We start from the raw sequence: 1,153,433 nt of genomic DNA on the forward strand, positions 1-1,153,433 counted from the left end.
GTTTCCTGTCTACTGTTGAGCTTCCAGAAGGCATGTTGTAATCTGTCACTAAGCAGTTAAGTGGCGAAGCCGCTTATGTTTTTCAGCTTCAAGGTCTAATCTGTATTCTCCCGCTTCTTTCCGCATGCACTGTGGGAATTTACAATAGCCTTGCAACTGCTCTGTGGAGTGAGGATGGTGGAAGTGAAGCTTCTGGGCATCGCCAAGCTGGTCTTCGGCCAGACGATTGGTTCATTTCCTCTCACATATATTTTTAGGAGTTGTTGATGCACCATCAACAAGGAAAACATCCCTTCTCAGGAGCATGGAGTCAGGAAGAGAGGTCAGGGAACAAAGGTTGAATTGTTAAGTTACAGGTTTGGTACTGAGGATACTTATTAACTTATCATCAGTATGTGTTATAAGAACAAACACACTATTCCAGATAAATTGCTAGTAAATGTATTGAATCTGAACAGAAATAATGACCAAGTGAATGAGTTAAATTTGCTCAGAGTCTGTCTCTTGTGCTTACATACTTTAACATGTGAAACAAAAATTCCATTAAAGAGATTATTTAAGCCAAAATTTCCAAATGAATTATATGAAACATATTGTGGTAATATATGCAAATGTTTATATTTTAAAATATAGTGTATATATGAAAAAGCAGAAACCCAACTCACTGCCACAGAGTCCATGCCATAGCGACTCTGCCGGACAGCCTCGTGAGTTTCAGAGACTGTAACTGTTTACGGGAGGAGAAAGCCTGGTTTTTCTCTTGTGGAGAGGCTGGTTTCAAACTTCAGACCTTGTGCATCACAGCCCAATGTAACCACTGCACCACCAGAGCTCCAGCAAAGTACGTATGCATAGTACCTGCATATGTGTGTGGCTGTGTTTGAGTACTTGTAAGAAGGGCTTTGTAGGTGTGTTAAAGTCATTCACACGATGTGGCTTTAAGTTGGAAAATATAAATATTAAATGTGATCAATGAAAGTTCAACAATTATGTTTAGTTTATTTAGGCTTGCCTGTCCAGATGCATATCAACAGTTCAAAAAACAGATTTCAGAAGCTTTTGCTACAACGATGCAATTCCACAACTTTCTCAAAACTGAAAGTATTTTCTTAATTAATCCAACTCTAAGTCCTGCCAAGAAACATTTGAAAGGCTATTTTATTTTTATATCCATTACTTATTTTGAATATGCATATGCTTCACTGCCAAAATATTAATGTGTTGGATTATAAACTATTCCATGAGACTGCTTGGTGGTGGGGGGCGGTGGGAAGGGGGTTTCAGGAACTCTCTGTTTCATCCAGAGTCTTCCTTTCAGAGGTCCATCCATGTTGATTACAAAAATAGATCAAGCTTTGGGATTTCTGATAAAGATTTGCAGCTCCAACTTTTAATTTTATTGGTATTTTTCTCCCCTTAAACAGATGCATATGATAGACTTAGTTTTTATTAGTAATAATAACAACACATAATCTGAGGTATGACTGAATGTCAGACTTTAATAAAGTACTTTACCCATGTACTTCTTTTAAAATATTCTTTTCTTTAAGAAATATATTTAACACTTCAATGAATAGTTTTTTCTTAGTAAAAATTAAAGTTAGTGGGGGAAAGTGAGACTCCTTTTGTAAAAGATTGAAGTATTTCGTAGTTTTTATTACCATCAATCAATTTTTTCAATTATGAGAAAATGTGCTAATATATCTCAGAGGTTTTTGTTGTAACTTTAAAAACTGTATCAATGTATATTTTATTCATTAAATTATCATTGTGTTTTCTTATTGTTGTTTAGAAAATTGAATTTTATTTTAAAAACAAAAGGACTCTGTAATATCAGATAACTTTTATAATAGAACTCAGGGTTTTCTTACAAATAAATTCTTATAGGTGGGATTTTAAATGGGATATGGCTGGTCCTACACTAACATTAAATTTTAAGACTACAAACTTAAATATTCAATTGAATTATTCACACTTTCCATAACAGACAGTTCATGAGTGCCTAATACATGTTGGGGAGGTAATATATCAAAAATTTCTTGACAAGAGAGAAAGACAAAAATAAAACAGCTAGCAATCAGACCATATGTTAAGTGTCTTCATGGAAGTTATACATTTCTATGGGGATACACAGAAACAAAAAAGAAGTTAATTTGCCCAGAGCATGAAGGAAGACAGAGGCAGGAGAATCATGGGAGGAGATTACATTGTGGACGGTGGAAACTGGTCGAAGTATGTTAGTGTTGGAGGTTACACGTTGGTCTGCTAATGCAAGGTCAGCAGTTTTGAACTCCGGATGCTCTTTCCATCCCTAAACACCACGAAGAGTCATAGACTCAGAAAGCCACGCAGGTGATTCTGCTTTGCCTGATAAGTTGAAATCCACTGGATGGCTGTAATACTTTTGTTTTTGTTTTGTTTCTTGGGGGGAAATGCTAACTGAAGCAGGTGCAGCAGTTGTTAGATACAAAGTTATTAGAAAGAAAAAGTCAAGATGCATGACAAAGCAGGTTATTGTTAAGTTTGCTTAGGGGATGCTCAAATGTCTTGCCAGTCTTTTGGCTCTCCTTCCTTGACCATGCTCCTGAAATAGGAGTGATTTATAATCTTTTCTTCTCATGCCGGGCTGGCAAATTCCAAGACATTTTAATCATGAGTGGGTTTTGTTAATGATAAACAATTATACAAACTGTGAAGTGTTAGTTCTAATGGGTTCCAAGATAGATCCATGGACTTAAATATGTTGCAAATTATTCTAGCTTTTCAGATTAAAATGTACTAAAAATGATCATTGAATAAAATGAATTAGAAAGCTGATGTTAGCGATTTGAAATAGATGTGATAGTAATGAAACATTTTGGAAAGAATGAAAATCATACAGAAAAAATAGATCCACTTTAATCTGTTATCACAAAAGAAGACTTGGCAGTTTCATAAAAGGCAAGATATTATTAATCATTTGCATTTTTACATTGTATATAGATATTTTGCATTTGATACTTTTCTAAATGGTTCGTTTGCATTATTCACTAAAACGTTCTGCTTTTATACTTCCGCACCATTGTCCTTATTTTGTCATTTCTGCTCATCCTGATATCTGTGTTTGTCTTAATATCTTCTCTACAATAAGCAGCCTCAAGAAGAAAGTTCTATGATCATATTTAATCAGATAAAAGAACTTACTTAGTAACAATTCATTTATGAAAGATCTGTAGTTACTAGATGGCCAACTCTTGGATATTAAAGATTTTCTCCTCCACTTTGAGTTCTTAGTGTCAATCAATGTTGGCAATGGATAAGTATTCAATAAGTATTTTTTGAAGGAGTGAATGTCAATATATGGATTAAATATTATAAAGAGTAAATATTGAAAGTAAACAAGGAAGTCCATAAGTTCAAGCTCATAAGTAAAAGGAAGGTTGATTAATTGAAGAAAAATTTTCCTCCACCATGTTAATATACAGACTACAATAGTAAGAGGGCAGAATGGTTGGTGTATTTAATCAATCTGTGACAATGACGTTGGGCCTTTAAGAAGAAAAAAAATCTTCTTTTATTAATCTACTCTCAGAAAATAGTTCAAAACCATTTTAAAGAGCTCTATAAGTGGGGGAGCCCTGAGCCCTGATGGTGTAGTGGTTATGTGTTCGGCTGTGATCTAGATGGTTGGCAGCTCAAGTTCATCAGTGCTTTGCAGGAAAAAGACTGGGCTTTTTACTTCTGGTTTGTTTTGTTTTGTTTTTGGTATAAGTGAAAAGTTAATCTTTATTTTTAAAAAATTAATAGATGCAACCTCAATGCCATCCAATAGGAAAAAACATTGAAATAAATTGCTGCACCTTTCCAGTGAACCAATAAACCAAAAGATCCCAAACTTGTTGTCAGTCAATTCAGACCAGTTGTATGGTAGCTAGGTTTTATGTCAACTTGCACTTGTGGGTGGGTGGAGTTCAACCTGATGATGCCTCCTGGGAGGTGTGGCCTTTTTATGAAAGGGAAACTGGGAACTTCCTCCCCTCTCTCTGGCCCTTCCCCTTCATCCTTGCTGAGACTGTGTCTGCCTCCAGGGGCAGAGGCCCCATGTGGCCCATCAACTCTGAGAACTCTTGGTGCCCTGTTGTGTTTCCAGATCTTGGATCCACAGGACTCTCACCCACTGGCCTGTCATCTCCCTCCTTCCCACTTCACCTTTCTGCATCATCAGCCGACAGCTCTGTGAGTCTGATGAGGGCCTGGCTAGCATCAAACTTTTGAACTTGAGTTGAACTGGGCTGGAACAACTTATTGATGTAAAGTTGCTTTTTGATATAAATTTCTTTTCTTGTACATAGGCGAGTGTCGCTGGTTTCCTTCTCCAGGCAACCGAGCTTAACACACATAGACATTATGTAGGCTAGAACAGAACTGGCTCGTAAGAATTCCAGGCTGTAGGTCTTTATCGCCTACAGTTGCCACATCTTTCTACCTTAAAACTAGTTCAGCGGGAACTGCTTAACTTTGGGTTAGCAACTGAGTGCTTTAACCACTACACCACCAAGATTCCTTAGTGGGCATTTAGGTTTCTACACAAATTACATTTAAGAGGACTATAAGTATGAGCAACTTCTTACCAAATAATGTTATGCAAATTAATCAGGAAGAAATACTTATGGTATATTAAAGTATATGTGTATTATGTGTGTAAACCAAGACAGTCATGACATCAGTCAATTATGACTCATAGTGATGTTATAAGACAGACTAGAACTGCCCCCTGTGGGTTTCTATGATGGAAACTCTTTATGGTGTAGAGCGATGTAGTAGAAATCCACACCTGTCTCATGAAAAGTAGTTAGTGGTTTTCAACTGCTGACCTTGCAGTTAGCAACTCAACACACATGCCACCAATGCAAAATCCCATTATATGTATAGGGGCAGGGGCTGTAAATAAAGTGGCTAAAATTTAACTTTTCAATGATATTATTACTATAAAAAAATCAAACTCACCACCATCATATTGATTCAAATGCATGAGAACCTCCTAAAACAGAATAAAATTTCCCTTGAGTGCTTTGAGCCCTGGTGATGCCATGGACTATGGACTGGGCTGGTACCAGAAAGGGCAGCAATGTAAACTGCCAGCTGCTCTTCAGAGGAAAGATCAGGCTTTCTACCCTTGTAGAGGTCACAGCTGGGAAGTCCACAGGAGCAGTTCGACCTTGCTCTATAGGGTCACCATGAGTCAGAATTGACCGGATGGTTGTGAGTGTTGTAGCTATAGTTATATTGTTTAATCCATTCTACATTTCTATTATGCTTACATTGTTATTGACAGTTGCCAATTCTATTTCCATAACTTGTTGCCATTTATACATTCACTTAATAAATAATATTGAGTGTTTTCCATGTCCTGGGCACTGTGCTGATGCAGTGAAACACAGAACTGAATAATTGATAACCGCTGTCATCAATGAAATGCATCTACAGGGGAAGTTTTGTTTGTTTGTTTGTTTTCCAGTTCAGCTTAGGATTTCAATTTCCCTGGACTTCTCAGAGACTGCATCTCTGGCTGCTTCTTTTGATACTCAAGTCCTCCTCTTTGTTTATGGAATTCATGCTTTTCCTTTTGTGGATCGATGGTCAAAGCCATATTTCCTTTGTTTGGGATCCTCACTGCCAACCCAAAATATAAAAATGGAAAAGTTGGATACTGAGGAAAACTTCTCCAGAAATTATTCTTAATGAATAAAAGTTTGTCCAGATTTGGAAAACAGCCTCTCATACCTGGAGATATTGCCTTTGTAATTTGTCATATTTGTTTCATTGTAAAAAATTGTAATCGTTTTAATTAACTCAATGACTTTCAATACTAGTGTAGATAAGGGAATTAAGCTCTCAGAGAGATTGTTGGAAGTTACTTCTCTTGTGCCATCTAGTTTTTTAAAAAAGGACAGCTTGTAGACAAAAGAGTGAACCAAGTGATAGAGAAATTGATAGTGTGGCATATATCATTAAATAATGTCTACACTTAGAAGGTTGAAGTGTTTGCATTTATCAGTAAATCTCTATGGGAAAAGCAGTTTCAGCAGGACACCTCTAATATTGATAGCATATGAGCTGGCACAAAGGTTGTTCTGTTAGATCATTTTAGAATTCACTGATTGATTAATGTACCTCTGATATAATTTATTTGCCCCAGAAAAGACACATCATTTTTCTCCTTCAAAATTCTGACTAAAAGGGCATAAAGTTCACACGCCCACATGCAGAGCTTCAAACTGTTATTGGAAATCTTCCAGTATCTTTTAATTCCATACTTCCATGAACTTTTTGAAGCTCCTCCCGCCTCACATCCACAGATCCGCACAGACCCAGTCAGTGTTTCTGGCACTAAATGAAAGGGTAAAATCTCACAAGAAATGAGAACATCTAGGTGGCAGCAGTCTACCTTGCCTTCCCACAGTCTCTTTCCCAAGAGCATTAAGGGCTGCCTTGACTCTGAACTAAAGAAGACACTGGGTGAGTCCTGCTCCTTACGGTTGTTTTGTGCCGGTGAGTCAATGCTTACTCACAGCACCCCTATTAGGCAGAGGATAACTGCCTCATAGGTCTTGTTAAACTATAAGCTCCACATGAGCAGATCTCAGGTGGGTCAACTTGGGGGTTCACACATCCCAGAATCCTTCTGATTAGCAGCTCAGTACTTCACCATTGCCCCACGAGGCCTCCACTCAAGGTCCTTAAGTAGCTCTCTACATTTCTAATCTGCATGAAATGTTTTCAGCTGCTTTGTTTTTCTCAGGCCTCAGGAATCATGAAAGATAATACAATGCTCCTTAGAGTGAGGCACGGATGGTGAGACTTGTCCCACTTATTTGGGACGTGTACAGAGACCAGTCCCTGAAAAAAGGACCTCAGACTTGGTAAAGTGGAGGGGCAGAGAAAAAGAGGTCAGCCCTGGACAATATGGACTGAGCCAGTGGCTGCACCAATGGGCTCAAGCCTAAGAACAATTGTGAGGATGGCATGGGTCAGGGCCGTGTTTCGTTCTGCTGAACACAGGGTCTCTCTGAGTCAGAACCGACATGGTGACATCTAACAACAAACAATTGAGAACAAAATTGCTTCCGATAACATGTTTCTCAGTCACTTGAAAAGCTGTGTTTATCCTGCAGCATAAACTGTGTTTTTCACATTTTGCTAACATCATATATTTTATAAGTTTATGTATGCAAAGATTATAAATATCAGTAACAATAAAGAGCATCTAAATCAATTGTTCAGTAAACACAGCCTAACATTCACAAATATTTTGTGTTACTTTTGCAAAGAAAAGTATAGACAGTCAACAGGGTAAGTTGCAAAAGTATGAACATTTTCAACATACTTAGAATGTCAACAGAATGTGCTATGTTTGATGAACCAATTTTATATGCAATTGCCCATAGTCATTAATATTACCCAGTGGCCACTCTGGAGTCCTCATTTGTGAACCTACAGTAAAACGATGGCTTTGCCAAGAAGTTAGTCGTGTTGTTTCAGATTCCAGATTAATGGCCAATCTACTTGGAACAGATGTTAAATCCTCATTTGCACTGGTGTGCAGCTATTGCCTATTTCCGGTGGAATGGGTCTGGGTCTGATCAATAAATGGACCGGCCTAGTTGTTCATCTTGTTACAGAGGTCAAAGCAGTGACAGGAGTACATCTGTTTTCATGTCAAATCGTGTCTGAGGTCATGAATCCTCTCCAAGGAGATAAACAAAGCTCGGCGATTGTCCTTCGGCCTCTCACTGCAGAGCTGATCATGATTAAACTGAGGCACTCTGGGAATTGGAAGTGTTGGCACTTCCTAAGACTTTTTTCACCTAAGATTTATATTTGTCTATGTGGTATTTTCAGTTCTTGAATAGTGAGCTAGTTGCATACTAAACATCTGAGTTGATGCTTGTTATGTAATGCATTTGCATAAGTCAGACAGTGTAACAGAAAGATTCTTCCAAAATATAGTCAATTAAAATGTTTTAAGTTGCCATCAACTTAAACAAAATAATTGCAAGGATAAATATTATAATTATGCTAAAAAAAAAACCTTAACGGTGGAAAGAATCAAAATGCATGTAAACATAAATACCTTGATATTGACTGGTGGATAGAATCCCAATATTATATTCATTTTACCTTATTAAATTAGAGAAAACAAAAATTTATATAAAAATAAAGCCTGAGAAGAGATTCAGACACATTCAGAAAGTTGCTAAGAGGAAGTTATTTTGAAGGAAAACATATATCTATGAAGGTATTGTCTGGCTTCCTTGATGGATAAGGCAGTCATGTTTGGATATTAAGTTATTGTATTTCATCAGGCCTATTTCCCACAAATAGAATTGGGTATGATGAATAGATTCAGTCACTCTGATTTGCAGTCACTTCCTGAATTGCTCAAATTAATTTTATTCCCGAGTTTGTCACTGATTGACCATGTAACCCTGTCAACTGAGTCAAGGTGTCTGAGTCGTGCAGTCCAGGTTACCAAACACGGACAATAACTACGGGCAAATAGTCATTCTGCAAGGCAGAGTATTCTCCAGACCATGGGAATGTACGAGCTTGCTACTGGCACTTGGAATCTAATGAGCAGAAGTCTGAGCAAGTGATAGTGTGCAGACAATGGGAATCTGGAGGGATGCTGATGATCTAACCACAGTGAGCTAGCGATACAAATTTTAAATGTCTAGGCAAACATATGATTATCAACTAGAGGCTTAAATAAAGATTTTTCAACTAAAGGCTTAAATGAAAAAGCATGATAGGGGTCTACAAATTCAATGGCACTTCAACTGGCAACGGGAAGGCTCCCTGGTAGCACCGTGGGTTATTCGCTGGGCCACTAATCTCCAGGGCAGCAGTCAGAATTACCAACTGATCCGCCAGGAGAGAGATGAACTTTCTGCTCCCGTAGAAATGCCCCTTCTCAAAACTCACAGGGGCGATTCCACCCCGCCCTCTGGATTGCTGAATCAGAATAGACTCCACAGTGATAAGGCAACCTGAAAGGGCCTCACAGCTTAAAAATGAGACGAAATACGTTCAATGGCAATTTAAGATACAGCTAATGCTACATCTTCATGTGAAAAGATACTGCATTATGGAAAGGTAACTATAGACCCTTTGGTTTCTTTAATCCAGTACAGAAAGCATGGCCACTTACTAGCCCCATGACGCTAGGCATGTGGGAGGCCTCATTTACAGCCCTGGCACAGCCTGCAGCGGAGACTCAGGTGTTGGGCAGGGAGACAGCTCAACGTACTGCAGCCTTCAAAGGTCCGAAGTAGGCAACAGTCCCAGGGATTCAAGGCTGGGTTAGACCTTGAGGAAACAAACTGCACAGAGAGGAAATGAGGGTCTGGCCAGTTTAGAGAGGTCACACTCACATTTGCAGGACAACGTGTCAGAGACCAAGTCTCTAGGCAAGGATGAAAGTCACAGCAAAGATTCCAGAGTGAGCTAACCATGCTGGCGGTAGAACATAAACAAAGGGAAGCTTAACCCCGTCTCCTCAGTTACCGGACTCGTTTCTTCCTTGAGTTGCTGACAGTGGAAAGATACTTGATTTTCATCACTGAGCTAGAGTTGAACCTTTACATAGTGGTAATATCCCCAGATAAATAAATACGGGAGATGTGAGACTAAGTGTCCTTAAAATGCATCTTCTTCCTTCTGAAAAATATCACTGTATTCACCTTCCTATTATTTTGGAAAATGTATTTCAATATCTACATATTGATTTTTGATATTATGTCTTTTGAATGACCCTTTACTTTCTGCATGGTTGATGTTCTTGAAGTCAGCGCATGCTCATCAGGTCCTCTGTCATTAGTGTTCAATGAATCACATCTGTTCTTCAGACATTCTCCAAATTCAAGTGGGGAATCTAACATAGGCCTGCTTAAATCCAGAATTCAAACTGTTATTTACTACTTACTATTGGGAGCCTAATAAAAACCCCTCACTTTAAATCTGTAATATAGAAAGCACCGTTTTCCCCAGACTACCTGGATTCTGGTCCAGCCAAACTCAGATCAGTAAAGTCCCTACAGTATAGAAGTAGATAGCTTTCATTTATACCCTTTTCATCATTTTGCTTCTTTAGTGTGTGGATTACTAGCTAATGAAGTTTCTAGATGTGTCTTTCATGCAAAATTTTTCTGAAGGTGGAACATGCTTTATATCTAACATGGACCTGTTAAATCAAGTGACTTGAAAAGCTACTTGTTTGAGTGGGGCCCAAACCAAGACAAGGCTCTCACAGGATCCAGCTGCTCCAGGAGAGTCCTTCGCAGGTCACTCTTTGTATGAGGCCTTTGGGGTTTGGGAGCAAAGTGCTGTCATCTCTGCAGATAGATAATCTCATTCCTCTGAGAAACCACATTTGGCTCATTGCTGAGATTTAGCAGAGACTGGACACTCACTCCACCATGGACCACCAAGTTGTCATCTTCCATGATGTGAGAAGCTAATCTGTTTGGTAGACAAGTTTCTTTTGGAAGACAAGTGTGACCTGCACCAATGAAAATGCCGACAGAGATTGCACTGCTTTGCTCCTGCATCTATCTTGCCATCGTCTGATCTTCAGGTCTTGGGATGTGAACCTGCAGCCTGCTAGCTGACCTACCAATTTTAACTTGAAATCATCCCCTACAACCATGGGAGTCAAAAGCAGCTACAGTCGGATGCCTGACCCATGGATCGGGACTCACCAGCCTTCACAACGGCATGAGCCGTTTACTTGTTATATAGCAACATATTCTTGGTGGACTGCTAATCACAGGGTTGGTGATTCAGACCACCATCCACTCCATGGGCGAAAGATGAGGCTCTCTCCTCCCATCAAGATTCCCAAAACCTTGAAAACCCCACCTTGAGTTTGAATTGACACAGAGATGGTTTTAGGGTGTATATGTGTACTTCACTATTTTTACTCTTCTAGAGAACCTAGCTTAAAGTAAAGTAAGAGATGGACCCAATTATAGCAAATTAATTTTGTTTCCCTGTGCATTTTTTCCCTACAAAATCATATTGCTGGCAGGGGGTGAGGGGGACAGGGCAAGTCCTACAGAGCAGCATAATTGTATCCATATTGTCACCTTCTATGTAGAAATTCATAGGAAGAATGTGAAAACAGATTCATACTAGTTGTTTGTTTAGCTACTGGAAAGTTCTGGTATTCAGAAGTTGAAGGAGCTGACAAAGGTAATTATGTTGCTGTCCAACAGTCCTTTCATTTTAAATTCTTCTTGAACTTGGCTCCACTGGAATTTCTCCACTCAGCAACCTCCTGTGATGTTTGCCCCCCGAGCTGTCAAGATTATATCCGGATGTAAGGGAGACACTTTTTATCTTAAAATATATTCTGCCTAAAAATAAATTCAGTGAAAAGCAGCCATCCAAGTTCACCCTGTCCCTAGCAGTCTTAGGTGAATATGCATCTCTCTGACATCTTAGCAGGGCAAGGGTTGAGGTCTTTCCTGGCAAACTGTCAGTCACTCAAGGATGGGAGGAAGGAGGAGAGGGAGAAGCTGAATCTCTGATTGCTCCCATCTAAACAGACGACGTTCTCCACGGAGCTTAACCTACTCAGACAGAAGACATCCAAACCCAACCCAAGCCACTCCTGCGGACTCACTTCTGACATAGAGCTGCAACTTCCCAATGGGGCTTCTGGACTGTAGATCTCTTAGAAAGCAGCTGGTGTATTTGAACCATGGACTTTATCGTAAGCAGCACAATACCGAACCCGCAGTGCCACCAGGTCCCTGCAACTGTAGTCACTTTATATTCTTAGGTCGAAAGCTCCAATCATTTGAATATCTATCCATCGGTTTCTGTGAAACTCACATTCTGATGAATCATTCATTGGGCTTTATTTCCCCACGTGCTTAGTGTTTTTGCTTGACTCATTTTCCTCAGAAAATGTTTGGACAAACTCTTTGACTTCTAGGTTAACTCTGAGTTACTCAAGAAAGTATACATATATGTCCTAGTAAGGGTGAGAGAGAGCAGGAAAATATCACCAGGGAACTTCTCTGGTGGAAGCATCCTGTTCTCGACTGGATGAGGTTACGCAAGTGTGAAGCCTGTCTCAAGCCTGTCAAACTGTAGAGTGACAATCCCTGTGTAACGGTATGCATGTAAAAGAGCAGTGCCGGCGTGTAATGCATAGCACATACAATCTAATGGTTCAATTATATTAAGGAGAAACACATATATTCCATATCTTTCATATGTATCTCTCTGACCCCTTAACAGAGCAAGGATTGAGCTATATATATGTAAAGTAAATATAAAGTTTGCAATTTTTGAAACGGCTGTTGTAAATTTGGGATGTCGTACATCCCAAGGCTGGTGTGTAATTAACATTTTTACGTGGGTAGCTTTTATTCCTCCTCGAGTTTTTTTAGGTATGGCACATCGCTGCGATTTCTCTCTCCCCGTTCTCTAGTTTTCTCTTGCAGTCTGCTGGTCGTGGAGTGGGCTACATGTTGGGCGCTCCGCAGGGGACAGATGAGGCTTTCTACCTGACCCTCAGGGTCTCCATGTCAGGGAGTTTGCTTCGCTTTGGTTGTGCTTGGTTTAGGATGCTGGCAGGAGTGGCCGATAGATCTGGTTTTCCGTCTTATTGTGACACAGCCCTCTGGATTCCAGCTCTTGCAGGAGCTTCCTCTCCCCACCACCCTCGATTTACCTGTCGCATTCCCCTGCTACTGTGCAGGTGACGGCGACTGCTGTGTACTCCCAAGGTTAGACTCATATGCCAGTTATTCTCATGCAGGAGTAGTGTCAGTGCTCTCTTTGATCTCTAGGTCTCACTTTCCCTTAGATGAACTATTGAAGAGAGGAATTCAACAAGGCCGACATAGTAGAGAGATATAGTTACATGTTTGAAAGCGTTTTCAGTTTTCCACAAGTTGAAGAAGAGATTCAACACAATCTAAGAACAGCTCTTTGATTAAATTGATAAGCAGATTTTTTTGGAGAAGTTAATTATTAAAAAGATACATGAAAAGCAAATAATCTAAAAGTAAAATTAAAGTATTCTGTTGAAGAACAACAATAAGTTGGAATCTTTACATTAAATCAATTTAAGGCTTTCAACCAAAAGCTAAAACAATACAAAGTATGGGATCAGTGCAAGGACAGAAAATAGGCCAGGGGACAGAAGAGAGACAAACATAAACAGACCCGCACCTACACAGTCAACTGATTTTCAATAAAGCCACCAAAGTACTCAACAGGGAAAAAAAAGATTATTTTTGTTTTGTGCTGTTTTCAAAAAATAGTCTAGATCAATTAGATATTCATATAAAAAATAAACCTCAATTTCTACCTTAAACAGAAACTTGTTTGTAGTTTGGTTGTAGGTGTAAGCACAAAATAATTTAAAATATCTTATAGTGAGAATAAAACAGAAGAATATCTTTATAGTGTCTAAAAAGATAAAGATTTATTAGGACCTAGAACTAGAGAAAAAATAAGAGATAATTTAGACTTCTTCAAAATAAAAATTCTACTCCCTAAAAGATTCTGTTAAGACAATAGGGTACATCAAAAGATTTCATCAAAAGTCAACAGAGAATCTACAGATAAAGAAAAAAGTTCAGTAATAACACATCAGATAAAGGGCGAATCTCTAAAATTTAGAGAAAACTGTAGCAACAAAAATAACCCAGTCAAATATAGACACAAGACATGAATAGACTATTTACCAAAGAAAACATCTAGATGTCCAACAACTATATAAATAAATGTTTGCAATCATTAGCAATAAGAGAAATACAAATTAAAACAATGATGTATCATCTCACATTGACACTTTTCGCAACATTCAACAAAACAGAAAATAATAGATGCTGGAGAGGAAGGATATGGAGAGATGGGAATGCTTTTAATTTGCTGGCGGAATCGTAGAATGGTACAACCACTGTGGACAGCAGTGTGGTACTTCCTTCAACAAATACAAATCACTTATCAGACAGCAATCTCTCCACTGGAGTCAATTCACAGGAAGGTCTAGAAATAAGCTCACTGTCATTGAATCAATTCTGACTCATAGTGACCCTATATGACAGGGTAGAACTGCCCCTATAGGTTTCTGAGACTATCACTCTTTACAGTAGAAAGCCTCATTTTTCTCCAGAGGAGTGACCGGTGGTTTGGGACTGCTGACATCAGGCTAGCAGCCCAGCATACGCCGCTACTCCACTCGGGCTCCCGGAAGTTCTAGAATAGGCTGCACTATGGGTTAGGAAAGAGCACGAAATACCCCAAGGGAACGTGTGTGGTTAAAGGATTCAATTCTTGACTGGGGTGAGGTGACACGGTGTTAAGACTTCTCAAAACCTATCAAACTGTGCACTCAACAAAATCTCTCTGTTACCATCTGCATAAAGTATGCATCAATCTCTCTGTTACCGTCTGCATAAAGTATGCATCAATCTCTCTGTTACCATCTGCATAAAGTATGCATCAATCTCTGTTACCGTCTGCATAAAGTATGCATTCTATGTAAATTGGCATATAGTGCACACATCATGCAATCTAATAGTTCAATCATATTAAGAAGAGTCGCACAATCACGGCCACCATCTATCTCAGACCATTTTCTTCTTTCTCACACTCGTTGTTAGCTCTCATTTCCCCACAACCTCCCTCGCAATTCCTTTAGGTAATTATTCATCTAGTTACCGTCTCTATAGATTCATCTATCCAGGATTTCATGTACACAAAGTCATACAAACCACAAACAAGAAACACACAAATAAAAGCAACAAAACATAAAAACTTCAATCAAAAAGAAAGAAAATATGTCACCATCCCTGACCCTAGGCAAAGCAAATAAACTAGTAGTCAGAAGATATTATTCTCAAGTTTCTTCAGCCAGATGTTTGCTCTACAACTCTGGGCCAATAAACTAAATTGTGGTGGTGTCATATGATACCATCAATAAATTGAGAGCATTTAAATGTCTTCCAAGGTGCCCTTGGACATTTGACTCACAAAACCATACATACATACATTGTTATTTTTATAGGTAATTAGTTTTTTTCAGTGGATTTCTTAATTGACCCTCCATTATATTACACTAGTTTGGGATTAAAATATATTTTAAAGTAAAAACAAACAAAAAGGTCTAAAATATTTTAGACCTATCTTGACTTCTATTGGAAATGATCACTTAGAGGAACTACAGAAAGCCATTTTAATCTGAAGGTTGGGAAATGAGTGAATGAAATACAATTTAAAAGTAATAAAGAAGAACACAACACAAAGGATAAGGAAGGTGGTAATTTATCTGCAGATACCAAACCCCTCACTCACTGTCATTTAGTCTACAAGGGGGAATGCCCCCCCCCCAAAAAAAATGGGCAAAGCTCTGCTGGGAAGAGCTTTCACAGTACGCATTTTTCCTGTGGGCAAGCATCAAGCAACTTGCTCTGAGTTAGTGCACCCAGTGGCATTGCCTGGGAAGGGTCTCTGGTCACAGTGAATTTTTTCATACAAGCAATTTCACTGTGATGGCCAATTTCAGAGAAGAACAGCGTGCAGCACTGAAATTTTGTTTCCTGCTTGGGCAAAATGCCGCAGAAACTGTTGTGATGTTGAAAACAGCTCACAAGAACAGCACTATAGGAAAAACTCAAATGTATGAGTGGCTTTCTCATTTCAAAAATGGTGAAATATCGATTGATGACAAACCTCATTCTGGACATCTGTCAACTTCCCAAATGGACGAACATGTCAACAAAACTCAAGCATTTGTGCTTGAAGACTGACAACGGACCAGTGAAGGGATGGGGAAATTTGGTTTAGCAAATTTTCATTTCATGTGGGAACGAGAAGGATCGCTGTGGAATTTGTGCCTTGAGTTCTGACTGACCAGGAAAAAGAGCGTCAAGTGGAAACATGCTGTGCTTTGAAAGAACAGCGTCGAAGCACCCAGACTTTTTCTCCAAGGTCATTACTGGTGAGAAGACCTGCTGCTATTCTTATGACCCTGAGAGCAAACATAAATCGAGCTAGTGGAAGACTCCATCCTCACCTTGCCCCCCCGCAAAAAGCTTGTCAAGTAAAATGAAAGATCAAGAGGATGCTCGGTTGTTGTTTTTGTTGTTGTTGTTTTTGATGTGAGGGGGGATAGTGCATTTGGAGCTCATTGCACCAGGTCAGACTTTCTATTTAGAAGTTCTGAAAAGAATGCATAATATAGCACAACAAAAAATGCCTGATTTGTGGCAGACAGAGGACTGGTTCTGCCATCACTGTAGGGTACCTGCTGCCACACCCATCTCGGTGTATCAGTTTTGGGCAAAAAACAGCATGCCTCTCTTGCCCCATTCACCTTACTGACCTGACCTTGCTCCATGAGACTTCTTTTTGTTTCTGTGAATGAGAGGGACATGAAAAGACAGCAATTTGACAACATAGAAGAGGTGAAGAAGAAAATGAAGGAGGTGCCGTCAGCCATCCAAACAGATGAGTTTGAAAAATGTTTACAAGAATGGAATTGCAGATTTGACAATGATAAAGTATAAAGGAGAGTACTTTGAAAGTGATAAGGTAGTTTTTTAAAGATTAAATACATAGCTTTGAAAAAAAATCTGGATTGGGGGGTGTGGCCCCTCTTCTTCCAGCTCATAGTGAGCCTAGTGCAGAGTGCAAAGAGCAGAACTTGCCCGCAGGTTTCTGAGACCGTAAAACCTTGCTGGAGTAGCAACCTCAAGTTCCTTCTAAAGAGCATCTGGTGGTTTTTGAGCTGCTGACCTTGTGGTTAACAGCCAAACATGCAACGCACTATGACAATTGTGTTCCTACTATCAACCCCTGAGCAATTATATAAAAGCCTTCAAATAATATATTTACATGCCAATATTTCTTATTTTAATGTTCTTGTGAATGTGAATGTGCCAATATTTCTTATTTTAATGTTCTTGTTCTTAATAGTACAGATTCTATTTTCTTGTCCCCACTCCTACTTTTTTTTCAACAGTTTCATTGAAGCCCTGTTGATTTTCTGGTTAGGCTTTGGCTGTGATCAACACCGTCGGCAGTTCAAAACCAGCAGCACCTCTGCCAGGGGAAGGCTGGGCTTTCTACTCCCTTGAACAGTTACAGTCTCGGAAACCCACAGGGGTCACTGTGAGTCAGCATTGACTCGATGGCAGTGAGTTTTTATTGGCATATAATTAGCATATTATACAGTTCTATAGTTCCATCATATGCAGATTTTGCTAGGTTTAGGAATATTACATCCCATACAGGCATAGCCCCAAACAGGGCAGATTTCCGAGGAAGTTGTTCCTCTGGCTGCTCTTGTTGGCTGTTCTTGTTGGTCTGTCAGGTTGGTCCCAACTCACAGCGACCCTGCAGACGGCAGAATGAAGCACTGCCAGCCCCCTGCCACCCTCGCAGATGTGATGTTGGCGCCTCTGACTGCAGCCACGGTGTCAATACCTGTCATTGGGGTCTGCTTTTTCAGTGACCCTCTACTTGTCACACAGCCTCCTTTTCCTGGGACCCGTCGGTCTCTCTTGATAACGTGTCTGAAGTATGTGAGGTGAAGTCTCACCAACCTCATCGGAGAAGTTAATGCCACAATATTTGGTCATCATGAATATTACTTTAACAAGAGTTATCAAAATTCTGTTGGTTTTAAATTTTTATGGAAGCAAAATGTTAACTTCTTTGTAAAGAAACAACAGAGGAAAATAACCTGACTTTCCTAGTGGTATATGCAAAGTCAAAATAAGCATTTTCTCTGTTATCTCAACATGAACTCCATTATATCCAAGGAAAAAAATTAACAATCAATTGTAGCTTGTTATCACTATCAGAAAAAGAATAACATTGTCTTTGGCATATGGATGGTATTTCTAACAGTGGACAAAGATGAACGAAGTAGGTTCAGCCATAAGAAGGTGTGTATCTGACCTGATAGGCTTATACTAAAGCCAGAAGCAACAACCAAATGTCTGTGACTTAAGACTGCCAAGATTAAATTCTCAGTCACGATACATGTTCCTGGCTGTATTATTTTCCCTCTGGGACACAGGGCAACTTCCATTTGGAGTACTGTTATTATTATGCTGGAGGAGGAGGAAAAACAGCAACTAATTGGCTCCTAAACTTTATTCCCCAAGTAAAAGGCCTAATTCCACTTATATTCCACAGGGCCACCTCTAATTCAAGGAAGCAGAAAAGTACAATCCTGCGTAGCACCTAATTAATATGAGACCTGGAAAGAGCTGGTGAATAACCCTCAGAACAATGAATGTCTGTAATAAAACAAAAAGCAATAGACAACTTAAAGTGATATGAATTGAAAACTCAAATTAAATTTCAGATTTTTTTTCTTTAAACTGATAATAAGCATTTCTTTGGTTAAATAATTTTGCAGTAAGCTGTTAACTGAGGAGTGTGACAGCAAAGATGACAGATTTCTTTACATTTTCTACTTAATTTAATGAATTCAATATAAATCATTTTTTAAAAGGAAGGAAGGGACTCAGGGCAAGCCAGTGAATTCTGACTCATAGTGACTCAACAGGACAGAGGTCAACTGCCTCTTTTGGTTATGAATCCTCGTGAAATAAATCTTGATTTTTTTAAAAAGGAAAGTATAATCGAAGCTTTTCAACCTATAACAGGACAATATGTATTTTGAATTAGGAAGTTATTTTTGTTTATATATAGTGTCTATTTACAGAATTGTGGCCTTGCTTCTGTGTCATGGGCCTTCCAGGCCAGATTTCAACACTGATGACAATCTATCTTATCTTGGCTTACACGCAGAGAAGCCCGCAATCACCTGGAAAAAAGGCACCACATCTCCCTAAACTGAGTTTACCAGGTTCAGTAAATCAGTGGTCTCTGACGATATGGAAATACTATAAACACAGCAAAAATACATTACAAAAGGAGAGGTAATATTGAGGTTCTGAGATTTCTCTGAGTCTTTTTTTTTTCATCTTTATGGGGGTCTTCACCATCTAAACACATTCAGAATAAATGGGAAGTTCAATGTCATTGTAATAATCCATTTGAACACTAAGTGGCGCCAGGATCATGTGTTTAGTACAACATTGCTAAAGATGAAGACTAATTATGGTACATGAAGTACTGGGGTCCTTTCAAAATACAGCTACATGGGCCCCACTGGTTAGTCAATATTACCCCCACCCAAATCTCATGGCCCCTCAACCCCACTGCGATCAAAGCATAGCTGACTCAGAACGACCCCAGAATGTTTCCAAGACCGTAACTTTTTGCAGAAGTAGAGCCACCTCGGTCTCCCGTGGAGTGGCTGCTTGTCTCAAACTGCCGACCTTGCGGTTCACAGCCCAGTACTCCGCGACCAGGACTCACACGCAGATAGGAGTCACAGTCATGCCGTGCTAGTCTTGTGTTTCTTCTCAAATGCACAGCGCTTTCCATAAATTAACTAGAATAGCAGTCTTCTTGTAATGTAATGGATTATATTCTAAATGTTGAAATGTCTTGAATATCATTTTTAAGTAATTCATGTAAATATATGTATATATATTTAAATATACATATATTCTATGTACCATGGTTGGAGGGAGCTGTAGTTATATAACCAACTAACTCTATATATTTGTTTCCCTCTGCTTAAAATTTCCATGCATGAAAAGTTGGTTCAGTTTAACATGCAGGGAATTTTTGGAAAGGCGAGCATGGCATTAGCATGAGATCTGTTTAGAGTCCTCCTCCCCTTTCCTCCCCGCCCGCCCGCCCCTACTGACACTTGGAGTCCTTGCTCTTTTCAAGAGCTTGAGAAGCTTCCAAGAAATGCTGGGTCTAGGAGAATCCTCACAAATCACTATAAATAATGCAAAACTCACTGGCAGCAAGTCGATGCTAACGCATAGCGGCCCTATGGGGCAAGGTAGAAAGAACTACACTGTGAGTTTCTGAGACTGCAACTTGCAGGCCAGCACGCAACCGATCCACCACTAGGCCTCGCGGGACTTCATGAAAATATATACAGATCATTACCCTATTGATGTAAGTGCCAAAGAAAGGTCTTATCGAGTTATATAAATGCCCACAAAGAAAAACCATTAAATCCTTCCATAAAATGCAGAGTGTGAACCATTGTGCCCTATGACTTTAAAGGGCACTCCTCCCAAAGACTCTGAGAGGCAAGCATGACTATTCCTACTTTGGAAAGAAATAAACAAAAGCTTATTGAGTTTGGGTAAGTTTGTCTGAGTCTTGGAGCTGGAAATGTAAGTAAATTCTGTTTCCTTCCAAAGCTGTTCCTTATAATATGCAGTTAGCACATGAATTGTTGCCATACTAGTATGTTAAAAATACCTATTCTGATACACTCTTGTCGTGAAAAATATCTTGCCAAATTAATTTTCCCTCAGAGAAAGCACAACTGTACATTTCTGCAGATGAAACACAAAATGGTGTCATTTGTACATCAATGCTTCTAAAAGTTATATTCTTTCTGAATTCGTGTGATTCCTTTGAAATAACAAGAATAATGTGGCTCGCTTTGAGACAGAGAGTTTTTTTCTTTGTAGGCCCTGTCACCATTATTGTATTAATATTAATTAATATTCAAAGCTAATAATTTCATCAACTGGTTATTCTATAGATGTCTTTCGATGCGTAAGATTTACTCAGAGCTGAAAAGCCATTAAATAAAAACATACTGGGGCCCTCAATCCCAAGGATCATCATTAGATAATTTTCTAAGACAACAGACAGAATTTATTAGTATTATCACACAGCAGTACACACTATTCCATTTTATTCAATTATCAAAATATTTATTTATGTAACCAAATAAATATTATATTTGCTTAATTCTTTATTCATCAAAAAGTAGTTATTGCATGTCTATTTAAGAAGCTTTTGTGGCAGAGTGGGTTATGTGTTGGGCTAATAATCACAAGGTCAGTGGTTTGAAACCACTTCAAGAGAGAAGGATGAGGCTTTCTAATTCTGGCTTCCCTATTGTCACAAGGCAGGGGTCAAACATGCCTTCACCTTCCTCCCTTATTTACCTAATTCTGACATGACCCATGCTTCCCACAGCACACTGCTTCTATGCTCACATCAATAAATTTCATGCAATGGCTTCAAAGAACGCACAGACAATACTCACAAATAAGGGGCTTCATTGGGGAAGTTGAGGAACTCAGGTAATAAAATGGTTATACTTTGAGTTACTAACCATAGGTCAACAATTCAAAACTGCCTGTCACTTTTGGGGAGAAAGACAGGGTTTTCCACTCCCATAATGAGTTACAGGGTCAGTATGAATTGGCACCCACCTGATGGCAATGAGTTTGGTTTGTGGTATTCATGAGGGGAGTGAATAGGTTCCCCCAAGTCAGGATCAACATCCAGTCAGGATAGTCCAGGTTCCCTGGCAGCTCTGATCCTCAACCAGCAGCCTAGGGTCCAGTTGAGAGAGACCTAAAAGTGGCCCAAGACTGAACCCTCCCTGCTATTGACCCTGTGTACTTCGAATGCGAACTTTGGTCTGGAACATGATCGCCACTACTAAAATGAGTAACTGTTTCTTGGAAGATGACTGGCTGACTTGAGATGGAAAACAATCAGAAAGGTGCTGATCATGTTCATGAAGACACTTCAGAAAGACCCGAGGGACAAATTAGAGTCTTGTTGTTGTCATTAGAAGCTATTGGGTCAATTCCGACCCAGAGTGACCGTATGCAAGCACAGCGGGAGGAAGCTCTGCCCTGTCCTGTGCCGTCCTCACGGGTGTTCCTAGGCTTGAGCTCCTTGCTGTAGCCACTGTGCCCATCTGTCTCATTGAGGGCCTTCCTCTTTTTTGTGCCCCTCTTCCAAGCATGATGCCCCACTCTAGCAAGAGACAAATATTAACCTGAGTAAAGGAAAAGGCAATATACCATCAGGATGCTCACTCTTGCTGCCATTGAGTCAATGCTGATTCATAGCAACGCTCTGTGGGTTCCCAAGCTTGTAACTGTTTCCTGGAGGAGAAAACCAAGACTTTCTCCCACAGAGCTGCTGGTGGTTTTGAACTGCTGACCATGTGGATCGCAGGTCAAGGTGTAACCATTAAACCATTATGGCTCCAAACAGTAAGAAGTAGGTGAGCACAATATAACAGAGGCAAAGGAAGACACTGGGAGGTAAACAGGAATTAAAGGCAACAAAGGGAAATACCATTACATGTACAATCCTGCAATAATGGTCATAACAAAGAATGGTGTGTGTGTGTAGACATAGATGTGCAAGCTGAACAGGTAGGAAGACTAACAGGACTACACCGATGAGCTTGTATAGGATTGGCAAAGGACATGTCTATATTTGTATTTACATATGCTGCAACTATACCCAAGTATATTGTAGAGTATCGGGGTTAAGTTATGAAACCTTCTTAGCCATAAATATAGCACCTTAAAGGGACCAGCCACTGGGTTCATGGAACATTTAGGTCAAGTGGTCTAACACAAGCCACAGTTAGGCATCCTACTTTGATGAGCGGTGCGTGGAGTCTTGAAAGCCTGTGGGTACACACGTTAGAGGCAACTCATGGTCTCTCCCACCCTAAAGCAAAGAGGAGTGAATAAAATCAGAGATGAAAAAAAAAAAAAAACCTATTTGTCCCCAGACCTCTTGGACCTGGGAAGCTAATCCTCCACTATTCTGATACCAGAAGAAGTAGATAGTGCCCATCTCCCACGGCTGACCATTCTGATGGAGATCACCAGGGAAGATCCTGAACAGTGTTAGAAAAAATGAGCAACAAAACTCAAAATCATTAAAACAAACAAACTAAGTGGTCTGACAAAGACAGGTGGAACCCCTGAAGTGATGGTTTTTACACACCCTTCAAAGGTTCAACTGAACCTACCGAGTAGAATCAACCTTGAGCCAAGCAATAGGTCTATGAAGTGCATAAAACCTCCCCAGAGGTGAATAAAATTCACTCCTCAGAACAAACAACTTCAGGAAACCAAAGGGGCTGCTTTTCCCCAAAAGCAGAGCTCAGGAGACAGGAAGGGCGGGGAAGACGGAGAAGCGGAAATGAGGACCACAGGAAGTAAGGAAGGGAGAGTAAGAACAGTACCATTATATTTTGAAATCAAGATAAACAGATATTGTTGAATGGAAAACTAATTGTCTTCGTAAGCTTTCACCCAAACCACAGTGATCATTTAAGAAGAGAAAACTTTCAGAGGCAGTGCTAAAAGTCGTCGCTATCCAACTTAAAAGACTTCAAAGCTCACCAGGACACCAATTTGAGCAATATTGTGTGGTTCTTAGCTGCTGTCAAGTCGGCCCGCAATTCCTGGTGAGCCCCTGCATAATGCTAATATTGGTAATGCTGATTATTATGCTGGTGAAGACAAGAGCTGGAACATACTGAGTTTATAAAATATCTGCGAAAGTATTGCAAAATGAGTAGAAAGATAATCAGGGGAAAGTCTAGTTTGACTAATTCTTTTAGTCATTTTAATACTTAGGGAAGTGGAGAGCCGTATTCATTTTATGGGTAAATTGCCTTTATATTATGTCAGCTTGAAACAATGTTGCAAAGGATTTGTACTTAGTAACTTAAACATTGGAATTTGAACTCATTTAGTTGTGCCATTGAAGAAAGGCCTGGAAATCTACTTCTGTAAAGTTTACTCTTACTGGAGTCTGTGCTGACTCATAGTGACCTCTGTGGGTTTCTGACATTGTAACTGTTTATTGGTGTAGAAAATCCATTGTTTCCCCCACTGAGAGGGGCTGGTGGTTTCGAACTGCCAACCGTGCTGCTCCAAGCCCGACATGTAACCATGACACCACCTGTTTACTGGAGAAGAAAACCCAGTCTTTCTCCTGCGGTGGTTTATGATGGATTCGAACTGCCAACCATGGCAATCACAGCCCAACAGGTATGTAACTGCTACAGCACCCGAGCTAGTTCTACACTGTAACCCATGCAGTCACTAAGAGTCAAAGCTGATCTGACAGCCAGGGGTCAGCTTGAAAAGCATACATGTAAACTTGTTTATCTGCTTAATCTAAGGATAAACATAAAGAACAGAGAGTCGATTAAATCATGCAGGAAAGGTAGTTACTTAGAACAGGAAGGACTAGTCAACATCTGTGGTTACTAAAAATAACCAAATGTTGGAATCAACAAAGTGATATGGAGTTAAATATATATATATATATATATTTCTAATAAATAAGATTGTCAATATTTAAAATAGCCCTTACTAGGGTGAAATGAATTACATATGATGATTCAGTGGAATCCTCTTACAGCCTTATACAATAAGTATTATTGTCATTAATATTTTGTAGATGGAAATGAGACAGACGTACACAAGCCTTCATTTAACAGGGGAGAAATTCGGGGTTTAAGGTAGGTAGTTTGGCCCTTGGGCTTGTACATATAATCTGTTTTCAACTGAATATTGCACAGGGACTCAAGTGAGTTCAGTTATTCCCATTCCTCTCTGACTTCCCAAAAGATGGAATCTTGAATATCCTTCCTAGTTAAAATACTTTTTTTAAGAATTTGTAATTACATGTCATACGCTGGCCAAATAGGCTTTTGGAAAAGTGCTTTAAGGGGACACATCTATGGAAACCTCTTAAACATAATCAAATATCGGAAGGACTGAGTTACTGGGCTTGAAGCCTAAGGACCATAGTCTCGAGATATCTAGATCAGGTGGCATATAAAGTGGATAAAGACAATGATCTACATCCTAGCTCTGGTGACTGAAAAATGGACCTATTAGATACAACTCTGGTCTCTTTCCACCCAAAGCAACTGAGAATGAAGAAAACCAAAGACGTATGGAAGTAATTAGTCTAAACGGTGAATGGTTCACAAAACCACAGCTTCCTCCAGCCTGAGACCAGAAGAGATAGATGGTGCCCTGCTACAACTAACAGTCCTGCTAGCCAGGGCCTTCTTGGGTCTTCAGAGGTCCCAGTTAGGATGGGTAAAAAATGTACAACAAACGCCCAATTTATGTGAAATACCAGACTTGTTGATCTGGAAGAAATCCTGAGGCTATTGTTCTATGTCATTTTTCCAATACCCACTTCTGGAAGCCACCTGTCAACCAAGAACAGGTTGCCCTAGTGGTTATAGTTTAGACTGCTAACCACAAGGTCAGCAGTTCGAAATCACCAGCTGCTCCACAGAGAAAGACAAAGTTTTCTACTCCAGTAAAGAGTTACAGTCTCAGACATTCACCGGGGCAGTTCTGCCCTGTCCTAAAGGATAACTAGGAGAGGGAATCAACTTGATGGAAGTGAGTTTACAGAGTAAACAAGAGCATCAAAGTCTTAGCTTCTGCTTAGATTCTAAGAGAATCTCTTCAGGACAGTCAGTTACTTGACCCAAAAAGGCAGCATCTGTCACCTGTTTCCCCCCTCCCTCCTACAGAGAGAAAGAGAGAGAGAGAAAGAGAGAGATAATATGGCAGGAAAGAGTGGGAATGCCAGACAAAAGGAAATGGGGGACTCTGGTTGAAATGGGGAAAAGACCCATTTCAGAGCTTGCAACAAATGAACAAATAACGCATGAATTACTGAACAGAACACTGAATTTACTGTGTTTTTAATATGTTCTACTTTTTCAATTGAGGCTTTTGTCTCTTTTGCCTAGTCATTGCAGTTGGGTTTTGATTGTTTGCTTGCTTCCTGTTTGTGTTTTGTATGATTTTCTGTAGATAGGTGAATCTATAGGGATATTAACTGCATTAATCGGGGAGGAGCAGGGGAGAGGAGGTTGGGGGAAATGGAGAGCTAACACCAATGAGTACAAGAATATGTTCTAAAATTGATGGTGGTGATGACTGCATAATTCTTCTTAACATTATTGCATGATTAAATTGTATGATATATGAGTGTATGCCTGTAAAACTATTAAAAAATAAAGTTACCATCTCAGAAACCCACCAAGGCAGTCCACTCTATCCTGTTGGGTCTCTATGAGTCAGAATCTACATTTTAACAAGATGCCTCAAGTGATTCTTTTGTGTTGCTTTGAACCAGCTAGGGATCAAAATCAAACACCTGGGGATCTTGTTAAATTGTGGATTCTGATTCAGTGCATTTGGAAAGAAATTGCAACTACGTTGCAAGAGGTCTTCCAGACACAGGCAGAACTCTCCCTCAGGAAAAACTCTGCTTTTGTCCTAGAGACCTTGAAATGATTGAATGAGGCAGCCCCCACATTGTGAAAGGCAGTCTGCTTCAGGTAAAGTTAAATGCTAATCGCATATAAACACTTCATAGCATCCACTAGATTAACTAGGAGTTGCGTAAACAAGTGGCCAACATACCCTAGGCAAGTTGACACCTTCAATTAGCCAGCATATCTAAACTTGTCTCTCATTGACAGTGTACTACAACCAATGACTGCTTTGTCTACTCACAGCATTGGCAACCATCAAAGCAATCTATTTTGTAGGACTCAAGTTTAAAAACAAACAACACCTTATTTATTAAATGCAACTTACCTGAAACTAAAGAGCACACTCCCTGCCAAGGAGTCAATGCTGCCTCAGGGCGATCCTCCAGCGTGGGGCAGAATGGTCCGCGTGGTTTCTGAGACGGCAAACCACCTCCAGGGGCAGGAAAGCCTGTCTCCGGAGGGGCAGTCGGCCAGTGCGCACTGCTGACCTTGCAGAGCCCACTCTGCTACCGGGCTCCTTCCGCGTTGATATGAAAAGGTATTATTTGAGTCATGGGGCTCTGAGCATGAGTGAAATCCTCAGAAAAAATTAAAAGGAGGTCAACAAATGTCTAAAAGTTTCTCAAAATAAGGATGGTAATGATAAGGGTACAGGATATATGTGCAAAAAAAGGGGGGAGGCGAATTAAGTTCATATTGCTAAATTTTTTAAGACGTTACATTCATATACAAAACTATGATGAGTTTTGCAATCAGTTTGGGTGCCATGACTGCAGTGGGAGGGGTCTGAAGAAGCAAGCCGGGCAGCATTGACTCCGGCAGCTCTGCGGCTCTGTTGAGCGCTCCTCAGTTCCGGGCTGTCCAGACCCCCTTGTCTGGTCCTCAGAAGGGTTGCGTTTTGGTGCCCTGGCATGTACTGTTTGTGCGGAGATCAGTGTTTCCGATCCAGACCTTGAATGCAGAAACGTTAACTGTTTGTGTCTCTAAAGGCCTGTGTGCTTGCTGCTGGAAAAGCGTGTCTGCTCCTTTAAAGTGGACCCTCAGAACGGCTGGTTGTAGCTGTTTATTACAAGGGAAATTGTATGGTTTCTTTATACATTTTTAATACCTGCCGTTTCTTCTGTCTTGTCCACTATGCAATTAGAAAATGTTTTATGTAACTCTAAACGTTGGGACTGCTCTGTTCTGTCACATGGGGCCGCTGAGTGGAAACTCTTCCAACGACACCTATCAACAACCAAAGACTTTTAGCAGGATAATCGCAGTTTTGAGGCGCACGCTCGTTTGTATGTGTGTAGTGTGTAATATGGCCCAGGCATTGTCCTAAGCGCTGCCTAAACATTAATTTATTTGAGCTTCCTAACCACCACAGGAGGCAGACATTATTATTAGCTCTAGTTTACAAGTGAGCGAGCTGGGACGCAGAGCAATTGAAGAAATGAAAGTCTGCATTAGAGTTAGATTCTTACAGAGTTTATTGGGATTTAATTGGAGAAGCGATCTCCTGAGTGGGAAAGGCATGATAAGATGTAATCTAAGGAGCCCCATTAAAGACATCATCTAGTATGGGAACTTCTCTAAGGTAACAAAGGACTCATATTTTGTGAGTGGCCCCAAGTCACATAGCTAATAAATCACAAAGCAGGTGTTGGAGTCTAGGTAATCTTGTTCCAGTTCCATGCTGTTAATGTAAGACAAAACGAGTGTCCTTCAGGGAAGCTGTTCAATTCTACACTTCTTTTGTCCAGAAGTATTAGCTACAAAGTCTCACGGTCAAGTTTGTCAAGTGCTTCTTTCTGGGCAGTATATTTTATGTCCCAGGTATTTTCATATAACCTCACACACCAGTTTGCACTCACTGACTACGTGGTAGGGGAGATAGTGATTATTATTGCACTAGAATATACATTCCCAGACTTATTTGGCCTATTGCCACCATTAAAAAAATACTCAGCATCCCCAGGCAATTAGAACCATTTGTATTATAGCCGACTATCCAGGATAAAGTGTCCCCCTCTACTCCCTGATCATTCCACTGTTCCCCGCTGGGCAGCATCACCCACTGGGGTGTACCAGAGTGACAGCCATGGCTACAATAGTTAAAAGCTATAGAAAATAGGAGGCGGGATTACCTTCAACCTGGCCAATCTGCCCAGACATCAACTGTCCAGAACTAAAGCTTGTGTTAATTTAAGGAACAACCTGGCTAAGAAAAGTAGCTGCTCCACTTGGTGCCGGATTATTCCGAGAGGTTAGCGGAACTATTTTAATTAGAAAAACCGTTTGAATACACATTTATTTGATCACTTTCTGTCTTATCTTTGGCAGTAAATAAAAGCTTCACTAGAACTAGATTTCATAGAGTGGAATAGAGTTGGGGTTTAATTGGTAAAATAATCTTTGTCGTGAAGATGGCACAATTACATCAAATCTATCGTTAGGTGCCATTGCCTCAGCTCGTGATCATAGACAATGATGGACACATTATGCAGCAGAGCAGTGTTACTTGGCCCTGCAGCATCCTCACCAGAGAAGACTGTTCAGACTCATTGTTGCAGCCACACTACTAAAACGTACCCAAGTCCTGGAGGCAGTGTTTCACTGTCCTCACTCCTAAGGAGCTTTCTGGTTACACTTCCTCCAGGACTGACTGTGGATTCTTATACAAGCCTATAGTCTAATCAATGTTATTCACTAATGCCATAATTCAAATGCAACAACTCTTTTCTGGGCCTCCCTGACTCACTGCCAAGGTTTCACATGCCTATGAGGTTATTGAAAAGGTCATACCTTGGGTCAGGGGCACTTTAGGCCTCAGAGTGATATCGTCACTCTTGAAGACTTCAAAGAAATATTTCATAACAGGTTAGAAGGCAATATGTCATTGTATGTCTTGATTGCTGAATAGTTCATCTATTCATAGTTCATCTATTCATAGTCTTTGTAACTTCCATCCAACAACTGATGGGACCGTGCAAATTGAGTCTATTTCTTCTTTTACTGATGGGTCTGGGAAAAGAAGGTGGAGAAAGATGCTAATAGCATTTTATGGTTCAGTTATGAGTAACTCAGCAGGGTTGAGATTGTAAATTTGGGGATTCTCACGTGGGAATTGGTCCCTTTTGCCATTTTGATGACTACAAAAGGACCCATCTCAGAAGCAGGATTGGAGGAATCTCCTGGAAGAAAGAAGAGCCAGGAATGGAGAGAGTCCTTTGAACCTTAATTGCCAACCCAGAGACTGTGACTGCAGAGCAGTGGCAGGAACAACGGGAGAGAGCCGGGACTTCCTAGCCCACAGAGGGAGAAACCCTTACTGTCTTTGGGCAGGGGGCTCCCTTGAGGAGTCAGGGGCCCTCAGCACATAATTGGGGGATTTTGATTCTCCTCTCTCTTCCTGTGAAGTCAGATGCCATTTCCAAGACTGAAAAAAAATAAGCGTGATACCAAAAGTTTAGACAAAAATCAAGTTTATTTGAGGCAAGATGATTAAAAAAACTTTTTAGGGGTAATGTGTCCTTTGAGTAAACTATTATGACCATAAAAGCAAGCATATTTGTTGTTAAATGAGGAAAATTCTAGAATCATAACTCATATTTTAGAGCAAGAGTGCTTTTTATTAACTCAATTTTTATAATACGTTGATTTATTTGTATACTCATTTATTTACATGCCACTGTTCCAGTATTGAAATTGAATCTTCTCTTCAAAAATCTACTAAAAATTCCATCAGGGAAGACAGCATTAGGTATGTGGTACTTTTGAAATGTAGCATATCACAGGTGCTAACTGGTTGCTGAATCATAGTATAATTAAGAAAATACAAACTGTTTAAGCCAATAAAAGCTTCCCATGTAATGGTTGATGTGATAAAAGGGAAAGTGTAACAGGGATTATACTATGAAGCAAATTGAATTTTAAATGACAAATCCAAAATGGATGTAGACAACCTTAACAATACAAGGAAAGCAGAGAAAATCAAAAGTTTTAGTCTAGGGAGATTTCTACTGAATCCAATGACCAAGGAAAATTGACGTGAACTATAATTAATTATTCACCTGGAAAAACCCCTAAGAGAAATCAGCACATAAATCAAATTGGCAAACGCATTGTAGAAAACCGTCTGAGGCCAAAGACCATCTATGCTGTTCGCTCAGGTTGTCCAACTTCCTATTTAGAAAGAGAAATAGACCTGATAGACGTAAATGTTTAAACATCCGCCACAATAAGGGAGCTTTGGATCTTGTTTTGAATTCATTGTTTTCTAATGTACATATTTTTTCCTATTGGCAAAACTACTCCAAATGATGTATGCCATTTTAAAGCAAAATATTTGAAATAGCATTCCAAATAAATTAAATTTGGAGGTTGTGCCTAATTGCCTCCTATTACCGAGAAATCTGTATTTTGCTCCATACTGAGTGCTTTTGCTGACCTTGAAATAGTCTGGAGGGTTTAGCCGAAGGACTGAGCCTGAAGGACCGGTTACAAGTCAAGTCCCCCAAGGCCGCCCAGAGATTGAAGGCTTTGTGCAAGTGGGAACTGGTGGAGTGGATGAAACAAAAACTAGACAGCTTTCCCTCAGCTCAGGGAACAGAAAAGCACAGCAGGAATGGCCACACATTGTGGGGTCCCTCTCATTGCTGGGCAGGGAGTTTTCCTTTCCCTTCGGTGTGACCACTGCGGTGCCAGGCAGTCAATATACACCCCTAGGACTCCCCCAGAGGAAAGACAGAAGGCAACCACAGCAGTCTTTAAGGAAGGGCTCTCTCGACACCCCCCACCCCCATCGGCCCTGCAAGAGCCGGGAGGAATGGAAGAACTCCTTTTGTTCCCTCTCCCCGGCTCACTCACCGCGCTTCCTGGTTAGTTTTAACCTTCTATGTTTAGTATATGAAGTAGTTCATGGCTAACCACTAGGCTCGGAAATGGAGGCATTTGAATTTCAGACAAGTTTTGTTTTGTTTAGTCACTCGTGAAGCCTTCCAAGTCTCTGGTCATTAGAGATGTAGCACCAAAACCAAACCGATCAACAAGTTTGGTTCAAATGTCCACAGTGACATATGAGCTATTTACAAATACACATGTGTACACGCTATACATACAAGCTTGTAATGTTGAGCATGACTACTCTATTTTGGATTTTTTTTAATAGCATGTATTTTGGAAGAAAGTCAGGTTGTTTAATATCTGTGATTTATTCAGTGTGGATTTTCCTCTTCTGGAGCTCAAGACAACCTAGTGAAAAATTGTCCCATAGTGGTCGAGTTTTATCATGTACCTGTGTGGATCTAGATATTAAGCTAGGATTTCATTCTGACCGTAAGACTAGTCATTAGTCACTTCAGCACCTGATAGTTCTATATGCTCCTTACAAGACCCCAAGATAGATGTGCTCTGTTAGTGAAGATTTCTGGTTGTGTCCGTGAATCATCACTATATATAATTCAAAATCTGGCATTTGCCCTTGTGCTACAGCACTATTACTTTCCCATTTCATAAATGTTCACACCTTATTTATAGTCACTGTATTTTGTTTGTCTTAATGAAATAGGTAATGATGTGTTTGATACTCAACTGCTTTTAAATCATTTATAGCTTTAATTTGTTAATTGGAAGGATTGTTTTGTTTTCTCTCAAAGAAATTCATCTACAGTATGTACCAAGTTCGAGTCGTATGTGTAGACTTTGAACCCCTTGGATCAGGTGGTAGGGGAGTAGAAGAGAGATAGTGTCTTGAGAAGGACAAACCCGTTTGAACTTGAAAACCAACTTGGAGAGAATATATAATAATGCAGATGGCTACATAGCTCCTGAAGCTACTGAAGTTCTCTTTCATCCACCTGTTCTGAGAATCATGGCAAAATGCGGGGAGCATAATTGGTGATAGCTGAAGCAGAAGCATAAGTTTGTCGAACACACTTAATGCAAAGCCAATGACATGACTGGGACTACTAGAGGACAAGTTTTTATCTTTCAAGCAAGTATTGTGCTATGTTTTAACAGTAAATTCACTCCCCCAATTAATTTATTTTTCCTCTGTGATTCTGTAGGGTGTTAAAAATGAAATTCCTTTGTTTTCTCCTGGAATTGAAAAAAATCTCTCAGAATTTGCCAAGGTACTTTCACAAATTTCATCTTCCTCCTTGCATTATTTTTCTGTCTCCCAGGAACTCTCTCCGACTTTAAAAACCCAATTCCTCATCTTCCCCTATCGCTATTTAAAAACAGAGCAAAACAAGACAATCTCCCAGACAAATTTCAAGACCAGATAACATATATCCTTGTTCCTTAAATGCTTCCTATAAATTTCCAGCGAAGTGATATCCTTCACATTTTGTACATGTCTCTGCACAAACTCTTTCCACATTATATTGTAAGTTTGCATGTTTACATAAATGTCTATTACTCATTGGGGAGCACGCAAGAAGCAGGTTGATATTACAGTTTGGGGTTTGAAAAGTTATACTGACAATTGCAGCTCACCTAGAGAGCATCAGGAGTAGCCGGGTTATAAATACATAGGGCTCAATGCCTCTAAGGGAACATAGCCACTACTCCACTTCGACCAATTGTCGTTTAGTGAAAATGCCAAACCAATATGGTAATATCCTCCGAGGTTTAAAGAGGGGGTAGAGATATAAAACTTCATGTGCACTCTCCCAGCATCTAAACCAAAACCAAACTTACAGCCTTTGAGTTGGCGCCAAATCATGGTGATCCCCAGAACAGGGTAGAACAGACCCTGTGAGCTCCTGAGACTGTAACTCGACGGGAATAGAAAGTCCCATCTTCCCCCCACAGAGTGGATGCTGTTTTTGAACTTCTGACCTGGGAGTAGCAGCCCAATGTGTGACCACTTAAAAATATTGTTGATTTTTCCAAAATGTTTCGTGATGGGTTTTATGTCAACTTGGCTGAACCTGGATTCTGAGTGGTTTAGCAATTAAGGCCTGCTAATCCTCCATGATCTGGCCTAATACAATGTAACCAACCCCATAATGGGATCTACAGTGAGTAGCCAATCATTTGCGAGAATATTAGTGTAGAATCCAACTCCTCTACTCAAGCCACAGTCCTGATGCAATTCAAAGGACTAGAAGTAGATGCTGTAGGAAAGCTTGCATGCTTTTTGTTGGGTCTGGGTCTTGCTCCTTGCTGGTCAACCACCAATTCTCTGGTTGAATCACCCAATGGCCTGCCGTATTGCCTGCTAATTCCAAGAGCCATCAGCCGTCTATCTGGCCTGCCACCTGATCTGCTATCCTTGGCCCCATTCACTTCTCTGGACACAAATCTGACCTCCTGACCTTGGATTCATTTACCTCTGCAGCCAGTCGATTCTGAGCTCATCAACCTATCTGACCCACAGACATAGAACCTGCCTGTATTCAGTCTGGACTTTCTAATTTCTACAAATGTGTGAGCCATTTTCTTAATATAAATATATATATGTGTGTATATGTATCTAGAGAACCCAGCAATGTTTGGGTAAACTAGAGAAACAATTCATAGAGACATGGAGACATTCATATGTGTATAAGAAAGAGGTTTATATACAAGAGCAATTGAATATTGAGAAAACATCCCAGCCCAGTCCAGATCACATCCATAAGTCCTATATTTGCCCATGTGGCCAATACCAGTCTATAAAGTCCTCTTCAGACTCACAAAACACATTCAATAATGCTGAATGCAGGAAGATCACAGTAGAGTGGTTGGAAAGTCTTGTGGATCCAGTGGCAGTAGAGGCATCTCAGTGCTGGCAGGGGTTTCCATGTGGCTCCTTCAGCTCCAGGGCTCTCTAGCATAGCCTGTGTCCCATCTCCAATGAGCTATTTATTTCCTTAGTGCCTCCAAATTAGATCATCAAGCTGTGACCTGATTGACAGGCTAAACCCCACCCCTTTACTCATGTCTTAAAATGACAACAGATTATGTAACTACCACATCAGCCTTAGACAATCTTTTACAGATCAGATAATATGTACATTTAGATTTAAATTTGGCCATTGAATGCTAACATTGAATTAATCAAGAATAGGTCTTAGGCCCTTTTATTACTGTAAAACAATATATACATTGAGTAAATATGCCAACAGCAAGTAATTATTAAAGATTTCTAAGATTATAAATGTAGATATAAATAATTTAATCTCAGAAACATAGAAAGTACTTTGAAAATGTTCTTTCACCATTTCATTAGTGATGGTGAATAGACTGTCTGCCCTGATGTTGCAGATATTGTTGAGAAAGCATAACCTTCAGTTCTCCAGGAGGGATTTGCACCTCCACCGCCAGATCTGCTGTCAGCTAAGGTTTCACTACACCATTCTATTACAGACTGAACTTTCCCCTTTTGTGCTGGAGAGAAATGAGATTTCACTGAGTGAGGCTTTAACCTGAAAGCACCAAAATCCTTACATGACAATAAAAACTCCCTATCACAAGATGGGCAATAAAAATCTGGGATGCTCAAGAAAAAATTCTTTACTGAAAGACAAGGATAAAAATATGAGTGTTTTGTAGGTCTGATAGAACGTTGTGGCTGTCTCACAGCTTTCAGAAGTCACAAAAGGTTCTGTTTTTCCTATTAAGATCTTTTTTATATTAATTCAAATGCTCCTAAGAAGTTTTTCTTAAAACTTAATCTGGCCTTAGATTTTGTTTATCTTCAGATGTGTGCATGCTTGTGTGCATAACGTTATATAAAATTACAGAGACAGGTTAAATGTTAGGAAATATAGGCATGAGTCACCATCCGTGAATCACACGTCATCTGAGGGCAGCTGTGGAACAGCCTGTGCAGTTGCCTCAGGTGGTTGTCGACTGGGTCCTGCCTGGCTGTCATCCCCTTCACTGCTAATAGCTGTAGGGAAGGCCAGCTTACCCACAAGAACCTGCCTGATGATGGCATTATGTGGACTAAGGGGGCCTAGGACACATGAGCCAGGGCTGGAGCACCTAGTGCACATACATTTCCACTGGAACCCCATGGCATCATGCCAGGAAAAAATGAGTCGATTAGACTCACCAAGTTTCAGTCGTTTGGGGGACTGGGATTGGACATTTTGCCTGGTTCTCTATCACTGCAGATTATGTACCATATATATTCAAGTTTAAACTGACCCGAATATCAGCTGAGACACCTAATTTTACCGTGTAAAATGTGCTGAAAAACTTGGCTTATACATGAGTATATAGTTTCTGGGCTGAAGACAACCACTGGGCAGAAGTGGGGCTCCAATCTCTAGATAGAAGTCTAGCTTCGTGATACTGAGACATGAAGCAGTGCATACTATATACATGTTGAAACCTAGAAATAAAATATAGGGAGCCAATATTGCTCGCTGAAAATAGACTCACACTTTCAGCCGTCCTCTGTTGGTTGCCTATTCGTTGTCATTCCATGAGTAGGTATTGGGTAAGCAAGGGTGGTTATTGTAGGGATGGTACGTGAAGGATGGTGTCGATCACATTTCTGTCAGCTGGGAAATGTCCTTTTGTGCTCTTTCCTACCCTACTCACTAAATCACTGCCACCGAGTCGATGCTGACTCATAGCGACCTTAAAAGACTGGGTAGCTAGAACTGCCCCTGTGCGTTTTCGAGACAATAACTCTGGGGTTTTCAAACGACTGGGCTTGCAGCCATTACACCACCTGGGCTCCTTCCCTGCGCTACAGGGGTAACCAAATCACTGATTTTAAGCTCATCTTTTGAAGATCAAAACCATCAGCCCATCCTCAGGAGAAAGATGGAAATTTCCACTTCCATGAAGCGTCACGGTGCCAGAAGCCCCCTGGGGCAATTGGACCCAGTTGTATAGGGACACCGCAAGTCAGAATGGACTTGGTGGCAGTCAATTTGGTTTGGGTTTTTATTTTTGGAAGAAATATTTATGCACAGAAATGCATTATTTTTCTATAATTATGCATCATACAATTATTTCAAGCTGCCTTTTGTGATGTGTTTTTCATTGAAATGTATTTTAAAGATCCGACATTTCCTTGTGAGAATATCTTATATTACATTTATTCATTCTTTTCTGGATGGGCAATGAAGTGAAATTATTTGGAATAGCTCTTTTACCCAGTCTTTGTATCTCCCATCAAACGATCAGGTGAGGACAATACAAAACATGTCAAAAATGCATTGGCACTGCATTGATTCTGACTCATGGCAACCATATAGGATGAAGTAAAACTTCAAGTTTCCCAGATTTTAAATCTTTAAAGGAGTAGACAGCTTCACCTTTCTCCCCTGGGAGCAGCTGATAAATTCAAACTGATGACCTGGAGCAGAGGGTCAAACTGGCGACTGGCGGGCAGTATGCTGCCCCGAGGTAATTTTTTGTGGCTCACGGTGCTCTGAAAATAAAACAAAAATAGAAAAAAAATGTTATGAAGAAAATAGCGCCTAGGGGAGATCAAGTCAACACCATACACACAATTCCCTCGTTAACCATTTAACTACTGAAAGAGTACATGCGTGGCCCAGTGTCTTTCCTAGGGGCCCGTGGACGTGTGTACACGTGTTGACTCAGTTCTGGCGAGGTTTGGGAGCGTATGTCTGCCACTCTCAGTGTCATGGAATGTGAACAGATCCCAATAGCGAAAAGATTAACAAGAGCACTCCGGGTTGTGCTGTTATGAATCACACCTAGCGGCAGCGCTAGTTAACATTTTTAGAGGGAAGCCATGATGATTGTGCATCACGTTTGTCAGCTGTCCAACATTTTGTGTTCTTATTAGTTACTTTGTTATATTTTCCGGTCACAACTTAAGACATAAGTGAAAACTAGTAGGAGGAAAGTTCTGGCAAGGTTCGGGTAAAAAAGAATAATTTTTAGTTTTATAAATGCATTAAATAAAACATGTTTAAATAAAAGCAAGTCTATAGTGTTTTAATATCCTATGCATATCCCTGAAGCCCCCCTTCAAAATATCAATGTAACAAAAGGTGTGAATGTGCTGTGGCCACATGCACCTTGCCTGTTACACCAGATGGCCGCGTTGTAATTGAGTCTGACGCCCTGACGTGGCAGGTTAGCAGTCAGTGCATAACGCACTATGCCATCAGAGCTCCCACCTTGCCAATAGGGTGTGTGAAACTAAGTTGGGCACCTATCAGTTCTGCCATTGTAGTGGGTAAGATGGAGCCATTTCAGGAGCAAGATGGATCGCACCACCGTTAAAGAGGGAAGAGCCCCCTCGGCAGCATTGCCGCATTCTCTAGGCTTCCCAGTTCAATCCCTGGTGCACTGTGTCATTGCTCAGGATTCTTGCCTCAGTTTGTAGGCGCTCTTACTTTTTTTGATGTACTTAAGTATCATATTTTTAGTAGATCCCAGTCATCGACTTTTCTGTTGTGTGTGCTTCTTTGGTTATATTTAATAGTATGTCTATCAAATAAGCAATAGGGCCTGGAAGTTTGTCCCTATTTTCTTAAGATGATCTTTGCAGCTATGGGATTTAAATTTAGACCTTGATCATCATTTTTTGTTTTAAACCATGAGATGGGATATTGGGTCTATTTTATTCTTCTGCAGATGGAGATCCAATTTTGCCAGAATCATCTGTTGAAGTGGCTGGCTCCTGCCATTTGTTACAGATCAGTTCCCTCTAGGTGGATGGCTTTCTTTCAGGGTTTGTATTCTGCTCCATTGGTCTATGTACCTATCACTGTACCACTACCAGGCTGTTTTTCACTACTGTGGCTGTGTCATAGGTTTTGAGCCTGGGTAGTGCATGGCTTCCCACTTTGTCCTTCTTCAGTTGTTCTATGTGTATCCTGGGTCTCTTTTCATCTCTAAAATCTACAGAGTACTGCAATACTTCAATAAGTAAAAAAATCAAATAATCCAATTTAAAAGTGGGTAAAGAGGTGAACAGACAACTCACCAAAAAACGACATTCAAATAAATGCATGAAAAAAAATGCTCATGATCACTTGCCATCAGGGAGACTCAAACCAGAAGAGTCACGAATACTACCTTACACCACCAGTGACAGCCCAATTAAAAACAAAAGCAGGAAACAAGTGCCACAGAGGATCAGGGAGTCGGAACTCTTAGCCACTAAAGGGAAATCTGTAAACATGTGCAGCCATTGTTGGGAGTGATATGGCACTTCCAAGAACTGTAACACTGGGTTCAAATATCACAGTAAGGATGAGGATGGCCCAGGGTTGACCTGCCCAGTGGGTTTACAAGAGCAGAAAGCCGCGCCTCTCTCCTGCAACTTCCTTAATAAGGCCCTCATTATCACGACTATTAGGAGCCCCGGTGGTGCAGTGGTTACACACCGGTTATATGTTGATGCACAGTTTGAAACCACCAAGGGAGCAAGAAAGACTGGGTTTTCTATTTCTGTAAACAGCTACAGTCTTAGGAACTGACAGGGCATTCTCTGTGAAGTAGCATTGACTCGTTGTCAGTGAGTTTGGTTTTTGCTTTAGCATGACTCTTGCCTGTGAGTTCTGTGTGGTCGTTGAGACAGATGATTGAAGCCTAGCAGAGAATTTAGAGTACCGTGTTGATATCAGAATAGGTGAAAGGAAGTTGGAGGGTGAAGGCATGTCTGATCTCTCTCTGTGGAGGGAATGGAGCTGGTAAGGAATTGAATTCTCCTTCTCCCTAGACCATTTCTTCAGTGGGTATTTGTAGTGTATTCTTGTTTACCATTTTTTTTATTGTAAATTGGTGAAGGTTTAAAAAGATCTGTTTTCTAAGCAGCAACTCATACTACTTTTGCTTAATGTCTTGATTGCAATTCCCACAAGCAACAGCCTCCTCCCACATCTAGCCTGTGTTGTCCATTTTCATTCTTTCAAAGTTCCTACCCCGCCACCCTTCTGAATATTCTCCGTAGGCAAATGCTTCCCTTTACATCTGCAAAGGTTGCTTGTCTAAGGACGGAGTACCACCTCATGTTCATGTTCCCCTTACAGGCTGAAAGGTGAGTCAGAGGTCAGTTCAGTTCTTGGTCTGCAGGGTCTTGCAGACCTCTGGAGAACAAGGCCCTTATGAACATTAGACTTCTTTTAGTGCAAGTATGCAAGATTTTCTGTATGGGATATGTTTATGATACTGATAGTAATATGAATGTGTATGCACAACTTTTCTAAGGAATGAAAACTAATTTTCCAAAGTGATTACATTGATTTATGTTCTCATTAGAACCATCAAACTACAAAATGTTGCTAATCTGGTGAAAGTCTATTACATTATATGAGATTCTGTGCACATATGTTTTTAAGTTTTCAGTTCCATGTTGTGCAGTACATTCACAGAGTTATGCAACCATTACCACAATATAGTTGTAGAGTATGTCCCTTCAGGAACCATGGACCAATTATCAGATACTTCCTTTCTACCCATCCCATTCCCAGCCCTAGGGAATCGCTCACCTGTTTTCTGCCTTGGTAGTCTCAACATTTTTTCAAATAAATAAAAGCATATTGTTTTTAGGATTTTGTGACTGTCTTAGCATGTTTTCAAGGTTCATCACATAGTCACATGTATCAGTATTCCTTCCTTTTATTGCTAAAAAATATTATTTGTGTGGTGGTTACCTCATTTTGTTTATCCATTCATCACTTAATTGCGATTTAAATTGAGTTTATTCTTTCAGTTATTGTGAATAATACTGCTACAAACATTTATGTGCATATTTTGCATGGATATGAATTTTCAATTATTCTAGAATTATGCACCAAGAGTATACTCGGATATTCTGGCTCGCGCAGTAACCTATGTTTATAATATTTTGAAAAATGCCTACAGTGATTTTCAAAGTAATTGGACTATTTTACATTTTCACCAGCATTATATGCGGGTTCCCACATTCTATATCCTCATTAACATTTCCTCTTCTTTTTTATTTTTACTTTTGTACTGTAGTCATTCCCATGTGTATAGTAATATCCCCCTTGGACTTTGATTTTGATTTCCCAATTAACTAATGATGTTGACCCTCTCTTCACGGACTTACTGGCTATTTTCATATCTTCTTTGGAATAATATCTATGTTTTTTGCCTAATTTTTAACTAGGTTGTTTGTCTTTCTGTTGTTGAGTTATGGCTTATTAATACATTCTGAATGCAAATTCTTTATCAGGTATGTAGTGCAAATACAACAGTGACAACACCTGTGATTAGCTCTTTCCCAGAGAGCTTCAACACAGGCCACATAATGGCAACTCTCTGGAGCATGTGATTTTATGATGCACTCCAAGCTCCTCCTCTTATCTCCAATGGGGGCATGGTAGTTTTCATAGTCCGTGCAGTCGTAAGGCTGCTGATTTAACAACCTACGGTGAACTGAAGAGATGAGGGTGGCCACAGGTAAAGGGACAGGACCAGCAAACCTACTCTTTTTACCAATATTCAGCAGGCTTTTTTTTCTTTTTTTAAATCATTTTATTAGGGGATTATACTACTCTTATCACAATCCATACATACATCAATTGTGAAAAGCCCATTTGTATATTCATTGCCCTCATCATTCTCAAAACATTTGCTCTCCACTTAAGCCCCTGGCATCAGGTCCTCATTTTTCTCCTCCCTTCCTGCTACTTACCCCCTCCTCCATGAACCGTTGATAATGTATAAACTATTATTTTGACATATCTTGTCCTGTCTGACATCTCCCTTCACCCACTTTTCTGTTGTCCATCCCCCAGGGATGAGGTCACATGTAGATCCTTGTAATCGGTTCCCCCTTTCCAACCCACCCTCCCTATACCCTCCCAGTATCACCACTCACAGCACTGGTCCTGAAGGGATCATCCTTCCTGGATTCCCTGTGTTTCAAGTTCCTATCTGTACCAGTGCACATCCTCTGGTCTAGCCAGACTTGTAGAATTGGGATAATGATAGTGGGGTCGGGAAGAGGTGGGGAGGAAGCATTTAGGAACTAGAGGAAAGTTGTATTGTTCATCGTTGCTGCATCGCACCCTGACTAGCTCATTTCCACCCAAACACCCTTCTGTAAGGGGATGTCCAATGGCCTACAAATGGGTTTTGGGTCTCCACACTGCACCCCCCCCCCCCCCGCCTCATTTGTTATGGTAAGAACTTTTGTTCTGATGATGCCTGATACCTGATCCCTTCAACACCTCGTGATGCACTGGCTGGTATGCTTCTTCCATGTGGGCTTTGTTGCTTCTGAGCTAGATGGCCACTTGTTTACCTCAAGCCTTTAAGATCACAGATACTATATCTTTTCATAGCCGGGCACCATCAGCTTTATTCACCATATTTATGTACCTATTTGTCTTCAGCGATCAAATCATGGAGGTGAGTACACAATGATATGATTTTTTGTTCTTTGATGCCGGATACCTGATCCCTTCAGCACCTGTGATCACACAGGCTTGTGTGCTTCTTCCATGTGGGCTTTGTTGCTTCTGAGCTAGATGGCCGCTTGTTTACCTTCAAACCTTTAAGACCCCAGATGCTATATCTTTGGATAGCTGGGCACCATCAGCTTTCTTCACCACATTTTCTTATTCACCCATTTTGTCTTCAGTGGTTGTGTTGGGAAGGTGAGCATCATAGACTGCCAATTTAATTGAAAGTATTCTTGCAATGAGGGAGTACTTGAGTGGAGGCCCAATGACCTTCCAGCAGGCTTTCTTGAGAAAAAAAAATTCCTCAGATCAGTGCCAGGCTTTGATCAGTTTTCAGAGTTTTGAAAACAGTGGTCTTAACCATTTTAACATTGTTTTCATTGCTTTTATGGAGCGAAAGCTTTATGAAGGTCTTCATTCTGTTGTTCTGAAAGGGCTGCCTCCAACCGTGGACCAAAAACTGACTATTGCAGGCAGTACTCGGAAAGATACTAGTTTATTTGACATGTTGGGTATTTGTGCGAGGGGTACAGGTCAAGGTAATTTGAATGTGTCTAATATAAAATTTAGAAAGGAAATGCAAACAGGAAGCCTAGGCAATCCCCAAGAGTTTTGCTAGAAAAAGAAAAGAGAAATGGGATAGCTTCATCTAGGAATTTGGGGTCAATAATGGCTCTTTTTTTTTTCAGCATGGGAGATACCACAATGTGTTATACATGCCAATGTGAATGGTAAAGAGAATAGGGGACAATTGTATGGGTCATGTCCTTGGGAGGTGAGAGCAAAACCTATCCAGGACATAAGTAGATTGATGAGGCCATGCGGGTGCAGGTTGAGTACAGGGGACTTGATGGCGGCAGGTATGGAGACACCTTGGTGTGAGCTGAGGAAGCATCTTTTCTCTTTACGTCAATGTTCTCGAGACCAAGGAATCCCCGATAATAACCGAGAGTGAAGGTGGGGAGGATGAATGAGAAGTTTGAAGAAAAAGAGAAAGCAGCATGCATATGCTTTTCGAGAAGAGTGAATAGAATAATCACTATGTAGCAATGTTGCTAGATAGCTTGAAACTAGACCAAGTGAAGCTAGTGGCCGTGAACTTTATGCGAGAAAGGTGATCTGAGTGGCATGCTCTTCTCTTAGCCAACCAGATGCTTGGAACCAGGAAGAGAATACAACAAAAGGAGAGAGTTTGGGGGTTCACACAAGGGAAACATGATCACATGTCACTCTAGAACGTCAACTTGGAAGAAGAAAAATTACTGAATAAAAGAGATATGGAAATGTGACATTTTGACATATATAAACTTATATTTTAACTCAGATCAAGTAATTTTACTATACATATGTAAATTACTAGATCATAAAACATCTGGTGAACCAACAATATGATTAAAGCTGACCCTCCAGTACTGTCTAAGGAAAAAGCACCTGTTCTGTGTCTGGAAAATGGATATTAGACAGATTATTCTACTTTAATGTCTCTTATATGACCACAGATACCCAAATAATTATACTTTTGGAAATTAGATTCTGGGGTACAAAATAAAACCTCAAGACTTTATTTCTCATAAAATTTAAACTTAAAATACATTAGACTTCAGAATGTCCTTTAAACTGTAACTATTTCAAATAAAGGGATATAAACATGAAAGGAAAACAAGATGATAACACAGAAGAAAGGTTGCTGCAGAAAACCAGTGCCTTGCTATACGGGAGGCCCCTCCCAGGAGAGGTGTGCAAATCCACGTGTATCTCAGTGACTCATCTGGTCTGTCTTCACAAACCACGGTCTTATGAACGGAGACGTGATATTTTTCCTTATAATTGGAAATATAATACATGATCTTAATCGTGTTTAATATGGACAGTAACACCACTGTGTTCCACTCCCGTGTCTTCACTGTCCATGTGAGCCATTTGACACGTGTACAAATGCACACCCCTCTCCCATAGAGTCCCGATGTGCTTACTGACATCTCAGTGCCCATCCAGAGCATCTTGAGAGTTTAGTTCGGAACACATTTAAAGCACTGGCTTTTTAAATATTTTTTTGACAAAATGACAAAGGAAGATCTATACAAACATGATATTTTTCTCCAACAGATCTTCTGATCATGATTCAGGGTTTCTTGTGAGTGAAATGTGCTCATAACATTCCTGACGAGCACATATTCACTCGATCTTTTTACTTCAGTTCAGCTGATTCTCACCAAGTCACACGAATTCAAGCAAGTGAAGTTGCGCATCATCCAAAAAGGATACATTATTCACACGGCAGATAGGCTCGGCTGTTTACATGACCTTTGTTTGAAGCAGTTTGCATAACTAATTATATTTTAATTACTTTTCATATTAAATGTTATGCATTTTTAGCATGTATTAGGAGAGAAGAAATAGAGGTTCATCAGTGGGCTGAAAGAAGAAATTTTTAATATTCAATAGAATAATGAGTGAAAATTTTCCACTTATCTCCGAATTGGTGACAAGAACGCAAAGCTGAAAACAAAGCGTTACTAGCACTCAAGATTCTAGAGGTTCCTCTAAACGGAGTTGAGAAGACTTCCTCCACTACTCCCTAGGCAGGAATAGAGCCAGGCTTAAGGAACAGTAGATCAGTTAGCAACATAGTTTCTGTGTTGTTTCTTCCAGGGTACAAGACTAGGCCCTGCCACACTAGGCGTGCACCAGTTTAAACAAAGCACCTAATCCCTCTGTCCTTCAGACTCTGCCTCAATAAAACGAGATAATACTACTATCTGAAATAGTATTTATAACTTGTTGCCAAGTGCCATCGAGTCAGCGCTGGCTCATAACGGCAGCCATATGTACAACCAGACGAAGCGCTGGCCAGTCCTGCAGCAGCCTCACACTGGTTCTCGTGTTTGCCGTAGTCACGAAGTCAAAGGTCTTGTTGAGGCCCTTCCTCTTTTCACTGCCCCTCTGCTCTATAATTCCGTTTCTTTGTTTAAACATGTGACACAACTTTATTTAGGCCTAGAAAATCTACTGTCAACCTTCAGGAGTCATTTGCCTTTTTCTCAGGCCACACAGGATTGGTATACAGAGAATTTGTTGACATCAACACTCCACCTTTTAGTGTGGCTTTAATCAAAGGAGTAATCTCTTTTTTAAAATTTCATTTTATTGGGGCTCTTATAACTCTTATAACATTCCATACATCAATTATATCAAGCGTATTTGTACATATGTTGCCATCATCATTTCCAAAGTATTTTCTACTTGAGTCCTTGGTACTCTTTTCCCCTCCCCCACCCTCCAACTTTTGTGAATCCTTGATCAATTATATATTGTTGTTATTATTTTATATCTCCCTTCCCCCTCCCTGACCATCCTTCTACCCTCATAGAAATGCTACTCCCACTACTGTTCCTGAGGGGTTTATCTGTCTTGAATTCCAAGTGTCAAGAGCTCTAATCTATACCAATGTATGTTCTCCAGGCCAGCCAGATTTGTAAGGTAGAATGGGGTCATGGTAGGAGCAGAGGAGAGTGGGTAGACGGGGGAAGGGAAACATTCAGGAACTAGAGGAATGATGTGTGTTTTGTCAGCGCTATACTGAATCTTGGTTGAATCAACCCTTCCGTATAACCCTTCTGTGGGTGGATATCAATTTGTCTATGGATGGGCTTTGGGTCTTCACTCCAACCCCCCTCATTCACATTGATATCGTTGTTTGTTTCGGATCTTTTGATACCTGATACGTGATCCCATGGACACCTCATGATCACACAGGCTGGTGGGCTTCTTCTATGTGGGCTTATTTGCTTCCCTGCTAGATGGCTGCTTGTTTAACTTCAAGCCCTTAAGACCCCAGATGCTATCTCTTTTGATAGCTGGGCACCATTCATTCTCTTTACCACATTTGCTTATGCACCCATTTTGTCTTCAGCGATCATGGCTGGAGGGCGAGTCCCAAAGAATGGCAGGTTTTGACGACTGCCAAGTTTCCTAGATTCATACTTCCACACATTCCAAGTTCTGATAGCAGATTTGTGAAAGCTCCGCTGCTGCAGGCTTTCCCAGACTCATGTCATGTCTGTCAACTCCTCTCTGAGAAATCAGCTCCTCCTTAGTTCTTTTCTAAGAGCCCTCTGACCTGAGGGGCAAATCCTGGCACTACCTGTGACGATGTGCTTCCATTCACTAGGCTCCCAGTGTCTGCCGATGTTTCAAAGCTATCCATAGACTAGAGGGGCAGTGAAAAAGAGGAAAGCCCTCAAGGCGATGGCTTGATACCATGGCTGAATCAACAGGCTCAAACATAGGAGCAACTGTGAGAATGGTGCAGAACCTGGAGGGGTTTCCTTCTGTTGTGCATAGGGGTCGGAACCTACTCTTTGGCACCTACAACAAGAACTTTACTGAGCGTCCTTCTCCGGGGACTGGTCTCTCTTGACAACATGTCCAAAGTGTATGAGACGGCATCTCCTCATTCTTGCCTCTAAGGCGCACGTTGGCTGCCCTTCTTCCAACACAGATCTGTTGGTTCTTTTGGCAGTCCACTGACCTTTCAATATTCTTTGCGAAAACCATAGTTCAAATGCATTAATTTTTCTTTGGTGTTCCTTATTCTAGACACAGTTTTCACATGCATATGAGGCAGCTGAAAATACCATAGCGCAAGTCAGGCACACCTTCGTCCTTAAAGTAGCAGTCTTGCTTTTTGACACTTTAAAGAATTTTTGTGCAGCAGATTTCCTCAACACAATGTGCCCTTTGACCTCTTGACTGCTCCTTCCTTTAGGATTGATTATGGATCAAAGCAAGACAAAAATCCTTGACAACTTAAATCTTTTTTCCATTTGTCATGATGTCAGCTATTAGTTCAGTTATGAGGATTTAGGTCTTCCGTACATCGAGTTGAAATCCATACTGAAGGCTACAGTCTTTAATCTTCATCAGCAAGTGCGTCAAGTCTTCCTCACTTGGCAAGCAAGGTTGTGTCATCTGCATTTCACTAGTTGTTAGTAAGCCTTCCTCCAATCATGATACCACCTTCTCTGATATTTACTCAGATGGAATAGATAAGGTGAGACGTTACGACTCACACACACACCTTTCCTGATGCTGAACCATGTAGGCTTCCTGTGTTGTGCTTGTATCCCTGTCTTGATCCGTGCCCAGGTTCCATGTGAGCAACATGAAGTGTTCTGCAATTCATGTTCTTCTCAGAGTTACCCATGATGGTTGAATGCCTTTGCATAGTTAATTAAATGCAAATAAACATGTATCTAGTATTCTCTGCTTTGAACCAAGAACCATGTGACATCAGCAATGATATCCTTGGTTCTGGGTCCTCTTCTGAATCCAGCCCTAACTTCTGGCAGCTCCCTGTCACTGTACTGCTGCAACCATTTTGGGTGACGTTAAGCAAAAGTTTGGTTCTGTGCAATGTCAATAATATCGTCCTCTAGTTTGAGCATTCTTTTGGGTCACCTGTCTTTGGAATGGGCACAGATATGGATCTCTTCCAGTCAGTTGGCCAAGGTGCTATCGTCCAAATTTTCTGACGTAGAAGACTGGGTGCTTCCAGTGCTTCATCAGCTTATTGAAATAATTCCATTGTTCTTCTATCAATTGCCTTCCGTGCAGCTTGAACCTTTTCCTTCAGTATCCTTGGTTCTTAGTCATATGCTGCCACCTGAAATGATGGAATGTCAACCAGTGACTTTTGGTACAGTGACTCTGTGTAGTTTTCCCATCTTCTTTTGAGTCTTCCTGCATCAATATTTTGCCAACCTAATCTTTCAGTATTGAAATGCAAGGCTTACAATTTTTCATGAATTTTTTCAGTTTAAAATATGCTGCGTGTGTTCTTCTTTTGGGGTTTTCTAACTCTGGGTCTTTGCACATTTCATTATAATATATTCCTTTGCCTCACTGAGTTGTCCTTTGAAATGTTCTGTTCAGCTCTTGACTTCATTTATTTACCTTAGCTACTCTATAATTAAGAGCAAGTTTCAGTGACAGTTAAATGCATAAATATGATCCTCCTTATGGATTCTTTAGTAATTCTAGTTCCCTGTGAGGAAAAGTATTCCCCCTGCTTCCAGAGCCATGGGAGAGGCAGATCTACTAAAAATCACTCAATGATGAAGGGTTCTTGAAACGAGAACCAGCGGACGCATTCTGACTGAGAACCACACTAGAAGACAGACTATCATTGCCCCGGTGTGTTCCTGAGGCTAGACAACCTCTTCTTTCTCTCAGAGAACAGCTTGTGGCTTAAAATCACGGACCCTCTGTTTTGTAGCTAAATGCATAGCTCACTCCTCCACCGGGGCTCCAGAGATTCCTTGTAAGGAGGATCCTGTTCTGTTTGTCAAATCCAGTTAGCAACAGACTCACTGGCCTCCCCTGCATTTGTCTTAAAGGAGATACAGAAGGATAGGGGGGAAATGGGCAACATGAACTGCCTCATTTCCAGCCATTTTATTCTTGCCAAGATGAGCCATTTTCTAGGGAAATTCTTGAATAGTGCAGAAGATGCCAGATTTGCATCCTTCACTGTATGCCATTCCAGACAAGGGCAACCCAGCAGCCCCTCAGAAACTGAGGAAGAGGGGGGACTACAAGCTGATGAAACTCACCAGGGAAATGGAAACTAAAAAGGCCCCGCAGCACACGACCTCCCAAAACTAACCTGATAGAACCAACATTTCAGCGTGTGCATGTTTTGGGAGCATGTCAACACTGGCCACCGAAGCAAAGCCAGATCATACAGGAGGTCGCTAACCACAACCAACTAACTCAAGAGACTGGCTGGCTGGTGCCCTCTTTGTGCATTTCTTCCTCACTACCCACACTCCCTTCCCCATTAGCAAGATTTCTGTCTCCACTTTAAAAAACCAGGTCCCAACCTTACTTTTCATTAACAAGAGATGATTTAATTTAGTTTAAGAATGAACAGAATTGAGTTTCATAACCCAGACTGATGAAGAATTGTGGAATCTGCCCACTATTCCATCAACCTCAAAACCCAATGCCATGAAGTGGGTTTCAACTCACAGGGACTCTATATTGGGTTTGGGGACTAAATTTTGATGGGAACAGAAACTTCATCTTTATCCCGTAGACCAATTGATAGGTTTGAACAGTTGAACTCATAGCTATTAGCCCAACTCTTAACCCCTTGTGACACCAGGGCCCCACTCTAGCATTCCAAATATCACTGCAATTGATTCAATCCTGACTCACAGTGAAGGGCCAGAAAATTAACACGAGACAGAAGATGGTGTAAGGCAATGATTGGAGAAAGATCGAAATAGTTCCCCCATACATCTCGTGGAACTGAGACTGCTCAAAATCTGGCTATACATGAATATTCTAGAATGGATAAAGATACACATTAAGATATTCTGTGAATGCAAGTGTAAAATGTCTCTAGGAATTCCTTAAGAAATATATGTGTATGTGTGATACATATGATTTCCAAGAATATTGCTCCACGAATTGAAAGGCATTGCATTCACTTTATATAGAATAAATACAGATAAAGAGAATATAATTCAAGGGATTTTTTTTTTCATGAGGGTACCGCCCCTTTAATAGATTAGAGTGTAACCATAACATGCATGCGCTGGGAGACAAACGCAAAAACATGTGGCTCGCCTTATTGTGAGATACGTTGTGTTGCAACGATCTGGAACCACACCTGCAAAATAGCCAAGGAACACCCGTATGTACTACATATTCAGGTATATTATATACTGGTTTTAGCATCTATGGAAGATGGTACTTCAAAAATGTTAATAAAGGTTTAAAGGAAATCTCTATAACAGTGAGAAATATCATTCAGTCCTGTCAACGTTTCATTTTCAACCAATATTAGAGATCTAAAACAATCAGAATTTTAGAGATCCTTTCACACACATTATTTCAAAAGTTGGGATTTCAATCTATATCTGCTGTTTGTGACTAGGCAGTATTGTGCATGATTTAACACTTGAAATTTCCATCAGCAGTAGACCATTGAAGAAACAGGATTAATAGAAGTCAGATGAAAACTCAAGGACTCTGGGGGTGGTGGTATTCGAATGAGGACCTGAAGGAACACATAGGAGAAAAGAGAGATGTGAGAAAGCACCTGTGTCCTGGGCATATGAGATTTTTAATAAACTAGTTCGAGAACAGTTGTAGGCGATCATATGGAAGGATATTAAAAGAAACACCTATATCTGTGAGCAATTTGCCATTTTAGAGATGCAGCTCTAGGGTGCTAATTATTTGGGGGATACCTAGTGACATTTTTAAGTAAAGGAGGACCGGGATTAATATCAGGCAACGTTTAGTGCTGGGAGCCAAGACTACTTTAGGTTTTCTGAGCAGAAAGTGATTTAAACAGAGAACTAGGTAATTAAACATGTTAGACCAGTTGGAGAAATGAGCTCTAGGCAGGCCCTCCAGGGCTAACGTTCACAGTGCTCCTTAAAGGCCAAGAAGCAAAGAAAAGGCACCCAGAGATTCTGCTGCAGAAAAATCTCACATTAATAAGATTTTTGATTTTCAGAAGAAGCAAGTAAAGCAGGTAAAACATGAAATATGGCCTCCCTTGCCCTTCTACATCTCAAAGCATGACGCAGAGATAGAAAAGGCAAATCTGTATGAAGAGACCCAGCATCTAGGATCTCTAAGAAAGGAAGGCCTCTCTCCTGACCTGTGCGGCATACCCTCCGGAGGAAGACATGGGGCATCTTAGGGTCCATGCACATCCCACCCCCTCACAAGACAGGCTCATATTTTCCCATTTATAACTCCCAGGACTGCTGTGGAAGTGCTTGGAGTGACGTGGAATCTCGCTCTGATTTCCAGATAAAGAGACGGAGAAACATCAGCGAGGAAGAAAACAGTTGCAGTGGCTTAGTTCCTGATTGACGTGGCCAAGCAAGCGTGGTGCTTTCAGATGAACAGGAAACTCAGCAGAGATCTATGGATGACTTTTTTCTGCGTTGGTATGTCATCGTTTATTCCCTTTAAAGCGCCTAATCAATATGTTTTTTAAAAAATCCTTTCGAAGCTGAACTTGTGCTGTGGCAAGCTCTTCCAATTTCAATTCTTATTTAGAGGTGGGAGCAAAAGCATCCGAATACTTGCTGAATTATTGTCCACTGACAGAAAGAGGAAAGTGGGTTAACCCCCGCCAAAAACATCAAACCAACCCTAAAACCATACCTCCCGATGGCAGGCCATGTCAGCTTTTATGGGATCATGGGATTTCATCAATTTTGAAGTATCGTTAATGAAATATTGCCTATAAGTATTAAATTTCCAAAATTAGTATCTACCTTTGGTTACTTACCAATCATCCATTCACCTGGCTTATATATAGCCATCGCGAGTCTACTGCCCACCAGCCAGCCTACAGTTTCCTTTTTACACTCCTTCCATGTGGCGATGCAAATCGGGATCTTCGCCAATAACAGCCACCTCCAATGTTTTCGATATTGCTGCCGTCACCCTGGCAACACAGAAGACAGGACATAAATAGTCGCTCTGCCAAACGTATCTACTGCCGTGAGAGGCCCGTGGGAGTTGGTGTTGCCAAGGGAAGTTTATACTAAAGTTAAAAGTAAATTTTGACTTATCAATGGCAAGATTTTCTGAAAAGTGCATTACACTTTATTTAAACAAATGAAGTGGAAGTGTAAATCAAATAGATACTCCACGAGAGTAGAGAAAATCGTCTCCAGCAGGACCCCCCTGGAAGTTTCTAGAAAATGTGCTGGTGTAGGAAGCCTCGTCTTTCCCCCCATGGAGCCTTTGGTGGCTTCAAACTGCTGACCACACAGGGAGCAACCCAATGGGTAACCCAGCAAGCACCAGTGCACCCGGGATAGATGCTAAGAGGATGGGTTTGGTCAGTGCAAGTTTGGGTTCTCGAGGTCTTCGAAGCAAACCGTTTGGCACTGTTTGTGTAACGCTGAGGGCAGCGTTGAAATAGCTCCTTAACCATCGTGTAGAGTATTTTATAGACTGAATGGATTGTAAATGCGAGTAGAGACTTCATGGTCTGGTTTCCTTTCAGCTAGCGGGCATTTACAAATCGCAGACTGGTGGATGCCATCAGTGTTCCTGACACTGAATTCGGTGGGTTTTCTACACTGACGGCATTTTAGCCTCCTCGGTGTCACAAAGTGTGGTTTGTCATTTAAGGTCTTTGAAGTTGAGCACAGTGCCTCGGCTCATCAGAGGAGGGCAAGGTAGGAAGTCATGGTCACCTTGCTATAAGGCCATGCTTGCTCCGGGCAGAAACTGTCTCCTCTACCATCTCTCCCCTCCGCTTCTGCCGTCCTGCGACAGTTCTGGAGGTAGCAAAGGAACCATACTCTAGTGGCAACCTTATTTTACTTTCTTCAAATCTCTGGCATTCTCCTTTCTTACTAGTTTTCTTGGCACCTTTCCGATAATTCAGAAATCCTCACTTTCAATTGGGAGGGGCGGCAGCAAGCAGAAGCCACGTGGTGTTTAGAGGCTCTTTCTGAAGGATGAGCTGACTCTTGAAAGTGGCTCAAGATAAATAAGATGAGCGCAACATATTTCGAATCATGTTAGAAAGAGAAAGATCTTAGCCTGACAGAACAGTCAGCCATTGCGCGTACCGATGGGGATACAATAGCTGCATGGTCGATTCCCCGGGTGGGAAGCCGCCGTGGCACCATAAAAGAACAGCGACTTCAAGATCCCAGATGCCAGGCTTCAGGCCTGCGTTTACCACCTACCTTTCTATTTTCCTTTTAGAATCTCGGTCTCCTTTCCCTCATTTGTCACCTGGTGATTGCAATTCCATCACTTTCAAGGCTCTAGGGAATCTAAATGATCAAACACATCAGTTCTTTGTATATTGAAAAGGGCTACTCAAAGAAACAAAAACCCTCCATACCAAACTCATAACCACCAAGTCAATTCCGACTCATAGTGAGTGCACAACAGGGATTCTGTTCCCCCTTGGGGGCTTCCAAGACTGCAACGCTTTATGGGAGCAGAAAGTTTCGTTGATCTTGTGGCTAGCAGCCCAACAGGCAACCACGACATCACCAGAGCTTCCCAGCAGCCCTGAGAGCTAAGGATATATTTACCATGTTAGTTCTAGGATAGAACACAAGATGTTTAATCCAATATTCTAACTGTATTGAGGAGAAAGCTGAGACAGACAACCAATCAACCTAGAATGAAACAGAATCTGTAAGCAAGCACAAACCACTCTAACCTGGGATCAACAGCATAGTCCCGGAGAGCAAGACTGTTCTGTGCTATGTCTTCACGCATTGAAGTCAAGTGGATTCTGTGTCTTAGCTCTCACTTCCTTCCCCCCCAGTCCCCCCCCTCATGGTGATGTGCAGGGCAGGCTGGCTCCCCGGGGCTTCCAAGGCTGTGACTCTTAGGACATAGACAGTCCGGCCTGTCCTCTGAGGGTCCTCTGGGTGGGTTCTAATTATGAACATTTTGCTGTTTGCTTCCTGTTTGTGTTTTGTATGATTTTCTGTAAAAGAAATCCAGAATAGGTAAATCTGTAGAGACAGGACTTGGTTTAATAATTAATTACCTAAGGATGTGACAAAGGCGGTTGGGGAACGGGGAGCTATCAGCCATGAGTACAAGGAGACAATTACCTGAAGGCAGTGGTGATGACTGCACAACTCCTCCTGACATGATTGTATGAAATGTGAAAACATTCAAATTTAAAGAAGATCATAGAATGGTGACAATAAAGCTATAGGTGATGAGGGGGTAACTCCTGAAAAACAGAACTGTACCGGCCAGAGCGGGGCTTTCAGAGTATGCATTGTTCCTGCCAGATGAGCATTGAGCAACTTGCTCTGAGTTAGTGCACCCAATGGCGTCACCTGGAAAGGTTCTCTCTGGTAATGGCATTTTTTTTTTTTTGTAAAAGCAGTTACACTCAAACCTAGTTTTTTGTGATGGCCAATTTAAGCGTATAGCATACAGCTGTGAAATAGTGTTTCTTGCTCAGGAAAAATGCTCCAGAAACTGTTATGATGTTGAATACAGCTTACAAGGACAGTGGTATGGGAAAAACTCAAATATAGGAATTGTTTTTCTTGTTTCAAAAAGGGTGAAATGTCGATTGATGACAAACCTCATTCTGGATGTCTGCCAACCTCCCTAACAAATGAAAACATCAACTCAGTGCATTTGGAGTTCATTCCTCCAGGTCAGACTGTTGATTAAGCTTTCTACTTAGAAGTTTTGAAAAGATTGTGTAACAGTGTGCATCAAAAAAGGCCTGCTTTGTGGCGGGGAGAGGACTGGATTTGCCACAATGGTTTTTGCCCACGCAGCCATCTCAATGGCCGGTTTTTGGTAAAACACAGCATGACTCTCTTGTCCCATGCACCTTACCTAACGTCACTCATGAAATTTCTTTTTGTTTCCACGGAATGAAGAGGGACATGAAAGGACAGCAATTTGATGATTTAGAAGAGGTGAAGAAAAAAACGAGTAAGGTACTGTCAGCCATCCAAACAGAAGAGGTTGAAGAATGTTTCCAAAAATGGAACTGCAGATTTGACAAATGTATTAGGTGTAATGGAGAACGTTTTGAAGCTGATAAGATTGTTTGTAAAAAAAAAAATGCATAGCTTTGAAAAAAATTCTGGGGTTTTTTTTTTTTTTTTGCTACCCCTTCGTATAGTACTGGAAAATTTCTCTCTCTCTCTCTCCTCTCTCTCTCTCTCTCTCTCTCTCTCTCTCTCTCTCTCTCTCTCTCTCTCTCTGTGTATATATATATATATATATATATATACACACATACATATATACATACACACACATACATATATACATACACACACACATACATATATACTTTTAAAACTAAATATGCATTATAACCCCCATTAGCAGCCAAGAATGGCAGTGATTCTGGGAGCTATCAAGGAAAAAGGCATTTCAATCTCTGAGGTCCATACAACTAAACCACAGAACTTGCCGCCTCTTATCACCAAAGTAACTGAACCACAGAAACAAGTCAGCTGGATTCTTGGTGGTGCCATGCAATAAACCCATAAACTGGAAGCTGGAAAGAATGAAGATCATCAGCTAGGAAGTTTTTAAAAAGTCATTTCCTACCAAAATAGATTAACCCCAGTATTACCTTCCTGAATGAAGATGCAACCAGGACTCCATGGATGGGCTAGAGCATAACGTCAGAAACTTCTGTAATTCTACCAGGCTGGACTTAAGGTGAGGGATTATCTAGTGTACTTCTCCCATCTTTTCTCTGGGAAAACAGGAGGTACAGTGCATCTCCACATCTCACGTATTCTCCTCACCCAGAACCCTTGCTCAGGCAGATTGAAACACTTACCAACTGTCTACCCTGGAAACACTGTGTCCAACCACAAGGCCCAGATGAACCCCTTACTTTCAAAGCTGGAGCTGCTGCAACTCCACCAGGTGGCGCCAAACCACATCTGCGACCAGAAGGCACGTCTTCTGCTGCAGTCAAAAGTCTGCAGCTCAGAAACTGCACAGACAGGCGGACGCTGGGCACTTACCATTTCAAAATACATTTTTTAAAAGAAAGGAAAAAAATCCACCGTCGTCGAGTCAATTCTAACTTTATAGGACAGGGCACAACTAACTCTTTTCTGGAGTAGAAAGAAAGCCTCGTCTTTCTCCCACGAGTCAGCTGGAGGTTACGAACTGTTGACCTTGTGGTTAGCAGCCCAAACGGTAACCTCCACTCCAGCAGCGCTCCTTACTTCAAAATAAAGCCACCACTTATTTCACACGCTTGCATTTTTAAGCCATTCTTTTCATTCGACGGCAGGACTTTACTGCAGGTAGAACGAACGCCTCGTCCTCCCTGCTTCTAAACGGATTATTTTTTATTAGTTTAGGAAACTGATACCTAGTGCCATCAAGGGGATTCGGAATCCCGTGGCCCGCATGTTTCAGAGTAGGGCTATCTTCCTAGGGTTTGCAATGGCTGACTTGTCAGAAGTAGATCCCCAGAGGTTCTCCTGGGTGGATTTGAGGCCGACATTGGTTAGCAACTGATTGTGTTCATCGGGAGAGATGTATTTCTGAAAAATGGACCCCATGCTTGGGAGAGTGGGGGCCATCAAAAGAGCAGAAGCCACCACAATGGCTCGCACATACTTGGGAAGATGAGTGGTGTTCCGTTCCTTGTACTTCAGTCACTAGGAGCTGAAACCACCTGGAGGGCATCTAGCAGTGAGTTAGCCATTTGCACCACCTGGAGACTCGAGTCAGGAAACCAGGCAACTTCCAAAGGAGAACTTTGTCGGAGCTTCTTGACATGTCAGCTCAGGTTCCACACACCATGCCACTCTAAATCATCCCGATGCCTTTACTAATCAGACGACCCACGGAAGCTTTATTCCGTTGCATTGTTTTTTAGATTTTAAGTAAAAAAATAAACTGAAGGAAAATATTGGTTCATTCTCAAGGTGAACATACATCAGTTTGAAGTGCAGTAACGGAACAGTGTCATTCTCTATCCACGGTTGATTAAATGTGGATTAGTCAAATGGCATCTGTGTCCATTATGTACAGCGTCCTCTAAAGGGTGGTAGGATGTAATTCATCTTACTATTCAATCTTCTGTTATGAAGATACAATCTTTCCATTATAGCAATTAAAAATGTGCTTCTTGGTACTTGGTGTGCATGCAATAAGTGTATCCAAAGGCAAACCACCTGCTCTTCGAACCTCGTGTCAACTAAAAGAGTAGGAACCCTTCTGGTGGCCCGTTACTGTCCAGCAACATCTGTTGAACACGTGAGGCCGTGTTTTCTCACCATTGTGGATCCCATTCTGACTCACAATGACCCTGCAGGCCAGAGTTGAACTGCCCCTGTGGGTTTCTGAGACTTCAAATCTTTACGGAGCAGACAGCCTCTCTTTCTCCGCTGGAGCAGCAGGTGGCTTCCAACCACTGACCTGGTGCCTAGCAGCTCAATTCACAGCCACCACTTGACCAGATTAGTCTTTACCACTCCTTAAAATAAAAAATCTACCATACATCTGTCTATTTTATCTACTGTACATCTATAGATCTTTAAGAATTTTTTACTGTAAATTGGCCCATGAGACTCGACCACTGGAATAAAAGATTGTCATTTATAGGCACACAGTAAAATCAAACATTTATAACATAATTTATTTTAAATGTTGAACAGGAAGTATCCTGAGAGAAAAACAAATGTAAAGCACCAAGTTTATCAATGATAATCGAAACAATTTACTGAAAATTGTAACCCAATGAATGAAAGAGGAAGAACGAGAGTCCCCCACCCCCTGTATGTCCTACACCCCATGTCTTCAGTCAATGGATGAACAACTCTGGAAGCAGGTAGCAATTTCCCTCGGATAGGTTTCACCATTGCCTGATTCTGAACTCAGGCTATTCTGGTTCCCATTTTTGATGAACTATTCACAAAGAGATTACCTTTTCATGGGCAGAGGGCTTTGTGGTCTAGATGAAAGCCATAGGAATCAGACTGATCTCAGTTTGTGTTCAGGCTTTGTGATCTTAGGGAAAGGACGATCTCTTTCTGTGCCTGTTTCCTAATCTTTAAAAAGAAGCAAAACCTGTATCTACCGTTATCAAGTTGATGCCAACTCTTTGCAATTCTATAAAGGGTCCCTGGGCCTGTAAATCTTTATGTGAACAGACAGCCTTATATTTCTCCTGCAGAGCAGCTGGTGGGATTGACCTGCCAACCTGTGGTTTAGCAGCCCAATGCCTAAACCACAGCGGCACCAGGGCTCCTTTAAGAAAGTCACAGCAGGGTCATGTCTCTGGTGGGAACAGTCTGAGAGACAAAAATCCTTCCGCTGTGTTGGCGGTCGTTTCTGTCATCATGCTTCTTCCGATCACAACTGCAATGTTTATTTGAAAGTGAATAAAGGCTTAGGGGAAGTTGTCCAATGGGTGGAAGGCGGAATCCAAATCTCAAGGTGCAATTGCAGGACTCAAGTGCTAGATCTTTCAGTCCTCGCCAACATAGACAAAATGAATCTAAATGATGGGCGAGGGACACATTAGAGTGATCAGGTATTACAAGTAGTCTTGACTACAGTGTAATTATATTGATGAAAAAGAGTGAATCACAAAATCTTGAATCACTGAATTCTATTTGAAGAAAATAGATTATGTATGTTAGAATTCCATGATTACCTATTTATAAGAGAAAACTAAGAAGATATTTAAGAAATCTAATAGAAATAAGTCTCTTTAAATTCCACCATTCATAGGGAGTCACGTTGTGTGTGTTTTCGTGTGTATGAAGGTTCACTAAACTTCAGGGTAATGTTTTGATACAAACATCCATGCCTTTGTCTCTAGCGGCCTGAAGAAAGTGAGGGAGGAGGCCATATGACTAATGGAGGAAACAGTCTGCAAGACAGAAAATTGTAGGTACTGAGGCCTAAGTAGGGAGCATGCCCAGGGTGTCCTGGGAACAGTGAAGTGAGTAAAGTGGCTGGTAAATGGATGAGATAGAACAGCAGACCAAATAAGGATACAGATAGAAGCAGGAAGACCAGTTAAGATGCTAAATGTGAAGGGATAGACTAGAGTGGAAGCAGTTCGTTGGAGCAATATGGTTTGACGTGTGTGTTATGGTGAAAAAGATGTCTTGTACATTGGACATTAGATGTGCTGAAAGAGAACAGTGAGGCGCTGGCAGGGACTGGCATTCATTGGGTTGAGGACAATAGAGTGAGACACAGTTGGTTTGGCTGAGAGGGAAAATTGCTTACGAGCCTTTACCCCTGGGAAGGTGATAGTTGTGTGGAACAGAATTCACCCCGTGAGACTCCAAAATGTCAAGCCAACACATTAAATTCTGTTGGGGAATTCTTTCATATTTTTAATATTCTTTGAAAATTTCAAGAGTCTCCTCCCTCTCAGCTAATAACATGCTACTCACTTCATTGTGAATGACATCCACCGCATAGGTGTGTGTTTTCAGACCACTTTCTATGACGGCACGTGGAGTCTTCTCTGGTTAGTCAAGACGCCCTCTCCTCTAGACCATTCGAGAACACTGCTTTGACAATTCTCCCCACACTGTTCTTTTTCTACCACATCTTATAACTCTCACCAGCACACTTTTTTTAAACCTTAGTTCAACGTTCTAACGACCATGCCATTTCCCTCCCCTTTCTTATGGGCCTCACTCACACTCAGCAATTCCCCCTCCCATTCTCTTGTTCCCACGGGCTTTTACTGATCCCCCTTGGTTACATCTCCTCTTACCTCTAATAGTAATAGTCTTTAATGACCTCTACTTTTCTAAAATTGTGTCTTAGTTGTCGCATAGTGTTGCATCCTACAAACAATTCATTATAAATATCTCCAACCAAGACATTTAAGCTAGGTTACCTTGCTAGATAACTGGGTAATCTTCTACGTATCGGTGAGCTATAATGTATTAAAGCAGTGGTTCTCAACCTTCCTATTGTCACCACCCTTTAATACAGTTCCTCGTGATGTGGTGACCCCAACCATAAAATTATTTTCGTTGCTACTTCATAACTGTAATTTTGCTACTGTTATGAATTGGGCGACCCCTGTGAAAAAGTCTTTCTGCCCTCAAAGGGATCGCGAGCCTCAGGTTGGGAACCGCTGTATTAAAGCTTCCCCCTATCATGGGGCATTTTAACTATTTTCTATGTTTTGTTATGGTGAAAATATGTAAATAGGTATTCTAGCTCCTTTTATTTTACATATAAATGAATTACATCAATAGTATACAACTTTGGAAGTAAATTTATTGGACCAATAAATTGGAATTTTTAAAAGATGCCTCAAAAAACCAAGTCTACACCCAACAAGTCCATTGTGATTCACTGAGGCCCTGCCACACAGGAGGACTGCTTTGCTGAGGCTCCTGGACAATAATCTTACTGGAAACCGATTGGCACATCCTTCTCGCCAGATGACAGAGCGACTGCTGTGTTCCCACTGCTGTCCTTCCGGTTAGCAGCTGAGCACTGGCTGATGTGCCATCGGTACCCCTATTGTTTGGAATGAAGTTGTTCAGGAACAACCACCACTCCGGGTTTGTTTCATAAAACACGTGGTCTCCAATGATTCGCTTAGGCAGGAGCAGAAACTACTTATGCCGACCTTTAAGATTTGTTTGTTTTTTAATCTCCTAATTTGGAATTTCCTAATTCTAAAGATGAAAATTTATAAGGAATTGGCTCCAAGTCTTTCTTACTCTCTGGTGATTAACAAAGATTCTCCATGAATAGACCTGGAATGAAAGAGCACCACATTTGTTTTGTTTCATTTTGCAGATGTCTGTCATGCAGTATGAAATCGTGTGTGTGTGTGTGTGTGTGTGTGTGTGTGTGTCTACTGAGTTGGTTCTGACTCATAGAAACTCTGTGTGCAGCAGAACAGAGCACTGCCCGGGCTTGAGCTATGCTCTCGATCGTTAAGTTTGAGGAACATGTGCTGCTACTGGGCCAGTCTATCTCAGTGAGAATCTTCCTTCGGCGGACTGGCCTCTCCTGATAACTTGTCCAAAGATCATGAGGTGACATCTCCCATCCTTGCTTTTTGTTTGTTTTTCTGGTAGTCCAGGGTATTTTCGATATTCTTCATCAACATCATAATTCAAATATATCAAATCTTCTTACTCCATGTAATGTGGGCCTTGAAGGCATCGCTGCCCACTGTTCTCTGACCTCTTCAGGAAGAGCAGGTTGAATGTCATCCTTGGTAAAGTGTTCATTTGCAGTCCCAGACAATGGTCTGGGTAGCAACCTAAAAAAGTTAAGTAATAACAGTTTCTTGCCTCAAGAAGTTGAAATTCTGGTGGAGACCAACATGTCAATCACAGTGTAATGTGATCAGTTCTGTATTAAATTGTTATGGAAACACGCAGAAGCAGCTTCTAACTCATCTTGGAAGTTGAGGAAATTTGACCTAAAAGCTGTTGCATTTTAAAAGGTAAGTAGTCTGGAGGTGTCAGCAGAAGGGAGCAGGGGAGCCAGAGGGGGCGCTGATGTCATGCAAGCCAATGCACATTCCCATTTTCTGGCACCAGAGTGAAGGAACAGAAGCAGAAGTTAGAAACAGGAGGATAAATAGAAGTCACAGTCCAACTTTATGAAGAAAATGAGAGGCAGGTTTTAAGACAGATTTGATAACTCTTCCTTACATTCACAGAGAAGTCATTATTTTAAAACGATGTTGCAACCCAGCACAGAACGGAGCCCCGGTGGCAGGCAGACTGTCGGTACCCACTCATCAGATAGGAATGAACGAAGACGGGGTACAAGAAGGAGCAAAGCAAATACAAAGGCAGACAGCCCTGCAAAGGGGGCGTCTGAGCTGGGAAGGAGCGTGTCCCCTGTTCTTCTAACAGTCACGTTTCCTCGAGAAACGCATCCAGCCCTCCTTTCCGGCAGTCGCTCCAGTGAAAATGGGATTGTCTGCCTGATATCCCAGCAACATTCTAAAATGTTAAAAAAAAAAAATCAGTAAAAGTTCCAAAGTAGCCAATAGACCCATTATTAAATCCATATAATGTCGAACAATCAGGCTCTTTCTTGACTTGAGGGCGTGTTTGGCATTTACATTCCATCCTGTCTGTAACCACTCAAATCATTGATTTTGAATCAAACGTACTTGAGTCCCATGATTACAATGTGAGCTATGTTTCGTGCTTTAAGTTGCCAGAATGTAAAGTGTTCATAAGCCAGTTTCTTCCAGCTTCCTGACGAGGCACACGGGCCCTTTGACAGCTCTGTGGAGCAGGCTCTCTGCCAAGCGCGCTCTAGCTGCACGGCCCAAGCCCTCTGACTGGTTCTTTGGCCGCTCATCCCAACAGATAGGTTCTCATGGTAATTAATTACATTTTGATCGGAATTTGAAGAAATGTGTTTCCTACCCTAGTGTTATTGCATTTTAAATCATACCATAGATACAATGCCCTATCTTAAAACAAAAATCAGGGAAAACAAAAAACAAAAAAAAATCCGGAACAGTCCTTAAGCAGGACGTCGCCTTCAAAGCTATGGCAGGTGGGAAGTAGCTTGCCCAGCCTTACTTCCACAGTGTCTTTGGGTGGGTTTGAACCACTGACCTGTGGGTTAGCAGACCAGTGCTTAGTCACACTGATATCGCCAAGAGAGAACTGAATTCCCATTAAAGTATATACGTACTGTTTCTTAAACACGGCTTTCCATGAACTTCTATGAAGTTTAAGAATACAGGACTCAACCATATCAGTACTTGACAGAATCGGATTTCAACGCGAAAAATCGAGAAAATTTTGCATCAGAGCTCAAACAAAACATCGGAATCCAATCCAACGCGTGTGATTTTTGTAAACAAAAGCAGTTCATGTTTTGGTCACTCGGTGTTAGTTGGCATTGTTAGTATGTTTTGTTTAAACCTATTGTGGTTGTGTTCCAAGCGGTTTGCTATAATTTTCTTAGTTTTGTGGCTTTGAATACTGTTTTCAGATAGAAAACATGGATCCTAAGAAAGTGTTTTTTGGAAAGATTCATCAGGATAAGGAACTGGTTAGCCGTGTTGTCGATATTGTTGATGATAATTTAGTAAGCCCTTTTAAAAACAGCTAAGGAAATGCCAACAGCAGATCAAGTTCAACAGATTGTTTTTTGTTTTGTTTTGTTTTGTTTTGTTTTTGAGAGAAAGCCAGCCAGGCTCGAGTGGAAAAAGGCAAAGAAGGGAAAAAACTCCCCATCCCAACAGTGACTCCCTCTCCCTACCTCCTCGCCACATCTGTGTCCGCAGATCCAGATCCTCATCCATCTCAAGGTATGGGCCATACTGTTGTTGTTCAAAACTTTCTTCATGTTGTGTTTCTTATTTAAATTATGGCATGTAACTCTAAATTTATTGACTTTGAAATTTCTCTGTCATGTTTTGTATAAAATGCAAGTTAGGGTAAAAACTTGGTGGTCAAGAATGGATGAATCCGTTTTCAGTTATTTCTTATGGGAAAAATTGATTTGGAACTCAACTGCATCGCATGTCGACACTCCTTCTAAAACAGATTAGTGTTGTCGAGGCCCAGGGCTCTCCTGCACTCTCAGAGATTCTAAGTAATTGGCCTGGATTGAGGCCTGGACATCAGCATTTGTTAAACCTGTATAGGTGAGTCTGCTAAGTAAATCAGATTGAGTACCATCAACAGGTTTTTTTTACTACTTACAGAGTGCCGGTGATAACAGCCAGGTAAGTACTGGATTGCTAACTGTAAGGTAGGTGGTTCAAGCCCACCAACTCCTCTGTGTGAGATTTACAGCCCCAGAACCCCTACACAGGATCTCACCACCTTCAAAAACCTACAGACAGTCTTTGTGGATGAAGCCTAGGGGCTGATTAGCTACGAAAGGTCCTAAAGCTTCAAAAACAAAGACCAAAAAAACAGCTGTCATAACTTTCTGCAATGATTTATCTGCCTTGCTTTTAACTAGCTGAACAGAACTTTAAAAGCCACTGTTTTGATCAGATTTCTGTGTGTGAAGACACCCTAACCTAGCCAAGGCTCAGTAAGATAGGTGTGTTACTGAGAGAATGTTTTCTCGCCAACTACTGATCACAAACACATGTTTAAACACCCTCCACTTGGAAGTCTATTAGCAGTACTTTTAATTACCTTCAAACTTAAGCGAAACAGACTTGGGATTTTGTTTTTGGTTTTCCCTGAAATTGAATGATATTCCTAATCAGTAAACACCGCCTTCTTCAAAACAAAGCTAAGACTGCTCCCCTTCCATTTAATCCTGAACATCCTGCGTGCTAGGCATGCAGTTAGTTGTGTACTCGGAGGACTTATTTGTAACCTGAAAAAAAGATTATAAACAAAACACTGTGCAGATTATCTACAACCTCTTAGCTCTGAGTCAACATTAAATTACTCCAGCAATATGTCATAAATGCCGTAAAATAATTTACATAGTCAGTTGCTTGGGTGGAGTTTTTGTTGTGTTTTTGCCTTCTGAAAGAAATGTAGTTATGTGAAAAATATGTGATAACATGTTGTAGAGGTTACTTTAGTTTTTAAGACTTTAAACAGGAAAGTAAACAATTATTTGTTATCCAAAGATTCTTATAAAAATAGCATGATGAATGAACAGTACTTATGAAGAGGTGTCAGGTTTTTTTGTTTGTTTTATATTTTGTCTTTAAAACATGGTATTGAATGAAAATATTGCTTGTTTACTCAAAAAATGTTTTCAATGGAAACCCCTGTTTTATATATTCTTGTAGCAGAGCTGGTTTGTTATTATTCAACCTCCATTTATTTTAAATTAAGTAAGATTACAGGCATGCTTAATGTGCAACCGTGAGAAAGAACACTGATTTATCTGTTTGATTATGCAGCCGGTTTCTGTTCTTGGGCTGTACTTTTTAGGCACATGCCATGCATATACAAAATTATGGGCTAAAAAATAAAAAGAAAGAAATTTGTATGTAAACTTCCCTTAAATGGCTACACAATCCTTTTGTAATTGTGATGTAGAAATAAATGCTAAAAGTCATTCAAAGCAGTTTTTTCTTTTCCCAAAACAAAGTAGATTTTATTTAGTACCCAAATAAATTTCTACCAAAAAGAATATTAAAATTGAGGCCATATGTTCATGGCATGGGATAATCAGATCAGAATAAAATAGTAAGGGACTCTGGCTGACCACAATTTAATTACAGATTCTCATGAGTCCAGGGATTCAGAATTTCCAGCCCTTTATTTTATAATATTTTAAATTACTTACAACAAATCAAATAACTCAAACTCTTGATGTAGTAAATTCAAGTATGATCCTATAGACACACTGTAAGAAATGTAATTAAAAATTGACATGATTACCAGTGGCTATTAGTAATACTGTGATTACATTACACATATGTTCTCGTATAGTATGTGAGTCATTTCATCTTTGAATTTTACAGCCCACACACTTTTAAATTAACATACTAAAATAATAGTGAAGACAGTCTTTGTTTAAGTGATTTAGATAATCGTAAGCTTAGTGTCTCCTCTGTTAAAACAAAGTAATAGCTCCTGTAGAAGTCCGTTATGAGAATTAAATGAGGTCATCCCTATGGAAGTGCCTCTTACTGTGCTTCCTAGACACATACTGCACATCCGAAGTGGTTGTGCTTTCTTTTAATGACAGGATAACCAGAATGTTCTATCGTCATCATTGTTTTGCGATAATTTCCATGGATGCAGATTCACATTCTCTATGATGATCGGAAATATCTTTTACCTTTATCATTCCACCTATTTTTCCCTGTTCATTAGAGAGCTCCACAAACTATTATTCACAAGTCATGATTTCTGAAGCCATTCTCCGAGGTGTGAGCATCTGCTCGCTGCAAACAGAGGGTGCAGCTGTTGTTCCGAGGCTGTCTGTGTTGTGTTGCCAAGCAACTGCTGCAAACCAAATCCCAGGGCAGGTTGTTTGCCCGGCACACCTGCCCGCCGACCCAGCTATTTATTTAATTAAAAATCTGTTCCCTCACAACAGCCTTGGCCGGAAAGGCAAGAGCAGCAATCGATTACAACTATATTAAATGACCTACCCATATTGTTTCATTGACTATTCGTTGCAAACCAAAGGTGTCTCCCCGACCACCCCCACTTACTCTTAATGACTTGCACAGAGTGTGCAAGAGCACAGTATAGAGAAGGATTCAATTTGCATATCAGAAAAGTGAAAGCGGTCTGTCAGGTGCATCCCTTCATGCAATAAAATGTGCTAGAAATAAAATGTTTCACCAAGAGAGCGTCTAACAAGGGGATACTGCCATTTTTATGGACTGCAGAGGGTGGTAAATGAAAGGTACACATACACACATATGCTCTTAATTTGAGGCTTGGAAAGGGAGAAATGTTATTTTTTAATAGGGGAAAATGTTTTCAAGGTTTCCTTTCCATTATTATTATTTTTAACCACGTCAGTCCCCTCTCCAGAGCCACTGATGTCCCCTTCTGATTCTACTCTTCCCAGTTTTTAAATTGCTGACGTCTCCTGTATGCCACCAGATGATCATCAGGAGCAAGCCTTGTTGAGGATTGGCTCCAGCCCTTGCGATCTCTGTTAGGAAGTAGGGGCAGTCTTGGCAATGCTCCCATGTGTCACTTTAGTCTCCCTTGAAGCTGTTCCAGCTCATGGTGGCTCCACAGGTACAACTAGATCTAATAAGGACTCCAAGAGAAAAAAATCAAAGTTGAGATTGCATGAAAGATTTTTCATATCTAGGAGGTAAGACTTTAAGGTGGAACTCCAATAACTGACATATTCCTGTTTTTATGGCAAATATTAAAGTCAAGAAAGGTCATTATTAAGAAGTCAATGTTTATTACATCACCTGAGCAACATAGACTATTACTAAAAAGCATAGAATGAGTTAGTTTTAGATGATACATAAATTGCTTGTGCAAAGGAAGCTTGTCCCCAGGGTGGGAGGAGGAGTAAATAAAATACAAATAATAATAATTAATGTAAGCAAACAATAGTTTTAAATGCTCTCACATACACAAGTGTGTGTATGAGAGTATGTGTCCTATTTTAAAATTGGGAATATTTTAAGTCACTCTTGAGATTAAATTATAAAACTTCCTGCCTGCCTATTAGTGTTCTTCCCAGTTTACATGTTTTATATATTTATCGAGGTACACAATTCACAGGCTTATATTGTTTCTACCTGCCATTTACCTCTGCCACATTCATCTCTGTATTGCTGTGGTGGTGGTTGAGATAAATACCGTGTCTATTGATTGTAGACAATGCTTAATCTTGTAGGTGTCTCATGCCCATAAGGCACTGAAATCATTGCTATCCCTGGGGAGGGGGGACGGCAGGAAGGAGAGTGCAGACCATTCCGTATGACGCAGTCTGAAGGAATAACAGTGACATGACTGTCTGTAAAATGTTTGCATGCAGTATTTCAACAGAGACTAATGCTTTGTGGAAATATATCTGTAACTAGCTATAACAACACAAAATGCTGTTTTTCATAAGCCCCACATGCAGCGGTACTCGTATATCTATAAGGATAATTTGATTTTTGAGTCTTTTAGTACATTGTTGTTATCACCCCGGTACAAGGATGCTTCAATACACGTGGTCATCTCTGCATGTATTACAAGCACACATTGCTGTTTTTGTTGCTGCTGATGCTTTTGTTGTCACTAATTTTGTGGATGTGGAACAAGGGCTATCACTGCTGATGTCCGATGGAGTTTGGCTCAAAGCAGGAATACCAGAAAGATGCTTAGCTGTGTTTTATTGACTGTGCCAAGGCATTCGGCTGCGTGGAGCACAATAAACGATGGATCGCCTTGAGAAGAAGGGGCATTCCAGAATACTACCTTGTGCTCACTTAGAACTTGTAAGTGGATCAAGAGGTACTTGTATGAACAGAACAAAGGTATATACCAGCTACATGGTTTAAAATTAGGAAAGATGTGTGTCAGGGTTGGACCCTCTCACCATACTCTCCAGTCAGAGCAGCTTGATTATATGAAGAAAAATTTGGCATCAGGATTGGAGGAAGTTTTACTAAGACTTCCGGTGTGCAGATGACACAGCCTTGTGTACTGAAAGTGAAGTTCTTTCTGATGAAGATCACGGAATTCAGCCTTTGGTATGCATGATGTTCAATGTAAAGAATGCCAAAATCCTCACAACTGAACCAATAGGTAACCTCATGATAAGTGGAGAAAAGATGGACGTTGTTAAAGAATTTGTCTTACTTGGATCCGTAATCAATTCTCATAGAAGCATCAGTTAGGAGATGAAAAGATGTGCTGCGTTGGATAAATCTATAGCGCAAGACCTCTTTAGAGTATAGAGGACAAAAGAGGGCTTGACCCAACCATGGTATTTTTCATTGTCTCATATACATGATAAAGTTGGGTATTGAACAGGTAAGACTGAGAAGTATCAATGCATTTGATTTGTGGTGCTAGTGAGGAATATTTACTGTAAGCATGAGCTGCTAAAAGATCAAACAAATCCGTCTTGGAAAGTACAGCCTTAAAAGCAAGGATGGAGAGACCTCATCTTACAGACTTTGGCATTGTTGTCAGGAAAGACCAGGCACCGGACAAGGACATCCTCCTGGCTGAAGTAGCAGAGCAGCAAAAAAATCAGAAGGCTCCGAGGGGATGGGTTGGCACAGTGGCTGCAACAATGGACTCAAGCAGAGGATCTCTTGCAAGGATGGCTCTGGGCCACTTCTCTTGTGCATAAAGTCACAGTGCCTCAGAACTGACTCAATATTTCTAACAGTTTAGCTCCAAGTAGTATTGTGAAGCTGTGTGAATTACTTCTTTTGAGAAGGAAGTTGTGATCTTAAAAAAGGAGAACATTTTTGAAAGGTTCCTGCTCAGCTCCTCATGATTTTGTACCAATCATGTAATCCAATGTAACATGTCTTAAAATTTCTAACAGTATTCACAGAATCTACGAAATATCAATTTACAACTCTGTCTGAAGCATATTTGATGGTTTTATCATTAATAAAAAGATGACAGAAGATGCTATAGAAACCCCGGTGGTGTCGTGGGTTAAAGTTCAGCTGTGGAAAATCACCAGCTTCCCCAAAGGAGAAAGACAAAGCTTAGAGGACATGTCAGAGTCCCGGCACCCGCCGGAGCAGCTCCCCCAGTCGGAGGGGCCCGCTGGCAGCTAGTGTGTTTGGGGCAGGCTCCAAGGTTCGGTGTGGGAAGAAGTCCCCAGGCTGAGAACATGAGTTGCCACACTGAGCGATGCCAATTTGGTGGCACTACTGCTGCCCCGTTACTTATTGACTAATGCCACTGTCACAAAAGGAGACTCTTCCGTGAATTTATCTTGTTCATCTTCGTCTTTGGGCAGTTAATCTCCTACAAAGGGCAGTACCAGCAGTAAGTCTATTGTGAAGCCCCAGGATCCAGTCAGACACAGTTCTCTGGACTGTGCTTATTTCCCACCATTTACCTACGTTGCCCTCTGTGTTCCCTTTCCTTCTGATGAAACACACACACACGCACGCACGCACACACACACACACGCGCACACACACACACATGCATGCACACACACACGCACGCACACACACGCACACACACACACACGCTTATCTTGTACTGCAGGTCATTTGAGGCCCTTGAGTCATTTTAAATCTGTAAAATTTTCAAGTTGCTTTTAATGGCAATGGCGACTTATTTTTTAGTGGTACAAAGAAAAATATTTCATTACACAATTTTTTCTTTTCTGTTCTTTTTATCTTAAAGAACTGACTTTGAGTTAAAATCGGGGGAAATTTTGCTACCACATTTCCCAGCTTTTATAGTTTTTTTATTTCCCTATACTCGTTGAGAACAGCATTATTCAAAGGCCCAACTAAATATAATTTTCTTTGTCAAATCTTTATGTCCTCTCTAGTGTGTTGTGATTTCTCTCTCCACTAACATGACATCTCTACTGTCTATGTCTTGATTCTCTCAGCTAGATTGAAAACTATACTGTATATTCAACTATTAAATCAAGCAATATTATTGAGGGTCAATTTTTAAGTCAAGAATGGTACCAGTAACAAAATGCTAACTTTCTTTAAAACATCAAAGATTCTAAAAATCATAAGAGAAATGACTGACTACTCTAGAGCTGGGCATGTTAATAGAGAAGAGATCATGCAAAAACTGCACAATTGTCGTGAGGTTCTATGTTTGCATCTGGAAGTTTTACTGTTAATGACTACATCTCCAAAGTTTATGTTGAGGTTCTGTTAAGTTCTGTAGAGTTGTTTCCGAATCTTAGGGACTCTGTGCAACAGAACAAAACACCAGTGGATCCTCACCATTGTGGTCCTATTTGAGCCCATTGGTACAGCCACTGTGTATCTATCTCTCCCGGGGCCTTTCTCGTTTTCCCTGCTTCTTTTCTTTACTAAGCATTCTGTCTTCTCCAGGGACTACTCTCTCCTGACAACATGATCAAAGGGCATGATGACCTAGAAGTGTGAAAATTTTCTAAACTTTAACCTTAAATATCTCTCTAGGCCTGCTCCTAAAAACACACCTCTGTAAATCATTGTACACCCCCCTCCTCACTTATCAACCCGGTTATTTTCCAAATACCAGGTTGTTATATGAAAATCAGCATAATGGGGGATTATTCTTCTGTTTTGAGACCATTTGTTTGTCTGATTTAAAAAAAATAAAATATGGTCATAAAAACAATAGAAGCCTATGGGAGGAGACACTGTGGGAATTTCGCCTGATCTGACCCCACCACACCAAGGTGAAACACTAAGGGCATGCAACAGAACAGCAAGTGGAGCAGATCAACAAAGTCTCCATGGCACCCCATCAGACTCTACTAGAAAACACTCCTAAAAGTCAACAAACAGACCTTGAACTATTTATAGATGCTTTTTTTTGTCATTGGCTTTTGTTTTCTTTTGTTGCTTTGCCTTGCTGTCTTGTTTTTGTGCATATTATTATCTCTGCAGGTCTATCAAGATAAGATAGGCGGGGTAAACAATCTGAAGGAGAAAACAATGGTACCAACAGTTCTGGGGGGACATGGGTGAGGGAGGGAAGGAGGAAGTTGATGTTAACAAACCCAAGGACAAGGGAACAGCAACTGATCTAAAATCGGTGGCGAGGAGATTGTAGGAGGCCTGGTAGAGCTTGATCAAGGACAATGTAACTGAGAAGAATTACTGAAACCCAAATGAAGCCTGAACATGATAGTGGGATAAGAGGAAAGTAAAAGGAAATAAAGGAGGCAAAGGGAATTTATAGAGGTTTAAATACAGGCATGTACATATGTAAATATATTTATATATGACAATGGGGAAATAGATCTATGTACATATATTTATAGGTTTAGTATTAAGATAGCAGATGGACATTGGGCCTCTAACCAGGTACTCCCTCAACACAAGATCACTTTGTTCTATTAATCCAGCATTCTGTGATGCTCACCTTCCCGACATGATTGCTGAAGACAAAATGGGTGCATAAGCAAATATGGTGAAGAAAGGTGATGGTGCCCACCTATGAAAAGGTATAGCATCCGGGGTCTTAAAGGCTTGAAGATAAACAAGCAGCCATCTATCTCAGAAACAACAAAGCCCACATGGAAGAAGCACACCAGCCTGTGTGATCATAAGGTGTCAATGGGATCAAGTATCAGACATCTAAGACCCAGAACAAAATCATGTGAATGGGAGGGAGGGGGTGTGGAATGGAGACCAAAAGCCCATCTATAGACAAGTGCACATCCCCTCACAGAGGGGTCACAAGAAAGAGATGAGCCAGTGAGGGTGCAGTATAGCACTGATGAAACACACACTTTCCTCTAGTTCTTTCATGCTTCCTTCCCCCACTTATCATGACCTGAAATGTACCTTACAAATCCGATTAGACCAGAACATGCACACTGCTACAGACAAGAGCCTGAAACACAGGGACTCCAGGAGAGATAACCCCCTCAGGGACAACAATGAGAATAGAGCTACCAGGAGGATAAGGGGAAGGTGCGGAAGAAAGGCGGAGTCGATCTTTCTGACAGACCCCTCTCTGAGAACTCAGTCTTTCCTCCCTCCCAGCCCACAGCGATGTTGAGCAGCAGGGCAACAAGCCGTAAAGGAAGTGGGACCCAGAAGAGGTGCCTGCTGGCTCCATGCTGCCTGCGTGCCTGCCCAGAGGCTGTGCCTCTGAAAGATGTGGGCTCTGCAGGACAGCAAGATGCAGTGTCTCCTGGCCAGAGGAAGCACAGGGCGCTGGGGCGTTGAAGCCCAGCTCCTGGAGGTCACCAGACACCTTTGTCTAGGGAATGAACGCTGGGCAGCCAGCACCAGCAACTTCATTAATGAACAGCCGGGGGACAGATTTACTATTGTCAATGCAAAACGTTATGTAATAAGAGAGTAAGCGATGAATAGGTGCGATTGCAGTTCCTTTATTCCACAAATATCGTTGGTAGGAATAATAATGACGATGTTTTCACAGCTCCTCATTAACATCTGTTGCCCATACTCATTGCTACTGAATAAACCTCATGGTCTCCTAGCGGTTTCCTGGCTTCCAGCCTGGACTCCCAGCTGACCTCGGCCCTGTTGCTAGGCAGATCTTCCAAAATGACACCTTGTTGCCTTAAATTTTGAGTGGTTTCTCCTTAAATCACCTCTAAAATCCTTACCATAGCAGATATGGTCTTCCGAAAATTAGCCTTCATTTTAAATGCCTGGCTGAAAGTTACTTTCTTCATGAAGTTTTACCCCAATTCCTGTGTATATATAATTTAGCACTCCCATTTTGCTGGACCATGTGTACTTTATATTTATCTCCTAGCATTTATCACAATTTGTTGGACTTGTGGCTGCTCAGTCAGCCCCTTTTTAGCTCATTATAATGTCTTTCCCAAATCAAGACCAAATGAACACTTCATGCCTTTCTTGGATTTTCCCTTTTCACATAGCTCAGCTCTGATTCATCCTTATAGCTGCGATGGTTCACAAGCGAGGTGGCCGCTATCCTCTATGGAAGGAGAGCACCCGGGTGCACAGGAAGGGGAGCAGCGTGGTGAAGCGGGACCTTACAGGTCCTTTTGCCTTGATTCTTTGGGAAGACAGCTTGTGAGATATTCCCCCCTAAACCTTTGCTCTAGTTTTCTACCCCCAATGGGTTGTTACTTTTGTCCAAGTTCATTGATATTTCCTTGTTAAGTTGCAAACAATGATTTTTTGTTGTTTTAAAAAACTAGTGTTTTGATTTTTTGGTGGGGGTGGGGTCTTGTCTGGGCTGCTGAGTGGTGTGTACTTCCTAGATTATGGAAATGGAGTTTCTGAAAACTGCTATGCAAAAAATAAAACTCAAGATGGAATTGGTCAGTTTCTGGCCCTAATGGGAGCCTGATGCGATGAAACTGATGACGGGTTTGTATATCTAAAAAGTTAATCCTTCAAAGGTTTTTCCAATAGAAAGAAGCAGAAGAAAGAGAGAAGGCTAGTGACCCCATAAAAAAGCATAATCTGGGTGAAGTGCTGCAACCCTGAAGACAGCAAGAAGCTCAGTAGCAGCCCAGAAAGGGGCCCTGTGACAGAGCCAAGAGGAGCCTGTCCTCAGAGGTTTTGAGGAGGCCTACCCAGCAGAGAAGAGCTCAGAATGTTTTCCTGCACTGCGGAGGGGGGAGTGCTGAGAGGAGGGAGAGGGATTAAGGGCACAGCAGCTTGAAATATGTGAAGATCTGAGCTATATTCGACCTTAGCTTTGTGAATTAACTTTGTGCTGGTCCTGTACTTGAAAGCTGGTCCTGTACTTGAAATTATGCAGACAAGAGGTACAAATTCCCAAACTTAAGTACCGTATATACTCGAATGTAAGCCAACTTGAATATAAACTCAGGTACCTAATTATTACCTGGGAAACCAAAAAAACTGATTGACTCGAGTATAAGCCTAGGGTGAAAAATGCAGAAGCTATTGGTGAGTTTCAATAATCAAAACAAATGAAAATAAAATTATTAAAAATTGAGGCATCAGTGGGTAATGTATTTAAATATTTGTTTTTAATTAAAAACATAAATAAAGGACAACAAGTCATTTAACATTAGTAAACCAGCACAGTAAGTGGAAAATAGGTTCAACAAAAACAATAAGGTATCAACCATGATACCTTAAGCGTACTATTCCCTGAGCTCAATCAGCAACCAAGCTGAAATGTAAAGCATTAAAATCCTTCAAAACTGGATTCCTCATCATCATCTGTATCCCAATGCAGAGAGAGCTTCAGCTGGTGTGAGGTCATCATAGACGCTGTCCTCACTGAGATCGCCGTCATCACCATCACTGCTGTCATTTTCATACAAAGCGCAGTCTTCACTGCCATCCACAGCATTACTAATACTACATTTCTGGAAGGCCCGTCGCACCATGTTTTCTGGAATGTCTTCCCATGCATCTCGAACCCACTTTGCTATTAACTCTATGTCAGGCTTCATGAGATTTCCTCCTTTTGTAAGTCAGGCTTGACCAGATGACATCCATTCATGCCACATCCTTCGCATAAGGTTTTTAAAAGGTTTATTCAAAGATATATTCAGAGGCTGCAGTACAGATGTAAGCTCACCTGGAATAACGGCTAAAGTAACTTTACTAGATTTTGCCAACTTTTTTATGTCATCCGATAGGTGGGCTCTGAACATATCCCAAACAAGTAACAATGGCTTTTTCTTTAAGGCTGCTTCTGGCCGTCAGTTCCAAATTTCTTCCAGCCATTTTTTTTGTTCCGTCTTCATCCATCTAGCCTTTAACATGTGCACGCACAGTAATTCTTAGTGGGAAATTGATCTTTTTAGAGAAGATCTTTTAAAAACAATGACAGGACGCAACTTAGTTCCATTAGCCAAACATGATATAACAACTATAAAGTTTTTATTTTCATTTCCTGTGGTTTTGAGAAAAATGTTTTTTTTTTCCTAAACTTGCAATAGTTCTGTTGCTTGGAAGATCAAAAGTCATGGCAGTTTCATCCATGTTCCCAGTATCTGCCAGGTCATAATTATAAATCCTTTGTTTTATAATAAATGACTGGAATGACATAATTTTTTCTTCCAGGTCTTGTGGCAATTTCTGGGAAATCTTTGTTCTTTGTCTCAAACATAGTAGGCCAAACCTATTCATGAAGTGGGTACAATATCCTGCAGACACAGCAAAATTTTCAATGCCTGGTGCTTTATATTTGTCATCCTTAGCCATTTGTAGAGCACATAGGCAGAATCCAATGCGTGTTACACAGTAACCATTTTGATGACACTCCATAACCCATTTATGCAATTCACTCTCTAGAGCCCCATAAAAAGACGTTAAACCACGGCGAGCTTTTTTAGCTTTTGTAATCTGTTCCAAGTCAGCCTTCATTTTCTGCCACTCCCTCACTTGCTTTTCGTCAACACAGAATTCCCTACTTGCAGTACTGTTATTGCTCTCTTCTGCTCTTGACACAACCTTCATTTTGAAACCAGCCTCATATGACCGGCGTTTTTGTTTTGTTCCAAGAGTATCCATTTCTAATAGGATAAAAAACAAGACTTTGAAAAAGAACTTTCATGGTAATCTCCCCCCTCCCTCCTCCCCCATGACGTGTTAGCCGGGAGGAGGGGTGGGAGTCCATGCGGGCAGGGGATGCAGGATGTGGATTAACACAGAGACCAGAGGGGAGAGATGGAGTGCAGCCACAGACACATCCTTACCAGTTCAGCTGCCGGCGTAAGTGAAACACTACGGGTGTGTCTGTGAATTGGAGCCATCCATGTCATAGGACGGCTCTGATTGGTTAGATGTAAGGAAACAAACATTCAAAGCCCTGCTGTGTCAGCAGGGTTTTGAATGAACAATGGAGAAATGGCAATCACTGCAAGATAATGGGGCATTCATCCCCTTACCTGGGGGTGGGGGTGGGCAGCGAGATGTTACACCTCACTGTGGTACCACTGGCCTGTGTATAAGCCGAACCCCAGTTTTTCAGCACATTTTTTGTGCTGAAAAACTCATCTTATACAGGAGTATATGTGGTAATTACTAGAATATTGGGAAGCTATTTTAAAATTAAGGTTGGGAGGCACCATTGTTTATGACTGATGATCAACCAGGGTTGATAGCTGTGGTAGTTACATAATCTGGTATCACTTTGGGACTTGAGGGTATTAAGAGTGAAGGAGTGGCATCTAGTCTGTTACTTGGGTCACAGCCAATTAGGTTTCTGTATGGACATCGCCTTCCCCTGAGAATTTGGGGAATTCCAGTATTTCTTCATTGGAAGCAGGAGAGACTCTTTCTCTGCTGACTCTATGGGAGACATTGCAGGTGACAAGACACATGGAACTACACTAGTGCCCTGCCCTACATAGACCTACATAGAAGCCACATAGACCTACCCTGATACAGTCAGGACTCTGGACCTGGGGAAGCCACGCAGAGACCTCTGCCAGTGCTGAGATGCTTACAATACCACTGAGTTCACAAGACTTCCCACCCACTGACATGTGTGTGATCTTCCTGCATTCAGTGTCATTGCATGTGTTTCCTGAGTCAGAAGAGGACTTTACAGACTGTTATCAGACAGATGGGCTAATATAAGACTTATGGACTTTGGACTGGGATGCTTTCTTAATGTACAATTATCCGTTATGTAAACCTCTTCCTTATACACATATGAGTTTCTATGGATTTGTTTCTCTAGTCTACCAGACTAACACAATATCCTTTAAAGGGAGAGATCTTCTGTTGTTTGGTTGTTGGTTTTTTGTTGCCATTGAGTCTGACTCATAGTGGTCCCCTTGGGCAGAGTATACCCTCCCACAGGATTTCTGTGTTAGTACACACAGGTAGACTCGAGAAACAAATTTATAGACAGTCATATGTGTATAAGAAAGAGCTTTATACACAAGCTCAGTTGTATATTGACAAAACATCTCAGCCCAGTCCAGATCAAGTCCATAAGTCCGATATTAGTCATGTGTCCAACCAATCTATAAAGTCCTCTTCAGACTCATGAAATACATGCAATGATGCCAGATGCAGGTAGATCACAGGGCAGTGGGTAGAAGGTCTTGTGGAACCAGTGGCAGTATAAGCATCTCAGCACTGGCAGGGGTCTCACCACGTGGCTCCTCTGGCTCCAGAGATCTAGCGTAGCTCCATGTGTCCTGTCAAGGGACATGTCTCCCAGGGAGTGAGCATGTTCCCCGCTTCCAGTGAGCTATTTATCTCCTTAGTGCCTCCAAATGAGGTCATCAAACTGTGACCTGATTGACAGGCTGAACTCCACCCCTTCACTCATAAGTCTCAAAGCGACAACAGATTATGTAACTACTACAAGTGACAACAGATTATGTAACTACTACAATTTCTTAAAGTATAAATTGTTAAAGGAGCAGATCTTTCCTTTTCACCAAGTAGATGGAGGTTTAGAACTGCCAACCATTCCATTAGCAGCCAACTGTGTAACCATTGTGTTACTAGGCATCCGTACTCATACACAAAGGAACAGTATTTTGTAGAGATACAGAAATTTGCTTCCTTATAAACTAAGTCATGTGACACTGTAGTAAATCCTCTACTTCATGATCTAGCATGGTCCTCCTCCATTTCCCCATATTGTTGACTTGTGCATAATGATCTAAATTTTGAAACCTCAGAATGTTGGTAAAGATCGAATATTTCAAAAGCTGTAATAATAAGTGCCTATAAAAAATCAAACCTATCAGAGAAGAAAAATTCAAATATTTCACCCTAAAATTAGTGAAAGAAATGTGAAAAGACTGCATCCTGTCTGTGGTGGAGTGAAATTGCTTAATATGGTTCTACTCAAATCTCTGTAGCTGCCACTCATGATTGGGTGGGACAACGCCAACAGGATGTGTGTAACGTGAATACTCCTCTAGGTATAAGGGGGAGCCATCTTTGAAGCAACCACAGAGAGAGGACCCCTGAGGGCCTTCGAAGAGCATGTTCAAGAGCCCTGTATGAGACCACCGGGACCAAAAGCATCACAAGCTATGGCACCAAGACTCAGAGGAGCAGTGCCAAGCCTGTGGGGTCCCTTATGTTCTACTAACGGACCATGTGGCTGAGAGACTAAGGAACAGAGAGAGACTTGGCTGCTGTATAGCAGAGAGGCTGAGACCAATGACCATCCTTACTGTTTGCTGACTCTGAATTTTCATAATCTGTTCACTTCCCTTCAGTGTGACTATTGTCTGTGTGTGCTGTGTGGTTAATGCAATGGATTATCAAACCCAGAATGGGCGTAGAGTGGTATGCAAGGAACAGTCCATTCAGAGTGGTAAACAAGGGTGGAGCGTGGAGGCACGTCTGACCCCTGCCTTATAGCAAATAGGGAAGCCAGAGTAGGTCAGGTATGTCCACCTCCACAGTTTATCGCACTCTCATAGATTCAGAAAAATAAGGCTGTGTGTGTGTGTGTGTGTGTGTGTGTACAATATTGTTTTCTCATATATCCCTTTTCTTGAGCTAGGGTTCAAGAAGCTCTGGGGTTACAGTGAGTTACATGTTGAGCTGCGAAACACAAGGTTAAGAGTTTGAAACCACCAACTGCTCCTCAGGAAAAAGATGAGACTTTCTACATCTGTAAAAATTTATCACCTTGGAAGCCTACAGGGACGGTTCTACGCTGTCTTCTAAGATCACTTTGAGTTGGCATAACTTGATGGCAGAGAGTCTGGTTTAGAGAGCTAACCTTCAGGATAGATTAAAGAGTCAAAGAAACACAAGACACGATCTCTACCCTCCAGGAACTTACAGGCAGAGGGAAATATGTTTAAAAATAACAATGATAACCTATGACAAGTATCCTGATAAGAACGAAAGTAAAGGAGAGGACAGTAGAGGCAAGGTGAAGCCTGATTTGAGACTTTAGAGGCAAATGTTTCTGATGTACAAGGAAGATTAGGGTATTCCTAGTCAGGAAAGTGGAGTGCATAAAGACATGGAACAGGTGTCACATAACATGACTGTTTATGGGAGCTGAGAAGGGGCCAGAATACAGGGCTTGAAGCCATGTAGAAATTGGAATCTTATGGGCCTGTTTCCTATGGTGACCCTGGAAACTCGTGTTATTTCACCTCTTTAAATTCTAATTTTTCCTGCACTAAAATGAATATTATATAATAATACTTTTGCCCTACGGTAGTGGCAAAGTTTCATATTCTGTATATAAATTCAGTAGCATAATACCTAGATCAAAGTAGCACCGAATAAATGACAACTATTAAGTAGTGAGTACGATTGGACCACAGACTCGACAAAAATGAAAAGTAGAAGATGAGCATGAATTTATACATGGACCAGATCAAAAGTGGCCTCTGCCGTACTAAAAAAAAATCACTGCATTCTCATATCATACCGAACTATATTTTGTTCTTTTATGTCTTACAATAGAAAAGAATTGATTTTGAGTATTTCCCCTGATATTTAAAGGCAACAAATACCTCAGAGAAAACCAGCCTCAATGAGAAACTTGAAAAGGACATCTTTTTTCACAAGGTTGTAAATGTGTTTGCACAAATGGCTGAGAGAAGTGCATCTGTAAAGAAACTCTGCACTGTAAAGAGACCCCAGGGTAGGTAAACAAGCGCATGGTAAACTCAGCTCTCCCTTCCCCATAGGTTATCATATGCCTAATATAGAAATCAATAAAAAAAGAGAGAACACATGCAACTTTATAGCCTTCATGCCACAGAAGCGGCTTTTAAAATCCAGAGCAACACCTGACTCGGCGTTCACTTCCATCGGTGTCATTACCCCTGGGCGTCAAGGCAGAAGGTGTACCAGCCTCTGTTGTTGGAATTCATAACCTTCAGCTCCTTTAGAATTCCAGACCCTGAACTCTCTCCTACTCATCCATTATGGCTTCCTCATTTGTTCCACTTCCTGTAGTTTTTGGATGGTTTGTACTTAACTAGCCCCAAGCCCACCCCTGAGTGTCTTTATCTTAAATGGATTCAACCAAAGGAATATGTTTTTAGAAATATGCATGAGAAACACTAGTTGCTCAAAGATTCTAGAGTGTGTTAGCATTGGAAATAAATGGTGCCCCCATCTCATGTGAAATTAAGAAGCCATTTAATCCGTGTGGCTTTCCATTTCTGCACCTATAAAATAGATTAAATCATTGTATTTTAAGATCCACCCCAGAACTGAAGCTTTTAGACGACTCTACTGTATTTGTAAAGACAGCCCTTGCCTTAGCCAAACCTGGGGCATCATTTTAAAACATTGAAAAAATAATAGTAGTTTCAATTGTCTTAACAAAGCATATCACTAATAACGTTGTCATGGTGATGGTCACATAGTTAAAAATGATTAAATGAACAATATATTGAACAGATATGTATTTGAGGAGCATATCAAGAGATTTTTTTTTTCACTTTGATTACTCTGAATGATACCTTCCAGCAGTAAAACAAAAGAAACCCTTCCTGCCATTGAGTCGATGCCCCTCAAAGTGACCTAAAGCAAGGGCAGAGCAGCCCAGTGTGTAACCACCACGCGAACAGGACTCCTTCTTCATGTGTTTGTGTCAGGAAAACAATTCCTGTTACTAAGGCTTCTAAATGGCACCTTTTCAAAACGAATAGAGCTCAAATTATTTAGAACTCTAGAGTGAACATTTAGGATTTAAAATCCTCCGTGTCACCCCTTTGATACTGATGCCACTTGGGGTTTTTCCTCTGCAAAACATCCTGCTCTCCATCACTCTGCCCGAACGTTTCCCAAAGGAATACCGGCAAGTCTCACAGCGTTGCGCCAACCACCGCCATATCGCATCATTTCTTGGCATTAATGATGCTGGATATTGGACCTAAGCAGTCAAGTCACAGAAAATCTCAGGACTTTGATAGAAACAGTTAAAAAGAAAATCATCTCTTGCTCATAGGTGAGGGGTATTGGACCTAAGCAGTCAAGTCACAGGAAATCTCAGGACTTTGATAGAAACTGTTAAAAAGAAAATCATCTCTTGCTCACAGGTGAGGGGACATTAAACAATGGAGTGTTGAGGCTGCAAGGATCATTCTCCTGTGTTTAATAGTGAAGCCCACTGAATAGAAACCATCTGAAGATGGATATCAGCTGTGAGTTCTTCAACCCCTACTCAAGCCGCATTAGAAGACTATGCTGTTGTGGTTAACTTCCCCTGAGGTAATTCCAACTCATGAAAGACCTTGAACAGGCAAAGCAGGACTGCCCCTAGTGTTTTCAATGCTATCACTTTTCAGAAGCCATTAACCAAGCAACCTTCCAAAATGCCTCTGATTGGATTTGAACTTCCAACCTTTGGCTAGTATTCAAGGGCTTCATCTTTTAACCCACCCAGGACCACCAAAGTATAAATAGGGCCCAGTCACTTAAGAGTTTAATCTTTATAGTTCCGTAATTTATGTGTTGCAGTCTGAAGCCAGCCTATATTTATATGCTATTTTTTCTCCTCAGCAGTGTTTTGAATTCCATACCATTGACTAAAGTAATAACACTATCAATAGAATTACATTAAGCCCTCGGGGGATGATTGATAACATTCTCTATTATAAAATGGTAAGATGTCTCTAAAGTGAACCAGAAACAGCTATAAACCATAGATAAATGAATGGATTGGGGACTCACACTTTATTCTAGCTCTAATATAAGAACAGTTAGCTCTTAGAACCTGACGGTGCTCGATACCCTCATGACAAGATCACTGAAGACAGGAGTGCTACAGCAAAGTCTGGGGAGCAATCACCATTTTGAATCTGGTGGCCTTTCCTTCACAGTGTTGTAAGGAAAAAAGAAACGCAAAATGCAAATGTAATTTAAAGGGACACATTTATTAATTCTTAAACAGGAAAAGGACAAGACAAATACAAGTCATTCAAAGGAGGCGAACCATCATCACGAGGCTGTATAGCTTCCAGTAATTCACAGTCAACTGAGCGCTTAAACAGGCATGGAGAACAAAGGAAACTCTCCTAATATCATAACTGACCTCACAGCGTCTCATCACAGTTGCAGGCAGGAATGCAGAAGCAGGAAAGGAACGAAGATTGGGAAAGATACACCACTGCAAATTAGAAAAGCTGACAGTGTTGGTTCAAGGCCCTCAGACACCATTGCTCAGGCTGTGACTCAGAACCATGTGACCTTAGTATGCTAATTTACATCGGACATACCCAGGAAAGTTTGGCAGTTCCCACTCACAGGTTTCTACACTCGAGAAGGATGAGGCTGTCTGCCTGCATAAAAAGTTTATTCTTAGAAATCCTGCATAGGGTCTCTCTGAGTCAAGATTGAGTAGATTGCAATAAGTTTGGTTTTGTTGGTTTGGACTGGTAAGTGTCATGGCGGCAACTCACTCAGCCTCAGGGCAAAACTTCTTCATATTGCCTGTCGGTGGTCCAGAAGAACTCCACAGAGGCGAAATCTTTGTGGAGAGTCAAAACGGATGTAGGGCCCCCACTGTAACCTTAGACTTTCACAGGCTTCGTGTTCAGAATTGAAGCTCTGCTATAGTCATAATGTTTTTCCTAAGAGTTCTCTATAAAAGAGAATTCATAAGATATTATATTGTCATTTTTTTTCAATAAGATTGTTTAATGATTAAAGACATTTGACTGGAAAAAGTAATTACCAATGAGCAAATCCATGAGAATTAAAATGTCCTAATCTAAGAAGAAAGAAAATGTGGCTAATTAGTATAATATAAAGCTTGTCCAACAAGACCTCTCTAGCTAGGGTAAGCATTATTCTAATTCATTTAAATTAATTCCTCTGCGCTCGGGATTTTTTTTTAATGTTGTATCAATTGCCTAACCATTTCCCAGATATGGTCCTCAGGAGTTCTATTTTCAGACTCTATTCACCATTCTAATTAGCTAGCTTTAAAAGAAAGTAAATCTATGGCTGTGGCCTCCCGGAGTAAAGTACAATGTAATTGGTAATTTTTTTTTTAAGATTGACACTCTCTTCCTAAGGAGTTAACTATCTGACATTAGTAATTAGTGATAGTTATTTACAGCAACTGTTGAAAATAAAAAGACAGAGGCAGAACAAGTCTTGGAACTACAATCAAAATGCCTTCAGGAAGAATGACCTTAGGGATCCTTCTAGAACTCTGTTCATTCCAACAGAAGTGACAGTGAAACCATTCACTCTGAGGTGGTTCAGAACAATACACAGTCCCACAAGCCCTGACCCCGAGTTGATTCTCACTCATAGAAGCCCTATTTGGGGTTTCAAAGGCTCTATGGATCTATGCAGCAGCCTCATCTTTCTTCCTCTGAGCAGATGGTAGGTTCGATCCAGCCATCTTTGGTCAGCAGTACAACAGTTAACCGAAAGTGCTACTCAAGGGATATATGCATGTATTAGAAGAATTAATCGTAGGAAAGCAGTCGTGCAGAATTTGCCCTGGGATAAATCTCAGAAGGCAGGAATTGACAGGAAAGGAGGGCAAATAGGAGCAGTCAACGCAGGAAGGAAGTGGGAAGCGTGCTGTTCATTGTGGGTAATGCAGTCCATATCATGAAAACAAAATGTGAAGGAATCATTGAACGAAAGACCATCTTACAGACTTCCTTTCAAATCACAATAAGAGGTTTTCTAGTAAGTAGCTTTAAAAAAATAAAAGGCTAAGAGCACCTTATCTGTTAACAAAAACAGTGTACCAGGAAGAAGTCATCAAGATTGTCAAGTATCTCTAGGTGCAAAACCAAGATAAGAACTGAGAAGTGCTCTTTTGATATAGTGATGTTGAAATTGCTTATTTCCTTAGCAACTGTAATTTCAATGGAACTGTTAGTGGGAAGAAACCAGATTGCAATGGGTTGAAAAGTGAGTAGGAGGTAAGAAAGAATTCATGATGAGTGCAGAAAGCTCCTTCAAACAGTGTTGCTATGAATCAGAATGAACAAAATAGTTGGAGAGATTGGGAGATTAAAAGAGAGTTCACTGTTTCAAATGGGAACATGCTAAAATGCTGAGAGGTAGACATCTAATCTGGCCTGTCTAGTCACACGCCTTGTGTGATGTATTATCATTCTGGACTCAATCCCTGTGGTTATAACTTCGTTTGGAGGGCATTCTCTGCTATGCCAATGGACAGGATTGGGGTGGGATTAAGACCTGACTCGGAGAGACATGCCCTGTGTTCCCTTGGGGTGGTCTTTCAACTTTACTGGAAAATGTGATTTAAGACACCAACACTCATTTTCCTTGGGGTGTGGTCACCTAAAAGATAAATCAGACCTTCATCAACCCATTCCTCAGAGTGTAAGAGTGTTCTGGGACACAGCGAAAAATCACAGGACATTTGGAACAACATGTCCAAGATCTCTGTCTGCAGTGGCAGAGTCCACTGTGACCAGATGACTCAGAGGAGTAGCACTGAGACTGGAATACCATCTCATCCAGCCTGAGATGATGGAACTGTGGGACAGAGTGACAGCCTAGGTGGCCCATGGATGCAAAGGCCAAGGGAGAATGTGGCTGAGAGACTCAGGACCAGAGAGACTTAACTGCTGGCTGAGGAGCGATATTGCTGTGAGTCAAAGATTGTATCACCTCTGTTTGCTGATCCTAATTTGATAATACTATTTGATAACCTCTTAACTTCCCTAATAAACCCCCTTGATTGTGCATATTGTCTGTGAGTTATGTGTGGTTATTGCAATGAATTAGTGAACCAGCATAGAAGCAGAGTGCAGTAGGAAAGATGCTCGGTGTCAGCATCGGATAAAGAAGGATGGAAAGGGAAGCCACTTCACAATAGGGAAGCCACAGGAGGGCAGATATGTCTACCTCCATTGCCATTTTAGCATTACAAATGCTAGAAGAATAAAAGCAGAGAAAAACAGTAAGTTTGAAAGATATGAGCCAATAGTGCCAGCTGAGAACGTATGATTCTTAGGTAAAAAATGACACTGCTTGCATTTGTAACAGAAACTCAGCAGAGACATTTATTAATTCACTGGCAGGAATTTTTTTTGGGGGGGGGAGGTCCTTCTAAATGGTTCTGTTTTGAAGCATCAGAAAAGTGATTGAGAATGAAGGGAGAGATGAGCTCTTATAGCTTTGCTAGAGACTCAAAAGAAGTTTTAAAGTTGAGAACTGTAAAAAGAAGCTTGTTTTTTTTTAAAGGTGGAATTCTTAGGTAATCTTATTGGGATAGCCAATTTGGTATTTTTGTCAAAAAATTAAACCTCAAGATCTAAATTAAGCCTCACGATCTAACTGCTAGCTCACAAGGACGACAGGGATAAAGCAGCAAGTGGAGCAGTATCAAGAAGAAGCAATCAGCCCGAGCCCATGGGATACGTGTCCTTTCAACAAGTGAATGGCATTTGTAAAGGGTTTTTTTTAAATAAAAAATATCTTGGGGACAATTAGAAAACTCTAGTATGACCTGGTTATTGGAGCATTCGGGATCACTGTTGTTTTGTTAAACCTGGTACTAATAGTAAGATCATGTTTAAATGATATTATCTGTTAGAGATACATGCTGAAGCATTTGAGTGAAATAGCGTGATGTATGGTATTTTTAATACAACAAATAAAATTTGTAACATAAAATTACAAATCAAGTCATAGAACAAAATGTGGAGAGGAATTAGCGAAAGCAAGAATGACAAAATGCTCACAAAATTGTTGAGGGGAAATTGTGGAGACAGTAACAGTGGGCATATCCTTTACGGTGTTTTGCTGGGGGTGGGGGGGGGGCAGAGAAACAGTGAGACAGGTAAATATTAGAGCATGTTTATGCTGACGGGCATACCCTGTGGAGCGGAAGACATTGATGATACTTGGAAGAAGAGAATTATTAAGGGAATAAAACGTTTCTGAGGGGGTGAGAGGTGGTGGGATCCAGAAGCCAAGAGGGAAGTTATTAGCTCTTGATAATAGCAGGGAGACTTCATTTGCAGGAACAGAACGAAGGTATGGTGTGCTATGTGGTCAGGTTTCTACTTACTGGAAGGACTCTGGAGTCAGGTTTAACATAAGGCAAGATATAATTGAGAATAACAGAGCGGTAAGGGACTAAAAGGAGTTTGAAAACGAAAGCAAAATATGAAATGTTCCTTAAAAACCAAAAAGTACTTTTGGTCAGGTATTTAGATGAAGTATTTGTTTATGTCTCAGTGACATTTTCAGAGTGAGGGTGAGATGAGTAGCATGTTTCTCTGATGCTTTATCCCATGAAGTCTCTATCCTCACTTTGAGTAGACTCTGGGTAGTAGGTAAGTCTCGATGATAAACTTGAAGCAGTTAAAGAAAATGTAAGAAATGAAGAAGTAAACGAACTGAAAAGAAAACTACAAGGGCAGCTCAAAAAGAACCAATATATTTTCCAAATCTCAAACCAAAAAAACCGAAGAAAAATTCAAGCCGAGATGCAATATTGAAAAACAATATTGAATGAACTCAGGACACATCCACAGAAGATGGAGAGAATACACCGAATCACTGTATAGTTTTTAAGTGGACATTTGAAGAGGTGGCAGACAATCACGAAGCGATAACAAAGAAGGAACGAGTCCACGATGCATGGAAATCGTGGCAAAAAGGAAGCTTCCAGGAATGAACAAAATAAACACTGAAAATGCTCCCAGAATCAGATGAAGCACTGGGAGGACTCGTTCATCTCTGCCAAGAAGCTCGAGACAGCGACTAACTCAATGAAAGAGAGACATATTTGTTTCTATTTCCAAGAAAGACAACCCCACAGAATATGGGGATCATTGAATAATATTGATGTCCTGGGCAAGGACAATCGTGAGGAAGATGATGCCCATACAGTTGCAGCCGTTCATAGACAGGGAGCTGCCAGAAATTCAAGCCCAATTCAGAAGAGAGCCTTCAGAGGACGCCTGTCCTGACATCAAAGAACACAACAGAGACGTTTCTTGCGCTTTATTGACTATGAAAAGGGATTCAGCTGTGTTTGATCACAACATTTAGAATGATGGTAATTACAAAACACTTCAGTATTCTCCTTGGTAACCTGTAGCAGGACCAGGAAGCAGTCCTGACTAGAACATAACAAAGGACGACTGCTTGGTTTAAAACCAAGAAAGGTGTGTGTCAGGTCTGACTTTTCACCATATCATTCGGTCTGTACAGTAAGCAAATAATCCAAGAAGCTGACTACATGAACAAGTCGATGCCACAAGGACTGGAGGAAGTCTGAGTAACAACCTGTGCTGTGCAGATATCATAAGCTGGCTTGAAAATAAAGAGGACTTGACACACTTGCTGATGAAGTTCAAGGATCGCAGCCTTCAGTATGGATTAAAACTCAATGTAAAGAAAATCAAAATCCTCACGACTAGACAATAGACAACATTCTAATAAGGGAAGAAAAGATTTAAGTTGTCAAGGACTCCATTTTACTTGAATTCACAGTACTCCTGGAAGCAAAAGTCAGGAAATCAAAGGAGACGTGGCTTTGGACGAAACTGCTCCACAGAGACCTCTATGAAGTATTGAAGAGCAAGGATGTCCCAGGACTGAGGTCTGCCTTAGCATGTCAGTGTCCTTAAACACACACAAAGGTTGGACGATACATAAGGAAGACTACAGAAGGAAGGCTGCGTCCGAACTCTGGTATGGGCAAGGGATACTGAAGGTACCACGGACTGCCCGGAGCAGAAGCAAATCTTGAAAGAAGTACAGCCAGAATGTTCCTTAGAAGCAAGGACGAGGAGACTTCATCTAACCAACTTGGACATGTTATCAGGAAAGAACAGCCTTGGAAAAGGACATCCCACATGTTAAACTAGAGGATAAGTGAACACGAGGCGGCCCCTCAGCAAGATGTGTTCACTGAGTGGCTGGCTCAAGCATAACAGTAGTGATCCTGTCTCGGGGCTAGGCGGTGCTCCTTTCTGTTGTAGGGATGCTCTCAAGGAGTAAGGACAGAGCTGGTGGCACCTAAAACAAGTTACACAAAATGAAATGAAAAACTCACTGCTACTGAGTCGATTCCACCTCATTGTAGCCCTACACAGAGTTTCTTAGACTGTCGAGCTGTACAGATCAGCTCCGTCTTTCCTTTAAGGAGCAGCTGAGAAGCATGAACCACTTACCTTGCAGACAGCAGCCGATTGCCTAACTTACAGCCCCTCCAGAGCACAAGTGGAAAGCAAAGGAACCGAAAAGCATCGTGACATACAGGCTTTGGTGGAAGCGCGCCACTCATTTATTCTTCAGATCTTTGAGCAGTCATTTAGGCCGATTCCTCGTTGGTTTCAACAGAGCTGAAAGTCTGTTTTCTTTCTTTCTCTGAACATAAATAGCTTTCGAATTCCTGACGAGGGAGAGAAGAAGGATGAAAATAAACCCCTATAAGGCCCAGTGGAAGTTCCCCAACAAGTCTGCGTCGTGTGTCACACCGCACAGGTCAGTCACATAATAGCAGATTCACACGCCAGCCTGGTCGAAATGGGAGTTTAAAGACCAAATAGAACAATATTTTTTTCCTAATGCGACAAAATGATGCAAGAGACTGTGCAAAATAAATTCATGCTGGTGCACTGCTGAGAAAATTGAATGATGCGTAACTTTCAGCATGATTTCTGTGTAGTTTACGAGCAACGCAGTAGATTAATGATTAGTTATCATGCATGAATAGATTTCTATATAGATGTTATAAATTCCATTTTAATTACTGACTTTCTGTGTGTTATCTATTCCCTAGCCTTAGGCGCTTGTCCATTCTGCAATTGAACACGTAACCGCCAGCTGTGTGCTGGAAATAATGTAGGCTTTGAAGCTGTCACCTAGAACACTCTTCTCCGGTGAAAATGGTTGCTAATAAATTCAACATGTCTGAATATAGAGGTGTATATTTACCTGTTTCTATCTGAAATGCTTTCCCACAATGACTCTGACATAAAAAGTGATCTTAAATAAAAAGACGGGTAAAAAGTGCATGAAAAAGCTTGTCCAAAAGGGGAGTGCTTTACTGTGGCTATTTATGATTTAAAATTTATATGACAAATAAGTGTTACTTGGGTCTTTCTGTTTATTTTACTCTGAGTTTCATTAACTATTGACTCTTTCCTCTTTGCCATCTAATCACCGTAGTTTGGGAAATAAAGGGCAAATATTAACTTTTCTATTACCTCAACAATTATTTTCCTAATTGGGATACATTTAGTTTTCTGTCTATGGTGAGATTTCTTAGTATAACTTAAATTTGCAAACAAAATTATGACTGAAGTATCGTGATATACTATTGTTATGATATATATAATACAATGTTATTTTAATCACATATTCATTGCATACAAATAATGCAAAATATGGTTACAAACAAATCTAAATGTAATTTGGCTAATCTCCTTTATAAGGATAACCTATAGAAAATAAAATTTCATGTAGAGTAATAATCTCATTGCAAAGTTATTACATGGACAAGTGGAATTTTTTGAGATATCACATAAATAGTAAAAAGAAAACTGAAGATATTAAACTAGACTTTATTTAGTAGTTGTAAGGAAATGATAAAATCGGCAGTGGTCGTAACTTAGATACTAGGAATGAGGAAAATTAAGGGGTCGCATTTAGAGCCTTGTGAGAGAGGAAGGTGCTCATTTGTATATCAAAGGATCCCTGGGGTCTAATGCTTTCCCCAGGGCTGCTAACCACAGGTCAGCAGTTAGAACCCACATATCCTATGGCCTACAGGGTCACCACTAATTAGAATCTACTCAATAACTACAACTTTAGTTGAAAAAAATAATACTATGCACCACAAAGATATTGTGATGAAGTGAAATCGCTTAAGACGGCTCTTCCGTTCATCATCCTTGCATGTACATAGGGTGTTTTAAAAATACCTCTGCGTTATCGAGTCTATTCCAACTCATATTGGCCCTATAGGACAGTGTAGAACTGACCCTATAGGTTTTCAAGACAGTAAATCTTTATAATAGAAAACTCTCAAAATTCTGCCATTGAGTCAGTTCTGACCTATAGAAACCCTGTAGGATGGGGTAGAACTGCCCCTGTGGGTTTTCAAGACTAATTTTTTTATAAGAGTAGAAAGCTTCATCTATCTCTGAAGGAGCAACGGCTGGATTCAAACTGCTGAACTTGTGGTTAGCAACCCAACATGTAACCCATTTTGCCACGAGGGTTCCTTATAATACCATGTCTCCCTACAGTTGAGTCACCTCTGGCTCCCAGCAACTATACAGGCTATGGGAGAGCTGCTCCTCTGGCTTTCTGAGACGGTAGCTGCTTACGGCTGGCAAAAGCGTCCTCTTTCTCCTGCAGAGGCTGGTGGTTTTCTACTGACCAAAGCAAACACACTCCAAAACCTCACCACTCCCGGGTCGATGCAGAGTAGAACGTCCCTGTGGGTTTGGGAGACTGTAATCCTTTGCAGGAGTGGGAAGCCCAGCCTTTCTCCAGAGGAGCAGCTGGTGGTTTCAAACCGCTCACCTGGTGAATCGCAGCCTGACGTGTAAGCACTATGCTGCCAAGGCTCCTTAGAATAAGGTGTAGAGGCCGCTAGCTCGCACATGGGTCCCAAACCATCAAGAGAGCAGAGTCACTGTAGTGTGGATATCCCTGCTTGAAGTGACCGAGCAGGAACAGACAGACAACTCCCGGCCGTCAAGTTGATGTCGACCCATAAGGGAGAACTGCCCTGTAATCTCCGAAATTGTAACGGTTTACAGGAGCAGATCACAAGTCTTTCTTCCACGGAGTAGCTGGTGGTTTCAAACTGCAAACCTTGAGGATCACAGCACAACATGTAACCAGTATGGCAGCAGAGCCAATAGAGGCAGGCACCAACAGCACCGCCCGAAGCTCACGAGGCAGCGAGCGCTGAGGAGAGCAAGCACCGAGGCTGTGGGGAAGAGTGGCGAGCAGGCTCCTGGCCCACAGAGGCGACTTTTGGGGTTTTTTGAGCTCCATGCCTCCTTACGTGATGCATTGTCATTCTGGATTCTACGTCGGCTCTGTCTACTTTTGGAGGGCTTTCTCTGTTACAGGGTTGAGACGGGCTTCTTTCCTGACCTTGGTCAAAGATATGAACCAAGTCACGTCCTTTGTTTCCAAGGGGGTATCTTTAAGACTACCAGAAGGTGTGACTTAAGGCAACATCCTTTGTTTGGGATTTAGAGTCTAGTGACGAACAAGTTCATCTCCAAAAAAGAAAGAGAGACACGATTTGTTGTTTTCCTTGGGGGGGGGGGGGTGGTAGGCTGAAGTGAAAAAGGCAGGCCTCCACCAAAGCACCATCTCAGACAGAGAGAGAACTCTCAGGACCCTTGGAAGGGCACGTTGCGATCTCTGTCTGAAGTGGTGGACGCCACAGAGACCAGCTGTACCAGAGACTAGCACGCGGTGCAGTGCTGAGAGGCTGGGCTGCTGGCTGGGGAGAGACTGGAGTTGCTATGAGCCAAATGCGTCCTTACTAGTTTCTGATCTTGACTTGTGGTAATTTTATTAACTTCCCTAATAAAGCCCTGTAATTGTGACTCTTGTCCTTGAGCGCTGGGTGGCCATTTCAACAAATGATCAAACCCGTCAGAGAAACAGAGTACGGTGGGAAGAACAATTGGTGTCAGAACAAGTAAACAAGGATGGGGTATGACGACATGTCTGACCATGGCCTCGTGGAGGAAAAAAAAAAAGACAGAGGAGGGAAGACGAGGTCCATGCAGTTAACTATAAACTGGTTTTATTGTTACAAATTATAATTTATCTACCTTGAATATGTTCAAGGGCACTAAAAATATAAGACATTTTCTGAGTATTGACATTAGACATTTTTCTGGTTCTCATTATTATGTAATTTATCATTGTCTGAGGATGGGTCCTCTAGAGAAGCAAGACCAGTGACATTTATATACGTATATAAATAGAGAAGTCTGTCTCAAGAAAAGCAGCTCACAGAGCCAAAGGAGCTGTAAAGCTCAATGGAATTCACGTCTAGGTGTCAGATGGTAAGCTGAAGGCTTTTCCTGACTCCTGTGACTGCCGACAGTGGGAAGCCAGGATTGGGAAAAGGAACTAGCAGGCAGGAAAAGGAAGCAGGAAGACAGAGCAGAAAGTTCACCGCTGATAGAGGCAGAGCTAAATTGGCAGAGCAGATGTTATCGCAGGCCACTGGCAGCTCCAGATTCAGCAGACAATATTACAGACAACTGGCCCAGGTCCCAGGAAACCAGACACAGACTCCAGGCCAGCAGGAAGGAAAATGAGAGAGTGCTGCGCAGTGTATTTACAGATGTGAAGTAGACCACACCCCCAAAGAGACAGCGTCGGGCCGTGACCTGAACTTTACAGGAATGCCTTATGGCCACAACACTGAAGATCCTGGCAAAGGTGATACGATATCTAACCATCATGACAATGAATCTACCTCCTGAATCACCTTAAAATGTACTATATTTATAGAGCCAGAGTGTATTGTCATAAATCCTATTTTTAAAATTTATTTCTGAAATAACTGAGTTTTAAAATTTTCACTCTATCTATGACATACTCAAGATGACATTTTTAGTAGTAGTAGTAAAATAGTAATGCAGTAATGCAAGTATGTAATAATAATCATAGATTGACAGTCTTAATTGTCTTCTATGTAACTCTACCTTATAATACAAAATAGTCAAAAGCTATATAGTTTTACAGAATAGACATTAAGCTCAAACGAATATAGTGAAAAAGTTCTTGTCTTGAAGAGAAACAAATCATCAAATATTAAGCTTTAAAAAGATATATATACCATATTGAATGAAGGGGGAAGTGCAGAGTGGAGACCCAAGGCCCAAGTGTCTGCCAATGGAGATCCCCTCATAGAGGGGTTTAGGAGAGGAGATGGGTCACTCAGGGTGTGAGGTAGTACTGATGAAGAACACAGCTTTCCCAAGATCCTGGATGCTTCCTCCCCCCAACTACCATGATCCGAATTCTACCTTGCAGGGCTGGATAGGGCAGAGGTTGTACACTGGTACATATGAGGGCTGGAGGCACAGGGAATCCAGGGTGGATGATACCTTCAGGACCAAGGGTGTGAGGGGCGATGCTGGGAGAGTGGAGGGTGAGTGGGTTGGAAAGGGGGAACTGATTGTAAGGATCCACATGTGACCTCCTCCCTGGGAGAGGGACGGCAGAGAAGGGGGGGAAGGGAGACTCCGGATAGGGCAAGATATGACAAAATAACAATGTATAAATTACCAAGGGCACATTAGGGAGGGGGGAGCGGGGAGGGAGGGGGAAAAAAAGAGGACCTGATGCAAAGGGCTTAAGTGAAGAACAAATGCTTTGAGAATGATTGGGGCAGGGAATGTATGGATGCGCTTTATACAATTGATGTATGTATATGAATGGATTGTGATAAGAGTTGTATGAGTCCCTAATAAAATGTAAAAAAAGAAAAGAGGAGAAAAAAGAGAAAATGATTAGGGCAAAGAATGTACAGATGTGCTTTATACAATTGATGTATGTATATGTATGGACTGTGATAAGAGTTGTATGAGCCCCTAATAAAATGTTAAAAAAAAAAGATGTGGGAACTCTGCTGGCACAGTGATTACACATTGGGTGGTTCATCACAAGGTCAGCAGTTCAAAACCACCACCCAGTTCACAGGAGAAAGACTTGGCTTTCTACTCCCATAAAGATTTCAGAAACCTACAGGGACAATTCTGCTCTGTCCTATATGGTCTCAGTGAGTTAGAATTGACCCACTGGTAGTAAGTTTGGGGGTTTTATTGTTGGATTTTTTTGTGATAAATTAACTATTTCAACTCCATCAGAGGTACAAGTTACTAATATAGACTCAATAATCATAGTCAGGGGTAGGACCCCATGGTGCATTAGAATTACTTGGTATGGCTCTTGTAGTCATAGTTTTCCCTTAAACATAAGGTCTATGGGACTGTCACCAGGGGATTGGTCAGTTTGACTACTCTCCTGGGTATAAAGTGAAGCATCTCAGAGGCAGGAACACCATATCGTGGGGCCATCGAGGAAGAAGGACCAAGACTAGAGTGTGCCTTTGGATCCCCAGCTCCCTGCGGGAGAGGCAATGCCAACAGAAAGAGGTGGGGGCGGGGGGTGGAGGAGAGAGAGAGAGAGAGTCACTGAAAATCTGAGTAAAGCTAAGTGTCTTTGGGCAGAAGAGTGGCTTGCAGGGGGATACCCTACGGGCATTCACGAGCACTAACAGAGCTTTGTAAGCTAGCCAGTGAAGGACAGAGGCTAAGGAGCCGATAGGCGGAGAGGCATGCCTGTGGGCATGACTGACTGGCAGAGCTAAAAGGGCTTTCTAAGCCTTCTCAGGAAAGGCAGAGGCCTATGACCCGCACATCTAAGGAGCGGAGGACCTGAGAGGGTCATGTGTCTGAGTCAATTGAGAAGAGGCTGTTCTGACCGAGAGAACTTCCCTATCTTGCTCCTTTCTGATTCTGACTTGTAGCCTGGCAGCTTCCCTAACAAGCACCTATTTGTGAATAGTCTGTGAGTTCTGTGTGGCCGCCATCATGGATTCCCGACCTAGCCGAGCAGTGCGCTGCAATGGGAGGCGCGGTTTGGTCTCAGAACTGGGGACAGAATGCTTCAGAATGAAGGCATGCCTGACCTCTCTGCCTCATCGGAATTGGCCTTGGGCTGTTGATTCTCCTCCTCCCCCCTTTGAAGTCAAATGAGATCAGATGCCAACTTCCATGCTGCCATTTTGGCAGACACAAGCCATGTTAACTGCCCATGTAGTTATTTTTGTGAGGTGCCATTGAGTCTTCTAACCTATAGCGACCCTGGGGATGACACACTGCTCAGCCCTGTGCCCTTCCCACTGTTGCTCCTAGTTTCTAGCCCAGTGTTGCATCCACGGTGTCAGCTCCTTACTTTGAGCGCCTCCCTGTGTTGTGTTGAACCTATTCTTGGCCAAGACTGAGGCCCTTCTCCATACTGGTCACACAAACTCCCATATCCTGAGTACACAGAATGAAGTTACACCACCGACTTTTTCCAACACACGTTTGCTGATCTTTCTGGCGGTGCGTGGCCTGTTTAACACCCGTCATCAATTCAACCGCATAGGGCTTCTTCTGTTCCCCCTAGTCATGGCCCAGCGTTAGTACCCATAGGAGGGATTGGAAAATACCTCTTGAATTCGGCACACAGTTTTCAGTCTCATCAAAGTGACATCTTTGTTGCTTTTCACCCCATGAAGATAGTTTGTGCAGTAGATGTGCCCAATGCGACAGGATATTTAATATCTTTACTGATATTTTCATGAGCATTGATTGCAAGCACAAGTAAAATGAAATCCTGAACAACTTCAATCTTCACTACATTTATCATGATGTTGCTTATTGGTCAAGGTATGAGGATTTTTGTTTTCTTTATGTTGAGGTATAATCCATAGTGAAGGCTTCAGTTGAAAATTACTATTTTTATTTCTTCCTATCAAATTATCTACCTTTTGATATTTATCATATCTATTTTCCTTTATCTAGCTGTATATTGGAGACTCTCAGTTCACATTGATTGACTCATCGAATTCCAGTACAACACAACAGGGTTTAGTCTAATTTCTCTCTCTGAATTTGTCCCTGTCTCCGTTCTGCGATATTGAAAGGATGACTCCTATTATACTGATTAACTCTTTAATCCAAATATTTACTCTTTGATCAATCTGCTGCACGTAGTCGCTTTCTGAGCTCCTCTGCCACACCTGCTTTTTAGCATGTGTTTTCCTCACCTGTCTTGGTCCTTAACTCTTCATAGAAAGAGGGATAGATGTTGCGTGTACACCCATGTCTACATACTAGAGCCCCTAGCCTCTAATTCTCTTCTTAGTCTGCTTGAGCTCTAAAACCCCAAATCGGGCCACTTCCCTATGCGGATGTTCTAATCTTCATGAAGTTTGATTCTCAAGCCAGGCCACTCTGTCACGAGCTGACACCCTCCTCATTCTACTTGGGTTCTGGTGTCTTAGATCTTCTGCTTGCTTCGGCTCTAGCACTAGATGTTACACTACACCTTTTCCTACCTTCCTGCAGACACCTTTCTTTGCCCCACTTAAGAATTTTAGAACCAAGTTCATTGGGAAAGAATAATTTTCAATAACGTTTTCATTTTTTTCTGATACTTTACTGATCATATTTAAATTTTATTTTAAATAGATATAGCTATATAAAAATTTGGAAAGCACTTCACTCAAAACATAAAATTCTCATCAATATCAATTAAGAAATTTGGCAGATGATTCTCCATAAGTTTCTCACATTTCTGCATCTCTGTGTTCAGAGATTCAACTGGCAATTTTCCGTGACTTTCCTATCCTTTTTATGATAATTTTTGTCTTAGACTAACCTGATAAGGTTGTTTATATCACAAACAGCTTTTGAAGATAGAGCCAGTGTCTCCTGAGAGATAAGAGGGAAGATGTGCATGCTACCCAGTAGTATGATGTCTCTCTCTGGAGCAAAGGTGGCATAAGTTTGCTTACATCCCATTAAAAAAGATTGCGGTTTCCTACTTTACAACATAGATTCCTGTGTTTGGAGCTCCCATCACATCATCTTGACAGGTGTGATATTTGGGAATCCACCGAGAAAATGGTGATGCTCAAGGGGCTGATGTTGTGGATAATAGTGTGCCCGTTGCCTCTAACTCCGGAGTCCTGTGTCTTCTGTTAGTGTCCATGAAGTGTATTCACTTGCAAGCAGGGTAAACGCTCAGACTCTGTTTATTTATTACAAACAATAGATTTTCCTGCAAGTAACAGCAACCCAAATATCATGACTAAAACTGATAGAAGCTTATTTTTAACTAAGAATAATTAAAAAGTTATCTTCCTGCCCTGACACCTCTCTCTCTCTCTCTCATGAATTTTTTAATTTATTGTGAATTATGTGAAGATTTACATTTCAGACCATCAGCACTGCATTCATTAGTTCAAAGCACCCATTAACTCTCCCGGATTTCCCCCTGGTCAGCCATCCAGCCCACTCCTTCATCTTCCCACCTCGCCCTGCTCCCTGGGGAAGCACCAGTCTATTCCCTGTCATGTGCATATCTTTTTCTTTGTATGCAAGGTCTCATACAATATTTGTCCTTTTGTGATTATCGAACTTAACTTGGCATAATGTTCTCCAGGTTCGTCCATGTCTTAAGGCACTTTGTGGTTTTATCACTGTTTTTTGTTTGTTTATCGGTGAATAGTATGCCATTTTGTGTGTGCACTAAAATTTCTTTATCCGTTCTTCTGAGGGGCATTTGAGCTGTTTCCAACTTCTTGCTTCTGTGCACAGGCTGCTGTGATCATGGGCGCACATGTCTGTTCATGTTATGGCTCTGACTTCCGTGGGGCATATAACCAGCAGAGAGTGTATCATAGTTCTGTTTGCAATTGTTTGAATTTCTATTCCCAACCACATTGCTCTGGCATGAAATTATACATACTTTACAGCCTGCCCTGCCATCTTTACCAAACATATTTATTCTCACCAGACAGGAATTATACCAGGCAGAAAAATAAGGGAAGACAATAAGGCAATGGATCAGGCAATCCATTTTTGCCATGGGGGGAAAGAAAAAGAGAAATATTTCCAGAAGTCCTGATATGTTTCATTCTTTGTTCAAAACTGCATCACATCAATTTTAAATCTAAGGGCAAGGACTTAAAGATGCACCTAGGAGAAGCCAATCAATGGTATCTTCTACAAGTATCATCATAATGCTTCGTTTTCTTTGATTTTGTTACATAGTTGTATCATTTCTACTTTTATTACTTTATATTTTCTCTGATTTAGCTAGGATAGATTTTCCAATTATCTTTTAAAATATATATTGCTCTTTTTTTAAAGAAGAAATAATGAGCCAAAGTGGATATATAAAAAGTTTCTGATTTATAGTGATAGTCACAACTTTGAGTAGATGTTTCAAAACCTCAGTTTGCACAGGGCAACACAAGAAGGGGCAAGTGTTGCCTCCACACGTGGTGAATATGCATTGTAGCAAAGAGCCTCTTAGTCTGGGAACCCATCAATGTTATTAGAAGGCTGCTAGCACAATCGCCGATTATTATTATTTCTTTATTTTTGCCCAGAATAAGACATTATATTTGTTTACCTGATCAAAAAACAAATCATGCCTCTCTTTGGAAGGAATCCCTCTGTACCTTCTAAGTCTATTTTGCATACAAACACCACTGAGAAAACAGGGCTGGACAAGAGCATGCTCAGAAATGTATAGGAATTCCTTGGGAAATTACCCTGTCAAAGAAAACAAACCCAGGAAGCCCCGCAGTTGTTTGCCTCTGCTCAAGGCTCACTGAGTTCATCTGCAGAGCAGGAGCGCAGGCAAAGCCCAGGGTCTAAGTTGAAGAACTACGATTCAGTGTGAAAGGGAAATGGTAAGCATGGAATATCTGTCTTGTTCCCAAATTAGCATGTTTATTTACAATCACCCCAAACTGGAAACCAACCAAACCTTCATATTCATCTAATGAAATAGTGCTCAAAGATAAAAATGAATTCAGTATTAGCACGTAAAACAACATAAAAGATCTCAAAATAACTGCTGATGAAAGAAACTGACATCAAAGAGTATATGTTATGTAAAAATCTAGAAATGAGAAATGAATATATGTAACAGAAATGCTGATCCGTAGTTGCCTGGAGCAGAGGGTGGGAATCTTGGAGGAATGAATTACAAAGCCATGCTCAAAAAAATGTTGAAAGAACAAATGCATTTACTACAAGTATATGCATATGTTAAAAAGTGTCAAATTGTGCATTTAAACATATGCAATTATTGTATGTTAGGCCTTAACATAACTGTTAAATATGCAGAAAAAACAGCAGATGTTGAATTTATTTTTAAAATTCTAAAGTCACCTAATTCATTAATTTTTCTTTTACTCTTTAACATTTTTTATCTTTAAAAACTCTTGAGTTTTATGCTTCGGCCAATTTTTGTTCTTCATGTAGTATGGGCAATTCTACAAAATGAATCCACTTCTGGGTAAATTTGGCCATTTATGCAGTCTATAAATGTAACTTTAAAGTACACCTTGATTCAATGGCTGTTTAGACAAGGAATTTTAGACTTTAGGAGGTGGAGTTGAGTAGTATTATATTAAATATCAGATGGAAGATTCTACCAGTACCATCTCTGATGTTCTTTTTTCTTATGTTTTTTCTCAAGGTAATTTTATCTGAAAAGTGGTTGTAACTGAACTGAAATTATCTTTATAGCCAATGGTCACATGTGTTTTGGCTGATAGCTCCCAGAGAAATGCCCTCAGCCAGCAGGAGTCAACTGTCTGTCTGTGCATGGACCAGAAGCTCTGAATTCGCCTCCATCTATGGAGGATGCTACGACAAGACTGAGTCTAGAAGCTGCAAGATGGTAATAGAGAAGTTTGTTAAGAGCTTACTGATCAAGTCTGGTCCACAGTTAGTGGCAGAACCAGTTTGTTTCTCTTTACCCCGTAGAGGGACCCAGGGGCTTCAATGTCACACCAAGTGGCTAAGTGCCAGGGCTATCCCAGCAGGCATGACGTAAGAGGGTAAAGTGGACGTGAACTAGTCATAAGCAAGAGTGTAGTCCTATTTGGCCTCACAAAATACTGTTCTATATCACCCAAGAGGCTTACTTGGTTTTTGTTTTTATTATATTCCTAAAATTTTTGACATCTTTTTTTTCTCATTTTGTAGGAAAGGCAGCATTTGGTTATTTCATGTTGCTCCCATTATCCTTAATCTTTATCATCCTATCTACTTCATTTTGCACTCCGTGTAGCCCAAGCTTTTTTTGATCTAATGATACCCAAGTTAGTCATCTACTAAGATCCTCATCTCTTACATTTTTCTTTCGTCTTTTCTTGTTCTATGTTCTTTTCATCTACCGTCTACTCTCCTTTCATATAGTGTATCTCCCAAAGTTCATTCTGCACTTTGCCAATGATAAATTTCATCCAGTAGCTTTTTCTGTTGGTGTTGTTTTAGTCACTACTTTTCTCTTACACAACATAAAATAAAATTTTTGAATGCAGTTTTTTACGACTATCTCAAAAGCCAGTGATTTATTCTGTTAATGATTATGGTGTAGTCAGTTAATACAGCCCTTCTAGCCATAGTCCCTCATGTGAGGCGTTCTAAATGCTAGCCTCTCTGCCTGTAGATGTAATGCCAATTTGGAGGCAGTTCTGTAATACAGAATTAAGGTAGATGTAGTCTGAGTCTCCACCTTCATAGTGGGCGTGATTCAAGTCATCACCCATTGTTTTCTTAGGGGGTTTGTCTGCTGACAGATAAAAGGTCCACCTCCTTTCATGGACCCCAGAGACAGACGCCAAGGGACCACATGTCTGAGATGCCGAGGACTAGAGACTTGGTTACTGCATGAGGGGAGATGTTACTGTGGACCGCAAATCCTCCCTGTGGTACCTCGTCAACATCCCTGAGTATGATCTGTGAATGCTGGGTAGTCACTGGAGTGCATTGTCACACCCCACAGAACATTCAAGTGCAGTACAAGTAAGAGTTGGTGTCAGACTGGAAAAGAAAGATGGAGGACGGACGCGTGTCTGATTTCTGCCTCTTGACAACAGAGAAGCCAAAGGAGGTCAAATGTGATCTCTGAGCCCTTTACTCAACTGTATCTCCTGCTCTATCATTTACATTGGTTTTCCCTTAGGGGAGTCATTTTGATTTCTTAATATTTGTCTTTAACTTAATATATTTTGATTATGAGCTCATTGTGATAATATAACATTGTGATTATTAATCCATAAATAATAGTAAAGAGAAGGGGGTGCTCTCTGTGTAGATGGATAGAGCATACTGCCTGATTCTTCTAGGGTTGAAGAACCAAAATTTTATTCGACATATCCATAAATTTCATAATCAGAAAGGATTGACACTGGAATGCTGTCTCAGAGCTTCTGTTAAAGAAATTCCACAAGGGGATGGTTTTAACAAAAGACATGCCTTGTTGCAATTTAAAAAGCTAGAAGTGCATATTCTGGGCACCAGGTTTGGAAATATTTTTTTCCTGCTATTTCACAGTTTCAGAGGAAGATCTTGTCAGCATGTGGGGGCCTCGTGTTTCTTGGAAATCTCCATGTGTCACTGCATCCGTTGCCCCTTGAGTCTAGGATTTCCCCAAGTAGGGATCCAGCTGACGGACTCAGCTCCCATCAGTGGCTGTGGCCTGAGGAAGGGGATTGCATCCCACCTTAATCCCCTTACAACGGATTAGCTGATCATGGCAGGTGACATCATGGGGGATGATTACATCATTATGCACTGCTAAACGCTATCATTGCACAACTGCCAAACCTCTAAGCCTAGGGCCCTAGCTAAGTTGACACAATTCCATCAATGGCATGAGATCATACACCGCCTTGTGTCTTTGCTTCTTACCAGAGTGCCACTCTCTGTTGGGGAACTCCCTGGATGGACGCTAGCAGCAGGCTGCTCTGAGGGTGGGGGGGCGGGGTGGTGGGTAGAGGGCCTAGTGCTCATGAACACATTTCTGGTTTCAAATCCGGTCTTTTTCCTCTTCATTTCCTCCGTGAGAATTGTACAATAAATTCATGTGGGTGGTCTTTTCTGTTGGCCATTTTTTTTAAAAACTACTTTTATATTTTCAATATTTAATTAAGTCTCTTATCAGCTGATAGTTTTCCACCTGGTTCTTTTTGTTAGAATAGCATTTAGAAAGTATTTTACTGTTGTTTTAATATGGTTTGAAGAAGATAAATATTCATTTTCTTCCACTCTTCTTAACACAAAATCATTAACCACCATAGGTGTGGATTTCTTCCTCTCTCACTTTCTTAGTCAATATCTTCAGTTATCTGATTCAAGTCTTCTCTCGCTATATAAAAATTCAAATCAGAACATAACAGTCCTATTATCATTTCCAACCCTCATAGTGGATCTTGGCCAAAGAATTTTTTTGAGCCCCGAATTCAATACCTATAAAAATGGTTGGCTCAGAAAAATGAATTTTAATTTTCAAGGATTAAGTTTTTAAATCTATGAGCACTGTTTACTAATCAATTAAAAATATTTTTTTCTGGTTAGCATGGAAGACTTTCTGATTTTATCTTCCAAGAAGAAACATTTTAAAATTAGGCTTTTTATTATAAGGCAAGGGAAAAAATTCTTCAAAAAAAAAGAGAATCCATTATTTTCCATTTAAAGTATATTCTGAGAAAAGAGGATCCCACTTTAAAGTAAAAGAGAAGATTTTTGGTTATAGGGGAAGAATATTTCAATTATCCTTAGAGAACAGTCACATTAAGAACTCACATGAACATATCCCATCTTTATGCGAACGTTGGCGCCCTCGTGGTGAGGAGGGGTAAGTGTAGGTCAGTGCTTCAAACTCCCTTGCTTATCCATGGAGGAAAGGTGACAATCTGCTTCCATGAAACCTTACCGCCTTGGAACCTCTCAAGAGCACATCTGTTCTCTCCTACAGCATCACAACGAGTCAGAATCGACTCGACAGCAGAGAGTTTGGTTTGAGGTTTTTGTAAATGTTCATATTCTTTTCTGAATCGTCCCCCAACCCCAGGGCCCAATTAAAGAATTAGGGCACATCGCTGGATTACATACAGTGACCTATTTGTTTTTGTTCACAGCGAGTTCACACAATGTAAAGAATATTGGATCAATAGGCTACAAATGAGACCTCTGATTCCTAGTCTTCAGTGAAGGTTGTGTTTGGTTTTGCTTTGGCACTGCTGAGAGTGACACAGAAAGGCAGCTGCGAGATACTGAAGAACAGAAAGTGTCCTCCAATGGTGGAAGTACATACTTCATTGGTTCTCAATTTGACGATACTGGCTTAATGGAATCAATGGCCTTCTCTTGAGCAAATTGTAAGTTAGATATTATCTGAGAAGCTACCGAAACACATATTAGTGCCCATTTGCCTTTTCGAGATAAAGCTTTGTCAATGGAAAAAGCAATGTTAGTAAATTCCAGCATGTTAGTCAATTCCAACACATGCATGTGCAGAACTTTATTCCATAAGCATATGGAGACTTAAAAGCATTTCAAAATCCAAAGGAGAGGTGATGCATTACAAAATATAATTACCTAGGTTCTAATTGGACCCTGGAGACAAGCTGACCAGCTGCAGCTGAGGCTTTTCTTCTGGGACTGACTGCATGACTACTTTCTTAGCAGTTTCATTCTCATGCGTCTTAAGCTTCATTTGCAACTGGAGGGATTATAGCACTAAAACGTAGTTAACTAAAATTCCCAGAGATAACATTTCCGTAAACCTGGTCATAGGTGATAAAATTATGAATTGGGGGAAAACTTTATCTTATTTTATTGAGGTGTTTAACCTATTTTTATTTTATAACCCTCTGAGAAGAGACACGAAATCGCCTTCCAGTTGTTGTTAGTGCTGTTCGGTTGGCTCCAACCTTGGAACCCTTGTGCCCGGTCTTGCCGCTGCCTGCGTGCTTCTAGAACGGTTGCTACGTGTGAGTCCCTTGTGGCAGCACCATCCCACAAGAGTAAGGTGAGGTTTTATGCTCCTGCAAACCCATCTCGGAAACCCATAGAGGAGGTTCGGCTCTGTCCTATAGGGTTGCTATGAGTCAGAATTGATTCAACAGCCTGCTGTTTGGTCTCATGTGTTGGTTTTACTCATGTGGGGATTTCTCCTCTTTTTGTTGTGAAATTTCTAATTTTGGGGGGGGGTAGGATAGGGTGAGTCTAAAAATATTGCTGCAAAATCATAGAAATCTTTATTAAATAAAAATATTAAGGTGAAGCTAATATTTTTCACCATAGCCTCTGTTTAGGTCTAGACACTTTGGAAGCTACTATTCTCCCTCGGACTTGTCCCTGGAGGATCGTGCTTATTGGCACTGATACACATTCGCACTGCAGTTTGGGCATCCTTTTCTGTGTTCTTTGTATGTTGGGAACAAAAATAAATCTGACGGTGCAAGATCATGGTTATAGAGTAGATTGGGTAAACTTTCCCAGAGAAGTTTTCAGAGGCCAGGCCTTGCTACTCTGGATGAATGAGCTGATGCTTTGTCATAATGAGGAAGAAAAAGATCAAACTTCTCAGCACAATTTTCTGGGCCTTTTTCTCACTAATGATATTTTCAATTTTCTTGCCCCCTCTTCATAATGAGCCGCAGTGAACACGCTGGATCCATTGAGAAAATCTGTGAAGATCACCCCTTTGTTGTCCCAGAAAACATTTAACATAAATTGCAAACCTGCGCTCTCTCTCTTGAATTTAACTGGTCCAACGGATTCTCTCAGAAGTCACTGTTGCGAATGGACATTTTCCCCCCTCCCAAATTACCCTAATGAGACCAAGGTAGTAGAGCCTAGTGGCTTAGTGGTTACGTGTTGGGCAGCCAACCTGAGGTTCAGCAGTTCTCAACCAATCGCCACCCTTTGGGAGACAGATGTGGCTTTCTATTCCCCTACAGAGGTGCGATCTGAACCACCCCAGGGCAGTCCTACCATGCCCTTCAGGGTTCCTAGAAGTCGGAATCCACTTGATGACAGTGAGGGTGTTTTTTTAATTACTGAGAGAATGCATCAGCAGCAGCCATCCAGTGAACACAGGTGCATGTTAAACACACTTTGTTTGCGATCAACCCGTGAATGCATGAACCAGTAACCATCCCCGTTTAAGCGCCCGCAGATGTTATTACTTTTGTTGCTCCGCTACCTAGATTATATTTGCTCTCAGCTATACCTTGAAAATCATTGTTGAATTTATGGTTGAATTATTGAGATTATTTTCTCTCCCTCTAAGCTCCTGGGGGACTGAAGAAATAATACAAGAACATTGCCCTTTAGCCAGCTGCTGGAAAGTAAGAGGCAAAGGGAACTATGAGTAAAGTGTTCAGCAAACAACAAGTGAAGTCAAACTAGATTTGACAAATCTAGGCAATAACTAACATTTTTAATAACTATAGAAAGAAATTTATTTTAGGAGAACAATTATAAGCAACAAATTATCACTGTAAAGCATCTTAATCACCAAAATGGGTAAATAATCTGGGCAAATGTATCCATTTGTGCAAGCTGGATTTATTAAGTGTTTCAATCATCCCCAAGAACCGGAATCCAGGGGCTCACTCCATTTCCTAGTGAGCACACACAGCCTATTCTCGAAGAATTCTTCTATTTCCACAACTTGCTTTTACTTATGCTTGCTTCAAATTTTTTGTGTGGGGTTATTTTCATAAAGAAAGCAATCTCTTAGATACAGCCATCCGACACTAATGATTTATAAACATGAATACAGAAAAAGAAGGACTTAGCCATTGCTTCATTTGGAACCCAGCTGAACTGTGGTCCACTCCCACTTCCTCCTACATTCCTCCCTTTGTCCGTAATCTTTGGTTACTGTTAAAGAGCCTATTCTTGCACTGTTTGAACCTCATCTTTCACCCACATACCTCCTGCTGCTTCGCAGGTAACCATGACAATATTTCACAGTATTGAGGTTATGCACCTTATAAAATGTAGCCATGCTATCTTACATTTATTACCAAACACAACATTCCTAAAATACATACACACGCGCGTGTGCGCATGCAAACATCATGTGAAATCTGCATGACATGGGGAATTCTTAGAAGATTGAATATGCGAGCAAATCATTTAACGAGTGGGGGAAGATCCTGATTCCTTTGCTGGGAAAATGCAAGCTTAACAGGCTTGCTAATCCAAAAATGGTATGGAGTTGTTTTTCTGAATTATTATTTCAAATGATTTCACCTCAAACAGCTTCCTTAGTATTCACGTTATTAGACATTCTTGCTGAGAAACCCAAGTTAATAATTACTAATGGCTTGGTATTGCCGATCAAACAACTGCAGTAGAGCATTAAAGCAGTGGTCAGAGAGCGAGGAGCAAACGGTGATTCCGCTTCCGGGCGTTGGTAGCATCTCTGGGTGGTCATACAGAGCTCTGGCTAGAGTCACCTCACTGCCACTTTTCAGGCCCTCTCACCTGGGCCTGGGCCTCGTCCCACGTGAACAGCACCGGCCCCTGGCAGTACAGTGGGTTATGCTTGGGCTGCGATCCACAGAGTCAGCCATTCAAGACCACTAGCCACTCAGCAGAAGTAAGTTGAGGCTTTCTCCACCTGTGAGATTTACAGTTTCCAAAACCCCCAAGGGTGGTTCTACCCTGCCCTATAGGGGTGCCGTGAGTCTTCTTCAACTGGATGGCGGTATGGTGTTTTGGAATTAAATTCTGCATTTTGTTGTCTTCGAACCTTTGTCCCTTCGATGTGTTAACCTTCTAGCACTCTCTTCTTAACTGCAATGTATCCATTTTTTTTTCTTCTTCATCATCTTGATTTTCAGGCCTTTGATTACCAGTCTGATACAAGTCTATAAATTCCTCTTCAGATTCATGCAACACATGCAATGGCACCGAATGCTGGAAGATCACAGGCCAGTGGGTGCATGGTTTTGTGGATCCCGTGGCGGTGGAAGCTTCTCTGCGCTGGCATGGGTCTCCACTTGTTTCCTCCAGCTCCAGAGCTGTGGCTGCATCAGCGTAGCTCCATCTGGCTGCTTGTCAACAAGAATGTCTCACAGCAAGACAAGCAGAGCAGTAACTGGCCTCCAATGAGCTATCAATCTCCCTGGAGCCTCCAAATGAGGTCATCAAGCTGCAACCTAATTGACAGGCTAGACTCCCCCCTTTCACAAGTGGACAGAAGATTGCGTAACTGCCACAATTGATTTCATAAATGCTGTGCACTAACGCTGGGTCCCTGTGTGGTGCGAATGGTCCACACGCTGACCAAAAGTTGGCAATTCACAGATGTATCTTGAAAGAAAGTCTTGGTGATTTACTTCTAAGAAAATCAGCTATTGAAACCACTATGAAGCCTAGGAGTCACCTGAGGCAGAATTAACTCCATGACAAATAAGCGTGGTGGTGGGTAAAGTAGGACTTGCTCTGGGCAGTAAGGATAAGGGTTCTAACCTCACAGAGCTTTAAATTTGGTGGGAGAAGACAGAAAATAATCAAAGTTAACATAATGATTTCAGGCAGTTACAAATTGTAGTAAGAATGTAATGGATAGGCATAGTGCAGGGTATGATTTGGAGGAAAATACATTGGTTTTCATAAAGCTGTCAGATGGGGAGCCGTGGTGGGGTTGGACTGAAAACTGCAAGGTCTGCAGTTCAAATCAGTTAGTCACCCTATTGGAGAAAGATCTTTTTGCCCCCTTAAAATGTACAGCCCCAGTTACTCCCAGAGGAAGTTGCACCCTGGAGCCCAGAGAGAGTTCTCTTCTGTCCTAGAGGGTCGCAGTGAGTTGGAACTGATTTGATGGCTGTCAGTCTTTGTCTGTCTGTCAAACGAGGTCATTTAGAGGAGGCAAGGTTCAAGCTATCCTGATATCTTTACAATATTTACTCGACACATGACACATTTTTTATTCAAACATGTTTGCTTGGAATTTTAGAAAAACAAATTTTGCAATATTAAATTCATAAGCTCGGTTTCATGAATCACAAACTGGGGAATATCTGCTCCGAAAGTCAGAAAAGAGTTTCAAATATGGCACAGTTGAAAATACTCCTAAAAATGCAGAGAAAACAAGGAAATATTTGGAAATCCCCCCCCCACACCCTTCTGGGAATTTTCTCCCCTTATTTGGGATCTAGCAGAAATTTTATACCAGGTTAAAGTAACCAATCATGTCTTGATTGGTTAAGTTTCCATTTTCAAGAGAGTCAATTAATTGGCTTGAATGTTAACTCCTGGGATGTCATGTGCTTCATGAAATAGAAACTTGGATTTTGATTTGCTGATGGACTTAGACAATTTGTTGACTTCAAATGAAACATGTATTTTCTTATTGTTCTGACAGTTAAAATTCTGACTCAGTCCTTATCGATTTCAAAGAAAGGACTCTGTTGGACTGCTTTCCTTTCTGAACAACCTAGACAATTCCTTTCCTGGACTCTTCCAGAGTTCAGAGTTGCCATATTCTTTGGCCTTGTCTCCATTGTTAGTGTTGCTCTCACTTTCCAGTGTAACCTCACCTCCTTCTGGCCACAGCAAGGAAAGGCTATTTCAAGGAGCCAAAGTAACCAGTTGTAAGATTGAATCCACCTGGGTACATAAGAATAATTTAGTCATTCCAATGGCCTTAACTTAATCACATCTGCAGACCCTTTGGCCATATACGTTCTGGATAGGGTGTGCCATCTTGGAAGGGTGTGCATTACTCTATCACAATGGTATTGTGGCTGCTTTCCCCCGGTGACTAAATCTTACATAAGCAAGGTCAGTTAGTTTATTGTGCCAACTTGGCCAATAAACACATGTGGGATTAATTGAAGGGCGGAGGGATAAATGGCTCAGTGAGCCTCGCCTTCTAGTTCTTGGGTCTCTTGCTCTCCGATGGTCAGACCGGGGTGCAGCTGCCTTAGCAGTTCCCTGCTTCAGCTGGCAAGGCTGACTTCCTGCAAGACATCCCCAAAGAGAAGCCACATGGACCTACCCTGATGCAGCCCTGGGTGCTGGAGCAGCCGTGTGGAGACCTCTGCCAGCACTGAGATGCTTACACAGTCACTGATTCAGCTTTCCTCCTGCAGTCGGTGTCATTGCATCTGCTTTGTGAGATGGAGGAGTACTTTGTGGATTGGTGTTGGACATAAGGGTTAATGTTGGACTTGTGGGCTTGGGCAGCACTGGGTTGGGATGTTTTCTTGATGCTCACTTAACCTTTATCTAAAACTCTCTTATACATGAGTTTTTGTAGATTTGTTTCTCTAAAGTACCCAGACTAATACACGAGGTGACACATCTTTTTCCCATGGAGCAGCTGATGGGTTTGAACCGTAGGCTCTTAGGTTAGCAGCCAAGCACTTAATCGCTGTGCCACCAGGCCTCCTTGGGAAATGCTTTTGATTTTTAGGAGATGCATGTTGAATTGCTTAGGAGTGATTCTGCAATTTCAATGTGTATGTTTACATGTAAATATGTGTGTATGCAATCACATGTAGCAAACTATTAATAGCACTTTAACCTATATGAAAGGTTTTCAGTGATTTATATTCTATTCTTTTGATGTATCTGTTGGTTTGGAATATTTTAAAAGAGAATATTTTAAAAGAATATCTCTAGCTCCCAGACAACCTAGGCTCCATCGGACTTGAACATGATTTCTAAAATGAAATGAGGATAGCTTTCAGATTTAATAAGTCTTCTTATTGATAGAAATGCAATGTTGATTCAGGGGTAGACATCTCATTTTCCATAAGGGAGACTGGGGTTCAAGGCCAGGCCAAGGCAGTACAGGTGTAGTCCCCGTGTCGGTTAATGGAGGCTTTCCTCATGCTCCGATGCTGCGCAGGGAAGGGAATCCAGACTAAAACAGATTAGGAAGAAAGGCTTACTGATCTTCTTGCAAACACAAAAATCCTATTGATAAAAGTGGTTCGATTGTAAACCAAGCAGGGGGATGGTGCAGGGTTGGACCCTGCTTCCCTCGGTGTCCGTGGAGTCTCCTGAGTCGGACTCCGGGCAGGCAGGCTGCAGTGACAGTCACTGTCATGGCTGGGAGAGACCCATGTTCAGGTGCTTGCAGGTTATGTAATGACCTTGGCTGGTGTTGCTGCTGTTTTCGGTGCTTGAACAAAATCATGAAGTGGGTTTTTTGTTGTTTTGTCTCGCTTCACTGTGGCCTCAGAATAACCTTGTCTGCTGGTGTTGCTCTGTTAAATTATTTATGTTCAACAAGAGAACATGACGTAGGTGTGAGCACCAGGCCAGCTTCTGACACCAGCGAGGACCAGCTGTCAGCATCAGACCAGTTTCCTGAATGCAGGGTTAGCTTTTCCTTTCTCAATTGGTTTTTAAATCATGGCTCAACACATAGGAAAAAAGATTATTTTAATTCCATTAGTAAATATTATAGCAAAATGTAATCGATAAAAATGATAACCAAATTTGGGACCAATACTTAAAAGGAACATTTTAAAAAATGAGAATGAAGCACGCCCGGACACTTATCTGACAAAGGCATTGAATGTCTAGTGTATAGGAAAGGATGTGAGTAGCCCTGTGGGGAAAATTAAAATGAGTAATGGATAGTAACTGCCTTTGAAAAACTAACATTTGGGTCATATATAGTAGCGATGCTAAACTTGAATCACTGTAACTAGGGAAAAATTATTAGCATACTTATTCCCTCCATTTGTTTTTAAGTTTACTTCTAAACAATCTTCTGCAATAAACTAACTTCAAAAACACACTGACGAGAGCTTTTTGAAACGATCTAGCTTGGGACAAATATATAAATAATTAAGGTGGCCTGGTAGCCATAGCCTTTTTATGATGCATAGTAAATTCTAGCCTCTATTCCTGTGGCTATATCTCATTTTGGAGGGTATTCTGTGTTATAAGATTAAGGGGCGGGGATCTATGGTTCATCATGAGCCAGGGGGTGACTCAAATCAGCACCTTTTGCTTCCTTGGATGGATGATGCCCTGAGAGACAACGACCACCCTTACAAACAAGGAGGAATCATCTCTTGGAGGGAGGGCTCGAGGAGTGGTTCAAACTGTTGAGTACAAAGTTGATGATCTGAAATGAGCGCAGGAACACAGACAGCTCCCAGTATCATGGGAAGAAAAGTCCCTGGGGGGTGTGTGTGTGATGTCTGAAGCAGCAGAAGCTGAAAGCAGAGCTACCAGAGGCTGTGGCGTGGAGCATATGGGACAGAACAAAGGAGCCACACCAAGACCCAAGGCTGAGGCGAGCAGACTAGGACATTGAACACTGGAGCTGTGCCAAGACCTTGAGGCAGAGCACAATCTTGGCACAGGGAATCCGAAGCCAAGGGAACACATGCTTGAGAGGCAGGGCCCTAGAGAGAGACTTGGCTGCTGGCTGGAACAAAAGTGCGGCTGTGGACCCATGCCTGTCTCCTGAATGCTTCCCGAGCCTGCCTTGTGGTAGCCTGGTCACTTCCCTGATAGCCCCGACTTCCTTCTGAGTGTGATCTGTGGCGGTGCCTTGAGTGGCAGACTGGGTAGAGGAGGATGGCGGGTAGAAACACGGCTCTCCTCTGCCCTGGAGCAAAAAGGACACCAGAGGATAGCAGATGTGGCCCCATGTCTGTGCAGTGCTTCAAAGAGTCCCTGGAAAGTGGAATTGATAGATAACAGAATTTTCCTATAAACTTTTCCCACTCATATTGGGGAATTCAAATACTTACTTTCCACAGACTCTTAAAGGCTTCCATACACTAAGTTGTCAGCAGAAATAAATATTTCTTGGTCTGGGTTCTGTGTGTATACCACTTGAATACACTGGCAAAAAATAAATAAAATGTAGAGTCCCCCAAGCCAACGTAGTTGTTAAGTGGCATCGAGTCTGATCGGACAAACTGACAGACAAGTGGTAGAGCCCATATAGCAGCCTAGTTAAATTAGGCTAAAACTTATTTGCCTAAAGTTAGTATTTGGTACTAATTTAACAAGTATTTGGTGAGGAGGAGAATATTCTCTCATTATTTTCTGTACAATATTAACATATTTATAGGACTGGTTAAGAAACCCTGGTGACACAGTGTGTTAAACTCTGGGTGACTAGTCACACGTTGACAGTTCAAACCCACTAGCTACTTCACAGGAGAAAAATGAGACTATCTTGTCCTAAAGATTTAAAAGTCTAAGAAACCGTAAGGAGCATGTCTACCCTCCTATTGTTCATCCAACCTATCTTATTTAGACAGACCTGCGGAGATAATAACATGCACAAAAACAAGACAGAGCATACCCAAGCAACAATATACAACAAAACAACAACAAACCAATTACGAAAAACAAAACAAAACAAGAAAGAAAAGCTTATAGTTAATTCAAGGATTGTTTGTTGGTCTATAGGAGTGTTTTCCAGTCCAGTCAGTTGGGGCACCACGCCCTGGCCCCAAAGTACACCTTCAGCATTCCCTGGGGACCTCGCTGCTCCCATTCCCTTGCTGTTTTGTTGCACCCCCTTAATGATTTGCCTCAGTGGGGCGGCATCTGATTGGGTGAAATTCCCACACTGTGTCTCTGGTGTTGTCCTCTGTAGGGCTAAGGGTCAGTGAGGGACGTCATGTCTCATAGTGGGGCCGGCCATGTAGTCCTCTATGTCAACTGGCTGCTCTAATTGGGATCATCGACCTCCTGTCCTGGTGGGCCATGATGTGCTCCACTCTCTCTTCCTCCCACTTCATTTGCTCCCATGTGCTCCCATCAGATATGTCCCTCATCCAGAGTTGTAGATTCAGTGCCGTCCTTTGAAATAAATTCTTCTGAGGGGAGGGGCAGGTGTCCACTTAGTAGTTGGTGTTGGGGCCGGCCCCCCAGACCTCTCCACTGGTTCCCTACTCCACGCCCGCATGTTGCACTCACATCTTGAAGCACCTGGTTGAAGTCTGGTCCCTCTTTCCCTGTGGAGACACAAACACTAACCTCCCCTTGAGTGGGTTAGTGCCCTGTGCCCCTGCTACCATTTTTTTATTGTTATTTTTTGCCTTTCCCCACCTCCTTTTTAGTTGTCTACCATGTGTATCCCTGTATTTGGTCTGGTCCCTGCCATATTACCTGGTCCTCACCCCAGGAATGTTTGTATACCGTAGCTGTTTCCCTATGCCCCCTTTGCCTTTTTTTTTAAGCTTGCCTCGGCAGCCTTTGAAGTCTTTCTATATTTAAGTCAATTCTATCCTGAAGTTTGTTTTCTTTTTTTTCCCTCTGGGTGAGGTTGTTCTATGTGGTGGTCTCTTATTTATGCTTGGTGAGTGTTGCTCTTCTGCCCATACTGGGTGGGCAAGGATCTCTGGTAGGGCTGGGTTTCTTCTAACATATTCTTTGAGTTTTCCTTGTCTGGGAAGACTCGTACTTCTCCATCTATCTTGATCGATAATTTGGCGGGGTAGAGTATTCTTGGGTTTGCATTGTTTTCCTTCAATTTTTGGAATATGTTACTCCACTCTCTCCTCTTCTTCATAATGTCTGCTGATAGGTCTGAGCATATTCTTATTTGTGAACCTTTATCTGTGATTACTTGTTTTTCCCTAGCTGCTCTCATGATTTTCTCCTTTTCCTCAAAGTTGGATAATTTAACTATTATATACCTTGGTGACTTCTTCCTGGGATCCAGTCTAGCTGGTATTCTTTCAGCTTCCTGAATGGTTGCCTTGTTTTCATTCATTAAGCTGGGGAAGCTTTCCTCCAAGAATTCTCTTACTATTGTTGCAGATGACTTCTTTGTTGTGTCTTCTTCTGGTAAGCCAATAATTCTAATGCTGTTCCACTTCATGGCATCAGACATAGCTCTTAAGTTTTCTTCAGCTTCTCTGATGATCTTAATAGATTTTTGTTCGGATTTGTTAAAGTCTGCTTGGCTGTCCTTGAAGTAACTGATGCGGTTCTCTGATTCCTCCAGTCTCTTCTCAAGATCTGTGAGTCTGCTACTGGTTTTTGTTATCTCCCCTCTAGCTCCTGTATTTCCCTTTGGTTTATGGCTTTTACCTCTTCTATCATTTTATCCTTTTTCTGTATTGTTTCTCTCATCTCCTGTATGACTCAAAGTAGGATTCTAAAAATTTCTTTCTGTGGCAGCTCAATTTCTTCTTCTTCTATGCATGTCATTATGTTCAGGACATCTTCTGCCATTCCCTTTTGTTTCTCCCCTTTTTTTATTGAGGTCGTTGGGGCTGATGGCTGTTTGCGTTGCATTGTTTTAGAGGAGCCAGGTGCCATTTTCCAGGAAGTCGAAGAGCACTGGCTCTCTCTGGGAGACTTGTAGGAGTGCTTCTTCGAACTGTGTATAACTTATTTCACTATGGAATTAACCTACCACTTTATGCTCCTGTGGCTTCCCTCTCAGGGAACCTACCTTAGGCTGAATTCTGCAGAGTCTCTCTGGTATGTGTTACTCTGTTGCCATCCTTCCAGAAGTCGGGGGAGGCATCTTTAAGATGACTTTATTGGAAGCTCTGACTTAAGAAGGAACCCTGGTGGCACAGTGGTTCCACATAGGTCTGCAAGATCAGTCCTTTGGAATCACAAGCCAGCTCAATAGGTCAAAGACAGGATTTTCCACCTCCATAAAAAGTTAATAGTCTTGGAAATGCACACAGCAATTCTACCCTGTCCTAGAGGGTCACTAGGAGTTGGCATTGATTCATTAGCAGTGAATTTTTGTTTTGGTGATTTAAGACACTATCCTTTGTTTTCCTCAGAGAGGGTATAAATATAGGCGCCATTGTACCATTCTGATACACATTACCTAAAAACAAAACAAAAAAACCATCCCTCTATTTCCTGCCTGAGCTTTGGTAGAAGCAAAAAGATTTGCTGTGATTTGGGGACAATTTTTTGGCTTCTGGCTCCGGACCCTGCATTTGGCTTGCTTCACCTTGGGAACTGGGACTGAACAGCACCAACAATCACATGAGGAATGTCCTTAAAGTTTCCTGAGTTTCAGTGTACTATTTCAGCAAATTACAGAAACCAGGGACATAGGAGAATATATTCAAGGGAGGACAGTGGCAGGGGTGGGGGGGGATGAGGAATGGAGCAGAATAGCATCTTGGAAGAGTTGGACATTTGGGCTATCTTTAATCCTCCACTCCTTAGGGCTAGTCTGGCATTAATTCTTCTAATAGAAGTCATTATCACATAGGCTATGACAGAAGAGAAAAGAGAAATTGATTATAGACTTCTGAACAAAATTGCTACTGAAAGAAATCTTAAGACTAGCAGTGGAATATGGTCTGATATAGCGGCAGAAAACAAGGTCCTTGAGTCTGGAGATACTCACAACAGAGCTGCAGAAGATGTGTCTCCTCAAAACAGAGTGGCCATAATACTATGCATGTAATGAAGCTTTCTGGATCTGTATTTGCTGACATGTTACAACTCAAAATGAGAAGAAACAACTGCCAATATCCATTAATAATTGGAAACAGAAAGCACACAGTATGAATCTAGGAAAACTGGTTGTTGTCAAAAACGAAGTGTCATGCAAATGAATTATATCCTAGGCATCATTGAGTCAGAATGGACTGGCATTTTGAATGCACACTCATGTAACCTTTTCTGATGGTAAGAACCCATTGAAGAGCAATGGCATCAAATTCATCATCAAATGCAGTACTTCAATAACTATCCCAAAGTACGATGCTGTCAGTTATAGAAAAAATACCGATGTGCCTTCAGTGAAGACCAGCTCACATGACTGTCAATAAAATGTATACATTAACCACTGATGCCAAATATGAAGAAACTGAATATGTTTACCAAATAATTCAGTCTGGAATGAGTCAGACACAGAATCAAGATGCACTGATAATTACTGGTGATATGTTTGCAAATGTTGGAAACAAAGAAAAAAGATAGTTGTGTGGGCAATGTAACTTTGGCGATAGAAAGAGCCCCAAATCCCAGGATTGAATTTAGTAAGACCAAGGACTTATTTATTATAGATACCTTTTAAAACAGAATAATAGCACATGAGCCTTGCCAGATAGAATACGCAGGGATTAACTCAACCACATTTGGGGAAAGAAACAATGGAGTAGCTTAGTATCATCAGCCAAAACATGACCTGGGACCAACTGTAGAACAGACCATCAATTACTCATGTGCAGATTCAAGTTGGAACTGAAGAAGATGAATACAAATCCACAAGACCTGAAGTATGACCTTAAATGTAGCCTACTTAAATTCAAGATCATCTCAGGAATATCTTCAACATATTAAACATTAATGACCTAATACCAGGCCAGTATTGGAATGACATCATGATCACCATCCTTGAAAAAATATACAAGGTCACCGAAATTACAGGAAAGAAAGGAAAGACCAAAGTGAATGTCTAAAGAAACTCTGAGCCTTGTCCTTGAGCTGAATACGAAGTAGCTAAAGCTATGGAAAAAAATGATGAAATAACAGAGCAAACGAGAAGCTTTCAAAGGGTGGCTCAAGAGCACAGAGAATTGCAATGAAGCCTTCAAGGACCTTGAACTTGAGCCTCCAAACAGTAGAACATGCTTGACATTCCTCAAGCTGAACAAACTGAAGAAACAATCCAAGCCTCGAATTACAATATTGAACAATTCTATTACAATGGGCAAAATATTAAATAATATCAAATAACTAAAAGAAGATGGAGGGAATTCCCAGAGTCACTGCAGCAAAAGAATTTCTTGGTGTTCGTCCTTTCAGGGGGTAGTGTCTGGTCAAGAACTGAGCGTAGGAAAGGAGAGGAAAGGGATCCATATTGACAGTGAAGAAGTAAGCTGCTTGTTTACAGATGATATGACCTATGCAGAAAGTATCCCAAAGATTTATCAAGAAAATTGTTGGAACTGTTCTACATCCCCGTAGTGACTGGAATCTTAGAAGCTCTTGAGGAGCCATCTAAGTTGCAACTAATTGGATGGTAGCTGCATCCAATGAAAGAAGAGTGGTGAAAATGAAAGGCATATTAAATAACTAGCCCGGTGGACTCATGGACCACAGAAATATGTCTCCACAACCTAGAACCAGGTGGTGCCTTAGTTACCACCACTAATAACTTAAAAAAACTCATGTTAGAAGACCCTGGATACAGACAAAAATTTGGAACAGAACTCAAAAATCATAAAAATCATTAGACTTACTGGTTGGATTCAAACTCATGAAACTCTCAAAACTATGGGCTTTAGACACTTTTCAAATCTGGAACTGAAGTCACCCCTTTGTTGGAACAATTAACCGTTTAATTCAAAAGGGCAGCCTTTACCCTCTGACAAAGTTCAGCGGGTGTGTTGAGTTGGGTTCTCTAGAGAAGCAAAACCAGTGACGTTTGTATGTGTATGTACATAGAAAGAGATGTCTGTCAAGAAATGGCTTACACAGTTGGAGAAGTAGTTAAGTTCACTCTAGGTCAAGGCTGTAGATTAGATATAAGTGGAGGCATTTCCTGACTCATGTAGCTGTGGAGCTGACAAACAAGAAGCCGGAAGGTAAAGCAGGAGTGGCACAGGCTGGTGGCTGCAGAGCTAAATGAATCTGAGGTCGGCTGAATGAATCCAAGGTTGGCAGTCTGCTGACAGCTCCTAAATTAACAAGCGACAAAGCCGGAAACCTATGAACCATACACACGTTCCAGATCCAGCATAAAGTGAATAGGCAAGAGAGAGCTCAACTCTGCTCAGGGTCTCTGTCTTGTACAAAAGTCCAAACCCCAGAACAGCTGTCAGCAGCCTGCAATCTGATTGATAGGTTGGACACCACCCCTAACTTCACTCAAGTTTGTCTCCCCAAACTTCAAACTCACTGCCATGGAGTCAGTGCAGACTCACATTGGGTTTCCAAGACCGTAACGTTTACGTGGATAGAAAGCCCACCCTTTCTCCCAGAGCTGCTGATGGTTTGGAACTGCCAACCTAGTGGATCACAGGCCAACTCATAACCACTATACTACCAGAGGTCCCAGGAGTGTGTAGTTGACTTATACTCTAACCACCACCAAGCAGCAACAACAACACACCCCAAACCAAACTCTCTGCCATCAAGTCAATTCACAATGACCCTATAGGACAGGGTAGACTGCCCCTATGAGTTTCCAAGACCGTAACCATAGAGCAGCTGGTGGTCTTGCTCAAACTGCAAATCACAGCCCAATGCATAGTCACTGCCCCACCAGGGCTCCTTGTAAGCAGCATAGGAGGTGAGGAAAGGAGGAATGATGGACACAGGAAACACATGGAAGATGCAGATTAAGTGATGGTACGTTCAGGCAATTGCAATGAATAAATTGATACAAAAAGTGTATGGATTGTTGAATTTAAAACTGATTATTTGTAAAAAAAAAACAACTCTTCATTCATTCACCTAATTCACACTGATCATCTTCACCTAATTCACACACACAATTAAAATAGTAATAAAGTGAACTGATTGTATTGAAGGAAAAAGTCAAAGTTACATCGAAGGTGTTAATGAATAACAAATGTGTGGTTCTGACAAATACGTGACTATCAATTGAGACATTTCAACAAATTTTGAAAGCATTCAGTTATCTATCTATGCCAATAACTCTGGAAGACAGCTATTGGCCAACTGACTAGAAGATATAAACATGTGTGCCTATTCCAAAGAAAGATGATCCAATAGAATATGGAAACTTTAAAACTGTAGCATTAATATCACACATAAGTAAAATCTTGTTGATAGTGACAAAGAACTGCCAGAAAACCAGGCCAAGATTCAGAAGAGGATCTGGTACAAGGGATACCACTGATGACATCAGATGAATCTTGGATGAAAAGACAAAATACTAGGAGGATGTTTTCATAATCATGTCAAGATATTTGTATGGGTCCAAACAAATTGTGGAGAACATTATGAATTATGAGAATCCCAGAACACGTTATATGCTAATGCAGAACCTAGGCATGGACCAAAAGGCTGCCATTGAACAGAATGAAGAGATAGTGCGTGGTTTATAATCAGAAAATGTGTCAGGGCTGTATTCTTTCTCTATACTTATTCAATCCATATCATGAGCAAATAACCAGCTGTGTTACAGTAAGAATTATTAACACCAACTTCCAGCCTGCAGATGACACAGCCTTGCTTACTGAAAGCAAACAGGACTCGAAGTACTTACTGATAAAGATTGAAATCCCCAGCCAGCTTACACTTCAACATAAAGAAAATGAAAGTCCTCATAATTGAACCAATAAGCATCATGATAAATGGACAAAATATTAAAGTTGTCAACAATTCCATTTTACTTGGATCGATGCTCATGGAAGCAACATAAAATGATATGTTACTTTGGGAAACTCTACTGCAAAAGTTCTCATTTGCAATCCACAGACTAGGGAAAAAATGTTAGGCAAGCATTTATCAAAAAGGGACAAATCTCTAAAATCTAAAATGTTAACACTTCAGCAAGAAAGAAAGGGAATCTTTCACCTCATCTTTTTCTCAAGCAATGGCTCGGGGTTTGGATGAGCGGCTCAACTCATGCCCACTCTGACAGTAGGGAGCTGTCGGTTAGGGCGGGCATCGCTATATAGAGGGCCATGTGTTTCCTGAGTGAAGGGGAAGATGATATCCAACCAGAAACAGAACAAGATAAAGGGAGGCTTAATGAGTTGTTGGCTATACAATGAATATCTGCTCTGTCAGCCTCCATCTAGTTCACAATAGAAAGCTTTCCCCCTAAGTGTTCAAAAGCAAAAGTATCACCTTGAGGAGTAAGATGTGTCTGACTAGCCAGGGGAGGCCTGATGGTGCAGTGGTTATGCGCTGGACTACCCTCCTCAAGGTCAGCAGTTTGAAGCCACCAGCAGATCTGCAGGAGAGGGGCCAGGTTTTCTACTCTGGTGAACGGCTCCAGAGGCCTGTCTACCCTGCCCTGTCGGGTAGCTGTGGGTCAGAAATGGCTGGATGGTAGTTAATGGTAGTGAGCACATATGCATGAAAAAGTTGAGCAATTAATACGAAGGAGCAAAGAAGAATTGTTTGAATTGTGGCATTGGTGAACAATATTAAATATACTGCCAAGATGAATCAGTCTGTCTTGGGAGAAATACAGCTGGGAAGGCTCCTTCGAGGCGAGCGTGGTAAACCTTCGTGCGAGGGGCTTTGACGTGCTGTCAGGAGAAACCGGTCCCTGGGAAACGATGGCATGCTTGAGAGAGAAGGTCATTCAAAATGAGGGGATGCGCTAGGAGACGATTTAACACAGTTGCTGAACCAACGAGCTTAAACATAGCACCAACTGGGACGATGGTGCCAAGCTGCCAGTGTCTCGTTCTGTTGTTCCTGGGCTCACTGTAAATCTGAGGCGACCCAGCAACAGCGACAATGCGTTATCAACTGCACACCACCTGCTGCCCCGCCTCGCCCCCCCTCCCCCCACCGCCTGGGTCGAAGTTTCCCAATAAGGTCCCTTTGCTTTCTTGTTCACTCTTCTTGCTAACCGACAGGGAGCTTGCATAGCTCAAGTAAGTTTAGAAGTAGGGTTTGTTGTTTTAGAGTTCATGCAGACACTATGTAATCCGTGATGTCTGAATCAGTGTCACTATCACAGGGATTTGGGAAAAGGAAATATTACAAGAGGCGAGCAAATGTCACTTGGTCTCAGTTTGGGGCAGATTAGTAGTGATGTTGCCTTTGGAGGGTCCTATTTATTTTTTGATGCCTTTTCTTCTTAAGCAGGACACGATATCTGCTAGGTTGAACATAAAAATACTGTAAAATAAAAACATGTGCTTTTCACACTTTTGTTGTCATAGGCATTTGCCACAAGGTGTCATATTGACATTTATGAATAATAAATAATAGGGAACTTACTCTATGATTCTGACCATGTTACTGAACATTATATTGCCTTAGAATTTTGAAGCATCTGTGTTGCCTTCTATAGAAGAGTACATGAACACTAAGCCTGCCAGTGACATCGTTGTCACTTAAATTTAGAGAATTAGATACGGTCCTGACCTGACAGTGCCATAGTTCTAAAGGGTTTCATGTGTATATGTCAAATCGTTAAAAATATATACTAATGTGAAGTGATTGTTCAGATTGGATCTTCAAATAAGTATATAAAGCGTCAAAGAATATGTAGGTTTGAATTTCGAGGGAAAAATGGTAGACTTCAAAACATTAGCTGGACAATTTTGGAAGGCATGAGAATGGCATTGGAGGAAAAATATTAGGGACTAGTGATTAAAACTTACAGAATTTTCTGTCACTTTTTCATTTCAAAACTGTTTATTGGGAGTTAATGCAGATATCATATCATTCCACAGTTCAATTACATCAAGCAGCATTGAATAATTGCTACCACACTCCATTTCAAAACATTCTTTTCCCTCCTGAACTCCTTCACATCATCTCCCTATTATCCCCCCCCCACCACACACACACACACTAACCCCTCCAGAAACCCATATTCTACTTGCTGTCCCCATGTTTGTCAATCCTGGTTTCATTTACCGAAAATCAGAAAAACATACCATAAAAATGCAAGAGGGTGAGCCAGTGACATAACACGTTAGAGAGAAACCCCAAGATGAGCAAACAATAGAAAACTGCAGAAAATGTTGACAAACATCATTTTGAAGCTACAGCTACAAACATTTGGACTGGCCCAATGGTGATAGTCAAAGGAAGGTATTATGAAACCGTCTGCCATTTTGAAATACTATGTGAATAGCCAGTGGTTGAGAAGAAAGTTTCCTTAAGGATGCAGCCTGCAGCCAATATGAAGGAATGTTCTGCCCAAACTTGCTCATTCTCAGGCCTGCCTCCAGCTTATCATCTTCCATCTGATTTGCCAATTTGGGGTTTATCAGCCCTTGCAGGAAGAGCCTCCAGTCTGACACCTCACCTCGCAGATTTGGCATTAAGATGCGCTCCACAACTGTGCTAAGCCATTTCCTTGATTCTTTCTCTCTCTCTCTCTCTCTCCCCATATGGATTAAGGAAAGAGATGAGCTCAAGCCTTCAGGATCATAGTTCAAATACCTCCTAAAAAAAAATCCAAGAGCTGTCATTTCTGCCTTGAAAGAGAGCCTTATTTCTCGGAGTAAGCGAGCCAAGGCGACCAAGAAAAACAGCCCAGCGGCTTATCAGAGTATTGAAATGCAATGCCAGTTGAATTCCCAACCTCCAGTGGTGCCTGACGTTAGTGAGGGCATTGATGGAAGAAATAGGATCCCAATACTTTGGATAGGGGGCATACAGACAGAAAGATGGGAAGTTGGTGACATGAAACCCCTAAATCCCACTGGATGATTCCTATCAAAGAAAGAAGCCCCATTACTCTTCTCTGAAGATATCACTCTATCTCTATCTGCTAATCCACCCTTGGATTCCCTCAACTGTATCTTAGGAAGCCGTGTTGGAGATATCACCTGGGTAACCTCTGGGGCTTGGGGCTTGCCTGGTGCATCACTGGAGTCTCCGCGACTCAAGTTCACCACTCAGTTTTCTGCTTTACCTGTAACTAGACTTAAGTCCCACTGAGCTCCAAGAGATTAAGCAGCATGTCCCATGACAAGGTAGACTACGCTGCAAAATAGTCGATTGATTTTCCTTTTTTTAAAAAAAACCATTTTATTAGGGGCTCATACAACTGTTATCACAATCCATAAATACTTCAATTGTGTAAAGCACGTTTGTACATTCATTGCCATCATCATTCTCAAAACATTTGCTTATATGTACAAACAGAACCAGCACAATATGTGTGGGTGAGATAGTTAGTTTATTATGCCAGACTGGCCTAGAAACACAAGTCGAATTAATTGAAGGGCAGAGAGATAAGTGGCTCGGTGAGTCTCGCCTTTCTTGTCTCTCGCTGTTTGAACATCAGACCAGTGTGCAGCTGCCTTGCTTGTTCTGTGCCTCCATTTACAGGGCACACTACCTGTGGGATGCCTAGCCTGTGAACTGTGTCACTGCAAGTTGAGGTCCCTTTAAGACCACATGATTGGAATGTCCATCTCTGGAGCTGGGGACTGAAGGTTGATGACCTGACTGACAGTTGGTGACCTGCCTTGCTATTTGCTGCCTGTGCTGATATAGCCTAGCTCTCTCTATAGATAACTGAATGGTGGCCTTCAAAACTTAAAGGACTGCCAGTGTCTCACAACTCTCTCAGGGGACTGAGTTACACTGAGCCATTTGTACTGCTTTATAATTTAACTGTTCATTTCTTGTACTATATATCTATCTATCTGTATCTAATTTAACAGTTCATTTCTTGTGTTACATATCTATCTATCTTTATAAATACCTATATATATGTATATATAATTACTAGCAATCTGGTTTTGTGTCTCTAGAGAACCCTGCCTAACACAGTGGGAGTGGCTCTCAAGGGTGTGGATTGATGTTACAAGAAACATAAAATTGGATCCGTGTCCCTATATGTGCTCACTAAGCACAGATTCTTCATTCAAGGTTTCAACTCCGGGGGTTAAAAAGGATGTAAGAGTTTCTTTGGTTGGCTCACCGAAGCAAACCCGCCATGAGAGATTATAGAAGTTACCCAAAGACTAATGAAAGTAAAATGTTAGAGGAGATTTATCAGAATGGTGTGCCCAGAGCACACACCTTTCACCCCACTGATGAGCAACAGATTTGCAATGGAAGCCTCAGAATCCTGGCAGACTGCTGTGAAGTGGTCATATGTAAAGCAGATTGAATAACTGAGTGTCTTAACTGCATTAAAACAACTAACTACAATGGGACTGATAGGACTCTAGGAGTGTAGAAGCCAACGGAGGACACGTATCCCCAAAGACAAGGTAGACATAGTTATTATAATGGACAGCAAGGACAAAATAGTCATCAAAATAGTCTGAATTGTGTGGGTTTATGTCATTGGCTACTTAGTCATAGTGGCCCTAAGAGTTCAGTAGATGAGAAATCTATTAAATATTTATTTGCTCTGTACAAATGGAAGAATGCTAGATTAAGTGCACGGCAGTACAACTGAACTGCCAGAATAGAGTCATAGCCCCTCAATAAATTCCTAACAGCAGTATTTTTAAATTTCAGACCTCCCCCAACTCTCCTTAATGAAGGAGAGGCCCAGATCTCTTAAAAAATTATGTCACTACATGTCCAGAAATTTACCCTTTCCCCTAGCTTTCTCCAAAGGGATCTGCAATCTTTTATGAGAGGGAAAAGTCACTGGGGAGAAATAAATAATTTGACATTTTTATAATTACTGGTCACTAGGCCTTAACTGACAATAACCCCAATAGATGCATAACATAACTGTGGTCGGAATGGAAGTGACTAAAAATCATGTTATTAATGGAGCCTTAGCTCAGATTCATCTCACATGGATCTAGTTGATCTCTGAATCCATCCTGCAATAATTTCTTCAATTCCCAAAGGCAAAATTGGAACTTAAGGGATACTCAGCAAGTGGAAGAACCCCTACATTTGATCCCTTAATGGTAGGATAAGAGCTATTACAGAAGCAAAGTTCAAGTGGAAGTTTGAAAACTGCCCTGACCTAGGACAAGAGTGAAACAAAATCATGGCCACATTCCTGGAGGGATTGAGAAGATTAACATCACCATCAAGGACTTGAAGACTGCAGGGGTGGTGATTCTTACCAGATCTCCATTCAGTTCCCCTATTTGGCCTGCACAACACAAATGAACCTTGGAGAATGACCATGGCCTATTGTAAATGTAACTGCATAATGATTCCAATCACACTCGCTGGTCCACACATGGTTGCCTTGCTTAAGCAAATTAATACAATTGCTGGTACCTAATATGCAGACTCACTTAGTACCTGCATATTAGTTACCAAGAGATGTATCAATGTGTAACACTCACAAGATTATTTCCTTCATATCTATTTCAAATACTCACAAGAAGCAGTGTGCCTTCAGCTTGCAAGACTAGCAATCCTCCTCCTCAGAGCATATCAACTTTCCAAGTCAATGTGATAATTTTGTCCACCTATATCACCTATAACACCTTTCCTTCCAGAAAACATTACACTGGTTCATTATGTTGACTGGTCCTAATAGGGGAGAATTATCCACAACTCTACACATATTGCTAAGATAGTTGCATGCTAGAGAATAGGACTTTAAGTCAACAAAATTCAAGTGCAGTCCAAAGGCATGGACCACTTCAAGATAGGCTTCTCCTACAACTGAAAAGGCACAATGCCTAGTGGGTCTCTAGATTTTAGAGGTAATGTATTCCTCATTCGGGTGTGCTGTCCCAGCTTATTTATCCAGTGATTTGAAAAGATGCTAGCTCGGGGGAGGTGGAGAACAGAACAAAAGATGGCTTTGTACCTACTTCAGGTTGCTATGCAACTTGGACTATAGGATCCAGCTGACCCAATGCTTGAAGTGGTACTGGCAGATAGAAATGTAGCTTCAAGTCATTAGCAGGCCCATTGGTGAATCACCGCATGGCCATCCTCTACATCTGTTTACTTTGGAGAAATTGCATTTAGCTTAGTAGTGGGCTTCAGTAGGGAGTGACAAAGGAAACGGGGGCCATCAAATCATCATAAGCCGTAAGTGTCACTACACTGGGTTGAGTAGTTTAGTATCAGGAACTAGGAATTCTCTGACAAATAGAGTCATACAGTCAGATGTACACAGCATACTCCATCATTAAATTAATGCATTATATGAGAAACAGCTTGACCAACACCAAAAGGCACAACTAAGTTACATGTGAAAGTGGCCCAAATGCCCATGTCCCACACTCTTGTCACATTATCTTCCTTCCCCCAATCTAGGCCCATGGCCTCATGGAGAAGTCCTTATGATCAATGAACAGAGCAAGAAAAAAACTTGTGTCTTATTTACAAATGGTTCTGTGCGACACGTGGGCACCACTCAAAATGGGCATGGTGGCACACGGGTCTCTTCATAGGGCCTCTGGTAGGACCAACCATGCAGAACTCCAAGCAGTTGACCTGGCTACTCACTTTGCCGGGAAGGGGAAATGACTAGATGTGGGATTTTATACTGATTCGTGGGCTGTGGCAAATGGTGTGACTGGTTGGTCAGGGACTTGGGAAGTACCCTGTTAGAAAAATGGTAACGAGGGGATCTGGGAGGAGGGATGTCGGCAGACCTCCCTGAACGGTGAAAATAATGAAGATATTTGTGGCTCATGAAAGGGTGATCTTCAGTTTATTAAAAATGCAATATCTGGAAGTACAATAAAAGGAGGTATGTCTGTATATATGCTCGTCTGTATATATGCTCGAATATACATATATTTGAAGAAAGCATGTATATGAAGACTAGAATAGACTTTCAGACACTAGACACATAAGTGACATATGAGAAAAAGGAATCAGTAATTTCTAAATACAGTAATATAGTACCATATTACAGCAAACATTTCTGACACATGCAGAAACCATGGCAATAGTTAAATGAATATAATTTGGAAGCAAGATGTTTTTAATAAAGTAATTGTATGGTGCCTTTGGATTTTTTCCAAGTTCTTTCAAAGGTTTACGTAAAACTAGTCCAAAGCTTGATGACTTGTCAGCAACTCTGCATTGTAGGAAAATTAGGGCAGCAGCATATGGAACTTATCTGATAAGATGAAGCTAAAGGAATGGGTGTTTCTCATTATGGTTAATACAGATACAGAAATTGAATGATTCAAACATGTGGATCTACAGGATCAGTCATTTAAAAATTATCATTACTTAGATTTAAGGTGACAAAAATAGCATCAAATTCCAGCATGCATTGTCATGGAAAAGGACTACACTCTGAGTATATTAATAGATATAAGCTAACTGGCTTCAGTGATTCCACTACCAATGATATCTAAAAGATATGAGAATTTCTCAAATAAACTTACATAATTCAGTAAGAAGAGTACTTTGACTAGCTTGTGCATTAAAAATATATGTAGAAAACTTACCAACTGTTTGTCTGCAGAAGGTGTTTATTGCTGCTTGCAACCTAGAACTGTATTCTACCAACAAATATCAGGACTTGCAAGTACTCTTTTAACTATAAAAATTATGAAAAGTAGCTCTTGCTTCTTAAGAAATAGAACACGGTCATTTAAGATATAACTACTGATATCTTCCTGTCTACAGCAAAGGGAAGTGCCAGAAACCAAAGACTCCATGAAACAATTATTTCACAGAATTAACAGCCCACATAAAATACAACCCCCCCCCCATCAATGCCAGGCCTTGATGGCAACATACCGCATGGAGCAGCGAACTACTAGAGGACAATGGGACCAGGCACAAGCCAAGCGATGTTGACCCCTCCCCTGAAGAATGCAACGCAGAGGGAAGCACTGAAGACACAGCCCAGAGAGAGCGGCAGGTCTGCCCAGACCACACAGGAGCAAACTAAGTGGGAAAGATAGAGAGAGTGTGTGTATCTCATCATGGCCCACCAGGGCCCACCATGCCCCAGGGACAACATCTCTGCTCAGAGCAGTCAATGCACAGAGAGGACCGTACGGCCAGCCCCACCACGAGACAGGATGTTCTTTCACTGACCCATAGCGCCATGTGGAATAGCTCTGGAGACACCTGTGGAAAGTGTGCCCAGTCTACCCCATGTACAGTGGGGCAAAATGCAAAAAGAGTGTAACAGGGCAGCAAGGGGAACAAGTCCCTAAGGAATCCTAAATATCGACTTCTGACTTGGGGGACAGGGTTTGGCACCTCATCAGACCCAATTGGAAAACACTCATAAGGGTCAGCACACAGACCTTAACTGTCTTTTTAAATTTTTTTATTTCACTAAGTCTATATAAGATAGGCAGGACAAAAAATCCTGAGGAGAAAATAGCAGGACCAGTGGTCCCAGGGACATGGGAGAGGAGAGGGCTGAAAGGGGAACAGGGAGCCAATAAACCCAGGGATAAGAGAACAAGAGATCTGAAATTGATGGTGAGGAGGGAGAATGGTGAGACTGAACAAGTGCAATGTATCTGAGAGGAATTACTGAGAGCTGAATGGCGGGTGAGCATGATAATGGGACAGGAGGAAGGCAAAAGGAAAGAAAAGAACTAGGAAGCAAAAGCTATTTATAGAGGCATAGCTATAGGCATGTACATATGTCAATATATTAATTTGTAATGAAAAGAGGCCAATATACATATATTTATATGTTAAGTATGAAGATGGTAGATGGACTTTGGGCCTCTACTCAACGCCTCTCTACTCACAAGAACACTTTGTTCTAATAACCTGGCAATCTTTGATACTCACCTTCCTGACAAGGTCACTGAAGACAAAATGGGTGAATAAACAGATGTGGTGAAGAAAGCAGATGGTTCCCAGCTATCAAAAGATATAGCATCTGGGTTCTTAACGGCTTAAAGTCAAACAAGTAGCCATCTGGCATGGAAGCAAAAATGCCCACATGGAAGAAGCACACCGCCCTACATGATCATGAGGTATCGACATGATCAGGTATCAGGTATCAAAGATCCAAAACAAACAATTATATTGATGTGAAAGTGGGGGGTTGAAGCCCATCTGTAGACAATTGGATGTCCCTCCACAGAAGGATTACACGGAAAGAACAGTTCACCCAGGGTGCAGGATCGCACCAACCAAACACACATCATTCCTTTAGTTCCTGCATGCTTCCCTCCCACTACCATGACCCAGTTCTACCTTACAAATCCGGCTAGACTGGAGACACACATTGGTGCAGATAAGAGCGCTCGACACACGGAGTTCAGTTCAGATAAAACCCTCAGGAACAACAGTGGGAGTAGCAATATCATGAGGGGAGGGGGATCACGGGGAGAAGGGAGCAAGGGGGACTCCACCATAGGGTTTGATACATAGCCCCCCTCAGGAGAAATAACAAATGTGGAAGAATGGAGACATTGGGTAGTATAAGACATGAAATAACAATAATAATATATAATTGATCAAGGATTCAGGAGGGTGGGAGGGTGAGGGAAAAAGAGGAGCTGATACAAAGGGCTCAAATAGAAAATGTTTAGGTAATGCTGTTGGCAACATATGTAACAGCGTGTTTAATACAATTGAATGATGGATTGGTATAAGGTTTATAAGAGCCCCCCAAGAAAATGATTAATAATAATAAACAAATAAATACAACCTGCCCTACCCTGAGGCCCGGAGAACTTGAGAGTGCCCAACTACCACTACCGAGCACTCTGACGAGGGACCAAATAGGGGGCTCCAGACAGGGTACAGAGAATGGAAAAACAATGTCCAGATTCCTAAGGGAGACCAGAGTGAACTGGACTAAAAGAGACTGGAGGAAGTCTCTGGCCCCTCACCCTAAAACACCCTTTTAATCTGGAACTGAAAGCACTCCACAGCATTGCCTATAAAAGTTTCTTTAGAACAATCAACTAAGCACGACCAAGCCAACAACATCTGTTCAAAGAAAAGATGAGAAGGAAAGAGGGACCTGAGGAAGTGGAGGGAGGGAAACTGGGAGAGTCGTGGCATCTTACAGGAGAGCAACTGAGGGTATGGGGCAATTTGTACCTAAATTACTGAATGGAAACAAGGTTTCTGTGTAAACATTCACCTAGAACATGTTAAAATGTTGAAAAATAAAGTAAATGTATGATATTGTGGATGTGTAAGACGTGCACATAAAATATGATGCATGTAAGACCATGTTATTGTCAAGCAGAATTCTAGCACAAGGTACCGCTACGATGGCAAGGTCAAGTTGTTCACTCTAGTATAATTGAACTGCGCCTTGAACGGCATGTCGCAGTTGAGTGTGACAAGGCAACGTTGACTAATAAAAAGACCAGTGGTCAAGTGAACGTGCAACATGTTTAGAATTGGCAGGTAGACGTGTTTCTCAGGGTACTTCAGTTTGGGAGTAGAAACCTGAATGCCTGATTAAGAAGCATGGAACTCAAAGATTGCTTGAAGGTTTTTAGTTGATTCCTGAGTGACTATATCCATGCATCAAAAAATTTATTAAAGAAACAACAGTAGTTGTTCAAGCCCGAGATTTTGCAAAAACAAATTAAGCATATTTTGAGAAATAATATTGATATAAAAGCTTCACCTATCTAAATAAAGAACTCCCAGGTCTCCAAAGAGGTTTTTCACTGTGTTTGGTCACATATGCCAATCACAACATCTTCTGAGGAGATTTTTCAAAGCGGCTTGTGATAGGTAGGTTTATTGTGCCAAGTTGGCCAATAGGAACTTGTGGAATTAATAAGGTCGCAGTTCGATTGGAGGGTAAAGAGATAAATGGCTCAGCAAGGCCCACCTCTCTCGCTCTTGCTCTCTGGTGATCAGATCAGTGTGAAGCTGCTTTAGCTAATTCTCTGCCTCAACTTGTGAGCTGCACTACGTGTGGGGTGACCAACCATGGATTGTGTCACTAGAGCTTGAGGTTCTTTCGAGACCTGCTTCGCCACGCTGCTGATATAAATATCACTTGAGCTTGAGGCTGGTGGATCCTGTTGTCTTGCATTGCTTGAGTTGGATATCCCATCCTGGCCTGCTTCACTAAGCTCCTGAGTTGCTGACTGTTAGTGACACACCTGCTGTTTGCAGCCTGTGACCAGACTGCCTGCATTGCTCTAAGGTAGACTCAGCTGTCTGCTTCCTTGACCTTGGACAAGCAGCGCTTGTGAATTGAAGGATTTCCAGTATATTAATTGTTCCATGGAAGTGAGTTGATTGAGCCCTCTTTACTGCTGTGTAGACTAATTAGCTATTAAATTTCTTCGTGCTATGTATGTATGAATATATATAATTATGAATATATATATAAATCATAAGTGACCTGGTTTTGTTTCGCAAGAGAACCCAGTCTAATGCATGGTCTAAAAATACCTGGTTGATGTTTGTGATTTTCCTGCCCAGAATCTTTCTTTCTACTTCACCTCATCATATGCTTTCCCCATTGCAGATAACTTGATGAAATGTTCTCCTTGACCTTTTGTGGTTTGAGAATGAACACATGACCATATGCTCTGTTCCTAGAATTCGAGACCTTAGGAGAGTAACACAAACAATGAAACTGTGAGGTAAAACATCCCAATTCCTGGCACCCGAAACAGACCATTAATTCGTTTGTGTCACCTAGTCTCCTGGAGCTGTTCTAGTTTCTGTGCGTGGAACACTGGTTGTTCATTTTTTCTCTTTGATACAGTAAACTGCCCCATATGATCCCAAGAAATTAAATTCTGCTTTACATTTTCAGCAGGAGGCCGCTAGAACTTGCTTTAAAATGTGCTGTGGTTGTTAGGTGCTATCAAGTTGACGCTGACTCAGTACAACAGAATAAAATGGCTCAGTCCTGCACCAGGTCCACAATCACCGCTGTGCTTGCACGATGCTGCAGACATTGTGTCATTCCATCTCATCAAGGTCTTGCTCTTTTCCACGGACTCTCGTCTCTATCAAGAATGTTGTCCTTTTCCAGGGACTATGGAGTCAACCAATGGCAGTGAGCGAGTGAGTCTTTCCTCGCTACATGACCAGAGCATAGCATGTGTAATCTCACCACTTCCAGTCCTAGGATACATGCTGGCTACATTTATCCCAAGGCAGATTTATTCATGCATATGTCAGTCCATGCTATATTTAATATTCTTTGTCAACACCATAATTCAAGGACATCACTTTTCTCCAGACTTCTTTTTAAAATTTCTACGCGCATCTGAGACATTAGAAGAAACGTGAGTGAAGGGAGAGAATAGTCGGTATGAGATATGAAATAATAATTTACAAATTATTACGTGTTCATGAGTGAGGGAGGATGGGGGAGAGAGGAAAAAATGAGGAGCTGATACCAAGAGCTCAAGTAGAAAGAAGCTATCTTGAAAAGGATGATAGTAACATATGTACAAGTGTCCTTGACACAATGAATGTATGGATTGCTATAAGAGCTCTAAGAGCCTCCAATAAAATGATCTAAAAAAGAAAATGCCATGTCTTGAGTCAGGCACACCTTGTCCTTAAAGTGACGTCTTTGCTTCCCAGCGGTTTAAAGAGATCTTTTGCAGCAGTTTTGCCCAAAGCAATACATCCTTTGATTCTTTGATTGCCACTTCCATGGGTGTTAGTTAATTGTGGATCTAAGTAAAATGAAATCCTTGACAATATCAAACGTTTCTCTGATTATTCCGATGTTGCTTATGGTCAGTCTATCATGCTGTTCATGCAGTTGTGAGGATTTTTGTTTTCATGATCTTGAGTTGGAATTCAGACTGGAAGCTGCAGTCTTTGATCTTCATCAGAAAGTTTTCAAGTCCTCGTTGCTTTCAGCCAGTCACAATGCACCATCCTCACAATTGTTCTTATGTCTGAGCCTGCTATTAAGGCCACCATGTCATTCCACGTAGTAACCAGTATTAGGGAAAGAAACTGATGCTCTTGGGGAAAACGGAAGATGCAGTATTACACGTAGCCACTAGAGGGTGAAAGGAAAAACAGTAGCAATTCCAGATGAAAATAACTCTGCAAAAGAACTTTTTGTTAAGCCAATATATAGCAATGTATTACATTCGAAAACATTATTTGTCTCCAAAAATTTTTATCTTAAGAAAATGGGGCATAATTATCCTTTGAGGTCATTTGTAAATACTGCTACATCAATCGCTCTATTTGAAACACCCCGTCATATGCTAGCCTTGCCTTTACTGTGGCAAGCCTTTTGCTACCTACTTTTAGACATTCATTAGTTTACTCGCCTTGTACAGTTTCGCCAACATACAACTCACATATTATACATGTCACTAGCTCAAACGTGTTCATCAGATGTGTGCAGCATCACCACTATCAATTTCAGGACGTTTCTTCTTCCTTGTACTCGCTGTTAGTCCTCCATTCCGGGCCCGCTTCCCCTGCCAATCGGTCCAGCGTTTGTCTCTATGGCGTTACCTACCCTGGGTTTCATATACATAAAAATACACAAAATCAAAACGAAGCACACAAAATGGCCTGACAACAACGACAAAATGCAACAGAGGAAACCCCCAATCAAGATCAAAGTAGGAAATAGTAAGACTGGAACAATTATCCAAATGGATCACGGGGAAGATCCAATGACCTGACTGGAGCAGCAATCATCTGCCCTGCAATGTACTCGGGCTGACAACAGGGCCTTTCCCAGCCTGCTCCGTGTCCGAAGGGATGCACCAGGCTTAGGCTTCACCAGGGACCTCGCGAATGGCCTAAGGTCTTCACTGCCATTGGCACTAATGCAAACTGAGTGTTCGCAATGTAGGCTCTGCTAGTCTTCTCTCACCTCGATTTGGCCTTGATTACGTGTTTCTATCATGTGGCAGAGCTGACACCTCAGTTAGAAGGTTGCTTGTTAATCCTTTAAGACCCCAGACACTATTCTTTATGTTCGCTGGGCACCATCTGCTTTCTTTTCACACTTTACCATAGACAGCACTATTGTCTGCAGCAATCACATTCTGGGTATTGAGAAGGACCATGTCATAAAACTAATTAGGCTTAGTTTACGGCTACCATTATGTGTGAGCTCAAAATCCATTCTTTTTTTTTCTTTTGAATGAATGTCCACTTCAGAACCCATTCTCTGTTCCTACCTATTTTAGAGGACTTTCTTTGGAAATAAATCACAGGCTCATATTTCACTGTGATTTGGTTGTTATGATGATCACTTAGCTAAATCCAATAGATTTAAATTTGCAAAGTAACTAATACTTATTTTAAAGGCATGACACTTGTTCAGATACAACAACATAATTTTTGACAGCATACAAATAACCTGATACTTCATATATGTGATTCAGCTGATGGTCCAAACCTCAAACAACAACAAAACCTCATTGCCAATGGCCATCTAGTCACTTTCGACTCATACTCACCCTGTAAGACAGAGTAGCACTGTCCCCATGGGTTTCCAACAGCATACATCTTTGTGGGAGTAGAGAGCCTCAGTTTTTCCCTCATAACAGCTAGCAGTTTTGAACTACCAACCTTGCAATTAGCAGCCCAGTGCATAACCCATCATACCACCAGAACTGATGGTAATTCATGATAAATCAGAAATTTGCTTTTTAAAGTGCCACAAAATCTGTCAACTTCAGGGTTTCTGCTTACACACCAAATTAGATTTATCTAAATCAATTTGAGTAAACTGATGCTGCTAGATATCATTACCGTATATACTTGAGTATACGCCAACTTGAATATCCACCGAGACACCTAATTTTACCACAGAAACTGCATTAAAAATGTGTGGAAAACCTCAGTTTATACTCAAGTATATATGGTAAGTTATTTTCTATTTTAACTGTGATCTGTTTCTAGATCTGCTTCTTCTGGATATAGGAAGGGGTACCTCCCCAAATATGGATTTTTTTTCCAAAGCTATGTATTTAATTTTTCTTACAAACCAACCTGATCACCTTCAAAGTACTCTCCATTACACTTAATACAGTTGTCAAATATGCAATTCCATTCTTGGCAACATTTTCAAACTCATGTTTAGACGCTAACGGCACCTCCCTCATTTTTCTTCACCTCTTCTACATCATCAACTCACTGTCCTTTCATGTCCCTCTGCATTCACGGAAACAAAAAGAAGTTGCAAGGAGCAAGGTCAGGTGAGTAAGGTGTGTTGGGTGAGCGAGGCATGCTATGTTTTGCAAAAATCTGGCACACAGAGATGGCTGCATGAGCAGGTGCATTGTCATGGTGACTAAACCAGTCCCTCGTGTGCCACAAATCAGGCCTTTTTCCTCACACACTGTTAAGTGATCTCTTCAGAACCTCTAACTAGAACGTTTTTTTAATAGGCTGAACTCCAATTCACTATCCCCCCAAAATCAAATGAGCACATTTTCATCTTTGATTTCACTTGATGAGCTGTTTGGGGGGGGAGGTAACAATGGCATCTTCCACTGGCTCGATTAATGTTTCCAAGAAGAGCACATGTCTCACCATCAGTAGTGACCTTGGGAAAAAGTCTGGGTCACTTTAGGGCTGTTCTTTCAAAGCGTGGCATGAAGCTCCTTGTCCTGGTTCAGTCAAAACCCAAGGCACAAATTTCCCTAGTGTGAAAATAATGGGGCTATGAAAACTCTGCCCAGAGGAACTTTTTGCTGTTTTTTTTGGAGGGGTGCCCTCTTGTTTGCTTCTGAGAAAATGACTTGGGGCCACATTGGACTTCCTCCCGCTTCAGTAGGAAGAAGGAGACTCTAACTCCACACCCTCCCTAAGCCCACAAGGCAGGAAGTGAGCCATGCGGCCACCCTCCCTCCTTCCTTTACCCTCTTCTGAAACCAACTGTTCTTCCCAGAGCACTCTACTGGGTCAGATCATTGGTTGCAATGGTCACACAGAACTCAGAAATACTCACGAATAAGGGGATTCTTAGAGAAGGTAATCGGTTACCACAAGTCAGAATCAGAAAACATTAAGGTTATCGTCGTTGGTCTACAGCAGCACCTCTTCTTAGCCAGCAGCCAAGTCTCAGTCTGGTTCTCAGTCTGTCGGTCATGCAGTCCCTTGGCTTTGGCTTCTGCGCACTGTGAACCCCATCTGCTGCTCTGCCTCACTGCGTGGTCTCAGCAGCAAGGCTCCTCTGCTCGCTGCCTCTGCTACTTCACATAGTATCTCGATCATGCTCCGTGGGGGCAGGTATGCTTTCTTGATGGTTCCAGAATTTTCTCGACTCCTCTTTCAGAGGTGGTGCTCTTATCCTGAAGGGACGGCAAAGCTGAACAATCTCTCAGTGAGAGTCTTCTACACCTTATTTGTCATTTGGCGGCAGTTATAGAGAAACGGAGAGAAGAGCTGTAATTAGCATCACTTCACCATAGTTTTCTCTCAGAAGTTTTAAATGTTTACTTCATAACCTTTTTATTGCTATTGATGATAAAGATAATGACAATGATCCCGGCAGCTAACATTCTTGGACCAGACATGTTCAGAGAATCTTAAATCAGTGAACCTACCAATGTACCACCAGATATATGAGGTAGCTCTTATTACTATCTCTATTTTGTAGATGAAGAAACTGAGCTTTAATAGAGCTCATGCTGCTAAGGCGTGGGGCCTGAGTTTCAGGCCTTGAAGACTAGCACCAAATGCAGTGACATATTACAATGTCTTTGATGTTCCAGGGTACTGTTGACTAGATTCTGATTAGTACCAACCCTTAGAACAGCAGATCGCTCCACAGGATTTCTAAAGTGTAATCTCTAAGACAGACCTCATCTTTCTGCTGCTGAAATGCCGTACAGCTATTTCCAACGCATGGAGAACCTGTAAGAGATAGGAGAACTGCTTCATAAGGTTCTAAGGCTGTAAATTGTTAAGGAAGCACACTGCCACATCTTTGTCCCTCAAGCGATTGGTGTGTTTGAATCACTGGTATTTCAGTTGGCAGCAACACCAGGGCCCCTTGAAAGGCTTCGACTCTATAGAAGTGTTACGTAAGAGCTGATACCCAGAAACAACCTGTCGTCAATGGTCATTCTGTTTTTTCATCTATTAACATACAGACCTAATGATTGTTTACAGCTGATCATTATACTTATTATACCCACTTTTGCTATTCTATAAACTTTATTATTCTTCAACTTTATTATTCCTTTTTATACCTTAGATCCAATGTGATCTTAAAACTTCCTGATGATGTGACCTATATAAAAAAATCCTGTTTCCTGAATTATCAAAGCACTATATGTTTTATTTCAGATCATGTCTGCCATGGAATACATAACACTGCTCCAGGTGTCCAATTAACTGATTACCATTATTTGCGTTATCCAAATGTTCATCGTTACTTTTGATATGTTGTAAAAGCTACATCACCATGTTTTAATTATTTGCCACATCTTTTCCTTTTAATTTAATAGCAATGATGACCATGGTGCTAAGATATAATAATGTACTCCCGAGACAGTTGGATACAGTGAAAAGCAAAAGTAAATCCATTGGGTGAAGCACAAGAGGTTTGGATTTTATTTCCTTTCTGAAACTTGCATGGTGTTAAATGAGTGACAACTTTTCTGAGCTTTAGTTTCCTTACTTGGAACTGAAGATAATAACAACTATGGAAGCTATATCACAGATTTTCATTAAAAATTATGTATAAGATAGCATAGTTTTTGTGAATCATAAAGCATATGGTGGCAGGTTCATTGACATTACCTAAAAGTCAGACATTTAAAAAAATGACTTTAAAAAGGGACATTTGACAACTTAAAATAGCAATCAAATTTTTTTAATTTGCTATTTGAATAAGGTAAATTGTAACTAAAATATTTGGCTGTAATTTGGCACACATACAAACCCGCACATAGGTACACCAAGAAACGTGAATTAGTAGTGTAGGCAGTTCCAGGGTTGCAAATGTAGGACTTCGGGCAAGCAACTTCTTTCAAATACCAAGCTGACTTCCATCAAACTGTGTCTGACTCACAGCAACCCAATTAGGCTGTTGGGGGTCTGAGGCTGTAAATCATGACACAGAAAGCCTCGTCTCTCTCCCTTTGAGTGGTTGGTAGGTTTGAACTGCTGATCTCATGGTTAACAGTCCAAGGACTAATCTATTAACCCACCAGTGCTCCAGACAACTCCTACTTGCCATTTAATGTTATGTAAATTTGCTTTCACTATTGAATCAACTACTGAACCAAACCCTACTCACATTAAATTCATCACAAGCAATTCCTTGCTGCATGCCTAGCTTTTAAGTCATTGAAACATGTAGCCATGTTTTTGTACTAAAGTAAAGTTAATTAAGAACCATATACAACTGTCCTGATTTAGCTACATGTATTAAAAGACATAGAAACAGATCTTGTTCTTAACCTGTGCACTTTGAATATTATAATCCATGAAAAATATGTACAAGAAGATCAGGCCCTGTAAATGGATTTGGGCCTTTCACTGTCATCCAGAGCCTTCTTAAACTGGGTGCTCAGAATTTAAGCTCTAGTAAGTACTATTCCTGCCTCCAATCTTATATTTTATTATTTGCAATTCTTGGATAACACAGAGGTAGTCTAGAGAAACATATTCATAGACACTCATATGTGTATAAGAAAGAGCTGTATATACAAGAGCAATTAAATATTGAGGAAACATCCCAGCACAAGTGCATAAGTCCAATATTAGCCCACATGTCCAATACTAGTCTCTAAATTCCTCTTTTGACTCCTGCAGTCACACAATAATGCTGAGTTGAGGAAGATTACAGGCTGGTGGGTGGAAAGTCTTTTGGATTCAGTGGCCGTAGAAGCATCTCTGCACTGTCAGGGGTCTCCACGTGGCTCCTCCAACTCCTAGGGCTCTGGCTACATCAACATAGCTCCATCAGACTCAATGTCAGTAATGTCTCCCAGGGAATGAGCATGTGTCGTGCCCCCTGCAAGCTGTGTACCTCCTTAGGGGCTCCAAATGAGGTCATCAAGCTGTGAATTGATTGACAGGTTAAACTCCACCTCTTCACTCTTATGTCTCAAATTGACAGCAGATTATGTAACTACCACAACAGGCTGGTGCGCTTCTTCCATGTGGATTTAGCTGTCACTTTACTTATCATTTATTTGCTATTTTTATGCTCGCTTGCTCTCTCTTTTTTATGACTTGTCTTAGTTCAGTAGCATAGCTCTGCTCTGTGAATTAGTGTTATTAAACCGTTTGCCCTGTTACCAACCCTTACTGTTTATGTAAATAGAATCTAGTCACTTGAGTTTTTGATCTGTACACATCATCAATCTATGTATTTTGCTCTAAACATCGGTCTAAACCCGTGTATATGTTCCTTCTCTAAACAGTATTTAAAATTTGCTAACATTGATTAAATCCATACTATCAATAGAATTGCCACATGTCCCACGGGGGTGATTCACAATGTTCCTCCCCAAATGGATGATGCTGTCTGTAAAGTGCATGAGGACACATAGAAACCATAGATATATGTATGGATTTCATGCTCCCACTTAATTGTAGCCCTAATCTAAGAAAATTAGTTCTATGATGTAGCTGCATTGTACACTTGCTCTCATGGAGAGATCACTGAACATATGGGTGCAAAGAAGAAATCAGATGGCACCAACCAAGGTATCAGAAAGGTAGCATTCGGCATGCCTTGTTTTAGTATGCCTTGTTTTATGGTGCTTCACAGAGACTGTGATTTTTAATAAATGGAAGGTTTGTAGTTATCTTGTGTCAAGCAAGTCTATTTGCAGCAAAACTCCAACAGGATGTGTGAATTTTATGTCTCTGTAATTCTCACAATATTTCAGACTTTTCCATAATGTTATTGCACACTTAACAAACGAGAGTCTACTGTTTCCTGGGCGGGTTGTGGGTGTGGGTGTGGGCTCTGAGGGATTGTGTTAATGAGAAGCCAAACAATTGTGAGACTTGCTTTCCTAAATTATTCTCCATCTTGTAGTGGTCTTCAAGGGACAGCATCTGCAACGTATGCCTGCCATCTATTAAAATAGCCTACTGATTTTGAATAAGGGTGCCAAGATGAGGAGCCTGGCGGCACAACAATTAAGCACTCAGCTACTAGCAGAAAGTCTGATAGCTTCAATCCACCATCTCCACCTGGGGAGTCTTTAAAGAGCACAAACTTAGACCACCCCGGGGACTGTCTGCTTTAACCTATAGGGTCACTGTGAACCAGAATCAATTCTACTACACACTGCAGCATGCTGGGATGACTTCTAAACTCTAATTTTAGTAAATTCCTTTGATTATTTAACTTCAAAAAAACATTCACCCAATGTCAGTAGGCAAATGTTTTAAATGCTGTATATTCATGACTCAATGTATTGAAAATTTGATTGGCCATAATCTAACACTTTTTGACTTCCAGTATGGCAGCAGTCCTTCTTCTCTAGAGATTGAAATATAAAAACACATATGCATATGGATAAACACATACAGTCCCTACCACATAATGGTCCTATGGTGGCATACCACTAGTTGGTGTGAATTTCAGCTTCTGAGAAGAGAATGGGGGTATGAAAAGGGGAGCAAGAGGCCGAGGTGTCCCCAGAGAAAGCCAGAGAGAGAAAATAAGAGTAAAATCAGAAGTTTACTGGAGTTCATTAAAATATATAGGTGGTCATGGACTGAGGCACCAACATGAAATTTAAACAGAAAAAAACACCACAACAGAAGACATTGTAAGATTCACAAGACAGACTGCACAAAACAGCAAAATGTTGAGTTAAGCTCAGTGTGGCCACCGGACAATGCACTTCACTTTTTTTTTTTTTCAGCACCACGTGGGTTTATTTGTACAACAAACAGCACAAGAAGACACCAGCGCCATGCAGGCAGCAGCCCAGGGCTCACACCAGTCCCTCTCGCCCTCACAGAGAACTCTACTTTGTGGGAGTCTGGGGGCCTTTGGGAGCTTGAGCTGGGGCAGGGGCGCCTTTGGGAGCTTTTGCTGGAGTCGTGGCCTTGGCTGGAGCATCAGCCTTGCTTTGTGCCTTGGCCTTGGGCCGGCAGAGCCTCAGACCCTTGGCAATACGTGCCCGAGCCCGCTTGCCAAGCTTGGGGTGGGCAATGTAGGCCAGTCGGCTGAGCTTGCGGTTGACGCCCATTGGGATCTTGGCCTTGACCTCTGTGGGCTTCACAAGATCCTTGATGGCCTCAGCGCGAGCAGCCGCAGCCTTGGCGTTGTTGGCCTGCATTTTCTTCAGGCCCTTCTTGTTGTGCTTCTTGGCAAAGCGCATATTCCTCAGGAACTTGGGGTCCACCCCCTTAAGAGATTCGTATCGTTGTGACCGGGGTTTTTTGATGCCGTTTCTGTGCCATTTCCGGGATTGGTTGTGCGTGGTGTGGTTCTTGGATTTGGCCATGTCTGCACCGACGCCTGCAGCTCCCGGAACGCCAGGGACCGCGCACTTCACTTTTTACTAGCACTTTTAATACATAAAGAAAATGTGTGGTGGTCTTCTGGAGACTGCCTTTCACTGGCTAACCCTTTGAGGTAGTTAGTTTATTGTGCCAACCTAGCTGATAAACCCATGTGGGATTAATTGAAGGACGGAGAGATAAATGGCTCGGCGAACCTCTCCTTTTTTGTCTCTTGCTCTTTGATCATCAGACCAGTATGCGGCTGCCTTGCCTGTTCTGTTTACAGGCTACACTACCTGTGGGACACCTAATCCATGGACTGAGTTGCTGTCATTTGAGGTTCCTTCAAGACCTGCTTTTCCACACCATTGGGATTTACATCTCTTGAGCTGGGGACTGTCAAACCCTGTCATCTGGCTGACTGTTGGTGACCTGCCTTGCTGTTGCTGCCTGTGGCTGGATAGCCTGAATTGCTCTACAGAGGACGACCTGGCACCTCAAGACTTGAAGGACTGCCAGTGTCTCACAACTGTCTCCCAGGAGTGAGTTGCACTGAGCCATTTGTACTGCTTTGTAATTTAATTAACTATTTATTTCTTATGTTATATATCTATCTGTATAAATATATATAAAACTATTAGCGTTGTGCTTTTGTTTCTCTAGAGAACCCCGTCTGACACACCCTTCGTGAGGAATCCATGGGTATGTCTCTGAATGAGTCATGAAGCTGCATCTAAATGTAGCTGTGCTGTGAAATTGAATCCCACACACAAAATAACAACTAGTAACTATTGGCCAGTTTAGGAAAAAGCATATATATATATATATATATATATATATATATATATATATATAGTCAATCCTATATATATATATATATATAGTCAATCCTTATGTATCTGTAAATTGATAGTTTATTCTACATACATATAATTTTAAATCACCCTTTTGAACAAATCAGGATTCATTTCAGTAGTGACTAGTTTCAAGAAGGACACTTTTCAATTTACCAGAAGTTTTTTAACTACTCAAATGTAAGGACATTGAAGAGTCTAATATGACCCTAGGAAATGCCAGCAGTGGGCTTAGCCAGTAATAGGACAGAATGCTGAGGCTAATTCAAAGGAAAAATGCCTCTGTCATAGCAGCTGCGAACTGCTGTGCTCAGTCTTCACGCCACTGCTTCTCATTGAAACGTAGGATGACTGATGCCAGTAGAAATAGTCATCACTGTTTAGATGGCAGTGGATAAACTTTCCAGTTAGCAGCCCAAGATCAAGAACATGTTAGAGAATATTACGGTATTTCTCTTGCTGATTAGGCAGTGTTGCTTTATAGCCCTGCAGTAAGAGTAAAATCAGAAGCTCACTGGAGGTCATTAAAAGACATATATCAAGATTGGATGGAGATAGGAATGAACCATTTTAAATGCAAGCTGTCCCAAATAAACACAAAGTCCTAAACCAAATTACTGATGAAAAGAAAAAGAATGATATTCAGGTTTCTTTGTGCAGTCTATGAATAAATTTAAAAGAGGTTGGACCGTCAAATTTAGAGCACTAAACAAATAATCACTGTTATGATTAAGAGATAAATAAAAATGTCAAATTTTTTTTTTGAAAAAAAAATATTTTTATTGGAACTCATCTGAACATCAGATATACCTGGTGTTGGTTAGCAAGAACCGTTTGTACATTTGATATTGATGGTGCCAAACCCAAACAGTGACTGGACATGACGGGGAGATGTGGGAAACAAAAACCTGATTTTGGAGAGGAAACTAAAGGCCAGTCAGATTCGGTGAGGATGCAAAACCTGGTACAACAAAATCCTTTTACAAAATATAAATTTCTTAAGAAACCCTGGAAGGATAATCTGAGGCAGGGCAAGAAATGTCAGATTTTTATCTTCTCTGTTGGACCCATTTAATATAGATATACTAGATCAAATTTCAATTGATTAACAGTCTGTCAGAGTCTGTTGCATCTCAGGCCACAGAGAACCCTTATTTATATAATTAACTATTGCCTGAAAACTGGTTGTAAGGGGAAAATGTATAAATAAAATCAAGTACTGAGCTTTATCCTGTATGATAACAACAAATGAGTCATTTGATTTCTTCTTTCTAATGACCAGTTCAGGAAAGAACTAAAATAGTAAATGGATGGTGTGAGTTTGGTAATAGTATAGTACCTAACATCATTTCTCTTGTGATGACTTGCTCCAAACAATAACTGGAAATTAAAAACTAAGCAGAATATTTTGTTTTTCACAGAAACTAATGGGCCAGAAAAAGCAACTAAATCAGTGGTGCCTTAGGGTAACAAGGGGGGAGGTGGGGGACATGGAAGAGGGGGAAGGGGGGAAAGGAAGTGGTGTCAACAAATCCAGGGACAAGGGAACAGCAAGTGATCCAAATCGGTGGTGAGGAGGGTGTAGGAGGCCTGGTAAGACGAGTTCAAGGGTAATGTAACTGAGAGGAATTACTGTAACCCAAATGAAGGCTGAACATGATAGTAGGACAACGGGAAAGTAAAAGGAAACAGAGGAAAGAGCTAGAAGGGAAAGGGCATTTGTAGCGGTCTAAATGCACGTAAATATGTAAATATATTTATATATGAAGATGGGGAAATAGATCTATGTGCATCTATTTATAGGTTTAGTATAAGGTAGCAGATGGACATTGGGTCTCCACTCAAGTACTCCCTTAGTGCAAGAATGCTTTGTTCTATTAAGCTGGCCTTCCATGGTGCTCACCTTCCCGACACAATCACTGAAGACAAAGCAAGTGCATAATCAAATGTGGTTAAGAAAGCTGATGGTGCCTGACTTTCGAAAGATATATAATCTGTGGTCTTAAAGCCTTGAAGGTAAACAAGTGGCCAACCAGCCGAGAAGCAACAAAACCCACATGGAAAAAGCACACCAGCCTGTGTGATCATGAGGTGTCAAGGGATCAGTTATCAGGCATCAAAGAAAAAACAATCATATCATTGTGAATGGGGGTGTGTGTGGAGTGGAGACCCAAAGCCCATCTGTAGTCAAGTGGACATCTCCTTACAGAAATGTCACGGGGAGGAGACGAGACAGTCAGAGTGCAGAGTAACAACCATGAAACATACAACTTTCCTCTAGTTCCTAAATGCTTTCTCCTGCCACGCCACCCCAATACCCCATGATCCCAATTCTACCTTACCAATCTCTGGATAGACCAGAGATGTACACTGGTACAGATAGGAACTGAGAATCCAGGGTGGATGATCCCTTCAGGACCAGTGGTGAGAGTGGCAATACCAGAAGGGTGGAGGGAGGGTGAGGTAGAGAGGGGGAACCAATTACAAGGATCTACATATAACTTTCTCCCTAGGGGACGGACAACAGAAAAGTGGGTGAAGGGAGACATCAGGCAGTGTAAGATATGACAAAATAACAATTTATAAATTATCAAGAGTTCATGGGAGAGGGGGGAACAGGGAGGGGAGGAATGAGGAGCCAATGCCAGGGGCTTACATGGAGAGCAAATGTTTTGAGAATGATGAGGGAATGTACAAATGTGCTTTATACAATTGATGTATGTATGGATTATGATAAGAGTTATTTGAGCCCCCAATAAAATGATTGAAAAAAAACAAGGGGGATGGTTGATAGGGTAATAGATGCTAAGAACAATGGCCACCAGGATGAAGAATGTTCTGGAATTGACGGGGTCAATTATTGCACAATGCTTTTTGATGATTTTATTTATATGATAGGTGGATTATATGTCAATAAAACAGTTTAAAAGAAACTACTGTACCCACTTTAAAACAGGGCATACCCATCCTTTTTCTCTATAAAAGTCAAAGTTCAACAGACCCTGAGGGTCATTAGAAAGTATTTTAATATAAATCCTATTATTAGTAATATAATAATATTATTTTATTATTTAATATAAATCTGTGACAGTGATACTTCATTATACCCAATATTACCAAGTACAATTTTAATAGTGAAAATATAAATAAAAATATGTTAGATAAAAGATCAGAAAGTGCTATGACAAAATAATAATTTATAAATTATCAAGGGCTTATAAGGGGGGAGCGGGGAAGGAGAGGAAAAAATGAGGAGCTGATGCCAGGGGCTTAAGTGGAGAGCAAATATTTTGAGAATGATAAGGGAAATGAATGTACAAATGTGCTTTACACAATTGATGTATGTATAGATTGTGATGAGTTTTATGAGCCCCCAATAAAATGATTTTTTTAATTGGAAAGTGCATAGTTTCTCTAAGCTGCTACACAGCAAAACAACAACAACAACTTTATTGCCAGAATTGGTGTGGGTAAATAATAAAAACTGGAAAGAGACCATTTTTTATTATCATTATTTATTATTTCATTTGGGTGAATATATTGTCAATCACTACAAAAGTTGTGAAGTTTACCCTACTTTCAAGCTAAAACCTTGGTTTTCCACAATTACATGGTGAGTGGCAGCAGATATGAGATTCATGGGTCTGGGATAGGAGACTTTGTTACTCATTGAGCCAAAAAGCAAAATTCTCACTCTTGTTAGGAACTGAACAGAAATGTGTTTTATCGAGTTGAGCAACAACATGTGAAAGTAGAAAGGTGCTGGATGCGAGACATAAGTGAGTTTTGTAACAAGTCTAGCATGACCATCACAGTGTTTGAGTGTCAGTTGATTACATAATTCTTAGAGATAGGTGGTGCAAGCACCTTTGGATAACATCTCCATCACATCTCCTTGGATCATTCTTTAAAAGTATTTGCAGAGAACAAAAACAGCTACACAGTTTAGCTCTCTTCTTTGTTTGCCTGTGAGCAATCCAAGTGAACCCACTGCTGTGAACTCCAACCAAACACCTTTAGTTTGAAAGTCTGGTAGCACGTTTTCCTTTTTTCAACAAGTCCCCTGAAGGGCATTGATGACCACAATGGAATAGTCTTTCTTCTACAAGGACTCTGTCTCCTCTCCTCAAGGGACTTCAATTGGGTTTTGGTAAAATTATATTTCCTCATATAGGCAAGCTTTTAAGCCTCATTTTCATAGTGAATTGATAGCTGTGGTAGATATATAATCGTTTTTCAATTTGACGATTATTATGAATGTTGGGGTGGAGTCTAGCTTGTCAATTAGATCATAGCCAATGAGGTCTCTGTGTGGGCAATGCCTTCTGAGAATTCTGGGAAATCCGCTTTTTCCTCCTTGGAGGTGGCAGACTCTCTGCTCACACCCTGGGAGACATAGCAGCTGACAAGACACATGGAGCCTCTCACAAGACACATGATGCAGCCCTGGGTGCTGGAGAAGCCACGCATAGACCCCTGCCAGCGCTGAGATGTTTCCAATGACACTGAATCCAAAGACTTTCTACCCACTGGCCTGTGATCTTCTATATTCGGTATCATTGCATGTGTTTCGTGAGTCTGAAGAGGACTTTATCGGTCATATGGGCTACTATCAGACTTTTGGACTTGATCTGGAACTGGTCTGGGATGTTTTCTCAATGTTCCATTTCTTTTGTATATAAATCTTTTTCTTCTACACATATGTGTGTCCATGGATTTGTTTCTCTAGTCTGCCCAGACTGACACATTAGGGTTACTGCAGCAGAAGAGGCCACATTGGAGGAACAAATTCAGGCAAAGCTCAAGCAAGGAGGCAACATAGAACATTCTGGGAATAAAGAGTTTTCAATGAAAAATACCTTGAATTTGCACAAGAAATCACTTAAGCTGATGATCACAAATTATATATCTCCTCAAGATACATACTTCTCTGTACAGTAAGGAGGGGTTCTATTTTGGTTATTAGCTTTAGACAAACATTTTATAAGGCATTTAAGTCATCTTATAATATTAAAAATGATTGATCCAGTCTTCAATATAGAGCAGACTAAAAGTATCTAAAAATCAGATATAGGAGGTACTGAATGCAACCAAAAAAGCTTTCAGGTGAACTTTTCTCATGTCTTGTCCTATTTTCCCTTTGTTTATCCAAACACAGCAAGAAGGACTGGCAATAACACAAACTCCTCCTTTGGGGCAAGCAAAAGCCTAACACAACCTTCGCATGATTCTGGGGATGTTCTCCATGCTGCTCTTCCATGTCCATTATCGTCGGCCTTGGAGCCAGGGTGGCAGACACATTTTGGAAAGACTTTTCACATTGAGTGTGGTAGTTATATAATCGTTTGTCAATTTGAGAGATTATGAGTGAAGGGGTGGAATCTAGTCTGCCAATTGGGTCATAGTCAATGAGACCTCTGTATGGGCATGGCCTTTTCCTGGGAATTCTTGGAACTCTGGAATTTCCTCCTTGGAGGCCAGAGATACTTCTCTCTTTCTGCTCACTCCCTGTGAGACACCCTGTGGAAAAGACACATGGAGTGAGGCTCATGGAGCCAGACCTCTGGAGTCAGAGAAGCCACATGGAAAGTCCTGCCACTGCTGAGATGCTTACAATGCCACTGGGTCTGTAAAACCCCACCCACTGGCCTGTGATCTTCCTGCATTTGGCATCATTGCATGTGTTGTGTGAGTCTGAAGAGCACTTTATAGATTGGTATCAGACATATGGGCTCATATCGGACTTATGGATTTGATCTGGATTGGGCTGGAATGTTTTCTCAATGTTCAATTGCTCTTGTATATAAATCCCTTTCTTATAAACATGTGTGTCCATGGGTTTGCTTCTCTAGTCTACCCGGACTAACACACTGAGGAATACAGGGGTTTGAAGGAACATCCATTCAGGTTTGTCATAAGGGGACATAAGGGCTCTCTTATTCATAATAAGAATCTTTAGATCACGGGCCCAGTATACTTTCATTGTACGTCTGCTTACTACTCACTACCATGGAGAGATCCCGACTCTTGGCGACCCTTTGGAACGGGGAAGAACTGCTCTGTGGGTTTTGGAGACTGCGGCTCTTTGAGGGAAGAGGCAGCTTCATTGTCCTCCCTCGGAGCAGCCGATGGGTTTTAACTGCTGACCCGTGGTGAGCAGTCCAGTGTAGAGCCACTACACCGCTGGAGTGGCTGCTCGAAGGAACGCTGAAATGGCCTAATGCACATTGACCCATCATTTCCAGTCACTCGAGTGACGTCCTCCACAGCTACCGCACGGGACGGGGCTGCTGTGCGTTGAAACTCACTTGGTGGTAGTTCACAACAGCCATATGACCTTGTAATAGTAAAAGTTGTATGAATATTAAAAACACGTTGTCATTGTGCATTTTTGCATAATTCATGTTTGGGCCAACAAGGAAATAGAAAATTCAACAGATTATGAAAATATTTCAATTTAATAGTTATGTACAGTGCACTGACTGATTTAATGGCTTTTACCAAAGTTAACAGTGGTCTTCCTTATTTTAAAGTCAATGATCAGTCCTTTGCGTACCCCTGAATATACCTCTAAGTAGCATCTGAAAGGTGACTATCCTGCAATTCCGAAACACTTCCTTATCCTGATTTCCAAACATCACAGTATCTTCATTTTTTCCTCCCTATCTCATCTGCAAGTAGCCTGACTTATCTTTTTCCTAGAAAGAGGTAATGCTTTTGTTTATACACAACATTTATATCTCTGTTCTAAACTACTTTACTCATATGCCCAAACTCTAATTTTGATGTGGTAGGATACCGATTTTAGTGTTCTTTTCTGTCTAGTAATTTTCTGGTTGATCTTACCCAATCCTATAAATGATAATCTGATTCGTGTTACAATTAACCAAATTACAAATTCCAACTGAGGACCCTGTCCAGATTTCAGTGCTCAGATGCCTAAGTCTTTTAAAATACTTCTATTAGGATGGGCAACCCATCATCTAACCTGTGGCAGGATCCGTGCTCCTCAGATGTTGAATGAGCATGCAAATTCAACATGCCCCAAAGATACACCTTCGTGTCCTCCATCTTTCCATGACTACTTTCTCCTCTAGAACTTCTTATCTCCGCAGCACAAACATCTATTCATTCAGTCAGGCCCTAACATTGGATCTCATTTTTGGATTCTCTTTTTCTATTTCTGTCACAATTAGTAGGTTTTACCAGCTTTACCCTGGTTGCACGGTTCTTACAAGGTGAGCTGCTGTCTTAAAAGTCAGCAGTTCCAAACCACCAGCAGCTCTTTGGGAGAAAGAGTGGGCTTTCTGCTCCCTACAGACACGGTCCTGGAACTCACAGTGGGCAGTGCTACCATGTCCTGCGGGGTCACTGGGAGCCGGCGTCAACGTGGTGGCAGGGAGTTTGGTTCTTAAGAGTGACCAGCTTTACTCCAATATCAATCTGGCATTGAATTCAGACTCACAACTAGAATACACCTTTCCCCTCACTATTATCGTTTTCTACCTACTTTCCTACATCAATTTCTTAAAATCGTCCACCCTTGCCTCAGTGTGGTTCATTCCTACATGGCCACAGTGACCCTTTTAAAATGGCTTTAAATCTCTCCATGATCAAAATTCATCCAGAGACTTCCTTTCCTACAGAGTAAAACCTCACTCCTTACAGCGGAGTGTAAAAGGTAGCTTCTCCTTGTTTCTCAGCTCTCTCCTGTGCTAGGGTCCCCCTACCTTACTTTTACTCACCATCCCCTAGAACGGGATTCGGCAAACTGCAGCTTGCGAGCCACATGTGGTTCCTTCTGTACACACATGTGGCTCTGAAGTAAAGTTGAAACATGTTAAAGGATATTATTCAATTAATGGTGATTTATTTGTTTGTGAACATATATCGATGGCTCTCAAATAATTTTTCAATTGTTGCGAGGGACAGGACAGGACGGACTCTTGTCTTGAAAGTTTACCAGCTCCTGCTCTAAAAGACCAGAGGCCTCCGGGAGATTGTGCCTCCTCCGTTTCAAGGCAGGACTCTACTATTTGAAGGCAGCTACGGTTGTTCAGAAAATTGCAAATATGTTGCTGTAGGTATAAGCTTGACATCAAATTCAAGGGAAGCTTTGGAGGGCAAGGCAGGGTGCTGCACTTCAAAAGATGCTCAGGGTGTCCTCATTGTTTGAAAATGACAACCGAGACAAGCTCAGGTGTTTGGGATTCATGAGGCAATCCAGTTTCAGAAGACTGACCAACATATGGAAAATGACAATGAAGAAATAATGTCTCTAAATGACAAGGTAATCGAGCTGTTAAATTAATCATTCTAGAATTCGTCTAGAACCTGTTTTAATACACATGAAATATGTGTCTCTATAGACTACAGAATGTTTTTGTTTTGTTTTTCTACAACTTGAGACAGAAAGCATCCCCATGGTTATATTACATATTCTACTTCTCTTTTGTTATTTTCTTTCTAATATTTTTCTCATAATTATGATGTGTTTGTCTGTGTGTGTGTGTGTGTGTGTATGTGTGTGACCCAGGACGATGTCTGGTCATAGTAAGTGCTCAGTAAATATTTTAAAAATTAATCAATAAATAAGAAGAAAAATGAGTAAAACCAAAAACTATCTTTAAGGAGCTTATAACATGTTGTTGTTTTAGGTTGTAACTCACAGTGGCTCTATCTATGTACAAGAGAATGAAACACCCCCAATCTTGTGCCATCCTCACAATCATTCTTACACTTGAACCCTTTGTTGAAGCCACTGTGTCAATCTGTCTTGTCAAAGGCCTTCCTCTTTGGGGCTGCCCCTGTACTTTTATGAGCATGATGCCTTTCTCCATAGACTTGTGTCTCCTGACAATGTGCCCCAAGTAAAACAAATTTGAAATCCATATACCTTCAAACATAGAATAAGTATAATAATCCTTTGATATATGTTAATCATCTCTTGATGGTATGTGTGTTAGTGTGGGTAGACTAGAGAAACAAATCCATGGGCACACATATGTGTATAAGAAAGAGATTTATATACAAGAGCAATTGAACATTGATAAAACATCCCAGCCCAGTCCATATCAAGTCCATAAATTCAATATTAGCCCATATGTCCAATCCCAATCTATTAAGTCCTCTTCAGACTCATGAAACACATGCCGAATATAGAAGATCACAGTCCAGTGGGTAGAAAATTTTCGGATCCAGGGTCATTGGAAACATCTCAGTGCTGGCAGGGGTCTCTGCATCAGGGTGGGTCCATGTGTCTTGTCAGATGCTATGGCTCCCAGGGTGTGGGCAGAGAGTCACCCACCTCCTAGGAGGAAAATTAAGCAATTCCCAGAATCCTTATGGGAAGGCCGTGCCCACACAGAGATCTCATTGGCCATATCCTGATTAACAGCCTAGACTCCACCCCTACACTCTTAATCCTCAAATTGACACTAGATTATATAACTACCTCAGTATATTTACCATGCGGAGAATTAGGAATGTTATAGAAATAGAAAGATTCAATTAAGAAAATACTTTCCAATCTCAGAAATTGGTAAAAGCTTTATGAAAGAGACCTTGAAGAATGTATACCGTTTAACAGGACTCAGACCCTGAAAGCAAATCATATCCAAGCAATGGGGTGCAAACTTGACGAGAAGGGATGACACATGTTCGGCTTCCAGAGGACTGGATTCTATTATCAGGAATCAGGTTGCCATAGGAACTGAAAGGTGAGAAAAGACTAGGTGCACCAGGATACTAAGGCTAAAATATGAAAATTGATAAGCAATATATGATAAAACATTGATGCTTTGGTAAATGATCAAAATGCAGGAACTCAGCTCGTGATTTCTGTAGGAAAACATCAAAGCTTATTTGAAGCTGGCCTGCTTAGGTTTTGAACAATTCCGGCACACACCTGCTCTGGGCATGGGTGGTCTGGAGGAGTCCTGGTGGTGCAGCGGGTGACACATTGGGCCACGAACCACAGGTCAGCAACGCGAACTCACCAGTCACTCTTGGGGGAAAGATGAGGCTTTCCACTTCTCCAAAGATTTGCAGCCTCCCAAACCCAAAGAGGTCGTTTTGCTCTGTCCTGTAGGATCCTGCTGAGTCAGAATTGGCTTAATGCCAATAGTTTGGGTTTGAGTTTAAGGTGATCTGGACTTAGAGATGGAACCAAAGCTCAGTGGGTACAAGCATATAACTGTACAATTTCATGGTAATTCATATTCCAAAATAGTGAGACAAGATTCAAATTAGAATTCTACTGTTAGCATGGTAAATTTCCCCAAGTAGCAAAAACACTCAATATTGGGATTGCTTGGAGTCCCTGATTGGAACAAATTTGTTAAGTGCTGGACGGCTAAGCAAAGTTGGTGCAAACCCACCAGAGGCCGCTTGCGTACAGCTTGCCTATCTGCTTTAGGACAGCAGCACTCACCGCCCTACCGTGGGGTCGCCTCCGCCCCAGAGAGCATCTACAGGCCAGAGTGTACCTGCCCTGCAGGGTCCTGGGCCAGAGCTCCTCCCAGCAGGCAGCCTCGCCGTACTCCCTCAGAGCAGCCCTGCTTTTGGAATGGCTGGCCTTGCTGTGACAGCAGTCCGACTTATAACCCACGATGTGACCATGCTCTTCTCTGGGGAAGGGTGGACTGCCTTGGAAACCCTTTGAGCTGTGGGGTAGTTAGATTTTATGTCAAGACCTTCCCAGTGTGTGATACAGCATGGTGTAGTTAGCTCCATTATGGACTCTTCTATGAAGTAGGCAAGCAATTGTGGAAAGAATAGAGTCGTGTGGTCACAGTCTGGTCACAGCCCTTATATAATTGACAGAGGTTTGCATGGGGTGTGGCCAACTGTTGGTATGGATTGAGATTGTGTGGAAGCTAGTTCATTTCTATCGCTGGATCTGGATCTTCCATCTCGTTTGTAAACATCCTGTTCTATTGCCTGTAGATCCCAGGAGCCATCTATAGGCTGCCAACCTCGGATTCATTCATCTCTGCAGCCACCAGCCTGTTGTCTTCCTGCTTCCAGTTCATAAGCCACTGTAGCTACACAAGACTTGAGAAGTCTCCTGCTTGCTTCTGACCCATCGACTGAAACTGGGCTGGACTTGACCACTTTTACACCTGTGTGAGTCCTTTCTTGATATAAATCTCTTTCTATATCCATGCTCATACAAGCACCTCTGGTTTTACTTTTCTAAAGAACCAGTTTTAATCTAGATACTTGTGGTCATCATAAATTGGAATTGCGTCAACACAACTAACAATAAGAACTCTATGACGGCTGGTGTTCCAAATGGCATTTCTGCCCGAAGTCTTCCTGTGCTCTGCTTCCCCTGCCGAAGGCTGACTCTGTTATGACAATCTGGTCATGACATTGCCTTGCTCTTCAAGAAAAACACTATTGTAGCAAATGAGACCCTTTACGGACTTGCCCGTGTATCTAACTCTTACTTCATTTCCTGCCACTCCCACAAACATCCTGATCTTTACCAAAACCCAAATGAAAAAGCCTCCGAACTCACTGCTGTGGATTCAATTATGACTCAGAGTGATCCTATAGGACAGCGGAGAATTGCACCTGTGGGTTTCTGAGAGCACAAGTCTTCAAAGGAGCAGAAAACCTCCTCTGTATTCCACAGAGTATTTGGATTTTTTTTTCAAACTGTTGACGTTGAGGTTATATGCAGCCCACAAGCCACAAGAAGAGTTTTGCACTAGGCTTAAATTTTCAAATTGTTATGGTACTTCACAACTGAAACATCCACTCTGTTTGAAAAGATTCTCTCCTTCCTCGCCCCTGTCATCCATTTCACAAAATCCTACCTACGCGTTCTTCCAATCCTCACGAAAACATCACCGCCTGTCATGGCCTGCCTCCAGATGCTCCATTTTCATAGTCCGAAGGCGTCTGGTGGCATTGTGGGTCATGCATTGGGTTGCTAACTACAAGGTCAGCAGTTTGAAACCACCGACTCCTCTGGGGGAGGTAGATGAGACTTTCTACTCCTACAAAAAGTGACAGTCTTGGAAACCCACAGGGATAGGGCTAGTTCTACTCTGACCGACAGGACAACTAGGAGTCAGGATTGATTCGATGGCAGTAAGCATGCAACTTCAACATATGTCCACGAAAGGGTAACGAGCTGTTCTCTTTGCTCTGGTTGCTTTTCTATACTAGGAGTCCTCACCAGGCTCTGTGTTGGGCTGCTAACAACAGGGTCAGCTTTTCAAAACCAAGAGCAGCTCTGAGGGAGAAAAATGAGGTTTCTGTTCTGTAAAAAAGTACAGTGGTTGAAAGCCACTAGGCAGTTCTATTCTGTCCTATAGGGTCGCTATGAGTCAGAATCAATCCGAAGACTATGAGTTTGCATCACTGTGAGTATTGAACACTTTTAGTCTGGTTAATATAAAGTTTCTCCCAAAGTTTTTATATTGAAATATATTTTGCGTTAAAATGGTAATATTTGCATATATTAACACAAAGTATCTTATTAACACTAATTTTGTTTTTCTTTCTTTTTAATATATCAGAAAAGGTAAATTATGCACACATTAGAGTTTTTCTTATACAGCACTGTGCTAGTCTGTGTGAGGAGAGACCTATTATTGTCTCCACGTCACTGTATAGACCAAAAACCCATCATTGAGTGAACATATTAATAAGTGATTAAGAAGTCAGTGGGGAAAGCACTGCATAATTTAATTAACAATAAATAGAGTTTTGCATTGGTTGTATGTTACAAATCCATCAAATGACTTTCGATGAATCATGTAAATGTCTGCTCTTGACAAGGTAATAAAATGGAAGAAATTAGGGGGAAAGAAGCCAGCCAAAAACTCTAAAAGAATGTCTGCCTTGGTTCTTTCATCCTTTGCACGATTTCCATTTGAATCTGTGTTTGGGGGGCAATTCTGAATGTGCCTGTCAGAGGCAGATGCTTCTGTTCTCTGAGACTGGAGGCATAGGAATCAGTAGGTGGAAGTGCAGATGGCAAAGAGAGGGTGGGGTGACATTTCAAACTGTGGGCGGGACTAATGCAAATTTGGCAGCTTAAATGGAATTTTTGTGGGCCTGATCATCTTTGTAAGGCTCCTGCTTCCCAAGCAGCCATCACCCTCCACACTCTTCCTTTTTATTAGTTTTCAAATAGACTCTCTCTATCGAAATCATTTCTATTTTAATTATTAAAAACCAAAGGAGTCTATCTCAAAAATTTTCTTAGGGGATTAAACTTTATATTTCCAACATTGAATAGCTTCTCTTTGGTCAAAAGAGTCATTAAATGTACAGAAATGTATTTGCGATTCCTTATGCATTTACGTGTTAGAGAGAAGTGCACATTATTTAAGCTGGCTTCTCTTTCAGCCTTTGTTACTGCACTGACAATGCTAGAGAAGGCAACTTGTTTGTGGCAAGGTGGCCTCAATGCCTGGCTTTGCCAGCTGGGCTCACTACCATTCTCAAGAGACTAAGGTGAGGGGACTGACCTTGCAACTTGAAGTCCTAACGTTTCTATAGAAAATGGCCTCTAGCTTGTCAACCTCTTCTGAGATTAATCTATTTGAAAACAAGGTGTCTAAGCCTCTCTCCCACTGTGTTATTTCCACTTGTTTTTGTCTTTTAGGTGTATGGTTCTAGGAGGATCAACTAGGCAACTGAAAAGAATCCAATCCTTACAAACTATTACTTCCAATGCTCTCCTCTACCAATGCTAAAGATTGAAATTGTTCAAAGATGAAAAAATAAGCGATTATAATAACATAGTCTATGTGTTTAGGTTCGCCAAATATTACAGGCCCTTATATCTGGAATTACAAGTATGTTTTCTTTTAAAATTTTCCAGAAAAAACACAAATTTTCTTATATACTGTTCATTGGTATTTAGAGTATAATGAGTGTTGTTTAAACAGATTAACATTACGAATAAGATTATACAAACCAGTTCCTCAATAATCCATTCTTAGGTTTGTACCTTAAATAAATTCTCAAGCATGAAAACCAAAATTCTAGGTAGTAGAATATCCGCACGCTTTTAGTAAAAACAAGGAACTAGTGACTATAAGAATAAAGCAATAAAAACGATGTGAGGGAGATAGTGCATTTGGAGTTCATTCCACCAGGTCAGACTGTTCATCAAGTTTTCTATTTAGAGGTTCTTAAAAGCTAGCTTAACAGTGTGTGACAAAAAAACAACTGATTTGTGGCAGATGGTCGACTGGTTTTGCCACCACAACAATGCACCTGCTCACGCAGCCATCTCAGCGTGCCAGTTTTTTGTTTTGTTTTTTGCAAAAAATAGCACTTCACTCTTGCTCCATGCAACTTACTCACCTGACCTTGCTTCTTGCAACTTCTTTTTGTTTCTGCAAAGAAAGAGAGACATGAAAGACAGTGATTTGATGACATAGAAGAGGTGAAAAAAGAAAAACAAAAAATAAGGGAAGTGCTGTCAGCCATCCAAACAGACAAGTTTGAAAAATGTTCCCAAAAATGGAATCACAGATTTGAAAATGTGTTAAGTGTAATGGAGAGTACTTTGAAGGTGATAAGGTTGCTTTGCTAAAAAAAAAAAAAAAAAAGCCAAATTAAGTACATAGCTTTTGAAAAAAAAATCCATTTTGGTGGGGTGGGGTGGGGTGGGGCTTGTATTTGACATTCATAAAAATGAATGATCTACAGCTGAAGTCCACAGAAATTTCTCTTGGAGTCATACGATTGAGGGAAAAATACTGTTTGTACTCATGAATAAGCTGAGTTTTTCAGCACATTTTAATGCAGTTTTTGTGGTAAAATTAGGTGCCTTGGCTGAAATTCATGTCATCTTATATTCAAGTATATAGGTAATCCAGGGAACACTATGTTCTGTAAAATTCCATGTATATAAGTGTTTTTTTCTTTTTAAAAAATCATTTTATCGGGGGCTCATGCAACTCATCACAATCCGTACAGACATCAATTGTGTAAAGCACATTTGTACAGTTATTGCCCTCATCATTTTCAAAACATTTGCTCTCCATTTAAGCCCCTGGCATCAGCTCCTCATTTTGCCCCTCCCTTGCCATATATAAAGTTTTAAAGCATTGATTTACAGTAAAAAAACATTGATTTACAAACCAGAAATAAGAGATACAAATACTTAGAAAGAAATGGGAATGGTAAACAGAAAGTTCAAGCATAGTTTAGCTGGTGATGAATGGAGGGCAAGTCTACTGTGAGTTCCAAGTTGTGCTGGGAATGCAGACCTGTGGGGGAAGAATGGGGTGTTTATATTTAATAACAGTCAAGCAGTCTGAGCAAAATGGGAATTCCAAAGGAAACAGGCAGACAGGAGATACACTCTGGCAATGATAACATCCAGTGACATGAGGGAGAAGCACGACTCAGTAGGATTGTCCTATTTGCTTGGGTCTCATGAGTTTTCTGTGTTGGACAGGCTGGCATTCCCACTTTCATATTTGCTCTCTATTTAGTGGAGAATATACAAATTTTACTTCTCTTCCAGGTTTCTGCCTAATATTGGTTTTACTGTGTATTACAGTAAAATGATGATGATAAAAACAATCTCATATTTATGGAATGCTTGCAATTTTCCGGACAATCAATGTTCTCAGTGTCATTTAAGCATTACAATAACTCTATAGGGCAGGTTCCAGTATTGTTCCATTTTTCATGTTACTAAATGGCCACAAATCCACTTCTATTAAACCTGTGGAAGTCTGGCAGTTGCCAGAGCTAGGATATCAAGCCTATCCCATTGTGGTTGATTTTAGACTCTACCTTCTTAAATACCATACAATCTAGACGCTCAACGAGTTATAACCAGCAGAAAGGGAGTGGCTAGTTTTCCTAGTGTATCTGGTCAACCCTTTGTCTTAGTGGCCTAGTGCTGCTGTCACAAAAACACCACCGATTGGTGGCTCAGTCCAAATCAGGGCATGGGCTCCAGAGGAGGGTCCTCCTGCTTGGCAGATTCAGGTGTTCCGTAACCGTCTGTGGGCTTAGAACAGTTTTCCACATGGTCTCTTCTTCGTGCGTGTCTCTGGCTGCTGCCCCTGCAGGTAAGACAAGACCCAGCAGAAAGTAGGGTTAGGGCCCATCCTATTCCGGAAGGAACTGATTAACAGAATCAAATCTCCTATTTCCAAAATGCATCGCATTCCCAGGTAGAGGTTCACTCTACCTCTTTTGGAGGACACAATTCCATCCATAACAACCTTCACAAACTCTCCCCTCAATTTCTGAGCATAAAGCTAGGTCACAGGATTTTCCTTGGGCCCAGGGAAATGAGACCAACTGCTTTATGAGCTATATAATTTAAAGTCTACACATGTCTCTATTTTATTAATCTATAGGGGGGAATACTCATTTTTCACCACATACAAAATGCTACCTCTATGTCTGATTGGAATTTGTCTCTCCCCTAATCCCAAAGGGCCTTCTTACAGCGTCAGAACCTTTTTTTAAATTTACAACCCCCACTGAATCCAAGTACCCAGTATGCCAGTGCAGTACAGGCATTCTGGAAGGGGATTGAACAGTCTTCTATGTGTCTGGTAAAAAGAAAGTGAAACGTTTCAGTACAGATAAGTCCTACGTCCAAGCGGCAGTATGCTCACCCCACTGATCAGGTAAAATGACAGACGGTTGTAAATCGTGCATAGGCTTTCCTGTGAACAATTTACTCTTTCATTAAAGAGTAAAACAGGATACATCTTTGTAACTCAGTCTTTTTCAGTTTTCAAGATACATCAATTTTTATTTCAATTCACTTGAGAATTGTCTGCTGCTGCTGTTGCCCTTGAGGCGATGCTGAAGCACTGTGGCCCTCTGTCCACGGTGGGAAACGCAGGAGCCCTGTATCGCCTAATGGTCTTCGCTGTGCTTCAGCCATTACAGCCACGACTGTGAAAAGTTGTCTCTTGAGGATCTTCCTCCCTTTGGTCGACATTCTGTTTTGTCAGCCATACTGTCTCCTCTGCTCTTGCTAATAACACGTCTAATGTCCACAGGATTGCCATGCGTGCTTCTTTTATTGTTTTTATCAGTTTTATCAAGAAGACTTGTACAATCATTACCACAATCAATTTTAGAACATATTCTTCGTCCTTGTACTCACTGTTATAATTGTTTTCATCGTGGCAAAAATATACACAAGAAACCATTCTCCAATTTAACAACATCTGCATGTAAAATTCAGTGTCATCGATTATACTCTTTCTGTTGTGCAACCATTGTTGATAGCCGCTTACACATTATTCTACCACCATTAACATAAACTCAAAGCCCCCTAAACAAAACCTCTTCCTCCTTCCCCCATGGTAACCATTGCTCAACTCTGGTTTCTTTCTTTGTTTCTTTTTGTTGTTTTCTTGATATAAAATTCACATATCATACACTTCCATAATTAACTTGAGTTTAAAGATAGTTGTATATATATGTCATTACAATCAGTTCTAGTGCTTCTTACCCTCTCCCACATCCACTGTTTTCTCCCCATTCCCCTCATCACCCCCAGCATCCCTCATCCTGGATAAACCATGGCATCAGTTATTGTCTCTATGCATCCACTCCTTCTGGAAAACCTAACAGAAACAATAAAAAACAAACACAAGTGAGACAGAAAGAAGAAAATAATAATAATAATATAAAGATCAAAATACAGAGTAAGAAAGAAAAGACCACCAACAATATATCTAAGGCCAGAAAAGAAATCTCCATCATGGAACAATTTAACTTTCCTGAGAAATATTTAAGCCTTGAGTAAATGCAGGTTGGGTCAAGAGCCAGGTCAACTGACCAAGCATCATCTTATACCATGTTTGATCCACCATAATCAAGTTCAAAATAATTTCTGTCTGATAGTAAAGCAATGGAATCCCTTGCTTGTGACCAGAGAGGATCTGCCAGAGGCTTAATCTGCCTAAGTAGTCTGCGTTTGTATTTTGGGTTCCCATTGTCCTCCAGAGCCTTCTACAAATTGGGTGTGTAACTCAGTCTTAAAATGAAAACACACTGAGGGTAGTTCAAAGTTTAAAGGTTTATACAGGTAAAATAATAAAAACTATTACAAACAAATAAGAAGAATGATGATAATATATTTCTCCATAAAAATCACTATATAATAAAAATAATCTATTATTTAATTATTTATATCATTGTGATGACTTTATTCTCTAGAATTATATGTTTATTAATATTTTATTATTCTATTGAGGAGAAGTCATTACAAAACAAAATTATATATGACTCACCATATTGAAAGCAATGCTTCGTAATAATCCTTTAGCCTGAGTCATTTTTCCCTTTATCACCCTACTGTTCCCATAACCTGGGGCAGCCTGATTATGTTCTCCTCCGTCCAACTTAGGTTGAACCTAAGTAAGCCTTTGTTCTCAGGCATTACTTCAGTACTCAAAGGAGTGATGAGGATATGAAACATTTTAAAGGAGTTTTATAGAGCAAGATATGGTGGACACAAAGAGGCTTCCAAGGAAATCAGCACTGCTTATTCCAATGCTAACATTGGGTTAGTGGTTTGTGAATAATTCTCACTACTGTTGTGGTCTCAAAAAAGTACTTCCCTTATATCCAATTTTCTCACATGAGCGGGGAGAGTGAAATCTCCTTTACATGGCCACTGTGAAAATTAAATTGTCTTGCACACATCCCAGTGCCTGACACAAGTAGGATGGAAACAACTGTCAGTTTATTGTATAATCCCATGAGACTTCTTATCCCCAGCATGATGATAAAATGTCGCTGTCTCTAGAATTATATTCGCAATATAAGAATAAACACCACAACAAAGAGGGGCTTCTGCTCTCAGGTCATGGACTCTTCTCATCTGGTCTTCCAGCAGCACGACAGCATACTCAGGCGCCCTAGATCACTCCCTTTATATGTGCAGCTTAGAAACCACTTTGGCTGAGGAGACCTCATCTCAGCCAGAGTCAGTTTTCCAGATGCGGGAAGAGGGAGAAGCCCATTCCATTGCTGCCATACAACGTGGTACTCAGGTCACTCAAGTCAACATTTCTACAGGAGTGATAAGCTAAACATACTGGGAAAATGTCAAAATGCGAGGAAGAAGGGACATATTCACCGGAGAAGGCCATTAAATTTCTGTTGGTAAGTAAACGAGGAGAAATCTCCCATCAGGAAAACAAGCAAACAAACAAAATGCTTACCAATACTTATATACATGCCTGGTACTGTATTCCTAATTGGACCCTTCTGACCTAGTTTCTATGTAGCTCTGGTGACTCAAGCTGTGCACTCTAGACCTCTGGGACTTTAGCCTGTTCCTTTCAGAAGCACAGCATCCTTCATAGGCCACTCCAGAAGGACTTGGTGGGGAAAAACCACTGCGTGAACTGGGCCTTTACCTCAAACTCACCAGTGGTGGGATTAGTAACTGGTTTACTACCCTAGCGGCCGTTTTGAGTATAAAAAATGATATACTGAAAGGTACTTTGTTATTTCATATATTTATTACTTACATGAGAACAATGAGCAGTACGGAAAACTAGATTATGTTGAGTTCTTAAATATTAATGAAAAATATTAAATAATACCTAACAAAATATTTAGGGTATTTTTGCACATTGCTTCTTGATAAGCACCCTCACTTACAATATTCTTCACTTTTACCCAAGTATCATCGGCTGTGTGATTTATTCTTAATCATCTTTTCCCTGTAGGAGTAGGACCCACAATTGGGCCAATCAGACAATAGTCACTGTACATGCTATTATTAGAACCAGCTGACTCTGTTACGTTCATCTTTGGAAACTCCCTTTCTGCTTCAGCTGACCTTACAAGAATTGTTCTGCCAATAATTTTAGCTCTTTGAACACTTTCAGGAAATGGATAATTCATCCATGATATCTTGTGGGAATTTGGAGCACAGCACAAAACAGAAATGAATGCCCTGGTACGTCACCTTCTGGTTGGTTGGCACTCTTTCTCTTTACATTGTATGTTTGTTGACTGAAGTCACAAACTCAAGGGAATAAAAATGTAGCATTTCATCAAAAATATATCAGGCTTTATGAAATGAATAAGTATCATAAGCATAGTTCCATCTAATTTTAATACTTATGGAAGGAATGAACATTACTATGGCTGCTTAAAATACACTGTTGCACAGATAAATGTCAAAAGTGTAGAGGAATATAAACTTGTGATTTCCACCTTAGAGAGAACCCTGATTTCAGATGCCACTTTAACAACTGGTTTGTCAAACTCAACAAAAAATTAACTCTCTGTTTGGCCAAACGAGGGAAAACCAGCTGAATCCCTCCAATTGCTTGTTGCACTTAAGACTGAAACTCCGTACTGTGAGAGGAAGCAAATGACTAGTGTCCAACGGTTATAGAACTGGCAGCCCTGATTTAATTTAATTTTTCTATTTAATGTCCTCCTTGCTTTATTCTGTCATGGTCTTAATCTAGTAGGCGTGTATCTGCTTGTGTGAATGAATACTATTGATTTTTTTCTCCCCATTCCTAATCCCCATTGTTTGTGTAAATAATATCATCACTTAAGAGTTTCATGTGTAGAAGTCAACAATTCATAATTTGTACCAAGCCTACACTTGTATGATTTCCTTTTCTTATCATTGTTTTCAATTTTATACCATTGGCTGAATTACTGACAATATCAATAGAATTACCTTATTCCCCAGTGGATTGGTTGATAATGTTTTCAATCATAAAAAGATAATAATAATTCTAAGTGAACCACACACAGAGATATAATATGCCATAGGTATGTGTATGGATTTGGGGCTTAAATTAATTCCAGCCCCAAGCTAAGAACAATTATTTTTAAACAATGGTCCTGGTCAGCACTCAGCCTCGTGAAGAGATCAGGGAGTGACCTGCCCACGTGTGGTGAAGGAGCTAGGTGTTACCCGGCTGTCAGGGAGACCAGCATCTGGGATCCGAAAAGCTTGTCTCCAAACAGTCATCCAAGCGAGGCACCAACTCACTCCACGTGGGACAAGTACACCAGCCTGTGTAAGTAATAAAAACCCACAGCTGAAGGAGGGAATGGTATCAGCGATTAACTTGTGAACTCCTAGTTAGTAGAACAGTATGGATGGCAGCAAAAGCCCACGTCCATTTGCAGGGTCCACACCTGGACTAAGCCTCCGGTGGATACAGTCTGACCATCACTGAAGGATGGCCCCGTAAAGTCAGAGGACACCGTAAAGTCAATTATGGCAGAAGTTGTCAGGTTAACATGTAATAATACCTTATCATTTCATCTCCCCTTTGAGCCAATATTTTCTGCTTATGCTATGGATGAGGTTTCTTCTGTTGTGTCTAGTAGCACGCGCGTGTGTGCGTGTGTGTGTGTGTGTGAACAGCCTTGCCCTAAGGCAGGGAATGTGAAAGTAGTAGGTTATCAAACAGCCCAGAGTGGGGCGTTCTCCCTTAAGACTTTGCCTGGGTATGACTTTGATGCAGAGTACCATTAAAGGGTCATGTAGTCATGAGTTATGTCTTGGCTGCAGTGGTCAAAAGTCTTGGATCAATCTTGCAATTTCTTCTGTTTAGCATAACATACATATCCCAATCATGGTCCCATTTCCATTTCTGTAGTCCTGCCTGCAATTATGATGTATAATTCTTCCAAAAACCATACTTTGGTGACAGTTTTCTTTGGCATCCTCTGTCCTCCAATTCTCGGTCAACTTTTGAGTGACATTTTGGCCTCGTGCTAACGGTATCCCGCATCTGACTCAGGTGTCTTTGTCTTGTGTTTTCCTGTCTAAGGCTTAATAAATGTTTTCCTAAATGAAACCAAACCAAATCCTATAGTTCTTTATTTTGTCAGTTGTTTCTTTCCAAAGATTTGATTACTGGACCCTGATCAGCAATTTCAATCTTGACAGCATTCCTACAACCACTGGTCTTGTTTGGTTTTGTAACCTCGCCTTTTGTCCATTTCAGGTCACCAGGGTCCAGGTTTTCCTTATTCTTTGTCCCCCGCACGCAGTCTCTAGAAATACAAAGGTAAACTTATAATAGAGCACACGATCATGCCATTCTCCATTAAAACTTTCAACAACTTTTCATTACACTAAGACAAATTCTAAGATTCAAAAGAGTCACCAAGATTCTGAAATATTTCTTCCTTCTATAGCCTCCTACTGAATCACCTTTCTACGTCTTAAAAGAATTCCAATAAAACCAGCTTTAAAAGTATTTTATTTCTTGAGTGTCACAAACTCTTCTAAGGCCATTTTACATCACCAGATGATGCTGTCTGCTCTCGTAAAGAGTTACCATCTCAGAAGCCCTCCATGGGGTTGCTATGAGTTGGAATTGACCTTACGGTGGCAGATTTGTGGTGTTAGGATAAGACAGTGAAAGAAGCACTGGTGAAACAGTGGCTAAAGTGATCAAGTACTAACTAAAGGGTCAACGTTTGGAACACACCAGCCACGTCATGGGTACTAAGACATGGAAAGCTGCTTCCACAGAGATTTACCATATATAGTCGAGTATAAGCTGAGTTTTCAGCACATTTTTAATGCAGTTTTGTGGTAAAATTAGGTGCCTCAGCTGATATTCGGGTTGGCTTATACTCGAGTATATAGGGTGTAGCCCTGGAAACCCAATGGGGAATGTATATCCTATTGGTCTGTCCTGGAGGGTTGCTGTGTCAGAACTGACTTGACAGCTCAGGTTCACAGCTAGCTCTTAAAGCGTACTTCTCGAACAAGCATTATAGAGCTATGTGCACATTTGTAGACATGCAAATCTTCAATTCATACTCAGGTCTTCTTTTTCCTTTAATAATAGATTTATTGTGCTCCTGCTACAGTTTACTTAGATAAAGATATTATTTCTCTAAGATTTTCAATTTCACCAGGCATTTCAACATTTTTCTGCATTTTAAAATATTTTCTAAATTAAAATATTTTCTTCCTATATTTAAGAACGTTGGAGATATAGTTGATATTCCATATAATTTATCTGTTTAAAATGTATACATTAATGGTTTTCAACATATCCATACCTATTAGTAATCACACTCCATGTTTCCTCAGCACACCATTTCCACCTAGGCAATCAATAATAATTTCTGTAATTGTAAATCCAGGATAGATTTGTTTGCCTACTCTGGATTTTTCATATAATGGAATCATGTAATATGTTGTACTCTAGGCTGGCTTCTCCCACTTTTCATGTTTGTAATGTTCCTACACAAGGAACTGTGTATGATTACATCATATATTTTTATTGGTGAGTAATATTCTGTTGAAGGAATATGTTAGGTGCTCTTGACCCGCTTCCAACACATAGTGACCCTAAGTACAACAAAGGGAACATGACTTGCCCTTGCGCCATCCTCACAATTGTTATGTCTGGGCCCATAGGTGGGGCCATCGTGTCCATGTTGTCACAGGATGGGCCACACTTTAACTATCCATTCATTCAGCTGATGGCCATTTTTGTTGTTCCTATTTTGACTATTCTGAATAATGCGAGGCTGTTGCCAGGTACCGTTCATTCCATTAAAGCACACAGTGACCCTCTGTCAAACAGACTGAAACACTCCTGGTCCTGTGTACCCGCACAATTACCGTCATGTTGCAGCCCCTATCGCAGGCCCTGCGTCAATCCATCTCTGTGACTCCAAGCACTGGTCTCGGGATAACATGTCCAAAGTACATATGACAAATATTGCCATCCTTGCTTCTAAGGAACATCCTGGCTCTATTTCTTCCAAGTCAGATTTATTTGATCTTCGGGCAGTTCATGATACTTTCAATATTCCTTGGTAACACCGTAATTGAAATGCATCTATTTTCTTTGATCTTCTTTATTCATTGCTCAACTCTAATATGCAAATGAAGTGATTAAAAATACCACAGCTTGAGTCAGGCACACCTTATCCTCAAAGCGACATCATCTTTGCTCTTCAACACTTGTTGAGAGGTTTTGTGCAGCAGACTTGCCTAATGTAATACATCCTTTGATTTTTTTTTGGCTACTGCTTCCATGAGGATTGATTGAGGATCCAAACAAAATGAAATCCTTGGCCACTTCATTCTTTGGTCCATTTATCCTGGTGATGTCTATCCACCCAGTTGTGAAGCTTTTTGTTTCCTGAATATTGAATTGTGATCCATACTGAAGGCTCAATCTTTGATTTTAATCAGCAAATGCTTCAAATCCTACTTGTTAGCGCCAGCAAGATTGTGTCATCTGCACATCAGCTTTCCCACAACTTTGATGCTGTGTTCTTCTTCAGATAGTTCAGCTTCTTGTATTCGTTACGCTGTATAAAGACGGAATAAATAAGATGAAAAGCTACAAGAATCTGTATGCAAAACTGTCCTGATTTTAAACTACGCATCACTCCCCTGTTCTGTTTGTATGATTGCCTCTTGTTCCATGCTCAGATTCAAATGAGCACAATAAAATGTTCTGGAATTCCCATTTTCTCAATCCTATCCATAGTTTCCGATGATCCATACGTTGAATGCTTTTGCCTAGTCAACAAGACACAAGCAGATATTTTATGGCAGCCTGTCCTTCCAGCCAAATGCATCTAATGTCAGCAGAGATATCGCTGGTGCCCGTCCTCTTTTGAATCAGCTGGAATGTCCAGCAATTTGCTGTTAATTCATACCTACAACTGTTCTTGAATTATTTTACTTATATGTGATATTAAAGGTATTATTTGATAATTTCCATATTCTGCTGAGTCATGTTTCCTTGGAATGGGCACAAATATAGATCTCTTCCAGTTGTTTGGCCAGGGAGCACTCCTCCAGAATTTTTGGCCTAGATCAGGGGTGTCAAACTGGTGGCCTCCCAGGAAATTTTTTGTGGCCCGCGATACTCTGAAATAAAATGATAATAGAAAAAAATTATTATCCAGAAAATAGCGCTTAGGGGAGATTGAGGCAATACCTTACACAATATTCCCTCGTTAACCCTTTAATTACTGAAGACAAGTCTACACGTGGCCCAGTGCCTTTCCTGGGGGCCTGTGGACTGGTATAAACGTGCTGACTCAGTTCAGACGACGTTTGGGAGCGATATATCTGCCACACAGAGTGTCACGTCATGTAAACAGATACCAATAGCGAAAAGGTTAGAAAGAGCACTATGGGTTGTGCTGTTATGAATCATACCTCGCGGCAGCGCTAGTTCACATTTTTAGAGGGAAGCCATGATGATCGTGCATCATGTTCGAAGCTGTCCAACATTTTGTGCTTTTTATTAGTTACTTTGTTATACTGTCCAGTCACAACATAAGAGGGAGGTGAAAACTAGTAGGAGGAAAGCGCTGGCAAGTTTTGGGTGAAAAAGAATAACTTTAGTTTTATAAATACATTAAATAAAATAAATGTGTAAATAAAAGCAATTACACAGTGTTTTAATGGTCCTATCCATACCCCTGAATCCCCCCTTCAAAATATCAATTTAACAAAATGTGTGAATGTGATGTGGCCCATGTGAATCTTGCCTGTTGCACCAGATGGCCGCGTTGTAATTGACCTAGGTGAATGTTTCCAGGGCTTTATTAGCTGGTGGAAACACTTCAGTCAGGATTGCCACCATTCCTGGAATCTTATTCTTCTCTAAAGCCTTCCGTGTGTCTTAGACTTCTTCCTTCAATATCATTCGTGATCTTTTGCCACCCCTTGAAATAGCTGAACATCAGCTGGTCTTTTTGGAACAGTGACTCTCTGTATTCCTTTCATTGTGTTTTGATGCTTCCTCTATTGTTCAATGTTTTGCACGTAGGATCTTTCGATATTTCTAATCATGGCTTGAATTTTTCTTTAATTTCCTGAGATATGCTGTTCTTCCTTTTTGGTTTTCTAACTCCAGGTATCTGCAAATTTCATTGTAAAAGTCTACTTTTTCTTCTCCGTTGCCCTCTGGAATATTCTGTTCAGCACTTTCTAATTTTTTCCCATTTCTTTTAGTTACTCTACATTCAAGAACAAGTTTCAGAATCTCCTCTCATATCCATTTTGGTCTTTTCTTTATTGTCTTTTAAATGAGCTTTTATTTCATGTATGATGTGCCATGTTGCGAGTGTCATCCCATAATTCAGGTCTTCTGTCATTAGTGTTTAATGTGTCAAGTCATATTTTAACTTTTGTGGATGGAATTTTGATTTTCATCAGCTTCACCCTATGCTTGCATATGAGCCACTAATGGTCTTTTCTACAGGGGGCCCCTGGCCTTCTTTTGGTTGCTGCGATTGAGCTTTATCATTGTCTCTTCACACAGATATAATCAGTGACTTCATCTGTATATTCCATCTGGTGAAATTCATGTGTGTAATTGCTGAAAAATGGTATTTGTAGTGAAGAAGTAGCTGGTCTTGTAAAATGCTTCCACTTGATTTCCAGCTTCATTTCTATCACCAAGGCTATATTTTATGACTGATCATTCTTTTTTATTTCCAACGTTTGCATTCTAATTTCTATTAATGTTCATTTGCATTCAAGTTGCCATTAATGCATATTAGTTTCATGTTTGAATAATATGACTATGAATACTCATGTGTGGTTGTATTGTTTCCATTTCTTAAGTGTATGTGGTTATATGTTTCCATTTTTCTTGGGTATGCACCCATGAGTAGACTTGCTGTGTCATATGATGAGTTAGTCTGGGTAGACTAGAGAAAATAAATCATAAACACAGATATTTTATGAGAGAGTTTAATATAAAGGGTAATTGTACATTAAGCATCCCAACCCAGTCCAGCCCAAACCCATAAGGTGGACATTAGTCCATATGTCCGACATCAATCTACAGTCTTCTCAAACTCACAAAACACACACAATGATGCTGAATGCAGGAGGAAAGCCAAATCAGTGAGCATGCAAGCATCTCAGTTATGGCAGGGGTCTCCACATGGCTTCGCTAGCACCCAAGGCTGCATCAAGGCAGGTCCATGTGGATTCTCCTCAGGGATGTCAAACAGGAAGTGAGCCTTGCCAGCTGAGGCAGAGAACTAGCTAACGCAGCCACAATTGGTCTGACCAAAGTGAGCAAGAGACCAGAGAACAAGAAAGGTGAGGTACACTGAGTCATGTCTCTCTCTGCCCTTCAATTAATCCACTTGTTTATTGACCAGGTTGGCACAAGAAACCTTAAGTATACATATGATACTGCTTAACCTTTTCCAATGCAATGGCTTCATTTTAGGCTTCCACTAATGTAATGAACAAAGGTCTTTACTTGGCATTCTGAACACAATCCTCAAGTTTTAGAAACTGGCTTTTATTATAACAAAAGATATCACCTACCTGAAGACTAAAAGTTAAGTTGCATCTCATATGAACATTTATATATAATGTGTAAATGTGCCTATTTTAATTTGATATCCAGGTGGTATATAGAAGCATATGCAGATTTATGAAGTACATGACTCCTATTAGAATTTTAGTCATTGCATAAAAAATAAAAAGGTTATAAATGAACTAAGGACTACTGGAGTGATGTGGGCTAGGCACTGGATTGCTAACCATAAGGTCAGTAGTTCAAAACCCGCAGCGGCTCTGTGAGACCCAGTTGAGGCCGTCTACGTCTATAAAGCTTTACAGTCCTGTGAATCCCATATAGGGTCCCTATAAATCAGAATCAACTTGATGGCAGTGAGTTTTTAGCTTTTGAATAGACTAAAGGAAAGGATGTATGAACAAATGAATACGTCTATTTCAATTATATTTCTAGTGTGCATCAGACAATATGTTGAATTTTTAGGCTTCCATTATACATTTGCTCATATATGCTGCATGAATACAACAAATAACTTTTTCCCTAATTAAATAAAATTAATATTACTGATACTGATTAAATTATGATAATCAATTCTCATTAATCAATATTTTCAAAGTTATGTTAGAATGCAATTCAAAGTCCTTTAGAATTTATGATTAGAAATGGGCCTTCTAGACCCTACAATTGATGCTAAATATCAATTTAAATGTATTTTGTGCTTTCTAATTATAATCTACATTTCATTTTCATGTAATAGAAATGGAGCCTGCTTTTCCCAACAAGAGTATAAAATTGCTGGGAATAATTACTTAGAGCACATGTTTTTAAATTAGGAATTTATTTACTTTTATTACTGATACATTATTTAGGTGAACTTTTACTTAAAATTAAAAGATACTAACTGAGAACACTAAAGTTATCTCTCATATATATGTAAGAAAGAGCTTTATACCAAGAAGCTTTATATATCAGGCAAACAGCCCAGCCCAACTCAACTCCTTACATCCAATACTAGTCCATAAGTTGCTCTTCAGACTCATGCAGTCACATGCAATGATGCAGAATGCAGGAATATCACAGGCTGGTGGGTGCAAAGTCTTGTGGATCCAATGGTGGATGCATCTCCAGGGCTCTACCATCAGGGTCAGCCAGCTGGAAAGGTGAAGGCATACACAGAGTGAGATGGAGGTTCCCAGAGTCTTCCTTATGAGAAGGCTACCCCACAAGGAGTCACCATCAGGCTGTGATCTGATTGACAAGCTAGATGCCACCCCTATACTTTCATTATATCTTCAAGTTGACATGAATTTATGTAACTACTACATATTTCATTGAGAAATTAAATGAAAACGTCTTTACATTCTGTATAATTTAATAACTAATATAAGTTATTAAAATAAAGTACATTTATTTAAAGACATTATTTATATAATTTCATGGTATAATAGATTCTTTTTTTAAAAGCGGATTTATTTGATCAAAGTGTTAGTATTTTATTCCTATCAGGCATCTGTCTTTCTCATCACCATCTAAAAGAAAAAAATCAGTAGTATGAGGGTGTCCTAGTGAGGTATTGCTGTTTATGGGAGAACAGTACATGAAATAATAAATAGCTCTACCCAGTGATTAAATATAGAGGCAGTGTTGATGTAGCTGATGAATGCAAATGCTCTTTAAAGCCTCACATACTTCAGTATCATAAATACTACAGTCATTGTACAAGTAAAAAGATAGCAACATAAAAATAAACTCAATAACATATATATGATACAAATAAAGAATCAGGTACAGGTGCCAATTTGATTAGAAATTTTATTATTTTTACATGAATCTACTATGAGTATCACATTGGAGAGGAGAAATGGGCTTAAGTGTTGGGCTGCTAACTGAAAAGTCTGTGGTTCCAAACTGCAGCCTCTCTGTGGGAGAAAGACAAGGCTGACTGCTCCTATAAAGTTTCATAGCCTAAGGAACCCTAGGGGGCACTTCTGCTCTATATGGTCACAATAAGTGCTAGTTGACTTAGTGGCCCCAGGTTTTGTTTAGGACATTACACTGGAAAGAATCCCCGTGGCACACAAGTTAAACTTTTGAACTCATCCAACCAACCTATGGAGAAAGATGCGACCTTCTGCTTCTGGAAAGATGTGCCACCTTGGAAGCCTGTCTCCTCGGCGCTATAAGGGCACTGTGATTGGAATTGGCTAGTTTTTTTGAGGTGCAGCCTGTGAGACACCACCTGTCTATTAGCTGCGGATTCCATGTTGTGATGCTGGAAGCTGTCATGGGCATTTCAAATACCAGCAGGGTCATCCATGATTCACACGTTTCAGCAGAGCTTCTAGGCTAAGATGGACTATGCAGAACAGTCTGGCCAATGAGAATTTCATGGATAACAAAGGAACATTGCCCCCTTTAGTGTGGGAAGAGTTCTCTCTATTGGAAGGCTGCAACAATAAACTTGAGTATACGGATGACTGTGAAGGTGGGCGGGGAGCGAGGAAAGGTTTTGTTGCTGTTTGGCACATGGGGTCATCAGGAGCACAGACCGACTTGACGGCAACTAACACCATGTGGTGGAAGAGAGAGACTTCGTTCAATTTTATATGAGTTCACAATCTAACATGAATGTTAAGTTGAATTGATATTTGTCATCTTGATACATAGCCAATAATTCTAGGTCTCATCAAATACAGTCCCATGTTTAGTATGCAGTGTCATATCTTTTAAAATGAAACCTATTGTGAAAATTTTTTCTCAGGAACTTTCTAAAAAGTCTATGAATCAAAACCCATGTTTAAGACTCATGTTTTAAAAAGAACAAGTTGAAGGAAATTTGACCAATTCTATATTAAAAAATGATTTTTCCTGATAATTTTTCCTGTATAAATGGAGTCTCAAAATTGACTTATTTACCATTTTTATCATACTTTTATTTAAATTAATAATCAAATTTATCATCCATGTGTTGTTTTCTGTAGATTTTAAATCATCAACATACAGATTAATAAAGGATGGGAAAGATAGTGGCACACATTTAGATTATATATGTATGATAAAATTAGTAAATGTATACTGTTGTTAGCTGACCTTGAGATGGTTCTGACTCACACCAAGCCTCTCTGAATAAAACACTCTGGCCCTGTGCCATCCTCCTAAGAGCTTCTAAGGTTGAGCCCATTATTGCAGTCACTATGTCAATGCATGTCCTTGAGAGTCTTTTTTATGTATTACGGAAAATTGGATTTTATACCGATATCATTACATAGTCCAGACACATCCAGTAGAGTTGTAAAATTGCTACCATAATCCGTTTCCAAACATTTATTTTCTACATGGACTCCTTGACATCGCCTCCCCTTTGCTCAAGGAGTCCAGGATGAAAGAGTGTTTGGAAATGGATTATGGTAGCAGTGGCATAATTCTGCTGGACGTGATTTGATTGAACTATGGAATGACATGACATTTGTATTAACTCCCAAGTAATAATGAATTAAAAGAACAGCAACATCAACAAAAGCATAGCTCCTGGAATGGGTTTGGGGCTTACACTAAATCCTAGCTCCAACTCAAGAGCAATTAGTTCTTACATCATGGCCCTGCTCGGTCCTCACCCCCAGCAAGGGAGCACAGAGGACCTGGGTGCTGTAGCAAAGTGTGGTGAAGAAATCAGCTGGTGCCTGGCTATCGGATAAAATAGTGTCTGGGGTCTAAAGGCTTGTCTCCAAACAAGCAGCCATCTAAGTGAGAAGTTAAGTAAATCTACATGGAAGAAACACATCATCAACCATGAAAGGATTGTTAATCATCTAATCCAAAATTGGAGGGATCATATCAGAGGCTACATTGTGAGACTTGGTGTGCAGAAGGTGATGGGTGACAGTGGGAACCCAAGATCATTTGTGGAACTGCCTAGGAAACAAGTCTCTGGTGAGCTCACTTCATCCACAACTGAGGGACAGGAGGGACGTAGTTACTGAACAGAGTGCATCCGCGTGCTGAGTACAGGAGGTCAAAGGCACGCATCTGACTTGAACAATTAAAATGTTGTCAACAGATCCCCTTTAGGATGCATGCTGGACCTGTTCTGGTTTCCAAAATTTCCTGTATGTTTGTTTTTGTTTGTTCATATTATGGTTTCTTTCAGCGGTGTTAAGTCATTGGGGGCCACCCTCTTGAAGTGGGGTTAGTGCGTTTAGATGCGTTAGATGTGAAGCCCAGATTGATGAACCTATAAACAGCAAGTGGAATAAGGGCTTCAGGGGAGGGAGGCACAGTGGTAGGTTGGAGAGTCTTCCTCTTTTTGATGACCTGCTACTTTACCGCACATGACATCCCTCCTGATAGCATGTTCAGAGTACATGAATGTAGCCAAAAAGTGAGCCACTCTCTCCTTCAGGGTATGCTAGTGGCGGAGTACTTCTAGGACAGATTCTTGTTCAGTCTTTTGGCAGTGAATAGTATATTAATATTCTTTGCCAACACCATAATTCAATAGTATCTTTGCTGGCCTGGTCTTTCTCATTCATCAGCTTCTTAAGTCATTGCCCAATGTCTATATGCATATGCAAAGATAATGTTTAAGATGGTCTGGATCAGGGACACTGTAGTCCTCACTGAAACATCTCTCTTGAACAGTTTTAAGAGATTTGTTCAATGCAATATGTCATTTGATTTCTTGACCTCTGCTTCCTTGGATGTATGATTGTGGATCCAAGTTAAATAACATTCTTGAAAATTCAGTATTTCTTCTGTCCATCATATTACTTATTAGTTCACATGAAGGTTTTCTTCTTTGTTTATTTTTTGGGTTCAAGTATAATCCACACTGAAAGAGGTTGTAAACTTGATCTTCCTTGGTAAGCTTCAAAATGTTGTGCTATTTGAATCTTGCAGGTTGTTAATCTGGACCCCACATTCTTCTTCATAAAGTCTGGCTTCTCCGAGTATTTGCTCAGCATATGACTGAGTGAGTGTGGTGAAGAACCCTGACACAGGCCTTTTCTGATTATAAATCACAGAGTATCCCCTTGTTCTTTGTGATCATATTTCATTCTGCATGAAAATAATCGAATGTGCTAGAATTCCCAATCCTTGAAATTATCCATAGTTTGCTATGATCCACACATTCAAAGACCTTTGCATGGTCAGTAAGACACAGATAAATATACTGCATCAAATCATTTTAAAGGCGATTGTGTATTCTTTTAAAAATCATTTTATTGGGAGCTCTGACAGATATAACAATCCACGATTCAATCAGACCAAACATAATTGTACAATTACCGCCGTCATTTTCTAATTTTTCTTTCTTCTTGAACTCTTTGATATCAGCTCCCCTTTAATCCCCCTCCCCTAATCTCCTCCCCCCCGGGACCCTTATTCTTACATTAGAGTTATTATTTACCATATCTTATACCGTCCACTGTATTAGTTCCCCTACAATTCTGTTATTCGTTCTCCTCGAGTGGGGTTATACAGTCACCTTTGCTAGCAATTCCCTTTTCCCACCTTCCCTTGCCCTCTCTTCCAGTATGTCTAGGGAACTGTTGCTCCTATTACTATTTCCGATGGGTTTATCTATCTTGGAGTTCATGCACCAAACGATCTTCACTATCCAAATGAATATCTGCAGGTCTAACAAGCTTAATGAGGTACACCCTGAGGCAAATACCAGCATCACTCTTCAGTGAAATGGAAAACTATCGACTTCTTATGGAAAGGGAAGAAACACGAACCTGGCAAAGAACTCGTCAAGAAGAAGAATAAGGTGGGCGGGCTTGCATTACCTGACTTTAAAATTAAGTAGACAGCCACAGTTGTCAAAACAGCACGTTATCGGTATTGATGGGAACTCAGACCAATGGATGAGAACAGAAGATCCAGAAATAAAATGTGAAGACTATGGACAATTACATTTCCTTGTTTCCGATGAATTATTACAGTTTGTTTTTCAGTTTTAAATTCGTGTTGATGGAGAAATATTTTACTTTGAGTGGCTGGCGAGATGCCTGTCTGTTCTCCGGAAACCTCCCTGGCATTAGATGTGAGTTGGACTCAACCCAATGGCAATAGCTATGGATTAATAAGGAGCTAACACATTTTGAAAGCCAACTCTGTAATAAGAACCTTGAGGAAGCCATATAATGTAAACTGCACACAGTCATTCACATTTTACACTACTGAAAATAGACTCAAGAACAATAAGTAAAATGGCCTACATCTTTGGCCTTTGTGATGGTTAGATTTTAAGTCAACTGGTTGTACTAGGGTTAAGGTAGGCGTGGAGCCCAAGCTAATAATCAGGTCTCATTCTAATAATGCTCCTTGGGATTAAGCCTTTTTTATGAGAGACCTAAGCAGAACCAGGCTATCTCTTGCCTCTTCACCTTCTAGTGGATCTGGATACTATGTTTGGACTGTGGATCTCCTGTTATATTGCAATCCTAGGAGCCATCAATGAACTGCTCACCTTGGATTCATTCAGCTCTGTATCCACCAGCCTATGGCCCTTATGCTTTATCTTCCTGCTTCCGGTTGGTCAGCTCCTGCAGTTGTATGAGTCAGGAGAGACCTCCATTTCTGGATTTACCTATTTCAACAAATATTTCTTGATATAAATCTCTATATACATACACATACATATAAGCATCATTGTTTTTGCTTCTCTTGGCAACCCAACTTATCCTAACCTCCTTATGTGGTAAAATTAGATTTTGAAGTTAGAAATGTGTGCCAATTCCAACACACCACTGCATGTGAACCTTCTGAGTAGCTAGAAAAGAAGTAGTGAAAATTTCAAGAGCAAATGCATTATCTGGAATTGGAAAAATATTTTTGAGTATTTAATGAGGCTTTAGAGATTAATGAGCTCAAGTCTTCTCATTACTAAAGAATGACTTAATATACAATATGGGAAACAACCTGGGACATTGCATGACCTTTCTTCCATGTTATTTATAAATGTGGGCCAATTTTCAGGTGAGAACCAAGATGTTGAAAGCAACTAAATCCTTGTTGCATGGTGTAGCATGGGTAACAGTCTTCATGCCAGGTACTCATATGTGGACGTGTCAGCATGTGGGCGGACCTGCCAAGAGAGGGATAGAGGAGTGGTGTCTCAATTCCTAAGACCATTGGAAATATGTGTTTTCTGATGGTCTTAGGCGACACCGGTGGGTATAAGGGTTATTTGACCCTAAAGGGGTCATGGCCTCCAGGTTGAGAACCACTGCATAAGAAGAAAACTGGAAGTGTAAAGATTGAAAATGCAAAGCATGTCCCCTCATTAAAATTAATGAGTCGCTAACTATCCAAAATAGTACATGGTGTAAGGATTGAACTACCTAACTCTATGTGTTGTAAATTCTAACCTTTACAGTGGTTGCAGTCCCATTTAGGGCTAGGTTTTTATGTTAATGAGGCAGTTAGTATAGGATGTGCTTTACATCAATCTCTTTTGAGATATAAAAGAGCAAGATTACAAGCAGAGATGGGGATAGATTCTATACCACAGGAAGACAGTCAAGCAGATAAGAATGCAAAGAAGAAAAGAGATAAGAACTTTTGCCTAGAGTGGTCACATGGAGAGATCGTCTCTCCTTCAAGCCAGTACCCTACTTCTACCTTCCAAACTCTCAGAAAAAAAAATTTGTTTCTGAATATCAACAGAATTCATGTAAACCCTAACTCATTGAATGATCAGATTTGCTACCTATGTGCATATCTAATGTGTAAAGAAGTCACACACTTATGCTACAGTAACTGCATTTTAATGACATTTATTTTAAAAGTGGTTAATTGTTAACATCATGGAACTGGTTATCCTTTGAAATTAGAATGAGAACCTTGAAGATTATTCATATTTTCTATAAAATATGGAGATATTGAAGATTTCAGACTATATTTGTCTCACTATAGAAGTGTTAGCTTATTGAAAATGGAATTGGGTTACCATGCTTTGGCCCCAGAGTCCGTCCTTTGGACCTGACTGAAGGACATGCCTAGAGATCCAAAATCAGACCTTGATCTATTTACAGGTTTTTCTTTCTTTTAAAAATGTTTTTCTTTTAATTAATTTATTCTTCTATGGGTAATTGGTTTCCATTATTGTTGTCATTGCTGTGTTCTCACTCATCACCTGTCTTGCTATGGCTTGATTTTTGGTGCATATTATTATCTCTACAGAACTATCTAGATAAGGTAGACTGGATGAATACTCTGGAGGTGAAAAAAACGGGATCAATGGTTCTGGGGGGACACAGGAGATAGGAGGAGTGGGTAAAGAGGTGGTGCTGACCAACTCAGGGACAGGGGAGCAATAAGTGATCCAAAATCAGTAGCAAGGAGGGTCTGAGAGGCCTGGTAGGGATTCAGCAAGGGCAAGGTAACTGAGAGAAATTACTGAAACCCAAATGAATGCTGAGCATGATAGTGGGACAAGAGGAAAGTAAAAGGAAATAGAGGAAAGAACTAGGTGACAAAGGGTATTTCTAGAGGTCTAAAGACTGGAATGTACACATGTAAATATATTTATATGAGTGTGGGGAAACAGATCTATGTGCACATATTTATAGGTTTAGTGTTAAGGTAGCAGATGGACATTGGGCCCCCACTCAAGCACTTACTCAATCCAAGAACACGTTGTTCTATTAAATTGGCATCCCAGGATACACACCTTCCAGACACAATTGCTGAAGAAAAATGTGCATAAGCAAATGTGGTGACGAAAGCTGATAGTGCCCGGCTATCAAAAGATATAGCATCTGGGATATTAAAGACTTGAAGATAAACAAGCGGCCGTCTAGCTGAGAAGCATCAAAGCCCACATGGAAGAAGCACACCAGCTTGTCTGACCACTAGGTGTAGATGGGACTAGTTATCAGACATCAAAGAACTAAAAATCATATTAGTGGGTGCCCACCTTCCTGATACAATCACTGAAGACAAACGTATGCATAAACAAATGTGGTGAAGAAAGCTAAGGGTGCCCGGCTATCAAAAGATAGCATCTGGGGTCTTAAAGACTTAAACAAGTAGCCATCTAGTTCAGAAGCAACAAAGCCCACATGGAAGAAACATACTAGCCTGTGTGACCACGAGCTGTAGAAGGGATCAGATATCAAGCATTAAGGAACAAAAAATCATATCATTGTAAATGTGGGTGAGTGCAGAGTAGAGACTCAAAGCCCACTGACAGCCAACTGGACACCCCCTTACTGAAGGGTTGTGGGGAGGAGATGAGCCAATCAGGGTGCAGGGTATCAACGATGAAACATATAACTTTCCTCTAGTTCTTAAATGCTTCTCCCCCCCGCCCCCACTATCACGATCCCAGTTCTACCTTACAAATCTGGCTAGACCAGAGGATGTACATAGGTACAGATAGCAACTGGAAACATAGGCAATCCAGGACAGATGACTCCTTCAGGAGCAGTGGTGAGAGTGGCAATGCCTGGAGGGTGGAGGGAAGGTGAGGTAAAAATGGGAACTGATTATAAGAATCTACATATAGCTTCCTCCCTGGGGGATGGACAGCAGAGAATAAGGCGGGGGGAGACGTCAGACAGTGTAACATAGGACAAAATAATAATTTATGAATTATGAAGGGTTCATGAGGTAGGGGGAGTGAGGAGGGAGGGGGAAAATGGCAGCAGATATTAAGGGCTCAAGTAGAAGGCACATGTTTTGAGAATGATGATGGCAACAATTGTACATATGTTCTAGACACAATGGGTGTATGTATGGATTGTGATATGAATTGTACAAGCCCCCAATAAAATTATTTTTAAAAAGTAACACAATAAAAATTGAAAACAAACACACACACACAAAGAAAATGGAATTGATAGAAAATAGTAAATTTATTTGCTTTTAATCTTTTTTTTTTCTTTCCAGTTGATTTTGGCTTCTGTTTGCTATTTGTGTTTGTTCCTTCTTTCTTGCACTGTGTTTATCTCTGTGATATTTTCTTTCATATTATCTACTTTCATGTTTCCATTTTTAGGTTTTTCTGAAGAGGCGGAGTGAACTCCGTAAACTTAGGGAAGAAAAAGACAAACAGGAGAACTGGGTTCTGTCCCTAAATCGTGATGAACCCTGGTCGTTTGTTACGTTTGCATTGCTCTGGGCTAGCAAGTACAGTAACTAGGTGAAGGTTGCAGTTCATCTTTGATAAGCGATTTTACCATTGTCAAAAGGAAAATATTTAATATACTTTAGGAAATAAAAATGAGGTTTAAAGAAATGCATAATCAAAATGCACAAATATCTTGATAATACTTTGTGAAATATCAGATCATGAGAATAAAATACTTTCAAATATGATGAGAAAGATACAGAGATGATCAAATTTTGGAATAGGCACAATCTTCACAACCAAAAATATGCTTATTCTTGTTACAAATAATTGTTGTTAAGGAGAAATAGGACAGAGTGAACTGCAGTTATGATCCGTTTTAATGGCAAGTAGATTATTAAATCACATTAGAACATAATAAAATCAAAAGTCTCTATCTTGAAGTTATCCAGTCAATGTTTTAAAGTTATGCAATTGGTTAAAGTTAACTAAAATTATCCCTAGGTGTCCTGATGAAATAAAATTATGTCAAGAAAAGCAAATGGCATTAATATAAAAAGTGAATGGCATCTCGGCTGCTCACAGATTGATGTCTGAGTAACAAGGGCTCACAGCAACACCCAGATAATATCCTAGAACTGGGTGATATCCTAGACTCAGTTTACTCTTTTATGATTATTGTTTTCATTCAGGGTGACAATTCATCAAATCAGTTCTGCCAAATAGCAATGAATAGTTTGAGGAGAAAAGAGCAAAGTATTGTGAATAAAAATAAGACAATAGATTTATATACTCATAGACACTTATTTGTAGATAATACATCCTATGTTTAACACAGAAAGCTTTAATTCTGATTTTTAGCTTTAGGAGTACCTGGTTGGGACTGTCAACAGACAGTTGATGTCCTAATCGCTTATGAAAAAGTTGCAGTTAATATCCACCATGACAAAACTAACTAACTAACTAACTAACTAACTAACTAACTAACTAACTAACTAACTAACTAACAAAACTTTCATTTCCTTCAAGTTGATGCTGATTCATAGACTCTAGAGGGCAGGATAGAATTGCTTGCCTCTGTAAATTTCGAGGCTGTAACTCTAAGCCCAGCATGGAGGGAATGGGGGTTTCAAACGGCGTATCTTATGGTTAACTTCCACATGCATCAACACTAGGTCACCAGCGCTTTTCTTGTCCACCCCGTGGTGTCTCAGAAGAAAGGTCTGGTGAAAAATTAATCATTGAAAACAGTACAGCTCTACTCTAATATAAATGGGGCCACCATGACTTGATGGCAATTGGTTTGGGTGTTTTTTAGCCTTAGAGGTATGAGACTTTAAAAAAATCTTTAGTAGATTAAAAAAGACACCAAAACAGTAGATAGTATGCAACAATATCCTTCACTGGATTAGGCAACACAGTTTTACTTTTTCCAATCATCAGGCACCTTTAGCAGTCATTTATCACTACTTTGATAGGTCTTGAAACGAAGAGATTCATTTGTTTGCTCTATGTGGATTTTCCGTATCTCCGAACACAAACATATAAATTTCCATCTCCTACCTGTGATAACTTAATAACTACATGATCTCTATTTTATTGTTCTATCAATTGAATATTGGATTTTTAACTGTAAAGTCACTGGTTTATTCAGATAGTTATGTCTTCTTTGTACAATGGCAGGCATTTTAATGACACTTGGCTAAAAAAATAAAATATCTGCTGTCTTATTTTCTCTCCAATTCTTATCACCATATAAAGGGAAGCCATTATAATGCTCTTGTAAATACTTTTACGGACACCAGCTCATAGATATTTGTTATTGCCGTTAAGTGCGAGTGAGCGGGAACAACTGAATGAAGAACTGCCTGAACCTGTACCATCCTTACAATTGCTACCTTGCGTCCATTGTTAACAGCCGCTGTGCCAACCCATTAATAGATTAGATATGCATTATCTGTAGCCTACTATCAGAGTTATGCTTGTATTAATCAGGAAGTGAATTAAACCTATATCCCAATTCTTATAGAAATTCTGTGTAACAATGATGTGTTACGGTGTTTATGGGATATTAAAAACCTTGTATTAAAATAATACTATTAATAGATTATGTCTTTTTTATGTCTTTGGAAGGTTTCATCCAGAAAATTAAAGAGTGAAAAAAGTGCCAGTAGTGATTAGTTAAGGATCTCCCACTTCCCTCCATTTCCTTATTAACTTCCCACTGCATTTTTGTTGTTACTCGATCTTTTGACAATAAGTGGAATTCTTTACCTTTGTCTGCGCAGGCTTAAATAAGTGTTTTTCATATACTTTTGTGTTACGATTTATCAAGTGAAGAAGGGCCTTTCTACAAAATTAACATCTTAGATACTAATAATAGAGTTTCCACAGGAAGTTATGTAGTAGGGCCTGTTGTCTTTTTCAGGGATGTGCTTGTATTTAATGAGGGTGGAAGGGCAAGAAGGAAAGAAGAGAAAAATAGAAAAAGAAAAATGAATTCAATGAAAATATTTCTGATTGAGAGAGTCTAAGGAATATGCATAAACTATTGCTCATTTAAAAGTAAGATTATATTTTAGAATATCAGCTAACTTTCCTAAATACTTAAGTTAGCCTAAGTTTGCAAACAGAGGTCCCTAATGTACACATAATAAGCTTCCAATAAATATTGGTGTCCATTCAGGAAAGTTCCATGCACATCTGTCACCAGCTGTATTACTCGGTCCAAGAGAAAAGTCCTAAAGATTTGCCTTGTTTGTGGGAACTAGATGAGCATAGCTTTTAATTTAGGGACACTTCTCTTTATGCTCTGCTTCACTCTGAAACAAGTGTGACTTAGAACTCACGACACATCCTAGTCACCATTTTCCTGACAATTGATCCTTCCAAGGTGTTTTCTTTCTATTCGATCTACTGAGAACCTTCTCCAAAGAGCTATGGAGTTGAAGCTTTCGGTCTTGTGGCCTTTAAATATGACTGGTGTGGGTTGGCATTTGTGGATATACACCTATAAGCATGATACTGCCTCAAATAAAATTTAAAAAGTCTGATTGTTGCTATGATCTTACTCTTTCTACCATCAAGTCAATGCTGACTCATAGTGACCCCCTGAGGGCTTCCAAGACCCAAACTCTTTACAGGAGTAGAAAGCCCAGTCTTCTCTGGCAGAGCTGCTGGTGGTTTTGAACTGTCGTCTATGTGGATTGCAGCCCAACATGCAACCACTCTATCATTAACACGCTGATAGTGTATTTTTCTCATCTGTACGTCATCTCTTCCTGGTTACATGTAAGCAAGCATGGTCAATTATTAAGCTTTTCACTTTCATATTCTTAAGATATTCAAATACATGCAAATAATTATTATCTTATTTTTTTTACTAGAAGGAATTATTTTACTTTCAATGTCTGTGTTTATTCCTGAGAGTAAAACAAAAGAAAAAGAACACCTGAAAAACCTGAAAAAAACCAAACCATTTTAGATGGGATTCTTTGTGCAACTTCCTTAAGTCCAAGTGTTGAAGACATTATATTCATTAAAAGATCAATCACACATAGACATCAGTTCTTAGATATATAACAATAATATAATTTCATATTCTCAATATTAATATTAATTAAAGAAAAATATGAATATTTCATGGCTGTTAAGTTTGTATTGTTCTCTTTTCATCTTAAAAGAGTCCAAGTGATATGTATGAACAAATTAAGCATTCACATACATTATAATCCAATTGAGTTAGCAAAATATTGACCCATAAATTTGTCTGTTTGCATAGACTAAATCTTCTCTATACATGCTTTTATATTTTACTGAATACAAAAAAATTCTTAATGATTCTACTGATCATCTGTCCTTAAATATACTACCTTAAATGAATAGTAGGTATTGATTTGTGACTTCTTGCTCTCTTACTGCCCATAACAAAAGAGTTTTACCATTGATCCTCATGATTTGTAAGCATTTTACTTGGAATGGCAAACTTTGGTAATTTATGATAATTTTATTAAAATTAATAGGCTATCATCTAATTTACATTCTACTTTTCCAAAACAACACATCTGAGCTGAAGGAATGCATTGTAAAAAGCTATAGATTATCCAGTGTAAAGATACCACTACATTGTGGAAATGGTCTGGTTTTAGCCACCTTATATTAGAAAAAATAGAAATCATATTTAAATGTCTTCATTAGAAAAGGTTCAGATTGATAAAAAGCAATGATTAGCAAAGCTCACAACAGAATATGAAACCATGATTTAGGCTTATAGTGGAAAACTAACCTTTACAGTAAGAATTGTGGAAGCAATATCTTTCTTCAACAGCTTCAGTTATTGGAGAATATGGTGCTTCATCAGAGGGATCCACAGAAATTGAGGTTTGGCTCAAAGGCCAACAAAGTTAATAATAAAGCATGGCTTACCTTCTCTGGAAGTTTATTACATTCTCTCATTCTTTAAGCACTTATTCCTAAGTGCTTAAATTGGGAATGATGTATCATAGTAGGAAGTCTGGAATCATTGAAATAATTGGCGGTATAATACTTTCATGTAGTGGAGTTATTATGATTTCAACAGACCACTTCGACTATTCTTAATCCTCATGCTGAGGAAGGAAACCCTGCTTTTGAAGCATTAAAAACTGAAAACAAAATGATCGATTTGTCTATGTGATTATCTCAATAGAACATATCCATTACTAACTCTAGATTTCAGTCTATTACTTTCCATTTCACCACTTGTGTAGCTCCTGGGCCACACAAGCTTTCCATTTCATCGCTTGTGTAGCTCCTTGCCCAGCATCAAACAAACTAAGGTGGATCACAGTGGGGAGCCTTTTGTGAGGCCACTGGGAGGGGGGAGAAAGAAAACAAAGAGTTAGATAGACTTGCAAGGAACTTGAGGGGGAGAACACACACACACACACACACACACACACGCTCCCTCTCTTCTCTAACACACACACACACCAAGGCATAAAATAAAAGCACAGAAAAGGGGGAAGGAAAAATAACTGGGCAAACAAAAAAATCATGAAAATAACTTTCACTTTTTAAATGTGGCTATTGTGTCAGCCTTCGGTATTTTGAGAGGTTGCTCAGGGCAGTGGGAAAATCAGCTCTGTAGTAATTAAGATCGTTCCGTCTTTCCTATTCTTCTAGGAACTGAACCCCAGTGCTGGCCGAAATCAGACTCAGAATGACTGCATGGGGCAGGGCAGAAGTGCCCCCGTGGGGACCACTGCGCCACCGGGGGCTCCAGGAATTAATAAAGGGATAATTAAAACTCTTAGAAAGCCACCCCAATAATCACAGCTTTCCCTCATATACAGGGTCGTCAATTTTCTCAACACGAATGGCGTTCTCTATGCTTCCATCCAAGTGCTCCAATGCACTAGCAGAGGGAGTGCCAAGAATTTAAAATGTTCTAAGATATCTTCCCAGCTCCGCTTCGAGTACCTTCCTGACAGAGGCCTGGCTGGGCAGGGCAAACCCCCTGGAAGATCGCAGCAGTCCGGAAGGCCTGGGCATGCCTGTGCTTTTTGTCCGCATCGCTAGCTCTTTCCCTTCCCTCCAAGCTTCTTCCACAGACAGGACACGTTTCTCAGCGTGCCACCTGTTCCCAGAGCTCACCCCGTTCTCGTTTTGACAGCGACAACACGAACCCCACCTCCTGTGGCAATGATGTCAGGTAGGGCAGCCCAGTGGCCCGAACCGAGCTCATTTTTGAGACAGTCTCATGAAGATGTTTCAAAGCCCTTTCTTCTACGGGTGGGAAATCTAGCCCCCACCCCGCCATCCCTCTGCTCTACCCAGAGACTGGTAAGCTCACAGCCTCAGGCCCTTCTCAGTCCGCCCTCCGCCAGGTGAACTGTACCTGGGTGCGGAGCCACGGGCAATCTGGGTACCCAGCCCGGCCAGATGCGCTAACCTCTGGCAGTCGGGCAAAGAGGGCCACCTGGTCGGAATTCTCCGTGGGGCTTTACCAGGCAACGCAAACCCCTCCTACATTTGCTGTCAAATCGCTTCCCCGAGATCTGCAGGCAGGCAGTGGATTCTGCGCCCGGGAGAAGGGCTGTGGGCACGCGGCCTGTGCGCAAAAATAGCCCCTGGGCACAGCGAGCCGAGGCGGGGCCGTCGCCGACTTTGGAGTTCCTTTCCGCCGTGGAAGGAGGGCCGTCTCCGCCCGACGCCCAGCGCCCCGCAGCCCCCCTGCCCCCTCCCTCCGACCGGCTCCCCGGGAGCAGCCCGAGCCTCCCTTTCCACGCGTCTCTCCGACCGCCCCCACCCCTCCTCAGCGCCCTCCCCCGCCCCGCCCCCCATTCCTGCCCCCACCCCTTTCCCCAGCGCCCTCCCCCTCCCCGCCCCCGCCCCCGCCCCCGCCCGCGCCTTGGAAACCCAGGCAATAAATCAGGGAGGAAACTGAGCGCGGGCTACCGACCAACCGACCAAGCGGGAGCGCCCGAGCGCCGGCGGGCTCGCCCAGGTCTCTGAGCAAAGTCGCCCTTGATGGCGGCGGAGGCCAGGCGGCCGCGGCGCCCAGCGAGCGACGCGCGCTAGAGGGCTCGCCCGCCGCCGCCCCTCGCCGCGCCCGGCTCCTTTCGCCGCTGCCCGCGCACGGCGCCCGGCGCCCGCACCCACGCCCGCGGCGTCCCTTCCCCGGGCCGGCACGCGAGCGGGACCGCTCCCCGCTCGCGAAGATGGCTGCGCGCCGGCTGCTGGCCTTGACTCTGACACTTTGCCAGTCTTGGCTGCTCGGCCCCTCGTCGGGGGAGCCGTTCCCGCCGGCCGTCACGTAAGTCGGCGGGCCGGGCCGGGGCGGAGGAGGAGCGGGAGGAGCGCACGGGGTCCCTCCGCCGTGGGGAGCGGGCGGGCGGCGGGCGCGGACCCCGGGAGGCCGAGCGCTGCCCGCCGCCGGATCGCGCTCGCGGTCGGCGCCTCCGGCTCGTCGGCGGGACCCGGCAGTCCCGGGAGCGCCCGCGGCGGGGACTCGCGGCGCCGCTGCCCGTCTTCCGAAGGGCATTGGCGACTCGGCAGCCTCGCACGGCCCGAGCGGAAAAGTTTCCGGCCGTGCACGCTCTCCCGCAGCCGGGTGCGATAGAAAGTTGTGTTTTTCAGAGGCCATTTACCAAGAGGCCTGTCACCGCCGCCAGGACGTGTCCCCGCCCAGGGTCGCAGGATGCTGCGAATTGCATTGACGGCGAAACTCGCTTCCATCCCCAGTTGCCGGGTGCACTTGGCCGCCCCTCTAATCGGACGCGTGCCGGGTCCACGCCGCCAGCGCTGCCCACCCGAGGCTGGCAGGGAGGCTCGAGCCGCCGCGATCCCCGGCCCTTCTGCGAAACCTCCCGGTGCGGGCAGAGAGGTGGTCCCTGTCTTAGAATGCATCAAACCTGTGCGTGCAGGCTGAGACGGGGCGCTCCCAGAATCGGCTGCAATTTTCTTTCCCTCTTAAGATTTCTAAAATAACTTACACCATAAACCCCAGCAAAACTCCTTCCCGTTCTGGAAACAGGTTCTTGAAAGGTAGCGGGGTCATACGGTAGCAAGGGAAGGGAAAATAACTTCCTTTAGCTGGAGGAAGAATCCAAGTCATATACATAAATTTATATGTATTTGTAAAATGCGCTGAATAGCTTATCAGGTATTCTGGGAAGGCATTCATTTCGGTTCTTGAAGCTACTCTAAAGATCTAAGACTAGGAAATCTTAAGTGGATGACTCACTTGAATGCATTTTACATAGCAAAACAAAGCCCAAGGTAGCCTTCCCGATATTTATACTGTTGGGAATTATTTGCTGCCCTTTGTTGCCAGAGTGCTAGTTTCTGGTGGACCTTAGAAGTGAATCTCGACCAGTTGGAAGCCTGCAGCTATTATTTAAAGATTCAGCCTAAAATATTTATTACAGTAGGTGCCGGCGGCAGAATCTGGAGGAGGCATTTTCTTAACTGGAGAAGGGGAGTGTCAGGTTTTTTTGTCCTTGGTTTCACAGTAATGCTTCTCTTTATGTAATCTTCCATAAAAATGACTGCAGAGCCTCTTGGTGGTGGTGTTATGAAGCAAAAGGGTAGATGCCATCTGTGGATCTTCTTTTAATTGGCAGCATAGTATTGTCAAATATGTAAAAGAATTAGAATGATCCTAAAGATGCTTCAACATTATTCACTCTTATGAAAAACGATCGCACTTTATTTCATAGTTAGCCGTTTCCTAGTTTGGCCTATGAAAGAAGAACTCCGGTGACTCACGTGGATTTTGGTTACATAAAGAAGAGATTCTTTAAAAAAAGAGTCATGTCCTAAACGTATTCATTTTGCTCGTTTTTAAAGTCTTGTTCTTAACTGACGGTTGATCAGTGTGTCTATCATTTGGGGGAAATGCAGCTTCCTACCCTTGGGGATGACCATGACCTTTCAGAACAGAACCAAATACAGTTTTCTATATCATAACACAATATAGTAAAATATTAATGTGAAAATCCTTATCATTTTCATGGTGACAAATTCACTAAGGACAAGAAACAAATAATTAATGAGCTAAAACAGGAATCAAGATACCACATTTTCTTTCCTTGGAAAGATAATTTTATTTTTAACCATATAAATTTAAGATATTTTAATATTATCTAAACAATAATTATTCTATGAAAAAAATTCTTAGTGAAAGATTTTGCAGAATTAACTTTGTCTTATAGGTAATAATAATATTTTTGGAAAAAGCTTCTGCATATCTAAGTATTTATTTGAAAAGTTAATAAAACCTTTCCTTGAGGAAAAGAAAAATGCTAGTTGACATTTTAAGTTAGTTTCTGAAAAACTTTTTGATATAAAAACGCAGATTACTTTAATCAAGATGTGCCATTTGCTTCTCAGAAAATCATTTAATAATATCACAATCAATCCTATAGCCTTGAGACTTTTTTAAGTTTATAAAAACAATACACACAATGTAGCAGTCACTAAAGGCAATATGTAAGTACATAGACATATATGTGTATACATGTGTACACATACATATAGATGCGTGCACATTTACTCATGATACACTTGGTACTACAGTTGTGAATACACACTTAATACACACATACACATTTCTCTAGATATCATTACTCTCGCTTTTTTTTCACAATTTTGTTTACCGAGAAAAAATAATAGTATGTTTTATCATCACAAGAGGAAGAGTATGTCATCAATACACTCCATGATTGATGATGCACTAACGAGTGGGACTTGATTTAGAATTGTACGCCAGTATTTTCTTCTAATAGAAGATACATACGATAATATGAGGGATTTATATGTTATTAAGATAACATACAAATAGTATGTAATTGTAGATACCTTCTTGAATTTTCTCCTTTCTACTTTAAAACATTTAATATCTGAATTGAAATAGTAATTGAACCTTTTCCAGGATTCAAAGAATAGTTAAATTGTTCACATTGGCATCTAATTCTGCTATAAATATTTTCTTCTCAATCAAAAGGCATTATGACATAGCTATTTCGCTTGCTTAGGTCTTTCTTGTGGAAATGTTTGCTCCATTGTGGTGTAAAATATAAATGTAACACATGGTACCTATAACCTAATGTGCATTTGTGGGTGTAAATGAGAAATACATCATTTGCATGTTATAGTGTGAACATATTATGTTCATAGTTTAAAGCAGAGTTTTAAAAAAGAGAAGCTTTTCCTTATAAGTTATGTATTTGTTAAAATATTTCTATTTTAAAATTCAAGGTAACATATTTGGTAACCAGTAGGATGGTAACTAGCAACAACAACAGCAAAAATTATAATACTAATTTAACTTTCTCTTCTTTTATTTTAGAATCTATTTTAAAATCCTGGTTTCAAAGCATTGCATTTATAACTATCGTTCATCTATAGCTCTAGCTCATTGCCATATCAGTTGCCAATCATTGCCATATCATTGCCAATCATTGCCATATCATTGCCAATTAGCCAAGAAGAATTGGCTGAGAATATTGCTATATGGGGATTTTAAATACAAAATGTGTTGCTTTGAACATATAACTAAGTATATTACAAAAAACAAGGATAATAGTTCTTAAGGAATAGTACTCTGGGAGCTTTAAATTCGTTTATAAATCAGTTTTCCCTCCTTGTTAGACCAGCTTGTCTTTCAGAGATATGGGAAAGTCTAGGGATTGCAGGGGAATGGATATATTCTCAGGGTTTGAAGTGAGCATGATTCCCCTCATATCTGGTCAGCAGTTTCTGTTTCTATTGTGCCTACTCAAAGAAATGTGCTTTATGACAAATGAGATATGATATTAAAAAGAAAAGAACAAAATATTAACCTTAATAAATCCCTTTCTCATATCTTCCATTTTGTTCCAATCAGTTTAGCCACATGCCAATATTTATTATTCCACAGGTATATGTTTAGAACATGCAACAGTAGATACATGTTTCTTATAAGTAATTCAATATTCAATCCATTAATGCTTATTCTTAAGTATATATGTAGCTATTGCAATTGAGATTTGAGTGAGCATTTGGCAGACTGAAATGTATATAATCTGAACCCATTTTGGAAAGATACAACAAGCTATATTGACTATGGTTTATGAAAGGAATTACAATATTCCTTTATTATCAGTGTTTTCCACAGCTTCCACTAATTATGCTTTAATTTAATAAATAAGTATAAACCCAGAAACTAAAGTGGATGGTTCATTTTGAAAATAGAAACAATGAAAAAATATTACTAGTCCTTTTTCCCCTCAAATAAATGTGTCTGCATAGACTCATATATTTTAGTTCCAACACTAATTAAAAGACCATAGTAATCATCCTTTTAGGGACATGAACAATAGGTGTAAATTATGTATTTTATTCAAATTTAGTTTTTACTTTTAAGAAGCATGTATTTATTGACAACTGTACCCAGTTAGGCATTGTAAAAGCTAAAATTTCATGCTCATTCAAAAACCTATTTTCTTTCATTTCTGTATTCTCTACAGTATTATTATGTGATATTAAACATGGGAAGGTTTATGTTCTGCTAACTTTTCAATCCTGATGCAAATTTTCAAGAAGTACCAGGTTTTTCTGAATTCATGTTATTGTCTCGTAAGTCTATTTAAATGATATATGACCTTAAAATGGAATTTTAAAATGGGCACAATGAAATATGCTTTTAAGTAAATGGTCTAACATGTTGATCTTTAACATTTTCATTCATAGATGTAAATAATTTAATACTCATCTTCTTAAATAGTAATGTGATTAAGAACAAAATCTAAGTTTGATTGTGCTTCTCCACATTTTATTGCTGATGAAGTAATGACCTGCCTTTATTTGTAATAAAAGAGCTGTCTGCGGTAGCATTTCAGAAAGCAGCTAAGCTACCTAACCATGGGGAACTTGGTGCTAACGTAGCCTCTTCACATTTACATAGCCTTCTAGCCTGCATCACGTACTCTGTGTACCAAACAAATCCTTCTTTTCAAGGATTATCTATGAATGGAAACACAATTGGACAAACCAACCAACCCATTGTCGGAAAGTCTATTCCAACTCAGAGCTAACCTGTAGGACAGAGGAGCCCTGCCCCGTAGGTTTCCAAGGTTCTCAATCTTGAAGCAAAACAGACTCCTGGGGTGTCTGGTGGAATCTACCTACTGACCTGTGGATAGCAGCTCCGTGCTGAACCATTGTCCCATGAGGGTATTTTACTTTGAGCAACATCCCACTGTTTCCAAGCTTTCCATATGGTAGTTTTTCCTGACAAATGGAACTGTGCCGTGATGGCCAATGATGAATTATATTTTTTTGCACACGAACCAAACTTTGTTATTTTATGTGTATTAAACTATGAAAATGTTTGCATCATATTGTTGGCAGAATTGAAGGACAAGACTAATGATTTAAATATTGAGATAAAACTAGTAGTACTTATGAAAAATATTGTATTAATTACCATCTTGAAATTTAAAGTGATTCTTACTTGATTGTATTTGAGTTGATTCAAACTAATAACAACCCAATAGGACAGGGTAAAACTGCCCCTGCTGAGTCTTCGAGGTGGTAACCCATGGAGTGGCTGGTGGTTTTGAACTGCTGACCTTTTGGTTCGCAGCCCAACTCGTAACTACTATACCTCCAGGGCGTCCTTTTCAAATGATTAACATTGCAAAATTAGATAATTTTGGCCTGGTTAATATTATTATGGTAATAGTAAATAGTGTCATAAGCATGTATAATAATTCATATATGCACACACATCACGTGTTTTCTAAACTTCTTCAAATTAGAACTTCAAACTCAGGAAAAACTCATTAACAAGTAAACATACTTTATTACTTCTGTCATTCCATCCTGGTGCTTAAGGATTATATCTAAATTATTTAAAAATTATTTAAGAAGAATTTTTCAGGAGGATCATATGGAATACTCTGTACAAAAGCCACCTGAAAATACTGTAGTCTAATGAACGCCAAGTTCATTGACAAGGGTGGTGAAGTTGACCTTGGTGGGCCACTCAAACTCAAGAACCAAACTCTCAGCCGTCGGGTAAATATAACTAATAATTACCCTGTAGGACAAGGTAGAACTGCTCATTAGGTCTCCAAGACTTTCTCTCCTGAAGTCCAAAAGAGAAGTGTCATTAGCATAATTTATTAGTAACAAAAGAAGTAAAATTTTAAGGAGAGTTTTGCCATCTTTTAAGCAAACAAGTGTGTAGTAGAAATTGGTATCTTGGAATGCTGTGCACATATTAAAGTTCCTGTTTATTTAGCAATTCAATTTTTCACATTTAGATACACTTTGAAATCTGTCATTGTTAAACACATTTGGCAGAATGACATAATGTCTTGGGCACAAAGAAGCATATGTTTTAAAATTTAATTTGTTAAAATATGTATTTAAATTTTTCCTTTTATTTTGCATATTTTTTTAATATTCCAGTATGTGGAAATGAACTACAATTAGCAATAAAAGAAATAGGTTAGCTGTGACTTCTCAAAATTTTTCCATTTATTTATATTGATGCAAAAAACATTATGAATATTGTTATGAAAAATATGTGGCTCTAACAAATGTACACTTTTCCAATAAATCTCAATGAATCAGAATCATATTGTTATATATGAAACAATATTTTGAGTTCTTTTTGAATATGAATGTGGAATATTTCTGGCTAAATGTTATTTTAACATTTACTTCTGTTTTTTTTTTAAACCCATGTGCTCCTACTGGGTTAAAAAATTAAGATACATTATGTACTTTATTTCATGAGTGGAAATCCCATGTAAGCCAGAACTGATGACAGTGGAAAGTAATGATCTTGGCCATTTTAAATACTTAAGATTTGGGGAGAGTCTTAATGTGTATTTAAAGTTTCTACCCTCTTCTCAAGTAATTTAAAAATTATTATGGTAGTCTAAGAAAAGTAATTCTGATATTCTTTAATTACATAATTTAGTCTTAGTTTCTACCATGTACACACACGCACACACACACACACACACACACAATTGCCGCTCATGGGAAATATTCATTCTTGTGTATAACATCTAATCAAATGGGGATTCTTTTGGATTGTTTGTCTTCCCCAGCTCCCCCAGTGATCTGTGAAAGTCTGCCATTTCAGATCTGACTTACCTGACTTGTCATTCAGCGTTTCTAAGATCTGGTCTGCTCACCAAACATTTTCCATGTAAGGAGATTGTTACGGGATCTTGGCACACAGACAAGTCTGTGATGTATAACCAACTAATAGATATAAAACCACTGCCACCTAACATTTCACTTAAAATAAATGTTTCTTTTGAGATCTGTTCACACGTAGGAATATTTAGGGGAAAGAGGAGGAAGGGTAGTACAATTGTGTGTGTCTACAGTGTGTACGGTCAGACTAGGAAGAGATGGTTAAACATGAATGGTGTCTTGTTCTGAGGGCTGCAGGAACACTGGCTCCATATAATAGACGGGTTGGGGGCAGCGGCACCATCTCTTGTTCGAACAAGGGAATCAGGTGCATTACAGTGAAAATGCTGTGAGGAACAATGCGTGCATGAGGGCGGCCACCCAGGGAGCCCTCAGATTAAAGAGGTATTACCTTGTGTTAAGGATGTTACAGGTGGCACTTGGTATTTTCTTTTATTTCCTTATTTTCCATGTCATCTGGTTACACTGAAAATGCTTTCTATGGGATAGAAGGCACACCTTTGATTACTATATTTTCAAATACGGAAATCCACTAGGGAACAAAGACAATGAAAGTGTCTAGATTGGAAAAAAATAAAAGGAGACATTTAAAAGTTAAACAATGAAATCCTGGCGAAATGCTTCATTGCATGAGAAATATTGGTGTAACCTTTCATTAAAAGAATAAGTGCTTATAGCCAAGAAAAGAGATCCATTAGAGAGCATGAGACATAAAGTAACTTTCATGAAGGTAGGCTTCAAAGTAGTGCACTTAAAATTATTTAGACCTCCAGATAAATAGTGATACATTTTAAAAGGATGCTTTAAGTTACAGTTTCCTTTTAAATGTCTCCTACTTAAAGTATTTTATCATCAAATATAAGTTCATGTAACAATTATTCCATTTATCCTATGCACTGAGAATACAAATTGAGTGAGAGTTTTCTAGGAAAACGTTTGCAACACTATGTTTATTATGAAGCAGTGGGATCCCAAAAGCATGTTACAAGATAAAAAACACATAGCATATTGAAGAAAAATGTGCTCTTTTGTGTTAGGCCTACGGCTCGTGGATGGATAGAGATGCTGGCTTACGAGGAGAGTGGTGGTTTAGAACTGGCGACCTATTGGTTAGTCCAACTCCAGGTTGAAAGATTCTCGCATCAGGGCTATACTTCTGGACCTGAGAGAGCAGGACTTCACAGTACATGGGCTTATGTGACACTGCTGCTCCAAATAGCAAAACAGATTTGGCCTTCATGTGGTGGTGCTGCTGAGATCTTTGCGCAGGTGGGGCGGAGAGCGGGGAGAAAGGCAGTGCGTTGTGTGTCAGAACGCAGAGCAGGCAGGAAACGATTGCAGACGTTTCTACCGTAGGTCATGCCCGAGATCTCAAAAAGGATAATGGCAGTGGAGGTGTGAAACAAACACAGAAAGAAGCAAGCTGAGCGGTCTTTGTGGGCTGTTGGATCTGGGGAACGGGCAGCGTTGAGTTGGAGATGACTCGATAGATCTGACTGATGAACCACGTTACGTTAAACTGGGATTGTCAGGTTGGTGGACGGGGACGGGCCGTCATTTTCAGTGCTCAGCCTCTCTGCGGATGTTTATTAGAATAGTGGAAACCTGGGCCCCGAGGCATGGGGGGCAAATTCAGGCTTTGTACCCAGAGCAGGGTTCATCAAGGTATTTAACATGTACTTACAGAGCTAGACCATGATAGGCAGTGTCAATTTCAAAAGGAGACAACTCAACCAAGACGAGCCCTATGCAGAAAACATTAGGCTGTTAACGATACATTTAAGAGTCTTTCAGGAGAGTGCCGGGCACAGAAACCTGATGTCTGCGGCTTGAGTGCTTGGTTGGCAAGGATACCGTGCAGAAGCACAGATGCTTTTTATTTTCTCAAGGAATTTGGAAACAGCTTGAAAGGAACAACTAGAGAGTATATTCAGAAGAAAGCAGGTCAAATGATTTTTCTAGTTTTTTTAAGAATGGGGGTTATGTTAGGCCATTTGAGATTGTAAGTAGTTTGGATAGTCTTAAACCAAATAAAGACATGTTTCTAAATGGTAGAGGAGCTGAATGATCGGTCCTGGGGATTTTATGGTCCAAGGATGTGCCAATAATGGCAGAGAGTGATGGGATTGCATCCAGGTGCTCTCTCTCTCTCTCTCTCTCTCTCTCTCTCTCTCTCTCTCTCTCTCTCTCTCTCTCGACTGCTTTTATTTGATTCCTAGTGTTCATGGTGCTTATTGATAACCATGGTCCTTTGAAGCCAACTTTAAGCCTTACAGTATAGTTTTAGTCCCCAAACAGGCTCCTAAAGAAGATAAGTAGATCAAACATGGGCCAAGTAGCTTATCTATAACCCAATTACACTGTTACCAGGAAATGGGATTTGTAAGAGAAATTTTGCCTGAGCTTGAGTCAGTTATTTCCATTTGGCCCAATCTCATTAGAAAGTATTACATTTGCAAAGGGTCAGCAGTTAATACTCTGACCATGGGAAGAAGCAATTCTGAGAAAAAAAGAATTCACAGTCGGTGGAGCAGTTCGTACAGACAACTAACTAACTAAATGTTACCAGAGGGGAGATTTGAGCATATCAGAGGATGAAAACGAAATGGGGAAGAGATGAAAGGGAGATGAGAGAGATGATGATTGATGGATGGTTATTTTGACAGTGGCAAGTAAGGAGGGATCAAGACTATAAACAATGTCTTACAAAGTAACCTTTGAAATATGAAACAGCCTTGAGAATTAAAGCAGATGGTTGGAATCTACAATAGATTTTCCCTCAACATACTGGAGATGATTTTGGATGAATGTTACAAATCACAAACTACATGCTCAGGAAGGGCTGACATGATTCAGAAATAAAATGTTCGTACTAGTAATATTCAAATTTTGAGATGTAAGATCGAGACATTTTCTCTACTTAGTCGTAACAAGATTCCTCGGGAGGAAGACGGGGATCTCTACTCGGGTAAAGAGTTCATTTCAGAAACCACAGGGGCCAGTCCTGCTGTGCCCTCTATGGTCACTGTGAGTTGGAACCGCCTCGACGGCAGTAACAAGACTAGCCCATCACCATGTGGGTGTTCTCTACAGACACAAAAGTACCTGGTTCACTTTTCTTCCTTTTTGTGTTACTGCCTTCTGACGAGAGATTGGTACTCTTGAGGATCCTTGTCATTTTGCAGGAATGCTATTAGATGTAATGAATCTATGTGCATGTGTTATGGTGATGTCAATGAAGAGGAAACAAATGAACAAATTGATAATTTTGTCATCATTTTTCAACTTTATGGCAGATCATGCTGGTTTATCACCTCACTCTGTTTGCTTTCCTTCTCGTGAGCTACCCCATACTCAATAAACTTGGTAAGACAACAAACCACTGGCCATGTGTCCCTGGGCAACCTTGGAAGTGGCGTCTCAGGCCATCCGAAGGCTTGGCTGCCAGCTGCCGTCACAGCAGTTCTCAGAGTTTGTAAGATGACCAAGTGAATGGTCAGGATCACCAATGTCAGTGGGTGCAAAACTTAGCCTTGATCCACTGGTCCCAGTGCATCGTGGAGTAACCAGTCTTGTTTTCTGTAACAAGAGTTGAGGACAGTCAGGGTGAGCCATGCTTTCTTATATGACTGCCGCCTCACTGTTGTTTCCCCTCTTGCATGGGCTTTTACTCTTTGCTTTTTGCTACTTTTGAAAATATTACCTTGAGTGTGTCTGGGTGCTACCAGTCACTGACGACTACAATGAGATGGACTTGTGGCTGCAAAGGTGAGCACCAATATGCCGACAATTATGAGGCTGACACAGGACCAGGAAGTGTTTGTCCTGTTGTACAGACCAACAACAACGACGGCCACTCTTGAATGATTATAATACTGTTCTCGGAGATTTTGGAACTTGTTAGATAGGCCAAGACCTGGCTATTAGTGGCTCCATGTTGGAATTCATTACTTGACTGCTAAGTGAAAAGTTGACTGCTTGAGCCCAGAAGCCACTTGTAGGGAGGAAGCCATGGCAGTCTGTTTCCATAAAGATGTCATGCCTTTTGTGAAACCTCAGGGGAAGTTCTGTTGCAGGGTCACTAGGCGGTGGATTCAAAGATGGTATTATATTTTATAGGTAAGTGTCCAATTAGTCTTCCAAAAGAAGTATTATTATTATCATCATTATTCCTGTTTTAGAAAACATAGAACATAGAGTACATGACTTGCCCCATATTTTCTTAGTCGCTGAAAAATAAGTCCAGCCAGCTTGGTTTTAGGGCTGTGTATGTCGCTGCCCTGTTACGGCTGAAGCTCTTAGATCTGGCACCCGTTATCTTCATCTGTTGCATTTTGTGAATGGTTATTCATTCTGGCAGTAGAACTACTGCCTTCTTTTATTGAGTTGATTCCCTCTAGGACGAGTGGAACTGCTCTGTAGGGTTTCTGCAGACCAAGTGTCACGTTGTTTACACGCTGCAGTGGCTGATGGATCTGAACCGCGGATGTTTTTCTGAGCAGGCCAACATTGAACCCATTGTGCAGAAGAGAGAGGAGAAAACCGAGTCAATGTACAGCAGAGTAGAATGAACTTGTTCATTTTCTTCATTTCATCTGTAGAGGCATACAGAGTACAATTCTAATCTGAAACACACCGTCACAATAGTTTGGAATTAATTCGGTGACAACTGTGTGTGTCTGTGTAAAACACTGACAATAATAATCTCTCCTTCATTCCCGCGTTACTCTGAAGATCAAATGCATAATGGGGGACTTTGAAAGGGTATTTAAAGACCTGCCTTTGTTTACAAAGATTTTTCCCCCCTTCTAACTTTAGGAGTTATGAACTGGTGACCAGATTTTGGTGAACTAGAATTCTGTGCTAAGAGAGCATTTGGGCCATGAGAAAAAAGCAAGAACAACTTGAAAAGAGTGGGAAAGGGAATGCCTGAGCAGGCCTTCAAGGCGTTTCTTCTTAAAGGCAGTGTTCCCTTTACTAATAAAGTGGAAAGAGGCGGAGGTGAGTGGTGAGCCAGGGGACGAGCGGAGCGAGCGCTCCGTGTCTGTGAAGGACAAAGCCCGTACCCTGAGAGGGGCAGGCAGAAAGCAGACCCACAAAGGACTGGGCGCGTTGTAGCCTGACATTTCAGCCGGCACCTGGTGTCTGAAATCCATGCCGCAGGACGTGGAATCTCTTTCTGAAAGTCATAACTTTGCTGTGTATAACCTTTTATTGTCAAACAAAGATGTGTGCTCTCAACTTCAAGACAGAATATTTGAAAGCTAATAAAGCAATCCGTGCTGTTTATAGAAATGATTGTAGACAACCTTACAGATGGGGCGAGCAATGAAGAGTAAAATCAAGACCAGTTGCATTTTTTTTTTTTAGCAATAAAATGTCAACAATAGTCAGCAAAAGTCTGCCAGGCCCTTACTGGAAAAGGCTAGTTTTCATTTGACTCATGCCAACAGATGATTAGTTATAGCCATTTAACCCCACTCTTCACTTTACTATATAAATGGGGTTCGCCCTTTCACAAACACGATTCTATTGTTGGTAGACATCAAACACTTAAATAAAAATGTCTGCTGCAGATTTTGAATTGATTTGTGGATGAAAAAAGATGTTTAGACTGAAACTGTGCATTAATACCAGGACTAATGAGTGCAGTGTAATGCTCACTGATGACATGACAGATTTTCACGTGCCAGAAACCCCCTCAAGGCAGTCGTTGTGCCACAGAAAGGGACATGTCAAACTCTTTAGATATTTGCCACTTTAAAAATAGCAGCCCTACTTTGCTACGACATTGGATTAGAACTGAATTAAGCTTACATTTCAAAACTGTGGAGGGACTCCGATGAATGGACCTCAAGAGAATGGGCAGCGTAGTTGGTGGCCAGACTGCTGTAAATGAAGTATATTTGCTACTTGGTTGTCTCTTGAAACAACTGATTTTCTGTCTGTATATGTGAAAATTAATCCTAATTTTTACTTTTAATTTTCACAAGGCAATTTTTGTGTGTGCGCTTTTAGCTTTGTTCCCAGTGGCTTGCTAGTTAGGTGTCAAGGTCTGCCTCGTGAATTATTGTTTAACATGTATATTACTGCCCAATGGCAATAAATAAACATCATGGGAGGGTAACTTATCACAGAGCAAACCATGCATGATAATCACATGAGGTCTTTCATTCTGTAAATTATCTAACGTGACACAAACTGTGTGGTGTCTAAAAGGCAGCTGAGGCCCCGGGTGTAAGTGACCATGACTGAGCAGTGATTGGAGAGTTGCAAACCTTGAATTTGGTTCTACTGCATCTGGCCTTTTCCACAAGTGAAGCCAATTGACCCCTGGGACTCTGTTAACATCCACAGAGATCAAAAACTGGGGCAACAAGCTTCTCTGGAACTTTCTTCTTTCTGATTGCATTCCACGTCCCCCCAGTTGTAGAGAATCACACACACTGAGAATATCATTGTAATGAAGTACTAACAGGCCCCTCCCCCTATGCTGTGCGCCTGTAAAATACGGATATAGTTGAGCACTTTATAACATCTGAAAGTGTTTTGCAATGTTCACAAGTTTTTTCAGATATATGAAAAATTGCAGATCTCCTTAGGAGCAATGAAAACCTCTAAGTGGATGCTACTACATACACAGGTTGAGTAGAGTTTTTAACTTTTTACCCCCTGAGTCCTGTCATCCTGCATGTTCACATCTCCAAGACTCTCCTACTCACAGGGCCTCTGACAGCAGTGCATTTAACGCCTTCAGACTCCCAGGAGAAGCTCTCTCCTTGGGAAGGGCCCACACCCTCTGTTTGGGACATTGAGCGGATTGAGCCAGGCTAGCCCATGCTCTTCTCTTTGATCAAGACAAAATCAAATTATTTGCCACTTTAGTACCATCTTCAAAATGCCTTTGCCCTTTAATATAGCCCATTTCAGGAGTAAGTCTCCTAATACTCAGGAGAGCAGGCAGATACAAGCCATGGAGTTTGTATTTCCCTTGCCTCAGGTATTATTATTAAACGATCATCATAGATGACAACAAAAATTAGGAAATAAAACTACTCATTCCCTTCCCACTTCATCTATTCCCAAATTCTGAAGCCCTCAGCTGACCTACCATCTTTTAATACCCAGGCGAAGCTCTGCTTTGCCACACTGATTCTAATTTATTCTTTAAAGAAAGAAAATCCCCATAACTAGTTAGTTCCTCATTAAGAGTATTGTCATAATTACTTAGAAAGCTGAATTTTCACCTTTTCCATGTCTGTGCTATGGTTTAATCCAATAACTGTTTAATCAACTTATGCATAAAAATCTTTTGAAATGTAAAAGATCTAAGACACAGTGCTTTCAAATTAAGGTAGATGCTTCTTGAAACCTTGGCTTGTTCCAGAAATTATACAAAGTTCCTTCCCTAAATAAACTCCTCTAAATAAAATTCCCTACAATTTAATCATTACCTGTCTTTTCATAAATTTCTATAAGGAATGGTAACTTTATCCTATGAATGCTCCAATTATAATGCTGTAACCCCAAAATGTTCGTATGTAATTGAAAATATCCATATCTAATTTTTCCTCTGTAGAGAATAGACTTAGGTAAATAGGTATGACTCTGCTCTATAAAGGAAGAATTCATAAACTGCCTCTTTATATTAGGTGCTATTAGGTGCTCAGTTTAAGTTACTTACAGAAAAAAAAAGGTTCTTGAAGTCATACCTACTCATTGGATTTTCAAAGTAATGGTCTGATTTGTTCAGGATTTGTCTTGTTATAGCCCTAGCACTAATTAATTTGATAACACTAGGGGATTCTGGCCAGAGTAATTGCTTGCTTCAGTGTTTTTTACACTAACTGTGGTACAGGAGCAGGCAAAGAGAAAATTTAGGTGGGGGTAAATTAAGATCAGTGAACTAAAATGGAAATCAATAAATTGGTGAAATCTACTTTAAAACGATAAGATCTTTTCAAATGAAATATAAAGAAATACAAAATATAAACCTCATTAAAAAGTAAGTAGCTTCAAAAGATACGAACTCCCCTTTAAATTACTACGTCGTTGTGTGCGGTCCAGGTGGCTCCTGCTCACAGTGACCTCACAGGAAGGAACAGAAGGGCCCCACAGCGGCCTGCGTGTTGTAGTGGTGACAGGAGCACACCGCCAGCTGTGTCTCCTGTGGAGCAGCTGAGAGGTCTGCGGTGTAGCTTCTCAGTGGTGTATTTTCACCACGGTGCCACCAGCTCGCCTGCAAACTGCTGCACAAGTGTCTGAACACTCAACTGGTGTGCTTTTTTGAATGTGTGCCGGTAGAGTCAGTTCTCAGACCAGCGGGATCCGCAGAGCATGCTCGGAGTACTTCTGGTCTAATTGGTTTTCTATTTCACGTAACTGAATTACTGTTTTCTGTTTGAAAATGATATTTTAAAAATGATTTCTACATGAAATGATTTTATATTAAAACCACGTGATCCACTTTAATGCTTAGCTTCTACTTTGGCTCTTGGAGAACTATAGCCTTTCCCCACAAAGTTTGGTTTGAAAGGAGCCTATTTATAATTTGAGGTTGTTGCCTACTGTCATTCCTTATCAGAATCTTACACTATTTACAATAACCTTCATTACATTTTTTAGCTCATTTACTATTTTCCATGAGTCTAAATACTTGCGGTCTTCAGAGGCGCTGTTTTGGTATTTCAGGAAAGCGAGGGGCAGCAGAGGGGAAGGGCGAAGGGCGGCCTTGTGACTGACTGCTTGTTTCACTCACTGCAATTGTGTCAATGACAACTCATAATGAGCCAGCAGGACACGGTAGAATTGCCCCTGTGAGCTTCGAAGACAGTAACTTTTTATGGGTGTAGAAAACCCCTTCATTCTCCCGGGATCTGCTGGTGCATTCGAACTTTTGACCTTTCAGTTCGCAGCCTTCTGAGTCACTACTGCGCCACTAGGGTTCTGGACGCCGTCAGTAAATCTGAGGTCCCACGAGTATAAGGGTATCTTCCCTCTGGATGAATTCCACTGTTACTTGGACACGATTAAGGAACGTTGTTGCATGCTGCTGTGTGCTTCACAGATATCATACAGCCTGGAGTCAAGAGAAAAGGAATTTTAACACAAACCTCCACAATTTGTCTGCCAGTTTGTCATGCTGTGGTGGCCTGCATGTTTCCGTGACCCTGGAAGCAAAGCCAGAGGTGTTTCAAGTATCAGCGGGGTCATCCAAGGGGACTCGTTTCACCTGAGACCCAGAATACAGAGAAGGTGTAGGCGGTCCACTTCTGAGGGTTTAGCAACAGAAACCTTATAAACACGCTTGGAGCATTTTCAGGTGTATCGAAAACCCTACGGGAGCAGTAGAACCTTGTGCAGTAGCGTGCCAGAAGATAGCGCCCTTGGGTTCTAAGGAAGGCGCTCAAAATATGGCTGAGGAAGAGCTGCTGGTTCAAAGGAGAGCTGGCCAGACCGAGAGGGTATCAGAACGACGTGGATGGCGTAAAGCTTCCAAGAACTGCATTTGCTGATGGGCATGACTCAAAATCACTCAACTATCTCTTCCACTCAGAATGTTCCTTAGGTGTGAAGATGGTGAGACCTTGTCTTTTATACTTCAGTTATATTATCAGGAGAGACTCGTCCCTGGGAAAGGATATCATGTTTGGTAAAGGAGTCGGGCATTGGAAGAGGAGACCCTCCATGAGATGGATTGACCCAGCATCTGCAGCGATGGGCTCAAGAACAGCGACAATTGTGAGAATCGCGCAGTTGCACAGAGGTTTCGGCCTGAGTCAGTCAGCACTGGCTAGATAGCAGGAACACCAAAGCAGGAATACAGACCTAAAATCAATGATTTCTTTTAACAATGAAAACAGCAACTTTATATTAATCCTTACAAATATAGTTCATATGTTGGACAGAGGCTATATTACAATCTTTCCTGATAGTCTCAGATTTCACTGTTTGCCAAAGTACAAAAGTATAAATATGTTTGCTGTTTTGAAATACATCCAGAATCAAACCATGTGCTTTTTGCAAAAGGCAATTAAAAAATTTAAATACTTTTATTGGGGGCTCTTGCATCTTTTATCACAACCCATACATTTATCCAGTATGTCAAGCACATTTGCACATATGCCGCCATCATCATTTTCAAAGCATTCTCTTCCCACGTGAGCCCCTGATATCAGCTAGCCATTTCTTGGCAATTACAAATTTTAAAGAATAGGATGTGTTGTTTATCTTTGGTGCGAATGTCCAGTTAGTAAATAGTGAAAATTGCAGATTTTTCTCGTTTTGTAAATTTTAACTTCTTGCCAAGCATCTGTGTAACAGTGAGACTGAAATTTATTTTAAAATATTTGTTTTCTGACCAAATACTTTTCTATATATTATCTGTTGGTTTGACTGACGATTTTTCTCAGACTGTTGTCAAAGATGATCTGACGTTACATGTAAAATTTTATTTAAGGATACCGAGGCACAATACATTCCATCAATACATTGATACCAGAAGAGTAACTATTCTTTGTATTATGACAACTCATATAGTCCCCTCTAAGTAATGCACACTAATTTCTGAACAATTATCTGAAGGACTTTTAAAGAATTTTTTTACAGGCTATTGAGATAAATTATTTTCCTACAAATAAAAATTAGACATTTTTAGATGATCTAAAAGGGCTCTTGTTTTATTATTTAGTGGGTAACCTAAAACTAATAGAATTCAACTTTTAGAAAGATACTGCATCCCAGGTGATAGAATGTCAAGAACAGCACCAAATATTAATAGTACTAGGAATACTTTTTGGCTAAACTTTCCAGAAGAACTGTTCCTCATAAAAATTTTCATTGAAAGGACACACACACACACACACACACACACACACACACACGCTTTATGGGTAAATTTCCTTATAGCTTAACTTCATGAATTTCAGGTCGTTGAAAGTCTGTTTTCTATGTACTTTGCTGTGGAAGTGTTGAGGAATTGGTCTGAGGCCATAGCTAACTTCCTCTGGCTGTACAAAGGCAAGTGACAATGCAACTCCACACCGGCTCAAGGCCATTTGCTTTAAGGGCAGACATGGTGCACTGCCACCCTTCTTTACCCTCTGACACCAGCCACCACAACTCCTCTGCTCCTCTGCTCTGTGTCATGGTCTGAGCTTGGCTCCTCTGCTCTGTCATCTCTTTGGGGTTCCTCTGTTTTATCTCATGGTCTTGGTGCTCCCATCTTTGGGACCTGCTGCCTCCATTACTTAAGACAGGGAGCGACCTCATACACGTTCCCTCAGCACTTGGCAAAATAGACCGATCCCTGAGGTCGAGTCCTCTACACCTTATTTACATGCTCTCTATCTGACCATTTGGTGGGAGTGATAGAGTCATCTATAGAAGAGCCATATGAAACATTTTCACTTATCCACATTTGGGAATGCCCTATGAAAATTGATAACACTAGAAAGGTCATAATTTTAAAAGAATTTTGCTGAAATTTTAGTAATGGAGATAGTCTAACAATGGTGACCATTAATTACTTTTGGCAATAAAATGTTAATTATTATTACATATAATACATTTAATGCATCTTGACAAGATGACCCCATATGTGAATATTTCAATTCAATATACTGGTATTTATACTTTATTGGCCAAATATATAGGATGGGAATTTAGAGCCAGATGTCATTTTCTTATAAATGTCCTATCTAAAAATTTTATATTAATATCTTTAAGTATGGATTTGGTTAGGAGTTGGATAGGCTTTTTTTCTGAGAGGCAGGGAGCACCAGGAAGTGAAAACCATCGAAAGAATCTATATAGATGAGGTAACTAACTTATATTGTGTCATAGAGATTTTATGAGGCCAGGATTTTAGTTTTCATGTTTTCCAGAAGATTATTCCAAGAAGTGATTCCAAGCAGATTATTCCAGAAGTTTATTCCGTGACATTCCTTGGATAATGGAATGGTAGTAATTCCATTATTATTATTATTTATTATTATTATTATTATTTATGGATTAAGATGTAGCTTGGTGTAGGTTATCTGATTAGTCCTAAGCCAAGCACTATACTCAGCTGAGCAGTTGGGAAGGAGCGTGAACAAGATCTTTAGAAGTTTAGGAAGTAATCACTCCGTGGGTGAAAATTTGATTTTGTGTCTACCTACCTATCATTCCCTAACTGTCTACCACTGTATTTACCCCCCTTTTAAAGTGTCAGTTGCCCAGAGCTCTTCTTTGGTTAACGATAAGCCTGCTTGGATACACCACCAGTATTTGAATTCTTGCTCAAAATTCAAAGGAAAACTGAAAGGGTTTTCCCCCAAACCACTAGATAAGGTCAATTTATGAAGCGATAGTACTGTAAAGAGACTTTTTTTGAAACAGTGATACATCTCAAATGTGCAAGCTGTGAAGCCGACGGAAACACACCCAAAGCAGTCACTGTCCATTGTAACTCATGGCGACTGCCAGGGTTGCAGAGCAGGACTGCGTTCAGTGGGGTTTGCAGTGACTAGGACCTTTTATTCTATTGCCAGACCTTTCTTCAAAGTGTCTCCAGATCGGCAATGTTCCTCCTTCCTCTAATACAGTTTCTCATGGGATGGTGACTCCCCAGCCATACAATTATTCTCGTTGCTACTTCATCACTGTCATTTTGCTACTGTTATGTATCGGGCGGCCCCTGTGAAAGTGTCGTTCCACCCTCGGGTTGAGAACCACTGCTCGAGAGGGACTCAAACTCTCAGCCTGTCAGTCAGTAGTTGGGCACTTACCCATTTGGGTACTTAGGCCATGTTTTTACTGAGGGGCTGTTCCTATAGTTCTGTTCCTACTTGTGGGTCAAGGCCATTCTGACTTGACTGTGTTTGCAAATTCTGAACACCAAGTCACAGGAGAATCATCTGCTTCTGAAAATTTGCTCTGACGTGTGTTGCTATGGCGTGATGGAATTAGTTTGGAAGCCATATTTTTCCCTCTAAAGAACATGATATCAGAAACTGTCCGTAAAACAAAATGCCAACATTTTAGATAGTTATCCATGGCACGGAATAAAGTGGCTCTGATAAGAATTCGAGCATGGTCAGTGAGGACCTACTCTGGATTTTTTGTAATCATCAAAAAAGTAAGAGGACTATTTTATAAGATTACAGATAGTGTAATACCAAAGTGGTGGATTTCGAGAGGCAGCTGTTAGGACAGACGGATAAAGGTATTTGAAGGACATATGCTTGAGGAAGTCTGAAAGGATAGCTGAGTGATACACTTAGAGAATTAATACTACCAAGGCTAGAGGAAATTACCATCTCCACTTTTATTTTTCTGTGCCCTATGACTTTTCGTGTGTATCATTCTGAATTCAAGGTCAAAAATTGGTTCAAAAAACAAAAATATCTTCCAGACAAGGACTCAGTAAGATTGTTGCTGCAGTTTATAAAGAGCAAGGAAAGGACCCCAACACTGAACGCAATCACTCCTTAAAGCGAATTACAGAGAACACATCCCGACCTATTTTTCAAGTGCGAGGAGCTTTCTGTGCTGCGTCTGCGAAGTATGTTGCTGGACATTTGCTTGCCTCCAGGTGTGCGTGGTGGTGGTCTCTTTTCCCGACATTGAGAGGGCGTCTGGTCCTTGTCTTGACAAAGTGGTAGGGAGAAGTCACTGTGAACTTTAGCTTTCACTTACTTGTTAGAGAAAACAGAACCCTAAGTTGATAATGGATTTCACACGGTGAATTAAGAGTTTTTTAAAATCCTCAATATTATATGCAATTCAGTTTTGATTCCTGTTTCTCAGTCTCTCCTAAATTCTGGGCTCTTATGAAGAATGTGTATTTTATGTTAGTTTTATTTGCATGTCTTACTAATTGATCTTATAGTATTTGATGACAGTTCATCATTATAATTTTGACAAGTTTGAAAAAAGAATCAGTGAACTTAACTGGAATAGCCTTAAAAGTCCATTAAGACACACCTATTATTACCATGGGAGAAAGACAAGGTTGTCTACTCCCTTGAACAGTTAGAGTCTTGGAAGCTCTACTGCGTCCTATAGGGTGGCTGTGAGTCGGTGAGTGGACTTGTGGTTTTTATTGTTACCATAAGGAACTTGGCGGGTGGAGGGGGGGAATCCCACATAATCAGAAGCAGTGTTTCAGAACCTTAGCACTATTAATATTCTAGATCAAATAATGTTTTGCTGGGGGTGGGCCCTGTCTTGCAGTTTCCCAAAGTTCTCTGATATCCTCGGCCTCTATATATTAGATAACAATGGCTGCTCTCTCTGCCCCCCCCCCACCCGGGTCCCAAATGTGTTTGTCACTGCTCATTGGCTCAGTCCCAACTTAGGTGGACTACATGTGCCACACAGGAGAACTAGGACTATGCTCTGGGCTTTGGGGGGAAAGTTGAGGCTTTTATACCAAGGGGCCTTTAGCTTAGCTGATAGCCGGCTACACCACTGATGGACTCGGGTGGAATGCGGACAAGAAGATTGACTCTTAAATAGGTTTTCTTCTTGCCAATAGTGTATTTCTGGCTCATGTCCATAATCCTGATGTGGTGTTTACACATTGCTAATGCTTTCTCACATCAGTACTTTCCATTCATCAATCCCTACTAATAAATATGCCACCCAAACAGGTAACTTGATGAGTTGAAAATAATTTCCAAATTAAGCTGTTAAATTGAGTGCTTGGTGAGGCAGCAAGTGTAATTATTTAACATCTAGTCAAATGGGGTGGGGGCGAGGGTTGGCTAAATTTCTCCCGTTCCTGGAGTGCTATAAATTTCCAAAAAAGGATTTTGCAAAAGAACCTGTCTGTAACAGACACTTAGTGGTGTCTGTCCCTTCCCCCTGGGTCCAGAGGGGAGATGAGACACTCCATCCTGTCCTTGTGCGCACTGCATAAGCCTCTTTGTCGATACCAGCAAAGCTGGCCAGATGCCAGGGTGGCCTGTGGGCAAACTGTAATTAACATGGACACACAGTTTTACTAGGGCCATTTGTTTCACCTGGGAGAGCTGCACAGAGAACTAATGAAGATTTTCTTGGCTGAATGTGTCCCATTTTTTTCCAGAGGGGAATAATTAACAGAGACCACAGAACAATAAGCGCACTATTGGGACAAGCTGAAGGCACTGTGAGCTTTATTTGGAGGAGCATAGTGTTGGGTCTTTCTTATAAGCAGCTTTGAAATTTTATAAGGCTAGCCTGAACTGATGCACATGTTAAAAATATCTTGATGGGTATGAAAAGAACACCGGTGTCTGCGCTTTTCTGTAAATGGAAAACAGCTCCATGCTGATAGGTTCTCTTTTTGGACAGAGCACTCACCAGATTGACAACCCCAAGTGCTGTGGTGTAAGGGATCCTGGGGAGGAGTGTCTGCCTTGCTTAGGAGGAAGTACTGCTCCACGGGGCAGGGCCAGTGGAAGCCCAGAATCTCTATGCCCGGGCAACCTTCTCACTTTAGTCTGTCAGAAAGCAGTCTCTCTTTCATTTTTTTACATCTACAAAGAAATACTAGAATATTTCTCTTTGGGTGATTGGTGTCAAATGGGGCTCTTTAGGTCTTTCAAAGCCATTCTATCCATATTGATTAGGAGAGGCTATGAACATCGATTTTTATCTGTTGGTACCTCCTTGTATTTTTGTACGGTTTATGACACATCTCCTATAGAAGTCCTTTGGTTACCAAAGCTTCACGGATTCTATTCTCTTTATGTGCAATAAAAAGCTAGTGTACTTCTGCATGGTTTTCTCCTCTGTGAAGGTTCTCAATCGTCATACGTCAGCAAAAAACTCATTGCCTTTTCATTACAGACAAACCTAAGCTTGTAAAATCTAGTTTACATGACTCACTCACTCACTCACTCACTCACTCACTCACTGCCATCAAGTCTGCTTCGACTCATCGTGATTGTGGACAGGGGAGAACTGGCCTTGAGGGTTTCCAAGACCGTAATTCTCTCTGAGAGTAGAAAGCCTCTTTCTCTTGAGGAGCACCTACCGTACATAAAACTCGTGTATAAGCCGAGTTTTTCAGCACAAAAGGGATTCGGCTTATATACTGGTCAGTGGTACCCCAGCGAGGTATAACATCTCATGGGTGATTGTGTTCCTCCTCCTCACATCTAACCAATCAGAGCCGTCCTATGACGTGGACGGTTCCAATTCGCAGAAGCACCCATAGTGATTCACTTACAGCGGCAGCTGAACTGGTAAGGATGTGTCTGTGGCTGCGCTCCGTCTGTCCCCTCTGGTCTCTGTGTTAATTCACATCCTGCATTTCCCACCCTAGGCTTATACTTGAGTCAATCAGTTTTTCTGGTTTCCCAGGTAATAATTAGGTACCTCGGCTTATACTCGAGTTGGCTTATAGTCGAGTTATACGGTAGTTCTTCCTAACCGCTGACCTTGTGGATAGCAGCCTAGTGTGTAACTGTAGGGCTGCGGTTGTGTAAGCATCGGGTTCCTAATTGCAAAGTCAGTGGTTCAAACTCACCCGCTGCTCTGCAGGCATGTGCTAAGATTGTCTTTTCCCATAAAAAATTGCAGCCTCAGGAACAATATGTAGGGTTGCTATGCATTGGAGTAGACTATATGGCAGTGGGTTTGTTTGGATCCATATGTCTGGATTTTAAATATATATCACTTTAAAAAGTAGCCCTTATGTTGCAGTGCATTAAGCATTGGGCTATTAACCACATGGTTGGTAGTTCAAACCCACCAGCTGCTCTGGAAGAAAGAAGTGTCTGCTTCCAGAATGATTGCTAGTTTCCGAAATGCTATGGAGCAATACAATACTCTGTTATAAAGGGTCACTATTCATTTCAATCCGCTTGAAGACAAGTTATTAGCTTTAAAAAATATGTTTGTGTGGATTTTAAATATATTTTACTGAAGGAAAAACAGTGAGAAATGCTTGCTCTAGTGAATTCGTACCTCAATAAATGCTAAGCATCTCCCCCCACTTATGTGTGGTATGGTATTTTTGTTATTTATTTTACACTGTGGTCACTGCAATCTTAGTCAATTCTGACGCGTAGCAACCCCTACAGGACTGTGAGTAAATGCGCCTGGGAGTTTCTGAGACAGTAACTCTTTCCTGCAATAGAAAACATCATAATTCTCATATAAAAATTTTAACCAGATGTGAATTAGTAAGTTGCAAACCATTAATATGAAGGACAGTCCCGATTTATGCATTACCTGGAGATTGCTGTACAGTATTCTGCATGGGACACCATCCCCTTGTTGGAGCAGCTTTTGGAATGGGTATGCCATTACCGTTCAGCTTTGCTCACAGTGAAACAGCATTAGCAATACTTTTGTAAGGATATTTAGTTTTGAATATTTCCTCTGTTTTGACTCCTAGAACAATGCTTTTTTCCTGGATATGTGTAAATAATCTTGACCCAAAGCCTATTGACTCGTTAGCTTTCCTTATGGGCTTTCTTTTTCCCTGTAAGGAAATTCACTATCTCTCCAAAGATAAGGTGCAATGAACGTAAACAAAAGCAACATTTGTCGTATATGGCATAGTCCTGCCCAACCTGTGCGGTGGGTGAGATTCGAGCATAACCTTCCAGAGCAGAATGGAGACAGAGGTAATGCAGCTTGTGTTCTAGGACTGACACGCCAACCTTCCAGGTTATTATATCCAGTCCTTTGAGTTTTCTCAAATGATCTTACAGAGAGAGACTTTTACTCAGTGTGTCTTCCTGTACTCGTGGGCATCACACCATTGGCTCGGTTCCAGGTTTGGGAAATGCATGATGGATGACTAGCATGATTCTTGCCAGACAGCCTTCCCAGGAAATAATGGCAACCCTTAGGCATTTAAAGGTTTATTTAATAACAAAATGGGGCTAATTTTAGAAGGCATTTTTCTTCTTTTTCTAAATTACAGTAACATGAAAATAGTACTTCTTACTTTGGGACATTTTTCAGGCAAAGTCCTATGACTTTGTGTAGTTATATTTTTAGCACTTCAGGGATGTGGTTGTCCATTGGTAACTTGGTTTATAATATGTGCTCAAGACAACATTTTCACTACAGGGTGTACATTTCAATGTCACTTAGAGTTGAGATTTGGCTCCCCTTGAGGCATTACTGCCAATAGTAACACTCAACTTCTTGAAGACAACTTCTTTCAAAAGAAAAGTCAGTCCAGGGCCATGCATCTCTGAGAAGGCTTCAAAAAGTTTGTCAAAAAATAGAATTAAAAGATAATGGAAGTTTTTCACAGACTTTTCAATACCCCTCATATTCCACGTGCAGGCTCTGAATCAGTACCTTGTATCTTCTCTTTCATGACTTGTCACGGTTTTCACCTCAGTTTCCTGGATCGAATACTTGGTGGTTAAATCTTTACAACCCCACCCCTTCCTGTGGCCCATCCCCATCTCTACCCTTACTTCCTATAAGTTAATACTCAATGTTTTATTCTCCACTGGGATTGGGATTGTTAGGCAATCTTTTTTTTTTTTTTTTGCTTGTTTGTTTGAAGTCTCTTTTAACCAACTGTCCCATATGTGCCATGGGTCAGACATGGAGCTGGTTTTCCATGCTAGTTCTATGTCGTTGCTGTTAGATGCCATGCGGTTCTGACCCATGCAACCTCATGCACAACAGAATAAAATACTGTCTGGTCTAGCACCAATCTCAAAACTGTTCCTTTGCTTAAGCCCAATGTTGCAACCATGATATCAATCCACCTCCTTGGGGGCCATCCTCTCCTCCCTGTGCCCCAACTTTACCAAGCATGACGTCCTTCCCCAGGGACTGGTTTCTCCTGACATGTCCAAAGTCTCACCATCCTATCCCTTAACATGTTCAAGTCTCCATTTTCTCAACAGGAAAATGCATTAAAAATGCTACGGCATCCCAGACAAGAACTGGATAAATAATTCCTTAAGATTATGGGCGGGACATTGGGGTGGGGGGGGTAGTGAGGCGCTAATAATAACAGGCACAAGAATGAAGAAAATGTTCTGAAACAGATTTTAGTGGTGATTGCACTACTCTTTTTACTACATTTAAACCTTTGAATTATGTGGTACATGAATTCTGTGCCAGTGGAACTGTTTAAGAAAAGTGCTGTCACCCCTCTCTAATGGCGTTGCTGGTGTTTAGATGAGGCAAGGTCTGTGTGCACCTTGAACAATGATAAACATGTTGGTGTCAAGTAGATAACAATCCACGGCCACCCCGTAACATAGAGCAGAATGCTACATAGGGCTTCCAAATTTGTAATCTGCTTCCATAAAGATTACATCCATGGAAACCCTATGAGGCTATTGAAACCTATAAAGCATAATATTTATATATGATATTAGGTCATTCAGCTTTATCCCCAGGCCTGTGTGTTAGATTTGTGTAACATTAAACTTGTGTGAAATTGATGGCCTGGATCTGTTTCAGGATTTTTTCCCTCTGAGCTCATCTCTCCATTTGAACTGTGTAGCATCTACTTTAGACAGCAATTTATTAGGCTTTTATTTTGCTCTACAAGTTGCTTTGGGTTTTATCTGATGGACAATTAAATATAATCTTGAATATGTTTCTAGTTTAGTTCTTTGGTTGAAATTTTGGCAGAGTAGAGTAAAATAATTTATAGGTAAGGTAGTAGTAATGAATTTACAGACTGATATAATAAATCAATATATATTTACCACCATGTATATGGGGTGGCTTCAAAGAGTTCATGGGAAAAAAATCCACTGTCTTTTAACTTCCCTTTTCCATGAGCTTTTTTTAGACCCCTCATATGCATGGACAAATGCACTCCCTTTCTCTCTCTCATTAATAAACTAATTCAGTAAAAAATGTCAGTCATGGGACTGGAAATGAAGCCAATAATACAAGAGCCTACCTTAACTATTTTCAAGAGTTATAACAATAATTTACTAAACATTAAGAGCGGAGCCCTGGCTATGCAATGGGAAATACTCAGCTGCTCACCAAAAAGTTGGTGATAGCTTGAACCACCCCTCCTCCCCCCAGAAGGATCTGCTTCCCTGAAGGCAAGAGCCTAGGAAACTCTATGGCAGGTTGTCCTTTGGACTTGCTATGAATCAGAATTGACTGGACCTCAAACAGCAACAAATATTGATATGCACATTTTAAAAGTTTTTTGCCGCCTGAAGTTGTTTTAGTTTTCAAAGTCTTTGATATCAACGAATGTTTTCAATGGAGCTCTTTTGGGGAAGAATAGTAATATCATTAAAAAAAAAAAGCTTTCCGTGAGCAGGTAGTCTTCTAATCTGGTCTCCCAAGCAACAAGGTAGAGGGCTTCCCTGTGCCTATGAACCGCGTATCACCCACATTACACAGGCATCTTAAAAACCGCTTTGCCGGAGCAGACCTCAACTCAGCTGGGCATCATTTTCTCAAGGTAGGGGGTGCGGAAGGGGAAATGTGTAAAGGTCACCCCAGATCAACAGATATTCCTACAAGAGTGATAAGTGAACTTCTGGAAATTCAAGCCGAGACATGGGAGGGAGGCATGAGTGTTTCAGAGAAGGAGCTGCACTTTTGTTGGTAGGTATACCTGGTGAAGGGGGTGTGCATGAAAAGCAACCAACACTGTTTATAAAGACCCCGAGGAGAAAATGTACCTGGTGCTGTCTTCCTAACTAGATATTTTGACTTAGTTTCTCTCCAGTTCTTGGTGACCCAGGCCTTGTGCTATCGACTACTAGTACACTGTCCTTTGGAGTCACTCAACATACTTTATAGACCACTATAGGAGATCTCGATGTGCAAATTCCATGAAACAAACTAGGCTTTACTTCAGATTCACCTGCAGCAGGTTAAAGGAGCCGACACGCTCATTTGGATGGTAGGCTGAAATGCGCTAGTGTGAGAAGACGCGGGTGACTGCCAGTCCCGGCTTGTGGAATCGGCAGTCTGATAGTAGACTGTGGATTTGCGCTCTTGCTTTGCGGGTGCCCGATATCTGGTGGCCAGGACTACGGTTCATTTTCCTACTCCAGCCCCCTCGTTGCTTTCTGTGTGCATGGATTCGTGTGGTAGTCATGGTTCTGCCTTTGCAAACGATTGTTTTGGGAAATCTTGCCCTATTTTGTCTCCAATTATTCATGTATATCGTGTTGAGTTGCTTAAGCTTTTAATCTGTATATGTCAACAATTCATATATTGTTGTCAGAAATGCCTGCCTGTATGTGTCATTTTCATTTTCTTTTCTCAACAGTGTTTTAAGTTCTGTGCCGCTGGTTAAATTAGTGACGCTGTCAGTAGTTTCACCTTCTTCTCCAGGGTAAGACTTCAGTGTTCTCTCTCTCAACATGAACATAAGGTCTCTAAGTGAACCAGATACTTACAGAAACCATAGCTACGCGAATGGATTTGGGGCTTGCACTTAATTCTAGTTCCAAGCTAAGAAATAATAGTTCTTATTACATGGCCCTACTCATACTTGGCCTCACGTAAAGGTCCCTGGCGATGTGGGTGCTTTGGCAAAGTTTGGTGAAGGAAACAGATAGTGGCAGGTATTAGATCAGTGTCTGAGGGCTTACAGGGTTGTCTTTAAACAAGCAGCCAGCTAAGTGAGGCGTTACCTAAATTCACGTGGAAGAAGCACACCACCTGTGTGATCCAAAGATGGTGAGTAATACATCCAAATTGGAAAGGGGGTATTCTCCGAGCTGACATTGTGAGCACTTGGTTTGCGGAAGGCGAAGATGACAGAGGAAACCCAAAGCCGATCTGTGGGGTCCCACGTGGCGTAGGCGTGCCGTGCCCCCTGGTCCTAGCCCAGGCTGTGAGTAACTTGCAGACAGCCGGAGAGCGCTGCCACGTTGCATACGGGCTAGCCATTAGGCTACAGTGCAATCCCTTGTTATCAGATCTGCCTGTGGACTCCTTGTGGAGTTGTTTCCGTTTTTAATATTTTCCGTTTCCTTTTTGAGGCTTTCTGTTCTGGTTTGTCATTGTTTTGGGAGTGCGGGGGAGTTTGTGTTTTGTATGATTTTCTGCGTATGAACTGAATGATAAGTAAATCTATAGAGACAGTAATTGGATTAATAATTACAGATTCTTTTGACTATTTGAGGGCGGTTGAGGGAAAACAGGTCCCTGATGCGGCAGGGTGCGTGGCAGGGGCGGGGCGTGAAGTGGGGGGGGGCCAACAATGAGTATAATGAAGAGGAAATCCTCTGCAGTCCAGTGTGGTACTGATGGCATGGCTCTTCTTCATCTGAGTGAGCGATATGTGAAGTCGATTCCAGTAGAACTGTGTTTTACAAGTGGTGCCCATGAATCGTGAATCATAGACCAAACTCCCTTTATTCCCGTGAAGGAGAGCGAGGGATTGTCCGCCGCTGAACGGGAGCCCCTCCGAGGGCCGCCATGCTGAGTGTTGAGCACGTAGAGCTGACCGGGCAGAGGTAGGAAGACCTTCGAAGAGGAAGCGCTGAGTCCAGACTTGAAAATGCAGACCCATCTCTTTGTTAGCTGAAAGATCAGGGTATGAATAATCATAAACTTGTTGATGATTCATTTTCCTCTGGGTAAATGTTAAATATTAACACTTCTCTTTCCCCCCGAAAAACCCAAGCCCACTGCCATTGAGTGGACTCTGGCTCACGGTGACCCTCTGCAGTGTTCCTCAGCTGTAAGTCAATGTGGGAGTAAACAGTCTCATCTTCTTCACGCAGTGCAGCGGGGGGTTTGAACCCCAAACCTGCGGACAGCAGCCCAATGCCTAACTCACAGTCCCACATGGGCTTATTTCAAAACTCTTTATATTAGGGTGGAGAAGTTAATAGGTCATACAAAGATCCTTTTGCACAGATTTAAAAATGTTCTCTTAATATATAAAACATTGAAACATGATTGGCTAAGGAATGCCCAATTAGGAAAGTGAACCAATAAATATAATGTAAGCTATAAAAATCTTTATTTTATATAACAGGTAAAAATAATATAGATGCATGGGGGCAAATTCAAACTATTGTTTCTCTAATTTTTATGATGAAAAAATAATTGTGGTTAAAAGCAAGAATTTAGCACACTAAAAACCTCAGTTTTAGCAATTTTTACTGCTTGTCTAGATGGTTCATAAATATTTTGGAGCTTTCTTGTCTTAAAATGTTATATGCCTTTGATAGCTTTGGGAATGCTGTTTCAGTTAGCTGTAAAGTTAAGAAAATATTTTGATAGTCTCAAGTGAGATGAATAATGTTCTCTCTAAACCAGCAGTTCTCAACCTGTGGGTCGTGACCCCTTTGGGGATTGAACGACCCTTTTACAGGGGTTGCCTGATTCATAACAGTAGCAAAATTACAGTTATGAAATAGCAACAAAAATAATTTTATGGTTGGGTGGGTCACCACCACATGAGGAACTGTATTGAAGGGTTGTGGCATGAGGAAGGTTGAGAACCCCTGCTCTAAATAAGAGTGTTTGAATCTCAAATTCTTTAAAACATAGATTTTTGCATAATTCCTTACCTTTATACCATGAATGTATGATTTCTGGTCTAAAGAGTTGATGGCAGTTAGTTTGTTTTTGTTTTGGCTTAAGAGTCTGGGGAGAAGCAGTGTTGTCGTTTATCAGATCAGCAACTATAATATCTGTGATCTTTGAAAGTCAAGAAAGAGAAGATAGTTTAGGCTCCATTTGGAGTGTATGATTATGAAGATTCCCTCACTGCCACCAAGTTGATTCTGACTCCTAGCCACCTTACAGGACAAAGCACAACTGCCCCTGTGGGTTTCTGATTTATGGGCATAGAAAGCCTTGCCTTTCACTCAAGGAGGGGCTGGTGGTTTAGAACTCCTGACCTTGCAGTTAGTAGCCCACCCCCCATAACCTACTACACCACCAGGGCTCTTGATTATGAAGAGAGGCTTCAAACACTATGTATAGTCCTGTAGCTTCAAATACCTATATAAACATGTAAATAAAGCCCCCCCCCCCAGCATTTCTGGAAAGATGATCAAGATTGCAGAGACAGTACCTATGCTGAGGCCTGGGTTTTTCAATCAAAGTTCATTTATACCATTAGCTCCCATTAGTTCAGTGACACCCAAGGAAGTGACAACTCAATTTCATGATTTGTGACTCAGGTAATGTGGCAGTGGCTAACCATGAAGTAAGGATTTTTGCATCTGCATATCCAAATAATTTAATGTGTGTGATTTACTTTTAGTTTAATTTAGAGGCAAGACATCTAACACCTTGAACCTCTTTAAGTTTCTGTGAAAGAATGTTCACCATTTCATCAAATTTAGACATCATTTGTATATGTTTAATAGAAGAAATGTACTAAAATGCAAAATTTCCGTCATGAAATCTCCCTAGAAAAGTAGTTCTAAGATATTTTCTACTCCTGTTAACCACTGTGAGGTGGTCTGGTATCCTAATGGTCACCCACCCGTTGGGCTGCAAACTGCAAGGTCAACAGTTCAAAACAGCCAGCCGCTCTGCTGGAAAAGACGAGACTTTTTACTTCCACGAAGAGTTGGTCACGGAAACCCACAGGGGCAGTTCTACCCTGACCTTCACACTTGCTGTTGGGTTGGAATCAACCGGATGGCAGTGCGTCTGGGTTTTGAATTTATTAGCCCCTGTGCTTCATGTAGCCGAAAAACAGGAAAAACAGGAAGCAGCAAGATGCCCACACATGGACCTGTGCAAAAAAAGACTCTGAGGTTTTGGATTCTTTGTCAGAAGTATTGTGATGCTTATTTTTAAAAGTCAGCCATCTATTGTAAATAATATTGCTTCTTGGTCTTCTACATCACCAGCTGTTTATTCTGCTTGTACGTTGTTATTGGCAATTACAATCATTGGCGGCATGTATAGAGACCTAGGGTTGCCTGGGAACGTGCTAGTACTTTGTAAGCTATTTTATTTATGTCTCACCTCAACTCTGTAGAGCAGGGATAGGCATTGCGCTCCTCGTATTGTACAAGAAGACATCACTGTTCTGGACCACATAGGTAGTAATGTTGCGGTGGGTATACAATCAGGTTTGCTTCCAAACTTTCTTTGAATCATGGCATTATTTTGCCTTCTAGTGCAGAATCGAATGCTTGGTTGCATATAAATAGTATTGAAATAAGGATGACATTATTTGGAGGAATTTTAAAGTAGACCATTCAGAAGTCTTCCGTTTCTTTTTCTCTAGCCTAGTGATTCTTATACACAGGGTATTTAGACTGCTGTCCCTCTAGATAAATGATCTGAAATTATAATGATTCTTAAGGGCGATTTGCAACATCTAGAGTATTTTAGAGTTTAACTTAAGGAGCATCTCAGCAGTTGCCCTTTGAACCCTTGCTTCTTTTGGATGCGCCTTCAAAAAGGATCAAACTGTGTTGATGAAATAAATATTATTTAAAGAATAATGCATGTCAAAAGACATCTTCAAAGTAAAATAGGCAAATGAATATCCGAGATGCTTATTTTAGAAAGCGACCCTATGAGCGAACAGTGTTGAAAGATTCCTTCACGAACACGTCTTCGAAGCAGCTGGAATGAATTCCGTCGTGGTCAGCGTTACTGAGGATCCTTTTTGAAAGTGAGGGCTGTGGAAAGTTCAAAGCCTCGTCGCTTGGCACCGAGGTCACCTGTTCAGTCAGACTAAAATAGGAGAGGACAAGTGTTAAGAATTCATTCTGCATTTCCAGTGCTTTTGTAGCTTTATTTTTAGAGCGCTGCTGACAGCCGTTGGAGCATGTTTGCCCTTCTGCGCCTGCGCAGCAAGTCTCACTCTCTGTTGCCGTTTCTGACCCCGCTGACAGGTGTGAGGGACGTCCTGAGTGCAGCAGGCGCGTCACCTGTCAGTCATCCCTGATGATTTTTTTGTTCCTTTATCCCTCTGAGCTCATAAAATAGGTGATTTTTCTATTGCCTACTAGCATGTCAGATTTCCCCCCTTATGGCTAAGCCAATCAGAATGAAAAGCGGTTGATTTGACAATATTGCAGGAGTGTTAAAAATATTTAATAAAAATGGATTAGGGAAACGGTTGTGATGGATTGATTCATAGCTAAGGATGAAAAGGTGGATTTCAGTCGTTCCTTCGCACAGCTTAAGAGAATATCATATACATTCTTAGCAGCATAAATAGGTCATTTTTTTGTTGCTAGAAGCAGAGCACATTTTTTTTATATTCAAGTCATGCATGAAGTTTATATTCCTTAATCCAATAGAAGAACTATTTGTACTCACTTCCATAGTGAATGCAGTCATTTAGAAAGCATGGTTAAGAAGGGCAGCTTCAAACAGTTGGAAAAAGTGAACATGTTTAAAACCCTGGGAAAATGGCAGGTTTCTTGTGGCTGGGCTGAGATAGGGGTGGGGGATGGGGCTAGCTGGAGCTGGGAGGGAGGCGCAAAGGGGAGTTTGCCAGATAGCTGCAGTGTGGACTCCACTGCCTTCCCTTTCAGGAGGGTGGGTGTGGTCTCTTCCACGGACCCCTGTGAGCACCCTGTGCTTCCTGTCTGCTGCAGCCAGCAGTCAGAATCTGTCTCCTTCCACCCTCATCAAGTGTGAGAAGGGAGGTGGCCTTTGTTGATTGGCTGGTTGGGGAACCTTCTTATGCGTCACTCACCCCAGACACCTGGGACTGTCAGAGGCTGACTCTTGTCTATTCTGTTGACAGCAGGATCCTCAGCATTTTTGCTCTTCCATCTGTGTTCTCCTGCCTTAGTTCTAGACCAGGGTTCTCAACCTGTGGGTCACGACCCTTTTGGGGGATTGAACAACCCTTTTACAGGGGCCACCCAATTCATAACAGTAGCAAAATTACAGTTAAGTAGCAACGAAAAGCATGTTATGGTTGGGCGTCACCACCACACGCTGAACCGTATGAAAGGGTCGGGGCGTGAGGAAGGCTGAGACCGCTGTTCTAGACCATGCTGTGCTCGCCCGTTTCGCTCCAGGGGTGCATAGGTGGTTGCTCGGTCTCATATGTGGATGTCATGCCTTTTCATCCCTGTACTTCCCGTTCAGGGTTGTTACCAGCTTTCTCTCAAGAGGTCCACGGGAGCCGGGTGGCTGCGGGAGACCCTCCATCCGGTATTACTCCTTGGGTCCCTGTGTTCAGTCAGATTTCTCTTCCATTTAGTGTGTGGTTCAGTTCTTTGACCTTCTTCCCTGATATCTGTGACTCAGCATTGTTGTCTGCATCTACTTCACTTTGCTTTTCAGGTCTTTGCTCCAAAGGGGCAGGATTCTGTGTCTGACCAAGCTGCCATCTTGGCTCCCAAATGCATGCCCTCATATGGTCGTCCAGCTTAAGAGTGTAAGCAGATCGCTAAGAAACCACTTAGCAGAGTTAATGAGAACTGCAAGGTAGCTGCTGCGTTCAGCAGTGCTGGAATTCTCTGTGTAATGCCAGTCATATTCTTCGGTTGAACAGAAGGATTTTACCATTAACAAATCTGCTTCATTGGGCTCTTCATAAAAAAATGTGGAGGAATAATAAAGAGAAAAGCTTTTTTATTTTGGTATAATTACTTTTTAATGGATGTATCATTGGAAATGGCTAAAACAGAAAGGTAATACATTTTAGTTATTCAGTATATTTTTTGTGTGGGAACGACCCACATTGCAGAATGTTAAAAGACGCTGGAAAGCCTAAGGTGAACAAAGTACTGAAGCCAAACTAAATGAGCCCTCTAAGATCCAAACAGACAAACACACACACACAGCCTTCAACAGAGGCATCTTTTTAGAACCAGAGTTCCTGTGAATGAGAAGTGTGTGCCTGTTTGACACTCACTCTCTTTCACATGCACATCAATCTGTAAATCCCAATGTGGGCTGAGGGAGGCTGTGATGCTTTTTGAGGATGGGTTGGAAAATGTCTCCCAACAGATGACATTCAAATGAAAACCCTCAGACTGGAACAGTGTATGCGAACTTTTGTTTAATATACATGCGTGCATAGGAAGATCCATCCCTGCTTTTGCACTCCAGAGACATTTGTCTAAGCCATTTCTCCACCATGTGAATTCTGTTTTGTCCATCATTTTCTATGGGACCAGCTCCCAGCGTGTCACCCTGTGATCTCCATTTTTTTTAAGGAAGGCTATCAACATGCCTCTATTGACAGAGTAATTTTCCTTAACTTTTTAATTTAATTTTACATCTTAATTTAGACATCAGTTTTAAAACCTGATTAACGTGTCTTTTAAAGACCATTTTGCTAAGTTTATAAATAATTTCAAAATAAACCATTTTAGTGATGTATGATTGCCATGTTATAACTATTTTCTTAATTAACATGACATCTGCACATTCCAGCCAAGAATAGCCTTTCAATACTATGCTTTATCTTTGGAATTCTGAAGAATCGACCCACAGTCCTCAAGTTGATTCCTAGCAATGCCTTGTAAATGACCAATCACATAATTGAAAATATGGTAAAACGTTATCTTGTAACTCTCCCATTATGCCCCAACATATTTTATTGTATCTAAAGCTAGTTTGAAATATCCTAGCTCAATTAGAGTAGGTCTCAAAATCAGTCAAGTCAGCAAAGGAAAGTAACTTGGATGCTTTGAGTTTCTTCTATTTAAATCTCTGCTCGCTGCGCCGCAGGGAATCGAGATTTGGCACTTGAGTGGCAGCACCACCTGTTGAAACTTAATCTCAGCTTCGCGGAGTTCTGATGGGCCTATTTCACCAAGCAGTTCTCTCTCGGCCTTCCCTGCCCAGCAAATAGCATTTTCTGTTGACTACAGAGTGACAGCAAATGTTACGTAGGACACACTCTCCTGTTTGTGCGTGTTCTCTGCAGTGGACATTTCATCGCCTCAGCTTGTGAAAGGATGAGTTAGTTTTAAATGTTAGCAAATGGTGCCAGATATAGAACAAAGAGTTTTGTGGTACAGAAATGTTTGGTGGTGCATACAAAAACCAAATATGCGAGGAATAGAACTAAATCTGTTCGACTTTCTTTCATTCTTTTCATCTTGATCTTGTGTCCTCACCAAGAATAATGGAGGGCACTTAAGCTCGTTACAATGAACCTCAATTATTTTACGATTCTTCCAAAACCCATTTGAAGGAGTCGTCACAAGATCTGGGGAGGGCTTAAACGGTGCCCAGACCTTGGAAAGGATGGGGTCTGCTGCCATCCTGTGAGAAGCAGCTCTTCTGTTCTGACATCCGCCTTTAGCCTTTATTCAAATCCTCGCACATTCATGTTCTGGCTTTGACCTTCGGGCTGCACATGCCACTCTGGATACTCCTATTGCAACCAGGAGGTCCCTTCAGGTCACTGACCTCACTCAGCCACTTCCATGTCCTTCTTTTGACCAGAATTCCAAATGTACTCAAAAGTCTCGTTCCAGAATTTGACTCCTTGATCTCTGCTCTTGGGTGTCCTCATTTGGCTGCTGACTCAAAGTAGGAATGGGGGTGCTTGTTAGAGAGATGTAGGGCGAATTGAACCATCAGTTAATAGCAACAGATATTACCTACTCACTTAATCAGTACTTAAATTACTAATACATTTGTGTCACATTACTTGAATGTTTGCATTGTTCCTAACATCTGAAAAAGGAAGCGTCATTGGGAGATATTAGAATGTCTTTGTATTTAGAAAACTTTTCCCCCCAATTTTTTGCATTTTAAATAGTTTTTCTTTGTCTTGAAAGGCAGTGATCTAATAAGCCGTGGCCAGCCACGTCAAAGGGTTGTGGCACACTGAAACTGCTGCTTCAGTATTCATCCCATCCTTCACTTCTGCACTGCTGTCGGTAGTCTGGGTAGACATTGATTCCAGCCTCGTCAGTGCCTACCCATGGCTGCTGACAGTAGTGGCAACGGCGCATCAGTTGGTCTAGAGTTATGCCTAGGAATTTTATTTCTTGAATGCAGAGACTTTAACTTCTGAATTTTATGGGATGCTGATGTAGAGGTGCAGATTGTCATATGATTTTGCTGCCATAAGTGAAACCATGAAGACAAAACTGATTCATGAAGAATCCGCTGCTCTAGAGTTGATCTTGATTCATAGATACTCCATGGAGGACAGAGTAGAGCTGCTCCTTAGGGTTTTGAGACAATAAGTCTTTATGGGACCAGACAGCTTAATCGTTCTGACGCGTGGCTGCTCGTTAGGAACATTTGACTCTGTCATTAGCAGCTCAGTGCTTACTGTACAGCACTGCCAGGGCTCCCTGTATGAAAAAATAGAGTCACAACAATTACAGAGAAAGAAAACTAGAATGCTCATTAAATTGCACTTGAAATTCGGACTTCTGTGGTTGTGAGCTGCAAGTCAAGAATGAACAAGGAGATGAAACATTGTCCCGTCCCGTCCCATCCCATCCCAGTGACTGCCTACAGACTGCTTCTATCAGCTGGGTTTCAGAAGTAGATTACTAGGTTTTTGTCCTTAGCTTGTCGTAGTCAGGAATCTCGGTTTAGCATCAGAGGCACACTTGAGCTTCCACTGATGGCTGTACCTGGGAATCTGTCTAATGGACTGTCTGTCTAATGGGCTGCAGGGATCTGGCCACTGAACAGCCAACGGTCTTTTTGTTCCATAGAGACATTTATGTATCTCATTACTATTAGGTTGGCAGTGGGTGGCCTGAACATTTTAACATTGTTCAGACCTTGATTTTGTCATTGGATTTCCTTTGGCTGACATAGGGAAGTAGAAGTTGGTAATATTTGGGTGCTATGATAACCTCATGGTACCAAGGAGAACTGGCTGTAATCTTTTCTAGGTTGTAATCTTTATGGAAACAGACCATAAGGGGGCTGCTGAGTGGGTTCCAAGGGCGATTCTTTAGTTCTGAGTCCAGCACCTAACTGTTGTGCTACCGTTTCCTTTCATCTGTGAGGACCCCGCTCATGGGACCTTTAGAATTGTACTTCTAATTCTACATTGCTTAAAAATGAACACAATCTTGAAAGAATTAAGGGACGATTTTGGAGAATGGAAGAATAATATGACAGTTGAGAAGGCTTAAACTGAGGAAAACACTCTACCCTAGGTTGGGTGGTTATGATTAAAAGTTGAGAACAGGGTATTTTTCTTTTGAATTATAGAAAAAAAATCAATATTGACCAAAAGTAATAAGATGTGTAATTCTCAAAGGAGAAAATGATAAAGACTCCATCTTATAGTTAGTTTGCATAGCATTTTGCATTTCTTATTTCATGCCTAGCAAAAAAGTGTCAGAAATATGTCTGATTTTTAAAAACATAAACTTAATATGTTCACAGTAGTTAAATGCATTGTCTGCTCGACTGCAATGACCATGTTCATTTTGATGCATAATATTTCTCCCGGCAAAGAAATACCGTACTTGCTAGTAGACATTGCTCAAACTCTGGAGCATTGGCTACACTGCAAGTGTAGATAGACATGCAGGTTCTTTTCAGTTCAGATTACTTAGTGAACCCAAGTAATATAAACACCATCTTCAAATATGTTTAGAATAAACATATTATCAGTAAACTTAAGAACAATAGTCATAATAATTGAGATGACTTGCATGCTAACACATGCTGTGTGTCTACTTAGAGAGTTTATAGTTTATCATTAAGGTGTTAAATATGAAATCTGAAAACCAGAATGCAATAGACGGCTTCTGGCAATATACTTTTACTTGTATATTACTGAAGGCCAAGGTTCAAATAAATGGGTTGTTACATGTCACTCACTTCATTACTTACTTGGCTTGTGATGCTGAGCAAGTGTCTTAAATTTTTTCTGTCCCAGTTTAGTTCACCAGATCTTCCAGTCCATCTGAGTTGTTATCTCTGTCTTTTCTTTCTTTTTTTTTGGGGGGGGGGTGTTGGGGGTTCAATGCTCTAATGCTAGTATCTAGAACAGTACCCTAAATTAAGTAGACATTCAATAAATACATTTTTGATGAACACAGAAATGAAATGATTGTAGTTTAGAACTCACAGGTCAGAGCATTGAGACACAATGCTTATCACCTTTCCTCTCAGCCAGAAAATGCTGCTGTTACTGTTTATTATCATCCTTGTCATAGTTAGTTTCCATTAGTACATCTGAGGGTGAAAGATGGAAACAAGGCTGAAATTGATTCAGACTCCCCCGAGTGGGATGGTGTTTCAGAGAAGTGGCCTCCAGTTCAGTGAAGTATGCTAGTGTCTAAAAGTTGTTTCAATTTAGTCAAGTGGAAGGAGAGCTATGGCTTTATGTACTTCCTTACTCATAAATGTTTGAAGTGACCTTGAAATGACTTCTCTTATTTTATCTCCCCTTTCATCTCCCTTTTCAGAAAATCTAACTTTGATTCTCCTATCACTAATCATTTATTTCACCCTGTAGTTGAGGCTAAAGACTCAAGCCACTGGGTTTTGGTTTTGGCTCCAATTTTTCTCTTTCATTCTCTAATAGTCTATAGTTATTCTAACTAATAGTGTGTGTGTGTGTTTTGATCAGACGTGGAACAAGTTATTGGATAGTCATAGGTGTAGTTCCTTTTTATCTCATCAGTGTGCTGGTACTTTCTAAGTGTGTTGTTGTTAGATCCCGCCGACTCGATTCCGACTCGTAGTGACTGTGCCATAGAAACACCAGCCGATCCTGTGCCCATCTCACAGTTGTTTTCATGTTTGACCCCATTGTTTGCAGCCACGGTGTCAATCCCTCAGATTGAAGGCCTTCTTCTTTTGGGATGCCCCACTACTTTACCAAGCACGGTGTGCTTGTCTAGAGACCACTCCTGATAACATGTCCAGTGAACCTGAAATGGTTGTCTTTTTTCTTTCTTTTTAGAAAACATTCTGAAACAGAAAATTATCTAAAACAAGTAAATGAACTCAAACCCACCAAAACATTTTTTCATGTTAGTCCTTTGAGCATGTTTCCTTATTCTATTTTCAATATAAAAATTCACTGCTCTAAAAAAATGTCCCTGAATCGAACTTACAAGTGGCCTCTGTTGTCCATTATGTACCCCCCTGGTGGAGACGGCTTGATGTATAGTCTTGAGACACACGAGTCCCTGGGTAGCACAGGTACTCAGGTCCTGCACTATTAAAGGAGTGTTGGTGCTTGGGAAGAAAGACCTGGTGATCCACTTCTGCAAGCTCACAGTCTTGCCATTCCTGTGGAAAATATATCTGCTCTGCACATATGGGGTCTACAGGAGTCAGTCAGCTCAATGGTGCCCGGTACTTTGTAACAGTGGACCTACATGCTTATCTATCTAAAATGCTCAATTTCATATGTAATCGCTAACATCTTCTTTCATTTTATCCTTTTCTCCATTCTTTGTTTTCATTCTTTGCTTTCTTCTTTCTTGTTATTTTTCTTGCAAGCCATTAAAGGTTTATAAAAAGAAAATATGCTCTTAGGATATAACCAAAAGGGACTGATTTTAAATTCAGAAAGAAATATCTAGAATGTGTTTTCGTGGACTCCTTCGCCTCACTCTTCCTCTTCCCTCTCTCCAGTGTAACTCATAGCGCACTCTGGGTCCTATGCTAGCTAGTCCACGCTTCTCCTTAATGTATTTGACTAAATTTCTCTTGATTTTCTGACAGAGCTGAGAGAAAGAACTGAAACTCATTAATCTATATCCCTGAATGTTATACTTCTCAGCACATAGCAAATGCTCAATCTGTGTTTAATTATTGACTAGCCTTATGTAAAATTGGGGTTTTATAAGATATTTATCAAGGAGCCCTGGTTGTTCTGTGGACTCGGAGTTGAACTGCTAACTGCAATGTTGGTGGTTCACACCCACTAGCATCTCTGAGAGAGAGAGAGATGTATGTATCATTCCCATGAGTCAGAGTTTCTTCATTGGCAATTGGGGAGGCAGTGATCTATCTATAAAGAATAAATAAATTATAAGTGTGTATACATGTATATTAAGTAGCTCCAGTTTCTTGTTTTCTTACAAGTTTTTGTAATGATTCGACATTTTGAATACTGTTGTTAAGAGCCATGAAGTCAGTTTCCATGCTGTGAACAACAGAACGAAATACTACCTGGTACTATTGCCATCCTTGAAATGGAGGCTGCATGGAGCTCATTGTCAGCTATTGTGTCCATCTCATTGAAGGTCTTGCCTTTCTGCTTTACCAAGGATGACAGACTTCACCAGGGTCTAGACCAGTGGTTCTCAACCTTCCTAATGCTGCGATCCTTGGATACAGTTCCTCAAGTTGGGGTGACTCACAGCCATCGGAAATAGGGGTTTCCAATGGCCTTAGGCGACTTCTGTGAAAGGGTTGTCCCACCATCTACATAATATAATCAAAGAACTTTAGACAAAGTCTTACCATACTCACTTCTAAGGATCATTCTCGCTGTATTCTAAGAGAGATTGCTTAGTCTTCGGGAAGACCACTCAGTCTTCTTCAACCACATCACTATTGGAAGGCATCACTTCTCTCTGGTCTCCTCTGGTCTTCACTTTCACATGTATACGAAGCACTCACACACACCGTGGACTTTAACACCATAGCAATTACCTACAGGATTTATTAAAATTCACTTTCCCCTTTGAAATTCTGATTCAGTAGGTTTAATATATATATATGTATATATGCACTCACATACACACACATGTATATCAAAAAGTTTTTGAAAACTGCATTAAAAGTGGAATTTTTCCATGAACTTCTTGAATGCTACATGTATGAATGTAGATATAGATAAATCATGTATATATATAAAGCATATATATTATTGACTTCTTTATTAATCTATTTGGGGGTTCTTACAAATTTTATAGCAATCCATCATTCACTTATATTAAGCACACTTGTATATATATCAACATTTCTAAGTAAATTTCTTTCTACTATAACCCTTGGGAATTTTAATAAATACGTCATTTGATTTTGTTGTAGATTGTCTGTTGACCACACTTTAAGAAATATTTCTCGATGGCTTTGATTTTATAAAACTTTGAAAACCTCAAAATGTAAACCATATTAAAAGGTGTTTGTTCACTGAGAAATGATTAACCATTTATTACCTGTATCATTTAGAATTTATTTCAGGATACTCTTTTTTTTACCTGTCATTATACAAATGGTGGAAAAAAATTTATATGAATATTATTAACATCTCTTTAATTCAAAAAACAAAACACCATGGTTTGACTAAGGCCCACTTTAATCCTTAAAATGACACCGCTGGTTTTTAGCTTTTCAAAGAGCTCCTTTGCAGCACATTTGTTCAATAAAGTGAGTTTGTTTCTTGATTGCTGATTCCAAGTAAAATGAAATCCTTGACAACATAAATATTTTCTCCACTTATTAAGGTGGATCCAGCTTGAAGATTTTTGTTTTATTTTCAGATGCAATTACTACTGCTGTCTTTAGTCTTTTTGCTCTTTCTTGGCCAGTGCTTCAGGCCTTCTTTGCTTTTCTGAAGGAGCATTTGCATTATCACACTTTGGTGATGAGCTTTTTCCAATCCTGATGCCATGCTTTCCATGTGGTCCAGCCTTGCCTTTGTCAGCATACAGAATGAATAAATATGGTATAAAGATGCAACACTGATACACACCTTTCCTGATTTTAAACCATGTAACCTGTCTCTTATTCTATTTGAACAACTGTCCCTTGATCTATTTATGGGATCTAAAGATAACAATTAAGGGCTCCAGAGTTCTCATTCTACACAATGTTAACTATAATTGGTTATGATTTTTACTGTTGTGAGCTTTTGTACAATCAGTAAAGCACATATAAACATATTTCTGGTATTCACTGTTCTCAGCCAGGATTCATCTGACATCAGTTAGGAGGCCCCATTCCATGTTCTGATCTAAATACAGCTGGGGTTCTGGCCTTTCTCTTTTGATGTTCTGCTGCAACAATTTCCCATTTTTTTTCAGAAAATTGTATTTCTTGTGCTATTAGTGATACAGTTTGGTAATTCCTACATTCCTTTTGATCATCTTTCATTTTAATGGTCACAAATATGTCTCCAGGTTAGCCAGGTAGCCTGTCTTCCCGATTTCTTGGTATAGTTGAGAGAATGCTTCCCGAGTTAACGAGTTAACACCCATTTGTTGAAATATCTTTTACTTCTTCAATATCTAGAGTAGTGTTTTTTATCCCAGTGCCCTCAAGACAGCTTGAGATTTCTTCCTTCAGTATAATAGTTTCTTGATTATATAGTATCTCCCCAAACTGCTCAATAACTACTGATTCTTTTAGTACAGCGACTCCGTGTAATCCTTCAAGCGTTTTTTGCTGCTTTCTGTATTGTTCAATATTTTGGACCTGTGATTCTTCAATATTTCAACAAGAGAATTTATTTTCTTTTTCTTTCAGCTTGAGACATGCCAAAATGTTCTTCTATTTTGTGTTTTAGCATCATGTCTTTGTACATTTATTGTAATACTGTATCTTCTGGAGCTTCCTGTTTAAATCTCAGTGCACCATTTCTTCCATTTTCTCTAATTACTCTCCATTGAAGATGAGAGTTCAGAATATTTCCTGGCATCCATTTTGGTTATTATTATTATTATTTTAGCCATTTTATTGGGGCCTCGTATAACTTTTATCACCATCCATCCATCCATCCATCCATCCATCCATCCATCCATCCATCCATCCATCCATCTATCCATCCATCCATCCATTGTGTCATACACAATTGTACTTTTGTTGCCATCATCATTCTCAGAATATAATCTTTCTACTTGAGCCCTTGGTGTCAGCTCCTCATTTTTTGGGTTATTTTTGTTTGTTTCCTGTCTTTTTAAATGAACTTTATATTCTCTGTGTATGACATCTTTGATGCCATCCTAGTTTGCCTGCTCTTTTGTCAACAGTGCTCAGTGCATCAAATTGGTTATTGAGTTTATGTGGGGCCGGCTGTAGTTTGGCTTTCATGGATGTGTTCCTTAATTTTCTTCAGCTGCAAATGGAACTCACATTTGAGCAATGGGTGATCCGTTTCGCAGCTGGCCTCTGGCATCGCCCTGACTGAAGACAGTGAGCTGAGCTGCTCCATCATTTCTTTTCATAGTTGTAGTAATGTATTCCAACTGGTGGGGATCTTTATTTGACTGAAAACAAAAACACCAGGGAGTAACATGAAGGGGATGCAACAGAGCAGCAAGGGGAGAAAAGCAACAAAGTCCCCCAGGAATACTGAAAATAGACTGGATTCAGTGGGGGGCGGGGAGGGCTTGGCACTGCATCAGATCCAATGCGAAAACATTCATAAGGGTCAGCAGACAGACATGGAACTATTCATAGGCTATTTTTCCATGTGTATTTATGGATTGTGGGCAAGATAAACAATTGTGAGGATAAAATAATGGGATGGACAGTTCCGGGAGCACAGGGGAGAGGAAGAGGTGGGGAAAAGGGAGGTGGGAGCCTACAAACCCAGGGACAAAGGAACAACTAGAGATCTAAAATCGATAGCCAGAAGACCTTAGAATACCTGGTGGAGTTCTATGCTGTCCAGCCAAGAGGAAGTCCCCAGGGCCAAAGGAAAGTCGAACATGGTAGTGGGACAGGAGGAAAGGACAGGGCAATAGAGGAGAGAACTAGGAGGCAAAGACATTTCTGGAGGTATAAACATAGTTGTGTACATATGTAAATAGATGCATATATAAGCTGGGGATATTTATAGGTTAAGTATTAAAATGGCAGATAGACATTGGGCCTCTACTCAAGTAATCCCTCAATGCAATAATGCTTTGTTTCAATAACTGGCATTCTGTGATGCTCACATTCCTGACACTGAAGACAAAATAGGTGCATAAGCTAATGTGGTGAAGGAAGCTGATCATGCTTGGGTACTACAAGATGTAGCATCTGGGGTCTTATAGGCTAGAAGCTAAACTAGCCGCCATGTAGCAGGGAAGCAACAAAGTCCACAAGGAAGAAGTATACCAACCTGTGTTGATAGGATTAGGTATCAGCCATCACAAGACCCAAAACAAGCAGCCATTTCTATGTGAACAAGGGGGGTCTGAATGGAGTCCCAAAGCCCATCTATAGACAATTGGACATCCCCCTTCACAGAAGTGTCACAAGGCAAGGATGAGCTAGCCAGGGTGTAGTACAGCACCCGTGAAACACACAACATTCCTCTAGTTCTTTCATGTTTCTTCCCTCCCACTGTCATGGCCCCAGTTCTATCTTACAAATCTGGCTAGAACCAAGCATGTTAACTGGTATAGATAATAGCTCTCAACACACAGAATCCTGCACAAATCACCCCCTCAAGAGTAGTGATACCATGAGGGTCGGGGGAAGATGCTGGATAAGTGGGAGAAATGGAGAACTAATCATAATGATTGATGTACAACCTCCCCTTCAGGAGGACGAACAACAGAAACATAGGTGGAGGGAGACAGCAGACAGTGTAAAATATGAAGATAAAAATAATTTATAAATTATCAAAGATTCATGAGGGTAGGAGGGTAGGGGAGGAATGGGAAAAAAGAGGATCTGATACCAAGAGCTCAAGTAGAAAGAAAATGTTTTGGAAATGATGATTGCAGCATATGTACAAATGTGCTTGATATAATTGATGAGCTGTAAGAGCCCCCAATAAAATGATTTATTAAAATAATAAATAAATTTAAAGATAAAACAACAAAAGATATTTCCAGCGAATAAAGAACTGGTTTTGCAAAGTTCTATCATGTGGTCTTCAACATCTTTTCTGTCATCAAGGTCATACTTTCTAGTGACTGTTTTTTTTTTTCATTGACTCTAGCTTTTACATTCTAATCACCAGTAATTTTAAGTTCCTCCTGATTGCTTGCTTGATATATTCCAAATTGCAGAAGTTTTCAAAATTCTAAAGTATCTTCTTTTTCAGTATTAATGGCTGGTTCATATATAGAAATCTAAGTTGTATTGACTGGTTTTCCTTATAGGGGTGTGGATATTATCGTATTAGTGGCTGTGCTATTCTTCAGGGTGGATCTTGAAATGTCCTTTTTGAAGATGAATGTGACATTTTTACTCTTCAGTTTGTCACTATAGGCATAGTACACAATATATTTGTTAGAAACAGGCAATACCTTTTCATTTCAATTAAATGTATGTGCATTCCATCTTAAGTTTTAAAACTTCTAATTTTCTAGGTCCATAGTGTGTGCATTCAAAGTCTAATTATTTACAATAATCGGAATAAACATTTAGCTACATGTATCTTGCTTAATTTTCTCTTTTATATCATTAAAATCTGTCTCAGTTACCCCCAAAGAAATGGTATAGGGTGCCATCTAACTTCCTTTGGCTATATATAACCTAAACCAAACTGAACTGCCATGAGTCAATGCTGACTCATAGTGACCTCATAGGTCAGGGTAGAAATGCTCTGTGAGTTTCCATGATTGCCACTTTTTGTGGTAGTAGAAAGCCCCGCCTTTTTCTAGTGGCACTGCTGGTGGTTTTGAACTGCTGACCTTGCACTGAGCAGCCGAATGCTGCTACTTGGAACCATTTCAAAGGAAAATTGAATTCTATACAAGCCCAATGCCAAATGTCACAAAGTAAGGGTTAGACATACCTCCACCCTCCCACCCCTTGGCCATATTCTAACATCAACTATCCCTCCAATGGACTCTGCTGGGGTCGATAATCTGCTGCAGTGACTACATGGAACTTGTGGATAATAAATACAATTATGATGGTTTATTAGGGAAGTTAAACAGGTCACCTTGAGCCAGTATCACAAAACATTGATGATACAGTCCTTTTGTCTGTTGTGCCTTTTCTTAGCCATTCAGGCAGGCATTTCTCTCTCTCTCTCTCTCTCTCTCTCTCTCTCTCTCTCTCTCTCTCTCTCTCTCTCTCTCTCTCTTTCTCTAGCCTCTGACCTCTTCCCCTGTCCATTACTGTTACAAAGCTTTAGTTCTGATAAAAGCCTATTCTGCAAGTCAGCCTCCTGCCTGAAAGGCACTTAGCTTTACTCCTTCAGTGGACTGGGAAACCAGCTGACTGTCTCCTGGTCTCTGTTACAGCCATAACTTCTTTTACATGGTCTCTACACTGGGATCCAACACAAGCCTGGCTCCTCCTCCTGCCGGTCATGGAATTCACTATTCCTGATTCTGAGATGGTTCACTTTTATACCCAGCAGAACAGCCAAACAGAACAACCTCCTGGTTAGATTCCTCTACACCTTATTTACATGCTCCCACACAGTCACTTGGGTTGGGGCTAAAAAACTAGATGGAAGAGCCATGTTAAGTAACTTTATTTACTTCATTGAACCCCTGTGTCTCCACAAAGTATTAGTATACATCCAATGGAATATTTGATATCTAATCTCCAGAGAAATCAGTCACTGGTATCCATTGCCATCAATAGGAAAAAATATTCATATAATTGGCTTCCTAATCTTTAATTATTTTAGAATGATTACAAGAAAGTGGGAAAGCACATCTTTTATATTTTATATTACATTGAGGTAAAATAGCAAGGACTGTTTTCATTCCTCTATCTTTTAAAAAATATATACCTCGACATTCTTCCTTTTATCTGACTATGTTTTAGTTAATATGGATACAGTGCAATTATTTGAGCCACTGTATAAGTTTAATGTGCCTTTCACCATTGAGCATGGTTTATACATTCTTGATATTCAAGAACCTAGGTAGAATTGCTATTTGTGTAATAACTCAGTTTTTCTCTAATTGAAAGATGGTTTCTATCACTTCATTAAAACTGCACGCATTTCACATGCAGGGGTAATCATTTCACATGCAGGGATTATTTCAAGGTAATTCAAGTATAATTGTCTTTTTATTTCATTAGTTTTCAATATTAGCACTGATAATTTTTCCTTGTCTTTGCTGTTTACTAATGACTTGGTGATATTTGAAGTTTAAAACCAAGGGTAAACATTTCTAATCCAAATTGTTACATTGACATGGGAGATGGCCCAAAAGTTTTCTTCTTTTTTTAATAATGTATTTGGTGTTAATTTATTGTTTGAGTTATTCTCTAAGTCTTAATAAATTTATTTACTCTATGCTGTTAGCAATTTAGTATCTCAGTCTTTTCTGGTATTATCTCAAATACAGTAATATTTTAGGCAAAAGAGATTTAAAGCAGTGGATGGCTTTTACACCTGGGAAAGAAGCTAGCTTTTCCAGCCCCTTTTAAGACCGGATGTGGGACCACCGCCTCTGTAAACAGCTCCCGTTTTCTGTTTGACTGGAATCTTGCAAAACAAGCAAACAAACAAACAAACAAAAAACCCCAAACCTTACTGAAGAAAAACTGACTGTTAGAAAATATTAAGGTACTTAAGATGAAATGTATTTTTTGTGGTATGTCCTATGCCAGCAGTACCCTTTTATAACATAGATAGTTGAAATCTTAACCATGTTGAATTTCTGCAGATTAATCTGGGTAATCTGAAGATTTACTTCATTACTGGAAAAGTGGACATATAGTCCTGGTGAGTCAGAGGGAGAAATGGAGATTGTACTACAAATAATTGGCCACTCCTAGTCAATCTTCTGCTGGAAATCATGAAAATTTCTTGTAACACATAAAGCAGGCAAATTAGAGAGCTGACTCCCATCTGATTCTATCCTGGTGTGGGAGATGCTTGTGTCAGATTCAAAGCCATTTTTGAGTTAGCTTTTTAACACCTTGGGATTCTGTGCTTTCTGAGATTTTATATGTGTAGTCCTATGAGCTGTCAGTACTTCTCAATATTGACAAGTGCAGGGCAAACAGCAGATGGTCAGATGTTGATGGAGACATTTGTTAATGGGCCAGTTTTGAATTAGAATTACAGCTTTTTTTGCCTCTTTTTTGGCCTTTTTTTTAAACACGTTATACACTTTTTACACTATTTATCCTGGAAAGAGAAAATAAAGAAAAGGTCTTGTCTGTTTTCTTTATGAGGAGGCGAAAAGGTTAGGATGATGTAAACTCTTAGTAAAGGCAGCTACTACATTATGAATGAGTATGCTTATGTACATCTTTAAAACCATTGTACTTTCTATGGTAAACATTTTTAGAAACATTGTTTCACTTTGATAACTCTGCTAGTCCCTTCAGTCAGTAACATTTTCTGCATTGGATGCATAGATTAATACATATTGAAGTGTGTGTGAATGATGTTTCCCATTACCTGTTGTAAACACCTCCAGGGGGAAGAATGATGTCTTGTATAGGAGATATGAGACTAGACTTCTTAGGATCTTGAGGACTGTACACATTCACAGTAATTGCTCACAAAATTTTCTAGAAAGAGTGTTTGCGTCTTTTCTATTCTTAATGTACCAGCTTCTTTGCTAATGAGCTATTTCTTGTTGGTGGCATAGTCCCTAAGATCTTTAAGGAATCCCAAAAGGATGTGGCATCAGATTTCAACTCTAGGTTTGCACAATTATCTGAGAGCAGAGAGAATATTCAACTCTCCCAGGAGGCTTTGCTTTGAACATGAGAAAATATGAATGTTTGCACATAGATAATGGGTAGTGACTGCCCACTGATGGAGGAAGTTTGAGGCCTAAAAAGGAATTTCTTTAAAGTCTCCATTACTTCTCATGGCACCAGGATCCTTCAGCGTTCGGTCTAATCTTACTGCCACAGATACTTTCACTGAGTAAATTAAAATGTTCTACTGACTGTCATTGAAATCTTCCATGCCCCCAGTGTCCGATCTGAAAGCAGATTTCTGGAATGCTATTTTATAATAATTTTGCTTGTTCTGTCCTAAGGCCTGAGGATCCCAGGAAGCAGCTTGCCCGATCTCATCATTTCCTCCTCCACCTTCTAGTGTGTGATCGTGTGCGTGTATCTGCCTGTGTGTGTCAACGTAAAGACATGTGACGTATGTTTTACCTACCACTGAATTATAAAACAAACCAAAAAATACCTGTAAGCAAACACTCTACAATTTCAACTTTGAAACTGTTACAATGGACTCTGAATGTTTAGTTACCTTCTAATAGAGTGCAAACCCACATCAAGTCGATATTGACTCACGGTGACGCCATGGGACAGGGTGGGAAGGGCCCCTGTCTGAGATGAAAACTGTTTATAGGACTTCAAAGGCCTGTCTTTCTCCTGAGGAGCTGTTGGTGGTGGTTTCAGACTGCTGACCTGGCAGGTGGCAGCCCAATAACTAACCATTACACCCGTGGGGTCCTCCCATAACTAGCGCTGGTAATTCTCTCAACAACCCAAGACCAAAGGCCAATAAATTCGACATTACTCACTGCATTTTAAAAATGAAGAAGCCCAGGCTGAGAAAGTTTCTGGTCACACCTCAATTAAACATGATCCATCAAATTAGAATCTAAATGGCTAAGCTTCATGACTCCAAGACGCTGTGAGGGGACGCGATCCTCCGCTAGAAAACATACCTCTTATTACTTTGCAGCCTATGTATCGAAATGGTGCTTTGTTAACTTAATACATGTTCAAGAACGGAGATGGGAAAACCTCAGAAGATCTTCACGCAGCTGGATTGCTTTTAATATATAAAGGAAACATACAAGTGAACGTGTCCGCACCATCAGCGTTACTGTCCAAGCTTAGTAAGCGTGAACATGTAAAAGAGCCGTAGAAACGAGAGGGGGAAAGATAAATGCCTGTAAAAGAAAACACTAAATGGAGAAAAATCGGGGTAACAAAAGGGATTAAAGCAATCTTTCATACTTTTCCCCATTACACTTTAAAAAGTGATTTTGTTGGTTTTTCTTGGGAAAATAAAAAAGTTTAGAGGATCAACGCCTGTGTCTTCATCGTGGTCTACAAAAGATGGTATAGGGCCTCCCATTGATTGTAAGCACGATTTTGTGTTGCTCCTAAGGAGAAGGCGCTACCCCTCCAGAGAAGCCAGTGGAGCAGTGTTGGGTGCTTCTGATGCCCTGCACTTTGCCTTCCTGCGCTCCGCTGCCTGAATGCGTGCTCCTGAGGCCCTCTCTGGTGCCCGAGAGCTCGAACACGGAGATTCTGCGACCTTCACGGGTCTTCTGTGAAGTGGAAAAGATGGTGAAAAATGAACTGGGGTTTATTTTCACAATTAATTGGAATTATACACTGATAGAAAAGTAGTGTTCAGAACATCCTGCTTTGTTTTCTAATCTGTCTTTTCTTGAGCTAGTCACACATGCATCTAGCCACTGGGGAAGGAAGGCAAGAAAAACACACAGAACTATGGTCTCTTTCTTGATTATGAAAGGTAGTGAAATTTCGGAATCAATTGGATATAAGTAGCAAGCAAGTAAGATTTTGGGGTGGAGAGATAGCTCAAGTTTAAATACAAACAGGAGGTGCCCTTGTGAATCTGAACAATTTATACTACTATAATGTGCTTTAGTTTCATTTTTCATTTGCATCTAGCTAAGAAAATAGAAAAAGTAATTACTACTGGATTTTCTCTGCCCCCTCACCCCCCGGGGGGTATTTTGAAATAGAATATGTCTGAAATACTGCAGAAGAGACCTTTTTTGATCAGCTATTCCTCCTGATTTTCTGCACTCCTCAGAGAATTAAGAATTCACTGAAGAACTGTGAAACCTGACCGTCTTCATGGTACCTTTCATTGTTGGAGTGTCATCGTGCTATAAATAAAATATGCCACCCATGGCACATCCCAGCATGATGAAATATTTGTGAATTTGAAGAAACATTATTAAATTTAGTAGTACAAAATAAGCTAACAGTATCGCTAAAAATGTATGTTTTAAAATGACTTTTATATATGATTCTTGATGGTCCATCATTGACCTTAAAATTCAGACATAAACTTATATTCAAGACAAAGGTTTCATCTCTTTTTCTCCCCCCGCCCCACCAAGAGAAAAGAATTGAAATAGCAACAAATATACCCTAAATTTTGTGGAGAAGAATTAGTCATGCGTACTTCCAGGAGGGATATCATAAATATTTCTGTCCTTCATTAAAACAGCTTCTTCTGGTTGTGTATTACAAATATGAGCCCTAGGGAGGGCTGACAATAAACATCACTTTGTAACACATTTAACAATTTATAATGAACATCTGGTCCTTGAAAATACTTTTTCAAGGAAATATCTCAAATGCAAAAATTAGTAATTAAAGTGTCACAGCTTTTTTTGAAACAGTTTTTTAGCGCCTCCCCCACAATATTTAATTGGCCACTACTCTACTGAATACAGTGTGTGTATGTGTCAAGGATGCTGATTTAATTGTCTCAGGTAGATATAATTATTTTTACTTTATCCTTAAAAGCCAAACTTTCCTCATATATTTTTACAATGAAAGAATTAACTTTGTATTTGGTACCTTTGCACTATAGTCTTTCAGTGGTTGTGGGATTATGTTTTATTTTATTCTGTGTACCTGTGTTGTGCATTTGTGCTAAGTGCCTTTCTAAATGGGCACTCCCTTAGCTTCAGAAGGTTACGATTAGGGTGTTAAAATGTAATTTGAGACAGGAATTAATTTCATCCCCCATCTCCTGTGCACATGTATCTTCCACCTACTGCACATTCTGCACTTTCTAATGCTGTGCAATTGCAGTTGATATAAAAGTTTCCACAGGAGAATGTAACACAAAATAAGAATTGGGAATTTGGTTCATGAAATGGAGGGGATCCACTTTCACAGTGTTTTTATTGTCTTGCCGAATGTAGTTATTGTAATGATTATTGCCATTTGAATGAGGAAAAGTTCTTGCTTAATGACAGCTGGTGGTTTCTAGGGAACTTTTTAAAAGAGTTCAAGTAATTTCACAATTTAAACAGGTTTTGAAATTATCTGGGAAAAAAAACTCTAGTTCATTTTTTCTAAGCGTGCTTGAAATTTTCTATTTTAAGTATTAATGCCTAAATGTTATAAAATGAAACAAACAAAAAACATTAAATACAGTGCTTGAAAGCTTATCCATTATAGGTGGTATCTTGCTGCACTGTGTTCCAAAAATATCTTTATCAGTGAGTCCTTTGAAAGATAAACAGTGTACTTCATAATAAGTACAATAGGTTCCCAGTGGCCCATTAAACTTCCAACATTTCACATAGAGATATTGTAATATAGCTATCTTGCTGTTTTTAAAGCCAATTTAACCTGCAGTATTCTATATAGAGATATTGTAATATAACTATCTTGCTGTGTTGAATAACCACCAGTCTTTAATATTTATTTATTCATCAAGCATATATTTAGAAATAATGAAAGACATATTTCAGAACTAGGAGTGGAGGATAGAGGTGCAAGGACAGAAATTTGTAGGGAAAAATGCGCTGATATTTCCTTCCATAGGAAATGGTGGTCCCTATTCCACCATGAGATTGGGAAACGTCTGTCTTCTGGTCATAGCAGTGAAGGCTCCCTAGGTTCAATGAGACTGTCAGTCTGGGAAGAACAAAGTATAAGGTTGAGGAAGATTTGCACTTCTCAGGGAAATTGCAATCAGAGGAACAGTGACCAATCCTTGAATTCCTATCTAGTGACATTTTAAAAAAAGATATTGGAACCAGTTGAAGAGAGTTGCTACTATGGACCAGGAGGAGCAGCATCTCCATCAGGCTCTGTATTTCAGTCGGGGCTGAAGCGGGCATGAGCATTTCACTACATTAATGTGATTTACACTCCATCTAAAAGCATCAATTGATTCTTATGTCATGCCCGAAGTTTCCCCTTGGGTCTTGAACCAAAATTCAGCTAAAAAGAACCCTATCTATGGTATTCGCAATGGAAGATAGTTTCTGATGATTTCTGCCTAATTCTGACTGACTTCAAATTATACTTGAAATGCGTCATTTCTTTAATCAGTCTGATGAGGGTCACTAGACAAATATAATGCAAATACGTTTCTCTTACATTTGGCATGCTAATGCAATGCTTCATTCATACAGCAAAGAATAAATTCTTTCTGAAGAGAAAAAACGTTTTTGTTTCTTTCCATTCTTCATTTGAATGTTTCAGGGATTTATTGTTTTTATTTAAAATATTTTATATCCAAATAAGAAAAAAATGTCACTCAAAAACATCAACTGCATTAATTTCTTAGGAATTTTTATCCAATGGAATTTAATTAATTAGAGATTTAATTATATACTATAACTTCAAAGAAGCTACTTTTTCTGTGTTTTTCATCACTTCATATTTTCAGTACTCACTTGGCTGTATAAAATGTGGCTATAAAATTCACACATATCTGACTATTTTTCCATTGAAAAATTTACCTTGTTAATTAAAAAAATCATTTGCTATTTCAAATCTGTAAAATTTTGGTCATATGCATATTGAAGTCTTAATAATTCATAATTTTTATTCGACACTGTTGCATATTTTGGTTTCTGTGAAAATAACTTAGAATAAATAAGAACACCTGTGGTATTTTGGATGTGAAAGATACTTTTTGTTGATTTCTGCCTCATTCCAACTGATTTCAAATTACATTTGCAACTGATCCCAATGATCCACATATACCCAGGGGGATGGACAACAGAAAAATGGATGAAGGGAGACATCCATCAGGGTAAGAAATGTAAAAAAAAGAGGACAAATTATCAAGGATCCTTGAGGGAGGTAGAGTGGAGGGGGGTTGGGAAATAAGCTGATACCAAGGGCTCAAGTAGAAAAATCTTTTGAAAATGATAATGGGCAATATATGTACAGATGTGTTCAATACAATGGATGTATGTATGGATTGTGATAAGAGCTGTTAGAGGCCCCAATAAAATGACTTAAAAATTATACTTGGAAAATGTCTATACCTAGGTCATTTATGTCATTAAACATACACATATTTTCTATATGTGTATCAGAAAATGTACATTAATATCGAGTGTGTATAATTGAATACAAGGGATTTAAGTAAACTGATGGAAGTTCTTGTGGCAAAGGGTGCAGGGGAGAGTAGAATTCAGGTGGCAAAACAACAAAAAGAGAAATACAATTTTAATAGTTTAAAATTTACATTATTTTTTTGAAAATATACACAACAAAAATAAATCCAGTAGTTTCTACATGTACAAAGCAATGCCACTGTTTACATTCTTCAGGTTGTGCACATGTTCCCACCCTCCTTTTCTCAGTTGTTCATAACGTAAACTTAGTGCCCTAATGACATATTAAATGCACTGGCCCTAAGTTGTTTCTCTCTCTCTCTCTCTGTCTCTCTCTCTCTGTCTCTCTCTCTCTCTCTCCCTTGCCTGCCTGCCTGCCTGCCTGCCTGCCTGTGTATCTATCTGGTTGATGATGTTAATTTGATCTCCTATAGACAGATCTTTAAAAAGGACCATGTTTAAAGGTAGACATTCTTTATTAGTTAGGTGTAGCTATTGTTTAATCTTAAGACCTTTACAAGGGATATATTTTTTGGGTTTAAAGCTTAAAGATTATTTCAAGGTATAGGTTCATCCTACAAAAGTTCATCCAACCTTCATGATTCCAGACTTTAAAAGCCAATTCTATTTAAAAATTCTCTTTTTGTATCTGCTCTGAAACTCTTAACTTGTTCAACAATTCTTTGTGCACCTTTTCCTGTGCATTTGTCGCTACTTTATTTTGTGTGTGAGAAGACCCAGAGTTTCAAATACCATCACTCTTCTTCGATTTCTTTTTCTTTTCTGTTAAAGTTCTGTCTTTTTCCTTCTCAGTCCACCAATTTGCTGCTGTATTTCCCTGTGCTCCCCATCCATACAAGGTCTGAGTATGAATAACGGAATAGGAAGCCATTTTTAGTTCAACTTGGCAGTAGTACAACCTGGCTATCTTATTTCCATACCTCCTGGGGATGGAACAGTGTTAGCCTGAGGGCTAAGTTTTCTCTCTTGGAGCAGATCGTGGCCCCAAAAAGCTCTGTCCAAAAAGGTGAAGGAAACAGCACAGGGTCCTTCTTTTGCTGCTGTGGCCACGAAGCTCTGAGAGCGCACACTAGCGTGTGGTTAGAATGAATGAAAGGACTCAGTCCCAGACTTGGGACAGCGAGAGTCTTACTGAGTCATTGGGAGATCCTGTGTGCTTTCATTTTATGTTTTCATGCAGAACGACCTCTAAACATACTTGGCCCCTTTGGCATCGGAAAAGACATAGTAAAAGTTTGTGAACACTAGCCTTATAATGACTTTATATCCTTCCTAGATCTCTAAACATGTCACCTAATTAGTCTTAAATAGCAATAATTTATCTCCTCTTTTCAGAAGTACCATTTTAGGAGATGTGGCATTTAGGGCATCACAAAGCCCATTATGGAAGAGGTGGTCCCCTTACACCTACTTAGACAAGGAATGACAAATGGAAGGTCATTTTCTGATTTAAGGGGTCACTTTCCTTTCTCCTCTGGAGGACCTCCATCCCGCCCACTGCCCCTCCCCTAACAGCTCTCTGAATAGTCCCTGTGAATGGGCCAGCGTGCCTCCGTTTCCGCCCCAGCCCTTCTTGGTGTGACACTTGAAAAGAGCAGGTGTAGGTCAGAAGTGAATGGGACAGTCCACGATCACTGCTGGGAAGCATGCTCAAGCAAGTCCCAAACTAATCTGGGCATCACTCCAGACAGAGAACACAAAAGGGCACTCTAGGGTCTAAATCACCCACTTGACAGAGGGGCCTCACACGAGAAGTCACGGGAGGAACCAGCGGATTCTCTTTTCTTTTTACTAATTTCTAATGAAGCTGAGCGGCGAAGGACAAAACCTTGGCGTGTGACAGTTTCAAGAAGTTTCCTTAAATTTGAACGGACACTTATTTGTGTGTCTGCTTTCATACTAGAACAATCAAACTTGAATTCAGACTCAATTTCTTTGGGGGATTACAGTAATTCTTAGATTAAGAAGCTTTATTTCTCTCCCTGATGAAATAGTCTCATATGTGATAAGGGTAAACTATGTCCATTAGGAAAAACTGTGTTCCTATTACTATTTTGCAAACTGAAAACCCAGCAACCGTCGCATAGACCACAGTACGTGATCCCAGGACATTCCAAGGTTGCAGTCTTAAAGAAGCGGACTGGCGCATTCTTCTCCTGTAGGGCTGCGGATGGGCCTGAACTGCCCATCTTTTGGTTAGCAGCCAAGTGCTTGATCACTAAACAGCCAAGACTTCTCCATTATAATAAAGAACAATACAATAAAACAGAAAATGAAAAATAATAAAAAGTTAAAGATAAGGAAAAAAACAGAGAGCAAAGTTGTAATGCAAAACAAGCTCATTGCCGTCGAGTTGTGTCTGAATATAGCAGCCCTGTCTGGCAGGGTGGGGCTGCTCCTGTGCCTTTCCGAGACTGTCAGTGATGAGGGGCGTAGAAAGCCGTATCTTTCCTCTGCAGAGGGGCTGGTGCTTTTGAGTGGCTGGACTTGTGGTTAGCAGCCCAACGCATAACCCACTGCAACACCAATGCATAACCCACTGCAACACCAAGGCTCCTCCTAATTGTAGTATATTATGGATTTATTAAAATTTTGACTTGTAAATTCCATTGGGTTTCTTTGATGTCATGGCAAGAAGGGAAATATGTGTTATGCTTTATGTACAGATATAGCATACTAATTTTATAGGTGCACTAAGCTGTTCCCCCCAATCTTTCTAATAAAAAGCTCAATTTCCTATTTTAATTTAACCATTACTTTAGAGGATAAACACTTGATATTTGAAATAAGGCATGTCTTAATGCAGAATAGAAAGACTACCTCACGGATAGTGTGATGGGAGACATTTATAACAAGAAAATAGAATGTAGATGCAATAGACATTGACAACTTAAAAGCCACGATCTGATGGAAAGAAAGTAGTTTTATTGGGAGCTGTGTGAAGGGATGCTTGTTTCATGGTACTATTTCCTCCCCTATATTATATAGTTAGAAAGTCAAATCCTTTCTAAAGCCTGTAATTTGTCCAACAGACATCTAAGGTAATATTTCATTAAAAAATTAAGAATAATGAAGTGATGGAAATATAATTATAGTTAATAGTACATTAAAAAGGATGGAGAAAGACAGGAAATGAGAGATTATAGTATGTATGAAATTGTTTCGATATCTCTCATAGAGTAAGTGAATAAGTACTTTATATATTTGAAGAATCAAGAAATGGAGGTTTAAATAGATTAAATCTGAATATAGCAAAACAGCTGTATACAGCTATAATGTAGCAAACTACAATAGAAACCAGAGATGTTTTTACCTTGGTAGAGTAGAACTGGATATGAAAAAAGGAAACATTTACTTTTTATTTTCAAATTTTCACTGTCATGCTTTCTAATTGTGAAGAGATAATCAATAGTTCAGTGGATATATCAAGTTTGAAATTTTAGGAAATGTCTGAGGACAATATAAATACACAAAATCATACACATACGTATTTCTCTGTATACTAATTTCACATGAATTAAGATAAATATAAGGAAATTAGGTAAACATAGTCATTGTTATAAAACGTGCATAAAATTTTAGCAATGAAATATATAAATGTTTATTTGTGAAAGTGATTTTCCTATTTAAAATAATAAAAACTCAGGGTTTCTATCATTTATTCTTTGTTTCAAAAATATAATATTTTGTAGATAGAAGTGAATGTTCATTAACTGCTATGGAAAACTCTTGCGAATGATATTTCTATGTATTCTTGTGACCTATGTCATAAAATTCATTTCTTGGTAGATCTGGCTGGGTCCTCAAATTGATTATGAGGCAAGTGGTTGAAAAGACACATTTTAGAAACTGTGAATTAAAGAATCTGGTACAAGCCATTAAAAAAAGTACCACCTTCTCTGCCATTTCCTTTTCTTCTCCCCATTTGAAACCTGCAGTTTATTAATAAGAAACAAATATAAAACATTAGTTTTAATTTAAAATTTGTAGCACAAACATGAGAATTATTAACGAGGTTAAAAATGAGGTTCTTTTCATGGTGATCGTTACAGGTTCAATTGTGACCCCCTCCCCCATGGGCTTGTTGTGAAGTCTAACAGATAGCCTGTGGTTATGTAATCTCATTAGGGGATGGGTTGCATTTATTTTGTTAGTGAGACAGCTTTAGCATAGGGTGTATTTTGTGTCAGTCTCTTTTTTAGGGGCGTAAATGAGATGAAACAAATGACAGAGATGGGGCAGAGATTAAACCAGAGTGACAGAGGTGAGGAAGGAGAGATGCCAGACTATATGAAGACTCCCCAGGAGCAGACACTGAAAGACACAAGGACCTTTCTCTAAATCAACAGAGTCGGAGCCTTCCCCGGAGCTCAGACTCAGAGTTCTCATTTGTGACCTCCTACCCAAATCTGAAGAAAGTACATTTTTGTTTGTTAAAGCCACTGCTTGGATGTTAAAGTATCAGGCTGTCATGAACTAGGATGGATAATAGTTAACAGTGTGGTATTTTTAGCCTGAGAGCCCTGCTGGCCTAATAGTTACTTGTTGGGCTGCAACCCACAAGGTCAGCATTTTGAAACCACCATCTAGTCCTTGAAGAATGAGAGACTTTGTTTTATCATTAACTCTCGGTAACAGTCTCGGAATCTCACAGGCTTTTCTATCCTGTCTTGTGCGGTTGCTATGAGTCAGCACCAACTTCATGGCAGGGTGTTTGGGTTTGGCTCTTTTTCTTAGCTCATTGGAGAATTCACCACAGAATTTGACATGACAAATCTTCAGAAATCTGGGCTTTCATGGTTGAGTATCACAGCGGGGTGGATTACTATTCGTTGCAAAACAGTTCCTTCTATTAACAACAAGAAATGAGAAATAGAATGGAATCCTCACGAAACGGCGCTCAGCATCACTAGGGGTTTCAGGTGATTGAAATCGTTATTACTGACAGAGTGACTCCGGATGCGCTATCCCCGTACATCAAACCGGAGCTAATGTGGAGAATCGGAGCCAACATGCAAGGGGTTGCTTTGATGGAAACGGAATCGAGCTAGGCAGAGCGGAGCTTTCACAGTGTGAATTTTTCCCGCTAGGTGAGCATCAAGACCAAGCAGCTTGCTCTCAGCTAGTGTACCCAGGGCTGTTGGGGAAGGCTATCTGGTTACAGGGAATTTTTCGTAAACATAGTTTCACTTGAACCTCATTTTTTGTGATGGTAGATTTAAGAGACCAGAATGTGGTTGTGAAATTTTGTTTCCCGCCTGGGTTAAATGCCTCAGAATCTGTTGTAATGTCGAACACAGCTTACAAGGACAGCACTATGGGAAAAACTCAAGTGTTTGAATGTTTTTTCGTTTCAAAAAAAGGTGAAATGTTGATTGATGACAAACCTTGTTCTAGATGTCTGTCAACTTCCCAAATGGATGAAAATATGGATTCATAATGCATTTGGAGTTCATTCCACCAGGTTGAACTGTTAATTAAGATTTTTCTTTAGAGGTTCTGAAAATATAACATAAATGGGTGTGACAAAAAAGGCCTGATTTGTGGCTAACGGAGCACTTGTTTTGCCACCATGACAACGCACCTGCTCATGCAGCCATCTCAGTGGGTCAGTTTTGGGCAAAAACAGCCTGCTTCTCTTGCCCCAAACACCTGACTCACTTGACCTCGTTCTGTGTCACTCTGTTTCCACGAATGCAGAGGGACATGGAAAGGACAGTGAGTTGATGACGTAGAAGAAGTGAAGAAAATACTAGGGAGGCGCTGTCAGCCATCCAAAGGTATTTGAAAAATGTTTCTAAGAATGGAATCACAGATTTGACAAATGTATTAAGTGTAATGGAGAATATTTTGAAGGCAACAATGTTGCTTTGTAAAAAAAACCCTCGAAAATTAATTACATCTTTGAAAAAAATTGGTTTTTTTTGGGGGGGGGCGGAGTACCCACTCCTATGGCCATGATTTCATTAATTCAATTTAACAGTATAACAATAGATTAGGATTTGATCTAGACAGAGAATTTAAAACCTTCTAAAATAAGCAACTCTGATGCTTTAATCATTAACTGAAATTTTGACAAAAGAAGAGCTAGTAAAATTTTTAATGTCACTTAAAATTCTCAATGTATATAAATTTATGTGATTTGGATGTTGTGTAAATTCTATATCATAGTGTGGACCTTATTTTTCTTTCAGTATTACAAACAAGCCTTTTGCCTTAGCAATGGTCATCGATATGCTAAAAGGGGTTCAGTTTTATGTTTGGTCCTCAGTCCACATCATTCGTCATTTCTTTTGATCTGATCTTGGTCTCTCTTGTGTGTTCACAGCTGTGTAGCTCTCCGAGGAGCAGATCCGTCAGCAGCAAGGCAGACTTTTTTTTGTTTTGAACTTCATCTTGATGGTTGAGTGCAACATGCTTAAATAGCGAGTGAAAGCATTCGTTGATGTCCACCTTGTCACCTAAAACCCTTCTGTTTCCGTACCTAAAATTGATACATCTTCTCTGCCTCTTGCTGCACTGTCATTAGCACTGGCTTTGCTGTATGTGGGAGTCAGGAAGATGCCACAGTGATCCATTTGAAAGAAAATTAAAGCCCTCGAGAGACGCACAATATATGGCAATAGAAACTGCTGCCTATGGGTCAAACCAGAGACTATTTGATACTAAACTCTTTTGATAGAAAGCACAGTCCAATGTATAGACATTTTATATGACTGTCGAGACATACATGATGCATTGTTCTGTTATATTCCTGGCAGCACAGTCACATCATGTCTGAGACACGAGCCACACATGGTGTGCGCAGGGTATTGCTGCGTTTGCTATAGCCCATTGACCAGTGGAGGCTTCTGAACTCTCTAGTAAGGTCCAATAGCCTTATCGGACCAAGCATATATATGGGGGCGGACATCGCCTGATTGGATGTTATGCAACCCATGACTAACTTTAAGTGTCTCAATATTCTTATGGATGGATCTGGCAAACATCTAGACTTTTTTTTTTTTTTGCGGTGGGGGGCATAGCTTTAGTAAGAATTATCTCCATCGGAAACAGGTAATTTCTGGTGGCTTTAGCGTGATGCACACAAAGCTTCAGTCATTAGTACGTATAGGAGAACTGTTTTGAAGGAGGCAAACAGCATGTCTAATACAATGGCATGTGTATGTAATTATCTCAGCATGCTGCTGGGTGAGGGAAAAAATCTTCAAGTGGCAGAAAATTATTAGCCCTCCTTTTCATTATATAGCATTTCAGTCTAAAGTTGCGTTTGTTTTTGTTTTCCTTCACCACCGCAGCGATTTTCTTGGAAGGGAAAGCCCTGACATTGCTGTTTGCAGCTCGCTTTCATCCACAGCGAGTCGCAGTGCTGTTGAAAAGCAAGTGGCTGATTTGTGAGCGTCTGAGAAGGCTCGTAGCAAGGCACAGTTTAATGGGGCTAGGTACTTTATGGATATTCTATGTGAGGCGTTAGCTCATGTGAGTTCTCGTAAGTTAGATTCAAAGATGTGTATTTTGCACAGAAAAAGCAGACCCATTCTTTTCAGATGATAGGAGTTTAACCCTTGTGGACCCTGCCAACTTCCCAAGGTGCCTTCTGTGTCAGACTGTCTCTGTTTACTTCCTGTGACAAGAATGGACAGCCCATCCACAAAGGTTATAGCCTGCCTCTTGGGTCTCCCTCCTTCTTCTTAACCTGGTGCTAGGGATAGTGAAGTCAGGACAGGAGCTCCGAAAATCTTGATTTTTACGTTGCCAGGCCTCCAGCTGTTTTATATTTACGATAACCATGCAGTGACGTGTAGAAGTGGCACAGTGAACATTGCGGCTGATTTCGTTTCTAGTGGGTGAACGGCAAGTGTTTATGGAACTGCTTAAGACATAAAACAGGATGGAAAATATCCATTACAAGCTCTTAGAACTTAATATATACATATTTTTTAGATCATTTAAAACTAAAATGGGTAATGCTTGGGACCCAGCTGTATTTTTGTACCATTCTCCCAAGTGAACAAACCAGCCAGACCTTTTTTTTTTTTTTGAGAAAAGAAACACAGATTTCTTATGTTTCATTTAGAGGCCCTGCAGATCCTATTTGTGACATCAATTTTCTGTATCCCTGCCCTATGCCGACACAGAAATGCAGTGACATGTGGTCTTGTTCCACTGACAGGGACAGCCAATGTGTTTTTAGTCATTAAGTTTCCTTCTGGAGCCACGAGGGCCTGAGGCAATCACCAGTAACTGGCTGTCACCCCAGAGACCTTGCAGACACGCTGTTTGGGGCTAGAAGCAATTAAGACAGTCTGTAATAAAATCAATAATATTTAGGGGGCACTGGGCATTTTCACCAAGTACTATGCTAACTGCTAAGAAATACAGCTCATGCCCTACTCAGCTTAACCTGTCTCTTTGTTGGGGAGAAAACACAGAAAGCTTGTTAGCTCTCTAATGCAAAAATAACCAGTACAGAGTTGTACACGCATTGGAAAGCCGGGCATGATTAAGTGGCTGAATGAGTGGTGCGGATAATACTCTCCCTAAAAAGAGGAGAAGGAGGCGCCAGGGAGCCTGGGCAACCAGGAACAATTTTGTACAGAAGGAGGCTGACCTGGGCGTGCACACCCACCTGCCTGATCCCGCCGTGTCCAGGATGGTTGGGAATTGGATGTGGGCACTTGAATTTCTAGCAGGGGACGTTTTATGATGTGGCTGAGGAATCAATGCCCCTTGGGATGCTCAGGAACAATTGCTGACTATGTCATCGCTAGAGACAGGAAATAGAAGCAGTCACGAGCACCTTCTTACGAGGGCGCAGTGGCTTAGGGTGTTGGGTACTAGATGAGGCTATTACCAGGTCATGGAGTGGACAGAGAGCATAGTGCTCACCCTCTGCTTTCTCTCTCTCTCTCTCTCTCTCTCTCTCTGTATGGATGTATTGTGAGCCTTCAGCATGAGTCTTACTTTCTTCACTTCTTTTCTTCTCCTTTTTCTCCCCTCCATGAGGTGACTTCAAAAGTTTTGTAGGGAAACTTTAATAATCCTTTAAAATTGAGTTATAATTACCACAGACAATTCGATGGTTCAGTCACAGCACAAAGGGCATTACAATCATCGTCACAGTCAACTTGGAAGTTTTTTTCTTTCTTTTACACATCGATGTTGATTTCCCAATTCCCCCTCCCTCCCTCTCTGTCTCCCAGGTCATGATCAATCCCACTTTCCCTACACAGCTAGCTATACAAGACCAGGGCAGATCTTTTCATCTTCTTTGTCCTTGAGGTTTTTTTGGAGCCCGTGCTGTCGAGTCAGTTTTAGGGTCCCAGGGACCCTAAAGGACCAAAACCTCTCTCAAGTCTCTAAGACTGTCACCCTTTATGTGAGTAGATAGCCTCTTTCTTGGAGCCGGATGTGAACTGCCAACTGTGTCATTAGCCAACCGTTTAATGCGGGGTGCCACTGGGCTTGCTCTTTGTTGACCTTGTAAGGAATGCTAATGTTTTCCTCGGGGTGATCTGTAGTCATTCATATCCAATACAATGTTCTTGGGATAAATCTTTTGTCTCTTCACTTCAATGACTCTAGCTTGATGAAGATTGGAAAACCAAAAGAAAGCTTCCAAATGATAAAATCCAGATACATCATTCACCCTTTAGAGACAGTCCTTGTTTTCTGTCTTTCAACTGTTGATCAGTTCGATTTTTGGAAAGGTAACCTGTTCATGCATTTTCCACCTAAGTCAGCACATACTACACAGTATGCATATCCAATGTAAGTGTTAATCAAAGGGACAGGAACATTACAACATGTTACTTTTCTGGATCTGTGCCTTGCATAATGATGTGAGAATTGGTTGGCACATTTCAGGATTTCTACACTCCTCCTAATGATGGCTATGGGCTGATGTAATCAGCAAACCATGCAAGTGCAGTAATTGTGAGTCAGAGCCTTGTCACCAAATAAATGTTTCACAGTGAATTGCCAGAAGATACCAGGTCTTTGCTTTTAGCTGTGTGTGTCTGTTAATCGTGCTTGTTCGTTGATTATGCTCTGTTTCACACAAAAATTTTAAACTACATTAAGAAAAGGACTGCTGTTTCAGAACCGTTCATTCAGATGTTACTTTTGAATCTTGGCATCATTCACTTAACTGTATTTATTTATTTTCCCCTTTTATTGATCTTCTACCACTCACTCCTGACTCCATGCATTCTCATGTACGGGGCTGGATGTTACAGTGACAAAAGGATGCATCAGCACTTAGAAGGAGTGCCTGTGTCTGCCGCGGGTCATGTGCGTGTGCGTGTGTGTGTGTGTCCGTGCGCATGTGCGCACGCCCCTGCCTGAGATGTCTTGATCCATTTGTACATTTCTCTGGGGAATTCTCAGGCAATTAAGTCAGCCTATCACGAATAGAGCCCTCTCTGTACACTCGGATTTGATAGGCGAATGGGTGATTCCCGTTAATGACTAGTACATCTGTTCAATTATATTGCTTTGTATTGATGTTTAATTAGGCGTCAAGTAGAAGGAGGGAGAGGCAGTGAAATCACGATTCCCTTTTAAATGTCATAGGCGCTTCCTAAATTACCTGTCTTTTTAACATATACAGGACACCTTGACAGGCGTGTTCTTTTGGCCTTAAAACCTTCGCAGTGTCTTGGAGGAAAGTGTAATGTTCCCTGGACAGGAGCTGGCTCTGGGCTGGTTTGCCTTGCATGTCACTCATGTCCAGCTTCGTTGTGTAGTGAACCTTGTCAACCTATCTCTGGCACCAGAAGGAGGGCTTCCCGTGGGTGGTGCAATTTTTTTTGTTGTTAAACAGGCTTTCTTGCCTTGGACGGGTTTTCTTGAGAAAGCATTGCCATGATTGAAAATGAGGTTATGCTGTTTAAAGCTATAGCCTGCTTCTTTATTTTTGTGTCTGACTAGGTATCGGAAATAAAACACCGTTTTCCTGTTTTCATTTTTAATTTATAAAATTGAACCTATTTCTATAATACAGGTACACTAATGCATTATGAATAATAGTGAACACTTATAAATCCAGCCCATGGACACAGAATTGGAAAAGATTTGTAATAGGGCGGAGAGCGTCTGAGGAGCTAAGCATTCCTTACATTAGCTCTGGGAGCTACTAGTACCACAGCATAAAAGCCCTTTTAGCCAGCCTGTAGGGGTAATTTTCATTTTTTATTGATGTCTACGGTGGGCTGGGGCCAAGGATGATTGCCTTTTACTTGACAACTCATGCTAGGTCACAAAGCAATACGATGTGTTTTAATAAAATTATGCATTATGTATGAGATCCTATAACAATTAAACAGGGAGAATTGACAGGACAGAAAATTAAGTTCTTAAAAATGAATCATAATGGTCAAGGTTTGCTTGAATTACTGTTTCATGTAGAAGACTGAACTTGTTTAATCATGTAGTCTATAAGCATGGGGCGTGTTTGTGGACGGTGTGGTTTTCTTTATCAGTGGATAAGAAGGCTACTAATACGATAATCATAAAGCGCATAAAAAGTTCTTGATTGCAGTAACTTCCATCAGAAGTCTTTTTCTAGTAAAAGAAGAGTTATAAGAGTTAAGGCAGCCTAGAAGAATCCAAAAGTTTCATATTTTATTCAGTTCTCCATTTGGTATTGTTCGTCTTCATATTGGTATCTGTTTTTAGTTTCTAACTGGATCTTAAAATAGTACAATAATACGAACATTTCAAGAAAACTAAGCCTTTCCCTTGAGTCCAGACGGGATGATACTACTCATCCTTTGTTGTAGATCCTTTGCAAGACCTACCCCCAAAAGTGGATTTTATGAAATATTTAAGTTTTTAGAAAAATGCCTTAAAGTTCTACACAGGTAATATTTTAGAATTGCCAAAAATATTTTCTTTTATCTTTTATGTAAGGTTAGAAAATCTTGATTTTTTAAATATAAAGTAGTTTGTTGTAGTTTTATACAGAATGTAGGCTATGGATTTCTAGTATATTTGTTTCTGACCCTCATCTTTAGTTCTTAATGATTTATTACGTGACACTCTATTATGTAACTGTGTTCTAAGCACTTTGTATATCACAGGAATCCTATGATACGATTTCAAGCGGTCTCCGTTTTCGACTAATGAAGTAACTGTTCCTCCTCATCTAGTAAATAGCCAAACCAGGGTTAAAATCCAAGGAATTTGGCCCAGAGAACAAGAATTCAGCAAATAACTGTGCTGGACGAGAAAGAAATGTTTCCATAATATTAATTTATAGACCAGTTCTCCCTAGGACTAGGTAGGGACCAGTCCTTAATTAAAGATGAAATACATTATAATGTATTGTTACATTATTCACAAAACAAACAGTAGAGACCTCCTATTTTATAGCTCTTCCGCTTATCCTGCCTGCAGACCTTGAGGTTCATAGAAGATTGGTAGTTCAACCCCCCTCTGCTCGGCAGGAGGTGTAGGTGGGTTGGGGTGGAGTCCTGTGCGCAACCTTGAGCACCACCATCTGGGAGACCTTGCAGGTAGCTCATCTGTACCTTGTAAGGCCGCAATGAGTACTATGGGACCGGATGGCATGCAAAAACCACTGAAATAGCCAAGTTCCCCCCCTTCTTCCATCAGTCACAGTCATTGCTGTGACTGTTCTTGTACATACCACCTTGTGAATATCTAGGAGTATAATGAACAGGCAATGGGTGTCCTTAAAATTAAAAATATTTTCTTATTTTTAAAAATATGCATGAGTATGTATGTATGTGCCTGTGTACACACAAACACATGTATGTGAAAACGGTGAGAGACTGAAGTAGATGGACTATCCTGTTTTTCCATGTGTCACAAATATTCGATCTTTGACAAGCTACTGTCTTACATTATCTATCATGTGTTGTAGTGGAAAATATGTTTTTACTTCCCTGACAGGTTTACACTTTACACAGCTTCTTACTTTTATTGATTTTCTCTGTTTCAGTATTTGTTGGTATTTAAAAAAATATTATTGATTATATGTGTAATAAAATATTGTTTCATTTTAATTGGCTTTTGATGAGGCTGTTTCTTTTCAGTCATTCTTTTTCTTGGTAATTTCTACATTTTTCATGTTACTCTATTAAGTTTACTTTTTCTGTATTGTTTTTGTAAAAATAAATATGTTCCTTTAATCATCCTTCAACTTACTCCATTTTAGGCAGCTTTATTATCCTCAAACAAGGAATTGTTTTCTCTTTCCCAGTGCTTATGCCTTCTGTTTCCCATAATCTTCTCGGTACCTTAACTGTGCATTCTTTTACAGCGCTCTTATGACAAAGAGGATGGACAGCGCTTCCTCATCTTCCTCATTTCAGGTGCAGTGTTTTAGGTAGTTCACCATTTAGTGGTTTTCCTCGGCCCATACCTATAGTTGTTCGGTGCCATCCCGTTGGTTCTGACTGGGAGCGACTCTGGAAGGAAACACCTGGTCATGCACTGTCCTCCCAATTGTTCTTACGTTTGAGCCCTTTGTTGCAGCCACTGTGTCGATCCGTCTTGTCGAGGGTCGCCTTCTCTTTGGCTGCCGCTTGCTTTCCGAAGCACGTCGTTCTTCACTGGGGACTGATTTCACCTGACCACGTGTCTGAAGTCCGTGGGATGACGTCTCACCAGCCTGGCCTCTGCACTTCTTCCATGATAGATTTGTTGGCTCTCTTGGCAGTCCCGGGTACTTCCCGCATTATCGGCTAGCACCTATAATCCAAATGCATCCATTATTCTTCTGGTAGATAATGTTTATTAAGTTGTGGATGTGTCTTTGTCTTTCTAACTTACTACTAATGAAAAAAAGAGTAACAATTGAACATTCACAAAGCTTCTTGGGGTCCATTTATTGAAATGTTGAGGTAATTTTTCACCTTGGTCTCTTCCTTTACAGAATTATCTCATATTAAGTAATATAATATTAATAATTAGTTTTCTTTTTAGTATGTTTCAACCATTGCTCTGTGTTTTAGTAATACGATGTGGAGAGCCTGTAAATCAGGGGAGAAAAAGGGAACGAGTGTCATGATGTTAACAACTTTCTATAACTCAAAATATTTCAAATTTCCACATGTTTATAGAAAAGGATCTTGGGATGGAATCGTGTTATTCTGGTGAGGACAATACAAGGCTTATTTTCAAGCATTGGAAAGGAAGAGAAAATATTAATAGAAGATACACTTGGAAATCTAGGAGATGCCATCGATTGTATGGATACTTCTCAGAGAAGATTGGAGATATCTGTTAATTTCTGATAGTGTATAAAATGATAGACTATCATGAGTTAAACATTCTAGGACTTCAATTCCTCTCTTGCTTGTTCTTTCTAATTATGTTAATAAAATAGAGAATGATACTTCTTAACAACTGTCTAAAAAGTGCAGCCTTTGTTAAAGTCTATGTAAAATATGTAAGGTGAACTATTTCTTGCCATTGATACTTTCTGAAAATGGAAAGTAAAGTAACAAGAGGACATTGATTTGCTTTAAGTAGAAAATGCAGTAAAAGTTTCACTTTGCTTATGATTTTGAGTGAGAAAGCAGCTATGGTATGATTACTTTCCTGCTTCACAGAACTTATTGAATTTTTTTCTTTTTTAAATTAATTAATTATTTTAATTAATTAAAAAAATAATTTTATTGGGGGCTCATACAACTCTTATCACAATCCATACATACATCCATTGCGTCAAGCACTTTTGTACATTTGTTGTCATCATCATTCTCAAAACATTTTCTTTCTACTTGATCCCTTGGTATCAGCTCCTCATTTTTCCTCTCCCTCCCACTTCATGAACGCTTGATAATTTATAAATTATTTTGTCTTGTCTTATACTGTGCGACATCTCCCTTCACCCACTTTTCTGTTGTCTGTCCCCCAGGGAGGGAGTTATATGTATATCCTTGCAATCTGTCCCCCCTTTCTACCCCACCTTCCCTCCTCCCTTCAGGTATAGCCACTCTCACCACTGGTCTTGAGGGATTCATCTGCCTGGATTCCCTGTGTTTCCAGCTGCTATGTGTACCAGTGTACATCCTCTGCTCTAGCCAGATTTGTAAGGTAGAATTGGGATCATGATAGTGGGGGAGAGGAAGCATTAAAAAAATAGAGGAAATTTTAATTAATGGCACAGCCACATGAATTAAATGGTACCCTTTATGAATATCTACATCATGTGTTTAGCGCCTTTTCTTTGCAGAGTCTAAACATTTGTCCCATGCTTCAACTTCATATAGATATACTTATTCCCTACAGTCAAAATTTCTGGGGATGAAGAGTCACACACCTCTAATCACAGTAGGATCTGAAAGAGGTGGAGGGGGGTGGAGTGAACTGGCAGTGGGGCACAGCAACTCATGTAAGTGGGCTACTGTATCCAAACTATAATGTATGCAATACACGGCCAGCACTCAGACCTTGTAACCATCCAGTGGAATTGAAGTTGCTGATTCAAAGGCTTCACTTGGAAGTTTAAATTTCTACTGTCAAGAAGCAATGACCCTTTTATTATTTTGTTCATTCCATTTTGATCTGAATTAATTTTAGGGACATTTTGTATGAAAAGGAGACCTAGTGACATAGTAGTGGGTGTCACACCGAGCTGCTAACCTTAAGGTCCATGAAAGTTCACATTCACCAGCTTCTCTATGGGACACTGATAAGGCTGTCAACTTCCATAAAGATGTCCCAGCCTTGGAAACCAAAAGGGATGGCTCACTCTGTCCTACACCCGAACCAAACCAAATTCACATCCACTGAGTGGATTCTGGCTCACAGCGACCCCTTAGGACACAGTAGAACAGACCCTGTGAATTTCTGAGATTGTAATTCTTTACTGGGGTAGAAAGCCTCCTTTTTCTCCTTGGAGCACCTAGTGGCTTTGAACTACTGACCTTGGAGCTAGCTGCCGAACTCATAACCAGGATTGCTATAAATTGGATGCTATAAATCAGTATCAGTGAGTGTTTTTTATATGAAAATCCAGACAATGAAAATAGTGATTTCAAGCATTGTTGTTAGATGCCATTGAGTGAGTGCAGAGCCACCGCGACACTGTGCGCAGTGGAACTAAATACCGCCTGGTCCTGAGCTGCGCTGTGCTCGATCCTGTCGTTGCAACCGTGTGTCAATCCATCTCCTTCCGGACCTTCTCTTTTACACTGCCTCCCTTCTTTGCCAAGCATGGTGTGTTTCTCCAGGGACACGTCTCTCCTGACAACATGCTCAAACCTTATAAGATGAATCTTACCATTCTTGCCTCTCAAGAGCCCTTCTGACTGTACTTCTTTCATGACAGATTGGTTGTGCTCTCAGCAGTCCATGGCACTCTCAGTCTTCTTCTCCAGAGCCCCACTTCAAACGCATCTTTCTCAGTCCCTTGCTGTTCAGTGTGCATTACTGAGTGGTCAGTTCTTCCCTTCTCTTCTTCCCACACCTGCCCCTGAATGCAGGGCCTGGATGTGTGTCTGGATATTGCGCACTGCATGGGGGAATCTGCTGCACGAGGCCTCTTTAAAATGTTGAGCAAGGATGTCACTTTGAGACTAAGGTGTGATGGACTCAAACCACATAATTTTCAAGTGCTTCATATGCATGTGAAATTTGGAGAGTGAATAAGAAGTTTATATACATTTGAATTGCGGTGCCAGTGAAGAATGGAAAAATACGCAAACAGACAAAACACACTCGCTGACATGTGTATGCATATCCCTAGTGACCTCATAGGACAGCATAGAACTGCCCTTAGGAGTTTCTGAGACTTAACTGTTAATGAGTGTAGAAAGCCCTGCCTTTTTACTGAGCAGTGGTTGGTGGTTTTGAACTGTTGACCTTGGTGATTGCAACCCAGTGCATACCCACTGGGCCAATAGGTAACAACATAATAAGTGGAGAAAAGATTGAAGTTGTTAGGGTTTTTTTTCTTGCTTGGATCAACCATGGAAGCAGAAGTCAAGTGATCAAAAGACAAGTTGCATTAGGTAAACCTGCTTCACAAGCCCCCTTTAAGTATTGAAAATCAAGGATGAGACTTTGAGGAATAATGTGCATCTCACCCAAGCCATGGTATTTTCCATTGCTTCATAAACGTGAAAGTTGGAAGGTGGAATGTGAAAGTTGCAAGAAACTTTGCATTTGAATTGTGGGGTTAGAGAAGAATATTGAAAGGAATATGGACTGAACAGAGAACAAATTATTCTGCTTTTGAAAAGGGACAGCCAGAAAGCTCATGCTTCATCTTATGTATTTTGAGCACGTGTTCGGAGAGGCCAGTCTGCTTGGTAAAGTGGAGGAACAGCAGAAAGGAAGCCCCTTGGGAAGATGGCGACACAGTGGCTGAAACCGAGGGCCAGGCATCACAATGCGGTGCGCCCAGAACTGAGCAGCGCTTCGTTTTGTTGTGTAGAAAGTCAGTGTGCGTCAACTTCCAACAACAAAATGGTGGAAGAGCAATGGTAATTTGGGACGAGTGGTACTTTTTACCCAAATCTACCATCTAAACTGTTAGGAAGTAAAGAAACTCTTAAGAGCAAGGACCATGAGCCACCGAGACTTCCTTCCTGTAGTAGAACTACCCGTCTCCTTGGTCTCTTATTATGTTTAAGAGAAAACCACTTAGGTTGCCATGGAAATCAAGTAAGGCAGCCTTACTTCTTTAAGATTTTTCTCTCTAGCCACATAGAATTCTTCAGAAGCCTGGGGGGAAAAACTATTGCTTAGGTTTATAATAGCAACTGTGACTACAAAATTTAAAGAAATTAAGTAGTTAAAACTATCTTTCATGGAAATATTAATATTCAAGTTTAAATTTGGCTAAAATTAGAGACACACAAATGAAAACACTTTTGCTCTCAAAATTAAAAAAAACCCATTCAAATGACCGCTATAAACAAAGTACCATTAATTTGTTGATCTGTCATTAATCTAAATGGGGAAAAAACCCTTGTTATTAGAATACCTTGTCCACCTAATTCTTCCTAATGTTAAATATAATCAAAAATACTTTCTTATAAATAGAAATAATCTCATAGAATTGCCTTAATAAATCTTATAAAATAGAACAAAACAGCGATATATTCTATAATAATTGAGTTAGAGTCTGTCGTTTTATTCTTTTTATTAATGTGTATAGAACTATTGATCTCATACTCTAAAGGCTGAAATGAGTATTTGAGAAATATTAAGTAGTGTACTGTGTATAATTTTTTTAAAACCTTCGAAATGTGAAAAATTAAGCGAAAGTCTTTTTAAGAGAAAGTTCATGTTCATTAAAAAAAACAACAAAAAGAATTGCTTTGCTGTGTAGTCCCTCTTTTTCAGGCCTCCTGCCATCTTCTTTGTGTCCCCTCTTCCTCATCCACTCCTCTACTTGATTTCTTTCTGTTCTTAGGGTCCTTTGAATCTCTTTCAGTCCTTCCTGCTTTACATTTTGTCTGCTAGTTTGATTGACAGCCACGTGGCTGTGTTATCAATTCAGCGAGAGTGGTTAATCTGGAACATGTGATTTCCCCTGGGCCTCCCAGCATTGCACGCTCCCCTGGATGTCTCTAATGAAGATGGAAGACATTGTGATGGACACAATGGATCTTTCCCCATTTATCCTATTGTCTGCCCATTCATTCCACAGAGTTACTCTTTTGTGAACTTGTGAGTGAACACAGAGAACAACACAAGATGGAGCTGGGTTAGAAATGAAAACAATTTTAATCATGATCCTTGCAGATACATTATCTTTGAGTGGGAAATATATAAATTGTTTATTTATGTACTGTTCTTGAATTTATCCAGAATGAGTCCCATGGGTTTTCTGGAAAAAAAATGTAAATTTTCAGAGTTAGAAATGAGGTTTTTATTTGAGGCATGGCATAACCAAAGAAGAAGGTGTATTTACTTCTGAACTGCAGTTATCTAAAACAACAACAACAAACAACAAAACAAAAACATGCACCTCCCCACTGCCATTAAGTTATGGTTTCCAAGACTGTAAACTTGTACAGGAGTAGAAAGCCTCATCTTTCTCTGAGAAGCAGATGGTAGCTTTGAACTGGAAACCTTGTAACTATTAGTCCAATTATTAGTCAACAGACTCCAAGGCTCCTTAAAAAAAAAATATCATGACCCCAACTCTACCTTGCGGACCTGGTTATACCAGAGGATGTACAGCGATGCAGTAGGGATCTGGAGACACAGGGAATCTAGGACAGACGAACCCCTCAACACCAGCGGTGAGAGTGGCGACACTGGGAGGGAAGGGGGTGTAGAAAGGGAGAACCGATCTTGGAGATCTATGTGTAACCTCCTCTCTGGGAGATGGGCAATGGGGAGTTGGGTGAGGGGAGATGCCGGGCAGTGTAAGATAAGATATAATAATTATTTATAAACTATTAAGGGACCAGGGGGAAGGGGGCAGTGGGGAGGGAAGGGGAGAGGAAAAAAAGGGAAACCGAGCTGATTCCAGGAACCCAAGTGTAAGGCGAATTTTGAGAATGATGTATATATGGATTTTGATAAGAGTTGTATGAGCCCCAATACAAAGATTTATTAATTTTAAAAAAAGAAATAGGAGAACCAATTATTTTTTCTGTTTTACTGGTATTTTGCATGGTATACTTTGAGATCTCAGAGCAAGGGTTTATGTTCAGAGAGAGAAAGAGAGATTGATTTTTAACACAAAATAGTATGACCATCTCTTTCAACCAATAGGGACTTTAGCAAATCTCTTGTATCTACAATGAGCAAGAATGGAAATAATCTATAAGTCCTTATGATTAAGAATTTTAGAAGCAACTAATTGACCAACTTCCTGAAATGATTTGACATAATCTGTATTTTTGCCCTTTCCAAAGAAAAGTGACTCAACAGAATGCACAGTTTATTGAACAATATCATTAATAACACATGAAAATAAAATATTGCTGAAGATAACTCAATAATGGTTACAGTAATACATCAATATGGGGATGGAAATTCAAACCAGATTCAGAAGATAGCACCAGGATATCATTGATGATGACAGATGGATATGAACTGAAAGCACGGAATACCAACAAGATGTTTACTTGTGTTTTATTGACTATGCAAAGGTATAGGTTGTGTGAATCCAAACAAACGTGCATGATAGCATTGAGAAGTATGGGAATTCTAGAACACTTCATTGTGCTCATAAGGAACCTGTACATGGATCAAGGGTCAGTTGTTTGACCAGAACAAGAGAATACTGTGGGGTTTGAAGTCAGGTAAGATGTGTTGTCTGGGTTGTATCCTTTGGCCGTACTTTATTCAGTCGGAATGCTCAGTGCATATTCTGAGAAGCTGGACTTGATGAGGAAGGTTGTGGCACCAGGATTGGAGGAAGGCTTACTGACATCTGTGACACGCGGATGACACAACTTTGCCGAAAGTGAGGAAAGCACGAAGCACTTACTGATGAAAATCAAGGATTTCAGACTTCAGTATGGATTGTAACACAGTGTAAAGCAAACCGTAATCCTCATAACTGGACCAAAGAAAACATTAGCATCCATGGAGAAAAGATGGGGACTGTCAGGATTCCCTTTGACTTGGATCCCAAATCAGTGCTCAGCCCAGAAGCAGAAATCAGTACATCACATTATGTATTGCATTGGGAAGATCTGGTGTGCAAGAACTCATTGAAGCGTTGAAGAGAAAGGCTGCCAGCTCGAGGAGTAAGATGCACCTGACCCTGGCCATAGTATTTTCAACTGCCTCAGGTGTGCCTGAATGTTGGACAATTAGTAAAAAAAGACCACAGAAAATGGATCCACTTGAATTATGGTGTTGGCACAAAATATTGGAAGTACTGTAACTTCCAGAATACCAAAGACATATGTCGTGGCAGACAGTGCCAGGCTGCTCCTATGAGTGAGGCTGGTCAGACTGTCTCATGCACTTTGGCCAGGTTGTCAGGAGAGGCGAGCCCCTATCGAAGGACATCCTGCTTGTTAACGTCAAGGTCAACAGAAAAGAAGAGCATCCAGGAGATGCAGTGAAGAGTGGGCTCAAACTTACCACATGCGACGAAGGTGCAGGACTTGGCATTCTACTTGGTTGATGCATTGGGTTGGCATGCGTCAGAACCCACCTGCTGGTCCCTAACCATGGCAACCCGACTATGAGGCAGTTCCAGCACTTTATGCGATTGTTTGGGCTGCTCCTTTGAGTCACAATTCTGAAATTTGACTAGTTTTTGTTTTTGCTCTGTCTTTACTGCTATGTGCTGTTCTCAGACTTGAGCCCTGCATTCTTATTTCTCGCACGACTCTGTGTGCTCTTTTCCCTCCCACTTTGCTCTTAGACATTGCCTATTGGCTGCTATTTAGATGTACAGTCTGGAACTCTGAGTGGAAGGCCAAGCCCAGGTCACCTCTAAACCTCAAATGTAGATTCCAGAACTTAGTGGAGCTACAAGGACAAGTCTTTTCAAAGCTCTGTTAGGAGGGTTTCAGTTCATATGTGCTGAGTTTATTTAAAAAACAAAAGTTTAAATGTGCGTCTGTGATCAGTAAATTGCTGTAGACAAGTACTCTCAGCAGCAGGCTTGTCTTAGTCTTTTTAAGGGTCCCTCAAAAAAAAAAAAGATCTAATCAAAACAGTGGTTTCCAGGGGCTCTGCTTAGTCCGTTAAATCCAGTACAGAGTGGGCAGCTCAAAAGGCTGTGGTGCCGGTTCTGGAATGCCAAAGACGTCAGTTTGATGAGTTTCTCAAGGATGCAGGAGGTATCACAGGCTCATTGAGAAGTAGTTTTAAGTAAATGGAAAACTGCATTGGTGAGGAAAAGGGCCGGAAACTTGCACCGAGTCGTTTTCCCATCGAGGCAATGCGTACTTTCTTGGAGGGCAGCGAGGGCTGTCCTACAGAAAGCTCATTGGGAAACCTTACCCCACCCACCCGACACACCTGATCTTGTCTGAGCAGACATTTTTGCTCCTCAACAAAATTATTCAAAGGTGCACACATTTTTTTCTTCTATTGAGGCTACCCAAACTGCTGTCTTAACATGGTATAAGTTGAAGAGTTCAGAATGCTTCAGGGAATTCAGACAGGTAGCTGGAGGAGAGGTTGTGAAACAATGGTTTTATTCCACCTCTGCCCCCCCCCATATAAAGACTTCTATGATTTTGTTGTAATACTTTTGGACTTAAAATTGTATTACTGCCTGACCACATTAGTCAGAACACATTTCTTTTAAACTTTCGTGGAAATTTTTTTATTCTATCACTTATTTTACTTGATTGCTACTTTTCTTTAATACCAGGATGAAGACACATATATGTCTATTCATTGTTTTGTCCTACTGAATCTAAGGATAAAGACAAATAAGTAAAAGATAAAAGGGTAATTGAGTGGCCACATTGTTGTACATCAGCAACATAAATTGTAAAATATGTGTCTTATGTATTCTAGTTCTATGGCTTGGATGTTGGGTTGGTAACCGCACACTGTCTGTGGTTCAAAGTCAACTAACTGGTCCGAGGAAGAAAGCTGAGGCTGCCTTCTCCCATAATTATTTCTTTTGGAGTTGGAATGGTAGTGCGTTAATTGGTAGCTATTAAGATTTACTTAAGTGAAGACACTCCCCCCTGAATTATTAGTAAGTTATTAAGTATATTCATAAATTGCAAGCATAAAAATCCACTAGCAAAGAGCCTTTAAAAAAAGTGGTTGCCCGATAATTTGTAATATAAATATGCCACGATTACTTCTAAACAAGGAACTTTCTAGTAACATTGTCCCCAAATAAAAAGGTTGCCCATGGGGTAGTGGGCATCTGTCATTGACAGTATTTGGGAGAAGTGGCACAGATCTTGTATAAGACGTGCCTGCATTACGTGGAATATAAGACCAATGTGCTTTCTTTCGCAGGTTGTAGATTTGGAGATAATGTTTACTAACTATTTAATTGGAGTAATAAGCTCAGTCAAAGATTCACTTACAGTATGCTCCAAAATACTCTAAATGCCTTTGAAGCTGCCATTGCTCTGATGGGATGAAGAAGCCTGAGAGGCTGGTCCAGAGCTTTGAGCAGTGCACCATGGGAATTGAGACGTCCACGCTGAGGACTGTGATACAGAGATGGGCTTTCTGTTTTCGCCCAGTTGCTACAAGTGGTCACAACAGAGCACACGAGCTCTCATGTCTCGCCTGCACTCTCGTCCTTTTGTATTTGTGAGCAGTGGGAAGGGAGCCCATGAAGCCCTTTATAGCAAGAATATTTTGCTAGAATTCATGGGTTGTCAGGCCTGTGGGAGGCTGCTGAGTCACAGATGACTCACAGATCTCCCTTCAGAAATCTTTCGACTAGACCGTGACAAAAAATCAGGGTAGTCCATTTTAAAACTGCTTGTTGAAATCCACACTGGAAGAGGCTCTAAATAGAGCATTAGGGACAATGACAGAATGATTAGTAATGAAAAAAAATAGAAGCCTGAAATAATTCATTCGGAATGGTGATGTTTAATTCATGGCACTAGCTGCTTCATGGTTCTTTCATATTTCATAAAGGTGATGAGGGGCATGACTTTGTCACCTTACAGCATGGGCCTCAAGCCAAGGGACTATCCTTCTTTTCAGTAGGATTTGTTAAATGCTTCCTAACTTTACCTACAATGCCTGAATATGGTCCAGTTTTGAAGGATTTGCTTGCATTTCAATTTTAGAGTGTTTTCTGAAACCCAGGAGATGTAAACCCCAACAGAAACCGAGTCTCTGAGAAGATGGACTTTTGAATTTGGAGAATTTAAATTCCAGTGACCATCTGTCAATTATTTCCTGATAAGGAAAATTATATCCAAACCTTTATTGTGATTTTATTTTTCTTTGTCTTTGTGAGAAAGAAGGGATCATCTGATGCAAAGGATTCATTTTAACTAGAAAAGCCATGGGTGTAGATTTGACTTAAAATGCCTTCTCTGTTATGCACACATGAATTGTGGCTTACTTTGCAAAATTTTGTTTTAATTAACTGGTTGTATTACACTGATGCTTCAGTTGGATTTAACTGAAGTGCTCCTTAATATTCTTTTCTATTGAGTTGCCTTAATTTTGACCTACATTTTTTTACATATAACACATACAGGGTCATAGTTTAAAATACTATTACATAAACATTAGTAAATGCAACATAACAAGATACTTTAAATCTATTTATTTTTGGTGATTATGATCAAGATGCTTAAAATGATTGTTTCTCCTGTATTATTTTGGCCTTTAGAGAAACCTTTCACCATTAGCCCAAGTTCTTTGAAAGGGTTATTAATAGTGTTAAGAAATTAATTTTTGTGTTACTTGAGGACTATAAAATTGTTGTAAAACGACATGCTCATTTTTAATATCACTAGATGAATATAGAAGAACAGCTTGAATATATATATGTCTACATATTTTTGCATTAAGTGTGGCAGGGGAGGGATCTTCTGTTTGGATGACTCAGTGTGCTCAGATTACTTGAGGGGAGTGCAAGGTCGATGCAGGTGCCATCCAGGCCATGAGGGCCTACGAGCCCCATGTGTCTCGTGGACAAAAAGCCTGTAAACCACGCACTTGCAGAATCTTTCCTGAGCTAGAGAGCCATTTACTGTCTCAAGTTTGAGGAATTTATTTATATTTCACTCAGATCTTGTGATTAAGGGTAAAGGGATACAAATGTTGGGAGGTGGACCAGCCTTGTGATCTTGCTTTTTGATAGTTTCCAGAGCGTTATTATCTTCGCATGTTTCCGGTTGCTGTGTTTGCTTTGACAGCCTTTCCATCATTTAATAAACCCTGTCCTGTAACAGCTGTCGGACAAAGTGCACTGTGGGCCATATTTAAAAGGGCGCCACAGGTGGCAGCTTGGACTTGACTTTGATACTGAAGTGCTCAAATGTTGGGTCTCTGAACCTGTACTGAGAAAGCAATGGAGACCAGCTGAAGCAGATGCCTTTAAGTCATATTTTCCATTTATATTTCAAAGAGTTAACGTTGCTTTTAGAATATTTTATATTGAGAAACACATCAGGGCTGACTTTACCTCTAACTTGCTACTCGATGTCAAATGTGTGTGCATGCTGTGAATAAATTGGCAATTCCATTGCTGTGTACTTGCATGCATGACATAGAAGATGTCATGTTATGTTAAGGAAGTAGTAACATTTCTGATTGTGAGTAGAATAATGAGTGTCCATTTGATAATCTTGAATAAGATGTAAAAATTGTGTTTGAGGACAAATTTTACTATTTAAGTAATTTATCATGGTCATGTTTCCACAAAAATAGTTTTAGAAACATAATATTTTGCAGCTATTTGATTATTTTTTTATTAGAATTTAATTTCTCTGTTATATTAAAGTAAGACTTGTATAATTTATTTGGTTTCTTTACATTAGTGCCATACATTTAACAGCATGTAGAGCTCTTCTATTCAGTAAAGTAGAACATGTGTTGTATTTGACACATTTGGCATTTTTGATGAGAAGACCCCCTCCAGCTTGAATTGACTCTGACTCATAGTGACCCTGTAGGACAGGATAGAACTTCCCCATAGGGTTTCTAAAGCTGTATCTTTTAATGGAAGCAGCTTACCGTATCTCTCTATCTTGGACAAGCTTGACTTTGTGAGTTTGAACCATTGACCTTTTGGTTAGCAGCCAAACACTTCACCACTTTGAGAGTTGAGGACTGTTTGGTGAAAGCCTGAGTATCTGGCTGTTGAGTGGCGAGAAGCTAGCCAAGTTCCTATCATTCTGCTATCATCAGTCCTAGGGCGGTGCCCTCGATTGACGGTTCTGAGCCCAAGTGCTCAGTCGGTCACTTACTATCACGGACATTTGGGCCAATGATTTATCCTGTCTGTACTTCAGATCGCTCATCTGTAAAACAGAACTGCTAATAGTATCTACCTAACTAGATTTTGATGAGAAATAAGTTTATGCACATTTAGAACATGTGCTAAATAGGTGCTGTCTATTATTTATTGGACACCTATTATATGTTCAGAACTGTGGCAGACAGTCTCACACTTCAGCACTATATTCATGATTAAATATTGCTGGAGAAGTGAGCCTGACATACAGACCATAATGTGCCTTAATAAGTTAGAGAAAATAACTACTCATGACAATATTGCCCATAAGATGGACCTGAAACAAAAAGTTGAAGCATGATTTTGGAGCTAATGATGTTCAGAAAGGTAATTTATGGCCAGAACAAAGCATAATTAGAGAATTCTACAAAAGTGACATATTTGTGAAGCAGGTAAACTGACTTGACTGAATCTTGTGGGGAAATAGATCTACCATGTAGGTCTGAATCCAAATACAGTAAGCATGTGCATTACTTACGGTATTTGAAATATTTTCAATGTTAAACGAATAGTAACTATTTAAAGTAACTAATAGTTCAGAGAAAAAAGAAAATGGCTAAACCGTTACCATGACATTAAATAATGTGTACATGCGTAAATTAGACAAAAATAAATGTAAACAATCTGCAGTGACTGAGGAAGATGATAAATAAGGGAAAGGGGGCCTAGATCTTTATGAATATGAATGGAGGTTTTGTAATGAGTGATTAGAAATTCAGCGCATTTGGTTCTTCGAAACACCAGCGGCAGATTGTGTGGCCATGTGGGACCCCTCCGTTGGCACCAGGCAACCGGCGGCCGATGCTGCTGGATGTTGTAACTGGCTGACACGGCAGGAGAGAAAACTGAGCTCTCAAGAGCTCAAGGGAGCAAGTCCCTTGTATGTGAACCTCCCCCCTCTAGCTAATCCATGGAGCTCCATTAATATCAACCCTGAAGGATATTGCCTCTTTGTTGCCTCGGAGCCGGAAGTGAATGCTGCATGTGAGGCGGAAAGTATTAACTACATGAAGAAACATGGAAGGAGGCTCAGATAAAGCAAACATTGGTCCGGGATGGTATGAAAAGTAGATCTCCCCGGCCTTTGTGAACTATGACAGTGTGTATGTGTAAGATGGATTAACTGCCTCCTCCCCTCACAAGCAAAAGGCCCGCAGAAAATGAAGGTAGCAAAACATGAACACGTGGAAGAAGCGGATTTTAGTCCCAGAAGCTTTATCTCCAAGCCCCGTTACTCAACTTCCTTTTACCTTTTTACTCAGAATAGCATGATCACATTTCTTTCAGCATTTCTTACAGAATTTCACTAGACAAAAATGGAACTTTAAAACATTTCACAAGTTGAAACAGCTTCCTGAAAACAGAGCAGGAGTGTTATTGAAAATGGTTTAAATTGAGAATAATTTTAGGAACTAACCATCCCTGCCACGGCACCCATCCCTGCCACGGCACCCATCCCTGCCACAGCACCCATCCCTGCCACGACACCCATCTCATAAACTAACCTCCTATTTAGCGAAGCGCCCAGGCATATTCATTCTCTCTCTCTCTCTCTCTCTCTCTCTCTCTCTCTCTCTCTCTCTCTCTCTCTCCCCCCCTCCCTCCCTCCCTCCCTCTTCTCTCTCTCTCTCTCTCTCTCTCTCTCTCTCTCTCTCTCTTTCTCTCTTTCTCTTTCTCACACACACACACACCACATCCTATTGTCTAGTTACCAATTAATAAGAAACATGTATTTGGTGAAATTGCATGCTTAAGTTATCTGAAGCTTTGGCTTATGTTATTTTTATTCGACCACAGGAACACTGTGGGAGGTTTATTATATAAAAAAATAGGAGCAGCTTGGTGTTGGGAGGCTATTTATAGTCAGTAGAACACTTGGCTTTTGAAATATATGATCTTGTTTCTTCAGCTTTATAAATAAGCTCTTGATATGGCAGCATAACTGAAATGGTCAATTTGTTAGATTATTGGATTTTCTTACGTTTGCCCATGCCCACAGGGAATAACTGTGTCGTATTCCTTTGGGTTAAAATAAGAGTATTTATTTTAAAAGCAGATGATTGTCTTAGGCCAAGGACTCCAAAGGGTGAACCACCCCCTTCTCATTGTTCTGCTACGCCTCCAAATCCTTGACGGTCATACTGAGACTCCGTCCTTTGCCCTGACCTCAGGAGCATCCCCCTTCTCTTCCTTTCCTTCTTCTTCTAAAAACCTAGCCTCTCGTCAGAAGCCCCGTCGATGCCAGGGTTAAGTACATAGCTGGCAGTTTGAAGGTATCCCAGTTGGCATTGTAGGTGACACGTGGGGTTGCTAGCCACAAGGTCAGCAGTTCAAAACTACCAGGAGACAGATGAGGCGCTCTACTGCCTTAAAGACTTCATTTCGGAAGCGCATTCGGGCAGTTCTGTGTGCTGTCAGCTCACAGTCGACTCAGTGACAGTGAGAGAAGGAGGAGGAGTAAAGCAGTCTCTTCCCATAAAGTGTATTTAAAAATCCCTAAACTCATTGACATTGAGCAGGTTCTGACTCGCAGCGACCCTCCTAGGCCACCTGTCCGTAAAGATTACTGGCGGTGTGATCCTGTCATTCATTTCTGCTCTGTTACACGGGGTTGCTATGAGTAGAAGTCAAGTCCATGGTACCTGAAAACAACCACGAGCCTCTCTGATAATTGAGAAGATTCTGGAAGACAAATGTTTCTTTTCATAACATCCCTACAAGCCCTGGTGGGGCAGTCTGCATGGCTGACAGTTCGAACCAAGTATCAGCTCCCAGGAGAAAGACTGGGCTTTCTACTCCGTAAGTGGTGACAGTCTCTGAAACCCACAGGGGCTCCTTGGAGGAAGCCTTGACTGTGATAGTGAGCTTTACCAACAATAGTAGGTTCAGAACCCAGTTTTCTCTTCACTCATCTGCCCCAAGTATCTACCGGAAGCAGATGTTGCCTAGGACCTACTATAGTTATGACCAATCTTAGCTACCGCTCGGACTCTGTTGTTCCAACCAGTAAAGAGGAGAATTCTCCTTTTAGCATTTAGCAAACTATGCAGTTAACAGTGGCGACTGGACACTGCGCAGTCAACTATTACCATAGCTTACGCAGTGTTATTTGTGCTGTTCTCAGTCTGACGGTTCTCAAATGCAGGCGGAATGAAGTGGATTACTGTTTTCCCTTTCTCTTCTCTGAAAATACAAAGATTTATTTTTGAAATATGCATTCCTCTATTGAAGGCATTGTAGGCCAAGTCCACGTAAAAATGATCAGCATGATACATTCTTCTTTCTGGAAGTGAGTTAAATTTTGCATATTTTATACCAACTTACTTTTGGAATTTGGACTATTTCTATAAAAAATTGAGTAGAAAATATAAGATATTACCCCAGTGAGTCAATGAAATATTTGCTTGATTTTCAGCAATCATTTGACGAATTCTCCAAGATACATTGGAGTGCAGACGTCAAATAGTCGGAAGCATATATTGCTGGGTAACACTGAAATATTGGGTAGTCAAAGAAGGATTTCAAGAACCTTCAATTTTTACATTTGGAATTACAAAGCAAGTACTCTAGGGATTTAATGACTTCTTTAAAGTACACCTTCTTATTTATCAACTACCTAATTTACAGTAGTGAAAAAGCATCTATTTTGCACATTAGTATCATACTTCTATCAGTACCAAACACCATGGTCTGAAACAAGAGTCTGGCTGACTAAGACGGTTAGTGTTGGGTGAACTTGACTGAACTGTCATTTTCAGTGGTTTTATGTACTAGGATCTGATTCTTCCATTTTGTGATCTGATGTGACCATTCTTAATTTTCATATAATACTAATTCCACATTAAAACCTGGTCTTTTGACTCTAGTCTTGCTGATAAGTGAGGAGATGGACTATTAAGTTTGCATGTTGAAAATCTGATAACTTTAAAAAAATGGGGCACTTTAAAGAAATGAATTATTCTAGCACTGTTTTTGTGGTGTGAATCATGGGGAGAAAATGTAATGATGAATACATAAGACCATTGCTTATTTCCCAGACATTGTCACCCATTTCTCCACTGAAAGGCAGAGTGTGACTTGTGTGTATAGGAAAACCAGGTGGTGCCTCATATCTATGAAGGATGATTCTTGCTCTTATAGAGTGCTCTTGACAGCTTGTCAGTGGGACAGCGAAGACTGGACTGGTCCTGACTTGCTTTTCAGCCAAAATTGTTTCCCCTCACTGGAACTGGCAGTGACAGAGAGATGAATGTCAACGTAGAATGCCCATTTTGGATCAGGTTGGCATGTATCAGAATTCAAACATGAGTTAGGTTCCTTTCTTTAGAAAGCTATTCTTTGTCTCTCAGTTTCTCAGCCTGAGGGACATACAGCTTTTTACTATTTTGTCAATGTTTTAGAAAAAAATGATTATTTTTTTCAATCATTTTGTTGGGAGTTTATACAATTCTTATCACAATCCATACATACATCAATAGTGTAAAGCACATTTGTACATTCGTTGCCCTCATCATTCTCAAAACATTTGTTCTCCACTTAAGCCCTTGACATCAGCTCCTCCCGCTCCCTCCTCCCTCATGAGGCCTTGATAATTTATAAATTATTATTTTGTCATATCTTACACTGTCCGACGTCTCCCTTCACCCACTTTTCTGTTGTCCGCCTCCCAGGAAGGAGGTTGTTCACTAAGTGCTTGGCAAAGTGATACATTGTAGTCCAAAATAGAGTATCATTTCTGTGGTCTTATTTTTATACATATTCTACTGCAGCATTTTTTGAGCAAAATTATATTTATGTAATATCCTTGTACACTAAATAATCCATGTCTAATGTGTATATGGTTCTGTAAGCACTGAGCTCTGTAGTAGAGGATATGGGTACACTGCATTTTACACAAGGGAAAGTCATAAAGCACAGCTGTCAGGGTCCCAGTGCATACATACATGAGTAATTCCCAACATAGCACGTTTGGACACTTCTTTGCCATCAGTGCATGGCTGCAGACAGTTTCTCTCAATAGTACATTTATGCCTTTCAAAGAAAGCTGCTCTTTCCCCATCAGGGTAGGAGGAAGATTTTGAGGTCAGTACTAATATCAAATTTTTAACAAAACTCAAATGAAGATCTTCCTGAATCATTGATGCTTTTTTTATGGGGATGCTGCTCCCCATAAAAAGGCACTTTTCCGATTGCTGAACTGTTTTAAGGAAGCTCAGGAACACCTGAAAGATGAGCAAAATGGCAACCTCATCATGGAAATAGCGCGGCCGAGGTCCGGATGCGGTGGGAAGAGGACCGCAGTGACAGTCGCTGAAGTTGGGATCTCACAGAGTTTTGTTGTGTTACATTTGAGTCCTCTGGGAAATAGTTGGCGGCCTAATAATCTACTAGAAGTATCTACTTAAGGAAAGAAAGACGGGGAGAGTGACGTTTCTCCTCTGCCCTGCAGCCACGCTGTCCGCTCTGCCTCACGCATAGAGTTCTGAGGGTGTAAGTCTTTGGACAGCATATAGGCTAGTCTTTCTCCCGCAGGGTGACTCAAGGGTTTGAACTGCTGATCTTTGGGTTACCTGACAATGCTACCAGGACTCTCTCCATGATAGAAACACTTACTAAACCCGAACTTTGCTCTCCTTTCAACCAGCATACTTGGGAGTCGTCTACTCAGTGAGGGAAAATATTCAAGCATAACAATACTAAGAAAATAGGATAAATGCGACATGTACATATCAGATATTTATATAGAAGTTCAAAAAAATAATTCAGCCTCATGCGTTCTTACTAGTATTTTCATATATTTGCATGGACAGTTAACAACATACACTTTTGATATACAACATCAGGTTGTGTTAAAAAAAAAACCCACCAAAAATAACAGAGAGAATACTCATCAAACGATACAGAATTGAAAGAGGGAAAGGCATGCAGTATTTGTAATGCCTGTAATGCCAGGAAGTAGTCAAATATGGAACGTTGATTTAGGCTTTTCTGAAATATGCTGCCATCCGTAGCTCATTTTCAGTTGTCCATTGTTTTCTTCTAAAGCACAGACATAAAAATTGATTCAAACTTAAATCCTGCAACCACAGTTTTAATGCTCTGAACCATTGCTTTACAATTTAAGGTTTGATTTAGTCATTTCAAATCAGAGAGTAGCTAAGAAAAGATAGTACTTTTAGACTTTATCCACTCTTGGTTACAGAATAATAGGTAATGCCTGAAAGCTGATGACAGCGTAAATATCTCCTAAGACCGGAGAATGGTTCATTGTATTTTGGAAGTTACAGATAATGCAATATTAAGTGGCCATTAAAACATGAACATAAAATACTTTTACAGGCATGGGGATTTATTTATTATACAAAAAAGATGAAAAATAAATGTGAATTTTCTATTTTTGATTATGTGAAAGAACATTAAACTATTAGGGAAAGAAACTACATCAAAATGCAAAGAGCAGTTATTCCTGAATAATGGAATTAAAAACATGTTTTCATCAATTTTTTTATCATTTAAAAACTGTGTAAATTTAGTAAACTCTCAAAATTATGTTCAGAGGACTTACAACCTGAAGGATATACTTTGTGGTTTAGAAAGTTATATTTAATAACTTAAAATTGGTTAAAAAAATTAAGCACCCTTTTACCATCAACATGGGACAAGATCAGTGACATTTTTTGCTTTGGGGATTGGGACTACTTCAGAGACTGGGAGGTGATACACTAACGTTTAATACTTGGGAAGGGGAGATGGACCTAGTGGGATACAGGAGAGAAAGGGAAGATTTCAAAGGGAATCTTCAGCCTGGGACACAGAGTCTCAGTTCTGACTAATGCTGATGGCCTTTATATGGCAAAGGTCTGACAGGACATTCTGCTTGTGATCCCTGCAGCATCAAGTCATGGGTGGACAAGATGCAAGAAGAGCTCGTCACGCTGGCCAGGACAGCAAGCGGAGTCAACCAGCTTGTCGATGTGAGTAAACACAAAGCAGTGTGTGGATCTTTCCTGCAGTTTGAGTGTGGTTGTATCTTGTAGGAAACGCTGTTTGTTTATTACAAATATGAAATTATTTCACATGTGGCTCTCTAAGTGAAGTTCTCAGAGAGACTCATGACCCGTCTCCTTTTTGGATTGCCATTTCTGACAATCAATGAGACCTTCTTCCAATGCTTCCTTTCAGCTCTCACAAGACGAGCCCATGTGTTGTGTGGCCTTCCTTAAAATTCAACCCGGGATGTCATGCACGTCATGCTTCCACTCTGCAGAGTATGTGTTTGAATCCCCTACAGAGTGGTCACCTCCGTGGCAGATGTTTTAATATCTTTAGTGGGTACACATCTTCACTCCTGTGGGTAGATTTTATTTAAAACCTAGTTGAAATTGTGTACAGTCATGGCTGGTGACTAAAATCATTATGATGGATAGTGTGAAATGTCACTGTACATAGAAAAGTGTTCCATAAACTTCATCCCTTTTGTTTAGGGTGGGGAGGGATCTATGGAAATGTCAAAGGGAGTGCATTTCTTTGGCGTCTCATGAGAACTCAAAAGTAGAACTGACACAGGAATTCAGGGTTAAGAGTGAACTATTAGCTAACGTCTGGGAGTTTGTAAGAAATATGAAGACCAGAATTTAACTGAACAGAGAAACTTAAGTGGCTCCCATAGAAATTCAGAATTTGGGCCCGCCTTCTAACTTTAAGTCCCAGAAGCAAATGCGACAGCCTATCTATCATAAGATATATGCAACTTTGTGGCATTGTATAGAATTGCACAAGTGAAGGCTGGCGAATAGCTTTTGTTATATTTAGTGCGTTAGTTTCTGTAAAGGAGAGAATTTTGCTAAGGGTACCTGCCAGTTACTATCACTCATCTGCCAGCTTGTCACCCTGGGCTGATTTGGATACTTTTTTGGGGCCAGAAGTTATGCCTCTGATGTGCCATTTTCCCAGTAGGCACTCGTGGTGGGCAGGTGTCAGTGGAGTTTCCTGAGTAAGAAAGACTGGGATGGGTGATTTGGTGATGTATTTCTGAAAGTTACTAGTGGAAACTTAATGAATAACAGTGGAACATTGTCTAATGCGTTTCGAGGTCAAAATCCTTCCTCAAGGTCTAGTTGACCTTCTTGGTATGGATGATGCAAAGCTTTAGTGATCTTCATTTGCTTATGTAGCATGACCCAAAATGATACGAAGGAGCTGTAAGCATCTACAAGTCATCAGGATATGGAATGTACAAAATAGTAATCTAGAAAGTTAGAAGTTGTCAAATGAAATTGAATACACAAAGATCAATGTCCTAGTCATGTGTGAACTGAAATGGACTGGTATTGGCCATTTTATGGAAAAACATGTGCTCAGCTCCCCTGCTAAGTACAGATGGATGAGAAATAATGTCATATTCATCATCAAAAAAGAACATTTCAAGATCTACCCTAACGTGTTTAGCTGCCAGTGATGGTATAGTATCCATATACTTATGAGGAAGGCCAACTACTATGACTATTATTCCAAATTATCCACCAGTTGTTAATGCTGACAATGAAGAAACTGAAGATTTTACCAGCGTCTACAGTTTGAAATCGATCAAGCATGCAGTTGAGATGCATTGATAATTATGAATGATTAGATATGAAAGTTTGAAAAAAAAGGACTGGTAGCAGGGAAACTTAACTCTGGTGGTTGAAAATGTGATGAAGATCAGACAATGGAATTTTGTAATACCAACAATGAAATCATTACAAATATCTTTTCTCAGCATTCTAAATGGCAACTACAAATGGACCTTCCTGGAGGGACTATACTGGTATCAAATTGACTACATCACTGGGAAGAGACAATGCAGACACTCTAGATCTTAGAACAATGCATGGGGTCAAGTGCAAAACACCATCCATTACTCTTTTACAGGTTAAATTTGAAATGGCAGCAAATGAAAACAAACACATGAGAGCCAGTGTATGATCTTGATTATGACCCACCTGCATTTAGAGATTTGACACATTGGACATCAGAAACCTAACCTGAGGATGAGCTGTGGGATGACATGAAGAAAGCAAAAGGTCATTTGAATTATAGGAAAGAAAAGACTAAAATGTATCTCAGAAGAGACTCTCATGTTTGCTTTTGAATGTAGAATAATTAAAGCAAAGAGAAGAAATATTGCAAGAGAGCTGAAGAGAGATTTCAGAGGGTATCCTGAGAAGATAAAACATCTTAACCAAATGTGAAAAGACCTAGAGTTAGAAAGCCAAAAGGGAAGAATGCATTTGTAATTTATCAACTGAACGAACAGAGAAAATCAAGTTTCAAGTTGTAATATTGAAAGATGCTATGGGCAAAATATTGATGCAGGAATCATCAAAATAAGATGGAATTAATATACAGTCATCACCAAAAAAATTGGTTGACACTCAAGCATTTCAAGAATAGTATATAATACAAATCTGAAATTGAATAACAATTCCAAATTGCATTGAAACCATTGGTGGAAAAACAGTTGCAGTACCCATTTGTTTATTGCATTTTAATAGACAAACCCAATGCTAGGAAGGGCTTCCTCATGTGTGGAGCATTCTTTAGAGCAAAGCTACCTGGTCAACCAACTGGAGAGATCCACATCCATGCTCATTCAGAGTTCGATAATGCAACCCAGTGTGGACAGGATCGACTGCGCAAAGTAAACTGCGGATCGCCTGGATAAAAATGGGAAATCCACACAATTGGGTTGTGTTCATGAGGAAACTTGCACAGGGATGAAGAGGCGGCTGTGGAATTAGGACAAGGGAATGCCGCAGGGTTTAAAGTCAGGAAAGGTGTGGGTCAGGGTTGTATCTTGTCATCATACTTCAGTCTGAATGCTGAACAAATAGAAAAACTGGATTATATGAAAGAGACTTTGGCATCAGGATCGGAAGAATGCTTAATAACAACCTGCAATGTGCAGATGACACAACCTTGCTTGCTGAAAGTGAGGGGGATTTGAAGCACTTTCTGATGAAGATCAAGGATTGCAGCCATCGGTATGGATTATAACTCAGTGCAAAGAAAACTAAAAACCCTCACAATGAGACCAATAATTAATAATATGAAAAATGGAGAAAAGATTGAAGTTGTCAAGGATTTTTTCTTGCTTGTACCCACAATCGATGTGCATGGAAGCAGCAGTCAAGAGGCCAGAGATGAGTTGCGTTAGCCCAATGTGCTGCCCAAGACCTCCTTAGAGTATTAAAAAGCAAGGATGTTACTTGGAGGACTAATGTGCCTGAGCCAGGCTAATGTATTTTCCATTGCTTCATGTGCATGTGAAAGCTGGACACTGACTAAAGAAGAGCAAAGGAGGATTTGAAATGTGCTGGAGGAGAATATTGAAAGTACCATGGGCTGTGAAACACATACCAGTGTGTCCTGGAAGAAATACAGCCAGAGTGCTTCTTCGAGACAAGGATGGCAACACTTCATTGTAGATACTTTGGGAATGTTGTCAGGAGAGACCAGTCCCTGGAGAAGGGCATATTATTTTGTAAAGTAAGGCAGCAGTGGATGGATTGACTCCATAGCTGTCACTGTGTGCTCAAGCATAGAAATACTTAGGCAGATGGTGGAGGACCAGGGTTCTGCTGTGCATAACATTGCTGTAGGTCGTAGCTGACTCAATGGCACCTAACAACAGCCATAATCAGTAATATCACAACCTAGTAAATGTTGCTGAAGATAATTAAAGATTATCCCAGGGGTACATCAGCAGGGAACTACCTGAAATTCAAGCTCGATTCAGAAGAAAACTTGGAACAAGGGATATCATTACTCATGATAGACACATGTTGGCTGAAAGCAAGAAATGTGAGAAAGCTGTTTATTTGTGTTTTATTGATTCTTCAAAGTTGGTCAACTGTGTGAATCATGCCAAATGATGAAGAATGGAATTCTAGGGCACGTAATTGCATTCCTGTGGAACCCGTGCATAGACCAGCAGTCAATCTTTTGAACAGAAAAAGGGCTTATTTCAGATTTAAAGTCAGGAACAGCATCTGTCCTCTCACTAGATTTATTAAACATGTTAACTTTTTCATCATGTTAATCAGTCTGTTTGCTGAGCAAATGATCCCAGCAGCTGGACACTATGGAGAAGGATGTGGCATACTGGGAAGGAAATTTATTAAGAACTTGTAAAATGCACATGGCCTGACTTTGTTTGCTGTAGTTGAAGAAGACTTGATGCACATTGTTACATATGTCAAACACTACAGCTTTTGCTATTGATTTCCTTTCAACCTAAAGAAAACAAAATTCCTCTTCCCTGAACCATTAAGTAACATCCTTATAAACAGAAAAGAGATTGAGGTTGTCAAGGATTTCAGTTTACGTGGACCAGCAGTCCACGTCCTTGAAATCCAATGCCATGGTACATTAGGCACATCTTCTACAAAAGATCTCGTTAGATTGTGCAGAAGTAAAGAGATGAGCTTGAATACTAAAGCTTGGTTGACTTGAGCCATGTATTTTCAGTTATCTCATGTACGAGTTAAAGCTAGATAATAAACCTGGTTCTTGAAGAATTGATGCTTTTCAGTTACGATAGTGTGTTGTTGAAGAATAACAAATATACCACAGATTGCCAGAACTAACAGATATCTCTTGGAAGGACAGTCAGAATGCTCTTTAGTAGCAAAATTGGCAAGACATTAGCTCGTGTACTTTGGACATGTCATCCAGAGTACCAGTCCTGAAGGAAGAACAATATGCTCAGTAAAGTAGAGAGTCAGCAAAGCAGCAGAAGACCCTCAGGGAGATGGACCGACCATGGTTGCAGCACTGTGCCCAAATAGTGGCAAGAGTGTGACGATGGCACAGGGCTGTGCAGTGTTTCCTTCTGTTGTACGGCAGCACTCCGGAGCTCGACGCTAATCCGTTCTAGAAGGAGCACCGAGATGTGATGCAGTCGAGTTCTGAAGCTATTTTTCCCATAAGAAATAACCGAAAATGCATTAATCCTTTGTTAGCCACCATTTTTACCCTAATCTTGCCCTTTTATACAAAACATTACACAGAAATTTCAAAGTAAATAACTTTAGAGTGAAATCATATAATTCAAATAAGAAACACAACATTAAAAAATGTCTTGACAACTAAATATGGCCCATACCTGGAGACTGATGGGGATCTGGATCTGTGGACACGGAGGTGGAGAGGAGGGGTGGAGAGAGAGTCACTGTTTGGAGGGAATCCCCTTCCATCAAATCAACTGGGAGCTGCTTGTAGGAGTTTGTTTCCCCTTCTTTGCTTTTTTTCACTAGGACCTGGCTGGCTTTATCTGAAAAACAATTCTATCTAATGTGGTCTGCTGTTGACATTTCCTTAACTGTTTTCTAAAAAGATTTACTAAATTGTCATCAATATCGAGAACACGGTTAACCAGTTCCTTATCATGATGATTCTTTTAAAAAAACTTTCGCTTAGGACCCATGTTTGCTTCTCTGAAAACAGTACAAAACCCCACAAAAACTAAGAAAATTATAGCAAAACTCTTGGAACCCAGCTGCAAAAGGTTTAAACAACGTGTCCTAACAACACCAACTAATGCTTAGTGACCAAAACACGAACTGCTTTTGTTTGCAAAGTCATCTGTGTTGGGTCTGATGTTGATGTTTTGTTTGAGCTCCGATGCAAAATATTCTCAACATTTCACCTCAAAATCTGATTATGTTGAGAACTGATGTGGTTGAGTACCAGAGTTCTCCTGTAAATAGGTTTGTTATGAGTGAGAATCAACTGGACAGCATCTAACAAATAACAGCAGCTGTTTTTCTTTTCTTAAAGATCAGGTGTGAATAAGCTTAATAGCTTAGTGTTAATCCCTTATACTAAGCTAAAAATGTCTCATTAAATGATTCCATCATCTAATAAAATACTAGGACCGCATATGTCCATTGACTGCACATGATCAACCTTAAAGTAGATGAAATCATTGAATGCACAGAATGCATTATAATTTTTATTGAATATATTAACATTTTGTCTTTGGGTTGATTCTGATTCCTCAGGACCCTGTAAGATAGAGAACTGCCCCATAGCGTTCCCAAAGTGTAAATCTTTAAGGCACACAGTGTCATTTCTGTGTTCCACAGAGCCACTGGTGAGTTTACACTGTCATCCACATGTGCTTCAGCAACAGACCCGCAGGCAGATCAGCTGGACTGACAGTGGTCCATCTCCACCAGAACTCTCCACGATTCCACCAGGGCTCTCTTTAATGTGTTGTGACGTTGTTAGGTTCCACGGAGTCACTTCTGATGCGTGGCAACATTGTGCAGGACAGGATGAAATACTGCTCGGCACCAGCTAGGGACTGTTCTTTAATTGGAGCCCATTCTTGTAGCCACTGTGGCCATCCATTGAGACCAGGGTCTTCCTTTTTGCTGCCCTTCTGCTTTATCAGACATGCTGTCTTTTTTCAGGTATGTCCTGCCAACATGTCTAAAGTATGTGAGACGAAACCTTGCTATCCTTACTTCTATGGAGCATTCTGTTTGTACTTCTTTCAATACACATTTGTTGGTTCTTGTAGCATACTTCTGTGCTTTCAGTATTTGTGGCCAACACCATAATTCACATGCATGCATTCCTTTGGTCTCTTTATTCAATGTCTAATTTTCACATGCATGTGTTAAAACATTTTAAATACTGCTGAAGGATTTGTCAAACACTACACTGAACCCTTTACATACATTATCCATTAATCAATGGGACACCGTGAGAATTGTTTGCAAGGTTAAAAAACTGGTTCTGGGTTACGCAGCTACCAAACAGTATATTACCTATGAAATGAAAATCATTGAGAATATGTTAACATTTTAAAACGTTAGGCGCATGTTTGTATTTTGTGAAGCTAAACTGATCTCTATGAGATACAGGTTGATATAGATGGTTATAGCCTCACTCACCTTCCTTTCCCTTGTCTCATTTTAAATCTGTGGCTTAGATGAAAGTTTATAGAGCAAATTGATTTTCACCTCCAAGAATTACACACTAGTTGTATTTCCTCAATTTCGTGACCCTCTTCCTGCCTGCTCCCTGGATTCCCCATTTATATTCTTCTTGCCTGCTTCTTCCTCCCTTGTGAACTTGATTTTGGATGGATGCTGCCTTTTGATCTCCAGTGGTTGATTGTCCCAAGAAGTCTGCTCTTGAGTAGTGCTACTGGTCCCTACATAGGCCTTCCTGTTGTTGGGCAGAAAGGTGATCCATGCGGACAGTTGATTTTCTTTGGAAAAGAAAATTGCCGAGGGAAATTCTGAGATACATATGTACATATCTTATATTTATATTCATTCAATGAATGACTATGTTTTACATAAAGTACATTTTTCCATGATTTTTCTTCATAGTTTTCAAACTAAAGAAAATAGACTTTTTCAGTGTTATAGCACATCATTTAAAACAAACAAACAAAAAGACTATCACACTTCGCATCATTGTACTGTCATTGTAATCTGACCAAGTTTTCTAGCCTCATGGAGTTGTTAGCAGTAATGGTAAAATATTTCTTGACATATAGTTAGTACTTAACAAAGATCATTTATTACATTCGGTGGCATGTAGGCTGAGTCAATGTAACAAAGATATATAAGATAAACCTGTCCCTCTCACAGTGAGCTCTGGTGGCATAGTGATATACATTGGGCTGCTAACTGAAATGTCCAAAGTTCAAAACCACCAGCCACTCCTCATAACAACAATGCTTTCTACTCCCGTAAAGAGTGATTGTCTCTAAAACTCACAGGGGTGGTTGTACCATGTTCTAGAAGGTTGCTATGAGTTGGCATTGACTTGATGGTAGTAAGAGTGAGTTTTCTCTCTCCCACAGAATGATGTAGAGGTCAACAGTCCAGGGTTGGCAGGGCGGCTCTGCCATTCTCAACATGGACTTTCCATGCCAGAGTCTAGGGGTTCTCATCCAGCTGCCATTAGTTCCCCACCAGCAGGGGAGGGCACAGATCCCTCGTGGGTTTTAGGGTAAGCCATTTGTTTGCGTTCTAGTCATTACACATTAGTCATATGACTGTATTTAACTCGAAGGGACTTGGAGAAAGGGGGTCTGCAGCGTAGCCTCTCTCTCTTTGCTCATTTAAAACTTTCAGCATATAAGAACGCAGAAACACTTGTGGAGGACAACAAGACTTCCATGGATATGCATTATTATTTGAGTATTAGGTTTAGGAGTTGTTATGTTGTGAAAGATATATTAACGATACATCAAACTAGTATGTGTATTTATGTTTTTAAACATTATACATCTGGAAATAATTTGGAAAAATGACCCCAGATTTCCGGATTCTAAAAGCCTAAAATATTAGACAATCAGTATTGATGTATGTGAAGATTCAAACGCCCAGCCATCATGCGTTCTCACTGCTAGTAGCCCTGGAGGACCGAGTAAAACTGCCCTTTCGGGTGTCACAGGATGTAAATCCTTAGGCTCAGCAGCCCGAACCCATAACCCACTACACGGCCAGGGCTCCTTATGGATTTATTAGCAAACTGAATGATACATTCTTTTGTGTATGTGTAGCCATATATTGGCAAATGGAGAGACATGTACACATTCGACTTATGCTGTATATGTCATTTATTAAGTCATGAACTATCATATCTAAGAATATTCATTCAAAAAGCTTTAACATTATGGAAAACAATATTTTAAGTACATGAAACATTCTTCCAGAAATTGTTCTTGTTTCAGTTAATGTGTTAAAATATACTTCATTGTAATTTTATATCTACAGGTTGAATATATCCACATTATCAGGCATTAATGGTTTCTTTTTCCCCCCTTTTTTTCTCCGACTCATAGCAACCCCACAGGACGTGTGGATTTGCGCCTGTGGGTTTCTTTCTTTTTTAAAAAATATTTTATTAGTGTTTCATACAACTCTTTTTTTTAAAACATTTTATTAGGGGCTCATACAACTCATCACAATCCATACATATACATACATCAAGTGTATAAAGCACATCTGTACATTCTTTGGCCTAATCATTTTCAAAGCATTTTCTCTCCACTTAAGCCCTTTACATCAGGTCCTCTTTTTTCCCCTCCCTCCCTGCTCCCCCCTCCCTCATGAGCCCTTGATAATTTATAGATTATTATTTTGTCATATCTTGCCCTATCCGGCATCTCCCTTCACCCCCTTCTCTGTTGTCCATCCCCCAGGAGGTTACATGTAGATCCTTGTAATCGGTTCCCTCTTTCCAACCCACTCACCCTCTACTCTCCCAGTATCGCCCCTCACACCCCTGGTCCTGAAGTTGTCATCCACCCTGGATTCTCTGTGCCTCCAGGTCCTATATGCACCAGTGTACAACCTCTGCTCTATCCAGACTTGCAAGGTAGAATTCGGATCATGGTAGTTGGGGGGCGGGGAGGGAGCATCCAGGATCTGGGGGAAAGCTGTATTCTTCATCGGTGCTACATTGCACTCTGACTGACTAATCTCCTCCCCTAGGCCCCTCTGTGAGTGGCCGACAAATGGGCCTTGGGCCTCCACTCTGCCCTTCCCTCTTCATTCACTATGGTATTTTTTTTTTTGGATGATGCCTTATACCTGATCCCTTTGGCACCTCATGATCGTACAGGCTGGTGTGCATCTTCCATGTGGGCTTTGTTGCTTCTGAGCTAGATGGTCGCTTGTTTACCTTCAAGCCTTTAAGATCCCAGACACTATCTCTTTTTATAGCCGGGCACCATCAGCTTTCTTCGCCACATTTGCTTATGCACCCATTTGTCCTCGGCAATCGTATCATGTAGGTGTGCAGCCACTAATATGATTTTTTTTTCTTTGATGCCTGATAACCGATCCCTTCAGGACCATGTGATCACACAGGCTGGTGTGTTCTTCCATGTGGGCTTTATTGCTTCTAAGCTAGATGGCCGCTTGTTTTTCATCAAGCCCTCAAGACCCCAGACACTATCTCTTTTGATAGCCGGGGGCACCATCAGCTTTCTTCACCACATTTACTTGTTCCCCCGTTTTAGCTTCAGCAGTTGTGTCGGGTGGGTGAGCATCATAAAGTGCCAATTTAATAGAAGAAAGTATTCATGCATCGAGGGAGTGCCTGAGTAGAGGCCCAAGGTCCTTCCGCCACCTCAATACTAAAACTATGAATATAGACACATAGATCTTTTTCCCCATCCTCATATATATATTTGCATGAACATGTCTTTGTCTAGCCCTCTATAAATTCCCTTTGCCTCCTAGCTCTTTCCTCTAACATTAATGGTTTTTTTTTTTTTTAACAATTTATTGGGGCTCATACAATTCTTTTCACAGTTCATACATATACATACATCAATTGTATAAAGCACATCTGTACAGTCTTTGCCCTAATCATTTTTTTCTCTTTTCTTCTTTTACATTTTATTAGGGACTCAAACAACTCTTACCACAATCCATACATATACATACATCAATTGTATAAAGCACATCCATACATTCCCTGCCCCAATCATTCTCAAGGCATTTTCTCTCCACTTAAGCCCCTTGCATCAGGTCCTCTTTCCCCCCCCCCTCCCTCCCCATTCCCCCCTCCCTCATATGCCCTTGGTAATTTATACCTCGTTATTTTGTCATATCTTGCCCTATCCGGAGTCTCCCTTCCCCCCTTCTCTGCTGTCCCTCTCCCAGGGAAGAGGTCACATGTGGATCCTTGTAATCAGTTCCCCCTTTCCAACCCACTCACCCTCCACTCTCCCAGCATCGTCCCTCACGCCCTTGGTCCTGAAGGTATCATCCACCCTGGATTCCCTGTACCTCCAACCCTCATATGTACCAGTGTACAGCCTCTGTCCTATCCAGCCCTGCAAGGTAAAATTCGGATCATGGTAGTTGGGGGGAGGAAGCATCCAGGATCTGGGGGAAAGCTGTGTTCTTCATCGATACTACCTCACACCCTAATTAACCCATCTCCTCTCCTAAACCCCTCTATGAGGGGATCTCCATTGGCCGACACTTGGGCCTTGGGTCTCCACTCTGCACTTCCCCCTTCATTTAATATGATATATATATATACATATATACACATACATATATACATATACACATATATACACATACATACACACACTTATATCTTTTTTTTTTTTTGCATGATGCCTTATACCTGGTCCCTTGGGCACCTCGTGATCGCACTGGCCGGTGTCATTAATGGTTTCTTAATCAAAATCTGTTTCATGAAAAAAGTTTTCTACAATTGTACTAAATTCCTATTTATTTCATAAAGTGCATTTCTGGATCTGAAAAAGATATAGACTAAAGTTACTGCCATGGAGTCAATTCTGATCAATAGTGATTTTTAAAAAAAAATTTAAATCACTTTATTGGGGGCTTGTCCAACTCTTATCGTAATCCATATATACATCCATTGCGTCAAGCACATTTGTACATTTGTTGTCCCCATTATTCTCAAAACATTTACTTTCCACTTGGGCTCTTGGAATGGGCTCCTCAATTTTTTCCCTCCTTCCCTGATCCCCTCTCCCTCATGAACCCTTGATAGTTTATAAATTATTATTATTTTGTCATATCTTACACCGATGCCTCCCTTTACTCACTTTATTGTTGTCCATCCTTTAGGTAGGAGGTTATATGTAGATTCTTGTAATCGGGTCCCCTTTTATACCCCACCCTCCCGCTATCCCCACTCTCACCACTGGTCCTGAGGGTTTCATCTGTCCTGTATTCCCTGTGTTTCTAGTTCCTATGTGTACCACTGTACATCCTCTGGTATAACCAGGTTTGTGAGGTGTAATTGGGATCATGATAGTGTGGTGAAGGGGATGGGGCAGGAACCATTTAAGAAATAGAGGAAAGTTATGTGTTTCATTGATGCAACACTGCACCCTTAGTGACTCACTTCCTCCCCACTACCCTTCTACAAAGGGATGTTCAGTTGACTATAGATGGGCCTTGGAGCCTCACAATCCCCGTCATTCATGATGATAAGATTTTTTGTTCTTTGGTGCTTGATACCTGGTCCCTTTGACCCTCGTGATCACGCTCGACTAAATGGACATTCCATGATACCCAGCTTCCTAACACGATCCCTGAAGACAAATGTGTACATAAGTAAATGTGGTGAAGAAAGCTGATGGTGCCCGGCTATCAAAAGATAAAACGTCTGGGGTCTTAAAGACTTGAAGGTAAACAAGCAACCATCTAGCTGAGAAGGAACAAAGCCCACATGGAAGAAACACACCAGCCTGTGTGATCAAGAGGTGTTGAAGGGATCAGGTAGCAGATACCAAAGAACAAAAATCATCATTATGTGCTCACCTGCCCCATACAAACACTGAAGCAAATGTGTGCATAAGTAAATGTAGTGAAGAAAGCTGATGATGCCTAGCTATTGAGAGATATAGCGCCAGGGGTCTTAAAGGAATGATGGTAAACAAGCTGCCATCTAGCCCAGAAGCAACAAAGCCCACATGGAAGAAGCACACCAGCCTGTGTGATCCCGAGGGGTCATAGTGATCTTATATAGGGTTTTCAAAGCTGTAAATCTTTTCAGAAGCAGATAAACCCTTTCTCTCTCCATTGGAGTGCTGGTGGCTTAGAACCACTAACCTCGCTGCTAGTAATCCAATCCTTACCTAATTGCATCACCTTGCCTCCTCAGATTAAAATAAAACTTTCTAAATAAGTCAGAAATCATCAGTTGCTTCATTTGCTTGATTACACCCTGATGAAAGTAAATTTGCTCAATGTGAGCGAATTATTATCATCTGGGGGTTTTATTGACTTCTTTGTGCACTATTGTCTTCATACAATACCCTTTTCTTTTAGGAATATGTGTTTTTAATGACTTCCCTTTGATTATAAAAAGTAATATTCAGTAATTGCCTTTTATATTTCATTACTTACCTCTTTATTGACTACTAGGAAGCAGGTTGAAGAATCTGTTTGAAAAAAGACAGTTTCTCCTTATTGAAATAGCCCCCAGTTTCCTGTAGGGACAGTTGGGGGCATGGCCCAGAGGGACCAGCCCTTGAGGAGAGGCAGGTGAGGTGTCTACAGGATGCCTGGTCCTCCGACTGAGAACCTTTAAAAACTGTTCATTGTATATTTCTCACTTACCGCCAAGGAGGGTAAAGATCTTACTTTCCCATACTGTCACTGTGCACTGCTGGACACCTCGATACTCGTACTATTGGGTTGTCACTAATTCTTTCCTCTATATTTTCCTTCCTGGTCCTTTTCTCTCCGTGTTTTCCACGTATAACAGTAGGTCCATATTCTAGCTTTTCCTGATGCTTCACGGGATTCACACACATATTGGGTGTCCAAGGGATAGTAGCTGTACCTATAGTCTTTAATGATACATTCATATTGACCATTCTACCCACATACCTGACATCACTTCACGTTTCTTTCTAAAACATCTGTAGCATTGCGCTGTATCTGCTGGTGTTATGGAAATATAAACTTTTGTTATCTATTTTATCCCTCTAATTCTCTAGGACATAAGATTTTGTTCTTAAATCTAAACCCTGTCAGAACTCAAAAAAATTCTTCACATAATCATAATTAAGATAATTTGTGAATTAATTTCTTCTTTGAAATTTATTTTTGAAGGTAGATTAATTCCTCAGTGACATTCTTACAAAAGTCTTTTTATTCTTCACAATTAAAATTTCACAAGTTAAATTATATTAATACCATTACAGTTCAATATGCTACACAGATATGTAAATATGAAGTGTCTAGATACTTAGCATTCAGCACTTGAAATTAATTTAGTATTGTGTAAGTATTTTGCGTGGACAGTTTCCTCTCTTCGGTCACTCATGGATTATCAGGTTGATGCTTCTCCTTTGATATTGTGATCACATTATTTTATATAAATAGAATATCCATTGCCAATGTGGTGGAGTTTACTGTATTAATATATTTATAAAAGATGACATCCTAAAGAGAAAATTAGTTGCTGGTAATTCTGACTAGGGATTAAAAAGGGTACACAAGCAAAAACAAGTATTGGGACTCTTCTAATTCAGGCATTGCTGCTAAATAGCTGTATGATATTTGAATTTCCTTTATCTACTTGTCTAGTGAAATCAACAGGAATAACCACCCCCACCCTTTCACACACACACATTGTGAAAGTGAAAATAATATTAAATGAAGTTACAAAGCAATAGTGGATGCTTATAAAGGCTAAATGATACAAATAGAGGTAATTATTATTATTTTTAAAGTTTTGATTTTATTTAGATTTGTTTTCCCTCAACCATTAAATCTTTGTTTCCCTGGTAGAAAGAAATCTAGTTCAACAGCAAGATGTACTACTTTCTTAGGCTGGGTTCTCTAGAGAAGCAAAACTCTTCTCTCTCTCTCTCATATCTCTCTCTCTCTCTCTCTCTCTCTCTCTCTCTCTCTTTCTCTCTCTCTCTCTCTGTGTGTGTGTAGAGAAGGAGTAGGGGCGGGGGTGGGAAAGAGATTAAAACTCAAATAAAGAAAATGGTTCACATAGTAGTTAAAGCTGGCAAATTTCAAGTCTAAGCAAGTTTAAAGTTCATGGGTCACGTTAGACTTGGGCTTCTCCTGACTCACATAACTTCTGGGGGTTGATGAACCCAAGATGAGTTGGACAGCTTATGGATCGAGAGATGAATGGATTCAAAGCCAGCAGCTCAAGGTTGTACCTTCAGAGCTGTATGAATCCAAGATTAGAAGGCTAGATTGCAGGCCATTCCCAGGATTGCTAGGCAATATGGCAGATTGTAATATGAGGGGTAAAGAACTAGAGGTTGATGAGCCAGATACAATATCCAGACCCAGCAAAAAGCAAGCACGCTTCTCCACAGCATCTATTTATATTGGATACAGGCCACCTCCTCAGAGCTTTCCTTTCAATTTATTGGCTCTGGGTGATGATCTTACTAAACGTGTAGCATTCTTACAACTGACTGACTTCTCATGGCAGGTTCCATTATGGAGCTGATTACATTGTTAGATCACATCATGGGGAATTACTGGATCTTACGTGTCAAACCACTGGGAATCCTGACTCCGTCAGCTATCATAAATACATGTAGAGATTGTGGAGCTTCTCTTTCCCATACTGGATATATTGTAACGTGTAAAGTTAGTTTTCAACAATGGTTAATTGAATTTATTTTAAAAAATACAAAATAAACTCAAAGGTGATTTATAGTCTTATGATGGCTTTCAGTATTTATGAACAGGTTCTTAAATGAAGTAGTATTAGTTCAGAAGCATTACAGATGAAAGACTATTTTAAATTATTATTTTTAAAATTCTGTCTTACCGTTCTGTTCCAATATCAATAATGCTTAGCACTTTGTTATGCTAGCATTTTGGGAGTCATTATTACTTGTTGTTACTCCATATAAAAATTGAATGAGTTGGTAATACTAATTACAGACTGAGTGCTTTATCGTGCTTGTTCTTTCTTGTCCTCTACGTGGGAGAATGGAAAGCTGGAAAGTCTTAGGTGACGGGATCACGTGTTAATGTTATCTGCTCTAGAATAAAGATGAATTCAGAAAAGACAAAAACCTTCATTTACACTTTGCACTCCATATTGCTCCCTTTCTTCTCTCCCGCGTTTGAAGGCATATTTTGTGCCTTATAACTCAAATGATGCGTCTTCTCCTCATATGCACCCAGGGCATAGTCAGTGACATTTTCAGTTGTCACAGTTGAGTGGTGTGCTGTTACTAGTGTCTGGTGGTTAGAGGCCGGGGATGTTGCTAAGCATTTTATAATCCACAAGGCAGCCTCCCAGTTTCCCTCACTCCTTGCCCACCAAACAAAGAATGATGTGCTCCCAATTGTCAATAATATTGAGGTTCGGAAACTCTGCTCCAGAAATACTGAAGCATTTTGGTAACTATTCGATTGTTCAAATAAATATGAATTCATAAAATTCTAAAAAAAATAAAGGGTAGCAATTTTTCCTTGGAAAAATTTATTGTTAATAAGCTGTGACAATTAATGGCACATTAAATTATGTTGCTTAAATAAGTTCTGTTGTTGGCAGCAAAATAAATTTAGGCCATTGGGGTTAAGGATATTAAACAAGCAGCTCACATTACCGTTGGATTTTAGTTTTCAATTTAGTTTTAATAGAGTCAGGTAAGAGCTCTTATACTTTTAATTGTTTATTCATTTTATGTTTAAGATTTATACTGTTTCCAACACATGTCCAGTTCCAAATATAGAAAATGGAATGGCTAATTTATTAAGATATCTGCATACTTTTTTTAAAATTAAAAACTAACCGAACAAGGTTGCTTCTAATTAAACATTCATGTCTTAAAATAGTCTTGTTTTAAATCATAGTGCTTCTTCTAAAAAATGTATAATTTACCTGATTGTGGAAAATCTTCAATCTAAGGAATTAACTAATTATTGCTGTGAATCTTTCTAATGTTTGCCTTAGTCTTTGATATAATTTAATTTATTTATTATAAAAATAGTCTTTTAGATTTTGCTTGTATTTCTGATTAGATCTGTAATTAGGTATTTTAAAACAGAAAATTAAGAGTCACACTTACAGTTGACATTCGTTATTTTTTATATCTCTGATTGACTGCGCAGAAATGGCAACTCTCTTATGCTTTCTCATATTCTTGCTAGTTGCAGTATAATCTGGAAAAGATTTAGCAATTTTAATTTCATTCTTTCTCAATATTCTTCCTTACCAGGCATTCCATTTGGAATTTGGCGCAGCCCCTGCTAAAAGCTGCATCACATCAAATAGAAAGAGAATGAGGGATAGGGCAAGCCCGATCCAGTTATTGAGTCTGATCCTGGAATTCCAATATAATGTTACCCTTAGAAAAGTAGGAGTTGTATGCATATGTACTAAGCCGGTTCTGCATATGTACATATATGCTTGCATATGTGTAAATATAAATGCATGTGTGTATGTATTGGCTTCAAGGGGAATTTACCATTAAGAAACATACAATATATTCTTTGTAAGCTGTGTTAAGCCCTAGAAATGCTGACCTAGCTATTATCACCGGTCAAAAGTTGGGACTTGACTAAAGACTAAGGTATAGACTAGTGTCCGCACTTCTAAAGCTCTCCAAAGTTATGTCCCGATTTGTCTTTCAAACCTTATTTTCTAATTTCTTGTACCACATACATTCTTATCTTTCTTCTTTCATCGTAGCATGTTTCTTCCCAAACACGGTCCCATTCCCATCTTTTAGCTATCATAGCACAAATGATCTTACTTTTTTCCTGAATTCTGATAGCATAATTTTCTATAGCTCTTCTTTGAAACATGAATAATTTCCCTTATAATTATCATTACCTATGTGAACCAAGCTTGCATATAAGGTCTTGTGTTTGTTTTTTTACTTCAAAACCTCAGAGCATAGTCAATACTTTCATAGGTTCAAACTAATGATTAATTTCAAAATATAAGAATTTGATATGGCACAGCATTTGCATGCTCAGTAGTCTGACATAGTAATTAGTAGGAGTGCACTACATTCATTAACTCACATGATGAATATTTTCTAAGTGGCTACCATGTCCCATCCTATGTCCTGAACATATTTCAATGAAAAATATAGACAAAAATCTCTATTCGCTTGAGGCTTCATGCTGTAGGTGAAGTAGAAAATACATAGTAAAATTATTTTTGTAAATTATATACGCTAAATAATCTTTTGTTTTAAAGTAGTAAATAGGAATTACAAAGCTAAGGATCCCATCTTAAAATACCAGGTTATAGGCAGAAGAATACAAGGGCTGTCATCTATTTAGAGTGGGTGAAGAGAGTCAAATATGATGCTCTTACTAGCATGAATACAATACACATATGACAGGATGAAAACTCAATTCAAGAAATTACACGAACCGAACGAATTCACCTATTGGTATATATGTTCATTTTTTTACCCAGTTGTGTTAAACACACATGACAACGTATTAAAGAATCTATCTGGAAGGAACCATGGTGGTAGAGTGAGGATTGTGTTATAGTGAGAATTGAACTGCTAACTGCAGAGTCTGGTTGAAACACACCCGCTCTTCCAGCTGAAACTGTTTGCTCCTGTAAAGATGTAAGGTCTTGGAGACTCAAAGAGACAGTACTGCCTCGTCCTACCGGTTCTCCATGAGTCTGAGTCAGAGTCAACTTGTTGGCAATGTGTGGGTAAGATATTAGAAAGGCTAGCTTGGCGTAGAGGTTGCATTGCTCACTCCTATAGTAAAAGGAGACTAGCAAGCAAGAACTCACTAGAAGACATTTGGTGTTAATTACAACAACATTGTGCATGCTTATTTTTTTTTAAGCATTTTATTGAGGGCTCGTACAACCCTTATCACAATCCATATATCAATTGATTCAGGCATGTTTGTACATATGTTGTCCTCATTCTCTTCTGGACATTTACTTTCTGTTGAGCCCTTGGTACCAGCTCCCCCCCACCCCCCGCATCCTCAATCTCCCCTCCCTGATAGACTGTACATTGTTATTATTTTCATCTCTCACACCAACCGCTGTCTCCCTTCCCCCATGTTTTCCGTTGTTTTTCTCCCTGTAGAGGGGTGTATGGCTATGTGTCGATCATTGTGATGGGTTCCCCCTTTCTCCCCTCCTCTCCTCCTCTTCCCCCTACCCTTCTGATATCACTATTCCGACTCCTGGATTCTGTGTATCGTGAGCTCCCGTCCCTTTCTATACCTGTGTACATATTCTGCTCTAGTCTGAACTGGAAAGTAGGACTTGGGTCATGGTAGTGGGGGGTGAGGAAGCCTCAAGGAACCAGAGGAATATAGTGTGTTTCATTGATGCTTTACTGCACCATGGTGACTCATCCCTTCCCTGTGGCCCCTTTGGTGGGGAGATTGTTCTACTATCTACAGATGGGATTTGGATCTCCGCTCCACCCCCGCTTGTTCTCAACAATATATTTTTGTCTGTTATGTGTCTGCTGATGCCTATTAGCTGGTCCCTGTGACCCCTCATGATCGTACCGGTGGTGTGCTTCTTCCATGTGGACTTGTTGCTTCACTGCTGAATGGCGGCTTGTCAATCCTTTAAGAGCCCTTATGCTATATCTTACATAGCCGGGTACCATCCGCCCTGTTCACCACATTTGCTTATGCACTGATTTTGTCTTCAGCGACTGTTGGAAGGGTGAACATCTCAGACTCCCTATTAAAAGTGTTCTTGTATTGAGGGAGGGTATGAGCAGAGGCCCAAAGTCCATCCCCTACCTCAGTGTATTGCCATATAAATAAATGTACATGGGCCAATACCTGTATTTTTGTGGATTAATGTATTTATATATATATAGACCTTTATGTTTATACCTCTATCCATTGCTTTGATTCCTTGGTCCTTCCTTTGTTTTCTTTTACCTTCCTCCTTCCCCACTGCCATTTTCCCCATATTTCTGTGTCTTGGTGCCTCCTCTTAGCTAGTTTGCTGTTGCTGCAAAACCCCCACCCCCACCTTGGATTCCTATCTCCTCATTTTTATTGACTCCAACACCCAGTTGTTCCCCTGTCCAAGGCGCAGCCTGCTCACCAACCCCTTCCCCACCACCCTCACCTCCCAGGTCTCCCCATACCATTGATCCCACGGATCTCACCTCGGGCATACTGTGCATTTCTTTAGGGCAGAACTTATTTTTTAACTAATCTCTTAAAAGGAGGATAGTAAGCCCCTTTCATGTACCATCTTTTGTTATGGCTAACGTATATGTACATTCTAACATCACTTCAGATCTAGAGTCATTATGCTCCTGCCCTTGGATTAAGCACTTTCACATTTCTCATAACGTCTTCATGTTGCCTGCCTCATTGTTGGAGAGGCTAAGAGAAAGAGAAAGTTTCTATACTTTTGTATCATAATAAAATCACTTTAGTGAAGGGATTTTGATCCTTGAACGTGACCAAGAAATAGCATTTTATCATTCTTTTCTGTTAATCCTCCTTTTTAGAAACAATCCTCAGTTAATAGGGAACATGAAGTTCAAAAACCCAAAGAACGCTTAAAGGAACAATCCACAGACAAACCATACCATGTTGCAAAACTCAGCTAAAATTAAGATTTTGTGGATATCTAGAACTGTAGAGGTGACTATGAATCTCCTTTCCTGCTTGAATGATTATTGAAAATTATGGATTTACTCCTGTAAGCAAAAAAATACAGTGAAAATAGATTGATGATGGGTTATGAAATATACTATTTTCTATTACTCCTTTATCTCATTATCATGTGGTAGAATTACACTTATTCATCCGATTCATCTTTTTTTAATACGATGCATTCGCATCGATTTTGACATTTTCAGGTTTTTTCCTAGGTGTAGACAGCCTTCTCAGAACCTCTCACAATTGTTAAGATGACAATGGGAGTCCTTGAGCTAAATGTTATTATTTTTTAAAATCTAGCAGAAAATGCACATATCTCCTACTTGAGCTCAGCTTTCATATTCATCAGAATTTATTGACTAGTGAAATGAGATTTCTAATGAAGAACTAGTGAAGAGAGCCCTAATGGTCTAGTGAGCTGCCCATCGAGCTAAGAACCAGAAGTTCCGTAATTAGAAGCTAACGGCCACCACTGCAGCCAAGAGGTGAGATCGCACATACCCGTAAAGACCCCAGAGGGAAGTTCTGCTCTCTCCTGTAGTGTCACTACGAGTTGGAATAGACTTAATGACAGTGAATTATTTTTGCTTTTAATTCACAAATATTGTTCAGTTGATCACACCTTTTAAAAATGAAGTTTAAAAAATTTTATTCGGGGCTCATACAACTCTTATCACAATCATTAGATACATCAATTGTGTAAAGCACATTTGTACATTCCTTGCCCTCATCATTCTCAAAACATTTGCTCTCCACTTAAGCCCCTGGCATCAGCTCCTCATTTACCTCCCTCCCCGCTCCCCTCTCCTTCACGAACCCTTGATAATTTATAAATTATTATTTTGTCATGCCTTACACTGATCGACGTCTCCCTTCAGCCACTTTTCTATTGTCTTTCCAGGGAGAGGTTATATGTAGATCCTTGTCATGGGTTCCCCCTTCCCACCCCACCCTCGCAGTATCGCCATTCTCACCACTAGTACTGAAGGGATCATCCGCCCTGGTTTCTCTGTGTTTCCAGTTCCTATCTCTACCAATGTACATCCTCTGGTCTAACCAGATTTTTAAGGTAGAATTGGGATCATGATAGTCGGGTAGGGGGGAGGGAAAGTACGGGAGGAAGCATTTAGGAACTAGAGCAAAGTTGTATGTTTCATCATTGCTACATCGCACCCTGACTGGTTGTCTCCTCCCTGTGACCCTTTTTTAGGGGATGTCCAGTTGCCTACATATGGAATTTGGGTCCCTACTCCACACTCCCCCTCATTCACAATGATATGATTTTTTTTGTTCTTTGATGCCTAATAACTGAACTCTTGACACCTTGTGATCGCACCGGCTGGTGTGCTTCTTCCATGTGGGCTTTGTTGCTTCTGAGCTAGATGACCCCTTGTTTACCTTCAAGCCTTTAAGACCCCAGGCAAGGGGTCCTCAAACTTTTTAAACAGGGGGCCAGTTCACTGTCACTCAGACCCATTGGAGAGCTGGACTATAGTTTTTTTAAAAAAAAAACTATGAACAAATTCCTGTGCACACTGCACATATCTTATTTTGAAGTAAAAAACAAAACGGCATAAATACCCGGAGGACCAGATAAATGTCCTCCATGGGCTGAATGTAGCCCACGGGCCGTAGTTTTAGGACCTCTCCCACAGACACTGTATCTTTTGATAGCCGGGCACCTCCAGCTTCTTCACCACAGTTGTTTATGCACCCTTTTGTCCTCACTGGTCGTATTGGGGAGGTGAGCACACAATATATTTTGTTCTTTGAAGCCTGATAATAGGTTTTTGTTATTGTTTTGTTTTCTTTTGTTGCTTGGTTTTGCTCTGTCTTGTTTTTGTGCATGTCATTATCTCCGCAGGTCTGTCTAAATAAGATAAACACTATGAACTGTCTGGAGGAGAAAACAACGGGACTGACTGTTCCAGGGGGAAATGGGAGGAGAGGTTGGGTTAAAGGAAGTGGTGTTAACAAACCCAGGGACAAGGGAACAACAATTGATCCAAATCGGGGGTGAGGAGGGTGTAGGAGGCCTGGTAGGGTGTGATCAAGGGAAGTATAATCGAGAGGAATTACTGAAACTCAAATGAAGGCTGAGCATGATAGTGGGACAAGCAGAGAGTAAAAGGAAACAGAGGAAAGAGCTAGGAGGCAAAGGGCATTTATAGAGGTATAAATAAAGGCATGTACATATGTAAATATATTTTTATAGGATGGTGGGGAAATAGATCTGTGTGCATATATTTATAGGTTTAGTATTAAGGTAGCAGATAGACATGGGCCTCCACTTAAGTACTGCCTCCATGCAAGAACACTTTGTTCTATTAAACTGTGCTCACTTTCCCAAAACAATCTCTGAAGACCAGTGGGTGCATAAGCAAATGTGAAGAAAGCTGATGGTTGCCAGGCTATAAAAAGATAAATCATCTGGGGTCTTAAAGACTTGAAGGCAAACGAGTGGCCGTCTAGCTCAGAAACAACAAAGCCCACATGGAAAAATGAATTTTTTGTTAGCCTTTTTAATTTTAGGAACAAAGAGTCATTCAAAAGTGAGATTTTACATAGGACCACCAAAAATCAAAGATTATAAACTTAAGGACACTCAGTAAAAGTCAGAGTTTCAGCCAGTACTCAAGACCTTTAGAAAGTATTTTGAGTAGTGGATGGATGGACTGTTTATAGCCTAGGCCCACTCAGATTTTTGTCAGCTCTTCAAGCTACTGGGACATCATGGGTCTCCATCCTCTACTTTTCACTGCTGACATGTCTCCAGTCAGCTCTATGTTTGCTTCCTTTCATGTAACTCTGGATGGAGTTCTTTACATATTTCTACAATGTAATGTTTTATCTACTTTGTAATCCTCAAAACGACCTGTAGGTAACATCAAGATAAGCCGAGTAAAGATTGAAGTTGTCAATAGTTGTTTCTTGCTTTGATCTAGAATCAGTGCTCAAGGAAGCAGTATTTGGGTAAATCCACTGCACAAGACCTCTGTGAAGTGTTGACAAGCAAGGGTGTTACTCTGTGGACTGAAGTATGTCTGACTCATGCCCTGGTTTTTAAATTGATCTACATGGATGTGAAAGTTGAACATCGAATAATGAATATGAAAGAACATTCTTTGGATTTCCATTATGGTGCTGGTGAAAAATATTGTAAGTTTGATGGCTTGTTGAAAGGGCCAACAAACCATTATTGGAAGAGATACGGGCAGAATGCTCCTTAGCAGGGAAGATTGTAAGCGTTTGTCTCGCATACTTTTGACATGTTGTAAGGAGAGATCAGTCCCGTGGGGACATCATGCGTGGTGAAGTGGAGGGGTGATGAAGCAGAGGAAGGTCCTCAATTGAGATGGATTGACACAATGGCGGAAACTACGGTCTCAAACATAGAACAGTTGTGAAGGTGGTCCAAGACTGGGCTTTGTTTTATTCTGCTGCGTCAGAAAGGCCTCCATGGAGACTAACAACAACACCTTGTATTTTCTCCCTGCCTTATAATGGTTATTTCTGGAATTTACTTCACGCATTTTATTAGTTTTTTTTGTTGCAACGATGGCAAATTTCCATATGTGTAAGGAACAAAAACAACATAAATTTCTGTCCTTGCAGTTCTATACACCAGAAGCCTTTATCTATGCATTATTTATTGACAATCCAGAAACATCACCTTAGTCTAAGTAACGTCTGTTGATTAGCGTCCTTCAGTCCATCAATAGAATCAATCCAATTCACCTTTGCAACATAGAATATTTGTAGATCTGGGGATTCAATTGTGATATCTTTAGGGAAACTATTTTGCTCGTCCCAACAGTGTTTGAATGGGACATTGTGTCTGCTAATCATCAACCTTCCTTGATCATCTGAAGGTCTGGGGAGATTCCCCTGCACCTCACAACCCAAGAACAAGGAGATTCGGGAGCACAGTGGCTTCTGAGGCTCACTGTCTAAACATGCTTTGTTGACACTGGCCCCTTCTGCCTGGGGGTTGGTGTCCTCTTTCCTGGTGCGAAATGGCCTCAAACTTCTTCCGCGCTGAACATTTGCTTCTGAGTCCCAGTATTCTCCTTGGTCGTTAATGAGAAGTTCGGGATCCCTGGTGGACAAGCCTTGTACTGCTAACTGCAAGGAGGATGGCTCAAATAAATCAGCTGCTGATTTGGAGGAAAATGAGACTCTGCCTTTTCGAGGATTCAAAGTTTCAGAGTAGCTCTGAGTTTCAGCCCACTCGGTCGCCCAGGGTGTTTTTTGTTAAATGTTTATTAAGCAGTTATATCAGGGTGTAGTGCCACTTTCTAGATGTGACTATTTAGAAATACATATTCTTTTTTAAAAAATTTATTTATTTATTCTCACTTTATTTATTTATTTATTTATTTTTAATCAATCAATCAATTAATTAATTAATTAATTAATTTTTATCACTGTCTTCCCCTATTCAATCATGGCTGCCACAGGCAGGCAGGCAGAAAGCGCGAGGACATTCTCTCTTGCATCTGTAGGAAACCTTAAGAGCAGACAGTAACTGCTCCAGGTCTGTCAATAGATGCTTTAGAAATACATATTCTAAAGGTCTAATACATAATCTTGGAGTTGTAGACCCTCAGAGTGTCCAGTCAGAAGCAGTGCTCCAGAGCTGATGCTGACTCAGAGTGACCCATGGGGCAGAGTAGAACTGTCCCTGTGGGTTTCTGAGATGGACTCTTCATGAGAATCGAAAGCCTCATCTCTCTCTCCAGAGTGGCTTGTAGTTTCAAACTACCGATTTTATGGTTAGCTGCCTAATGCATAATCTATCAGTATTCCTCGAGATTTAGAAATTCAGTTCCTGTGAATAAGTTATGAAAACGATGCTCTGTATGTCATCACAGCGAAAGTTGGTCTATGAATGTAGTACTTATAGAACATTTAGGTCTGCTTCTTACCATTGTAACAGGGGAAGTACAAGCTAAAGGTATCCTTTCCACTTCAAAATATGTGCTGAGGATGACAGGGAGTACACTTGAGCTGTAGGCAACTGAAGGCATCCCAGGAGATGAAGAGGAAAAATAGCCTATCATGAACTTTTTCTGTTTATTGCATTCCATCTAGTATTAGAGGACAGGCAGCCAAGACACACAGCATATGAGGAGCTTGACACGTGATATGAAATGGAGACCTGTCTTATGAAAGTTGACGAAAACAAACTGAAGGTTGTGTTTAAAATATGTCAATAATGAAATATTATAGAAATATGGCTTATTTTAGTGGTAAAATTATAAATATATCTGAAGATTATAAAATATGTTTTTTAATCTTAAAGATTGATGTGGAATTTTATTCGGAAAATTGTTTACTAGGAAAATATTTCAGAAATCTTTTGAGAATCTTTAAAATGCTTCTCACCATAAAAATACTATATTCTTTAAAAATTAATTTTAATTAAAAATGATTTTTAATTGGGAATTAATAATATATCCTAGCATTCCATAGCTCAATCACGTCAAGCAGTAGTGTACAATTGCTGCCACAATTAGTTGCCAAACATTCTTTCCTTTTCTGGACTCTTTGACATCCTCTCTCTTTTGCCCCCACCCCCTTACTGTGCCCCCCACCCCGAAACCCATTATTTTACTGACTTCCCTGTAGGTTCTTCAGTCTTGGGTTTCATACACTGAGAAACAGAAAAGCATACAACACAGTTTCAAGAGGATGAAACCGCCCCCCCCTCCACCCAGTGACATAACACATCTGAGATAAACCCTAATATGAACAAACAAAAACAAAACAAAACAAAAATACAGGAAATGTAGAAAACCAGACAAGGTCCAGTGTGCACCAGAGGGGTGCGGGGCACCAAAACCAGATCGGGTCTGGCTTGCATTGGAGGGGGTCAACTGACAAGGTTCCAACTGGCCAAGTCACGTCTGTCCCTCTGATCTTCTCTGCTCCTCCCTCCAATGCACTCTGTTTAGCAACCTCTTTTCTCCCGCCCGTCAGTTAGGCAGAGAAGGAGGTCACTGGAGGCTTCATTCCTGTGGAGTTCCGACAAAGTATCTTGGGCTCCCACTGTCATCTGTAGCCTTCTACAAACCAGATTCTCACAACTTAGGCTCTGATACTAATCCCTCCTTTGACTTTGGGTTATATGATTTATAATCCAGAAAGAAGATTATATTCTTAAAATTAGAAGTAAGAGATATTTCTTTTGCCGGGGCAGTTATGTAATCGTAATATACTTTTATTTAACCAAACATAACTATTCTAATGTGCTTGTATATATGTGTGTGTATATAACAGTATTTAAATTGTGACTCTAGATTTAAATTTGCTTAATACCATTTTTTTAGTTTATGAGTTTAATATTTTCTTTCTAATTTTTAACTATGTATTTAAAAATTATCCTAGAAACAATTTATGAGAATATTCCTCATTAAATTTATTTTTGAATAACCTCTAAAAAACTATTTTTATGATCTATAATTCCTTCATTTTTAAAAAAACCTCAAAACTCAATGCCATTGAGTTAATACTGATTTATAGTGACCCAATATGTCAGACTAGAACTGACCCCATGAGTTTCTGAGAATGTAACTCTTTACAGGAGTAAAAAGCCTCATCTTTTTCCCATGTAGCAGTTGGTAGTTTTGAACTGCTGACCTTGTGGCTAGCTACCCAACTTATAACCACTGTGCCACCAAGTTTCCTTATTTGCCTGACACATGACACATGACACTTGTTGGTAGGGAAAGCGGACTCTGGAGTTGTGACAGAAGAACAGCTGGGTTGAACTGGTTTCTGTAGGTGCCTGGATTTACAGGACAGTAAAACCCTGCTAAGCCTTGGCTCTCAAAGATGGTTTAGTCATGCATGTGCATCCCATCTGTTGGATGCACGAGAGACTTCCTTCTCACTCCTCCCCTCAGCCACAAGCACAGCAACTGCTTTTAAAATTTTTCTCCCGTGTCCCCTCTCCTCCTTCCCCTTTTTATTTCTTCCTCTCCTGCTGGGCCTGCTCAGGCTAGTAATACAGACAGACCTACACTACTCTAGGGGATATACTCCTACCAGAGACACGGAGAAGAGCCAGGATTTCAGTTGAGGTTTTCATGAGCTACTTAACTTATTGCCATATGACTTTACTTAGTAATTAGATAAAATAAATACAGTTACGGTTTTAATTAATTTTCTAAAGAAGACTTTCGTGACATTCCATTCCTGTGTCTGTCATCTGTCTTTGAAGATCTGTATATTACTCATGTGAATCTCAGCAGCAACATCATTCTTTCTATCTCACATATACATACACACACACTCATATTTTCTAAGCTTCAATAACCTCAGTGGTGGAGAGAAGAAACCCATGGAGCCTCCTGGAATATATCCTCTGTTGTATTTTCTTTTCTGCTTTTCTCCAATTACTGTATATACTCGAGTATAAGCAGTATTTCTCAGCATATTTTTAAAAAGTCATTTAATTGGGGGGGGGGCATACAACTCTTATAACAATCCATACATCCGTCTATTGTGTCAAGCAAATTTATACATTTGTTGCCATCATGATTCTCAAAACACTTACTTTCTACTTGAGCCCTAGATATCAGCTCTTCATTTTCCTCCTCCCTCCCCACTCCCCCTTCTCTCATGAACCCTTGATAATTTATAAATCATTATTATTTTGTTATATCTTACACTGTCTGATGTCTACCTTCACTCACTTTTTCTGTTGTCCATCCCCCAGGGAGGAGGTTATATATAGAGCCTTTTAGTAGGTTCCCCCTTTCTACCCCACTTTCCCTCCACCCTCCAGGTATTGCCACTCTCACTACTGGTCCTGAAGGGATCATCTGCCCTGGATTCCCTGTGTTTCCAGTTCCTATCTGTACCAGTGTTCATCCTCTGGTCTAGCCAGATTTGTAAGGTAGAATTGGGATCATGATAGTTGGGGGGTGGGGGGGAGGTACGGGAGGATGCATTTAGGAACTAGAGCAAAGTTGTATGTTTCATCATTGCTACACTACACCCTGACTGGCTCTCTCCTCCCTGTGACCCTTTTGTAAAGGGAGGTCCAGTTGCCTAAAGATGGATTTTGGGTCCCCACTCTGCACTCCCCCTCATTCACAATGAAATGATTTTTTGTTCCTTGATTCCTGATCCCTTCAACACTTCGTGATTACATAGGGTGGTGTGCTTCTTCCATGTGGATTTTGTTGCTTCTCAACTAGATGGCTGCTTGTTTATCTTCAAGCCTTTAAGACCCCAGGTGTTATATCTTTTGACAACCTGGCACCATCAGCTTTCTTCACCACATTTGCTTATGCACACATTTGTCATCAGTGATCATATTGGGAAGGTGGGCACACACTGATATGATTTTTTGTTCTTTGATGCCTGATACCTGGTCGCTTCTATACCTCCTGGTCACACAGGCTGGTATACTTCTTCCATGTGGGTTTTGTTGCTTCTGAGCTAGATGGCTGCTTTTTACAAGCAAACCTTTAAGACCCCAGATTCTATATCTTTTGATAGCCGGGCACTATCAGCTTTCTTAATCACATTTGCTTATGTACATATTTGTCTTCAGTGATCATGTCGGGAAGGTGTGCCTCCTGGAATGTCAATTTAATAGAACAAAGTGTTCTTGCATTGAGTAAGTTCTTAAGTAGAGGTCCAATGTCCATCTGCTGCCTTAATACTAATCCTATAAATATATGCACGAAGATCTATTTCCCCACCATCCTATATAAATATGTTTACATATGTACATGCCTGTATTCAGACCTCTATAAATACCCTTTGCCTCCTAACTGTTTGCTATATTTCCTTTTACTTTCCTCTTGTCCCACTATCATGCTCAGCCTTCATTTGGGTTTCAGTGGTTTCTCTCATTACATTGCCCTTGCTGAATCGCTACCAGGCCTCTTACCCCCTCTTTGCCACTAGTTTAGGATCACTAGCTGCTCCCTTGTCCCTGGGTTGGTCAACCTTACCTCCTTTCCCCCGCCTCCTCCTCTCCCATGTCCCCCTGGAACAATCTGTCCTGTTGTTTTCTCCTCCAGACTATTCATCCAGCCTATCTTATCTAGATAGATCTACAGAGATAATAATATGCACCAAAAATCAAGGCAAAGCAAGACAAAGCGACAAAAGAAAACACAACGATGGCAACAAAAAAGAAAACCAATGACCCAGAAAAGAATAAATTAATTTATTAAAAAAAAAAAGGAAAAATAAATAAATAAATAAGAAAAACCTTTAACTAGATCAAGATCTGATTTTTGACCTCTGGGCATGTCCTCCAGTCAAGTCCGATGGGGTGCCACGCTCTGGCCCCAAGGTCTATCCTTTGCACTCCCTCGGTTGCTCCCACTCTGCTCCCCCTATTGCTCTGCTGCATGCCTTTAGTGTTTTGCCTGGGTGAGGTGGGGTCAGGCCGGGCCAATCCCTACACCGAGTCTCCAGTGTTGTCCCCTGTAGGGCCATGGGTCAGTGAGGGACTTCGTGTCTCTTAGTGGGATCAGCCATATGGTCCACTCTGTTTCAGCAAATTTTAATGCTGTTTTTTATGGTAAAATTAGGTGACTTGGCTGATACTCGGGTCGATTTTTAGTTGCTCTAGAATTGTCTTCCTTTTATTTAAAACTCTCTTGACAATTAATGCCAAATTTTAAGATTGTGAATATAACTTCAAGCCACAAACATGCACACAGCAACCATTGTGATGCAAGATGTTTTGCGACCTGATAATCTGACATACATTTTTGGAGCTGGTGTTCTTAGAGTGAATTTCTACTAATATGTATATTTCCATGCCTCCCCACCCCCATGCTCCAACAAGATCAAGAAGAAGAGAGGGTGGGTCTTTTGAATTGTTGTTTTAAACATTCTTTTGGGAACTTGTGAGCCTAATAAACAATTGTTGTTCTTTGGCCTTTCCCCCCCATCACACAGATTTATGAGAAATATCAAGATTTGTATACAGTGGAACCCAACAATGCCCGCCAGCTGGTGGAAATTGCAGCAAGGGATATTGAAAAGCTTCTAAGCAACAGGTCGAAAGCCCTGGTGGTGAGTTTTCTTTGGCTTTGTCCACTGTTATTTCTATTGCTGTTATTTTCATCCTGGGCTTGGAGGCCTTCTTGGACATGCTTTCTGTAGCTCGATGACTGTTTTCACCTAATATGTTCATAAAAGAAGAGGTCTGTTTTCCTTGAGAACCCCAAATAACCAATTTCTATACCATTGTTTAGTTCTTCTCATTAGGCAATTTGATACATAGTAAAATTATGTAAGTGATAAATTTGTGTATTTAGACAGTTGGAAGTTGTATTGCGTAGCAATGTGGACATGTTTAAATCTGCCCCTCAACATCAATCCAGAATATCATCAGTACATGCAAAGCTGCTCATAGAATAACTATTTGCCTGTCCGATCACTTTACCTCTAAGTCAGAGATGCCTAACATAGTTTAAGTTTGATTAATTTATCCTTTGCTTGTAAAAACAATTATCCTTCAAATATGTACTTTGTCAGTATAGTCTGTTTCAGCTCTAAAAAATTATCGTACCATATGCCATCTTCAGCAAATTTTATTTTAAATCAATAGTACATTTCTATGATTTCCCACATGATTGTGCTTCATTTGAAGTTACCTTTTTCCCATAGGGTAAAATATTTTTTTATGAGAATATATCTCTTGTTTATTTCTTCATTTCAAAAAATTTTAAGTGAACATTTCTATTTTTTTTCTAGAGGGATGCTACTATAAATAGTGCTTCTGAATTCTTTTGAACAAGTCTCTTGGTACACATGTATATATATTGATATAGGATGCAATATTTGGTGGTAACATTGTTAAACAAGCAAAGCCTTATTATACATTTTGTGCCATTAAAAATTCACTACCAACATAGTCTAATAGCAATATATGAGTGTCTGTTGTTATATATTCTGACCAACATGTGGTAGTGTCATATTTCTTACTTATAGGCAATCAATTACTTTAAAATGGATACTTTTACTTATTAGTAATGAGGAAGACATGTAGTCACTATACTCAATTTCAGCGAAATATGTTTATATCATTTGCTCATTTTAATTTCAAAGTTGATTAATAGATTACATCTTACTGATTCTAAAAACAACCCAAACAAGCAAACAAACTCAAATCTGCTATCATCTATTTGATTCCAACTCACAGTGAGTTTTAGAAACCGTCTCCAGCTTTTCTGAGGCTGTAAATGCTTACTCGCTGCACCTCCAGGGCTTTTTATGTTCACTGATCTCAATCCCAACTCTGCCACTTACTGATTCCAACTCATAGTGACCGTAAAGGACAGAGTAAATTTGCCCATGTGAGTTTCAGAGACTGTTAAGTTTTTACAGGAGTGGAAAGCCTCATCTTTCTCCCATGGAGCAGCTAGTGGTTTCAAACTGTAGGCCTTGTGGTGTGCAGCCCAGTGTGTAATCCACTGCAGCACCAGGGTGTTTCATATGGCTGACATACGCACTATTGATACAGACAGCTCTTTCTAGTTCGTGCCGTATCTTTTCCAGTCTTTATGACATATACTGATTAAATACGGTCCTCTTGTTCATGATTCATATTGGGGAGCGTACTTTGTTTGAGACCATTACCTACCCAGAGGTTATAAACATAGTCTTACACATTGTATTCCATACCCTGAGACTTTCTGCTCATGTGAATATATACAGCTTCAGAAATCCTAGAAAAGGCAGCTAAGGGTCAGAGTCTACTTGCTGATGGTGGGTTTGGTTTGGGTTGTGCTTAACAGAAGTAGCCCTCGTCATGCAGTGGTAAAGCGTTTGTCTGCTAACTGAAGTATTGGCATTTTAAACACACCAGCCAGTCCGCGGGAGAAGGATGAGGCAGTTTGCTTTGATAAAGATTTATAGTTTTGCAAATCTTATGGGTCAGTTTTCCTTTGTTCTATCAGATCACTGTGAATCGGAATTAACTTGACATCACAGGCCATTTTTTTAATTCAAAAAGATTTTGTCTTTCAATTTAAATATTTAATCCACCTGTAACCAATATCACTATATCGTTAAAATGATTGTGATATAAATTAACTCCTTTCTAACCAATTTTACAGAGTTATTTTATTAAATAGTTCACTTACTCCTAGCAAAATGCAAGCTAGATATTTTCTACAATGTTATTCTTTTTCAAAAGGATCTTGAAAGAGTTACAGTCTTGGAAAGCTACAGGGGCAGTTCTGCCCTCTTGTAGGCTCAGTGTGATTCAGAATTGACTTGAGGGCCGTGAGTGACTGAGTATGTTACACACCCTGTTTCATAGTCCTGCCCGAGCATTTGGTGGAAGGTACTGAGACAGGCATTGAGGGGCCACATTTAAGCAATTTCACTTTACCACACAGCATTGTATTGATTCAGAACTTGTGCGGAAGAATTGCTATGCTTATGGTGTTTTAGTCTGTTTCTACACACGACCTTTCCACTTAGCAAATGTCCATGCCATTCAATGCAATGGGAAGGAATTATTCATAAAATTAGTCATAAAGCTATCTTTTGTTGGATAAAATTCTGGGGTGCAACTTTTTTACGTATCTCAGTACTACTGTCAACATTTGCTGCCAAGGAAAGTCTTTTTGTTTACGTGACAATTATGCCGGACATTTTTAGCTTAGTATAGTTTATGTTTATCATAGACCATTTCCTTGAGTCGACTTCAGTTCTTAGTAACCTCCTCTGTGGTGGAGTAGAATGGTTCTTTCTGGATTTTTCAGTTTTTGCTTGTTGCGTTTCTTGGAAATAGACGGTCAGGCATTTCCCAGGAGCTGCCTGTGAGTGAACTCAAACTTCTAGTGAGTAAGCGTGTTAACTAGCAAGTGAGTATGTTAACTAGTTGCATAACTTAAGCCTTCTATGTATATCTTGGCTCTTTTTTGATGGGCTGAGACCTATAAATTTTGATAGATTACATTGTTTTCAGTACCCAGAGTCTTGCGATATAGCAAGAATATTTAGAATGCCATCTCACTCGAAGTTAAAATATGCATATTCAGTATGCATATTGTACATTGTATTTGACATGTATTAATTGGAAACCTATCTTGATTATCAATGCAGAACATTATTTCTTCAATACAGGGCATAGCATACAACTAAAGATCATTTAAAGATGGAAAATATGTTTGAAATATAATTTTATGAATAAAAACAGGGTACTTTCTACTTGAGTATATTAAGTGATGGAAATGTTGATGACAGTTCAAAATAGTGCAGTTTGTAACCATGTCATTGGCATCTATTTTTCCTCTGTGTGACTGAAGTCGGCAGTCTGGACTGGAAAGAGCCCCGAGAAGGTTTTAGAATCAGGTGGGGTGTCTCGTGCCTGAATTAGATTAAAATAAGAGCTTATTGAAGCTTTCTCTTTTATTTAAATGCAATCTCAAGACACCTGGTGCATTATTTGAATCGGGTAGGGGATCAGTTACCATCTTAAGTGTGTGATGGCTGAATACTGAAGGAATAATTACTAGTTAAAGGTATAACTCATTAGTGTGTCAAGGAGAAACCTTCATGTCTGCTTTCAAACTGAATTATTTATTTTGCATATTTGATTTCATAAAGATGGAAAACAGTATTTAGAAGAAGAATACTTTGAGGCCAATTGAAAAATGGGTATTACCTTGTACTCTAAGTAAGATGGCATTACTAATTAATTTTAAATATAGGCTTACATTTAAGGAGATGTAAATTAAGCTTGTGTTTATCTGGGCAGAATATTATTGTAATTCTATACGTAAATGTACTGGGAAAAGAGAATCTTTTCAAAGGTGGGTGATGTTTTTAGTACAAAGGCCAGGTGTGGAGTCCTGGTGGTCTTCTTTGCTCCTCACTGATTGAACCCCAAGGTCAGCAGATTGAACCCACCAGCTACTCTGAAGGAGAACACTGAGGCTGTCTTCTATAAAGAGTGAGAGCCTTGGAAATCCTAAAGGGCAGGTCTGCTCTGCCCCACCAGGAAGCTGTGAGTCGAGATGCACTCTCTGGCTGTCAGTGAAGGAGTGCCAACACTTTCTCCTGAGGGGCAAGGACAAAAGCAGATGTGCCTGACTTAAGATCTTCATTCTTTCCCATTGCACAATGATCTGTTGGCTTCAAGAAATGTACAATCATAGCAATAAATTATGGAATAGGTGGTAAGTTTGAACTACTCTCCAACCTGTTTCGTTAAGAATTTGATATTGCAGTTAATTGACTGTTTTGGATGGCTACAAATTTTCAGTGAACTGTGTATAAATTAACTATTTAAAAATAAAATAACAAAATATCTGATATTGAAGAAATTGAAAATTTTATTTGATTTTGAATATTCTTAACACCTTTATTATTCGTCGGCATCAAGGTTATAAATGACATAGATTTGAGAGTATTTAGAACTATAAGAAGAACCTCTGGTTGTACCGTAGGTTAGGCATTAGGATGCTAAATCCACAGTCCATGGTACACAAAGGGCTACCTCCAAGATCTGAATTCCCCCCTAAAGCTATGTATTTAACTAGTTTAAAAAAAAAACCCAAAGAAACACCTATCAGCTTCAAAATACTCTCCACTACACTTAATATATTTGTCAAGTCTGTGATTCCATTCTTGGAAGCATTTTTTCAAACTCATGTTTGGATGGCTGACAGCACCTCCCTCGTTTTTTTCTTCACTTCTTCTTCATCATCAAGTTGCTCTCCTTTTCATGTCCCTCTGCATTTGTGGAAACAGAGTCCCACAGAACAAGATCAGGTGAGTCAGGTGTAAGAGGCAAGAAAGGCATGCTATTTTTTGCCCAAAACTGGCACACTGGGATGGCTGCGTGAGCAGGTACAAGTGGTGGCAAAACCAGTTCCCCATCTGCCACAAATCAGGCCTTTTATGTTACACACTGTTACGCAATCTTTTCAGAACCTCTAAATAGAAAGCTTGATTAATTGACCTGGTGGAACAGACTCCAAATGCACTACCAGTCGATAATTTCTTTGGTTTGGTAAGTTGAGAGACATCCAGAATAAGGATTGTCATCATTCGACATTTCACCTCTTTCGAAATGAGCAAAACCACTCATACTTGAACTTTCCCATAGCGCTGTCCTTGTAAGCTGTGTTCAACATCACAACAGTTCCTGTGGCATTTTTTTTCCTGTGCAGGAAACAAAATTTTACAGCCACATGCTGTCCCCTTAAATCAGCTATCACAAAATACGAGGTTCGAGCAAAACTGCTTTCCCCTCAAAATTTATTGTTACCAGAGAGATCTTTGTTAGGGGATGCCACTGGTCCCTAACTCAGAGAGAGTTGCTTAGAGCTTGCCTAGTGGAATAAAATGCATCCTAGGAAAGCTTAGCTCAGAGGAGGTTTTTTCCTGGTGTTTTGGGGTACCCCTCATAAACCCACAATCATCACCAATTGAGAAAGATGAGGCAGACTATTCTAGAATAGATTTACAGTCTTGGGAGCCCTATACAGGGTCTGCTCTGTATCAGAATCTACTGCTGTGGTTCTTGACCTTCCTCACGCCGCGACCCTTAAATACAGTTCCTCGTGGGGTGGCAACCCCCAACCATAAAATTATTTTCGTTACTACTTCATAACTGTAATTTTGTTGTTATGAATCTGGCAACCCCTGTGAAAGGATCATTCAAACACCAAAGGGGTCGGGACCCACATGTTGAGAACTGCTGATCTACTAGAATGTAGTTGGTTGGGATTTTTTATTGAAGGAAATTCTATAAAACAAAATAAATTCATCTGTTTAGCTTCTTATATGTCTACTAAAGAAACTTACATATCAGTGTATGTGTGATGACGGTTTTTTTTTTAAAGAAAGGATGGTGTAGAGACTTTTTAGTGGAATGATTGCTTTCTGTATCTGAAATAATTTAGTATATACGTATTCACTCAAATTTCATGTATTTGAACATAAAAATTTTAGTAGTCTTTATAGATGTTTAATGGAAAACAGACTTTTAAAGAAAATCTGAAATGTAATTTATTTAGCAATTTAAGGCTTTCCTTTGTGTTTATTTATAATTTTGGCCCTGAACTATTTTGATCAGCACATATGTGTGTGCAATTCTTGCATTTATTTTGTCTTTTACAAGCACTAAGTTTATGCTTTGATCTTGTGTGTGTGACTTTTGCATTTAATTTATCTTTTAAACAACATTAATTTTGTGGTTTGATCTTTTGATCGTCTCCTCCACCTTCTTTAGAAAGATCTGAAAGAGAAATCAATGTAACATTTGTTTTAGTTGCTTATACCCTAAAAGCATGCCTTCACTAGCAAAAAAAGAAATACTTTGTACTTGTTTTAATATTTTTTTCTCGTGACTATATGAAATTGATATTGTAATTCTGATGGTTTATATGCATTAGACCCTTATGAACTCTCTGTTATCCTGTGAAGTAGAAACATTCAACTTTATTCACTCTTGCTTTATAAATGAGAAGACAAGAGAGGCTCTTGTCCAAGACATCATAGATGATGAAGGAGAAATATAGCTCCATTTTAACACTGTCTGCATATCCAGTTATCTTCTTCGAAGACCATATTGATTATAACTTCAGTTGTCTTCTTTCCAAAGCATACTGTTCAGGTGGCTCTTCTCATTTGCTTTCTCTTTGAAAACTTAACGCAGATGACCATCATTCTGCTAAAATTCTTGATTTTATAGATACGTAAAAGCAAAATAGAAACAATCATTTAACATTGTTTAAACATTCATTTTAGCCTGAAATAGACTGAACTATCTGAAAGTGTTCATGAACAATTAGACATCCCATCCTACAGTACTCCCTCCAGCGATGCTGGCCAATGAAATCATAGGTTTCGTTGTTCACCAATCAGAGCAGCAAAGGGATCTGCTGAGTCAATGAAGATCTCCAGGCAGTTTGTTCAAAGAAAATAAGTAGGGCCAGGCCAGGAATACACACATTTTTTTCTTGACAATTTTCCGTGTCCCCCTGTTTCTACTTGTTATTTAGAACAGTTCCAAACTATTAGGAAACTTTAAATACTTTAAGATGGCCCAACTTTACATTCTTTTATAATATTTAACTTGTGATTATATAATGAAAAATTTTTACCATGAACTATTGAAATGTTTGCTATGTGAATTAATATGCCAATAAAATGGTTAAAATAAAAAGAAAGCCAAAACTATAAATCGTTTTAGACTTATAATTCACATTTTAAAATATGAACCTTAAAGTAGCATTCTATGGAAGAACTAGATCATTCTTTAGCTGAATAATTTTCTTATACTATTTCATCAGCTGTTTCTTTTAATCTTTCAAGTAACTAGTGATATCTACAGAATTTACCAAAAGTGCCCGGCTGGCGGAGATTTTTACTCAGGAATACATGGGAAGAAATCCATGAAAAATCATAGGGAAAAAAGTGAGAAAGAGGTCTCCGAAATGGAATTTTTCACAGATTCAAAAAAAAATTAAAATTTTATTTACTGATGCTTTTTTAGACATCATTGATTTACTTTTGTGGGAGAGCCGTTAAAATTGGAAGCGGAATGAAAATCGCAGTGATAGAAAATGATTGACTAGCAAGGCATGAGGTCCTCCACATGTTCATGAGTTTTGTAGGACCCAGCTTCTGCTTTCTAATTGATCCTGACTGACAGGGACCCTGGCGGACGGAGCAGCACCGCTTCATAGGGTTTCTGCGGCTGCGCTTTATTGTTTTGCGAACAGACCGCATCCTCCTCCGCTGTGTGGCTGGTGGATTCGATCGCCCTTTCGGGGACAGTCCAACTCGTACTTGACCCATGGCATCACTAAGGACCTTTTATGGTCTGACGGTGAGGGAGAAACAATCAGCACTAGTACAGTCTTCATTTTGTTTGATTTTGATAATGAATGACATGTAAACCTGCTTTAGACAGAAGAGAAAGAATCTGAGACATTTGAAAGTAATAAGGAAGAAGGACAAAGTGTTGAAGAATGATTCCAGGAATCTCGCCTTCCTAGCTTCTAAGGATTACTGCAGCTGTGCTCCTTCCCAGACAGGTTTGTTCGCTGCCTGGCCTTCCCTGGTCTGTTCGGTGCCTCTGCCTACACCATAACCCTCTCGCCTTCTTATTTGTGGTTCGGCTTTCACGTGCATGTTAGGCCATTAAAAGTATCATGGCTTGGGTGGGTGGACTTTAACCCTCAAAGTAGAACTTTTGCCTTTTAATACTTTAAAGAGAGACCATACACTAAATTTGTCTAACGTAATGCATCCATTGATTCCTTGACTGCTGCTTCTACGGACATGGATTGTGGAAGCAAGTGAATGAGAGTCTTGGCAATTGTGATACTTTCTGCCTTTATCATGATGTTGCTTCTTGGCCCAGCAGTGAGCCGTTTTAGCTTTCTGACCTTGAGGTGTAATCCATACTGATGCCTGTAGTCCCTTATCTTTATTAATAAGTGCTTATTCTTCCACTTCAGCAAGTGATTGTGTGCCATCTGTGGGTCTTCGATGTATAGTTAATGAGCCTTCCTCCTTTCCTGACGTCACTCATCAATCGTTATCGTCCAGTCTCTTAGAACATTAGCTCGGAATGCAGATTGAATAAATATGGCGAAAGGACACAACCTGACATAGACATCTTCTGACCGAAGCCATGCCGCATCCCTTTACTCTGTTTGAACCTCGTGTTCAACGTGTACGTACGTCCCCCATCAGCACAGATAAGTTTGAGAATTCCCAGTCTTCATAATGCTATCTGTAATTTATTTATAATTTTTCAGTAATATTTTAAAGTGGTCCACATAGTTGAATACCAATGAATTGTCAGTAAACACAGATCTGCATTTTTCATAGCCAAGATCTCTCTGATATTCACAATGATATCCCTCAGTCCATACTGCCAGCTTTCATATCTGGCAGGTCCCTGTGGGTCTGTTGCTGGGATCATTCTCGAATGATTATAGCTTTGGAAGCTATCGGGAGTTTTTCCTTCTCTGTTGAAATTGCCTCAAAACCATTCTTTTGATCCTCTTACTGTGCTGTCCTTGAGTCGTCCTTGAGTCTGAGCTTTTACCCGGAGTGTCAGAGATTTGAGCCCGCTCACGGGCTCCATAGAAAACCATGTGCTACTCTGTGCCCAGCAAGATGGAGAAAACGGTGCAATATGTTTTTTCCTTGGCTCTAACCTTTTAGGAACTTCTCATTGGTCGTTCTGCTGTCGGGCTGCCTCGTGCTTGTATATTGTGGATGTTCAGTTTGGAGTAGAACTCTGTCAGGACAGTGGCGGGCTTGTCTGGAGGTGTCTCAAACTCTACCCGACAAAACTTCCTGCCCAGGGCAAAGCCATTGAGAAGAAGGAGTGGAAATAAACTGGAAAACAGGAGCGGATTGACAGTGATACAAATGACATCCAAAAATGTTGAAGTACAGTTGGATGCCCTGAGGATCTGCACAAAACCAGAACAGTAACTCTAAGGCAGTAGTTCTCAACCTGTGGGTTGCGACCCATTTTTTTTGGGGGGGGGGTGTCGGACGACCCTTTCACAGGGGTCACCTGATTCATAACCAGCCAAAGTACAGTTATGAAGTAGCAACAAAAATCATTTTATGGTTAGCGGCTCATCGCAACACGAGGAACTGTAGGAAAGGGTCGCGGCATGAGGAAGGTTGAGACCCACTGCTCTAAGGGAATTAGTCTGTGCCGACCACATGTAAGTTAGAACAGAACACCACCAACCAAGCAGTCTAGGAAGGTCTTTCCCCTGCCAGCGTTTCCACATCTCCGTTGCTGACATCACCGCACACGGGCTAGTTAGTGGAGTGAAATGGGAGGGGAGGGGGAGCACAGAGCCTGCCCATAGAAACTCAGGAGACTTCGCCTTCAACCAGCTGCTGATGATCTATCCTCTGTTTGATGAGTAAGTATATGTGTAGAAGTTTACACTATGTAGAGTTTACTACACAGGAGCCATGGTGGTGTACTGGTTGTGCTTTGGCATGCGATCCGCATGGTTGGCAGTTCAAAACCATCAGCCCCTCTTGGGGAGAGACAGTGACAGACTCAGAAACCCACAGTGAGGTCACAATGAGTTGGCAACAATTTGATGGCAATAAGTTTTTTTTGTAATGTATTATTGTTATTGATGCAGAAGCACATATACCTCAATTTTTATAGAGGTTTTAAAAAGGTGGTATCAATTTGGGTTGATGCAAATGCTTTTTCTTTTCCGTCTAAAGTAATAAAAAGTGGACTCTTGGAATGTTCACTCGGAACATCTGGTTTTCTGAAGCAGATTACTGACTTCAGTGGGAGAGGCTTGTAGTTGATGCCACTTGTTAGTGCGCTACATGGAAAGCTCCAGAAACATTGCCACATTTCTTTAGTGAGCGAATTTATGGACTTTTAGCACTAAGGTAATTATAATGATCTAAGGTAATTAAAATGATGGTTTTGGATCCAGGGTAATTATAACGGGGCCAAACAGAAGGGATGGTGAAGCACCAAGTGCTGCGTTCATGGCCTTTAAAGGGTACTAAGGGGAAGCAGATCAATATACTGGTAATTGTGTACTAATATCTATTGCAACCAGCATATTAGCTTTTCTAATGTTTGATTCTGATTGATATATTGCTTCAAGGTTAGTAGTGAAGAGTTCTTAAACACTTTCTGTTGTTAAACCCCCAGAAAGTGCTTTCTCCCTCTCAACCGCAGGCTGTAGATGTTCCAACTGGCAACTGAAACCAAGATACTTTTTTAAAAGATTGCTGTGAAATTTACATGAGACTTAAAAAATCAAATGCCTTGCCATGGAACGGGTGTTGCCTTGGGCTGCTAACCAAGGTCAGCAGCTTGAACCTAGCAGCTTCTCTGCTAGAGAATTAGGAGGCTTCCTCCGCATCAAAGTTCACAGCCTCCAAAATGCACAAGGTCAGTTCCTCTCTGTCCCGGGAGCCGCTGTGAGTGAGTGAAACAGAACAAGTAATGGCATAGTGGACCTAATTCGCCGATGGACGGTTCAGACTGGGGAAGTGTAATGACCACACTAGTTCCAAGGCAAATCTCTTTTTGAAATGTTGTGCTGATAGCCGTGCATGAACTTGACTTGAAGTTTTCGAAAGTACTCTCTAAAGTAGCAAAGGGAACTTTCCTCTGTTGTCAGCGGGGACAGATACTCTGTGCTAGGACAACATAGCATTTAAAGTGTTCACGGATAAAGGACCGTTGGCGTTGTTACGTCGTTTAGGAGAATGAGAATGAGATGGGTTAAGAGACTGGCAAAACCCACAGACAGGAATAATTTGTGTGGTCCGGTGCCAAAAGCAGTCGTACAATGAAAGAGGCCCAGAATTTCAAGATGTCAGCGGCAGAGCCTGCAAGGAAACCCGAAGCCTCATGAGCACAGCCACCTGAATGGGGACTCCGGTAATGTTGACACTGCATCACAGCCAGCCCAGAGGAGCAGCAGACCCGATCCTGGGACTTGGGCATCTTAAGTGCTCTGCAGTGCTGTTCCTGCATTTCTGTCTAGTTGAGAGTCATCCGATCTTACCTGGGATTTGACGATTTATGAAGCCTATGATAGTTATTAAAAGGTAATCCCAAAGTGAGACAGAAAACAACAACACACTTGTGACATTTCACTCCTGTAAGACAACCATGGCTCAAAATAAATGCCACTGTATGTCTATAGTAGTAGATAATATTATGTTTAAAAATAGCTATAACCATACAGTGCTAATCTGAAATCGCCCTGTGATTTATATATGCGTATTTTCCATTCAGCTTCATATCCTAAATTTAGAGGCAGTTTATCCAAGCAGTAGTAGACTAACTCTGTGCTTCTGCCCTGGAGCACTACATGAAAGACTGGCTGTTTGAAGCCATCTGCTTCTAAAACCTTATGTTGTTGTTAGTGCTGTTAGGTGGTGTCAGGTCCGTTCTGAGTTATAGGCAGCAGAATGATGCATTGTTGCGTCTTGGGCTATTCTTACATCTCCGCACACATGGAGCTACCTCGGGTGAGAATCCATTCAATGTCAACTGGCATTAACAGGTGGCTAAAAGCAAACACCACTTGGCCAATAGAGTTGCACTTCATTTGGGGTCCTGTTTCCCCTAAATGCTCTTAGTTTTTGTTTTCTCCTTTGGCGTCTCTTTCCCCTTTCCCCCTTAGCCCTTCACTACCCTGCACAGAAGTTTGTAAGCCTCCATTTGTGAGCATCTGTTTGTTCTATTATATAGGTAAAAGTCCTTCTTGAGATGTCCAATACATTTCTCTCGCTCTCTCTAACGTTGTTTTGAATGTATTTTTGTGATTTTCTTTTATCTTATAAAACTGAGCAACCTGTTTGCAAATATGAACTGTCTGTTTTCTTTAAAATCCCATCAACACAACTTACTACTAGACTGAAAGAAGGCTTTTAATTTAACTAAGTTTTCATCGACATTTAAAAACTGTTTTTTCTGGCCTTCTTGTGCTAGCCAAGTAGATGTATAACGATTCAAGTTATAAAATAAGCAGTTCATTTCTGAAATATATTATGGTTAAGGTTTGACAACTTGAATCACCTGTTTATTGTTGCGTAGTTGACCTTTGTAAAGTTATTTCTAAAATCCATGTTCTAATCTAATTTAAACCATTCATTTTTCCCTTCATATGTACATTTAAATGGGATTGGCATTCTACCTGTGTGTGTGTGTGTGTGTGTGTGTGGCCAAGGGGCTAGGTAGGAGTGGATGTTGGGGTTACATAAGAGCCATCATCATCTCATTCTTGACAAGTACTGATGCATATCAGCTTCTGCACACTCATTATTACAAATCATTGTGTAAATTCTTTCTATATTATCATTTGACCCTGAGAAAAAAACATCATTGAGTGTGGGTGTTATTCTGTCTGAAGATGTTACATATTGAGGCCAAAGGCAGTCAAGTATCATAAGTGTCAGGAAAAGATGAAGCAAAGAAAAATCTCAAACAAAGAAACCCAAACCCACTGCCATTGAGTTGAGCCTGACTCAGGGCAAACGTATTAAACCAACAAAAATAACTCCACCTTTTAGCAACCCTACAGGACAAAGTAGAACTGCCTCTTTTTGTTTTTGAGTTTGAAATCTTAGAATGAGTAAATCGCCTGGTCTTTCCCCATGGAACCCCTGGTGGGATCAACTTGTTGACCTTGTGGGTAGCAGCCCAATTCATAGCCAGAGCTACCAGAGCTTAGAGACCACACCATGAGGAGTGAAAGTGCTCCACGGGGTGTCCAAGGCTGTAAAGCTTCCTGGAAGATGTTTCTACAGAGCTGCTGATGGCTTTCAGCACTGCATTTTTGGTTGGCAAGTGAGTGGTTAACCACTTTGCCTCCAAGGCTGCTCACTGGACAGAAAGGGCTGCCCACTCAGACAACGCTGCCTCTTACAACCTCTGCGTCTGCTCATATCTTGATAGCTGTATAAACGAATAGGCTGATTTATTTTATTCTCTCTCTAAACAGATCTTCAAATTTGTGTATTTCTTTTCTGGAAATAATCATATATCTTCCAATTCTACTAAGAAAAAGAGGCCAAAATGGAAGATATTCTATTAAGACCTAATATAACAAGTCTGTAAGATTTTATTTATATACCATCCAGTAATATCAGAAGTCATTTATTTTCTTGAGTATTCACATATATTTTATACTTCTGTTTGAAACTGACTAACGGTATTCTTGTGAAGAGATGTTTGTGGGCATAGGTTAATTTCCCGTGGTCATACAGCTAGATCGTGGCTTGACGGGGGTGGGGCTGCGCCGTGATTTCTAGAGACCTCTGAGCTCTAACATAATGTTTCTGAGCTGTCTAAGCAACAAGACCAGTGACATTCATATATGTATAAGAAAGAACTTTATATCAAGAAGTAATTTTATACCATGACGCCATCTCAGTTCCGTCAAACTTCTCTGTGTCTGATGTTCGCTTGAACCGCCTGTAGATTCTCAAAGCTGCAGGCCAATTACACAGAAAGGTGGAACAGGAAACAGGGAGATCACAGGCTGATGGGAGCAGAGTTACATGAACCCCAGGTTAGTGGGAGGTTGGCAGAGTGTTGACAGCTCCCAGCATCTCCCTAGAGATAGATGTTGAATTCAAGCACAGAGGAAGGGGAAGTACAAGAAAGAGGAATTTCTCATCGTGTCTTAGAAAAAGGCCACACCCCTAGGAGGCATCACTGGGCTACCACCTGACTGCCATGTTGGATTCCACACTTATCTCCACACAGGTACCATCAGGTTGGCATACAATCCAACCAGCACAATTTCTGGAATCTGTTAGAAATTTTTTTTAAATTCATGGTGCGATGTGAGAGGGCTTCAAAGGTTCATAGAAAATGGGATTGTTTTAAAGAATGTAAACAATTTGAAGGTAGAGCCTGAAGAAGAAAATTAAAATTCTCTAAACTTCCCCTGTTCAGAGAAAATGATGTTTTTAAAAACTTGTGAACATAGTTTAGGGCCATTGTGTGGGGCAAATTTATGAATATCTCATAAATTACAAATTAGAGATTTGTAAGTGCACATTAATCTATTTTATTCTCTTTAATTGCTTTGTAGTTTTCCATGTATGTAGACATCATTTATTTAGCCAATTTCCCACTGATAGAAATTTAGTGTGTTTCTATAATTCTGATATCATAGATAATACTAATGTTTTTATAACACATCTTTGCATACATGTAAGACTATACACTTGTTTATTACAGCTTAATCATGAATTATAATAGTTAAGGCAAAACGTATATGTCTACTGATTCCTTCTCTCCTTTTATTGATTTTTGAATATCAGGGCTTCTGCTAGTGGGTATAATGAGGTTACATTTTGTTCCATGTAATAAGTTAGTTACGGTTCTATAAGTAGAATTTCATTTAAAATGATAGATATATTTTTAATTATTATAAGAAGGTCAAAACCCCATGCTGTTCTATACAAAATAGTGCCTTTGTTGTCAACATAATCAGTTCACAATTAACAGGCTGGCTTGGGGCAAACATCTGTCTTACAGATTTATTTAAAAAGTCAGCTGAAGAGGTGGAGCTCCTGATTCTAGATCTGAGCTCATATGCTCTGTCTTGCACGCACTGCCCCCCACCCTGGACCCCGCCCACCCCCCACCCTGGCAGACTAGTGACCCTGCTGTCTGCCGACCTTAGAGTCTAGGGCATTTGAGCAGAAACCAAGTTATGTCTGGACAACAGTCATTAGTCACAAAACACTGTCTGCTCCGCTCTGGTTAATTTATTCATTTAGTCCCAAGACTCATTACTCCCCGATTAAAGCTAGTTCTATAAATGTTGGCTCTTTTATTGCCTGATGAACTGATCCCCTCTGTGGGTTTATATGGTCTTTTCTCAGACATTCGAGATTTGCCGGTGTAAATGCCCAGTAGTAAATAATAATGACTTGTTTTCTACAAGGGGGCTTAGAGAGAATATATTGCCCAATATATTACTGCTTAAGCCATTCCTCCCCTAGCAGAACAACACAATAATGACCCCTTAAACAGGAAAAGAATCTAATAACCCATCCTCCAGAGTTTTTATGGGCTGAGGACATTTCTTTAATATCTGGATGTTCAGTTGCCATTTTTGCTCATAGCTCATAATGACATGTTAGATTCTTGCAGAAATGTTTATTTTTAGTAGTTGACATTACATACCTGACCCCCCCTCCCAAAAATGGGCAGTTTTAAAATTAAGTGATCAAAGTCAATTAATACAATGCATGATTTGGGGATTCATTAGTAACTATATTATGGCTCACTAATTAAGTCCATTGTAATTAAATTGATGACTGAAATTTCTTAGTATGAGTTTTTAGTTTAGATATCAAAATATTTTTAAAACTATCAAATATCTTGATAAGGTTTTGCAATAAAAAAGATACTAGTAAGAGCAATGGTTTACATAGTTCAAGACGACCATGTCCTACATCCCACATTGCAGAGGAACAGCTAGGGTCTTCAAAGCTCTTGAGCCACCAGCTAAAGTGCAGTTATAGGGCTCCCCATGTGCAGAGAAACGAAGAACAATAGCGACACAGTGGTGCATGAGGACAGTTAGTCCGTGGACCGATGGACTACACACACATCAGTGTCCACAAACCTAAGACCAAAAGAACCAGGTGGTACCTGGGTTCCAAGACCAGCTGCTCTCGATGCCTACGTTTGATAATACATTTGCTGTCACCCTGCCTTGCACTTATTATATGCCAGGCGCTGTGTGGAACACTTCCATGGATTATTCTGTGCACCTCTTTCAGCCACCTGTCTCTTCAAGTTCTTACGCCTCACCCTCCTCACCTTTTACATTTTTTAATAAGATAATAAAATGAAGAATGGAGGATCAGAATGGTTTAAGTCTCTTTTCAAAGCTCATGCATTTCATTTGATACACCGTATATGCTCATGTATAAGCCATTTGGCTTATACACGGGTCAGTGGTACCCCAGGGAGGTGTAACATCTCGCTACCCCCCTGCCACCCCCCACCCCCCTGAGGTAACAGGGCAAGCGCCCGTTATCTCGTGGGTGATTGCCATTTCTCTGCTGTTCATTCAAAGCCCTGCTGACACTGCAGGGCTTTGAATGTTTGTTTATTTGCATCTAACCAATCAGAGCCATCGTATGACGTGTATCTGAATAAGCCTTTTAAAGACCATGTGCGAAGGATGTGGCATGAATGGATGTCATCTGGTCAAGCCCAACTAACAAAAGGAGGAAGTCTCATGAAGCCTGACATAGAGTTATTAGCAAAGTGGGTTCAAGATGCATGGGAAGACATTCCAGAAGACATGGTGCAACGTGCCTTCCAGAAATGTAGTATTAGTAATGCTATGGATGGCAGTGAAGACTGCGCTTTGTATGAAAATGACAGCAGTGATGGTGATGACGGCGATCTCAGTGAGGACAGCGTCTATGATGACCTCACACCAGCTGAAGCTCTGCATTGGGATACGGATGATGTTGAGGAATCCAGTTTTGAAGGATTTTAACTCTTTACATTTTAGCTTGCTTGCTGATTGAGCTCAGGGAATAGTACTTTTAAGGCATCATTGTTGATACCTTATTGTTCTTGTTGAACCTATTTTCCACTTACTGTGCTGGTTTACTAATTCTAAATGACTTGTCCTTTTATTTAAAATAAATATTTAAATATATTACCCCACTGATGTCTCAGTTTTTAGTAATTCTACTTTCATTTGTTTTGATTATTGAAACTCGTCAATAGCTTCTGCATTTTCCACCCTAGGCTTATACTCAAGTCAATCTGTTTTTCTGGTTTCCCAGGTAAAAATTAGGTACCTCGGCTTATACTCGGGTCGGCTTATATTTGAGTATATACAGTATATGATATGGTCTACAAAAGAAGTAATTAAGATGGCAGTTTATTATATTTTTAATTGTGATGAGCGCAAAGGATAGAAGATTTGGATGATAAAAAGGAGGGAAAAAAGGAAAGAGAAGAGAGGTCGCTAGCTTTACTATTCACTAGCCCTATTGGTAATACAGTTAATTTTATATTAAAAAGCATATGATAGTTTCGTGTGCTGAAGGCGACAGGGATCATAAAAGCCAAAAAGTTTTTTTTTTCTTCTTTTACATTTTATTAGGGACTCAAACAACTCTTACCACAATCCATACATATACATACATCAATTGTATAAAGCACATCCATACATTCCCTGCCCCAATCATTCTCAAGGCCTTTGCTCTCCACTTAAGCCCCTTGCATCAGGTCCTCTTTTTTCCACCCCCCTCCCTCCCCATTCCCCCCTCCCTCATATGCCCTTGGTAATTTATACCTCGTTATTTTGTCATATCTTGCCCTATCCGGAGTCTCCCTTCCCCCCTTCTCTGCTGTCCCTCTCCCAGGGAAGAGGTCACATGTGGATCCTTGTAATCAGTTCCCCCTTTCCAACCCACTCACCCTCCACTCTCCCAGCATCGTCCCTCACACCCTTGGTCCTGAAGGTATCATCCACCCTGGATTCCCTGTTTCTCCAACCCTCATATGTACCAGTGTACAGCCTCTGTCCTATCCAGCCCTGCAAGGTAGAATTCGGATCATGGTAGTTGGGGAGAGGAAGCATCCAGGATCTGGGGGAAAGCTGTGTTCTTCATCGATACTACCTCACACCCTAATTAACCCATCTCCTCTCCTAAACCCCTCTATGAGGGGATCTCCATTGGTCGACACTTGGGCCTTGGGTCTCCACTCTGCACTTCCCCCTTCATTTAATATGATATATATATACATATACACATACATACACACACTTATATCTTTTTTTTTGCATGATGCCTTATACCTGGTCCCTTGGGCACCTCGTGATCGCACTGGCCGGTGTGCTTCTTCCATGTGGGCTTATTTGCTTCTGAGCTAGATGGCCGCTTGTTCACCTTCAAGCCTTTAAGACCCCAGACACTATCTCTTTTGATAGCCGGGCACCATCAGCTTTCTTCACCACATTTGCTTATGCACCCATTTGTCTTCAGCGATCCTATCATGGAGGTGTGCAGTCAATGGTATGATTTTTTGTTCTTTGATGCCTGGTAACTGATCCCTTTGGGACCACTCGATCACACAGGCTGGTGTGTTCTTCCATGTGGACTTTGTTGCTTCTGAGCTAGATGGCCGCTTGTTTATCTTCAAGCCTTTAAGACCCCAGTCACTATCTCTTTTGATAGCCGGGCACCATCCGCTTTCTTCACCACATTTACTTGTTCACCCACTTTGGCTCCAGCCGTTGTGTCGGGAGAGTGAGCATCATAGAGTTCCAATTTAATAAAAGAAGGTATTCATGCATTGAGGGAGTGTTTGAGTAGAGGCCCAAGGTCCTTCCGCCACCTTAATACTTGACCTATAAATATAGACACATATATCTATTTCCCCATCCTCCTATATATATTTGCATGTACATGTCTTTGTCTAGACCTCCATGAATGCCCTTTGACTCCTAGCTCTTTCCTCCATCTCCCTTGACCTTCCTCCTGCCCTACTACCATGCTTCATCACCACCTGGGCTAGAGTATACCTCTTCTCTAAGCAACCTTACCCTTGATCCTTTCCCACCAGGCCTGTCACTCCCCCTTCTCTACCATTTGGGGTCCCATGTTTTTCCCTTGTCCCTGGGTTTGTTAACACCACTTCCTAACCCCCCCTACCCCCCCACCCCAAGTCCCCCCGGAACTGTCGGTCCCGTTGTTTTTCATCCAGATAGTTCATCCAGCCTGTCCTATTCAGACAGACCTGTGGAGTCACTAACATGCACGAAAACTAGACAGAGGAAAACAAAGCAACAGTATACAACCAGACAACAAAACAACCAAAACAAACCACTGACAAAGAACAGAACAAAACAGTTCACAAGAGAAAAGCTTGTAGTTAGTTTAGGGATCGTTTGCTGGCCCTTAGGAGCGTTTTCCAGTCCATTCTGTTGGGGCACCACGCCCTGGCCCCAAAGTCCACTTTCAGCATTCCCTGGGGACCTTGCCACTCCATTCCCTTGCTGTTCCGCTGCACTCCCCCAGTGATTTGCCTCGGTGTGGTGGGATCAGGTCAGGTGCAATTCCCACACTGTGTCTCCGGTGCTGTCCCCTGTATCGCCCTTAGTCACTGAGGGGCATCATGTCTCATAGTAGGGCCAGCCATGTTGTTCTCTCTGTGAACTGGCTGCTCTACTCAGGAACATCATCATCACGGCCTGGTGGGCCAGGCTGTGCTCCACTCTCTCCTCCTGCCCCTTCATCTGCTCCCGTGTGCTCTGATCAAATATGTCCATCTCCCATAGCTGCAGAGTCAATGTCGTCCTTTGGAACAAATTCTTTTCGGGGGAGAGGCAGGAATCCACTTAATTTATGGTGCTGGGGCCAGCCTCCCAGACCTCTCCACCAGTTCCCTCCTCCACGCCGGGATATTGCATTCACACCTTGCGACACTGGGTTGAAGTCTGGTCCCACTTTCCCTGTGGAGATATAAACAATACCCTCCCCTTGGGTGGATTAATGCCCCATGACCCCACTACCCTTTTCTTCCTTGTATTCATCCTTTTGTTTTCCTTTCCCCACCTCCTCCACCATTGTCTACCATGTACATCCCTGGTTTTGGTCTGGTCTCTTCCATACTACACCGTCTTCACCCCTAAAATGTTTGTATACAGTAGCTTTTTTCCCTATGCCATTTTTGCTTTAAAAAAAAATTTTTTTTTAATTCTTACCTCAGCGGACTCATGTTGTACTTGTCCTTTTGTGCCTGACTTACTTCGCTTAGCATGATTTCCTCCAGTTCTTCCCATGCCGCTATGTGCCTCATACGTTCATCACTGCTTTTTAGTGATGCGTAGTATTCCATTGTATGTATATACCACAGTTTTTTAATCCAATCGTCAGTTGATGGAAATTTGGGTTGCTTCCAACTCCTTGCAATTGTGAACTGTGCCGCAATGAACATTGGAGCACAGATGTCTGGTCTTGGTTTGTTTCTTGCCTCTTCTGGGTATATGCCCAGTAGGGGGATTGCTGGGTCATATGGTAACTCTATTCCCATCTGTTTTAGGTATCGCCAGATTGATTTCCATAGTGGCTGTACGTCCTTACAGTCCCACCAGCAGTGGATGAGAGATCCTGTCTCCCCACAGCCCCTCCAACACTTGTTGCTTTCTGATTTTTTGAATTGGGCTACCTTTGAGGGTGTCAGGTGGTACCTCATTGTTTTAATTTGCATTTCTCTTATGGCTAAAGATCGGGAACATTTTCTCATATGTTTGTTGGCCATTCGGATTTCTGCCCCTGTGAAACTTCTGTTCAAGTCCTTTGCCCACCTTTCAAGTGGGCTATTGGTTTTTTTCTTTTTGGAAGCTAGCAGAGTACTGTAGATTTTAGTAATAAGGCCTTTGTCTGATGTGTCATTGCTAAAGATGTTTTCCCAGTCTGTGGACTCTCTTCTTACTCTCTTGGTGAATTCTTTAGATGTACACAAGTGTTTTATCTTCAGTATATCCCATTTGTCGATTTGTGCCTCTTCTGTGCTTGTGTCCTTCCCTATTTCTGATAGCCTGTGTATTCCCTGCGCCAAAGTTCTCAAGTTGGTCCCAATTCCCTCATTGATGGCCCTAATAGTTTGGGGTTTAACTTCAAGGTCTGTGATCCACCTTGAGTTTATTCTTGTGCATGGAGTGAGATAAGGGTCTTGCTTCATTTTTCTGCATGTTGATATCCATTTTTTCCAGCACCACTTATTAAAGAGGGCATCTGCTTCCCATTTGATCTTTTTGGGGCCCTTGTCAAAGATCAGCTCTGTGTATGCTGATGCTTTTATTTCTGGGTTTTCAGTTCTTTTCCATTGGTCTGAGTATCTGTCATTGTACCAATACCATGCAGTTTTGAGAACTGTGGCTGTATAGTATTTGCCAAAGTCAGGTAAAGCAAGCCCTCCCACGGTGTCCTTCTTCTTGAGGAGTTCTCTGCTAATTCTGGGTTTCTTCCCTCTCCATATGAAGTTGGTAATCAGTTTTTCCATTTCTTTGAAGAAAGATGATGGTAATTGTATCGGGATAGCATTAAACTTATATAGTGCCTTTGGCAGAACTGACATCTTAACTATATTAAGTCTCCCAATCCAAGAGCATGGAATATTCTTCCATTTGTTGAGGTCGCTCTTGGTTTCTTGTAATAGTGTTCTATAGTTTTCCCTATATAGATCTTTTGTTTTTTCAGTGAAGTGTATCCCTAGATATTTCAGTTTGTGTTTGGCTATTGTGAAGGGTACCACCTTTTTGATCTCTTCTTCTGTGGTCTTATCTGATGTGTATAACAGTCCGATGGACTTCTGGTTGTTGATCTTGTATCCTGCCACTCTGCCAAACTCCTCTATTGCTTCCAGTACTCCCCTTGTGGAACTTTTGGGATTTTCCATATATAAAATCATATCATCTGCAAATAACGATAGTTTCACCTCTTCCTTCCCCAGACAAATACCTTTGATGTCACTTCTTTGCCTTATGCTGTTAGCTAAAACCTCCAGCACGATATTAAATAGGAGTGGAGACAAGGGGCATCCTTGTCTGGTTCCCTTTTTCAGTGGGATTGTGTTAGTCTTTTCTCCATTGACTATGACTTTGGCTGTTGGTTTTTCATATATAGCTTGTATTGTCTTGAGGAACTTTCCTTCCATTCCTATTTTCGCTAGTGTCTTAAACAGGAATTGGTGTTGGATGTTGTCGAATGCTTTTTCTGCGTCTATTGATATTATCATGTGATTCTTATACTTTTTCATGTCAATGTGACGAATAATACTAATGGTCTTTCGTATGTTGAACCATCCCTGCATCTCTGGTATGAATCCCACTTGGTCATGGTGAATTATTTGTTTTATATACTTTTGTATTCTGTTGGCTAGTATTTTGTTAAGGATTTTTGCATCAATGTTCATTAGGGATATCGGTCTGTAGTTCCCGATTCTTGTGGGATCCTTGCCCGGTTTGGGTATCAGAGTTATACTAGCTTCATAGAAGGAGTTTGGGAGTTTTCCATCTTTTTCTATGTTCTGGAAAAGTTTGTGTAGGATTGGTATTAGTTCTTCCCTGAATGCTTGGTAGAATTCTCCAGTGTATCCATCTGGTCCAGGGGATTTTTTTGTTGGTAATCCCTTGATAACCTTTTCTATTTCTTCTATTGCGATGGGTCTGTTGAGATTCTTGATGTCCACCGAGGATAGTCTAGGGAGGGATTGTTTTTCCAGGAATTTGTCCATGTCTTCCAAATTGTTGAATTCATTGGAGTACAATCCTTCATAGTATTGTGTAACTATCCTTTTGATTTCATTAGGGTCTGTTGTAATGACCCCTCTTTCATCCCTTATTCTTGCTATTGAGATTTGTTCCCTCCTTTCTTTGGTTAGGTTTGCCAATGGTCTATTGATCCTGTTTATCTTTTCAAAGAACCAACTTTTAGCGATATTAATTTTTTCCATAGTTTTTTTATTTTCCCTCTCCTGAATCTCAGCCCTGATTTTTATAATTTCTTTTCTTTTGCTATTAGTAGGGTTGTCCTGCTGACTCAGCTCTAGTTTTTGTAAATTTTGTGTCAGCGTCTCCATCATGAGTCTCTCTTCCTTTCTTAGGTGTGCTTGTATTGCTATGAGCCTTCCTCTGATGACTGCCTTTGCTGTGTCCCATAAGTTTTGGTACGTCGTGTGCTCATTTTCATTGGTTTCGAGAAATTTCCTGATTTCATCTCGGATCTGCACCAGTATGCACTCCTTTTGCAGTAGAGAGTTATTCATTCTCCAATTATTTGCTCTTATTTTCTTTGTCTTCCTTTTGTTGATTTCCAGTCTTATGGCACAGTGGTCAGAGAGAGAGGTCTGTATTATTTCAATGTGCTTAAATTTATGTAGATTTGCCTTATGCCCCAGCATGTGGTCTATCTTCGAATATGTGCCAAGCCAAAAAGTTTTTATTAAGTTCAATGTAATTGTTTGAATTTATGTATAAAACCCCATAGTGATCACATATTGAAAAGCCACACACATAGAACTTTTGTGTCCATAAGCAAATGCATTTGGCAGTGTTTTAGGGAAACCATGGTCTAGATATTACAAAATAAGACCGTCATGGTATAAGCAAGAAAATTAATTTAGAATGTCCTTATCACTAAACTTCAACTTTGATAACAAGCAATATCTCTTATGATGCCTCTTATATAAACATTTCTTATTCAGAAGTGAATACTACTCATTCACAAGCATTGATTATAGTAAATACATAGTTAACTCGATGTTTTTCATTCATGAGCCTAAAGTCCACTTAAATTAACCATCTTATTATTATTAATGATGACAAATGGTGGGCAAGTACACAGTTAAAATGCACCACCTCTTTCTCCATCAGTGGAAAAGGAGGACTTGTGGGAGTGGTCTTGGTAAACCCTGGTGAGTTTATCCAGCAGAGCATGAACAACTTTCAAAACTCTCCCAATTTTCATTTTTCCTAAAGTTTACAGATGTTTTCTGTCTTCACGGCCATCCCTTTGCCCCAGATTGTTATTTCCTGGAGCTTTATAAATTTGAAAATGAAGTTCTCTTTCGGGAATTTGGAGGATTGCTTTTTCTTTAATTTCATGAAGCCAACTGTCTGCCTCTAATCTAGCCAGAAAAATCAGCTGTTTAATGCTGCTGCACTTCCATGATCAAATTTCTCTTCACTAAATGGTAGTCTCTTGTCCTTAGCTGACATCTCACACCAATTGCCCCATCGCTGTTGGAAGCTGAAGCAGCATGTTGACCTAATGCGGACTCTGAGGAAAAGTTGCTAGTTTCAGTTACTGCTCTCCCCTAAGTACTTCAGACGTGCTCACTGGTTTGAAACATTTCTCAGCTGCATAGAATGCACCCGAATAAATACTGGAAGGAGGACAGTTTAAAGACTTAAAAGCAGTTCCTGTCAAGGCAGGCCATACTTTTCCTCTCAGTGGTGTGTGCACAGGGGAATTATCCCTATGCTCTGCCAGTGTTTTAGTGCCACATAGTAGGCGTCCATTAGAGAGGGGGCTGCCAGTGTGCATTTGTATTGTGTTTGTATGACAATAGTAATTTGCCACATTTCCATTTAATGGCAACTTAAAAAAAATAAAAGGATGTACATATTTTCAGAAGCAGTGAGCTCCAAAAGAAGTGTAGGTACCTATTTTTAGTAGCCTAAGTAAGTGCAGAATCATTGGATGTAGCAAATGTTTAGCAGTTGGATAGTAACTAACCTTAAATACAGAGACCAGTGACTGCCTAATGGGTCCCTCAGTTATATTGATGCCCCTTTTATGATTTTGATATTTTAATATATAAATGTTCGAATATGTTGTCCTGGTATTTGACTTATATACTAAATAGTAATTCATTTTCTTCAGTTTTATTTTCAGCTCAAATAGCAAATAATTCTATTATGTTTGATTCTCTTTAGCAGAGAGGAGAAAATGTATGCGTACATATCCTTTTAAATAACTGTTCTCATTTATTTACTTAGTAATATTTGTGAAAATAAGAGGTGGGGTGTAAAGGGATAATTGGAGTTAGAACCAGCAAGGGTGAAGTTAGAACCAGCAAGAAAATTTAGCTGTAGTAAATATTACTATATATTACTATATATACTCAAGTATAAGCTGACTCGAATATCAGCTGAGGCACCTAATTTTACCATAAAAACTGCATTAAAATGTGCTGAAAAAAACCTTGGCTTATACATGAGTATGTACGGTACTTTTTTATTAGAAATCTGCAATCTGGTGATATGAACCTGAGAAATTAGTTAAGATTTCTACCCGCTGTTTGAGAAGTCTAACTAGTGGCAAACTAACTTGTTGGGAAGGAAGAGGTTAAAATGTTTCATAGAGCTAGTTTCTGTGAATTTGATGAAGGCTGACAGCGGATTATGGTTGTCCCTTCAGTCATTTACACGCATTTGTTTCCGCTCACGCTTGGCAGTTGTTCAACGGATCATCACCGCTCACCCTCCATCCACCCTGTATTTGCCATGTCCGATTCTCCCCATTGCCTGACCCTCGGAATGGAGCCCTTGGGTAAATGCCACCTTTTGATTTTAAAAGATTAATTATTCTAACATAGTCGAATGAGTTCTGATCCAGACCGAAAGAGAACTAAAGGCTCTCTAGTCTTGATGTCTTACCAGTCTCTATCTGCCTAGCAACCTCGTTATATTCTGATTCATTATAATACTTGTGGACATTACTTAATGATTTACGTATGGAACTAGCACTGCAGTAAACTCAGTGAGCTCAAAGATAATAAGTATGAGAAAGATGCACACAGGAAAATCTCCACTCTGTTGTACAAAGGACCACTCTGGGTGCAGACTGACTTAACGGCATCTAACAACACTATGGAGTAGACTACAAAAACTATTGTTTTCGTTGGTTGAAGATTCATTTTTTGTACCACATTTTAACCACCATATTTGTATATCCAATAGAGAATGCCTTTTTAGTTTGTGTCAACCATGTACATTTATGAAAATTTACTTTGTTTTTTATTAGTGTAGTTTCATAACACTTTTCCCCTTCCATATCTTTTTTAAAAATCTTTTTATTGGGGCTCATAAGGCTCTTATCACAGTCTGTACATACATCAATTGAGCAAAGCACCCCTATACATTCGTTGCACTCGTCACTCTCATAATTCACCTTCCACTTGGGTTCCTGAATCAGCTCGGTTTCCCTTTTTTCCCCCATCTCCCTCCCTCCCCGATCCCACCCCTGGTCCCTTGATAGTTTAAAAATAATTATTATATCTTATCTTACACTCTCCGGCGTCCCCCCTCACCCGCCTCCCCATTACCCATCTCCCAGAGTGGAGGCTACACATAGATCTCCGAGATCGGTTCTCCCTTTCTACATGCCCTTCCCTCCTGGTGTTGCCACTCCCACCGCTGGTGTTGAGGGGTTCGTCTGTCCTAGATACCCTGTGCCTCCAGATCCCCACTGCACCGCTGTACATCCTCTGGTATAACCAGGTCTGCAAGGCAAGGTAGAATTGGGGTCATGATGATCGGGAGGGGAGGAAGCGTTCAGGAACCAGAGGAAGGTTTTGAGTTTCATTGTTGCTACACTGAACCCTGAGTGGCCCATCTCCTCCTCACTACCCCTCTGGAAGCGGTGTCCAGCTGTCTACAGGTGGGCATTGGGTCCCCATCATGCACTCCCCCTCTTTCACGGTGATGTGATTCTCACCACCACCCCACCTTTGTTGTTGGAGACCTGGTCTCCTCTGTCCTTCATGGTCACCTATGTTGGTGTGCTGCTTCCGTGTGGGCTCGATTGCTTCTGGGCTAGATGGCTGCTTGTTTGCTTTCAAGCCTTTAAGTCCCCAGATGCTATATCTCTCAGTAGCCGGGCACCATCAGCCTTCTTCACCACACTTGCTTATGCACACTTTCGTCTTCAGCCATTATGTGAGGAAGGTGATCACACAATGATTGTTTTTGTTCCTTTTTATCTGCTACATGGTCCATTCAACACCTTGTATTCGCTTAGGTCATGTGCTTCTTCTCTGTGGGCTTTATTGCTTCTGAGCTAGATGGCCGCTTATTTGCCTTCAAGCCTTTAAGACCCCAGATGCTATATCTTTTTGATAGCCGGGCACCATCAGCTTTCTTCACCACATTTGCTTACACACACGTCTGTCTTCAGTGATCATGTCGGGAAGATGGGTATCCTGCAATGGCTGTTTAGCAGGGCAAGGTGCTATTGTATTGGGGGATTATGCATGAGGAGGCCCAATGTCCATCTGCTACCCTACAACTGAACCTATAAGTATATGCATATAAATCTATTGCCCCCATAATCATAAATATATTTACATATGTACATGTCTGTATTTAGGCTTCTCTGTATGCACTTTGCCTCCTACTCCTTTCCTCTATTTCCTTTCGCTTTCCTCCCGATCCATTACCATGTTTAGCCTTCATTCTGGATTCAGTAGTTCCTCTCAGTTACCTTGCTCTTGGTCACTCCCTTCCAGTCCTCCCCTCCCCTCCCTCCTCTGGTTTTGAACCCCTCGCTGTTCCCTTGTCCCTGTGTTGGGCGACACCTCCTCCCTTCCCCTACCTCTCACGCTCTTTATCTCTCTTTGCTTTCAACATTTAATGGTATTTCTTTTAAACAATGTAACTTAGTTTTATATTTATATTTTATATTAATTATGTTTTATTCCCCATTTGATTATCAAGCACTAGCTATAATACACAAGGCGGTATGGTGCTTAAAAGCCTAGAGTACAAGCACACTGTCTGCCTTTCCATTCACATTTGAATGTGTGAAGTGAGATGGCCCAAGTCAATGCGTTGAAGCCACTGTTGACAGATTGCCGTAGTAGAGGATGGATAGGATTGCCCTCGTTGTCCAGTCTGTGCTACAATGTCATTATGGCTGCTGCTAGCGTGGTTTGGACAGTTTGTGCATCAGGAGAGAAACCTGATATGTAAAAATCACAAGTAGCAATGTTTAATATTTCTTTCTTGCCCAACTATTTGAAGCCTTGGCAGAGAGTGTTCTCTTGCGCTTCGGGTCACACTGATGCCACCTCATAGCGACAACACGCACTGTGAGCCAAGGATGGTCACTGTTTTCCTGGTTCACTTTTTTATTGTGAACTAGATGAAGCGTCACAAAGCAAATCAGTTTTCCATTCCACAATGTATACACAATTTGTTTCATGGCACTGATTAGAATCTTCACAATGTGACAACATTTTTCATCTTAAAAGGTATTATTAATTGGGGGCTAATACATATATCATTACCATTCCTTAGTTCAATCACGTCAAGCAGAATTGTACAATTGCTACCACAGGGAAGGCATGCCAAGCTTTCTGGGGAAAAACAAAAGTGTTCTTCGGCTGCTGTCCTACTGCCAGCAGTCAGCACACCTCAGTAAGGTTGGTTCGTTTCCGCAGTCTCACACATTGTTCCTGCTCGCGCCCTTTACTCCCGGCCGTCCACAATACCACCCAGGAGACGGCTCTTGCTGGAAGTCTTACTCACCTCGTCTTTGGAAGAAATGGAGGAAAACAATATTTTCTCGCTTTCTCACATTTTAAAATGATTAGCACATATAGCTGACTAGAAGACTAAATGTTTTTAGCATTTTGCACACAAGAACAGTTCCTATAGTGCCTGTTAAAATAATATTTTTCATTCCAATTTTTAGACTGAGCCAAGAGAGCAAAATTAATATATGCACACAGAGAGATAGAATAAAATAAAACCAAAGCTTTTCCTGTCTCCTTTGGCAAGCTTGCCTCTTTGGAGATTCCGTTAGAATAGGAATGCACATGTTACTGCTACTAAAAAGGTAGCAACTATTAAACATAATTTATTATTTGATTCTTTTATAATGAAACGTATTTTTCTACACAGTTATCTGATGCCAAGTAGTAAAAGGTGTCAAAAAGAATGCATGCTACTTTGCTCTGAAAATATTATATTTAAACTGTTAGTGGAAACTATTATTATCATATGTAATATAGCTTAAATTCTTCTTTAATACTTAGTATTAAATAATATGGTTTCTTTTTATAAAAGTTCTACATGCTCAATGGAGAGACTGTGAGTGTAAAAATCACTCTTTATTACCTAGAGATAACGATGATTTATATTTTGGAGTATAAAACCAAAGAACAAAGTCACCGCCATCGAGCCATTGCTGACTTAGGGCGACCCCTGGGGGTTTCTGAGTGTAAATACTTAGGGAAGTGTGAAGCCCTGCCAGCCATGTGGTCGCAGCTCCGTGTGTGACCACTACACTACCAGGACTCCTCTCTTCTCAAATTCCTTTATTATCTCCTCGAATACACTGGGTCTAGCAGGTCATTATGTCTAGATAAATATTTATTCAAAACCTAAGATTATGCCAACGTGCACAAGAGTCTTACAAAGTATGCTACATTCATTATCTTAGTTCATGTCCACAATGGTCATGTTATAATAGTCACTTTGAAGGGGCGTTATTTGAAACTCAGTTCATAATGCATTTCCCATTATCTTAAGACTAAGTAGTAGTAGAGTCAGGATCTCCCAATACTGATAACAGTGCTTGTGGTTCCAGAAACTTATGTTGTGTCATTTCTCTGCCATAACACTGCTCCGCCTATGTTTTCTCATGTTAACCTTTTAAAAATAATATCATTTTTGTTGGTTGCCCAAGCTATCTTTTCAATGTATCAGAATTTATTTAAGATTCTATCTTTGGTGGGCAATTAGCTTTGAGGTATATTTGGCTTTGTAAAAATAATCTTGGAGTAATTACCCTTTTATACCTCACTGCCATTGAGTCATTGAGTAAACATACCCCTGTGAGTTTCCAAGCATGCATCATTTTACTCCTTTCCAGAGTCCTGTCTTCCTGCTGTAGCAACACTGGTCGTCTCTAACTACTGACCTGGAAGATTACGGGCCAACTGTTAACCACTGTGCCACCAGGCTCCTCTCATTTCCAAATTTCTGGATTATCCCTTGAGTCAATTCAAGAATGAGAGGAAATGGATTTAAAAGCATGCCTAGTTCAAGCGTTACACTTACTGTGGTAAATACATCTCTAATGAAACAGCATGCCATTTCATCATTTTTCACATGTACAATTTAGGGGCCGTAATTATGTTTATCATCTTGCTTGGGCATTACTGTTCTGTTTCCAGCCCCTGACCAGAAGCACGAGCCTTTCAACGAGCTGTGAATTCGTATGTCAGTGTCTGAGGGCCTGCCTTGGACTGTCTTCATTAGAAAACGTATGTGTCATCTAGAGAACTGAAAATTTTACTGAGAAAGAACATATTCTTAAGATAGCATAGAAATTAACAAAATCTAACAGCCTAGAACCCTAACAATAAGCCCAGTTTAGTGCCACTTTAAGTTTTCTACATAGTTCTATGTGTTCACATAACTTATGTCTTTCAGTAAAGTAACTTAATTACATTCTTACAAAGTGTCAAAATTCCATTTATGAAATACAGCACATACATAATTCAAATCTGCCTTGCTTATATTCAAAGCTTTATTAAAATAGAATTAGGATTTGGAAATTGGATATCAGATTGTTTACCATCAAACAGGGAACACTTTTAAGTAGTTATTAGAAACTATTATTTTTAAACTATGTGTGATTGGGGAACAAGTAGCATTTTGAATTATTTCTTACAGTGCTCACATATTTGATTCATCAAACTTATGAATTAAATAAATTATCAAAGTAGACACATGAGGCATTGCGTCAACCTTTATTATTAGAATGGCAGACTCTATTAGTCAGTCTTTGTCCATGACTTAACTTTCATAATGAAATTTTATGTTTACAGTACAATTTAATGTCTAGATACATGATTTATTACTTCTTCCTTCTGAAAAATTAGAATTTTTACTATACCATCAACTGCTTCATTATTCCTACTACCAATTATTGAGGTTGAATTGATATAAAATGCCTTTTGACTACAGTAAAATATGTAGAATGCATTGTGAAAGGCTATATTATATGAATATAATGAACACTATTATTAGGATGTATATCCTATATTTATTAATAATATTTATATGAGTGCTTTTGACCGTATGGATTAGGCATTGGACTGCCAACTGCAAGGTTCAAGCCCATCAGTCACCCGTGAAATGATGGTGAGACTGTCTGCCCCTGGAGAGATTTATAACCTTGGAAACCGCATGTAAGGTCTCTCTAAGTCTATTGACTTGATGCCGGTGGGATTGGTTTGAATATTAAATACATATATATTTGTTTTTGCCCAATATTTTAGTGATTTTAAATTTTATCATATTATAAAGATGCAAAGCTTAGATAGAATTTATAAAACAAACACAAGATTAAGTCTTAAAGATGTTTTGACTTAGTATTTTTGATTTTGAAAAGTTTTGTTGATTTTTGTTTGAGAGCTTTCAGGATGTTAATAAGTTTATAGAACAGGTTTCTTTAATGAAAATTTAAACTATAAAACTTTGGAAATGTGACTTCTGTTTTCTTTCTTTCTGCCTCCCTCTCTCTCTTTTATTTTGTTTTTTAAAACTTGCTCCCCTTGGGCATGTGTGGAGGACATGAATCTGGAGTGTGTGGCTAATAACAGAATGATTCTTCCTTGGGAAACAACCCCGTGGGAGTAATTGCAATTGTTCTGTAAAATCTGTGCTTCTATCCTGTGGTTTTTCTTTCATTTATTTATTTTTATATCTGCTCAGTGCTGTAATTTAAGATACTTTCCTTAGATTGGTTGTTATTTATAATATCCCCCAGTTAAAGAAGATGGTGTTAATATATAAACTTAAAAAGATAAAAATAATAATTCTGGAATTGGTCTTGTCCGCATACTTTTGGCAGCAACATATTGCTGAACACTGAAGTATTTTTATATTTATTTCGACTAAAGTTCTATTTTTGTGTTAAACTACGTATTTGATATTTCATTGTTGTCTTATGTGCACAAGTGATCTGTATGTGGCATAATAGGCCTTTTCCAGTTCTTACTCCCTGGTATGCAAAACATTGTGTGAGATTTCCTCAGGGCTAGTGGGGCCTTATATGACCCACCCAGTTTGTCCTTATGCTTTTGACCCTCATTGTGTTTCCATCCACAGCCATTATTTCTGGAGTACTTCACCTAAGGACAACTGTTAATTTATTTCTCTCACCTAGAATTGTCTTACCTAGCTTAGTCCTTCATCTGCTTTTTATTTGTGCTTCAGTTCACAAATAAAGATTCCTTGATCTGCATAGCTTTTTTTCTGACTATATTGTTTAAATCAAACCTACCCCAGTTATTTTGAGTTATAAAACTGCTCAATTTTCTTTCTGTTATCAAATACAGTTCTTTTTTGTTAGCTTCCACCTATATTACCTTCAGAGCAGGTATCACGAATGGATGATTCTCAATGCTTTTTCCCATCATTTGTTTGCTTTTAATTGTTTTTCTAAGCTATGAATTCCATCAGGGCCCTTTTTACTTCTTGTTTTCTGTCTATATCTTTATCCCTTGCACTGTGCTTGATGCAGATAGAGTGCATGCTCAGTAAGGTTTTACTGGATGGACAGATTGGTTCCTGATTAAAGTAATTTTGCTTTCCTAATGGTCTTTCTAATATTTCATTTTTTATAATTATTATCAATTTGATATCAAATGATATAATGATTTCTTAGTTTTGTAGTAGTAAGACTAAAAGGTAGAAATGACAGTGGAAACTTTGAAAGTCTGCGTGGTTTAACGTTAGGAGAGGTGTGCATTTCAGGGCTGCATCCTTCCCCCATGCTCAGTCTGTCTGTCTGTCTGTCTGCCAAGCAGAGGATCGGAGATGCTGGACTGCAGGCAATCATTAGGTTTGGAGGAAGAATCATCAGAAACCTTTGCTCTACAAATGACGAAACGGTGCTTTCTGAATGTGAAGAGTGCAGGAAGCCTTAACTGATGAAGATCAAATACTCCAGCTTCAAAATTCTGTTTAAAATATTCAAAAGCAAAGATGTCACCTTGGGGACTAAGCTGTGCCTGAATTAAACTATGGTATTTCAACTGCCTCATATGCATGTGAAAGGAAGAAAAAACCAAAGGAGAATGGTAGATTGAACTTGGGGAAGAGTGTTGAACTTGGGGAAGAGTGTTGACTATACCATGGACTGTCAGAAGAACAAACATTCCATCTTGAAAAGCAATAACCAGAGTGCACTCAAGAAGAGATGTTGAAACTTCATCTCATGCACTTTAGATATGCTTAGTCTGGTGTGACTAGTCCCTGGAGAAGGGCATCATGCTTGCTAAGGAAGAGGGTCAGTGAATAAAAGCATTACTTTCAGCAAGATGAATCGACACAATAACGGCAACAGTGGGTTCAAACACAACACTGATGGTAAGGGCGGTGTTCCTTTCGATTTTACATTTATGGTTGCTATGAGCTGGGAGCAACTCAATGGCACCCAACAACAATTCTTTCTTTTAAAAAAATATCATTTTATTGGGGGTTGATACAACTCTTCTACCCTGCACCCTGACTGGCTTGTCCCCTCCCCACAAATTCACTTTTGTTTCTTAGAATATAATGCTTGGTGTGTGTGGGGAGGGGGAGGGGGAAGAAGAAAAAGTACTTATTTCCATTCATATCTGGCTCTTTGTCACCTTTCCTTAATAAAATGTTTGTATGGTAAATAGAACTGTATTTTTAATTCGCCAAGTCAAACAGAAATGACATGGCACTAAGTATTTTTATTTAGTCATGTATACTTTCAACTGCATCGTTATCTAAAGTACTTGGTGGAGGGGGGGCTTGTCATTTACAGTGAAATGGCATGATTTAAATATAAGTGTGAATCAAAATCAAGGCAGGAAATAATTCATGAGTTCAAGTTTCTAAGTTTAAATGAAGTTGAAAGAGGCTACATTTAGATTTCAATACCAAATCAGCTGTCCTCCAGACAGTTCTGGAGGTCTCACAGGAAGGGCAGAGTAGAAAGGTCCACCAAGGTTCTTGAGGCTCTAAAGGCTTACTGGAGCCATGAGACCTCGCCTATCTTCCTCAGAGTTGGTCTTGGGATGAACCACTGGCCTTGTGGAGAGCTGCCCAGTACCTAACCCACATTGCCACCGGGGATCTTGGATGACGTCAATAGTATATAGAAAATAATTGAAAATCATTATGATTATATATATTATAACATTACTAAGTAAAATTCTATTATGTAAGCAATAGGAATGAGAGAAGATAAGAAAACCCCAGAAGATTTCATAGTGTGACTATGTAATATAATATCCGTATTTAGTGTCACTCAGTTATAATCTACTAATATGTATTAGTAAACCGAGGAATGAAAAAACAAGTAACCCGGGAGAATATTTATTATAGCTCATAATTCATGCAAATCATTTATATGATACTGATCTCAGGGCTCTTACTACTAGATCACTTTAAATTCAAGCAATATTACTAAGTAATTCTAATTCATAGCTAAGATTCTATGATAGCAGCAAACATTTCTTTGTCTTCAATTGCTATGAAGGATTTTGAATAGCATTTTCTAATTAGCCATGCACTTCTTAATAATTTTGTATTAAAGCATTTAGTGTCGAAATTTTCTTATTAAAGCTTCAATTGTATTCTACTTTATTCTAATTAAAACAACCCCTTGGCAATAAATCCTGCTTCTGATATATTCCTCCTTCAGTAGTAAGTGTGGAAAATTACCATTGAGGCTCATATGGTGATAAGGTTGTTTATGAAGGTGAATTAATACATAATTATTTTTAAGATTGCATATTTTTCTTCCATTTATACTAAAATTCTTTATTGCTAGCCTCCAGCATCTTCCTGAGATATTCCCGAGAGGGTGTGCTACGCAGAACGCGTGCGCTATGAGTCAGAGACTGGTGAAGACTACAGCTAGGTTTAAAAGACTAAAGGTGATCTCAGAGATACTAAAGTTACTGTATTATAGAAATCTATACTTTTATAGAGATCCTTCTTATTCTATTATTACATTGCATCTTCTCTATATTTTAATTTATTTTGAAAGTAAGTCTCAATCCTGCTTGAAGTTTGCTAGGTCACCAAATACTATACCTTTTTCTATTGCTCTGTAGCTTTTGCAATAAGAGTGATAAAACCGCATCGAATTAAATCAAGTTGGCTGTACAAAGAAAGTGAGAGGGTATCTTTCAACATCTCTCATCGCCCTCAAAAATACACTGAGCTGTTAGGAAGCATTCATAATGCATATTGTTATTCAGATTATTGCATGAGAATATGCAGTCAAAGGGCTGATGCATATTAATACAGGTAGGTGTGTGTGATTATTCTAGGTGCTAGATCCTGAAATCATAAAGGATCTTTGCAGATCAGTCGATAATCTCTAACTACATGTATGCTCCTTTTAATATAAAGGCCATCTATTAAAATCCTATTTATTATGAGTGTAACCTGAAGGTTCAACAATTTATATTCACTCGTATATTTATAGACAACTTGTTAAAATGGTGTGCAGTGAGTGAAATGATGAGGAATGTGTCAGAAACCATGGGAGTCCTAATACAAAGGCCAGTGGAGGCAGCGCTGGAGTAGGCTGTGGCTGAATTGCAAATGAATGCAACTTGAAAATGAATAGGAATGTTCCCAGATGGGACAATAAAAAAGGTTTGTTTCTAAGAGTAAAGTGCACACTGAGGTCTCTTAGAACTTTGTTTCTCTAAACTTATCAAACTCCACTCACATCCCTGTCCTCTCCCAAGATGACTTCGAATTAGGTGCCTTTTTGTTAATTAATTGTGGTACCATGATGCTTCCTTTAACAGTTGTGGTGCCTAGGTCTTAACACGTTTAGCTTGCCACACGGGTTGAGTCAGATGTCCGAAATACTATGAGATGATCATCCCATGCACCATGCACTCTTAGGAAGCTATCGAAGGAAGTGCCCCACAATAATCAAGAAGCATCCAATGAAACACACAAATCATTTGCCATGTAGTTGGTTCAGATTCAGGATGATCTCGTGTGCAAAGCGGTGTGAGTGGCTGAGGTGTTTGGAAGAAGGTCACCAGGTCTTGATTCCGAGATGGTTCTTGGTGGACACAACCTCCATGTTTTTGCTTCTAAGCAGTGTTTGAACCACTTGAACAACGCAGTAACCCCTGTGAAGGGAAGACATCGATTTTAAGAAATAGACAGTTGAAATCAGAAAGAAGAGGGGATTTACCTGAATTTCAGCAGAACAGCAGGCTAGCAATTAATAAGTCCAAACAGGTTCAGAATGAAGTTGGGTTCTCCGAATGATGACGTCAAGAACAACATGAAGCTAATATAGTTGTCCAAACACTTAGAACGTATTGAAGAGACTGATCTTATATTGATGGAATTTGAGGTGGTGTCATTGGTCAGTACTTCATCTGCAGGGGAAAATTTTAAAAAAGCTTTTCAGAGATAGAAAGTGTGAGGGGATTTCCTTCCCCCAACCCCCACCCCCTCAATGGAATTTTTTTCCCAACGTCATTTAATTATTTATTACAAAGTAACCTATCACCTACAAAGTATTCTCCATTACACTTAATGCGTTTGTCAAATCAGCAATTCTATTTTTAGAAACATTTTTGAAACTCATGGCTGACAGCACCTCACCTGTTTTTTTCTCCACTTTTCTACATCATTAAGTCACTATCCTTTCATGTTCCTCTTCATTCACGGAAACAAAAAAAAAAGTCCGACCTGGTGGAAAAGAACTCGAAATGCATTATGAGTCAACATTTTCATCGACAATTTGACAGACGTCCAGAACGAGGTTTGTCATCCCTCAAAATTCCACCTGTTTTGAGACGAGACAACCACATATGCACTTGAGTGCTTCCCACAGTGCTGTCTTTGTAAGCTGTGTTCAACATCACAAAAGTTTCTGCACATTTTTTTTCCTGAGCAGGAAACAATATTTCATAGCTGCATACTGTTCTCTTAAATTGGTCATCCCAAAAATGAGGTTTGAGGGAAACTGTTTCTATGAAAAAAATCACTGTGACCAGAGAGAACCTTCCCAGGCAACGCCACTGGGTGCACTAACTCAGAGTAAGTTGCAAAATGCTCAGCCAGTAGGAAAAATCTGTACTAAGAAAGCAGAGCCTTTCCCCATTTTTTATACCCTCTCTATGATCACAGTGCATTGTGAGACTAAAATGGGAGTGGTATTTACAGGATCAAAGTGAATGCTTAATTTTCTAAAACTTGTCAACACTTGTACTGGAAAATTGAGAAAGAAAAACACACAGAGAGAGTGTGTGTGGAGCATATACACACATACAGGTTGTACGTAAGATTTCCTTTCATGCTGTTGTGCTATGAGTCACACGGGTCAGAAGTGAGTCAAGGGCCCTTAACCACCACCTCAGCAGCCACATTAAGCAAACCTGAGTCAAGGGCCCCTAACCACCACCTCAGCAGCCACATTAAGCAAACCTGAGTCAAGGGCCCCTAACCACCACCTCAGCAGCCACATTAAGCAAACCTGAGTCAAGGGCCCCTAACCACCACCTCAGCAGCCACATTAAGCAAACCTGAGTCAAAGGCCCCTAACCACCACCTCAGCAGCTACATTAAGTTAACCCGAGTCAAGGGCCCCTAACCACCACCTCAGCAGCCACATTAAGTAAACCTGAGTCAAGGGCCACTAACCACCACCTCAGTAGCTACATTAAGTAAATCTGAGTCAAGAGCCCCTAACCACCACCTCAGCAGCCACATTAAGTAAACCTGAGTCAAGAGCCCCTAACCACCACCTCAGCAGCCACATTAAGCAAACCTGAGTCAAAGGCCCCTAACCACCACCTCAGCAGCTACATTAAGTTAACCCGAGTCAAGGGCCCCTAACCACCACCTCAGGAGCTACGTTAAGTTAACCCGTGAGTATCTTTTTTCAAACGTTTCCTGAAGTTTCATTAGTGGGCCAGGCATTTGTCAAGAGATTCACATAGATGAAATAGATATCTTAGATGGAAGAGTGATTTTTTTCCCCTCTCTTCTCTGAGTGACAATAATATTTAGTTCTTTAATTCAGGCCCTTTTATTTATCACACTCCAGAGTTTGAAATTAATTATGTAGCCAATTGGATTCTCACAAATGGCAGTTTTTGTCTACATCTATTTCCCCCTACCTTTTTCTTTGGGCCTCTGAAAATTTCTGTCAACAAATGATTGCACATTCCAACTGAATAATTCGTTTGGTTCATTATATCTTAAATCACATCCCTTAGAACAAATGTAATAATACCATAATAATACTGTGTGTTCCTACAGGAAATCTTTTGTTCTTCTGCAAGAGAAGGGGGAAAGTGCATTCTCAAAGGATGCTAAATTACATCGTTGGATACTTGATCTTTAAGCCTATGCTGAGGGTATAGTTCAGTATACAGAGACATCAGGGGGCTTCAAAAGTCATGGAAAAGTGAAAGTGAATGTGAAGCTCCCTTATATAACTAGGTTTCATTGTACTTTGTTTGCAGCTGATAAATTCAGATGATTCTATTTATCATAAATAAATATAATTCATTGTGTCCTGTAGAAAGGACAGATAACTGTGGTCTGCAACTGAATCCCATCCAGATATACCACTGTGTGGACCTAAGTATGTGTACTGTGAAGGCATGGAGACTGTCTCCTAGGCAGTGGCTGCGGTAGCCCGCCGTGGCTGTGATTCATTATTTAACTGGAGGCTGTGTTCCGTGCAGCAGGGCACCTCTCCTCCTGCAGCTCCTTTGAGGGCTACGACTGTCATAATGCTTTGCACAGCGGCTTGGACATCACTCTCCGATGTCAATTCCCTCTGAACTTCTCCAAAAGCATTCATTTTCCTAACCTCAGCGGAGCACCCCGAGAACTCATGGCTAAGCTTACTGACTCTCTGATACCCATTGTGCTCATAGCAGCATAAAACCGTAGGCAGCTGTTCTCCCGGTCTCAGTTGTCAGGTGGGAAATTATGAAGAGCTTCATGCTGCTCTAAATAATTAAAATTAATACCAGAAGAAAACCTGCTCAATTAGCATCTTATTCCTTACAGATTCAGAATATTAAACTAGTGCCCATAAAAGACATTTGTGAGATACAAATATTTAAGTAGGAATAACTTTTGATCTGCTTTAGTCTTCTCAACAAAATATATCAATCAAATGACTCTTAATAAAGAAGCTAACAATTCCATTTTTATCTGTTTATTATTATTTTCCTAGAGAAATCAGAGAACCCAGGCTTTTGATGGGAACAATTCCTCCAGAAGAGTCCTTGCTGTTTTCAATAACAGTAACATTGGCCGGAAGATCATTTTTGAAAGACAGCGATTGTACAAATCAGACAGGAAAGAAGTATGAGATTAATAATAAACCACATAGGGGCACAGTTAGGGATACACCTTAGATACAAGCACACGTCTTAAAAGATTGGCTGTCTGGATTTAAAGGGCTTACTACCATGGTCTTAGGGGACAAATCAGTTGACTGGAATATGATTATTCATAAACTGTATGTTGTGCATCCTCATGTAGTAAATAATGTCTAGGATATTAAACAGGAGGGTGGCCATCTAAGGCACAAATGTTGTTCTTCAGTGAAGTGGAACAAAAGACAAAGTAGAAATTAAAGATTGAGGGAAGAAAGTAGTCTACAGAACTGGTAGCAATCCTGGCCTCACCTAGTGGAGACTCAGGTAACTAGATGGTGCTGTGGAGACTCAGGTAACTTTATTTAATGCTGTGGTGCCCAGCTAGCCCTCCTGACCATGAACTGATAATGTATTCTGATAGAATGAGATAGAATGCTAGATGCATTGTGATACAATGAGCAAAAAGTATGGAAAGTACTGATACTCCGTAAACCTTAAACCAGATGCATACCTGAGATCACCTTTTAACTGAATAGCAGACTGACTTGTGAAATAAAATCACTCATAATTAATGGGACGAGCTTCTCAAAACATATCTGTAGGAAGCCAAACGCTCAGCACGGAGTCCACAGCAAAGATCAGCAAGGGTGCAGGTGATCGTGGATGCTGGAAATGGCATCACACGAATGCCGTAACTGAGAAGGATGCACATTCTGAAAGACATAGCCCGTGTTACTGAGGCACTTGCATGTTGGTGGTGGTAGGCATCAGTGAGTTGGTTCAGACTCAGGCGAGCCTTGCGTACAACAGCAGGAGACGCCGTCACTTCTGCGTGCACCCTCCTCTCAGTTGTTTTTACGTGTGATCTCATTTTCACAGCCACTCATTGAGGCTCTCCCGCTTATCTCATGACCCTCCTGTACCAAGCATGATGTCCTTCTCCAGGGAGAGGCCTGTGTGACCACATATTCAAAGTCCAGGAACCAGTGTTGCCATCCTTCCTTGCAAGGAGCCTTCCTCTGAGACAAACGCCTTGTCTCTGAGCAGTCTGTGGCACGTTGGGTCTTGTTTCCTATGACCACACTCCGACGGCGCCCTTTCTGCTCCAGGCTGCCTTTCACTGCCCTCCTTCCACCTGCGAATGAGGTGAGAGGAGATGCTAAGATTTGGGGTAGGGAATTTAATCTCCAAAGTGACATCTTTATTCTTTAATACTTTACAAAGGTCTTTTGTAGCAGATTTGGCCAATGCAATCACTTGTATGGAAATTGTGAAGCAGGAGCCTAATTCGGTTTGTAAATATCCTCATTGGACACAGTAAAACATTACTAAAATCAAAGCCTAAAAAGAAATGTGAACATAATTAGAACAAATTCTAGCACTAATATAATACTACTAGAATCAGGAAGAAAACTGGAGGAGTGTTTACTCGGCTTCACATGAAGATTGTATATCCATATAGTATTTGAGGGCACTCTAGTGCAGACAAATAGCGTTTGTGACCACCCATCATCCACTGCTCTGCTCTACACCTGATGCTGAGCAAAGCATCGCACTATAGCAATGGGAAGGACTGCAGCCACGGTGAAAGTGAGACTATGAGCAAGTTCTATTCTTGCTATCTGTTACTCTCAGAGCTTTATACCCCGTTATATTTATAACAATGGAGGGCTGGGTTTGTGTTCTCATTAATTTGTTCACATTATTTTCAAAAGGCCTGTCAAAGAGAGCATGCCCGAATATTTGACCTTCATGATATTAAAAGGTCATATCATGATACCCCAGATCTAGGAGAAGAAAGTGCATTTTAATGCTATCATTTGAGAATTTGGGTCAACTCTCCTGGGAGTGCTGAATTTGATATTCATTTCCTTTCTCAGCTTAATTTCCTTCCCTGAAAACAAAGTTCAGTGAAGCATATCAGACAGATGTTGTGCATGAGACAGAACTGAGCAGTGTGTGCTGTGTGCAATGCAGTTGGGGGGAGATCTCAGAATCTAACCCTATTTCTCCAGAGCCTCCGAATGACTCCAACCTCTGTCCGCGAAGCCAGTGATCTTACTGTTAATTTGCCTGTCTAAATATAAATTGGTAAGAAATTGGCCTTTGGGAATAAAGGAGTCTTTAATGTGCAGAAAGAAATGTTAAAAAGTTCAGGCTGGATTTTCTACTTACTAATTGATGGATATGCCAGCAGCTATGCAAGCTGTGTCTTGGGAGACCACAAATTCATTCAGCAAGCAAATAAACTAAGCCTGTGTCCTCGCTGTCACTGGCCTGGGTTGAAGACATATGGAATTAAAAAGAGAGTGCTCAGAGAACAGTTCTAACAAATAATAAATGAATTGTAAATGAACTGATGATTAGAAAAAGAAGAAATTACTCTTTTACTTTGAAATTGCTTCTTAAATGGGCCTGGACCACGTCAACACCTGCCTGCCATTTTCCTCTCCTGGACTTTCTGTGCTTTTGCACCCAAGAGAGTCAGAGCGCAAGCTCTGGCGTCCGTCACATGATTATAAGTGAGGCAAGATCAGTAACAAATAGGCAAAGAGACAGAGTAACTTGGGCACGATAAAAAACTGGAGCGTTTACAAATATAAAAATACATTTATTTTTGCTTTCCTCCTTTATTATCAAAGCAAACTGAAACTTGAAGGGACTGTTTTGTTTTCAGAGCATTGCATCTGTGACATGATTCTGTCCCTTCCTCAGGAAGCTTTGCTCTATCGACGATCACACTCAGTGAGTCTGGATCTGAGCACAGAGACATTTAAGGGAGAGACTAAAACCAACAAATTAGACCCTGAGAAACTGTTTAGTATCTTTTCACAACTTTATATTTCACAACTTAAATGATAGGAAGTTGTACAAATACTTGCGTGTCTTTTTACCTGGGCAAGTAGCCTATGTTCATATACTCCATGGAATAGACAAATTTTTCTTTGTGTGTGTGTGTGTAAATGCCCAAGGATTAAACTTCTCTATGGTTGACAGTACCTTTATATATTTTCTCAGATGTGAAAGACAAGATATATGATGGGTCGCAAGATGGAAGAGCAGTAGGAAAGACAAATAGGGGCAGAGTTGAGACCGGAAGACTAGAGAGTTCCAGGAGATGCCATTCAACATGCTCTCCCAAAGGGTGTTTTCAGTCACCCTGCACCCTTTCCCCATCAGCGTTTCTGTGTCGTTGACAGACGCACAATTCTGTTAGAGGAAGGACATGATGCAGGAAGTGATGGTGTGGTACAGGGGCAGGGAAACCGAGAGAGAGAAGGAAAGAGCAGGAGAAAGGAAAGCAACAGACACTGCATGCTGTTTGGTAAAGTAGTCTGATGTGCTAGCGAGTTACTCAGTGGAATGTATCTGTGGCTTATTCATTGTAGAGCTACAAATAAGAGACTTACTTATCCCATTCAAATGCAGATGACAAATGTGCATTATAAACTGCACTCCACCCAGTCACTCACCACGTGGACGAGGGTCTCCACTATGTAGATTGATCAGAGCCTCCGAGTCTTCTATTCCAAACAATTAGGGTAACTTGGTTTCTCTTTTCCCCAGACAGTCCTCATTTGGGCCTGTCTTCCCATGCATTTCTTATATTCCACCCATGTTTACTCTCCAAGAGCTTCGTAATGAATCCAGCGAATGGTCTCCAAGTCAAAACGACCATAGTAAACCCGGAGTCCTAGTTCTGAGACCGTGTTATCACCCTATTCATCTTCTAAAATGCCTTATATAAAAGTGATTTGGATGATCAAGAGATTGATGAGATAATAATATTCAAAGTTCCTTCTGCTATCAAGAAACTAGTCAAAAAGTTCTTTCAAAAGTGCTTCTGGGACACACACAACTGTGAACTTGGTGAACACACCTTGGCTAGGACCGCATGATTACCCAGAATTGAGCCGGTGTGTGACAGATTCCTAGTCAGTACAAGGACAGCACGGAGCATGCTGAGCATTGGCACAGGCCACAAAGATAAACGTCGTATTAACCCTCCACCAAGAGGGAACATAGGACGTATTTGATTAGCCTTTTCCCTTTCAGTTGAGCCTCTCACAATCTCCACAAATACCTGGCACCTGTACCACTGCTGCCCCCAGACCCATCGCCATCATCAGAATCAGCCTTGCACGTCGCCCACCCAGATGAATGCTGCCTCTGAGCAGACACCACCAGCATATTGATGGCAACAAGACAAAAACTGGTGGCAGATTAATTTGTGTTTGCACGTGGTGCTAATGCAGTTGATGTCTTTGCTTACCTTAGGCTCAGGTAGGAGCCCTGGTGACATTGTGGGGTACCTTGGGCTACTAAGCCTAAAGTCAGCAGTTTGGATCCAATGGAGATGGCAGTGAGAGTTTGGTTTTATGCTCAGACCCTGAGCAAGTTGAAGAGGTTGAAGCTGGGCCCTTCTGGAGGCATCTCACCACGGGGAACGGGGCTGTGGCGTCAGTGATGTGAACAGTATTACCTGTTCAAGCCTAGAAGGGAATCTAGGGTTGCAAGCTCTGTCTACATCATCTGGTTCCATTGTGTGAATATACGTTTCCTTAGAGTTTCCATAAGAGTCCATATCAGTGCAGAACACCTGGGGCTTTTTTCTTGTTTGTTTGTTTTTAGAAATGGGGTCAGGTCCCTAGACATCTTACATTCTCGCGAGTTGTACAAGACTACTGGTAATTTTAATAAAAACATTTCTTTGCATATGCTTACTATTTTGCTCCTGCATTTTGCAGCGATTCTCGATGCCCCGTCCTTTTCATTCATCTATCCTCTCTTAAGCATCAACTCCGCACATTAATTCTTAAATGGAGGCACTGGGCCTACACTCTTGAGTCAACCGAGTAGCTGTGTCTCTCTTTCAGACAGAATCTTCTTATTTAACTTGCTTTAAAAGAAACCACACAGGTACCTTGCTTTTGTTTGTTTTTGTAAAACAAACAAACAATTTGAGAAATAGGGAGCAGTAGAAATCAGAGCATAATAAAGATAACCTGTAATTCTTCCATCTAAATGCTAATGTGTTGGTATGTTCCTTCTAGTTAGTATGTGGTTAGTCACAGAAAAGGAGAGAACATTTTACATTTGTGAAAGCAATCAACAAAACATTTGTGTGCATTTTATGTCATATACTACGTACTGTACCTCCTCAATTTGCTTTTTTCACTTAATAGTATTTATATTTTGAGAATTTCATATTTTTTTAGAATATCTTAAGGGACTGTACTATTCAAGCCAATGGATATGATTTAACTGAACACTCTCTCCATGTTTTGTTTATTATTATAACACTGTATTGAATATGTTTAAGGAAAATTTTATGTGCATTAATGCTGTTTTCTTTGGATTATAATTTGCTAGCATTTTTAATAGCTAGATTGTTAAAATGTAATAATCTTCTAGATATTTTAAATGGCCCCTTGTTTTAACTGTTTATTTGAAATTGCTGGTTGACTGATTCTTTCTGCAATTGCTAAATTGGTTTGTAACACATTGTAACACATGCTTTAACTTGTTAGCCCTTAACACCTGCTTCCATGAATCTTAACTCATATTAGTTATAATCTTAGTTTAAAAAATATTGCTGATTATTTTAGTAAAAAATATAAAGATAACTTGCATATTTGGTAACTGTTGTGTTTGAGTAATTTGTGCATGTGTGTGTCATGCTGCTCATTTAGTTGTGTTTTAGTCAATTTTCTATTTATATCAAAATTTTAATATGGGAGTATTTTATTTTATGGCATTTATTTTTTACATCCATATTTGCATGTGTGTATGAGCTTCTCTAGACTAGGATTTAACAGTAGCCTTTTATTTACAAGTATGAGCTGCGTGTCGTTTGTGTTACGGGTAAGTGGATAGACCACCTACAAAACCCCACGGCAGCCTTTGCTCTTGGGCGCCGTGAGCAATGCCACACAGCGTGCCCTTGTACTGAAATAACGTTTGCTTTTTGTATTTGAAGGTGTGTAGGGTCAAACTTATCACTCTTTACCTCAATGATTTCCATCCTTGCTGGCTCACTTCGATAGCCCTGTATTTCGTTTTCTTCTAATTGAGGGATTTTGCTGTCTTTCGGTCACTGGTTTCTTACATGCAACTTCACAGAAATTTACACTCCCTATCTCCACAGAAATGTGCTTTGGGACACAGTGGGAGGTGGCACCTCATTTTCCCCTCTCCTGACCAACACTCTGTTTCCATGACTGTGGTCCCCTGTACGGAGGAAACTGTCATACACTCGCTAATTGGAAATGCCACCTGCGCTCGCATACGTGTGGTTCTATTTCATTGGTCTGTGTGTCTGTCATTGTACCAGCAGCACACATTCATTTAAATTTTCTTCTACAAGATTACGTACAACCTTCTTTTCTTTAAAATATGGATATTCTTCAAGATGGTTGCTAATATAGTTTTAGAAGATTTTCTCCTTAACTTATCCTCCCTAAAGCTTATCATTTCAATTCATATTTTATAATCTTGATTTTATATTAATCGACATTGTTTACATGAACATATCCATTGACTATTTTAGTCACCAGATAACAATTGCTTTTTGACAGCCCCAGTCAGCATTTATAACATTGTATTTTTTATTATAATATATATCTATATTCTCTTCTTATAACTTTTAAACTTCTAAACATTTACTAGCTGTTTAGATGCTAGATCCATCATAGCTTATTTTTCCTCTGTTCATCCTGTCCTGACACTGTGGAGTAACCATCAATAGTAACAATTAGAGGGAACCTTTGGGGAAGGTAGATTTGTGAAATTGTATCATAAAATATTAAATAATTTGAGAGCAGGTTCAATTCTGGAACAGAATGGTGAAGATTGATGATGTACGATACCTTTATTTTCTGAAATGAGTTTTTTTGCTTCAGTTTTTCATAGCAGCAGGTGGATTGACCCCTCAGGGAAGGTGTGATGCGGTCAAAACAAAAGAGCAAGTTTCCTGCCACACCTCTGAAGGAGGGTTGAAGACAAAAGCAGCCTCCTGATTCAGATGCTTAATTAAAGTTCTATAATACATTTTAAGAGACTTGAAAAATTCAGAAAGCATAGGCACCATGGCATGGCATTAGCTCTTTTACTCAGTTGGATTCTTGTGTGAATTGCAGTGTTCAAATTTACAATGTATTGCGGGGATGTGCATTCCTTCCCAGTGATCCCTCACACGTACAGAAAATAGATTTGAACTTAAAAAAATACATAAAGTAAATAGTCTCACTCTAAAATTCCAATTGTCTGATTAAATTTTTGATAGCCTTATTGCTAACTCTCCTTTCCCTCTTTACAATTTGATAGTACTATATTTTTAATAGAATGTAATTACCAAATCATGATTATTTGTTGGTAACATAACAATTAGGAATACATGGACGAACATGGGATATTCATTGGGCTAAGTGCACTGAGAGAAGCTGACTTCCCCTCCTCTTTGAAAGTTTACCATAATACATGGACTGGCTTCCTTCGTTTTACTATTTGTAATATACACACAGTAAATGATAAAAGATTACCAAGAATAATTGTATACTTTCTGTGTTGACTGAGAATCTGTCGTCCCTTTGTTCAGAACTAGCTATTGCTTTTATCTGTTCAGCTGCTTATCAGGTTTCCTTCCACTCCTGTGTTTTGCAACAGACCCAGTACAAGTGTCTCCCATGTGAGTCCCCATAAACTGCCAGACCCCAGCCCTTCCTTTGCTCACAAGGCTGAGCCCTGGCTCACGATGTGCCCGTCAGTACTCTGAGACAGGTTTTTATCTGGAGCTTGTGAGAACTTGTTTGTTTTTTTTTTGGGGGGGGGTGGTGTGGGGTGGGGGTTTAGATATTCTCTAATTTAAAAAAGAAAAGAAACAACACAAATTCTCTGACAATAAGAAGGAATTTAAAACCATCCTCACTGTTGTCAAGTTGACTCAGACGTAACCTAACCCTACATCGGGTTTCTGGTACTGTAAGTCTTACTGTATTGGACGATCCCATTTTTCTCCCATGGAATGGGTTTGAAACCCTGATCTTGTAGTTTAGAAGCCCACCGCCTACCCCCAGTGCCACAAGGGTTCCCTGAAGAGAAGTTCTCACTGTACTTACCTCCAAAGAGCCAGAGAGATAACCGTTAGGTATGGGAACCCTTCAGCTTCATCCCCTGAGCTCTGCCGTTTCTTGCTGTTCTTCTTAAAGCCCAGTCAAGTTCCTGAGTGTCCATTGTGTGAGGCTGTTTTCATTTCGTTTGGGTCAATCCATTTGTCAGTGTGATGGATATAGAGAATACAAGCATTTCTACTATTTGAATCGGTTTAGAAACTTCAGACTGACTTTTTAAGTAGGTTAAGTTTTGAACCTCTTGAGTCCAGCAACAAGCAGCCATAGTATTGATGTGAATCTATTCACTGTAAACGTGTAACCTTTGGAACCAGACTACCCGCTCTTTAGGAAGATTTCCGCACATAAAGTCAAAGCCAAGTCACAGCTCTCAGAATTTGTTTTGAACAGCACATGTTTTATAAAATGGAAATGTTTTTTTGGGAGTAAAGGTTACTTTGTAACATATGTGAAGTTTAGCTATCAAAATTGAGAGAGCTCATGGATTTAATAGGCAAGTATTTATATGGGAAAAAAGTTATGTCCTCAAATATCTTGGGAAGTGGACACTGGCACCTGTCTCTTCCCTATTCTGCATCCCTTTGGATGAGACTGACGACTTCATTTTCTTGATATAGTGACCCATTTATGTCGCAAGCCAGGACTAAGTGGGTTCCCACGTGCCCTTCCTTTTTTTAAAAGGGCAGTTTTTCTTTTATCACATCAGTGCCAACCTCGGTTATTTTTTCTCCAGTAGTTTGATATGAAAGAGAAACTTGCGTCTCCCCCTTGCCGAGAACTAAGCTACGCTTGGAACTAGCGGGCCACCGTGATCAGCAGAGGTGCTCAGACAGCCAGTGCACAACATCCAGACTTTGCTGTTTCACATTCCATATTGATTTGACCAATTTGAGTTGACTTTTCTGCTACTAAGCTGAAAGCAATCCAGTTGCTCTACCAGATGCCAAGAAGATAACCTTGAACTAGATTCCACACCAGGAGCCTACATTCTAGTCAGCAGAACATTTGGTGACTAGAAAATTCTTCATGTTAGTATACTGCTCCTTACTGGGAATGCAGCTACTTCTGGGACATGTAAATCTATCACTCATAAGGGACAACCATAGCAAGAACATTCTTATTTTTCCTCTCCAAATATAGACACCACTGAATTAGAATATGAAACACAGAAACCTTTTCTGCAATGTAAAGGGAGGTAAAACGTTGGCCTCATAATGTTGCAGTGCATCCCTATGTGATAGGGACCTTTTGAAGACATATAAAAGGCACTTGTGGATGTTACTGAGAACTGCACAGGGAGGTCTCTGTTGTTGAGAGGAGTCTTACTGTGGCAGTCACATAGTCTTCTGTCAACTTGAGCAAAGGGGTGGAGTCTAGCTTGTCAATCGGGTCGTAGCCAGTGATGCTTCTGTGTGGGCTTGCCCTTCTTCTGAGGTTGCTGGGAACTCCTGTCTTCCTCCCTGAAGGCAGGACACCCGCTCTCTCTGCTGCACATTCCTAGTGACAAGCCACAAGGAGCCACACTAATGGCAGCCAGAGCCCTGGAGATGCTTTCACCACCCACGGACCCACAGGATTTTCCACCCGCCGACCCATGATCTTCCTGCATTCAACATCATTGCATGTGCTGCATGAGTTTGAAGAGGAATTCATAGGTTAATATCAAATTTATGAACTTGATCTGGGCTGATCTGGGATGTTTTATTGATGCATAATTATTTCTTGATATGCAATTTTCTCCTACTCATATGTGAGTGTCTGTAGATTTGTTTCTCTCGTCAGCCCAGACCAACACGCCTTACTTACCTAACAATGCTTGTTTTCCTGGCTCCGCTCCAATGCCTCTACTGTTGAACCTCATCAGAGCAGATACTACACTTGATCTTAACCAGAAGGCCGAGACGTGATCCAGTGCTATGATAATTTAATTTAAATTTTGAATTCCCTACTCAAATGAAACTAATAAAATTTCAGTGCAGATTAGACTACAGTTTTGCAGCTGATTGTCAATTTCCTTTGTTTATTCCAAGGCAACAGAAGAAGAGAGCTCATGAGTGTTATCACAAATGTGGTTACAATTCTTAAGACCTGGTCACATCTTAAAGGTGGGAATGAGTTCTTTTTGGCCGTGAAAATATCTAACATTATATAATTATTTGGTGATAATCAATGTATTTGGTTCATTAGTGATGCTTTAAAATAGAAAACTTTTCTACGTGGGGCATAAGTTGTGTGAACTTATTAGAAGGCTTGCAAGTACAAGCCATCTTTAGTTTCCATATGTAATACATGACTTGCAGTGGAAGGTGTGGCTGTGAATGTACTTGCTCAAGGTGGGAGGATCCCTGCTAAAAGACAAACATTATATTTCAGAAATTCTTTAATTTGTTTTTCAATTTTCCAAGCTTTAGTTATCTTCTTGTTGAGAATATGCACACCAAAACCTCCACCAATTCAGTAATCTTTTTTAAAAAAAATCATTTTATTAGGAACTCATACAACTCTTGTCACAATCCATACATACATCAGTTGTGTAAAGCACATTTGTACATTCATTGCCCTCATCATTCTCAAAACATTTGCTCTCCACTTAAGCCGCTGGCATCAGCTCCTCATTTTTCATCTTCCCTCCCGTGCCCCTCTTCCTCATGGAACCCTTGGTAACTTATACATTATTATTTTGTCATATCTTACACTGTTCGATGTCTCCCTTCATCCACTTTTCTGTTGTCTGTCCCCCAGGGAGGAGGTTATATATAGATCCTTGTAATCAGCCCCCCACCCCCCTTTCCACCCTATCCTCCTGCTACCCTCCCAGTATCGCCACTCTCACCACTGGTCCTGACGGGATCTTCTTCCCTGGATTCCCTGTGTTTCCAGTTCCTATCTGTACCAGTGTACATCCTCTGGTCTAGCCAGATTTGTAAGGTAGAATTGGGATCATAATAGTGGGGGAAGGAGGAAGCATTTAGGAACTAGAGGAAAGTTGTATGTTTCATCGTTGCTACACTGCACCCCTACTGGCTCATCTCTTCCCTGCAACCCTTCCATAAGGGGATGTCCAGTTGCCTACAGATTGGCTTTGGGTCTCCACTCTGTACTTCTGCTCATTCAAAATGATATTATTTTTTTGTTCTGATGATGCCTGATACCCAATCCTTTCGACACCTGTTGTCACACAGGCTGGTGTGCTTCTTCTGTGTGGGCTTTGTTGCTTCTGAGCTAGATGGCCACTTGTTTACATTCAAGCCTTTAAGTCAGCAGTCTCTTCTTGTACAGCGTAGTGACGGTGATTAAATTCTTTAAACTGTGCACCATTCTTAGCCTCCTTTTCTGAGTGTTTGCTCTCTCATAAACACGGCCCTTATGGTTCCTGTTTTCCAAGTGAATGTTATCAATTAGGTACAATTTGGGTCATATTTGAAAAATCTTTTCCAGACAGATCTTTGTTGTCTGGGGTCTTAAAGGCTTGAAGATTACCAGGTGGCCATCTAGCTTAGAAGCTACAAAGCCCACATGGAAGAAGCGCACCAGCCTGTGTGATCACGAGCTGTCTAAGTGATGAGATATCAGGCATCAAAAAATAAAAACCATAACAGTGTGAATGGGGGGGTACAGAGTAAGGACCCAGAGCCCATCTGTAGGCAACTGGACATCCTCTTACTGAGGGATGGCGGGGAGGAGACGGGCCAGTCAGCGTGCAGGGTAGCAACGATGAAGCATACACCTTTCCTCTAGTTCCTAAATGCTTCCACCCCACCACCCCCACTACTATCATGATCCCACTTCCACCTTACAAATCCAGCTGGACCAGATGGTGTACACTGGAACAGATAGGAGCTGGAAACCCGGGAATCCAGGACAGATGAACCCCTCAGGACCAGTGGTGAAAGTGGTGATACTGGGAAGGCAGAGGGAAGGTAAGGGAGAAGAGGGGAGCAGATTACAAGAATCTGCATAGAATCTCCTCCCTGGGGGACAGACAGCAGAGAAGTGGGTGAAAGGGGGCGTCAGATGGTGTAACACATGACAAAATAATATAATTTATGAATTATCAAGGGTTCATGGGGGATGGTAGAGCGAGGAGGGAGGGGGAAAAATGAGGAGAGGATACCCGGGCCTCAAGAAGAAAGCAAATGTTTTGAGAATGATGAGGGAAGCAAATATACAGGAGTGTTTGACAAAATGGATGCACGTGTGGATTTTGATAAGAGGTGTACGAGTCCCCAATAAAATAATTTAATTTTTAAAAAGTGGAGTGATAATTGGATTTCCACGTGCAGAAAAAATGAAAGAGGATCTATGTGTCTTACTAAACACAAAAACAAATTCAAGATGGTTGAAGAACCTAAATTTACAAACTCAAACCATAAAGCATTTGAAGAATAAAGCGGGACAGTGTTGATAGTGATAGCCTTAAGTTATGGATTATTTAATATAATAAGCCTAAACAAACAAAAGACAAATAATGAGGGCTCATACAAATGAAAACTTTTCTTCATCAAAGGAATTCACCAGCAAAGTGAAATCATATACATGGCCAAACGGGCTAGCCCACTGTCACCGCTCCTCAATGTAAGAGTCATTGCGTGCCCTGCCTCCGTCCCCCCCACTGACACCCGGAAGTGTGACTGCTTCCTTAAAACTGGACTTAGATGCTACTACACCACTTCTTTGGATCATTAGCTTTTGACTCCGTGTCGAGGTAAAACCCATAACATTGGCTATGCCATAGGAGTAAGCTAAATCCCAGCTTACTAAAAGGTAAGCTAAAGAAACACTTTAAAATTTCTTCAAACACAGCAAGATGTTTTGATAGCCAAAAAAACACATATATAAATACTTTGGTAAATGTTCTCTGTAGAGTTTGTGGTTGTCAGCTCCATGAATGACAACCGTTTGTGTAATTGAACCAAACATTACCAATCCTATGCCAACTTTCTGATTATGTCAGCACCCTTGTGTTCAGTGTAGGAATTTAATGGTTTGCTTAATTGCACAAATAACACTCGGTGATGAACTCTCTAAATCTTTATTGAAATAATTTAACATTTTAGGTTTACCTGATTAATAGACTTAACTCAGTTAAAGAAAATATAGCGTAAAAGTAATTGCTGGGTTGGTTTTCTCTGCCAAGAAGCAAGAGCAGTTAAGCAGTGACTTCTATGATGTAGATGTCAGTGAGATGATGTGAGTGGAGACCTAGAATGACACATCATTATTGATGGTGGAAATCATGGGCTGAAAGTCCATTATTTTCTGCCATGGTTGCTCTTTAAAATCTGTCTTTTTCTTCATAAAATAATTACACTGTATGTCCGAGGGAAAATAAAGCAGATGTAAATGGAATCATGTTGCGCTTGCTCTGTGCACACGCATGCACTGTTGCTTGCTATGTACTCCTTTTGAGTCTGAGCCCCGTTGCTCTTTGCCTTTGATTGTGCATCATCTTTAATTCGTTTGACAAGCTGAAATGTTGCTTGTGGGAAGTGATTGCAGGTTCTCAATGGAAATGACAGTATAAAGCCAGCTAGATGGTATTTGTATTGCTGGAGAGTGTACAAAAACGCACACACGCTGACGGATCTGCAGAAAGACCCCTTCCAGAGATAATGACAGAGCTGCTTTCCGGACTGATAGACCCAGAGAGCAAAGTGCAGTGGGGTGCTGCATTCACCTTGGTGAACAGCTGTGCCACCTCCTCAAGAAGATCACAGAAGTTAAAACGGAAGTAGTAAAAAATGGGTAAACACTGCTGGATACCTGCTCTGAGATGGATTTGAATTTTAAGGTGTTATAAAATGGGAGTGATATTGAAATGTTGATTATTGGGGGAAACAGTTCAAGTGCGGTATTGGGTATTGTTTCCAGTTGTTTCCAAGGAGCTGCGGGCTGGATCCAAGACACTTGCTGTAGGTCTAAGTCACTTTTAATGCTTAATTGATGTAACAAGGTTTACACTGGGATTTAATTGGCCATCCCAGAGAGCTGGCTGCTTGATGGCAAAAACTGTCAATTGTACAGCTGTGTGTATATTTTGTATCGCATTTACTTAATGCTAGCATGTAAGATTTGCTAATCAGAAAGTGATTTTCCTCCAACATGCTTTTATTGCTACCAGCTCTAGGTTGCAATGTCTTTGCAGAGAATTATATGTGTCTTCTTTTTCTTCGTTGCCTTAATTTCTGCCATTTTGATTCATGTAACAAAGTTAATTTGGTAAACCTCATTTAATAATTCACACATATGCATTCAACAGTTACTTGTATGTCAAGTACCCATCTAGAAACAACCCAAAATAACGATGTCCCTCTTGGATCTAGGATGGAAGTACTACTGTTGCATTCACATGAGCGCCCACAGGTGCAGCATTTCCTGCTTTGCTGGACTCACTGCCATGCATAACTGACAATCAAATATGCTCCTGAAAGAGGAAGTCACCTGAGTAAGAAACATAGGAGGGCAAAAAATCAAGAATTCATTCACAAGGGGGCTTCACAAATTTGTGGAAAACTTGGATAAAAAGTTAATTATTTTAAAAACTGGCATGGAGTCCCCACTGGCAATAAAGCTGGCTTTCTTACACTTCAAGAAAAAGAGATAATAAAGTTCATTATCCTTTATACTTCAATGATTCTCACATTTTTGAAGCCATTTCTATAAAGCCAAGAAGAAGAAGTTGTGGTATACATGGTTCCCTGAAGCATTTATGTAAACACTCCCACATTCAGAGATCATCTCTTGAATCCTTGTTATTTGCTAGGTGTTTTTCTAGAGACTAGGGACATAGCAGGCTTTTCTTGGTGATGCAGAAAGTTAAGTATCCAACCACTAGCTGGGAGATTGGCATTTGGGACCCAGCTGCCAGATGTACCCAGGAGACAGACATGAGCATACTTGTGACAAGCCACAGTTTAGAAAGTCCTCTAGTGCTATTATAGTCTGCACACATAGGGTCCTATGGGACTGTTATAGTCTGCACACATAGGGTCCTACAGGGCTGTTACAGTCTGCACACATAGGGTCCTATGGGACTGTTATAGTCTGCACACTTAGGGTCCTATGGGGCTGCTATAGTCTGCACACATAGGGTCTTGTTGAGTTGGAATTGACTTGATGGTAACTAGCAGGAAGAATACAGCAGTGATCAAGACAAAATTTCTTGCTGTCAAGGATTTATTTTGTAGTTTAAAGGAGATAGACAAAAACAAGATAGTAAATGAAAAGGAAGCTTTAAAGAGTTAAAAGTACTGTGAAGATCAGTAAGCAGAAAGTCCTAAATCTTAACTTATTGTCTGGACAGGCCACAGTGAATTTGGTGGCTGGTAAATATCCTTTGGGCTGGCCTGTGTGGACTGTCATGGGTGAAGCAGCCATGTGAAGATCTGGGACAGCATTTCGGGACACTGAAAAAGGAGGGAGAACTTTGAGGACCTTGTGTGACTCGTTACAGATGTCTCATTGTCACGTATACTCTATTCAGTTTTCTGGAAGCAAGTTAGTCCGTTCAGCCCACTTCTTGAAGAGCAAGGTAGAAAAGGGTCTTTGGAAGTTTCAAAAATACTTTGTCCCAATTTTTGTCCAGTATGTTAAGAGACCATTTCCTGATTCCTGCCTTTGTGGGTACTATTATGGCTGCGAAGTCATTGAGGGTCTTCTTTTTTTGCTGACCCAAACCTACAGTTGTTCTCAGGCGCCATTTAGTCCTTTGTGACTCATAGCAACCCATGTGTACAACCCACTGAGATACCACCCATTCCGTACCATCCTAGTTGTTCTGTTGGAGTCCAGTGTTGTAGCTGCTGTGCCAGTTAATCTCAGGGAGGCTTGTCCTCTTTTCCATTGGGCCCTCTGCTCTACCAAGATGATAGCTTTTTCCAGGGACTGGCCTCCCCTGGTAACATGCCCAAAGTGTGTTAGACCAAGTTCCATCATCTTGGCTTCTAATGAGCATTTTGACTATACTTATTTGAAGGCAGATTTTTTGGCTCTTCTGTCGGTCCATGGAACTTTCAATGTTCTTTATCTACACTTTGATTAAAATGTATCAATTCTACTAATAATGACCAATGCCACCTCTACAACTACCTATCCTATAATGTTTCTCCACTCTAGGCAATTTAATTTGTTATCTATCCCAGTTCCTTGCTCTAACACCCATTTATGTATGTATGTAAATTTGGAATGCTACAATTTATGCTTCCTTTATGTTTTACAGACTGCCTGTTTTTTAGAGTTTACCTTGATTGAATAATTCTGGCATGAATTGTGTTTCACAAATTGATCAGTTTGGATCACTGCTTAAAGGAGTTTTGACTTTCATAAATTTAATGCTTTTGTGTACTACTTGCTATTGTTAGTTCCTCATCCAATGTCTACGGTTATAAACATTATTGTGAATAAGTTGAAATAGATTCAGGAGAGAAGAAAATGAGTGTTAAACTTATACATTGTAATTAGCTGCTTTCCTGACTCTAGCTATGTACCTAACTCTTACAGCCTTTTTATCTTCTTCACTTTAATTAGTAACTGTCTAGCTAAAGCCCCAAAGTAGCCTTATGCAAATAAGAGGTGTGAAGCTTAAAGGAGAGTGTATTTAAAGCTAAACAGGTCTGGTAGTGCTCTTCAGTGACCATTGGTCTGCCTATCACAAGGGCAGTAGTCCGGATCCACTAGGAGCTCTTCACGGGAATGCTGATGCTGTCTGTCTGCTTTCCAAAAGATGTACAACTTCTGCAGCCCTATGGCAGTGGGTGTATGAAGTGTCACTTATTACTGTTTGTGGAGGCAGCCACACCTTGGGAAGTCAATCAGTGTAAGGCTGGACACCGTGTAACAAAATAGAGCAACAGACTCCTATTTGTGCTTTCCCAGCTTCCATGGAATGATATGATTTGGGAGAGGGGCGGGCATAAATGGACTTAATAGATGAATTTCTCGGGTGGGAAACAGGTCGTGAGTGCCTTCTGTGTTCCTGACACTCAACTCTGTTCTAAGTATTCGCTCTTGTTAGGTGCCATCCAGCTGGTTCTGAACCCAAGATATCTTACGTACAGAGACCGGAAACCGCCGGTGATTAGTTTTGGAACCATTATTGCAGCCACTGTGCTAATCCATTATCTCGACCGACTTCCTCTTTTTCACTGCCCCTCTCCTTTACCAAGCGTGATGTCCTTCTCCAGGGACTGGTCTCTCCTGACAACATGTCCAAAGTAAGTGAGACGAAGTCTTGCCAGCGTGCTTCTGGGAGCTTTTTGGCTGTGCCGCTTCCAAGACCAGTTTGTTTCTTCACTGACAGTCCACAGAACTTTCAGTATTCCTCGTCAGCGTCATAATTTAACAGCATCAGTTCTTCTTCAGGCTTCCTTATTCAATGCCGTCTTTATATACAGATGAGGCCATTAAAAATACCCTGGCTTGGGGCAGGTCTACTTTCATCCTTCAAGTGACAGCCTTGCTTTTCCACAGTTGAAGAGGCAGTATGCAGCAGAGTTACTTAATGTCATTTATCCTTTGATCTCATGACTGCCACTGATTGTGTGTTCACGCAGATAAAATCCTTGACCACTTCAATCTTGTTTCCATTCATCCTGATCTTACCTCTTGAGTCTGGTGTGAGATTTTGTTTTTCTTTACATTGAGATGTAATCCACGCCGAAGGCTGCAAGCCTTGAACCTCATCAGCAAGGTAAGAGAGAGGCTTTACAGCATTCCGAGGGTGTCCGTAATGTGAGGTTATGCGACATTAGGGAATATTAAGACAGCGCTGCTTCTGAATATGGTTTTTGAAAAAGATAGGGCTAGATAATAATGAAGGGTGTTGTACAGCACCTTCCCTAAGAAGTTTCCACACCGGAGAGCGAAAACCGCAGGGTGTGACTTTTTTGACTCTGTTAAAAGAGGGCGGTGCAGGATTGTGTGTTTCCTGAAGTGTGTGAAAATGAAAGGTACAGACACCACGAGTGTGGTCATCGTGAAAGTGGCCCTGTTGTAACACAGGAATTATGAAAGGCATTAAAGTCAAATGCTATGAGCTGTATTCGTATCAATTGAATTTGGCAAACTCGGGGGCCTGTGGGCTAGAGTTCGCTGCTAAGGTAGGAATGCCAGGGGAAGGGCCAAGGCACGCATCCAGGCAGGTGATGGGGCTTGGCGGCGGAGAGAGTCCCTGAGCAAACGGAGAAGCAGAAGTAAACGGAAGAGAATATACGGCGCGTACTCAGTCCCCGTGAAGGACAGTGAGATCTCGACGTTTCCAGTTTAGAAGCCGGGTGGACCTTGTTCCTTTGTAGCACGTGAAAGCATACAGTTCATATTTACGGTTATGTACTGCTTGACTTGCTAGCCATTTCCACACCACCGAGTCTTGTTTTCCAGTCTGGCCGGAGGGACCACTGGCTTTGCACTTTCTTCCCAGCCTCTTAGAAAGCCAGAGCTCTGGAGTATACCCGCCTGGACGGCCTTTCTGCTCGTCTTTTTCTAGCCTGGCCCTTTGTAGGAGGCTCTTGAGATTTCCTCTCTTGGAATGCTCCTCCCTATTGTGTGTTTGACTCTTTGCTCCCAAGTTATTTTTCTGTTTTGAATTTCTCTAAAGCTCATCATGATCTTACATTTTTAAAAACCGAATTCAACTAAATGGTCCAAGTGAATTTTCACAACTTTTTGTCCAACCACGGTGCACGTGACCCTAGTAACCATTCATCTTTTGGGGGGGTTTCTTTTGCTTTTCATGTTAAGTGCCAACGACAAGAAGGAGGCAATAATGTGGTTTCGCAAATGCATCTTTAGAGTTAAATGAAACTGTAGTTTCAGGAATTGCCTAGTAGGCTCATTGGCTATGTGTCACTTTTGGTAAACGAACTTCTGGAAAAATAATATCACATAAAGTTTATGCACTCATTCCAGGGAGAAGTATTTACTGTGCAGTTACGAGCTAATATCAGACATTGCGTTTCTTCTGTTTAAAGGCAAATGTTTCACTTAATGGAGTTATAACACGTCCTGTGATTAACTTTTCTCTCTTCGTTTATGCTTCATCTTGGGTAATGAATAAATCAAATGGTGGAACCATGTCACAGAAGTTACTTCCCTAAATAGTGCTGTCATGGTTGCAGATTCGTTTGCAGAGTTTTGCTTCCATGAAGTCGTTTTCTGAAGAAGTACCGTCTGTAGGCATAAGGAAGTTGCGTTCAAAAGCATGCATTTGTTCAATTCAGTAGAACATTCAGGCATTACGGTTATACATGAGAAGGATCAAGGTGATAGTTAGACAAAGGAACCCTTTAAATACCATTAGTAGTACAGAACTCGGCGGCCAAGATTAGAATTAGATTACTCTTTGATAAGCATTGAGAAGTTGTACCCTCAGTGCTAAAATTCAAAATTATCCTTTTACACACAGAAGGGCTAAATGTAAATGTCGCAAGATGGATTATTAAAACCAAAACCCTTAAACCTCTCGAATGTTAATAAACATATGAGAAGTGTTTCTCTTCTTGCCACAGAAATGATTGCAGAGGATCACTTCTCTCACTGCTCTGTGTTGAAAACTTAGGTCACGTACTGGTGTATTTGGCACTCTGTGAAGTATTTCCTGTAATTTTCTTCCTAGAATCATTGTAATTTATTTTGCATGTAAACTTTGGTAAATCCATAACCGTTTTCACAAAATGTTCTGTTAAACTAACTTAAGAAAATTGGAGGATAATATGTTTATTTTAGCTGCTGAAGCACCAGGGTACTATGTCTATAGTGACCTAAAAAGTTTGTCCCTGACAACCCCTCGCATCCTGTCCTTGTGTGTCTTTGATAAAAGCCAGCATTGCAGGTAGACAACAGGGATGCATTTCATTATGAGCTAACGGCAAGGCAACTTCTCTTTCAAAACTTTGTTATTGAATGGAAATGCTTTTTTGGCTTTTTTCAAGATAATTATATGGCTCCTGTCTCCATATACTTTTTTTTAAACGTTTTATTAGGGGCTTATACAACTCTTATCACAATCCATACATATACATACATCAATTGTATAAAGCACATCTGTACATTCTTTTCCCTAATCATTTTCTTTTCTGTTTTTACATTTTATTAGGGACTCATACAACTCTTATCACAATCCATACATATACATACATCAATTGTATAAAGCACATGCATACATTCCCTGCCCCAATCATTCTCAAAGCATTTGCTCTCCACTTAAGCCCTTTGCAACAGGTCCTCTTTTTTTTCCCCTCCCTCCCTGCTCCCCCCTCCCTCATGTGCCCTTGGTAATTTATACATCGTTATTTTGTCATATCTTGCCCTATCTGGAGTCTCCCTCCCCCCCCTTCTCTGCATATATATATGCTAGAGGCACAGGGAATCCAGGGTGGATGATACCTTCAGGACCAAAGGTGTGAGGGGCGATGCTGGGAGAGTGTAGGGTGAGTGGGTTGGAAAGGGGGAACTGATTACAAGGATCCACATGTGACCTTCATATACTTTTATAAGAAAAGGCCCATTAGACACAAACACCCACATGAACATGCCGTCTTGTAGATCTGGTAGGTGATTTAGTGTGCTAGAGCATAGTTCCGTCTATTTTATTACTAGATGGACAGATGTTGAGCATGAACAGCACACTCCCCAACATACAGCTGTACAAGCCTGTCATTCTTCTCACTTCTTAGATTCAAATTCTGGATAATCGAGAAGAATGAAATGATCAAAATCAGTGATCAAAAACAGAATGACTTTATAAATTGGACAATTGAAAATTCACTGCAACAAAAATGAAGTGGTTTAGGGAAAAGATTATTTTAAAATAAATGTATTCTTGAGATAGCTGTATAAACTTTTACATAATGCCCAATAGATTCTCCAGTATAGATTTGCTGCAAAAGGCAGGTATTTAGAATGGGAATGAGAGCAGAGCAAATTAATGTCTAGGTATATATTCATTACTCCCCCTAAATGAGCCAAAAAGATCTAGAGTAAATGGGATTTGGAGATTTTTGAATTAAATTCAAATGTGTTCTTTGTTATGCAGAGGGACAAAAAGCTCACAGATGAAAAAACAAAAGAAGAAGGGAAAAAAGAGTAAAACATTAATATGCCTGGGATGGACTTGCCCCGGAGATCTTACATTAAATATGACTGATTTTGCATTGCTTTAGGGAAATTGTAAGGCAATATTTAGGGGGAAATTATGCAGTGAGATGTAGCATTTCAATTTGAGAAATAGTGCATTGGAGCTAATGAGCAGATGCTCAACTGTGTATTGAGAGACCTGATGCAATTAAAAGGTGTTTTTGGGTGGAAAGAGATCATTCAGCCTTGTATTGCCTGTCAGATCTACCTTGGCTAGCTTTCTGTGTGACAGATGCAGTTAGATTTTTCCTAAATCTATTCAGCCAGCCATTAATTTGGCAACAGTCCTTCCAACAATAACTTAGAAGACCTGGATTTAGACCAATACTTACATGTTTTATAATTACAAAAAAAATGCATCGAGATCACATGTGTCACTGCCATGGTATCAACAAGGCTGTTCTCAGGGAGAATGCCGTGGGCTCTTCAGGAGGCAAGAGCAAGAGGGTGCACTGTAATGGAAGTAGGAGAGAATTATCGAAAAAATAAACTAGTCTGCCACCCTCCAGCTAGGCATTTGGACCTCTTTGTACATGTAGATAGATTGAGAAGACAGACAAAGGCTTTTAACATAAGGACCAGAATGGTCTATTGTTCACAGTGAACAGCTTCATCATCAATGGTGTATCTTGAATGACACTAATTTTATTATTTTTTTAAGATCATAGAGGAAGGAAGCAGGTACCATCTGAGTAGGGAAGTGGAGCTTGGAGACACCAACTCGTTTACCGGAGACAGAGTTTGATTCCAGTGATATGCTTTCCCTGCTTCCTTCATTTCCTTCTCTTTCTGCAGCGCTCTTGAGGTCAGAGGCTGGCAGCGTAATTACAATTTGAATTATTTATGAAGAGCCATTGAAGTGGGTAGCTTGCATATTAGTCAAAGACAGCAGAACTGACACTAAGCTGCATTTCTGCTCCTTCCTCACAGCACAGGAAATCCCTGGTACAAGTCCGGAAAGTAAACATATGATGCCAAAGAGGAAACATAAAGCATGTGATCAGGCACCTGTAACCATAGAAAAGTGTATAATTATGTGAAAGAAAACATACACACATGAGTATCTATAATGATCACAATGTATGTGCTTATATACATAAGAGATGCTTCTCTGTCAGTAATTAATGCTGAATAAAAATATGATTTCCGTGGGGAGAGCATCTTCCTTTGGCAGATACCTAAAGATGTGATGAGGGCTATGTATACACACCTGGGCATCCTCACGTGTGCATTTTTCTATTTGGAGAGGGACATGGAAATAGTTCTGAAACATCTGTCACCGGCATGATGCACTGGGAAGGAAAAGAAATGAAATGGGTAGTTGTTTTCTCCAGAAGCATTAGGATTTGTAAGCATAAACATCATTTTTTAATCTGCCAATTAGAGTGAGTTTATGAGCTTGATGCAGTTTTTGAAAGCAGTGAGAGTTGCCACAATAGTGTTCGACTGAAATGTCTCCAAGTTAACAGAGAGGGGAAAATACGGTGCGCTTTTTTATAGCCTTAACCTAGTTTTAAGGTTTAATGAGATTAAACCTCTTTCTGCTTTGCTCCCTTAGCCGTATAGCATTCGTTCCTATTATTTGAAGGACAATGATCCGGACCCTTGAGTTCCATACCCTTTTTTCTTACTCTTCATGCCAAATGTCCAACGGGAATGGGTAAGAGTGGTTTTCATTTCACAGCAGTGAAATAAAATTTAAGTCTATCCATAACCTTATTCTTTGCAGATTTTCCTTAGAGAGGGCATTGTTGCCCAATTGAATTATCTGAAAATAAGGGCAATACTATATCCATTTTTTATACTAACATAAAAATATATAATACATGTATTCATAACATATATAACCATATATACATATATTTATATATGTTATATATGCTCCCAACACACATACACACACACATATATTAGGAAGAAAAATGGATATGATATTTATATTGTATATTTATATATAAATGATAACTTGTTTGTCTTTTGGGTGAGTTATATTTTAAAACAACATTATCCAAATTTAGTCATTGAAGTTTAGACTAAAATTCTATTGGGATCCAAAGGGCCAAAGCGTTTTTGAATAACATGGTGGTGTTATATATAAAGTAGGGAGGCATTATTTGTATATGTGTTCTCTAGTGTCATGTGAGACTGCAGGTCTCTGGCACTCTGTCGCGTGTGGGAGGCGGGAGACAGCAGTCAGAATAACCATATCAGCACCAGGATAGAAACACTCACTGCACCCAGTCTCTTGGGGCATGATCACCACATGCGGTGTCCCTCCCAGAAGGAAAGCCAGGCTGATCTGCTTCACATTAGCTTTTAAATTGGCGGTACTTTCTTAGAGGACATTTGAGGAGATCAGATGAATTCATTGTGACATGTACAAATGTCACGGTCATTGAAAGCGACACACCCATAATGCAAACCAGGCTTTAATGACATGAAACACTTTTAAGTCTAAACGTTTCCACTTAGAAAATTTTGTCTCTAAAAGTATTTCTGACCTCCCTTTTCTCCACATCTATAAGGTATTTGAACTATGACATATGCTTGCTTTTATTTGATAACAAATGATGAATTTGAACACCATTCTCACATATTGTAAGCTAGCTCTACGGCTGTTGTTAGTTACTTCCAACTCACGGAGACCCCCATACAGCAGAATGAGAAGATACTGCCTAGTCCTGTATCAGCCACACAATTGTTCCTGCATTTGAACTTACTTTTTCAGTCACTGCGTTTATCCATCTCATTAAGGGTCTTAGCTGGCTGGCTCTCTCTTTTGCCAAGAATGATGTTCTTCTCCAGAGCCTTGTCCTTTCTGAAAACAACCAAAACACGTGAGAAAGGTCTGGCCTTTCTCAATGGAAGGAGCATTCTGGCTGTACTTCTTTCCAGACAGATTTGTTTGTTCTTCTGATAGTCCATGTTATATTCAACATTCTTCAACGTCACTGTAATCCCAAGGTATTTTCTTCTTTGTTTTTCTTTAATTGTTATTGAGTTCTCATATGCATATGAGGTGACTTAAAATGTCATGCCTCGATTCAGGCTCACCTTAGTGAGCCTGAAAGTGATATCACTGTTCTTGAATATTTTATATAGGTCTTGTGCCATATATTTGCCCAATGCAATATATCATTTATTTCTTGATTGCTGTTTTTATGAAATTGATTGTGCACAAAAGTAAAATGAAGTTCTTAACAACTTCAATCTTTCTGCTTTTTATTATGATGCCATATATCAGTGCAGTTTGAGAAGTTTTATTTTCTTTACGTTGCTGTGTAATCCATATTGAAGGGCATGTAATAATTGGTCTTCATCAATAGGCATTTCAAGTGATCTTCACTTTAAGCAAGCAACGTGTGTTTGAGTATTGTAGTTTTTTAATGAGCCTTCCTCAGATCATGTTTTTCTACTCATCTTCATGTAATCTTATGGAATTAATTTTTGACATAAACAACTTATTAGTTGCTAATACTAGAAGAAAAGACTTTTGCATCAAAACCTCACTTCATTGATTAGTTTCTGGACGTATAGTTCATTAATTTAAGGAAGGTTTATCCAAATAAAAATATCATGCTTTAGTTTGGTCTTAGCATATTTGGCAGAAGAAAGGAAACGAGAGTAAGAAAAAATGAAGTCTCAGAGCCCCAGGTAAGAGGAAAGGACCCTACACAATATAGCCTTTGTCAGAGCATCCCCTGCTACCCAGATCCGGGCAGAAGTGGCATGAAAAGCAGGCTGTCATCCAAGAAATTTTGGCCTCCATTTATGATCTTTCTCTCTCCTCAGAGGCTTGTTTCTACACAAGGTGAGCTCCAGTATTTTAAAAAAATGAAGTTTGTTTAGGTAAATTTTATATACACACACATATGTAGTTTTAAATTAATCTTCCTTAAACGTACATTGAGAACTGCCAGGGTAGGCGTTAAAAACAGGTGTTGTGATGGAATAATCTAGGTGAAAATATGCTCATGTCAAGCTAAGAAAACTTGAGCACATTTTTAAAGCTTTTTGAGGTCAATTCTTCAATTATGATGCCCACAATTTTGACTCACACAATTATGTTCACGATAGACTGAGGGCGGAATGCGACAAGATAAATAAAACATGGAAAACTTCTAGCATGTAGAGAGTTGACAATGGTAAGCTTGACACTTTTTATCTATGTCAAGTGTTTGCATAGGTGTAACCTTATGTAATTGGGTTTTGCTTAAAATACCGTTTACTTCATGAACATGATATCACCCCTCAATACAATTACTACTGTCTTATAGCAACTGCCTATAATTTGTGTTTTTTTATATTCCTTTTCACTTCTTATTGATAAAGTACTGTGCGCGCGCGCGCGCGCACACACACCACGGATCTTCCAAACATTCATAGAACAATAAAATTAAGAGATAATGGATTTTCCCCCCATTGACTTTTGAAGCCCTCTTGTGTGTATGTATTTCCCCCCACTTTTTCCTACGTTAACTTTTTAGCATAGGTACTGTAATTATCTCAGTTTGACAGATGGGGGAGGGTATCACAGATGGGCTAAGTACCTTGTTCAAGACTAGGTAGTCAAACGCAGGCTGCAGACTCTCGGCTCCTCCTGCTGTAGTCCTTGTCTATGGTCAGGTAAAGGCTCCCGTTCCTCTCTTCCTTGGAGGTGATGTGATCTGAGCCAGCCCTAAGGTTTCACATAGATAAGGATCTATATCCTTTTCCCTGGCTGATTGTGCTTATAGCTTTCTACCTGTTTCATGACCCTGATAGTATTTGGGGCAGGAGCCCTGGTAGTGTAGAGGTTGTGCGTTGGGCTGTGATCCACAAGGTCAGATATTCTAAACCACGAGCTGTTCTGTTGGAGAAAGAAGGGGCTTTCTACTCCATAAGCAGTTACAGTCTCAGAAAACCACAAGGTCATTTCTATTCTGTCTTACAGGGTATATGACTCAGAATTGACTTTTCTGTTGTTTATAGTATCTGGGATTTGGAAAGTTTATTAATTTACTTTTCATCCTCGCCTATAAAATCAAGTACCATGCTTCTAGAAGTGTCGCCTTCATTATTGAGGGAATGAAGTTCAGAGCTGTTCTGCCACCAACTCCATTGTCTTCTAATAGTTTTCTGAACATGGACTAGTTGTGTTTCTTATGCTATGCAAAGTTTCCAAATACTATTTGCAAATAATACTTCTAAATATTTATTTAAGTCTAAATAGTTTTTATTTCTCATTAGCCCATAGTCAATTGGAATGTGAATATAGCTTGAGGGACTGGGACCCCCACGTTTGTAAGTCATACTTTCTTGTATTAGTCTTGATTGTCCTCGTTCAAGACTAATGGCTCGTGATGTCCACTTCTCTAAATTAGGAAACTGCGCAGAAGGTTGAGGAAGGTTCCTTCGTGTAGGATCCGTGAATGAGGAGTCATATTCACATTCAGGTTCATAGCCCTACTGACTCAAGTGTGCACCTACGACATAACAAAGAGGTTCACATTGACCCTTTCGATTGCTCATGAATAGTCCAATCACGAAATACAGCACCAATGTTAGATATACATTTAAAAGGACACCAAAAGTTTTTTTAAATGGATTTAAAAACTAAATACCAATTTTATATTCTAACTGTAGCATTCTGTCCTATGCTATTTTGGTTGGGACCATACATAATTGGCTTTCCCTGAGTGGAAGATGGTGTCCAGATACACTCTCCAGCAGTCCTGCTATATGTCTAGGATCCAGACGGCCTCCATGCCATGCATAGCTATATTCATGCCTTTATCTCTGCTTCTTCCTACACCTGCATCTCTTTTGTTATCCATGTGTCATCTATGTCTACCCATGTATTTATGCAACAATCTAGTCCAGGGATTTTGAAAAAGGAAACTACACATTTTCTTCTAATAAACAGGAACTTATGAATTCCTCTGTTGGTCAGACGCGTGATCATTGAATGGAAAGAGGAGACTGCCTTTGGCAGATACGCGTGTGATTAATATTTCAATACTGCGAGAGGAGCCCCCTTGGTGATCATTTTAGCTTGTCATTTGCAGCTGTGTAGAGTGACACGTCTGCTTTTAAACTAGGACTGTAGATTTGTCAGAGCAGTCAGTGTTTATGAACTGGGGTTTCATGTCTATCAACCTGCTGGCTCAGTCAAGTCTGTGCAGGGCCTGGGGGATCGAATGGTGAGCCTGCCAGAAAGGCTTCAAAGAGGACATTTGCTTAAAGAGAGCAATCTAATCAGATGTCACCTATTGAACTGGGCAGTTTCACATTTTTTTTCAGATTGTCTTAGGAAGAATTTCTCCATCTGAATCTCACTGAAGCATCATTTTTCTAATCTCTGGAAAAGTGCTCAAGTTCTAGAGAGAGGAGTAAATCTGCAGCACTGTGCGTGACAGAGAGCGGGACTGGGGAACGCACTGTGACGTATACTTCTCCGTACTGAGAACGTTTGATTTGCTTCATCCTGTGAGTGGAGAGAAGAGTAAGGTTGTCTCGTGCAATGCCAGGGTCAAGTGCACCTGACCCAGACCAGGATGTTTTCAATCACTTCTTACGTGTGTGAAAGGCGAACATTGAATAAGGAAGACTGAAGAAGAACCAATGTCTTTGAAGTGTGGCGCTGGGAAAGAACATGGAAGGCTTAGGGGCTGCCGGAAGAATAAACAAATCTGTCTTGGAAGGAATACAGACAGAATGGTCCGCAGAGGCACGGACGGCGAGGTTTATCTCCTGTGCTTTGGACGTGTTATGAGGAGCGACCAGTCGCTGGAAAAGGACAGTCTGGTGGGTAAAGTAGAGGGGTACTAAAAAAGGGAGGTTATCAGCAAGATGGATCGATACGGTGGCTGCAGTGGTGTGTGCCAGCATCAGAGTGACTGGGAGGCCGGCGTGGGACGGGACAGTGTCCCCATCTGCACACAGGGACACTGCAATTCGAGCTCTCTTGGTGCCAGCTCCCAGCAGCAGCGTATTTTGTCCATTGACCCTTCGTCTTGCCTTCTGATTCCAGAGAAACATGGCCTCAATTCTACCAAGACACGATCCCTCCCTTATCTCCAAAGCCATTTGTTTCCTATGACTTCCAGCGTAGGGGCCTTTCTGCATCAGCTTTCATTTTATTTTCAAGTTGTTTTATTTAATTTCAAGGTTTTTGAAATTATGCATGTTCTAATTTCTCTGATCTTTAGAAGCAAAATCTACCAAATAAGCACTTATCCTCAAACATTATTTCCCTTCTAGCTGTGTTCTCTGCTTTACATTTTTTAAGCATTAGCCAGACTTCTAGACCGATTAGGCCACACCAGAGCTTTCCATATTTTCAAGAAGCTATGAACTAGATTATATTTTAAAAATTGGAGGACAATCTAAATTACTAAAAATGACTAGTTCTACTAATTAATTGCCAACCTATATTCCATAAAAGTTAAGGCACTGCACTAGGAAGAGCATGTGTATGCATATTCTCACTGCCTGCTTCGGGATTTCCATATTGCTTGAGCATATAATTCTTACTCTCTTTAACCTCAGCATTTCAATATTGTGATTTCATTGGCTGCACCCCTGTGTCTGTTGACATCTTAGGTATTTCCACATTAGATTGGAATTGTACTAGGGAGTACAAATTAATTCGCTGGCTTAGACTGCCAGTTGTCCATGAAAACTATCCCAAGATGTATATGCATTTTCCCTGAAAAGAGATGACTGGCACTGGGTATCTGTTTTCAGTGCCAGGAATGGGGTAATATATATGATTGGGGGAAATATAGATTGCTCTGGGCTCTGGGCCAGAACCCTGCCTCCCACTCTATGCTAGTTTTTTCTAGGAGCAGGCTAGGGCTCATTTGCACAGCTGAAATAGCTTAGACGTGCTAAATAAAAGGAGGGGAAATTTATTTTCTGGACTGAAATTCACATTCTTTGAATGAAAATGAGCAAAACATGACACAAGTACAAGTAATAATGACCCGACTGCATAATCTGAAAGTGTGGGAACAAAGCAAAACACTTGCAAATGTTACAAATCCTGATTTAATTTCTTGTCACCATCAGCCTCATCATTTTATCTCTAAATGCTCGGTACACTTTTAAGTAAAGCTTTTAAAATTTTGAAAATTGTAATAGCTTTATAATATTGCCAGTGTAGGTTGTGTAACCAGAGCAATGAATATGTAAATACGTATTTTATGAAATATATCTTGTTTTTTCCCTTTTATCAATACCAGATGGAAGGAGGATATTTCAGATCTTGGTGTGTGTCTTTGATCAAGGGACTATCTGTACAGGGTCTTCTATGGATGTTTTGGTGTATGGTCTTCATCATAAGCTTCTCATTTTAAGTGCAAGTTTTTCTAGGTAGGATTGTAAAATTCATTTAGAAAGATTCTAATGTTCCTTAAAAGCAGTTCTCTTAATTCCATACCACTACACTTAATCCTCAACTAACATGCTACATATGTAATTGAAACTATCAGTAGACATCTGTATTCTCCTCCACTACTCAGAAAAGCACACAGAGCCAACCTGTTCTATAAAAATCATTATTTCTCTGTAGCCAAATTCACTGTGATATTTAGCAAGAAATAATTTACAAAGCACGGTGAATTGTACAACCCAAGAATGAGTTTATACATGTATGTATTAATTTATTCTCATCAGTGTTTAACAGCTAGAGTTGATGCATCCCACAATAACTTGGAAAGAAGTTATTGCTAACTTCCTTAACTCTAATGGTTAAATTTTAATTTATGTGCGTGCTCACTGTACCCTTTAGAAGTCTGCAGTATGACTCAACGTAATCCAAAATGCCTGTCAAGGAAAGTGCTGGTCGGTTTAGTGGTTTAAAGTAGAAGGATAACAGAGAAGAAAAGCTTTGACCGTGAGAGTCAAGCATTACCTTCGGAAGGGGATGCTTAAGCATTAAACATTGACATTTAGGTACCTTTAGAGAGACCATCCCTGGATACATCAATCTAGACTAATCTCTTTTCAATAACTAATTGTTTTAAAGATCCCTCCCCCACCTTTTACAAAATTTTTATTTTTTACTAATTTTGCATGTTCAAAAGCAATTTTCTGTGTTTCATTTAGTTTTCCAAGAAATTCTACAGGGAGGTAATTCTAGGTATAAGAATTTTAGAATATTATACTTTAATTAAAAATGGACAATTGTGTATTGTACAAAAGGTTTATGAACTGAGTTAATTCCTTTCTTCATAAAAGATATATTAAGAGCTCAATTTTGATTCTGATTTTACTCTGTGCTCTGGGATCTATCAGTGAACAAATTGGTAATTTGCTTGTCTTCAGAAGCTTATATTTTTTAATGGTTATCCAGGCAAATATATTCACAGAGAAAAATACAAGGAAAGCTATAAACAGGGTGACGTGATAAAGGTAGCTAGACTTTTGGGGGGAATTTAGTTCAGAAGGGAGCGTGGTGGTGGTGGTGGTGGTGGTAGTGGTGCTGGTGGTGTGTGTGTGTGTGTGTGTGTGTGTGTGTGTGAGAGAGAGAGAGAGAGACAGAGAGACAGAGAGAGAGACAGAGAGATTTGACCTAGGAAGTTTAGCTAGGTACTGCAAACGGGCAAACTGAACTGTTAACATTGGGAGCAGACTAGTTCCAGTGTAAGGAGCCCTGCTGGCCTGTCGGGCAAGTGTGGACTGCTTTTTCAAGGCTCGCAGTTCAAACCCACCAGCCACCCCCTAGAAGAAAAATGAAGCTTTCTGCTTCTCAAGAAAGATTTACAACTTGGGACAACCTGTAGAGAGTCACTAAGAGTCAGAATTGACTTGGTGCCAGTTGTTTGGTGTTTAATTTTAGTGTAGGTTAGAGTTATTCCAGGTAGACTATGTAGAACATTGTTCACCAATGAGTTTGATTATTTTAATGCATTAGATGGGTAATTTTTTATAATTATACTAGAGAAATGGATCGACTCCAATGTACTGATGAAATCAGAGTTCTAAATCTGAAGTCTGAAAGCCTGTCTCTGGAAGGTAGTAAATCAAAGCAATGAAAAGTCTGCAGGCACAGATTGTGAAAAATACAGGCTTCAAAAGACGTCTTTGGAAAGATTTCAGCAGTACTCTTGAAGTAGATCCATTTTTGTAGTGTAGGTGTAAAAATCAACCATCTAGAGCAGTGGTTCTCAACCTTCCTAATGCCGTGGTCCTTTAATACTGTCCCTCATGTTGTGGTGAACCCCCCCCAACCATAAAATTATTTTTGTTGCTACTTCATAACAGTAATTTTGCTACTGTTATGAATTGGGCGACCCCTATGAAAGGCTTGTTCGACCCCCGCCCCTCCAAGGGGTCGCCGCCCACAGGTTGAGTTCTAGTGCATGAACACATCAGCAAAACAGACTCAGAGGTTGATAGGTTTCTATTTAGTCTACTGCTAATAACTCTTTCCTTCACTGAAATTAAGCCCCAAACCACTGTTAGCAAATCAATTCCGACTCCGAGTGACTCTGTCCAGAGGCCCAGCTGTAAGTCTTGTATGGAAGTAGAAAGCGTTGGTTCCCTCTTCGCTACTTGCTCATATGAAATTCAAGGATGACAGCCTGCAATATGAACTAGAGCTTAATGTAAAGAATTTTAAAAATCCTCACAGCTGGGCTAATAGGTCATGATAAATGGAAACAAAGTTGAAGTTTTCAAGGATTTCATTTTGCTGGTATCCACCACCAATGTGACAGTCAAGATATGCAGTGACACATTAGGTCAACCTGTCGCACAAGTCCTCTCTAAAGTGGTGACCGTGCAGCTGTTACTTGGAGGGCCAGCGTGCACCTGACCCAGGCCATGGTCATCCTTCAATCACTGAAATGCATGTGAAAGACAGATCTTGAGTACGGAGGCGTGGAGAAGAATCGATGCATTTGACATAGGGTGCTGGCTAATAATATTGAAGGTATCACAGACTGCCAGAACAAACATGTCTTGGGAAAAGTCTAGCCAGAATGCTCCTGAGAAGCAAGATTTCATCTTATGTACTTTGAACGTGTTCTCCGGAGGTAAAAGTCCCCGGAAGAAGACATTATATGAAGTACAGTAGAGGGGCCATGAACTAGAGGAAGGCCCTTGGCAAGATGGATGGACACAGTGGCTGCAACACTGGACTCAACACAACCATTGTGGGCAGTGTTCTGTTCCATTGTGTACCTGGTCACTGAGGCGGGACAGACGTGGTAGCACCTAACAACTATGTGTGTGTGTGTGTGTGCGTATGCATGGTACATGGTAGCATTCTGTTTCAACAATGTTACACAAAATGCTTTATCATATAGCTCACACGATTTCTAATTCAGTAATAATATACCTATGTAGACAAAGACATTCCATACAACTTATAAAAATATATATGCTGTTTTAAAACAAGTCATAAGTTTATTTCTCTCTCTGTTTATTGGGCATTTAAAGGTCACTTAAAATATTAGGAAATGGAATAGTGAAATAAAACAAATTAAAAGCAAAAAAGTGAGCGAGTGAAGATTTTATGAAAACAAAACCACCTTTTTATGGAACTGTTTTTTCCCAAGTATATATACACAAATACTGCTCCATTTCCCTCTTTTCTAAGTCCAACTCTGGAAATCACAGGACTCCCAAGGTATTTTGGTTGAGTGTTAAGTTCTTTTATTCGTTTTATACTCACTTTTGGAAGCTCAGAATAAAATGAAATTGCAGAAGTTAGATAGAAAATGGGATGAATAGAGGTAGGCTTTGACCTTTTTAAGTCTATAATGATGAATAATTCACTTCTTAATGACTATTTAGTATGTAGCAAAGGTAAAATACAATTTATGTGTTTGTTGGTACATTAAAATAAAGATTAATGTGTTCTGTCTCCATCAAGACTATACCTCCTCTTTTTCTGTTTCCCACAGCAATCTCCTTCTAGGTTCCATATGTAATTCATTGCATTGGCCAAATAAAATTCACAGACAGTCCTCAAGGATGTAGGGTTTGTTGTGGAAGTGAACAACTTACAATTCAGATGGACTTGCTCAAGATATAGTTGGTCAACTCATACATGTTATAAAGTTCTTTCAGGTCTGTTAATTAAGGCCTAAGGGACATGCCACTCTACTGTAAGTCTCATCCCAGAGCGCTCAGTTCCAACTCCTTGGATCAATGAGTCTAGTTCCCTAAATTAAGTGCCTAGAGGCATCCCTGAACTCTGGCTTCAACCGGATTGCTCTCTGTTCCAGATTCATGGGCCAGGAAACTCAGCTCCCCCAATTCAGTGCTCAGAGGGACTCCACTCCACAAGCCAGCGTCTTGCCCCGCAGCCCTTAGCCTTTCGTCTCATGCTCTGCCCTCTGGTTTTGATCTGCCACTGTCCTCCTTCCACTCAGGAGTCACAGCTGTCTTCTGGGTCACAAGAGGCTCACTTCTCAGGGGTCTTCGTGGTCAAAGGACTCACTCCATTCCCGGTCTTGTTATAGTAAAATTCCCCACTCCTCTCAGAGGCCTCATTCTAACCCCAGCAGAGGGCACTGAACATAAACTTGCTAAAAATGACATCTTCTTACTTGGACCCATGATGGAAAGCGTCCTTTGGTGGGAGTTAGGGATTTTGGCTCGAAGAGCCATATTTACCATTTCACTGTCCCTAGACTTAGATAAGTAATCTAATAATGGCATCGGTTTTTGTTGTTATTTTTTTAAGTCAAAAAGACTCGCTAAACTGAGAATCTCCTCTTCAAATTGTCAAGGAAGGAAAGGATTCCTTTCCAGAATATTCCGCCACTTCAAGAATATTTTGACCCCATGTTTTGTAGCCATCTGGGAACATATAAACTTTACGGTGAAAAAGTCTCAGAGACTCTCCTGAAAATTTTGGATAATAAATGCTAAGTATATTTTATTTCATGTGTAAAATCATGTGATAAAAATCTATTCTACAGAGCAATGGGATTTGTTAAATAAGAATTAACATATAGTCATTTACCATTAAATCACATTGCAACATTGATGCACATTTTATATGTCAATATTTTTGTCTTACCAAGATTATTTTGGTTGTCATAGTTTTGTATATTAAAATATTTATTGGTAGCTTTTAGATTTCCTTATAAAATGATGCCATCATTCCAACAAAATAATTCTTATCATTTGCCTTGACTGATGTTCTAGATTTTAGACTAGCTTAGGCCATTTCTCCACCTACCACATCTGTAACTGGATTGACTGTGTCTTTCTTTCTTAAACAACTTGTTTATGTCACACTGCAGCTGCATTTCATAGTGCCCAAATGCCTGATCTTTCGTAACAGCTACGGTTAGGGTTGAGCTTCAGTGAGTTCCTTTGTTGAATGGAGGAGACATTCAATAAGTATATGTTTAATGAGTCCGTTGCCTCCGATGATTAATTAAGACAACATGTATATCAGCTGTAACTGTGATGAGGCAAAGCAGCCCTGCCAGGTGTTAACTCTTGGCTTCACTTTAGTTATGACTTCCCTGGACCTTACTGTTACTGAATGGTGTAATGGGAACTCTGAGGACACTAACGTAGGAGCCGAGTTATAAGGACAAAATAAAGCAGCGAAATACTTGGCAAATTGTTGATTTGCAAAGGAAGGGGGGGTAATATCACAATTCTAACTATTTTTAGTTTCCCTCCCTGAACACTGCTTACCAAGCAAACTCAGCAGTTTGAAACCACCAGCCACTTCAAGGGAGGGGCTTTCTCCTATTCTAAAGAATTAAGAGTCTCCCAAACCTTCCTCTGCCTTTAAAGCAGTGCAGTCTGGGAAACCTGCAGGAGGTCTACTCTGAGCTACAGGCTTGCCGTGAATCAGAATGGACTCGGCGGCAGAGTAGTTTTGGAGTGTGAACAGGTTTAATACAATAAGTACAGATAAATAATATTGTCACTCAAGAATTTTGAAGGACATACAAATTCAGGTAATGAAAAGTACATACATCACCGTGTGAAAATTTATTAGAACAAACAAAACAAAACAAATACAAACTCACTGCCTTTGAGTTGGTGCAACCCTATGAGTTTCCGAGACGGCAGCTCTTTATGAGACTGTGACTATTGGGTATTGTGGCCCTTTCAAACCAAGGAAATTGGCATCAGGCAGGTTCCTGTTTGAATCAATCTCCTGCCCCTCCAAGCTGAATAACTATCAGCAGACAGCCTGGCATTTTCTAATTAATTTGAGGGCTGCTTTGATCAACTGAACTTAGGCATACCAAAAACCTGGAAAGTACGTTTTCCAGTATATAGCAGCAGCACCCCACTTATGCACCCCCTAAAGGCTATGGAAAACTGTATTATAGCTGCACCTTCTCACACCCATCGTGTTCTTGGTGACCATGACTGATGAGATGCTTGCTTTACAAGGAAGTACGTAATTGCAAGTTCACTGTGAAAAGAGACAATCAGGATGATGTTGTACCTATAGGTATTTTAGGTGAACAGTGTACAATGAAAGCAGAAAGCCTTACGTGTCAAATTTTCTGAGTTTCGACAGATGCATACAGCTATGTAAATATCATGATATAGTGCATGTCCAATACTACACATGGGTATTTTATTTAGTGCAAAATTTAAATTTTAATTGTTTCCTGACATATCAGTTGCAACTGATTTTAAGAGCTAGTAAACTGGTCATTATACAAGTCTTTAGAAAATGTGAAAATTATGCAGGTGTCAGAACTAGGTAGTGCTTTTGGCTTTTAAAAATACTGCTCAGTAACTTCTCATTATCTCATGGCATTGAGCGATGGGCTATAAGGGAGAGTAGAAGACACCAACATTTTTATTAGGTTCCCTCTTTAATGAAAATGTTTTTTATTTCAGATAGAGTTGATTTGTTATGTTTCTTATGACTTCAACAAATTTATTATTCCTGCTGTATTTATTTAAATAAATAGAATTATAGAATAGGCTATCTTAACAGTTGAAACTATATCTGGGAGGAGATTATTAAGATATATATATATATATATATATATATATATATATATATATATATATATATATAAGTCAAGTCCTCAGATATTCTTTTGGTAAAGTGTAAGTGATTTCTGATTGCTGATAGCCTTTGGGAAGAAATATTATAGTGATGAAAAGCAATATTTCAAAGACAGGCATTTGAAATTGCTAGTAAATCAGGATGCTCTTAATCCCTTTCCAAGCAATGAGAAAACAGAAAAGAGCCAATATTTAATTTCTTGGAAGAATGTTGAGTTCTGTGAGCAGAGTGCTAAAGTAAATAAATAGGTAAAAATAATAAAGTAAAATGCCATGCTGTATTATGGTGAAGTAGAAGTACGTGCTTATTAAATTTTGATATTTGCGATTGCACTGCATATGCTGTTACAATACAGGTTTCCACTCTGATATAGGGCTCACTCAGAGAGCAGCGTTCACCCAGAACTGGGGCCTGTAGGAACCGTTGGAGATGAACGGAGGTGCGTGGTAATGTGAGAGACTGGGGTCTTCCGCATCTCAGTGGGAGAGATATACTGCTATTCATATGGTGCCAGAGAAGCAAAGTACTTTTCCTTAATGAAAATTCATTTTTAAAAGGGCATCTCATGGTCTATTTTTCTCTTTCCACTTATTAATATCTAATCACACTGCACAGCGAAGAAGAGGAGTCACAGGCTGATGGAAAGGCCAGTTTCGTGGTGGATTCGGGAGTGGATTCTGGCTGAGTCAGCTACATGGCAACACGATGGACCTCTAGTCAAGAGAGTGGAGGTTGTAACCCTCCCAGAGGCACCTCAGAAGACGGCCTGGGGGTTTGCTTCTGAATGATCATGGCCTTGACAGTCCCATGCCGCAGAGTGGCCTTTGCACGCATGGCCTGACCACGAGCTGGAATTGAGGTCGACAATCACAAGCCAACCCAAGGTCAGAGGTGGAGAGCTAGCCAGTACAAAGTATGTTCTGATTTCAGAGATTGTTTCAATAAAATAGGGATTCATTCAATAAAATAGGGATTTATTCTTTTCTATGTACAAAGAAGAATCACACATCTTCTCAATCTTAGGCAGGCTTTTGATAAGCTGCACCAATGCAGTTCTTTTAGAATTGACCAGTAACTGCATTTCTGATACTGTGCATACTATATGGAACAATAAAAAAATCAGAGTTTAGATAGTGTCAGGTACAAGGGAAATACTCCTAACAAATGTACAATGTCAGGTCGAATTATTTGGAAGTAAATGATTTGCTGAAAGAATTAGCCTAAGATTGAAGTTAAACAGGTGGCCATCTAGCAGAGAAGCAACAGGCCCGCATAGAAGAAGCACACCAGCCGGTGCGATCATGAGGTACAGTCCAGGTAACAGGCACCAGAAGACCCCAAACAAACAACCACCATATTGTTGAGAACGAGGGGGCTCGGAGAAGAGACCCAAAGCCCATCTGTAGACAATGGGATATCCCCTCCCAAAAGAGTCACAAGGAAGGGATGAGTGAACCAGGGCACAGGATAGCACTTATGAAACACAGAATATTCCTGTGCTCTCTTGAGGCTTCCTCGGCCCCCACTATCATGCCTCCAGGCCTGCAGGCTAGACCGGAGCTTGTGCAGAGGTACAGATAAGAGATAAGAGCTCCAGACACATGGAATCCAGGAACAGGAATTGGAGTAGCAATACCAGGAGAGTAGGAGGAAGGCGGGGAGAGGAGGGGAGGAAGGGGGAACTGATCACAATGATGGATACATAACCACACATCCCCGACCCCCAGGGATGAACAACAGAAATCATGGGGTAAGGAAAACAGCGGTTTGTGTAAGATATGAAAATAATAATAATTTAGCAAGGGGTCATGGGGGGGTGGAGCTGATACCAAGGGCTCAAAGAGAAAGTAAATGTTTAGAAAATAATGGTGGCAACATATGTGCAAATTTGCTTGATAAAATTGATGTATGGATTGTTATAAGAGCTGTAAGAACCCCTAATAAAATGTTTTTTTTAATTAAAAAAAAGAATTAGCCTAAGGAAATTAACATGCTGGTGCCAATCTTACCCTTCTCATTTTCACAACCATCACAATCCTGTTGAAAGAACTGTGTGAGGCAGGGAGTGTAAAAGGCACAATTCAAATAGGGTCACGGGAAGGTGGAGTGCCAGAGAGCTTCCCCATGTTCTCAGAGCTTCCCACAGGCCCCTGGCCCCATGACCAGACTTCCAAAGGTAGGGCTAGGAGGAAAATTAAGTCTTTGCAAATGCTTATAAGTATACGTGGGAATCTGCCAATAAGTTAGATGATCAATGTGAATGCTTGCTAGTGAATGGACAGTACTAACCTTGTGTCTGAAATACTTTAGCACTGTCATCTTACTGTGGTTGTATAATATATTTATACGCCTCATTATGACCTACAGCAACTTTGAATCTAAAGTAGATTGCTGTTAGTGTCTGCACACCTGTGTGATCGATGCCAATAGACGACAACTCTGTCCCACAAAGTGTTTTAAAGATGTGGGATTGCTTACAATGTAAGCTATTTGGTGTCTACTGCTGATGCTTGACTTATGTTAACTTCTTCTTAGGTTTGAAATGAGAACTGAATTGCGACAACTGGGCTTCCTTTTATCCTATGTTGAAGCTTCTAATGGAAGAGCTAAAGACTTTGTCCTTTTGCTTTTGGCCCCTGTGTTATTCGGGGTAGACTAGAGAGACAAATCCAGGGACCGTCGTGTGTATGAGAGGGTTTTATATCGAAGAGTAATTGTACATTAAGAAAAATCCCAGCCCAGTCCAGATCAAGTTCATAAGTCTGACATTTGCCCATATGTCCCACACTAATCTATAAAGTCCTCTTCAGCCTCATGGAACACATGCATTGATGCCCAATGCAGGAAGATTACAGGCCATGGGTGGAAAATCTGGTGGATCCAGTGGTGGTGTGAGCATCTCAGTGCTGGTGTGGGTCTCCACGTGACTCCTCCAGCTCCAGGACTCTAGCTCCATCAATGTGTCTTCATGTGGCTTGTTGTCAGCAATGTCTCGAAGGGAGTGATCCTGTGACCCGCCTCCAGCAAGCTATTTATCTCCTTAGCACCTCTCAATGAGGTCATCAAGCTGCAACCTGATTGACAGGCTAAATTCCACCCCTTCACTCTTACATCTCAAATTGACAACAGAGTATGTAACTACCACACCCCCTTTCTGTTTTTCATAGAGGTCGATTTTTCTCTTTGCTTAGTATTTGTCTCTTTCCAAAGTTCATGTCTACTGACTGAAGAAATTATAATGTGAAAACATGGCCAGCTTGATCCATCCTAAGAAAAATTTACTAACTACATGAAAACCATCATGAAGATTATTTTACTTCATATATTTAAAAAGTGATCATGTCAATCTGATGCCATCAAGTCAAGGAAAGTGTGTTTCAGTGACAAAGCACTAACAAATCGTGAGGCATTTATTTGAAATCTGTCTCAGGGTAGAGAGGTGCGTGGGCAGTTTGGAAGGGGGGAGGGGCCCTTCTACTCTCATTCCCAGAGTCATAGATATCTTTTGAAAAATTGACATGGCTTTCCAAATCAGTAACCAAATGTATTTTTCTTACTATAAGATCTCCATTTCAAAGTCCCCTAGTGATAGATATAAAGAAGGAAGAAGCCAGACATAAGAATGGCAGCCGTGACATTTCTTGGCTTCTTCTGCCCAGTGTGGCTTCTTTTTCTATTCTCAGGACTGCTGACTGTTGGCTAAATAAGGCACCTAGCGGAGAGGACGAAGCCCTACACCCGTGGACCCAGCTTTATGCATTGTCTACACTAAGGAGTGTTTGTGTGTGTGTGTCTGAGAGAGAGAGAGAGAGAGAGAGAGAGAGAGAGAGAGAGAGAGAGAGAGAGAGAGAGAGAGAGAGAGAGAGAGAGAGGAAGAGAATGAGAAATAATTAAACTGATAGAATAAAAAGCAAAAGAGCACCAACATTCAATTTCATACTTATTCTCTGGCCTGTGTTCTCTTATCATCAACTTCTTCTTCCTAAAGTTCAAAATCATTCCATAAAATATGTTAAAAGTTATAGAACAACCGCAATTGGATGCATTTGCACAGAATGTCAACTATTTTGTCAGTTTACCAAAGAAAGAGAAATTTCATTTTGCATATATTTAAATGAGACAACAAACAAACAAAACTGCTTCTGAGTCGATGCGGACTCCTGGTGGCCTTGTAGGACAGGGTAGGAGTACCTGTGGGGGCAGAAAGCCTGCTCTCACCTATGGTGTACCTGGTGGATGTGGGCGGCTGATACTGCTTTACACAGCTGACTTGTAGACCATTATGTCACCTAGATATTGAATCTGAAGACTGACCAGAACCCCCCACCCCAACCCAAAATGTGGATGAGCTATCTTAGTAACAATGCTGGGTTTAGAAAATCGATGTGACCTCTAACTTGACCAGTTTCCACCACCAGACACTTGTTCACGATGGGAAAAGGAAAGGCTAAAACCAGTGGCAGCTCTCTTATCTTGCTTCTCTCGTGCCGCAAGTGATTCAAATGATTGAATACATTACTTTTCTTAATCTCATCTTTTTATTGAGATACTGCATGTGTATTTTCGTTAATGCAGGGAAAATGGAGTTTGAGGCCAGTCTGCAGATGCAATCAAACACAGGTGGGCCAGTGTCGAGTACTGACTCCAAAAGCACATCTTCCAGGTGCTTTCTCCCAAACACAGGTTTCGGCAAAGAAACCCAGTCCTCTCTTATTGCGGGACAACTGGGTTGTAGGCGCCCTGTCTCACTAGTTGCGTTAATAGAGCACCCAAGAGAACAAAGCCCTGTCTCTGAGAGCCTCTCTCCCCTGACCCTACTTGCTCCCCCCCCACACACACACTCCATTTATAGCCACAGCTCAACAGAACCTGAAGATCAGGCTTTGCCCCAACTATACCCAGATAGTGGTTTTAAAATAAAATTGCTTCTTAAAAGAAAGTGGTTTTTGAAAATAAAATGATTGAGTGTCAAACAAGCCTAGGGTGTTTCTGTTATTGAATAAGAGCAGACTGGTGAAGGAAGTGTAATGCATCCTTATGATACTTGCCGTCTATTGACATGAAGTGGCATCTGCCTCTGTCATGTCAGCAAAAACCAAATTACACAAGAATACATGTGATAACATATTTCTAAAATATATCAATACTTCAAAACTTTGATAAAACCGATGAAATAGATGCTTTAATGTATTAACTGTATGATTCATAGGCTGTTTATTCTGCTTATTGACATTTTCTGGATTTTCCATAATGGACATGGGGTGCTTTTAAATGATTTGTGTGTGTATGTGTTTTTAAAACCAAACAAGACTTTGTGTTAAGTATAAAATCTGTGGATTCTGAAGTGATGATTCTTGAGAGCCTGAAATAAGTTTACCCAGAATGAGAGTACTCAGCATACACACACAATGCGACCATTGGCCTTCACTGGGGTGCTGCTGTGAACACACACACACACACACACACACATAAATGTATAGATTAAATTTAAATAAAATGTATCTAATAAAGTATGACCAATCATGGGAAAGACATTTAACTTAAATACCTTCTGCTATAGCTTGTTCTGCGTGAGAAGGCAAAGCTACCAGGATTTACAGATTATATTGATCCTCTGTTAGCCATTTCTCATAGGTGGAAAATGAGACAAATGATTTTTAAGTATATTTTAAAATGAGATATAAATGCTGTGTCTCTGCTTGTATTTTAGCTGAACAGTAAAGTGACACCATTTAATCTTATTCAATTTTTAAGAATATTTTACTCCAAAGGGGTGTGTGTGTTTTAAAGTAGCCTCCGCTCCAGCTTTGCTACATATGATGTTTGGTTATTCAAATACTAGAATGTCTGTGCATTTTGGGAAACAGCAAACCAAAGGAGTCTATTCCCTTTGGAAGCCATTAAAGATGAATTTCAATTGTGTAGTGGTGACACCAGCAAGGTAGAGAATTATCATGGGGTTCATTGAAGACAAAAACAAATGATGCTTTAGTTCAGGGCCGAACGAGCTGTAAGCCCAAGGGGACTCTGAGAATTTTGCCTTACCTGTGGTGAGTGATAGAGTCAGACAGTGATCATTGGCATATGAAACATTCGTGTTTCATGGTCAGCGTAAGGTTGGCCGTGGAATTGGGGTGCAGACGATACGGTCTCTGTGTTGGCTGGCAACAGTGCTGTCCTCACAGGACATGCTGGAGGATGCTCGTTGCTGTGTTAGAAAATCAGCTCGGAGCTGTTGCTACGCTATTTCATTACACGTTTCCCCAAGTGTAACGGAACAGAAAAAAAATGCAGCAGAGACACTGATGTCCAAGATCCCCTCCCCCATGTTTAATTCTGATGATCATGTGCGGAGCATTGCAACTGTCTGGAAAAGGAATATGGTCAGAATTAAGTAATTACAATCATACCGATGACTGTGTTTAGTTAAGTGTGTTAAAGTTGGGACCTAGATTTTAAAAGATTTAATGTGTTGATCTTTTAACTACTCTTTAACACAGGTCTCTGGAGTATAATTTATCAAGCTCTTGATTCAGTAGATGCCTTGTATTTTACTGGAGATAAAATCCTTGGGATATTTGTGGTTTGCATTTATGACCCAGAGAGTCTGACCTGTCCTAATTTGGATCTAACCCTAAAGTACCACTTTAACTCTTTCCATTTTTAAGGCTTATATAAGCATCTATATCCATCTCTCTCTTTTTAGATCAAGTGTTAGTGTGCATATATATACAATAAAATCAGATTTACAAGTTGAAGTGGAAGTTTAAACATAAGAAAGGTAACAGCTTTTATTATATTGAATAATCCAAACACCTTTTAATTCCCCAAATTGGTAAAGAATAAATAATAACATTTAAAATATGATAGAAAAAATCAGGAAGCACAGGTATTTGGTTTTATATATACACTGTATATGTGTATTTACAATCTATAAAACAAATTTGCATCTCAAATAAGCTCCAAACCTTAGATGATATGCTTAATTCTTAAGAGACGGAACAGCAGTAGCTTGTGCTGCTCCAACCCAGAGTCCCCTGGTGAGCCATCATCCTAGGGCTGACGGGAGGACGCAGCTGGCAGTGGTACGGCCGAGTCTTAACTTAGATAACAGGCCTTACAAATGGTTGCGACATGAGGAGAGGAAGCAGAGATTGGCTGTGGCTTTCTGCCCCCAGCCCTTTTTTTTCCATTAAAAATATTTTCTACTGACGAAGTACATTTTTATTACAGTTATTTCTGACTATTTATTAAAGTTATTTTTTTCACTTTAATTTAGTTGTATATCTTTGCTCCAGATTCTCTCTCAACTTGCACTGTTCTATAAATGAATTTGGGAAAGAAAAAAACCCGAGTTTTTTATATGAAGGAAGTTGTGCATAATAGTAAAAATCAGACCTCAGTTTTCACACACACACACACACACACACACACACACACACACACACACACACACCCTTCTTAACCAAAATGTACGTAAAATACTCAATTACTAATGCTACTGCTGGCTAATTCTTCTGCCACCCATGTGCACATGTGACATTCTGTGCCAACAAACGCCTTGTGCACGACATCAGAGCTGCTTGCAGGGTACTTTTGGCCACCAAATAGAACACTGGCTGGGGTAGTTCTTTACAACTCACGGACACTACTGCCCATGGAAGCTGAAAGAGATGCTGAGGATGATTAACTAAAGAAGAACTCTTCCTCACTAAGAGAAGGTTTTCCTGAATGCGCCTCTATTTGTGTGGCTCTTCACTCTTAATCACAAGTCTGTACTTTTTTTCCTGGTTTATTTGCATTTTATTTTTATTTTGATTAGCTTATGGATTTGATCATGTAATGTTTTAGTGTCACGTGGGCTTTAAACTAAGACAGACACACACACACACACACACACACACACACACACACACAGCTGTCAACTTAACTCTGACCCATCGTGACCCCATTGGACAGAGTATAACTGTTCCTTTGGGTTTCCAAGACTAAGTCTTTACAGCACAGACAGCCTCGTCATTCTGCCAGGGAGCTGTTGGTGGGTTTAAACCCCTGACCTGCGGCTTACAGCTTCACGTGTAAGTAGTTCACTGAGGACGTGCATTGAGCTTGATACAAGGCAGACTGCCGGATACACATACTATTCATAAACATATGGTATAATCCATTTTTCATGAAAGGAAAATATCTGAAATTATAATTATAGTCAGCAGTTAGTTTAGACATTTTTCTTTCTTGAAATTAATTTCTCCTTTTTATCTCATGGCATAATAAAAATCTCTGAAAATAAAAGTATTTATGGGAAGCTTCGGATACCTCACCCCTTAATGTCAGGAGGAATTTGACCTTATATCTGACTAAAATCCTAATTAGTGTCTCGACCCATTCAGAAGCATTTTTATTGAAATAAAAATGACAGTTTTAACATTAAGAGTGTACTTTGTGTATATGAAATGTTTTCTTGGGTGCTTAACACTTTAAAAATAATAAAATTCATGAATTAGCTCATTAATTCTTGGATCCCAATTATTTTCCCTCTCATTTAAATGTATAAATATAAGTAAAATAGGAAAGAGTTTCTACTTCTAAATTAGATTGTTGAAGGCACAGTGAATCGGGTGAGGAAATTATTAAACGTATTGGGTCCCTGTTCCTTCTGAAGTTAGTATAGAATTTCTGGTCACCTTGGGAAATGGAAATGTTGACCTTTAAATTCAAGAATTATTAACCATATGTATTAGACTGGGAGTGCCCAGAGAAACAACTCCAGTGGAACTTCTCTATGTACATGAGTACACGAGAGTGGGGTGTGTGTGTGTGTGTGTGTGTGTGTGTGTGTGTGTGTGTGTGTGTGTAATTATACATCCAGAAGGCGTCCTAGCCCCGTCCATCTCCAGTCCAGCAGCCCTTCATCAGACTCAGGTAGCCACAGGCAAGTGAAAGGTGAACTAGGAAGCAGGACGATCATAGGCTGGTGGATTTGGAGTTGTGTGGATCCAAGTCAATGGGAACATGGCAGGGTGCTGACAGAGCTCAGGGTCAAGAGGCCCACACGGGGATTCCCTGCATGCAGGCAGTCACAGCAGGCAAGGTGGTAGAGGGCAGAGAGAGAGGTTCCTACTTTTCCCTGCTTATAAGAAGGCCTCGCCCGCTAGGGGGCATTAGTCTATTGTGACCCGATTGACAGGTTGGACCCCACACCTCCACGTTCATAAAAAATTCAAGTAGTTACTACTTCATCATTTTTAAAAGTTGACAAGCTAGGGCCAAGTATAAATAGTCCTGTGATTTTAACCTCTCGGAGTGTGTGGCATAAAGGTTAGAAGTATGTGATTGGGAATCCAATCATTGGCCTTGTTTGCTGGCCCCATTGTTGTGTGTGGTGTGAGCTACATGGTCTCCTTGTACCTCTGCTTCTGCCCCTCCACCTCTGAGGGGCCATCTTACTACCTCGTGCATGGGTGTGTTGTGGGGATTAAAGGAAGCCATGTAAATGGACAATGAGCTGAGAGCTAAGCAAATATGCAGCAAGTTTTCAGTATGTTGATTCCAGTATTGACAATAACAAGTAAATATTTTAATAGTCTGCTATTCTACCAAATTGGGTACAACACATTGGAAAGAACACTGGGAACCTATTTCTCTATTGTAGCAAGAGACGAGAACCAAACTTGTATCCAACAGATCTTTTTAAAACACCAAAATGATTGTAAAGCATAACCCGGACAGCAGATAGCGGATTATTTTAATCTTCGTCCTAAATCATCATGGAAGGTCGGGTTGGTTGGCACTGGGTAAGGCAAGATGGGAAGAGGAAGACTTGAAACAGCAAGGCAGTTGTGATTTAAACAATCATTTTATTTCATATACTATCTTTATAGTTTTGGTTAACTTATAGAACAAAAGATGATTGAAATGTTTTGAGAAAGATTTTAAACAAGCATTTATATTAACATTAGACTCAGATGTAATTCAAGAAACTGTTTTATCTGAACTCTGTAGAACCAAGTGAACAACTCTGAATATTCTTAAAGTTCCTTGATAAACTTGGATTCTGGCTTTAAAGCAGTGTGATCTTTCATAGTGTAATGAGCTATTTCGTATGGCCACAGTACACAGGATTTTAATGCACTCTTGGTTTTCATAAAATGTGAATAAAATAACTTTTCTTGATTGAACAACATATTCATTTACCTGAAATAAATTTAGTACTACCTGGATCATAACATTGATTTGAAGTGTGTGAATAACTCTCCAAAAATAATAAAATGAAAAAAAACTCAATCCAGTGAGTCCATTTTCTATTTCATATAATGAAAATCCTTTTTCTGTGGTTTCATTTGCTGAATTGACTACTTTGCATTGACTGAGACTTTTTTGTGTGATTACTGCTGTAAAACACATACGGTTAGGTAGTATATGAGCAAGAAGAACTAGATTTGCTTTGCAAAGATACAGTACCGACCTACTTAGTATTAGATATAGGTATAAATTACTTAATATCTACAGAAGTGCTTTTCTAACGTGAAAGCGAAATTCTAATGAATGTGAAGCCTACAACATGTTTGCTGTAGCATTGTTATCACATTGCTTGTGTTAGGCATGGCCATTGAATATAATTGGCCTTGATTTAAATTTCTTTATTTTACATCTTGACAATATTGCTGTTGATACTGGTCCAGGTTAAATAATTAATTGAGGCTTTTTGCACTGTTAATTATTTTAGTAGTGCCGATTATAATCCTTCCCACTGTTGGCAAGAACATTCTGACTTCTAGTGACTCCAGGTGTTCCAAAGTTAAGCTGCGTTATTCGGTTTTCTTGATTGAACTATTTGTGGAAGATTGCCAGCCCTTTCTTCCTCAGCACTACTGAATGGGTTTGAATGATTCACTTTGAGGTTAGTAGTCAATTGCAAACCTTTTGTACCACCCACAGATCTTTATTATATATTACATTATATTATAGTATCTTATTCTTGGTAATCATATTAATGTATTATTGTTAATGGTATCACCCCCCAAAATTAATCCCTAACTGAGCTATAAATATAAAAAAAAACTAAGCTCACTGCCAGGGAGTCAATACTGACTGGGTGACTTGTGACTTTCAGAGACTGTCACTGTTGACGGGAGTCTTTCTCCCTCGGAACTGCTGGTGGTTTTGAACTACCGACCATGCGGATCACAGCCCGACGTAATTACTACACCACTCCACCGCTTGGAACTGCAAAAGACATGTTCATTTGCACTGTTCTTCCTGTGTACACTTCTTAGTCATTTATGATGACAGATTTTTATCCTCTGTATGGTGAAGCGATTGAGGGAGGCTTTGGAGGTCTGCTTTTTGAAACAGTATTTGAATGATTAAATGTACTTGAGAAGGTGACAAGATAATTTATCGACTTCCAACCACCAGATATGTACTATTTTTCACCTGACCTAAGAATTCCAGTCCAACGATACTGTGAATAGTGAAGCAGTTGTACTCGTATAGGAATTGATGAGAGTAGCCTGGGAATACAGTGTCTGCAAATATAAAAGATCAATTCCACACATGTGTGCTTGGGACCAGCTCTGACCTTTCTAACCTAAGCTACCCCTCCTCTCCCTGCATCCTTAAACACGCACGCGCACACTTCATTAACCATTCCAGAATAATTAGGAGATTTGGGTCTGAAAGGTGAAATGGTGATGGTATAAATAGATCTCTTGGGACCTCTTTTGTCACAAGTCCCCAGATTGATCCCACGGATTTGAAGTGAGTATTCCCTATAGGTTTGGATTTTCATTGTGTGGTATTGGCTTTTCCTCAGCGGTCTGACCTTAAGCAGGTCTGAAAAGCTGTTCCCTAGAGCTCTCGAATCCACTGCATTCATGCAAAACATACGTCCAGATTAGCACACTTCTCGCTGCATCTATTTCGTGGGATAGAAAACTATAAAAAGAACTGAGCATTCAGAGTCAAATGTTGCAATATGAAAATAGCATTTTATTATTAATGAGAAATAACATCGATTGATATAAACCATTAACATTCTTAAAAGTGTTTGCTTCATAATGAGAAATACAGGGTTAGAAATACAGAGAAAACATGGAAAATTCTTTTCAAGATAGAGATGACTTAACATCATTCCTAAATAAAACTTGTAGGATTGTAACAATGAGCACAGACCCAATTGAAAGACATTTTGAGGACCAGTTTACTGTTAATTCTGCTCTGATTTTAGACGATGTCCATAACTAGACTTTTAAATAACCTTAAAAGAAAAGTTTTAGTATTTAATAGTTCTCAATCAAGTGTTAGGGTTTAATTAAATGGATAGCAAATGATTGATACATAGATTTACAGAAAATAAGATTTTTGGGTAATTACTGTATTTATAGTGCTGCTACACAATGCTACACAAAGCTCTAAATAGAGAGCTTTTAAAACTCATTGCATATTTCATGTTCTCCAAGCAAAGAGGCTCATAGATTTTTGAACCAAGCAAAGAGGCTCATAGATGCAAGTTTAGGTCCCAAACATAAAATAAGATGATTAGGTCAGGGATGACATTTGAATTTTTCTGAAATGTTTCTGTAGCATATTAAGAATGGAGAAGGTGAAGAGAAATAACACAGTGAGGGCCTGCTGCTTTAGAGATATTACTTAATAGCCACAATAAACTTCTGGGCCAGTGTGTTATTTTAGTTTTGAAGAGGTGGAAACCGAGACTCATCGACATGAATTTCTTTGCTGGAGTGATGCAGCTCCTGGGCGAGTGCCAGGAATGGGATTTAAACCCCTGTCGGTCTGACTCCAAAGTCCAGGTGCTTTTTTCGATCTCAAACACTCTCTAGAGAATCTCCAATTGTAGATTGTGTTTATTCTTCAGCACAGGGAGCTAAGTGCTAGTTTCATATTCAATATGCCAATTCTTAGCTAAACAAGCAACATCTGTGTTAGTTACTCCTTATTTATACGTAATGCTTTCCTTCTTCCCTTGGTCCCTGGAATAGGCAGTCACAGTTTAATAAAATGCTCCGAGTATTTTAAATCAGAAATCGAAAAGCTGAAAAAACCGATTGAAATTGCGCTTTGTAAAATGAACCTGAGTTGAAGTCATTTGCTTTTATAGAGTCCCTAAGTAGAATTTTAGCAAACATAACCAGAAGAAACAAAAATAATGTGATAAGCTTCTTGAGTGACTAATTCTGTCATTTTCAAGGAGCTCTGGTGATGGAGTAGGTTAAGCATTGGGCTGTTAACCACAAGGTTAGCGGTTCAAATCCACAGTCTCCAAGGGCAGAAGAAGTGGCTGTCTGCCCCTAGATAGATTTACCATCTTAGAAACGCTGGGGAGCAATGCTACTTTGCCTGACAGGGTCGCTGGGCGCTGGAATTGACTCAATGGCAGTGGGTTTGTAATGTGATTCTCACGTTTTGAGTATATATAAACAAGCCGAATTCCGTCATTGGCTGCGATTGAATAGCTGTGTGAGACTCTATGGGTGATTAGACATAGTTCTGGAACCGTGCAAAGGCTTCTGGTATGATTTCCACTCTCACTGCTTCACAGAAACATACATCTGGATGATCCTTCGGTGTGCCCTTCTCACCAAGCTAAATCGTTTTTGATCATTTGTTGAAAATGTGAGGATCGTGTGATTTTAAAATCAAGTATAGTTCATCCAGCATGGTTAAAATCTTGTAAATGGGTTTTTAAAAGGAACAAAACTGAAAGGTAAGTGTACTGGGGGGGGGGGATGTCCATGTGTGTGTAGGCACCAGAAGATTCACAAGCAAGATTCAGTAGACCCCGAGGATTCCTTAAGTACCGCCATCACGGCATTTTCACCGTCTACAAGGTAATTCACTGGGCAGAGAAATACAATTGTCTCCTAATATATTGCCATTTAGAAAGAGAGACATAATTTAGGAAGGAAGGACGTGGGCTTTCTTCCGCCCTACGGAGCCTTTTGGAGCTGACTAATGATACGGACGATGATGTCTTTATAATGTACTCGTATATTAGGGACATTGCTCTTTAGCTCTTTTTAGTGAAAAGGTTTGAGGTTAAATAAATGTTCCCTACAGAGAACAATAAATTTACAAGAAGAACTATATCAGATAGCACAATTGTTTTTAGTGCCTACTCCTGTCATTACTAATGAGGCTGAGAAGCTAAGAGGCGTACGAGAAGGCATTACTGTAGCATTGTTTTTTATTTTGGTTTCGTTTGGGGGAGGTGGGTTACACAATCCATGGCGCAGTGATGGGCATACATGGCCTCCTTTGGCTTCCCTGTTGCCTCACGGCGGGGGTCAAACATGCCTCCATGCCTGCTGTACCTATTCTGGAACCAACTATTTCTCCCACGCCAGTTTATATCTATCTTGGGTTCGTAATTCATTACAGTGGCCATACAGAACTCACGGACAATACTCACAATTAAGGAAGTCTATTAGGTAGCTCAATAGTCTATTACAAGTCAGGATCGGCAAACGGTAAGGATACAGTCTCTTCAGCCAGCAGCCAATTAATTCTCTGGTCCCCTGTCTCTCAGGCACGTGGTGGTACCTTGGCCTTTGCTTCCGTGGGCCTGGAAGACAGGCCACTTGGTGCCCTCGCCCACAGTTCTATAGTCTGCAGCAGAGGAGGAGGAGGTGACCCATCATCTGGGTGCTGCTCCTCTGAGTCCTGGGCCCCGTTTCTGATGCATCTGGTCTTGGCGGCCTCTGTCACCTCAGGTGGAGATAATTGCATGTGCTCTTCCAAAATGGTGCCGAAATTCCTCTGCTTCGAAGATGGCTCATGCCAGGGGCGGGCTTTCAAAACCTGACCGGTCTCCTTTCCTGGGGTTGTACACATCCTGTTTGCATCGTCCAACTCAATTATTTGGCAGGAGTTATAGAGATTTCACTTCACCCTGGGTTACCCACTAAGGATTAAGGTATTGGTTCACTTAATCACACACAGATGCAGCCAAGCTTCCTGTGAGGCCTTCATCTGTCTCCCCACCCCACCCCACCCCCTTGGTCTTTTTTGGCCCACTCATCACTTCATTTCAAGTTACTGGCTTTTAAGCGCAATAAGATCAAGCTGCCTACTAGCAAAGTGGCCTTCAATTGTCTTAATTTTCCTGAAACTAAGTGGCATTTCTCATTTAATATTGTGTTTTTAAGTAGATTAAAGACGATAAAAGAGGGATTTTGTTTGAAATATTCCGCCTGTATCAATAGAGAATACTAGAGCTGCTACTGTGTTGTCACGATGTTTCCATTTAGAAGCTGAATCTGTTATCAGTATACTTTTGCATACCCCAAAATGCGTGGTCTGAGAGTCGATTTGAACCCAGAGTGATCCTATGAGGCAGACTGACCTCCCTCAGAGGGTGTGCGATGCTGTGAACGTTCTGGAAACAAACTGCCGCCATTTCCCCGCCCAAGTCAAGCACAGAACAACTGCATCACCAACGCGTAGGCAGTTTGTACTCACCATAAAGGGACTGAATTGGCTTTAGATATGGTAATCACTAGTGTTTCTATTTATTCTCAGACTAGAAAAAAATTTTAAATGATATATTTATTTGGATACTTTTTTAATTATTAAAGAGTGGCATATGACTTGTAATTTTGTTTTAGGATTTATAACACATTTTTTTGAGTTTTTACATACTTTATATAGATGTTGCATAAGTAAGTGCTTAGTTAATGGGTGGAAAAAAGTTTATTGTATGCATAGTATCATATTATTGTAAAGATTTTAGTTATTGCAGGTACTAGTATATGATTTAATTTATCTATTAAAATAACATTTTTATTTATAATATTTTCAGCCATATTTATAATTGAATTAATATATCCACCTAGAAATCTAAAGAGATTCAACCATTGCTGGTAAAACAGGTACCTTTGGAAAGACCCTTGCTAATTGGGTTATATATTATTGCCTTTCAGTCTTACTGTAAGGTAAATTTTTTTGGGTAACACTTAACCAAATAACTCACTGCCATTGAGCTGATTCCTCCTCAGAGTGACCTTGTAGGACAGAGTAGAACTGCCCCTGTGGGCTTGTTGGCTGTGAATCTTTATAGGAGTAGAGAGCTTCTTCTCCAGGGAGTAACTGCTGGTGTTGAACTGTTGATCTTGTCTTGTTGTTAGCAGCCCAATGTGTAACCCATCATGCAACTAAACAATATAAATGACCAAATAAAGCCAAAAAACCCCACTGCCATTAAGTTGATTCCAACTCGCGGAGACCCTACAGGTCAGAGTAGAACTGTGAGTTTGCGCAAAGGGAGCTCTTTACTGGAGTAGAAAGCCTCCTCTTTCTCCCTCCCAGCAGCTGATGGTTTCCAACGACTGACCTTGTGGACCACAGCCCAGTCTAGGTACTATTATATTATTGACAGTAAATGCAAGGTCGGTCTACAGCCTGATAGTTGCCGTAACTGATGAAATGTCTTCGTTTAAAACAAATCTGTCAAATAGAGCTTACGTAGCTTACAGATTTCATCCTATTTTTTTACTGTATCATCAAGTTAAGTTATTTCAGCAAAAGCTCGGTGTAAGAAAGGATACTAATGAGAAAGAAGACCATCTAATAACTTTTTTGAACTTTCAATTCTAACTTAAATCATTGAAGAGAGTGCTTTTAATTATATTTTCTCCTATGCCTTTGGTTAATTTGGAGATTAAACTATGAATGTCACATCAAATTTAAAACTAAAGAGAGAAATATCACTGGCATACAGAATGTACTCTCTAGTGAATGTCAAGTGCAACTTGTTGAAGGTCTTTTGAAAAATAAGGAGGAGAGAGAATGTGCATGCATAAAGCGTTTGCCAGTTTGGGATACAGAAGCCATGTTATACTATCAATTACCACCATATAATGCAGATCGACTATTAGAATTATCTTGTCCAATTTTCTGTTCTCAGAGCCTTGGTGGCATAGTTAGTGGATTATGATTTTGAACCCATGAGTCACTCTGCAGGAGAAAGACGAGGCTGTCTGTTCCCATTCACATGTACAGCCTTGGAAACCCAGCGGGGCAGTTCTGCCCGGTCTCACAGGCTCACTAGGAGTTGGGATCCACTCCATGGCAGTGAGGTTTGTTTCTCCATGTTCTAATGGAACGAGCCAAGCTGCTGTGGCAAAGAATGGATGCCCACATAAAATCAAGCCACGCACCCATTGCTATTCAGTAGATTTCTAGTCAAAGCCGCCCTATAAAACTGTAAAATGGCCACACGGGCTTCTAGCTTTCTCCTGCAGAGCAATTAGTGGATTCAAACCTCTGACCTTGGATTCACAGCCCCACCCCTCACTGTTGCACCACCAGAGTTCTATCCTTAATACCCGCTGAGAAAAGAACTTCCTTTCCAAGCAATATGACTTTGTACTGCATCATGGGAGATTTAATGTAACTTTTTGGGGCTATCTCAAATAGATGTTTCTCTGTTTTATATTGTTCTTTCCTTCTCAAATCCTGGTTTCTCTCAGCAAGCTCCTGTCTTGTGAGCATGCTGACGGCACAGTTGAGAAGGCTATCAGGTGACGTTGTTGTTGTTTGTTGTTGTTAGGAGCCAGGATGCCGGTTCCAGTGTGTAGTGAACAGCACAAAATGCAGCCCGGTCCTCAAAATTGTTGTGTTTGAGCCCACTGTCGAAGCAACTTTGTTGATCTTCATCGTTTTCTCTGGGCTTCTACTGATCCAGAGGAGCCTGGTGGGATCCTGGTTCTGGGCTGGGCTGCTTCTCAGAAGATCCAGTCTCCCAGCTGCTTTGATGGGCATGCGGGTGGGGAACCCTCGGGGCAGTTAGTTACATCTTGTCCTACAGGGTCATTGATTGCCAGCGACTGGTTAGCCGTGAGCTTGTTTTGGAGTTTGGTTCTACTGTACCAGACATGCTGTCCTTCTCCAGGGACTGAGCCCCATGAAACTATGTCCAGAGTGTGAGGCAGAGTCTCTCCGCCCTGCCTTCTAAGGAGCATTCTGGTTGTACTTTGTTCAGTGTAGAATTGTGTGTTCTTTTCACAGTTCACGGCGCTTTGAATAGTCATCACCAACAGAGTATTTCAAACACATCACTTCTTTCTCAGGCTTCCATATACATTGTCCAATTTGGGCATGCAGATGGACGTCATAGACCAGGCACACCTGAGTCCTCAAAGAGATGCCAATGCACTTCAACACTTTACAGAAGTCTTTCGGAGCTCGTTTGCCCAATTTGATTTGCCATTTGATTTCTGAACTTCTGCTTCCATGATCATGGAGTATGGATCTAAGCAAAATGAAACTCTACTTCATTCTTTTCTGTTTTTCATGATGTTGTGTGTTGGTCGAGTTGGGAGGGTTTTGGTTTTCTTTAGATCCACTTGTAATTCAGAGAACATTAGCTCGTTCATTTCTATTCTTGCCTTTAGACGCTCAGGACTATTGCAAAGGTTCCTGGAGAGCGGCTAGTGGATTTGAGCTGCTGACGTGTGGTTAACAGCCCAACGGATAACCCACGATGCCATCAAACTCCTATTTGGGAAAATTAGCAGTGTTAGAAGACATTAGTAGGCTTGCTACACAGATTTTTGGATTTCCTGGAAGCTTCTCTTGTTTTCCCTCTCTTTGCCCTGTTGGCATGTCAACACTGTCTCCAAGCATAAAAATCTCACCACTAGAGTAATTACTTTTCCTTGGATTTCAGGCTAAATTAGATTTTTCCCCTTTTTAGATCATGAAATAATGAATGTTGAATGAAAATTTGAAATTAAAAGAAACATTAGTACAGTTTTTACCATGAATCTAAGAAAATATTATTACTTTGTTTATCCTCCAGCCCTTCTTTTGATTGTTTTATCTACACTGCACTGATACGCTATTATTTAAATTAATAGGCGCGAAAGGAATGAGGAGTGATAATTAGAATTAACACTTCAAAACACAAACCAGACTCACTACCACTTGACCTATTGTGGAATCCTAAAGTTCCCAGTATTAGGAGTAGCTTTCTTCGTCCATTATTGACAGCCAACAGCCTGTGGTGAGTGCCCTGTATCACATAGTCCCAGGTTTTAAAGAACTTAGGACGTAAAGCCATGGGTAGGACAACTAGTTTGGTATCGTTTTGCTTTAGCATTAGCTTGACATTTTTCTTTTCCCTAGGAGAAAAATACTATAATATTTATTTTCCCTTTCAAAGAAGGAGTTGGGTTTGCACCATAATGAATATTTGAGCAAAATGTTTACTTGACTTATATAGAATCCCATCCCAGCTGTTATGTGAGTGATTAAAAACAAATCTTTTCTCAGGAACAGAAGTTAAGCAAACCATTTGTTGTAGCTATTTCTCTCTCTCTCCGCTTGCTTGTTTAAACTGCTGAGAATTGTGTAATTTTATTCACGCTCAAGCTTCACCTGAGTCCAGAGTTAGCTAGAGGCTACAGCTAATTTTAACTCTAATTAATGAGCTGTTTGCCTTGAATAATAACAGATCTACAAATAAATTCCACACATATATTTAATGTTGAGTCCATTAAAAACTAAAAGTTGATTTTAGGTTCAGGAAATGCAAAACTATTCCTGTTTTTAGAGAAGTCGTAATAGATAACCAACTACAGTCAATAATACTTTTTCTCTCTTCAACTACATAATACTTTTAAGGATACTAAGAGAGTCAATATTCATTTCACTTTTCAGAATCAGTCTCAAATTAAAAAAAATTAGGGTAACTAAATTTTGATAAATGAAAAGAGATTCCATTTTTCTGTTTTCACTGCTTTCTGGCTTGCCTGATAAATCAAAGATGGTTACAGCCCTCTTGTGGTCAATTAGTGTAAGATGCCCAAGATTGAAGCATCGTTATTTTTTTCCAATACAGTAATTTTAAAAGTTCTAAAGTAATGCCTTCAAAAGTATAAAATACTTTCATTGACAATATAGGCATTCATTGATTGGCTAGATATTTTATCAGCTTCAGTGATTGATCCAGTTATTTGTATAAGTAAATAGCTGTTTAGGCCTATATAAATATGTGAATAATTACATTCCTCACCCTGTTCTCTGAGAATTTTTTAAGCTATGTTAATAAGATCATTTAAAAATTATTTTGTAAGCTGCTGAATATCTGTTAATTATATACTAATAGCCTATTCACGTTTGAATATGCGCAACAATATTTATCATGTTATATATCTTCAGCAACATAAAAATTTACTTTCTCACATAATTCATTAAGTTTTATACTTTTCATTAAGTTTTGCCTTTTTCTTCATTCAGAAAACATATTCAATAATTGAGTTAAATTAAAAATATGTTCTAAGGTATCTAAATATTGACATGTTAAAAAGTGTCACTTTCTATGACAAGTCACCACTCAAATCTAAGCTCACTGCCTAGACTCAGTTCTGACTCCCCAGTGGGTTTCTGAGACTGTAAATCTTTCGGCAGTAGGAATCTCACCGTTCTCCGTATAGTGCTAGATTGTCAATGTATATTTAAGCGAATCATCTCATTTAAATGGAACGCCCACTTGTTCTTATCACAGTCCTATTCATTTTTAACGTAACTTATGAAGAGCATTCTCTGTCTCATGGAAACCACTTTCTATACCTAGAAAAATTGTCCCAGATTTGGGCCAGTGGCTCTCTAAAATGGCATGCAGAAAGTTATGTAAGAAGGCTTCACGTATAAATGTTTCCACTTCAAACATGAAAATGGCGATGAACGAGGGAGGAATAAAACCTGCTATAGTCATGAAGCCATTGGTTGTGATTTGTTTTAGTAAAAGAAGGTCTTTTAGATTTTAATGTGGTTCTGAGAATGGAAAATAAAACACGGTTGTATTTTGGCATGGCCCGATGAATGATAAGTATTCAAAGGCTGTTCTGACCAGTGCCAATTTGATATTATTATTTTCCTCAGGTCCACTGTACTTGATCTCAGGGGATAAACTTCTATCTCCAGGGGAAGAAATGGAAGAGCTAGCAGAAATTAAATGAATACTTCAATAAAGGTCACAAAGAATTTATCAGAGCGCTGCTAGATTAAAAACTATCTGTGACAGCCAAGCTAATCTCTGGTGATAGAAGTTAGAGCAGGAGGGATGCTGGGAAATTCTGTTTCTTGATCTTGATGCATCACATGAGCATGCTTACCCGTGAAAATGATGACGTACACATTTTTCTGACCACATGATAGTTTCAGCAATAGCTTAAGTTTAACAAAGTGAAAAGTAATGCTGTAGGAAATTATAGTAATGCTTTAACTCTTTGGACAATATAGATATGTAACTGTAAAACCGTATTCTCCAGAAAATAGTTTTATATAGGCGTCATTTTACAGTGCCGTATAAGCTAGTTATTTCTCTTATAATCCGCCTTAGAGGGCTTGTTCTCTGTAATTAGCATGGAGACCAGAGCATACAACTTTGTTTTCTAAGTTGTATTATTTGCATCCACATCATAAGGGATGAGGGAGATGATCTGAAATGTTTGGATACTTAGCTTGATAATAGCGATACCATGAGATCAGGGGGAAGGGGGTAGAAAGGGGGAATCAATTGCAGTGATCGATGTATAACACCCCTTCCCCCCAGGGTGATGAACAACAGAAATATGGGTGAAGGCAGACAACGGATGGTGTAAAATATGAAGATAATAATAATTTTAAATTTATCAAGGGTTCATGAAGGTGGGAGGGTAGGGGAGGGAGAAAAAAAGAGCTGATACCAAGGGCTCAAAGAGAAAGAAAATGGTTTGAAAAGAATGATGTAAAAAAGTGCTTGAAAAAATGGATGTATGGATAAGTATGAGATTTGGAAGAGTCCCAAGAAAATGATTTATTAAAATTTGTTAAGAGCCCCAAATAAAAAAATGATCCTGAAGTAGTTTTATAATTATTTCTTCTTTTTTTAAAAAAATCTCGTGCATTGGGAAAATACCATAGTGGACATCTGGACTGTGCTTTACCCTGAATCTGTGATCTTCAGTAAGTTTTTTTTAAATAGAATGCTTTGGAGAAAGTTTACCCAGTAAGGTAGTTTCCCTGTGAAATTTCCACTAGAAAGGATCCATGGCCTTGGCTTCTTTCTTCAAACGGTGTCATCATTCACATTAATCGCGTTCTGGTTCTTCCGTGGCTATTACTATTGTTTCCTGGCTTGTCCCCTCACTTTCAGTGTAGTGGTGAAGCCCTGGCTCTGATCTGCGTGGTCCTCAGTTCAAGAACACCGGCAGATCCAGGGCAGACAGAGTGGGCTTCCTGCTCCTGTAACTAGTCGCAGTCTCAGAAACCCTCAGGGGCTGCTGGGACTCAGCAGAGACTCGATGGCAGGGCGTGGTACTGCTTCAGATTAAATATGAACCTTTTTACCAGTACAGATGCTTATTCAATATATATCTGTGTGCACATATATATATACACACACACGTATAAATATACATTTAGTAGAGCGCTAATCTAATGGGTAAAGTGAAAAACAAAACAAACAAAACCCCTCACTACCATGAACCTTGTGGACTGTTTTCTCCTCAGTCCGCCCGGATCCCTCTTGCTCTGCTGAGTGGAGAGCTAGCCGCGTTGTGTTGTAGGTGCTGGTCCGCAGCCCACGAGACCCGCTGCTGCCCATCTCACTATCACAGTGCTGCCCGGGCTGCGGTTCCGGCGGTAAATCCATATGGAAGGGAGAGTACCACATCTTTCTCCTCCAAACGGCTAGTTGGTTCCGACTACTGCGTTTGGGGCTGTTTCAGGGCATGAGAGAGACCCCAATCTCCAATATGAATTCAAGGCGGGCACTTTCTGTGGTGAAAGATGTAAGGTGGTGTGGTGGGTACAGTCGGCTGCGAGCCGCAGGCGGGTGGTTTGAAACCAGCAGCCGTTCTGCGGGAGAAGGCAGGCTTTCCCCTCCTGGACAGAGCGCCAGTCTGGGAGGTGGTTCCACTCTGACCTGCAGACCCTGCAGGTCACCATCCACTCAACGCAGTGAGGGTGTTTTTTGAGAGATAAAAAAAGGCAGCACAACGACAGGGGCATAGACACTAAGACAAAACATCCAGTGCAGGGAGGCCAGTCTCGCCCACACTCAGATGGCTTCCAAGGCTCACGGGCACTGGTTAGGGAACAAACTCTCTGCCGTAGTGTCGACTTCCAGCTGGGTTTCCAGCCCCGGAAGCGCTGGAAGGCAGGTCAGCGGTGTCCTTCCTAGGGCCGTTGTGAGTGGGAATGAAATCAAGAGCAGTAGGTTTAGTTTGGTTTGGGTGTGGTATTTTTATCCTCAGCTAGTCTCCATTTGCCTCGTGATATGATTTTCTTCGGGGTAGTAGTAAAGTTAAAATGTGATTGCTCCAACATATATACTTGCCATTTGATGGAAACATCTATAAAAACTCGAAGAGGAAGAGGTTATAGCAAGCAGCTGATGTGCTGAGGCAGCTGGAAGCCCTGGGGACTTGTAGCTTGCTCAGTGGTGCCCTCAGTGGGGTGTCCCCCTTTGGTAGCTTAGGGACCTACACCCACCACTGCTTGGGCTTGGCTGGGAAACCCCCCTGTTCTCCTCCGCCATGGCCCAGTAGGTAAGTGCTGCGTCACCCTGACCCCCACGTGGAAACCCAGTGGTTTAGCCAGCCAGCCACCCCAGGGCTCCTGCAGCCCCTTGCCTCACCCTCACCCCTCTCCTTTCGCCAAAGCGGAAACTCCCCATCTCCATGGGGAGGTGCCACGGCCCAAGGGCCTGGAGCCTGACTGAGGTGTGCACGTGGGGTACGATGAACTACTGCACGGGGTGACGGTGAGTCCAACCCTAGGGACACCTTCCCCCAGCGAGGTTGGTTCACCTGCTGCTGCAGCTTCCACAAACCCTGAGGTCTGTTTCCTGTGACCCCCTAAGTTGTGAGGTGTGGGCTACAAACTTTCCACCCTTCCATGCCATCTGTCTCCACTCCCTTTCTCCTAGTGCATTTGCTCTCAGGTACATTAATATCGGAACAGGGCCTCCTCTCCACCTGGGCTGGAGGGTAGTCCTGCAAATGTCGGGGTGAGTAATATCCCCCCTGGAGGAATGTCAACATTTGCTTTCCTCCATGGTTTTGGTTCAAGCCCTTTCCAGCCTCCCACTGAGGGCCAGGGCCTGTGGGCACATTCTCAGTGCTAGGTGAGCTCAGAGGCAGTTATAATGAATTTTATCTTTTTAGCTCATTAAAAGAGCATTTCAAGATGTCCGTTTACTGTCTTGGCTTTTTTGAGGCTTCATCCATTGCACAAGCATCCACCCAGCGCTTTCTCTTCACAGAAGCAGGCCAGATGGAGACGAATAAAGATACATTCTTCCTGCTCCAGCCTCCAGCAGCAAGTTTGTCCTGTTTGGTTAGGGCTTTTCTAAAAGGCGAGCTCCCGCCCCCTCCCACCCCTCTCACAGCATAAGAAGAGATCCAAGGGTTATTTATTTATTTAGTATCATGCTGGTGTTCTCAGATATATTTATTTCCAGTAGGTATAATTTACATTTCACTTAAGCTAGCCGTTCTATTTCTAGGAGCTATACAACGGGCATCAAACCCACACTGTGTGTGTGCGTTCTTAAAGAAGAAAGTCAATGCACTGTTTTCCTCTTGTGCTTCCTTGCTCTTGAGTTGGCTCTGGCTCGTGGCAACCTCATGCAGGATGGTTCTGCATCACCAGCAAGAAGAGCTCAAGGTCAGGATCTGACCTCTTGGCCCTCCAAATTAAACCTTCAGACACTAATACATATTCCAATGATTTTGCTTTTAAATAAAGTATAACCAACTAAATAAAACAAAAATGCCAACAACTAGACCTTTAGGCAATATGTGATAAACTGAGAAAAGACTGAGCCGTCAAGGATTTTACATTACTTGAACCACCATCAGCGCCCATGAAAGCAAAGAACAGACAGCACTGGGGGATCTGCTGCGAAAGGTCTTGCTACAAGCAAGCCTGTCACATTGAGAGCGAAGGTGCACCTCACCGACGCCCTGATATTTTCCAGCCACCTCATATATATGTGAGAGCTGGACAATTCATAAGGAAGGCCAGCTGAGAATTGATGTCTTTGAAATATGTGAAGAAGTGTATGTATGAGGAGCCTTTAAAATCTTTGCAGGGGAAAAAAAATTCCTTTGTCTTGGATTCCATTTTTGCCCAAGCTTTTCAATTTATTTTGGATTGCCATAAGAATAGACGATCATATCTTGGAAGAAGTACTGTCAGAATCTCCTGAGAAGGGAAGTACTGAGATTTCTCATATGCTTTGGACATGTTATCAGGCAAAGTCTTCCCCTGAAGAAGTCCTTCACGTTTGGTGAAGCAGGGGCCAGTGCAGAGGATAGCCCTCAATAAGGTATGGGATTAGCACAGTGGTGCAACAATGAACTGAGGAATAACCAGGATTCTTAGGATGGCAATGGGCTGGGGTATCTATCATTCTGATTCATACAAGGTCACTAGGAGTAGGAACTTATTTGATAGCACTTAACAACAATAACATCAACTTCATAATGTCTATCATGGATGGAGCAGTGTAACAGAAAGTAATACTGAATTAGGAACATCTATGATGCTCTCTGAAAAAAAAATACCACTCTAATGGAACAAAAAGCTATTGAGAACTCGCCATAGCAGCGGCCATCACTTGCATTTGGCCCAGATTCAAAGGTAACAAGGGACTGGGAAAGATGTTTAATGAAGAGCAAAAGGTATGTTTTCGGCATACTCTCGTTGGAGGTTGTTGGCATGGACGTGCTGGGTTGGGCTAACTGGAAGGTGAGGTGGGCACTTACATAATAAGTCTGGGGAGCACATTTAGTTTCTCTGATTGCTCTGTATTACAGTGAGGTCAAAACAAGGGTGTAGAGGACAGCTTCACTCCCCAACACACGCATCTCCAGCCGGCATCACCAGGAGTTTGGGTTATTGTTTATTTAGTGTTTTCTTAGGACAGACTCCATGGAAATAGATTCTCTAGGATAGGAGGAATTTGCTGTACTCTGTAAACTTCTCAGATTGGGTGCTCTTTAGATGTAAGAGGGGGTTTCTCACATTGTGAAGGTTAGACCTGTGAGCAGTCATTTCTATCAAGAGTGATTTGTGGTTCGTTGCTGAGCCTCAGCCCCACCTGATGGCAACTCCAAGTACAAAATAAGGAAACCTTACCTGTTTCTGCCCCACCTTCATGGTCGCTGGTGTGCTCAGATTCACGTTGGAACTACTACATTTTGAGTATCTTTTAATGTAGGAAGTTCCTCTTCCAGGACAATAGTAGGCAATGTTATGTTACAATCACTAGGGATGGTATTGGTTAGTTTTTAGAAGTTGATCTCCTGTCCTTTCTTACATTTCTGTCTCAATTTGGAAGATCTTCTGAAATTTGCCTACTATGGGTGATGCTGTTGGTGTTTAAATACTGTTGCTATCGCTTCCAGTATAAACACATACACCGTCATAGACTGTGTATCTTAAATGGCCTAGAATAATGAGATTGAGGAACTATTGGCTTAAAATGATAGCATAATTCATATGTGGTGAGAGGCATCTCTTGCTAAAAAATTGGAAATGCCCTTTCTTTGTTGATGGTGAATTAATTCAGAAATATCCATGTGATGCTATCCTGCTCCCATTATCCCCCAAAAGACCACTTACCCTGTGAGAGTTTGCTCTGAAAAAAAAAAATAAAAGAGCAAATGCTTACATTGGTCGTACATAAATTCACTTAATTTCCTGCAAGATAGTCATGGCAAGGCTTACGATTAAAATCATAACTCATTTGTTTACTGGGTGTGTTACATAATATCCAGAACATTAATAAGAGTTGCTTTCTCAAATTAAAAACAAATACAAATTCCGAATTTCCAATTCTACCTGGCTGCAACAACCAGCAGTGCCGAGGTAGGATTTAAGCTCAGTTCTGATCAGCCAGAGCAGCTGCTCATAGCCAGCAGCAATGCTGCCCTCAAGGGATTGTTCTCTTAAGCTGTGTTGGTTTCACCTTTTCGCTTCTGCGTTGTAGGGACATGCTTAGCTGAAGAACCCCAACAAATCACTAGTATTGATAGGTTTGGAGTCATTAGAATCTCTAACTTGAGAACCCAGTCACTAGTCTGATACTGGACTGGCTTCATCTTCTCATGTCTCAAAACTGGTCCTAGAGTCTGAGTCATAATCAATGCAAACTCTCCAGTTTGCTGTTTATACCGCTTATTCTGTTTTCCTCACTGGAGATCAGTTGCGGTTCTTTCTCTCCACCCTCAAAGCCGTGCCTCTTCCCTGGGAGCCAGCGCGGACGGCAGCAGGGCTTCTAGCTGACTCATCGTCAGCGTTTCTCGGCCCGGTTATGTTCTTCAGGCTAAGAATCCTGAGCTGATTTAGAATGAATAAATCTTACTCTCATTTTCAAAGTGAGGAAGAGATGCTGTGTTATGATTTTCTTAGCCGAGACAGTCGACTGACCTTCATTGAAACACACTCCAAATTCACTACTGTGTCCTACAGTTTTATGAATATTAAATAAAAATGAATGAATATTATATGAGGAAACTTGTAAAAGTCTTGGTAAAATTAAATGAGGAGTTAATGGCATTTTCCATGAACTTTTTGACGCTCCTTCATGCTTTAAGCAATTAACGTGACTTCAGAGAACTCAGCACTAACAAGGCAGTGCAAAGCGACTGCCTTTCCCTGAGCGCTAAACAGCCTAAGATTATCATGCAAGAGACGGCTTTCTCAACCAGTTTTCATAGTACACATCCGCCTGGACATTGTGTCCGACTCTGCATCTCCTTTCGGCGGGGAGTGTTGGGGTTGTCCAGTGCGCATGAGCACAGGCTCTGTGAGGCATCGTGGAGAAGTGCAGAAGAGCGCATCCAGTGAGCAGACTTGGTGGCGTAACAGTTAAGCACTTGACCACTGACCGAAAGTGTAGCAGTTTGAACCCACCTCACAGAGCAAGATGTAAATAAAGACTTGCTCTCATAAAGAGATCTCCTACAAAATCCCACGAGAGTGTCATATTCTGTCCTGTGGGGTCACGATCAGTCCAGATTGACTCTAGGGCACCTGGCGGCAGTAAGAGGCTTCCTAAGGCCAAACACTAGAGGATTAAATTCCTCTGAATCACATGGTATTTATTTCTTCTTCTTTTGGGGAATTAATTGCTTTTTACGTCTATTGATCTGCTCTAATTTTAATATACTAGGCAATTGAACGAGCTCCTTCATCTTCTGTACTCAGGAAGATTACTCTTTGGCTCCTGAAGCTCAATTTCTTTTTAATCGATTCCCTGGAAGGGCCAATATGCTGCCAAACGACAGACTCACAGAGCCTGCACACCTGCCTGAGAATGAAATCAGTCCTTCCCTTTCTCTGGAAAGCATGGGTAATAGGAAAATCTTACCTCATCTAAAGCTCGCCTTCGATTTGAGCTTCCCCGTGAAGGGCCAATTGTGAGGACAAGTGGGAAAACACATGTGAAATGCTTAGCAGCGTGTGAGCTAGCTCTCCGTAAGTGGAGGGCGTGGAGCATCAGCGGTGGCAGTCTTTTCAGCATAGTACTTCTGAGATTCAAAACATCTTTGCTTTAAGAAAGTGAGTTTGCTATAAATTATGATTCCCTTGAGTCATGTGAAAGAAACCTAAGAAGGGTCGCTTACCTAATGAGCCAACTAAAATTTCTTTTGCATGTAATTAAAAATAATTTCATATATATATAAATATACATAAAAAGTATTAAAGGAGAACTATTTAGATATAACAATAGCTAGCTGTTGTTAGCTGCCGCCCAGTTGGCCCTCCACTCATGGTAATCTCATGCTCCATGGAACAAAAGGCTCCCCAGTGCTGGGCCAGCTCGTTGCTGGCTACAGACTGAATAGTCGTGATCCATCACATTGTCACTGAGTGATGTTAAGAAGTAATCAATAGGATTCTTTCCCTAGTCTTTCTTTCTCGATTATGAGTAACCCAGTTTTGGCTCCTACAGACCTTGTGAGACATAGAACTGTCGCATATGGTCTCCAGAGCTATAACTGTGGGAGAGCATCACCGTACCTTTCTTCTTTGCCTCTAGCACTTGTCACATAGGTGTGCACACACACCACTGTTTTTACCAGGGAACATGCAAGTGTGTGTCCACTGCAACAGCCTGGAAGTATTTTTCAAACATGCAATGCTAGTTTTTTAATAATAATGTGCAAAGAACAATTAGCATAGGATTGCTTATGAACATGTCTCCTCAGGGAGGGAGAAGCTGTATACTATTTGTAAAAAAACATGATGTCCAGCTGTGTGAATCTATACACACACGTATGTAATATGTATATAAAACCTAGTACCATCATTTGCTTCCAAATTAGGGGAACTCTAGAGGACAGAGTAAAATGGCTACATAGAGTTTGCAAGGCTGCAATCTTTGTGGCACTTCCTGACATCTCTCTCTCTCTTCTAGAGTGGCTGGTGAGCCCCAACGTTCTGTTAGCATCCAGGTTCTTTAACCACTGTACCATAGGGACTCCTTATGTGTACGTATGGATACATATACTTATGTGTATGTATCATACAGTATATATCAATTAATTTTTCCAAATATACCAATTAAATTGAATATAAGGTTCTAAATTTATGTCCAATCATGGAGTCCTGTAAAATTGCTGTAAGTTATGCCCCCCCAAAAAACCCCAAGTTGTTAATCAAATGTAAATCAACTTTGGGTCTAGTTTTAGTAGCTGATAGAACCTCTGAATGTGATTCTAGTATTCAACCCGCGTCATAGTAGCATTCCTTAATAAACGTTAGTTGGAAGGAAAACTTCAGCTATCGAATTAACTTTATAATGAACCTTTGTGACCCACAGAGGGGTGCAGCTCTGCACCTCCCCTGTCAGAGGCGCACACTCCACCACCATTACTGCTTCGCAGTGCTTGCCTTGCGTTCCTCACTGCATCCATAGTGACCGAAGTTCATAATCAGCAGAGCTTTTAACAGGTCTTGTCAAAGAAACCCTTCTGTCCTTAATATTTATGGTCTCTCTCCGCTCCCACCCCCTGCTATGTCTGCCAATTAACTCTGCCTGGTATATTTGGTCCTTGTTGCCAACAAAGTAGCAAGGCCGCTGGGACACAAAATAATGTGTTAATGAGCATAACTACTTAGAAAAGTGACGCTGGAAGGAGAGCGACTGTTCATCTGTCTCAACGTTAGTCTTATTCCACAGTCATGTAGCTGGCGTGTTAGTACAATGAGCAGTCTTATCAAATAAACATTCTGAATCTCACGTGGGATCCAAGTTTGGGTTCCAGGAGAGGGATATCCCTACATAGATTTAAATTTCACATCCAAATAGGAGCAGAAATTTCAGCTGTCAGTGCACATTTTAGCGTGACTGAGGGGAAGACTCAACTGGCTGGGGGAGAGAAATGTGACTTAGACAAGTAAACAGCCGCTACGTGATTGTTGAACAGAAGCAGTTCACACAGTGTCTGTGAAGACAGGGAGCTACATCGCCTCAGACCGATCTGAACTAGCAAGTGTGGGGCTGACTGAGAAACAGGACCTGTCTCATTTCTTCTCCTTCCTAACATGACAAGAAAAAATGCCCTTTGCATCGTAACAAATCATTTGACACATCGCAACGGTAGATCACAATGATTTTATGAGCCCTACAAGGAAATGAATGCAGTGCAGAGTCCAGAGTGTGTTTGTTGTGAAGTTATTTTTGGAAATTATGGTGTTGGTTCAGATCCACCCTGGAACTGGAAGGCTGGAGTTCAAAGCCCAATGCTATCATTTATAAGCCAGGGTGCATTCAGTTACGTCTTTAACACCGCGAACCCTCAGTTGTAGCCACTGCCCAGTGAGGACCCTGATTACACATATTGGAGTTTTTTGAAAATCAAATGAGTGATGCTTGGGATGCAGTAAGTACTTGGTCAGTCACCTGTGGGTTGATCCCAGCTCAGAGGAGAGAGGTAAACTGACCCAGAGAGTCTCCCACTGTGGATCGCTCATCGAAGCAGACCGTCACCTCTTTCTTTAGCTCATGAGGTTGAACCACTGACCATCAGCCTTGCAGTGGGGCTCCTCACCACTGTGCCGACGCATCTGAAGCATTCACGGAACTTGGACTGCGCTTACTTCCACTTTATTAGTGGTGACGTAGTGATGACAAGTGGGCTTCCATAGACCAAGAAAAAGCTGTGACAACAGAAAGAGGGGTTGAACAGCAGAAACATGTGACTCATTGTTATGTCTTTTCACAGAACTCCGGTGGTGTAGAGGTTGCTAAACACAATGTCAGCAGTTCAAAACCACCAGCCGCTTATTATCTATTTATTTCTTTAGCTTATGTAACAGCACTGTTGTAGATCCTGGATAAATAGCAATGAACAGAGAGGTTTTGTTAGAGACCCTAACATTTGTCAGGGTGTATGAAGGCTCAGCAGGCTAAGTGCGCTTGGTGTGTCCACGGAGCCTCGAGGAGGCCATGGAGATTGTAGCAGGAAAATACTCCTAGTCAGGAGGTGAGATCTGACAGAGACAAGGATTTTGATTTTTATTCCAAGTGCTGTGGAAAGCTATCGAGTGGTTTTGAGGAGGAACGCTACTGTATTTGATTTATATTACACAAGGCACTCCTGAAAGCACTTGGTCAGGAAGGGGGGCAAGCGTGACATCATCTAGGCCAATTTAAGGTTGTTGCCTTGCATTAAGTTAGAAGTGATGCTGTTTCAATAGTGGCGACGATGTTAAAAAGGCCCAAAGTGAGTTAGACACCCTGTTTTATGCTCAAATCTTCTACCCACAAATGAGCCTTAGCAGAGAGTCATACTTACTGTGCAGCGGTCACACAGCTAGAGTGCAATTATAATAGGCTGTACCCCCCACACCCCGGTTCTATGCCAAAATACAAAGAGAAAAGAAAATTACAATTATATATGCACTGTCTGGTTAATTATTCATTTATTATTTTATCCAGGAAGCAATTATTATATTTATCTAGTACCTCTTACGAGGAACCCTGGTGGTGGAGTGGTAGTGCATTGGGTGGCGATCTGCATGATTGGCTGTTTGAAACCACCAGTACCTCCTGGGGAGAAAGACTGGGCTTTCTACTCCAGTTGTGAGTCACAGTGGCAGAAACCCACAGGGGTCGCTGTGTGTCAGCAGTGGCTCCGTGGCAGTCAGTTGGCTTGGGAATCCCTAGCATATGACAAATAATTTGAAATAAACGAAGACACGTTCCCTCTGGCCGAGATTGTAACTTTTTGGTGGATTACAAAAGCTAGTAGTGAAGAAGATAATATTCTATTAGAAAGTAGAAAGCAGTGCGTTTCATGTACGTTGAGGGTCAGAGGTGAGATGGCATTTGTAATGAAATAGTAACTCCCTCTTCAGTTGCAATTGGATACAATTAAGTTCAGTTTTAATTCTTCCAAATTCGTAAACTTCATATTTTCCTGTCGCTCTACCTACTGAGATGCGTTCTGTCCTGAATCTCCTGCTGTCTGACACCATTTGTCATTCTCACTGCCACAGAGTCATGCTGACTGATTGTAATCCCCTGTGGGTTTCTGAGACTTTAACCGCTTATGGGAGCAGAAAGCCCAGGCTTTCTTCCAGGAGCTGCTGTTAGTTTTGAACTGCTGTCCATGAGGATCGCAGTGCAATGCATAACTACTACACCCACCGGGCTCTTATCTGACAGCTTAAGTATAGAGAACCATATTGCCGTCGTACCAGGCACTTTGGGCTGTAGTTACAGATATGCATGGTAGCCTAGAGATCCCTGGATCTCTGACCACCCAATCCTAAACTGACCCTGCAAAAGAATCACTTCTGGCAAACGACTCTCTTAGAACTGCTTTCTAAGAAGTTCTATTCTTGGTTTTGCAGCCTCTAAACAAAATGGTATCTCCTGTTAGCTTTTCAGTTTTCTACTGTCTTCTGTTACAACTGCATCTCTGGGCTGCTTCTTTCAATTCCCTGAGTGGTGGTCCATTCTCATCCCCTGCAATAGGAAGCCTCATTCTGTTTTTAAGTTTTAAATGGGAGGGACGCTTAACCTGGCCGTTGAGGCAGTTCTGATGCATGGCTGCACCGTGGGTGAGTATACAGTGGCTCCAGGGGCTTTCCGAGGCTGTCAATCATTCTTAAAAACATCAACTACAGCATCGTTGTTTTGGTTGTTGTCGTTCTGTAGGCGAAAGTTTAGAAAGCTCTGTAGTTTTCCAATCAATAATCCATGAACAGATAGTGGCATGGCATTGACTGCCCTCCCCACGATGCCATCCCTCTTCCCACTTCCTCGCTGGGTTCCCTTTTACCATTACCGAGTATCCTTCGCCCTCCCTGCCTTCATAGTTTAAAAATTCTGTTTGGGCAAATGCTGCCCTTCGGTTTCATAGAATTAATTATGCTGAGAAGCATATTCCTTGCAGGAGTTTTTGTGTTTTATTGGACCAATATTTGGCCTCCAGGAATGTCCTTAAGAGTCAAGTTAGAAGGCTCTCTTAGAGCGACAGTCTTGGAGGCTGACAGTGAAAATCTTTCCAGAGGCAAACTGCCCCATCCTTCTCCTCTGGCGGATTCACTGCTGACGTTTCGGTAGCAGGTAAGTGCTTGGATAGCTTGCCCCCAAGGCTTCACAAGAGGACGTGTCACTAACTCATCTTGAAGCCTTGTTAATGTGCTGTCGGGATTGGTGGCAGCTGCTGGGCCTCTGACCAACAGTTGGTAGTTCCAGCCCTCCACCAGCTCCGCAAGAGCACAGACTGGCGACCTGCTGTACACTGAGGAACCCTGTGGGGAATCTCTGGTTTGTCCCATCTTGCCTTCATTACTTACTCAAAACTGACTTTAATGAAACGATGTTCAGGTTTGTCCTAAGCTAGTCTTTTTGTCAAGTGAAGTGATGTCACCGCAGTCAGTTATTTTATCCTGCACGTTGAGAACCCAGTGCTAACAAGGGCCCCTGAAAATTTAGTGTAGAATAAGTGCCAAGATTAGACAAGTCTGATGTGAAATATTCAGCGCTGAAGCATGATGTCTATTTGATCTATATATAGTGAAATAGTATTTGCTCGCCAAGTCTAGCTCAGGTCTCCAGGAGTCCCCCAAATCCTTTCAGTGGCTCTAAAACTTATGCTCAAGTGAAAGATGCGCTTCGTGTGCAGGACAAACCCATCTGTTTTAACCTAACAGAATGAGATGTTCATTAACAGGGTCTCAGATTCCATATTGTGTGAACCTTAAAGATATTTCCACGTCTTGAGTTTCAGTGCAGTCTGAAAGGATCTATAATGATCTATAAATGTACTAGACGGTTCCTCTGTTTTCAAAGTATGTATCTCTGTGAGGAGGAATTTCTCTAACATTCAAACAAACACCTTATTACTATAGATGGATTGCAAAAGCAGAGATGAAATTCCAGATGTTAAGCCAGGCACTAAATAGACTTTGAACATACAAAACAACGATATTCTTCTCTCCTTTGAAAAGAGTTATTTTTCATGAATATGTCATCATGTAATGGGATTATACTTGATGATAAATGATTTGATAAATGAAGTTTGAAAACATCCTACTATCATTTCTATATCCAAAAAAATTAATAGGTATAACTAATAGTCCTTAATTTTTTTAGTGTAAATAGGTCATGGAATCAAAGTACTTGAAATTTTCTAGTACAGTGCACACAAAATTGTGCTCTGTGTGCATTGGCTTAAGTGCATTAGTAGAAAAATCCATCTAAACTGAGACAGCTAATTTTTTTCAAGTAAATTTATATTGATATTTATATACAAAGCCTGCGTTTTGTGTGGATTTTTTACTAAATAATCACTGTCATTCTATTGATTTCCATCAAGCCTGTATAATGAAGTTCTCAAAGTATTTTATTTTCATGCTCTTTTGTGTATTGATCGGACAGCAAATACCTGGAATATTTCCAAAGTGTTAATCAGAAATGACAAAATAAAGGTTTATTGCCTGCTGTCTAATGCTAACTAGGAGCAAAATGTCTCTGCTTCTAGTTTTATGCCTGTTTTTCACGATGACTATAGCTCCTTTCATTCTCAGAAGCTATCCTTTATATGTCTAAAGAACATAATCAATAAAGAGCTTTAATAAAAAGGAGATAGTGTAATTATTTCATAAAGATTCTGCACATGAAAATTCCGTGACAATAAACCTTTCTTTATGACTGGACTCTTTCGCACAACTACTCTCCCTTTTGGTAGCTGTCTTTAACTACCGATCCTTAAATGGTTGTATCAGAATAAGGCACATTTGAGTTACAGGACATAGGTAGGAAAATTGCTTGGATATTTTTCTAACTAAGATATAGCTACCCTTCAAGGATCTCTAACTCTTTGTGTAAATGTAAATACAGTAGGATTTTAGGTAATCTTTTGTTAGAGATTAAATATTCCTCATCGACAGGAAAACATACAGAGAAAATGCTGTTGTTAGGTGCCATCAGGTTGACGCTGCCTTACCGGGACACTGTGTACACCGGAGCAAAACCCGCCTGGTCCTGTGACATCTTTACATTTGTCTGTATTGGAGCTAATTGCAGCCACTGGGTCAATTCACCTTGCAGAGGGCCTTCCTCTTTTAGCTGAACTGGTCTCTCCTGATAACATGTTTAAAGTACTTGAGACCACCATGTACATGCCGTCTCTCCATCCTTGCCTCTAGGGGGCGTTTGGCTGTGTTTCTTCCAGGGCAGACTTGTTTGTACCTATATGAACCAACAATAGCATGGCAGGAGGATTGGATAGACAGAATGGCTCAAAGCTTACATGTCTTAGTTAACATTCCACCCCATAGAAGCCAATTTTGACGTGTAGTGACCCTGTGTATGATTTCTCATTTTGGGAGGGAATAGCCTCGTCTTTCTCCCTCAGAGTCTCTGGTGCATTTGAACTGCTGATCTTATAGATAGCAGTCCATGCTTACCAGACAGTACCACCAACAGCAGTTACGATCAGAAGCACCAAACAAAGTAGTCAGCAATGATAGCCAGCTTCTGGTTTCATATCAGAATAGCATCAGAAATCTAGGTTTTTAAAATTTTTTTACAATTGTCAATATATATACAGTATCAAAATAGTTACAATTTTAAATGATAAATATTTACCATTTTAAACGAATACCATCTTTTCTGCATTAGTGTGCCCATGTAAACACTGCATAAACACGCTGTACAGAAATGACACACTGTTGGCTAAAGCTCTGGCATCCACCATGTATTCGGCATGTCTCATGGCATTTCCAGAACTGCTTTTCAGCCTCATTCACTCTCGTTCAGTAGTCAGAAAAACACCACCTTCAGTCATATTTATGTTATAAAGGTATAACCAAGGCCCAGGAAGTCAGGGCTTGAGTTTAAAATGCCCAGTAATTGGAAAACAAAGGAAACTCTGCTTGCTTTGGGTCAGTTTGATGCTGGGTCTGAAAGCAGTGAATACCTTGTAGCTGAAATCCCCATGGACCTGTGCCCAGGTACGTTGCTCTGGAAACAGGCCGAGTTGGAGGGAGGCTGCCGCGTGTGGGGCTGCTGCAGGCGCATGTGGACTGGCTCCATGCCTGGCTGGGGCTGTTGCCTTCGGTCACCCAGCTCCTGCGCTTCTGGCCCCAAGTGAACGGACTCCAGGACACCTAACTTAGTGAAGTGAATATATGATTATTTCTCACTAGTTATCCTCAAAACATTATATATGTGACTGGAAATGTCCTCTACACCATCTTGACAAGAAATACAATAGTTAATGCTTTTCCTACATTTCCTGTCCCTTCCTTCCTCTTTTACTGATACTCATTTAGACTTGAAGTCACAGTAGAGGTCTAGAGGTGGCGCTTGTAGGCACTTTTGTTCATCAGACAATTTCTGAGTCTTAGTTTTCAAGGTTTCTGTCCGACCCAGGATATCTTCCCATTTTGTTTTTTCCCTTTGGCTTCATTGTGGTCTAAGCTACGTAATTGTACTAGAAATCTGGTCCCTGGACAGCTGAAATATTTAGTGAAACCTCCTGTTCCGGAGTCAATAGTCTTATTATCTTGATGCTTTCAGTTTATGAATATTTTGCAGAAGGAAGAATAAATCAGCAGTTTAATTTTTTGGAAAGTAAAGTGGTGGGATATTTACAATGAAATGCCTCATAAATATGTAGTATAGGAAATTGATTTTGATAAACTGCTTCATACTCTAGTTATTACTCTCTAGAAAAATTTGCTTTGTGTGGGTGAAAATTTAGACAGAACAGGAGTATTTGGAGACAAAAAACACTATGGGAGGCTTTGGAAACAAAAAAAGAGGAGTAAATTTAAGGGGACTAAAAGGAAGAAATGGAAGCTACCTTTTCTTTTTAAAATTGGCTGCCAGAGAAATGTGCACACACAGTGATTGTGTAGGTGCGCCTTTGTTCAAACCGAAAGAAGTTGCTGATCTCTAGCTGGAGGGCCCTTCCTTAGGATGTCTCGACTGGGTGGCTCTGGTCTCAGGATCTGTACTGTCTCCTTAGTAACTGCTCCTGGACTGATGCTGTTGGTAAAAGATTATGTTAAACAAGGGAGCCATTGGAGTGGTTTTCCCATATACTGTCTGCTGCTAACAAGTTGCTCTGTATATTTTCCATGACATAGCAGAGGAAATGCAGCTGACTTCATGAAAAGGATGTAGACATTTTTTAAGAAGCAAATGCTAGATCTTGGTGGTGTCAAACATATTATGGCATAATGGAAGATATCATTTTTAAGAAGAAATATGCTTTAATTAAAAGATACTAAAGAGAATTTAATTAGAAGATATTAAAGATCTAAAGCATGGGATATTAATAGAAAGGTTTTACTCCTAACAATATTAAAGGGTGATATTAGCTTATCAGTATATATTAAGAAGTAGATTAAAACACTAATCAAAATTTTAATTTAAAAAAATTGCACATGAATTACAATAGACATTAAGTATATCATGTGTAATGTTTCTGATACCATTTGTGTCCTAAATTTGAGTGTTAAACCTTGTGAGCATAAGAGAAATTTAGTATTGCTTTCCATAACTATGGAAAGTCAGTGTTGATGATCAGATTCTTGACACATTTGGAGTGAAGTTACAAGATTTTCCGGATTTTTTACAAAAAGTTTATAATAAATGGGCAACCTGCTTTTATAAAAGCATGTATTTAAGTTAATTGTTATTTAGAATACAAAATTAACTGATACTACTTTCTGATAATGTTCCCTGCGAGAAAGAGACTTGATAAAGCTGAAACAATCTACTCTGTTGTTTATGTGACTTAAAAACAGTTAACCCTTTGGAGGTGTAGAATTGGTTTTAGGACCCAAGGATGTTATTGAACGACTTATTGATTTTCTTGATACTTCGCTTGCTTCAAGGATGAATGATGATATATTGTGAGTAGGAACGGCTGCACGAGGTGCGCGGCAGTCATTTACATTGCTTTCCATTTTAAGTGGATGTGTCCACAGTGCCCATTGTTAAAGACCTTTTTGGGGTGGGGGGAGCACTGGTGACCTGGCTTCGTCCCAGACTCCAGCTTGGAAATTGTGTCCGGTGTCGCTTCATCCTCCCTGAGAGTTCTTGACCTTCATTCTCCCAGCTATTCGAGCTTGAGCAGTGAGTCTCCATCAACCAAAGAAAACTACCACGTCCAAGGCCTTTTTCCTCCTTAGGAGCAATCTACATCCAATGATTGGCTTATAAGGATGACAAAATAACGTGCAAGAGGCTACCTAGTCATTGAGTTCAATGATAAGCTGAAGAAACTCTAAACCATCCTCACACCAAGGCACAGTATAGTAAGAGGTTATGGAAAGCTTATTTTAGAGGAGGTGTAAGCATTTACCTTTCAGAGTGAGCAGGAACAATTGCTGTGGAAAAGTGGTAAGCATGGTGTTTAAGGTACACAAACTGGTCTAGGTTTCTTGAGAGGAAACGACGACAACAGAAAACTGCATTGATCATATGTAGCACTGCTGGACATTCGGGATGACAAGTGCAAGACCAAAGAGAAGCAAGAGAAGTGGGCAGTGGTCAGCATTTACTGCACTGAGCGGCCACCTATACAGTCAGCAGTTCAAACCTCCCACTTCTTCCACCGGAGAAAGATGAAATTTTCTCGCCATAAACACGGCGAGTCTTGGAAACTCCAAAGGGCAGTTAAACCCTGTCCTGTAGGGTCACTGTGAGTTGGAATCAACTCTATGGCGGTGAATTTGTTCATTTGGTTTTTGGCTTTGTCTGCCCTTTCAGAAATGTCAGTTAAGAAATTAGTCATTTTAGAATATTTGTGCCTTGAGCAACTCATGTTATAAACAACATTAAAATCATATCATTGTGTGCCCACCTTCCCGACATGAACACTGAAGACTAGTGGGTGCTTAAGCAAATGTGATGAAGAAAGCTGATGGTGCCTGGCTGTCAAAATATATAGTATTTGGGGTCTTAAAGGCTTAAAGGTAAACAAGTGGCCATCTAGCTCAGAAGCAACACAGCTCACATGGAAGAAGCACACCAGCCTGTGTGACCACAAAGTGTCGAAGGGATAAGGTAGCAGGCATCAAAGAACAAAAAAATCATATCATTATAATTGAGGGGGAGTGCAGAGTAGAGGTTCAAAGCCCATCTGTAGGCAACTAGACACCCCTTTATAGATGGGTCATGGTGAGATGAGTCAGCGAGGGTGTAGGGTAGCAACGATGAAACTTACAGTGTTCCTTTAGTTCTTAAATGTTCCTCCCCCACCCCCCCACTATCATGATCCCAATTCTACCTTACAAATCCAGCTAGACTAGAGCATGTACACTAGTACAGATACGCACGGGAAACACAGAATCTAGGGCAGATGATCCCTTCAGGACAAGTGGTGAGAGCGATGATACTAGGAGGCTGGAGGGAAAGTAGGGTAAAAAGGGGGAACCGATTACAAGGATCTACATATAACCCCCTCCTTGGGGGATGGATAACAGAAAAGTGGGTGAAGGGAGATGTCGGACAGTGTAAGGTATCACAAAATAATATTTTATAAATTGTCAGGGGTTCATAAGGTGGGGGTGAGTGGGCAGAGAGGGAAGAAATGAGCTGAAAGCAAGGGATCAAAAAGGAAGCAAATGTTTTGAGAATGATCATGGCAACAAATGTACAAATGTGCTTTACACAATGGATGATTGTGCTAAGAGCTGTACGATCCGCCAATAAAATGATTTAGAAAAAAATTATTACAGAATCCTAGAGCTGACCTAGTCCTAAACTTTCAGTAGCAAAAAGGCAAGCCAGCAAACAGGAGCTAGTATCCCTGTATGGATTTTAGCAAATCTTACTTTGTATACTAAATATTCTTTTTCAATTAAAAATTATTTCAAACATTAAAAAAAAACCTTGTATACAGTTAAAATGTAACTGGGTATCTTAGCTATGGACTACAGTAGAGCAGTACTGGCACGAGTGTTTGGGTTTTACCGAGCACGCTTACTCTCTCTCAGTCCAGGAGGCTAGAAGTCGGAGTTCAGGGTGCTGGCTCCAGGAGAAGCCCTCCTCCCTGTGGGCTCTGGAGGAAGAGCCGTTCTGAGATTCCCCTCCTGGAAGGGCTTCTCTGCCTGGGCCCTTTATTCCCTGCTCTCTGTCTGTCTCCCTTGATTGCTGCAGAACCGTTTTTCAACTCTCCAGAGATAATGGTTCAAAACACACCCTATACTAAACCTACTTCATTAACATAACGAAGCCTACCCATTCCCAAATGGGATGCTAGCCTCAGACAGCAGGTCTAAACCTGGAGGTGCATAGGGTCAATTCAGAATCCTAGCCACCTTGTAGGACAGGGTAGAAATGCCCATATATCTCTAAACCACATCTCTTTCCTGCAGGGTGGCTGGTGAGTTTGAACTGCCAAACCTTTTGTTTAGTAGCCACAGGCTTCTTCCACTGCACCACTGTTCTCTGTCCAAAGGCAAAGAGGTTAAGAATTACAGTACATTTTTTTGGGGGGGGGTGCGGATACAACTCAATTTATAACCCTGGGTAGCCTGTATTTGTGGTTGCTTCTTGTGATATATCTGCTTGGAACATTAGCCAGTCCCTGGACAGACCCTCCGGTCAGGGTGATGGGGTGCTGTGATTACTTCGTTTGGGCATATACCTCATTAACTATATGTGTAGGGCTCCCAACACATGGATTGAGAAAGGGGGAGAAATCGCCCCAGACCCAAAAAGAAGTCTGCACGCTCGTTGTGAAGAGATGGTTCACAGGAAGAAAACAAATAAACCAAAATAGAGTTGATGCCTAGGATGTCCGTCTCAGGTGCCCTCGATGAGGATTTTTGGTTACAAAGGATAATCTGAGTAAATATTTCCTACTACACACACTTTTACTGCTACTACAATTATAATAGTGCATCAACATTTAACCAATTCCCAGAGCAAATAATTTGGAAGCATGGTTTCTCTGTCATACATTTCCCTATTTCACTTTTCAAGATGTGGAAGTTTTAATTAAAAACAAGAGAGCTCGAGAGTGAGTTAATTCTGTTGAACATCTTTGTGCAGTGGATATTTCTGTTTCCTTTTCCTAGGTCTTTCCAGTTGGAAATTGATTCCTAGGCATAGAGACAAATGACCAGTTTAGAGATTATTTTTAAATTCCTAGTACTTTGCTAGGTTATTTAACAGTCATGGTTCTGCAGGAATCCAGGTTGAAACAAAGGAGTCTAGTTGTTTTCCTCTACCCACTTATCCAAACCCTATTTTCAGTTACCTCTCCCAAAGTCATAGAGCAAGGTTGCAGTTACTGCTGTGGTGGTTGTCTGGCCTGGGAGAGCTTTTCAACTCCTCGGTTCACATCAGGAAGGCCTGTGGTCAAGGCAGTACAGAAAACCTGGGGAACAATGTCCAGGAGCTATTTATTCCTTTTATGGTGGCTTCTAGTACATCTAGTACCTTCTGATATCAACCAGTGAGCCTGTTAAATGTATAATTGATGACGTGACTAGTGGATAAGGAAACTTGCCCCCAACGGTTCATTGAAGTAAAAGTAAGGTGAGATAACAGCCAGGCTCTCAAGTTGCTCACACGGACTGTTCAGGGGAGGCACAGTAAAGGGTTGCCAACTATTCCAGTTGAGCAAGCTGACTTGCTTTCCATCTAGGCAGCAAGATTCCAGGGACTATCCCCCTTATCTTCAGCTCCTTCCAGGATTACACTGCTATTTGCCATTGTTTAATAAAGACAATAGAACCTAGGAAGGCTCTCTTCTACTATGACCCGTATCTTTGGTGCAACCACCTTAGGGAGATTCCGTTGCTCCTTCAAACTACCATGGGGGGGTGGCGGGGTGAATATATAGTACAAAGAAGGATTCCCGAACTGCTTGGCTCATTTCTCTATAAAGGAACCAAAACCTATTCCTTGCCAGAAAGTTGACAACTCTTTAGAATGTAGTCCACAACAGTCTTTACTTTAATCTTGTAGCCACATTACCAGAAAACTTTCCAATCTCTTCTTTTCCCAAAACTGTATTTCAGTATTTGCACAAGTGGGAATCATCCAACCTCTTTGAAAATCAGTAACACATAGACATACACTTGTACAGACATACTTTCCACTTTTGGGAGGCCCCATGTCCTTTAGTGTCTGAGTGAGTCTTCCCCACATCTAAACTTCAGGTGTGTCGTCCCTCATCTTCAAGTTCACCCTCAGCATTCATGATGTCTCCTTATTCCTTTCGCGTGGCTGACTGTACATTGTTAGCCCCCATCCCACTCATGCCTCATGGCAGCCCGCCAACTCTTTGAGGACTTGTAGTGTCACATTCAGAGAGTTGCCAACTCAATTCTAAATTATGAACAAAAATACTATGACATCACTTGAAAAAAATAACTCCAAAAGCTAACATGAAAATTAGCGTTATTGTGCTGAAATCATTTTATTTGTACTGAATCATCATCATAATAAAAGCATCTGATTTTTACATTTATAATAAGAATAATAATACCTGGCATTTGTACATTGTAATTTGGAGAATATGTTCGTAAGCATTATTCCAGGCAAGAAATACAAAGATGCCAATGTGTCATTTCTCCTTGAGTTTGGAGCCAATTGTTGATATACTTCATGCAGTTTTGAAGATATTTTATTGTGCTTTCATCTTGTGATGCTTCTTTTTCAATGTTGATGTACAATAACTACATTTAGGAAGAAAAAGAAGCCGACACATCGCATTGGCATTACTTGGACTGTATTTGATTTCTTTCATTTAACACATACTTACTCTGTGGGAGAATACATGCGCATTACTTTACTGAGTCCCTCGAAGATGAATTATTAGTACCTCACACTAGTGACAAACCAGGTCACCAATTGTCCTTGAATTGATTACGTTACATAGTGACCGAGTAGAACGATGCATGCTGCATCCATTTTCAAGACGGATTTTTTGATAGGTGGATTCCCAGGTGTCTGGCAAACCTCCAGCCATTCAGTTAGCAGCTGAGTGTGTTAGACCTTTACACACCCAGCGAGTGACTCCAGTCGCAAGTACTAATTCTCATCTACTTGGTGCTCTGAGTATGACAAATACGGCCCAATTGAATCAAGTAGGTCTGTGAGCTAGTTGTTCTTGTTAGTTGCTGTTGAAAAGCTGAGTCCTGGTAGCCTCATGTACAACAAAATGAAACACCACAAGTTATCTCATGGTCATTGTTATGCCGCAGTCTATTGTATTTTAAATGTCTTCCAACTAAGCAGACTGTCTTCTCGCTCTGGGTTGGTACGTGCTGGTCAGTAGATTTCAACCCACAACAACAATGCCAGGTGATAGATCTGCTCACAGAGGTGTGCTGTTCATTCTAATCATTATGATAGCAAATTGCCTGATTTGTTCCTTCCTTCAGTGCTATTGAATGGGTTTCAATGGCCCACCTTTCAGTTAGCAGCCCAGCACTGACTTGTGTCACCAGGACTCCCGGACTAGCGTCTTAGATAATATTTTCTTGGGACCCAAAGTCGCCTTTCTCGTCTACGCACGAGTTCTACTGCTTGTATTAATGGCATAGCTTCCAGCGTCACAGCAACACACAGACCCCCTCAGTGTAACAATCTGATTACTCCAATAATCAAGTAGACAATGAGTAGTTTTTGCTCTTTTTAAAAAAAAAATCTTAGGAGAACCTTGAAGATGTTCGTGTGTTAAGGCCTCCATGCAGATGGGGAGATAGAGAATAAACAATTGAAGGGAGGGTCCCAAGTACACATGGAGAGTGGTTAATATTAAACATTAATGAATGTACTACTGAGATGAGGGACAGACAACAGTTGCAATAAATATGGGCTATGATTATGTACATATATAGTTATGTCAATGCAGAAAGGACAGAGAATTGTTCTGATCCAAGAGAGAAAGCATGTTTAGAGAAAGTGTGACAGAAGGTCAAGGAGAAGGTCGAGTGTGATGCCTTAGGCTACACAGTAATGATCTCTTTTGCAATGAATAGTTATCCTTACAAAGCATGGGTATATTCCTAAACAAGCAGTCATAATAACTCATTACATTGAACAGATTTCTATTCATGGGGATTCAGTAGGGTTGCTCCATGGGGTTTTCTTCGCTGTATATAATGTTAAAGGGACTTAAGAAGAAACAAGATTTAAGTCTCTTCCCTAAGAAGTTCATAGCCCTATTGGGAAGGTCAGAAGTATCAGCGAAGACAGCGCAAACAAATAAGTGTTTAATATTACAAGGGCTGTTGGAACCAATGAGTGTGATAGAAGATCAGAGTAACCCGGGAAATAACTTGCTATTGTTCCTTCAAATGTAAAAAGCCATCCATGATAGGACACAGGATGATATCACACTAGATAAACAAAGCCAAGAACCCCAAGCCGGTCAGTAAAGTGCCTCCCCATCCAGTGTCAGACTCCAGCTAGATTTAAAGTCTCAGCACAGAGAGGAGCTGTGCAGCTTAGAGAACCGTCCGTACAATCAATAGTGAGCCCTTTAAATACGGAAAGAACCGCATCTCCCATTCATGGCAAATTCACCATAATGTTAAAGAAAATGAGCTGAAACTAATTCCAGTGAACAAAGCAATGAAAACATGGTTATTTACTCAGTACATTAACCCAATACTCACTATATAGTATATTCTTGTGGACTATGCATAATTCTGGAGTATCATAATTCGAATTTACATCAATATCTATGAAAACCAGTTTTTATATGTAGGGTGAGAGTTGTGGACTGAGTTAAAAATTCTGGTCACCACAAGGAATTCTGCTACATAAAGCTCCTTTGTTGTTATTAGCTTTTTAAAAAAATTGGCTTTATTATGATTATTTCAAAATCACAAGACCCCTGGTGGTGTAGTGGTTATGATTTGGGCTTCTAATCTCAGGGTCAGCTGTTCAAACCGAGCTGCTCTGTGAGAGGAAAATGGGGCTTTCTTCTCCGTGAAGCGTTCTTATTCCAGAAACCCACGGGGACAGTTCCACTCTGTCCCATAGGGTGCCTGTGATTGGATGTACTCAATGGCAGTGAAATGTATTTAAAATTCACACTTACATTGGGGATGCCGTTTGGTTGTGAATGCTGGTCTGATAATACCCAAAATACACTATACTTAGTTCATTTTTAGAAACAAAGAGGTGAGAATTATTCGGCTCACACAGCAAAAATAAATTTTAGATGTGGCACTGGCCCTATAGGGAGAGATTTGGCAATGGTAGAACATTTCACAACCTCCATTATTTCAGAACAATTCCTACATATATTTTGTTGTTGTTGTTTTATTTTACTCCAAGAAATAATTAGAGAGAGAACTTTCCTGGCAAATATACTGAACACCAAGCTCATTAGTGTTGGAATCTATCTTCTTATGACTGTTGCGAACAAGGAAGGAGAGCCAATCTGTTCGTTCCCTATTTCATATTCATAAGGCTATTTCATATTCATAAGGCTTCTCTTCAAGGCAGTTTGATTGACACCTTTGGTATCTGTCGTCGCTTGCTCTAGAATCAAGCTGGGGGCTTGGGGTCACCCATCACTCACTTCCATTTTGCTACCAAGGACTATTGTGACTCTGCTTTCACTCTCTAAATTGTGCTGTGATGAATTGCCCTCTTGGGAATTTTTAGGACATCTTAATCCCAGTCTGACAGGAATCCCTTCAATAAATAATCTACAGAGCCATATGCCAAATGCAAGGGGACCGGTGGACATAGATTTATGACAGCTTTCACGGAATGAAAAGTAGCAGCAGGAAGTGTTTGCTTGGGCATTGAGAATCCATGAAAGGTCTCTATTTCCCAGTTTAATTTCCCCAAAATACGTTTGGTTGAAATGTGCTCTGCAGGATATTTTTGAAAGCTGTTTGTATGTGGAACAGCTTCACTGATAAAAAATATGGGAAGTAAAAAAATTTTAAATCATTTTATTGGGGGCTCATACAACTCAGGAAATAATTTTTGTAGAGCATTCTAGAAATCATTTTGATTTGTAAATTGGATGTTTCTTGCATAGATCTAAGGTGGCAAAATTGGATAGTGATAATAAATGATAATTCTGATAATGAGTTTAACGGTAGTTTCAAAATAATTTTCAAGATTTTGTTCAAATAACACTTGCTGAAGCAATTTGAGGGTGATCAGATGATTAATACGTTTAGAACCTGAATAAAAGAATCGGTATGTTTTACTGAGAAATAAATGAAAACTTTTCTGTGGATGTGTTAATCTGATTATACTTTTATATTTAAATTCAAATTATTTTCATATTTCCTGCATAATATTAAAAATAATAAAACATAAGTTATGGTTGATTTAAACCTTGGCCTCCAGTATATTTTGTTTTGTAAGGTATTCTGCTTGTGAAAATGTATGAATCTGAGCAGGTCATAAATGCTGTGAAAGAAGAGCTCATATCTAAATGAGTATTAATAAATGACTGTATAAATGCAATCCCAGTCCTATATTTCATATTTATACATATGTAAATACACATGTTTTTTACTGAGCACTTTCAAAGCAAAAGGCAATTTTAAGAGAACAATATTGAAATGAGGTTTTCAGTAACGTTTGTCATCTTTGTGCTTGAGCTGTGAGTGTGGTCATTCTCCTGGAGACGCATCGTTCTTTTTATAAAGTGGCAGCCGCTGTTTCTCACCCTTCAGGTATATGGCACAAGCTCACAGCAATTGAGAATATGACATGTCACTATTTGCCATTAACATTTAGACAACCTTATAAGCTTAAGCTTATTAGGAGAATAAGAGACAACCTCAAGCTTAATAAAATAGAAAAAAAAATTAAAGTTTTGTTTTGTAGATTTTTATCTAGCGCGTGTGCGTGCGCACGTGTTTGTGTAAGCACTGAGGGGCGAAAAATCAATGGCATAGGAAAATCTGTAATTTCCTGAATCCATAGAAGTAAATTGAAATGGGCATGTTGTGGTTCTTGTCACTTATGTAAGATTGGGTTTTCTCAGAACAAGCCCTTAGGAGATTATTAAATTCGCACTAAGCACCACCTGCCTTCCTGTCACCTTCGGAGCTACCAGCAGGTGCCTGTGCAGCCTCATTAAGACTGTAACACAGGGTCACGGATTAGAACTGCCCCTGGCCTGGATAACTTGGAAAATTAGAGCCTCCAAATTAGTACACTGTGTACAAATTAACCAGTAATAACATGGTTTTATAAAACCTTAAGTCATCCTTGATTAGCCATGAAAATTAGAGCATAGAATAATTGTTAAATAAAACAAGAAATTATGACTTAAAAATAATTTTAAAGCTTTTCCATAGTTACTCTCTCTCAACACAGTCATGCTTCTGAGAGGTGCTGTTAGGTACGCAGTGTTGGACTGCTATCCAAAGGTTGGTGGTTCAAGCCCACCAACTGCTTTGGGGGACAAATGTAAGGCTCTCTGCGTCTGTAAATAGTTAATGTTTCAGAAACCCTGTGTTGGGTCTCCGTGAGTTAGAATCAACTCCGTGGCAGTGGGTGAGGTGTGATTTTTTTTCACCCCCCTCACAGAAGGGTAAATTGAGTCACACAGAGCAGTAATTGACCTAAGACCACAGAACAATGGAGGATAGGGCCAGGTGTACTAAACTCAGCCTATTTTGAGACATTTAGTCATTGTATTTATTTAGGCTTTGTTCTTTATTGTTGAGAACACATATACATGTAAGTTAGGTGGGTTCAGTTGTTGATTCAGCTCAATGAATTGCAAAACCATTCACACTCATCTTTTCTGCATTATTCCTTACCAGTAGCACAAAATCACAGCCTTTTCAGGGTCTTCTTTAATCTTTCAAGTTTGGCTTGCCACTTTGATCCAATTCAAATAGTTCCTAAAGAGCATAATGCTAACCAAAGACAGACTGACTACCATTGAGTCGATGCTGACTCAGCGCTACCCTGTAGTCCAGGAAAGAGCTGCCCCATTGGGTTTCCCAGCTTGTAACTCTTGAGGGGAGTAGAAAGCCTCCTCCTCCTTCCGAGGAGAGGCTGGTGGCTTTGAACTGCCACCTGCACTCCATATAATGCTCAAGGGAAACATGTTTCACGAGGGGAGCTAAACTGTTGTTTGATCTGATGACGATTGGAGGCTGTGTTTTGGCTTGTGGTTTAAAGTTGTTCTCAAGGCAACGACGTCAGTGGTTCATCGTACCTCCACGGGCTCCTCATCATCATATCCAGAGATGAGCGTCACGTCTTCCTCGTCCCCCGAGCCCCCCCTCCAAAGGGTTTTGAAAATATGTGAGAGTGCTTTAGCTGTCACAGTGATGACTGCTGGCATTTCCTGAGTGACACAAGGGCTCAACACATGACACATATTTTTGTTTGCTTAGAAATCCTCCATAGTAGGGTAAGGGGAAGGTGGGAGAGAAAGGGGGAACCGATCACAATGATCTACATATAACCCTCTCCCCTGGGGACGGATAACAGAAAAGTGGGTGAAGGGTGACACTGGTCAGTGTAAGGCATGAAAAAATAATAATAATTTATAAATTATCAAGGGTTCCGGAGGGAGGGAGGGAGAGTGGCAGAGGGAGGTAAAAAATGAGAAGCTGATACCAAGGGCTCAATGTTTTGAAAATGATGATGGCAACAAATGTACAAATGGGCTTGACCCGTTGGATGGATGGATGGACTGTGATAAGAGTTATACAAACCCCCAATAAAATGATTTTTTAAAAATCCTCCATATCTTCTCTTGAATAATGCTTACAAACATGACATGGAGTTATTTTTAGTTACCTTTATTGTTTTTATCTATATTTAAATTCTACCCGATGCAATCATTCATTTTTATAGAAAAGTCTTAAGTTAGTATGGCTTTTAAAAGTTTATTTTGTAAAACAGTGTAGATACAACTACCAAAATAATGAAGAGTAATTATAATCCTTCCTTGTTTTAAATATGCATGAAGTGTGATGTCTGTCATAAAATATAGCATATACATATATAAAAATGTACTTGCAATTATATATTAGACCAAAGCAATGAATCAATGTGCCGTAAGAATGCATGGTAACATGGTAAGAAACCATCTTAACCAGATATAAGGAAAACAAAATAAAAGTTTGAGACATGTTTATTGTTTAACAATTTTGTATAAGTGTGTAAAGACAATGAGCTCTGGTGACGTAGTGGTTATAAATTGGGCTGCTAACTGCAAGGTCAGCAGTTCAAAACTGCCAGCCGCTTTGTTTCATGTAGACCCTGGTGTGTACACATGCAAACACCATGCTATATCCAGAAGGGTTGCAATTTGAACCTACCAACAAACTCTCCAGGAGATAAAATGTGGCAGGCTGCTTCTGTAAAAGTTAGCCTTGGTCACCCTACGGGCAGGCGTGTAGACGAGAGTTGGAATCAGCTTGGTGGCGGTGGGTTTTACATATCTCTGTCGCTGGCTGTATACGCAAGAACAAGAGAAGACCCCAGAGTTTGTGGAAAAGGGGAATTAAAGGATAACACACATCATATATAAAGGGGCTTCGAAAGTTTATGGAAATAGTCCACTATCTTTCAATTCCATATTTTTCTCAAACTTTTTGAAATCCGTATACACACATGCATTATATGTATTTACACACACACACACACACACACATATGGGATGCATATCCAGGGTATATAAATGAGATAAGAGCCCTGGTGGAGCCTTAGGGCAGGTGGCTTTATAGAGGAGCAAGGTGCTTCCAGGCACTTGTCAGTAGATCTAGAGAGTGTCACAATGCTTGCCTAGGCAGGGAAGGGCACAGGCCCAGACCCAGAAGTCAGGGGACTAGGCAGCAGAGGCTCTGTCAGTCTCACAGAGCCAGGTTTTTGTCAATTTGCCTGTCATACAGGGGTCTGCCATTCATGAGTGACATAGGATATGGCCGATGTGCTGCCCCAAACTGGGCCTCAGGTACTGCCATTCCCAAGAGGCATAAACACGGGTCTGAGAGTATGAGCGCCATTCCACCGGACAAGGAGAATGTGGCCTTCTGATGACAGGGCGACAGGATTGCTGTCTCGGTGGGGCTTGAAGCCAAGCTTAGGCCTATGTCCTTGTGGCCTCCACGTTGATCTGGAGAGCTTGGTCACCACCCAGAGCCTGGAGGAGAGGGCCTGATGTTCTCACAGGAATGGTTCTGTTGGATTTTGTGCCTGTTCTTTTTCCCCTTCGGAAGTAAATATGACCACATGGTGTCTGTTCCACCATTGTGCTTTGGAGATAGGTAACATGTATTTGGAGATAGGTAACTTGTATTTAGAGATAGGTAACATGTATTTGGGGATAGATAACTGGTATTTGGAGATAGGTAACTTGCATTTCAGGTTTCATAGCTTCACAGAAGAAGAGGAATATTGCATCTGGAAGTTTTGAATTTAGAGTTGATTTAAGATTTTTGGAATGGTATGATGGGATGACTATATTTCACATGTGGCAAGAGCATGAATTTCAGGTCACCAAAGATGAATGTTAAAGATTGGATTATGTCCTCTCAAAATATGTGTCACATTGGCTGGAGCATAATTCTCAGTAATGGATAGTTATCTTTCAGTTTGCGATCCAATGGAATGATCCTCCGCATTGTAAATCCTCACCTCTGTATTAGGGGCAGTTGTGTTAATGAGGCATGACATAATATACAGGATTAGGTTGCATTTTGAGCCAATCTCTTTTGAGATATAAAAAGGATTAAAGAGGGAGCAGAGATCAGAGGGACCTAATACCACCAAGAAAGAAGAGCCAGGAAAAATATCCTATTTTCATGCCTATTGTGCTAATGGTAATTGTTGCTAATGCTCAGTTCTTCTGAGAAAATTATTATTAATGTGTCTTGTGTCATGCCTATGGCGCATTCTAAATAATGGGAAGAATGACTAGATTTAACAAAGCCTTTGGTTTTCTTTAAGTGTTTTATAGCACATTGTAATGTGTTAAAAGTAATATCTGCCACATAATCAAAGGACATTTTCAGTTCATTGTTCTATCCCACATATTAGAAAATTATATGCCTTTCAAGTCAGTAGAGTATAACATCTTACATGTATGTTGTGATTTCTGATTTACAAAATAGCAATACATGTATAGTATAGTTTTCAATATTAATATTTTTGAATTAGGAAAATATGATTTAGAAATGTTTTGATAGGCACACAAAACATCAACTATACTATTCAGAGAACCCTGTATAAGATATAATTAAAATATCTTGTTGATGTCATATAGTACTCTTAAGCATTCAATTTTTGTCATTAAATATTTCTAAATACTTTATTCTGCCACAACAGTATTTGATTGATCAGCCTTTAATAAATATTAAGATCTATATACATTTTCATGTCAAATGTGATAACATTTTCTATCTGTTCAGATAATTAACTCATTGACACTGAAATATTTCTTAAACTAGCCACAACATTTTATTTAATTGTTATTCTACAGTATTTTGATTTTTTGATTTCAAGTTCTTGTAAATAGAGGATTTTTTCACAAAAAAAGAATGAAGATTAAGTAATCAGTTTACTTTTTCATAAATAGAAGATCATCATTTGAGACGTATATTGCTGTCCTTACGAGCATCTACTCTCCCAAATCTTTCCTTATCTGGAAGCAACTGCCCTGTGCTTATTCAGAGATAAAATACAGGCTGCCAGGTCGACACTTCCTCAATTTCTTGGCCAAACCTATTCTCAGTTGTGGCTGTCTTCATCCATCTTCCTGATTTCTGACTCGGGTAAATTGGACTCCATTGTGCTCAAGTCTAACAATTTTCTCTTGCTACTTGAATCTGTCTCTTTTCTGCCTAATGACTTTGCTCCTCTCCATCAACTATCTTTCTTTCTTTTGTTTTTTTTTCTCTAAAGAGAACAAACCTGCAAATCGACCAACCATGTAAACTAATAATAATAGCAACAACCAGTACTGCTGGTCCTATGCTGCCCTCTAGCAACCTTTCTTTTTGATTGTAGTGCATTTCTATCTTTTCCTATGTTCTGGTTGGTGTCCCAACTCCTTTACGATGGCCAGTCATTCAGGAGGTCTCAATGTCAAGATGAAATGGGTGCTATCTTGTCCCAGTGTTCCTTCACTCTGCCACATGTTTTTCAAAATCTATTCTCATTCAGCTTAACTCCACCCCCTATATTTCTTTCCTCAGTAATATAAGCATCAATTAATAACTCGGGCATCTAGGATCAAAGAAAAAATGCTTCCTTTTCTATTCATACCAATGTCCAGTTTAATTCCAAGTCCTCTCAATTTGACCTTCTTTTAAAAAAATACAAATCTGTTTCTCTATCACCATTTCTACTGCCACAGGGTCTCATCATGTTCTCCTCACTCTCTTAGTATCATAATTACACTTCAGGAATTCCTACTCCAAGCATGCCCCTTCTCTTCCATTTTTCCAAGTGTCCCTCAGGATCATTCAGTGGAATTCATTCAAATTCAAATCTCCCAGCATACTAAGCTGGCTTGTTAATATGGTATTCTACTACTCTGGACATTTTGGCGAGACTCCACAGGTGAGGCAGATGAGTGCCAAGTAACCCGACTCGGGAAAAAGCCACCAGACCGTATAGGACAGAACTGACCCCTCGGGTTTCCCAGGCAGCAATTCATCAGACGCAGACTGCCGCAATTATCCAGGTCATGTATCAAACCAGACCAAACTCACTGCTGTGAATTCATAGCAGCCCTGATGGGGTTCCCAAAGCTGGTTCTGCTCACACCAAAAAAAGAAAGCAAGAAAACGCACTGTGCTTGAGTCAATTCTGGCCCATAGTGACCCTACTATAGGACACAGTGGAAGTGCACCCCACCCCCTGCTCTACTGTGGGGTTTCCAAGACTTTAACTCTTTAAGGGAGTAGAACGCCTAGTCTTTCTCCCCATTTCTGCTAGCTTTAGCCAATATCCTACCTTGATGTTTGATGAAATTGTTTACCCATTGTAGGGATCAAGGTGTGCCTGGCCAAAAGTGTGTGTGTGTGTTAGCTATCAGGGCGGCGTGAGGTTCACGGGCTGGCTTGGGAAGAATTCACCATTGTTAGGTGAGGTAGGACCACTATCATTTCAGGTGATAGAATCTGTGCAGGACTTTTCTGAATGCTCAATCACAACACATTATAACTCTCAGCAGCTTAGTCAGAGCTCTGTCATGACTGCTTCACCCAGTCATCATCCAACCAATAATGGCTGTAGGGAGGTAGTTATTGATCTTGTCATAGAACTATTGTACATTATTTTCAGCCTGAATAAGACCCACCTAATGAGAAGATTGAAACTTTATACTTGATAGGAATTTAAGTAATCTGGGTCCTTTAAATATCTAGAAGTGATTAAAAATTATAGAATTTCAAGGAGACAGCATCTTGGATTAGAGAAAGGGGAGGTGATCTTTTAGGGAATCAGACCTTGTGCTCCATAAAGCACCACAGGCTAATTCAGACTGCCACTACTACAACAAACAAGCCAGCAAGCAAACAAATTAAAAACAAACAAACAAACAAACCCAGCACGATCTTAAAGATTTTTCCTTTTTCTCTAGCCTCATCTTTCAGCATCAATCCTATTAGCCAGCACAAACTATGTACCTTATCCAAATATATTGACCATCCTTTGTTATTTTCCTTACTCGATTAACTCAGGCATGGGTTTAAGGCACAATTGAGGACTTCCATGTCACTCCATCGTACACGATCACCTTACAAGCCCTCATGCCACAGCACTCATTTCCAATCCCTCACTCGGCCACTCAGGGTGTGTGGTCCCCTCTGCCTTCCTCACAGCACCATGTGCGTGTAAGGATGGACTCATGTCTGCCACATTGATGCAGGCTGTTAGAGGACGCTCCGTGCTAGGTGTTGGTACGCCAACCCTACAGTCAGCATTCAAATCTACCTCAGAAGGAAATGAGGCTTTCTGCTCTCATCAAGATTTACAAGTCTTAGAAACCCTATGTAGGTTCATTGTGAGTCAGAATAGACTTCATCGCAACGGGTTTGGTCTTCTGGAATTGATAAAACTCTACCAAACGTACTGCCATCAAGTCAGTGCTGACCCCAGTAGAATAATGGAATTGAAATATAAATCTGAAAAACAAAACCACTTTGATTAGGCATCAGAAACAAAAAAAATCATATCGTGTGCTCACCACCATGATACGATCGCGGAAGACAAATGGGTGCATAAGCAAATGTAGTGAAGAAAGATGATGGTACCCGGCTATCAAAAGATACAGCACCTGAGATCTTAAAGGCTTGGAGGTAAACAAGTGGCCATCTATCTCAGAAGCAACAAAGCCCACAAGGAAGAAGTACACCAGCCTGTGTGATCACGAGGTGTTGAAGGGATCAGGTTTCAGGCATCATCAGAACAAAAAATCTTACCATAGAATTTACTAATTAAAAGTACAATAAACTACAGATAAAACATGGTGACATTTAAAATATAGCCTTTGCACTATTCTGATTACCTTCATGTGGGCAGAAATCTCCTTCACATACTGCTCCCCACCCCTCCACCCTGCACACACGGTCTGCTTGTGTAGAGGGATATGAAAGGGCATTATCACTCCCCTGCATCCCACAAGTTTTTCCACAGTCTCTATTTCAGGCTGGGCACGCCTGAGAGCATTGTTCCGTTAGAGGGTTTGCAGTCCTCCTTCACAGATAATTTGCTCTCTACTGCCTTCACTCTCTTCTGATCCTTGCCTAATTTACTCTTGTGGATGCCCTTTCTGAACATCTTAAAATATTTCCAGAATTAATTTTTCATCAAACCAGATCACAGTTCATATCAACTGAAATTCTAATATGATTTTCTAACATTTTGCTTTGACTTTAGAGCAATAGTTATGATTAAAAAATAGATTTAAAAAAACAAACTGTATCCTGAACATTTCTGATCCTGAATTGTTTCCTGCTACTGCCCTAATAAAATCCATAATCACGAAAAAAAATAGATTTAAGAAAAAGGTGGATGAGAGAGCTTCCAAGTAAATGGTTCAACTCTTGCATAGTACTTTTACATACTTGCATGTATGCATAAGGGACAATGTTTTTGTTGATATGATTGGTTTATGGTTTTATTGTTCCAGCATAAGTTAAAGACATATTATCCTATCTTTGTATAAACTTGAAAACATTTCTTTATTTGCTATTTGTTTTTGCTTGGCTTATTTTTTTTTAAGTAAAGTACGTAATGGAGACTATCATGTTCAATGGCAGAATGGAGGCAATCACAGGAGTGCCTGTGCCTTGACTTTACCACAGCAGAACCCCTTCTGCCTCTAGAACACTACAGTAACTGATACTCCAACTGTCCAGAACAGAGCTGAGGGGAGAACTCTGCATACTTGGCTACACATCCAGTCATTGGTGCCAACTTATAGGGAGTTACACAGACCTTTTGATATTTACTTAGAACTATTAATCTAGTAGCGGAGGCTAATAGTAGAAAGTTAATTTGACACATTATTTCATTTAAGGGAATGTGCTACCAGAACAGCTATAGAACCTGATAGTTCAGATGCCAAATTCATTACTAATGCAGTTTTACCAATGGGTTGTCTATTATAATAATTGTTGTTATTTATTATAAAGTACTACTCTTTTTCATAAAAGCCCAAAACTTTCTGGGATTCAGCTGCTCCAGATGGAAAGCAACCCTGTAGGACAGAGTAGAACTTCCCCTGTGGATTTCCAATACTGTAAAGCTCTACAGGAGTGAAAAGCCTCATCTTCCTACCTCTGAGCAGCTGGTGTTTCAAACTTCTGATGTTGAGGTTAATAGCCCAACACATGGCCCATTACATCACCAGGGCTCCTTTTCTACAATGAGCATAATAAACCTGCTGCCAGAAATTAGATTTCGCTTCATAGTGACTCAGTGCACCATTGCCAAGGCAATACATCTTGGTGGGAGTCAATGGGTTCGTCTTTCTCAAGCAGAGTACCCAGTGGGTTTGAACCACAATCTTATGGTTAGCAGTTCCAATACTTACTCGACAATATGACCAGGGTTACAAGAGGTAACTGAACTATTTTGAAAATGATTATTTATGTATAGCTATTTATGTTCATTTACTTTTAACATGTTGCTAGGTGCCACCAAATTGGTACCCAATCACAGTAACTCTGTGTAAAACTTAACTCTGCATCCCCTGTTCCTGGGCCGCCCTCACAGTTAATATGTGTGAGCCAGCTCAGCTTGTTGAAGACTTTTCCTCTTTCTTTCTGACCCTCTTATTAATACATAGGGTCTCTCTGATCATACGTCTGCTCATAGAGCATGAAGCCTCACTGTCCATACTGTTTAGGTGCATTCAAACTGTACTCTTCCAAGGAGATTGGCTCATTCTTCTGCCATTCCATGGTATTATTTAATATTTTTTGCAAAGACCATACTCCATAGACTTCAATTCATCCTCCTTCTTTTTTATTCATTGTCCAACTTTCTCATCCATTTAAGGCAACTGAAAATACTGTGGCTTGAAGCAGAGGAACTGTGGTTGCCAAAGTGAAATCTTTGCTTTTGAACACCGTAAGAGGTCTTTTGAAGATTTCCCCAAGGCAATTCATCTTTTGATGTCTTGACTGCTGTTTCGATTGGTGTTGATTATGGATCCAAGTAAAATGAATTCCTTGACAGGTTCACTTTATAAAGTTAATTTAAATCAACTTCATGTTATAAAGCTTCCGATTAAAGATAAAGTGAGAACATATCAACTAGCTAACATGTTGTGCACATTTGTACATAATAATTTGCGCGCTTAAAATACAGAGCTGGGGGAGGATGACAATTTATTCCACATATTTCCAAAACAATTTAAAAATCAATTAGAAAATTCTTTGTCATCATACTCATACTCACTGGCTATGCTCACTCCAATACAATATGCACGTCTGTAGATGTTGTTGTTCTCAGCGTAGCAAATGTCTTGCTTAGGGTCATTCTGAAAAAAAATGTAGAAATGAGACATTTCATTTTGGTGTGTACTAAATCTTTTGGACTTTAAACTTGCCATAAACTCTTGCCTTTAAAAAGATTTGGCAAGCTACACTGAGAGCAGTTATTCCTTGTTCCAAGGACTGTTGAAGTATTGCAGATACTTGTCCGTGTTCCCAGAACTATTGTGTACCCATGTGGTAGAAAAGAAGTTAATTTTCTATTGTCCTGTGACCATCAGTTTTCAAAAATTAGCTTATGGGTGAATATGCATTGTTTAGCGTTACTTTGGACATTTTCTAGTTCTGTATGTTCAAGCAGAACAAACTACTGTCTGGTCCTGCGCCTCCCTCATGGCTGTTGGGGGAGGCCCTTGTTGCCACCGCCATGCCGATCCTTCAGGTTAGGGGCCTTCTTTTCCACGACTCTACTTTCCCAAGCATGATGTCCCTTTCCATGCTCTCATCTCTTCTTGGTAACATGCCCTTTAACTTGAGATGAAGGTCCGTCATCCTCACCTCGGAGGAACCTTCTGACTGCACTTCCTCCAAGACAGATTTCTTTCTTCTTTGAATATTCTTTATCAACACCATCCTTCAAACGCACCAACCCTTGGTGGTCTTCCTCATCCGTTACCCAGCCTTTCAGGCAATTGGAATTATGCTGGCGTGGGTCAGGCACACACACTAAATACGTCTTGTGCAGCAGATTTCCTTACGTATATTGGAATCTGACAGGTGAGTGTCCAGATCAAATGTAGTTCTGTGTGTAAGTGTTACTTTTGAGCTCAACTTAATTCTTTTCCTGGCTTTATTGGTATCTTTAGCCAAGCCCATCGTTCACCAACGTGGTTGGGCAGGAAAAAAACATCAGACCAAAGGGATTAGGAATTAGAACAGATGGAATCAGGTTTCGGTTTAATTTATCATTTGAAATTGGCTTTGATAAAAAGAGCTTTATTTTTCCCCCCTGGCTTCAAGGAATTTTTGATGAAAACATAATTAATTTTCTAATAGTTCCATGTAGGACAGAATAGATGGCATTGCAGAAGAAAACAATAGTTTTCTTTGTATCTCACAGATACAAAGGAGAAATCTGTGTGTGTTACTCAAGTTACACATTTCAGTAAATGTAATGCCCAAGTGAGTGGCTTTTCAAGTTATTAGAAATTGGAAGTACGTAAAAGAACAATTGGCAATATTGAATAGAGACATAGTAAATACAGCAGGATGTTGATCAGCAGCCAACTGCAATTAATCTGATAGCCAAACCTTTATGCCCTGATTTCAGCTCCTGACTTGTACATTTGAGAGCCGACTTTGAAGTGTCTCAGGTGATTGCTGTCCCTTTCCTTTACCGGTCCCATTGATCCTTCCCACTTTACAGAGAGACGTGTCTCCAGAATTGGCCCTTGTCTCTCTGTGTCATGCCTTTTTATGTTCACTTCTATGGAAACACTGAATTTTTTAAAATATCAGATGTTTATACACATTCTTAAATTCCATATTTACCTGGAAACCCTAAATTGAACATTTAAAGATTCCTTCACATAGTCCTTTCTCAAGATTTTCTTCCTTCAAGGGGAATATATATATATATATACTTGGCTGTCTGTCTGTCTTATCTATCTATCTGTCTGTCTATCTATGGAAATTTTGTTTTTGCGTCAAAGTGTCTGCTTCCACAATTTCAGTCTCTGGTTTCTTTACATACCATGTTGTCCACCACCCCAAATACATGTATTTCTTCGATATCAAAATATCCTAATGGGTTTTGCTTACACATAGTGCTTATGCCTGTAATAATCAAAGTTTCTAGGGAAAGCTAGGAAAAAAGTTTAAGTCTCTATTAATAAAGTAATGTCAAAATGAAAATTAAATTCCCAAGTCATTAACAAATTTTTTTTCACCCAACCCTCCTTCCAGCTCCCAGTATCACTACTCTCCCCACTGGTCCTGAAGGGATCATCTGCCCTGGATTCCCTGTGTTTCCAGTTCCTATCTGTACCAGTGTTCATCCTCTGTTCTAGCCAGACTTGCAAGGTAGAATTGGGATTGTGATGGGGGGGGGGCATTTAAGATTTCAAGGAAAGTTGTATGTTTCATCGGTGCTGCACTGCACCCCGAGGCTCGTCTCCTTCCCACTACCCTTTTGTAAGGGGATGTCCAGTAGCCCACAGATGTGTCTTGGGTCTCCACTCTGCACACCCCCATTCACAATGATACGAATTTTTGTTCTGATGATGTCTGATACCTGATTTCTTTGACACCTTGTTATTGCATAGGTTGGTGTGCTTCTTCCATGTGGGCTTTGTTGCTTCTGAGCTAGATGGCCGCTTGTTTACCTTCAAGCCGTTAAGACCCCAGATACTATATTTTTTGATAGCCGAGCACCATCAGCTTTCTTCATCCCATTTGCTTATGCACCCGCTTTGTCTTCAGTGATTGTGTCAGGAAGGTGAGCATCATGGAATTCCAGTTTAATAGAACAAAGTATTCTTGTATTGAGGGAGTATTTGCGTGGAGGCCCACTGTCCATCTGCTACCTTAATACTAAACCTATACATATATGCACATAGATCTATTTCTACATCCTCATATAAATTTATTTACATATGTACATGCCTTTATTTAGACCTCTCTAAATGTCCTTTGCCTCCTAGTTCTTTCCTTGTTCCTTTTCCTTTCCTCTTGTCCCACTATCATGCTCAGCCTTCATTTGGTTCCAGTAATTCCTCTTGATTACATTACCCTTGTTCATGCTCTACCAGGACTCCTATACCCTCCTCATCATCGATTTGAATCACTTGTTGTTCCCTTATCCCTGGGTTTGTTAACACCACTTTCTTTCTCCCCACCTCCCCCTCTCCCATATCCACCCAGAACTGTTGGTCCCGTTGTTTTCTCCTCCAGATTGTTCATTCAGCCTATCTTATTTAGACAGACCTGTGGAGAGAATAACATGCACAAAAACAGGGCAAAGCAAAACCAAGCAACAAAAGGGGGAACTAATTACAAGGATCTACATATAAACTCCTCCCTGGGGAATGAGCAACAGAAAAGTGGGTGAAGAGAGACATCAGACGGTGTAAGATATGAAAAAATGATAATGAATAAATTTTCAAGAGTTCATGATAATTTATAAATTATCAAGGGTTCATTGGGGAGCGGGGAGGGAGGGGAAATATGAGGAGCTGATGCCCAGGGCTTAAGTGGAGATCAAATGTTTTGAGAAAGATGAGGGCAATGAATGTACAAATGTGATTTACACAATAGATGTGTGTTTGGATTGTGATAAGACTTGTATGAGCCTCTAATAAAATGATTGTTAAATTTTTTTTTATCTCTCTCACAACTGAGGAAATGACCCTAACCTCTCCTCTGTTTATTTTTCTTTATCTATAGCCTCTATATGTCTTTATTTTCTCTTGAACCCAAACCTATTCTTCACATCATTTAGGATTATTTCAGAATTTTAATTTCTTTTCTCTTTATGCAGAGAAATTCTGCTTTTCCTAGCTCAGATTCCCACATTTGCATATATCCAGTCCCTAGATACACATTAAGTAAAATGGACTTCTATTTAATAGGGTTGACTCTGCTTGGGTGGAATTACATTTAAAATGTATAAATACATTGAAAAAATTATTAATAGACCAATAGCTTCTATTCTTCTTATACAATTCCATAGTTTAGTTGGCTTCAAAAACCGAAAACAACTCCCTGTTATTCTCTGTGTTCTCGGCAGCCTGCATCCTACAGACCTTCCATTCTTCTACATCTTCAGCTATGGCTCTCTCTCTCTCTCTCTCTCTCTCTCTCTCTCTCTCTCTCTCTCTCTCTCTCTCTCTCATACACACACCTCTCTCATTTCTGTCAGATAGGTGATCTGGGGGCAGTTTTAAAACCATTACGACACCTCTCCCATGGGAGTACTGACACCTTGTTCTAGAGTTATTGTGAAATCAACTAGCGGCATGCTTGCCACACTGCAGCAATGAATAATTGTCTTCTTTCAAATCCCATTGAATAGCCAATGATTATTCTAATACATCCTTTTAAGTTTTCCTCTCCCTTTTCTCTATATTAAATTGTAAAATACTTGAGGCAACAACTTTAGGTTAATGTTTATCTTTCTTTGTCTTATAGTGCAGAGAAAAGTTGAGAGGGATAGAAAATAGTTAAACAATGTTTAATAATTCATGAATGTCCATAATATGTTTTAAGAAGCTCTCTGTAATTTGTGGTGAGTGAGGCTTAAGCCCTCAAAAGATAGTGATTATCCTTTTTTTTTGAGTTTCTAAGATGAACATGAGTCCTAATTACTAGTAAAGCCTATCTAAGCCTGTAAAAACCCTGTCCCTTTGAAATATATCCATTAATACTTTCAAGCAGATTCCATTTTTCCCTTTTCTTGACTCTTTTTCCAAGGCTTTTTGCTTTGCTTCTTCCATTCATTTTTGATTGATGTTTACCACATATACACACAGATGCACACACCACATGTACATATATAAAAACATACATGTCCATATACACCCATTGCACACATATATGCCTCCTTACCAAGGGATGTACGAAATTCATTGGCTTTTTCATACTGTGGTTTTGATTTGTACCCCCTAAGTTATTCTTTGATATTATAAATTACAAAACACTTTGAAAGATAGTTTTTCCAGCTCGAAGGTGGTGGAAATGAATGCAAGGGAAAACCAAAGGTTTTTTTTGCAGAATAGTATTCAAAGCAACTTGCCTGTGTTCCTTGAGTAAGAAGGTGGTGATTAGGTTCTCAGGTTTCAGAAGTGTGAGACAACCTAATTAAACACCTTTTTGCTGCAAAGCAGCTCAATAAATCCAGATTGTTTGGGGAAGCTCTCAAAGCTTTTATCAGAATGCTAATACTGAAAATTTCTTCAAAGCTAATAACTTTTGAGAAATTATTTCCCAGACTGGAAATAAATGAGAACTATATTTAAATAAATATGCATGTTAGAGTCTGCACACTGAGTAGATAGTATTATAAATCTTGAAAAGTATAACTATGCAGCCAATGAATGTAAACACATGGTTTCTAAAAATAAGGAATAGGGATTCAGTGTTAACTCTTTTTAACCACTTATCTCTTAAATTTCTCTTTGCAAATCTTTTGTAAGTGGTTGTATAGGGTTGCCGAAAGTCGGAATCTACTTGATGGCATTGTATTTTAGTTTTATCTAATAAGAAGGATTGATTATATGCAGAGCCAGATGAGGAAAGAAAACCAAAATATTTACTAGATCATAGATTTATTGGGGATGAACGTAAACTTTGATGGGCATAGTGTGTGAGCTGCATAGGTACTGAAAGGTTCAGAAGAAAAGGTTGGGCCTTGTACCCCATCAAGACGACACCAGTGGAAACCCCGGGCTTCTGCACGTGTGACCTAACTGGAGGGACACACAGCCACAGCTGTGTCTGAGTGCAGAGGTGAGCCGTTGTCCTCATGCAGGCGCATCTGAAAGTTTTGCAATGCTCTTGCTGACTTCACAGCGCCCACAAGATTGTCTGTCTGTGTTGTTTTCGTAGAATGTAGTTTGTCATTCTGTAAAATGAATTAATCAATGAGTTCTAAGATCCTGTCTGTTCTACTCCTTGATCATTTTTCATAATGCCAAGAAGAAATAGTGATGGACTTAAGGGTATTTGGAGTATTTCTGTTTTTTAATGGAAATCGCCGAAAGCATTATCAAAGGATGTTTGATTATGATCATGTTACGGTTGGAAGAGACCATGAGATTTAGATAGGAATAGGGGTGGAGTAAACAGATCTACATACACACTGTTGAGTTAATTAAATTTATCACTCTGGGAATTTAATATATGGTGATTTTTATATTACAAATGAGAATTGAGGAAAGTTAATGAAGCTGAATCCTCATTAGGTGGCCATACTTTTCTGCAGGTTTGATTGATAGCGAAAGATTGCTATTGTCTTTTAGTAATTAATCTCCTTTGTGCCACAGAAGTTTTTTTTTACTTAAACAATTTATTCATAGCTAAGGCAATTATGGATATGAAGCAATTAGACAGTGGCTCACATTCAGGAGAAAGAAAAACTAATTGATAAACTGAACTTTCATGCATAGACAAGAGCATTAAGATCTTGCGGAAATGATTCTTTCTCCGGAGGTGAATAACATTATCAGGCTAGCCTCTACGATTGTTTATGTTCAATTCTGTGTTTTTGCTTCTTAGAGTCTTACATACCTTTCATTAGAGAGTTCAGAATTGGAAATGTCTCATTATTGGACAATGTGAGATTGCAAACTCTTCACAGGCAATTTTCCAAAAACAAAATAGTCTTAGCTATTTTAAATGACAAACTTTTTCTAAATCACTGATATTTGAAATCTACAAGTAATGAAGTTGTTAGATCCTTAGATTCTATGTCTTTAACACAACTATTTGATTAATCTATGATTCTTAAAGTAGTTTAAGTATTTTTGGAGACCCAGCCATGCCTGTTCCCCTGACTGGCTCTCGTGTGACAGGAGCCCTGAAGGCACTGGGGTTACACATTGGACGGTGATCCTTGATATCTTTCCATTAATAATTTTGTGGGGGAATGTGGAATGTAATTTTAGACAAAGTGAGTGAATCTTTGTTGGAGAGACTTAGAGCATGTTGAAGAAACAATAAATAATTCAGGCATAAATGTAGTCTGCTAAATCTTTGTACTGTCCTAAATGTGAGTCCCTATTTCTCTACTTTCTTGTTAAATCATCTCATTAATACTCTGGTTAACTATTAACTAAAACCTGCACATAGCAGCTCAGATTTTCTTCATAGGGTTGAAATTAATTGGTTCCTGTAAACATTTATTAATTATCTAGAAGAAGGTAGACCATTACCATGCTCCAATAATGCTATTTTTCATCATCATATTTCTTTATTTCTTAATTGAATTCATGTTTCATTGATGTATTTTTCATTCAATTAGCCCAATAAACCTTAAACAGGACCATTATCTTAGTTCCTTTTACTACCTTTGTCATGCAGATTTTACTTCTTCCTTGTTTGTTTGCTAATTCCAGTTTTTCTTCTTACTTAATTCATAAATCCATCTACCCAAACTAATATTTTTCCTATTGTACTTTTGGTCTATTTTTGATTTCATTTTTTTGTGTGTAATATGTTTTCCTGCGGAACACTATGCTCATAAGTTTAGCTTTATTTATCACAATATCCTACACAGATATTGAACTCAATCTTTACATATAGAAAGTAAGTGTTCAGTACATTTGTGCTGATTTAATGAACTAATTCTGTTAATTGTTGGTTGACAACGCCTCAGAACTCTTGACTATTGTATTAATTCTTGTTATCATTACTCACTTATATAAACATAAACTGGTGAGTGTGAGCAGAGGCCATGTCTCACCTCCTCTGCCTTCCCCATTTCCAAGAGGCAGGGTCAGAGCTGCCTCCATGCTCCATCCTTCTCGATCCTGTTCTGACACCAACAATTCGCCCCCAAATGCTCTACTTTTATGTGAGATTTGGTGATTTGTTGTGATGGCCATACAGAATTAACTGCCAAGACTCACAGCTATGGGAATTTACTAGAGACGTTAAAGGGTTAGCACAAGTTGGGATCAATAAATAGTAAAGATCCCGTCATTGGATTTGGTCCACAGCCACACCTCTCCCGAGTCATGGGCCAAGTCTCGTCTAGTCCTCAGCCTCTTGGCCAAGTAGCCCCTTGGTCCCTGCCTCTGTGCACTAGGAAGCAGACAGTTGCTCTGCCTCACATTCCTACAGTCTCGTCACTGGTCCTCTATGGTGCCTCCCGAATTTCCTTCCTTGGCCTCTGGTCTGTGTCTGGCTTCTGTGCTCTGTTCCTTAGTTTCTGAGCTACAGTCTCTGTGTCTTCTGGACCCAGCCTCCACCACTTCACACAGAGATCTTACAGGGCTCTTCTGGTGATCTTGGGATTTCGCTCTTTCGTGGAGATGGCTCTTATACAGAGAGCAGTGGCTTTCATGGAAGTGTGGCTTTGTCTTTCAGTAGAACGTAATCCCTAGGAAACAAAGGGTGGTGAAAGTACACACCTTGCACTCAAGTCAGCTCATGATTGAATCCCACTTCAATCATATCCAGTACTATAGCAGAGAACACCCTCCAAAATGGGATTATAGCCACAGGCACAGTGTCCAGAGCTCTAATACATCACATAAGGAACATAACGGATTATGACTTGAAAGGCCATCTTAATTGACTTTAACTCAATATCCGAACTTTTGAACTTTTGCTATTAACAGTGCTAATAGAGAATTCTCAGATACAGATGTTGACAGTTTAATAGATAATACTGTCACTAATCTTTTTTTATTTACTTTTAACTCTATTAAATTCTATGGTAAATTACTTACTTGCTAACTGCAAGTTAGGTGGTTGGAACCTACCAGCCTCTCAGTGGGAAAAAAAATGGCAGGCAGCCTGCTTCTGTAAATATTTCAGCCTCTGAAACCACGTAGGGCATTGTGGTCTGGTTTATAGGGTTGTAATGAGTTGAGATGGATGCTACAGTAAGTTTTTTTTTAATTTTCAATTTTTATCAGCTTAGTACAAACAGCTTATATTTGCTCTGTGTTTAATACTCTATAAATTAAATCATTTCTAAGTTTATACCTCCATAATACTTGAAATGATACAATTTTAAACATTTTTTTGTAATGCTTTTGATTCCCTATATCTAATTCTTCAATTTATTTTTGTGGATTATTGTAATATTTATCATTAACATTTAAGACTAAAACTAGATATGTAGATTTTCTGTTATTTGATTGAAAATAGGCTTACTTTTTCAATATTCAGTAAGACCAAATCGCTTTTCCTTAATGCCAAATATCATGTTACTCACCTTTATCAAATGGTAGATTTTTATGAAGTTTGACTATAAGTGTTTTAGAAAATAATTTAGTTAACTGGGATCCTTCATCAGTTGGGGGTCTCAAAACTGAATCAAGTGTAAGTTGAGAAACCCAGAATTCATTGGATAGCAGTTAAATCTTGGATGGGAACTTGATGTGTTGCCACTTTAAATCTTCAACATAAGCTAATAAGGGCATTTGACATCATTATTGTCATTTTACTGGAGAAGAAACTGTGGCTAAGGATTGTACATAATAGTGTGAGAGACATGGTTGGGATTCCTATGTGTGCTCTGTCTCTTAGAGGCACACTGTCTTCTTTAGCTATTACGGTTGCTATTAGGTATCTGTCCTTGAAATCCAGTTTCTTCTGCCAAGTATAATCTATTTGTTACCTAGCCTAGGAGTTAAAAAAAGGTAAAATAAATGTATAACATGTGTTTATTGAACCTCATTTCTGAGAGTGACTCTACACACTCACCTGTCCCGCCTCTGTCATACCTGGGCAGTTTCTTTACAAATATGCTTGGTCCTGTAGCAGCACTGTAAGTGAGAGGAAGTACCCTGCACCTCCAACTGCCTTTGTCCCGGGGGTTCGGCTTTGTGTTGTGAATGCAAGGTCAGCAGTTCAAAACCACCAGCCTCTCCTCTGGAAAAAGAAGGGGCTTTCTACTTCAGTAAAGAGTTATATCCTCAGAAATCCACAGAACCAATTATACCCTACCCTAGGGAGTCACCAAGAGTTGGAATTGATTTGATGGCAGTGAGTTTGATCTTAAGCTTTGATTCCCACAAAACTGTAATGAGGAAATGTGCAGTATTTTCTTTGAAAATATGATGAGGTCTGGGAGTAGAAAATCAGTTCTACTTCCAAGAGGTTTGGCACAGAATTGACCATTTTTTAAACTTTTCCTTATTTGGACCATTTGTCTAAGCAAAACTTGATTATATGTATTTTTCCCCTTTTTTTGGTGTCAATTGTTTTCTTGAAAACTCCTAGCTATCTTGGAAAAATAAATTCCTCCTATGCCACAGAGTGACTAAGGCAATGCTTTCAAAGCTGACGGGAGCCCTTGGCGTATAGTGGGTATATATTGATTGATATTGGGTTGCTTAACCAAAGTTCAGCAGCTGGAAACCACTCTCCTCTGGAGAAAGATAGGGCTTCCTAATCCAGTCAAGAATCCTAGTCCTAGAAATCCCCAGAGACAGTTCTATCCTGCCCTCCAGAGTCACTTGGCATCGCAGTTGACTTGCGGCAGTGAGGTTACCCAAATGGGGCCCCATTCTCCTTCACTTGCCTTTTGAGACCTAGGGATCACAGTTCTCTCCAGAAAGAAGTCAATGGTCAGAGTGCCCAGGATAAAGCCGTATGCTCGCCAGGTGCTTCTTGTCTGCCGTTTTCTTAAAATGTTAGTTTTGTTCCTTTTGCCCTGGTGGCACAGTGTTGACAAGTTGGGCTGCGATTCACAAGGTTGGCAGTTAGAAACCCCAAGCTGCTCCTCAGGAGGAAGAAGGGGCTTTCTACTCCTGGAACCAGTCACAGTCTCAGAAACTCACGGGGCAATCCAGTCACTGTGACCGGCATTGACTCGATAGCATTGGGTTTGGTTTCTTCCATGATTAATATTCATTACCATGACAGTCACCTTTCTACTCGTGAGTTCTCCTGCTTGGTACAGGTAATGCTCATCTAGTTTTTAACTGTCCACCTCTACCCCACTTGCCCTAGCTGTGGATGCTGCCAGAGTTGCTTAGGGGCATGCGGATAATCGGCAATGTCGAAAGTGAACAGAGACTAAGGGAGATTCCTTTCCACTGCCTCAGCGTGCGTGTGACAAATATTTGAAACTCTGTGGTACACAGAGTAGGACAGACTGCCCCTGTTGATAGCCCATTTTCTCCTTATGTGGCCCTGAGCAAACCAGGTAGGGTAGACGCAAACCTGCCGTTAGCTGTCAATTACTTTGAGAAAGTCTAGCTTTTGATTTGCTGTGCATGTTAGAGTGACTGTGTTTTTTTAGAACTAGGTGAACATACCTTCCTTTCCAGGAGCCTCTGACTGAACCCTTAACAGACAGCCTTTGGGTATCATCAGCACAGTCGCTTTGCCCAGCAGTCAAAGCACAAGTTCAAGAACAGTAGGAACCTTTCCAAAATCCACTTGGTAGCTAATTTTTAGAACAATGTAGGTCTTCCTGGCTTAATGCTTTGGGCTGCTAATCTCAAAGTTGGCAGTTTCAAACCGCTGTTTGCTGTGCAGGAGAGAGATGAGGCTTTCTACACCCCTACAGTGCTGCCGTCTCAGCATCCCACAGGGCAGGTACTGCCCCATCCGATAGGGTCACTATACATCAGAGAGTGCGTTTGCGTTTTGGCTTGGTTTTCTCTGAGGAGCGCTGGCGGGGTCGTGGGTTGCTTAGAGTCAGTGTGGACTTGATGGCAGTGAGATGGGAGTCTATTGTTTTAAGTTCTGGAGCCTTGGAAACCCAGGGTGGGGTGGAGGGGTCTTTAGGAGTCAGCATGGACTCAATAGCAGTGAGTGAGAGTAAAGTCTCTTTGGAGACCTGGTAGGGTGAGGGGTTATGCATTGAGCTCTTAGCAGATCGATACCCCCATCTGCTCCACAAAAGAAAGATGAGGCTTTCTGTTCCTTTAGAATTACACTCTGAAGAACCCGCAGAGGCCATCTACCCCGTCCGACAGGGTCACAGAGGTAGAGTCGACTCGATGGCAGTGTTTGTATTTTTAAGTCTGCTCACTTATTTGCAAAATAGAGCACATGGTTATTGTCATTGTTAGGAGCTAATGGTAGTGACCATTGATTTTGCAGAGAAGATAGATTTCTCTAAAGTGCTTGAGCAGTAGTAGCACTCGTTTCTTATGTCTCGTTGGAGCTGCAGAGTTAAAAGGGGGTTAAAAAATTTGTGAATGACGTAACACATTTTGACCATTATGTTTCTTCATGTGCATAATGAATATGTAATAGTTTTCTTAAAAAGAAAGACTTCCTGACCTTTGTACTAGAGAACCAAGAGTTTAAAATTTTGTAATTGGTTAGAAAAAAACTCAAGATCCACTAAATATTTTACAGCTTTAAAAATATGAAAAGGCATTCTCTGGAAAGGGGGGGAGAAGAAAGCCATATCTTTCCCCCTAGGTAATGGTAGATGGTGTTTCTGATTTTTTTTAACTAGAAAATTATACTTTCTACACATTTGATTGACTAATTTACGCAACATACTGATTTTCCAATTCCTAAAATTACAAAGACAAGGGGACACACAGTACTATAGAGTGTGATATATCCATCCCTAATGCATTTTTTTAAAAAAGCCAAGTGTGTTTCCATAGCAACACTGGTAAAACAGAATAAATGCCTACTCTCTGAAATCACACTTTAAAACATTTTTAAAAACCCAGCCCACTCACCAAATTGGCAGCCTGTGTGAGTTAATTAAACTCAAAGGTAAATTATTTAATAGTAAAAAGAAATTAAGATAACAAGACAGGCATGATAAATAGTTTACAGCCACTCCAAGAGTAGCCGGAGGTAAAGGAAACACATTCCTTTTGATATCATAAAACTCAAAGGGCGGAGTGGGGAAGGAGAGCTAGCAAATCATCCCCACAAAAGGAAGAAGCTGGAACGTGGCTGAGTCCCATGAAATCTGACAGGATTGCCTGCACTGCCATGAGCTTGCCCCAAAAGTGGCATACGCTTGTTTGATAATATTTTAAGTAAAATAAAAGGACTCACGTTTCTTTCCCCCTGCCTTAGTTCATAAATAATCAAAACCTCAAACCTGTTGCCCTAACGCGTGTCAAGGGTAGTCCTGTGTGCACAGCTTTCTGATGGCTAATTATTGTGGAAGTGGGGCATCGGGCATTTCTACGGAGGTACCACTGGTGGATTCGAAGGTCCAGTTTCCATTTAATAGCCCAGGGCTCAGTTGTTGTTGCTGGTACCCGTTGGACTCCTTTTCCAATGGAGCAGCATCTCCTTGGAGTTGCCCCCACAGCAGTGGGCCATGTGACAAGAATCCACTGCGGAAACCTGATAGTGTTTAAAAGTGGTTTTACAGCTATCTCATCTAATCCTGATAACATTTTGTGAAATGGGGACTATTGTATCCATTTTATTCATGAAGTGATGGAAACGAAGAGATTAAATGATTTCTTTTGTGTTTCAAAAGTTAATATTTGAAAAACAAAACAGTGATATGACCTTAGACTGATTGGGAAAAATCTATAAACAAGTTTTAAACAAGGATGCCATTTGTCCTTTGATTTTGGTCACATCTTTTGTTTCCTGTTTTCGACTCTCTGTCTTTAAACAAGCGTTTAGTTGTAGTGACTTTTAAGACAGGTTTCCAGGAAGAGTAACCAAAGGAACCTCCCCTCTGCCTCCTCTGACAGTGACATCTAACAAGGCAGGGACTCAGAGGCCGTGTGCTCCCTGCAACAGGGTTAGGTGACATAGAGGGGTCTCCTCATGGCCGGGTGTGTGTTCCACCCCGGTGGGAAGCCTGACAACTTGTCTTGACACCGCGATATAGGAAGTCCCCAAATGGGAAGGGTTGTGCTCACTTTATGCATTTCTCTCACTGCACAAAGCCTTCCCGTTTCCCAACCCTCCCACTCCGTCTTTCTTGTCAGGCTCAGCGTAGACTTCTGCTTTGCCTTTGCTCTTCTAGGAACTACAGTGATGCTGTTTAAAAAGCCTACTACCCCCTGGTTTTCCTTCGATGAGGGTAGCCAATGGCCTTATTACCATTGTGGATTTTAATGATGTTTTGCTGTGGTACTTAGCTAACATAGAGATCAAACCATTGCAATTTCTATGACTTTCTTTAGCTTGGGAACCCTGGTGGTGTAATGGTTATGTGTTAGGCTGCAATCCACATGATTGGCAGTTCAAAACCCACCATCAGGAGAAAGACTGAGCTTTCTACTCCTGTAAACAGTTACAGTACCAGAAACTCATAGGGGGTCACTATGAGTCTTCATTGGCTAGATGGCAGTGAGTGGGTTATTCTTGGTTGTTGTTGTTTCTTTGACTACATTTCTCAGGTAGCTTGCCAGGTCTTTCTTCCTGGTCTGTTTCAGTCTAGATGTTCCCCTGAAATGTGTTCAGCATCAGTGTCTCACATAACAGATAGTGGTGGCTTCGTTAATGTCTACTGGCCAAGAGTCAAACCTAGGGGTTAGGCATGGAATGAGGCTGTTTCACCAGTCACCATTGCTGTCACTCAGATGTTTGGAGAGAAAGAAATCCCAGTCTGTTGATTGGTGAATTATTTTTAACTATAAAATAGAAATAAATGTATACTTGTAATATAAATCTTTTTGATTTTCCTTTAATTATTTCTCTTTAATTAATTATTCCTTGATTATTACTCAAGCTAGCATAGTTTGTCTATATCCTCCTAATAATGTTTAAGTTTACAAATGAGTCAAGATTTCACATAGAAACATCCTCTGTAGCTCACTTCTTCTCCCTTGTCCTTCATACCTTTACTAGTCCTGAGAATTTGGGTTGAGGTTGTTTTTTTTTTCCTCCCTTGCTTTTCACACATTTTCTTTTGCCTGCTCTTTTTATTCTGTTTTTAATAACCATGATTTTTGTTTGTTTGTTTCTACCTACTATGAGCCTTTACTCATGAGTTGGAATTGACTTGATAGCAAAGGCTTTTGTTTTGGGTTACATGCCTTTTATTGCTTCTGTTTGTTGTTTATTTTATTGCTTTCAAAACTGATAGAATATTTTTTTAACAATTGAGAATAATTACTGCCACATGGCAAAGTTATGTATGTGTCATGTGATGTTGTTAATTACCATACAAATCAGTTGTATTAATTGACAATTGAAATATCAACTATTTTGGTTTGTGAGTTTGGGATCATATCCGGCTGTACTAAAGGGCCAAATGATGGTTTTTATTATAACACAAGGCTCCCTACATTTTTCACTCAACAAGCAATACAGACATTCAAATTAAAATTAAATTCAAAACTATAAAATAACTTCGGAGTCATGTTTAGAATAGATGAGAAAACAATTGTAACATTTGGTTACAATTATCATGCTTGTTTAAGAAGCTGCTGAATTTTCCACATCTTTAATTTTTGTGTAGTAGCTGCCATGTCATGTAACTGTGTGGAAAGCAGTTTAGGGGCAATGATGCTAACAGGTGGTTTTTAAAAAAATCATTTTATTGGGGGCTCATACAACTCTTATTACAATCCATACATCCATCCATTGTGTCAAGCACATTTGTACATTTGTTGCCATCATCATTCTCAAAACATTTTCTTTCTAAGTGAGCCCTTGGTATCAGCTTTTCATTTTCCCCCTTTTCCTGCTCCCCCCTCCCTCATGAACCCTTGATAATTTATAAATTATTATTATTTTGTCATATCTTACGCTGTCCGCTGTCTCCCTTCACCCACTTTTATGTTGTCCATCCCCCAGGGAGGAGGTTGTATTTCGATCCTTGTAATCGGTTCCCCCTTTCTACTCCACCTTCCCTCCACCTCCAGGTATAGCCACTCTTACCACTAGTCCTGAAGCGATCATCTGTCCTGGATTCCCTGTGTTTCCAGTTCCTATCTGTACCAGTGTCCATCCTCTGGTCTAGCCAGATTTGTGAGGTAGAATTGGGATCTTGATAGTGGGGGCAGGGGGAGGAAGCATTTAAGAACTAGAGGAAAGTTGTATGTTTCGTCATTGCTACACTGCACCCTGACTGGCTCATCTTTTATGAGGGTTACTTTGCAAAGTTAATAATCAAGACTTGGATTTTGACAAGAGAATATAGTGATACATTATACAATACCAAAAGATAAAAAAAGGAATACTGTTTTACTGGGAGAACGAAGGCTGAAAGTTTGTTTCCGTTATAAGCTCACAGGTCTTCGGTTTGCTCTGCTTGCTGTCCTCTGCCTACCTTTCCCTTTCGGTTTCCTGCAGGCCCTGGCAACTTACATGCATCCAACTTTGAAGGGGGTCCGAACGAAGGAATGCCCTCAATTAATCACATGAGCTCGGAATTGTGAGATATAAGTATATTTCATATTCCTGCACACAGTGAACTTATTACCGCCAGTGTCGGAGAAAGTAAAAGAAGCAACCGGTTGAGAACAGGATGTTGGCTGTCATAGTCATGTGAGGATTGGAAGCTTGTGAAGGGAAGTGTGTTATTGTAGTTGAGTACTTTCAAATTGAGTTTCTATTCAGAACAGTGCTTTCAAAAGACTCAGTAAACCAATGTGTCTCAGATGTGACCCTCCAGAAGGATATTTCACAAGTTTACCCTAGGCAGGCATGTTAAACATATGCATACCTCTGAAGGACAGGGCTTCAAAGTCAGTTCCTTTGAGTAGTGGTAGGATCGGGAGGGTCTGGATGATGCCCAGGTGTGTTCAGCACGTTCATCAGGTAAATATTTGATGGGATCACGATAAAAAAATAATGCAGAGATGGGAGTCAAGGGGCATTTATGGAGGTCTAGACAAAGACAAGTACATGCAAACATATATATGAGGATGGGGAAATGGATCTAAGTGTCTACATTTATAGGTTTAGTTTTAAGGTGGCGGAAGGACCTTGGGCCTCTACTCAAGCACTCCCTCAATGCATGAATACTTTCTTTTATTAAATTGGCACTCTATGATGCTCACTCTCCCGACACAACTGCTGAAGCCAAAGTGGGTGAACAAGTAAATGTGGTGAAGAAAGCTGATGGTGCCCGGCTATCAAAAGAGATAGTGACTGGGGTCTTAAAGGCTTGAAGATAAACAAGCGGCCATCTAGCTCAGAAGCAACAAAGCCCACATGGAAGAACACACCAGCCTGTGTGATCAAGTGGTCCCGAACGGATCAGTTATCAGGCATCAAAGAACAAAAAAATCATATCATTGGCTGCACACCTCCTTGATAGGTTTGCTGAAGACAAATGGGTGCATAAGCAAATGTGGTGAAGAAAGCTGATGGTGCCCGGCTATCAAAAGAGATAGTGTCTGGGTTCTTAAAGGCTTGAAGGTGAACAAGCGGCCATCTAGCTCAGAAGCAAAAAAGCCCACATGGAAGAAGCACACCGGCCAGTGCGATCATGAGGTGCCCAAGGGACCAGGTATAAGGCATCATGCAAAAAAAAAAGATATATATATATATGTGTGTGTGTGTATGTATATATATGGTATATTTACGACATTGAATGAAGGGGGAAGAGCAGAGTGGAGACCCAAGGCTCAAGTGTTGGCCACTGGAGATCCTCTCATAGAGAGGGGTTTAGGAGAGGAGATGGGTCAGTCAGGGTGCGAGGTAGTACCGATGAAGAACACAGCTTTCCCCCAGATCCTGGATGCTTCCTCTCCCCAACTACCATGATCCGAATTCTACCTTGCAGGACTGGATAGGGCAGAGGTTGTACACTGGTGCATATGGGGGCTGGAGGCACAGGGAATCCAGTGTGGATGATACCTTCAGGACCAAGGGTGTGAGGGGCGATGCTGGGAGAGTGGAGGGTGAGTGGGTTGGAAATGGGGAACTGATTACAAGGATCCACATGTGGTGACCTCCTCCCTGGGAGGGGGATGGCAGAGAAGGGTGGGAAGGGAGACTCCGGATAGAGCAAGATATGACAAAATAACAATGTATAAATTACCAAGGGCACATGAGGGAGGGGGGAGCGGGAGGGAAGGGGAAAAAAAAGAGGACCTGATGCAAAGGGCTTAAGTGGAGAGCAAATGCTTTGAGAATGATTGGGGCAGGGAATGTGCGGATGTGCTTTATACAATTGATGTATGTATATGTATGGATTGTGATAAGAGTTGTATGAGCCCCTAATAAAATATAAAAAAAGAAAAGGAAAAAACAAAGAAAATGATTAGGAAAAAAAACTAATGCAGAAATGAAATCCATTTCAATAGCCTTTTATTTCATTGTTTACTGCTGCATAGCCAAATAGGTCATGATGATGATCAGTTATGTATTATTGACTTTCCTGATTGCTAGGAGGCATTTTGCTGTTCTTACCAGATGACATCTCCGTTAGCCTGGCTTCTGTGTCACAGGAGTCTGCCAGTTTATGTGGAGTTAATTACATCTCGGAGGATTAGACTCAAAGCTTTGTAGTTAATTTCAAAAGCATTTCCTGAATATTGCAGATTCAGGCTGAAATCTATACAACATGATCCAGAAGCTATGTTCCAAGAAATGTATTTTTTGCTTGGCCATAAATTGAAGAATAATGACTGGCTTAGTTTCTGCCACTTTATTTGTTTGATATTTATTATGCTGTCTTCAAACTGACAGCAGAAATAGAATTTTTATATTGTGAGGGGCTTTATTTTTTTCACATGAACTAGAATGAAACTGGTTTTAGGAAAACAGCAGATCAACAAAAATAATTTGTGGCATTTAATCATACCTTCTGCAGTATAATATGTATATGTGGTTTTGTCTTAAGATAATTATAATTTAATATTTTACTACTTATTTTGATGATTACTTTTTCACATTTCCAGTTTTTTTAAGTGTGACAATATATGAATGACAAAAATAACAACACAGCACAACTGTTGGTCAGGTTTCTTTAAATATAAGTTTAATCAAAGTCTTATCAATATTTGTATTTAACTTACCCTGTGTTTTCTCTAGAGAAACAATAAACTTAAGAGGATGTGTGGTGCTGAATCACTTTATGCTCATTTTCAGGACTTGGTGGAATTTTTGAAATCATTGAAATTCATTTTTATCAATTAAAAAAAGTAGATTTTATTTAAAATTTTCACAACTAAAAGTGAAACTGGGGTTGCCCAGCCTGACAGAATAAACTTGCAAAAGGGAGCATAATCCTTATGATTTCATGCGCATGTTTCATGTCATTAAACAAAAGCAAAAACCTGTAGAAACATGTTTTAGGCAAGGCTAAGTAAATGTATAAAAACAGGGCTTAGTCACTGATGTGTGAGTGGGCTTCTAACAGCACAGAACTATAGTGAGAAGGGATTGGCTTGTCTTGGGTTCGTTTCTCTGCATGAGTGATGATTTAGAATCTTTCAAACTCCATGAGTATGGCCTGGCCAAAAGAATGATGATATTGTACTGGCGAGCAGAAAGGGGGGGCGGGTAGCACAGTATTTATGAAGAAGGGCCATTGCGTGTACGGAGAAGACGTATTCAATAGACACAGAATATTGGCGCTAAAGAGGAGTCAGGAATGAATTCAGCTTTACCTTGTTTAAGGCGCTGTCCTCTTCTGGGCTTAATGAGAATCTTTCCGAGCCAAACAGGGTATGAATAATCTAGGTGAGCGTGGGCTTACTTGTGCTTCTTGATGAGTCTGTAGCAAACAGTTTCACATTTTTTGCTCCACATCAAAGACTCTGCTTCTAGGTAAGGCTAATTATCTCTGCCTCTGTCCCAACCCTCCTCCATCTCTCTCAGACGAACCTAAGCCTCTTTTTAAAATCAGAATCCTAGGCAGGGATGCAGTTAGCAAGGTAAACCCGGGCTCATTTGTGCTTGTTTAGGAATTTGCAGTGAACCATTTCATGTGTTTTGAGATCATGTGAAGCCATTCCCTGAAGATTAATAAGTAAGCAAAAGTAAGCCTGTTTTACCTTTCTAATTTGGCAAAGCCCTCGTGAGTAGCAAAAAGGGCAGAATCTGTTTTTTCTGCAAAACTACACACAATAGGTCACAGATGAAGCTAAAGATTGTTTCTGGAAGCTCTTTCAGAAGACCAAGGGAGGATCTTTCTTGGATACCAAGTAAACCATTGTTCACACCTAATTAGACACAGTTGATTCCATTGTCCAGTGTAAACCACCGCTTGCAAGGGCGATGGGGTTATAAGCAGATAAATGATTCCCACGAGGATGTGAGTGGAATTTCTTTTTGCCCTTCTACCTTTATGCAGGGAGCTGTGGTGGTATCGTGGGTTATACGTTGAGTTGCTAACTCTAAAGTCAGGGGTTCCCAGCCAGTCAGGGAAAGAAAGATGAGATCGTTCATTCCTATAAAGATTTAGATGTTAGAACAAAATAGGTTGTTCTATTCTGTCCTAAAGAGGTTTCTGTGAGTTGGAATCAACTCAATGGCTGTGAGTTTGGTTTTGAATTGGACCTGCAGGAAACCTAATAAGATGAGATATATCTTATTACATATTCTATTTAAAATAAGATTTATTAATTGCATTTATATATCAAAAACAATGTTGCAGGATACAGATGAATTTACAAAACTAATTCTTGGGGTATGTAAATGGGCCACAAAGAAGGACCATTCTATGTACTGAGTAGAAGTATTCAATAGACGTGTTGGGTGAACTTCAAGATTGTTCGTAGTCGTGGTGCTGCGGAACCCACTTATCGCTGGCAAATAGGGCCGCACCACCACGCCAGGGAGCCCTGCCCCGCATCTCCAGAAGAATAAATGCCCAGTGTTTGTTGTAATAATAATTAAAAAAAGATTGTTTGTAGTCTTTTGTTTCCTACATAATCAGTTGGAGGATATTTTGCATTGAATCAATAGACAACATCTGGATGAATATGTAAGAAATCCTGGTGGAGTAGTGGATTGCATGAACTGTTAACTGCAAGGTCAACAGTTCAAATCTACAAGCTGCTCCACAGAAGAAAGATGAGGCTCTGCTCCCATCAAGCCTTATAGCCCTGGAAACCTACAGAGGACAGTTCTCTTCTATCTTTTAGGGTTACTGTGAGTCAGAGTCAACTTGATGGCTGTCGGTTTTGTTTCTGTTTAGACCAAAATGTAACATCATGAAAAATGGGGAAAAGATTGAAGTTGTCAAGGATTTCATTTTCCTTGGATCCATAATCAACCCTCATGAAAGCAGCAGTCAAGAAATTATACACTATATTGTGTTGGGCAAGTCTCTGCCCCAGACCTCTGTAAAGAGTCAATATGTGACTCTGAAGACTAAGGTGCACTGGGCCCAGGCCATGTCTTTTTCAATTGCTTCATATGCATATGGGAGCTGGACAAGAATACGGAAGACCAAAGACGAATTGATGGATTTAAATAAAAGAAGAATGACGACCAAAGAAAAATCAAATAATATTGATTATGATGTTGGTGAAGAATATTGAAAGTACCATGAACTGTCAGAAAAATAAAGAAATCTGTCATAGAGGAAGTATGGCCAGAATGCTACTTAGTCCTGAGACTGAGGAGACTCGGGCATCAGGGTTGGTACAGAGTAGGTCAGGGGAAAAAGGAAAGCCATCAGGGAGATAAAGTGATAACGTGACTGCAAGAATGGGCATACACATGACAATACTAAGGATGGAGCAAGGATTGCACAGTGCTTCTTTCCTCCTGCTATGTGTCAGGTCACTGTAAGTCAAAACCTTCCTCGGCAGTACCCGGACACAAATTTGTAGCAAATATGAAGATGGACTGCGGGTGGTGGGCCCATACCTGTTTTGTTTTCTTTTTAATCATTTTATTGGGGGCTCACACAACTCTTATCACCATCCATCCATCCATCCATCCATCCATCCATCCATCCATCCATCCATCCATCCATTGTGTCAAACACATTTGTGCGTATGTTGCCATCATCATTCTCAAAACATTTGATTTCTAGTTGAGCCCTTGGTATCAGCTCCTCATTTGTCCCCTCCCTCCCTGCCACTCCCCCTCACAAACCCTTGATAATTTATAAATTATTATTATTTTGTCATGTCTTATACTGTCCGACATCTCCCTTCACCCACTTTTCTGCTGTCCATACCCAGGGAGGAGGTAATATATACATCCTTGTCATTGGTTCCCCCTTTCTACCCTACCTTCCCTCCACTCTCCCAGTATCGCCACTCTCACCACTGGTCCTGAAGGGATCATCTGTCCTGGAATCCTTGTGTGTTTCCAGTTCCTCTCTGTACCAGTGTACATCCTTCTCTTCTAGCCTGATTTGAAAGGTAAAATTTCGATCATGGTAGTGGGGGGTAGGAAGCATTTAAGAAATAGAAGAAGGTTGTATGTTTCATCTTTGCTACACTGCACCCTGACTGGCTCGTGTTCTCCCCGCAACCCTTCTGTAAGGGGATGTCCAGTTACCTACAGATGGGCTTTGGGTCCCCAATCTGCACTCCCCCTCATTCACAATGATATGATTTTTTGGTTCCTTGATGCCTGATACCTGATCCCTTCAACACCTGGTGATCACACAAGCTGGTGTTCTTCTTCCATGTGGGCTTTGTTGCTTCTGAGCTAGATGGCCACTTGTTTACCTTCAAGACTTTAAGACCCCAGACACTATCTCTTTTGATAGCCAGGCACCATCAGCTTTCTTCTCCATGTTTGCTTATGCACACATTTGTCTTCAGCAATTGTGTCGGGAAGGTGAGCATCATGGAATGCCAGTTTAATAGAACAAAGTATTCTTGCATTGAGTAAGTACTTGAGTGGAGGACCAATGTCCATCTTAATACTAAACTTTAATAAGAAACTTACAAATACCTGCACATAGGTCTACTTGCTCCTCTTCATATATAAATATATTTACATATGTACATGCCTGTATTTAGACCTCTGTAAATGCCCATTGCCTCCTAGTTCTTTCCTCTATTTCCTTTTACTTTCCTTTTGTCCAACTATCATGCTCAGCCTTCATTTGGGTTTCAGTAATTCCTCTCGGTTACATTGCCCTTGATAAATCCCTACCAGGCCTCTTACACCCTCCTTGCCACTGATTTTGGATCACTTGTTGTTCCCTTGTCCCTGGGTTTGTTAACACCACTTCCTTTCCCCCACGCCCCCCTCTATCATGTACTCCCCTGAAACAGTTGGTCTGTTGTTTTCTCCTCCAGATTGTTTATCCAGCTTATCTAGATAGACCTGCAGAGATAATAATATGCACAAAAACAAGACAGGGCAAAACAAAACAATAAATGACCAAAAAAAAGCCTGTAAATAGTTCAAGGTCTCTTTCTTGACCTTTAGGAGTGTTTTCCAGTCTAGTTTGATGGAGTGCCTAGCCCTGACCCCAAAGTCTATTTTTGCTACTCCCTTGGGACTTCCTTGCTCTGCTCCCTTTGCTCCTCTGTTGCTGTTAGTGTTTTCCTTAGTGTTGTGGGGTCAGATCGGGTGCAATTCCCACACTGTGTCTCCAGTGTTGTCCCCTATAGGGCTATGGGTCAGTGAAGGATGTCATGTCTCATAGTGGGGCCGGCCATATGGTCTTCTCTGTGCATTGGATGCTCTGAGCAGGGATATTGTCTGCAAGGGTTGGTGGGCCAGGTTGTACTCCACTCTCTCTTTTTCCCCCTTCATTTGTTCCCAGGTGCTCTGATCAGACAGGCCCTCTTCCTGAGCTGTAGCTTCAGTGCTGTCCTCTGAAGTAAATTCTTCCGGGGGCAGGGGTGGCTGTCCATGTAGCTTGGATTGGGGCTGGTCCCTCATACCTCTCTACTGGTTCCCTGCTACCCTGGCATGTTGCATTCACATCTTGTAGCACTGGTTGAAGTCTGGTCCCTCTTTCCCTGTGGAGATATGAATAATACCCTCCCCTTGGGTGGCTGAGTGCCCTGTTCCCCTGCTACCATGTCTTTTTTTCCCCCCTTTCTTTTCACCCCCTCCTTTTTAGTTGGCTACCATATGTATCCCTGGATTTGATCTGGTCCGTGGCCTACTACCTGGACCTCACCCCAGGAATGTTTTTATACAGTAGCTCTTTCCCTATGCCCCTTTTGCATTTTTTTAAGCTTAAGTCAGTGGACTCATGTTGTAATTGTCCTTTTGTGCTTGGCTTACTTTGCTTATCATGATTTCCTCCAGTTCTTCCCATGTGGCGATGTTTAGTATTCCATCTTATGTATGTACCACAGTTTTTTAATTAATTCATCTGTTGATGCAAATTTGGGTGTTTACATCTCTTTGCAATTGTGGAGTGTTCCGTGATGAACATTGGAGCACAGATATCTGGCAGTGTTTTGTTTATTGTCTCTTCTGGGTATATTCCCCTAGGGGGTTGTTTGGTCATATGGTAGCTCTATTTCCATGTATTTTAGAAATCGCCAAATCGATTTCCATAGTGGCTGTACTTACCTACATGTCCACCAGCAGTTGACAAGAGTTCCTATCTCTCCACAGCCCCTCCAACACTTGTTGCTTTCTGATTTTTTGAATTGGGCTATCTTTTAGGGTGTTAGGTGGTATTAAGTGGTAGTATCTCATAGTTGTTTCAATTTGCTTTTCTCTTATGGCTGAAGATCGGGAACATTTTCTCATGTGTTTATTGGCCATTCAGATTTCTGCCCTTGTGAAACTTCTGTTCAGGTCTTTTCCCCACCTCCTCAGTGGGCAATTAGTGTTTTTCTTCTTGGAAGCTAACAGAGTATTGTAGATTTTAGTAATAGGCCTTTGTCTGATGTGCAATTGCTAAAAATGTTTTCCCCGCATGACTGTTTATGTGTTTGTTTCAGTATTTTGAGGTTTGGTTATTTTCCTTCCGGGAACAGATAAATAGGACAGGCTAAAATCTGTCATTGGTTAGCAGCACTCAAGTCTCGGAATTCAAAATTGTGTTCTTAAATTTTTATATGTTTTCTATTTTCAGTAAGAAGAGAAACATACGGCAGTTGAATCCATTCCAATGCATTGCAGCCTGAAGGAGAGAACCTAACTGCTCCTTTTGCCTCCCAAGGCTGTAAATCACTGTGCAGACAGACTGACATTTGGGCCTCTGGTGGAGCAACTGGTGGGTTGAAATGACTGACCTTTCAGTTAGCAGCCTACTGCTCAACCCACTGCCCCAGCAGTGTGCCTTTCAATACGACGAATACTTAAAGTAATTCTCCATGTGTCCAGCTTCACTGAAATAAACTAAAACTTAGAAAGCATTACTTAGTTTAACTATTAAAGAGGCATCGGTCAGACAGTAGCCATATGAACCCTGTGTGGGTGGCATATAAAGCCAAGCTGAACAAAACTCACTGCCATTGAGTCAATTCTGAGTCACGGACACCTATAGAACCGGGTAGACTTGCCCACGGGCTTGCCCAGGCTGCAAGTCCATGGAAGTGGCTGCTACACTCATGGCTGCAGAGCCTCTAGTGGGCTCAAAGCAGGGGTCTTCTCGGATCGTGTATGGCTCCTGTGGAAGCCGACCCTGGGTCTACTGTTTCTACTTCCCAAATACTGGGACAAAGTGAATGCTTAGTAAACATTCAGAGAATAAAGGGGAACAATAACTATTTTTATCCAAGAGACGCATCTTAGGATGTATATCTACCTTGACAGAGCTGTCAAGTCTTAAAATGATCCACAGAAAATGTATTCTGGTTATTCAAATTTTATAGCTTTCCCAACTCAAATTATTGTGCCTGGCTGGCTTCTTTTAGCCAATAGAGCCTCTTAAAGGATAACATTTTATAGACTCATTAAAATATATATAAACATAACATGCAATTTAAACAATAGAGGAATTTCTCTGCAGTTAATATGTTCATAGGAAAACGCTTGTTCATCGGAACGTAATAAGTTGCTAAAAGGCTTTGACAGAATTTTAAAGAACACGTATGGTTGTATACATTTACATAAGTAGAATTGTTCACCACTCTTTGGTTAAAGTCACTGGAAGGATGAGGGCAGTTAAACGTTTTTGGTGGACTGCATTCTGCTGCCTTGTGTATTAAGATGCTATCAGCATAAGAAGTAGTGAAGGAAGGTCACACAAAGATTTCAGTAAATAAGATGAGGAAGCAGAACATTACCTGCTATCAATCCCTTTATTCTGGTAACAATAATATGAATTAGATTTAACTCATTTTACTAATCCCATTTTATTGAATGCAGTTAAAATGTTATATATTTTTGAATTGCATGTTCTTTTGATCCGCCATGTGGTTCTAGGGACAGGAACGTCACTTAAGGGGAAGAGACAGTGAAAATCTAAGAGTCACTCAGATACCGTCATTCATTTCAATCACATTCACATGCTAGTGTGGCCCTTGGTGAATGTAGTTCTAACAGTCTATTCTAGTCCAGATAGTCATATCTGCAACTCAAATACAGCATCTATGGAAAAAAAGACTGGAAAGAAACCTTATTATGTTTATTATTGTCTATTTGATTCTGACTCATAGGGTCCCTGCAGAGCCTAGTAGAATTGCTCCATAGGGTTTTCTCAGCTGTAAATCTGACGCCTGTGGAGCTTCCTATATTTCAGTTTCCAGCCAAGTGCTTATTCATTGGACCACTAGAGCTTCTTCCACGGAGTTTCTAGGGGAGAAAAAAAGTATGTCTCATCTAAAAGGTGGGATATGTAAGGTAGGTGCTATTACTAGATGCAAAAAAAGTGTTAAATTCACTAACACCCCATAGTTAGGTAAGCAGATTATGTTAGTGGAGAGTTAGTGTATATAAGACCCAGAATTGGAAAAAAATTTTTGATAGTGTTTGCCATTATTTACATTAAAGCTTGAAATTAATTGATTGAAACTGTTTACTTTTTTTTCATATTCTTAAGCCAAACTCACTACTGTTGGGCTGATTCCAACTCAGAAGACCCCAAGGATAGTGTAGACCTGCTCCTGGGGGTTTCAAGGCTGTAACTCTTTAAGCAAGTTTCAAGCCTCATCTTTGCCTCTCGAGGCAGTTAGTGTTTTAGAACTGTGGACCTCATGGTGAACACCCCAACCTTTAAGTCATGACAACACCAGGGCTTCTGTTGACTTGCCTGTTTCTGTTATTTTCATAAGTACTGTAAGACTACACAGATGATTATCCTGATTCTTTTGATAGGTAAAACTTAAATGTCAACATAGGCATAACAAAATAATTTGCTAATTCTTACTGGGCTTAAGTGTGAATCATATTATTTAGGCATATTTTATTTGATTCAGTCTGTTGTGGGTATGTTGCCTTCTTATCAAAGAGAGAGAGACTGTTGACCCATTGACCTACATTAGCCAGAACAATTATTTTCGAATTTAGCAGTTTTCATGAATGATGTTCTAAATCAATTCTTGATAATTAACATGACCATCAACATAATTGGAAGAAAACCAGACTGCTGTATGACTTGTGGATGTTTTCCTTCCGATCTTTTAAAGGAAAATTCCTTATGGTTTAATATTTCATAAAGAATATTTTATCTTTCACTTATTAAGTTATAGTATAGGGAATCTAATAAAGCAGATTTGGAAAGTATTCTCTTTATTAGAAAAGCAGAATATATTTAAGATTTTCTATGGAGAGTGATAGAATTCTGTCTTTCTACGGAACATAATTAGACAGCTTTTTATTAGAATCTCATATTACCTGACAAAAGTCGATGCTGGAAGAGACAAAGCTATGACACAATGTGAAGGCTGAGAATGAATAGGCTTTCAAGGGAGCTGATCTTTCTCTGATCAGATAAAGACTCTTTTATGTTTTTCTGTCTGTCTTTTTTCCTCTGCAGAACACTCTATATGAAAAGCTTTTTCACTGATTAGCAATATTCTCTCAGGATTTGAGGGCAAGACCTTTGAAAGGATAGTTTCTCAACTGCCATATTGTAAGACATGCTGTTGCTCTTTTGCTATTTGTCTTTATAACTGGTAAAAATCTGCTGAAATAATATTCCTTCAGCTTGAAATAATTTCTATCCATTTTCATGACAATACTTATATATCTTCCAATAGCCTGTGAATACTTTGTAATGTTGATTTTTTATGTCTTTTGTGACAATGAACGCGGGATTTGAAATCAGAAACTATGTTCCATCTCATTTATTATGTTAAAGTTGTGAGCTTTAAAAGTTTTCCAAATGATTTTCTATTTTGAATGTCTAAGCAATATAGGTAGGTAGGCTGTCTGTATTGTTGAAACATCTGACACCACTTACTACTCTATTCCTCGAGTTCTCCTACATACTTGTGTTCTCATTTGAATACAGCTGTTTAATTTTTCTGGTCTATCTTGACTTTGAATAATTAAGCTTCAGGTTTCTCTAATACAATTAGACATCTAAATATCCAGGATCAAGTCTGTGAAGTAGGATCCTAGTACTTTGGACGTTGTGCAACATAACATGATCTATGTAATTAGTTCCCAGAGTACAGAGAGTTTTGTCTTTCAGTTGGATTTGTACCTAAATTGGAACAATTAGGATGTGGTGTGTATATAACATAATTTAGTCGAATGTTTGTCTTATTATGTAGTAGATAATGTACCTTTCCATGCATTAAGAACACTTCAAGATATACTAAATAGCTTATATTTTAATATAAATATTTTGATGTATGCCACAAACTTTAAGTCATTTGTTATTATGAACTATTGTACAGGAATTTTCAAAATGTTTGTACAATTAAATTAAAAAGGATTTCCTTCCAAAATTTTTGAAGCCCCTTTGTATATAACCTGGATTTGTAATATAATCGGCTGTTGGGGGCTGAGTTTTATATGTGGTCCCCTGCTGCCCTCACTGACTCTATGCAGCTTATATCTGATAGTAGAGACAGGCTCTTTGGTTCTGTTTGGTGCTAAGCCAAACTTTAGTGTTTGATAGTTTATGGCATTGTGTTAGTAACTAAATTTGTAATTTTTCCCTGAGCTGAGTTATTGTTAGAGAATCTTCTTCAGAAGGAAGCTATGAGAACAAAGACATTCTACCGAATAGTCACATTTCAAAAAGTAGACATTTTTCAGTCTTGCCACAATTTGCCATGGCATTTAATAGTAGATTATTGACTTCAAAATGTCACTTAACTGGTATAGAAGCTAATTCGAGACCCTAAAGTGGCCACGGGCTTGTCAGTTTCCTGTAATAGCTAGGTGATCTTTTGCCACAGATTTTGAGCCAGTGCCCAGATCGTCAGCGTGAGCAAATAGTTTTGCGTACTAAGTACATTCTTAATGTTGTATCGTGAAATTTACAAGATGAAAGTATTTTCTTCATTTCCTCTAGAGCAAAGAGGATAACTAGGGTTGGCTGGAAAAATTCTGAAAAGCATTAATATTATGTGATGGCAATGGGATTATGAGATTTTTTTTCCGTTGCCAATATGATGAACCAGAAGCTGCCTACACCTTATAGGAAGCAAGAGCTAGTCTGCTACTATGAAAACCAGTCTAAAGGGATCATGGTTCTCTCATCTGTGGCCAACAGGATGTCCTTAGAAATAATTCAAGCTTTAGTATTTTTGTCGTGAAGGCAAAAGAAAAGTGTGAATCAATAAACCAAAACGAGATTGATATTTTTCTCAAGCTGATACTGATCATTTCTATCTCTTGAGTTTAATACATTTTCTATATTTACTCTTATAAGTACATTTTGTGTTGTTTTGTTTACTGATGGTGCCTTCTAGCGTTGTGAAGCAGGCATAGGTAAACTCTGCGCACAGCTGTCTTCCCCGAGAGACACACAGAGCAATTGGGTCCATAGTTATTCTTCAGAACTGACCGCTGACATTCACGGTGCTTATGCTACACACTGTTCTACGCACTAAACACAATGGAATTTCCCATCAACTCCATGAGACAGATATGTTATTATCATTCCATAACTCACATGAAGAAATGTCAGAAAACACTTTAAATAATTTTCCCCAAGGTCTCACATCTAAAATGCAAGACTAGAGTGTGTTTGTACATTACTGTCTCTTATAGAATTTATTACAGAGGGAACATGATAGTAAAATGTAAAATGTCAGGAACAGAAAGGAAAAATAAAATCTATAAATAGTGATTATCAGACTCCCAGCAGACATTTTATCTTTAGTTGTTCTTAGCAGTATTACATTCTTTAAAGCTTAAGAGCAAATAGGAATCGGTTAGCCTAGAATTCTCTACCTAATTAGCATAGAAACATGACAATGAAATAAAGCTATTTCATAGATATAGTTCCTGAAGGTGTTTACTGCTCACACATAATCTCTCAAAGAACTGCTAAGAACTCCTGAAAGATTCTAAGGGCAAAATATCAAATAATGCAGAAAGTATCAAAAGAAGATGGAAGAATACACAGGGTCACTGTAAAAAAAACAAACAAACCAACTATTTGATACTCTTTCATCTGAGGAGGTAGCATGTGAGTAAGAACCAATCATATTGAAGGAAGAAGTCTAAGCGACGCTGAAAGCATTAGCCACAGACAAGGTCCCAGGAATTGATGGAATACCAATTTCAATGTTTCCACAAACTGATGAGGCATGGAAGCCCTCACTTGTCTCTGCCAGAAAGCTTACTGGCAGAGAGATCTGTATTTGTATCCCTCAACAACATGCTCAAATGATAGAATAGCATTGATATCACAGGCAAGTAAAATTTTACTAAAGATCATTCAACGGTAGTTGCAATGACATATTGACAGGGCGCTGCCAGATGTTCAGGCCAGATTCAGAAGAGGAACATCATCGCTGATGTCAGATGGATCTTGTCTGAAAGTAGAGGAAACCAGACAGATGTTTATTTGTGTTTCATGACTGTGTGTGTTTAGCATAGCAGTCTGTGGACAGCTTTGAGAAGAATGGGAATACCAGAACACTACATTATACTCATATGGGACCTGTACGTGGATCAAGAGGCAGTTGTGCAAACAGAACAAAAATTGTATCCTCTCACCATACTTACCGTAGTCAATATCTTCATGCTGAGCAAATAATCTGGATTATACGCAGAAGAATGTAGCATCAATTTTGGAGGAAGGCTTATTAACAACCTATAATTTGCAGATAACACAAGCTTGCCAGCCGACTGTGAGAAGGACCTGATGCAGTGTGGATTACAGCTCAATGCAAGGAAAAACCAACATCCTCGCAATTGAATCAATAGCAAGAAAGATAATAAACAGAGAAAAGATTGAAGTTGTCCAGGATTTCATCTTGCTGGAAGCTACAACCCAAGCTCATGGAAGCAACCATCAAGAGATCAAGTGATGCTGAAGGAGGGAAAGAATGGTATCAGAATTCAATTGTGAATCTCTGGTTTGCAGAAGGATATGGGTGACAGTGGAAGCCCAAAATCCGTTTGCAAGGTCCACACATAGATGAAGCCCCAGCAAATCCCTGCTGAGCATAGCTGCAGGACGCGGACAGCTTTGATCTCATGCAGAGTTCATCGAAAAGAGACCACTGCAGATGCGCCGCATCTAAAATGCAACACCATATCTTTCGATCTCCTTTTGACTCATTTTAAATCTGTTCTGGTTTTTAGTATTTTCTGCTTTGTTTTTATCGAGTGTTTCTCTTTTATTTTGTTGTTATTGTTAGGGTTATTTTTTTCTTTCTATCTTGGTATGTTTTTCTGTATATGAAATCCAGGAGATGTAAATATATAGCGACAGTAACTCGGGGAATGGTTTGTTGGGTGAATGGCATGGGTGGAGCATAGGGAGCTACTAACAATGAATGCAATCAAGAAGAAAATGTCCTGAAATTAATTGTGATGATGATTATACACCTCTTTTTAGTTTGATTCAACTATTGAATTTTAGGATATGTGAATTATATACAAATAATTATTTATATACAATAATATATATTATATTACACATATTATGTAAAAAATAATATAAAATAATTATATACAAAAAACTATTAAAGTATTTTTAAATAGGTAAATCTGCTGCCAAAAATCTCTTTAACATGTTGAAAAGCAAGGGTGTTCGCTTGAGGATTGAGGTGCTTCTGACTGAAGTCATGGGAGTTTCAGTTGCCTCATCTGCATGTGAAGTTTGGACGTTGAATGAGGAAGACTGAAGAGGACTGGATGCCTTTCGAGTCTAGTGTGGTGAAGATAATGGAAAGTGCCATGTAATGCCAAAAGCGCCAGCAGACCTGTATTGGAAGCAGTACAGCCGGAGATGCTTCTTAGACGCAAAGACAGCGGGCTTCATCTCAAGTGGACAGCGTGCTTCGTGGAGGAGAGGGGCAGTGTGGAAGAGGAAGGCCTTTCACGAGATGGACGGAGTCAGTGACTGCAACGGCGGGCTCGAGCATAAGAACCAGCGTGAGGCTGCCTGGCACAGGACTGGGTGATGTTTAGCTTTGTTGTATTGAAGGTCACTGTCAGCTGAGTCTGGTTGATGGCAAGTAACAACAGACAGCAACAAGAATGCCCTTCAACAAGGTGGAAATTATTATTTATTTGCAAATTTTAGTGAAAACTAAAGGTGCTTAGGTATAGTGCTTGGTGTATATTTACCTTCTCAGAACCCAATGCCATTCCTTTCTACTCAAATATGCTCTAAGGGGATTTACTAAAATATGATTCCATGAACATTTATATATTCTCTTGATTAAGTATTTTCACAAAAGGTAAACTATTGATCTTTGAAAGAAACCACTCATAGAGGACACAACTGCTGCTGACACAGAGGTAATAAATGTAATGGAATTTAAGAATGGTCTTTTATTTATATTACTAAAGAGTAAATATGCGTGGGTTAAATTTAGCAGGTTAGATTACTAAATGATTCAGAATTTGTGGATGGAAACAAGAAGTCCCTTCTCTTCTTAGTCCCTACAATTGATTATGGCCATGTAAACTTAAAAGATTTATTTCTTCTCTTTCAGCGTCTGGCTGGGGAAGCAGAGAGAGTTCAAGCAGCCCATCAGTGGAGAGAAGATTTTGCAGTAAGATCCTTATTTGTTAACCACTAGATTTAAGTAGATTGAACTTTTGTATTTGTATAAGTATTATTACATTCAAATAAATTTTCAGTGAACGGTCGTATGGTGTTATGGGGCCAGCAAAACAGCTATACTTGTTTTTTCAAAACACTGCTTTTGGGGAATCTGAGGGAAATTAGTTACTCAAAATGTTGTAGCTTCCATTGCATTAAAAAAATGCTCCTTGAAATGCACTCCCATACTGAAAGGCATGTAGTGTAAAAGTATGATATCATAAAATATGAATAATCATTGTATATAGTTTGAATATACTAACTGGAAGCCAAGTTGCATTAGCTACTCTGTGTTTTGTAAGCAATACTATTCCGTTTATAATCACTATCATGGCTGGCAATTCAATTAAAGTGAGTATGAAAGTATTAAACCTTGTTCAAAGCTTTGCTCCACATGAGCTAGAAGTCATCGTTGTCCTTTAGCCTACGTTGAGAACATTTTAGTTGATGTTAGCTTTACGTATGTATATTTTCAATGAACTTACTTTGTAGTTGACGAGTCATTCAATTTGTGATTGATCATACAAATAGCAAAACTGTTCCCATGTCTGTCTACCTAGCTACCTATCAACCTCTGCATCCTCCTACCCATCCAGCCACCTGCCTATCTCTCTGTCCGTAAGCATTATAAACTTTTAGCAGATAGTAAGTGGGGAGACATCCTCAACAAATACTCTTCCCAATTTCCTCCTAGTTGACTTTACCATTTATTTAGAATTTAATAGCAGATTACGTGACAATAAAACACGCTGCAAGAGAAAACTAATTAGTATCCTTTTTAGGGCTCTGCACTAATTTCCTGAAGCACCCTCCTCAAAGTACTGTGAATATGCATGGTTTGCATCTTGTGAATCGGTAATTTCCATATCTTCCTATGTTAGCCAAACATACTTTTTAATGGGACTTACTTTTGAAATACCTTGAGAAGACAGCTCATTGAGATCGTAGCCATTTTATGCTTGGAGAATAGACTTAACCAATGATTTCCTTATTCTTCAGACTTAAAGTGCATGAGAAGATATACGTACTTCTCTTATTTTCTTTCTTTTTTTTCCTTCCCCATACCTATAGCAAGTTCAAGCCCATATCTCAGTTCCAGACTACAAATATAACCCAAATGTGGAGAGAAATTAGAAATCATAAGCATAAAATATTTATTGCTTTTATAAAAGCACAGAAAACAGATGGACATTTTATCAACATTTTAATCAAATACATTAAAATATTTAATTTGTAGTTCAGTGTTACCTCACTATTATCTAAGATATTTAAACAGTGTCAGTATAAGAGTTCCTTAGTTCTATGCTCTAATAATTAAACACCAAGATGATTTAGAAGGAGAAATAATTTCCTGAAAGGTACATTTACATTTCAAAAAGAAATATAATATTCTGGTGCTTGCCTCATGTATACGAAGGCAAGTTTCATATTAGTTAGGGAAAATGTTGCTTAAACCCTCCCTGCTCTATTATGTAGAGAAATATCATGAGCAACAAGGACAAAAACTGCTCTTACTATTGGCGACAAGAAAGGGCTCATGTAATTCACACTTGCCTCGATTCCATTGAATTCCCAGTGAATGTACAGCTGAGGGAACCAAGGACATTCACTCTGAATGGGTTCAGATGTAAGCGGTCATGCATTTACAAGTTCAAGCCAATATTTGTCATTAAGCTAAGTTGACCAGCTGCTTTTCAGGTCTCCATGCAACTTATGGGTGTTAAAAGTGACACTGCATGTCACTTGTGATAGACAAATTATTTTATTAAGGGCAGGTGTTAGAAGAGGGGGGTGGGGGAAGCTTGGAAAACTAATTGTTCCGCATGAAATGTCTGCTATTATTTCTACTGAACAGATCTTTTCCAATTGCATTTGAAATCTCATTTGATGGCATTGCAATGGTTGGTTAACTAAAGCAATTTTGTTTCCAACTAAGCCTGCAATATTAATTGTACTTACACATGTATAAACATAAAGTGTGCCTAATTTGTATTTTAATAAGTAGGATTTTTATGTAGGGCTTATTAGCATCAGCTCGCTACCCTGTAAGCTCAGTGCAGACATCTTAAAATGCCAGTAAATAAAACAATTTTAAAACCCTCTTTAGCTTCAGCTTCATAGAGAAATTAAATTTATAAGGCGAACATTTTTTCTGGTGAGGTTGATTAATGTTATTTGTCAATCAAATTAATTTAGCTCTCCGATTCTGAGCTTTGATATTATAATAAAAATGTTTCTTTGCTCATATCTTGTCTTGAGATGTTGCTTTCTAGGCTGCAAGATATTATTTTTCATAGGAGATAAATTACTAGCCATGGGCATTAAGTACTTAGTCATTTCATATATCCCTATTCACTTCATCACTTCTGTTGATAGCAGAATAAACAATCGTGAAAGTGGGGATTGCAAAAACATACTTTATTTTTATTACAACATTTAAAGACAGCTTCTAATTTAGCTTACACTTTGGTTGAGGTCCTGGCTGTGAACTGGCGGATCTGGAGGATACACCAAGAGCAGGCGTGGTAGCGGCTGTCCTACCAAATGAAGAAGTTTAATGGATCAATGCGATGGTTTTAAACGCCGGCTGGATTTGGTTTTTCTGGTTCTACATTTGACTGAAGTGCCGCTTTGAAATCAATATTTCAATATATTTTTATAATATGTGTACTACATAGAGAAATAATCAATTTTTCCTGTTTTTTATTGAGTATTGATCTGTCCTCATTAAAAGGAGCTACATTGTAAAACAGAATTAAAAATGCTGAAAACCCGTGAACCAAAATGATTCAGGCAAATTTATTGTGCCTTACGCTTTGCTCATGTGTGCATATAAGCACTCATTTTAAGATTATTATAACATATCAGGGTAGAAAATACTAGCCGTGAACTTTGCATTGTTAATTGCCGTAGGATATAAAGAAGAAACAAAGTGAATTGCTTAGTCCAAAACATTGGCTTTATTTTGAATGGTTTTTAATATATGTTTTAATGATCTTAACAACCTCTGTTTGTGGTTAACTTTATTAAAACCCAAATCAGATGCGAGTACAATAGCCCACAACCCACTGCCATCAAGTTGCTTCTGACTTATAGATGCTGCATCTGGCTGCTAAGGCTATAAATCTGTACAGAAACCATCTGTCGCCTCATCTCAGCGGTGAATTGCTGCTGGGTTGTTTTGAACACGCTGTGCTACGAGGGATCCCTGACAGTGCACTAGACGTGATGATGATGTGCCCTGTGTTGATACTGATTTAAGTAGAAAGGGGTCTTGATACAGTTTCTGTTTCTTTCTCTGTTCTCATACGTAGGGTGAAGAGGGGCTGGAAAGGAAGGTTTAGGAAATGCAGAAATGGATGGCAGGTCCCTCTATTGTAGGAACAATCACCCGCCTCAATATCCTGCAATTTGCAAAGGAGTATGATGGATAGTTTACTCAGATTTGTACTGTATGCTTCCATCTCTTCTGTTTTTTTGTGTGTAAATGTTTTCAGTGACTCTGGTCAGCATAAATTGCATACTGTGATCCAGGCCTCTTGCTTTTCCTACATTTTCTATCACAGCACCTTTCCAGCAGTTCTTTTCATTTCCTGAGTCTGAGGCTAAAAAATGACCACTTAGGGCAATAATAATTTTGCCCTCTGACAAAATGCTCTATTTCCAGATCTTCTGATAATTTCTGTCTAGAAATCTTTCCTTAATATTTACAATGTCCTTTGGATTGAACCAACCCCGCTTGGATTTGTTATCCATTAAAGGGTCATTAATGACACGTCTGCATCCCTAAGGAGCCCTCATGGTAGAGCGGCGGCGTGTTGGGCTTCTTAGCACAAGGTCGGCAGGGCCAACCCACCGTCTGCTCCACGGGAGAGAGACAGGCTTTTGACTCCCTTAAACAGTAACAATCTCAGTAACCCACATGGGCAGCTCTGCCCTGTCCTCTGGGGCCGCTATGAGTTGGCTTTGACTCGAGGGGTTTCATTCATATATTCCTAGACAAGGACTCACTGTGTAATCATCCTTTCTCTACTTTGTTTCCAGCTAACATGTGAGCTTGCATGAATAAGAACGGGCACTAGTGCATTTATAATAAAACCATCATCCAGAAGGTCGGATAGTAGTTAGAAAAGTAATTGGAATGTTGGAATATCTGTCTTTACTACCAAATTGGAGTATTGGATTATCTGTATAATTACTACAGTATTTGGAATATCTGTCTTTACTACGCAAATATTTTCATTATTACTAAATAGATAAGGCATATTTTCTTGGACTATCGTTGCCTACGTTTGCATCTATTTGTAACTATACCATGGCAGGGGAAGCCTGGTGTGAGTTAGTTATATACTTCCTGCCAACCGTAGGTCCGCCGTTGGAACCCACAGAGGGCTGTCAAGGAGACATGGAGTTCCCTGCTTTCCTCACGATTCACAGTGTGGGAAATGCTCCGGGTCGTTCTGCTCTGTCGGATGGGTCCTGTGCAGTCAGCTTGGCAACAATGGGTCTGGTTTATACGATGACATAGGTACAGAGCACTCGTACACACCCACATTTCAACTTAGCAACTAACTTGCTGTACAGCCTTAGGGGACAAAGTTGACTTTTAAAATAGCAATTTCTTTATCCAGAAACTCCCAGCGTCTTTAGCTGACGAGTTGTCTAATTGTCTTTCTGTGTCTCCCTGAATCCTAAGTCTTTATCAAGGAAAATATTTGTAGAACTATATTGCTCTTTAATAATCACATGCAAGAGGTTTTATTTTTTTCCTTCTCAAAAAAGGACAATATGCATTGCACATAGTAGACACTTAGTGAAAAAATGTTGAGATGACTTAAATTCTATTTAACTCACCTTTTATTCAGTAGGATTGCATTCATTTAGAATGAATATTTGGAAATGACAAGTATTCAGAATGAGAGGGTAACATAATCACATTGTATTTTTTAATATCTGTTTTACATTTGTAGGAGATATTGCTTCATTCATTGCCCACACCAACTCTCTCCCACCTTTCTAGATTAGATAATAATTGTGTCGGAGGATCTAATTTGTGAGTCCCAAGACTAATAAGCATGTCCGTTTATTGTAGATCTGTGAGGAATGACCTTGGGGCTATAACTCTAGTCCCCAAGATAATTTTTGCTTGGGAATCACAGATGCTGGCACAATTTCAGTTTAGTGAATTTATAGTCATGTCAATGGCTTTGCTAATTTGTTACGGGGAGCAGTAAATGCTTTAGGAGTTGCAGGCCTGCCCTGGGGAGCTTCCTTCCTATAGGGATTCACTAGTTGACAATTAGTGCTCTTTAAATTAAAGAAGCAAAGCATGAGAAACAGAGAGATTATGGTAGGTCACAGAGTTCAGTCACTGGTTGAGTATGTTTTGACATCTGGACTACGCAGGAGAGCTGACCACTTGCACTTAGTCGGATATTGGTTTCAACAAATAGATATTATGTGGCCAGAATGTAGGCCAACTGTTAAAAAGGGTCTTGATGTTGTTGGAAGTAATATTGCAACCAGAAGTATAGTTAAAAAGCACATCTCTTTCTAGGAATACTCCATAAATATTGAGAGGTCTTTGATTTAAAGTGTTTTTAAATACTGTAAAATATGTAATATATTCCTCTAAAAGTTTTTTAGAAGAATCTTGCCATTGGATTTTGAGTACATATGAAAATAAAGATATAGGAATTTAGGAGAATGGCCAAGTCTCATCAGCTTTGTAAAATCACTTCTTTTAGCTCATGCTATTTGTCTGTATGAACCTATTATCTTCCAATTTCCCAGAATAATAATCATTGGATTTAATGACTATCCCTGCTCCCTAATGAGTTGACCATGTATGTTACTACATGTAGCTTGGCCACATGATTATCCTTGGACTGCCAAAAAGGCTGGCAGTTCAAACTCACCAGCTGCACAGTGAGAGAAAGGTAAGGCTGTCAGGCTCCTGTAAATATTCATAACCCTGGAAGCCCTGTTTAGTTATAAGTCAGATTTATAAGCCATAATTGACTCAATGGCAGATTTTTGTTTTCTTGGTAAAATGTTTCCCTCTATCTTTACCTTCACTCAGTGGTCATTCCCATTTCAATATGGCTTCAAATTTCACCACTGATAAAACTTTGCAATTTCCAAATACCTATATGTGATTAAATCTAATGGATATTTTCCATTTATCACACATTTACCAGTGTAAAGATGTAAGATGTGTAAGTTAAATAATTTGATCGCAGACAGACACGTTAAAGTTACTGTTCGCACATAGAAGTGCTGATTTGATGATACCAGGCAGCTTATAACAGCTGCAGGTGCTCCTCATTTCGGTAGATTTTATTATGTCTTCTTTGTTTTTGAGCCATGGAAAGAGGTGAAGGGGCCTTGTTTTAAGAAGTGGTACTGTTTTCTGAATATGGGTACTAACTAAAATGCTTGATTTATTTTTTTTCCATGTGCCACTACTTTTAGCCAATTAGCTAATCTCTAAATCACAGACTCCTCATCAATAAAATGGGAATGATATTGGTGCCAATCACATGAAGTTGTTTTGATATGCAATTGAAATTATTCGTAATGCATTCCCTCAATACAAGAGCACCTTGCTAGCTAAATGGTCATTCCATGATACCCACCTTTCCGACATGATCGCTGAAGGCAGACGTGTGCATAAGCAAGCGTGGTTAAGAAAGCTGATGGTGCCCGGCTATCAAAAGATACAGTATCTGGGATCTTAAAGGCTTGAAGGCAAACAAGCGGCCATCTAGCTCAGAAGCAACAAAGCCCACAGAGAAGAAACACACAAGCCTGTGCGAACACGAAGTGTTGAAGGGATCAGGTAGCAGACACCAAAGAACAAAAATCATCATTGTGTGATCACCTTCCCCACATAAACACTGAAGACGAATGTGTATGCAAGTAAGTGTGGTGAAGAAGTGTGTTGGTGCCCGGCTATCGAGAGATATAGTGTCTGGGGACTTAAAGGCTTAAAAGTAAACAAGCAGCCATCTAGCCCAGAAGCAGCAAAGTCCACATAGAAGCAGTATACTAACATGTGTGATCATGAAGGGCTGAGGGGACCAGGTTTCAAACAACAAAGGTGGGGGGGGGCAAGGGAAATTATATCGTGAATGAGGGGAGCGCTTGATGGGGACCCAATGCCCATCTCTAGACCACTGGACATCCTTTGTGGAGTGGTAGTGGGAAGGAGATGAATCACTCGGGGTTCAGTGTAGCAATAATGAAACTCTCAACCTTCCTCTAGTTCTTAGATGCTTCCTCCCCCCAACTATCATGATCCCAATTCTACCTTGCACACCTGGTTAGACCAGAGGATTCACAGCAGTACAGATGAGATCTGGAAACACAGGGAATCTAGGACAGATGAACCCCTCAGGACCAACGGTGAGAGTGGCAATACCGGGAGGGAAGAGGAGGTAGAAAGGGGGAACCGATCACAGGGATCTGCATATAATCTCCTCTCTGGGGGATGGGCAACAGAAAAGTGGGTAGAGGGAGACGCCGGGCAGTGGAAGATAAGATAAAATGATAATTTATAAATTATTAAGGGTCCATGAGAGAGGGGGGGCAGGGTAGGAGGGGGAGGGAACAAATGAAAATGAGGAGCTTATTCCAGAAACCCAAACAGAAGGCGAATTTTGAGAATGATGAGGGCAACGAATGTATAAGTGTGTTTTACACAATTGATATATGTTCAGATTTTGATAATAGTTGTATATTTAAAAAATGAAAAAAAAATCTGTGACAATAAAATGGAACCTTAAATAAATTATGAATAATGCCACATTAATTAGGGACTGGTGACAGGAAGAGAAGCAGAATGCCATTAGCAGCCCATTGGACTTTTATTTATTTAAAATTTTGCGTTATCTTTCTCGGATTCCTTTTTAGGGGAAACTTTTAAGATATACATCTACCTGCCATCATCAAATACTTTTACATGTACATGATCAATGTATTTAATTTAGATCACTTACGTTTTGAAATGAAATATCTGCTTTTGGAACCTTATTATTAAAGATTTTGTGGGGAAATAGTAATTTCAAACAGTAAGAAATCAGGGCAGAACAGGATGAAATGTCCATATGATAAATTGTATTCTTTCTTGGTGCAGAAAAATATTTTCAGCACAGCTATTTTAAGCTCCTTAAATACCCTGTAAATATTTCTGCACTCACAGTGCTTGTACAAACATGGAATGCCATTGCTTTAGAGCTCACAGTTGTGCAATCTATCCATTGTACATGTTCAGACTTTGAGAACTTGAGGAGCTTTTGTGTTCTGAGGATTTGCATGTGTGTGTGCGTGTGTGTGTGTGTGTGTGTGTGTGTGTGTTGAAATAAAAGGTATTAGTTGCACCCAGGAGAGAACAGATTACAGAAGGCAAGTTGTGATACCTCTAAAATATATGTCTGCTGTTTTACTGTAGACTCCTTCTTTGTAATCCGTGCGCTGACTGATAGGGCTGAGTCCTCGGCTGTGATGGGTCATGCCTCGCTGTGGGCCTTATGTGAGCAGGGAATGGGATGACCTGACAGAGACAGTGGACTGTTTGGTTATTTCAATAGCATGGCTACTAATTCTGAGGATCCTCAGAAACTACTCTATCTTTTACAAGATTTTACTTCAAATTCCAAATTTTGTTAATTTAATAATTTAAACTTTAATCCTCAGTTTCTTCTGTTTCACTGGCTTTTATTTTGAGTCTGACAGATAGTCAGTGACTCTTATTTGTGGTGGCAAAGGGAACAGTAAAGACATGGTTAATTATAACCCACAAATGTGTTGTATGCCATTTTATCAGAATCTTTGTTTGTGTATTTGAATAGCCACAAGACAAAGTACCAACGTAAGTCTGTTGGGGGAGGAGCAGGGAGGACTTTGTATGGCTTGCTCGCTGTTGCTTCCCTGCTCTGTACTCTCAAAATGTCAAGGATATCTCATTGATGATTATAAATGGTCTTGAGTCATGCTGTGTAACATCACAGACAAAAATAGCAATGACCGTGTTGGAAATAGGCATTTAGAATGAAGGCAGGCAATTGTACCTCCAGTTTGTGAAGTTCTCTAGAAGATGTTAAAGTCAAGGTAACCTTTGGCCTAATTAAATCCACCCCAAAACACTTCGATTTTAAATGGAATCAAACTTTATTCTTTGGTTTGGAAGGAATAGTATTCAATCACGTTGATTCTAGCTGATTTTGGCAGGGTGGAGAGCGTAAAGTTGAAGAAACATTCATGTTGCAATCAAATGGGTTTAGCTAAAGCTACATTAATTTCTCTGTGCTGTCCTAGCAAATCAATGCAGGCTCAGTGGCTTATGAAAAGGAAGCCGAGGATTTGTGACCATTCGGTGGCCAAGAGTTTGTGATTAGGGTGCCATCAGCGTTGATCCCTTCTCCTCGGTGCCTCCTGCTATCTGTGGTCGCGCCCGGTGTTCTTCGACTCGGAGATAGCACCCCTGTGTCTTCTTTCTTCATCTTTGGGCATTTCCTCCTCTTTCATAGGGAAGCAGTTTTATAAAGTTCTGATCCATCCTACGCCAGTATGGCCTCATGATAACTTAACTGGTTACATCTTCAAAGGTTTTATTTCCAAACAAGGCAACATTACAGAGACTAGAACTTCGATTTATCTTTTTTGAGGGGTAGGAGTGGGGTCGCAATGCAATGCATAACAGTGCTTTTTGAGAGTCCAAATACTTTCCAATCATGGAAAGGAGAAATCTATATAGCTTTTCGATTCCAATCCCTTTTCCATCCTACTCCAAAAAGAAAAACATTAATTAATATTTTATAAATCAAAATATTGATTTATATTAATCTCTCTTCATTGGGGAGAAAATGGATGTTTATTTAACACTAAACTTAAATTCATTATTTTGTCTATATTGTTTATATTCTCATGAAGACTTGCAGTTAATCCAAATGGGGAAAGTAGAATTTCCTTTAGGAAAGGGGGAAAAAAAAGTTGTGTTGAGGGGATGTTTGGTGGAGAGAGTTCATTACACAAAAGAAAACCGATTTCTGAGTTGCTTGAAGATTGATTTCATCAGCCTCTCCCTTGGAAAGGACTGATCTATAGCAGTCTGTTAGCTTCAACTGACTGCTCTCATGCTTCCCTGGACCTTTATTTGTGGCTAGGATGCAGAGGGCACCCTGCTGCGATGGCTGCTACTGAAAGTAAACAGAAACTGAGTTAACAAACAAGTAATTCAATAGGCATCATTGATAAGAATTGTAACTAAATTTAAAAGCAAGAGTTTTTAATTAAAGTAAAAGTGTGGCCAATGAACTTGACTGCATAGTGTCGTTTTTCTTTTTTCAAAACTGTTTATTGTAAATTCTGTGAAAGTTCACAGAACAAAGCAATTTTCCATTCAACAATCCCTAAACATTTGATTTCAGTCTCCACAATGTAATAATAGTTATTTCACTTCCTACCTGTGTTTCCCAATTCCAGCCCTCTTACTCATCAAAATTCTCCTTCCTTCTACCCCTCACCCTTGATCTCAATGGCCGATTATTCCAAGGAGTATGGATCTTCCCTTGAAGACCTGCCTATTGTTAAGCTGAAAATTGAGGCATAAAGGTGAATTCAGTCCAAGGCCAGATAGTCAATCAGGACCATAGTCTTGCGGGTTCCATGCATCTCTCTGTGATCAGTAGCCTGGTCTTTATGGTTATGAATTTGTTCCACATGTTTCTCTCACTCTTTCTAAGGCATTCTAAAACAGTGCTCCAAACTGGACCATCCCATCGCCCTGGCTGAGTGCAGGGAGGGTGCTGGAATGAACCAATGGGATTACAGAAGAAACACCTGTACTTTAGCCTGAAGCGTGGGCAATATATAGTACAAAAGCTTTTGATGGCCAGGGTGGCACTGGGTTAATATCTATCTATCTATTTGTTTATTTCCTTTTAAATGATGGTAGGCCAAATACACTTGGGAACCTATGTTTTAGTGTGATTGCTTTCAGAGCAGGTAATATTGGCAGATGGGTAGAATATACTTCTCTGGGTTTCAAGGTGGGAATGCTGGAGGTCTTGAAAGGTTTTTTAGAGGTATGAACATGAAGTGCAGTACTTTTCTCCTTTTTGAAAAATGTTATTGTGTTTATACATATATAGCAAACCATTTGCTTAACGAAAAAAAAATAGTGGATCCCTGGAGGTATAGTGATTACACATTGGGCTGCTAACCACAGGCCAGCAGTTCGAAACCACCAGCTGCTCTGAGGTAGAGCATGAGACTTGCTACTCCTATAAATTACAGACTGGAAACCCATAGGGGAAGTTCTTCTCAACCTTTGGGGTGGTTGTCAGTATTAACTCGATGGCAGTGAGTTTGTTTCTTTGTGTGCCATACAATTTAATAACTTTAGTGTGCTAGTAACACTGAATCTGACACCTAGCATCAATTTTTTTTAAGGAGGGATTTATTTATTTATTTATTTTCTTTGGTTATTTTAACCACAATTCATCCTGTTCCAGCTTTATCCTATTTCTTTTTTTCTATTCCAACAAGTAATTGCAGATCAGATCATTATGAACCATAAATTTTTCATTAGCTGATTTAGCTTATTGCACTGTGAAGCACAGGGTCAGCAGTTCAAACTCACCAACCCTTCATGAAAGAAAAATGAGGCTTTCTGCTCCCATTAAGAGTTACAACCTATACCATGTTCTGGTTTCAGTAATTCCTCTCAGTTACCTTGGCCTTGGTCACTCCCTACTACGGATGAACCCCTCAGGGCCAGCGGTGGGAGTGGCGACACCGGGAGGCAAGGGGGTGTAGAAAGAGAGAACCGCTCTTGGGGATGTATGGGGAACCTCCTCTCTGGGAGATGGGCAATGGGAAGGTGGGTGAGGGGAGACGCCGGGCCGCATCAAAATTTTAAAGACATGAAAATTCATTTGTCGTTACAACCCTATATTTTTTAGTAAATTGAGTTTTTAAAGAATTAAATGAGAGAGTAAATAAAATTCTTAGTGATAAATAGTGTGTGAATATTTTCTATGTCTATAAGAATACAAGCATGTTGGGTAGATATATACACAAATGTAGTTGTATTTTGCTGTCTACTTGAATTGAATTTTTCCCAAACTTCCAGCTGTCTATTTTGACTTCCCACTATGGAAATGCAATGATTTGTCATACCCTGTGTTTATGCAGATGAAATAGCATTGCCTGTGCTCTTTTACCCGCATTCCATCACCAGTTCTTTCTCTATGGGCATTAGACTTGAACTTGATGGCAAGACCTGAGAATGAAGCGTTGAGCAGCACAGCGACCCTAGAGATGTTCCTCTGGCAATGGCACAGCATACGACATCAGAAGCTCGCCCTGCGGGGTGTTAGCATACAGAATTTGGGGGGAGCAATTTAGTTTTTAGTAATCCCATCATAATCTTTGTGATCAATGCCTAGTTCAAGGTCCAGCACACGTTAGGTAGCAACATTTACTATTGAATTAAGCCGCCTCTTTAATTATGTTGTTGCTTCATTATCTTTATCCTCTACACATAAGCTACTTGAGGATAGGGTTCTGGCACCATCTTAGCCTTGGTTCCCCTGAAGGAGGCACTGAATCTATGCCTTACTTACAGAATGTCCTTAGGAGGTGAGCTAGGACACGCGAATAGCAGGGTGGATAAGAAAGTGGGACATGAGGAGGCGATAATGCAATACATGGTGTGCAGACCTGTGGCGCAGGCCCCCAGAGACGTTTAGAAGGTTAAATTGAGTATAGCTCAAAATAATTACACCTGGAGAACTGGTAGACTGAGGCATTATATATACATGCACCCAAAATACTGCTTCAGAACGGATGTAAGAGTCCATATGTAAAAATAAAATTGAAATAAATGTGAAGTTAGAACTTTAATGTGTTATATAAAAAGAAACACATAAACTTTGGAGAGCCATTCATGCCATTTTAGGGGTGATTTGACCTGTCAGAGGAAGTCAAGTCATGAAGTTTTGTGTTTGTTTGTTTGTTTGTTTGTTTTGTGGAACTGACATCAAGCTAGGAGAACTTGTCACATAGTAAATTACTCATTGGGCTTCTAATCTCAAGGTCAGCAGTTCTAAACCACCACTGTCCTATGGAAGAAAGATGAGGCTTTTTCTTCTCTTAATGACATACAGTTTCACACCCACAAGGTCAGTTCTACCTGTCCTAAGGCTCTCTCTCGTGAATTGGAAGCAACTCTAAGACTGTGAGTTTGTTTTTTGAATTATTCCCATTTTAGAAGAACTGGTGGTGCAGTGGTTAAGTGTTAGACTGACCTAACCTAACAGCGTCAGCTGGGACCTAAACACCTGTTTCCCATAGGATTAAGGACAGAAAAGTCCTATGGGAAAGCTTCACTCTGTCGCCTGGAATTGTTAAGACTTAACTATGCTCCAAGACAAACAACAGCAGTACCGTATATCCTAGAATATAAGCTGACCAGAATATCAGCCAAAGCACCTAATTTTACCACAAAAACGGCATTAAAAATGTGCTGAAAAACTCAGCTTATACACAAGTAAATTTATCACTTTGCCACTAGGTCTCCTTCCTGTACTTAGGATTCTTGTTTTCTTGATCTGTTATATCTATCTATCTTATCTATCAATCATCTATATATTATCTATCTATCTATTATCTATCAACTCAACAGCACACTCTGCCTACATCAGCAACAGGCCTTTCTTGTACTGATCTGCTGGGTGGGTGTGAACTGCCGACCTTTAAGTCAGCAGTCAATCACAAACTACTGTAGTAGTGTTTCCATAGTAATAATATGAAGTTAAAAAGCTTAGACTAGTAATTTAGAAAATAAAGTAGAGCCTTATGGGATATCCGAGGCTGTATGTCTTTTTGGAAGCAGACTTCTCATCTTGCTCCTGTGGAGCGCTGGGGGTTTGGCCTTGCTGAGCCCATGGCTAGCATCCCAGCTCCTAGCCCACTGTAGAACGGGACACCGTTACATCAATGACCGACGCCATCAATGACCGACGTCCACATGCACGTTTGGAAGTACTGGTAAGCATATAATTACAATGTAATTGCACTTGATCTTAGCCAAAAGGCCGAGAAGCGATTAATTACAATGTAATTGGCCGAGGGCCCACTCAAACTGTGCAATACAAATAGAAATAAATATTGGGCTTTCTAGGCGGCCACATTTTCTGAAATGGGAACATTTTAAATTTTCCCATGACCTCTTTGCGATCTTTCATCCAGAGATAATTTCGTAACGTGACTTTCATGATACAGTTCTCATCCCAAATCCAGAAACCGATGGCCATGAAGTTGATTCCAATTCATAGTAACCTATCCCTCCATAGGATTTCAAAGGCACTCTACATCTTTATGGGAGCAGACAGCCTTTTCATGCAGAGGGGCTGGTGATTTTGCTTCCCTGCCCCAGCAGTTAGCGGTCCAAAGCTTACCCAAGGCACCACCAGGGTTTCACTCCCTCACTGTCCCTGCAACAGTGATTTTGAAAATGTGAAAATTGTATACACTGTATAAAAATGATAGAGCCACCATCCAAAACACAATCTAAAGAAACCACTGCTGTCAGGCGGATGAGAACCCCTGGTGAAAGTATGAGTTAGAGAGCTGCTCCATAGGATTTTGTGTTTTGCTTTTAACAATGTTGTTGGCGTGTAGTTCACATATAATGCAAATCAGTATTTGAAATACTTTGAAAAATTATGCAGTCACTTGTGCAATCCATTTTTGAAATGTTCTTATTATTGTATCCATTATTCTGCACTCCCTTTGACCCTCCAATGTCCTGTTATAAACCTAGGGGACATTAATTTACTTCCCGCTCTGGATTACCTAGCCTGGATTTCTGGATTTCAAAACAAGAAAACCATACCCCGCTAAAAAACAAACAAACAAACAAACCCCTAACCAACGACAACAAAATAAATCACAGAAAACCTCAATCCACAAGAAAATAAGCGATAATAGAAATTAGAACAGATTAAGAATAGATCAAAATGCAAAGCAAATAATGATATGGTGAATTACTATGTCTGCAGTACTCTACTTTCTAATGGGCCCAGTCATAAGACAACGCTATTCACATCCCCAGAGGGTTTTCTTACCTGTAATCTTTACAGAATAGATCCTTAGACTTCTCTTCTGTGGCAGTTCTTGGAAAGGAGGGCGGGGTGGGGGGTGTTTCAAACTGCTTACCATCTAGGGTAGTAGTTGAGCATAAATTTGTGTCATGCAGGGATCTAAATAATGTAACAGTAATTTATAAATTAGGGTTACTGGGTACCATAAAATATAAAGATGATGCTATATAACTTTGGTACATTTTAAAACTCCATATTTCACATTTATCTAGGTATTTTGTGTTTTATTTGGTAACCTTATAGTTATACAAGTCAGAATCGATTCTGACTTACGGTGACCAGACAAGATGGAGTAGAACTTTTTAACCTCACTTATCTCCTTGAGAATTGCTTGTGATTTTAAACTGCTTACCCTCTCGTTGACAGCCCAATACATAATTCACTAAGCCATCAGGGCGCTTGTCATAATTAAATAATATGTATAAAACATTAGGGTTTATTAGTGCTCTTACAATAAAACTCATGGATTCTGATAAGTTTTCTGTAGTTATAAAGATGAGTCTTTCGTCCTTTTTTTCTTTCTTCCCTCTCAGTAAGCAATTTATAAGTAACTCTTATTTAGTTGCATAATTGGGGGCGGGGAGAAGTTTGCTACTAACTTTCATAGAAAGCATATTATATAAATTAAAGTTCTCATTTTGGGATAATTATCTTTAGATTTGTCTTGTGCTGTATCTACATATGATGGTGTTCTTGGCATTTCAAAGAAAATTGGCACCAAAAATGAGGAAGCTTTTACGCAATCTTTTTGTAGCTCCGTTGTATTACCTGAGCATGTGCATTTAGGATGTAACATTTAGGTGTCCATTTTATATCTGCTTTCTGCTCACTTGGTCTTCTTGGGCGTCCTTATATATGCTGCATTTTTACTGAACAAATAATCCATTAACATGGCCAACATAGATAATGTATTGGAGGAAGAAAAAGTCTTTTAATATTGTAGAGAGGAAATTGTGTCTGTAAAGGTTAATTGGGTGCTAATACATTCTCTCCTTTTTTCCCACCTGGATATTGACTTTGAAATTGCTTGATTCTTTAAATGTAAAATATTTTTCATACTGAGTTTCTTATGTGCTAAAAAAATAAGTCAATATGATCAAAAGATGACTATGCTGATGTACCCCTTTGTTTAGCAACACATCTGGAAGAATAGTTTAAACTGTGAACCAGCTTTTAATTGGCTCAGCTTCTTTGAAATATTTCTGCTCTCCACTGATGGTTAAAATAATTTTATTTAAGCTAGTCGCTTAACTGATCACTTAATCTTCCTTCTTGCCCTCCCCAATTCTTGTTCATAAACTCCACAAGTTTCATTATTTATTCCTAGGAATTATAAATACCTTTATTTTCATTTTAGGAAACTGTAAAATCATATATTATATATAATGAATTGTGGGCTATTAAATAATAGCTTTCATTATCATTGTTTAAAGCAGGCCTAAATTATTTGACTATTAGACAATAAAATTACAAGTATATCTTCAGATACACTTTTGCTGCTCACTTAAGAACTAGGTAGTTATCAGACATTCATATTATGACAACATTAAAATTGTACTGACAATTGTATGCATCAGTGATCTCTGTCTGGCAGTAATTGATGTGGAGGTGTGAGGTGACAGGAATGCTGGCTGTGATGGTTGAGATTATGTGTCAACTTGGTGGGAGCATGATTCTCAGTGACTTGGCAACTATGTAATGATGTATCTTGGCAGTTATTTAAAGATGTAATTCAGCAGCCATGCAAAGCACAGTTTATCAGTTAGTCCGAGAAGGCTGTAGTCGTCCTCCATTTTATAGGACTGACCCGAGGAGCCTCAGCTCTTGCATTGTGACACTTTTCCCATAACGAGCTAGTCTTTGCAACCTCACCGGAAGTATGGAGCATACACTGCCATGCATGTTTATATCTCTACTGAAAATGGCCAAGGAATCGGTCTATAAAATATATATGTGCACATGAAATTACCATTGCAAACATTTGTCGAGGCAATTTCTCCAGTTGCTTAATGACAAGGTAAGACTTTCTAGCAATTAAATTATTAAATAACTTGCTTCGTGCCAGGAACTAAGTATTGCACTAACAAATAAAAAGCTAGCCTTTTGTTATTCAAGGCATCATTGGATCTCTTGGTACAGCTTTTTTTTTCATGATATTTTCAAAGTCATGAAGACTTTCATGTAATGCTCTAAAGAAAAAAATGTTTACATTTTAACAAGAATTACATAGTGCAGACGAAAATAAATCATTCACAAAAATGAGTAAAGCTTGAACACAGAATTCCCTTTCAATGCTCCTTATCTCATTTTAATTTGGAGTATAGATGAAATAAAATATACAGCTTAACTGTATTGCATTGAGAACCTTTAGATTGTGACTTTTATAAATTAGAATTTAACAATATGCATGTGTTTTCTATTTTAATTTCAATCATTTTATTAGGGGCTCATACAGCTCTTATCACAATCCAAATGTACATTCATTGTATCAAGCACATTTTTATATTTGTTGCCATCATCATTCTCAAAACACCTGCTTTCTACTTGAGCCTTTGACATCTGCTCCTCATGTGTTTCCTCTCCCTCCCCACTCCCCCTTCTACCCTGAACCCTTAATAATTTATAAATTATTATTATTTTGTCATATCTTATACCATCCAACATCTCCCTCACCCACTTCTCGCTGTCTGTCCCCCAGGGAAGAGGTTATATGTAGACCGTGTAATCTGTTCCCCCTTTCTCCCTCACCTCCACCCTCTCACCACTGGTCCTGAGGGGTTCATCTGTCCTGATTCCCTGTATCTCCAGTTCCTATCTGTGCCAGTATACATCCTCCAGTCCTGGTTGTTATGTAAGGTAGACGTGGGATCGTGATAGTCGGGGGAGGAAGCATTTAAGAACTAGAGGAAAATTGTATATTTCATCATTGCTGCACTGCACCCTGATTGCCTCATCTCCTCCCTGCAGTCCTTCTGCAAGGTGATGTTCAATTTCCCACAGATGGGCCTTGGGTCCCCATCTGTACTCCCCCTCATTCACAATGCTATGATTTTTTGGGGGGGGGGGTCTTTGATGCCTGATACCTGATCCCTTTGACAGCTTGTGATCTCACAGGCTGGTCTGCTTCTTCTTTGTGGGCTTTGTTGTTTCTCAGTTACATGGCCCTTTGTTTATCTTCCAGCTTATAGGAACCCAAATTCCATATATTTTGACGGCCGGGCACCGTCATTTTTCTTCACCACATTTACCTGTGTACCTGCTTTGTCTTAAGCGTTCCTGTCGGGGTAGGCTGGTGTACTTCTTCCATGTGGGCTTTGTTGTTTCTTAGCTAGATGACCTCCTGTTTAGCTTCAAGCCTTTAAGACCCCAGACACTATATCATTTGATAGCTGGGCACCATCAGCTTTCTTCATCACATTTGCTTGTGCACCAATTGCCTTCAGCCACTTCAGGTGCTATATCTTTTGGTAGCCGGGCACCATCAGCTTTCTTCATCACATTTGCTTAAGGTGAGAATCTCAGACTGCTGAATTTTTAGAACAGAGTGTTCTTGTGTTGAGGGAGTACTTGTGCAGGGGCTCACTGTCCATCTGTTTTCTTAATAGTCAACCTGTAAATATATGTACATTGATCTATTTCCCCCTCGTCGTATATACATATATTTACATCTTTATATGCTTGTATTTAAATCTCTATGACTACCCTTTGCCTCCTATTTCTTTGTACTTTCCTCTTGTCCCACTATCATGTTCTGTCTTCATTTGGGTTTTAGGAATTCCTCTCATTTACACTGCCCTTGATCCAGCCAGCCCTGCCAAAGCCCCCACACCCTCTTTGCCACTGATTTTGGATCACTTGTTCCTTTGTCCCTAGGATATGCATGTTTCAATTGTTGTTAGATGCCTTTGTTGTTGCTGTTGGATCCTTTGAGTGGGATTTGCCTCATAGTGATCCTATGTACAACAGAATGAAACACTGCCTGGTCCTGCACTGTCCTCACAGTGTTCTTAGGTTTGAGCCACTGTGTTAATTCATCTCGTCAAGAGTCTTCCTCCTTTTTACTGCCTCTAATTTAAATCCTAATCAGGAAATAATTAATTTTTTAAACTATTGTAAATGTTACTGAAATAAACATATTTAATAGAAGTAGAATAATGAAATGTGGGATATTATTGATTTTGATGTGTTTCCCAAACAATTATATAATATTATTCATATGACTATGCTTCTAAAATATCTGAAATGAATCCCTTCATATCATTATTAGATACTCTTCCTTTATACTTTTAGCAGAATCACAAAGTATCTAAAATTGTCATGAACTTTCACCTACATAAACTTGAGATTTTTCTGTTAGTGTAATAAAAATGAATAAAATTTCACCATATTAATTAAAGATAGCAGCAATGGATCTTGACTAGCTAAATTAAGACACGGTGCAAAGATTGACAGACTGTATTTGGGAGATGTGGAGAAGTTGACTTAAGCCAGTTTGAGGAGGTTTTCTAGTGCAAACACCTATCCTCAGGAGCACAACTGTTATTATTCAGGGATAAGGGACTATGCTTGAACTTGACATTTGAAGACAGAGAAAATAATGATGGAGAAGCGCTTACAGCTTTACTTGCTTCCATAGAAATCGGTCTTAAAGGTTTTTAAAAACAGTATATAAAGGGAATGTTTTATTTTAAATTTTTATAAATAGAAAGACATCTCTTATCAGTTCAGTTGTATCTTCACAATAGCAAAGCAGCCAACTACTGAAATGCTCTAAGAAATAGAGATCGAGTCTATTACTTGATGTTCTATTGTGATCTCAAGCATATTGGTTACTCAGTGGAAATAGGAAAATATGTCAGTGGAAGGAATTCTAGAAATCATAATGGTCAAGGAACCCATCACTTTATAGTCAAAGAACGAAGGGGACGGTAGAAGTCATGTTGTTACATAAACAATGTTTAACTTATTTATTTAGCCAAGTGTTCAGTAAATAGATCTAGCACACTCACTCTGTTTCTAGCAGAAGCTGTTGTTTTTCTACCTACCTTTCAGTGTTCACCATCTAAAGCTTCCTGTTGCAACAACCTGAAAATCTTGGCATGAACACTTTCTGGTGACAAGAACATGCAGGGATTCACAATTCTCAGCTAATGGTGACTTGGATTATGTCTCAAGATTCTCACTCTTTAGGTGTAATTATTTTGAGCTATGCTCAATATAATCTTCCAAATGTCTCCAGAGGGCCTGAGCTACTGGCACACCCAGTATTGCAGCGGTTCTCAACCCGTGGGTCGCAACCCCTTTGGGGGTCTAACAGCCCTTTGACAGGGGTCGCCAGATTCATAACAGTAGCAACATGACAGTGATGAAGTAGCACCACCTGAGGAACTGTGTGAAAGGGCCGCGCAGGAGGAAGGTTGAGACCCCTGCTGTGTTGCATTATTTCCTCCCCATGTCTCACGCTCCCATCCGCTCTGCTGTTCCTGTGGCCTGGTTCACCTGCTGAGGACATTTCTGTAAGTAAATCATAGAGTCAGTGGCCACTTCTGGGAAGTGAAAGCTAAGACAGGGCCAGAACCCTGTCCTCAAGTAGCTTACGTGTAGAGCATTAACGTAATGAAACGTGTGATGCCACAACGTCCTTAAAGAGGCGGCCTCAAGCATTAGAGAGGGCTGCCACCTAACGGGGGTAGACCTTCAACTAGGCGTTGACCATCAAGGTTACTGACACATCCATAATCTGTCCCCTGTCCTCCTCAGACAAGGGGACACAGTGAGTGGATGTCGTAGGTCCGTGGAATGAGGCAGGGGTGCAACTGCTCCTGAGACCAGGCATGAGCTTACTGTTTCCATGAAATAACCCAGTGAGGCTCCCAGATTTGCACAGTAGGAAAGATCAGCAGATGCTAATGAGGTTTTCAGAATCGCACCTGCTTCTAACCGTAGTGCACAGAGCTAGGAAACCACATCAAAAAAACTTCTCAGATGCACAAGGGGCTTGAAAGGTCTTATTCCAAAGCAGCAACTCTGGCAAGTCCTCTTTGGCTTGGAGTTTACCCAGACCCCAGCTCCTCCCCTTCAACCATCAGGTCTCCACCCCTGTAAGGAGAGAGCCAGGCCGCCTGAACACAGGCCGACCAGGAGCATGGTTGCATGGGGGTTACATGCTCTGCTGGCGGCAAGGTCACTAGTTGGACACCACCCGGCTCTCCACAAGAAAAAGAGGAGGCTTGCTTAAAGCTGTGCAAACCCACAGAGGCAGTTCTACACGTCCCCATCCGTCCCTGTGAGCTGAATGGACCTGGGGCGGTGAGTGTAGTGTCGGGTTGCAGTGTCGTTAGACTTTCTTTTGCTCTTCTAACCCAATTCAAGACATTCCGCATCGTTTGTTTCCTAATGGTCAGAGCATCTCCTAGTCAAAGCCTGTGTTCTTTCTAACGGACGGCTCACTGTTGAGAATTTCTAGCTTGATCTTCGCTAGATAAAGCTATGTGCTTTTTGTTGTTGTTGAACATTTAGAAATCCCTTTTTACCTCGAATGAGTTCAGCTTTTGAGACTGCTGCCTGATAGGACTTGAGCCTAATACAATATGCCTTCGAAAAGATGTATCTCTTTCAGGTGGTATTCAGTTTCATTTCAAGTGATGAAACCTATTTTGTCAACAGTGAGAAACTGGCATGGAGGAAAGAAGAGGTGAGAGACATAAAAGCAACAGGATTCAAGGTTAAATAAATGGTGAATTTGTTATTTTTAAAACCCACCATGTCTGCTGCGTATCTAAGGAAGGTGTCAGGCACCCATGCCGTCCTATGCATAAATGCTTCTCCCATAAAGACACATTGTGCAGAGCCTCTGGAACCCAAAGTAAGCTACAGTAAGCTGTTCTAGGAGTCACCAAGACTTCAGTTTTGGCCACAGCATTATTTTACACTCAGGAAATCATTGGCCATGGTGTATGGAGTCTTTATATTTTGATTTAGTATGATCAGAGACCTATATGAGGCTAGACAAGGTCTTAGGAAAGGGCATTATACTTGGTATCATGGAAAGGCAGTGAAAAGGGTGAAGACCTTCTAAGGCAGAGGTTCTCAACCGGCAGGTCACGACCCCTTTGGGGTTCAAATGACCCTTTCACAGGAGTCGCCCAATTCATAGCAGTAGTGAAATTACAGTTATGAAGTCTCAATGAAAATAATGTTATGGTTGGGGGTGACCACAACACAAGGAGCTGTCTGAAAGGGTCGCGGCAGGAGGCGGGCTGACAAGCACTGCTCCAAGAGATGAGTGGCCCATGAGCTACAGCAGCGGGCTCCAGCACAACAGTTAGGAGGGTGCCTCAGCTCCGGGCCGTTTTCTGTCCCATTGTGCATAGGGTCTGCTATGAGTCAGCACTGACTTGATGGCGCCCAGGAACAATGAAAATTGTCTGAGATTGATAATGATTAATTTGGAAAGTCTTTGTAGTGTTACTACTGGAAAACCACAATTCTATTACAAGAGCATCTTATATTTTTATAATGATGAGCTATTTGATGAAGACTCAACAAGACTTGTGAAATAACTCAGTAGAAAGAAGCATAAAAATGGATATTTCAGTGGATGAAATTTTAATGTTTTATATGATTTTACTGTTTAAAGGAGAAAACTGAAGTTATGAGAGATTTGGTACTTGAAGAAAATAACATATTCGTCTTCTTTTACTCTGGTTACTGTTCTTTAGTTTAAATAATATGTCACTATTATTGGGGGCACCAAATAAAGCATCGGCAGATTTCTATTAAAGAGTATCTTCTGAAGAAATAAAGTAGTATGGCTTTAAATATTTTATAGAAATTGATCCCCTTTGAAATTCAGGCACCAAGAAACTCTAAAAATAGACTCTTCATGGAATTCTTCGTTGTTTTTTCTATAAGTGAATGTGATTACATATATTTGAGCTTGTATTAAACTTTTAAAAGTTGATTACTTTTTCTCCACTGTGATGCATGGTTGTATGTGCACCTACACATGTGTGTGTTTATCAATATGTTCAGTAGTTTCTTATAGGCCTGTGGTATCACTTTACCCATTGACTAAGTCATTCAATAACATTCATAGAGTGTTCCGGACATAATGCCATTATTGCATATAAGAAAATACAGCACGGTTTCTAATTGGGAATAAATTAAATTTCTTTGCTTTTGTAATGCATTTTACTTTCTCTAGAAGTATGAAACATGTGCTTTTGGTGATATTATGTGTGCCTTTAATCTAGACATCAGCTATTTCCATCTGTGTCATCAGTTTTATAATTACGCTTGATGGTGCAGTACGTTAGCATCGGGCCATTCTTGTTTCCTGTAACTGACTCACTGGTTGGTCCGTGTTTGGCCCCGTTGTTAGGCAGTGGTCACTAGGAGATAGAATCGATGGTATGACCATGAGAAAAGCTATTGTGTCAACTAAAAGCAAAGGAAATAAATAAAACTAGAATCATAGTACAGCACATATTTCGTTATAATTTTGCCTAATGAATAAGTACGGGGAAAAGAACTATGCTAAAAGTAATCTTATAAAAGACTAAAATTATTTTGAAGTTTTGGTCTTCCAGGAAAGAAAACCAAAAAAGAGTATTAAATTAAGTACACATTTTGCATAGATTATAAAGTATTTTTTAAATACACATAAAACAAATGAATATATCTCAAAGAGTACTAAACCTTTTCTGTATTGCTAGGTAGACTATAGAATATATAATGGATTAATTGTCTCTGTGATGTAGACTATTCTAACATGCATTCTGGCAGTGTAAGGGAAGAATATGTTCGGTCGGGAGTAAAATAATCTATACTGGTTTTCATCGTTAGTCATAGCTTCCCAGCATAGAAAATCGAAATTGATCATTTCTAATAGCGTGGTTTATTTTTAACAACCAAGTTCTTAAAAAGTACACGATATGTAGGTATGGCATGTGAATAAAGCTCAATACATATTTATCCTGAATAAATATGTAAATGTCAATGCAGAGAGATCAGAGAAATAATAGATTATTTGTATATTTCCTTTATTACTCATAGATAATTTAACAATCCTCTAACAATTCTTTAGCACCTTCACGCTCTTTAATAGAAACTGTAATACTCAAGCATATAATTAAATTTCATACAGCTCTATTTTTCTATTATGCAACTACATTCTAAAGTCTAATGAAGAGCTGATAGAAATCAATTGATAAAAGTCTTTTAGAGTTACAACTACTTGCTGATATAGTAATCACAAGGTATTAAGTGGAGACTGCTTTTTTATGTTTAGTTTATTAGAGAAGCTTAAAATATATACTTAAATGGTTTTTCTATGTGAGATAAGATAATACAGATTTTTGGTTTCTTTGAGTAGTTTTTGACATTTGTGAATTTTATGCATCTACTTTTTAAGTTTAGAGAAAACAGTAGTTCTATGATAAATGACATTTACATTTTTATTCTGTAAATCATCTTCATGTTATGTAAACAGTCTAAGCATGCTTAAAAAGATGTTCCTACTGAGGAAAAACCTAACCCAAACCCTGTCCACTGCCACGGAGTCAAAATTCCAATGCATCGCGACTCTAGGATGTCCGAGGAGGTAACTCTGAAATGGAGCTGAAAACCTCATCTCCAATCCAAGGAACGGCTGCTGGGTTTGAACCGTCAGCCTTTAAATTTGCAGTTCCTAGTGTGCCCTACACCAGGGCCCCTTCAAGACAGAAAAACATGACTTCTGCCTGGGAGTGGTAGAGGCTAGCACTCAGGGCGCAGACAAAGGAACGGATATCAGAAAAATGAATGCCCTCCCCGTTCCACTAATCTAACATAAAAGTCCAGAAAACCCCATGATTAGAAACATAAAAGTAGAAGGGGCAAAGCATTATAGAAAACTAGGTGTTTGTATTAGTATTATCATTTGGAAGAGTGATGTTTCAAACTCTAACTAGATAAATAAAAAAGAAATAAACCAAGGAGCAAACAGATGTTGGGAAGTTCTTGTCAGTGTAGTGGAGGGGGCCTTCCAGCAAGCAACCCTGCATGGTGCTTTGCTTTGCCTCCCGTATGTTGAGTCCAGCCTTAGCTTCCACCATGTTGGAAGAGAGGTCTCCGATGACCTCTGGTTCTTGCTTTGCTTTGCTTTTGTAAAGAGGTTTTTTATTTTCTGTCTCTACCAGATAACTGGAGGAAAGGGCTTTGAGACGTTGAAACATGGCCGGAGGAATGTAGTATTATGATACTATTATTGGGTAAATTTAGTTATTTGTTAATTTCTGAGATCAACTAGTCGAGGGGTATTTTCTAGCTAAATAGAATTTTCCCATTGCATTGAGCGATGAAAAGTTTCCCCGGCGTATCAGAGTTTCCGGGGGGAGTGGGGGAGGAATAAAAAGAGACAAAACAAAGTAAGTTGATGTGCTTATTATAGTTTTAAAACGCTGCGAGCTACCAACTCACTCTATGTGCAGGCTGCTGATCTAATGCAGTCCAGCGAGGCTCTGCAGCATGTGTTTTGATAGACATGCAAGCTTTTGGTTTAATACAAAGCGGAATTGATTGCTAATAAGAAAGAAAGAGGACTGATCTAGAAAGAGGATGAAGGGCTGGAAGGAGAGGATTTATAATCACAGAGAAGTTTGGAGCACAACATTTATTTGAAAGGGTGTAGATAGAATGGATTATTTAATTACCATTTCTTTAGGTTTTGCACAAGATATTTCTCATGTTGAAAAATAAAAACAAAGAGGTAAGCGCACCATCTCGTTCCCACTCAGCATGTGCAGTCTTTGTGGAGAGAGCTTAGTTGAATAGACTGACCTACTAAATTATCTAAGAAAATGAGATTATAATATTTTACTTTGGTTCACATTTCAGTGCTAGATCAGTAGATAAATTTAATGAATATCTATTCCCATATTTTTCTTGTTGAAAAGTAGAATACTAATTACTAGCACATGTGGGGTATGTATCCCTAGAGGAATAGTGGTTATGAGTTGGGCTGCTAGATGCAAAGTCCAAAGTTCCATCATCTTATTTAATATTTCTTGTGATATTACATTGATGCAAATTTATCATATGTCATCAGTCTATTCTTTATCAGTCTATTACTCTCATACATTAGATCCTAGATTAACCCTTACCTATCTTTATTTTGGACTTTTATCTTTATGAAGGAAAGCATAACAAGCTCATGTGTTCTCAGCATTAAATAAATATAAATAATTCTTTAAAGAACCCGTAGTTTTAGTTTATTGCTCCGGCTGCTTTTGGATATCTTTTTTCCAGTGTGCTTGTCCCCTCCACACATGGTCGCAATCACACCACACACACACATCCATATTTCTAACTTCTTTTCTTCACTTAAGGCTGTAGTGTGACCGGTTGGTTGACTCATGTCATACAGCACAGTGGACTTGGACAAATCAAAAGTTTTCGTGAGTCATGTTGGTCACATTTCTAAAAGATACAGTAATAAGAATTTTAAAATTTTATTATAAATTATAAATCTGTTTTGGCAGTAGGGTGTGAGAGTTTAAATGTTTTGTTGTTGTTGTTGTTGTTATTGTTTTGTTTCTAAATACTGAAAGCTGGGATCCTCTGAGAGTTCAGTGGTTTCTTCATGTCGCTAAGGTTGGCTATTCAGCACCCCCTTCTGGGTGCAGGGAAGCGGTGCTACTTGAGAGTCCTGGTGAAAGTATTCTCCACCAGCTTACAGTATGGAGAATTTTGACCCATTCAATCTGGAGGTTACAGAGCTGCTTATTAATTATTACTTGATAGGACTTTTACTCTTCCAGAAGGAGATGGAAAACATTCCAAAACAGGGGGTTCCTTTTCTCAGACTCCTACAACTTTACACTGTGTTTGGAAAATTGACTTACGGCCTTGAGAAGGCAATGTTGGGGGGTAAAGAGGAATTTGGGAGCATATTCTCAACATCTTGCTCCCCTGCCCATGATGATTTGCTTCTCTGACTGTTGATGTTTATATTTTCTAAGATAATGTTAGAGAAAGGTGCTAAGTTCAAAGAAAAAATATATATGTATGTGTGTGTGTGTAAATATTTAAGCTAAACAGTGTGATCTTGCCAGGAAAGAATCGTTAACATAAACTCTTTTTAATAAAGAGTTGCCTAATGTTCAGTGAAATGAGTTAATCTCTAGAGCTGAAAAGTGATAAAAATCACAGTAGGAATGAGAGAATAAAAGAGAATGACAATGGTAGAAAATATCGTTGCCTAAAATTGGCAGACTGAGGATCACCTGCAGAGGCAAGTGGATAGCCAAGAGAAAAGAATTTGTGAATTGGACAGGATGTTAATCCCTCTTTGGTTTTGAATGTATCATACATTTCAGTTGTCAGCTATGAAATCCTAATTTTCAGTTTCAATATTTCAGTCTTAGCCCTGGCAGCATGAGGAAGCTTTATATTTATGTTTCAGATTTTTAACATAAACTATTCATCAGAGGCCAGCTTTTATAGGAAAGTGGCATGGCAGGACTGTCACTCACAATATACATTTTTAAGATGGAATGGTCTGCTTTGTCCGGATTTAATTCTTTGCTCCCAGACACTGGGAGACGAAAGTAATTTATCTCTCAACTTGCTAGATGCTTTACATTTCAGGAGATGGCTATATCATATTAGCAGGAACCATTTGGGTAAATTTGTTTCAAGGAGATAATAAATAACTAAACAACTTGGTTAAAAATCAGCAACAAGACAATTTGTTTTTGTCATCTGGTGCTGCTGAAATTATGAAAAACAGTTCTCTGAAGGTTTAACGAATCCATAAATCTTTCCGATCCCTGGCGGCACCATGATTGAGTGTTTGGCTGTGGATCAACAAGGCAGTGGCTCTGCGGAAGAAAGGCTCTCATCTGCTCCCGTCATAGTGACAATCTAGACCATCCTGGAGGGCACGTCTGGTCTCTCCCCCAGGGTCATCATGAGTTAGCTACGGGGACCCCACACCCACAGCAGTACCTGCAGCCCGAGGCTGTTGCTGGCTTTACCACATCACACTGCACATGCTACACTTCAATCTACCGAAAACCTCTCTATTTTTTGTGAAATGCATCAATAGATGATGCTATTAAGTACTTTACTTGCAAACTTACCCACAAGCCCCAAAAGTTTAAAAAACCCAAATACCAGTAAATCAGTTGAGTAATTTGTTCCTATTACAATGCACTCTCGGTTTAGTCGGGAGAGTGAATTATGTTGGAAGAACTTTCCGGAAAAGAAATGAGAGGAAGGGATTCGACTGAGACTTTTTCTTCCCATCTTTAATTTTTGCCCCGGAAGCCATTGCTGCTTTTGGAATGCCTCCTCTCCTACATTTATTTTCCTATCACAGAGTTCATTTCCATCAGATTTCATGTCTGTAAGGGCACAAGAGCAAGAAGTCGGGCTTCCTGAGATCCCGTGAGTTCTCCTTTACCTGGCCTTGTACAAGTTGTTCTGCATGTTTCGGCTTTTCAGACATTTGCAGATTGGCTCTGGGGCAGAAGGATTTAGAGCAACATAACTCTGCACACACATATACACACATAGTTATATATAATATATATCCAAAAACGTGATAGAAAAAAAATGGATTACTGCTTCATATAATTATGATTTTTCTCAAATTTATAGTCAAAAGTGGCCCTGTGCCAAATGATTCACAAACTGCCTAACCAAAAATCACAGGCAAACAAACCATTGTAATTCACTGTACAAACATATGATTAATTCTTAGGATTTTGTCTTTACGTGGTTATATAAATTAAGTGCTCTCTGAATGTTCTATTTCCATTTATTACCATATTGCCAAATAAATGGGCTTACAGATTAAATGGGAAATGAGAATTCTGATACAGTGTATGAATTTATCCATATTAAATATGTTCCATGGAACTTCTCTAAAATAAGGGGAGAATTAAGTATATTTGTATATATGTATATATATACACTTATATGTTATTAATACCAAATTTGGGGTTCTGGAAAAATAATACAGTAATAAAAATCAAGGTAAAATATATCTCCTAAATCCAAAGAAACATTATATTGATTATTGTTGACATTTAGATGAGAAGCTTAGATGGAAGACTTGAATACAATCCATTGAACTTTTCCACTAACGCCTGTGTTCTCTTGGTAAAACATGCCAGCCTGCCTAGCCACACAGGCTTAACCAAGGCCTCGCTAGGTTATATTTTGCTTTGCTTTCTCTAAATAACCATGGATAAACAGTGTATTGAGAAACAACTCATAACATTTTAAATATAAAATTCCCACTTTCTAGAAGAAATGAAGAGGTTGGCATGCAGTATAGATTTGTACCTAATTTAATTTTTTAGTTTTATTAAAAGAAAAGAAGAATGTCTTTGGAATTACATTTCATCAAAAATTCAGAAAGCCTTGCCCAAGTACAGATGCTTTAAATGGATTTTAGAATGTATATATCTAATAAAAGTTTTAGGAACAATTTAAAATTTTCTGAAAGAGGCTAAGTGATAGGGCTTTGTAGTAAATATATTACAACGAAGAGGAAAATAGTAGGAATCCTTAAATAAGTATAGATTTCTCTCTTTTAGTCATATTTTTAGTTAAAGCACATTTTATCTTAATGAAATAGCAATATTCAGTTTCTGTTAAAAGTAACATTTCTTTATCATAAGCCATGTATAATTCTAGCCATAAACGTACTATAATTGGTCAGCATCTATTATTTTACATAAGAGTAGACATGTATATATTTCACTTTCTTTGTTTCTATCTTGGCATATTAGTATGTATATATTGGTATTTATAAATGCCTGTTAAAAATGATGCTGAGTTACTTAACATTTAATGTGGTTTCTTCTTGTTTTCCACAAATTCCAATTCGGAAAATATAAGCCCAGGATGGCAGAAATAAACTCTCACATGAATATAAACTTAATCAATGTTGTAACTTTTAAAGTAATACACATTATAAATGGAAAATTGACTCCGAAGTACAAGTTACAGAGTAGTAAAATAGATCAATAAACTAATAATTAGATTTGGGTCTCAGGTGAATTAAGAAGGCTCTCTTGCTTTCTGGTTTTGCATATTCTCTCTGTTACCAAGCTATTCTTGTAAAAATATTTCAGAAATTGGACCATTTTTCTATGTTAAAGCTTTCATGCTACCGGATTCTCTTTTTAGTGGTAATTTTAACAGTTCTAAGGGGCTCTGGGGGAGACAGAAGGGGATTTCTACTCCATTAAAGAGTTATCATTCTTTACCTGCTCCAGAAGGGCAGCTGCAACACCTGTAATCATCCTTCTGGCAGTCTTTGCTCTCAGCTAGGGTCCATCTGACATCACCAAGGCCTTCACTTGCTCCATGTCCTCCTTCTGAATCAGCTCTGAAACTCTGGCAACTCCCTGTTAGTCCATTGCTGCAACTGCAGTTGGATGATCTTAAGCAAAATCTTACTTGAATGTGATAGTAAAGATATTGTTCTATAATTTGCACATTTTGTTGGTCACCTTTCTTTGGAATGGGTACAAATAGGGATCTTGTCCAGGCATTTGGCCAAGTAGCTGTCTTCTAAATTTCCTGGTATAGACAAGTGTGTGCTATCACCTTGTTGAAACATTTCAGTGGCATTCCATCAATTCCTAAAGCCTTGTTTTTGGTTTGTGGCTAATGCTTTCAGTGAAGCTTGGACCTGTTCCTTCAATATCACTGTTTCTTGCTCATTTGTTCCCTACTGAAATGGTGGAATGGAATGTCTATTAATTCTTTTTGGTACAGTGACTCTCTATTTTTTCCATCTCTTTTTCCAACTTTCCTCTGGTTCTTTAATGCTTCTCCCCCCCACCCTCACCACCACTATCATGACCCAAATCTACCTTACAAATCTAGCTAGACCAGAGCATGTACACGGGCACAGATAAGTGCTGGAAACCCTGGGAATCCAGGACAGATAAACCCCTTAGGACCAAGTAGTGAGACCAGGAGGGGAAGGGGAAGGTGGGGATAGAATTGGGGAACCAATTGCAAAGATCTACCTATAACCCATTCCCAGGGGGATGGACAACAGAAAAGTAGATGAAGGGAGACATTGATCAGTGTAGGACTTGAAAAAATAATAATAATTTATAAATTATCAAGGGTTCATGAGGGAGGAGGGGGAAGAGGGTAAATAAATGAGAAGCCGATACCAAGGGCTCAAGTAGAAAGAGAATGTTTTGAACTTGATGATGACAACAAATGTACAAATGTGCTTGACACAATGGATGGATGGATTGTGATGAGTTGTACAATTCCCTAATGAAATGACTTATATATTTTTTATCTTCTTTTGATAATTATCATATCATTCAATGTTTGGCGTATAGAATCTTAAAACACTGCAACTGAACACATGAGGCTTGAAGTTTTTGTTTATTTTAATCCTTTCAGTTTAAGATGTGCTGGGCATGTTCTTTTTGTTTTTTTAACGCTAGGTTTTGGAACATCCCATAATATTACTTTGCTTTCCTTTCTCAATCTGCCCTTTGATGTTTTCTGCTCATCTCTGATTTTGTCATTTCTTACATTTGCCTTAGCTTCTCTATGATTAAGAACAAGTTTTAGAGCCTCTTCTGACTTTCACTTTGATCTTTTCTCTTTCTTCGTGTCTTTTAAAAGACTTTTTACTTGCTTCATGCATGATGTTCCTGATGGATCAGGTCTTCTGTCATTAGTGTTCAATGCAGAAAATCTGTTCTGGAGATGTTCTTGGAATTCAGGTGTGTCATACTCCAGGCTGTAGTTTGGCTCCCGTGGACGTGTTTGGACTTTGTTCAGCTTTCACCTGACTTTACAAATAAGCAATTGGCAGTTGTTCCGCTGTCAGCCGCTGGCCTGGTTTTAGATGCTGATATCGATCATCTCCATTTCCTCTTTCTACAGATGTTGACACTTTGATTTCTGTGTATTCGATCCGGGGAAATCCACGTATGTAATTGCTGTTTGTATTGTTGAATAAAGTTATTTGGGAGGAAGATGCCATTGGTTTTGCAAAATTCCGGCATTTGATACACAGCTTCATTCTGTCACCAAGCCCATCTTTCCCAACTACTTTTCCTTCCTGCTTGTTTCCAACTTTGGCCTTTCAGTAATTATCAATGAATCTTGATTGCATGTTTGATCAATATTGGACTGAAGACGTTGGTAAATTCTTCAATTACACCATCACCCTCTTTAGCACTTGGTGCATAAATTTCACAATAGTTATATTGGTTGTATTTTCTTGAGTGTAAATAAATGAAATCCTATCACAGAAAGCCTGCAATTCAAAGAGATCTTAAAATGTCCTTTTTGATGATGGATGCAATGAAATTTCTTTTGATTTTGTCATTCCCAACTGGCAAGCCTCCCACACATTTTTCTGACTCACAATGGCAAATGGCAAATTCCAGTCCATTTCAACTCACTAATGCCCATAATGTGATCTTTATCCATTCCATTTCTTTTTTGATGACATAATATTCCTAGATTCATATTTTGCACATTCCAAGTTAGCTGATTTTGAAGCTGTTTGTTTGTTGAAGGCCATTAAGACTTAGCCTTGAAACGGCTGAGCATTCTCATGACCTATGTGTCAGCGTTTGCTGATTTCTTCTGTGACTTTACGTTTTGAACAGACTGTCAAAAACAAAGTATGCAAGGTCTGGGAAAATCAAGTTGTTTAATTTTCTCAAGGATGTCTGGCTTGGCAGAAGATAGAGTTTCTCTGTGTATCAAATGTGCCTGCTTAACAATGCGATAATTAACCCCGGGTTGTTTCTGCATGGATATAGGGAGTGTGTAGAATAAACTCGGGGGCTTTGTCCTCCCAATATTTTCTGTCTCTCTTTTTCCTTAATCCTCACTCCCCCTTCAGGACTGTTCGACTCGTCAGCTGGCTCTGACATTTGTTCTTGCCTTGAATAGTGCTCGCACTGGAAAACGAAGCTCCCATAGGCTTGTCGCCCACAGGCTCTAGTCCCTTCATCTCACTGTGGTCAGCTCTAGTGGGGAAAGCAGCGCTTCTTCCTCAGGCACATTTCAAATGCCTTCCCACCTCAGTGGTCCATCCTCTGGCACGGTCTGCGACAGTGTTCTGCTTCTAGTCGTTAGGCCTTCAGCATCTTACAATGCTTCTGTGCTGTGTATAAGGTTTGCATCAGTGAATTCTTTCAAAATGGGCAGTCTGTGCCTTCTTTGTCTGCTCTGCTTAGTCTAGAAGCTCTGCTGAAACCTGTTCACCTTGGTGAGCTGCTGGCCTTGCAAATACCAGTGCCACAGCTTCAGGCATCCCAGCAGCATGCGAGCCACCACAGTACGACCGACTGACAGAGAAGAGGTGGGAAAACTGACTATAGCTCTAGTCACTTCGGGCAGTGAATGTACAAATGTGCTTTACACAATTGATGTATGTATAGATTGTGATAAGAGCTGTATGAGCCCCTAATAAAATGATTTTTTAAAAAACTAGTCAATTCATGAGGAGAAAAAGAAAATGGAGATGAATATAAGAAGCTTGGTTTTTTACTGTACATGGAAATATAAAGCTATAGATTATAGGAATTTTAGCCATTGCCAGTCATGAGATGTATCCCTATTTTCCCCTCTGTAACACCATGCACATCTATAATATATATTTATGACATATTTTGGCAATATTAATAACTAGCTGACTTGCCCAAGTATATTTTTTCTTGCTATTGGTCCTGGAATATGTGATCATTAGTATGTTTGATAATTGTATCTTTTTTTTTCCAAAATTCACCCTCCTAATCTCTTATCTCTATATACACTCATTTCCTCAAGAATAGTTTCAACAATTGGAAATATGTATATTTATATTTAAATCATGATTTTCATGAACTCTTAGTTAATTGGTTATCATACGCACTCATTGCATTATCCTAGATGTCAGTTATTTAATGGCTTAGATAATTTTATTACATGTGTACAGTATGCACTCATAACTTTTTTCCCCTTGAAAAAAATATTCTCAGACTACACTGGGGTCGTTCACCCAGTGTAAGATATACTTTTCTAGTATTTCGCTTAATATATTATGAGAAAATGCATATTAGTATGCCTGCGCAGGTATTTGTAGAAAATTGTAAAAATAAGATTACCAAGGGTTGATTAGTTTCAAATAAATATAAATATGTTAAATATTTTAAAATATTTTTCTCAATTGAATTAAGAACTCTTTGTCTTCCTTCTTTGTAGAGCAATGAAGTTGTCTACTACAACGCAAAAGATGATCTTGATGTGAGTATTGAAAGTTTTACATTAAATTCCAACATCAACCCGGTAGGTAGAAGTAGGTTGGTTTTACAGAACCAAATGAGCTAGAAAAAAATAGTTTTTTTTTTTCAAATAGAGGAGCATGGATTTCATAGGTTGTGTAAATGAGTTGGAAGCTCTATAGCTTCTATCACCTGACAACCCTTTGAGACAGAGTAGTTTCTCATGAATGAATCTTACATCCATTTAAAATGATATTAGGATATGGCTTATTTAGCTGTGAGTGTTTCCAGGATTGCTAAATTTAGAAAAACAATGGAGTGACGTTTGGATTACAAGAAAATCTATGGAATTCAGAGCGTGTATAAGTAAGACAGACATCTGTCAGAGAAGGAAAATGCTGGCATTTTCCATCAAGAAACCAGTAGAAACGTGTCAGACTGAGCCCTGCTGCAGGTAAAACAGTGCAGAGATCCAGAAAAACCAGGCAGCCCCCTAGAGTTCTGCTCACACAGATCTCACACACTTAGTTAGGAGAGAGACATTTGCACAATTGTAAGATGAAGATTGAGCTTATTACTTAAAAAGAATACCCCCCAAACAAAACTAAAGCACATTTTTATATAGTTGACTTTGTTTGGAATCTGCAAATCTAATGTTACTTGTTACTCACACGTTGTTGAAGTGCTTCTCAAACTATGTGTTCCTGTTCCGTTCTGTAGGTTAGCCTTGCAGACATTTAACACACACACACACACACACACACACACACAGGTGGAAAGAAAAGAAATGCACAAGACAAGTAGAGCCAACGTTGGGAGAAAAAAAAACAATTAGTAAATTTGTCTTAAATCTCACAACTCCCTAAATTAGTATTAACGTTACTTCCGCTGTTAAAATAGCATATTGATCACTAACTCTGCCTGTACTCTGAGCACTTTGTACTCATTGCTTTATTTCACCAGTGAAAAGAACACTGTTAGGTAGGTTTTGTTTTTTCCAATCCCTAGATTTAAAAAAAGAACTATTTTCTTTCTTCTTGTCATAAGTGCTTTTGCCAGACCAGTTCCTCTTAGGATGAGTAGATGCATAAGTTAAATGATGTACAAAAGCCTATTATGAATAAACTCCAACCTCACACAAAATTTTATAGTTTATTAAGTAGTATCAGATGAATATTTTCCAGAGGAGAGCATTGAGACTCACTATGAGAATTAATATTAAAAAATCACCTAGTAATGTTAAGAATATTTGCTAAAGGTTCCACAAATAGACCAACAAAAGTCCATTACTCTTGCTCTCTAGTACAAGTTTTTTTAAAGTCCCCAATAACATTTACCTATGTCCACGATGTGCTCCTAAGTGATCTAACTATGACAGTCATTTCTTAATCTTGTGAAATTGTTGTTCACCTTATTTTTTTTGTGAGTTGATGTGACACCATTCAATTAGTTTTTCCTCTGCATTGGACATTTCATTTTTTTGCTTATCTAATTAACAAATTAATAAATCTGTGCAAGACTATTTTTGAATTCTGTTAATATTTAGGATAATAGCAGTTTAAGTGGATATTTATATAAATACAAAATATTTGAAATAGCATCCTAGGTATGAAATTTAAAATGAATTTATCAAATATAGCCAGACTTTCTGGATTTGGAATGTATCATGTATAGTTTTTGAGAATTGGTAAATAACTTTAAAATAATTCCTATGTGTCACTAACTTTTTAATCAGGGAAACTGGAAAATGTTTTAGTTGTAATTATACTTTTGCCCTTATAAAACTTGACACATTCAATGAAAAAGAAACATGTCTTCATTAGTGTGTTAAATTGGCTTTTACCATAGTAAAGTGGTCAAAACAAGATTAGAATTGTTTTGTCTCTCATGCAACATTCTGTGTAGGACTGATATGGGGGCTCAGTTATCCCGGACACGAATCCTTTCCTCAGCACAGTTTTTCCGTGTTGTGGCCTAAGCTTGGCACTCCAGCATTCCCCATGGCTTTGCATTTTAAGCACCAGGAAAGCGGCAGGGGCAGTGGCCTCCTTACCCTTTGCCTTTAGTCGTGTCCCAGAAGTCGGCACCCATCATTTTCTCAGCACCTGTTCTCTACAAATAAGTGAAGCAACTTTGGGACCTTTTCCCCTTCCTAGACAGGTACACAGCCCCAAATGCAGGATTCCATTACGAAAAAGAATTGGTAAGATTAATAATTGGGGGTGTTTGGGACTGGAAAAAAAGAATAATAATTGGGAACTAGTAGGTTATTTCTGAAAATTTCTTCAATTTGCTCTTACCAACATGTTGAGGTTAGCAGTAACACTCCACCTACTCTTCTGAGTGGCATCTTTTATTTAATTGTAGTCAAAATCAGAAGTTTAAAGCAAAAGCAAAAAATCCTTTATTGTAGTAAAACTGTTGTTTAATCATATGTTGCACTGAGCATTATTTAGGCTATCTTAACTATATTTTTAAATTCCTACTCACATTCTTTGGACAATAGAAATATTTACTGTCTTACAATCAGAGAAGCCTAGGATTTATAGTAAATTTTGCACTTTGATATTTTAATTTAGGATTTTCAGTGGTTACATGTTTGTTTGTTTGTTTTTTAATTCATGACTATCTGGTAAAATTGGATTTTGACTACTAATGAACTTTACTCATCTTCACCTCAGACCAGCTTTACAGCTGTGTTTCATTGACTGCTGTTCCCACAACTGTATAGCTAGAGTACTTGATATGTTTCTATGTGCCACATGTTTCCAAATGACAGTCCTGCCATCGCATTGCATAGTGGGATTGGCACATCATCACTGTCCTTTCTCTGGTTTTCTAAATTAATTTAGCCTGGTATTTTAATTGTTGAAACTCACAAAGCAATACTTAGTACTAAAAGCTGCGTGTATTACGAGTGTATAATATAATTTTACCTTTTAATTGACCGAAATCTAATATCTAATGTAGTAAATAGCACTCACTAAATGTAGCATTAACTATGAAGACATTGCCAACTATTTTATCTCAATACCTTTGAATACTAATATTCCAGAGCAAAACAATGTTCCTCTTTTAAACATTATGCCTCTTGGAGGAAATGAAAATATGGTAAACCCTGAGCATGTGCCATAATGATCATTTCGTGCTTTTATCCCAGCTCTGCCTTCGCAAGTGATGATTTGTGTTTCCATGCCTCTGCACAGTGGTGTAGTCGTCATTTTCCTCGCATTAGCCAACACTCTTGAATCCGTCAGATCCTTTGCATCTGCATGACAATCGTCAATTTTGTCCACTGTTCTTAAATATTTTCTTAAAGGCAGTGGGAATAATCTCAGATTTTATTTGTATGATTCTTAATTATCCATCATAACATAGACTGTTACTGTATAAGCATTCCTAAGCATTGTATCAGCAAAAGTCAGGAGGGAAGTTGGAGTAGATTAAGAAGAACGCCACATTGGATTGGAGGAAGGTTTATTAACAACCTGCGAGATACAGATGACGCGACCTCGCTGGCTGACAGCGAGGAGGACTTGGAACGCTTGCTGATGAAGATGGAGAGTTGCAGCTTTCAGTTTGGATGACAACTCATTGTAAAGAAGACCAGAATCTTCACACATGGTCCAATGAGTAACATCATCATAAAGGGAGGAAAGATCGAAGTTGTTAAGGATTCCATCTTGCTTGGATCCACACTCAGTGCTCATGGAAGCAGCAGTCAAGAGATCAAACTGCATGTTGTCTTGGGAAAATCTACTGCAAAAGATCATGATAGAGTGTTGAAAAGTGGGGAAGTTACTTTGAGGACTCAGGTAGGCCTGCCCCAAGTCAGGGTGTTTTCAAGTGCTTCTGATTCATGTGAAAGTTGGACTTTGAGTAAGAAAGCCCTAAGAAGAGTTGATGTCGTTGAACTGTGGTGCCAGAGAAGAATCTCAAGAGCACCATGGACGGCCAAAACGACAAACAAATCTGTCATAGAAGGACGTGTGGCCAGAGTGCTCCTGAAAGGCAAGGATGGTGAGACTTCATCTCAAGTATTTGGGACACAGTCTCAGTAGACTCCAGTCCCTGAGGAATGAATCACACTGGGAAAGTACAAGGACAGCAAGAAAAGAGGAAGGCCCCCCAGGAGCAGGATTGACAGAGTGCTGCTGTCCTGGGCTCCAGGATGGGGACAGTTGTGAGATGTGCTTTTGTCAGTGGTGCTTTGGGTTGTGAGGAATGGAACTGCCTTGATGGCCCCTAACAGAGCACAAAGGTACAAATTTGATAGAAACAAGGACAGAAACTCTGAGTGTTCTGCAATCTTGGGACGAGATAGTTCTTCCTTCAGTTATATGTAAAGCTATAGAATGTAGTTAATGGACACAACAATGAAAAATCCACTGCTAGTACAGTAGAAAACCTGGTAGTAGAGTCTCAGAGAAAGATTTCTTTCTGAAATAGTGCTACTAAAAGTAATCAGAAAAATATAATTAAATATATGTTCAGTACTCACAATGAAATAGGTGATTTATGAAATGTAGATGAGGTAATTAGTTTATTGTGCCAACTTGGCCAATAAACACATGTGGGATTAATTGAAGGGCAGAGAGATAAATGACTCGCCAAGCCTTGCTTTTCTAGTCTCTTGTTCTTTGATCATCAGACCAGTGTGCGACTGCCTTGCCTGTTCTGTGCTTCAATTTGCAAGCTACACTACATGTGGGACACCTAACCCGTGGACTATGTCACTGTAATCTGAGGTTCCTTCAAGACTTGCTTTGCCACGCTACTGGAATGTACATCTCTTGAGCTGGGGACTGTTGGACCCTGTCATCTGGCTGACTGTTGGTGACCTGCCTTGCTTGTGCTGCCTGTGCACGGATAGCCTGAATTGCTCTGCAGAGGACTACCCAGCGGCCCTCACGACTTGAAGGACTGCCAGTGTCTCACAACTGTCTCACAGGAGTGAGTTGCACTGAGCCATTTGTATTGCTTTATAACTTAACTGTTTATTTCTTGTGTTATATATCTATCTGTATAAATATATATAAAATTATTAGCAATCTGGTTTTGTCTCTCGAGAGAACCCTGTCTAACAGAGTAGGCTTCAATAAAATAAAATTATGCAAATGAAAAATTCCCTGTGCCACTAACATGCCCATCAGAAGGACTAAAGCATCCGACAATGTCAATGATCAGTCATGATGCAAGAGCAAGCTTGAGAAATAGTTATATATGAATTCCCTAACATTATGCCAAAAAGATAACAATTATGGTAGAAAAAGCACAGATGCATATCATAAAGCAGACATCCGTAAATATCAAAGCAATGCTTATGGATTAGCATTTACTAATTAGAGATGTAATGAAGAAAATATTCCAGTCAGCAATGAAACCTTTTGGAAGGACTACAGTGCTTGAGGCAAGAAGTTTCAAAATAAAGAACATTTATATCAAAATATTGCACAAAGACATTCAAGAGGAGACTTCTAATGGGCTGCTAAACATTTAGTACTGTTGCCTGGGAGAGTGGCCTGGAGTAAATTTTATGTTTGGTTTATAAGTGAAAATTGGAAACAAGTGGCTGAAATTGCCTCAGCAAGTGTGAGACTACATACATATCAAGGCCAGATTTAAACAACAAGGTATCTTTTAGTGCATTTACACAATGTTCAAAAGAAAATAAAAGTAATGCCTTTGGATGTAGCGTGTTTACCAGATTGTTGATCTCCCACTACTTCCTGTTGTCCTTTATCCCATCCTGCTTCAACCCCCTATATAACCTGAACGTAATGAAATTGTCATTAACAGTCCACCCATGGTCCATGGGGGGGGGGGGATAAGTCTATTGAGAAAATTGACAGAACACTGACATTTAAGAAAAGTAGAGACAGAATATTCCATTTGGAATAGATGGCGACAAAGAAAAAGTAGCTATAATAAATGACTCATAAAAAGAATTCTGGTCCTTAGGCTGCTGCTAATTACAAAAAATGTCTGTGGATTTTGTAAGAGTTGGGAATACATTTGATATTGCCTAATCTTGTTTTTTTTAAGTAGATTAAACTGGTACAGCACCACAATCAGATTTGTATCTAAATGGCATATAAAGTCAAGTACAGTCTGTTAATGTTGCTCACTGCAATGATGACACATGCCATCGCTTAAAGATAAATAAGCATTTAAAGGTTATAGGTAATTCCTTTGGAGTATAACCTCTGTAATAGCCACATCTGAATTAGTAGCTTATGGGACCTATCAGTGTATAAACTCATCAAGGAACAGGTTGGTAGAAAATTTCCCAAGGACAGTTTATAATGGGCATGATCTCCTCCTTAAATCAGTGTTATTTATAGTCTCCTTGTGAATACCAAACCAATGCTCAGTGACAGCCAGGTGTAGCTAGGCAGCGGCTTAAATATGGGAAGGACTGAACACCTCCCCAAGAGCATGGGTGTATGGCTGAAGTCATGGAAAGAATTTTCTTCTTGAAACTTATAATACAAGTCTAACTAAGCAGAATTATTTGGTGAGCCACAATCCTCAGGGAAGTCCCTAAGTCCTGTGTTATTGTTAGTAGCCCTGGAGTTGGAGCGGACTCATGGACACCCCCTGTACGACAGGAGGAAACCTAGCTTGATCCTGGGCCCTGCTCACAATTATCTGTATGCTTGAGTCCATTGTTCCACCCACTATGCATTTTGAGTGTTCTTCAGCTCACCCGACTTAGTGGTCAGCACTAGATGAGAAACAATTTGGTTGGAATCCATGGGGTTTTCATTGTGTAACTTGGAAGTAGATGATCAGTCCCCTCATTCTAGCTTCCCGTAGTCTGCTCGCTTTGCTGGAGCCTGCTAGTGTATGGGGACCTTCCTGGTACTTGGGATATTGGAGGGATGTCTTCTACCATCATAACTAAACCAAAGTCATCCTGTACTCTGATGAGAAGTTGACAGATGAGTTGTAGCTACTCCACATAGACTTTGTGGAAATGTTTGACTCGAATTCCTGTCGCTAATACAGTTGTTATTGTTAACATCCATTCTTTCAGTTATCTTACTCTGATACTGTACAATCTTTCACTCAAATCCTCACTGTTGTTTAAAAAGAATTTAAATATGACGTCCTCACTTCATATTGATGGGCTAGGCAACTTGGAGCACAATACTTGCAGAATACTATCTCACATTATAGTATTTGTATACAGGCATGATCTTCTTATTAAATTTTAGCACCTTGAGGTAGGAGTCTTACTCCGTTTATCTGTTCTATGGACAACAGTAATTGCTAAGATTGTATTTGGTAAATTATGTGGGTGGTTGGGGGTTACAGGACTCATATTACTTAGCTGGTATTTATGACAAAGTATTTACTTTATAAAGTAAAATTTCCCACCAGAAAACCTTCAGAACTGGTAGACCTGAAAATGTTTACTTGGTTTCAAGTTGATATGGAAGCAAAATTAAGGGACTTCGTGGAGAAGTTAGTTTTTGGTTTGGAAGGACACTGTGTCTTCAGTCCTCTCCTACCCTTCCTCGCATTGAGAACTAAGCTAACAACAAAAACATCCAATATTATACCACTATAATATTTTATTTGTTTCTTCCTCAATTTGGGGAAGGAGTCGGAGGACTAAAATCTTGAACTGCAACAACTGCACATGACATCAGTCTTGCTGCTGCTGTGTTCGCTTGACTGTCCCCTGATTCTGCGAACGAGACAATGATCTGGAACTGCCTCGCGGCGAGGCCTAATCGGCCCTGTTTCCGGGAGCTGCTGGTGGATACGAACGACTCTCCGTTTTAATTAGCGGTCAAGTGCGCAACCACTGCAGCAGCAGGGATCCTTCAGGAAAGTCTTGGGATATTTAATTCTAACTTCGAGCAGATATAAAGTTGGGAGGAAGCGCTATAAAATTTAAAGGCAGGCTTATTTTATTACCCTATCAAACTAAAATTCTACATGATTCTCTGTGGCATTGGGATCCATAATATATTTGCGATTTCATGTCAAAAGTATCATTTCCAGACCCTGCAAAAGGCAATCATGCTTTGCAAACCAGAGGGCCAGCGGAAAAGAGGCAGGCCTGCATCCAGGTGGACGGACATGGTGGCTGCAACAACGGCTCAAGCATAGCAACGTTGTGAGGCTGTGTTGTGCATGGGGTCACTGTGAGTCAGCACTGAGGCCATGGCACCTAAAGATAAACCTCAAATCTAACTCGTTGGCAACGAGTCATCAGCACTGACTCACCGTGAGCCCTTGTGGCTTCCTGAGACCAGCACTGCTGATGGGAGCAGCAAGCCCGGGCTCTCTCCCTGGAGCTGATGCTGGTCTCAGACTGCCCTGCATGCTGGGCACAGTGCAGCACATGGCCACTGCACGCCTGGGCGCCTACATAGAGACAGCACAACATGACAGGAAGAAACCACTCCCGTGCCAGCACATTTAGGATTGACTGGTAGTGATGTTCGCCAAATGAAGAAGCATCTTTGCGTTTGCGTCAGTGCTGAGAGTACAGAAAGAATATTGGAATGTGTTTCAGTTCATTATTATAATCTATCCTTGGCAAGGGAGGAACTGCTGATGCAGAAGTTTTCAGGTTGTCCTTGGATTTCAAGTTTGCTGAATGCCCTTAGTGCAGGGTTTTGGAGACATCTGCCCCAATCAGATCCTCAAATTCCCTGAAGAGCAAATTCCCCAGAAAGCTCCAGTTGTTCCAGCAAGCTGAACGATTTTCCTAACTCCCAAAGTAAGCAAAAAGAAAGCAGATCACTACAAACCCTTATTAACCTAATTCTAAGATCTATGCTTCTGACTAAACTGCAAATAAGTTTAACCCAAATCTTCAGGTCAGTAAATCAAGTTGATTTATTTGCTACACTTTCCTTTATTGATCATGTTCAATTTGATTAGTCTACTGAAGTCTCTTGTACATTTATGCTGTTATTTATTTTTCTCATATCAGAATCTCATCAACATTAAAATCAATTCCAACATGTTTTTCATTAGAAATAAATAAACCTGAGGCTGAAATTAGAAAGTAGGGATATATATCTAATCAATTATTCAAACAGTGACTAAACATTTTCAAATTATTAATGAAATAATATCTAAGCTTATTTATTAATTTGAAAAACATCTTCTAGCATATTTTATATTCCAGTTCAACACATAACCCAATTAGGTAATGGAATAGTGATGGGATAGGGCACTGTGGGTTAGGCGCTAGCTTGCTGAAGCAAAGTTTGGCAGTATGAGCCCGCCAGCCACTCCACAGGAGGAAGATGAGACTGTCAACTCCTGTAAAGATTTACAGGCTCAGAAATCCTGCCAGGATTGACTCATCTATATACTCATGTATATACTCTGAGGGTATATAATAATTTGCTTGCTTTTTCTTCTTGTGTATCTACAATAGTTTAATATTTTAAATGTAGAACGTTTGATTTGAGTTTACAACAGTTATTAACTTATGCTGCTGGAAACAAAGGGAATCTAGGACAGATGAACCCTTCAGGACCAGCGGTGAGAGTGGCGATACCAGGAGGGAAGGGTGGGTAGAAAGGGGGAACTGATCACAAGGATCTACATATAACCTCCACTCTGGGGGATGGGCAATAGAAAGGTGGGTAAGGGGAGACGCTGGGCAGTGTAAGATAAAATAATAATTTATAAAATATTAAGGGTTCATGAGGGAAGGGGTTGCAGGGAGGGAGAGGAAGGAAAAAAAGAAAAATAAGTAGCTGATTCCAGGAACCCAAGCAGAAAGCGAATTTTGAGAATGATGAGGGCAACGAATATATTAAGTGTGCTTTACACAATTGATGTATGTATGGATTGTGATAAGAATTGTATGAGCCCAATAAAATGATATTTTAAAAGAATTATTCTCAATAAATTTTGCTTCCCTAACTTAAAAAAAAAACTTATGTTGTAGACACGTTTCTGGGACAAGAGTCTGTCTGCTACAATATAGTTTTAACCTCTCCCAAGCCCTGGGAGTAGTTCTGCTCCTTTCTACTGAGTTGCTATGAGTTGGAATTGACCTGGTAGTAATGGGAAAGAAATTGTACACTAGGCAGTAAATTTTTTTTATAAATAGGATGTTGTTTGAAGTACCTAATAATCCTATGAAGACTCCAGTATTTTTTTCATATTTGCAGGGAAGTAAATTATAGGGACATTAAGTGACCTGTCCCCTGTCTCTCATTTGGTAGTTGAAAGCCAAAGGATGAGAACAAGGTGATGTAGTCCACAGCGGGAGGTAGAGCAGGTTGCTCCCTGGCCTTTGCAGTGGCCACCCAGGGGGAACTGTGAGGCCTCTGCAGGGAAGCTTTTATGAATCAAGATTTATAATTAAGATTTTTGGAAACAGATGGAATTTAAAATTTTAATTTAATACAGTTCACCATTATTCAGTCCACTTTAAAAATGTGGATGTGCTTTATTTGATCAATTTCATCATTGGCGATTGGTTGATAATATTGCACAAGTAGAAGACTATTAGTTTTCTTCATAATTAAAAGATCATTCGACCTGAAATCATCATTGTAAATGCAGTGATGTATACCATGGCTACCTAATGGAGTGCATTCTTTCTTCATGCATTATAAACACTGCAGGGCTCATAGGAAAAGACTGTAAACATGGACAGTGATTCCTCTGTTACCGAACTCAAATTCATTTCACATTTGTCTTCGAACACCGAAACGTTTGAGAAATGAACATGTTTTTCCCATAGGAAATAATGGAAATCCAAATAATTGGTTCTAAGCCCCAAAAATTATACTTAAAAATTCATTCTTCCAAGATTTCAAATCATTATGGAGGCTTTTAGCCTTCTTGCATATCGTCTCCAAAAACGATAATATCAACTTAGCCATGTTGTGTTCAGCAGCCACATCAGACAAGCAGCAACCTGACAAAGTTTACAGTGATTTTTTCCTTTAGCTCTATTGAGGTTCTCAATAGTTTTTCATTTTTATGAAAACTTTTTTTTCTAATTATTCCCCATAATCACCCTGTGTCCTTCGAGGAAACCTGTCAAATTTAGTACTTTATACTCTTAAAAAATTCCATCTCCTTCTTTCTGAGTTGTGCTCTTTACTTTCAATTAAACTGGTCCAGCAGATGCCCTGCTTTGGGGTTGCCTTTGACAATATCCTAACAAGAATAAGACAAGTGGATTGCTGAGGGGACTTTTCTGCAGCCATCTGCTCATCACAGAGACGTGCTTAAATACGCTTCATCTGGCAGTCGGATAGCCACACTTTATGACTTGCCCTCATGTGTGTTATGCATGGCCCATCGGTGCCACAAATAATCAAGCACTTGACGATTGGCCAGAAGCTGGAAGGTTTACACTCACTCAGAGGCCCCTCTGAAGACAGGCCTGGTAATCTGCTACTCTATGCACATGGCTTTGACCTGAGTTGGATTCAATTTGGCAGCAACTAATAACAAGAACACATGTGCAAAGGATCCCTGGCTATGAGTCGGGACGCTAACTGCAAGGACAACATTGTCGCCCATCGGCTGGAAGACTAACTGGCCCATTACTCTGTTAACTTGTATTGAGATTGAATGGCTAGTGCCGAGACTGGAAGAGCCGCTTCTGCCACTGCCCATGGTCAAGCGTGTCTTCTACATTAGAATGTATTCTTCAGTCATAAATTTATCACAGGGATTTAGAAAATCCACGAGTTTCCATAAGATGGGCTAGTCATACCAAAAAAGCGAATGTGCAGTATAAACTCTAAATAGTAAACCAGCACTTTGAAAGAGACTGTAAGTAAATGAGAAAGCAGCTTTTCACCCTTCCCCGGCCTGGGTTCCCACGCTCTTTCTGCTAACTGCAGTGCAGCGGGTGTCTCGGCACCAGCGTCCTCGGTGGGAGTGAGAATGAGAGTCCTGATAAATGTGACAAATAGTAGAGACATTCAGTTCTTTGTCCCTACTTCGTTTGCTAACATACAGATAAAACTATCAGATGTAATTTTCCCCTCCCTCCAAAGTAGGCTCTCTAAGGTGACTGACTACGAGGCGCTACAGTCACTGTGTCGGTCCTTCCTGTTTGAAGCGGTTTGCGTGGTCACTTGAGAGAATTGCGCTGTGCAGCGAGGGGAAAACCCCCCAAAGACTGTAAGGCATGTTCCTCTCCTCACCTTCCTTTCTTTGCACCAGCCGGTACCCTCACCTAGAACTTTACTTCTCATTCGACTGGGTGAACTGGCAGTGGAAAGAAGCATGCTCACTATTGAAATACGAATTCTTAGAAAGAATTTGAATTGCAAGGGACTGTAGTTTATTCACTGTCCCAGCTGTGTATAACTTGCATGTCCAGGCTAATTCTTGGCCTGTGGGCATACACATGCGTGTGCACACATGCACACAGAGTATGCAGGCAGTTGGCAAGGTGGTAATAGAGAATGATATCCTTTAAGATTCACAGATTAGAATTTTCAGAGCTTGAAGAATTCAAATTTTCAGGTTAAGGAAAAGCCATACTGATTGACCTTGGCTTTCTCGGTCTCTAAATAAATGGCATATGAGGAAGTAATACACAGGAAACCTCATTGCCTTTGAGTTGATTACTGCTCATAGCAACAACTGCTGGTGGAGTCGCGAGGCTGTAAATCTTTATGGCAGTCGGAAGCCTCATCTTTTTCCTGTGCAGCAGCTGGTGTTTGTAAGGTGCTGACGTTCAGGTGAGCAGCCCACTCTGTAACTCATTGTGCCCCCAGGAAACAGTAGAGCTGGAGTTGGACCTGCATTCAGATTCCAACCTGCATTCCGTCCATGTTACCACAGTACTCCCATACGTGTGTGCTCATGTACTACTGTAAGATAAAGGCACAAGCCTGGGAATCAAGATACCGAGACTTAAGTTGACATCCCATCAACAGATACTCTTAACATGGCAAGCAAGGACAGTTTTATTTTATATGTTGTGCACCGAACATTATCAGTAAACCTCTTGTCCTCATGTAGCTTATGTATAATGTGTATGCTAGCATTCATAATGCAGATTAAAATCTAGATGATTATTGCTTGGGATTATTACTTTTAAGATAAAAAGCTTTCAGTATTCTATGGATTATACCTTAAATGCACCGTCAGGATCTCCAGGGGTGGGGGCATTAAACTGAGGACTGAAGAATGTCAGGGGAAGGATGCGAAGCACAGGAATCAGTAGGCACCAGGTGTGCGCCTCGTGATTCAAACCCTCCAGCAGCTCCGTGGGACACAGGTGAGGCGACTGTGCTCCCATAAAGAACTACGGCCTCCGCAATCCTGTATAGCGTTGCTGTGAGCCAGATTCATGTTGATGGCAGTGGGCCTAAAGCACTTCCTCGTAAAGACCCAAGTACACATTACATCATAACATAAACCGCAACGCATCACTAGCCGACCAAGAAGCAACACCAGTACACGTGGAGGCGATGTTGAAATGGAAAGAACTTTGTCTGGCTTGGCTCCACAGTCGATGCCCATGGCAGCAGCGGTGAGGCAATCCAATGATAGATTACACGGAGGGAATTTGCTGCGGAGGAATTCTTTTATTTTTTAATGAATAAATCTTTTAATTGGGGCTCATACAACTCTTATCACGATCCGTACATACATCAGTTGAGCAAAGCACCCTTATACATTCGTTGCACTCGTCATTCTCAAAATTCGCCCTCCACTTGGGTTCCTGGAATCAGCTCAGTTTTCTTTTTATTCCCCTCCCCCTCCCTCCCCACTCCCCTCTTCCCCCTGGCCCCTTGATAGTTTATAAATAATTATTATATCTTATCTTACACTCCCCGGCATCTCCCCTCACCCACCTCCCCATTGCCCATCTCCCAGAGAGGAGGTTACACATAGATCTCAAAGATCGGTTCTCCCTTTCTACACCCCCTTCCCTCCTGGTGTCGCCACTCCTACCACAGGTGTTGAGGGTTTCGTCTGTCCTAGATTCCCCTACCACACCGCTGTACATCCTCTGGTATAACCAGGTCCGCAAGGTAAAATTGGGGTCATGATAATTGGGAGGGAAGGAAGCGTTCAGGAACTAGAGGAAGGTTTTGAGTTTCATTGTTGCTACACTGAACCCTGAGTGACTCATCTCCTCACCACTTCCCCTCTGCAAGGGATGTCTAGCTGTCTACAGATGGGCATTGGGTCCCCATCACGCACTCCCCCTCATTCACAGTGATGTGATTCCCCCCCCCCCCCGCCTTTGTTGTTTGAGACCTGGTCTCCTCTGCCCTTCACGATCACCCATGTTGGTGTGCTGCTTCTGTGTGGGCTTTATTGCTTCTGCACTAGAAGGCCGCTTTTTTGCTTTCAAGCCTTTAAGTCCCCAGATGCTATATCTCTCAGTAGCTGGGCACCATCAGCCTTCTTCACCACACTTGCTTATACACACCTTCGTCTTCAGCATTTATGTGAAGAAGGTGATCACCTGATGATTGTTTTTGTTCCTTGGTGTCTGCTACATGGTCCATTCAATACCTTGTATTCACTTAGGCCGTGTGCTTCTTTTCTGTGGGCTTTGTTGCTTCTGAGCTAGATGGCCGCTTGTTTGCCTTCAAGCCTTTAAGACCCCAGACGCTATATCTTTTTGATAGCCGGGCACCATCAGCTTTCTTCACCACATTTGCTTACACACATGTCTGTCTTCAGTGATTATGTCGGGAAGGTGGGTATCATGCAATGACCGTTTAGCAGGGCGAGGTGCTATTGTATTGGAGTATGCGTGAGGAGGCCCAAAATCCATCTGCTACCCTACTACTGAACCTATAAATATATGCACATAAGTCTATTTCCCCCATAATCATAAATATATTTACATATGTACATGTCTATATTTAGGCTTCTCTGTATGCACTTTGCCCCCTACTCCTTTCCTCTATTTCCTTTCACTTTCCTCCCGTCCCATCACCATGTTCAGCCTTCATTCTGGTTTCAGTAATTCGCTGCAGAGGAATTCTTAAAGGGTTCCAAATCAAAGCTGTCACATTGCAGGATAAGGCACAGCTAATCACAGCCATGCTCGTTTTAGGCACACCCTGTAAACAAGAAAGCTGGATATGACAGAGGCATTCTGAAGACGCTGTGGTGCCTTCGAAGGATGATGCTGGTAGAGAATGTCAGGTGCATGATGAACTGCCAGAAGAATAAATGCGCCTTGGATGAAGTGTAGCCAGAGTGCTTCATCTCACATCTTTGAATAAGTAATCAGGAAGGACCAGTCCGTGGAGAGGGAGTGCATGCTTCTCAAAGTGCAGGTTTAGCAAAAAAGAGGACCCCCTCAGCTAGGGCGGGGGGATAACTGTGTTTGCATCAGTGGGTCCCACACGGGTGCTTGTGCGGATAGCTCAGACCTGGCAGGTGTCAATTATACGGAGGGTCACTGTGATTTAGAACTGACTCCGTGGCAGCTAATTTCAACAACAGCCCTCATTAACCACTCTGATAACTTATTTAAATAATGTGTATTTGTGCACTTAAAGTTAACTTTTTATATTATTACAGCAATCTGTGTCTAATTTCAATTTAACCTATTTCTGATCTGTGTGTTTTCATAGTCACATGGGTATTTGTTTGAATTCTGTAATATTTAGAAAGTTTAAAAATATATATCTATTGGCTTTAATGCCATTAACATATTACACTTTCTTTGTTTTTGCAGTACTTCATAGTTTCTACTGCTCCCTACTCCATTGTGTTTACAAAGTCGTTTCTCCATTCTCTTTAATGTATAATAATTAGTAGGAGAAGGCTATCTGAAGACATAACTAATTATTTCTTGAATTTTCTTTTGGTCATTAACATTTTAAATTTACTTTTCATGTGAATTTTAAGCTATGTTTGTCTTAGTAGATTAAATAAATGACCTCTGAAGAAAGTCAGGTTTTTTCCAGAATGTAAATATAAGAAGTTGGAATATCTTAATTCCCAAAGAACTGGGTAAATTTTGTGAATTAGTTTTAGAAGTTCTTAAGTGCTCTTCAAATATGTTCGGATTATCTATGTTCACATTTCTTATGACTAATATAGATATTTAATAAAGTTATAATCATAGTGTTGCTGTTTCATCTTGTTGCTGTGATTACTCCGTAAAACACAAGTGAAAATACTGCTATTTTAAGCTTCAATACAGAATGTCTTGCATGTCCTCCAGCTCACGTTTATTTTCTAAATCTCAGTATCCACCTCATACATGTCTGAATTGTGCCATCTTCAAGTAACATAGAATGACTTAAAATGCTGAAGGCAGAAGATGCAGCGATATCTTACAGTTATTTTGAAAGCAGTACAACATGACCCAAGCTGAGCCTCACAACATGCGCAAAATAATGGTGACCAGAAAATCGCAGCCCTTTGTCTGGTAACAGAAACCACATGGGAAGTTCTACAGTGTCTTATTAAATTAAATGTATTCTTGCAAATATTAATTGTAAAAGTGTTGGAGTTTAACATGTTAAAAATTTATCTCCCTGGAATTCGATCATTGTAGTTTTCTAACTTGGAATGTGGTAATACTTGTGTGCTGCGTACAATATTGAATGTCCTCACCACCATCAGCCCACACCTTGTCTCCCAGTGATATAATCTATGAGATGAATAGTTTGAGAAATGTACTTGTCATGTTTTTTAATGTGTTTTACCAAATACATTTGAAAACATTTTACAAGTGATCAGCTCTGTTTGTCTGCACATATTTATAAAGGGTTTACTGGTGGAAACTTTAGAAGACATATTTAGGGTGGAAATGAAAGATTCACCCTTTTTCCTTTTATGTCTGCAACGCAAGGGGATTTTAAATAACAGAGAAGGTTTATTTTAAACCTGGAATTAATATATCAAGCAATGTATATTAAGTGAATTTTCACCAAAATCTCAATTCTTTTGTCTGTTACTATATCTCAATTATACTACACATATATACTATGCTATTCATTAAATAAATGTAGGGCTATACTTATACTCAAAACAATAATTGCATAGTTAAAGGTAATAAAGGGGTTTTAAAAAGAAATTTTTATAAAACTAATGGGATCAACAGTATTATTTTTGTTTAATGTTTTTAGCAACTCTGCCTTCATTTGTGTCTTGGTACATGATATTACACATTAAGGCATCTACATCTATTCATTTAAAGCTTTCTCTAAAACGTTGTTCAATAATCTCCTTAACCACCAGGTCACGTATGACTCATAGGAACCTTATAGGACAGACAACTGCTCCTGTGGTTTTCCACGACAAACCGTTTTAAGGAAGCAGGAAGCCTCGGCTTTCCCCTGTGGAGCCAATAGTGGTTTTGAACTGTTGACTGTAAGGTTAGCAACTAATGCGTAAGCCATTATGCCACCCGAGCTCCTTAAAAATCTCTATGAAATATATTTAAAAAAACATTTTTTATCTTAGTAAAACTCTAAAAAGATTTTAACATTTTAAAAAAAGGAAAAGCTTTATTTTCTGAATATAAATATATGGCATTGTATAATTGGAAAATAAAATAAGTGAGCACAAGTAGGACCACTGTGGAATACATGAACTGTAACAAAAGTTAGGCACTCACTAATACTCTTAGAATCAATCATTTTTTCCGTAAGAGAACCTAATCTAAATATTCTTTTATCCTTACTTTAAGAAATTGATAGGTAAGGATCGTAGTTTAAGAGTTTTGGTGACACAGTGGTAGAGAAACTGACTGGTCACTGAAAGGTCAGTGGTGTGAACCCACCTGACGCCCGTGGGGAGGATGGGACACCTGCCGCTTGCAGGATTTCATGACCTTGGGAGCCCTCTGGAGCCATTCTAGTCTCTCCTGACAAGATTACTGTGTCCGATTCGATGGTGACGATCGGCTGGATGCTCCCATTTTAAGGCCTTCAACACTGGAGGGCTCATTCACACACAGATGTCTGGGCTCCTCCATCATTGTCTCTGATTCCTTAGATCTGGGCTGACGCTTACGAACTAATAGATAGTTGATACTGATGCCACCTCTCCAATCACGTTTTGAGAACCATGGGTTTTAAAATTAACAGTTGAGACTTTTCACTAATTGGAAACACTTGCGGCTGCAACAGACAGCCACATCATTATTTGGCATCTTCTTTACATTCAGGTTGTTAATTCAGGTAATTAATGTACCCGGTCATTTAAATCAATAATGCACAAGAATAGAAAACAGAGTGTGAATTTTAAAATGTGTTAAATTTCACTGTTTAACTCCAGAATACAAATAAGCATTATCATTTTCATCTTTTTCATTTATTAACCATTCAATCAAGATAGATGTGTTATGTAAAACAGTTTAAGTGTTCTATTGTCTTATCATTTTCTATCCCTAGTTATCTTTTTTCCCCTATCGATCCTTTCTTCTCTTCCTGTCGCATCTAATGTATCTTAGAAAGGACTATTAATGTTCACTGCATATAGGTATCTTACCAAATTTTAGATTTTCAGCATAAGATTGTTTTGTCATTTTGTATACTAAATTTGTCCATGGAGAGTAATTAGATATTCATGACATTTGTGCAAACAAAAGTGTCCCCTGTTAAATATTTTTGTCAAAGACAAATATTGCAGCCCCAACCAAACGTGCTCATATGTGTACATGGACACACACACACACACAGAAGGTCATAATCCACCTAACCCTTAAAGCCCCTGATCATAATTCAGGCATGGGAACAGCCCTCTTCTCAGACAAAGGGTGATATGAAGTCCATTAAGCAGATGGAGTTAGGTCAAAATGTAGTATTTTATTTTCAAATCTATTTCAGTTTTGTTTGTTGTCTTAAAGTGAGGTGATTCTCAGCTCCTCTGACCTTGGACTAGGGATGGAAAGAGCCTTGCCAACGAATATGCAGAACGCATTGGAAAGTGGATTGTTGCAGATGCAGTTAGGTTAAAAATTAGCACCGTCTTATTTGGTTTCCTTTGTGATTCATTTAAATGTTTTAGTTTTTAACATTTTCTGATTTCTTTTCAATTGAGGTCTTTAAATCTGTTTTACTTTATGATTCTTGTTAATTTGGGTTGTTTTTTGTTTTGGTTTGGTTTTTTAATGTTTTTATTTATATGAAATCCAGGATGGGTAAATCTATAGAGACAGAAACTGCAGTAATGCTTCCTTAGGGGAATGACAGGGGAGGTTGCAGAGAAATGGGAAGCTAATAAGGATTTTTTAAAAAGTGAAGAAAATATTTTCAAATGGATTAAGGAGATGATTATTCAACTCTTCATGATGTGATTGAACTATTGAATTATATCACATGTGAATTATAAGCTAATAAAAATAGGAGAAAACAAAAATTCACTATGATCTAGTCAATGCTGACTCATAGCCAATGCTGAGTCCTAGCCACCCTAAAGGATAGGATAGACCTGGCCCTGTGAGTTTCCAAGACTGTGACAGTCTTTCTCTCCAGGAGCAGCTGGGTGTTGCCGTTTCAGACCTTAAGGATCACAGCCCAAGCTTTCTTGTGCCAAGCTCGCTTTGTCCCATTTTATCCGTCTTCTCATAGGTGTGTTAGTTGGTCAATCCCATTGTAGGTGTTGCTTATCACATGCATCACTGAAGTGTGATGCCAAAGTCCTTGAAGGTTAGAATATAGTTTCTATATGAGTTTGGCAGAGATATGCTTTGGAATATGGAAATCATTCATCTTTCTAAATTTAGCCGAAGTATTTTTATTTAGTGAAGACATAAACAATCGTCTTTTCATTAAAAAGAAGGTTTAAGTAAACCCAAAAAAGTGTAACATACACATTCATTTTGTTAAATGGTGTATAATGTTAATTTCCTTCTGGGGAGGGCAGTAAGGTGATTGGGCATTAAAGGCAGATTTATAGTAGATGGAAAATTAATCTTCAACCGTAAATGCCTGTGGGGTTTTCTTGAGTCATTGTTGATTGGGAAACGTCAGTTGACGTTAAGGTATAATTCGAGTGATAATAGATCATTTTTCCCTGGTGCACTTTTGTCTTCTGATATAAAGCTGAGGCACAGGCCACACACAGAAAGCAAGGAACATGACCGAAGAGTCTTCCTCATTTTTGCCTTTCTGTAGTTATGTTAATTATTAGTTGTCACACTGAGAATTATACTCTTACTGTGTATAATGCAAATTTAATAGCACAGAAATTTATTTCAATGGATCATTTTAATTCAGTTATAGTTAAAGGCTTGTATCCTGTTTTGCAATATATGTAGTAAGTATTTCATCTGTGAAAATTCCATTCATTCATTATGGTCCTGTATAACTTTAATTTGCAGAAATTAAGAGCCAAAATAGATTACATTGTGAATTATATGAGGAAATAATGTGGATGATAATAAATGGATAGAAATTTGGGAATATGATATCAAAATATTTGATAAGCAAACACATAATTATCACAGTATTTGTTAACATGAGTTGTAATATTCTGCTTCGTGTTGATCTTTTTCTGTACAGCCTGAAAAAAATGAGAGTGAGCCAGGCAGCCAGAAGATCAAGCCTGTTTTCATCGAAGACGCTAGTTTTGGACGACAAATATCTTACCAGCATGCAGCCGTCCATATCCCCACGGACATCTACGAGGGCTGTAAGTAGCAGGGCAGGAGCAAACGTGATGCCATGCTATCAAGTATCGCGTGTCTTTCATTGGTGGAAAGAAAAGAAGGGCGCTAATGTGATACGATTTTATCTGCATAGAATATAAATCTGGGGTAAACTCTGATTTTAAAAAAGAAGATTTTTTTATAAAATGCCTTTCTTTGGGTATCAGCTTGCTTTGGTGAACTTAATTCAGGCCTCCCTCAGATTCCATGAACGTATACCTAACTCACAGCGTCTATGATTATGTTACTTTTATAGCAAAGGAGCAGCATTAAGGCTACTGAGGAAGTTAAATTTGCTAATCAGCAAATAGATAGATTTTCTTCCAGTAGAATCAGAAGAGCCCTTAAGCGACGTTACTCTGGAGAATGGTTGAGATGCAACAATGCTGGCTTTGAAGGTGGAGAAAGGGACCAGAAAGACAACCTGTGAAAGCCAGAAAGAGCAAGAACACAGAATCTTCCCTCCAGAGAGAAATGCCTACTAACTTCCTTCAACAAAACTAGCCTACTTTTCCTACCCAACTTTAAGTTTATGACACCTCAACGTAAAGAAAACAACACCCCCCTAACTGGACGAGTCGGCTACTTCACAGAACAGAGCAAAGATTAAAGCTGTCAAGGAGTTCTCTTCACTTGGATGCAATCAGTGGAAGCAGTTGTCAAAACAATATATTGCGAATCTGCTGCAGAAGATCTCTGTAAAGTGAGCCCAAAACACAGAAAATGGTTATAGAAAACACAATGAATGACAAAGTAGATGATGACCATATCACGGCCTGACTGGCAAATTACATGGTTACTTAAATGCCTGACGACTGAAGATCGTGTCTCAGCCACGTTCAAGTTCCAGAGCAACCACATTACTCTGATCTTCCACCTCAGTGTTCATTGTTGGCAGATGTCTATTGTTCATACACAATCTACTCAAATAGTAGATTTATTTCACGGTTGTCATAAATGTGAAATGTTTAACAACATAGTCCAGAAGTGAGGTAGAAATCAAGGACAAAGTCAGAGAGGTCTAAGAGTTTTACCAGATTTTCCCAGACAGTGTAGCCATCTAAGACCAACTGTGTGACCTAGGCTGGGGTTTGTTTAGAATCCTGCCTCATAATACATAATTCTCATAATACTCACAGTAAGTTTTCACTTAAAGCCTATTGTCATATATTGACATTGCCACGCCTGTTTGCTCTGTGTACTGCCTTCCTGTTATGTCAGCTACCTCCACCCTCTCTGTAATATGTTTCTGCTGCTTAATCTGCCTGTGCTAAGGTGTCTTGTCATATAGACATGTCGTGTGTGCGGTCCAATCTACCAGGACGGACTACACTAGAATTTGTTTACTTGTATATTTAATCCATGTGTATTCTTGCCTAGAATATCTAAACCATACATTCACTGCAATTAATTATCAATAAAGAAGAATTTACTTTAAACACTTTGCTAAACATTTCCCTACCCCTTCTGTTGGTGAGATCGATGGCTTCTTTGTTCACTACCTTCAAAGCTGAGTTCTTTGTAGGAATATGTTTTTCCTTTGTTATTATATTTGGATAAATTTTTAAATCATTTTATTGGTGCTTATACAACTCATCACAATCCCCACATACATCAATTGTGTAAAGCACACTTATACATTTGTTGCCCTCATTACTCTCAAAACTCGCTTTCCGCTTGGGTTCCTGGAATCAGCTCCTCATTTTCCTTTTTCCCCTCCTCCTCCCTCACCGCTCCCCACTCCCTCATGAACCCTTGATAATTTATAAATTATTATTTTGTCACATCTTACACTGCCCGGCATCTCCTTTCACCTACTTTTCTGTTGCCCATCCCCCAGAGAGGTGGTTATATGTAGATCCTTGTGATCGGTTTTATTACCAAATCACTTAGGTTCCCTTTGACACCTGAAAGTTCTCTTATCTCTAGCAATCATCTTCATGTTATTTTGATGTTACTGCCAATTACCACTGTGTAATTAGGCATGGTTACAAATTCCCATAATTTCTGATTAGCTGGGAAAATCCTAATGTGTTACACAGGGTTCTCTAGAGAAACAAAACCAGAATACTAATAGTTTTATATATATTTATACAGATAGATTATAACATAAAAATAAACAGTTAATTAAATTATAAAGCAATACAAGTGGCTCAGTGCAACTCACTCCCATGAAACAGTTGTGAGACACTGGCAGTCCTTCAAGTCTTGAGGGCCTATGTAGAGCAATTCAGGCTATCCCGGCACAGGCAGCATAAGCAAGGCAGGTCACCAACAGTCAGCCAGATGACAGAGTCTGACAGTCCCCAGCTCAAGAGATGTAAATTCCAGTGGTGTGGCGAAGCAGGTCTTGAAGGAACCTCAAATTACAGCAACACACCCACGGGTTAGGTGTTCCACAGGAAGTGTAGCTTGCAAATTGAAGCAAAGAACCAGCAAGGCAGCCACACACTGGTCTGATGATCAAAGAGCAAGAGAAAAAAAGCCAAGGCTCTCCACGGCTATCTCTCGCCCCTCAGTTAATCCCACATGTGTTTATCAGCCAGTGTGGCATAATAAACTAACTACCTCACCTAATTTCACTCTCACTTTTTGAGTGATAATTTTGCTGGGTAAATTATTTCTAGTTGATAGTTGCTTTCTTTCAAGGTTCTGTATATGTCACCCCATTCATTGCCTTCTTGCCTGCATAGTTACTGGTGAGAAATTAGGACTTAATCTTATTGATGCTCCTTTGTAACGGGACCATTTCCTTCTCATGCTGCTTTCAAAAGTGTTTATTCCTTGTACCTGGTAGGTCTGATTATGCTGTGTCTTGGGGTGTTCCCCTTACAGTTTAACCAATGTGGATCTTGTTGAGCATCTTGGATGATTATCTTATCTTCCCGATTTGGGAAATTTTCTATGATTATTTCTTCAAAAATATCTTCCAGACTTCATTTCCTCCCTTCTCTTGCTGGAATTCCTATGATGTGTATAGTATTTCTCTTCATGTTGTCCCGCAGAGCCCTTATGCCCTGTTCAATTTTTTCTACTTCGTCTTCCAACTGAGTAATTCAGAATCTTTGTCTTCTAGTTCACTGAATTTTCCTTCAATAGTTTCCATTCTGCTTTACATTCTTCTAAAGTGCTTTTTATTTCCATTATTTTATTATTAAGCACAGGATTTCTAGTTGCTTTTAATGTAAGGTTTCTGTCTCTTACTGAATTTCTCTTTGTTCTATTGTGGGTTTTTTTTAATTATTCTTAAAAAATTCCCATGTTTTCCTTTATCCCATTGAGAACTTTTAGGATGTCTTTGTAGAGAATTTCATAGCAATCAATGCCTGAAGTATTGGGTTTATCTTTCATTGTTGAATAAACAGAAAATATCCACTGCCCTGAAGATTCATAAACTTCCGTATCTTTCACAATTCCTTCCCCCCTTTTTTTTTGTCTTTCTGCTCATCAGTGCTAAGTGATGTGAATGTGTCCTGTGAGAGTACCTCCCTGCAGGTACTGCTGGCTGAGTCTCTAACCTGGAAAGAACCTGTTGATTACTTCTCTTGATCTTTGCTGCCACCCCCCACCCCCATACTCTCTTCCCCATGGCACAGATATGGAGAAACCGCATGGCTGGATGACACTGGAGTACCTGTGGATTGAAGCATCCCACTCATGCCTGTTACTACCTGAGGCCTATAGCTGAGGTGCCAGGTCATTCATTCTAGCACGAGTCTCACAGCAGCACCAACCTTGAAGGAAGAATTGACTAATGGCCATGCACATGGTTTACTTGTGAGTGATCTTCACTAAGAGTCCGAGACAAAGGAATTCTTTACCTGCAAACCTGTGTTTGTTCAGTATTTAAAGCCAAGCTCAGTTCACTGAATGAGTGATTGTTGTTTGACTGTCACACCAATGAAAGCAAAATAGCAAGAGTGTTCCGTGGTGTCATTAGGTCCATTTGTAGAGTTAGTAAGTGGGGAAAGTGAATGCATTGGTTTAGGGAAGTTTCATTCAGAACCAACTCCTACCCCTACTTTAAGGTGGTAGGTTGAGCCAGAGGGCCTCAGTCGCAGTCTTTGTGAGGCTTGGGCATCTTAGCTGGGGGGAGCAAGTGAGCTTGGGCTCACTTCTTGCATTGGCCTCTAAATGGCACATGAGGCAGGCGTAGTTTCAAACACATTGTAGTAGATTCAGCTCTCAGTAGCAAACCTCTGAGCTCTGAATCCCTCACTTCAGACATAAAGAAATATCTACTGGGACTCTCTGGAGATGAGTTGGAGTCAGTTTGACGGCAGTGCATTTTTTAGAGCTGCCTAGTCTATTTGTATGCGTTTCATTCGGTCACTTTCTAGAGCTTTTCCCTGAAGCTTATGCATATATATGTTTTTAATTATTTACATAGAAATCCTCAAACCTTCCATTAAATTCTAAATGAAAAATATTAACCCTTTGGTTAACCCTTTGTGTAGGCTCAGTCCCACTCAATATTTTTAAAGGTAAAAACTAACAGATTAATGAAGGAACCTAAATAAGAGTTTCCTTATTGCTCTGCATGAGCATTTTATTCTTTTAAAACGTTCCTACTTAAACTAGGAGTGTTTTTGTTAAATTATTTAAAGGACTGAAAAAGAGAGGGGGATTTTCATGCACAAAACACCAAACAAAGAGACTGCTTAGCTTTTTAATGATATAGTGTATAAGAAACAAAAGTAGTTAAAATATGCAATCTGTACTATTTTTACTGCTTGTTGCATAGATTTTTCAAACACTAAACGTCAACAGATAACACAATCCCAATGATCTTGCCACAGTAGTAATAGTGAAAATAAGAGTAATGATAGATTTACTGTGTGTGTCTGGTTCCATGCTTTTTTGAAAGAAATAGTTTTGTTTGTTTAGAAATTGTAAACAATTGATTTTAAACAAAGAGAAATGCTTAATGAAATTAAAGTGAGGTTTCAAATTAATCTAATTTCATATTTTTAGTCAGTATAATAGGTTAACTTCCCGGTCATTTACTTTTGACTTACTTTTAACTCAGTTATATTGTGTGAGGGTCAGGACAGGGCTGTCCACAGGATACAGTAAAAACCTTAATTTATATGAATCTTCATTTTCTTATTTATTGGCTTTTAAACTTTCATCTAGTTGCAATTATGTTTATAATAAAAGTCTTGATCATTTTGCCATTGAGTAGACACAAAATCTGACATATAAAGCAAATTCAAACATACCATATGTATACATACATACCACGTAACATATACAACTGTTTTCCCTACTACCTACAAAAGAGTTTTTATAAGTGATGTTTTTCTTTTTAATTTAAAATGAGCAATTTTTAATAATCACCAAAGAATGATTTAATTTTCAAAAAATATCACTTTGAAAATTAACAATATAGAAATATTTAAATATTTTTCAGAGGCTATAAGACCCAATTAAAGGTAAAAGGATGAAGAAAAGCTCCACTGTTGGATTATTTATTTTATCTCATTTATTTTATTATTGGCTTCTTCTTTTAACAGAAAACTCATCAGTAAGAGTCTGACCTGCCTGGCCTGTTCTACTTTAAAATTCATATCTAGTATTACGAGCTGCTTGAGTAAATGACACCGGAATAAAATAAGAAATGTCAACAAGATCTGGAAAAATTTAATAATTGCTGGTGTTCTTTATGCAGTACATTGGAACACATCAAGATTGAGAGATTGTTGTAGGCTTCTGAGTTTAATAAAAGTGAAAGAGTGGTTTAATGGAAGGCTAAACCGAAGGCAGCCACTTCTTACTTCATCTAAAGGCAGCTGAGTAGGTACATTCTCCTAAGAACTCTCCTAATTTCCCAAGGGCATTCACTTTTCAAAGAATCTTCAATTGAAAAGTGATCTGTTTTGCTCGATGATATGCTTACATTTTGACAATAGTTAATTTAATTAGAATCACATTTAAAACTTTTATTTCATGAATTAGTACTTATATTTTAGAGAGCATCTAAAATATATTTAATCTGCTGATCCTTTTTAGCTCCTTAAAAGTACAGAAAATGGGCATAGTGCCAGAGAAGGAAGTACTGAATGTTTGCATTTGATTTGTTTTGAATCACCTAACTTTTAAAATCTGTGATTCACTTTATATTTAAATGGATGTAATGTCTTTACCTATTTTCATTATCATAATAGTAATTCCTCAATTTAAATTACTTTTTGTATTTTTACAACATTATTTTTATTTCAAAATAATCTATTAATAAGGGGAAACAATGAGAAATTTTCAGTTCTCATTTTTCCATTACTAAATGCCCTCCTTTGTGCTTAACTCATGCAATAAGCAAGGCAATTATTTTTATTTTAGAAATCCAAATCTGAGCAGACTTTTATCACAGTGATAACTTCATTTGGAAAATAAAAATACAGGAGAATATTCAGAAGTTGTATTATTTTCTGAAGTTTCACATATTTTACTAAAAGTACTTTCTTTTTGTAAATTAAACTACTAAGTAATCAGTAATATTGTCATTTTAATTTATCTTGATGTTCTTTTTTTGTTTTAAAATATAGCTACCCTTTCATAAGTGATATTAGAATATAAATTATGCCCTGCCTTTACAGACAGTTGCTTAGGAAACTTAATAATCTATTATAAATTTGAATGGTGAATCTGTTCTAATACAAGGTCCACAATTTATCAGAGTACAGACTAATACTTTACATTTTGTTATCCCAAAATAACAACCTAAGTACTACTTGTTTTATAGATTTAAAAAGTTAACATACAAATCAATTGACATACTCAGTGTTTATAAGTCAGGCTGAATTTTCAATTCTGAGAGTGGTGAAGGCAAATGGAAACTTAGTCCCTTTTTAGGATGATTGGTATTTTGGAATTCAAGAGTGTGTCTGCTTTAGTCTATCATTTGTGTTTCTTATATATATGATATGAAGCCAGTTAGTTGTCACTGAATTCATTCTAAGCTGTGGCAAACTCATGTATCAGAGTAATATGTCTCCATAGTGTGTTCAATGACAGATTTTATTTTAAATCAGAATCAGCCCTCCATATCAGCGGGGGATGGGTTCCAAGACTGCACACCCCTTCCTCAGCCCCAAAGAAGAACACAGCCATCACAATTCATGAATGCTCAAGTCCCTGAAAGAAAATGGCACAGGATTTGAATAGTACCTAAGCACATCCATGTGAACCTAATTGGCTGCATGAGTCACATAATCCCTGTTTTTGCTCAAGGACAAAGCCCGGAAAGGTTGAGAGAGGAGGAGTGGAGGCAGCAAGCTAGGGGAAGTGGGATGGGTGGTGGCACTGGCGGATTGCAGTGAATGAGATGAAGGGAAATGTGTGTGAATTGTTGACTGTAAAACTGATGATCTCTGTAAGCCTTCACTTGATTTGCAATAAGAAGTTTTAAACAAAAGAAAAAGGAAACATTTGTTTATAAAGTGCACGTACTTTTAATTCTTGTCTCTAATGTTTTTATAATATAAGCATTTTTTGTTTCTTTTAGTTTTTATTTTGGTGGTGGTGTTTGGGAGGAACTGGGTGAAGATTTACAGACTAGATCAGTGTCCAATTCAGACACACTTCACATCAGGTCATTGATTGCAGTCCTACAATGTAACATTACTTATCCCATATGCTCAAAATATAAGTATTTGTAGCAATAATGGTAGAGGATTTATTTTGTGTTGCAGGAGGAAAACGATCACGTGATACCCAAAGGCCACTGATGTAGTATGCTTGTGATCCTCTCGATTTTGATCCTTTAATTCATTTAGGAATATAGAAGACAAACCAATTACCAGCAATAGTTCTGTGGATGCTGCAAATTTATTTCTATAAAAAAAGTTCTCTGGACATAAACTATGCGGTAAAAGAGTAGACATAAAAGTAATTACTATGTAATTGGAAGTATACATAGCAGCAATCATTTAAAAAGATAATTATTAAAAAATAAAATAAATAGATAATTATTTTGAGGAATTCTGTAAGTTATTTAGTGGAAACCAAGGCTCTATAGACCTGCAGATTGGCATGTATATAGTGATTGAATATTTGGCTTTTTGTTTTTATTTTAAGAAAGGACAGAATGTCATGACCACCCAATTGTCTATGAACTTGAATCACAGTGTTGTGTCCAAGTTGTATCCAGAATCAACCTGGAAAGTTGTTACATTATTAGTCTGTGGATACTAACTGTTCCATTATGACAAAGTGGCCTAATGTTCGGCTGCTAAGTGGAATATCAGCAGTTCACCATCACCAGAAAGTAGTTTTATAAAGATATAGAGTCTCAAAAACCCACAGAGACAATCCTGCTCTGTCTTACTTAGTTGTCTGAGTCAGAATCAATTTTGGCCTTTTTTTGGTTTTCTTTTTTGATCTTTTTCACATTTTAGACTGATTGTATCATAGAATATGATCTTCCTGGTTAAACTTGTGAAGTATCCTGGTGCCTGTGTTGAAACATGGGATACATTGTAATGCAGAATACGATTTTTAAACGATAAAACATTGGAGATAAATGAGTAATTTAGCCTATTGATATAGCTACGACTGCAAAATTCACTCATTGCTCATTTAAATAGACTTCTATTTGGTGGTGGCATGCATCTTCAACATCACCTACCACGATATTGACAACTAACCCCCGGCATGGCAGTTTGTATTTTACACAGCTTCGTCCTAGACAGGAGGCCTGGTGGTGTCCTGGTGACACTTTGGGCCACTAACTGCTAGATCAGCAACTCAAACCCACCAGCTGCTCCTCAGGAGAAAGAAGGGTTTTCTGCTTCCACTTGGAAACTCGCAGGGCCAGTTGTACCCTGCCCTGGAGGGTCTCTCTCAGTTGGCCTGGACTGGATCGCAGTGAGTTTGCTTTTTGTCTTCTTGGGGATTTTTAGGACACAGACATGAGCATTCTGAGTAATCTTAGCCAGAGAATAGCAAAATATAAATTGTTCCACCCATTTTAATTTGATTATATAACATTAGCTTCCAACAGGTCCATTTTCCTTTTAACCCACATACTCACCTTTTACTTTTAAATTAAGAGCCAATGGCCACAATGCTTTTGATAGGTTTTTTTTTTAACCAATTATTTTTTGCATATGATTCACCTCATTGTGCAAGTTTGGCATTCTATTTTTTTCAACACTAGCTTTATTTTGTATTCCCACACCCTCTTATTCTTTCTCAGTGAGTGTGCTCTGATAAAGATGGGGGTGTGGTCATTTTAAATAATAAAACAAAACATGTAATGATAATGGTCTTCATCTCAATCCAGTTCTTCTTATGGAGTCATTGAGGACCCTGTTGCCACTGTGCCTGCCTGACGTGCTCAGGCTGATAAACAGATCTGGGTCTCACACCTATCAGCTTCTCTGCGGGAGACAGAAATCACAGCCTGCTTCTGTGAAGATTGACACCCTTGAAATTCTAGGCGACAATTTTACTCTGACCAAAAGGGGCCCCCTGAGTCAGAACTCAGCTGGTCAGCAGTGGGCTTGGTTTGGTAAATTAAGCTGATCTAAACTTATTGGAAGACTGGGACAAAGGGCAGGATGACCCCATTTCTAGCTGCTATGTGAATGTGCCCCCATTTGGTAGCAGCACAGAAAAGGAGAAAGGAAGAGGGAGGAAAGAATGGGTGTTGGCTGATGGCTCACAGGAGGGGAGCGAGGTGTTAGAACCTGTCTTAGATATTTTATGCTGGTTGTGTTGGGAGAGACAATAGGGGTTAATTAGAATTCTTTTCTGATGCCATTCCCTCCATGCAGCAGTGACATCCCTCTTTCATTAGCTGGTACACTGCTTGCTGCTTCCCTGGCCATCCTGCTAATTTGCACTTGTCTCTCCAGCAGCACCTTGGGTACTCCAAGCCAGTAGTGAAATTCTGTGTGCTTCAAGGCTGGGCCAGGGTAGGGCAAATGCCTTATGCTTGTCTGCTAAGGAAAAGGTGAGAGGTTCTAGCGCATGGAGCAGTACCTCAAATGTAAGTACTAAGGGCTACCCCAAAACCTAGCCCTTAGGAGCAGGGTCACAATGAGGTTTGATTGATTAGGTGCGACAAGTTTTATGGTCTTGATACCAGCTTTAGCAGAGGCTACAGAATTTGGTCTTAACATGTAACATAGGTTTGTAAGGACTTATTGTATGTCTCTTGTATTTTGAGGGGACTTCCAAAAATTAGTGGAAAGTTTCAATATCTTTTCATTCCATGGTCCTATGAACTTTTGGATGGCTCTTCATGAAATTTATCTCATAATGTTTCACATTTGGCTAAATACCTGTTTAAAATAATCACAAGTTTTCACTGATCTCTGCTCAGCGCTGATAATTCTCAGTAAGCTTTGGTAGTGGGAGTCTGATTATTTTACAGCATAGTTATTACATGTTCTTATTTGTATCTCACATGTCTTAGCACCTTTGTTGCAAAAGGGATAAAACAATTTTAACATATTACTGGACAATAATATTAAGAGACTTATTTAAAATTTAGTTTATTTTACTGTACAGTAGGGGACATAAAAAGAAATTTAAAAAGAAACACAAAGAGAGGACATGAAAAGGGGCATGTACAAATTCAGTGCCTCTGAAATTGATAGCTGGAAATCAGAGGTGTACCTGGCTAGCTTTTTATGATGGGTATAGCAAGTGACAGGCCATTCAAAGGTTGATGGAAGAGAGAGAATGAAATCTTGAATTAGAATAGCTTCCAAAACAGACTGACAGTGCGCTTCACAGCAAATTAAAAAGGGATTGACAATTGGAGAGAAAATGGAAGCCTGGAATTCGAGATGAGAATTTTTTAATCATCTGGCATTTTACTTCATGGATAAAATCTATTCCGCTTTTTCCCTGGAGACACAGAGACATTTAAGAGAGATTTTTCCAAATCTTATTAAAAAGGAAGAATACTTTGAATGGGCTAAGGATTCAAGATTATTTTCAGGATAAAAGAATCAGATTTTTAAAATATGATGCTTTGAACTATACATTAATTCAGATTGTTATTCATCTGAATTATTTTTATCATTGAGTTTAATCAGTCATATGAAGTTTTTGACTTATTAAATAATACATTATTGAATAGTACTGTTGATGTTACTTGAGGTATATTGTATTGTGGAACACAGTGGCTAGCTAGCTAGACAAACATTGTTAGTTTCATGTTGGTTGTTTCTTGAAAGTTACAGGTTCCCGTGGACACTGGGATCTCAGGCTATAACCCCTCAGACTAGAGCATGAGTGAATGGGAGCCCCACTCTGACTCTTGGTTTGTGAATACCAGTGGTTTCTGCACTTGTTAGCGAACCCTCTCCAGTTTGTGGAAATACATCAGTGGTGGCTAGGCAGCACTGGATATAGAATGAAAGTCACACAGGTAGTTCGTTGGTGGAAGGCTTTATATTTTTAAATAATTTTGCATGGGCTCCCCACATATACCAGTTCCAGGGCCACAAATCCTAACCCTCTCCCAGAGTTAAGAGTTTCTATTTTGTTACATAGAGAGTGCCATATAATCTGGAGTAGAATCCAACCTGAATATCAGCTGAGGCGCCTAATTTTTCCACAAAAATTGCATTAAAAATGTGCTGGAAACCTTGGCTTATACTCGATTATAAATGGTATGTAGGTGGTCAAACCAAGCCAAACCTTTGCCATTGATTAAATACTAACACAGCGAAGCTCTACAGAACATGATCGAATTTTCCATAGAGTTCCTGAGGCTGCAATTCTTACAGAAGCACACCTCCACGTCTCTCCTTATGGAGTGGCTATTGGGTTTGACCCCCAACCTTGGGGCTAGTAGTCAAGTGTGCCACCAGGGCTCCTATGTAAGACCTTCACTTTCCATTGTTATACAAGAAGATGGGCTTGAAATTCTCTGTCTTTCACTTCTCCACTGCCCAGCAAAATACTCTTCACTTTGTCCCGAATTATTGGGAAGCAAGAAGTCAACTCTCCTTTTTCTGCCCAGGTACCACTTAGTCATGATCTCAATAGTAGCATTTACTAACTTGTTTTAAGTTACAGATTTATGCTTTTCTTCACTGATGGATTTTATGCCCTTCTGCTATCAGGATAACATCTGATTTATCTTTGCTTTTACATAAATGATTCCATAAATAAACATCTGAAAGTAGGAAATGGAATTGGCAGGGTGCTATTATGAGTTTAGTACATGCAAAAGGAAATAACTATCTTACATAGAGTTAACGATTTAGTCAGACTCAACTAAATATTGTGTTACAAGAATAATATTAGCTTTTAAGTTGTTTTTCTGTTGTAACACAGAAGTAACACAGAAACACCTTACCTGTCACCATTTGTATCTACCATTGCCTATGATTGTGCATTTATCTACAATTTGCATAAAACACCCATTTAAATTTTCTTAAATATGTACAAAGTGTATGTATGAAAATAGCCATTGTATTTTCGAAAGATTAAACTTTAAATTTATGCTTGCAATCTCCTATTCTTTTCACTGCCTATATATATATATATTATAGGAGATTTTCACTATTTGATTAGTTAGTTAACAAACACACAAAATACCCAGACGCCAGAGAGTTGATTCTAACTCATAGAGACCCGACAGTATGGAGTGGAGTTGCCCCTTTCCATTTTCTGAGACACAGTATTTATGGGAGCAGACAGCCTCACCTTTCTCCCACTGAGTAGCTGGTGGGTTCGAACTATGTGCCTACTAAAAGAAAACTCTTAGCTTTTTAAAAATAATTACTTTCCATCATGGATAGCTTTTGCCGTTTTCGCAGAGCTTAAAAGTAAGTAAATATGGAAATAATCCCTGCATAAATATATTAATTATAGTCCGCAAGTGACAAAATAGTCTGCCAATACAAAGCAATAGTTTTAACTGTAGCTTCAATTAAAATTGTCTTGCAAAATTAGGAATTGTTTTTTTTCTTCTCATTATTGCAAGAATGAAAATTATACCCAGACAGAGATTATATTTTTCAGAGGGCCTGTGATTTTTAATGACCAAATGGTATCTAGGAAAAAAAACACGCCAGTACTGGACTGTAAAGTTTTGTCATCTAATAAATTGTCTGTAAACAAACAGGCAGACACACACACCCCCACTTATTGTTCTAGTTATATAGGAAAAAGTTGTTGCTGTCACATGAAGATGACCTTATAATTTAATTGCTTCATGAAAGTCACTTTACCTGAATCTATATGCTAATTCATGTCACATTAAATCATTATTATATGACAAATAAAAAATATGTGACCTCTATGAGTTATGGATTGGAAAAGGCCTAATTAGAAACACTCAAGTTCATCATGAAAGTTTATGTTGAAGAGAAAACAAAATGTTTCTTCACAGATACTTTTGTATCGGATAAAGTGCTTGAGATCATGTTGTGGTCCCTAAACCTTTAATGTTTTTAGCATTGTTGGCTCTTCTTCTCGAACTCTTCTTGCTACTTTCTTTGAATACTTAAACCACACAGTATCCATAATTTATTATGAGCCATATAGTTGAATAATTTTGGATAGTCATTAAAACACAGGCTGACATCGCTTTCTTCTCTGGTCATTCTCTCCTCTTATGGATGCAAGCTTATGTTTCCGGCAGCTCCCTGTAGATGAACTACTGCACCCATTTTTGAATTATCTTCGGTGAAACTCTTCATGCGCATATTTTCAATGAGAGTGCTCAACAACTTACACATTTGATTGTATGGCCCTTGTTTGAAATCTGGAATCAGTCAATTGGCCACAAAGTTGTCTTCTAAATTTCTTGACACAGAATAACATGTCCAGCATTGTATCCCATTGTTACAGCACCTCAGTTGGCTTCCCTTGGATTCATGGAATCTTCTTCTTTGGCTAATGCCTTCGGTGCGGTTTGGATTCTTCCTTCACTACCTTTGGTTCTGGATCGCACGCCACTTCCTACAATGTATGAGCATCCACCGTTCTTGTGGTACAGCGATGCAGTAAACATCATTAAGTGCCTTGCCCATTGAATCCTTCAATATTGCAATTTTCAGCTGGAATTTTGAACATATATTTCACTTTTGTTTTCTAGCTCTCGGTCTTTGCACTTTTCATTACAATACTTTATTTTCTTTTCAAGTTGCCCTTTGAAATATTCTATTCAGTACTTTTACATCATTCTTTTTTTCTGCTTACCTTAATTTTTGTACATTTAAGAGTGAGATTTAGAGACTCTTCAACATCCACTCAGCTCTTTCATTGCTTTCTTTTGGTGGGACCCTTTGCTTCCTCCTTACTTGTCGCTAGTGTCCTCCCCAAACTCATCAGATCTTTGATCATAAGTATACATTAAATTTGCTCTTGAAATGTCTGCAAATTCCATTCATGTGGGTTATACTTAAGAGTATCCTTTGGCTCATCTGTCCTTGTTTTATTTTTCATAAATATACACATTTCCTATATATCTATATCTATACATAAACACATATGTATGCATCTATATCTGTCACGCTGTGTTTTGTGAACCGGGGTGTCATGGTGTAGGGACATTTGCAAACACTACATTAAACCCTATGAGATCCTGCTTCTGATCATCCTTGTTGCTTTTGCTCCTGCTGCTGTCGTTGCTGCCACTGCGATAGAAGCCCAGACAGATAGGTGAGGACAGCAGTGAGCAGGTGGCAAGAGAAAGTGAGAGTGGAAGGAATAGAAGTAGCCCTTTCCTGCCTGCTATCCAAGTACAGGAGCAGGACACAGCCTGCCCAACAGGCAAAACTCTTTCACACACATTGAGGTCATTGAAAGTACCATGGTATGGGTCATGTGCACCTTAGTGCTCAAAGTAACATCCTTGCTTTTCAACACTTGAGAGAGGTCTCGTGTAGTAAATATCCAATGCAGTGTGTCTTTTATCTTTTGATTTGTGTTTCGGTGATCTTTGATTGTGGATCCAAGCAAGATAAAGTCCTGGACAACTTAAGTCTTTTTTCCATTTATCAAGATGTTACCCATTAGTCAAGTTATGAGGATTTTCGTTTTCTTTACATTGATTTATAATCCAAACTGAAGCCTGAAATCCTTGATCTTCATCAGCAAGTGCTTGAAGTCCTTGCTTTCAGAAAGCCAGGTTGTGACAGAGGTTGTTAATAAGATTTTCCCAATTCTGAATATATTTAAGAGTATATCTCAAATCATTATCCTGTGCTTTAACAAGGCATAATAAGGATTTAATGGTTAAACCATGTCTGATTCTCTCCTTTAAATCCTGATTGGGGAAACGCTTAATACAAGTAGGGAGAAATAATATGCAAAAGTAAAATTTATTTCACTTCAAAACGCAAACAATCAAATAAGATGTTGTCCAAATAGATGCTATGGGACACATATGCCTATAATTGTACCCATAAAAATTTTTTGATTCATTTATTGAATGTAAACTAATATTTTAATAACTATTTATTTTAATATTTTAATAAATATGAAATAAATTGAATTATACACATAAATTGATTTATTCTAAATAAAATCAATTGGAATGATTTCATGATCAAATTATTCCTATAGTTCTTTGAGTACAGTTATTAAAATCTCCTAAATTGTGTGTAAACATGAGTTTAAAATTTTTTAATAGCCTAAATTATGTGTACTCATTGCTGATTTTAAATAGACTTTAGTATTTTAATGAGTAGATTATAAATCAGAGCACTTGATTATGAAATAGTATTACTATGAAGACTTTTAACCTCTTATTATCCAGTTTTGCATTGTATAACAAATTGTACATCTTAGTATTCATAAAGATTTCAAGCATTGGTTATAATTTAAATAAGTTCCTGAAAATACAGAAAAACAGAGTATCATTTTGTATTTTTTTTCAAACACCTTATTAGGGACTCATACAACTCTTATCACAATCCATACATACATCAATTGTGTAAAACACATCTGTACATTCTTTGCCCTCATCATTTTCAAAGTATTTGTTCTCCACTTAAGCCCTTTGCATGAGGTCCTCTTTTTTTCTGTTCCCTCCCCATTTCCCCCTCCCTCATGAGCCCTTAATAATTTGTAAATTATTTTGTCATATCTTGCCAGTTCTAATGCATAAATTCAATTAACTACATACCTAAGGAATTTAAATATAGTTACTTCTTACCAAACCAAATCAAACAGACTACTATCAGGTCACTTCTGATTTTAGTCATCAGACATTTGATTTATACACACACACACAACCTTAAAAAGTAAATGCTGAGCTTGAAAATTATTTTTATCTATCTATTCCAAGAAAGAGCAAATATATGCATACAAAACCTCATTTATAAAGTTCTAATTGGAATGATATTAATTGGTTAAAATGGAAGATACTAACCATAGAACATAAAAAAAAATAAAACTGGTTAGAAACTCATGCATAGTATTATGCATTATCAAAATGATACCTTTTTAATTATGTATAAAATATCTCGGGGGTTACAGCTCACAGTTTCATAGCCACCGTATTTTAAAGTGCATCCATCTCTCTGCTGTCAAGAATGTCGAGAGATGATGTCTCAGCCCCACTCATACCAAAAACAGGCCACTTGCTGCACTCAGTAGAGTTTCTTCCAGGACCGCCTTCCTCTCGGCCCGTCTTTTGTCTTATGTTGCGTTGCTGCTGTTTTGTCAGGCTCCGCGTGTCTCATTTACAAAGCAGATGTCCTGAGTTCTCCAGCTCCTAGGCTAGTTTTTCCATGATATTAAGGATAACTCTTTGAAAAATATATCTTCAGTCATTATGCTGTGGTATGACAAAGGTTTGTGTGGATTCAATTGCTAAACCATGCTGGTTTCTTCTTTAAATATACATGATATACTGTTGTTTTTTTAAATAATCATGAAGAGCACACACATCCTTCCAGGCCTGCAACATGAGGGAAGACTAATGGCTAGCTCTTGCCAATGGATAGAAGTGTTACGGTGAGCTTAATTGCCAGCACCAAGCTCAAATTCAAACCCATTGCTGTCAAACTGAGGGAGACTCATAGCTAGCCTGGAGGACAGAGGAGAAATCCCCCTTAGGATATTGGAAATGTCTCTGCCACATCTTTCTCCTGTGGAGTACCTGGTAAGAATGGAAAAAACAAAACAACATTGTCATTGAGTCAATTTCAGATATAGTGACTACAAATTTAATATGCTAATACATTCTTGTGTGCATAGAATTTCCCAGGATCAGAGACTATAAAGCCATATTGTATTCAAACTTTTATGGTATCATATCTACATTTTTGTTAGGCATTGTTCTAGATCTCAATGTAAAATAATTTAGAATATTTAAGCCCTTTTTATTTTAAGTTCACTTTCTTTTTAAAACTTAACAAAATTAATATCTTACTAAGATTTCCACATTTCAAAACTTGGAATTATGAGTCCTAGTTTAAAATTTGTCAGTGTATTTTTATTCAATAAATTAGCCTTTACTTAAAATAAAACCATTAGTTAAAAACATTTAAAATATTCTGAAAAATTAAAATATTTCAAATATTATTCCAAATCTCTCACTTAAGCCTTGTGTTTGTTTGCATTTAATGTACATGTGTTTACATTGGGTATAAGCATGCCGCTTACGCGTTGAGTTGTAACTAGGCTGAGCACTGAATTCAAATTCAAGATCAAAATAAGAGTCAGATAGGAAAAATACTTTCATAATCATAGTTTTCTATTAAGTAAAGGAAAGAAACCTAACAGAAAGCAGTGAACCTAGCAAACAATACGATAACATTTTTAAAGTGCTGCTACTGGGGTAATAGTTCATACATCCATTGTTGGGTCCATCCCGGACACGTTCAACCATGCCTCCGTGATCTCGGAATGACTGCAGACAAGTTCTTCCAGTGACTCAAAATATAATAATTTGGGACTATGAAAAATATGATTTAGATATCAAGGCTAGTATCAAATTTTTAATGAAATTCAAATCAACAGATTTCAAAATCACTGAAGCTTTGCAAGAGGCTGGCTAGAGAGGTGCCCCACATAAAACAATAGTTTTTATGTGTGTAAGACATTTCAAGGAAGGTCAGAAAGACCTCAAAGATAGACTCAGAGAGGGAATGTTGCCAGCATTTATGAATGAAGAAACTGTAGTTGAAGTCCAGAAAATATTTAAAGAAGATGATAAAATTAGTATTGATGCAATACTACTGTAATTGGAATCTCATATGATATGGTATTTAAAATTTTAAGCAAATATTTTAGACCAAAGCTTTCAGTTCAATGGAAACCCAAACCTCTGTGCAGAGCTCAATTAGCTCAAAAAGCTGATCTTTCCATCAGTCATTTTAATGTGATCAGAGATAATGAAGACAATTTTATCCAACCAAGGTTAAATTTTGGATTTACCAACGCAATCCAAAGAGAGAGGTCTAATCAAAACCACAGCTTCCCAGGAAAGAAAATTCAAGATCAAGAGGTCAGCTCAGAAATTTATGACAGTAGTTTTTTTGGAACCTAAAGTGGTAATCTGGATGTGTGTGTGTGTGTGTGTGTGTGTGTGTGTGTGTGTGTGTGTGTGTGTACTTTTTCAAAGAACTCAGGGCAATCACAAAAGCTTATTATGAAGAAATATTTTAAGAAACTGAAAAATAAATTGGTGAGAAAAGGGCTAGGAAAAACGCACCAAGGAATTTTTTTCCATTGTGACCTGATGCTTCTTCCAAGGGATCAATGCCTAGGAAACCTCTTCCCATCCACTTGGTAGCCCTGATCCTGTCCCTTTAGACTTCTTTTGGTTCTCCAAACGCAAATAGCATTTCAAAGAAACACACTTTGAGTAATTTCCAGAATGTCAAAACAGCCTTTTGATATGGTTTAACAAATGAGCTCAGAACTCTTCAGAGAAGGGCAAGAGTCATGAAAAATCCTCATTCAGACCTGTTAGATCTGAATGGACCATATCTGGAGAAGTGCCTTCATATTTTGTTGTATTGTTTAATAAGGTTTCTATGATTTGTAACAATAGCTTTTTTGTTTTTAAAATTATTTTATTGGGGGCTCGTACAACTCATATCACAAGCCATACATACATCCATTGTGTCAAGCACATTTGTACATTTGTTGCCATCATCATTCTCAAAACATTTGCTTTCTACTTGAGCCCTTGATATCAGCTCCTCTTTTTTCCCCTCCCTCCCCAGTCCCTCTCCTTCAGGAACCCTTGATAATTTATAAATTATTATTATTATGTCATGTCTTACACTGTCCGATGTCTCCTTTCACCCACTTTTCTGTTGTCTGTCCCCCAGGGAGGGGGTTATATGTATATCTTTGTGATCGGTTCCCCCTTTCTACCCCACCCTCCATTCACTCTCCCGGTATATCGCCACTCTCACCACTGGTCCTGAAGGGTTCATTTGTCCTGGATTCCCTGTGTTTCCAGTTCCTATCTGTACCAGTGTACATCCTCTGGTCTAGGAGCATTTGTAAGGTAGAATTGGGATCCTGGGGGGGGGGGGGTAAGCATTTAAGAACTAGAGGAAAGTTGTATGTTTCATTGTTGCTACACTGCACCCTGACTGGCTCATCTCCCGGCAACCCTTCCAATTACCTACAGATGAGCTTTGGGTCTCCACTCCGCACTCCCCTTTATTGACAACGATATAATTTTTTGTTCTTTGATGGCTGATACCTGATCCCATCGACACCTCAGGATCACACAGGCTGGTGTGTTTCTTCCATGTGGGCTTTGTTGCTTCTGAGCTAGATGGCCACTTGTTTACCTTCAAGCCCCAGATGCTATATCTTTTGATATCTGGGCACGATCAGCTTCTTCACCACATTTGCTTATGGATCCACTTTGTCTTCAGCGATTGTGTAGGGTAGCAATAGTTTTTACTTATTCTCATAAACATGGGTTTCAGGGATGTTATTAGTATAGTGAACACATTTTCATCTTCCATAAGAAGTAATAATACTTCTGAAATATCTATTACATTTTAATAAGATGCTAAACCCTAGATAGAAAACCTAGGTTTTGGGATTAGTTTTAAACATACTAAATTTCCTAGAAAATGATTAATAATATGGATTTTAATTGATAGAAAAGATCACTGGGTATACCCTTGAAAACTAGGTAAGATGAGACTTCAAAAAGTTCATAGAAAAATTGAATTAAAAAATAATGCAAAATGATCATTTTATTATTGAATCCCCTCATGCTTTTGCATTCTGAAGAAGCTTCAAAGATTATAATAAAGAACAAATAAGTTCAACCTCACTAATGGCCGAAACTTTAAAAACATTGCATGCCTGTTTTTGTAAAATCAAAACTGTGACATTTTACCAGTGTCTCAATAGTTATTATAAGTAAATTAAAAACAATTAATTTATTAACCGCGTGAATAAAGCTACCAGTAAATGACATGCATAAATTCAGTGGTCCTTCAAGTACCAGACAGAAATTGATAAAAAGGACACTGTATGATTTTAACTCTGCATGAAGGTATAGAGCAGTCTCAGTAGACTGCAGTGTAATATGACTTGGTGCTCACAGTCGCGTTCTGTGATAAAACATCACTGCCTCGTTTAAAGCTATATAACGTAAGAAAATAGAACAAAGTACTAGAATTAGATTGGTATATATTTTATACAGCAACAGCATGAATCAGGCATTTGATTTGAACAACAAAAATTTGAGATCGCAGTTACAAGAATAATAGATGGGAAGGCAGAAATAGACACGTTGCAAGACTGAATATAAAAGAAATTCAGCAGTCAGTCATGAAAGTTTGGTTGAAGAAAGGTTTGGTTAAGAAAGGTTAGAGAGACTGACAAATAATGTGGGAACTCCTGGTTCCTATCAGTTGGATCAGGAATACAAGCTGACAAAATAAAGACGCCTTCACAAATATGAACACGATTACTGCCAAAGCAAATACATTTTGGGGAAACTCATGTCACTGAATGGTTTGTTCCAGAGAGTGATCAATTTTTTGTTTAAAATTATGTCAGGTGTATTATTCCTTAGCGTGTGCCTAATTTTCTGTGTCGTGGCATATAAGATTTTAAAAGTCTGGTCCTGTATGTGACCTTATGAGATTACATTTTACCGAAATGTTGATTGCCATTTCCTTTTCAGAAATGAAAATCTGATGTTTCTAAGTAATTAAAGCTTGTCAATCTTGCCTCTGGTGAATGAAGGTGGCTTGCATTAGTGTATGCAGAGCTTCGGATGCAGGTTTAAATCATTTCAGAGTCAAAGGTGCAACTGAATTGCAGACGGAAGCCTGGCAATGAGAGTGAGGAGGGTATGCTCAGCAATTTCAATTGTCTTTTTAATACATCTACAACTCCTGTGGTAAAACTTTATGGTCTTATAAGACCATGTAGTCATCGAGCCTTAGTCTCGTGAGGCTCTCTAAGTGTAAAGGCACAATAGATGACCTCATTATTCTAACGGAGGCGGAAAGGAAATTGCTTATTCTCCAGGAGTACAGCAAGCCTTGGTCAAAGTGCTCTCCGTACAGGAGATGAAGGCATCGTGTGTCCCTGGGTACTTGATTGGAGTCAATACTTATTTTGAAAAAGGCAAAATTCTACGAGGATGCATTAGATGATAATGGGTTTTTACTAGTTGCAATGTCATTTTACATTCTCTCTTCTTGATGGCCTGTGACCCGTGGGATGTATAATCCGGACATGTACTTTACTACAGATGTGAAAATCTTATCTGAAAGAAACATTTGTCATCGTGAAGTAGAAATAAATATTAGTTCATAAGACTCACTGGTTCATTTTTATAGGGGAAGATATCCTTGTTTACAACAAGAATTAGAACCAGGTCGTGTCCTTTGGACAGTTTCTGTCTGGGAGGAACGCTTTCATGGTTCTTACGAGTCACAGGACTTCTGGTGTCACTTCCTGGGAGTGTTATTCATGCTGAGAGGCCTGACTGTCACTGAAAGAATGACTTCCAAATGTGAGTCTTTTGTACAGACTTCACATCTCAGGCACAGATTTGTTACATTTATTGCCCTTTGAATACTCCTGTTAAATGGCTATTTCATTGGCAACCATGCATTATGTTCATAATTGAATTTATCAGTGTTGTTCCCAAATAAACTAATTTTCTATGTCTTTCTTAATCGTATTACCCAAGTACCCAAGTCAGAAACCTGGGCTCCCTTGTCCCGTTCCCAGCACGTGCTGATGGTGTGCACTGTTTCTACTTAGCACTCTCCGTGTCCACATTAGCTCCGCTGTTCTTACTCCACACCACCCTCACTGTCCATCTCTCTTTCAAACTGCATCCCCTTGTGCAGCACGCTGGCTTCAGCGTGAAGGCTCCAGTGCAGTTCTGACGATGCCCTATGATAATGTCCTTGGTTTGGATCATTCTCAAATAAAGTCGTTTGAGTTTAGGCCTGGAAGGTCAGCTTGACTGCGTCTCTCATCTTATCCCTGTCTATATCCCACACTCCCCTTTGAGCCAACCTGGTTTGGAGCAGTGTTCCGTTTCTGGCATGTTATGTGTTTGGTTTGTCTCTGCCCCACGCAGGGTTTCCATTGCATCTGAAGGTGCCACCCAGTCTCTGCCCTTCACACTGCAGGTGACATTTCCTCCAGGAAGCCCATAGTGACCACTCTTCCCTTCCCCTCAGAACACATTCTGAACTCCTGATTTTCAGTTGCTATTTAAGATCTGGTATATAATCAACATTTTATTTAGATGCTTTTATTTTCCCCTGATGGTGTAATGGGTTTTATATTGGACTGATAACCATCAGGTCAGTAGTTTGAATCCACCAGTTGCTCTCAGGGAGAAAGAGGTGGCTTTCTCCTCCCATAAAGATGTATAGCCTAGGACACCCATGGAGCAATATGGTTCAACAGCGGTGAGTCTGGTTTTGTCTCCTAAAGCTTTGATGGCAATGTTGAGTAAGCGCTGGGCTGCTAATGAGAAGGCCACAAGTTCAACTATAGCAGCCTCTATCCTGGAAAAAGATGAGGCTGTCCACCCCGTGAGGATTTACGTTGTCTAATCATACAGCATTTTAAGACTGATTTGTTTTTCTGTCTTTTTAATTAGAGTTGGAGCACCTTGACAATAGCTGTCACAGGTTATTTGATCTTGAATTCCAAGAATATAACTAACAATTCTACTAATAATTTTTGAATGACTACATGCAATGCTAAAGTAATAGCTGCATCTCAGTTTTCCAAATATCATAGGAAAAGCATAGTCATTTTTAACCTAGCCCAATATTTTTCTTGCCATGTCTACCTGTATAAATTTTGGATATTGTCTGGAAAACTATGTAAGACTCTGCCTTTGAAATATCGCATGGAACCATAATACTGATATGGCATTCCCTATTTGTCAGTATTATGAGTGTCTAACATTTTATTAAGATAGTTTATATTTTTTTGTTCATAACTCTGCCTTTCAGGTTTCAGCCCCAAATGCAGAGAACATCCTAGACTGTCTAAAAAAATAAAGTGGCCACTCAGTTATTCTCTGTTGTCTCCTATTTTAGTCCATTAAAGAGCATGTATGCCTCTCTGGTAGGATCTGCATTTACGTGTTGACTCTGCGTCATTGTCATTGTAACACAAGCAGTGCTTGACTAACTTGATGGGGTCTGCAATTAAAATGAGTCTACAATCGATGGCTCACTTAGTTTTTTGGAAATAAAGCTTCATTGGAACAGTCATACTAATGGCTTAAGTGTTGCTTTTGGCTTGTTTTAAGCTACTATGGCAAGGAGAATAATTATGACAAGGACCATGTGAGTCCAACACCAAACCTGTTGCCATTGGGTTAACTCCACCTCGTAGTCACCCTGTAAGACTCGTTACGTGATCAGACATCTCTTCCCCACACAATGGCTGAGGGATTCAAAGTGCTGGCTGATCGTTTGGTTAGCAACTAAGCACTTAACCCTGGGACCCATCGGTTTAAGCTCACAGACTTAAAATATGTACTAAAGTTGACTGACTTCTGCAGAGAGACTAATACAACTTCTTACACATAACAGGTGCTTTATAAATATTTGTTAGATAAGTGTATGCTAGTGACCAGGGACTAGAAATGGTGTATGCTGGCAGGTTGGGAGCTATAGAGTGGATGCTCCTTAGACACATTGACTGATTTAGAAACCCTTCCTGATATGGGGGCCAGCAGACTATTGCGAAGTGTCCCAAACACCCTGCACGAATGGGGCTGATATGCCTTTGGATTTGAAGGGAAGCTAAGAAGTAGACCATAATGATTCGACACCTCTAGTTCAGATAATACCCATCAGTCATCTACTTGTGTTGAGTGGAGGGAACAATATAGTTGGGAACTTCAAAAGGTTCATGGGAAGATGGATATAAATTATAATGGAATTTTTCATATACTTTTGTGAACCCCTCTTTGTACCCATTCAGTTATGATGTGGCACAATTAAATTTTAATAAAGAGCTGGTACATTGTTACCCTTTACTGAAAGTTACCTTTAACTTAAAACGTGACCTAATTATGAGAATCATAATTTATATTTTCATTTATTTTGTCACACAATATAAAGCAGCTAAATATAGTAGTTAGTCATTACTGTCCCCTAATGTCTAGTAGATAGGCATGAAATGTAGCTTTATTTTTTAATTTTCATACCCAAACTAGATAACCGAAGATACTGTCCTAGCCATCCTAGAGCTGAAAGCCTAACCCGAACCACATTCACTGCCTTTGAGTTGATTCCAGCTCATAGAGACCTCGTGGGACAGAATAGAACTGCCCCACGGGCTTCTGAGACGGTAACTCTTTGTGACCGTAGAGAGCCTCATCGCATCCCCAAGTAGTGGCTGGTGATTTCAAACTGCTAATCTCACAATTAGCAGCCCAACACATAACCCACTACACTACCAGGACCTCTAAAAAACTATAGCTTATATAATCAAAGTGTTTGCCCAATGCTAGACAACTGAGCATTAAACGATATTGTCTCACCTCATTGCCTCTTCCACTGTGGAAAAATAAATGCCATGTGACCTCTAACCTAACGAACTCACTGTATAATAGAAGGCATGCAGATAAGCAATTGTGGTGAAACGTGGAATACATTTCAATAAAGTCTGTAGAGCAAACTACAGAGTGACTTACACATGTATTCTTTCTGCCAGCTGTGGGGGTGTGGGGAGGGAAAAACCAATGAAGACCTAGGGATGAGTCAGAAGTAGGGACAGAAGTGCATGCTACATCTTCTGTGAATGGGCAAGTTTTCATTGTAACTTGCGATCAGGGTGCATGGGGGAGCACTGGGGAAAGCGGCTAGATGTGAATCGGCTGTGAAAGACCAGCTTTTTTAAAGAATGGCTTTCAATCAGAGGGGCCATGTGCCAAGCAGGACACAGTGCAGTCGTGGGAGGGAGTGGATAGCAGTAAACTGAAATGAGAGGCTGGGACAGCGACTAGTTCAAGATTATAATAAAAAACTCGATTTAATGACGTCATGAAGTCAGAGGAGGTAGGTAATACTTATGAGCTAGAACTGATATGACTAGGTGAATGCCATCTTCTATATTTCTTTAGATTGAAAAAGAACAATAAGTCAATTCTAAAGTTTTATGTTAGGAGTACTTGTTTTGATCACATGTCGAGTAACCTGATATTTTAAAGATATGTTAGAATAGTTGAAATCACTTCAGTTTGGCTTGTATAAATGTAAACTTTTGTGGGATACTTGTCTATGAATGAAGGGGAAGGAGGGAAAGAGCAGATATCCACATTATTAAGGTATTTGTTGAGAAATATAATAGTGAGGGCTTGCAGATATCAAGTTTATGTGTAAATTCTATGTAACTTCCATCCCAACTCCAAACTCACTGCCATCGAGTTCATTCATTCTCATGAAATCGATGCAAATCTTATTCCATGTTTGGTATACATTCGGAAGACCAAGGGCATGAGTATCGTGGGTTTTTGTTTTGCTTTGCTTGGACTACATGGGTGTCCACCTTTCTGCATATGTAATGCACGAGGCACTGTGTCTTCTGCATGTATGTGTGCACGTGGGCAGTTCTCTGTATTGTGCAAGGCGAGCTATCATGAAGAATATCAACCCTTTATTGCACTTGATATAGCATTAGATTTCATCTACAGCTTTTAGTCCTCTGACTTTATAATAGTCTGTCGTTGGATGTCTTAAATTTATTTAGTGCATTTGCAATTCATGGTATTTAAACCAAGGGGCCTATGTTCTTGATTGCAGCCAACTGCTTGGCACTTTGCTTCTCTGCTCTCCTTCTTAAAATCACCGGGCAACTCTGTGTTCTAAAACTTGTTGACACAAACCCTTAAGTTTCAAGCAGCGTGAGCCTCATTGACAGTCTCCCTCATGTCCCCAGGAGCCTTGTTAGCCTTCTTCTTCAACCGTATCTCCTTAGTCAGCTCCCAGACAGGTTTATCCCTTTGTGAATTCCACACTCCAGATTCATCTATGCACCTGAAATTCACTATGCATAAAAGATATCTCAAAGCAAATGCAAGGTGTTTTCTGCTTCTAATTTGTTCTGTATATTTTGGCTAGCATTTCTAGCTTTAATGGAAGAAGCATGTATATAAATAACTTTGCATGTGTGTGTGTGTTTGTGCATGCATGCGCTGTGGTGTCATCTGGAATAAGTATTAGAGCTTATATGATATCAGTATTAGCAGGATTTTAGTGTCTATGCCACATTCTGGAGCCCTGGTGATGGTGGGGAAATGCTCAGCTGCAAAGTTGGTGATTCCAACCGACGGAGCTGTTCGGGGGAAGAAATACGTTGCAGTCAACATCGGTAAAGACTTGCACCGTGGAAGCAGTGTGGGCATGTCTCAGTCCCACGGGGTCTGTATGAGTCAGAAGGGACGTGATGGCAGACGCTTGTTGTGTTGTTGTTGTTGTTGTTGTTGGGCCATACTCAGCGCAGCATTCATCACTTTGGTTTGATTGTAAGAGTCCTGGAAATAATCCCCTGTGAAAACTATGCCCTCACCTATGAACTGCCATCACTAAAGAACCTCGTTTTATGTGTTTGTTCTGTTCTCTGCTAGCAGTGTAAAGTGTGCTGGGCACACTAACATACTGTTTTCGACATGGTATTCTAAAGAGCTAGATTAAGGCATCTGAGGATCGACCCTAAAGTCCAGGCACCTGGGGTGCTTCTTCCTCTGCCTACCCAGTACCCATGCTCTCTCATGAGAGAGAGACAAACTTTGTGTGTGTGTGTGGGCGGAGTGTCTTAGATAGACAAGATGTCATATCTTTTCAAATGTGACTGTAGTATTAGAGTCTGAACACAAAAGTGTCGCACACCGTGTCATCGGAATGAGATGCCCCGGATTGTGGATTTTTAACTAGTACAGGGTACTGAGAGTTTTACTGGTACCACATTGTCTATGGAAAGAATATATTCTACCGCAGAGCAAAAGAGTCCGTGAACTAGGCTGTTTCAATAAGACATGTAAAACTCGTTGATCTCCCACAACAACACCACATTGACTTTGGCCAGTCTGGCTTTAAATGGCACATACTGATATCGTGATACAGAGTCCATAATAAATGCTGCATGTTAGCTAAAAGTAACCACTGAAATGTTGTCAGTGAAGACAATTTAATGGTCAGAAAATGTTATAACAAATTACTAATTGTATTTTTAAATTGAGTTAGACTCAACAGCCCACCCCACCGCTTGTTTATTAAAAAGAAATAATATAATCCCAAAAGGTTCACTGAGATACAGAGTCAGTCCTCAACTATGCTGCTGGGTGGTGGGGTGTGTTAATCTAGGTAGACTAGAGAGGAACAAATCTGGAGACACTCATATATGTGTAAGAGAACTTTTCAGCAAAGAATAATTGTACATTAAGAAAACATCCCAGCCCAGTGCAGATGAAGTCCATAAGTCTGATATTAGTCCTTATGTCCAGTATCAGCCTGTATATTCCTCTTCAGACTCACACAGCACATGCCATGATGTTGAATGCAGGAAGACCACAGGCAGTGGGTGGAGAGTCTTGTGGATCCAGTGGCAGTGGGAGCATCTTAGAGCAGGTGTGGGTCTCCACGTGGCTCCTGCAGCTCCAAGGCTGTGACTTCCATTGGCATAGATCCAGGTGGCTTGTCAATAGGAAAGTCTCCCAGCAGTGCCCTGCCTCCAGGGAGTTATTTATCTCCAGAGCACCTCCAAATGAAGTAGGTCATCAAGCTGCAAGCTGACTGACAGGCTAAACTCCACGCCTTCGCAAGTTGACAGACGAGTATATAACTATCACCCGAGGGAAGCAGGGTTAATTTGGTCTTGATATCATTGGGCTTGGGGTTATAGGAAACTAATGCCAGCATAGGGAAGTGGTAGGGGCCTCAGACCTTAAACGACCTTGTGGATGGTACTCATGTGACCCTACAAGAACCTGCTTTTGCCTGGCACATGCTCAGGTGCTGGAACTGTGTCATTGCTAGTCAGTGCCCTACCACTTCCCTTCCACTGCGACGTTCACTCTTCCTGAGTCCTTGCTTCTAGGCATCTGTGGATCCTTGCTGTGGAGAACTAGTGTCCCTAATTTGTTAGGCTCTAAATGCTTACTCACTGGATAATCCACCCTGGATTCAGAGTAAGAAAGGTAATGTTTTTGTCCTTCGTGTGGGGCTGTGATAGCAAGGGGAAGGCTCTAAGATAATATTCACAACCTCTGACCAGCTGGGATAGACGTGCTTGATAAAAACCACCAGGACATTTGGTAAAATCCTAAATGCTGAGTATTAGAAGTAGGTAAAGTCTAATGTTAATGACAAGGCCAGCTAATACTGAGCACTTGGTAAGTAATAAGTACATGTAATATTCACAGTATTTCGATGAGGCCACCATCATTGGTGTCCCTGCTGTGCAAGAAAGAAGATGGAAGTGGAAGAAAGTAAGAGACTTGCCTAAAGTCCATCGGCGACTGCCACTGGGAGAGACAGACTCTGAGCAGTGGTGCGTCAGGTCTCTGCTCACATTTCATGCATTGGAACAGTGACTTTAAGTATCCAGTTATGCCACGAAAAGGCATCAGAGACACATATTCTTACATATTGTAATGTGTGATTTCCTGCTTTTGTATTCATGAAAAGAAGATATAAAAACCTTCCTTTTGGGCTTCTTTAAATTTGACCTTAATTTTATAGTCATTTCTTTCAGATAACATCTCCCTTTTTTAATTTAAGATATATTTTAACTTTTCATTTGATCAAATTACATTATAGGCTCTATTTTAATGTAAATAATTATTAAGTATATAGAGGCAGGGATGTAATTATGTCCTTAAAATTTTATTTACTAACTTCTACTAAATTTGTGATGAAAGCTGCTTAAAAGCTGTAAAGAAATGAAATAAATATTCCTCAGGTAATCCTACAAAGTTCCTATTGACATTGAATCGATAGAGCAATGAGTTTGTCCTTTCTTTAATTACGTTTCTATCCCAAATTTAAAATTACATTATGTCAAAGAAATATGATCATATTTCATTGATTATAAAGATACCTTGTGATGTGAACGCTTTCAGTAAGTTAGGGCAGGGGGAGTCGATTATTGTGGCTTTGTTACAAAATGAGCAGAGGAAAATAAAATTGTATAGAATAATATGTTGAGACAGAAAAGACACCTGTCTATGCAAGGCATCTAAAAAGATTACGTGTACTGTACATTTTTTGTTGGTTTGTTTTTATCCACCTGAAGGAAACAACTAATAAATCACTTTGTTCCTAGTTTTCAATATGTAAAATTTCAGTGTTTTCTGTTGATTTAAAATTTGGACTGAATTGTATGTTGTGTCAGTGAGTCAGACTCGACAATAAAAGTCTTTACAGTGATGCTCTGGGTAGCAGACTGCTTGAACGCTAAAACCATGCTTTTACCTTTGTTCCTTATTTTATGGGATTTCTGTTACTAAAATTCGACACCCACCCCAAAATCTGGCATATAATTATTATTTCACTGAAATGGACAGGATAGTAGGTTCCAATGTCTTCTTTTTCACAATCCATTTTAAAAAATAATGAAGTGGATTCTTCTGATCTCCTATGTACTCCACAATTCGCAGATTTCACTAAGGCAGAAGAGCTGTGTTTGATTATTTGACCAGGTGCTAAGTCCACGGGAAACTAAGGATAGGGAGCAAGGCCAGAAATCTCAGTAATATCGGTGCTAAAGAATTGACAGAGACAAGGGCCTTTTAATATTCGCACCAAATTAATTGTAGGAATACGACATATCTCCTCATCAGATCCGTCTGTGTTTTGATACCTTCCGCTCCATCCTCCTCACTGGGAGATGGATTCTCTGATGCCTCAGACATGATTAGACAGATTAGATTTGATCTCCCCTCTCCCTGTACCTTATTAATCTTTCATTTAAACTAGGATTAGATGAGATTCCATTAACGAAATCCACAGAAAGAGTCCATTCATTTTAATATTTATGCACACTGTCTAGTCCTTAAAGTGGATTCTTTTTGTCTGTGCTCTTAATTGGATCAGTGAGTTTCCTATTAACACTTTTCTTTTTGGAGATTAGGTTTGATGAATAAAATTACAGACATCTGGCTTGTCTCATCTGTTCAATGCAGCTCTTTAAATGGCTACCTGATTTTCTATGGTATTAACATGTACAGTTGCTGTAAAGATCAAAGAGTTTCAGTTTGGAATGATATGTACACTTATTGTTTCTAAAAAAAATTAAAGTTTTAACATTCTGTGAGCTTTCAAAAAATGGGATGGTAATTTACTGCTCTAAAACCTAGGCTTTGAATTTGTATTTGCTTATTTACTTAAGAGAAAAGCGCTTAGAGTTTCTGGGACTAAAGTGACAATTTGACCAACCCAAATGGCAATACAATGTCATCTCAACGTTGAATATAGAATAGAAGGAGCGTTGTCCTTAGTGCCCTCTGGTTGGTTCCAACTGAAGGTGACACTGTGCACAACAGAACCATACCGCCCAGCCCCTCACCTCTTCCCGATTGCTGTCATGTGAGCTCCTGCTGCCACTGTCGCCCGTCCCCGAGGGCTTTCCTCGGTTTCCCTGACCTTCAATGGGGCCCTCCTGATGACGTCAGCAAAGTGCAGGAGGAAAAGGCAACACACTCCCTTCTTCAGAGCATTGTGTTTGTACTTCTTCAGGACAGACTGCCCCCCTCCCAGCCCCATCTTCTGGTAGTTAATGGCAATGTAAACCTGTCCCTCAACACCCTAATCGGAGGCTTCGATTCTCCTGTGATCCCCCTTACTCATTTCTGAGCTCTTGCATACATAGGAGGTGATTGAAACTACCATGGCTTAGGCTGGGCGTACCTCGCTTCTCAAAGGGACACCTGTGTCACTCAGACTAGAAAGAGGTCTTTTTAGCAGATTTACCCAATGCAATTCTTCATTTGCTATTTGACTGCTGCTTCCATGGGCGTTGATTGTTGGCCTAGATAAAGAGAAATTCTTGAGAATTTCAACCTTGTCTCAGTTTTTCGTGATGTTGATCGTTGGCCCAGTAATTGGGGGAAAGTTGTTGCTTCCGTTTGTTTAGGTGTCGTCTGTCCTGAACACTATTCTCTGATCGTCCTCTGTGAGTGCATGAGGCCCTTCCAGCGGGCAAAGTCATGTCATCTGCGTATCAGAGGTTAAGGAGTCTTTCGCCAGTGCTAATGTCACGATTTTTTTAATATCACGAATAATATGTTTATGAAATAATATATTAAAATATATCTGTGTTCACTCCCAGAAGCTTTGCTGCCTTCTGTTGGCATTAATCATTGGGAATATTGCTTCTTTTTGATCAGTTGATCAATTGCATGCCATTTCTAGTTGTGAATGAGCAGAGTGTTACGACTTTGTTCAGGGAGGAAGTGCCTTCTGGAGGCAGGCTGCCCCGTGGACCGTAGAAGATGCAGCAGCACAATTGGTCTATACCTACTAGAAGCAAACAGCACGTCACTGAACATGTGAATCCCAAACATCATGAGCCAGTTCCATATGCCCCCTGGCCATAAACATTTCTTCTGGTTGAGAATCACTATTCTAGATGTGTAGGGGACTTTATTTTGAATATTTGAATTTCTATCTGATCAGAGAAACACATAAAACAAAAATTTAGAAATAAATAGCACAAAACAGTGGGCAGTTTAGGATGAGAGGCACTTGATTGGGTGCTCTGTCTACACTTTCACTGTTTTGAAAAATGAACTTTTATCGTTTTTATTTTTAACATCAATTAAAAGGCAATATTGGTATCCGACAAAGTGTCATCCTGAGAGTTACGTTAAATGATGATAGAAAATCGTTCACTGCAGACACATAGTAAGTGCTTAACTCACTTTATTTGTTATTGTTAGAAACAGTAGTTTTCTTACTACATGTTTTTGTGTACGTGAATACATTCTGTTATAATGGAATATTATTATTTGTGATATGGAAAATAGTGTAGTAAACATTGTGACCAGCTCTCTTCTTTTATTACTTGAACTGTATGATATTTAACATTGTTAAACAGAAAAAATTAATATCCATCTTCTTAAAGAGCTTTAATATCTATAGGTCATAATCTTTTATATATGCATCAAGTTAATTTTATAGTTTAAGGAAATAATAACAAATGGGTTTCCTCTGGTATCTTAACATATATCTGCCCAAATAAAATGGTGTAGTTGACATTTTTTGAGATTATAAATAATCTTGAATTTTTATATAAAGTTATACAGTGCCTTTGATGCGTGGTGAGTTTCTAAACCCTGAAAAAATCAACAAAATATATTCAAACACAATTTAAAAAGGAGCAAGCAATAGAGTAGCATTTTATTGGTTGTAGTTTTCAGAAGAAAATTGGATTCAGAGCTTGTCAAGGATGCTGCCTTCTGTGTCATAAGCAAGATACAGATATGTGACCCATGTATTTTAGAAGAATTAGCAGCAGCTGTAAGGCACTTCTTTTGTGTTGTTACAAATTAGATTTTCCTTTCTTACGTTAAGAAGCCAGGCTGAACAATAGAGTGCTCTAAAAGAAGAGAATTGCTGAAAACCAAGGCCATATTTTTTGAAAACGAAATATAAGGAGAATAGAGATGCATGCTTGGTGTTCTGAATCAATTTTCAGTGAAATCCTGTTATTCAGAAGAGAGGTCCCAGAGTCAAGGTTTCCTTTCCCAGCATTCAATGCTTTCAGTAGGATTGGCCTTGGAGCATCTACAAAAGATTTATTTTAATCTACTGTTTTTCTAACAGAAGTGAAGATATTTTTTAAAAGATAATGGAAAATGAGGACTCCTTCTACTCTTAAAGTCCTTGTAAAGTATCTGGCTAAGTTTAAGACTAGCTTGGCCTTGAGCAGGATGTCATCTATTTAAGAAAAGAAGAGGCACTCATGTCTATCTAGCATCAGTTCAAACAATGAATTAGGAAAACATAGCATGAAACATTACTAGTATAGTAAGACAATACTATTGAAGGGGAGGAAGAGAAGATCGGTATGGATATACTTATATAATATATGATTGAAAATACAAAAAACACAATATTAAAAAACAATAAGCTATTTATAGAAATGTATAGCTCTTTCTTAAATGAATATATACAAATAAAAGGTAAAATTTGTGCAAATAAGTGGTAAAAAATCCCGTAAGTTTTGATATCTTCCTTTGTTCACTGAAATGAATTATAAGTTGTGACATATAAAATAATAATTACACTTACATCTTTAAATATGCTGTGACAGATCAAAACATCTTTATGTTATGGTGAACATTTTAGTGAGTCAGAATACCATTATTATTATCAAAGTAGTCTTTACATGAGTGCAGATACAATACCACGTCATGATACCAGGGTAACATTTGCTGCAAATAACGACTTTTCTGAGAAAGTTGCTCCTGCTTTATTTTATCCCCCAAATAAAAATTTATTTTATATATTTTACTTTACATACGGTAGTGTCAGGAAAATAGGAACGACTAAACATATTTACTGGAGATATAAACAAAGGCACGAGCTTAGCTAGATGTGTTAGAAACACCATGTGTTAGAAAACACAAAAATCGCCGAATCACAAGTTTTTGCTTTCCTAATGCACGGGGACTTTTACTCAGTTATAGTCAAAATAACTACTTAAAAAATCTCCTAAATAAACTCTACTTACAGGTTTAAGTGGGAAAGAAAAAAGAGAGAATGAGAGATTGCTCTTGTATGTGTGTAAAGAGCTCATGAAAGTGGTAGCGGAGGAGAATCCGATGCAGGAAATGGGACAGCTTTGAATGGCAGGTATTTTGCATTAGCTGCATTCTTTCTTCAGCATATTGCTCAATTATTTCAGCACTTTGTATCCCATGTCCCTTAGCTCAATAACTACCATTGAGTTGATTCTGACTGATAGGGTCGAGAGCAGGAGAGCGTGGCCCCTGTGAGTTGCTGAGACTGTAGGTTTCATCCCGGAACATAAAAATGGAGGCTTGTTGGATACCTTCGCCATTGTGGATCAGCTGTTTAACTTTACAAGGAAAAGGAGGAAACAAGCCCATTCGTTTCAGGATATGAAAATAAGAAAAATGTCTATTAGTAACATATATTCATAATGTTAATCAGGAAATGTACCCAAATGACCACAGAAGGGCTAGAATAATATTTCGGTTATGCTACAATTTTTTTTCTTTTCCTCTTTTTGTAGCTTTCAGTGTAATTTTGGAGAAAAAAAATTTCCTAGTGCAACAGTTTTTTTCTATTTTTCCTGTTTTAAGGGTTTCGAAGGGAATAACTGAGTAAATGCTTCTGATTTTAAAATTCTCTGATGAGAACCTGGGTACCCATGCTCTCTTCACAGGGAAAATATTTTGATGTGGATTTGGGGATTAAAGACTGTGCTTATTTTTAAATTCAATACACACTTTCAAGCCTTTTTATTGAAATACAACTTAAAATATTAAATATAGAAAGTTCTGTGTGTACAGGATTGTACAATACAAAATGAATACACCCCAACAAAAAACTGGAAGACCAATATCTCTAGTTCATTATCACCAACACCAAAGAAGCTTTCCCTCAAACTTTGGCAACCATCATTCCCCATACCACCTAGTAATCACCATCCTGACGTCTAACCCTCTCAGAAGTTTGGTTTTGTCTGCATTTGAATCAATTGAACATACAATAGACACACAGATAAGAGTAGATTTTAAAGACTCAGCATTTGAGCAACAGGTTGAACTCATTTTCTTTAACAGCCTAAGTTTGTGAATTTTGATTTCTGACTATAGATAAACGAATATCTTTCCAAATGAAGACGGTGGCGCTAGAATAGTGAGTACGTTCAAAAGCCACTTTGATGGTACCTTGTGACACGGAAGTAGCTTTCCTCATTCTGACTGACTGCCGCCTCCTATATTCAGACTTTATGAATGTTGCCAACCTGATAGGCATACCATACCATTTTTAGTAAAATTTAAAGTGTATTAAGTGATTATTTTGAATTTTTTAAAATGCGCTTTGCTCACTTGTAAACAAATACTTTTTAAGGAAACCATTTTAATATCTACCTTAGCTTATCTGGTCTGGAAAAGATAATTTTCAAAAAATACAAAATGCAAATAAAAATACATCTACATTATAATAAAATGTTCATAATTCATAATCAGCATATTAGAACCTGATTGATACTTAGTGGTTGATAAGGTATTAGATAAAGAAAAACAAGGCTCTGAACCAAATACAGCTTTATTAAAAATTAATTAGATGTTAGTTGTTATGAAACGAGGATTATGAGTCAAGGAAATTGAAAAGATAAAATAGTTTGGGTATTAATGAAATCTATTTTGATCATAAATGAGCATTGTTACCTATTTTCTGGGATATATAAATTCATGAATGTTTAAAGAAAAGGAAAATGTCCTTTTTCTGATATTTTGTGTATTAATATAAATATTCATGAATAGTATCACTTCCAGTTATCTTTGTGAATATAAATTTTTATATAACTGGCCACTTAATGTTTATTGGATCATGCCTTTGAATATGAATTCACTGGTTACTCAGTTTCACCATGGACCTGACCCAGCTCATGAATATTCACACATACACACTGATCTTTCTGAAAGTAATCACATCCACAAAAATGAAAATCTGGTTAGTGTTCAGTAATGAGAGCAGCATTAAGATGCCGGTCCCATAGCACTGCTACAATCCTCTTGTTGTCACTGTTTTCCTTTTAGTTGGGAAATTATACCCTTTGAGACAAAACCCCAGACACTCTGCATCTTTCTTTGTTTCTTCGTTTTTCTCTCTTACTTCCAGAAAGTCGTGTGTATGGCTTGCCATGTATTTACTTTGTTTCCTTATCTGTTGTGGTCACAAAAACGAACAGAAGAACATTAAACAAGTCCATTTTTATCCCAAGATGTTTCCAGCATTCAAGTTTGCCACCGATCATTTCAAATGCGAACTGTCTGAATCTGATAATCTGCTGGCAGCATGGTACATTTTTAAATATGAAAAATGAGATCACCTATTTCATCTCTTTTGGGAAGTGAATATACTATTGGAAGCTAATTAAAAATTCAGTATGTTAGATTATGGAGATGCCTAATCTTGAATTTTATACTATTTCTCTCATATTACATCCATAATTACATTTGCTTCTCTTTCTTTGTGTTCAGTGGCATTATTTGTAATCCTTAGCCAGACTCAATCAGTAATTATAAACAGCTATCAAATGAATGACCTATGAACATCATGCTTTAATTATTTATTGAATTAACCAGAAAAAGAGAAAAAAACAAAAACCAACAGTATTTCATAAAGTCATTGAGAAGATGTCAGTTTCTATTTCAAACCCGATATTGTCAAGCCTCTGAAGGTATTCCCTTGTCAAAACATGCGTGTGTGTCTTTATTGTTGTTTTGAAAGCGCACTGTCAATGAGTTATGATCGACGGCAAATATTCTGCCTGAAGTAGCAGGCCGTCTTACATGAGTAAATCACAAAACTGAGGTTTGTGGTTATCAGAGTGCAGCTAGCAGTTCTGTCAGTTTCCTCAAAATTACCTCTAAGGACACAGGATCGTATCCTCAAGCCCTCGTCCGTCAGGACATCTTGCCTGTGCTGTGGCCCTCGACCAGGAGTGTGTCTGTCCCCCAGGGACCAAGGGCAATGTTGAGAAGTTTTTGCTTCTCACAACTATAGGAATAGTGCTGGCATCTAGTGGGTAGAGGCTAGAACTGCCACTGAGCATCCTGCAATGCATATGACAGCCCCCACAACAGAGTTGCCCACGCATATTGTCAACAGGAACATCAACGTAAACAACATCATCACTATTTTTATTGAGGAAATACTTTCACGTCAAAACTTTTGGATAGCCACAGGTTTAGAGTACTTCAATAAGTAAATCAACCCAAAGGGTCATTATGATTTTGCGTGTAAATGCAGGCAGAATGTGTTAATTATGAAGGTTAACTAATTGAACTGTCTTTCCTTTTTTCTTCCTTTCACTTTTTCCCTCTGTCAGCAACAATTGTGTTAAATGAGCTAAACTGGACCAGTGCCTTAGATGAAGTGTTCAAGAAAAATCGAGAGGAAGACCCTACCTTGCTGTGGCAGGTGTTTGGCAGTGCCACGGGCCTCGCCAGGTATTATCCAGGTGAGTGCGTTTTATTCAATAGCGTGGACTCTAGCGTTTCTTGAGAGCACTCTATCACCTTCCCCGAGGATGAAGGAAGGCAGTGAGAGCACACTACTTCGTGCAGCAAGAATGTCCCTCCTTCCGTGGCTCTGTGGCACTTACTCTCTAGCGGGGCTGAGGAGCCTTCCTCTGCGAAGTCATTTGGATATTTAGAACACCTTGCTGGGCCAGACCTGTCAAACGTTACATTAGCTCACTCCTACTGTGATGGCTGGATGATTCTCTCTGGTGGGGTGTGTGATGTGAGCTAGTGTGGATGATTTCGGGGACATTCTATGGCCCACGGATGGGATGCTCCTCGCCCCTCTTGTATAGTCATCAGAATTGCTTTAGATCAAAGCACCTGATTAAATAACTGGAGTAATTGGTACCTCCCATCTGGCCAGCCTGAAGTGGAACCATGACCAGATGTCCTGAGAAAATAGCTGAGATGCGAAGTTACGTAAAACATTCTAAAGCAATACTGAGGGAAAGCTCCCCCTGCTCACAGCTCACACGGACCAAGCTGCGAGGCACACCAGAGAGCGGAAAGGGACTTTCAGAGACTGATCGCAGTGTTAGCTGGGTCCACAGTCTGCTCTGCTGGGTGAACGTGACTTTCCCAGTCTTACGTGAGTCCCACGGATGGCAACGTTCTACCCGCAACCAGTGACTAGTGCATCCACTCTAGTATGTTCCTCAGGAACTCCACTTAATTGATGACTGCTTTGCTGTAGAAGCCCTCTTTACACATATTGCATTAACTTTAATGCTATTATACCTAGTTTCAAAGCTATAAATTTTGGTGACTCTTATGCATCATAGAAACTAAAGATATAAACTACTTATTTCACCTATTAACGTCTCCTAAAATTGTCCCATTGACTGCAGTAATTGGGTTTGTAATTAGGAATCAGTAGCTCATTGGAATGTCAATGTAGAAAGCACTTATTCTTTTTAGATAATTAGCTACCTTAAAAGCAAAGAACAAAAAATACTTAAGATTTACTTCATCTGCATATGACATTTACTCAATGTCTTCTAATCATTTGTTCCTTCTTCAACCTCCCCTCATTTGTTCATTTCAAAATCATAAAATAACCATAAAGATGCCTGTATTTCTGGAGCTCATTTTAAATAGACCTGAGGGCATTTCCTTGCTAATCTGTCTGCTAGCATTGTTCCTGGAGGAGATACAAAAGAGCACGTGTACACTGCACATTGTGTTCCTTTTTTCCCCTCTGAGGACAGCCGATTGTTTTGGGTTTTAGATTAACAGTATTTTAACTATCAAGTAGCAGATGACAAGAAAATCTAAAAGTTTGAGTAGTTTCAACATGAAGAGAACATTTTATATATTTCTAGCCATGGTGGGGGGAAAATTGGTAACAATTAAACATCCTATCACCTGTCTGTCAGTTTATCTTTCTGTGTTGGTGTGTGCATTCCTATGACAGTGGAAGCAACGTTAGTTAACCCCATGTAAGCTAACAACAATAATAATATTTCAATATTCATATTCTTTACAGTGGCACCACTTTCATTGATCAATTATCTTAAAATGTGCTTGGTATCTTTCAAGAATAACCAAATGGTGATATTCATGAATGTTTTAAGAATAAATGCACCCAATCTATTTGTTAAGGACTTTATAACCAAACATGGAACTAAAATGATTAACTATCATGTTAATAATTATGAAAAGTCTAGTATATTGATTTGAATAAATATTAGCTACCAACTACAGAAAGGAGTCTTATTGGCACTGGGATAAGCTTTGGGCAGCTAACCTCAAGGTCAGTGTTTCAATCGACCAGCTGTGCTGCAGGAAATAGGTTAAGCCAATGGTTCTCAAATTTCCTAATGCTGCGACCCTCTAATACAGTTCCTGGTGACCCCCCCAATCATAAAATTATTTTTGTTGCTATTTCATCACTGTAATATCGCTACTGTTATGAATTGGAGGACCCCTGTGAAAGGGTCGTTCAACCTCCAAAGGGTCACGACCCTCGGGTTGAGAACCACTGGGTTAAGCTGTCTGATCTTGTAAGTTACGCATTCCTGGACATACTGGATAAGGTGGCAATGAGCTGGAATCGCCTTGATGCCAGTTGATTTACCAAGTATAGAAGATCTGTAAAAATAGTAGCAAGCACTGTGGAAATTTATTTCCCACACATATCCATCTAATGTGAATTCTATAGTGTGAAGGCAGTGGAGAGACATCTCAAAGTGGTCATAGTCCACAGACACCACTTGTTTCTCTGCCATTCTTTGTGACCTCCGCCCGATGTACCCCCTTGCTCCTTGCATTCCCTCCTCAGGGACAGCAGGATCCCCCTCTCTTTTTAATCATTTTATTAGGGGCTCACACAACTCTTATCACCATCCATACATACATCAATTGGGTAAAGCACATCTGCACATCCATTGCCCTCATCGTTCTCAAAACATTTGCTCTCCACTTAAGTCCCTGGCATCAGCTCCTCATTTTTTCCCCTCCCTCCCCGCTTCCCCTTCCTCATGGACCTTGATAATTTATAAATTATTATTTTGTCATGTCTTACACTGTCTGACATCTCTCTTCACCCACGTTTCTATTGTCCATCCCCCAGGGAGGAGGTCACATGTAGATACTTGTAATCGGTTCTCCCTTTCCAGCCCACCCTCCCTCCACTCTCCCAGAATCGCCACTCACACCATGGTCCTGAAGGGATCCCTCTCCATGTGAAGGTACTTCCTGGGTGTTCTCCTGGCATGTCGTCTTATGTGATGTTGCCCATGGTTTAATATTAGGGTCGGAGGGCATGCGCCCAGAGAAGAACCAGGAGAGCAGGGCTGGGTTCCTTAATAAGCGTGAGAAGAGCGCTGGCACGCGCACTCTGCACTCCTGTTGACTGTGACAAGTCTGTACTGCGTTCAAGATCTGTGGTTTCCGCCTGCCGCGACATTTGTATTTCACAATACACATCATTAAATATGGAATCACCTAGACAGGCTGTGGCAAAAGATTTCCACCAGAAATTTTGCAAAAGAAGTCATAATTCTAGGCTAATGCCATAGGAGAGATTTTTGAGTTTGGGATTGCATATAAAGCCAATGAAATAAGAAATCCAAAAGGAAAGCATGAAATAAAACACAGGTGAACAACAAGCACTGTCTAAGGCCTCGGAGTCCAGCAAACCCAGTTTGTTCCTTACCAAACAGGAATGGTATCAGATTGCAAGTTTACTAATGGCAAGTTATGTGAACTTGATGATCGGATTTATGTTTGCAATTTAATGAATAGACAAAATGCTGCCCACGTAGTGTGCCCGGAATATTATCCTCACAGAAGTCTTTGTAGTGATTAGGAAGAGAAACATGTAGGGAAGCTTGACCAGAGTGCTTTGTATCAAAGCGCTGATGTCGAATTTATAATTAATTAGGAATTAAAAAGAAAAAGAAAATCTTGAATAAAAAGATGAAACTAAATATTCAGAGGTTTACAATTAGAAAAGTACATTTGAACATGTTAATTGGAAAGTCAAATAACTATTTGAAATGACACAATCTAGAATCGTTCCTCGGTGTATCCGTATTTGCTTCATTTCTTTGTCCGAATGCACTGCCATTGAGCCAGTGCCTATTCATGGCCACCCCCTACGACAGGGTGGAACTGTCCCTAAGACTGTGTGAGGCTGCGACTCTACGGGAGTGGAACGCTTCGTCTTTCTCTCATGAAGCGGTTGGTGATTTCGAACTGCTGACCTGATGGTTAGCAGCCCAACTCATAACCGCTACTCGGCTACCATTCTGATGTCATATTAAGTAGAAAATGCCTGTCACATCTGTGTAATTACTGCAAATATTTTTCTACCTCTCATTTGACTGCTCAGAATTAATAGATAAACAATTTTTTAAATCGGTTATTTGAAAATCGCAGAAAGTACAATTGAAGTCTAGTAAGTTTGGTAAAAAACATAACCACAGTTAATGTTTGACTAGGGTAAGCACCCTCATAAGTGATCATTAGTACCTTTCAGGATGGTATTCTGAAATGTGATGCCTATATGAATAATGTTCCATTTAAATGCCACATTGAGATTTTACAAGAAATTAATTAGTAATAACAAAAGAAATTATATTGGTGTATTTTCTCACAACATAAATATCACAGTTTAGTATAATCAAGGGGATATTATCATAGTAAATATCTCAGAATATATTGAGACAATTATTATTTAAGATGTAAATCATCTAAGATTAGAAACTAATGATTAAAATTTAATGATTCATGTTGTAAATTAAAGTCCCATTTCATGTTTTTAAAGAAAGGCATAAATATAATGGTCTATGGAAGTACATATCAGAGTTAATTTCAATTAGTAATACTGAAATGAGAAATCCTAGATCAATTTAATTTTTAAAGAACTGAGAAATCTAAACATTATTTTCAAATTCCAATGTATTATACAGGTAATAATACCTCTCTCGAATGCACTGCTGTTGAGTCCGTGCTGACGCATCGTGACCCCTCCCCCTTGTGGTGTCCGAGGCGGTAACTGTTCACAGTGGTCATTGATTTCCCTGCACGATATCACCTGCACAGTTCTCTCGGTCTGGATCCAAACAAGAAAAATAAAACACAGTATTTTAAAACTGCAAATTTTACTTTAACAAATCAATCATTATAACCAGAAATGAGGCATACAGAGAAGAAGGAAGAGAAGGCTAAATAACATAGAATAACATAATAATATAGATGTTAATTTTTCATAATCACTGTGCAAAAGGCTAGGAAGGCACTGATGATCCACAGTACAGTTCTCACTTACCAGGCATGAGATCTGCATTTGGTTCCTGCTCAGTGCATCACACCAGTTGTCTGTCTGTCTGTCAGCTGAGGTTTGGGGGATGTTATTATGCTGAACAGATGTCAACGGAGCTTCTGGAAAGAGACAGGCGAGGACGAATGACTTGATGGTTTACTTCTGAAATTCAGCCAGTGAAACCCGTGTGGGTCCCCAAGGTTGGAGCCACAGTTGATTCTGGGGGTGACACCTGACCAGGAAGCATTTTATTCCACTGTGCATAGGATTGCAATGGATTGGAGAACAACTCAGGACACAGTTCTGTAGCAGCTCATAACAATGTGTTGAATGTGGAATGGCCTCAATCAAACTAAAAACAGCAAAGCAAGCCTAACTCCCCTTGACCCAATAGGAATGTTCCTTAGAGTTTTCAAGACTAAATCTTTCTGGGTGAAGACAACTTCATTTTTCCCTCTAAGTGTGACTATTGACTTTTCATTTTGATCATCAGCCTGACATTTAACCCACTGAACTATCAGGGGTCATCTTTATCAAATATGTGCCTATTGAGATTCAAATTTGAACTATTACATGGAGCAATCTCAATCCAAGCACAGCATCACTTCTTATATAGAGACCAAGACAGTGTGGCTTTATGCCAATATAGCATTAAATGATTGAAAGCACTATTTCTATTAGTGGAAAATAAAACTTCTCCTGAAGTATTTAGCAGAGAGGAGATAAAATGTGTAAACACTGGCTACTGGTAAGCAGGCGTAAATCAATAGGGTGAGCACCCCTTAGAAAAACCTATGGTGTGAAATGGATTTCTGGGGTAATGTGAGAGATTGACTTACACTGACTTTTTTTGTAGTGCTATATTCTTGTCAAACTTTAAGAAACAGAACAATTGAAATTATACTTTTTACACTGCTGTTAATAAGTGAAGGAATGATTTTGGTGGCCTGGTGGGTTATTATTGGGCTGCTAATCACGAGGTCTGCAGTTCAAAACCACCAGTTGGGTTCATGAAGCTTTCTGCCCAGGGAAAATTTACAGCCTTGGAAACTTAAATGGATAGTTCTACTCTTCTTGTAGAGTCTTGATTTAGGATTTGGCTGGATAGACAAATGAAATTATGTATCTATTATGCTTATAATTTCATCGGCATTACATTATCTTTGTAAAACACATCTGTTATTTTGACTAATCTCTCTCCCTCCCTCCCTCCCTCCCTCTAGCTTCCCCATGGGTTGATAACAGTAGGACTTCGAATAAGATTGACCTTTATGATGTACGCAGAAGACCGTGGTAAGTACTTTGGATGATGAAATAGACAAAAGATTTGTTTTGTTTTGTTTTTAAGTTAGAGTGAATCTATTTTATTATTAGCATGAATGTTGCCACTTAAAGAACTCTGGTGTTTGTTATATTGAAAATAAATATTTACATAAAGGTGAATATCGATGCAGTCATAGGAGAATGATAACGATGGTATTTGAAATGATTTACCCAATTCATTTCAAATGTGCTATTTTAAGTGTTACATCCAATGTCAGCTCTAAGTCTTTTTTAGCTGCTGGGGATTTCTATTGAAAGACTCCTTAGTGCTCTAACCGAAAACTGGATACAGTTGGAAGTAGTTTGCCTCTGGCAGTAAACTAATGAGAACTGGCCCTTAGGAAAGAGTCATACAGTTTAGGTTTTATCTTTCCCAAAAGAAACATCATTTGTTCCACACTACTAAAGCAATACTTTTCATAGCATCACACTAAAAAAAAACCTGGAAGCTCATAATTGCATTCACTGCAAAACAACTATGAAAACCTGTATCTAATGAGAGCTTTACACAATCACATGCAATATGGATGCATCTTTTTTTTCTAGTGTGTTCCTATTATACACAATGAGCTATTTTGAAACCTACTTTTCATGAAAATACCTTTTAGTGTATTTGAGTATGAAGAGGCACCTTTAATCAGCAACATTTAAAAAGGATAAATGTATGTTTAGCATTTAAGAAACCCCCTATTATTGGGCTTCCGGGTTATTTCTGATTTTTTCCTAAATTTGTACAGATTGTGGGGAGCACAATAGCTGATTTTAAAAGCATGTGCCTGGCTTTGTTAATGTCCTGTTAAACATCCCAAGAGGAGTACATTGCTACTCCCCGAAAGGCCAGTGGTTCAAACTCACCAAATGCTCCATGAGCGAAAGATGTGGCAGTCAGCCATCGTCCATGTCGATACCCAGCCGTGGAAGCCCTATGGAGAGAGTTGTCTCTGACCTCTAATGTCGCAGTGAGTTAGAATTGACTTGACGGCAGTGGAGATTTTGTTTTTATTTTTGGATGAATATCCCAGCTGTCACTGACGTGCTGCCGCAGGCATGGGAACAATGGCGAGGATGGCGCCGGCCAGGACTGGCTTTCTTCTGCTCTGCTCGGGTTGCAGCCAAGTCCGTAGCACCTGGCAGCAGTCTAGTTGATGTGAAGGTCTACTCGGTGGAATGGCTAGAGTTCCCCAGCTTCTTGAAGTAGAGCCGGGGTCATTGAGCAAAGGCCACAGCATTATATGGCTTGAGTTCGGGAAGTCGTTGTTTTGAGGACGACTTAGTAACTGAGTATCAAGTAGAATAAACCCACTGCCATCCAGTCAGATCTGACTCCTGGTGACCCTCTGTAGGGCTTCAAAGACTATAAATCGTTACAGGAGCAGAAATCCTCATCTTTCTTTGGCAATAGCAACTGGTGGGTTTGAACTGATGACCTGATCGTTAGCAGCCCAAACCCAACCCGTAGTGCCATGGGGGCACAGACACCTGCCTTCTAATCTTTTCATTGAGAGTCATGGCAGCACCTGTGTTTATCAGGCTACATACGAATGAGATTGCCTTCCATGGGATGATCTCTGGTGGCTCACTACTTTGCCTTCCTTTAATGCCATTGAGAGAAACAAATTTGGAGGTAAGATATAAACAGGACATCTTCCTTGGCTGATACTAATTGTGATGGATATTGTCTGAAAACAAAGTGACACATGCTTCAGAATCTCAGAAGCATCTGGAGTGATGGAAAAAGAGACCTCAGAGATGCCCGAGAACTGGATTTAGGTGCATCCCTTCCTTTGGAAAGGCAGCCGCTGCTGTGATCGCTGTTGTGTCCCGCCAAAGGAGCTCTGGGGTCTTGCACCTGCAACCTCGTTTTGTCCATTTCCAGAATCATCTGCATACACTCTCACAGAGTCCCTGCAAAACGCAGAGAGCCTGATGCTCGAGGGTTGGAGGTGAACTTGAGGAGCAGCATTATGAACTGTCTCTCGGGCAGTTCTGACATGGCGACTTTTTGAGAGCTGATCACGGCACTGCATAGAGCGCTCCTTGAAAACACCTTTGTGATCCACTATGTCTATTTACTTATGTTTGTTACGAGTTCATGGTCACGTGTCTATTATTATTATTTTGTTCTAAAAAACTGATATAATGTGTTATTCATTAGAGCAATATTCAGTGACATCAACAAATTGGAGTTTGGGGTAATTTTTCTTTTTTCTCAGAAATAACATGTCTTCCACAAGTTATTTTTTTCTGCTAGAATTAAAATGCATGCTTAACCATAAAAATAGAAAAAAATCTATTTTAAATATTAGACTCTGGACATTTCTATATTAAGTAGATGCAGTGGGTTGTTTTTTCTTCAAGCTGCTACAGATGTGAATGAAAGAGCGGTGTCTATGGCAGTGGTTCTCAACCTGTGGGTCACGACCCCTTTGGGGGTCAAATGACCCTTTCACAGGAGTCACCTGATTCATAACAGTACCAAAATTAAAATTATGAAGCATCAATGAAAATGCTTTTATGGCCGGGGGTTCACCACAATATAAGGAACTATATTGAAGGGCTATGGCAGTGGGAAGGTTGAGAATCACTATTCTAAGGAGACAAAAATGGAAGCACGTCTCGACTAAGAGATTATCTTATATTAGAGATCAGGTAGAGATGCAGTCAATTTCTCTGATGATTTACTAGGGGGAAAAATGTTTAAATGGTGTTTGTTTCAGGTACATCCAAGGAGCTGCATCTCCGAAAGACATGCTTATTCTGGTTGATGTGTAAGTATTACATCTCACATCTTTATTTAAAGACTGAAAGATGAGGGAAAGAGGATTTATAATAGCTGTAATATGTCGAGATTAAGAAACACATGATTGGTTAGGGAAACATTTTTTTAAAAACAAGGAGTACTGTGGTAACTAATATTCAAACAAATGAGTCATTAAGATGTAAACAAAACAAACAATCTCGCTGAAAATGAAAATACCATTGAATTTCAAATTAAGGCATGGTTCTCAAGCTGAGTTTTTTTGAATAGTTACTATTGCTTTCTATTTTGGATAATTCTAAAGTACTACAAAATAAAAGAAGAGAAAGCAAAAACAAAAGCAGGTCAATGAACATAATTGGCACTTAAAAAAAGGAACAAACTCATTGCCCTTGAGTTGATTCCAACTCACAGTGGCTCTGTGTAGAGATTTATAGGTTGTAAATCATTCTGGAAGCTGACAGCCTCAACTTGCTCCCCAACAGCACCCAGCAGGTTTGTACTACGGACTTTGTAGTCCACAGTACAACACTTTACCCACAGTGCTACCAGGACTTCTGCTTGGCACTTAGTTATTAAATTCAATTTAGTTTTAGGAATGTGGTCAAATAGAAAAAGTAAACATTACTCTTCATAAACTGAATTATTTTCCCAAAGGAAGCAATTAATTAATTAATTAAGGGTTTAGGGAAGAAGGTGAGAGACTCTTTGGGGAGAATCATGTCACATATAAGGGAGATGAATAAGGGAAATTGTGTGCATGGATACAGAGGTTGAATGGCTGATCTCTACTTCAGATAGGACTGAGAACAGAAAAATGAAAGGCAAATAGGTTTAGCAAGAAACTAAATTGGTGTTTTTGACGTTGACCCTGTAGTTGTTTCACAGACAGCTGGAAGTGGAAGACTCAGAAAATGTCCAGAGCTGGCCATGTAGGTGTGGGTTTCGTCTGTAGAGTTGAGGTTTGGAGCCCTGCACATAAGTAAGGTTTATAGTGACCAAAGGGATGAAGACTGGACCCTAACGATTAGCTCCGTTAGTGTCTTGGGAAGAGAGAGAGACTTTCTGCTGTCAAGTTGATGCCAACTCGTATGGCCGCTGTAGTGTCTGAGACTTAAATCAACAGGAATAGAAGGTCCCGTGTTTGTGCCACAGTGTCTGGTGATTTCAAACTGCTGAGCTTTCGTATCATAGCCCAAAGGGGAACCACTGCACCACGAGTAATCCATTGTTTATAATAGTTACAGTATCACAATTTTTGTTGCTTTATAAATATTGCTTTAATCCAGTTAAAAAGGGACTTCCCCGGGGTAGAGATTATATCTAATAATCTAATAACCTCTGTAGACCTCACTTTTCAGTAACAAAGCTGCTACTCAGTACCTATTTCCTGAATAAGTGAATTTGCCCTGCACATTCCTGATTTCAAGGATTCCTGGTCAGGGTGTAGGATGAGCCTTGCTTGGAATGTCTAAGGGTTGAGGCTTGAAGCAGTTGGGTAGGGTCTGCTCTCTGGCCATTAAGACTTTGTCTTGGTAAACAGCTCAACCCTGAAAATTTCTACATAGCATTGCAGCTTTTTAGCTTCCTTAATAAACCCTTTAATCAGAGAGAGATGAGTCTGTCTGTTCCCATTGGATTTGTGATCTCAGAAATCCTGCGTACGATTGCTATGCTGGGGGCTAGGGCTCCACATTTTCTTAAAATGGTCATTTGAAATATAATGTCGAACATTTTCGCTAAGAATACTGATAGTCATAAGAAAGAAAGGAAACCTTTCTCATGATTTCAATGTTATCAAAATATCTGGGTTTCTCTACTATGGTTTTTAAATACCAAATTATGTGGGTAGCATATAAATTATCTGGAGCCAGTGCCTAACTTACCCTTCCTTATGGTGTGTGCTGTCATCGAGTTGCTCTGTAGTAAACGATGTGGGCCCGGTTCTCTCTCTGCAGGAGTGGCAGTGTCAGTGGGCTCACTCTGAAACTGATCCGAACCTCTGTCTCTGAGATGTTGGAAACTCTCTCGGATGATGATTTCGTGAATGTGGCTTCCGTAAGTACCAGACGACCACCTTTGCCTGAAAGAAATCAGAAAATTCTCATCTCCCACTTTAAGTACACTGTAACATTTTATCATTGATTGGCTCAGATATTTATGTTATTGGGCTGCTACTTGACAATGTTCCCAGTTCAAACCCACCAGCTGTTCCACAGGGGAAAGACAAGGTGTGCACCCTGAAAGAGTGGGAACCCCCGGGGCCGTTCTTCCCTTTCCTCCAGGGCTGCTGAGAGTGGGAATGACTCAGTGTCCGTGAGCATTTGATGTTGAGGACTATGCTGATGAGCTCTTCCGCCTTCCTTACTGATTCCTCTGCACTTCCACATCAGGATCTTATTTGAATTCCACAGGATTTAGCACTGGGTGAAGTAATTAAAGTAATGAATAAGAAGAGCATTCCTCATAATCTCCATGCATGTAGGGAAGCTTAGACAGGTAACATGAGACCTGGTATTCATATATACTATTATAACTCCAAAGAAATAGTAATTTGGTATTATGATGATAGTATGTAGTACATATATGACAGTAAAGTGTGTTATACTTATTGACACGAGAAACAATAGTCACTGGGACGTTCTCTTTACTGACGTTTTATTGCCTCAGAACCTTCCTAGACTTTCTATCCGTAGCTAGTAAGCATTGATCGCGGAAGTAAATAAATCAAGAAAAAAATGAAACTTAGTTTAAAAAAAAACTGTAGGCAATTTTGTGATGACAGCATGATACAACTCTAGGGAAAAATTGAATATATTTTTGGCTCCAGTAGACCACTATAATAACACCAGGGCGCAAAGCAAAGCATAGAGTGCATCTTTAAAAACACCATGCTAAAGCAAGATGTTGCACTGATTTAGGTTCTAGTATCCATTACAATGGCTGTACAGGACTCACAGACAAAGTCATGACTAAAGGGTTTATTAAAGAAGTTAACAAGCTGTAATGCCAGTGAGAAATTTTCAGGGTTGAGTTGTTTATCAAGACAAGTTATAAAGTCTGTAAGTGCCCAGAGAGCATACCTCAACCCATACACGTTCAGTTTAAACGCAGTGGGGCACAAAGCCAGCACCCTAAATCAGTGCCTGAAGGCATCCACTCGGAAAGCCAGCCTCCTGCACAAAAGCACTTTACTTGCTCCATGGAGTTTGAAAGTCCGTCCCTGCTCTCCGCTCTGGCTTCTGGGTCTGCTGCTGCTCCGCTGATGTCGTTGTCAGCTGGATCCAGGAGGTTCTCAGGAGGTCCGGGATCTCAGGTGGAGAGGGCAAGCGCCACGCCTGGCATTGTCAATTATGAGGTCCTTCCTCCTGCCTGTCAGAGGGCTCGTTTTATATGTAGCCGGATGACACTCCGGGAAATCGGTTTTGCAATTCCTCACAGGGGAAGCCTAAGAGAATCTTCCCCAGTCATGCAGGTCAGGCTGGGATCTGCAAGGTCTGCATTTCAAAACCACCACCCGCTCCCTGGGAGAAGAAAGATAAAATATAAGCATCAGACAGGGACATTATAACCTGTTCTGTAGGGTCACTATGAGTTGGCATTGACTGCATGCCCACAAGAGTTGGTTTTTTTTCTCTCTCTGGCTACAAAGCTAGAAATCTAAGCACGTTTTAATGTAGCTTTAAGCTTTTGCAACTGCAAGGATTCGTAGTAATCAGCCTCTGCGGAAAGCTAGAGGTAGCTCTGTGGCTATGTCCTCACACAGCCCCATGCGTGTGCCCCCATCCTCATCTCTAAACTCACTCGTCATATCAAGAGTCAGATGCAGTCGACTCCAACACGCTTCCAACGCATTTCAGAACTGTCAGGCGGGCAGGGGCGGGAAGCCTCTCATTTTTCGGTTTATATTTCAAAGTGCCTTATTTTTCAAGAGTAGTAATTTTATGCTTAAATCCTATAGAAGATTTAAATCCTATAGAAGGCTTCATCGTTTCCCTGTATTTCTACTGGCCCCAGAGCTGTTCTTTGCTGCGGAAAGGAAGCCTGCTGTGATGGGAAGCTTAGAGGCAGGCGTTGTATGGCTGCTTCCCCACTAACCCAGTGATGTGCTTTGATAGAAGTAAATGGGAAATGCTAGGAGCAGCCATTCTATCCGAGCCTGTTCTGATTGACAGGGGAAATCCCAATGCTGACAGGAGGAGTGGGTGTGTCTGCGGTTGTGACCAGAGCTGGGAGGGTCAGTGGTGAGGAACTGAAAGCCCGAGGGAGATGGAAGGAAAAAGCAAGCCTGTTGCTGGCTGTATTTTAGAAGTTAAGAACTAAAGAAGATGCCCAAGTATTTCAATAAAACCCAGTTTTCCTTCCCTGAGAATTAGGAGCATCGATTATAGTCATAGTAAAGATCTTTGGATCCATTTTCTTCTGGCAAACTTTTGTCATTCCTGGTCATTATAAAAATCTGTCGTTGTTAACTCACAAGAACAAAAGATCAATCAAAATATCGTTTCATCTGGTATCCTTGCTGTTGATTAGGGGAGAGTACTTGACTTTGAAAGCAGTCTTGAACTTTTGCTCAGCTGGTAGTCCTACCACAGCTCCAGAAGTGACAGTCTGTCAGTGCAAGTTTAAACCAAGGAGCCAGGGGACATAGCCCAGCAGGAGGGAGCCTGTCCTCTCAGGGCAACTTCTAAATGGCTACAGAATCCTCGGGGCATCCAGCTCTGTAAGTTTGTGATCGTGTGTTTATGTGTTGTTAAGTTTGTTAAGAATATATTTTTTAATCAGCAAAATTTTTATTTTAAGAGATGATCATGTGTTTATTAGCCATCAGAGAGATGCAAATCAAAACTACAATGGGATACCATCTCTCAGTCCCATAACAATGGCAGAACAACATGAAAACAATGAGCAACAAATGCTGGCAAAGTTGTCTGGGAAGATGGGGCTTTTATAATTTTGTTATCAAAGCCAAAGTCACAGCCGCCGAGTGGATGCTGGCTCCGAGTGGCCTTATGAGGACAGGATAGAACTGCTTCTGGAAGTTTGCGAGGAGCCCCTGACTGTTTGTGGTAGTTGAACGGTTTTCCGCCCGTAGATGCTGTTAAAAAATCGTGTAACAAACGATGGAAAATTATGTCACTTTCCTCAAAAGTCTAGAAATGCTGTATGGTCTAGCAATCCCACTTCTAGGTATTTATCCTAGAGAAATAAGAGCCATGGCATAAACAAACATGCATATCCATATTCATTACAGCTTTATTCACAATAGCAAAGATATGGAAATCTCCCTCATTATTACTTACAGGAAAAGTAAACTTATTTTGGTACTCCTGTTTTATAGTCCCCTCATCATAAATATTTATCAAATACTGAGTGGAGCCAGGATTTGAATTTGGCAAAACTGATTCCTTAACACTTAACTGCTCTGGCTTGTGTTTTAGCCATCTTACTCCTTGAAAACAAGGTTAAGTTTGGGCAATAGCTACCAAATTCCAATATGTCTAAATCCTAGGAATTGTATTCCACAAACAAAATACACATACTTGTACATTAAAAGACATAAATTATTTCTAGTAGCCTAATGCTAGAAACAGCAAGCCAGAATGAACAGGGAAAAAATGGCATAGACTTAATATGAAAATGAACAAGCCACTGCTCTGCATCTGAATATGGTTGACTCTTAAAAGCATGCATACCATTACGAGTGAAAACTAGACTAAACGAATATCTACCGCATGAGTTCAGGCTACATAAAGTTCAGAAACAGGCAAATCTAGCACTAGTGATCAGTGATCAATATGATTGTCTAAAGATTGGAAAATGTTTTTTCCCCATCGAATAGCGACCGCTCCCGCCCACGGCCACCAAGTCAGCTTAGACTGACATAGAGTCATCGTGAGTCTGTGGGACAGAGGAGCACTAGCTGCCCCCTTTGGCTTTCTGATGCTTAATGGGGGCAGGTTAGCTCATTTTTTCCTGAGGAGTGACTGGCAGATGAGCGCTGCCTACTGTGTGCTTAGCAGCTCATTGCATAACCCACTACACTACCGGGCTACTGAATGCAGATCCCGAAGCAGTAGTTGTTGAGCTAGAGGGAGCCCTGACGGCACAGGTAAGATTCTAACCGTAAGGTCAGTGGGTCAAACTCTCTAGCCACTCTGGGGAAGAAAGATGAGGCTGCCTGTCCCCAGAAAGATTGACAAAACCACCGAAATCTCATGCAGGGGCCCTATGAGTCTGAATCAATTCAATGACTGTGGGTTTGGTTTTATTGTGGAAAGGCCAACATGGTGAAAACATTATACTTTCATTGCCAACATGCCTAAGTCTTACATCTGTGGCCTGACCCCCTTCCCACTCCTCTTAGGCAGTGCCCCCTCCCATGGTGCTGGCGGAATTGCACTGGCATGACTCAGCCTCTGGAAGCGCTAGCTAGCAATGTGCCTGCAGAGAGTGCCCCGCGCTTCCAAAGCAAAGCCCTGTCTTCCTCTGCGAGGGACAGTGTCATATGCATCGTCCCAGAAATCTTTTGGAGCACCAAATGGAATGACACATGCAAAGGGCTGACAGAGGTGCTCACTGGGATTATGCCTTTTATTACTCTGATGATGATTTTTACCACTTTCCAACAATTTTCTCTGAATTCTTAGGAAACAAATCTTTATGAATCAGTGATGTTTCTTCATACCTAAGCATTACCAGCCCATTTACTGAGATTTGTTTGAATGTTCAGTATTTCTGAGGATAGGTTGAAAGACTAGCACAAATATACTGTGAAGTGGCATAACTTTTCTGGAAGACAGTTTGCTAATCTGTCAAGAAACCTGAAAATCATTCTTATCTGGAATTATGTTCATATGTGTAAGGGTAAATGCTGGTTCGCATCTTTATCCTCGGTGTTTTTAGAAGATTAACAATTTTGTTTGTTTCTTTAAAGTCTTTTCTAGTTTTAAATTTTACTAAGAAGAACAATAAGATAAAGTAAAGCAATATAGTATTTCAATAGAAAGTATATGCATAATACCTAACCATAAGCAAGATTTGAAGTCTACAGGGCTTGTTCATTTTCCTTTTATTTTCCTGCATCGCCATCTAGTGGTCAAGAGTACGACTAGCCTCAGACACAATAATTTGTACTACAGTGTACCTAATAACAAATTACAAGAACACATGAAAGAAATGAGACTTAAAAGACAGGAGAGAAAGAAACAAGCAAAGTGGGTGTAAGATTAAACTATAAAACTGGCTCTTGTGAGAGAAATGGTCGATTAAAAGAGCTCAACAGAACATGTCAACGGACACCGCAAGAAAACAAAGTACAGTGCAGTAAAATGTGCAAAGACCTAGAATTAGAAAACCAAAGTTAAGAATATGGCGTTTCTCAAGTTGAAAAAACTGAAGAAGGAATTCAAGCCTTAAGTGGCAGTGTTGAAGGATTCCATGGGCAAATATGGAATGATGCAGGCAGCACCGAAGAAGTGGAAGGAATATGAAGAATCACTCTGGCACAATGAATTGGTCCAAGTTCAACTATTTCAAGACAGCATTTGATCAAGACTTGCTAGTAGTAAAGGAAAAAATGCCAAGCTACGCTGAAGGCATTTCCAAAGAACTGTACCAACAATCGACACCAATCAAAATGTTTCCGCAAACTGATGGCAATGCTAAAGACACTCATTAGTCACGCCAAGAAATTTGAAAGACAGCTGGCTGGAAAACTGATAGGAAGATATCCATATTTGTAGCCATTCCAATGAAAGGTGGCCCACAAGATGCTCAAATCATCAAATGCTGCTTTTATCACATACAAGGAAAACTTTTGAGGAGGATACTTTTAAACATGGTTGCATCAGTACGTGACAGGGAGCTGCTAGAATTCCAGGGTAAACTCTCTGAGGCTTTCTGCTCCCATGAAACTTACTGTCCAAGGGCAGTTTTTCTCTCTCCTACAGATTCCCTACGAGTTAGAATCTACTCAAAAGAAGTTTGGGTTTGAGCTTTCCTTAATGGCACCAGCAACCCCACGGAACGGTTCTGACGTCAACATGGATTTGCATTTTGAGTTTACCTTTCATTGAAAAACCAACAAGAAAACAGAAAATTATTTTTAACAAGCTAGGAGATTGTAAATGATGTCCATTTTTCCCAATAGAAACTGATCATGGCTAAGAAATGCACCAGACGGCATCCTGCCACCGTATCAATGCTGACTCTTAGGGACCCTATAGAACAGGGTAGAACTGCCGCTTTGAGTTTCTGCTACTGTAACTATTTACAGGAGAAGAAAGCCCGACCTTCCTTCACGGAATGACTGGTGGTTTTGAACTGCCAACCTTGCTGATTGCAGCCTATATCTTAACTAGCATGCCCTGCATCAAGCCTGCTTTTATAACAGTCTAGAAGGCCTAGATAAGAACTGGTTTTGTGGCGGAGTAAAAACTATAGGCAGGGCTAGTGGGCAGCAGCACAGTTTAAATGGGCCCCTTCTATTTCTTTATAGTTCTAGGTGGAAGGATGTCAAGTTTCTTTCATCCAAGCCCAAGTTTCTAATGGAAATAGATTTAGCCTAGGGACCTTCTCAGAGGAGAACTGTGCTGTGTGAAGTCACGGTTCAGTGGCCACTCCTAGATAAGGGACCCTTTGAGTGGACTTTTGGCTGATTTGATTTTGCATTGTCTATCAAGGTAATGCCTGCGTTTTATCATTTAATCCTTGGAAAATACAATGAGCAGCAGATCTTCTCTATCAGGACTCGCTTGTAAAGCAATCTTATTTATCAGAGAACCTCCTTTGGCCTGTGATATCTTTAGATGTGATTCATGTGTCCTGACTATGAAGTTTCATAGAGAGATCTTCGGGTAGGATTGAAAACTTCCCTGTCAGGTTATCTCAGAGGCTTTTTCAAATCTGCAGTCATGTGTGCGTGCCACCTGTAGGGCTCCCTGCGTCAACTACATTGGCTGTTGTTATTTTTAGTTGACCTTGAGTTGACTTCAACTCGTGGCGACCTTATACAAGGGCACTTCAAAAAGTTCATGAAAAGATACTGGAATTTTTCCATAAACATTTGAAGCCTCCTTGTGTGTAACAATTAAATGGTGATGCTCACAAAAACTGACATTTATTTAAGTCTCTATCATGAGTCAGTCTTTTCTGATTTCAGTATTGAGTATACTATTTGCAAACTATTATAATAAAAGAACAAAATAATTAGTTTTACAAGTTTTATATTTTACATGTATGATATAAACTCTATGCTAGGGGTTCTTATAGTTTCATCGGGTTACTTCATATCTACTTGAACCAAATATTTAGAAGTATGAATGTGCAAGTTTAGTCACATATTGCAAAGCTAAACCACACATGCAGTTCCTACACTTAAAAGTTGAAACCTTCATTGTTGATCAACACTTTGCACTGGCTTCTAATTTTCTTACACTCCCCATTTTCAGGATTAAATTTAAAATGCATGCATCTATTCAGGAAATACACATTGTATGTGCAGTCCTGAGGAAGTGCACGTTTCTTTTGGTTATCTGAGGCTTGTAATCTGCTACAAGAGTTCATTTATAAAGTTATAGTTCAAAATATCATTCAAATACATGTAAACTGAGCTCTACTGTGTAATATATTAAAAATAAAAGATAAATAAGGTTAGGTAAGCCCAACATGCCATTCTGAGGATGATTTGAACTGTTGGGGAAAGTCAAGTCTTGCAGGTTTTCTAAGGAACTGCTGTCTGGCTTCATGGGACAACTTAGGAAAGAGAGGAAAAGTGTTGGAGGGAACAGCAAAGCCTGAGCACAAGGCGGAACGTGTGGGCAGAGGGCCGGCATGTTCAGAGTGCAGAAGCATTGTAGTCGAGAATAGCAAGTCCTAACGGAGGAAAGAGTTTGACTCAGAAGGACTGGAATATATCCGGAGGTTTCAGAGTTCATGGGAAAAAAAGTGGACTTGAGTGATCATGGGATTTTTTCCTCAAACTCTTTGAAGTCTCCTCATCTGCCTGCTTGTTGGAAGAAATGAAAGAATGTTGCCATGCGAAGATACGAAGTCCTCCGCGTGAGCCTACACTTTGCGCTGTGTCAGCTGCTCCCACCAGGGACCCAGTTGGCTGAATATTTCTCAGTCAGCAAGGAGTCCGTGGAATGAGAGTTAGGTTTCTGACTCCACCAGGTTGGTTAAATGTATAATTCTTAAACAAGCATTTTCTTACTAGATGTCATATACCAAATTTGTCTTTTGAGTCATTGAATATAATCCTCGAGCTTTCTAGTGTTATATTGTTAAAAATTTGGGGCATAAAGTTTTTTTAATAGGTGGGTTATAAATGAACAAAACCAACCTCACTGCTGATGGCTCAATACTGACTGAATGACCCTTTAAGATTGGGCAGAACTGCCCCTGTGAGCTTCTTTTTTTCACAAAGGCCTACATGATTTTTATTTTCTGAGGGTGCCTTTTATGGGAGAGGAAAGAAAGCCCCATCTTTTGAGGAATGCCTGGTGGCTTTGAACTGCTGACTATGAGAACTGCTCTCCAACTCATAACCACGAAGCCCCCAGGGCTCCCAAGTAAATGAGAATAGGTGTTACCAAAGACTACAACAGAGGCAACTGGAAAGCAAACCTTTCCTTTTTTTCCCCCTTGTTCTCTGCTCTAAAATCATTTGCCTCCAAGATGTGAAATATGTCTTAGAATTTCTTTTTCTCATCACTCTTGTAGGAGACTCAGATTTGCGATAGGAACTTAGAGTTTGTAAGTCATTTCATTTCTCTATATTATTTATGGATTTTATAAGGAGTGGAATTGTAGTATTTCCGTTATACTTCACTGAATCCCTGTTTAATGAATTGACTTTACATTTAATCAGTTTGTGCTAAGGAACTTAATGAAATGCTTTATATTTGTCCTGTTTAAAAACAATCAAGGAGATACATTATTCAGTTCAATTTCTGTATAACATATAAGTTTATGATGATTCATGGTTTAACTAAATCAGGTAATACTATTCTTGCAACCATATCTAATAACTCTAAAAGGCCAGATATTTTTCTTTTAACACATTGACAAGCATTTTTTTTACTTAAAAGAGGAATTTTCACATTATTTCATTTTCAAAATGTAACATAAAATATGATGGAGTCACGTGGTCAAAGGATGGAAAAGTTGAAGAAAGCAGTAAGACGAAGGACTGAGTATTTGAACTTGAAGTTATTGCATTTTTAACATTTGAATATGTACATACTCCCTGCCTCCTTATCAACTTTCAATCATTGTACCTACAAAAAATTCAGTAGCTGTCCATTTCCCAACAGGGCCATCCCTCTGCATGCCTTTGAGAACAGTTGCTTATCATATCGTGGTGGCTCACCTGTTGCTGTGAGGCCGGAAGCTATTCCAGCAGTACTGCAGACACAGCCGAGCCCTCCGTGGTGGACAGGTTAGGGCAGAGCTTCTAGAAAAAGGTATATTTGGAAGAAGGACTTGGTGACCTACAGGTCAAAAGCTTGACCAGTGGTAGGTCTTATGGAGAACAGCAGAGCATTATCTGATGCGGTGCTAAAAGATGAGCCCATCGGGTCTGGAAATTCCCAGATGCCATGGGGAAGAGCAGCCTCCTCAAAGCAGAGTCACCCTTATAGTGACATGAATAGAGTGAAGCATTCACAACCTTCATTTGCTGATGTGGTCTGACTCAAACTGAGAAAAACTGCTGCCAACATCAACCAGTACTTGGAATGTGGGATGTAAAATGTATGAATAAAAAGATAGTAGCGAGTTGCCAAAAATGAAACAGAATGCTTGAATTTTTATATTTTAGGCATTAGTGACCTAAAATAGATTGGCACTGGCATTTTGAATTTTAAAAAATCATATAGTATAAAATGACAAATTGAAGAGGAACGGCATTCCATTCATCATCAAAAAGAACATTTCACAATCTACCCTAAGATACAATGTTGCCAGTGATAAGATAATATCTTTAGGGTTATAGGGAAGACCAGTTAATATGATTTGACTGTTATTCAAATTTATATACCACGGCCCTTCATGATCACACATGTTGGTGTGCTGCTTCCATGTAGGCTTTGTTGCTTCTGGGCTAGATGGCCGTTTGTTTACTTTCAAGCCTTTAAGTCCCCAGATGCTATATCTCTCAATAGCCAGACACCATCAGCCTTCTTCACCACACTTACTTAGGCACACCTTCGTCTTCAGCATTTATGTGAGGAAGGCGATCACACAATGATGGCTTTTGTTCTTTGGTGTCTGCTACCTGGTCCGTTCAACACCTTGTATTCACTTAGGCTGTGTGCTTCTTCTCTGTGGGCTTTGTTGCTTCTGAGTTAGATGGCCGCTTATTTGCCTTCAAGCCTTTAAGACCCCAGACACTGTATCTCTTTGATAGCTGGGCACCATCAGCTTTCTTCACCACGTTTGCATCAATTGATGTATGTCTGGATTGTGATAAGAGTGTATGAGCCCCAGTAAAATGATTTATTAAATAAAAAACAGACAACATAATAAAGCAAATATGCTTTAAGAAAAAATTTATATACCAATAACAAATGCAAAATAGAAGAAATTGTAGGGTTTTTTAAAACAACTTTGGCAGTCAGAGATTGATCAAACATGGACTCAAGATACATTGATAATTAGTGGTAGATATAATGTGAAAGTTGAAAACAAAAAAGTACTTGGAAAATTTAGCCTTAATGATGCAAATTCATTTTTCAAGGATACAGCCTTCAGTCTGGTTTTCGAACTCAATGTAACTCACTCATGAAAAACTTTGGTCTTTAACAGTTGATCTGACCACTCATCTACTTTCCTTCAATTTCATTATAATTGTTCCCATTCTACTGAATCAATCTGAGCCAGAGAGCCTGGGTGACGCACACATTCCATCAGTCAACATAGGAAGCAGTGGTTCTACTCAGTATCCTGGACCTTCTCACAGTGCCCTTTGTTTTTTATCTTTTGGGGAAATATATTCAGTATTGCCTTCTTATGGAGTCGAAAAAGTGAATTGGTGAGCATTCTCAAGTTTTCCTGTGTGGACAGGTATCTTTGGAGTTTGCATTCTCTCCCGCAATCACCTCTGTTCAGTTCCTCCTCACCGATAATAACTGTCTGCAATGATTAGCTAGCATATCCATCAGTCTGTCTCCATGTTTCCCTGGCAACCCTTCTGTAGCCTAAAGCAGTGGTGCTCCACCTTCCTAATGCCGTGACCCTTTCATAGAGTTCCTCATGTTCTGGTGATGCCCCAACCATATATTTGTTTTCATTGCTACTTCATAAGTGTCATTTTGCTACTGTTGGGAATCTTAATGTAAATATCTGATATGCAAGATGTATTTTCAGTGTTAAAAATTGAACCTCATTAAAGCATAGTGATTAATCACAAAAACAATATGTAATTATATATTGTGAAATATTTATTTCTAATGACAAATAAATAAAATTTTGTCTTAAAGCATGGTGTAGCATGGGTAACAGACTTCATGCCGGGTACTCACTCGTATGTGGGTGTATCTGCATGTGGGCTGACCCGCCTGGAGAAGGATAGAGGAGCGGTTTCTTGGCTCCTAACACCATCGGAAATATGTGTTTTCCTATGGTCTTAGGTGGCCTCTGTGAAAGGGTCGTTTGACTCTCAAAGGGGTCGCAACCCACAGATTGAGAATCACTGGCCTAAAAGGTGCTATTTCTAAAACTCCACCAGCTCTAGATTTTTGCAGAATATTTTCCCAATTTAGCCCCCATCTAAGAAAGGGTTTATATTTTATAGCTACTACAGTTCCATTCATGTCGACTGTACTCTTTTCCTACCCAGGTTTTGCTTATGAGAATGAAAGTGCTCAACTTCTCAGCATCTACAGGTTTAGTTGGTGGTTTACAAGAACATTACCTGAATGTATCATTTGTTACCAATTCTCAGGGGGGATGCCCTGGGTTGAGAAATATAAAGCACAAACTCAATGGAAAGTGTATGGCTAATTTTAAATGAATTATCTGTATTTAATTTTCTGTCTTTGTTATTTTTGCAGTTTAACAGCAATGCCCAGGATGTAAGCTGTTTTAAACACCTGGTTCAAGCAAATGTAAGAAATAAGAAAGTGCTGAAAGATGCAGTGAATAACATCTCAGCAAAAGGAATAACCGATTATAAGAAAGGTTTTAGCTTTGCTTTTGAACAGCTCCTTAATGTAAGTATCAATAACACCCTCTATTCTGTTTTATTAAGTGGTGATAGGAGAATTTCTGCATTCTGATCATGATTAGTTGTCTAAAGTTAGTTCTGCTTTTCAGTTACTTAGATAGAAAATGTGATCAAGCAATAAATATTTATAACATATCTTTCAGTCCAATATTAAATGCTTTCTAAATGTATGTTCTAAGACACACACCATTTTCTACTTCTTCAGCTCCTGAGCTCAATTAATTTGTTGTAATTTTGCCCCCCTCCCTGGCCCCCTCTCCCAGAAATCCTAGAGAGTTAAAGATGAAGTATTTATTAAGGAAGTTAGCACATTAAAATACAGGAAATAAATGTCCAAAATATAGTTAGTTGCTGATTACAGACATGTAACAAAGTTCTTTCAGCACTGCTAATAAATGCCCACGGGGCATGCTACTCCACAGTAAGCCTAAAACCAAAGGCACTCAGCTAAAGGTACATGGGTCTGTGAACCCCACTTGCTGAATGAAGTGCCCAGAGGCACAGTCCTCTTGGAATGTGTGACCTGAGGACACTCAGCTCAGCTCTGTTGGACAGCAAACCTGTTGTTATTAGGTGCCATCCAGTGAGTTTGTGACCCTGTGCACAACAACGCTAAACACTGCCCCGTACAGGGCTATCCTCATCACTCTTCCTGGGCGCGAGTGAATTATTGCAGCCACTGGCCGTCTGTCTCCTTCAGGGCCGTCCTCCCTTTAGCTGTCCTGCTGTACCACGCAGGATGCCCTTCTCCAGGACTGGTCTGTCTTGATAGCATGTCCAGAGGACGTGAGACAGAGTTTAGCTATCCTTGCCTCTCAGGAGCACCCTGCCCTGAGTTGTCGCAAGACAGATTGGTTTGCCCTTTCGCAGGTCAAGGTACTTGCATGTTCTTCACCAGCAGCACCATTCAAATGACTCCATCCTTTAGTCTTCTCTATTCCGTGTCTGGCTTTCACATGCATATGAGGCACTTAAAAATACCCTGGCTTGGGATAGGGGCATCTTAGTCCTTATAGAAATATCCTTGCTTTCAGTACTCTAAAGAGGTTTTGTGCAGCAGATTTACCAAATGCAACTCATGTTTGATCTCTTGACTCCTGCTTCTATGAGCATTTTTATGGATCCAAGCAAGACAAAATATTTGATAATTTCAACATTTTCTCTATTTATCATGATGTTAAATATTGATACAGTTGTGAGGATTTGGGTCTTGTTGACATTTCCTATGTCATTGATATTTAAGTTTGCAATCCTTGATCTTCAACAAGTGCCCTGTGACCTCACTTTCCGCAAGCAAAGCTGTTTCATCTGCATACTGCAGCTTGTTAATGAACCTTCCTCCAGTCCTTATGCCACGTATAGCCTTAATCGAACCCAACTTCTCTGATTATGTGGTCCCCATATAGATTGAGTAAGTATATAAAAGGATCCAAGTCCGCCAGACACAGTAGCATACCCATTCTTTACTAGCTGCTGGTAAAAAGTCCTTGTGCCCTCGCTGGCCTCTCGTACTGCCTGCCCCACAGCTAGAGATGACCTTTGTGGATCAGTTCTCACATAATCCCTGGAGAAGTCTCACAGGTGCTGCTTCCCGCACTCCCCGCACGTGTCGGAGCTCTTTTATCACTGTGGAACAATTTCCCAAGGTCATGGCTGGCCTTCCTCAGCATGGAAGGATGTTCAGGTCTTTTTATATCATGCATTAGCTATTACTTTTCAAGATAATATTAATTTTGAATTGCGGGTACAAATAGCATGTAGAATTAAAGTGTACACTTTAGTTCCATCTAGACCTTAGTTAAGATTTCATTTAGTTCTTCGGGTAATACTTTATAAAGTAAAATATTACCAAGTATAGCAAGAGGCCTGTTGTTTCACAAGAATTGTTTGCGTGCATATTCAATAGGTACTGTACTATATCATCTGGATTCAAGGACAGAACAAAGTGTGTTGTGAAATGCCATGTTAAGTAAATTATCCACTCTACTAACAGTAATTTTAGTAAAGCGCCAAGTTTTCCCCCGTCTGCTTAATATGTTGTCCGCCACTGTGTGCAGTTGTTGTGACTGTGTGATTCTTTAGATAATTGCAAATCCTCTGAAAATCTGCCCGATGTGCTTTGTTCAGCCGCAAATCCTAAGAAGACCGCTCCTGGGATACATCAGATGGAAAACATTCATTTTCTCAATAATTTCTACATGGATTTCCATATTGATTTGGTAGCATTTTCAATTACTGGGCTAAATAAAATATATTACTAAAATTAATTTAAGACGTTTCTTTGTGCTCTCAGGACAGTTAAAAGTACATCTGTGATTCATATTATATTCATACTAACACTGGACTAGAGTTGGCATTTTATAAGAGCTGAGTATTTGTAAATCAAGTGCCATCCTTTATTCTCAGCACTTTTGCAAACACATTACACAACAATGAGGAAAAATACTAAGTTTATAATATCAGATCGTAAAGAGTCTGCTTTCTGAACTGATTGCTCCTTTTAGTCCCCCTCTGGTGCTGATCCATTGTTAAGCTTGTCTAACTGTTTCGGGGACCTGGAAGGTTAGCCTTTGGAACTGCTGTGTGTGTGTGTGTGTGTGTGTGTGTGTGTGTGTGTGTGTGTGTGTGAAATAATATTGTGGAAAAGTCCATCAGGATTTGTAAAGATGAAAGTTTTGTGTGTCAAGGGACCCACCAGGAGTTAGCAGTCTCTGGAATGCAAGGCTAATGTACATAAAGCAAGGAGAGAAAAGATGACAGAATGTTCATAAACAGATAAAGATATATGTGAAAACGTGTACACATTTTATTTATATTGTTTTTATTCTTTGGTGTAATCGTAGGAGCATGCAAATGACAACATTTTCATTTGCTGATTTGTAACCATCCACTAACAATTGAGTAGTTAGGGGCAAGCAGTGTGCTGGGCAGGGAAAGAGCCCTGGACGAAGGAGAGAACTAGCTAGCCTCATGGCACGCACCTTCTGTTAAGGGAGGCTGACCCTCAAACCCACTGTCAGAAGTCGGGTCCAACTCAGACTGGAACGGGCACAGGGCGGAGTAGAACTGCTCGCTCCCGGGGACGTTGGCGAGTCTTCACTAGCTGTATAAACACAGCAACGCGATCTCACTGTCATATCATCAATTCTGAGTCATAGTGGCTCTCTAAGACAAGGGCTTAAGTGGAGAGCAAATGCTTTGAGAATGATTGGGGCAGGGAATGTATGGATGTGCTTTATACAATTGATGTATGTATATGTATGGATGGTGATAAGAGTTGTATGAGCCCCTAATAAAATGTAAAAAAGAAAAGAGAAAAAAAAAAGAAAATGATTAGGGCAAAGAATGTACAGATGTGCTTTATACAATTGATGTATGTATAAGAGTGGTATGAGCCCCTAATAAAATGTTTTAAAAGAAAAAAGACAGGACAGAACTGCCCCTACCGATTTCTGAGACTAAACTGTGCGTTTTGGTCTGGTTTGCGAACAGTACAACGTGACCAGAGCGAACTGCAATAAAATTATTATGTTATTCACGGACGGTGGAGAAGAGAAAGCCCAGGAGATTTTTGCCAAATACAACAAAGAGAAAAAAGTGAGTATAATCTTAAATAATATTTAAAATTTAATTTTGATGTAGGCAGTTTGGAGGAGAATGTTGGGCAACAGAGGAAAGATTCTTGATTAAAGCCACAACAATGCCATTAAAGTCAGGGATTTTGAATGTCTTATTTACAGAATCAAACCAAACCAAACTCACTGCCATGGCTCCATCGCCACCTGATAGACAGAACAAGGTAGAACTGCCCCTGGGGGCTTTGGAATTGTACCTCTTTACCAGAGTTTGCCTCTTCTTTCTCCTGAGGGATGGCTGATGGATTTGAACTGCTGGTCTTATGGTTAACAATTAAACGTATAACCTACACTACCACCAGCGTTCCTGTAATATCTTTGTAAGGTTCCAAGTACCTCATGACAATACATTAATAAAATATCTTTAAAATGCATGCCTTGTTCCATTATTCATAGGTTCTAAATAAGTAAATATGATAGGAAGAGAGAACCAAAAGAGAATGGAAAAGTAAAATATGCTTTAAGGCACCAATTCTCAACCCGTGGGTCGTGACCCCATTTGGTTTGTTTATATCTTAGTACATCAACTGACTGCCATTGAGTAGCTTCTGACTCCTTCCTGGTCATCCTATGGGACAGAACTGCTCCAGTGGGTTTCCAGGACTGTGATTCTGTATGGCAGTAGAAAACCTCATCTTTTGTCCTGAGAGCCCCTGGTGGCTTCAAACTACTGGCCTTGTGGATGGCAGGCCAACCCAGGACCACTACCCCACAGGGCTTCCGATATATCTTAGAAGTCGTAGTAGAAACTATGTACGGAACTAACATATCGCTCTCGGTTTATAAGTCATGCTTCAAACTACTGAGACAGACGTAATGCTATAGCTGCAAAGACAAAGAGTGGATTTATAAAGACACTGATAATGACAGACAGTGGTGATGAAAACCAAGAGGAGATGAAGGTGCTTGGCATGTTAAGAACCTGTGTGAAGGAAAGTCATTTCAACGGGGGAATGGCAGCCCCTTGAGGGCCGGGGTTTGTCTCAATGTTCGTTGTACTGTAAGAGGAAGATACTGTAGCATGAGTGACCTAACTGCCGAAATAGCACCCAGGAAGCTGAACCTACTGACAATGAGGGGATATCGGCTTCAGTCATTATGATCGCTTTGCTAACAGTCCTCCCCTCCCATCAGCCTATTTCCATTTTTGGCTGACTGGATTTTATGGAAGGATGGTGATTCCTAGCTGGAGTCCCTTAAATGGCTAAGAATCCACAGAATTGTAATGAGAATCACATATTATTACTGGCTCAGCACCTGTAGCAAAGACCCCACTCTCATGCAAGATGCTGCTCTTGGGGAAATGCCCTACGGAGGAGAGGGAAGGTGGACCGCACTCTGGACTCTGTGCAGTGTTCCTGTAAGCTTAAGCTTCACTGGAAAACAAAAGATTAAAAAAGCTTTGTGTGCCTCTGCATTTAAAAATTCCAACAGGAATTATATGTGTCTACAAGGATACTGTACGGGGCAAAATGTCACTTGCTTTGCTTTTGAATGGAAAGTCTTATTCTTTAGAGAGGCGCGGCTCCTCCCCGGCTCTGAGGGATAGTTTTACATGTCTCTTAAGGAACTTGCTCTGGGACCCTGGTGGCAGCATGGTTAGGTGTTGGACTGCTAAGTGCAAGGTCAGCTGTTTGAAACCACCAGCCACACTGCGTGAGAAAGAGGGGCTTTCTCCCTGTCTGCAGTGTCGCCACAAATTGGCATCAACTAGATGACTGTGAGTGGGAATCAATTTCTAAGACAAAAAATAGAATTAATATATTTAAACGTTTGACAGAAAAAATACTGTAAATATTGTAGGGGACAGCATTGCTGATATTCTGGGAGACTCTGAAACACTGAGGAGCTCTTTAGCTTCACTGCTATCTGAAAATCAACAGTGAATTCAAAAAGTGTATTACAGCATATAGCTTCAAACGACGTTATCGTTGAGCTTTGTGTATGACATACTTTTGGGGCGGTGTGTAAGCTGGTTTTGTTTTTGTTTGTTTTGTTTTATTACCGGGTAATTTTTAATGGTCTAGAAGATCAAGTCCTTTTTAAAATGTCAGTAGATGGCGGTCATGAACTGCTGTCATTAGAGTAAAACAGTTTTGAGTGATGAAAACTTCAGACTATAGGGATTTCTCTTCAAAAAATATGAAAAAAATTAACGAGGAGATGCCTTCATTTACCCCACAGCCAGCATGGTTTACCTCCTTCAGGCCACAGTGGGTTTGTGTTGGGCTGCTAACCACAAGGGGGCACTTGGAAACCTCCCGCCGCTCTGCGGGAGAGAGATGAGGCGCTGGGCCCTCATGGAGAGCTAGGGTCACGGCAGGTCTCCCCTGTCCTGGAGGAGTGCTGTGAGTTGGCACGGACTCAATGACAGTGAGTTTTAGGTTCACCGTTTAAAATGCAGGACAGTCACCCGATCTTCCAGCTGGCTATTCCCGACTCCCAGGCTTGCCGCGTTCGTGCTGGGTTTCAGAGCCCATAGTGGATTGCGTCGAAGGTCTGTCTACATGGCGTGTCACCTGTGGAACCCCTCTTCTGCTCCTTCTTTGGATTGCGAATCCTGCCAGAATGGGTCAGTGTGCTGGTTCCGTTTGACATCTAACCCCACAGCAGGGAGCGCAGTCTCAGCTCATTCTCAGTAGACATCAATGCAATGAACTGGGAATGTGTAACTACGAGTCCTGTTGTCAAACCATAATTACAAAACATACAGCGGCACGGGATGTTCGAGTTGTCCGAATACCCTAAGTGCTCTAACATTGCCACGTTTCGCAGACCTCAAATATAACTAAACAAAAATGAATTTATCTAAGGATTACCGAATGAATCTTACTCTGATAATTGAAGAGTTTTTAGCATCTTATATCTAACGATAATTTTAAATATATTTTATGTTTTATGATAGAAGGATATAAATGCAAGCGCCTACTTATATCACTTTTAATACATGTAAATTTTGATAAGCCATGTTTTCTTTTATTGTGATAGTCTCTAAACCAGTATTCCCCATAGTGGGTGATACTCCCCTCCCCCAAGGGTGCAGGAATGATCCCAGGGGGCTGCATAGTAGATACCTACACTTTATCCTGGACTATGAGTTATAATACAAAGTTTTTAATTGCTCAGTATATTTCTTTTCTTTTATGGTTCAAATATATTTGGAAACCCATGGTCTAAAAACGCTATTAGTAGTCTGATTCATTGCTTGATAATTTTCTTCAAAAAGGAAGAGGTAATTAAACAAATTGGGAAATGAGTTTTACACTTATGTATTATACTTAGTACCTAAGATATATCTAAATTTTAATAGGAGTGTGCATATTTTAAAAACAACTTTAATTAAAACAATATAATTGTGCACACTAATGCAAGTGGTGTTCATTGTTGTTACTTTATTTTGTTTTGTTTTTTTCCTCTAGAGCACTCTCAAAATCTAGGATAAGTATGTTTCCTGGGAATATCATCTTTTTGTTTGTTTCCTGGTATTTGCTTAATTATCAGCAGTTACAGGTTTATGTCATAAAGAAATACATTTTATTCTAGCCACTGTTTTCTAGCCACTGCTTTCACAAGTTTTAATTTATTGAATCAGTTGCAAACTTTGGTCTAGAGCAGTGGTTCTCAGCCTTCCAAATGCTGTGGCCCTTTAATACAGTTCCTCCTGTTGTGGTGACCTCCAACCATAAAATTATTTTCCTTGCTGCTTCATAACTGTAACATTGCTACTGTTATGAATCAAGCGACCCCTGTGAAAGGGTCACTCGACCCCCAAAGGGGTCACGATCCACAGGTTGAGAACCTCTGGTCTAAAGCCTTTCTTCATGTGTGGCTGTGTCCTAAAATATATGTATCATTTTGATATTGTTATCTTGAGCACCATTTCATCCCAGCCACCCTTTATAGCAATTCAACATTTTACACCAATATTGCATTGCTATCATAGTTAACAACATACAAGATCGTTAACATCATATCCATTTTTATAAAAGTAATCAATCTACTTCTGTCATTTATCTGTTTAGATTTGACATTCTGCTTTAAGGACACACAGTTTTTAAAGAACTGAACACAATCAAACTCTTTACTTTTTGTCTCCCTTCTGACTCATCGGGAGTGACTCTGTAGGGCAGAGCAGAACGGCACAAGGTTGCAAAGGCGGCCCGTTTTCACAGAAGCAGACTGCCTCTTTACCTTTCTCCGCAGAGCAGCTGGTGGCTTTAATGGGTGGACCTTTTGGTTAGCAGCCAGGCAATTTACCACTGCATGACCACGACTCCCTTTTTAAAGAACAGAATGCCCTGTATTAAAGAATATGCTCATGATTTTGAAAATTAAGTAGTTAGCACTAAGTTTCTGTAGCATTATACTAAATCTCATTTCCATTGAAGGTTTTGAAACTAGATAGTCTTGTGTTTAGCTGAGCTGAGGTGGCGGAGCGGATTGCACATTCGGCTGCTAACTGCGAGGTCAGCAGTTCTAACCCACCAGTCATCTTGCTGCAGAATGATGAGACTTTCTACTCCTGAAAGATTTACAGCCTTGGAAATCCTCAAGGGCAGTTCTCTGTTCCACAGTGTTGCTTTGGGCCAGAATTATCTCCATAGCAGTGAGAGGGGTTTCTCTCTCTCTCTCTCTCTCTCTCTCTCTCTCTCTCTCTCTCTCTCTCTCTCTCTCTCTGGACTATACGTCTATGGGCCAAAATGTGCCTGTTTTATTTTGAGACGGAGAAGCTTGCCCATTATTTCATGCCTATGGTGAGTGAAAAGATGCATAGAAAAGGATAACTTATTGGCTGCAAAATGCAGACAGGTTAACTGATGGTGATCCCAGAACAGGGCAGGCTTGAGAAAGCGTGATCAGAGGGTTCTGGCTTGGACAGGTAGGAATTTTATTTCTCTAAAGAGCTGTCCATTGGTTGATGCACATTCTACTTTCACAGTCAACCTACCAAATTGTCTAATGCGTGTTTAAACGAGCAGGAGAGCTGGTGGAGTGGTTGGACCCGCTGAACTGCTAATGGCAAGGTTAGCTGTGGGAATCCCCAACCACTCTGTGGGAGAGAGACGAGACTTCTGACTCTAGGAAAGAGTGCTGCGTGGGAAACTCACAGGGGCAGTTATACCTGCCTAGTAGGGTCACCACGGGTCTGCATGACGCAGTGTCCATCAGTTTAGACAAACAGACAAGAATGTCTCCTAGAGTTCATCTGTTCTTAGTGTGCTGAAAATAAAAGAGCTGGAAATATTTTGTTATCATTTTACTGGGGAATCATACAACTCTTATCACAATCTATCCATCCATCCAGTATGTCAAGCACATTTGTGTATTTGTTGCCATCGTCATTCTCAAAACATTTGCTTTCTACTTGAGCCCTTGATATCAGCTCCTCATTTTCCCCCTCCCTCCCCACAACCCCTGCACCCATGAACCCCTGATAGTTTATAAATTATTATTTTGTCATAGCTTACACCGTCCGACATCTCCCTTCATCCACTTTTCTGCTGTCCGTCCCCAAGGGAGGAGGTTATATGTAGATCCTCATCATCGGTTCCCCCTTTCTAGCCCCCCTTCCCTCCACCCTCCCAATTATCCCGCATTTACTTGTGAGCTGGCAATAATTTTTATTGTTATATTTTAAATGCATTTACATTCCTTAAGATAACTACATCTACAAAGTTTTTAAACCAAGATGAGTTTTTTTGGTTTGTATATGAAAGCAATAAAATTCATTGCCCTTGAACTGATGCTAACTCATGATGTGGCACTATAGGACAGGGTAGAACTGCCCTGTGAATTGCCACAACTCTAACTCTTTACCAAAAACCAAACTCACTGCTATCAATCAATGCTGCCTCATAGCGACCCTCCAAGACTTAGAAACACTCTAAGCAGGCTTCTAAGTCTGCAACTGATTATGGTATTAGAAAGTCCAGTCATTCTTCAGCGGAGCTGGCTGGTGGTTTCAAACTGCTGACTTTCCAGTTAGTAGTGAAAGGTTTAACCACTAATGAAGCTGGGTTCAAAAGGCTGGCTTTCTGGTAAAGATGTGGGGTCACGGTCCCTGGGCTGGCATGTGCCGCGCGCCCAGCGGGGGCAGCGCAGCCGATGCGGAGCCATGGCCAGCACGGTGGTGGCAGTTGGACGGACCACTGCTGCTGCAGGATTTGCAGGCCATTATGTTTTGCAAGCCATGAACATGTGGAGCCTCAAGTAAAACAAGTTTTTCAAAGTCTACCAAATCTGCCTTCCGCGGTGGCTATTACCAAGGTGGATTTGAACCCAAAATGACGAAACGGGAGGCAGCATTACTTCTGGGTGTAAGTTTTGCTGCCAATAAAGGAAAAATAAGAGATGCTCATAGACGAATTATGCTCTTAAATCACCCAGATAAGGGAGGATCTCCGTACGTAGCAGCCAAAATCAACGAAGCTAAAGATTTTCTAGGAGGCCAAGCTAAAAATGAAGTAAATGTACGATGAATTTTGAAGTATCTATTAGTTTATATATGAGTCTGACTTTTTATAATAAAATGCCTGAAAGCTTTGTTTTTTTTTAAAAAAAAAACAATTCATGGGAAACTTCCATTTTTAATTCAATTTTTCCACGAATGTTTTAAATCCCTTTATATATGTAGAAACTTTATAACTAATGTGGATATGTACATTAAGTATTTTAATCGACTTTATATATGGCTTCAAATGCATGTGAGTGGATTAGAGAACCCTTTCTTTCTCCTCCCCCTCCACTCACTCATTCACTCTCCTTTGGGAGTTTGTCACCCACAGACACTTGTACACAAAGTAGTCTTACTGTGTTAGACACTTGCACTTAATAACACTTCACTCAGATGTGTATGATAGATAACTACGCCTATGAAAAAATAATTTCAATGACAAACACGAATCAACTTAGAATTTCAGTACACACAAAACCTCTCAAACAGCCAACTTACAAAAATAAAATATGGTACGTTTACTAAAATATAAACCTTCTCACTTAACATTATTACATTGCGTTTTATCTGATTTAAAATCAGATACACATTTAATTTTATTAGTCAGTGTGCTTCTTTAAAGGAAGACAGGAATTATCTTGCAACTGGCAGATGTGGGAATAACTGTCTTAAAGTTCAGTGCACCTTAAAAAAAATCCAAACAAACTCAAAACCAGTTGTGACCAGTCCTTGTCCTTTCTCTGAGTGTCTGGCTTGGCATTAATGGGGCTGCTGAATGCTTCCATTTCCATTCATTTGTTATCCAAATCATTCAGTGCGACCAGGTAAGTGTGATGCCATACAGCTAAAGAGCTGATGAATGAGGCTACAGATACACAGCCTAATCTAATGAGACCAGAAGATTTGAGAACTAGAAAAAAAAAATGTTTGGGTTCTTTTGTGAAATGTATTACTTCTGGGAGTTTATCTACTTGATTATAGATAGGTGCAGCTATAAAACAGAATCCCTGTTCTCTGCTCAAACAGCTGCTCCCAATTAACATAGATTCGCTCTCTAAACCTTACCTGCAGCGACTCCATTCCTCAGGGGTCGCCCATGTGTGGGAGAGCTCTTTTAAAGCAGCCCAACCTAAAATGAACCTCAGCATTGAGTCCAAACAAATGAGTAAAGGAAAGTAAAACCAGATCCAGAGTTGAAAGATTATTCCCATGGCCAGCAAAATTAAAGATGTTTCATTTTCTATGGAATAGCAAAGAAATTAGTAAGCAATGTGCACTTAACAGTGTCTAGCCAGCTAGGAAATTGTTTCTTGATTCTTATTCTCAAAATTAATTTTAAAACCTGATTGACTTCACAAAAAAATAAAATGAAAATTTCAAAATAAGGATATTGAATGAGAACAAATAAAAAAAACATAGATAAGGAAGAATTTTCAGAGTACAGAATGCAAAACCATAAGCACCTGACAGTGGGCGCATTTTAAAAATTTCTCCTGGTTTGCTTTCAGACCCAAGGCAGAGATATATAAAAAAAAATCAAATGACTGAATATGCATATGGTTTGTATATAGTTGGATTTACAATTGCCAATAAAACTTTCAACACATGATAGGGAAAATAATTATTGCTTTAGCTCTTGTCTCTTTGTCTGACAAGACAAGAAAGTAACCTTGAAAAGAAACTTCAAATATATGGCAATGAAGGGTTCTATCATATTCATTCTTGTAAAATATTCAAGGCAATTTAAGTAAGGCACAATTACTTAAACTTATTTCTGATTTTCTGACACTTTCTGAAGCTGATACAAGGCTTCCACTTTTAGGAGAGGAGTAGTACCTTTGTTCATTCAAAACCAAATGCAGTGTTTATATCCTGGAGGTACAGGATAGCGGGGATGCTAACTATATAGCACTGGCCCCGTCAATAGGCATATGTTCTCTTTAAAAGACATGTTTGTCTTTGTCCTGGTTTCTAACCATATCCATTCATATGTGTTTCTCCCAGAATAAAAATATATAAATTGACTATTAATTCCCCAACATAATGGAAATCAAATCAGATACATTTTCTTCAGATTTCAGTACTATTATTTACATAGAGTTTGCAGACTGCTTGTTTCGTCTACGGTGTAAAATCTAGTGAGACAGGAGGTTAAAGAGTACAGTGAGTATGAGTGCGCACCATGACATTACCTTTCCAAAAACCTGCCGCCACCGCGTCAGTTCTGACACACAGCATCCCTCTTGTCTAGGGCAGAACTGCCCCTGGGGGTTTCCCAAGACGGTCACTCTTCATGGGAGTCGAAAGCCTCTTCTTTCTCTCTCTGAGCAGATAGATGGTGGTTTCAAACTGCTCACCCTGTGGTTTGCAGCCCACTCTGGAAGCCACTACTACTGCATCAGGGCTCCTGACATGAACTTTAAAATGTAGAAAATGAACTTGTAATAATGTCTGAGTGGAATTATATTCGAAATTATACATTGAGATTGCTCATTGTACGTTATCAAATATCATTCCAATAAGAGTTCTCCATTGTGGTCTCTCCGGCCTGAGGTCTCCTCAGGTGAGAACCCTGTTTATAGACTGTCTTTGCAGAGTGTCCCGACTTAGCCTTTCTAAGGTTATTTATGGTCTTTCCCCAGGAATTTCCTTAATCATTTTGTACTGTGGCACCTTCTTTGTTTAATTTCTGACCCTTTAAAACAATCATTGTCATGTGTACATGCTCACTTTTTGTCTTGAACTTCTATGTCTTTTTGGGGGTGTGTTCGACATTCATTAGATGCTCAGTATATAGAATGTATAACTAAACAGGCAGTGAATATGTCCTGTAATAAGTTAAAATTAAAAACGCACTGCCAGGTAGTCCTTTCGTACTCAGAGCTGCCCACTGGACCCGAGTAGAAACATCGGAACCTGTCCATCTTCGTGGAAGTAGACTGCCTCATCTTTCCTGTTTGGAGCAGCCCGCTGGGTTTTAACAGACAACATTGGGGCAGGAAACCCAATGCTTAGCCTACTGTGCCGTCAGGCACCCAGCGTGTACAATAGACCACAGGGAATTACCAAATATTAGGGGGGAAAACACCTCATCACTTTGTTATTCTTTTGAAAGGATTTTAGAAGTATCTTTTTCTTAAAATTCAAATGTGACATAAAATCATACATATGATCCACTCTGGTTTATATGCTTTTAATCTTACTACATATAATCTTGATTGAATATGTAAAAGTGGAAGACTTAAATTTGCATAACAACTTATTATATTGATAAAACCTAAATCAGTTCAACACAGTTTTTCATGTGTATTTGCATCAAGACTATCAGTGAATGATTTGGAATTGCCCAAGAAGAAGTGAAATCAATCACTCTCTGACTTACATTCTGATCTTTCAGTTGATAATACTTTTATTCGAAAAGCCATAGATTGCTTGGAAACACAGTATGTCCATGACTGTATTTCTTATATCAAGTATTAGAAATTGCTCAGCAAGAAAAAGATCCCAGAGCGCTCTCTTATAATCTGCCGCTGTAAGGATGTGACATATCAGTTCCCATTGATTACTAGAAAGCTCTAGTATAATCTGAGAACACATCTACGTACCTCCATGCAAAGCATATGACAGAAAAGGCAGATCGTGTATGCAAGGCTGCATGACTGTTTACCTTGTTTTGTGTTAAACAATTATTTTGTGCTGCTTAATTGAACAAATTCAACAAATAATTGATTAAATTCTAGCCTGGGTCAGATTCTGTCTCACATAAATGTGTCCTAATCAAAGACAGTATCATTTAGTCTATTGGCCCTTTAGTTTATTTCCATATGTAACACGGAGCCTAACTGGTCACCCAAGGGTGGTATTTTGAGGTTCTTGTTTTGTTTTGAATATAAGATATTTTAGTTATGCCTGGAATATAGATATTATAGAAATGTTACTATCATCATTATCTCTAATTTTAAATTTTTTATCTTATTTTATTGGGGGCTCTCATCTCTATTTTGTATATAAAAATTAAAACTAGAGAAATTAGATAACGCTGAAAGTTGTACAGCTAGGAAGTGACAGAGTCAAGGATTTAATGATCTATGATCCAGATTTCATAACCTCACCAAATAGAATGGAAACCTGCCTGGTTGGTCTGTTTCGCTCTTACCCCAGGGCAGCCCTGTGGCCAGTTCAGTCCTCACTCGTTCACTAGCAACTGTCTTCCTGGTGAGATGGCAAGTCTTAACCCCAAGGTACAAGCTCCTCAGGGCCCATGAAGGCCAAGATGGATTAAACTAAGTTGTCAAAGCTTTGCAGGTTGTACGTACCTTTCATATCATGGAGCTTTATAAAATAAAGTAAGTGTGAAAAGTGAAATTTGAGACTCTTTTATAATGCTGTAATGTGTTCTGGTATATTGGTGAATTCTGGAAATGAGGACAGAATTTTCTCCTAAAATATTCAGTCCTAGCCAATATTTTTATAGGCTTAATGCCAAAAACTTTAGTACACAGAGTAAATTGATAAAAACCCATCTCTGACATCATTTTTCTAACATGTTTCGATAGTGAATATTTTATTTTAGTTTTATTGGCTCCCTTTCTTCATAGTCTCATTTCCATTATTCTTTGGACATTTGCCTGTTGTAAATTAAACTTGAACTCGGAATAACTGATAATTGTTGAAGTGACAGATTCCAGTAACTGGGCTTTGCTGGGAAACAAGTACAACTTAGGTTTTTAAAAATAGGCTGACCTTGTGACTTTGGAAAACTCTTAATTGAAGGCAAACATTTTTCGACTTTAAACAACAAAACAAAAACCAGATTAGCAGAAGTCAGGAACTGTAGGATAAATTCATAAATCAGTGGTGTATTGTAAGCCACAAATCAGTAGTATATTTTACGTAACCAAATGTACTGTAATTAAAAGTTTGTCTCTGATCAAGTAAGACATGTTTGACAGATTAATTTGGATTTATCAAAATTATAATGTTCTATTCAATGATGTCATTTAAAAACTAAGAAAATGGTTTGGGGGGACAAAAATGAGGGTGCACGTGTAATTATAAAATTGGCAATGATATTTAACGTTTGTTTCCATTTTGATTTTTTTTAGTTCTTCCACCATATTATCTCTGAACATCTCATATAACTACGTCTGCAATAGTGAGAAGGGTGTTTATTCTTCACAGTTAAAGTCGTACACTAATAGTGTGTGCATTAACTGTACATGCCCGATTATAGTTTTGTTTTTCAAACTCCATTGAGAAAGTCTGTTGACTATAAATTGAAAAGATTAAGAATTCACTCTGGTTTAAGAACAGTGAAAGTCCTCAGACATGAGAATTGACCGATTTCTCTGTCAGATGACTCTAAGACCTTGCCTTCAGTCCCTCTGGTGTACCACACAGACCTCTCCTGCTACTCAGTTGTTGTTGTTTATTAATAAATCTGTGGCTTCCTGTGTGTACCACTATACTCAGTGTGACCTACTGGGCAGTGGACATTACTGGAACTGGATTTAAGTCAATCCAAGTTTTATTCCATACCAATTTCTCACTATTTTGGCTTTAAAACTTGGCTTTAAGCATTTTGACAAATAATTTTTCAGTACTTTTTATACTTGTATGTTTTATTTTATCTGTGAATGTATCATGGAGATTTCATAGAATCTGCGTTTTATAAGCAGCCCATACTCCCTGCCATGGAGACCATTCTGACCCCTGGCAATGCTGCAGGCCAGGCCAGAGCTGCCCCTGCGGGAGTCTCGCTTTCTGGGCAGGGGAAGGCTCGCTCCCCTCTCTCCCACAGAGCGGCTGGTGCTTCGGACTGCATCGGAAGCCTAACACTGGATGACTGCGTAAACCTATCTGAAATCAGACAGGATACTTGGGGACAAGCTAGCAAATGTTCTAGAAAATATCCCGCAGAACAGAAAGATTTCAGTGTGCATTTGCTGTACAAATGAACAAACCCATTGCCATTGAGTGCGATCTGACTCAGAGCCACCCTGTGGGGCAGACTGGGGTTTTCCAGGCTGTGCGGCTGGCTGTACAGGAGGCGCGGAAAGCCTCCTCCTTCTCCTGGGGAGCACTGCTGGCTTTGTGTTTAGCTGACAAATGCACCTCCGGCTGCACCAGATCGGATCTTGAAAACTTACTAATGCGAACAGTTCTGAAAACACGCTTGAGGACGCCATTTGCCTTAAATGCAAAATTGTGTGTTTAAGAAAGCACTTCATTTTCCCCCTTTCTCAAAATAGTAAAGCTACATGTAGCACAGAGAAAAAATATCAGGAAGTGGTGGGAATCACCACTCTCATGTGTGGGTCTGGCCCTTAAGGTTTTTACGGATAGTCCATTAACTTCCACAGGGTGGCAGTAATAAAGTGTAAAATTGGAGGAATGGAGCCATCCACAACACCCAGTGGAACGTCAGTGCATACAAATGTTCTCAGTTCTGCCCGCTCATTTTGTACATGCTCTGCAAAATGTATGTGATACCAATAAAGTTATTACATATTTTACTGAAATAGTTACAACCAAATAATCAATATGCATGTGGCTACCCGGATTTAAATGCCCCTGAATTCACTTTTCATTTTCATATAAAGAATCAAAACATGGTAGAGGTCATGTGGATCTTATTTTCAATCCATTTATGTGTGTTCCATCATTGAAAAAAGCACAAAGATAATTTAGTTTACATGTCTTTCACCAAATCTTTACAAGTGAAAAATAAATGTCTTAGATGTAGTAGAAATATTTTATAAATATTGTTCTGGTAAGACATTACAAAAACTTTTTCTTTTTAAAAGATGGTTGTATGTCTAATTCTGAAGATTTCAGTGACTATTGGGGGGGATATTGCAAATAATACCTTCATGCAGTTATATGATAACACAAATGAAAACTGAAGGTAGGGGGATAGATTATTCATTTGCAACATGGCAGTCATTCATGCAGCTTATGTTCAAATAACCTGCATGCAACAATGAAGTGAGAGAGAGAGAGAAAAAATTCCATTTAGCATCTTAAAATTGTTACACAATTATAATTAAATGTGACAGATTATACCCTTCCAACCCAAGCCTTAATTCTCATATCCTCTAAGGAGTCAATGTAGGAAAATACTTGGGAGTTAAGTGAAACTTTTGTAGTGAAAACAAATAAAGCAACAAGCTGTTCTGACTGCTGTGTTTATTTGGACTGATTGATGAATAACATCAGTCAGAAGCATCAAGCTGCGTGTCTGTGAGTATAGTCTGTATGGTTCTAGGAAAGCTTGCCTTCCAGAACAGAGATAATCATTCATTTATTTTCATTTATTTCATCTTCTCATTGAAAAGCAATCTACAGAAAAGTCCTTTGCTAGAACCCGGTAGGAGTTATTAGACCCCAGAAACATGTTTTTCAATGAAAATATTGCTGTGTTTCCAACTGTTCATTATGGAAGAGAGGATCTTTCTACAGCACCTGGGTGTTTTTCCATGTCCTGAAATCACATAACAATTGTTTGAGGTGTTATTACATTTAAATTGAATTATCAGTTAGGGTGGCCAACTTGCTTTTAATAATACTCCCAGCTAGCAGGAAGCTCAGCTATGGAAGCTGTAATGTTACATTGAAATACCTAACCAGCCTTCCAATAACCCCATTAACAAAGAAAATGAAGCCATTGCTATTTTGAGGAGAATTTTCAGAGAGAGAAAGGAAAGGCAGGTAGAAATATTGAAGTGATATAGAGAAGAATTTGCAACTTATGTTGTTACCTTAATACCTTCATTTATCCATACAATTTGCAATGTTTTTTTAAAATTTGCAATGCTTACAACAGAAATTTATCTACTTTTTTTTAAAAAGGTACAGGCTTAGGCAACAATGGACAGCTTGAAGTCAGTGTATACTGAACTTGCTTACAAGGAGCGAGCAACATTCAAGATGTACAGTTTGGGGGAAGGGATTTTTTTAATGTGAGCTGTGTGGCCGAGACTAGTGAGAGAACAGAGAACAGATGTGAAATCTCTTTTGAGATTTGTCCTCTGGAATTATGTGCAAAAGATAAAACAGATGAAGCAATTAGAAAACATCAATTTAAATAGTCAACATGAATTAGGGAAAAGCTTGTAACAGAGTTCATATTTCAATAATGTCATAAACCAGAATTTGAAATCTTGGAAAAGTGATATTCTATATGTTTATCTGAAGAAAATGCTGAAAGTGTAAACTGAACATTGCTTTACTAAAATTATTCCCAAACCAATATATAAAATGTATACTTTAATAATTACTTATTCTTTCAAAGGATTCATCTTATATACTTACATATTATTACTTAAATTACCATAATTGCTTCCAATAAATACTTAAATTGCTACATTTTACATAATCTCAGAAATAAACTATTCCATCACTTTATTTACTGTCTTAAGTATTAATACTTTATAGCACATTAAAAATAGTAATGTCCCAATTCAGCCAGTTGAAGTTCAATGGGAAGTGAAATATTCCATTTTTCTACTAATGAACGGTTAGTCATATCCTGCTTAAGGTTTGGGATATGGTATAAGGCACCCACTTGCTAATTTACCACATGAAATCTTCCTGTGTTTGCAACTGACCAAGGGATCTCTACCGGGGAGCTTACGAAATTCTTTAGGAGACTCGATTTTTCTAATCATCTCATCTAATGTAAAAAGTGCATTTTAAAGCATTAGCTATTATATCTTACCATTTATTTAAATTTTATCCAGGCTAACCAGTACAATTTTTAAAATTCATCCAGGTGCGTGTATTCACATTTTCAGTTGGCCAACATAATTATGACAGAGGGCCCGTTCAGTGGATGGCTTGTGAAAATAAAGGTAACAGATCCATTTCTTTTTACTGCATTGTAGTAAAATAAGAAATATTTTTGGTTATACTTAGGTTTACATATTCTCATTGAAAACAAGTGTATAGCTATATTTATGGAGATTGAGGCAGGAGTACAATTATGAATGTTTTTGTGTAGAGGAAGCACACGCGTACACAACAAACATGGACAAAGTGACATCAAATTCCAGAACTTGATCATATGATTGTGTATTTTAAAAGAAAATATTGAATGGCATAGATTAATGCTAATAATTTCAAATGTAATCATACTTGGAAAATTAGGACAAGAGACCAATGTGTGCACCGTATGAAATTTAGATTTTTGAGAGTGTGACATTATACATATGCTGTTCCTCTGAGTCGTTAAGTTATTGGTGTTTCAGTTTGACTTGATTTATCACACGAATGAAATACTTAAGATTTTGTCCAGTAAGCTTATATTTCGTTTGTACTCAGAATAAAAGATGTTTTTTGAAAAATAATTGTGAACATGTGATCAGCTAGTAGCAAACATTTATTTTAAATGTCATATTTATGCAAATATTATAGATAACTATAATTATCACATATGTCTCAAAATCATCTGTGCTCAGTAATTTCTTCATGTTCCCTACGGCTTTGTAGGAAATTTGCATTTAGTTTATACTACCCTAAGAAATAAGCAATATGCTCATAAAAAACTTATATTAGTTAAACATTTTATTCTCATCAAAAGTATTAGCAAGTTAATGTTTGTCTCAAAAGTTAAATTGCTTTTTATATTCCACAAATAAAAAAGTAGTTTATTGCCATTTATAAGTAACGTAATACTTGTGTGTATTTCAGGTTATTATTATGAAATTCCTTCCATTGGAGCTATCAGAATCAACACTCAGGTACTGCTATTTAAAAGTTTATTTTGCCAAGAATAAAACAAGTGTCTTCTGTTGTAAATGTTAAAATATATGCCACATGTTGACAATGGATGAAAATGAAGAAAGGTCTATACTCGTACATTTGTGGTAAAATTACTTGATCATTGTAATAATGTATTAGCTGTTTGTCCATTGAAGTCCAGAGTATTTCGGACATCCAAAGGCCAGATAAACAAACAAAAAGAACAAGCCTATTGTATTCTCATCCCTTGTGATTTGGCTGCGTAGCACAGAACAAGTTCTAGGCACAGTGTTTACAATGCTTCCTATAACCATATAGGACCCTAACGTCAACTAGGTACATCCTAAAATAACTCTCCTAGATCCAGTTACCTGATGAAAATCAGGCTAAAGTTAGGAGATGTGCTTTCCCCAACCATTTGTTTTAAAACATGCCTATCAAAAAACTAGGCTAATCTACATATATCTTTTTAAAATATTCATAAATTACCATTTAAAATCCATGCTGATTTAAAACATAACTGATGATCAACAAAATAGACGAAGTCAAAATTTAACATAAATAGCAGTGCCTTTGTGGAAGTAAGTGATGAACACATTGTAGGTTGCAGCAAAGCAGCAGCTACATTTGAGTCCGAGGCCAAGATTTGGCCCAGTATTCCATTTTTTTATATGTTTAAATATAGTTTGAATCTCAGCCAAGCAATCTGTGATGTGAAAACAAGCCTGTGGCTGCTTTATTATTTCATATTTGTGCAATTTCATCATAAATCAGAAAGCTTCAAATAGTTTAGATTAACATAAAACAATTCACAAGGAATGCATTTCCGTTATCATTGTCTGTACCTCAGAAAGAAACTATTCTGATTGTTACTAGAAACACAGGAGTAGATATGTTGCTAAATAAAGTAAGTTCAGGAGTAACTATGTTGCATAATTACCTAAGTTCGACTTTGTGGATTCAAAGTATGTAGGCATACTATTAATGGAGTACTCAATGTAGTAATTAAATAATTATACGAGTGGGTACCCCCCAAAAAAACCGGAATTGTGCTGCATGGAGCAGAGTTTCCAAAATACATAAGCATCTAGCAACTCGCTCTGAGTTGCTGCACCCAGTGGCATCGTCTGGAAGGTTTTCTCTGGTCACCATGAATTTTTGTTGTAAAAACAGTTTCACTTGCACCTCATTTTTTGTGATGGCCAATTTATAAGAATAGCGTGCGCCTATGAAATTTTGTTTCTTACTCAAGAAAAATGCTGCAGAAACTGTTGTGATATTGAACACAGCTTAAAAGGACAGCGCTGTGGGAAAAACTCAACTGTAGGAGTGGTTTTCTCCTTTCAAGAAAGGTGAAATGTCGATTGATGGCAAACCTCATTCAATCTTCCCAAACGGCTGAAAGTGTCCACTCATAGTGCTGTTGGAGTTCATTCTTCCAGGCTAGACTGTTAACCAAGCTTTCTATTTAGAGGTTCTGAAAAGACTATGTAATAATGTGTGCCACAAAAGGTCTGATTTGTGGCCGAAGGGGGACTGGTTTTGTTATCATGACCATGCGCCTGCTCACACAGCCATCTCAGTGGCAAGTTTTTGGCAAAAAAAAAACAAAAACCCCAGCATGCCTGTCTTGGCCCATACACCTTACTCACCTGACCTCACCCTGTGCCACTTCTTTTTGTTTCCGCAAATTAAGAGGGACATGAAAGGCCAGCGATTGGAAGACTTAGAAAAAGTGAAGACTAAAAAGAGGGAGGTGCTGTCAGTGATCCAAACAGATGAGCTCTAAAAATGTTTCCAAGCACTGAATAGCAGATATGACCAATGCATTAAGTGCACAAATGTAAATACATGGGCTTTCCAAAAAAATTCCTGGTTGTTTTGGTTACCCTCTCGTATACTCTTAATTTTCATTCCATTTTTAGATTTTGCTGTAGCTTTTTTCCTTGTGTATAGTTCTTTTTAACAGTATTCCTAGTATTCAGCCACTTAACCTTCTTTTTATATATATATATAATAGGAATATTTGGATGTGCTGGGAAGACCAATGGTTTTAGCAGGAGACAAAGCAAAGCAAGTCCAGTGGACAAATGTATATCTGGATGCACTGGTAAGAAAACTGTTTAACCAAAACTAGTGTCATGATAAAGGTACACAACTCACATTTCTTTCTAGCTGAGTTTTCTGCTTCCTAACTATGTTTAAAACTTTCTAGGACTTCTTTTACCATAGCCTTCTTTAAGAGAACCCAAATAACATATCTAAAAACCTAGGCCTGTGTGGAGTAGAGTTATAAGCATGAAACATTATTTCATTTCCGTTTGATCCACTTTGAATGTAAGCTTACCACCTAGACTTTCCAAACTTGGAACTTGACTATGTGGGCACTTTAGTAATTGTGTTGAGTTTTGAAGGCAACAAATAAATATATAATGCTGAAAATCCCATGCACAAATCAAGAGCTATTACTGAAGATTATGAACAAGACTTTTGGGAAGTATTTTTTTTAAACGTTGTATTAGGGGCTCATACAACTCTTATCACAGTCCATACATATACATACATCAATTGTATAAAGCACATCTGTACATTATTTGACCTAATCATTTTCTTTTCTTTCTTTCTTTTCCCTTTTCTTTTTTTACATTTTATTAGGGGCTCATACAACTCTTATCACAATCCATACATATACATACATCAATTGTATAAAGCACATCCATACATTCCCCGCCCCAATCATTCTGAAAGCATTTGCTCTCCACTTAAGCCCTTTGCATCAGGTCCTCTTTTTTTTCCCCTCCCTCCCCGCTCCCCCCTCCCTCATGTGCCCTTTGTAATTTATACATCGTTATTTTGTCATATCTTGCTCTATCCGGAGTCTCCCTTCCCCCCCTTCTCTGCCGTCCCTCTCCCAGGGAGGAGGTCACATGTGGATCCCTGTAATCAGTTCCCCCTTTCCAACCCACTCACCCTCCACTCTCCCAGCATGGTCCCTCACACCCTTGGTCCTGAAGGTATCATCCACCCTGGATTCCCTGTGCCTCCAGCCCTCATATGTACCAGTGTACAACCTCTGCCCTATCCAGCCCTGCAAGGTAGAATTCGGATCATGGTAGTTGGGGGGAGGAAGCATCCAGGATCTGGGGGAAAGCTGTGTTCTTCGTCGGTACTACCTTGCACCCTGACTGACCCATCTCCTCTCCTAAACCCCTCTATGAGGGGATCTCCATTGGCCGACACTTGGGCCTTGGGTCTCCACTCTGCACTTCCCCCTTCATTCAATGTGGTATATATATATATATATATATATATATACACACACACACACACACACACACACACATATTCTTTTTTTTTTTTTTTTGCATGATGCCTTATACCTGGTCCCTTTGGCACCTCGTGATCGCACTGGCTGGTGTGTTTCTTCCATGTGGGCTTTTTTGCTTCTGAGCTGGATGGCTGCTGTTTATCTTCAAGCCTTTAAGACCCCAAACACTATCTCTTTTGATAGCCGGGCACCATCAGCTTTCTTCGCCACATTTGCTTATGCACCCATTTGTCTTCAGCGATCCTATCATGGAGGTGTGCAGCCAATGATATGTTGATTTTTTGTTCTTTGATGCCTGATAACTGATCCCTTTGGGATCACTCGCTCACTCAGGCTGGTGTGTTCTTCCATGTGTTGGGAAGTATTTTTAAAGCACACTTTAGTTAACAGAAGTAACCTTGGTGGTGCATGGGTTAAACATGGGTTAAACAAAAGGTCACTGGTTCACGCCAACTTCTGCTCCATGGGAAAATGATGGTGCATGCTGGGTCTGTAAAGATTGACAGCCTGGGAAACCCTTGCTTATGCAATCTGGCATAAGAGTCCGGCTCACCTACATTTATGGAACTGTTCCCCTGAGGTGATTAAAACTGTTGTGGAATAATAAATAATGTATATTAATATGTCCATGATAAAGTTTATATCTTAATATGACTATTTCATCATGTGACCAGCCATTCTCAAAGACGGGGTTATTTTGCCCCAGGTTGTATTTCTACTTTTTAAAATGACTGTGATTGGGAGAGTAGTAGTTTCCCAACCAGTGATGCTATTAGTCAAACTTGCTGGAAAGCATAGGACAGGTCCATAATGCTGAGGTTGAGAAACTATCTTTTAATATTTTTCTTTGATAATAGGAAAATTATAAGTAGAATTATTCTAGAATTACAAATACATACTTTAGGTTCATTCGTATGATTTATCTTAATGAGAAATCCATTAACTATTTTACTCATGATACAGTAAAGGGAATAAATATTTTTAAAAGTCAAGCTCTGAAATGTAAATACGAATTCAATAATCCCCCTTTCTTACTTGCAATTCCCTGGTATCCTGATACCACTTTTCTGAATGCAATGATGAACCAAGGGGTAAAAATATCATCCATTTAGCATTATTTATCATGGGGTTCTTATAAAATAAACACATAAAGGAAGTTAGAATAAGAATAGGGACTATTAGCAATAACTTTGCATGTTAAGAAAGATAAAGTGAAGTTTGCTTCCCTCCAGCTTGAGCTAAAATTACTGTTGAGTGTTGCTTCTTCACATCACATATTTACTAAAGGTCACTGGTCATCTAAAACTGGTCACAGTGCTTTAATTTTTCAAACCCATCACAGAACAGAATATGACATGGAAAATCAATTAGCATGTCCTGTTGTGTTTCCTATGACCCAAAGTTCATTAACCAGCCTGTCTGCACTGCTGGTAAAGTTCTTACTGATAGCACAAATGACTTTGGGAGGAAATGCTGATTCTAAATATGTTGCTATACAAGTTGAACTTATTTGAAATGAAAACAAAAGGGACTGAAGAAATCGCTGTCCAGTAGACACTTAAAGAATTCTTTTTGCTGACCTGAGAATTATGTGTCACCATTATACATTTGCATTTGAATTGTGGTGCTGGAGAAGAATATTGAAAATACCATGGACTGCTGAATGAATAACCTATCTCTATTGGAAGAAGTAAGGCCAGAGTGCTCCATAGAGGCAAGGGTGGAAAGACTTGGTCTTACACTCTTTGAACACACTGTCTGGCGAGACCAGTCCCTGGAGAAGGACATCATGCTAGATGAAGTGGATGGGGTGGTGAAAAGGAGGAAGGCTCTTGGTGAGATGGATGGACGCAGTGGCTGCATCACAGGAACACTTGTGAGGATGGCGCTGTACCATGCCGTTTCCCTCTGTTGTGCACAAGGTTGGAGCCAACCTGATGGCACCTTACAGCACATTATATGTTTTATTCATATTTATTCATTGTTGTTAGTATGGTAGAGTCAGGCTGACTTGCCACTGTGACCCATGAACAGCAGGATGAAACCCTGGCTGGTCCCGTCCCATCATCACAGTTGATATGCTTGACCCACCGCGGTAGCCACTAGTGCAAGCAGATCCCACATATTGCCCACATCATCTGAGATGGCTGTTGAAAGTTCATGAAAAATTCCATTCTCTCAATTCCCCTTTTCCAGGAACTTTCTGAAGGCCTCCTTTAGCTGTATCACCAAGGAAGACCTAAAAAAGGACCCGAAACAAAGTACAGCTCAGAGAGAGTTGGAAGAGCTCTGGAACTCAAAAGAACGAGCCCAAGTTTAGTTAGGGGCAAGGACTAGTTATAAAGATGGTAACATTGCACCAGACCCTGTGAGCCAAGAGGGATTGTGTGTTCATCACTGAGGATGAGAAGTGAGCATCCGCCCAGGGAGGAAGCCTTCTAGGAGGAAGGGAGTCCTGGGGAGGCGGTGGAAGTTAAGCTAGGGTACTTCTGGAGGCTGTACTATGTGGGGGAATATTGCGGAAGGCTCAGAAAAGCAGACCATTGTCACTTAGAAGATAAAGTGAGGATCTTTATTTTAGAAATGCATGCCTAGAAAATAGAAATCGAGTAAACCCAAGCAGGCCATACGACCTGTTTATTTCATTCTGGACTCTAGTCACTGCGCAGTACCTAGGGAGAGAATGCACCTTTATGGTTTACCCAAGAAATGGCGGAGAAAATGCAAGTGCAGTATCAATAAGCTCATGGGTGAATGGCTAATATGTTAGTAATCTGGTATACCATTTGGGGTATGTGTTAGGGTTTTGGAAGCAGACAATGGTATTTTGAACTATGCAAAAGTGATGCAAAGAAAAACTTTTTCCATGTATACTATACATTATATAACATTTTAAAAATTGTACCTACAAACTATTACTCAACTAGAAAGTTCACCAAAAGATAACTGTACTGAATTACCTTCTGGATATCAGTTTCATGAGTTTTCCTAAATTTTGACTTTATTAAAGTAGAATATTTTCATTGTGAAAATCAATTTGTATAAATAATCAGTGACTTCATTTTGGAATGTCTGGCTTCAGAAGACAGAGAGTCGAGGAGCATACCACGATCCGCCCAACAATATGTAGTTTTTGTGCTCATTTGTTTGCTTGTTTTTGTCGTAGTCTTTATAGGTCACGAGCAACTTGGTTTCTTCCATTCTTCTGGAAGCCTCTCTATGATGGCTTTCCCTAACCAACTCGCCTCCCATTGTTTTTGTTTTCTCAACTGCATGATTCTAAGGCCTAGGGTATTTCAGAGGCTGAGTTGCACGGGCAGGGCGTTCCTTGGTGGGGAAGCACAGGTCAGTCCTCCTCTGCTAACTAAAAGGTTGGTGGTTTGAGTTCCCGCAGAGGGGCCTTGGAAGTGAGGTCCAATGATCGACCGTGGGAAGACGAGCCACGGAAAAGTCTGTGGAGCCCAGTTCTCTGATACCCAGGTGGTCACCAGGAGTCAGGAGTGAGTGAACAGCAGCTGGAATCGATTTAGAAACAATGTTGCTTCTTTTGAAAATCCTGACATCCACCTAACACAGCCCAGAAATGCAGTTTCAATAGCATTCTTCTTCTATTGTTAATGCTGTTCTGCTGCACGTTTGCGACTTATCACATTGACTTAGGGCAAAAAAGAATTAACCATGCAGTTACAAGGTAATGTAAATAGACTACTTAAAATAATATTTTAGTATAGCTCCATTCATGGAAGACCATATTATCAGGTGAACTAGTTTTGATTTTTAAAAGGCAGTGGCAAAGTTACAGAAATGTTTAGGTTAAAAAAAAGATATGTCTAGATACTGTTGATTATTGTTGATTATGTGTTTAAGTTGATCTTTACTTTTAGTTATTCCTAGTGCTCTTCTGGAGTATTATTTTAGACAAGTATGTTCAGGAACTAACATCCAGATTCTTCCTACCATTTCTGTTAATTGGCTTTAATAGATACATAAAATTAGTTGCTGGATTATTTGTGGCTCTTTATAAAGTAAATATAAGATACAATGTCAAAAAAAAACCCTCAAAGGCTAATGCTGTTGGAAAGTTCAAATTTTAACTTTCATTTGCCTTTGCTCTCTTAATTTTAGGAACTAGGACTTGTCATTACTGGAACACTTCCGGTCTTCAACATTACTGGTGGCCAAGATGAAAATAAAGGAAATATAAAGGTTAAAAGTTAATTGATAACATAAATAACAATGCATGATAAACTGTGACACTGGAGCTCAATGTGGATAAGAAACTTCTCTAAGGAAATACATACACTCTAACTGTCTTGTAAGGTCAACAGCCGGCTACATGATAATCACCTGGAAAAGGGAAAAAAGGTCAAACTCTGTTGCCCCGAAGCCACAACTGAACTTGGTTCTGTTTAACTGTGACTTGACGGGCACCCTCCCTGGCGGCACAGTGGTTACTCATTGGGCTGCAAGGTCCCTGTTTGAAACCTCCAGTCGCTCCCTGGGAGCTTTCCATTTGGGTAACAAGTCACAGTCAGAATCCCGCAGGGGCAGTTCTGCCTTGTCTCATGGGGGGTTACTTTGGAGTCTGAGTCAACTGGGTGGCAATGAGTTTCGTTTCGTTTTCAGTTTCAGTTTTGATGGGCCTGCAGTTCCAGACTCTGGAAACCATTACATGATTCATGTACAATATTCTGTGCATATGTTCCGAATAAATCTCAGCTATCCATAGAGTCCAGAAAAGAATCTAAAGAGTGAAACCATGGTGATGTTTAAGTCAAGAAAGCATCCTCGTTGCTGTCACGTGCCTCGGGGGGATGGTGACGTACAGTAGCTCTGTATACAGCAGAGAAAACACTGCCCAGTCCGGAGACGGTCTCGCAATGGTTCTCATGCGTGCCAGGATACGTCTAAAAGCATGGCAGCTGGGGCCCCAGTTCGTGCCTGTCTAGATTTATTCCAAACAAAACGAATGATTGCAGACAAGTTATCTCAGTAACAGACTTGTCTTAGACTCATTAGGGCACCTTTATTAAAAAGAGCCAATCAAAAAAAATTGTCTTCCAAAGAGATTTGCTTGGCTCGTTATACAATCAAGGTGGAGGTCTGCTCGGAAAGTGTGTTGACTGTTTAAGGCAGCGGGTCTCGACCTCTGTGGATCCTTTCCCGTGAGTCACCCAGTTCGTCACAGTAGCAAAAGTACAGTGACGAAGCAGCAACAAAACTCATTTTATGGTTGGGGGTCACCACGCAATGAGGAACTGTATTAAAGGGTCACAGCATTAGGAAGATTGAGAGCCACTGGTTTAGGACGACTTGCAAAGGACTTTCTCAAAGGACAGAGGATGATCACAAAGATGTATTATAAAGAAGTTTTAAGAAAACAGAAACCAGAATTGGTGCATCAAGGCCAGGAGAGCTTTATCAAGGAAATTGCCTGTTCCAACCATGCACCTGCTCATTGCTCAAGAGCAGCAAAGGCTGCCCTGTGAGAATTGAACACGTGCCGCCCTGCAGCCCTGATCTTGTCCCTTCACACTCCGTTTTGGTTTTGAAATTTTGACTCAATTTAAATTTTGAAACTTCAGAATTCTTCAGGAAGAATGAGGAATGGAAGCCATTTCAAAAACATATAGATCTAGATGGAAAAATTGTTAAGAGCAATAGCTTCACATTTTCATAAGTTTATTAACAAAGGATTTTATGATTTATAGCCATAATTTTCTACGTACTCTTTCAGATGTATATATTGAAGCTAAACTAAAATCCAAGCAATAGATGTTAAATCATGAAGGTTAAAGAACTGATTTATATGAATCCTTTTATCATGGTTTAATAATTTTTAAGATACAGTAAAAATGCTTAATGAGTTCCAGGCATATGCCTGATTTCTGTTGCTTGATTGATTGTTTCCATTGCTTTATTAGCAATATAATAAAATGCCACCTACTTAATAGATGTATCTTAGTTTTCAAAATTGCCTTCTGTATTTTGATTTAAACCGAGGGTTGCAGTTCTGTTCCTTAACATGATTAAAAAGACGTTTCATACTGCAGGAGAAGTTATTTTAAATCCTAAATATTCATTACAAAATTCAGGTGACATTTCTTACTTGAAAGGATATTTATTTTCCATTTATGATATAATGAAGTCTTTTACTCTTAAGCATTATTTGTTCAGTTATTATAAATCTCTTTTGAACTCCTTTTTAACTTTTAACTCTTACAACTTTCACTCTTTAATAGTTGGAGATCTTAAGTATTGCTAACACAAAAATAAAAGGAAAAAATCTCTGACCCCCTTCTCATGTGTGTTTACAAATTGCATGAGCTATCTTACTATAAACTAAGATGTTGCATTAATTTAATAATGAGTGTCCCTAATTATTATTTGTGTTCCATAAATAAGTATAACCACAATTTTCCATATTGCCTCCTTGTCATACATTACCACTACAATTCCCACTGTAATGTATTTAAAGAGTGATTATTAATGTCAATCAAGAATGTGTCTGGAAGCCTCATCTGATATGTATATTTAAACTAGGATATAACTCAGTCATGTTTGGAGCAAAACAATATCATAATTGTGTATGATACTTGTTGAGAAATATATTACTTTTGTATAAAATATAGTAACAATTTGCCATCTTATTTTAGAATCAGTTGATTCTTGGAGTGATGGGAGTTGATGTGTCACTGGAAGACATTAAAAGATTGACACCACGGTTTACAGTAAGTTGCATATTCTTTTGGTGCATTTTATATTTCAGAAATCTGCCAATTTAGCTTGGACACAAATCACTTTAGCAATTCTTCTTTAAAATACGATTAAAATCATCTTTAAAATAAACCGTGAAAATACCATATGCTCCTGTGTCTTGCTATAAAATATGTCACCAGTTTTAATTTTTAAAATGTGCATTCAGTATGTGATTTGGGATGTGTTGTATTACTTTTTCAGCTATGCCCCAATGGCTATTATTTTGCAATCGATCCTAATGGGTATGTGTTATTACACCCAAATCTTCAGCCGAAGGTATGTATATATTTTGTTTACAGCTCCTAGTCTTCAGTAAAATTAATGCTATAATTGGTTTGCCTTTTAAAATTCGCTATGTAACACTTGTATAAAAGACATTTGCAGTGGCGTTGTTCATTACATGACAGGAGGGTGGTTTAGGATACACAATAGTGGGAAAGCAATTACCATTTCCCCGCCAGTTTAGCTGACCCAACATTGTCAGCTACAGGTAGCAATTTTCACTTCCCTTACCTCAATTTCGTACGTCCCATTTCTGACTTTGGTGAGACAGTGGAGATCACTTGCTATAGACGTGGCCATGAACCTGATCCACGTTAGTCACGTGCCTCTGGGCCCGGTCTCATTTCCCACCTCCTCTCTCTTCTGGGGAATATCTCCGCTGCCCCCTCCCAGAGTTGTTGTTCTTGTTGGTTTTTCCTTTTCTTTTCTCCAACAGATTTGTGAAGATAAGTGTGAAATTTAAGAGTAACACTCCGTAGGTTAGGCTTCAGAATTAGGAAGAATGTGCTGCGTAAATTAATGTGGAGGTGAGACGATCTCCTAGAGGAACCATCTCATCCATCCTAGTTTTAGTACCCAGTTCCCAAAGTATAATCTGTTTCCATAAAAGGTAGCATTCAGCTCCTTTCATTGCACATTAACTTTTCAAAGGTCGGGCAAAATGTATCGATGCAGAAGTGAACATCAGTAGGATATCTCTACATGATTTTAATTTTTGAACACCTGCAAGTGATTGCTTAACTTTCAAAGTCACATTGAAAGCAATTTAAAGAATGCCTGGAAAGGCGTAGAGACGGGTGCATGCAGCTCACGCGTGCTCAGTGTTAGTGACAGTCTAAGACACGTATGTAAAGTTATGTGATTTAAATATGGTTAAAGTAAATAGTAATTAAGAGAAATTTGATGGCAACAGGTTTGTTTTAGGGGTCTTGGGTGACACAAAAGGTCTGCTCCTTGCGGTAGATAGAAAGGTTGACAGTTGAGATGCAGCACCAGAGACCAAGGTCTGACAGCCTGTTTGTGTGAAAGATTTTACTGTTGAAACACACAACTACACAGCTACGCCGCTCAGCTCCACTGTGCAGCTCATGAGGCCACCTGGGGTTGCCACGCCCTCCGCGGCCATTGACGATCCTTTTTGGATAGGCCGTGTTCAGATTATCCTTAGCTCGCCATACCAGTGAAATTTCTACTCGAGTATTTGTGGATAGCTGGTCAAACATCCTTTCCTTTATTCCATAGCTGAAAAATCCATCTCTTTACATGTTTTTAATGACTCATCTTGTAGTAGTTTTTCAAAGTGCAGTATTTCGGCACCGTTAAGAGTTTAGGTTACTGTCCCATACCTGACGTCCCCTGAGAACCGGCAGAATGGAACGTGGCGAACAAAGACAGGGTGTGAGAGACCCCTGCTTCTGGGTCACAGCTCTTACTCCCCACCCCACATCAAAATATATCATGGGACAGAAAGGAATTTTGAGAGTGATGCAATCAGTGCCTCTCTCTGAGGAACCTTTAATGTAGTGGGCTTTGTGCTGGGCTGTGGTTGAAACCGCACCCCAGAAGAAAGATGCGTTTTTTCTGCTCTGGTCAAGATTTATAGCCTCAGAAACTTTATATAGGGTTGCTTTCGCAAAGTCAGTAGTGGGGTACTTTTGGTGGGTGTACGTAAATATATATATATTGTTAGAAAACATCATTTTACCTATTTACTTTTCTAAAGAACCGATACTAATTGTATGAGAGTACTGTAACCATCTTTTTACTTTGTGACAAATGTTGAGTTGTGTAGTCTGATGTTTTCTGAAATCCCTCCATTTTGCATAATTGGAATGTACTAACTGGCCTTCTTATTAGATACCTCATTTTGATCAATTCTAAAAAGCATTTAGCAGGATATTGTCAGTAATCTAAGTTTCATGAGTTACCATTTAAATCTAAAATGTTAGCATTTAATTTCCTGTTAATTTCAAAAAGTATATATGTGAAACTATGTAGTGTTTTAGTATCACTTCTTAATAATATAAAAGGCACAAATTACAGGAGGTCAAGAATAAAGCCTTCACTGTCCTACAATTTTATAACACATTTAGATCATGTAAATTATAAAAATTCCTGTTTCATTTATGGATTTGATTTTGAGTCAGCAAAAATGTTGTCCAAAACAAACCATCTGTTTCAATTCCCAAATAGAAACCTTTCTTGAAAAAAAAAGTTACAGTCACTATGTTCAAAAGAATTTTGATGTTAACTTACTGGCATAAAATTTTGTACTCAAGAATATTTTTAAGCTTTATTGACTACCAAATATTTTGAATCCCAAGTAGATCAGTGAGATTTTTTTTTCATCAAGGAAATAGCTTACCAAAATTGCCTATTGGATAGGACCCTTACTTATCCTGATATATGATGCATTACAATTTTTCTGTTACTTCAGCCTATTGGCGTAGGTATACCAACAGTTAATTTAAGGAAAAGGAGACCCAATGTCCAGGTAATTGTGAATGAAGTTAGGCTTAGCATTGCTAATTAATTTATATTTGCTGAATCAGAGTTGAAATGAAGCTTCTGGTCTTTAAAATGTTTAATTGTCATATAGAAATGCTTCCTTTCCTGACACCAAGCTTTAAGAGCATGAAATTTGATGAGCATCGTCTCAGCCAACTGGGTGAAAATATTATTAATGATAACAGGGGGTATGTGTCAGCTAACCAAATATTGCTAGCAAACAATGTAATAGTTATGTTAACCTTAGAGTAATCATGATGAGATGGCTTTCTAAAAAGAAGCCTGCAATTATGCATTGTTAAGTTAATATCAAATCTGCGTAAACCTAACAAGGGGCTTGTACAATTAACCTCAGGGTGGAAATAAAAATAAAATTCTGATGTGGATATTAAGAAAACCTAAAGGCTAAGCAAAAGCAAATCTATTTTTCTCAGTGTCACTTTTTGGATTTGAAGTTACAAAAAAAATTCCTTCATATTATTAAAAATGTCCTGATTATCACATAAATAGTCAGAACTTTTATTTCCTGGTAAACATTGCAAACATTTTTTTTCCTCTGGACAACAAAATTTTAAAGTTATTATATAAGGGAACTTCATAAAGTTATCTTTCAATCCATTTTTCCATGGCTTTTTGAAACACCCGTGTATTTCCATGAGCATACTAAAAACTAGCAGGCATAAAGGATACTACGTGCAGTTCATCATAGCTTATTTAAAGAATTTAGAATTCCAAAGAAAACCCAATGTAATATTAATTTTTGTTCATAACCTACTGTTTTTAAAAAAGGACTTGGTAATTTTTGAATGCAAAGGTGGTATAGTATGAAGAGATAATTGACCTATGGATTAGTAAAACTGAAGTCCAGTTTGCTTTTACCCTTGAGTAGCTCACTCAGTCCCTCAGTACTTTCGTTTCTTCTGAAGACAGGCGCATTGACCAATCATTGTCCACCCTATGAAGTATATTCACCCAGAAAATTGACATATCAAGAGATAAAAATATAGATCGCTATAGGTCCCAAGCACCATCTCATAAATATTCTCATTTAATTTGGCCTAGAATGGGACCCAAGCATCTGAATGTTTTTAAAATATAAAATAACTGTTTTATTCCTATGGAAATTGAATTATGTTTATGTTTTTCTTGATATAGTGAATTGTTTTATGTTACTCTTTCTGCATGTTTCTTTTTCATTATTTAAATTATTCTCTGTGACATCATGAATAATTTAGAGAAATTTACATTTTGGTAGCAATATGCATGAACATATTGTGATGTAATAAAAAGAAAAACAACCTGAAAATTGGTGTGTTTTCTTTTTTATTTACTTCTACAAAAATCCCAAATGGCAAATTAGCAGGCACACATAGTTTCTTCATTGGGGAAATTAAAATAAAAACATTTAATATTTTGATAACAACACCAACTCATAATTATTTCAATTTTTAAACATTAGTAATGTTGTATTCTACCTTTCATTTTATTTTACAAGTTGACAGCACAATCATGCTAGTTGAAATATAATTTTTAATCAAGAAGTGTTTGATATTTGGAATATCATGCAAAATTATTAAAGCCCAGACCTGTGTCCCAGGTCTTACTTCTCTGGGCCTTCTCTTTCCGGGGTGTTGCTCTTCAGACTGTTATTTTTGTTTCTCTCTCTTTTCTTGGTGCCCGCTAGACTGCCATTTAAAAGTACAGAACTTATGCATTGACGTTTTCCTTTTATCATTTCCTTTTCTTCTCTGTCTTTGTATGTTGGATTGGGCCATGGTCTGCGTATTGCCAATTCTTCTTGACAATGCCTCCCTGCATGCTGTTGGGGTGTGATCATGCCATGCATGATCCATTGCATGTAAGATAATGTTCTTATTTCTGTTTACATTTTATCATTTTGATGATTTCAATTGTGGTTTTGCGAGTGCATTACATTTTAATGGCAATGACGGTGCTTGTGTGAAATGATTCGCTTGTTCCCTGAAACACCGAATAAGAATTTGTGGACAATACAGTAGATATTAGAGTCTCCCTCTGCCGGGGACCTTCGATGTTTTCCTTTGAAAACAATGATATAGCAAGTTTTACAGTGTTGATTTTTATTTTCTTCAAATGAAATATGCTTTACTTCACATGAATTATTTACTTCTGAGGCAAAAAATGTGATACTGTCCAAACAATTGTCAGTATTTACACCTACTAAAATAATCTAATATTTATTTCTAATGTGATTGAACTTTCCTTCTATAGAAAGAGTTATAAACAGTGAATATTTTCAATAAAAATACCAAAATCATTTTTAATTTACCATTAAGATTCTTCCTTCATCAAAAGCAATGAAAATCTTAAGGTTTTATTATTATAACTACTATTTTTAGGAAGATAGTTTTGTCATAATTATAAAATAAATACATTTTTAACTAAAATTAGTGTCTTTGGTAGTTTATCCTCATGAAACAGTAATTAGCATATTAATGACTTAAATATAGTTTGTAAAGGCCTAGGAGGCTGACATTATTGAACTATTAATAACTTATGCTAACCCATTATGTTTTTGTTATTATTTAATTATTTCTTAGATTTTGATCATGTTTATTTTAGTAAATACCAAAAATTTACATTATAAAAATGTACAGCTATAAAATTTCAAATATATTCAGATTTTTTTATTCTACTAAACTTTAGAACTCTCTAATACCATACGAAATAGCTTAGGTAATATGACAAGGTCTTTACATGCCAAATAGTTCGTTGAGCTTTCATTTTATGATTGAGAAGTTAAATTATCTCATATGAGATAAACTTGTCAGGCAAATGGGTTCTTTTGTTATAATAATATAAAGAAATAAATCGTATATCTTATTATAAATAAAACTTCATTATTATTACAAATAAGAAATCTAATATTCTGGAAAGTTGTAGTTGTTGAAGCAAGAAATGGTATTTGTTGAGTTCACCAGTTGTTATCTTTACATATTAATTATATCTTATCTAGACTTAAATATTTATACCATGATCACAAGTTTTAATATAAAATCTTATCTTAATTTGAGTGTGATATAATGTGATATAAAGTTCTAGGATTCAACATATACATTAAATGTGCAGGTTTTCTATATATCTCAAGAAGGAAGAGCTTATTTTAATTAGTAAATTTAGATAAAAACAACATTTTTCCCCTCATAGAATTCTAGATTTCTTTATAGAATAGCAAATGGCTTTTTGATAAGTTAGAAATGCCCATATTTTGTCTGATTAACAAAGGAATATGTTTTGAGAGCATTTTTCAAAAGTTATATTCTGGTGATTATAAATGTACTATCTAACACAACAAAATTTTATCTGCTTAAAACTCAGATATCTAGCTCTTGAAATTTAGTGTTTGTGTGTGTGTTTTTGTTAAAAAATATGTGGAAAAACTTTTATATATCTGCGGTAAGTACTTTTTACAGAATTTTTTGTATTTAAATTGTCATTGAATAGTCATGCACATTAAATCATTTTACATTATCCTATCTACTTACTTATTATATTTTTGTGCGTAGAACCCTAAATCTCAGGAGCCAGTAACGTTGGATTTCCTTGATGCAGAATTGGAAAATGCTATTAAAGAGGAGGTGAGTGTGATCAGAGCCAAAGAAAGCCTTCAGGTCAGAAGCTAGAGCCCCTCCCTCCCAGAGACACATCTAGACAGCTTCACTGTGTGGGGCTGCCTCACACAGATGAATGTTCCTTGATTCTCAAAATTACAGTTCCTGGACTATCCCATTCAGAACATGATCTTTAAGGAATACAGAATGGGGGTTGGTGGTGGCCTCCGTTATTTTGTCCTTGTTTTCTTCTTTGTCTATTCAAGGATAGGGATATAAGTGCCTTTCAAACTTACAAATAACAATAAAAACCATAAAGATAAAGATGTTTCTGTAGAAATGGAAGAAACATTGCAGGTGACCCAATTAGATAATTAACAGCTTATAGAGAAGTGTGACTATGTTTATACACAATATTCAGTCAATTTTAATTTTATTTGAAAACCAAAAACCCCATGTATTTCCTCTGAATTATCTTTTGTAATAACAGTAAGAATTCATTGTAGCAGTGACAATAACACTAACATGTATTAAATATATAATATACCTCAAACATGGGTTTTCAAAAGACTTTGAAGTAAGTGCTATTGTTGTATCTATTTTATTGAGCATCTGGAGTTACAAAACCAAAAGAGAAGAGTATGTCCAGCATTTCTCAAGCGGAAAGAACTGAAGGAATAAAAATAAACAAGTAAACCCTCACACCTCAAGTTTCAATATTGAATAATTATGTGCACCAAATATTACAGGAAGCATCAAAAGATGGTGGACGCAATGCACAGTTACTGTACCAAAAAGAATCGCTTGATATTCAAGCCATTCCAAAGGTAGCATATGCTCAAGAACCAATGGTACTGAAAACACCCAGGCTCCACTGAAGGCCTTGGTATAGAATGTTGTTGGAATGTTTCAGAAAATGGATGCGGCACTGGAAGCCCTCATGCCAAGGCAGGTGGAAGACGGCTGTCTGCCCAACCGCCTAGAAGAGGCCTACATTCCACAGAAAGATGAAGCCACTGAATGCAGAAATCATCTAAAATGTCATTAATATCACACAGAGTTTTACTGAAGATAGTCCAAAATTGGTTGCCGTCGAGTATATCGACAGAGAGCTACCAGAAATTCAAGCCAAATTCAGAAGTGGGTATGGAATGACGTTTAGTTGCAGATGTGAGATGGATTTAGGTTGAAAGTAGAGAATACCAGAAAAATGTTTGTTTGTATTTTATTGACTATATAAAGGCATTCCACGTTGGATCCTAAGAAATTATAGATAATATTGCAAAGAACTGGAATTTCAAAATGATTTATAGTGCTCATGTGGAACCTGTATATGGAACAAAATACAGTTGTTTGAAGAGAGCAAGAGATATTATGTGGTTTAAATTTTTTTAATTTTGTCTAGGATATAACTTTTCTTATTTATTTGGTATGTTGATCTGTTTGTTAATCTGAGAAACTGGACAATATGAATAACATGCATTAGCATTCAAGGAAGACCCATGAACAATCTGCAGTACTTCAGCTAACACACAGCCTGGCTTGCCTCAAGCCGAGAGTATGTGCAGCGTTCACGGCTGAAGGCCAAAGACTCCTACTTTCAGTGTGCGTTCCACCTCAAGATAAAGATACTCAGCTTCTCACATCTGCACCAATAACAGCATCCTGTTAAGTGGAGAAAGTGTTGAAATTATTAAAGGTTTCATTTTGCCTAGATCCAAAATCATAAAAGAAACAGTCAAGGAATTAAACAAGGGTAGATTGCATGGGGAAAATCTCCTGCGCAAGACCTTTTAAAATTATTAAAAAATCAAAAGCAATACTCTATGAACTGAGATGGGCCTAAGCGAAGCAACGATACTTTCAATTGCCTCAATGTATGCAAATGCTGGACAATTAATAAGGGAACAAAAGAAGATTTCATGCCTTTGAGTTAAGATTTGGGTAAAAGTATCCAAAGACCGTGCAATGCAGGAGAAGGAACAAATCTGCCTGAGAAGGAGTGCAGCCAGAGCGCGCCCTAGAAGCACGTGTGGCAAGACTTCATCTACAGTCCTGTCAACATGTCAATAGGAAGGTCTACTCCTGGAACAAAATACTTCACGCCCAGTAGAGCAGAGACAGCATAACGGGATACCTTCAATACACATTGGCACCGTGGCTCGTGCGTAGCAATGGCAGTGAGCATGGTGCAGCAGCAGGCAGTGTTTTGTTTTGTTGGAAACCATGCTGTTATGAATTGGAACCAACTTGACAGCACTTAACAACAATGCGGTGTTCAAGTACAAAGAGATCAAATAGCTTGCTTTCCATTTATTCAGCCATTAAATATAAGTAGCCCCTGCTTAAAAGAGATATTGGAGTTATGATGTGACCATCAATTTTTTCTGCTATTCATTTGTCTGCTGTTACATATATATTTTAATGTTAATAATATTTAGTGCAAGCAATAATGCAGCATGTAATTTGTTCATATCATCATATCTGTAAATATGCAAATAAATATTGTACTTATAAAAATATTTATAATAAAAGGCAATCATAATGCAAACTCTGAATATATGAGCTATTTGAGTTACAACAGAACTCACTTATGACAGAGCCATCAGAACAGAGCCCCATCATAAACTTGAGATGACTTATAGTAGAGCCATGGTTTCACACAAGCTCTTGAGTGACAAAATCCCGATTAAGATTATTTGTATGACTACAGAGGCCCGGTGGCCTAATGAGTTGGTTACATATTGTGCTGATGACCGCATGATGAGCAGTTCCAGCTCACCAGCCATTTCTCATGAGAATGATGAGGCGCTCTGCTCCCATAATGATCCACAGCCTTGAAAGCCCCATTCAGAATCTCTATCATTGGAATGGACTCATGGCAATGGGTTTGGGTTTGGGTTGTGGCTTCTGGTTCATATCTATGTATAACCCACCATCTTTCTTTTATAAATTGTCTCAATTTTTCATTTGCATTTGTATTTGCTTTACGCATTTTCCTCCATTTATTCCCTTAAACCTGAGCTTGGTCTGTGAGTTTCTAGTTCCCCTTAACCCTCTTCTCGCCTCTTCTTCCAGTCAGTATGTCACCGATCTTGTTTAGGGCCTTTCTTTTTTTATATGATAATTACCTCCCCTTTGCATATTATTCTACACTGTAGTAGAGGGCCAGGATGTTTTCGATGATGAATGATGTTTGTGATATGGTGTTTGATATATTGAAATAGGAGAGTGTAATGGTGAAGAGCTTGGTTGGTGAACTTCTTGCTCCATTGAGTGAAAAAAAAATGGCCTTGTTTAACTTCTCTGAGCTTCAGGTACCCCTCCATTAGTGTAATGAGTGAATGAGGTAACATATACAAAAAAATTAGCAAAGGACTCATCTAAATTCTTTTCTACTATTCTTAAACTCATCCTAACTTAAACTAGAAGCTGAATCTATTCTAAACTTTCACAGATTAGTGCAGCTAAATTATACTAATTACCTATTCTTTAAATTTAAATGATTTCTTATAGTAACAGTATAGTTTGTTTGCTTATTATCTACAGTTACCAAAAACCAAATGCAAATCCCTGAAGGAGTTATAGTGAATTTAAAGTTCAGTGAAATGTACTGAATGCCCATTAGATTGGAATGTTTGTGACGGCCTGTGCTCTTGCTGTGTTTCCGGGGTGAAGGAACTCCTCGCTTAGACTATGGAATCAACGTGGCTTTCATCCTATTCAAACCTAGAGTTCTCGCGTGCGATGTTGGTTATTTTGTCCTCTGTAATATAACAAAGGAAAGCAAACAATTACAAAGCTGGAATAAGTTTAACTTGGAAATCTGGCAAAGAATGACATTGAAAGTTATTTCCACCACAATGAGCAATAGAAATAAATAACACGGTACCCTTTCAGAGGGGGGAAGCTTGAGAAACCCAAAAAACAAGTTAATCATATCAGTTCCAGCTTTCACAGGTTTCACTATAAGAGTTGTGTTTATAAAAATTGATCACTCAAATGATTCTGGTTATTTGTTAATACAAAAATTGGAGGCATTTTATATCATTTGCTAATTCCATACATGCATCTATTTCTTCATGTGTACTTTACATTTTAGTGTGGTGATCTCATAAAGTAGTTGATTGTACTTTCATTAACAATGTTTTGAAATCGATTAGCTGGTTGAAAATAGGTCATTAAGATTGTTTTCTCATTTTAATATAATGGAATCATGATTACAATGTGGCACCTTTTACATAAGTTTCCCAGCAAACAACTAATGGTGAAACCAACTGCTAGATTTACTCAATTTGTCTTCAATAAAACCTTGAAAAGCTAACTTTCTAATAATCCTGCTTCTTTGGTCAATTGGGATCCTTAAATGAAGTCACTTTTTTCTATTTTCCCTTAGATTCGGACTAAAATGATAGATGGAGAGAGTGGAGAAAAAACATTCAGAACACTGGTTAAATCTCAAGATGAGGTAAGACTGGAGACTTACTCTTTATATATATATGTATATATATAACAATTTACACTGGTAGTTTGTCTTTCTTTTCTGTTAATCCATGTACCACATTTAGTTTAATTTCACCCAAAGTAGCTGAATCATCTAAGTAAAGTCAGATATGGACTGCAAATTTCCTCATATTCTTTGCTGTAGTATACCACGTAGTCTTTCTTTACACAGTTTTCCTTATGTAGAACGTAGTAAACACTACTATTAGCACGTCTCAGAATAAGTAGCATAACGTGCTTCAAATAATTTTAACCTGCTCACATATGAAATGTTTTCAACAGAGCCTCTCCCCACACCTAACTGAAAAAAAATATTCACCCAACTTATCTCAATTTGTAAACTTTTTTACATGGCCATATCCTTCAGAAATTCAATTGGTCTATAGTCCATAGATTAAATAAGATATCATGAAAATAAGCAATCAAATATTTAATGCCTACATTCAAACTATTATTTACTATATTGTCAATGCAAAGATACATTTAAAATAGAATCATTAAGCATTTCTGCTTAAATGTATGCCCAAATGAACCTGATTTGCAGGCATCAAAAAATAGTATGTATTCATCATATGTACACTATCAATAATAATTTTTCTATAACTTGAATGCCTTTATGCTCTTACATTCTAGAGTTTACTGAAAATGATGAGATTTTTCCCAGACAGCTAATTTGATAATAGTCCCAAATTTAGTAGGAAATTTGAAAACTTAATTTTCTTGTCATGTTAATAATGTTTCAGTCGATTTGATGGTATTAATACTAACTAATTGTCGGTTGTCCATAATGTGGTGGCATGTGTGTTGCTGTAATTTTGGAAGGTATGTCACTGGTGTTTCAAATACCAGTAGGGACATCTGAAGTGAATAGATTTCAACAGACCTTCCAAAATATAAACAGGATGTGACAAGGAATAGGCTCTCCAGTTCTGCTGAATTCTCTTTTGAAAGCCTCATGGATAACATGTAAACATAGTCAGGTACTGTAATCCTCATGAAGAGAAGAGAACATTATCAGAGATCATGCAAGAAGATGAGACCCTCAGACCCATAGGAACTCAAAATATGACTGAACAAAATCTGCCTTCTCTGGAAGGAATAAAGCCTTCAGGAACAGTATTTGCTGGTTGAGCACAACTCGAAATGAGAAGAGCTGCAAACATTGTTTGATAATCAGAACTTGAAATGTACAAAACACAAATCTACAAAAATTGGAAGCTGTCAAAAATTAAATGGAACACATAAATATATCAATATTCTAGGTGTTAGTGAGATGAAACAGATTGTTATTGGCAATTTTTAATCAGAAAATAAAATGATTTACTCTGCTGTGATTGATAGTTTCATGAGGAATGATGTTGCATTCATCATCAAAAAGACATTTGAAGATCTATCTTGAAGTATAATACTGAGTTTAATAGGATAATGTCTATCACCATACAAGAAAATTAACTCAATACAACTATTATTCATATTTATACGCCAACCATGAGAGCTAGTGATGCAGAATTGAAGAATGCTATCAACATCTTCAGTCTGAAACTGATCATATAATCAAATACATTGATAATTATTGGAGATTAGATTGCAAAAGTTGGAAACAAAGAAGGAACAGTAGTTGGAAAATCTGGTCTTGGTGATAGAGATGAGGCTGGAGAAGTCATGAGAGAATTTTGTAAAAGCAATGACTTCTTCCTCTAAAATACTTTTTTTTTCAACAACACAAGAGGTGACTATACATGAGGACTTCTCCAGACAGAATAGAGAAATAATATTGATTATATCTGCAGGAAGAGACTAAATATCACCAGAAAAACCCTGGCCAGGAGCCTGCTACAAATCAGACCCTCAACTGTTCATGTCTGAGTTCAGGTCGAAGCAATAGAAAATCAAAACAAGTCCACAAGAACAGAAATACAACTTGAATTTATCCCATCTGAATTTTGAGATCTGCTTTGCTACAAATTTTCTGGAAAGTTGCTTCAAACTCAGATTTGCTGCATAGAACACAAATGACAGAAGACCGGATGAGCTGTGGGAGAGCACCATTCATGAAGAAAACAAAAGGTCATTAAGAAGACAGGAAAACCAGAAAAGATCAAAGTGGGTGTCAGAAGACACTCTGAAACTAGCTCTTAATCATAGAGTGACTAAAGCAATTGGAGGAAAGGATAGAGTCAAATAGCTGAAGAGAAAATCCCACAGGGCAGCTCCAGTCGACAAAGTAAAACACTGTAATGCGACATCCGTAGGCCTAGCCGTAGAAACCCAAAGAGGAAGAGCACCCTCAGGAGGTCTGCCACCGAAAGAACTAAAGAAACACTCTAGCTCAAACGTGCAATATTGAAAAATTCTACGGGCAAAATATGGAATGGTATAAAATGCATCAAAAGAAGGAAAGTGCATACTTACTGTGCCCAAAAGAACGAGTCAAAATTGAGCCATTTCAAGAGGTAGCACATGAGCAAGACCCAATGGGACTGAAGAACAAATGTCAAGCTGTACTGAATGTGTTAGCCAAATTGAAACCTTTCAACAAGCTGATGCAGCACTGGGAGCACTCACACATCTCTGCCAGAGAACATGGAAAACAGCTATGAGAGCTGCGTGGCCAATGAATGGGAGCGGCGTATATGTGCACATTCTAAAGACAGGTGACCTAACAGAATGCTAGAATTCTAGAACAACATTATTGCTGTTGCATAGAAGTAAAATAGTGACGTTCTCCCAACAATGATCACAGCAGTAGATAGACAGGGAGCTTCCAGAGGTTCAGGCCAGATAAAAAAGAGGATGTGGGACAAGGGATATCATTGCCGATGTGAGATGGATGTTGGCTCAATGCAGGGAGTGCCAGAAAGATGTTTACTTGTGTTTCATTGACCCTGGAAAGGCATCTGACTGTGCACAGTATAACAAACTACAGCTAGCCTTGAGAAGAATGGGAATTGGAGAGCATTTCATTTTGCTCATGTGGAACTCGTACAAAGATCAAGAGGCAGTTGTGGGACCAGAATAGGAGGATGCTGCCTGGTTTAAAATAAGGAAGGGTGTGTACCAGGGTTGTAGTCTCTCACCGTGCTTATTCAGTCTGTATATTGAGCAAACAGAGTAGTCATACCATACAAAGAAGATGCGGCAGCAGGATTAGAGGAAGGCTCATTAACACCCATGATACGCAGATGACACACCTTGCTTGCTGAGAGTGAGGAGAGCCTGAAGCATTTGCTCGTAAAGATCAAGAAGTTCAGGATTCAGTATGGATTTCAGCTCAAGGGAAAGAAAACCCAAATTCTCACAACTGGACCGAAACAACACATCGTGATAAACGAAGCAAAGATTGAAATAGTCCGGGATTTTGCCTTGCTTGGGTCCACTATCAGTTCTCTTGGAAGCAGCCGCAGTCACACTATCAGAGGACTTACTGCCCTGGGCAGGTGTCCTGCACAGACCTCTTTGAAGTGTCGGAAAGCAGGGAGGCTACTTGGAGGACTAGCATGCATCTAATCCTAGCCATGGTATTCGGAGTCACTTCATATGCCGGTGAAAGTTGGACGTTGAATAAGACAAAAGGAGAATGTTTTCATTTGAATTATATTGTTTGCAATTAATTATACTGAACCCCAGAAAGACCACGGCCTGCCAAAAGAACCAACAAATCTGTCTTGGAAGAAGCACAGACAGAAGGCTCCTTGCAGAAAGGAAGGCAAGACTTCCCTCACATGCTTTGGAGAGAGACCTTCCTGGAGAAGGGCGCCATGCTTGGGAAAGTAGAGGCTTAGTACAGCACAAGCTGCGTAGATTGGTGGCGGCCACAGAGGGCCCAAGCACCCAGCAGCCCCACAAGGCGTCACTAGGGGTCAGAATTCATTGCAGCAAGTTTGGTTTTACTTTTGCAATAGAACAGAGAATGAAAGTTGTTTATTCAGTTGCCACAAAGCAAAGATTTGTATCTTGGTGAGATATATTTTTCCATGATTATTTTACAAAGATTTCTATAGCCTTGAAATCATTTGCATTTATTTTCTTTCCTTTCTCTGTTTCATTTAACTTCAATGATACAGACTAATTCTTTATAAAAACAGATATATACTAATAATACATTAGATATAGACATACTGCCATAATTTTCTTATATTAAGAATTACTCTGAAACATATTGTTGTATATAAATAGAGGAGCTTCATTCTCATTTTATTAAACTCTATTTTTTCAGGAAATATTCTTTTTAATTTTGAAGTTAGCAATTTATCCATCAATTATTAAGATTCAACAGTGATGTATTTAAAGTTTATTATTGGATGAATCTTTGCTTCTTCAAAGCTAAACATTATTTTTAAATGTAGGACAGATGAATCATATAGCAATGTTTTATGACCAAATAATTTGAATGTGAGTGTTTCACTCTTTTTATAAATTCTTAGAGAACATAAGGTGTATTAAACCTCCTCAAATGTGCTTTTCTAGAGGTACATCGACAAAGGAAACAGAACATACACATGGACTCCGGTTAATGGAACAGATTACAGGTAATTGATTCTATGTATAAAGGAGGATTTCCGCTCAATCTTTCTCTTATTTTTAATAGGACTAAGATTTAATCTTTTAATATTTAATTTTTCATCTTAAGTTACTATTTTTTAAAAACAAGGTTACAGAAAACTTTATTAAATAACAATTTTTCTTTTGATCCTTATTCAAGGTCAATATATATATATATAAACTCAGGGTCTCTGTCTTTTTTTTAAAGTTTAATTAAATACTTTTATTAGGGCCTCTTACTTCTCTTATTGCAACCCACACAATCATCCATGGTGTCAAGCACATATGTACAGATGCTGCCATCATCTCTTTCAAAGCATGTTCTTTCTACTTGGGCCCTATATATCAGCTCCTCATTTTCCCTGCCCTCGCCCACCACCCTCCCTTATGAACCCTTGATAAGTTATAGATTATAATTTTTATATCTTACATTGCTCTCTGTTGCCCTTCACCCACTTTTTTGTTGTTCGTCCCCCTGGGAGGGGTTTATGTTGATACTTGTGATCAGTTCCTCCTTTCTCACCACTCCCTTATCCCCCTGCTGTCTCTATTCTCATTGTTGGCCCTGAGGGGTTTATATCTCCTGGATTCCCTGTGTTTCGGGCTCTTATCTGTAGCAGTGTGCATGTTCTGGTCTAACATGTAAGGGAGAATTGAAGTCATGATAGTGGGAAGGAAACATTAAGGAACTAGAGAAAAGGTGTGTCTTCATCTACTCTTAATGCGCTTGAATTGTAGAAAGTAATTTCTCAAACTATTTGTGACACATCCACATTTATACAAAATATAACAAAAATGTACAAAAATAGATTTTAAAAGTATATATAATAATATATAATTTATCAAGTATTCATGAGTGGGGCCAAAGGGGAGCTGATACCAAGGGTTCAATAGAAAGTAAATGTCTAGAAAATAATGATGGCAACATACGTACAAATATGCTTGACACAATTGATGTATGGATTGTTATGAGCTCTAAGAGCCCCCAATAAAATGATCTTTTAATTCAAAAAAAGAGAGAATATAAAATACACACTTGTATTACTAAGCTCTATGTGCATAAAATTAGTCTGTCAATTGAAGTGCACTTATCTAAATGCTTATTTTCAGTTTACGTGACACACTTGTCACTGGCCGGTAACAGCAGTTTGCAAATAGACTCAATCCATGGACCGCCTTTAAGAATGACGGGTACCGATGATTCCACAGCCCTAGACTCTACGTTGCTGGAATTCCTTTCCTCCAATGATGATATTCTTCTTCTTTCTTTGCCACTTGTTTAAATCTCTGTTCTACAGTGCTTCAACTTCTCTGAAAACAATTTGGAATTTGCTCATCTAGCACTTAGACTATCATATTTTTGCTTTCTAATCGTTTTTTTAGTAGCCCAATTCCAACAATCTAGCGACCATTCAGTCCTGCAATCCATCAAGCCTCCTACCTTTTCATTGTTGCTGCCCCTTGCATATCTGTGCACTACTTTTATTAAAACATAAATTCATTGTGTTGTATTTTCACTTTCTTGCAAACACTGTCAACTTTCTTCATCCTTCTCAAGTTTATTAAAAAACTGTTTGACAAAGTCGCAATTCCAAATGAATCCAAATTATTACCAACCTCCCTGTGTGCCATGTGGCTACAGTGACTGAAACACAGGCCCCCAGCTAGTGTATCACTACAGTCCATGAGCGCTTACCCAAATCGAATCAGTGGTACCTGGAAATCTACAGGCCAAAAATTGAGAATGCCTTAGGTAACTGTTAATTACTTCTCTTCTCTCTTCAAACTTTTAACAATTTTCCACCCATTTTCTTTCAGGCAGAGTGTTTTACTTGCATGTAACTGTGAAAAATATAATTTATCATGCAAGAATGTCTACCATCCCCATAATAGCTCCTTGTCCCTCCAGCCCACCTCTAGGCCTATTTTCTAATTCCTTGTATTTGAGTCAAACTGTTCTGTTCACAAGTAGCAGTTTAAAACAAAACATTGCATTTAAGTTGATGGAAAAAATAATATATTTTTTATTAATAGTATAATTTTATAGAGATATATCATTTGGTTGAAAAGGGTGTTATATTGCATTTAATTCAGTTCACTTTCTTTGCACAAGTCACAAAAACATTGTATAGGCTTCACCATCTTGATCGTCACTCATTTTAGAAGAGTTTCATCTTAGCTGGAAATAAAACTCCCTCAGTCTATTGCTTTTATAGGGAGCATGTCAGCAGGGCCGGCGGAGGATGACAGTATCAGCAACACAAGATGTTGGTGAAGATACTATCTGGCTATCAGTAGAAGAAATAGCAGTTGCCTTGAGATGGAAACAAATTAAACATAGCTATTATTTTTCTATGGAATGTATTGGAGATAATAACGATCTGAGCCTTATAGGGCAACGAAATACATGTCATATAATAATTGTCAACCAATCTTTTCATGATTTTCACACTATTTTTCCTGATCCATGAGTTGTGTCTCACATTTACAGAATGGCACTCTAGCAATTGCATGATGTAAAGTTATCGGTTTTAATTAGAAGTTTCTCTTAGCAATAAATGCTGATAGGGTAATAAAAATGCCCTAATTTCCCTTGAGAGGAGTTTGTACAAAACAATCTTCAAATGTTTGATAATTCTGCACTGCACTTTATAAATGGCAAGAGAATCAGGAAAGGTCATCTTCTGCCAGACTAATTGCCCTGCTTATTTTAATCTTCATTTTTGCCATCACTTAATGGAAGTTACCGATAAAATGAATGTAGAGATCTTCATTAAATCTACCTGACCTTTCAGTGACCTTTTCCTAAAAGGGAAGTCTCTGGCTTCCTCTGTGATGGAGAAAGATTTGAGGACCTTGGTAGCCAGCATCCACTCAATTCGCGCCCTTGGCGGTTTCATTACATGATCAGTTAACCCCTTCCCTTCTTCCTCTTCATAGATTGCATTTTTAAAATGTGTCTTCTTATGGAGGAAAATGGGGGTTTTATAGTTAATTGTCCACCAGCAATATGTCATGAGGTGACCGTTAGAACGTATATCCTTGAGGGCTGAGAAACATGAACTGAGGACGTTCAAAGGAGACCCCTGCAAAGACCCGAAAGCTGAAATTTGCATCTTTTCTCGTGCCTTGCTATAGTTGGGGTTAAGTAGCAAGCATAAATGTTCAGTGACTCAGTTGGAGCCTCTTTGGGGGTAACGATCCCATTGGTATTCTTAGACATTTCTCCTTTTTTACACCCAGTGCTTCAAAAGTTTGTGTATGCTCAGCAACAGTGAAGGGCATTTACAACTGGATGTGTACATTTATTCTCATTCATTATGCCCGTGCATATATATTAGCCAGTGTGAGAATATAGCGATTTACACAGAAGTAGTTGTGTTGTTTGAAATATAATACTTTGAAATCATTGAACTGCTCTTATCTACCGTGTGTTTTATGACTTGACAACTACAAACTGAGTGAGATTGAGGTGTACTCGGCTGCTCAGGTTTTGAACTTGAGCCTCCATTATGACGACGTTTACTGGCAGGCTTGTCTGCAAGCCTTGGTGTCTGAAAATTCTGTATTTGCCTGACGGTTTGAGTGAGAACTCTCCTCCAATTTGCACATCTGCCATAAGACGAGAAAAGCAAATGACTCCTAAACAGTTACCGCACCCTCGATGTGTTTTCTGCAGACTTACAGTCTACAAAATAATATGGAATTTTTTAAAGCGCGTGATTCAGATGACTTTATGTAGTCTATTAAAGTAATGACAATACAGTAAAGCCTGTGGAATATGGAAACCAATTAGAGAAGGAAAATTCACATATTTCCCTTGAAATAAGTGATACAGAAGAGGTAAAACCACACATTATGAAAGACAGAAAACCTCGTAAAGCCTGGAACAACAAGGCAGTCTTATCCAGTTCCCGCTCTTAAAAGATTCGCCGTAATAATAGTTTTTCCATTTGAAAATTTTAATAGTGCTGTGCCTCTCAGCAAGCATTTTAACCTTTTATAAAACATATTTTAAAAGAGGTATCCAGTTGTTAGGGTATGTTTAGTAGCAACCCTGTGAGGACGGCGCAGGGTGGACAGTGCTCAGTGGGTTTTACATGGAGGCCAGTTCTGAGCTGGACCAGCCTGATGGCACCTCATCGCGGCTCTGTTTTCCTGTCTCAAGTTTCAGAGTTATAATATTCTGGGAATATAGTAGGGACTCATGGCATCTTCTCCATAGCTAATTCACAGGAGCCTTTGTTAGTTTAATCTCATATGTTTCTTCTGACTTCCTGTACTGTCAATTGCTGGGCGGCAAGAGCAAATCCAGTGTTTGATTTGCTGAATGCATTTTCGTGTCAAAGTAACATGTCTTTTCCTTCCCATGAGGAAGGTCTTTGGGTTTTCCGTGAATTTGATGTGTCTTTTTCTTTTCTTTTAAGGTATGTTTCATTTTTGTTTGTTTGTGTTTATGCTTCTCTTGTTTCTATTGCAGTTTGGCCTTGGTATTACCAACCTACAGTTTTTACTATATAAAAGCCAAAATAGAAGAGACAATAACTCAGGCCAGATGTAAGTACTGTGAAAGTGACTTCAGGGTTCCTTGTTATCTCCTAACATCAGATATCTTAATACGTCTAGACTTTAGACTACCCGAGGCTTAGCAGGTAGTGTGACCTAATCTGCAGCAATGATTCTAACCCACTCCAAACATGCAAGGAACAAGAAGTATTCTACCTGGATAGAATATGAGCAGGTACTCGGTCCCACTGGCAGTCCCCCCACCCTTCCCTGCCTTGCTATGTGCTCGTAGAATCATTGCAATGCTGTGTCCTCTGTTGTTGTTGGAAGGGCCTGCAAGCCACCGTGAAGTGTTTCACATGCTGGTTATTAACATAGTCTTTACTGGTGGCTTTGTGCTGGTAAAGCTTTACCTTTTTATTTTAATTTTGCTTTTGGCAGGAATAATATTGTGCTTCACATCTTTTACTTTGTTTGAATAAATTAAATTGAGCTAGTCTCTGGCTTGGGTGTAGCGATTAACTTTCTCATGTCTTTTTTTTCATTAAAATTCAACTTAATGGTTAAATAACTCAGATCAGTTGCTTTTTAAGCATCATTTGGAATGTGGAATAATTCTCACACCAGTGCTGCCTATTTCAAGTCATTGTTTTATTTCATTTGATTTAGTGAAGTAAAATGACCATCATATCCTTTGTGCTTTGCTCAATTATGACTAACAAAGATTTTTTTGTTAGGAAGAAAGAAAAACACAAAACAAAAAAAACAAATATATGAAACAACCAAACTAATAACACAACAAAACCCCACCTATCTTTTACTCCTGACCGTAAAGTAAATTACATTGTCTTCCATTTGTTTCTTTCGTGTTGTCCCCCTACTGGTTTGCATAGTACACTTGGTGCTTCAAACATTATTATTTCGACTTTCACTTAATAGATAGATATGATGGTCTTTTACCAACCAATAATTTTGCATGAGCTAGTTCTTCACTTGAAAAATGAGGGGATAATGAGTGGATTCTGATTCTGGAGAAAGGCTGCTGTTTATAGGCCCGCATCATCGGTATTGTACATACATTATTCACATTGAAAACCAGACCCTTGAAATAACTGCAGTCCATAGAGGGTACTCTAGCAATAATTGACAAACAGATTTCCTGTCTGCAAAAATATGTGTCTTCTTTTCAGACTGCAACTGTACAGAAATGAACCTTTGATCTATGCACAATATTTTTATTCAAGAAAGTCATTGAATAAAATAGTTTGTGACCCCCTTTGCTTTACCCTCTTTTTCCCCCCTTGCTTTCTCTTTCCGATGGATTTTCACAGCCAAAAAGGGCAAAATGAAGGGCAAGTATTCTCTTGTTGCTCAACTTCTTTCTGTTTTAATACACTTGGCATTTCCACTGATATTTCCATTCCTACTGGACATTGTCCTCTGTGTCTCATTTGCTAGATCTTCCCCCGCGATCGCTCCCGCCAGAGCAGCCAAAATAAGGGAAAGCAATTGGCTTGCATTTTCACATTAATTTCAAATTGTTTTTTTCTTAGAGTTAATTACTTATTTTTGAACATTTCTGCTAATTGATATCTTAATATTTAATATAGTCTTAATTCACTACAAGTATTTACGGCTTTCTTCATTTTTACTACAAGAACACTCATAAATGTTTGAGATTGCCTTTTGAAATAAAATGCTTCTGGTGTACCATTGATAAAAATCTATTTTTTCTTGGTTCTGGTAAGGCTAGTAAATGAGAAAGCAAAGTCATTGCATTTTCCTCTCATATAATTATCATATTCCATGTTCAGAAAATAAAATGCATTATTATATTGTAAAACATCATTATTATTTGTGAAGAATAAAAGGCCATTATGTTGATTGAAATTTAACTTAGGATACATTTAGTCTATTTAAAATTTTTCCTATTAGGTAATTCCTTCTGGTCAGCATAGAACGTTGGGATGTATACTCTGGATCACTTATCTAATTCTATAACATTATCTTTACAGATTCAGAAACCCTGAAACCAGATAATTTTGAAGAATCTGGCTATACATTCATAGCACCAAGGTTAGTTTTCTTTTCTTTCTTTCTTTTAATATCTTGCATTGGGTGGTACATCAATATCAGCTCCGAGTTTGAGATCAGAACCGTCCTGTTAGCAAATTATAAAATGGGATAGAAAGGGAACTTTAAACAGGAACAAGAACCTAGTCATTCATTCAATTACTCTTCCAGGTACTTAGTCAACACCAGCTGTGTGTGAAACAGTGCGCCAGCACAGGGCTACCAGGGTGAATAAAACAGGCATGTTCTTGTTGTTGTACGGTGTCACTTATCTTCCAGCTCCAGTTTGAAGGGGCTCTTCCCTGCAGAACTTCGGGTGGAGTTGAACCTCAGAGTGCTCTGTTCGAAGTCCTGCACTCAGCCAGTGTGCCACCAGCTCAAGAAAGGCTCGATAATTCATAAGGTTCCTTTTAGCAAAACACATTTTTTGACTTTATGGACATCTTTGCCCCTGAGATGTACCTTCTTGGATTTCCTTTAGGGTCGGACATGGCGAGCACTCCCACTTTGGGCACTTTTGGGCCTTCTCTTTCTTCATAACACACTATTCAGATTTTCTTTCTCCGGCGGTTGATTCCGTCTGTTTCATGAACTTCAATTCTCCTGCTTTTCTTCAAACTCTTCAGTCTATACATATACCAAAATATGCCCATCTAATTTTTGCTTACAGTTCAAGATGATGGCTCCCAAATTACAGATGGACATAATGTTTACAAATCGAGACAGACATAGGAATGTGGTTCATTATAACATTCCACTGCACTATAGAAACCAATTATATACAAATAGGTTATATATATATGTATGTATATTCATTTTCTGACCTCTTGCCTATCCCACATATTTCCATATAAGGCCTTCATGTCTCATAAACTAGCAGAACTGTATCTTTGGGGTGCTTTAAATAATGTATCCTATATGTGTATCCTCTTCAGAAATTGCTCTTTCTGTTACATCAGTGAAGGAAATACTATCGCCTTATTTGCCCATTCTTGTAAACTTTTCTTTTTTATTCAATTATCAAACCTGTTGAATCCATTTCAACTCAGAGTGGCCCGATAAGACGGGATTTTCCAGGTTGTAATCGTTATAGAAGTGAACTTCCATGCCATTCTCTTGTGGAGCTGCTAACGGCTTCGAACAGCCAACCTTTTGGTTAACAGTCACACACTTATCTATGGTGCTATAAGAATTCTTTCAATCAGTTATCAAATCCCACCCAGTCCATCTCAGGGGGATCAGGTCGGTTTACCCAGCTGTCTTTGTCCTCTTACTAAACGACTACACCAACTTCCTGCCCCTCTCTGTTCAAGGGCCCCCCTTTCCCAATCCAGGCTCCATTACATAACTGGAGATCGCTTCTACAACAATGAGCAAAGCAATCGTTTTTCTCATAAGTTACTGCTCAGCGGTAGCATTGTCTTGCTTTCAAGACAGTCCTTAATTTACAGCACGGTCTTCAGGTCCAGGATTGGTGCTGCAGCCTCTACACTGTTAGTCAATGGCCATCAAACTACAGGCAGCAGGTGGGCTGTCTGTTTTATAACCTATATTTTGATGGAAACAATATCCATTCATGTATGTATTTTCTCTTCTTTTTTACAGCAATCCTAGAATTGAATAGTTAGGGCAGAAACATTGTGGTTTACAGATCCTGAGTAATTTATTTTCTGGCCTTTAAGAGCAGTTTTTTTCAACTCATGCTCTAAATTCCAGCCATGCTAAACTTCTACCAGTTCCTAAATGTGTCATTTTTTTCACTATGTCTTTTCTTTCACAAATTCTGTATTCTGTTTTGGACTGTATACATACACACATACACACACGCATGCACACACACACATACACACACACATACACACACACACACACACACATGCACACTCTCCTTCCCAAAGGCCTTAAAGGTTTCTGAGCTGAGAATTATGTCCAATCTTCACTGAATTGGACTATTTTTCTCTCTGTTCCCAAAGAATCCTGTGTTTATCTTTCCAGAGCATTGACCACATTCTATTTTACTTACTTTCCCCAAGAGAGCCAGGACTCAGTGTCTTTGATTTAGCACTGCATACCTACCCAATATAAAATATATTTTGTCCAACACAGTAGTTGGTAAATAAATATTTGATGACTAAATTTATAAACATATGAAGTATATTTAAAATTTTATATTATGAAATACAATACCTGCGATTATTAACATTTTGGACAAGAAACTGAGCAAATTTGATTGATTAAAATTAGATATAGCTAGAAAAGAGAATTGTAATAGCCGAGAGGTGTCCCACAGGAAAATAAACAGAGCAAATTATAAGAAGATGTTGGGAGTAGACTTGCTATCTTGTCATAACACTGCTTTTGTCTGTGGACAGTGCTTTTATCTTAGCTGATTATTCAATCTTCTTTCCCACTTGGAAAATAGCTGTCAGTGCAATTGCCCGGTTTCCTACCTTTCTAATAATGCACAGTGGGAATCATAATAAAACCCAGGCACCCAGAGAGAACCTAAATCTATCTTTCAGTTGCAGTTTTCTAAGACGTAAGCAATATACTCTTTGTAGCTCAGTCGTAATTAGGGTATGAACCCTTTTTTTGACCTGTGTCATAATCAACATCAAGGTGGCTGATTGGAAGACTGGAATTTACCTGTATTTGTAGGAAAGGGCAGCATAGGAGCAAACTAAAGAGTGCCCACATCAGTTAATTCATGCTCAGACTCCGCCTGAAGATTGTGATTACTTCTTAAAAAAACAAAAACCTCTGTAATGATTTAAATTATCCTCATCTAAGAGATTAGGAAATAATTTAAAGATATTAAATAAAATGAAATTTGAATCCATTTCTCCTCTAAGATAAAAATGTGTACAATGAATACGTAGATGCTAAAAAATACAAAATGACCATCCAGTCATTATGAGTAAAACGTTTTTGTAGGAGAGGTGTCCTCGAAAAGGGAATATTAATTGTGTATTCAAGAGAGTTGTGAATGTCAAAGTGATGTCAAATTGAGAAGAGTAATACCCAGTGAGCAAAGAAAGGATAAATTGATGGGTGTAGGACAATAGTCCTTTGTCCTCCCTCTGTCACTGTCCTCAGTGAAAACAGCGTGACAAGCTATGGAGAAAGACATTTGTGGACTGTCCCAGATCTTCCACATTACGGCATATTTCGCCAAATATCTGCCTTAATTTCTTTACAAGAAAATGCCAACCTAATAACAATACCAAAATAACAACAGTATAATCTTACAGAGTTTTTCGACACTACATGAGATAATGCATGCAAATTATTTAGCATAGCCCTTGATGTGATATTAAAACCTAAATATCGTTGTGATAATAATGGGAAGGAGCACCAGTGGCATAGTGTGTGGGCGTGGCCAAAAACGCAGTGGCTGTAACTCACCAAAGGTAAGAATGAGCCAATCTGCGTCCCTGCATCTGCCCCCTAAGATTTCTGATGCTTTGGGGCTCTTCGTCACTGTATGAGGAAGCAATGGAGGGGAGGGATGAGGAAGTGATAGCGCCTATTAAAGAACGTTGAAGAGCAGTTGTTCTCAAATCATTTAAATTCTAAAGCTATCATATTTTAGAAAGGGTATTAGTTTTGTTAATTCCTTTGTGAATAAATTCACCTATTTGATAATTATTAATTGTAATTTTCACAGTGTTTCCATACATTTTAGATCCAGTCATAGGGATGAAGAACTTAGCACATAGAATTTGCCACTTCCAGATTATCTGAAATGAAAAAGGCATTGCAAAGATGAAGATGAGTTAGAATAAGAAAGAAATAACCTGAACTAAGCTTGTTTGTGAGGTCTGCTTCAGGTAAATTTGGCAAATGGAATGAGAACACACTCACTTTCATTACGCTAGAAATAAATAATTTACCAAACTTCTAACACCAAAGGTCCTTTGGTTTGAAAATGTTTACATTACAAGATTTTTAGGGGGTCAGATTGGTAGATAGAAAATCTTTTGGTCAGATGATTACCAGGAGCCCTACTGGTCAAGTGGGTTACAAGTTGGCTGCTAACCTCAAGGTCAGCAGTTCAAACCACTAGCCCCTCAGAGGGAGAAAGATGTTTTTCTACTCTCATAAACAGTCAGTCGCGGTAACCCCTGGGGCACTTTTGTCCTGTCCTGTAGAACTGCGATGGGTCAGGCTCAACTTGAGAGCAGTGACTTTTATGTTGGTTTGATTGTTTTTATTGGTCAGAAACACGAAGTGCTAAAAGAGATTATAACTTTGGGGCGCTAAACATGTTTGCCAGAATTTGAAAATTTGATTTGTTCTTCAAGAATGTTAAGCTGTACAAAGTTTTCACCACTCAACTTCTTCAATTTTCTTAGGACATTTCTACCCTAGAAGGACATAATGATCAATGTGGATAACATCGATTTATTTTAGAAAACAATGGTTTATAGAAAATATATAAGCAAGGTCCTCCCATACATTATGGGTCTGGTAGCTATAGTCTTTGTCTCTTATTATATCTAAGTGCTCAGATTCCAAGCTTTACTGTGAGTAACTAGGCTAACAAATAAGCAAAATATAAGGGCCTTTGAAAAGTTCATGGGAAAGTGAAATTAAAAGATAATGGAAAATTTTCACGACACTTTTCAAGCCCCTTCATAGATGCTGTCTTTTTAGGCACACACTCACATGTCTAAAAAATTTCAATCCTACTAACATGCAGGCTGAATAGATGTGGAAAGAAGTGGGGGGGGGGAGGAAGGGTCTTTGTATGTATGTATTTACTTGCACTATAAATATATCCATGAACATCATGGAAGATGTAGGTGGAAAGTTTTGAGACATGAAAACATCTTAAATATGAAAATGGCTTAGACATGACCAAATATCTTGAGGAAATGAGACACTGGCCCTTGGAGATCAGGACCCTTGTCTCTGGGGACACCAAGGTCATTTGGCTCACCATAATTCACAAAGACACTGTCCTTCATCCGACTTGAGTGAGTAGCAACTGAGGGCTTCAAAGCTCACGAGCAGCCCTCTGAGGTGAAATTGGTGGTATGGCCTCATCTGGAAGGAAGAAGAGTTGGGAAAATTGAATAATCTAAGGAAACAATCCAAGGGACTATAGAAACATCCGTCTTCTCCACTCTGATACCAAATGAACGAGATGGTGACCAGTGAATGGTTTTACAAAATAAGATAAGTAAAGCTATGTTCAAAGAGCAAGACAGAGCATTGAATTTTAATGTAGCACATTACAAATTTTTCATCAATATTGTTTCTGAGTCCATTTTACTTCTAATTGCTACGAGACTACAAATATTAATTTATCAAAACACAATAGTCACAATCTTCTCAAAAATGATTCAAACAGTTCTCTTCGGAACTGTGAGAATGCTCCAGTCACCTCTTACATCTGGGATTGAGGAGTTTGGCAAAAAAAAAAGAAAAATCCAAGTCTTTTCATTACATGTGTATTGTTGTTTTCTTGGTAAACAGTAAATTCTCATGAAAATGTGTTATCTTATACATAATGAGTATGTTATTACACTTTAAATGAATAAATATTTTTACATTTCTCAGTCTTAATTCCTGTATAGTAAATATTGACAGATATGACTTCAATAAACAAAAGCTTTGAGGAGGTTCCCAATGATTATGCTGTTTAAAACTGTGAAACTGAAAAGCTGAAAACGACAGCTCTAGCTATGCCAGGGGAGTAGGGAATGCCAAAGCTATTGATTGAGCACTGGATGCTGACAGATCAGGTGCTTCCTGTATAGCCGTAGTCTGCATCACGCACTAGCAAAGTTTCATTTTAGAAAGGGATACATGCAAGTAACAAGGTAATTTCAAACAAAATATTAAAAAACATACAGACATATCTTGGCTCAAATGTGGGTTCGGTTCCAGACCACTGTAGCAAAGTTAATACTGAAATAAAATGAGTCACGTGAATTTTTTGGAATCCAAGAGCATGTAAAAGTTATGTTTGCACTGTACTGTAGTCTAGTGTGTTTAATACCATTTTGAAAAAGTTTGAATCATTGCGAGAATGACCAGCATGTGACAGAGACACTAAGTGCACATATGTTTGCAGAAAAAATGGTACTGGTCGCCATATTTGAAATAGCACAGAACATTAATTTGTAAAATAACTAAAATAAAAATGTAATATCTACAAAGTACCATAAAGCAAAACACCATAAATGACGTATGCCAATGTAAATAACATGATGAAGAATAGGGGCTACAGAACCCTTAATTTTGCTCAAGCAACACATAAACCCAGAGGCAGAAATTGGAACAGAGCAAGGGAATATTGCATGGTTTAGAATCTGGAAAGGTATATGCCAGAGTGATATCCTGTCATATATTCATCCAGTCTGTGTGCTGAGCACATAGTCTTCGAGGGTGGATTATAGGAAGAAGAATGTAGATTGTAGAAAGAGTTATTAGCAACTTGAGGTATGCAAACGACACAAACTGGCTTGGAGAAACTGAAGAGAACTTGTAGCAATTCCTGATGAAGTTCAAAGACTTCAGCATACATTACACTACACCATAAATGAAACAAAAATCCTCACCAATGGACCCATAAGCAAAACCATGATTAATGAAGAAAACGTTGAAATTGTCAAGGTTTTCCATTTACTTGGACCCCAAATCAATGGCAATAGGAGCAGCAAGTTACATGGGTATTTTCAGTCACCTTGTATGCAGAGCTCTGTCCCTGTGGTAGGTTAATTTTAAACATTGGGCTGCTAACCCCAAGGTCAGCAGTCTGACGCCTCTGCAGAAGAAAGAGGCTGGCTCTTCCGTAAAGATTTACAGCTTCACGCACCCAAAGGGATAGTCCTGCTCTGCTCCAGGGTTGCTATGCGTCAGCGGCTCAATGGCAGTGGTTCTATGCACGCCAAAGCTAGACAGTGAATACGGAAGATCGAAGAATTCATGCCTTGGAATGATGGTGTTGGAGAAGAATATTGACTATACTATGGATTGTCCTAGAACGAGAAACATTGGTTTAAAAGAAATCCAGTCCGAATGCTCTTTAGACATAAGGATATAGAGACGGCCTCATATACTTTGGACATCTTATAAGAAGGAGCCACTCCCGGAGAAGGACAGCATGCTTAGTGGAGAACCAGCAGGAAAAAACAGAAGACCCTCAATTAAATGAGTCAACACAGTGGCTACAATAGAGATGTCAAATGTCACAATGGCTGTGAAGACGTTACTGGACTGAGCTGTGTTTAATTCTGCTGTCGCTCAGGTTGCTCTGAGATGGACCTGACCGGGGGCCCTCTAACAAATGGTCTGTTTCAATTCATGGATTAACAGATGCTAAACAAGAAGGCATAGTGCTAGGAGGTCTCTCTAAAAAGTCTTGGTGTAACTATCTTTGTATCTGTCTCTTATGGAAACTAATTCCTTAATATGATTTGTAATTTGAATTTTTAATATGTAAATTGTAAAAAGACGTGAAGGTATGGAACCAGTCCATATATTCACTATCAGTGATGGTCATATATTTGATTGTTTTCTGTTTTAATACCTAACATGTTAACATATTTTCACAGAGATTATTGCAGCGACCTGAAAATATCGGATAATAACACTGAATTCCTTTTAAATTTCAATGAGCTCATTGATAGAAAAACTCCAAATAACCCATCATGTAAGTATGGATGAATTTGCCACATTGCTTCAGAATGCTTATATCCACTCATCACGTATTGAGCCTTATCATTTTGTTAGTGTGCTGGTGTAACTTTTAACTTATTATTTTAATATTACTTTTTCCCAATCATATATTTATGTTTATTTATTATCTATTACTAAATGGAATAGAATTTCCAAAGCAAAATATTTGATGCTCGCACATGATTGAATGTGATTAGTCTACACAGACTTTACTCCTTACATTTAGGAAATTTAATTTAGATTGTTCTTTTGGGATTTTTTTTCTTCTCCTCCTTGATATAGAACATTTTAGAAATGTATTCCTTCTGATTTATATAGTGAATTTAAGTATTTAAATAAGAACAAAGTATAAATAAAATTATCATTTAGTATTTTATTTCTTATATTCTGTGTTGATTTCAATAAACATTGTCCCTGTAAATCTGAATTGATTCCACGACAGGGCTTTGTTTTGGTTTTGTTTTTCAGTTTTAGATCTTGAAAATACATTACAATAGTTTCCTGTGTTACAAAATTTATCAAGTTGAAATAGGAAAAATATATCAGTAATTAGTTTCAACCATATTTTTTGCCTTTCAGAGAAATTAGCATTAGCCAGACCATAGATCTCATAGTTTAAGATTCTTTGTTAATAATAAGTTATCAAAATATTCTTTTATAAAAACACTGTTCAGAAAAACTATATTGTGGATGAGAATAAGAGAAAAGCCAACTGTATGGAAATTTTAACTTAAAATAACATTGGAAAACAGATCATTGACGCGCTCTTCCTTTGTCTTTCTCCTGCTCTGCTTGCCTCGTCTTCCTCATCGCTCTCCTTCTCTCTCCCTGCTTTATCTCAATTGTGTAGCCAGTTCCAAAAAGTGAAAAACTTCCATTTTCAAAGCAGCCACTCAAACAAATTTATTTCGAACAAGAAATAACAGCTTTCCTTGGACCTCCCTTTGACAAAATCAAACTGGAAGGTTCCAAAGCCTCATAAAACACCGTCAGAGGTGCATGCAGTCTACACTATGCTGAACCTGAGTAATTCCAAACCTTTCTGCTCAGCGCAACCTCACTGTGACTGAGCGGGAGCTTCCAAAAATATTATTCCAAGTCCCAGTTCATTTCCTCGTCCTCAATGCCATCGAATCAATTCCAACTCATAGCATCCCTAGATAAGATTTGTGAGGCTTTGAAGATCTGCCCACGAGTAGACAGTCTCTCTTCACGTTTGGAGCTCCTGAACAGCGCCACCACAGCCCTGCCACGTCCATAATAGCTAATAGACTTGTATCAGGTGGCTGGCTGTACAAATGGCGTTACTTATTCTCAGATGAGAAACGCACGGTCCTGTGCAGGAGACAAGGTTATCATAAATGCTTGCTCTATTACATGCAGGTAGTCACATGGCTGAATATCAATACTAAGAATATGCTTTTATATTTAAGTAGTTAGCCTGGGAATATATTTCAAAATGCAGTTTTATTCTTGTTGTATAATGAAAACATGAAGAAAACTGCAGTATTACGAGCAACAGTAATTTATATTATAAATCAAAATAATTATCTTTTTTTTATTTTACCAGAAATTGTTTGAGAATTATAATGCCTCACACCTTCCAAATTGACCTTTGTAAATTGACATATTAGTATATTCATTTCTAAATTAATATAGTTTTTAAGAATCCCTACAACAAACTATAGTCTAAAACATGAATTAAATTATTATGTAATATTTAATTAAATAATATAATAGATTTAAACCAGCAAATGCTTTCCAGTCTGCCTCCCCTAAAACATCTTATAGAAATAGGCGGACCATATATTCTTTAAGGAAAGTCTGGCGATGTTTCAGGGTTCAGCTGTAAACTAAAAGATCTGTGCTTTAGACGCACTGGTGGCCCCAGGAGTGAACAGACTGATGGTCTGCTCCGTTACAGACAGCAGCCTGTGACGCCCTACAGGGCAGTTCTGCTCTGGTGCGTAGGTCAGTACACCCAGCGAGAACCTCTCTGCCTTATCGCAAGCATATGAAATCCTATAAATGCGACATTCCAAGAACTCTGTGGGTGAATGAGCTACACACAGAGCTTGGAGAGAAGAATGGAGACTGCACAGTTGTTTCGGAAAGACATTCATTGACTCAGACCTTGGTTTTCCATTCTCCCATCACCTCTGAGCCTAGGCTACTATGTCCTGGGGCTATTACAAAAGGACAGCCTACTCCTGTGCTCTTTTTTTTTCCAAAAAAGTAGATTCCAAAACCCACTTTATGAATTGCTACATGCCTATGGAAAAGTCTTTTGGCCCATGACAAAAGATAATAATAATGTATTTTTCATAAAGCCAACTTTATTTAAATATTGACTTGTCTCCCGAGGGGATAGGAGAGAATTAAAACGCCATTTCTTCTATGACATGGAGGGGGAAAGTAGACTTTAAAAAATGTATTTTTAATTGAAAAAGGAATGAACAATTATTTATTACATATATACATATATGAAAGAAAAGATTTCAAAGAGTTCATGGGAAAATTCTATTATCAGTTAATTACCTTTTTCTGTGAACTTTTCAAAAACTCCTCCGCTAGATAGTCATGCAGAATTTAAACAGATGTGAGTATATATTTCAATTGTCTTTGATACCATAATAGTTGGGAATCATCATACTAACCTAAAAAAAGCATAAGAAGAATTTTTCTTCTCTCTTTTCTGACATGGCATATGGCATATTTCAGGTATTTTTTATATTGTTTTAAAAATAATTTTCTCAATTGGAATTGGCCTTTCCACTACTAATACTTCCTACGTACTTTTTAAAACTGTAAAGTAGGATGGACCATAAGAAACATGTTAAAATGAGTGGATAAAGTAATTTTAAATTCTCAGAAACATCCATATTCAAAGGCCCATTTTTATTCTAGATAAAAACCTTGTATACTTAACTAAAGGCACTCTTTTTCTATGCCAGGTAACACGGACTTAATTAATAGAATCTTGCTGGATGCGGGCTTTACCAATGAACTTGTCCAAAATTACTGGAGTAAACAAAAAAACATGTAAGTGTATGTTCCTTATTAATAAAAATACTTATGCATGTCAAGTCAGTGTCTTTCTGGTAAATGGTTTGAAATAGTTCCCACAAATTTAAAGTTTATTCTTTTTTCTCAAGAAGGGAAGCATATTCAGTTAGGGTTTTAGTTGTGTGCATCAGTACCGACATCTGGGATTGCTTAGCGTGTACAGTGCATGCTCGTCAGTGTGATTACATAGTTGCACTGAGGAATTGTTTTTTCTATCGCAACAAAACACCTGGTCAGTCTTCCAAGGTAGCAATGACTCTTCTATGAGAATTTCTGGAAAACCTAATCCCATCCACTTTACAGCCTTGATTTTTACCACTTCAAGCTTCTTTTGGTTGCCAGCACTCAATATTGAAAAGAAACGTCATGTGACCCCTCCCGCCCCAAAGTCCTTTTCCTGTGATGTAAGTCACAGACGTCAGGGTTCGTAAAGCACCCGCTCAGAGCTGCATAGACCTATATGGGGGATGTAAAGAAGCAATAGCTTCGCGGGCTGCTGTGCTTAGTTCATAAAGGTTTCTATGGTTTTATAGTGAGTCTTTGTGTCATACTCTCATTATCCTCTTTGCCTCCTTGCGATTAAGGGACTCATTTTATTTCTGTATAAAAAAATCTTAACTTCGTATTTTATACCAAATAAATTGAATTTTAAAACACGTACATTTTTCCCCTTCTGTTCCAGCAAGGGAGTGAAAGCGCGATTTGTTGTGACTGATGGTGGGATTACCAGAGTGTATCCCAAAGAGTAAGTTCCACGAAATATCTGTAAAAAGCAGTACATTTCAAAAGATGCTTCTAAGAATCAGTTTGTTACTGTCCAAGGGAGCCCTTTTTCACACGAATTCATCATCGTTAGTAGGTTGGAGTCATGGTTTAAAGTATTTCCATATTAAAATACCACAGTTAGCTGCAGGAAAGTGCTGTAGGGTTCCTCAATTATTTCTTTGCATGTCTGAGATTTATTATAACATGTGAACGATGGCACAGTCGCTTTCTTGGTGGGTGCAGGCTACCCTAAGTTCAGTGAACATAACGTATAGCCTGTTGTTTTTGTGCCGTGGCTTCACCGTCTCATAGTTCTTGTATCTTATCTGCTTATCTTCAGAATGGTGTTGTGAACTGGGTTTGGTAGGCGCCAAGCTAATTAATATTAACTGTCCTATTTTTAACTTGTTCATGGTAACCAAGATAGTAATTTGCTCAGCTATAACTAGGAGTAAACTTTTTCAGATCTGTAATAATAATGATATACTGTTATATTGCTTAATAAACAGCATTAGTTATGCCACCTCTTAGCACTAAAATCCTTACATCCTCGTAGACATAAGATGTTGGTCTCTCTGTAAAGTTCAGTGATGTCCGCAGCAAGAGAAGCAGGTCATCGGGTAACTGAGAGCATATAAACACAAACCATGAGCTATTTTCCCACTTAGGGCGGGAGACAATTGGCAAGAAAACCCCGAGACATATGAGGACAGCTTCTATAAGAGAAGTCTGGATAACGACAACTATGTTTTCACTGCTCCCCACTTTAACAGTGAGTACTGCTCTGAATCCAACCCTCTCGTGTTCTCAAAAAATAAAACCATTGCAACTCCCTGCTATCTCAGAGATAGAGACACTTCTATATCGACATTGTGGAGCATCTGCAGATAAGCATGGGAAAGGATAAAGTAATCAGTCCTCCATGTCACTAGGATGTAACATGCATACGCAGGAAACAGCCCTCCGGTCATGGAGAGATAGTGTGTAATTAAAGTTATAAGTAGCAACTATTAGTAATCGAAGGAAACACAGGTAGAAAATCCCTAATTTCATCAACAAAAAAATATATTAAATGATTAATGAATTAAATGGAGTAAGTTGATTAATTACCTTTTATGGTGTTAATTATTTAATAAAGTATTTTTTACATTTATAATAGCTCAGACTTTAAAATATTTTATTGTGTTTCTTCCTCAAAATATTATAATCCTCTAACATCTTTGGGGTAGATATTACTCAACTCTATTTTCGCAAATGGAAAAACTCAAGTGGAGAGCTATGTCAGAGCTTCCCCCAGGAAACATCTCATAGATGAATAACAAGCAAAGTCAGCTGTGAATCCAAGATCAATCTCTCCACTTCACCAAAGCAGTCTCCCCAACAATTTAGTAAATGCCAAGGAGCGCAGACTTGGCCTTCGTCCATCCATTAGAATGTCTAAGTAGTGGTAGACAAGCGGAGTAATTCAGGGCCCCAAATCAATTATATAGACTAATTCATGGACACTTATTAGCCTAGTGTACAGGGGAAGAAGAAAGAAAGACGAAACCACAAATCTCTTTATAGAATATACCCACCAGAATCTGTAAACAAATACTTTTATGGGCTTATTGACCTAAAACTATTAAGAAAATTCAATATTATGATTTGATTTATAAGGATATATCTCTTTTCCTTTTTATTTTCTTTCTTAGAAAGTGGGCCTGGTGCCTATGAATCAGGCATTATGGTAAGCAAGGCTGTAGAAATATATATACAAGGAAAACTTCTTAAACCTGCAGGTAAGCATGCATATTATACATGTATAGGAATCTCTATGAGCGTACCAGCCTCTGTGTGTATGCACATACACACACGAACATACATGCAAGTATACATTGTGTCCAAAATTAAAGGTGATAGCATTTATATTATAAGCTGATATATCACTTGTAAGTCAGGTCATCAAAAAAGCTCAATGATGGTAAGCACAAAGGCACATACATTTTAAAAATAATAATGAAATAGTTATGTATGAAAGCCTCCATAAAATCACATAAAGAATATATAGATATTTGGAAATTTTTCAGTAAGTGGTTACTTTATACCCTTTTGACTAAATGACTGGAGTTAATTTAGGGTCATATAACAAAAATTTCAATACTGGTAATCCATATTACAAGATGCTTTTAAGATCTAATCACAAGATGCTTTCATATATACACAAACTTATATAGCCAAAGATGAACATACTTGTAATAATTTACACATGAAAAGTTAAATTTACATTATTGGGATGAAACTTATAAATTAGGCATACCTATACTATAAACCAAAGGACACCTGATATTATGTGGTACATGTTACTGCTAATGGTACGGTGGGCAATTCAAACCCATAAGCCACTCTGTAGGAGATGGGGCTCTCTGCTCCCATAAAGATATAAAAACTCAGCAAACCTTTAAGGGTTACTATTAGTCAGAGTCAATTTGAAGGCAGTGGTGCTATAGGATAGGCCCTGGGTGACTGATTACAAGGTCAACAGTTCAAGGCCACCACCCACTACAAGGGGAAAGAAGATGAGGCTCTCTGATACTGTAAAGATTTACAGCCTTAGGAAACCTCCATATGGTCATTATGAGTTAGAACTAACACAAGGACAGTGTTTGCTGTATTGGTTGGATGGCATATCCATGATGGCATAATGGGTTAAGCATTAGACTACTAACCACAATGCTGTTGGTTCAAACCCAGCAGTTGCTCCTTGGGAGAAAGATGAGTGTTTCTGCTGCCTTGAAATTTTGCAGACTTGGGAATCCTCAAGAAAAGTTCTACTCTATAGGGTCATGTGACTCCAAATCCACCTGACACTAGCAGGTGGGGATACTGTAAACTCCTATGCACCTGTTAAAAAGAATTAGGTAGGTGTCAACTTGTGTCATAAAAATCTCAGAGGTTTAGCAGCTATGATGCAGTTTGACAGTTATTTAATGGTGTGTTTTGGCAATTCTATAATGATTTGTTATTTCCTATTTTATTATCTAATATATATAACCATATTCATGATGAGATCTGATATCAGCACCTCCATGGTGAGATTTGCTATGAACAGCCAACGAGGAGAAAAGGCATTTCCTTGGGGTTGTGGGTGGCCTCCTATCCATAAATGAATGTTCCAGCAAGGCTCTGATTTTGCTCTGTAACCTGCATCTGGCTCATTAACATCAGGCCTTCCTTCAGTCCTTGGGATTCTTGGGTCTCTGCATCTTGTGACCCAGGAGCTTACAATCTTACCTGCCTATCCTGGATCCGTCAACCTCAGCAGCCTGTCAACCAGAGCCTACTATCTTACATGTTAATCCTACATTCATGGGATCCGTTGGTCTTCAATCTCACCTGATGATCTCACGTTTGTTAGCCCTGCAGTTACAAGTCTGCAGTGTGATGCACAATACCTTGACATAGGATCACAAGCCTCTACACCTGTGTGAGCTCTTTCCTTTAGATACATATCTCTTTCCATATAAATACATATCTGTTTGTATATGTGCATATGCATACACACACCCACATGAACATGTCAAAAAGTGTAGCTACTAAGGTCCCGGTTCATATAGACACAGTTGATTCAGAAAACTATTGTGTCTAAATATAACTCTGCGATCAATGGATGACTCCAGATACCTGTGCGTCTCTCAGTAACACTGGTCTCGTATTGCTTGTCTCATTAGCGTCCCTTCAACAAATAAAGTCCAGTCTCAACAATAGCTTCTGAAGGGACCTGTCGGACCAGTTAAATTCAAGGCAAAGAGGTCTACTTAGTAGGTTATAGTGACTGTTTATTTAGATTTCAAATTGATTGTTCAATTTTCTCACACTACACAGGAGAGGATGTTTATTAGGAACAACTTTTAAGGAAATCAAAAATTGTATTGGTGAGGAATAAAACCGAAAGTGACTACTGAGGATTTTTTCCCCACATGATAATGAACCTGTGCATTCCTCTAGAGTAGCAAATGTTATCCTCTGAGAAATCTGTTAGGATTTCTATTCAGTCCACAATCCTGACAATGACCCTTTTTATTACCCCAAAACACTGGGAAGAACATTGAAAAGGAACAGACTTGAAGCCCCCAAGGATGCTGACCTGGCAGTTTTGACACGGTGTAAATGAAATGTACTGCATTCTTTAGGGAAGTGTTAGGGAGATGAAAACATAACCTGCAGAAGTATCACAGTCACGATGAAGGAGATGTCCAGAACAACGTCACAGCTTTATATTTCCTAGAAGTTCTTTGTTACTGTGTGTGTGTGTGTGTGTGAGTGTGTGTGTACCCATGTGTGCACGGTACTGTGAATTACTCAATATGGCTTTCTACCCAGTGTTTTTCATACCTGCGAAACTGGATGAGAATATTAAGATGGGGTGTATTCCCATTCTTTCTGATGCATCTGCGTCAAAGAAAATTGGTGCCAGAAGCGGCGGCTGGGGAGTGGTGTTGACAGGATGGTATGACTCCATTGTGAGTCGTTATTAATAAGGCTAATTGTGATAATAAAGACTTTGAACTTGCATGTGGTGATTGGCCAGATTTGCCATTTGGCTGTGTTTAAAATGAGCCATTTCAGAAGCAGAAGGCAAAGGAGTTCACTGGCATCAAGCAAGAATAGCCGGGAATGAAGTGCATCTTTTCAGAACCTGAGATCCCTCTATGCTGAACATCCTTGATCGAAGAGACATAGTGGTGACACCAGAGAAGCAGGGCCGCTCCAGGAACACAAGAGAGAAAACAGGGCTGCTCAGCCTCCTGAGGGAGAAAGTTGAGTGCCTTCTGGCCAAAGGCTTATTTAAAAGTTAGGTCCCTATAGGAACTTAATCAGAGAAACTAAGTTTGCTGCCCCAAGAAGCTGGAACCAGGCACCTTTGGGCTGCGGTTTATAGCTGAGTGGCTTGTCCTTTGGGCACCTATCGACCTGGGAATGGGTGTTCCTGCAGATTGCTACAATATAGAAGCAGTTTGGGACTTGGATAAAGGACAGAGTGGCTAGAAGAGGCCCAAGATAGCTAATAGTAAAACCCCTGGACTGGTGTCCAAAGTCAGGGGTTCAAACCGAGCAGAGCTCCAAACAAAGATGAGGCTCTCTGATGCCACAACTATGAACAGCCTCAGAACCCCTGCAGATCTCACCCTGAATCAGAAGTGACTGGAAAGTAGTGCGTTTGGTTCGGATTTCGAATGAAGCAGCCAGGATCATCTTCCGTGGGCTGTTGGTGGGATTTGGGACATCAAAGGCACTTCTGGTGAGTGCTCCGAAGGAAGGGGGAACTGCACCACTGCGATGGTGCAGGCGATGAGTAAGACCTGGAAACAAGAGCAGCAGCAGACACCAGCGACCAAAATGAAACGGCACAGACATAACCCAAGGATTGAGAGACCAGGAGTGCCTTGGGACAAGAGTGGAGTGAGGTGTTTACTGGCACTTTTCCACCAAGCTAGGCTTACCAGTGCTTACTAGTAGAGTCGGGTGCTTAACAATAGTAACACTTTCCTGAAGGACTAAAGGCCAAGGAAATAGGAAGCAGAACCTGAATTGGGCAAGGAGTACACCCTGCTGGGTCAACGTGAAGGAAGGCATCATGTCCTGGTTTCACAGAGTCAGATTTACACCCACTCGATTCCAGAACGTGGTGCTGCCCCTCACGAATTCCAGGGGCTACAGCTGACTGCTTCTCAGAACTGAGGGCGTTGAGCTATCCTACCCCAGGGCCAGAGAGGTGGGCCTACTGTTCCGGTGGGCCTAGAATTCCGAGCTGAAGTCCACGACCACTAGCTCTCCACTCAGAATCCAGAGAATGAGGTCAAAACCCAGAGTCTAGGGCCACTGTTTAGATCAGCTCCGAGAACCAGCGGATTCTTTTCAAAACGAGAGAGCTAAGTGTAAATTGTCTTGCTAGATCTGTTTCTCATTTATGTACATTTTTGGTGATTGTTATTCCCTCGTGCCAGCCAATTTCTCCCATTTGTCTACCTTGTACCTATTCCACCATTGTACTACGGAAGCAGGTAACTTGTATTCTAGACTTCACAGGTTCACAGATGAAGTGGAATTTTACTGCAGGATGCATTTAGAGCTGAATTAAGACTTTGGGTTGATATGATGAGGAGAAAGTATTTTGCATGTAGCAAGGACATGGATTCCGTGAGACCAGTGGGTAGACTATCATCTATTTGATTTGATGCCCCCCCGAAAAATGTGTGTGTGTGTGTGTATTTGGCTAGTCTATTTCCAGTATTAGGTGATTTCCTCCCATTTGTGACCTGATACAAGTTCACTATATGTTGTAAATCCTAATCTCTGCTGATGGTTATTGAGGCAGGTTTAAGTTGTGTTGAAGAGTACTAGTTTCTGTTTGTCCAGGTAATGGGGCAGGGTAGGTGGGATGCAGCCTCCTCTCTCAGGCCACAGCCTGGTTCCAACGTCAAGTGTTTCCCTGAAGCGTGGCCTCCATCACTGTCAGTCCTGCAAGAAGTAAAAGAAGCAAAGAGGAGGAACCATTCTGCCACCAGGAATGAAGAGCCACGAGTAGACCATGTCTTTTGAAGCCAGGGTTCCATGCTGAGAACCTCTTAGATCCAAAGGACAGTTTATTCCAAGAGACAAGTGTCCAAGGGATATGAGGTTCATAGATACTGAAAGCAGACAAGGACCTTCCATCAGAGCTAACAGAGAAATATTTCCCTTAAATTGAATTTGGGGGCGTTGAAAGTATACTACAGGGATGGGTAAAGATAAAGGATATAATTGTTCTGTGTTTGTGTGAGAGAAAGAGAAAAGCGAGAGTGAGAGGTTTTATAGCCTTTGACCTTAATAGAGAGGCCAAATAGAGGAGATAGCTTATCTGCTCCCAAGAGCACTTTTAACCCATCAGTGGTCCCATTATATAAATTTATTCTCATATTTTACACTGCCCGATGTCTCCCTTCACCCACTTTACTGTTGTCTGCCCCCCCCCCCCAGGGAAGAGGTTATATATAGATCCTTGTTATTGGTTCCCCCTTTTCTCCCTTACCCTCCCTCCACCCTCCCGGTATCACCACTGTCACCACTGGTCCTGAGGGGTTCATCTGTCCTAGATTTCCTGTATTTCCAGTTCCGGGGGGAGCGGGAAGGGAGGGGTAAAAATGAGGAGCTGATTCCAAGAGCCTAAGTAGAAAGCAAATATTCTGAGAATGATGGGGGCAGCAAATGTACAAATGTGCTTGACGCAATGGATGGATACAGGATTGTGATAAGAGTTGCACAAGCCCCCAACAACATGATTTCTTTGAAAAATTCATTCACTCAGTACCCATTCACCCATTTAATTCATTTTTATGCTAATAAAAATATATTTCTGGTGAAAATGCACACAGCGCATTAGTTTCTCATTCAATCGTTTCTGTACATGCTGTTTAGTGACATTGGTGACATAAGGGACCATCTTTCCCATGGCTATTCTTGTTCCATTTCCATTACTGTAGCTTCTCCTTGCCTTTTCTTCGTTGCATTAGGATGACTGCTCACTGTTATCTCAGATAGGTTTTTTTTTTTTAAGGAGAACGATCCAAACCAAATTTACTGCCATCAAGTAGATTCGAACTCGTACTGCTCATAGGTCAGAGTGAAACTGCCTCATAGGGTTTCCGTGCATGGCACCTGAGGAAGCACTGCCACACCTTTCTCTCCACAGCACCAGGAGGCTTCCAGTCACCAGCCTTTGACTACTTTGACATCAATAGTGTTTATAGTATATGGCAGTATGTTATTTAGCTAAAAGGGGGCCCTCCAAATTTATTTCAGCTTAAGGCTTAAAGGGTGTCTCAGAGTGGGTCTCAGGGTTCTGCTGGTCTCAAAGGGTCCAGTATCTACCATCATCCAATCCAGTAAGTCTGGCCATTTAGAAGAATTTGAGTTTTGTTCCACATTTTTCACCCATTCTATGGGACCATTGTTTGTAGCCAGGCACCACCAGTCCTTCTGATCGCAGGATAAATGGAGCCATGGCTTCTCTAGACCAATGTTTCCATACCACCCCAAAAGCAAACATGTGGATTTTAGGCTATAGTCCAAGAACTTTTATCCTCCATTGTCTTAATTACTCTTACTTAACCAATCATCTTTCAGATGCTCACTCATTATCCCACTTGCATCCATTTTCCTATGTATTGCCTCAACAAACAATAAAAATTCATTGCAGTAAGATCAGGCCAGGTACTCTATGACACGCTACTCAAATGACTCTGAATTACTAGGCTATTCAGTTTTGTTAATTTACTGTATAGTTAGTTGGGAAAATCTTGTGAAATAAAACTTTTTAAAATATAAATTAAGGTTTATGTTATAGTTTAAGAGCTATTAGCATTACTTCTTAAAGGAGACTCCAAATAAATATATTTTGTGATAAATATATATCTTCATTCTAAATTTATTTATAGGCTGCTAAATAAATTAGCTAAATTACATAACAAAATTATACAGCAGCTAATTACAGACTAAATTAAAATAAACTTTTCAATACATGGCTATAATTAAAATACTCAGCCATATATTATCATCTCAGGAAACTCAGAATTTCTTATATGATAAGGGAAAAACTGATTGGTGAGACACAGGCTCTATTAATACATATGTTAATTTTGTTAATATAATTTTTCAGTTGTTGGAATTAAAATTGATGTAAACTCCTGGATAGAGAATTTTACGAAAGCTTCAATTAGGGATCCGGTAAGAAATTTCATTTTTTTATAATTCTTTTACAAACTATAAAGCCTCAAAAAATGCACATATGGAAAACATACAGTAATACTTTTACATAGAATAAATAATTTTCAGTGCTACTCTATTGAGAATTATAAATTCATATTTTTATTTTAATTGACATTTAATATGATTGAATATTGAAAATAATTTCATCCTATAATTGGAGATGCTAGATATTGATTGACCTATCCTAATTTTAAAGTTAAAACTTTCATCCTTTCCCCTGCAGGAATTGGTTATCATTTATTCTTATTGTCATATTATATAAATTATTACCAATATTTCTAACTACAATATATTAATTATATAATTCAGTTAAAATTCTTTAAAATATGTAAGTTATCATCGTGTTTTTGTCTTTCAGTGTGCTGGTCCAGTTTGTGACTGCAAAAGAAACAGTGATGTAAGAAAACTTTAAAAAATTAATTTCTTTAGTTAAATATATTGCTATTAGCTGTTAACATCTACTTTTTTTTAAGATACAGTAATTTATAATAAAAAAGCCAAAACATTCTTTGGGATTGGGAATTTATCAGGAAATATAATTTAAATAATATATTTTCAATTCCTAACCTTAATTTTTTCATTTTTAAATATTTTTCTATATTTAAAATATTCTTATTTTGTGAGAAGGTATTTTTAAAATTGTGTTAACATACACAATATTGTCATCATCTACATTTAGGTAGATTTTTTTTCACATACTTGCTTCTAACTATTTTTGGTGAGCAATTTATTACCAAAATGTCACTATTTACTAATACATACATAAATGTTCTTAGCATTTTCTCTGAGTTTGTTCATATTTCATTGTAGTGATATTTTGTACCAAATCATGTAATTAGTTTACTATAAATTTTACTTGTATATCTTAGATTTATAGTGACCTCTATTTCTTCTAGTTCTGGTGAGGTATTGAAAGACAAAGTGTTAAATAGGCTATTCCAAAGTTGAAGATGTTCAAAATCATGAATTCCACTACTCTTATTTCTTATGTGTTTCCTTCAAAATTATGTCCAGGAAAGCCTGGGTTTATCCCATTTCTCACTCAGAGAAATTCTAAATCAACTATTGTCATTATTTTTGCAACATTTCCATTTAATAAAGGCTGTATAAAGACCAGTATTTACTGCAGATTTTACCAAGCTGCTTCCACATTAGGAAAATTCAATGTATTATCTACTGAAATCTGAATAAAGGTAATGGAATTTTTCCCATAAACATTTTAAAGCCCCTTTGTATGTAACAAGTAGTCTAAGTGGTATAGTGTTTATGTGTTGGGCTGCTAGCCTCATGTTCCGCAGTTCGAAACAATCAGCAGCTCCACGAGAGAAAAACTGAGCTCTCTACTCCCGTTTCTACTCCGGTAAACAGTTACAGTCTCAGAAACCCACAGGGAGTCGCTATGGGTCAGCATTGACTTGATAGCAATTGTTTCTGATTATGATATCATTCAACATAAATATTCAGTTCATTCATGCATATAAACACAATTGGAAGATTTATTTATCCTATAGGTCAAGAAGAAAGAAAAATATTTCCCACCACATATATTTTTTCTTATGATTTAATTTTTAATCTATAAATTGAAACATGCATTATTATAAACATTAAATATTATAATTCTCAAGAGCTTTATACTTCTATTTTATTTTTGTCTGTGAATGTTAGTAGCTAATCTTTATTTTCAGAAGTGTCTTTCTTTTAAAAATGTTGAATTTGTGTTTAGTAAGAGGAAGATAAAAGCAATAATAGTAATAAGAGAATACATGTCATTAAATAATTTAGTACAGTTTTTTCATCAATATGATGATGTTGGAGTGGCAAAAAGATCATTTCTCATTTGTCCAGATTGAGTGATGGTCTTTCCTGGATGGATTCTGGTGGAGTATCATGCCTTGAGGGTTTGCAGCATACTTTAGATTACAAATCTCAGCATTTTGGAAAAAATACACATAATTATTTGGATTTTCCCCTTATTTTTGTTGCTCAAACCTTTCTGTATTATGGAATAATGATCATGTGACCTTACAATTTTCTAAAAGTATGCCAATTGCTATTTTTATTTTGTTAGGTAATGGATTGTGTGATTCTAGATGATGGTGGATTTCTATTGATGGCAAATCATGACGATTATACAAACCAGGTATGTAACTAAAATAGGAGTCAAGGAGAAGTTCCAAAGTGTGTTTCCTGATTAAAATTATGCCTCCCCCACACTTAAAAGCCTTTCTAACCATTGTAGATACAGATAAAGTTTTATTCTATCATAATATAAATTTTAAAGATCCTAATTCAATGTGTACTGTTATGAATTATATGAAAACATGAATTAATGTTTATTAGTTGATTTTACTTCTTGGTACTAACGGTTGCCTTTAAAACATATAGTAGGGTACACTCATATGACATAACTTTTTTTCCTCTATCTAACTCAAATTTAGAAACTTTTCACATTGAGATAAATAATTATCCGGCAATTAATATGGCTGCTTTGACCCTGATGAAAACATAATCCCAAATTTCCAAATTGGGAACACAAAGGCGATTTGATTGACACAGGACTTGGAACAAATTTGACTGCTGCAGTTTGCCCGTTTCAAGGTGGCCCCCAACTCCCAAGATCATGCTGTTGTCACCAAGAGGGTTTTCACTGGGTTAGATTTGGAAGGAGAGCACTTCTAACGAGTTCTTTCTCCGCAGTCCATACAAATCTGGGCGTTCCCCTGACAGCTGCTCTGCATGAATCTGATTGCCCGTACTGGCAGATCCACTCACAGGAATGGCTGTACTTACAGGGGGCTGTGCTTCAAGTGCCATTACCCAAGATCCAAACCCTGGTCTCCATGGGAAATAGAATTCTACCATGAAGTCATGACAGCCTTTGGAATATTAAATACTTGCCAACTAAATTAATATTTTCCCTTTAGGGGAACAAAAGAAGGACAAGTAGTGGAGTGTATTTTCCTGAATAATCGTTTTTTATGGTCCAGAGCTGATTGGAGGTGGCCCCTTTGAATGAGACTCACTCCAGTGCATCACAATCCCCACACGTTTTTCACTACTCTGGTGCTGTCCACTGGTTTCCTCCAGGGTACTTTTCTCTGCAAGGGGAGACATTTGAGTTGACTTTAATGCTCACTCATCTTTCCATTCCTTCCACAAATACCAGGTAGAGACAAGTAATGGAAATGCCTACTCTCGCTTCACTTTTGTCACATTGTCATATATAGGGTTGTTTGTTTTGTTTTTTTTTTTTTTTTTTTTTTTTGCTTTTAAGCACCTAAAGTTAATTCTTCTTTGGTATTTCTTTTCATTGTACTAGTTTAGATATTCCTGTTGAGCCTAAATGTGATTTTTTGTTTCTGTACCAGATTGGAAGATTTTTTGGAGAGATTGATCCAAGCTTGATGAGGCACCTTGTTAATATATCACTTTATGCTTTTAACAAATCTTATGACTATCAGTCGGTGTGTGAGCCTGGTGCTGCACCAAGACAAGGAGCAGGGCATCGCTCAGCATATGTGGTCAGTAATATCCACTGTCAAGCCATCTAATTCCTCTCAAAGGGACATTCCTTATGTAGTCACTTCTTTATTATTATGTTTTATAGCCATCAATAGCAGACATATTGCACATTGGCTGGTGGGCTACTGCTGCCGCCTGGTAAGTTGAAATTTTAGTTATAGTGGTAATAATATGAAGTACTGGTATAAAATAATGAAGAATTCAATGAAAAACATGGTTATATGACATATCAAGTATCATTTGGGGAACTTCTATTTAATAAACCACATAATGGCAATATTAATATTTTTCTTGATCTTTTTAAAACTTGTGATGTTGTTATCGCTGGGTGTCAATGAGTCAATTTCAAGTAGCAGCAAATCCATGTGGCATAAGGGAACTGCCCCACAGGGTTGCTGTGAGCTTCACAGGAGCCAATAGTCCCCTCTTTCTTCTTTAGAGCCTCCAGGCGGCTTGGAGCCACTAGCAATTTGAACAGCAGCATAGCACGTAACCATGTTCAATTAGGGCTCCTTAGAACTTGCTATAATTATTCCGTTGCTATCTAAAAACAATGTTAGGCTTACATATAGTTTCATTTTTCAGAGACTTCATTTTTCTATGATCTGTGGAAACTGTTTTTGAATATTTATTTATATTACATGCAGGTCCACAGTTTTTAGTCACATTGATTTGTAATAATATACTAGAACTGGAGGAGAAAGATTAGCCTCGGGGGCATCCAGGTAAATTACTACAGCACAGGCCACAAAACACACACACACACACACACACGCACACACACACACCCTCTGCATTCTTCTTTGGTGAGAAGAAGCTGGGGTCTTGTATCTAGTAAGGGCCCCCCAAGGTACAGCTTCTACTGTCTCTCCATGAAGACAATAAATACCGCATGGAAACATTTAGTCCAGAAGACTTAGGGGTCACATGAACCTCAACCTCCGGAAAACCTAGATGGTGCCTGGCTGTTAGTATTGACCACTTTGAAAGGAATCGATGGCTCTAGATAGAGTGGGTTGAAAATGTGAAACAGTTCTCAGAATCATACAAAAGACTGGCCTTCCTGCTTGCACAGAAAGTGGTGGAATCCCTGAGACTGTGGCCCCTCGTCACCCTTCAAGCTCAGTATTGAACTTACTCCAATGCTCAACTTCTAGTCAAATACGCCACTGCTCACTGCAGTCAACCATTAGAAATGAAAAGGTCAATAGTCACCCAAAAGTCCAGAAGGCAAGAATGGGATCAATAAAGAAGGACAAGTGTGAATGAGAAAGAGAGAGGAAGGGGCAATGAATTCTATTATGGGTATTACAGTCAATGGCATGAAACAAAATGCGTATAAAATCTTCAATGAAAACTAATTTGCTCTGCAACTTTCACAGAAATCCAATTTAAAGTTCTGTTATTAATTATTTGTAATACTTGAATTAGATACCTATATTGACCAAATTCACCACTTGCTGATTTTATTGTTAATACACAGGCTGCTCGTTTTAGAAGCATCCTGTTACTGAAATGGATCTACTGCTGCTGATTTCGACCGTCCACCTCTCTTAGTAGCTCAGCTTTCACTTATGTGTTAACAAAAGTCTGGAAAATAACATTTCTAATTGTTTTATTCTGGTTAGTCAAACTGGTAGAATTCCCATTATGTTTTTGAAACCTTGTCTCTCCTTTGTCTTTCTTTCTAATGTCTTCCTTGTCATTTTATTATCAAAGTTTTAATCAATGTAGATTAATCTAGAGTGTTCATTTAGAGGTGCTCTTTTCCAAGATAATATTAAATCTCTGTGCCATTTTATTAGAATAGCAAAGAATAGTCTTGGTTTTAGATTAAAAAGTCAAATCTTCTTATTAAAAATGTGAAAATGGTTTTATCTGGTTTGACAAAGATCTATATATCTATCTATATACATATATATGTAGCTTTTCTAAATTTCATGGTGATAATCTTTAAGTTATTTTCTGGCCATAATCAACCCCACAAAACTTTGTGTGTGTGTGTGTGTGTGTGTACATATATGTGTGTTGTTCTTTGTAACAAAATTCAATCCCAAGCAATTCTGTAAAAATATTTGCATCAATTATTGCTTATGAAATGTTCCCCATGCCCTGTAGACAATGCATATATTCTGTGAATGTTGTATTTTGTCATCACAAATCATATTCTGTTAAAAATAGCTCACACCCCCATGCAACAGCAAGGTGCATTCATTAGTTCATTTTGCTGTGTTTGCCACTCCAGTTTCAAACAAAAATAAGGGAATATCCTCGATGTGAAATATTGATGTTTTCCTTCTTCAAGTTCTTCCATGTTCACAATGCCCCATTTCCCATTACTTCTCTTCACAAATGTGTGTCCCTGAGGTCACTTTCAATGTATGTGGCCTCACTGCTTCTTTTACAGATAAAAATGTCACTGTGCTTTGTATATTTTAACCAAAAAAACTCCTCACATTTCAAAGAGATGAAAGAAATATTCATGCTTACATACATACAGATTAACCAGAGAAGTTTCATGCTAACAATACTCAAATTTTTATTATAAAATTTATAAATGAAAATAATCTAGATGTTTGTAAATATTTTAAATGTATATATGTTTTAAATCCAGGTCTATTCTGCAGCAACTTCTCTTAAGTTTGACCTTCCCACGACTCCTAGAGGCAGGTAGGTTGATGCTGAGATATTAGCAAAACAAAATGAATGCTTTCTTGTTGGGTATACTGTAGTTCAGGAACAAAGGCAGAAACTGTAGGTTTCTTTGTGTGTGTGCATACGCATATGCTTATGTCTGAAAGAAAGAAAAATCTACTTTACACCCTTAGGTTAATATAATTGTGACAGACTTTCATAAGGCTTTAGAAAACATAGCGTGTTCACACTAGCTCTGCCTTCCAGCTGCTACGGATTTGCATTAGTGACCTTCACTGGAGGTCTGTCGGGCACTGAGGAAGAGTGGCCACTAAGTTAGAGGGCTGTCCATCAGCCAGTCAAGGCTCTGTCCGTGTTTGTTTCTTTTCTGGTGAGAAATGAAGGCTCTGGGGCACTGACCACAATGTCTCCATCACGGTGGACGCTCTTTTCTTCTTCTTCTTCCGCTGCTGCTGCTGCCCGCAGTTGAGATGGAGGATGAGGACTTCACGAATTCCCTGTCAAAGCAGAGTTGCATCACTGAGCAAACCCAGTATTTCTTCGATAACGATAGTAAAACATTCAGCGGCGTGTTAGACTGTGGAAACTGTTCCAGGTAACTGGTTTGCTTTGGTTTGCATTTGTGGTGTAATGCTCAGGGACCCTGGTGGCACAGTGGTGAAACAGTGGGATACTAGCTAAAAGGTCCCCAGGCAGACCCCACCAGCACCCTTCAGGAAGAAGACGTGGTAGTCTCCTCCTGCACTGGCTGCAGCCCTGTGGCCCTGTGGGACAGCTCTCTAGCCTGCAGGAGTTCGAATCAACTTACCGGTTCTGACGAGCGCAGCGTGTCCCACTAAGAAAATGCAGTCACCTGCTGAAGTGCTGCAGGAAATATGGAGTGTGACCGTCATCTAAGAAGTGTTCATATGAGCAGTTCTAGCTTAAAAATGTCAGTGATCTTCACTTTCTGGGCAGACTGTTCAAATTATGGATTTAAGTGTAGAGATTTTAAAAATAATTCTACCCTTGTTGAATTCTGATGGCTTTACCCATCATAATCATATGATCCAGAAAATTTGGTTTCACTCTTAGACAGGGCACAGAAAAATTAATAACATCTTAATGATTTTTCCTCTAAAAGAACCCATGTTTTGTATGAGGCCCCAACGGAATGATTTTTTTAAAAGAATCCGTGTTTAAAATGTTATTATAGTTGTAGTTAGTTACAGACCTATGTATTAATTCTAAACAGAATATTTCATTTTGTTCTATATCAAGTAACTGACCAGTCGTGGAAGAGATATTTGGGTTTGTGGGATTTTTGTTTGTTTTCATTTCTAACCTCTGACAGACAGTGTTGAATATCGTTGATATGGAACTGGAGGAAGTAGGTGCAAAATTTTCTCAGTACAATCAAGGTCAATCTTAGTAAACTGTAACACTTGACTCAAACACCATGTTCGCTGAGTCCTGTATGGAATGAGTAAGTAGTTTACAGATTGGGGCGGAGGGATTTCTTTTCAGTTCTGATTTTTTGGTTTCTTTTTGCCGTTGTCACAGAAAGTGGATTGGTGAGCATTGAGCTGGATCCTATTCTGCCATTTGCTTGGGCAAGATGCTTGGCCCTCTTGTCCTCCAATTTTCTTTATCTGGACATTAAGACAAAATATTTATATACTAAGCTAATGATTCTTAAACATGTAAAATGAAGTATAATCTGTAACTTAGACTAACATTTTATAACGAGGACTAACTTCTTAAAAGCAAACACCTATAAAGATCTGTTGGTGATTTGGGGGCAAATGTTCAAAAGAGGAGGTAGTTGCATACTAATAAAATATAGTTATATTTTTCTTATGAAATCAGACACTACTCTTTGGTAGTCATTTGTATTTCAATGTCAGATTTTGACTTTCAGTTTAATGTGTAATGATCCTTGCAACACTTGAAATATTTTTAAAAGGTAATGTTCATTCCTTATCGACTTTTAATAATTATTTTGCAGAATCTTTCATGTGGAAAAGCTCATGAACACCAACCTGGTATTCATAATTGTTGAGAGCAAAGGGACCTGTCTCTGTGACACGCGACTGCTCGTACAAGCTGAGCAGACTTGTATCCTTTGACAAGAGAGAGGCTTTGAACAGGATACCATCTTAAGACACCGCATTATTACCCTGGTCCCTTTGGCCACACGCATAAAGAGAAAAATAATATAGGGCGTTGTGACCACTTTGCAGAAACGGAATGAAATTCCCCCACCACCCCATTCAAATTTTGAATTGGATGTAAAAGCTGATGAGACCGTATAACAAGTGGGTAAGAAAAGTGTATAAAACGCATCATGAAGGGATGAGAAGTCTCATCCGGAGAAGGCTGAGCACTGAGAAGGCTCTGAGAAGGCTGCGAACGCACTGAGAAGGCCCCTAAGCAGAGGAGAATGCCTTGAGCGTGTAGGAACAGGCACCTGATTTACGGTTTAGGGACTGGCACTGAGGTTAGGGTTCCCACCAGTGAATCCCGGGGGTGGGTGATTTATACCACCGTGATTAAGGCTCAAGGGAAATAGAGTAGTTGCTTGAAAGGCATCAACCCTCAAATATCAAAAATGGCGTTCGATGTTATGAAAAAGAGCCCCCTGTCCCATGCCTTCCGGTACTTAAGTAGTGTTCTGTAGTGTTTGCCTGGTCTTAATGTTAATCCTGCCACATTTTTCAAAGTTGAACATTGCAGTACCCTTCAATAAGATAATTATTACAACTGGGAGCATTTATTAGTATATTCTTTATCCAAATGCTTGAATAATGAACGTGCTATTTGAAGAGAAATCTGGAATGCAAAAAAAAATGCAAACAAACAAAAAACCAGCTCCTATCAGTGGATGAAATGGACTGTGACTTGCACTACAAAAGGGTCCCGTATATATTCGCGGAGAAGCCGACCCGAGTATTGGCCAGGCCACCTAATTTTACCACAGAAACCGCATTAAAAATGTGCTGAAAAACTCAGCTTAAAGTATATTCTATATTCCACGGGTCTTTTGAAAACTTTAATGTTATTTGCTCCTATATCATACAGATTTGATAGGCCTATTGAATATTGAGATAATATGTAGGAAAATGCAACTAAACTGATAGCACTTTTTATTTCTTACAGGCATTTCATTTCTATGCCAACTGTAATTTAATAATCTTTGAAGAAAGAAGGATTTTCTCAGGTTTCCATTTTTTAAATTATAAGTATAATAAATATATATTACATAATATATCATGTAAATTCATATGTATGTTTGATGTAAAAATTACGTGATACTTCATAGAAAAAGGTTTTTAAACCAGAGGACTAGCTTGTGACCATTGAACATTCATTTCCTCTCTTTATTATTTATTGAATGTAAGGACATGTAAGAAATACGCTCAGAACTCAAGACCTACTGTTTGGCCCTTAGCCGGCAGTTGATTGCTCTCCTAGACAAACGAGAGCTAGAATCAATCAGCTACCACTCTCATTTGGCTTTGGTTTCTCTTGTTTTATGTTTTGAAAAACTATCTAAATTACAACATATTTAAAATACATCATAACACTGCTACTTATAAAGGCTTTGATTCTAGAAATTAGCATGAAAACAGCCTTTAAGTGATTGCCCACTAATGGAAGGACCATTGAAAATGAAGTACCATTAGATTTGTTTTGGTTTTTCAGTTAAAGACAGTTTATTTTCTATGTGATTTCATTTGCATTTGTAAGCAGCTTTTCTTGATTTATTCCTTAAGTTGCCTTCAGTTCTCAAACAAGCCTCTGTCACTTTCAGACTTAGTATGCTCTATCCTCCAAAAAGCACATGAAAATGTCATGCAAAGCACATGAAAATGTCATGCAAAGCACATGAAAATGTCATGCAAAGCACAGGCCTCACAGCTACAGTTCAGCCCATTCCCTACCCACGCACAGCCAAGCATCCCATGCTTACCTGTCTGATACTGTGAAAAAGTATGAAAAAGTAAATAGAATAAAATGTGTGATTTTTAAGAAAGCTGTTTACTTGTTATCTATTGAGCACTACCGCCACTCTTTAAATATTTATTACGTCCCTAATTTCAGTGACTGAAGCTAAACACTGAGACTTGCCATGGTAAGTGTGCTCAGGCCAATCCGCGTCTGTTAAAGTACAGGCACAGATGTTCTGTAGGGTGCCAATAAGATGATATGTACCATTGCTCGTGCTGGGTAAGAACAGCCTCAGCTATGTTTGGGATTGGCAGTACTATTAGCATTTAGTTTACATTTCTGTTTGCTAAATAAAAGCACTCAGACCTTCACCGTGCTGTTTTTTATGGGTGCCCTTGTCTACTCTCCATCATTGGTCCATTGCACCCACTGCACATACTGAGAAGTCCCTGCTAGGCACCAGGTACACAGCAGGTACATTGTTGTTTATAGTGAGATTCAAAGGAGGTGACCTCTGCGTATGCCTCCTGGTCTGACCAGGAAAAACTCCAGGAGCTTCGGTTCTCTTCATTCCTATGCATTTGGAATAGCTGTCTCGTGGTTGCTTTCCAGTGGATAGATCGCATTTCTTGTATGTTTTCTATTATGTGGGGGAAATATCTTCATACTCCTTAACAAGTCTTTTCAGCTGACGGTCCAAACCCTTGTGATATGGTTAAGCAGCCTCGATATCGAAAAGGCCCTGATGTGTGCTTTGATAACAACAAGCTGGTAAGGTGAAATGCCTACTGTATTAGAATGCTAGGGAACAATGGTCATTGTCGATTTGAATTCAAGAATACAAATTGCTATTTTAATTTGAACATAATGTCTTCACCATAGTGTTTTTCATTAACTTGGTGTTCTTGCTGGTAGATAGATTTTTCCATTTCAGTAGTTTTTCATGGTTAGTATAAACTTAAGAATTGCTTCTTTTATCTGTCTTTCCCAAAGAAATTGTACTTTCAAACCCAATTCCAATCAATCAATTAATAACTCAAGGCCACAAATCCGATGGTTTTAAAATATACTACTAAATCAAAACTGGGAAAGTTGCTGAGCCTGAATTGACTCAACAATAATAATTTGGCTTTTTTGGTTAGATGCATATATATCTTCATTAATACTTTCATTTATATTCCCCATGGTAATGAAATAAATTATATGGTTTTATACTATTTGAGAAATGTGTTTAATGTTTATTCAGTATGTTTTAAACCTATTAAGCAGCTTTAAAATGTATTTTTTAATTTTTGTGTTACTTTATTAAGGTATGCTTTGAAATGGGTATGTTTATTTCATCCAAGCTTTATTCTATCTTATTTTTTATTTTGTTTCGTTTGCATCTTCTTTATTTTGCATACTTTAATTTCAGAACAAAATAAACAAAAAGAAACTTCATGGATAGACAACATCTAACCCCATTCTGAAACAAGGGAAGGGACAGGGCTGGAGGGCTTAGATCCTGTCTTAGAGACACAGGAGCAGGAGAGGGGAAACCCCTAGTGGTCAGCAGGTGGAGCCAGGTGGACACTGTACAGAGGGCACAAAGTGTGAGGGTAGAATGGCCTAATCTTCTTCCTCCGTGCAAGATATGTCGTCATCAGCCTCTCGGTACAAAATCTCATTAGGAATGGCAGCACTACGAGCCTTGGCCGTCACCTCATCTTTGTCAATGTTTAAGGCAAGCTTCATCATGCAGTAGATGTGGAACAATAGATACACCAGGAGGCTTAGGGGAGGGTGAGGGGATGAAGGAGAAATTGATCACAAGGATCAACCTAGAACCCCCTCCATGGGGGACAAATAAAAGTGGGTGAGGGGTGATGGAGGACAATGTAAGATATGGAAAAATATATAACTTATCAAGTGTTCATGAGGGAGGGGGAAGAAATGGGGAGCTGATATCAGGACTCAAGTGGGAAGAGAATGCTTTGAAAATGATGATGGTGGCCTATGTGCAAATGTGCTTGATACTTTGGAGGAATGTATGGATTGTGATGAGATGTAAGAGCTCCCCATAAAAGTATTTTTAAAAAAAACAGTATGCAAAAAACAAGCTGTAGACGAGATCAACAATCTAATTAACCTCATTGATCTAGCAGATAAGACAAACTACTCTCAAAAATACCAGAATACATATTCTTTTTCAAGTTCATCAGGGACATTTACCAAGTGAAACTTTATTGTAGGCCCTAAAATGAGTGCCAACTCATTGGACACACACTCTTACAGCCTGTGAAAAAATATAATTTACAATTTTGTGTCATCTCTGATTCCTGTTCATGTAGTATTTGTGTTATGTCTCTTAATTTTTCTATTGCTTAACATTAGAGCATGTCAATTACAGAAGGTTAATTTGATAAAATATTATAAATCCCATCTACTGTACAATATCCACAAATGAACACTAATTCCGTATAACTAAACTATTGTCCCCTAGTAAACATTATTCTTTTTATGTGTACAACTAGTTTTAGGCTTTTTATTTCATAGGTTTAATTATTAAGAAACTTTAATCTATCCTAAAAGGAAAACCCACAGAAAAATCTGGCTACTTTTTAAAATGATTTAAAATTTTTCCCACTTCCGTGGTTCTTTGAGCTGTGCCTTCCTTGAAATGGATTGAAAGTACCAATAAGCATCCAAACAAAGAACACTATTACCTCATGAATTGTTTACTATAAAAACACATAAGGACAAATGTTCACCAATGGACATTTATAAAGGTTTTAAAAAACCGAGTTAGAATAGATCTACCTATGAAGTACTTCTTTATATACTCAAATATACGGCCCCATTTGTCTCAGTAAGGATAAGACTTTTCCACTGATACATAGTATTCAAGGATAAGTGAAAAAGTATTGCAACAAAATTATAGAAACCTTTCTTAAACAGAAATATTAAAAGGTGAAGCTATTATTTCTTGGTGTATCCTACACCTAGATCTATTTCCCCTTTCCTAACCCTTCCTTGAAAACCTAGACACTTCACCCATCACCTCCATCAGTGTAGCAGATTTGCCCCAAGATGTGGCATGGGCCTGTAGTCCTAGCTACTCAGGTTGGAGCTGGAGGATCACTTGACATGCTGGGTGCACAGTGAGTTAAGCACATCAATACGGTGTTGCCCTGAGAAGGAGACCGCCAGGTTGCCCAAGGAGGTGAATCAGCCTAAGTTGGAAACAGCAGTTTGAACATTGTTGATGGACTCAAATCATGTTCCTTTAAAATATTTTTTTGAGGAAACAAAAAAGAAATTTGAAGGGGTAATATCAGAGAGAAGGTTTCCCGCTGAGATTGACTTGGTCAGCGGTGGCTACCCTCCGAGAATGGGCAGGCGCCTTGTTGTGATGGGGAAAGTAGTATTCATTGACAAAAATTCCCTGGCCTTTCCGCACCAATACAGTTGTACAAGTAAAACAAAACCAAAAAGCCTTCTTCATATTAAGCTACTGTGATCCTGGTGTGTCCTTCAAGAAAAGCAAACAAAATTACCTCTGAGATTGATAAAACAGAGCATTGCCTTCATCTTCTGAGCTGCCTTGAACTTAACTGCCCAGCAAATCAATCCTCTCGGAAGCCATTGTTTTATTAAACGTTTTTTTTCCTTCTTTTGAAAGCATCCTAATGAGACCAAGACGAATGTGTTACTGATAGAACTTGTCTGCAAGCACCCGCGGATGGCAGAGACATGTTTCAGCAGAGCTTATTTGAAATTAACCATGCATGCACCAACTGGCGCGCTCGAGGCGAGGCCTGGGCCTCCGACCGCCGAATGTTAGAGAGGAGAACAGGGTCACAGACAAGTGGAATCTGTGGTGGCGACCGAACTTAGAATGCCAGGACGTTGCCATTATCCTTGTGAGGCCCCTTCATTTTCTCTCTTGGAAGGGGAAAATGACCCAGAGTTGTAGTTGGGTCATCTCTGTGCCCCCACTCCCCAATTTGCTTCAGTAAAAATACAATTTCAGTATATTTCAACGTAGGGTGCGCTATTGCTCTGCCTTCTACAGTTTTCCTCGTGGGAAACTGTGCTTGTAGACTGCTCCACTAGGGAAACCAGTCGTTGTCAGTCAAGAGGCTTCCATGAAATGTGCTCAGATGGATTTTACAGGTGATCTAAAATATCTTTCTCCTTGGGAAATATATCATTTTGATCAAGCCACTAAAAAGATTTGACAAAGAGAAAAATGCCCAGCAATTAAAGTTCCTATAAATTGTGTAGGGAATTGTGTGTGAAAGTACAACTCTTGCTCAATAGCTTGATGTGCTAATACTGTGTTGCGTTTCTTTAGCAGTGAATATTTTGATAATGCTTATTTGCGATCTGCTCTGGACGAAGGCTCACATTATCTGCTAACTGCCAGCAAATTGCATGAAATCTCATCTTGTATGTCTTCTTTTCTGTGTTTTCTTTCCTTTTCCTGTACTTGCTACTTTGCCCGTTATTAATAGGATCAACTTAGAGGCACAACGAGTCGTGCCGGTACCATGATGTCAGCTCCTATCTTCATTTTACTGCAAGTTTTCATGTGGTGTGGATGGTCAGTCACTTTCTCTAATTTTTCTTTGTTTTGTTTTTGCCTTGATGTTTTAGAAAATAATCCATATTCCAAAATTCACAATATTAAATATGCTGTAAACAGGTTCTTAAAATACTATTTTTAAATGACTGATTTCAAAGGCTGCATAAGTTTCTTATTCTAAACAAAAATTTTCAGCTTCCTATATTTTTCTACTCATCATAATAGTGTCATCAGGTTTCTCTATAAATTTTAAATCAATGGTTAGAAAAAATACATACTTCATAATATCTTATTTTTACCCAAGAGAAATATTATAAAGAGTTTATTTTCAAAGGATGGTGACAATGACATCATTTCAGTGTTATCAGACATTATTTAACAAACTCGAAGTCATCCATTCTGAATTTTCTTCTTTTCTTATTTATTATTTAAACATTTTAAAATATTTACTCCTGAATTATTAAAAATCATATAGAATTGTTTTAGGGTGAACGTTTTAAAACCCTAAGTGCATTTTCTTTAATATTATGCACTTGTTAGGTAAAATCACGTTGATTTTGATTCCTAGCGCCCCTAATATTGAAAATCACTGGGGTTTTATAGACCAGAATCGTTCCCAGAGCATTTTGCCAGTTTTTTCTCACACAGTATCTGGACCAAAATTATCACTCTTAATGACCTCTCTAAAATAATGTTTTGACCAATTTCTGATTTATATAATCAATGCAGTAAAAGACATGTTTGGGGACCCAAATTTTCTTTTTATTTGTTTATTTTTTTCTGTTATAGTCTTGCAAATTGTTTGCTGATGCTTAGGAATCACCATGATTGTTGTCATGAAAACAACTATTGCTTTCCTTCATTCTGAGATGGAGATGTGCCCATTACTGTGGATTAAAATGAGCTCCTCAGAGGGGAGAAAGCAATGTAGGAGACTGGGTCTTTGTAAGCACCCATAATTTTTCATGGACAATAAAAATTAATTTTAGTAGCAAAAGCTTCCCAGTGAGGTAAATCTACCAAATATGAATAATGAAAGAAAATTTTAAATTAGATCATCTCCCTCCATGGATACATTACGTAAATATACCTATCGGTAGCTCTCTGAGGTCTCATTTTATTGATACCTTAAAGATACACCCAGGCAATCATATCATTTGTGTATAAAAGGTGTAATGAAAGATCGGGGGAGTAATTTTCTATTTGTATTCATAAGAAGAGTCATTCAGTCGATTCCTGTCCCTAAGGACAGTGTGGAACTGCCTCTGTTGCTTTCTGAGTCTGTAACTCTTGAGAGAAGTAGGAAGTTTCACTCATCTTTCACCCCATAGTCAGAATAGAGATGAGCGATTAGAACAGAAATTCAACAAATCATTGCATTCTACTCAATAGGTGAGGAAAAGTTTCATATTGACTTATTTCCACCTTTTATTCCAAAGTTTACTTAGTCATAGAATATGTAGACAAAATTTCTAAGTTATCAACTAGAGACAAAGTATTAATAAGTACTGCTTTTTAAATGGGGCCACTTTCTTTTTACCTAAAGCATTAAAATATGTATATAACAATGAATGCTTTAAATCTTTTTATCTAAGATTCCTCAAAATCTTGAATGTTTCCATTAAGAAATGTATCTTTCTTAGCACAATTGTTAGTCTTGAGAAAATAATGTATATGGAAACACTTTGAGTTAGTACGATTTAAGTTCAATCTTAAAAACACAGTTATCAGTATGGAAGAGTGAATTTAGTTAAAGCAATTTGTGTTGAATTGATGATATCAAAGGAAGTATCATTTTTCTCCAAAACAATAAAAAGTTGAAAGATTAGCAAAGTATTACAAACATGATGAGCAGTCAACCATTAGTTTTTTCACTGAGAACCAATTGCAGGTCAAGCTATAAAGCTATAGGCGTCAGTGTTCTTCTACAACGAGGTGTTTTCTGACAGGAGCACTGGCTCGGAGTTTGATCTCTGGAGTTTCCTAGTGGGTGACAGCTCTCGAATGCATTTATGGAAACCTCAGCTCAAAGCTAAGACCCATGTACTGTGTAGAGTTCACAAAGGATATAGGGCAAAATCATATGAATATAACTAACATCTAGGCTTTTGTTTCTAGGTTTTTCAAAATAAGAGCTAGAATAAAGAAAAGGAACAGTTGACACCTTGATGAATCCAGTCTTTAGAGCAGCGGTCCTCTGCCTTCCTAATGCTGCGACCCTTTCATACAGTTCCTCATGTGGTGGTGTCCCTCCACCCAACAGTAAAATTATTTTCGTTGCAGCTTCATAACTGTCATTTTGCTACCGTTATGAATTGAGCGATCCTCGCGAAAGGGTGGTTTGACCCTCAAAAGGGCCATGACCCACAGGTTGAGAACCACTGCTATAGAGCGATCCCTTAATACAGAATCTAATAACCTTAATCTCTTAATATTTCAGTACAAATAGTGACACCACAACCTTCCTCTATTTCAATTTGTTGAAACATTCTATTAGTCTCTGTAACAGTCGTCCCCACTGGTGTGTCTGATCAGAGTGCCAGTGGGGTAAGGGCCATTGGTTTCTATATGAGGAAGAACATGCTTCTGTGTCTCCCATATCTGCTCATTAATGATGTAAAATCTTACTAGAACCTACATTATAATTTAATTTATTAAATATTGTCAAATCATAGTCTATCTGGTGGTACTATGCATAACACACGAGAAAACACAGTCAGGTACCTAAAATGACAAGCGTTTTCTATATGAATCAATGTTCAGACTACAGGGATCCCAAATCACTTTTCTGAATGACCCCTTCCCAGAGAGAAATCATCATATCTCATCACCTCACAAAGTAAATAGAGCAAAAGAAAAGGAATATATGTATATATATATATATATATATATGAAATATAGTGTGCTAGTCTGGGTAGACTAGAGAAACAAATCCATGGACACACATGTGTATAAGAAAGACAATTATATATAAGAGCAATTGAACATTGAGAAAACAACCCAGCCCTGTCTAGATCAAGTCCATAAGTCCGATATTAGCCCATATGTCCAGTACCAATCTCTAAAGTCCTCTTCAGACTCACAAAACTCATGCAATGACACCGAATGTAGAAGATCACAGGCCAGTGGGTAGAAAGTCTTGGGTCCAGTGTCATTGGAAACATCTCAGCACTGGCAGGGTTCTCTGCATAAGGGTGGGTCCATTTGTCTTGTCAGCTGCTTATGTCTCCCAGGGTGTGAGCAAAGAGTCTCTCACCTCCAAGGAGGAAATTTCAGCAATTCCCAGAATCCTTAGAGGAAGGCCATGCCCACACACAGAGATCTCATTGACCATATCCTGATGAACAGCCTAGACTCCACCCCTACACTCTTCATCCTCAAATTGACAAATGATTTTATAACTACCACATATAGTAAAAGGGAATATCTTCCTTCCATAGTAAACTTGTAGAATATTAAGATGATTCAGAGTGTCTTTGACAACATATGCATATATTCTGATTTATAAATGCTAAAAACATAAGGGGTCTTTATTGTTAATTTTATGTTACATCAAATTGATAGATACCTAGCCACAACTGAAAAATGCTCCTGGTTAAGTGAGATTTACACCTTTAACTTAATATTGTATAACCATAATATTTCTAATCAACTACTGTATGTACTGGTTTCTAAAATGCCTACTCTTTTTTACCATGAGAGAGAGAAAGGCATTCTACTCCTGTAATGAGTTACAGTCTCAGAAATACACAAGGGCAGTTCTACCCTGCTCAGTGGGGTCACTGTGAGTTGAATTGAACTCCGTGGCAGTGTGGATTTTCAAGTATTCCTTGATCAAGTGCTGTTACATTCCTCTTAAGTGTTAGCTGGTCTGGAATGATGAGGCATTATACTCCCGTAAAGTTAGTTGTCATAGAAACCGTGGGCACTTCTACCCTATAGCTTATAGGGTTGCTATGAGTCAGAATAGACGCAAATGCAGTGAGTTTGGTTCTCAGGTTTTTGTTCTTGTATCTGTGAGATACAGTCTGGCACAGTCCTCGTTGATACTTTTGCTCCCAGAAGAATTAATAGCGTGCCCTTCCACTCTCAAAACTGTCTTCCCCTGGATAAGCAATTGTATGGTCAATCTTCACACAGCAAAAAACAATTCCAAAGCCCTGAGTTGACCAGCCCCTTAGCTTGCTGCAGAGAAAGCCAATTTCCTAGAGCTTGGAATGAAGATGGAGACAGAGGCTGGCTCCAGACCACATAAAGCTTTGGTACAGAATTCAGCTTTCACCTTGACACTGATGAGAACTTTCAGGAAGGGATTGACGATATTTGATTTATGCTTTGAACGAGGTGTGAGTCCTTTATGGGAGGAAGGGGGGTGGTAAAAGGTGAGCCACGGCAACAGTGAACTGAACGAGCAGCTTTTAAGTAAGTGTCGCAAGAGATGAGATTCGGAGAGGCAGCCAGCTGATCATTTGGCTATAAATATAAGTAGAATATAAATTGAAGCTAGATCTTAAGATGTTATATTGATTAATTGAATTTGAGAAAAGGAGAGGTGTTATATCTGGCTTTTAGTTTTTGGTCCTATTTCCACTATTCCCAGAAGTGTCATTTCTGAGATTCAAAAGAATTCTATTTGGGGCAAGTTTAACATGATTGTGAGACAGACAGAAAGATAGGGAAGTGAGATCAGTGAGTATAATAACCTGAAGATACAGAATTCTGATTTAGTAAATAAATGGAATTTAAAATCAGTGGAATTTAATAATAAGATTATTATCAGATGACCTGGGAAGAATGTTTAAATTAAAAATGAAAATAAGACCAAGTACTAACCACTGGAAAGTTGACGTGTAGATTAAATAAAGAGGAGGGCAATGCAAGGCTGGAAAGTTAGAGCATAAACAAATTTGGAGGAAACCAGTCGGTGTGCTGGCCAGAAACACATGAGAAGATATTTCAAGTCAGAGGAAATGCAGTGCCAAGTGCTCCTGAGGGGCAAGTAGGGTGAGAACTAAGAATCGAAGATGGCTTTCTGCTTTTCTTGAGATTTGCATGAGAGCTTTAGGCGCTTAGCAAACTTTTCTTGTATTGGTTCTTCTCTCTCAGCCTACTTCTGACAAGCCACAATCATCCACAATTCTTTTTCCCTGGAAGCTTAGAGACTTTGTAAACTCACTCTGAAACCAAAGACAAAATACATTTTTTGTGTGTGTGATCTATTATTTTAATTCTTGGATTCTTAAAAAGCAAGGCTTATGAGAATGATTAAATATAAGGGTTTGTTGGGGGTTTTGTACTGCAACGAAGTACAACGCAGTGAATGCATATGGAAAATGTTAGAGAATGTAGAATTGGGGATCGCTTTTCCTCCAGTAGGAAGGTTCATGGGCCACCACTAGACAGTGGGGAACCGAGTGAGTGGGACCAGTGCTTGGATCTCGTGGCTCTAACGGATCTTGTTTCCAGTGAGCACTTTCACATTTCTGAATATATGCTTTCTGGGTGTCCTTCTGTTGTTTCTCGTTCAAATGCTCTATTTATTATTTTCATTCACGATGAAGGTCCAGATGCTGCATGGGCACACGGTGTGTTCACCTTCGAAAATGGGCACACGGCCTATGGGAAACCAAAGTGCCTTCTTAACCTTCATTTCCAGCCCCAAACATGTCCTGATCAGGGCAGAGTTGCTAAAAAATAGTATTTCTTGGGAATTTCAAAGAATACTATTAAAATCTATTTTTACTTAATGCATTTGTATATATGTATATGAAATTTTATCCTACAAGAATAAACTGTCCACTTAAAATTGATCTGTAACGCCAAATAGAATTTATGGCTCAAATGCCTTCTCTAATACTCAGCAGAACCGACAGTTAAATTTTAAGGCATTCACGTGGTACTAGGGAGATTGCTCTGTTCAACAGTGCAGAACAATAAAATCTATGAGAAACACAATTGATTTGAATTCATACGAAACAATTTTGTAAGGTGAGTCCAGAAGTGCACAAAACACGGGACCTCCTACAAGCTGGCTTGCTCAATATTTTCCAGATTTTTATTCTTCATTTTCCCCCAACAGGAGGATAATACGGACTGTGGCGGCGTTGCTGGCTTACATCCCTCCCTGGGGTCCATCGTCGGAATCCAGTGTGTCCTCCTTTGGCTGGTATCTGGCAGCAAACACTGCCAGTTATGACCTTCGCAAGCCCACATCTACGCAATGAAACTCCAGACCCTGACGGAGCAGGAGCTCTCGATGGCATTGAGAAAGGGTCAACTGTCAAATCAGCAGAACATTACCGGAGCCCATCAAAAAACATTCTTTAATCCATTCTATCAAGTCAATGTTGACGCCTAGTAACCCTGAAGGACAGAGTCCCACTGCTCCATCGGGTGTTCAAGGCTGTAAATCTGTACGCAGCAGACTGCCAAGTTTCTCCTGTGGAGCAGCTAGTGGGCTCAAACTGCCAACCTTTCACTTAGCTGCCAAGCGCTTAACCAATGCACTACCAGGGCTCCTCATCACTGGGCCCATACCATGGTAAAACTCTAAGGCGCAGACGCCTAAGGCACCCACTGGCTGCATGTCAGGGTGTCAGATCCTTAAACTTGTGTGAATGCTGCATCATATATGTAACATCAAAGCTAAATTCTATATGTGCTCTACTGAGAAATATGAAAATCTGTCGTTGCATTGTTGGTGATTTCATGTAAAAGGGCTCCCCATAAAATTGTATATGAATCATTAGAATGATCGTGATTGTGACCTGGAATGTTGACTTGCTGCAATCCTGTTCTCTTACCACCAATAAGGTCCCTAGTGGGGAGGAAAAGGCGTTTGGATTTTGTTTGGTTTTTTTTTGTCTTGACATGTTCTTCTGTTAAAAAATGATTACAGCTTTGTGTAGTTATTACTGAGATATATATATATATACAGAGAGAGAGAGAATCAATGTTGGTTTAAACTACTGAAAAATAATGGCTAATTTTCTACAAAATATGCCATGAAGAAAATGCCTTATGAAGAATGGCTTCTCTACCAAAGGGCCGCTCCCTTCGTGACCCGTTGAGCTCTAGTGGAGCACAGAATGGCTGGTGTGAAATAGCTAACCGAGAGCTTATTGACCTAAACGCGCTGGGTGGTGAAATTTGAAGATGTGGCAATGCTGCTCATCAGTGTAAGCCCTTCGTCCATGCTTCAGTGTCATGTGTCCTTAGCTGACAGTACAGCTACGTCCTGCTAGCCGGCTACTTCAGAATGCTCGGAGAAAGGCTTGTGGGGGGGAGGGAAAAACGTTTTTCTTGTGGTAAATGAACTTTGGTTACAAAGGGGATTTTGCATGATGCTGCTGCTATTTTAACTTTTAGTCTTCTTTTTTCCCCTCTCTTGCTGTAGAGTGTAGTCCATTGGCAAATTAACTGAGTGACATTATTGTTATGTAAGAATCTGAACTTTGATGTGTAATGCACCTAAGTCATCTTTAGAAATGTTGTTAAAACTACTCTGAATATACTGTGCTATGTAAATTCTGGACAATTGGGTTAGGTCAGTGGTGACATAGGAACTAATGGATTTTATACAGATTCGTGCTTTTGCCTGAAAACCTATGTACAGATATTTTAAGTACATAAAATCAGATTTGACACATTTATTTTTTGAAAAGTACATATATGTTCTCAATGAAGATTCAACGTAGGTTTCCTCTTTGTTCTTTTGAATACTGGCACGAAGCACCCCAAAATTGCTGCTGCTGCTGCATTTGTCTGGCTGCTTGAATAGTCTGGTCATTTGACCATAGTGTCCATGCAGCTTGGTGATGGGCTTCAATAATCTGAACAAATAGGAAACCTTGAGTCTATATGTATGCACATGAATACTTGATTGTGAATAATAACAATCGTTTTTTATACAGCCTCATTAGTGAAAATGGTCAGTAGAGTAAATCACATATTTCATTTTAAATTAATATGGTAGCAGAATATTATTTATGCGCTTAGGGTTTCTTTTCAGTAGTAAACAGTATTTGTCAAAAGGATAAAAAAGCAATGAACGTGTAATTATAATATTGGATAATTTTGCTGAAGGTTGAGAGTTTGCTGATACTTCTTATAGTACAATACACTTGTTCCTTTTTTTGAACATGCCAAATATTGGTGTGTGTGTGTGTATATGCTGGAAATTTTCTTAAATATAATTTATGTAAAATCTTATTAACAGTATCCAGCATGCTTGAATATGATTCACATATCAAAGATATAACCAATTATTTAGCATAGTTTTAAAGACATATTTGTTTTGTTTTTAGCTTTACACACATTTGTAATTCCCTTCCACCACCAATATACCTTAGGTGCCATTTGTGTGCATTTCCTTATTTAAAATATTTTTTTTATCTTAAATAAAGGGAAGGTGGAAATGGAATCACTTTGCCAACTATAGTTCTAAGAGTTGACATCAGTTACCATTTCTAATGCATTGTTGTGATTTTGTAGTCTCATTTATAACTGATAGTGACATTTTAAAAAACACCAAAGTGATTTAAAAAAAAAACAACCAATTTCTCTCTCTAGTGACAATATGTTTAAATCATGCTGTTTGTTAATTAAATATTTAAAACTTATTGTTAACTTTTGCTAGACTATTTTAAATCTTGAAATGGTTGAGAAAGAGATCAAATTAAAAAATTATGTTGGTTTCTGTATATAAGTGACACGCATTCAAACAATCAGATTGCTTCCAGCATACAACAAACTACCTTAAATTATGTTTAAAACATATTAACCATCTTTTTTCATGGCTAATGCCACTGATTTAGTATGTTTTCATCTACTGATGACATTGTTCTTGTTGTTATCACAGTTAAACTTGGCATCTTGTGGCAAGGTCCTATTTGATTTCTATCACTGTAGACCTATATTGACATACACTAGTTTTGCAATGACCTTTTACTTCCTGTGATACAATAAAAGTATGTATGATGACAACCACACCCAGGGTAACCAATTGGATGCCCTAAGACTGACACCAGTCTTCTCACTGTTGACACCCTGTTCTCTAGGACAGTAACACTTCACCCATCAAACTTCATTATTAAACTTGGGAATATCCTGGGAGTTTGAAAAGGACTTAAATTGCAGCCTTTTGTTAATATTCACTTCCAAAGATGTAACCATAGACGAAATCAAGAAAAAAAATAAGTTTTTTAACTGTCTTCACTCATTTAACTTTTGCTAGACCCAAGATTCATGTCATTTGTCACTAACACAAAATCAAAGTAAAATTTGCATCCACGTTTAGTTTTGAGGAAGAACTTTGCACAAAGGATTTCTTCATATTTTCTTCATTTGAACAACCAGCATTACTGCCAAGCACTAATCGTGGTCCAGATTTGTAACAGGTTTTTAACATGACATAGTTAGCAAGTTGATTGAAGAAATTTCTAGGTCCTAGGCCTATAAGATTTTAGTATGACCTTTTTTCATGTTTCTAATGCGTCAGGCATTATTGCTTAACTTGGAAATAAACAAAACAGTGTTGCTGCCATTTGTAAGTTTTCCTATAATATTCCTTTTATTAACTTTAAGACAGGCCTTACTGGGTTCAAATAGGCAGGATCCCTTTTAAGTGACCTTTGCAACCCAAGTGTTACTTGCTTATTTGATGCTCTCTCGTATTTTACATCTTGTGCAAATATCTGTCTCCACCAAAGCTTAATTCCTATGTCTTAATTCAAAATTCTCAAATGATTCCATCAATCATGTCAGTTGACATTAAAACTTCTAGAGGTATAGAGTTGGACTCAGTGAAACAAATGGAATGCTATGACTTTTTTTTAATACGTAGAACTTCGTTTGCCCAAAATTTCAAATATTATTACCTGGAACTTTTATTGCTTTCTCAAAACAGAATGTTAATATTGTTAATATTCAGTGTACATATCTGTAAAGAGCAGATCAATTGAACAAACGTATCGAATATTGAAAAAGTTGCAGACTGAAAAAATTAGACCCTTCCTACCAATAGTTTCATCTGATTTCTAGTTCAAGTAATTCTATCAAAAGATTTTGACTGCGACTAATGGGATGCTGTCTTGTACAGATGCTATTTGCGTTCACAGTGTGACCTGGCAAACTGTCTTTTTGTTGTGCGGTTGTTGGATCCTGCTGGGGGATGTTTCATTGAAGTGCTCCTTGTGCATCCATGCAAAAGACCAAGTGGCTTTTGTGAACAATAGATCCTTTCTCCCCTTTATTATGTTCTCTTGACACTTTTGTGGAAATTCCTAGCCTGATTAAGAAAACAGAAAAACATTTTGTAAAAATTTGTATAATAATGTTGCAAAAATATTTATAATCCCAGAAAATGTTGTGCTAATTATTGTGCAAAGACAGTATATTCAGAATAAAAGTTTATCATTTAAAGTCACCACACCGTTTGGATTGTTTGCTTTAAGGTCCAGATGAGATGGAGACAGGGCTGTGTCCTGAGTACATCTCAAGAAAACAAGCTTTCGGTGGAACGAACTCTGGATTCGAAACTAGATTTCAAGGCCTTGTGTCTTTACAAGCCCAGCTCACAGGCAACACACTTGCACCCTCTTTACCTAAATCTGACTCTTCTCACGTGTGTGCCACGTGTGCATGAAGGCTTTGAGAAAACACTGATTCAGACTTGGGATTTTTATTTTCAGATTAAAATGCCTAAGGAAATAATTAAATTCCTATGTTCTTTTTTAAACCTTGGCAAAAATAACTTGAATGGTGCATGCTAGACTATCTGAAGTGTACACATCTTTATTGATGTATATATTTACGTATTTCTCGTAGTTATTTTATAGCAAACAGCAGTTAATGCAGTGAGTTATAATACACAGCGTGCAAAAAAGAAAAACTGTATGAAGTTCTTTTTGCCTTTCCACCAGCTAATGCCTCCTTCTTGTACTTAATCCCGTAACGAGCTTAGTGTTGTGGGAGATCTCGTGTAAGATATGCCTACCTTCCTAGTTCGTTCCAGAGAATCTTTAAAGAGATCAGACACTGTCGATGTGTGGGTGAAGTACGAGAGGATGGTTGCTAATCATGGTGATTGGGAAACCTGACCCTCATGTCTGATCAAGGCATTTTAACAAGAAAACCCGACTTCAAAGTGTAAAGTAGATACCATTTGTTTTTGTACCAGCTGGCTTCGTTCTCTACCGAACTCTCCCCTCCGTCAATCTCCGCACTCCCCAGAGATCCCCATGTCCTCCATCATCTTGATTGCCCTTCTTGTCTTCCGGAGATGAGATGCTACTTGATCAGCGCCCGTTGCTCAAGCATATACAGTCTCCCCTCTCCAGAGCCCCCTTTCCCTCCGCCTCCGCACATTCATTACACCTGCCTTTAACAAATAAGCAAAAATCTGTGACCCATTGTTATCCATTAACTTATTAAATCCTATAGTTATGAACCTAGAATTACAATGTCCCTTTGTGCACCCCAAAGTGACACCAGTCGTTTCCTCTTGGCTTTAGAATACTCACTAGGCTCTGGAACTGAGAGCTTCCGTTTCTTTCCATAATTAGGAGTTCTCTTATTTTTTACATCTAATGTTTTGAAGTATAAACCAACACTCAAGTATCGTCATAAATCACAATTACTAATTAGGAAAAATAATATGCATCAAAATACACACTCAGCATCCTCTTAAATTTTTTTAGTGTTTTCTTTTAATGTGGCATTTTTTTATTTTCAAAATGTGTTATCATGGTCGTAATACTTCTCTAGTACTTCCTGGTTGATTTCAACATTTTCAGCTTCTTTTTACAACATCTTCTAAAGAGCAAGCACGTCTCTCCTGAGTGTTGTAAGGCAGAGATCAAGGGCTTCAAGTTCTCCGCTTCTTCATATGACGTTCAGTATGACGTTCCTTTGAAAAATCTGCTCAAGATAAAAGTCACATGGAACAGATTCCTAAATACAGAGCCAATGAACCTAAAAGGCTGGCTTTTCTCATGAAACAACCTAGAAAGTCTTGCCCAAGGCCACTAGCTCATGCCTGCCCAGAGTTCACGGACCATGCAGCCGTCCCTTATTCCTCTGAAAAGCCACCCCAACATGGGGGGCCTCACTTCAAGTGGGTCCGTCTTCTATTATGTGCAGAGAGGGTAAAGATCCATATCAGCTCCTGCCCCGTGACGTTACTCTATGGGCATCCCCAATTAATTGGATATTCCTACAAGACAGGTTCGTGAACCTTAATGGATACCCAAGAAGTGGTGAGATGGAGGACAGGTCTGCCCTAGAAAAGGCGACCATTCTTCAGTTCATAGGCAAACTGGGTGGGGCTAGACACCTGGCGGGCGGGGGGTGGGGGGTGGAGTTCCACATTAAGTATGCAGACCCCCAAGAGGAGAGTAAGCTCAGTATGACGTACCAAACTGGATGCTTTTGACCAAGCTTGCATTCAAATTTTGGTGTCCTAGGCCACGTGCTGTCGACAACCAGGACTTTTGCTCGGTCCTTTCTAGGTGCACAACATCCCTCATAGACCACACCGGAAGGATTCGATTGGAACTCCCACTCAATGAACTGGACATTATCTTATTATCTTAAACACACCGGTAGCAGATTAAAGACATTGAAACACTCCAGCGTGCCTTTGTGAAAGAGCACTGATGAAAACGTTGCCCTATCAGCAACCCTCGATGTAAACTGTAAATAGTAGCTCGTCACCTACATTGCTAGTCTATACAAATTTACAACCCATGTACAATGTTCTAAAAAACTGTCCCGTACATGCATGCTTGCTTTCTCCTGGCGGTATTTCAAATTCTATACAAGTGACTGAATTAAAGATAATAGCAATACAACTACCCTATGCCCTGTGAGGGTAATTCATAATGTCCTTCAATAAAATAATGATGATGGATCTAAAGCAATAAATAAATAAGTGGACTCAGGGTAAATTGGCTGACTCTTCATAATCTCCACACAACAATGAGGTTCCAGACACCAGCTCGCCAACAGAGTAGGATTAGGCTGTAGCATGGGTAGTGTAGCTAGGTTGAAGGAAAGTTGATTATTTCTTATATTAGGAAAACTGTCCTAGAGAGTCACTCTTCCCTACGAGCTTACTCTATTAAAAACTCCAGCCATTGAGTCAATTCCGGCACTGAGGGATCCCATCTAAAATTTCCTAGACTATGGATCTTTACAGGAGCGGAGAGCCTCAACTTTCTCCTGAGGAGCACCTGGTGAGTCGGGCCTTGTGACTTAGGCATTAGCAGCACAAGCCCTAACCCACAAATGCCGCCAAGTGTCCTTATTTTGTGAAATTATGGGTCATTGGTCACTTTTGCCAATGGTATTTTTAGCAGAATTTCATTATCTGCTTATAGCAAAATAAGGTTGGAAAACAGATATCCATTCCATTACCTGTATACCTCTTGTCCTTTTTCATGTAAAACATAGTGATCTGTCAAATTTCTGCATCAGGTAACTGCTGCCCGCGTCCCCGATGTGAAGGCAGTACGGTTTCAAAGGCAGCTCTCACTGCTGGGCCCGATGCTGTGTTCCCTTTTATAGATCTGGATCCCGACTTGACTATTCATTAGCTCGGTGACCAAGGAACGTTACGTCGCATCCCCAAGCCTCCGTTTCCTCGTTGCTATGAAAATCGCAATAATCACAGTAACCACCTGACCGCATTGCCAAGCAGAGGGAGTCATAGAACGACGCACAGCACTGCTGGCTCCAGGACTGTGCAGGCGTTCCACAGAGGCAGGGCGTTCCCATTACGCTTCTCATCACAGTCTTTTCTGCTGGCGTCATAATCCCCCTCCCCCCTGAGGTGTGAGCTTTGAGGATCCTAAATGACCACACCATTGATGGCACTTAAAACATTCATTCTTTATTCAAATGGTGTAGCAGACACAGGACCTTCTCCAAGACTGAAAATTCTCGACTGGTGGCGTAAGTGGTACATTGAGAACATAATAAGCATATTAAGTGAAATAAACACTCTGATATAGAAAATGCAGCCCCCCCCCCACTGTCTAAAAAGATAGCAAGCCCATGAAACCATTTGTCAGCCAAAATGGGGCAAAATGAAAAGGCAATTCTCATTCATTCATAATGTCCAAGGAGGGGATTGAGCATGCTCAGACCGCAAAATAGCCTACAGATCATGTCCAATAACACATAAAACTGAACCTGACACTGAAATGCTGCACCCCTCCACAGCTCAGAGCCACAGTGACCGTGCTGAGTGCCGTCCCGGGGAAGGAGCAGGGCAGCACCGCTGTGGCTGCTCCGGGTGTGTCTGCCTCTCTAAGGGGTCTCTGCAACACAAAAGTTCAATACTAGTTTCTATCTTTTCCCATAAAAGTGAAAATGCTCTTCAAATTCCCTTCACTTTATGAAAACGCAGCAAATAGGCATAAATGTAAGACTTGTAAAAGCAAAGTCACAGATTTTGAAAAGCAGGGCATGTCAGTATGTGGGATTCAAAATAGACTAAGTATGCTAGAAAATGCTTTTGTTTGTTTTTGTTTTTCTTTTGCCCTGTGTCTATATTAGATAGGCAGGACGAACAACCCCGAGGAGGAAACTACCAAGGGACATAGGAGAGGAGGGGGTGGGGAGGGGGAGTAAGGAGTCAACAAACTCAGAGATAAGGGACCAACAAGAGATCTAAAATTGATGGTGAGGAGGGCGTGTAATGCCTGGTGGGGCTTAATCAAGAGCAAGGTATCCCAGAGGAACTACCAAGAGCCAAGTGGAGGGTAAGCATGATAGTGGAAAAGGAAGAAGGTGCAAGGAAATAGAGGAAAGGAATAGAAGGCAAAAGCTATTTATAGAGGTATAGCTATAGGCATGTATATATATAAATATATTAATTTATAATGAGAGGAATAGAGACCAATGAACATATGTATATGATAACTATCAAGATAGCAGACGGACTTTGGGCCTCGACTCAAGGCCTCCCTTAACACAAGAACACATTGTTCTGATTACCTTGCACTCTTCGCTACTCACCTTCCCAGCACAATCACTGAAGACAAAATCGGTGCATAAGCAAATGTGATAAAGAGAGTGAAGGTGTCTATCAAAAAATGATAGTGTCTGGGGTCTTAAAGGCTTGAAATCAAACAAGAAGCCATCTAGCAGAGAAGCAAATAAACCCACATGGAAGAAGCACACCAGCCTCTGTGATCATGAGGTGTCGACGGATCAGGCATCAGGTATCAAACGATCCAAAACAAACAACTATATCAAAGCAAAAGAGGGGATTGGAGTGGAAACCCAAAGCCCGTCTGTAGATAATTGGATATCCCCCCAGAGAAGTGGTATCAGGAAGGGATGATTCAACCAAGGTGCAGTATAGCACCGATGAATCACACATCATTCCTCTAGTTCCTGAATACTTCCTCCCTCCCCCCACCTACCATGACCCAGTTCTCAGTTACAAATCTGGCTAGACTGGAGAACACACATTGGAACAGATAAGAGCTCTCAATGCAGGGAATTCAGGAAAGATAAATAGTAATAAGAGGAGTGATATCATGAGAGGAGGGGATTTTCAGGGAGGGGGAAGGGTGAGGAAGTGGGAACCCTCACAAGATTGAATCTATAGCATCCCCCAAAGGGGATGAATAACAGAAATGTGGGTGACGGGAGACAATGGACAGTGTAAGTTATGAAATAATATATAATTCATCAAGGATACACAGAGGGCGTGGGGGGCGAAGAGGAGCTTATACCTACAAGGGTTCAAATAGAAACTGGGAAATGAAGATGACAACATGCACAAATGTGCTTGATACAGTTGATGTACAGAAGGTTATAAGAGCTGTAAGAGCCCCCAATAAAATGATTTTTTTTAAAAAAAGAGAATGTTGCCATGACTTTGGGCTGGATGGAAGAGGCACTGTTAGAAATTGAGAAGAATATTAAAAGGCCAAGAGATACATATGAAAAAATAGCATGTAGCTGTATTTGATCCCCAAAACAAAAGAATATTTCTCATTAAAAAAAAGAATATTTCACTATGGTTTGAAGGCATCCTTAGAAACCTGAGAACATTGGAAAATGAAGTGAGAGAAACTAGTGGGACCAAAGGCTGGGATGTTGGAAAGCATCTATTCCCATTGAAAGTTCCGGGCGAATCCCTTTAGGCATGGAGGCCATTGTCAAGCTGGGAGCCTTTTTGCTCCATGTTAAGAAGCTACACTGAAGGAAGTGGACCATGTCCGATGTTCTTGTTTGCAGACAGAGGGGATTTCATGATTCATGGTTGCTGGACTGTAGGAAAGAATTTACTAATTACTCTAAGGGTCCTGAAGCTAAATAGTGACCAAGATAGTGTGAGGGGACTGTGACCCCTTTTCCAGGAGGACCCCAACACCACCGGCTTCTCGAAAGGACTGAGCAGGCAGAGACCCTTAGAACAGGTGGGAGGAGGCAGCACAGCAGGTTTATTGAGCAGTAAAGTCAGGGTACACAGGGAAAAGGCCCCCAGCAGGTCTCACCCAAAGGTGAGAGTATGTGACCCATTCCAGAGCAGGCAGGCTCTTTTTATATCTCCTGCAGGGACCATTGAGCAGTGGTCCCTGGTTAGCTAGTACCCAAGAGGTGGTCCTTGGTTGGCTAAGGATCTAACTATGAACTTACTGGTCAGGGTTCTGGGTGGTCAGGCTCAAACGACCTCCCATTTCTGGTTTGTGATGGCTCACCAGTTAAACGGATCGGTGGCTTTTCTTGTCCTTGTCAATGGGGATCATTGAGGGATACCCTGTAGGAGGCAAGTGAGACAGGAGGGGCAAGTGGGAGAGACAAAAAGAGAGACATTTTCTCCATATCGTGACTGAGTCTCTGTAGAATGCTGAGGCTGCAGAGACGAGATGATAAAGTCTATGTTGCCCAAGAGTATGTACAGAGTTAAGACACTGGGAGAATGGTGTTCCACACTGCAGCAGCTGGATCGTTTCTTTGTTCTGTTTTCAGTTGCTAACCGAAGAGTTGCCATTAGAATCTTGAAGAAAGTTCTGATCTACTTTTGAAAATCAGCCATTGGAGCACAGTTGGCCTGTGAAATGATTGGGGTTTCCTTGAGCTGCATTCCATTCGACAGCAACGATACGCTCTCTGGTGGTCCCAAGGGCTGCTGCACGAGGCTAGCCACTGGAAGGCGGCAGTTGGACAGCACCAGAAGTGCCTCTGAGGAAAATCCTGGTGATTGACTTCTGAAAACTCAGTTCTTGATACCACTGTAGAGCGCAGCTCTGCTCTGGCGCTCAGAGGGCGGCCAGAGTGGATTCCACTTGAGAACACCCGGAACTGGAAATGCTGATAACCGGTAGGTCCCACGCTGAGGAACCCTCGTTGTGTAGTGGTTACCAGTTGGGCTGCTAACTGCGAGATCAGCAGTTCAAAGCCACCAGCCACTCCATGGAGATGATGAGGCTTTCTCCAGCTGGAGAGAGTGGCAGTCTTGGAAACCCATAGGGATGGTTCTCCCCTGTCCTGGGAGGCTGCCGAGGGAACGGACTCAGTGACAGTGAGTCTGGTGTTTGGGTTTGGAGGTCCCATTCTAATTTAATCAAATTGTCAGATGCTTATAGTGTGCAGTCAGTTACATTACCCAGGAATTCATTAAATTCTAGATGTACTCATTCGGTGCAGATTATTTTTGAATTATAAATTATAAAACCTTTATCTATTGATTTGATTTAAATGAACAGTATGAATGAATATTTTTTTAAAAAAACAAATTGCTTATGATCCCAACTTGATTGTAATAAGCTTAAGGACCATCGATACATAGACATAAAAGAAAGATTCGCACAACTGCCATCCAGTCCATTTCCACTCCTACCGCCCTTATAGCGCTGCCGACTAGAACTGCCCCCTGGGGTTTCTGAGGTTGTGAATCTCTGCAGGAGCCCCGTCTTTTTCCAGAGGAGCCAATGGTTGGTTCAACCTGCTGACCTTTCACATAGCAGCCAACTATATAAGCCATTATGCCACTAGGGGGGCTCCACTGTGTGTGTATTATGAATATACATATACATACATATATACGTAGATACATGTTTTCACTCTCCGGATCCAGATTATATAGCTGCCAAGCCATAAAGTTTTCATTGAACACAGTTTTCAGGACTATCTAAACTACTTTAACAGACTTACCACAATATCCCTACTTTGGGTTTATTCTCATTTTTTTAATTCGTCCCTTTGAGGAGCACTGATGAACTACCATCAGCAGTTCAGCACCGCAGGCACTCTGCAGACGAGCGAGTTACACTTCACGAGCGAGTTACAGAGGGAGCACCTGGCCAGTTGCACCCTGTCCTAGAGGGAGGGTCACTGCTCAATGGCAGTGAGTCTGGTTTTGAATTCTGGTTTTCATGTTATTTTATCTTTCTAAAATTGACTTTTGATCATGTCCCTCCTCTGATTTATGACACTTAGGATCCCCCTGTACCTCATAAAATAAGATACACTTATGAGTATCTTAAGGATGTTTGTAATATACCAGCCATGAGCTGGCCTCTGCATACATTCGACCTCATATATATTCAAATCCTATCCTAGGTTAAAAAAAACAACCTCCACCCTTTCAAACTGGCCTGACGTTGTCTAAATGCACCATGCTAATAATTCACATTTCAACTCCCACAATGCCCTTCTTGAACTCCCCTATGCACCCTCTGTGCTGACCTGAAGCAGGATTCGACCTCCTTTTGCAAGCTGTCAACATATTGGGAACGTATTTGGAATGTTGGAATCTATGAAATGATAGGATGCTTTTTAAAAATTTTTTTTTGAAATTGTGAACTTCAGACACTGCAGAAAAAGCCTGGTTTTAAAATTCCATAAACTTGATTTTTACTAGTGTAAACAGTTTAGGTCACACTTGGGAAATTCACATCTCAAGACTCCAACACCTCAGTATCCTCGGTGATGAATTGTCATATCACCTTTCCAATTGGTGAAACGATTACTAATTACATGGAAGAGACAGAACATAATAGGTTCATAAATTACACCAAAACTTAGTCAGTGATTATCTAAATTTCCAAAGCCCTAGTCTTTTGGGTACTGCAAGAATAATAAGAATGCTTCTCAAACCAAACCGCACACTCGGCCAGTGAGTTGATTCCAACTCATAATGACCTTATAGGCCAGGCTAGAAATGCCCTTGGGGGGTCTTGGTACTGCTGCTCTTTTCAAGAGTAGAACGTTTCCTCTTTCTTCCACAGAGCAGCTGGTGGTTTCAAATGACAGGCTGTGCAGTGCACAGCCCACTGCATAACCACTGCACCACCATGTTCTAAAAGTGCGTTAGGATCCTAGCCTTTGTAGAGTATGGTCAAGGAGGGATCCTGTTGAAGTGATGGATTGGGTCAGAATTAGGAATTAGAAACTAGGATTAGCAAAACAGAGCCAGGTCAACGTCAATACTTTCAACATAGGAAATGCACAGTATTTCTTTTGAGGTGAAGCTGGACAGTTATCAAACTGTGGTCCTTGTTAGGAGACGTGGTGGCACTGTGGACAAAGCATTTGGCAGCCAAATGCAAGACCAGTGTTCAAATCAACCAGCAGCCACTTGAATGAAAGATGAGGCTTCTGTTCCCGCAGAGACTGATAGCCTCAGAAACCCTATGGAACAGTTTTCCTCCACCCTATAGAGTAAATCTAAGTCAGAACCATTTATCATACAGCGACTCAAGTAAATTGGGGAAAAATGTGTTTTTTTTAATTTTTGAAAGAAAATTGCTCTCAAATTAAAATAGATTACACTTTAAGAAATACTTTTGTTAAGAAAAAAACTTTAATTGAAAAATTATTGTCTTTCAAAATCATTCTTTCCTACTCATCTCCATACCATTGTTCAATTATATGTGATGGGTAAAAGTAGATTATCCATTATTAAGACAATGACTGAATTAATAAAATAATTATGTGATCTGATATGCAAAGAAAGTGCATTTGTGGCTGTTTTCAGCTTTAATGCCTAAAGAATGTTTCGAGAATTAATATACAATGCTATTTGAGTGTGGTTTCTTAGGGTTAAGACATAATATTTTTATGATTTCTTTTTCATTTTGGCCCATTTCGGTTCTATAGCAAATCCATGAACAATACCACAATTACAGCATACATTAGAGATACAAACATATGATATCCCTTTATGTTTTTGAGTGATCAAATACTATATTACAGAGTTTAAAGTTTATGTCTGGTTTATGCTAGTGTGATTCATAAAATCTGATCATCATGGATGACTTTTAGGCTCTGTGTGTGAGCCTACCTTCCTAGTGCTGTGGTTTATTCTTAAAATAGAAAATCATGCTTCTCAACCACTATTTAAAAAAATAAAAGTCTATTGCTTATTCTTTAATGGTTTCAAAGAAATAACTTTTTAAAAGAATACTATTGCAGTTACATTTCTGCTATATTCAAGTCTTGTCTTCTTGGAATGTGAAAAAATAGTTTGTATTTGTTAATTTACTTAAATCAAAATTATAGGAACCAAATGAAAGAGAATGTTATATCTTTGAAGGGGAGAAAGGCATCAGAATTTTTCATCATCGGATCGTGTCTACTGATAGCACCTTCGCCTGAAACGTGCAGGATGAAAGGTGATAAAGAGTACATAGATATTGCATATTACATTACCAATGTCTAGCACCAATAAAAAAATTCATCCAGCTTCTGTACCATGTGGTATATAAGTTAGACTCACTTAATTGACTCCAGCTGTTACTTACTATGTTGGATAATGAATCATGATCATTTCAGCATTGTCTAAAATGAGATATGTGCATAAAGGGAGAAAATGTGTAAAAAAAATAAATAATCACCAATCTATATTTATTGAGTGGACGAGGCCTAAATGGAAAGGAATGAGAATCTAGAACACAGTGAACTAAATTAAAGGAATTCAGTCATAAATGCAAAGAGCAGATGTTTAAGGATCAGTGCACCTGGTTTCTGGTGCCGGCTTCGTGACTGACGGTCCTTGGGAGGGAGTAAAGCATAGATTAGGCTTGCTCTTTGCAACTCAGGTAAAGTGGAGAGAAGGGACTCATTTCTCAGATGTAAATAGGCTGGCAATCAGGCACAGCTGATAAGAAGCATCTATAAGGTGGGCAGTACTATGGCACAATGAATTAATAAATCCAGACCAATCTGAGCCAAAGTGACCCACGGGTGCCCACGTAACAGCAGAACAGAATTTTTTAGAGACGAGAGACAGATGACACTTTGGAGCCAAGAAACATCAGTGTGGAGCCCGCTGCCACATTAATTTAATCAGACATCTGGGGTTAAAACCCAGACATGCAGATTTTGTTTTAGTTCTTAAAAATCATTTTAATATATAGTCACAAATTTGGAACTAGTGGGTTCATGAGGTGGCAGGTAACAAGATGTAGGACTGAGGGTCAAATACAGCATTGCACTCCCAGGGGAAAGAATTGTTTCAGCTCCAATTCTGTTAATAGCGCAGAGATAATTATAATAACAGAATTAATAACACTGCCCAGTAGAGCTAAGTGGACAATAAATCTGAAGTCTAACTGACCACACTTTGAGAGGATGAGGCCACGTAGCCTTTGCTGATTAGAGAAGAGCTAAGAATAGGTGACACTTGGAGCACATTCCATAAAGCGAATGGCATCAGAAACACATTAAGTGAAAGATGGCAAGCCAATAATGCTATACAAAACAAGGTGACAAAAAGCCAGTGTCACTCTGCCGGCATTCCTCCCTCAGTAATAAAACAAAATAACGAAGGTGGATACATCAGTTCTTGAAATACACTTTCATCAATTCAGAGTGACCTGCTTCACCTTACAACCTTCTCACCACCACCCTCTTCATACTTACATCCACAATCATTCCGTTTCTTAGTACTTCGAGAACTCTAAAATGTGCTACTTTGAAATGTCCAAAGTGACCTGTATCATAGCACTACAGAAATTCATTGAGAAACGCAAAAATATATGAGTTTTTAAAATTGGAAAGAAGGTGGTAATATCATTACTTACTATCATTATTTGTTAAAGATACACATGATACTAATTAAACCATGAAAAATACAAGAGGCTTGAAAAAGTTTGTGAAGAACAGAATTTAAAGATAATAACATTTTTCTATGAATTGTTGAAGCCCCTCATATTACACATCATAAATGCATAGAAAGTTGGCGGTGAAAAACTAATATGCAATGTCAAGAGCCTTCATATATACAAATAAAACATTAAACAATAGGGTAAAAAGATTAAATGTCTATGAAAAACAGGAAATGTAAAAAGTTAATGAGATATCTCTTAAGTATTTGGGAACTCAAATAAATGAGTAAATGGAAAAGTACTCTTTAAGCTTAGCTATAAAGTCTATAAGAAGATTTCAGTCATTATTATATTAAGTTAAAATTTTAGCACAAAACTGTAAAATACGAATTTAGTTTTAAAACTACACATGGAAACTTCAAAGTTTGTAAGGAAAAAATGCATATGAAAATATTTCTTTTTCCATAAGGCAAGAAATGTAGATAACATTTCATAATAGAGAACACAGGAAGGATAAAGGAGAGACCATGGAAAAATAATGAGATTGTCATTCAGGCATGAAAATGATTTATTAGTCATGGTAGAGTGATGTAAACAATCTTGGCCATTCTGATCGGTCCTCGATTTCTCTACCTCCATTTAAGAAATCTACATATAAACTAGATTTTAAAGTTAATTTAAAATAAATAAATAAAGTTAATTTAAAATAAAACACTTTTATAAAACTCGCCAAGTAGCCCTAGTTAACCACTGGGGTACTTTCCTCCCTGTGGCTGAAAGATGTGGCAATCTGCTGTTGTAACTATTATTCTTTAAAACCCTACGAAGCAGTTCAAAGCTGTCTATCTCTCATATTGTGGCTGGTAGTTTTGAACTGCCAATTGTGTGGATTGCAGCCCAATGTGTAACCAACTACGCCACCGGGGGTGCTCTGATCTGGCTCACATGTCTCAAGTTTTACTCTTTTACAAGATTTCCCTTCCAACACCCAAGGTGTCTTCTGCCGGCATTTTCATTTCTTTTGTCCGCCAGTCTTTCAAGCAATGCCTTTCTGATGATTCCACGGCAAACTGTTAGATTTCAATCTTTATTTTATTAAACTTTTTAAATTTGGAACTGAGTGAAGGTTATAGACCAAATCACTTTTCCATTCAATAAATTTGTAGCAGTTCCCACACTGGAACAATGCTCAGCATCCTTCCTTCCTGGATTTCAGATTTCTATTCTTCTTTCTTGCCTAGCCCTTCGGAACATTCATTGCCTTGGGTTAAATGTTTCTCTTTTGATCTCAAATGGTTGACTATTATAAGGAGTGCTTACCTTCCTTCCCATTCTCTCCCCCCGACCCCCGCCCCAGTGGTGGATGTCTCCTTTATAAAATGGCCTGTTGTGTGGCTCAAACTGAGCCATGAGGTGAGGTCAGTTCCAGACGGAAACGAAGGGTGTCTACCTGCCATAGACTCGACCCCCACTATGTCTATAACCACAATGGCCTCCCTTTCAGTGCAGTTGATAATGGAAGCGAGGTACCTCCCATCTACCTTTGGCCTCAGGGTCATGGAGCTGATGTTCACATGATCTCTTAGCTCACTGGACTATTTCCATATGTCTTCAATTTTTGTCACTTTCTTTGCTCCAAATAGGAATGATCAACAGATGCACCTTAGATGCGCTCTGTTTAAATGCAAAAGAACTATTAAGCATTTATATATTTGCAGCTGTATAGATATACCTGTCCGTATGTATGGATTCTTAAAATAAAAAAAGAGAGAGATGACATTACTTTTTAGATTGTTGTTGTTGAGTTGGTTCCAATTCATGGCAACCTTATGTGTAACAGAATCAAACACTGTCTGGTCCTGCACCATCTCCACAATTGATGCTATGTTACAGCCACTGTGTCCATCCAGGTCGACGCGGGAACCCTCTTTTCTGTTGCCCTTCTACTTTATAATATATGCAGAGAGACAATATATCATATGGTATATTTCAAGTTCCACACCCTAAAAATAAATTATTTAACATATTTCTTGGAAAATAATGTAATTTCAAATTTCAAAAAATAAATAGTGTGTATATATTGAAGTTTACTTCAAAATTTGAGATCATTTATTCAAACACTGAATGGTTTACAGATTCATAATTCACTGGAATTATTTTAGATGTCTGGTATATTCATTAATGTTGGAAAGAAAAATAAAACATTTAGCAAAGCAATATTTTAAGCTAGAAAATGAAAACATACACATATATAGTTCGTTTGCTGAAAGCATATATCTAGTTGACATTTTTTTCTGATATTCATCCATATGGTTGAGACATAAGTAAATCTTGTAAGACTGATGTGACAGGTTCTACATTTTAGTTTACAGTTTTGTTTTTCAGTGTGGACAAATTTAATTTATCTTAACTAGAAGTGAAGCAAAGTGGATTCTTCACAAAGGAGTTCTTATTCTGTTTTCTAGTTTATCTATATCATTATTGATAGAGCAAAAAAAAAAGCACTTTAAAATATCTCTCCTCCCAGTAAACTACCATTATAATACTGTTCTCTTAGAAAGCATAGTTTTGGGGTTTTTTTTGGTTCACCAAAGCGTAGAATTTGGCTCCTGGGCACTGTAAAAAGTTGAAAAATTACTTATACAAAGTTCAAATTGACAAAGCAACTCTAGTGTATGTATCCATTTTTTATTTCATATAAAGTATTTCATGTTGCACACTTTGAATAATATAGTTAATTCATCACTAACACTCATTTTATGAATATGGTTCATTTATCATTAAAGTTCATTTTTGGGAAATGCATATTGCTTCAACTAAATTATAGAACTGACATTCAAGCCATATGAAATATGTTTGAAATGCACTATGGAATATTTTTGAAACAATGTCGATTCTGTGAGCCCGGAGATTGAAGTACACTGGCCAACACACATGTTCATGCCTCAAATATTAGGCTTGCTTAGAGTTTATTTGACCTACTGATTCAAAAAATGGTACAAGTTTCCCCTTTTCAGCTCTAGTTTTTGAGATACAGAACATATGTCATCTATCACTCTTCATTTGGGTGGCTTATAATAAATCAGGACAATTGAATTAGCATGAGGTCGAGGAAGAGCGCAGGGGGTTTATTTAAAGCAGTTGGTACTGTAGACTTCACCTGATATCTTTTGAGCCAAAGCTGTATTTGAGCAGTGCAAATTACGTGAACTTGGAATTTTCCCCAAGTATCGCTTCACATTTCTTAGCGACCGATGAACAGGAAGTTTCCATTTGTCATCTGAACAAGAGACCAAGAATAAGAGTGACTATACAATAAATTATGGGCCCTGGTAGCATATGGGCTATGTGTTTATCTGCTAACCATAAAATCAGTTCTCGCAGCCCACTAGCTCCTCTATCAGAGAAAGATGAGACTTCTTGTTCCCATAAAGATGTGCAGTCCCAAAAACCCACAACAGTTCTGCTCCATCTTATAGGGGGGGGTGGGGGGGGGGGCTTTAAATTGTAATTCACTGACTGGTAGTGAGTTTGGTGCAACAAATGGAGATGAATTTTTCTGAAACTCAAAATAGATCTGTCATCATTCAAACTCCTTCATTAAAATTAAAATGTTATAAGATGTCACAACTTCTCTACCTGTGTACAGAAACTCTTAAAATTTCAAATTTTTTCTTTAAAAGAAGCTTGGAGTCAACCTCACCTCTGAGACGTTTAACATGAATTATCCATTGACTTTGCTATATTAACACGTTCTGAAATTTTGCAAAATTTGAAGACAAATTTACACCTTCCAAATACTCATGACAATTTCTATGAAGTCTGGCATTTTTGACATTCTAAATTGCCCTCACACCTTCCATATATGTGACTTTAAATTTTTCTTTTTTATGTTCTATTCTTCTCAAGATGTGAGCTGGCTTTGCAGTAACCAACCTGTAGTCTTTGTCTATATTGCTCAGCCTCCCAAACTGAAAAGAAAACCCACTGTCATCTAATTGATTCTAACTCATAGTGACCCTAGAGGACAGCAAAGAATTGCCCTTCAGGTTTTGCAAACACTCGACATTTTTTAAGGACTGCAGAGTAATCGGTGGGCTAGAACCACTGACTTCATAACTGGCAGCAACCAGCTAGCCAAGCAGCTGGTCCAAAAACAGCTTCCTTTGGACGTCCCTCACCATCTAATTCTTGTTGAGCATTTTTTACCTTTGTCGTCTTCTCCCAAAACTTGTGGGTCTGAATCTTCTATTTAAAACTAGGATGATCCATCACTAAATAGGATAACAGTAGCTGAAAATATAGTATGACACTAGGTCTAAGAGACTAAGGCTGACGCAGTCTACGCATTGCAATTTTCTGAATCCAGGCCTCAAATAATCCCCGGGAGACCGAAAACCAGAACACTAAGGAAAAACCATTGCTGTTGTTGCGCTGTGTCATTATTGTAAGACCTTTATCACTGCAAACTTATTCTGTGTCCAGCTTGAGGACTGTCCAGGAGAATGATGGGGATCTCGTTCACAGAGGAGAAAAAGATAAAAATAAAACAAAACAGTGATTAGACTGATTAAGCAAGCTGATATAAAACAGCAATCACGGGTCTTAATGACCGGGAACACAATGAAGTGTCCAGGATGGAAACCACTCCTGGGGATTTAAGCAGGAATTGAGATAAGAGGCATTAAAAGCATGTTGTATTGCTAGTGGATGCGACCTGCTTACCAGTGACTCGGGCTGGAAAGATAAAGCGAGGGGAAGACAAGGAAGTAGGATTTCATGTTCGTTTGTTCATTTTAAACAAACGTGTTTTGAAACTCTTCAAGAATTTTCCTCTGAAAAGAGAAAAATTAAATGCAGGGAGCGTCATGACCAATACGTGTGTGAACTTGACATGAATCAGCTAGTGTCCTACTTCTTAGGATGTTATTTTCTTACCTCAATTTAACAGGCTTACAATGGTGAAAGTAACTGTCTGAAATCTGCTTTAATGCAACAGTTGCCCTTTTTCAGAACACATGGTCTTAGGGCTACAGGCTCATCATGGATATACCATGTAACCTTCTAAAAGACCTACTGTATCAGCTTTAACATGACAGTTGACTCTTGTGGAAATTAGCACATTAAACACAGACTGTTACCAATCGACCTTGTATGGACATTCAATAATCTATTCAGTAGTCTAGAAAGTTGAGAGATTTACTTTTCCTACAGGATCATCTGCCATTCAACACAAAGCCTTAATATGTGGGAAATGGATTTTTGGTGTCAGGTTTACTTGCAAATTCAAAAGTCAATTTATTTCAGATGATAATATTAAATGGACTTGTCACATCTTAAATAATAGTTTAATCACAATTTGATACATGGATCTCCATTATTTAAAAATAAACTATTAAAAGAGTAGAAACAATTCTAATAGGTAAATCTTCTAACATTGTTAATGGATTCACAAGACACTGAAAATAAAATTGTTATGGTTTGAATTGTGGCTCACAGAATAACAGGATGAAGTCCTGACTTCTACAGCTCGAGATGTGACCTTGCTTGACCATAGGACTTTTGCCGAAACTGTTACCAGATAAGTTCATGAGGGCCGATCAGAGGAGGTGGGTCCCGATCTCATCTTCGTGATGTCCTATTAAAATAAAAAAAGAACAGGGAGTCAGGGTCATCAAGGAGGAAGACTGAGAAAGTGGACAGAGTGGACAGAGAAAGTCTGGCTCCGCTAATGCTCTGATTTCTAACTCAGTCTTCCAGACATGTAAGACAATAAATTCATATTCCTGAAAAGTCAACCACTTTTCAGAAACTAAGATGAGAATGTGTAATTGCCTATTCTTAATATTTCCAGAAACATCTCAGAAGATCATAAACATTACATGAAATTACTAGAATAATTGTCAGCATTATGTTTTGAATAACTGGAAACTTCCTAACAAGGTTAAAGGAAGCATTATTTATTTACCTCACAAAAACCAAGGCAATAAAGCTGTGCTGATAACTTTTCACTTAAACAGCAAAAAGAACAATACATCATGACCAAGTGGATTTTTCCAACAAATGAAAAGTTTGTTCAACATTGAAAAATCAATAAAAAAATTATTGGACATAACAGAGTAAATAATAAAAAGATAGATGCAAAAATAGTTATTTTATAAAATACAACACCCTTTCATGATAAGAATATTTAGTAAATTGGGAACAGAAGGTGGACTTCTTCCCCTAATACAGGGTCTGCTCTTGTTGCTTCGGTGCCTCGGAGTTGGTTCCCACTCACAGCTACCAGCACATGGTTTAATTCTGTGCCGTCTGTGCTCTTATTATATCTGACCCCACTGTTGCAATTCCTGTGTCAACTACATCATTGAGGCGCTTCCTCTTTTTCAGTGACTTTCACCTTTGCCAATGTGACTACTTACGGAAAAGCCTGGAGCCCTGGGGATATAGTGAGATAGGAACTGAGTGGCTCAAGACAATGTCTGCGGTTCCAACACACCAGCTACTCTGAAGGAGAAAGATGAGACGATCTCATATGAATGTGAAGTCCAGGAAAGCTACAGACGCAGTTCTACTCTGTCTTACAGGCTGCTGTGAATTGACATCAACTCGATGGAGCCAGTTGGAGGGTTTTGTTCTTCTTTTTTTTTTAATGAAAAACCTACAGCTTACAGCGCTTAATGCCGAAAGACCTAATGTTTTCCATGTAATGAGTTAAGTATGTCTTTCCCATAATTCCTATTCAGTGTCATCCTGGAAAGCTTAACTACTGCAGTGGGACAAGAAGGTAAGAAATAAAAAGGGTGCATTTGGATATAAAAAAAATAATAATTTCTTCACGTGACATATGAGGGACACCCCCTCCCTAAAATGAAAAAACAACAACAACAGAATTGCGCTGGAGCTTTTGTGTATACATTTCCCCCGCTAGGCAAGCATTGAGCAGCTCGCTCTGAATTAGTGCACCCAGTGGCCTTGACTGGGAAGGTGCTCTCTGATTACAGTGAACTTTTTGAAGAAGCAGTTTTCACTCAGACCTTGATTTCTGTGATGGCAGGTTTAAGAGAACAGCATGCTGCTGTGAAATGTTGTTTCCTGCTCAGGACAAATGCTGCAAAAGTTGTTGTGATGTTGAACACAGCTTACAAGGACAGCGGTGTGGAGACAACTCAAGTGAGTGGTTTTCCTGTTTCAGAAAAAATGAAATGTTGGTTGATGAAAACCTCATACTGGACATCCGTCAACTTGCCCAAAGGAAGAAAATGTTGACAAAACGTGTGCACTTATGCTTGCAGACTGGCGGACAGACCATTGAAGAGATGAAACAGTGATCTGGATGATCTTGGAGTTCAGTTCAGCGGATTTTAACAGAAGATTTGGGAATGAGGAGAGTCGCTGCAAAATGCGTGTCTTGGCTTCTGACTGACCAGGAAAAAGAGCATTGGGTGAAAACATGCTGTGCTTTGAAAGAACAGCCCGGAGTCGACCCAGACTTTCTCTCCAAGGTCATTACTGCTGACGAGACACGGCGCCATTCTTATAACCCTGGAAGCAAACATCGATCAAGCCAGTGGATGACGCTATTGTCACCGCACCCATGAAAAGCTCATCAAATGAAATCAAAGATCAAGATAATGCTCATTTGTTTTTTTGATGTGAGGGGGATAGTGCACTTGGAGTGCATTCCACCAGGTCAGAGTGTTCATCCAACTTTCTATCAAGAAGTTCTGAAAAGATTGCCTAACAGTATGTGACAAAAAAGGCTTGATTTGTGGCAGACAGGGCACTGGTTTTGCCACTGTGACAGAGCACCACCTGCTCACATAGTCATCTCAGTGTGCCAGTTTTGGGGAAAAAATCAGCATGTATATCTTGCTTCATGCACCTGACTCACCTGACCTCACTCCGTGCAACTTCTTTTTGTTTCTGCAAATGCAGAGGGACATGAAAGGACAGCGATTTGATGACCTAGAAGAGGTGAAGAAACAATTGAGGGAGATACTGTCAGCCGTCCAAACAGATGAGTTTGAAAAATGTTTACAAGAATGCAAGCACAATTTGACAAATGTATTAAGTGTAATGGAGAGTATTTTGAAGGGGATAATGTTGTTTTGTTTTTTTAAAAAAACTTAATACATAGCTTTGAAAAATAAATTTCAGTATTTTGGGTGTACCACCTTGTAATTTTCTATGCAGAAAATCCAGTGAACATATGAAAATGAAACAAAACAACAACTGCAAGAATATACTCCTCAAACCAGCAAATGCGAGTTTACTTGACACAAGATTAAATTATAAAAAGCAATCATATTCGGAAATACTAACAATACAAGAAAGAAAAGTACTTCGAAAAAATCTAACAAAATCTGTGTATACAAAAACTACAACTTAGTGATTAAAGAATCCGTAAATGGAGGAGTCTGCCATGTGCCCAGAATGCAAGCCTCGGGTCTGTCGAGACGGCTGTTCTTGCCGTCTGAGCTAAAGAATCAACCTAATCACCGAAGAAGCAGTTAAAAGTCCATTAAACAAGTGCTTGCCCTGGAACTTATATGAAAAAGCAAGCAAAACCTTTCTGAAAAGGAGGATGCTCAACATGATTTGTAACGAGAGAAACACAAATGAAAACAAGGCAAGGTTATTGTCGCTGCCACTTTCGGTTAATATTGTGCTAGAGGTTCTCGCTCGCAGCAGGAGGCCAGCAGAGCCCATGAAAAGTATCCTTACTGACAAGGGCAAGGAGCCTTATTAAAGCGGGGGACTGCACATTGGACAGTCGACTGAAAGTGTCAGGGACTTGAATCCACCAGTCTACAAGATGAGGCTTTCTGTTCCTTTATAGATGCACAGCCGCGGAGAGCCTCAGGGCAGGTCCAGTCTGTCTTAAAGGGTCCCTGGGAGCTGGGATTGGCTCAGTGGTGATGGGTGGGTACTATGGAATGGTTTGTAAACGTGAGAAACAGTGGGTAAGCTTTCACATGCACTCACTGCCATTGATTTCGATGTGACCCGTAGAGATCCAACTGGCGAGTTTCGGGGCTGTAAATATTTACGGGATGGGACAGCCTCATTCTTCCCTTGCAGAAGGACTGGTGAGTTTGCACAGCCCAGTGCTTATCTCATGGTGCCTTATAAAGTATGCTAGACCAATAAACTAACACCACCGCCATCAAGTTGATTCTGCCGCATAGTGACCCCATAGGTCAGAGTAGACCTGCCCTTCAGTCTGTCTGAGGCTAATCCTAGTGGAGCAGTAAGGCTCCTCTTTCTCCAGAGGAACCGCTGTGGGTTTGGACTCTGTCCCATACGCTTATCAAGCCAGCACTTACCCACAGCACCCCGAGGGCGCCTTTCACTTACCAGCCACACCAAACCCAATCCCCTCCATCACGTGGATTCCAACCGAGAGCAAGCCCACCGAGTAGAACTGCTCCTCAGGGTTTCCATGCTTGTAAATCTTCAGGAGAACACAAATCTATAGATGAATCTTTCTCTCTCTGAACAACTGGTAGATTTGAACTGCAGAACTTGGGTTTAAGAGCCCCACATCTACTCAGCTGTACACCTCTAGGGCTCCTTTTACTAATAAGTAGGGTCTGTGAGAACAGGAGCCCTGATCACATAGTGCACTACATTTTGTACTGCTAACCACAGGTCAGCAGTTCGAAACATCCAGATGCTTGACAGGAGGAAGTTGATGGTTTCTACCTCGGTAAAAAGGTTCAGTCTTGGGATCATAGGGACTGTCCTCCTCTGACCTATAGGGTCTCTATGAGTCAGAATGGACTCAATGGCTGTTAGTACATGGAAACTGTATTAACAGAGGAGAAATCTATGTGACTGCAATTTTAAGGGGACATGAAACTACGTGAAATTATTTATATGTGATGGAAATCCAAGCGAACTTATTTTCAAGCATTAAACAAAGATGTCTTGAAGAGATCAAGCACTTGCATGTAGGAAGCACATATTGTGAATCATTGATAACGAGAACCACAAATTAAATGGAAACCATATAAAAATGACTCATCTTGTCAATTATTATTTTGTCATATCTTGCTCTGTCAAGGGTTCATGAGGGAGGGGGGAGTGGGGAGGGAGGGGGAAAAAAAGAGGACCTGATGCCAGGGGCTTGGGTGGAGACAAAACTTTTGAGAATGATGAGGACAACGAATGTACAAATGTGCTTTACACAATGGATATATGTATGGATTTTGATAGGAGTTGTATGAGCCCCTAATAAAATGATTTTTTAAATGAGAAGCTGATACCAAGGGCTCAAATAAAGAGCAAATGTCTTGAGAATGATGATGGCAACAAATGTACAAATGTGCTTGATACATGGATGTATGTAGCGATTGTGATAAAAGTTATATGAGCCCCCAATAAAATGATTGGGAAAAAAATGACTCAACTTTTTGGCATCATGAACAAGAGTCTGAATAAAAGGTCTACAAGCTTCTTCCACCTCTGTCTCTTCCAATATGCAAAAATATTTGTATTGTACAAGTTGCCTAGAATTAATTCTATAGCATTAGAATATCATTTCCTTGATATAATGACAAGTCTTAAATTGTCTTTTAAAAATCAAACGGCGCTCTCCGTTTCTCTGCCACCCAGAGTGTGGTGGTGCTCCGACTTCACCATGTCGTCTCATAAGACTTTCAGGATCAAGAGATTCCTGGCCAAGAAACAGAAGCAGAATCGGCCCATTCCCCAATGGATTCGAATGAAAACCGGTAATAAAATCAGGTACAACTCCAAGAGAAGACATTGGAGAAGAACCAAGCTGGGGCTGTAAGGAGCCCCCTGAAGGGTGGCATGAATGGCCGCATTTTCCCAGGCTCAAATCATGACTTTTGTCCCCATCTGATGACTTGAACTTTTATTGGCAAATAATCTGGTTTATTCCTTGTTTTTTTGCTTCCTAATCAAGTTTAACAGTAAATAATGTAAGGCTGTTGGTGTGAAAAAAAAAATCAAACGGCATTTACTAACTATTCTGTGGCAAATGTATTGGCATTTCCCTTAAAATCTGAAGTAACTGCGCCGAACTAAAGCATAATTCCCCTCTAGGTGGTATTCATGGAGAGGACTGGTGCTGTGGAGATGCCTAACAATCTGAGCCTGTGCCTGGCCTCTCACAGAACAATGAGCCTGGCATTCCTGACAGCAGTTAGTGCTGACTGTTTCCTACTTGACAGCTGACAGAGGGCTGCAGAAAGTCCAGACTCACAAAGGTATGCATTAGCAACCCGAAACAGGGAATTCTCTCACCGCCACTTTTCCAGATAGGGTGGCTTATGTCGAGAAAACCCAGAATGCGTTAAGACGTTTCTTTGAAATTCTGTCAAATCTTTTCTCTTGTTTTCCAGGCTGACGTCATCTTTGGCAAGGTGTACCTTATTGATGTTGTCTAGGGTCGCAAGAAATGCGTAACAAATCCACATTTCAGTTCTAAGATGGTCTGAGCAGAAGTAATCTTCAAAAGAGGGCTTCGGGGTTCCCAGCTGCCTTCAGATTCCTGCTTGTAGGGAAACGGAGGAGGCGTTCTTTCTGTCTACTCCACTTGGCAGAAATAGTGTCAGTATGAAAAACTCCATTTGTCATCCATCTTCAGGTTCGCTTCCATAATGGCAGCGTGGAGAAATAAACTGCTACCTTTGTCCAAGGATTCCATGAAATCGCCTATCTTGCCAAATCATAAGCAGGCACTAAAGCAGTCAAGTACAGTAAACACTAATGTACATTCAAACAAAACAAAACAATTCACTGCTATGAAGTCAATTCCGACTCATAGCAACTGGGTTAAGCTGCGTTGTCTAGAGAAACAAAATCAGTGACACTCATACATGTTTAGGAAAGAGCTTTAGATCAAGAAGGAATTTTATATCAAGAAGACAGCTCAGCCCAGTATAACTCAATTCTGTAAGTGTGATGCAAGCCAGGATCCTCCTGAGACTCCCGGAGCTGCCGTTGGTGATTCAGAAAGGTGAAGCAGGAGGCAGTAAGAGCACAATGTTTTGAGAATGACGAAGGCAACAAATAAATGTACTTAGGTTCTTGACACAGTGGATGGATAGATGGATTGTGATAAGAATTGTATGCGCCCCCAATAAACTTATTTTTTTTAAAAAAAGATCACAGGCATGTGGGTACAGGATTCAAGCTCTCTCAGGGTAAGGTGGCCCACCTGGGGCTGCAGAGTCCAGAGGAAAGCAGAGTCCCAGCAAACAGGCACGGTGAAGTGGCAGAGAGACAGTTCCCAGTGTCCCTCACTGCTGCTTAGAAAGGCGGATGACCCCACAGTAGTGTGGTCAGGTTGCAACTCAATTGCTAGGTTGGGCCCCCCCACTACCCTTCCTCTGGAGTGCCTAGTTGACACCATATCTCACCACCAGAGTGACCTTCTAAGTCAGGCTACAGCTGCCTCGTGGGTTTCTGAGAGTCTAACTTATTTTTACAGGAGGAGAAAGCTTAGAGCTTTTCAGAAAAGGAGCCTCCTTTCAACACCACACCAAAATGAAAACCCATTGCTGTCGGCTGATTCTTACCCAGAGCAATCAGATAGACGGTGGAGAACTTTTCCACAGTGTCTCTGAAGATTTAAATCTGTCACATCCTTCTGCATGGAGTGGCTAGTGGCTTTCAGCAGCTGAAGATTCAGTTAACTGCCAAATGCTTAACCCTCTGTGCCAGTAGGGATCCCTTAAAGCATAATATTTATGATTTCTCTAGTAAAAAGAATTTTAAATTGTAAAATACAGCTGCAGACACCCATTAACTACACAAAGTAAGACAAAGAATGGACTCTGGTGATTTAATTGGGGCGGGCGGTCCCTCTCTTTTATGAGAGGAATGCTGCGATGGCTGATAGGATAGTTGATGGAGAGAAACAGGATTTCAGAGACTTCTCTTTGCTAGGAGAATCCCTAAGGAATCGTGTGCCCATGTTCAACAGCCTTGGGCAGTATCAGCCCTGGGCGATTTAGCAAAGGTGGGTAGAGCCTCTGAAATGCAAGTTCCTCACAGCTGTTGTCATCCACTTTGCTGGCTTGGTTGGTTTAAACTTGAACTTTGGGAGTGGATATAGTTCCAGACTTGAAGAGAGTCTATGGACCAGGGTATGGGGAGCTCACCAGGCTCTATCAGGTCATTAATGTAGCCTTTTGTTGTGATTTTGAATTCGGGTCCACATTTTCTTCTTCCTCTCTGTCCAGGATCTTCTATTGTGATCCAATTATAACAGTCTATCAGTCTATAGTGTTGTTGTTCCAACCCATAGTGACACTAGAATAAAACCCTGTCTGATTCTGTGTCGTCCTCATAATCGTTCCTCTGCTTGAGCGCACGTCAGAGGCACTATATCAATTCATCCTGTTGAGAGCCTTCCTTGTTTCTGCTGCCCCTCGATTTTACCAAGCAGGATGTCCTTCTCCAGGGACTAGTCTCTCCTGATAACATGTCCAAAATATGTAAGACAAAGTCTTTTCATCCGTGCCTCTAAGGAGCATGCAGGCAGATTTGACTATCCCTTGAGCAACCCACAGTACCTTCAATATCCCCCCCAGCACCACAGTTCAAATGTATGGATTCTTCTTTGGTCTTCCTTAGTCAATAGTGGCTGATGAAATCAAAAGTGGTATAGCCTAAGAAGACTATGTTCCTGAAAATACCTTACTAAAGTTTGTTGTCAGACACAATAGTATAAGCTAACTAGTTCTATGTGGAGATTGTATTCTCTATGCTAATCATTCTAAATCTCTGCTTGGGTGAGGTGGACCACATTCTTTAGACTATATCCAGAGACAAAGCAGAGTTAAAATGAGTCTTGTAATTTAAGAACTTTATTTTACCTTATCTAAGTTGTCTTATGAAATGTGATTTTTTTACCTCCCTCCCTTCTTTCTTTCATCCTTTTTTTTTGAAACTAGCTTTTATGTTACATAAGAATTTAATCCAGTTTCTGTTTCACTTTTCTGCCTTTTATCACTACTCAGAGCAGTGGTTAGGTCTGATAGGTAAGATATGTGGCTGTGCCCTTTAAAGACTGTGACCATTGTCTCTTATTAAAAATAGTTTTGTGATTGTTAGGTTCTTTGGTGCCAGCACAGTGCCCATAAGATGATATGGGTGGTGTTAGCTGTCAGTCAGCTTGCAGCCTGATGACCTCTTTGGGAGGCACAACAAAGATAAACAGCTCTCGGAGCCGGCCCCTTCCTCTCTCTCCCTGTGATTGGAACAGCGCACTGCCTGAATTAGCTGTTCTGCCTCAACCCTGTGCTTTGCTACCTGAGGCTTGAACCAACTCATGGACTATGGTGGGCAGCATCTCTGTGCTGTGCTGTTTCATGAATTGGCACCGCCCCACCTTGCCATGTCTGCTGCTTGCGGGCCAACATCGCTTTTCTTGCCACCACTCCAGATGCCACACCATCTGCCAGCCACTTCACAAAGCTAGACCTCCACTGTGACGTTCCACCACCACCTGCTTCGCTGTGCTGCCCTCCACAGCTCAGCTGCTTCCTTGGTCTTGTGCCAGCGGGTGCCATGAGTTTAGTATATTAACTGTCCCATGAAAGCGAGTTGGACTGAGCTCTCTACTGCTGGGTGGACTAATTTGCTGCTGTATTCCTTTTCCAATAAAACCTGTCTATTTATATATCATAAGTCCCCTGGTTTTGTTTCTCTAGAGAACCCTGCCTAACACAAGTTTAATCATATTTTCCCTTTTACTTGTGGAACATGATCCATACAAAGAAAAACATACTGTCTATAATTGCATAGCTCATTGGATCAAAACATGACAGGACTCCACTAACACCCACTCCCCTGAAGACATGTGTGGTTCTTTCTTCTCCTTCTCCTTCACCTTCTTTTTATTTATTCCCATCTACCCTTCCTCCATACATCCTTGCCCCTTCCCTCCCTGCCTCCTCCACCTCTACTCTCATCATAGTCTCATTTTTCCCCTTTGATGTGAAACCCTTTCCCCCCTTTTTAGTTATGATGTCATGAAATATTTATCCTTATGAGATTCACTGTGCTGAGGATAATGTCCCTAATTTTTGTCCATATCATGAGAAATTCCAAAGACTACTCACTGTTTTGTGAGGATGCATAATATTCCCTTGTGTACCACTCTATGGTTATGCATGCTCCACAGATTTTATTGTTTCCACTTTTTGCTATTGTCGAATTTTCTGTGATAAGCATGTGTGCCTATATCTGCTTGTGTTTTTCTTTATTTCTTTAGGGTATATATCAAGTAGCGGGATTGCAGGATCATAAGGGATGTGCATTTTCATTTGTTTTCCATCGTTGTACATTTCTGAAGTGCCACCAACAACGTATGAGAATTCCAAATTCTACACATCCTCTCCAGCCTTTGTTTTTTTTTCTTTTTAAAAAAAATTGGTAGGAGTATTAGTGTGAGATGGCAGCTGATTGTTGCTTAAATTTGTATTTCTCTTATAGCTAATGAACATGACCGCTTTTTCATGTTATTATTAGCTGCTAGATGTCATATTTCATAAATTATCTGTTCACGTCTTGTTCCCATTTGCTGATTGATAAGATTTAATGTGTGAAGGATCTATGTGATTACATATAGCTTCTTATTATATCCCCAAATGAGAGTAATGAAGAATGGGAGATTTAAACAATGTATTTTAACTTCTGATATACTTCCATTCTGATTCTTCAAGTGAGGGGGAATTCCTACTTTGGTGTTTCTTCTGAGCTGTCATTGGGAGTTAATTATAGTTCTTTTGGTCATATGACTCCTAAAGTGTAATTACGTTTCTAGAAAAGATTGGAATAAATGCAGATCTTGTAAAAGCATCTCTCCCAACCAAAGAGGGGTCTTCCACAGAAAGAAACTGAAGCTCCAAGAAAGCATGGCCATTGGCTACCGGAGTCTTCACTTATAGGTCCACCCAATGTCCAGGGACCACGTGACTCACTCCCTGATGCTTGGTCTGTTACCAGGGACACATTTATTCTATGAAAGATGCTAATCTACCAACTGTTGTTTTTTTTTTAGGTCTGTCAGTGTTTCTAATTCTACCACTTGAATCAAATATTAGACTTCTCTTGTTTTCCTGCTAGTTGACTAACTAAATCAGTTAGTTTTCCAGTATACAGCGCCAACCTGATGGACCACAAGCACAGCACACCTAGATTACTCATTTTTAACTTGCAGGCAGTCCCTGGAATACACATAAATCCTGTTCCTAAATCTATCATTAAGTCAAATTTATACATAAACTGGAACGTTTTAGTACAGTTTATCTCAGTCAGTCAAATGTTTGTCTCAGTATATAGTGTATCTTTCTATTCATTTAAAATAGTTTCAGGTGCACAAACACATGTTTAAAGCAACAATACAGTAATAATAACAATGTGTTGTTGCATGTCACCAAGTAGCATCTGTTTGTTATTATGAACTATTGTACGTACCTCAGATTTTAATACATTAAGCTTTATGGGGTTTGGTTTGTAGCTACAGGTTGTACTTAAATTCAATATGCCTGTATGAGTCAAATTTATTTTCATTTCCATTGAAGATAGATATTCTTGTGTGGATGTCTATCAACGTGACTTTCTAACTGAGCGGGTTGTAAAACATGATATAGAACAGGTTGCAATTTATGGGGTAAGAGGTACAGTGTCATCATAGTCCAGCGCCAGAGCTTCACCATGTATTAGTAATATCAAGAGCATTGTGTGAGTCACAGGTAGAAAAGTAGAATGAAGGCAAACTAGACAACAGGTCTCTTAAGCAGCTCCGTGGTTCTGAAGCATGACTACATTGTACAATAATTGTGTTTCATTTTTATAATTAGCATTCTGAGATAGAATATTTTTAAGTTAATATTTACCCCTTCACTCCTCCTAGGTGAGTAACAAAATGTCCAGTCTGCAAACCCCAGCTCTCTCATTTTAGGGACGAGTAGACTCTCTCACAGAGAATGGTGAAGCAATTGTCCAAATCATCGTTTCTCGTCATCCCAGGCGGATTGCCAATTATGAAACGATCACAGTCTCATTAAAGAAAATGTCTAAATAGTCGGTTCTGAAGCTGACATCTTTCAGTGTGTCTAAAGCATCTGTCTTGGTGGTAACTGTCAAACCGTGCACTGCAAAACTCAAAGCCAACAGTTGAGTGGGATATTAAATAGAAGTATTCTGTTTTTAAACATTGTAAAATGTGAAAAAGAAGCTAGGAACCCTAAGGCAAAAATATGGTGCTGACATTTGAAACTCTTACAATGGACTTTTATTTATTATGCTTTTTAAAAATGAAGAACTAGAAATACGCATTCCATTTTGCAAGGTGAGATATAGTCTCTCTATGACAATAAAAGTGTAAAAATAAGGTATTTTATGTATTGAAATCCCAATGAATTTAAAATTTGCAAATGATCTCTTTCAGAGGACCTGAAGACAATAGTTTTAAAACCTCTGGTGACTATGTAATGATGCATATCCAGAAAGTGCTTGGAAATTGTTAAACACTGATGGTTAGTAATGCAAGTTTAAATAGTCCAGATTGAAATGACCTCTGGCGAATTGGACTCGGGCTGAGGGAAAAAAAGCTGTTTTGCCAGGTATCATGTTAAGTGAGTGCTAGCGAGCAGGGAGACAGGTGTTTCCTGTTCCCAACCACATGGCACAGCCATGGAGATTAGCTGCAGGGAATCGAGCCAGGCATTTTTTTTCTCAAATCTAATTCAATTTACCATCAGTCACATGGAGATTGGTTTAGGTTAAATTATATATTATATAATTTAAAACTTATAATTAAGATATATATCCATGTTATTCCCCTAATCTATCAATACTATACAAACTCTCAGAATCATACATGTTAGAAACACAGTGGGAATTCCTTGAGTGATGTCATTCAAACTCCCCATCCATGTAGGTATTCCCCGCACTGCTTCCCTGCAAGACGGGCTGCCTTCTACGCTTGAGCACATCAGTGATGGGAAGGGCACAGGGGGACTAAACAGCAGACAGACAAGCTTAGCTTTACATATCATTGAAACGACTAATAATTATTACCCAGTGATCATACATTGAAACTCACAGCACTTGCAAAAGGAGAAAATATATTTGCACATTTTGCCTTTTTATTTATATGAATCCCAACTGGTGATGCTACCCATTGGACTGCTAACTGCAAGGCCACAGGTTCATAGGTCTCCCCTATTTCCAAGGAGAAAGATAAGGCTATCCACTCCCATAATGATTGACAGCCTAGGAAACACTATCTGGGGTCTCTAGAGTCAGCATCCACCACTTGTCCATCATAAAAGAACTAATCAACATTCAATCATTTCAAGAGATAGCATATGATCAAGAATCAATGGTATTCAAAGAAGAAATTCAGCCTACACTGAAAGGATTAGCCAAAAACAAGACTCTAGGAAGTGATGGAATACAAATTTAAATGTTTATCAACAAGCTGATGAAACACTGGAAACACTCATTCTTCTATGTCAAGAAATCTAGAAACAGTTGCTTGGACAACTGACTGGAAGAGACCCATAGATGTACTCATTCTAAAGAAAGGTGAGCCAATAGAAGGAGCAAATGATAGGGTAATACCATTGACAGCACATGCAAGTAAAATTTTGCTAAGCATAATCCAATAACAGCAGTAGTACATTGAGAGGGAGCTGCCAGAGGTCCAGGTTGGATTCAGAAGAGGATGTGGAACAAGGATGCCATTGCTGATATCAGATAGATTTGAGCTGAAAGCAGAAAATACAAGAAAGATATTTACTTGTGTTTTATTGAGTAAGCAAAAGCATTAGACGGTGTGAATAAGAAACTACTGGGAATCTTGAGAAGAATGGGAATTCCTGAACACTTTCCTGTGCTAATGCAGAACTTGTGCATGGATAAAAAGACAGTTATGTGAATAGAGTAACAGAATACTGTGTCATTTAAAATCAAGAAAAGTGTGTTTTAGGGTTGTATCCTCTCACCATACTTATTCCATGTGTATGCTGAACAAATAAGCAGAGACACTGGATTATATGAAAAGGAACTGCCTCTGGATTGGAGGAAAGCTTACTAACAACTTGAGTTATGCAAATGCACAACCTTACTTGCTGAAAATGAGGAGGCTTAAAGCATTTACGGAAGGAGATCAAGAATTACAGCCTTCAGTATGGGGTACAACTTAATGTAAAGGAGACCACAAGCTTCACAATTGAACCGGTAGGAAACATCATGATAAAGAGAGAAAAGATTGAAGTTGTCAAAATTTTCATCTTATTTGGATCTACAATCAAGGCTCGTGGAAGCAGCAATCAGTTGATCAAATGACACTTCACATTGGGTAAATCTGCAGCACACGACCTCTTTAAAGCATTGAGCAGCAAGGCCAGGCCTTGACTTTGAGGACTGAGGTGTGCCTGACCTGAGCCACAATATTTTCAATGGCTTCATATGCATGTGAAAGTTGGGCATTGTATCAGGAAAACTAAAGAAAACAATCAACACATTTGAACTATGGTGTCAGCGAACAAGGTTAAAAGTGCAGTGAGTGAACTGTCAAAAGAACAAAGAGACTGGGAAGCATTGCAGGTAGAATGCTCCTTAGAGACAAGGATGGTGAGACTGCATTTCACATACGTTGGACATGTTACCAGGAGAACCAAGTCCCTGGAGAAGAACGTCATGCTTCATAACATGGAGGGGCAGGGGAGAAGAGGAAGGCTCTGGGTGGATGGACAGCAATGGGCTCAAACAGAAGACAATCGCCTAGGATGGGCATGGGTGGGGTGGGGGTGGGAGGGGGTGTCCTTCTGTCATCCATTGGGTTGCTGAGCATCAGGACCAACTCGACGGCACCCGACGACAACCGGAATCCGCTCTACAGCCGTGGTTTTTAATGTTACCAGATGATGTTGCTTTTACATTCCACAGAGTAGTTTTGTTTTGTCTAGAAGTAAAGGCAGCAGGGCAAGCCCCTCAGAGACTCCGCAGGAGAGAAGATCTGGGGGGCTGTTCCCTGTAAGGCCGTTTGGACTTGAAGGCACAGCACAGCAGTATACTAACTCGACCGACGGGCAGGTATTCTGGAGAGAATGCTGATGATGACATGCAGTGATTAAGTGGCATCTGCATGTCTACAGCTCGGCTCCTCTGTAACACAGTCATCCACCTACACGATGGGCAGCGAGGCACTCCTCCCTGGAGAAAGAATTTCCAGATTCGGTATCACGGCCTCCCCACAAACTGTAGTAAATCATCAGATTAGGTGCAAGAGGTGACAGAATGCTAGAACCAGATGTGGCCATGTGGCACTCAAGTGGGTTATAAAGGGAGTAGTCTTAGGGGGTTCCAGGAGGAGGGAATCGTGGAGGCCCTCAGACTAAAAGCTGAACTCTCAGAAAAGTAAACTCCTTTCCCAGGATCCCAAACTCAAGAACAACGACCGCACTCACTCTCTGTGGGACCGAGCCTGCGGTCTTCACGTGGGATGCCCTGGTCTGATATATAAATCAAGCAACGGGATGGCATATTTTAGTGGCTACATTTGTGGCTCAAAGACAGAGGTCCATATCAGATTCCAGCCCCCACCACATATTCCCTGTACTTAAAGAAATTTGTCTAGCCTCTCTGTGCCTCAATTTCTTCAACTGTGAAATAGAGGTACTAATCGCTAGTTTATGGGGTTCAAGCGATGCTTGATGAGTGAACTCGGGCACAGAATTCTAACTTGATGAATACATTGGTATTATAGTATGCATACTCTTCAGTGTCGTTAAATGTTCTCTGCCTTCATTTAGTTTCCTATTTGTAAGAAAGTACGTCTTCCTGTCCCGACTATGCTTTTTATATTGTCTTAGCTGTGAAAGCCCAATGAAGATGGATATTTTGGTGGAAGAGCAGAAGTTTTGGTTTTCTGTTGAGTCCTTCATTTTGCTGAGATCTAACAGTTAGGCTTCGAAGATGAGCCCACGCAGGTGGTCATTTCCTGGGCTGCAGACTGAAAAGTCCAAGTCTGCTGTGCTGGCTGGGATTGCCTTTACGCTAGACAGATGTGAGCAGAATTTTGGCCCACAAGAAAAGGAACGGGAAAGGGGGAGATTTCTCAGAGCATTGCTTGGACTGGTGCTTTTCAAACAAAGAAAAGAAGATACACCTTTAGGTTAAAAAGCAAGACTAAACCACAGTTATGTAATTCCAGAAGATTCCTAAATCGGTATTGGCATTAATTTTAAAGCATTAAACTTCAAAGAGATAACCAAAGAATTCTTCTGACCTCATACTACATATATTCCATTAAAAATGCAATTTGTAAAACATATTTCAAATGGTTATTCTCAGGAGAGTAGGCCTTAGTAAAGACCAGACACATGGAATATTTCAACTGTGTGTGGCTCTTCTTCATTTTTTTCCCTTCTGTTCTTCACATACAGAATAGGACTTCTAGATGAATAAAGATAGAGTTTGTGTATTTTCCAGGACCAAATTATCTTTGGGCTGTGATCAAGCGTGAGGAATTTCTACCCTGCAGAAAACTATTTGAAGGTTACAAAATGAATGTAAGTTCATGGGTAACATCACTTTCATCTTGTAAATGCACTGTAATTCAAAAGCAGTTCTAAAGAAATCCCTTGGAACTTTTAACGTATATATTTTGAAATGATTGAAATATGTATTGTCTGGTAATATATAGATTAGCTATCTTCAAAAGTATCCCTGTGGCTAGCACTCCCAATTCCAATGTTCCCATTCTGCAAGTAAGTAGACAAAGGCCTAACTATTGCAGGGAGGCAATGCATTCTCATTTTATCAGAGAAAATAGTTTCCTATTTAAGAGCCAACTCTAGTCAATTGCTAATGCCTGCACAAAACGTCCTTTGAGAAAGATTGACAGGTCAGATTCAGATGGGAAGGGCGCCACAATCAATTAGCAAACTGGAGATCCCATACAGGAAAGCAAGCATGCCTGGAGTGGTAACCTGGGAAGAGGAGTTTTCCAACAAGGAAGAGGAGTCTTTCCAATGAGGAAGAGGGACCTGACAACAGATCTCAGTGAACTCTTTCTTTTGCCTCGTTTCTGAACTTTTCTGCCCCTTCATTTACTGACTGAGGAAAGCACACCAGATGATGTATTTGGGAAACATTTATTTACCCAACCAAACTTTCTCTGCAGTTCTTGTGATAAAAGTGATATAACAAAACATTTGCCAAGGCATTCGTGTTTTTTTCTGCACATGCAGCTCAGCGACATTAATTTTCAGCAGCTCCGAGGTTGTGTTTCTTATTGGCTGACCTCGTCTGGTGTGGCTGGAGTAACCCCAGCCTATGAGTGTGAAAGGATGCTCAGTGGGAGCTCTAGACAATGGGCATGAATCAGCTTCTAGAGACAACGAAGAAAGTCGGACAAAGGCCAAGTGGAAGAAAAGCCGGAGGGAAAGCTAGGGGAGCCCTCGGGCGGTCAAAGTCGGCAGTTGAAACCACTAGTCCCTGCTCTGGAGAAGAATGGCTTTCTACTCCCTTAAAGAGTTACCGCCTCTGGTCGCACCCTTCTACCCTTGGCCTCAGGATCACTATTCGCAGGTATGACTCGATGGCAGTGAGATAATTTGGAATCTCAAAGCCAGCAGTTGGAAATTGCCAAAGTAGCTGCTGGTGGGCGAAGGATGAGACTGTTCCCACTGAGTTACAGCCTCGAAAATCGCAGGGCAAGTTGTCCCTGCGATATGGTGTCACTATGAGTAGGATTACTATGATAATGATTTTAAGGAGTGGGGAAGAGGAGAAAGAGGACGCGTTCCTGAGAGAGTCACCCCTGCAGCCTCCTACAGGTGTGGTACTCACATCTGGCTAAGGGTCCAGCTCAGTGCGGGACAAACTTCGACTGGAGAGACGTGTGCGTCTCTCTGCGTCCCTACACATGGCTCTGAAGTAAAATTGAGGGGAAATGAAAGGCTATTATTCAGATCATGCTGAGATCACTTGTTTGTAAAAATATATTGATGGCTCTCGAATAATTTTAAAATCGTGGTGAGGGACTGAATGGGCTCTTCGGTCTCCAAAGTTTGTTGACCCTTGTGAGCTGGCCTGTGGCTACTGCGATGTGGGCAAGAGAAAGAGAGAGCAGTGACCACCTGCAGGAGGAGACCCTGAGACGCCCCCTGGTGGGCCAGGGGTTGGGGGTGGGGCGGGCAGGGCTCCCGGAACCTACACGGCTAGGTCCCACGTGTTCCCAGAAACCGAGGGCCACCTCTTGGGCAATGGAACAAGAATGTGGAGAAGCAATAGGTATTTGGGCACACATCCCTAACCTTGGCCAGGTGTACAAGTGGGGTCCTGCTGCTCCAGATGCAACTGGCCACCGCAGAGCACACTGACACCTGACACGCCTCCCCATCCCAGAGAGGCTCCTCTGAGGTAGGATCACGTGGCTGGGAAACGCTACCCAACCCTCGCTGCTCTGAAGGGTGTGTGCGTGCGCGTGTCGGGGGCGGGAGGGCGGAGGTGCATGCGGAGGTGAGGAGTGCCTAATGGGAGCTGGGGGCAAAGTGCAGGAAGGCACAGTGACCTGGTCTTTGGGATCTAATCATGTGAGGGCTAGCTATCAATACCTATTCTATGCAGGCACTGATAAGTCCTATTTACAGTTTTGTTCGCATTAGAAATAATTACTTAACCCTCCTGAGAAAGTCAGTAACTCATTAATAAAATACAGCAATTGTTTCGTTCTCGTCTGAGGGAGCCCCGGCGGCATAGTGGGTCATTGCCTGGGCAGCAGTGGCACCCCACCTGCCCCTCTGGGCGATAGACAGAGGTACCGCCTCGAAAGGCGCAGGCAGCAGTCCTCTGTGTTGTGGCGTCCCTAGGGGTTAGAGTCAACCCGACGGCAGTGGGTTCCGGTGGAGCGCTCTTCGCTCTGTCTACGGAATTGTGGTGGCTTGTGTTGCTGAAAGCTATGCCATTGGTATTGCAAAAAGCAGAAGTGTTGTCCATGGTGAACTGGCGTCCCGGAACTTCCGTACAAAGACAAGTAAAAACAAAAACCGAAAAAACAAAACTGACTGCCATTGAGTTGGCTCCTATGCATATCTACGCCCCAGGACAGAATAAACTGCCGCATTTGGGATTCCAAAGACATGAATCTTTTTGGAAGTAGAAAACTTGATGTTTTTTATTTCTGTAGAGCTGCTGGTGTCTTCAAATTGTTGATGTTGTGGTTGGTAGCCCAATATGTAACCAACTTTGCCTCCAACACAGACTAGGATAAAGGAAGAGGTGGTTCACCACTGAAAATTAACCACTAAAGACCTTCGAATACTGGCCAAATATGTCTGAGAGTGCCAGATGAGCCCCTTGGTTTTGAAATAAACAAACAAACCAACAAAACAGAATATGACTTGAGGAAGAGCTGCCACCTCAAAATATAATTGACATTAATGACATTACACAGTTAAGTTTGGGGGATATTCATAAGCTAATAGCCATAAATATCCATTAATAATCAGAATGTGGAGTACATGAAGTATGAGTGTAAGAAAAGTGGAAGTAATCCAAAAAGTAAAATGGAACGCATAAAGATCAATATGAGGCATTACTAAATTGATCTAGGCTGGTATTGGCCTTTCTGAATCAGACAATCATATGAGAATAACGAATTGAAGAAGACGGGCATTGCATTCACTGTTTAAAAAAAGAATGTTTCAAGGCTGTCCCTGATAAGATAATATTCATACAACTATAAGGACGATCAGTTAATAAAGCTGTTATTTAAATTTGTGAACTAAACCCTAAAATGAGGAAACTGAAGAATTTAACCAACATCTGCAGTTCTAAAATTGATCAAACATGCAACTAAGATGCACTGATAATTACTGGTGTTTGGGATACTAATGACTAAAGACAAGCTGAGTTGTAGGATGATATCATACATGAAGAAATTAAAAGGTCACTAGAGTGATAAGGAAGACAGACAAGGTCCAAGTGAATGTTAGAAGAGATTCTTACTCTGAAAAGTGTAATAGCGAAAGTAAAGGGGAGAAAAAATGATGAAGGTAAAAGAACTTAACAAAAGATTTCTAAATAAAATATTATAATAAAATATGTACGGAATCAGAGATAGAAAATTGAAAGGGAGGAACATGCTTATCTTTTATCAAACTAAAAGAATTGAAGAAAACCTTCAAGTTTCATTATTAAAGAATTCTAGAGACAAAAATATTCAATGATCCAGTAATCATCAAAAGAAAATTGAAGCTACATACAAAAAATAAATCAGCAGATGTTCAACACCTTTCATAGTTATACTAGGGGGTAGACCTCCCCCCTACCCCCCGCCAAAATAAATTGGATAAAAGCTCCCCTATGCATTTTTTCCCACTAGGCAAGCCTCGAACAACCTGGAAGAAACCATCGATACCTCACCCAACAAAAGCTCATTAAGTGAAATCAAAGATCAAGGTGATTCTCATTTTGTTTGTTTTTAATGTGAGGGGGGTGGTGCCTTTGGAGTTCATTCCACCAGGCCAAACTCTTAATCAAGCTTTCTATTTAGAGGTTCTGACAAGATTGTGTAACAGTGTGTGACAAAAAAGGCCTGATTTGTGACAGATGGGGGACTGGTTTTGCTACCACTCAGTGCAGCCAGATTTTGCGCACACACACACACACACACACAAAAGCCAGCATGCCTCTCTTGCCCCCCCAACCTTACTCACCTGACCTTGCTCTGTGTGATTTCTTTATGTTTCCGTGAATGAAGAAGGACAAGAATGTCAGCGGTTTGGTGACTTAGAAGAGGTAAGAAAAAAAATGAGGGAGAGCATATGCTGTCTGTCAGCCATCAAAGCAGATGAGTTTGAAAACGGTTTCCAAGAATGGAATCACAGAGTTGACAAATGTATTAAGTGTAATAGAAAGTACTTTGAAGGTGATAAGGTTGTTTTGTTAAAAAAAATCAAATACATAGCTTTGAAAAAATCCAGTTTTGGGGGGTGCACCTTCATATGAATGGGTTTGGGGCTCATGCTTAATACTAGTCCCAATGTAAGAGCAGTTAGTTCTTACGATATGGCCCTGTTTGATGCTCACCCTCATGAAGGAATCACTAAAGATATGGGTGCTCTAGCAACATGTTGGTAGAAACCAGATGGTGCCAGCTATCAGAAAGAATAGTGTCTGGAGTCTCAAAGACTTGTTTTAAAACAAGCAATCATCTAAGCGAGGCAGCAATTAAGTCCACATAGAAGAAGCATGCCAGTCTGTGTGGTGCAGAGAGTGTAAATAATGAAATCCAAATCCAAAGGAAAAAAAGGTCTCAGAACTTAAGTGTGAACACCTGGTTTGCATAAGGTAGAGATGAGATTGGCAGCCCAAAATCCATTTGCAGTTTTATCTCCACAGAAACAAAGCCTCTGGTGGGGGCTGACCATAGTCAAGGGATGTGAGCTGCCATGCTGCCGGACAAAGAGCAATGTAAAGCTGCCTATGGCAGACATAGTTATATTGAATGTAACACATTACCATTTGGTTTCCATTGTGACCCATTTTAAAGTTGTTTACGTTTTTAATATTATCGGCTTTTTTTAATTGAAGTTTTTCTGTTGTTTTTGCTTGTTTCCTGTTTGCATTTTGTCTGACTTTTCTGTAGATGAAATCCAGGATAAATAGATCTATAGACAGTGGCTGGATTGATCACCTAGGGGCATGGCAGGAGAAGGGAGGGGAACATGGGAAGTTAACAAAGCATATGAGAAAAAAATGATGGTGGTGTTAATTACACCAAACTTAATATGCTTCAACAATTAAATTGCATGACATGTGATGTATATTCCAATAAAACTAATCTTTTAAGATGGTAGTTCAGAGAAGGTTCAGAAGGATTAGGAAGGACAGATAAATGGGAAACACAGAGAAGCAGAATAAATGATGTCACATTGTGGGAATTTCAGTCCATGAGATGAAAACAAAATGTATACAAATGGAATAGCCTTGTTGAAGGGAAAACTGATCTGCTCTGAAATCTTTCAACCAATTCACAATAAAAAGTGGTGGGTTTTTTTTGTTTTGTTTGCTTTGTTTTTAAATACTGGTAACTTCAAAGGAAAAAGGTTCGAGCAGCATTGGAGACCTTGGGGAGAAAGAAGGCTCCAAGGACTGATGGAATCACTGCTCCGTGCTGCGACAAATGACTGCAGTGCTGGAAGTCCTCACTCTTCCATGCCAAGAAATGGGAGGCCAGCGACCTGGCTAACTTCATGGAAGGGATCCATATTTATACACATTCAAAAGAAGGCTGATTTGACATAACGTGGACATTGCTAAGCAATATGATGAGCATCACACACAAGTTAAACATTGCTGTCAATAATTTGAAAAACATCCCAGCAGGACATAGGAACTGCCAGAAATTTAAGCTGAATTCAGAAGAGGACACAGGGGGAAAAAAGAGACACCATTGCTGTTATTAGATGGAATTTGGCTTACAATAGAAAATACTAGAAATACATTTGCCTGTGTTTCATTGTCTATGAAAAAGTAAACAAACATGTCACTATGTGGCTCCTAACAAGCTGCGAATAACAGAGCAGAGAATGGAAATTCCTGGACACTTCATGGGTTGATGTTCAGTCACTTGTATATGAAGCAAGAGGCAGTCCTTACAATAAAACAAGGGGATTCTGCATGGCTTAAAATTAGAAAAGGTGTTCATCAGAGCATATCCTTTCATAACATTTATTCTATCTGTATGCTGGGCAAATAACATGAGAAACTGAGTCCTATGAAGAAGATCATTCCATTAGGATTGGAGAAGGAATCATGGACACCCTTAGATGTTCAGATGATATACTTTTAATTGCTGATCTAGAAGAGTACTTGAAACACTTACTAATGAAGATCAAAGACAACAACCTGCAATATAGATTGCATCTCAACATAAAATAATATTCCTCACATCTGGACCAATATGCATTGTCACTATCGAGGAATGTTGAACATGTCAAGGATTGTGCTTTACTTGGATCCACAATCAACTAACCATGGAAGCTAAAATCAAACCAAGCTGACTGCCATCAAATCAGTATTGACTCATAGTGGCTCCTGGTAGTTTTGAACTGCTAACCTAGTGGTTAGCAGCCAAATGGTAACCTTTATGATATAAGTTTGCTCTTCCCATAGAGACAGCTCCCTTCTCAATAGAAACACCAATTATCCCATCTTGTCTATCTTCTAATATAGACCATTGACTGGTAAAATGTCAAATTTTTTGCTTAAATGGTATAATATATTATAAAAACCAAACTCACTCCCTGCCATTGAGTCAATACTGACTCATAAGGACACTATAGGACAGGATAGAACTGCCATTGTGAGTTTGAGAGATTCTTAAAGTTTTATGGGACTAGAAAGCCTATCTTTCTCCTCAGGAGCGGCTGGTGGTATCGAACTGCCAAACTTGCAGATCAAAGACCAACACATAACCACTAGGTCACCAGTACTCCTATCATATATTGCAAAATATATTAAATTATTAGTAGAAAACTTTTAATGAATATGGTGATGGAAATAGTTTAAATATATTATATACAAAATAAGTTTTTAAATGACTAAACAGGATTTATTAGTCCATATGCTATAATCACAATGATCTGGTGAATGTGTATATGTGCAATTTGACAGAGGGACTTTCTGACCACGGGAAGATATTTTAATCTGAAAATATTTTAATTTTGCACTGTGATCATTTAGTTTTGTACTCTCAACTGCTAATATACTTACTTGCTTCAAATTGGAGGAATAAATGTAATTTCACTAGGAGGGCAATTGGATATTCTTTGGGAAGATAGTATGTAAATTTCTGTTATTTTCATTGAAAGTAATAGTACCACTGTGCCAACAGTTCTGCCAATGTCTTCCTAAATCTTTGAAAACGACTCCCTGTGCACTATTACTAACACCATAAAGCGCCAGACTTATTATGTTCAGAAAATAGCTATCTGTTAAAATCAACATTTACTCAGTTCCTTCAGTAAAATCTGTCATAACAAATCCCACTAATTTTATTCATAATGTTCATAAATGATATTTGTTCATAGGAGGTTTTCTTAATAATTTGCTTAAATTTGTTTTAATGACTATACGCTCTTTTGAACTGAAAGGAGAACATGAAAATGAGGAGTCTTGGACTTCCAGCAAGATGGCAGTGGAGTAACACATACCAGAGGGATTCCGCAGAATTCAGCCCAGGAGAGTTGCTTAGAGGGATATTCAACCCTGCTGCAATGCAGGAGGAGCATCATAAAGATAAGTAGGCATAGACCCACGGGGTTTTGAGGGGCTGGTGGCTTTTGGCTTACCTCAGTGGAGGCCGGCTTGGGCTTGACCTTGGCACCACAACTATCTCTGCCTGAGCCGGGACCATTTGTAGCCTGTAGGGCAGCTTGGTCTCAACACAACAACAGTTTGCCACCACCTGCCTCAGGGCAGGGACTGGATCCTTGCAGCTCATCTCTGTCATGCCCTCCGTCTTGGAGTGCTGCACAGGCGCCTTTTCTCGACACAGCCACAACTTGCGCTGCCTCCTCGGAGCAGGGACTAAACCCTTGCAGCTCCACTGGAGGGGATTGCAACTCAGTTACATTGTTACTTTGTTTCCATCTCTTCACTATATCCCCCCTTCAACGGCCCCCCACAGGCTCAGCGGGCTTGCTTTTTAACTCTTTTTCCTCCTCTTTGTCTCTTTCGTGGTTTCTCACAGACTACTGCTCACCCCAAACCACTCACCTTAGCATAGGGCATTTACACCTTGCCACATCCAGGTAGGTAAGCCCCACCCAGTGTGGCTAGCCTGAGGCTGGGAAAGCTCTGCTGACCCACACCAGGGGATACTCTGCCCAACTTCTTACTGGGGACTTCCTGCCTGTGTGTCTGGGGGCCTAGGGCAGCTGGGCTAACATCTTCAATGTTTCAAGCTGCTGCAGGAACCTCTGCCCAACCTCTGTAGCAACAAAGCCAGCAATGCACCAGGCTTCTGGGTCACTCCCCTTAGAGGGAAGTCACAGGAGGAAAAAGTGGTAGGTTAATTCCATAGTGAAATAAGCTGTAGGTAGTTCAAAGAAGCATTCCTACAATTCTCCCAGAGAGAACCAGTGTTCTTTGACTCCCTGGAAAATGACACCTGGCTGTCTAAAACAATGTAACGCAAACAGCCATCAGCCCCAACCTCAACGAAAAAATGGGAGAAACAAAAGGCAATGGCAGATGTCCTGAACATAATGACATGCGTAGAAGAAGCGGACATTGAGCTGCCACAGAAAGAAATTTTCAGAATGCTACCTGGAGTCATACAGCATATGAGGGAAACAATACAGGAAAAGGATGAAATGATAGAAGAGGTAAAAGCCATAAACCAAAGGAAAATACAGGAGCTTAGGGAGGAGATAACAAAAACCAGTAGCAGACTCACGGACCTCGAGAAGCAACTGGAGAAATCAGAGAACTGCATCAGTGACTTGGAAGACAGCCAAGCAGATTTAACAAACGCGAACAAAAATCTAATAAGATCATCAGAGAAACTGAAGAAAATTTAAGAGCTATGCCTGATGCTATGAAGCAGAACAACATTAGAATTATTGGCTTACTGGAGGGAGACACAACAAAGCATCTAAAACAATAGTGAGAGGATTCTTGGAATAAAGCTTCCCCAACTTAATGAATGAAAACCAGGAAACCATTCAGAAGGCTGAAAAAAAACAAGCTAGGCTGAATCCCAAGAAGAAGTCACCAAGGCACATAATAGTTAAATTATCCAACTTTGAGGAAAAGGAGAAAATCATGAGAGCCGCTAGGGAAAAACAAGCAATCACATATAAAGGTTCCCAAAGAAGAATATGCTAAGACCTATCAGCAGAAACTATGAAGAAGAGGAGAGAGTGGAGTAACATATTCCAAAAATCGAAGAAAAACAATGTATGCCGAAGAAAACTCTACCCAGCCAAATTATTGATCAAGATAGATGGAGAAATAAGAGTCTTCCCAGACAAGGAAAAACCTCAAAGAATACGTTAGAAGAAACCCAGCCCTACAAAAGATCCTTGCCGACCCAATATGGGCAGAAGAACAACACTCATCAAGCATAAATAAGAGACCACCACATAGAACAACCTCAACCAGAGGGCACAAAAGAGAAAACAGACCTCAAGATAGCATTAACTTAATGATGGAAAGACTTCCAAGGCTGCTGATGTAAGCTGAAAAAAAAAAAGGCAAAAGGGGCATAGGAAAAAGCTATTGTATACAAACGTTCCTGGGGTGAGGACCAGGTAATATGGCAGGGCCCAGACGAAATTCAGGGATACACATGGTAGACAACTAAAAAAGGGGGTGGGGAAAGGAAAAGAACAACAATAACAAAAAAGAAAAGGGTAGTTGGGGGCACAGGGCACTCACCCACCCAAGGGGGGGGGGTGTATTGTTAGTGTCTCCACAGGGAAAGAGGGACCAGACTTCAACCCAGTGCTCCAAGATGTGAATGCAACATGCCGGCGTGGAGTAGGGAACCAGTGGAGAGGTCTAAGGGGCCAGCCCCAACACCAACTACTAAGTGGACACCTGCCCTCCCCTCAGAAGAATTTATTTCAAAGGGCAGCACTGAATCTATAGCTCCGGAAGAGTGACATATCTGATCGGAGCACACGGGAGCAAATGAAGGGGGAGGAGGAAAGAGTGCAGCATATCATGGCCCACCAGGCCAGGAGGTCGGTGTTTCCAATTAGAGCAGCCAGACAACAGAGAGGACCACATGACCGGTCCCACTAAGAGACAATACCCTTCTCACTAGCCCATAACTCTATAGAGGACAACACAAGAGACACAGTGTAGGAATTGCACCTGATCAGATCCTGCCACACTGAGGCAAAACATTAAGGGGGTGCAACAGAACAGCAAGGGAATGGAGCAGCGAGGTCCCCAAGGAATGTTGAAGGTATACTTTGGGGCCAGGGTGTGGTGCCCCAACCGACTTTATGGGAAAACTCTCCTAAAGGCCAACAAGCAATCCTTGAACTAACTACAAGCTTTTCTTTCTTGTTTTGTTTTCTGTCATTGGTTTGTTGTTATTTTGTTGTGTATTGTTGCTTGGATGTGCTCTGTCTTGTTTTGTGCATGTTATTATCTCCTCAGGTCTATCTAAATAAGATATGCTGGATGAACAATTCGAGAAGAAAACAACGACTGATAGTTCTTCAGGGACAAGGAAGAGGGGACGGTGGGGGAGAAGGTAGTGGTGTCAATAAAACCAGGGCAAGGGAACAACAAGCAATCCAAATCGGTGGTGAGGAGGGTGTCGGAGGCCTGGTTGGGCATGATCAAGGGACAATGTAACTAAGAGGAATTGCTGAAACCCTGATGGGGATTGAGAATGATAGTGGGACAGGTGGGAAGTCAAAGGAAATAGAGGTCAGAGCTGGAAGGCAAAGGGTATTTAGAGAGGTCTAGATAAAGATATGTACATATGCAAATATATTTATACACGAGGATGGGGAAATAGATCTATGTGCATATATGTCTAGGTTTAGTATTAAGGTAGCAGAAGGATATCGGGCCTCCACTCAAGTACTCCCTCAATGCAAGAATACTTTCTTCTATTAAATTGACATTCTATGTTGCTCACCTTCCTGACACAACCACTGAAGACAAAGCAAGTGAATAAGCAAATGTGGTGAAGAAAGCTGATGGTGCCTGGCTATCAAAAGATATATCATCTGGGGTCTTAAAGGCTTAAAGGTAGACAAGCGGCCATCTGGCTCAGAAGCAATAAAGCCCACGTGGTTGAAGCACAGCAGCCTGTGTGACCACGAGGTGCTGAAGGGATCAGTTATCAGGCATCAAAGAACAAAAAAATCTTACCATAGTGAATGAGTGGGAGAGTGCGTTGTGGAAACCCAAAGTCCATTTGTAGGCCACTAGACATGCCCTTACAGAAGGGTCTTGGGGAGGAGATGAGACAGTCAGGGTGCGATGTAGCAAAGATGAAACAGATAACTCTCCTCTAGTTCCTAAATGCTTCCTCCACCCACCCACCCACTGTCATGATCCTAATCCTACCTTGCAAGTCTGACTAGACCAGAGGATGTTCACGGGTACAGATGGGTACTGGAAACACAGGGAATCCAGGGTGGATGATCCCCTCAGGACCAGTGGTGTGCAGTGGCGATACTGGGAGGGGGTAGGGAGGGCGGGTTGGAAAGGGGGAACTGATTACAAGGGTCTACATGTGACCTCCTCCCTGTGGGACAGACAATAGAAAAGTGGTTGAAGGGAGACGTGGGACAGGGCAATATATGACAAAATAATAATTTATAAATTATCAAGGGTTCATGAGGGAGTGGGGAGCGGGGATGGAGGGGAAGAAATGAGGACCTGATGCCAGGGGCTTGGGTGGAGAGCAAATATTTTGAGAATGATGAGCTCAATGAATGTACAAATGTGCTTTACACAATTGGTGTATGAATGGATTATGATAGGAGTTGTATGAGCCCCTAATAAAATGATTTTTTAAATGTTTAAAAAATAATGATGGCAACCTATGTACAGATATGCTTGATACAATTGATATATGGATTGTTGTAAGAGCTTGTAAGAGCCCCCAATAAAATGACCTTTAAAAAATAAAAAATAAAATTTAAAAGTATAGCAAAAAAATGAGGAGTCTTTCTTAAATATATAGAAGCAAGCTAGCAATTGGCATATTCCTCTATCTTATATCCATATGCTTAGTATTGAGTTTAATATAAGTTTAAATATGGAATTTATATGTGATATATAGATAATTGAAAATACAGAAAACTTTACAGAACAGAAAAATAATCATCGTAATTTCATCATTCTAAAGTATAATCATTATTAGTATTTTGTTACATGTATTTTTTTTTATTAACTGGAACCTATGCACATGTCATATTGTCACTTAAAATTTGTCAGTAGCATTAACCTAACACCTAAACATACCATGAAAATGCATCTATTCAGTCTCTATTACAAATGAGATGTATTCTTATTTCTATTGTTAGGTCGAGAGTTATTTCTTAAGTTTCATTTGAGATTTTGCTAATATAAATCTATTTGCACAAAACATTTTTGCACAGAAATGACACAAATGTGCACATTTATTACTCACTTCAGGACAGAAATTAACAAAATTTCTGCATGTTCTTGAAGAAACAGTGTGGTGACACATCTGACCTCCTCTAGCAACACAAGGGATAAGGAGAATCCAATTGCACACTAGCTCCAGGCCATTTGCCACAAGGCAGAAGTCTGATTTGCTTCCACCCTGCAAGCTTCTTTGCTCTGTTGTGACAGCAATCAAGCCTCCCAGGACACTCCACTTCTCTGCTGGGTTCCTTAATTTGGTGCAATGTCCACATAGCATCCCCAGACGACACTCATAAATGTGACTTTAAGTGTTATAATACTCTCATGATTATAAGGGTTTGTTTATTAAGGAAGTCAACATGTTATCAAAAGTTCGAATCAGAAAATATTAAGGATATAATCTTTTGTCCATAGCAGCACCTCTCCTAAACCAGCAGCCAAGGCTCGAGGTGGTATGCAGAGCACTGAGGCAGGTTCTCCCACCATCGGTTGCTTTTCTTACTTGATGATCATGGGATTCTCTCTGTTTCTGAGATGGCTTTCTTATACTCTGAGGAATTGCAAACCTGCCCAATCCCCGTTCAGTCAAAGTCCTCTACACCATATTCCCATGCGCCCATCCTTGATGGGGTGAGACGTGTAAACCTCATGGATAGAAAAGCCATCCTGGGCAGTTTCTCCTCACCATAGTTCCCCATTAGCAAACCATTTCTCACATTAGGTGTGGGTAGTAACATAATTATGTGTCAACTTGAAGATATAAAAGTGTCGGGTGGGGTCTAGGCTGGGATGGAATGTTTTCCATATACACAATTACTCCTTGATAGAATGCTCTTTCTTAAACATACATGCGAGTCTCTGGATTTGTTTCTCAAGTCAATCCAGCCTAACATATTAGGAAACCCAATTCTAAACAATTATGTAATTCACTTAAGTCCCCAAGATTATAGGTAGCAGAATCAGTATTTCAAATCCAAATTTGAATAAACCCCAAATCCAGCCCCTTTTCGGATGATAGCTCACTTTTACTTGGTTAAAAAGGATGCAGATGATGTACAATGCATAACTGGTGTGGATAATGCATGTGCGTGCACCTCCAGAGGAGGAGAGCTTCATATCTTCGGAGTGTGATATTGACCCATTTGAACAGCTGGAAAGGCACATTGTAATACTTCTGTGTGACTCTGTACCCAAGGTTTTCTTATAGGCATGCCAGTTGCTATAAGACCTCAGAGAAGAATGCCCGCTTTCTCCCTATAATAATATTTTAAAATTTATATTGAACCAAATATGTCTTTATAAAAAATATTTGTGTCTAATCCCAATTCTGTGGTGTTTTTGGTCAACAGTTTACCAGGAAGATTTTTTTTTAACTTTTGGTAAATATCTCTTGTTTTATATTTTTAAATTCCTACAGTATGTTAATTCATTTAAAAAAATTAAAACTTGCACAAAGTTTTACTTTAATATTGAGCTAGGTAGTATATTTATGAGAATGTTCCACATTATGGAAACAAATCTGAAAATGGTCAAAATGCGATTTTATTATATTCCCAAATTTTAGATAAATATTTTAGTTGGGAAATCTAAACACAACCTCAGTATTCTCAGTCTAAGTTAAAATGTTCGAAACCAGTAAGTGAATTATCCATTGTCTATTTTTGGAGCCATGGTGGTGGAGTAGTTACCCATAGGGCATCAGTTCAACACCACCAGCAGCTTTGCAGGATAAGCAGTATAGTCTTTGTTTTTTTTTTTTAGCAGTATAGTCTTTGAAAGCCACGGTGGGTTACTATGAATCAGCATTGACTCGATGGCAGTGAGTTAGATTCCATTTTTTACATTTTCTTTTCTAAATATTTATAATCCAGCCCAGATTATCTTGCTATATACACTCTTCTTACTTGTTCATTTAATGTACCGAAATAGATTCCAAGTACTAATTTGTCTCCATTTTTTTTAACATATCATAAAATATTAGAGGTTTCAAGTATATTAATTTTTTTAATTATAGGTATGCATCACTTAGAGTCCACAATATGTGCTATAAAATAGGATAGTATGACATTTAGACTTTGTTGCAAACCATATTACACTTATGGCATGTGTGTTTGTATATTGTTCACACACATAGCAAAATGACCTGTCCATCAGTTGCTCTGACTCCCTTAGCACGTGGAGCCGTGAGGTGTGCAAACTTGTACTGGCAGTTCGTGACCTCCGAGCATGGCCAGCGCTCCTCACCCGCATAGGAGAGCCCGGCTGGAATTGCCTGCCTCAAGGACCACAGCAGGGCAGCTGCAGCTCAGCTACTCCACACCGTCAGCCCCTGCAGGATTACCAGGCAGCATACTCTTGTAACCAGGTAGGAGAATGGGAGTAGCAGCAGCCTTGGCAGCTTGGGCCTAAGCTGTAGCTGCCATAGCCCCGCCCACTCGGCAGGGGCTCAGCTCTCCTGCCCTTGCAGCTAATCCCTCTTTCCTACAAAGCATGGCCTTGTAGCCAATGGCACATGTGGCCTGACTTTGCCACGCAGGGAGGCCTCTCCAGCCCTCCTCTCAGCCACTTTCTCTCGTCCTGTCCTCATCCTCTCAGTCATTTGACCCATTGGCATCGGCCCTGCTCAGGCAATGTTGCAAAGCTCTGTTTTATAGATGTCCAAGGGGCATGTTACTCCACTGTAGACCATCAACATCTGCTCAGAGACACTTAGCACTCGCTCTGCTGTCTAATATAGCTAGCCTCCCGTTAAAGTTCCTGGAGGCCCACCAAGTGAATTTCCTGCACAAGGGCCCTCGGCTTTACCCAGTCCAGGAGCCGTGAAGCCCACCACCCAGTCTCATGGTCTCCTTCTTGGTCCTTGCCGCTGCTTTGCTGCTCTGCTGGTGCAACTGCTGTCCCAGGATGGGGTGGGGGGGGGCGTTCCACGAGCAAAGATCTCGGGGTCCAGGAAACATGCATTACTTCTCCCTCTCCTTCCTTGGTGACAGTGTCCCCCTCCATTCCTGCTTCTGAGCTGGCTCATTTGATGCCCAGAGGAATGGGAAATCGACCAGGCCTCATATTAGATGTCCAAATAGTTATGATCACAATGAATACTGTCAGCACACAACTGAATCATATCCTCCTGCCATTTCTAACCTAATCCCATCAGGAAAGGAGGAAACATGTCCAGTCTCCAAGGTCCTACCCAGCTGTTTGGTGGACATTGCAGACTATGACCCAGAGTTACGTTAAGTAACTCAGTGCACCATACTAAGTTTGACTTCATTTTAATTTTTTTTAAATGAGAAAATGCATACCTTTGGAGGTGGCCCAAGACAACAATGGGGTCAAATGCCTCATAACATTTCTCTGAAAACAAAGACCCAAGAAAACAAACAAATTGAATATAATGACCACTGTGGGGCTGTAAACATCAAAAGCTAGGCTAAAGAAATGGGCCAAGTACCAAGTGGAATGAGAGACTGTACAAGAGCCGTGGACTTGGAGACATGCCAACTGAACCTGCATGAGGCAGCCATGTTGTAGCAAAGCACACCGTGTTCCCAGCCAAAGCACTCACTACATGGTGGAGCTAAAGTCGATCAGCTCTATACCCATATCCATAGCCAGACAAGAGAACTCCAAACCCTAAGGAAGCCCAGTGCACGCCCCTGGCCCACCATGACCCATCACGCTACCCAGCTTCCATGCCAGAAGTCTGCAGACCTACCATGCTTCCTCTTCTCTGGCCCCTTGTTCTCACCCACAAACACAGTTAAGCAACACCCACCGCAACCCTGCCAACTGAGCCAGAGGTCCACACGCCCTCCGCTTAGCCCCGGCTTAGCACATACCCCTTACCTATGTGTGTCAGGCTTAGCACATACCATTTAGCTATGTGTGTCAGGAACCTGTAGATTGGTGCTGCCAGCCTCTCTGCCTGGGCACTAGTACTGCTGACCCACAGACTTGTTGCCCTCACTGTTCCACCCAGCCACTGGAACTGGAGCCTGCTGGAAAAGCCGAGCAAACCAGAGTGAACCGGAGCTTCCTACATCTAGCCACCTGCACCACACTTCAGAGGCATGACAGCACACTGCTCCCCACATTACGCCCTAGCAAATTAGGGCACTGCTTCCTAGTGGGGAACCACTGACTGGCAGCGTTCCTTTGATTTATCTCCTGGAAATGTATTAGAGAATTTATGCCCACCTGGGACTGCTAATGAGCATTTTTGTACCACCTACCTGGTGACCAATTCCCTGAGCAACCTCACGCCTACGTGCATACACAAAAGTCTGTCTAGTGAGAACATCCCTGTGCCAGGCCCAGGTAACTCACTAGACAAGTGCATATCTCACTAGCCAAGCCAGCTACATTCTCAGTCATTCTGCAGGAGCAGCAAACAAAGATCCACATGCACACACCCAGCAGTGGCCCACCCTCCCAGTGAAGACAGACTAGCAACCAGAATAGCAGGCATGCCCCCACCTAATCAGATGTACAAAAACAAAGGAAAAAACCAGGATGCAACAGAGGTGTAGTAAGTAGACAATTAGAAACACCATGATGCCTCATTTGCAGCACAACAAGTGGATCCTACAAAATAAAGAACCAGAAAGTGGTAGTGGACATACCCGGTGAATAATTCAACAGACTAGTGTACAGAGATCCCAAAGATATCGTGCAAGGCACAAAGGAATAGAAGAATTCAGCAGAACAATACAGGTAAATAAATACAGGCAAGCTTGGTGGAGGCAACATCTGACCTCTTCTGACTTTGCAAAGAGGAAGGAGAAGAATTGCAATCCCCATTAGCTCTTGGCCAATTCCTCTGAAGCAGAGGTCAGACCTGCCACCTCCCTCTTTCTTCCTTTATTCTGACACCATCTTTCCCATAGCACTCCGCGTCGCTCCTGGGTGGTACAGTCCACTGCAGTGGCCACACGGAACTCACAGTGTACTCACGAGTATCAGACATATTAGGGAAGTTAGCAGCTTATACTTCGAGATGAGGATGACTCAAGATACAGTTCTTCTCATACCCTCCTCCACCATGCTGCAGGCATGCTTCTTTCTTGTTCTCAACCCTACACAGGCAAGTGTTATAAAGCTCCTTTAGAGCTACCAACAAATGCCTGATAGGCACCCCATGCGGAAAGCAAGCCGACTTCCCAAACGCACTCCCTGCACTCTCGCTCCACTGCGGTCTCGCCTTTCCACTCTTGGTTCTGCAGCTGCTGTGGCGCTGCCACTCCTCTGCAGTCCTCTGTCATCACAGCTCCGTCTCTTAGATTGAAGGGGTCGAATGTGGAGCTCGTGGGGGCACAAAGGATATACTCTACTTTTCCCCTTCCTTCTTAATGGTAACGAGATCTTCCATTCCTGCTTCTGAGGTGACTGATTTGATACCTACCTATGGTAAAACTGACAAATTCTCTCAGTAGCATTCCATGTGCCCTATTTGCATGTTTCCACCCGATCCTCTGGTGGAAGTCACACAGTCTATGACTAGAAGAACCATGCCAAGTAATTCAATGCACCACAATAGACCATTAGAAACAATGCAGAAACCGCACGTAAAAATCCAAAAGATTAAAAATGACATTTCAGAAATAGACCTCTCTATTGAAGACACAGGAGCAGAGTTGATTGAATGGAACACAGAATCGGTGAAATAAAAGATAAATCCCTTGACACCAATTTGTTTGAGGAAAAATTGGGTGGGGTTATGGAGGGATTAATAAAATTAAGAAACCCTAAGAATCATAGGGAACATTATCAGGAGGAAATAAGGGAATTTGTAAAAGCCACACTAATCTTACAGGAGATTAAAAAATGAATTCCTGCAATGAAATGAATGACTTGGAATGGCTCTTCTATCCATAACCTTTGTAACTTACACCCAATAACTGTGTGGGAATACCCAAGCAAGATGCAGAGAGCTGTAACTCAGAGATCGGTTAGTTTTGACGTTCGTCAGTGTATAAAGAAAGCCATTTCAGAAATAGGAACAGAGGATTCCTCACCATAGAGGATTCCACAAGCCAATATCACAACTTGTCTGAGGTCCCTCTAGGAGAGGCAGCAGGAGAAAAGCAATATTACCCAGAATGTCACACAGTGAGGGGTGAGGGTGGGGGGTAGCACACAGAACAGCTGGTTTCCCAGCCCAGGGAATAGGTAAATCTGGGTGCCTTTGGACAAATGCTCTTGGGGCATTTATCAACACTAAAGGAACTTTTTCTTGTATCCACAATCCATGCTCATGGAAGCAGCAAGAGAGCAAGAGAGGAATTGCATTTGGTAAATCTGTTGCACAACACTTATATAAAGAGTAATTGTACATAAAGAAAACATCCCAGCCCAGCCCAGATCAAGTCCATAAGTCCAATATTTGTCCATATATGCAATACCAATCTATACAATCCTCGTCAGATGCACGCAACACATGCAATGACGCCAAATGCAGGAAGCTCAAAGACCAGTGGGTGGAAAGCCTTGTGGATCCAGTGGCACAGTGGAAACATCTCAGCACTAGCAGGGGACTCCACATGGCTTCTCCAGCTCCAAGCACTAGCATTGTTCCATGCGTCTTGTCAATAGAGTGTCTCTTAAGGAGTGAGTGTGTGTCTGCCTCCAACCAGCTATTTAGTTCCGTAGCACATCCAACTGAGGTCATCAAACTGCGACCTGATTGACAGCATAAATTCCACCCCTTCACTCTGAATCCTCAAATCAACACCAGAATATGTAACTACCACACCAAGTGAAAGAATTTTACAAAACCAATGACTCCTTCATGGCAAATAGCTTTTAAACAACAAAAATGGTGGGCCTTCGCAGATGGAATACACAGGAATAAAATTAATTGTATCTCTAAGAAGAGACTATGGAAAAACTCAACATCATCAGGCCAAGGGCTGATTATGGACCAGGCCAATAATCACTTAAAGCTGAAGAAAATTCAAACAAGTTCACAAGAGCCAAAATATGATGTTGAATATAGCTCATCAGATTTTAGAGAACATTTATGATACAATGAGCATTCATGACATAAGACCTGAGGAGTCGTGGATGGCATTAAGAATATCATACATAAAGAAAGCAAAGGTCATTAAACAAAAAGGTAAGAAAGCAAAAAGTAAAGCAAATGGCCAAAGAGACTCTGAAATTTGATCTTAAACAGAGTAGTTAAATTATATGGAAGAAATGATTAAGTGAAAGAGTTGAACAGAAAATTTCAAAGGGCAGCTCAAAAAGATAAAATAAAGTATCAGATAGTGAAATGTTAAAAGACCTGGAGTCAAAAAACTAAAAAGAACACACTCACTATATCTCAAGTTGAAAGAAAAAAATTCAAACTTTGAGCGGTAATATTGAAAGATTCCATGGCCAGATATTGACTGAGGCAGGAATCATCAAAGTAAGATGGAAAGCATACATAGAGTCACTGCACTAAAACAAATAGATTGATGTCAGCTATTGCGTTGATGAAATGATCAAAAACAAGGTTGCAGGAATTAGCAGGATATCAATTAAAATGTTTCAGTAAACTAATTCAGCACTAGAAACATTCACTCATAGTCTACTGCCATCAAGTAGATGTTAACGCAGAGTGAACTTCTAGGGCATAGTAAAACTGCCCCCTGTGAGTTACTGAGACTGCTAACTCTTCACAGGAGTAGTAAACCAAGTCTGCCTCTCATGGAGTGGTTGGTGGTTTCAAACTGCTGACCCTTCAGTTCTTACACCAATGCATAACCACTACAAGACCAGGACTCCTTAGAAACATTCACGCGTCTATGTCAAAAACATTTATGACAGATACCTGGCCAACTCAATGTAATTCTGACATCATTCTCATTCAAAATAAATATAACTCAATTGAATGTGAAAATTATCAATAAATTAATGAAAATTAATTTTACGTGCAAGTAAAATTTGCCAAAGAAAATTCAAAATCATTTGTAGTGATATATTGATAGGGAGCTGCCAGAAATTCGAGCTGGATTCAAAGGAGACAAGGAATGGAGGATATTGTTGTTGGCTGCAATGCCTCTTGGCACATAGCAGAGAACCCAGACAGATGTTTACTTGTGTTTATTGACTATGCGAGGGCATTTGCCTGTGTGGACCATAATAAACTGTGGGAAATCCAGAACACTTGATTGGGCTCAGATGGAAATTTTACATAGACCAAGAAGCAGTTGTTAAGACAGAACCAAGGGATAATGAATGGTATAAGATTAGCTTCACTAATGAACCCCATAATTTTGAGTATTGTTTCTGAAGTCAGTGTGTCCAAGGCAGTGAATTATCAATATCAACAAAGACGTAGAAAGTGCTCGTGGAGGGACGGCGTCAGAATGGGTAAAAAAGATTGAGGAATTAAGGCGTCACTGACTTCTTCCTAATATCAGCCTTGGTCTTAGGTGAATGTTAAGCTTGATTCTCCTTCAAAAAGGTTATAAAGACAAAAGAGATCAGATGCTGTTTCCCTGCCATCCTTTCAGGGAAACTATTTTGTTCCATACACTTTCATATAAAGTACGTTCCAGGACTTCTTTAAAAAAAAAAAAAACTGGATGGAGGAGTAAAGATGGCATCCAGGTAAAATCATCTGCCCAGTGCTCCTGCTATCAGACCAGAAAATTAAGAGGTTAGTAGGCCAATATTGGGACACTGGGTGCTAAAAATAGATTCAGTGTACTAGGGTCTGGTTCAGACTTCCTCCTATGATTTCCCCCAATGAAGAAATTCGAAAATGCACTGAAACATTCTAAGGTCACTGTGTCTGTCTTCAGGCTCACCTAACACCTTGTCAAGTCCAGAAGGAGGGCATCTGCCAACCCTTCCTGCATCCTAGTCCCACTGCAAGCAATCATTTCTCCAGACTACTGCCAACAGGTGGCCATACTCCCAGGTTTGCAGAGAGCCTCAGAGAGCTAGCCACAGACCTAACACCAGAGTTTCCCATGCTGCTAGCTGCCCTGCACTTACAATCTAGGACTTTGAAAATCCCCTCCCCAGCCAGGAATGGAGTGACTACATCAGTCATCCCCTTCCTGCCTCACCCCAGCTCTACGCCTGCCAGCGTGGGCAACAATAACTAGACAATAATTTGCAGCAATTGAAGAGCCACAGGGATGTTTACCTGTGACAAAATAACTGGCAGTGCCAACGGGATAGAGCTAGAGGGACACAGGAGGGTAACAGGGGGTGAATTAAGATCTAGTCAGCCCCCAAACCACTCCGTTAAGCTGGTCCCCTTCCCTTGGGAATACCAGGGCACCTCTTCAATACCAGGGCACCCCACAAGCCCATTATGAAACTGGGAAAAATGTTTTTTGTAAAAACGCTTTTAAGTCCAGGCTGTGTTCCTTTGTGTAACCTTGAGTGTAAGGCTGCAGAACTCTATCCATTAGCATGCATTAAAACAACAAGGCAGCCAGAAAGCTAATCTCCAGAGCACAGCCTAGGGCTTTTAACATAACAAAAAGCAGGCCCAACTAGTCTTGGGCTCCACAGAGTGTCTTTGAAAGCCTGAAAATTGTGGCCTGAGTCCAGACCAAATCTGTGCACATGCTCCAGGCTTGTTACAAGCCAGCCCAGTGGCATACCTACAGTCACCAGCCTCAGCCCAGACTCTGACGCCCTCCCCACACCAGCCCTGAGTCATCTCAGAACCTTGTGTACTTAGCATCCCTACCCACCACCATAGTAAGCCACAAGAAGTCCTCAAAAACACTCTTACCGGTCACACAGAGAAAGAGCTTAGGGGCCCTTTGTCTCCCAGAAACATGGCACCCAGTTGTTCCAAAATGACACGCCAATGGCTACATACCAAAGCATCCTCAACAAGAAAACCAAAATGCAACAGTGGAGATAGCAACACTCATAGAAGAATCAGACATGGATCTGCCACAAAAAGAAATCTCCAGAAAACTGTTTGGAGTAGCGCAGGAGATGAGGGAAGCAATGCAGAATAAGGACACAATGATAGAGGAGATGAAGTCCATGATAGAGGGGATGAAGACCATGCATGAAAGGGAAATGCAAGAGCTAATGGATGAGGTAACAGAAGCAACACACAAGATTACAGATCTCACCAGCAGAAAATCATATCAGCGATCGCAAGGATAATTGGGCAGACTTCAACAAATGGGAAAGCCAGTCAAACAAGATAATTAAAAAGGCAAAATAAAACCTGAGATCAATGACAGATGATAAAAGAGGAACAATAGTTGAATAATTGAGCTACTAGAACAAGACATAATGAAGAAGTCAACAGCTAAATTAGCTAGGGAAATTCTGAAAGCAAACTTCTCCACCTTAATGAATGGGTATCAGACACATACAGGAAGCAGAGAGGACACCAATTAGATTAAATTCCAGGAAGAATTTACCAAGGCATATAATAGTTAAATTATCCAACTCTGAGGAAAAAGAAAATTTTAAGAGCAGCAAGAGAAAAAAAGGCAGTCACATACAATGGTGCTCAGGTAAGAATATGTTCAGGCCTATCAGCATATGCCATGAACAGGAGGAAAGAGTGGAGTAACATCCTCCAAAAGCTGAAATAAAAAAATACCTGTCTGAGAACTGTCTACCCTGCCAAACTATCTATTAAGACAGATGCCGAGGTAAGACTCTTCCAGGACAAGGAAAATCTCAAAGAATATGACACAATACACCCAACATTGAGGAAAATCCTTGCTGACTCACAATGGTCAGAGGACCAACAGCCATCAGGCACAGGTAGGAGACTACCATATAGCCCAACTCCACCAAGAAGCCAGCGTACTGATAACAATTACTGAGTTAACATGGACTCAGAGGAAAAAGAAGGCAGCCCCACACACAAACACAGCACACTGATGTGAAAGGCGATAAGAAAGCACCCCACACAAAAAGTACACGATGACAGGAATGAATCCACAGTTGGTAATAATAACTCTGCATGTCGATGACCTCAACTCATCCCAGAAATACGTGGGGGAGAAGGAGATGGGGAAATGGACCCGTGAGAAAACACCGCCATAATCAGGGGAACAACTAGGGAATTAAAATCAACAATAAAGAGGACGTAGAGATCCTGGGGGTGTTGGAGCAACAGCAATCTAGCTGAGAGGAATTAGTAGGAGGCAGAAGTAGGGCAAACGTGATGGTAAGACAGGAGGAAGGTAAAAGGAAACAGGAATATCTAGGAAGCAAAGCTATGGATAGAAATATAAGTATAGGTGTGTACATATATAAATACATTGATTAATAAATAAAAATAGACTATTGACCTATGTACATATATTTATATGGCAATACACTAAGGTAGTGGACAGACTTCGGGCCTCTTCTCATACCCTCCCTCAACACAAGAACACTTTGTTCTAACCAACTAGCATTCTGTGATGCTCAGCCTCCCGGCATAATCACTGAAAACAAAATGGGTGCACAGGCAAATGTGGTGAAGAAAGCTGATGGTGCCCGACTATCCAAAGATATAGTGTCTTGGGTCTCAAAGGCCTGAAGTTAAATGAGTGGCTGTCTAGCAGAGAAAAAACAAGCCCACATAGAAAAGCACATGAACTGGTGTGATCATGAGGTGTCATAGGTATTGGGTAACAGGCAGCAGAAGACCCAAAACAAGCAAACCAACCCAAGCCATATTGTTGAGAACAGAGTGGGGTTGCAGCAGAGACCCCAAATCCATTTGTAGACTATGGGACATTCCCTCACAGAAAGGTCACAATCAAGGGATGAGTCAACCAGGGCAAAGTAAAGCACTGATAGAACACACGGTATTCCTCTGGTTCCTTGAGGCTTCCTCTCCCCCAAGTATCATGACCCCAGTAATGTTTTTCAGTGAGGGATAGACTGGAGAATATTCATAGGTATAGATAAGGGATAAGGGGTCACGACACATGAAATCCAGGAACAGAAATGGGAGTAGTGATCCCAGAGAAGGAAGGGGGATGTGGGGAGAGAAGGGGAAGAAGCAGGAACCGATTGCAATAATCAACATATCACCACACACACACCCTCTAGGGGGACGAACAACAGAAACCATGGGGGAAGGTGGGTGGTGTAAAATATGAAAATAATAATTTATAATTTATCAAGGGGTCATGAGGGTGAGGAGAAGGGGAGGGAGTGGAAAAAAGAGGGGCTGGTACTAAAGGATTAATAGAAAGTAAATGTCTAGAAAATAATGATGGAAACATGTACAAACATGCTTGATACAATTGATATATGGATTGTTATAAGAGTTGTAAGAGACCCCAATAAAATGATCTTTTTTTCAAAAAAGAAAATACTTTACCCTTATTGAATATTTTACAATTTCATTGATACTAATTATACAAGTTGCAGCAGCGCCTTTTATAGCAATGGTTTCTATTTTCAAAAACAAACATCCGATTCCAATTACTGTGAACTGAAAGACTTCTAAGAAAGAATGCACTTAAGTTATGAAATATTTGAAAACTTGCATGTGTTCTCATGAGAGACAGCACTGTTTTGACGTCAATGACCTAACCACAAATGTGATTTATTTTTTCGTCAATATTCTTAGTGGTATGCTTTATGATATTCAGTCTTTGCAATTTCTGAAACATTGCTTCTATCATAATCTGTACTCGTACAATGACTAAGTGTTCCAATGTTACACATGGGCTCACAAAAAACGCTCAAACCACATACCAAGCACTTTGACATTTTCCTTGCCGTGAACTGTGTAAAGTGTACAACCTGAGGAGGGCTCTTGACATAACCCAAACATTGGACTCCTGAGGATTTTCCCCATGTGGCTGGCCTTAAAATTACATTTTTAAAAAGTTTTTTTTTTCCTTCTCTAGTACATATACATGGGGAAAAGAGAAGGCTTTCTACTCCTGTGAAAAGTTATGGTCTCAGAAACACACAGGGGCAGTTCTACTCTGTCCTAAAGGGTCGCTGTGAGTTCTACTGACTCCATAGCAGTGGATTTGAGGGTTTGGGGTTTGCTTTGAGTACATATATGTGTTTTACAAAGTTTCTAGTGTGCCATATCTAAATAACAAATTAAATATTATAACATTTGGCATGATGTTCTTTAAATGGAAAGCAAATGATGAATTCAGACAGCTGAAATGTAATACTGTCTTTCCCTGTTTTCCTTTGCTATTATCCATCATTTCATGACTATGTGTATACTTAGAAAATATGAGAGAAAAAATTACTAATATATGTGATTGCTTACACATGACAATTTTTTCAGTGCATATTACCACATATGGTAGTGACATAATTTGTTGTCAACTTGAGATGGAAGAGTGAAGGGGTGGAGTTTAGCCTGTCAATCAGGTCACAGCTTGATGGCCTCATTTGGAGCCTCTAAGGAGATTGAGAGCTCGCTGGAGGTGAGACACATGCTCACTCCCTGCGAAACCTTACTAATGATGAGCCTGATGGAGCTATGCTGATGCAGCCAGAGCCCAGGAGTTGGAGAAGCAACGTGGAGACCCATGCCAGAGCTAAGATGTTTCTACCACCACTGGATCCACAAGACTTTCCACCCACTGGCTTGTGATCTTCGGGCATTCGGCATCATTTCATGTGTTGCATGAGTCTGAAGAGGAATTTATAGATTGGTATTGACATATGGGCTAATATCAGACTTATGGACTTGATCTGGACTCGGTTGGAATTTTTTCTCACTATACAATTGCTCTTGTATATTAAACTCTTTCTTATATACATATGTCTCCTTGAATTTGTTTCTCTAGTCTACCCATATTAACACACCACACCTCTAAATTAAAATGGAGACATGTGTTTATTCTTACAAATCTACTCTCTAATTTTGCTTTGGGAAATAATGTAGCATAACTATTTGTTGCACCAATCAATATGTAACTATAAAATTTCTAAAATAATTGACTGTACACTGTTCTATTTTAAAGATGCTTAGTTTTTAAAGATGCTCAGAAAAAGAATATTTGCAGAAGTTGGAGAAAATGATCATTGTCATAAAATTGAACGTGTAGAAAAATTTTAATTGGTGTATGTTCTATTGAGTATAGTCTCAGCAACAAAGCAAAGATTAAATTATATTTTAAAATGTGTTCCATTTAAACTTATTTATCTCTGATTATTTGGCTGATGAATTTCAAGAATCTTTCAGTGGGCACATAGATGTTTATTATAGTAATGAGTTCTTGGTCTATTGATTACTTACTTGAACAGTATGCCCATTTTTGTCTCTCATTATTTCATGTACCTTGAGCTCAATTTTGTCAGAGTTTAATATTGCCACCTTCTATTTTTTGATTGCCACTAGCATGGTAAATTTTTCTCCAACCTTTGACTCTCAGTCTATTTTTGTTTGTTACTTTAAGCTATCTCACATGAAGGCAGTAGATGGATGAATCTTGTCTAATCTAGTCTGCAACTCTTTGTTTTTGATTGGTGCATTTAGTACATTGACACCCGGTATAATTAAATCTAAATGTATACTAGTCACTGTCATCTCACAATATTTCTGCTTCTCCTTTCTTCTCCTTTTATTGGGTGGTGTGTGTGTGTGTGTGTGTGTGTGTGTGTGTGTGGTTTAGTCTTTGTTTCTCCATTGGTTCTGTAATGTTTGGTGTACTGTTTTTGGTGTTTTGTTCCGGGTAGTGTTAAACCCTATGCCAGTCTCATGTTTGAGTACTGCATTTGTTGGGTTTCTGCCCATATTGAACTGGAAAGTTTTTTTTGTAATGCTGGTTTTGTTTTTACAAGATCTCTAAATATTTCCCTATTTTAGAAAATGTGTATCTCTCCTTCAAATTTGATGAGAATCTTTGCTGGATAAAGGATGCTTGGTTTGTAGTTATTGTCTTTCAATGTTCAGAATATTTTGCTCAATTTCTTCTTCCATGCATGGTCTCTGAAGAGAGATCTGAGCTTATTCATATTTGTTTACCTTTATATATGACAAATTTCTCTTTAGCTGCTCTCATGATAATCTCCTGTTCCTCAGGGTTGGATAATTTGAACACTATATGTCTTGATGTGATTTATTGGGGTTTAATCAATTTGGTTTTCTCTCTGCTTCCTGGATGGCTATAGTCTTTGCGATGTTGGGGAAATTTCTTCCAAGAATTCACTTAATATTTTAAATGCAGACATGTTTGTTTCTTCCTGCTCTGGCACACAGTAATTCAAATATTATTTTGCTTCATGATATCCCACATCATCTTTAGGCTTTCTTCTGATTCTTTTGCTGTTTTGTTTGACTGTTTCTCTCATTTCCTGAGTTCTGCTAGATTGTTTTTATGTTCAATGATTCAATTTTCCATTCTTCCATTCGGTTGGTCAGATCTTATATTTTGTTTTTGTTATTTCTGCTACATCTTTCCTTACCTCCTGCATTTCCTTTGGGTGTCAGATTTCTAGTAGCTCTATTTAAAAAAAAAATCTGTTTTTAGGATTGATACCCTCCTCTTTTATAAGGTCCTAAATATAATTTTTTTGTTTTCTCTACCTGGCAATTTGAGGGCTCCTATTTCTGTATATTTTACTGGGTTTGGGTAATCTTCAGTTGTTCACTTTTGTTTCTTGTGATTTTTTTTGGTGCTAGCTACTGGTGGCTGTTGTTTGTGCCACATAGCGGTTTAACTGTAGGTGGCACATAGGCTTCTGCATATGTGTGTGTGTGTGTGTGTGTGTGTGTTTCAGGGGGGTGTTAAAGTTTGAGGAGGATCAGATAGAAGCTGGAAATCATATTGTGTGTAAATGGAGGGAATAATAGTTGGGTGAGTAGGAGGCAGGAGGATAGGGTAGGATATAGGAGTAGGGTGTAAGTGGTGGTATTAAGCCTAGGAAGCCTACTGTTAAGTATAGTAATTGTTGATGAATTGGAGAAAGGGGTTATAAGAGATCTGATGTTACTTGTTAGGTTATAACACAGTATGTGTTACTGAGGTGGAGGAAGCAGACCTTAAGGTAATGGTGGTTGGGGTAGGTGAGGGCTATATTAAATCTACCAGAGTCACTTATGGACCTGTGTATTTTATAGGGAGGGTGCAGCCCTTCCATTACTGTGTTTATAACAGAAGGCCCTTTTATTGTAGATTTCTGCACAACTCAGAACTGTCCATTCCTAGCACAGGCAGTGGCTCCAGGGTGTAAACAGGCTATTGGAGTGTGGGCCCTATGTGGAGGGGGAGGAATGAGGTCCAATCAGGGGGCTGTCCTGCTAAGAACACCAAGTCCCAGTGTCTGTCAGTTGCCTAGATAGAGGAGGGAAACCTGGCTATGCTGGGTTCTGTTTCATTTGGTGGGAAAAAATTAGTTAAGTGAATTTCTCTCTTCAAAGACAATGGGGACAAATCAAATCAACTCTTGTAGCCTTCACTGGTGGTATCTATCTGGAGAGTGCACCCTTCAAAGGAGAGGAGGGAGCAGGACTCCAGTAAATGATTGCAGCTCTGGAAGCTCTATTCAGCAGGCTGTCATGGGCGCTAGCATGCATGGCTTCCAGAGCTCTGAGAGGATGTGAAGACACGAACTTCACTTGGGGGGCGGTCTGTCTTGGGATATTTCATTGTGCTGGCAGGTTGCAAAACTAAGGTGCAGAGAGAAGGCGGGGAGACACCACCCCACTGATCGTGCTGTGGTACTGAGAGAAGAGACTGAAGGAGGGTTTGCTGAGAAGGGGATTCTGCAACACCTCTTGAGCTCTCTGTGGGCAAAAATCAGAGAGGGATGTCTGAGAAAAATCTTGGGATGCTGAGTCTAGACCTTACATCCAATTTCCCAGGGTTGGCCTCCTCACCTGTTGACCTCCTGGTCATACAATGGGAGCGCTAAGCAGGTGATTCTACATCAGAGCCATCTTGCCTGAAGTCCAAGATTTAACTTTAGGTATTATGGCATTTCATTAAAAAATTTGTGAATAGCAAGTAGATTGAGTAAATGAGGGTTACCCCCACCCCCCAAAAAACCGGGAAGTTTTTCAAAGCTATGTATTTAATTTTTTTAATAAAACAATCTTATCACCTTCAAAGTTCTCTCCATTACACTTAATACATTGGTCAAATCTACAAGTCATAACTTGGAAAGGGTTTTCAAACTCATCTGTTTGAATGACTGACAGTAACTCCCTTGTTTTTTTTCTTCACCTCTTCCACATTGTCAAATAACTGTCCTTTCATGTCTCCCTGCCTTCATGGAAACAAAAAGAGTCACATGGAGCAAGGTCAGGTGAGTAAGGTGCATGGACCAAGAGAATCATGCTAAATTATTTTTTGCTCGAAACTGCTACTCTGAGATGGCTGCATGAGCAGGTGTATTATCATGGTGGCAAAATCAGTCCCCCATCTGCCATAAATCAGGCATTTTTTGTTACACGCTGTTATGCTATCATTTCAGAACCTCTAAAATGGAAACTTGATTAATAGTCTGACCTGGGGGAATGAAATCCAAATGCACTACAAGTTGACATTTTTGTTCTTTTGGTAAGTTGACGGATGTCCACAATGAAGTTTGTCATCAATCAACATTTCACCTTTTTTGAAATGAGAAAGCCACTCATACACTTCAGTTTTTCTCATAGCACTGTCCCTATTAGCTATTTTCAATATTAAAACAGTTTCTGTGGCATTTTCCCTGAGCAGACGAAAAAATTTTACAGCTGCATGCTATTCTTTTAATTCAGCCATCACAAAAAAATGAAGTTTGAGTGAAAATGCGTTTACAAAAATTTCACTGTGACCAGGGAGAACCTTTCTAGGTGATGCCACTGGTTGCACTAACTCAGAGTGAGTTGCTTGATGCTTGCCCAGCAGGAAAAAAGGCATACTACAAAATCTCTACCCAGCAGAGCCTTTTTAATTTCTTAGGGGGGTATGCCCTCATAATTACACATAATCAGAGGCTTCAAAAAGTTCATGAAAACAATGGGATCAAACAATACTGGAAATTTTCTGTATACTATTTTGAAGCTCCCGCATAAGTTGCTATACACCCCCCTCCCCCCAGTATTTGCTTGGGGTTAATTCCAGAAGCAAAGTTCTGTCGTTGTAGTGGTACAGTTCACAGTGGTAGTAGTTTCCTTTCAGATATTGTATGATCAGCTTCCATGCATGTGAGGGTCCATATTCCTCCAAAGACTGGTCAATATTTGATATAGTAACTTTTAAACGTTGTATTGGCATGCAATTCATATATCACAGTTCAGTAGTCCAACCTTATCCAAAAGAGTTGTACAATCATAACCAGAATTAGTTTCTGAACCTTTTCTTCATTCTTTCATTCATCATGAACTCATTGCATATTGCTGTGATCAGGAAGAATAAAAAAGCACTCAAGTGAGTGATAGACTTAGAAGTGGTGTCATCGCAGTACAATTACATGGATTTGCATGTTTGCAGGCATGCACACACTAGAGCCAGTGGACCCTGAGTGAGGGGTGCTTCCATAGAAAGCAAACACTCCACATGGGTCAGGCTAATCTCAGCCCCTTCCTGGATGAAAATTCTGGTGCACGCTCCCTGTAGTTTGAATTGGTACATTTTCCCCAGGTCTCTAAATTTTCTTCATGTTTTCCTAGCCTCTAATATTCAGGTTAAAATTTATGATTTCATGTTCTGGTAGTTTCATAATTTCATGTCCACTTGATAAAAAAGTGTAGGGGTAGGTCTAGCCGGTCATTCAGGTTACAGCCTGATGATGCCTCCTTGTTGGTGTGATCCTCTCATGAGGATTCTGGAACTTCCTTTCCTTCTCCAGGGAGGTGGGATACTCTCTCTGCTTCACCTTCCTGTTGAGGAGCCACCCTCAGAGAGCTGGAGGAGCCATAGCCAGCACTGAGATGTTTCCACCACCGCTGGAGCCACAAGACTTTTTACCCACCAACCTGTGATTCGGCATTGTTGTACGTGCTGTGTGAGTCTGAAGAGGAATTACAGACTAGTATCAGACATATAGGCTAATATTGGACCTATGGAATTGATCTGCACTGAGCTGGCATGTTTTCTCAATATATGATTGTTCTTTGATAGGAAGCTCTCTCTTACATACATATGAGTGTCTTTGGATTTGTTCTCTAGTCACCCCAGTCTAACACACATGCCTAACTTCTATCTTATCAATTCATCATTTTAATAGTGTTAATAGTCTTGTAAGTTATTTTCAAAGTTAATTCAACTGTTTTTTTCCCCTCCTTCATGTTGTTCTAAATGTCACACTGTTTCTCCCTGATAAATTCTCAGTTCCTATACCACAGGTCAGTAGATTACCTGTCTAGTGTGGAATTTATATTGCATGTCTAAAATAGTATCAGCATGAGGATTTTTTTGTGAGCTCTATAGCTAATTTGCTTCTCAAGCTGAACCATTTATCAAAATGAAGCTAATACACACCCAAACCTCTGTTATCCAGACTACTTTGAAAAATATCTGGGTATAATTTAGTCATTCAGTCTCAGCGTCTGATTCTTGGATTATGATGTATTTCATTGCTACTTTCCTGTCTTGCTATGGTTGCTTTGCTGTCCTTTCACTCAATGGTCCTCTGCCAGGCTTTTGAACTCGCACGTCCTCTGAACAGTTTTGGAATATGTTATGTGACTTGCCAAATGAGTGGCTGAGAGAGTTATAGCACTGTGATTTTGTTAAATGACTCTTTTGAAAATTCATTTTGTATTTATTTCAGGAAGTTCTGTAAAGATACATGGTACATTGTTATTTCAGTAGGACATGAAAAACAATAACAGTACTGATCAAAAGTGCCTGAACAAAGACACAGCTACAATTTAGAAAAACAAAAGACAGCAAAGCAGATCAGCAGGTACGATCTGTTATATACTCAAACTGAGAGATCGCTGCAGCTGAAGAACCACAAGAACAGGTGGGTTTCCAAATAACATTTCCCCCCCTGATTTGTAAAAATAAAACATGATTATGCCCATCACAGGAATTTGAAAAACAAAACCAATCCACCACACACATAAGGGAAATAAAGAACCATGCTACTCAGAAAAGCTTCTTTAACATGTGAGTGATACTTCAAGAAACTGCTGCATAATCATTTTTATTTCACTTCATGTACTCAATGTAATTATTGCATGCAATTTTAATATAGTTCATTATGTACTAAAATTTAATGATTTGTCATTATTATGTATTAAAAATTACTTAAGTAAAAAAATTACTTAAGTGTGCTTAATATGAGGAGTCTTCCAAATGTTCATGTGAAATTTCATTTTGTTTTTTATGTTACGTACATACTTTATTATGAACTAAACTATTAAAAAATAAATGCATGAAAAGAATATTTTGGTCTAAATTAAAATTCTAACCTTCTCAATTTCTTCTCTGAAGAGGAAGCCATTAGGCATTTGAGGAGTGAAAGAGGTAGTCATTAAGCTTTTTGAATACATTTATTTCGTATTTTATTATGATTTCTAAAAACTTATGAAAGTGATTTAATCAAAACATAACAATTGGAAAAACTGAACAATAATCCTTATTTTCACCACTACTCTATAATAACCACAATTAATATTTTGGGATGTTTCTTTTCAGCCCGTTCATGTATGAACATTTTTGTAACTATAAAAGGTGTTTTTTAAACAACTTGTCAATTGGGTGAAAACCTTTAGAGTAGATTTGCTTTCCACTTAACAAAAATTCTATTATCTTTTCATTATAATTTTTATTAACTTTTTAAGCTCCCTTGTACTCTCTAAATCATGTGGACTTTAAAAATGTTCTCATTATAAATGAAGCTGATTTCTATATAGTTTGCCTACTATTTTCACATATTTCCAATTATTTCTTGAGCATAAGCTTCTCAAAATAAAATTGTGTCAAAGAATGTCACCAGTTCAAGTTTCTTGATTATCTTTGCTAAATTTCCTCCAAAATGTCAGACCTTTGACAGCAAATTACAAGACTATTTCCTTAAGTCATTACATTCAATATATCCTCCAAACATCTTAATCATTCTGAAGCATGTTAAAATTTATGTATCTAAATATTTGTGAGAATAAACTATTTTTTGTTGTGACTATGAAATAATTAATGTTGTTTTGTTGTCTGCTCTGACAATGTTATTACGTTGTTTAATATATCAGTAGTTCAAACCCACTAGCTACGCCAAGGGAACAGATAAAACTGCCTGATTCTACACAGTTTACAGTCTTGGAAACCTTGTGTTGAGTCATTGGGAGTCATAAGAGACTCTATGACAGGGTATTTGTTTTATGTTTGTTTTTATTCCTTTGAAGGAGAACATGTAAACCGAGCCCCTACTTGCTGGACCTTCTTCATTGTAGATGTTCTCTTGATGTAGTTTATAAGCTTTCCTCTCTCAACTTTCAAAATGTATTCTTAGTTATCTATAACAGTTAACATGATTAGATATATATAAATGGTTAAAATCTTATTACTTGATCTCCCCTCTGATAAACTTTACCATTGATCTAATTGTATATATATTTCTTACTGGGGTTTATCTCGGATGTAATTTGTCATTGTGGGTAGACTTAGTGAATCGTTATGTGTTTTTCAGTATGTGAAATCCAGGATCGATGAATCTATGGAGACAGCGATTAGAATAATTTTTCCCGGGGAGCATGATGTGGAGGTGGGGGTGGGGAAGTAAAGGAGAACTGATATCAAGAAGTTCAAGAACGAAGAAATGTTTTGAAATTGTCTGTGGTAGCAATTGTGCAATAACTGCTTGATGTGATTGAACTATGGAATGGTATGATATCTGGATTAGCTTTTAATAAAATGGTTTGGGAAATAAATAAATAGATCAATAGCTCAATAGATTAAACAAACAAGCAAATAAAAGCTTGGCTCATCTACTTCTCACATGCAAGGTTGTGTTTGTTTCCTCTAGCAAATCCTTAACATGAACAAGACTCCCTGGTCATTATGTTGGGACACAGAGCGCAATCTTGTCTTGGATGGACAAAAAGTTTGTCAGTCCCAGCTTAATTTTGACGTTTATTTTCCTACTTTATTCTGCATTCAATTTCAACGAACTATTTTCTCTTGCTGTTAACCATGAAGATCCAAGCCATGAGTTCAGTGTTTGTTATTGTGTTTCTGCCGAATACTGTTGACTCAATTCCAACTCAAGGTGGCCTCATCTGGCAGATTAGAGCAGTCCCCAAGCAAAGTGAGATTATAAACCCACCAGCTGCCCAGTGATCTATTTCTGAACGTGATTTCAGTCTAGAAAACATGGGCAATTGGACTTATTTGTAAACGGTGACTATGTGTCAGAATCTAGTAACAGTATCTGATAGAACCTAACAACATAGCAAGTATAATGTATATTTTATGTTTTTCTTCTACATGGAGTTCACATTACATGAATACAATTAAAAACATGCACTTTTTAATTCTTTATTTTTGGGGCCATCTGACGGGTGTTTTTCTTGAACTTTTTCAATTAAAGATTAATCTAAAAGTCACAACTTACAATTTATCATAAACATTAGTGTTGGTGTTGGTTGCCTTCAAGTTGATTATGACTCATAGTGACTTTATGCACAGCAGAACCAAATCCGGCCCAGTCCCGCACCATCCTCATAGTTGCTATCGTGTATGAGCTCATTGGTGCAGCCATTGTATTAATCCATCTGCTCAAGGGTTTCCCTCTTGTTGATAGTCTTCTCCCTTACCAAACATTATGTCCTTCTCCACGGATTGTGGGGGGAGGTCAGATGCTCACATTCATCCTCTCTGAGGGTGATAAATTGCCAGACTGCAGAAGGTCCCACTCCCTGCTGTTAAGGACAATGGACGCCTGCAGTCATCTATTTGGTTCCAGTAGGTGGGGTTTACACCCTACTGATAATGGTTCCTATGGAGATCTAGGGAATAGATCAAAGTTAAGCTGCCATCCTAAACCTAGGATCCGCCCATCTTGTCACATGTGTATCCCAATCCCTCCTCTTCCTATTGTGTGTATATCCCTAGACCACCCCCTCCCATTACTGTATTACCTATGGCACAACCCCTTTCTGTGACGTTTGTCCTCACCTGTCATTAGGGGGCTTGCACGTCCCCAGAGAAAATAAATAGCCTGGGCTAGCATTAAAGAGCTCTCTCTCTCCCTCCACGTGGACCATCATGTGGGGCAGAGGTGAGCATGCTACCTTGAATCGTGACTGACTCCATTTATTGCAATACTTCACTTCTATCTCTCATGCTCTCCATAACTTTACTATGATCTTTACTTATTATCGCTGTACAATTGCACCTACCGGAACCGTAATGATGTGTTAGGGGCTGGCTTCCCCTGACAATGGAATAGTCTCTCCTGATAATATGTCCAAAATATTTGAGAAGTCTCACCCTCCTTGCTCATAATGAGCAGTCTGACCGCACTTCTCCCGAGACAGACTGTTTGTCCTCTGACGGTACTTTCAGCATTGTTCATCAGCGCCGTAATTCACCTTCAGCCTGCCTTATTCCATGTCTCCCTTCTACATGCATATGAGGCGATGGAAAATGCCATGGTTTGGATCAGGCACACCTTCGTGCTCAAATTAGCAATAGAACCTTTATAATGTTATGTTGTTTGAGGGGAAAAAATCCTAAATAACAAACTGAAAAATAATTGAAAAAGTTCCCCTCTCATGTAAGGAAGGAAGTGATACATCCCCCACTCCTGAGATGTAGTTAATTAAGATGGCACTTCAAGCCATAATTCCTTAAATTATATATAATAATTCTGGCGTCTATGTACATGGCCAAAATTCCAATTTGGACGTAGTTTTCTGTTACGCCAATGGATAAGAAACTGTGGGATTAGGTTTCTACCTTATTAGAGGATATTTACCAAGTCACAACCTTTGTCTCCTTGAGAGGTAGGGGCTTCTGAAAGACAAAAGCCACATCTGAAAGCCTTTGCTCTGTGTGTAAGAGCCACCTGAGATGTAGCAAGGATTCCAGAAGCACTAGAAGAGCCACCAGAGGAGCATGTGTGAGATCTCTGTCGGAAGTGGAGGCCTAGGCCAGAGGCACCAGAGGCTGGGACATGGACATGGGACAGAGCAAATAAACTGGTCCAGAGTAGAGACCAGAGCAGAGGCAAGAAGACCGTGAGAAAAAACAAGGGAGTATCACTGAAACTAAGAGATGCTGAGGCAGAGCAGTGAGCTGCCTTCCTGGCCTCCAAGGGCAAAGGCTGAGGAATCCCGTGACTGAGAGGCTGAGGACCAGCGAGAGACTTGGCTACTTTCTGAGAAGAGATGCTTCTGTGGTCCAGTGAGTGCATCCTTACTCTTTACTGATCTTCACGTGTGGTAGCCTGCAACATCCGCAATAAACTCCTCTTAATCATGAGACTTGTCGGTGACTTCTCTGTGGCTGTTGCAGTGAGTTATCAAATGGAGCAGATAAGTTGAGAGCCACGGGAGGAAGAGTGGGCGTCAGATGGTAAAGTCAGATGGAGGATGGAGGCATGCCTGACCCCTGCCTCACAGCTGTAGGGAAGCCAGAACAGGTCATATATGGTCTCTCCTCATGCCAGGTATTCATTCCCCAAGTCTGTTCCAAACTATCATCCCCATACAGTAATTATTCACCAAGTGAAAATGGGAGCCACCCAGCCCCGCCCCCAGAGCAGGAGCTTATTAAATCTCATTGTTGAGAATGAAGAAAGAGCCCAAAGGCCGTGGAAAGTCTTTTTGATAAAATATATATATAACTGAGAACACTAGCTCTACATAGCAAAATATTAAAGTTGACCAGACAGGTTTTAAAAAGACTGAGTATAGAATTAATGAATTAAAGTGTGATCCTAGAAATTAAAAACTAATTGGCTGGTCGTAGAGTGGCTTACTGGCTGAAACAAATGTGCCCAACAGAAGTTATGCTTTGTTTATAAAACCCTTCGGGGTAGGCCTAAGAGTCAGAGAGGCATGAACAGTTTGCACTCCATTGCCATCTCAAAGGCTACAGGTCTGAATCTGTCCAGTGGCATTCCAGGAGAAAGGTCTCATATTTTGTTCTTAAAAAGATACTTATTGATGTTCAGATGTGTGTTAGATGTCAAAATCCAACCAGTATCCGTAGCGGCGGGGCCGAGTGAAAAAAAAATTGAGTTAAAGATGTGAAGAAATTCTGATCAGTTATACTATAAAAATATTTTAATAACTTCATCTTTTTAATATTTATTAAATAGATTTTTCTCTTCCATTGGTTAGAATGTCATCAAAATTAAAAACGTATGTGAATCATTTTGCAGAGCTGTGCAAACAACCTCTGGGCTCTGGTGGATTTTAGGATAACTCAGCACATGCTCAGTTAACCTTGCCATTCATGAAAGGTAAGAATCATACCATGAAGGATTTCTTAGGGTACAGCTGTTCATATTCTTTGTACAGTTCCTTTAAAACACCATTCCTAAATTTGAAGAAAAATGAACACATCTAGAATATTTTATCCATTTTTTAAAAATGTCTGTTTTAAGGACTGCATAACATTTAGAAAAAATATGTTTCACTTATGCTGTAAAAAAACCCCAAAATAATAATATTTTTCTTCATATCAGAGATTAATGATGTTTTCTTTAAGATCCACATAGTCCAAGAATGCTCTCACGGCTTAAAAATTATACAGGCGTGTGTGTGTGTGTGTGTGTGTGTGTGTGTGTGTTGATTGTGTGATTTGAAGGATACAAAGGAACATAGGCAGGAAAATGAGTTCTGTCTATTACATAATGCTTCTGAGACTTCTTAAATGCAATTGATAGCTTTTAGACTGGTACACATACTAACACTGTGTCCAAGGGGAAACAAATGCTACTGAGGCTATCCCACCTGCTTGCGATGTTTTTGGCTTAGCAGAGCACAGGCATTTGGATCTATTTCCTTTTAAATATGCACATGAAAAATACAGGATACAGTTCTTTCCTTGCCAATTGCTCCTTCTGTTATAATGGCATTTTTGGATTTCAGGGGCAACTCCAAGGGGCAATATTTGTGAGAGGACTTGAGCACCAAGAGAATGATAACATGGAGTTTAATAAATAGGAAAGTTTGGCATATAGTTTGAGACATCTAAAAGATGTACAGTATACTGTGATTTGCTTAACCTGTCAGCCAAACTAAGAGTTGCTGTCATTCAAAGAACAGATAAAAAAGCACATATGTGAAGGAGGATGACTCTTGGGTTCCGAGGTTTGGATCATGTGTCCTTTCTGACACAGAATCATTCATATGCATGTCGTCATGATGAATTCAGTGTAACTTAACACTACCGCTGCTTAAGTCCAGACAAAAGGCGCATATGATTGTATCATGAGCTAAGACTACTTGCTTTTTCAATCAACTACTTGACAGCACAATAAAAAAGTCAAGGGTTATCTTTAGTGATGAGTAACATCCTATAATGATTCCACATGGGCTCAGAAATGTTTTTTTTCTTTTTCTTTTATGTTTGGTAAAAAATAAAAAGTATCCCCAAGCTATAAAAACTCCAAGTATTTTTTTCCTACAAATATATTCTGGACATATTTTATCTCCTTTCACAAATCATTAGCATTAACTCAATGTTAGAGGAAAATATCTATGGATTTGACACTTTTGCCGTGAATAAAGAATGTTAAGTCAAAAATAGAATAAGCAGGATAACTTTTTTCTTTTTAAAAAAAAATCTTTTTAACAGCATAACTTTTAAAACATAAACTGCAAAGGAGCGCTGTGTCTCCGTGATGCATTCTTTTCAAACATAAGGCAAACTGTTTGTAATCATTGAAGCCAAGGCAATATGCCAGGAGTTCTAATCACAGATATCAATCCACCCAGCTTGAAGGGTATGTTGTTTATTATTATTTATTTTAAAATATTATCTCATTTTACCTTTTTCTTATTGACAGTAAATGACTGGGAATCTGTCATCAGTCATCTGTTGATGGCTCAGGACGAATGCTTAGGTTAAATTGAGAGAGCTGGAAAAGAAAGATAATTGTTTAATTCTTCAGAATTCTAGTTTTCGCTAATTAGAAATTTGTTAGTATTGTTTTCTTGACCACTAATTTAAACAATAACAAAACAATAATACAAAGATGATAGTTAAGTTCAGTAGAAGAGATTTTGGCTGCTTTGTGTGTCCTGAAACACATATATAGTGTAGTAAACTTGTTTCAGAAGATACGTTTTGGGTGAAGGGAGATGTTGGGCAGTGTAAGACAACAAATTAATAATTTATAAATTACCAAGGGTTCATGAGGTAGGAGGGGTAAAAAAATGAGAAGCTGATACCAACGACTCAAGTAGAAAGAAAATGTTTTGAGAATGATGATGGCAACAAATATACAAATGTGCTTAATGCAATGTATGTATGTATGGGTTGTGATAAGGGTTGTACGAGCTCCAAATAAAATGATTTTAATAAAAGAAAGATACTTTGTGGGTTAAACACTGGATTGTTGGCAACTCAAATTCAACAAGGGCTTCCACGGGACAAAGATAAAGTTACCGGCTCCTATAAAGATTTACAGCTTTGGCAACCCTGATTGCTGTAAGTTCGAATCCACTTAATGGTAGTGGTTTTAGGTTGTCAGAAAGTCGTCTATTTATAAAAGACACAACCAAGCTTTAGGCTTTAGGATATTTGTAAATGTAGGTCTAATTAAAACACAATTACCATTCTAAAAGGTGTCTTTCAAATACAATACAGTCTTACCATAAAATTTTTGTGCCAGTAAAACTTACTCCTTAACCACAACAATGACTTAACTTTGAATTACAAGAAAGATATACTAAGATCAAGAACAATCTTATTCTGATTAAAATAATGGATAAGTATCCAAGAAGAGATCATAAAAAGTAACAGATCTAGTTTATTTGCTTAAATTTAAAGATGTATTTCTTTATTTTGTGAAGATTTGAAGAAAATTCCTTTAATCAATTATATATGACTTCAATAGGGTAATTGAAGCTAAGAATTACCTGTGCATTTTCTTTTTTATTCTAAAAGAGCATATTTATTCACTAGAAATCTTTTCCACAAGTGTAAATTTGTGAAAGTTTGGGGAAGTATTTATATTTTTAAATAGTCATGAAAACTTTGTTAAATGTCTGCCACAGAAAAGTTTACATTGCCTTGATAGAGCTTTAGTTTATGCTAAAATTATCTTATTATCTTGTCAATATATAATCACACTGACATAAACTCAAAATCAAATTCACTGCCATTGAGTCAAAACTGACTCCTAGTTTAAGTAGTATTATTGGTATTCAATTCCAGCCATCCAGTTCCAGTACCTATAGGTGATTTATCCACCTCCATATAGTTTAATCTATTTGTGGCTAAAAGTTGACAAAATGGTAGAATAATATAAAAAGTGTAATGATATATTTGTCATGTATTTGAATATGCAAAAAAATTATTTTTGATACATTAAATATATTTAAATTTATGCAGAAACACAAGAATGTCTATTTTATATTCTGCAAAATAGTTTATTCATCAGAACCAAACCAAATTCACTGCTATGAATCAATTCCAAGTCATAGGCGCCCCAGTGGTGTAATGGGTTATGTTTTGGGCTGCTAACTGCAAGGTCAGGAATTCAAATCCACTAGCCACTTCACAGTACAAAGATGAGGTGTTCTACAACCTTAAAGAGTTATAATCTTGAAAAACTATGTTGGCAGTTGTGATAGTTAAGGTTTGTTGTGGCAACCTGGCCAATAAACACATGTGGGATTAATTGAAGCGCGGAGGGATAAATGGCTGGATGAGCCTCGCCTTTCTAGTTCTCAGGTCTCTTGCTTTGTGATGGTCAGACCAGGGCACAGCTGCCTTAGCTAGTTCTTTGCCTCAGCTTGCAAGGCTCACTCCCTGCAAGCCATCCCCAAGAAGAAGCCACATGGACCTACCCCTATGCAGCCCTGGGTGCTGGAGCAGCCGCGTGGAGACCCTTGCCAGTGCTGAGGTGCTTATACCCTCACTGATTTGGCTTTCCTCCTGCAGTTGGCATCATTGCATGGGGTTTGTGAGATGGAGTAGGACTTTGTAGAATGGTATGGGACATATGAGCTAATGTTGGATTTAAGGGCTTGGACTGGACACGGTTGTGATGCTCTCTGAATGTACGCTTACCTTTTATGTAAAACTCTCTCTTATATCCATATGGGTTTCTGTGGATTTGCTTCTCTAGTCTCCCCAAACTAACAGAGCAGTTCTCCTCTATCCTATGGGGTAGCTGTAAATCAGCATTGGAGCCTGTGTATTTAATCTTCTCCCTAGGAGGATCTTTACAAATGCAATCTGATCATATTCCATGGCACCTTAAAATCCTTTCTGGAATCCCTCTGCTTTTAGGATATTGATCAAAAGGTTACTGTGTTCTAGAAATCAGGATTGCGTGACCAACAAGCATGAATTCATCCATGCCCACTTCTCCAAGCACACATCTCACCAAACTGGGCCTTGATTGCTATATGATGACGTCACTCACTTGCTTGCAATCACTTGTTTTCAATCCATAGTCGCTGGGAACTCAGGACTTTTGCACACTCATTTCGCTTTGTCTTATATTTCTTTACTCCTTCATCTTTGCTTATAATTTTGGTCTTGGTTCAGATAACAATTTATTGGGAATACTAGTCCATTTAAGGAATATAGAAGAACCCTTATTAGCTGCTTTTTTTCTTTCTCACCTGGCTTTTGTTATTTAGGGTTTCATAGGTTTTTCTGTTTTATCTGATTGCTATCTGCTTTTCTCAGAGTATAATCTCAACAATAATATGTTCATGCTTATCGAATGAATACTTAACACAATATGTAAACTCATATATATTTTCCAAATATTGAAATGAATGTTATAATGTATAATAATCAGAACAGATGTTTGCCTTTCTCCCTCTCCCTTCCTCTGTTTTCTTTCTTCCTTTGGTCTTTCCCTATGAACAGATTTTTTTTATCTTTCTCTTCCTATTGTCTCAACAAGAGATACTCACTCCTCTAATCTGCAAGTCATTCTAGTAACTTACTTATAAGGTTCTAATGCAGTGATACTTAACCCTGGATGCACATTAGACTCAACTGGGGAACTTTAAATAAATGCCCAGGCCTAGGCCCACCACAGACCAATGAAACCAGCTTTTCTGGAGGTGGGCTCAGGGAGCACTTATTTGAAAGCTCCCTAGGTGATTCTAATGTGCAGCCAAGGTTGTGAAACATGCTCTAATGGGTGAAATCTGAATACCCATCTGTTCATGATCCATATAAACTATTACTCTTGGCCTAGGGACATTTGTATGTCTACTGGTATGGACTTTACATTCATTCAAAAATTATGATTGTTTAAGAAAGATACTGTTACACATATTTGTTTCACTAACATAGTACCTTGACTCTTAGAGGGAAAAGGCTTTCTTCTAGGAACGGTCACAGATTAGTCAGCTATTCTACGGATGCTGATTGGAGCGCCTCCCACGCAGATGTGAGCACGGGTTTAGTCAGATTATTTCTAGAACCCTCTCTTAGCTTACCCTTTCACTTGACGCTTTCCATGTGGTTGTCTTTCAGACCCCTTGAACAAACATAATAATGCAGACATATATCATGTCAGAAAACCCCAGCGTCTCTTCTGTGAAATAGGCAGATCTCGGAAAGCGCTGGAGTGGAGCCGCGTTGATGGCTTTCACGTCTAGGGAACAATGGTGAAAGACGTAGTTTCAAAAAGAGAAGCTGAAGAATTGTTGGGGGTAGGAAGGAAAAGTGGAAATATTTTACAAGCGACATGGTGAAATCAGGAAGCTTTTTCCTCAAAGGGCTGTTGCTGCAGGAGCCACTGAGTCATCCTCCAGTGTTGTCTGTCCTAGAGACAGTGAACAGGAAGTGAAAGTTCAGTGGCGCTTACTGTCAATTACCGGCCACATAAACAGACACAGGAAGATCAAGTCATGTTACTTAGCCTTACTGCCCTTGGATGCTGTGATAAATATGTTAGCTGTTTACCCAATATAAATATTAAACTCACATAGCCCAAGGCCACACTTTATAGTTTCCTTTTGAATTCCTCTTTGGAAAAAGCACTTTCTGTTCCCACACATTTTTGTTTTTCGTTCACCAGCCCCCTAGCTTGTTGCCTTTCCGCACCTTCTGCTGATGGGAGAACAACGTACCACCATCCATACCCCTCACAAAGGTGCACTTGGTGCCAGGGAGTGATCCCCTTGGGGCGCTAATGGGTATTCACACATCTGAGAATGCTTTAAGTAGCTTCTGAAGGGGAATGTGATCCCAGCTGTCGCAATTACATATTGCTCACATTTCCTAGTTTGGGCTCAGGGGAGTTCACCAACTGCCTATGAGCAAACTGGCCATGGACGGAAGCACATAAATCTCAGCAGCTATGATAAAGGCGAAGCTCCTGGAAGGAGGAGGAAAGAATGAATGGCAATTAAAAAACAGAATCGTGAACTTTGGCCTCTTAAAAGGCCAACACCCAGGGCACGTTAATGAAGAACATGAGAGGGTAAACTCAAGTGTAAACATTCCTTATATCTCCTCTCCGTTATCATTTTGGTTGCAAGCAGAGTAAAAGAGGAAATGAAACATGAAGAATCCAAATTAGTCTGCAAGATACATCAAACTCTCAAACAAATACCGTATCATTTTGACCTTTGTGAACATTTGGTTTAAATATAATTTGGTCACTCCAGTTGACAGAGGCAAAAAGTTGATGATGCCTATCATTTAGGTATCATCATAGGTGATTATTTAGCACAGATAATGGAGTTGCATTTTGTTGTTACAGAAAGAAAAAATATATTGCATGTATAAAGTTTACTAAATACCATAGGCTGCATAGTAAGCAGTTTTATTTCCAAGCCCATTTGAAGCAGAAAACTGAGGTCTACAGAGTTTGAACACTTCATGGAAACCCTGCAATCTCAAAACAACAAAATAAGGATTGGAGTACAATTCTGTCTGATTCTAAAGATCATATGTCATACATGACATGCCATTTTTTTTTACTCCGGATATAACTTGACCCTATTATGTGACAAGAGATTTAAAGATAAGGGATTATCCAATCATAAATAATTTAACCAAATACACCAATTTTTAAATAACAGTACAGTGATTTGAGAACTCATTTTCTTCACATTATTTAACCTGAAGTTAATTAAAATTTTGGAATATAACCTCCATTCTCTGGTCCTACCGCAAGTAATTTGACTACATTGATGAAAATGAATGGAAAATCCACTCTAAAGTAGGATGAAGCAAGATAAGCTTGATATTGAGGCTGAAAGAAAGGGAGAGATTTAATACAACTTAAAAAATAGAAGAATTTGTCTCAGAAAAAAGGCGGTGAATAATATCTTACTTAATTGTATTTCCCAAAGTGCTTCAAATGCCATCCTGTTTTATTTTCACTGTCTTCTGTTGTGTGATATCTCATCTCAAAACACTGGATACTTAAAAAAAATCACTATATGTCATGAAACATATAACTCTCATCCTTTTGATTGACTTGAAGCTGTATTGTATGGAAGTGTTTTGCTTCTGTAGATTGCTAATGTCTCATAACACCAACACTAAGTTGGTGGAAAAGCTGATTCTATTTCCAGTTGCCACACGCACCAAAAACACATCCGGTCAATCGAATGCCAGCCATCGCTGTGCCGGTGCAACAGCCCGGGCCATTTTGACCTGTGGAAAATAGAGAGTGTGCAAGTTTATTACTCATTTTCCAAGGTATTCTCTCTCCTGGTGTTGTTTAAGCATTTTTACAGTTTAGGTGACTTGAAAGACTTTGTACTCCCCTACTATAGGTGGAAAGGTTAATGTGTAAAGTTTACAACCCCCCGAGCACCACTGAAGAAGATGCCCCCAATACTTAGAAAAACCTACTTGCTAAAAATGATCAGATCCCTTCTGAAGACTTTTGGCGCTGCACAGCAGATGCCTTTATGACGTTGTTGACCAGAACTTTTCAGTTGGTTGACTTTAGGTAGAACCAGTGGCCGCTTTTCTTCACATGATACAAATCCCTTTCTCCACACTGCTAGAAATCCATTAAAATGGTTTTGGCAAATTTGGACCAACCGCATTTTACAATTGCGAGCTTATGTACTTAGACTATCTTTAAAAAATAAAAATTCAGGTCGATGGACTTCCAAAATGGAATCTCAATTCTATATGTCAGAAATATACAAGTTTATTCTCATTTACATGATATTTTGAAATTAGAAATCATTTCAGATAATAGTTTCACAGAGAGAGCTATTTTTTTTAATTCATTGGGCTACAGTATGGATAGAGACTATGGGAGGTATACTTGTTCGACTCACTCAACTGCTAACAGAAAATTTAGTTACTCAAGTTTCCCCACAAGGCCCTGCTAATTTACTCCCCCCACAGCCAGTCATTGTAAACCTGTGGGTCAGAGTTCTAATCTGACCCAGTGTGGTCACCATAAATCCGAAGGAACCTAATCACTCTTCAAACAGCCCTATTGAGTTCTGCATGACATCAGCAAAATATTGAAAGAGTGACTTCCAGTCCCATGTTTATTTCGCAAAATGCTTGTATCTCATAATGTTAATTGAAATACGTGTTTAATAACAATACTAATTGGCCATGTTACCAAACCAAACCCATTGCTGTCAAGTTGATTCCAACTTACATTGACTCTCAGGCCCGAGCAGAACTCCCCTTAGGGTTTCCCCGGCTGTCTGAGTGTCCTTCTAGAAGGAGAAGGCCACAGCTCTATCCCTGGAACAAGTGGTGGCTTTGATCCACTGGCCTCTCAATGGGGCACTTAATGATGGTGCCAGCAGTATACACGCAGGCTACATTCCCCCTGCACTTGAGTGGGCTCTGACTCACAGTGACTTTATGGAAAACTGTGAAGCCTGTAAATCTTCAGTGGAGCAGACAACCTCGTAGTGCTCCTGAGGCAAGGCTAGTGGATTTTAATTATAGATCTATTTGGAGAATCTAGGGAGAAACAAAAGTTTCCAATTTTGAAACTTTTGTTTAATAAAATGTTTAAGATTTTGTATCACTACTTTTGGACTTACCTTAATCACCTTCCATTTTTTTCATTCATAAATTCCATGTTATCAACAAGATCTATGTCTGCGGGCTGTTAGGAAGATTGAGTGATTCCATGCCTACAAGCCACACAGTTTGAGCTTTGAGAAACAACTGTAGCCAGAACACACACACATAACAGCACAGCACAAAAACACCGAATCCATTCCACAGGGGCAATTCTAACTCACAAAGAGGTTACCACTCACTTTCTCAATGCCATAGGGTAGAGTTTAACTCAGGGAGACCCCATGGGAAAGAGTAGAATTGCCACGGTGGGTTTCTGAGCGTACAAATCTTCCGGGTGCAGGTCGCCTCATCTTTCTCCAATAGAGTGGTGGTTAGTGATGATGATGAATCGTTGACCTTGTGGTTTGCAGTCCACCTCAGGACCCGCTACTAGGGCTCTTTAGAGAGAACAGCATGGCCCAGGGGCAGGGTAACAAACTTCATCGGAGAGCTTTGTCCTAGAGGACAAGAGCAAAGCTACACCACAGTTTGTTTAAATTCTCCTCCCTTTACTATGTCCTTCACCCTTTATGATTTTAATTTCCTCGGTGGCCAATACATTTCTCTCTCACACACTCTGTATCTTTCTCTACTCCCCTAAAATATTAATACTATTTAGGTATAAATATGGGAATGTTGTAATAACTCTTTTAGAAAAAATATAAATAAACAGTATTGTGGTTGTTCTCCTGGTATGTAAAATGGAGTAAGAAAAAGAGAAAGAAAAACATAGTACTTAAAAATGTCTGATTGTAGAGATTACAAGCCAGTACTTATTCAAACAAGAAAATATGTATAAGATGTTGTTAGTAATATGAAATAGCAGTGCAGAATCAATGTTGAAACTTATTTTTTTCCCAGAGCTTACTGGCCATCAAGGTGACTTACCAGAAAGAAACAAAGCATTCCTCATTACACCAAAAAAAAATAAGAGACAGATCATGAGCAGACATATGCTCTTCATGTTCATTGCAGTACAGTTCACAACAGCAAGAATTGGAAAGCTCCTAAATCCCCAGCAGTAGAATGGATACATACAAAAACATTGGTACATACACGTAATGGAATACTATGCATCACCAAAAACTCTGAGGAAACCATGAAATGCCTCATGACACAGAGGTTTCTGGGAAATATCATGCTGAGTGAAGTTATTCAGTGACAAAAGGACAAATACTGTATGATGCCATTGCTGTGGGGAAAAGCAACAGGAATGGCAGAAGCTTAAGCTTGCAGGGCATCCAATCTGTTGGCCAGGGCACCCAGACAGCCTGGCAGAGAGCCTGGCTGGGGCCAATGAAGCATGCACCATCCTCTCTAGGTGTATATCTTGAAAGTCCATTTTCAGAGGCCTCCTTAAGTCAGCTGCAATCAAATCGTCAAGGGGTGAGGATGGGGGATGGGGTGTTTATCTCTTAGTGGCTGTCATGCAAAGCTATAATGAGGTACTGCGGGACAAGCAAACATTCCTGTAAGAGGGATGATACAAATCAGGAGAAGGGAAGGGAGAAAACAGGTCTGGGAGAAGACAAATGCATGTCTAAAAGTAACAATACTTTTAAGGACCCTAAGGGAGGAGTATGCCTGCTAAGATGCACCTAATAAGACACATTGGCTTGAATTTCTGTACCCACCCTAGGACCCGGGGCAAGTGTCACAGCACACCACAGAACATTGCATCCTGCATCTTCAAGGTAACAGCATGCTCCAAAGGCTATACCAGAGGAATCCACTATGCTGCACAAGACTCTACCCCAAACATACCTGTACCCTGAGAAGTTAAAACTTAAAATTCATGGAGACAGCTATACCAAGAGGATCGGACTGTTGGTAGGTGGATGAACATTGACTTAGTGAATCAATGCTCTATTTGCTTTATCAAGACATATATTATTCCAGCAGACCTGTGATTGACATTGTCAGTGACTATTATTATAAAATTTGCCTGAAAACTAACTTCCATTTTGTGTAAACTGTGTTCAGTTACATAGGACTTGATTCTGTACAAGTGAATAATTCAGGTATTGTGATATGCTGCTGGCCTATGCTGGTCCAATCTTCCTCTCTTACCAGAGTTTTAGAACTTAGTGCCAGGGTCTAATCTATAACACTATTAACAGAAGAGCTGTGTGTTCCAGGGAGATGATTGATAAGATTCTCTACCACGAATTAACAAGGATGTTCTAAGGGGAGCCGGAGGCAGATAAAAAGCATAGATCCAGGAATGGATTTTGGGCTTACACAATCCTAGCTCTGATGTAAAAACAATTAGTTCTTACAACATTGCCCTGCTTGATACTCACCCTCATGAAAGAAACACGGAAGATACAGGTGCTCTAGTAAAGTATGGTGAAGACATTAAATGGTGCCTAGCTATCAGAATAACATCTGGGGTTTTAAAGAATTGTTTCCAAAAAAGTAGCCATCTAGGTGAGACATCAGTAAAGTCCATATGGAAGATGCACACCAACATCCATGACCCTAGGACTATAAAAGGTATAATCCCAAGCTGAAGCGGAGAATAGTATCAGAATCTATACATCAATATTTTTCTTATTTTAAATGATTTTATATGAATTACAATTGGTATACATGATAATATTATGCTCGAGGCATATGATTTCTTTTTTTCTGACCTACCTTCTCATTAGAAATTTAAAATATTTCACTGTAAAAATGACATTGGGGTGGGTGGTCTGACCTTATCTGACTTCACAAGTGGGAAGGAGAATTACACTGAGCATCAGTTGAAGGTTGACTCCTCTGAATCAGAAGTCAGTGATGCCCCCACTGTCTTTCTTCCTCTGCTAATTCTCATACCAAACAGCTCTTCCAAGGCACTCTTTGCTTTTCTGATGGGTTCAATAATTTCTGAAAGTGGCCACTCACAGTCTCATGATAACAGAGTTTATGGGGAAGTTAACAGGTTTAAAATCAGGATCAGAAATGTCCAGGGTGCAGTTCTTCCAATTAGGAGCACCTCTCTCCAGTCATCCCCATGGCAAGCCTCCCTCTGGTCCTCAACCTCTCAGCTAGATGTAACCTGGACCTCACCTCTGCCCTGCTTGGGCAGATAAACATAGCCGATAAATGCTAAAAAACATACTACTCTGACAAAAGCCAGCAGCCCAAACGTGCTTGGCTCCTGCTCCATGGGCCAGCAAACCTAGCTTTCTCAATTAAGTGCCTGTATGTACCCTATTCTGTAAGCAAGCCTCTTGCTTTATTTGCTCAGTCAGGAAACCTGCCACACGGTCCCATGTTCTGGTTCTTAGCTCCGCTGTTTCTGCAGCTGCTGCTTCACTGGTGTCCCAGGTCTGTCTCCTGGGCTGAGTCGGTTCAGTGGGAGGAATCTTAGGGGCCAGAGGACTGTTTCACTACTGGTTCTTCTTTCTCCATGGCACTGAGAGCACTCTTGCTTCTAATAAACCTCATTGTATAACCAACACGACGGCAGCATTTGCCAACTCCCACATTAGATTTCCATATGCTTTATTTGCATGATGCTAACTAAGTATTTTATGGAAGTCACAATGGCTATGGTTAAAAGACCCATGTCAAGTAGCAACACCACAGTTACAGTTAGAAGAATTATACTTGATCTGTGTAAAAAACAAAGATAATACAGAAATACATAAAATTTTTAAAAATGTAAAGTTATGGATTCCAGTCATCTGGTGATCACGCTATTCAATTGATATAGGTGCTTACTTATGTTATTTTGATAACATAGGATTACATTCCATCACACTGAGCCCACATACTACTATAACACATTTATTTGATTTATTGTATTGTGGACTCCTGTTCATTTCATAACATAGACTCAAATTCAGACTTTACAATGTCTGTACAGTCTGTCTTTTATATGATTTGCCCTATTTTTGTTCAGTATTGACCACTGATGGTCCTCTGATTGCCTGCAAATTATCATTATTGTCATATGCAATGAACCACCCATATACTTTGTTTTGGTCAGCTTCCCCTTCATACAAAAGATTGACGTGGTCAAGGATTCCACCCATCTTGCATTGGACAAGTTTACTGCACAAGGCCTCTTTAAAGTGTTGAAGGACCGGCTGTCACTTTGAAGGCTAACGTGCTTGTAAACAAAGCCCTGCCTTTCCGATCACTCCATATACAGGTGAAAGTTGGACATTGAATGAAGAAGCCCGAAGAAGAATCAATGCCCTGAAATGACAGTGCTGGTAAGAAGTTTGCAAGTACCACGGACTGCCAGAAAAGCAAAGCAATCTGTCTTGGAAGAAATTCAACTAGAAAGCTCTCCAAAGTGAGAATTATGAGACCTCGTGTCATTCAGTGTGGGCATGTTAGCACAGGAAACCAGTGCTGGAAAAAGACATCATGTTTGCTAAAGTGGATTGGTACCAAAAAAAGAAGACCCTTGAAGAGATGAATTGGCACAGTAACGACGATGGGTTAAAACAACAATTGTGAGGCCCAGGACCAGACACTGTTTGGTTCTGGTGTATGTAGAGTCTCTGTGAATTGAAACTGATATTCTGGCACGAAACACAGAAAGCAACAATCTTACAAGTACATTTGCTGTGTATTTAAAAAATTTTTAAATTGCGTAGAAATTGTTGTGCATTTGGAATACTTAAAATTGGCTAATTGTCCTGGAACGTGTTGCTCTTTACCCACCGTGGCAGTGACATATCTCATCTGAACATGAGGGTGCTAAGAGTTAAACAGGTCGCAGCTTGATTGCAGGGTGACCGAGATAAATGGCTCACTGTAGTGTGGCCTCTCTCTCTTTCTCTGCCTTTGTCGTCCGGTTGACCAGCATGAAGACTCACAGAGACCTCTGACATCCCCTCTGTATGTTTTCACCTTCCTGTGGATGAGCCACCCAGAGACCTGCAAGAGCCTTGGAGATATTTCCACCGCCACTGGATCCACAAGACTTTGCACCCACTAGCCTGTCATCTTCCTGTAATTTTCATCATTGCATGCGCTGTGTGGGTCTGAAGAAGGGTTTATGTACTAGTACCAGACTTATGGGCTAATGTTGGACTTATGGACTTGATCTGGACTGGACTGGGACATTTTCTTAAGATGCAATTACTCTTTGATATAAAGATCCAATCTTTCTTTCACACATATGAGCTTCCCTGCATTTGTTTCTCTGGTTAAGCAGGTCTAACACAATACTTGAGCGTTCCCATCTTACTAGGTATAAATCTTTTCAAATGTTCTCGACCGATTGGTTGTTTTAAATTTCAATTCTTTGGTTATTAATGAGATGAAACAAATTTCATTTGTTAAATATGCTTTTAAACTTTTTAATGGTTATTATTGTTACTTAGTAACTTTTATGCCTTTATTTTAATGTAGACATATCAAACCGCCCTGTCCTGTATTATGTGTGGCCTAGATTTTTCTTCTCTAAACAAATTCCTTCCCTATACTAAGGTGAAAAACAAAAGCTTCTAAACTAAAAATATGTATGTTTAATCCACATGAAATTATTTGTATGTACATATGCAATATGAGCATAAGAATATAAATTCAGTGATTTTAATAATTCCCTACCAATTATTTACCTGGAATTTTATCATATGTGAAGTCATTGCCTGAATTGCTTGTATGTTCTATACTTATTTGTACTTATTTGTATTCCTTTTTGTACTTGTTTGCATTCCTTCTTATAGTAGATGAGGATTCTTTGTTGAATCTGACGGGCAGGTACTCCACATGATAATTTGATATTTCTTTTTTTGGATTTGTTTTCACAAATGAACATTAACATACATTATTTAAAGCCTACACCCTAAAGTGGACTTGAGCTCATATATAATTTCATTCATTAACTTGAAAGAAAATGTTCATCTCTACAAATTGGACCTTTCTACCTAGGAAGAATATATTTATGTTTGTGTCTTTTTCTTTATCATGAAACCTTCCTTTTTTTCTAGCATTCCATACATCAGAGTTTTATCTCTTTGCTTAAAGAAATAAAACTACCCTAACAAACTGGGTGTGAAATCCATGGACTCTTCTAGGGCAGCTCATGTAAACCAAGGCAACGAAGGACCCGAGAAGGAGCACGTGGCCAGAAGAGCTCTAGGCTTGGAGGTCGCAGACCTCATGGACAATTCTCATTCCCCATCAAAACGGAGGAATAAAGAATTCTGGGCAGCCCAAACCCAAAGGTTGCCTCCACATTAGCTTCTTCGTGTTTATCGTTAATGCTTTGTATGTGTTGAGACATAGATTTTCCCCTTTATTGAAGAAATTAATTCTAGCATTAGATAATATTATCAGATTTACTTCTGTTGAATCAGTTCTCAAGATTTGTTCATAATTGCTTGTTTTCTAAGAACACATGGCAACAGGCCCATGTTCTAGATTCTGGAGTTTGGTAATGCTCTGGATTCTGGACCCCCTGGGACTGTGGCCACATTCTCCTTCCCCAGCAGGACAGCAGCCCTGCCATCCAAACCTAGGTGTCGGTAACCCAGCTCCTTAAAGCCTAGGTGCGTGCTCACATGTATAGATGCATGTTGCATAGAAATAGAAAATCCTAACCATTGTATAAGCTTGGTTTGAGAAATGAGCTTGAAAAAGAAAGTAAACAGAATTCGTTCTGTTTGATATCAAAGACTGATTGAATTTTCAAAATAGCAACAAAAAATAATCAACAGAAAATGAACAGTGTAATAAGTTGTGTGGATGTTTTTAACACGTTTATTTTGAAGATCTGGTGTGCATCATGGACATCCTTTTCCCTATTTATGCTCAAGTATATTGTTGTGACTAGGAGAGTAGATCATATAGTTTAATTGTTATTAATTCTCAAAGTAGAGACAATAATGGATTACAGACAGAGTGAGAAGAATCCAGAGGAGAAGGTAGGACAGGAGGAAAGACAATGACCACACAATTCCAGAAAAGAGGAAGTATTCTCCGGCTTTTTGGGGATTAAAAAACTAAAATAAAACCTTGCTGCCATTCTGTGCTTTGCACAGTCAGTTCTATGTCTTTCAGTTTAACAGAATGGTTCATTATTGTCCCACTATCTCCACTAGGTTGAGGGATTGTTTCCAGCTAGATCTTTGTCACCTGACTCCTTGTGGCAAGTCCACGAGGAACCCAAAGGCCCGGGAGAGGCAGGCAATGCTTTTAACATGGCCAGGCTCTATGTTCTGAAGCAATAGAATACAGAAACTGCTGCCAGTACTCAGAGGGGCAAAATATATGAAGGTGGGGCAACTGAACTGATAGGGAACAGACAGAAGATTTTCTTTTTATCAATTTGGAATTTTCATTTTGAAGATAAAGACTGAGTTAAGTGGCTAATTAGTTGACTGCTTTGGTAGAGGAAAAGGCCCTCAAATTTGGAATCGAGACTGATGTTAAGTTTACTATTACTAATAAGAATTTACTAATAAAAAATAAGAATGTAAAAAGTTAGTTTTAAAATACTGTATATACTTGTGTATAAGCCAAGTTTTTTTTCCCAGCACATTTAAAATTCACTTTTTGGGGTAAAATTAGGTGCCTTGGCTGATATTCAGGTTGGCTTCTACTTGAGTATATACGGTAAGAGTCTGAGTGTCACATAATGCCAATGTACCCTATGGAGTCACCAAATGAATCCAGATGAGTTACTTTACATCTTGTACCCCATTTTCAAATGGATTTTGATCTCTAAATGTTTGTGTCCAGATATTATAGAAAGTCAGTGCAAATTAGAAAAAGAAGATGAGCATGATTTAAATGCCTATAATGGTCTCACAAATCCAAAAGGCATCGCTCTACCTGTTTAGTATGATTATCCCTGATTTGCTGAAGAGAGAGCTATCATTCAGAGAATTCCACAGAGATGATTCAAAACATAGCTATTGTTCAAGGCCACAGATTACAGAGACTCTTAATGTGTCTTTACCCCCCACCTTCCCATTATAAAACGTACTGCATTTTATGTACGTAGAGCAAAAGCAAAATAAGCAACCAAGAGAAAGTAAACATGTTAAAGTTTGACATGATGTTTTTTGTTGTTTGGGAGAATACAGATCAGCTCAATATGTCTAATACATTTTTTAACAGCCTTCTCTAGAGCCATAGACATAGAGCAATTTATCAGACAATTACCTGACTGTCCAACCAAACCACCTTCTTAAACATTCCAATATGTTGCTAAGAAAAAGATATGAAGTGTGATATAAGGTATTAAAATACTTAAAAGCATGCCTACACTTCTTTGTTGAGTGGACATGCCATTAATGAAGGTATATAAACTTCAGAAAGTAGAGCAGAGAGTGTGGAGAGATTTACTTCAAGTGAAATCCTTTGCCCTCAAAGGGTTAAATGTTAACAAAGTTAAAAAGCAGAAATCAGGCTCCTATTAGCCTTGAACACTAATCTTGTTGACGGCTCAAGTGTTTCCTTATTTCATCCATATTTATTATATTGAAGGTGGGGTATATGGTGGTGACTAATGACCAAACATCTGGACCTAGTGACCCTTAAAATCCTCTAGCCATTACTGTTCATAATTAAATACCACATGAACTAAAATGATATTTTGCCTTGACCAGGACAAATTAGTGTGGCCAAAGTGAAAGAAATAGTTTTGCATTTAACGTTGTGGAAATAGCCCGTAGACATTTTAAAACTAAAAATCTGAAACTTTATAAGAGTCACATGTATTATTGTCAGTGTAAAGTTGAGTAAAATTAAAATTTTTCGAGAAGGTCATAGAGGATTGATCATTACGGATCCTTAGAACATTTGCTTCAGAGATTTTACCTCCCAGAATTCTGATTAAGCGTTGGAAAATGAAATTACTTCAGGTTAAACAATCAGTGAATCTCATTTCCAGAGTAATTAATTTTATTTGCAGGCAGTCCAAGGGGAACTGCTGGCAAACACCATCATCCTCATCTTAAGAATTATTAATCAAAGATGAGTGACTGTGTAAAAAGGAAGGAGAGGCAACATAGAATGTTAATGGTCATCCACAATAGAAGTAGGATGAACAGAAGGGAAAACAAGAGAGAAAATGAAATATACAAGAGTTTCTGAGGTTGATCAAGAATCCAAACCTACAACCTCAAAGAAAAGCCTGTTTGGACTCCAGTAAGTTCACATGCTTGCCTCTCTCAGACAAAGAGAAGAGATAGCAAACATCTGGGAAATTGGTGACACCGGCACGGCACTTAGGCCCTCTCTGTCTGAATCGACGCGAGATGAAGCTGTCATGATGTAACTTTGATGGTCAACTCAAATGTTCTCTTGTTGGGCTAGGACAGATTTCTAACTAGGTGTCACCAAAAAGCTGTCATAAAAAATGTTAGAGAAAAAAATCCTCCAATCATATAAACCTATGCCTAATTAAGGAACCTAGGCCTCTCACCGAATATCAGATCAAAAAAATTATAGATAGAATACAAATAAGGTATAATAGACTCCAGCTTCATGATGTAAAATAATTAAGGGTGATTCATAAGAACTATAATCTGAGAGAATCGTCCAATTATAACTATCCAATTATTTATGAGTAAGATGAAAAAAGAAAAAAAAACTGGCTTCCATGAAACTAAAATACCACCAAAATTTTAAGAAAGAACATGAAATGCAAAGCAATTTAAAAAATACTCATAAAATTCACACAAGGCAGTGAAAAAGACTTTCTTAAAAAGTAGTAAAAGAAACAAAATACAACAAGAATAAGTCAGTAAAAGAACAAAGTGATATGAATGGGAGACTCTAGGCCCAAGGAAACAAATTGAGAACCAAAACAATATCATTGAAGAACTAACAAATAAATGCCTAGCAGAAAGAAAAAAATGTAGAACCTAGGCACTAAAATAGTGACACATGACCCAGGGTGTTTAAAATAGTTAAATATTATTTACATTGGGAGCACAATAAGCACTAAATTTAGAGAAAACAAAATCTCTGGAGAGACTAAATTACTATATATAAAATCGCAAACACTCAAATATGTGAAGCAAAAACTCTAAGAATTTATAATGACCCATTAGTAACAGTGGGCAAACCTCATCTTATATTTTAAGAAATATCAATTGGATAAAAGAATATGAATACATATAATAATCATGTCACTCCAATATATGTATATCTATCAATACCTTGGCACAAGTTTGAGGCCTCTTCTAGCTATGTCAGAGAAATTACAAGACAAAATACATATTTACAAAACATATTTCAAATTGTACCATAGAACACAAAGATGAAAAAGGGATACAGCCCCTTTACATGTATGTGTGCATATTCACAATTCAGAATATATAGAAATAAATATTCTTTTTTTTTCTGGCCTTGAGTGGTTGCCTGGGTTTTCCATAGCCCAGCAAAGACAATCGGGTACATAGCGCCCCGGGTCTGGGTGGGGAAAGCCATCAGGTTGGTACTTTTTTTTTTAACATTTTATTAGGGACTCATACAACTCTTATCACAATTGGAAATACATATTCATAATGAAAGCACTATGTATGTACAGGAGAGTAAGCTAAGCACAAATGTGTTAGTTAGGGTTGACTAGAGAAACAAATCCGGAGACACTCATATGTGTGGAATAGAGAACTTTGTCTGTGGCAGTTACATAATCTCCTGTCAACTTGAGAATGGGTGGAGGCTAGTCTGTCAATCAGGTCATAGCCAATAATGCCTCTCTGTGGTCATGGCCTTCTCCTGAGGATTCTGGGAAATCTGGTCTTCCTTCCTGGAGGTGGGACACACAGACACTCTGCTTTGTCTTCCTGCTGACAAGAAACATGCAGCTATGCTTATGGAACCAGAGCCCTGGAGCTGGAGGAGCCATGTGAGACCCATGCCAACACTGAGATGCTTCCACCATCACTGGATCCACAAGACTTTCCACCCACTGGCCTGTGATCTTCCTGCATTCGGTGTCTCATTGCATGTGTTGCGTGAGTCTGAAGAGGAATTTATAGACCGGTATAGGACATATGGGTTAATACTGGACTTACAGATTTGACCTAGACTGGTCTGGGATGTTTTCTCAATATACAATTGCTCTTTGATATAAAGCTCTTTCTTATATACATGAATCTCCCTGGATTTGTTTCTCTAGTCTACCTGGACTAACACAATAGACTTGGGTGAAAAAGTCATAGCCTTATACCTTAATATTAATGAATTACACACTGAATAAATAGAAATAATAAATTAAGCATTTAATTCAGGAAGATAAAGTAGAACCCAAAATAAAGCAAGGGGAAAAATGATGAATTAAAATGGAAAAACATAGAAGCAAGAGAAAATAAAGTTAAAAACAGAAAAAATAATGCTGATAACATCGAATCACATATTTTACATACAATAATTTAAAAATAGGAACTAAAGTGAGGAAACAAGTACAAATAAAGAAGTACAAATAGTTTTTTAAAATCACAGACAGGAAATTTAAGCAAACTGTTGAGTACAATTTATAAAAGTATATGCAAATATATTTAATAGCCTGGGAGAAAAGTATACACAAATATATTTAAAAACCTGGTTACTTTTGTGCAACAGTAACCAAAGTAAGTAATAACAATAAAATGAATAAATAGCTAAGAACAAGAAAAAGGTACCTACATAACCTAGAAGAGGTTGAGATTCTGAATAAGCCAGGAACTATGGAAGAACAGCAGGCCGTGGAATCACTAAGCTAATGTTTTCCCCTCATGCCAATCCCTGATCATTTCTTGAGTAATTTTTTCCTCAATCAGTAAAGGGATAGATATATCTGATGTTATATATTATCCCAAGCATGTAGATAACTAGATAACATAATTCACAATAAATCCATATGTTAATAGAAAGATTCTAATTTAAAAGAAACAAAAATATAGATGACATACCTAATAGAATTTCTCAAATTCAAAAATACTCAGTTTTACAACAATGGGATCATGTCTAAAATATTAATTAAGGCCATCCTTGATGGCGTCACAGTGTAAGGCATGCCATAATTTAAGAATTGTAATTATTTTGCAAGGCCCATGCCATTTTTTCTCAGTACAAACTAGATAACAATTTTATAACACCAAAAACAAACAAGCCCAATAAAGTTCAAATGAGTAAGTACCCTCTTGTTTTAAGGTCCCCAGTTGGCTAAATTGCTAACCTAAAGGGTGGTGTGTTTAAAAAAAAAAAAACCACCCAATGACACCAGGCAAAAACTAGGCCTGATGCAATTCTGTTAATATTACAGTCAAGACAGCCATATGGAGACGGTCTCCCCATCACTGTGAGTTGGAATCTACAGCAACTAAAAAGAACTCCCTACAGTGTCCATTTACAAATCAATAGGTCACATCAACAAGTATTGTTGAATTCTATTACCAACCTGTTTTAGTAGCTCATAACCAAGCAGAGAATGCTTGAAAAGAGTGTATCCTTGAGGGCTGTCTTTCAGTGGGGAAGATTATAAATGACACAAAATTGAAATAAGGAAAATATGACATGATCAAAAGAGGTCGATATCTTTATCAAGAGGAGACATAGAATTTCTGAAATGATCATGAGTGTGCTAAGATGGCAATTTGTTTTGCTCAGATAGTATATTACACATGCACAGCTAACTGTACTCCGGTAAGACAAGCAGAACGTGTTCATGGGAAATAATTCTAAATTTTTGAAATGTGGTTAAATTTTCTTAATAAATGAGCAAAGCAGACACCATTTGTTGATAAGCATCCTACGGGAGGATGGAGTGGTTGGCCATAGTCAGAAAGTAAATCCATCAGAAGTCTGAAAATCGAATCCACATGTGCTGACTTGCAGAGCGGCTTCAGGCACCAGCCAACACTCTCTCATCACAATATATTAGCTCTGTTCCTGTCCAGGGGAAGACTGTTAACGGTGAGTCTGATTAGACCATGAAACCTGATCTCGAGAGAACAGACAGAGACTCCATCTCATGTGCCATATAAAACAGCTTTAGGACCCGGAGGGTATCATTTGGTGTTAAGAAGGAAATCAAGGGCTTGGCTACTATGTACCTATTTACTAAATCCATGTCACCTGTGTAAGCCAGCTTTGCAGGGTCACGTGAGGAACCTGGATCCATCATGATCCTTTAGCACAAAATAAAAGAAATGAAACACAATTTGATCATTTTTACTTCAAGTGCTTTGTTGACTTGTGTAGTATAAGGGCACTAAAGTATTGCTCTATTGGGGCTATGACCAGAAATACATATAAATGCATAGTCCTGGGCTGTGCTTAATTTGTTTACTGATTCACTCATTTCATCCTGCTTTCATTCAGCAGAGGATCGTTTTGTACCAACTCCTGTTCTAGAATAGGAAACGGAGCTCATCTATCCTGCAGAATATTAATGTCTACTCTTCTGACTGCAAGGGATGACAGCTCACCGGAATGAACTTTTTCAGAGTAGGGTGGGCTCACAAGGGCAACCGAAGGCCTTAGGGTACGTGCGACTCCAGCCACACCTTCATTCACAGACTCAGACGCGATTTTGATTCATTCTCCTTTCTCGTCCTAGGATCTTCTTGTTCTTTAATGCCTTTTGCTTATTCTTGGGCATATAGCCAATAAATAATGGGAAATTTTACCTGAAAATTTAAATAAATTTCAGTTTAACAGCTTACATCTCATAGAGAGACCTTTTAATTTCAAGTGTTCATTGCAATATCCAAAAGTAATCTGTTTAAAAAATTTAAAAAAAATTTTTACCACTCATGTCATTTGCCTTTCTGAGATATTGGCAGATCTAGAAGAATTTGCATTATAAGTAACCCGATCTGGTCATTTACCTATTCTACAAAATCAGAGAAGAGGATTCAGTTCCACTTAAATCACATGAACAGAATGGGAAAAAATATTTTATCCAAAAATCAGTTTTGGTGAAAAAAAAAACAACAGCCGTTTGCTACTCATCATTTTGAATAGCTGTATGATGGACCACAGATGCTCTTATGGAAATATAATTAATTTAATAAGCACATGGAAGAAGTCAGGACAATCGTCTATAAGGGTTGGGGAAAAAATCAAGATTTAGGAAAGTAAGTAGCCTACGGCCTGGATCTTAAAGTATAAAGTAGAAGCTTAGCCTTCAGCTCCACATAGAGCAGTGAGAGGAGAGCATGAAAAAAGTCAAGACCTTACACTGTGAGCAAAGCACAAGCAATTTGTTTTAAACTCATGTGGTCGGAAAACAGGTTTAACAGTCAGATTGATCATCATGCTATAATGGACACATCATAGTGATGATTCCAAGCATGTTCGCTAAATGAATAGAAGTGGAGTAATTTTCAAATCTAATTGGGAAAAAGACTCCAGTGTAGACCAGCGGAGGTAGGCCATTTTCTTCTCTGGGCGTTTGCCAAATACATGGAAAGTTTTTGTAAACTTAAAAGGTCAAAAGTTGGGGGCAGGAGGGGAGTCTGGTTAGGTAAATGGGTAAGCTAATCGAGGTTGGTACGTCAAACCCAAGTGTCTCTCAGAGAGAACAATGTAGTGATGGGCTTCCCGACATTAAAGCCAAGCAACCCCCGTGGGACAGGTTTACTCTGTCCGTCGTGACTTTCAGAGTACCCGAAACAACGGGTAGAATTTGAGATTTCCGGGTGCTTACTGTTCTGATGATTGAACTTGTTGCCAGAACAAAACTTGGACACTCTCGGTTAAACTTTAAGTTATATATTTTAAGTTATATATTGTAGCATGTGCCATGCAGGTATAATCTACTACTTACATAAATGACAGCCGTTATGTGAGATGACAAAGGGCGAAGGGTTAAGGCTTTTGAACGGCGCTGATCATGTGTGTTCCTTTTCCTACTGAGCTAATTTTCATCTCATTTAAAATCTATTTCCAATTTCTTCCGTGTTTTGACCGGGATCTCTTATGCTTGTCAGTCTTTCTGGAAGAGGTTTCCTGGGAAAGGCTCACTTCAGTACTTGTAGCAGATGGAAGGGATGTTGAATATTCCCGATTGGAGCTACTAAGAGAAAGATAGAAGACAAATATGGGTGTCAGTAGGACCCTGAACTTTTATATTTCAGAATTAACAAACATGTTTTCCAGGAACCTCAGGTGAGTTGAGAATATTTTTCAAATATGTATTAGATTAAACTAATATATCAACTTATCTGTGGCTCTTTAAATAAGTTACTTAAGGATTCTTTTCTGATATGTAGGCAGCTTCAAGATTCTGATAAAACTAAAGTAAAATGGTTAATACGATGAAAATATTTTCTCTCCGAGCCTCTGAGTAGGATGAAGTGAAGCCCTTACTCTCACAAAAACAAAATAAAACATAAAATACAATACCCCCCTGATTGTTTATTTGGACCAGACACAAGCACTGTTATTTAAAATGGCACATGTTATTGCAGGTATCTCCACAGTGATTACATGAAGAGAAAGAAATAAACAATAAGAGGCTAAGGAGCATGTGGAAATGTCCTGCGCAGTTTAAAGTGGAACATGATTGGACAAGGCCATGTACAAGGGAGCATGTTTCATGATGCTGCATTAGCATCTAAGTCAATCGTCCTTGTATTTGATTTTTACCCTGGTATCAGTTTTATCATCCCCCACCCCCCGCCCCCGGTACCAGTTATAACAAAATAATAGGAAAGTATCCAATTAGGGAATTAAAGAAAAATGTTGCTTAGAAAAGCAGTCACTCAATCCTAGGTCCTTCGAGAAGAAACTTCACTCGCAAGCGCCACACAGCTGGAAATAAGGAGATGAGCAGTCTGGTCAGGAGGTTGATGCACCTAATGCTGAGGTGAACGCAACTAGTTACACATCACACACTAGGTGATCCCTCTCGTTGCCACATGTGGATGTCTGTCATCTGAATGGTCTTGTCTCTTAGAATGCAGTTTCCTTATCACACTCTGAAAATGCAGGGTATAGCTGGTTAATTCATCATTTTAGTAAACTCCCTAATAGATGATAGATAGCTAGGTAGATAGACAGATAGAATAGAGATAGAGATTTTAAGGATAATTACTTTGTATGGATTTGTATGGCCAGTCTCCCTATGGGGGAAAAAGAGCTAGTTTCAAGGGGCCAATACTTCAGTCTTGAATGCAGCTGTGTTCCTTGTTGTAAATCAATAATTTGTCATCTGTTTGTCCAGATGTTACTTGGAGCTATATTAATAGATCTGCTACAAACCACTGTGATGCGCTGGTTAATAGTCTCTGCGCTCTTCAATTGTGACGATCAGGGAGACATCAAATTGTGAAGAGTCCTAGACTCACCTAGTTGACAGCACCCAGCCTCACAGGCCCCAGCTACTGTTATCTGAGAGATTCCAACTCATCCTAGGCCCCTCCTGTAGGTCAAGGTCGAACTGTGCTCTATGAGAGTTTTCATAGCTGGGGGTGGGGGTGGGGAGGTGTTTGTTTGTTTGTAGCTTACCCTGACTTTGTTCTGAGGTGCCACCAAGTAAATTTGAACTCGCAACCTTTCTGTGAGTGGTCAGCACGTTAACAGTTTACATCAAGGGACTCTAGCCTCACAGTAGTTGCCTGGTTTTTACAGTTCAAGGCTGCTGGTCACAGGGTTGCTCTGCCTGGAACTTACATAAGCCCGTCATGGTTTTAGTTAATGTTAGCAGTCACTGGACAGAGTTGATGTGGCTCACCCGCTCTCTTAGTGGCTGCTTTTCTTCAGAATATACTATCAGGAAAACTTCAGGAATGCAGCTTCCCCTATGGATTATTACACGATTCCATGCCTGCTTTTCGCCTCGAGTCTTGTGTGTGCCACAGAAGGGGGCCTTCCATTCCCCAGGGTTCGCTTTACTGAGTCCTCTGTTAATGATCTGGCCAGAGCCTCCAGCTATGCGTTGTCCTACTTAAGATAAAAAGAGGAATTCTCTGTCTCACTCACTATCCCCCCCCCTCCAATAAAGGCCTCCAGACCATTAAATAATACTTAAAAATAATCTGGCTGTATCAGCAACCATCCCCGTGTCAGCTCACAGCTCTGAGCGGACCACATGACCAAGACAGACTGTGGGGTTAAGTTCACTGCCTCGCACTGACTACTGCAAGCACGCCTCCGACAGTATCTTCACTCCCGAATCCCGAGTCTAGATTGATTCTGCCACAGGATTACAGGATGTCTCCTTTTATCTGGAAAGGACCACTTTGCTGGAGTTTCATTAAAACCAGGCTTTTTATTCAGCACGGCGAAGGCAACACTAGAAGATATTGAAATGTAAAGATCATGCCCTCATGAATATATTTTTGTCATAAATGCTGGCTAAGTTCCCTAAAATAGCTTTGACATTTCTGGTATGACGACATATAAAGCTATACTTCCCCTACCCAGTGCCAATTTCTGAGGGAGTCAAGTTTCATGCTAGTGATAGTGGAAACTTTTCTTTTTTAAATCTAAGAAAGCCTCTATCATGAGTTCTGCATGACTACAACTGAGAGTCTCCCAGAAACCCCAAAGAAGCAAAGCAAAGATGCGTTCAAGCTGGTCTTCCACAATTTCTTTTTTTCTTTAAAGCATAGTGACTGTCCTTTTTATATAGTGAAAGAAAAAGGAAATGTATGTAACCTGTAAGAAACAAACATTTAAAACTATTTGAAAATTATATATCGGTGTAAGTGAAATATTTAACATTTTTCTTCATCTTCCTGATTCTAACAATCACCAATGCCAAAGATAAACTCATTAATAACATTCACAACCTTACATGAAACAACAGTAAACCTATCCAACGGGCCTCTGATCTACCTAGAAAAATAGGCACCTGGGTGTTTCCCGATGCATCCACCCTCCGGATACTGCCTTAAGGATGGGGGGCTGAGCTACTACTTAACTGCAGCATGGATGGCAACTGCAGAGGAGACGCTCTTCTGTGGCTACCTGGCAATGGACAAGAGAGCTGTGCCGTATTCCCTACCCCCAACAACTTAGAGTTGTCTGTGCACTTGTTAAAGTTGTAGGCACTTATTTACAATGTTTTTATTCAACTATATTTGGTGTTGAAAACATAACTTTCTCTTTTTCAAATGAAAAAATAATATGTATAACATCGAGTATTATAGTTCAAGAATATGTCACTCATAATGTTGTTTAGCCATTCAAACCCCAACACATTGTGATTTTCCCATTGAATTTCCTTTTATTAATAAATTATTTTATTGGGGGCTCTTGCAGCTCTGATAATAATCCTTACATCAATTGTATCAAACACATCTGTACATATGTTGCCCTCATCATTTTCAGAACATTTTCTTTCTGCTTGAGCCGTTGATATTAGCTCCTCTTTTTTCCCTCCTCCCCTCATGGATAAATGATATTATTCTTTTCATACCTTACACCGTCCACTGTCTCCCTTCACCCACGTTGATGTAGTTTGCCCCCTTGGAGTGGAAGTGGGGTTATATGTTGATCATTGTAGTTGGTTCCCCCTTTCTCCCCCCATCCTTCCCCCTACCCTCATGGTATCACTACTCCCATTACTGTTCCTGGGAGAAGGGGGGTTGTCTGTCCTGGATTCTGTGTGTCGAGGGCTCTTGTCTGCACCAGTGTGCATGTTCCGGTCCAGCAGAATTTGTAAGGTAGAACTGGGGTCATGATAACGGGGTGGGGAGAGAGGCAGGGGAGAAAGCATTAAAGCACTAGAGCAGCGGTTCTCAACCTTTGGGTTGCAACCACTTTAGGGTCGAACAACCCTTTCACAGTAGTCGTCCAATTCATAACAGTACCAAAATTACAGTTATGAAGTAGAAATGAAAATAATTTTATTGTTGGGGGGGGGTCACCACAACATGAGGAACTGTATTAAAGGGTCTTGGCATCAGGAAGGTTGAGAACCACTGGACTAGAGGAATATTGTGTGTTCTGTGGGTGCTATGTTGCACCCTGCTGCCTGGTTACTTCCTTGTGACCCTTTTGTGAGGGGATGTCCAGTTGTCTACAAATGGGCTTTGGGTCTCCTCTTCTACCCTCATCATTTGTATAAATATATTTGTTTGTTTTGGGCCTTCTGCTGCATGATACCTGATCCAGTTGACACCTCATGATCACATAGGCTGGTGTGCTTCTTCCATGTGAGTTTGTTGCTTGTCTGCTAGATGGCTGCTCCCATTAAAAAATTGATCAAAGGTAGGGGTTTTAAAGCAATCATTAAGTAATATTAGTGATCAGATATTCTAAGTATATAGGACATCATAATTAGATACATTCAGTACAGGGCACAACAATTTAGTAAGCCAAATATCATTATTCATTGTATAGAATATACACTTAAGCAATCAAACTAAATGTGATTGGCATAAGTTTACTGTAGTAACTTGGGACAAAAATAAATATTTTCACTATTTTGTTTTCTCAGAACTGTAGAGAGGTTTTGTTTTTAATGAAGAAATCAGACAATAATAATGGCAATGTCTACCCTTTTGAGATTGAAAAATACAAAAAAACAAGTTATAAACAGAATAATATGAAATTGAATTCTCAGATCAGGTGCTAAGAAACCTTCAATTAAGTATCATATGTATTTAAAGGAAAGGAAATGGACAGTGTAATGCTCACACTTCATGACATCCATTTCTTTGATATATAATTTAAAAAGCTCACTGCCATCGAGTTCATGGTGCGTCATAGTGACCATACAAGGCCGGACCCAGGTGGCCCTGCGGGCTTTTGAGGCTGTGATTCTGGCCAGTTGTCCAGACTCGTCCTTCTGGGAGTGGCCGCTTGCCAACGGTGGGTTTTGTGGTTGGCGGGTCTTGTGGTTGGCAGCTCCAGGATGAAGGGTTATGGCTCCAGGGCTTCTCTTTAGACCAGTGACCAGGGACTCGAGGACGGTCTGGTAACAGTCCGAGGAGCAAGAAAGACAGCTTTCTCTTGTTGGTGGTGTTCTCTCTCTTTGTGTCCAAATAGGCGACGCTCTATGCCAATAGAAGGACTGTCCCTAACTTTAGACCAGTGGCACTGCTTTTAATACTGTGAAGTTGGAGAGTAGAGAGAGCAGAAGAAACAGCAAAAGTCAAGCGTGAAAGACTTTTTATTGTGGTTGTGGCGTGCCATTGAGTCTACTGTGTTCTCAGAGTGACCCCACGGGACCGAGTAGAACTGCCTCCTGGCTTTTGCAGGCTGTCATGCTTATGGACAGGAGCCTGGTGGCATAGTGGGCTACACATCGGCCTGAACACTGTTAAGTCAGCAGTTTGAAACCTAACCTCTCTGTTCCACCCCTGTAGAGATGTACAGTCTCAGAAGACCTCTGGGGCAGTGCTTCTTTGTCCTCTAGGGTCCCTCTGAGTCCAAATCCATTGGAGCGCAATGAATCGGGAGGCTGTCGTTAATATTTACGGAAGAAGCATGTGAACATTGCACTACTCAGCGCTCTTTAGCACGAGGGATTCCAAAAGCCGGACTCACCGCCATTGAGTCAATTCTGACTCAGAGTGACCCTTTAGGGCACACTAGAACTAGCCTGGTGGGTTTCCTGAACAATGATTTTTCAAAGGAATAGAAAGCGTCATATTTCTCCAGAAAAGTGGCTTTCAGATTGCTGATCATGCGGTCTGCAGCCTTATACAAAACCAACTATAGCAGTAGGGCCGCTAGGATGAGAGATTAAAGACTGAGAGTTGAGAGTGATGTCATAAAGTGACAGGCGCCCGCAGGATGTAGTGGGTTACCCACTGGGGTGCTAACCCCAAGGGCAGCAGTTTGAACCCACTAGCTGCTTCACTTGAAAAAAACGAGAGTCCTGCTCACATGAATATTGACAGCCTTAGAATACCAAGGGGCAATTCTGCTTTGTCCTGTAGGGTTGAGTCGTGTTGGTTCAATAGCAGGGGTGGGAAGCAAAGCAATACATGGTAAAGAAGGGCTCTCAAGCTCTTAAGAACTGAACAACATTTTTCCAGTTCCCGTCTTTTCTTATCTCAACTTTCATTTCTGCTTCCTTCTTCTCTTTTCAACCTATTTCCTCTTCAGAGGAGTAGCAGAGAATATTATGGCTGCCAATGGATTGATGATGTCTAGTGTACAAGATACACTCTCCGTGTTCCTTTCTTTTCCAGGACACTGCGGTTAGTGTCACCATGTCCCAGTGTCTGCTCCAGGCCTCCAGACCTGGAAGAAGTAGGAGGAAAGAGCTAGAACACCCTGGACAGATGACACGAGTTGTAGCAGACGTGCTAAGCTTCAGTAGGTTTTTGCTCCAGTTGAGATAAAAAGAAACTACTCACTGCCATCAAGTCAATTCTTGCTCCTGATGACCCCATGGAATAAGGTAGAACTACCCTGTGTTTCTAAGGGAACAGAAATCCTGGTCTTCCTCCTGTGGATAGGCTAGTACTTTCAGCTAGTTGAGATAGCACTTGCTAAATAGAAAGCATATATTTATCACAGGTACAAATACACTTAAAAATGTATTGACTGATTCACTAAGCAGGCATTTTTAATAAGGGTGAAAAAGTTTAGGCACTCTCATGTGAGTTGGAAAGAAGCCAAACAAGGACTGATCACTAGTTTTGTGGGTTTTGTTTTGTTTTGATGAAGAGATGGAGGGGCAACAGTCTACATCACTTATTGATATTGAGCCGGATCTTGAGATAAAATATTTGAGATTTCCTAATGTGACACATTAATTTCACTTATAACAAAATAAAAATGATGTTAGGACTCCTAGTCTTCCTATTAGTCAACATCTGTTACACTCATCTACGCCTTTCTCAGCTGCCCGCTGAGCCATGCACCCAATTGCTTTTCTGATGGGGCCCTTCCCTTCTGGGCCACCACATGGAACTCACCACGTCCTCATTCCCTCATCGCTCTCACAGATACTGTTCTCCTAATCGTCGGACCGAGGCTAGAAAATTTGGCATCATCTTCTACTCCTTCATCTAATTATAACCTGTCCCCAAGAGTTAGCATTCCTTCACCTTTGCCTCCCCTGCTCCATTCCCACAGCTACCTCCCTACGCTTGGCTTTCATCACCTCAGACTTAAGTTACTGAAAGAACCTTCTAGATGAGTCCCCTGACTATATTCCATCATCTACCACTCTAACTTCAGATCAGTGTGGCCCATCGATAGTCACAACCACTAGCTACTTTAAATACTTCTTAAGGGATGCATAGGTATTTCTGACCTAAATCTGCTTTCTAGAATAATCCAACATTTATTCTGTCCTCTAGGTAGCTCACTTTCCATCTGGTTTCCAAAGATAATGCCCCTAATTTTATTTTTCTTTTTAAAATGTACTTCATGACATCATAGATTATTCTCTCTTCCTTCCTTCTTACCTCTGCTTTTTTCCCCTGAAGATTCAGCTCAAAAATGGTCATTCCCCATATTCTATGATTAACCAAGCTTATAATAATGTTTATATCTCATTCGTTCATATCGTCATCATTAATATGCTATTCAATGGTCCTTCGTTGTGCTCTGCTGGCTGTGGTGCTTTCATCCTACAAAATCAATGTTAAGTGAAGGGATTGTATCATTTGCATCTTTTGCAACATTCGACCCATTTGCAGTAGAAAACAAAGGATTCATTTTTCTTTTACAAGTTGACTCACTAACTAGACATTATAATTTTTAAAATCCTAATGATTTTAATTTTAGTTATATACTTAGCCTTATCACAATCATCTGCATATTTTATAGATAAGGAAAGCATCACAATTGTATATGTTATTCACTTTGAAGGTCAGAAATTTACATGCAAAGTTACATTATACATTGAAATCCTATACTATTCCAAATGTTACTCTGAGGCCTGTGTTGTGTCCCCTTTCCAACTGTCTTACCCCATAGAACTATCAAAATGGATGAAAATAGAAATATAGACATTTTTGGCTTTCTGCATTTATTTTTCATGTAATCAGTATAATTCCTCAAGCTGAAAAGCCAGGAGATAAGTAAATCCCAGTCAGGCATCCTTGGATTTAAAGAGGAAAACATCGAGTTCAAGTTTGTTCCATTTCTGCTATTTATTCAAAATCTTTGCAAACATAGAGAGAAAAGACATAAGTTGTTTCTAGTAAAATGAAACTGCATCAAATTCCCAGCAGTTCAAACCTGGGCATTCTGGACTTTTTCACGGATTACAACTGCAGCTTTACCAGGCAGCCTTTGGGACCTCGTGCACCAGGTAGGGGATATTGTTCCATAGAATAATTGCTCTCTAGAGAAAAGGTATTTCGGTGACTTTCATGTTATAACACAGCACGAGCCAGCGGGTCATTAATCATTAGTGAGTGTCACTGAAGAGTTTAAATAAAAATAAAAGGCTGCAATGACTTTGAATATCAAAGGGGGGAGGAATTATTCCTGGTAATCGGGCTTTTTTGACATTGAAGTTTCATGATTATACATATATGCAAATGTCAGTACAAAAGAAACCTGGTAAGAGAATCTTGAAGACTGACTCACTGCGTAGAAATAAAAGTAATGGTTTCGCAGCTGATCCCTTTGAGGTGAGTGAAGGACAACAGTGCAGGGGATGAAAATGGGGTGATGCTTTACTAAAAAAAAAAAACACTGTCTCAATTTTTGATTTGCTAAAAATTTTTTCTAAGTTGTGGTTTTATAACTCGCCTGTTTGAGTATAAACTGAGATGATCTAAGGCAAATATATAATTAAAAACTTTTTTTAAAGATACAGAAGAACTGGGAGAAGAAAGCAGGGGGAGTTGCTTAGTCTGCCAGGATCCTAGGTTAAAGATAGCTACTGCAACTGATTGTACAAAGCCATTAAGGTAGAAAGGAAACTACAACACATTATCTCCTAGAAAGCATAATAGAATGCTAGGAAACAAAACCCAAAATCACATCTTTTCCCTGGCACTCATTTTCTGGAGAAATGTGTCTCCTACGTGACACTCTAGCATTCGTTCAGTTAGTCTTCAGTTTCCAAGTACAGAAACCACCTCTGGGTGACCTGAGGGAATTTATTGGCGACATACATGGGAACTCACAGAATCAAAGGGAAGATTGAAGAACCAGGCTTGGACTCAGGAGAAACCAGGCTGTTTTAAAATCTCAGTTGCTTGAGAAACTTGACAGCCTCTCCCCAGGCACTAGTACTTCAGTGAATGACTCCCACCTTTCTATTGTCCTTTCCATAACAAAGGGGCTTAGGCTCCATAGTAGAAAAGCTGATGGTTTCTCCCCACCACTGACACTCTAATGAATAAGTCAAACTTTTCTTCTACCCTTGCTTCACTAACAAGCATGTGTTAGTGGTAGTCACTTGGGAGCTTGAACTGACTTCCTTCCTTGGCCATCATTGCCCACCCACCCCTCCTGCTATGTCAACGGCTCCATCCATCTAGCCCTTGCTGAATCAAGATGAATGTAGCTCAGCAAATGGACTCGGCTGAGGAGAGTGGGACTCTTGAATCTGAGATGAGAGTGAAATTTAATAATCTGCTAAGGCTACACACCAGTTCGATATTTTTTCAGAAGAAAAGTTCTCCCTTTAACTGGCAGACACAGGCTTCCCTCCTTCTCATGGCCAGCCCCAGGCCCAAATGAACAAGGATGCGCCATCAAGAGGGGGGGGGTGTTAAGGGGCATCCTTCCCCAAAGGTACCTATCGACCAGATATTTTTAAAGTTCTTAAATATTCCCTGTTCAGTATTTAAAACCCCATGCGCGAGTGTGATGGACTGAGCTTGGGTGATATGGTAGGCTCGTGGTTGCACTGAGGGGGTGGAGGAAGGTACTGATGGAAGAAATGCTACGGCCTTCCCTAGTGAGAGAGCAGCCATCTGAGTGTACAGTGTCATTGATGCTGTGCCAAGTGGAAAGTGGTGGCTCACCAAAGGGAAATGAGTGTGTTGCTGAAAGGATTAACTGGATTGCTGGGCACTTGATCTAAACTGGATCAATGTCCACTATGAATGACAGTGGCAACAGCGCAGCAACTTTTCGGTAGTTATTGCATGCTTATTATATGCCAGGCACTGTTTTAGGGTCTATTTATTAACTCTCGCAATCCCTCTGTGACCATTACAATGAGCTATATTGAATACATTGCCTCGGGTCTCCAGTATGGTCAGTGATGGACCCCAGATTCAAAGCTGAGTGCAGAGCTCACGTCACCCTATGAACCCCATCCATAGTTGTTTTATAAGAAGAGCAGAAACTCTTTACACACAGTTGCTTCCCATAAAATAAATGCATAATCAGAGCCACATAAAGGCACTGGGTGTACAGTCAAACATAGTTTGAAAATATGTTAATTATATTTAAAAAATCATTCCAGTTGAAATCAAAGGAAAATTGGAGGGGCAGTGGGTTAAGCATTGAACTACTAGTCCCAAGGTTGGTGGTTCAACCTCTCCAGCCTCCACACTAGAGAAAGATGAGGCTGTCTATTACTTGTAAAGATTTACAATCTTGGAAATCCTAAGGACAATTATATTATCCCTAAGGAACAGTTTGTTTTGTTCAAAGACAAACAAAACAAGGCTGAAAAAAACAAAACAAAACCCTGAAATTTTAGAGGAAACTCAATATCATTTTTTGAAAATAAACTATTTTTTAATGATAGTTCGAAGGTTCCTTCTCTGGAAGTTTTCATAAATATATCTTACTGATTGAAAATTTTAATTGTATGTATTATTATAATTAATTATGCTGTCTTAGTTTCTTATGTTGCTATGATGGCAATCAGAAGTGCCCAGCTTTCAAACACAGCCATTTATTTGCTGCCTCTGACAAGATGGAAGTACGATGAACTCAGGTGCCAGCACTATGGCAGCCTCTCTGTCTCAGCTGGCTCTTAAGAGAAAGGGTCTTGTCTCTTTTCACCTTCTGCATCTAGGTTCCTCAGCAATTCTCATGGGACTTAGCCTTTATCTTTTCCAACCCGTGCTTGCTTGAATTGATGCTTAATCTGCTTCTTTTATATCTCAATACAATGGCCTACGTGGGTAATGACCTCATTAACATAACAAGGAAAATACTATTCCAAAATGAGATTGCATTCAAAGGTATATGGGTTATAATTTACAACACATTTAGGGGGACAAGATTGTATATATAATCCATTGGAAATAGTTTAATAAAAAGTTTTAATCAATTTAAAAGCATAAGCACATTGTCATTGATGATGAAACTGGTTTATTGGTCTCATACCCTACATATAAATGCGTTGGGGCAATAATATTAATTTAAAAGACCAAGCAGACTATGTTGGCCCAGAATTATGGCTAAATACTAAAGAAAGCTATATTTGATTAAATTTTTATATCTCCAAGTATTAAGTGTTCTTTATATATTTTCTCTAAAATACAGATAAGTAAAATATTTTAAAATGAATATATTTGAAGGAATATATTCTTCCAAAATATATAAATTTATAGAAATTTTAAGTTCTTGGGGAAAAGTTCTTTAGTATTTTAGTAGATATGGGAATGATAGAGGGGAGTCTGTTTTCACATATTCTTTGCAGTGACCATAGCTTGAAAGGCTTTCGTATCATATTTAGAGTTTTGTGTTTGTGGGTGAGATACAGTGAATTACTTAACATGGCCCCCTCAACCATCCTCTCCTTTGTGATTGATTATAAACACCAGGATCTATGCCTGTGGTTATAATCCCATTTTGGAGGAAGTTTTCTTTTAGGCTAATAGATTAAGGTGAGTTGTATTCTGAAATCCCACTTTCCTGGAAGATGTGCCTCAAGTCCTCACCCTTTGCTTGGGCGCACGATCTGCCGAAAGACAAAACCACACTGCCGTCAAAGCCTTCCTTTTCGTGACCTCTCCTTCCTGTCTGTTGGTAGGAACAAGACCACTCGCTTTCACTCCGATATTTTTGGCTTTGGACTCTGGAGCCTGCGTTTGGCTTGCTTCGGGACCTGCTTTGCAGTCTGTCACCTGATTTCACTCGCTTCCGCAGCCCTGTGGTGAGGAGGATCCTCCAGACAGACAGCTGAACTTTGCATCTGACACTGGACAGCACCCAGGACCATATGAGCCATTTCCTGAAAACGCTGTAAGTTCTGCAGGCCATTGCAGCAACTGCAGGACCCGGGGGCGGGAGGGACTGTACTAGGGAAGAGTGGCAGCTAACATTAGGGAAAATGAGCAGTACAATGTTTGCAAACCAGACATTTGTGATATCTTTAATCCCCGCTTCATTGGGACTAGTCTGGTATTAAATCCTCTAAAAGATTATGTTTACACTGGAGAAATGGAATATATCTGAAGGACACCTTTCAACGAGTCCCTACAGTGATGGGCAGAGTTCCTGCTTGGGCACTTTCACGCAAAGCCTGGTGTGGTGTTAGGAACTGGATCGATTCCCTGGAAAAACATATGCCGGCCGCTATTCCTAAGGATCATCAAAAGTAGAAGTACATCAGCAAAGAGAGAGAGCCTCAAGGAGATGGATGGACACAGTGGTTGCAACAGTGAGCTCAAACTCAGCAACGCTTACAGGATGGGGAGGGACCGTGCTGCCTTCTGTCACACACAGGGTTGTTATGAGTTGGAATCAACTTGAAGACATCTAACAATAAGCCACCGGAAAAGATATATCGAAGTACATCTCAGTACATGACCTTACGGTAATGAAATAGGGTCTTTGAGATGTTGGGTTATCAAATGGGTTTCAATCCTCTCTGAGTGGTGTTGTATATAAGGAGGACCAGAGGTAGGGCCCTACAGGGAGAAGACAGCATGTGAAGAAGCGCTTACAAGTTGAAGAATGGCATGGATTGTTGACAGCCTCTCAAAGCTAGGCGATAGGCAGAGGCCAGTTTCTCATTGGGAGTTCTCAGAACAAATCAACACAATTTACAGTCTAATCTGAATGTCTAGCCTCCAGAATATTTGTGTGCTTTAAATCCCCCATGTAGAAAATGAAGGCACTATGTCTGGATAGTCACAGATATCAATACAATTTTATTGCCCATTCTTAAAATAAATGCACAACCAAAGATTATCAGACTATTGTGGATAATAAGAGGCCAAAGTACATAAGGAGAAAAATGCAATAAAATCCAGCAAAGAAGAAAGAGTGTACATAGATTTAGGATCAACCATATCACTTGAGGCCTTTACTGCAATAAGTAAATGTGGGATTCCTTAGCCAAAAAATATTAATAAATTCAAGATGGTGATAGAAGAATATTAAGTTAGGATCCTCACAAGTTCTGCGAGTCTTCATAGGTCTTTTGTCCTTGAAGCAGATCCTGCTTCAATCACAGAATCAAGCTTAATAACCATTGAATACATTCAGAGAGGTTTGAATACATAATTATGTCCATGAAGCAAGGATAAGATAACATAAACAACAAATAGAAAACAAGAAAGAGATCATGAAGATTGGATATATGTACTTAAGGAAGACATAGAGGTTGTATTGTATGGGCATAACTTTTATAGTTGAACAAAATCTATTATGGTATTTAGATTAGGCCTCAGCAACATCAAAAGGATGAATGGCTTCTTTCTTGTAATTTCTGACATTCTTAAACATATATATTTTGTCCCATGAAATCTGATCACCATATCAATTCTAATAAGAGAGACAAACCACATCATTCAGATTCATTTTTCATATCTGAACATTCACTTTCCTGGCGTGAGGTAAGGTTGTATTGTAGTCACACATTGGGCTGCTAACCTTGAGCTTAGCAGATCAGATACACCAGCTGCTTCTTGGAAGAAAGACAAAATTCCCTGCTTCCATAAAGAGTGACAGAGCTGTTCTACCCATCCCATAGGGTTGCTGAGTAGGAACCCACTCAGCTAACAGGGAGTTGAGTTAAAAATGATCCATTAATTTTAAAATAAAAAACACTTTTGTTGACACATCAGTCACATACCACGTAATTCAGTAGTTCAAATATATATTTTTAAATTGTGCAATTGTCATCACCATCAAATTTAAACATTTTCTACATTCTTATATCTATTATTATCAACCCCCCACTCCCCCACCACCTCTCCTGCCAAAGTCCCACAGAACAATGAATCTTGTCACTGTCTTTGTAGATTTATCTATCCTGGGTTTAAATAAAGCCACACCAAAAAAACCCAACAAAGATACCAAAATAAAACACAGAAAAAACGCAAAGAGAAAGCAGAAAATAATAGAAATGACCACAATTGAAATGGATCAAAGGGGCAAACAAATGATAAAATGTTAAATATGTCCCTAGTGACAGCGGCAGTAGTCCACGTTCCAATGCGCACTGTCTGGGGGCAAGACTATTCACGCTCCTGGTAAATGGTCTGAAGGAATTCAGTGGAGGCTCCATCCGAGAGCGGGGCTCTGCATATGGACTTGGGGTTTCCACTGACATCACGGCCTTCTGCAAACCGGGTGCTCAGAAGCGATAATGCGATTTACATGCTCAAGTCCATCCACCAGGATTTTCAATATGTCTTTATTAGTGCAAGTGTAAAATTGTGTGATAATCAATGATGAAGCTCCACATGGTATAAATATAAAAAGATATTACTTTTAAAGTATTAAATTGAAAAATAACTTAAAAATAAATTGAATATTGATAGAAATACATCAGCTACACTTATTTTTGGGAGGCTATAAGAAAAACCCAAGCGGAGAGACATTCTTAACATAATTGGTTGGATAAACCAAATGTTCTATGTCTTAAAAGACAACAAAACTGAGGTACTGATCCAAGTAAAAGGAAACAAAAGATACAAGAGAATCCTTAGAAGGTACAAACAGCTACCGTGCTTGAGTGCTAACCGGTTAAAGACAACAAAGCTGAGCTACTGATCCAAATGAAAGGAAACAAAAGATACCAGGGAATCCTTGGGAGGCACAAACAGCCACCGGGCTTGTGTACTAACTGGTTGCTAGAGGGCGGAGCAGTTCTAGCCACACAGATGCGGTTGCCTTGCGTCAGAGTTCACGCAAGGACAGCAACCAGGTTTGCGAATTTAAGATGCATGACCATTGGATGCAATTTTGTGAACCTAGAGAATCTTTTGTTTGGGGCTAATTACTGAAATCCGAATAAGATTTATAGTTTTGATAAGAGCATTATAACATTATACCAGTATTAACTGCCTAAGTTTGATGATCATATGCTGGGAAGGAAGGAAGGAAGGAAGGACGGAAGGAAGGAAGGAAGTTCTTACTTTTAGGATGTATACTCAATTATTTAGAGGCCATGAAACATATATCCTCAAATATTTTGGGGGACAAAGGAGGGGGCAGAAAGAATGATAAAGCAAATATATTTGGTGAACACAAGTAAAGACTTTATGAAGGCTTTGTGTTATTTTTTTGGTTTTGCCATAAAGAAGTGTGAAATCATGCCAAAATGACCATATTAAAGAAGCATGTAAATATCAAGGGAAAGGGTTGTAAGTTATTTAAAGAAGAAAATAGTAAAGCCTTATAATAACCAGGTCTACTGTTTTAGGGTACAAAAGAGACTCTGCCTCTCAAATATAACGTATGTTAGAAAAATCAAGTCAGGTCGTAGTGAAAAAAGGCAAAGAAGGGGAAAAACTCCTGAAAAGCAGTTATCTGTTGATTTGATGGAAGGGGATTCCCCTTCCAAACAGTGACTCTCTCTCCATGCCTCCTCTGCACATCTGTGCCCACAGATCCAGATCCTCATCAATCTCAAGGTCTGGGCCACACTGTCATTGTGAAAAAAACTTTTTAAAGCTGTGCTTCTTATTTAAATTATATTATTTAACTCTGAATTTATTTACTTTGAAATTTCTGCATAATATTCTGTATAAAAAGTGAAGTTTAGGGTAAAACTTGGTGGTCAAGAATGAATGAATCAGTTTTCAGTTATTTCTTACAGGAAAAATTGATTTGAAACTTGACTGTATCATAGCTCAATGCTTCTTCTAGAACGGATTAGCTTCAAGGTCCAGAGTAAAGTTAGCAAAATCATTATCTTTATGTTGGCATTCAAACACACACATAAATAAACATAGACCTTTAATTAGTTCTAGATTTCCATTTGGATATGTAAAATTTATTTCTCATCTTGTTAGAATCAAATTAAAACCGGATGCTCATTTTGCCCAGAATAGCCAGAACCATGATTAACGAAGGAAACAAAATGTTTATTTCAGCCTGATGCAATATATAAAATAATATAATGAAACAGAAACATTAGAGAAACGTGAGCTACTTCTCCCCAACACCAAAAAAAAAGTTTTTACAGATTAAATGTCAAAACATTCCATTTTAAACTATTTCTAAAAAAGACAATTTCTTCTAATTTTGAACTAAGGCAGCCAAACATTTAAAAACCTTGTTGAAACACTTTATATAAACTATTAATAATTTTCAGATTTCAAATAAAAGATTTTCCCAAACTATAAAGGCAAATACAAAATGCACTATTGAAATCACGTTGTTGGAAAAATTATTCTAAAATTCTTTCTATAGTGTTCTCAAATATTAAGTTGAAGAAATATTTTATTTGGTATTTCAAATATACAGCACAGAAATAGTGTGAATGAAGTAATGGTGGACACTCTTGAGAAATTATTATTCTAGTGTTCTCATGCCGAGTCTATGACTACTAACATTTTAAGAGTACCCCTGGTGGCAATAGGCCACAAAGTCAGCAGTTCAAAACCACCTGCTGCTCCATTGAGAGAAAGATGAGGCTCTCTATTCCAATACCGATTTCCAGTCTCAGAAACCCCAAAGAAGACTTCTACTCTGTCCTGTAGGCTTACAATGGGTTGGAATTGACTACATAGTATTGAGTTTGAGAGAATATTTTAAAAGATAAAATTGAAAATATAAATTTTAATAGAACTTTATTTTTGTTAAAAGATCATTTTATTGGGGGCTCTTACAGCCCTTATAACAATCCATACACCAATTATATCAAGCACATTTATACATATGTTGCCACCATTATTTTCTAAACATTTACTTTCCATTGAGCCCTTGGTATCATCTCCTCTTTTCTCCCTCTCCCCACCCCCACCTTCGTGAACCCTTGATAAATGATACATTACAATTATTTTCATATCTTACACTAACCACTGTCTCCCTTCCCCCACAGTTTCTGTGAGATCACTGCCATGCTTCCCCTTCCTCCCCCGCCCCCTCCCTTCCCCCTGCCCTCCTGGCATCACTATCCCAGGATGGAGCTTTTCCTCAGTAGCAGAGCTTCAGTATTCCAGAGCAACACACACCTCTAACTCCAAATATGACTGAACACTGATGCTCTCATGCACTTGCTCAGCATTCTGTCAGAATATGCATTTATACCTTTATAATACACAGTGCTTAAGATATTAATGAATTACAATAAACTTTTGAGGAAATTTTCTCACAATTGGGACAAGGGAGATAAATGAGATGCAAACAAAAGTGCAGTGAGAGAGAAAATGAAGTCCGTTCTTATAAAGATTAACAATCTCCGAAGGCCTATAGAGGGCTCTATGAATTCAAATGGACTCAGTGGCAGTGGGATTTTGATTTTTGGCTTCAGAAAAGGCACAGCACATTTCAATGATTTAAAAGCTGAACATGCAGCAAATGAAGGCACTTGTGATGAAGAACGTGTTGCTAGTAGTTTGGTTCAATAATCTGATTAAATCTCTTCAAGGTGCGGGCAAGTTTGCAAAGCGGGTTATGCATTGGGCTTTAAACTTCAAGGTCAGCAGTTCAAAACCAAGTCACCCCACTGGAGAAAGAAGAGGCTTTCTATTCCTACAAAACGTTATGGTCTCATAAACGTACAGGAGAAGTTCTGTTCTGTTCCATCGAGTCGCTGTGAATCAGAGCTGACTCAAAGGCAATGGATTTGTTTTGCTTTGTTTTTGGGCCTTAAAGCCCAGACATTCATTTTCTCACATTCTGGAGGCTAGGCCCCAATCACCATATGGACGATACTGGTTTCCTCTGAGGCTCTGAGACAGGAGGCATTCCATGACCGTCTTCTCGTTTCTAGCCAGCATCGGTTTCCTTTGTTGTTTATGTATGCACCTGCCTCTGCTGTTACTCGCCGTCCGTCTTTTCCCCGCGTGTGTCTGCAGTTCCACACGACGGCACTCCGAAGGCTTTAGGATCAGGACCCACGTGGCTCTGGAATGACTTTGTTTGACTTAACAGAGACCCACAGAAAAGCATGCTTCTAGACAAGCTTACACTCACAGGTTAAAGAAGTTAGATAGGTCTGCAGATTATCTTTTTGGGGACACAGTTCGATCCATGACACCACCACTTATTTTAGAGTCCTCACCTTTTCAACACACAACGGGGAAAGCTGCTATGCACCCTACAATGAGACAAGAGTTGATGCCTTTTTAAAAAAGACACGAGGTTTTGCTAATATTGCTGCTCTTCCTTCCCGCCACGCCCATAAAGTATATTCTTCCTTTGGCTCTCAATTCCCTAGTTTTTAAAAAGAGGGTGAAATCAAATTTATATTGAAAGGAACAGCTAACATTACACTGCAATACAGCTTTCCAAACCGATTTGAACTGTATGCTCATTTTTCCAAGAGTGAAATCCTATAGAAACATTCCAATAACATCGTTTGTGGCACATAAGGATTAATACACGCAACTCCTCCTGCGTGACCTCCGAGCAGGAGACGACTTCCCCAGGTAGAAGGGTCTGGATGGCCTGGACTCATTAGCTGTTGAAAACTATGACGTTCTGCCCCAGCCACATCCAAGGAATCAACTGGCGCCTTAGAGTTAAAGAATCTGGTTCCTCAGTACTCTAAGAGGGTTCCCCAGGAAGCTAGTTTGAAATCGGCTGGGGGAAGGGGCGTTAAATGCAGGGTTAAGATCAGGAATAAACACAACTGAACTCTTGGCAAGCAATGACTCCTGAATACAGTCGCTTATCTCCTGGGGTCCCCTATTATTTCCTTTCTTGTCATCTGAGGGTTTATGTTCTTTGGAGAGAAAGGGTTATCTTATCCCTGTAATCATGGAATCAGCACGAAGGCTCTGTTGACTGAAATTATCAGTCATAAATTCACTTATTTCCTTCATCATTTCGCAGCTTGGGACTATCATCATGAAACCCTTTGGTATTAGCCACAGGAGTTTGCTTTTAATCAGTGACAAAGCACCCTTGAAGGAAGCAAGCAGGAGAAGCCCAGGATTCAGTGTGTCCTGTTGGAAGGACCACTGTGTGACCTGGCTCCCCTGGTGCAGAACAAGTAAGAAGAAAGGCAGGATCCCTCACGCGACCCCAAAATATTGTGCTGAGAGCCAAGGTCACCTGACTTCTCTTCCTGGTCGAAAAGCCAGTTTCCCGAGCAAGTTGCCACCACAACAGAGGGGGCCAAACAGGTCAGAGAGCAAGACAAGACAGAACGACAGAACCATGAGCCGAGTGAAGCAAAGCATGCTCACTCCCCCTAACGATTTGAGAAAGACCTTTTTTATTTAAATAGGTTACGTAGGAATTTCCAAATCTTAGCATTCATAACCCAGGGACTAGTAAGTAGTTACCTCTTGGAGAAAATCTTATATATCTGATATAACAATCATCATCATAATAAAAAGAACATAAATCATAGAAAACCAATGACATACTGGTCTATATTGCAATTAATAAAATGGAGGTCTGGGATTTTATCTATATTCCCATTGATACAAAGCAAATCATTAAAATTCCAACCCAGCTTTAATGATCCCCGTGCTATAGATTTCTATGATAATATATTACCTATGATTTTAGTTTGAAACTTTACATCTACGTACTTGAAGAACACTGTTTATTGTGCCGTGATGCTAACTGTAGAGAGGAGATAACAGTATTAGTTTTTACAAATTAAAACAAATCTCTGACTTAGATATAATACTTCTTAGACACTTATTTTAAAATATTTAATCTTTTGCTAACATTATTTCTACAATTTCTGCTATTATTGATTCTCAGCATTTCTACTTTTAGGTGTATCAAGACTAGGATCACAAACCCTTTGCAATAAACAATTAAAATATTTTCGTTGTCAACCATGTATAAAATTAGATTTATTTTTTTAAAGACATAATCATGTATTTGTGCCTGAATAGGGAGAAAAAAAGAAATAATCTGAATCACACAAAAGATTTGCTCGGACCAAGCAGATGCATAAGAGTCAAAGCTAGCAAAATTCCAAGTGGGATCATTTATTCCTGGCCTGTCTTTGAATTTCTCCTATGCTGAGCTGAACCTATTTCTTCTAATCACATTAATACTATGAACTATCATTTGTTACAACTTTTTCTTCCATACCAGGCACTTTACATTGGTTACTTATTTATCTCTGAAATATTAGTTTGAATATTTTTCAGATGAGGGAAGTAATGATCAAGAAATTGAAACACATTCATAATGTAAACTGTTTCACAGGTATACTTTGTCCAGAAGAGATTTTTTTCTTCAAATCTTGAAAGAAAACTTGATGATATATATATATATATATATATATATATATATATATATATATATAAATAAAGGTGACTATGGCATGTTTGGATATTCTCAAATAATAAAGTAGCTAATTTATAGTTTATGGTGGTATTGCTAAATATTCCTTAGAGTTACATTTAGTTCTTTAATTTTTTATGCTTTCCAAGACCAATTCTCCAGTAGTCCTATTTTATCAAAAGTTTGTGAAACTCTCATGATCAAGAGGATGTAACTTTTTAATATTTTATTTTTTTAAAAGTATCAGTTATAGATATCGCTGACTTTATTTTTGTGCATTAGTTAATTTATTGTAAATGATCTTCTTCGAGAGCTCCCTCTTTCCCAAGTTGAGAATCTTCTCTTGAGCCAAACTGTTCAAATCTTCTTGTCAAATCTGTTTCTTACTTTAAAGCTTTGAACACATTCAATATATGTATATATCTTATGCTATATATGTTTCTAGATATAAACTCTATTTAGAATCAATACCTATACTAACACACCATTACTTATTGCACTAGGATTTAATGATGCTTAGTCTTACTTCAGTATTTATTGTTTACATGGAAGAAATAAATGAGTGTTCCACTTTTCTAAAGGTAGAAGATTTTTCTACTTTCAAACCCAAAGGGGGAAAAATTGATCTAGTGTAAATGAAAGCAGAGGTGGCCACCAGGGACAGAGTGAAGTAATGACACAGGGGAAATGCGGCACGCCAATGAGTATTCTAGACCCGATTGCTTTTTTTTTTTAAGCTTCACATATGGTTCTATAATGTGCTGAAGTCACAAAAGTCGAAAGGAAATCTCCCAGAGATTTCTGTTGGTCCTGCTTGCACGCATGGATGACACTACACCCCATAGGGCACTGGAGGACCGGGGCCCATTGCATTTAGTTCATGCAACCTGTTCCAAGTAGTCCTGTGGAAGGAACATACTTCTTTGAAATCCAGGTTATCATCTTAAATGTTTCACGATCAGTTTCTTTTCATTCTTTATTTTTTTAAAGATGCAATTAAATGGATTGCTTTCTTTAATTAGAAAACTCATTGTTTTTCATACTCATGGTTTTTAAAAATAAAAAATGAAATTTATTTTATTTGAGAATTTATTTAAATGTGTTGCTACATTCTATATGTTTCAATTGTAAACTTCTAGTTCGGTATGTTCACATGTGATCCATCATGGGGAATACATGTAGAATATTATATGAGAGAGAGTAGGATACTGTAAAACTGTGTTCTGGATTTTGAATCAGAAAAACAGGTTGCTGGTGTGTCCACCATGACAAGTCATTTCATTGACCTAAATTTTGTTGTATGGACTATATATGACTAAATTAAATAATTTCTAATCCTTCACAGTTTAATATGCCCATGAATTTATCCTTTCATTTTTCCTAACTAGTAAATCACACTGATTGAAAATGATAGTGAAATACATTAAAATATAGTTTTCTTTACTTATTTTACACATATTTAACTAAAAAAATGCATGCATGATCATAAAGAGGAATAAATGTATATCTTTTTAAAAATCAATTTATTTGTACATCTAGATCTATCTGCTATCCATTTATCAGTTGGTCTTTCTAAACCAAACATATTAAATAAATTCTCTGTGTGTGTTCTTTGATAACCTGGTAACTATTAGCATAATGTGACATTTCCTTCTTATTTTTCCTTTCAGAGAAAAGAAATCTGATTTAAAATTAAGCATTAAAACCATTATTATTTCATCTTCGATAACTGCATAAAATGGTTCACCAATGAGATTAGGATGTATTTGCGAGAGAGATTTGCCAGTCAGCCTTTTTGATATTAGTTAATTGCAACCTTCTGTGAGTCTATCGTAACCTTATTTCCAGGGTGAGAGCCAGTTTTTCACATTAGTTCTTCCAAAGGGACCACATGTCAGCCATCCCTGGAACAGGGTACAATTTAAATTACTGGTGGTCTACTAGTTATTTTCAGTCTAGGAGAACACATACCAGATGTACTATAGACAGGTTTTAAAGGGCATTTTAAAGAGAAGAGGGGAAATGGTTTATTTCTCAAAGTGTGGGATCCACCTCTAGTTGCTTTGTGTAATAATCTCATTCTGGAAGAATTCAAATCGTATTGATCTCTATGTTCTTTGAAATTATTACATGAATGAGATCTACTTGTATTAAGCAACCTCAAATAAGCACGACATGATTCAGTCCAGTTACCGACTTGGAAATTGCACGCCTGGTTTAGTAAGAGAAATGGATGATATACAGCCAGTCCAGGTCTTGTTTAAGGTTACTTAACAACACCCTGTGGTATTGCTCAAAAAATCAAACTGTCTCTTAATTCCAGAAACAATTCCAAACAATTGTTTGCCAAAGGAATCACTAATTAGTGATTAAGGAGGATGAAAATGTTTTGAAGCCAAAATCATTGCTCTTGTGTGTAAGGCAGAGGTGATCTGGTTGATGTGTTCAGCTTCTTTCCTTACAGCCCATCTCCATTTCGCTGCCTACTCGCTCACCTCACCCTGCCACTGCAGGGTAACTCCCACACTCAACATAGCGATTAAACCTGATCATGGGAACTGCTCACCCAGGCCTGGTGTGAAGTGAGTGGCCACTGCGGCCAGCTGTGCCATGTCTTTGATCTTTATTTGAATTTTGAGTTTGTGTTTTGGTGCTGCTAGTGGAGACTTTTCTAACCTACACTGGTTAAATGGATGGCAGGGGGAAGGGGGAGCGGGGAGGGAGGGGGAGGGGGAAAAAAAGGAAACTGAGCTGATTCCAGGAACCCAAGTGGAAGGCGAATTTTGAGAATGACGAGGGCAACGAATGTATAAGGGTGCTTTACTCAATTGATGTATGTATGGATTGTGATAAGAGTTGTATGAGCCCCAATAAAAAGATTTATTAATATTTAAAAATAAAAGAAGAAAAAACAAAAGAATGGATGGACTATTCTCTGCAGAGATTCTTTTTAGTGGAAATTGGCATCTATTATTAATCTGTGCAATATAGGTCTATATTATAAGGAAGTAAATAATTACCTTTTATTTTTCTCCCAACCATAAGGAAAAAAAGCCTATTTTAAACCTCTATATTTACAGTGGGAAAAATGTAAACAAGATTGCTCGTCATTTGCAGGATCTCATAAACTTCATGGTACTGTCTGAAACTTCCTGGCACCGTCTGAAATATTTTCAGTCATCTGAAAATACTTTTCTATGTATGGACTAAAGTGAAACTACTTAAGATATTATTTTGGTAACCCAAGATTGATCAAATAACTTTATAAAAGTTTATCATTTATCTCTATTAAATGTTTTTAAATTCTTTACATCAGAAATAAGGATATCAGATATAGTATTGTAGCATACAAGGAGAAATGTTTCATGTTTACATTCATTTTGTTGTATATTTATGTGTGTGCGTGAGTGTGTGTATTTGCAAACATATCTATAGACCAATTTGTACATTGATCCTTGTCTTAGAATAAATAATTATTTTAAAATGTCTAAGGATCAACTATTTCAGAAGCACAAACATAGACAAATCTTAGGATCATTAAGGGCGCACGTGACACCTATTCAAGAGCTCTGTTGGAGGGGCAAAGGTGAGACCAGAGGCACAGAGACTATGGGATGGAGCAAAGGGGAGAGGTTCCGACTAGAGGTAGAGGCAAGCCTGTGAGACACAACAAAGGATCAGCACAGAGATGAGGAGACTGTGAGGCTGAGCAGCAGCAGGCTGGCTTTCTGGCCCATTAAAGCAGAGGCCAAAGTACCAAGTGGCTGAGGGGCTGCAGTCTAGCGAGAGCCTTGGCTACTGAGTAAGCAGAGGTGTTGCTGTGGACTAAGGACTGTATCCTTAATGCTTTCAGATTCTGGCTTGTGGTAACCTGTTACCTTCTCTTACAAACCCTGTCAACCCGGCGGCCATTGCCATGTGCTACGGAGCACAGCAGAAAAGCAGAGAGAGTACCATGGGAAGAGGGTTGGTATCAGAATGGGAGCCTGGAGGTCTGTCTGACCTTTGCCTTTTGGCAACAGGCTTGTTAGGAGTTATGTTCACCTTCTCCTTTGTGTGGCCACAGGAGTTCACAGATGGCCTACCATGCCATCTATCCACAATGTAACGTAGATTTGAGAAGAATGTAAGGATTGACATAAAAAAGGGGTATTATAACAAGTCAATGGAAGAGTACTGAAAACAATAAAGCAACATCATTTGTCTTAGGGTGATCTCCACAGAAGCAGAGCCTGAGCTAAGGAGGCGGGTGGATTTCATGAAAGAAGCACTCCAGGCAGCGGTAGTAAAGGAGAAGAGAAGCAGGACAGGGAAGGTGGGTAAACAAAACAAGTAAACAAAAAGGAAAGAGGAATGCTCTTCCATACATTTGGGCAAAAGCTAGACTCAGTCTCATGCTGCAGGGTACTCGGGAGCTTGAACTGTGCTCCAGAGTGGTTTCTCCAAGCAAGGGCATTAGCTAGAATCCCCTCAATATTTCCAGGACCATCCCGGAGAGATAAGAAGTTCTCAGTCCTTCCGTCTCACCCTTAGAAAATATTACGAGGATCATCTATTGAAATTGGGCGGGCTAATGGAAAAGGTATCCTAGAAAGTTGTAGTCTATTGATATGGCCCTTCTAGCCATAAGGCTTCAGGTGATATAAATCTGGGTTTTATTTCAGGGGCTATAATCCCATTTTGGAGGAAGTTCTCGGCTATTTTAAAGGATGGAATTAGAATGGGAATAAGTCCTGAGTTAGTAGAGGGGTTGAGCCAAGTCACACCCTTTGTTTCCTTGGGGGTAAAGTCAGCTACAAGATAAAATCCACACCTCTATCAAAATGGTTTCTCTGTGTATAAGAGCCATCTCACACACAGTTGAAATCCTAGAATCATCAAGAAGAACACATTATCAAACCCACTCTGAAGTGGTACAAACCTCTTGGCCTTCAGAAGCACTGGAAGCTGGTGAGTGGAGGCTATGGGACAGAGCAGAGGAGGGAGGCTGGGACCAGAGGCTGAGTCAAGGACCCCATGAGACAGAACAGACAAACAGCACCAAGACAGAGGGACTGTGAGTCAGTGCAATGGTAGGCTTCCTGATCCATGGAGCAAGGGTCCTTGTGGCTGAGAGGCTGAGAACGGGAGCGAGGTGGAGCTGTGGACCAATGACTGTATCTTTATTGTCTATTGAACTTGACTTGTGGTAACATTAACCTCTCTAACGTAAATCCCATAATTGTGAGTGTTAGCTGAGTTCTGTGTGATCACTGCAATGAATCCAGCGAAGTAGAGGAACAACAAGTAACAGCAACATTGTTTATTAGCATCTAAATCTAATCCTCATATTATGAATAATGTACAAAATATTAATTTTTTTTAAAAGTCCTGAATCAATTGAAACTCAGTTACAATGCAGCACAGGACAGAACTGTGACATAGGTTCCCCACAGCTGGAAGCTTTATGGGAGCACACGGCCATAGCTTTCTCCCACAGAGCGGCCATAGCTTTCTCCCACAGAGCGGCTGGTGCGTTGGGACCACCAAATCATCCGAGTACTTAACCAGCAGGGTTATTTTCTAGATTATTCAAAAACTCAAAACCACATTCACTGCCATGGAATCCATTTTGACTCATACTGACCCATAAGACAAAATAGAGCTGGCCCTATGGAGTGCCAAGAAAATAACTCTTTTTTTTAGTCATTTTATTGGGGCATGTACAATTCTTATCACAATTCATAATACATCCATTGTGTCAAGGACATATGTACATTTGTTGCCATCATCATTTTCAAAACATTTGCCTTCTACTTGAGCCTTAATATCCGCTTCTCATTTCCCCCTCCCTACTCCTACCTCTTTCATGAACCCTTCATAATTCATAAATTATTGTTATTTTGTCATATGTTACACTGTCCGATGTCTCCCCCCGCCTTCTTCTTTGCTGTCCATCCCCCAGGGAGGAGGCCATATGTAGATTCTTGTAATCAGTTCCCCCTTTCTACCCCACATTCTCTCCACCCTCCAGGTATTGCCACTCTCACCACTGGTCCTGGAGGGGTCATCTGTCCTGGATTCTCTGTGTTTCCAGTTGCTATCTGTACCAGTGTACATCCTCTGGTCTAGCCAGATTTGTAAGGTAGAATTGGGATCATGATAGTGGGGCGGGGGGGTGGAGGGGGGAGGAAGCATTTAAAAACTAGAGGAAAGTTTTATGTTTCATCGTTGCTACCCTGCACCCTTACTGGCTCATCTCCTCCCCACAACCCTTCAGTAAGGGGTGTCCAGTTGGAGACCAATGGGCTTTGAGTCTACACTCTGCACTCACCCACATTTACAATGATATGATCTTTTGACCCTTGATGCTTGATACCTGATCCCTTTGACAACTTGTGGTCACACAGGCCGATGTGTTTCTTCCATGTGGGCTTTGTTGCTTCTGAACTAGATGGCCACTTGTTTATTTTCGAGTCTTTAAGACCGTAGGTGCTATATCTTTTGATAGCTGGGCACCATCCACTTTCTTCACCACCTATGCTTATGCACACATTTGTCTTCATTGATCGTATCAGGGAGGTGGGCACCCATTGATATAATTTTTAGTTCTTTGATGTCTGATAACTGGTCCCTTCTACACCTTGGGGTCAGACAGGCTGGTGTGCTTCTTCCATGTGGTCTTTGATGCTTCTCAGCTAGATGACCACTTGTTTTTAGCCAGGCACCGTGAGCTTTCTTCACCACATTTGCTTATGTACACATTTTTCTTCAGCAATCGTGTTGGGAAGGTGTGCATCCTGGGATGCCAATGTAATAGAACAACGTGTTCTTGCATTGAGTAAGTGCTTGAGTGGAGGCCCAATGTCCAGAAGATAACACTTTAAGGGAGAAGAAAGCCTCGTCTTCTCTTTCAGAACAGCTGATGATTTTGAAGTAGTAACTTTTTGTCTCGCAGCCCAATGTAGAATGCTCTCTGGCACGATGGCCCACTAGGCAATATTTAATGTGAGAAGTAGTACCACTGCTTCTAGGTGAACGTAATCTACTACTATCAGGATGGACAACCCTGGGTTCAGAATGAAGAGATTTGATTTTTAGTTTTATCCCTTCCTAGTGTAATGGAATTTGGCAAGTTTCTTGACCTGTTTATGTTATGAACTTTAGTCAATTAAATGGACAAAATAACCCTTTCCTTTCTGTCTGAAAAGTAATTTGTTGTGATGAAAAAGCAAGAAAAAATGTAAATTTAGGGATCTGTGTTAGTCAGGGTAGTCTAGAAAAACAAATTCATACATACTCATATGTGTGTAGGAGAGAGTTTTATATACAAGAGCAATTGAATATTGAGAAAACAGCCGAGTCCAGTCCAGATCAAGTGCATAAATCTGATATTAACCCAAATGCCTGATACAAATCTATAAAATCTTCCTCAGACTTGTGAAACACATGTAATGACGTTGAATGCAGGAAGATCACAGGCCAGTGGAAGGGAAATCTTGTGGATCCATTGGTGTTGTAAGCATCTCAGTGCTGGCAGGGGTCTTTATGTGATTCCTTCAGCTTTGAAACTCTGACTGCCTCTACATGGCTTCATGTGGCTTCTCCTCAGAAATGTCTCGAAGGGAGTGAACCGTGTCAGTAGAGAGTCTCTGAGGGAGTGAGCAGAGAAAGTATCACCTGCCTCCAAGGAGGAAATCCAGGAGGTCCAGAATACTCAGGAGAAGGCCAAATGCCCACACAGAGGTCCTTGACAGAGTAGACTCCACCCCTTCACTCTTCACTCTTCATCCTCTCAAGTCCCAGATTGACATCAGATTGCATAACTACCACAGGATCTCTTAGAAATCCCTTTCAGAAGCTTCTTTCTTTCATGGAGTGTTGTGACTAATAAAATGAGGAGGAGGAGGAGGGGGAGAAGGAAGAAAAAGAAGAAGTTGGTTTAATAAACTGTGTAGAAATACCAAACATTATGATCAAGACTTCTAATATACAACGAATGCAAGAAAAACAAACTCACTGCCATGAAGGTGATTCCAATTGATAACAACTCTGAAAGACAGAGTAGAATTACTCCTTCAGGTTTCCAAGACTATAAATCTTCACAGTAGTAGGCAGCCTCATCTTTCTTCCCCAGAACGCTTGGTTGGCTCCAACTGCTGACCTTGTGGTTAGAAGCTCAAGGTAGAGTCTACTATGCCACCAAGACCTGACTACTGCAAGAAATGCCTTACAAAATGGGAGGTAATCAGCTCTATCACTCATGATGTTTTTATCTTCATTTCAACATCACCACATTTTGTTCAAACTCAGGAGAAAGAAAAAATGTTTCTGCTATCAAACAACTAAGAATCTTGCAAAGAAAATTATAGCTTTATATTCCTCTTGCATTGATTAAAAGTAGGGGTATGGATGCAGATTAGTTGAGTTATAGCCACCTCTATGATTTAATAACTGTGTGCTAATCTCTCAAACTCTGGGTGTCACATTTTATTTATTGGCAAAATAAGAGATACCTATTTTATTTAACTGTTATGCATATTAATTAAATATTGTGTTTTCGGAAATTTTTAGCACATGAAAATGGCTCAATGGCTGCTGGATATATATATCTCCCATGTGTCAAATGAAAGGATATTTGTAAACTAAGTAGCTGCACCCCATTCTATGATTCTTCCTCTTCTATAAGAGGAAGTAAAGAATTAAGGATTTTCTTTGTTTCATTCTGCTCCTAATAAAACCTACTATATAATGAACATAGGGAAATGTACTTAACCTTAGATCAAAAATGACTTTACTGGGTGTGTTACACCAGGTTGGTTAGAGAAACAAATCTAGGGACAATTGTATATGTAAAAGACAGAGCTTTATATCAAAGAACAATTGTATATTGAGAAAACATCCCAAACCAATTCAGATCAAGTCCATAAGTCCTATATTCACCCATATGCCTGATACTAATCAGTGAATTCCTCTTTAGATTTAAACAGCACATGCAATGATGCCGAATGTAAGAAGATCATGGACCAGTGAGTGGAAGGTCTTGTGGATCCAGTGGCAGTAGAGGTATCTCAAGGCTGGCAGGGGTCTCCACATGGTTTCTCCAGCTCTCTGAGTGTGTCCTCCACAGGAAGGCAAAGCAGAGAGAGTGTGTGGTCTGCCTCCAGGTAGAAAGAGAGGATGTTTCTAAAATCCTCATGAGGAGGCCGCGTCCACAAGGAAGCATCAGGCTGTGACCTTATTGACAAGCTAGACTCCACCCTTCACTCTTAATATCCTCAAATTGAAAGGCGACTATGTAACCACCACACTAGGCCACAAGATTTATACAGCTTCTGTTAAAAGGGGGATCTTATCATTAAAACATTTTTACTTAAAAGATAATTGTATAGGGAACTCATACAACTCTTGTTACAATCCATACATTTCTTGCTTCAGGTGAATTTGTACAAATGTTGCCTTCATTCTTTTCTGGACATTAACTTTCTATTGAGCCCTTGGTATCAGCTCCTCTTGGATTTTTTTCCTCCTCCCCCACCCCCACCCCCACCCCCATGACCCCTCGATAGTAATCATTTAAAATTTATCTTCTAAATAATCTAAGGATGGAGTAAATAAAACATTCAGTTATTTCTAAAATGACTGTTTTGATATATAAAATGGGGTCAGGGCAATACCCAATATTTTATGTTAACAAAATTGCTGAGAGAATGTGAATTTGAAAAATTTACAAGATTTTAAAAAGTGCTTAAGCATGATTTAAAGGAAGATTTGCTTTAAGGTGCTGCACTGCATAGATGACCTATCAAATAACTCATTTTTTAATTCCCCTACGTGTGCTGTTGGGAACTATCTAAAATGTTGCTCATCCTTTCACAGTTTACTACTCTGTTGCCATAGCAAAGTGCATGGCAACCTTAATTCTGACCGTGCTCGGGCATCTGTATCTCCAAAAACTCACGATCTACACTGACCTCTCTACCATCTCTATCTAACTAACAAAATCCACTAAAACCTCAGAGAATCATTGACTCATGGCATTCCATAAAAGAGCTAAAGGTAAGATTCAATACTGTTGATATTAAGCTGATCATAAGAAAACATTTGCAACATGGATGAAACAGTGCAAAAGAGGCAGCTGCACAGTATCATTTTCTGCTCATCCAGCTTGACCAGGGTGATTTTGGATTCCAAAGCCAACGTTTTCATGTGAATGCTCCATCCCCTGCTTCAGCGCACTGCTTGTTTAGTCTAACATACTTTCTGCTTAGCCAGCTCCATTCAGGATTTTCCAGTTCCTTCCCACTTGGCTTTGGGACGGCATTCTTGTGAATGGGTGACATTCTGAACAGTTTCCATTTCTGTCCTTGTGAAAGAATGTTAAACATAGACCTATTCTAATTTTTATTCAACAGAATTCCATTCAGCAAGACTTCGTTAAGAAAATAGTTACAATACTGAAAATAATAATAGGTGAAATACATCACGTACTTAATGTGCCAGGCATTGTCCTAAACACTTCAGAGTGATATTAATTTATTTAACTTTTAAAAAACTGTATAAGATAGACACTAGTATTATCCTCATTTTATACATCATGACAATGAGGCTTAGATATGGTAAGTAGCTTATTCAAAGGTTGTAGTAGAGCCAGGATTTAACTCCTCCAAGACTGGCCAATTACAATAAGTTCTTTAAAAGATGTAGACAATTATTTCATGGATTTCTTAGAACTTATGAGAAATTCATGGTCTGAGAAAGTAAGAAAATATAGTATGTGATTAAATACTATATAGTTGCTGCTTCAGCATTTGGGGAAAGCAAATGATAAATTTGATTATGGGAATCTTCAGAGGAAATGAGCTATTTTTGGTAACTTTATTATATTTGCAAATATATAGAGCAAAACACAAATCAGTTAGACAATTTCCACATAATACAGTGACATTTATGATGTCTTCAAACGTGGGGACATTCACTCTCGCTTACGTTTTCTGAGCTGTTTCTCACCCATTTACATAAACTCCTCTAAGGTACATATCTGCTTTCCAGTTGCTATGGTCTACTTGATCCATATAGATAGACCATAATGCTCGAGGCAAATAGTTTTAGTTAAGCTAAAGTATTGTTTTGTTTTAAGAAGACTTCAGGGACTTTGGTTTAGGTTTAAAGATTTTGGCTTAAGGTTATAGTTTTAGGGATTAATTTACCCTCCATGGGTCCAGAAAGTCTGGAGTCACAAAACTCAGAATTTCTGTTCTGTATTGTCTCCCTTTTGGTTAGGATTTCTTCTACAAAATCTTTGATCATGCCCAGTAATGGCAGCTAGGCATCATCTACTCCTGGTCTCACAAAAAGGCTTACTCCATGATTATTCATGGAAGCAGTTATCCACACATTTCCACTTCTTCCTTGTATTCCTGATTCCAAACTCACTGCCACCCATTCAATTTTAACTCATAGAGATGCCATTGTGAAATTACGAAGAGCCATATCTTCTCTTTCAGGCTGGTGGATTTGAACTGCTTACCTTGTGGTTAGTAGTCCAACACATAACCTATTAAAACACTAGGACATTAGGATTAGAGGAGGGCTTATGAACAACATCCTAATTGCAAATGATACAACCTTGCTCACTGAAAGTGAGGAGGACTTGAAGCATTTGCTGATGAAGATCAAAGATTGTAGCCTTCAGTGTGAATTACAACTCCATGTAAAGAAAACCCAAATCTTCACCCCTGGGCCAGTAGGTAACATCATGATTGATAGAGAAAAGATTGAAGTAGTAAAGGATTTCATCTTGCTCGGGTCCATAATCACTACTCATGGGGGCAGTAAACAAGATGAAATGATGCTTCACATTGGACAAATTTGCTGCACAAGATTTCTTTAAAGGGTTGCAAACCAAGCTATTACGTTGAGGACTTAGACATGTGTACCTCAACCAAGTCAAGGTGTTTTCAGTTGCCTCATATACGTGTAAAAGTTGGACATGGAATAAGGAAATCCAAAGAAGAATGGATAAATTTTGAATTAAGGTGCTAACAAAGAATATTACAAGTACCATAGACTACGAAAAGAACAAACAAATCTGTCTAGGATGAACTCCAGCCAGAATGCTCCTTGGAAGCAGAAGGGCAAGACTCCGTCTCACATACTTTGGATATGCTATCAGGAGAGAACCATTCCTGGAAGGGGGCATCTTATTTGGTAAAGTTGAGGAACAATGTAAAAGAGGAAGATCTTTGACATTGCACATCTACACAGTGACTGCAAAAATGGGCTTAGTCAGAAGATGAGTTCTGAGAATGGTCCGGAGCGGGCAATGTTTCTTTATGACATGCAGGAGAGTTGAGCGGGAACTGACTGAAAGCACCTACCAAAAGAACGTTCTGGATTCTTCTTCGTTCTTTGTATAAATGGGCAGGCTGTGCGGTGGTTTGGAGGTGGGGGAACCAAAATTCAAAGTAAGCATCTCTCACTCTAACTATAACATATAACATACTGGATTTATAGCTGTACATTCCAGCATAGGGACACCACACTTGACTCTGTGTGATAGTTTGCCACTGCATTCTAATACTTACCTTGAAAAGTTAACTATTACGTTAAGTAACCGTTTTTATCCGTTTATAAGTTTATAGTTCCAATGAATGGTTTTCATATCATATCCTTTTACCTTTCCCACAGCCTGGAACATAGCAGGTGCTCAGAAAACGAGTAACTGAAGCTGGAGGCGGGGCGGGGGGGAGGCTTACAATCTCTCGTGGTGGTTATAGCAATGCTTCTTGCTTTCTGGCGTGTCAAGAACAACATTTCTAAACTTACTTTAGTAGTATAGTCTGTCTTCCCTAAGATTAGAACTAAAAATAAATAAATAACGAACCATGTAGAATACTGGGGCTCTTTCTCTGCTTGTAATTATTTCCTCCAATCAGGATGTAGTTTCAAGGGTGGCCAGTACTGTCAATCACCCTCGATTCTCCTTTGAAACTCACTGATTATGGAAAGTGCCTCGCATGTAATCACTTCAATTACTCAGTAAAACTTCCTGTGTTCCTTCTGCTGTGTTTTGCATTTGGGCTTTTTAAAAAGAGTTTGCTTCTCTTTCCTTACATCTCTTAAAAAAACATATTTAGAAGAAAAAGAACAAGCTGGCTTTTGAATATGACCACACATCTCAATGTCCAAATTAACTTACCAGACCCACGGGTTCATAGGGCGGAGCGCACAATAACACAAGCATCCAAATGAGGGGCTTTTTCCCTCTTTCTGCTTTTTTGTTGTTGAGGACTAATCCAAGACTGCAGATTCCGGGGAGACTACACGCCAGGAACTTGGTCAGCAGGCTGTTGCATTTGAAACCATTCATTTTGTCAGAAATTCCTCTGGCATGGAGTGCTGGGGTTACTTTATGGGCAAGTTACACTTCTCTTGCCTTGAACTTGCTTATAAAAAGCAAAAACAAATAAAGCCACAAAGCAAAAAAAAAAAAAAAAAGAAAAAAAAGAAAAGCTCTGTGCCAGAACTGCTAGCACAGGGAAAGAGAGTTTCGAAATAGGATCTTATTTTCTTTGAGAGATAGGACTTTCTCGTCAAGATTTGATCGTTACTGTGCTGGTAGTCAGAAGGGGAAGCGTCTGGCCTCCTGATGATGGATGATGTGGGATTCATAGACCAAGTAAAGAGTTCAAGTCCCGCTAAGCTCAGTAATTGTAGTCCTTTCAGAACTAGCAGCTGCTGGAGCCCCATAGGATGGACGGTCCGAAATGTCTGCATGAGATCCTCTGCAGCCTTGGAAACGCATCCTAATTCTTGAATCCAAGTCCTGGTGCTTTCCCAGTCAATATTGTGAGTTCCAGGGAATTGATCCATACCCACAGCAACTCCATGCATGTAGTCAGTGCGTTTAGGTCATTAGTGTTCATATGTCAGACTTGTTCTTGAGATGGTCTCTGAATTCAGCTGGGATGGACTCCAAGCTGTATTTTAGATCTCATGGACTAGTTTCCATTTTCTTTAGCTTCAACCTGCACTTGCATATGAGCAATTGAGAGTTGGTTTTGTTGTCAGGTCTGGTATTGTTCTGACTAATGATCCTGAGCTTCTCCACGGTCTCTTTCCATAGATGTAGTAAATTTGATTCCTGTGTATTCCAATAATGAGTTCTCCTTGTATGGTTTCTGTTTATGTTGATGGAAAAGAGTATTTTCAATGCCCACATCTTGTAAAATTCAGACAGGTGATATCTGGTATCACTTCTACCATCAAAACCATATTTCCTATCTACCGATCCTTATTTGTTTCCAACTTGGCATTTCAAACATCAGCAATGATTCAAAACAACTTGATTACATGTCTGATCAATTTCAGACCAGGAGTAGGCAAAATATTTTTTTAAACATTTTATTAGGGGCTCATACAACTCTCATCACAATCCACACATACATCAATTGTGTAAAGCACATCTGTACATTCATTGCCCTCATCATTTTCAAAACATTTGCTCTCCACTTAGGCCCTTGGCATCGGGTCCTCTTTTTTCCCCCCTCCCCCTCCCTCTCCATTTCCCCCTCCCTCATGAGCCCTTGATAATTTATAAATTATTTTGTCATATCTTTCCCTGTCTGACATTTCCCTTCACCCCCTTTTCTGTTGTCCATCCCCCAGGGAGGAGGTTACATATAGATCCTTGTAATCGGGTCCCTCTTTCCAACACACTCTCCCTCTACCCTCTCCACTCACACCCCTGGTCCTGGAGGTATCATCCACCCTAGATTCCCTGTGCTTCCAGCTCCTATCTGCACCACTGTACATCCTCTGGTCTAGCCAGATTTGCAAGGTAGAGTTCAGCTCATGATAGTTGGGGCAGGGGTTGGGGGGGAGCATTTAGGAGCTAGAGGAAAGCTGTATTCTTCATTGGTGCTACATCGCACCCTGACTGAATCATCTCCTCCCCTAGACTCCTCTGCGAGGGGATCGCCAGTGGCCGACAAATAGGTTTTGGGTCTCCTCCACTCTGTACTTCCCCCTTCTTTCACTATGGTAAGATTTTTTTGGTTCTGTTGATGCCTTATACTTGATCCCTTTGACACCTCGTGATTGCACAGGCTGGTGTGCTTCTTCCATGTGGGCTTTGTTGCTTCTGAGTTAGATGGTCGCTTGTTTACCTTCAAGCCTTTAAGACCCCAGATGCTATATCTTTTGATAGCCGGGCATCATCAGCTTTCTTCACCACATTTACTTATGAACCCGTTTGTCCTCAGCGATTGTATCATGGAGGTGTGCACCCAATGATATGATTTTTTTGTTCTTTGATGCCTGATAACTGATCCCTTCGAACCTCGTGATCGCACAGGCTGGTGTGTTCTTCCATGTGGGCTTTGTTGCTTCTGAGCTAGATGGCCGCTTGTTTATCTTCAAGCCTTTAAGATCCCAGATGCTATATCTTTTGATAGCCGGGTACCATCAGCTCTCTTCACTACATTTGCTTATTCACTCACTTTGCCTTCAGCGGTTGTGTCAGGAGTGTGAGTATAATAGAATGCCAATTTAATAGAAGAAAGTACTCTTGCATTGAGGGAGTTCTTGAGTGGATATGAGTAGCAAAATATTTTAACTTCTTCCTCTTTGGCATTGCTGGTTAGTGGGCAACTTTGAATAATACTCATATTAACTGGTTTTCCTTATAGGTATATGGCCTTTATCTCATAACTAACAGAATTATACTTCAAAATATACCTTGAAAATTTCTTGTTGTTGATGAATATGACTTGATTTCTCTTCAATTTCCCATTCGCAGCATAAAGAACCATATGCTTATCTGATTCACAATGGCCCATACCAGTTCATTTCAGCTCACTGATGCCCAGGGTAGCGATCTCTCAGGTGATTCACTTCAATTTTTACAATTTCCCAGTTTTCTAGGCTATTTTTAAAATACATTCCACGTTCCAATTATTAGTGGATATTTGTAATTTTTTTCTATTTTGTGCCATACCACATCATCATATGAAGGTCCTGAAATATTTACTTCAACTTCATCATGATAGTAGACTATATTTTGACTCTGAAAGAGCTGAATTGAAAAATCCAAGGAACAACTGGAGAAGACGAAGTACAGTATTATAATGAAATGTGCAAAGACAAGGAGTTGGAAATTTAAACAGTAAGATAATATTTGGAATATCTTAAGCTGAAAGAACTGAAGAAAAAATTCAAGCCTAGAATTTCACTTTTGAAGAATTCTATGAGCAAGTTATTGAATGATGCAGGAAGCAGTAAAAGAAAATGAAGCAATATAGAGAGATAGTGCATCAGCAAGAACTGGTTGACAGTCAATCATTTCAAGGAGTAGCATATGATCAAGAACCTAGTTTTCCAAGATATACTGAAGTCATTATTGAAAAACAAGGCTCCAATAACTGATGGAATACAGATTGAAATATTTCAACAAATTGATGAAGCACTGGAAGCACACATATATCTATGGCAATATTTGGTCAATTAACTGAAAGAGATCCATATTGGTACCATTCCAAAGAAAGGTGACCCAATAGAATGTAAAAATTATTGAAGAACATAATTATTATCATATGCAAATAAAGTCTCACTGAAGATCATGTAACAATTGTTGCAGAAGCACATCCACAGTGAGCTGCCAGGAACACAGGCTGCATTTAGACAAGGACATGACAGAGAAATATTGTGGCTGCTGTCTTATGGCTCGACTCAAAACAGAGAATGCCAGAAAAATGGTTGCCACAACTCCTTGGAAGAGGCCATTGTTCTCCAGTCCTGCTTTGAGTGCCTTCTAAGGAGAGGTGCTAATCCTCCAGAACTCCCTCTATCTCTCTTGGAAGAAGAACAGCCAGAATGCTATTTAGAAGTGAGCATGGTGAGACGCTATCTCTTGGACTCTGGACATGTTAGCAACAAGGTTGTGTTGCTATATGATATTTTTACTTGTTATTGTTTTTAGTGGCAAATTGCAAGTTCTTTCTTCCTACTCTCTCCGAAAGTCTGGCTGAATTCTGCCCGCTGTGGGGACCCTATTGGTTTTTGAAACCCAGGCGGCATAGCTTCTAGCACCATAGCAACCAGCAAGTTGTCCCTATGGTAAACTGATCGGCACGTTGCGGATAATGTAGCCCCTTTTAAGAGATGGATTCCTAAAGGTTGAGTGCTTACGAAACACCTACCATGTCCAAGGAACTGTGCTAAGCACGGATGATACTGCTGTGAATGAGAACTGGCTTTTGCCTCCAGAAGATGACAATTTAGTGAAGAAAGTTCTCCTTATAATAAAGGGTGGTTGAACTCTTTCCACTCTTGCATTCTCAGAGACAGCCTGCTCTCATGGATAGTTTCTCTCCCCTATAATGCATTGTGTATTAAATTCCCACGCTCTGCACTTTGATGCCATGAATTTAATTTGCTTTATTCAAGATAGCTAAAGGCAAAATTATTCTGAATATTCATGTAGCATCCAAAGAATAAAGAAAAATTCAAATAAAATAAGTGATAATGTGGATCAGGTGGTGACATTAGAAATATAAGGAAAACATAGAAATGTTTGCTCAAACACTATATATACATCATTCGTAAAGTGCTTTCCGATTTCATTGAGTTATATAATTAGATCAGATAGACTAAGTTTCTTAATGTCTTAGCAATGTGGTGCTGCTATAAAAAGATAAATCCCAACTGGATGACTTTAATAAACGAACAGTTATTCCTTCACCGTAGGGGGCTGATGGTCAAAGTCAGGGCTTGGTTGCCTCTAGAGGACAGTGCCTCTATCTTTTCAATACTAATGGCCCGTGGGGATGTCCTGTGTCTGGGTCTAGCAGTTTTGTTTCTTAGTGTAGGGACTGGGTTGACTCAGTTTCTCATCCTTCTTTCTTGGTGGTAGCCAACCCCCCTCTTGCTCTTCTTTTGCATTTTATCTCTGATAAGAAAAACAGTGCTGAAAGATTCCGTTCCTTCCCAGGAACACCCCAGATTAAGGGTTCACAGCCCACCTGAATCCCCTGACGACTGTTTGGCTGATCAGATCAGATCAGATCAGATTAGAACTGCCAAATCAGTGGTAATCAGAGCCCAACCATGTTGACATATATTTTCGGGGACACAATCCAATCCACACATCTAACATTTATTAAATGATCATGATAAACCATCTATGCTGGTATTCATTTGTCTATTAAGTGACATATGTGCAAAAACCTTGTGAAGTAGTAAGGCTATTTTAGATAGATCCAAAAGCTGAGATGAAATAAATTAAGTTAGTTTCCTGTGGCTTTATCTAGTAAGCTCAGTGGCTTACTGGCCAGCAGTGTGAAATCATCAGCTCTCCTTGGGAGAAAAATTAGAATATTTTTTTTGGGCCCCTGAAGATGATCGGCCTTGGAAAAACAAAAGGGCTTCTATGTGCCTTACAGGGTTTCTACGCATCATAATAAACTCAGTGGCAATCAGTTTGGGTTGGTTGGTAGCTCAATTTCACATCTGTTTTGTCTTCATCCAAAGTTATCAACGCTATTTCCATGGTTGTTGGGTGTTGTTGAATTCACTCTGACTCATAGTGACCTTATGAGTCAACAGATCGCAACACGATCTGAGTAGATAACATAAAACAGGTCATAATATCATCTGAGTATACAATAACATATGAGTATAATAGATCGTAACATGATCTGAGTATATAACATAGAACAGGTCATAACATCATCTGAGTATAACAGATCATAACTCAATCTGAGTGTATAACATAGAACAGGTCATAACATAATCTGAATATACCATATGAGTATAACAGATCATAACACGATCTGAGTATATAACAGAGCAGGTCATAACACTTTTCGGTTCTACACCATCCTCACCATGGCTACATTTAAGCTCACTGTGGCAGCCACTGTGTAAATCGATGTCCTTGATGGTCTTCCTGTTTTCTTCACGGGCCTTTTACACATCAAGCATGATGCCCTTCTCCAGAGAGGAGTCCCGCCTCATAACACGCCCAAAGAACATGGAGAAAGTCTCGCCTCCCTCACTTCTAAGGAGCATGGTGGTTATACTTCTTGCAAGACAGATGTGTTTGCTTTTCTGACAGTCCACTCAATAGGAGCCCTGGTGGCATAGTCATTATGTGTCAGGCTGCTAACCACAAGGCCCGCAGTTCAAAACCACCACTGCTTCTCAGGAGAAAGACGGGGCCTTCTATTCCTATAAGCCTTAGGAGTTACCGTCTTGGAAATTCAGAGGCAATTCTACCCTGTCCCATAAGGTCACTGGGAATTGGCATCGACTCTATGGCAGTGAGTTTGTACTGAGTATAGTCATTTCAATACTCTTCTAAGGCGCACAATTCAAAGGCATCACTTAGTCTACTGAGCTCCTTGTTGGCTGCCCAGCGTCCACGTGCATACGCAGTGATTGAAAACACCAGGGCTTGCATCCAGCACACGCTACTCTTCAAAGAGCACACTTGGCTCTTTGACACTCTGAAGAGGTCCTGTGCAGCAGCTTTTCCTGATGTAAAACATCATTCAGTTTCTTGACTTCCATGAGTGTTGATGGTGAATCCAAGTAAAATAAGATCCTTGACAGCGTCCGTCTTTTCTCCATCTATCATCATGTTGTCTACGGGTCCAGTTGTATAAGTTTTTTATTTCACATTGAATTGTTTGTCCTCTATACTGGAAATTATATTCTTCGATTCTCATCCATAATTATTTCAAGTTCTCTGGACTTTTAGCAAGCAAGGTTGTGTGCTCTGCACAACATAGCTTGCTAAAGAGCCCTCCTTTATCTAGCTACCAAATTCTTCTCCATAAAACTAAATTTATCAGGTGGTTTATTCAGCATACCACAATAGAAAACATGTAACACTGTGTTACAGCTGAGCAGTTAAATGGAATTATCCTTCTCTGCATCAGATCACAGTGTTGGTCTATAATATAAAATATTATACCCTGGAATCAGTGGCTCTATCATAGATAAATGTAATCGCAGCACTAATACAATAATAGGAAAAGATGAATAAGACTGGAAACACTTCTTCTTGGTAAAAAAATTAAAATTACATTTTCATTATTACTACTTAAATACGCTTTTGTGAAGTTTGTGCTCACTTTAACTCATGGAGATAGTTGTGTACTTAATGGTTAGTTCAGTCTCCAATTTGTTTGAGTTTTGACTATTGTATCTCAATGTCTATGTTATGATATCTTTAATGGGAGGCAGAAAAATTGACATCTCTTTGTTTTTTCTTATAAAATAACAAGATTTTTTCAATAGGTAGTATATTTTTAAAATTAACAATAACCAGCTTAAATTATGCCTCTGAAAAGTTGATATTCTTTATTCTGAGGACTAGATCCTGTAAAAAGTCTGAGTCATGGGAGCAGAAGATTCGTTTTATCATGAATACCATGATTGCCCACCTTAGTACTCACTGAGGTCACTTAAGTCCTATTAAAAACAATTAATTCTGAAATAGAAAATATTGTCATTAAATGTTTAATAGAGATTCTAAGTAAAATGTTAAGCTTTCAGAAGCCTTTAATAAATAGGTATCAAAATCTTGTTAAATCAAAGCAAATAGTTTTAGAGTGATGATCCTTTAAATATAATTACATTTGCTTTTAGGGATATTTGTGAACTTACTCTTTCTAATTTCTCAGGATGCATCTTACATATGTAAATGGGTATTGATATGTGAGGTTCATTCTTACTAACATTTTCTGAATTTCTTGAGGTTAAACAAAATGTCAACCACAACATCCTAAAGTCCTTAAAGAACAGTGGTGTAAAATAATTTATATCTATAAGCCATGTGAAAGATTTTCATAATGTCTGTCACCCTAGTGTCTAATTGGAAGTAACCACAGTCTAGTGCTTTATGCCCAAAGTTGGCTAAGTAAACGTATTACAGGGATGACTTACCAAGCACTATAAAAATCCGAGATGCGAGTGAAACCGACTCTAAGCTCTCTGTACATGTGACCGCATCATTCAGTCAGTTTACTTATCTTCATCTTCCTCCCTGGCTTTCCTGACCCTTCAGTGAGATGCCCATTGTTCCTGCCACGAGGGGTAAAGCTATGACTGTGGTCAATCTGCTTCAGAACTTTTTTTTTTAATGGATGGTAATTAGATTATAAATAAGTAGTAAATAAATTCATTATTTCACCAGTTAGCTGCAAATCACTTTGCTCTGTTGGTTGACATCAAGAAGCATTTTTCTTTCTCATTTTAGACTTCATTCTGAAACATGATTTTGTGTGCATAAGTACAGGCCCTCAGCCAAATCTTAATAAATTTAGTAAGGTCTGACAAGTCTGTTTATATTTTTGTGAACTGTGAGTATCGGTGGTTCCCAGAGTAGATGTGAAAAGAGTATAAGGTGTCATTTAGTTAATTTAAACCACATTATTGGGGACTGATTCTTGATCCTGATGTTATCACAATTAAATTTTATTCCAGTTGAAAACAAGGATCTCTGGTTTTAAAGGGGAGTAAAAGTTTCAAAGGCTTTGTGTGTGTGTGATTTATAGATAACTTTTTTAGTTATTTTAATTTTAACATTCCTAGCAGATTTTCTAACAATAAGATAGGATTCTCCCCTTAATTATAGTGAATTTTAATTATGAAAAATAGCTTAAAACCTTACATGGGAAAACAACACTTTAAAATTACTGCCTTTTTGAAAATTTATTATGTGGGAATGGTTTTACTGCATTGTTTTAATATGGCTATAAAGTATATTTATGTACATTTTATATTTTATTGTTCCTAAATATCCACAAAGCATGTAAGAGATGTTTCACAAAGCTTCCTGAAAAAAAGAACACAGAGTGGGCACTGAGAGACCACAGTGAGCCAAAGGTGAAGAAAGAAACTTGACATCAGGAGGAGGGCGTTGGTTCGTCCCCACAGAGCTCACCGTACAGGCCGTTAGGAGGGTTAACTGACCTGCTGCGACGCAACGTGCTTTCCCTTGACTGGACGCATACCATCCTGTCAATAGATGGCAGGTTCTGCACTATAAGAATATGATCCGACGAACGTTTGTTTGGTTTTGAATTCACGCATAGATATAATCTGGAGTTCTGCTCAGGGTACACTGCATCGTGTCTGGGTGTTCCATTCTCCTCTGCACCTGGTGGTTTGAGGGGGGCCTGTGGACACGAGTAAACATGTAGAATGAGTGTGTGAAAGGACATAAGCATCACTTTAAGAGCCAGCACAAATAGTAGTTTCTTTAGCAAAATTCAAAAAATCTGGACTCAAAGGCATAAAAACTGAAGAGTTACCAATTTCATAGCAAAATGTAGGTGGATTTTCTAACATGATAGACTGAACAGAAAAATATATAGATGGCAGAGTTCCTAATTTTGAAGAACTATCAGGGATGAGCAATGGCTAAATAGAGATTTTATTAGCAGCAATGTGTAAATTAGAATTCTAGGCTAGAATATCGGGATTTCATCCCAATCTTCAATAGCCTTGTAATCAGGAATGCAGTTCCAGGGAGAAAATCGGAGTGAGATAAACATATGGGAGGATAGAGCATGCTGACTCCAGGTTAAGAGAAATCACTCGTCTGTTCTGCCACATTTCAGAGAGAAAGAAAACAGTCTTATTATTTATGGGTAGCTTGATTACTATTTTCTCCTCTAACTTGAGTTCAAATGGGAGAAAAACCTTCATCTTCTGCTGTCCCTGGACTATTATTCAGTATTTTATTCCTTAAAAAATATATATATATATATATAAAATATATATATATTTATACACATTTGTTGCCTAGGCTCCAGAGACAAATTGCTTTGGGTTTCAGTTGTAGATTTACTCAATACCAGCTGTTGGCACAGTGGTTATGTGTTGGACTGTTAAACATAAGGTCAACAGTTCAAAACTACCAGCTGCTTCTGTGAGAGAAAGAAGAGGCTTTCTACTCCCATAAAGAGTTAGAGTGACGCATACTCACAAGGGGCATGTGGGCCCGGTCCTGTAGTCAGAATGAACTACATGGAAGTACATTTGGTTTTGTTAGGTCTCTCTCTCCGGGACTAGATTTCAGCTTCGGATCTTGGCTCCAAGAGGAAAGATTTCACGCCGAAGCTGGGCTCATGATCCAAGTGAATTTAATGAGAATTAAAAGAAGTTTCAGGTTTTACACGGCACCCTTAGGATTCCTTTGACCATGCGGCCTGGCAGACTGCCCCAGGTCATGCAAGGATCTCTCTCCTCCCAAGAAGACGACCAGACCACTCCTCTCCCTTCCAGTCCCTGCCTTTTCAAGGGTTCCCGGGGGAGGCGTGGTGAACGACCCCAGGTAGCTCCCATTGGTTGAATTGCAATCACCTGGCCCAGGTGGGCTGCTCCAGGTGTAACGCCCATCCAAGTCCACTGGCAGGAAAATCCAGCTTTGTCCTCTGCTGGCTCTCCTGGGCATGCGTAAATGGACTTCCCAATTCCCTAGGCTAAGCTGCCTAACAGTTTTGAAGCTGTTTATAATTTCATTTGGTTTTTCGTCTATACAGGGGAGATATAGTGTAGCACTTTGCACATATGTTTGTTGCGAAGCTTACAAAAACATTCTCCTAGGGTCTTAAAGGCTTGAAGGTGAACAAGCGGCCATCTAGCTCAGAAGCAAAAAAGCCCACATGGAAGAAGCACACCGGCCAGTGCGATCACGAGGTGCCAAGGGACCAGGTATAAGGCATCATGCAAAAAAAAAGATGTAAGTGTGTGTATGTATGTGTATATATGTGTATATGTATATATGTATGTGTATATATGTATATATATACCATATTAAATGAAGGGGGAAGTGCAGAGTGGAGACCCAAGGCCAAAGTGTTGGCCAATGGAGATCCCCTCATAGAGGGGTTTAGGAGAGGAGATGGGTTAATTAAGGTATGAGGTAGTACCGATGAAGAACACAGCTTTCCCCTAGATCCTGGATGCTTCCTTCCCCCAACTACCATGATCCGAATTCTACCTTGCAGGGCTGGATAGGACAGAGGCTGTACACTGGTGCATATGAGGGCTGGAGGTACAGGGAATCCAGGGTGGATGATACCTTCAGGACCAAGGGTGTGAGGGGCGATACTGGGAGAGTGGAGGGTGAGTGGGTTGGAAAGGGGGAACTGATTACAAGGATCCACATGTGACCTCTTCCCTGGGAGAGGGACAGCAGAGAAGGGGGGAAGGGAGACTCCGGATAGGGCAAGATATGACAAAATAACGAGGTATAAATTACCAAGGGCACATGAGGGAGGGGGGAAAGGGGAGGGAGGGGAAAAAAAAAGAGGACCTGATGCAAAGGGCTTAAGTGGAGAGCAAATGCCTTGAGAATGATTGGGGCAGGGAATGTATGGATGTGCTTTATACAATTGATGTATGTATATGTATGGATGGTGATAAGAGTTGTATGAGTCCCTAATAAAATGTAAAAAATGAAAAGAGGAGAAAAAAATGATTAGGGCAAAGACTGTACAGATGTGCTTTATACAATTGATGTATGTATATGTATGAACTGTGATAAGAATTGTATGAGCCCCAATAAATTGTTAAAAAACAACAACAACAACAAAAAACATTCTTCTAAAATTATATAAGGTGCGGTGTGTTTAGAACAGTGTTACAATAGATATCTATCCCTATAGAAGGTCCAGAGTACATCTCGGTATTATGCATTATGTAAATTAAATTGTTTAGAGCAACATCAATATGGGAGATGGATTAATGAACTGTTTTTATAAACCTTGCCTAAATGAGTAAACATGTTATTTCTAAATGAGCAAATATAATGAAAAAATAAAAGTTGCAGCCACTGGGTATGGATGGGCAGTGCTGACTAGTGGTAGTGATGTTATCCCAAATACTGGAATAGCGGAGAAAGGAAGGGAGACACACTCAGGGCTACTTATGCCTAACACGCTTTATCAAAGAATGATAAGAAATGCAATTTCAAAACTAGAAACACAACATTAAATACATGAAATAAGAACTCGACATACAGATAAATGGCTACTGGTCCACCCACACCATGGCTGTTAAGCTCACTGGTAGAAGATTACATTCCTCTTTTGGATGGGAAATATAGCTCCTATTTCTCTGTGTGATCTCATATCTATTAGTACAGTGGGCACTCAACAATTATTAATGTTATTTCGCAGCAGGTGGCAAGTTTTTGGAGTAGGTTTTTAGTATCTGATTTATGTTTGCAATAAGATGTGTAAATACAAAAGTCATCCAAGGCTTAGCAAATGGGCCCATAAGGCAAGAGGGAAATAAAAATACTTTCAATTACCCACTTTACACTCACGAGTCCTAGAGGAAGTGACCTGGATTTTTAGCAAAACCCATCTGTATTTGACAAACTTTGTACAGTTTCTTCTAGCTATTTTTCTGTTTCTTTATAATAAGTTTTTGGCATTTTTTTGACGGTTGCATCAATTTTCAGTTACTACATTTTGCCCAAGAACATTGGATCTGCGTCCCAGAGGAGGCTCTGGGAAGCCTCAGGGTACCAGATAAAGTTAGGCTGGAGGAGTGCCAGGCATACAAACGTCTCCAACAAGGATAAAACTAGTTGTAAAATCCTCCTTTCTGAGGAATCTGAATAGATAAAGGAAAAGACAGTTTTGCAACTTCCCTTTTCAAAGATACAGATCTCTGTCTTTCAAAACAGCACTATTGTTTGCTAATCTTCCTGCAATGTCAAGTGTAGTTTTTATGCTTTCTTCTGATTACTTGAGTGAAGAGCGCACACATTGCAAAATGTTTTTCTCAGAGAGCAGTTAAAACATCCTTGCACAGAGCAAGACAGAAACCATTTTGAGGGTAAGATTGTGAGCCCCTACTTAGTACAAATTGTTTCTTTTAAACGTCCTTACTGTTGCTGCTCAGAGCCTTTTGGTTCACTGTCACTCACAGTGACCCGTATTTACAACAGAATGAAACAGTGACCACTCTGGGATCTCAGTTCAAGGAGAGCAGTTGGAAACCACCAGGTGCTCCACAGGAGAAGGGTGGGCCTTTCTACACCCCTAAAGAGTTACAGTCTCAAAAGCCCGCACGTGCAGCTCTACCCTTGCCTTGCAGGGTTGCTAAGCATCAGCCATGAACTCAGTGGCCGCGAGTTTGGTTTTTTGGCTTGACACCATCCTCATAAACGTTAGACAAGAGCATTTTACTGCCGCCATTGTGCCATTCCATCTCCTTGACACTCTTCCTCTGTTTGTTGACGTTCTACTTCGCCATGTATAAGATCCTTTTCACGGACTGATCTTTGGACTGGCAACATGTCCACAGTATATGAGATGAAGGCTCACCATCCTCTCTCCTAAGGAGCATTCTGGCTGTGCTTCTTCCACAACAGGGTTGTTTGTTCTTCTTGGAGCCCATGACACTCTTAATCTTCTTACCCAAATGACAAATGCAAATTCATGTTTTTTTCTCCAGCCTTCTTTACCCAATGTCCAACTGCCACATGCACGAGCTCATTAAATGTACCCTGGCTTAGGACAGGCACATCTTAATCCAGAAGAAGCGACATCTGTGACCTTCAACACTTTAAAGAGGTTTTGTGTGGCAAATTTGTCCAGTGAAATATGTCCTTTGATTTCTTGATTGCAGCTTCCATGAACATTGATTGTGTATTCAAGTAAGATACAATCTTTGACAACTCTGATCTTTTCTTCATTTATCATGATGTTGTTTATTGGTCCACTCATGCGGATTTTGATTTTCTTTATATTGAGTTTCAACCCACATTGACAGCTACACAGCTTGATCTTCATTAGCAAGTATTTAAAGTCACTTGGCTTTGAGCAAGCAACGTTGTGTCATCAGCATATCATAGACTTTTAGTAAGCCTTCCTCCAGTTCCGATGCGATGTGATGTTTTCCTTCATATAATTCACCTTCTCAAATTATTTGCTTAAAATACAGATTAAGTATTTTGAAAGTATACAAACCTTGAAGTGCATCTTTCCAGATTTTAACGCATGCAGGACTAATGACTGCCTCTTGGTCTACGTATGAATTTGCTCTAGGTTTCCCATGCACAAAATGAAGTATTCTTGAATTTCCACTGTTCTCAATGTTATCCATAGTTAAATGCTTTTGCATAGTCAATAAAAACACAAGCAAACACTTTTCTTCTATTCTCTGTTTTGCTGATTATGACAGTATTATTCTGAATCCAACTTGAATTTCTGGCAGCTTCCCGCTAATGTACTCTTGAAGCCATGGTTGAATGATCTTAAGTAAAAATTAATTTGAATGAACTATTAATGATCTTGTTCTATAATTTATGCATTCTGTTGGGTCATCTTTCTTTGGGATGAGCATAAATATAGATTTCTTCGTCTGTTGGTTAGGTAATTATATAACTGACTCCTTGCATAGACAAATGAGTGATTCATGAGCTTGTTGGAACATTGCAATTGATATTCCATGATTGTATAGAACCGGGTTTTGTGTGACTATCTTCTCTGAACCCTGGAGTTCTTCCTTTAGTACCGTGGGTTCTTGATCATATGATGCTTCTTGAAATGGATGAATGTCAACCAGTTCTTTTTGGTAAAGTGACTCTGTGTATTCCTTCCATCTTCTTTTGATGCACCTGCATCATCCAACCACCACTTGCATGTCAGTTTGTGGTAGTGCAGTGGCTTGTGTGTTGCTGTGATGCTGGAAATTCTGTCACTGGTGTTTCAAATGACACCAGGGTCACCCAAAGGGAAAGAGTTTTGGGAGAACAGACAGTGAAGAAGGACTGGGCTCCCTACTTCTTTCAGGAGGAAACCACTGAAAATCTTATGTATTGTTTCTAAACATTGTGGAATATTGAAAGCCTAATCAAAGGGAACAGAACACTACTGGATACACTACAGGCACGTGAGGTCCTCAACTGTGATTGGAGAGATAATTACTTAGAGGGGAGTTGACAATTGTGACATGTGTCTGAAAAAGTCTGGGTGTGGAGTCTTTGAGTTCTTCGTCCGTTGATGGAGCACAACTCAAAGTAAAGAGAAACAGTTACAAAAATATTCCAATGATTGGAAATTGGAATGTGTGAATTATGAATTTAGGAAAATTGGAAGTGGTCAAAATGAACTAGAATGCATGAAGATTGATATCCTAGGCATGAGTGAGCTAAAATGAACTGGTATTGGTCATTTTGAATTAGAAAATCATATGATTAACTATGCTGAGAATAACATAATCAAGAAAAATGGCTTGATATCCATCATCAGAAAGATCTTACTAACTCCATCATGAAGTACAATGCAATCTATAACCTGATTTTATCTATCTGCCTTCAAGGAAATCCAACCAATATAACTATTATTCGAATGTAAACACCAAACACAAAAGCTAGTGATGAATAAATTTAAGAATTATGCCAAATAACTTGAGTCCAAAATTGATCAAACGTGAAATCAAGATGCATTGATTGGAATGTAAAAGTTGGAAACAAAGCAAGGAACATTAGTTGGAAAATAATGATGATGGAAATGAAGCTGGAGATCCCATGATAGAATTTTGCACAACCAATTGACTAGGTCATAGAAAATACCTTTTTCAACAACACAAGAGGTGACTATACACATGGACTTCCCTAGATGAAATCAAATTGACTACATATCTGTGAAGACATGATGGAGAAACTCAATGTCAAAAAACTAAAATGAGGCAAGGGACCAGCTGTGGAAAAGACCATAAATTGCTCATATGTAAGTTCAGAATGAAGCTGAAGAAAATTAAAACAGGTCCACAGGAGTCAAATTACAACCTTAGGTCTAGCCCACATGAATTTCAAGAACATTTTAAGAACAGATTTGAAGCATTGAACACTAATGACAGAAAACCTGGTGACCTGTGGGAGGACATCAAGATCATCATTCATGAAATAAAATCAAAGGTCTTCAAAAAGGGAAGAAAAGGTCACAGTGAAGGTCAGAAGAGACAGACTCGCTCTGAATTGTAGAGTAGCTAAAGCAATTGGAAGACAGGAACAAAGTGAGGGAGCTGAATAGAAAATTGCAAAGAGCAGCTCGAGAAGACAAAGGCAAATAGGATAGCAAATGCACAAGGAACTGCAACTAGAAAACCAGGAAGGAAGAACCAGCTCAGCACAGCAGAGATGGGACACAAAATTAAAGCCTCGGATTGCAATTTTCAAAGATTCTATAAGAGACATACGGAATGATGCAGGATATGCCGAGAGAAGTTGGAGTCACTGTAACACAAACAAAACTGGTTGACAGTCCACTATTTCAGGAGGTAGAATAGAGTAAAAAACCAATGGTGCCAAAGGAGAAATTCAAGCTACCCTGAATGCATTAATCAAAAACAAGACTCCAGGAATTGATGGGATACCCATTGAAATGTTTCAGAAAGCTGAAGAAACACTGGAAGCACTCACTGGTCTATGCCAGGAAATTTGAAAGACAGCTACCTGGTCAGCAACTGGGCGAGACACATATTTGCTCCCATTCCAGAGAAAGATGACCTAACAGAGTACTCTAACTATAGAACACTATCATCGGTATTGCACATGAGTAAAATTTTACTGAAGATCATCCAGCAACTGTTACATCAGGACATGGATAGGGAGCTGCCTGAAGTTCAGGCAGGATCAGGATGTGGAACAAGGGATATCAGTGCTAATGTCAGGTGGCTCTTAGCATAAAGCACAGAATACAAGAAAGATGCTTACTTGTGTTTCATTAACTATGCAAAGGCGTTTGACTGTGTCTAGCATAATAAATTGTAGATAACTTTGAGAAGAATGGGAATTCCGAAACACTTTATTTTGCTCATTCAGAACTTATACATGGATGAAGAGGCAGTTGTGTGAATGGAGCAAGAACCATTCTATTTATTCATTCAATTGTTCATTCTATGAACTGAGCAAGTCCTAAGAGAAGCTGGATTATATGAAGAAGAGTGCGGCATCAGAATTGGAGGAAGGCTTATGACTAACCTGTGGTAAGCAGATGCCACAGCTTGCTTGCTGAAAGAGAGGACTTGAAGCACTTGCTGATGAAGATCAAGGACTGTAGGCCTCAGTTTGGATGACAACTCAATGTAAGGATGACCAAAAGCCTCACAACTGGCCAGTAAGTAGCATCGAGATAATGGAGGAAAAGTGCACATTGTCAAGGATTTTGTTTTACTTGGATCCACAATCAGTGCTCACGGAAGTAGCGGTCAAGATCAAAAGACATATTGCATCAGGTAAATCTGTTACATTAGACTTCTTCAAAGTATTAAAGAACTAGGATGTTTCTTTGTGGACTAAGGTGTTCCTGGTTCAAGCCATGGGATTCTCTGTTGCATGATAATCATGTTAAAGTTGGACATTGAATACGGAAGACCAATGAAGGATAGATGCTTTGGGGTTGTCATGGAGCAGATTATTCAAAGTACCACGGACTGCTAAAAGAACACGCAGATCTATCTTGGAGGAAGTAGAGCCAGCGTGTTTTTTAGAAGCAAGGAGGGCAAGACTTTGTCTTACATACTCTTGCATATTGTCAGTAAAGACCAGTTCCAGGGGGAGGAGGACCTCTTGTCTGGTAAAGTGCAGGTGTGGCAAAAAAGAGCAAGGCCCTTGACCAGATGTTTGACAGCCCAACATCAATGGGCTCAGGCATAGGAAGAGGTGTGAAGACGGTGCAGGACTGTGCAGTGTTCCGGTCGGAGCTGACTCCGTGGTACCTAGTAACGCAACAAGGGCATCTTCCATTATTTTTCCCATAAGATCTTTCAATATTTCAACTGGAGACTTGAATTTTCTTCAGTCCTTTCAGGTGGAGATATGCTGAGCAAGTTCTTCCTTTTTTGTTTTCTAACTCCAGGATTTTGCACATTTCATTATACTTACTGTGTTCTGTCAACCAGCGCTTTGAAATTTTCTGTTCAGCTCTTTTACTTCATAATTTCTTCCAGATGCTTTGGCTCCTATACATTCAAAAGCAGAATTTAGAGCCTCTTCAGACATGCACTTTGACCTTTTCTTTCTTTCTTGTCTTTTAAATGACCTCTTTCTTTCTTCATATGTAATTTTCTAGATTTCAATCCACATGTCAGGTCTTCTGTCCATGATTTAAATCTATTCTTAAGATGTGCTTGAAATACGGGTGGGATATATTCAAGATCGTATTTTGCCTCCCAAGGACTTGTTATAATTTTCTTCGTCTTCAACCTGACCTTTCAAATGAGCAATGATAGCTTTTCCACAGGTGGATCCCCACCTAGTTTTGGGTGACGGTACTTGGCTTCTCCATCATCACTCCTCAAAAATGTGGTCTACTCCATCTCTACAGTCTCCATTTATGCTGTTGAGAAAACATATTGGTCTTACAAAATTCTGTTGTGCAATCCCCAGCTTCTTTTCTAACATCAAGACCATATTTTTCAACAGCTCTTCCCCTCTCTTTGGTCTAATGTTTGCATTCCATTCATCAGTTCATCTTGATTGCACTTTTGATTGATTTCAGACCAAAGAAGTTGGTAAAACCCATCAATTTCTTCATCACTGGCTTTGGTGATTGGGGCATAAACTTGATTAATAGTCATTTTAACTGGATATCCTGCTATGCTTATAGACATTATTCTATCACAGCTTTGAAATTTGACACAGATCTTGAAATGTCCTTTTTGATGATAAGCCCAATGTCATTTCTCTTGAATTTGTCATCCCTCGTAAAGTAAGCTATAAGGTTGTCTTATTTTAAAATGGCCAGTACCAGTCCACTTCAGCTCACTAATGCCTAGGATATTGATCTTTATGCCTCCCGTTTCATTTTTGATGACTTGCAATCATCCTGGCTTCATACAGTGCCCATTCCGAGTATTGTAGATGTTTGCAGCCTTTTCTCCACATTGTTATTGCTGTCCCATGAGCAAACGAAGGTCCAGGACATTTTAATCTAGTCACAATTATGGTCAAGCCTATTTTGAGACGGCTTCCTCCATTGTGTTCTGAGTGCTTTGGGGCCTGAAGGGTTCATCTTCCAGTCCTAATTAACAATGTCCTGCTGTCTTTTAAGGTTTTCAGTGGCTAATGCCTGAGAAGTAGACAGTGGATTCTTTCTTGTAGTTTGTTCTTATTCTGGAACCTCTATTAACACCTGTTCACCTAGGTGATCCTGCTTGTGTTTTATTCCAGGGGACAAAGCTTCCAGCATCACAGCCACATGCAAGTCACCACAGTACAAAAGATGAGAAAGAGTTTATATAAATCATTTATCAAAATTCATGAGTTATCACTATGTGAAAAATGTAGGCCAATCTATTGAGGAGAGACACAATAAAATATAAGACCTGACTGCTACCCTTTGAGGAGATAACGAACCACCCCAATGTGTAGGTAGGCATTGTACATAGGTCTCCTTGGTCTAAAAGAAAAGTGTCCTCTGAACTGCTTTCCTTTAGGCAAGAAACTGCTTCCTTGGCTTTCCCACCTTCTAGGAATCTTGATCTTGAAGTGGATCAAATGTTGGTTGATAATGGAAAGGTTGGTCGTTCTAAGGCATATGTCATTCTGCAGGAGAAAGCTGAGGATATTCCTGAAGGTTTATAGCCTGAGTAACCGTATGAAGCAGTTCTGCTGTGTGTTAGAAGGTTGCTATGAGTCAGAATTGACTCAAACACAATGAGGTTTAGGTTAGAATATGTGTTAGAGTATTTCTGGTGAATATTTGTTGGCTCCTTACATTTTCAAAACAAGAAATATTTCATTCCTCTGACCCCAATCCAGTCATTTCAACATCCCCTTTGCTATGCACATTAATATAGTCACTAGTTCTTAGGGTTTAGAAATGGACATCTTTCAGAGCCATTTTTTCTCTCTCCTTCCCACAAAATATGAAACTCAACAAAGCATATTGAGCACCTTGTACCCTCTCAAGTCCATTACCAATGAGCCATTGCTGACTCATAGAGACTCTATTGGACAGAGTACGGTGGCTCTATAGCATTCCCAAGGTGGTACATACTTACGGAAGCCGACCGCATCATCTTCCTCCTGTGGAGCATCTTCTTCCTGTGGTGGTTCATTCTGTTGCATGTTTACTTGTTTACTTTGAGTCAGAACTGACTTGATAGCACCTAACAACAACAAATGCATTTCGAAATTAACCTTGCTGGTTCAAACTACCATACACTAAGTAAAACTAAGTACTATTTAGTAGACTACTAGAGTTGTGTATAAAAAAGCTTCCAATTTATAAAAGAATAAATTAGAACTGAGAGTAGGATTCTACATTTTTATATCCCTGAAAGATGCTCTATGTTCTGATGAACACCTTTAGACACAGATTTAAGAGACTGATTTCAGTTCTAAGATTTTAGTATTGAGAATTTAGATCAATAGGTGTGGGGGGTAACGAGTTCCCCACAACTAATCACAGGTTTGTTGGGTGCATTTGTATGGTTAAGATATATAAAATTCTAATAAAGTCATAGAGAAATAGGAGAGATGGGAGGAAGGGAGAGAGTAAAATAAAGAAATCAGATACATTTCATAGTAGCATGCTCACCTCAGTTCCTCTTGGTGGTATACATGGAGGTGGGAGATGAGAGGGCAAGAGAGAGCTCTTGTGAGGTTTTACTTCTAACCAAAGCTTGCATCTCTTTGGGGGCTTGCAAGCCCCCTGATTACAGATAACGACCTTCGTCATAGGGAAGAGCTGTAACATAGACAATACAAGCAATAGGAGGGGGGATGATCTAGGCGTGTACACGCAATAGTAAAGGGAGGGACTATGTGGCAAGATGGGCGGACCCTAGACTCAGTATAGTAGCCTAACCTTAGTCATCCTTGGGTGGTCCAGGCTTGCTGTTGGGCTCTCCTTCCAGCTGTTGGGCTCTCCTTCAGAAGGGAGTGGGCCCTAATTAGGATGAGTCAGACTATACAGTCTGGTTACTTTAGATGGCTGATACCCTTAAGGAGAATAACCTCTGACCTACTTTCATTGATGTTCTAGTCTGTAGTCATTTACCATGTGTAGCAAGCAGCGTCTTGGATTTGGCATATATTAGGGGAAGAAAACTTGGGAGAAATCTTTCTGTATTCCACAAATAAACATGTTGGCACTTAATATTTTTTTCACTGAGTTAATGGAACAAAACACAGTACTGTACATTTCTGTATGCTGTATTTCTCTTAAGTAGCTTCAAGAAGGTATTTACAATGACTGCTATCCAGGCAAGACACCAATGCAAAATTGGACATGTCTAAAACCTTTTACTTTATGAAATATACAATAATTTTACTGAAATATAATTTTTCACTAGAAATAATTTAGAAATTATTCTCTGCTTCCTACATTAGGTAATAAATGAATCCATATTAAAAAACTTTAAATTACAGTTTCAGTTAAAATAAAAAAAAATAAAATGAAATCCTACTAAACATGAAAACTTATATATCATAATGATTATGTCTTCACTCTACATAGAAATAATTGACTAATATATTGAATATTTAATTTAAATATGTTCTGTTTGAAGTATTAAATAAGCAAAAGAGTATCAGATCTTAAACTTTTCATAAACCACAAAAATAGTGTCAAATTTCTTTGTATGCTCAAATGTGTCCTACGTGTATCACATGAATATTTCCTAATAATTACTATAATTAATTATTAAAACACATTTAATTATAAATAACTATAAATAACAACTTTGCAGATGGCTAGAGGGAAATTTCTCAATCAGTGGTCTTAATTTGGATTTCCTCTGAACTTTTTACTATTTTTGACTATATTAGGAAAGAATTACCGTAAATAAATCCATAACATAAAAAGTGTAATGATCAGACATTTAAAGTGGCATATTTTATAGATTTGACAATTAAATGAGTTACAAAGTTTTATGTTAAGTAACTAGTAGGGCTATTGGGAAGATATTGGGTAGCTATTAGGTCTGAAAGCACTTATGAGAGTTAGGAATTTCTTTCTGGGAGAAAAGGAAAAACAAAATTAGAATATATTAAATAAAAAAATCCAAACCAGTTGTCCAGTCAATTCTGACCATTGACAAATGTTCAAAAGAAAATCCGTTGTAAACTGGAGTGGTTGCTAACCCGGGTCAGTGGTTCCATATGTGATGCAGAACACGCTTAGAGTTCCAGGGTTGGAAATATGGATTGAGCAAGGTACTTCATCTATGTCAATTTTTATAATTTCTGTACTTTTATCATTTTCAGTAATGTATGTGAACTGTTAAAATGCTTACACATATAGCAAGGTTAAATAATTAATAATATTTAAGACGGTTTCAGAAATCTTAAATGTGCCTCCTCATTTGCATAATGTTATGTTAGAAAAAACCTATGGTTTGGGTAATTTTGATAGTCCCTAGAATTCTCTCACAAGTGCAACTGATCCCAAACTTGAAAGAGCTGCCAGGGAGCCTATCTGCCAGGGAGCCTATCTGCCAGGGAGCCTATCTGCCAGGGAGACTATCTTTTAGGAAGGGAAGTCTAGGTTTATCAACTGGAAACAGAGGTGCAAGTGTCTTCAAACCAAACCAAACCAAACCAAACCCTAAATTTAACTATATTACCCTATAAAGAATAAACTAGGAATATATCCAGGTGGTTTTCAGTAATCTTAATATATTAGATGGGACCCCACCATCATTGCTTTAAGTGACTAGCTCCTTGAGTAATGTAAATTACAGCTAATATGCCACACAAACCATGCATTATGATATGAACAAACAACACACATCCACAGGTTCACACAAAAGCAATGTTCTACCAGATGAAGCCTTTTTAACCCAAATTTGAAATGTAATGCCTCACCATGAGTGCCATATGGTAAACGGAGCTGCCCTCCGATATCCCCAAGACCACAATAAACACTCAACATGTACCTATAGTAAAAGAGAAACATCCCCCCCCCAATTTTATTATGAGTTTAAAATGCAAAATAAATGAATTAAGCAGTTGCTCGGAGAAGTACCAAATCGTGCATATTTCAGCATTCTTATGTTAATGATTTTATGAGAGGTGAATTTTAACTTAAGGAAAAAAACAGCAGATTCCTTAAATTCACTGGTCGTACCCATGTAGGATAGCCAGTGTCTAATATACCAGGTGTAGAAAGCTTAAGTTTTATAAGTTTGGGGCACTCCAGATTTAACAAAACAGCCGACACCTGGAAATACATAAAAGCCGGGCTTTAAGCACCAAGTGTTGAGTGTTAGTCACCGGGGCCCCCCGGCTTCAGAAAACGGCCCTGCGTGGCTCTGAAAAGAACACCGAAAATGCAGCATCAGAGAGCTCAGTTTTACTTAAGGTTTCCTGGTCTTCTCAACACCTATCTTCTGGTTACTCCCGGGAGACCAGACGCAGTTCCAGGCACGCCGGCACTTTTGGTTTGAGAATTTACTTTATGTTGCACTAGCGCTTGTGCTATTCACCTTAATGACTTGAATAAAGAAACAAATGGTGGTTTCTGCTTCAGTAGAAGTAAGCCTGCTATTTTTACCACTTGACCATCTCTACCCTATGAGGAGGTACTGTAAGTGTTACTGTCATTTTATGGATGTCGCTTTGCGGTCTCACCACAAACTTTGTAAGATTTCCTGAGAGTGTGGCAAAAGTCAGCGGTGAGGGGCAGACTCTCTGATTTGATTGAGCAGCTAGGAAAGCCCATTTAAGCGGTCAGTCAATGTTGTATTAATTTACAAAGAAGAGTAAGTTTATAATGCCTCCTAATACCCTGCAGTTGTAAGTCACTTTTGTTATATTATAGACAAAGCCAAAGTTCCAGCGAGGTTGTACGTGGCTGCATGCATTGCATTACATCCCTTAGAGTAGACAGGTGTTTGGTTAACTAAACACCTTCCCCCAGGTGACTGAAAAAGACTCAGATGCTCAGCTCCCACAAGAAGCCCCAAGTTGCAACGACGGTGGTGGGAAAACAAGCAATTGTATTTTCAGTTGATGTAGACCGTCCTACTCAGTTTGACCCTCCGTCAAAGGCCCTCTTTCCAAAAGGAACAGGCCTGGAACTAGATTGTCTGCAAGCCTATCAGCAAGCCTCTTTTTCCTGACCTTTGGAGTTCCAAATTAGAAACACTGAATTAACTCCCAGCTCTCCCTACGTGTCTGAGGGTCCCATTCCTCACCAATCCTTACGCCCCGTTAGCTGTCCTCCCTGGAGACAGCGCATAGTTCACAGTGCTTGGGCTTAACACGTGTGTTTTATCATGTCCTCTTGGAGAGAGGCTTATAAATGATTTTTGCCTGTGAGTGGGAAGATCGATTCTCACACTGAGGCTGTGGTCCAGTACTGCTGACAAGTCTTACCAGCACGTGTAAAGATCAGGAATACACCAAGGCAGTTTTGGCCATTCTAGAGCTATGGCCAACTAGCAGAGATTGCGGACTGAACTGCCATTGGCTCTATAAGAGGGGGATGTATATAATAAAAGTGAACCCCCTATCTTCCCGACTGAGCAGCCAAGCAGGCAGCTAAAGTCAAATCCCTCCTGACTCGTCCAGGTCTGATCCTCCACTTCCATCTGCTGGACCATCAGCTAATTTGATCCAGTCAAGATTTCAGCCATGCAGAACCACCAAGATTTGATTTAGAAAAGAGAAACCTGGGCCAGCTCTACCATGTTGGAGGCCCTGCCCTTATTCCTGAAAGCCCTATGGGCCTACTCATGAAGGCAGCACCCAGCGGGCTTGTTATGAGAGAGGTATCAACTCCGTACTTGGTTCCCCGGGCTCCTTAGAAGATATAACACACAGTGGACTCTTCAGACCGTGAGAGAGCAGGCCTTATTTGTGTGAAGAACTCAAGGACGAAGGCCCCACCCTCAAACAGCATTGAGGGTGTGTTTAAGGGATCCCAGCAAAGACTGAAATACAGAGTTTATGGCAATGTCTCTGTCCTTTCTAACCAAATTCTCTGCCATTGAGTTGATTGCAATCTGGTGGACAGAGTAGAACTTGCCCTGTGGGTCTCAGGCGGTAAATCTCGGTGGGAGGAGCAAGCCTCATCTTGTTCCCTGGGGAGCAGCTGGTGGTTTCCAAGGGTCCCCAGGGTGCAGCCCTCGACACCACCAAGGCTCATCTACTATGCCACCTCTGTCTCCCACAGGGTCCAAATGCATATTGGTCTTTGTAGACCCTTTCCTTGGGTGAGTGGAATCTTGCCCCTGTGGCTCAGAGAACATGACAGTAGTAAGAAGATAAGACCACCTCTGGAGTGACACACCTATTCAAGGCCACCATCACTAGACAACATCTAGGCATCCAGTGATGCTTGTGTTGTACCTGGAAGCCTCAGTTCTGAAAGTCAGAGTACTTGAATAAGACCAGAAAAACAAGCCCTGGTGGCAGAGGGTTGTTAACTTCAAGGTTAGCAGTTCAAAATCACCCGCTGCTCCATGGGAGAAAGGTGAAGTCTCTACTCCCATAAAGATGCACGCTCTTGGAAACCCGCAGGGGCAGTTCTACTCTGCCTGATAGGGTACGAAGAGTTGAAGTTGGTTCAATGGAAGGATGATACCAATCAATTAAAGTGGTATTGACACACGTTGTCCTTTTGGCTCTGTTAAGAATCTGAATTGCTCCTGTCTGAATTCTTTATCTTGAATCCATTTAGCTCCAAGCCTATAATACTTACAAATATGTTTATAACTGTGTTTTCCCAAGAGAAGAAATAGACCAGTCTGTCCTTAATTCGTTAGCTATAGAAATTTACTTACTAAAAGAAAACAATCTCGCTTTCATTAAAATCAATTTTAATATCTGAATGCATGAGATGCAGGGTCATGTGAAAAGTTAGTGCACAATTTAAGTGTTTAGTAGAGTCTTTACTGGTCTAAAAACTGAGTACTGCTATCAGGTGGCTAATACTTAAAACTTTTTCAAAATTAGTGACAGAACTGGGGATTGAAACCCCGGATTCGAACTAATCTGAGTGGAGAGGAATAATAGCATCAAACAGACTTGCATTTGGCATGTGCCAGGTGTTGAACAAATAAAAGGAGGAATTCAAGAGCCTAGAACTCATTAGCAGCTTTTAGAGCACAAAGTAGAATTGGTTTGTTCCCGAGGACGACGCACTACACAGGCTTGAAAAACAGGAAGCTTGTGAAGGCAAAGGCTTCTCCCGCCTCCTTGGAAACTAAACGCAGTCTTCAAGATACCAACAACAACCAAAAATCAATAATACACATTTTTTTCCATTCAATTCTTTGTTTACATGGGATACTAGAGACAAATTATTTAAGGTGAATTTAAAGTATATGGGGCAATGAGTACCCATCCCATCCTGTAGTTAACTAATTAGAGAAATTGTAGATTCCAAAGTATTCTCTTTATGAGATGTTTTATGGGATAAAACCCTTCAGGCACACTTCTGGGAATTTGTACACTTAAATACATCAGGTATAGGTGGTGGCTAGGGAATTGAAGAAAGAAGTGGTGTGGAGGTGGTGTCTGACCTTCTCCAGCGACACATGGCAGAAAAGAAAATCACACTTCACATCATCATCTACCAAGGCAGATTTCTAGGAGGCTGAGGTCAGACATGTGTTCCCCCTCTACCCCTTTTACCCTTTTTCCATCTTTTGACACCACCAGCCCCTCCCACAGCACACCACTCCTGTGGCTGGCGTAGAGAATTCATTGCAATGGCCACACAGAACTCACAGGTGGGCTCATAATTCTGGGCTTCATGATGTCAGTTAACGGGTTACAGTGCAAGTGAGAGATGGTCAGAACACAGTTGTTCAGTCGAGACAAGTTGCAAAGTTCTTTCAGGGCTCGTGATAACCACTCAAAGGGTATATCACTCTGCCAGAAGCCTCCGCCTGAAGGCACTGGCTCTCTCTCTGTGGCTCAGCCAGCCCAGGTCTCTCAACCAAGTGCCCAGAGGCACCCCACTCCACAAGACTGCTTTGGCCCCAAAGCACTCAGCTTTCCTTGCTTTGTGGGCTGGAAATCCATGCTTGACTGTGGCTGCCGCTGCTCTGCCACTCCACAGATGGGGCATCGGGCTGCTGTCTGCCAGGTCAGCAGTTAGAAGCCACCAATGGCTCCATGGGAGAGATGAAGCGTTTGACTCATATACAGATTTACCCTCTGGAAACCCACAAGGGGCTTTGCCTGCAGGCTTCCTATGAATTGGAATAGACTCAACGAGTGAGATGCCAATAAGTTCAGGTGGTATTGACAGAAGTTGTCCCTTTGACTAATTTCAGATTCTGAATCGCTCTTGTCTGAATCCTTTATCTTGAATTGAATTAACTCCGAACCTATCATAGTAACAAATATGTTTATAACTTTAACATTTTTCCCAAAAGGAAAAATAGAAAGATGCATCTGCTGCCTTCTTTGGTTATAGTGATTAAGCCTCAGGCATGGGCTGCTGATCCTTCTGCTGCTGCTCCCAACGACTCCTCGGTGTCAAGGCAGTCTCCTGGATCAGGAGGTTTAATGCACGGGATCTTAGGGTCCAAAAGATGTGCTTTACATCTGGTTCTTTTTTGCTGGCAGTGAAATCTGCACACTCCCCACCACCTGCTTCTGAAAGAGTTCATTTTAAACCCAGCAGAAAGGCAATCAGTGAATTGTGGTAACAAGCATTCACCAGTGAGTCTTAGCAGTCTTCAAGTATGCCTCTTATGCAGACCCATCAGGAGAACGTTACTTTTGTGGGAGAAACAAAGGCTATTGCTAGGAAAGCCATATTAAATGACTCACTACATTGTCGGAATGGAGGAAAAAGCATTGTGACTAATTTTAAAAGAACAAGAGAATGTGTTACCAGGACAAGATCATAATAGATTATGTGTGTGTATACGATAGACAGATCCATTTGTCTATCCTATTACCATTTTGGGAGAGTTTACTACATTTATTTATTGGATTATTTTACACATAATCACAGGGCATTTCCCATACATTTAGCTATAGGCCAATTTTGGTAGAGATACCCCAAACCTACTGCTGTTGAATAATTCTGACGTAAATTCTAAATAGGGTTTCCAAGATTGTAAATATTTATGGTAACACACAGGCTCATTTGTCTCCTCGGGGGCAAGTTACTTAAGTATATAATAATTTACCTAAGTTTCCATGATTACAAAATGGGAAGTATACGAATTTTCCCCTTATATGTTTAATCTAAGAATTAAAGAAGACACTTTTGAGGAGTTAGTCATGAGTCAGTATATACTACACGTTTAGTAAATTTTAGTTATTTTAACACAGATAAAACACCTAGTGACTCTTTTCAGAAGAGAAATATAAGTATATAACAATTAAATAAATTTAAATGTCTGTCCTCTTAAATGTGATAATAGAAAACTGAAAAAAATAACTGACCCATGAAGTTAACCAATTTTTTGATCAGAATCACTTATCCTGACCTGATTTAACTCTAAGACTATAATAAATACAAATATTCTTATAACCTTGCTTCCCCATGAGGGAGACAGAAGACAGTAATAGAAAGATCAGTCTCCTTCATCTTTTTTTCCTGTAGAAATTTATTTACAAAGAAATTTATTACATCTGTATTTATTACAAAGAAAACACCCAGCTCTTTTAAAAAAAGTAATTTTAATACCCTATGAAGCATGAGAGATGCACGGGGAGAATACAGTATCATGGACAGGAAAAAGATCAAAATTGAGATTTTTTTCCCCCCAAAAGTGTCAGGGAAACCAAAAAATAAAGTGGACACAGGATACCAGAGCTCAGCTGGCAAATGGTCTTCCGTTGTGATTTTGTTTTGTTTGGTTTTTATATGGTAAACATGAAAAAGAGAGAGAGAAGGATTAATATTACAAGAAATAACATGCTTCTGTCAGAAGTAGTTCTTTTAATCTGGTGTCTCTCTAGCTATTCCACAAGCCTAGGGTCCCACAAGCAGAGACCCCCCCCTCCCTTTCTGGAAATGGGGCTGGAGGAGGAGAAGGGATTTTATGTGTGGGTTTTTTTTTTAAACATACTTTTAATTCCGTCCCACTGCTGCCCTGCATCAATGGGCTCAAACACTTCTTCCCGTGGGCATGGTTGCGCTGTTACCCAGGGTCGCTATGAGTGGGCATCGACTGGACAGCACCTACCTAAGGACAGGCACTGTGCACTGCTCTCCACTGTGCCGAAGTCGCTCCTGCGTTCTGCCCACCTTCCCATCCGACCTCTGTAGACAGAGAAGCTGGTCCCCACCTGCGCCCATGCCCACGTACCTGGGCGAATAACCCCCTCCCTGTCCGGTTAAAAGCAAAGCATGCCCTTGCTTCACCAGCGCATCCCCCGCAACGTACAAAGACAGATCCCGTGACTTCAATGAGAGGTCTGGAAGAGGCTCTCCGCTGGGGCAGCTTGTCTTGCCTCCACGGAGGTTTTGGGTGCCGGTGGGATCTGCAAGGAGAAAGAGGTCGTCTTAGGAGATGCAGGCCCACAGACGTGTGTGAGCAGACATTGAGCACGTGCTCTGTTTACCTGTCAGAGTCAGGAGGGAATGGGAAAGGTCAGATGCCTAGCCAGGTCAGTGGAGCGCGTCATCAGATTTTATGGCGGACTCTAAACCAGGCTTTCTTTTGAACTGCACTCTTGGCAAATCTGTGGTGATGTTGGAGCACAGTCTAGCTTCTGAAAAAAATTTTTTTAAGAACCTGCCTGCCCTTAACCCATGGGGCAAGGACAATTTCCCACCTGACTGGCAAGGTGGGTGCTTTTGAGTTGCCTTTTCATTGATGTTTGCCCCATACACTGCCTTTTCTTACCTGGCCTCTTCTACCTGGGCCGGACCTGCCTTCCAGCAGCTTCCCTGGCTCACCCCGTTGGTCTCCAGGGAGCCAGCGCCTGCATTTTGAATCCCTGGAGAACTCCAGGCAAGAAACTCGAGGATCAGGAGCTAGGGCTCATTTAGCTGAAAGGCAGCTCTTTGCTGTCTTCTGCTTCCCCTTCCTCTTTTCCCAACTAGATATGTAAACACATATATTTCCAGTTTAAATGTAACGAGCCGGTCGTCCGCCTGTGCCTTGATTTAGCCACTGGGCTGAGCCTGGCTCCTGCTGCCTTCTCAATTCGGGTAGGAGTCACTGGGATCGGGAGCCCTTGCTTCCAAATTGAAACTGGCCCCCGGCCAGGTGACCTTTTCTTTGTAAGTCCCTTTCCTAAGCGGGGAAGGCGGTTGGGGGGTGGCGGTGGTGGAGCAGGGCTGGGATCTGTTTGGTGGTGTTTGGGGTGGGGGGCAGGGGCGGTGGGGAGAGGAGGAGGGTGGAAAAGAGTGAAGGGCCTTGTTAAACAGTTTCTTACCGTAAGAGGGAGTTCAGACCCAGATCGTTCCAGTTAATCACACAACAAACTTAGCTCATCGCAATAAAAAGCCGCTCAGGGCTGACTGGCTCTCGTAGGCACCGACTCCGCACAGGATTCTCTCAGGCATCGCGTCCAGTGGGATCCGCCAGCTCTACCAGCAACACCATGTGGGTGACCAAACTTCTGCCGGTCCTGCTGCTGCAGCATGTCCTCTTCCACCTCCTGCTGCTGCCCATCGCCATCCCCTTGGCAGGTCAGTGTTCCCTTTGGGTTCTCATCTTAAATCTCGGGGGCTACTGCGACCCCTGCCTGCCCACACTGCCTCCCCTGGTCCCAGCATCCTTTCTCAACTCAGCAGGAGGCCGGCTGTGTTAAACCTTTCCCGGTGCTTTCCTTGACACCTCTTTCCTAGAATAGCATTTTAAATGACAATTAGCGTCCCCGCAGCCTCCTTCTCCCACCTCCCCAGCTCCCCACCCCCCACCCCCGCCGAACTTTCCCTTAGCCTAGTCGTGGTGGACTTTGGGACCCAAAGGAAGTGTGTATACTTGCGGGAACTTTGCTGGTTGGAACAAGTTTAAAGCTGACGAGGTCTGCTCAGGATGGGGGAGTGTGATGGTCAGCCCAGCGGGGCGCCATCCTTTTACAGAAGACAATTTTCCACGGGAATGCACCCCTCCACCCCCTGACATGCCCAGTCCAACCTTCAGGACCACATGCCTGCCGACTTGTTACAGCTTTTTGTTGCGCTGATGTTGTTGGAGAGAGCAGATTAAACTCTGGGGAGATGCTGTTGCAAAAATGAAAGAGAAAGCCTTTCTCCTAAGATCGCAGTTTTGTCGGGGTACGGATGCCTGGCCCGAAACTGCACCGCCAGGAAAGCCTAAATGGGGCGTCCTGGCTTAAAGCTGCGGAACTGCCCCTCTCAGGCTTTCGCTTTCTCCCCAGAGGATCAGGTTGGGGAGGAGTCTCTTAGGCGTGCATCTTGCCTGGTAGTTCCCAGATTTCGTTTGTTGCTTTGGGAGTGGCGGCTGTTATCAGGGCAAGGAAACATCTGCACTTGGCTGTATTATCCTTGGAGTAGCTGGGATGCCCGCGGGGGACGGCAGAGAGCACCAGGGTGTGCGCAGAGAAAGCAAAGGACGGAGCTGATACACAGATGGCAGACCTGGGCTTTCAACCATCTACACAAAACAGAAAACCGGCTATATCTTTGGGGACACATTAAATAAGAAATTCATTGGCCCCTTGTTCTAGCTTCTGATGTATTCCAAGGGTTGAAAACTTGAAACCCGAACTACACAGCAAGAAGGCATTCAACCCACCTGGCTTTCTTCTATTTTGTGAAAGGGCCCATTCTGGGAGGTGACACTGTTGGGGAAGGGTCAATTTGATGAAAGTCTCTAAGCGAGATATCTGAGGGAGGTGAACAAGAAATTAGTTCAAACCATCTTTTTTTTATAGCTAGCAAGCAGGTTAACATGCTTGTGATGTGTCACTTTAAAATGGATTCTGACAAGATATTGCTGCTTTGGGGGATATGAGATCCTGCCTAATGATTGGAGGGCTTCATTGCTAAAGTTAAAAATGCGGATGCTCTGAAGGAGAGGAGAATACAGTTACCTGAAGGCATCTATGCTAGTGAAAGGGAGAACGCTGTGTGGAAAACCCAAACAGTAGATCAACCCTAGACACTGTCTGTTTGTTTTTGGCATGCAGTACCGGGTTTTGGCAGGAGATATACATTCATAATTATATTTCACTTTGGCCAATGTTGAAATGACTGCGTTTCCTGAGGAGAGGGAGAATGCAGCTCAAGAGTGCGCTGGCAAGCAAGGGAGGCCACTTGGGAATTACAGATCTGCTGTGAACAGTTTCTGCAGCGGACAGTGCTAACATGTATCATCAAAAGATGGCTTTCCTTTGTTTGGGTGACAAATGTATTTATTTATTTTTAAAAATAAACTTCTCCGAAATGGGAAACATGATTAGCCCTCTTAGAACATGCAAAGGAGACTTGTTCTTTTCTGTGGTCTCTTAAATCGAGCACTTTGGAGGGTTTATTTCTGTTGTTGTTGCTACTTGCTTTAGTTAAATACTTTGGTTTCCTCTAGGTTTTACATCTCTACATGTGGAAAAATAGGACAATTTTAGAAAAGACCTGGTTAACATGCCAACCAGTTATGAATAAACCTTGCTTTGGGGTTTCTTAAGAAATATTCAAAATAACAGAACCAAACCATCCTTGTAGGGGTTGACCTAAATAGGATGTTTTTTTTCCATACTCATGTACACTGGAAACAAAGATCGGATTCCCTATAATAACAATAAAACACTAATTGGATACCTAATATTCAAGGTCTGTGTGGGATATATAGATAAACAAATGAGAAAGGAATCATTGTTTATTGAGCAACTGCTCTGGACAAGTTCTAAAAGTAAAGCTTATTTAATTCTAATAAGATTGGCATTAGGCAATTATTTTACCTGAGGAAACTAAGATATAAAGAATTTAATTCCACGATTTTGTTATCTTAGCAACTAATGGATAGAGCTGAGAGTCTACCCAGATCTATCAATCCATTTTAATGAAATAGATCATTTCCTCCACCCCGACACTCCCTCACCCTGCCCTCTTTTGTCCATACAGAAAGAAATTCAAGTGGAAATTACTTTTTTTTGATAGTTTACTTTTCTAAGTAATATGAGAAAAGTCCAGCATTAGAAATAACAATATTATGAGTTCATTTCTCACTTAATAGATAAAACCAGGACTGGGGACTATCAGACACCTGAAATGAGCATGAAATGATGGTCAGGTAACATGGTGGAAACCGAAATTAGAAGAACACACACACCAAAGGCACGCAGGTGTGAAAATGAAGCGTACGCTCTGAGAATTATCAAGTGAGGCTAGGGTACTGGCGTGTGACTGGGAAAGGTATGATCTCGGATTGGAAACTAGGATTGAGTTGCACGGTTTGGATATGGTTCTAAACCACATCGTCTCAATACTGGCTATTCTGAGCTACGATGGAAACCATTCACGTCCACAAGCTCCATTATTGAAGTTGTACTTTAGCTTGGTGAATTAAGTTGTATTGCTATGGTAGGCAGACATGTGCAGCAGGGTGGAGACCAAGAGGAAGCTTTAGCCCAATGAAATCTTATAATGAGCATCACTTCATGTTATCAATTTTCTGGGAAGTGATTATTATGCTGCTGGTCAAGCACAAACATGTTGTTGAAATCTGATGACCTTTTAATTCTTTTCTTTGGACATCTTTATTTGTGATACTGTTTCCTCCTTTGAAAGATGGAGATGATGGTATTTTGTGAAACCCAAGGTCTTTGATGCTCATAAGATGGAAACTTCTTTTCAGGATTCTTTTATTTGGGTAGCCAGCATAAAATTCACAGTTACCACCATTCCCTTCCATTAATTATTTGTATACTTTCATCTTAACATCTTGCCACCTTAAGCTGGCTTTCACTAATCACGGGGGTAGAGCTCTCAGAACGTGTGGGGTCAAATTTCTGCTTCGTTCCACACCCTGCAAATTCTCTCCTTACACTGATTTTCCTTTGAAGTCAACGGTTAGTCCACCCAGAGAAGAAAATATATGAGGTACTGAGAGAAATGATTGTGAAGCGCAGGGACCAGAGGGAGAAATGTGTCTTTCTTCAAGCACCTTGATACATTTGACCCTACTTTCTGCTTGCAGAGTTTCACCAAGATCCTAATGATTTCAGTTCTAAACTAGAGACTTGGTGTTCTTAGGCAATATAGCTTCCAGAATGGTTTCTTTTCCTGGGAGCAAGGAAAGGGGAGCTGTCATGGAAAGCATGACAAAATGGCAGTGAACTCTCACCCTTTGATTTCATTTCAGAATCTTGTTTATAAACTTCAACTAGCGGTCACATGCAAGGAATAGGAGGGGAAAAATATGATCCAAAGACATCTTTGAGTTTCTTTCCAAATTAAGCTTGGCTTTTAACTGTTTTCAGTAAAACAAGCATCAGTTGCTAATACATATGGAAGAGAATGCTTGAAACTATACTTTCAGGGAAGGGATTTTATTTTCAGATGCTGTTTTCGAAAGACTTCTGTTTTGAATTGTTCTCTTATTGAAGAAGGCATTGATTTTATAAATGCATGAATCACCTGATGTACAACAAGTTACAACTTCGTATTTTTGAGTAATTAGTGACTATCCTAGGAGATATGACTGAATTTATAAGGGAAAGTCTCGAAGTCATGAGAAATAAGTAGTGGGAAGGGGTTGCTAGTATCTCGTTTTGATTGCCCCAATTAGCTCCGTAGCCCCAGTCAAGCACTTCCTTGGCATTTATTATCTAAAAAAATGCAAATCAAAAATTGATTTGTTTTCTAGAATGTTTTTTGATCTGCAGATGAAAGGTAGTGTTGGAAAAGCTTATCAACAAATCAGGGTGGACTATTGTTATGAGGTACAACCACACATCACCCCCTGTTAGTAGGTAGACTATAGAACTGTAGAACACATGACACCCAGCAACCCTCCAGGACCATTTGTCTCTACTTCCGTCTTTGTTGCTTGCCTTCCTGTTGGCAAAGAAACCCAAACATTGGGTTTTATTCAGTAATTAATAAGATTCATATTGTAAACTTAGTTCCCTCAAGCCAATTTTAATTTTATGCTTTTAGTTGACAAAATTTATATTAGGAGTATATATTAAAATATATATTAGGAGTATATATTTGACAGTGTCCCATTTTAAAGGGCAGGTTTTTAAAATAGACTTTTAGCACCTACTAATTACTATTTTTTTCTTAGAAATATTAAAAGTTATATGGGAAATCAAATGCTATTATATTTGGAAATGCTTTCCATCTATAACATATAAGAATGAGGTCAAAGGAAAGAAAATTTCTTAATGGAGAAACTTGTCTTCAATTCACATAGTTACATGTCAGAAAATAATATTTGAAAAAACATGCACATTCTTTGCATAAGATAATGATTCTTCTGCTTTTTACAATAAAAATTGTAGGATACTGCCCCCGACCCCATTTTTACTTAATAATTATAGTTTAAGAGCTCTTTAAATTCAAGGCTAGTATAGCCTATATTTTAGGTTGATTAATTGAGTATTAGCATCTCAGGTAATTAAATAAGATCATTTGGCAATTCAATAAGAATGGCAGAATTTATGCAAAGCATATGGTTCAGGCTCTATACATAACCTACTGATAGATTATTTGGTTGAATTTCTACTTTAAAATCTCCTTTTCAACTGTCTTGGTGGTAAACGAGAATTTCATCTGGTTGGGCACAAAAAGGAAGTTAAAGATGTAAGTGTCATTATAAGAATTCGAGTTGACTGTTGACTTCAGGTTGGAGTGGACATTAATGAGAAGTACCTGCATGCTTAGCAATCCCACTGCAGGCAGTGGTTTCTGGCAAACAGAGGATGATGTCACTCATGGAACTTCCTTGTGTTAGCCATATTTCAAAATTTTCACTCAAAACTTGTTCTCTGTCTTCCTGACACATCTCACCACACATGAAGGTCCGAAACATTTTTCCTTCTGGACCATCCAAGTTTTTTCCCCCTTATTTGCATTTCCAAATCAAATCTTCAGTATTTACAAGTCATATTTCCACATAAACTCTTAAAGAAACATGGCATCAGGAGTGGTTCAGTGTGATCTTCTGAAATTAAACAAAGGATTCCAAATCTGAACTCTTCTATATGGTCAATGTATTTTCCACTATCTTCCCTTTGTTGTTGTTGTTAATCTTTAAAGTAAATAAAATACTATAATTTTGACTTCTTTATAAGGGCATTCAGAAAAATTGACAAAGGAGAGAGATTCATAACCATCCTTAGGACACAACAACTGCAATGTATTAAATGTGTTGATTCCAATGGTGGGGAGGATGGTCATCAGTAGAAATTGCGTTACTTTGGGCCAATGGAGAAAAAAGAAACAAATTCTTGTTAATCTAAATAGGAATATAAGCTTAAGTCTTTTAGGATGTTTTAGTTCTGTATTTTAGCTGTTTTAGTAGGAGGTGCCTTGCTATCTAGGGGCTTTTAAGAATACTTTTGTAACAAAAAATAATATTGCTACATTAAAGGATGAAGTTTTACATACATTTGATTTACAGTGCTTGGCTTGGTCTCAAGACAAGCAATCCAATGATACTCCGAAAGAGTGCCCAAATGCAGAGAAAACATTTATATAATAAATGAGGAAAGAGAGAATAACATATGAATAGTATGAAGTATTTTAAAGCAGAAAGCTGAAGACTTTGTCCAAAGGATTAAGTGAGAGCTTCTTGTCTGTCTTTGGATTGGTTTATAATAGTGCAACTTATAAAAAGACCAGTTGTAGAAGATGGAAAATATAATTGTAAGCATGATACTGTATGATTCTGGCACCGATACTTGCTTTTTATGTTGTTTGGAGAATATCATGTTATTTATTTCTTTAGAGTGAACTCTGTTCTATTTTTTTAAAGTACATTTCATTTGAAGGAATGTAGATTAGTGACTAGACATGACAGATTATTTGTTTTCCCGTGGTAACAATATTCCTTTCTTGCTCTCAACTCTCTGAGAGTATGGTTCTCCTGCCTTGCCCCCCTCCTTGCCACAGTCTCCTATGTTGTCAGATGAGACATTATCTTGTAAGTAATCCTCAAGGGCATTTTTAAAATATGAGCCTTAAAAGTGTTTTCCCCATTTTTTAAAACAGAAGGACAGAAGAAAAGAAGAAATACACTTCATGAATTCAAAAAGTCAGCAAAAACTACCCTAGTTAAAGAAGACTCATTACTGCGGATAAAAACCAAAAAAGTGAACACTGCAGACCAGTGTGCCAACAGATGTACTAGGAATAAAGGACTGCCATTTACTTGCAAGTAAGTTACTTCGTTTTTTATCCCCCTAGGGTGGTTTGCCAAACAGCATGACATCATTTAAATCATGTTTTGTTGTATTCAGTATAATATGTCTTAAAATTATAAGGTTGAGTCTAGTATGAATTTATTATAACACATCCTTTACCTCTTAGTTGATGGAAATAAAGCTTGGGTAGAGGGAATATATAAATCATACCTTCTAGAATCACACTTCCTTTGCTTATTGAGCTTGTATCTTATCGTTTTACGAGCAATTGAACCTAGGGACTAAAATTCGATTGGAGAGGCTTTTATCTTCCTGTTGATTTAAAGTATTCTCTTCAGAGCGGACTTTCCTTTTTCCTTCAAGAGAAGTGGGAGATATTTTAGATTCTGAGCTGGGCAACACTCCAGCTCTGTTACAGCGTGTGCTGTTGTCGTCCGTGGGTGTTAGTTGCCATCAAGTTGGCTCCAACCGATGTTGCTCCTACTCCGCCATCTTCGGTATGTTTGAGTCTCCCGCTGTCGGAGGAGTTTGATGAAAACTAGAACTGATGTCAGCGGCAGAATGGGTCCGGAAGAAGCTAGGAAGGAGCAACGAGGAAATCTGAGTTGAATAGCGATGGGACAAGCCAGAAGGCCTAAGGCGACTCAAGTTGGTTCTTACCGTGTTCTTCTCTTTTGACCATCCTGTGTGACCTTATGGAGACCCCTTCTCATTCTGTCAGCGAAGACAGAGAAAAGAATACGGAGGTAGGGGCCGTGTAGATTTCAGTTGAGTAGACCCCACGCTGCCTGAGGAAAATGAGTTTCCTCCTTGTCCCTGAACTTCCCTCGCGGACTTTCTGTTTGTTTTACAGGACGGCACACGACATTCTGCACATTAATTCTACTTTAATACATTGGGGTGCAAATGTGAGCAGAGGTTTCGGTAATGCCATGTTCAGATGCTCTGGTGTTATCTGGCCTTGTCTCTCTAAGAAATGAGTGAAATAGGTTTGAGGGGAAAGAACAGGATCAGAAGACATCGCCAAAGGCTTAGGACAAATTCTATTCATTGAAAGGGATACATTTATCACAAAAAAGAGTGAGGGGCTGGTTTGCAAGTATATTTCTGTGATAATCCTGTTGCATTCCCCGATTTTCTTATAAAAGCAGTAAGCATATTTAAAAATTTAAAATTATAAAAGCAGTAAGCATAATAAATAAAAATAACTCTCAATCAACAAGTCAACTCTGCAGATTTGTGGATAGATCTTTCTGGTAATTGACTAGGTTAAATTTTCTCTATTTTCCTATCTCAGACTTGGGAGGTTGAGGTAAATGGAATGGGAAAATCACGTTATTTCAGTTCTTAATTGTGAATCTGATAATAAACTCTCCTGGGTCTACACGTAAGAAAAACAGTGCTACTCTTAGATTCTCAAATTAGTTGTCCTTATGCCTTGGGGCTTTCCTTTTATTTTATTTAGTGAAAGTAATTATAGTGCACCAGAACACACGTGTGGCCAGATTAAGAAATCTTTGCATATACCATCTATGTGAGGCTTCATACTTTCTACAGTGTTTTGGCAGAGTTATATTTAGTCTCCAAATTTATGGAAACCTGTCAAGGAAACTACATGCAATATCTGGAACATACAGACAAATTTCTTCTGCCCAGAAAGGGTGTCATCTTCCTCACCCATTTATCATTAATCACCTATGTCATATACTTAAATATTTGGAATCATGAGACATATAAGTTATTTAGAGTTGAATGTATATTAAGCAAATTAGATTCTTAACGAATCAAAAATACTTTTTCACAAATGTGTTATATGGAGTAGAGTCACTAGAAGACAATGGCAAATCTATTCTTGGAATGATGTAGGAAAACTGTGTAAAAACATCTGCGAATGGAAGGGGATATTGGGTAGAACATTCTCAAACCCTGTTTCTTCTAGAGAAGATAGCAACTGCAGGACTTTAGAGAGATTCAAGTTCCTCTTTGATAAGAAGAAAAGATTAGCAGAGTACCCAACATTAAGATTTTCAGAAAAGTTCTAGTCCGTGAATTGACTTAAGAGAAGACAGAAAGTTTCCCTCTTACAGCTACGAATGGGAAGCTGGTCTTAGAATTGTTCTCTTTCCACAAACAACTCGAAGACTGGACGAAATAAATTCTTGAAAGGAAAATGGCAGGTAGATGAGGCTAAAATGAAGCAACTTAAATTCACACCTGGAAGAGAAGGGAACACATGGAATGGGATTATTTGCAATCACTAAATGGAAGTCTAAAGTAGCATAAGGAAATGTTTTCCTGATAATATATGCCACTGTAAGGAATAAAAGAAATGAGGAATAGCATCACCAAACTGGAAATTCTTCCACCTACTTCCCAGATGGATATCTTTGTAATGACAGAGACCACTTTTTCATACTTCTGTGTTCATGAACCTTTGAAGAGAGAGAGAAAGCGAAAGATAGTAGAAAGAAAGAAAACCATGACAATTGACAAGAGAAGCTCACATGCTTTTTGTTGACGTGAAAGAGAAGTGGAGACTCATTGGACTGCTGCCTGCAAGGGCAGCAGTTCTCAACCACTCCTCACTCTGCAGGAGAAAGCGAGCTTTCTGCTCTGGTCCAGAGTTGCACTTCTCAGACATCAAAGAACAAAAATCATACCATTGCGTGCTCACCTTCCCAATAAGATCACTGAGGACAAATGGGTGCATAAGCAAAAGTGGTGGAAAAAGAGCTGATGGTGTCCGGCTATCAAAAGTTATAGTGTCTGGGGTCTCAAAGGCTTGAAGATAAACAAACAATCATCTAGCTGAGAAGTAACAAAACCCACATGGAAGAAGCACACCAGCCTGTGTGATTATGAGGTGTCAAAGGGATCGGGTATCAGGCATCAAAGAACAAAAAAATCAAATCATTGCGAATGAGGGGGAGTGCAAATTGGGAACCCAAGACCCATCTGTAGGAACTGTACATCCCCTTACAGAAGGGTATTGGGCAGGAGACAAGCCAGTCAGGGTGCAGTGTAGCAGCGATTAAACATACTAATTTCCTCTAATTCCTAAATGCTTCCTCTCCCCTCCCCTCCCCTTCCCTCGCCCTCCCCCACTATTGTTATCCCAATTCTGAGGATGTACACTGGTACAAGTAGGAACTGGAAACACAGGGAATCCAGGACAAATGATCCCTTCAGGACCAGTGGTGAGAGTGGCAATACCGGGAGGGTGGAGGGAGGGTGAGGTAGAAAGAGGGAACTGATTACAAGGATCTATATATAACCTCCTTCCTAGAGGATGGACAACAGAAAAGTGGGTGAAGGGAGGCGTCAGACAGTGTAAGACATGACAAAATAATAATAATTTATAAATTATCAATGGTTCATGAGGGAGGTGGAAGCAGGGAGGGAGGGGAAAAATGAAGAGCTGATACCAAGGACTCAAGCAGAAAGCAAATATTTTGAGAATGATGATGACAACAAATGTACAAATGTGCTCCATACAATGGATATATGTTTGGGTTGTGATAAGAATTGTATGAGCCCCCAATAAAATTATTTTTTAAAAAAAGAGCTGAATGTCTCAGAAACCCAAAGGCTAGTTTTACTCTGTCTTCCAGGGCCCTATGGGTTCTCATCAACTCAATGCCAGGGAGTGGGGTTATTTTGGATTATATTTATATTTTGTGATGAGATGTTATGAATTTCCAAAGTTTGACATTTCTTTTATCAAAATTTAAGTTTCCTCTTAGTTGACTGTCTTACAAGTTATTTTGTCACAGTTAAAAAATATATTTCTAGAATGATGAGGGCAGCAAATGTACAAATGTGCTTGATATGATGTATGTATAGATTGTGATAAGAGTTGTATGAGCCCCCAATAAAATGATTAAAACTATATGTATACTTCTATAATTTGCTCTTAACAATTTAGTTGTAAAATACTCAAAAGTAGATATTTCAAAACATATACATGTAAATCAGAGTATATATTTTAGGAATATAAAACTTTTGAAATGATCTTGATCTAGAATAAAATGTCATCAAATAAAAATATAAAGCAATAAGTAAAATATTTAAAATAATTTAACAATGTATTTTTATTTTGTTTTTAACTGTTTATTGGGATTTGAATGATAGCTTACAGAGTAAATTGGTTCCCCAGTCAATAATTCATACCCATTTTGTGAACAATGTATTTTTAATAAGCCTTTGTGTTCCTAACTAAAATGGGTAATTAAAAGTGGTGGTTCTACTTTTACATGGATTAACTGTGAATTAGAATCTAACCAATAATTTTCAACAATAACCAATGTCTTTTTAACTTTGTTTTGTAAAACTTGTTTTTATTCAAAATTCATTTAAATGTTCACATACAATAAAATAAACGATGCATTTGAAATAGCTAAATTACTAGAAAATTAGATTCTCAAAAATATATGACATGAATGAAAGAGAAATTCTGTAATTTTAGAAAATTTGTGTGTGACCTTAATCAAATACGTGTACAGGGCGGCAATGCAATTAGCATGAATGAGGGGATGAGGAAATTTTTAATGCCATTCCTTAACAGAAGGAAGACTATTCATAATTCCAACTTCATTTCCTATTGCAAGTAATAATATTTTCTGTGTTGTGTATTGACTGGTATTCTACCAGAGCCCTGTTGGTGCAATGATTAAGAACCCATCTGCTAAAACAAACAAAAAATCTCATCTGCTAATGGAAAGACTGGCAACTTGAACCCACCAGTCTCTTCAATGTAGAAAATTATGTCACCCTGATTGTGTCGAGATTATATCCCTGGAAAGACTGTGTGGCAATTCTTCTCTGTTCGAGGTGGTCACTATGAGGCACCACGTTTGGTTGGTACACTATTCTTCATTAAGGGATTTACTCATTGCTTTTATTTTGGTATAGAAAAGACTTAGAAAAATTGTAGAAAGATGTTTTAATGAACAACAACAAAACAACAATGTATCTATCATACTTAGCTAAAGAATGGGCAATTTTAGAAGTAAAACATTTAAACAACTTTTCTTTAAGATGATATATCAAAAATATATTTTCTGATATTAGTATTTGTAATTAAATGCCTATGCAAACAGACCTAGAAAGGCAACATTGGCATAAATAAACACATCCACATAGCGAGAGTTTGTAACCTTTAATATTCTTCCCTGCTTTATAACTTACTAAGAAAGGTAGTTATAAGGAAATTTAAAATAAAATAAAGACAATTTGTAATTTCATGCAAAATTTACAAAGTTAATTGATTTCAGATCCATTTTTCTAGAAGAACCTCCTGATGGAGATAATTTGTTTATTACACATTAGGAAATGTTGTTTTTAGCAAATACTTCATATAAGTATAAATAGGGATTTTATTTATGATGTTTCAAATATAATCACTTATATATATTTGTATATAAATGAAATCTTTTAGTCTTCTGCACTCTTAACTAAAATTAGTCTTCAAAAATAATTTCAGTAGTCAAGTTTTACACTGATTTTATTGTTGAAGCTCTCATTCTGCTAAAAGCTATTTAGCATAGCATGTGATCATTCCAAACAGCATTGAAGCTGATATTTAAATCTACATCTAACAGGGAAAACGGTGGGACGGTGATCCCGTGTTTGTCAGAGGAGGATTGTGTTCCATAGGGTTTTCAGTGTATAATTTGTTAGTATTTCAGAAATCAATCACCAGGCTTTTCTTATGAGGCACCTGTGGGTCATCTCAAATCACCAACCTTTCGCTTAGATGCCACACAAATTGTTTGATTGTTTGCACCATCCTAGACGACCAAATTTTGTTCTTATTTCTGCAGTCATCAAAACGGCCATGTTAAAACCCAGTCATGTGTTTATGTGTATTTGACAGTCAAGATGCATTGGTAACCACGTCTATATTCTGTAAAAAAGTATATCTAGTAGTATTCCTACTTTTCATTTGGATTATTTTTTTTCAGGGCATTTGTTTTTGATAAGGCAAAGAAACGATGTCTCTGGTTCCCCTTCAATAGCATGTCAAGTGGAGTGAAAAAAGAATTCGGCCATCAATTTGACCTGTATGAAAACAAAGGTAATTGTTTTCATCATAATACTTCATAATAAGATAAATTCATTACAGCGTGGTTGCCTTGTAAGACAACAATCAACATAAGGTAATTGTCCCTTTCTCTGTCTTTCTCACCTCCTCATGTGGACATGTACAGAGACCCATGCAATTCTATGAGATAAAGATATATTCACTTATTTCTTAATAAATTTAACTGAAATTCAAATAATATATGATTTAATTATGTAATCATTTTAGTTTGTTAAATTCAATATAGGCTTTAAATTACTTAATTTTGTGTTTAACATTTTGCTAAGGTAAATTAAGGAAATATATTTGCACAAGTCAGCCTGCCAAATTAAGTTTTGCTCGTAGAGTAAGTCATGCTAGGTATAGAGAGTAATCTCTGCACCAAATGAAAACTTCTCAATAATATATTTTTGAAGGTTATTCTCAAATATATTACTTTGAAAAATATTACTTTAAGAAGGAATGTCAATTTTATTTGAGACCATTTATGAGCTATTACTTACAGGTTAAAATATGGTCTCATTTTTCTCATTAACTACACTGTACATGTTTCCTACTTATAATAGTTATTTCTGCTCGATCCCAATAGATTACATTAGAAACTGCATCATTGGTAAGGGAGGCAGCTACAAGGGAACCGTATCAATCACTAAGAGTGGCATCAAATGTCAGCCCTGGAATTCCATGATCCCACATGAACACAGGTAAGAACAGCATGAAGAAAAGAGGATGGAACAGCTCTTTTAAAAACATGCATTAATAATTCCATTCCTTCAGTACAATCCTCCAGTTTTACAACAATTTAGTCAGCTTTACTAAATTGTATTTGGCTGAGATGACTGTGAACTCGTTACCAATATTTAGCAAAATAACAATAATCTATTTATCATAAAGATGTGGCTTATTATTATTTTATTCCTGTGTCTCAATTGGTAGAGCCTGTGTTTATAAAAAAAGCATGTGATTTAAAATAAAATATTTACCTTGCCCTTTCTCTTTGCCTTTGAGAAATACAGCAGGAAACAGCTGGAGAGACTAGGATAAAGCCCCAGGTGAATCCAACGCTGACCTTACCAGTGTTCCATGATCTTGATGGTTCTCAACCTTGGCTGCACATTAAATCCACCTGCTGTAGAACTCTGATATAATCTAACTGCCCGGACTACAACACGACCACTTAAATCAGAATCCCTTGGGGACAGCCTGGGGTCCAGACAAGTATTTTTGAACGCTTCCCAAATGATTCCAAAATGCAGCTAAAGTTAAAACTAAAGACTAAGCCTCATATTGGCCAGTTTTCCCATTATATCTATTGCCTTGTGACTGGGGAAAACCTCATTCTGTGGAGAGTAATGTCTATATGTAAAAGGAGACTAGTGTTCATTGTAAGACGAATGTTATTTAAAGATGAGCCACCATTGCAACCCATAGGCTCATTAGGTTGGGAGTCTTACTCATTATGGAGAAGAAGCGTAGATACCTAATATCCACCAGAGAAATAACTGCAGCAAGAGATTTTTCACAGTTTATCTCACAAATAAATTTAACAGGAATTGAGATCATTTTGAAAGGTATCCCCTGGTTATTAATGCACTGGATGATTTAATGTTAATGCAAATTAGACATAATATCCTTTCCCCTAATTTATAAACATGCTCATGAACGTCTATCATGTGCCAAACACCTTGCTGTGTGGGGTCTCTAGTTTATCTCACGCAATCTTCACCAGAGCCACATAAGGCAGATGGTTTTATTTAGTTCTATTTTACGTATAATGACTCTTCAGTACAAAGAGCCTTAGCCTGTGCAGAGCCATACACATCTAGTATGGCGTGTCCAGCATGTAAGCCCAGTGATATGGCGAGTGCTCTTCCCAAGAGGACATGACGTATTTGTCACATCAAGTAGAGTGTACTCAGTGAACCCAATCAGGGCTATACTGGGAGTTATCTTCTCAAAAGTAATGTTGGCTTTACCTTGATGAGTCCACTTGTTACTCCAGTTCACTTTTTCTTTTTGGACGAAAGAGTGCAAGCTGATTTTACTTCAGTAAGCAGAGTCTCTCTGCCATGAGTTGGGTCACCTGACACATGGGCAGCATCATGGGTAACAAGTTGGGCTGCTAGCCACAAACGTCAGCAGTTTGAAACCGCAGTCACTCCATGGGAGAGAGACGAGGCTTACTGCTACAGTAAAGATCTACAGACTCGAAAACACACAGGGCAATTCTACCCTGCCAACAGGGTCTCTAGGAGTAAAAAAAGTAAGATTAATCAATCAACTCTCACTAAACAATGAAGAAAAAAGTTCCATAGTGAGATCAAAACCTTGCCTTCGGGCTAACTAACACCAGACAATAGGTGGCCAAATTGGGAACTTACAACTATATTCGAATGTCAGCCAAATGCTCTGATCCCTATATTTAAAACAGAAATATGTAGGCATACATAATTGATTTGATCATTTCTTAAATATTTTCAGGTATCCTGAAAATGGCTGAAGGAGAAAAAAATATTAAATAGTAAATCTGTCCTTGAAGAAATGTTAAGTTTTTAATGAGCAAAAGAATAGCATTTGAAATCAACCCTCCCACAATGCAAGAGTGCACCAGTCTGACCTAGTAGAGGTCTGATTTCAACCCAAATACTCCAAGATTGTGCTCCTTGCTAGATAAGTGCGGTGTAACAGATCTCCCTGGGAACTGGCTCCTCAGGCCAATAAGTCATTTGACTAAGGAGCATTCCCTTGTTATGTAAAGTTTATGGCTGGGGAGATCTTATATATTAATCAGATCTTTTATTTTTGGTACACACTTAATTTTCATCAATTAGAGACTTGTTGGAATATCTGCGTGCTAACTTAACCCTTTTTAGTTATGTGTTAACTAAAGATTAATTTCATGAGAAATGAAAAAATAGATCTCTGACTGGAGAAGTGATTTATTGTTGACTCCCTACATTAATTTTTTTTCACAAGTGGCTTAATGGGTAGATGATGATAGATGATGAAATTACTTTAGAAGCTTAACCAGAAAATCAGGTGACTTGATATCTACATCTGTATCCTTCATTGCAACCTAGTACTCATTAATGAAGCAGATGATGGACTAGATCGAGTTTCCTATGAACATAGTTTATATGGAAAGAAAAGAGTCTGCCACTTAGAAAATCTAATTTATATTTCAAAGTCTATTTTTGATATAGCCCAGTCTAAGGTGGGAATTAGTCTATATTTTCTCTATATTTTTAGATTTATTAATTCCAGCAGAATTAATTTAATTGTCTTTAACCCATTTCTAATTTATTTCTCTGCCTTCATACCTGCCTTTTTTCCCTACTGATTTTTTAATTCCCTCACTAGTTCATCACAGCTACTTTATGGCTTTACAAATCCACTGGACAGGTATATGTGTATATATGTGCACTTATTTATGTGTGTCTGTAACCAAAATTCTTCCTAAAACTGTAGCTATTTACCATATTGTATTTAACTTGTAGGGAGCAGTGATGGAGGAGTAGGTAAATGTTCTACCTTTAACCCACCTGAAAGGTGAGCAGGTGAAACCTACCTGTAGCTCCCTGAGGAACAGATGAGCTAGTCTGCGACTGTAAAGACTGAGCACCTTGGGTATCTTCTGGAGTTCTGCTCTGCTCTGCAGAGTCACCTCGAGTCAGAATCAATTCAACTGCGATTTCTTTCTTTCTTTCTTTAGCATGTGCTAAAATCACTATCTAGTTTATTAGTAAATACCGTGCATAACACAATAAAGAAAAATTACTTTGTAATAGTTCACTTCCTTCAACTTGTAGCAACCTAAGACCAAACCCACTGCCACCCAGTACATTCTGACTCATGGGGACACGACAGGACAGAGCAGAGCTGCCATCGAGGGCTCCCAAGGCTGTACATTTATAGGGAAGCGGCCTGCTGCGTCTTTCTCTCAGGGAGCAGCTGGTGCGTTCCGCTAATCTTTTGGTGAGTCTGAGCACTTTCACCCCTGCCCCACCATGCTCCAGGTGTTTCCTCTAGATAAATACTATTTTGCGTTTTTTTGGTTTTTCTTTGAGGGCAGTGTAGCCGACAGATACAATACAAAACAATAAAATGGATTTGGAATTAATGTTGTATTAAAATACCTTATGTGGATAACAAAACCAGAACTATGATATTTGAAAATTGAAGTCCAAATAATTCACTGTATCCTTTTATCAAATGGTCTATTATGAACCAAAGCTAGGAGCGCTGACAAAATCATCAAAGAAAATAAGTGATTTTGCCTTTCATGACAGAGTAGAGACTACTGATTGGAGTGTCCATAATAAAATGCAGACTTTATTTAAGTTCTTAAATACTAACTCAAGGAACCCTGGCGGTGGAAGGGCGAAGAGCTTGGCTGCTAACTGAAAGGTCAGCTGACCAGGAGAAAAGACCTCCAGACCTGCTTCTAGAAAGGTCATTGTTGTTAGGTGCCAGCAAGTGTCCCCACTCAGAGCAGCCCTGTGTACGACAGATAGAAACCACTGCCTGATCCTCTGCCCCCGTCACCATGGTCGTGATCTTGGAACCCAGAGTAGCCACTGGGTCAGTCATCTCTTCACGAGTCTTCTTTTGTTGCCCTTCTACCTTACCAAGTATGACGGCCTTTTCCAGGGACTGGTCTCTCCTGATAACACGTCCAAAGTCCATGGGATGAAGGCTCACTGACCTTGCTTCTCTGGTGCACTCTGGCCCTACTTCTTCCAAGACAGACTTGTTTGTTCCGTTGGCAGTCCATGGTACTTTCAGTGTCTTCACCAACATTATCCGTGACAGGCATCCTTTCTTCTTGAGTCATCCTTATTCAGTGTCCAACTGTCTCCTGCTTAGCAGTGGTTTGGGAGTACCACGGCTTGTCCTAGAAAACCCGAGGGGGCAGTTCAGTCTTCTGGGGTTGCCATAGGTTGGGATTGACCGAATGCCACCCGGCAGCAGCACTCTATTTCTCTTTGCAAGTTTCAAACAGCCATGTAAGATGTTCTAATGTACAGACAAGCGAACTTGAACTAAAAAAATGCCAAACTCACTACCATCGAGGTAATTCCAACTCACAGTGACACCAGAGGGACAGGACGAGCAGCTCCTGTTGCGTCCAAGAGTGGATTTCACTAGGAGTCAAATGGAGCCTTTTTCCCCCTTTCCTTTATTCTTTACAACAAAAGCAAAAAAAAAAACCCAAAAACTTTTCTTTTTTTTTTTCTTCAGCATACTGACACTGAATTTTTATGGGCATATAAAGCCTCATCTTTCTCCATTTGAGCTAGCTTGTGGCTTCAAACTGCTGACCTAACAGTCACCCACTACACCAGCAGGGCTCATTTTAGGCTCAAAACACTCTCTGCCATCGAGTTGGTGCCGACTCCTAGGGACCGGGTAGAACTACCTCTGTGAGTTTCCAAGACAGTAACTCTTTGGAGGGCCGAAAGCTCTGTACTGCAGACCATGTGGTGTAGCCCCATGCACAACCACTCTCCCAGCTTAGGCTAAGCGAGGCTAACTTACTTTCTGGAGTCATATAGGCAGTGACAAAGACTTCAATTTAAGTCCGGGTTTAATTTAATCCGAGAATTGTACATACTCTTTCATCAATACCGTTCTCAGTTGTAAAGCGGTGAAAGACTTGTCACAGGGCCCTGGTGGCAGTAGGGGTTTGGCTGCTGACCTCAAGGTGGGCATGTCAATAACCACATCCTCTCTCCAGGCAAGGACAAGGCTGTTCTCATGAAAATTCAGTCTCGGAAAGCCTGTCTGGTGTCACTAGGAGTCATAATTGACTCAATGGCAATAGGTTTGCTTCCCCCCCTCTTCTTTTCTTTATTCTTTATCTATTTCTTCAAAAACAATAAACAATAGTGATCTTGGATAAGCAGTGACCCAGGGAGATTTCAAGGTTAATGACACTGTTTCCCAGTTCTCTCTTAGGTGGCCTTGGCTAACCACGGTTACCTCTGAATTAAGTTTTGAAATTTTAATTCAGACGATTTCAATGAAATTGTAGAACAGTTTTCTCTTCGCGAATCTGCAGACTATTCATCCATAACTTCTTCTGATGTTGAACTGTAACTATGTTAAATTTTATGAGATCTTATATTTAGAATGGTGGTAAATGGCAGAATTTGAGTTAAAATCTATTTCAAAGTCTGAAAGTAAATAAAGGGTTTGTCTATTTTCAGGAAACATATACCTATTAATTAGTAGAACTGATAGATCTAAAATAAATGTGCATGCTCTTATACTGTGATGATTATCATTTTAAAACTAGCTTTTTGCCTTCGAGCTATCGAGGTAAAGATCTACAGGAAAACTACTGTCGAAATCCTCGAGGGGAAGAAGGGGGACCATGGTGCTTCACAAGCAGTCCAGAGGTACGCTACGAAGTCTGTGACATTCCTCAGTGTTCAGAAGGTAAATGAACCTGAATGCAATCTGGGGCCCTCTGTTCCCCTCTGTGTGGAACTGTAACTTGCATTAAAGGTTAACAAAAACAATCAAATCACAATAAATATGTTGTTCAATCAAAGACGAATATAAATATATATATATATAGCAATTTTACATGATACTTTGAAACACTATAACGGTCACCAGATTGATCCAAAAGAATGGGATGTGTTACTAGTTTAAATTTCAACCTGGCCTCAGGCAGTCCTCTGAAGAGAGTAAGGGTGACTTAATAAAGTACTTCTTGAGCTCACTTCAAAATATAGTCCTACATATCATCTCAAAGGTAATATCAAAATATATTCCTGTAAATTATCTGAAAGGGGACAAATCAAATTTAGCCCTTTTTAAGTTATGCTCATTCTATTCATTTGATGCCTGCTTCCACCCAAAGCTTGTCAAGTCTACCTTGAAGTGATGTGGTGAGGTACGTGAGCTCAGAAGAGAATAAGGAAGCAGTAACTGACAGTTTGCTAGTCCCCAGGTGTGTTTTGGTGGAAATGTGACTAGAACCAAATTTGACACACAGAGAATGGAACTGAGTCCCATTCAGAATATGTCTGAAGAGATCAGAGTGATGGGTCCTGAGCTGTCTTGAAGGCCAGCACCCTCAACCCATGTCTATGTTCTTACCTGCTCTCACAGCATGAATGGGCATTCTCCTTACTTCTGTAATGGAAAACTGAATAACTGAAAAGATGGAAGCGTAACCATTTCAGCATTGTATGTGGTGTAGCTGGGAATTCTTTTGTTGTTTTATTTGATTTTTTAGTTCTGTCAGTACCAAAATTCTAAAATTACAAATGAAATAAGGATGAAATTCTGTTAGAAATTTCATAGAATTTTCAAATATTTAGAGATGGGGTTTACTGGAATGCTGTCCACTTTTTATAGTAAGGTATCATACCTAATTGTTGTTAACTAAGACATTTAAAAATATTTTTCTATAAATATATATTTAATGCTAGGTTGATATTTATCATATGCAAGTAAAGGCTACTGTTAGCTAATTGTCACAGAGTATGTGAATTTGTTTTTGTTGTTAGTTAAATTTCTAACTTTATGTGCTAGAGCCAGTTCCACCTTTTGTTTGTAAATTCTCAGTTTCCATTTCATATCATATTCTGTTCACTATAAATTCCTTCATTGTTTTCTTTTCTTTTAAAAATAATAAACTTATCTGTGATAACGTTATGGACAAGTCTGTTTTGTATGAACAAGTTTGTAATGAATATTTGTCATGAATTTACACATGGAGGAAAAATCTTCCTACTTTCAGGGAACTACCAAATACCAGTTTTGTAAACTTGAAAATCATTGGCAAGATATTTTGTTGATTGGTCTTCCTTGACCTAGCAAGCTATTTTTGTAGACAAGTAACTTGGTCAATTTACATACAGCCAAGTTTTATGTTATCTGATTAATCCTCGTGGGATTGAGGTTTCCCATCCCTGTTTTCTAAGAAGTTGCACTATCAAAGTAGAGTAACATAGGCCTGGACTGATTGGCCGGTGATTTACAATAGTAAATGCCCCCAAATAAAGCAACGGGAAAGCCATCTTGTACGTATTCCCATTTCATTAGGATGTAACTCTCTACTATCTTTATTACTAATCTGAGGGCATTGTGCTTCCCTCAGGAAAGAGCACCGCTCATTAGTGTGATTGGTGTCGCCGTGACACTGAAGGTTGCACATGTGCTCTCTCTGGAAACAATTAGAAGCACGACATGAGTAGAAGCACCTCCCCAGGAGAGAATGAAGCAACATCTGCCCTGTAGGGAGAGCATAGTTCACGGAGCATGGAATGAACTGTGATAACTAAATCCAAGCTATGCTGAAGAATGCTTTAGCAGGACTCTCATGAAGAGGACCCAGATATAAAGCATTTTCAACACATTAATATAGAAATAAAAAACAGAGTTGTTTATAAAACAGATACTATACACAAAATAATGTACTCATAATACACATTTTCATATCAAAAATAAATATGAGAAACATCAAAATCCTGAATGCCCCAGTGAATGAGTGGGTCAGCCATTTCCTTCAAGTGGGATTAACTTCACAGGTTACATTTAACTCTCATCATAATAGATGAGGAAGTAATTGACAAATCATTTTTTCCTTCTTTTTTAAAATCATTTTGTACACTTAAAACTAGATAAAAATATCTACAGTCAACCTTCGCCTGGTTCCTTTGAAGAGGTTAAATAGAACAGTATGTATTCTATGACATTTGTATAACCATTAAACCCTGAGATAGTCAACTCATATCTATTTGAAATTCTAATTGGTAAGATAAATATATCTGATCTCTATTGTCCAATATCAATGTTTTTTTCCTATAATTCAAAGCTTTGAAGAATGCTAAGAATTCTGAAGGAAACAAATGCCTTTTATTGCATCCTGGCTCTCATCTGGTTATGTAGTCAAATCCCTGGTGGCGCCCGCTGGTAACAGCTTGGTTGCTGATTGAAAGTTTGAGGGTTCAAACTTACCTAGTGATTTTATGGGAGAAAAATTTGGAAATTTGCTTCCAGAGAGATTACGACCAAGAGAACTGTACGTGGCAGTTCTATCCTGTCACATGTGGTCATGGACTCAATGGTACCCCCAAACAACAACATAGTTACATAAAAGAAACGTTACCATTAATGTCTAGTTGAAAAATTATAGAAAACTGATGTTTGTGAAATCTGACTGTTTAGCACTTGCTTTGGGTTTAAAACAAACAATTAATAGCTGCTGGGACAAATGTCTGCTGGAATGATGGTCAAATATTCAAGTAAATACATTGTATCAATCCATCATCAAACCTTTATATTTTAGGACCTTTATATTTTAGGACCTTATATTTAAGATCCTCCAATGATACTGCTCCAATGATACTGCACATACATGTGGAGAAAGACTTAGAGACAAAGATCGAAATGAAATTATTAACTATAAATGTGAATTTGTGAGACTATTGACATTTTAAACATTTTGCGTGCTGAAGTAATCACAAGCATGGCTTTCTCTTTCTTGGAGATTGCTCTTACTTGTGCAGAAAAAGCATTGATTAAAAGTAGATTCAAATACTTTTAAAATAATTATTTTGCTGTAAACTCAGATTACCTGTGTTTTCATGACTGAGAGAAGTAGAATACAAGCTATATATTTTTAGGAGATACATGTTACATTAACTATTTATACTAAGACGAATGCATAGCTTTTATAAAGTTCTTTCATTTCGGCCAGAAAAATGCTAAGACATGCACACACACATACTTATAAATCGAAAATTTTATATAACGTGAGCTTATGTGACTTAGGACTGTATTTTTCTTTCAGTGTTTCTTTAGAAGGAAAATAGTCTGGAAGTGTTAAATAACGCACAGCCATCAATCGAGAGACCCTAACAGTGCCTCCCCCTCCCCCCATACACTGCTCTAGTTGATTCTCATATTTGGTTCCTGGCCTAGGTGCACTTGGCTTCTGCCTGCACTATTTATTTGACATTGAGCTGCAGAAGCTTGCAGGATTCTTAGAAAGGTGGAGGTCTAAAAAGTGAACATGACGCTCCATTTGGACCTGCTTGAGCTGTGTTTTACGGCTAAGCTGAGCAGTTTCCAGCCTCTCACATTCCATGAGACGGGCAAGCTAGGTGCTGCCCCATCTACTCTTTTTCCTAGTGCTTCAAGAGGTAAGACTCCAACAGGAGGCCAACCTACCCTGTAAACAAGAAGGCAAAGGGCGTTGAGACAGGTTTTGAAAAGGCAGTAATTTTGAATTCCTAAACGTATTGCTGATATTCTATCGGAAAGCTGACCACCTCGAGTGTGGAGTCAACAAATTAACGTGTAAAACGTAACAGGCAGTTAGGAGTAAAGAGAGAAAACTGGACTATAGGTCAGAAGACCTGTCCTCCCGATCCAAGTTTGACATTTTCTGTGTTAGGTAAGTTCTTTACAACTGTTGTGAGCCTTGTTTTCCTCCCTGCAAAGAACAAATGATGTTTCATATTTTTAAAATCCTATACAAATAATCAGAAAATGTGTAAATATTACATACTTCCTATCTTAAATTTGAGCTCAGAGCCCATGTAACCCCCACTTTCATTGCCTATTAAAACCTAATATTTCACTCACAATTCGTACAAAACATTATCTTGTTAGCTTTTTATCCTTTTCTCACCAGGTCCTTAGCGACATCCAGCTCCAACTTCACCTTCCTAGAATGTAGGATCCTCATTCATGTTTCTGTGCCATTTCATAATTTTAACCCTTGATAGTTAAGCCCTTCCTTCATTTCAAAGTCCAAGTGAAACCTACATTAAGACCCTTCACTGCCCGATACTTCGAACTTTTACAATAAAACAGGTCGTCTATAGCTTTGCCGGTCAAGGTGTGGGTGATAGGGCAGCAGCATCAGTACTCGCTGGGAGCGTGTTAGCAATGGCCCAGCCCACACACCCTGAGTCAGGCTTCTCTTCCTAAGGAGATCACGGGGTGTTTGTTGTGCACAGGGAAGTTTGGGGAAGCATTGCTTTACTATACTTCTTCTGGAAAATGGCCATGGATAGAATCACCTATTTCCTTGGTGTAGTTATATTTTCCACACGAAAATTAAAAATCTTTCTCTCCAGGAAAAAAGTTTTATACTCATGCCCATAGTACAGCAAATGAGACACAATTATCGTCACTCTCATTAGAAGGGAAGGTACTATTACAGCCTGTTTGCTAAAGATTATCTTCTAATCCCTGAGTATGATGCATCACTAGAAATTGTACGTTTGTATACTTATATGCAAGCACAGTATTCTAATATACTTTCTCCTTCAATATTTCAATATAAAGGAGCAAACAGCAGTGATAGATGACATATCATTTTCTAGGAAAGTCTCAAACCGTATATTCTTATTAAAAGGATAACTAAATAAACTTGTAGTCTTCAATTGAGAAGCTGGAATGTGATGATGCATAGAATAGGTAGAGTGTTTCAATGTGGAAATGACCTTGGCTAGCCTGAGCACTTTCAGGGATCTGCTCCTGGGCCCCTCTCATTTATAGTTCATGTGCTCATTGACTGTAGTCTAGGGAATCTCACTTTCAAATGGGGGGAAGCTGAATTGGTCCCTTGTCTTAGTTCATGCATTAAACTACGTGCAACGAAGAGAACTCAAGCCAAATGGGCTTGTGTTTCAGAAAGTTAATATTTAACACCCTGCTCTATTGTAAAAAAGCAAAGGTTCGAAAGTAATCATTCTAATAGCATACTCCAAAGTACTACAAACAATCATCGGGCTAGATGCTGGCAGATAAAGCTGAACCTAGGTGCTTTTCCCTTACTTTGGCTCAACTTAGAAATTCAATAATCACAAGATACAAATGATGTGTTTGGGGAAGCTTGCCGGACTCAGAGAAAAGCCAAGCAAAGATTTATTCCACAGGATGCCTGCCGTGCTACAAATCAGCCTGTCCATTTGTGAAGTCTCATTTTCAGCTAGTTGAAGTGATTCAGAGTTTCAGTGTGACATTTGAGGCCAGCCAAAAGAGAACTGTCAATTAGCCTCACAGAATCATCACGAAGACCCTGTATAATTAGATCACTTTATACATTTAAATAGACATGGATACTAGGAGTTCAGTAGCAGGTCACCTTCTATCCTAAGCTAGCTAAGTCTGTAAACCTGACTGGCCTGCTCAGCATGGATATTCACTAACATATTTCTGCATTCTTTGAAGAGTACCAGATTTCTAACTGAAGGTCGCTTCTCCAATCTACCTGGTCTTGATTATGGCCTTAATTTTTGGATTATAACATACTCAATTCAATTAGTATAACTCTTGTTTGGGAGGGACGGAGTAAATAAAGAATAACAACTCTAGTCCTGACTACGTGAAGACTTAGATGAACTCCTATAAACCAACAAGTGAAAAGTAGCCTGTAAGAGTTGATCTACTCCTATGGCCAGGTTTCCGTGTCTTTTGTACAATTAATGATTACTTGAGAGGCAAGAGCTTGGCCCTCTGGTGGATTCAGATGGCTGTAACGGCAGAATAATCGATTTATGCTGCCTGAGGAGTTCTGAGACAGAAGATTTGTGTCATTGTTGACGGATGTTAGCTCCGAATTTAAAGTTAGACTGGGGTCTATAATTTCTAGAAAGACTGCCAAACAGGTGGTTTGCTATTTTTAAAAATGGAGCAGTGGTGTTCTTGTGGTTGGATGAAATTAACGTGCCCTACTTTAATTTTATTAGTTGAATGCATGACCTGCAATGGGGAGAGCTACCGAGGCCCCATGGATCACACAGAATCAGGCAAGATTTGCCAGCGATGGGATCATCAGACTCCACACCGGCACAAATTCTTGCCGGAAAGGTAAAACCCCACGGATCAATGCTTTTGTTGATTCTTTTTACAAACTAGTATTTGCTCCATGACAAATTGCTATTGGAATTTATTTACCCGTTAGGACACACACATACATTTTAGAATTCTCTTAACTGTTCAGGAGCCATGACATTCAGAGGACATCATTGGGGCAAAGGGCTGACGTGCATGAGAACCTTGGCTACCTTTTCAGCGAGTCTGGACGGGGCTTGCTTACATTTCCTGAGGTGAACCCTGGGTGCAGAGGAAAGCACGGACAGAGGTGTTTTCCCGGCGTCAGTATGACAGAGACCCAGTCCCTGCCGGTCACCTGGACAGGCAAGAGCTGTGCCAGAGGGATGGCTGTCAACTCTAAGCCGCTCTCTTCTGGAGCAGTGTCTTCTTGGACAGGTGCTATGGGATCCCTTATACTACATCAGGATAGATCGTGTCTGCAGATAGGGGGAACGAAAGGTACCACAAAAAATAGCTGGCTGCTTGTCCTGGTATCTTTTATAATTTCCAATATGGACAAGCAATCTGGAGAAAGCAGCCAATGGATTCTATTTCTTTCTTTCCCATGAATGGGTTTTGAACATAAATTGTTAAAAGGCAAAGAAAGACTGGTCGAACTTTTTAATTCAAAGAAGAAAAAAAAATTAATTACATGAATTGAAAATACAAACCATTTTTGGAAAAGCTTCTTTCCCTCCATTCTTTAGCATTGCTAGGAATGTTTCTCTCTCTCTCTCTCTCTCTCTCTCTCTCTCTCTCTCTCTCTCTCTCTCTCTCTCTCTTTCTCTCTATCTATCTATCTCTCTTTCTCTCTCATGTCTGGGGGATGGGATGGGGTGGAGTGATTCATTTAAGTAAAATTAAAACTATTCTTTGCAAATGCATCTCTTACTTTTAAGTGAGAGCAGAAGAGATATGGTAGCAATTAAAATCAAGCCACCAATTCAATACTCTGTTAATTTAAGGGGCAGGGGTGGTGGAGAAAGTGGTGTGATGGAGTTTGTCTCTTGCTCTGGTGGAGGTGAGGGCATGACCTTGAAAGGTTCTATTTCTAAAATTGAGCTATCATTCCTAATAGAGCGATTGAAACCTAACTTTCAGTTTGAACTTAAAGCCTGCCCTAGAAGAGGATCTGTTTTCTTAATGAGCATTCTACATAAGATCATATTGATGCAATCCAGCCTGAAGTGTGTTCTACGAGAATGTTGCGTAGATGTTTGCTATGCTTAGGGGGGAAAAACAATATTTACATGGATAATAATGACTACAAGGAAGAAGAATATGTTCTAGAATTGAATGCCGTGATCATTGTACAACTGTTCTTGATATAATTGAATTATTGAATTTTATGATGTGTGGATGAAGTCCTTACAAAACTGTTAAAAATAAACAAAAAAAGAGGAGCATTCTGCTTTGGATGTCCACAAGTGGTCAGACACCAAGCCAACCTAAATAATGAGTAAACGGAATGGTACCCTAAACTTAATAGAAGATACAAGTGAATAGAGTTCATAGTCAATAATTCGCCATCGATTTGTGGTGGAATGTAGAAAACCTTTCCTCAGCTAGCAGAGCGCCAAGGTAAGTGGAAAATGGCTTTGTGAGTTGAGAGCTGGGTGGTGTTTCCAGGCAGATTTATGTGACACTTGTCTTGGTGTGGTTTGCAGATATCCCGACAAGGGCTTTGATGATAATTACTGCCGCAACCCTGATGGCAAGCCGAGGCCTTGGTGCTATACTCTTGACCCTGACACCCCCTGGGAGTATTGTGCAATTAACATGTGCGGTAAGTTAGAGTCGAATTTATTGCTTCCTTTTCGTCTCACAAACTGGATCTAAGAAGACGAGATTAGTGCGGCAGGCTAACAATGACTCTGCTTGATGTTGAATGTTCGCAGGTTTTAGTATCTTTTTTTATTATTATTATTATTTTTTTAATTTTCTTTGGTGGTGGTTTTAGTATTTTAAGAATATGTTACATCATCCTTCCAAAACTTTTGGATTTTCATAAAGCCAACATTTGGAAAGAAATCAAGGTTCAGGAGCGCGCACACACACACACGTGCAAAACACTGATCTGTGTGGTGACGAGCGACATGAATGCCCTTCTCCGCACGGACAGATGAGCTGTGCACGTATGAAGCGGCTGTGCTGGTAAATGACCCAGGCTTTGCAGTGGAGTGCAATCTGAGTAAGACTACTTGCAACTTCTCAGAGATGCCTGGAGTCATTTCTAGCTGAACCCACCTCTCTGGCTGTTTTTGCATGCAGCCTGCATTCGGCTTCCATTGATGTTTCTGCAGTGGTGTAGTGGTTCTGCAGTAAGCTGTTAATCACGGGTTCATCTGTTCAAAGGCACCAGCTGCCCCACCAGCTTTCTACTCCCGTAAAGTGTAACAGTTTCAGAAACCCACAGGGGAAGTTCTACCCTGTCCTATAGGGTCACTGTAATCAACTTAATAGAAGTGTGTTTTTGAGTTCTCAGGCAATCCTTTTTATACAATGGTGGTAAGTCTTTATACAACGCTCTTGAATGTATTTATTTTCTAATCAAAATCCCTCTTATCTCACTTGCTTTGTGGTATCCCTGGATGAATAACACTTGGCCACTCCTCCAAGGAAAAGATCACTCTTCTTTGTCTCTTCCCTGATAATAAAGGATAATAATTGGGCATAGAAATGTTATTGCCATGACGACCAGTCTGATTTTGCCAATTGAATTATAAAATATTCTAAGAACAGTGGTATTGTATAAATTTAGAAGGTATAATAATGTGATAAGTTGACTGGTTATATGGAAGTATGAGTTATGTGTGTGTATCTGAAGAAAGAGGGATAGATAAAGAGAAATAACATGATCAGGCATCAGCACCCAAAATGATAACATACAATGGTCAGGGTATGGATAAGTATTTCCATGTCTCCCTACAGTAGCATGTGAGATTTTCCTCTGAATAAGTCATAATTCAATGTTACCCAGAATTACAGTACTGTTAAGGAAATTCTCTCTTCGATTGGACCTGCTCATAAGAGGAATTATTTTGGACCACTCAAATGAAGCCCAGAGGCAGGGGATGTTTCTGCCATATGTGAAATGATGAGCGAATCTGGAAGCCTCTCAGAGTGGGCCACAATGTGTCAGGGAAACAGAATCGTCTGTCTTTATCCTTTAGAATAAAGAAGGACACCTCTGACAACTTTGATTGGATACCAGGGCAGTTCTACTATTGACATTTAAATGTAATTTTTCATCATTCTAGACTATCTAGATCCAAATATCCAATGGTTTCCCTTTTAATGTATCTACAATATTCTTTTAAATTCTCTCCAGAGTGAAGTGAGTATCAACACGCGTGTGTGTGCAGAGCCCTGCTCCGGTGCACATTCCTGCCCGCCTGCTCTTCACTGCACACACTATTCTCCCCTTCAGTCCCCATCGCTCATTAGACTGCGCTCCAAAAGACTGACAGAGGGAATAAATGCAATAAATATGATCTGTTCTAATGATTGCTTAGGCACCTCTGTTCTGGCCAAATTGGCCGACTATGTAAGCCCTGTGCGATAATTCTGACGGTTTCACTCGCCAGAGAAGATGGCAATGATAGGATGTGATAATAGGGTTTATGAGATACATCTATGTAATTTGAATTTTAAAAGGCCTTTGAGCTTTGAGAATATTTTGTAAATAGTTTATTTTAGGAAACCATTAATTTTTAGACTATGAGATAATTGTGGCTTGGTTAAGCAATCTGCTGCTAACTGAAAGGGCAGTCACTGGAATTCACCATCTGATTTGCGGGAGCAAGGTGAGGCAGTTGGCATCTGTGGAAAGGGCCAGCCTTGGAACTCCCGTGGACTAATTCTCTTTGTCTATAGGAGTGCTATGAGTGAGAACCCAGCCACAGGGAGTGAGTGGGGGAGAGGGTGGGGGAGTAAGTGAGAGAGTGAGTGAGTGAGTGGGGGAGTGAGTGAGTTTGGTGAATGAGGAATAAAGACATGATCAATCCAGGAGTACTTAGTATTCTGGACATACATGGTAAGTAGCTTGAAAGGGGAGGGCTTTGGGTGAAAACAGTGAAATGGCAAAAGATAAGAAAATGAGGTTGATGTGAGGCAAGTCAATCAAGTAGGTTCCAAGAGTAACAGATTCCATTGCCAGGAGCAACATTGAGCATTAGGGAGGAATGTGATCTTATCTGATTTGTGATTTAGAGCAGTGGTCTCCAAAGATGTGTCCTGAAACTTAGGTGATCATAAAGATTCCCTACAGGTCTGTGGACGCAGATAGTTTAAAAGCCTAAGTTTACGCTTCTCAACATTCATATGTATTCTTTGCCGACGCCGTCAGCCTGAAATGCATGTGCTCCTAAGGAATCATGCAAACTCAACACTCAGCTTCCTCATTCACCTCCTCTGTCCTCCTGCGCTACAAGGAGAAGGACTTCTCCCCCCTCCTACACTTTACGGGGGTGCATTCTCACAGGGCAGACCACTGAGGCACGAAACAAAGAAATCATTTCTCTGGCAGTCTGCTTGCCAATGTATTTTACCAAAATAGATTGCCAAAGATGTACTCATGCTGTTTATCATTTATGGACTCCTATTAATTGTACTTCAAATTAACTTGACAGTTACTAAAATTGTCCCAATTCTACTCAGAATATATATGTGTGTGCATGTGCATGTGCGTGTGTGTGCGTGCACGTGTGTGTGTGTGTGTGTTTTAAACCTACAGGAGAAAGATGGAGGCTTTCTACTCCCTTAAAGAATGAAAAGTCTCAGAATCCCACAAGGGCAGTTCAACCCTGTCCTACAGGGTCACATTGTATCAGAATCAACTTGATAGCAGTGAGTTTTTGAGTTCATATAAAGCCTGGTGTCCATTCTTTTTTTAATCCCAGGGTGTGAAACTCTGTTGTGTTGCAGAGAAACTATGATGGGTGAGGAATAAAAGTTTCCCATACTTCAGATACATTAAAATTCTGCAGGTAGAATGGGGTTAAATAGTGAATTTGAGATGAGGAGAAGGAGTATATTTTTGATAGAGCTTCAGCATTTGATTTTATACAAGAATTGGTGATATAAAATTACCATTGCATTTAGAGTCCATTAGATACATTGACATGACCGTCTGCTTACATAAAGATTTACAGCCTCAGAAACCCTACCAGCCAGTTGTTCTTTTAGGGTCCCTCTGAGTCAGAATGGACTTGACAGTAGTAGGAGGTATATTTAAATTTCACATAAATTTTAAGTTTATAAATGTCAGTAATTATATTATGCCATTTTAATGTACCACACAATGTTTAGTTGTCAGCTTAAAAACACTTGAGGGAAGATGGATCATTTTTCAGAATCATTTTGATGACTGTAGAAAACCTACTGAAAACCAAAGAGCCAGAAGAATTACTATGCACTATGAGGGTGATTGCCCTCATGGGGCTACCAAGGGAGCTGAGGGTTAGGTCAGAGCTGATTGCAACAGTGAGAAATAAAGTAAGCAGCGGCAATGACAGGGTGAGGAAGGACGTGAACAATATTAAAGAGGCAGGATGTACTCTATACAATGACAAATTGGGTTTGTCGTGATATTCCATTCCCAATAGTGGGGAGTGAGACAAGGAGGAGGAAAATCTAAGCTATCTACCAAGCTCTTGCCTAGGATGGATTAATTCAACAAGAAGCAAACAGTTCTGCAGAGGTGGAGATGCAAAGGATTGGTGTCTGCAGACAGAGTGCATTATGATCTAGGAGGCCGTAACCGTCTTCAGCAAATGAGGACCATTAAATGCTTGGGCCTCACAACAATCCCAGTGAACACGTGGAAAACACACAGAGTACATCTGCCCCTTTTCTATAGGATTCACACAATCAATATTAGTGAGCAATGCTGAATAACTAATATACAACTATTATACAAAGTTCACGGCGAAATAGAAGGAAAAGACATTTTGAAACCCCTTCATATGTCGGAAACTTTCAACTCCTTGGTAATATGAATGAAACGTTAAAGACCTTCAAAGTAACCAGACTCTGGCCTAGGACAAAGCTGGCATTTCAAAGCTTTACCTGAATCAGTGCGGCCCAAACCGGCTTTACCTCCTTCTGTACATTGGAGTGTCCTCACCCTTCAGAAGCCACGCCTTTGGGAAATTGTTTCCAGTTCATTTTATTTGTTCAGAAGTTGAATAAGCCACAAATACACTCTTTCCAGATTGCTTCTTCCCCCTATTTTGTAATCAGTGTGTGAATACATAGAGAGAGGCTAAATGTTGGGCATTGGATGAAAGCATGCCAGGGTGCATTGAGACTGATCTTTTGGACCTTCAGCAAGGTCACCTTGGAAGGTGGTCTCTACCCAAATGGAGCAGCCCACAAATAGCGAGCCGTACACCCTAGAACAGAGTTACAGGCACATGGAGTTTCTAGGTATTGCAAACGCATTACAGGATGGAAGTCCTGCAGAGTGTGTGACTAAAGTACTTCTTTTCTTACCATTTTCCCTGCACTAATTTCATATTCCAAACAACAGAATTCACTCATTTCCATGGGAAAACGAAACTAGTTCTTGGAATGCCTTGATTTTATTTTTCTGAAGTGAACATCAAAAGTCTCTAGCAATGAGAAGTCGTCTCACAGCTGATTGTCCTTTAGAAAATCTTATTGATTATGTAGATGATTTGGCCTCAAACTTCTTCGACTGAAACTACCGTGCCAGTCTACTGTGATGAATGACACCCAAGTGACTTTGTGTGTGTGAGCTATTGAGTCCATATTGAAAACCTCACCCTCACTGCCCTCACATCGCTTCCAGCTCCCCAGGCCCCTCTAAGACAGAGTTGGCTCACGGGGTGGGTGTCTGTGATGGCGTGTCTTTACAGGAGCAGAATACCTCATCTTTCTCTGGATGGTTTTGACTTTGTGGCTAGCAGCCCAACATGTAAGCCATAATAGAAACCACCAGAGTTCCAGATGCACCTTTATATTCATATTCAAAAATGAAGTATTTGTTTATTTTTAAGATGGTCATTATATGTTAAATATAAAATAAGTACACTTGCTTTGGCAAAATGGGGAGAAAATGGCATTGTTTTCTATATTTTTCAAGTTTCTTTCATTTCAATTTACAGCTGGGTTCTTTTGTTTCTGCGTTCAATCTTTTGTGATGTTACATATCAAGTGGTATCTGGAAATTCCACGATACATTTGTGAGAGAATAAGAGCATAAAAGGTTCCATACAATTGTTATGGAAATGCTTCTGATCTCCTGGACATCAGGATTAATGCAGCTTTAAGGCTCTTTCTCATGATTGGTGCCACGATTTAACTTGTTCAAAATCAAGAAGTCTAGAACACGGGCCTTTCCATAACTCCTCACATTTGCTCCATCAAGACCCCCTGTCAGTTTCACAGTGTATTTGCCAACTCTAATCATTTTCCTCCAGGACTGTCTGTCTCCCTCAAGCAAGAGCATAACATCTCTCATCTTGAATTTTCAAAGCCATTGAGTGGATTCTGAAACAAAGTGACGCTTTCTACAACAGAGTGAAACCCCGCCCAGGGCTGACGTATGAGTCCATGTGTCCACGGCGTTCATTGCTCTTGTCCAGAGCCTTCCTCTTTTCACTGCTCCTCTACTTTGCCAAACATGAAGCCCTTCTCCAGGGACTGGTTTCTTCGGACAAAATGCCCAAAATATGTGAGACGAAGTCTTATCCTTGTCTCTAGGGAGCATTCAGGCTATACTTCTTCTCAGACAGGTTTGTTTTATTGGTAGCTCATGGGACTTTCAATATTCTTCGCCAGCACCACAGGTCAGCCGCATAGACTCTCATAAAGTTTTCCTTTATTCAATGTGCAGTTTTCACACGCACAGGAGGCCATTGCACATGCCACAGCTTGAGGTAGGTCCACCTTTGTCCTCAAAATAACATCTTTGGCTTTCAACCCTTTAACGACGTCTTGTGCCGCAGAGTCACACAGTACAGCGTGTGTGTGTTTCTTTCCTGGCTGCTACTTCTGTGAGCATCGACTGTGGGTCCAAGCGAGATGAAATCCTTCACAAGATCCACCTTTTCTCCTTTGATCACAAGGTCACAGACGCATTGGTCCAGTTTTGAGGCCTTGGTTTTCTTTACATTGAATTGTAACCCATACTGAAGGCTGATATCCTCCATCTTCATCAGCAGGTAGTTCAAGTCCCTCTTGCTTTCATCAAGCAGCGTTGCATCATCTGCGTATCACAGATTGTTAACAAACCTTCCCTCAATCCTGATATGGCATTCTCCTTTTTTATTCATCATTTTATTGGGGGCTTGTACAACTCTGATCACAACCCATCTATCCATCATTGTGTCCAGCACATTTGTACATTTGCTGCCATCGTCATTCTCAAAACAGTTTCTTTCTGTTGGCATTCTTTTTCATGTAACCCGACTTCTCCGAAGATTGGCTCCACACAGATTGCTCAGATTGAATAAGCGTGAGGAGGGGATACAACCCTGACGCCACCTGTCCTGACCTTAAACCATGCAGCATCCTTTGTTCTGTTTGCACAGCTGCCTTTGGATCCACGGACAAGTATCAAATGAGCACAACGAGGCGTTCTGGACTCCCTGTTCTTCCCAAGGCCATCATAGTTTGTTAGGTTGCATACAGGAACCTGCCTGTGGACTACTGCTTGATTGGAGATGTGTCCATGCCAAGATCACATCCCTTCAGTCTCGTCACCACATTCCAGGCAGTCGTGTTTCCAGGAACTCGATGATGGCATTCTTCATTCTCAGGAACACACATACACACCAGTTGAATAAGCCCTTCAGCAATTTCCTTGAATTTATGAAAAGACCATGCAAGCCAACTGTACCCCTGACTCGTGTCTCCTGTACCACCCAGCTCCCTCCTTGCTCGCTATTGTAAACACAGTGGGTCTTCTCCTTTATTTTATGCTCTCTCATTACAGATTTCGCTCTCCTGGGAAGCCCCCGCCTTGAAAAAGTATCTCTTTTTTCTTCACCAACTTAACATCCACTCATTGATGAAATTTCAATTTGATAATCATTTTCTTATTTCATACACCCTTATTTGTACACCTGTCACCGTCTATATATTTAAAGAAATATTGTTTGATGATTAGAGCTAGCTACCAAAAAGTGTAAGCTCCAAGGGAACAAGGACCATATAGACCATTGTTGTCCCTCTTGGGTCACTGTGAATTGGCATGAACAATTCTGGTAGTAACAAGATAATGCTTAGCACATGGCCTTGCTCAGAGTGGACATTCAAATAATATTTGTTGAAGGGATAAAATTTAACCTCCTGGTGATATTTTTTTCTCTGTCTCCTAGTATTGCTCCCTGCTCCTTGGTTTAACATGAAAACCTTGCTTTTCTCAAGCATTTTGACCAGGCAGGCTCGTTTTATGTATCTTGTTCTCCTCCCTCCAGCCCAGGGGTGCCTTGCGGGGGGCAGGCTTCCTGGGTCGGTTATCCTCAGCCGCTGCTGCTTGTACTGAGGGCTTTTATTTACTAACAAAATAGACAAGTCTTGTCATGGTTTAACTTGTTGTTTTTCTTATTCTTCTTTTTCTTATGTTTAAAAGTGCTAGATATATAAGTATCCAGAGTCAGTTTAGACGTGAGACAGCTAAGGTTACTGTGAAAGGCATGCTACATTCAGAGACAAAGTAAGTTTCCATTTAGTAGCCAAGGAACATGGACATAGAACCTATCTAATTTTTTTTTAACTTCCGTGGATTATAGTCCTAAAGAATGGTGGTTGTCTCTCTGAATTTTATTGATTTATCCAAGACCAGAACAGAGATTCATAGACATAAAATCTTACTGTCTTCTGAATCTACAAGAACAAAAACAGAAAGCAACAACAAACCCCACAGTGTTATCAATACCTTTTCTCAAGAGGAAAAGCTTGTACTTGGAGCGCTTTTACTATAAAGCTCAAACGTTTTCACGAAAATTTTGTCTCCTGAGCATTTTATACCAGGAAAGGCTTGGATAAAATCCAGGGGAAATTTCAGACGTGAATTCTGGCTTCACATGGAGTGTAAACGTGCAAGCAATTTGAGGTTTGTACTTTGGAGGTCTTTACTATTGTCCCGTGACAATTTTAAAACAAGAAGCCCTTTACATTTGCTGTGAGCCCCATCCTGCCCTTTGCGGCCCTGGAGTGCGAGCACTGTTGGTCGAGAGCAGCAGTACTACTGCTCTCCATCTCTGGGGCAAAACCCAGGTTTCAGTTGCTCTTCAGGAGCTGGGAATAAGACATGGGCTGCATCGAACTCCAACTCTTAAGGGACAACCAGGTCTTTGTGCATTGATCTTGGAAGCAATTTGATTTGGGCCCTAGTGTAAATTTTTAACAGACATTAACTGGTTACCGCTGAAAACACTGGCTTTTTTATATCATGTACGCCAACCTTACAGAACTTTGCCTTTGGACCACTCCAGTGGACATGTTATTCATGTTCTCCTGTTGGCATCATGGAACGCCAGTAGGGATACATGGGATGGCTGCAAGGCTTTGGTTCGATCTTGACAGAGAGAATGGACCAGGTGTATAATTTGTGATCTTATGCTGCTGGTCTCCGTCTATCAAGAGATGAGATGCTCCATGCCCCACGTGCCCACTCCCCACCCCCCTGAAATGAGCTAACAATGAATGCCCTTTCTCCCACAAAGTTAGTCAAAGCTTTAAGTTTCTTATTAAATATTGTAGGAATCAAACCATAAAGAGTAAAGCACACCAGTAAAGAGAAATTAATGTCCCAAGAGCCATCCATTGTAGCTGATTATGTTCTAACCAGCCAGTGAAAATATTTCTAGGGCAAATGTTTTCCTTAAAACGTTTCCAAACAGAAAACTTCATGTCATTCACCAAAGGAAAAATTCATACACTTATAGGCCACGGAAGATCATATAAATATGTTTGCATCTGTGTCCAAAGATGGCCACCTCTGACTCCCACTGCAAAATGTTTCATTTGTGGAGAACTCCCAGAGGAGATCCTGGGATTTTCAGTGTGAGCTTGCTAGACCTAATCTTTGTAAAAATATTTCATATGTGGGGATGCAGTATTGTAAAAACATGTTACTTTGGCTAAACCTGACTATCTTTAGCTGATAGTTGGAGATATTTTTATACTTCTCTCACACTTTAGTTGGCCACTGGAGGCTCCTCAAAACATTTTCTTATGCCAATCTCATGCTAATGTATTAAGTCCAAAGGAATTCCTTTCCCAACATTGAATACTTCTTTCCAAATCAATCAGAGTAAAACATTTGTTTCGGTTGTTACACAAGGTTTTGATTTTTATGCGGTAGAAGAGCAGAAGGAGTCTATATCCCCCCCCCCCCCAAGTTTAGGAGTAATTTATTTTGTTTTACTAGTAAGTCTGTGAGCAGCAGAGATCACCGTGAAATGGTCTGTGACGAGACCATTCATCATAGTCTCCACCAGATACTATTTATTAAACAATTTCACGAAAGTCTCATAATAACTTTTATTTATTGATAAAGACTAACATCTTTTTTGCTTGTATTATTTATTATATAGATTGCCATCAGATTATGTGGTTTTGGGGTAATACGTTTATGGGGTCACTTCTAACAGCTGAATGACAAATGGTATAAATACAAGTACACTGATATCAGAGGACAAACGCACCAGCTCAACAGAGCCAGTTCGTGGTTAAATTATGAGAAAGGGTTATTTTCACTGAATTAAAGCACACGATCAAATAAAACTGTCAAGGTGCTTGAAATGCTATATTTTAGAATTCTAGAAGTTCATTACCATAAAGATAAGACATAATACGATTTAGTTTCTTTGTATCTTGAGGAGGTCTAATGAAATTTTGTACTGACTCTTTAGAATATTATATTTTTATAAGTTCGCTGTGAATCTGCAAACTGGCAGTGTAGTGGGTTGGGCGTTAGTCTGCTAACTGCAAGGTCAGTAGTTAAAAGCCCCCAGCTGTACCCAGGCGAAAGATGAGGTGGTATAGAGATCCCCGGCCTCAGAAACCCACAGCGACAATTCTGCTCAAGCCCACAGGGCGACGATGAGTTGGGATGGACTCAGTGGTGGTAAGTTTGTTTTGCTTGTTTGGGGACCTCTACCACGAATTTAATGGTTGGTGTAGTTATGCATGGACTCCTTTCCCCTTCTCACAAGACTTTATAGAACACCCAGTGTAGGGGATACTTAGTTTGCATAGAATTCAATGATGTAAAGCATTGTGATAGATACTTCAAATGTGTATTATTTATACAAACATACGTGATAAGGAAATTTTAATACAAGTTTAGAACATTGCTTATTATTTGCTTTTTTTACACTAATCTCTGAAGGCAGATATGATTCTACTGTCCTTTGGAGAGGTGTTTCTCTTAATTCCCCAGGGAAGAAATCAAAGACATCAATTAAAACCTTAAGTTGTCTTAGAGTGTTAGCTTGAATATTATCCAGAGACTTCTTGAAAGACCATTTCAATTATAAAAGTAGCTGGGGAATTTAGAATAAAAACAAAAACAAACTCACTGCCATTAAGCTGATTCTGATTCGTGGAGAGGTGGGATGGGACAGAGTAGAATTGTCCATGTGGGTTTCTGACACCGTAACTGAGTAGAAATCCTCATTTTTCTCCTGAAGAGTGACTGGTGGTTTTGAACTACTAACCATTATATCACCAGCTCTCTCTATGCACCATAAACGTTGTTATATATGCTTTGAGAGGGTATATACTTTTTACCAGTTTTAATTTTATTAAGTAAATATTAAAGCTAAATGAAGAATCCAAGTTACAGTAAAATTGAATTTTGTACTTTTTAAATTTAGGGTTTCACTATCTTTTTGCAGTACAGTTAGACCACGGGGGAAAATAAGAAATACAATTTCCTTGGGATAACAGATTGTTTAAAATAAAAATTAAAATAACTCAAAAAATAAAATTAGTTGGTTGGCTTAGAATGTATTTATAATTTGAGGGGAAAATCATGGTTAATTCTATTATCAACTTTGCATTTGAGCATGCTTATTTTTAGAGTAATTATATAGTCCTCTCAGAAATAGTGTCTATCCAACATATATGTTATGGTAGCATATGTAAGAAAATTAATTCGGTCATTTTTTCAAAAATAAAATAATTTCAATTTGGAAAGGAAAATTGGAATGTAGATATTAAAAATGATGAATTTTGTTTCTTCAAACATCCAAGTTACATGAAAAGTTATAAGTGACATAAACCCTCTGGTAATACAAAGAGTTCTGAGAAGTAGATGATGGGCATGCCAAGAGATTTAATGTTGTTCTGTTTCCTTTTACCAATAGCTCACAATATCATGAATGACACTGATGTTCCTGTGGAAACAACTGAATGCAGTCAAGGTCAAGGAGAAGGTTACCGCGGCACCACCAGTACAATCTGGAATGGAATTCCATGTCAACGTTGGGATTCCCAGTATCCTCATCGGCATGACATAACTCCAGAAAATTTCAAGTGCAAGTAAGTAAGCTAATCAGATATTAACATGTTCATTCGGTCCCAAGGACACAAGACAGAGTGGTTACTTTCTACTAATTTTCTGTTAGTCATTCTTGTACTTCAGTTAGAATCAACTGGATGGCAGTGATTTATTTTGTGATGCTTCATGATAATTATGCATTAAAAGCTGATTCCCAAGCTCTACCCTAACATTTTTCCATCAACCCATTTAACAAGCACACTGGGCGGTTCTGAGGCAGGTGGTTGATGGACCATATTGAGAAAACACATCTCAAGGGTTTTGCTCATCTTTGCTCTTGCAGGGTCTATCAGGTACAGCATAGTGAAAACTACAACCACACACTTTTAGAAGTGTTTTTTTAAACTGATTTCTGGAGACATTTTAAAATAGGACTTTGATTTCAGTCAACATTTAGGTTGATGATCTTTCAGCTTTGGAGAATGATTTTTAAAAATTTTTTCATAGTGTAAATAAATGTTTTTTTATCATTTCTAAATTTGCTTTAAAATATGGAGGAGTGAGTTGCTTAGAAGAATCAAGTCAACAAAACGATCCTTTATGTCCTTGTATATCAATTACGAAATTGTTCTGTGCATTTTCTATGAAAGTTTTTTTCCTCTACTACTTTAGTTTTATTGAAAAGACACAACCTTAAGTACAGACATGCACATATGTAAATATATTTATGATTATGGGGGAAATAGACCTATGTGCATACATTTATCGGTTCAGTGGAAGGGTAGCAGGTGGACATTGAGCCTGCTCATGCACATTTCCTCAGTACAAGAGCACCTTGCTCAGTTAAACAGTCATTCCATGACACCCACCTTCCCGACATGATCGCTGAAGACAGACGTGTGCATAAGCAAACGTAGTAAAGAAAGTTGATGGTGCCCGGCTATCAAAAGAAATAGCATCTGGGGTCTTTAAGGCTTGAAGACAAACAAGTGGCCATCTAGCTCAGAAGCAACAAAGCCCACAGAAAAGAAGCACCCAAGCCTAAGTGAACACGAGGTGTTGAAGGGATCAGGTAGCAGACACCAAAGAACAAAAACCATCATAGTGTGATCACCTTCCCCACATAAACGCTGAAGACCAATGTGTGCATAAGTAAGTGTGGTGAAGAAGACTGATAGTGCCCGGCTATTGAGAGATATAGCGTCTGGGGTCTTAAAGGCTTGAAAGTAAACAAGCGGCCATCTAGCCCAGAAGCAGCAACACCCATATGGAAGCAGCGCATCAACATGTGTGATCACGAAGGGTCGAGGGGACCAGGTTTTAAGCACCGAAGGCGGGGGGCGGAGGGAGGGAGGATCATATCATTGTGAATGAGGGGAGTGCATGATGGGGACCCAATGCCCATCTGTAGACAACTGAACATCCCTTGCAGAGGGGTAGTGGGGAGGAGATGAGTCACTCAGGGTTCAGTGTAGCAATAATGAAACTCACAACCTTCCTCTAGTTCTTAAACGCTTCCTCCCCCCAACTGTCATGGTCCCAATTCTACCTTGCAAACCTGGTTAGACCAGAGGATGCACAGCGGTACAGATGGGATCTAGAACACAGGGAATCTAGGACAGATGAACTCCTCAGGACCAAGGGTGAGAGTGGTGATACCAGGAGGGAAGCGGGGATAGAAAGGGAAACCAATCTCGGGGATCTACACATAACCTCCTCTCTGGGTCATGGGCAGCAGGAAAGTGGGTGAAGGGAGATGCCAGGCAGTGTAAGATAAGATAAAATAATAATTTATGAATTATTAGGAGTTCATGAGGGAGGGGGGCAGCGGGAAGGGAGGGGGAGGGAAAAAGGAAAATGAGGAGCTGATTCCAGGAACCCAAGCAGAAGGTGAATTTTGAGAATGATGAGGGCAACGAATGTATGTGTGCTTTACACAATTGACGTATGTATGGATTGTGATAAGAGTTGTATGAGCCCCAATAAATGATTAAAAAAATAAAGTGCAGACAGTGAAAAAAATTGGTCTTGTTGGGAGGAACATAAAATGATTGCTTTTGAAATTTATAACACACATGGTACGTATTTGAGGCCAGATTGACTAGCGAACAAATCCAGTGAAATTATATATGTGTAAGAAAGAGCTTTATTTCAAGAAATAATTATATATGAAGAATGCATCCCAGCCCAGTCCAACTCAAGTCCACCAGTCCGATGCTAGTCCATTAGTCCTTTTTAATACTCATGCAGCCCTTTGCAATGATGCAGAATGCAGGAAGATTATAAGCCAGTGGGTTCAGAGTCTGGTGAATTCAAGGCCAGAAGAAACATAGCAAGACTCCTGCAGCTCTCTCTTAGGGTCTCCAGCAAGCAGCAAGCTGAAGGCAGAGAGCGGTCTCCTTCGGAGAAGACCACACCCCCAAAGGGATAACATCAGGCTTAGACTTGAGCACCGTTTTGCCTCCACCCCTAGCAGCAGTGTGCAGTTGACATAAAGTCACCAAACCACCACACCATTCAGAGTGACTTTTCAGAAAAACAACTATCAGTAACATATGGTGACTTTGATGTCATTGACTTTTAATAAGACAGCTGAACATTTCAGGGTGAAAAGCTGTTGGCACTCGGCCTATCCATAGTAGAAGGCAGATACTTCATGGATTTTGCTGTTATTTATTTGCTCATTTTTAATTTTTGGTTAATTCATCAATAATTTTATTAAATGGTATACATTCATCTATTGTGATATTGTCACAATATTGTTGCATTATTATTGTGATACTGTCACATTATTTCATAATTTAAAAATTTATAGTTGTTTTTTTCCTGGTTATCACAGCCATTTCATTCTGTGCAATTCACGTTCTATACCCCAATCAGAAATCCCACTTCAGAAATATATATCAAAGTGGAGGAAGCAAGAAAAGGAAGCAAATATTAGTTAATAGGGACAAAGAAGACAGTGCCATACTGACATACTTTTGGTTAATTTTTAATGACCGGTGATACTGAAATAAGAAATTCTTTATGTGCTGGTGCCCGGTGAACTTATTTTGTAAGAAAAAGAGAATGATATTGAAATTTGACTCACATATTTCATAATTATAGTAGGTTATTTAATAAAATAATTTGGCCACTATTTGTTATCATAACCTTAAGCCAGCCTTTCCTAGTTTAGTCCTTTGTTCAAAATAATGAAACATTTCAAACGCCAAAATTTCAAAAAGCCGTGTTAGAGAATTGACAATTTGAGAAGTATCAATTTTTACTTGAAGGTTGCATTCCGTCAGTATGTATTATAATTCTAGGTAAGGAAGGTCAAAATCCTCACCACTGAACCAACAGGTAACATCATGATCAACTGAGAAACCTTGAAGGTTGTTAAGGATTTTTGCCTTGCTTGGATCCACAATCAATGCTTGTGGACACAGCCCTCAAGAGTACAACAGACGTATTGCATTAGGTAAGTCTGCTGCACAAGACCGCTTCAGAGCACTGAAGAGCAAGGTTATTACTTTGAGCACTGCATTACTCCTGACGCATGCCGTGATATTCTCCATTGGATTATATGCCTGTGAAAGTTGGACGTTGAATAAGGAAGACCATGGAAGAATTGATGCATTTGAATTGTGATCCTAGAGAAAAATACTGAAACTGTCATGCCCTGCTACAAGGACAGACCGATCGATACAGGAAGAAGAAAGGCCCGAGTGCTCCTTAGAGGCTGGGATGGCAAGACTTGATCTTTATTGTCAGGAGAGACCAGTCCTTGGAGAAGGACAGCATCTTTGGCAAAGGAGAAGGATGGCAAAAAAGAGGAAGGCCCTCAACCGGAGGCCTGCTGCGGCGGCTACACCGGTGGGCTAAGGCACAGGAACAACCAGATGGGCAGGCCCTGCAGTGTGTCATTTTGCTGTGCTTGGGGTTGCTATGGGGCAGAGCTGACTCAATGGCACCTAACAACAACAACACACCACAGGCTTGCATAGATTACATTTTCAGATCAAATAAACTCTGCTCTTGATTTATTTTCAATTATAGGTCACTGTAAAAAACTTTAAACCTCGCTTACATTTAGGGACTATCAGCCGCATGCCTTTAACAAGTTTTGTTCTGATTTGTTTCCTTAAGGAAAGTTTAATTTCTAATTCAAGCAAAGAAAGAAAAAGGATGCAGATATATTACAGTTGACCAAATTGTCTCTTTGATTTTCTATATTATGATTCAGTTTTAATTTATAGATCTAATTGTAAATATATCACACCATATCTCAACCTAAGGAAAGAAAGCTTTGTGAAGAAAAGTGAAATGAATAAAAAAATTCAAGGAATATAGTAACCTTCTTTTTGAATAGGTTGAACTTTATTTTAAATGAGAAATTTTCTTCTTCAAATACATTTTCACGTTTTTTTTCCTACATTACATATGGGTCAAGCCAAAATATGCAATGAATAAGAGGACAAGTTTTTTTAAACTGTGATAATTGATCGAGTCTGAGCCATAATAAGGAGCGATTAAAATGTTGATGTCATTCACGAGGCAGTAATGTTTGCACAAAACACCAAGCCCGTAGAAGAATAAGGCTACTGATAACTGAGAAGAATTTTGGCAAGAATTCAGTCACTATCAATTGCATATACTACATTTTAAATCATTATAGCTATCTGAGATCCAAAGACTTGAAACTCCCTTTGTAAATATGCAGACTTTCTGGCAGTTTGGAATTGTAGTACAACTGACTTCCCCAATGCACTCAGGCAATTTACATTAACATGTTTATTTTCGTCAGGGACCTCAGAGAAAACTATTGCCGAAATCCAGATGGATCTGAATCACCCTGGTGTTTTACCACTGATCCAAACATCCGAGTCGGCTACTGCTCCCAAATTCCAAAATGTGACGTGTCAAGTGGACAAGGTAACAGTAGACATTTTGCAATGTGCGTGAGTAGAACTCAAGGGACATACCCAAAGGAGAGACGCATTTTACAGCGGAAGATCCACTAGGTTAACTTGTTTTGTTGGCTAGCCAACAAGATTGTCAAGTTTAAAGTGGGATTTCTTTCGTGTATTCAAACACTTATTCGACATCTATGTATCTGAGTAGACACTCGAGATCCACGCACCATCTAGGACTGGCGATAGAGCCGCACACCAAGCCACATTCTCTGTCCCCATGAAACTACTTTCTAGCCCCAGGAAAGGAACACCAGAAGACAAATGGGTAATGATAGTGTGTATGTTCCTTTGTGGCAAGTAGGGAAAAATGTTCCGGATTCAAAAGGGACCATTGTGTATTTTAATGGCCTTTCAAGATCTTACAGATCGAAAGGTGATGCTTATGGAGGGATAACGTAAAGTGCCAGCAGATAGACCCAGTCTTATTTGGGTCCAGTCCAATTTGGGTAGAAGAAACCGTAAAAGCAATCGAAACCATACAGGGCAGCGAAGAGTTAAAAGAGTGAAACCAAGGCGGCATGTGGCCAGTGTACAAAGAGCAGCCGCGACAGGGAGGCATGGTGGCTCCAATTGCATAAGTTTTGTGAGAATTGTGAAAGCTTGTCCGTTTACTGAGAAAAAAGTGACTTTGTTATAAGGTTCTGAGAAGTGAAGTATTCGCCTTACATTTTCTGTTGATCACTCTGACTGCCATCTGGAAAATAGCCTGAACTTCCTGCCAAGACTGAAACAGGCAAAGGAGTTGAGTGGTGGATTTAATAATTCAAGCAGGCGAGGAGAGTGATTTGAACTGAGGGGCTGGCAGGGGAGATGATGAGCAGCGGGGGGTTGGGGAGAAACCATCATTGTGATTTGGAAAGAGAGAGGCCACTGCATAGAGCTCATTCTGAGAGCAGCGGTGGAGGCCAGCCAGGTTAAAGTGGATCTAAAACAATTTGCTTATTAAAAATTCATAAGAATGCTAGCCTTTTACATTATTGTTAACATTTTGTTAGTGAATAATGATTTATGGATTTAAATGTTCACATTATATTTTATACAAACTTACATGTGTTGGCATGGTCAGTCCTAAATCGTTCACAAAGCATCTAAGCTAAAGTTAAATCTCATTTCCTGCTGATTTCTCTCTCCCCACTTCTCCTGCAGTTGTCCTTCAACTGTTCAGGAGCAACTGTGAGACGGTCTTAAACGGAGGAAATGAGGCCCTTATCAGTCAGTGTCTTCTTCAGCAGACGTTAAAGGGCAGCTGGAAATAAGTCTAACCTAGTGATTAAGAGAAGTTTGTAACAGCTGGGTTTTCTGTTTCCTTGTCTTATTTACTTTAAAAAGTACCGATAATTTAAGAGTGGCAGAGGTCATTAGAACAAATGTTTCTGATATGTGTTAAATTATACTATATTTTCATGTGCAAATATCATTTTCCAATTGGTCATATAAAATAATATGAAAATTTGGGATATTGGAAGTTACATGGGTCTTATTGCTTATATAATGTCTTACACATGAACAAATGATGAAATCAGTTTTATGAAATTTAAATAGAGACCGTCACTCTGTTATCAAATTGACATATCACTCTATGCAGACCTTGTCAGTTTTCCATATTTTCTCCCTTTTACCCATTTCTTGACAATATGTTGTATCATTAGTCTTTCAGCAATATATTATATGTGGTCCATGCAATAATATAGTGAGTTATATGGGGGAATTTAAAAATGAAGAAGGCTTACATGGACCTTTTATTAAAGATAGACAGTGTTAGCCAACTTAACATATGACTGCAATTTCAAACAGCAGGGCATGCCATTGTATGATACTACCAAGCGAATCTAATGGTATACATGACGATCTACCATGTGTAGATGAGCCCCAGTGGTACTGTAGGGGTGTAGAAGTTGGGGTGCTAACTACAAGTTTGGTGGTTCGAATCCACTAACTGCTCCACAGAAAACAGAGGCTGTTCCCATAAAAACTCAGTCCTGAAAACCTATGTAAGGCCACTATGAGTCAGAATAGACTAGATGGTAGTTTGTGTGTTTTTATGTACATGTATATATATACAATAATATACACATATGCATAAATATATACACATACATATATAGAAAGTTTGATGAGATAGAAACTTCTTTCCCAAATATTCTCATCTTTTAAATAGCCTATATACAAATGCTCTTCTAATTGCATGTTAAATAGTTTTTAATTAAAGAAAATTTAAAACTGTAACTGTAGGATGTATTTCAAATATGATAAAATACTACATATTCAACTATAAGACACAGTCAATGTGATAATCAGAAAAAGTCCATAGTATTAAATATTTGTAGCCACATAAAATAATGACAATAAATAAATAAAAATTTAAACTTAAAATATTGGAGAATAAAGTAATGTAAAATTTCACCAAAAAGAAAATAATCTGAATAAAAGCAAATATTAATGAAGAATATAAGCAAAACTAGTAGAACTAATAGATAAATCAAATTATTTTCTTTAAAAATTCCTTAAAGATTAGATAAATTCATAGATAAATTATTCAAGAAAAAAATTATAGAAAACAAAATTTACCAAAGGTAGGATAACTATTGAAATGAAAATGAGAATACTTTCAATTTTGATGAAATTTTAAGTTTAGATGACATTGATAATATGCTAGGAAAATTCAAATGATCCAAAGTGATCCCTGGAATTTCTTTAATAATTAGAAACATGCTAAAAGTGTCTCTTTATTCTTGTTATTAACCTATCATTATAAACCGCCCCCCCCCCCCAAACACAATTTTAAAGCAAAAAAACAGAAAGAAAAACACTGCTACACAATTTGTTCCAACTCTCAGGGACTGGGAGGCTGGAAACCTTCCCTGGAGCAGACAGTGTAATTTTGAACAGCTAGTGGGTTTGAACCAGAATAGCCGTTAGCAAGACAATAATTACATGGCAGTCTATACTATTAATTTTTATCTAAGCAAATTTATCTTAATACTAATAAAAGATCTAGAACATTTTTTCCTGAAGTTAAGCAATATAATTCAAAAGAACTTCTGGAAAAATCAATATGTAGTTATAACAGGGAAAACCTTGTATAAGAAACCTATTCATGAGAGGTAACACTATTATACATTAATATATTTTGTAAGGAGTTTAAAATCACCGCAGTATAGTTCCAGAACTCGAATTAACAATTGGAAGTCCAGAAATAAACCTGAGGACATACTAGTAGTTATCACATTAAAAAGGAGTTAATTTATAACACAAGGTGAACTTGGACATTAAAAATATGATACTAGCTCAAAAGAATAGCCATTAAAAAAATAAAATTAAATACTATATTCAGAATGAACTTCAAAGGGATATGATATGTAAATTTAAAAATGGAAACCATACAGATAATATGACTAAATCTGAAGGAATTTTTTAATAACATAGAAGCGATGAAGTCTTTCTAAATAAGATTCAAAACCTATAGGCAATATCTTGCATATATACAAAAATAATCATGACAATTAAATTAATCTGACACACATTTAGTTATATATGCCACAGTTAGAGCAAATATGTCACAGTTAAACCAAATATCTTTAAGATTGATAAAAATCTGAAGCTGAAATATTAGTAGAAGTCCACCTTAAGCACCTTAAATTAAACTTCTATCCATTCACAATAAGAGAAAGGGGATGCATAGTGCACAGAACTGCCATTTCTTAGGTACGTTTGCAAAACTTCCACAGTTTGACAAGCACGTCTGAGCAAGCTGTAGGGAAAAAGCAACTCTCAGACATTGCTTTGACTAGAGCAAACGAACATTTGCAGTCCTCCTTAGGATCGACAACTCCACTATACAAATATACATGCACCTTTAAGGACTGGTAACATCTCCGTTCATATTTTTTATTGCAGCACGATCAGGAATAGGAAATAATGCAAATACACTCTGAAAAATGCACACAATGGATTACCATGAATTTGTTAAAAATGACATGTAGCGTTCCAAAAACGTTATGGTGTGATTTTCAGTAACATGGTAATGTTAAAATTTAGACACAAACTATATCTTTAGTTTATTATTTTTTTTGACTAAGAAAGGAGATTTGGTAATATACTTATAAAATATTTATCTAGATATATAAACTTTTATTTATAAATTTGTATTTAATATAATTATGTACGGTAATGTCTTCCATTATCTATATCAAACATATCTCATTAAAATATTTATATTTAAGCCCAAGTTGTTTATACTGCTATAGGGATGTATGATCTAAGGTTATGTGTGCACATTACTGAATAAAATTACTGGCTTACTGTTTCACAGTTAGTTGATTCCTATGCAAATTACTAAATTACACTTTTAATCAATTTTATTAAGATCTATATGTTGTTATTTATCATGATCACAGAAATATTTTTCATTTGACAGCAATACGGCATGGATTACCAATTTTATATCAAATAATACTTCTTTTAATGTGGATATATAGTAGTAGGATAACATTTTAAAGTAAAATTTATCATTTTAATTCAGCTGAAGTTCAATAGAAAAGTCACATTTTTAATTTTCATTATTTCAAAATATGAAAAATAATTAAATATAGAGCACTTACATTACAAAAAACCTACCCTGATTTCCTTTGATGATATTTCTTTTTGATTAAAAACAAGAATTGCTATCAATATCTAATAGATTATGAATTGCTCTATATTTTAAAAAGTGAAAAATCTCAGGAAACATGGTGAAAGGCGTACTTGCCAGTTTGAAGTGGTTCACACTGGGCCAGTTTTGATAAAATTTGGGCATCAGAAGGAACAATGGCAGAAATAATTATCACATTGAATAAGAAGACATTACATGAGTCCATAGTTGTATTATTGTCTCTCTTATTTGTACTAGTATTCTACTGCTTGGAGTTCCTGTTTTTGGACCATCAGGTTGAGGCTGTATGCCTCAGTAGAACTGACCCATAGTGTTCTGAGGCTGTAACCTGGTGGAAATCACCATGTCTTTTCTCACTTGAAGCAACTGATAGGTTTGAACCTCTAACCTTTTGGTTAGTAGACACATGCTTAACCATTGTGCCACCAGGGTTCCTACTAATAATAACTAAATAGAAAGAAGTAAAGGTGAAGGAAAAACTCTTATTAAAGAAGAATATCAACTAAGAAGTAGAGATTTACCTTAGAAGTAAAAAAATGAGCACTTAACAGCCAGCAAATAAAAATGTTTACACAAAATTCCTCAAAGCACATTTAAGTAGAAATGTTGTGTAACTTTATTGAGGAAGAATGCATTTACTCAGTCTCAAAGTCCCAACTAAGTTCTTATTGTTCGTGTTAAATAGAAAGCAAAAGTTTCTTTTTACAAGATTTAATCAAATGAACAAACCTATTATTAATGATGGGACAAGGTCAGATGATATGTCATATGCTGTAATGTTCTGCAAATTAAAAAAGGAGAAAAGATCACTTAAGTCATATCTCTGCCGAATATCTCCACATTGATTTTATTCATGACAAGTTTGTTTTCATCAGAAAAATCCAAATTAAAGAGCATTTGTAAAACAGCTAGTCTCCATGACTCAAAATGCTGATGCCATGAAAGATCAAGAATCAAAACCCAAGGAATATGAAAGTTATCAGTTTTTCTTATATTATTCTTATGAGTTTTCTTTATGTGTCAAATTTTTTAGAAGAATGAGGTGTACAGTATGCATGTCATTTTAAACATTCTTAATTCTTTAGCATCTTAAAGGACCATGCCCCTAGTTTTTCTTTGACTTTTTAATTTTATGTATAATTTGAATTTACGTAAACAATTTTCTTAATGAAGAAGAAATTTAACTGAAAATTGAGTAATTTTAATCTGATATGCTTACATTTTTTTACTTGGACAAGTTTTATAGTATTTTCTATTCTGTTGATGTTCATGAATGCATATGGTCCTAAAACCAATTTTCCCCCTAGTATCCCTAATAATCATTAGAGTTCTTTCTATATAATTTACATTTAGACTGTTATCGTGGGAATGGCAAGAATTATATGGGAAATTTATCCAAGACAAGATCTGGACTCACGTGTTCCATGTGGGACAAGAACATGGAAGATTTACACCGGTGTGTAACTTTTTAAAAATTTCAATGTGTGGTACCTAGTGATAGCCGCACAAAAAGTTCATTATCTTTTAATCCCATTTCCCTTGAGCTTCTTGAAGTCTCTTCCTGTAAATCAATAAATTCAGTGCTATGTAGTAGAAATATAGGTGATTCATGAGTGAGAGTCATGTGTAAGTTAGCATTTCGAGCGGCTGCCACAGTGGCCTCGAAGAGACTGACGTGGTGAGACCGTGTTTCATTGTGTTGAACATCAGGTTGCTGCGAGTTGGAACTGATTTTGATGACCCCTAACAGCAACAGTGGTAGCCAAATTAAAAGTAATTTAAAAACAGACAAAATATAATAATAGATTTTACTGACCCCCCTTTATCGCTTCCATATGTGATCATTAGTATCATATAAGTCATGATAATATAGATCCTCTCTGTCAGGAGTCCTGGTAGGTAAAGGGCTGGGCTGCTAGCCACAAGGTCCCTTGTGGGAATCAAGCAGGAAGAAGTTGCGGTTTTCCTTGCACCAAAATCTTTACGTCTAGCAAACCCACAGGGGCAGCTGGACCCTGTCCCGTTGGAATGAGTTTTGTTCTGTCTGTTTCTATCAGTATCCATCGGATCCTGGTGGTGGAGTGGGCTATGCCTTGGGCGGCTCACAAGCTCAGCAGCACAAAGCCAAGAGCTGCTCTGCGGGAGAAAGATGAGGCTTTGTGATCCTGACAAGGCTGACAGGCTTCGAAACCCACAGGGACGGTTCGACTCTGTCCTATGGGTCGCTGTGAATGAATGAAGGGAAGTATTAAATATCTATACTTATAGTTTTGCTTGGGCTACACTGATTTGGATAGATCAGTTACATCTTCACTTCCCATTATCTCCAAAAATTGAGAGAGGAAATTAATATGAGATGAAGAGAGAGAGAGAGAAACTAAGGCCTATACCTACACTTTCTCTCTAATTGTTTGAAAATTGTAATCATATTGGTTTATGAAACAGAAGATCCCCATCTTCATTTGAGACTTGATGAACGTAATGTCATTGAATGCATACAGTTTGCATTCCTGACTTTAAAAACAAGCTTTCAAATGGAGACAAACTAAATACCTAAAATTCACATTAGTAACTAAAATGCCGGTTAAGTAGAAGCTTATCTTCCTCATAATATTTTGTTTCTTTTGGATGAAATAAGCATCCCGTGATGTTTGAAGCTTCTTGTGTACACAGGCATATTTTCTGGGAACCAGATGCGAGTAAGCTGACTAAGAATTACTGCCGGAACCCTGATGATGATGCCCACGGCCCCTGGTGTTACACTGGGAATCCTCTAATTCCTTGGGATTATTGCCCTATCTCTCGGTGTAAGTATCTTTATCCATCTTTTATAAGGAACAGATTTTAAGTTTGCTATATCTCCCTGAAATGATACTTTTGTAAGAAGTGGAATCAACATCAAAGGTTTGGAGTTGTCCAAAATGAAGATGCTCTCAGGTATGAAACTGCGTGCCTTCAATTCTCCTCCAGATAAGAAAGGATTTCCCACTCTGAAAATTCTCATTTTGGTTTCAGAACTCATAAATGACCGTGGCCTTCATATGACTAGAGTAGAAAACCATCCTCCCGTTCCCATCCTCTCATCTATATGGTTAAACTTCCAAATGTAAGAGTTCTCAGCAAAGTTCCAAACCCCACGAACAGTTAAGTGAGCAGACGTGAGATTTTAGTGCTCCAATATTATTCCCAATTTTTTATCCCACATCTAAGAAGACTGAAGTTTTTCACTCACTTCTCTGAGCCCAAGGTAACTCTGATAGAATGGTAGTAGTACACCTAGTAAGAGGTATACATATAACAAAAGCCTGGTGGCCTACTTCTCAAAATCAGCCAAAGAACATGCTGTGGATCACAGTGGACAGATCCATAGTCTGTGTTGTAGATGACGCAGGACAGACAGCATTTAGATTCCTGTACACCATATGCCTCAAGGAAAAGAGCTTGTATATCAGTCGGGAATGGATTTTAGAACTCAGGAGAAAAAAAGACAATATATGATGAAGAATAAATATAGTCCAAAAGTAAGAAATACAGTGTTTTAGATAGGGTTCTCTAGAGAAACAAAACCAGCACACTTATGCATATATATCATAGCAGTACAGACGGCTCAGCTCAACTCACTTTCATGGAACAGTTATTGTACTGAATATCCTTCAACTCATCCCAGCTGTTGGTCCAAGATCAAGGGCAGAATCTGCCCTTAGGCAAGACAAGCAGCATCCGCCAGAAAGGCAGCAGATAGCAGGGTGGGTCCACAGCAGTGAGTAGCACTGGAGCGGGATGATCCACTAGCAGCTTGGAGAAGCAGGTCCTGATGGGGCCTCAAGTTCTAGCAATGCGCTACAAGGTGACAAGATCCACCAGTGGGCAAGCAGCCTACAGGTAGTGCAACACACGGTTGAGGCAGCACACTGGTCTGATCACCAGGGAGAAAGAGACAGAGACCGGCTTCAGAAAGCCTTTCTCTGGGTCGCCCTCCAATCAATCTGTGATCTGATTAAACTCTGCCCACATATTCCTACAAAAGCCTACTTGGCATAAAATCCCTAACTATCAGAGATAGTAACACTTATTAGTAAAGAATAGACTAAATATTCCATAGATCCAGATGACAAGTTATAATATGATTGTTCATACCTAACATTAGTGAAGACTTGGGCAGTCAGAATCCTAAGACTTTGATCCTTAGAGTATAAAGTGAAAAATCCTGTCTGAAAGTGACTTTGGGAAAATTCATGAAAACAACATAAATGTTTCTAGAGATTGTTATGGTGGTAGGGAACTGTCCTTGTGTTGTAGGATGTTTCATAGCGTCTCTCACTAGATGTCAGCAGCACACCTACTGGTCGCCTCACACCGATACACACACATACACACACCCATTCCCGAGCACACACCATGTATTCGGACATTACTCAATGTCACTTGGGGAGCAAAACTCCCTTTGGCAACCATTGAGGTAGAGAAATATTTAGTGGGATGGAAATGTATCCTCCACATCGTTTTAAGTTAAAAAAAACTTTTAATAAAATTGTGTTGGCAATAAGAGACCATTGTATTATACCTCACATCCACAGCTTGTTCTTCCTTAGTAAATTCACTACTACCTTCCTCTTTTTAAAGGACATAGTTTTTTTTTTCACAGTCTTTTATAATTTAATCATCAACGTGTTATACCATTATCCTTGTAATATTATATGCATTAGACAAATGGATCTAATGAATCCCATTACAATGAAGGGTAGAGTGTTAGACAAGGAATACAATGCAATAGAGGGACCAGTGGCAATCATGGCAAAACAACTTCCCATCACATCTACAGGTCAACTTGAGGATCATTGGTATGCCTTTGCAATAAATATCTACTCTATGACTGTGCTATAAAACCCTCATTAATTAAAAAAATTTTTTGTTTGTTTGTTTTTATTTTAACAATTTTTAAAAAATTTTAACAATTTATTAGGGGCTCATACAATTCTTATCACAGTTCATACATATACATACATCAATTGTATAAAGCACATCTGTACAGTCTTTGCCCTAATCATTTTTTTCTCCTCTTTTCTTTTTTTACATTTTATTAGGGACTCATACAACTCTTATCACCATCCATACATATACATACATCAATTGTATAAAGCACATCAATACATTCCCTGCCCCAATCATTCTCAAGGCATTTGCTCTCCACTTAAGCCCCTTGCATCAGGTCCTCTTTTTTTTTCCCCTCCCTCCCCTTTCCCCCCTCCCTCATGTGCCCTTGGTAATTTATACATCGTTATTTTGTCATATCTTGCCCTATCCGGTGTCTCCCTTCCCCCCTTCTCTGTTGTCCCTCCCCCAGGGAAGAGGTCACATGTGGATCCTTGTAATCAGTTCCCCCTTTCCAACCCACTCACCCTCCACTCTCCCAGCATCCTCCCTCACACCCTTGGTCCTGAAGGAATCATCCACCCTGGATTCCCTGTACCTCCAGCCCTCATATGTACCAGTGTACAGCCTCTGTCCTATCCAGGCCTGCAAGGTAGAATTCGGATCATGGTAGTTGGGGGGAGGAAGCATCCAGGATCTGGGGGAAAGCTGTGTTCTTCATCGGTACTACCTCGCACCCTAATTAACCCATCTCCTCTCCTAAACGCCTCTATGAGGGGATCTCCATTGGCCGACACTTGGTCCTTGGGTCTCCACTCTGCACTTCCCCCTTCATTTAATATGGTATATATATATATATATATATATATATATATATATATATATATATATATATATATATATATATATATATACACACATATATACACATACATACACACACTTATATCTTTTTTTTTTTGCATGATGCCTTATACCTGGTCCCTTGGCACCTCGTGATCGCACTGGCCGGTGTGCTTCTTCCATGTGGGCTTTTTTGCTTCTGAGCTAGATGGCCGCTTGTTCACCTTCAAGCCTTTAAGACCCCAGACACTATCTCTTTTGATAGCCGGGCACCATCAGCTTTCTTCACCACATTTGCTTATGCACCCATTTGTCTTCAGCGATCCTATCATGGAGGCGTGCAGTCAATGATATGATTTTTTGTTCTTTGGTGCCTGGTAACTGATCCCTTTGGGACCACTCGATCACACAGGCTGGTGTGTTCTTCCATGTGGACTTTGTTGCTTCTGAGCTAGATGGCCGCTTGTTTATCTTCAGGCCTTTAAGACCCCAGTCACTATCTCTTTTGATAGCCGGGCACCATCAGCTTTCTTCACCATATTTACTTGTTCACCCACTTTGGCTCCAGCCGTTGTGTCGGGAGAGTGAGCATCATAGAGTTCCAATTTAATAAAAGAAGGTATTCATGCATTGAGGGAGTGTTTGAGTAGAGGCCCAAGGTCCTTCCGCCACCTTAATACTTGACCTATAAATATAGACACATAGATCTATTTCCCCATCCTCCTATATATATTTGCATGTACATGTCTTTGTCTAGACCTCCATGAATGCCCTTTGACTCCTAGCTCTTTCCTCCATCTCCCTTGACTTTCCTCCTGCCCTACTACCATGGTTCATCGCCACCTGGGCTAGAGTATACCTCTTCTCTAAGCAACCTTCCCTTTGATCATTTCCCACCAGGCCTGCCACTCCCCCTTCTCTACCATTTGGGGTCCCATGTTTTTCCCTTGTCCCTGGGTTTGTTAACACCACTTCCTTACCCTCCCTACCCCCCCACCCCAAGTCCTCCCGGAACTGTCGGTCCCGTTGTTTTTCCTCCAGATAGTTCATCCAGCCTGTCCTATTCAGACAGACCTGTGGAGTCACTAACATGCACGAAAACAAGACAGAGGAAAACAAAGCAACAGTATCCAACCAGACAACAAAAACAAACCACTGACAAAGAACAGAACAAAACAGTTCACAAGAGAAAAGCTTGTAGTTAGTTCAGGGATCGTTTGCTGGCCCTTAGGAGCGTTTTCCAGTCCAGTCTGTTGGGGCACCACGCCCTGGCCCCAAAGTCCACTTTCAGCATTCCCTGGGGACCTTGCCACTCCATTCCCTTGCTGTTCCGCTGCACTCCCCCAGTGATTTGCTTCGGTGTGGTGGGATCAGGTCAGGTGCAATTCCCACACTGTGTCTCCGGTGCTGTCCCCTGTATCACCCTTAGTCACTGAGGGGCATCATGTCTCATAGTAGGGCCAGCCATGTTGTTCTCTCTGTGGACTGGCTGCTCTACTCAGGAACATCATCATCACGGCCTGGTGGGCCAGGCTGTGCTCCACTCTCTCCTCCTGCCCCTTCATCTGCTCCTGTGTGCTCTGATCAGATATGTCCATCTCCCGGAGCTGCAGAGTCAATGTCGAAAGGACATAGTTTTAAAAATTAATAAGAACCCTGCTAAAGAATGTTTTCTCGAGAGATGAGTATTTCAAACACAGCCGCATCAATATCCACTTTAAGAAGAGGGCTCTCATCTCACTGTACTTGTGTCCAATCCAGCTTGAATCACATCTCCAGGATGGGGTGGCGAGCCCGTGTGGGTCTCAGAGACTGTAATTCTGTCTGGACATAGCTCTGCCTTTCTCCCATGGACCAGCTAGTGGCTGTGAACAGCTGACTATGTGCTTAGCAGCCCAACCACTATGTCACCAGGATTAGACTGAAGAAATAACATTTGCTTTAAACATAAACTATAAGTACAAGTCTACATTTTTCATAGTTCACATTAAAAAGGCAATTTCTTACAGTTAGTGAAAATAATGATCACCTATCCCTGAAATTTTAGCAAAGAAAGTTTTAAAATATGGTGGCAACATAATGCAATCTAATGTATGCTTAAACTTTAGACTGATTCAACTTAAAATGAAACTATTAGGAACATTATTAATAATAATTAATAACGAGATGTCTCACTGAACTGATAAGAAACATCATGTGCATCATTATGTTTTTAGTTCATTTGCTATGATCATAACTTTTAAAATTCATTGTGTTTTCCAAATGCTCTGCTATTTTTCCCATATTAGGGTATTTGTGGATCCTTAAAGTGTTCCTCTAGGAATTTTCATTTCAGGTTTTAATATTAACACAATAAAGCAAACAAAGAAATTCATTCTTCAGAGAATGTCATAGAAAAATAAAATCCCTTTTATAAAGATTAAAGGATTATTTTTGCTGATTAATAGTTTTACCCAATATGAGCAAAAAGCCGAAAGAATAGCTAAGGATTTAGGAAATGAGAAAAGAAAGTTATATGCCTTCTGAACTGGATTCCTTATTGTATACATTTCTAAGATATCAAAATTACAATGGACTGTTCTTAGCATACAGGCGATATCTAAAGGTTAGAACACTCTGTTGGATTCTCAGAACATTGTGATTTGACTTATAAACCCAGCTAATGGAGACAGAAGTCTAATAATTTAAAAAATATTCTAAAAATATCTCTCAACTATATTTTTAAAGTAAAAGTAATATGTTGTCGAAAGGCTTCAGGGGATTGTTAATATTTTGTTAAATGTTATTATAGATAATTCATTTTTATTTCTTGTCACTCCAAAAATGAACTTCAGTAAATATTTTTATACCATCATTTTCCTAGTATTTATAACCAGGATTTATTTATTTCCTCCCCTGGTGAAAGGCTCATAAAATTTATGCTTAGAAGTTTTGAGTTCTTCTTATGTGTTTAACTGCAGGGACTGTATAAATCATTCTCACACTGTACATCTATATTAAGCACTATATCCAGGTTTGTAGTCTCTTCTAAAATGCACATGAAATAATATTTGACATATATTTTAAGATAATTAAAGCTACAACAGCAAAAAAATCACATGACACATGACTGAATCCGTGGTTGACACTGAGGCTGCCTCAGTGAGCGTAGGCGTAGGAACAATTGTGAGGATGGCGCAGACCGTGTAGTGTTCTGTCCTGATGTCCATTGGATCAGAGCCAAATTGATGGCACCTAACAACAACATACAGAGATATCTGTGTTTATATACACACACTTAGTACCTGCGAGGAAACCGTTAAATCCTGAGAACCTAATGGTTAAGGGCTTTAACTCAGATTGTCTGGGAGACCCCTCTCCTCTAAGTGCCATGGGCAGGTTACTTACCTTGCCTAAAATTCATTTTCTGCATTTGAAAGATCACACAATAGCAACCGTCTATGGTGATACTGTAACTCGTACCTATTGGATAGCAAGTACTCAACAACCTCTATCTCCTCTTTAATGCATTCATTCATACTTTTTATTAAACTGTTTTTGTGGGTAAATCCCTTAAGAAATGCTAGTGGGAAAACAATGACTATAATGTTTTTTGCCCTTAAATAGTATACAGTACAGATGGGAGATATTTATGTAAATAACTTCCAAAGAGCATAATGATGTAAAAATATAATTAATACATAAAATATGGAATGAAAATGTAGATGTCTACTGTGGACACGTGATGCTCATAAAGTTTTAAGTCTGAGACTTAAAGACTGTGGTTTAAAAAAGAGAGATCTCTACATTTTCAGCAAAAGCCCGTAGTTAGCGTTGGGCCTATACTCACATCCACAAACTCAAGGTCCTTGCCTACTCTTCTATAAGCTAAACTTCTATTTTCTTTCTTCAAATTTAAGTTGAATGAACAAATAAGACAATCTGTGTAATATATCAGATTGCTATCTGACCATCACCAGTAAGATCTCTATATGCCTGTGCTCCCCCCAAAGTGATTCAGAATGAATGTGAAAATTAGCAAAAAATATAATTAATAACAGATGAAGTGAAGTCTTGTTGAAGATCAAGCAAACCCGTGGCGGTGGTATGTCTACAGGGAACTGCCGAACCTTCAAGCTGGGTTCAGGAGAGGAAGAGGTTCAAAGGCTACAATGCCAGTGTTGCATGCTCTTGAATATGGGATCACTATTGGAACCAGCCCCAAAGCAGTTACTACCAACACTACCAATAACGAACTAAATGATTTGTTGACTTATTAATCTGGTGGTTATAAATAAAAGACTTCATATTCACACGTGGATATATAGAACATTCTAGTCTTCTTCATCAAAACAAGATAAAAATCATATTGTTATTGATTTAATTTCTTCCAAGTAATTATATCAGTGAAAATACCCCTAGTCTGGATGCTGTAATTACAAAAATATGCATCAGTACAAATTTATACTCAACACTGACCTAAATCCACTTTTATGCAGATTGTGCATCAGAATAAACTCTCATTTAGAATACATAAACCATGAAAAATGAACATCAAGCAAAATCCCTTAGCAGAAGTATATCGAGTCCCTTGTGATGTCTCAATAAGTAACAATCAAATCTACATCTATGACAAACTATATATCTCTATCTCGAGGTATAATAAATTATTCAATGCTTGGATGTTTGGCTATCTCTAAATAGCTTTGGTTTTACAAAGTATAAAATATATATGAATGCAAGGAGTCCCTTGGTAATGAACATCAGATTTATGGGCAACTATGACTAGCTTTCAAGCAAAACATTGAACCGGTTTGAACAAGTTTTGTACTGGCCTATGAAGTGGAACAGGAACAAGATGAACTTTTTACAATTTGGGTGATTCTTCAGAGTAACTTAGAATGAATAAAGTTACAGGTTGAAGTCCTAGAATGAGAGATGCATGAGAGAGTAAATGAGCCCTTTCATGAGGCTGGGCGTGGGGTTGATAATTGTCAGGACCTTGGACAGACTCGGTGAGGCCGCCGCCATCTTTCAGTGGGATAGCACGACCTTTGAGTAAAGCAACCCCCTTTTGCCTCGAAGTTGCTTTCACGTTTATGTAAACGTTCCCCGACTGTGAAAATATTCAGGAGCCTTGTGACACGGAAGAGTAGTGCTGGAGTGTTCAGTTCAAAGTCAGCTGTTTGGCTCCACACGTCACTTCGAGGTGAGTCACACTCTGGAAATCCTTCGTGCTCTGTCTTGTCGGGTCCCTCTGAATCAGAATTCACTCGGCAGCACAGCTTTTGATTTGGTGTGTGTCTAAGCAATTAAGAGTCATGTCGTTAAGCGATGAGCTGCTAACCCCACGACGGGTTGACAAACCCACCAGCGGGTACTGGCAAAACTGAAAATACCTGGTCTGGGCCGCGCTCTCCCGCCACACTTGCCTGTCCGCGTTAGCAGCCCACACTGATGAACACGTGAAGAGCTCAGAATGGGAAGGATCCGTGCAAACGCGAACGTGGCTAAGGCGGACCGTGCCATCTCTGCTGACAGCGAAGTTCTCCTCTGAAGAACCCAGAGCACACGGAGAACAAGCCAGCTTTCTGTCACCTGGGCGAAAGTCTGAAGAAGCTGCAGTGGATGGCAGAAACACTCAGACTGTCTGCAGCTTGACAGACACTGTGTTTTTCCAGCCCCTGGAGTGGGATGGGAAGGAAAACCCAATGAAAAGAAACCTGGCAGATGGACCCCTCGCAAGGTGGAATGTGTTTTGAGCAATGTCTCCTGGACTCAGTGCAGCACCCGGTCCATCATCGCATGCCAGGGACGAGCTGTGGAAATGGACGACCGCAGCTCAATGAGCAGATTTCCAAACTCTTTAGCTTCTTATTTCATTTTTGTATAGAATCACTTCTGACGCCCACATTTTACATACAACTGTTTCAAAGTGCTGATTTAATTAATCATATGATTGAATCCCCACACGCAACACATTCTTCACCACAACCACTTTCACTCAGCGCATGTACAATTTTTAAACCATTGGAAAGATTTTGAAAATTTTCTAGTTCTAAATATGGCAACTGTTCTGAAGGATCTACACACTTCAAAGACTTAGTTATGGGACTGATCGGGACCGCCTTTAATTTATGAATGTATATATTTATTTTTCAGGTGAAGGCGATACGACACCCACAATCGTCAACTTGGACCGTAAGTAAATTTTCCAATTAAAGTGTCTCTGAGTCTTTCTATATAAAAATGATATTATTTTATTCATAGAAATTCACAATATTAATTTCATCATCAAAGTAATCAACATTTGTTTCTTATTATGTTTATTCCATGGGCACAAGAAGCTCAAAGGCAACTAACCACACCCAGATTCAATTCTCAAAACCTCTACTAGACATTATACTTGACTTTGAAAGAGCATTTATCTTTGCCTTTATATATGGGCACAATATATAGCATGAGGCCTCCACAATGATTCTTCAGTCAGAGAGAATAAAATGGGAAAGGTTGAAAATTATGCATTATCTTGCTGCGACTGTCCAACCTTCAAAGTTCCATGTATGCCCTGAAGTCACCCCAGAACAAAATGACGCAATCAGAGGTTCAGCTAATCTTCAGTTTAAGAAGATCTTTTAGGGGCTGCTTGGTTTTTGTTTTCACATATTTTTTGTGGCTGAAGGAAGTTAATCAAGTGTTTTTATCTTAAAAACCACCTGTTGTGCCCCAGGCTGAGGAAACAAATGGAAATCTGTTCTAGACCATGCATAAGAGTGGAAAGGATAAGGCTAAGGACCCAGAGGAAGGTCAGGGTAAAGTTTACTCCAAAGAATTCGGTATGATGTCATATGAGCATAATCACTTGGACATAATAACATTGTTGTTATAAACTCCAACCTGTTTAAAATGGCTTAATATTCTTACTGTAAAAATTCCAAAGGAAGAATTACAAATGCCCCCCCACCCCCCAACTGCCTTCTCTCAGGCTACTGATTTTCAGAAACATTTAGAACTAGTCACTACAAATTAAAAATTATTTAATTTTGTTTCCTTTGGTGAGGGAAGTACCAGTAGAATGCACTGTCACTATCACAGCAATTTTGTCTATATTGAGTGAATAGTTACGTGTGTCACTCAGCTCCTTACACAGGAAGCACAAGGGATTGGGGCTTGATTTGACAGTATGATCACAATATTTACTCTTTCTTCAAATGATCTCTGACACAAATACAATAGTCATCTGGCTGTCATTCCATTTAAGAAATCCATGAAGCGGTAATTATTTTTTAAATGTTATGTTTGGTTCTGTTTTCAGATCCTGTAATATCATGTGCCAAAACAAAGCAACTGAGAGTTGTAAATGGGATTCCAACACAAACAAATGTAGGATGGATGGTTAGTTTGAAATACAGGTAATCATTAATTGGTACAGCTCATACATACCCAGACTAATTGCAAGTATTATATTCCGAGAAGTATGGCCACATAGGATGATGGGTACAGGAGTGAATTGATCACGTTCTACTTGACAGTTTGTGAGTCTGGCGATTCATTCTTCCACAGATTGTGCCTTGTGTTTAATTCCAATGGACACTTTCATTCTGAATAGCAAAATGACTCCCTCATACTCTCTATTAATATCACCATAGTTGTTGTCATTAGTTGCCATCGAGCGAATGTGAACTCATAGTGACGTCATGGTACGACAGAATGAAATGCCTCCCTGTTTGTTCTCACGTTTGAGTGCACTGTTGCAGCCACTGTGTTAAGCCGTCTTTTCAAGGTCCTTCCTCTTTACCAAGGGCCTCTTACTTTTCCAAGCATGACATTCTTTTCAAGGCATGAGTCTCTCCTGGTGACAGATTCAAAGTGCATAAAACAGTCTTGCCATCCTTCCTTTTAAGGAGCATCCTGGCAAGACAGATTTGTTGGCACATTTGGCAGTCCATAGTACTTTCAATATTCTTCACCAGGACTATGATCCAAATGGATCAATACTTTCTTGGTCTTCTTTACTCAATGTCTGGCTTTCACAAGCATTTGAGGTTAATGAAAATACCATGGCTTGGGTCAGGAACAATTTGGTCTTCAAAGTAACATCCTTGCTTTTGAACATTTTCAAGCATTCTTGTGCCACAGATTAACCCAATGCAATGCGTTCTTTGATCTCTTAACTGCTGCTTCCATGAGAGTTGATTGTGAATATAAGCAAGAAGAAATCCTTGAACACTTCAGTCTCTTCTCTGTTTATCAGGATGTTACCTGTTGGTCTAGTTATGAGCGTTATGTTTTTCTTCATGTTGAGTTGTAATCCATACTGAAGGCTGTACTCCTTGATCCTCAGCAGCAAGTGATTTAAGTCCTTCTCTCAGCAAACAAGGTTGTGACTAAGACTTCTTCTAATCCTGATGCCACCTTCTTCATATTATCCAGCTTCTCTGATTATTTGTTCAATGTGCAGATTGAGTAAGTATGGTGAGAGGATTCAACCCTGTCCCATACCTTTCCTGATTTTAAACCAAACAGCATTCCCTTGATCTGTTCTCACAACTCTCTCTTGATCCATGTGCAAGTTCTACGAGAGCACATGAAGGGTTCTGGAATTCTCTTTTTCTCCAGGCGATCCATAATTTGTTATAGCATAAGTAGTTGAATGCCTTTGCATAGTTCATTAATAAAACACAAGTAAACATCTTTCTGATTCCAGGCAGACTACCATAGTAGTTATTAAATATGGTAATAATTAGGTAACAGAACTTTATTTTTCAACATGCTATTGAATAACAGAAATTTAAGATTTGGGTTTAAATTTTTACCTGCGTCTCTAGTCATTTTGATGAAAAGCAATAATTCTAAATTCTTGAGTCTTTTTTGTTATTGAGAAAGGATTAGCAATTTATATTTATGGTTGAATATTCTTTTTTTAAGTGCACAGTCAGCATCTCGAAACCATCGAATATTCTCTTTATTATAGTACTATTCTTTTATTATAATAATATTATAGTAATTATAGTATTATTTTATTATAGTGCATTAAGCATTTCTTGACATTTCTTACTGTGCTAAAGAATCAATGAATGCTTCATATAAAAGCACTGTGCAAATTGTACTTAGATTAATAATTATGTGGTAGAAAGTATATATTATCATAGGTAGAACATAAAATTGTATTTTATAACTTTCCATATCTCACATATATTATAGAATATTGTATTCATTATATTAAAATACCTGTCTATATATCTATAACAACTGAGCATGCACCACACTTAAAAAATGTCTTTATATTTACATGTCCCCTTCTTTTCTTTACACACCATGGCCACCCTTCCCACACACAACACATAGTTACACTTTTTCCCCATGCATTCTGTGGCTTCCTTACCCCATATTTAATGCTTGTAAATTCACTTTTAGTCTTCAAATCCTAACGTGAATGTCTCTTCCTGTGGAAATTTCCCTTGTCCTTTTACCTGGAGCCTCTGATACTAAAGGAACAAAATATCTTATACAGTGATGTTAAAGTAAGATAGAGACAACTTGAAACTGTAATTAATTAGTAATCAGCCATTTCATGGTAAGAATGGAGTTTTCACCACTTGATATGCATCATGTACATGTGCATCACTAAATACGAGCTTCCATAACATTGCAGAGATGGAGGTCAAGCTCCCTTTATGGTATGCCCTTCATAAGGAGTAATTTGTCAAGCCTCATAAATACTTGTGCCCGGTAATTCTAGTGTCGTAGCTGTCCGAGGTGGGCAGTACTGAAATCGAATTGTGACCCTAGCCAGAATAATGAGCCCAATGGTGCAGTCTGAAGAGTTACTAAAAGCTATGAAGAGTTAAAAAAAAAAAAGGCTTGGAGTATTTAATGAATAATATTGCTGAAAGTGCTCAAAGAATTCAGAGCTTTAAAATGATGAATGATTCTTTTATCATCTCATAATGGGGGCTTGGGGTCCCAGATATTTCTTAGATATTTTTACCAATTGGAGAAGGTATAAGGATGCTTCTCTGTTACTCTCTTTAAAATCCAAGAAGAAGCAGGTGAAATCCTTTTTCATCAGATTAGAAGAGTATATGTTCTTTATAAAATACTTTTTTATTCTTTTTAATCCAAATTCTTAGGAAAAACAGCTGTTCAGTTATTCTTCCAAAACACGTACTGAGAGGGACAGACAGTAAAAGTTGACATTGCACTCTGATCCTCCTGGGTGGTTAAGACCAAAAATAACCCTGGCCTTAGCCCGTGAAGCATCTTGTTTTACTCGCTGAGCACGGAACATCTGTGCTCTCTGGAAATGTAAATTGTGAAAAGTTGCACTTTTTTCTCCACGGCTCTGCCAAAGAGTAATGGGTTTGTAGAAGTTGGATTTTAGTGAAGACATGTACTCACGTTTATTATTCTCTACAGTGCTTTGTAATTCACTTGATGCTTTGTTGTATGAATTTGTTGTCATTATATAAGTGAACTATAGTTAGTCTTAAAGTGCAAATTCATTCCAATTCAGGTATATCTAAGTTAACATAGATGATACTGAACTAATGATAGGGAAACTAGCATACAAAGCCAGGCTGCGGTCGTCAGATGACGTTCAGAGTTTAAGTAACAATGCATGTGGACTTTTCTATAATTTCTCAATTAAAATAGGACTACATTGATTTTCCCCCCTTTCTTTCTGTTTCTGGAATCCAAAGTCTCCTGTATTTGTAGCACCGACGTGCTCAGAGTGGCAGAGGCCTGTGTGCACAGGGGGATGTGTGTGTAGGGCATTGACGTAGTGACTGAGTTCTTAAAGCTACTCAAAAGCAAAAGGAGATTTCATCCAAATGTGAAAACATGATAGAAAAAGTTCTAGAGCTACCAATAACAAATATCTCCCTTCAGATAAAATGAATACTCGTGACTCTGTACTTACTGGGTCTGTCACTGCGGTTTCCCCTCTGGCAGGTTTATTTTTTAATGCAGTGTTGTAGGGTTTACGTTAATTGGCAGACACTATTTCTGCACAGATGTTACTTCTTTCTCTTTCCTCTTTCTCCTAGAAATAAACATATCTGTGGAGGATCATTGATAAAGGAGAGTTGGGTTCTGTCCGCAAGACAATGCTTCCCTTCTCGGTAAAGTGATTTTGAAACTAATATTTGTTTTGAGCTTTTAAAAACATGCATGTGTTCCACTTTCTTTAAGCCTAAGAGTGTATATTCATTCTATGGAGATTTGCCAGCACAGAGCAAGTAAGCAAACTGATTTATCTTCCAGGTTTACCTCGCAAAACCATTGACTTCTTTGATACTGACTTTTAAGTACCACTTCCACCCTACTCAACACAGGACTCCCATTCGTCTTTTCATGATTAGCATAACCTGCCCTGGCTTTTAACGGGGAGGATGGTGTTTCTGAGAGCATGCGAGAAACTTCAACCCCCCAAAGAAGAAACTCAAACCTCCTATTTTTACTCTGTGTCTTCCTTTTGGCTGAATAATCACTGAAATGTTCATAGTCTTCATTCATCTTTTAAAAATGTGAAAGCCATAATGAGGATACAATTAATGAAAATTTGTCTGTAGAAAAGAAGAGGTAGCGCTTGTGAGGCCATGAGCTCGATCCTCATCAAGGTCATTCATCCATAAACCACCCATAAACCTTCATCATCCATTAACAAGCCCAACAGAAGTAAAGCAGCATTTGTATAGTATTATAATTCATGCAAATATGCTTATTTTAAAATATTTCTCTAGGGACTTACTATATAAAAATATATTCATAAATATTGTAAATAGACATGAAGAATTTAAAAAACCTGGAAGCTCTTTCTACTTATATATGTTTTTAGCATTCAGAATCACTTTAATGAATATGTTGCTGCTTATTGTACTTTGGATACATCTTAAACTTAGGTTATTTTGCTGTGCTTATAAGCTGAAAAATGCATATATGATTTACATTACAAAATTTAAAATGATGCATTACCCTTTTCTTCCCAATTAGAAACAGGGATTTAAAAGATTATGAAGCTTGGCTTGGGATCCACGACGTCCATGGCCGGGGTGATGAGAAACGCAGGCAGGTCCGCAACGTGTCCCAGCTGGTCTATGGGCCCGAAGGGTCAGACCTGGTCTTACTGAAGCTCTCTAGGTATGTGCCTTTACTTTGTAGACTTAACGTAGGCAAGAGTTGTTGAAGTATTTTCTTCAGCTGCATGGTTATCCTTTCTCTTTCACTCAGTTTTATTATGAAAGATCATCTATCATATAGGGCAAGACAGCAAGAGGGAGGCATTGTTTAATGTTGTTAGCCAACAATCTAATTTTCCTACTATAAAACTGAAAGCTGAACGAGCTGTTACTTGGTAAAGTTTAATAAGTGAAAAATGATGTAAATATATGCATAGATATTTAGTTAGTTTTTAAATCCATTTTATTGGGTGCTCTTACAGATATTGTAACAATTCATAATTATATTAGATCAAGCGTAATTGTACAATTGCTGCCATAATTAATTTCAAAACATTTTTTTTCTTCTTGAAGTCCTTGATACCAGTTCAGCTTTCTCCTCTCTCTTGCCCACCCTACTGCCAAGAACTCTTATTATTATATTATATATTATTGTTATTATTTGTTTGTTTGTTTTTGCCATATCTCACATAAACCAATGTAAAAATAACAACCTGTAAATTTGTTGTTAGTTCCCCTGGAGTGGGGTTATAATTATTGTTACTATAATTTCCAACCTGCCTACACCCCACCCACCTCTTCTCATACCCTTAGGGAATCATTACTTCTGATACTGTTTGTATATAGTTTTATCTTTAAGTAACAGCAGATAAAAACTCATCTCTCTAATATCCACTTCTAATTACTCTATTATGTAGTAGATATCCTTTTTAAAAAATTTAGGGATCAAGACTGCTTATTCCTTCTAAGCATATTAAACATAAATACTACATCTTAATATTTATAGATTTTGTATTGAATCTATTCAAGAGTATTTACCATTTTTTCTTTTCAGGCCTGCAGTCTTGGATGACTTCGTTAGTACCATTGATTTACCTAATTATGGATGCACCATTCCCGAAAAGACAACTTGCAGTGTTTATGGTTGGGGCTACACTGGATGTAAGTGTTTCATAAAAAATGAAAGATCATGCCATATAGCAATATCATATTTATTTTATAGAACTGCTAGTCGTGCTTCTTTATTTTATTTTTCACCATTACCTTGTGCTCATCAACTGCATATTTTTTTCATCCATTCTAGTGATCAACTCTGATGGTCTATTAAGAGTAGCTCATCTCTCTGTTATGGGGAATGAGAAATGCAGCCAGTATCATCGAGGGAAGGTGACTCTGAACGAGTCTGAAATATGTGCTGGGGCTGAAAAAATTGCAGCAGGTCCATGCGAGGTAACAGAGAGCCCTTTAAGAAGAATGTGTGATATCAGTGGCAGAGTTTATCATGTTAACTTTCTTCTCTGTGTTTGAGCATTTTTCTCAAGTTAAATTCATTGCATACTAATCTCTTCTGGGAATGAACTGGAGTTGATAAGTCTATTAAATTCCAGCAAATTTATTTTAGTAAGACAGTACAATCAATTTTTCTTTAAAAAAAAAAAGCAAACACACATAAAGCAACTACAGTAAACAAATTCAACCCGAAGTCAAAGGGAAAGCTATTCAAATGACAATGATCCAATATGCACTTTGATAAAATAACTTGCATTTTTCTAATGTTTTCCTAAATTTATCTGATCTTCACATAATTCCCCTAAATGAACCCCTTTAATTATTAACAGATGCATGCCTAGTATTAAATTCTTAAATGTGCTTTTGGTTAGCCTGGTGTGTGTGTGTGTGTGTGTGTATGTGTGTGTGTGTGTGTGTGTGTGTGTTCCTTATGAACAAATTTTGTTTAAAAAAAAAGCAAAGGTCAAAGTTTTTGACTTTGAGAGCTTGCATGTTTCCATTTGTTAGGCAACTCTTCTTTGAACTTGGAAGTGTTCCTATCCCTATTTTACACAGACAAGCTGTTATTTTAGGTTTTGTCATTTGAATGCAAGAGGCAAGCTCTACAATCTTCAGAGTTGTGGAATTAGAGAATACTATGGGTAGCAAGACATAAGATGAGTTCCATATTACTGCAATGTTCTTTAATATTGCAGGAGCCACCGGAAAACACCCTATGCATAGAGTAAAAATCTCTACTGCACTCTGTATGTTAGATACATGGCTGTTAGCTTTCCTTCCTGAAAACAAACAAAAATGTTTATTAAGTTAAAGAATTTTGAAAACTGCTCCAAATGATGCAGTTGGAAACAGATTATGTGATTATAATCACTTTTGAATTTGGTGTTTTTCCAGTGAGTCAGTATTACTAAAACAATAAATATGTGCCCCTTCCAAAAGATTTCAGCTGGGCCCAATCGCAGATATCATTTAGGAAGCTGTGCACTTAGGTCCATCTTGTTGCCCGTACTACAGATATCTTGAAGACAATTCTTCAGGGATTGTACATTCTTAAAGTCATTGCCTTACTTTAAACAGTTCTCCCTTCTGCATATTTGCTCTTTCTTGTATTTATTGACAAATATTTACTACAGATAGGTTCAGCTACTTCTGAAAAATGTACTCAGCCAGCAGAGTGCATTATTTTTCCACATCACTGACATTCGTTATTGCTAGGTGCCACTGGATGGATTCCAATTCACAGCAACCCTGCGTATAATAGAAGCAACCACTGACTGGCTATGCACCATCCTCACAATTGTTGCTCTACTTGAGTTCATTGTTGTAGTTAGTCTGTCTATCTGTCTCGCTGAGGATCCTCCTCCTTTATTGAAGACTCTCTGCTTTACCAAATATGATGTCCTTCTCTAGAAAGTGGTCCCTCCTACGAACATGCCCAAGATGCAGGAGGGGAAAAACCCTTCCACCGTAGGTGCCAAGGAGTAATGTTATCTTAGAGCATTCTTCTAGCAGTCCATGGTATAGCCAATATTCTTCGTCAACATCATTCAAATATATCTTTGGTCTTCCTTATTCATTGTCCAGCTTTCACATTCATGTAAGAAAATTTAAAATGTTAAAGCTTGGGTCAAGTGCATATTAGTTTTAAGGTGACATCTTTTCTCTTTAAATACTTACAAGAGGTCATTTGCAGTAGATTAATGTGATGGTTGGATTTCCTGACTGCTGCCTCCAGGAGCACAGACTGTGGATCCACGTGAAAGGAAATCTTTGACACCTTCCAACTGTTCTCCATGTGTCCTGCTGTTGCTTATGGGTCCAGTTGTGAGAATCTTCTTTTAAAAATCATTTTATTGGGGGCTCGTACAACTCTTATCACAATCCATATATGCATCCATTGTGTTAAGAACATATGCACATTTGTTGCCATCATCATGCTCAAAACATTTGCCTTCTACTTGAGCCCTTAATATCTATTGCTTATTTTTCCCTCCCTCTCCACTTCCCACTACCTCATGAATGCTTTATCATTCATAAATTATTATTATTTTGTCATATGTTACACTGTCTGACGTCTCCTCCCACCTTCTTCTCTGCTGTCCATCCGCCAGGGAGGAGGCTATACGTAGATTCTTATAATTTTTTTATGTTAAACTGTAACCCATAATGCTCTCCATCAGTAAGTGCTTCAAGTACTCTTCACTTTCAGCAAACAAAGTTGTGATCATCTGCGTATTAATCAGCCTCCCTCCAATCTTGTTGCTCCAGGCATCTTTATGTATGGAAGCTGCTCAGATTCTTTGTTCAGCATGCAGGTTGAATGCATACATTTCCTGATTTAAAACCATGCAATATCCCGTTTAAATGTCAGTTTTCTTTGAAGCAACAAATGATATAATATGATTTAGCTACTGAGGAAGCTTGAAAGAACAACCCCTCAAGTGTTTGTGACATCTCGTCAATTATAAGTTGTAGAAAACAATCACATTGAACCTTTCACCGTGAGCTGCCTTGAAGAATTGTGCACTGGTAAATTTTTATGAAAATCATTTTTCATTAATACAAGTATCTTAGAACAAACTACCCTTTCTTACTTACTGTTTGAGCTTCTTTCTCTCTTTGATTTTCTCCATCTTGCAATGCCTATGATCATCTTCTTTCCATCTGTATTACAGGACTAAATTACAGTAGGGGTTCAGCCTGTGTTCCCACATGGCTATTGTAAGAAGATTATTATGGGCCCCGGTAGTTTTCTTTGTACGTGGTTCCAAAAGCTAGATATCGCATCTGTAAGAGACTACCTGGTGGTTTCAAGTGATGCAGCACATTTATGATGATTATATCTAGTAATACATATAATTAAATATCTAAGTATATGTGAACAGACAGAAATCTTATATATGTATACAACTCTGTGTTTGCATATATGCAAATCTTTTCCCCTATGAATAGCTAATGATGCAAGAGAGTTGTCACACAAGGAAACTCAAACCCAGTCTAATGCCATCAAGTCCATGTCAACTCGTGGGGCCACACTGGACAGACTAGAAGTGCTTCGTAGGGGTTCCCAGGCTGTAAATCTTTACAAGAGCCGACAGCCTCCTCTTCCTTCTCCGGATCAGCTGGTGGATATGAACGACCTACCCTGCGATTAGCAACTCAAGGCACAAACCAGTGACCCTTCAGAAATCCCTTGGCCATGCCAGAAGGGATATGAAATCATAGACTGTTCTCCAGCAATGACATACTTTTAACAACCAAGGATCTCAGCATAACCACACTTGTGAACATGGCACAGGACTGGACAGTGTTGCATTCTGTTGTGCAGAGAGTATGGACAAGTCAGAACTGTGATGGCACCTGACGACGACAGCATATGTACATTAACTGCTAATAAAAACAGGAAGTATAGGAACAGCTCTTCAAAGAACACTGGGAATTATTTTTTAATCAACTACAAATTTTCATTTAATTTTTTGACTTAGGGAGCGAGAAAGAGCTATAGAAAGAGGATAAAATGCACTGTTCCATAATTATTAAAAGTCTATGATTACAGATAAATTATCTTACTTATTTTACTACATCTCCCAATTTTAAAATATTGAACATATATTGAAGATTAGAAGAAAATAAAAATGCCATGGTAAGTCAAAATGTATTGCTATAAAGTCATAGAAATCTTTATAGAGCAAAAAATATGAAAATGCACACTTATTGTTTAACACAGCTTTCATTTCACACTTCTGAAGGCGGTGGTTCTATCGCTCGACCCTGCCTGTAGAATATGCTCCCTTAGCGTGCACCTTGTCAAATAGCATTTGTCGAAAGACTCAAATCATGTTCCTTTTAAATGTTTATTTTTTTAACTTTTGGTTTTAAAAACTGAAAAAGAAATCTGAAAGGTCAAGATGAGGACTTGTAGGGTGGATGGAATAAGGCTTCCTGATGAAATTCTTAATGTGCTACCCTTGCACCTCGTCAAGAATGAGCAGGTGTAACACAACTTACTCAACATGCTTTCTCACAGATTCAGTTTTCCATTTTCTTTATAATATTTCATAATAGTCTTATGTGATTGTCTTGAATCCTTGGAGAAAACATAACAAGGTGACTTCTTTGGAATCCTAAAACACCCTTAACCGCCTCTGCTGACCCTGCGCCTTGGAGGTAACTTGCCCAGGAGGTGCTCTGCGGGCCTCTGCTGACAGCATTTGCTTCCAAGGTTACGGTGAATGTCTTCCAGAGAGGCCATGTCCGCAGCCATCCACTGAGCTCAGAAATATGTTCACACGTGGTGGTTTGCTTTGAATAAGCCTCGTTGGAACCTCTGCAGGAATATTCTTGACTTACTCTCACAAACGTAAAAATCCACCTTTTAAGATAATTATCTGTCAAATGAAATCGTTGTGTATGTTAACCCACAATCCACCGAGGCTAAAGACAACTTAAAAATGGAGTGACTGTTTTGTGAACGACAAAGTCAGATTTAAGTGGTTTTGAAGCTTTGTACTTCTCTCTGTTTTAAGTAACTCATTCAGTTGAAAGAACACCCATGATGCTCAGTTCTTATGTTTAATTTACACTGTTGGTATGCAACCTAATAGAAGATAATTTTAACAACATTTTTATTTCATTGCTAAAATCCTAATTGTTTTTCTTGTCATTTCATGTTCTCATCCTAGGGGGACTACGGTGGCCCGCTCGTGTGTGAGCAACACAAGATGAGAATGGTACTTGGTGTCATTGTGCCTGGACGTGGGTGTGCCATTCCAAATCGCCCTGGTATTTTCGTCCGAGTAGCATATTATGCCAAATGGATACACAAAATCTTACTAACGTATAAAGTACCACAGTCATAGCTGCAGAGTGTCGGAACCTTCAATCATCAATAGAGCTCTTTTTTTTCTATGAAGTTTTCAGAGAATGTGGAATTAAAACGGCATTTATAACAACTCTTTTTCAACTACTTGAGTGTCACATTTGTTAGATACTCATTAATATTTGTGGGTATTTCTGTTGTTTTATTTGTCAGTGTTATTTTGTAAACATTGAAGTGAATTAAGGTACATGCAAGTGTAATAACATATCTCCTGAAGATACTTGAATGGATTACAAAATGCAAAGGCCTAATTTCTGGATGAAAATAGATTTAATGGAAAAGATCTACGCTGCTTTCCAAGGTTAGATACTTAACAATGCATAAATCATAAGTTAAACTCTATTTTAACCTCACCAGAGCCATTTATTACCTGTCCTTAAATTGTAGCTCCACATTAAATTATATTCCCTTTCATATGCCATTGATTAAAATTTTAACTTTTCTCCTCACCTGTATCCTACTATCCAACCATACAGTCATACTTTTGCAAATAGATATAGCCCATTCCCATATGCTACATGTGACTACATTAGAATTCAAATTGTGTTGTGTTTAGTATAATCCTTAATTATTTAAGAAGTGTATACCTCTCATTAAAAATGCAAATATCTAAAGCACAAGCAAAATATTAAGGGAGGGTACAACATCCGAGAGGGACTAGATTAAACTTCAAGCATAACCTGCAGTTGACTTTTACTGCTTGGGCTAAGGTGTGACCATGATCTACAGAGTTACAGAATGGCCAGTCCCGCTGTTCACATGTAGGTGTCAGGCTAGTGACCACACCCACTGCCAACCAGTCCATTCTGGCTCATAGCTCCCCTCCAGGGAGGAGCACTGGTGGAGTAGCTGTTGTGTGTTGGGCTGCTAACAGCAAGGTCAGCGATTTGAAACCACGTGTCAGCTCAGCGAGAGGAAGACAAGGCTTTCCACTCCTACCAAGAGTTGTTGTGTCGCTCATCAGTTCCGACAAGTAGTGATGACACGTGTAATCAATGAATCACCCCTGGCCCATGCAGAGATTGGAGCCTTCAGTATGGACTACAATTCAACTGCAAAGCGTCGGAGTTCTGGAAACCCACCGGAAGAGCCCCACCTGGAGCTGTGGGCTCACTTTGAGTCGGGGTCAACACAATGGCAGTGAGTCTGGTTTATTTGTTTGATCAGCCTAGTTATTTTATGTAGCTTCTAATTCTTACAGGGAAGAAGGGTATTACGTGTATTTGTATTGTTTCTTTCCTACAAATGTATTCCAAGTATTTATGCCATCTGGTTTTTGATCAACTTCTCTAAATAACTTCTTAAACACTTCAGTGTCAAGATAAATTTTAAAGTGTTTGAGGACTTGATGCAGCGATTGGCTTCCAGCTCACCCTCTTTATAGTTCTAAAAGTTATTTAAGGGGAAAATTTCCAGAAATGTTTCATGTTTTATAAAAGCCATCATCAGTTCATGCCTTGATGTATGGGGTGGAGGAATGACAAATACTAACTGTGGAAACATCTGAAGTCACTATTATAACACTTCAGTTGTGTAAAAGGATAGGAGAGAAAGGAGGGGAGAGAGGAGGGGAGTGAGAGAAAAGAAAGGCACTACCATGTCTAAAATTGGTAGGCAGTTCTTTTTAGGTAGAACCCAATGTGCTAAATGTGACATTTCATCAAGATGTTTTCATTTCCTCGATTTCATTTTACATAGATCTTTCCTGATGCCATGGAATATATACTCAATTTTTAAAATTCTGCTTTCACCATAACCATGTTATCAGATGGATGATGTATTTGTCACAGGTGGTCAAAATTCATATATATTTCAAGAAATGGCATGGTTAAGACTAATAGGATAGACTTCCAAGATTTTAAAAAAATCTCTCAGCAAAAATATATGAACAATAACTATATAAATTATTTGAATATAATATTTCTATTTCTCTGACATGATCCTGTCAGAACACAAATGCTCTAAAAGAAATATAGTATAGTTTTCAATCTTAAATAAAATACTTGGAAATGTACTACAAACCTTCATCCACAGAGCATCAATATTCAGAAATGTCCATCTCAATTGTGGCATATTTCCTTGTAAATGGTATGTGCTGATAGCAAAAAATGTACACTAAAAAAAGAAAGCCCCAACAAAATTTCGATTGATATGGATTTCTCCTTCCTATATGTGATTTTAATAACAGTAGCTAAATATTTAAGTACCACTTCCCTAGATGATCTTCTGTTGCATTCTGTTAACATAGGTGCTTCTGTCGATGCTTTTGATCTTACCTGGGCCTGGGCTCATTTTGCAAATTCAAATATTAATGATGTTTGTAGAACAATTAGCCAAATTTCAACACTTTCAAAATATTCCCTTTTAAAATATTTCCTTTATGTGTTTTTATATAAATTTCTTTATAAAACCTGATAAGGACTATCCAGATTTAAGATGCAGTTAATGTAGGCATTTGAATGCATTATTTTCAATTTAATTAGAGGATTTAAAACAGCACCAATATATTTTTACATGTAGCATACAAAGCAGATATGCTATCTATGGGAAGATTCTTCTGGGATGTTAGAGATTGGTGGAATTGACAAGGGAAGATGCCAAGATCTGTGTTCTTTTATGTGATAGGACAGGATAAAATTATGCCAATCATCTTTGGTTAAAGACACTATTCACTAGGAATGTGATATATACTTTTTGTTAACCAACTGCAAAACAATCACAAAAAATGATAATTTATCCCCAAATCCATTTAGTTTTGATCTATGAAAAGTTGACCTATAAAATGAGACGTTTCAATGCTATATATATATATATTTTTTTTTTGGTTGGTGTTGCTGAAGTAATGGTTATATAGTGTTTTAATTATAGACATTTTCTTATGTCTATTGAGAATAGAAATGTAAAATAAAAATATGTGTCATAATGCCTCTGCTGTGCAGAAGGGATGATAATCTTGTGTACACTTCTTTAGTTTTATTGTAAAATATGTAATGGCTTTTGTCTATTTGCTGTGGGCAGGTCCTCAGTAAAATGGTTTATATTGAGTCGGTCTCTAATATTAACAGGCTCTTGCTTGCAATCTAAGTGTTTCAAACTATGCGACATTTGAGACACTGGAAGGCAAGGAAAATAACAATAATGGCATGTGATAGCAAAACTGAATTTCACTTATTCCTGTGAATATTTCTTGTTGGTACCAATGGTACCGTACAACGTGAATGTTATAGCCACAGCATTTTCTTCAAAAGAACACTGTCAAGAAGTGAGAACTTTCCAGCAATCATTTTGTTTTTGTTGTTGATTCTAAACACTCTTTTAAAAATGAAACATTGTCGTTGCTCTTGCAGTCATAAGGAAAGACATGCTGTTAGTGAGTCCTTAGACTTGAAACCTTACATTGATTTACAGAGGTTAAAAAACAAACAAGCAAGCAAAAAACTCTTTCAATGTGTGATAGCTTAAGCTTCCAAACAAGTTTATTTGGAAAATGGATTAATTTGAATAAGAAGATAGTGTGAAAAATTGATTTTCAACATAAAATCCCCCAAAATTATTTACCTTCAATATTCATCTGAGTTTAGAACTATGCAGTTACTAGTGAAAAAACAAAACAGAACCAACAACAATAATAACAAAACTAAATAGTTCAAAATATTTGGGCCTAATAAACCTTGACAGTGTAACTTTAAAACAGTTTCGTTTCCATTTGTATTGGAAGTTTCTGCCTTTAGGAAACTGAGGAGGGAATACTGGGGATGCTCTGATTGTCCATCATGTGTGTAAATATGACTTGATAAGCTGTCTATTGAGTGGCACAGCTGGATGCTTACCGAAAAGGGAACACTGCGGTTATGACTTGTATTATAAACTTCTGTAGTTAATAAAGTTATTATTTTTGTAACCTTGATTATACTATTATTATTATTAATAATAAAATATTTTATCAACATTCTCCCCTTCTCATAATTATATTCGCCGTCATCTTCGAGCTTTCCCTGGGGCTTTACCAGAGCAAGCACGAGGACAGCATGGATTCACTGACAGAGGAGCACCGTCAGGTCACCACTAGGCAGTGGAAATTCCAAGCCACCAGGTGCTCCTGGGGAGCAAGGAGAGGTCATCTGCTCCCATGGAGATGTGCAGCCTCAGAAATCCTGTGAGTTGGAATGAACTCCAGGGCCATGGGTTTAGTCTGCGTGTTTTCCAGAAACGTCCCGTAACTCACTTTCTATTTGATTCCAGCCTGCGTACACCACCTCTCAGAGGTGTTCAGCAAGCCAGGCGTATCGAGGCGCCTAATGTTCTTTGTGAGCCTCCTGAACCTTCCGTTCCGGAAGCCGTATTTTCCTCAGTGGCTGCCGTTTGCCTGTGCTTCCGTTGCATTCATTCCGCGAGCCTACTGAGTCCTGCCATCGGCTTGTTTTGTTTTATTTGCTTTGGTTTTGCATTTCACTCATCACCAAAAGAGAAGTATTTAGTCATTCTTATTTCTTAGAAAGAAGTCATGACAAAATTTACTAATATATACAGAATATTGTCACAGATGATCAACAAAAATCCCATTACTGTATCTTACAAATGTAATGGTAAGTTATTCAACTAATCAATATGGAATATCTTTTCAATATACAAATTAAATTAGCAATAAATACAAGTCATATTGACCCATTCTTTCTAAATTAATGGCAAGTTTGAAGGAACTAATTTGAAAGAGCTAAACAAAATGAGCCCTGATCATTGCAAATTATACAGGGGTTTCAGAAAGTTCATTTAAAAATTACATGACCTTTAATTCCATTTTTACTCAAACCTTTTGAAGCTCTCCGATATGAGTCCTATGCTCAGAAAAGTTTGTTTTATTCATTCTTTTGGCATAGATACTAATCTCTAGTGATGGTGGGTATAGTTAATTCTATAGTCCATGTTAAAATATTTGGTCTTGTTAATTGTTATAATTATAAATCTATGGTGCAAGTAAAATGATATATGCATATATTTTGATTTCTACTTCTACCTGTATTCATATTTATAAGCCAAAAGCAGACACAATGCCATAGAGTCAATTCTGACTGATCAAGCTGTGTAGGACAAAGTAGAATTGCTCATTAGGGTTTCGGAGACTGTAAACCTTTATGGAGTAGAGAGCCTCATCTTTCTCCTGAGAAGTGGTAGTGGGTTTGAATCTCCAACCTTGTGGTTATCCTTTGAACACTTAACCCACTACATCAAGGTTTCATATATGAAATATTTACATCATTGTCTTTTCTAAAATTTTGCTTTTCTCTCTAATTTTTACAGCTTCATTTCTTTCTAAACCTATATTCTGCTATTATATGTGGGATATGCAATGTACCGAGTTCAGAGATTCTATGGTAAAGCATAATTTGGAAGAGTGACATGATCAACAGGCACTTATTACTGCCAAGGAATAATAAAATAAACAGGTAGGGGTGCCTAGAACAGCAAAGGTCGCCATCCGCCCAGCTGCACTGAAGGCAGGATCTCAGCGCAGGATGGGGATGTCATGGATACATCCAGGCAGGGCCAACGTTGCAACATGAGTAAAGCCTTTAGAAGCCCCTATCTTCTGGGGTTAAAATTCAAGCAAGCTACAATAATTACAAAGGCTGTACAGAAAGAGAATAGGATGAAGGGGCACTAAAAGAGGACAAGAGTAATAAAACCAGAAAGAAGTAATAAGTGAGGGAGCTAGTAATAAAAGTGGGAAAACCTTTTATAGGCAATTCATATTACTCATTGCCCCTGTTTTGAGGTGCTGTCCATCTTCTGGTCAACTAATTCTAGAAGCAATAGTGTCAAAGAGCAATATTTCCTTTTATTTTACTGAGATAGTCTTTGGTTTCTCAGAAGGGAATCATCTCTCTGTAAATCATGCACTTTTTTCCCAGTTAGTGGCTGTTTCATCCATTAGTAATTACAGAAACAGTACCTCTGTACAGTTAGCAGTCTATTTGAGGAAAGATACTTTGAGAGATGGTATTTGAGTAGAGTCCTTAATAAAGCAAGGGAGCCAACTGTATAAATACTTGGAATCTAACAAATAAAAGTCAGATTCTTTTGGGTGTATACGTGCTTGTGTTTGTAGGTCTCTCTCTCTCTCTCTCTCTCTCTCTATATATATATATATATATATATATATATATATATATATATATATATATATATATGAATTACTTACTCTTGGTTATTGTCATAGTGTGGTTTGTTAGTGTCCTGAATTAAAGCCCTTTGGTTGGTCTGCAGTTCCTCTGTGTTTTAGTTTAGAAGTCTGCTCACCAGCTAAAAATCTAAGATCTGAAAGCTGAACAATAACTTTGTAAAATTCCCAAAATATATCATATAAAACACACCTATGATTTCTATATCTCCTTTTATTATAGCCTGCTATATGGATTGATTTTCTCTTTAATTTAAAAAATGCGTATGGCACAGGGACATTTTTCTCACTGAGGAGCAATGTTGTGAAGCTCTTCAACGCTTGGTGGAATGCATATCTGCATATCTCTGGTGCCATTTATGTCCAGGTGATGGCACAGTTTCTTTTTAAATAAGGATTTTTGTTTTCCTCTTTTTCTGGAAAACAGTTCAAGTAAATGTTTGGTAGACTGATAGAAGAATCGAGTCAAGCAGAATGAGTGCTGAAAATCAGTCTTTAACTGTGTTCCCATTAAACATTTTAAACATTTTCTTTACTGAGATAAAACAGAGCCTGGCAAAGAGTACACATTGAATAAACGTTACATACTGTTATTATATTAGATCATCTTTAGATACAATTAAAAACATAAAATGTTTTAAATTCAAAACACTTGTCAGTTTAGATAGAGCATAAGGTTTTATAATGGCACCTCTATAAATGTCTAGGGTAGTCATCGTTTGAAAACGAACAGTATTCCTGGGGCAGTAAACCTACTAAAACTGTTTCATCTCAGCAGCTCCCCTCCTCTGTGCGATTTCCAGCTAGGAAAGAGAAAACCAGTCATAACCAGAAAGTGTAGGAGGACAAAAAAGTGTAGAAAGGAAAAGAGGGAAAAAAGAGCAAAGACGAGAAAAGAGATGGAAGAAAAGGCATTAAAAGAAGAAGAAAAACTGGAAAGGAATTCTGAGAAGCTTGTCAAGCACTTACGTGGCCTCGGAAGAGAGGCCAGCAGAAGAAAGACTGAGAGCCTAATTTTTCAGTATCCTGATACTTGCTTTCTTAATTACAACCACTTGTATTTCCAAATTCCACTTGTAAACTCTAAATATTAAGAGTCATCCAAAGACTAGCAAGCATAGAGATGTTCACAGTGTTCCATTTTTGTTCTTTCATCTGTTTCTTTTTGTTAATCTGCCGATTTCCTAAATTATGTCTGACTGTGACTCAAAGTAACTATGAAAAATAAAACTTTCTCTATAGTAATCTTGCTCCCTACAATACCACTCCCTTCTTGCCTTGGGGCTTCAGTGTGTTTACAGTGCCAGAAATTCCAGGTGAAGTGGGTTCCAACTGAAGCAGGACAGTTCCACAAACACTAGGTGGACTTGCAAAGGCAACGTTCAGCTGCCTACTGGACAATGTGGCTTGGCCGTGTCTGTCAGCAACCAAAATACGTGTATCCCAAACAGAACCAACAATCCGTATTTCCCCTTCAGGCTTCATCTCAGTAAATGCGACATGCTTGTAGTTTACTTAATCCATTTAAGTAAGAGTGACTCAGAAAGCAACTCTTTTATCCATTATGTGTTGCTATTTGTACATCCAAAGAACCACCAGGACACCAACTTTCCCCTTTGAATACATCTAAATCACTCACACCTCATCATGTGCAATGGTTCACTTTACAAGAGACCACAGATTTATTTCATCTTTATTTCTACACTAGTCTCAAATGTGTTTCTTCACATACACTCAAAACCATATCCATATAACTTGCAAAGACCACATTTAATATTTTGAAGTTTGTTTTAAAGGTATTTTAATACCTATTACATCCAGCAGATTGAATGTCGCTGTTCTTCCATCTACTCTCCTAACACATTTCAGAGTGTGTGATATACTTCTGTTTCAGAACACCTAATCTCAGTTAAGTAAATGATTTGTTTAGGTACTTTAATAATATGTCCCTTCTCTAGTAGACCAGGGAGGGGACCTACCTTGGATTGCATTGGAAAGAATGCATGGGAAAGTGAAATATGTTGGTGATAACTAGTTTAAAGTCTAAAACCTAATCATTTGATCTCCCTTTTGACTCATTTTTAAGTTGTTCTAGTTTTTAATATTTTCTCTTTGCTTTCCAACTGGAGTTCCCCGCCCCCCCCCTGTTGTATATTTATGGTTGTTAGCGTGACTCTTTGTTTTGTAATTTTTTAAACATTTTATTAGGGACTCATACAACTCATCACAATCCATACATGCATCGATTGTATAAAGCACATCTGTACATTTTTGCCCTGTGTTTTGTAATTTTTGCACGTGTTTTGGTATATCAAATCCAGCATGGGGCAATCTATCAAACAGTAACTGGACTGGTGGTTCCTTGGGATGTGCGGATGGAGGCTGTGGGGGATGGGGAGCTTGTGGCAAGCAGTACAAGAAAAAAAATGTTCTGGAATTGTGATGCGATTGAGTTGTTCCTTGGATACCTGAGCTAGATCTAAAAAACAAAACAAACTGAGTTATCCCCAAACCCAAACAATTACTGTTGACTCTTTCTGACTCATGGAGCCCCCGCATGTTGGAGAGAACTGCACTCTTTGGAATGGTGGACAGCTGCTATCTTCCCAAAGCAGCTCACCGGGTCATCAGTTCAAGGTGCCTGGGTGAATTCAAATGTCTGACATTGTGATTAGTGAACCGGTGCCTTCCTATTTGCACCACTCAAGGACTCCAACAGATATTCTGTGAATGAATGCGTCAATAAATATTTGTTTGCAGTACCCCCCCATTTTTTTAATAAAACAATCAAACCAAAATCTTTTTGTTTTGTTTTTTAACTAGATGAATAGTAACAATTCTGAGTTCCTTTGGTGATGGTAGTGGGGAGTGTGTAGGGTGTTGTTACTTGCCTTCTGTCATTTATTTCCATTTTAAAATAACATTTTTTGAACATTTACTATGATAGTTTGAGTGGTGAGGATATACTGGCAAATGAATAAGTTTGGCTACCAGCCTAGTTATAATCACAAACAAGCCGGAGAGGCAGGAGAATAATCTGAAGCAGTTAGTTTGAAAGTGTCAATTACTCCTAAACCATGTGGTGAGGACATTTTATTGAGCTTTTTGGCTGATTTAGCCTTGTATTATGGCCTAAATTCTGAGCACTAGGCTTGCAAGAGGCTACAGTTTACTGAGAGAGCCCTGAGTCCATTGTGAGTCTCCACATAGATTCAGTACCAATGAAGCTCTTTCTGACTACTGACTGGTCATATAAAAACCTTTGCCCTCAGGAAGGTTGGGGTTGCTGGACTCCCCTGGCCAATCCAAGCCCAGCAATCTAAGTCTCAGTGTCTTTCCTGGACATGCCTAAATGACAACATGGTACTTACTATTGCCTCTCATGACTATGAGTCAGGCCTGGGACATGATGGTCAGACCCTGAACCAAAGGCAAGCTTATCTAATCTGCACTAATGCATGTATACAAATTGTGGTCCCTTTCTGTCTTATAAGTACAGCCAGAATGGTCCTTAGATGTTAACATGGGGAGATTTTGAGTCACACACTTTGGACACCAGGCTTGTTTAAATAGAAGGACAACCAAAAGACGGAAGACTCAATGAGATACATTGACAAATTGGTTACAACAATGGGCTCAAACCTACGAACCATTGTGGGGCTAGCAGAGGACTGAGTAGAGTTTGGTTCTGTTATATATCAAACTGCAACAGACCTGGTGGCACCTAACACCAACAACAACACAGACTGTGAAAATTAAACTCCATTATGGCCTTTTGTTGATGTTCTTCAAATCGCTTTTGTCTTCCTCCTATTTAAGACTTAATAACTCCCCCCCCCTCTCTCTTACACACACACACACACACACACACACCACACACACACACACAAAATCACTGCCATCTGCTTGGTAAACAGCAAAGGTTCTGATAAATACATGGAGCAACTAGGAGTGGGAATGGCTCTTCCACAGCTGGGTGCAATGGTCAAGCCCGATTGTGTCATCTCTAGCAATGGCAACGCCCTCACTGAGAAAACTGAGAGCACATTGAAAACCAGACCATTTTCTTGTAACCAGGGCAAAAAGTTTGAAGAAACTATTGCTGATGGCAGAAAAACTCACACTGTCTGCAAGATTGTGCCTTGGTGCAACACCAGGAATGGGATCGTGGGTTAGTCTGGGTAGATGAGAGAAACAAAGTCATAGATACTCATATGTGTGTAAGAAAGAGGTTTATATACAAGCGCAATGGAATATTGAGAAAACATCTAGCCTGGCCAGATCAATTCTATAAGTCCGACGTTAGCCCATATGTCCCATACCATCTATAGGGTCCTCTTCAGACTCGCGAAACATGCAATGACACCAAATGCAGGAAGATCACAGGCCAGTGGATTGGAAGTCTTCTGGATCCCGTGGCATTGTAAGCATCTCAGTGTTGGCAGGGGTCTCTACGTGGTTGCTCTAGTTCCAGAGGTCTGGTTGCATCAGGTAGGTCCATGTGGCTTCCCCAGCTCCCAGGGCAGAGCGCCATGTGTCTTGTCAGTTGAGCATCTCCAAGGGAGTGAGTGGAGAGAGAGAGTCTCCCGCTCCAAGAAGGGATTCCCAGAATTCTCAGGAGAAGGTCATGCCCACACAGAGGCCTCATTGGCTATGATCCAATTGACAGACTAACTCCACCCCTTCACTAGTAATCCTCTCAAATTCACACCAGGTTATGTAACTACCACAGATGGGAAGGAGAACACAATAAGAAGAAAAGAGAAAGATGGAAAATTAGTGGTGGAATGTGTTATGAACAATGACACCTATACCCGAACTTATGAAAAAGTAGAAAAAAAAATTCTTTCATCATTTGGACAAGAATTTGGCTCTGTGAATGAACAAACTTGGTTCAATGAGCAAATCTCTGTGCTATGTTTGTTGTTGTGTTCCATTACACACACTTTACATGCAACTATTTCAAAGGGTTGATTTGATTAGGATCATCCCTCTCATTAAAAAATGAATGTTTGCGCTTAAAAAAAAAATCACTCCCATCAGACTCAGAGTAATCCCAGAGAAGGCTATAGAAGTTTCCCTGTGCTTTTCTAAGACTAACTTTATGGGAATAGCAAGTCATCGTTTTCTCACAGTCTTAATACAGGAATCTCTGAAATATATTGAATTTGAATGATCTTTTCCCTTATAAGAACATTCTTAACCTTTCACAATTATTGAAGTCTTCAATTTTACTGTGTTAAGTTGGTTTTCTAGAGATAAAACAAATTAAAAGTGGACATTCATATGTATAATAAAGAAATGCATATTAAGAAAGAAGCTTACATAGTACAGACTGGCAGGTCCTGTCCAGCTCTGGTCCATAGACTAGATGCTAGGATGGGACCCTTCAAGACCCACACAGCTGTTGTCACAGGGGAACCTAGAAACTGGAATAAAAATCAGGAGGCAGGATGAAGCAGAAAATGAGAAGACCAGAGGCCAGTGGCGGCAGAGTCAAGAGGATCTGACATTGAAAGGCAACATGGCAGGCTGCCAACAGCTCCCAGGCCACCTGATGAGTCACCAACCCAAATAGCAAGAATCCAAATGCAGGATCCAGGCCAGCAGGAAGGAGAAGAGAATGAGTTCCGCACAGCATCTCTTTTTGGATACTAGATAGGCCACACCACTCAGGCTGTGACCTGAGTGAGAGTTTTCACTGCTTGTATCTTTTTTCGAGAATAGTCAACTTTATACAAAATCTATTACACTTACCAATTTCCATGCTATGTTGTCTGTTTTAAGAACACTTCTAATATACTGTGTTAGTCTGGGCAGACTAGAGAAATAAATTCCTAGACCCTCATATGTGTATAAGAAAGAAGTTTATGTACAACAGCAATTGAATATTGAGAAAATATCCTAGCCCAGTCCAAATCAATTCCATAAGGCCAATATTAGCCCATATGTTCAATAACAATTTATTTGGCAATGATGCCAAATGCAAGAGGATCACAAGCCAGTGGGTTGGAAGTCTTATGGATCTGGTGACAATGTAAGCATCTTAGTGCTGGCAGGGGTCTCTACGTGGCTTCTCCCGCTTCAGAGGTCTGGTTGCCTCAGGGTAGGTCCCTGTGGCTTCCCCAGCTCCTGGGGCATAGCTCCATGAGTCTTGTCAGTAGAGCGTCTCTCAGGGAGTGAGCATTGTCAGTAGTGCCTCCAAGAAAGTGAGCTGAGAGAGAGAGAGTCTGTCTCCTGCCTCCAATGAGGAAATCCAGGAATTCCCAGAATTCTCAGGAGAAGGCATGCCCACTCAAAGGCCTCACTGGCTATGATCCGATTGACAGACTAGACCCACCCCTTCACTCTTAATGCTCTCAAGTTCCAAGTTGACACCAGATTATGAAACTACCATACATGCCATAATGGTTTAATTAAGTTAAAAATTTTTTATAATTTATCTTCCCCTTTTCTTTGTTCAATTTAGCCATGTTTTCAATCTTGTATATCTTGTCCCTCTTCCTTATATTCCAATAGTCTTAGAAAGCTTCTCAGGATAGGCAGAGATGTATATGCTCTGATTATCTGGGGGAATAATGCAATTTCTAAATGTTGAGAAAACTAGAAATTTTTAGAGATTAAATTATTATAAAGGTGATTTTTAACTATATCTAGACTGATAAGTGTTTTAAGTTTAAAATGTTTTTATTGCATTTGGAGATGATCTAACAGAATAGCAACACATAATGCTTATTTCATGGTTTCTATTTTCCAGACTCTGTTATATTTTATTTTAATGTATATTTTAAACTTGTAATAGGACCTCATTTAAAGAAAAAATTTCAAAAATAATTCTGTTTGATCCCATTCTTTTACTCTGTCTACTAAATATTGCTATATCTATTTTTCTGGAAAAGAAGAAGCAAACTTATTTAAACAAACAAACAAACAAGAAATGTTGTTATTAGCCTAAACATGATTTAAGCTGGAAGCTAATTGATGTTCAGGAAGGCTTGCCCAAGTATCTGAGAGGTGCCAGCTAATGGACCACAACACCTCACCTTCAAAGATAAATGAGCAAAACAGGAGAAGCCTGTAATGCTGATCACTGTGGATTTGAAAGTCAGCAGGGGAAGGGGCGTTTCTAGAGAGGAGACATTTATATTTTTGAGTGGAAGGAAGGAAGCTAACTATTGGAAAAGAAGTGAAACAAACTGAACTAGAAATGGTAACAACTGTGCAGAAATGTGTAGTAATAATGCAAAGGGCCCCAGATGTGGAAAAACTCAGAACTGATACTGTAAGGAAGACATGGGATAATGGTTTCTGCCATTTACTGCAGGTACCAGAAGGTGTTTTATGCAAGAAATAGCTCAAAGGAATGTCTAATCTTTTACAAAGGCCGCTTTACACTATATTTTATGAAATCATATACATGGACAGCTGCGAAGGCCCGTTAAACATCACTTCCTCATTTTACAAAGAGGAAAAAAGAAGTCGTTGGTCTTGCAAAACGTTATCAGGTGACCTCCACTGCCGTGTCACCAAGGCCGTACTTTCCTACTGCCAATCCTTCCTTTGTTTTTAACTTTCTTTTCCACAACAGCAGCTAACAGTGCGTATTCCAAAGTTTGAGCAGAATGAAGTTTGACTTCTTGACTTCAGTGGGTGGTGTATGAATTCAAATAATGGTGTATTACCTGTCAGTGATAGATAATACCCTTATTGTGCTATCGTAGGTCTCATTGTGAATGTGATACCAATCCTCTTCAATTTGGCATTCCTGGCCTAGTAAGACTCACACTGCAAATATTATCTTTCAAATCCAGAATATGTTGTTTTCCCCTTGTCTTCAACTATTTTCCACGTTCTATTCCAGGTTACTAATATCATCCGTAAGGCCCTCAAAACTTGTGTTCTGGCTCATTTCATCCACATTACTCTCATTTCCCCCAAACTGAGAGCTCCTGTTCATTTGGATTTTACCTCTTAATTATGTATTAAAAGTGAACTATTTTCCCTTGGTCTTGGTTATCTTCATCTTTCCAAGATGTTTTAAAGCTCATGATACAGTGGTTTATACCTTGGGCTGTTAGCCGCACTGTCAGCTGTTCATTGCCATTCCTCGGAGGAACAAGGAGGCCATCTGCTCCCTTAACAAATTCATTTCAGAGACCCAGAGGGGAAGTTCTACTCCATCTGAATGATCATCATGAGTCAGAATTGATCCAATGGCAGTGGTGTTTCCTTGGGGTTGTTAACCCCCAAGTCAGCAGTTTAAAACCATTGGCCACTCAGTGGGAAAAAGATGAGGCTTTCTACACCTGTGAAGACTTCCAGTCTCAAAATCCCACAGGGACGGTATACTCTGTCCTACAGGGTTGCTATGAGTTGGAATCGACTCCACAACCGTGAGTTTGGTTTGGGCTTTAAAACTGCTGTTGTGTTCCCCTCACATCCATCCTCCTTCCTGCTGCAAACACAAGGCCCAAGGTCTCAGGAAATGTAGCTTCTACTTACTCTCCTACTGCTCTACTCCCAATACAATAGGCCTCCGGGTGTAGCCAAGACACAGCAAGGTGAATGGAAGTCAAGCTGGCCCCTGAAAATAAACACAGCCTCTTGTTAACCCTTCTGGATCCATGGAATTAATTTCTGCTGGAGAAGCTTCCGTTGGAGACATTGTGCCCTTGGAGTTGCTTCCCCACAGCACTTAGTGGACCCTGCCTTCATCTAAGGCTGAGCCATGATTCTGAAAATTAAAGGGATGAATGAGGCCCTGCTAACTCCAGGTATAGTACACTTTAGGAACTGGCTGCACAAGCATAATAGTATACAGACAAAAATACAAATAATGTATAAAAAGGATGTGTTTGTTACACAATCTGTTGCCAATTTGAAACTATTAAGAATGAATGGGTAGAGTTTAGCCTGCCAATCAGGTTGCAGCTTGATGACCTCATTTAAAGGCGCTAAGAAGATAAACGGCTCACTGGAGGCAGGACACACGCTTACTCCCTTCAAGACATTCCTGGATGACAAACCTGATGGAGCTACCCACGTCAGTGCTGAGATGCTTTCACCACCACTGGATCCACAAGACTTTCCACCGACTGACCTCCGCTCTTCTTGCATTCGAAGTCATTGCATGGTTGTGTGAGCCTAAAGAGGTATTTATGGGCTAATATCGACATATGGGGTAATATTAGACATATGAACTTGGTCTGGCCTGGGATGAGATGTTTTCCTAATGTACAGTTGCTCTGTGATATCAAATTCTCACTTATACTCATATGAGTGTCTATGGATTTGTTTCTCTAGTCAACCCAGACTAACACAAAGGAATAGACCCCCAACAACATTCAAAAAGCTAGGGAAGAAATTTCTGTCATGGAACCAGTAAGAGAAATTTGCACCCAGAACAAATTCAGGTCACGACTATAGGGTGGGTGGTCAACTGGACAAGTATCAGGGTGGATCCAGCATAATCAAGATTACAATTGTCCTTGCCTGGTAGTAAGGCTGTTAGAGATTCTTGTCTCTGGCTAGAGTGGACTTAGCAGTGGCTCAGTCTGACTAGATACAATTAAGACAGGTTTTGGGCTCCCCAACCCCTACACCCCTTCACAAATTGGGTGTTCATAATTTCTGGTCTGATGCTTTTCTACTTACCATATTCAAATTTTGTAATTGTCATCTCTGGAGCACACAACCTGATGTGGTTCTTCCTGGTGGACTTAGTTGACGCCTTGCTTTCATGGCTGCTTGTTTGAATACAAGCCTTTAAGACCCCAGACACTACTCCAGTTGATAGCCGGGCACCATTTGCTTTCTTTACCACACTTTTCTGTAGCACCTTATCTTCAGTGATCACTTCATGAAGGCGAGTATCGAGCAGGGTCATGATGTAAGCACTGATGGTTCTTAAGTTGGAGCTAGGATTTAGTGTGAGCACCAAACTCATTTCTGGATCTATGCCTTATTTGTTTGTCTTATTATTTGCTGTGACTTGGGAGCCATTACATATTTCATATCAGTCCATATTTCAATCATGTCAAATATTATTATGCAATTTCTTCCATAATCATACATGTTTTCCAAAACATACTTTTCCTTCATGGACTTCTTGACATCATCTCCCTCCTATCTCTCCCTCTAGATCCCCTTTTCCCCAAACCCTTGTTATATTTTCTTTCCCTTAGCCTCAAAATCTCTGGGTTTTATTTACCTAAAAATAAAGGAACAAATAACACAGTTCAAGAGGGTGCACCCCAATGGTGACACACCTCTGAGACAGACTCTAATGTAAACAAGCATAAGCAGAATATAACAGAATGACCGTCACAGGATGGCTAGGATAATACATATCTTAATACAGCATACAGGGCGTTGATGCACCAAGACCTTATTTGTTTGCCAACTAACAGTACACCTCTCTTGGTACAGCTGTCTTCTTCTACCTCAGACACGATGTGTTTTTCAGCTTACATCCTTAAGTGACACGTGTATCTGGGGTAGAGTCCAGTTCACCCAGTGGAGTTCCCATTTGGGGTCTCACCGATGCAGCCTCTGGAGCATGACTTGCATACTGAAGATCCAGATTTCAGTGTCCCAGTTATCTGCTGCACCAGACCTGGGTTCCCCTGGTACATCCAGACACTTTAAGGCTCCCCAGATGTCCCCAGCCCTTGAGCTGCATGCCACTAATGATCCTCCCCACCTAGTGATCCCAAGAGCATCCTGTCTCTCCTCCCCCTACCTGACAGTCATCCCTCCCTTCCCTTCCCCCAACAGACATGCGCCTATATGCACCTAAACTTGATCATTCCCTCTCCCCTCTCCTATGCTGCCCCTCTCACCATCAAGCCGCATCCCTTGACCGGGCCACCTCCTTCTCAAGGGGACCTCACCCCAGATCCACATGGCTACCACTCAGTAGGCAGTTCCTCTCCCCCGATCATTTGATCCCAGCTACCTTGGGGTGCCCTCTGTCCAAGTGACCCACACTTAGCTGGAGAGGATGATGTGTGCTCATTGGCACTTGTCCAGCTCTTGACCAGGCTCTCTGCTCATCGGACAGAAGACAAGAGGACCTGCAAGCTTGAGCTTGTGTCCATTCTGCTGCTTGTCCTACCACAGTGCACTCAAAGTATTTGTCCTTTTGTGCTTGACTGGCATCACTCAGCATAATGTCTTCCAGCACTGTCCGTGCACTGAGGTGTTTCATTGTTTCATCATTGTTTATTAGGGATGCATAGTATTCTACTGTGCATATGTACCAGAGGTTTTTTTTAAAATCTATTCTTCCACTGATGGGGATTTAGGCTGTTTCCAGTTTCTTTCTATTATGAACTGTGCTGTGATGAACATGGGAAGCAAACATCTGCTAGTGATCTTTATTACTTTTGGGGGCATAATCTCAGTAATGGGATTGCTCAGTCAAATGGTGGTTCAATTTCCATCTATTGTAGCTATCACAATCACCATATTGCCTTCCGTAATGGCTGCTCATATTTACAAGCCCACCTGCAGTGGATATGAGTTCCTATCTCATCACACTCAACATTTGTTGCTCTCATATATTTTTTAAATTGGGCGACAGTTATGGGCATTAGGTGGTGTCTCGTTGTTGTTTTGTCTTGCATTTCCTGGATGGCTAATGACCTGGAGTATTCCCTCTTATGTTTATTAGCCTTTTGAGTGTCATCCTTTGTGAATCATATTTTCGGGTCTTTTTCCCACCTTCTCAGAGGGCCGTTAATTTCTTTTTCTTGTTGTAAGCTTGTAATATTCTGTAAATCTTAGTAATTAGTTCTTTGGCTGTTATGTCATCACGAAATATCTTTTCTCAATCTGTGGGCTCCCTTTTTACTATTTTAATAAAGTCTTTCAATGTATACAAGTGTTTTATTTTTAATAGATAGCATTCATCTATTCTCTTTCATGGAGTATTTCCTTTGTTAATTCTGCACTTGTATTCCCTGAACTAGAGTTCCTAGCTTGGTTCCAGTTTTCTCATTGATGATCTGATAGCTTTGGGTTTTACATCTAGGTCTTTAATCCACCTTGATTTTGTTTTCTGTCCTGATACATTGGTCCAAGTATCTATCATTATACCAGTACAAGGCAGTTTTGACAACTGTGGCTGTATATTACGTTTTGAGGTCAGGTAGCATAACACCATCTACTTTATTTTTCTCCCTGAGGAGTTCTTTGCCTATCTTGGGTTTCTACCCTTTCCATATGAAGTTGGTACTCGGTTTTTCCATTCCATTTCTTTGAAGAATGATGCTGGAATTTGGATCAGGATTGCATTGAATTTGTAGATTGCTTTAGGGAGTAGTGACATTTTCACTATATCGAGTCTTCCAATCCACAAACACATAACACTCTTCCATTTGTGTAAATCCCTTTTGGTCCCTTGTAGTAGTGTTCAGTAGTTTTCTTCATATGGGTTGTTTTTTATTTTGGCTAAATTTATTCCTGGATACTTGAGCATTTGCATGGCTGATTGGTACTGATTCTTAATATTCTTTTCCTAAATATACCATCACTGGTATAAAGGATCCACTTGATTTCTGCTTGTTAATCTTGTATCCTGCCACACTAACAAAATCCTCTATTGTTTCCAGTGATCCTATTGTGGACACCTTGGGATTCTTAATATATAAAATTCTATTATCTCAAAATAACAAGTTTCCATTCTTCTTTTCCCAATTATACATCCTTGGTATCTTGCCATTGTCTTATGACATTGGGTAGGACTTCCAACACAACCTTGAACAGAAGTGGGAATAAGGGACATACTTGTAGTTTCCCTTGTTCAGTGGAACCATTTTCAGCTTTTCCCCATTGAGTGTAATATTAGCTACTGTTTTTTCTTCTTGAGAGCCTTTGTTAGCAATAGGTGCTGGATGATATCAAATGCTTTTTCGGCATCCATTGATATGATCATATTGTTATTGACGTCTCTTTGTTGATGTGGTGAATTACAGTCGTTGTTTTTTGAATGTTGAACCATCCCTGCATCCATGGTATGAATCCAACTTGATCATGATGTATTATTATTATTATTTTTGATATGTGGTTGTAGTCTATTGGCCAGGATTTTGTTGAGAATTTTTGCATCTATGTTCATGAGATATATCGGTCTGTAGTTCTCTATCTTTGTGGAGTCTTTGCATGGTTTTGGTATCAGGCTTGTGCTATATTCAGAGAATGAGTTTGGGAGTCTACTAGCCCTTTCTGTATTCTGGAGATTGTGTACAGTTGGTGTCAGATCTTCTTTGAATGGTTGGTAGAATTCTGCCAAGCCATCTGGACCAGGGCTTTTGTTAGTTGTGAGTTTCTTGATGACCTTATCCATGTCTTCTTTTGCTGTTAGTCTGTTCAAATTCTTAATGACCATATGCATTAATTTGGGGTGAGAGTGATTTTCCAGGTGTTTGTTCATGTCCTCCAAATTATTGAATTAATTGGAAGACAGTCTTGTACTATTGCGTAATTAGTCTTTTTATTTCATCTGTGATCTGTTGTTACTTTCTCTGTTTCATCCCCAGTTCTAGATATTGATGTCTGGTCCTTCTTTTCCTTTGTAAAAATTGCTAGCAGTTTGTTGATTTTGTTGGTTCTTTCAAAGAACCAACATTTTGCCCTGTTGTTTCTTTCCATTGTTCTGTTTTCCAGTTCATTTACCTCCACTCTAATTTTTGTGATTTCTTTTTTTTTTTTTTTTGCTGTTAGAAGGATTATGCTATTGGCTCTGTTCTAGCTGCTGGAGGTGCCGAGTTAAAGTGCTGACCGTAATTCTCTTCTCTTTTTCCATGTGTGCCTTTATTTGCAATAAAGTGACCTCTGATCATTGCCTTTATTGTGTCCCATAGGTTTTGGTATGTTTTACTGTCATTCTCATTGGTTTCTAGGAACTTCTTAATTTCCTCTCTAATTTGGGCTAATACCTATTGGTTTTTGAGAAGAATGTTATTAAGGCTCCAGGTGTTAGTCTTTGATTTTTTTGATCTTCCTGTTAATTTCCAACTTTCTGGCACTGTGGTCAGAGAAGGTGATATGAATGACCTCTCTGGGTTTGAATTTTCTCAAGCTTGACTTTTGCCCCAACATGTGGTCTAATTTTGAATATGGGTCATGTGTGCATTGGAGAAGAATGTGTATTTTTTTCCACTTTGGTTGGAGAGCTCTGAAAATGTCTATTAGGTCAAGTTGTTTGATTGTGTTCAGATCTTCAATTTCTTTATTGATTTTCTCACCTGTTGTGTGAGAGGATTGAGTGTTAAAGGGTGGAATCTAGTCTGTCAATCAGGTTGTAGCTCGATGACCTCATTTGGAGGTGCTAAGTAGATAAATAGCTCACAGGAGGTGGGACACACACTCACTTCCTGGGAGACATTGTAGCTGACAAGACACAGGGAGCTCTGCTAGTGCCCTGAGCTAGAGGAGCCACGTGAGGACCCTTGACAGCACTGAGATGCTTACTCTGCCACTGGATCCACAAGACTTCCACCCACTAGTCTGTGATCCTGCATTCCTTGTCATTGCATGTGTTTCGTGAGTCTGAAGAGGATCTTATAGATTAGTATTGGACATATGGTCTAATATCAAACTTATGGAGTTGATCTGGACTGGGCTGAGATGTTTTCTTAAGGTACACTTACTCTTTATACAAAGCTCTTTCTTATACACATATGAGTATCTCTCTGAATTTGTTTCTCTAGTCCACCTGGACTAACACACTTGCTAACCTCTTTTTCTTTGAGAGCAGTGTATTGAAATCACCTACTATAATAGTTGATCTCTTTGAGAATTTGGTTGGTGATTTTCAAGGGTGTTTCATTGGGTGCATACTGTTTATTATCTTTATGGGTTCTTGGTTTACTAATCCCTTGAGCATTATATAATGCCCATTCTTATCTCTCCTTATGTTATGTACCTTGAGCTCTATTTTGTCTGAGATTAGTATTGCCACCTCTGGGCTTTTGGGTTTGTTGGTTTGCTTGTTTTTTGTGGGGTTTTTTTTTTTTTTTGCCATTTGCTTGGTAAATATTTTCACCATCCTTTGGCTCTGAATCTATTTTTGTCTGTGATTTTGAGATGTGTCTCTTGAAGGCAGAAAATTGATGGATTTTATTGTCTAGTCCAGCATGCTACTCTTTGTATTTTAACATATGCATTTAAAGCATTAACATCCAGTGTCATTGGATCTAAATGTAGATTAGTAGCTGTCATTTCGTATTGGTTGTGTTTGATATTTTCCTTTCTCCTATGTATAGGATGGTGTGTGTGAGAGAAGAGTTTCTTAAAGTCTTTGCATCTCCATGGGATCTATAGTGTTTGGGGTACTAATTTCAGTGTTGTCTGTGGGGTGGTGTTACACCATATGGTGGTGCCATGTTGGGATGCTGCTCATAAAGAACTGGAAGGTATTTGTGTAATACTGGTTTTGTTTTTACAAATTCTCTGAAAGTTTCCTTATCAGAGAAAACGTTAAAAACTCCTTCAAAATTGATGGAGAGATTTGCTGGAGAGAAGATTCTTGGATGAAAGTTGTCAACTTTTGGAATGCATTGCTCCAGTTTCTTCTCTCCTGCATGGTCTCTGCAAAGAGGTCTGAACTTATTCTTATCTGTTTGCCTTTATATGGGACTGCTTTTTGTTGTTTTCTCTGATTGCTCTCGTGGTTCTCTTTTTCCTTGAAATTAGGCAATTTGTCTACTATATGTCTCGATGTTGGTGTTTTTTGGGGGGGTGAGGGAGTTAATTTAATTGGTGTTCCCTCTGCTTCCTGAATGGTTATCATCTCTTCCTTTGTGATATTAGGGAAATGTTCTTCTGAGAATTCCCTTACTATTTTAAGTGTAGGTTTATTTCTTTTTTCCTGATCCAGGACCCCAGTAATTTGAATATTGTTTTGCTTTATGGAATCCCACATTGTCCTTAGGGTTTCTTCAGAATTTTTTTGCTTTTTTTTTGTTTGTTTGACCATTTTTTCTCATTTGCGGAATTCTTGCTGGCTATCTCTGAGATAACTGATTCGGTTCTCCATTTCTGCTATTCTACTGTCGACATCATTCAGCTCATCATCTACTTCTGCTATGTCATTCCTCAACTCCTGGACTTCCCTTGGGTGTGAGGACTCTAGCATCTCTATTTTTTCATTTGTTTTCAAGGTTGATGCCCTAATTTCTTGTACAGCACTAAGCAATATTCTCCAGCATTCTATCACTGGCAGTTCATGGGCTGCTTCTTCTATGTAAAACATCAGGTTCAGGTCATCTTCAGTAATTAACTCTTGTATCTCTAGGTTAACGATTCTCAACCTGTGAGTCATGACCCCACTTGGGGTCAAGTGACCCTTTTACAGGGGCCACCCAATTCATAACAATAGCAAAATTAAAGTTATGAAGTAGCAACAAAAATAATATTATGGTTGGAGGGGGGCAGACAACACAACATGAGGCACTGTATTAAAGGGCCATGGCATTAGGAAGGTTGACAACCACTGCTCTAGGTATTTTATGGTACTTGCAAGTGTTGGCTCTTGATGCATCTTGGAGCTGATGACGGAGCATAGTCTTCTGGAATGTGTAGTGGGAGAGGGGCAGGGGAGGATCACATAAGTGCAGGAAAACATATCGTGCATAGATGAGGAGGGAGCATTATTTGGGTGAAAACAATGGTTAGGGTTTCGGTGCTTTGGGATAGGCTTTAAGTGGTGCTCTTAATCATATGAAGCTTTCCCTTAAGTATATTAATTTTTAATTAGTTGGAGAAAAGGGTTACGGGAGATGTGATTTTACTTGATAAGTTAAAGGAGGTTGTGTGTTGCTAAGATCTAGGGAGCAGGTTCTAGAGGTTATCGTGGTTGGGGTAAGGGAGAAGTATAATGAATCTACCAGAGCTCCTTATGGGCCCTGTGTATTATGGAAGAAGAGTATATGTTTTCCATTATTGTACTTGCAACCTGTACCACTCAGAACTACTCACTCCTTATTCATGATCCTCGGGTGTAAATGGGCTATTATAGTGGACGCCCCAGAGAAGAGAGGCATCTGATCAGAGGGCGATCTAGATTGTGAAGGGAAAGCCCCTAAGTCACCTGAAAATGCTGGGGTCCTTTTCTTCTGGCAGGGTGACAAGTTGTGTGCGTTCTTTCTCAAAACAAAATAGGACCACTTCTACTGACCTCCTAGAAACCACTGAGCTGAGGATACCAAATAGCTCCTGTTTCCCTGATGCTGAAACTCTTTCCCCTGGTCGCTTGAAACCATTGTGCTTTTGTTTATTCATTTTTAATTTCATTCTTTCATTTCTTATTTCAGCATCTTTGTCATGGTGTTCTGCCACTCTGAAAGGACTCCTCCTATCAACTCCTTCATTTTTGGCTTAATGCTACTCATGTTTTGATTTGACCTTAGGTGTAGCTTCTTCTTTGCCCTTGTTCCAACCAGCTGGCTAGCTGGATCCAGCTTTTTTGTCTAGTTCCTGCCAACACCATTGGTTAGAAGCAGAGCACCATTCCAGACTTCTTCCATCTGTTTTCAGATGGATATCCTTAAAGAACCTTCTTTCCCTGAGGCAGCAGGATTTTAGATCCAAGTGGGCTCTGTCCACTTAGAACTTGAATATCCAGGGGCACAGGAGGGAGGGGGGAGCGGGGAGGGAGGGGAAAAAAAGAGGACCTGATGCAAAGGGCTTAAGTGGAGAGCAAATGCTTTGAGAATGATTGGGACAGGGAATGTATGGATGTGCTTTATACAATTGATGTATGTATTTGTATGGATTGTGAAAAGAGTTGTATGAGTCCCTAATAAAATGTAAAAAAAAAAAGAAAAGAGGAGGAAAAAAAGAGAAAATGATTAGGGCAAATAATGTACAGATGTGCTTTATACAATTGATGTATGTATAAGTATGGATTGTAATAAGAGTTGTATGAGCCCCTAATAAAATGTTTTAAAAATTGAACAAAAAAGAACTTGAATAGCGGCTACTTGTCAACCCATTCAGTATTGTTCCCTGTTGGTCCCTTTTCTTTGGACATCTAGATTGTTCCACAGGAGTTGCCTGATGTGCTTACTACCTATCGGTTAATATCAATACCAAAAAGACACTGCCGGCAAATCATTTCTTATTCATGTTTTCCTCGTGTGTTACAGAGTAGAATTGCCCTTTGGGTTTTGTTGGCTGTCATAGTCTGAGTCTATGCTAATCTGGTGACATTTGTGTTGGGCAAACCTGTTGCAAAAAACCTCTTTGAATGGTTCAAACACAATGATACTACTGTGAGGACTAAGGTACACCTGAACTTAGTCATGATTTTGTTGTTGTTTTGATTTTAATTACCTCATGTCTATATTAGACGAGACAAATAATAAGGAATGTCAAAGAAGTTATTTATTTGCATTATGGCATTTATAAAGAATAGTGGCTGTGTCAGGGAAGGTCAGGAACATGAACAGCTCTATCTTGAAGTGTAGCCAGCAAGCTTCTTTAAATTGAGGATGGCAAGACTTTGGTTCACTTAGTTTGGGCTTGTTATTGGGACAAATCAGTGTCTAGAGAGGGTCAGTGAACAAGAGGAAGATTCACAAGAAGATACATTGACACCGTTGGTGTAACCGTGCGCTGAAATATAGCACAGGTGGTGAGGATGTTGCAGGACCGGGCTTCACCCTGTTCTGCACGTGATTAAGTGGCATCTATCAGCAATGATTTTTATGGAAGGAAGATCGCCCAGGTGTGCTAGGCAAGGTTGCCTAGAGAAACAAATCAGGTGATACTACTCACCTTTTTTTTTCAAGAAGTAATTATATATGAAGAAGGCTTCTCAGCCTAGTTTGTAAGTCCTTAAGTCCATAAGTCCGATACTAGTCCATAAGTCCCTCTCCAGACTCATATAGCCACATGCAATTATGCATAAATCAGGAAGGTCACAGGCTGGAGAGTGTAGAGTCATGCAGGTCCAAGGTTGGTCGAAACCTGTTAGGGCCCCACCATCTCTGAGAGTCAGTGCAGTGTCCCAGCAAGCAGGAAGGCCAAGGGGCACAGAGAACAGTTCCCAGTGCTCACATTTTTATACCGAATGGCTTATGCCATCAGGGAGGTGTCGCCAGGTTGTGACTTGATTGACAGGTTTGACTCCATCCTAGCTGGGAGTGTCTAGTAGACTAAAATCATCCAAATACCACACCAGGTCTTACTTCTGCTGCACCACGGGTCAGTTTGAATCCCAGCTTTTACGTTAGTGGCTGAGAGCAAACTGATACCTAGGATTTGACAGCAAAGGTAATAGATACTTACCATTGACAAAGATTGTCGGGACTTCTGGGAAGATGGCGACGTAGTAACACATACCAGAGGGACTCTACAGAATTCAGTCCAAGTACGTTGCTTAAGGGGAAATTCAACACTGCTGGGATGCAGGAGGAGTTTCATAAAGATAAGTAGGCAGAGACACATGGGGTTTTGAGGGGTTGGGGCTTTTGGCTTACCTCAGTGGAGGTCCGCTGGGGCTTGACTTTGGCCCTTCCACTGTCTCTGCAGGAGCAGGAACCATTTGGAGCCTGTAGGGCGACTTGGTCTCGCCACAGTCACAATTTGCCACCACCCACTTCGAGGCAGGGACTGGACCCTTGTGGGAATCGGGGTTCAGCTCCATTGTTGCTCTTGCTTCCATCTCCTCTCTGTCTGTCCCCCCTTCCCCCTGGGTCTTGGAGGGCTGCACAAGGACCTTTTCTCAACACAGCCACAGCATACCCCTATTGCCTCACCTTGGAGCAGGGGCTAAACCCTTGCAGCTCCACTGGCAGGGATTGAGACTCAGTTACATTGTTGCATTTGTTTCCATCTCCTCACTGTATCCCCCCCCTCCCCTGCTCCCCACAGGCTCAGTGGGCTTGGTTTTTAACTTTTTTTCCAAATCTTTGTCTCTTTCTTGATCTCTCACACACTACTGCTAACCTCCAGACCACTCCCTTTAGCCAAGGGCGTTTACACCCAGCTAGGTGAGCTCCACCCTGGGAAGTTAACCTGAGGCTAGACAAGGCCCTGCAGACCTCCACCAGGGGACACTCTGCTCAACATCTTACAGGAGAATTCCTGCCTGTGTGCCTGAGGTCTTAAGGTAGTTTGGCCAACACTCCTCAAAGTTCCAAGCTGCTGCATGAACCTCTGCCCAACCTCCGCAACACCAAAGCAGGCAAACCACCAGCCTTCTGGGTCACTCCCCTGAAAGGGAAGTCACAGGACGATAAAGTGGTATGTTAATTTTGTAGTGAAATAAGCTGTAGGCAGTTAGAAAAAGTATTCCTACAAGTCTCCTAGAGAGAGCCAGTGCTCTTTGACTCCCTGGAAAATGGCACCTGGCTCCTCTAAAACAAAGCAACACAAATAGTCATCAGCTCCAACGACCTCAACGAAAAAATGGGAGGAACAAAAGGCAATGGCAGAAGATTTCCTGAGCATAGTGACATGCATAGAAGAAGCAGACAATGAGTTGCCACAGAAATAATATTTCAGAATGCTATCTGGAGTCATACAGGATATGAGGGAAACAATACAGAAAAAGTATGAAATGATAGAAGATGTAAAAGCCACAAACCAAAGGGAAATACAGGAGCTTAGGGAGGAGATAACAAAAACCAGTAGCAAACTTACAGACCTCTAGAAGTGACTGGAGGAATGAGAGAACTGCATCAGTGACTTGGAGGACAGCCAAGCAGACTTTAACAAACGCGAACAAAAATCTAATAAGATCATCAGAGAATCTGAAGAAAACGTAAGAGCTATGTCTCATGCTATGAAGCAGAACAACATTAGAATTATTGGCTTACCGGAGGAAGACACAACAAATAAGTCATCTGCAACAATAGTGAGAGAATTCTTGGAGGAAAGCTTCCCCACCTTAATGAATGATAACTAGGCAACCATTCAGGAAGCTGAAAGAACACCAGCTAGACTAAATCCCGGGAACAAGTCACCAAGGCACATAATTGTTAAATTATCCAACTTTGAGGAAAAGGAGAAAATCATGAGAGCAGCTAGGGAAAAACAAGCAATCACATATAAAGCTTTCCAAATAAGAATATGCTCAGACCTATCAGCAGAAACTATGAAGAAGAGGAGAGAGTGGAGTAACATATTTCAAAAAAAAGGAAAATATGCAAACCCAATAATACTCTACACAGCAAAATTATTGATCAAGATAGATGGAGAAGGAAGAGTCTTGCCAGACAAGGAAAAACTCAAAGAATACATTAGAAAAAACCCAGCCCTACAAAAGATCCTTGCCGACCCAGTATGGAGAGAAGAACAACACTCACCAAACATAAATAAGAGACCACCACATAGAACAATCTCACCCAGAGGACAAAAAAAGAGAAGACAGACCTCAAGATAGCATTGACTTAAAGATGGAAAGACTTCAAAGGCTGCTAAGGTAAGCTTAAAAAAAAAAGGCAAAAGGGGCACAGGGAAAAAGCTATGGTATACAAACATTCCTGGGATGAGGACCAGGTAATATGGCAGGGACCAGACCAAATACAGGGATACACAAGGTAGACAACTAAAAAGGAGGTGGGGAAAGGAAAAAATAATAATAATAAAGAAAAGCGTAGTGGGGGCACAGGGCACAGGGAGGGTATTGTTTGTGTCTCTACAGGACAAGAGGGACCAGATTTCAACCCGGTGCTCCAAGATGTGAATGCAACATGCTAGCATGGGGTAGGGAACCAGCGGAGAGGTCTGAGGGGCTGGCCCCAGTCCCAACTACTAAGTGGACACCTGCTGCTCCCCTCAGAAGACTTTATTTCATAGGGCGGCACTGAATCTACAACTCCAGAAGAGGGACATATCTGATCGGAGCACATGGGAGCAGATGAAGGGGGAGGAGGAGAGAGTGGAACACATCATGGCCCACCAGGCCAGAAGGTCGATGTTCCCAATTAGAGCAGCCAGTTGACAGAGAGGACCACATGGCCGGCCCCACTATGAGACATTTATGTCCCTCACTGACCCAGAGACACAGTGTGGGAATTGTACCCAATTGGATAGTGCCACACCGAGGCAAAACATTAAGGGGGTTTAACAGAACAGCAAGGGACTGGAGTGGCGAAGTACCCAGGGAATGCTGAAGGTGGACTTTGGGGCCAGGGCATGGTGCCCAACAGACTGGACTGGAAAACACTCCTAAAGGCCAACAAACAATCCTTAACTAACTACAAACTTTTCTTTCTTGTTGTGTTTTGTTTTGGGGTTTTTTGGTCATTGGTTTGTTGTTGTAGTTGTTTTGTTGTATATTGTTGCTTGGTTTTGCTCTGTCTGGTTTTTGTGCATGTTATTATCTCGGCAGGTCTGTCTAAATAAGATAGGCTCGATGAACAATTGGAGGAGAAAACAATGGTACCAACAGGTCCGCGGAGACATAGGAGAGGGGGTGGTGGTGGGAAAGGTAGTGGTGTTAATAAAACCAGGGACAAAGGAACAACAAGCAATCCAAATCGGTGGTGAGTAGGGTGTGGGAGGCCTGGTTGGGCATGATCAAGGTTAATGTAACTAAGAGGAATTGCTGAAACCCTGGTAGGGACTGAACATGATAGTGGGATAGGAGAGAAGTCAAAGGAAATAGAGGAAAGAGCTGAGAAGCAAAGGGCATTTATAGAGGCCTAGATAAAGTCATGTACATATGCAAATATATTTATACATGAGCATGGGGAAATAGATCTATGTGCATATATTTATAGGTTTAGTATTAAGGTAACAGAAGGACATTGGGCCTCCACTCAAGTACTCCCTCAATGCAAGAACACTTTCTTCTATTAAATTGGCATTCTATGATGCTCACCTTCCTGACACAACCACTGAAGACAAAGAGGGTGAACAACTAAATGTGGTGAAGAAAGCTGATGGTGCCCAGCTATCAAAAGATATAGCATCTGGGGGTCTTAAAGGCTTGAAGATAAACAAGCGGCCATCTGACTCAGAAACAATAAAGCCCACATGGAAGAAGCACAACAGCCTGTGTGATCACATGGTGTCAAAGGGATCAGGTATCGGGCATCAAAGAACAAAAACTCATGTAATTGTGTGGTCACCTCCCTGGTACGACCACTGAAGACAAATGAGTGCATAAGCAAATGTGGCGAAGAAAGCTGATGGTGCCCAGCTATCAAAAGATATAGCACCTGGGGGTCTGAAAAGCTTGAAGGTAAATAAGCGGCCATCTAGCTCAGAAGCAACAAAGTCCACATGGAAGAACCACACCAGCATGTGCGATCACAAGGTGTCAAAGGGATCAGGTATCAAGCATCATCAATAAAAAAAATCCTACCATAGTGAATGATGGGGTGAGTGTGGAGTGGAGACCCAAAGCCCATTTGTAGGCCACTGGACATCCCCTTACAAAAGGGTCTTGGGGAGGAGACAAGTCAGTCAAGTGCGATGTAGCAACAATGAAAAATACAACTTTCCTCTAGTTTCTGAATACTCCTCTCCTCCCACCACCCGCCCATTGTCATGATCCGAATCCTACCTTGCAAGTCTGGCTAGACTAGAGGATGTACACAGGTACAGATGGGAACTGGAAACACAGGGAAGCCAGGGCGAATGATCCCCTCAGGACCAGTGGTGTGAGTGGCGATACTGGGAGGGCATAGGAAGGGCAGGTTGGAAAGGGGGAACCGATTTTAAGGATCTACATGTGACCTCCTCCCTGGGGGAGAGAAAACAGTAAAGTGCATGAAGGGAGACATGGGACAGAGCAAGCTATGACAAAATAATAATTTATAAATTATCAGGGGTTCATGAAGGAAGGGGGGTTGGGGAGGATGGGGAAAAATGAGGACCTGATGCCAAGGGCTTGGGTGGAGGGCAAATGTTTTGAGAATGATGAGGGCATCGAATGTACAAATGTGCTTTACACAATTGATGTATGTATGGATTTTGATGAGTTGTATGAGCCCCTAATCAAAGCGAAAAAAAAAAAGATTGTGATATTTTTCTTCTGTTGCCATGAAATGGAATTGACACAATATACATATGTATTTTAAAGTAATGATAATCTTGGATTTGTTTTTTATTGATTTTAGATTTTTAATCAGTACTAAAATGGATCAGAGGCTACATCTGACTTCCTTTGTCCATGCAAGGGAGAATGAGAATCCACCTCCACATTCACCATAGGCCCATTGCCCTAAAACTGGTTAGACAAGCCCCCACTCTACATCTTTCTTTACCCAACCATTCCTCCATCCATCCTTTGACACTCTGCTTCTCTGCTGGGTTTGATAGTCCATCGTAATAGCCACACACACATCACAGACAAAACACACAATTAGAGAGGCTCATTAGGGGACTTAACAGGTTATTATAAACTAGGATCAGAAAACATGGAGGATGTAGTCATTTATCCATAGCAGTACTTCTCTGCAGCTGGCAGCTAGGCCTCTCTCTAGTCCTCAGCCTCTTAGCCATAGCCTGTGGGCCTCTGTCTCTGGGGCCAGGAAGCATTCCTGCTGCTACATCACTATCCCAGTCTCAGGCCTCAGAGTCCCAGCTGCTCTGCTCTGTCTTGGTGTGGCTTTTTGGTTTTGACCTATGATCATGTCTCAGCCTCTGCTGCTTTAGGCAGGGATCGCACACTTGCTCTATTGGTGGTTCTTCTTCTAAATGGTCCTGGGATTCTCTCTTTCTGCTTCTTAAATGCCATATCCTTATATCCACAATTAGTGTTTCATGTAATCCTGGCATAATTCCACCCATTCATTGGGTGGGAGATACAAAGACTGAACTGAACCATTCCAAGGAATTTTACTTCACCACTATCAGCAATATTTTGCTTCATTCTAATTTTCCCATTAGTTCAGTATTTGTTGATATGTTAATATGTTAAAGGAGTCAGTCTATAAATTTTAATTTCACAGTGTAAAGGAGTTTGAGGTTGTGTAGTTTGTTTAAAATATTTTTTAAAGCCATGGATATTACTCTCTCTGTTGTAAATAATTAGCTGTGGTTGCTAGGGGCATATAATTTAAAACAATTTAATTCCTTCCTCGTGTAAAGGAGCCTGGAGGCAGTAGTCCTGGATGGACTTGGTGGTTTCAGAAAAGCATCAGGCACCCAGGCTCTTGGTCCCTCATTGCTCATCGGTCCCAGCATTCACCTTCTAGTTCATGTCTAAATGACTGCTCTAGTGCCCCTGGTGTTAGTAGAAATGAGAAAATAATCAAGGGAGAACAGCCTTCCTTGAAGAACATTCCCAGACACCAGACATGGTTTTCCCAGATCCAAGAACATTCCCAGACACCAGACATATGATCAAATCTAGCTCCAAAACTGGCTGGAAAGGAAGTATCTCAGGTCCTATAGGCCCAGCTAGATATTAGGAAGTGATATTATGAAGGAAAATGAGTAAATACCTTTTGGGTAACAATAAACAAACTCTAATAGACAGATTTAACTTTATAAAGAGAAACTTTAAAGTCTTTGATTCCCTTCTTCTCAACCCTTAAGAATTTTCCTAATTTTGAGGAGGAAATCCAGTGAAACCAGTTTATAGCTTTTCTGCCAACATTTCCCCTTCAATTCCTACTTCACCAGGCTCCTTCTCTTTCTAGACTTTTCCCCCCATGAATGTTTCTTTAGAGGGAGTATTGATATAGATAATTAAATAACTCACCTGGGGCCTATAGTATTTTATTTAAATGAGAAAAGCAGGCTATATAAGAGGACAATTATGTAAACAGCAACTACAGAGTCCTAGAGGACCAGTGACTAAGTGCTCAACAGCTAAACAAAGTTCAGTTCAGGTGGTAATTTGAACCCACAAGCACTCTGAGGGAGAAAGATGGAGTAATGACAGTCAACTGTGTACCATTGCACTGGGAAAATCTGCTTCAAACCACATATTTAAAAAGTGTAAAATGAAGATGTCACTTTAAAAAATCATTTTTATTGGAGGCTCGTATAACTCCTATCACAATCCATCCATCCATCCATTATGTCAAGCACATTTGTATATATTTTGTCATCATCATTCTCAAAAGATTTACTTTCTACTTGAGCTCTTGGTATCAGCTCCTCATTTTCCCCTCCCTCCCCGCTATCCCCTCCCCCCATGAACCCTTGATAATGTATAAATTATTATTATTTTGTCATATCTTACACCATCTGACGTCTCCCTTCACCCACTTCTCCACTGTCCATCCCCCAGGGAGGAGGTTATATGTAGATCCTAGTCAACTGTTCCCCCTTTCTCCCTCACCTTCCCTCCACCCTCCGGTATTGCCACTCTCACCTCTGGTCCTGAGGGGTTCATCTTTCCTGGATTCCCTGTGTTTCCAGTTCCTATCTATACCAGTGTACATCTTCCGGTGCAGCCGGATTTGTAAGGTAGAATTGGGATCATGATAGTGGGGGGAAGGAAGTACTTAAGAACTAGAGGAAAATTGTATGTGTCATCATTGCTATATTGCACCCTGACTGGCTCATCTCCTCCCCGCAGTCCTTCTACAAAGGGATGTCCAATTTCCCACAGATGGGTCCTGCGTCCCCACTCCACACCCCCCTCATTCACAATGCTATGATACTTATTTAATTAGGTCTTTGATGCCTGATACCTGATCCCCTTGACACCTTGTGATCTTACAGGCTGGTGTGCTTCTTCCATGTGGGATTTGTTTGTTTCTCAGTTAGATGGCCCCTTGTTTATCTTCCAGCCTATAGGACCCCAGATTCTATATCTTTTGACAGTTAGGCACCATCAGCTGTCTTCACCACATTTGCTTATGTACCTTCAGCGATTGTGTCCGGGTAGGCTAGTGTGCTTCTTCCATGTGAGCTTTATTGTTTATTAGCTAGATAGCTGCATGTTTATCTTCAAGCCTTTAAGACCCCGCATGCTATATCTTTTGATAGCCGGGCACCATCCACTTTCTTCATCACTTTTGCTTATGCACCCACTTTGTCCTCAGTGGTCGAGTCTGAATAGGCTGGTGTGCTTCTTCCATGTGTGTTTTGTTGTCTCTCAGCTAGATGGCCGCTTGTTTACCTACAGGCCTTTAAGACTTCAGATGCTAGATCTTTTGGTAGCCGGGCACCATCAGCTTTCTTAACTACATTTGCTTGTGCATCCCTGAAGATGTCACTTTTAGGACAAAGTGTACCTGACCAAAACCATGGTATTTTCAATAACCTCATATGTATGCAAAATAAGTGGGGGCAATGAATAAGGAAGAAAAAGGGAAGAATCATGCACTTGAATGATAATGTTGGTGAATAACATTGACTATCCCACGGACTTCCATCAAGAATAAACAGGTCTGGACTAGAAGAAGAACTTTGGAGGGCACCTAGCTTTCTCACTCGATGTGCCAGGAAAGCTAGAACTGTCCTATGGTTGTGGCCTGCTGCCTCCCCTGCTGCCTCTTCTCTGCCACCTCTCCATGGAGCGCTGCCGGTCAGCAATGCCAGGGGAAGGGTCTGAAAGCTGCTCCCTAGAGGTGGCAGGCATTTTTGTATTTTTACTGACCAGAGTGAGTCTCAAGGCCAAGTTTGTTATCATTAGGTGGGACAGTGGAATAGTCTTCAGGGAAGGGCAGACAATTTTATGAGCACTAACATGAACAGTAATAATATGAATTCAAAAGAAGAATGGATGCATTTGAATTATGGTGCTGGCAGAGACTACTGAAAGTACCACGGACTGCGCACAAACACAGACAGCTGAATTGGAAGAAGTTGAGCCAGAATGTTCCCTAGAGGTAAAGATGGTGAGACTTCCTCTTGTGTATTTTGGACATGTTGTCAAGTAGTGAAAAGAGGAAGGCTATTGATAAGATAGATTGACAAGGTGGTTGCAACGATGGGCTCAAGCATAAGAACCATTGTGAGAACGGTGCAGGACCGGGTAGTGCTTCGTTTCATTGTCCATCGAGTTGCTGTGAGCTGGAACTGACCTGAAAGCATTGAACAACAAGTACATTAACCTACCCACAACGACTCTTACTTTAAGGAGCTTCTATGATAAAGTTCATATATTCCATATAACATAGTTTGAATCATATCATCTAAAATACACTTTCCAAAGCTTTTTAAAAAATCTAGTTATTTTGTTAAAACAAACAAATCTGATAAAAGAGTTAACATTTTGTAAATTAGGATCTTTTCGATCACTATGTCCCTTCAAGCCATAGCCTTTTTGTGATTCATTGTAAATTCTACCTTCTATGCCTGTGATAACCATTCTGAGTGGGTTCTTTGTTAGTGTTAAGGTGAGATATATTCTGAATCTCCAACTTAATAGAGGATAGGAACTATGTTTCCTTGAGGGGATGTTCTACTGAAAGATAGACACTAGACCCATCAAAGCCATTCCCCTTTATTTACTAACCAGAAGCAGAGAGAGAGAGAAATTCCAGGGACATAGTAAAAAGAACCATTAATGGAACACATTTGAGATCATGTGTGAAGTGGCAGAGGCCAAGATCAGAGGTACCAGAGGCTTCAACAGAGAGACCATGGGACGGAACAAAGGAGTCATATTGAGACTGGAGGTTGAGGCAAGGAGCCCATGAGACAGAACAGGGGAGCAGTACCAATATTCTGAGACTGTGAGGAAACATAGGAGCTGGCTTCCTGGTCCCCAAAAGCAGAGAACCAGGGACCAAGTGACTGAAGGCTGACGACCAGAGAGAGACTTGGTATGACTGAGAAGTATTGCTCTAGTGTAATGACTGTATCCTAACTCTTGACAAATCCTGACAATATAACCTTGAAATTTCCCTAATAAATCAAATAAGCAAGCTCACTACTATTGAATCGATGCTGGCACACTATGAACCTAAAGGACAGGGTAGAATTCCCCTTGTGAGTTTCTAAGGCTATAACTCTTGATGGGAGTCGATAACCCTGCCTTTCTCCCCAGGAGTAGCTGGGGGTTTCAAACTGCAGACCTTGGAGTTAGCAGCCAAACCCATAACCACTATGTGAAACCCTCTTAATCATGAATATTTTCTGAGTTCTATGTGGCCCTTAAAACAAATGATCAAACCCACTGAAAAATAGAGCTGTGGGAGGAATGCTTGGTGTCAGAATAATGTAAAGAAGGACGGAGCATGGAGGCATGTTTGTGCCAAGAGGGAAGTGAGTGCCAATCAGATGTGGGCCTCCTCTCAATGCCATTTTCTCAAAAATGTGAAGTCCAGGACAGTAACTACTGTGTAAGGAGACCATAGAAGCCCTTTATACAGAGTACAACCAAACTGGCTTCCAAAGTGGGTGGCATGAATTTGAGCCCATCACCAAGATAGGAAAAGGTGTCCCTGCAGCCCTGTCTGGTCTATGAACTCTTGGTTTCTTCATTTGGAGCCACAGGAACTTTCTTTCTGACCTTGGCTTTCAAGAGGAGCAATGATTTAATACAAGTCTACCTAACTCAAGATAACCTTTGCCAGACCCTCACCCAGTGGGTAGTACCTTGCAAGGGAAAGATAGGGGAAAGAAAAAAAAAAACTCTTGTCCTAGAAACTGCTAAGATATTCATGCCTTTCCCAGGGTACACCCTAGCTTATTTTTTACTGTTACAATTACACCTCAGAGAATTAAAACTAATATAAGCCAGGACCCCTTATGACAGTCAATCAGTGTTGATGCCTAATAAACATTAATGGTTTATGGAATGAAAACATAAATGATTGTTTTCATATAGGAGGTCCAAATGAAAATTTATCCTCTCAGAAGCTCCAAATGAACAAGTGTTGTTTTGGAGATGGGTTATCACTCACATAGGGAACTCCGGTTCACATCAGGGTCACTGGTGTAATAACGTAAGGAACATATTTATTGTAAGCATTACTAATGATTCTTGAAAGCAAAACTAAGGAGGTTACCTCATCTACAACGGAAACAATTTATATATGGAAACTTTCTAAAGTTCATGGAAAACCTTCACTATCACATATAAATACATGTACTGCTCTGGTGGTGGAGTGGTTATGCATTGTGCTGGTAACTGCAAGGACAGCAGTTCTAAATCGCCAGCCACACTTCAGGAGAAAGATGAGGCTTTCTAATGACATAAAGATACTCACTGGGGCAATTCTACCTCGTCCTATGAGATTGCTATAAGGCAGAATTGACTCAATGGCAGGGAGTTTGTAGTTTCGATCATCTGGAGCTCTGGCAGGAGAGTAGTTACACATTGGACTGCTAACCACAAGGTCAAACATTTGAAACCATCAGCCGCGATACTATAGAAAGGTGAGGCTTTCTACTCCTGTAGAAAGTTGCAGGCTCAGAAACCCACAAGGACAGTTCTCCCCTGTCCTACAGATAGCTGTGAGTAAATTGACACGAAGCAGTGAGTCTTGGTGATATATGAGTATGTATTATATATTCTTATATGTATATCATTGTTATGTCCATAGATCTGGTTCTGACCCAAAGTGACTCTACGCATAAGAGAAGGAAATATCGCCTTCACCATAGTCACAATAGTTTGTACATGTTTAGATATATCCTTATATATAGAAATAGTTTACATATATACATATAAATCAATTGCATATATTATATGAAAATATGAAGATATTTCATATGATGAATATAAACACACATATATAAACTATATGATAGCATATTTATAATATTTAAACAAAAAGCTGTTTATACAACATTAGACAACATTAATTTAAGAAGGCAAGTCAGAAATTATTCTTATTAGACTGGATTGTCTAAAAACTAAAACCAGTGATGTTTATATATATGTTTTTATTTGCAAATATATGTATACATTTACATATACATAAACATATAAAGAAATTTCTATGAAGAAAAAGCTCATGCAGTAGTTGTATGAGTGAGTAAGTCCAGTACTGCTCTAGTCTGTGGATTGGATTTTAGCCTGGAGGCCTTTTTTGACTAAAGTAGCTGCCAAGGCTGACAAACTCTGAAGCTGGAGGAAGAAGCAAGAAGACCACAGCTGGCGGATCTGAGGGTGAGTGAGTTCCAGGTCAGCAGGGCAGATGGCAGACTCTGATGGCTCTCAGGATTGGCAGGCAATATTAAGGACCATTGGCTCAAGTCTAGAGAACCAGAGCTTGAAAGATCAGCGAGAAGTAAAGAAGCTTTATATATGAAGTAGACCATACCCAGGAGGAAACATTAGTACTGACAGCTGAATAAACGCTTGAAATCCACCCTAGTACTCCCACAACTCCTCAGCCCCTCACAGCAGATCCCATCATGAAGCTGATTACATTGTTAGATCACATCGCATCACGGCGGCGGCCTCAATGCCAAACCACTGAGAACCCTGAGCCAATCAAGGTAACACAAAAGTTGTCGCTGATTTCAAAAAGCCCTGGCAGCAGAGTTGGTTACACGTTGGGCTGCTACTCTCAAAGTTGGCATTTCAAAGCCACCAGCTGCTCCACGGGAGAAAGGTGAGGCTTTCTTACAGATTTACAGTCTTAGAAATTCACAGAGGCAATTCTACCCTAGGGTCTCCATGGGTCCGAATAGAGTTAGTGGTAGATAATTTTATTTGGCGTAGGTTCCCCAGGTGTGGTTCATTCCAAACAAACTGGGTAAACTCGTCTCCCTGGTCAGTGGATGGCTGTCGAGCACCTGGACCGGCAAGAATGTGTCCTCACCTGGCTGCAGTGTCTTAAAGAACAGACCCAGTCCGAGCAGGGCTTTCTGGGGAGCAGTCGGGTAAGTGACATTTAAGGCATAGAAGCCAATTCAGAAGATGACGATGACTATGTTTGGGAATTTTTAAAATGTGGGCATGATAGAGGTTTTTGAAGGACATGGGAATATCCCATGAGCTTATTAAAAGGGAATTTTAACAAAATTAAAACTGCATTGATGAGAAAATGGTCAGGAAGTGGGCCCAGAGAAATTATTTTCCACCATGACAATGTACCTGTTCGTTCGTTCGTTCTTTAAGGGCTGTCCCATAAGAAGAATTGTAAGTAACCTTATCTCAATCCCTCCATAGTCGTACTTTTGTCTCTCTATACTTCCATTGGTTTTGAAACCTCAAATAACATTGAAAAAGTACATGATTGGGGTCCCCTGAGGATTTCAAAATTATACTTTTGACATAGTGTAAACCAAAGAACACAGAATTCTTTGGCGGAGGGGTTGTTTTGTTGATTTTGTCATGTTCTGTTGAGTTAGTCACATCTTAGGTTGTCCTCATGCATAACAGAATGTAGCGTTGCCCAACACAGTGGTTATGTTGGAGCACATTGTCGCAATCCCTGTCAATCTTGTCCAGAGTCTTCCTGGTTGCTGATCTTCTGCTTTTCGAAGCACAGTTTTTTTCTCTAGAAACTGACCTTTGTAGACAACTTGGCCAACATATGTGAAACCAAGTCTCACCATGCTTGCTTCGAAGGAACATTCTGGCTATATTTCTAATAAGACAGAGTTGTTTGTTCTTTTGAATTCCCTGGTTCTTGGATAGAAGCATTGCCTTCAGAAGTATAGTATATTGGCCTACACAGAAGATATGTCTACAAACAATAGTTTTACATATATATGTATATATATATACACACAATTATATAATATATATACAATTTTGTCATCTTATTTGGTATATATATTTAGTCATTTTATTGGGAGTTTTTACAGATAGCATAACATTCTACAGCTCAGTCTAGTCAGGCAACATTCAATTGCTACCACAGTCAGTTTCAAAACATTTTCTTTGTTCTTGAACTCCTTGCTATTACCTCATCATTTTAATATTTTTGATTTATAAAGGTTTCAATGATTTTTAGCAATACTTTTTGATTTCCCTTCATGGTACGGTGTCATATTTTTGTAGCTATTAAAATATGCCACATGACCGAGCTTGCATGTTACCATGTTTGTATATGTGTCTGTGCACATATACTTTGCAGCCCAAAGAAAGTGATGCAATGGCAACAAATTGAAACTGTGATGTCTGTAGCGATGACATAATGGACAGAAGAGGCATTTTAAACAAATCTTGCAGGTTTTCATTAGCTAAATCTTCTTACGCTGTAACGATGCACAAACCGATCCATTCAACAAAGGAATAATAGGGGCTTTAAAACCGGACAGGCCCAGTGTTGATGATCGCTTCAAAAGACTGTGTACAAAGAAAGGCAAAGAGCTATGAAGCAAAATACATCCAATTACAGATGTGTGTTGCTAGCACGCAGAGTATATTCTGTGTAAAAGGATGCTATGTGATTTGGTCATTGGGCGATCACCATATTGAAACCTGATAGTAATCTGCTTCCAGCTGCCACAGGTGCTGCTCTTAGAGTTGTCCTGGAAGGCCGGAGCAAGGGAGCAGGGAGCCGTGGTGACCCAGAGGGCAAAAGTGGAGTGAGAGGAAGGGAGGGTCAAGAGAATGGAATGTGCCCAGCTCTGTCGTCTAACCTGCTCTTCAGTGGGAATGGCTTTGGACCGCAGCTCCCCCATTCCCTGCCACCTCAGCTGCCTGCCCACCCAACAAAACCGCACGAGCCCATGTCCTCAGAATCTCACCCATGATCCAGGGCTGCAAGCATCTGCCTTGTAGTCTTTAAAATAAGTATGCCTGAAATCCAAAAGGAGGACTGCCTTTCTTTTACAAACAAACAAACTGACAAAAACACCTTATGTGATTACAGGCAGATATGCAATGGCATGATCCCAAACTGACTTAAGTGACACAAGCACACATGATTAATTTTCCTTTGTGCTGCTCCAAATGTTCCTCCTCAGCCTCGGAATTACCTAAGTAGAAAAAATAATATATACAAATATAAAATTTCATTATATGTTTAAAGAGACAAGTCTGAGTTCTCATCTACATGAAAAATAGCATTTTCCCCTCAAACATTGCCAACATTTCTTTGCGAAACTCAGAATGAGACTCTGCTTGACTTCATATTAATTCATTTTCTAATCTTATACCTCCAACTTATCATTTAAAAATGACACAAATATACTTTCTCAAACTCTAGCTGTAGTCTCTGAAACATATCCTGTATGTAAGTAAAACTTCATTTTATGCTCATCAGCTTGATTCCTGGCCTACTTTGCTTCTAACTTTGCATGAGCTACAGGGGAGGAAGAAAGGCTAACCTCTGCCTGCACTTCAGTTTCCCTCCCTGGACTTCCTCAGTGTCGGCTCTCTCTTTGATGGAGCACCATCACGCACCTCCCTTGGCATTTTTGTCAACTGGATCCGGGTGAAAAAGTCACTGGTTTGCTTGCTTGCTTTTCTTTTCATGGTATTTATTGTGTTTTATCTTACTGTGAAAGAAAGAGTTTACTTTAAAATAAATACATACATTTATAACATTTTAGCAAGTTTTTTATTTCTTGCAAAATGTAATCTCATCCATGCGTATGCCTATAAAATTCAAAGCGTGCAGATCAATGTAAGGCAAAATTGAAAGTAACACGTTATAGTTTGGCATGTATCTTTCCGATGGATTTTAATCTAAATCATGATTAAATATATATTTCTAAAATGTAATCTGCCTACATGTATGATTCTAAGATTTGTTTTATACATGACATACTATATCATTCACATCCTTTGTAACCGTGGTACCTTAATTTCCATTCAGGGGTTGTAGTGATGAGGCTGCCACTTCCTGAGCTGGTGAGGGGTGTGACATAACCCACCTTCGAAGATACCTTGCAGGAGGACAAAACTTAGCACATTGGGGGTCAATGGTCAGAAAGAACTCCTTCTATGAGTTGCTGTCGGCAATTTTGACATATCCGTGCCATCATACTACCTCTAAGTTTGTTCAATTTATAGTAGAACATGACCTTCTGGAAAGGAAGAATTATGTTTGAGTTCTGTGTGTATCTTCTCTACGGTCTGGGATATTGGCTTGTAACAGAGCTCACGGAAGTAGAGTGCAATGACCATGACAGAAGAACCTTGGTTCAGCTTCCAGTCCTAGTCTACCCGGAGCAAGATCAAGGACTACATTTACGATGAGTATTGAGGATTCGCCTGGATCTCAACTGACCTCTTATATGGCAGAGATGTTTTCTACCTGTGGATGATCCTAAGTATAGCTTAAACATTCTCAATGAATATAGTACCTTCTAAAGTTATAAAAAAAAAGCTGAAAATAGACAGACACCTCTCTCTCTAGGACAAGTCAAAGTGGCCCAGAAATATTGTCAGAGTTGACTGTGTTTTCAGATTCAAGTTAGGTATATTGTTTTAATAAGCATGTATTCGAGTTTAAAATTCTGAGCATTGTCTTAGAGCTTAAACTTAGAGCACCTGGTTTGCAGAAGAGTGTGGATAAGAATGCAAGCCCCAAGTCCATTTGAAAAGTCCCCATGCGCATCAAGGTTCCACTGAATTCTTCCCATGGGGAACCACACCGATGGCGTGCTGGGCTGCTGACCGCCACATCATCATTGGAGCCACCAGCACTTCACCAGAGAAAGGTGAAGCTGTCTCCTCCTGTACAGAGTTGTAGCCCAGAAACCAAGAGGGGCGCTTCTGTCCTGTCCCACAGGGTCACCCTACGTCAGAACGGACATCATGGCAGTGGGTTTGGGGAGTGCATAGCATGAACCGTGTCACTGCTTGTTGTTGCCAAAGAAACCATCTGAGGTGGCGTTCTCAAAGTTCAGTAGCAGGCTGGGCACTGGTCTCCCTCTGTCTGGACCTGTGTTGCTCCCTGCAGAGACAGATCCCTCCCCTCCAGTCATCATTCCAAACTGGCCCTCCAGTCCCAAGAAGCCTTTCGAATATCAGTGACTGTCTGTGAGAACATTTTTCAGTAATTTTGAAATGGGTTTAACTGAACTGAAGCTGTTTACAATTATGCAGTCGCTTCTGGATGTTTGTGTTGTTTTCAGAGTTTTGCACAGTTGTTTATCTTCATAACAGGAAATCTTAGAAGGGAAACGGAGGCAGTGAGTAACCTTAGAGTCTGTTAGCGATTAATCGTTTAACCTTCACACACAAGGGTGCCCACTGATGAGCACTTGGTCTCCTGGCTTGGCTAGAAATGGCAGAGGAGTGTCTGCCATGGAATTCTTTGTCAACCTTAAGAGCAATAGATTTTGAGATTCATTTTTCCCTTTCCATTAACAAAGTGCCTCTTGTGATTTTTAATTAGATAGTGTGTTTAAAGAATATATGATAGAAAAAAGTCTCTTAACATTTTTATTGTATAATAAGGGTTTCTAAAGAAAAATGCTTAAAACTTATGTGTAATTTTTACCTCCAGATGGTATTACACATAGGGGGGAAAAGTGTGTATACTTTTATTTTTCAAAGAGCACAGTTTTGCTTTTATAATGGGTGTGCTTCTGAATTGAATTGCTTGTTTTAAATTGAAGAATCAATGATCTGATTCATTTTGACAATATTTTGCATGTGAACATTAACCTTTGAATTCATCCCTTTACAAGTGATTTGAATTAGATATTACAGAATGGGTTTCAAAAAAGGAAGGGGGGTTAAGGGGAAAAAAACATAGTTTTTCTACTCACCCTGGGCTAATTCAGATATGCAAATGAATAAGGTTAATCCTACTTAATTCCAATTTGGAAAATGTAGTGGGACAGTGAGTCAAGTGGTAGGCGTCTAACCAAAATGTGACATTTCAAGATAAACAGTCACTCACAGAAAGATGAGGAAATCGTCTTCCGTTGAGTTTCGTAATCTCAGGAACCCTGGAAAGCAGCTTCCATTCTGTTCTCTGAGGGTGGGACGAGTCAGAATGGACTCCACAATGAGGTTTATTTTTAATGAATAGGGAGACATTTTTAAAGGATCCAAGAGATCAAAATTTGGATAAGGAAGGAAAGAGTTAAAAATAATTAAATATTATTTCAGCAGTCTCTAGTGATAATTTTAATTTATTTAGGTAATGTGTTGATCTTAAGTTGAATTAATAGATATTTGCTATAATTAGAGGTTCATTTTTGATAAAAGAAAAGATATATTTATATTCATGTCTGCTGAAAAGGATATTTGTTTTTTTTCTTTATTTTAAAGGGTTACTTTATGAGATAGAGAAATTTGGAAAACAAGTGATTTAAGATAAATTTATTTGATATAACCAAACCTTGTCTGACTAAATGTTTAATTAGTTTAAGTTTGGAGGGAGTATTAATATTAAGTAGCAATAACAAAGCATTGAATTTCTTGCCATTAATTTTGTTGTTGTTGTTTGGAAATCTAATTCATTCTTTGAATAGCCTGGCTTCCACACGAAAGGTAGACCGGCTTTACTACATGGTGTGGCCTTGAGGAAAGGCTGATGTTTAGGCATCGTTTCTCAGATTGTCACACATTCCTGAGAAGTCAAAGCTTCACGAAAAGACAAATAACCTCAACTTACTTTCCATTTTGTGGTTAATCTAACACATGCCATAGTTGCTTTATTCTCACCACAGCTCTTGTGGATTTTTTTCCCCCCCATGACTTTCTATATTGCTCTCAGACAGAGCTGCTGTCTGGATAATTTGGCCTGATGGCCATCCAGGACTACTCCACCCATGGGTCAGTAAGACATCTCTAAAGATGGTTTAGACATCATAAATGTTATGTTTATTGTTTTATCTGTTTTCTATGTCAGACATTCATATCTAGTGATCTTATTTTTAGTTAATAACTTATAATTTCAATGAAAAACTCATTCATTTTCAATCATTTGGCTCACGGACAGAATTAAGATTTACCATTTTAACTTTGATGCCTTTTCATACTCCTACAGATTTAAAATATCTTCCTTTATTAAATATACATAGCATATTCTATTATTCTATTATTGAAATATAGCCTGCATGACATAACTTAATATTCCTAGAGTGCTGAATAAAGACCATCTTAAGAATTGAATTTTAAATGTTAACATTGATTGGAAGGTTAGAAAGAAGATGGAATGACTGATGATAAGTTTTGTATCTTGTTATTTTTCAAGATGAAAAAGAAAATAATTCTTTCATTTAGAAAACAAGAAAAAATAAAATATTTTAAAATATTGACAATATTAGGTCAGTTTTGGTAGACTTATTCATACAATAGAAAATGGCTGGTGAATATGTCATCGGAAGATGTTACCGAATGACACTACTTTCTACCAAAGTAGCAGTGAGGTCACAGTCATTACAAGGGAGTAAGTGAGGTAGAATGAAAGCCTTCTATCATGACAAATTCTGTGATGATCAGTTAAAGTAAATGTTAATTATCAGATCAAATTTATTTGGCTAGTGGCAAGGCAGTTAAAAAAGAGTGCAAATTGATCATGCCAACAAGTTCTCAATTACATAACTAAGAAACAAAATAATAGAAGGTTTAGTAATTTAGACTTCACATTATATCTGAAACATGATCTTATATTAATTTGATTTGGCTTTCCACTGACTCAGGAATTCTCCAATTAAGACTAGACATACACACACAACACACATGCATATGTACAACATATAAATGTACATATATTTATATATCCATATATAGTTATATTTATATTCATATATACTTATATATGCACACATATACTCATAAGTATGTATACACACATATTATATATATAACTCTGAGTAAACAATGGGGATACCAAGTTTTGGTCATCTACAAATAAGCTTTTGCTTTGCGGATCTACTAAGATATTTAACCTAAAAGGAATTTTTTTTTGACAATAGAACATGTACTATATTGGACGTATAGCAAGGGTCTGTTAGCCTAAGTGTGGCACCTACTAGGATAAATCAATATTGGTAGAACTCTGTAAAGTCATGGGCAACTGATCCAAAACTTGTCAAGACTAGAAATTAGCAACTAAATAGATTAAATATATATCTAAATTCTTTCTGAGGGAATTTTGTGGTGCTTTAAGAATATCTTCTGTGTATGAGTAGCTAGTTTTTTCATTCCCCCCCAATTGTTTAACGTATTGGTTTAAAATATGGCCCTTAAATTGAAAGCTTCTATTAGCACTAAATTTGGGGGAAGTTATAGTGACAGTGAAAATCCCATATCCACGTTTGAATTCCCACAGGGATTCGGACTGCCACTGAATTCTTTCTGACTTTTAACCAAAAATGTTCACAGTTTTACTCTTGAGCACAATGTGTTGGAAAATGGATTACTACTACTTTGCTATCCAGGGCTGGGAGGGAGAGTCTCTGCCTTAGATACCTGCCCAGGTGGGTCCTTGTTAAAACTGGGTACAAGGTTTGCTGGGTCACGAGCCACAGCCTGCTGGCCTTGATTGAAGAGCCCTCAAGAAAACTTCCAAGCCTCTTCTGTCAAGTACATGTCCGATTACGGCCCGATTCCTGCTTGCGCCGCCCTTCCTGCAATTGTGAGATATTAATCTGGCACAGCCAAGCTTCCCCTGTGAAGACGGCCTATTGAAGGACAGTTTTCTGTAAAATTTGCAACACTATTGTGGCATTGTACTGACGGTCTCCCACATACAGATCAACTATTTTTTTTTCATTTTTGGTAAGAATTAATAAAAGATATCTTTATATTTGAATTTTGGATCTCTTTTGTCTGATACAACAAGCAGAACAAAACTTATGGGAGTCCGCGGGCATCTGTAAAGGCACACAAATCTTGTGCAGTTTCATGATGGGGAGGTCTTCTCTTTATTCCTAATTTTAGTAAAGCCAACATTGAACAATCGCTCGAGTACAATAGCACCCCAGACCTTGATATCAGTATGTTCTAGAAGGACCATCGAGATCCAAGTCAATTTTTCCCAGAAGAAATAACTGATAATGGATTAACCCATTCTCAACCACCAACTTGTTACCCCGATCTTGCCTTTTTATACAAAACATTACAGAGAAATTTTAAAGTCAATAAGCTCAGAGTTAAATAATATCATTTAAATTGGAATTATAATTTAAATACATAAAGAGTGAACACATAGACTTTTGAAAAAAAAACCCTTTGATCAAAAACGGTTTTATTTTTAGAAAGCCCCTCCATTTATGTACAAACAATCTGAGACCAGCTTTGGGGAAACCTTGGCATCCCTTTCTCGTGCCATATCTTGTTCAACCTGTTCCGTGCCCCTTGAAGGCAGCTCCCGAAAGGAAGAATCCTGAGTGTGGTCCTGGGGAGGGAGCAGCCTGCGAACTGCAAGACAAGCGGTCTGCAAGCGTCGGCTGATCCGAGGGGAAAGCAGCAGCATTCTGCTCTGGTCACCGTCTCAGAGACCCACAAGGGCATTATGAGTCAGCGACAATGGGCTGAAAATCACAAGATCACCCGTTCAAATCCACCAGCTGCTCTGAGGGAGAACGCCGATGGTTTTTACTCACATAAAGAGTTACAGTCTCAGAAACCCAGAGGAGCAGATTCGGTCTGTACCATCGGATTGCGAAGAGTCAGAATTGATGAGAGCTCCATTTTTGGACTATGATACTAGAAAATGGGGTCGTCGGGATCTAAAAGCATCCCTGCCAATGTACTGTTCTTTCTCTTCCACTTCCTCTTTATAGGCACATGAGTGGATGAGACCTTAGGACCTTCCGACAGAGTCAGTCCCTCCCACAGGCAAGTGTGCTTAACCAGGCTTGCCCAACTCTGCCCGGCCTTTTCCTTTGCTTCCCCTGTGTCAGAAAGGTTTCATTCAACGTATCTCCAAACTCTTTTCCTTTGGGGTCGTTTATCAAGCGTGGAAACATCTCCATGAGACCTTTTCCTGCCCATGCTGTTACGAATTATTAGAACACCTTCTGGTGTTCTGTCTGTCCTTCTGTGTACACGCCTGGCACTTTTCACCACCTGCAACACGAAATACCCAGCTTTCTTATTCATTATCTCTCTTCCTCAATAGAAGATAAACTCAGTCAGTCGTGTAGAGGGGGTTTTCTCGAGCTGGTATCCCTAGTACCTGACATAAAATAGGTGTTCAATAAGTCCCTGTTTGCACAATAAAAACCCAACGCAGTGAAATATAGAATGCCCAAGATACACATTCTGATTCCAGTTCTCAAAAGATTTTCTTTCTTCTTGAGTCCTTTGTATCTGCTTCTCATTTGTGCTCTCTCTCCCCCACCTTCCCGCTCTCACAAAGCCTTGATAAATTATGATTATTTTAATATCTTATACCATCTTGTCTCCCTTCACCCACATTTCTGTTGTTTGTCACCCTGGGAGGTGCTTATATGCTGATCATTGTGATTAGTTCCCCCTTGACACCCCCCCCTTCCCCCTATCCTCACAGTATCACCACTTCCATTATTGTTCCTGGGGGAGGTGGGGTATCTATCCTGGATTCCATGTTTTGAGAGCTCTTATCTGTACCAGTGTGTATGCTCTGCTCTAGCTGGATTTGTAAGGTAGAACTGGGGTCATGATAGTGGGGTGGGGGGAGGAAACATTGAAGAACTAGAAGAATGCTGTATGTTTTGTAGGTGTTACACTGCACCCTGGCTGGCTTGTCCCTTCCTTGTAACCCTTCTGTGAAGGGATGTCCAATTGTCTAAAGATGGGCTTTGGGTCTCCACTCTGCCCCTCCCTCATTTGCATCAATATGATTGTTTGCTTGGGTCTTAAGATGCCTGCTACTTGATCCTGTTGACACCTCATGATCATACAGGCTGATGTGCTTCTTCCATGTAGGCTTTGTCTACAGTGTTGTCCCCCGTAGTGTTATGGCTCAGTGAGGGGAATCCATGTCTCATGGTGGGGTTGGCCCTATGGTCCTCTCTGGATTGGCTGCTCTCAGTAGGAATATCATCCATTGGGCTTGGTGGGCCAGGATGTGGTCCACTCTCTTGCTCTCTCCCCTCCCTCTTAGTCTGTTCTTGTGTGTTCTGAGCAGACCTGCCCCTCTCTCTGAACTGTGTCATCAGTACTCTCCTCTGTGGTGCACTCTTCCAGGGAGGGGGGGTCCACGTAGTTGGGATTGGGGCTGGCCCTGCAGACCTCTGTTGGTTCGCTGGCTCCACCTTTCTTTATACTGCTTTGACACCAAGCATTCCTTTCAGGGCATCTTACTGCACTGCTGGGTTCCCTGTCTGTTGCAACTGTCATATGGAGTGCATTGACATTAGAGCGAGTTTATTAGGGAAGTTCAACTCAATTCTACTCACTGTCACTGAGCTGATTCCTACTCATCGTGATCCTATTGGACAGAATAGAACTTTCCCTGTAGGTTTCTGACACTGTAACATTTTACCAGAGTAGATGACTTCAAACAATTGACCTTGTGGTTAGCAGTACAATATATAACCCACTAATGTTAAGGTAAGTTCTTTTGTCCAGAGCACATTTTCTCAGTCCTGCTGGCAGACATGTCCCTCTTGTCATCTGTTCTGCTTGGGCAAAGGTTAAAAAACTGATTTGCCACTGGTAAATGTGTAAAGTAGTAAATATGATAAAGACCAGACAATAAATATTGATTGAGCAAATGTATCACTGTGTAAAGCAGTATGCTGCCCAACGGCACTCAGCTCCTCTCCCATTGACTGGATAGTCCACTGCCCTGTCTCCGTCTGAGTGATATAGCCTCTAGTGCCTCTGTCACTTAACCAGGAATCTGACAAACCCTCCTTGATGATTTGTTTCTGGATGACTATGGTATCTGTCGAAGATTGGGGTCTAGAGAGACAAACCCAGGGACACTCATCTATGTTCAATCATTAACATTACACCAAGAAGTAATTGCATATCAAGAAGGCATCCATCCCAGTTAAACTCAAGTCCGTAATTGAATGTGAGCAGCGGCCCTCTTCAGAGGCCCTGAGTGCTCCTTGGAAACAAGAATGACAAGACTTCATCTTACACACTTTGGGCACATTGTCAGGAGAGACCAGTCCCTGGAGAAGAACATCATGCTTGATAAAGTAGAGGGACAGTGAAGAAGAGGGAGTCCCTTGACAAGATGGATTGGCACAATGGCTGTAATATTGGGATCAAGCGTAAGAACAATTGTGAGGATGGCTCAGGGCTGGGCAGTGTTTCATTCTGTTGTGCAGAGGGAATATATGGGCCAGAGCCAAGTTGATGGCGCTTAACAACAATGACACAGCTACTCGAACAATTAAATGGCAATGTGTATTTTGAAGTCTACTTTCTCTTACTTCTGTCTTCATATCCCATAGGATCCATTCCATAGCCAAACTTTGTTGACAGGGTTCCTGGTACCCCCACACATGTCTGCTTGCTTGTTCCCATTTAGTTACTAATTGCTCCTATTTTTTAATTGAAAATTCAATTTCCTTTTTAATAATAGATATTTCTTTCAAAGTATATGCAATTGTATAATAAGTTTTGTCTGTTAGCTATCCAATTTTATGTATTGCTAATGTGTGCATTCCACTATTATTTTCTCCTTTTAGGCTATCAATAATTCTTACATCGGCTATAAAACAGCCTTTTGATGGGTTATACTCATGGCACATGTAGTTGTGTAAAAATGTTAACTCCTAGAAAAGGGGATAAATTTATTGACATTGATTATATACAACCACAGTGATGCTGCAGCAGAAACAACTATAAAACAGTGAAATATGACACTAAATATTTATTTTTCTCTTATGTATCTTGATTCAATGGATAGGTATGTTGATCTGGACTCAATATGGGTGATTTTTACTAAGCTAGTTTTTTGAAATCCACATAAGCTGTCAAGTTGACTGCCAGTTTGCTGGAACAACTCAGTTCTTCTCCACATAATCTCTGACTCTCCAACAGGGATTTGTTCTTCTGCCAATGGCAGGTTTACACGAAATTGAGTTGAGTTGCCCAAAAGATCTTGCAGCCTACTCTCAATTTCCGCACAATCACGTCTTTCTTATTCTATTGGCCAAAGTCAGACCTTTCCAAATTCAAAGAACGGGGAAATAGACTTCACTTGTAAGAGGGGATGAAAATTAGCATTGCAAGGGGTATATCTAGATAAAAATAGGGGAAGAATCAGGACCAGTTTCATCTTCAAATACCTATATTCACAAAAAAATTTAAAAGTGGAATGGAATTTGGCTCAGACAAGATTGAATATGGGACAAAAATTCTATCAGCAATCAATTTCTTTTTGTCCCTCTAGAAGCTATCTGATCCAATAAAGATGTGCCGTCTCTGAGACCCCAGACAGGGTCACTAGGAGTAGAATCAACTCTGATGGTAGGAGGCTGGTTTCAGATCTTATCTGCTCTTTTTTGGCCAGCTTTTTCTATATGTCTGGTTCTAAGGTTTCACATGACTGTGTGCACATGCTTACAGCCTCATGACCATCTGTTAAAGAGTGAATTATGTCCTCCAAAGATATGTGTTGTAAATCCTAATCTCTATGACTCTAGTTATAATCCTATTTAGGAATTGATTATTTTTCCTATGCTATGTTAGTGACAAGATTAGGGTAGGGTGAATCAATCTGTTTTGAGATATAAAAACATTTAAAAAGCAAGCAAAGCAGAGAAAGGGAAAGAGAGATGCCAAGCACAGGAAGACTTCCCAGGAGCAGAGACTCAGAGAGAAAATGACTTCGCTGCAGGGTCAAAAGAAAGATGTAGCCTACCCCAAGGGCCAGCGTCTACAATATGTATTTTCAGTCTCCTAAATTATGCATAAATTGGAATAATCATTGCATCGATTGGGTTTTCTTGTATGCAGATAGACATTATCCTATCACTGAGAGCTTTGTACTTCAAGTTAGATCTTGAAATGTATTTATTGATGATTGCAATCCCTTCCTCTCAATCGTGCTGTTTCCAGCACAGTGAACCATTTAAAATGGCCAATACCAATCCATTTCAATGCACAAACACCTAGAATAGAGATCTTTATGAACTCCATTCTATTTCTTACAATTACTAAATTTCCTAGCTTCACATTTCATATATTTCAAGTTCCCCTTTATTAATTTGTGTGTGAAGCTGTTTCTTCTCATTTTGAAACGTACCCTATCAGCAAGGAAGGCCCGGAGGGCTTGACTTTCCCAGGCTATTCCATCCACATCATATGGCTGACTCTGCTTTGAGAAAGCAGCTCTCCCTCAGGGCTATTTTGAGTGCTTTCTGACCGGAGGAGTTCATCTGGCACTAGCTCCATCATTGTTTTGCTTCTATTCATTGGTTTTTCAGAAACTGGCAAGATTTAGATGCTATCCCTCTAGTTTTCCATAGCTAAATATTCTAAAGTGGACAGCCTAGCTTTTGGTCATATCTGCTCGAAGTCTGGAAGCTCTGTTGAAACCTACATTGGGTGGCCCTTGTGGTAGTTGAAATACCAATGATGTAGACGTCAACATCACAGCAATACACAAACTCTAACTTTTCCCTCCACAAATAATTTACAAATGATTCCCATAATTAGCAGCCTCAGAAACTCACAGTGATAATTTTTCTCTATCATAGAAGGTCACTATGGGCTGGCAATGAGTGAGATAAAATCAAGATCCCACCAATGCAATTCTTCTCTGGCAGCTGTATCTACAAACATTCTCCACGAGATACCGTAAGTTCCTGAGCTAAGCCATCCTGTAGATACACACTTCAAACCTCACTACTAACCTCACTACTATTGAGCCAACTCAGACTCACAGCAACTCGATATGACACAATAGAACTGCCCCTGTGAGTCTCTGAGAGTGGAGCTCGTCTTCCCCAGAGCAGCTGGTGGTTTCAAACTGCTGACCTGGGTGTTAGCAGCCAAATATAAAACCCACTAAGCTGTCCTAGTAATTACAGAAATTACAGAAATGACATATCATGTACTCCCAATAGAGAGGGGGCAGGTGCTTTTATTAAAAGGGAGGATATTGGTGAGAAGACAAACCAAACATCATATTGCTCGTGTGTTACTATTCACTTACTCACCAGCTCACATCGCATGGTATCATCACAGTTGTCCAAAGTAACCAATCCCTTCACATCATTATTTTGCCTATTTGCCTCCAGACACCCCATTGATCACAGGTGCAATACACTTCGGGCTATTGAATATACGATCCTTCTCTAGGTTTTTTCTTTCCCCTCTACCACATAGTTTTTTTTTTATCACTCACAGCCAGTGGCTTACATGGCATTACAAAATGTACTGAGAAATTTTGCTACAAGTTAACTAATGTTTCCTCATTATTTGGCCCAAATCTATACCTGCTACATTGTTTCCTACAAGACTGTTTTGACACCTAATATTGCATGACCAGCCCCCTAATATTCTTTTATAATATCCTGCACTAGTGATGTAGTGAGTGACACAAAGAACTGCTAGCCACAAGGTCAGTGGTTCAAACCCACAAGCTGTTCCATGGGAGAACAGCTGAGGTTGTCTATTTCCATAGATATTAAAAGTCTTTGAAACCCAAAGGGGCAGTTCTACCCTGCTCAATAGGCTGCTACGGGTCAAAGTTGCCTCAATGACAGTGAGGTTTGTTTTGTTTTTTTTTTGCCTTTGTTTATGTCCTGATCTGGACTTTTCCCCTGCTATTCTTTACCTGAAGTAATCTTAATTATTCTTCAAACCCCAAGTCTAATGATCTAATTAATGTCTTTCTCTCTGGGAATCTTGCACAATTATTGTTCTCCCACAATTGTGAGCATTTCGATGAGCAAGAATTTTGTATATCGTCCCAACTCTGGGATTTATATTTGTCCTTTTTTTCCCCGTTTCTTAGTATGATGCCTAAACTATACTAATTGTCTGATTATTTCGTTTAAATATTTTGCTTAAGAGTTAAGTGTTAATGACTGAATATTGTATATTACTAAAAATGTCATATTTATTACATAATATAGTTATAAAAATATGTAGAAGTCTTGGATAGAAAAGTCACTACGTTTCATTCATGAGCTTTAGTGTAATGAAGAGGGGCTATTTTACAACATTTAGTCATCTCCAAAAACTCTTAAAAACACCTGAAGCTAGTAAAGCTTAGAATTAGTTTATCTACTTTATTGCTTGATTTTTATTATTGTGTTAATTATGAGTTATTCTCTCCTCCTGTACAAAACATGGTGCCATGTTCTTTTGAAATTAAATATCTGATGTCTCTTTCTTGGTCTAATTCAAATGTATCCTCTCTCTAAGCTCTAAGTGTAGATAGACGCATTTTTACTTTGTTCTGTAAAGCCATACATGCTAATGATAAATGAGCAGTCTGTGGTTACATTTGTTCTTATCTCTTTTGAAGCAGAAAATCTGGCAGTCTCTTATCTAAACTTGAACAAGTGGAGATAAACCTTGATAGAAAAATGTCTCTGGGCTGCCATTGCTTTGAACAAGAGTAAACTATTTAAACTAAAAGCAGCTGTTTGATATTTTTTCTTTAAAAAAGCCTAAATGTAAAATTCTCTTTTAAAGAATGGCACATAATTCAATGTAGCTTTCATTCAGCGGCAAATGTAACTGGATTGTGCATTTAGTTGCTATAAATAAACCTTTTTAAGTTTGATTCTTTTGACTTAAGACTAAGAGGTCTATTGAAGTAAGGTCCAGTCAATGCCATTAGTATGACCAAGGCAATGGTACTGATGTTGCAATGCAAAGCTCTTAAGCTTTCTGTTTGTGACAAGTGTTAAGTTCCCTTGTTAGGCCTTAACTTAAGTCCCAGTATCTGGAATGCACTAGGTAATTTTTATTGTAGATTTTGGCTCCCAGTCCAGGAAGGCCATTCAGGAGTTGCTGCTCTATATGGGGGAGGGGGGTTGGGGGTGTGGGGGGACTGTAGAAAGAGAGAAAAAGATAACTTCTAGGATGTGGGGTGTCACACAAACAAGTGATTCTATCTCTTCAAGGACATTAATCTTTTAAGTTTGAATAGCTTCACCCAATATGATCATTGTCCAATTAGCTTGTTGCTCTGACTTCTCTAGGTGCATTGCTGACACAAATAGGTTCTATTTTTCTTCCTCTAATGCTTAACCTTTGAAATATTTTGCTAACAGTTTTTGCACTCCCACAAAGACTAGACTGGTATACAACTGCATGTTAGAACTTGGTTCATTAATAGAACTGACAATTTTCTTTCCTTCCTTCCATCTCTTATTTTTCTCTCCTTTTCGATTTCCATCCTCTTCTATGCCTCTTTTTCTTTCCATTCTTTCTGTAGTGAGCAGTACCACATTGAAGCAAACAATTAAAATATAGATGTAATATTTTAACCATGATAAAGTTCAAGCATTAAGCTGAGCCCAAACTATAGTCAATATATCTGTGAGTCTAAGTAAGAAGGAGTGATTTTTCTGCTCTTTCAGAGTATGAGAACCACCAAGTTTGCCTTTGAGGTTCCTGAGTGCTTTCTTACTATTGAGCCCTCACTTTTATCTCTAGCTAACTTCACAATTTCCTTAGAACTAAGTTAAATTTTGTTAAGAAATTGAAATGTGATCATCTGTATTGTATACATGACCTGCTAAATTCTACTTTAGAGTTTTTCTGGAATACATTCAGATTTCTTATTTACTTATCAATCTCCTTAAAGCTGTTTTCACAAATAAATTGTGTATTTGCTTTACCTTCATCCTTTGGGAACTATGACATTTGTGTCTCTTGGAATTTAATTTTAAAATAAGGAAATGCTCAAATTTAATCTGCGGGAGCTCATTTAATTTGTTGCATCGTAGTCATGAAAGGCACCAGAGGTGAGACCATTAGCCTGGAAACGCTGGACAATGTAAAGCGTATTCAATGATGCGAGTCTAAATCGTTAGACTGCTGGCCTTCAGCTGAAATACATGGTTTAGAAGGAAGACTAGCGTTCCCTCATGGTTGGGGTTTGAGGTTGGTGGCAAGGAGCAAAGTCTGTCTTCCAGTTTGTCAGGGCTTTAGTCTTAGGAGAGAGCCAGAGTTTAAGAGAGGTGGCTGCCTCTGCCTTTTCTCACTGGGTAGGCAGAAGTCCAGGTTTATGTATAATTTCTTTTCTGGACCTATCTACTAAGGGCCAAGTAATGTCATATTGAGTAATGCTTAGATATTATTCAGTCATAGATTATTGAGTCAGAGATATTTAGATATTATTCAGTCAGAGATGATCAATAATTAAATATTCAGTCAGAGATATTATTCAGTCAATATATTATTCAAAGATATTATTCAGTCAGTAATACCTAATATTATTAGATATTATTCAATCAGAGATTAACTATGCATTACTATGCATTAACTATATTACTAAGATTAACTATGCATTAGATATTATTGAGTCAGAATTTAACTATACATTACTTCTCTTTAAAGTGAGAAATTAGGCAGGTTGCTTATGATTTTATAGATATATCAAGGTTAATTTATGGAGAATTTACATTTTCTTTGATTACAGCATGTACCCACAAAACCAGCTTACAGCATCTACTTCGTAGGTCATATCATGGCTAACTTTTTTTCATATGTGATTTGAGAACATTGCAGAAGCATATATAGAACTGTAAATAAAATTGTGTGTTTTACATAGTGCTTTGAGTATCTAGTTGTGTAAGTGGTTAATGTACTGGGTTGGGAGCTTCATGTCTACCCAGATGCGCCTCAGAAGACAGCCCTGATGTCTGTCTGTCTCTGGGAAACGATCTGATAAAACTCTGTGCTCACAAAATCCTCTGACATGAACGGGTTAATTCTGAGGTGGAATCTACTTAACAGCGACTAGCCCTGGTATGATAATTTAGTTGTCGTTCTAATTTTTGCTGAATGAAAATAAAGTATAAATTTAAATAATACTATTATTTTAAATGTATAAAATCTTTCTCTTGGTCTGACTATTCATATATTAATTATGATTTTTTCCAAATAAAAATATTAGTGGCAACAAATAGCAATGAAGATAAAGGGAACCTCTAAATTAGTAGGATTGTGTAGAAGTAAATTTTAGTTGCCTGTAGTGATTAAAGTGATGAAAACAGGAAAGGCCAGAATCATTCCTCTGTTATGACATCTGTAAGTGCTCCTAATATAATGATTTAAAAAAGCAGTCCTCAACCCAAAATCATCAAAGTCGAAACAGTTACAGGATTAACATTAAGAAAGAAAAAATTGGTCTTAGTCATTAACATTCTGCCTCTGTGCCTTGAATGATCACCCCATTAGTTGGAATTAAGTATGCAAAAACTACTACTGTCAGAGCACAGACCTTGGAAGAGGTAAACAGCAAATGAAGGTCAAGTAAGTTGTAAATAAATATGGCTTCAGAAAAGAGGCTTATCTCATTTCATTGATTGAACTGCTCTCACCTTATTCCAATGAGAACCTAGGCCTTAACAGAACATAGCGCTTTTTTGGCAATTATATAAAGCCCGGGTTTCAAACAAAAGTGTTCTTGGAAACATTACAATCTATTTGTTGTTTTCTGTCACTTGCTATGCCTACAAATTTCCTGCTGAGGTCTCTTGGGTTAAGTAACAGAGGATTGTTTATCAAGACGATTCGACAGACATTGATTCTATTTTTTTCCTCTCTTCATGCAAACATTTTAAATTTATTTTTTATTCATTAACTTCTACATTTTATAGGTACACATCAGTTATATCCAGATGGAATTCCAAATTTTGTGAGTGTCCAATGGTTAGTTCCTCAAAACGTTACTTTTTATATCTTTCAAGGCAATAAAATTCTTGGTGAATTGAAGAAATGCTTTTATTATATGAAAAAGTAAAAACAAGACATAATCCTTTATACCTCTTGCTTTTGGGGACTGAATCTACATTATGATTGGACTTGGCAACTAATTGACATCTGGGGAGGAACATAAGTATCAATGCCCCTCAAAGGCATGTATTATATGTGCTTTCCAACATTCAATCCAATAGATTTAAATATTAGCATTGAAACACTTTCAGATTTATAGTTCAATTAAATTAGGTCCAGTTCTTTATGAAATTTAGGCATCCTATAACCTATAGCACCACTTGTCTGCCAATTTTTTTATACTGTGGCTGATAGGCTGCTGTGATGCTGAAAACTATGTCACCTTATTTCAAATGCCAGCAAGGCCACTCAAAGTGAATACATTTCATCAGAGCTTCCAGACTAAGAACAGACAACACAGAAGGAATGGGCTGTCCACTTCTAAGGAATTAGCCACAGAAAAAACTTATGGACAGCATAAAAACATTGTCAGATATTGAAAACTTCATGAAAAGAAGAAGAATGTTTTCAGAGATAGATCCAAGAGATGAACCCATCAGGTCAGAAGGCACTCAAATATGAAGGGTGAAGAGTTGCCTTCTCACAGTAGAGAAAACCACAATAATGTAGATGGAGTAGAGTCTAGTCAAGGAAAACCTTTGAGACCTCCATTTGTTGATGGGACAGAACTCAAAATGAGAAGCAGCAACTTCAAACATCAACGAATAATTGGAGCATGGAATGTCATAAGTATGAATCTCAGAAAATTAGAAGTTGTAAAGACTGAAGGGGAATGCATAAAATTGGCATTCTAGGTATTAGTGAGCTGAAATTGACCAGTTTGAATCAGAAAATCATAGTTCACTCTATTAGGAATGAAAAATTCAAGAGGTATGGCATTGCATTCATCTTCAAGACAATTGAAGAACGATCTTGAAGTACAATGCTGTCTGTGTTAGGATTATATGTATCTGATTTCAAGGATATCAAATCAATTATTATTCAAATTTATGCACAAACCACCAAAGCTAGAGATGAAATTGAAGAATTATACCACATTTTCAGTCTGACGTTGATCAAAAATAAATCAAGAAGCACTGATAATTATTGGTGGTTGGAGTGGCCATCTAGCTCAGAAGCAACAAAGCCCACATGGAAGAACACACCAGCCTGTCTGATCACGAGGTGCTGAAGGAATCAGGTATCAGGCCTCAAAGAACAAAAAAATCATATCATTAGGTACACACCTCCATGATACGATCGCTGAAGACAAATGGGTGCATAAGCAAATGTGGCGAAGAAAGCTGATGGTGCCCGGCTATCAAAAGGTATAGTGTCTAGGGTCTTAAAGGCTTGAAGGTAAGCAAGCGGCCATCTAACTCAGAAGCAACATTCACCATATCAGGAGATATCATATGAGGAAGAATCAATGGCAATGCAGGAAGAATCCAAACTGCCACATATTTGCCCAAAACAAGGGTCCAGGAATTAGTGGAATATCAACTGAACTATTTCAGCAACAATGAAGCACTGGAAGCACTCACTCGTCTATGCCAGGAAATTTGAAAGACAGTTATTTGGCTATCTGATTGGAAGAGATCTATACTTGTACCTTTTCCAATGAAAGGTGACCCAAGAGAATGCTCAAATTATAGAACGGTATCATTAACATCACAGAAGTAAAATGTTTCCTGAAGATCACTCAACGTTGGTTGCAGTAATACATGGACAGGGAGAAGTAGAGATTCAAGGAAGGATTCGAATGAGCACATGGAACAAAGATGGCATTACTGATGTCAAATGAATCTTGACCCAAAGCAGAGAACTCCAGAAGGATATTTACTCATGCGTCATTAAGTATGCTAAGGTATTAGAGTGTAAGGGCCATAACGATTCTAGCTGGCCTCGAGAAGAATGGGAATCCCAGAACACTGCACTGTGCTCGTGCTCAAACTGTACATGGTTCAAGAGGCAGCAGTACAAACAGCACCAAAGCATACTGTATGGGGGCATCCTCACACCATACTTTTTCAAGCTGCATCCTGAACAAACAATTAGAGACGCTGGATTCTATGAAGAAGAAATGGGCACCCAGATGGAGGAAGGCTTTTTAACAACCTGTGATATGTAGATGACACAGCCTTGTTTGCTGAATGTGACGAGGAATTGAAGCACTTGCTGATGAAGACCAAGTATAGCAGCCTTCAGTGTGGATTATAACGCAATGTAAAGAAGATGAAACTCCTCACAGCTGGGCCAGTAGCTAACAACATGATAAATGGGGAAAAGAGTCAATTGTCAAGGACTTTGCGTTGCTTGGATCCACAGTCAATGCACATGGAAGCAACAGTCGAGAGATTAAATGGCACATTGCATTCGGTAAATCTTCTGCACAAGACCTCATTTAACCCATGACACTTTCAATGGCCTCATATGCATGGGGAGGTTGCACGCTGAATGACGAAGACTCGAGAAGAACCGATGCCTTTGAATAGCAGTGCTGGCAAAGAATGTCAAAATACCATGAACTGCCAAAAGAACAAACAAATGTCTTGGAAGAAGTACAGCCAATACACTCCCTAAAGGCAAGGATGGCAAGACGCTGTCTCACATACTTTGGACATGTTAGGAGAGACCAATCCCTGAAGAAGGACATTATGGTTGGTAAAATATAAGGGCAGTTAAAAAGAAGACTCTTGACAAGATGGATTGACACAGTGGCCTCCCCCGTGGGCTCAAACATAAGAACAACAATAATGATCGCACAGGATCAGACAGTGTTTCATTCTACACGGGGTCATTACGGATCGACACTGACTCAGTGTCATCTAACTGCTACAACAACGTCTACTATGTATATCATGGATTTCACTTTAGCTAAATGTGAAATATACTTATTAGAGGATTTCATTATGTCTCAATAGCAATCCAACACTTGCCAGAAGCTCTTTTAAACGCAACTGACACTAGAGGCCAGGGTAATAAACATGATCCCTGTCCATTTGTGTGCATTTTCCAAGTCTTATCCCGGTAGTGAAAACATAAGCAAACCAAGTGTTTGAACTTTATGTTTCAGTCTTTTATGTGGGTTATCTGATCAGCTTCATAGATGGATGCTTTAAAAGATGTTCACCTGTCATTCAGCACCTCCCGGAAATTTTAAAGTTAAAATGTTGGGTGCTTTCCAAGTCATAGCACCCCAAATGACAAAGTAGAACAACTGTCCATTAAGATTTTCTTGGTTGTAATCTGTATAAGTTTCCACTTATATCTTCCATGGGACCATTGGACTGTTTGAATTGCCAATCTCCCAGCACTATAGTTAAGCTCTAAGGTTGGCAATTCAAATTCATCTAGCACCTCCACAGGAGAAAGAACTGGCAAGCTCTCCTGTAAAGATTAAACAAACAATCCCAAACTAAACGTGTCACTATTGGGTCAAGTCCAATTCCTAGTGAACCTGTAGGACAGAGCAGAACAGCCTTACAGAGTTTTGAAGATGGAAGTTTGCCGAATCTTCTTCCCAAAAAGTTCCTGTGAGGTTTCAATCGGTTCCAAGCACGGACTTAACAGCAACCGAGCACTTAATTACTACTGTGCCAGGAGGGCTTCTTCCATAAGGAGTATAGCCGATCAAATTCTCTGGAGTAATTCTGTCACATTGGGTTACTGTACATCAAAACTGGCTCGATAGCAACTGAACAATACTTTTCAAATAACTAATTTAATTTTATAGTAACAGTATTGTAATTGAAAGTGTTGTTCACATGATTGCTAAATGCCATGGAAGATAAATACCCGGGTAAATTCTGGGGATAAAGGTATCTCTTCATGGAAATTGGCATGCTTTTTCTGGAACTGCACACTATCTTATGCTTTTTTGTGATGTAATTTTCAGGATATATATAATTATGTATAATTACTTAACATGGATAATTAGCTTATCCAAGACTTGGCAAATCTTCTATCTGTGGGTTTGCATTTGTATTTTAATGGCATAAAAATTTTCTCCTTTTGCATGATATTTAACTTTATTCCACTCCAAATAATTTGTTAATACAGATGAGTACATATCATATACAAATTGAGATGACATTCATGAATGCATTGTGAAAAAAGAAATAAGGGTTATACTATAATATATACCACAGTGTTACTAATGGCAACAGCAATTATTAGTCAGGGAAAGCCTGGTCTTTTAAAGAATTAGTCTGCATCTCAAATATTTAGAAGTATAATTAACATTCAAAGCTAATTTTATATTTATAATTAATATTTGGCAAAATAAAAAGTAGCTGCAGTTGCCAATGTATTTATTATACAAAGATTTATGTGGAGAAAAAGTTCACACAGTCTATTGGGAGTTTGGTTTGTGGTGTGAATGTCACATAAATATTTAACAAAGGGAAACCCAAGGTCTCCCACGAATGTACATCTGCTACCGAAGAGTCACAATTATATCAATGTCTCTTTCTTAACATATGGTATGTCAGAAAGAATTTCTTAAAACAAAAATTAAATTAAAAATAAACACTTAACAAGCACATTAAATTCTGTGTGGATAATCACACAAATATGCCCCCTTAAAGTATACTGGAAAATATCTGGCACACATATGGAATAAGACAGTTGTTAGGTTACTGTTAGGTTAAACAGATTTATAATATCTCTATTATACTTCTCACATATTAATATAATAATATTTTAAGTGGGTAATATTAATGACATTAAAAAGAAAACACGTCTGTTTTTCTTTAAAAAAAATCAGATCTTGCACATAAACTTTTACTTGACTCAGAATATGTATGAATGTAAATAAGGTATGTTATTTTATGTAAGGCTGAAGAATATTTTAAATAAATTCAAATGAAAAGTGGGAAAATTAAAAGATTGCCATTACTTTCCCAGTCATTCAAAAAATGTAATCTATTTCCTTTTATATTCGAGATGTTTTCAAAATCTGTGGAAAATTCCATGATCTTTTAACTCCATTTTTCATCAACTCTTTGAAGCCCTCCGGTATATTTCATTTCTTAACACTCTCTTACAATAATTTTATAAAGACGATGATGAGAGCAAAAATAAATAGAACCAAAAAGGAAACCTGAATGGAGTACAATGAAAGATCCCAAACCCATCGCCATCAAGTTGTTCTGTCTCATAGCAACTCTTTAGGACACAGTAAAACTTCCCCTGTGGGTTTTGGAGGCTGTAAATCTTTACAGTGGAATAAAGCCTCTTCCTTCATCCTTACAGAGGCCGGTGGCTTTGAACTGCTGACCTTGCAGTTAGCAGCTAAACTGGTAACACATTACATCAAATAAGCCTTAAGAAATACAACTTTGAAAGCAGTTATACCTTCGAAAAGTATTTATAACTAATGACAATTTGTTTGCGCAGGCTCCTTATTTTCCTTCTCCTTCCTTCCTTCTCTTTTCTTTCTCTCTTTCTCTCTCTAATTTTCTGCTTTGTTCCAAAAAAGGCTTTAAAAGCCTTATGTGAAAGTACATGAAATCTAGCAAGGTAATCATCAGGGTCTAAAAAGGAAATGGTTTTAAACATGTTTAATAAAGTGAATTTAATAGAAAAATATGTTTACACGGGCTATACATTTGGGGAGAGGCCAGAATAGGGGTCCCTAAGGCAACAGGAAAGTTAGGAACAGCAGGAGGCAGCTGCCATCTTTTGGCTGAAAGGACAAAGAAATGAGGTTGTCTTCATGGAATTTAAGCAGTGTGGACTCTGAAAACCACTGCCGCCCTGTGTGGCAGAAACCTGGGCCACAGGAATGATGCAGTCACTGACCAGGATACCTCTGCAGTCAGGGAGCGAAGTCCTCTGGCTTCTAGCTTATCCTTGTGGTCCAGCTTCCTGGGAGTGCCTCCCATTGGCTGATGAGACTCTAACACACTGAAAACTGCAGTCTGCAGGGATTCGCCTCCCTGCCATAGAGAGCAGAGCAGTGGAAGGTGGTTATGGATCCTGTAAGAAGTCCAGGAACACCAGCACAATAGTATAAATTAGAAGTGGGTAGAAGAGAGAATTTTAATGGACAATAAAGATAGAATTATAACATTGAGTAAAAAATGAAGTTAGAATACAAATCGCAGCCACAAAATCATACTACATGATAAATAGAAGCAGTCGTGTATTTAAACTCCCTACTAACCAAATCTAAAAGGGAAATGCAAGTAAAAGTCATTTTAAAGCTTACGGGGTCCAAAATGACTCAAAAAGGCATTATTTTTTCTAGTGTCAAAAAAGGAATTTGCTCTAAGAATTTTAATAAAGAACACACTATTCTCATAATGCTTGTAGGCATGAGCTTCACGATTCTATATCCCATGGTATTTTAAAATGTAAATTAACCAAGTTATAGGGAAAAACTTCTCTGACGGGAGAGTATACCTAGTAATATCTTCTTTTTCTTTTTTATAATTTATTTATTTTAAACAGTTTTATTGGCACTTCATATATCATGCAATTCAATAGTTCCAGCATATCGAGAAGAGTTGTACAATCATTAAAACAATCAAAGTTAGAAAATTTTCTTCTTCCTTGTACTCATTATTATTACTGTTACTACTTTTTTAGATTGTGTCCAAAATATACACAACAAAATGTACTCCAACTCAACAGCATCAGTGCCCTTGACTGTATACTTTGCATTGTATAATCATGATTAATATAATCTTCCAAATTATTTCACTGTCATTAGCTTAAACTAAATGCAAAATTTCTTCCTCTTCCACCCATGGTAACTTTAGTTTCTTTCTCTTTTTTAAAGTGGTTTTCTTGATACAAAGTTCACATATCAAACATTACCATAATTAAGTCATTTTGTAAAAGAGTTGTATATACATCATCGCAATCAAGTCTAGTGCTCCATCCCTGCTCCCACATTAATTGTCTGCACCCCCAATTCCCTATCGTCTACCCCCTAGCAAAACCATTGTATCAGTCATTGGCTCTATGCATTTAGTCCTTCTGTATGTCATAAACTGCAAAACCAGACAGAAACAATAAAAACTGGGGCAGAAAGAAGAAAAATAGTATTATAATAAAGAAAAATAGAAATGAAGAGTAAGAAAGAAAAGACCATCAACAAAATTCTAAAAAGTCAGAGAAGAAATTTGTCATGGAATAAGCGAGAAATATTTAAGCCTAGAGCAAATTCGGGTTGGGTCAAGAGGAAGGCCAACTGCCCAGTTATCATATGATACTGTGTTTTGACCCAGCATGATCAAATTTACAATAATCTCTGCCTGACAGTCAAGCTATTCAGGTCCCTCCCTGTGGCTGGAGGGGATCTGCCAGAGGATTGAACTAACTCCAATCTAGGCAGATGGATTCATGGTTCCCACTGCCCTCCACAGCCTTCCACAAATTGGGTGTTCACAATTTAAGCTGATAGATTTCTTTTCATCAAATTTAGATTTTCTTATTGTCATTTTTGAATCATACAAGCAGATGTGCTTCTTCCATGTAGATTTAGTTGATGCCTCACTTAGATGCCTGCTTGTTTGCATACAAGCCTTCAAGACCCCAGACATTATTCTGAATGATAACTAGGCACCACCTGCTTTCTTCACCACACTTTGCTGTGGTACCCTTATCTTCAGTGATCTCTTCATGAAGGTGAATATCAAGCAGAGACATGTTATAGAACTAACAGTTCTTAGATTGGAGCTAAATTAAGTTAGAGCCCAATCCATCTGCTCGTCCACAGGTTATAAATGACTAGTCTATGCTGGTGGTCATATTATTAAAAAACAACAACAAACAAAATAAGAAAACCATCAATCATTTCCCTGTGATATGAAGCGATTGCATTAATAGCATCAGGAATTTATCCAATAGCATTGAATTTAAGATACTGTTGATATGTGGAGTTTATATGAGGATAGTCCACTGTGAGCTGCAATCTATGAGTTGTTACTCTGTCCAGATTGATTTCTTAATTTATTAAACTCTTAATTACCTAGATTCCCAACAAGTCCAGGGGCCATATTGGAAAAGATCAGAACTTCAGATCCATCAGCTACTCTTCAAAGATAATGAACTTTTGATTGACATTAAATAAGAAGAATTCAAAATTAAACTTCTTATTCCTGGATAGGGCTATTCACCTTTGGGGACAAGTGTTGAAGGCACTGTGATTGGACATGCCGTTGACCTGGACCTAATTATTTCATAGTCGAGCATGATGGCCAAAAGGGAGGAAATAGTACCACGTAGTTTATCTACAATGCTGTGTTACATATGCAAAGATATATAATAACTAATAATGATTTGATTCCTTTTTAGGATGATAATATTCAGATTTAGAAATTTATTTAGTGACTTTTTTTCATATTATTTGGACAAAACATATACTAACAATAATTTTTTTCATTTATGCTTTTCCAGAGTTTTCACCTAACTATTTGGTGGATCGGGATACAAAGCTTTCCAGTAATTAATATTACTGGTCTCATGATGTCATTGCTGTTAGACAACGATGATAACTAATGTTCTCAAGGAAACTCTGAGGAAGAGGATGGGGAGTGAGGGGGGAGGAAGACTTGAATCTCAAAAATCAATCTCAAAATTATGCAGTTTTCTTTTGGATATATTATTGGTGAAATAAATTAGGTTATAATTATGATTTTCTCACACGGTGGGCTTCTCTGACAAAGAAGAGCATTTGCCTTTGCCAAGTCTCACAAAGCATGTTTGGGTGGTGTATGTGAAACTCTTCCATCCTTTCCTTTACCAAGAATTTTTAAAAGACAGTAAAGTATATCTGAATGTTCTGTTCACGATGGTTATATATTTGGCTAGAAAATAATAACTTTGTGCAAAAAAATACCAAGACCGGTAATTAAACAAATCAAACAATAGTTATTGAGAGATGCTATAAAATTATCTCAGAATACTTTTCTCTTACAAATAATGATTTTTTTAATGGAAAAAAAGAAAATCTCAGGGATTTATAATATTTAGTAAACCCAATAATGATTGCTTTGCCACCTCAGGGTTGTTATGAGTCAGAATCAGTCAGGTGGCACTAGGCTTGGCTTTTAGTGTAAGTGACCCTAACCACATGCTTTCAGAACAGGAGGCAGCAGAGGGCTTGGATAGGAGTTGTCACTCAGAGCCCATCCGCAAGTGCCAAAGCTCGCTTTTCCGCTTACCAGCTGCGTAACTGTGTCAATCCAGGTTGACTAGAGAAACAAAGTTCAGAGACTCATGTGTGTATAAGAAAGAGTTTCATATTAAAGAGAAATTGTGTACTTAGAAAACTTCTTGGGGATCCAGTGGCAGTGGAAGCATCTCAGCACTGGCATTGGTTTCCACGTGGCTCCTCTAGCTCCAGGACTCTAGTGTAGCTACATGAGTCTTGTCATCATGACTACCAAGCAGAGAATCTAGTGTGTATTTGGCCTTTATGCAGCTATTTACCTCCACCGCACTTCTATGTGAGATCATGAACTGTGACTCGATTGGCAGGCTAGACTCCACCTCTTCATAAGTTGACAGGAGAATATATAACTACCACAGTAACTTTGGGAAATTTAGTTTATTTCTCTTGATTCTGTTTTGTCACCTGTAATAGAGAGGTTATAGTAGAACCTTGAACACAGAGAAGGTTCTTAATGTGAGTCAAATGAATTGATACTAACAAATTGCTTAAAACAGTGCCTGACATTAAATTCTACAGAATAAAACAAAATCCAAACTCAGTCATTGAGTTGATGCTGACTCATACCAACCGTATAGCATAGGGTAGAACTGCCCTGTGAGAAACAGTAATTCTTAATGGAAGTAGAAAGCCCAGCCTTTCTCCCATGGAATCACTGGTGGTTTCAAACTGCAAATTCCACAGAACAGCTGTTAGACTCATAAATAAAGCCTTCATTTTATCAAAGACAGTCCAGTGTTGCGATGGTTAAAAGTGCTTGGCTGCTAACCTGAATGTCAGCAGTAAAAACTCACTAGCTCCTCCACTGGAGGATGAGGTAGTAGTTTGTTTGCAAAGAGATTTACAGCCTTAAAATCTCTATAGAGCAGTTCTACTGTTTCCAATGGACAGGGATCCAAATCAACTCAATGGCAATGGGCTTTGTGTGGTATAGTTGATTCAACATTGAACTGCTAACCAGTTGATGGTTCCAATCTACCACCTGCTGCATGAGAGAAAGATGAAACTACTCCTATAAAGATTTAGTCTTAAGGACCCTAAGAAATGGTTTGATAGGATCACTGAGGAGACCTGGTGGCATAGTAGACTATTAGTTGGGCTGGTAACCACAAAGTTATTTCAAACGCACCAGCCACTCCACTGAAAAAGAGGAGGCATGCTCGTGTTAAAATGCACAGCCTTTGAAATCCACAGGGGCAGTTATACTTTATTCTATAGGGTCATATCAGTGAGAATACACTGGAATGATTGAAGGTTATATATGTTTTTAAAAACATGCAGTAAGGAGTGGATACATTGCGACAAATGCTGATGCGGTGGCTTATGGGACTGGGAAGGGCACGTGTTGCAGAACAGAGAATGAATGCAGGAGGATGCCGGGAACAAATGGTGGTGCGGAATATACAACTCTTCTTTAAAAGTGACTTAACTATAGAAGTGTATGATACGTGAATTTTATATCAAGAAAATGATTTAAAAAAAAAGAAAATGAAAGAAACCAAAGTTGATCAATGGTTACCGTGGGCGATGGAAGAAGTTTCTGCTTTAGGGCATTGAGTTTAAGTTAGTTATGGAATCATTTGGAAAAGGATATCAATAATGGTTGCACAACAGAGTATAATCAATGGCACTGAATTATACATGTAAATGTGTTGAATTGGAAAATAATTTGTTGAGTATTCTTGCCACAATTTAAAAAATATTATACTAATATAAGGAAGAAGAAAATGTTCTAAAATAGATTGTGGTAATGATTTTACAACTCTTCTTGATATAACTGAACTATTGAATTGTATGATATATGGAAGTGTCAATAAAAGTGTAAAACAATATACAATAAAAAAGTAAAACATGCAGCTAATTAACTGTTTATTAACAAACTTGTAGCACTGTGTATCATTCTGACCAAGATAAAGTATCCTACAACATACTTTAAAATTCACTGTTTTTAATAAATTATCAATGTTTGACTTATAAGTATATTTCTGTGAATAATAGTTTATCACATCAGATTATCACAAAATGCATTAAATTTTATTTGCCAAGTTTTAACTATATAGACTCTTACTACCGAATTCTGAGTCTGAGGGAAAAAAAGAGAGCCAGTGTAGATATTTGCAAGTCTGTGTTCTCATGGAGTTAGAAAAATATGTGTCATTAGACACAAACACAGCTGAAGCATGGTTACGGCTAACTGCCTCAAATATAAACTCTTTGTTAGTACTTGAGTAAGTCCCACATCTGGCTGACCATTTATTATTCATGCACTTCCTTGGGGAAATATTGCAAATGACAAAGCATATGTTGATTTGGGATCATTTCAATAAAACTATTTCTTACATAAATATTTATCTTAAATTCCTTAACTTTACTAATGAAGGCAAAGATTTTGAATAGACTATAGCATATTGCTAAGGCCAGGGACAATGAGACGCAACATTTTCAAAGACAAACAGAGATTTTTATTATGTAATACTTAAAGTAGATTATGTTGTTCAAATATTTTAAAGGTACGCATATGCTGTTTTATAGGCAGAAAAAATATACTGGGAGAGTTGAAAAAGAATCCTATAGAAATTATAGTAGAGCTGCGATTTTTTTAAACTGTACTAAACAATTTCCTTTTATTATGTAATTTAATTCTAGCAAGAGTCATTAGGTTAATAGCATTTTCCTCATTTCATAGAAAAGACAATTAATGTGATGAAGTACTGCTGCTGTTGTCCGTACGTGCCTCTGCATGGGTTCCAAGTCATAGTGATCTTACAACAAGCGACACACTGCTCAGGCCTGCACCGTCCTCACACTGGCATTGTGTGAGTCCATTGCGACCACTGTGTCAATCAACCCAAGTGGTAGAGGGCCTGCCTTTGTTTTATTGACCCTGTACTTTACTGCACATGAGACCCTCTTCCAGTGACTAGTCCTTCAGTGCATTTTGGTAACATGTCCAGTACTTGAGAGGAAGCATTATCCCTTCTAAGGAACATCTGTCTATGCTTCTTCCCAAACTTTCCTTTATCCTGCTAGCTTTCCAAGGCACTTTCAATATCCCTCACCAGCACCACAATTCACGACATCAGTTTTTCTCCAGGCTTCCTTCGTCATTTTACTGCTTTCACATACATTCATATATGTTCGAGGTGATTGAAATACCATGCCTTGAGTCAAGTACACCTTAGTCTTCAAAGCAGCATCTTTGCTCTGTAACACTTTAAAGAGATCGGGTGCAGACAATTGGCTTATCTAATGTAGTGTTTGATTCTTTGCTGCTTCCAAAAACTGATTATGAATCCAAAAATATGAAATCTTCGACAACTCAATATCTTCTCCATTTATCATGATGTTGCTTTTGGTCCAGTTGTGATGATTTTTATTTTCTTTATATAGAGTTGTAATCCATACTGAAAGCTACAGCCTTTAAATTTTGTCAGTAAGTGCCAAGGTGTAACTATCGATCTTTCCCTATGAAGACGAAAGAAGATCAGTTATAATAAAAAGATCTAGGAAAACAAGTGGTTCAATGGACAATTTGTCCTCATGAATATCAGTCTCCACAATATAGAAGCCAGAAGAACTAAATGGCCTGCAGCTAACACCAACAAATGTTGAGAAAAGGATCAACTCAGAAGATCTTAGATAGAGGGGATGACAATTGTGGAACAAGCTCAGAATCACAAGCGACCAGGCTTGCTGTGCAGATAGACTCGCTGTCACTGTTCAGGCCTGGAACTGTGCCTATACTGAATTAGAAGAGCCAACCATTGATAATCAATTGAAAGGGCAGCATTTAACAAAAGGCAGTATTCAGAGGATTTAGAAAGAAGGGGGACTAGAGATAAGAAACACAAGTAGGATGAGAGATAATTTATAGTACATTGAGGGCATTACAATGCATGAGACGAAATAGAATGTGTATGAATTATTTTATATAAACTTGATTGTCTACTCTTCAAAACTTTAACCTATTCTCTCTCTCTCTCTCTCTCTCTCTCTCTCTATATATATATATATATATATATATATATATATATATATATATATATATATTTATTTATTGAAAGGACAGAAAAGGAGGGGAGGGCAAGGGAAAATAAATGTGTGTCAAAGAGATTGAAATGTGCTTTGGGAGCCAAGTAAGGAAATGATTAAATAAAAATTGAACTGAATGGCTAGTGGCTTGCGAAGAAAGAAGCAGGACGAAATGGGCAAAGACTGGGTTTAAGAAACCAAAAGGGAAGAGCATGCTCAGCATTTTTCAAGCTGAAAGAATTGAAGAGAAATTTTCAGTCTTGCATGGCATTAATAAAGGATACTTAGATTAAAATTAAAAAAGGAATTATACAGGAAGCATCAAAAATGATGGAAGGAAGGGATGGAGAGGGAGGAGAGGACATCCTGGCCCACCAAACTCCGAGAACAATGTTCCTGCTCAGAGCAGACAATGCACAGGGAGGACTGTAGGGCCGGCCCCACCAGCAGACATAGCACCCCTCACTGAACCATGGTGCTGTGGGGGACAGCACTGGAGACACAGAGTGGGAGTAGTGCACCGCCTGGCCCCATCACACTGAGGCAAGGCACTGAAGGCATTCAGCAGAGCAGCATGGGAAACACAGTGAGGAAACACCCCGGGAAATACCAAAAATAGATTTGGGAGAGAGAGTGTGGCATCCCATCAGACTCGACAGGAAAATACTTCTAAAGGCCAACAAACAGACCTTGAACTATTTATAAGCTGTTCCATTTTTGTCAGTGGCTTTCTCCTTCTTTTTGTTATTTTGTTCTTGCTTTCTGCTGTTGTTATTGTTTTGTTGACCCTGACATCCTTTGTTGTTTTATTTGGCTTTGCCTGGTTTTTGCACTCATTAATGTATCTGCATGTCTACCTAGATAAAAGAGGTGGGATAAATAATTCAGAGATGAAAATGACCAATGGTTCTGGGGGGATATGGGAGAAGGGGAGGTGGGAGAAAGGAAATGGGGGTTGGGGAACCAATCCAGGGACAAGGGAACAACAAGTGACCTAAAATCAATGAAGGAAGGTGTTAGGATGCCTAGTGGGGCTCAATCAAGGGCAACGTAGCAGCAAGAAATAATTAAACCTGAATGAAGGCCAAGCATGATGATGGAACAAGAGGGAAGTAAAAAAGAAATAGAGGAAAGAACCAGAAGGCAAAGGACATTTATAGAGGCCCAAATATAGGCTCGTACACACACACACACACACACACACACACACACACACACACACACACACTGAATGGGAAATAGAACTATGTTCTCATATCTATATGTTAAGAATTAAGGTTGCAGATGGACATTGGGCCTCTACTCAAGTATGCAAGAACACTTTGTTCTAACAATACAGCATTCTGTGATGCTCACCTTCCCCACACGATCACTGAAGATAAAATGGGTGCATAAGCAAATGTGGTGAAGAAAGCTGATGGTGTCTGGCTATCAAAATATATAGCATATGTGGTCTTAAAGGCTTGAAGATAAACAAGTGGCCACCTAGCTAAGAAGCAACAAAGCCCACATGGAAGAAGCACACTAGCCTGTGTGGTCATGAGGTGTTCATGGGATCAGATATCAGGCATCTAAGACCCAGAATAAAACCATATCCAGTGTGAATGAGAGGGACATGGAGTGGAAATCCAATGCCCATCTGTAGACAATTGGACTCCCCTCACAGAGGGGTCACAGGGAAGAGATGAGCCAGTCAGGGTGTAGTACAGCACTGATAAAACACACAACTTTAGTTCTTTGGTGGTTTCTTTACCCCACTATCATCACCTCAACTCTACCTTAGAAATTGGATTAGACCAGAACATTCACACTGCTACAGACAAGAGCCCGAAACACAGGGAATCCAGGATAGATAAACCCCTTAGTATCAACAAAGAGAATAGAGATACCAGGAGGATTACAGGAGGGTGGGGGGAGAAAGGGGAATTGATCACAAAGATCAACCCAGAACCCCCTTCCAGGGGGACGAATAACAGAAAAGTGGGTGAGGGGGCAACAGAGGACAATGTAAGATATGGAAAAAATAATCTATAACTTTTCAAGGGTTCGTGAGGGAGCGCAGGAGGGGGAGGGAGGGGGAAGAAATGGGGAGCTGATATAAGGGACTCAAGTGGGAAGAGTATGCTTTGAAAATTATGATGGCAGCATATGTGCAAATGTGCTTGACACATTGAAGGCATGTGTAGATTGTGATAAGTGATGTAAGAGTCCACAATAAAAGTATTAAAAAACAAAAAATGTATCTAACATTCTTAGAGCTCCCCAAATATTGATACCAGAACTATACAGTAAAGCATCAAAATATTATATACTTGATTCATAAATTTTAAAAGATGGAAAAAATATACAAAACAAATGTACCTCCTCAAAAAAAGTTTGATATTCAACCATTTTAGGAGGTAAAATATGATCAAAGCAGAAATTCAAGTACATTGAAGGCAATGGTGAAAGGGAAGACTGCAGGAATTGCTGGAGTACCGAATGAGCTGTTCCACCAACAGTTGCAATACTGGGAATATTGACTTGTTTAAGTCAAGAATTTAGAACTCATGTACCTGGAAAACCAGACCAATAGAAATAAATTCCTCTTTATGATCATTTAAAAAAATAAGCTGTCAAATAAAACGCTGAAATTATCTTACACTACTAGTAGTATATGCAATGAAGTTACTGCTGAGATAATTTTTAAAATTACTGTAGCCATGCCTGAACAAGGCACTGTCTGAAGTTCAAACTGGATTTAGAAAAGGACATGGGAAGAGGGCTATCATCATTAATATCAGAAATTTCTTAAGTGAATGCTGAAATATTGGCTATGCAAAAGCCTTTGTGAGTAGTAATAAATTATAAGTAATGTAAATTTCAGAACACTTTAATTGTGCTTTTATGGAGCTTGAGAATAGATTGAAAGACAGCTATTTGAAAGAGATATGTCATGACTCAGAATTGAAACTGGTGTATGGTGGGATTGTATATTTTTACTGTATCTATTCCATCCATCCACCACCTGTCTGTCAGTTTTCTTACAGTGGTAGCTTGTGCGTTTCTATGATGCTGGAAGCTGTGCCACTGATAGGTCATCGGCCACTTAAAATGTGAATGAGATGGACCTGATTTCTCTGAGTGAAGTCAACCGTGGTGACATGAGTCTGGTAATAGCTGTGTGATTGGACCCTTCGAGATCTTCATTTGCTGATGTGATATGACTCAAGGTAAGGAGGAAACTTCTGGAAGTGGTTAAAAATGAAATGGAATGCATAAAAATTGATGTCTTAAGCATTGATGAATGCTACAAGCACTAGTGAGCTTAAATCAACTCGACTGGCCATTTTGAATCAGAAAAATCCTATCATTTACTATGCTGGGAATAACACAATTAAGAGGGCTAGCATGACATTCATTGTGAAAAATACCACTGTGAAATCAATCATGAAGTACAAGGCTGTCTGTGAAAGGATTTTATCGATCCAACTTCAAGGAACTCCAACTAATACAACTCTTGTATTTATGCACCATTCACAAAAGATGAAGATATTGATGAATTTTTCCAATGAATTCTTCCAATCAGCCTTAAATTGATTAAATATGCAAACAAGATGTATTGCTAATTATTGGCAATTGGAATACAAAAGTTGGAAACAAAGAGGAAGAAAGAGGAGTTGGCAAATATGGTCTTGGTGATAACAATGAAGGTGGAGATAAATGATAGAATTTTGCAAGACCAACACCTTGTTCATAACAAATAAATTTTTCAACAACAGAAAATGGACTTCACCAAATGGAAGGCACAAATCAAACAGACCACATGTCTGGGAAGACATGAGCGAGGAGCTCAATGTCAGCAGCTAAAACCAAGCCAGGGGCCAACTGTGGCACGGATCATCAATTGCTTCGTTATAAGTTCAGGATAAAGCTGAAGAAAATGAAAAGAAGTCCATGAGAGTAAAAATACAACCTCGAGTCTATCCCACTTGAATTTTAAGAACACCTCAAGACAGTTTTATTAGCTCAACACTAATTCCAAAAGAGCTGATGAGCTGTGGCAAGCCACCGAGACCATCATTAATAAGTACTGAAGAAAGCAAAAGGTCATTAGAAAGACAAGAGAAAGGACCAAAATGGATGTCAAGAGAAACTGAAAATTGCTCTTAATCACAGAGAAGCTAAAGCAAAACCAAGAAAAGATGAAGTCAAAGAGCCGAGCAGAAAAAAAATTTAAAGGGCAGCTTGAGAAGACAAAGCCAAATATTACAAAATATGTGAAAAAACCTAGCGTGAGAAAAACACATGGGAAGAACAGGCTCAACATTAGTTAAACTGAAAGAAATATAAAGAAAACGTTCAAGTCTCGAGTTGATCTATTGAAAGAATCTATGGGCAAAATAGCGAATAATACAAACAAAATTAATCAAAAGTTGATGGAACAACTATACAGAGAAACGGTACAAGCTAATATTGTACCATTACAAATATTAGAATATGAGCAATAACCAATGGTGCTGAAGGAAGAAACTCAGCTGCACTGAAAGTGTTAGCCAAAAGAAGGGATCCAGGAATTGCGGGGATTCCCGCTGAAGTGGCTTAGCCAGCTGCGGAAGCACTGGGTGTACTCCCTCATCTATGGCAGGAAATTTGAAACACAGCTACCTGGCCAAGTGATTGGAAGAGATCCATATTTGTGCCCATTCCAACGAAAGGTGACCTAGCAGAATGCTCTAACTATGGAACAATATCACTGATATCACATGCAACCAACATTTGCTTTAGATAGTCCAACAATGGTTGCAGCAGTACAGTAGTAACAGGGAACTACCAGAGGAGCAGGCAGGACTCACAAGAGGATGTAGAACAAGGGATCTCTTTGCTAATGTCAGATGAATCTTGGCTCAAAGCACTGAATACCAGATGGATGCTTACTTGCTTCTTTTATTGACTGGTCCAAGGAATTTGTGTGGAGCATAATAAACTATGGATTACCTTGAGAAGAACATGAATTTCACAACACTTCCTTGTGCTCCTGTGAAACTTTTACATGGATCAAGAGACAATTTTGTAAAAAGAACTATGAAATTCTACAAGGTTTAAAATCAGGGAAGGTGTGTACCAGGGCTAGATCCACTCACCAAACTTGTTCAATCTGTATGCTGAGCAAATCCTGAGAAAAGCTGGCTTATATGAGGAAGAACATGGTATCAGGATTGGAGGAAGGTTTATTAACAACCTGAAATATGCAGATGACACATCCCTGCTTGCTGAAAGTGAGGAGGAACTGAAGTATTTGCTGAACAAGATCAGAGATTGTAGCCTTCCACATAGATTGCAACTCAATGTGAAGAAGACCCAAATCTTCACCACTGGATCCATAGTAGCATCACAATAAATGGAGAAACATTTGAAGCTGTCTCAGATTTTGTCTTGCTTGACTCCACTATCAATGGTCATGGAAGCAACAGTCAAGAGAAAAAGTTTCATTGCATTAGGTAAATCTGCTGTACAAGGCCACTTTAAGGTACTGGAAAGCATGGATGTTACTCTGAGGACTAAGATGTGCCTGACCCAAGCCATGCTCTTTTCCATTGCCTTATACACATGGGAAAGTTGTACAGTCAATAAGGAATACTAAAGAAGAACTCATGCACTTGATAGTGGAAGACTATTGAAAATATTACGGACTACTAAAAGGATAAACAGGTCAGTCTTGGAAGATGTGTGGCCTGAGTACTCCTTTGAGGCAAGGATGGCAATACTTGGACATGTTGTCCAGAGAGGCCAATCCCTGGAGAAGGCTATCATGTTTGGCAAAGTGGAGAGGCAGTTAAAAAGAGGAAGGCGCCGATGAGATGGATTGACACAGTGGCTGTGACCATGGGCAAGGGATGGGAATGTTCGTGATGATGGTGCAGGACAGGGTAGGTTTTTTTTGTGCTTTGCTGTGTTGCATTGTGCATAAGTTCACGGTGGGTAGTAACAGATTCGATGCCACCTCCCAACAACAGCAAGAACACTCCATCCGTGTGATTAACAAATGAAGAGGCTGGCATCAGGATTGGAGAAGGACTCATTAACAATCTGAGATATGCAAATTAGCATTTCTCTCTTTACCATTTTTTTGTGGGCTGAGTTCTTGAAAGACTCAAACCAGTGGAGTGGTTGTCTGTGTATAGTTATCGATTTTTCTATACATGAGTTTATGTTAAGGAAGTGACTCACACAGAATTGGGCAAGTTCCAAGTTGTTTGTATCAGATGTTAGGCAGGATACTTCTCTTGATTTACACAACTTCAGAGGCCAATGAACCAGAGATTGGCAGGAAAATAACAGGCTTGTGGCTACAGAGTAGAATGCATCTGAAGTAGGTAGTTAGATGGCAGACCACTGATGACTCCACGGTCAATCAGCCATTGACTCAAGTCCAAAGAACAGGAGGTCAGTGAACCAGATGCAGGATCCAGACCCAGCAGAGGGCTAAGCAAGATTTTTTACAGTGTCTAATTGTATTGGAAGCAAACCACGCCCTTGAGGAGATTTCATAGGATTTAAATGCCAAACTCAGAGAATCAGGGCCCAGCAAAGTTGACACAAAAACTGTCAAGTCCATTTGCTGGTCAGTTTGTCACATAGTGGAGGCTTTTGCCTGCTACGATGCTGGTAGCTATGTAAACAATATTCCAAATATTGGTCAGAATATCCATAGTAGACAAGTTTTATCAGGCTAACACAGAATGGGAGCAAAAGCCCAGTGATCTATCTCTTAAAATTAGTGTATGGTAACCCCATGGACCACATCAGTATAGTTATGGAAGATGAGTTTGTTAACACTAAAAATAGCTGCAACATTAAATTCAGACATGGCCCAGATCCAAAGTATGGTGCCGAACATCATGACAGATTAATATGTTAAACATGGGGTTCCCATGAGTAAGAGCGAACTGATTACAACTAGCATCAGCAACATGTTTTCACATATATGCATGTATGCCCTGGTGGTGCTGTCAAGTAACTGTCATGCGGCGAGCCTGCAAGGTCTGCAGTTCAAACCTGTCAGCTGTTCTGAAGGAGAAAGTTGAGGTTCTCTGCCCTGGTGCTCGGCTCTGAAAGAATAGCATCTGGAGTTTTCAAAGCTTGGAACAAGCAGCCATCTAAGTGAAGCACCAGCTAAGACTACATGAAAGAAGCACATCAGACTGTGGGATCCAAGGATGGTCAAAAATCAAATCCAAATCTGGAAGGAGGAAAGGCACTAGAGTTTAAGTTCGGAACACCCAGTTTGCAGAAGGCTATAGATGGCAGGGGAGCCCAAAATACATTTTAAGGTCCCCATATAGATTCAACCCCTAGAGAATCCACCTCTGATCAGACACCAGTGCTGTGAATAGCTTTATTTATCAGACAGAGTGTATTGTAAAGTGACTTACTGCGGATGTAATTAGGTTAAACTGTAACACCTTATCATTTGATCTCCCTTTGACCAATTTAAAATTTGTTTCAGTTTTTAATATTTTCTGCTTCCTTTTTGATGGAAGTTTTCCTCTTTTATTTTGTCTATATTGTTGTATTTGTTTGTTTCCATTTTATTTTCGTTTTGTATGTTTATGTATGAAATCTAGGAGAGATCAATTTATAGAGATATTAACTGAATTAATAATTTCATAGGGGCATGGCATGGGATGTTGGAATGTGAGAAAAAAATGGGTAGCTAACAACAACGAGTATAAAAATGTTCTAAAATGAATTATGTTGATGATTTTCTGCCTCTTAACATGACTGAATTACATATGTGAATTTTATAGCAATAAAACTATATTTTAAAGATTCAAAGCTTCGAAAACCTTATGTAGGGTTGCTCTGAGTTGGAATTGACTCAATAGCAGTGAAATATAAGTATATATGTACATGTATGGATCAGTGAATTTACTTAGGTAATTTGAATTTTTATGGCAATGTTTTGTAACAAGATTGTTCCATACTTTTTCTCCCTTTGGATAGCAATGTTTTTTATTAAATTTGGTACCAAGCCTCTGATAACCTCATAAAGTACCTTGGAAATTTATTTTTTCTTTTCTTCATTCTTTGAAAGATTATGTAAGATTTGAGGTATTTGTTTTTCCATGTTCAGAGATGCTCACCAAAGGAGCCACATGGGCCTGAAATTTTCTTTGTAGGAAGGTTGTACTTGTAGCATCAGTTTTACTTATAGGATTCAGATATTGTAATTTGTTTTGTGCTTTTTGAGTAAATTTGCGCCCCCCCCCCCGAATTTGTCTATTGTATTTTTATTTTTAAATTTATTGGCATGCTATTTTTTCATGAGTTCCATCTACTATATTTCAGTACAATTGCAAGCTGATTATAAGTATGATTATTATTTCTGCTTATCCTTAGATGTCATATAGTTGATTCCATCTTATAGAGGCCCTATGTACAAATGAAATGTTATCTAGTCCTTTGCCCTCCGCACTGTTCCTCTAGGTGAGCCCATTATTACAGTCCCTGTGTTCATTGATCTCCTTAATCTTTTGAACTGACCCCTTACTTTAACAAGCTTTATGTCCTCCAGGGATTAGTCCTTTCTAATTACACATCTAAAGTATATCTATCACATTAGTTTCCAAGGAGCATTCCATGTCTCACCATGTTCATTTCTAAGGAGCATTATTGTTGTATTTCTTCCATCATAGATTTGTTCACTCTTCTGAAAGTTCATTGTATGTTTACTATCTATAGCCAACCCCACATTTCTAAGGCATCAATTCCACCTTTGTTGTCCTTATTCGTCATGCAGTTTTCACAAGCATGGAGGCAACTGAAAATGCCCCGGGCTAGGTCAGGTGCATCTGGGTCTTCAAAATGAAATCTTTCCTTTTAAGCATGGTAAAGATATTTTTGAAGCTTATTTGCCTAATGTAATGTGTTGTGTGATTGCTTGGCTGCTACTTGCATGGACATTAATTATGGAACCAGATGAAATTGAATCCTTGACAACTTCCACGTTTCCTCTGTATATTGTCCCAGTCGCTTTTCTTTCCTTGTTGCAAAGGTGTAATCCATGTTGAAGGTCGCAGTCTTTGCTCTTTATCAGTAAGTATTTCAAATTTAGGATGAAAGGTTGTGTTATCTGCATATGGCACATTGACCTTGAGTGTTCCTCCAGTCTTGATGCTGCACATTTTTCACAGAGTTCAGCTTTCCAGATTATTTGCTCCGCATTGAAGAAGTACGGTGACATGACACAACTCTGAGGCCATACCTTTCCCGATTTAAAACCATTTCTTGTCTTCTTGTTGGAACTTCCTCTTGGTCTACGCACAGGCTCCACACGAGCACAATGAAGTGTTTCCACAGTTTTTATGATCCACCCAGTTGAAAGCCATTGTAGAGCAAAGAAAACATTTCAAACAATATTAATAAGATATCAGCAGTGAAATTATATCAGACATTCTACATCCTCTTCTGAATCCGATCTGAATTTCTGGCAGTTCCGAGTCAATGCATTGCTGCAACCACCTTTGAATGATCTGCAGCAGCAAAAATTTTACATATATGAGAGTGGACCAAAAAAAACCACGGATTTATTTTCAAAGCTATGTATCTATTTTTTTTTTTTTTTACAAAATAACCCTATCATCTTCAAAGTGCTTTCCATTACACTTAATACATTTGTCAACTATGCAATTTGGAAACATTTATCAAACTCATCTGTTTGGATGACTGACAGCACCTCCCTCATTTTTTTCTTCATCTCGTCTACATCATCAAATTGCTGTCCTTTCATGTCCTTCTTCATTCATGGAAACAAAAGGAAGTCACATGGGGTGAGGTCAGGTGAGTAAGGTGAGTGGGGCAAGGGAGGCATGCTGTATTTTGCCTAAAACTGGCGCACTGATATGGCTGTATTAGCAGGTACATTATCATAGTGGCAAAACCAATCCCCTACCTGCCACAAATCAGGCCGTTTTTGTCACACACTGTTATATAGTTTTTTCAGAACATCTAGATAGAAAGCTTGATTAACAGTCTGACCTGATGAATAAACACCGAATGCACTATACCCCTCACAACACAAAGCAAATGAGCATCGTTTTGATCTTTGGTTTCACTTGACAAGGTTTTTTTTGGGGGGTGAGGTGACTATGGCGTCTTACACTGGCTTGATTGATGTTTACTTTTGGGATCATAAGAATAACACGATCTATGGTCACCAGTAATGACCTTGGGGAGGGGGGGAGTCTGGGTCGCTTCAGAGCTGTTCTTTCAAAGCACCGCAGGTTTCCACTCCTCACTCTTTTCCTGGTCAGTCAGAATCGGGGCACAAATTTCACAGTGAATCTTCTCACTCCAAAATCTTCCATTAAAATGCACTGAACAGAGCTCCAAGATAGTCCAGATAACTCCCCCATCTCTTCAATGGTTCATCACTGGTCTTCAAGCACAAGTGCATGGATTTTTTTGGAGGGGGTGGGGACAGATAGTTTTGTCCATTCAAGCTGTTGACAGACATCCAGAATGAGGTTCATCATCAATTAACATTTTACCTTTTTTGAAACAAGAAAATCACTTGTACACCTGAGTTCTTCCCATAGTGCCGTCCTGGTAAGTTGTGTTCAACATCACAACAATTTCTGCAGCATTTTTCCAGATTAGGAAACAAAATTTCATAACTGAACATTGTTCTCTTAAATCAACTATCAAAAAACCCACAAAGTTTGAATGACTGCTTTTAAGAAAAGAATTTACTGTGATGAGAGTGAACCTTTGATGTCACCGGATGCACTAATTCAGAGAAAGTTGCTTGTTGCTCGCCTACTGGGAAAAATGTGTACTTTGAAAGTTCTGTCCAGTGGAGCTTTTTTTCAGTGTTTTCTTTTTCTGGGGGGGGGGGGGTCCCCCCTTATGTGTATTAAGAATAACTCACAAACTCACTGGCATTGAGTAAATACTGACTCAGAGCAACCCCCCTGAACATTTCCAAGATTGTAACTTTATAGGAGTAGAAAGCCCGTTGTTTCTCCTTGTGAGGCTGCTGGTTGCTTTGAACTGCTGACCACAAGGATTGTAGCCAATATGTAACCACTCTACCACTAGGGCACATATTGCTAATGGTCTCTTTCACTAATTTCTTCATTCTGAAGAAATTAATATTAATCTCTTCTAATCCCCTGACCAAGTAGGTTTCTTCCAAATTTTTTATCAGAAGTAAGTGGATCACCTCTAGCACTGCATTAGAATGATAAGGAATTTAAATTGGTATTTCATCTACTTGGGGGTTCAGTACCTGCAGGGCAGTTTTTACTTCTCTCCTAAATGACATTAGTTCTTGATTGAGCACTGTCTACTTCAATGGTGGAATATTTATTTTTGGTATAGTCGCTGTGTGTCCCATATCTTTTTGTCCTATGTCCTATGATCAAGATTCCATATATAGAATCTCAGATCGTGAATTTAAACTTGAATTTTTTCTTCAATTTTTTCCGTTTCAGAAATCCTGACCATGTTCTTTCTTTTGGCTTTCTAACTCCAGGTCTTTACACATTTTCTTATAATACTCTGTCTGTTTGATTATTTTACAGTATCATTTCTCGCATTCACTTTAGCTTCTCTACATTCTAAGGTAAGTTTCAGAGTGTACTCTGATATCGTTTTAGACTTTTCTTTCTTTCCTATCTTTTTAATGACCTTTTGGTTTCTTCATGCATGATATCCTTGTGGCATTACACAAGTAACTTTCACATTAGTGTCCAATGTGTCAAATCTATTTCTTAAATTGTCTGTAAATTCACGTAGAATATTGTCAACATTATATTTTGGCATTTGTGGATTTGCATTTCATTTTGTGGTTCAAGGCTAAATATATGCACCCTAGAGGGCCTGGTGGTATAATGGCTACAATGGGCTACAATCCTCATGGTAGGCAATTCAAAATCCCCAGCAGCTCCCCAGGACGAAGACTGGGCTTTCTTCTCCTACAAACAGTCACAGTTTCAGGAGCCCACAAGGGGTCACTCTGAGTCATCACTGACTGGATGGCAGTGAGTTTGGGTTTTGTTTCTTTATAAGACCAATTACTTTAGGCTGGATTGACTACAGAAACAAATCCAGCGACACTCATATATGTATAAGAAAGAGCTTTATATCGAGAAGTAATTGTATGTAAGGAAAGCATCCCAGCCCAGTTCAACTCAAGTCCATAAGTCCAATACTAGTCCATAAATCCCTCTTTAGACTCACGAAGCCACATGCAATGATGCAGGAAGATCACAGGCCAGTGGATGCAAAGTCTTGTGGGCCCACAGGTCTCAGCATGACTTGTTGGCATGAAGATGAAGGCAGAGCGAGAGAGGCAGGTTCCCAGGACACTCCTTGTGAAGATGTCACATCCATAAGAAGGCACCATCAGGCTGTGACCTGGTTGACAGGCCACACTCAACCCCTACACTTCAAGTAGACACCAAATTATGTAACCACCACACCAATGAAGAGAAACATCTGAACATGTATATGACTGTGTTCTTTTATGAGCCTCTTCACTGCAACTTTGAACTTTGAAAATCATGTCTTTAAAATTTTGAACTTTATTTTCTCTTTTCAAGCGATAGCTGGATTCTAGATCTTTGTCTCTGCCTGAAAAGAAAGTTGTTTTCTGCCATCAAATTGGATTCTGACTTCAGTTCACCTTCAGCTTTGCTTTAATCATCTAGACATTGGCTGGTACTTTAAATATATTTTCTAAGCATAAGACATGTTTTTGCAATGTCATATCAACAAATCTATATCCCCCATGTAATTTATGATACAGGGGATAAATATGAAAGTCTTTTAATTTTGACAATTCATGATAGTCTATGGGGCTACTGAATATACTTTTATGTTGTCCTTTACCCCATAGAGTTTATGAAAGGCAATTCCAAGATTATATGTACATGTGAGTATATTTAATTTTTTGTTATAATTTAATAATCATAGCTTAGGCAAGAAATGTAAGGATCTTTCTTGATATCACTCACCCATACCTAACCGATTACCAATCATTATCAATACCAATCCTAGATAGTTCTTCCTATGTACTTCTCCACATCTCTGGTGCCATTGTCCTAGTCTAAGTCACTATTATCGTCCTGTAAGAGACATACCCGAGTTCCTTAATCCTAGTAGTCAAGGAGCCAGCAGATTATTTTTTAAGTACAAAATTAATATGTTGGTGACTTCCTTCCTTGAAAGTGTTCAGTAGCCTCTCACTCCATTTAGAAAACTCATTTAGAACAAAGCAAATTTAAGGTTATGTGAAATCCCCAGCATTACCCAGCAGTTGAGCTAGTGAGACTGTTAGAGTTTTTGGCGAAGAAAACAGCCCTGGAACCACTTCAAGTTCTCTGCTGCTTATAGCTATGTAATTTTGGGCAAGTTATTTAGCTCCCTGTGCCAAGTTTCTTTCTCTGTACAATGGGGATTAAAAATGGTATCTACATCATGAGGTTGTTGTGAAGATTAAATGAGTTTAAATAAGAGAACATACAAAAGTGTCTAGAAGGCACATAATAAATATCTTATAAGATATTAAGTTCTGAGGGATATAAACTCTGCCTCCGTCACCATATTATCTCATGCCTTGTGCCAAATCACCTTGCCTCCTTATGAACTCATTTTCCCACTAGCCTTGGGGGCATTCTTATATCTTTTTGAACATTTTAGGATTATTGTTGCTTAAGATATTTACACCTAGTGTTTCTCCTTTTGCTTCCAGAATATTACATCCCTGTTGAACTTCTGATAAAATGTAGCCTCCTTATGAGTCACTTGCATAATGTTTCATTATATTCATATATGTTCACTGTTGTGGAGTCATTTCTGACTCATGGAAATGCTGTAGGACAAGGTGATTTTCGAGCCTGTAACACTTTGCAGGAGCAAAGTGAATTTGAACTACTGCCCTTGGCAGCTCAGTGCCTAATCACTGTACCACCAACGACCCCAGTGCCTCTTTTAAAGGTTGCTATTAAAAAATTTTAACTAAATAAGTAAAATTTGACTCCTATTTTACTTGACTCCATTTGGTCCCGCACTGAGATCTTTGCACATTTCTCTCCTGTCGTCAGCATCTAAAGAATGATCATCAAATGGTACCTTCCCATACTTGAATGCGCAATCCTACCAAAAGCCTAAAAAGATCTTTATTCCACAAATCACTTAAAATGCTTATATGGGCGGTGGGGGACAGGTAGAGGAAAGCTGATAATTACGTCATTGGGAAGTCGAGCTTGAAGTTCTATTTGGAAAACTGGATTGTTCAGGAGAGATGAGCCTTTTTTAAATATAAAGATAACTCTAACAGTAAGTTCCAGAAATAGAAAGCTGAGTAGCTTGGATTAATACCAAGGCAATTCTAGCTAAAATAAATATCAGGCATAATTTTGTCAAGTATGAACTGTACCTAATATGGGTATTTTGCTTAACATGGTTAATAGAATGATTTTTTTCTCCTCTCTCCTGAGACATCTTTTGAGACTCCTGTCTTTTCTCATCGGTTTCCCTTTCCACCTGCCAGCACCCCACTGAGATATTTTAAACCATGCTAAGTCCCTCTCTTTCCCTGAAAGAGGTTCAAAACTCCAAGAAACCACAAATAAGCATGTATGTCTTTGAAGCTGAAGGTTTGCCAAAAGAGAATGCATACATGCAAAATCAGACTTGAAATTCTAAGGCTTTCACGCTTAAAACATTGCAGTTTCTTGGTATTACAGCATCCAAGACATCCTCAACAATATAAAAAACATAAACCCAAAAAGCAAGATAAACTCTTAATGGTATCAATGTATAAATACATTGAGCATAACCTTTGGATTAAAATTGAATCAAAATAAAGGTGCAGTTTATTGTATTATTTTTTAAAAGTTGTGTTTTAAAGTATGTTTTAATCCTTAAAAAACAAACTAACTAACTAACTAAACTCTGTTCTCTATCTCTGTTTGCCATACTGTGGTGACGTGTGTTGCCACAATACTGAAATGAATGCCACCAGTCTCAAGCTCAGAAATTCAGTGAAGTTTCCAGATAAGACAGACTAAAAAGATAGGTCAAGCGATCTACTTCTAGTAATTAGCTGAGGACTCACAGGAGAATGTTTTACAACATAGTGCAGGAAAGTGAGCTCCGTGGGCTGGAAGAGTCTCAGAACACACCATCTTAAGCACAAAATGATCTTAAGCACAAACATGAATCTGAAGGTAATACAGATCTGGGCAAGATTTTTTTCTCTTGAACATATGTGAGGCTGTCTGCTTCTGTAAAACTGTGCAGCCTCAGAGACCCCAAGGGGCAGTTCCCTTTGCCTTAGGGTCACTATGGGGCATAATCCACTCCAAGGTAGCAATTTTTGTTTGTGGGTTTTCTAGAGAAGCAAAACAAATGAAGCTTCTGTATGTATATATAGGGAGAAATTTATTTCCAGAAGATGGCTCCCCAGTTGTAGAAGTGAACGGCTTGCAAGTCTGAGGGTCAGATGTTAACTTAGAGATTTCTCCTGACTCTAGGAAGCTTGATGGGCCCTAGGTCTGCAGGGCGATGGCAGGCTTTTGAGGATTTCCAGGATGGACAGACAATATGACAGGCTCAAGTCCGATAAAGCAGAAGTCAATGAAACAGATGCAGGACCCAGACTCAGCTGAAAACATGCAAGTTTTCCTACAGCATCCATATCTATGGTAGCAGCCCACATTGTGGAAGAAACATTCTTTCAATTGATGGCGTCGAGACTGTGATCTGAGGAAGGATGCTCCATCCCATCTTAATATTCTCACAATCTATTGAATGCTCCTAGCAGATATCATTATGGAGGTGGTTTCAATGTGTTACATCATATCATACAAAATATTTTAGGTTTTTTTCATAACTTTTTTGACATATAATTCACACACCATACAATTCAATAGTTCTACTGCATCGAGAATTGTACAATTATCAACACGATCAGCTTTAGAACATTTTCTCTTGCATCTTTGTACTCATAGTTATTAGTTCCCCATTCCCACACTAATCTTCCCTGCCAAATCCCTAAGGAAATTTTAATCCAGCTACTGTCTCTATAGATTTACCTATCCTGGGTTTCATTTATAGAAGAGTATTAAAAGAAAAAATGAGGCAAAAATTTAACAACAGCAAAATAAGACAGAGAACCACAATCAAAAGGAAAGCAGAAGTATTAAAAACTAGAACAAATTTAAATGGATAATAAAGGAGATAAAATGATAGGAGATAACATTTTAACCCAACTGCATCTGCAACAATCCACTTTCCCATGCATTCTGATGATAGCCAGGCCAGTCACAATCCTACTCCATGGTCATAGGGGGTTCACCAGAGGCTTATCCCATGCATATTCACCCTTCGCTTACCGTATATACTCGAATATAAGCCGCGGTACCTAATTATTACCCGGGAAACCAGAATAACTGATTGATTCGAGTATAAGCCTAGGGTGGGAAATGCAGGACATGAATTAACACAGAGACCAGAGGGTAGAGACGGAGCGCAGCCACAGACACATCCTTGCCAGTTCAGCTGCCAGCGTAAGTGAATCACTACGGGTGCTTCTGCGAATTGGAGCCGTCCACATCATAGGATGGCTCTGATTGGTTAGATGTGAGCAAACCAACATTCAAAGCCCTGCAGTGTCAGTGGGCCTTTGAATGAACAGTGGAGGGACGACAATCACCCACGAGATGTTACCCCTCGTTGGGGTACCACTGACCCATGTATAAGCCGAACCCCAGTTTTTTAGCACATTTTTGTGCTGAAAAACTCGACTTATACATGAGTATATATGGTATTTTTTTTTAACTGAAACAGCTTTAGAATGGGTCAAAAGGGAGATCAAATGATAAGATATTACATTTTAGCCTAAGTACATCTGCCATAATCAACTTTATAATGCTCTATGTCTGATAGCAGGTGATTCACATCCTTCAACCATGATCTGAGAGGACTCACTGAACACTTTCTCTATGTGTAGACCCTGCAAACGGATTTGGGGCTTCCACTGTCATTGATAGCCGTATGCAAACCAGGTGTTTGCAGTTTAAACTCTGATACCATTCCCTCCTTTAGATTTGGATTGCATTATTTATAATCCTGGGATCACACAGGCTGGTGTGCTTTTTCCATGAAGACATCGTTGACGTCTCACTGAGATGGCTGCTTGTTTTAAAACAAGCCTTTAAGACTCCAGACTCTATTCTTACTGATAGCTGGGCACCATCTAGTTTCTTCACTACACTTTGCTATGGCACCCATATCTTCAGTGATCTCTTCATGAGTGAGCATCAAATAAGGCCATGTAATAAGAATGAGTTGTTAGATTTGTGGATAGAATTAAAATGGAAGCCCTAAATTCATTCATGCATCTATGGTTTATATATGTCTCTGGTTCACCTTAGAAACACCATTGTTATTGTTATTTTATGTTAGAATAGGACATCACTTCCACTGCCATCAAGTCTGATATTAGTCTATATGTCTGATACTAATCTATAAAATCCTCTTGAGACTTACAAAACACATGCCGAATGTAGAAGATCACAGGCCAGTGGGTAGAAAGTCTTTGGATCCAGTGTCATTGGAAACATCTCAGCACTGGCAGGGGTCTCTGCATCAGGGAGGGTCCATTTGTCTTGTCAGCTGCTATATCTCCCAGGATGTGTGGTGCAGAGTATCCCACCTCCAAGAAGGATGTACCGATTTCCCAGAATTCTCAGGAGACCATGCCCACACAGAGGCCTCATTTGCTATGATCTTATTGACAAGCTAGACTCCACCCCTACACTCTTAATCCTCAAATTGACAAATGATTATATATCTACCACAGATGGAAACATATGTACAAATGTGCTTGACACAATGGATGGATAGATGGATTGTGATGACAATAGTAAGCACCGCCAATAAAAGGATTTTTTTTAAAAGAAGAAGGAAGTAAAAAAAATGAAGAGTCAGTTGTGCAAACAGAGCAACGGAATACTGCCAGGTTCAAAATCAGAAGTGTGAGTCACTCTACTTATGTAACTGTATGCTGAGCAATCATAGGAGAAGCTGGTTTCTGTGAAGAAAGAATGCAGTGTCAAGTTTTGAGGAAGGCTTGTTTACAACATGCAATATGCAGATGACACAAGATTGCTTGCTGACAGAGGCTGACTTGAAGCACTTGCTGATGAAGATCAAGAATTGTAGGCTTCAGCATGGATTACAACTCAATGTAAAAAAAATGATCAGAACAGGGTTAGTAGGTAACATTATGATAAACATGGAAAGATTTTGACTTGCTTGGATCCACAATCAATCCTCAAAGAAGCAGCAGTCAGATCAAATGATCCATTTCATTGGGCAAATCTGCGACACAAGACCTCTTTAAGGTGTTGAGAAGCAGGACGGTTACTTTTAGGATAAAATGTGCCTGACCTAAACCATTTTCAATTGCCTCATATGCATGTGGAAGTTGGACGTTGAATAAAGAAGGCTGAAGAAGAATTGATGCCTTTGCGTTTGGGTGGTTAAGAATATTGAAAGTACCACGGAGTTTCATGAGAACAGACAGATTGGTCTTGGAATAAGTAAAGCCAGAGTACTCCTTGGAGGAAAGGATAGAGAGACTTTGCCTTTTATGCCTTGGACATGTTGTCAGGAGACAGCACTCGTTAGAGGAGGACCTCATGCTTGATAGAGGAGAGGGGCAGCAAAAATGAAGAGGGTACTAAACAAGTGGATCGAGGTAGTAGCTGCAACAATGGGTTCAAGCACAGGAGCAATTGTGAGGACCATGCATGACCGGGCAGTGTTTGGTTCTGTTGTGCGTGGGTCACTATGGATCTGAACGGAGTCAATGGCCCCTAACAACAACTGCCAAGTCACTGAGAATCTTGGGCCCGACAGGTTGTCAAAAGGATCTGACTATTAAAATAGATTTTGCAAAACGTATGTTTCTTTTTATAGCACATTTAGCATAATTTATGTGGTCAGAATGGAATTTTTTAAATGTTTATGAATTGCTTATTCAGTGTTAACTAATTTATTCTTCAAAATGACGCTACCTTTAAATGACTGTTATTACATTACTGTTACTCTTTTACCAATGAGGACACAAAAACAGAGAGATACTGCATAAATTGACTAAGGCTATACTGTTTTTAAGTGGGGAATTGAGGCTCAAATCCTGACAAGCCTGAAATTGTGTACTTAATCACCAAGTTAGGCTGCCCGGACTTGTTTTTAATCTGTTTCTCCCCCAACTAAAATCAATCTGGATTTGATTTCAGGGATGGACGCACTCTTTGCCAGCATCACCATGTCCTTAAGGAGTGTTTTTCTGAGCCCGTGTCACGTATTTTCCATATTTGACATTAATATACATGTCTTCCGTGTTGAAACTTCTTTATTTAGCTTCCATTGGGGGGGGCTATCCATTTCTTTCTTACGATCTGGTCATGCCTTTTTATAGTTTTTCATATGTATGTCTCCTTCAACCTTTTTGTTTTGATTTGCTTTAATTCCATCTTCAACCCTGTCCTCAAGGAGAGAGGGAGCGTCAAAAAATGATGAGAAAGAAAAGAAACGTAAAGATAATGAGTTGCTTCAGGAATTTTTGGAAGCCTCTAGTATATGTGCTTCACAATATCATCAAAAAGTTGGTTCATGGATTTAAATATCCACTGGGAAACTACCTGGATACTCTGTAGGCAACTAAAATTCAATCTGGCTAAAATGAACATGATCTTTTTCCCCTTGAGATGAACTCTGCTCATCAAAAGTACTGGTTTGTTGACAGTCATTCCCACTTCAGTGACTGCTGGCTTTCCTAATCCTGTCAATTCTAAATAAATATCAATATCTGGTCATTTAAGAGAAAAATGGTCTGCCCATTAAATTTTATGTATAAAATCAGAAAGCCAAACATGTTACCATTGAGCTGATTCCAACTAATACAATTCCAGCTAACTCTATTAGTCATATTGCTTATTCAATTACGTATATAAATAAATGGGGTAGCCAATAAAAAAGAGAAACTCTATGGAATCCTCTGCTTTGTTGAAGCTGCTTTTCTAACCCCCTTCTTTGGAGACTTGAATGATGTCCCTTGACTCCCAGTTATTAAGTCATTCTGACATCACACCACTCACAGCAATTTTGAAATCAGGGCTACACACTGTTCTATAATTCTTCAATTAACCTAAATAATAGAGGTGAATTGAGCGGTTTGAATGAAGCCTGTGTGGTTGGAGCATTTCCATTTATTTTAAATGAAAAATTGTGCTTATTGAGATTGGACCTTATTATTTCTGGATGACTAATCACTGTTTAAAGCCTCTTTTCACTAGTGCATTCCACAACAGCTTTATCCAACTTCAATATAAATGTATGAAACATAGGCACTTGGTTAAATACATATGAACTACGTATATCTACATTATTTTTATGAAACAATTTACAATTTGAAGCCAAACTGACTCCCAGGAGAGAACCTTGAGTGGATTTTGACCTCCAGAGACCATATAGGACCCAGTGGAAGTTCCTTCCCCGCACATTTTCAAGTCTGTAAACATCTGTCGAAGCAGACAACCACAACTAACTCATGTAGAGCAGCTGGTGGATTTTAATCACGAACCTTTGGGCTAGCAGTAACATGCTTTAATCAGTGGGCCACTAAGAATCCTCTTACTTTGAACACCACCTTGCAAAAATTAAAATGTATCATCATTCTGGATTTTTACATTATAAGACATAATGCGAAGGGTTGAGAAGATAATATTTTTTTTTAACTTGTGATTTGGGGGAAATTTGCATATTAAGTTAATTTTCCATTGAACAAGTCATATACATTTTATTTCATGGTGTTTATTACAATTTCACTATGTAATATCATTCATCCCACTTCTAGGTGTTTCCTATCTTAATTCACCTTTCTTTACTATACCTACGGGCCTTTGGGCTTTGTCCATTGGAAAATGCTTCCATTTTGATCTCAGATAGTCTCTCCACAACACTGCTTCTCTGCTGGGTTTGATACTCTGTGGTCAGACAGCTCACAGGAAATACTCATTGTGCACTGGAGAAACACAAAGGAATGGAGAGGGAGCAGAGGGCATCCTGGCCCACCAAGCCGGGGGACGATGGTTCCTGCTCAGAGCAGTTAACAGCACAGGGAGAACCATAGTAGGGCCGGCCCTACCACAGGACACAGCGTCACTCACTGAACCATGGCGCTGCGGGGGACAGCACTGGAGACACATTGCGGGAAGAGTGCACGGTCTGCCCCATCAGGCTGGGGCGAGGCACTGAGGGCGTGCAGCAGAGCAGCAGGGGGAGCCGACTGATGAAATCCCTAGGGAATATAAAAAAATAGACTTTGGAAACAGGGTGTGGTACCCCATCAGACTCAACAGGAAAACACTCATAAAGGCCAACAAACAGATCTTGAGCTATTTATATGCTTTTCCATTTTCGTCTGTGACTTTCTTTTTGTTATTGTTATTTTGCTTTTGTTTTTGCTGTTATTATGGTTTTTGTTGGTTTTGACTTCTTTTGTTGTTTTATTTGGCTTGGCCTGGTTTTTGCACTTATTACTATATCTGCATGTCTATCTAGATACGATAGGTTGGATAAATAATTCGGAGATGAAAAAATGGGACCAATGATTCTGGGGGGGATATGGGAGAAGGGGAGGTCAAGGAAAGGAGTGGGGTGGGAAGCCAACCCAAGGACAAAGGGACAACAAGTGAATGAAAATCAATGGAAGGAAAGCTGCCTAGTGGGGCTTAATCAAGGGCAATGTAGAAGCGAGGAATTACTAAACCTGAATGAAGGCCGAACATGATGGTGGGACAAGAGGAAAATAAAAGGAAATAGAGGAAAGAACCAGGAGGCAAAGAACATTTATAAAGGCCTAAATATAGGCATGTATATATATATAACAAGAGGGGAATATAACTGTGTACTCATATCTATATGTTAGGTTGCAGATGGACATTGAGCCTCGACTCAAGTACTCCCTCAATACCAGAACACTTTGTTCCAAAAATCTAGCATTCTGTGATGCTCACCTTCCCAACATGATCACTGAAGACAAAATGGGTGCATAAGTAAATGCGGTAAAGAAAGCTGATGGTGCCCAGCTATCAAAGGGGTCTTAAAGGCTTGAAGATAAACAAGCAGCCATCTAGCTGAGAAGCAACAACACCCACTGAAAGAAGCATACCAGCCTATGTGATCATGAGGTGTCGATGGGATCAGGTGTCAGACATATAAGACCCAGAACAAAATCATACCCCATGTGAATGGGGGGGGGTATGCTCATATATCGACAATTGGACACCCCCTCACAGAAGGGTCAAAGGAAGAGATGAGCCAGTAAGGGTGCATTAAAACACTGATGAAACGCACAACTTTCCTCTAGTTCTTTGATGCTTTCTTCCCCTCACTTATCATGACCTCAATTCTACCTTACATATCAGATTAGACCAGAACATGCACACTGCTACAGATAAGAGCCCTCAACACAGGGAATCCAGGATAGATAAACCCCTCACGACCAACAATGAGAATAGAGATACCAGGAGGATTAGGGGAGGGTGAGGGGAGAAAAGGGGAATGGATCAGAAGGATCAAACTAGAACCCCCTCCCAGGGGAACGAATAATGTAAAAGTGGGTGAGGGGCGATGGAGGACAATGTAAGATATGTAAATATTAATCTATAACTTATCACGTGTTCGTGAAGGAGGTGGGGGTGAAGAGATGGGGAGCTGATCACAGGGGCTCAAGTGGGAAGAGGATGCTTTGAAAATCATGATGGTGGCATAAGTGCAAATGTGCTTGAAACACTGGACGAATGTATGGATTGCGAGATGTAAGAGCCCCCAGTAAAAGGATCTTTTTAAAAAGTGAGAGCTAACACCAAAACCATATTGTGGGTTTATTAGGTAAGTTAACACGTTACAAATCAAGATCAGAAATGGCCAGGATACAGTAGCTCTTTGGCTTAATTGAACAATATTTGAGTCTTTGAAAAATGTTGAGACACCACTTTAACTGATTTTGTTTGTGGATGGCTCTTCCTTATCTACCAGGCTAGATAAATCAGCACTACTTCTACTGAAATTCTTGGAAGTTAAACTGTCCCTGCCACTATTGCTTCCTCCCATACTGAACTAATTCTTATTGCAGCTCCTGAGCTTGTTTCAGGAACACTTGCCCTTGATTAAACCCCACTAGACATTCTCCAAAGTTTACAATGATTGGAGGTTTCATTTGGGGGTCGTGCATGACTTGTACACATTATGGAAACAAAACTAAGTTTGCTCCTCTTTGGGACTGTTGTATAGGTGCCCTGGTGGCGTAGTGGTTCCACGTTGAACTGCTAACTTCAAAGTCAGCACTTTGAATTTACCAGACACTCCTCAGGAGAAAGACAGGACTTTCTACTCCCATAGCGACTAAGTCTCGGGAACTCACGGGGCACTTCTACCCTGCCCTATAGGGTCACCATGAGTCGGCAACAACGAGATGGTAGTGAGGTTTTCTTGGAAGGGGAGGGGGTACGAACTAATATAATGAATGTGTCTTTAGTGACATGCCTTTTACATGCTCTGCTACTTCCCTTTGAATCTGTGGTAATAAAACGGCAAGTCGATCAACAAGGAAGAGTACCACAAAGAACAAAATGACACTTGCTTTTAATCATAGAGCAGCTAAATAGAAGAAACGATGAAATCAAAGAGCTAAACAGACCATTTCGAAGGACAACTCGAAAAGATCAAGTGAAATGTTTCAGTGAAATGTGCAGAGTAATATATTTCAAAGAAGCTGAATCATAGAACACTGACCTTACACCCTGATTTTACTTCTTGACACATTTTATGTGTTTACTTTCATTTATGCTGAGTTCTATTTAAGACCCTTCCCAGTGTCTAGGCTAATGAAGTGGATCCACTGTTTTTCTGATGGGTATCTTGTGTTAACCTTTTGTTGCTTGAGTCCATTCTGAATTTCTTCCTCTCATTTCACCTTGTCTGCTGCTATAACCCAATAAACACCCACTCCACCAGAAGATAGGCCCATTTGTTTGACAAGGGAAACAAAATGATTTTTACTGACCAAAGTTCTTTAAGGATGAAATGCAGGCAAAGTCCTTGAGAAGAAAGGGTATTCAGTTGTTGAAAGCAAGTGTCCCCCTCTTCTGGATGCTTGGGCAAAAGGGGACAATGCACAAGCAAAACCTCAAACATAGAGACTTTCGGAGCAAGTTCTGAATGAATGAATGGTTAGCACGAACCACTCGCAGACAAACAAGGGATAGATGTGGGAGGAAATGAGAGTTTAAGATTCTAGAAAAATATCCAGGAGTATATAATAAACTGTTCTCAAAAATTACTTACCCACACTGTGATCAGCTAATGTTTGTCAAGAAGAATATTAACCATAATTTAGAAAGAATTGGTTTATTTTCAAAATATCTGTGATATTGTTCATGTTGAACTATATATATAAACTCTGCCCTGTTTCAGAATAGTGGACTCTCTCTTTTCATTTTGTGTTACACAACTCAAATCCATATTCCTTTCTTCTTACTCTTAGGAAAGTATGAGATTTTCTTTACATTAATATTGCCAAAACACAACGCTTACAGTGACCCTATAGGACAGGTAGAATTACCTCTGTGAGTTTCTTAGATTGTAATTATTTTCACTCCATCAAGTTGATTTCTACTCACAGAGAGCACGTAGGACAGTGTAGAATTGCCCTTGTGGGTTTCCAAGATAGTCCATCTTTATAATTCATACTAGGTGATTAGAACAATATATGTTTCACCCGGAACTTATGATCCCCATTCTTAGGCCATATAATTGTTATTGTTTTTTTCCCTGTGTTCCCTTCCAATGTATATAATGTTGTCAGGATGCCTGGTTGGGTAGTGGTTATGTGTTGGGTTATACGATCTTAAATGTCTGCCACTCAAAACCACTAGTCACTTCATGGGGAAAAGTTTGGGCTTTCTACTCCCTTAAACTATGGGAGAAAGAAATATGTGGCTGTTTACTTGATGCAGGAATCAGAGAGAAATGGAATATGTGATGATATATTGAATGGGTTTCAGTGGCTGAATTAAAACAAAATGTGTAAGAATTGTTAAGCTGATGAACCGCTGAGCAAACGTATCCAACTCACAATAAAGAGTAAAAAACAAACAACCAAAATTAAAGGAACACAATTTACATCCCTCTGGATCCCAGTACTATTGTTTTGACATGATCTAAATTGAAGATCACAGAATTATTTGGAGAAGGTTTAAAGCAGTGTTTCCCACAGTGGAGACACTGTCCCCTGGGGGAATAGGGTGCTGGAACAATGAAAGGGGCTACAAGAGCAGATGCTCCATGGAAAATCAGTGTCTTGCTTTCTTTAATGGGATTTTTTAAAAATTAGGTGCTCATACAACTCTTATCACAATCCATACATACATCAATTGTGTAAAGCACATTTGTACATTCATTGCCCTTATCATTCTCAAAACATTTGCTCTACACTTAAGCCCCTGGCATCAGGTCCTCATTTTCCCCCTCCCTCTCCACTCCCAATTCCCTCATGAACCCTTGAGAATTTATAAATTATTATTTTGTCATATCTTGCTCTGTCCGACATCTCCATTCACCCACTTTTCCGTTGTCCATCCCCCAGGGAGGAGGTCACATGTAGATCCTTATAGCTGGGTCCCCCTTTCCAACCCACCATCCTTCTATGTTCCCAGTATCACCACTCACACCACTGGTCCTGAAGGGATCATTTGTCCTGGACTCCCTGTGTTTCTGGTTCCCATCTATACCAGTGTCCATCCTCTGGTCTAGCCAGACTTGCAAGGTAGAATTGGGATCATGATAGTTGGTTGGGAAGAAGCATTTAGGAACTAGAGGAAAGTTGTATTTATCATTATTGCTACATCGCACCCTGTCTTGCTCATATCCTCCCCAAGAGCCCTTTGCAATGGGATCTCCAGTGGCCTACAAATGGGCTTTAGGTCTCTACTCCACACTTCCCCCCTCACTCACTATGGTGATATTTTTCTGTTCTAATGATGCCTTATACCTGATCCCTTCAATACCACGTGATCACATAGGCTGGTGTACTTCTTTCATGTGGGCTCTGTTGCTTCTGAGCTAGATGGCTGCTTGCTTACCTTCAAGCCTTCAAGACCCCAGATACTATATCTTTTGATAGTCAGGCACCATCAGCTTTCTTCGCCACATTTGCTTATGCACCCATTTATCTTCAGTGATTGTATCATGGAGGTGAGCACACAATGATATGATTGTTTTGTTATTTGATGCTTGATAACTGATCCCTTCGACACCTTGTGGTCACACAGGTTGATGTACGTCTTCCTTGTGGGCTTTGTTGCTTCTGAGATAGATGGTCATCTGTTTACCTTCAAGCCTTTAAGATACCAGATGCTATATCTTTTGATAGCTGGGCACCATCAGCTTTCTTCACCACATTTGCTTATGCACCTGCTTTGTCTTCAGTGGTTGTGTTGGGAAGGTGAGCATCATAGATTGCTCTAGTATTTAGCCTAAAATTCACTCAAGATTTTTTCATTTTTTTGACTTAAGTTTCCAGATTCTTTAGGGCCATGTTGCTCTTAATTTAGGTTTGAAATGCAGTATTCCTTATTTCATTTCTTTCATAATTCAATTTTATTTCTTTTGTTTATAACTTAAAGGATATTCTCATAATTTCAATGTTGATTTTTATTGCCTTTTTTGATTTCCTATCATTGGGATTTTAAAAATACCTATTTACAGTTGCCCAGCCTTACAAAATCATTCTATGGATGGAAAGAAGATTTATTTGTATATTGAATGTGAAATTAGAATCAGATGTCATAAATTAAAAAAAATTATAATAGAAAATTTAGCTTACTGTACAATTTGTCTTTAATTTAAAAAATAGTTACCTACTTTGACAACTTTTCTTCTCATAACTTGCTTATTTAAACCTACTCTCTTCAAACTCTAGAATCTTTCCTGCTTTTTTTTCTTCTTGTTTAATTTTGTTGTTTGTTTCTTTTTCCTTAAGAAAATGATCTGGATAGTCCCAATCTTACTCCATAGGCCAATTTATCTCCAAGTCTTAGTATAATCGTTTCACTTCTGCTCTGAACAAAGGGCCCTTCCTTCTGGAGGCCTGATAGTGCTTCCAAGGACTTGGTCCAGCTTCTCTTCTCAGGGGCTTTGCACCATTGCTCACCTCCTTGCTTTTTATTAACTCTGCTGTTCACGTGTCTTCTGTTATAAACATATATTCTCAGTGTCATCATTTCTCCTTCTATTGTCCTCTTTTGAGGAACCCAATATTCATTATTCCTGTTTCCTTATTTCTTTCCAATTTGCCAACTAACTGCTGTTTCCAAGCCCATTCAATTATCCTGGCATACAACCTTTCCCTATGACCTCCATTGTGTCAACCTCAATGGCAGGATTCTATGTCCTCAACATTTTATCTTTTCTCCTGATTCCCTCTTTATTAATGTTTTCTATTGTGGTATGTCTCTGTAGATCTATCTCCTAAATATTGATGTTACAACGAGTATTTTCATCCTTTTTGAAGTATTTTATTGACACACAGGATTTTAACTAATAACCAAATATTTGTTTTATGCTCTAAATTTACTTATTGATCTGATATCTGTTGTAACCATCTTTTCCAGGAGGACAAACACTTGAATATAATTCAATGTAAATTTTTGTTTTCATTTATCTTTATCTTTGTTTCCTCACCAACACAAGTCCTAGTATTCTTTCTGTATTCTCTAACTCAATGACCAAAGAAATCAAACTCATGCTCCTCATGTCAACACTGACTCATAGTGACCGTCTAGATAGTGTAGGACTGCACCTCAACTACAACTCTTTACTGGAGTAGAAAGTCCCATCGTTCTTCCAACTCAATGATGCCTTCAGCTATAAAATACCCAAGATAGGGCCCTTGGAAGTCGCGCAGACTATTATTCACTAAGGCACACTGACTTAAGCACCTAGAATTTGAAAATCAAAAGGGAAGAACAGGCTCCGATTATATCTGGAACTAAGAAAACTCAAGAAAAAAATTCAAGCCTCAAGGTACAATTTTGAAAGAGTCTGTCGGAAACATATTGAATGATGCAGGAAGCTTCAAGAGAAGATGGAAAGAATATACAGAACTACTGTGCCAAAAACAATGAGGTGACTTCTCACCATTTCAGGAGGTAAGGTATGAATAAGAACAATGGTACTGAAGGAAGAAGCTCAACTTCACTGGATGCCTTAGTGAAAAACAGCTCTCCTGAATTGATGGAATACCCTGAAATGTTACAGCAGGCGAAGAAGCACTGTGCCATCTATACTAGGAAGTTGGCTTTGTCAACTGACTGCAAGAGATCCAGTCTTGTGCCCATTCCAAAGAAAGGTGATCCAAAGAACGCTCAAACTAGAGAACAATATCATTCCTATCACAGCGGGGAACCGATTACAATGATCGACACATAACCACATCTCACACCCCAGGGGGCCAAACAACAGAAACCCTGAGGAAAGGGAGACAGTGGTAGGTGTCTGATATGAAAATAATAATAATTTATCATTTATAAGGGGATTACCAGGGTAGGAGGTAGGGAGGGAAGGAAAAAGAGGAACTGATACCAAGGGCTCAAATAGAAAGTCAGTGTTTAGAAAATAATGATGGCAACATATGTACAAATATGCTTGATAAAATTGATGTGTGGATTGTTATAAGAGCTGAAAGAGCCCCCAATAAAATGATCTTTTAATTTTAAAAAATCTTACAACAACATTTGGACAGGGAACTGTTGGAGGTTCAGGCCTGATTCAGATAAGGATTTGGAACAAGGAATATCATTGTTGGTGTCAAATGGATCCTATCTGAAAGCAGAAAATACCAGAAAGATATTTATTTGTGTTTCATTGACTATGCAAAGGCATTCAACTATGTAGACCATAATAATAAACTGCGTAATACTTTGAAAAGAATGGGGATTCTACAGCCCTTCACTGTGCTCATTTGGAACTTGTACATGGATAAGAGGCAGTTATGTGAACAGAACAAGCGAATACTGCCTGGTTTAAAATCAGGCAAGGTGTGTTCAAAAGTTGTATCCTCTCACCACACATGTTCAAACTGTATGCTGAGCAAATCATCAGAGAAGCTAGACTATGTGAAGAAGAATGTGGTCAGGAGTGGAGGAAGATTTATTAACAACTTGTGATACATAGGTGACACAACTTTACTTGCCGAAAGTGAGGAGGAATTGAAGCACTTGCTGATGAAGATCAAGGATTGCAGCCTCTAGAATGGATGTCAACTAAATGGAATGAAGACCAAAGTCCCCACAACTGGACCAATAGATAGGTGGAGAAGAGTGTGAGGTTGTCTTGGCTCTACAATCAATGGTCATGGAAGAAGAATTCAAGAGATCAAAAGATGTAGATTGCATTAGGCGAATCTGCTGTGTAAGACTTCTTTAGAATATTAAAGAGCAAAGATGCTACTTTGAGGACTAAGGGTGCCTGACTCAAGCAATGGTATTCTTCATTGCATCATATGCATGTGAGAGTTGGACATTAAATAAGGAAAACTGCAGAAGAGTCGATGCATTAAACCTGTGCTGCTAGAGACAACTATTGAAAGTACTCTGGACTGATAAAAGGACAAACTGACCTGTATTCGAAGAAGTAGGCTAGAGTGCTCCTTAGAGACAAGGATGGCAAGACTTCATCTCACACACTGGATATATTGTTAGGAGAGACCGATCCCTGGAGAAGGACATCTGTTTGGTAAAGTGGAGGGGCAGTGAAGACGAGAAAGGTTCTCCAAGAGATGGATGGACACGTGGCTACATCAGTGGCTCAGGCATAGGCACAATTGGGAGGATATCACAGTGCCATGCAGTGCTGTGTTCTGTTGAGCATACAGTCACTTTGGGTTGGAGCAGATTCAGTGGCATCTAACAACAATTAAGTATCAATGCATCTTTTTCACACACTACCTATGTATTTTATACATCATGAGGTCTGGTGGCATCGTGGGTTCCACATCAGGACTTCCAACCTACCAGATGCTTTCCCGGAGGAAGCTCTCCACTCCTCTACATCTCAAGGACACTATAGATCACTTCCACCCTGTCTATTAAGGTCTCTATGAATCAGAAGCTATTCAGTGCTAGTTGGAGAGGAGTCCTTTTTTTCACTTAATATATAAATATCACCTTAGTTTAAACCTCACTTCCTATACCCTGATTAATTCTAAAAGAATATTGTGTGGTTACTGAATTGACGTGTCCCCATCAGAACTTTGCAACAAAATCACAACACAGTCGTGGAACTTCATCACCTGTCATTCCCTTCTTCACACTTTGGTCACTATTTGGATACACTCTCTCTCTACAAACACACACATGCAAGTCAGACTGCTATCCTCAAGGTTGGTGGTTCAAATCTACTAGCCACTCCTCCACAGAAATATGAAACAGTCTTCCCTGGTTACAATTTGCAAAGCCTCAGAAACCCTATATGGTCACTGCAGGTTATTTATGTATTTCTTGGTTTTGAGTGACATTCTCAGGTGCTAACAGAAAGCTCGGCAGTTTGAACCCACCTACTGGCTCCACAGGCGAGAGGCCTGCAGATCTGCTCCAGTAAACTTTACAGCCTGGAAACATCCAATGACATGTATCTATTCCATCACTCGAAGTCACTAGGAGTCAAAACGGCTCCATGGCCTGTCACATCACCATGGATAGAAAATATTGAAGCAGATAAGGGGCTCTCTCAGGGTTGACAGTTACATCATCTCCTGTCAACTTGAGCAAAGGGGTGGAGTCTAGCTTGTCATTCTGGTGATAGCCAGTGGTGCCTCTGTGTGGGAATGGCCTCCTGAGAATTCTGGGAACTCCAGGCTTCCTCCTTGGAGGCAGGGCACACACTCTCCCTGCGATACTCCCTGCAATACTTGACAAGTCACATGGAGCTATGCTGATGGAGCCAGAGCCCTGGAGCTGGAGAAGCCACATGAGACTCATGCAAGCACTGTGATGCTTCTACCACCACTGGATCCACAAGACTTTCCACCCGCTGGCCTGTGATCTTCCTGCATTCAGCATGTTGCATGAGTCTGAAGAGGAATTTATAGACTGATATTGGACATATGGGATAATATCAGATTTATAGATGTGATCTGGACTGGGCTGGGATGTTTTCTTAAATTGACTCATAAACAATGAATAAATAAAAGATTATCAGGTACAAATTTTTAGAGTGGTACACTAAATGAAATGATTTTAGTACTTATTAAATGTTCTTTCTTTGATTTCAGATATTTTCAGGACAATATATACATTTTTGTTTACTGGTAATAATATTCAAAATAAAGTGAAATTGAAGACTGTAACATTATTTTCAATCTATGTATCATGCCATCTACTTTTTAAAAGCACTACAATGGTAATAACTGCTTTTACATTTGAAAACTTGAAACATAGCATACATTTAATATGATGTGAACTATCAATAACTTTTAAAATAACTCAGTTCATTTAATGTTTAATCTAACACACACATACATTACTTCATATACCTAGTATATTTTCTTACTGCTTAAAGTTCTGTGAGATAAAATACAGTACTGGGAGTTTTCTTTCATTTTTCTTTATTGTTCTATTTTTTAAAAGCAAAGGGTTAGGCATTTCTTAAATTACTACTTAAACTCAGGTATTTTTATAAAATCTAGAAACTCTGACATTAGACAGGTATAAATACTGTAATTCAACAATTGAAACATTATATCTTGAAATCCCTAAAGGCATTAAATCCCTCTGTTTGCTTTCAGCGTTCTACTTGAGTATTTTTACATAATCTGCACTATATCTTTCCAGGATTACCTCAGAGCCTGATAGACACACGAGGACTTTAGGACATCTACTTACTAGATTGGCATGTATATTAGTGAAATAGACACCTTAATTTATGACTCTATAGTAGATCATATTTCCATTTATCCTATGCATCACTATATCTTACTGATGTCTCTAAATGAGTTATGCTTTGTGCCCAAAGTAATGTAATCTCTTTGTTTTTATTGGTTTACCATTTTCTCTGGGGAACCGACTAAGAAGCATGCATTTGAGAAGCAAGCTACTAAGCAAAAGTTAATGGGATGCTGAGAGATAAATGTAGGAAGTTAAGAAAAATGAGTTTTATTTTTCACCTCTCGTTTTTTAATCTGATTTTCAAATTCCTACAAATTAAAAATGAAATATACTATATGAGCCTCATAAGTGTCTCCAAATCAGGAGACCCAAATGAAGAGTCACACACTCCAGTGGGAATTAGGTCATCCAAAGGAAAAATGTGCTGAAATGTGATTATATGGAAGTAGAGAGGATATTGCTAGTTCTCATATACTTCAGTCTATTGATCATTCTGGGGACACCAAAGACACAAATGCTGACTTCCTTGAATATTTTTCTTCAGATGGAGTCAATCTGCTTGCGAGTTTTCTAAAGCTATAATTTCTGTGACATCAAAGTAACAATTGTGCCAGGAGTGGATACTCTCCATCTTTAAAATTACTTATGGTCATTGTCATGCATTTCTGGTAGTTTGGAAAGCCACAAACATTGTAAATATAAAAATCTGTGCTTTTTGTCTCTATTGTCAGTAGTCATGTGACATTCTACTTGATGTTTGTTTCCATAAGGAAACCAAATGAGCTCTTTATTCAAGTTAGCAACAGCAGCAAGGTAAATATTGACCATTTCTGGAACATGATAAACTCAAATTCACCGACTTGTAGCAACCCTATAGAACAGACTAGAACTGCCTCTGTGGGCTTCTGAGATTGTAAATCTTTTTATACAAAGAAAGCCTCATCTTTGTTCTACAGAGCGGCCAGTAGTTTTGAACTGCTAACTTGGTGGTAAGCAATCTGAGGTGTGACCCAGTACACCATCAGGGTTCCTGTTGGTGTGTAAGAGAGGATAAAATATATTCATTCTATTCATTTATTATTATTATTTATTATAACAATCATTTTATTGGGGGCCCTTAGAGATTTTATAGCAATGTATACATACATCAATTGTATCCAGCACATTTGTTGCCATTAGCATTTTCAAAATATTTTCTTCCTGTTTAAGCCCTTGGTATCAGCTCCTTTTTTTTTCCCTCCCTCCCCCGCCCTCTCACCCTCATGGAACCCTGATAAATGATAAACTATTATTATTTTCTTATCTTACACCTCCTGCTGTCTCCCTTCGCCCACGTTGCTGTTGTTCGCTCCCCTGGGTGTGGGGTATACATCATTGTAGTCAGCTCCCCATTTCTCCCCCTTCTCCTCCGACCTCCCCACTACCCTCATGGTATTGCTATTCCCATTGCTATTCCTGAGGGGTTCATCTCTCCTGGATTCCATGTGTCAAGAGTTCTTATCTGTATCAGTGTACATGCTCCCATCTAGCCAGATTTGTAAGCTAGAACTGGGGTCATGATAGCAGGGGGTCGGGGGGAAGGAAGTATTAAAGAACTAGAGAAATGTCGTGTGTTCCATTGATGTGCTTCACCCTGGCTTTCTCGTTCTTTTACTGTGACCCTTTTGTGGGAGAATGTTCAATCATCTACAGATGGACTTTGGGTCTCCACTCTGACCCCCATCATTTACATTGATATATATGTTTGTTTTGGGGTTTCTAATTCCTGATACCTTCTCTTGTCAATAACTCATGATCACACAGGCTGGTATGCCTCTTCTATGTGGGCTTTGTTGCTTCCCTGCTAGATGGCAACTTGTTTAGCTTCAAGCCTTTAAGACCCCCAGATACTTTATCTTTTAATAGCTAGGAACCCTCAGCCGACTTCACCACATTTGCTTATGCACCCATTTTACCTTCGGCAATTGTGTCGGGAAGATGAGCATCACAGAATGCCAGGTTATTAGAACCAAGTGTTCTTGCATTGAGGGAGTACCCAATGTCCATCTGCTACCTTAATGTTTAACATTTAAATATCTGTCCAGAGACCTGAATCTCTATTGTTTTATGTTAATGTATTTATATATGTGTGTGCCTAAAGTTATGCCTCTATAAGTATCTTTTGCCTCCTAGTTCTTTTCTCTGTTTCCTTTTTACTTTCCTCCTGTCCCACTATCATGTTTGACCTTCATTCTACTCTCAGTACTTTCTCTAGGATACATTGGACTTGATCAACCCCTACCAGGCATCCCACACCCTCCTCACTATCTATTTTAGATCCCTTATGTTTCCCTTGTCTCTGGGTTTGTTGGGTACCCCCTCCCTTTCTCCCACCTCCTCTTCTCCCATGTCCCCCCTGAGATGATGGCCCCTTTGTTTTCTCCTCAGGATCAGTTGTCCTACCTATCCTATATGGATAGACATGAGAAAAAGAAAAAATAAATTTAAAAAGGAAAAAAGAGAAAAAGAAAGACACACACAAAAAAACCCTAAAACTATAAATAGTTCTGTTAGATGACTCAGGTGGGAAATACCTCAATTCTTGGCTTTGCACGAGAAAGAAATTCACTCCCAAGCCTGGTTTGTGACCCATGTGAGTTTTTATAAAAGATAGAAGTTTCAGGTTTTACAGTAACTGAACATGGAACTACATGCACACACACACACACACACACACACACACACCATGGCGGCCTGAGGTGAGAGAGAGAGAGAGAAAGAGAGACTGCAACACAGAGGAGTGGAGGGCAGAAGAACGGTGGGGAAAGGTGGGCGGTGGTCTCCAAGTTCTGGTTATTAGGACCTTCTGCTGGGAAGTGTGTAGTCAATGGTACTGGTTGATCCCATTGACTGAATTAAGCCCACCTTGCCTAGATTGAGCCAATCCAGGTGTCCCAACCACCTAGGTATACTGCCTGCCCCCTTTTCCACCCCCCTGGCTTGGGCCTGAATTGACACATGCCCGGTAGATACCCTGGTCCCTGTTCTGCTACCTATCAGTTCCAGGTCTGTCTGCAAACCCTTCTGAATATTTTCCAATCAGGTCTGGTGAAGTGCCACACCCTGTCCAATGTATCCAAGGTTTATTTTAGGAATTCTTTGGGTACTTCATTGTTTTGCTCCGCTTCTTATTCTGCTGCACTCCCTTCTTATTTCACTCTGGTGTAGGGGCGGGGGTGGGGTGGTCAGATCAGGCACAATTCCCACTCTGTGTCTCCAGTGCTGTCCCCTATACCCCTGTGGGTCAGTGCAGGGGTATTGTGTCTCATGGTGGGGCCATCCCCACAGTCCTCTCTGTGCATTGGCTGCTTCGATCAGGGATGTCATTCTCGAGTCTTGGTGGGCCAGGTTTCAGGTTCCGTCTCCTCCTTCTCCCTTTCCCTTCCCCTCTCTTTCCCACTCCCCCTGCCCTTCCCCCACCCTCTTCCTCTTAATTTGCTCCTATGCGGTCTGGGCAGACTCAACACTCCCTGGGCTATATCTTCAGTGCTGCTCTCTGCAGTGCCTTCTTCTGGGGATGGGGTCGATGTAGCTGGGACTGGAGCCAACCCTGCAGACCATTCTGTTAGTTTGCTGCTTCAAGTCACTAACTATGTTGCCCTTGAGGCTTGGCACCCCAAGTTCTGGTCTGGAACCTTTCTTGCTCTCCTGTGGAGACATGAACAATACTCTCCCCCTGTGTAGATTAGTGCCCTGTTTCCCTACTACTCACGTTCTCTCTCCCCCGACTTTGCACCTCCTTTTTAGTTGGCTGCCATATGCATCCCTGATTGGGTCCAACCCTTGCTAAGGTGCCTGGACCTCTCTCTGGGAATGTATACTCTTGGTTGCTTTTCTCCTTGCCCCTTGTGCCTTTTGAGTTTACCTCAGTGGACTCATGCTGTACTTGTCCTTTTGTGCTAGACTTCACTTAGCATAATTTTCTCCAAGTCTTCCCATATCTCAGTGTGCTTCTTGTATTCCTCACTGATTTTTAGAGATGCATAATACTCCCTTGTATGTATATAACAAGAGTTTTTTAATCCATTCATCGGTTGATGGAAATTTAGGCTGTTTCCAATTCTTTGCAATTGTGAACTGTGCAGTGATGACACTGGAAGACAGACATGTGGTAGTGAACTATTTCTTACTTCTTTATGGGTATATGCCCAGTAGGGGAACTGCTGGGTCATATGGTAGCTCAATTTCCATTTATTTTAGGTATGTAGGTATCGCCATATCGGTTTCCACAATGGCTGCACATACCTACAGATTCATCAGCAATGGATGAGAGTTCTTATCTCACCACATCCCCTACTGTACTTGCTGCTTTCTGCTTCTTTGAATTGAGATTTCTTTGAGGGTGTTTGGTGGTATATAATAGTTGTTTCAATTTGCATTTACTTTATGGCTAATGATCGGGAACATTTTCACATATGTTTGTTGGCCATTTGAATTTCTGCCCTTGTGAAACTTCCGTTCGAGTTTTTTTTACCAATCTTCTCAAGCAGTTATTTGGTTTTTTTTCTTATTGTAGGCTAGCAGAGAGAGTATTTTAGATTTTAGTAATAAGACCTTTGTCTGATGTGGCATTGATTAAGATATTTTCCCGGTTTGTGGTCTTTCTTATTACTCTCTTGGTGATGTCTCCTGATTTATACAGTTTTATCTTCAGTATATCCCATTTGACAGTTGGTGCTTCTACTGTGTTTGTGTCTTTCGCTATTTCCAATAGCCTGTGTATTCCCTGAGCCAAAGTTCTTAGGTTTGTCCCAATTCCCTCATTGATGGCCATATGGTATGGGCTTTTACCTCGAGGTCTGTGATCCACCTTGAATTTATTCTTGTTCATGAAATGAGGTAAGGGTCATCAATTTTCTTCAGGTAGATATCCTTTTTTTTTTTTTTCTAGCACCACTTGTTGAAGAGGGCATTTGCTTCCCATTTGAAATTTTTGTGCCCTTATGAAAGATCATTTGTCTGTATGCTGCTGATTTCATTTCTGGGTTTTCCATTCTTTTCCACTGGTCTGAATATCAGCCATTATACCAGTACCACACTGTTTTGACCACTGTGACGGTACAGTAGATGCTTAAGTCAGGTAAAGCAAGCCCTCTGAATTTGTCCTTCTTCTTGAGGAGTTCTCTACTAATTCTGAGCTTCTTCCCTGTCCATAGGAAGTTGAAAGTTCATTTTTCCAATTCTTTGAAGAAGGATGATGGTATTCATACCAGGATAGCATTTAACTTATATAGTACATTGTGCAGAACTGACATGTTTACTATATTGAGTCTTCCAATCCATGAGCATGGGATATTCTATTTGTTGGGGTCACTTAGTTTCTTGTAATAGTGTTCTGTAATTTTCTGTGTACAAATCTTTTAGTTTTTTAAGTCAGGTATATCCTGACTATTTATTTCAATTTGTGCTTGGCTGTTGTCCTAAATATTTCAATTTGTGCTTGGCTATTGTAAAGGGAACTACCTTTTTAATTGCCCCTTCTGAGAACTTGTCTGATGTGTATAGCAGTCTGATAGACTTCTGTTTGTTGATATTGTATACTGCCACTCTGCCATATTCCTCTATCACTTCCAACACTCCACTTGTGGAGTTTTGGGGATTTTTGTTATCTAAAATCATATTGTCTGTGAATAATGATAGTTTTACCTCTTCCTTCCCCAGATGAATACCTTTAATGTATTTTCTTTGTCTTATGTTGTTAGCTAGGACCTCCAGTACGATGTTAAATAGGAGTGGGGACAAGGGGCATCCTAGTTTGGTCTCCTTTTTCAGTGGAATTGTTTTTATCTTTTCTCCATTGATTACCATGTTGGCTATTGGTTTTTCATATATGTCTTCCATTCTTTCTTCTGAGTGTCTTAAACAGGAATGGGTGTTGGATGTTGTAGAATGCTTTTCCTCATCTATTGATATTATCATATGGTTCCTATAATTTTTCATGTCAATGTGGTGAATAATATCAATGGTCTTTCTTATTTTGAACCATCCCTGCATCACTGGTATGAATCTCATTTGGTCATGGTGAATTTTTTATATGCTTTTGTATTCTATTGGCTAATATATTTTAAAAGATTTTTACATCAATATACATTAGGGATATTCATCTGTAATTCTCAATTCTTGTGAGATCTTTGCCTGCTTTAGGTATCAGAGTTATACTAGCTTCATAGAAAAAGTATGGGAATTTTCTGTCCTTTTTATGTTCTGGAAGAGTTTGTATAGGATTGGGGTCAGTTCTTCCCTGAATGCTTGGTAGAATTCTCCTCTGAATATCTGGCCTAGGGGAGTTGTGAGGTGTGGTTGTTGGTAATCCCTTGATAACCTTGTTTATTTCTTCTATTGCTATGTGTCTGTTGAAGTTCTTGACGTCCATCTGGGATAGTCTAAGGAGGCATTGTTTTTCCAAGTATTTGTCCATGTCTTCCAAGTTGTTGAATTCGTTAGAGTATAGACTTTCATAGCACTATGTAATTATCCTTTTTATTTAATTAGGGCTCATTAAAATATCCCCTCTTTCATCCCTCATTCTTGGTCTTGAAATTGTTCCTTCCTTTCTTTAGTTAGGTTTGCCAGTGGTCTATCTAATCCTTTCAAAGAACCAACTTTTAGCTACATTGATTTTTTCCCATAGTTTTCTTATTTTCCCTCTCCTGTATCTCAGCTCTGATTTTTATTATTTCTTTCTTATTGCTATTAGTAGGATTGTTCTATTGATTCTGCTCTAATTGGCGTAAGTTTTCTGCCAGCATATCAACCATAAGTCTTTCTACCATTTTCATGTGTGCAGGTACAGCTATCAGCCTTCCTATAATACCTTTGCTATGTCCCAAAGGTGTGGTAAGTCATATTTTCATTCTCATTGTTTTCTGGAAAATTCCTGATTTCATCTCTTAACTGGGCAAATACCCACTCCTTTCACAATAGAGAGTTATTCACCCTCTAATTGTTTGTCCTTGTTTTCTTTGTCATCCTTTTGTGATGTCCAGCCTTATGGAATAGTGGTTGGAGAGAGATGTCTGTATAATCTCTATGTGCTTGACTTTACTGAGGTTCAACTTGTGTCTCAGCATGTGGTTTTTCTTTGAGTATGTACCATGTTGATTGAAAAGAATGTGGATTTTTCTGCATTTGGGTAGAAAGCTCTGAAAATATCTATCAGGTTAAGTCGTCCAATTGTGCTGTTTAGATCAGTAGCCTCCTTGTTAAGTTTCTTTCCCTGTGATCTGTCTTTTTCAGAGAGTGGTGTACTAAAGTCAACTACTATAATTATTGAGTCTGTGATTTCATTTTCATCTTTTGGAGTGTTTGATTTATGAATTTCACGGGTCTCTCAGTGGATGCATTTACATTTATTATGCTCACTGGTTCTTGGTCTACTGTTCCCTGTAGCATTATATAGTTCCCCTCCTTGTCTCTTGTTATGGCTTATACCTTGAGATCAATTTTGTCAGAGATTAAGATTGCTACCCTTGCTTTTTTTACATTAGCATTTGCTTGGTAGATTTATCTCCAGCCTTTAATTCTCAGCCTGTTTTTGTCTGTAAGCTTGAGATGTGTCTCCTGTAGGCAGGAGATCAATACGTTATGTTTTCTAAGCCAGTCTGTTAGCCTCTGCCTTATAGTGCCTGAGTTCGGTCGATTGATATTCAGTGTTATTACATTTATCAGTGGACTCTGTGATGTCATCTTGTACCCTTTGTGTTGGTTGTTTTCCTACCTACCTATCGTATTAGTTTGTGTTTTTTTGTGTGTGGTTCATTCTTGCCTTCTTTCCATCATTGAGCTAATGCTATCTTGGGGGTTGTTTTCTCTTTGTCGACCTCTGGATGGAGTTGTTCTTTGTGATGGTCTCTTATTTGACCTTGGTGAGTGTTGATGTTCTACCCTTACTGAGTCGGCAAGGATATTTTTTAGGGCTGGGTTTCTTTTTTTGTATTCTTTGGGTTTTTCATTGTCTGGGAAGACTCTTACTTCTCTGTTTATCTTGATAGATAATTTGGCTGGGTAATGAATTCTTGGGTTTGCATTGTTTTCCTTCAATTTTTGGAATATGTTACTCCACTCTCTCCCTTTCTTCATAGTGTTGACTGATTGGTTTAAACATATTCTTATTTGGGTGCCTTTATAAGTAACTACTTGTTTTTCCCTAGCTGCTCTTATGATTTTCTCCTTTTCCTCTAGTTGGATAATTTAACTATTATGTGTCTTGGTGACTTTTTCTTGGAATTTAGTCTGGCTGGTGTTCTTTGGGCCTCCTGAATGGCTGCCTGATTTTCATTTATTAAGCTGGGGAAGTTTTCCTTTAAGAATTATCTCACTATTTTCACTGTTGACTTTTTTGTTGTGTTTTGTTCCAATAGGCCAATTATTCTAATGTTCCCTTTCATAGCATCAGACATGGCTCTCAAGTTTTCTTCAGCTTCTCTGATTGTCTTATTTGACTGCTTTTCCTGTTTGTGGAGGTCTGCCTGGTTATACTCTAGGTTACTGGTGTGATTCTCTGCCTCCTCAAGTCTGTTGGCAAAGTCTGTTAATTTGCTATTGGATTTTATTTCATTCCTTAAGTCTTGTATTTCCCTTTGGTGCATTGCCTTTCTTTCCTCTATCATTTCATCCTTTTTCTGTATTGCTTCCTTCATATCCTGTATGACTCCAAACAACATTCTGAAAATTTCTTTCTGTGGTAGTCAATGTCTACTTCTATGCACATTGTTAAGTTCATGACTTCTTCCAGCATTGTCTTCTGTTTCTCCAGCTGTTTCACTGGGATTGTTGGGGCTGGTTGCTGTTTACGTGTTGTTTTAGAGGAGCCTGGTGCCATCTTCCAGAGATGAAGAGCAATGGGCTCTCTCTTAGGGGCTTTATATGAGTGCTTCTACCAACTACCTGCAGGGAGCTGCTCTGGGGAGTTAGGCTACTGCTGTATCTTCCTGTGGTTTCATTCTTACCTAGTCAACCAGTATTCTGTTATTTGTAATGTGAATTGGATAGTCCTCTCACGGGACTCTTGTTGGGTGGTTGTGGGCCCACGAAAATGGTGTTTCACTGGCTGATCTGCCAGTAAACGGCAGTGGTGTGTCTCATGGAGCTTGGAACACCACAAGCTTCTCTGAGGGAGAAAGATGAGTTTTTTGGGCTCCCATAAAAGTTACAGCCTCCAAAAACCACGGCAGCAGTTCTATTCTTTCCTATAAGGTCATTCTGAGTTGGAATCAGCATTACAACAGGGAACTGAGTTGATTAGTAAGCTTAGACAGTACAGACAAATTATTTTTACTACTTATAATTATCTGCAGCAAGATCAGTTTGACCAACCATTCTTGACTTTTATTATTTTTTTCAAGGGCAGGGGGAGTTTGATGACTTATTCTCAATAATTCAGATGAAAGAATGGTCAAATGAGTCAATTAGTTATCTCATTAAAATTGAGTGTTTTATTAAGTTTTGTATTTCTGTATTTTATTAAATATGGAGGAGGAAATGTAATGTGTAGCTAACTTTGGGGGAAAGACTGAACGTACTACTCATGTAAACAGTTACAGTCTTGGAAACACACAGGGGTTCACTATGAGTCAGCATTGATTCAATGGCTGCGAGTTTTTTGTTTTGCCTCCATCGAAAACTGCGTTCTTACCCATGAAACCAAAATAACTGGGTGATGCCTGGCCATCAGTACTGAACATTGTGATGAATTTTACCTATAGATAAATCCTAGTCCAAAGGGGGAAATGCAGAAAAGAATTTCAACTTTCATAGACTCAGACCTTCTGAAGCCCTGGAAGTTAGTCCCTTAAAGTTCTTTGTGTCTTCTTAAAACCAAGCAATAATTTAGTAAAAGCACGTCTGCTTTTGGCATTGTGCTTTTTAAATCTCTATCTCTAAAACCACACTCACTGTCATCTAGATGACATCAACACATAGTCGACCCATGTAAATTTTCTGAGCCTTTAAATCTTTACAGGAGTACGTAGTGTGATCTTTCTCCAATTGAACGGCTGGTGATTTTAAACTGCTAACCACAAGGTTCCACCAGAGCTTCTTAAAATCTATCTATATGTGATCAAGTTGACAAAAGACAATGGGAAGATTAGATAGAGATAAGAAGAATGTGGGTAGGATCACACATTCTTTGATTTCACAAGTGGCCAGAGAAGCAAACTCAACCTCAGCCAAATGCTAATTCTTTTAAGGTGGAGGTCAATCATGCCTCTAATCTCCAATCTTCTTTACCAATTCTTACACCAACTGTCTCTGCATTTGATAATTTATTGCAACAATGAGAGAAAACTCACATACCATACTCTTGATTGTGGGGTTTATTAGGAATGTTAACAAGTGGCAATTCAAAATTAATAGTGCTCAGGGTACAGATTTTGGGTCAGGAGTGCCTTCTTAGCCATCCTTACAGGTCTGTTTCTCTCTGATTTCTACCTTCCAGCCATCAGATCCTTTGGTCTCTGCCCTGCTTGGAATATGTTACAAAGGTCTTTTAGCATTGTTAAGTGCTCAGAGATCTAGTATTCCTTGGCCATATTACTCCCACTGTGTCAGCTCTACCTCCACAGTTCAGAAATTCAGCCCTCCACAATGAAGTACCTAGAGACACTTCATTCTGCAGGGAAACCTCCTGGCCAAAGACACATACTTTTATTGACTCCATGAAGCCGCTGCCTCTACAGAGAATTAGTGTTAGGCTATGGGTAGTAAATGTTTGATTAGCTTTTCAAATTTGTTGTATCACTTGATAGTCACACACACACACACACACACACACACACAAAGTATGAGAATTTAAGTTACTTCCTATTCTCTCCAACATCTGGAAATATTCCCACTTTATTTTAACCACTCAATGTGTGTGAGATGGTATCTCATTTTGATTTTAATTTGAATTGATCTAATCCTTAATGATAGCATGATCAACATTATGCAGTAATGATTAGTAATGAATACTTTTGGTAAAGTGACTGCTCTAGTCTCTTGCTTATTTTTTGATTGTTGTTGTTGTTACTATGAACTAATAATAGTGTGGCAATGAGGTTTTGAGTTTGATAGTGAAACCAAAACACAAACCAAACTCACTGCCATTGAGGCAATGATGACTCAACAAGACCCTCTGGGTTTCTGAAACTGTTTTTGAAATAGAAAGCCCAGTCTTCCAAAGCCCATTTGTCAGCCACTGGAGATCCCCTCACAGAGGGGTCTAGAGGAGGAGATGAGTCAGTCAGGATGCAACTTAGCACCGATGAAGAATACAGCTTTCCTCCAGTTCCTAAATGCTTCCTTTCCCCCCCACTACCATGATCCGAATTCTACCTTGCAAGTCTGGATAGAGCAGAGGTTGTACACTGGTGCAGATGGGAGCTGGAGGCACAGGGAATCCAGGGTGGACCAGGGGTGTGAGGGGCGATGCTGGGAGGGTAGAGGGCGAGTGGATTGGAAAGGTGGAACCGATTACAAGGATCTACATGTGACCTCCTCCCTGGAAGACAGACAACAGAAAAGGGGGCGAAGGAAGAAGCTGGATAGGGCAAGATCTGACAAAATAATAATTTATAAATTATCAAGGGTTCATGAGGGAGGGGGAAGTGGAGAGGGAGGGGGGAAAAGAGGACTTGATGCAAAGGGCTTAAGTGGAGAGCAAATGCTTTGAAAATTATTAGGGAAAAGAATGTACAGATGTGCTTTATACAATTGATGTATGTATATTGTATGAATTGTGATAAGAGTTGTATGAGTCCTGACTACTTCATCTAACTTCTGTTTTTGTCCTTTTTTGAGTGGAAGTGTCTTTTACAGTAATCCTATGCTTGCCCCACTATCAACTGTTGGATTTTGTGGTGATTTCAGAAGGCAGGAAAGATAAAGAGGAACAAGAGTCATAGACTACATGACCCTCATCTCTGCGTGAACTTGTTTCAGTTGATGAGACCATTATAAAGTTTCTCCTTCATAGACATTACTTAAGACTTCTCTTCTTTTTACTTGAAAAAAATATATAATAATTGGTCATTAAAGGGCATATAGGTGTAGTTTTAAGAGAGTGAAAAATTCACTTACACTTCTCCTAACAAGAAGAGAGGGCTCACATACTCTCTCCTTAATATGAGTGGGTTATAACTCTCCTGAAATCATCATCTTTGAGGAAGCTCAGGATACAGTGAGAGGATACATGTTTGCACTTTGATTTACTGCTCTAACTAAGCCATTCTTTGAGTAGTAACAACCCTGTAACTAACCACGTGATTACAATCATAAACCTATTGGAGGCACATCCAGCTATTTGAGTCTTCTTGAGTGAGGGCCCAACAATTGAAGCACCTAGCCATCTTCATTGTGACCTAGTTAGATTGTTGAGCTGTAAAATCCATGAGCAAAATGAAATAACTCTTTTGTACCACTAATTTTGAAATAGCCTGTAATTTAGAACATAACAATAAGTGGTTAATATTTAAATTAGTTGTAATGATAATGTAAAAATATTTACAAGCCCAAAGAAAACTGCAAAGGACATCCTAAAATATTAATTGGATTAGGTAACTTATGTTACTAAACGGATTGTAAATTAGTACTAAAAGCATGAACTCGGCATATTGTCTTATCTATAAACTCTACTGATATTTATTATTCTCATTTTTGTTATTTGCCATAAAATTCCCCTTCTGAAGCACATCAAGTTATTTCATTTAACCTAATATAGTGAATTTTTTTGTCATTTATTTATTTATTTTTCTTTAGTGGTCTTAACAAACTAGTTAATTAATTTCCTAGTATATTGTATTAGTTGCTATTACAGACACCATACTATTCCATAGTTCAATCATATCAAGCAGTGTTATACAATCACTTCCAGTTTCAAAATATTTTCTTCCTTCTCAAACTCCTTAATATCAACTCTCCCATCTCCCCATCTCCCACTGTAACCCCAGGAACCCTTATTCTACTTGCTGTCTCTACAAATTCACATCTCCTTGGTTTCATATACAGTACAAAATAGGAAAAACAAACAAACACAGAATATGGAGTCAAGAAGGCTACCAACAATGACAAAATACAACAGAGAGAAACCCCAATAGTAAAAACAAAACATTAAAAACTAGATCAACAAAGGGCACACGAGGGAGGAGGGAGCGGGGAGGGAGGGGGAAAAAAGAGGACCTGATGCAAAGGGCTTAAGTGGAGAGCAAATGCTTTGAGAATGATTGGGGCGGGGAATATATGGATGTGCTTTATACAATTGATGTATGTATATGTATGGATTGTGATAAGAGTTGTATGAGTCCCTAATAAAATGTAAAAAAAGAAAAAGAAAAAAAAGAAAGAAAGAAAAGAAAATTATTAGGGCAAAGAATGTACAGATGTGCTTTATACAATTGATGTATGTATATGTATGGACTGTGATAAGAGTTGAATGAGCCCCTAATAAAACGTTTAAAAAAAAACCAAACTAGATCAAGCACAAAGTGCATCACAAATGATATCAAGTAACAAGTTTTTAACTATTTGAGTCAGATTTATCATTTTAATCTACTATAGTTGTATCTCCAATACTAGGTTTATGTAGTGAAAAGGAATCCAACAGCTAATTAGTCCACGCAATACAGAAGGTTCGGTCTAACTTGGTTTTGTGGGACAGTTGACATACTGAAAAGTCCATCTAACGCATGCCCAGCTACTGGTCCAACGTCAAGGAAACAGGCAGCCAAATAGTTAGCATAGGTAAGACAAGCAGAGTCGGTCCTTAGGCAGCAGACATGACAAATTTGGCAGCAACAGCAAGAAGATGAGTTGTGGCATAGCATAAGCATGATGAAGCCTCAAGGTGTAACACAGCATGGTGACATGACCCATGAGTTGGTTTGGCCCACAGGTACCACCGCACAAGTTTGAGGCAGAGCAGTTAACTCAGGCAACAGCACTCTGGTCCAATCACCGGGGAGAAAGAGAAGGAGACTGGCCCCAAAGAACCATTTGTCTCAAGATGTGTCCTGATTGACTGACTAAACTCCTCCCATATATTCTTATGGGAGCCATGTTGGCACCAAACCCGCCCCCCAAAAGCACCCTATTATAGTTTACCCCTTGCCAACTTGGTTTTTTACACAGTTCTTTAGCCATGTAGAATTTCCAGACATTAATGAAATCATTCTTAGCCTAACGTCATATAGCTAGCAAACATATAAATGAAAACACACTGAACTTATTTGCATCTGGTATATTGTACATGAAAAAAGGAGAGATTTTCAATAAGTACATATAATGAAGAAATAGTGACAATCAGCAACCTCACCTTTGCAATTGATCAAGTGGTTGTAACTGATAGGTAGAACTACCTTACTGCACTACCCATTCTATTGTCTCTCTTAGCCCTCAGCCAGCACCTCAGCTGGTCATGGTTCTTTGCCTGGTGGGGTGGCCCAGACCTGCATTCCTGAGGGGTCTGAGTCATTAGCAGTGCTGTCAGGACTGGATTGCTCTAATTAACCATTTAATTTAATACAAAATAGTACTAAGAGATGACCTAAGGAATCTTCTGGATTCCAGACATATTCTTTACCTCCATTATGTAGAACTAATCCAATTCCCCCTTGGTAATCAAGATCAATTACACCACTCAATACCGCACCCTCCTTCTTTACCTGTTGATCCAAAGACACAAGGAATCCCAAATGGTCAGGGGACATTCTTAACTGCCTGTTCAATGGAATCAGAGCTGTGTTTCTGTTGGGTCAGGGACAGACTGTCAGGACCTCAACCCTTCTCGTGTATGTACCAGGAATGAAACCGATGGACAATTCTCAGAACTGGCTCCCCATCTGCAACAGATGGACAATTAAACTAAGGAAAACATGACCGCAGTGGAAAATACCCAGCATCTGTAATCCCAACCCCTTCCCAAAGTGACCCTCCTCTGCCCCTCTTTTAAAACCCATCACTCTCCTCACTGGACATGACTTCCCTGGACTACTTCCTAGACCACGAAACCTCACCCGGAAGCTTCTTTCCTAATAAAGAGCTGTTACAGCCCCTTAATTTTTCTCTCTTTGTTGGCCTTCATGCCTCAGTTTACCTCTCATTTTCCATATGGGAGCATTCCTTCCTTCAGGACTAGGACCTCCAGGCCTGAAGCACATAGCGTTGCTGTTACAGGAAAAAAAAAATGCTGCAAGTGGATCACTAGGAGTAATAGTGAATGGTGCCATGCCACCTTCCACCCCTTGGGTTTCTGGACCTATGAAGCCTGCCTTTTGGTGACAAGGCAACATATATCAGACACTAGTTTAGAGCACAGACAGCCTCCTGGAGAACATTGCCCCAGCCCTTTAAGGTATTGCGACCTAGCGGGTGCTGTACTTGTGTCTTTAGAAGGCCATTCTATTATTGTATTAAGCCAGCTGCTTCAGGATGACAAAAATCCTAACTATCACAGAGGCTGATTCCCTGTGTGGATCCTGAAAATGTGTTTTGGGCTTCCACTGTCATCCATAGACTTCTGCATACCAGAATCTCACACACAATTTAAGCATTGGTACTTTCCTTTCTTCAGATTTATATTATTTAATTTGTAATTCTGGATCACTATCATTGGTGTGCTGCTTTCATGTGGGCTGAGTTGACATCTCAGGTGGTTGCTTATTTGAAAACAGATGTTTAAATCCCCAGATGTTATTCTAGCTGATAAGCCAGAACCATCTAACTTCTTTACCACACTTTGCTGTAGCGCCCACAGGAGCCAAGTATTAAGCAGGAACATTCCTTAACTAATTTTTTTAGATTGGAGCTAGGATTACATGTGAGCCCCAAATCTATTCCTGGGTCTATGGTTTTTATGTGTCTTTGGTTCACCTTAAAGATATCCTTGCTAACTTATGATAGAGAATCTTATTGATCATCACCCTGGAGTTTAAGGATCTTCTCTTTATGGTGTCATTGATAAGCCCATAGTAATAATTTTAAAACACTTTTGAGGAAGAGAGATTGAACAAAGGAAGGCTCATTACATATTACAATATATCTATTATTCACTTGTACAGCATAAATCCCTATATGACCGGATGCTATTTGCACAATGGAAGTTCGTGGTCAGATAAAACTTACAATAATGTTCACTGATAATGTCAGGCAAAGATCTTCCAAAACAATACAGATCTTCATAGAACAAACAAGGCTTGAAGTAGTAAGTGGCGGTAGTCTGTCTGCCTACCAACAGCTCAACCTTATTAGTATGACTGTTTTCTGCTTCTACAAAGACCATGTAATTTCAGGCTTAAGTCCTCAGGTTATTGCTGTGTTTGAAGTTGAGCCTAGTTCACCTAGTGGGGGTTCCACATTGCAACCTTCTGGTATGGACTTTGGATTGCATTGTGTGCCTTGAAGGTCAATGGTTCAATATTGCAGTGTTCTAAGGTACATGGTCTGGGTTCCCAGGGGGTGTAATGGAAATTGGAACAATGTGGCTTATTAGAAGCATAGCGCTTCCCCTTTAGGATTATATTGGCCCCTTAGAGTCCTTAAAAGTATTGTCAGTCATTTTCTCTTGCTTCCCTTTTTCTACCAATAGGCTTGACTTCTCTAACATGTGTATGTTCTCTTTCCCCTTTTCTGGCTTGATTTTCTCATCAGTATCCCTCATCACTCTGATAGGAATGTCTGCCGGTGAGGGATGGGGGTGGGGGGGCATGTCATACTTTTGCATGGCAGCCACTAAGCTGTCATCCTCCCCTCCCCCTCTCTCAAAAATTGGATCCCAGATTCCACTAAAGTTATTTAATTATTTATTTAGTCTTCTACTGCTGGGGATTTAGGCTGTTTCCAACTTCTTGCTATTGTGAACTGTGCTGCAACGAACAAGAGAGAGTGTATGTCTGCTAGTCTCTTATTTCTTTGGGGTATATGTCCAGCAATAGTATTGCTAGGTTCTGGTGGTATTTTTACAGCCGGCTGCTTTAGGAATCATCATATCATCTTCCACAGAGGTTGTTAGCCCATGAAGAGTGTGTAAGATTTCCAATCTCTTCATACCTCTCTAGCATTTACTGTTCTCTATTTTTTAAATATTGGGCTACAGTTGTAGATGTTTCACCATTGTTATGATTTGCATTTCCTGGATGGCTAGTGAATAAGAGCATTTCCTCATGTGCTTTTTAGTCATTCAGGAGTCATTATTTGTAAATTGTCTATTCAGCTCTGAGTTAGTTTATTGTGCCAACCTGGCAAATAAACACATGTGGGATTAATTGAAGGGAGGAGAGATAAATGGCTCAGTGAGCCTCACCTTTCTAATTCTTGGGTCTCTTGCTTTGTGATGGTCACACTAGGGTGTAGCTGCCTTAGCAGTTCCCTGCTTCAGCTTGCAAGACTGATTTCCTGCAAGACATCCCCAAGGAGAAGCCACATGGACCTACCCTGATGCAGCTCTTGGTGCTGGAGCAGCCGTGAGGAGACCCCTGCCAGCACTGAGATACTTACACATTCACTGACTCAGCTTTCCTCCAGCAGTTGGCATTGTTATGTCTGCATTGTGAGATGGAGGAGGACTTTGTGGATTGGTGTTGGACGTATGGGCTAATGGATTAATGTTGGACTTGTGGGCTTGAGCAGCACTGGAGGTTGGGATGTTTTCTTGATGCACACTTAACCTACACACAAAACTCTCTCTTATACATGAGTTTCTGTGGATTTGTTTCTCTAAAGTACATACAAGCTCCTTTGCCCATCTTTTAAGAGGATCATTTGTTTTTTTGTTGTTGTTGTTGGCTTGCAGTATTCTGTAGATTTTAGAAATTAGTTCTTTGTCCATTATATCATTACTAAATAAATTTTCCTAATCTGTGAACCTCCATTTTATTCTTTTGATGCACACAAATGTTTTATTTTTGTATAGGTCCCATTAATCTATTTTGTGTTCCACTGTGTGTGCTTTCTTTGTTATATCTGGTAGCCTGTGTATACCCCACACTAGGGCAATTAGATTTGTCCCAATTTTCTGGTTCGTGATCCTAATAGTTTTGGGTGTTACATTTTGGTCTCAGATTCACCTTAGGTTTGTTTTTGTGCATGGGGTGAGGTATGGGTTCTGTTTTATTCTACTGCAGATGGATATTGGATTTTTTTCCTGCTCTATTTATTGAAGAGAGCATCCCCTTACCATTTAATGCTTATTGGGCATTTGTAAAAAAAATAAGTTATTTTTAGGTGTATGCTTTCAATTCTGTTTTCAGTCCTGTTCCACTGGTCTATGTATCGATCACTATACACATTCTAAGCTGTTTTGACAACTGTCACTGTGTAGTAGGTTTTGAAGTCAGGTAGTGGAATACCACCTACTTTGTTCTTCTTTTTGAGAAGTTCTTTGCTTATCCTGGCCTTCTCCCCTCTTCATATGAAGTTGGTGATTAGCATTTCCAAGTCTTTAAGAATAATGTTGTGATTTGAATAGGGAACCCATTGAATTTGTAGATTGTTTTAGGTAGCATTGACATTTTCATAATATTTAGTGTTTCTATCCATAAACACAGGATATGCTACCATTTGTGTAGGTCTTTTATGGTTTCTTATACTAATGTTCCATATTTTTCTTTGTATAGGTCTTTTGTTCCTTTGGTTAGCTGTATTCCAAAGTATTTCAACTTTTGTATGGTATTAGGAAAGGTAATGTTTTCTAGATGTCTCTTTCTGATCTCTCATCAATAGTATATAGGAGTGCAGCTGATTTCTGGTTGTTAATCTTGTATCCCACCACTTTACTAATTTCCTCAATTGTTTCCAACAATCCTATTGTGGATACCTGGGGATTCCCTATACATGTGTATGTGTACACACACACACACACACACACACACACAAAGTCATATTGTCTGCAAATAGTGAGAGATTCACTTCTACTTTACCTAATTGTATTCCCTAATTTCTTGTTTTTGTCTTACGGTTCTGTCTAGAAGTTTTAGAAAATGTTGGATAAGATTGGTGATAAAGGACATCCTAGTTGGGTTCCTATTTTCAATGTGAATGTTTTCAGGTTCCCCATTGAATGTGATATTGGCTGTTGGTTTTTCACCTATGGCCTTTTTGTGTTGAGGGATTTCTCATTGTGTTAGGCTGGGTATACTAGAGAAAAAAAATTCATTGACACTTGTGTATGTGTAAGAGAGCTTTATATCATAGAGCAATTGAATATTGAGTGCAGATCAAGTTCATACATCCAACATTAATCCATATGTCTTATACTAGTCTATAAATTCCACTTCAGACTCATGAAAAACATGTAATGATGGTGAATGCAGGAAGATCACAGGCCAGATGTATAAAAAGTCTTATGGATCAAAGGCTGGTGGAAACATACAGGGTTGGCACAGGTCTGTGCCACATGACTAACTCAGGTATTGGCATGGTTCCACATAGCTTGCCAATAGGATGATAAAGCACAAAGAGAGTATATGGCTCACCTCCAGGGAGGAAAAGAGGGAGTTCTCAGAATCCTCATGTGAAGGCTATGCCCATAAGGAGGCATTATCAGGCTGTGATCTGATCGATAGGCTAGATTCCACCCTTTCACTCTTAATAGCTTCAAGTTGACATGAGATTATGTAACTACCTTGTCAACTTGACCCTTTCACACAGCTATTCAGCCATATATAATTTTTAAACAAAAAAATAGCAAAATCATAATTCTGCCAACCAGGATAAAACTAAAATGGATATAACTCAAAGTGTGTCCGCCTCATTTAAAGATAATACTCTATAAGTGAATAAAACAAAAATAGTCTCTAATTAACAATTGCAGTTATGTGAATACCTGTGCTTTAATCCTATGAATATATTCCCCCACCCATGAAAGTTTATAAGCCAGCCACTGCATGTCTTTATCCGGTCAATTTTAGTTATCACATTTTTATACTGACCACTCTCATCAATCCAGTTCTCTGAGGAGACAATCATATTCTTTGAAGTGAAGAATCTTCATTCTAGTTGAGAAAAGTCAAACCAGGACAGGCTGTCCATAAAGTCAGCAGCAATAGGTACCAATGCATAGGCTCAAGAAGTCTACTCTTCATGTGGTTGGGTTCTGGCCAACTCAATCTGGGCTACCTCACTTAGCCTCACCAGAGTGCCCATTGGCTCCTTCACAAATTCTCAACAACCCCAACCCCCTGTGCTAGGTCATGAACTTCAGACCAGTCAACCTGCTCTCATCTTCTCTAGTCCCTGTAAACCAGGTCCACGAGTGTCAGTGGCCAGACTCAACCCATGTTATTATTGCTGCGTTTCTTCCACTTCCACTCAATAATATAGGTGGTTACCTATCAAGCATTTCAGCCTGCCTGAAGTCTCCCTTTAATGTTCAGTCCTAGAGAGGATAGTTTCTTCATGGCTCCAGATTTTTCCAGTCTCAGGCATAAACAACTAATTGAAAATTCAAAAAGCCCAAGGGCTCCTTATTTTCCTCAGTCTGTCAACAGCCCTGTAGGCAAGTTTGAATGTTGTGATCACTCAATACACTGTGTGTGGATTATCTTTCCATAACATTTTTTGCAAGCATGTCTTGCACTCATTTAACGATCCAATTTAATGTCTGAAGGAAAGTAGGTTAACAGATTTTATTCTTACGTCCCAATAACTATTTCTATCAATTATATCAATAACAGGTAGAAGAAATCAGTATAATCTTAGTATAGCCAGATCCTTAACACATTATATTATTGATAATGTATTAATGATTACATGTAACTCATTAGTGCATGATAAATATGTGAAATAAACACAATGGAATACAATTGAATATTTTTTACCATTAGAATTATTTTAATTACATTTTAACATAAATACTAAAAGTGCCATTTTGTACATGGTATGTTAAAATGTAGTAACTAATAATTTTAGCTAATGACAAAGATATTTAATTTTGAATAAATTTATTTCATATACATACTCCCCTGGGTTAGTGCTTAATTATTAATTAAGGCAGTTGAAATCAACCCAAAAGGATCCCTGTTTTTATATAAGGCTTATGCATTGGGTAGCTAACAGCAAGTTCCATAGTTCAAAACCATCGCTGCTCAGCCTGTAGAAAGATGAGGCTTTCTAGTCCCGCCATCAGTCACAGTCTCAGAAACCCACAAGGACATCTTTTCTGAGAGCAGTGAGTTTGGTGTTTTGAGAACGGCACTTCTGAAGACAGGTGTGGAAGTCTGTGTAGATCAGGTCACATCCTTGAATACACCGTAGAGTTCATTTTGCTCCGCACACAAGCAGGCACTATGAGTTGTAAATGACTCCATGGCACTTGCTTTTATATGTGTTTGTGTGGTTGTTACCCCAAAGAAGTTCAGTCCTTGGAGAAGGAGGTCATGTTCGGGCAAGTAGAGGGGCATCAAAAAAGAGGAAGGCCGTTGACAAGACAGGCCCTTGGCTGCAACAATGGGTTCACACGTAAGATCCATTGTGGGAATGCTGCAGAACCAAGTCGTGATTCCTTTTGTTGTACTTCAGGTCTCTGTGAGTTAGAACTGACTCAATGGCACCTAACAACAAGAACAAGGTTACTATGATATAGCTACCACACTAATGTATACTTGTTTTCTCCAAAGTTTAATCTTCACTAATATATATTGTATCAGTCCGGGTTGACTAGAGAAACAAATTCAGAGCCCCCTTATATGTGTAAGTGAGAGTTTTATATCCAAGAGTAATTGTATATTAAGAGACTATCCCGGGCCTCTCCAGATCCAGTCAATAAGTGTGATATTAGCCCATAAGTTCTTCTACAGACTCACACAGAACATGCAGGATGCTGAAAGCCGGCAGATCACAGCCCAGAGGGTGAAAGTCTTGTGGAAGCATCTCAGCGCTGCATGGCTCGGCTTTCCATGTGACTCGTCCAGCTCCAGGGCTCTGGCTGCCATCAACATAGCTTCATGTGGCTTGTCAACAGAATGTGAAGCAGAGAGAGGGTGTGTCCCGCCTCAAAGGAGGAAGACAGGAGTTCTGTGAATCCTCAGGAGGAGGCTATGCCCACACAGAGACATCATTGGCTGTTGCGGGTTCAGATAAAAGAAGATCACTACAATGTCCAATTAGAATGATTGAAGTCTATTTTTCATATCAGGCTCGCCTGGGCTGCAGTGGAACTATTCCAAGGGAACCTCTCTGCAGACTGCAGCCCCCTTTTCCCTGGCTGATTTTCTTTTCTAGTATTCCAGGAGGGTAGAATACAGAAAGCAGGAGAAAAAGCAAGTTGAAATACAAACACCACTAAGTCATATTGACAGAAGTAAAACAAAGGTAGATTTAGGAAAAGTTTCAGACGCTTTAGTTTATGAGTTTCCTCTCTAACCTGTCCTCCTTGCAAGGGAGGAAAATGGACACTCCTGTCCCAGAGAGAGACTTACAGCATCTCTTGATAAGGGTGAGGGGTAGTTTAAATAAGAGTTACTCTTAGGGCATTTACAAACCTGCATTCCAGTGTGATGCTAAAGCAGATCACCTCAGGCCAGGTCTAGGCCAGTCAGAGGGGGAGGGGAAAATGGCCTCAGGGCAAAGTGTTCTCTGGACAGTTCTGCTTAAATGTGGTCATGTGGGCTTGTCTATTTCAGGCTATGACCTGATTGACAGGCTAAACTCCACTCCTTAGCTCAAGTTTAGGTTAGATTATGTAATTGCCACATACATGTAAATCATAACGAGGGAGATTAGTTATAAACCAAGAACTGAAACTTTTACTAAACTTTCTGTTTTTCATTATTCTTCTCTTTCATTCAATACATTAAATAAGGTCAGAACAAAAAATATTTCACAAAATTTGTTGGTTCATAGCAGAAAACCAAACCAACCAAAACTGATTGTCACTGAGTCAATTCCAACTCATTGCAAACCTATCATACAGAGTAGAACTGCTGTTTTAGATCTCTGAAACTTGAAATGTTAATGGAGCACACAGCCTCATCTTTCTCCCGTGGAGTAACTGGTTGGTTTGAACTCCTGACCTAGTGGTTGGCAGCTCAATGTGTAACCCATTATACCACCATTGGTTGTTCAAGCCTGATGTACTTCAGTTTAAGTAATTCTGTAAGTTGAGAGTAAAAGAATCTTTGATTTGCCATAAATTACAATGAACTACTAGAGGTTTAATAAGTGATTTTCAAAGGTAAGTGTCCATACTTTAAATGGACTAACACTGAGTTGTTATATGAAGTTTTAACTTCATTATAGTTACTCAATTCTCTGAATCAAAGTCTTGTAATTTGATTGCTAAAGTATTAGTCATATAACAGATGTAGAGATTAGGAATTCCCCGTAAATCCATGAGATCATTTATGAAAGGAAGCTAGTACTGTTTACTATATTCATCATCTTAGTCTCTATTGCCCCATACATTTCAATAATAGCTTTCTAAATTTAATGAAAAGGGAAATGACATCATAATAGTATTCTTATATGGCATTTCTAAAATTAAATAATTTTCATTTTTATAAATCATGCAGTTTCAACATCTGGGATTTTTGGAGATTATTGTACTTAAAATAATCATGAAAATATCTTTTACCTATATTCTACTTATGTTTTTAATTAGAAAATATCGATTCGATTGCTTTGAACTTCTAAAAAGGAGCACAAAAGCATTTTAAGAATCAGTTAAATCTATATAAATAGGTTCAGAAATTTAAAACCCAATCAATTGTGTATTGAGTGTGTGTGTGTGTGTGTGTATGTGTGTGTGAGAGAGAGAGAGAGAGAGAGAGAGAGAGAGAGAGAATTAGGGGAAGTAAACACTAAGAGAAATGTAATTTAATGGACAGTAGTTTTATAATCATGCGTCTGATTGAACAGCAAATCTTAGCTTATAAAAGAGCTCATTTTGAAGATCTTTGTGGTGAAGAGGGATCATTTAATATGGCTCTCCAATCCATTGTTTTTGTAATTCCCACCTCCTGAATGTGTACATGGGTATGTGCATGTGTGCACATTACCCCATTAGTATGTGAAACTCTAATGGAGGGGATTGGTCAGTTTTGTTATTCCATTGGGTATAAAGTGAGTCATCTCAGGAGCAGACTGGGAGAGAAGAAAGAACAGCCATCAAGATGAAAGAGCAATCAGTGGATTTCTTGCCAGCTCCCCATGAGAATCGGTGGTGGCAATGATGGTGAAGGCACGGAGTCACCGTGCCAAGACCATGAGACAAACAAGGGGCAGCACAGAACTCATGCAGCAAAGCAAGGGGCTGGATGTCTCAGCACGCAGGATCAGTTAGGCCGAGTGTCTTTGGGTAGGAGACTGACTTTCAGAGTGGAGCACTATTGGGTATTCATCAGTATGACAGGACCTTGCAATACTTACTCAAGCAGAGCCAAGGGCAGTGAGTTTCATGGCTGAGAACCTGAGGTTCAGAGAGAAATATGCCTGCTGGAATGGCTGAGAAGAGGTATTGCAGACAAAAAGCACTATGACTTTAATGTTGTTGGGTTGTTGTTTTTTTAATGCTGATTTAGAACCTGCTAACTTCACTTGTAAACCCTGTAACTGTATTGTCTGTGAGGACTGTTTGTCTTGGAAATGGATTATTGAACCTAGCAGAATGCTATGGGAAGACCATTGGTATAAGAATGGGATGAAGCAGGGTGAATAAGGAAGGCGGTGTGACCTCTGCCTCACAGGCATCACCTTGGTCGTACGTACCCTTGCACTCCCCGTGGTGGAGCTGCAGCAGGTCAGAAGTGGCCCCCATACCATGTCCTCCATTTTTAATTGTTGGATACAAAGTACATAGGCCTTACACTGGCAAAAAAAAAAAAAAAGCAGCCGTTATCTGGTCACATTCATGTTATTTGTCAACTAGCAACTGATTTACACATTATAAAAGATAACAAGAAAAATCTTGAAGCTAATTTTCAGTGCTCATTTTTATGACACTTGAAAACATTTTAAATTGTGAAACACCTAATTTTTCTACACTCATTATTTTATTTTCAAATATGATTTTCTATTGCTTATTTTGATTTCTTTGCATATTTGAAGGAACTTCAAAACATTCATGGAAATATTCCCTTATCTTTTAATTGCATTTCCAATATAGTTTTGAAGACCCCCTCACATTAAGTTTAAAAAGTATGTACGTCTTCATAGCTGACGCTCCCAGATGTGTCTTCTGCTTGAGATCCCTTGCCCCTCTTCAGCTCAAAGCAAGGGCCAAGCTGACTTAAGCACTCCCACAATCACCAAGCAGCTTGGCTATGACCTGGAGACCATTGAGAACCAAGCAGATTCCGCCCTCGCCAACGTTAGTTACCAAGTACCTCTCAGCCCTCCAAGGTTTCAGGAATTCTCTGTGCCTGGCCATGCAGGTGCAAGAGTAAGCCAACAAAAAAAAAAAATCAGCAAGAACTAGCCCCAGTGATGACTGTGAATAAATTTTAAAATGATGGAAGTTTCTCACAAACTTTTTAAGCCACCTTGTGTATCTATCACACACATTTTGCTCATTCAATTATTTACAGATTTAAGCCTTATTGACAGCAATTAAAAGAATATGTTTGCAAGCATACCATTCCATGATCCATGTAGTTTTTCCATCACCCCTAACCTCCACCCGCCCCACTTTCTGTATACTGACCCTTGTAACCACTAAGAAACTTTGATATCTACAAAAAAGGTATGTATCAAGATAATTATGGTTTCTGTTTCTTGCATTAAATATAATGCTTACTATTATTTAAAAGTTGGTAAGAGTACTACACACAATTATTATGGAATTTGAAATATATCCCAACAGCTACTTATGGATTCTAAAATAATAGTATTTGATGATAATATAAATTATTCCCACTAGTAGTGCTTTATGATAGCAATATAGTAAGATTCTTAGAATGTGTATTTAGCAGCAGAATTATGTATTTAGCCAGGGTGAAAGAAAGGGTACTATATTTTTCTTCAAGTAACTCTTTCACACAAATCACACACACCTGCTTATAATGTAAATAGCAAACATAGGTAACTAGTGCAGAGAGATGTTTGCATGTTTTGCAAAACCATAATGCAAGTATTATTGCATAAAAATAAGACACTCCTTCATATTCCATTATCAATGCCCACCACACATATGAAAATAGATTGATGTAATGGCAAAATTATTACATTTGCTATTTATAATTATTTTTAACTAAAACAGGATGTTACTATCAAGAAACATATTTAAATGAAGAAATGGAGCTTGTTCCTTTTCCCAATAAAAACAGAAATATACATTTCATTCTGTTGCTAAAAAGTGCCTTTTAGGTTATATTTCTCAAAGTCAACCATTAATTCCAGTGGATCATTTAAATGATCTTTGAATACTTCCTATTCCCATAGCCCTGTCCAGCTCTGTGGTCTGCCAAAATAATGTCCCCCCCAGGGATATCAAACTGGGAGAGACCCAGAAAGACTTTGAAATAGAGCCAAGGTCTCAAGTGGGATCTCAACTGGGATCTTGGGTAAGGAAATCCCAGATATTCACCAACAGGTAAGCATTCAACCATTCTTTAAATGAGGCCAAAATGAGCACGTGTATTTTGGGTGGCAAAAATTTATGTCATTCTCATACAGTGACTTCCTGGTGATATAGCTTTTAGGAACATGAACTTTGCTGAAACTTCCTTGGAAAATCTATGCCAAAAGAGAGTACTCAAAAATATACGACAAATATAATTGAACAATGGAATAGCAGAATGTCTGCATTAGCTACTAATAAAATGGTTGTGTGTGTGTGTGTGTGTGTGTGTACAACTAAGATTAAAGTTATCTGGAAGGGTAAATGAAATAACAAAAACATAAATACTTAGCACAAAGAATGACATCTTAAATGAAAACACTTTGAAGTGGGAAGACATAGAAAAACGAACAAACAAGCAGGCTGTGGTTCTAAGGTCGATGTAATGACTTACAAAAATGAATATTCATTTTGATATTTTCATCACCTTCCTAAGTGCTCTCCATTTAAAAAATAACTTAGTGTCACAGTCTATGAAAGTATTATACATTCTGACTGACAGAGATGGTTCTCTTTGAGGGAAAAGATAAATCTTATTATTTTACTCCTGAAAATGCTACTTAGATTTTTAAGATCAATTTAAAGGTCTAAAATAACCATAGTTTAAAAATTTTGCATCCTTTTGTCTTTAAAGAAGCTCCTAAGAAACCATAAAGCTAAACTAGCACAGCAAATGGTAAGGAAAATCTGGTTACAGAAAACATTATATTTTATGAGTTAAAATATAACTCCAGGTCCCTAAAACAGAATTCGATAAACTTGCCAAGTTCATTTTTATACTCTGTCACGTACACATTAGTTTAGTCTCAAAAAGAGAGAGAGAAGGCTCTTTCTATTTTTTATAATGACATTTAAAATTCCTGCCAGCTATAAGTGAACTTGGTAAAGAACTTCTACATAATGCAAATTTTGATGAGAAGATCTTAAATATCTCTCTGCAGTAGTTATTGATGGCACACCCAGAAGCCATACTGTCAATCTGAATAGATCCTTCTGACTTATCACTTAAAAGTAAGGTGGTTCCCTGGGATCAAACATGTACAGCTGTTTAAGACGTATGGTACAAGTTAGGGTAAAAAAAAAAAAAACACCAAAAAAACCAACCCAAACAACAGCAACCAAAAAAAAAGTCTTAAAAGAGACAACCTGCTTAAAATGCAAAATTATCTTTTAAAAATTCTCATTTGGAAACAACGGCTTTCACTCAAGTTTTGTCTACACTAGTAATCATTCTCTATGAGATTTGCCAACATTTACTGTCTATCCCCACTGGAGAGAGAGAAAATGGATGTTTTCCATCTGTAGCAAACTAGAGTCAAAACAAATGTATTTAAATTGGAAACATTTGTGGCTGAAAGAGCTGTTCTTCGTGCAAACATCTGGTTGCACTTTTAAGTCTTTGCCAAACAAACCCATGCTGGAAAATCTATTTTATGCCACACATGGTCACCCATGTCGAGGGAGCTGAAACCTGTTTTTGTTTGAGGTCAACACACTATTCTAAGAAGAAAAGTTCAGATTTGCGATTCTGCACTGATTGAAAAAAAAAAGAGTATTTCTTGAGTGGTGCTGGAAGTTTGAACACGTCTACTTTCTTTCAGATCCAGAATGAAACACGACGCGATCCTTTTGACATGTCTCAGGTCGATTATGCAAAGATTGAACTGGCTGTGGGGCCAGATCAAATAAGGACTTACTTGTGAACAAAGACTGCCTCCAGCTTCCTGTTTCAGCCAACACTGGTTGCTATTTTTTCATATTGACATACACTCAGAGAGATTATCCACTAAAGGAGGTGAGGAGATGGAGTTTCCAGTTGCCACTGAGTCATGGAGACCTATGTAAAACACAATGAAGAGGTTGCCCTGTCGGTCCCGAGTCATCTTTTTGATGGTTGGTATATTTGAGTCCTTTGTTGTGGCTACTGTGTGGGACCTTTCGTTGAGGGCTTACCTTGTTCTCGATGCCCTTCCACCAAACAGTGTCCTCTTCCAGCAATTGGTCTTTCCCGATGACTGTGCATTGCAATTGAACCAAGGTCTGATCTATTTGGAAGAATAAGTAATCCTCAGTGACTCTCATAGAGAGTTATTGTAGCAGTCCTGGTTAGTAAGCAGCTGTTTACATTGGCAGACTGGGCTCTTTCAACTGTTTCTCACACCTTTGTTAGGAGTCCGAGACCCTTAAGGTTTTTATGTATCTATTCATCAGAGGCAAACTTTTTAAACAGGGGGCTGGTTCACTGTCCCTCAGACCTGTTGGAGGGCCGGACTATATCTTATTTTGAAGTGAAAAAACAAATGGGGCAAAATACCCAGCGGGCCGGATAAATGTCCTCGGTGGGCCACATGTGGCCCGCGGGCCGTAGTTTGAGGATGCCTGCATAGGTTTTCAAGCTTCTTTACCTACTGCCCCCTTTACATAAAATAAATAAGTCACACAGCACCCCTTGTCAATTGAAAACTTATGTAATATATCCTATAACACAGGCCAATGTGCAGATAGCTGCTTCTGCAGCCCCTCTGGATCATCCCAGCATAGCCCACTTTGGAAAGTGTTGGTTTAATGCTGGAGATGTGTTGTGTGCCAAGGCTGAAAGTGTTCAGGTCACTCTGTCCTATTGAGCACATCTAATACAAGGGAGATTCAGACATGCTGGTGCAATGGTTGAGTACTTGGCTCGTAACCAAAAGGTCAGCAGTTGGAATCTACAACTTTCTCCATGGAGGAAAGATGTTAGAATGTGCTTCGGTGCAGATTTATAGCTTTGGAAACCCCAGTGGGACAGGCCTATTCTGCCTTTGAGGTTCACACTGAGCTAGAATCAAATTGATGTCGATTATTTTGTTTTTGTTTATGTATATAATCAGATGGGGACCAGATTAATCATTTTAAATTAAATATAACTGGTTTTGTCTAATCTCTTCACAAATATTAATTTGTTAAAATTACTCTAAAATATTATTTCTAAAGTGTGTCATACTACCCTTTGTTGTCTAGGGAACTACAGAGTACCATTGTCTACACTAATCATTTACCAAACAAGAGCACTGGTAGTGTGGTCATTAAGCATTGGCTGTGATCCACATGGTAGACAGTTCAAAACCACCAGCAGCTCAGTGGGAGAAAGACTGTACTTTCTACTCCCATAAACAGTTACAGTCTCAGAAACCCACAGGGCGTCCCTCTGAGTCAGCAGTGATTCGATGGCAGTGAGTTTATTCAAACCAGGAGCCTTCATGGCAGTGTGGGCTAAGCTTTGGACTGAAATCAGCAAGGCAAAGGTTCAAACTTACTAGCTATTCTGTGATAAAAAGAGGAGGCTGTCCACTCTTTTAAAGATTTATAGTATTAGAAACCTTAAGGAGAAGTTCGATTGTTATATGGAGGGCTACTATGAGTTGGAATTAACTTGATGGCAGTGGATTTGGTTTTACTCTTTATTCAGCTTGTTGGACAATGTTACAGGTCTTGTGTCTGAGATACGGTATACTCAACTGAAGGCATAGGCCTTTGAGGGAATACATCAGTGCTTGGGTGAGGCCCTCTGCCTCCTCTGCTTTGATTCGGTTTCACATCACACAGTCATGCAATTCAGTTTTTCATGCATGCCTCCAGCTACTGTCTCAAGATTTACTGAGCTCCACACTGGGAGCAAGGCGCCTCACAAGTGCTGGAAGGAGGAGTGAAAATCAATAAGCCCTGCCCTCAAAGTGCTCACCATCTTATACACAGGAAACACAGAACACGCAACTGCAGTGCTTCTTAATAAATGCAGCAATAATTATAGGACTGCTTAATAAGCTAGGTTGGTGTGCAGTGATAAATTAAAATGGTCAGAAAAGACACAAATACTGATTTAAGCAAAGCTCTGGTGGTTTAAAATAGCAGAGTATAGTTGGGAAAACTTTACTGACTCCGTATCACTGGAGCAAGACATGCTATTAGGAGTAATAGAAGGATACCCCCACACCAAGAGTTGTTGAGAAAACAAAATCTTATAAGGCACTGAACATATTGCTATAAATGAACATTAAGCCTGATCTCACATCTACAGTGTTTGCTATATTCTTTTGCATTCACTCTTCGGCTTTTCTCCTGAAATACATTTTGGTGTTCAATGACTCCATAATAACCACGCTCGCACTCGATAAAACTACTAAAATCATACGAAAATTTACTCTTTTTAAAGTTTAGAAGAGTTGAGAAAAATAAAAGAGATAAAAATAAACATATTTTAAAACACACTGATGTGTTCCCCCTTTCTCCCTCACCTTCCCTCCACCCTCCTGATATTGCCACTCTCGCCACTGGTCCCGAGGGGTTCATCTGTCCTGATTCCTCCCTGGGGGACAGACGGCAAAGTGGGTGAGGGATGGTATAAGATATGATAAAATAATAATAATTTATAAATTATCACGGATTCAGGGGGAGGGGGTAAGGGGGAGAGGGGGAAATGAGGAGCTGATACCAAGGGCTCAAGTAGAAAGCAGGTGTTTTGAGAATGATGATGCCAACATATATATGAATGTGCTGGACACAAATGATGTATGCACAGATTGTGAAAAGAGTCATAGAAGTCCCGAATAATATGATGTTAAAAAAAACACACTTTGACTAATAGCTGTTCACCAGTGTTCTGTCCTCCATCATAAGATGCTAATAAGAACTGGAGTTTGTTCAGCAACAAGTGGGACGTCTTTTGTTTCCTGTGGGTAAAAGGAATACTGGAAGTACCTATTACTGTCCCCGCAAGCTTTAAGGAAGACTCTGTTACCTTATATTCTACTAGCTTCATGTCCTAGTCATATGGCACCAAATCCACAAGGCTGGATTCTTGCTTCAGTTCATATTGCTAAATGATTTGATGACTTATTTTGTTACCACAATCTCAGGAAGCCAAAGGAGTTATAATTATAATTAACATTGACACGTAAAGGATCTTAGTTTATTTCAATAACAGTAGAATCCTCTCAGATCTTAATTTGGCAAAAGATTGATTAGTCATAATTCAAATACTAGCTCATTGCTTTTAAAATTTCAAGCTTGGAATAATTCTCTAAACCCCACAAACAACAAGATTTTCAAAAGAAGTTGTCTTCAGTTAATAAAGAAGAGAGAAAATGTTTTCTTTGAGTTTTTCCCTCTTGTGTCTCCTCTGTCAAAATAGACTATTCAGGGAGTGGAGAGCAATTTCTAACCCTGATATTCCTTCTATCAAAAATAAATGAGAAGAACTTAAAAATTAAATTATTTAAGTGTTTTGGGAGATTTCACAATTAGAGATGATTAAAAATATCACTGACAATAAACATAACAAGATAACCCTAAAATACCCAAATAAAAGGGGGCATAAATCTTCAAGGGAGGGGAGAGCTGCTATACAGTGCGTTTAGATCTGAATCTGTTAGTTTGATATCTGATATGAAGGATTCATGTTATCAGTGGTTTGCCCAATTTATAAGACTAAATAATAATTCAGAAACGGATTAAAAATTTCCATTTCCTCCAACGGTTACTAAAGCCTTTGGTTCAAAAGAGCACGAGTTACTCAGGAACGCTCTGTATTTTTCTGACATGAAACTAGTGAGTCACAAGATGAGTCACAGAGTCAGCCCGCTTCTCTCCTCCCCGACTCCCCTGCTCTGTCCTCATCGTGCTACACACACACACACACACACACACACACACACACACACACACACTAATTAGCTGTTTTCCACATGCCCGTCTGTTACATGTCTTAGTTATTCACTTTTGAAGATGCTTTAAAAAATATGCTTTTTTATACGTTTAATTGTCATCCTTAAGGTGTTAGCATATAATTACTGAGAGAAAAAAACTGGCCTATTTTTCTAATGATTGATTAGGCAAATGACTTACTTTTTAGGAGTTCATTTTCACATGAAAAATAGACTTGTTCATATGTTTTCTACTTGGTATAAATGTAAATATTATTATATATAAATATAATATATACATTTATCGCTTTCTGAATAGAATCCCTGGATACATCTTTGAGGCATGTTCTCAGGCCTGGCTGCATTCACCTTAGTTTAATAAATCAAATCATTGAATCTTCTTCTAGATTAGTTTCTATAGGGCTCAGAATTCAGTGCAAATTAAAAAATATATCCTTATTCATTATTAAAGTAATTCTTTATAAGTATCACTGTGCCTGGTATTCTTTCAATTACTTGAGATGTATCCTTGAAAGAACAAAATAAATTCCTGTCCACATTTGGTCTATCTTGTATAGATTCATAACTAGATAAGGGATATTATAATATTAATAATGGCATATTATGGTAAAGGAAAAGCACTACAGAAAAAATACAGCAAGGAGAAAGATGAATAGAATGAGGATTTGCTATTGAAATAGAAAAGTTTAAATAAATATTCATCAGAAAGTGAGACTTGGGCAAAGACTTTAATGAGAAAAGCTTTAAATTGCCCTGAACACTAGAAACACCAACAGCAGTTAGGCAATAGAGAAAAACTCATGCAAATGAGACACGACATGGGCTAAGCGTCACAATAGACTATGTACACACTGCTGTGGGCCGCTAATGACAAACTGTAAAAGGAAACTTGATCATTTCTTTGAGGAAATGATATTTGATCTAGTTCTTTTTAAAATTATTTTATTGGGGGTTCATACAACTCTTATCACAATCCATCCATTGTGTCAAGCGCATTTATATATATATTGCCATGATTGTTTTCAAAGCATTTTCTTTCTATTGAGCCCTTGGTATCAGCTCCTCATTTTTCCCTTCCAGCCTCCTCCCTCCCTCATGAACCCTTGATAATTTATAAATTTTTATTATTGTTTTGCGTCTTGCACTGTTTGATGTCTTGCCCTACCCCCTTGTTTGGTGTCCATCCCCCTAGGAGGGGGTTATAGGTAGGTTATTGTGATTGGTTCCCACACCCTTCCCACCTTCCCCTTCCCCTTCCCCTCCTGGTATGTCTACTCTCAATATTGGTTCCGAGAGTTTATATGTTCTATAATCCCTGTGTTTCAAGCTCTTATCTGTACCCATGTACATGCTCTGGTCTAGCCAGATTTGTAAGGTAGAATTAGGGTCATGATAGTGGAGGGGAGGAAGCATTAAAGAACCAGAGGAAAGCTGTATGTTTCCTTGGTCCTACGCTGCACCCTGATTGGCCCTTCTTCTCCCCGTGACCCTTCTGTAAGTGGATGTCCAATTGCTTACAGATTGGTGTTGGTCCTCCACTCTGCACTCCCCCACCGTTCACATTATGATATGTTTGCCCTGGGTCTTTGATGCCTGATACCTGATCTTATTGACACCTCATGGTCACACAGGCTGGTGTTCTTCTTCCATGTGGGCTTCTTCCATATAGGCTTCTCAGCTAGATGGCCACTTGTTTATCTTCAAGCCTTTAAGACCCCAGACGCTATATCTTTTGACAGTCGGGCACCATGAGTTTTCTTCACCACATTTGCTTATGCACCTGCTTTGTCTTCAGCGATCGTGTCAGGAAGGTGTGAGCATCTCAGAGTCCCAGATTATTAGAACAAAGTGTTCTTGTGTTGTGAATGATGAGTAAGATTTCACAAGGAAGAAAAGACAGGAAGTCGTTTGGGGATAAAGAATTATATCTGTAATGGGGTGGAAATATGGAAGAAGAAAAAGGTGAAAATGCTACTTTTAGTGGATGTGTGGTATAGAAAAAGGACAAATATAAGTAGTTTGGTCTATCTGTACAAAGTAAGAAGCTCTTTTTCAAAGTATAACCACTACAATCAAGTTTATACAGAAGAAATACATGATGTTGGCTGTGGAGGATGTATCACATCATGTAGGCACCATCTAAAGTTACAAGGACGTTCATAAGAAGTATCCAGATACACAGAAAAGGATGCTTTAATTCCTCAAGGAAAGCTTTTTAACTTTACATACAAGTCTTACTGCTAGTGTAGATGTAGAACAGAACTCAGAATAAGCTACATTACTTTAAAAATATTCAAATCACAATCCTATGAAGTGTGCAATTTGGGAGTCATTGGTTCAATTCAATACTTTGTGTTATTTAGTGAAATATTATAAGTAACTTTAAAATCAATAGAAAATATTTGTCTAGTGTTTCTGATAGGCCCTATATGATTCCAGTTACTATTATTCATTACTTGGTACGCTCGGTATTTTTCATAACAGCTCTGAGATTGTCACTATTGTTTGCCACACACAATGAGTGAGGATAATTATGCATAGGGTGTTGAACAGCATCGATGGATGAAACAGTTTTTATTGGAATTTGCAGTTCAGAGGTGGGGCCAGGCCCCCACCAAGAATCATAGGTTCGGTAAGCACAATTGTATGGTTGTGATATGTAAATATTATTTTAAATTCATCGAGAGCATGAGAGATAAAAGAGATACTGAAATAATGGAGTCAGACATATTTCATGGTAGCAATGCTCACCTCAGCCACACTTGGTGGTCCACATGGAGAGAGGGGAAAGGGAAGGAGGACAAGGGGAAAGGTAACAGGGGAGCGAGGATGGGAGAGGAGAGGGGGAACTGATGAGAGGTCAAGGAAGGAGCTGAGAGAGAGAGAGAGAGAGAGAGAGAGATCTCTATTGCTAACGCAGACCTATACACCTTTGGGGGTGTGCAAGCCCACTGATTACAGGTAAAGACATAAGTCACAGGAAGGGATTGCACTATGGGTTATACAGCAATGAGAGGGGGACAATCGAGGGACACTTGTGACAAGATGGGCAGATCCTAGAGTCAGGATGGCAGCTAACTTTGGATGTAACTGAGATAGTTTGATCTGTTCTCTGGATCTCCATAGGAACCATTATCAGTAGAGTGTAAACCCCACCTAAGGAAACCAAACTAATGGTTGCAAGCCTTAGTCCATTGTTCCCAGCAGCAGGGAGCAGGGCCTACTGTAGTCTGGTGACTGACTGTCTTTAGGGAGGATGTCTGTAAGCATCTGACCTCTCCCCACAGGAATCAGGCTAGAACTCAGATACATTTGATTGCAAGTGCTGTGCTATATTGCTTCCATGTGTGTTTGGCACATCTTGGCATGTATATTATTTTGTCACATAAGCATAACACATAATTTAATTGTCTTTCCTTCTGAATATTTGATTTGGGCTATGGCCTGGATTATGTACTACTACCCTATGCAATGAGAGGATCTGTTTCAGTAACTCTAGACTTAGATTGAGGTTGTTTATGGCAAGAACAATGTAGCTAAGATGTCAGCTACCCACCTGGATGTATGAATGGTAGAAATTTTATGGATGAAATAAGTTCAAAACACAAGAGACTTCGTTCAGAGAAAAAGGACATTATTCATCATAAGAATTACAGAAACCTGAATGTGATCACAAACCAGTAGCAGCAAACATCGAAGATACAGTCATTGGTCCACAACCACACCTCTCTGTAGCCAGCAAAGAAGTCTCTCTCCAGTCCTAACCCTTGTTGCTACGTGGCCCCTTGGCCTCTGCCTCTGTGAGCTGGAAAACCCACCATGGCTCTGACTCACAGTCCCATAGGATCGACTCTGCTCTCTGAGTGGTCTCCTTGCTTCAGCCTCTGGTCTCTGCTTGGCTCCATTGTCCTGTCCTATAATCTCCATTCTGCAGCTTCTGGTGTTTCTGGAGGCTAGGAAGTCTGCATCACTCAGACTGAGATCTGGAACTTGATCTTCTTTGTATGGTCCTGGGATTTCATCTGTGTCTGAGATGGTTCCTATACATAGATGAGTGGAAAAACAAGCCAATCCCCAAATTAGAGTCGTCTATATTTTGTTTGCCTGGTCCTGCCTAATCATTTGGTGTGGATATAGAAAAGTGGATATGAGTCATATTTAAGCAAGTTCACTTATCCATACCTTGGAAGCCTTGAAATGCAGACATTTCCTCATTAACAACCAAAAATTAACAGGAGAAATTTAAGCCAAGTTCTATTTTACTGTCAAAACTGGAGAGAAACTTACTGATTTCCTTATGTGTTTAATAAATTTGCGTGGAATTTGTTTTAAATCTCAAAGTTCACAGAATTGGAAGCTCCTTGGCAATGTTCTTCTCTGCATGATGGGGTCAATGAGTAGTCATCGACCCGAGGACAACGAACATCAACAGTAAAGCTTTTATTAAAAAGGCATTGGAAGAATCATTCACTGTACGATGTCAATGACACAACCATGCTTGACAAGAAGGAAGACAACTTGACGCACTTGGTGATGAAGGTCAAATAACATAGCCTTCAGTATGGGAAAAGTCTGAACATTATGAAAACAAAATTCCTCACAACTGGGCTAATAAGCAACACCCCGATAAATGACATAAAATGGAAATTGTCAATGGTTTGATTCTACTTGAATCAAAACGCAATATCCATTCAAGCAGTAGTCATGAACTCCATCTATTTCATTGGGCAAATCTTACGCAAAAGGCCTCTTTAAAGTTTTGAAAAGAAAAACTCTCTTTTTTGACTGCTGTAAGCCTGGTGCAAGGTGTTATCTTTTCACTCACCTCAAATGCATGTGAAAATTGGATTTCAATAAAACAGAAAGAAAAATAATTGCTTCCTTTGAAAAGTAGTGTTGGTGAGGAAGACTGACAGAAGAATGAAAAATCAATATGAAAGGAATTACCTGCAACATGCTCTTGGTCAGTGACTGAGAGGTAATTCCAGCTTGCTTAATTTAGACATCGCATCCAGAAAAGTCCAGTTTCTAGAAGAGGGCATCCTATATGACCATTATCAAAAATAAGGAAAACACTAGGAGAACAACACCAGGAGAAGAAACATACCAAGGATTATGAAAAATGATGCAAGGATGGGCAACATTCCCTTCTGTTATATACATATAGTTGCTATGACTTGGAGCTGACTTGACTGTAAATAACAATACCATTTTCTAATATTTCTCCAACACATCTGAATTTTCTTAGTGTCTTAAAGAAAAATATCCAAATTTTATTTTTACTACCAAACCCAATTTGATTAATCCACCCGATGGGCCATGGAATTAATTTAACTATTAAAGCGTATAATTTAGAAGAGTTTTCACACATGCTATTGATACTACCACTAAAGATCATGTAAGTCCTTTCTCTGAATTTTGGATGCAATATGACGTAAAGTATGCATTTAAATTGCGAGGACATCAAGACAAGGATTAATTGTGAATTGTATGCATGCTGGATGTGATATCCATTGCTTTACAGAAGAAATAGCCAATTGGGGAACACTGATACTGCTGGCATTTGAGAAATTAGATGTGAGGCCAAAGGATCTTTGGAAAGTCAAGGACTGATAAAGGGCGAATACTACAGCCTTCAGTGTGGATTAAGCCTTAAGATGAGGAAAAGTTGAGGATGATTTATAACAAATTAAGGAAGTGATCATGACAGAAAGAATGACGCTCCCTCATAGGAAGTGACATTCATTTAAAAAACTCACATTAATTAAGGATAATTAGATCTATAGAGACAGTAACTGGACAGGGGAACAGCAGGGAAGGATGGGGAAATGGGGAGTTAACAACAATGAGCATGAGAAGAGAATGTTCTGGGACTGATTATTGTGACAATTGCACAAATCTTCTTAATATAATTGGATGATTTAAATGGTATGATACATGAACTCTATGCCAACAAAAAAGTTAAATAAATTAATTAAATTAAGAAATAAAATTTTAAAGCTATTTCACAACATTGAAAATATAAAGGACACTATGTCAGAGGTAGATCCAAATTAGAGAAAGGGAAATACAGAAGTTGTTCAAGTCACTGAAATGATCCTTTCTTGATATGGAAACTTACACCAGGAGAAGAAGACAAACACTTTTTAAACGCCTCTTGATGAGCTTTTCTAAGAAATTAAACTCTTAGATTCTCAACTACAGTGTATAAAATAAAGTTTTACTTTGGAGAATGAACAATGATCTCCTGCGACATAAATGGGTACAGGCCCAGATCAGAGAGGATATTAGGAAGTTTCTAGAAACTAATGAGAATGAGAATACAATATATCAAAACTTATGGGACACTGCGAAGGCAGTTATCAGAGGTAGCTTGATATCATTAAATGCATATATGAAAAAAGAAAAGAGGCATATGGCAGATACATTAACACAATGCCTCCAACAACTAGAACAGAGTCAGCAGAACAACCCCTCCAATAGCAAGAGAAAAGAAATAATAAAAATCAAGGCAGAATTAATCCAGTGGGAAGACAAGAGAACAATGCAAAAGATAAATGCAGCTAAAAGCTGGTTCTATGAAAGAATTAACAAAATTGACAGTCCTCTGGTAAAGCTTACCAAGGATAGAAAGGAGCAAACATCAATTTCCAGGATGAGGGATGAATCAGGGGCAATAACAACAGATCCCAATGAGATTAAAAGGATAATCACAAAGTACTATGAAGGTTTGTATTCTAGTGAATTCAGAAACATGGAAGACATGGATAAATATTTGGAAAAACAGTCTCTCCCTAGATTATCTCAGACAGAGATCAAGAACCTCAACAAACCTATAGCAATAAAAGAAACAGAGAGGGCCATCAAAAACCTACCAAAAAAGAAAAGCCCCAGGGCCAGATGGCTTCACAGCAGAAGTCTACCAAGCATTCAGGAAAGAGTTGACACTGATCCTCCACAAAGTATTCCATAACATAGAAGAGGATGGCAAACTCCCAAACTCATTTTATGAAGCCAGCATTACTTTGATACCCAAACAGGGCAAAGGCAACAAAGGTATAAAGAATTACAGACCAATATCTCTAAAGAACATAGATGCAAAAAATCCTTAACAAAATATTGACCAATGGAATACAAAAGTATATAAAGCATATCATCCACCACCACCAGGTAGGATTTATCCCAAGGATGCAAGGATGGTTTAACATCTGAAAATCATTCAATATCATACACCACATCGAGAAGAAAAAGGATAAAAACCATATGATAATATCCATAGACACAGGAAAAAGCATTTTACCACTTCTAGCACCCATTCCTAATTAAGACACTCATGAAGATAGGATTGGAAGGTAAGTTCCTCAAGCTGATACAAGCTACCTATAAAATACCAACAGCCAACATCATAGTCAATGGAGAAAAGACTAAAACAATCCCACTGAAACAGAGTACAAGACAAGGATGCCCCCTGTCCCCACTTCTATTCAATATCATTTTGGAGGTTCTGGCTCACAACATAAGACTGTGGCAGGACATCAAAGGGATTCAAATAGGAGAGAGGAGGTGAAACTATTGCTATTTGCAGACAACATGATCCTGTACATTGAAAACCTCAAAAGCTCCAAAACTGAAGTACTTACAGTGATAGAGGAATATGGAAGAGTAGCGGGATACAAGATCAATAAACAGAAGTCAGAAGGTTTTCTATACACATTGGACAGGACCATGGAAGAGGGGATTAAGAAGGAAGTACCCTTCACAGTAGCTAAGAACAAACTGAAATACCTACGAATATATTTAACAAAAAATACCAAAGACCTATACAAGGAAAACTATAAGACCCTACTACAGAAAACCAAAAGTGACCTCCACAAATGGAAAAACATCTCCTGCTCATGGATTGAAAGGCTTAACATAGTAAAGTTACAGTCCTACCTAAAGCACTTTACAAGTTCATGCTATACCAATCCAAATACCATCAACCTTCTTCAAAGAATTAGAAAAACTGACCACCAATTTCAAAGAGGAAAGAAACCCAGAATTAGCAGAGAACTCCTCAAGAAAAAGGACATAGTTGGAGGACTCACCTTATCCGATTTTAATGCCTATTACACAGCTACAGTGGTCAAAACAGCATGGTACTGGCACAACGACAGACAATCAGACCAGTGGAAAAGAATAGAAAGCCCAAGAATAAAACCATCAGCATATAGACAACTGACCTTCGACAAGGGTCCCAAAAATGTCAAGTGGAAAGCGGATGCCCTTTTTAACAAGTGGTGCTGGAAACAATGGATATACACATGTAGAAAGATGAAACAAGATGTTTACCTCACCCCATGCACAAGAATAAACTCAAGGTAGATCACAGACCTAGAAGTTAGACCCCAAACCATCAGGACCATCAAGGAGTGAATTGGGACTAACCTCAGAGCACTGGCCCAGGGAACTCACAGGTTCACAGCAATAGGGAAGGGTACACACACAGGTGAACTGGAAATCGACAAATAGGATTTAATAAGAATAAAGCACCTGTGCACCTCGAAAGACTTCACCAGGAGGGTGACAAGACAACCCACAGACTGGGAGAGGATTTTTAGTAATGACACATCAGACAAAGGACTCATTACTAAAATCTACAGCACCATCGTGACCTGCAAAAAGAGGAAAACAGTTATCCTCCTAAGGAAGTGGGCAAAAGAACTGAGAAGAACTTTCACTAGGAGGAGACCCATATGGCCCATAAGCTTATGAAAGGAAGGAATCATGTTAAGCAAGGTAAGACAAACTCAAAAGACAGGTATAACATGAGTCTCCGGAGGTAATACAATTAGCATGCCAAGAATAGAATAACAAACACCTATCTCACAATAAATGGGTGGAGACATAGATAGTTGGAGGAGAGCAGGCCACACCTAGGGAGGTACCTGAGAGTTCAACATAAAGAAGGTGAGGGGGACATGTGGAGGGAGAGGTGGGGAGGGGAGAAACTGAGTTGAAGACACGGGGTGAACAGGGCACTAACCCAGCCAGGGGGAGAGTATCAGTTGTGTCCCCACAAAGCTGGAACATGCATACAGACCCCACCATGACATGCCAAACCAAGAGGGCAACATATGCGCCGAGGAATCCACAAAGACACCGGACAATACGCCGGCCCCAACCAGAATTAGCCAGACCCCCACCATCAAAGGGAGTACCACAGAAAATGAAAAGAGGTCATCTGGTGTGGGAAAGGAACTGACCTACCACACCACACCCAGAAGGAAGCTGAAGCAAAGGAAGGAGGAAGAACGGAGTGGAGCACACCTGGGCCCATCAGGCTCAGAGGACGATAGCCTGGCTCGAAGGGCCCAAAGTGTAGAGAGGACCATGTAGCCAGCCCCACGGTGAGATGCAGCATCCTGCACTGACCCATGGCCCTACACGGGACAGCACCGGAGACACAATGTGGGATGTGCAACTGAGCTGCCCCCTCCACGCTAGGCAAAACATTGGGGGCGTGCAATGGAGTGGCGGAGGAAGCCGAGCAAGAAGGTTCCAAGGGAGTATAAAGGATGGACTTTGGGGCCAGGACATGGCACCCCATCAGACTCATCCGGAAAACACTCCTAAAGGTCAAAAAACAGACCTTAAACTACTAACAGGCTTTCTTTTTCTGTCTTTTTGTTTTGATTTTTCTTTTTTTCCTCTTCTTTTAAATTTTGTATGTCAGTGGCTTTATTTGTTTGTTAACTTGTCGGTGTTGCTGCTGTCATCGCCATATTCTTATTTAAGCTTAAATACAGACATGTACATATGTAAATATATTTATGATTATGGGGGAAATAGACCTATGTGCATATATTTATAGGTTTAGTAGTAGGGTAGCAGGTGGACATTGGGCCTCCTCGTGCGCATTCCCTCAATACAAGAGCACCTTGCTCAGTTAAACAGTCATTCCATGACACCCACCTTCCCGACATGATCGCTGAAGACAGACGTATACCTAAGCAAATGTGGTGAAGAAAGCTTATGGTGCCCGGTTATAAAACGACATAGCATCTGGAGTCTTAAAGGCTTGAAGGCAAACAAGCGACCATCTAACTCAGAAGCAACAAAGCCCACAGAGAAGAAGCACCCAAGCCTATGCGAACACGAGGTGTTGAAGGGATCAGGTAGCAGACACCAAAGAACAAAAACCATCATTGAGTGATCACCTTCCCCACATAAACGCTGAAGACCAATGCGTGCATAAGTAAGCATGGTTCACACAGGCCGGTGTGTTTCTTCTGTGTGGGCTTAGCTGACACCTCACTTAAATGACTGCTTGTTTTAAGACAGGTCTTTAGATCCCAAACATTTTTAATGATTTCTTTGGCATACTTTACTAGAGCACTGGTGTCTTCAGTGCTCTGTTCTGAGGGCAGGTGTCAGACTAAATGTTCTTAGATTAGGGCTATGATTAAATATGAGTCAGCTCTCATTTTTAATTGTCACTTTCTCCTCAAAGATTTCTCTGTTTTGTTTTTCTTTTCTGTAAATTATTTTGTATTCTCCTGATTTACATGTGATTTTTCTGAAACTCTGCTGTGGTATAGCTATTTTAATCCAACCCTATCTTTGCTGGGCTACAGACTATGCGAAACTGTCCATGGCTTACCTTCAATGCTCGACCACACTGAAGGGGGTTTGCAGTGTAAGTGCTGTGGCCCTTAGCGATATGTGTTGACCTAATCGTCTCAGGGTTTTCAACACTATACAGTGTCTCATGAATAATAATCTATTCTCCTACTTACAGAGCACTTTCCATTGGATAAAGATTAAAAATCAAATCACCTGGACAGCTTGCCAAAAATTCTCCATAGGATACATCACATCAACTCTAAATAATGATAATTTGAATTGATGTCATGTAATGATCCCTAGCTTTGCTGGTAATCTTCACAAATGACAAGTAGACATTGAAGCTGAAATATGACCTATGTGGATAATCACTGAATTAAACAGAATTAAAAGATCTACTTTGCTGTTGAGTAATAAGTTATTGACTTGGTGGCTTACTGTGAGTGAAGATTAAGTATATATAAATAGTCATAGCCATGTACTGGTTGGTAGGCAGTGCTACAGGCATTGGAGAAGCTGTCTTAAATATGAACATCTTCGAGATTTTATTACTATGCCCAGGTTTGTTTACATTTTGATATGGCCTTTGCTTCTAAGATGCTGTTGTTTATGTGTTAATGCTTAGGAATTGGAACCTTTTTTATTTCACTGAAAATATCTCTCTCTTGGCATCTCTACTTCTCATTTCTGCACTCTTTATATGAATGTGTATTTATCCCAATGGTAAGGGGTGATAATTAATGATTTAAAATTCAATACTTAATGCAGAATTATTTACAATGTGTATGTTGGACAATTATTTCCCTTTAAAGTCTTTTTGCATCGAAAATTGCTATTTAAAATCTTTCCCTGCTGTATAAAGTCACATTTGAAATTTTTGTTATTAATTTGCGACTATTTTTTAATATTGGTCTCTTTTGGGATACTACTTATTTTGCCGTTAGTCATACTACATACCCTAGACGTGAGTTTCAGGATATGCTTATTTCTTCATTTCACTCTAGAGGTATGGCATAATGCAATTTACAATGACTCACAACCAAACCAAAAACAGAGCCTCTTCTCTTTCTAATAAATAGAGAAATAATGAAAATAATTAAGTAAATTAAAGCAATAAAGATCAATGTTTCCTTGATTCTTTCATCTAGTATTTAAAATTTTGATTCTACAAACCTATCACTGACAAATAGTACATGCACACACTGAATAGTTTGAAATAATCAATCAATAACTGGCCTTGTACTATAATGTAACCCTTCTAGGCAGTTTTATACATAAGGAGGCTATAAAGCTTCATGAAAAAATGAAATTAAAAGAAATTGGAATTTTTCCACAAAATTTTGGAGCCTCCTCAGATACATGTCAACTCAAGGAATGTGTTAAAGATGTAATAATGCTAAAGTCTCTTTGCACAGTACAATACTGAAAGATAATTTTGAAACGTGATTTAAATAAGAAACAAACATTGACTCAGTTTTATATAAAACTTGTGTTCCCAACAATAATTTCAGTTATGGATCTATTTAACTGTGGACCAAGTACCCACAAGTTGGTTGCTGATAAACTTGTATTTTTTCTTTCTTTTTTTAAATTGATGCTTCCTGGCAATCTTTTTTTTTTTTAATTCTCTCTTTAGTGTTTTCCTACATTGCAGCAGAAATTCAGATGTTAATTAATCCAGTGAATTTGCCTGAAAATATGCTTCCTGGGACACAGCTAAGCCGAGCTTATGACAAAGATGCTGCTGGAAAAGCAGATGTTTACCACTTTCTGAATAAAACACAGGACTTCATCATTGATGCAAGTAAATGAATCCTAGAGTTTACATTGTTTACACTTGTTACTTAGTAAAATTTACATTTTAAAGATTTCTTAAATTTAAAATCCAATTGGTCTATTTAATGTCTTGGTCAGAGAACTGACGTAGAAATTAGATCTAAAGAGACTTCTCATCTCTTATCTGACTCACGGCTGCAGGCATCCCCAGTATGTCGCAAACATTTTTCCTGGAAATAGCAAATTTCTTTGTTTATTAAATTGGGATGACATTTACCTCACTGTTTTCAAAGGGAAAATATATATACACTGATTGAATAATTGCTCATAAGAAAATCGTGGTCACAATCAATGATCTAACTACCAACAGTTACAAATGCAAATACAACCAATCCTTTGGATGAAGACTAGCATAATTTCTTAGGATGCTTTTTACTTAATACGTGGTTTCTGTGTTACACAAAATTTCCTAGATATTAATTCTAAAGAGAATTAAGCATAGCTATCATTTATATCTCATGTAACATGTGTGTGCATGTTTTGGGGGCAGTGTGGTCAGGAAATACCAAAATATTGCCTGAAATGATTTCTATATGTTTTAAGAGATGGTCATAACATAGAAATAGAGATGTTTATGTCTCATTCCCACTTGTGATAACTTCATGCTGATGCTTCTGTGGCTCAGCCAAGCTTCACACTCTGAAAACAAGCCCAACCCTTCTGACAGGAGTCCGCCCTAACCCCTGTGTCCTCCCCTGCATCTCAGCAACTAGCACCAGTTTCTCAACCTACAAATACACGGACAACTTGCTCCCCTATCTGCTCCTACCTACGGTCATGATACTGGAAATTCTTCCTTTGGTGGGAGAGTCTTGCACGTCTGCAGTCAAGCTGCAAAAGGACCCACTTCTTCAGGCTCCCGGATTCTCAGCTTACATACCTGAAGCATGTATGACCTCTATCAGGAACAATAGCACACATTTTGCCCTGAATCTCATGCCTTTCCTGCACACTACTTAACGAAACGGAACTAATTATATGGAAACTCCATGTTTCTCAGCTCCTTTCAACCTTGCCTGTTGTCTAAGAATATTCCCGTCACTTCATCCTTTATCCTGTCTCTGTGCTCATCTTCCTACTGTGTCACACTTCCTCCCCGCTAGCCACACCTCACCTAGTCAGTCTTGTCTTCTCATTTCTTTCAAAAAATAACAAGATGCTTTACTTTCTGACCCCACTTGGTGACATTTCTCCTCTTCTTTCTTAAGTGAACTTGCTCTCCCACGAGGACAAGCCCAGCGGGCCTCAAACTGATGATGCTCACTCCTCCCACGCAGCTCATATCTCGGTCAGGAAGTGGGAAGGCAGCATTCTTTTTTCTCTCTGGAGCCGATGACTGACCATCGCTCTGAACCGTTTTGGAAACCCCCTTGCTTATTTGGAGCTGAGGGTCTTGGATCCTTTCCAAACCTGCTAATAACCACCCCCTCCGCCCCCCAAACTCTAGGGACTCACATACCTGGCTCACCGGTCTTCTCCCTCTATCAAGTTCTGCCACCATCTCTTGGTTTACTTCAATAGCCACCCGGTGACTTTTCCTGTACAGCCAACGCTGCGGGACGTCACCATCACTCCTGTCACACGCCCAGGGCGGCCACAGCCAGGTGTTCTCGTGTCAATCACATCTACCTGTGCACTCTTAATCGCCGACTTCCCACCCAGCGTGCTCGCTTTCTTTCCCCACCCCACCACCGGGACTCCACTGCCCTGTGCTGCCGTTCCAGAGTGCCAGCAGTCCATGAGATGACCCGACTGTTGGTGGCAGCTGCTGTGATGGGGCCCCTGGAGTTTGCTGGAAATATTCATAAGAATTACGATAGCAGCCGCCAGGCTCTCTCTAACTCCGTTTCCTGGTGATCTTTCTGGACCCCCACGTCAGATTGCTCTCCAGTTCTCCAATGTGGCTGGTTTCAGTTTTCTTTAGGCTTATCTTCAACTTCCCTCTCCCTCAATTTTTTTTCTATTGTCAGATCAACGCCACTCACTGTCTGAGAAAAAATATAATGAGCAATAATATAAGATTTGTCACATGCAGACGGTTGGTCTGAAATCTACCCCCTCTTCCTGCTATCTTGGTGGAAAGGAAAATGCCTGCTTTCTTTGGTTGTTGTTGTTTATTTCTGTTCTCTTTAGCTAGGTGTCAAGGTGTTGATAGTTTTTCCTCCTGTGGCTCTTGCCGCCTTTTATTTTCCACCTTTACTCCTCAGTTGCCAATATAGTTAGTTTCCAAAAAGAAGGTGAAATCAGCATTATGCAAAAAATGGAAAACGACCACATCAGATCACAAAATGGAGACTGGCTATGCCCTGCCAAATCCCACCACGGCACAACTGCCAACCCATGGTGAATCGCAGTCCAGCCAACCTTCGCCCACCCCCACCCCCACCCCCACCCCCAGCTCGCGCTACTCATTGCTGCCAAATGTGCGCTGTTCACGTACAGAATAGCTGGATAGGTTCTTTACGCTATGGTCATAATGCGAAATGTCGGTGAATGAAATAGTAAATAATTGGGTTTTCTGCCTTTAACCTCTTTCCGTCCCGCCCTCCACCCCCCACCCCTTGAACTTGACAATGTCCGAGGGCTGAAAACTGTGTTTGCTACCCAGCAACCATAACCTTGAACTGCATGGGTTGGTGCCCTACTGATTCAAGACTCCTAGGAGGCCATTAGTAAGTCCCTGCCACCAGTCACCTTGGACGTAGCAGAAGATGGCACCACAGAGGGTGATTGTGGTTCATTCCTGCGCCTGCCTTCCCACACTGAGTTTGCGGCCTTGGCCGATGATGGGAAGTGGAGCTGCAGCTTGGGTTACCTGAGTCCATAGGTGAAACAAACAGCGGGGCAGGCGCGGCTGGAAGATCTCCAGAGCACCAGTCTCCTGTAGGAGGAGGAACTCCTGGTGCTTCTGGAGGTTCCATGTGCAGATCTCTCTTGGCAATTTGGCCCAAACTGTGCTGCCATCCCGAGGCTCCAGGACACCTCCAAACAAGTGATTGGCCTGAGAGGGGCGCCGCCATCAGTCCGAGTACCTCCCGTAGCTGACACTGCGGGCTTCGGAGAAGGCCGGCAGTGTCTTGGCTAGGCAGGACAAGTCCAAGCTGGTTCCATGGAAGAGATGAATCGGTTGGCACGGGCCTCTGCAGACAACCAGACTCCTAAATTGCCCTCAGGAGCCAGATCTTTACTGCTCAGAAGGGGACGCCTGTCCTGCAACTGAGCTTCATGAGCTGGGATTTGGAGGTGGACAAGAACCAGGGGAATTGAGCTTCACACATGACCTGCTGTGGAGATGTACAGTTCCAGGACAGAGACCTGCAGGGACTTGTGTCACTTCTGTAGACCGTGGCTGCTAGTTTGCCAAAGCATTTACCATCATCTAATTTACCCTCAATCCAAAAGCGCTCCCTCTGATCCTCAGTCAGCACCCTACGGCCCTGCGTGGTCACTTAGAAAGCCCTGCAGGGAGGGTAGCAGGTCTCCGCTCTGTCAGTGGTCCGAGACAGCCCCGAGCACACTCTGGGGCCTGTAAAGTCACACCCCTAGAACACCTGTTTTCTGTGACCAGGCAAACTAGAACCCGACGGAGGGATCCCAGCAGGGTGGGTTTTGCTCCTCCTGCCTTGTCATCCTCTCTCTCCTCAAGTACTTTCCTGTTGTTGATAAAAGGAAGAAAACGGACTTGAACGTGGCTAAATTTCCGGGAGGTGGGAAACGTCAGAATTGCTATACATAATGTTTTGATGTTTTCCCTGAAAGCCTTTCCTATTAGTATCAGATGATAAGAAACGGCAAGGACAATTTACTACAAAACTAACCTGATGGTGGCATGGCAGTGTTCAGGGATAGCTGACACAACACAATGTGGGCCCATCCTGCTGGGTAGCAGAAGAAGTAGGCCTCACTGGTGCCTGTTCTTGCTGAACTTGGTCACCTGAGAATCCATAAACCTTGGTTCAATTTAAAAAGTAATTTTGGAAAGATCACTGCATAGAATATTAATGTACCAGGACAGATACACCCCCCCTCCAGGACCAATAATGAGAGTAGTGATACCAGGAAGGAAAGGGGAAGGTCGGGGAGCAAAGGGAACTTATCACAATGATCTATCTATAACCCCCTCCCTGGGGGACGGACAACAGAAAAGTGGGTGAAGGGAGACATCAGACAGTACAATACATGACAAAAATAATTTATAAATTATAAAGGGTTTATGAGGGAGGGAGGGGAAAATGAGGAGCTGATACGAAGGACTCAATCAGAAAGCAGATGTTTTGAGAATGATGGCAACAAATGTACAAATGTGCTTGACACAATGGATGGATGGATGAATTGTGATAGTTGTACGAGCCCCCAATAAGATGATTTTTAAAAATATACAAAAATCAATGTTTTTAAAAAAATATGTCACAATAATAGACAACTTAACAATAACACCAAATACAGATACATTTAATAGATATGTACAAAGCCACTGGACTTAAAATATATATGATTCCTGAGAAGACTCCTAAAGGCCCAAATAAATATAGGCTAGTACGCTCTCTTCATAGAATAGAAGGTAGAATCTCTGAAAGAAGATAATCCGGCAACATTTGCTCTATCACTGGCATGTAATTCCAATCAAAATCTTAGCAGACATATTTTGAACCTTGCAAAACATTTTTAAATAATATGGTTATAAAAAGAGAGAGTGTAACTTAGGAAGCCTGTTGGCCACTCTCCGGGACTCACAGGGATTCTGCCAATGTGTTTTGTCTGTTTCTGAGCTATCTGTTTGGACTCTTGATTGTTGCTTCCATGAACATGCCACTTCAATCTCTTCTCCATTGATCATGATGTTACCTACTGGTCCCGTTGTGAGGATTTTTATTTTCTTGACACTGAATTACCATACGACTTGAAGGATGGATTCCTGGATCTTCATCTGCAAGCTCTACAAGACCTCCTTGCTTTCAGCAAGCAAGGCTATGTCTTCTGAATGCTGTTACTAGGACTTCCTCCAGTCCTGATGTCATGTTCTTCTTCATATAGTTCTTCTTTTCAGATAACAGTCATAATATCATGTACCGATAGTCACTCACTGCACGCACTGCCATCAAGTTGAATCCGTAGAGCTCTCCCTGTGTGTTTCTGTGATTGTGACTCTACAAGAATAGACAGCCTGAGGAGAGGCTGATGTAGTCAAACCATTGACCTTGTGGTTATCAGTACAATGCATAGCCTGCTGTGTCATCACTGATTATATATCTATAATCAGTTGTAGCATATATATAAAATGCATACGCATACATAGTTATAGTAAAAGTGATTTATGCATTATCTCTTTATTAGATTCTGGTATAATTATTTCTACCAAAATTTTTAATTATGAAGTTGATCCAAGAAGATTTCTACTGATTGTTGATTCCGGAGGTTCCTTGAGACATGTCTTAACTATTAACATTATTGATGTTCCTGAACCTCCAGACTGTACTGTGGATCCCCAGTTTTCTTCGGGCACAGGTAAGGTGCATAATTTTCCAACAGTTTGCCAGAAATATTTATTTTCAGTGTGAAAATCCAGGAATAGCTCTTTAGGTATATTTAGCTATTTTAATTATACATTAACATGTGTTTATATAAATGTACAAATAATGAGCACATGTTCAATATTTATGAAATAATATAACTTCTAGAACACTTTGAAGACATAAGTTATCATGTAGAAAGTATCACTTCATGATTAAAAGGTTAGAGAGAAAATTCGAGTTCTACAAAAAAATGTATTGTGTGTATTAGGCTGGTTTCTTTAGATAAGAAGCACCAGTGCTGATTTTATGTATATAGAAAGAGATTTATATCGAGAAATGGCTCCCATCTTTGAACAAGTCAGCATATCCAGTCTGGTTCAAGTTTGTGGGTCACATGTAAGCTGAAGACTTCTTCTGACTCCTGTTCTGCAGCAGCTAGCTAAGAGGAAGAAGTATAATGAAACAGGAAGGCCAAAAGGAATCTGAGATCAGCAGTATAAATTCAAGGTTGGCGCAGTCCACTGATGGCTCCTGGGATTGGCAAGGAGGTCGATGAACACGATTCAGAATCCAAATTCAGCAGAAGCCAGCTGACTTCCATACACAGTCAACTTATTGTAAGAGTTGCCTACACTCTGAATGAAAGCTGTCTCAATCATATCAAGGTTACGATTAGATTGAGATCTATTCCGTTAGCAGCAGGGTTGTATCTACTCACCACATATAGTCAATCTGAATGCTGAGAAAATACTCAGAGAAGCTGGATTTTATGAAGAAGGATGTAGCATCAGGATCGGAAGAAGGCTTATTAAAAACCTGAAATACACAGATGGCACAACATTGCTTACTGAAAGTGAGGAGGATTTGAAGCACTTGTTGATAAAGATCAAGGATTGTAGCCTTCAGTATAGATTACAACTCAATGTTAAAGGGGGAAAAAAAAACCTCTCACAAGTGGACTAGTAGGTCCCATCATGATAAATGGAGAAAAATTAACATTGTCAAGGATTTTTTCTTACTTGGAACATTGATTGTGAGAACAATGTTCACAGAAACAGCAGTCAAGGGATAGCAGTGCATTAGGGAATCAGTTGCATAAGACCACTTTATAGTATTGAAACACAGGATGTTTCTTGAGGACTACGCTGCACCTGACTCAGCCATGGTGTTCTCCATGGCCACATTGGCATGTGCAAGTTGGCCTTTGACTAAGGAAGATTGAAGACGAATCAATGCATTTGAATTGTGGTACTGGAGAAGGATATTGACAGTACCAGGGACTGACAAAGGCACAAATTGATCTGTGCTGAGAGAAGTGTCGACGGAGTGTTCCTTAGAGGCCAGCATGGAGAGACTTCCTGTGACATTCTACGGACCTGGAGTCAGAGGAGAACAGTCCCAGGAGAAGAACTTTATGTTTGGTAAAGAAGATGGATAGTGAAAAAGGGAAAGGTCCGCAATAAGACAGATTGACAGTGTTCGCCACCATGGGCGGAAGCATGGAAACAATTGTGAGGATAGCGCAGGGCCAGGTAGTGTTTCATTCTTCTGGGCATAAAGATGCTATGGGTCAGAACCAACCCGATGACACCTAACAACTATGACATGCTCCCCACAACTGCTTGGCTACTTCACAGATGATTCCATCATACAGTTGATCAACTCCTTAGGTCGCATCAAGGGGGAATCCTGATCCATGCAAATTGCCATAAAGCCTAACTAGCATATTGTGGAAGAGATGAAGTAACTAAGAAAAAAGTAACCGCCTACTTGGATAACTTAAAGCATTATTTAAATCTTTAATTGCATAAATATCATCCAACCTAAAAACCAAATATGCTGTCCCCTAGTGTTTGGCTTATAGAATTGGTTTGTGTTCTAGAGGGGAATGGCCGCATCAAGTTTTCTTGGCTGTGGTGTTTACAACGTGCTCCTTTGTCCTCCCAGGGCTGGTGGGGGGCTCGAATCACCACCTTCAGCTTAGGTACCAATTGCAAACTACTGTTACCAAAGACCCTTTTAAAGCATCAGAAAGAGGAATTTATTCTTAAAACCTGAAAAGGCAAGTGCCATTTCCCAAATATTAAAGTTCTTTTCTCAATAAAAACTTTAATAAAAATAAAGATGTATTGACAAATCTACCTTCAATATACCACATAATATTTGGTAATCTATGAAACAGCACTCGTCAGTAATATTATTCTAGTTCTTCCTTCCAATGGTTTCATCTGAATGGAAACAAACTTGCTCCATAATACTCTCTGTCTGACAGATAACGTATCTTTCACATGTTCCATATTTACATTTTATATTTTAAGAGCCACTTTCATCACAAATGTACACACCGTATTTTTATTCTAGATGCTTTGCTAAGTGTTGGGGACACAATGGTGAATGAAAATGTAGCTTTTCCAATTAGGTGAGAAGACAGACATCCATCAAATAATCATGAAAATAAATATAAAATTCTAAGTGTAATATGATAATATCAATAACTAATAAGTATTAAGAAAGCAAATAATGAGTGAATGAGTGTGCTTATATGAAGAGTGAACTAATCTGAGATATAAGGGAAATTTTGATACAAAACCTGATCATTAACTTTAGCTCTAAACTCCGATATGAGTACAAGCAAGAGGAGAAGCAACAGGGTTTCATGCAGAGACAACGGCGTGTCAAAATGCCTTGAGTGGAGATGGAGCATCGTGAGCAAAAAGATGGAAAGACCATTGTGGTCAAAATGAGGAGAGCATTACGCAACATGCTATAAAATAATCCCCTAAAAGTTATGAAGGTGCATTTTAAGCATGCCAGTTTTTATATTAGCAGTAGAAGAACAAAATTTTTTATGCATTTCTAACAGATAAGTGTTTCCTCTGATTGACTGTGTAAAAGTAGTGCAAGGAAGCCAAGTAGACTTGTTGGTGTGATTGTTAGGTACAGTGGAGCCAATTTTGCCTTCAGTACCCATGTTCAAGAGAACCGACCCTTTACAGCCTTCATCTTCCTACTGCGTCTGAGCTCATTGTTGCAGACCTGGTGTGGATCCAGGTCACTGAGGGCCTTCCTCGTTTTTTTGATGACCCTCTATTTTACCAAGTATGATGTCCTTCCCTATAGGCTAGTTGAAAAGAGCTCAGTAGTAAATATATTAGACTTTGTAGGTCAAAAGGTGAAATTTGGGATATTCTGTAGCCCATATATGCTATGATTTCAGAACAGCACATTTGTATAATTTTAATGGATTAACATGAATTCTTATTAGTAGAAATCATTGGGGATAATATCTAATGCATGTCTATTACTAAGAACATTTGATTTTCTTTTGTGGGAAGGATAACATTTTTTTAATTGGTGGAGGGGTTAAGGAATCCACTGCCTGGAAATGACTTTTCCTGCTTGGATAGGAAATAAACCACTCAGAATCTTAGTTTGGTAGAAGTCTTATTTTTATTTAATTTTATTTTTGTGGTTAAATTCTGCCACAAAGAGATTATTATTTTATTTTTTCCATTAAAAATCTATTTATCTATTAACTAATTTATCTATGACCATGGCTTTCCTATCCCTTGAAAATACTGCGATGAGTGCTTCACTTAATCATATTAAAGTACATTGCATTTCACTTGGTGAAGCTATTCTGCCATGAAATAATGAATACATTACTTTGTCATGTAATTTAATAATAACATAATCTACATTCTACCATGCTTTAAAAGTGTTCCATTTAAAGTCTACTTATCTTTTCCTTTTTTACTTTATTCAGGTTTTTTTTCTTTTATGAATACTGAAATTTAAATTTAGTACAAAATTAATGTTGCAAATGCTGCTCTTTCCAACTCTTGTTTTGATGTTCTTAAACATTTAAAATGTTAAAACAAACAAGTAAACAAATAATTTGGGCTTGTACAACATGTAAAAATAAGCAACGGGCCGCATTTGACCTTTGGGCTACAACTCGCAGACCCCTGGGTTAAAAAGTGGGCAGCCAGGTATGCCGTCCTTGTCATTTGTGAGGAGTTACATAGGTTTGCCTAGGGAGATGATGGAAATAAAGATAAAAGTATAAAATAAAGATAAAAGTATAATCTTGAGATACTTGAAAAGTAAATGAATCTTTGGATTAAATGTAAGGGCAGAGAGCTCTGACCTGCCTAGCTGGAGAGTACGTTATTAACTAGAAGATGCAGCCCTAGAAATATACCAAATATGAACCGAAATATTGTGAATTTAGTTTTGAAGAAGACGTTTTTGACTTGCTTTTGTTCTATCAAAGGAGAGATTTACATAGGCAGTTGATTTCAGAGGACAGGTCTTGCCTAGGGCTATAAATGTTACATAATTGAAACCATGAACATGGGTGAGATAATCAGCCAAAGAGCAAGGAATCAGAAGAAAGGAAGGCAGAAGGCCAAACCTGGAGGAACTCCTAACTTAATGAAGTGGGGGAAGAAGCCAGGGCTGCCAAGCCAACTAAGAACGAGCAGCCCAAGTAGCGGTAGAATAAAATTAGGTTGTGAATGACCAATGATGAGCAAGCGAGTTTGAAGACTGCCAATGATTACAAAATCTCAGTGTCACCGAGTGGATTAGGACTCATAATGACTCCATGGGACTGATTAGAACTGCCCCTATGGGTTTTTAAGAATAAACCTTACGGATTACAAAGATTTTAAAAGCTACACATGGAATCCAGGCCAGATAAACCCCTCAGGACCAGCAGTGGGAGTAGCAATTCCATGATGGTAGGTGGTAGGGGCAGGGTGGTGGAAGTGGGAGAAAGGGGAAACCAATCATAAGGTTGGACATATAACCGCCCCCGTAGGGGGATGAATAATAGAAATGTGGGTGAAAGGCGACAGCAGACAGTGGAAGAAATGAAATAACAATAATAATATATAAATGATCAATGACTAAGAGGGTGGGAGAATGGGGGAGGGAGGGGAAAAAGAGCTGATACCAGTGGCTCAAGTAGAAAGAAAACATTGTGAAAATGATGATAGCATCATATGTACAAGTGTGCTTGATTCAATTGAATTATGGATTGTTATAACATCTGTAAGAGCCCCCAATAAAATGATTAATAAAAGTGTAAAAAAGATTTGAAAAGCTGTAATAATGATTTTACATATCTGAGAATTTAATCATTGTTCAGAAACTTCCACCTTGATATTGCCATACAATCTCTTTTACTTGTGTTATGGGGACTATTAAGGATTTATAATGTTCTTTTCTTGTCAAGGAAAGAAAGTATAGCCAAATTACCACTGTCTTTTCAGAAAAAAAAAGAAAAACCAAAGGGGGCAAAAGCCCCTCAGTGCTTTACTACTCCAGGCAATTAAAAATGTTTGAATAATAGGTCATAAACCAGGTTACTGTGTAGGCATCTGGTCTTACAGGCCCGCTGGGCTGTTCCACCACCTCCCAGGTGGAGCTATCTCCCATGTTGGGAAATCCTGGAGAAGTCAGATAGACACAGCGTGTCTGTTAAGCCTGGCTGCATCGGGTCTTTGATGGCATTTAGGGAGAAGTTTCTGTGCTTAGAGGGGCAGAACCTGTTGTACAAGGGTTCACAGGAATTTACTGTGAATTGAAGATGGAACAAAATTGTGATTCCATAGGGTAAGAGAGTGACATGGCTGTACTTAAAATTTATTTGGTGTCAGAGGTGCGTTTTTTTTTTAATGAAAAGAATTCAACATGTTTAAAATGCTAATGAGAAAGAGTCAGCGCCAGTGGTGAAGGACTGGCTGAAGACGGTAGATACGTTTAAAGTCCAGATGCCAGGAAAACAAAGTTGAAGTAACTTCAGGTGGGCAAGGATTAACTTTGGTAGCAACAAGTATGCATATGAATGCCATGCTTTCTCTTAAAGCCATAGCTGCGCCAGGCAGGGTCAGGCAACAGAGGAAAGACATTGTGCAGTCGGAACTGGAGGTAGGAATGGTGACTTGAACACAAAGGGAAAAATGCAGAAATGAAGGAAAATATTTTTCGTTAAAATATTATCTAACCAGACAATCTAATCTGAAATCAGTCTCTCTGTTTTTGTTGTATGAAGAGCTAATGAATATGTATATAATTGTTTACATGTTTTAAAGTAATGTATATGTGAATGAGATGAATATTTACAGAGTAGATCATCAGTTTTGTATTTCACAGTTCATATATATTTTTTAATCTATTAATCAACTGTAATCCCCTCCCCTCAATGTACCATCACTTATCCCACTTTCTCCTGTTTCCTGTTTTCTTTCCTCCTTTTTCCCTAAGCTTCTGACCTTTGCCCTGGGATAAATGTTGCTCTTTTGCTTTTAAACGACTGATTCTACTATATGGTTGAATTCTGTTCCAGATTTGAAGATAAGGGCCATGAGTCTCGGCAGTCCCACCAGTCTCTGTCCACCATTGAGTCTGGTCTGTTTTATGATTTTGAGTTTTGTTCCCCATTTTTGCTCTCACTCCATCCAGACCTTTTAGTGTGATCACTTATATCACAGCTGCGGGTCATAGCCGGGCATCATCTAGTCCTGCTGGTCCTCAGGCTGCAGAGACTGATGTTTGTGTGGTCCATTTGTCCATTGGACTGGTTTTTCCCCTTGTCTTTTGATTTTCATCTCTCTTCTTTCCTCCAGATGGAGAGAAACTAAAGGTAGTGTCTTAAGGAGCATTTAAGATGCCAATCACTAGTCACCCCAGTTAGGATGTATAATATTGTCTTTGTGAATTATATATTACACGAGATCTTGTTTTGTCCCTTGAAAACTATGTTCCTGATCCCTTAGGCTCAGTGATTCATCCCCGCTAGGAGTTTTATTATGTCTAATTATTCATAATTTTACCTCCTATTTATCATACCACAGCTCTGGCCGTATTTACAGCAAAGATAAGTACACATATACAACTATCGTCTGTAGAATCTTTAAATAGTCATATATAAACTCCCCCTTTCCCACTCACACTTCTTCAGCCAGGATGTCTATTTAAACATCTGCTGGTAGGTCACCGTGTTACAGGATTGTTTATATAACAGTATTTGCCTCTGGTGCCTTTATCTCTTATTCTGATGTCCTGCCCTGACTTCATTTTTCACCAACGGCATTCTTGTGTGTCTTGTCTTCCCTTCACCCAAGTTAACACCTATGTCATATATACTTCACATTTTGATACAATCTGTTGATTTTGCTTCACAGCGACCTTAGCAATCGATGAAGACTATCCACTCTTTCAGTCCATTTATCGAGTGATGGCCACAGACGAGGACCTTGCTAATGGTGACAGACTGCTGGTAGGTGAGACCCCCTCTGTCAGATGCATGTGAACCCTGCTCTGCCTCACCAATGTGTCTCAAGAGCAGCTGAGAGAGTCAATCTGATAACTAAGGAAAATCACCATGTACAATGTGAGTGTTCATCCTGCACATGGCATCGTTAGAGATGTGCATGCACAGAACAATTACCCAGGAGCCACTAATGGAAGAAGACTTCAATGACGCCCAACTAACCCTGCCTTTTAGGGTCTGCTCCAAACTGTTTCACGTGTCTAGCTGTTTCAAGGAATCATGTGAATATGATTTTGTATGTATTATATATATATCTAATGACTAACTATCTAAATGTAAGAGACTAGCTTTCCTCATAATGGTTGCATGGCATAAAGTATTTGGGGATTTGGCAAAATATAAAGAACCTATAAAACACTATCTGGAGAGTGTAGCAGTGCACTGGACCAAAAACTAAGCTTGTTTGCTCTGCAGTGGTTCTTTGAAACATGTATTGTAATAGTTTACAATTTCTAATTTAGTAACTTACAGTATGAAGTAATAAAGCATTGAATGGGAGCAGGACTCTCCGGCGACTTAAGTTCTGGCTTTCCTGCTGACTTGGAGTGTGAGACTGGTGACGTCACCCTTCGCCATGCCCTTGATTTTCCCAATTATAGGAAGAGATTGGTCTGTTCTTTCTGTAATCTTCTGTGATCTATGTGCTCTTGTCAGTCAAAGTACTCACAGTCCCTGTGGAATGCTATAAAAATGTTTGGTTGTAGACCAGCCAAAGTGAAATCGTTAATGAGACTTTCCCCATTAAGTGAGTCTTTCCAAAGATTGAAAAAATAGTAACCTATGGTCCAGCTGACAATAGTTATTACTCTCTTGTTATTTATAGAGAGTGATTTACAGGTGATTGCTTTGTAAGTTGGTGTTTTTTTTCAAAACGGTCATATTGTTAGATGATAGACATCATATCAGATTTGAAAACACTGATGTCATTAAAACTGACTGTAGTCAAATTTCACCTCATTTCAAATTAATTTTTCTTCAAATACATTTGAGAATAGTTTTATCAACTTGCACCTCTTCTCTGAGGTGGAAACAAATAAATAAACAGTGGGAGGAAGAGAATAATATAAATCGCAAATTTATATTTGTGCACTGTATTAAATTGTATCCTCTACTGTATTAATGTTCCAAATTGATTTAAATTCACAATTCTCGTTTTGCTTGCTTATATGCAAATTTAGTGAAAATGAGCTTATTTTGTACATTGTTCACAGTTGTATTTTCAGATTCAGAAAAAAATGACTATATTTTTCATTTTCTTCTCCTAAAAAAAGTGTAGAGTTCTACACATCTTTATAAGAAAGTAGCAAATATTTTGGCTGTGTTAATAGGTAAAATAGCTCATTTAGTTTTCTTGTATTCAGGTTAAATATAACTTAGTGAACTTAACCAGTGTGGAAATGGAGACTTTTCTACACAGAACTTAATCTGTGTGAAAATGTAGAATGCTCTACACCCTCACTGTTATATCACTTTAATTATTTCCCATGTCTTCTCGTTTATTTTGGTGTGAATAATATGTCTTTTATTTTTCCAGTACAGTATTGAAACACAGTTATCGGGACCCACCGTAGGAGCCCGCTCTTTTGGCGTGGATCCCATAAGTGGTATAATTAGCTTGAGGGGTGAGGATCCACTGGATTTTGATGCTGGATTTCATGTAATTAATGTATTTTATTTATTTTCCTACACAGAGTGAAGTGGGTTTCTTATAACTTAACATTATTTCTGAAAATTAAAGGAAGGACACTTTGTGTGATTTACTTATAAAGCATTGCCCAGATAACTAACACTCTAGAATCAGGCTTTTTGTTTGTGCAAAACAAAGCAAAGATATATTAATTATTAGATTTGTTTAATGAAGTTAAAAAGGGTAAAAATTAATGTTATTCTGATTGGAAAACACTAAATCAATAAGTCAATCAATTTTAAAACTAAGCACCAAAGAAATGGAATAAACATAACAATTTTAAAAAACGTTGCAAGGAGAGAAAGTAATAGATGGTCTCAGACTTCTATCCCTGAAGAACTCCAGTGGTGGAAGAAAGGCAATTCTATCTCAATTTCCATTTTGACACATTGAATAATAAAGACTAGAGAACCAGCACGACATAATTTTAAATCAAGTTGAGAGCTAGGACTTCAATGTAAGGTACACAATAGAGATCGCTTATGCAAACCACAAATTGAAACCGTTTGTCTGCATGGTCTGATCCTTCTGGGCTTGCTGCTTTTACATAGACGTCCAACCAGACTTCAGTTAAATCCCTTTGATCTTTCCACTGCACAACATCGACTAGTTATATGACATTTATTAAATTGGTACCCCAAAGAGATTGACGTTTGAGGCATCCTATCAATCATTGTCAGGTACTCAGTATAATCTTGGGTGTCATACGTGCATCACAGTAGTGTACAGTGAACATCTTTCTGCCTAAACAGCATCACCTTTTTTTTTTCAAATGGCAGTTACTGGTATGAGGAACAGGTACGTTAGTGGTGAGATGTGTGAAAGGCTGATGGAAGATACGTGAGAATTTGATGGCATTCGTAATGCTCCAATATCGTATCATGCGCACCACCCCAGAGAGTAACTTGTGATTCTGTTTTTAGGGGTTAAGATCAAGCATTCTACCTTTTAGTTTTAGCATGCTATATTTTAGTGAATATTGAATCATTCATTTTATATTTTTCAACCTATTGTATCTAATATTTAGGCATACATGTAACACACAGAGACCTTTGACTGGAATTTAACGACATATCGAAGAAGACTGGCTTGAGAATTACAACTGATCTAGTTAACTAAGATAGCACTTATTTATACTTATTAACTCTCTAGAAAAATAAAATGAGCAGATAAATCTCATTGGAGAAAACTGAAATCACCTAACAGCAAATATAGTTTAATGTGTAATTCAATAGTGTACATAATGTATTGTAAAGTATTTTCAAACCCTTTTTCAGGTTTTCCAGCTTGCAGTGAGAGCCACAGACACAACAAGTCTGTTCTGCCAAGGGACAATAATTATCATAATTAGAAATGTAAACGATGAGAAGCCTCAGTTTGAGTAAGCATGTTTATTTCAACGTCTAAAATTAAAATAGCTAAGTAATCACTGCCGTGTATATTATAAATAATAATAAAGAAGATGTATTCATATAGAAAATATTTTAAGATGTTCTGTTAGCTGATATCTTTAACTAATACATATGCCCAAAGCAAAATTGCTGGAAATATTCTGCCATGTGTCACGTAGAATTAGAGTGATTTATGTCTTTGTTTACCACTGACAGGGAGATCCTAAGTGGTAGTAATGAAGGTTTAGCCATATGCATGTAAACTGGACTAGGTCACAGTATGCTATCAATATGTGTCTGGAGCCTCAATAGAAGACCTAATGAGACATGAATGCCAGTTTCAGAAATGTTCTGGGTGTTAGTCAGGCACTCTACCAAAAATATGAAGTTGAGAGAGAAGGAAGGGTTTATGGTAATTTAGAGCTGTCTGGATCGTTTATTATAATAAGAAGTGTATGAACAGGATTTCATCATACCAGTAAGATGATAAAAGGAAGATTTTTAGTCCTTTATGTTCAACTGCCAACTATTTGAAATATGAAATACTTGATACACTATTTCGTTTTATTTTTCTGTTTTCATGCCTTTGGTATTATTATATCTTTGGTGACTGGCATGATGCCAGAGACTGAATAATTAAATATTAATGCTTCTGAAAAAACAAGCAAACAAACAAAAAGGTAAGTAACATTGTACTACAGATACATTTCAATGAACTCTTAAATTCTTGACAAAAAAGGGTGGTATCACAAGCAAAAATTTGTAGATTATCATAACTTGACAAATATGTGCATTGAACTTGAATCTCCATTGTTCATGACTGTATGCTTGTTTTTTTCTTCCTATAGAGCGTTTCCTTTCAATTCTATTAATGTGACTGAAAATAAACCTGTTGGAGAAATTGTAGCAAGAGTCAAAGCCACAGATCAGGACGAAGGCAGCAGCATCACATATGCCTTTAAAACGCCGCAGGCGCTGTTTGATTTGGACGCTTGTGAGTGTTAAATATGTGTTTGCAGTCTACTTTGTTTAAACATTTACTATCTAATCTTTACACTCTCTTTAGAACTGGGGCTGGTAAAGCTACCCTTTCAAAATTATGTTAAGTAGGGAGAACAAAACATACCGAATATATCTGGCATTTAACGGCTGTTCTTTGCTTATCAGTAAAATGACAATCTTGTGAAAAATGAATGATGAAGTATTTTGCTTTTATAACTGGTCATCATCTTCCAGAGACAACCAATGCTAGCACTTTTGAAAATCCTGGTAAAATGTAGGAAAATGAAGACACAGTTCTTTGTGTATGTGGAAATGGGAACACGTCTTTGAATGTTTGATTAGTCGTGAGGGTAGATTACAAAACGTGCCAGCTCAAGGACTGGGCATGGGACTGCCAATAAAGGTCCATGGTTGGAACCCCCGCTTCCCCACAGGGGAGCTGTGGCCCTGTGCTTCAGTGAGCGCTCCCCTTTGGGACACATTCTGAAGGGTCTACACTGTCCCACAAAACTCAGAGTCAACTCAACAGCCTGGTTGGGCTTTTATGGTTTATGGGTAGGTTTATGCCTATGTGGAAAGGCCTATGATTCTGAGATGTTTATATTTCATGCCCCATCACAGTACCAGGGATGCAGCAGGGTAATGTTGGGTGTCTAACCACAAGGCCCCAGTGCAAGATCACCAGCCACTCTGTGGGAGAAAGACGAGAATTTTACCCAGTGAAGAGCTGCTGTCTCTGAACCCCACAGGGGCAGTTCTGTCTTATCCTTTCTTACGGGGTCACTGTGAGTCAGAATTGACTCTGAATTTCCAGTGAGTTTGAGTTTGATGATAGCAATGAATTTTATTAGTGAGGGGTCACTCCAGAGAGCAGAACCAGAGAGGAATCCCATCTATCTATCTGTCTGGTTTTCTGTCTGTCTATCTTCTACCATCTTTCTTGAAATAAGAAACAGAAGTGGCAAGGATCCATTAGCAATCAGAACTTTGAAGGTACAAATTGCCTCAAGGAAAATTGGAAGTTGTCAAAAATATAATGCATACTTAAAGATTGATGTGCCAGGCACTAGTGGACTTGAAGGACTATCATTGTCCATCTTGAATTGGAACTTGGATAGTCTACTCTGGCACCAGTGACCAATTAACAAGGAATGGCATCCCATCCAACGTCAAAGAGGACACCTCAAGATTAGCCCAACATAGAACGCGGTCCCGGACAGGGTAATAGTCATATGCCTATAAAGAGGAGCAGTTAAAAGGATTTCTAGTCGTACATAAACTCCAAAGTTAAATATTACGGTTGTGTTTGGCATTTGTTTCATAGGGACATGACCTATGCTTGATAAATGAATAAATGACAGTTTAGAAACTTGGAGGAAAACCTGGTACAGCTGCTTTTAATGAATTCTTTCAAAACTGTAAATATAAAGCAGCAGCAGCTACTAAGGAACTATTTTCAGTAAGTTCAGGATTATTCTTCATGCATTAAAGATGTTTATTGTTGTATCTTAAACAAATTATAGCTCTTCAATATACATAAATTAGCATCAGGTTAATTGTTCAAGTTTGATAATATGTCTTCATTTGATTTCTTTTTGTAAGTCACAGGTATAATCACTCTTCTTCAGCCTTTGAATCTCGACAACCCATATAACGCCAAAGCCTACCCTTTGGAAATTGAGGCCAGAGATCATGCAAATAATACCAGCACTTACACATTTACAGTTTTTGTTGAAGATGTAGATGATCCTGTAATATGTGATTCAAGTTTTTCAACAGGAGCAGGTAAGTTACTAGCTATTGTTTTTCTTTTTTAATAAAAGTTATGAAATGATTTCAAATACAGCTTGGAATTATAGTTCATTTTAAAAATAGTTGTAAACAAGGAAAGTGACTCAAACAACTGACAAATGTGAAGCTATAACCTGCTTGAGTACATAAAACTAGTGATGAGAGGTTCAAATTGAGCATGCCTCAGCCTCACCAGAGTTGTTTTATAATGTCAAAAATAGCTAAATAGAAAGTAATTATTTTTTACCATTCAGAACTAACCACTCTAGATGATAATACAATATACATGGGTGTACATTTTACGAGTTAAGGGCCCAGTAAGCAGGAATAAGCTTCTTTCCATAAAGAGTACCATTTGTGAAATCACATAACAAGTTAATTAACTCCCACTAGTCTAATTTCATGTGCATTTGTGCTATTTGGCTTTGGAGTGAGATGGCATCACAGTTGATGACGTTTGGAGGGAAGAAATGAGCACTGGCTGAAGAAAAATGATTGGGCACTTAAAGTGATATGAATAAAATGTGAGATGATTGATGATGATACATAGTTATCCAATCTGCTCTAAATGTGGGGATATGCTTCCCCCCCCCCACTGTATTATATGGCTATTGATGGAGCAAACATTGAAACCCCTTTCTTCTTGACTTTACAGCCTTATATGTTTTTTGTATGTAAGAGTCACATATATAACATAAATGAATTCACAGTTGAAATGAAATCTTGGTGTCATTCACTTAAGACACTGTGGAGTTATGCCTCATGCTATAAACTGGACTAAAATTTAAATGTAGAAATATGAAAATGACTTAACTTGGTTATCTTACATATTTCTAACAAATATTTCAGATGTGAACTGAAATATTTGTTAGAATCAAATAGTATAGGTAGAAATACTTATAGCCTAACAATTTATGGCACCAACACGAAGCAAGACATGGTGGAAATATATTTAAATTTAAAATTAGTGTGAATGATTGATAAAATTTTATAGGTATTTCAGTATCTGTTCCTGAAGATGTTCCTGCATCTGCTTTCATATATATGATTCTTGCACGAGATCCAGACCCAGGACAAGAAATTGAAGTAAGTGTTAATTTTGGTACAATTACAGTACGTTACTATCATCTATGAAATTTGTTATGACTTCATAAGCAAATATTTACTTCAACTGGCTTTGAATAAAAGTACCCATGTTTATAGCAGTCATTAAAATGAGGGAATTTTAGCATTTAAATACAGTAACATAAATACAAATATGAAAACTGACCCAAATGACTGAAAGTACCTGGGAAACCTGGAACTTCCTTTCATTTGCCGTTATCAGCCGCCATGTCCGTGTGCCAGTGGGCCATAGTCTCATGTCTCCTGGCTTCTTCCACACCAGATCAGTTCATGTCCTTTACTGTACACACAGTTATTTAAACCTTTCAAATCTCATCCTATTCCTAGCTTCACCAATAATTAATAAAAAGACAGTAAGAGACAAGGGATTTCAGGTTAGAAAGGAAAAAGAAAAGGAAATATAATTAATATTGATATATTCCCAGAAAGCTTTATGGTGTTCATCATGACCTACATTCTAATTACATTTGTTCCAAATCAAGAAGAAAAGCATGTCTTTTACTATAGAATACATTAAAGACCATATTAACCAATAGGAATATTCAACTCCAATCTTACTCAGTCAAATTCTCCATATGACAGAAGGACTTATTCCTCATGTTTATTCTTACAACTCATTTATAATCTTCATTTAGGAAGATAAATGAAGTCGAAGGCTGGGGGAAAGCTGTCTAGGTAATTTAGTCACTGTTTAATTTGACTGGTGACTTGACCGTACTAGGGCATTGATTGGCATATCCAGTTACCATTTCTTACTCATGTGCACTCTGGGCTGATGGCAGAAGATAACCTAGCAAAAATTAATTTCTGGTTAACCAGGCTCATCAGTTGGTTCCATTATATTTCTAAGTGTGTGATTTCATATAGCCACATACGGTCAGGATATGGGAGAATGTATGTGCATTTGGGTTTGTGTGAGTGTATGTGTGGGCTGCAGGTCAGGAATCTGTTGTGTGTAAAGTCTGGGTATCAAAATAAATGTCAAATATACATTATGGGTTTATATACACACATACATTTATATATATCTTCCCCCATGAGAAAATTTTATTTTAATATCTGGATTATCTTGTAAAATTATTTGGGGAAGAATACAAAACAAAGATTTGGAAAATCACAAATGAAGCAAAACAACCAAACACGGGGGTGAAATAGGAAGAGATTTTTACATAAGGATATCTAAATGGATTTTAGTTAACATAAACCAACTTAAGTTGTTCACTTAGGGACACATAAAAGTAAATTAATATGTCCATCAAAAGGGCCATGGTATCTTTTTAGAAATGACATCAGATATCATGTCTCCCAAGTTTTATTGTCTTTCTTTTGGCTATAATATAAATGTAAATCTATTGCCATCTAATTTCCTAACAAAACGGTTTTTAAAATATTTAATATTGATCTTGAAACTGACATAGTTACAAGCCTGGATGGCTACAATGTAAAGTAACATGCTATAAAGACAATCTTTACTATACAACTATTTATGTCCAAAGTTAGATGTGTTTTTGATGTGTTGTTGTTAAGTGCCATCCAGTTGGGTCAGTGCCGAGGTACCCTACACACAATAGAATGGAACACTATTCAGTCCTGTACCATCTTCATCCATCATTCGTCCTCTCTGTGAGTCCCGTGCTGTAGCCACTGTTCATGCATCCCTACCAAGCATGATGCTGTTCTCTACTGTGTGGTCCCTGCTGGTACATCCAAAGTAGATGAAACATAGCCCAACTTTGCTTCTCAGGAGAATACTGGCTGTCCTTGTCCCTTGTTTATTGACTCTTCTGACAGAATGTTCTGTATTCTTTGCAACACCCTAACTCCGACGTAGACTCTTCTTCAGTGTTTTTTATTCGTTTTCCAGTCTTTGCACGTCTACAAGGCAATCAATAATACCATAGTTTGGGTGAGGCACGTCTCAGTCCATAAGGTGATTTAATATATTAAAGAAACATTTTGTAGCAGACTTGCCCGATGCAATACATCACATGTATAGTTGTCGTTCACACTGTTGGACAGAGATCTTTCCAACGAGTACGTTAGTGATCTTGCAAAATTCTGTAATGTGCTGTCTGGCATCATCTCTATCATCAAGGCCATATTTTCCAAATCCTAATTCTTCTTTAAGGTTTCCAACATTTCAATCCCATGCAGAAAACAAATGCAGAGATGGGATCAAATGACTTATTCCAAATAATGCAGCGCATGTGCCCCTTTAGACACGTTTCCTCAGTATGCCAGAGAGAATGACACTTTTAGATTGGAAAAATCTGTGCATGCAGCACTCTAAGTCAAGGAATAGTGAAACCAATGGCAGTTATTCACCAAAGGAGTTCTCTACTATGTAAGTGTGAAAACCCTGGGTGAAAGACTGTCCAGACTGTGTTTGATGTCTGGAACTGAAGGGAAGTTCAACTTTTGTTTTACGGCCACTGTCTTCACAAACCTGATTTTGGTTTAAGTCTTGCCAAATGACGGCATCAAAATCATCAGTTCAATGTCCATGCTTTTTTAATCCTGTATTGACTTCATTTATTTATTTGCATGTGTTTTGTTTTTTTTCTTTTTAAGTTTTCAATACTAAATGCTTCAGTTAATGCCACTGCATACTTTTCTTTGGATCCACGTAATGGTGTCATTTCTAAAACCAGTGAACCACTTTTGGACTATGAAACGAATCCTAAGGTGAGAATAAACATAAACTTTTACATTAAAATAATAAATATATTTAAATATCTTTCGTTAAAATACTTTTAATAACTTATCTAAGTCAAAATAAAATCTTACCAACTTTCTGTAAGTATATTTTAAAATTTACCTAAGTCAAGCATCTCCGGAGTGTAAAAAATCAAATTTAGGTGCTTATATGATTCCTTTTACTTTTTGTTGTACTTACTAAAAGACTACTTCAGCTTTTATGTGTGCTTCTTGCAGTCCTTATGACAGTTGGCGCATTGTCTCCCGATTCAAAAGCATACCACTGAGGGAACATTCTGGATAATTTTTTTAAGTACATTTCTGAAAATATTCTGGAGTTATTCAGAAGACTACTTCTGTCCTTGCCTTTACTTATCTGTAGAGACCTAAGATATATCTTTTTTACACTCAATTTTCTGATAAATTGGCAAATGTTTGGAGGGAAGAAAGAGAACAGAAAAATATAATGAGTCAATTGTTGCTACCAAATTGTTCTGGGAAAAAAGATAAATGAATTTCAAATTTCCCTCAGTCCCTTTTAGTCCTTCTCAGTATTTCCAACAATAATACATTTTTGTTTTGTTTTTTTAAGTGTCCTTTAAGCTCTTGATGTGCTGAATTACATTAATATAAAGTTAATTGAATTGTATCCCTTTGCCCCCAAATAGGTTGTTAAATGCTATTATATCTGTGATTGGGAACAGGACTTTATTTGCTATGTTAATGAGCTATGTTAGTCTGGGTAGATCAGAGAAACAAAATTTATAGACACTCATGTGTATAAGAAAGAGCTTTATATACAAGAACAATTGAATATTGAGAAAATATTCCAGCCCAGGACAGATCAAGTCCATAAGTCTGATATTAGCCCATATGTCTAATACCAATCTTTAAAGTCCTCATCCGATTTGTGCAACACATACAATGACGCCAAATGCAGGAAGATCACAGCCCAGGGGGTGGGAAGTCTTGTGGATCCAGTGGTGTTGTAAGAATCTCAGTGCTGGCAGGGGTCTCCACATGGCTCCTCCAGCTCAGGGCACTAGTGTAGCTCCATATGTCTTGTCAGCTGCAGTGTCTCCCCGGGAGTCAGTATGTGTCCTGCCTCCAGTGAGCCAAATATATATCTCATTAGCACCTCCAAATGAGGTCATCAGGCTGCAGCCTGATTGACAGGCTACACTCCACCTCTTCACTCTTAACTCTCTCAAATCGACAGAAGATTGTATAACGACCACAGACCACCCCTTGTCAATTCGACACTTTCATACAACTCTTTAGCCACATACAATTTTCAAACAAACAATAATACAACTAAAATGCATACAATTCAATATGTGCCACTCTCATTTAAACTTAACTTTCTATAAGTGAACAAAACAAAAATATCCTATGCCTAACAGCCTCAGTTAAGTAACACCTACACCTTCATCCTATAATCCTATTAATATATTTCCCCACCTATGAAAGTTTGTAAGCCAGCCACTTCATGCCTTTATGCTCCCAATTTTGGGTATCCAATGTCTATACTGCCCGCTTACATCAACCCAGTGCTCTGAGGAAACAATCATATTCTTTGACATGAAGGATCTTCATTCCAGTTGGAACCTTGTAAAATCCACATCCATAAGCACAGTCAAATCAGGATAGGCCATCCATAAAGTCAACAGAAATGTGCACCAGTTCACAGTTCATATGCTTCTCTTCATCTGGTCAGGTCCTGGTCAACTCAACGTGGGCTGCCTCACTTAGCCTGACCAGGATGCCCATTGGACGCCTTGCCTTTGGACCATGGCCCCATCACAAATTCTCAACAAGCCTAGCCCCCTTGTGGAAGGTCATGAACTTCAGACTAGTCAACTGGCTCTCATCTTTTTCTCTCGTCCCTGTGAACCAGCTCCACAGGTGTCAGTGGCCAGAGTCAACCTGTCTATCTATTGCTGCTTTCCCCCACTTCCACTCAACCAGTGGATCCAGGTGGTCACCTAGAAAGCATTTCAGGCTGCTACGGGCTCCTTTTAATATTCGGTCCTAGAGAGGAGTTTTCTTCATGTTCTATTTTTTTCCCAGCTTTTGACGTGAACCACTAGTTCAAAATTCAAAAATCCTTTTTCTTCAGTCTGTCAACAATCTCCTAGGCAGGTCTCTTGGAAAGCAAATATCCTGAGAACTCCAAAGCACTGGGTGGGGCTTATCTTTTTGGACATTTCTTTAAACCTATTTAAAGATCACATTTGAATGGCTCAAGGCAAGTGGGCTTACAAGCTTTCTATTTTCATACTTCCAATAATCATTTCTATCAATCACCATATCAACAATAAAGTAGAAGAAATTAGTATAAATAAAGTAGAGTCAGATACCAAACTCAGTTCTGAGAAGTCAAGTTCAATTCCTGTCCAATGTATTTTAATCCTTATCCAAACTATTGTATTGATACAAAACATGGGACCAGGCCTCTTGTTGAATCATGCCAGAGCCAGGTTTTCTGTCAGCTACCCACACCTTCTGTCAGCCATTTTCTCTTAGCAGCTTGTGAAATTCAAGGGGTGACCTCATCCCCTGAAGTCAAAACATACACCAATCCCATTCATTTTCACTATTTCAAAAGAGAACAACCCAAAACAACAACCAAACAAAATAATCAAAACTTCAACTTCCCATATTCCTTCCAGAAAACAACCCAGTAAACTTCATGGACACATCTGATCCCTGGCTAACCAAAGAAGAAACACTATTATGGGGAAGAGGTCAAACAAATGTCCACTCTCTGTCTTTATGATTTGTTTCTCTAGTACCCCACTCCCAAGGTACATTAATATACTAAAATTTATAGACATTCATATTTGTGTAAGAAAGAGCTTTGTATACAAGAGCAATTGAATATTGAGAAAACATCCTAGTCAAGTCTAGATCAAGTCCCTAAGTCTGACACTAGCCCATATGTCCAATATCAATCTATGAAATCCTCATCAGACTCATGAAACACATGCAATGACACCGAATGCAGGAAGTTCACAGGCCAGTGTGTGGGAAGTCTTGTGGATCCAGTGGCATTTCAAGCATGTCTTTGCTAGCAGGGTCTCCACATGGCTCTTCCAGCTAAGGGCACTAGTGTAGCTCCATGAGTCTTTTCAACTGCAATGTCTCCCAGGGAGTCAGTATGCGTCCTGCCTCCAGTGAGCTGTATATCTCCTTAGAGCCTCCAAATGAGGTCATCAAGCTGCAACCTGATTGACAGGCTAAACTCCACCCCTTCACTCCTCTCAAATTCACAGAAGATTATATAACAACCACACGAGCCAATATTCGTGTAGGCATATTTTAAATGAATCACTTTTGCGACATAAAAGAGCTGGTTAAGGAGGCAGTGAGGAGCTTGGGTGGCATCGTGGATATGAGTTGGGCTGCTAAATGAGAAGTCAGCAGTTCCAACCCAGAAGGTGCTCCTAGGGAGAAAGATGAGGCTTTCTGTTCTTGTGAAGATTTGCAATCTTAGAATCCCAAAGGGGCCGTTTTGCCCTCATACTCTTTGCTCTACAAGAGTTTCCTGGGGCAACCCTTCCCCTTCCAGCCATCAGTTCTTATCTTGCTCCTCCAGATGAGTTTTGTTTCCAAAACCTAACAAAAATTTAAAAGGGACAAAATTTGAGTCACTGGAAGATGCCTACACTGCCATTTTGAGAGAGTGTAAATCAGAGCACAGACTTCTTGGATAGAGCAGAGAGGTGGGAACATTCTTTTCTAATGTCTGGGCCTAGGTTCAGGATGTGTTGGGAAGCAATAGCTTAACATTTTAATCATCTATTCAATGTTACCATGATTTTTTAGCAAATGCTTTTTTCTTTCCATTGTATTATCATTTGGTATTTAATGGACTTAAAACAATGAATACACCAAAAGAATAATTTGTGAATTTAGATAACTTGATTGTCAATGAGAAGCCCATTTTTTAAAAGAAGTTGTCCAAAAAGATATCCTGAAGTGCTAAAGTATAAAATTTACATTTTAAACATATTTTAATGTAGCTTACACATTTTCCCCCTAAATGACACTTATCTTAGCAAAGCATTATTGATTAAGCCAAATATTACTTAAATATTATTTTGATCACTTATTTCTTCTAGTTACTGTAAATATTCTTTAACTAATTAAACTATTGTAGAATTAGAGGAACTTTCAAATGTTTGTTTCTGAACATTGTCTGCTTGTTAATTGCTAAATAAAATTTGCTACAGTTAATTTAAAATCACTCTTGACTTCAATAAGCCTATGAGTGATTGTCCTATTACCATAGTTCTTGTTTGGTAGCAATAGAATATCACATCTTCAAATAAAAAATTATATCCATTTTTAGATTCCCAGGGATCAATTATTCAGAGTTTTCTAATAGCAAGATAGTTACTTAACTTCACAGATGTTTTTAAAGGAGTGAACTTAAGTTACTCTTTTACTTTAGTATTTCAAGAAAGTTAAATCTGACAATTTTTTTCAAATACAGTATAGTGAAAAATCAATGTTTTTAAATAAGGCTGATGTTTTGTAACAAGTGGGTGGTAGCCCTAATTGCAGAAAATTTGTATACAAGTATCAAAGATATTATTTTTTTGATAATTAAGTTTAAAGTGTTTTGTAAATCCGTGTGTTTTACATTTTTTAAAAAGATCTCTCAATTTTACTTCTACAGTATTTCTTTTATGCAAAGGGAAATTACATTTTGAACCTCTTGGAAAAGAAAACCTACATCCATATTCTGTCTGATTCATTTTAGAATTTCCAGCTCGTGATTTCTGTGAAAAACCGAGGGAGCGAGTCCCTGGAGTCTTGCACGGGCACCATCACGATGAACATCCAGAATGTTAATGACGAGAGTCCTGCTCTCACGTAAGCAATGCGTGAACCAAACGGGTCCAGGCTCAGGTCGAAACCCGCATGTTAAGGCTCAGACTTTGCTGTAACAGTATACTTAACAAACTATGATTTTCATCGATATTTTTCATTTAAATATTCAAAGTGCTCTATAAATGAAGCATCTATGACGTCTATATTACTGCCTTTTCTGACACAGTGTTATTTCTTGCTTTTAATCGCAGATGAGATTATTTTAGTGGGATCAGGACTTAAGCTTGTTATTTTCCCACTGTTTTTCTGGAATAAGATATTCTAGAAAATGTACATAAGGCATTTATATTTTGTCTTAATTATAATCATTAAAGACAATTTGTTTAATAAGTACTGGTGTTAGAATATATTCATGTATGTGTAAACTGAAAAAAAAAGGCTTGAGTACTTTAAAAATATTTTGACATATGGGATCCAGTATAATTTACCTGAAAAGGATTGTAGAAATGGTTGAAACTCTTAACTTCATTTTATTATAGATATATATGTATATATGCATGTATATTTATGGGTGTATATATATTAAAAGGATAGGGGCTTGAAACTGTTTGAAGACATAGATAGTATAAAATTTGAGGTATTTTCTATGTGACAAAGATTGATAGAGACATTTGTTTACACTGAGTGATAAAAATCTCCTTTGCCGCACAGATACATACCAGATGCACCTATAAATATTTATGAAAATCTGCCTGTTGGAACAAAGCTGATCAAGTTGACAGCAGCTGATAGAGACATAGGGGACTCAGTCCACTATGAATTTATAGGTACACAAAAGGAATTTTCTATAAATGAAGGTATACTATTTTTATTGCTATTTGTTTTATAATATATAAAATATAAGTATATCTTTTACTAGTTAAATGCTAAATGTAGCCCGTTTACCATTCTACTGGGACAAATCATCTTTAACCCACTCAGCAGTATGTTTAGCACATTTTTCTGATGCAAAAGTGATCATTTCTTTTCAGAAACGTGTAAATGACCTGTGGATTTCTTTGCTCATGCGGGGGGGGGGGGGGGGGAGGGGGGAGGAGGGGAGGGAGCTTCCAAACAGTGCCACAGAAATAATCCCTGGGAATTTTCTTGTGTCATTTTTCTCTAAGAAGTGAACTTTCCCATGAAAATGGTAATGCCAGTCAATGAAATGAATATATATACATATATTATATCTTACATTCTCATAAGAAGTTTGCATAGATGCATAGTAACCACATTGATTTGTTTATTAAATACTTACAGTCCCCAGATTCTGTATAATGTCTGGAGGGGAATTGTAATTTGCCCAGATGCACACAACTAATATCTGAACCCACATGGAGACCAGTTTGCTTCATTATGGTCCTGGTCACCTGAATTAGAAGTTATATTACCAGACAATAAGAGTTCATGTGCCTAAAATAGAAACACAAAACAAAAAAAGGGGAAACAGAAAGGGCTCTCCTCTTCTGATCAGGTGATGTACATGACAGAAAGGGCTCTCCTCTTCTGATGAGGTGATGTACATGACAGAAAGGGCTCTCCTCTTCTGATGAGGTGATGTACATGACAGAAAGGGCTCTCCTCTTCTGATGAGGTGGTGCACATGTGAACACATAGAGAGAGGAGCTGAACACAGACAATATGTTATATCAATAGGAGGAGCCTAGCGTGCAGGCAGGCAGAATCTGAGTGGAGTGAGGAAGGCAACCAAAGAGGCCAGGGTTCAAATGACCTTCAGAATTTAAGAAGGAGATGATGCCAAGCCAGAGGGGAGCGAGGAGAATTGAAACTGAGACAGGAGACCAGTCACTTGTGAGCAGATTGATAAAATATGGTAAAGACAAAGAGAGCCTGGTAACTGGATTAATGGCTCCTGGCGGGGTGGGGGCCGGGTGCCCAGCAAGGAACTTGGTGGGGGAAAGAGGAGCTAATAACAGTGAATATAAGAAAGAAGAAAATTGAAAAATTTCTAAAATTCATTGTGGCAATGATTGTACAACTCTTCTGGAAATACTGAATTTTTGAATCGCATGACTTTTGTATTATGTCTCCATAAAGCTGCTTATAAAAATTAAATTTAAGAAAGAAAACAATCTAAAAAAGATGGAAAAAGAATACTTTTAATTAAAGCTTGAATAGATGAATTAAAATGTAATGCCTCAGTGTAAACATAGATGATACGTACACCACCCCACATGGACACCAATACACACACACATCCATATTGTCTTAGTTACTGAGGTTGGGGTTTTGCTGTTCTTAGGTGCAATCAAATTGGTTCCGATCCCCAGCAAGCCTGTGGAAATGACTGCACCTCCTGGTGCCTGCCTCACGTTCATTGCTACCTTGGGGCTCCTTGTTGCAAGCATTATGCAAATCTAGCTCCTTAAGGACAGTCCTCTTTTTCGCTGCCCTTCTCCTTTACAAACCATGGTGTCCTTCTTTAGGGACTGGGCCCTCCTGATAACATGGACAAACCATATGAGCGGAAGGGTCACCATTGGCACATCTAAGGAGAATTATGGTTGTATTTCCAAGACGGATTTGTTCTTGCAGTTCATGTTATATGTAATCATCTTCGGCAACACCGCCCTTTAAAAGTGTCAAGTCTTCCATCTTCCTTGTTCATTGTCCACCTTTTGCATGCAGATGAGCTGACTGGAAATACCACGGCTTGAGTCAAGCAAGCTTTCGTTTTCAATGTGATCTCGTTGTATTGCAACACTTCACAGTGGCCTTTGCTTGCTGATCTGCCCAGCACACTACAATGTTGGATTTCTTGACTCTTCTTTATATGGACGTTCATTATGGGCCCAAGGAAAGTGAAATCCTTGACACCTTTAATATTTTTTTCCTGTTTACTATGATGATGCTTACTGGTACAGTTGTGAGGTTTTTGTTTTTATTGCATTAAAATGTAATTAATAATGAAGGATGTATGTAGTCTTTTCTCTTCCCCGTTAAGTGCTTCAAATTCCCTGCTCTCAGTAAGGAAGTTTGCATCATTATAATCCTGATACCTCTTCCTCAGAGAGTGCACTTGCTTGGATTATTTGCACGCTGTACAGATTGAGTAAGCATGATGAAGGCGCAACTGTCCTGATTTTAAATGACATAGTACCCTCCTTGTTCGGTTCGAATGCCCGCATCTTGGTCTATGCACAGGTTCCTAACAAACATACTTCAGTGTTCTGAAATTCCTGTGCTTTGCAATGTTATCTATAGTTTGTCATTATTCACACAGTTGGATGTCTTTGCATCCAATCTTTCTAGGATCATAGGCTCTTAGTTAATATCCACCTGACACCTGTAATGCTATGCCTTGTTCTGTGTCCTCTTCTGGATCCAGCTTGGGTTTCTGGCAGCTCCCTGCCAATGAAATTGCTTTTGAATTATCTTTAGCAACATTTTTCAAATGGATGTCGATGGCCGTTTCTTCTCATTTCATGTCAGACCCCATCCACAAGGACAGGGCCTGGAGGCCTGCTCTATTCCTACCTTGAACGTCAACTTTCCTCTGAGGAGGCAGCTCTTTCCCATCATAATTTGGGTGCCTTCAAACATGAGGGAGTCATATTCTGGAACTGTCCTAGACAATATTCCCTATTATTCACAATATTTTCAGAAGCCAGTCTTCTAGGAGTGAAGCGGTCCCTCCTTCTTAGTAGAGCTTACTCTAGAAGGTTTCTGACACCTGTTCATCATTGGTGATCCTGATAGTTTTTAACATCACAGCAACAACCAAGGTGACACAGTTAGACAGACTACAGACTAGTAGCGGAATCCATATATGCATGGGGTTATTTTTAAAATGTGTTTAACATGTTTCTTTTATTGGTGGGTGCCAGAAGACAATTTCTCTCAGTAATACACTTGTATTAGTCTCATTAAGTGCCTTCAAAAAAGATCCAATCAAAATGTGGTTTCTGATAGGATTTGGGGGTCATTTAAGTTCAAGATAGAGGGGTCAGCTGAGAAGGTTATAGTGACTGACTTTGTTAATTTATTCCAAAGGGAGTAATCATGATGGATTTTTTTCAAAGAGTATAAGACAAATATGGGGGGAAATCCTTCTTATAAAGAAATTACATTGGTGAAAAAAAGATCAGGAAAGTTATAAGGAGGAATTTTGCCCCCAAAGTGACAAGGTACCTGTTCATTCCTTGAGGTTAGCATGGATGTTCTATTAGCATATCATTTGGAATCTTACCCCATCCACTCCACAGCCATGGGCTTGCCCCTTCAGACTTTTTTGTTCCCCAAACATATATGTGTGTGGGTGTATATAAAGATAAAACACAATTTGACTCCCTTGAGGATGCAAAACCCGCCTTTTTAATGTGGTGTAAATCAAAGAATCAAATGATGTATACTACCTCAGGGAAGGGTGAGAGAGACGGAAATGCTACCTTGAAACAATGTATACCTGGTTGAAGAGTATGTCAAGAAATAATAGCTTTACATATTATATTTTGTTCAATCAGTGTTTATATGATTGTGTAGCGATGCTTTTGACTTATTCTCATATATGTTTATCAACGCTCTCTGCTAAGCATCAGGCGAAAGCATCCTCTCCATTATCACTGTAATTCAACATCTGCCACGCATCATCACCAGTGATTGTCCTTTCCTCAAACATGCCATCCTCCACGCCTGGGGTGTTTGTCCATTGCTTCTCCCCTTGGAGTCCATTCTCTGTTGATCATCCTCCCCACTCTTGTTTGCTGCATTTCCTGGGCCACACCTTCAGCTTTCCATTCTTACCCCTACCCAACCTCTCGCCAACACAATGCTCTTGAAATAGTTTCTCTTATATCTAGTCTAGGGTGTGTCTCACCGCCTTCAGTGTTTCTCAGCCTAGTCCCCACAGGTACGAACTGTGACTGATTTATAAATTGCACCAAGTCAGTGACTGCGATTTGTCCTTTATCAAATCCCTAGCTCTATTGTCTATACTGCTATTTTAATTAGAGCTTTATTCATCTTCTGGATGCTGAATAAATTTGTATCTGTCTGCCTCTTAGACTCAGGAGAGGTCACAATATCCTACCCTATGGATTATGAAGATACAACCATGCCGCATTCTTGGGAATTATGTTTTAGAGTTTATGACAATGACCGGATGCATTCCACGACTGGTACATTCACTGTGATTTTACAAGATTTAAATGATAACCCACCTCAATGTACACAAGATATTTACATGTAAGTTGTGGCCATAGTTTGGCCTTCAGATTTTGGCAGAAAGAAAAAACTTAAAGAAATACATGGAGTAGCAACATATCATCCCTATAACAAAGTAAAAAATATTAATTCCTTCCTTCCTTGAATATTTTCAGAAAAATACAGATTTCTCCATCTATCTTTTCCACTCCCATCCTGGTAAAGTTTTATTTCAACTTTATTTATTAAATAAAGCTTTATTTAAACTGAAATAATAATATGAAATAAAGGTAGACATGTATCTAAAGTTAGCTTTGTCTAATCCTTTGTTTGCATGGGGGAGAAAACAACTATTGCATTATAAAGATATATTTCTATTCATAGCAAAGTCATATTAAAATTAGAACAAGATGTTCTACACCATATGCAAAGTTGCTTTCCTAGACCTGAGATTTTAATTATTTAGAGACTTAAAATGCAACCATGATCTGTTAACTTCATTATACAAATGGTGTCCCAGAGACAGTAAGATTTTACAGGTGAAGTAGTTAACTGGATCCCGAAACCAAAATATCTTATCTTCCCTGATCTGTACATGTCTCTGGCTGGCTTTTCTAAAGACACAAAAGCAGTGGAGTTTATATATGTATGTATGTAGAGAGGTTTATATCAAGAAGCTTGTTTGCAAAGTTGTAGAGGCAGGCAAGTTCCAATCCCATGGGTTAGATTTCAGGAGCTATGTTTCTGCAGCCTCCTGCTGTTGTCGGGTTTAAGGAGCCCCCAACTGGTAGGTAAGATGGAAGGCTTCTGTGTCCAGAGGCAAATTAATTCCAGGTTGACAGGTAATATGTCAGGGTGCTGCTAAGGCCTAAGATTTACAAGCAAAATGGCAGGCCACTGGCATCACCCCAAAGAACTAGAGGTCAGATGGCAAGCCTGATGCAGGAGCCTGACCCAGCAAAGCAAGCACAAATTTATATTGGAGGCAAGCCACATTCCCAAGGATCTCTCTCTCTTGACGGGTTGCTCATAGCAGATCTTCCTACAGGGTTGATGACGTTGTATTTGATTTCATCCTGGGAAATTACAGGAGCCCGGGTGGCATAGTGGTTATATGTTGGGCTCTTAACCACAAAGGTCAGCAATTCAAAACCACTGGCCACTCCATTGGGGAAAGACGGGCCTTTCTATTTCTGTAAAGAGTCTTGGAAATGCACCGGTGCAGTTCTGCCTTGTCACACAGGGTCACTAGGAGTCGGCATCCACTGGGTACCAGAGATGGAAGGTCACTGTGTGTGAAATTGCCGTCACTGAGAATTAGAAGACGACCCAATGGAATCCAGATCATGATTAGAGAGCGAAACCTGCTCCTAGCACTTCAACAGTGGGCTCTGCTGTGTGATCGAATTTTAACGTGTACAGATAATGTGAGAGTTCTCCTTCAGCTAGTTTATGTCTTGCTTAAACTGTTATCACGTAACTACTAATGTGGACCTACAGTCGATCGTTCTGTAAAAATAGAGGCTTCGTGGATCATTTGGGCCCCCACGGTGCTACTTCAGATATTCACCTTCAGTCTGTCACCTTTGGGGCGAGGACATATTTGCTCAAAAGAAAAATAAAATAGTGAAGAGAAAGCCATTTCCTAGCCACCTCATATTTATTTTGCTAGAAATCTACATGTTCCTACAGACAAAATGGATATTTTGTCACAGGCAGAACTTTCTCTTTGTTCACAGATTAGTCAAGGCTCCATTTCTCACTCTTTGTCTCAAACCTAAGGTATTTTGAATAATTTACAGTGTAAATATATATTTTAACTGGTGAAGTTGTAACAAATACAATGATAACCTTTTAAAATTCCATTTACAATTACAACCTTTCTACAATTACAACCTTTCATAATCTTTACCACAGTTGCTAAAACAAAGCAAAGCAAAACAAAACAAACTGCAGGGGCCCAATCCAATGCGCACTTCTCTTTCCTTTACGTCAAGAGGAGGCAGTACAGATGAAGCTGTGCTGTGTAGCTGCTTCTGTGCGATGACTCAGCCTTCTTGGCTTATTGCTTTGTATGATTTTACGTGTTGGTGCCCTTTGCTTCCAGGAGAGGCCAGGAAATGCATGTGGAACACACAACAAATAGTTTTGTCACTTTGCCTAAAATGGACCCACAATCTTTTCACTTACTTCCCATTTTCTAGAACCTCACTTGGCCAAATGTGGTAATCTAGGGAGATTTGCATATCTTTAGGAGCAGGTGAAGCAACAGTCCCTGCGGTTCAGTAAATAATCCATCATAACACAAATTCATCATATTGAGCTACTTAGTAGATCAATGTACTAGTGCAAGTCCAATGTTATTTTCAGGAATTTTGTAACAAGGAAACATTTTTAAATAACAAGAAAACAAAGGAACTCATACTGCACAGCAATGAGGAATGCAGGAGTTCAAGAATTTGTTCTTCATTGCTAACTACAATGTGTCCTTTTAATTTTTATTTATCTTCTCCAGTTCTTTGTTTCCTTATTTTTAGAATGGAGAGATTAGTATATTATCTACTAAAAAGGAAAACACATGGGCCAAGTGATTTAAAAGATCACTTTCATTGTCAAAGTTACGAATATAAACTTATGAATGTGAAGTGCAAAGTAACATTTTAATCAAAGATAATATACTTGCCTGGCTTATTAAATTAGCTAGTTTTTTAATTCAATATAATAGCACTTTATTTCCCTAAACCTTGACAAGGAGGTCAAGAATTTTAATCATGCAAAATTTTTACCAAAACTATGGTTTTCTTATTGAAAGAACTAGCTAGTTAAAGAAGGGACTAGTTAAGATATAAGCCCATATTAAAACATCTTTTAAATAAAATATTATCATCTGTATAAATCTAAACTAGTGTGCTACAATGAATGTTTCATACATCATCCTCATTACAGACTTGAAGTCCCTGAAAATATCCCAGCTGGCACTCTGTTAGTCTCTCTAACTTGTACCGACAAGGATGGGACCTATCCCAATAGCAACGTTACTTATCACTTGGTTACGGACACTTTTACAAATGAGAGTTTTGCTCTTATAAACAATGAGCTGAAGGTAAGTATTTTATAGTTGCTCTCTAATTATGGACCTGTGATTACTCTAAGATATTAAAACTTTGTATTTTTATTATTATAAAAATTTTAATGAACTACAGTAGTTCAAATAGCTGATGGCAGAATTTGTTCCTGTATTTTCAACTGAACCATAAATTGTCAACAAAATATCTTAGTTTGTGATGAATGCTGGAATGCAATTTTGATCTTGGTAACTGAACTAGGAAGGTGGTAAATTTCCTAGGACAAATAGTTCTCTGATAAATTATAGCTCTTCCTTTGGAACGTATTGGTACTTCTAAATTGTCATTACTCAATATGTTCAACATTAAATAACTATTAAGCATGAAATTGATGTCCAATCATGTCTGACTCATATCAACACAGTGGCTCTGTACAACACAATGAAACATGGCCAGGTCCTCCTCTGTCCTTACAATCATTCTTATATTTGAGTCCATTATTGCAGCCGCTGTGGCTATCTAGTTCATCCAGGGCCTTCCTGTTTTCCACTGACCCTCTACTTGCCCAAAGTAATACGCCCTACTCCAGGTACTGATCCCTCTGGGTATCATGTCCAAAGCACATGAGACAAAGTCTTACCATCCTTTTAAGGAGATTTTTCACTGCATTTTTTCTAAGACAGGTTTATTAGGTATGTTAACAGTTCATTCAATATTCCCTGACAACATCATCATCCAAAGCAATCGATTCTTCTCTGGTTTTCCTTATTCATTGCCCAGTATTCACATGCTTAGGAGGTGATAGAAAAGGTTATGGCTTGAACCAGGTGCACTTTATTCCTCAAAGGGACATCTTCTCTGATTAACACTTTATAGAAGTCTCTTGCAGCAGATTTTCTTCCTGCAACATGCCGCTTGATTTGGGGCTGCTGCCCATGACCACTGGGTGCATATCTAAGTAAAACAAAAATTTTCACACTTCAGTCTTGTCTTTGTTGACTATAATGTTGTTCATTGTTCCAGCTGTGATAATTTTTTTCTATTGAGGTGTAATCCATTCTGAAGAGTATAGTCCTTTGTTTTCATTAGCAAGAGTTTCAAGAAAACACTTTGTTTATAGAAAGAAAGGTGTGTTTTTTTTTAACACATCCACCACTTAAATGAATAAACATATGAAATCTTGCATTTTCTTTCCGTGAGAAGACTCAACATTTATTGTGGCCATTTTGTTTTGAATTGTAGGGTCTCATATTCTAGGCAGTTTTTATGTTTTCCATGTGAATATATTTAAATGACCTTTCACATTGAAGTCTTTTAATGATAAAGGGCTGATTTCGTCATGCAGAATGAAGTAGTGACTTTGGTTTATTTTTCCCTTCATTTAAATAGCCAACTCTAACAACGATAGATGATAGATAGATAGATAGATAGATAGATAGATAGATAGATAGATAGATAGATAGATGATAGAGATAGATATCCTGTGACCGGCACTTCTGATATATAGTCAAGCGTTTCTGTCAATAGGTGTCTAGATTTGGCAATGTTCTTGTGACTGGTGTTGTTATTATTAGGTGCTGTTGAGTCAGCTCCGGCACACAATGACTCAGCTACAACAGAAGGAAACACTGTCAGCCTGGGCTCTTCTCTAATTGTCCTTACATTGTGAGGATGACAAAAGGCAGGGCAGAATTACTCCTCAATGTTCAATTTATTTCTATGTAGGCTAACACTCTACCGCCATCTAGTCGATTCCTACTGAGAGAAACTCAACAGAGGTTTCTGTAGCAGAACATCTTGATGAGAGCAGAGAACCTTGCCTTCCTCCGATGGAGCATCCGCTGGGTCTGAGCCACCGCGGAGCATTTAGCAGTGCAGTGCGTACCTGACAGTGTCTCTGGGTCTCCTCTGCTAAAGCTACATTTCCTTAAGAAGCATAATATCAAAACTATTTAAAACTATACTTTATATAAATAGGAAGGAAAAGGCATTCAGCCAATTTACTCCAGCATCTCCTGGCTGAGGTCTGGTTTCAAACCATCACTACGTTCCACATCACCTCCTTTTACCAACTTCGAATAAAAACTTAGTGTGGTTGGAATTGAAAAGGACTGTAGAAGTCAGTGATATTCTTCTTTGTCATGAGGAAACTGCTTTTGTCTTTTTAGCCATTTAACCAATTCATTTCTAGCCCATCATAGAATGTTTAAAAAACATGCTGATTAGCTTAAGCCTTTCTGCATCCACCCACGACTTCGTTGCTACACAAAAGTTCCCTCTTTCTCAGTCGTTGGCTGCTTGCAGAGGAAACTGGCTAATGGGAATATGGTGAAGGCACAAACGGAACTCAGACGAGAGCCACAGTACGCGACCGCATTCTTTCCCTGCTCTGGGGCCCCCAACACCCCAGGCTCCAAGCACTCTGAGGACTGTGCGGTTTGTATGAGCTGTGAAAGGGGAGCTTCTACCCATCAGCCCCTTTTCATAAGGTTATTAAAGACCCTGAAAGCCTCATGCCTACCCTGCTCATTGTTCCCCAAGGAGCAAGGGAAAGAGCCAACATGTGCGACGCTCTGACCTTTCTCACAGACCAGATCTCAGGTTCTGCTTTTGCCTGATCTCCCAGCCGGCAGTGCGAAGCTTGTGCTGGAACGAGTATTCCTGTTACCACGCCCCCAAGCTTCTGCTAGTAAAAATGAATGAATGAATAAATAAGTTCACTATAACTTCCTTGTGTAAGCTCCTAAGACAAATCATAGTAGTTATTTATGCAGACATGTATGGAGTAGAAAAAGCAAGCTAGGGCAAAGAAATGAAAGTGATTGTACATAAAATCAAGCTCCTATCTTTCTGCTTTGACAATGCAAAGTAATACAGTAGATCACAGATACAGTGATAATATCTTAGTTGTCTTTTGGCAGTAAATTAGCATTTTATGTATTTTGTTAATTGCTCTTTTGTGTGGTAACTGCTAGATACACACGTACATTCAGCACCTACACTGAGGCTTGTTGGAGTTGAGAGGTGATGGAAGAATGATTCTGCAATGGATTTTTCAGGATCAGGAAGAGTAAATTAATGTAAAATAGCATATTAATAACTTCTAATGTTGACTGTGTGCTGAAATTAGTGTATTTGGAATATTGGAGTTAATAAAATATTTTGTAAAATCAATTTCACCTTTAATTTTTTCAAATGTGGCCACTAGAATGTTTTTAAATTACTTATGTGGCTTGCTAGTGTGGCTCACATTGCATTTCATTTGGACAGCACTATTATAAAATATAAGCAATGAAATAGATATTTATTGTTGTTGATAGGTGACTACATATAAAAAAGATTGAAACACTGTCTGGCTTTGCAGTATCCTCATGATTTTTCTCATGTTTGAGCACATTGTTGCAGCCAATGTGACACTCCATCTTGTTGAGGATCTTCTTTTTAACCTCCTCTCTATTTTACCAAGCCCGCGGTCCTTTTTCAGGTCTCTCCTGATAACATGTCCAAAGCACTTGAGATGACATCTTGGCATCCTTGCTTCTAAGCAACTTAGCTGTACTTCTTACAAAACAGATTTGTTTGTTCTTTTGGCAGTCCATTATACTTTCAGTATTCTTTGCCAGCATAAATACTTCAAATGCACCCATTCTTCTTTGGTCTTCCTTTTTCCAAGATCAGATTTTCACATGCACATAATTGAAAATACTATGGCTTGAGGCTGGCAGACTTAGTTCTGCATCCCTCCTTTGATCTCTTGATTCCTGATACATAAAGCATTCATGGTGGATCCAAGCACGTCAAAACCCTGGACAACTTCAAACTTTCCACAGTTTATGATGATTGTCTGATTTTTTTTACAAGAAGTTATCATTCATGTTGAAGGCCCAAATCTTTGATCTTCATAGGAAATATGTACCTACTCTTCTTCAATTTCAGAAAGCAAGATTGTGCCACCTACGTAGAGCAGGTTGTTAATCAGACTTTCTTCATTCCTTATGCCTCCTTCTTTATGCAGATTTCAAATTATGTGCTCAGCATATACATTGGATTCACATGAGGAATGTATACAATCCCTATGCAAACCACTGTTGGTTTTGCACAATGCAATCTTCCTTTATTCTGCTGGAATGACTGCCTCTGGACCAGGGACAGGCTTGGCATGAACACAACGACATATTTTGGCATTCGGCTCTCAAGGTTACCTACAGTTGTTATAATTCACACGGTCGAATACCTTTGCACAGTCAGTAAAACAGAAGTAAATTGTCTTCTGGTTTTCTCTGCTTCCAGTCAACATCTATCTGTTGAACCAATGATTCCCCTTGTTCTGGGTCTTCTCAATCAGGCTTTCTTCTCTGGGAGCTCCCTGATAATGTACTGCTGCAGCAATTGTTGAATGATCCTCAGCACAAAATTACCTACAGGTGATATCAAGGATCTCATTCTTTAATTTGGGCACTCTATGGGGTCACCTTTCTTGGGAATGGTATAATTATGGATGTCTTTCAGTCCATTGGCCAGTTAACTGTATTTCAAATTTCTTGGCATAAACAAAAGAGCACTTCCAGTGCTTTATCCATTTAAAAAATATTTCAATTTTTATTCTATCAATTCTGAGAGCCTTGTTTTGTCTAATGCCTTCCATGCAGCTAGGAATTTTTCCTTAAATACCATCAATTCCCTATCATATGTTACTCCTTGAAATGGTTGAATGTCAAGGGTCTCCTTTTGTATCGTGACTCTGTGTATCCCTTTCATCTTCCTTTGTAGCTCCGTGTATCATTAAATTATATTTTTCCCATGGACTCTTTCAATGGAGAAAGATATATATGTGTATCTACATCTACATCTATATCTAGATCTATATCTCTCTATCTCTATTTCTATATCTATCTATATCTATCTATCTATCTTTCTATCTATCTAGAGAGAGAGAGCTCATCCTTTTTGGTTTTCTAACATGAGATCTTTGCACACTTTATTGTAATGATTGTTTTCTTGAGCTTTCCTTAGAAACTTTCTGTTAAACTCTTTTGCTTTGTCATTTCTTCCATGTGCTTTAGCTGCTCTATGATCAATGGCAAGTTTCAGAGTCTCCTCTGATCCACTCTGATCTTTGTTTCCTTTCCCATCTTTTTAATGATGTTTGCTTTCATTATGTATAATATTTTTGATGTCGTCCCACAGCTCATCAGGTCTTCTGTCATTAGTGCCCAATGAGTAAAATCTATATTTGAAATGATCTCAAATTTCAAGTGGAATATACTGGAGGTTGGATTTTGGCTCTCATGAACTTTTAAATTTTTTCTTCAACTTCAACTTAAATATGAGCACTTGATTGACTTGTACTGTCAGAGTCTGGTCTCCTTGCCAGTGATATTGAATTTCTACAATGTTTCTCCCACAGATGTAGTCAATTTGATTTCTGTATATTCTGTTTAGAGTAGTTCACATATAGAGTTCCCATAGAGTTGCTGTTTGCATTGTTGAAAGAGGTATTTGAGATGAAGAAGTCTTGTAAAACTCTGTAGCAGGATCCAGGTTCACTTTTATCATCATGGTCATATTTTCCAGCTATTGTTCACTTCTCTATTTCCATTTTCTTTCACTCCAAATGACAATAATTATCAATGCCTCTTGCTTGCATGTTTGCTCTATTTTAGACTAAAAACTCTGGTAAAATTATTCAATTTCTTCATTACTAACTTTTGTTGTTGGGGTATAAATTTGAATAGTAGTTGAATTGACAGGAGTTCCTTGTATACACAAAGATATTACCCTATGAGAGATAGGGTAGATCTTTACATGTCCTTTTTTGCTGTGAGTGTGACATCATGCCTTTTGGATTTATCATTCCCAGCATTAAACAACAACAACAACAACAACATGACTGTCTGGTTCAAAATGTCCAATCCAGTGCATTTCAACCAATAAGGCCTGAGATATTGCTCTGTAGGCATTCCCTTTTATTTTTGAAGACTTTTAATTTCCCTAGAATTACCCATTGTACATTCCAGATTCCAGTTAGTAAGAGATGTTTGTAGCTACTTTTTCTTATTTTGAATTGTTTCCCATCAGCAAATGAAGATCCTGAAAACGTTACTCTGTTCATGTCTTTTTGGTTGATTTGACTCTGAGAAGGCAGCTCTTCCTCAGTCCTGCTTTGAGTGCCTCTGCCCTGTGGGGCTCATCTTCTGGTAATATAGCTGGTGGCATTCCCTCGGTATTCACATGGTTTCCCGTATTACAATGCTCCACTATTCATAATACTTTCAGTAGCTGACCTTCTCCTTCCTAGGAGTCTGTCCCTAATCCTTAGGTTCCGCAGAGATCTGTGATTCTTGGGTAGCCCTGCCCTGTGGGTAGCTGTCCACATCACAGCAATCTGCAAGACACCTAATACAACAAGCTGACAGACAAATAGTGGAAATAAGTATTTAGGCAAAAAGAAATGACCATTCTTGTAATCTTTTATTTGCAGATTGGCCCTACATCTCTAGATTATGATAATACTATTTTTGCAGGAATGCAGTTCAAATATACATTATTTGTGAGAGTGTGTGATGAAGGAAATCCTGTACTATCAAGTAAGAAACGATTAACTTAAAATATTAAAATACTTTGTTATGCAACATATTGTTATCATACAAATTACTTCTTAGAAACTTATTATTTGTAAAGTTTATGATTTTCTTAGAATAAGATACATGAATTATTACTCCTATACTAACTTATTTAGCATATATATGCTGATATTTTTAAAATAGAGGCCCCATTGTAATCATTGATTCAAGCTGTTCATCATTATTTTCTATTCACTTTAAAAAATCATCCAGTACAATAATTTTTAAAGGATAAAAATGAAATAAATTATGTGAGTTGACATATGTTGAAAATGATTACATAATCATCATATAATCTTTATATTGGTAGAAAATAATATGATTTTTATTGTAATGCATTGCAAAATGTGGTAGCCTTTCATGCACTGATCAAGTATTCCCTTATATAAGGAAAAATAGAAACTAGCAATATTACATGTAATGCTTTACAATTATATCTGAAATATAACACAATAATGCTTAGAAATGCATTTTCATGCTTCAGTGAGAAACTGGATCTTGAGTAAGAGAATGATGCCCAAATGTTTAATAAAATACATAGTTATTTTTAAGTCATGGAAAAGAGACTCATCTGAGGTCTTTGTGGGTACAAGTATATTTCTTTGGGAATTAGTTTATTCTGTACTTGAGCAAAGAGTAATGCTCATGTGTTCCTCATATTGTCCTGCTGCAGTACTTTAATCATATTTCAGTCGGAGAAAAGTAAACTACAACATCTAACTCATAATACTAGCACTTATATATCAATACATAATATAGAGCAATTATTCTCACAGGTGCTTAAAGTTAATTATAGTATTATGATTCTATAGTTTAAAAAATATTCTGTAATTAAAAAGCTAATAGTTAAAAATATGGATTAGTTTGCATGATTTACAAACTTAGAATTTAATATGTAATATTAGGTGTTAATTAAAAAAGAAAAGGAAAATTATGACTGGATTAAATGAACATATTATCATCCTAGGTCCCTCTTTCAAAAGAGTGGGAATAATAAGTCAAAACTTATTTAACCTCAGTGTGGATATTTATTGATCAGGTTTAGCCTGAAATTGATTTCTATTGGCTGGAGGTCACGCTTATCTCCACTCTTCAACCAATCACTCCTCTCACAGCATTCTCTGCTCTTCTGGGTCTGATGTTCCGTGACAATGTCACTCAGAGCTCACAGGCCGTACTTATAGCTACGTGGTTCCTGAGTGAACAGGGTACGACGTGAGACAAGAATCAGGAAGTCTCTCTTCTTCAGTTCCAGGCAGCTCTCAGATCCTCTCAACTGTTCGGGACTCTTTTTCGTCCTCGAAGACAAGCTCCCTTTTGCCCTCTGTCCAGTAAGACAGCCCCTCCTGGTTCTGAGGAGTGTCGCTGTTGGTTAGGCCAGGATCCCTTCTGGACTTCTATTTCCCGCAGTACAGACTTTCACCTGGGCTAAAGCTATCCTAGGAGTTCCATGCGTTCTCTCTGTTGATTCCCTTCTTTGTCATTTTGACTTTTTGCAGTTTTTCTTTGTGTCCCAAAAAACCTCTGTAGGATTGGCTTTTGAAATACATAGTTTCTTAATCTCCAGGGATAGGGTCCAACAAGGTCCACAAACGGACCAATCTGTTCTTAGTAAACCAGAGTTTTATTTCCATAGTAGCTACAACTCACCTCATTTGAGTTGGGATCTACTCAGTGGTTTGGATTTTGGATTGACCAGTTTGCATACAAACATAAGGGAAGCTGAGCTCAGGACAGACACAATGTCTCAAAATTGCTTATCACTTTCCCAGGAAATATCAACCAACCTGGCAGAAATACAGATCACCTGGGATAGAAAACTAGGGCAAAGGTAACTGTTAAGGTCCTGAGTGTGGGGGTGGGGAATCTTGCAAGCTGTTTTCTGAAGAACCAAGGCAAAAACCACACAAAGGAATTCATTTCATAATTCTTGGTAAGTATAGATATAACAAAACATTGTACAACTCCTAACCCTATTTCTATGTATTTTCTCTCTAAAGATCTTATTACAATCATCGTAAGGGTGAGTCGTATAAATGAATTGAATCCAATTGGAACTACATCAGCATTTACTTTCAGTATATTTGAAAACAGTCCAACTGATACACTTGTTGGAAAAATTCCATTTACTGATGCAGACTGGCCATTTAACAATATTAAATATACAATTATTGGAGGTAATTTGGGGAAACCGCCGAAATTTTACATTGAAGGAGACACAGGTACTATAAAACTCTGATATCAAATAATATATTTTTAAAAATAGCTTATCCTTGGAATTTTTTAACTTACACATATTATAACTTTTTTTACATTAGAGTGCCCTTTAGAAACTCTACACATTTATACTTATAGCTTTTCCAATTATCTAGGAATTTATACAGAATATTAAACTGTATGTGATTAAATGCCTGCCATGATCTTATTGCTAAGAGTTTGGGAAGATGAGACCAAATTAATTCACATTGACACATATAAATTATTTATTGCATTAATTATTCCTTTCATATTGTTTATTGTGTAGTTGTGAATTAAATTACATGATACTTTATAATGCCTGGACTGAGTGGTAGCTCTTTTTGTGTGTGTTAGGGATGATAAAGCTATTGGATTCAGTAGACAGGGAAGTTGAACGACAATACAAAGTTGCTGTGAGAATAACAGACTTGGACAACGATGCTATCCCTGATCCTCTAAGGCAGAGAAGTAGTACGACTCAGGTGATCATCAATGTTTTGGTAAGTGAGAGTCATTGCTTATCATTATAATATATCTTAGGGGGTAAGTTCTTGGGACGTAGTAAGAATGAAAAATTGTAAATGACGGAAATTCAGCGCCCTCATAATGGAACTAAGCATCAGAGAGATTGTAATTTTATAATAGAGTAAAAAATGTGTTCCACATGAGCATAAATATAAAATTTAATCTATGTGTTTTATGAACTAATTCAATTATCTCACAAGTTTTATTTTTATATCAAGAGGACCTATGCTGATGCATTTAAGAAGTTATTGAAACCTTTGGTCTATGATTCTGTGATTTCCATAAGCACATTTCTCAAAGCCTTGGGAGGTTAATATGCTGGCTGCACTTTTGCCTGCTTCTCTCTCTCATTATACTCTCTCACTCGCTCACACTCACACTCTACTTATCCCTGGCTCTTTCTGAAGAGAAAACTTCGTGTTTTTACTCATAAAATTTGAAGAAATCTGCTACAGGGATTCAAAACCCTGATATAGAAGCAGAACTTCTAGTTATATAGATTTTAATATGAAAAACAAAGTAGATCTGCCTTGAATTGTTCAAAGTTACATCAATACAATTTTTTACCTTACTTAAATTGATATAACTGTACAAAAAGGGAGGGGCAGGAGAAACACTCCAAAATAAATAGTGACAAATTTTCTTTATTTTTATGACTTTGTTTGCACTCTCTTGTGCTACTTGAGAGCAGCAAGGATTCCAAAATTAATCTCATGAAGTAGGCAGTGACTTCTAATAAAAGATATTTGAAACCACAAGCATTGTTTACTGCCTGTGCAGCCGCCTGCGCGATGAACATGTTTTCATCTGTGTTCTTGATGAGCTACAATGCTTCGTGGTACCCATGACTCAGTCTTACAATCCCCACTCTAGTCTCATTATGTCTGGAAAACACAAAACCCAGGCCAAGAATCTTTGTGGAAGGAAATTTAATGAAGTGACTTGAGAAGTTTTCACAATGACTCAGAGGATGTCATGCGCTAATGAACCTGCTGTCCTCAGACAAGCGTTCCAAAATGTGCCCTGAGTGTGTTGTAAGTTACATTGCAATCGTCAATAGATGTGCTTTGTGTTTGCATTTTACACACTTATAATCTCCATTTTCATTTGGTGTGTGAAACTACATGCTCATATAGTCATGAGGACAAAGGATTCTTGTTCTTCGGCAATAAGAGTATGCTCATTTCATTCTCTTCGGGGATTAGAAGGATTTATTCCGAAGTGAATATTACATTTCTTTAGACTAGACAAAAGGATCTATATGAGGAGGTTTGACAAAGTTTGTGGAAAAATGAATTATAGGAAAATAAAAGTTTTGGGGGCTTGACCAGCCTCCACAACTAAAGGGCTCCAAGGGGTGGTGTGTAATTGAAAGGTACATTAAAGGGACAACAGACAAGACATGCACGTGCTCACCTCTTCCAGGGCGACTGAAGCCAGAGTGAAGGGTAAATGTATTCTCACATGCACTTATATAATCTCGGGCAATCAAGCCATGTCACACACATACCTAACAAGAAGGGCTTGTATTAGAGGTGCACATGTAACAGGAGGGGGAGGAGCTAGAGGTCCACCTGCAATAGGTAGGGGAGTTACTAGAGGCATACATGGGACAGGCAGGTCCATATGGAAAAAGATGCGCAGATTCTAGATTTCCGATGGCCCCCTAGCCTTGGTGCTCTCTGAGTTGGCTTGACTTACATGTCCCTAAACTTGTCTCCAGGGAAATAATCTATGATCCTAACAGAAGGCAGTGGGTCCTACTGAGGTTTAGATGGTCAGATTGATTTTCATGGCAGCCTACCTTCAGGCCGTGGACCTTCAAGCATGTGCTTGCAAGCAGCATTTAAGATGGGCATTATCACCGGGACATGGTGGGGAACAACTTTTACTTAGGAGACTGTGATTGCGATGCATGAAGAACGTGAAGCCCTCTCTCCATGAGAATCTCAGCCTCCCAGACCCCTTAACATATGAGTGTAGAGAATTTATCCGCATATGCTCTCTTCCTGGTCCTCAGTTTCTCACCGTTTTTCATGAATCTTTTGAGGCCCCTTCTTATTTTCACCACCAGATAAATGGGCTCATCATTTATGTAATAAATTGTTACTGGATTTAAACATTTTTCCTCTAAAGATGCTTCCAACCACAGTTTAGGAGTATAGTATTGACAATATTATATTTAGAAAACTAAATTGAAGCCCAAATTATCCACTGAATTGATATTCAAATATAAGCACAAGTTAGTTGTTATTTTTAGGTGCCATCTAGTCAGTTCCAACCCAGAGCTATGCTTTGCACAACACGGTGAAACATTACGGGGTCCTCAGCCCTCCCCAAGATTGTTTCTGTGCTTGAGTACATAGGTGCAGCCACTGTGTCCATCCAGCTCCTTGTAGGCCGCCCTCTTCTTCGCTGCCCCTCACAAGCACGATGTCTTTCTCCAGGGCCTGGTTTCTCCTGACAACGTCTTGCCATCCTTGCCTAGGAATCCTGGGAACAATTGTAGGGTTGGTGCGGGATCCAGTGGTGTTCCATTCGGTTGCACTTAGGGTCTCTTTGGGTCAGGATCAACTCAACGACATCTAACAACAACAAACCCATGTCAGCTCCTAGGAAGGATATTAATCTTCATGTAGTCCATGTCATGTCTATTAATTCCACTTTTTTCTGGATGCATATAATACAACTTAAAATCTAAGTAGTTGAATGAACCTAAATTTTATCTTCCAGTTTTTCTAGATTTATGTAATCCAAATTAAAGTCTAACTAGTTGAATGAACCTAAATTTTATCTACAAAAATGAATAAAAATCCACGTATTTAATAAGAACAAAAATTAAATACTCCGTATATACTTGTTTATAAGCCGAGTTTTTCAGCACATTTTAAAATGCAGTTTTTGTGGTAAAATTGGGCGCCTTGGCTGATATTCGGGTCGGCTTATACTTGAGAATATACAGTCTTCAATATACCAAAAGGAACTTGCACAAATGGAACAAGTTACTATATTCCTGGATAAGCAGATTATTGTAAAAATGTCAATATTACCAAAAATGCTTCATAAATTCAATGCAATTTCGATCCAATTCCCAAGAAAATAAAAAAAATAACTTAGAACTTTATACGTAATGGAAAGAAACTAGGATAAACCAAACATGTTTGGTTTTATGAAAAAAAAAAAAAAAAACAATGTAGGAGACCTTTCATTCCCAGACTTTAAAGCCCACTGTATAGCCACTGTAATCAAAGCAGCCTGCTACTGGTACAGTGTTAGATATGAAGACCAAAGGATTTGAATGGAAAATTCAGAAACAAATGAAGTACCTATTGACATTTAATTTTTGGTAGAAATGAAGCATATTAAATGGGCAAGAGAGCCTTTTCAGCAAATGAGTCTCCATTTGCTGGAAAAATAGGATCTCCAGCTGCAAGAAAATGAAGCAAGACCCATACCTCACACCATATACAAAAATAAACTCAAGCTGGATCAAAGGCCCAAATATAAACAGCATAACCATTAAGACCATCAATGAAAAAAAGGGACAAACTTAAGGACTCTAATATGCATAAACACGCTACATTATGCATATTGAAATAAATCATTTTGGAAAAATTGAAGTTTGTTTCCTACTTTAAGAAGTTTACTAGCTGAAATGTGAAAAACTGAATATATGACATTTAAATGAAAAAATAAAATCTGATTATACTTGATGCGATATAGGTAAATGCTTATGAAATATTGATTATGAGGAAGGACTTTTAAGCATCAGGGTAAGAAAAGAATCATGCAGAACAAGATCACTAGATATAACTTTAAAGACATTTTAAAACACTATAGCATAATTTGAAATAAAATTTGTCAGTTTGAAACAACACACTGACAAAATATCTTTGCAGCATTTATAGCATAATTGCAAAGTTAATATCCTTAGTCAATAAGGAGTCCTTTGTAACTCTAAATTTAAAATGCTTATCTGAATACCAACATGACAAACTAATTAATTATGACAAACTAATTAATTATACCTTAATATAAGAAATATTAGTAATTTTATTAGTAACCAATGAAATCAATCTTGAACAACCTAGTTCAGTTCGCTTAAATTAGCATTGATAGAAAAAAAAGCCAAACCTTTTTTTAAAAAGGATATGATCTCTATTGGAAAAGATATAGGAAGAACGATTTATTTCTTTAAGGTGTAAAGTTAAAATGGCATAATTTTTTCTGAAGAGTCATTTTCCCACAAATACAAATAAACGTTCACATTTATGCATAGGAAACTGATATTTACAAAGAGTATATAGACAGCCTAACACGGTTTTCTAGCGCTGGGCTCAGTCCTGTGCCATCTTCACACTTGTTTTTACGGTTGAGCCCATGGTAGCAGACAGCAGCAGCATCAATGCCTCTTTTTGACACTCTTCCTCGTTTTTGCTGTCCCTCTACTTTAACCTGGTGGTGTAGTAGTTATGCTTGGGCCGCTAACTGCACAGTCAGCCATTTGAAACCACCAGCTGCTCCTAGGGAGAAAGATGGGCTTTTCGACTCCAGGAAAGAGCTACAGTCTTGGAAACCCACAGGGGTAGACCTACTCTGTCCTATGGGATCACTGTCAGGATTCCCTCAAGGTCAGTGAATTTGGTTTTTTGCTATGTGACCAAGCATGATGCCCTTTTCCCGGGACTGGTCTCCCCTGAGGTCCACAGTAAGTGACATGAAGTCTCGCTGTCGTCTTTACTAATCAGAAGCTTTCTGGCTATAGTTCTTGCAAGACAAACTTGCTTGTTTTTGGACAGTCCACGGTATTTTTTTCTCTGTAAAGAAGGAGTCTAGGCTTCCACGATCCCTTAGGAACAAGAAGTAAGACATTAGCCACACTAAAGTTAGGGGTTTGGAACCCCCATATATTAACGATGCCTTCACACTGGTAAAATGGAAAGAAGAGTGCCAAAAATTGTCCCATAGAGCCACAGAACAGGCCTGCTAATTCATGGCGTAGGCTGCAAATGAAGAGGCAAGGCAAGCGCATCTGTGATTCAAAGCACACCTGTGGGATTTCCATTTACACACACTGCAAGATTCAGAAATCCAAGACAAGACATTAGGAAACAAAAGTGGTCCTAGGTGTTTTGCTTTGTTTTGAGGAATTGCTGGTGGAGAAAAAAGTAAAACTCCACTAAAGTGTTCTAATACTTACCTAAACAGCAGAAGATTCGGATACATAGAATCTTGGCTGAATATGGGTTCAACATATAAAATCACAAAACTCTTCAATAAAACCCCAAGATCTAGAGTATCTATTTCTCCAAAATGCACAGTTATTTTATGCCTATTTCACTGTTTACCAACGGGTGGTGCAAACAGACAGTTTTATGCCTGAGCACGATGTTCAGGCTAATATGCCTGACGTCCTGCTGCCATATGGCTACACATTGGCCTCCTAACCTCAGGTAAACATTTCAAACCACCATCCACTCCAAGGGAGAAAGGTGAGGCTTTCTATTGGCATAAAGAATCACAGATTCAGAAACCCACAGGGGCCATTCTACCCTGTCCAACAGCATTGCTATGAGTTTGTGGGGCTGTGACATAATCGCCGGTCAATTTGAGACTTACGAGTAAAGGGGTGGAGTTTACCTGTCAATCAGGGCTCAGCTTGATGACCTCATTTGGAGGTGCTAATTAGATAAATAGCTTGCTAGAGGCAGGACACAGGCTCACTCCCTGCCAGACATTTCTGAAGAGGGTAGCCTCAGGAAGCTACCCTGATGCAGCGGGAGCCCTGGGAGCTGGAGGAGCCACGTGGAGACCACTGTCAGTGCTGAGATGCTTACAACTAGCCCATGATCTTTCTGCATTCAGTGTCATTGCATGTGTTGTGTTAGTCTGAAGAGGACTTTATAGATTGGTATTGGTCATATGGGCTAACATAGGACTATGAACATGATCTGGACTGGGCTGGGATGTTTTCTCACTGTTCAATTTCTCAGTGTATAAAGCTCTGTCCTATACACATATGGGCATCTATGAATTTGTGTCTCTTGTCTACCCAGACTAATACATTATGGTAGCAGGAGTGGAGTACCAGAAATACAAATCATAAGGCTGGAGAGTAAATGTTTGTCTGACTTCTGCCGTATGGTAATATTTCTTCTTTGGCCAGCCAGAGGTCAGATATGGCCATGCAGTTTACTGGGGTTGTTTTCTGGAGAAAATATGGGAAGTTAATGTTTTTTCTTATTTTGTTTGATTGTAGATGTTGGTTATTCCTGTGTGAGATAGCAAAAATGAATGTTGTTAATGTATATTTTGAGCTCCTGAGTAGAAATATCACCTTTAATTTCTCAGAGACTATGCTAGTTATAGAAAATGGCTGATTGAGGTCAAAGTGGTTGACAGAGGCCTGAGAGCTAGGGGAGCCATGCACTGAGATGTTTACAACGTCCCTGGAGCCACAAGACTTCCCAGCCACTGGCCTGTGATCTTCCTGCATTTGGTGGCATTGCATGTGTTGCGTGAGTCTGCCTGAAGAGAACTTTATAGATTGGTATTAGACATATGGGCTAATATTGGACTTATGGGCTTGATCTGGAAGGGGCTGGGATGTTTTCTCAATATTTAATTAATCTTGTATATAAAGCTCTTTCCGATACACATATGGTGTCTGTGAATTTGTTTCTCTAGTCTACCTGGACTAACACAGTTTGAATATACTCAGTGGTAGTGAGTTTGGTTTGGGGTATGTTTCTGAGGTGACTAGGGGTAGGAGTCGTTTATTTCCTTGTGTTATGAGTTCTGACTTATATACAGATGATGCTATGGCAGGATTAGAACTTTGTTTCATAGTCCAAAATTCAAAAAATTAAACCCACTGCGATGGAATCAGTAGCTGGTGGGTTCAAACCACTTACATAACAGTACTTCTAGAGCGACTTTAAATAAACTGCAAGTTTTATTTGAGCTAGTTTTAGCTAGCTAGTAATTGTTACATCATGAGGGCAGTGGCGATTCAATGGTAGACTCTTGCTCATGCTTCCTGGTCTGTCCTTGGACAACGCAGCTCAATTGCGACCATCACCTGCCTGCTGTGTGCGGCTGCGATGTTGAAAGGGTTGAGCAGGACTTAGAGATCAAGACAAAGCAGGAACAAAGGTTTAAACGGCTACTTCCGGAAATCGCCCAATGAAAACCCAATGGCACACAGAGGTCCAAAATCTTTGTGTCAGGGGCCAGCTTGTATCCAGCTAACAAAATAACTATAATTATTATGTTATTTAGCTGCTAAGAATTAATGATTATAGTGGTTATGCATTGGGCTGTTAACTACAAGGTCTAGCATTCAAAACCACCAGCTTCTTCATGAGAGCAAGATGAGGCTAAACTGTAACTAAAGAGTTACAGTCTCCGAAACCCCAAGGGGCAGTTCTCCCCTGTCCGACAGGGTTGCTATCAGGCGGAATTAGCTCAATGGCCATAAGTAATTTCATCATGTATTTGGACAACTCTATGTAGTACTGATATATCTCAGGGGCTCTTTTGTTGAAAAAGCATGTGGAAAATAATTGTATTGCTATATGATGGGGATGTTAAAATTTCATGATCACAAAGTACATTTCACCTAGTCTTGAATAACCAAGGCGTTCTGAACATATTAACAAAATACAATTTGTGAAATTAAATGTTATCCTGATGCTTAAATGGTACTACTTTATTATAGTTTAAAAAAAAGAGTGGTTATATTAGATGGTACTAGTTGGTTGAGAAGTTGCTTACAGCCAAGCTGTACTTATACATTCTAAGAAGCCTCATGTAACATTTAAGAGCTAGAGAAATGTATGCTTTAAGCAATTTGAAGTTAATTTTGAGTCCCGAAGCACAACAAATATTTCAACAGGTTTTCCTGTCAAATGATAATTCATGAATTGAATGGTATGTGAAAAGACTTAAAAGGATCCAAAAAATATTCTTTTAAGTGGTTGTTTCTGTTCAGCTCTTAGGGTTTATTTATGTAAATTATAAAGACACCATACATAGATGGAGGCCTGTCCTTTGAAACAATTCAAATAACTACAAAGCAATTTGGCATTTTATAGCAGAGATGGTTTTAGTCATGATACTCAAGGTAAGTAAATCAATATGCACCAATAATGCTCCTGCCTTGATCTGAAGGAAAAATATACATATAAGGATTTTTTAACTGATGTTAAAAAATAAAATAACAAAACCAATTTCATAGCATGGCCATACATCGTCTATTACACCATCTTGTACTTGCTGACAAGAATTTGCATACAAAATTGAAGGCTGTTTTGTCTCCTGCAAAGAGCATGATGCATTTCCTCAGAGGACAGTTTCTAAGTCATTGCTGTTTCTTTAGTGATTCTTTTGAAGAAACTGTTACCAAACACATGCCTTCACTTCCAAACAAATGTACGGTGTTTCCCTCATGGCCAAAGGCTGACTTCATTTTAAGAACATGTACAACTATGTCAATTTTAAACTTCTAAAGCAAAAATAGAGTCAATGACTTATAGCCAATGTATGTTCTTCCTTGGGTGCACTTATGATTAGTCAGCCATCTCAGACTCGATGCTGTGTTAAAGGATCTAGCAGGAAAGAGCAAGAGAAAGGCCACACTCAATTGAGCTGGTGCACGAGGTTCTGCTGACCTGGGAAAGGGTTCTATGAACTATGTTTTCCAATCATAAGTACAGAAGTAAGCATCTGAAAGGACAAGACTTCTATGACACGAGTGTCTTTCTGTGGCTATTTTTCTCTTGAAGACATGTGTGTGTGTGTGTGAGACAATCAATAATTACTTAATGCTCTTAGACATTTTTGAATGCTTGGTTTATTCACAGCAACACACATTAAACAATCTAAAAATAACTCAGACCACTAAGGATAAGAGTATTTGGGCAAGCATGAGCATAAGGGCATAATAACAGCACTCTTCACACATATCATTCTAGCATCAAAGTCCCGACATGCATTGCCTGCATCGGTGCACTCACCCCGGGTAGAGTTGGAGAGAGCAGGAGTGGACGTCCTTGGTTCCTAGCTCTCTGAAAAGTCAGCGTCTCTACCAGGTTTAAGTGGACGGCTTGGCTGGCTCTTTGACGTCTTCACTGTCCCAGTCAAGTCCTATCGGGTTTCTCCACACTTTAGGTGGCTTGGCTGGCTTTTGGGCGCCAGTCAGGTTCAGCCAAGTCTTATTGGGGTTTCCCACACTTTTTCTGTGGCTCCTTGGACCATCTGCTGGTTCTTGGTGATGGTCCAACTTCTTGGTTGGGCCACAATGTCACATTTTATTTCTTCTCTAAAGTGGAGTTTCTTGTGTTTGTTTCTTTTGAGGTGGCTCAACATCTTGCAAGGTAGTTCAACGTCTTGCAAGGAAGTTCTATAATGCTCTCATCAATACTCGTGGTAGATATATAATTGTCAGTTTGAAGATTAAGAGTGTAGGGGTGGAGTCTAGCTTGTCAATCAGATCATAGCTAATGAGGCCTCTGTGTGGGCATGGCCTTCTCTTAAGAACTCTGGGAATTCAGTTACTTCTTCTTTGGAGGTGGGAGACACTTCTCTCTCTCTCTCTGTCACACCCTGGGAGACATAGCAGCTGAGAAGACACATGGACCCACCCTTATGCAGAGACCCCTGCCAGTGCTGAGATGTTTCCAATGACACAGGATCCAAAGACTGTCTACCCACTGGCCTGTGGTCTTCTACATTCTGCGTCACTGCATGTGTTTTGTGAGTCTGAGGATGACTTTATGGATTGGTATAGGACATATGGGTTAACATTGGACTTATGGACTTCATTTGGACTGGGCCGGAGTGTTTTCTCAATATTCAATTGCTCTTGTATATAAATCTCTTTCTTATGCACATATGTGTGTCCATGGATTTGTTTCTCGAGTCTACTCAGACTAACACAATACTAGATATGCTTATTGTTAACCTGTTAACCCACAAAACTTCATAGCTATATCCACACATATCCGGAGACAATGGTGTTGCCAGATTTTTTCTGGGTCATGGCATAATGTTTAAGAGCAAAATCTCTTTAGCCAGGCTGCCTGGAGTTTAAACCCAGTTCCAGAATGTACTGCTTTTTTGAACTAGGGAAAATCATTGAGATTTTCTTGACTTGGTTTCTCATCTATATGATTAAAAATATTAATACCCCAGAAGTTAAGGAAGCCTGATGCCACAGTGTTTTGGTGGTTGGCTGCTAAGAGAAAGGCCAGCAATTTGAACCTATTAAGTGTTCCATGGGAGAAAGACATGACAGGCTGCTTCCATAACGATGCAGAGCCGTGGATCCCTTACAGGGCAGGTCTATTCTGGGCTGCAGCGCTACTTGTTGCTGTCATTGACTCCATGCCAACAGGTACCCGAGAAGTTAGAGATGAGGTTAAAATGAGCGAGCATTGACTCGCCAGTACCACACAAGTGTTTGGAAAATAGAAAAAAGGAGACCATTTCCCTAACAGGAAAAGGAGATGATAAAAAGTGTTGTTTGCAAAGTCTTCACACTTAACTAAAAGCACATTCCATCAGGTACTCATCAAAACTGAGTCCAAAAGGCTCTTAAATGTGACTGATAAGCATTTTAAAAGTATTATCATTTTTTGCACATTATGAAATAAAAGCAACATCTCAAAGTCACTAAGAATGGAAGCTTTTCAAAAGGCTTAACGTTTCTTGAATTGTTTACATTATTATTCAACTGAAACTCTAAATCTCTTTCATGTATTAAATATGGCACAGATTAAGAATTTTAGCATATAGCACAGTTTGAAGAGCTAACCTACTGCAGATTTTACTCATAAGATGTGTGCATACTGTAGGAAAAAATAAGGAATGTAAGCTGAAGAAAACAAGCAGTTGTAGGAGTTCTCCATTAAAAAAATAATTTCCATTCCTCAGTATGATAATTTTCCTTATATTTATTATTTGTCACAGATATTTTTGAATTTTATAGCAAGCATTGTTTGTATTGAATTCTACTAAATGGTTTTATTCTGTAAAGCAAGCTTTGTTATTATGTCTGCTTTTGTTTCTGTGAAGCATGCCTGGTAACGTAGGAGGGCAGCCCAAAAGAGGAAGCCCTTCTGTAAGATGGCTGGACCCTGGGGCTGTATGAAGGGATTCAAGCCTAAGAATGACTGCGAGGAAGGTAGAGAGCTGGGCAGTGTTCGTTCTGTTGTATGTAGGGTCGCTGTGAATCGGAACCGACATGATGGCACCTAGCAATGACAAAAATAACATGTACTAAGCTTAGAATATCCATAATTATTTACTGATAGGTGAGTAGATATGTACATGTGTGCCTAGATACTGGACTATAAATTATATAGGTGCTCTTATGGGGGGGGACTCTTTTAGGACCAATGCAAGTAAATATTATCATCGAGAATGAGAGTTTTAGAGATGAAGAAAACTTAAGAGAAACCCATGTTTCTTCAGCTGCTTTACATATGAAGTATCTGAGTAATCTTATAGAAGGTTTTTTTTTTTTAAGTTATCCATGGTGCATCAAATATGTGGCTTCAAAGTTGAAGTCATCGCAGAAATTTTAGCTTGTGTTCAGCAGATTCTAGTTTTTTGCTGAGTAGAGTAAAAGATTACATCTCTCAGTGATATATCTGAGATGTAGGCAGAAACCCACGGGCACAACTATAGGAATCTCATGCACTCTTTCCTTCTTTGGCAAGAGGATTTTCACTTCAACAGGAAAACAACGCAAGATGGAAGGAACACAGATTTCGATGGCACTTTTTGAAAAGGAACCTCCACATTTAGCTGCCCAACACGATCTGATTGTGACACCGGCAAGAATTAAATTTGGGCTGTGTTCAGTCAGCTGGATACCCAGCTTATGTATTACTGAGGCTGTTGTTATTGGGGCAGTCGACTCAGTTCCAGGGGTAAGGGCCCGTGTGCCACACAGCAAACCCTCCACACTCTTGGGCCATCCCTACCATCATGGCCGTGCTCATGCCGAGGCCATTGCTGCGAACGCTGTGTCCAAATCATTGAGGAACTTTCTCTTTTTCACTGACTCTCATTTTACATCATATAATGTCCTTCTCCTGGCATTGGTCCTTCTTGAAAACATGACCAAAAAACCCAGTACTACTTCTCCATGCCCTCTTCTACAGAGCATTCTGGCTGTACTTTTGCCAAGAGAAGTTTCTCTTTCTTCTGATAGGTCCCTGGGCCATTCACTATTCTTTGCCTGTAATAGCATTCAAAGGCAACAATTCTTCTCCAGCCTTCCATATGAATTATCCAGATTTCACATGCACGCAAAGTGATGAAGATACCATAATTTTTGTCAAGTCTTGTGTTAGGCTCAGTTGTCTAGAGAAACAAAACCAGGGATACTCATCTATGTACAAGAAAGAGCTTTATATTAAGAAGTCATCTGATATCAAGAAGGTACTCCAACTCAAGCCAACTTAACTTCATGGCTCCCATGCTGACCGGTGCCCTCTACAGACGTACATGACTGCAGGCTGATGATGCACAAAGGTGAGTCGGGATGCAGGAAGACCACAGGCAGTAGTTGCTAAGTCAGTGGAGATGTGGCAGGGTGCTAACAGCTCTCGGGGTCGGTGCCCCACATTTAGCTGACCCTGGAGGTCAGAACAGAGTCCCAGCAAGCAGGGCATTTCAGGAGAGAGAGGAACCATCTCTGCTTGATTTCTCCCTTAGAAAAGCAACCACATTTCTAAGTGGGAGTCATCAGGCTAATTGACAGGTTGATTCCACCTCTACCTCCACACATGAATTTGACATAAAATCTAACTACCACACCTTCAGTGTGGCATCTTTGCATTGTTTACTGCAACATGCTCTAGTTTATTAGCCCTGAGGAAGAATTTTCCTGGGTTATAGTTGGTAACTCACAATTACAATGATCCATACCCCTCTCTGTTAACTGTGGTTTGTCTTTGCTGTTAACCCAAAGGTTGTTGGTCAAACGTGATCCCTAGCTACTCTGGGAGAGAACAATATGCCAGTCTGCTTTCTAAAGATGACAGCCCTACACATATGACAGGACAATAATACTCTGCTCCATAGGGTCACCAGGAGTCAGAACTGACTTGACAGCAATTGACTTGATTAGTTTTATATTTCTTATTCCATAATATGCTGTTAATTAGAATGACTGGGTTTCTTTTGATCTGAAGTAAATTGAAATGGAAATTTGAACAGACCTGATAGTAAACAATTACGTTATATTGGATGGCAAAAATAATAGGGGCATATTAAGCCTACCAAAATAAGAAATAAATCACTATTTCATCCTGATTCCTAAATATGTAAACAGAAGCTGTAGGAGAGCTGTTTACTCACTCCCCAGACAGGCAGCAGGACCCAGCTGTTTAATACTCTGAGCTAAAGTATCACAGTCTTCAAACGGGCACTGTGTTTTCTTTCGCATCTAATTTCTAGAGCTATTGTAAATTGCTTAATAAATTATGCTTTCTAAAAGATAAACTATGACCTAAATACAGGATTTTATAAGTAGTATAAAAAGAGCACAGGGTCTTTTTCATTTAGAAGAGAAAAATGAAGATGCACTCCTTAATCACTTTGCTTCATTTCAGTAGACAAGGCCTTAGACTTTAAAAGAAGAAACACACAGTATTGGGAGTTGAGGGGTCATGGAAAAGATTTTGAGAAGTTACTAGTGGATAATTCCCAGGAGTACTATTTTTACTCCATTTGACAATGGGACATTTGCCAGACCGTGACAAAGGAAATTCCAGATGATGGTTGAACAGACACCCTGCTCTTGGCGTCAGTGCCAGCTTGCTCTCTGTGCCGTCTGTCAACATCCATACCAGCTAATGCTAGGGCAGTGTGTCAAACATCCAATTGCACTTGCTGGGGAAACCAAGATTTCTCACGAGATTGTGAACACTAGGATGACAACCGCATTGCATACATATACCCATATTAAAACTTTTCTTTCGGAATTTTCTCTTTATTTGGCAACACAACAAGACAAGGCAGAAATACAGCCAGAGGAATTTAGGTTTTATTTTTGTTATTTGTTTAAACCTGAAGATATGTGTGAGGATGATTCCATTGTCCATGCTGTTGTTTAATGAAAACTATTTCAGTTTTTACAGTGCATCAAATTTTAACAACATGATGAAAGCAAAGGAGGAAAGCACAATTATTACTTGTTATTTTGGCTCAAAGAGGACACTGTGGGAAAAAGACAAAGGGAAAATTATGCATATGCCCACCCACAACTGGAAAGCCCTCCAAAATTAATTAAAGTCCAGCCTCTGGCTGCAGTTTCTGTATGTATAAGCCCCAGAGAGATAACATAAAACCAGCCTTCTGGGTATTCTCAGAGACAGAGGATGTTCAATCAGATTCCAAGAACTCAAGAACATGTGTTTTACAAGGGAGAAAGCCAAAACACAAACTTTCTTGTAAGTACTACAAATGCCATATGGAAAATTGATCCCATAAACTAAGAAGAAAAACATAATAAAGGAATGAGTTTTAAATCCCATTATGACAGCTAAAGGTTGTATTCCACTCTTCGGTCCTCATTTCCAAAAAAGCATCACAGAGTTAAAGGGGGAGAGTCGGACTGGAATGGCAAGTACCATTTCTTGTTCTCGAAGCAAATGTGGTGTAGACGGTTCCTTGCAAAATAAATCAGTTTTCTAAAGAAAGCTAGGGATCATTACTTTCATATGGTATGTTGGTATAGTGCTAATGTGTGCCTTTAATTAGAGTTGAATGCAATGAAAAATTTATTGTTTAAGTTACACGGGGGGCGCCCAATATGTAGGGATAATAGGGATAACATATTCTCTGAATTTTGATAAATAATCTATTGAATTTATGATATTTATTGCTTCTATTTAGCTTGTTGTTGTTAGGTGTTATCAAGTCGGTTCAGACTCACAGTGATGCCATGGTAAATGGAAACATGGGCCAGTTGTTCTCTATCTTCATAATTATTATGCTTAAGGTCATTTTTTCGAAGCCACTGTGTCAATCCATACCTTTAAAGACCTTCCTCTATTTTGCTAACACTGTACTTAAATAAGCATGATGTCCTCCAGGGAGTGATCTTTCCTGAAAACCTTTCCACATTATTTAAGTCAGCGTCATGCCATCTTTACTGCTAAGGAGCCTTGTGGCTATATTTCATTCAATAGATATTTATTTGTTTTTCTGGAATTCCATAGTATATTCAATAATCTTTGCCAACACTGTGATTTAAATGCACTAATTCCTATCGGTACTCATTGTCCGGCTTTCCCACGCATGTGAGCTGATGGAGAATACATTGGCTTGGGTCAGGTGATCCTTGTTCCTTGAATATTTTAAAGACGTACTTTGCAGCTGTTGGGCCCATTAAAATATGTTGCTGATGTCTTGACTGTTGCTGCCATGAAAATTAATTGTAGAGCTAGGTCAAATGGAATTCTTAGCCATTTCCATCTTTTCTTTGTTTATCGTGGTCTTGTTTGTTGATCTAGTTGTGTGTGTGTATGTTTACCAATAATGTATAATAAATACTAGACAGTCTATTATTTGACCATCAGCAGGAGCTTGAAGTCCTCCTTGCTTTCGGGAAGCGAGGTTGTGTCCTCTGTACGGTGTTGTTTTGCAGTTGTTCTCAATAGCCCCTCTAGTTCCGACGATGCCTTCTCCTTCATGGAGTCCTGGCATCAGATTGTCCAGCTCAGCGTACAGACCGGACACACAGGGTGCTAGGACACAATCCCAATGCACAGCTTTTCTGTTGTAAAAGCACGCAGTCTCTTCTCGTTTTGTCTGAGAGCGAACTTTACTTCTTTACGTGAAACTCCACAGGAGCGCAATGAAATGGTCTCAAACTTCCTTCTTCACAAGGTTCTTCATAGTTGCTATGAACCACACAGTCAAATGCCTTTGCATAGTTAATAAAATCCAAGTAAACTCTCTGCTTTCAGCCCAGGTCTACCTGCTGTCAGCGAGTATATACTTTATTCCACGTTCTCTTAGCATGACATTCTGGCAACTCTCCGTCAGTGTATTACTGCAACCATTTTTGAATTATCTTCAACAATATTCTATTTGCATGTTATATTAATGATATTGTTTATTAATTTCTGATTTCTCTGGAGTGATCTTTCATTGGCTGGTGCATAAATACTGATATCATCAAAAGAGGGGGCCAGAGAGGTGTCTTCCAGATTCATTGGCACAGAGGAGCTGGCGCTTCCAAGGCTGCATCAGTTTGTGGAAAGTTTGTATTCTGTCACTCTCTGGAGACTTGTTTTCTCCCAATGCCTTCAGTGAAGGCTGAGCTTCTTCCTTTAATACTGTCATTTCTTGATCAAATGATGACTCTTGAAATGGTTGAATGTAGACCAATTCTTCGGGGCACAGGAAGTCTGTGTATTCCTTCCCACTTCTTTTGGGGCTCACCGTGTTCCTCAGTACATTGCCCATGCCGTTGTTGCTGCTCGGGGCTGTCCTGGGGCACTGACTTCTAGTGACCCTATAAATGAACCAAATACTGCATCATCCTTACAGTTACGCTTGACCCCATTCACTGTTACACTTATTATGTCAAGCCATTTTGTTGAAAGTCTTCTTCTTTTTCATTGACCCTCTACTTTACCAAGCATGATACCTTTTCCAGGGACTGGTTTATCTTGATAATATGTGCAAAGTGTGTGAAATGAAGCTTCACTATCCCTTCTTCTAAGGAGCATTCAGGTAGAACTATCCAAGACAGATGTGTGTTTGTTCTTCTGGCTGCTCATTGGGATTTCAATATTCTTCACAATGTTACATTTCTAATTCATAAATTATTCTGTGATCTCTCTTATTACCATTCCCTACTTTCACATGCATATGAGATGAAGGAAGATATGATAGCTTGGATCAGGTCCCCTTAATCCTCAAAATGACATTATTGCCGTTTAACACATTAAAGAAGCCTTGTACAGCAGATTGACCCAATGCAATATGCCCTTTGATTTCTTGATTGCTGCTTCCATGTGAACCCAAGCACGACGAAACTTTTGACAACTGCAATTTTTTCTCTGTTGGCCATGACTTTGTCTACTAGTACAGTTATGAGAATTTTTATTTTCTTTACATTGAGTTGCAATCCACAATAAAGGCTGCGGTCTGCAAATGCAGTCAGCAAGTGCTTTACGTCCTTTCACCAAGCATGAGCGTGTCATCAGTGTCTCTCAGGTTTTGAATAGACTTCCTCCATTGAGGACACATTCTTCTTCATAGCTCCAGCTTCTCAGTTTACTTGCTCATCATAAACAGTGAATATATACAATGAAATAATACAATCCTGCCACACTCCTCTTGATTGTAAACCACAAAAGATTCCCTAGTTCTATTTGATCTACTGCCTTTTGGCTAATATGCAGGCTCTGCATGAGTACAATTAAGTGTTCTGGAATTACTGTTCTATAAACTTTAAATAGCTAATTGTGATCCATATAATCAAATGTCTTTGCTAGGCAATAAAACACAAGTAAATATCTTTCTGATATTCTCTGCTTACACTCCAGATCCATCAGATATCAGCAAGAATATTCCTTCAATAGCATCCTTCAACATTGGAATTTGCGGATTGAGTTTTTCTCCGCTCTTTCAGATTGGGAGGCACTGAGCACGTTCGTCCTTTTCTAGAGTTAGGCCGTTTTGTATTTCATTGTAACGGTTTCCTGTGTGTTCTTGAGTTTCCTGTCGAAATTTTCTGTTCAGCTCTTTTACCTCATCATTTCTTGTGTTGGCTTTAAGTGAAAGGTTCATTTTAGTCTTTTCTTGTTCTTATCTTTTTAATAACTTCTGCTTTCCTAGTGATGATGTTCTTGATGTCATTTCAGAACTCATCTTGTCTTTGGAAATTTGGCCTTCAAGGTGCCAAACGGTTCTTGAGATGATCTCTAAATTAAGATGACATATTCTCAAGGTCTTATTTCAACTCTGGGGACTTGCTTTAATTTACTTTTAACATGAACTTGTATATGAACAATTGATGGATATTTCTACCCTTAACCTCTGGCTGTGTACTAGCTGATGAGATTGAGCTTGCCTACCATCATTTTCCATAATATAGTCAATGTGATCCCATATATGCTATCTGGTGAGGTTCACGAGTATAATCATCACATATGTTATTGGAAAAAAAGGTAACTGCAGTGAAGGAGTCATTAGTCTTTCAACCTTCTAAATTTTGATCTGCATAGTTTCTACCACTGAAGTTTTATTTTACTACTAACTCCTACTTCTTTCTCTTTTTACTCCTTTCACATTACAGTCACTAGGATATTACCAGTCCATCTTGATTGCATGTTTGATCAGACTCAGACTACAGACATTGGTATAATTTTTCAATCTCCTCATTATTGACTCCAGTGTTTGAAATTTGTATTTAACAATAGTTGCATTAATTAGCCTTCTTTGTATTCATATGAACATTTTTTCTATCACTGATCACATTGCACTTCAACATAAATGTTGTTTTTGACAATGAATTCAACATCAGTTCTCTTGAATTTGTCATTCTCAATATAGCAAACCATATTATTGTCATATTCTTTATGGACTGTAGCAATTCAATTCCTATGCTGAGTAAATAATCCAAGAAGTTAGCCCATGTAAAGAAGAAAGTGGCATCAGGATTGGTGGAGGATTCATTGACAACTTGCAACATGTCAATGACACAAATGTATTTACTGAAAGCAAGGGAGATTTGAGGCAGTTGCTGAAGAAGAACAAAGCCTATAGCCTTCAATATAGATTGATATTCAATGTAAAAATACATACCTACTTATAATCAATAGATAGAGTTAAGATCAATGGAGAAGTGATTGAAATCATTAAGGATTTCATTTGAATCAGAACCTCAATCAATGTTAATGGAAGCAACAGTCAAGAAATCAAAGGCATTTTGCATTTGGAACATCTACAGAACAAGCCCAGAGTTATCACTTTGAGGATTAACGTCTACTTGATCCCAACCTGTGTATTTTAAATTGCCACATATGAATATGGGAAAGGTAGACAATGAATAAGATATACTATTAAAGAAATGATGCATTCGAATTAAGGTGTTGTTGAAGCATATTGAAAACAACATAGACTGCCCGAAGACAAATATATCTATCTGGGATGAGGTACAGAATGTTCATTAAATATGTGGATGGGGAGAATTCATCTCACACATTTTGAATATGTTTCCAGTTCATGGAAAAGGACAACATGCTGGGTAAAGTGGCGGCACAGTGGTGCGGGGGGGGGGGGGGGGAAGGTAGCGACTCACCAAGATGGATTAACACAGTGGCTGTGACAATGGACTCAAACATTACAATTGTGAGGATAGCACAGTCACTAGGAGTGAGACTCACCCTGATGGATCCTACAAGGAAAACAGCAATACCTAAGTATCAGTCTTCATGTATTCCAGATAATTTTGATGACTTCCAATTTTCATAGATTAATATCTGGAACCTGTGAAATTAATAAGAAGATAGATTGAAAAACAATTAATTTCAGGTACAAATAAGATCCCAAATCTCAAATATAATTTAAAGAGAACTTTATTAAGTCTTAAGCAATAAAAGACAAGACAAAACCACATCATCTGGATGAGGGAGACCATCCGCACAGTGTTGTATTGGCATGCAAAGGTGCACAGAGATTCAAAAACCTAAAAGAACATGAGAAGGCAAAGGAGAGCTGTCACCAAAGTATCAGTGGTGGCAGAACAGTACATCACCATTACAAATGGGAAAACAGAAGCAGAAAAGAATGGCACTGGGACTGTAGCACAGAAAAGCTGTAGACAGAAAAGCTTACAAGATTGGGTTAGGACCCCCCAATCAAGACATTTATGAACCTGTACCCTTCCTCTTCTCACTGCCATTGAGTTGATTCAAATCCATAACAACTGAATAGGAAAGATCAGGACTACACACGTGGACTTCCAGGGCTATAAATCTATGGAAGCAGAAACCCTCATTTTCCCTAAGTGGTTGGCGGTTTGGAACCCTTGACTTTGAGGTTAGTAGCTCAATTGTAATCATCACCAGAGCTCCTGAGCATCACAATTTCCATTAAGTGTACACTCAGACAAATGTATAAGGGGGTTGCTGCTTTTCCCTGGACCAGCTAGGGGAGTGACAACAATCCATAATCTGTAATGCACTCTGCCTGAGGGTAAAGCTGTTCACTCTACTGGTGAGTGGTCAGAAGGGAATCAATGGGATGCTGAATTTAGTAGAGCCCCATAAATGAATTTAGGACTTCAACTGTAAACTAGAGACTTTGAAAACTTAGTGCTCAGAAATTTAACATCTTATATACAATCTAAAGAAATAGTGACAGAAAACTTCTAAAAATTGATTAAGTTTGAAAAAACAAAGTGAGGTTTTCCCAGTTCATTCATAATATAAAATGCCACAAATGTATGTTACATTAAATGTAAATTGTAATAACCAGAGAAACCACTGAAAAAACTATATAGAAGTACGTTCTAGCAACAATGAAACTCAAAACCTTCCACTAGTTCTTGAATGCTTCCTCCCCCCACCAATTATCATGTTCCCAATTCTACCTTGCAGACCTGGTTAGACCAGAGGATCCACAGTGGTGCAGTAGGGATCTGGAAACACAGGGAATCTAGGACGGATGAACCCCTCAGGACCAGCGGAGAGAGTGGCGACACCGAGAAGAAAGCGGGTGTAGAAAGGGAGAACCGATCTCGAGGATCTATGTGTAGCCTCCTCTCTGGGGGATGGTCAATGGGAGGTGGGTAAGGGGAGACGCCAGGCAGTGTAAGATAAGATAAAATAATAATTTATGAATTATTAAGCGTTCATGAGGGAGTGGGGAGGGAGAGGGAGGGAAAAAGGAAAATGAGCTGATTCCAGGAACCCAAGTGGAAGGCGATTTTTGAGAATGACGAGGGCAACGAATGTGTAAGTGTGCTTTGCATGGGTGATGTATGTATGGATTTTGATAAGAGTTGTATGAGCCCCAATAAAATGATTTATTTTTTTAAAAGTGCATTCAAGAACACTATGAATAAATCATCATTGAAGCTCCCCCTTCAAGCCTTTGAGTACCCTATAGAAAGGAAGAAAAGCAAAACACAGGAATTAGAAAAAAAATGTCCCCTCCTAATATCGATAATTACTTTAAGTGTAAATTACTTACCCAATCAAACAGCAGCACTGACATAGTTCACTTTTAAAAATGATTCAACCTTATGATATTTATTAAAAACTCATTTCAAATTCTAGTCTGTAAATGATGGAAAATAAAAGGATAGAAAAATAAATAAAAAGTAGTGCCAATATTAATACCAGATTAATTGACTTCAAGACAGCAAATTGGTGCTACAGACCCAAAATATTATTCTGTTGATAAGGAATCATTTTACCTGGAAGATATGATACAAATATATATGCAACAACTACAAATCATATATATATATGATTTTCAACATTAGTGTTGAAAAGAGAAAAATCTACAGTTATATCTGTGGACTTCTACATATCATACTCAGCAGTACAGATAGAGAAAATTTGTTGTTCTTTTTTGGACAGGAACTTTAAGTTGACTCTGCTTCACATTAAACTTGTGGACAAAAGAAATAAATGTTGTCTGAGCCTTCACTAATAAAAATTTACTAGGCAGGAAATGGAAAGAATAATATGACAGTAATATGAAATAGGAACAGTGTAGTAGCTCTTTGGAACTCTCCATCCAATGACAGTCTATTCTTTTCACATACTCTCAGTGCACCCACTGAGAGAGACTGCATCAGAGATCATAGCACCAACGTCAGTAAATTAAGAAGAATTGAAATCCTACAGTATGCGTTCTGTGACCATGATACCAAACTAGAAATTGGTAGCAAAAAGATAACAGAAAAGTCACAGAAAATGTTAAGAACAAGAAGTCAAAGAGAAGCCTCCAGGGAAATTAAAAGTTCATAAAACTAAATGAAAGTAGAGATATAAAACCAATGCTTAAAAACCAATACATAACTATGATATTGTGACCATAGATTTCTGAAAAATATTGCTTTCCTACAGATGATTGTTAGATTTTATGCTAACTTGGCAGAACCAAGGTGCTCAGTGATCTTGCAGTTGACACCTAGTAATCCCCCATGATGTGGCTTAACACAATATAATCAGCCCCATCATGGAATCTGCTGTGTACAGCCAATTGTAAGAAGATTAGAGTGGAATAGAAGCCCTTTATTCAAGTCACAGCTCTGATGCAATGGAAAAGAAGTCTCCTCAGAGGTATGGTTTACTTCCTACATGAGGAGACGCTGTGGAAAGGCTTGCCTAATGTTTGCTGTGTCAGGAGTTTGCATCTGGCTCATTGGTCTTCAGTTCTCTGGACTTCAGCCAACCGCCTGCAATATTGTTCGCCAATCCTTGGATCCATCGTGGGCCTCATCTGACCTGCTTGTTTTATATTTCTCAGTTGCCTCTCATCAAATAGAAACAATTACTTTGACTGTAGACAAGATACATATACTGATTTTGAATATTAAAAATCTAGTCAAAAGTAATGTTACTATTGATAATAGAAGTTGAGCTGTATAAATAGCATTAATAGCAAGAATGTAAGAAGACGATTTTATGTTATAAACATTTAAATATCATACATCTTAAATAAGTAATACAAAAGTTTTTGTTTACAGTCCTTAAGGTACATGAGTAAATATTACTTAATGAAGATGAATGAAGATGAATTTCTTCATTTGAATGAAGATGGGTTTGTTACTCAGATGATTCACATGAAATAAAATTAACCAAAAATGTGACAAGTGTGATTTTTTCCTTGTGATTATCTTTTTGTGAGGTGAAAAATTGCAAAACATTTTGCCATTTTATAAATTCAAAAATTAATTGTTTGTTATTGAAATACATAAAGAGCCTTGGTGTCACAGTGATTAAGCTCTTGGCCACAAATCAAAAAGAGTGGTTAGAACTCACCATCTGCTCTGTGGGAGAAAGATATGACAGTCTGCTGCTATAAAGATTAAAATCCTAAGGCACAATTCTTTCTTGTCCAATAGGGAAAGAAAGAGTTGGCATTAACTTGACAGCAATGGAATATAAATGTATAGGGACTAAAATGGAAACTCTAAGCAAATGTCATAAGCTTTCAGGTGATATATATTAGAATATTATGTTTCAAAAAGGCTCTACCATTTTCTGAATATTATAATAACTTATTTTGTCAGACTTTGAAAACCCAAATTTTAAAGCCTGCTGGGTAATTTGTAATCCCAGTTCTGTCTATGAATGTCCTAGTCACTGAATATCCATATAAGTCATTGGCTGTAATTTTAAAATACGTATGAGAAACTTATAACTCCAATAACATTTCATATATATATTTTTAATTTTACATGTGGTTTATTCATTTATTTTTTAATAAATCATTTTATTGGGCACTATTACAGCTCTTGTCACAATCCACACATGCATTCATTGTGTCAAGCACATTTGTACATAAATGTTGCTATCATCAATATTTTCTTTCTACTTGAACCCTTGGTATCAGCTCATTTTCCCTCCCTTCCTGTTCCCCCCCCATGAACCCTTGATAATTTATAATTATTTTTATTCATGTATGATACCAACCACTGTCTCCCATCATCCACTTTTCTGTTGTTCATCCCCCTAGAGGGGGTTATATGTCAATTGTTGTGATTGGTTACCCCTTTCTCCCCACACCTTCCACTTACCCTCTTGGTTTCACTACTCTCATTATAGGTCCTGAGGAGTTTATCCATCCTAGATTTCCTGTATTTCTAGCTCCTATCTGTGCCAGTATACATGCTCTGGTCCAGCCAGATTTGTAAGGTAGAATTAGGGTCATGATAGTGGTGGGGAGGAAGCAGTAAAGAACTAGAGGAAAGTTGTATATTTTGTTGGTACTACACTGCACCTTGACTGTCTCTTCTCTTCCATGTGATCCTTCTGTGAGGGGATGTCAAATTGTCTACAGATGGGTTTTTGTTCTCCACCCTCCCCCTTAATCACATCAATATGATTTTTTGTTCTGTTCTTTGATGCCTGATATCTGATCCCATTGACACCGCATGATCACACAGGCTGGTGTGCTTCTTTCATGTGGTCTTTTTGCTTCTCAGCTAGATGGCCACTTGTTTATCTTCAAGTCTTTATGACCCCATATATTTTGGTAGCCAGGCACCATCAGTTTTCTTCACCACATTCACTTATGCACCCATTTAATCTTCAGTGATCATGTTGGGAAGGTGAGCATCACAGAAAGCCGGATTATTAGAACAAAGTGTTCTTGGCTGGAGGGAGTACTTGAGTAGAGGCCCAATGTCTGTCTATTTCCTTAATACTTAACGTATAGATATATGTATGTAGATCTAATTTCCTATCATTATATATAAATATGTTTACATATGTAAATGCCTGTATTTAGACCTCTAAAAATGCCCTTTGCCTCCTAGCTCTTTCCTCTATTTCCTTTTACTTTCCTATTGTCCCACTGTCATGTTTAGCCTAAATTCATCTTTCAGAATTCCTCTTGGGTACATTGCACTTGATCGAGTCCCACCAGGCATCCTATGCCCTTCTCACCATTGATTTTAGATCACTTGTTATTTCCTCTTGTCTATGGGTTTGAGGGCACCCACCTTCTTTTTCCCTAACTCCCCTCTCTGTGTCTTCCTGGAACTGTCAGTCTCATTATTTTCTCCTCCATATTTTTTGTCCCACCTATTTTATCTAGATAGACATGTAAAAACAATAATAAATACAAAAACAACCAACAACAAAAAGAAAAGCCTATAAATAGTTCCAGGTCTCTTTGTTGACTTTTAGGAGTGTTTTCTGGTTGAGTCTGATGGAGTGCCATGCCCTGGCCCCTAAGTCTATTTTTGGTATTCCTCAAGGACATCATTGCTTCACTCCCCTTGCTGCTCTGTTGCACACCCTTACTATTTCACCCCAGTGGGGTGGGGTCACATAGGACACAATTCTCACAATGTGCACCCAGTGTTGTCCCCAGAGTGCTATGGGTTAGTGAGGGACATCATGTCTCGTGGTGGGGCCACCCCTATGATCATCTCTGTGAATTGGCTGCTCCGAGCAGGAATATCATCCTCGGAACTTGGTGGGCCAGGATGTGGGCCCTCTTAGTTTGCTTCTGTCTCCCCAAGCTGTAGCTTCAGTGCTCTGGAAGAGTTTGTTTAGGATTGCTTGGTATAATTCTCCTGTGAAGCCATCTGGCCTGGGAGAATTTTTTGTTGGTGATCCCTTGCTAACCTTGTCTATTTCTTCTATTGCTATAGGTCTGTTGAGATTTTTTACATCAATCTGGGATAGTATAGGGAGGGATTGTTTTTCCTAGTATTTGTTTGTGTTGTCCATGTGGTTGAATTCATTGGAGTACAGGTCTTTGTAGTACTGTGTAATTTTCCTTTTGATTTCACTAGAGTCTGATGTAATATCCCCCTTTTCATCCCTCATCCTTGCTATTAAAATTTATTCCTTCCATTTTTTGGTCAGGATTGCCAGTGCTTTGTCAATTCTGTTAATCCTTTCAAAAAGCCAACTTTTAGCTGCATAATTTTTCCATAGTTTTCTTGATTTCCCTCTCATGTATCTCAGCCTTCATTTTTATTATTTCTTTTCTTTTGCTATTAATAGGATTGTCATGTTGACTCTGTTCTAATTGCTGTAAGTTTTGCACTAGCATATGAATCATAAGTCTGTCTTCCTTTTTCATGTGTGCATGCATTGCTCTTAAACTTCATCTGATAACTGCCCTGGTGTGTCCCAAAGGTTTTGGTACATCGTATTCTCATTCTCATTTGTTTCTAGAATTTCCTAATTTCATCCCTGATCTGTGCCAGTACCTACTCCTTTTCCAATAGAGAGTTATTCATCCTCCAATTGTTTCTCCTTTTTCTCTACATCATTCTTTGGTTGATTTACAGCATTATGGCATAGCGGTCAGAGAAGGAAGGCTGTATGATCTCTTTGTGCTTGAATTTACACATATTCAACTTTTGTCTCAGGAGCTGGTCAATATTCAAGTACGTGCCACGTGAGCTTGAAAAGAATATGATTCTTTTGCATCTGGATGGAGAGCTCTGAAAATATCTATCAGGTCAAGTCATCTAATTGTATTGTTTAGATATGTAACCTCCTTTTTAGGCTTCTTTCCCTGTGATTTATTTTAATCAGAGAGTAGTTTATTAAAGTAACCTACCATAATTGTTGATCCTGTGACTTCTTTTTTCAACTTTTGGAGTGTTTGATTGATTATTTTTGTGTGTCTCTCATTGTGAAAGCATGTATTTATTATGATGACTGATTCTTGGTCTACTGTTCCCTTTACCACCATACAGTGCCCCTCCTTATCTCTTATTATGACTTGCATCTTGAAATCAATCTTGTCAGAGATTTGGATGGCAACCCCTGCTTTTATTTTGCATTGCCATTTGCTCGGTATATTTTCACCGGCCTTTGGTCCTCAGCCTATTTTCGTGTGTACTCATGAAATGTATCTCCTGTAGGCAGCAGACTGATGGGTTGTGTTTTCTTTTTTCATTGTTGTTGGTTTTAGTTTCTTTTGTTTGTTTGTTTTAATCATTTTATTGGGGGCTCATACAACTCATCATAATCCATACATTCATCAATTGTACATTTGTACATTCGTTACCCTCATCATTCTCAAAACATTTGCTGTCCATGTGAGCACCTGGCATCAGCTCCTCATTTTCCCCCTTCCTCTCCACTTCCCCCTCCCCCATGAACCCTTGATAATTTATAAGTTATTATTTTGTCATATCTTTCCCTGTCCGATGTCTCCCTTCACCCACTTTTCTGTTGTCTGTCCCCCAGGGAGAAGGTTATATGTAGATCCCTGTAATCGGTTCCCCCTCTCTACCCTACTCTCCCTCCACCCTCCCAGTATCACCACTTTCACCAGTGGTCCTGAAGGGATCATCCGTCCTGGATTCCTTGTGTTTCCATCTGTACCAGTGTACATCCTCTGGTCTAGTCAAATTTGTAAGGTAGAATTGGGATCATGATAGTGGGTGGGGAGAAAGTATTTAGGAACTAGAGGAAAGTTGTATGTTTCATCGTTACTACACTGCACAGTCACTGGCTCGTCTCCTTCCTGTGACCATTCTGTAAGGGGATGTCAAGTTGTCTACAGTTGGGTTTTGGGTCCTCACTCCATATTCCCCCTCATTCACAATGATATGATTTTTTGTTCTCTGATGCCTGATACCTGGTCCCTTCGACACTTTATGATCACACAGGCAGGTGTGCTTCTATGTGGGCTTTGTTGCTTCTGAACTAGATGGCCACTTGTTTACCTTCACGTCTTTAAGACCCTAGACACTAAATGTTTTTATAGCTGGCTCCATCAGCTTTTTTCACCACATTTGCTTATGCACCCGCTTTGTCTTCAGCAATTGTGTCAGGACGGTGAGCATCATGGAATGCCAGTTTAATAGAACAAAGTATTCTTGCATTGAGGGGTACTTGAGTGGAGGCCCAATGTCCATTTGCTACCTTAATACTAAACCTATAAATATATGCACATACATATATATTTCTCACCCTCATATATAAATATATTTACATATGTACATGCCTTTATTTAGACCCCTATAAATGCCCTATGCCTCCTAGCTCTTTCCTCTCTTTCCTTTTACTTTCCTCTTGTCCCACTACCATGCTCAGCCTTCATTTGGGTTTCAGTAATTCCTCTTGATTACATTACCCTTGATCATACCCTACCAGGCCTCCCACACCCTCCTCACCACTGATTTGGATCGCTTGTTGTTCCCTTGTCCCTGAGTTTGTTAACATCCTTTTCACCACCTCCCCCTCTCCCACAGGTTATATTTTCTCAGCCAGTCTGTTAGCCTCTGTCTTTTAATGCCTGATGTCAGTTCATTGATCTTCAGGATTATTACATCCATCTGTGGATTGTGATGAGAATTGTACAAGCCCCCAATAAAATGATTTTTAAAACATTAGGTGCTGATATTCGGGTTGGCTTATACTCAAGTATCTATGCTATCTCGTTTGACAGTTTTTCTATTTCGTTAGGGTCTGCATGGTTATCCTATAGACCACTGGTATGATCTCCTTCCTCCGCAAGTCTGTTTGCGAGTCATGAATTTGCTACCCTCTCTTATTATCTCGGAACTTAGGTGTTGTATTTCCCTTTGGTGTGTGGCCTTTTTCTCCTCTATCGTTTCCTCCTTTTTCTGTATTGCTTCCCTCATATCCTGTATGATTCTAAGCAGCGTTCTAAAGATTTCTTTTTGTGGCAGGTCAACATCTACCTCTTCTATGACTGCCATTAGGTTCAGGTCATCTTCTGATTTGGATTTTATTTCTCTTGTTTTATTATTGAGGCTGCTGAGACAGCTTGTTGTTCATGTGTTGTTTTGGGGGAATATGATGCCATTTCCCAGGAGTCAGAGAGCCCTGGGCTCTCTCTTTGGAAGGTTGGTATGAATGCTTCTGCAGGCTGCCTGTAGCCAGCTGATGTGAGGGGTTACATTTCACTTTGTCCCACTGTGGTTTCCTTCTCCCCTTAACCTATTGGGAATCTGTTATATGGAGGGCAGGTTGGATGGTTCTCTCAGTTGTCAGGCTCTCAGGTCAGCCTGCGTGGTGCTCCAGCAACTCTCAGGCCTCTGTATGGGCTGTTTTCAGCTGTGGAGGCCATGATCTGCAGGAAACCACAGGACTATATTTGGGAGCACGCAGCACCAGGGGTGGGGATGTGATGGGGGTGGGGGATCATATGCTCCTGGCTAAAATCACTATAGACAAGCAGGCGTGCAGGAAATATGGCCCAGCCAGCCATGTCTGTCAGAGGGTGGGGTGGGGGTGGGTGGGACACCGGGCATAGCAGGGAAAAGGTAGGAAGGAGAATGCTGGTCTTCTAGAAAGGATTCATCAATGTGCATGGGGAGGGCCAGTGCAATTTGGGGTATCAAACTGAAGCTGCACGCACCTATGCTGGGCTGCTGGCAGGCTTGGCATGCTGTGGCCAGCCCACACATGGCAGTCTGCAGCAGTGTGGGTGGCTCAGACCGGACCAGTTCCTGTGGCAGGGTGGGGTCTCAGGACTCTGCCCCAGGTGCAGGAGGTGGGTGGGAGTCAGCTCCTGTTTCAGGGAAACACCTTGGACTGTTGTGGGAATTAACTGACAGTCTGGGAACCCCTACATGGCCCCCAGATCTCCCAGCTCACCAATCTCCAAGGATCTCCCAGTGTGAGCTGCCTACCTCATCACCATCTTGCTGCCTTCTCTGATAAACATTTTATTAGGGGCTCATAAAACTCTCATCACAATCCATACATATACATACATCAATTGTATAAAGCACATCTGTACATTCTTTGCCCTAATCATTTTCAAAGCATTTGCTCTCCATTCAAGCCCTTTGCATCAGGTCCTCTTTTTTCCCCTCCCTTCCCACACCCCCCTCCCTCATGAGCCCTTGATAATTTATAGATTATTATTTTGTCATATCTCCAGAATATGAAATGAAAAATAGAAGACAATATAGTTTGATCACAAAGTATCTTATCTATATTTGGGATGAGACCGAAATTCAAAATAACTTTTAATTATGCCTTTACAATAATCCTAGCTTAACTTATTTCTCTCTAATTGGGAATAGGTGTGCAGGAACTTCTTTGATAAATGGACTAAATTGTTGTTTAGCTATTTAAATTGTTTTTTAGCATACATAATAAATCCTAGAGTATTAGCAATAATATTATGAATTATGTAGTTTGCCTCATTCTTTCTACTTTTTTGTTATAAGAGAGAGTTGAAGTATTATCTACATTTTTTTAGTTAAAAAAGAGTTGTTTATTTACAAGCATTTCAGGAGTGAACAAAAGTCTAATTATTAAAAGATAAATTCACTGTTCATAAAATTGCCCGATGCTCAAGAAATATGATTAAGAGCCAATGATAATAAAGGAAGAAGTCCAAACTTTATTGAAGGCCTTGGCAAAAAATAAATATTGACTATGTATTATACTGAGTGGAGCATCATAAACTATGGGTAGCACAATAATCACATTTCTACTATCTTAATTGGAAACATTTAGGAAAACACTATGCTGTTTTATACTGTAATTGGAGTTATAATTTGTTGGGGCCCTTCTCCAAAATGATTTCTGGCAACAAGGTTTAGAATATGTTATTGATGCCAAAGCCATAGAAACAGCAGCCCAGAAATAAGCAACTGATGTTTCAAGGTGGGAAAGACCTCCTTATGCTCCACATTGAGAATTGTGTATGTTTTTCTGCATATGAAACCAGGATAGGTAAACAAATAGAGACAACAATGGGGTGAGTAGTTTTAAAGGAGTATGGCAGGGAGGTTGGCAAGAAATGAAGAGCTAAGAATGAGAACAAGGAAAAAGAAATATCCTGGAGTTGATGGTGGTGATGGTTGCACACCTTTATGAAGGCGATTGAGAATTTGGAATTTATATGTGACTTGTATGGCAGTGAAACTGTTAAACATAAATAAACTCATTAATTAAGAAATAATTAAATTAAAGATTATCATTAATAATGTTTAAGAATACTTTTCCCATCTACTACTCTACTATTTTCTGAGAGCTTAAAAACATAAAAGCTATGCTAAATGATTGTTGAGAATCACAGCTCTAGATAACAAATTCATGACAAGAACTTAGAATCAACTACTAAATGTCAAGCAAAATTCCCAATAAAATAATTTTTAAAGCCATGAAATGATTTATGTCTGAAGAACATTTATTTATTCTTATAACTTACTTTTTTATGTATAGCATACAATGAAGTTTGTGTAGCTCCAATCAGTAACCTCTCATAATCAGAACATTTCACTTATTAACACTGTCAGCTGTAACAAAAGAGGTGGTGTTTTCATAGCCGTACATTCATGAAAAATAAATACACTTTTGAAAAGAAATTTTATACAGGGGTCATTTTAAAATTGCTTGCAAACCAAAGCAAGACACATTGCAAACATAAATTATTTTCACATTAATTGCATAATTTTCTAAGGTGATCTATTAGGTTTTATTTACCTGAGCTTGTTTGCATGATATGTCTTTATATTACCTAGTTGTCAGTAGTGATTTTAGTCTCACTAGCTTTGTTAATTACTGATTTCAGTTGTGAGCTCAATTAATTTTCCAAAGGGAACAAACTTTGAAATAGAATTCATAAATAATTGCAATATAGTTGATTCATAACTTTATCATTAACATGTTATCGATAGATCCATTGCATGCCTTTCTTTAGAGCTTTTCAATAATGTTGAAGCTCATTTCATAAAATTTTACTATTCTTACAGTGATGATACCACATTGTGGCCTCCATAATAAAACCATCAAGGTTTCTAAGTGTTATTATGTATTACATTTGGTTTTAAGTTTAGGGAATATGTTTATTGGGAGGCTGCTGTATATTGAAATTGATATTATTAATAGTCCTCCATACCTGCTTTTCTTCACTAATGAGTAACTTGAAGGCATAGAAAAATGTGGAAGCATGAATTCATCAGTCCAATAGACAAACTAGTGAAGGAATAGCTATTGTCTGTGAACAAATATTAATGTGCAAAGTTGGCGAGGCAAGGAATAACCAATTTTGAGTATCTAACCACGTGTGTTACTTAGCAATCACAGTATGTGTGTGGGCCACTGGGTGGATGAATGTATGAATGTATGGATAGATGGTTGGATGGATGGATCTAAACACAATACACATATCAGGATTTTCATGAAAAAAAATAAGAGTGATATGCATAAACTTAGATAACATGGTTTCCTGATGGGCCCTCTCACCTTACTATTTGTATAGTTAGGAAACATCATTAACTCCCAACCCCATTGCTCTTGAGTAAATTCCGAATCATACCCTAGAGGATAGAGTATAAGTGCCCCGTAGATTTCTCAAAGCTATACATTCTTAAGGAGCTCACTGCTTCATCTTTTTCCCATGGAGTAGCTGGTGTGTCCAAATCATTGACTTTTCTGTTAGTCAGACAATGCTTAACTCAAAGGGCTGTCAGGGCTCCTGAAGCACTTAAACAAGAAATAAATATACTTTTCCAGAATGGATGAGAAAGGTAAAATGAGATTTGGCTCATAGCACTATTCGACTTAAAAAGTCCTCAGTATTACTGATTGGAGCTTAGGGTGCTCAAATATTAATATTATATTCTCTATAACCAAATAAAAGTGACCTTTTTGAAATTATTTGTTATATACAAGAGAAATATCAAAATATAAGAATATATAAAATTTAGATGAAAATGTCAATAAATTTATTTATAATGACAATAATAATTCATATCTATCCACTGTGCAGCAAAGAGCTTGCATTTGTGGTTGATGTTGCTTTATATATCTTATAATAACTTTGAATTATTAATTTCTGTAATGTTGTGCTTATTTGTGCGTCGAGTATCCTTTCCAAATATAATTTTACTCAGGCATTTTCCCCCAACTCTCTCTCTCTCTCTCTCTATCTTTCTCTCTATACACACACACACACACACACACACACACTTTTTTCCACAAACTTAAATAAATTACCAACACAACAAGGGCTACCCATTACATTTTTTAAATTTAAAGATAATATTAAGATATTGCATAACATACAAATCACAATTCTTTAGAATTGGAAGAGTTTAAAAAATATATGTAAACTGGTACAAGCTTTTCTCTTGTGAAGTGTTTTGTTCTTTGTCAGTGGTTTGTTTTTGTTGTTTTGTTGTCTGGTTGTATACTGTTGCTTTGTTTTCCTCTGTCTTGTTTTTGTGCATGTTAGTGTCTCCACAAGTCTGTCTGAATAGGACAGGCTGGATGAACTATCTGGAGGAAAAACAACGGGACCGACAGTTCTGGGGTGACTTGGGGTGGGGAGGTGGGGGGAGTAAGGGAGTGGTGTTAACAAACACAGGGACAAGGGAACAAAGTGGGACCCAAAGTGGTAGAGAGCGGGGAGTGGCAGGCCTGGTGGGAAATGATCAAGAGTAAGGTTGCTTAGAGAAGAGGTATACTCTAGCCCAGGTGGGGACGGAGCATGGTAGTAGGGCAGGAGGAAAGGCAAGGGAGATGGAGGAAAGAGCTAGGAGTCAAAGGGCATTTATGGAGGTCTAGACAAAGACATGTACATGCAAATATATATAGGAGGATTGGGAAATAGATCTTTGTGTCTATATTTATAGGTTAAGTATTAAGGTAGCGGAAGGACCTTGGGCCTCCACTCAAACACTCCCTCAATGCATGAATACATTCTTTTATTAAATTGGAACTCTATGATGCTCACTCTCCCGACACAACTGCTGGAGCCAAAGTGAGTGAACAAGTAAATGTGGTGAAGAAAGCTGATGGTGCCCAGCTATCAAAAGAGATAGTGACTGGGGTCTTAAAGGCTTGAAGATAAAAAAGGGGCCATCTAGCTCAGAAGCAACAAAGTCCTCATGGAAGAACACACCAGCCTGTGTGATGAGTGGTCCCGAAGGAATCAGTTATCAGGCATCAAAGAACAAAAAATCATATCATTGGCTGCACACCTCCATGATTGGATCACTGAAGACAAATGGGTGCATAAGCAAATGTGGTGAAGAAAGCTGATGGTGCCCGACTATCAAAACAGATAGTGTCTGGGGTCTTAAAGGCTTGAAGGTGAACAAGCAGCCATCTAGCTCAGAAGCAAAAAAGCCCACATGGAAGAAGCACACCGGCCAGTGCGATCACGAGGTGCCAAAGGGACCAGGTATAAGACATCATGCAAAAAAAAAAAAAAGATATATGTGTGTATATGTATATATATGTGTGTGTGTGTATATATATATATAAATATATATACCATATTGCATGAAGGGGGAAATGCAGAGTGGAGACCCAGGGCCCAAGTGTCGGCCAGTGGAGATACCCTCATAGAGGGGTTTAGGAGAGGAGATGGGTTAATTAGGGTGCGAGGTAGTACCGATGAACACAGCTTTCCCCCAGATCCTGGATGCTTCTTTCCCCAAACTACCATGATCCGAATTCTACCTTGCAGGGCTGGATAGGGCAGAGGTTGTACACTGGTACATATGAGGGCTGGAGGCACAGGGAATCCAGGGTGGATGATACCTTCAGGACCAAGGGTGTGAGGGGCAATGCTGGGAGAGTGGAGGGTGAGTGGGTTGGAAAGGGGGAACTGATTACAAGGATCCACATGTGACCTCCTCCCTGGGGGAGGGACGGCGGAGAAGTGGGGGAAGGGAGACTCCGGATAGGGCAAGATATGACAAAATAACGATGTATAAATTACGAAGGGCACATGAGGGAGGGGGGAGTGGGGAGAGAGGGGGGAAAAAAGCGGACTTGATGCAAAGGGCTTAAGTGGAGAGCAAATGCTTTGAGAATGATTGGGGCAGGGAATGTATGGATGTGCTGTATACAATTGATGTATGTATATGTATGGATTGTGATAAGAGTTGTATGAGTCCCTAATAAAATGTAAAAAAAGAAAAGAGGAGAAAAAAAAGAGAAAATGATTAGGGCAAAGAATGTACAGATGTGCTTTATACAATTGATGTATGTATATTTATGGACTGTGATAAGAGTTGTATGAGCCCCTAATAAATTGTTTAAAAATATATATATATGTAAACTGAACCACCATTTAAAATATATAGAAAGTCCTTCTTTCAGTGAACTAGCAAGGAAAGACTTTTTTACTGGCAATACATAACATCACTAGTGTAAACTGATCGTAATTAAGTACAAAGCAAACTGTTAGGTATTTCATTTTCTAAATCAGAGATATAAATTAATTTCATTTTATATTTTATCTGGTAAATGTATGTTGTCTTCTTTGAGTGGAATTTTGAAAATGATGCTAAAACTGTGTCAATCTTCTTCAGAGACTGACTAACAATATCTTTCCTAAGTGAGAGGAGTGGTGTCACAAGTGATTGTGGTAAATTGATTACCAGATACTTTCTAGAGTCTAGAGTCCAAGAATATGAGAGTCCAAACATTTTCAAAGTCAATAAACCTCTTTTTAATATCTAATTATTGAACTATTGCACACATTTGAAATGGAAGTGTGTATGCCCTATTTGGATGTGAATTTTCTTACAATCAGAACTAGGAAGAATAGGTTGGATTTAGAGACAAAAAATATACACTTGGTATCAGTAAAAAGATCAGTGTTCTAACAAATTAAGTGATCCAATAGTCAATTGTGCTGTTTTCTGAGTAAATTTTCAAGAGCACACTTGATGATATATATCTTCTGGATAAAGGGGATTGAATTAAAGTAGACAGCATTTAGGCTCCAATCTAATCTTAAAACATAGTTACTGCAAGATAATTCCTTAACAGCAATGATTTATAATGAAAACACAAACATATATTCTTCAAAAGTATTATATCAAGATAAATTGGATAATATCCTTGAAAAATAATGAGAGAGTGGAACTAATGAATAGTAGAAATTAGACAAGCATTTATAAGATTTTAAAGACATACCTAAAAATAAACAATGTTTTCTAGAATGTGAATGATGAGCCACCTGTGTGTAATCCTCCACATTTGGAAACTCAGATTTACTCTGCTACTAAGATTCCTTTTCTTCATCTCAACTGTTCAGACAAAGATTCTCCACAGGAAGAACTGAGCTATTTAATTATAGGAGGTATGATGTATAATTTCAAATAAGTCATTCTATGCTGTTTTATAATATACCCATGAGATATTTGAGAGCTGTCGGGAACATATTATTATGTTACATATTTTAAGAAAGATAAGACAACAAAATAATGTAATGCATGCTGCTATTTTATTTCTCTTTTATTACTTCATCATTCTCAGGAAATACAAATAATCAATTCACACTTTGGAGACAAGGTGCTGATCCTCCTTCTTTGGCTACCACGCAGAATTTCCATTATGATGCATTTCAAGGGATTAAGCAACCTGTGACTTTCCAGCTACTTATTGAAGTTACTGATGAATTAGGTGGGAATAAAGCTGAGCAGCTGTCAGCCACCACAACAGTCATGGTTCATGTGTTTCCTTGGACTACACCGCAGCCAACTTCAACCACAAAAACAACTACAACTACAGTAAGTACTGAGTGATGAAATATAATTCTAATCGAGTCTGAATTTGTTCTAAACTTATAAAGTGTCTGGGAGCTCTCACAGGAGTTAGCTTTATGTTTTGGCATGAAATGCATCATTGGAGCAGATATTTTAATACATTAGAATTTTCATCCTTAAAATAAGAAGTTATTTTAGCTGTTAGCCATTACTTTGAATCAAGGTCAAGATATCAATGATAATTTCTTTATAGAGCTTCTTACTATTATTTTGTGTAAAATTCCAAATAATTCTTTTTACTCTGCATGAAATACTTGTCTTACTTAAGTTGAAACAAATATTGAGTTATGTGCATAGGACTGTATGATAAGCCTTCAAAGCGTGTGTGGAAATCCCATGACCTCTCTCTCGCAGCCCGCCTCATAGCCGCTATGCCCCCAGCGTTATTTCCAAGAGCTTATCATTCCATTTTTCCACAAACATTTTGAAGCCTTCCACATCTTAGGTTTACAAAATATTTATAACCCACATGTATTCTTGAAGGACACAAGTCTCACTGGCAGACAAGGCTTAGACTTGGAACAATTGAAATAAATACTAAAAAAATAACAAAGCTAAAACTAATTTCACTGTTATCGAGTCAACGCCGACTCATAATGACCATACATGACAGGGTAGAACTGTATCTGTGAGTTTCCAAGAATGTAACTGTCGAGGGGAGAAGAAAGCCCAGACTTTCTCCCGTGAAGTGGGCAGTGGCTTCAATCTCCTGACTTTTCAGATAGAGACCTCAATATGTAACCACTATGTCACCAGGGCTCATCAACTAAATACTAGACAGTGTCAAGTAGTATTACAATTGTTATTTCACTGTGAGAAGATCAAGCACGTTTACTCAGGGCTGAGTATGCAGTGAGTTCTCTATAATTAGCAGAGATAAAATTAGAGTGATTCTTGATCAACAGATAACATTGTTCATACAAAGAGAAGAAAATCTTTGTAGGGAAAAGGCATGGAATTACCCAGGGAAGACTATAATATATTCTGTGGAATATGAAGACATCAGTGAAACGGAAACTAGAATGTGTATCAGGGAAAAAAGGAACCCATGACAGATAGACACAATACAGGGACATGGGAAATCTTGACTGCAAAGATGAGAAGTTAGAGTCATTAGTGAATGTAGGAAGTTAAAAACAATTTTATAGCAACAACACCTAATGAATGACATGGAAATAAAGAGAAAATCAGTGATGCGATGGAATCAGTATGCGTGGCATAAAATTCAACTTCAAAGCAGTAAAGTTTAAATGCAAAAGTGGTATTCATAGCCATGCCCTCCCTAACGTTTTTATGATGTTATCCACACTTTGTTGTTGCTATTAGGTGCCATGAAGTTGGTTCTGACTTAGAGTCACTCTGTTTGCAACAGAACAGAACTTTGCCTGGTTCTGGACCATCTTCACCATTTTCATATGTGTGAGCCCATCAACGTAGCCCCTTTGTCAATCCATTTTGTCGAGTGTGTTCCTCTTTTCCACTGCCCCTGTACTTTCTCAAGTATGTTGTCCTTTTCCAGGGACTGGTCTCTCCTGATAACATATTCAAAGTCAGAGAGACAAGGTCTCTACATCGTTGCTTCCAAGAGCATATGGCTTACTTATTCCAAAACAGATGTTTGTTCTTTTAGCAATCCAAGGTACTTTCAATATTCTTCTCCAGCATCATGATTCCAATGTATTGGTTTTTCTTCAGTCTTCCTTACTCAATGGCCCATGTTCTCATGCATATAAGGTTATTGAAAAGTCCATCTTGGGTCAAGTGCACTTTAATTCTCAGGGTAACATCTTTTCTTGCCAACACTTTAAAGAGGTCGTGTGTAGCAGGTTTACCCAGTGGAATATATCCTTTGAGCCCTTGATTGCGACTTCCATGAGCACAGATGGAGATTCAAGCAAGATGAAATCCTTAGCAACTGCAGTGTTCTTTCCAATACCATTGTGTTACTCTTCTGTCATTGGCTCGTGATCCACACTGAAGGCTGCAGTCCTTGATCTTCACCAGCCAGTGCTTTAAGTCCCCCTCACTTCCAGCAAGCAAGGTGGTGTCAAATGCATAATGCAGGCTATTAATAAGCCTTCCTTCAGTCCCCATACTGCATTCTTCTTCATCCACTCCAGTTGCTCTAATTATTTCCTTAGCATACAGATTGAATAAATATTATGAGAGGATTATGAAGGCTTATTAGCAATATATGATATGCAGAAGATATAACTTGGCTTGCTGAGTGCTAGCAGGACTTGAAGTACTTTCCAATAAGAATCAAATACTGAAGTCTTCTACATGGGTCACAACATCAATGTAAAGAAAGTGAACGTCCCACATCTGGAATAATAGCATCCAGAATTTTACATTGGGAAAATCTGCTGCACAAGACCTCTTTACCATATTTAAGAGCAAATGTGTAACTTGGAGGAGTAATGTACACCTGACCCAAGCTCTGGTATTGTAGATTGCATCAAGTACACGTGAAAGCTGGGCAATAAATAAGGAAGACTGGTGAGAATTTATGTATTTGAATTATGGTGTTGGTGGAAAATATTGAATAGACCATCAATTACCAGAACAAATATATCTGTCTAGAAAGATTTGCACTCAGAATGCTCCTTAGAAGTAAGGATATCTAATTTTGTCTAATGAACAATTTCGTACATGTTATCAGGAAGGATATCAAGCTTAGTAAAATAGAGGCTCGTCTAAAAAGGAGAAGACCCTTAAGGAAATGGATTGGCACCATGGCAGCAGCATCAACTTTCTCCCACGGAGCGTCCAGAAAAGAGAGAGAGACCGATGAGAGTCATCAGTCATAGATGATGAATCCCAGGCATCTCACTACCATTGAGCTGATTTCAACTCATAGTGACCCAATAGGACAGAGTAAATCTGCTCCTGTGCGTTGCAAAGACTGTTAGTCTTTATGTGAGTAGAAAACCCAGTCTTTCTCCTGGAGAGTTGCTGGTGGTTTCAAACTGCTGACCATGCAGTTAGCAGCCCAATGAGTGACCCAGCCACTATGCTATCAGAGCTTCCTGACTTTACATTAGAAATAATGAAAACTAGAGAATATCAAATGTACAGTTTCTGAGGAAAATAACAGCCAATTTAGAATTATATACCTTCTAAATATATTTTAAGTGTAATTGTTATATATATATATATATATATATATATATATATATATATACATTTTAAGATAAAAAACAACATGAAATTAAGACCATCAGAAGATTTTACAAATGGAAACTCATGAAATAAATGAAATAATTAAAAGAAGATATTGTGGTTAGGGAGCAAATACCATTTAAAAATAAATGATTAAAAATACTCCATATAATTCTTGAGAGATAAAGGTAAAATATAATTGAACCTGTATTGCCCCTCTGCCCAAGTATCATTTTAACTATATCTTATATATTTTTGTCATCATTCAGTTAAAAAATCTCTATTTTCTTGTCATTTCTTTAAAAAATTTTGTATTAAAAGATCATTTTATTTGTGACTCTTACAGCTCTTATAACAATACATATATCAATTGTATCAAGCATATTTGTACATATGTTGCCATCATTATTTTTTAAACATACTTCCTATTTGAGCCCTGATCAGCTCCTCTTTTTCCCTCCTTCTATTCCTCCCACCCTCATGACCCATTAATAAATTATTATTATTTTCTTATTTTACATCAACCACTCTCTCCCTTCCCCCACAGTTTCCATTGTTCGTTCCCTTATGTGTTGATCCTTGCAGTTGGTTCCCCCTTCCTCCCCTCCTCTCTCCACTTTCCCCTTCCCATTCCCCTCCTGGTATCATTTACTCCCATTGCTGTTCCTGAAGGGCGTATCTGACCTGGATTCCATATGTCGTGGGTTTTTATCTGTACCAGTGTTACGTTGTGGTCTAGCCAGAATTGAAAGGTAGGACTGGGGTCAAGATAGTATGGGCGGTGGGGGTGGTGAAGAAGTCTCAAAGAACCAGAGGAATAGTGTGTGCTTCATTGGTGCTATACTGTGCTCTGGTTGACTCATTCCTTCCTTGTGACCCTTCTGTAAGGGGATGCTCCATTGTCTACAGATGGGTTTTGGGTCTCTGCTCCAATCCCACTCATTCTCAACAATATGTTTTTTTGTTTGTTTGTGGTCTTCTAATGCCTGTTATCCAATCCAGTCGGCACCTCATGATTGCAGACTGGTGTGCTTCTTCCATGTGGGCTTGTTGCTTCTCTGGTAGATGGCTGCTTATTGAACTTCAAGTCTTTAAGACCCCAGATGCTATATCTTTTGGTAGCTAGGCACCATCATCTTTCTTCACCACATTTGCTTATGCACCCATTTTGTGTTCAGCAATCATGCTGGTAGGGTGAGCATCACAGAATGCCAGGTTGTTAGAACAAAGTGTTCTTCTATTGAGGCAGGGTTTGAGCAGAGATCCAAAGTCCCTCTACTACCTCAGTATATTGTAAAATAAATATAGGTACAAAGGTCGATACCTCTCTTTTTATGAATTAATGTATTGACATGCACACACCTATGCTTATACCTCTATCCATAGTTTTACTTCCTAGATTTTTCCCATTTCCTTTCACCTTTCTTCTGTCCCACCAACACTCTCACCCTTCTTCTGCCTCTTAGTAATTCCTATCAGCTAAATTACTGCTGCTCTAACAACCCCAGGACCTCTGCATTCTCCTGGTTGTTGATTTGAATTCCCTAGTTGTTCCCCTATCTATGGCACTGTTTGCTTACCACTTCCTTTCCCCCACCTCCTCTTCCCCACAAGTCCCTCTGGAGCCATTGGCACCATTGTTTTCTTGTTGAGCTTGTTTCCCATGCCTAGCTTATATAGGTAGGCAAAACCAAAAATAACAGACACAAAACAAAAAGAAAAACAATTAAATAAAAAGAATAAAATGGAAAAAAAAGAGATGACAGTAACTAGGTTAAAAGAAGCATACCATATATACTCGTGTATAAGCCGAGTTTTTCAGTACATTTTAATGCCGTTTTTGTGGTAAAATTAGGTGTCTCGTGAATGTTTGGGTCAGCTTATACTTGAGTATATATGGTGCATAGTTACAGGTTTGTCCACTGACCTTTATGACTATCTCCCCACTGGTCTTGGGGGAATTCCAGGAACTGCCCCTCCTAGACTGAAATCTATTCTGAGGGCTCCTCAGGGGCTTTCTGGCGCTGCTTTGCTCCTGTGGTGGATCTGTTATGTTCCTTTCTTGGTTCTTCCTACTGTGGGAGGTTCAGAGTAGGCTCAATCCCTGCCACATGTCCCCACTATTGTCCTCTGTCCTGGTATGCTCCAGGGAGGGGATATTGTGTCTCAAGATATTGTCGGCCCTGCAGTTCTCTCTGTGCCTTAGCAGCGCTGTGCAGGGACATTGTCCTCTGGGCTTGGTGTGCCAATATAGGGTTTAGACCCTCACTCTCTCTTTTTCCTTCTTGGTTTTCTGGTGTATGGGAGTGGCATGCTGGCCCCTCTCCCCAATCTGTAGGTGTAGTGTTGTCCTTTGTAGCATATACCTCTAGGGAGGGGTCAGTTTGGCTCTGATTGGGGCCGGCCCTGTAGCCCACTCTGTTCATGAGTTGTTCCATAGGTTATGTTGCCTTCAAGGTTTGGTATGCTGTGGTGGGTCTGCATGCACACTTCCAATTTTGTAGGGACATAACCAATACTCTGCCCCTTAGTAGGTTAGTGCCCTGCTCCTCCCCTGACATTGTCTTCCCATCCCCCACCGCCTTTTATCCTTCCATCTATACCCATTTCCAGTTCTTGTGTTTGAATAATATGTGCATCCTTTGGCTTGGTCCATTCCCCACCCAACTACCTGTACCTTGACCCATATAGTGTGAGATAAGTGGCCTTTCTTCTATATCTACTGTGCTGATTAGCCTTACCTCAGGAGACCCATGTTACACTTGTCCTTTTGTGATTGGCTAACTTTGCTTAGCATAATTTCCTCCAACTCTTCCCATGAGATGACGTGCTTCATGTGCTCATCAGTGCTTTTGAGTGATTCATAGTACTTCATGTGTGTATATGCCAGAGCTTTTCAATCCACTTATCTATAGAAGGAAATTTCAGTTGTTTCCAATCTTTGCAATTGTGAATTGAGCTGCTCTAAACATTGGAGCACAGACGACTGGTCATGGTCTGTTTCTTTTCTTTTTGGGTATATGCCCGGTAAAGGGATAGCTGGGTCATAGGGAGCTCAATTTCTATTTGCTTTAAATATCACCAGATCACTTTCTACAGAGGCTGTAAGTATCTGTATGACCACCAGCAGTGGAAGCGAGTTCCTATCTCGCCACAACCCCTGTAACATTTCTTGCTTTCTGATTTGGGCTCTCCTCAAGGGTGTTAAGAGGCTCTCGTAGTTGCTTTAATTTGCATTTATTTGATGGCTAATGATTGAGAGCATTTTCTTATATGTTCATTGGATATTCAGGTCTCTTCCCTAGTGAAAATCCTTTTCAAGATTTTTTCCACTTCCTCAGGGGGGTCAACTATTTTCCTCTTTTTGCCAAGCAGGAGCGTATTGTAGATTTTAGTGATAAACCCTTGTCTGTTATTGTCATTGCTAAAAATCCTCTCCCAGTCTGTGGGTTCTCTTGTTACTCTTTTGGTGGTCTTTTGATGCACACAGCTGTCTTCTTTTTAGTATAACCCACTTGTCGATTTCAGGTTTACCTGTGTACCCTTCTCTATTGCAATTAGTCTATGTATTCCCCAAACCAAGGCTCTTGGATTTTTCCTGTTTCCTTCATTGATGATCCCGATAGTTTGGGGTTTTGCTTCTAGGTCTGTGATCTTGTTTCACTTTTCTACAGGTGGATATCCATTTTTTTCAGCACTACTTGTTAAAGGGGATGTCCACTTCCCACTGCATACTTTTGGGGCCCTTATTGGAAATCAGTTGTCTATATGCTAATGGTTTTATTTCTGGGTTTTCTGTTCTTTTCCATTGGTTTGAGTATCTGTCATTATTCCAGCACCATGCTGCTTTGACCAGTGCGGCTGTGTAGTAGGCGTTAAAGTCAGGTAAAGCGAGCCCTCCAGTGTTGTCCTTCTTCTTGAGAAGTTCTCTGCTAATTCTGGATTTCTTCGCTGTCCATATGAAATTCATGGTCAGTGTTTTCAGTTCTTTGAAAAAGCTTGTTGGTATTTCAACCAGGATAGTGTTAAACTTATATAGTGCCTTGGGTAAGATTGACATCCTTGCTTTATTGACTCTTCTGATCCATGAACATGGGATATTCTTCCATTTGTGGAGGTTGCTTTTAGTCTTCTGTAGTAGAATCCTGTAGTTATCCTTCCTTTTTTTAAGTTAAATATATCCCTAGACATATCAATTTGTTTTGTTGGCTATTGTGCATGGTACTGCCTTCTTGATCTCCTCTTCCATGATCTTGTGCAATGTGTATAGCAAACCAATCAACTTCTCTTGTTAATCTTGTATCCTGACACTCTTCCATATTCTTCTATCATTGTTAGTACTCCTGTTGTGTAGATTTTGGAATTTTTAATTTATAGAATCATCCCATCTGAAAATAGTAATGATTTCACCTCTTCCCCTCCCATTAATGTCTTTTTGCTGTCTTATGTTGTTAGCTAGGACACAGTACAATACTGAATAGAAGTGGGGATAAGGGATATCCCTGTCTGTTCCCTTTGTTCAATGGGAATGTTTTTGTCTTCAATCCATTGACTATGATATTGGTTGTTGGGCTTTCGTACATAGCTTACATTAACTTGAGGAATTTTCCTTCCATTCCTATCTTCTTGAGTGTCTTAATTAGGAATGGGTGTTGGATGTTGTCAAATGCTTTTTCTGCATCTATCTACATTATCATGTGCTTCTTATACTTTTCCTTATCAATGTGGTGAATAATATTGATGGATTTTTGGATGATAGCCAAATAATATTGATGGATTATCAAGAATGATAACCATATGTATTTCTTCTTTTGCTATGGGTATGTTGAGGTTCTTAACTTCCATTTGGGATAAGTTTTTCCAAGTACTTGTTCATTTCTTCCACATTGTTAAATTCATTGGAGTATAGACTTTCATAGTACTTTATGATTATCAATTTGTGGTCAGTGGTAATTTCCCATTTCCTCCTTAATCCTAACTATTGAAAATCCTTCCATTCCTTATTTAGGCTTGCTAGAGGTCTGCTGATTCTGTTGATTAGGCTTGCCAGAGGTCTGAAAGGATTCTGTTGATCCTTTCAAAGAAGCAGAGTTTTGCTGCATTGATTTTTTGCCTTGTTCTCTTCTCTTCTGACTTGTTTAACTCTGCCGTGATTTTTATTATGTATTTTCTTTTGCTGTTGGAGGGGATGTTCTGTTGACACTGTTTCAGTTGCTGGAGGTTTTGTGATAGCATATCCAGGGCATAAATCTCTCTTCCTTTTAATATATGCATTTATTGCTATCAAGTTTCCTCTAGTAACTGCTTTTGCTGGATCCCTTAGGTTTTAGTACATTGTATTATCATTCTCATTAGTTTTTAGAAACTGCCAAATTTCCTCTCTAATTGGGACCAGAAGATCATTATTCATCCTCCAATGGTTTTCCCTTGTTTTTCTGGTAATCCTTTCATTGATATCCAGTTTTATGGTGTGTGCTGTGGGTTCCCTGGTATCAGGGTTGTGCCCAACTGTCTCCAAGGGAAAGGGGACTAGTTTAGTGGAAGGTGTTTAGGGTCAATTGGATCTGAATTTGACCCTGGCTGCACACCTATGTCACTCTTGGCTCTACCCGGTTGTGCTCTGGGGAACTGCATTCTGTCACAGGTAAATATTCTGTCAGCTCTTCAATTGCTGCAAATTATTGTCTAATTATCTACTGTTACCCACGCAGAAAGGCATGGGGCTAGATAGAGGTGGATAAGGAATGGCCGATGTGGTCACTTTGTTCCTGGCTGGGGAGGGCAGTCGCAAAGCCCTGGACTGCGGGCACAGGCGGGATAGCAGCATAATGACTTGTGGCTAGCTCTCGGAAGCTTTCTGCAAGCCTTGGACTAAGACCACTTTCAGACACCTGGAGAAATTACTGCTCACTGCGGGTCTAGAGAACAGGAAGTGGTGGCAGACTCCATCCTGCTGGACCTGGTGAGGGGTTAGAAGAGCCCACAGGCAGATGTAGTGAACTTAGAGTATTTCAACAAATTCAGGAGTCACTTTGTAGGTGAAAATCAAAGAGGGAGATCTGAACCAGACCCTGAATCTATTTTTTAGCACCCAACCTCCCAATATTGGCCTCTTTGCCTCTTAATTTTCTGGTCCAATAGCTGAAGCACCAGGCAGGTGATTCAACCTGGAAGCCATCTGAATTCCCTGTGGTAGTTATATAATCTGGTATCAATCTGAGGATTCAGAATGAAGGGGTGGAGTCGGGTCTCTCAATCAGGTCACACCTTTATAGCCTCATTGAAAGCACAAAGAGATAAATAGCTCATTAGGGGCAGGACTCAGGCTCACCCCCTGAAAGACACTTCTGATGAGGAGACGTGAAGCTAACCTGATGCAGCCATAGCCCTAGGAGCTGGAGGAGCAACATGGAGACCCCTGCCAGCACTGAGATACAACACCACTGGATTCACAAGAGTACCCACCCACTGGCCTGTGATCAACTTGACCTTGGTGTCATTGCATGTGTTTTGTGAGTCTGAAGAGGACATTATAGATTGGTATTGGACATATGGGCTAATATTGGATTTATGGACTTGATCTGGAAGGAGCTTGGATATTTTATTAATGCACAACTACTCTTTATATAAAGCTATTTCTTATATACATATCAGTGTCTATGAATGTGTTTACCTAGTCTACCCAGACAAACACATTCTCTCTGTTTCTTTTAATTTCTTCTGTTACCTATATGTGTTATTTAAAACTGTAGATTAAAATCTGTAATATCTTTAGTTTGATCATGTTTTTAAGTTCTTCAGATAGATGTTTATCTTATTATTATTCACATGCCTGAAGTTAGAAAGCAAACAGCAAAATTAACTCAAATAAATGAAAAAGAATGTATGTAATAAAGATAAGCTTATAAGGGAATATAAATCATGTACACAAAGTAAAGAACAATAAATTCAAAAGTTGGTTTTTAATTTTTAAGAAAAACAATATTACTATAAATAAACTGATTTAAGACAAAAAAGTTCATGAAACACTAGTGACAGAAATTTACCCCCTTAAAAATAATAAGTTAAACCCTTCCAAAAAAAGAATATTTTATGAAGCATCATTAATAAAAGTGATGAAGGAAAATCAAAAGGAAGGACTTATTCTACCCTATTGAAAGACAGTATAGAACCGTAGAAATGAAAACAGTGTATTGCAGGAGCAAGGAAGATACATAGACAACAGAGAAGAAGAGAGAAAATAGATCATGACCCACGTGTGTATACAACGTGCACCACTGGTTTATGTCACAGTGGTTCTGTGGAGCAGGAGTAAAACAATGATAATTTCAATACATTATTCTGGGCAAAAGTTTATAGCCCAAATCAATAAAACAAAATGAGATCCATCCTCTACTCCTTATTTGGAAAATGAATCCCGGATTAATTCTACATTTATAGAGAAATATAAATGACTAAACTTTAGAAAGAATTTAAGGGACTAAATAATTTGGAGTTAAGGAAAAGCAGTAAACAAGCAAGCATAATGTGCTAGTATGGGCAGACTAGAAAAACAAATTCATTGACACTCATTTGTGTATAAGAGAGAGTTTTATAGCAAAGAGTATATTGAGAAAACATCTCAGCTCGGTCCATATCAAGTCCATAAGTCTGATATTAGTCCATATGTCTGATACCAGTCCACAATTCCTTTGTAGACTCATGAAGCACATGCAATGATGCCAAATGCAGGAAGATCACAGGCCAGTGGGTAAAATGACTTGTGGATCCAATGGTCATGAAAGCGTCTCAGTGCTGGTGTGGGTCACCAAGTGTCTTCTCCAGCTCTCTGAGTGTCTCAACTGCAGGAGATGGAAGACAGAGAGACTGACTTTGGCTTCCAGTGAGCTATTTACTCCCTCACACTTCCAAATGAAGTCATCAAGCTGTGACCTGATTAACATGCTAGACTACACCCCTTTGCTCAAGTTGACAGGGGATTGTGTAACTGCTACACATAACCAAATTTTTTTGAGAATTTTGACTACATTAAATTAAGAATATGTATGTATGGATATAGGATCCTTGGTGGAGCTGTCTGGTAAACATTTGGTTGGGTTGTGAATCCCAAGGTATCAGTTCAAACCCACCATCAAATCAGTGGTAGAAAGATGAGGCTGTCTGCTCTTGTAAAGATTTGCAGTCTAGGGTTAGGAAAAAAAAAAAATTTGCAGTCTTGGAAACCCTATGTATGTTTTTTATGAGTCAAAGTCCACTTGGCGGGTGAATATGTCAAGATTGAGGGGAGCCTGATGGTGCAGTTGGTAAGTGGTCTGTTGCTAACTGAAAGTTCGACTGTTCGATCTCATCAGATGCTTCAAGGGAGAAAGACGTGGCAGTCTGCTTTTGTGAAAACGGACAGTCTTGGAAATCCTAGGGAGCAGATGTATGCTGTTGTGGAGGGTTGCTATGAATCAGAATCAACTAGACAAAAATAGGTGTGATTGGTTTTAGTTTATGCCTGGATAAAATGATACGGGTGGCAATGAGGTTAGCATTTTCTTGGGGTTATCACAGAGGAGGTTGTGAGAAATGCATACAAGGAAGGAGAAATGTTCTCAACTTGATCGTGGTATTGGTTGCACAACTCCCCCCCTCCTCGCAGCTTCAGGACACCCCCCGCCCCCCGCTTATCTTGCAGCTCCACCCCATCCTCACACACTTTTCCCCCAACTATTTTTAATATGTTTAAATTACTGAACTGCATGATCTGTGAATTTTATGTCAATAAACCTGTTAAATTTTTTAATTCAATAATTCTTGAAAGTTTAAGTGGTACTACCCACAGGAAACTCAAATAACATCAAGGATATTTTTTCTTAATAAAAATAATTTTGTACCTTAAGAAATTGTAGGAAAATACAGAATAAAACTGAGCACATATGGACTATTTTCCAGATTGGGCGATGAGCAGCTCAGGTTGTTGTACTCATTTGTATACATTTGCATATGTGGTAGGTATCACACACATGCACACACAGACTGGAAGGGAAATAATATGGAATCCCCACATTATTCTTCTTATCAATATTTCACATGGTACGTTATTCACCAAGTAACCCTCTCACTTATTTTGGGGACTTTTCGTCAGAATGAAAGGTTTATATAGTGAAATCCTGCAATCTTTTAGTTCATGCATGCATAATTTCCTGGTTTCTTGAATTTTCTTTCATATTACTTCAATCTGTATGTTTCCTTTTGAAAGTCTAGTGAATTTTACCTAAGATAAAGCTCTGTTGTTCTTGGGTGCCTTCAAGTCAATTTTGACTTTGACCATTCCCTTGGAATAGAGAGGAAAGGCCTCACAGGGCTCTCTAGGCTGCAATCTTTCTGTGAGTAAACTGCCAGATCTTTCTCACACAGAGCTGTTTGGTAATATCATAAGATGTTAGAATAACATCCTAAACACTTGAAATGCATTGTGTCTCATTTCTGGCTCCACACGAGCTTCACCTCCCTTTTCAGAGTCAGTCTTCCCTGCTGCATCTCACTCCATTGGGAGAGATCATTTTCACTTGGACCACTCCAAAGAAGATGAAGGGAAAATATTCCAATTTATATTTACACACACATTCCTAGCATGCAAACCTCGGATTAAAAAAACAATCTAGCTAAATAGAAGTTAGTTTAGCACAACATAAAACACAAAGTAACCACACTATGCAAAATGTGGAAGGATTTTTAAACTTGAAGTTGGGCTCCGTGGTGTTCATATACGTCACTTGGCAAGCTGCATGAAGCTTGCTAAAGGAGGCAGACCAGTTAATGCGGTCTGGAGATGATTACCAACCTTTGACTGCTGAATTTCCTCCCAAGGACTGTGGCAAATGGCCTTA

At 39.4% G+C, this 1,153,433-nt stretch overlaps 3 protein-coding genes, 1 non-coding gene and 1 pseudogene across 5 annotated transcripts; 3 read left to right on the forward strand and 2 right to left on the reverse strand.

The window, feature by feature from the left end:
* Positions 1-138,995: 138,995 nt before the first annotated feature.
* Positions 138,996-139,513, reverse strand: LOC142456493 (large ribosomal subunit protein eL29-like). The gene has a single exon (XM_075557646.1). The coding sequence runs from the start codon at positions 139,476-139,478 to the stop codon at positions 138,996-138,998; it is 483 nt and encodes a 160-aa protein (XP_075413761.1). The 5' UTR covers positions 139,479-139,513.
* Positions 139,514-184,076: 44,563 nt separating this feature from the next.
* CACNA2D1 (calcium voltage-gated channel auxiliary subunit alpha2delta 1) lies at positions 184,077-680,942 on the forward strand. 2 transcript variants are annotated; one of them, XM_075558477.1, is made up of 38 exons: positions 184,077-184,476; positions 271,888-271,969; positions 302,072-302,188; positions 467,720-467,779; positions 502,236-502,277; positions 522,709-522,838; positions 560,349-560,480; positions 566,536-566,605; positions 569,353-569,403; positions 571,352-571,451; positions 583,451-583,609; positions 587,116-587,220; positions 602,486-602,564; positions 603,403-603,452; positions 605,474-605,563; positions 610,907-610,987; positions 613,438-613,512; positions 613,742-613,816; positions 619,876-619,947; positions 624,317-624,388; positions 628,891-628,952; positions 633,446-633,522; positions 635,487-635,547; positions 643,110-643,207; positions 646,188-646,275; positions 646,982-647,044; positions 647,733-647,836; positions 648,759-648,845; positions 655,742-655,809; positions 656,210-656,248; positions 657,920-657,991; positions 659,220-659,372; positions 659,459-659,511; positions 661,988-662,043; positions 662,494-662,623; positions 664,016-664,125; positions 666,647-666,729; positions 676,605-680,942. In XM_075558477.1, exons 1-38 carry the CDS (start codon positions 184,382-184,384, stop codon positions 676,719-676,721), a joined length of 3,258 nt encoding a protein of 1,085 aa, XP_075414592.1. In that variant the 5' UTR covers positions 184,077-184,381; the 3' UTR covers positions 676,722-680,942. The 2 variants fall into 2 exon arrangements, with proteins under 2 accessions (XP_075414592.1, XP_075414594.1); XM_075558479.1 differs by having other exon boundaries at positions 619,891-619,947.
* Positions 296,564-296,693, reverse strand: LOC142457564 (small nucleolar RNA SNORA31). Its single transcript, XR_012786277.1, has one exon. It is a non-coding gene; the product is annotated as a small nucleolar RNA SNORA31 (small nucleolar RNA).
* Positions 593,374-593,737, forward strand: LOC142457007 (mitochondrial import inner membrane translocase subunit TIM14 pseudogene; annotated as a pseudogene).
* A 158,675-nt stretch (positions 680,943-839,617) lies between the features above and the next one.
* On the forward strand, positions 839,618-912,614 carry HGF (hepatocyte growth factor). Its single transcript, XM_075557647.1, has 18 exons — positions 839,618-839,758; positions 846,251-846,416; positions 852,366-852,478; positions 853,074-853,188; positions 858,783-858,925; positions 865,207-865,327; positions 867,001-867,119; positions 878,680-878,854; positions 883,603-883,730; positions 889,776-889,878; positions 891,096-891,229; positions 900,279-900,317; positions 901,432-901,528; positions 905,168-905,242; positions 906,114-906,260; positions 907,134-907,240; positions 907,383-907,528; positions 912,271-912,614. Exons 1-18 carry the CDS (start codon positions 839,671-839,673, stop codon positions 912,445-912,447), a joined length of 2,193 nt encoding a protein of 730 aa, XP_075413762.1. The 5' UTR covers positions 839,618-839,670; the 3' UTR covers positions 912,448-912,614.
* Positions 912,615-1,153,433: the final 240,819 nt, after the last annotated feature.

The sequence above is a fragment of the Tenrec ecaudatus genome, chromosome 9, assembly GCF_050624435.1.
Source record: "Tenrec ecaudatus isolate mTenEca1 chromosome 9, mTenEca1.hap1, whole genome shotgun sequence".
In the NCBI taxonomy this organism is placed as follows: domain Eukaryota; kingdom Metazoa; phylum Chordata; class Mammalia; order Afrosoricida; family Tenrecidae; genus Tenrec; species Tenrec ecaudatus.

Bases quoted from the DNA above. Each gene is read 5' to 3' on its own strand.
- LOC142456493 (XM_075557646.1), bottom strand. From the start codon at position 139,478: ATGGCCAAATCCAAGAACCACACCACGCACAACCAATCCCGGAAATGG.
- CACNA2D1 (XM_075558477.1), top strand. From the start codon at position 184,382: ATGGCTGCGCGCCGGCTGCTGGCCTTGACTCTGACACTTTGCCAGTCT. The intron at 628,953-633,445 runs GTAATTGATTCT...TTTCTATTGCAG, and splicing joins GTTAATGGAACAGATTACAG to TTTGGCCTTGGTATTACCAA. The intron at 635,548-643,109 runs GTTAGTTTTCTT...ATATTTTCACAG, and splicing joins TATACATTCATAGCACCAAG to AGATTATTGCAGCGACCTGA.
- HGF (XM_075557647.1), top strand. From the start codon at position 839,671: ATGTGGGTGACCAAACTTCTGCCGGTCCTGCTGCTGCAGCATGTCCTC. The intron at 889,879-891,095 runs GTGTGTAACTTT...TTGTGTACACAG, and splicing joins AACATGGAAGATTTACACCG to GCATATTTTCTGGGAACCAG. The intron at 907,529-912,270 runs GTAACAGAGAGC...TTCTCATCCTAG, and splicing joins TTGCAGCAGGTCCATGCGAG to GGGGACTACGGTGGCCCGCT.